Below are 998,324 nucleotides of genomic sequence, written 5' to 3'. Positions count from 1 at the left end.
TGCATTTGTGGCCAGTAAAGTTACTGGAAAAGTCTGTTAACGTGTCAGAGGATGGAGCGGAAATCCTCCAGGGACACCTCCATGAAGCTCTCCTGGAGGTACTCCAAAAGCCTTTGCAGAAGGTTTCTGGGCAGCGCTGCTTTATTCCGTCCTCCATGGTAGGACACTTGACCATGCCATGCATGTAGCAAGTAATCTGGTATCATTGCATGACAAAGCCTAGCTGCGTATGGTCACGGTGATTGCTGGCATTCAAGCAATATCGGTTCTTTATCTCGCTGTGTTATCCTCAGGAGAGTGATATCGTTCATGGTAACCTGGTTGAAATTCAGGAATTTAATTAAGGGGACAGAGATAGTTGGGCTGTTTGCCTGTGGCTTAAAAGAAATCCTTCCCTGCAGGTAGCCAAGCGGGGGGAAAGGGTGGGCAATTGGCGCTGAGCATTTCCGAGTTTGGCTAGCAGGGATCTTTCCTGCTACCAGCCACGCGGTTGTGGGGGAGGGAAAGCTGGGTGTTTAGCAGTGATCTCCCATGATGCCAGCCACAGGGTGGTTTCTGCTGCTGCACGTTAACAGGAAAGAAGCAGCTCTCAATGGGCTTTGCTTGCTATTTGGGAAAGAAGGGCGCTAGATAGATGAAAGCTGCAGAAGACGAAAGACAATGGCTTGCCATGGCCGCATGCAAGCTGAATTCTGCTGCCCAGACCTGGGTCTGTGATCTGTAACACCAAAGGCGCAGGCACTCAATATTGAGATGCAAAATGCGACCTTGTAGTGAGAACACGTGCTATGTAAGGTGAATAGTGTCATTCACCGTGAAAGAGTATGACCATTGTTCCGTAAAATTTATCTTTTTAAATACTTCTCTCCCTTTTTTCCCACCTTCATGCAGCTGCAAATTTTTCAAGCCTCCCTACTCCATCCCAAAAGCTATCTCAGAAAAGGTGGCAGAAAAAAAAGACACTAGAAGAAATGTTTTCGGAAATCAATGGAAGTGACCCGCAATGAAAGAGCTCATTTGAATGAGTGGAAGGACGTGGTAGCAATGTACAGGAAAGATGCCAGTGACCGTGAGGACAGGAGGGACCAACATGAGGACAGGAGGGATGAACGTGAGGACAGGAGAGACGCTTGAGATGAGAGGAGAGACGCTCGAGATGAGAGGTGGAGGCAGGAAGATCAGCAGTGATGGAATGCAACTCTGGGGCTGCTGCATGATCAAACTGACATGCTCCAGCATCTAGTGGAGCTTCAGGAACAGCAGCAGGATCACAGAGTGCCGCTGCAGCCCCTGTATAACCACCATGTTCCTTAGCCTCCTCACCTGCCAGACGAATAACAACTCGTGGGGGTAGGTGCTGTGCACCTGCCCACTCCACCTCAGTGGACAGCCCAACGTAAAGGCTCTCATTATTATGAAATTTTTTTAGTGGCCTTTTCCTTCCCACCCATCCTCCTCCCAAACCCCACCCGGGCTACCTTGTCAGTTCTCTCCCTCTTTTTATAATTAAGTAATAAAAAATACATGATTTTAAAATGAGAGTGACTTTATTTCCTTAGAAAGCAAGCTGTGAGTCAATCGGGGGGGGGGGGTGGTTCATCAAGGAGAAACAAACACAACAGTCACACTGTACCCTGGCCAGTGATGAAACTGGTTTTCAAAGCTTCTCTAATGATCACGGCTTCCTGGTGTGCTCTTCTGATCGCACTGGTGTCTAGCTGTGCATAATCAGCAGCCAGGTGATTTGCCTCAGCCTCCCACACCACCATAAAGGTATCCCCCTTACTCTCATGGAGATTGTGGAGCACACAGCAAGCAGCAATAACAAAGGGGACATTGGTTTGGCTGAGATCTGAGTGAGTCAGTAATGTGTGCCAGCACACCTTTAAACGGCCAGATTCACATTCTACCACCATTCTGCTCTTGCTCAGCCTGTAGTTGAACAGCTCCTGACTACTGACCAGGCTACCTGTGTATGGCTTCATGAGCCATGACATCAAGGGGTAGGCTGGGTACCCCAAGTTAACTACAAGCATTTCAACATCCCCAACTGTTATTTTCTGGTCTGGGAAGTAATTCCCTTGCTGCAGCCATTTAAACAGAGTAATGTTCCTGAAGACGCGAGCGTCATGAACCCTTCCTGGCCACCCCATGTGGATGTTGGTGAAACGTCCCTTGTGATCCACCAGTGCTTGCAGCACCATTGAAAAGTACCCCTTGCGGTTTATGTACTGGGTGCCCTGGTGCTCCGGTGCGAAGCAAGGGATATGGGTTCCATCTATTGCCCCCCCCCCCACAGTTAGGGAATCCCATTGCAGCAAAGCCATCCACTATGACCTGCACATTTCCCAGAGTCACTAACTTTCGTAGCAGTAGCTTAATGATTGCTTTGGCTACTTGTATCACAGCAGCCCCCACAATAGATTTTCCCACTCCAAATTGATTCCCGACTGACCAGTAGCTGTCTGGAGTTGCAAGCTTCCAGAGGGCTATTGCCACTCGCTTCTCAACTGTGAGGGCTGCTCTCATCTTGGTATTCTGTCACTTCAGGGCAGGGGAAAGCAAGTCACAAAGTTCCATGAAAGTGCCCTTATGCATGCGAAAGTTTCTCAGCCACTGGAAATCATCCCACACCTGCTGCACTATGTGGTCCCACCAGTCTGTGCTTGTTTCCTGGGCCCAAAATCAGTGTTCAATGGCTAGAACCTGTCCCATTACCAGCAAGATCTCCAAAGCGCAGGGGCCTGCAGTTTGAGAGAATTCTGTGTCCATGTCCGCATCACTCTCGTCGCTGCTCTGCCATAGCCGCCGCCTCCTCGCTTGGCTTTGCAGGTCCCAGTTCAGCATTGACTGCACGAGAATGCACAAGGTGTTTAAAACGTCCATGATTGCTGTCTTGTACTGAGCAGGGTCCATTCTTGCCGTGGAATGGCATCTGCACAGGTCACCCAGGAAAAAAGGCGCGAAACGGTTGGCTGCTGCTGCTTTCACGGTGGGAGGGGGGAGGCTGTACCCAGAAGCACCAGCGGCAATGTTTTTTGCCCCATCAGGCACTGGGATCTCAACCCAGAATTCCAATGGGCGGGGGAGACTGTGGGAACTATGGGATAGCTATGGGATAGCTACCCACAGTGCAACGCTCAGGAAATCGACGCTAGCCTTGGTACATGGACGCACACCATCGAATTAATGTGCTCAGTATGGCCGCGTGCACTGGACTTTATACAATCTGTTTTAAAAAACTGGTTTCTGTAAAATCGGAATAATCCCGTAGTCTAGACATACCCTCTATATCGGGGTGGCCAACCTGTGGCTCCAGAGCCACATGCGGTTCTTCAGAAGTTAATATGCAGCTCCGTATAGGCACTGATTCTGGGACTGAAGCTAGAGGCGTCAACTTTCCAATGTGCCGGGGGGTGCTCACTGCTCAACCCCTGGCTCTGCCACAGGCGCTGCCCCCACTCCACTCCTTCCCGCCCCCTCCCCTGAGCATACCATGCCCTTGCTCCCCCCCCCAGCCTACTGTACGTCACAAAACAGCTGATTGGGAGGTGCGGGGAGGGAGGGGGAAGGCACTGATTGGTGCGGCTGCCAGTGGGTGGGAAGCACTGGGAGTGGGGGGCAGAGGGGAGCTGATTGGGGGCTGCTGATGTATTACTGTGGCTCCTTGGCAATGTATATTGGTAAATTCTGGTTCCTTCTCAGGCTCAAGTTGACCACCGCTGGTCTATATGATGGAATCTTCCCCATTCCATTTCCTTAACAAGCAAGCTGATTTTAGGTCAGTAGGTAGGTCAGGGGTCAGCTGATGGGTGATCAGATGTTAAACAAAGAAAATTCTTCAAGAGAAGACAAAGTAAACCTGCCTTTCACAGAAAACACTTTACCCATAACTAGCACCAGATGTATAGAACCTTTTCTTCTAATCCAGGGTTTCCCAAAACTTTGCCCGAACAAAGGGTAAATTAAGGGGAAGGAGGGCATGGAGACCACAGCAAATTAGCTTTAAATGAAGCAGTTTTTATGTACAGCAGGTCCCATTTATGAATGATGCAGATAAAGCATTGCTCATTGGCATTTGGAATCTTCACAACTGCATCCCTGCATAAAAAATAAAGGTAGCCACAGACTGTGTTATGGAATGTGGTGGGGTCAACTTTGGCCACCCCTTTTTCTGTCCACTTTTTCCTTAGGACCGCCAATCCTGCCAGAACGTAAGCACGTGTGTATCTTTACTCATGTGAATAGCCTTCTTGAACACTATGCATGTTATTAAGTGTTTCCAGGATCTGGGTCAAAGTTTCCAGTAGGCTAAGAAGCCAGACACAAAGACACATTTAGCATTAATATAAAATATTGCATCACAATATTTAAAAAGAAAACAAACAAAAAAAAACTAAGAGGAAATACAGACTCTCTCTCAAGGTTGTTCACGGCAACCACTTCTCTTTCAGTTGCAAAGTTTAAAGTCCAAATCAAAAGGAGGCGTGGACTATGTCTCCAACAAATCAGGTCACTGTTACCATGCTTTTAGTCCTCTGATCTGACCATTGCCATTTTGCTTGGGAGAGAGTGTAACTTTTTAAAAAAATAGAGCCTTTCCTTGTGGATTTAAAAGGGATATGAAATATTTCTTAATCAGAGACAAACTCTTTATTTATCCCAAATCATTGAGAGTTAGATTTATTGAATTAAACTCCTAAATATATTTATAATAGTGTGAAAAACCAAATTCTCTTTAAACTACCTGCCAAGACCAAGTTCTGGGAGTGAAATTTGTGCTTTCTTTTCAACTACTTCAATTGGCTCAGTGTAATTTGGTGTTGATAATGCTCACCCCCTTTTGTAAATCACTGAGATCCGTGGATCAAACATACTAATTATTAGCCTACAGTTACTTACTGGTAAGATCAGAATTAAGGTTGTGCTTGAGTAACATTATAAGGAATTAGATAGGAAAACTGTCATGGGTTTGGGTCTGTCCCATACAGCACTTCTTCCTTTACTACCTCATCACACCAGGAAGCAATGCCTTGGGAGTGCAGTCAGGGATAGGGTTCCCTGCTGCATTGCTATCTGGAACACTGTGGCAACAACACTATAGAAGGCAGACCCATCATAATGTACATATCCAGTTCCTCTCAATTACACTCTGGGGTCTCCCACCTCTCAGGTGAGTGCCCTGACCACTGGACTTCAGAATCATTCTCACTCTCTGGCCTAAGTATTTATCCACAGTGGAATAGCTTTAACAGTAGAGATTGAGAAAGCCCTTACCACCACATGCACATCAGAATATCCCATTGCTCAGTGGTGACAACACACTCCCGAGAGGTGGGAGATCCCTGTTCATATCCTTTCTTTGCTAGTGAGGGAATTAAATTTTGGTTGCCCACATCCCACACAAGCACACTAACCACAGGCCTAAAAGTTATAAGATAGGTAGTTCGTGGCACCTCCTCCTCAGTTTTGAATAGGACCTGATCTGGTAGATGTGCTCACAGGCCACTTACCAGACTTATCCCCACGTGTGACTTAGGCAGCCCAAAGCCTATATTCTCTCAGTTCGTGAATCACTCTGGAGCTTAGGCAGAAGGTCCAAACACCTAAAGTGCGGCAGCAGTGAACGTGCCCCAGGGTCTAAAACCTAGGTGCCTAGCATGGGCGGTGCATCTAATAGCCAGGGGAAGGCTCTGCCTCCCCAAACAGCCCTGCTTGGCCCTGCCCATGCTCAGACCAGGAGGCCCCCTCCTGCTGCTAGTTGGCCCCAGCCCAGACAGGCTGCTCCTCTTCTGGGAAGGGAAGCCTGCTGGGGCTGGGGCAGCTGGGACTTGGGGTAGCTGATGCGCTGCGCTGCCCAGAACTCTGGGGTGTGTGGGAAGGCTCACCACCTGTTGCTTTGGGGGCGGGGGAGCTGGTGGCTTTGAGGGGGGAATCTGGGGTTGGGTGGAATGGGGCAGGATGGGGCCAAACCTCAGGCGGATGGGGTGGGCCTGGCCAGGCCAAGGGGGCTAGACTCCCTTAGCCGGTGGTTCACCCACTGCCCATGGCGCCTAGGGAATTTTGCTCCAGAAGGTTAAGCTCCAAGTGAGCGTAGGTACCTAAAGAATTAGGCAGTAGCCATTCTCGGGGACTTTGGCACCTAAATGGAGTTTAGGCACCTATGTTGCTTTGGGGGTTGCACTGTGCAAGTAATGACCTTAGATGGCCTTGACTTGTTGCTGCAATCTAAACCGAAAATCTCTATCATAAACGTATTTCAGAATGAATTGAGAAAGGCTTCTTCACTCTTGGACCTTCCATCCCCCTACAATCTCAATCAGTATCCTGAACCTAAAAATCCTCGAACTCCAGAACTCCGACTTTCCACTGGTCTCACCTGCCGATGTGGGAGTTGCTATATCCAATCCCCCAGCCCTCCTGCTACTGATTTAAAATAGAAGTGCTTGCTGTTTGAAACGAAAACTGAGAACGGAGAAATCTAGTGCTCAGTCCAGCTAACAGAAGTGATCTTTTGGGAGGGGATACAGATGCAGTAGTAAAATGTACTTACCTTGCACCTGTGAAGACCAGAGTTCAAATCTGGCTTATGTTCTCAATGAAGTGTTCTTGATGGTTTCCAGTTGTGATGATGTATAAGAAAGATGACCATTTATATCACTGTTATTACCATTGTTACATAATTTCCATAAGTCTTGTACAAAATATGTCATGTAAGGTGTGGATAGAAAAGTTATGAATTGTTAAGTATGATTATCCTGTTTACATTCAGATATCATCTGTGTATCTGAAATTATGAATATTGGCTATGTATCTGAATCACAAACATGTGTTTTGTTCTTAGGTGACACCCCCCTCTGCCAGATAGCTGTCTATAAATCTAACTGTTAATGGCCCATTAAGGACACTCCACTCTCACAATGGGCCACTGAAGAATCTCATCCCACCTAGTAGGCCTTTCCTGTGGAAGCCTCAGACAGTGAGGAGCCAGTGGCCACCTCCTGTGATTCAGCAAAACAAGTAGGGGCATGTGCTATGTTCATGTAACCCTGAACTCTATCTTGGACCAGTAACTTTCCATACACAGGGACTGTGGGCTCCTTTGAGACAAATTTCTATGCACATGGCAGAGGCTATAAAGGATACTTGAGACATCTCCATTTTGCCTCATCCCTGCTCCAATTCCCTGGACTGTGGGTTTACAACTAAAAGGAGTGTTTTGACTGAGTACCTTCCAGTCTTTCGGAAATTACCACAGAGACTTTTGCAAGCAAGCAGTCTATTCCATTGTTGCTACAAACACAAGGACTTTGAATCACTTGCATGTATATGATTCCTTAACCATTCAATCTCCTCTTTTCTTTTATTAATAAAATCTTTAGTTAGTTTACTAAGAATTGGCTGACAGTATATTTGGGTAAGATCTGACATACATATTGACCTGGGGGCATGTGTCTGTCCTTCGGGATTAGTAGAACCTCACATATATTAGACCTGTTTGTCTGGATGGGAGCCAAGGACTGGAATGCCTAAGGGGGACTGTGTTTGGCTTCTGGTTAACCAGTGTGCTATTGAAGAAGCTCTTTTGTTACTGGTCTGGTGTATCTAATTATAGAATAAACTACCAGTTCTGGGGGATTGCCTGCCCTGTTTCTTGCAGTCTGCCCTGAGTGTGGCATTCTCAGTGTGGTCCATCCCAGAGACCTGGTCACACCAGTAATCTTTAGTAGAAACTTACTGTGATGCAGAGGCTCCTTGGCAAAAGGTTCCCAAGTTCACATATGATGTTTTTGTTTTGTATTGTAATTCTTTGTTTTCACCACCCTCATTTCTATTTAAATCTTTATTCTTTCTTATAGAACAAAAGTAGGTCTATTGAAGGTCTGTGTGGTTTACAGGAGTGGTGGTTTAAGGCAGTGTTTTTCAAACCTTTTTTCTAGTGACCCAGTTGAAGAAAATTGTTGATGCCTGCAACCCAAGGGCTGGGGATGAGGGGTTTGGGAGGGGCTCAGGGCTGTGGGTGCAGGTTCTGGGGTGGGGCTGGGGATGAAGTATTTGTGGTGCAAGGGGCTCCAGGTTTGGGGGGGCTCAGGGCTCGGGCAAGGGTTTGGGGCACAGGGTTAGGGTGCAGGTTTACCTTGCGTGGCTCCCAGTCAGTGACGCAGCAAGGGTGCTAAGGCAGGCTTCCTACCTGTCCTGGCACCGCGGACCGCGCTGCACCCTGGAAACAGCCAGCAAGTCTGGCTCCTAGGCAGAGGCATGCAAGCAGCTTCACGCAGCTCTTGCCCGCAGGCATCGCCACTCCTAGTTCCCGTTGGCTGGTTCCTGGCCAATAGGAGTGTGGAGCCAATGCTAAGGATGGAGGCAGCTCATGGAGCTGTGTGTCCCCCCCCCGGCTAGGAGCTGGATGTGCTGCTGGCTGCTTCTGGGGTGCAGCGTGGTGTCAGAAGAGGTAGGGGCTAGCCTGCCTTAGCCAGGCAGCATCACTGATGGGACATTTAATGGCCTGGTCAGCAGTGCTGACCAGAGCTGCTGCGACCCAGTGCCTTACATTCTGCATCCCAGTACTTGGTCATGACCTGCAGTTTGAAAACCACTGGTTTAAGGTAAACTGGGATACTCTGCACATTTGGATTTCAAGGATCTGGAATTTCTGAGAGCAGCCATTGTCAGGGGCTGGATATTGCAGGGGAATGCTTCTGAGGGACTCAAGCCTGGTCTACACTACATGTTTATACCGAATTTAACAGCATTAAACTGATTTAACCTTGCACCTGTCCATACAACGAAGCCTTTTATATCGATATAAAGAGCTCTTAAAACCGATTTCTGTACTCCTCCCCGACAAGGGGAGTAGCGCTCAAATCAGTATTGCCATGTCGGATTAGGGTTAGTGTGGCTGCAATTGAACGGTATTGGCTTCCAGGCAGTATCCCACAGTACACCATTTTGACCACTCTGGAAAGCCATCTGAACTCGGCTGCACTGCCAGGTAGACAGGAAAAGCCCCACGAACTTTTGAATTTCATTTCCTGTTTGGCCAGCATGGAGAGCTCACCAGCACAGGTGACCACGCAGAGCTCATCAGCGCAGGTAACAATGCAGTCTCCTGAGAATTGAAAAAGAGCTCCAGCATGGACTGCATGGGAGGTACTGGATCTGATCGCTGTATGGGGAGAGGATTCCGTGCTAACAGAACTCCGTTCCAAAAGACAAAATGAAAAAACATTTGAAAAAATTTCCAAGGCCATGATGCAGAGAGGCCACACCAGGGACTCAGTACAGTGCCATGTGACAGTTAAGGAGCTCAGATAAGCCTACCAGAAAACCAAAGAAGTGAATGGAAGGTCCAGGGCAGGGCTGAAAACATGCCGCTTCTATGCTGAGCTGCATGCAATTCTAGGGGGATCCGTCACCACTACCCCACCCCGTCCGTGGATTCTGAGGTGGGGGTGGAAATCTCAGCCATGGCTGAGAATTCTGCAGACAGTGAAGATAATGAGGAGGAAGATGATGACGAGCTTGCAGAGAGCACACAGCACTCTGTTCTCCCCAACAGCCAGGAGCTTTTTCTCCTCCTGACAGAATTATTCTCCCAGCCCTCCCAAGCCACTTTCCCACACAATGAAGCCATGGAAGGGAACTCTGGTGAGTGTACCTTTGTAAATATAAAACATGGCTTAAAAGCAAGCGTTTTTTAATGATTAATTTGCCCTGAGGACTTGGGATGCATTCGCAGCCAGTAAAGTTACTGGAAAAGTCTGTTAACATGTCCCTGGAGGATTTCCACTCCATCCCCAGACATCTCCATGAAGCTCTCCTGGAGGTACTCCAAAAGCCTTTGCAGAAGGTTTCTGGGCAGAGCAGCCTTAATCCATCCTCCGTGGTAGGACACTTGACCACGCCATGCATGTAGCAAGTAATCTGTTATCATTGCATGACAAAGCCTAGCCGCGTATGGTCCTGGTGTTTGCTGGCGTTCAAACAACATCTGTTCTTTATCTCACTGTGTTATCCTCAGGAAAGTGATATAGTTCATATTAACCTGGTTGAAATTCAGGAATTTAATTAAGGGGACAGAGATGGTTGGGCTGTTTGCCTGTGGCTTAAAAGAAATCCTTCCCTGCATTTAGCCAAGCAGGGGTATGTGTGTAGGGGGGTGATTGGCGCTGAGCTTTTTCGCGCTTGGCTAGCTGGGATCTTCCCTGCTACCAGCCATGCGGTGGGGGGGAGGGTGGCCTGCAGCGATCTTCCATGATACCAGCCACACGGTGGGGGGAGGGGTAAAGTGATTATCCCAGAGAATTGAATGGGGGCGGTTCTGGTGCTGCACGTTAACAGGAAAGAAGCAGCACTCAACGGGCTTTCCTTGCTATTTGGGAAAGGAGGGTGCCGAATATATGAAGGCTGCAGAAGCTGAAAGACAATGGCTTACTGTCATAAACAGATTGTTAAGGGTTAATGTCTCTTTTACCCTTAAAGGGTTAAGAAGCTCAGTGAACCTGGCTGACACCTGACCAGAGGACCAATGAGGGGACAAGATACTTTCAAATCTTGGTGGGGGGAAGTCTTTGTTTGTGCTCTTTGTTTTGTTTGTTGTTCTCTCTCAGGACTGAGAGGGACAAGACGTACACCCAGACTTCCCAATCTTTCTGAATCAGTCTTTCATGTTTCAAAATAGTAAGTAATAGCCAGGAAAGGCGGATTAATCTTATGTTTGTTTTCTTAACTTGTAAATGTGTCTTTTTGCTGGAAGGATTTTTACCTCTGTTTACTGTAACTTTGAATCTCAGCTGGTGGGGCGGGCGGAGTCCCTCTAGTCTATATGAATCTGAGTACCCTGTAAAGTATTTTCCATCCTGATTTTACAAAGATAATTTTTACCTTTTCTTTCTTTAATTAAAAGCTTTCTTTTAAAGAACGTGATTGATTTTTCCTTGTTTTAGAATCCAAGGGATTGAGTCTAAACTCACCAGGGACTGGTGGGGGGAAAAAAAAGGGGGGATGGTTAATTCCTCTTTGTTTTAAGATCTAAGGCAACCCAGGGAGGGGAGAGTCTGGGGGGAAAAAGAGGGGGATGGTTAATTTTTCCTTGTTTTAAGACCCAAGGGGTTAGGGTCTTGGGTTCCCCAGGGAAGGTTTTGGGGGAACAGAAGTATGCCAGACACAGACTTCTGGCTGGTGGCAGCGTACCAGATTTAAGCTAGTAATTAAGCTTAAAAGTGATCATGCAGGTCCCCACTTTTTGGACGCTAAAGTTCAAAACGGGGAAAAAACCTTGACATAATTGGATTGGGGTGGTTCTGGTGCTGCATGTTAACAAGAAAGAAGCTGCACTCAAAGCGCTTGCCTTGCTATTTGGGAAAGGAGGGCGCTGAATATATGAAGACTGCAGAAGCTGAAAGACAATGGCTTACCATGGCCACATGCAAGCCGAATTCTGAGGCCCGGACCTGCGTCTGTGATCTCTAACACCAAAGCTGCAGGCACCCAATATTAAGATGCAAAATGCGACCTTGTAGTGAAAACACATGTGCTATGTAAGGTGAATAGTGTTGTTCACCGTGAAAGAGTATAATTATTGTTCTGTAAAATGTATCTTTTAAAATACTTCTCTCCTTTTTTTCCCTCCCTCCTGCAGCGGCAAGTTTTTCAAGTCTCCCTCCTCCATCCCGAAAGCTATCTCAGATAAGGCGGCGGAAAAAAAAGATGAGAGGCGAAATGTTCTCTGAAATCATGGTTTGACCTGCAATGAAAGCGCTCATCTGAATGAGTGGAAGGACGTGGTATCAAAGTACAGGAAAGATGCCAGTGACCATAAGGACAGGAGGGACCAACGTGAGGATAGATGGGACGAACATGAGGAGAGGAGAGGCGCTCGAGATGAGAGGTGGCGGCAAGAAGATCTGAAGTGTCGGGATGCAACTCTGGGGCTGCTGCGTGATCAAACGGACATGCTCTGGCATCTGGTGGAGCTTCACGAACGGCAGCAGGATCACAGAGTGCCACTGCAGCCCCTGTATAACCGCCCCCCCCTCACCATGTTCCTTAGCCTCCTCACCCACCAGACGTCTAAGAACACATGGAGGGAGGCTCCATGCACCTGCCCATTCCACCCCAGTGTGCAGCCAAACCAAAAGGCTGTCAATATTTTGAAATTTTTTTATTGGCCTTTTCCTTCCCTCCTATCCTCCTTCCAAACCTCAACCGGGCTACCTTGTCAGTTCTCACCCTCTTTTTATAATTAATTAATAAAGAATACATGATTTTTAAATGAGAGTGATTTTTTTTCCTTAGGAAGCAAGTGGTACTCGAAGGGGGAGGTTGGGTGGCTTACACGGAATGAGTCAATCAAGGGGGAGGGAGGTTTCATCAAGGAGAAACAAACACAACAGTCACACCATACCCTGGCCCGTGATGAAACTGGTTTTCAAAGCTTCTCTGATGCGCACCGCTTCCTGGTGTGCTCTTATAATCACCCTGGTGTGTGGCAGCATGTAATCAGCGGCCACGTGATTTGTTTCAGTCTCCCACCCCGCCATAAAGGTCTCCCCCTTCTCTCATAGAGATTGCGGAGCACACAGCAAGCAGCAATGACAATGGAGACATTGGTTTGGCTGAGGTCTGAGCAAGTCAGTAATGTATGCCAGCGTGCACATCCTACCACCATTCTGCACTTGCTCAGCCTTTAGTTGAACAACTCCTGACTACTGTCCAGGTTGCCTGTGTATGGCTTCATGAGCCATGGCATCAAGGGGTAGGCTGGGTCCCCCAGGATAACTACAGGCATTTCAACATCCCCAACTGTTAATTTCTGGTCTGGGAAGTAATTCCCTTGCTGCAGCCGTTTAAACAGACTAGTGTTCCTGAAGACGTGAGTGTCATGAACCCTTCCCAGCCATCCCACGTGGATGTTGGTGAAACGTCCCTTGTGATCCACCAGTGCTTGCAGCACCATTGAAAAGTACCCCTTGTGGTTTATGTACTGGGTGCCCTGGTGCTCCGGTGCGAAGCAAGGGATATGGGTTCCATCTATTGCCCCCCCACAGTTAGGGAATCCCATTGCAGCAATGACCACTATGACCTGCACATTTCCCAGAGTCACTACCTTTCGCAGAAGCAGCTTAACGATTGCTTTGGCTACTTGTATCACAGCAGCCCCCACAATAGATTTTCCCGCTCCAAATTGATTCCCAACTGACCAGTAGCTGTCTGGCGTTGCAAGCTTCCAGAGGGCTATCGCCACTTGCTTCTCAACTGTGAGGGCTTCTCTCATCTTGGTATTATGGCGTTTTACGGCAGGGGAAAGCAAGTCACAAAGTTCCAAGAAAGTGCCCTTACGCATGCAAAAATTTCATAGCCACTGGGAATCGTCCCACACCTGAAAACACTATGCGGTCCCACCAGGCTGTGCTTGTTTCCTGGGCCCAAAATCAGCGTTCAATGGCTAGAACCTGTCCCATTACCAGCAGGAGCTCCAAAGCACAGGAGCCCGCAGTTTGAGAGAATTCTGTGTCCATGTCCTCATCACTCTCGTCACCGCGCTGCCGTAGCCGCCTGCTCCTTGACTGGTTTTGCAGGCCCTGGTTCAGCACTGACTGCACAAGAAAGTGCGAGGTGTTTACAATATCCATGATTGTTGTCTTGAGCTGAGCAGGGTCCATTCTTGCTGTGCTATGGTGTCTGCACAGTTCACCCAGGGAAAAAGGTGTGAAATGGTTGTCTGCTATTTGGGGAGGGAGGGGTGAGGCTGTACCCAGAACCACCCGTGACAATGTTTTTTGCCCCATCAGGCACTGGGATCTCAATCCAGAATTCCAATGGGTGGGGAAGACTGCGGGAACTATGGGATAGCTACCCACAGTGCAACACTCCCGAAATCGACACTAGCCTCAGTACATGGACACACACCGCCAAATTAATGTGCTTAGTGTGGCCATGTGCACTGGACTTTATACAATGTTTTAAAAAAACGGTTTCTGTAAAATCGGAATAATCCCATAGACATACACCCAGTCCCTGAGAGTATTACTGTTAACTTGCAATGTTTAGTTAAAGAGAGCATAACTCGAAGAATGTGTGTGAGTGGCTGAAAGGGTGGTGGTGTTAGGGAGCGAACACCCCACTACCACAGGAAAGACTCCCTCTTGCTTGAGGCATGGGGTAACAATGATTCACGGTCCTGGGTACCTTGAGAACAGTTACACTAATGGTGCCCTGTAAAATTTTGCACAATTGCTAGCCTGTACTCAAAAGGAAAGACTGTCATGGAGAAGAAGTTACTGCATGATATTGAGATGCAGTAACAAGGCTACATAAGGAGGCTTGTTTAACAGGAAGGCTGTTAACTATTTGTAGTTTGAACACAAGATTTCTTTCCCTCCTTTTTCCTGTAGTCACCATAATCATAAGAAACAGGCACGTTACTACATACACCAATTATGTTAATAAATCTATGAGGTTATTTATGGTACCTAGTGCTCTGGTATCTAAGGCAGGAGTGGCCTAAGTAATTAAATTTTAAAAAAATATTGTATTAAAACAATCAACAAATATACAAAGGAAAACAAAATACAGAAAGCAGAAGAGCAGAGCCAGCTAAGTGGAACAATTTGTAGGTTTCACAGGACAAGGTTCTTGGTCCAAACCCCAAGAGTAACAAGGAAAATTGGTAAGGAAAATGGCAGTAAATACAGACAATTGAAAGTTGGAAGGCAACGGTAGAGTGCGAATTATGGAAGCACAGAAGCTCGAAGCCTCCCCATGTAAATAAACTGAATGCAGGGTGACTACGTTGTTGAGCCCCTTAATATGGTCCAAGGGCTGAACTCTTGTACGCTGCTGCAAGAATTCACCAGGGCTGCAGTTGACTCAGATAAAGTGAACTGGAGATAAATAAGCAAGACTCTTCATTTCTGATTTTTACTGTTTAAAATTTCCCAGGAATTTATCAATGTTTATCAACAAAAATTAAAAATGGAGGAAAAATTGGTGTAAAGAATGAACTTTGAAGTTTTCTGGGTGAATATTAGGGTTAATATTTGGGATGGGAATACAGAAAAAGACAGCTATTAAAGAAAAGTAAATGTAATTTAATGGTATGGCTTATTTCATGAACTGTACATTAACCGTACACACACACCTTCCATTAGATTACTTAAACAGACAACCTTGCATTTACACTTAGACTAACTTATTAACAAACTCATCTACCTAACGGAATGCATCAGATCTTCTTAACATAAGTATTTTCAGGTACTTGAGTAGTCCAATGTTGAGGTAAAAAACAAATCAGTAAAAAGTGAACAGTTTTTGTAAAACCCAAGATTTTTTCATTAAAAAAAAAACAGTAAAAACTGAAAATGAAATGCCTTAGAAATATGCCAAGAGAAATAGAATTGGCTAGAGATTTTAAACACCAAATTTGGTGTGCATGTGTTACAGGGCTCAGGGTGCAATCCAGACCAATAAGGGATTGGGCCACTACTTTCTCTGCAACCCTGGGTGCCTCACAATGCTTCATGGCTGTAGCTCCTATCCTGGGACACTCAGAACCAGTCTACAAGCATACACATCACATCCTGAGTGTCTGTGTGCGAGACTGCTCTGGCTCAGCAGCTCTGACCCCTGCATCCTGTCCCCACTCGGCCCCACTCTGGCTTCCACCAGCCTTGATTACTATTTGGAAGGTAAACCCAACATTTCCAATCTTAAATTTTCCCATAGCACATGATCTGTAATATCCAGCCCTGGACAGTTCAGAGAAATAATGTTCATTTGTTCCTCTAAAAGCACATCACAGCTTATCAGCTTAATTGGGGTAAATACACCCTTCCATTTAAACACAACATTTAGTTGGTTTAAAATAGAACAAATTTTTTAACAATAGGACTAAATAAGTGATACCAAGTAAAAGGAATAAAGTTAGAAACAAACAATTTTCACTTTTATTTGCTTGTAACATGCATCTAAAAGTCTAAAACTTAATCTAGCAAGGTCTAGGCTTTGATCAAGGTGGTTTCTCTCAAACTTCTCACCACCCATGACTGACTTCCCCTCATTCTGGACCTTCCACAGAAGCACAAGATGCTAGATTCCATTGTCTTCCGAAGTGAAAGATCTTTGTCTAAGCTGGTTACCTATTTTTAGTTCCCAGAGCCTTAACTCCACCCAACACTTGGTTGCAAGGCCCATCTTTCTCAGCTTGCAAGAGCTCTGTTCCCTTGTGCATTGTCCAGTGACGAATGCCAAAGATGGCTTCTGTCTTTGCTTTATCTTCTAAAGTTCAAAGTTTTGTTTCAAGAGGTAGGACCAACCAACGCAGTTGTTCCCTTTCTGTGCCTCTAGGCAAAACTTAAAAAAGTTACAAAAAAACAGGAATAAACCTCTCTTAGCACAAGGAAAATTTACAAGCTAAAACAAAAATAAACTAATGCATTTTCTTGCTATTACTTACTATTTTTGTAGGAGCTGGATTACTTGCTTGGTCTCTCCCTTTGTTTCCCTGAGAGCACTCACAGACAAAATAAAGCATCCCCCCGAAATTTAAAAGTATCTTATTTCCTCATTGGTCCTTCTGGTCAGGTGCCAACCAGGTTATCTAAGCTTCTTAACCCTTTACAGGTAAAGGAATGATTTTATGCTACCCACAGTTGTATTTTTATGACACTGTGTTAATTGGGCTTCTATTGTTTTTGGTCACATCTTACTTAATCTCACCAGAGACTATTAAAAAGTAAATAGTTGCCTTTGCTCATATGGGAGAATAATCTGTTTCTCCTTGTTTGGCCAGTCTTTTAAGGCATAATATCATTAACTATCCGTATTTCCTCATATAGAGTTAACATATTTCACAATATCAATCATTAGCTTGTCATTAGCTTTTAGAAAAGAGTTCTAAATACACTTTTATAATACAGTAATATTGTATACAATCACTTGAGGCCAGGGCCGGCTCCAGGTCCCAGCACACCAAGCGCGTGCTTGGGGTGACGTGCCGCAGGGGACGCTCTGCCGGTTGCCGGGAGAGCGGCAGGCGGCTCCAGTGGACCTTCCACAGACGTGCCTGCGGAGGGTCTGCTGGTCCCGTGGCTCTGGTGGACCATCCACAGGCACACCTGTGGGAGATCCACTGGAGCCACGGGATCAGCGAACCCTCCACAGGGATGCCTGCGGGAGGTCCACCGGAGCCGTGGGACCGGCGAGCAGCAGAGCGCCCCCCGTGGTGTGCCGTCGTGCTTGGGGTGGCAAAATGGCTAGAGCAGATCCTGCTTGAGGCTCAGCAGCCCTTGTCTTTATAGACCAATACAGCTTTCTGATGTACTCTTTTGAATGCTGCTCAAAAGAAGTTTATTCAAGCTGTGAGGAAGGCAACAAGGATTCTGGTGGTGAAGGAAGCTCCAGAATGCACTCCCCCCACCTACACAGGTATCTGCTAAAATACAAATTGTTCTGTTTCCTGCAGTCTCCTGCCCCTGCTGTCTTTATGATCATGTTTATTGCTTATATTTAAATTAAGGCAATCCCCCATTCCTTTGTTTCGGATTGAACCATTTAACACTTTTAACTAGGCAAGGCCACCTGGTTTTGAACATGCTCTAGTAACATCGTACAGGGGGAATTCATAACTTTACATATAATATTGCTACATATTTCACCATGGTAGTGTTGACCTGCAAGTTATTAGTTTTTAAAGGTACATTTGGTACAAAGAAGGGTGCAAATACCTGGGTGCTTCAGGTCCCAGCATGCATGGGATTTTCAGAATGCTCAAGCCTTAAGTCAGTATCACTAGTCTGCCTGAGAGTTGAGAACTACAGAAAGTTTTCTAGAAAAGTGTTTCCTCAAACAGTGAGGCTCAAGCACTGCAGAGGAAATGAAATGGTAAGAGTGGGAAAACACATTTTTTTTTATTATTAGGAGAGAGATGACAATGTTTGCAAGGTCGTCTATTAGGAGGACAGCTCCAACTCCAAATCTGTTGAATATTTTATTCATCCACAACTGAAAATTTCAGATCATTTTATAGCACAGCACCATTCAGCATTTTAAGTAACTAAAATGGAGGAAATGTAGCAATACAATAGAGACCCTAAAAACTGCCATCCTGGATAAAACTATTTTAAAGGAGATGGAAGTTATTTCCATATAAAGATTTAAAGTCTGTCAAAAGTTGCCATTTCCTTCTCCAAGAAATAGATTTAGAGGCCCTTTCAGATAGAGAAATGGAATCATCTGAGCATGCAGGAATGGTTGTCAAGAACAGATTTATTACTAAAAGGTTGTGTAATGACCAGAACACCGAACCCCCAACTCTCACTGAGATTTTAGGGAGCAAGTGCACAGCTAATAAAAAAATTAGAACACTGGATTTTTAAAGAAATGCAACAGTGTAAATCAAGTCATAACTGAAGCATGTCATTCAGAATGAAGTACGTTTTCAGTACCACTTGTTTGTTAAGCCTCTGTGTAATCGACCTCACATTTACACCAGTAAATTCCTGAGATCAGGAATTTTCTTATTTAGACCCTGATCTGGCAAGCTGTTCCATGAGGGTGGACCCCTGCATGGGAACAGGAGTGCATCCTTTAAAACAAAGCGTAGTGTATGAAAGATATCAAGAAACAGCAACAGGTTTGAATGGTAAGGTCTAGAAGAGATTATTGAACACATTCAGCAGTTGCTGAAGTCAACAAGATCTTTTTTCTCTGGGATAACAGTATTAACTCTGAAAAGTCACTGAATGCTATCTCAAAACAGTGTTAATTCCAGATATGAAAACGGTCATGTACAATGTGTGCTATTAAAAAAAAAGTCTCTTCATTGATTATGAGTACAATTTATTTTTCATTAATATGACATGAACTCCATGATTTCTTAACTGAAAGAACCCAAGCACACAACAGACATGCCCAACCCTTTTTGTGTCCTTACTTCATACCTCCATCTGCCATGCCTCCACCTTCTCTTCTTTTACAGTAATTTTCATCTGTTGATTTGTTTTGATCTATTTCTTAGACAGCTCGGACACAAATATTACCAGACACATACATCAGATAACTAGTATGAAAATACTGTACATAGTTTTAATACATATTATTTTGAGAGTTCAAGAATCAAATATCACACAAATAAAAATTACTCTGGAAGTAAAAGTGTTTTAAAGGAAACTAAAAATCACAGCAACAAGTATAACAAATTATATAAACAAATATACAGTATCTCTGTTAATGTATAGATATTTTACATTTCTTTGCCAACTCCTTTTATTAAAAAGAGGAGCAGGATGGTCAGATTTAATGCAGTACATATTTCGTCAGAGATCTTGCTGAATGTCACTTAATGCACTTGTAAGTCGCCTTATTTTCTCTTCCATGACCTTTTTACTGTTTGCTGTTTCTTGCAGAAGCTGACGCATTTCTTCTTCAACCCGGTAAACCTGAAATTATAAAAAGATACATTAAAAAATTCAACCTGCATATTAGTATATTATAGAAAGAGTAATCTTGCTTATTTTTTATTACTGATTGAGAATCCCAGAGTAATTACACAATATATTGCTATTCTTAAAGAGCATATTTTAGTACATACACTTTGCTTCATACTCCTGTTGCCATATCTGCCATACAAAGTAAAAACTTTCATGAATAATTGTGCAATCTGAAACAGGAGATAAAGGAAGACAAGATGGGATGAACGAAGTTGCTAGCAGAACAGCAAAACTAGAAGGTCTTTCACATCAAATGTTTGTAAAAGGGACACTAGATGTGTAAGTATTAGAGTCATAGGGTGACTGCCTCTTTAAAGGAAGATGAAGTCTCAGCCCAACTTGTGACATAGCCAACTCATCTGCCCTGGTGGGGAAAATGGGTTGTGTGATTCAATCCTTTACCTATCCCAGGGGCCGGAGAGATCTGGGCAGTGTGGAAAGGAGTGAGACTTCAGCAGAAGCCTTGAGAAGACTGCTGAGGACTAGAGAGAGGAGAAGGAGGGCTACTGCAGCAGACCTTGAGATATTAGAGGAGAAAACACCCCAGTTAGGAAGGACTGGGCTTGGCTTGCAAAAGAAGGGAAAGACTCCAGGTACAAAGGCGTAGGAGAGCTGCTTGGGATGGAGCAAGTGAACAACCCAGGAGGCTAATGGGAAAGGGTGAAATGCAAATTAAATTATAATTCCACAATAACATTTCAATTTTTTCATTAAAAAGGCAAAAAAGAGTGTCTAAGTTATTAAGCACGGATGAGATGTGGCCCTCAGAAAGGAGGGGCTACGTCCAGTTTGAAACTGGTATGTGAACTCTGTGTTTTGGGTATACCTTGAAAGGGGTGGACTTTTTAATTAATGGCTTAGCTAGAGGGCCAAGTCACTGAGGGGAAACTGTGGCAGGAATGCTGCATGGCCACACTATGCAATTAGGGAGAAATCTGGGAGGCAGTGACCCTGTTACAATCTGTAATTGCAGCAAGTTTTGCTGAACAGTAATGATTCTACAGGTAGTTATTTAATTCTTTGGGGGAAAAGAGGATTCCAAAATTAAGAACAGTATTGATAGAAAGCATGGGGTTTCTATAGCTCAGAAGAATATTGCTGGGAATTGTCACAGTTCCATGGTTACCTGCACCTCTGTCTCCCTCTGTAGTCTCCTCCAGCTATCACCTCTCTATGGGAAGGGACCTAGTGTCTCTCTCCCCTCAGACTGGGGATTTACGCTTGCAGTCCTCCTGCAATTCATTGTGATTTTCCCAGCAGATCTGACCTTAGTCCAGTCCCTGTGGTTCACTCTCTTTCAGGGACAATGACATGGCTACCAGTGACCAGCCAGCTTTCACAAAGCCCAACACATTTATTTTAGGACAAAAAGCATTAGAGAAAATATCAAAACAAAAAAAAACCCCAAACAATTCAGAGACCTGATAAAGTTTACTAGGTGTCACCCATCTTACACAAAGAGACTCTTGCAGGTTCTAGTCCTTCAAACCCTTACAGCTAAGTTCTGCCCTCTTAGTTACAATCTCATGTCAGTTTTCGGATCCAAGCGAACCAGATGGTTCAGTTCATCCTAACCCTTCATTCCAAAAGCTCTTTCTAGGTCTCCTATTCCTCTTGAACCCTGTCTGACCCAGTATATGCAATTCACAAAAAGGGTGGTACTTCTCTGGAGTTGTTCACCTGTCCCAGGATAACTAACGCTTTTTTATTTAAATAGATTTTTTAAAAATAAACTAAATTTAGTATTAAATTCAAAATTAAAGTCTATGTTAAGAAATGTATAATCTAGTAAATCTATTTACACATTATAATCTATTACTATAAATAAAATATATATTAAAAAAAGAGTACGTTTACTGCCCAGTTTAAAAAACAAAACAAAAAACAAAACACAAAAACCAAAAACACCACACTCAAACCACTGGTCAAAGTCACTGGATAAGTACTTGAATCCAGAGTTCACTGAGGTGCTAAATCAGCTTTTGACAAACTAGCCTCTTCTGAGGTAAAAGAGAATAGTTTCTTCATTTCAGTTTATTCAACTAGTTCAGTTCAATTACTAGTTAATTCAAAGTTACAAAACCAATTGGGAGCTGAAAAAGCACAAAAACATTTTTCCTTTTCCAATCTAGGAGATTTACCAGTTCTAAAAACTTGAAGAACACAGTGACCAGGAAGAATAAGTTTAGTTCATTCACTTGAGATAGAAAAATAGATTATTAGGGTTGGAAGGGACCTCAGGAAATCATCTAGTCCAACCCCCTGCTCAAAGCATGACCAATCCCCAAATGGCCCCCTCAAGGATTGAGCAGGCCAATGCTCAAACCACTGGAGCTATCCCTCCCCATAAATACTTCTTTATTTAACAAATCAGTTAATTTTAAATGCAAAAAGTTTAAAATCTGAAGACGTTTGTGTACACAGCACTTTATGTTTTTATGAAATAAAACTACCTTAAAGTGCTATTTTTGTGCAGTTGTAATTGAATTTGGATTTCCATCCAAAATGACACCTACATACCTCAATGAGTGGGGGAAACATGATGGGGCTGGTGGTGAAAGGGGGACAGCCTCAGTGGTGAGGGAAGGAGACACTTGCTGAGGGACATCAGATAACTCCTGCTCTCTCTTATTCCCCCACCCCCTAGGAGTCTCTGGCATGCAGCTGGGGTTGTGGGAGGGGGAAAGGAGTGCAGACTGGTGAGCATTCCCTAGCTCCCAGAATTTAACCTGGTGCAGGTGCCAAAAGAGGGGCTCCAAATGGCTTGACACAAATCACAAGCAAAAACAAATAAAATATCTATTAAGCATGTACTGCAGTAGTCACCATTTTTAACAAAAATGTAAATAAAGACTCTGAATAAATGTAAGTTAAACTATAAAACTGCTTAAATGTGTGTCGATATAGCAAATCCTCCTCCTCCTGTTTAGAAAAAAGAAGCACCAAATTTAGTAGACAGGCTACGTTTAGTTGCAAGTTAACATGTTTTAATGGTTACCAACCATGAAAATCAGCTCATCTTTAGGAAAATAACTAAAGAGTACAAATGCAAAACAAGATGAAAATGAATGATTTGCACCAAGATTCCTGCTTCCTGATTTAAATCATTACCGAAGTCAGAGATTTAAATCAATCAATGCAGCTCTCAAATGACCTTTGTTCTTGGGAGAAGCTCAGTAACCCTCCACAATGGAGCCAGAACGCAATCCCTAGCTCATGATGATACATGTAACATTTGCAGAAAACAAAGTTTACAACTAATCCATGGGCACATCTCAATGGAACAATCTTTGAAGTTTGCATGCTTCCAAGGTCTCACATCTGTTACAGAAATTTTGAAAGCCAAAAAAAAAAGGTACAGTGTTACATAAAGTATTTCATCACCATTTTTCTTGCCTCTTTAAGAATTAAGGGATGTTCATACACTGGTAAGTGATTGCATGTTCCTTGAACAAAGAATATTCTGAGTCTACCCATTGTCCATGCATTTTTAGTGAATCCATTATTGGGCAAAGATTAAAAAAGTTCAACGTCATTAATGCTTTAATTCATGGTGAGTAGCCAACATAGAGACCAAAAAGACTACAGCTGTCTGCATATAACAATGTTGAGACTGAAAATGCGTATTTTAAGGTCTGATATTGTATTAAAATACATTACCTTTTCATTTGCTGCTTCAATCTGTTTTTGTTTTTCATTTGCCAGCTGCAGTAATTCTGCCTGATGAGCTGCTAGCGTTGACTCAAGCTGTCTTCTAAAAGCATCATCCATTGAATGAAGTTTTTCCATTGCAACCCTAAAATAGGATAAATGTTAATCCTTAAGAAAGCCAGAAATAACTGTAATAGCATCATTACATTAAGACTGTATGTCAGTGGTGAGAAACCAGCAGCCCATGGACCGCATACAGCCCCTAAGGCTAATCCGTTGGTGGGCTGCCAGTTTGCTTACATTTGCACAGCTGTCCGCAGCTCCCAGAGGCCACGGTTCACCATTCCTGCACCCCTGGAGATTGTGACTGACTGGGAGATCCTCTAGGCTTAACTAGTCAATTGAGATCGACTTGTTGGTGAACACGGAGCTAGAAGATCCACACTTGCTCTTGTTAAAAGATGCTAATGACCCCTAAGGCTTTCAACCATCTGCTTATACTAGCAAAAGATATACATATTATTCTCACTTAAATGGTCTAAGTATTATTTCCACCATTTCTTCAAAACAGGTTGGGGAGTATGGGTCTAGTATAACAAATTTTCTGAGAATTAAAAGGGTAAATCTTGTATGCGAACTCAGGAGTTCCTGAGAGGATGTTTCAATATAAAACTAGAATATGCAGCTACATAGAGCAACATTATGAACACTGTAGTACAGACCCATTTACACACGAATCCGCTTAATGCGTGGTAGCGCCATGCCTTCCAGTGTTACCTATTTAACATATGAGACTCGGTAACACGCAGTACAGGAACTTGCTATGTAGCGCTACAGATTTGCTCACTAACTCACTGACACAGAAATCAACAGGGTGACCCCCTAGGCTGACCCTGAGCTCCGCCCACTCCGGTGTGCCCTGATGGCCCCCGCCCCATACCAGTAAATGTCCTGAGTTACTTTCACCCCCGTGTAGTAATAATAATGTTTTTATTAGATTACACATTTGAATTTATATTCTTGCAAAGCGCTATTAACAGATAGTCACAGCATCCCAAATACTGCAGGCCTATGTATGTAATCCTAGATTATACTTACTATATCATTAAGATTAAGATTTGATAGATAGAGAGCACGCGTAAGATATTTCTCAGCATGGCCCTCTTAACCTGCGTGCGTGACGGCTTGACTCCTGACATCTGTGCGTAAACAGGTCTGTACTGTATTCAGACACTGAATATACAGCCTTATGAAATTTCACACACAACATTCTTTTTCTATGACACATTTCAGTAGCATTGAGCTTCCAGCACAACTCCCAATACTTAGCCCTAACAACTATTTCATTTTGTTCTGGAGAAACTAAATTTAGATCATTAAGATATTCTTTTGCCCTACTGACCAGATGACCATTATGTCCCACCTCTCAAAATAACAGAGGAAATCCTCAAAGGAAAAATATTTTACCAGTTTTAGTGGGAGATATGTAAACTAAATCCTTAGCAAAGAGAGGTACTTCATCAGTAGTTATATTTTAACAGAACAGTTGTGGCAATGAGCAGTCCTTTTCTCCAGGAAGTTTCATGAGGGAAAAAAAAAAAAATCAAAATAATGTCTTTGACTACCTAATCTCATTAGCCATTGATTCTTTTGCATCATTGGGTCTAGCATAACTTGCCACGTCTCTGCTTATTGCTGTCGCCACGTGCAGCCTAACTACACAAGGTCCACTGTTAATTAAACTACCTATGCTTAAAGAGAAAAGAACAGGGCTTAAAAAATGGTTGTGATAGCCACAGCTTCGTTAACAATAGTAGGAAGTCTTTAAAAAAAAAAAAAAAGTTTTCCTAGCATAGACAAGATTTGAGACTACAGTTATATTGACACGTCATTCAGTATTTATTTGGCTGACATTTGTCTACGTGTTTACAGGAGATTGCCCTCGTCTTCAGAATACATCTACGTGATTTTTTTTTTGAAAAAAAGTCTCATTTCCTTAGGCTTTTTGTTTACTATCAACTCCTAATCCACTGTTAATTGCTTCAATTTAACACTTCCCCCGAAAGCACTGATGACAGAGAAATAAAGTCATATTAAAAGATGCAATGATCCAAATGTAAAACAACCCCCCCGCTCAACAGTTCAGTAATCATGTGGGAGTGCGAGGAAGGAGAGAAGGTAGAAGGAAATTCAGATACTGTCTTACTTTTTCTTTTTCCCCTCAAAGGCATTAAATGAAAACCTAAGTACTCACTATTATAGCCACTTGTTTGTTGCTGCAGCAACACAAATGCAAAGTCAGACAAACAGGAGTACACATTTATCCTCTCAATAAATTTATGCCAAACGGGCCTCCTCTCTGTGGATTACAAATTTATGTTTTATCTAAATTTTATTAACCCTTGTTTAATCTCAATGTGGCCACAGAACTAGGATCTCCAATAGGAAGTACCTTCAACCAAGTACTAGATATTTGGAAATCTAAAAATCTTCAAATACACGCAAAGTGCAGTTAAAAAAAAACTGAGGGGAAGATCCTGCAGATACCTACTTCACAGTAGTCCTTACGCACTCTTATACTCATAAGAAATACTTGTGTGTATAAGTGTGTGTGATTGGACCTATAGAAAGTACTTGCAAGTTCACTATGAACTCTAATATTATGTACCAAAATTTCACCTGTCTTGCATGGTGGACCATGTACAAGTTTAACAAGACAACCATTATTAGTATTTTTGTTTTTACTTCTGAGTTTGAAGACTTTTGTTTCTCTCGTCGATCAGCTTCTTTTCCTTGATGTCAAAGTTTTCTTTCATTTGTTTAACTTGCATCTCAAGGTGGCTTAGTAGTTCTCCTTTATCTTGCCATTTCTTATTCATTGCACTGAAAATAAAACACAAATGTTTAGAGTGCATACAGATTCTATCATCTTTTAAAACTGCGGGTGGGTGGAAAGGGAGGGAGTGATACTTCTACATTTCCCCATTTTCAAGTTCTAACCATCAAAAGTGACACTCTGGCCTACCCATGTACTCTTCTCCCAAATAATCTGAACACAAGATCTCACTTGAAATTTCAGTGTGGGTCATAACGTTTCATTATGCTTATAATAGCATACATCACCTGTATGCTTTCCTAATATCTTCCAGTTCTGCTTCTTTTTCTTCTAGCAGTTGTTTTAATTCCTCTTTTCTTTCATTTTGCCTTTCTAACTTTTCCATTAGCTCTTCCAACTGTGCAGTTTTTTCATCCAATTGTACCTGAAAAGTCTTTTGGCTTTCAATATTTTCTTCAAGCTGTTTTCTCATCTGCTCATCTCTCTCCTGTAAACCCTATAAACACAACAACATTTGTTTTGGTATAAATGAGTACTAACTGGCCATAAATAAATTTAGGTTGAAAATTAGATGAAAGTTTCTAGCTGTCAGAGCAGTGAAGTTCTGGAACAGACTTCAAATACAAACAGGGGCAAACCACTCAACTCATTTTAAGATGAAGCCTGATATATTTATGAGCATGATGTGACAGAGTTACCTGTGACAGCAGAGTACTAGACTCAAGCACCCACAAGTCCCTTCTAGTCCTATTGCTGTTTAGACCTCCTTTGGTCCTTGTTTTTATTAACATAAAACTTTCTTGCAATTATGTTAATTTACAGGATATACTGGTTGCAAACAAAAACAAATGCAATAATTTCTGATAGAAAAACTGTAATAAAAGAACATTGAAGAGTTCAAGCTCTGAAAAAGTTCAAAATCTGCTACTTTAAAAAATATACTGTATACAACTAGCAGATAATTTGTCTATATTAATCTACTTGGAATTTTGCTATGATAATGAGGCAAAGGTTTGAGCCTCACTGAAATTTATAATGCTAGTTTACCTTTAAGTATGCTACCCTATTGCTCCCTGAATGCAAAAGGAACAGAATAAGAGGAAAATATAAAATTTCAAATTCAACTGATTATTTTAATGAAGCAAAACACTAAATTAAGTGAGACCTGTCCTACATTTTTCTTCTACATTTCTGATAATGATTTTTATCTGGGAGTAAGTCTGTACATAAATACAATCATGTATAGCCTCGTCCTGCACCCAATGAAGTCAATGGGAGTGTACTCTCAGACAGCCATGGCACTGCTTTTTTAATTTTATTCCAGTCACTGCCACAATTTTCACTCCAACTCCATTTAATTTAAGCATACTGTACATGCGCGCACACACACACACCACTTACTTCCTTTAATTTCCTAATTGTTTCCGTTTGATCTTCCACTATTTTAGTCTTAATTCTTAGCGCATCATTGTCACGTTCATTTTGTTTTTTTAGAATCTCACTTTCATTGGTCAGAACCTCAATTTTTGCTTCTAGTTTTCCACGGTCTTGAGCAAGAGAAGCTCCTGGATAAACACAACATTACAGCACTGCAGATCTTGAAGGCATTTTCCAAGCACATTTCAGTAAAGTGAACATTTTATGCAAGTATGGACATGTTCATATCTCCTGCATGGCGCGAACTGCTGGACTGGAACCTTAGTTTGTAACTACACAATTTTTTTTTGAAAATGTTCAACAGTGGCAACTTAATGGCATTAAACACTTGCTGTTTAGACCTCCTTTGGGCACTTCTATTAAAAATGATCAATAACAATGCTTACAGATCAAAATTAAGCAATCTCAAAGAGACCACCAGATGGCGCTAAACCTGTACTGCTAGTTACAGTGCAGAAGAACAAGGAAGAGGATAAAAGCCACATCATCACTTATTGATCCAACATTTAAATTAGTCATCTTCAAGGACACCTGCAATTCGATTCTCACTTTGGGGGATGAAGGTGAACAAGTGATGCAGGTATCAATACCACTATGAAATGCAGAGTAAGTAATGCTATTTAGTACTGAGGGAATTCTCTCAAACTTGAACCTCCCTGCAATACTTTATGTAGCATTTTATGTGCTATCCTCTTACCGGAATGAGCAATAAGAGTCAATGAAAGTAGACGACTGCATGTTTGTTCTCTATAATTTGACTTTAGTACTGTATACATCTCTCCTTGCATGGTCCTTGAGGACCAATTTTGGTTCACCTCACCAGTTCCACAACAATGCTTCTGGCCTTGTTTTTAAAACTCACGTTAGTTTTAAAAAGCCTCAATTTTAAATATGGCAAGCATAACATTTTGCCAAAATACATAAAAAAACACCTGAATGAAAAAAGGAGTGAGAACAGGGTACATACAGAACGTTCTTTGAGATTACCATCTTTGAATAGACTTTCAAAGAACAGGAGTACCTGTGCAGGGCCGGCTCTAGCAATTTCGCCGCCCCACGCATGGCGGCACACCGCGGGGGGCGCTCTGCCGCTCGCCAGTCCTGCGGCTCCAGTGGACCTCCCGCAGGCGTTTCTGCAGACGGTACGTTGGTCCTGCGGCTCCGGTTGACCTTCCGCAGGCGTGTCTGCGGGAGGTCCACCAGAGCCGCAGGACCAGCGGACCGTCCGCAGCCATGCCTGCAGCACCTCCACCAGAGCCGCCTGCCGCCCTCCCAGCAACCGGCAGAGCGCCCCCTGCAGCATGCCGCCCCAAGCACGCGCTTGGTGCGCTGTGGCCTGGAGCCAGCCCTGTACATGTGGCACCTTAGAGACTAACAAATTTATTTGAACATAAGCTCTCGTGCATCTGAAGAAGTGGGCTGTAGCCCACGAAAGTTTATGCTCAAATAAATTTGTTAGTCTCTAAGGTGCCACAAGTTCTCCTGTTCTTTTTGTGGATACAAACTAACACAGCTGCTACTCTGAAACCTTTGAATATACTGTGATACTACTATTTGTTTTATGAATAGTTTTACACCACTTTTCTAGGCACTATTCACTATGACTCTAAGTAGTTGCTTGCACAAAATAATGGCCACATCCAAGCAAATCATCTCCACCACCTGGTAAAACAAAGTGACACCATTTTTTTTTTTTTTTTTGCGCAATTCGTATCAATATGTATGGAAAAACGGTATACAAGGGGATGACAGTAAACAGAGGTGTCCTCCTTTACCAGTTATGTGTAAGTAAAAAGTGAAAATAAAAATCACAAGACCAGGTGTTCTGAAGTGTCTCTTTTTGAGCTCACACACTAAGAAATATTTTCCTCCCATAAATAATCAAATGAAGTTTAAAAAAAATAAGTCAATTCACTGAATTAGCAGAATACCACACAAAATAACGAGTAAAGCTTTTTTTTTTTTATTCCTGATCTTCGGCTCTCTCAAATTCTGATTAATTTTAACATTTAACTATGGTATCCTGAAAGAAGCCGCCTATTTTTCACTTAATTAAACAGAATAAGCAACATTGTGTTTAGTGAAAATAATGAGCTCAAAAAAAGTTAACTGTATGGCTTTTTCTAAAGGATTTTTCTCCTTGGGATTTTATTACTCATTTTTGTAGATCTTCAACCTATCTCTCTTAATGAAAAATATAGTAAATATTTATTTCTTTATGACAGGATAACAATACTTTTTAAGTGGGATTTGGAAAGAAACATTTTAGCTTTAATGTGAGTTTCCATCCATTGGATAACTGCTCATTGACATAACTCTCTCTCTCTCTCTCTCTCTCAAAAAACAAAGGTGCTATGAAGAGGGTCATGTACCAGAACACTACTCTTTTCAACTACTTAAATGTATAGCAGGTAGTGCAGGCTAATAGTTTTTAATAAGGCCACGCCTATGAAAAGTAGTCCTTTCTGTATCAAATAAAATAAACCAGAGTTGGAGATTATTTGTCTCAGGTGGTGCTACAGTGCATTGTGGCAATACAACTGGCTGGGGAAGAAATGCAAGTGAAATATCTATCATAGTCTACCACAAAACAGTTGTATTTTTACCCTGTTGTGCCAACTCTTGTCCCCATATTTTTCTTTCCACTTTTAATCCATCAATTACAGATTCTTGGGCTGTCAGCTGAGAAATAAGTTTTGATTTTTCCTGTTTCAGGAGTTCAATTTGAATAGTCTTTTGTTTGTCCTCCTCAACTGAAGTTTCAAGTGCTCTGATTCGACTCTGTATACATGAACGAACAGTAGGGAAAAAAAAAATCCAGTAAGATTTTGTAAGACAAATATTCAAGAGTTCAATATAATTAACACCACTTTAATTATAACAGTTAATACTAAGTATGTAAGCAGAATATCTGCTTACATACAAGGTTTTGTCTGATAAAAATAGGCATCTTATCTGTAAAGAAGCACAGGCATTTGTTTCATCAGTCAACACAGTTTATGCATTTTATTCATGGATAAACCTAATTTAATAAAGTTTGCTTGAACATATATATGAATAAATTAAAGAGGAAATAACTTTGTAATTAAAAGAAATGCAAAAAAGTCTGAAGAGAGGAAAATGGAGAATTTAGGTTGCATAGCAGAAGTTAACCCAAAGGAAACAAATGGAGATTGTACTGGGGTGGGCTTCCACCCCACAAGACATATCTAACCTAAAACATGCAAAATTCATTTTTCCATACCTTATAAATATGCTTTTTTAAAAAAGGATCTATTTACTTCTAAAAATAGTTTCAAGGAATAATCAACATTTCCAATATTTATTCTCTGACAGAGATTCCATTTGGCATAATACATTAACTGTTCTGCTCTTAAGAAATTATTTTCTTTTTGAAAACTGACCTGACATTAAAAATGTAACTTGAAATCTCTAAATGCTACACATACCTTTCCCATGGCCTCTTGGAAAAAGCTACAAGTCCATGATAGCTGGAATTATATTTAACAGCCAGAAAATTTGATAACTGTGATGATGTTCCTAATATTTTAAGGCCATTTGTGAATATTATTATAATGTAGATATCTTCAGAAAGTGTGCTGCATAACAACTAATGCAAATTATTAGGTAGTCACTATTATATCATCTACATCACTGTAATAATGATAATTATATAAACCCCAGTAACACTTTGTACAGTACTTGCTAACTACTGTAACTTAATTCATGTACGATCACTTGAAAATATTGTTCTGCAGCTAAACTATTGTTCTGCAGCTAAACTATTGTTCTGCAGCTAAACTATTGTTCTGCAGCTAAACTATTGTCATTTCTGAGTTTACAAAAAGTTCACAGTATTAAATACTCTCTGAATCTCAGTTTCAAGTAGTCACTATTATGTACAACTTGCTATCACCACAAAATAGGAGTGCAATCGTGAGGAATTGTAGGCATATGTATTTGGCTATATTGTGCATCCAAGTCTGAATGTGTGAGTGGTAAGACATGAAAATTGAGATTACTGTGAATATTAACATGGTGTATTTCCTTATCCCATTTTCAGCCAATGTTAATTTTAAGATAAAATATTCTAAGTATTGTTAATGCTACAACTTCTTGTCTAAAGTACCGTATAATTAAAAAAAGGCTTCAAAACATATACCTTTAGATTTGCTGCTGTTTCTTGTTTTGACTTCACTACCTCTGTAATCCTTGCTTTCTGTTCTTTCACCATGGATGTCAGCTCTTGAATCAGAGCTGCTGACTGCTTTTGCTTTTGCTGAGATTGAAAAAGGGCACACTTATGTTCTGCTAACTCAGCAGTAACATTTTCAAAACCGTCCTTAACCTGTACAATAAAGACAGGTTAATAAAAAGATTAGTTCTCCAAATGTGTGTGTAGGGTAGCATGAAAATACAATATGGTAATTTGAAATAATGGAAGTGAGATTAATTCCATCCATTCCAAAAGGTATTTTATATCACCTGAAGTTATTGGTTAAAATTATGAATGCATAGAACCTACTCAGTCAAACCAAATGAAAAATGTTTCAAATGACATCATCTCAAAAAAATAATAAAGAACTGTTACTTTAACACTTAGAATTGTCATTTTTGATTAACAAACAAGGAGAGAGAAAAAAGGTCTTTAAAAAAAAAAGCACAGAATTTGACAACCTCCTTGACTCCACACTTTTGCAAGATACTGTCTTAATCTTACCTCTTTAAACCTTTTGGCTTCAATAGTTAAAGCAATACGAAATTCATTTTCTAACTCCATATACTGCTGGTTTAATATACTAATTTTCTCCTGAAATTCTTTAATGCGTTCTTCATGCCGCTGTTGTTCTTTAGCAATTTCTTTTGACAAGGCATCTTGGAATTCAGATCCATTCAAAGCAACTCGGGTTTCAAGTTCTCTCCTGGAGTTACCAATCACGTACGTTAAATTCAGAATTGCAGTATCTTTCAATACTATATCACTAGGTTTATTTAAAAACAATGTAATAAAAGCAAGATGGGAACCATGTATTTACATCATTGCTCTTCAAGGAGATACTTTTGTGAGGGTCAAGGACAACAATGGGTAGATAATCCATGTTTTATACTTCAGTATAACTGTATAATTCCAGCAACGAAGGAAAACATACCTCTACCTCGATATAACGCTGTCCTCGGGAGACAAAAAAAATCTGACTGCGTTATAGGTGAAACTGTGTTATATCGAACTTCCTTTGATCCACTGGAGTGCGCAGCCCCCCCTCCCCGAGCACTGCTTTACCATGTTATATCTGAATTTGTGTTATATCAGGTTGCGTTATATCGGGGTACAGGTGAACAAACTATTTAGTGAAAACCCAATTATGCTTGCTAAAGAAAAACACCCATCAGAACCCTTAGCAGCAAGCATCAGTTAACACACCTCTACTCTCACACTACATATTCACTAACAGACATTCACCCAACTGTAAATAAGTCACACACTTCACATCACTTTCTCCTATAGTAACACAAAAACATACTGTAGTCTCCTCACCATCACATTAATGTACAAAAATCTTAACTCCGACCTTGACTTTTTTTTTTGTGGGAAAACATCACATCACAGATTTCACCAGAGCAAGGATACCTACCAGATGTGCTTCTTGCGGTTGCTGGGGCCAATGTTAAGGTTTTGCACTACAGTGCAGTGGCAAGGAATAAATTATATATTCTCTCTCCCTCACCTTCAAAGAACATTATGTTGACATTGCTGAAAAACCAACAGCCTTGTTTGTGTGTTCTTATTTTCAGCAGAGTGCAAATCTATTAATTCTAACAGATTTAAGAAAATCTATTGTAGTTCAAATGAGGCGGATATTTACATACCTGAATTAAGAAATTTGTGGGTTCTAGTTTTATGCAAAAAAAGGGTCCAAAAATTTGGAGAGACTCACTTTGCAAAAAAACTTCAGAAGAAAGTGTTTTGGTTACTGGCAAATAAATAAATGGTCAAAATAGCCTCAAAAATTCAGACCTCTCATATTTATACAGTTCTGTGGGTTGCTTTTCCCATTACAAACCCACACCCTCATCTGCAACTTACACAAGTATAGTAACTCCTCGCTTAACATCATAGTAATGTTCTTGAAAAATGCAACTTTAAGCGAAACGATGTTAAGCGAATCAATTTCCCCATAAGAATTAATGTAAATAGGGGAGGTTAGGTTCCAGGGAGTTTTTTTTCCAATCAGACAAAAGACATTATATACATATACAGTATAAGTTTTAAACAATTTAAAACAAAATTTAATACTGTACTCAGCAATGATATTTGTAAAGCTTGATTGAGGTGGTGGAGTCAGAGGGTAATTATCGGCTGCTCCTCTTGCTGTTCTTTCCAAAGCGCCACGGGGGTGTTCAACCCCTGGCTCTGCCCCAGGCCCACCCCCATTCCACCCCTTCCCCCAAGGCCCCACCTCTTCCTGCCCCTGCTCCACCCTGCCCCCCAAAGTGCACCACGTCCTTGCTCCTCTCCCCTCCTCCCAGCCTTCTGAATGTCACGGAAAAGCTGTTTCATGGCATTCAGGAGCCTCTGGAGGAGTGGGAGAAGGCTGTATGCCGCAGCTTCGCTCCTCCCCCTTCCCTACCAGAGCCTTCCGTTATGAAATAGCTAATTGCTGCAGGCAGGAAGTGCAGGAAGGGATGGGAGAGTTGCTCATCTGTGGGGCTGCTAGCGGAGGGGAGCTGATAGGGCGGCTGCTGGCCCACCCTGGTTCCAAGCCCCACAGCCAAACAACGTTATAAGCAAACATTGCACAACTTTAAATGAGAATTCTCCAATAGATCAGCAATGTAACAACAAAACAACGTTAACTGGGACGACGTTAAGTAAGGAGTTACTGTATAAAACGTACAGTACCTCTGAATTTGTCCTCTAATACATATAACCCATAATTCTGTTAAAAATAGTAACAGAAGGGAGAAGAAAAGTGTGCATAAAGTATTCAAACGGGATGAAAATAAGACATTTTTAGGAAGACAAATTAGGAATATTAGTCCTACTTGAATGTTTGAAGGCTAAGAAAATTTTATTTTCTTATCTTAAGAAACTCTGCCAGGATAGAACAAATTGAAACTTTGATAGCATATGACAACATTAAACTCATTTCCAATGAGAGTCCTGCACTATATGGTTTGTATTTTACTGAAGTATGCTGGAATAAGATTTTATGACTGCTATCCCTCTGAAAGCCATTTTATAAGACTATGCTATTCAGCGAAAGTTTAAACAAATACAAATTAAGACCAGTATAAAAATCAGAACTACTTCTTGCACATCATTTATCTTGTTTGCTCTGCTGAGCTAAACACACAAACACTGTTTTCCCCAAAGGTCAGCACAACTGTGATCACCGACAAAAGGACTAATCTGCTAGGATTCATCTTGAAGAGATTCTGCGGGACTTGTCTAACTTTCAGTGTTTTACAGTATGAAAGATAATGCAAAGAAATTTTGTATAAAAGCAATTTACATTTTGATATGCTTTTATCCAGGAAAGAATATAAAAGGTATCTTTCATTCAAGTCTTTGACAGTTTTGAACAATGCAAGTCATTGATGAAACCACCAAATCAAAGAAAGATTTGAGGAAGAAGTTTATCTGCATGGAAGTCTCAGACTACCTGATATTTCCTTCTCAGCACCTACTACAGAGCTGATGAGAGAATGCAAGTAACCCCCTCTGCTATCCTCCCAAAATCTAAATCCGCCATTTTAACAATAGGATAGGACTTCTCAAAATATATCTTTTCAAATAAATTGGTTTTAGAATCTAACCATAGCAGAACATCCTCAAACAAAGTTTTTCTAGGTTCTACAGTATTAACATACCCTCTCTGGATTGTGGTAAAGAAACAAACCTGTGCTCTTGCTCTTTTAACATGAGAAGCTCATGGAGTTGATTCACCTTCTCTTTCTGTTGTCGAAGAGATACTCGAAGTAACTGTACTTCTCTCTCGGTCACTGAAGCTTTAAGTTCTGCCTCTTGAATCTGCTTCATCTGTATAAAATGTATAAAATCAGAGGAACAAGTCTTAAAATTGCTGCTTCTTCCTAAAGCTTTCAATAAAAGTAACAGTCTTATTAAAGCAGTGTGTTTATCAGGGCTATTATTTCTGTGTCAAACACAGTGACTGTTAAGGTATTTTCATAAAAGGCCACGGTTTTTATCACCCCACCAGCCTAATACAGAGCAAGACTTTCCCATGAAATATTGAATATAGAGCCAAATTTGCAACAACGTAGTGTACCCCATATCAAATTTAACAGTGTTAACTGAAAATCTTCAAAGGGTTTTTGGCACTTTCTAAAAGCCAAGGGATATTTATTTACCAATTTACAGAGCAAGGATTCAGAAGGATTTAAAAACAAACAAAAAAAAATAGTACCTTGAAAGACTTATTTACTTCAATTATAAAATCACAATTTCAGACAGAACTTTGGAGAAGCAATGCCACTTAATCTTTAGAATACTTGGTGCAGTCTATACTGTGGACCAATAATGTCTGTAGCTTACTGATTTTGAGTTAAAAGTTACTGTAACCCAAAAGCAACTATATTCCACTGTGGATGAGTAAATCAAGAGAGTCATTAGGCCAGAGAGAGAACAAGCATGAGAATAACTGTACTCTGATGGTTGGACCACTCATTCAGGACTTAGGAGACTCAGGATCCACTGGGCTAGAAGTTATGAGCTCCCACCCACAAAGACAAAATAGGTGCCTAACTCTAAGTGAAGATTTGCAGCTGAAAATCCAAAGCAGAGAGGTGGTTCCCCGCAGCCTGGATTTCGGGACTTATTTTGGTGAGGGGGCAGGTCTTAGGACCATCTGCTCCCATAGCATTTCCTATTGGATAGTTTAGGCAGGGAGCCACCTAAACTGGCTGGCTTTTGTGAATCCCTTTCTGAAGCACCTATCTCCCTGCATTTGTTGTATGGGGAGCCTGAGCGCTTAACTCAGGCTTTGGGAATCCCAGTGATTCCCAATTCCATGGTTAGAATCCCAGTACATGCGTCTGATGAAGTGGGTATTCACCCACAAGAGTTTATGCTCTAATACATCTGTTAGTCTATAAGGTGCCACAGGACTGTTACTTTTTAGTGATTTTCTAGGCACCAAGAAGTTAGTGTTCCTGGCTCAGCTTTGCTACACCTAAAACTAAAGGTTCTGGGGGCCACAGCAACACCCGTTGGTTTGAAGTAATAATAGCAACTGAAGATGCAGTTTCCATTACATACAGGGCTTATAGTTTTGTTTAGTGGCTTTCAGCACCCCCGCAATAAAACTGTTCCAGCCCCTGCGCTGAGTGTTGCGAGGCCTAAACTCATTTGTGAATCTAGCCCCAGATGTCAAACTTCTTTCATTTGACAATATTAAGCTTTTGTGGTGAATTCCTTACTAGTGGAAAATAGCTTTTTCCATACACCAAAATATCCCCTCATCACACTCTCTCTCATCAAAAGGTACAATCAGAATATAGTAAAACAGTAAAACGTAAAACAAACCCCACCTTGATTTTGCATAAGTAATTCTACCTAGAACTCTCGCACTGAAGTTTCAGGTCAGGATATGAAAGAGACTGCACAGGTGGTTTTGATAGATGATCTCATTATTTATCACTCATCTAAGATGGTGCTTCTTCCAATATGTACAATAGCGTGGACTTCTATGCCCCCTTCCCCCCCTTAAAAAAAATTCTCTCTCCAGGTCACCTCAGACACTACTCAGCAGCAGCTCAATCTTCCCTTCTCTCTACAGAGCAGAACACTATGGCAGATCTCTCTTCAGCTTTCATACTTTATTGAACTCTAATCTCAGAGGTTTTGCTTTCTCAGGGTGCCAAAACTGTTAATAAGTGCTTTATCTGTTAATCAACTTCTCCAACTATCATTCTAAAGGAATAATAATTAAAGTGGGTAGAGATGGAAGGGAAACAAAAACAAACCATTTAGTTTCCTGCTCTCAGAACTGCTCTCTAGCTTGCTGTTTTCTCTGGAGTTATTGCACCATCTTCCCAATTGATATTGGATCATCACATCAATCAGAAGGTCATTTGTGATATTGCAATTAGGCAATCTGAGATGGTATAGTTTTGGGGAAGGTAATCTCAATACCTGATGCCCTGTGTCTATATATGTGCCCTGCATTTTCAATGGCACAATATCTTGCATGAACACTGAGGGGAAGTGGAGAAGGTACAGAAGAATCTCAGTCAAGGTTTAAACTTTAATTGGCAATGAGTTCCAAATTTACCAAGGAGGGTGTCTAAAGACCAAGGTGCTCAGGCTAATCAAATTCTGTGGATCCATTTACTCTCCACAATAAAAACATTATTTCTAGTTCTTCATTTTAAAAAGGACATGCTTCCCCATGAGTAACATCTAACAATCTATTTATTCCCATTGTTACTGTAGATGAAATGGGGCACAATCAAGTTTTGTTGTTGTTTTTTAAATTTTCATTAAAAACTTGGTGACTTTTCTCAGAAAGAGCCTTGATAAAGGAATCTAGAATCTCAATGGGGATATACACTTTGAGATGAAAATTAGCCATACAACGAAAGAACAAAATTATATTTATAATATGTCACAAATATATTGTGTTCATATTAATAGAAAAACAAATCACTATTCAGGAACTAATACCAAAGTAATACCCTTTACCAGTGATAGCTAACATGATAGTTGAGAGCTTAACCTCAAAGATCGAGCCAACTCTGCACTGCATTAAGGAAAAGAACTCTATAAATATGCTAGAACAGGGGTAGGCAACCTATGGCATGTGTGCCGAAGGCAGCACACGAGTTGATTTTGAGTGGCACTCACACTGCCCGGGTCCTGGCCATCAGTCCAGGGGGCTCTGCCTTTTAATATAATTTTAAATGAAGCTTCTTAAACATTTTAAAAAACTTATTTACTTAGCACACCACTTCTGAAAGATTGCCGATCCCTGTGCTAGAAAATGTCTATTATTTGAACTGAAAGACAAGGCAAAGTAATAATACAGCTGAACTGTTGAGAAGAAAATTTAGTTTCAAAGTAATCCTGTTCATTGTTGAAAAATTACAGATTTTCAAATAATGCAGGTCTATAAAACTCTAAAAGAACCAAAACAGTAGATAGGAGGTAGGTATTCACCTAATAAACTGTTCTTTTTGTAGGTAATAAGATGTCACTGCTACCAGATGGTAAGGATTTATTCCAGGATCTTCCCACCACTAAAGAAATCAGGGGCTTTATGCATCACTAAATAATTACCGTTCTAAAACAAGAACAACCCCCAAACCTATACATATGGAAGAGCAGGCCTGGATTTAGTTTTCCCTTCCCAAGTGAAAGGCAGGATACATGCTTTGGATTTGGAGGTCAATTCCAGACTCTCAGTAATCCTAGACTACTTGCAAAATAATTTGATGAACAATACAAGTCTAGTATCTGCTTTTTGTGCCATAGAAAAGCCAAAAAGATCCAGTGCCTCTTTTGGTCATAGTATCACCATGCTTTTCCACTTTAACAATCAAAAAGCATCTAATACACTATTTCCTACTTTTTGTTCAATATAAAACTTACAGTTCATTTTTTCTGTCAAACAATTTTTGCAGTTATACTGTATCTAAGTTCTGCAGTATGACTGTTGAGGCCTGTTTTATCAATTTAAATAATTCATATTTTTAGGTTAGTTACAAGCCTCTTTTCATTAACATATACACTGCCGGGGGGGCGGGGGGGGGGGGAAACGAACACACACTGAGTCAAGAAGTGATTGACCCATACCCATGTATCTTATAATACAAGTTTAATACAGTAACTCCTCACTTAACATTGTAGTTACGTTCCTGAAAAATGCGACTAAGTGAAATGATGTTAAGCGAATCCAATTTCCTCATAAGAATTAATGTAAATGGGGGAGGGCGGGGGTGGTGGTTAAATTCCAGGGGAGCTTCCCCTACTTTGCAAGCACCAGGGGTAGGGGGCTCAACTCTCACCCTGCCCACTCCATCCCTTCCCCCAAGTCCCCTCCCTTGACCTACCTCTTCTTCCCCCCCTTTATTTCGCACACTGCATCCTGTCTCCTCCCCCATCCTTCCCCTCTAAACGCTGCAAGCCAGCTGACTCCCACATTCGGGAGGCAGGGGCAAGGCACGCTGAGTCCTTGCTCCTACCTGGGGCAATCAGCTGGTTTGTGGCGTTTAAGAGGCAGGAAGGAGAAGCAAGGACTTGGCACAAGCTTCCCCTCCCGCCCCCGCCTTCTGCCTGGGACTTGCCGCCTTTGAGAGGCATGAGAAGCCTGTCCTTGTTCCTCCCCCTTCCCTCCAAAACCCCACAAGCTAGCTGATTGCCACAGGCAGGAGGCCGGGGGGAGGTGCTGATCCATGGGGTCTGCTGGCAGACAGGAGGCGCTGGGGGGATGTGGGGACATAGGGAGGCTGACAGCCATGAAGAAAGCAGGCAGCCAAACAACATAAAAGAGTGGAGCACTGCACAACTTTAAATGAGTATGTTCCCTCATTGATCAGCAACAAAACAATGTTAAGCAGGACGACTTTAAAGTGAGGAGTTACTGTACTTTGTCTGCCTATTCTTTAAATTTGAAAGAACAGTAATGTAATTAAAATAGCATATTTAATCAAAATTTATTTTCACAATAAAAGACAAATTAAAAAACAGAAATTGAGGCTTGAGACATTTTTAAGGGCTCTTTAGTATTTTTATGTGCTCATTAGAAGCCATTCCATTATTATAGGCAGCCAATGCTAAATATATACCCCTGTTGCTTGTTGCTGTACTCTTTGTGTCTCCATCTTGGATAATGTTTCTTCTAAAGTTTGTAGAGCCTTTCGCTGATCTTCCTCTTTATTTCTTGCTTGATTTAACTCATTGCTAAGTCTTTCAGTTTCATCCTTCAATTGCTGGATATCAGCTTGCAGTCCTGTTTTTGTATTTCTCTCTCTCAAAATCAGTTCCTTTAACCTAAACATTAGTGCAATAACATAATTAAGAGGGGAATGTACTTATATTTACTAAAAACAGTGGTCTCCAACCTTTTTACGCCCAGGATCACTTTTTGAAATTAAGGGCAACCCAGGATCTATCCCGCCCCTTCCCCAAAGCCCCCCTCACTCCCATTCTCCCTGTCCCCCCCAGTTACTCGCTTCCCTCCACCCTCACTCACTTTCACCAGGCTGGGGCAGGGGTTGGGGTTTGTGAGGGGTTTGCAGTGCGGCAGGAGACTCTGGGCTGAGCCTGGGGCAAGAGGATGGGGTGCAGAAGGGGGTAAGGGATGCAAGCTCTAGGAGGGAGCTTGGGTGCAGGAGGGAGCTGTGGGCTGGGTCAGACTGTTGGGGTACAGGAGGGGGTATGGGGTGCTGGCTCCTGGAGGGGGCACTTACCTCTGGTGGCTCCCAGTCGGTGGCAGGTACAGCGAGGCTAATGGCAGACTCTCTGCCTACCCTGGCCCCACACCGCTCCCGAAAGGGGCCAACATGCACCTGCAGCCCCTTGAGACTTTTGGATGAGATAACCTATGCTAGTCTAGATGTTAGTCTAGAAGTTAAAAACTGTTTACTTTGAAATGGCTGGGTGTTTTCTTTCATTCAGGACTGCCACAGGGAGGAAAAAGAACTGAATTTATGTAACTCATTAGAGAGCCACTTTGTCCATTTGGAGAACAAAAATAGACTGAGGAACACACCTTCAAAGAGAATCCTGTGGCACCTTATAGACTAACAGACGTTTTGGAGCATGAGCTTTCGTGGGTGAATACCCACTTCCTCAGATGCAACACCCATGAAAGCTCATGCTCCAAAACGTCTGTCAGTCTATAAGGTGCCACAGGATTCTTTGCTGCTTTTACAGATCCAGACTAACATGGCTACCCCTCTGATACTTGACTTTCAAAGAGAGGATTTCACTGTAAACCAATCAACTGAAGTCCTGGTATTATTCCCAGTTTACTGTTTAGCTCTTTCCTCATTTCTCTAAGCCACATAAGCAGTTTGCCTTGAATTTAACATTTTTTCCCTTTACCTCTCTGTAGTGTACACAGCCATACTCTGAATATTCTTTTCTTCTTTTGACTGTTTCTGCAGTTCTTTGATATAGTCTCTCAGTTTCTTTTCAGCTTGTTCAGCTTTCCACCTCTTCTCTTTCTCCTGATCCAGTTCTTGAACTAGTGCCTGAACAAAAATATATTAAAACCCACATTCTGAAACCTTGAAGTTTAACAAAAATGATTGGCTCTTCTGCTTAATTATGTTAATACTGCTTATAAAAATAGTTTGTACTTTCAGAAAGCTGAAAGAAGACCAGAGTAAGCAAAAGAATATTGAGTAAATAGAACACAGTAAAATACCTAGTCTAGCCAGCTAGAAGAGTTGCATTCGTCTGCTTGAGGTGGGAAAGCAGAACAGAATCACTGGCCCAGCCAGGTGACTTCTATAGGAGGGTTATATATCATTATGGCTTTGCTTTTTACGGTCTTCTACTTATTAGAAGGATTTATGCAGGCAGAGCATAAATTTGTAGAAGTCTTTTCTGGCAGAGATGACCATTAACAATTTATTACAAAACAAAATGCGTAATAATGTGTTGTTAAAAAGTTTGTTTAATTTTTATTATTAAAAAACTTCCATTTTACAAAACAGTTTAGCAAAATGATACTACTCAATTCATTTTAGAGTTTTCCTTGGGCAACATTTTTATTCACACTTGCTCTACTGTAGGTGAAGATTACATTTTTCTATTTACTTTATTGCAAGTAAAAACATACCCTGTAAGTGGATTCCTCTGCAGTACTTGAATTCACATCTTCTGTTTTTCTTATTTGATTCTTCGGTCTTCCCATCAATTTCTTGGCTGATTTTCCCACCACTTCCAAGTCTGGTGTTTCTGAAGCTGAATTTACACAGGAAGAGTCCTCTTTCATTTGAGAATGCAGACACTTCAGCTTTAAATAATTCTGCTCTTCTCCCCTGAAGTGGTAGAAAAGTTAATGTACTTAAGAAGTGTACAAAGTTAAATGTCTCGTTACACACTAATGACATTAAGTGTCAGAAGCGCCTATATCAGAAGACAACATCTGCCGATATTAGAAGCTGGAAGAGTCAACTATACTGAACTGCACATCTAAATTTGGGAGAACAAGTTCTAAACAGAATGGGAATTGACAGTTATAATTAGAAGGTTAACTGTAAAAATATGCAGTACTTATGGATATGTTATTTTGAAAGCCATTTAATGGTGGTCTACAGAAACTGTCAATCTAAATGAAGTAAGAGAATTTCAGGGGTTTGATTTTCAGGTCAGATCATTGGTATTAACTAGATTCTAAATCTCACTTTTTATACCTCACAGTTAGCATGTAAATGACACTAAGACATAATTAAAAAGCTGGCAAGTACAATTATCCAGTATAGTGATCATCAGACATGAAAGGTAGTTATTATTCAAGATGACAGGCATATACTCAGGGCAGCTGGTCCCCCCCACCGCTGCTCCTACTACATTCTAGTTTTAGTGTGCTAGCTCGATCAGAGCTAGCATGAGCGAGTTTCCTCAAGCTTGGGATGCAATTCCCAGTCTGAAGTGCGGACATACTCTCAGACAGGTGCTTCAATACAGCCACTAAAAACGGAAGGAGAATTCACTCATGGTTGAAGATCGAAGAACTGCGCAAGGACGATTGCAGCAGCACAGTAGCCTTCCATTCCATAAAAGGTATAGAGGAGGATATTTGGGTCAAATCCAGTTCAAATTGTGGATACAAGTATCTTTTGGGATTCATAGTGGTCCTGGTCATAAATGGGATACTCAATAGGCAGGGAAGAGAAAGACTAGTAATTGGCAAGGAGACAGAAAAAGTGAATGGTGTCCTACATAAAAGAATCACATGAATGAGTCTAATCATTTGTTTTTTCCATTCACAAAAATGAGGAGTTTAAGTTGGAAAAAAAATAAAATCCACATTTTTAGTTTGTACAGTGACCCAAGGAAAGGTTTTAACACAGCAGCAGTGTGGGTTTCTTTGGTTTGTTTAAAAAAGAACCAAAAACACACACTCTCCTTCCTCAGGCAGGAGAGAAAAAGCAAGAACATAGGATTTAAATGTGTGATGATAAAGAAAAACTAAGGACCACAAAGTATAAATAAATGGAAGTACACATATTTAAAAAAGGTATATAAGCAGTCTACCTGGATGCTTGGTACATAGATAAAACATCAGCAATTGAGTTATTGCAGAATATTGATTAGGTTTTCTGTGACCTTTTGATTATTTCAAAACTATTTCCAGAATCTTGACTAATCTATTCTTGGGCTCCAAAATCAAAATTTATGCATCCTTAGTGAAATCCAAAGAATTACTAACTGTGGAACTTCTATTATTCACAAGCCACAGATGGATATGAAATTAATTATTGATTCAAGATGTGGGTTACAAATACCTTAACATAAGAAAAGAATATACTCTCTCTTTTAAAAATAATATCATAGAAAGGGGTAAATGCAAGAGAAACAAATACTCACAGCCAACTATTTATGTGAAGTCATAAACTAGTGCTATTTAATCTTTTACTGTAAGTGGAGTTATTATAGAAAATGGTTAACTGTCCTCAACTTGCAGTCCCTAGCAAAGTCTCCGCTTTCCAGAATCAAGTCCCAAAAGTCTGACCTACATTCTTTGTTCCTAAATGCACCACCTTACAATTGGCTAAGTTAAAACATGTTGTTCAAATGAACCAGCTTACCAGGCTATACAGGTAGCTCTGTATAACTAATTAGTGAGTAGTAAATGATAAGGACCAATTTTTGTATCATCTGCAAATTTAACCAGCAGAGATTTTATATCTTCTTTCATATAATCAAAAAAGATAATAAATAACATGGGGCCAAGAAACAAATCTATGGGGGACCTCGCTAGAAACACATCCACTGGATGATTTCATGCTCCCTCCCCCCACTTAGGCTATACCGTGCTGTGCCGGCAGGAGACACGCTCCTGCCGACTTACCTTAGTCTTTTATGGGAGCCGGAGTACAGAAATTGATGGGAGAGTGTTCTCTTGTTGATTTAATGTGTTCACCAGACTGGCTAAATCGATGCCACTGCATCAACTGCTGCAGTGCTGATTTAGCTCCATAGTGAAGACATGGCCTTAGTTTCTTTTTGAGCTTTCAGTTAGGCCAGTTTGATTTTTGCATAGTACTAATTCCCCCCCAAATCAGAAGGTTGCATAATTCTGTGTTAAATCTTTCACATGGTTTGTCAGTAGTTACCTTTATCAAACTTGTAAACTCATCAAAAATGCTGTCAAGTTAGACGAGACCTATTCTCCATAAGGCCATGTCAACTAACATTAACTGCGATGTTTTGCTTTTTCTAAAATTGACTGCAACCTATACCAATCTTTCTCTGATTTTGTATAGGATCAGCATCAGACTAACAGACCTAAAGTTATATGGGTCACTCTGTTTAATCTTTCTAAATATATGTACATTACTTGGTTTTAAGCACTAGAAAAAGGCTAATGTTAGAACACCTGCGATGTCTGGTTCTTTTTCTATAAGCCTACTTCCCAGGAAGTTGATATGCCATAGGATCTTTAACAGCAGCCCCATTAAGCAGAACATTTTGACTAATTATGACCATCTGCAGCTCCTAGTTACAACTGGATAAAACAGTCTTGTTTTCTTTGCTAAAATGGTTTTCTGAAATGTTGTATTTTACCCCAGATGTGACAGCACTTAAGTTGTCGGTTAAACAATACTGGGGTTGAATCTACAACTGCATCCACATGGAGACCCAGTCATTTCAATGAGGCTCTGAGAACACAGTTGCAGGATCACGACCTAGTTTGTAAAATGCTTTGGGATCCTTCGATGAAACACACTATACGCATGTAAGACCTATCACACCATTACAGTATTTGGGTAACTGAATATTTATGCTCTTGAACAGTGGTTCTCAACCTATTTACCATAGTGGGCCACATATGCAGCTCTCTGTGTTATGCAAGATGCAACCACAAAATATATATACACACTACCTGTATGCCCTGATGCTGTCACATGGGCAGCAGCTATGTGCTGATTGGGCTGCAAACAGCCCATAGGCTGAGAACCATTGCTCTTGAACCTTCTAAGTGTTCTGAATCTGTTTATTAAATGTATCATTTTCACTTTGTGATTTTCAAGTACACCTCTACCTCAATATAACGTGACCCGATAAAACACGAATTTGTCTATAATGCGGTAAAGCACTACTCGGGGGGAGGAAGGGCTGCGCACTCCAGTGGATCAAAACAAGTTCGATATAACGCAGTTTTACCTATAAACATGATTTTTTGGCTCCTGAGGACAGTGCTATAAATCAAAGTAGAGGTGTATCTTGAGAATGTCCTAGCATACTTAGAAATTGCCCTCCTGTAAAAAAAAAATCAAGTAGGTTCTAAAGTATGATGTCTGACCTACACTGACATTTTCTTACAAGCGTAACTGAAAGTTCCAATGATCAAAGGCAGCACTGAAAGGAAGATTCTTTGCTTTCATGTGGAGTCACTGTAGAAATTATAGTATTTTGGTTCATCAGTACATTTGTTATAGCAATTAAGTACCACTCTGTCCACAGGGTTTTACTTTTAAAGGGAAGTACTGCATATATTGAATTTGAACTCAGCTTTGACAGATTGAAGGAAAGACAAACAATCTACTAATTCAACACTTCCCACAGTAATGGACATGACCCTCTGTGGGAAGCACAAAGGACTACCCAGGGATGTATGGACAGACTACATTCGTTTTGTCAGAGTCTGAGCTTTCATTAAAAAAAAAAAAATACAACCAAAACTTTTTTTATTTCATGGTTATGAAGAGAACCTTCAAAAACATGACAAGTACATCAGTGTAGCAATGTCTGCTTGAGTTTTCATGGAGTCTAAAGCAGTATGTGATATGAACTGTCCTGTTCATTTAAATGAGAGTTAACTCAGATGCCAGTGAGGATATTTCACATGTCAACTTTGTTAATCAACCATTCACTATGCAAAGCATGTAAGAAAAAAAAAAAAGTAAACCAATTAAAATCTGCACCAGTCTCCCCCATCATTTCTCAAAGTGGGGGGGCATAAAAGACTAATATTAGGAAAAATAAGGCAGAATATGGAGTTAAAAAAAAAACAAAAAAACCCTCCAACCATGATGGGGTTAGAGGAAGAACACAACAGCTGGTTAATTGATTATATTTTCCTGAAGTGGAAAAGCTTTCAGAAGTTTAGGACACATTGCACTAACCAATGAAGAGCATATGAATGAAATATCTAAAAACTTCATTAGCGCTATAAAAATCTTCACTACAGGCATCAAGCACCTTCATCACCTCAAATACAAGATTTCAAGTTAGAGCTAAATTAATTCAGGAAGTACTCAACCTTTTAAAACCTTTTGTGTATCTGTGTGCCCAATCTGAAAGTACCTGTCAGTTATTTTGCCTTTTAGATGATTAGCATGCCCCTTAGTAGACAAGGTAGATTTATAATAATTAGGGATCTTGCTTCTTTTAGCCACCTTTCTGTTGTTCTCTTTTCCACTTTCACACTCACTCTCAGAAGTCAGATCAGTGTCTCTCTTTGCTTTGAGAACTTTCAAAGGAGTGCCTGTCCTTGAACAATTAGACACCTAAGAACAAAAACAAGTAAACAGCTGTTAGTCTAAAACAATAAAATAAAGTTACTTAAGCAGTTTCTAAAGTGATTTTTTTCAAGTCTACTTTGAAGGATTAGGGTTTATGAAATAGCTTTGATAGATATAGATTAACTAATGAAGATTCCACAGACTGTAGCTAATTAGCTACATTTCTCCCCCTTTGTCAGCCAACCATTTCAGCCTTTCCTTTCCCTGCAGGAAACTGAGCTATGCTGGCAGAACAGTGTGCCAGAGCATGTGTAATTGCTTACTCATTACTCTTTGAAATTTCTGCAGTTACCAAGGAAGGTTGTTAAAAAGTTGTTTCTCATAAGGAATAGTTAAGAGTTTTAACTATTTTCAGTTCACATGGAAGGGAAAAAAATTCCCCAGTATAAAGTTATCTGACAACAAGGTTATAAAACATAAACATCAGGATGGAGGATCTACAAAACTGAAGACCCTCTATTTTAGTTCATCCCATCTTCGGAGGGTTAGGGCCCAGCATTGAACAAAGGTATGTGCCCCCAAATCGTGCCCCCTTTTGCCCTGTGAAATTATACTGGTTCAACTCTCTACAGATGTAGATGTCAGATAGCACCTTAAGTATTAATTTATCTTACAAAGTTTGTTCATAACCAGGAGATCATAGAAATGTAAGGCTGGAAGGAACCTCTAGAGATAATCTACTCCATCCCCTTTGCACTGAGGCAGAATTAAATATACCTAGACAAACATTCTGTCTGGGATGGGCTAACTTATTCTTAAAGGTCACCAATGACAGCCTGTTCCATAGCTAAATTATCCTTACAGTTAGGACCACTTTCCTAACATCTACTGGAAATCTCCCATGCTGCAAACTGGTTCTAGTCCTATCCCTGGTGGACAAGGAAAATAACTGTCTATTGCTTGTGTGCATTTAGTCAAGATCTTATAAATATGCCAGGGACACCATGTACTACCATTATAAAAAACAAAAAAACCATCACCACTATACACTGGAAAATATCCCCCACCCCCATAGGTAAATGCAACCTGATTGGGCCATTATTTTGTATCACTATTAACTTTCACGGTGCTAGGATTTTATCACTTTTCACATTTCTGACTGGTTTGTGGCATGTGTCAAAGGATTAAAGAAAAATATTAAACTTCATAGCCAACATGATCAGACAACAGACAGCATAATGGACTAAACGGACCACACATTTTCCAGTATGCAAATTCCTATGATCTGTTGTAAGTATTGTCTAGTTTTTCAAGTTTATGAATGTTCTTATACTGTCCTCTCAGCACTTGTGGCATCTGATTACCCCCAAAATTAGTGTGCACATATGAATATACACATTTCTCTCCTCACTCTGCCACACCGACATCAGGCAGCAAGGACTGGATTTTTATCATCACAGATGCACATCTGAAACATACAAAAGGCCTTTGTGTAAATGGAATGCACCGTAAGACAGTTACCTTCTTCAAGAGCTGTGAAATTTGATCCTCTAGTTTTTTGATCCTCATCTCACTGTATAAGTCATTATCAATTTTAGTCCTTTCTGGTTCTGAAGAGGAGACTGGTTCTGAAGAACTCAAGGTACTTTGTGTTGGTATACTTGCACGTTGTCGAAACTGAGCTAACACCTTATCAATATGAGGGGTGATCACTTGCAAGTTAACACAAATCTTAAAATTAAAAAAAAAAAAAAAAAAGACATTCAATAATCCTATCCAACATAGCAATAATTAAATTAGTACAGTTTTTACACTTGAAAATAGCAGTGAGAGCACCTGTTCTTCATGGCAGGAGGGACTGGATGAAACCAAACAATCCAAGAGACCTTCTAAACATTGCAAATCTGATGAATTCTCTTCTGTGAAGTTTACTGGTTCACCAAATACATTCCTTCCATCTAGGAGTGTTAGCTGAGGCAAAGTCTGAAGGATGATCTCTCTGTAACCTTTAGGGATGAATTATTCATAAACTTATTTCAATTTAAATATAAAAGATGCTTGCCAGATTCTAGGCACCAAACCTGTTAGAAGTAAAATATACAACATTAAAAGCAGGAAGAGCCACAAATGCTTTCCCCCAATATAAAGCAGCCAGGAACATTATAGAATAAAATTCTCCAGGAGGTTGATAATTGAAGCCTTAATCACATTGGGATTTTTTTTGCCGTGTTGTAGCTACAGTGATGAAGCTGCACCGGGCAAACCCCAGTGTACACATGCTACACCAATGTTTGCGCGAGGATTGAATAAAACTACCTTGTATGTCGTGGATATGTAAGAAAAAATACGAGACGTGGTTTGATAACCCAACTGATTATTAAGCAAAAGGAAGTATTATCTGTTGTTGGGGAACTGAAGTGATGGTGACTAGAAACAATCTTCTTTAAGATTTCAGACCTACTAAATCTCAACTTCTCACGTCTAGTTTTTATTCACAGACTGGAAGAGGAAAACAAGCTTTCCTGATTTTTTCAGCTCCTAATAAATTTCTTAACTTTCAATAAACTAGTCAGTGACTTGAACTAGTTAAATAAATTGAAATGAAGAAAATATTCTCTGTGGGACAGATAATATCTGGTTGCAGTAAGTTTATATTACATTTATGACTATTTTGTGAATCACTGTGGGTCAGGAATTTTATTTCACTCCACAGGGGAGCTTTACCACAGCTCTTCCAGGAACTAAAAACAGTGTGGGGCAATTACTGCAGTCCCTGAGACTATACACAGCTCCAGAGAAGAATTACCCTTGGGGTGATTTTATATATATTATAACAACAGGTACCAGAGGCCCAAGAAAACAAAAGGTTTTGGGAGCAAAAAGTCTTCATTTAACCTGACAGAGGGGCTTGCCTTTTGGATTCAACAAACAGACCTGATCTATGGTCCAAGAGTGGCCTAGCCCTGCTGAAGAGCTGGAAGAATTAAGCCTGCCACGGTCCCCATAAGACTGATGTGTGATATGTTTAGTATTCGTCTACATCTTAATGTTTTGTACATTTTCTCTGTATGCTTCTGTTCTTAAATAAATGTACTCTGCTTTGAAAGAGCTGTTTTACCAGTAACCTGTCACTGTCCAGGGGCTGGATGTTTGTAAGCCTGTGTAGAATAAACACAGTGAAGTGAAACTGTACTGCAGCCTAAAATCGCTGCTCAGAAAGGAGTTGGATGTGGGCCCTGCCCAGAGAGACGTGACAGAGAGAGGAACCTGAGGGGCATTCCTGGAGCAGACCACAGAAGGTAGAGTAACTCCTTAAAACTGTGACACTTAACACCTGCCAAAGAAGCTACTGCTGTCAAAAGCTGATGTAGCACTTCAACAAACTGGTTCCAGGTGCTTAGCCAGCGGTTTGATTTTCTTTCTTTATAACTTCAGCAACAAACATGTACTGCTTTAACATTACATTTTTATTTAAATGATTTTAACATAGCTTGTCGTATTTGCAAATGGTTGATTAGTGATTTAAAAAACAGAAGAAAAATGCATATTTTTTTAAATACAACAAGGATTCAGATTTTGCACAAAAGCTTTCCAAAAGTGTCATCTTTGTGCAGAAACCAGACATGGATCACTGTTTGGACTGAAGTTAAGATTTTGGTCAGTATGAACCTGCAATTCCAGATACTACAGAAACTGTTTTTTCAACATTAACTATAGTATTCACTATTGGCAACTGTTATAAACACCTTCATGCTAAAAATAATTGAAATGTGACTCAATTTTCACCATAACGTTTATCTAAGGCATTCTTTCTGTACTAATATTTTCAGTTTAAACATGTCATTTAAAAATGCCTTTTCCTAATCAGTATACTACATATTAAGTTTAATTACTTCTTTTAACTCACAGTTTCAGTTCAGGCTCACCGTGAGCTGGAATGGTACCACTGAATACATTGGAACAAACTTAGTTCTTGGAGGATCATAACTGATTTCTTATGAGATGTGCACAAACTGATAACTCAAGTATTATCACTCTCATCACCAGCATGCAGAACAGAGTCATATTTTAGATATGTCGTGATACTTCTCTGAACATGTTGAGAGCACCCCGGTATAATTCTATTAAGGAGCTGAAGATAAATTTTTTTTAGTTCTCAAATTTTGTCCACAGCGTGGTCCACATTTTAATACAGACTGTTTCACAGAACTCCTCTATGCCCATTTGCAACTGGCTAAAATCCCTGCTACAGCAATTAATGTGTTTAGGTGTCTTTATGCTATTTACCAGCTGGAAACAAAAACAGGCAGCACCAGATGACCTGCCAGTTCTCAGCTGACCCTTGACAACCGCTGCTCTTGAAAATAAACAGTTTCTCTGATCAGGCCTTAATGTTTAAATGTAGCAAAAAATAATAGACTACTTTCAGCATGCATGGTATATTGTATAGGTAGAAAGGAAGAAAACTTCAATGGTTTTGACAGCATGAATCAGGGAGTAGAGAGATTTGATCACAAAGGTCATCACAGTATGACAGAATTTAGGTTTTTGATGGCTGGCCATAATTTATGAATCAAGCTACTAGCTGCAGAAACTAGATCACAGGTTTACAAGGCACAGAAGCCACTGATGTTTGGACAGTAACCAGAGTTCAAAGTAATTATCTAGTATATTAGTCATACCTGTTGTGTCACAGACTGGATTGCCCTTTCCATTTTTTTCTAAAGTAAGATTGGTCAAGTAGTGCAGTCCTATCATACATTGGAGTAAATGGTTAATACTACTTATACAGTTGCTGTGGAGATCAATGCGACTAATTTTATGACTGGTTCCACGAAGGTCTAGAAATCCTGTAAAATTTAGAAAAATGCAAAGCAGTGACTTCCATTACAAACAAGTATTTAAAGAACAAACATTTCCTAAGTTGGTATACGGCATTTTACAGGAAAGCTATCAACCCAAAAATACAAAAAAAAAAAACCCCTTCAAAATATTTTACACCCTGAAATTATCCAACATTTGCCCCACTTCCCTCCCAGGATTTATCCATTACAAGACAATATTGCATTAATGTTAATTTTGAGAAGTAACTTTAAAAAGGGATTATATTGTCAGTTTAAAAAAAAAGTTATTTAAAAATAGAGAATATTCTGCTTGAAGATCTATTTTAGTAAATGCACAGTGCATTACTAAGATTGCCGTTTACACTCTATTCAGCTTAGTTAGGGCCAGCACTTAGAATAAAAACTATATTTATTATGTAAGTGAATCCTTAAAGAGATCTGTAGGATTAAAAATGTGACCAAAGTAAGTCTAATCACACTTCTTATTTTGGAAATAGTTCACTGAAAAGGTTTTAATTTTAAAAAGATTACTGTATTTCTATGGACACTGTAAATAGTACAATAATACATCAGCTCCAGGGAGGCTACTGTAGTGGATGTAATCCTTCATAGGAATTTACACAGTAGTAGATCCCCCTATTCCACCCAAATCAACTCCTCCTCCTCTCTCCCCTGCAAGCACTATTACACAGGACACTTACATAAGACAAGGCTCAACACTTTGAAAACAGTGCTCCCTCATGTCTTCCTTAGTTGCCACTACCTCCAATTCTGCTGCACGTGTACTGTTCGAAGCCACTAAGGAGGGGAACAGGGAGATGAACAGGGGGCGGGGGGCATGAGCCCACTAGGAGTCTGTGAGCCTGTTGGGCTCTCAGGAGAGAGCTGCCAGTGGACTGAGAGACCAGGCTCTCAGCTCCCCACACTGCCCCTTGTAGGTCAGTGGAAGCGCTCCTGGTGAGGACACCCACCACTGACCCAAAAAAGGTAGTATAGACGTGCACCAATACAGTAATTACTGTGTAGTTGTAAATTAAGTTTCTAGTGTAGACACACCCTAAGAAGTGGTCTGTATTTGCCTCACAGTTGTGAAACTTAAGTCATGATCCTGCAAGTTGCTTGTAAGAGTAAGCCCTGTGTCACCTGACTATATATTAATTCATGGTTTCATCACTGGATTATATATTTTAGCATTCATGGCCTGTGAAGATTACAAATCTACAGGTTTAATTAAAGAGAGACAGTAAAAAAAACTGACAAGAAGTTCATTAAAAGAATGTTAAGCATCTGACAGAAGACCACAAAGCTATTTCTATAGTTATTTGCTATACTGGTAAATTTCACAATAATGTGAAATATTCTTCAGTGGGATACAGATTTGCAAACATAATACAAGTGAAGGTAGCTAATGAAGTAAGCATTTTAAAATACTGCATTTATGTAAACTTTGTCTTTGGTTCTCAAGGTCTAAATACTGCCCATTAGTACAAGCACACACAAATAATCAGCTACTGTGCTTATGGTTCCATTCCTAGTAATACCTCAGTTGCTGCTGACCTCCTGAAAGAGGATGAAGTGAACTCTAGTTGAACATACATAACTCAGATTCTAAGGCCAGAAGGGACCATTGTGATCATCTAGTGAGTCTGACCTCCTGCATAACACAGGCCATGGAACTTTCCCAAAATAATTCCCACAGCAGATCTTTTAAATCTTGATTTAAAAATGGTCAGTTATGGAGCATCCACCAGGATTATTACTGAACATACAAAAATCCTCTGGTGAGACTCCATCACTGTTCCCTTTACAAAGGTCCCAACAGCAACACATCCTCACCCCCAACTCATCTCCAAACCCCTGATCTCCAAATACCAACGACAATCCCCTAATGAGATCAGTTACATGACCCCGAAGAACAGCCACCAGCCCCAAATCAAAATAGCTTTAAAAAAAAACAAAAAAAAAAAAAACACACACACCCCTCCTCAAGCCCCCGTGCTGTCACAGAAATACCTTCCCCTCCCCAGACCCACCCTGCCCTTCTCCTCCCTGGTGGATCCCAGACAAAGCCTGGCCGGTGCCCAGCGGGGGCTACCAGTGCCTTTGCTGCAGATGTTGCACCAGCGGCTGTTGAATCCAAAATCTGATCTTGAGTCTGCCCTCTAGTGGTCCTGTGCCTAGCTTGGCTCCTTCCCTTCTCTGCCCCCCACCCCCACCCCTGCTCTGTCCCCCAGCAGTCCCATGCCCGCTCTGCCCACCCTAACCCCCCTCCCCCGGCACTACCCAGCCTAGCTACCCAGCCCAGCTTCCTCCCTCTCCCCCCAAGTCCAACTCTGCCTCCCTAGCGGTCTTATTGAAAATCACTATGGTACTGTGACGGGAAGGCTAGTTCAACTGGCAGGGCTGCTGTGTCTGCAATTTCCATACACAATGGCATTGGACCAGCAAAGAGTGCATCACTGCAGACAAAATTAAGTGCAAAGATTTCATGATGGTGCTCTCACAATAGTAGTGGCAACACACATACCATGTGTAAATACATGTGTGTGTTGATGTTAGGCTTATATGTTTTGTAGATGATAAATATTGCAAGCACCACTGGGAACATTTTTTCTATTTAGTGCAAGATAGCTTGACATGACTCATTATCATTGTATATTATGGTTAACAGCATATAATTTGAATTTGCTGCCTACGTGCTGTGACCAAAAATAAGATATGATGTCTACTGCAGGAAGCTAGTCTAAAAATTCATTTTCAGAAAGGCTGTTCTCTTCTGTGTTCAAAAAGTGCCTATAAAATACACAAAATGTAGGCCACCTACCTCACAGAGGTATTGTGAGGGCAAGTGACTAAAAAAGTTCTTTGGGAACCTCAGATGAAAGCTTACATAACATTACCAGGAGAGTAATTATTGTAATAGTTCTAATACTCTGAATTGTGATACCCAGATACAGGATATCTCGAAGTGCTTTATCAAGTTGTGTAAAATACAAATTCTTCCCATGAAGTTACCACAGCAAGACACTGGCAGAAACGAAAATAAAATCCAGGCCTCCTTCCTGCTGTACTATTTCTGAACTCTTCCTTGTTTAAAACATTTTGGATTTATTTTTCTAAAAGTGAATCTAGTGCTCATTGTACAAGACAGATTGACAGCATAGTTACAGCACCAAGCAATTCAAGATTCCCACTCTACTTCAGCAAAAGTATTTAAACACGTCTACAATCTTTGGTCTCTCTGATTGTACTACCAACAAGAGGAACATAGGTCTATTGCAAATGGTGAGGCAAGTGACAGTGCACCTTTCTTTTAAAATTATTAACACATTTCACATTAGCCACCTAACTGTTAAATGGTAATTAATTTCAGCCTGTAGTGACTTGGTCAGGATTTGATCTAAAGATTAAAAGCCTCATATTCCAATGGTAGCAAATTCCTGAGACATCCAATGTCCTGCATTTCTTATCTTTTAGTTCTTTGCGACTACAGTTGGTCAGACATTTTATATTAAATTGTGAAAACATCACTGCTAGATCCACTTACCACTAAGATCATGTATGTGGTTGTATGACAAATTCAGTTTAGTTAAATTATGCAGCTTTTCCAGTCCTAAACAAAGCGGAGGAAAAAAGTTAGTGCAAGAGCTTTAAAAAAAACACTCAGGAGATAAACATGTCTGACTGGTAAAATAAGGAAGACAGTTAGACTAGACACTATAAATGACAAATATAAACTATGTTTATTAAGATACAAACACTGTGGTTAGTATTATTTAAAAGGAATGAAGATCAAAGTTTATTTTAAAACTTTTTAAAAACTTATTTTAAATAGTCAACTGAGAAATATTACCATAATGGCCTTTAGAATGATTTGTTTATTATTTCTTCAATTTAATTCAATATGTAATATGGGATTTTGACTTCCATGGGGATTAAGCACATGCTTAACTTCAATCATAGGCTTAAGATCTTTCTTGTATCAAACTTCAACACAACTTTCAGAAGAGGATCATAAAACGTTAAAGGGAAAGAAAACAAAAATATACTAACCCTCTACTTTTGTTATCAAGTTACAGGATAAATTTAAAGTGCGAAGATTAGTTAGGGTACTTAGTCCTTCGATTTGATTTATTTGATTAGATGACAAGTCTAAATGCTGCAAACTCTGGATATGGCCAAGCCCTTCAATCTTCGAGATTTGGTTACAATGCAGGTTGATTGTGTGAAGTTCTGAACTTAGAGTTATCTCCAACAAGCTATAAAAGAAAATACCCAGTATTAAAATGTCTTAAGATAATTAAACTTATAAAATATGTCTCAATCCCAAATTAACCAATATTTTAAGAGGTGCAAATCACAAATTTTACACATTATTTTTTAAAAAATATTTTATGCAACTAGAATAGTGTACTATAGCAAATCATAATAATCTGCCTTACATTTAAGGTTCTCAATATTTAAACATAAAAACAATCCACCATATTTACCAGTATCTTTAGCCCTCCTTCCCACAAAAGGCTAAAAGTTAGATCGTTTTTGTATCTGAGGGCTAGTCTACACTGGCAATGCTAAAGCGCTGCTGTGTCAGTGCTTTAACATGGCTTGTGTGGTTGCAGCGCAGTGCTGGGAGAGCTCTCTCTCTCTCTCTCTCAAAAAAAATCAACCAACTAAAAAAAACAAACACACACACCTGCACAAGGAGCGCAGCTCCCAGGGCTGATGCACTGTCTACACTGCCACTTTACAACACTGAAACTTGCTGTGCTCAGGGGGGTGTTATTCCCCTCGTGGAGGTGGATTACCAGGAGCACTGGGAGATCTCTCTCCCAACGCTCGTGTGTGATCACACTCGCACTTCAAAGTGCTGCTGCAGGAGCGCTCCCGCAGCAGCGGTTTGAAGTTTCTAGTGTAGACGTAGCCTCAGGCCATGGCTACACTAGAGAGTTGCAGCGCTGGTGAGGGGGTTACAGCGCTGCAACTTAGGATGTGGCCACACTTGCAAAGCACGGCCAGCGCTGCAACTCCCTGGTTGCAGCGCTGGCTGTACACCCGGTCGAGCCTCGGGTGTAGGGATTCCAGCGCTGGTCAGCAAGTGTGGACACCCACCAGTGCTTTTATTGACCTCCGGGGTATAAGGAGGTATCCCAGAATTCCTGTCCACAACAAACCGGAAGAAAGGGAGAGCTCGGAGTTCAGCCAAACTGCTTATTTAAAAAACAAACACAGCTCCTGTTTGCTGAGCGAGCAGAGGCAGGCAGGGGAATTACTTTGGAATGTTCACAGCTGTTTGCTTGAAGAGAGAAACAGCAAGCTCACACGGCAGAGGGGGAGGGGGAAGTCCGTGTTGAGCAGTTGCTTATCTGGTCTGATGGGTATTTAGAAGTACATAATTTGCATTTAGTGAATGAGAGAGCAGTGGGGGAAGAGAGTTAGAACTTTAAAAATGATTGAAGGTAGGCACTGTGTGTCTTCCAGTCCTTAGAACTTGCAAGGCAGGGAGCTGAGAACAGTGTCAACTCCAAAAATCCATTCTCTCTGTCTCCTCCACGCTCCCTGTCACATTCCACCCCATCCCCCTCTTTTGAAAAGCACGTTGCAGCCACTTGAATGCTGGGATAGCTGCCCACAATGCACCACTCCCAACAGCGCTGCAAATGTGGCCACACTGCAGCGCTGGCCCTACACAGCTGTACGAACACAGCTGTAACTACCAGCGCTGCAAAACTGTAAGTGTAGACATGGCCTCAGATTAACTTAACTACTCTACTATGGGGTGTGAATTTTTCCACAACCAATTCTTGTAGTTAAATCAACCTACTTTTTTCATGTAGGCCAAGCCTACTGCTCACACACTCATAAAAAACACTTTTAAAAACAAAAATTCTTTTCTAGCCACCTACATTAATTACAATGTTCTCAACTTAAATGTGGACAATTAGGAAAAACCGTAGAATTTAGTTAGGGTACTAAAGAACTGGCTGTCTTGGTTTTTGTCCTCAAACAGCAAATTTCTGTCTCTGTTCAAATGTGTTTCTCAAGAATAAGGTCTTAGGTCTTTTTATACTGAGGTTCTATTTCTAAAAGTTTTTAAAAGACCATCAAGTCTGTGAAGCAAAGAAATGTGCTATTGTTTAAGCACTTTAATATTTAATATGAACTTGATACCCATCTTTGTAGGCAAAGTGATTTAAGATTTCCTACTCTGCTTAATTTTAGAAGTTGATTTACATTAACATCCCACTATAAAAGATTATGAAGTAGCTCAAGTAACGTTGACAACAGTAGCTAAGCGTGAGCACATATTAACTGGAGCGTAAGTGTTAAACAGAAAGTGCAGCATTTCTAATACACTGCCTTAGTTTCTGGAGGTCACACAATTAGTACTATGGAAAATTCTTTAAAATACAGTCCAGGAAAATGGACCACATAATCGCTGTAAGTGACAGACCACATGTAGCTATAATAAATGGCAAGGGGATGTGAAATAGATGCACGAAGAACACAAAAGACGGATCAAAACAGGGCTCATCACAGCTCTGCCCCTTCCTGCGGTTCTGCCCAGAGAGTAAAGGCTTGCAGGTGAGCCCTGACAGTGCAGTGCTCGGTTCAACATACTCACTGGTAACACCGGGGCCCAGGACGCCCGTTTCCTGCAGGCCCCGCTCCTGGGGCGGGGACAGCAAAGCTGACACTATCCAGCAGGAGCAGGTCTCCCCGCTCCTGTTGCCGAGCCCCACCGTTATCGAAATATCGACATCCTCGCCTGCTCTCCTCCTAAGCCCCCCCCCCCCCGTGCGCACCCCGCGCCTCACTAGCGACTGCTTCCCTGACTCCCTCCGGCTACGTCCCCGGAGCCCCCCAGCAGGGGCCCCTCCCCACTCCTCCGCCCAGCCAGCGGGGGAAAGCCCACAGCCCCCTCACCTCCCAATGCCTTTGTCCATGAGGCTGAGCTCCCCAAGCACGGCGCCAGCCCCCGCCATGATTCCAGCGGCTCCGCCGCGCTACGGGAAGCGGCCAGGCAGCCAGCGACGGATTCTGGCGCCTTTCGCTTTAAATCGCCCCAAATCCAACGACATCGCTGGGAGCGGGGTGCCGCCCGAGAGCTCCACGCTTTACGGTTGGATCCGAGGCCGTTACGACATAGAGCCGTAAAGCAACCCCCCCCGCAGGAAGTCGCGATTTCTCCTCCCGTAGCAGAGAGAGGCCGGTTGGGCTGCCTCAGGGACAAGTTCCTTCCCAGACCTTGTAGTTTCTGAGCATGCGCATTAAGGAGTGGGATGCGGCTCTGTCTGCCTTCATTGGTCGCGCTGCTTGGGCTGCTGACCCGTGGGCTGCGGCATGACGGGGAGCCTTAACCCCCAGCGCCCCTAATGTAGACGTGGCTGCTGTAGCCCCTGGTTGCACCCCTTTAATCACGGAGTTCGTGCGAGGCAAGGCTGTGGTGCTCAGGAGTCAGACTCCCAAACTCCGGAGATTTGCCATAATGACGGGGGAATTTTTCATTTGCCTTCAGTTTACCTGAAGTATACCATGTTAATTCTCTAAAGCCCTTTTACTCCTGAGAAATCAAGGTTCTCTCGTTTACAGCCCAGGAGAGAGTCAATGCTGAGTGCCCTGAAGAAGTCTGCTATGATGGGAAAAGCAACAGTGGGGTGGAGGAAGAGGTGCCTCTCCATAACCCTAGAGCGTAAGCAGCAACAGCAGTTCCAGAAGTTGGGAACCAGTTTCCTGGCAATGTTTTCAGTCACCCCAGGATGGACTGATAAAGCAAGCAGAGAACAGCTACCAAGAGACATTTTACACATAACTGGCTTGCTGGGTGTCCATCAAAAGAACCTCCCACCCCCCACTTCATTCATCATACCTGCACAAAGGGTACATTGACCTTTCTGCTAAAGGACTGTCTGGAGCAGAGCTGTTAGGAAAGGGAGAGAGTCTCAGGTCAAATGCTCACTTTCCATAGGTGGCAACGACAACGATGCTATTCTCCTATGCGCAAAACCCTGAGCCAGGTCTTATACAAAGTCTTTAAAGCCAACTTCCCCACAAATGTGAAGTGTACTCTGGGTGACTGGTGGCTCTCTACTGGCTATGCTCTACTCCTGACAGGAAGGGCTCACTGCACCCAGCTCGGCCCTGTGAGTAGCAGTGCAGCACCGGCCTTCCTCCATGGCAGGGGACTTTGAAGATGGAGGTCCTGAGGTAGGGGGTTTAAGCAAATCGCACCCCTGAAGGCATTCTGCACTAAAAAATTAAAAATTCTGCACACAATATTTTAAAATTCTGCACATTTTATTTGCCAAATAAAAGTGGAGGTTCCAGCATGGCATTTGGGAGCACAGGCTACTAGCTGCACAGAGATGAGAAGCCACTGTGCACCTACACTCAGCCCCAGGATTCGGGTTCAGAAACTAGGGGAGCGATGTGGAGGTGGTGGACAGGGTGTTTGCAGAGATTCATGCAGCTGGGGGAGAAATCTGGGAGTGGCTGTAACTCGGTCCCAGATACTGTGCAGGACTAGCAGATGAGCAGAGCACAGAGTAGGAGCCTCCATAGGCTTCTCTTTGTTTCCCGTCTTCCCCCAACGACCATGACTACCTAAGGGGAGTGGAGTGGAGAAGCTTCTCCTCGCTGCTGGCCAGGATGGCCGAGCGATTGTGGTCTTGACCTCCACAGCCTAGAGGCCTGTCCGTCTACCCATTTGAATCCCCATTGCTTCTGGCTGGCCTTCGCTGCTTCCTTTGGACTAGTTGCTAGAAACCTTCAAGCAGCTGCTGCTTCCCTTTAACCTGCCCACCTCCCGCTTCTCCCCCTGCCCACCAAAACACCAAACCAAAAAGCCACCATCAAGCAAAGCCACCCTCCCTCTGTCTCACCCCAGAAGATGCTGATTTTACTCCTGAGAGAATTCTGCGCCACTGCGCATGCGCAGAATTTAGCTTCCCTGCCGATGTCTTTACTTCCCCGCAGAAGAATGACTTAGTGACGGAGAGGCAAAGGGAAGCCAGAAGAGCGGTCATGCGATCCTCCCCAGCAGTAGGTTTCGGGTGTCCAGGGCAGCTGGCAGAGAGGTGAATCACAGTCGTGGAGGGTGTGGGACTCGGGAAGACCCGGCTGGTAGATCCTACCTTGCGCTGGCCTCAGCTGCTAGTCCTGGCTGGGCTGGGGAGGATGGGACTTCCAATGGGCGGGCATGAGCTTATTTAAAGCCTTCGTAGAAGACATTGGCTCAGGGTTTTGCGCGTAGCAGAGCAGCGGCCTCGCTGCCACGAATGGGAAGTGGGCCCTTGACCCAAGACTCTCTCCCTTTCCCCAACAGCTCTGCTCCGGGGCGGCCCTTCCCAGTGGGATGCCCAAGGTACCCTCAGCGCAGGGCTGAGATTGGGAGAACCGGGCCCATTCCATCCAATGGGTTGACCTGATGGCCCCAATTCTTCCCAGCTACCTGGCTAGTTTTCCAAAGCAAGAGCGCCGGGCATGCCCAGGCCTTTTTGGGTGTAGCGGTTGGGCCAGGATTACCTGCTCACCACAATGGCTGAGTGGTTAAGGCATTAGATTCAAGTTCTAGTGGACATGTGTCTGTGTGGGTTTGATCCCTGCTTCTGGTAGGGTGCTGCTCTCCCCACCTGGGACTTCTGAGTAGCTGTCTTTTAGTCCCCTGCTATAAGGGAAGCTCCCTCCAACTACTCACCGCTGGACAAGGCGAAGGAGTCTGAAAATCTGCCCCTCCAGCAAGATTTAAACTCACCAACCCTGCTTTACGAGACCAGTGCCCTAAACCCTGAGCTACGGAGCCAGGCCCAGCTCCACCCACCTCGGTGAAACTGCACCTGCCAGGATCGTCTTGGGGGATGGCTGCCAGCCCGAAGAGAGCTGGATCCTCGGAGTCGTCTCAAGGTGTCTCTGTTTCTGTTTCCACGCGGGAGCCTTCGGGGAGCCCCGCGGTGTCCGAGCAGGGAAGGCATTGGGCTCGCATTCCACTGGGCACGTGTCTGCGTGGCTCGGAATCTCACTGCGGCCAGCGTGCTGCTCTGCGAGCTCTAGCTGGGTGCCGTTTCTCCTTTTGGCTCTCGCGCCCCGCAGAAGTGCAAGCTGTCTGCCGGGAGCCTGTGGCATGACCTAACGCATCAGATGGTGGCCGCAGAGTCTGGGCCTGTGTGGAATTGCCCAGAGTCAGAGGGCTGGAGGACGTCCAAGGCTTTTCTCCTGGAGTGGAGAAGCTTCTCCTCGCTGCTGGCCAGAGCGGCCGAGCGATTACGATCTTGACCTCCACAGCCTAGAGGCCTGTCCGTCTACCCATTTGAATCCCCACTGCTTCTGGCTGGCCTTTGCTGCTTCCTTTGGACTAGTTGCTAGAAACCTTCAAGCAGCTGTTGCTTCCCTTTAACCTGCCCACCTCCCACTTCTCCCCCCACCCACCAAAACACCAAACTAAAAAGCCACCATCAAGCAAAGCCACCCTCCCTCCATCTCGCCCCAGAAGATGCTGATTTTACCCCTGGGAGAATTCTGCGCCACTGCGCATGCACAGAATATAGCTTTCCTGCCGATGTCTTTACTTCCCCGCGGAAGAATGACTTAGTGACGGGGAAGCAAAGGGAAGCCAGAAGAGCGGTCATGCGACCCCCCCCCAGCAGTGGGTTTTGGGTGTCCAGGGCAGCTGGCAGAGAGGTGAATCACAGTAGTGGAGAGGGCGGGACTCGGGAAGACCCGGCTGGTGGATCCTACCCTGCGCTGGCCTCAGCTGCTAGTCCTGGCGAGGATGGGACTTCCAATGGGCGGGCGTGAGCTTATCTCAAGCCTTCGTAGAAGACATTGGCTCAGGGTTTTGCGCGTAGCAGAGCAGCGGCCTCGCTGCCACGAATGGGAAGTGGACCCTTGACCCAAGACTCTCTCCCTTTCTCCAACAGCTCTGCTCCGGGTGGCCTTTCCCAGCAGGATGCCCAAGGTACCCTCAGTGCAAGGCTGAGATTGGGAGAACCGGGCCCATTCCATCCAATGGGTTGACCTGGTGGCCCCAATTCTTTCCATCCGGGCTGCCTCCCAAAGCGGCCGCCAGTGGGGATGCTGCTCCCTGCCAAGAGAAGCCATGGAGGAAGGCTTAATAGTCGAACTGCGGGAGACCAAGGGAGGCTCGATAGTCGGCCTCTGGAGGCTAACTTGTGGCCCTTGGAGCTGCAGGGCCCATCCTCCCAACTAGTGGGTCATAGGCAGTCCCCCAAGCCTGAACGCTGCTGTGAGCACAGGAGCAGAGCACTCTTCCACAGGACCAGCGGCACTCGACGTCTTTGCTTTGGATTTGGAGATTTTGCCCAAATTCTGACCTGGGGGGGGAGCGGAAGGGGGACGGTTTCACCTCCCCTGGACTCCAAGCCGCCGACCGGGCACTCCACAGCTAGCCAAGCGCACCCAGAGAGACAACTTCATAAGCAAGCGTAGCATTTGCTGAACCCTGTTGAGACGCAGCTAGCTGGCTAGTTATCCAAAGCAAGAGCGCTGGGCACACCCAAGCCTTTTTGGGTGTAGCGGTTGGCCTAGGGTTGCCCACTCACCAGAATGGCTGAGTGTTTAAGGTGTTGGACTCAAGTTCCAATGGGCGTGAGCCTGCATGGGTTTGATTCCCACTTCTGGTAGGCCCCCTGTTGCTGCTACCCTTTTGACCCACTGGTACACTACTTGTGGCAGCTGCTGCTGCTTCTCTTTAATAAAGCTCTCGGGCATCCTGCCCTCCTGTGACTGTCATAACCTTAGTCCCAGATTTGGACCTTAGCGTCCAAAATATGGGGGTTAGCATGAAAACCTCCAAGCTTAGCTACCAGCTTGGACCTGGTACTTGCTGCCACCACCCAAAAACTTAGAGTGTTTTGGGGCACTCTGGTTCCCCTGAAAAACCTTCCCTGGGGACCCCAAGACCCAAATCCCTTGAGTCTCACAACAAAGGGAAATAATCCTTTTTCCCTTCCCCCCTCCAGGTGCTCCTGGAGAGATACACAGACACAAGCTCTGTGAATCCAAACAGAGTGACTCCCCCTCTCCGTTTCCAGTCCTGGAAACAAAAGCACTTTCCTCTTCACCCAGAGGGAATGCAAAATCAGGCTAGCAAATCCAACACACACAGATTTCCCCCGATTTCTTCCTCCCACCAATTCCCTGGTGAGTACAGATTCAATTTCCCTGAAATTTCCCAGAAAAGAAAACTCCAACAGGTCTCAAAAAGAAAGCTTTATATAAAAAGAAAGAAAATACATACAAATGGTCTCTCTGTATGAAGGTGACAAAATACAGGGTCAATTGCTTAGAAGAAATATTGAATAAACAGCCTTCTTCAAAAAGAATACAAATCAAAGCACTCCAGCACTTATATTCATGCAAATACCAAAGAAAAGAAACCATATAACTTACTATCTGATCTCTTTGTCCTTACACTTAGAAACAGAAGATTAGAAAACAGAAACTACTTCTCCAAAGCTCAGAGAAAGCAGGCAGACAGAAAAACAAAGACCTCAGACACAAACTTCCCTCCACCCAGAGTTGAAAAAATCCGGTTTCCTGATTGGTCCTCTGGTCAAGTGCTTCAGGTGAAAGAGACATTAACCCTTAGCTATCTGTTTATGACACGCCCCCCAAATTGCAGACAGTGGGGAAGCTCACTGGCGGCGATTTCCTTCTAGAACTTGAAAATAAACAGATTAATACAACACATGCACCTTTACATATACCACTAAGTATATAACTAACAGACTTTTACATTTTAAGAACACTTTTTAACTACTGAATTCTGGGAAACTCTCACGGGAGAGAGCATCAGCAACTTTGTTAGAAGCTCCTGTGATGTGTTGAATTTTAAAATCAAAATCTTGGAGAGCTAAACTCCAACGAAGAAGTTTCTTGTTGTTCCCCTTGGCAGTATGAAGCCACTTTAGTGCAGCATGGTCAGTTTGTAGTTGGAACCGCCGTCCCCAAACATATGGGCGTAGCTTTTCCAGGGCGTACACAATGGCATAGCATTCCTTTTCACTGACTGACCAGTGACTTTCCCTCTCAGACAGTTTCTTGCTGAGAAACACGACAGGATGGAAGTTGTGATCTGTTGCTTCCTGCATGAGCACTGCTCCTATACCACGCTCAGATGCATCTGTGGTTACTAGGAATGGCTTGTCAAAGTCCGGGGCCCTGAGCACAGGGTCAGACATGAGCATCGCCTTAAGCTGGGTAAAGGCCTTTTGACACTCATCAGTCCACTTAACAGCATTTGGCTGGGTCTTTTTGGTCAGGTCGGTCAATGGGGCAGCGATTTGGCTGTAGTGTGGTACAAATCGCCTGTAGTATCCGGCCAAGCCTAAGAAGGATTGGACCTGCTTCTTGGACCGTGGGACAGGCCACTTTTGGATAGCATCCACCTTGGCCTGTAGGGGGTTTATGGTTCCTCGACCCACCTGGTGCCCCAGGTAAGTCACTCTGTTTTGGCCTATTTGACACTTTTTGGCCTTAACAGTTAGTCCTGCCTGCCTGATGCGCTCAAAGACCTTTTCCAGATGTAGTAGGTGTTCGGGCCAGGAGTCTGAAAAAATGGCCACATCATCGAGGTAGGCAACTGCAAATTCTCCCAGTCCAGCTAGTAGACCATCTACCAGCCTCTGGAAGGTGGCGGGTGCATTTCGAAGGCCGAAAGGAAGGACATTGAATTCATACACCCCCGCATGAGTGACGAATGCTGACCTCTCCTTGGCAGGTTCATCTAGCGGTACTTGCCAGTACCCCTTGGTTAAGTCTATTGTAGAGATGAACTGGGCACGTCCCAACTTTTCCAATAGCTCATCGGTGCGTGGCATTGGATAGTTGTCCGGACGAGTTACCGCATTTAGCTTACGGTAGTCCATGCAAAAGCGTATTTCCCCATCTGGTATGGGTACCAGAACCACTGGAGATGCCCATGCACTGGTAGATGAGTGGATTATACCCATCTGTAGCATGTTCTGGATCTCCCGTTCTATAGCAGCTTGGGCATGAGGAGACACCCGGTAGGGTGGGGTTCTGATTGGGTGAGCATTACCTTTATCAATGGAGTGGTATGCCCGTTCAGTCCGTCCTGGGATGGCTGAGAACAATGGGGCGAAGCTAGTGCACAGCTCCTTGATTTGTTGCCGCTGCAGACGTTCCAGGGTGGTTGAGAGGTTCACCTCTTCCACGCCACTGTCTTTTTTCCCGTCGTAGTAGACACCGTCAGGCCACTCAGCCTCATCTCCCTGGACTGTAAACTGACAAACCTGTAAGTCTCTGGAATAGAAAGGCTTGAGAGAATTAACATGGTACACTTTAGGCTTTAGTGAGGAATTGGGAAATGCTATGAGGTAGTTTACAGTTCCCAGGCGCTCTTGGACCGTGAATGGCCCTTCCCATGATGCTTCCATCTTATGGGCCTGTTGCGCCTTCAAGACCATAACCTGGTCTCCTACCTTGAAGGAACGTTCTCTGGCATGTCTGTCATACCAGGCCTTTTGCTCTTCTTGAGCATCCTTTAGGTTCTCTCTAGCAAGGGCTAAAGAGTGTCGGAGGGTGCTTTGTAGGTTGCTTACAAAGTCCAGAATGTTAGTTCCTGGAGAAGGCGTAAACCCCTCCCATTGCTGCTTCACCAACTGTAATGGCCCCTTAACCTTGTGACCATACACAAGTTCAAATGGTGAAAACCCTAAACTGGGATGTGGTACAGCCCTGTAGGCAAACAGCAACTGCTGCAACACTAGGTCCCAATTATTGGAGAATTCGTTGATGGATTTTCGTATCATGGCCCCCAAAGTTCCATTGAACCTTTCCACCAGGCCATTGGTTTGATGGTGGTACGGGGTGGCAACCAAGTGATTCACCCCATGAGTTTCCCACAGTTTTTCCATGGTCCCTGCCAGGAAATTAGACCCTGAATCTGTAAGGATGTCGGAGGGCCAACCTACCCTGGCAAAGATGTCTGTTAGGGCCAGGCATACAGTGTTAGCCCTGGTGTTGCCTAGAGCTACTGCTTCTAGCCATCGGGTAGCAAAGTCCACTAAAGTTAGTACGTACTGCTTTCCTCTGGGCGTCTTTTTTTGGGAAAGGGCCCAGAATATCCACAGCTACTCACTGAAATGGGACCTCAATTATGGGGAGTGGCTGGAGAGGGGCCTTGACCTGGTCTTGAGGCTTTCCCACTCTTTGGCATACCTCACAAGACCGGACATACTTGGCAACATCCTTGCCCATCCCCTCCCAGTGGAAGGATTTCCCCAACCGGTCCTTGGTTCTGTTCACCCCAGCATGGCCACTGGGATGATCATGGGCTAAGCTTAAGAGCTTCCCCCGGTACTTAGTTGGAACCACCAACTGTTTTTGCGGCTGCCATTCTTCCCGGTGTCCACCAGAAAGAATTTCCTTGTATAAAAGTCCTTGGTCTATAACAAACCGGGATCGATCAGAAGAGCTGAGAGGCGGTGGGGTGCTCCGTGCCGCCGCCCAAGCTTTCTGAAGGCTGTCATCTGCTTCCTGCTCAGTCTGGAACTGTTCCCTTGAGGCTGGGGTAACCAGTTCTTCCTCAGACTGTGGACTTGGGCTTGGTCCCTCTGGAAGCGATGTAGATGATGGGGTTGTTTCCGTTGCTGGTGAACCGCTCTCCGCTGGTGCACCTGAGGGTATTTCAGGCTCTGGCTGAGCCTTTTGGGTATGGCTGTCTTTTGCTTCTGCCAGTTCTGGCTCGCTGGCGCCCTCTGGCGTTGAGTTTGAAGATGTGGTTGCACTTGCTGGTGCTGGTTGCTGTTCCAGTTCCAGGCCTGGGACTGGAGGTGCTGTGGCTGTTTCAGTGGTAGGCATGGAATCTGGATCCACTACCTCTGTCTGGGTCTCTGGTAACCCAGACGGGGCGTCTGTGGACGGTTCAGGAACAGGAATGGGTCTTGAAGCTTGCCTGGTTTGGCTACGTGTAACCATTCCCACTCTCTTGGCCCGCCTCACCTGGTTGGCCAAGTCTTCCCCCAGTAGCATGGGGATAGGATAATTGTCATAGACGGCAAAAGTCCACATTCCTGACCAGCCTTTGTACTGGACAGGCAGTTGAGCTGTAGGCAAGTCTACACCTTGTGACATGAAGGGGTAAATTGTAACTTTGGCCTTTGGGTTGATGAATTTGGAGTCTACGAAGGATTGGTGGATAGCTGACACTTGTGCCCCCGTGTCTCTCCACGCAGTAACCTTCTTTCCGCCCACTCTCAAATTTTCCCTTCGCTCCAAGGGTATTTGAGAGGCATCCGGGCCTGGGGATCTTTGGTGTGATGGTGGTGTAATGAATTGCACTCGCATGGTGTTCTTTGGACAGTTGGCCTTGATATGTCCCAGTTCATTACACTTAAAGCATCTTCCATCTGATGGGTCACTGGGCCGAGGTGAGTTACTGGAGACTGGTGAGGTGGAAGGGTAGGGTGTCTGTGGCTTTACTTGGGTGGTATGTGGGGTCTTTGTCTGTCCTCGGTTGTAGGGTTTATGGTCTGTGTGCCCCCTGGGGTAATCGTTCCCCTTGACAGTAGCTTTCTTGCTTTCTGCCAGTTCCATCCATTTGGCTCCAATCTCCCCCGCCTCAGCGAGATCTTTGGGTTTTCCATCTTGTATGTACCGTGTGATGTCTTCAGGAACACCATCCAAGAACTGCTCCATTTGTATGAGGAGGTTCAGTTCTTCCAAGGTTTGAACGTTGTTTCCTGTTATCCAGGCCTCATAGTTTTTTGCAATGTAGTAGGCGTGTTTGGGAAATGACACCTCTGGTTTCCACTTTTGGGTTCTGAAGCGCCGACGGGCATGATCTGGGGTTATCCCCATTCTGTATCTGGCCTTGGTTTGAAAAAGTTTATAGTCATTCATTTGCTGCTTAGGCATTTCAGCTGCCACCTCTGCTAAAGGTCCACTGAGCTGTAACCTCAATTCTACCATGTACTGGTCTTCGGGAATGTTGTACCCAAGACAGGCTCTTTCAAATTTTTCCAAGAAGGCCTCGGTGTCATCCCCTGCCTTGTAGGTGGGAAATTTCCTGTGCTGTGGAGCAATAATTGGCGCCGGGTTGTTAGGGTTGGCTGGCACAGGCAGCCCAGCTTTTGCCAACTCCAGTTCATGTTTTCTCTGTTTTTCCTTCTCTTCATTCTCTTTTTGTTGTTTTTCCATTTCTTTTTGTTGTTTTTCCATTTCTCGGTGGTGGGCCGCCTCTTCTTCTGCTTGTTTCCTTCGGTAGGCCACCTCTTCTTCTTCTAGTTTTCTTTTGTGTGCTGCCTCTTTGGCTGCCTGTTCTCTTTGGAAGGCTGCCAGTTTGATGCTTTCTTCCTTTTCTTTCATCTCCATCTCTTTTTGTTTTATTTCCAGTTGTCGCCTGTGTTCAGCTTCTTTGATTTGTCCTTCGGCCTCAATTTTTGCCTTAGAAGTCATGGTCCCTGTTTTCTTGGGTTGAGGTGCCCTCCGGTGTTTATCTTCAGAACTGCAGGTTCTCTTTTGCCTCCTGAAGTCTGTCTAGCAACAGTGCCTTTAGCTAATTTTCAATGTTAAGTAAACCTGAAAAACCACTTTATTTGCATGTATATAGTGCTGGTATGACTCTCAATGGGAGTGCTATTGTGTGACAAAAGACTCTTAATAGCACCTTAATGGTTTCTTGCTTAAGATGCAAGCTACAAACTGCCAGAGAGAGCAGAAAAAAAAATTCTCTCTGGTTCCCTTTTAAAACCAACTGTTTCTCTCTGCTAAAAAGCCCTTAGCAGAGAAAAGAAAAATATAATATTCCTACTGGCTTCTGGATTCTGTCTATATCCCACCGCTGCCACCATGTCATAACCTTAGTCCCAGATTTGGACCTTAGCGTCCAAAATATGGGGGTTAGCATGAAAACCTCCAAGCTTAGCTACCAGCTTGGACCTGGTACTTGCTGCCACCACCCAAAAACTTAGAGTGTTTTGGGGCACTCTGGTCCCCCTGAAAAACCTTCCCTGGGGACCCCAAGACCCAAATCCCTTGAGTCTCACAACAAAGGGAAATAATCCTTTTTCCCTCCCCCCCTCCAGGTGCTCCTGGAGAGATACACAGACACAAGCTCTGTGAATCCAAACAGAGTGACTCCCCCTCTCCGTTTCCAGTCCTGGAAACAAAAGCACTTTCCTCTTCACCCAGAGGGAATGCAAAATCAGGCTAGCAAATCCAACACACACAGATTTCCCCCTGATTTCTTCCTCCCACCAATTCCCTGGTGAGTACAGATTCAATTTCCCTGAAATTTCCCAGAAAAGAAAACTCCAACAGGTCTCAAAAAGAAAGCTTTATATAAAAAGAAAGAAAATACATACAAATGGTCTCTCTGTATGAAGGTGACAAAATACAGGGTCAATTGCTTAGAAGAAATATTGAATAAACAGCCTTCTTCAAAAAGAACACAAATCAAAGCACTCCAGCACTTATATTCATGCAAATACCAAAGAAAAGAAACCATATAACTTACTATCTGATCTCTTTGTCCTTACACTTAGAAACAGAAGATTAGAAAACAGAAACTACTTCTCCAAAGCTCAGAGAAAGCAGGCAGACAGAAAAACAAAGACCTCAGACACAAACTTCCCTCCACCCAGAGTTGAAAAAATCCGGTTTCCTGATTGGTCCTCTGGTCAAGTGCTTCAGGTGAAAGAGACATTAACCCTTAGCTATCTGTTTATGACAGTGACCCCTCCCCCAAATTAACAAGTACCTAAGAAAAGCCAAGGGCCTTGCAATGGTTTCAGTCACAGAGACCCCCTGGGGACTGTCACCGGAGGTGCTGGAACTACCTCTGAGCCTGTTTCCCCTGCCAGCTTGGGACCCCAGAAGCCCGTCTTGTCCAGCCAGACACGCTACTCTGCTGCAACACAGACCCGGGCGCTGAACCACACCCCCAAAGCTGCAGACTTTAACCAAACCTGCTCAGCCAGTTTCCTATCTCCAGCACCCAGACACCCAGCTCCCCGTGGGATCCAAACCCCCAAGAAATCTGTTTTACTCGGTCTCAAGCTTATGCAAGGTAAACTCATAAGGGGTCCGCCCTCTGTAATACTGATAGAGAGAAATGCGCAGCTGTTTGCTCCCCCGCGTATCAATCACTCACTCTGGGTTTAATAATAAAGAATAGCGATGTTATTAAGTATCAAAAGTAGGATTTAAGTGGTTTCAATTAATAACAGACACAGCAAAGTAAGTTACCAAGCAAAATAAAACAAAACACGTTAAGTCTAAGCCTAATACATTTAAGAAACTGAATCCAGGTAAATCTCACCCTCCGAGATGTTCCAATAAGCTCCTTTCACAGACAAGATGCCTTCTTAGGCTGGGCCCAATCCTTTCCCCTGGTACAGTTCTTCTTAGTTCCAGCTCAGGTGGTCACAAGGGGTTTCCTCATGACTGCTGCCCCATTTGTTCTCTTCCACCCCCTTTTATCTCTTTGGCACAAGGCGGGAATCCTTTGTCTCTCTCGCCAGGTTTCCACCCTTCCTTCTAAATGGAAAAGCACCAGTTTTAAGATGGATTCCGGTTTCACAGGACATGTTCACGTGTCCTGTGAGACTTCATTACTCATTGGCTGGCACCCACGTATGCAGGAAGGCTTACAAGTAAACAGAGCCATTTACAACCAGTTGTCCTGGTCAACAGGAGCCATCAAGATTCGAAACCACCATTAATGGCCCACACTTTGCTTCATTACCCTAGGTCTTCAGAGTAATGCTTCATATTTCTGGCTTCACATACCAGAAAGATGGAGTCCTACAAATAAGATGAATGTGCTTGGTAGCTTATAAGCTTTGTAATGATACCTTACAAGAGAGCCTTTGCATCAAGCATATTTGGGTTACCTTACGGTCAGACTCATAACCATATTTCCATGACCACATGGAGTACAAGGTCACACACACCTCACCACTGGGGGAACATAAGGCCCAGCCCCAAAGTGCTACCCAGGCCCCAGTGAGAGTTGAACTCATGACCCCAGGTTTACAAGACCAGTGCTTTAACCCCTGAGCTATGGAGCCAGGCCCCATACTGTTACCCTTCACCCACCATGCTTACCTAAATGATGCTGTGCCTGCCATGCTCATGCGCTCAAGGCAGTGGGCGCACTGACGACCTCCCAAGAAGTCCTTCTTCCGCTGGGCCAGGCCCTAGGCACACACCAGAATGGCCGAGTGGTTAAGGCGTTGGACTTAAGATCCAATGGGCGTGTGTCCGCGTGGGTTCGATCCCCACTTCTGGTAGGGTGCTGCTCTCCTCACCTGGGACTTCTGAGTAGCTGTCTTTTAGTCCCCTGCTATAAGGGAAGCTCCCTCCAACTACTCACCGCTGGACAAGGCGAAGGAGTCTGAAAATCTACCCCTGCAGCAATGCTCCAGCAAGATTTAAACTCACCAACCCTGCTTTACGAGACCAGTGCCCTAAACCCTGAGCTACGGAGCCAGGCCCAGCTCCACCCACCTCGGTGAAACTGCACCTGCCAGGATCGTCTTGGGGGATGGCTGCCAGCCCGAAGAGAGCTGGATCCTCGGAGACATCTCAAGGTGTTTCTGTTTCTGTTTCCACGCGGGAGCCTTCGGGGAGCCCCGCGGTGTCCGAGCAGGGAAGGCATTGGGCTCGCATTCCACTGGGCACGTGTCTGCGTGGCTCGGAATCTCACTGCGGCCAGCGTGCTGCTCTGCGAGCTCTAGCTGGGTGCCGTTTCTCCTTTTGGCTCTCGCGCCCCGCAGAAGTGCAAGCTGTCTGCCGGGAGCCTGTGGCATGACCTAATGCATCAGATGGTGGCCGCAGAGTCTGGGCCTGTGTGGAATCGCCCAGAGTCAGAGGGCCGGAGGACGTCCAAGGCTTTTCTCCTGGAGTGGAGAAGCTTCTCCTCGCTGCTGGCCAGGGCGGCCGAGCGATTACGATCTTGACCTCCGCAGCCTAGAGGCCTGTCCGTCTACCCACTTGAATCCCCACTGCTTCTGGCTGGCCTTTGCTGCTTCCTTTGGACTAGTTGCTAGAAACCTTCAAGCAGCTGCTGCTTCCCTTTAACCTGCCCACCTCCCACTTCTCCCCCCGACCACCAAAACACCAAACTAAAAAGCCACCATCAAGCAAAGCCACCCTCCCTCCATCTCGCCCCAGAAGATGCTGATTTTACTCCTGGGAGAATTCTGCGCCACTGCGCATGCGCAGAATTTAGCTTCCCTGCCGATGTCTTTACTTCCCTGAGAAAGAATGACTTAGTGATGGGGAAGCAAAGGGAAGCCAGAAGAGCGGTCATGCGACCCCCCCCCCCCCAGCAGTAGGTTTTGGGTGTCCAGGGCAGCTAGCAGAGAGGTGAATCACAGTAGTGGAGAGGGTGGGACTCGGGAAGACCCGGCTGGTGGATCCTACCCTGCGCTGGCCTCAGCTGCTAGTCCTGGCGGGACAGGACTTTCAATGGGCAGGCGTGAGCTTATCTAAAACCTTCGTAGAAGACATTGGCTCAGGGTTTTGCGCGTAGCAGAGCAGCGGCCTTGCTGCCACGAATGGGAAGTGGGCCCTTGACCCAAGACTCTCTCCCTTTCCCCAACAGCTCTGCTCCAGGCGGCCCTTCCCAGCGGGATGCCCAAGGGTACCCTCAAGCGCAGGGCTGAGGCTGGGAGAACTGGGCCCATTCCGTCCAATGGGTTGACCTGGTGGCCCCAATTCTTTCCAGCTGGGCTGCCTCCCAAAGCGGCTGCCAGCGGGGATGCTGCTCCCTGCCAAGAGAAACCATGGAGGAAGGCTTAATTGTCGAGCTGCGGGAGACCAAGAGAGGCTTGATAGTCGGCCTCTGGAGGCTAACTTGTGGCCCTTGGAGCTGCAGGGCCCGGGACCCCATCCTCCCAACTAGTGGGTCATAGGCAGTCCCCCAAGCCTGGAACGCTGCTGTGAGCACAGGAGCCAGAGCACTCTTCCACAGGACCAGCGGCACTCGATGTGTTTGCTTTGGATTTGGAGATTTTGCCCAAATTCTGACCCGGGGGGAGGAGCGGAAGTGGGACGGTTTCACCTCCCCTGGACTCCAAGCCGCCGGCTGGGCACTCCGCAGCTAGCCAAGCACACCCAGAGAGACAACTTCATAAGCAAGCGTAGCATTTGCTGAACCCTGTTGAGACGCAGCTAGCTGGCTAGTTATCCAAAGCAAGAGTGCTGGGCACACCCAAGCTTTTTTGGGTGTAGCGGTTGGGCTAGGGTTACCCACTCACCAGAATGGCTGAGTGGTTAAGGTGTTGGATTCAAGTTCCAATGGGTATGAGCCTGCATGGGTTTGACTCCCACTTCTGGTAGGCCCCCTGTTGTTGCTACCCTTTTGACCCACTGGTACACTACTTGTGGCGGCTGCTGCTGCTTCTCTTTAACAAAGCCCTCGGGCATCCTGCCCTCCTGTGACCCCTCCCCCAAATTAACAAGTACCTAAGAAAAGCCAAGGGCCTTGCAATGGTTTCGGTCACAGAGACCCCCTGGGGACTGTCAGCAGAGGTGCCGGAACTACCTCTGATCCTGTTTCCCCTGCCAGCTTGGGACCCCAGAAGCCCGTCTTGTCCAGCCAGACACGCTACTCTGCTGCAACACAGATCCGGGCTCTGAACCACTCCCCCAAAGCTGCAGAATTTAACCAAACCTGCTCAGCCTGTTTTCTTTTTGGGTGTAGCAGTTGAATATAGGCTGTCCGTCTACCCATTTGAATCCCCATTGCTTCTGGATGGCCTTTTCTGCTTCCTTTTGACTAGTTGCTAGATACCTTCAAGCAGCCGGTGCTTCCTTTTACCTTCCCACCGCCTGCTTCTCCCCCCGCCCACCAAAACACCATTATGCAAACCTTCATCAATCCTGTAGGATCGCATCATGCCCATTATATCTTGAATTCACACATTAACCACTCAGCTATACTGGTAGGCAGATAACATTTACCGAACCGATATACCCAAAAATTTTTGGCGTGCTCCGGTGATGTTTCTTTGGATAACTACACAGCGAACTGCGTCTCAAAATGGTTCAAAAAAATGCTATGCTTGATTAGGAAGTTTTCTCTCTGGGTGTGCTTGGCTAGCTGCGGAGTGCCCAGCCGTCAGCTTGGAGTCCAGGGGAGGTAAAACTGGAACCCTTGGGTCAAAATTTGAGAAAAATCTCCAAAGCCAAAGGAAAGACATCGAGTGCCGCTTGTCCTGTGGAAGGGTGCTCCTGCTTCTGTACTCATAGAAGCATTCTGGGCTTGTGGGACTGCGTATGACCCGCTAGTTGGGAAGATGGGGTCCTGGGCCCTGCAGCTCCAAGGGCCACAAGTTAGCCTTCAGAGGCCGACTATCAAGCTTCTCTTGGTCTCCCGCAGCTCGACTATTAATCCTTCCTCCATGTTTTGTGCTTGCAGGGAGCAGCATCCTCACTGGTTTACGCTTTGTGGGAGAGTCCAAACATAGAAATATCTGGTAGAAAAGTGTACATGTCCTAACAGACATGTGACAGGTTCACAAGCCATGTGTTATGTGTATGGTACCGTAAGAAGTTGCCTGATTTTTCTACTGGCTTTACACAGTGTGGGATAGTGGGAGAGATGTAAATATTTATTCCGTTCTGACAGGTTGCTAGAAAAAAATAATTGTCCATGATTCTGCATTGAAGATTGAATATTTTCTGATAAATATTCTCTTCAGCTCTTCCTTATTCCTTCTGCTCTAGTAGCCTCACTGAATTACAACAGCAGCAAACTTTTTTAGAACCACTGCAGAAAGAGAAATATTCATTACAGCTTTAAAGCTGGATTCTGCACTGATTTACATCTCTGCCACTTCCTGTAAATCAGTGGGATTGCTCAGGAGATAAGTTATCACAAAAATTGGCCTACAGTGTAGTTTGCTGAAGATGAATATGTAGATTAAAGAGCATATATTCTGTAAAAGCAACAACCTGCATTTTCCAGACACCTTTCTATCTAACCACATTAAGTATAGGTTGGAACATAGGAATGTCCCATTCAATACATGTCAAAAATGCTTGTGAAAAATTATAGTGATACAGGAAATTGTTGGTCAAAGTAGATTGAAATAAAGTACTTAAAACTAGGGCATAGTACCTATCCTTCTCTTTGGGTGACAGAAATAATTATTCCCCCAAAAATCTTTAAGATAGCGTAAGGTCTGTATATTACATTAATTAAAACTATACTATTAGCATGGTACAGTTATAACAAGAAACCAGAATTTGATAGTGACAAATTTAAAATGTAAGCTTAAAATATATTTGAAGGTCAGGAAATTAGAAGGCTCTAGATCAAAAACCTTAAAAGCTCAGAAAAACTGAAATTGCTCAGTTAAGGTTCCAACATAAATCTTAACTCTACTTCATAAACCTTCCATGACCTCATTTTACTGGCAGAAGCAGCTTACTAGATGGCACTCAAAAATGTAGTTGTTCCTTGTTGAGTATAAAAATTGCAATAATCTGGCACTTTGTTTCAATGATGTTATAACCTTTCAGCCTACATAAAGTACTAGGGGATTTTTTTAATAGATTCATAGACTCTAGGACTGGAAGGGACCTCGAGAGGTCATCGAGTCCAGTCCCCTGCCCTCATGGCAGGACCAAATACTGTCTAGACCATCCCTGATAGACATTTATCTAACCTACTCTTAAATATCTCCAGAGATGGAGATTCCACAACCTCCCTAGGCAATTTATTCCAGTGTTTAACTACCCTGACAGTTAGGAACTTTTTCCTAATGTCCAACCTAAATCTTCCTTGCTGCAGTTTAAGCCCACTGCTTCTTGTTCTATCCTTAGAGGCTAAGGTGAACAAGTTTTCTTCCTCCTCCTGATGACACCCTTTTAGATACCTGAAAACTGCTATCATATCCCCTCTCAGTCTTCTCTTTTCCAAACTAAACAAACCCAATTCTTTCAGCCTTCCTTCATAGGTCATGTTCTCAAGACCTTTAATCATTCTTGTTGCTCTTCTCTGGACCCTGTCCAATTTCTCCACATCTTTCTTGAAATGCGGTGCCCAGAACTGGACACAATACTCCAGTTGAGGCCTAACCAGCGCAGAATAGAGCGGAAGAATGACTTCTCATGTCTTGTTTACAACACACCTGTTAATGCATCCCAGAATCACGTTTGCTTTTTTTTGCAACAGTATCACACTGTTGACTCATATTTAGCTTGTGGTCCACTATGACTCTTAGATCTCTTTCTGCCATACTCCTTCCTAGACAGTCTCTTCCCATTCTGTATGTGTGAAACTGATTGTTCCTTCCTAAGTGGAGCACTTTGCATTTGTCTTCATTGAACTTCATCCGGTTTACCTCAGACCATTGCTCCAATTTGTCCAGATCATTTTGAATTTTGACCCCATCCTCCAAAGCAGTTGCAATCCCTCCCAGTTTGGTATCCTCCGCAAACTTAATAAGCGTACTTTCTATGCCAACATCTAAGTCGTTGATGAAGATATTGAACAGAGCCGGTCCCAAAACAGACCCCTGCGGAACCCCACTTGTTATACCTTTCCAGGCAGGATTGGGAGCCATTAATAACTACTCTCTGAGTACGGTTATCCAGCCAGTTATGCACCCACCTTATAGTAGTCCCATCTAAATTGTATTTGCCTAGTTTATCGATAAGGATATCATGCGAGACCGTATCAAATGCCTTACTAAAGTCTAGGTATACCACATCCACCGCTTCTCTCTTATCCACAAGACTCTTTATCCTATCAAAGAATGCTATCAGATTGGTTTGACACGATTTGTTCTTTACAAATCCATGCTGGCTATTCCCTATCACCTTACCACCTTCCAAGTGTTTGCAGATGATTTCTTTAATTACTTGCTCCATTATCTTCCCTGGCACAGAAGTTAAACTAACTGGTCTGTAGTTTCCCGGGTTATTTTTATTTCCCTTTTTATAGATGGGAACTATATTTGCCCTTTTCCAGTCTTCTGGAATCTCTCCCGTCTCCCATGACTTTCCAAAGATAATAGCTAAAGGCTCAGATACTTCCTCTATTAACTCCTGAGTATTCTAGGATGCATTTCATCAGGCCCTGGTGACGTGCAGGCATCTATCTTTTCTAAGTGATTTGTAACTTGCTCTTTTCTTATTTAATCTTCTAAACCTACTCCCTTCCCATAAGCATTCACTATGTTAGACATTCCTTCAGACTTCTCAGTGAAGACTGAAACAAAGAAGTCATTAAGCATCTCTGCCATTTTCAAATTCCCGGTTACTGTTTCTCCCTCCTCACTGAGCAGTGGGCCTACCCTGTCCTTGGTCTTCCTCTTGCTTCTAATGTATTGATAAAAAGTCTTCTTGTTTCCCTTTATTCCCATAGCTAGTTTGAGCTCATTTTGTACCTTTGCCTTTCTAATCTTGCCCCTGCATTCCTGTGTTGTTTGCCTATATTCATCCTTTGTAATCTGACCTAGTTTCCATTTTTTATATGACTCCTTTTTATTTTGTAGGTCATGCAAGATCTCATAGTTAAGCCAAGATGGTCTTTTGACACATTTTCTATCTTTCCTACCCATCGGAATAGCTTGCTTTTGGGCCTTTAATAGTGTCCCTTTGAAAAACTGCCAACTCTCCTCAGTTGTTTTTCCCCTCAGTCTTGATTCCCATGGGACCTTACCTATCAGCTCTCTGAGCTTACCAAAATCTGCCTTCCTGAAATCCATTGTCTCTATTTTGCTGTACTCCCTTCTACCCTTCCTTAGACTTGCAAACTCTTATGATTTCATGATCACTTTCACCCAAGCTTCCTTCTACTTTCAAATTCTCAACGAGTTCCTCCCTATTTGTTAAAATCAAGTCTAGAACAGCTTCCCCCTTAGTAGCTTTGTCAACCTTCTGAAATAAAAAGTTGTCTGCAATGCAGTCCAGGAACTTATTGGATAGTCTGTGCCCCGCAGTATTATTTTCCCAACATATATCTGGATAGTTGAAGTCCCCCATCACCACCAAATCTTGGGCTTTGGATGATTTTGTTAGTTGTTTAAAAAAAGCCTCATCCACCTCTTCCACCTGGTTAGGTGGCCTGTAGTAGACTCCTAGCACGACATCACCCTTGTTTTTTACCCTTTTTATCCCAACTCAGAGACTCTCAACACTTCTGTCTCCTATGTCCATCTCCACCTCAGTCCAAGTGTATACATTTTTAATATATAAGGCAACACCTCCTCCCTTTTTCCCCTGTCTATCCTTCCTGAGCAAACTATACCCATCTACACCAACATTCCAATCATGTGTATTATCCCACCAAGTTTCAGTGATGCCAACAATGTCATAGTTGTACTTATTTATTAGCACATTCAGTTCTTCCTGCTTATTACCCATACTTCTCGCATTTGTATATAGGCATCTAAGATACTGGTTTGATCTTGCCTCCCAGTATTGCCCTGACCCTCCTTTCTCTCTGCCATTATAGCCCACGCTCCCTCTTGTTTCTGACCCATCTCTCAGGTCTTCATGTTCCCCACTTACCTTTGGGCTTTGCTCACCTGTCCCTGTCGAACCTAGTTTAAAGCCCTCCTCACTAGGTTATCCAGTCTGTGTGCAAATAGGGTCTTTCCCCTCCTCGAAAGGTGAACGCCATCTCTGCCTAGCAGTCCTTCCTCGAATAGCATCCCATGGTCGAGGAAGCCAAAGCCCTCCTGGTGACACCATCTTCTCAGCCTGGCATTCACCTCCATGATGCATCTGTCTCTGCCCGGGCCCCTACCTTTGACAGGAAGAATCAAAGAGAATACCACCTGCGCTCCAAACTCTTCACCCGTACTCCCAGAGCCCTGTAGTCACTCTTGATCAGCTCAGCGTCACATCTTGCAGTATCATATGTGCCCACACAGATGAGTAGCATGGGGTAGTAGTCAGAAGGCCGGATAATCCTCGACAATGCCTCTGTAATATTTCGGATATGGGCTCCCGGCAGGCAGCATACCTCCCGAGATGAAATGTCAGGGCGACAGATGGGCGCCTCCGTCCCCCTCAGCAGAGAGTCTCCGACCACCACTATCCTACATTTCCTATTTTCAGTAGTGGCAGCAGACCTCCCAGCCTTAGGGGTACGAGGCTTCTCCTCCTTTACTGCAGGGGGTGATTCGTTCTCTCCTGTATCAAGAAGAGCATACTAATTACCTATTACCACAGCAGGAGGGTTCGCAGCAGGGGTGGAGCACTGCCCGCTGCCAGAAGTAAGCAGCTGCCAGTGCCCACCCTGAGCCATCTCCTCCTCCACCAGTGGTGCGTCAGCAGCTCTGTGAACTGGGACAGCTACCTCAGCTGTCTCCACATGGACGCTGTCCAGGAATTGCTCGTGGACATGGATGCTCCTCAACCTAGCCACCTCCTCCTGTAGCTCTCCCACCTGCTGCCTGAGAGATTCCACCAGTGGGCACCTTTCACATTGGATGCCCCCCCGAGCCTGGATATCAGTAAGTGGAAATTGCAAGTTACAGTCTTTGCAAAACCACACCAGTATCTGGTATCAGAGGGGTAGCCGTGTTAGTCTGGATCTGTAAAAGCAGCAAAGAGTCCTGTGGCACCTTATAGACCCTGTTAGTCTATAAGGTGCCACAGGACTCTTTGCTGCTTTTACCAGTATCTGGGTAGAAGCATCCATGCTCTGGTGCTCTGTCTGGCTACAGGCACAGGTGGAGGAGACAGAAGCAGTACTGCCACAGTTGTTGCGGGTCTTCCTAACCATCATAAGCCTCCCTCTGTCAAACTCCCTCTCAGACTGCCCTGTCTGCAGCTCCCTGTCCGCTCTGCTCTGCTTTAAAGAGCAAGGTTTTGGATGTAGTTTGGCTTATAGGTTTTCAAAGGACTAACGGGTCACGGATAGGACCAACAAGGGACCCCTTTCCCTTCCTACTGCCCTTCCTACTCCCCTTCCCAACTTCCTTGCAAAACTCCCTGTTAGCCGCCCCTGTTCGCAACCTCCCTGGTCGCTTGTGCGAGACTTTATAAAGGTCTGGCCTGAGTGAATGCCCTGCCCACTGGTTAAGGCTCAGCCGATTACCAGAGGCTTCTAGCTTTCAAACCTTCCTTTGTAGCTCAGTTTACAACTGTCAGCTACAGCACAGGGTCCTCAGGCTTGTCTTACAAACATGCACTAGATTATTTATTTATCTTTGTCCTGTATCTGAAGCGTGAAGTCTCTAGACAATGCTGGGAAGGTGAATGTGACAGAGCTGGGTATCTGGTGCATGGCTGGGTAATAGACAGGATCTTGTGTGTATTGTCTGGGAAGGGTAACGTGAGATCTTGGGTTAATGTTACAGCTATGTTTGGCTGTTAGGGTTATTTTCTCAGCCAGGACAAGATGTTGCATAATCACAACATGTTGTAGAAACTGGGCTCTTGGCATAAATAACTACTCTCTTTAATAGGTAATGATTCTGCTTTCATAAACTGATAAATAGGCAATTTGGTTGCTTGATTCTTTTAAAAAGAATTTTATTTTATAATCAATTGTACACTCACTGAGCTCCACAATTAGTTCTGGTTTGTGGCTTCTGAAGTCAGCAATTTTCATGGGTTTTGTAGACTCATTTTCATTATTTCACCCCTTACTCTCCAACTCCAGCTATGACAACACGCTAAAGAAAAACACATACTTTCCATAAAACTTGAAAAAGTTTAATTAAAATTTTCGTAACAAGCATTTATCTGAGTTAAACAGCAAACAAATAAACAAACATATAACAAGATAATCTCAGTGAGTTTTTTGAAGCTAGTTTGGAGGATATGTTAATAAATAAAATCTAAATTAGTTGGGTTCTCTGCAAATTTTAGAAATGCTAATTCTGTACTGGAATTTAATATATTTTAAGATGAACAGCAAAACAAACTCAGTAGTAGCTGGCTTTTACGCTCCTCTTTAGTTTAATATTTCTTTGTATTGAATACAATAAACCAAACACAGCAGGTACAAACCAAATAAAAATAATCACAAGGCCTGAGAGCAGCAAAAACTAAATATTGTAAGAAAGAACTGTTAATAGAAAAAAAATCACTAAAATCAAATAGAACAATATACTTGTAGCCATTTTTAGCACACAGTACATCTATGTGTGAACATCAATACACATTGAACACTGTAATTAATAAGACAAATAAAACAAATGATGAAGTATTCTAATACCAAGATTTAAAAATGCATGCAAAATATTACAGATAGAGGTCTGCTCGGGTTTGTAGCAGAAACTCAAGATAAGGAGAAAGAAAAATCATCACACTTTCTGCAGGGTAATAATTAGACAATTTTCAGTAAATACTGTAAAATAAATTGGACGATTTGAGAAATTTGAGATGGATTACAGCTATTCCTGGGAAGGCATGTGACGGAAAGAAAGGCAGCAACAATCTCAGTCTTTGAGATTGCAGCATACTGAGACAGTGTCTACCACTGACCCCTCTACTTGTTTGTTACTAGCCTCCAAACAGCTCCCTATATCCTGTCTACTCTTAGTGTACTGACTGCAGGCCTGGTTCTATTCCTGGAGCCTGTCTCTATCATATTGCCACCAAAAGGCCACTGCCATCTCTATCTCCTGTTTCGTCTCTTGCTGTCACCCACTTATGGATTACTTGGATTACCCATTTTAACATCTGCAATGTACTTTACTGGGAGTGGATCCTTCTGTCCATGCCCTTTTGACCAAGATTACAGTGAGGTGTTTGGGTTTTAAATGTAGTCCTCCCTCTAAGCGGTTACCTGTGTGTTTTCTCCTTAGAAATGGGACTGTGTGAAATTTAGACACACATGGCATCCTTTCCCTAAGATGAGATTTATTAAAAACTAGACAGAAAATAATTTAACACAAAATAAACAGTTGTCTCAACATATCCAGATTTATCCTCGGTGAGAGCTAAACTAGGTAAGGCCATGTCTATAGGGATACCTAGGCAAGCAAAGACGAATCAACAAAAGATGTGAAGTTAACGTGACTAAAAGGTATTAAGCTACAGTGAACTAAGGCCCCTTTAAAATGAAAGCATAGGGGTTTAACATGCTTTAAGATGTGAGTCTTTCTCAGCTTCCATTACAGAAAAAAACATAAAAAGTTTATATGATCCAGACAGAAAACTCTAGGTTATGACCGTCTTATTATCATTCTCATTCCCCCTTCTGGGATAATGCCTATATATGGAGACCAGATTGTCCTGCTGTCACAGTGTCTTTCAGCTGTTAGTCTTAGGTCTTGTTTTCAAGAACAGCTATACCACAAGCCATCCTAGTATAGACACAGCCTATATCAGGGGAATCTTGAGTACGAGAAAGTAGATTATATTATCTCTGTATTTGGCACTGGTAAGACTGCTGCTGGAATACCGTGTACAGTTTTGATGTCCATAATTCAAGAAGGATGTTGATAAATTGAAGAGAATTCAAAGAAGAGCCACAAGAATGATGAAAGGATTGGAAAATATGTCTTCTAGTGTAAGACTCAGGGAGCTCAATCTATTCAGTCTAAAAAAGAGAAGGTTAACTGGTGACTCGATCACAGTCTATAAGTATCTACATGGGCAACAAATAATTGCTAATGGGCTCCTCAATCTAGCAGTTCTAATGGCTGGAAATTGAAGCTAGACAATTCAGACTGGAAACAAGCCATAATTTCTTAGCAGTCAGGGTGATTAACAATTGGAACAACTTATTAAGGGTTGCAGTGGATCCTCCACCACTGGCAATTTTTAAATCAAGATTGGATGTTATTTTCAATACATATACTCTAGTTCAAACAGGAATTATTTCAGGGGCCTGTGTTATGCAGGAGGTCAGATTAGATGATTACAGTGGTCCCTTGGAATCTGTGTGTAACCCACACACTTCCTGGGTGTGGCCCTCTGTCACATTTAGTGGCACTGAGACCACTTAGAGAGAGATTAATGAGTTTGCTCTGCAGCTTTAGCTACGAGCCACCACCGACAGACCCCAGTTGTCGTCGGCGGGGATCGAATCTGGAACCGGTGGAGCTTAATGCATGAGACTCTACTGCCTGAGCTAAAAGCCACATGGCTCTTAGCTAAAGCTGTAGAACAAACTCATTAATCTCTCTCTCTCTCTCTGCCACTAGATGAACAGAACACCACACCCAGGAGGTGCATGGGTTACATATGAAAAAATGTTTTTGCCAGTATGGTTTACACTGGTTCCCTGAATGAAATAAGCTATACCAGCACATTTTATGCTGGTATAAAGGTGTCTATTTTAGGGCTTTTGCCACTATAAAATGTCATTAAAGAATTCACACCCCTAACTGATATTACTATACAAGCAAATATTTCTTAACATACTTACAAAGGGTTTATCTGTCTGTGAATACATAATCCCAGGTGGATAGCTCCCTCTCATAAACCAGTCCAGTTCTATGCGCCTAACAACTGCAACTTCAAACACGGCTTGTAAAATTCAAGCTCAACTATGGATGAACTGGTTTTGATGATGACTGGGCCATTTCGTTTTAATGGCCCTATTCAGTGTGTTTGGGAAATGTGTTTACCTCATGGGGTCTAGTCTATCTGGGTTTAGTTGCTTTCTAAAACAAACTTCTCTCCATTAACTATCATTTTGGTGGGACTGGCAGCGCTACCTATTATAAAGGTTGCCTGACACTTCCCATTATAAGACCCCAAAACTTTGTTAAATTTAAACAGTTTGTGTTGAAATTTTCCATGCTGGGTGTCTGCCCCATGCTGAATCTTTTGGGAAAATATTACCTAAGCTGTTTCAGACATTTCTGAGAACCAGACTAGGGAAAAATATGTTGTTGTGTCCATGTTAAGATATTCCGGTAATCTTTTCTTTGCCAAGCTTTCACTCCTCCCCCTGCTCTGGAGCAGGGACTTGAAATTATCAGAGGAATGGCTTTTGGGTCAGGGATGTGTCTTTTTGAAATCCCCTTGAAAAATCAGCCCTAATGTAGTCAAATTATAAAAATTGAAGTTTGCACATCCTAAGTAGAGACAATGCACTAAATGAGGCAGGGGTCCTGTGGGGGAAATAAGTAAGTGATGATGTAATTAAAGACTGGTGCATACGCACAAGATGACTGAATTAAGGTTCCACAGGTAACAATTCTAGAATTTCCTAGCTTTTGAGTGCTTGACTTTGCAATTGTGATACTGATTTTTAAATGTAGTTGATATGTAATAGATTTTATGAATGAAGGACAGACTTTCATATTCTGTCACAGAAACACTTTCACATTTGACGCTGGGTAATTTATTTAACCCCTCTATGTTTCAGTTTTCCCATCTGTAAAAAACAGATATTTACCTACCACACAGGGTAGTTTTAATAACTGTTAAATGTTTTGAGCTCCTTTGATGGAAGGCACTATAGAAGTAGAAAGCATTTATAGTTAATGTATTATAATGCCTGTTTCTTTAAAAAAAACTAATTATCTGTGAAGTACAGGTTATACTGACATTTGATACATGTTGTTCTTGCAATACTTGGTTAATCATCTTCACACATTAAACATCAAAAACCCAAAGAAGACTTTGTCTTCTGAATGACTAAGCCAATATTCCTGAAATGTTTCACTAGGGAGTAAGGTCAGGTCAACTTCATAACAACACAGCCATGGAATAAGGGAAATGAATGCTTCTGAAGCCCCTACAATCATTGACCTTATCTGAGAACAGATAGAGAAAATGGGAAAAGGAAAGCATGACTATCTCAAAGAAGAAGTGAGAGGTAATGAAAATGACAGGATGCAGCTCAAAAGAACTATAGGGTATTTTGATGGGGTAAATTTTATTATAGGCACCATAGTAGGTGCAGGGATCTTTGTGTCTCCCACAGGAGTGCTACAATACTCCTTACTTAATGTGGGTGTTGCGCTAAGCATCTGGACTGCTTGTGGAGTAATATCACTGATGGGAGCCCTCTGTTATGCAGAGCTGGGGACTGCCCTACCATTATCTGGAGGAGAATACAGTCACATAAAAAGAGCGCTTGGATCCCTACCTGCTTTCATCTTTATCTGGACGGCAATGTTTACCAAACCAGCATCAAATGCTACTCGAGCCTTGTTGTTTGCTGAATACGCTACCCAACCTTTCTATGGTGTATGCCCTGCACCGGAGCTGCTAAAGAAATGCTTGGCTTTGACCGTTCTTTGGTCTCTGGGGATTCTGAATGGCCGAAGTGTCAAAATGGCTACTTGGGTCCAAACTGTTTTCACAGTACTGAAGATGATGGCACTATCTGTAATTGGCATAGGAGGCATTGTTCTGCTGGTTAGAGGAAGAAAGGAGAATTTAGTAAGGTTTGAGAATGCATTCAGCTCAGAGATTCCTGATGCCTCACAGATTGCTGAAGCCTTTTTCCAGGGATTATATGCATATGGCGGTTGGTGGTCCCTCAATTACATGGCAGGTATATCTTGTTTTTTACATTTAATGTTATGGCCAGCATTCTTACATTCCTCAGATAATGTTATTAGAGCTTGTCTCCCAGTGAGAACAATTTAGCCTGTAAAGACATTTATATTAAAACACTGGTTGTATTCAAGGTCTGTGTCTGGTTGTGTTGTAAAGGTGCATTGTCTTATTTCATGCAGCTTGTTTGCATAATGTGCATTTACTGTCTCCAGAACCAGCTGCATATTTAAAGAAGACTAATGTGGAAAACAAAAGGTTTAGTTTAAATCTATATGCAAATAGAATGTGAGGACCTAAAACAGTGATTTTCCCCTTTCTCAATGCTATTGCAATTATTTGCAAGAGGATATGCAGAGCAGAGTGTGGATATCAAGACTGAGTGCCTTCAGCCACGCAGGGCACATACCAGAAGCCTACTAATGTACAACCTTGAATTGCTTATTTTGACAAGTGCATGAACTATTTCATTTTGCATTGCAATCAGAAACAATACTTTTAACAATATCAATTTTGATTTGCATAAGAGGTAATCGTTTCACTGGGGAAATAATTCTTAGTAGAGAATAAAGGAAAGAGTAAAGGAAAAGAGTAAGGAAAATGTTATAAACAACTTTTCTGTGCCCTTTCTAATATATTCATTTAAAAACATTAAAGAAGCCCTCCTAGTTTTTGGTCAGTCATTTGGTTATTCCACTTTGCATGTGATATTTAATAATATGAGCAATTATTGAAAGCTTGGTAAGGCTTTTCAGTCTGTTTACTTTGTGCATTGGAAGCACTTTGTATATACTGTATTTCTGACCAGCTCTATTTAAAAGTAGTTACCGGTGTCACCAAGTACCTCCATCAATTTTCATGGTTTCACAGTCAATGCTTCTCTCTCCTCTATTACCTTATGAAATATTGCCACAAATGTACTCCTTAATCCTATCAAGTTTGTCAGGGAAGCACTCTTTCGAAAGCAATATTGTGAGTATATTTGTTTTATTAAATAATTTTTTAAATTATATTTTTTCAGAAGAGATGATAAATCCTAGTAGAAATATCCCCTTGACTGTGATGACTGCACTTCCTGCAGTGACTTTGTTTTATTTACTTGTAAACATCTCGTACTTGACAGTTCTGACACCTAAGGAAATTGTCTCCTCAGGTAAGGATATAAGGCTGATGAATCAAAAGGAGAGGTAATCATTACAACTATTTATCTGTGTCCACCCTGTTGGGGTCACTTGGGTCCAGCTGAATTCAAGGTTTACATATAGCAAGGCACTCGACTTTGAGTCAGGAGATTTGGCTTCTGTTCTGAGTTCTAAGGGTATGTCTACACTGTAGTTGGATGTGAACCTTCAGCCTGGGAAGACAGACTTGTGCTAGTGGGGTTCAAGCTAGCATGCTAAAAATAGCAGTACAGAAGTTATGGCTTGGGCTGGAGCTTGGGCTCTCAAGCCTAGGGTCTTGGGTGGGCTTTACATTCTGAGCTGCAATGTCCATACTGCTATTTTTAGTGCACTAGCTCTAGTCACTTTAGTGTGAGCCTGTCTGCACGGGCTGAGAGACTTGCTTCCAGCTATTATTTAGATATACCTTAACAGAGACTTTGAGGAAACTCCTTGGGGGCTTGTGTACACATAGAAGTTGCTACAGTTTAATTTAAATCTGTTTAGTAAAACTGGATTTGTAGCAATGTCGGTTCCAGGATATTAGGGAGTCAAGATGGGAGAGAGAATATCTCTTATTGGACCAACTTCTGGTGGTGAGAGAGACAAGCTTTTGAGCTTACACAGAGCCCTTCCTCAGTAAGAAGACCAGGCCTTTGGCTTTCTGTGCTTTAGCTCACTACCTGTAATATTAGGACTATACTCCCTACCTCACAGATGCATTGTAAGGAAAAACTCATTCATGTTTGAGCAATGAGCACCAAAGAAAAAGCCTACAAATAAATAAAACAAAATGGTCTTATTACAGGCCTTTTTAGGGATTACTTTTCAGAACAAATGTCCTTGTTCTGTAGGAGGCTCTATACTAAAAGTGCCATGAACCTAGAATCTCTCATCTTCCATTGGATTATAGCTGCTATAGAAAGTCCAGGAAGAATTGTATTCTTCTCTGTGATTGTCCTTTTTCTGTTCTAATCAGCTTCTTATACTGTGTACATCACTGTAGTATCTGAGTACCTTATGCCCTTTGGTTGTTGGCCCAGTAAATAGCAGTCCCTTTGCACTAGCATGGGCAATAGCGAGTTTTCAAGAGGTGCCAGGAAGCAGCCCTTCACATTTCTTTGTGGAGTCCCACCATGGGATAGATCAGAGGTTCTCAGCCTTTTCCTTACTAAGCCCCCACCCCCCCCGCATGCTATAAAAACTCCATGACCCACCTGTGCCACACCAGCTGTTTTTCTGCATATAAAAGCCAGAGCCAGTGTTAGGGGGTAACAAGCAGGGCACATACCTCAGGTCCAATTCCATAGGGGGCCCTGCAAAGCTAAGTTGCTCAGGCTTTGGCTTCAGCCCGAGGAGGCGGGTCTTGGAGCCCCAGGCTTCAGCACTGTGCCACATGGCTTTAGCTTTCTGCCTTGGGCCCCAGCAAGTCTAACATTGGTCTTGCAAGGCAGACCCCTGAAACCTGCTCACAGCTCCCCAGGGGACCGCAGGCCCCTGGTTGAGAACTGCAGGGATAAAGGATTAGATGATCTGTGCACTGATTAATCATCTGGCCTGTCCCTGCCCCCTGCATAGTGCCACACAGAAAACTCCCATTTAGTGGCAATCCATTTCAGATAGGGGGTTAACACATTTGGTCTCCCTGCCGTGCTCTGATCCCATCTCCTGCTTCTGCCTACTTGTAAATAGTGTGGTTTCACTATACATGGCTAGGAAACCCTCTGTACCCCTAGTTCTCACTCACAAAGTGGTTGCACTGAGTTGTCATCAGTTCAGTAAGACTGTCGGGACACCATACCCACTGTCTAATGACATTTTGTTTCCTTGCAGTTGCTGTGGCAGTCACTTGGGCTGACAGAGTGATCCCCTCCATTGCTTGGGTCATTCCTCTCTCCGTTGCTGCCTCAATATTTGGTGCCCTCAACAGCAGCATGTTTACATTAGGACGATTAAGTTATGCTGGAAGTCAGTCAGGACACTTGCCTGTTTTAATATCCATGCTTAACGTCCACTATTGGACTCCGGCACCGGCCATGATTTTTTCAACCATCATTGCATCCATTTTTATTATCCCAGCTGATCTAATTACTTTAACAAATTACTTTGGATTTTCTGTATGGCTTATGGTTGGACTGACTTGTGCCAGCCTGATTGTACTCCGATACCGGGAACCTACTCTACAGCGACCATACAAGGTAAATGGAAAAAGAGTTAAAAGTTGTAACATTTTATCTTGGGTTATGTTTAACACTGGGAAAAAATTCCTAAACATCTAGTTTGTGAATAGCAATTATAAATGTATAATTTGCAAATCATTTTTAGATTAAGCTTTGAGTTACTCTTTTTGCTGACATAACCCCAGGCAAAGGGGTGGCAGGGCAATTTATTGTGCTTGCAATATGGCAAAGAGTGCTTAGTTCTCTTACATTTAATGTATACAATAACAAATGTCTATTTTTGCTTCCTCTAACAATCTGTTTCTTTTGCAGGTGTTTTTACCAGTTGCATTTGTGATGGTGGCAGTTTCTTTGTTCTTAGTATTGGCTCCTATAGTCTGGGCTCCCAAGATGCAGTATATCTATGCCCTTCTCTTTATGTTGGGGGGCCTTCTGGTGTACCTGCCCTTTGTACATTTTAAATTACATTTTGATTTTGTTGACAAAATTACTTGTTATTTACAGCTACTGTTGGAAGTTTCTCCTGCTGATGTATCTGCTGAGGATAAATATGAGTGATAGCAAATGTTTAAACCCTATACTGTATTGCTAACAGTCAATAGAAATTCTTTTTTAACTCAAGTGGTCATAGTCATGGAATTAAGCATGTACTTAAGACTCTGATTCAGGAAAACACTTAGGCCCAGATTTGTAAAGGTATTTGGGCAATGCTGACTTGACTATCAATAAGATTTAGGTTCCTAAGTGCCTAAATCCCTTTTGAAAATAAGTTTTAGGGTTTGTCTACATGGTGCATTAGTTCCCACTAGAGGGATGTAAATTCTAATGTGCACTAGTGCGTTGTGCGCTAACTGGCCCATGTGGACCTGCTAGCATGCATTAAAAGTTCCCTAGTGTTTGTTAACATAGTCCCTGTAGAAACTGAATGTACATCTCTCTACTGTGGGTTAATTCACAGTCTAGTCAAGCACTTAGACTCTTAAATCAGTCTGGCATAATTTGCAATGTTGAGTGCAGCAACACCTAACTACTTTAAAAATCTGAGCGTTAAGCATATGCTTACATTTAAGACTGTGAAGAGTCCCATTGGAATTAAAAATTATAATCTCAGGCAAGAAATAGTCTCTGTGGACTCCTCATAGTCTTAAACATGTGCCTAAGGGTTTTGCTGGTTTGGTGTCAGAGCATTCAGCACCTCAAATGATAAAGTCCTTTATGTATAGAGAATCTCTTTCAAAGTGATAAAATCTGTAAAAGCAGAAAAAAGTGTTTGTGTTTGCCCACTTTAACAGTACCAAATCTAAACTATATTATTAACTGAATACATGTCAATATGATCATATATACACTAGGTATCCAGTGTAAAGTAAATTGTAGAGTAAATTGATGTTTTGATTATTTTTAGCATTATGTAGCTTGTATTCTGGGGCTTCAGGGTTTGAATACTTTGTAATTTTTTTTTCATCTGTGCTTGCTTGAATTGATTAAAAACTTTGAAGAACTTAACCTTCTTGCCTGACACTGTTTTTAATCCCAGAAAGAACCTACAGGGAGTGCTTGGCTGTCTTAAAACAATACATACAAATATACAAATGATATCTTATTAAATATTAGATAAGGCATAAGAGAATTGTTTGTACTCTTCAATGAATATGTTTTTGATGTATCATACCAAGTCATATTTCATGGGGAAAAAAGGAACAATTTTCCATGATTATTACTTAGGCCCCAAGCATAGGAGCCAATGAATTACTTTATTCTCATAAACAGGCCATGATGTACCACAGCAGGGTTTCTCAAACAGGGGTTGCCGCTTGTGTAGGGAAAGCCCCTGGTGGGCCGGGCTGGTGTGTTTACCTGCCCCGTCCGCAGATGTGGCTGATCGTGGCTCCCACTGGCTGCAGATTGCTGCTCTGGGCCAATGGGAGCTGCTGGAAGCGGCGTGGGCCGAGGGACTTACTGGCTGCCGCTTCCAGCATCTCCCATTGGCCCGGAGCAGCGATCTGCGGCCAGTGGGAGCTGCGATTGGCTGGACCTGCGGACAGAGCAGGTAAACACACCGGCCCGGCCTGCCAGGGGCTTTCCCTACACAAGCGGTGACCCCTGTTTGAGAAACCCTTTACCACAGTCTCCCCTCCTGGTGCAGTGAGGTGTTTGCATCATGAGGGTCCCAGGCTCAGGGTGATGTGGATGAATCATCTTGGGTGATATAGTCCAGCTGGAGAATCTTTCCCATATGGGAGCATGGGGACATGAGGACCAAAATACAATTCCCATGAGTCACTGCAGGAGGATATCCAAATCAAAATATTTTAAGTTTTGAGAGTTTTGATGACACTCCCCTCGTCAATATTTTCCAGCAAAAGCAGACCCTTCACAAAAAAAAAAAAATTTGTCAAAAACCAAATCTTCTATTGAGAAACAGTTTTGACAGAATTTTTTCAACTAGTGCTATGCAAAATACACACCACAGCATCTGTAAAACCCTGGTTTAACATCCAAAAAGAAGAAAAAATTAGTATTAGACAGCTTAAATATTAATGTAACTACTGAGAAAGCAATACGAAAAAGAGACTATTGGCCTTTGCTGAGTGGTAGCAGATTTGGGGTCCTTGTATGTCCATTTCCCATTGGAGGAGAAATCAGTGGCACAGAATCAGGGTATTTTCTTAGTGTAGCTTGTTCATTTGCAGAATGTTCACGTCTCGTGTTTTCTGGAACAGAGGTGTTCACAAATGACAGAGGCAATGCCTTCTTGCAGAAACCTCAGCACAGGCACCATTGCTAATCACCAAGGAGCAGCTGCCTTGGGTTTCTGTCTCTCATGGACTTTATTGGAATCTGATTGCTTAAATACACTGTTCCTCTTTCCTGCCTCAGCTGCTTGTTTTACACCTAGAAAACCCCCCTAATCCAAGGCTCCTGACCTAGCGTGACATGGCTACAAATCCTCCCTTTGTGCAGCGCCTCTGCAACACAAGGGAACCTCAGAAAACATTTATTTGCCCATCCTGAGAGTGCTTTAAACCCACACAATCCCTGTCATGACCATCTGGGTTTGATTACTGCACAGGGTTCCTTTAATTCTTTCTATGGAGAGTTTAATCCTGAGTGCTTATACATGAATGACTCATAACATGCATAACACTAGCACCTGTTGTCACAATACTTTTCTTTCTTACGCTGAAAAGTCGATAAAAGTATTCCCATAGACTAGAGAAAGAAAAGTAAAATTTACTTTAATTATTCACATTCAAGCCCCTACATTAAAGAGACACCTGTCAGCATTTTCTGAAAGAAGCTGAGATCACCGTTTTCTTTGGGCCTCTGTCCTGATACCCGGTCTCGCTACGGATGTTCACTTTTTTCAAAGAGATAAAATGTGTGCCTAGAAAATCTAGGAGATCTAATAAGAAGCACACAAACAGCCATGTTGTCCTTGTCCACCACTTTGTACAAAGACACAACTTCAGACCAGTAGGCTTCAGATGACATTGCAGAGATGTCACATCTCCTCCTGAATGCTTCAGGTCCAGCTACTCCTCTAAATGACTAGGACCTGTAATGAGACAATTATTAAGCATTACTTCTACAGTATCATACATGTGCATGAAGATTTATATCTATCTAAGAGACATGATTCTTGCCTCATAGAAATAAGTGAGCTTACTTTTCCATTTAAGCAAAATTCCATTTACTTGGACATGACAGGTCTGGTTGCACCTACTGCTTGAAATAATCAAGGTCTCAATATCAACCTTTTGTCATAAACAGATAGCTAAGGGTTAATGTCTCTTTCACCTGAAAAAAAGTAACCCGAAACACCTGACCAGAGGACCAATCAGGAAACAAGACTTTTTCAAATCTGGGTGGAGGGAAGTTTGTGTGTGAGTCCTTTGTTCTTTGTCTTGTATCTGTCCCTCTCGGCTATGGGAAGGATTTTTCTATTTCCTGATTTCTAATCTTCTGTTTCCCAGTTGTAAGTACAAAAAGATAGGGTTTTTTTTGTAGTTACATGTGTATAGTTGCTGGAGTGCTTTGTATTGTATTCTTTTTGAATAAGGCTGTTTATTCATATTTCTTTTAAGCAATTGACCCTGTATTTGTCACCTTAATACAGAGAGACCATTTTTTATGTATTTTTCTTTCTTTTTACATAAAGCTTTCTTTTTAAGACCTGTTGGAGTTTTTCTTTAGTGGGGAACTCCAGGGAATTGAGTCTGTGCTCACCAGGGAATTGGTGGGAGGAAGAAGTCAGGGGGAAATCTGTGTCTGTTAGATTTACTAGCCTGACTTTGCATTCCCTATGGGTGAGGGGGGAATAGAGATTAGCTCTCGGTACTTCTGTTTTCCAAGGCTGGAAACGGGGAGGGTGGAATCCCTCTGTTTAGATTCACGGAGTTTGCTTCTGTTTATCTCTCCAGGAACCCAGGGAGGGAATACCTGGAAGGGAGAAGGGAAGGGAAATGGTTTATTCCCCTTTGTTGTGAGACTCAAGGAATTTGGGTCTTGGGGTCCCCAGGGAAGGTTTTTTGGGGGACCAGAGTGCCCCAAACACTTAAATTTTTTGGGTGGTGGCAGCTTTACCAGGTCCAAGCTGGTAACTAAGCTTGGAGGTTTTCATGCTAACCCCCATATTTTGGACGCTAAGGTCCAAATCTGGGACTAGGTTATGATACCTTTCTATTAGAAGGGCTCTCACCATGTTCCTGAATAATTCAGGCGATTATGGTTCCTGGATTTTTCTTGTGTGTGTCAACGTACAATAGAGCATGATAAGAGTATATGATCTAAATGAGTTTTTGGTTCTTCCAGAATGGAGTGATTTGTATCTTTTAAGGCAAAGTTTTTGTCTTCAGTTAATTGGTTAATTAAGATACTCAGTTCTGACACCCTAGTGGACCAATATAATGATAACAGCATATCATTTTAGTAGCTAAATCCACTGAAACAATGGGAACAAATGGGTGCTCGCAGTTTTGAAAATCAGGACATTCTTTTAGGCACCCAAATATGGATTTAGGAGTCTAAACTTCAGTATACATTTAAAAAAAATCTTGGCCATACTTTTTAATAGTGGCAGTAAATTTGTTGACTACTACATAGAAGCTAGATAATAAATTTACTCTCATTATTATAAACTCTTCCTTTGCAATGGCTTCCATTTTTCCTTGTTATAAAAAACAAAACAAAACAGGGAGTTTGACATGCATGGTCAGAATTCTCCTCCTAGTCAAACTAGTACATCCAAAGACTTCTCTGGGAGTCTTTGCTGACTCATATGGCTGTAACTAACAACAACTTTTGTAGTGTTCCTTACTTTGTGTCAGATCACATCATCTTTTGCAAAGGAAATACTGAAGCCTGTACAGGGTCTGAATAGGGGGGAAAGGGTTATTTTCAACCATATTATACATGGTTTGTAATTAGGTATATTCAGTCCATACACATTCTAGTAATAATTTGGGATTTCAGAACAAAAGCATTTCAGAACATATTTAAGTGAATAGATTTCGCGGGTGTGTGTGTGCGTGCACGCAATATAGCTGTGTTTTTAATAAATTTTTATTTTATTCTTTCCTTAGATAGGGCTCTCCAGTGCATCCACTAGATGGCTCCATGCTAACATATCTGTCATTATAGGAAATGCTGGATTACAGAATGTTACATTACCTAAAATAAATAGTCTTACATAGTATCCTATTACAGAATTTACTCTGGTATAAGAAATTCAGTTCGCCAGCAGATAAAAAAATTTGAAGCTAGAATGAGATACAATCGGCTGTGTGCAAAGCTACTTAAAATACAAGAAACTGTTTGTCTACTCTAGAAAGTGGTTTTTGAATAATTTAACTGCATATTGAGAGAGGCCAAAATTTAAAATATACACAGAAAAGCCTCCACTGTTTCCTTATGTAAAGCCCAAGGTTTACATAGGAAAGGGGCATGAAGCATGGGTAAAAGATTTTCAAACACTGTAGGAAGAAAAATCTTGTGCAAATAAGGTATGAGGTAAATCTGTTTGCGGATAGTGAAACCTGCTGCTTTTTAAAAATAAGACAGGAACAAACAATTTAATTCAATGGAGCCATAAGAACAGTATTTTCTTTCTTATTATTTAATAAGAAAATGTATTTCATAGACTCAGCTAAATTTTAGTTGGGGTAATTTTTATTTTAAGGCTTGAACACAGGTGAGTATTAGAGGAAACCATGGATGGCCTTGTGGTCAAAGCACTGACTTGGCAGTTTAAAAAATGTGGATTTGGTGCTTGGCTGAGTTGTAGATGTCCAGTGTGTCTTTGTGCATGTCACTTATTTAACTCTGTGCTCAATTCCCAATCTGTAAATTGGGGTGTTGTAAGAGGAGAGAAAAATAATGTTTATGAGGTGCTTTGAGTCTATGTCAATGGGAGCCATATAAGTTCAAAAATAGAGATTAAGACCATGGTTCATCAAGATACTCAAGCAAATAGGGCCGACTTTAGGCTGATTCCCCAGAATCAGGCCCCGCGCCCACGCCTAAGAGGGCCCCACGCCTTAGGCACCTTTTTAATTTTTTTACTCATCCGGCAGCGGTCCAGGTCTTTGGTGGCATTTCAGCAGTGGGGGGTCCTTCAGTGACGCAGAAGACCCAGAGCGAGTGAAGGACCCCCCCGCCACAGAAGTGCCACTGAAGACCCGGACGGCGGCCGGGTATTCGAATTGGGCCCCGCAGTTCCTAAAGCCAGCTCTGCAAGCAAATGTATAATTTTAAGCATATAAACAGATCCTTCTTAATCAATGAAGATATTCCTGTGTTTAGAACTTATATACAGGGGTGAAAGTAACTTAAAGGACTTCCCAGTACACAGGGTGGCTGGGGCCCTGTTTGTGGGTGTCTCTGGGCCTCTGGAAGGTGCAGGGTCTTGGGCAGAAGGGGCGGGGCTGGGGACAGACTCCCCCAGCCAGCCCTTCAGCGCTGCCCGGCCTGTGCTGCCCAGGGATCTGGTGGTGATTTAAAGGGCCCGGGCCTCCGTCCGTTGGTGCAGTAGTGGCAGCGGCTGCTGGGAGCCCCGGACCTTTTAAATCACGGGGCCCCAGGACAGCTGCCCCTTTTGACCCCCCAGCCCATCTGCAACCCTGCCAGTATGGTCAGCTGTGTACCGGCGGCCACTTTCTTACCAGTACGCCGTACTGGACCGGCTTACTTTCACTTCTGCTTATATACATATTTAAGTACCATGATGAATGAAAAACTAAGCAAGTAGATATGCTATCCAGTCCATTTCTGGGTGACAATATCATGTATCAATTAGCATTACAAAGCATGAGCCTGGAGGCTGAATTATTTCAACTACCTAGAAGTATAACACTCATTCTGAAATGCTGTGCCCGCAGTTCATTGTTGCTAGTATGAACTAGAAAGCAGACATAAAAATATGGACTGCACCATTCTGAATGTTATTTATTGATAGACCTGTATGTGACACTCATCATTAACCTCAGCATTCACATAACTGTATTTGTAGTCACTGCTCACCAGGTCCTCCTAATCCAATCTTTGTGTTTGTTACCATCCCTTATTCTATGTAGTCTTACATACTGATCTGGACACTGACTCTATGTAGGTGGATACCTCTGACCCTAATGGGATCTGTTGTAGTTGCAAGGTCAGAGCCTTAAACTGTAAATTCTTTCTGAGATGGATGTTGTATTTAATTTCTCTTTAGAGCACCATTCACATTTATGGTACTGTAATACTAATAAAAATAGATTTTCATTCACATATGTCTAATGGGACCAGTAATACTTCTCCTCATTAAGACTGCAGCAAACTGCAGCCAACTGATCTGTCCCTGAAGGGTCTAACCAGAGACCTAAGAAGAAGAGCTGAGAAGAATTCCTGAGAAGAAGAGCTGAATTTATCACTCACACCTTTGCCTCTCTCAAGATCTCTCATAAGATTGCTCAGCACTTCCCATTATAAGATCCTGGTGCCAATTGCTTATAACTTTGCCAAACTTGAATTGTTTGAGGGAAAAATTTCCATGTCAACTATCTGCCTCAGGTTGATTTTTTTTTAAACATATCAGCCAAAATGGTTCAGTTGTTCCAAAGATGATGCTAGGGAAAAATACATCGCTTTGCAATGTTAAAAACATCTGGTGACCTTTCTTTGAGATGCTCTAGCTTCCCCTTGTTTTGGAGCAGGAACTTGAAAATTGGCAGCTGGGTGTCCTTTGTGTCAAGGATGTGTCTAATGCTGTTTCAGTAAAAATCCACCCAAATTTGGCCAAGTTATAAGTCTGAATAATCTCAATGTGCACATGCTGAGTAGAGACAACTTAGAATTCATTAGCTAAAATCTCAAAAGTCTCTGCTCACTGTGCACGTTCCAGCCCCTCACTACTGCTGACTAAAGCTGGGCAACATTTTTCAGCTGAAACATTTGCTTTGTCAAAAATGCAGATCCAGTGACACAAATATTTTTTGAATTCATGTCAGTTTTGCAGAAACGTTCATGTAAAAATTAAGAAAAAACTGAAATATTTCGTTTAGACATTTTTGAAATGTAAAGTTTCAATTTTTCAGTTCAAAATGACCTTTTTTTCCCTGAAATTGCCTTCAATTTTATTTTACAAAGTTCAGAAACATGTAAACACACAGCAACAACATTCCCTCAACTTTTTGGAATTGTGAGTGAACTGAAAAATCAATTATATTCACAGCTCTAGTGTTGACTAGACTCCGCATGGAGCATCCCTGTGGCGGTACTAGAACTGAGAGCAGGAAGACAGTATTTCCTATGTTCTTTATGTTTCCCCATACCTCAAATACAGATGGGGAAAGAGCTGGCTCAAGAGAAATACTCCTGGGGCAATTCTGCACCACTGCGCAACACAGAATTTTGCATTATTAATGTTCTGCACACAATTTTTTCCCACAGAATGGGTGCTGCAAAGATGCTAGGGGCTGCTGGACCCATCATACCCTGGCTCCCCAGCTTATAGTGCACTTGTGCGGGAGGCCTGGGCTGCCTGCAGTTCCTGGAATGCCCTGAAAAAAGGAGGTGGTGTGGACCGCTGCCCTGCAGTGAGCAGAGTGCCTGGCCTTGTGAGGATGGATTCTTTGTGGCTCTGCACACTCTGGCTGCCAGGCCTGAACTTCGTCTGCCCTGGGATGAGAGCGGGCTGGGGAGACCTGGCTTTCAAAAAGTGTGAGGAAGAGTGGGGCTGTAGCATGTTCCGCTGTGGCAGAGGAGATGCACACGGTGCACACGGGGGGGGGGCATTTTGAGGTCACATGCCCCCCCCCCCCCCCGATTTCTGCCAGGGTTTGTCAGCCCTGCTCAGTCACATGGTGCTGTCATGCCCCCTCCCTGTGCGGCAGCTGCTGGAGCCTGCAAACTGCGCCCTTTGGGGAGAGGCAGGAGCAACAGCTGGGAGCTGCAGGGAGGAACTGTTGCTTTCCAGGAGGGAGATGGAAGTTAAGGCTCGGGGCCTGCTGGAGGAGGTATGAATCAAATTGTTTCTGGGGTGGTTGAACCTTTAAATTGTGCCCCCACACTATGAGCAGGTATGGGTCATCTCTGCCTGGTGGGACACTAACGAAGCTGTGCGGAGCGGATCCTGTGGCTGGGTTCTGGGAAGGAGTGGGCACGGGTGTCTGGGCTGTGTGAGGGAGCCTGCGCAACCTCCTCCAGCACTCCTGAAATACTTCCTCCCAGTACACATATGCCCTTTCAGCAGCCCCAATACCCTCTCCCAGTACATCCCCTCAAATACCCCTCAAAGGCCCCCTCCAGCACTCCCAAATACCCCTCCTAGTAGACACCCTCTCTCCAGCTCCCCCAAAATACTCTTTCTCAGTACACACACACCACTCCAGTACCCCCCAAATACTTCCTCCAGAACCTCCCAACTGTTCCCCACTCCAACTCTCTCTCCTCCCGGCAGTGGGAACTTGAAATATGGGAACCCTGTAGGGGCAGGGTGAAAAAACAGGAATCCACTAAAATAATGGAGAGGCAGAGTTTTCCCCCAAGATGTGACCAGCTGGCACATGTGTCACACCCAAACTGAGGTGCCTGACAAAAACATAACAGAGAAACAGGAACCGGGTTGTTGCATAGGCGCCATCTCCGTGGGTGCTCCAACTCAGAGCTGGAGCATCCACTGGGAAAAATTAGTGGGTGCTCTGCACCCACCAGCAGCCAAGCTCCCCGCCCTGCCCCACTGCCTCACCTCGTCCTCCACTATTGCCTTGGCCTCCTCCCAGCGTGCTGCATCTCCACTCCTCTCTCCCTCCCAGTGCTTGCTACCGCCAAACAGCTGTAGCAAGCACTGGGGGGAGAGGGGAGGAGCGGGAACGTGGTATGCTCAGGGGAGGAGGTGGGGAAGAGGTGGGGCAGGACGGGGATTTGGGGAAGGAGTCAAATAGGGGCAGGGAGGGGGAGGAGTTGGGATGGGGACTTTGGGGAAGGGGTTGGAATGGGGGCGAGAGTGGGTGGAGCTGGGGAAGGGGTTGGAATAGGGGTAGGAGAGGGCAGGGAAGGGGTGGAGTCAGGGCTGGGCTGGGGGCAGATGAGGGTCGAACACCCTCCGATGCTAGAAGAAGTCGGTGCCTATGGGTTGTTGAAGAGTTTCTTTTATGCTCTATTTGTTGGGGAATCTTTTTTTGTTGCCTGTATTGTTACAGACATACATGCTGACAGGTATTTTGAAATAACTTACTAAAATAATTGAAACTGGTGTGATTATATTGTTATTTTGACAAATGAAATATGCAGAATTTTAATTTTTTGGCACAGAAATTCCCCAGGAGTAGAGGAAGGAAAGGAGTCGATTGGGAAAAGGAGCCTAGTGAGCCTGGGACCAGACCAGTAGTGGTGGTGAGTGACTGTGATTCAGAGCCAGTGGTGGTGGGGAGAAGTTGAAACTGGCTGAGCAAAGAGATTGAGACAGGAAACCAGTGGGAATGGAGGAGACTGAGACTGGATGAGAAGGCTGGGGACAGGACTAGGAGTCAGTTGAGGGTGAATAGGTGATAGGAGTAGGGACGGACAACTGCAGAGGAAGAGAGAGACATATTGGATGAGGAGCTGGGAGTGAGGGACTGGGACTGGCTAGGCAAGGAGACTGAGGACATGGAGTTGGGGCAGGTGAAGAACATAGGAACTCTATGGCAGAGGAAGGGAGGGAATCCAATTCTCCAGGGCAGCATTCAATTACCTTAACCACGAGACTATCCAAGAGATGGAGATAGCCCATTGTGGGCCCTCAGCAAGAATATTTTTGCCCACCCCCAATACAGAATAAAAAACAAATAGGAGCCCCCTTGAGCTGCTCAGGGCCCTAAGCAATTGTTTATTCTTCTTATACCTAGTCCCAGCTCTGGACTATCCTTTATGTTCCTGCAATCCCCTGCTTCATTCACTGTACACCTTTCACCTCCTCCAACAAATGAAGTAGGGATCCTATAGGCTACAGTCTCCTTTACAACACAGCCCTGATTCATTCCCCAGAGCATTGTTCCTTCTGTGTTCTGAACAAGGCAAGGATTCTGGGAGGAAAAATAGTGTGTGATCATGTAATTGAAGACTATCACATTGTACATGCACAAGGGAGTTGAATTAAGGTTGCACAGGCCACGTTAGTTCTGGCATTTCCTAACTTTTGAGTGCTTGACTTTGCACCCTTAATAATGTTCTTTTCATGTAGCTTTTGTGAGTAATATATATATATTGTGTGTACAGGGTCTATTATGCCAAAATATAAAGAAACAAATACTGTAGAAGTCTTATTCTCCTAGGCTCATTTTATGTTTCCCAGTACTCAACAAAAAAAATAGAATTAAAATTGATAACTTTTTATTAACTACTGTAGCTATTAAATATTTCCTCTTTTTATATTATAGCATTTGTTCAGTGACATTAACTGGGCTCAATGAATGCTTTCATACCTCAATTTACTCCCCAGAAGTACAACTGGTTCAGCACTCTGGACACAGCCAGCCTAAACTAGCAAAACAGCTACTTGTATCTCCTTTTTGTCTGTTTACTTGTAGCCTGTACTGCATATCTATGGAACATAGCTTTCCAGTAATTACCTTTGCGAGAGCTCTGGCTGTCATAAACAGAGTGTTAAGGGTTAATGTCTCTTATACCTGTAAAGGGTTACAAGCAGGAAACTGGACACCTGACCAGAAGACCAATCAGAAGACAAGATACTTTTAAATTCGGGTGGAGGAAAGTTTGGGTGTGACTTCTTTGTTCTTCTCTCGGGGCGTCTGAGAGAGACCAGACATTACTACAGGCTCTCTAAGTTTCTTTTCAAATAGAACATAACAACCAGGTGGTTTAGGCTTTTTAATTGTTTTACTCTATTTGCAATTGTGGATCTGGCTGGCTAACTTTTATATGTGTAGTTGCTGTGAATATTCTGATTTGTATTGGTACTGGGGGGAAAGTCTCTTTCTGGTGTCTGTAAGCTACAGGACCCTGTAAGATTTACATCTTGAAGTTACAGAGATAATTCTTTACTTTTTCCTTTTTTTTATTAAAAGATTTCTTTTTAGAGAACCTGATTGATTGTTTTTTTTCTCTGTTTCCCTTGTTTTATCCCAGGGGATTGGGATAACTGACCAAGACAGGTGGGGAGACAGGAGGGGGAGAGGTAAAATCTCTCTCTGTTTTCCTTGAATCTGTTTGCCTCTTTGTGGAAGGGAAGGGAGATGCTTCTCTGTATGGTGATTTAAGAGGTTAGATCAGTATCTCAGGATAGCCCAGGGAGGGAAGTTCTGAGAGGGGGAAGGTGGGGGAATGGTTTATTTCTCGTTTTAAGAACCCAAGGGATCTGGGTTCTTGGAGTCCCCAGGGAAGGTTGGGGAAGTCAGAGTGCCCCAAAACACTATATTTTTGGGTGGTGGCAGCCCATCAGATCTAAGCTGGTAATTAAGCTTAGGGAAATTCATGCTAGTATCTCAGTCCTGGACTCTAAGGTTCAGATTTGAGAAAGAATGCTATGACACTGGCCATGAGCTTCCAGCATTCTATTGAAACTGTTGTTCCCATATCAAGAAACCATGATTATTACCACATAAGAGTTTGAGTTGCTTATTTAATACAGTTCACGTCTTTGTATTTAACTTTGTCTTGGCAAACATTCTGAAACCCACACATGCTTCAGTAAAAAACCTTCAGCCCAATGGGCTTAAATGTTGGTGCTTGATTTCCAACATTATACAAAGTCACATTTTTCTTTTGCAATATGCAGTTTCCCCCCCTTGTATTTGTACCTGTGGCTGCATTGCTTATTTTCTGCAAACGTCACTATTAGCAAATAAAGGCTAATAAAGCCGTAAGCAAAGCTTTTCTTAAAAAAAGATAGTTGTATCACAATAGTACCCAATCTGTGATAGGTGCTATCCAAACAGTAACATAGAATCTAAGTGAAAAAGCAAGAATCACAGGGTGAGTAAGAGAGTTAAAACAAAAAACCAATTTGTCTTTATATAAATATCAGTTATCCCCCAACTATCTGTCTACCTGGCTATTGTTAGTTGTGACACCTGTAAGACATTAACCAACTAATGAGATATTGCAATGCGTCTTTGCACTAAGCAGATGTGGGGATTTTTATATGCATACATGAGCTTCCCTTGTATGCTGGGGAAGAGGTATAAGGCAGCAGTTTTGTGGGTTATCTATGGGACTGCATCCCAGAAAATCTGGTTCCTGGCTCTGACACAGACTCTGGTTCCTGGCTCTGACACAGACCTTAGGGAAATCATACAGTCTTTCTGTACTTATATATAGCAGGGGTGGCCAAACATAACAACCTTCCGAACCACATACAATAATCTTCAGAAGTTCAAGAGGTGGGTGCACCTGCTGGGGCTTGGGGCTTCAGCCCTGCAGCAGGGTGATGAGGCTCAGGGCTTCTGCCCTGCGGGGAGGGAGGCTTCAGCCCAGTGTGTCTTATGGGGCTGAAGCCCCTAGACTCTCCTCCCTGCTGGGCAGAAGCTCCTAGCCCCTCTACTGGGCAGAAGGCCTGAGCTCCTCACTCCAGTCTGGTAGGTGGAGAATGTGGGGGCTCGGTGAGGGGCTCCGTGAGCCGCACTTTAACTATAAAAGAGCTGCATACTGCTCATGAGCCACAGTTTGGCACGCCCGCGCGTGCGCACGCACGCACGCACGCACACACGGCCTCCTGGCCCTGGCCCAGATGTAATCAGAATTACTTGGTCTTCTTGTACTAGATCTATACTTCTGAAAGCTAATTGAGATTATCCTCTATTTTAAATAGTAGGAACATCTAATTCAATTTTGAGAGGTGCTGAGCCCATAGGCCCAGAGCTTCAAAAGGTATTGAGGTGTCTTACTCTCATTGAAATCATTAGGAGCTACGTGGCTACAAACCTTTGAGAATCTGGGACCCACAGTTTCCATTGCCTTCATTTGGAGTTGCAAGTGGCCCAGCATCTCTGAAAGTCAAGTCTGCTGTACATTTGGAGTAGGAAGATTTGAATTCTAGCCTTGCTTCCTCAGAACTTCAGAGTGACCACGACATGTATCAGAGTAATTGACATGTCTTGAGTTGCTGTGGATTTATTTCACTAATTACCCACCTTGTAGAGTGGTTGTGAGGCTTATTGTATGAATGTTCTCAGGCTCTTCAAGATCCTTGGGGAAAAAGGCACAATATAAATGCAACATGATCACCTTCTTCTCTGGGTTTGGAACTGCCCTCAGAGGGCTTGGGGTCACTCTTTGGACCTAACTGATTTAGTTTGTATGAAGATTTAAATTTTCCTCCTTCACAAAAGAGGCTGAGATTCTCCTGAATATTTAGTTCTTCTACAGTCATGAAAAAATTGTGAGAGTGGCTGAATTTCTGGTAGGTTATTTTGCTAGACAAAACTTAAAAATTAATTGAATTACTTAATTTCAGCCTTTCTAATAAATATAATTCCCTACCTAGTGAAGAATGCCTAACTTCCATTCCTGCTGCTGTTGCTTCCGAAGACCTTTGAGTAGTAACAAAGATGTGGTATTTTCCACACATTCTAGCAGAATTCACTGTAAAATTAATTCCTATCAGTATCTCAGAAGTTTCCCTTCTAGCTCTTTTTGTGAGTTCTCCCTTTCAAAATCATCTAATCATTTCACACAGTAGTCTTGAGCTCTTTCTAAGCCCAAAATGGTTATGGGCTCATTCTGAATTTACCTCTGAAAGCTACTGAAGATAAACAAGACATCTGCCAAAACATGTCAGTTAAATTTTATCATATTTGTTCCATGCCTTGTAAATTCTGCCTTCCTTATCTGCAGTTTATCCTTGTTGCAATGTCAATGGTTGGATTAGTTTGGCAGAACAGCCTACACTAGTGCTTGTAAATATTCATGGGAAATAATAACAGAGGCATAATCAAATTGTGGTCTTGGGCTTTTTCTCAGAGTTCCTTATTCACAACACTAGAAGTTTCCATATAACCTGTCATCCGAAACTGCATCTTGTGGTATGTACTAATTGATGCTCCTGTTTACTGTGTCATGTTTTCCAATTTGCTGCAGCTGGGCTATAAACCACAACTTAAATGGCCCCCTCCACTTCAGAGAATGGAGAGGAGCACAGTTTTAGCAGCTAGATTGAGATGGTGCAGGCTGGCTCCCCTGTAAGTTCCACCCTGGATGCTCTGTAGGGACTGGGCAGGGGAAAGCTAGGAGTGGGGCTGGAGTAGAGGCGCTCTCAGAAGAATTAATTCCCTCCCCGTAGGTCCGAGAGCCATACTGATAGAAGTTAATGCCAATTGGGCCTCATTAACTTGTTCCAATCCCAGCACTGTACATACTGAAACATCCCCAAAATGAAGGCTTCAGGGCACAAGCAGGAATGGACAACATGATATCTGCAGGAGACATGCTGCTATGGAAACAGAAGGACAAAGGGGCCAGCATAGAGGCAAGTAACCATAGTATATGTGGATCTGGTCTCCTACCTATTCTCTAAGATCTATACTGATCTTGGGGAATCCATAGGTTGGTGGAAGCAAACCCTTTGACCCTATTATGCTCCCCAGTAGCTTGTGGGAACTTGCTGAGTTTCCATTTACAGTACCTCCTTGTAATAATGATTGAAAGGAACAACTTGGCTTCATAGGGTTAGTGAGAGGGACTCTGCTTTCAGGGCCAGTTCCAGGCACCAGCATTCCAAGCAGATGCTTGGGGTGGCAATCTGCAAGGGACAGCAGTTCGTGTGTTCTAGCCACCCCAAGCAGCGCGCCGAATTGCTGCCGCGGACGGCGGGGGCAGTCCGTGTGCCGTTAGGGCAGCATACACGTTTCCGCGTTGGCGGCAATTTGGTGGCAGCTTCTCTGTTCAGCTGCCCACGGCGGCAATTCGCGGCTTCTGTCTTCTGGCTGAAGACAGAAGCTGCCGCCGAATTGCCTCTGCCGCGGAAATGCATGTACCACCCTAATGGCACACGGACTGCCCCCGCCGTCCGGTGGCAATTTGGCACGCTGCTTGGGGTGGCAAAAACAGTAGACCCAGCCCTATCTGCTTTCACTTTTTTTTCTAATATTACCAAGGTATTTGCAGACTGACTTCTTTAGGACTTTTCTTATATCAAAGTTGTCCCTATTTGTTTTAAGTGAAGGAAAGATTAGATTTCTTCCACTGCATAATAGTAACTTTACCACAGCCTTTTAAAAGCTGTGACTTACTAACTGGAAGAAGATGATTTTTGGTAACAGTCACCATGATTGTATCTATCTTTGTTAGCACATGTACCATCAATTCATCCATCAACCCACAAAGATAAGCTTGGCAGTCTTTTAAAAAACGTACTTAAAGCTAGGCTTGTAAGTCCATATTTCAGTGTCTCAGTCCGTGTGGCCTTATTTTCTAAAGTGGTGGGCCCGCACTGAAGTCACTTCAGAAAGATCAGGTGTTTGAGTGCCTAAATATGCACATAAAGGCCTAATTTTAGGTACTATTTTTCTTGTTTGCTTGTTTTAAATCTTAGTCTGTATGTATTATAGATAAACAAGTTCATCCACTTCAACAATAATTTAAAGTAAAGTAACAGTTTAGAGAATTTACATACAAAATAATTAGCCCTAACTTTAATTTCTTCAAGTGTGCAACAAATCAAGAACTAAAGATTAAAATCAGACAGTGTACGTTTCAAGATCTTCTACAACCAGAAATAACTAGTCAATGCCATCACATATCGCTGGTGTCCTTTCCGGAACTTTCTGTAAAAAGCACATTAAAACACAGACTGAAAAAAGAGAAAACAGTGAGAACTCCAAACACACACCTTCTTCCTTCCCCTCCACCCAATTTCTAACATAGCTAGGACATGAAGTCAAACAAAATAAACTATCACTGCAAATATATCACCCTACGCAAATCACAAAAACGTGATGATGGCTTATATTTTCACTGAAGACTGGTCTGCAGAATAGTACAGCTCAAAATACAATGTCACATGTTAGCATGTAATGTAGATCAGGAGTTCTCTACTTTTTCTTTGACTCCCACCCCAACATGCTATAAAAACTTTGGGACCCCGTGTGTGTGTGTGGGGGGGAAGATAAGCCTTGGTGGCCTTGGGGCTTCATCCATGAGGAGGCTCAGGGCTTTTGCCCTGCAGGGTTCTGGGGCTCCAGCCACTGAGTGAGGCCTTCGGGCATAAGCGTGGTCATGGGTGGCATGTGACCACTGGCTTGGGGTGGCTAGGCCCCTGCCCTGGCCCTTCTGCCCGAGACCCCACCCCTCCCAATCCCGTCCCCTGCCAGAGACCCCTCACTGTGGCCACCAGTCCCCTCACCCCAGCCCCAGGCCTCCTGAGCACTGCCAGTCCTAGAGTGCTGGGCTGGTGGGAGTCACGGTCCTCAGTGCTGGAGCACTAAGTGGGCAAGTGGTGTGGCCCAGCACCCCAGCTCTGGAGCACCAAGTGGGCAGGCAGCATGGCCCCCACTGTCCCTAGCCTTGGAGTGAGCGGTGTGTGGGAGATACGGCCACCAGCACCCTCAGCACCGGGTAGCGCGAGCACTGACTGCAGTGAGCACTGGCCCCAGCTGTCTGGAGTCCTTGGCTGCTCTTACCAGCTGTGTGCAGTCAAAGGGGGCTGGGAGCTGAGGAACAGCAGCAGCCCCAGGCAACAGGAATAGGAGAAGTAAGCACGGCTGTACTGGGTCAAACCAAAGGTCCATCCAGCCCAGTACCCTGTCTACCAGCAGTGGCCAACACCAGGTGTCCCAGAGGGAGTGAACCTAACAGGTAATGATCAAGTTATCTCTGTCCTGTCATCCATCTCCACCCTCTGACAAACAGAGGCTAGGAACACCATTCCTTACCCATCCTGGTTAATAGCCATTAATGGATTTAACCGCCATGAATTTATCTAGTTCTCTTTTAAACCCTGTTATAGTCCTAGCCTTCACAATCTCCTCAGGCACAGAGTTCCACAGGTTGACTGCACTGTGTGAAGAAGAACTTCCTTTTATTTATTTTAAACCTGCTGCCCATTAATTTCATTTGGTGGTGTCTAGTTCTTATATTATGAGAACAAGTAAATAACTTTTCCTGTTTCACTTTCTCCACACCGCTTATGATTTTATATACCTCTATCATATCCCCCCCTTAGCCTCCTCTTTTCAAAGTTGAAAAGTCTTAGTCTCTTTAATCTCTCCTCATATGGGACCCGTTCCAAACCCCTAATCATTTTAGGGCTTGTCTATATCAGAAAGTTGCAGCGCTGGTGAGGGAGTTACAGCGCTGCAACTTAGGAGGTGTACACATCTGCAGGGCATCACCAGCGCTGCAACTCCCTGTTTGCAGTGCTGGCCGTACTCCCGTTTTGTCTCGGGTGTAGAGGATCCAGCGCTGGTGATCCAGCGCTGGTAATCAAGTATAGACACTTACCAGCGCTTTTCTTGACCTCCGTGGAATAAGCAGGTATCCCAGCATCACCGAGGAAGCCTCTGGTAATCAAACTGGTCTCCTTCCCCAGCTTGCTCTGGCGTTCCCCGAACCCCGAGCAAGCAGGTCTCCTTCCCTGAGGTTTGCTGGGTGGTTCCGGGAACGCGAGAGCAAACCGCGGCGAAGCTGGTCTCCTTCCCCGGTTTGCTATCGCGTTCCCCGAACAAGCAGGTCTCCTTCCCTACGGTTTGCAGGGTGGTTCCGGGAACGCGAGAGCAAACCGCGGCGAAGCTGGTCTCCTTCCCCGGTTTGCTATCGCGTTCCCCGAACAAGCAGGTCTCCTTCCCTACGGTTTGCAGGGTGGTTCCGGGAACGCGAGAGCAAACCGCGGCGAAGCTGGTCTCCTTCCCCGGTTTGCTATCGCGTTCCCCGAACAAGCAGGTCTCCTTCCCTACAGTTTGCAGGGTGGTTCGGGGAACGCGAGAGCAAACCGCGGCGAAGCTGGTCTCCTTCCCCGGTTTGCTCTCTCGTTCCCCGAACCCCGAGCAAGCAGATCTCCTTCCCTGCGGTTTGCTGGGTGGTTCCGGGAACGCGAGAGCAAACCGCGGCGAAGCTGGTCTCCTTTCCCGGTTTGCTCTCGCGTTCCCGGAACCCCCGAGCAAGCAGGTCTCCTTCCCTGCGGTTTGCAGGGTGGTTCGGGGAACGCGAGAGCAAACCGCGGCGAAGCTGGTCTCCTTTCCCGGTTTGCTCTCGCGTTCCCCGAACCCCCCTTGAAGCCGCCCAACAGCGCTGCAGTGTGGCCACATCTAACACCACTTGCAGCGCTGGTTGCTGTAAGTGTGGCCACTCTGCAGCGCTGGCCCTATACAGCTGTACTAATACAGCTGTAACAACCAGCGCTGCAAAATTTTAGATGTAGACATGGCCTTAGTTGCCCTTTTCTGAACCTTTTCTAGTGCCAGTATATCTTTTTTGAGATGAGGAGACCTAATCTGTACTTAGTATTTAAGATGTCGGCATACCATGGATTTATATAAGGGCAATGTGATACTCTCCATCTTATTCTCTATTCCTTTTTCAATTAGACGTGGGAGCACCACAGCTGCCTGCTCCATGGCACCAGCCAGAGCAGAAGCCACCCCACACTGCTCAGCTCTGGCTTCCTCCCTCCAACCTGGCCAGGGGCAGGGCCTCAGAGAGGAAGAGGAGAGGTGTTTGGTGCTGCTCTGGTTAACACACTGCAGTTTGTGTGGGGTATTGCACCCCTAGTGCCCCTCCCTACTCTACCCATGAGCTCAGGGCTTCTGATATATACATACCAGGATATCCATGGCCTAAATTAATTGTAGAGTCATGTGGAGTGGAAAGTCTTTGGATGAGGCAGTGAATTAGAACTCAAGTGATGTGTTCAGTTCCTAGCTTTGCCATAGCCTTCCTTGTGCACCACTGGTCAAGTCATCTAGGCCATGATTCAGTAAAACCTTCAAGCATGTACTTAAAGTTGAGTTTTTGCTGAATTGGAGCCATGTTTCTTTAATGTCTCATTGTTTCAGTAATTTAAAAGTTAGGGGCCAGATTAAATCCAGCAGGCACAGGGAGGTATAAACAGCACCTCCTTCTGCTAGTCTAGCCTACTGCATTCTAAAGAGGATTGTCATAAGGGAGGCAGGTGGCAGTACTTCCATCTGCCCTTCTTTGGGCCTTCTTACAGGGGCAGGCAGGCTTACCCTCCACCAGGACTACAGAGCAGCCTTGTTGAGGGAGGCCTCTGGGGAGAGGGGAAAGGAACCAGCTGCCCAAGACAGCTGACCTTAGTTACCTGACCTTGTGCTCTGTTGGCTTATAATATTAAATGTAATTTTCCTAGCTGTGATCCAACACCAGCTGAGGCAGTCAGAAAGGTCAGAGACAATGTGGGTGAGGAAATATCTTTTATTAGATCAACTTCTGTTGGTGAGAGAGACAAGCTTTTGAGCTACAAAGAGCTCTTCTGCAGGTCTAGGAAAGGTCTCAGAGTGTCACAGCTAAATATGAGGTCGAAGAGATAGCTTAGCATAAAGTAATAGACACATATTCTAAGCAACCATGCAAGGTGAAGTGGCCCATTAACACCCCTGTTGTCAGAGGACAAAAATGGGGGGGTTAGTGGGTTACAGATTGTTGTAAGTATCAGAGGGGTAGCTGTGTTAGTCTGTATCCACAAAAACAATGAGGCGTCCGGTGCCATGTTAAAGACTGACAGAAATAAATCTGTTCGTCTTTAAGGGCTGGAGTATCTATGAAAATAAAAGGTGGGTTCTCAGTACCCACCAGCAGCCTCCCCAATCAGTGCTTCCCCCTCCCTTCAGTGCCTCCCGCCCACTGTGATCAGCTGTTTTGTGTCCTGCAGAAGGCTCTGGGGAGGTAGGGGGAAGGAGCGTGCGTGTGGTGTGGTTCGGGAGGGTGCAGAAGAGGCAGAGTGGGGCAGAGCAAGGTCTGGTGGGGGTGGGGCCTTGGGGGAAGGGGTGGAGTGGACGTGGGGCCTGGGGCAGAGCATGCCCCCCCAGCACATTAGAAAGTCAGGGCCTCTGAATCTAGTGTCTTTACTAAGTCCATGATTTTTAGGGTCTAGCAAAGTTATGAATGTAAGTTCCCAGGCTCGTCTTTTGAAAGTGTTTTGCAGGTTTCCTTTCAGGATGAGGACTGATGGGTGAGATATAGAGAGATACAATACTGCACAGTCAGAAAGATTGACAGATTAAGGGATAATTCCCTAGGAGACCGAAAGTTTTTCCACTCTAAGCCGGAGTTGAGGAGCAGGGAGTTCAGTACTTGCTATCAGTACAAACTAGAGATCCCACAGATTTACAGGAGGAACAGGTGGAAATTAACTGGTGGAAATTAACTGCTGGTAATTAAAGTCTAATTATAATCAATTGAAACTGACTGTGAGGTGCTCTGAAACACATAAGTAGCAAGTGGGAAACTAATGAGGGGGGATAAATTGTTTTTGTTTGTAGGGTGTGGAACACAATTAGAAATATTTCTTTCTAGGTGTGTTTTTAAGTTTTAATCAGGGGCTTGAGTCAAACCCTGATGAAGTCAGAGAAATGACTCCCTTTGGATTTATTTCAGGCCCAAATAATATTGACTTGAGTCATGCATAGGATGTATAGATACTATCTGAAACTTCACTTTGCAGAGCTGCTAATGCACCAATGGCCACCCCTGTCGTATTCTACTTCTTGGTTGCCTCTTGGGTGTAGTTTTTGCAAGTTGTTAAAGCACATTCATTAAAATATATATCTTAAAAATAGATTGTTTCCTTATAAGAACACAAAGCAGCTTTTGTACCTTCACACTACAATAATCCAGCACCCTGATTTTCAGTATTTCTTCCTTAAACATTTACTTCATAGGATATTTTTACTTCTCTTTGGTACAATTGTTCCTTGAGTTTTATTCATGAGGCTTTTTCCTCTGCCTCTGTTACTATACTTGCTTATAGCTTTCTTTTGTCTCAGTCCATTAATGCATTGAAGAACCATGTTAACTGCTGTGATACTTAGCATTCCATCACAGCTTTTGCATGTGCTTACTGGCTCAGTAGCAGCTGCAGTCTTCTCTCTGGAGTAAATAATGAGACTTTTAAAACATTTTGCATTCATCTGAAAAACAACTGGACTGTATCAAAAATGTGAAATTCAGAAGGACAAACAATTTAAATGGAAAGTCTGTGAGCAAACAGACAAACCAACATTCCGCATTAGAATGGGCATCTTTTCCTTGTTACACACACTGGTATTATCTCAGGGTATGTCTACATCTACAATTTTGCAGCGCTGGTTGTTACAGCTGTATTAGTACAGCTGTATAGGGCCAGCGCTGCAGAGTGGCCACACTTACAGCAACCAGCGCTGCAAGTGGTGTTAGATGTGGCCACACTGCAGCGCTGTTGGGCGGCTTCAAGGGGGGTTCGGGGAACGCGAGAGCAAACCGGGGAAGGAGACCAGCTTCGCCGCGGTTTGCTCTCGCGTTCCCCGAACCCCCCTGCAAACCGCAGGGAAGGAGACCTGCTTGCACGGGGGTTCGGGGAACGCGAGAGCAAACCGGGAAAGGAGACCAGCTTCGCCGCGGTTTGCTCTCGCGTTCCCCGAACCCCCCTGCAAACCGGGGAAGGAGACCTGCTTGATTACCAGACGCTTCCTCAGGTATGCTGGGATACCTGCTTATTCCACGGAGGTCAAGAAAAGCGCTGGTAAGTGTCTACACTTGATTACCAGCGCTGGATCACCAGCGCTGGATCCTCTACACCTGAGACAAAACGGGAGTACGGCCAGCGCTGCAAACAGGGAGTTGCAGCGCTGGTGATGCCCTGCAGATGTGTACACCTTCTAAGTTGCAGCGCTGTAACCCCCTCACCAGCGCTGCAACTTTGTGATGTAGACAAGCCTCAGTTGCTTTTACAGCAGCTAGAGCTATAGACACAGCTGTAGCTTCATCTTGGATTTCCTGTATTATGTAGGCTTGTGTCCCTTGAGCACAGACCCTAAGGCCTTGTTCCAGTTGCTTTGCACAGGTGAAACCATTATCTAAATCTGTAAAGTAGTTGGAAATTTGTCATACAGAGACAGCCAGGAAATCCAATAACTTGGGACTCTTCAGGTGTATTAAAGTCATGACATAAGTGGCACTGCACCATCTGCTCCCAGCCTCCATATAGAGAGTGCATTGGAGAGAGTATGGAGCTCAAAGTGCTCCAGTCAGTTCTCAGTGTGGTCCCTATTAGAATGCTCTCCCTGCCATAACACGATTAGAGCAACCCTTAAACTGCTGCGAATTATAGTGGGGATCATTTCTTTCTGCATTGCCCTGTGACTGGGAGAGTAGGAAAATGATTTAGAACTACCTTTCCCCCATCTTCAGCTGTAGCAAGTATAAGCCCATAATGTTTCAATCTACTTAACTATTAAATGTTAATGTTTGTTAATGACTTGCTGGAGTATTTGCACACTTTGACAACTGTTCATTGAGCCTAAGGTCAAAATGGGAGCTGAGTGAATACTACAAAATATTTAATGTGAGTATTAATTTGAATTTTTGAAATAATTTTGCTTTGACAATGTTCACATCCCTTATGTGTTTCTACAAATACCTCACAAGTGAATTTACTGGCTAGAATGGTTGCTGAAAGAGCTAGTTTTTTTTAAGCAACTATTGCAGATTGACAAGCTCAAAATTCACTTTCCAAGCAATGTGGGTATTCAAACCAGAGACCAAATTCTAAAGATTTTTCATAATCAAATCAAGGAATGGAAACATACTATGTGCCCAGTCAAAGAAGAACTTAAATGATCAGCTATTTAAACGTGATCAAGGACAAGCTACAGACCAAGAATTATTTGTTGAAATGTATTATCTGAAGAATAATGTTAATCTAAGAACTGATATAGTATGAATTATTCTCTTAGTTCTAGTCAAAAATCTATTAAAAGGAAAACAAACATACTGTTCAGTATTGTAGACATTTCAGATGAACAGTGCATTCTGAATGTACAATAACCTTCATTTTCATCTCTGATTGCCCACCAATTCTTCACAAATGGTGAGTTTCCAGCATCCATCTGTGGACTTATCTACAATTTAAATGTGGCTTAGAGCTTGATCTAGCCACATTCATAGCCTATTTTTTCTATGATAATTTGGATGACTAGATTCTTTTCATGTGTTGGGGTGGAGATTTTACCTGCACATGTGCGCACACAGGTGTGCCCAAACATACTGTGCACAAAACAAGTGGATTTACATTGCAAAGGCTTTCCTAGCCTCCTGCTCCCTGTGTGTGTTGCAGGAGAGAGCAGTAGGCAGAGACAGCTCTAGGCACCAGTGTTCCAAGCATGTGCAAGGCTTTTTTATCTTTTCTTTTTCTTTTTTTATTTGCTTCAGCAGCGGTACTCTTCCGCTGCCCTTCCATATTTTTTATTTTTTGTTTTTGTTGCTTGGGGCAGCAAAAAACCTGGAGCCAGCCTTGATGGTAGAAGTCAGGAAGAGAACAGAAGAGCGAGTTCCATGTTCTGAATGTGACAGATACAATATAATGTAAAGACGGTGCACAGCCAAAAACCTGACTTAACATTCTCTTTTCCTCAATCAGGAAGGAACAGGGCTATTTTAAAATTGCAGGGTCATGGAAAAAGCCAAATATAATGCTCATTCCTAATCAAGAGAAGACAGAAAACCATTCCAAATGCCCCCCAAATTTTGAATGCCTTTTTCTCTTGCTCTCCAACCTTTTCCTAAGAGATTCAAGAATCTCAGTGAAACCTTTAGACACTCCTCATGCTTATGAAGGTTAAGTCAGCCAGTCAGGGCACAGAAATTTGGTGTGTGATTCTTTACTTTAATTACTTGGTATTGATTTAGCTGATCAGTCACACAGATTGAATACTGAAGGCACATCTCTTAAGAGTTCATAAAAATCCAAAGATCCCAGATATATCCATAACTGAATCATTTTGACAAAGAACAAATCTGATTAAAAAGAAAATTGATTCATGGACAGTTTGTACACAGAAAAGAGGGCCATATCCTATGAATAAATATGTCATAATCAGTAGCTGGATAAGCTGTATGGAACAGTACAAAGAGTCAAATCATTCACGTACATTCCCTCTAAGGCTATGTCTACACTATAGACCTTACAGTGGCACAGCTGTACTGCATCAGCTGTGCCTCTGTAAGGTCTCCAATGTAGCTGCTCACCTGTTTGCATAATTAAACCACCCCCAATGAGTGACAGTAGCTATGTTGGCAGGAGAGCGTCTCCTGCTAAGATAGCACTGTCCACAGTGGCACTTTTGTTGGTCAAACTTATGTCGGTCATGGGTGTGTTTTTTCACACCCCTGACCGGCAAAAGTTTTACAGACAAAAGTGCTAGTCTAGACATAGCCTACATTACAAATAGATCTGTATATGTTAAGGCCATAAAGGACCATTAGATCATGTAGTCTGACCTTCTGCATAACACAGGCCAAATATTCCCAGTAACTTTGATACCAAGGCAAATTGCTTGGGACACCATTAATTCAGGAAGCAGAAGACTCACAAATAGATCTTGTTGACTTTAAAATGTTAGATGCAGGCACTGATGCAAAAATCAGAGTCAGTTTCCTCCCATAAAAAGGATGCTTTTTTCCCCTGTATTCAAATTTATCCTACCCAAAGCCCATTGGAATCAGTAGGAAGACTCCAATGGACATGAATGGTCTTTGGATCTAATCCATTACCTAATGGGGTCAAGCTAAGTGGAGGATAGGCATTTCAAAAGAGGACTGACTTGATTGCCATGCATATATCACCGTGCCCTTGCCCTATAATCATGAATAGGAAAGTAAAAGAGAGAGCTCACTCTTCCTGCTGCATCACCAGTGTTGGTTCTGCATAGTCAGTGAAGATTTCTCTTCTGTGGCTGGACTTTCTGTTTGTGACCTGTATTTACCTACAGCTGAGACTTTAGAAGCGGTCCAACAGCCAGTGCAAAGGCCTTTCTCAGACCAGAGGAATCTAGAAGGGACATTTCATTTCTGATACTGACAAACAGCATGAAAGTGTTCTCTTTAAGATCAGTTAACATTTAATACTTTGCTTCAACCTTAATCATCTTAATACTATTGAGATATTAGCCCTGTACTGTGACTGTTAGTGAGAAACAAGTATTCCTTTGATTTGCAATGAAAACTACTGAACACCAGTGCATGTGGATTGGAGCTTGGAGAACTTAGACATTATAACAAATATTGTGGTTTAATTTACTTAAACTTCTTAAGCATATATTTAGAATATACCATTAAAAACAAATGAAAATCAGCATATACACGGTCAGTTATCCATTTTCCCTTTCCAATTGACTTCCAAGGGCTTTGCATTAGGACTTTATACTTGAGGGACCAGTTTAATACTCACAGGAATAAGTAGGTCAAATTCCAACCCTCTTGCACAGTGGCAGTTCATGCATTCATGCATGATTCAAGCATCCTGTCTTCTTCTGGAGGTGCTGCTACTATCCCCTCCAAGCATTTTGCCAAAGTGAGAAGCTTTAGTTTATGGATGTGGCTCCATTAGGTCCCTGGCCAGGAAAGACTGCCCAGGGAAGGAGCTGAATCAATGGCCTAGCCAGTTTGGCTTTGTGCATTTTGGGGGCAGTACCAGCTGGCTCCAGGCCCCAGGCAGGGAAGGAGATGCAGATGGTTTGAATCATTGCATCTGTGTTCATAGTGGATTTCCTGCTGCCAAGGACCTCATGTCTGGGTTTCACCAACTTCTGGCAGTGGAATCTTTGAGGGCTTGTAATTTTACTTTTACTTTCCTTCAGGAAAAATCATTCTTGAACACTCATTCACATGGTTTCCTGTCCTCTCTCTTGCCTCTTGCAGTTTTCCCATTTTTAAAGTGTCCCTCTTTTAGAGCCTTTAGGCTAGTGGTGCACAAACTTTTCCAGTCATCCCCTCCCCTTGCCATTAATGGAATCTCTCCACCCCCACCTCCATTACTGCACAGCCAAGGCTTCCTCAGCAGTGGAGCTTGGGCTGAAGGCAGAACTGAGGATAGGGGAGGAGCTAGGGTTAGAGGTGGGTCTGGTTGAGCATAGGGCAGAATGGAGCTGCAGCTAGGGGTGGAGTGGGATTGGGGGTTGAGCTGGGCATGGAGGCAAAGCTGGGCTGAAAGCATAGTGCTCTCTCCCTACCCCCCATGGGGGCTGACCAGGGCCTAGAGGCAGAGCGGGACTGGGGGCTGAATGGGAATGGGGGCAGAGTGAGGCTGAGGGTGGAGCTGGAAGCGTGGCACTCCCTCTCCCCCCCGCCCCCGTGGGGGCTGGCCTGGTCCCTACTATGCACCAGTGACCAGGTTGCTACTAATAGTGCCTTGTCACAATCTGGGAGATCCTTTATAAGAGATTCTAAAGGAAAGCAGAAAGCTCAAAAATATATTGAACTCATATTACTAGATCCAATTAAAACACCGTTATACATTTTCAAATGTAAGTTTATAGGTCAGGTAGGATTAGAGCTTTTGGAATCTTGTGCAATCAGTACCCAGTTTCTGAGGAGGAAATCATGCCCTCCAGACCACATTTCTGCTGCACATGGTGGCGAGCGGAATGGGACCAAGCACTGGACAGCTTTTTCATAGGAAAGTTACATGTTGTAGAGCCAAGTTCTCTGTATAGGAGTGCTGGAGGAAGAGCGGGGAGAAGTGAAAACTGTAGGTGGGATGGAGGGAGGCTAAACTGTAGCTCAATACATAATGTGAATCCATTGGCCTAGAGTGTACATGGTGGGGAGCAGCAAGCTATGTTCACTCTACCGCTCTCTAGCCTGTGTTAGCAGACTCAGCCTGATTGTATGGTGGCTACGGCAAGGGTGAAACTAATGGATCTGTTCCTCAGCCCTGCACATGTTTGTCTGAGTTTACAGATAGCCTGTTTGCTTGGCCCTGGCTCTCTTTCCTAGGACTTAGCCCATAGTATATCTGATTTAATTGGATTACTCCTAGGATCTTTATTTTCAACCTCTCTTTTACTTTTACCCTTTCCAAGCACCCTTGTTCAGTCCTACACTTCTGCAAAAAATAATGCAACAAACCCACAAAACTTGATGAATCTGGGAGATGAAGGTGGGAATAAGAAGAATAAGTAGGAAGCCAGATCCCTCTTTAGCCCACTTAACAGTGAAGAGAAATAAAACTGACATCACTTATGAGCATAATGCAAGTGTGTTCAGAGGCCAGTCATTATAAAATGTAAACTTGTCTTTAATAATCAGACACAATTCCATCTCGAGAAGTACAAGACTGAATTCTGTTGCTACAATATTTCGCTTTCCCAACTTTTTTTTCTTTTAATGGTCAATTCTGTGGAGTGTCCCCAAATAGAAGGGCACTATTCAAATACACATTTGTTAACATTGTTGCACACTCATAGCCGTTGGAGAAGGAAAAGATATGTTAGGTCATCCAATCTATCTGCCTACTTGTTCAGGATCATACTCAAGACTTAATTTTCTGGTCCAACTTCACATTACATTGTGGCTCATATTTCAACTTCAGTAAAAAGCTGTTGTATTTCAAGCTGGAGACTCTGTGAAATGCCTACAATTTCTTACTTATGTAAGCCCCTTTAAATCTTTTTCCTAGTGGGGTAGGAGAGAGTGAGAAAAAAGGAGGGAAACTCCACGGGGTGGCTTGGGAGCTTGGAGGGAGAGAGAGACAGCAGGCCCTCGCAAAGGAAGCAGCAGAGAACCTGCCTGAAGACTGGGAAGGACAGGGTGGCCGATCGGGGACACCCCAGGACAGGAGCCAGGAGAAGTACTGTGCCAGGGAGGAATCGCCCGAGATGGACAGGCTGGAGCTGGACCCAGTATCATAGCTGCCCAGAGCTGCATGGGGCTGTGAGTACTAGGGCTTGTGATTCTGTTAAGCTAGCTAGTTAAGTGGGGAGGTGGTCGCTCTGTGTGGCTTTGCAGAGAGCAGCAGAAGAGGGCACCGGAGGGGTTTGTTGGGGGAAAGTTCACTGGCACCGAAGATGACCAGGAGCACCCAAGACTCACCACTGGACTGGAACTTTGCTCAGGACTCCTAAACTCTGTGTGCAGACACATTGCTTTATGTCTGCCCTTCCAGACTGTGCTACCACTTGGCCCATAGGGCCTGGTTTGGATGCAGCCCTGTTTTACTGCTCCCCCTATATTTCCCCTTGTTGTATTTCTCCTCTCATCCCTCTGTAAATAAATATCTCCCTTTTTTATACCCATTGTACTTTTCCTGTGGGTATGTGTGTTCACTCTGGGGGGTTTGGAACAGGTGCCCTTTGGGTGGAAGGGATTTCTCCTGCTGCATTCCTGCGCGCGCCTTTTCTTGGCTGGAGCTGCCTGCAGAGCAGACTCCATCTTGGCCACGAGGGCGTTAAAGTTATGCTTAAAAAGGACATCCCTACTAAAGAAGTGAACAGTGGGGAACTCAATAGAATTAAATGATACATAAAGAACAGAAGTACTTGTTGCACCTTAGAGACTAACAAATTTATTTGAGCATAAGCTTTCGTGGGCTAAAACCCACTTCATCGGATGCATAGAATGGAACACACAGTAAGAAGATATTTATACATACAGAGAACATGAAAAGGTGGGAGTAGCCATACCAACTGTAAGAGGCTAATTAATTGAGATGAGTTATCATCAGCGGGAGAGAGAAAAAAACCTTTGAAGTGATAATCGAGATGACCCATAGAAGATGTGAGGATATTTTAGCATGGGGAAATAGATCCAATTAATGTAATGACCCAACCATTCCCAGTCTCTGTTCAAACCTAAGTTAATTGTATCTAATTTGCATATTAATTCAAGTTCAGCAGTCTCTCTTTAGAGTCTGTTTTTGAAGTTTTTTTTGTTGCAAAATTGTCACCTTTAAGTCTGTCACTGAGTGGTTAGAGAGGCTGAAGTGTTCTCCCACTGGTTTTTGAACCTTATGATGTTATGTCAGATATGTGTCCATTTATTCTTTTGCATATAGACTGTCTAGTTTGGCCAATATATATCGCAGAGGGGCATTGCTGGCACATGATGGCATATGTCACATTGGTAGATGTGCAGGTGAATGAGCCCCTGATGGCATGGCTGATGTGATTAGGTCCTATGATGGTATCACTTGAATAGATATGTGGACAGAGTTGGCATCGGGCTTTGTTGCAAGGCTAGATTCCTGGGTTAGTGTTTATGCTGTATGGTGTGCGGTTGCTAGTGAGTATTTGCTTCAGGTTTGGGGGCTGTCTGTAAGCAAGGAATGGTCTGTCTCCCAAGATCTGTGAGAGTGAAGGATCATCTTTCAGGATAGGTTGTAGATCTTTGATGATGCGCTGGAGAGGTTTTAGATGGGGACTGAAGGTGATGGCTAGTGGCGTTCTGTTATTTTCTTCGTTGGGTCTGTCCTGTAGTAGGTGACTTCTGGGTACTCTTCTGTCAATCTGTTTTTTCACTTCAGCAGGTGGATATTGTAGTTTTAAGAATGCCTGATAGAGATCTTGTAAGTGTTTCTCTCTGTCTGAGGGTTTGGAGCAAATGTGGTTGTATCTTAGAGCTTGGCTGTAGACAATGGATCGTGTGGTGTGTCCTGGATGGAAGCTGGAGGCATGTAGATAAGTATAGCGGTCAGTGGACATAAATGTAGGTGTCCACAAATGTAGGTAAGTGTAGCGGTCAGTGGAAACAAATCTGACATCATCTCTCTCCTGCCGATGATAGCTCGTCTGAATTGATTGGCCTCTTACAGTTGGTATGGCTACTCCCACCTTTTCATGTTCTCTGTATGTATAAATATCTTCTTACTGAGTGTTCCATTCTGTGCATCCGATGAAGTGGGTTTTAGCCCACGAAAGTTTATGCTCAAATAAATTTGTTACACTCTAAGGTGCCAAAAGTACTCCTGTTCTTTTTGCAGATACAGACTAACACGGCTGCTACTCTGAAACCTAATTAAATGATGGATAATTCAAAACAGACACAAGGAAGGACTTTTTCATTTCCCCCATTTCCAGCTGACCCAAGCCACTAGGGACAATGATGCTAAAAGCTGCTTTAACTCCAAGAGCTGGCTTTATCACTATAAAGACATTCTGCACCCCAGTGATCTATTTCACACTTAAGCAGTTCTAATCCCTTTTACAAGAATAATTGTAATTGCAAGGCTTTTCTTGACTGCTTCAGGAGCAGCTTTTTCAAAGGAAGAAACATTAAACATTAAAAGCTGAAACAGATTCTGAGGCTGGGTTGATGATCAGAACGAATCCACATGAAAATGAAAGAAGGAACATAATTTTTTATTTTAGGGAGTTGATTATTTCTTTTCCATTTCATGAATAGGCCCAATCTCATTTACAGCCTGGCTAGTTCATCATTTTCAATTTCCGGATTATAAATGAGCTCAGAATTTAGCTTAGTAGAACGATACCTGGAAAAAAATGAGATTTTTTGAAACGTAGAAATGTAACAGGAGAAAGAAAAAGTACAGGGTGTTCAGCCTGAAACTCTCCAGAAATTCTACTGACTAAAGGCAATTATATCTGGAACATTTATTAGGCAAGTCAGGAAAGCAAAGATATTGGATTCTGTCCCTCGGCCCGCGCTGCTTCCAACAGCTCCCATTGGCCTGGAGCAGTGAACCACAGCCACTGGGAACCGCGATCGGCCGAACCTGCGGATGCGGCAGGTAAACAAACCGGCCCGGCCTGCCAGGAGCTTTCCCTGCACAAGTGGTGGAACAAGTTTGGGAATCACTGGTCTACATAATACTTAGTTCTGCCTTGCATGCAGGGGACTGGACTAGAAGACCTCTCGAGGTCCCTTCAAGTTCTATGATTCTATGCTATAACTGTGTTTGAGAGCTTGTATAGTAGGATTCACACTTGAGCATAGCAATGGCTAATATGAGACTAGAGCACAAGTATATTTAAAATTAAAAACCAATCACCTTCAAAATTTTCAAAGAGTTGGGTGAGATTTTGGAGGCCGCTGAAACAGCTTCTAGCTAACTTCACACATCAGCACTTAGAAAGATTCATCTTCCTATTCACTTTATGTGATTTTTTTTCTGACTAATGTGGCCATTTCTACAATCCGGAAAAAAAGAGGAGGATTAGGAGTTCATATTTTATTGCTTCACCCTGGATTCCCATGTTTGAAAAGATTGATATCAGAAGGCAAAGAGCCAGCACTCCATTGCACTATAGAATGGCCTTTTCCTTTGCCAAAATGCTGATTAAATGAGTTCTGCCCGATTTTGCTTTTCATATCAGTGCCCTTTCACTGAAAAATGGAAATAGCCCTAATTAACCTCAATGAAGCATGACTTTAAAATAGGAATCAGATTTTCATAGAATACTGAGCTAAATATTCTTTTCACTATTTAAAATTCTGGTGGCTGCTGCAATGTGTTGTGTTGTATACCCCAGGTCTCAGAGTGGAGGTTAGATTTAAAGAGATTTTTTTTTCATGGAGAAACCTCAGGCAAGTGGGAAAATATTTTACCCAATAGCTCAAAGATTTATCTTTATGAACCAAATGTGTCAAGCACCGAAGGTTAACTTTTTTTGTACTGCTAGTTTAAAAGTATATTCACTATGGCTGGGCTCATACTAAAACACCAGATATGGCCACCTATACATTTAGGGGAGGTTGGAATCTGAACACAGATATGAATTTTGAAAATGCACCTTATCTTTATTATATAAAACATCCTACACCTGAACATCCCCAAATTGGATCTGGGATATTATGATCCAGATCTGAATTTTGTGGCTTGGGACCCCTCGCTAGTATTTATGGTTGGCTAGTGAAAGCACCAGGTGGAGAAAATCAAATTAAAATAATAATGATTTGTTTTCTCTATTCTGTTGTTGAAGAATAAACAGCTTACTGCAGCCACTTGGGCAGCCGGTCCTTGTCAATATATTTTAGAGGAGCTGACAACTGGGAATGAGTGTACCAAATCAATTCCTGACACATACTGGGTCTGCCATTGGTCTGCCGGGTGACCTTTCACGCGTCACTTCACTTCCCTGTGCCTCAGTTCCCCATCTGTACAATAAGCATAATAATACTGACCTTCTTTGTAAAGTAATCTACAGATGAAAAGTGCTATATAAGAACTAGGTTTTATTAGTAACATGGAAAGTGGAGAAAAGATGGAACTACTGAATTGTGCATGTAAAACACTGGCTTTGTAAGGTTTCAGTCTGTTGAAAAGGAATTCCTAAAATGAGCCTGGAGACAAATGAATGTGGAACAGTGTGAGATCTGGGCCAAAAAAAAGGCTGAGGAAAAGCAAGATCAGGGTTGGGGCAATCAACTCCTCCCCCCGCACACCTCACTCCATAGCAAGCGATGCCCCTGATGTCCAAGCTTGGAATGCAATATAGTGGCAAAGAGAGCCAATGAGATCATTTGTGGCTGTATGTGCACTCACATCATACACCTGAGAAGATGCATAAAAATGCTTCCTGCTCATTATTTGAAATCCTAAACACAAAGAAATCTAGACTTAATACAAAATACAAAAGTAATTCCTTGTGCTTTGCAAAAAGGAAATAAAATATCTCAAGTATTTATGGGTTGAAGTTTGTGGAAGGGGAAGGCTGAGCATTGTTGTTTGTTGGGCGTGTACTTTTTTCCTCTGTAAAACAATGGACTAGGATGTTATGTTTAATTAGATGTCTGGCGAGGTTGATAAGGCAATTCTGTAAATCTAAACACAAAGACCTGTGGGCGAACTTCAGCCCCTGCTAATGGGGTATTGACACAACAGGTCATAGCAGAAGCCATAGAGGATGAGGTATGAAAGAGTCATCTTTGAACAAAAACAAAATAATAGTACTCCCACCTCAAGACTCTAGGCATCAAGGAGGAGTCAGCCCCCCAAGCCAGGTACTGAGTAGTGCCATTCTTCCCTCAAGTCCATTCTTAGAGCTCTCAAGGGAAAGGGGAGGCCCAGAGAGTATCTCCCATTCAGCAGGCTTGCAAACGGTTTGTGCAAAATTTGTTCTGCAAAGATGGCAAATTCATGTAATACATGCTGGTTTCATAATCTTTCTTAAGAATGCCATGACTTGTGAATAGTGCTTTTAAGCTTATTAATCATAGATGCATTTATAGCAGTGAGTGGTTTCTCTTTGCCTCAAAGAATCTGCTAAATAGCTGGTTAGTGCAATGCAGATCTGGTTAATTGTACATGTGGTCTAAAGAGCCCCTACAGATTTTTATGACTGAATCTCATGTGAAGTTACCAACTCCTTGCCATTTGCCAGAACCTTTAGAAGCATGAGAATTATCCTAGCAGCTGCCGAACTTATTTACTCAGGATAAGCAAAAGAAGAATGTCAGAGCTCTTTTCTTAAAAATGTTAAAGCCTATATATCTGTCTTTTGATTTTCTATTGCACTCTTCACCATAGTATCCAATTACTTAAGACTGATGTGTTCACATGACATCATTTCCTAGTGGAGGGCATACGGAAGCATTAATTTTCTCTCTTAGATTGACATCTTCTGCAGGAAACATTTTCTCAATGGTTCCAATATTCAGGAATGCTGCTGGAGTGGCCAACCTGCCAGTGCAAACACCTTTAATAGCTGCTTATGGCCATTGTTGGTTTATAAAGACAGCCTTTTCATTAAGGCCTGCTCATTTGCTACACCTGGTCGTATGACTGCAGTGACAAGAACTGCACTGGTCAATTCATCTACACTTGGTGGCCTGCGATAAAGCAATCTCAGTTAGAGGATAAATTCACCTAACTGAGCCTCTGACTACAATGGCTCCTGACAACCAACCCAGGGCTTGGAAACTACATACAAAAGGAGGCTTGTGTATGCTATGCTGTATGTATGGTTGTGATGGTTCTTGGGGTACCGAGGGTGGTGAGGCACCTTGTAAGTCCCTGCCTCCAATGAGAGAGAGATTTGCTTGAGCTCCCTAACACCACCAGCCTGCTAGCTACCCAAGAAATCTCTCTTGGGCTCTGCCAGCCCTTACTTTGCCTTGCACATTAGCAATAGATGTACCACAATCCTCAAGCTCCATTAAAACATTTCCCTGTAGTGTCTAGGCCCTTATCCACTGATCACTCACAGAAATACAAGGTGTGCTGTCCCCAAGGGAGCAGCATATACACCACCTATGATTCAACTCAGGATCAGCTCCTTGCTGAATACCCCAGCACTGAGATTTATTTATTGTGGAAACGACAATAAGTTTCAAGAAAGATTCAAGAGCTAGTAAGTAAATATAATGGAAGCGAAAGGGCTGCATAGAAAACAAAATCATAACACACTTTCTAGAGACTAAACTTAATTTGATTGGCTAACCTCCTGATTAAAGAAGTCTTGTCTCACCTAGAGTCTTTTGAAGCATCTTCCACCAACGTAAGCAGAGATCCTGTTTTCATGAATATAAAGAAACTGTCCATTTACTCCCTAGGTGCAGGATAAAGGGGTATCTTCTTGCCTTCTCCTTATTTCACCCAAAGTTTATTGTCTGTAGGCAGTGTCAAGATAATCCCCCAGAGTTTATACCCTGGCGTGATGCCTCCCCATTGATTTCACATTGTAGCCCATAGGGCTAGCTTGCCTTTATTATATTCACTGCTTTGCATTATGTTCAGCAGAAATGCAAGGAACCTACAACACTGTATCTTGTAAGACATTAGTTTCAACAAGTTAGAATAAGGCTGAGGCCTATGAACTTTGAACAGATAAACAGCCCAACAGAAAACCTCAAGTCCTGGGGAGCTGAAAATAGAGTGTTTAAGGGGAATTTCTGACTACAGGAACAAGCAACCATAAGAATGTCCAAGAGTCCTACCATATAAGTGTCATGGCAATGAATTGATGTATGTAACAGGTACATGAGCTACATCTGCAGATACCTAACCACAAAAGGGCCATGCTTTGGGGATTGTCCGCTCCTTTCATTGCAGTTCACCCTAATTGAGTGACCTGAGCTGGCTCCCACTGGGACTCCTGTCACAATATGATAACTATTGATGTGGCAGTTATCCCTCCAGCTTCTGATCAACCAAAGTGAGCCTTAGAATGAGGGCTGCCATGCCCACATTGTGGGAGTGGCAGCGAAGTATGGATGTCAACCTGTATTCCATTCTCTGGTTATTTAGACACATCACCTGATGCTGAGCATTTGCAAATATTTATGTTAGGCAAAAAGTTCTCACTGATGCTTGTGAGCTTCTCCTGGCTCTCCCTGTTTGAATGCAACAGATTATTTGACTCCAACCTCACTCTGATACATATTGTGAGGCTTTTATCTCTCAAACTTGCTGCAAGAGAAAAGTCTGGCCCTGGTCTTCCTTTCTTACTAATCTCCTATGAATTAACTTTTGTTAAACAAAAAAGAGTTGCATTAACACAAATGTTTTTTATAATGTGAAAACATGCAAACATTTCCACAGCTTTCCCCACCTTCTGTTATAGATAAAAAGCAACATTCATCCAATATTACATCTCATCTGATCTCTATCTACAGCTCTTTATTTAGAGATAAAATGGGTTCTTATTGTTCTAAGGTTTTGGAAACAGCAAACCAATCTAAATTCAAACAGGAACATTGCTAATTTCTAGATATTCAAATAAATAACCTCTTGACAAATAGTTAAACGTTATCATATTTTGAGTAGTTGAATTGCTGAACAGAAGCAGAAATGCATGTGACCGTAGCAAAGGATAAGGCATCATCTTTTTTTAAAAATGCCTCAGTAATCAAACTCTATCCATTGCCACAATTTAATTTGAATTAGCAGTTTAATTAGATTCTATACAATGGCCTCCATTATTGTGCTCAACAAGATCCATTTAATTCCCAGCTGTAGAATTTATCTCTATCCCCGCTAAAATACCAATTAAACACTTAACCTTGTTAACATTTAATCAATAAGCTATATATGATACTTCAAAATGATTCTTCAGTGCAGGGACTGTGGCTCTGTATTGCTTCTCTGTACTGTGATGTTCCTTTTTGTTTATGAGGACTCTTAAGATTGAGTTCAGCTGCTCTCATTATTACAAGACAATTCTGCAATACTAACTAGACACTTGTATTCTCTATTGTGCAGCTTGCTTGATAGTAGCTAAGGGTGAATCATTTTAATGACTTAAAATAATTATACCAATTTTGTGATTTTTTTCAGATAAAATATTCACGTTTTCCCTTCACTATTCCTCAAGCTCTACTTTGAAGGTATTTGTTCTTCGCTGGCGGTGAATGTGTCAAGTCTTCTGTTCGGTCTCTAAACTTAGTCAACTAAAGCCAGATCCTTGGCCTTGATAGGACTGTTTTGAATTGTTCCAGGATTTTCATTTTACTTCTGCTTTGTCTTACTGTGTTTCTCAGCACAGGTTCAATATTCTTATCAGCAGTTGCACTGTATAGGGAAAAGTAAATTCAGGCACACATACAGGAATATGATTTCACAGCTAAAACCCTTACTAATGCTATAGCTATAAACTTTCACTTTCCCCACAGAAAAAAAAGCCTCCAGGATGTCGGATTTACTTTTATGCTTCAGTCATTTAAATCAGGATGGCTTTCTTGCAAAACTACACAAACTGTATAGTGACTGAAGAATTTCTTGATCTGCGGCGTCTCCACTAGAATGTTTGAGTCCAGAGCAGAGTTCAATTGGACAGACCATGATTAATTCTCTCTTGAAAAATATCCTTCAGAGAAAGAGAATTATTTCTTTAGCCTTGTTGTTTCTAGATTTTTGGGGGTTAGTCACAAACATGAAGCACATGGTAGTCAACCATTCTGTCAGTGGCCTAAATAAGTGTTGTTCTTGAGCCTTTTTTTTTATTAAATTTTTTTAGTTCTTCCTCACAGACCCTTGGAATCTTATTAAAATTTTTGTAATTAGTTCATATTATGCCCTCTTGCTCTTTCTAAACTGAAAATAGTGATTGCATCATTCTGAGCTGATTGCTGAAAGCTACTGAAAAACAACTACGATGTCTGCCAAAACTTATCACCTAAATACGGTCTTCCTAGTTCATAATTTATAAGATTCCCTCTGTTGTCACTAATAGATATTTCAGCATAGTTGAACAGTTGTGTAGAACAGCTTCCACCAGTGCATGAAAATATTCACAGAAGTGTATCCGTGAGATGGAGAAACCGGTATACTATGAAATGGTGTCCTTGTGCTACTGATCGCAATTCTTTGCTACCAATATCTAATGTGCTCTGGAATCTAGTAAGAGATTTGGCATCTTTTACAGTGGGTTATCTCCATGTCTGAAAAAGCTAGCTTTTAGAAGATAAGCTCTATGATATATTTTAACAACAGGCACTTCCTTTGCACAAACTTCTGTAACCTCTTACTATTTTCTTCCTTGTATGTTATCAATGAACACAGCGGGAAGATTACATTTATTATCTCTGACATTGGTCAAAGACTCTTCTACATCTGTGGTTTTGGTACCCGTGACTCTTCCTGGGGATACCCAGGATTGTAATTCACTTATCATCTGCCCTTAGCATGAGGAAACCTTGTCTGTTCCTGCCAGGAGTCTGAGAGCTGACTCCACCTGCCACAGGTAACACAAGCATTCTCTTCTCAGATCACATGGGCTCCACTGTCCCTCGTGCAGACTAGCAACAGTCACACTCCAACCCTAAGTCCTCCTGGCATCCCCCTGTGGTGTCCAGTCCCTTATCTACTGGATACTTACAGAATTACCAGACCTGTTGTTTCCATAGGAACAGTACATCACAGCTTACTAGTCACACCTTAGACCCCAGCTCTGCTTAGCACACAGCACTTATATTTGTTTATAAAGCAAGTATTAGCTTACTTAACAAAGAACAGAGATTCAATTGCTGGCAAATAGAAATATTGGAAACAAAGGGTTACATATAAAAGAAATTGTAACATGCAGTCTAGTGCCTAAACTGACTAACATGATGCCCCGTTGGCTAATAAGGTACTGATTACTCAAAGTCCTTTGCACAGTGTTTTGCAACTAAGATGGCTGAGACTCTCCCTTCATGAGACCAAGCCCACTGGCAGCTTGTCTCCTTCAGATGAAGGATGTCAGGGTGTCTTTCTGCAACCCTAGTTATATTTGACTGGTCCTTCGTTCTTCACCTGTCCCCTGCTGATTACTTCTTCCTGTTATTTTCTGCTTCTGAAGTCCCTGCAATCTCTGCATTAGCATTTGACTCAGTATTCAAATAAACTCCCATTGTAGAATACACAATGGTCAGCCAGGGAGATACGTACCTCCCACCTTCTGTCTGGTGGAATCTGTCTTAGGGCATGTTACGTCTGTGTGACCTACCTTTAACTTCATGGTTTTAAGAACATACATACATACATATCTCCTTACAGACTGTCCACACATACATTTCACAATGATTATGATAACCAGTGTGACACGGGCTTTCATTAGAAACCTTACATGACACATCCTATAAACTTAATGACTCCTGTGTCCTCTGCTAGTTGGCACCAAGAGATCTTTGGGTCACGGTACCTAAAAACTTGTGATCTTCTGTACATTACTAGGACAGGCTGTCAATGAGTTTTGTGTTAGCTGCAGAAAGATACTGCCAGATCATTTTGTAAATAGTAGATAATAAAGTCTAATCAGCTTTCACAATACGTGACAAAGATCCTGGTGACTGGCGGGATTTATATACAGTACTGTAATATTTTTCCATGAATTTATGGATTGCCAAAGCATCATACAGCTTCAGCTTTAAGTCTATTTGGTGTGCAATGCCTCTAGCAAGGTAAGAGGAGGCCTCTGGGCATCATTATGTAACATAGTCAGCATTAGCTGTCCACTTCAGTGATTTAAATTACATTCCCCTTTTTGGTGGGAGGCACGGGGGGCCAGGGGTGGGGGAAGGCAGAAGGAGAAATCAACCTCACAGCCACAGATATGCTGTTTTCTAGGTCTCCTTGTTGCTGAAGCTTGATCTGCTTGTTTACACTAAACAGCAACCTCTGCAAAGTAGAATTTGTGAGTTCTTCCAAAAATATACCATATAAACTAAGTCTTATTGGTGACCAGAAGCTGTCTATGCAATGTTGTTATAATTTTGTACTTGTTACAGACATTGCATGAAACAAACTTTCAAGTTTTCCTCTTCAGTGCTTGCTTCTGCAATTAACTTGCATTGATTTTGATGGGACTGGACACTTAATTAAATTGAGTTACCAAAAACTTTAGAGATACAGTAGCTAGATTCTCTGCTACACTGAAATTACCTGCCTAGGCTTGGTGCAGGTTAGACCTGCCGAAAGATTGCTGTAACCTGCATCCGCTGACAATGGTGCCCAAAGGACTGCCAATTAGATGAGCATAGCAAAGCCCAGTGCAACCTGGCAACTCCCCCTCTCCTTCCTCTTATCTTGCTGCCCCCAAAGGGCCTCCTAGGCTTCAGACTTTAGGGAGAATGATGTAGGGCCTGAATGCTCTGGTTCTACACTTGCCAGAGGAATCTCTAGTTAGGGTGACGTGGCCATTCTCTGCTCCCTTTGCAATGCTTGAGTGTTGCAGTGGAAGTGGAGTAGGGTGGGGTACAGAATCTGCCAGGGATGGCAGCCAAATGTGCTGGGGGGGGAGCTGGCACAGTGGGGGGACACAGCACCTCCCCCGCAGGTAACGTGGGGGACACATGTGGAGGTTGCATGTTCTCCCCTTTAGCTGTGCCCCCCTAGTATGGGGAGGTGATGTGTAGAGAGGGCAAAGGGGAGATCAAGTGCCCCCTCCAGATTGGCCTGCAAGGGGCGGGGAGGCTCTGGCCTTCTCTCCCTGTGCCTCCCATCAGTCATGTTCAGTCTCTCTCCCAGGCAGCTGGGCAAGGAGCGGGACGGAGCTGCTTCTGCCCAAGAGAGCCTGGCTGGGAGGCAGTGGTGGCTTGCTCCCTGCCCAAGCTCAGCTGCCAGAGACAACGGCTGAGAATACTGTGATGGGAAAGGGGGATCCGCCTCATTTGACCCCTGTCCCTGGCAGCCAAGCCTGGGCCAGGAGTGGGCTACCGCTGCCTCCCAGCCAGGTTCTCTCAGGCAGAAGCGGCTCCATCCTGCTCCCCATCCTGCTGTCAGGAAAAGCGGCTGAATATGTGGGGGGCAAGCAAGGGAGAGAAAGATAGAGCCCCCACCCCAGGTAACATGGGGCAGAGAAAGTGCAGTGGCTCCAGGCTGGGAGTAGGTTTGGGAGGGTCACTGGGCAGAGGAGACGTGGGGCAGTCACATGTCCTTTCCTTTAAATTGTGCTCTCCCAGTATGGGGAAGTATGAGTCACCTGTGTTTAATGCTAAAAACTCTGAAAAATCAGATCCTAAGTGTCTCAAACTGGGCACTGAAATGTAATGGACATTTTCAGAGGGAGCCTTGAGAGCACAGGAGAGACATGCTTTCTGCTCCTGTTCCTGTGCCTGGCACTGCCATGTTCCACAGCCAGCAAAACAGCAATTGCAGGGAAAGTCCTGCTCAGTTCCTGCAGCCACGGGAGGAAAAGCTTAATACAGACAATCTCCAGATAATTTAGCTTCCAAAGTCTAACAAACCTCTGCTAAGCATGTGCAAACTAAATTTTTTCATAGGTTTATAACTTGGCCAAATTTGGGCAGCTTTTTTTTTTTTATTTTTTAAACCAGAATAACAAATGACACATCCATGACCAAAAAAAAAAAAAAATAAAAAATTTAAAGTCCCTGCTCCAAAGCATAAAGATGCTAAACCTTCTCAATCAAATGGCTGCAGCACTGGTTTTTTTTAAAGCATGGGAAAATGTATCTTCCCCTAAACTCATTTTTGGTAATGGATGAACTATTTTTTACTGAAACATTCCAAAAATAAATGTAACCCAAGGCAGACACCTGGCATGGAAAAATTCAGCCCAAATGGTTAAAGTTTGGCAAAGTCACAGCAACTGAAGAAAGGGTCTTGTAACCCCTATCCACTCACACTGTCAGCAAGGCACATACTTGTGTTCCTGCCCCTCTCTCAGGATGTCTCTACTGGGAACCACAGTGGCTGGAAAGCAGACCAGGTTGGGGCAGGGAATCCTAACTGCTCCACAACGGTTGGCCTGATCTTGTGCACTATGGCAGCTGCTCCAGCTCCTCCTCTGTGACTGTGTCTAACTCTGGTTCCCTCACACTCCTATTATGTGCACAGAGGAAGGAACACAGCTAGGCCGAGCTCTCATTTTGGTGAAATATTATGGGAATGAAAAGGTGGGTGGGAGGGAAGAAACATAGATTTGCCACCCCCATGGAGGCGCAACTTCCCATTCTTCCCAGTTCTGCCACCTCTGAATGTCAGGCAATTTTAACTACAGGTGTCACTACCAGCTCCACTTGTAACATTTGCATACGTTTGTCTGAGGTAGGGCTTACTTCTATTTCATTATTATAGGACTTGTTTCCCTAAAGGCTTTTCTGAACAAAAAGAAAAACAATGCAACAAAAATTAAATAAACCACACTGGGAACTGGATGATGGGATGGGCATACATGTTGATATGTTTTTATTCACCCTCTGACCTCAATGGGAGTGTTTCTGTTAACTACAGTAGGCTTTGGATCAGGTCATTAGATTTGGGGGCTGGTCTCAGGCAAGAGCCTAGAAAAGTTAGTGTCTGGAAGTTAATCATTTTGGGAAACAGAACTTATCAATAATAGACATTGGCAGGTTATTTCATTGGATTTCTGCCACAGCAATCTTTTAAAGGAGACAAATAAAATAACCATACCACAAGATAGCTGTCTTCAACATGCAGACTGTTATCTCACTCCAGAGGATATTTGAGCCTGTTGATTTATTGCTGACTAACTGGCTGCAGTTCAAGCAGCCCAGAAGAATTTTGCCCTGTTAATTCTAGTTTCCATTAGAATTTCACAACTTTGAAAATATTCATCTATATTTTACTTTCCAGGAGGTAACAAACAACTGAAGTGTAAGGCAGACAGTATAGCTCCATGATTCAAATGTAAATACAAATGCTACACATGTTGACTTCTGCACAAGCTTTTTCTCAAATTACTAAGGATTTGTACATTTATAATGCTATGGAAGCATCTTGCCCTTGAAATGAGGTATTTTAGGCATTCAAAAATGACTGCCAGGTAAGCTAGCAAAGCAAGCCACATGGTATCTGCAAACTTTTTGGCCAGCAGGGAATCTTTCTCTGAAAGAAAAATTCTCACTTTCTTTCTGAGGTCAAAGAAACAATTGAGAACCTTTCCCCATGACAACCACTGAAATTCTGTGTGGTAAAGTAAGTGATGGTGCTCAGCTCCCATCTCATCACACAAAACTCCAAACAGATTTACACTTGTTGAGCTACTCTTGATGAAGTTAACAGTGCAAACAGCTTCACTGAGAAATCTTTTGAGAACGGGTGGCATATATTTTTGCCACTAGGGCTTGCCTGTGTATAATACAGTGAGTCCAAACTGCTTGTGGTGCAACAGCCTGCACTCAGGTGACTAGCCTGCTGCTTTTCCAGTCATTGCACGACCGCTGTCACCACAAATTCCTACATATCACTGCCATTCCAAGCCAGAATCAGAGATAAAAGCATCTGAAAGTGTGACAAACTGGCCCCCTTTGCGTGTTGTGGTAATGGCAGGCAGAACAGGAATTCCTCTTGGAATTTTTCGTCATTTTTAAATTTTACGTATGTCAGCACCTGAACAGCGCCCAAAACGTTCATTGTTTCACAAAGTTGAATGGAAAAAAAGGAACTTTGCTGGATTTTGGCAATCAGTTGTTCAGTCACATCATTTGCCATACTATGAATACACCTAGCAACAGTGTTGTTAAAAGGGGGAAACTAATCAAATTGAGTCACTGCACCTTGCCCCAACATAATCAACATTTTCTTGGCACATGGCAGAAAAAAGTTTTCCCAGTAGTGTGTGATTTTCCAGTTTGAGCCATCCAATGTGTCACAGCAAAAGATGCCTCAAGGTCTTTCTCATTTTCTATAGCTGCCATTCTCAGCACTGTTTTCTGGCCCTTTAGCTCTCCTAGCTTGCACTGAAAAAAGGGTGACGGTTTATTTGAAGAGAGCTGTGCTATGTCTGCAAGTGGGGCAACATTTTAGATGGTTTTAAGCTCTCCTTTGCCAGAACTTTGACACACACCACTGTCATAAACAGATAGCTAAGGGTTAATGTTCTTTTACCTGTAAAGGGGTAACACCAGTAACCTGAAACACCTGACCAGAGGACCAATCAGGAAACAAGACTTTTTAAAAATCTGAGTAGAGGGAAGTTTGTGTGTGAGTTCTTTGTTCTTTGTTTTGTGTCTGTGCCCTCTGGGGTATTCACTCCCTTTGACAGTAGCTTTCTTGCTTTCTGCCACTTCCATCCATCTGGCTCCAATCTCCCCCGCCTTGGTGAGATTTTTGGGTTTTCCATCTTGTATGTACCGTGTTATGTCCTCAGGAACACCATCCAAGAACTGCTCCATTTGTATGAGGAGGTGCAGTTCGTCTATGGATTTAACATTGTTTCCTGATATCCAGGCCTCATAATTTTTCCCAACGTAGTAGGCGTGTTTGGGAAATGACACATCTGGTTTCCACTTTTGGGTTCTGCAATGCCGACGGGCATGATCCGGGGTTATCCCCATTCTGTATCTGGCCTTGGTTTGAAAAAGTTTATAGTCGTTCATTTTCTTCTTAGGCATTTCAGCTGCCACCTCTGCTAAAGGTCCACTGAGCTGTGGCCTCAATTCTACCATGTACTGGTCTTCAGGGATGCTGTACCCAAGACAGGCTCTTTCAAAATTTTCCAAGAAGGCCTCAGTGTCATCACCTGCCTTGTAGGTGGGAAATTTCTTGGGATGTGGAACCATAATTGGTGAAGGGTTGTTAGGATTGGCTGAAGCCTGTGGTTTAGCCTTTTCTAATTCCAGGGCCTGCCGGTGGGTTTCCCTCTGGAGTTCTATCTGTCTTCTGTAGGCTGCCTCTTCTTCTTCTTGGTTCCTTCTGTTTGCCACCTCTTCTTCTTCTTGTTTCCTTCTGTGGGCCACCTCTTCTTGTTTCCTTCTGTGGGCCACCTCTTCTTCTTCTAGTTTCCTTTTGTGGGCTGCCTCTTTGGCTGCTTGTTTTCTTTTGTAGGCTGCCAGTTTGATGTTTTCTTCCTTTTCTTTCAGCTCCACCTCTTTTTGTCTTTTTTCCAGTTGTTGCCTGTGTTTAGCTTCTTTGATTTGTTCTTCTGCCTTCCTTTTTTCCTTGGAAGTCATGGTTCCTGTTTTCTTGTGTTGGGGTGCCCTCCAGTGATTATCTTTTGAACTGCAGGCTCTCTGTTGCCTCCTGGGGTCTGCCTAGCAACAGTGCCTTTTTCCCTTTCTTCCTCTAGCTAATCTTATAAATGTAAAGTAAACCAGAAAAACCATTTATTTGCATGTGTATTGCTGGTACTTGACTCCTAATGGGAGTGCTATTGTCTGACAAAAGACCCGTCTGTCACAGCTTAATGGTTCCTTGCTTAATATGCAAGCTACTGCCAGGAGAGAACAGAAAAAAAAATTCTCTCTGGTTCCTTTTAAAACCAAACCCTCTCTGTTTAAAAGCCCCTAGCAGAGAAAAGAAAAATATAATATTCCTACTGGCTTCTGGATTCTATTTATCCCACAACTCTGCACACCATGTCATAACATTTTTCCCAGATTTGGACCTTAGCGTCCAAAATATGGGTGTTAGCATGAAAACCTCCAAGCTTAGTTACCAGCTTGGACCTGGTAAAGCTGCCACCACCCAAAAACTTAGAGTGTTTTGGGGCACTCTGGTCCCCCCAAAAACCTTCCCTGGCGACCCCAAAGACCCAAATTCCTTGAGTCTTACAACAAAGGGAAATAATCCATTTCCCCCCACTTCTCCCTTCCAGGTGTTCCCTCCCTGGGTTCCTGGAGAGATACACAGAAGCAAGCTCCGTGAATCTAAACGGAGGGACTCCACCCTCCCCGTTTCCAGTCCTGGAAACACAAGTACTTCCCCTTTACCCAGAGGGTATGCAAAGTCAGGCTTAGTAAATCTAACACAAAGAGATTTTCCCCCTGACTTCTTCCTCCCACCAATTCCCTGGTGAGTTGCAGACAAAATTCCCTGGAATTCCCACTAAAGAAAAAAATCCAACAGGTCTACAAAAGAAAGCTTTATAAGAAGAAAGAAAAATACATAAAAATGGTCTCTCTGTATTAAGGTGACAAATACAGGGTCATTTGCTTAAAAGAAAAAAATGAATAAACAGCCTTATCCAAAAAAGAATACAATTTAACACATTCCAGCAACTATACCCATGTAAATACAAAAGAAAACAATATAAACCTATGGTCTTCCTATCTTTGTACTTACAACATGGAAACAGAAAATTAGAAAGCCAGGAGACAGAAAGATCACTCTCATAGCCAAGAGGGCACAGACACAAGACAAAGAACAAAGAACTCACACACAAACTTCCCTCCACCCAGATTTTAAAAAAGTCTTGTTTCCTGATTGGTCCTCTGGTCAGGTGTTTCAGGTTACTGGTGTTACCCCTTTACAGGTAAAAGAACATTAACCCTTAGCTATGCGGTAACTCGTCCGGACAACTATCCAATGCCACGGACCGATAAGCTATTAGGAAAGTTGGGACGTGCCCAGTTCATCTCTACAATAGACTTAACCAAGAGGTACTGGCAAGTACCGCTAGATGAACCTGCCAAGGAAAGGTCAGCATTCGTCACCCATGCAGGGGTGTATGAATTTAAGGTCCTTCTTTTCAGGCTGCGAAATACTCCCGCCACCTTCCAGAGGCTGGTAGATGGTCTACTAGCAGGACTGGGAGAATATGCAGTTGCCTACCTCGATGATGTGGCCATTTTTTCAGACTCCTGGCCCGAACACCCACTACACCTGGAAAAGGTCTTTGAGCGCATCAGGCAGGCCGGACTAACTGTTAAGGCCAAAAAGTGTCAAATAGGCCAAAACAAAGTGACTTACCTGGGGCACCATGTGGGTCGAGGAACCATAAACCCCCTACAGGCCAAGGTGGATGCTATCCAAAAGTGGCCTGTCCCAAGGTCAAAGAAACAGGTCCAATCCTTCTTAGGCTTGGCCGGATACTACAGGCGATTTGTACCACACTACAGCCAAATCGCTGCCCCACTGACCGACCTGACCAAAAAGACCCAGCCAAATGCAGTTAAGTGGACTGATGAGTGTCAAAAGGCCTTTACCCAACTTAAGGCAACGCTCATGTCTGATCCTGTGCTCAGGGCCCCAGACTTTGACAAGCCATTCCTAGTAACCACGGATGCATCTGAGCATGGTATAGGAGCAGTTCTCATGCAGGAAGCAACAGATCACAACTTCCATCCTGTCGTGTTTCTCAGCAAGAAACTGTCTGAGAGGGAAAGTCACTGGTCAGTCAGTGAAAAGGAATGCTATGCCATTGGGTACGCCCTGGAAAAGCTACGCCCATATCTTTGGGGACGGCGGTTCCAGCTACAAACTGACCATGCTGCGCTAAAGTGGCTTCATACTGCCAAGGGGGACAACAAGAAACTTCTTCGTTGGAGTTTAGCTCTCCAAGATTTTGATTTTGAAATTCAGCATATCTCAGGAGCTTCTAACAAAGTAGCTGATGCACTCTCCCATGAGAGTTTCCCAGAATCCAGTAGTTAAAAAGTGTTCTTAAAATGTAAAAGTCTGTTAGTTATATACTTAGTGGTATATGTAAAGGTGCATGTGTTGTATTAATCTGTTTATTTTAAAGTTCTAGGAGGAAATCGCCACCAGTGAGGTTCCCCACTGTCTGCAATTTGGGAGGCGTGTCATAAACAGATAGCTAAGGGTTAATATTCTTTTACCTGTAAAGAGGTAACACCAGTAACCTGAAACACTTGACCAGAGGATCAGTCAGGAAACAAGACTTTTTTAAAATCTGGGTGGAGGGAAGTTTGTGTGTGAGTTCTTTGTTCTTTGTCTTGTGTCTGTGCCCTCTTAGCTATGAGAGTGATCTTTCTGTCTCCTGGCTTTGTAATCTTCTGTTTCCAAGTTGTAAGTACAAAGATAGGAAGACCATAGGTTTATATTGTTTTCTTTTGTATTTTACATGGGTATAGTTGCTGGAATGTGTTAAATTGTATTCTTTTTTGGATAAGGCTGTTTATTCATTTTTTTCTCTTAAGCAAATGACCCTGTATTTGTCACCTTAATATAGAGAGACCATTTTTATGTATTTTTCTTTCTTCTTATAAAGCTTTCTTTTGTAGACCTGTTGGATTTTTTTTCTTTAGTGGGAATTCCAGGGAATTTAGTCTGCAACTCACCAGGGAATTGGTGGGAGGAAGAAGTCAGGGGGGAAATCTCTTTGTGTTAGATTTATTAAGCCTGACTTTGCATACCCTCTGGGTAAAGAGGGAAGTACTTGTGTTTCCAGGACTGGAAACGGGGAGGGTGGAGTCCCTCTGTTTAGATTCACGGAGCTTGCTTCTGTGTATCTCCCCAGGAACCCAGGGAGGGAACATCTGGAAGGGAGAAGTGGGGGGAAATGGATTATTTCCCTTTGTTGTAAGACTCAAGGAATTTGGGTCTTTGGGGGCCCCAGAGAAGGTTTTTGGGGGGACCAGAGTGCCCCAAAACACTCTAATTTTTTGGGTGGTGGCAGCTTTACCAGGTCCAGGCTGGTAACTAAGCTTGGAGGTTTTCATGCTAACACCCATATTTTGGACGCTAAGGTCCAAATCTGGGAAATATGTTATGACAACCACACACTGTGACCATGGGTCCTCCTGAAAACCAGTCCACATAAATCAATATTCCAAATATTTTGGATTGTATTTATATTTTTTTGGTTTTTTACTAAAGGTGTTGATTAATTGCAGTTAACTCATTGGATTAACTCAAAAAAATTAATTCTGATTAAAAAAATTAATTGTGACTAATCACAGTTTTAATTCCACTGTTAAACAATAGAATACCAATTGAAATTTATTAAATATTTTTGGCTGTGTTTTACATTTTCAAATTTATTGATTCAATTACAACACAGAATACAAAGTGCACAGTCTTCACTTTGTTATTATTTTAATACACATATTTGCACTATAATGATAAAATAGAAATAGTATTTTTCAATTCACCTCAAACAAGCACTGCAGTGCGATCTCTTTATTCTGAAAATATGACTTACAAATATAGATATTTTTTGTTCCATAACTGCACTCAAAAACAAAATGATGTAAAGCTTAAAATCTTACAAGTCCACTCAGTCCTACTTCTTGTTCAGCGAATCACTAAGACAAATGATCTTGTTTACATTTATGGGAGATAATGCTGCCCGCTTCTTATTTACAATGTCATCTGAAAGTGAGAAAAGGTGTTAACATGGCACTTTTGTACTTGGCATTGCAAAATATTAGGTGCCAGATATGCTAAACTTTTGTATGCACCTCCATGCTTTGGATACCATTCCAGAGGACATGCTTCTATGCTGATGATGCTTGTTTAAAAAATAATACATTAATTAAATTTGTGACTGAACTCCTTGGGGGAGAATTGTATGTCTCCTGCTTTATTTTACCCACATTCTGCCATATATTTCATGTTATAGCAGTCTCAGATGATGACCCAGCACATGTTGTTCATTTTAAGAACACTTTCACTGCAGATTTGACAAAAACACAACGAAGATACTGATGTGAGATTTCTAAAGATCGCTACAGCCTTTGACTCAAGGATTAAGAACCTGAAGTGCCTTCCAAAATCTGAGACGGATGAGGTGTGGAGCATGCTTTCTGAAGTCTTAAAAGAGCGACACTCTGATGTGGAAACTACAGAACCCGAACCACCAAAAAAGAAAATCAACCTTCTGCTGGTGGCATCTGACTCAGATGGTGAAAATGAACATGTGTTGGTCCACACTGCTTTAGATCATTATCAAGCAGAACCCGTCATCAGCATGGCCGCATGTCCTCTGGAATGATGGTTGAAGCATGAAGAGACATATGAATCTTTAGCGCATCTGGCATATAGATATATTGCAACACCAGCTACAACAGTGCCATGCAAATACCTGTTCTCACTTTCAGGTGACATTGTAAACAAGAAGGAGGCAGCATTATCTTCTGCAAATGTAAAGAAACTTGTTCGTCTGAGTGATTGGCTGAACAAGAAGTAGGAATGATTGGACTTGTAGGCTCTAAAGTTTTACATTGTTTTATTTTTGAATGCAGGTTTTTTTGTGCATATTTCTACATTTGTAAGTTCAACTTTCAGGATAAAGAGATTGCATTACAGTACTTGTATGAGGTGAACTGAAAAATACTATTTCTTTTGTTTTTTACAGTGCATCTATTTGTAATAAAAAAATATAAACTGCGCACTGTACACTTTGTATTCTGTGTTGTAACTGAAATGAATATATTTGAAAATGTAGAAAACATTCAAAAATATTTAAATAAATGGTGTTCTGTTATTGTTTAACAGCATGATTAGTCATGCAATTAATCACGATTAAAAAAATTAATCGCAATTAATTTTTTTTGATCACTTGACAGCCCTAAAATATTGGAATAAATGGTATTCTATCATTTTTGAACAGCACGATTAATCATGTTATTAGTTGCGATTAGTTTTTTAAATTGTTTGACTGCTTTATTTTTACTGCTATTTGAATCCTGGTTGTCAGCCCTTCTTTTGCTGCAAGTTCCTATTGACTCCCCTTTATTACCTCTCTTTCTTCCACTTTTCTTCAGAAAATGGTCCATTGCTAAAATTATTTCTACAACAACTTTTCAAATTGATTTCAACACAGCATGTGCTGAGTGGGCTGGTAGGACAACATGAGTGAGCGCATGAATTGTTCAGGAAGTGCATGAGTACAAGAAGTGCCTCAGTACACAAAGTGAAACATAGGGCCTGCAGGGGTGGGAAGTAGGGCAGTTTCAGGGGCCTTTTGCTAGAGGGGGGGCCACCAAGCTAAATTGCCCAGGTGGGTTTGGTCATCAGCCCCCTGCCACTGCCAGAGCTTCAGCCTGTGGGTTTCTGCCCTTGTGACCCCATCAAAATGGAGTTGTGATGCACTTTGGAGTTGCAACCCACAGTTTGAGAACCACTGACCTATATGTATTTAATAGAGAGGGATTCAGCTTGCTGTCCCTTAAGTTCTCTACTATGTCTGAATTTCTGCTAAAGGCACTGATATTGGATGACCTCAAAATTTCACTCAGACATATTGATAGGTCATATGATAATGACTAGTTGACTTTGTTGTAATAATGTAGGATATAAATCATTTGCCCTTTAATAAAGTTGCTGCCTCTTGCCAAAAACAGTAAGTGCTTCTTCAGTAAGTAGTGTGTCTTGCGACGGAGTTGTCAATACTATAGTGAGCAATTAATGGCAAGTTTACTCTCATCTCTCTATATGTTATTAAGAATCATTTTATAAAAGAGCAAATTTTGTTTATGGAGATCCTTGATCTTTTGAAGAGAAAGCACTCCAGTGGGAACCAGAAATGTGTAAGAAATCATTGTTACAAACTACCATATACAACTTACCGGAGATAGTACATGAAAGCCATTATTAAATAATGAAGCATGGTTTAAAAGCTGTTATGAACTAGTACTATATTGTGCTATTTCCCGATACATTTACCTTAAAATCAGATAACAGCTAACTTCATAACCCATCTTCAGATGGTCTTGGTGTCACTGTAGTGGAGCTAAGCATTTATTCCAGTCTCCAGCACTTCGGCTTTGACAGCTTTCATAACCTTATTTTAAAAAAATGATACTTTTTGAATTAAAAGCATTTTTATTTATTTTTATGTTTTTCTGAATTTTGGGAAGGGGACTTTTCCCTTTAAAAATATGAAAGCATCATCAGGCAAAGCATAGTATGTGCAGTAAAACAAGAAGCAGAACCTTTATTAAGATGACAGGGTGCATCTTGTATTGGATATAGGTGCTATATATTTTAGAAACTTGGCTTTCACTGCCAGCATCTTATATTTACTGTGTATAGCACCTTTCCTGGGTGAAAATGCTTCTGTAAGGGGAGCGGCTAGATTGCCGTCTGCCCCACAGCATGTTGCATTGCAGGAAGGGGAACAAGACAATTGGTTAAGAGCACAAATCCTGACTCTTTTGAACAGTGATGGCTACACAGAGCAAACTTGACAATGGCTTTTAAGATCTCATCCAAAGGATCTATATAGAGACCTTCATGGAACTCATTTGATCTACCTCAGAACTAGTATTTAGGGGCAGTTTTAGAGCCATAGTGGACAGAGGATACCACATTTAGGGGCTGCCATGTCTCTCTGAGAAATCCCAAAATATGAAGGCCACCTCCCATTCACCCAACTGTTCTAAGATCTGGAGCTGTAGGTCTTATCACACAGATTATAAGCGCTGCCCAGACATCTCGCTTTCTCAACCATGTCAATGCAAACATGAGGATCCCTTTGCACGATGACCTGCAGAACTCGCAAAAGACAAGATTAAAATCCTTCAATCCTCTGTGAAACTGCATCAAGACCCTTACATTCATCTTTGAGTCTGAGGCTCAGTGGAGAGCCACATGCAGCATTTTGACTGCTCAGAACAAACAGTTCATCATTGACCCAGCTGAGGAACCGCTGAGTTTTGATTTATGTCGGAAAGACTGGTGCAGATTGAATCTCATCAGGACATCTCATGGGAGAGGTGGACAAACCCTCTTTAAATGGAGACTGAGGCAAACACCTGTATGTGACTGTGGTCACCAGGCACAAATGATGGAGCACATCATATCTGAGTGTCCTCTTCATTCTTTCGCTGGGGGCCTGAAGGACATTCACCAGCACACTGCTGAAGCAATGTGCTGGCTATCAAATATAGATACAAATATGTAGTCATTGCTACCTACTCGAGCCATACAAAAGAAGAAGAAGTAGGCAGAATTTATAGGAGTAGGGACAAGATATAGAAGTAGGGTTGCCACTTCGAGATACAAAAAAACAGGGCATCCATGATGACCCTGAGCCCATAAAACTGGACAGCTGGCAGTGTGTACTAAGCACCCTTACAGATTTTCTGGGGCAGGCACCTCAAAAAGGGGATGATCCTGGGAAAATCTGAACAGATGACACCCTTACATGGAAGTGCCATTTCATTCCCAGAAGAGCTATCTTGCATGCAGCCTTTTCTTGTCACACATTTTACCTTCCTCTGTCCTTTACTGACTTGTGTTTCCTCTTCCCTCCTTTAAGTGGTACTCTCAGGATCTCCAGCCCTCACTGTTTTACCAAGATTTGTGTTTCCCCTCTACCCTTACAAGAATTCTTAGTTTTCCATCTGTTATCAATAGAATCACAGAAGATTAGGGTTGGAAAAGACCTCAGAAGGTCATCTGGTCCAACCCCTGCTCAAAGCAGGACCAACACCAACTAAATTGTCCCAGCCAGGGTTTTGTCTGTTTTTTAGTTTGTTTTTAAACCCATGTGCTTCATTTTCCATTGTCAAATATTTTATCTTATGCACCTGAGGTGGCGTGAATGAGGCAGAGGGTGTCAGAAGGATAGGCTCAGGTACTTCATGGGTGTGCCTCCCAGTTGCCAGGAAAGAGAGACAGCAGGATCAAGCCCATGGGGGGAGATGAGTTCTCAATACAGACAGAATGATGTATTCACAGGGGTTTCCATAAATGGCGGCTACCTTGGGTGAAATCCTAGACACACAGAAGTCAATGGAACTTGTTGCCATTGAAATCATTGCCAGAACTCTCATTGACATGAGTGGGTCCAAGATGTAATCCCTTGCATGTAAACTTTTTGTTTTTGCCATCATGGCTCCAGGCAAACAAAGTGTGTTTACATGTGAATAAAGCAGACTAGAAATATCCCAAATCTTTGTTTCACAAACTTCTCTTCCAGAAAGAAACTGGCCCACTCCAAACTGCCATAACTCTACTGCTCAGCAAACAGGCAACAGAGACAATGTAGTGATACAGGCCTTTGTTATTATTCTTAACTGTTTTCTTTTTATTTTTAAGAGACCATTTTAACATAAATTATTTGTTTGCTGTTGCTAGCTATTTTATAGATTGGTTCATTATATTCCAGTTTTAATAGAGTTCATGTTTGTTTGACCAACACTTTCAAAAGTCCTCATTAAAATATGTGAATGATGCTCTATCCTGAGCTAACTTATGGAGTAGAGAATGTCAATTAAACAGAATCACTTGACAGCTGACGGGCACTTTTGAAACAAATTGCTGAAACAAACTATTCAAACCATGTTTCTAAGCTCTAAGAAGCAAACTTCACCATAGTTTTATATGAGAAATCAGTCAATCAAACAGAGATCATTCTTTCAGGGTCTTAATCTACCAGCTATGTTATGCACTATAATTAAGAATGAATATTGAAGTACTTGAGTCAGGAATACTGAAACAAATCTTTTGTCATATGTCATATGTTATTATTCTATTAGCCCTCTCATGCATTAAGTGTTGACAACAATTGTGATTTTGTTAAGAGTCTATTGTTCAATGTTTTACTTAAAGATCCAAGTCCGGGGGGTGGGTGGGAAGAGAGATTATGTAATCATCTCAGTTTGCTTTTTTTAAGTTTCTAGCCCACAGAGCTGCAGAGGAAAGCATAAAAATGGGCCTGAGTGCACTCTGAAGGCTCAGGAAAAAAGAAAACAAATACCCCTCCCCCTCAATTATTATTTTAATTTTCAAGCCAAACGTATGATTTTTGGGGACCTGACTCATGGTTTCTGAACATTTGGGGCAGGCAATACTGTGCAGAGCTTGAATCACATCACTCCTCGTTGACTCCATACACTGGGTCACCCTCACCTACCAGTGGTCCCTCTCTGGACACAATTCTCCACAAGTCAATGAAATCAGAGTAAAAGATTAGAACCAGTCCATTATGGATTACATACAATTCTTCATTTGGTCGCTGTCAACCTAAGTACAAAGAATTTTTCAGTTTGATAGGTATAGAGCATTTGATTTGTAAATACAAAACACTTAGGTTTACACCCATTAAGTATATTTGCATATACATTTCTGTGGCAGGCCACCAAGTGAGCTACTCAGGCACTGGGTTTTGCTCCATGGGCTGCCCCAAAGCCAGGGACCCTGTTAACCCTGGGATCTGAAGTTTTTTTAAAAAAGCAGAGTTACCAGTGTGTACTGTTGAATCTGGCTCCATGTTTTTCTCTTGTCTTGAAAAGCCCTGTTCTATGAGCTTAATAGGAACCTTTCTATTGACTTCAGCTGGCTTTGGATGAGGCCACTCTGTCATTTCTCATTTAAGCCATCAGTTTGCTCCTGCTTTGGGAGAACAAAAGAGTCACTAAGAATGTTATATAAACTCAGGCATAAATGCCATCTCATGATTAAACAGCCAATCCAGTGTAATAGCCTCAAAGGTAAAACAATGAGGTAAATCATTTCAGTTGTAATAATGAAATAGTGTCTTGGTTTTCAAAGGCAGAAAATAATCTCTCTCCTGAGTGCCACTCAACCATAAATAAATACTTTTATAGTGTGTAGGAATTGTATCTAGAGCTTAATTATGTTTGACCTGCCTTAGCATTAAAATGACTAGAAGAATTTTGCTAGGTGGAGAATTTTGCATACCCCTGTGTGTTATGAGCCATTCATTCTTTTATGGATTTGTACATAACAATTATGGAAGTTGCCAAAATCAGCTGATTCCACTCTGCTCAAATTTCCTATTGACCATAATCAATTAATCCTTAATCATTTTTAAAGATTTAGAAACCAGTACTTTCAGAAACAGAAGTCCAGTATGTGGAGGTCCATGACAATTTAAAAAGATATCTTCTTGATGAGTCAGGACATCCATCTTGGAGAAAAAGCAATCTGCCAAACTGCAAGTGCTTCATCCATATTTACAACTTGCAAACATTTTGCAGCCTCTTTTCATATTGTATTTCAATACAGTACTTTTACTAACAAGCAGAAGCAGCCTTGTTATAAAATAGAAGGCAAGTTGTGACACAGACTTCATGAATAATGATTGACTCAGGCATTGCAAAGAACTTTGGACACATTAGAACCTGAGGGCATATACAGGGTCTTGGGTAAGACTACTTTATATCATTTTGCCATCCACTTAGGTTAGCTAGTTTGGACTAGTAGTATAATTTCTCTGAATTGGACATGGATGAATTATCACATGTGGAATTAATGCTCAAATAAATGCTTTCTTAAATGCCATCTTTTAGTTTTTACTTTGAGCAAACCATTTCCTGTCAAATTCAGTGTTTTGAAATACTAAAAACAAATAATTATCAAGCATACTGAAGAAGATTTGAAGATGGCCAATTGTATTAGGAAACAGAGGGTTCTATAGACGACTGGGAGTCAGGATGCCGGGGCTCTATTCCCAGCTCTTTGACTGACCTGTGGTAACATAAAATGAAATCATTTAAATTCTGCCTCCATTTACCCATCTTTAGAATAGGAATAATTTTTAACATCTGTGCCTCCCATGTTTGTTGATGCTTAATGTTTATAAAGTGCTTTCATGAAAGGTACAAAGAATTCCAGCATGATTTCTGGATTATGTTATTTTTAATTTACAGTAGAGCTGTCAATTAATCACACTATTAACTCAAAAAATTAAACATGTTTAAAAAATTAATTGTGATTAATTGCATTTTTAATTCCACTGTTAAACAATAGAATATCAATTGAAATTTATTAAATATTTTTGGCTATGTTTTACATTTTAAAATATATTAATTTCAATTACAACACAGAATACAAAGTGTACAGTGCTCACTTTATATTATTTTTATTACAAATATTTACACTGTAAAAATGATAAAGAAAAGAAATAGGATATTTCAATTCACCTCATAGAAGGACTGTAGTGCAATCTCTTTATCATGAAAGTGCAACTTACAAATGTAGATTTTTTTTTACATAACTTCACTCAAAAACAAAACAATGCAAAACTTTAGAACCCTAGAAGTCCACTAAGTCCTACTTCTCGTTCAGCCAGTTGCTAAGATGAACACGTTTGTTTACATTTATGAGAGCTAATGCTGCCCATTTCTTATTTACAATGTCACCAGAGAGTGAGAATAGATGTTCGCATGGGACATTTGTAGCCGGCATTGCAAGATATTTACATTCCAGATATGCTAAACATTTGTAGCCTCTTCATGCTGTGGCCACCATTCCAGAGGACATGCTTCCATGCTGATGAGGCTCATCAAAAAAATGCATTAATTAAATTTGTGACTGAACTCCTTGGGGGAGAATTGTATGTCTCTGGCTCTATTTTACCGCCATATATTTCATGTTATAGCAGTCTCGGATGATAACCCAGCACATGTTGTTCATTTTAAGAACACTTTCACTGCAGATTTGACAAAACACAAAGAAGGTATCAATGTGAGATTTCTAAAGATAGCTACAGCACTCAACCCAAGGTTTAAGAATCTGAAGTGTCTTCCAAAATCTGAGAGGGATGAGGTGTGGAGAATGCTTATAGAAGTCTTAAAAGAGCACACTCTGATGTGGAAACTACAGAACTCGAACCACCAAAAGAGAAAATCAATCTTCTGCTGGTGGCATCTGACTCAGATGATGAAAAAAACATGCATTGGCTTGCACTGCTTTGGATTGTTATCGAGCAGAACACGTCATCAGCATGGACGCATGTCCTCTGGAATGGTGGTTGAAGCATGAAGGGACTTAAGAATCTTTAGTGCATCTGGCATGTAAATATCACTTTCAGGTGACATTGTGAACAAGAAGCAGGCAGCATTATCTTCTGCAAATGTTTGTACAAACATTTCCCTACAAACGTGTTTGTCTGAGTGATCGGCTGAACAAGAAATAAGAGTGGACTTGTAGTCTCTAAAGATTTACATTGTTTTATTTTTGAATGCAGATTTTTTTGTATATAATTCTACATTTGTAAGTTCAACTTTCATGATAAAGCGATTGCACTACAGTACTTGTATTAGATGAATTGAAAAATGCTATTTCTTTTGGGTTTTTTTACAGTGCATTTATTTGTAATAAAAAATAAATATAAAGTGAGCACTGTACACTTTGTATTCTGTTTATAATTGAAATAAATATATTTGAAAATGCAAAAAAAATGCAAAAAAATTTAAATAAATGGTATTCTATTATTGTTCAACAATGTGATTAAATTAAATGTGTTTAAATTTTTTATCACATGATTAATGACAATTAATTTTCTTAATTGTTTGACAGCCCTAATTTATAGTTATTTCATGATTTAAAGACAACATACTGTATTAAGTAATGTGGGAAGTACTAAAAGAAATAATAGATAAAATGATAGGTATGTCTGAACGAGGAAATATATTTTTTTAAACTAAAATATATTTTAAAATCATATTTTTTATGAGTAACAGTTGTCAAAACTCCTCATTCATCTGTTTTAAAAGTTTGTCTTCCAATCAGGAAGTTAGAAATAGTATCAGGTGATTTTAGTGATTCATTACACACCATAAATAGCCAGTTTAGATAGAGCACTAGCTTGCCATAACATTGTTAGTCCAAACTATTTGGCAAATATAAATAATTAATACTTTCACTAAGATCAACATCTATTTATGTATAATACCTGAATAGACAAAGGGTTACATTTGTCTGTTTACTCACAATTAATATTTAATTAATATTTAAACCAGCGCAATTGTATATTTCTTTATTTTATAACCTCCTTTACAACCAAGTGCAACACTCCACTGGCTAAATATAATGTTGGATACTGCATGTTGGAAAAGGAAGATGTCATCCACTATAATGGAAAATCAAGTGATCTGTTCCTTTGTCACTGTTTGGGAGAAGGCTTCAGATAAAGAGAGCTTTTAAAAACTTTAATGGAGCAATTGAGAAATATGACTGAATATCAGTTTTGGAGACAAATATTCGCTTGAGAAAAGAGCAAGTAGAATTGCATGATGCTATATGAGTGTGTCCTCCTGGTATGTGACACTATTTATATATGTTTGGAAGGAATCACTTCTGTGGTTGAGAGGTTAATTCATTCTGTGTCCAGTCCTGGAAGGTCACAAGTCCCTTCAACTTCTTCTAATGGGAGGTGAGAATGCTCACCACAGAATCAGGCCCTGAGAAAATACTTCAGGATTGGATCCAAATTATTGTGTATATTGAAATATATTGAGGCTTCAGGGAATTGAAACAATTGCTAGATTAGCAAACAAATTCCTTGACTCAAAATTCCTTAATATATGAATGACTTTCCTTTTCTCCACATGCCTTCAGTGCTTTATAATTGAATACTTGATTTTAGAAAAAAAGAATTACAAATTTATTATTAATTGTACAGCTCCGGTATTTTTAAAGCAGTGAACAATGGATCTTTTTCAGTGTCCAAAAAGCATATGGTCTCATAGAAAACAGTGGATAATCTGACAGCGGATAATCTGACAGCATCAGTGAGTTTTGCAGATTGTTTTAGGCAGCATTCAAGAAAAAGTACAGCTAATTTACCATCATTTGTCAGTTCATCTCATATTTCTTGTTCAAATGATCTCTTGTTTCACTGTGCTATTCTACAGCATTATACAGCAAATAAATTGTCAACAAGGAGTCCATAACGCAGGAGGAAATCATTGTTCTCCAATTCATTTTTCTCCCCTGTGCTTCATAGATGTATTACATTATTTGTGGATTAGAAAACATGCCTTACAGAAGAAAATTCTGTAGCATTGCTAACCACGTTGAGCAAAATACAATGGTCATCAAAAGGCGAAAACTGACTTTTTTCACCATTCAGAAGCAAAAATATCCATTTCTAAATTTATTGTCTTGTTCCTTGTTATATTGAAAACATTCAATGTAAAAGATTTGAATTCCCAACTTTCCTGATTTTATATGAAACCCATCCAAGGGAGAAGCTAGTCTAATGTGAAATTCATTTGAATTTTTCTTATGTATCAAATGATGTAATTTATCTCCAGGTTTTATGATACTGATGCTTGACTGAGATTCAGTAAGGATCTCACTAAATGGGCTTTTTTATGTCAATGTTTCTTTCGAGCCATTGACACGCCTGGCAGAGCTAAAGTAGACTAGACGATGAGACATGGATTTAGTAGGGAAAAAAATCCAGCCTTTTGTCTTTGATTTACTTTGAAAGGAAGCTATAAGCAACAAAACATATTTGCTTTATTTTTCAGCATCATTTTTATGAAGCTACATACATTTTGAAGACTGCTTCCAAGGGGTAAGACAGGTGTGCAGGAAAGTGGTTAAAAGAGAAATATGAAATACCATGCATAACAGAGAGCAGTGCACAATTCATACAACTCCACAACAGTTGCCTGAAAGTCCCTGTCCATGTACTATTTTTAATCATATTATAGTTCCTGACCTAAGCAGGGATAGCGAAACATGAAGATTTAAAACTTATCTCTCTATTGATGCTACTGTATTGCTCAGTGATGGACATTCTATGTGCCTCTTCTGCCTTTGCAATGGACATATTCCTGATAAATGGTTAATCTGCTGCTTCTTTTCCAAAAGGATACATAAAGGCAGGGAAGCCCAGATGAAACTATTCCTTCTGTATTGCTCAGTGAGAGCTTCAGAGCCTGAGGTTCAAAATCCTGCCAAGATGGCTCAATTACGTTCCACTAGCGCTCCAGTGAACCATGGCTCTATGTTGGGCTCTTGAGCTTGTTCTTCACCAGAGACCAAAGTCCTCGACCAGTGAATCAGGTACAGCAGCCATCATTGGAAAGAGGTAGAAAGAAGTATTGTTCCTCGGGCGAGCTGTTCAAAGGTCCCCTTCTTCAGTGCCTAGTAAGATGAAACAGAAGACCTATTGTATCTCAGTACAGTACCAGCTCGTGCCCCTCAGACAAAAGACAGTTCATGGCCCAGATTGGGTCCCTCTGACACTTTGACACTGGCTGGGCACCAAGTAGTCATGTTACCACTTGAAGCTGGTTTGAGCTTCTCTTGGTACTGACTCCTCAGTACTGATGTCAGCACCAGCCCACTTTGTACTGATAACGTGGTGGCCAAGATTAGCGTCCATGGTGCAGATGTTTCGAGCACCAACTTTCTCAGTGCCCAAGACATTCTTGATACCAAATGGTCTCTGTGACTGCACAGTAACAGCCAGCCTTACTGTCTTCATCTGCTTTCTAGGTGCTGCTGCCTTGGGACCAATGATTAATACTATCACGTACCCATAGTCCCGCCCGTTAAGATTGTGACAGGATTTTGAAAGTTCCCTAGGACACCCTGACAGGGTACACCTTGCTTACGCCTTTTTAATACTTATGCAACTTGAAAAATGGCAGCACTAACCAGAGAGAGAGCCTGGTAGTATAGGGAATGGCTGTCTTGCCATTTGTTTGCCATATTAGAATAGACATTACTGTAGCTGGAGACCTATCACCAGTTATTGCTAAGGCTGCCTACGGGTTTCCATTCACTCATAGCTTCCTGAAATTTTCATCTTTCAGGCTGAAATTTTCCCAGATTGGTCTTTGCCTGAATACTTTTTGTTTTCAAAGTTTGAGAAAAGATTGTAGGATTATTCATCTTATATTTATGTAGTATACATGATACAATTCAATAGGTAGGCATGTGGACATACTTCAGTGAATGTAATGAAGTCCAAGTAAAGCAGCTTACCTCTCAATCCAAAAAATGCTGAGTCATCTAGTTCTTCCCTCAGAAATAGATATACTTTGGCCTGGAGCTAATTGAATAATGAAAGTTATTCACAGATAATTATTGTATGAGAAATTGCCAAAGTTTGCAATAAATTTTATTCATGATGGATTATTTGACCAGTTCTGCTGTCTACTGCTGTGATAAATTTTTCCAAGCAGTCAGATCACCTCATATGTGAAACACACATCTCAATGCTATTAAATTAAATTAAGCATTTCTGCAATATTGTTCATGATTCACTGTAGCGAAAGAAATACTTTATTCTCTGAAGCAGCTTTTTATGGCTGTATAAAATATTTTGAACACCTTTAAAACTATCAAAGGGTTGCCTTGGGATTTGACTGCCATTAAATCCTCTCTTTTCTGCATCTCCATTTTCAGTACTTGTGTTTTACGTCATCCAAGTGACAGTAGTTAATATCTTGCTTTATCTATAAGTCATTTAGCTTGTATATTATTCCCTGATTGAATGTCTTTTGGAATTAGGATTTTTGTTTTATCTTAGACATATATGTAGTACATCTTTACTATTTACTAATATGTTCTATTTATTTAATAATATGTCCTTTCAGTCTGGAGGATCCCAAAGTACTCTAGAAACTGGGGAAGAGATTTCAGTCTGTATAATATTGTGTGGGCTTTTCAAAAGCACCTAAGTGACTTAAGAGTGTAAGTCCCATTGAAAGTCAATGAAACTGAATCTGATGTAGATATTGGGTAATTTTAAGGACTAGATTAAGATAAACGTGCTGATACCAAGTAGCTCCTTGCTCTGCAAAAGACCTTGTTAAATCAATGGTACTACTCATGGAGTAAGGTGCTCTAAAATCTGCGTAAAGGGTATTAGAATCTTACCCTCAACTGGAAGTTTCCCAGGACAGTGGGACTAAAATACATACTCTTGTGAAGAGTGCCTTCAGCTCTTCAATAACACATAGAAACAGAATCTTGGTTTTAATGAAATCTGAAAGAAGGCATGACCACTCTTCAGGGCAGCCTAGAACTGTAAGCCACTGTGTTTCCCTTCTGCCTTCGCAAGACTGAGCTTTTCTGGAGATTAGACTATGTGTCAGCTCCCTGCCACACCAGTCTGTCTGCTTCCCCAGCAAACTTCTCAAGACTCTGTCAGCCTTTACTTTGCTTTGCATTTACCAGTCAGTGAACTCCAGTTCCCCAGAGACGTCTCTCTGTAGTGTCTAGTTCCTCTTACTGGGCACTCATGGAATTTATTACGTTTTCTGCCTCTAATGCGACAGTCCATTGGTTTAACTGAAGAATCACACTTATTTCAATATAACAGCGCTCAGATTCATAGATTCATAGACTCTAGGACTGGAAGGGACCTCGAGAAGTCATCGAGTCCAGTCCCCTGCCCTCATGGCAGGATCAAATACTGTCTAGACCATCCCTGATAGACATTTATCTAACCTACTCTTAAATATCTCCAGAGATGGAGATTCCAAATCCCTAGGCAATTTATTCCAGTGTTTAACTCCCCTGAGAGTTAGGAACTTTTTCCTAATGTCCAACCTAAATCTCCCTTGCTGCAGTTTAAGCCCATTGTTTCTTGTTCTATCATTAGAGGCTAAGGTGAACAAGTTTTCTCCCTCCTCCTGATGACACCTTTTTAGATACCTGAAAACTGCTATCATGTCCCCTCTCAGTCTTCTCTTTTCCAAACTAAATAAACCCAATTCTTTCAGCCTTCCTTCATAGGTCATGTTCTCAAGACTTTTAATCATTCTTGTTGCTCTTCTCTGGACCCTCTCCAATGTCTCCACATATTTCTTGAAATGCGGTGCCCAGAACTGGACACAATACTCCAGCTGAGGCCTAACCAGCACAGACCCATTCTGTATCTGTGAAACGGATTGTTCCTTCCTAAGTGGAGCACTTTGCATTTGTCTTTATTGAACTTCATCCGGTTTACCTCAGACCATTGCTCCAATTTGTCCAGATCATTTTGAATTTTGACCCTGTCCTCCAAAGCAGTTGCAATCCCTCCCAGTTTGGTATCGTCCACAAACTTAATAAGCGTACTTTCTATGCCAACATCTATGTCGTTGATGAAGATATTGAACAGAGCCGGTTCCAAAACAGACCCCTGCGGAACCCCACTTGTTATACCTTTCCAGGCAGGATTGGGAGCCATTAATAACTACTCTCTGAGTATGGTTATCCAGCCAGTTATGCACCCACCTTATAGTAGTCCCATCTAAATTGTATTTGCCTAGTTTATCGATAAGGATATCATGCGAGACCGTATCCAATGCCTTTCTAAAGTCTAGGTATACCACATCCACCACTTCTCCCTTATCCACAAGGCTCATTATCCTATCAAAGAAAGCTATCAGATTGGTTTGACAAGATTTGTTCTTTACAAATCCATGCTGGCTATTCCCTATCACCTTACCACCTTCCAAGTGTTTGCAGATGATTTCTTTAATTACTTGCTCCATTATCTTCCCTGGCACAGAAGTTAAACTAACTGGTCTGTAGTTTCCTGGGTTGTTTTTATTTCCCTTTTTATAGATGGGAACTATATTTGTCCTTTTCCAGTCTTCTGGAATCTCTCCTATCTCCTGTGACTTTCCAAAGATAATAGCTAGAGGCTCAGCTACCTCCTCTATTAACTCCTTGAGTATTCTAGGATGCATTTCATTAGGTCCTGGTGACGTGCAGGCATCTAATTTTTCTAAGTGATTTGTAACTTGCTCTTTTTTAATTTAATCTTCTAAACCTACCCCCTTCCCATAAGCATTCACTATGTTAGACATTCCTTCAGACTTCTCAGTGAAGACCGAAACAAAGAAGTCATTAAGCATCTCTGCCATTTCCAAGTTCCCTGTTAAAGTTTCTCCCTCCTCACTGAGCAGTGGGCCTACCCTGTCCTTGGTCTTACTCTTGCTTCTAATGTATTGATAAAAAGTCTTCTTGTTTCCCTTTATTCTCATAGCTAGTTTGAGCTCATTTTGTGCCTTTGCCTTTCTAATCTTGCCCCTGCATTCCTGTGTTGTTTGCCTATATTCATCCTTTGTAATCTGACCTAGTTTCCATTTTTTATATGACTCCTTTTTATTTTGTAGGTCATGTAAGGTCTCGTGGTTAAGCCAAGGTGGTCTTTTGACACATTTTCTATCTTTCCTACCCATCGGAATAGCTTGCTTTTGGGCCTTTAATAGTGTCCCTTTGAAAAACTGCCAACTCTCCTCAGTTGTTTTTCCCCTCAGTCTTGATTCCCATGGGACCTTACCTATCAGCTCTCTGAGCTTACCAAAATCAGCCTTCCTGAAATCCATTGTCTCTATTTTGCTGTACTCCCTTCTACCCTTCCTTAGAATTGCAAACTCTATGATTTCATGATCACTTTCACCCAAGCTTCCTTCTATTATCAAATTCTCAACAAGTTCCTCCCTGTTTGTTAAAATGAAGTCTAGAACAGCTTCCCCCCAGTAGCTTTCTCAACCTTCTGAAATAAAAAGTTGTCTGCAATGCAGTCCAGGAACTTATTGGATAATCTGTGCCCTGCGGTGTTATTTTCCCAACATATATCTGGATAGTTGAAGTCCCCCATCACCACCAAATCTTGGGCTTTGGATGATTTTGTTAGTTGTTTAAAAAAAGCCTCATCCACCTCTTCCACCCGGTTAGGTGGCCTGTAGTAGACTCCTAGCACGACATCACTCTTGTTTTTTAACCCTTTTATCCTAACTCAGGGACTCTCAACACTTCCGTCTCCTATGTCCATCTCCACCTCAGTCCAAGTGTACATTTTTAATATATAAGGCAACACCTCCTTCCTTTTTCCCCTGTCTATCCTTCCTGAGCAAACTATACCCATCTACACCAACATTCCAATCATGTGTATTATCCCACCAAGTTTCAGTGATGCCAACAATGTCATAGTTGTATTTATTTACTAGCACTTCCAGTTCTTCCTGCTTATTACCCATACTTCTCGCATTTGTATATAGGCATCTAAGATACTGGTTTGATCTTGCCTCCCAGTTTTGCCCTGACCCTCCTTTCTCTCTGCCATTATAGCCCACACTCCCTCTTGTTTCCAACCCATCTCCCAGGTCTTCATGTTCCCCACTTACCTGTGGGCTTTGCTCACCTGTCCCTGTCAAACCTAGTTGAAAGCCCTCCTCATTAGGTTATCCAGTCTGTGTGCAAATAGGGTCTTTCCCCTCCTCGAAAGGTGAACGCCATCTCTGCGTAGCAGTCCTTCCTTGAATAGCGTCCCATGGTCGAGGAAGCCAAAGCCCTCCTGGTGACACCATCTTCACAGCCAGGCATTCACCTCCATGATGCATCTGTCTCTGCCCGGGCCCCTACCTTTGACAGGAAGAATCAAAGAGAATACCACCTGCGCTCCAAACTCCTTAACCCGTACTCCCAGAGCCCTGTAGTCACTCTTGATCCGTTCAGTGTCACACCTCGCAGTATCATTTGTGCCCACATGGATGAGTAGCATGGGATAGTAGTCAGAAGGCCGGATAATCCTCGACAATGCCTCTGTAACATTTCGGATACGGATCCCCAGCAGGCAGGATATCTCCTGAGATGAAATGTCAGGGCGAGGAATGGGCGCCTCCGTCCCCCTCAACAGAGAGTCTCCGACCACCACTACCCTATGTTTCCTATTTTCAGTGGTGGCAGCAGACCTCCCAGCCTTAGGGGTACGAGGCTTCTCCTCCTTTACTGTAGGGGGTGATTCCTTCTCTCCTGTATCAAGAAGAGCATAACGGTTACCTATTACCATGGAGGGAGGGTTCGCAGCAGGAGTGGAGCACTGCCCATTGCCAGAAGCAACCAGCTGCCAGTGTCCACCCTGAGCCATCTCCTCCTCCACCAGTGGTGTGTCAGCAGTCTTGTGAACTGGGACAGCTACCTCAGCTGTCTCCACATGGACACTGTCCAGGAATTGCTCGTGGATACGGATGCTCCTCAACCTAGCCACCTCCTCCTGTAGCTCTCCCACCTGCTGCCTGAGAGATTCCACCAGCAGGCACCTTTCACATTGGATGCCCCCCCCAGCCTGGATATCAGTAAGTGGAAATTGCAAGTTACAGTCTTTGCAAAACCACACCAGAATCTGGGTAGAAGCATCCATGCTCTGCTGCTCTGTCTGGCTACAGGCGCAGGTGGAGGAGACAGAAGCAGTACTGCCACAGGTGTTGCGGGTCTTCCTAACCATCATAAGCCTCCCTCTGTCAAACTCCCTCTCAAACTCCCCTGTCTGCGGCTCCCTTTCCTCTCTGCTCTGCTTTAAAGAGAAAGGATTTGGATGTAGTTTGGTTTATAGGTTTTCAAGGGACTAATGGGTCACGGGTAGGACCGACAAGGGACCCCCCGCTCCCTTCCTGCTCCCCTTCCAAACTCCCTTGTGAAACTCCCTGTTAGCAGCCCCTGGTTGCTTGTGCGCGGCTTTATAAAGCCTTGGCCTGAGTGAATGCCCCGCCCACTGGTTAAGGCTCAGCCAATTACCAGAGGCTTCTAGCTTTCAAACCTTCCTAAAGATGGTTTACAGCAAAACTAAAAATAAGTTTATTAACAAAGACAGGAATGTAAGTGATACTAAGTGAAGATAACATAAACAGAAAGTAGCTACAAACAAAATAAAACAAACTTTCCGGTGTCTAAGACTTAACTTTAGCAAGTTACAATCTTTGCCTAATCAGATTTCTCACTTCTATCAAGCGGCTAGTATCTCCAGTCTTTTGGCAAGAGGATCCAACATTCATGAAATCAGAGGGTTCTGTCCCCTTTGTTCCCTAAGTGACTGAGAGTTAGAATGGCTTTTTGTCCCCTTTATATTTTCCAAAGTCCATTCTCTTTTTCTCAAGAGGCAAAAAGACTTCCTGGTGGTGCGGTCTGTCCTCCAATGTGCTCACTAAATTGTTTCCTCCACCACTTGTTAGCTTGATTACTTTGTTTACCTAATATGTAAATATTATTTCATTGTCTTCTGTGTGTAAACAAGCCAGATCAACAGGGAAAGACACATTCTTTGGGCTAGGGCAGGCTTGATTTAGGCACTGCCTCCAAAACAAAACACATCTTAAGAGCAGAACACACACATGCGTCTTTATGCACACAATGATATTCCTGACCAGTGCATCACCAGTTTACATTCAATACCTTACAAGAAACCTTTTGGATACATATTATGACAACAGCGTGTTGTCAGGCCTGCTATGAGTTACAGTATAGTGGGCCCTCTGCCACTGGGCACTGAGGGGCTCTCAGGGTCACACTACCCCTCTTACAATGCTGCAGGAGAGTCAAAAACTGGTTGAACTGTAAGCAGAGGGTCAAAAAAGTCTTTCCTGGACAGGACATCTGCCACTAGATTTTCTTTCCCTTTAACATGCACAATTTCCAAGTCATATTTCTGCATCATGCTCCACGGCAGCTGTTTGGAAGCAGTGCCTTTGGTAGTGCATAACCAAACCAATGGAGAATGGTCAGTTAGAACCCTGAATTTTCTGAGATAAGGCCTTGACTGCTTGATTGCCCATACAGTAGCATAACACTTATGATAGAGTAATTCTGTTCAGTGGGTGTCAGTTTCTAGCTCACGAAAGCAATGAGGGGCATTAAAACTGCACCCGAACTGTTGTTTGATGCATCTGTGCATAATTCGAAAGTTTTGTGAAAATCTGGACTGTCCAGAACAGGCTTTGTTGACAAGCTTTTCTTTACCTTATCAAAACCATCTTGACAAGCCTTTGTCCACACCACTCTGCTTGGCTTTGTCTTCTTGCACAAGTCTGTGATAGCGGATGCAATGTCACTTCACAAATCGGCAGTAATAGTTAAGCAAGCCTATGAAAGATTGGACTTGCTTTTTAGTCTGGTGTATCGGCCAGTTACCAATAGCTTCTACTTTCAAGGGATGAGGAGAAATTAGGCTGCCCCCACCCAATGCAAACTTCGTTGCTCCTATTTTACATTTAGATGCCTCTGCAGTAAGACCTGCGTGTCTGGATTTTGACAATACAGCCCCCAAGTGTCTCTCATGATCTGACCACGAGTTGCTGAATATTGCTATATTGTAGATAGAAGCTCATGTAAAGTCTTGTAATCCTTTTAACACCTGGTTGACAAGCCTCTGAAAAGTGGCTGCTGCATTAATTAATCCAAAAAGTAACATTTGGACTCAAAGTCCCATATCAGTAATAATTACAGATTTTTTCTGCGCATCATTTTCTAAAGGAATCGGCCATTGACCATCCACCAGGTCAATTGAGCTCATATATTTAGCTTTGTCCAAAGTCGCAGCATATTATTAATTCTGGGCACGGACTAAGCATCTGGAACTGTAACAGCATTGTGTTTTATATAATCAACACAAAACCTGACACTCATATCTTTCTTAAGAACCAACACAACAGGTGAGGCCCAGTAGCTGTCAGACTGTGATTGTCCCCACTACCTGCATAGTTTGCATTTTGTTATGCATTTGCTCTTGCACTTTGTCAGTGGTTAGGTATGCCCTACTAGGTGTAGGCTGGGAGCCCACAGCATTGATCCTATGAAACATTTTATGAGTCATCTCTGGCATGTTAGAAAATACCTGCTTTGGACTTTGCAACACAGCCAGAAGTTCTGCCCTCTAAGTCTGTATTAGCTCTTTATATAACTCAGTGCTCTCAAGTGATGAATTATAGTGGCATTCAGCTATCAAATCAATGAGTTGTGATGTCTTATACTCACCTTCAGCTCAACAAATCATATTCACAAAGGCTTCTTTGTTGTGATAGGCTTTAAGCCTATTTATATGTACTGTCAGTGAGGCAACTTTGCTGTGGGGTCCTTTTACACCATACTCTCTTTCCATAACCTCATAAGGTGTATCCCATGAGTGTTGCATTTTGTGCCATTTTACAGGGAATAGCACTGATACTAAATTCCTGAGCTCAAAAGAGTGTTCACAAACATTCCTATCATACAATGCCTTTTGTGTGGTCTGGCTTTCAGTAAGGTTAGTTTGAACCACTTCCATCATGTTCCTTAACTCCTTTCTGAACCTTTGTACCTATTCAGTCACTGGTTCCTCTTCTGATTCAGTGTTTGCATCCCAGGAGACCCTGATAAGATCCAGGGGTCCCTTCATTTTTCTCTTTATAGGAGATCATATGGCGCAAACCCCATGGACTCTCGGGGAACTTCCCTATTAGCAAACAACAGCTAAGGTAAGATTTCATCCCAGTCACTTGCTCTTTTGTTTGCATACATTCCCAGCATAGATTTCACTGTCTCATTGAACCTTTCCATGAAACCATTTATCTCTGGTTGATATGGGGAAGCCTTCAGCTATTTTACACCACACATTCTCCATAATTCACTGAGTTGCTAGCACAGGAAATTTGTCCCACGATCTGACAAACCTACTTGGCTGAATATAGTGAAAAGGCTTTTGCCACTGTTAGTTGCTCTAATATAGGGGCTGCTTCTAGATATCTAGTGGCATTATCCACTACCTCCAAAATATATTTCTCTGCCCTTTCTGTTGGCCAGAGCATAAGGTTCACAATATCCATTGCCACCCTAAAAAATACTTCCTTGATTATAAATAGTGGTTTCAGGGGAGCTTTGGGAGACACTATAGGCCTCTTCCACTTCTGAAGTAAATCACAAGACCTGCGGTAGTCTCTCACCTCATTCTGAATAACCAATCAACAGAAATTCCATTTGAACCTTTCATGTGTACTCTTAGTCCTCAAGTGACGCACTAAAGGACAGTTGTGGGCTAACATCATTAGTTCATTATGATGCTTAACAGGCACCACCAGTTGTAAGATGCCCTATATTTCCCACAGCAGCTTTTCTGTACAATTTTCCCTCCTCTTCAGAAAAACTTTTTCCTTATTCCCCTAAGTGGGGAACCCCCAGAGCTGATTCCCCTTATGCTTTCTAGAGATGACTCCAATCTCTGTATTGCTGCAAATTCCTGCCTGTTGTCAACTCTCAAGAAGCCTCAACCACTGGGAGTAACTCCTCCCATCTCATCCCTGGAGATATATGGTCTCTCATTGCCAGGACAGGGATGGAACTCTCTCCTGCCCCCTTTGTTGTTTCTCTGCCTTCAAAATTCCTTAATCATAGAATCATAGACTATCAGGGTTGGAAGGAAACTCAGGAGGTCATCTAGTCCAACCCCCTGCTCAAAGCAGGACCAATGCCCAACTAAATCATCCCAGCCAGGGCTTTGTCAAGCCCAACTAAGTTGTCAAACCACTAAGGAAGGAGATTCCACCTCCACCCTAGTAAGATATTCCAGTGGTTCACCACCTTCCTAGTGAAAAAGTTTTTCCTAATATCCAACCTAAACCTCCCACACTGCAACTTGAGACCATTACTCCTTGTTCTGTCATCTGCTACCACTGAGAACAGTCTAGATCCATCTTCTTTTGAACCCCCTTTCAGGTTGTTGAAAGCAGCTATCAAATACCCCCTCATTCTTCTCTTCTGCAGACTAAACAATCCCAGTTCCCTCAGCCTCTCCTCATAAATCATGTGCTCCAGCCCCCTAATCATTTTTGTTGCCCTCCGCTGGACTCTTTCCAATTTTTCCACATCCTTCTTGTAGTGTGGCACCCAAAACTGGACACTGTACTCCAGATGAGGCCTCACCAATGCAGAATAGGGGAATGATCACATCCATCGATCTGCTGGCAATGCCCCTACTTATACAGCCCAAAATGCTGTTAGCCTTCTTGGCAACAAGGACACACTGTTGACTCATAGCCAGCTTCTCATCCACTGTAACCTCTAGATCCTTTTCTGCAGAACTGCTGCCTAGCCATTCGGTCCCTAGTTTGTAGCTGTACATGGGATTCTTCCGTCCTAAGTGCAGGACTCTGCACTTGTCCTTGTTGAACCTCATCAGGTTTCTTTTGGCCCAATTGTCTAATTTGTCTAGGTCCTCCTTTATCCTATCTCTACCCTCCATTGTATCTACCACTCCTCCTAGTTTAGTGCCATCTACAAACTTGCTGAGGGTGTAATCCATGCCATCCACTAGATCATTAATGAAGATATTGAACAAAACCAGCCCGAGGACCGACCCTTGGGGCACTCCACTTGATACTGGCTGCCAATTAGACATGGAGCCATTGATCACTACCTGTTGAGCCCGATGATTTAACCAGATATCTATCCACCTTATAGTCCATTCATCCACCCCATACTTCTTTAACTTACTGGCAAGAACACTGTGGGAGACTGTATCAAAAGCTTTTCTAAAGTCTATCTTCTTCCACTGTATTATTTCCTAAATCAATATCAAGCCACGTATTTCTAGTAGTTCTCTTGGTCTGTTTAAAAAACAGACTGAAAAGGTTCTGCTCACCTTTTCATTTATTTTTCTCCTGTACTAATAGTCTTCTATTTGCATCTTTAATAAAGGCCCTCTAAGTTAAAATTTCCTATTAGCTGTTTGAGTGCCTTATATAAGGTTATAAGGTCACATCTTTGGCTAGCATCTTCAGCCTCTCAGCATTTTATCAATATGTTTCCTTTTATCTCTTCTAGCATTTATTTTAACCTCTTAATGTAGAGCTCTGTATTCTTCTTGCCACTTGCTTGTCTTTTCATGTCTTAGCATTAATGAGATTTTGCTTTACAATTCTCTTTTCCACAGTTGCTCAACTAGCATTGCTAATCCATTATTCCCTCTTAGATTTCATTACAATAACTGTCTTCTCCCTTTCTAGTTAGCACTCTGATGTTTTCCTACAGAGTGTTAGGCCATGGCTACACTTACAGTTCTGCAGCGCTGGTAGTTACAGCTGTGTTCGTACAGCTATGTAGGGCCAGCGCTGCAGTGTGGCCGCACTGACAGCTACCAGCACTGCAGTGTGGCCACATTTGCAGCATTTGCAGTGCGTTGGGAGTGGTACATTGTGGGCAGCTATCCCAGCATTCAAGTGGCTGCAATGTGCTTTTCAAAAGAGGGGGGTGGGGTGGAATGTGACAGGGAGCGTGGGGGAGACAGAGAGAGTGGATTTTTGGAGCTGACACTGTTCTCAGCTCCCTGCCTTGCAAGTTGTAAGGACTGGAAGATACACAGTGCCTACCTTCAATCATTTTAAAAGTTTTGACCTTTCCCCCACCTGTCTCTTATTCACTAAATGCTAATTATGCACTCCTAAATAGCCGTAGACCACATAAACAGTTACTCAACATTACCCCTCCCCCCTCTCTCCTCAAGCAAACAGCTTTGAACATTCCAAAGCAATTCTCCTTCCTTCGCTAGCTCGCTCACTGGAGCACAGAGCAGCTGTGTTTGTTTTTTAGCAAGTAGCTATGGGGCGATCGGAGTTCAGCCATTCTTCTGGTTTGTTGTGGACAGGAATTCTGGGATACCTCCTTATACCCCGAAGGCCAATAAAAGCGCTGGTGGTGTCCACACTTGCTGACCAGCGCTGCATCACCAGCGCTGGAATCGCTACACCCGAGGCAGACCAGGTGTACAGCCAGCGCTGCAACCAGGGAGTTGCAGCACTGGCTGTGCTTTGCAAGTGTGGCCACATCCTGAGTTGCAACACTGTAACCCCCTCACCAGCGCTGCAACTCTCCAGTATAGCCAAGCCCTTAATGTCTTGGTGTTCCTCAGCTGTTGCAATCAGACCACTGAACCCCTTCACCAATTCAAGTTGAAAAGCACTTTTTGTGTCTTGATCTTTTAATTGTGTGTTGTTGATGCACAGTCTATTTTTAACCTTATTCATTCTCTTTAATTTGATCTTCAATTTTGCGATAGAAAGGTTATGACCACGTTTGCTAGTACTTTGTAGTATCATCTGGGGAGTTCCATGTCACTTGGTGGATTTCTATAAGAGGGAATATTGTTCCACCTAACACTAGATTGTTCACATTGCAAATTTCTACTAATTGTTCACCATTCTGATTCATGTCCAACCCCCTGCTGCACTTGTCCATATCTTTATCCAACCCATAGTTGTTACTTCCAGCCTTTGTATTTAACTTTCCGACTGTCACTATGATATGTTTTGGGACCTCGTTTAGCACAGCTTGTAACAACTCATAAAAAGCATCTTTCCCCCTATCTGCCTTTCATTGGGTAGTGCACAGAGTTGTACAAGTTAGACCGAAGTATCTAATCTGAAAGAGAGCTCTAATAATTCTTCCATTGACTGATTCCCAGTCAGTGCTGGCTGTGTGCTATTTGACATTAGAAATGCTATGCCAGCTTCATATGTATCATCCACATCCCCAAAATAGATGGTCTTATTTGTTTCTCCAAAGTGTAGTTTGTTCGAACCTGTCCATCAACACTCACTGTCTACACAAGGACATCAAGATGGCCAATTTCTTTAATCTGAGAGATTTTAGTGGTTTCATACATTGTTCTTACGTTCCAAAATTCCAATTTTCGTTACTGATCTGTCCTTGAGCAAGGGACTTTTTGGGACGTGGACTTTTTGATGGGTTTGACCAATGTGCATCATATTCTTCACATGAAGTTGATCTCTTGTTCAAGCCTGCTGCACACCAATATGACCTCTGGTCTTCATTTCTAGAGTCAGTTTGTTTTACATGATGGAGTTACCAGCCCTGTGCACAACCTTAGGTCCAAGGCTCCTTACTCATTATTTGGACCTGTTCATATGTGGACATTTCCCCATCCACCACCCGGGAGATATACTTGATAGACACTCATTACTTCAAATTAATTGGACAGAACATAATAAGTTGCCCAGGTATGACCATGCTGCTTGGTTTATACACATTATTAAACAGAACTGGTTGGAAAATTTTGACAAAGTTCATTTTAATACAAAAAAAAAGCTGGAAAGTTTTGAATTTTCAGGTTCACCGACACTACTTTATTTCACGCAAAACCTTATTTTATTCTACAATATTAGATTTCTACATATTAGCAAATTTCTGAGCTATGGAAGTATCTGTAGTACACAAGGATAAATTCACAATATAGTGTCAGCCATGCAGAAAAATATATAAATAACCCAAATATCTCCTATATAAAATGAGACCCTGTAGTATCATTAGATCATTAATAGCTATGCATTGTATATATTTACTGGGAGAAGGAACAACAACAGGTTTTATCATTTCTCATAAAGTGCCTTAATACAAACATACAATATAATGAGTGGATTTCAGTAAATGAAAGAAATTCACTCACATGCCTGTGAAACTTGGCCACCTTGATATGTCTCATCACTTTGTTTCAAATCTTTTGCAATTGATCATAACCATCAAATGTTTGTTTTACAAGAAAAAATCAAGATAGAATTATGTTTCTAATTTTCTCCTGACAATTTCTTTGTATTTTATTTTCTAACTTAACATTATGTATGCAGTTCATGGCCTAGGCTACACAGGGTCAAGGCAAATAAACCTCCCCCTGCTCCCAGCGCCATCTGATGCCATCCCTCCTCCCCCCATGCACTGCCTCTCTGGACCTGGTGTCTGACCATGTAGGAGTAAGCAAGCTCCATGCACCCACTATTTCCTCCCTCATCTCCCCTGATGGGTGGGTGAGTGGAGTGAAATTTGGGCTCCACTAGCATGGCTGTGGAGGTATGATCTACTACTGCTAGCCAGCAGCACACTACTACTTCCTGGGAGCAAGAAACAGAACCAGGAGACAATTCCCTCCCTGCACTGCCCTTGTGGTTAGTTCAGCTAAGCACATCCCTCTGCACAGGAAAGATTGTAAGTGCCAATGTAGCCTTGCAAAGTTAAAATATCAATGAGAAAGACTGTTTCCCTGCAAATACTTTCAAGCATGTGTCTTTTTGTCCTCCTTTTTTTTTGTTTTGTTTTTAATAGACATTGGTTCAAGGAAAGCCTTTCACTGCAAAATTAATATTTTGTGTCTGCCTTGGTGAGAGATTTGGATGAGAGATTTGGACTGTCATAGCACCGAATAGAAAGGCCTATTTCTTCCCATGAGATCTCTGAGGAGGGTTTAAAGCAATAGAAGAGTTGGTGTCTTAGATCCTGTACCACAGCCAGGGTTAAACATGATTCCAACAAAACCCTTTATATATGGCACTTTGAATCAACACCACATGCAAAACCTATTATTAGACAAGGTGCTTGCTAGTCTGTAAAACCCAGGCCTGCCTGGCATGCAGGAGGAGGATCTGTAATTGCTTATCTAACCCTACTGGTGTGCAATGATTTGCTGATTGGTGAGATATCTGCACACACATTTCCATGACAGGAACATATATTGCAAAATATAGTACAGTACAAGTTTCTCAAGGTAGTTCCACCATTGCACTTCAGTTCTTGCAACCTCTGCTATTCCAGCACTTAGCCTCTCTTGGACAGAAGTTGTCAATTGAGCACAACTGAAGGGGTGTGTTTTGAGATAAACAAGACGTTTGGCTGAGGCCAAACCATAGGCGCTGACTCTGTGGGTGCTCCGGGGCTGGAGCACCCATGGGGAACAAATTAGCGGGGGAAAAGTGGCTGCCAAACAGATTTCACTTTTGAATTGAATATATACCATTAAGTAACTCTGACTCCCAAATTAGCCACTTAGTTTCAGTACAATACAAACCACAACCAGCAAAATGGTTGAGTGTTGTAGCCAATCAACTGCACAACATATCCATCATTCAGAGCAATTTGGGGTTGATGGTCCTCAAAAGAAGATTGTTTGCATAATATATGGTTAACCTGGATAAAAGAAAAGTAGATACCATGATCAAATAACTCAAAAATGAATAAATTCATATATACTTGAAAGGATGCTATAAATAGATCTTCCAGACAAGAACATTACCTGTGGAGCCAAGAATTTTAATAACAAAGTTTCATCCTTTTAAAAATAGTCAAATCCAGTCCGCTACTAGCAAGGGGAATTGGATTATTTGAACTTTGATGCTGAGCATCTTCTGAAGGTAAAAACTTATTTCTGTCACAACATCTTTGAAAATTAACTATCTTGTTTAGATAGACTTGTTTCATTTCCCTCCTTTGCATTATGAATTTATTAAAAAACTAATTAATCATATTATGTAAGAAGTTCTTTATTAAGCTGAAGGAATCAGAATGTATTAAACTTTGACATACATTTTATTATGTATTTTATAGTTAGGCATTTACCTTTCCTGTATGTTCTGTTTGGAGTTTCATGAGCTGCAAGGAATGCAGCATTTTAAAGAAATTGGAAAAGGAAAACAAAACATAAAAAATTCCCCATAACACCTGACACAGAGGATTGGAGTTGCTATTTTAAATTTTTACTTTTCAGCTTATTCAGTTTGGGAGCCAAAGCAAAAAATCTGGGGGGAAAATTGGTTCAGTTCAAGCCCATGCACTCCCCCTATTCTGCGTTTCTTTATATTAGTTTTATGTTGTTTGGGGGTATTTTTCACCCTTCTGTTTTTTTAATGAAATATTTAGCTAAATTTCAAAATAAAGCACCATTTTGAAAGGCCAAGACAAAACTGTTTTGACTTGTTCAATTTTTTTCTTTTTCTTTTTGGCTGAAATTATTGACTGAATTCAACCTGAACTTGCAAATAGTATCAGTGTCCCCTCTCCCTCCAAATGCATTTTTGACAACTTTATTATTTGCTGAGATTTTTTTCATCTGACTGTATCAGACATTGTTTACAATACATTTGTTACCATAAGTCACTGTGAAACTTTCAGGTACATTTGAATACTTTTTCTCAAAGCCCCCAAATGTTCACCCTCAAATCCAGAGCTTTGTGGGAACATGGGTGAGATGACTTTCCAAGACTGAGGCTGGCCAACAATACCAGCCTCAGAAGGCTTGGTGAGGCCAGCCTTCCCAGTCACTGAACTGGTTAATTGGAAAATGGTGATATAGGAAGGGGTGAGGTGACGTAGTAGGGGTCAGGTAATGCAAAAACCATGGTGGCTCCTTGACCCTTGGGCTGCATTGACATCAAAGTATGTGGTCTATAACTGATCCAGTTCTGCTTTCTTGCACCAGACTCCCACAGGGACCTAATGCACAGCAGAGAGAGCTGAAGAAATTCAGGGTTCACATGGCCTCCCAGCCCTACATGGGGCAGAAGCTCCCAAGAAAAGAGGAGAAAGTTTGCATAAACAAAAGGAGCCAGCCATCTGAGAGAGCTGTGTGTATAGAAAAAGAAGCAAAAATAATATCATCCATAGAATTAAAATAAGTTCACAAGCAAGTGCAAATAATTGAATAATGAACAAGTTGAAGGAAGTCTGCTCACAGGTATTCTGCAAGCAAAGAGAAGGCTAAATTTCCTGGATAAATTATTCACTTTGGATTACTCAGCCTTAGCTCATCTACACATTGAAAAGGAGTGAGAAGATGGAAATTTACATGTGGCAGAACTCAGAAAGAATGAGCAATTACCTATCTTAGCTCTTTAGATTCTCTCTGAAAGACACGAGTGGAGATACAGGAAAGCAACCCTAGCTCCCCATGACAGGTCCTACAGATGGATCAATAACACTTCATGATTAACTATTAAGACTACTCAAATATCTGATTAAATCATTATGGGTAATTGACCACAACCAATCCAACCAAGAACTAAAGTGAAAACTCCACACACCTTCACCTGAAGCATCTGGCACTGGCCACTGTCAAAGACAGGATGCCAAATTAGAAGGACCATTGGTCTGACTTGGTATAGCGATTGCAACTTCTGGACTTCACTGTGCCACAGATAGGTAAAATATCACAGGTTCTTATTTTTTTCTGAACAGTTTCATTAATCTCAGTTAAGGTAAATCACACTAGTTTTAATAAAGCACTTTGGGTAATCTATTCTTAAAACTGATTGCATAAGGACAGGGCCTTGGGAAAGTTCACTTCCTTAGATATTAAAACAGAATCAGGCTGTCTTAACATCTGCTTCTTACCATCCAGTAGGTTACAGGAGTATTTTAACTTCTTCTAAAGGTTCTCTAAAAGCTCAGTAATGGAGACAAAGCCACACATTTTTAGATTTGTATTTATATGAAAACACTCACCACATAGGCACTGGAGAAAGAATAGTGTTTAAAACAAGCCATAGCCTGTGCTCATGTTAATTGGTGCAGCTCCACTGAAATCTCTGGATTTGTGTCAATCCTCACTACCAAAGAATTTGGCTCAGCAAATCTGGAAAATTGATCTGCTTCCCCTTTGAAGACTGGGTCACCACTGGCCTTTATTCCACAGCTACAATTAGCCCCATGAGGCAAAGACCTTATGTTGAACTCTGAAGGTCAACAGTCTAAGGCTATGGCTACACTACAGAGCTTACAGCAATGCAGTGCACTGCTGTAGTGCTGCTAGTGCAGATACTTCAAGCTGATGGGAAAGAGCTCTTGTCAACTTAATTACTCCAGCCCTCACGAGAGGCGATAGCTATGTTGGTGGGAGCACTTCTCCTGCTGACATAACACTGTTTACACTGCCACTTAGGTTGCTGAAACTTACGTTCATAGAATCATAGAAGATTAGGGTTGGAAGAGATCTCAGGAGGTCATCTATTCCACCCCCCTGCTCAAAGCAGGACCAACCCCAACTAAATCATCCCAGCCAGGGCTTTGTCAAGCCTGACCTTAAAAACCTCTAAGGATGGAGATTCCACCACTTCCCTAGGTAACCCATTCCAGTGCTTCACCACCCTCCTTGTGAAATAGTGTTTCCTAATATCCAACCTAGACCTCCCTCACTGCAGCCTGAGACCATTACTCCTTGTTCTGTCATCTGCCACCACTGAGAACAGTCTAGATCCATCCTCTTTGGACCCCCCCTTCAGGTAGTTGAAGGCTGCTATTAAGTCCCCCTCGCTCTTCTCTTCTGCAGACTAAATAAGCCCAGTTCCCTCAGCCTCTCCTCGTAAGTCATGTGCCCCAGCTTATTCAAACCCCGGAGCAACATAACTTATATCAATGTAAGCTGTAGTGTGTACATAGCCTAAAGTTCTAACAGAATTTAAGAGGAAAAGTTCCAGAGCTGACAGCTCTCCACTGAGAAAGGTATGCCTCCAGTTTATAGATGTTCAAATGCACAGAATAGCAGCAAAACACACACAAGCCAATCTCAGCTACCATGGCAGCCCACAAGGAGGAAAGAAAATTCCACACCCCTGATCAGCATAGTTAAGACAATCTTAATCGCTGTATAGACAGCTCTAGGTCAATTGAAGAATTCTTCTGTCTGCCTAGCTACTGCCTCTCGGGGAGGTGGATTACCTATGCTAGTGGGAGAATTTCTGTCACCATAGGCAGTATCTATGCTGAAGCTACAGCGATGCAGCTGTGCCACTATAGCATTTTAAGTGTAGACAAGCCCTGAATCTAGAAATCATAAAGGCATAGATATCGGTGGCAAATTCTAGATTTGAGAGAAATTTCCTCTTACCTGGTAAGGTGTCACTAGTAAAGATACATTCAGACACTGATTCCTCCAGAGAATCCAAGAACAACTGGAGATCCAAAAGCGCACCTGAGCTCTTTTTTATGGGTGGGGCAGAGGGAAGGTGCATTAACAAAGCTGTTACAAGCTGTTGGACAAAAAGTAAAAAAAAAAATGTCTCACTCTAAACCAGAAACTTTTGAGAAAAGGTTCTATTTTAGTAATTTTCCAGTTTTCCACTGTAACCAAAAATTTCAGGGTTTGTTTTTTGTTGTTTCCTTCTCTTCCTTTTTGTCATAGAGTGAGTGATAATTTCAGGTTTTTTCTTGATATTTTTGCCAGTTTAAAACTGTAGGGCAGTTGCGACTTTCTCCCAGTTCGTCAGGGAGGGCGACCATGCCCCCTTGCTGCAATGTTCCTAGAGTGACTCCATTCCGAGGGAATTAGTCAACAGTTAATAGTCCAAAGCCTGCAGTCTAGGCCAGGCAGCAATTGGGTCTGTGAGCCCCAGGCAGAATGGGGCAGCACACTGGTAATGGTTCTGTGCCACAGTTAGGCAGGAGAGCAGTAAGGCTATAGGCCTGGAGCCCTCTATCAGGGCGGGACCATAATCAGTTAACGACTCCATCTTGCAGTCAGGAAGAGCAGTAAGGAGTCAATATGTCTGAGGCCCTCAATCAGGATGGGGCAGCAGCCAGTTAAGGGCTCTGGTTGGCAGTCAGACAGAGCAACACAGCAGTCTAGGGCAGTGTTTCTCAAACTTGGGCGCCGCTTGTGTAGGTAAAGCCCTTGGCAGGCCGGGCCAGTTTGTTTACCTGCCCCGTCCACAGGTCCAGCCGATCACAGCTCCCGCTGGCTGCAGTTCGCTGCTCCAGGTCAATGGGAGCTGCTGGAAGTGGCGCGGGCCGAGGGACATACTGGTCGCGGCTTCCAGCAGCTCCCATTGGCCTGGAGCATCAAACTGTGGCCAGTGGGAGCTGTGATCTGCTGGACCTGCGGATGAGGCCAGTAAACAAACCAGTCTGGCCTGCCAGGGGCTTTCCCTACACAAGTGGCTTCCCAAGTCTGGGAAACACTGGTCTAGGGGGATCAGCTCTCCGGCAGGAGAGCCAGCAAAACCATCTGGCATCCTAGCTTGGGCAGGCAACAGACCAATGCAGGCCTCCTGGCTTAAAGGTGGGGAGGCTGTCACCCCTAGGTGTGGGGTGGCGAGGGGGGTAGGGGATGCAGACCCACCAGATGCCACCGTGTCCCAGCCCAGGGCCCTAACAGTGGCAGAGTGGTTTGCCACTGGGTTAGCGGGGAAATCTGGCTGCAACATGCTGGCTGGCTTGCAGTCAGTAACACAGCCAAACCCTATTTGGCTTCGCTTGGCTCCTCCCTACACTCCCAGTCAGGGGGTACCTGGGTTCCAGGGCTGTCGTTCGTCTTGTTGGGGTAAAGGGCAAATGGCAGCCCCAACAGCTCCATGGTGTCCCCGGTGTCTGGCAGCTCTGACAGTCCTTCCAGGTCTCTGGTGCTGTAGCAGCCTCTGTCAGGTCCAGGCTTCAGCAGCAAGAGGGAGATCTCTTGCTCCTCTGGCAGCTCTCCCTCTCTTCAGCAGCGAGGTGGAGATGGAGGGACCTTTATATTTCTTTATATTTCTGGTTCCTGTCCCACCCCTCTACTTCCAGTGAGGTGGACATAGGTGTTCCGGTTCAGCCCACCAGGGGGCAGTCATGACTCTCTCCTCATCCACCAGCGTGGGAGACCACCACCCCTGCTACAAGAACCTTCAAATTTGTGGAAGCTGAGAAGTTATTGGGTGACAAAAGAAGGGGAATAAAAGCCAACCAACCCACCCAGCCTAACCTGTACATCACTAATTATATGCTGCATTCAGAGGATAAGAGAAAAAAACAGGCTACACTGGTTACAAAAGTGCCATGAGAACACCTGTTCTCACTTTCAAGTGACTTCATAAATAAGAAGCAGTTAGCAGTATCTCCCGTAAATGTAAACAAACTTGTTTGTCTTAGCAATTGGTTGAACAAGAATTAGGACTGAGTGGACTTGTAGGGTCTAAAGTCTTGCATTGTTTTCTGAGTGCAGTTATGTAACCAAAAAAAAATCTACATTTTGACACTTTCACCATAAAGAGACTGCACTACAGTACTTGCATGAGGTGAATTGAAAACTACTATTTCTTTTGTTTATCATTTTTACAGTGCAAATATTTGTAATAAAAATAATAATATAAAGGGAGCACTGTACACTTTGTATTCTGTTGTAATAGATATCAATATATTTGAAAAAGTAGAAAAACATCCAAAGATTTTTAATACATTTCAATTGGTATTCTATTAATAGCGTGATTAATGGAGATTAATTGTTTAATTGCAGTTAATTTTTCTGAGTTAATTGCATGAGTTAACTGTGATTAATCGACAGCCCTAATTTTGGCAAGATAGTGACAAAGTTCTCACAGAATATTTTTTTCAAAATTATTTCCTTTTTTGACCAGCTCTAATTAATGCCATGCTGTCTAATGCTTTCTCGGCTCTTAAATGTCAGCACAATTTTGCCTAGATTCAGCATCACTCAAGCCATAATCTTGACTAGGCACAGGGAAAGCAAAGACAATACCAAGAGAGTTAGATTAAAATGGAGATGTGTAGAACTGCACATCATCTGTACATGGATAGCAATGCAGGCAGCCCAAACTGCCTCACTATCTCCTCCATCACTCTCACACACACATTGAATAGATGCCCATGATGAATCTATGACAGAGTAATTCAGGGCATCTGCCACAGAATATAGGTTTGATGTGCTACCTAATAAATAGTGCTATTCAGCCAGTACAATGACCCAGGGAAAAGCAACAATACCTTACAGGTGAAAAAATTTGGAATTTTTCCATGGTAGATGCAAAGGAAGACATCCTGTCTTATCTGCAGTGGACATGTCCTCAACTGTATCAAAGCCATCACTGTTGCATTTGAAGGGCAAAAGCAAAATGAACGTGCTGTGGAAGTGAGAGGGTTGTCACCTGAATATATCCAGGACATCTGCAGAGTATGAATGAGCAAGGATCCAACCTTTACAATATTGGCAGAGCCTTGAAGGAACTAGGTTCCACCAAGAGCACAGTGGCCATGAGATGCCCCAAAGAAGAATGTAAAGACAACTACAGGCCAGTTCTGGAAGGCAATACCAGGTGTTACTCTGCCACTGGAGGACTCTGCAGTTTTAAAGTACTGGATTGCGTATTGGGACAGGGAGAAACCATAAAGAAATAATTATGAGCACTCACATGACTGGTGAAATATATGTCTTATGGGATGGATGGGTTCATTATGCTGAGTCAAATGCCTTTTGTTAGACCTCATTGTACATGTGATGATTAGGATGGAACAAAAATTTACAAACCAAATGGAGCAGAACCACCAGTAAATAAATGATTATCTTTGGCAGATCAGGTGAAGTGTAATCAATAAAATGCAAGAAGGAAAGGACTTCACTTAATGCTTATGAATTTTTCCAATTATGTTATGGGTTATTGAGCAACAGGGAACAATTCACCTTTGTGGTCATGCATTCCCTTTCCTTCAGTGACAGGGCGTGCCATGGATAGATGAGAAAAGGTTTCTATAGCAGCCTGTTGTGTGTGGGGGGCTCTCCTAAATAAAGTTTAACTGAAACATGGAGGGAAATTAGACCTCACGATGTAAAGTTGTTTAATAGTTGTACAGAATGCATAAGACATGCAGCATTCATTAGAAATGCCATCCTCTCAAGGTTGTGTGGCCCAATGGCCAGAGTCAGGGTGATGGCCCCTTCCTACAGGGCTGTGGGACCTACTGGTAAGTGCGCCCCATCACAGGCAACAAGTTATAAGATTTCCCTGTATGGTGTTATTAACACAAATTCCAAATCCCACAGCCTTGCCGAAACATAAGTGGACAAACAAGTCTGTCTTAAAGAAAGGAATGTGTGCTCTACTTAATTTCTATTTAAGCAGTAAACAGAGTTATCATGCTGGAAGGGAAACAAAGAAAACCCAAACAGGTGAGGAAAAAAACAGCAGGGAACATCTTTCCACATAGACTCTGTCTCCTAGTGCCCAGCTCCAGGAACCCATTTCTCCCCTGCTGCCCATCCCATTCACTGCATCTACAGAGACAAAGGAAGTATTTGTTGGACTCTGGGGAAGGGACCCTGACCTGAGAGTTTGGTTAGTAGTCTGCTGGAGCAAGTGCTGAGAAACTTTGCTTGAGTCTTATATAGTTTGTTAAATTAGGCAGTAATAAATGTCTTACCTTTATTTGTAACTATTTCTGACTTTCATGCCTCGTTATATCTACTCACTTAAAATCTTTCTTTTAGCTAATAAACTTGTTTACTGCATTAGCTAATCCAGTGTGTTTAAATGATATTTGAGATTATAGATTGGCCTATTATTCCCTTAAAGGGATAACAGACAAAATATTTCTACTGTCTAGAGAGGGCTGGGCAGTACAGGGCCTACATTTCTGGGGGAAATCTGGGACCAGAGGTACGTTGGAGTCATCCATATAACCAAGGCTGATGAGAGTCAGCGAGTGTGACCCAAGTGGTGCTGGCAGGCTTCAGTTACATACAGACAGACACTCAGGGTGGAAAGCTGTTTGTGAGCAGTCTAGGTAGGAGCTACTTCAACATGGCATTAGAAAGCACCAAGGCTGCAGAAAAGGGGTGACGCAGCCCATCACTGGTCTGGACTGTATCCTGGTATGTCATAGTTAGTTACTGCTTCTGCTCTGATGTGAGGATACAGCATCAATACATGTTCAGGCCCCCTAGGTAAGTCTGAACTAATTCATGGAACAAGCCATTAGACCCACAAGCAATCTGGAATCAACAGATCCATTACATGGTGACTGGCTGAAATGCATATTTCTGTTGCCTGCACTACATGGAGAATGTATTTCAGGATAATTAATTAGACACACACCCACTTCCCACAGGTCAGGCATAATATTTTGAAACCAGGCCTGTATATGGTGGTTGGGAGGCATGGTATACTAAAAACAATGTTAAGAACCATTAGTGAGGAGGGGGAGGGGCAGGAAACAATTTGCCAAGTATAGCAGCCAGAAAATAGGGGTGAGTTTGGTTCGTTACTTCATTATAGCCACTGTGATGATTTGGGCGGGTGTAGGGGGTGTTGTCTGTACCACTTCTGAACTGTGGATGATTTTATGAAATTGCATATGAAGTTAATGTGTGATGGAAAGTCTCTATGTATGTGGGTCCACCATGAGTTAGCAGCATTGTAGAGCAAGGTGGGTGAGGTACTCTCTCTTATTGGACCAAATTCTGTTGGTGAGAGACACAAGCTTTCCGGCTTACACAGAGCTCGTCTTCAGGTCTGGGAAACATACTCAGAAGGTCACAGCCAAATACAAGGTGGAGCAGCTTGTATAGCATAAGGAGTTAACACATATTTCAAAGGACCATTCAAAGTGAAGGGTTGTGTCATGTCTCTGCCAGGCCACAGACACTAATGAGTGATAAGCACTATTCAAAGTAAAACACCTTGGGACAATGAATTTGTTCTAGTTGGGGGAAGACACTTTCTCCTCTTGCCTGAAGGGAGGCGGATTTGGAAGTAATGGAGAACAGAAGAAGTAGGTGACCTAAGCAGGCATCTATAAAAGGACTGGGGACAGAGGGGAAAACTGGGGAGAGAGACTGTTAGGCTGAGAAAATGGGTATTAGTAATTTTCTTTTAATTGGGAGTTCTACAGTGCAAAGATAGGAGACCCTGGTATGTATTTTGAAATAGTCTGCTGCAGATATCACTGTTGCAGTAATTGAGTCTAGGTATGACTAAAGAATAGGCCATCTAATGGCAATAATAGGTGCAAAAGTCTGATTTTATTCTTAGGTGATAAAAGAATAATTTAGCACATGCTATAGGTATTTTTTTTATATCAGTAGGTAACATTAGATCAGCCCTTCAGAAGTTCTATTAGCTAATTCCCATTTTTGTTCACTGTTAGAGGATTCTCAGAGCCTAGATTCCTGTTGTTGCTAACTTGTTTTCACACCTGCTTTGTCTCAATCTGCTTTTTCCAGTTTGCTATGAATTTCTTTAGGAAAGTGCTTAGTTACTGAATCAGACTGTAGGAGTCACATAGCTAAAGCCTCATGCTACATTTTGAAAATTTACATGCTGAAGTAAGGACTTGTCCTTGTGCATTCCTACCCGGTCATGTGGTCCATTATTATGGTTGCCATGCCAAAAGGGTTAAAGCCAAAACTTTCACAAGCCTCCGCTAATTTTATTATCTCCATTTTTGATGAGTATCTTGAGACAGCTACAATCTTATGTTCAGAGGTGTTAAGCACCCTCAGCTTCCTTCGATTTCAGCTGGACTTGTGGCTGCTTAGCACCTCTGCAAACCAAGTCCTGAATGTCTAAATAGATCAGATTGAAACATTGCAAGATAGCGGACACTTGATAATTTGTGCCTAATTGTGTAGATAAAATTACCACAGATTTTATGCATCAAATCTAACAGGTTTATGGGTAAATTATGGTTCTAAGAGCTTGCTCTGCAAGGAACAAGGAAGGTGCACTTGTGCCAAGAGGCATTTTGCACCCAGCATTAGGGCTGATATCAATGTCAATATGCATTTCTTCTAGAGCACCATCCTGGACCCATTGACTTCAGTAGGGCCAAGATTTGGTTCTTACAGAAAACTTTAACACTTTTGTTATTAATGATTATGGATACTTATGGATAATTATGTATCAGAGGGGTAGCCGTGTTAGTCTGGATCTGTAAAAGCAGCAAAGAATAATCCACACAGATGGAATACAAGCTGTCAGGAACAGTATCCCTGATGATGCCACAGCACAACTGGCTGCTGAGCTCTGTGCCTTTATCCTCACACACAACTATCTCAAATTTGATGACTATATATATCTCCAGATCAGTGGCACTGCTATGGGCACCTGCATGGCCCCACAATATGCCAATATTTTTATGGCTGACTTGGAACGCTTCCTCAGCTCTCGTCCACTCACGCCCCTTCTCTACCTACGCTACATTGATGACATCTTCATCATCTGGACCCATGGGAAGGAGTCTCTGGAAAAATTCCACCACGATTTCAACAGCTTCCACCCTACCATCAACCTCAGCCTGGACAAATCTACACAGGAGGTCCACTTCCTAGACACCACCATGCAAATAAGTGATGGTCACATTAACACCACTCTATACCGAAAATCTACCGACTGCTATGCCTACCTTCATGCCTCCAGCTTCCATCCCGGGCACATCACACAATCCATTGTCTACAGCCAAGCACTGAGGTACAACTGCATCTGCTCTAACCTCTCAGACAGAGACCAACACCTACAATATCTCCACCAAGCATTCTCAAAACTACAATACCCGCACGAGGAAATACAGAAACAGATCAACAGAGCCAGACGTGTACCCAGAAGCCTCCTACTGCAAGACAAACCCAAGAAAGAAACCAACAGGACACCACTGGCCATCACATAGAGTCCCCAGCTAAAACCCCTCCAACACATCATCAGGGATCTACAATCCATCCGGGACAATGATCCCACACTTTCACAGGCCTTGGGTGGCAGGCCAGTCTTCGCCCACAGACAACCTGCCAACCTGAAACATATTCTCACCAGTAACTGCACACTGCACCATAGAAACTCTAGCTCAGGAACCAATCCATGCAACAAACCTCAATGCCAACTCTGCCCACATATCTACACCAGTGACACCATCACAGGACCTAACCAGATCAGCCATACCATCACCGCTTCATTCACCTGTACGTCCACCAATGTAATATCGCCATGTACATCGGCCAAACTGGACAGTCGCTACAGAAAAGGATAAATGGACACAAATCAGATATTAGGAATGGCAATATACAAAAACCTGTAGGAGAACACTTCAACCTCCCTGGTCACACTATAGCAGACCTTAAGGTGGCCATCCTGCAGCAAAAAAACTTCAGGACCAGACGTCAAAGAGAAACTGCTGAGCTTCAGTTCATCTGCAAATTTGACACCATCAGCTCAGGATTAAACAAAGACTGTGAATGGCTAGCCAACTACAAAACCAGTTTCTCCTCCTTTGGTTTTCACATCTCAACTGGTAGAACAGGACCTCATCCTCCCTGATTGAACTAACCTCGTTATCTCTAGCTTGCTTGCATATATATATATACCTGCCCCTGGAAATTTCCACTACGTACATCTGACGAAGTGGGTAGTCACCCACGAAAGCTCTTGCTCTAAAACGTCTGTTAGTCTATAAGATGCCACAGGATTCTTTGCTGCTTTTATGGATAATTAATCGTCATAGATATGGATTATGGTAAAATTAAGCAAAATTCACAGAACAGTCATCGTAAAATGCACAAAATCAGGATATGGTCATGGTGGGGATGAAGCCAAAATCCAAGCCCCACTGCCTGAGGCTGAAACCTGAGCCCCGCCACCTGTGGCCAAAGACCGAGGCAAAGAAATTGCAGACATCTGTTAAAGCAGTGTTGGGCAACCTGTGGCCCATGGGCCACATGTAGCCCATCAGGGTAATCTGATTGCGGGCCAGGAAACATTTTGCTGACGTTAACTGTCTGCAGGCATGGCCCCCTGCAGCTCCCAGTGGCTGTGGTTCGCAGTTCCCAGCCAATAGGAACTACAGGAAGCAGTGGCCCGCATCTTCCTGTGGCCTGCCGCTTCCCGCAGCTCCCATTGGCAGGGAATGGTGAACCATGGCCACTAGGAGCTGCAGGGGGCCGTGCCTGAGGATGGTCAACATCAGCAAAATGTCTCTTGGCCTGCAGCACTGTGTTAAAGTCACGGAATACATAACCTTCATGATCAATAAATCATATACTTATTAATGATATCTTCTTACTTCAAACAAATGCACTAAGATTCTGATATACCCTACACCTGTATGAATGTATATATGCACTCATATATTCAACTATGGCTTACTTCCTTCTGTGTACATCCTATAGTATTTATTAGTCCTCTGGCTCTGCTTTCTGTACCATTCATTCCCTCAAAGGGGATATGCTGTAAGAGGATATAATTGTATACCCTACATTGTTGTCATAAACTTATTCTCACATAGTGTTAAAATGTTGTGATGGCATGAGCTATATTTGGATACTTCCTTAGCTTAGAGGGGTATTGTAAAGATATATTTTTTAATGTTTATGAGAAGGTCAGAAATTAGAGGCATGTTCTGAATGAGGCAGGGATCCTCTGATTATGTAATTGAAGACTCTGTCATACTGCATATGCACCGGGGGACAAATCAAGGTTGTACAAGTAACCTTAATTCTGGCATTTCCTAACTTTTGAGGGTTTGTGAGATAGAGTGCACTCACCTCTTATAAGCACCTCCTCTCAGCTGGGTGTGGCGATGCAATTTTCTCTTCCACTTGGTGCCTCCTGTAGGCTGTTGACCTCATCTGGCAGGCCTTCAGTAGCTCAGTCCCCAGTTAAGAAACACAGTCAACAATGGACGAACACCTTCCAGGGTAACAAAGGTTCAACGGGGCCTATCACTGTGCCGTTGGGCTCAGTCTCCAGCCCCTTCTGTGCTAGCTTTAAGTCCATCCCTGCCTTGTTATAAGGTAGTGCCCCCAAGGCATTCTCCCTTGAGATTTTGTCTTCACCTGTTCTCACTGCCCCAGCTCTCCAGCCAGGTCACCCCTTAAGTTCAGTCCCTTTCCAGAGCAGCACAGTTCAACAAATGGCTGGCCCTCTCCAGGGTCTTCTGTCCCATCTCTGGGACTGTTTTAACTCCAGCCCCTTTCTCGGGCTTTTATAAAGAGTCTTATCTTCTTGTTGGGTCTTAGGCCACTTCCCCAATGGCCAGTGTGGGGACCACGGCCCACCCCTTACTCCGGGTCCCAACCCAACTCTGTAAACAGCTGCCAGGTACTGCTTCGCTTAATAGTTGCTGCTGCTATTCCCTGGGCTACTTCCTATGTAGTCCCATCTCCCTCACCTGTTACCAGTCCCTGGGTTCTCTCCATCTACTTCCAAGCCTCCTGACCTGGAGAGTTTCTCTGCCCTATCCCTGTTTTAGCAGGATCTCTCCCAGATCTTCTTGCCCAGAGAGTTTCCCAATGTTCCAGCCCTTCCGCACTCTGCTGGGTCCCAGCCAGAAACTGACCTGCTCAACCCCTGTTTTGCCCAGGGTTTTCAGAACCCACAGCCATGGCAATTTAACAATTTCACTCCAGGCAGTCTCAGGAATAAATCAATGGGAACACAGTAATTCCATCTGATAAAAAATTCATGCAAGTAAGCATGCTCTATCTAAAACTGCAGTTTATTAGATTTAAGCACATACAGACATAAGCAATAGGGTTAGAATATCCCACATATTTACCTAAAATTTGGAATGATATTGAGTAATTAACAGCGGGTAGGCAATGGCCAGTTGCTCACCCTCTGGGGAGAAGAGGTGTCAGAAAACATCTCTCAAGATGGCTTCAGAGGACTGCTCCAAAATAAACTGTATTAGCTAGTCCTTTATAACTAACTTCTATAAAACACATAGGTCATAATGACCCCTACTAAATCATCACTCTTCCTAACTTTCAATTAACTACTTATCAGCAAACATTCTTAACAATCTTAATTATAATATTTCTATGTCCAAAGCACCCAAATTCAAGTTTCTTGTCCACCAAGGTTTTCAGTCTCAACTGTTCACATTTCTTTCACCTCTCACATTCTGATTAGTTTTGACTTTGCCTCTAAAATCCTGTTTTCTTATTAACCCTGCACTATGCGGTATTCTATTTTATTAATTCGTGGTGACTGAATGCACACGATATGGTTACAATTAGCTTGATCACCCCTCAAATCCAGGGCAACACCTGCAGTTCCTTTTAATTGAGCCTACCTTAGCAGCTCTGATTGCTTCCCTGAAGCCTTTCTAGGCAGACCTGGAGGAGCCACCCCCACTGCTCCTTTTCTGGAGCAGGTGTGATAGGACCACAAAGCCCCCAGCATGGAACCTCAGAGGTCCTGGTATACTTGTCACAATCTGACTTTGAAACATTAACATTTTTGGATGTAGGTGCACTGTTATACTGCACAACACTTAGGGTCATATCCTGTAGCCCTCACTCACACAAGAAGCCATACTGGAGCCAATGCAACTGCTCCATTTAGTAAGAGCAGTGGGATCAGACTTTAAGTATTTCTCAAACCTAAATAATTTTGCTTAGTTCACACTAAAAACATTCTCCAAGAATTCATTAAAAAACAAAATAAAGACTGTTGTGGTTACAGCTTAGCAATATAGTATCTAAAAGATATATTATAAAAATTATCTTAACATTCTATAACAAGAGGGTACAATAATTCCCTCCATTACGGTAATTAGTACAATGTCCTCTGTTATGCAGAAGGTCAGATTAAATTATCATAGCATGATCTTCTGGCCTTAGACTCTCTGAATCTGTAAATTGTTGTATGTTTTTAAATATAAAATAAAACAATTTAATCTGGGCTCCAGGAATAACAACTCATTTTCCAAGTTTTTGCCCCCATATGAGTTGGCTTACATCATATACACACACACACACACACACACACACACACACACACACACACACCAGTGGTGACTAGAATATATTTTAATACTGATAAAGTGGTGGTTGTATTTTTTGTATGCATCATGTTGCAAAAAACAAAAAATGACATTGGTATTTCTTCACTGAGGCTACCTGCAATATACTAGTTGATTCTTATTAAATTATAGCGATATGATTTACAAGCACTATGTCCTATTCTTTTCAGTACTAAACAAATATTTACTTCACTAGTCTTCGCTTTCCTGAAAATCAAGCCTCAGTGGGATACATTTATAAATAATATATGTTCTATGTTTGCTCTTGGATGCCTTTGTGACTTTTAAAAATTTTATCTGCCTATCTGCAGAGATCATTAAAATTTGATTTTGGTTGGCAAGGTTGCTATTGTATATTATCACTCTCAGTTTGGGGGATTAAATTATTTTGCTATTGTAAACCACATTTGGTCAAAACCTGGCAACAATTTGTCAGCCTGAAACCCAGATGAAACTGTTTTATTCCAATGAGAATTTTGCTTTTAAAAAATATATCAGTGGTGCAAAAAGGAGACTACCTGTTTGTGTGTGTGGGGGAATTTATACCCAACAAAATGGCAGAGTATGTGACGTGGACATATGTCCATTACAGAGTAACTCTTTCCTGGTCTAAATCACTAGCCTTACATCACCTGAAGTCAAATGGGAGTTTTGCTCAGTACCAACCGACAGTTACTTTGCCTCTATATGCCTCAGGTTCTCCATCTATAAACAAAGGATAATAATATTCTCCTTTCTAAAGTGCTTTGAGATCTACAGATGAAAGCACTATATAAAAGCTAAGTATTCATTATTATTATTATTATTCAGAAGGAGCTAGTATTAACCCAAATTCAGCTCTGGTGCAACCCAACTGAAATCAATGAAGGTTCATCCCCAAGACCTGAATTTGGCTCTGGTAAAAAAGGTGAAAGGCTCTATACCCTGGTACCAGCAGTTTGAGAAATACATTTTCTTAATAGGAAATTTTACTGTATTTCTGTGATCTGAAAAACTCTTACTTAACAGATGAGACAAACCACCAACCAAATGGGGATGAAGATAAAAAAAAAAAAGGTTTAGTTTGTCCCCTATGAACAAAACGTCTTGGAAAAGTACTTTCTGAGAAAATAGCTGGAAATCTTACATCTATTCAAGCTCTTTGTTCCACTTAGAAGCCAGGAGAAGTATTCTCCTTTGGTTCATTCACTGTGTTTTTTCACAGCAGTGCTGCACTTAAACTCTATATTTTCTAGAGCAGTCAGCATTGTGATTTGCCTACATGGCTGCCCACATATAATTACATGGATAGTGATTTTTAACATTTCTTCTTGCTATTATTGATTATCCTTCTCATCATGTCACATTGTGACATCTCTGAAACCAACTTTGAGCAAATTGTTCAGAATGAGCACCATTTTAACTAGTAGCAATGCTGGATTATTGTTTTTCCACCTTGTCAGTCTAGCACAAAAAAGTCCTGAGAATGCACAATTCACTTACAAACAATCTTCAAGTAAATGGAGAGGTATCCTAATCTAAAAGCCCAGTCAACCTTGAAATCGCCACAATTGATTTTATGTAGCTTTCTGTCAAAAACTGCTTTTGTGTTCCCAAGACATGATCTGATACAGTTGCTCTCTGGAGCCTTGTCTTTTAAATAACAATGCTTGATTAAACAGAAATGTAAAACAGCATTGCATAAAATGATTGATATTACAATACTTAAAATCAATGTAATCTGGCATTAGAAGTGAACCAAAGAACAGAGACGTCGATGATTTCCTACAAATGCAACTGATGCTGCCATACACAGGACCAAGAAGACAGTTGTGTTTGGGTATACATTTGTCTTGTTTGTTTGATATCCCAGGCTGTAGGATTTTAATCTCTTGTATGTTAAGAGAATACTGATGAAGAACAGAATGGAAGATCTTATTGTAACATGTCATACTGTCACATATGCATATTATAACTGTTGGTGAAAAAATTCTACACTTCCTTTCAGACACATACTGTTATCTATGTTTTATGTAGTCTAACTATTACAGAAGTCAGAGTTTTTACTGACGAAGTCCATCCCCTGAATGGGGGGAGCATAACTCTTATTCACTTGAAAACCAAATTCTATCTGTCTTCATGAGTTAAAAATTCTCTTTCTGTAAATAGTCTCCAAATATTTATTTCCTTAAAACTCACTCTTTGGTGCCAGTTTAACTCATTTGTGAGAGGAAAAGTGAACACAGATGAGGTGCAAGCACAATCAGGTTGTTTTCAAGTCAAAAGTATGTTTACAGAGAAATGTTTACAGTATTCCCCCCAAGCTCTCCCAATCAATGACAGAGAACACATTAGGCCTTTTGAGGAAAGAGTACAATAATTCATGCTTCTACATGACAACGGAGCACATTCTTTGCTGATCTAAATTAATACCACTCCACTGACTTCAATGGAGTTTCATTCATTTACACAAATTAGAAATTTTGGCCCTGGAATTTTAACCAGTAAATGACTTTAACTGAGATATATAGGCTTGGCAGAATTTGATATTTAAAAAAAAATATTTTGATGTATAATATCAGTGTTTATTTGTAAACATGTTTTCATTGTCATTGATTTAAACGTTCACAACTGTGCAAAATTATAATTTTTTCATTTTTTAATCAATTTAAATGTTCACAGTTGTGGGAAATTATGAGGGAGGGGTGAAACAATAATTATTTAATAGAAGACAGTGAGATTCAAAAAATTAAAGCTTTATAACCATTAAAACATATCACAGGTCAAAATATACAAAGTAAATCTCCTTAAATCAAACACTAATAGGTTCTCAGGCATCATTGTTCATTCTTTGACCATCTGTACATTTAGGTTATTATTGATGGAAATAATTGTTCATTGGTTTGTGTGTGTACGGCGAAAACAATATTTGCTGATATTTACTGATAAAAATCAAATCTTTTCAAGCTTAGACAAATATTTTGCTCATTGTGCTTCTTTTACCTAATAATAATTTTAAAATAATTACCTAGGAAAAATAAAATAAACTCAGGAAGTTAGGCAGTACCTACCTAGAGAGGGCTCACTGGTTAGGAGCCTAGGCACCTAGGATTTAGAAGACCCAGAGTCAGTTCCCTAGTCTGTCACAGACTTCTTGTGTGGCCTTGAGCAAGTTACTTAAGGTACCTTTATACTGCACTCTCCCTATGGGTATAAAACAGCAGTGTAGACAGTGAGGCACTACGTAGGCGATTAACAACATGCCTGAACCTTTAGGGTATATATCCTACACATTTCTCTACATGCCCAAACAGTACTACACTGCTATTTTTAGTGTATTGTAGTGTCCTGCTGCCTCCTGCTGCTGAAGTCTTTCTCTGCTGCAGGAGTGTTGTGAGTAGGGTGACCAGATTGAAAGTGTGAAAAATCGGGATGCGGGGAGGGGTAATAGGCGCCTATATAAGAAAAAGTCATGAATAATAGCACTGTCCCTATAAAATCGGGACATCTGGTCACCCTTGTTGTGAGGATAAATATGTTAAAGATTCTGAGGAGATTACACACTATGGCATTGGGGGCCATAATAGTTACTTAAGGTAAAGACCCAAGTAATACAAAAATAAACGTGAACCTCCCACCAAGGTCTGGTCATGGAGGTAGGTGATGCTTATGTGCTGATGCAGGAGCATCAACTATCTTCCTTTTCTCAGGACCCCAAAGAGAACCACTCTGCAGAGCTGGAGTTTGTACATGGGAAGGGGATTGGGAGGGATGTGAGTAGCGTCATATTAAGTGGAGAGAACATACCTCACTGGCCTCATGAACTTTGTGAGGCAGAGAGAATACATCACCAGCCATTTTCTATGGCTTGTTTCTGCAACAGAGATTCCCCTGTAAGGAGGTCTGAGAAGGGAAGGTAGTCACAGCCAGTGGATCCTTGCCAGCATAGGTCCACATCATTGGGAAAGAGTGCCAGGGGTCTGGCACATTCCAACTAATCCACAGAGTTTCTGAATTGGCCTGGCAGCCTATTCAGAGAGGAATGTACCTCACCCCTGTATGGAACAACTGGGGAAGAACTCACTCTTTTGGGGATCACTATGGAGCTTTCCTTCTTGTGGGTTTCTCAGATGTTTGTGTACAAGGACATGACCTAGAAAACAGAAGCATAATAAACCGATGTGCACATATATTATCTTCACACACAGTAGTGGTAATTGCTAGCTAATACAGAAAACATTTGGAATTAAATATTAAGGCCAAAATTTTCATTTTGAGAGCTGAACTTATGATGCTTAGTGCCTGATTTTCAGAGATGTTGAGTACTCAACAAGTTTAGTGAAAGTGAGTTGGAGCTATGGATGCTCAGCACCTTTGAAAATCAGGCTTTAGATGTCACAGACTAAGCATCTAAAATGGAGACATCAACGTTAATGGACACTTTTCAAAATGTGGATCAAACTGCTTAGAGGAGCTTCAAAAGTACTGGATGTGAAAGGAGTACAGCTATTGCACATTCCATTAAGTATGGGCTCTTCTTGTTTCTCATGTTAATGCAAGTTCAGCTACTTGCTCTGGGTCACTCAGTCACAAGCACGATCACAATACATAATGGGTTTGCATATCCACTGCTTCTTCTCCTACACTCCAATAAAGGCATAGCAGGAGAGAATGCTACTGCTCCTTAATCTGATGCTGCTGGTGAGTTCCTCTTCACCTGATATTCTCTGATCCTAGTGGAAACACAATTGAAAGTGATGTCTGGGCATATATCTGAACACCACTTCACCACAACGTAGCACTGTGGCAACAGGAGGAACAGCATCAACAATTTCATAATACTAATACTTTTCACTTGGCATGGTGTCTGCTGCTGGATCTCACAAACAGGGTTAGCAAAGACTCCAGTTTGTGTTAAAAATGCTGTTAGTATAGATATTAAAGCCACTTCATCCCTGGATTGACATCAGTGGAGTTATCCCAGGGAAGAGTTCTGTTAATTGTTTCTGCAACATTAATTGCCTCTTACTGAGGAGAAAAAGTCCATAACCATCCAATGTATAATAATCATGTGGTTATAAGTACACACACCCAGAACATACATATACACTCATGCACAATCATACATACATAGTGTATTTATCTTAAATAATACTATCCAAGACAATATTGGAATGTTTTTAATGTCATCACTGTAATCCAAATGTTTTTGGTGGGTAATTCTGTTGCTCATCATGGCAGGCTTACTACATTCCTCTCAGCCATTTAAATTTCTCTGGTCCAGCTCCACCAGGGCTGGCCACAGTCAAAAATCCACAAATGTTTATTTTCTCATGCTCTGGGTGATTTTTTTAGCATTTTCTCAAGGGAGTTGTAAAACAATTTCCCAGAACTGCTCAGTATGAACTCAAGGATCAGCAACTTTAAGTGTATTGCTACAGGCATTCTGCATTTTTCAGTTTCCCTCCTGCCCATGGAAGTCATATACTCCTGGGGAAGAAATGCTCTGATTTGCACTATTTTGTACAGCGCTCAGAAATAGTCAAAAGGAGCCAGTTTTACTTTGTGTGTAAAACCTTTTCTCACAGCAACTAATGATATCCTTGACCGTTGGGCGGACTGGCTGAGACATAGACCAGATGCTGTGCTGTAAATGCAGGGCAAAGCAGACATACATCCCCAAAGCTGAAGGTAGCCAACTTTCTCTTATCTCACCCATACGCAGCAAGACAGTCACCCTCCTCCCCAATGCAGGAAGACAACCACATTAAGTGATGTTTATGGTGCATAGAGCTGGTAGTTATGGCTGCTGTGTGTATGCAGGGGACATTGCTGGGACTCTTCTATGGACAAGTCCCATAGAATTCAGCAGGGATGAAACTAATAAGGTTCAATCTATAGCAACATAATCATATCAGAAATGACTTTAAACCACCAAAGAATTTAAGAAAGATTGAAATCCTTTCAATATTTTTATGGTGCAACTTCATAGAATTCTACAACAGGTTTAATGCTTCTATGACATTCTGTAGGAGAGCTTAGAAAGATTATCATTTTCTATCAACTGCTATGGGACATTTCTACAAAGACCAGGGATCCAAAATGTTTTTTTCCATTGAAATCAAAGGGTATTTGCTCAGGCCCAAAATATTTCTTTTCCCAAGTGCATGACAAAAGATTGGTCTTTAAAGCCTGGTCTTCATTTTTTAAATATTGTCTTCTATATTTTTGTTATTAAATGTTCCTTATATAAAAATTCAATCATTTCACACATCTTAAAATTAATATTTTACATGGGAAATTTTACATGGTTATAAGAATGACAATTTGAAAATAATAGTAAGTTAGATGTCATAAACAAACAACATCATTCTGATTACAGTCTTGCTTCCTGTCTTGTCCTCCCTATCTCTTTCCCCTAAATTCCAGTATAATTTTAACAATATTCTCACAGACTCCTGGGACCAAATTTTCATTTTGCCTTCATGGAAATATCCTAAGACTAGCATAAGGCCCTATGAATAGAAAAATGTCTGTGAATATTGAATAGAAAAAAATATCTTTTCTTACCAGTATTTTTTGACCATCATTCTATAGAATTTAAAGTAAACTATATCCTTGCTATTATAATAAATATTAATAATATGTAGTTCTTATACAGCGCTTAAAAATCTGTAACATGATCACAAATTTGAAAGGTTAGTATTTCCTATTGAAGTTTGATTTTTTTCAGCCATTTCTGTCAAAACCCATTGCTTTCATCCCTATAAATTCAGTGGGACTTTTCATTATCAGGCTTCTCATTTTTGCTGATGCAAATAATGGCAGGTAGGACTATTAAGGCTATGTCTACACATATTTGGTGAATAACGTTGCTGCCGTCGATGAAGCCTAGGTCTACCCAATCATCGGTGCGTCGATCTGGCAGTAGTGTAGACATACCCCAAGACACAGAGGGATCAGATGGCTTGAATAAGATAGTGACTTTTTTCACAGTCACTTTTCAGCATAGTACTGCACTTTAAACTACTGAAGCAGATGTGATGTAAAGGAATTGGATGTGGTTAGCATAGTCTTCTGCCTCCAGTTTATCTATAACTATAATTCTTCTTACTGTTAATGTTTGTTCCTGTTTTTAGCAAATTGAAAAACGTAGCACTATTTCACAAAATTATATACTGTTTCCCTTTAAGAAATAAAATATATTAGTGTCTATAAATGTTTTTTTCTAGACGTACAATTTAGCCGCAGAAATTACAAAACTGAATTAGTGCATAAATCAAAGAAAATATTTATTTACAGACGTAGAAATATGTTACAGCATTTTAAAGAAAACTGTCATGAACCATTACACAGGTATAAATGGGCAAAATGTTGAACACTTTTAACGTTAGTTACCTTTCAATACTGTCTATTAAAAATACCACTGCTTACAAGGTTGGCGCTATCTACATAGTTTTAATATGATTATTTTTTCAGCATTAAGTAATATACTATGATGCTACACAAAACCTCCCAGCAATGGTACTTAAGACAAGAATTTACAGAAGTAAAAATCTTTTCCTCTGGATTAAGCTGTAAAACTAACATTCAGCAAATCTTTTCCATTCATGCAACTGCACAGTTTGAAATAGCAATCTTAGAGACAAATTGAGGGTGGAAGCCTATGTAGAAAATGATTTTAATAGCTGAATCCGGGATGGTATATAAACAAGTTGAAAAAGCTGAATATTCACTAGCCAAATTAATTTTGACTCACAGCGATATACAACAGAAGTAGGTACTGCAACTTCACTCACTCCCCGTTACCATAAATGATCACTGGATGTTACTGTAGCTCTAGAGAACTATAGCTACAAATGTCTCTCTTTATGGCTATAATATAATTTTAAATGTTTAAAAATGATGGTTTCTGGTACTCAGTTCATTCCTAGGGTAAAGTGATGCTTAGGCTGAATATTATAGCTCTGATTCTAATTTACCCTGAGGTCCCTGGGCAGCTGACAGTGTAAAGGTTCCATAAAATGTTTGTAAATTACATTTACACTGCCAGAATGGTATAAAGGGGCATTAGTGTAAATGGAAATTAGGTCCTAAACACTTACTGGTTCCTCTGTGCTGCAAAGAATACGTAACACAAAATAGTTAGTAAACTTTAAGTGTATGTGACAATGGGAAGCAATTGCATATGGTACGTGTGACAGGCAATAAAGCATCAAGTCCTCTTTAAAATACCAGCATCTCTTCAATGATTTGAATCTAATGTGTCATTAAGAAAGTTAGGAGAATATATTACACAGTACAGTAAACTTGTAGCTTTCAAATGTAAGAATATCAATAGACCCCATCTTAGATGTTTTTGTGCCAGAAAAAAATACTTTCAGGAATAACATCACTGTGTGGAACAGTGTTGACTGTTGAGACTGTGAAATTATTCCTGTAAACACTAAATACAGATAATGGCACATTAAGGAATAATGTAAAAACCTGCTGTGGTACTTTACAGTTCATAGTACCCACTTAATCATGGCTTAGCTGGTGCTGAGCTGATTCAGGGATTGCTTATTCAAACCATCTGTAATACAGAATTATGATATTATTTTAACTACCAGCACAGTTCCCATAATTGATCTACTAAGAGGACATTCTCCAAGATTTCAAAAAGTCATCAGCTCAAATCTTTTAAGCCCTTATTCACTCAGTACTGAGGCAAAACTCCCACTGAATAGATAGGATTTGGATTTATTATTTATTTTTACTGTAAATCAAATAAGAACCACGGGAATGGTGAGCATTGTTCTTAATTTTTGCAGCTATAAAATGGGCATATGATGGAATATTTCTCTCCAGTTTTTAGTAAGTTTAGAGAAAAACAACACAAAGGACAAGTATATCTTTAAAATACTTCCCTGAGGTATTTCAGTGATTACCAGACTATTGGTAGTATTTGGGTTAATATTACTGATTGTAACATTTTGTTTGGGTTTGCTGTGATTGTAACACAAAATGGGCCCCAGTCTACATTCCTTATGTTGAACAATAGTGACTCATAGTAAATAGGCAAAACTCTGCTTTCAGTTAAGCTGGTATAACTCCACTGATTTCAGTGGAATTATCCTGAATTTACACCAGTGTAACTGAGAGGCAAAATGTCATTTTCTCTATTCTCCTATTGACTTAGTTCCCACATGGTCAAACCTGATACACACTCTCCCTCACATCTATTTAATGGATATCTCTCCTTTTTTTTAACTGATCCTTACCTGAAGCCAGTCTGGATACAGTCTCTGGGGCTTCTCCCATTTTCTTCATTGTAAGGTCACCATCAATTACCCTCTACTCCTCCATCACATGCAGCCAGTATCATCAGGTCTAGCCCAAAGCGCATTGGACTATAATGGCAGTCTTTGCATTTACTTCAGTATGCTTTGGATCAGGTACCATGGACAATGGTTGAGAGGACACGACATAAAGTTATCTTTAGAAATGCTGTCAGTTTTGTTCAATGAAACATCAAGTACTGCAGGACAAGCATGGTAGTGCAAGTCACATCTCTGTAGTTCAGTATTTTGAAACATACTGTTTCAGAGCTCCACTTACTTGGATGAGATCTTTCTCCTGGCAACATGTTCTAAATGTGGCTACTTCTAAGTAATCCAGCCAGTAAGACTTTCCTTTTTAACTCTAGATGTGCCTTACGACTCAGCTACAAGACATGTCTCTCTCTTGCATAAAATGTTTTCTATCTTAGTATATCTCATATAAAGATGTGGCTACTTCTTCCCTGTTATGAGTGTCATCTGAACTGGTTCTCTGGAACCGTGAACAGTCCTATCATGAGAACTGGGAACAAGCTGGTACTTTCTTTCGAGAAGAAGCAGTCACACCAGTGGCTAATATATCTTAAGTGTATTAAAACACATTTGAGTATCACATAAGAGAAATAATGAATCCATTTTGTTTGAAAAGAAACATGATTTATTAAGAAATTATATACTGAATTCCCCTACAGCCTCTGTGAGAATGGATTATTCTATCTTCAAGCATGTGGAGAATGCTTGAGAGATTGAGGAATGGAACTATCCTATTGACTGAAAGTGAAACAAAACAATTGATAATCTAATGTAAGGTTTCAAATATTGGCAATATATAAAACATTCACCTGTCTGGAATACAGTTTGGATGGGACATTCACTGGCATGTAAACTTTTCCATAAGGTGACAACAAACTGCTTTGAGATAGTAACAGATACAGATGAAATAACTGTGCTAATCTATGGCATCACAGAGAGTGCTTGTTTGAAAAAAGGGATTAACAAGTGGGTTTAATTTATAGTTTATCAATTGATCTGATATTTGACATATTTGCACTTTTTTGCAATTACAGTGAAATAGTGCATGAACACAGCAGAACGATTACTTTGCCTTTCAATATTCTCCCTACTAGTAAACATAATTTATCTTAAACTATGAATATAATGAATAGTAATGAAAAATACCATACAACATGATTGAGCATGTCTTCGATCATAACATGACTGTGTCTGAATTAAGCTATAAACATAGAAATGCAATATCAACTGACTTTAAATATGATAAACAGTAAAACATGCTAATCATAAAAATAGCTTTTACAAATATACATTTGTATACAGTGTCTCTCACGCTTGTTAAATATGTCCTTCATATTATTATCATACAGTACCTTGGCCTTTAAGACATCAAAATTAAAAACAAATAATACCAATAAGTAGCCAGAGAAAAACACATTTACAATCTAAACCATAAAAATCTGACAGTTGTACAGCTTAGAACATATAAGAAATGAAATTTCTAAGGTTTGAACTATAATGTCCATTTTAATAAGTAAAGTGAGTTTTCATACAAATTGAATCAAAGGTGTTGCTAGCCAGTAAGAAACCCCACTTCACATTTCTGTGGGGGAGTGGAAAGGGGAAGTCACAGTTTCTCTTCTCAGCCTCCAAGGGGCTCACACATGACACCTCATCACTTGATCTGTAGAAACTGAAAAATGAAACGTTTGCTTTAGTATGAAAACATGGGCTTTGTTTCAGCAGCACATGGAAAAGGTGTCAGGATAAACTGTAGGGGAAAGGGAACAGGACAGCTTTACTTGCATTACATGGTCAAATCACTCAGTGCAACCATCTGATGTTGCCACTTAATTGATTAAGTTTTTAGGCTAAAAGGAATGTCATGTAACTGCTACAATGGAAAGCCTGTACCACAAATACCCCTAAATTAGAATGCACTACCCAGAATTAACTACACTGATTCAAATCACAACCGAACTCCTTGGTGAAATATACCTCTCATCAGGAGTTTATATTCGTAATAATATAAGGGAAAAGAAGAATGTATCCCAGCTACTTCATGAGATAATGTAGAATGCATTGACTTGCATCATTACATTTATTCTAAATACACTGCATATGGCTCTCTATGTTCTGGGTTTCATTTTCCAACTTTTTCCCATGCCATTTATGTTGATCATTTGCTTTAACACTGGAGGGGGGGGGGAGGGGAGTTCTTATTATCTGGTTCATGAGTCTTTTCACAGTTGCTTTCTAATAGTTTTAATATTATTATTGTGTGCATGCATTAGGCCTGTCCTGTTTATTAAGGATTAGATCTTATTTGCTTTAATTAAATACCATCACTTTTTTGCTTCTATTGTGGCTTTTTCAGCATCACTGTTTTAGAGTGGGAATGTAGTGGAACTTCCGAAGGGCATTATGCCTGCAGATACTTGCCGCTGCAGATACTAGGGTCCTGGTATAAATACCCACTGAAGGTCTTGGGAAGCTTTTCATTGACTTCAAATGGGCATTGGATCAGGACCTATGGAAGCACTGAGCCATAAACAGCTGCAACACCCATTAAAAGAGCACAGCAAGTGCTCCCATCTACAAGGGTTGGAAGACAGAAGTCCACTCAACTGTGCAGAAAATTTTGATAAAAACCAAGAATTTTTCATTTTTGTTGAAATTTAAGCAGAAATTTTTGTGTATTCATTAAAAAAAACAAAATCTGAAAACAATTTTTAAAAAGTTTTTGACAAATAAAACAAACGTTTTGACCAAAATCTGAAAATTTTCAGACAAAAACGGAGTATTTTTCAGCCAACTCTGCTTTACAGCAGAAAAGTTGCAGGTTTTGAGGTTTTCTATTGAAAAATTAAAAAATTGAAAGAAAAGAAGGTGCTTCCTGCAAACATTTTATGTTGTATTGAAAAAACACAATTTTCTGTTGAAAAGATCAGATGCAATTTTTTTGACCAGTCCCACTCCCAACAGCACTGGCCCAAGTCTTCTTAGAGCTGTGGAGCACTTCGGAGACTATACATTTTCACTCCCTCCTTTCTCTCAGGGAGCACCAGCATTCTGGCTGTACCCAGCATAGGTAGCCAGGGCTGTGGTGGAGGGTCCCCATGCCCTCCCATCCTTGTACAAAAGCACCTACCATCTGCTGCTCCGTTTTAGGTTAAAATGATATTTAAAAATATTATTCTCCACACACATAGAGAAGTTTTTCATATCTCCCTATTTTTAGCACTGTATCTCTAGACAGACTTAACTACATGAAAAGGATTTTCAATCCTCCCCTTAAATCAGAGAGAGGCCTAAAGATTGTTAAGTAGGTATTCATCTTGTGAGAGGAAAAAAGCCTGCGGTTCCACTGTGCACCCCATTAGCTCCAGAGACAGTTCTCCTTTTCAAGCCTTTTCTTTAGCTTTGCATCGCTGCTACACCGTGTATGCAAAAGACAATAATTATCCAAGGAAGAAGAGAGACAGATTTTCAAATTATTTATTGAAGCTTTTTCCTTGCCATAAACCTTCCAGGCATTTACCTGTTGCTGGTAATAAAAAGCTTCATTAGGTTACTATTATGAAGCAGTGCTGCTAACCATCTGGATCCAAATTGTGAATGTTGCTTTGCTATCAGTTAGAAACAATGGTAAAAATTCACCAGTCCCACAAGCAAAAAAATCTTGTGTTTTCTTTCAGTACATGGGCTTGTTATTTGTCTCTTGTTTTAAAAGGCTGGGAAGAAAGGTTAAAATGTTAGATATTCAAGCTTCTATTTTCTCCAGAATGACAGTCACCCAGGGCTATGATTAATTTAGTGTAATATAATACTAATTTTATTCTGCTTCTTTCTGCTGAATAGTGTGTAATTTATCTACTGGCTTTATGGTAGCTCTGATGATATCAAAAACACTCATGATGATTAATGTTTTTTTTTTAATCTTTTCATTTCCTTCCAGTTATGTATAAAAAAACCACCTTGACACAATAGAGAGGAAAATGAATTACATTTAAGCAAGCAATATGGCTTTCATTTGGTGTGGTTATATGGGAACATATCAACTCAAAAAGTAAGGTTCAAACATACTGCGTTAAAAATCGGATAACCCAACTGAACATATAGCAGCTGCAGTCATCAATAATATCAGACAAACAGTAAATACTGTCCTAGTTGTGATAACTTCCCTTGGGAAAATGAAAAGTTATGGACTATTTATTCATTCATTTTCCACCTGAAATAATTTGTGTTTGCTATTCTTTTTCTATATTGTTGATTTTTTGAGCATTGGATACTGGAGGAACTCTGGTCAGTCATGTACTGTATCTTAGTTTTCCAGAACTATTGTTGCTCCTGCAGTTCCAATATGAGCCCTCTGGCTTTTGCACATGACCTATCCCGAACCATATCCAATTAATTTAAACTTTACATTGCTATGCTATCTGTTACTACAGAGAATTCTTTCCTGGGTGCTGGCTGGTGAGTCTTGCCCACATGCTCAGGGTTTAACTGATCGCCATATTTGGGGTCGGGAAGGAATTTTCCTCCAGGGAAGATTGGCAGAGGCCCTGGAGGTTTTTCACCTTTCTTTGCAGCGTGGGGCATCGGTCACTTGCTGGAGGATTCTCTGCATCTTGAGGTGTTTAAACCACGATTTGAGGACTTCAATAACTCAGACATAGGTTAGGGGTTTGTTACAGGAGTGGGTGGGTGAGATTCTGTGGCCTGCATTGTGCAGGAGGTCAGACTAGATGATCATAATGGTCCCTTCTGACCTTAAGTCTATGAGTCTATGTACAGATTTGCAAGACCTAAATTAAATGTTAAAGCAAAAATGCATGTCAGAGCTGATTTGCATGGCAGTATATGCTGGCTCCAAAGTTTCTCAAACTATAATCAGCTAAAAACTATGGGATCAATCATAAGGAGTTGAGACTCCATGAGCTTCACTCTGATTCTTCCACGGAGATAGTATTTCATGAGTTAGCCCCTGACCTTCCAGAAAAGATACAGATTCCACTCCCTAAATCCATGAATCTCTGTGAATCTGTCAGAAGCAAGATACACTTGTGTGGAACTTTGCCTTCACACTGTCCTCCTTCTGCTCCTGGTTCTCTGCTACCCTTGAACATTAAGAGCTATGCTACAAAATTGTCTTTCAAGGGGCTTTTTTTGGAAGCAGTCAGCAATAAAATATGATTTATAGCAGCATTGATTGCAGAGCCTGTGTAAGAGCTGCACTGAATCAGTGAATCTGTTGGGTGTAGTGGCCAGCCCCCAACCCCGTTGGGGGCTGTACTGGTCATCTCTTTGTTTCTGTAGCAGAGTAGGTGTTTGTGGTCATTTAGCACTGCTTTACCTCCTGCTCCTCCAGCTCCTTTTTGGTTTGACTTTCTGCTGATGGAGGTCTGGAATCTTGGTTTCTGCTGGCAGAACTGTGAAGAAATCCTGCACTCTTTCTGCACTACCCTACTATGTTGTAACCCACAGGCTTGGGGTGGGGTGGGAGAATACAGTGAGGGGAGAACAGTCAGCATGACCTCTCCATTTCCTTCCAAAAGTGTGGAGTTCCTCTCTGGTATGAGTCCCATAGGTCCGAGGGAAAGGCATGCTGCAGAAGCTGCACTCCCTCTTCTGTGCCCATCCTTCAAGCCTCAACTTGTAAGTGCAAACTTCTCTGTGAATTCATAATCGCTGAACATATGCCTTTGTTTAGAGAGTGTTAAAAGTGTGACATGAGAAAAAGACTGCAAAGATGTTCACAATTAAGCTAATATGGGAGACGTCTTCCACCATCCAGTTAGGCACAATGGGATCATTCAGAAAGTGAATAGATGGTAGGGTTGCCAGGCGTCCAGCTTCTGGTCAAAAAGGGCACCTGACAGTGTCGGGTCAGAAACACTGACTGGATGACAAAAGTCTGGTTACCACTATGGGGTGCTAAAACAGTGGGGACCAAGTAGGTGTCAACCACTGCAGTGCAGCACTTGGCTGCTGAGGGAGCCAGGGGCAGAGTGCTGTGATCATCTCTCAGCCTGGTTTTGCAGGCAGTAGGTGAGTCCTGAGGGATGGGAGGGGAGAAGAAGGGGCAGGCCAACTCAGTTCAGCTCCCTGCCTCTCTCTCACATTCCTGGGCCCCCTCGCTCCAGCCCACAGATCAACCTGCCCAATCTCTGGGGCTTGCTCCCGTCTTCCCAGCAGCAGGTCCCAGGGTGTGAAGCCACCGTCCTCGCTGAGTGGCGGTGACTCGTCTGGTTGCTGCAGGGAATGTGGGGAGTCTTTGGGAGCCCTGCAGGGCTGCAGGGCTCTGGGCAGCTCAGGAAGGCAGCTAAGACCTGGGGGAGTGGTGGACAGTGCTGCTCATGTTGTGGAACAGGCATGCAAGGCTGGGATTGTGTGTTTGTGTTGTGTTGTGTACGCAGGTGGTGGCATGTATGTTGGATTACACCGTGTGTTTTGGTTGTGCTTGGTGTGGTTCTGCTGGGTGTGTGCCATTGCATTGTGTGTACATTTTGTGTCATGCTGTCTGGGTATTTTGTGTTGGGATTGTGTGTTTGTACTGTGTGTATGTTTTGTGTTGTGTGCTTTGTTGTGCTGTGCGTGTATTTGGATTGGGTTTGTGAGGTTGTGCTGCATGTGGTTAGACTGGGCTGTATGTTTCCAGTCAGAAGCTTAAAATCTCTTTTTAGTGGCTCATCTAAATTGCCCCAGCTTCAGAGCCCAGGAATTAGCCTCTGAATAAGGCTCTGAGAGCCCAGCACCTAAACAGCAACTGGGGCAATACAACAAAAATCCAAACCCAAACTAAACACCTGCCCAAGAGGAGAGAGGATGAGCATAGGAAATATCTTTCTCCCCTTAAGATATTTATTTATTTCTGGTGCATTTCAAATGCTGTCCAAAGTTTATTTACTTTTTAAAAAAAGGTACTTTGTGCAAGAAGTAAACAAGCAAAAGGAGAAATGAGAATATAACAATTGCTACCCTATAATACTGCTGCAAACAGAATGGATAAATATGCTGATTATTGCCAACAATTTTAAAGTTTAATCTGTTTAAAATTAATATGCAAAGACATATGACACTGTTTTTTGTTTGGCTGGGATGTTTCCCAGGTTTTCTGAAGTCTGATTTTTTTTTTATAGACAAGGTGGATAATATGAGGCTTTTAAAAATTATTTTTGTATCCACACGCAAGTTATAATACACAAACTTTCAGAACAAGGAAAATTGCTTCTTAAGGTAATGCTGTGAATTCACATCAGAAAGCCTGGCTTATTATAATCATGATTTATTAGTGAAATTTCTACAAGGAAGGAGGAGTGGGAAAGGCACACCAAGGTATCAAAGTTGTGACTGGAGGTAAATAGCTTGTAATAATATATTTTAGAAAATGCGACTAATGAAATCACAGAATAAATATATAGAGGAAGGGACAAATGCATTCCCTTGGCTGTGAAGTTATTGAATAGTCAGGGCTAGAGAATGCATAGACTGGGGGTGGGTGGACATTGCCTTAGATTTCTTGTCTAGCAATAAATCGTTATGGAGCCCAGTCTGCAAACACATCTATGCATGTGAATAACTTTGGAGCCATTACAGTCTATTAATAAATAATCCTATTGACTTTAAATTGACTTCAATGAGATCGCTGACATCATTAAGAAGTAGTCTGATGAAATTTGTTGGCATCCTTTCATCTATGAGAGACGGTGGTGATTGCAGCCTATGATGTAAATGGTTTGTCTGATGTGACTGAATAGTCCAGGCAGAGATTTGCATGATCTTTGGTAGTTATTGCAAACGTATGTATCTTGGTTGGGAGCAGCTTGCTTCCTACAGACTCTTTTCTCTTAAAGCTGTAGGCGCCAGCTCCAGTCATGGACTTTGATATCTTGATGGAGACAACGGCGCTACTTGTTACAATCACTTGCCAAGATTTTCCATTGGTCAGGATCAATTTCAAATTCCCTCATATCTTGCTTGTGTGTCTTTATAGTGAAGCTTGGGACATCCTTTTGTTCTTGTTCCCTCTGACAGCTCCCCAGGTAGCATGTCCTTGGGTATGTGTCTGTCTTCCAATCTATTCAGATGGCCCAGACATTGCAGTCATCCTTGCTTGAGCAGAGCCGTGACCCTTGGTAAATTTGCCCTTTGAAGAACCTCTACGCTGGTGACTTTATCTTGTCATTTGGTGCTGAGTATGCGGTGTAACCAATGTAGGTGGAAACTGTTCAACCTTTTCTTCTGAGGAGCATAAGTTGTCCATGTTTCCCCACCATACATGAGAGTGCTGAGGATGCAAGTTGGGTACACTATCATTTTGGTCTTGATGATACGCTTTGAGTTGTTCCATGCTCTTTTAGTTAGTCTGCTAAAGGTGGTGGCAGCTTTTCCAATGCGAACATTTAGTTCTTCATCCAGTAAAAGGTTGGTGGTCACTGTAGAACCAAAATAGCTGAGCTTTTGGACTTCTAGCTGGTTTGCATTTAAGGTGACTGAAGGATCTTATGGAACCCCCTGTCCTAATACAACTGTTTTCTTGTTGCTGACAGTGAGAGCAAACGCCTGGCAAGCACTTGAAAGGCAGACCATGAGTTCTTGTAGATCTTCATTGTGGGCTATGAGAGCAGCATCATCAGCAAATAGAAGTTCCCTGATTTGCACCTTTTTGACTTTGGTCTTTGATCCCATCTGATCTTATATGGAGATACTCTCCAGCTTCTGTGTCCTTAAAGGCACAGTTCAAGAGTACAGAGGAAAAGATTCCAAAGAGTGTAGGGGCAAGAACACATGACATAGGGTTTTCAGGATCAGGTCCTTAAACATGTTTCTCTCAGTTTTAACTTTCCCTTTTCAAAATATTGGAAGCAATTACAGCTTGTTTAGTAACAATAAAATGCCAGTTTTGGTTTTAAAGGGGAGAGACCAGTGAGCCGGGGGGGGGGGGCGGGAGAGGAGTGAGTGGAGGGTGGTGGTGGGAAGGGGTGGGGCAGGGGGCAGGGCCTCAGGGGAGGGGGCATAGCAGTGGTGTCCGGTTTTTAGAAATTGGAAAATTCACAACCCTAGTAAAGGGATATCCTGTAGTGTGCAGATGTTGGGAAATTTATTGTATGTTCTCCCCTAAATCACTGCCCGGGATGAATGTTTCTAACAAGCACGGCACAAAGTTCACCTGCTGAAATACTACAGCAATTTTTTTTGCATTATCATGGTGATACATATTTAGAAATAAGTAGCATAGGCAGATAAATGGATATACATGTGAGGTATTCAGTAGTTTAAGACAAAAATGAGGTGCAAATCCTCAGATATCAGGGCCTTCCAAGTATCCTTGCTTAAATCCTAATCTTACTCTTTCCCTATCATGGATAGGGTCCACGTGCTGGGTCCACATCCTCAGACTCCATTGTTCTCCCCTCCAGGAAAACATAGCTTATTTCTTTTTTTCCTTCTTAAATAAATGTTACCAATTATGAAATGTGTTGTATTAACAGCCCTGGAATCTGAAGACCTAGGCCTATCTACAGATCACATCTACATCATCAATTTAACCCTAATCTAACCATGAATAGTCCAGAAACTCCACTCCTCCAGCCCCTAAAGCAGAAAAAAAAAAACCAGGGCACAAGCATGCTACAATGAATTGAGCTGCTACTCTATTTATTTGTAGGGTCTCACACTCCGGTGCAAGACTGTAGGTAGACAAAATGGATAATCCTTCTCTCACCACCAGCACATTTGCCTCACGAACACTTTGTAGGTAGAACCCATGTGCCTTTTTTTCTAAAGTTACATTTAAAAATGGGAAAATGCCAGTTCCTAATAGAACAAACATCTCAAACATATCTGACTCTATTCATAATTTTCAATCTATAATTTTCTTCAAAGTTAAAGTGAATTTGAAATTAGGCAAAACACATTTGGGCATTACTAATTATCACTGTTTATGATTAAGGCTACTTTTTAGTCACAGGTATTTTTAGTAAAAGTCATGGACGGGTCACAGGAAATAAACAAAAATTCACAGCCCATGACCTGTCCATGACTTTTACTATATACTCCTGACTAAAACTTCGCGGGGGGGGGGGGGAGAGGAGCAGGGCCAGCGCTTCCATTTAAGCGGCCTAGGCAATCTCCTAGGGCACCAGGATTACTGGGGAGCGGCATTTTGCCGGGGGGGGGCAGGTGGCTCCGGTTGACCTGCTGCAGGCATTTCTGCAGACGATTCGCTGCTCTCGCGGCTCCGGTGGACCTCCCGCAGGCACGACTGTGGCAGCTCCACCGGAGCCATGGACCCGGGGACCCTCTGCAGGCACAACTGCAGCAGGTCAACCAGAGCCGCGGGACCAGAGTGCGGGGCGGCGAAATGGCCGTGCGCCTAGGGCGCTAAAAATACTAGCGCCGGTCCTAGAGAGGAGCTGCCCAGGGGTGCCGCAGATGCTGGTGGGGGGGTGTCCCGGGTGTTGGGAAGGAGAAGTGGGTGGCGGCGCATGGCCTAGGACCCCCATTAGTGCTGGGGGTGGAGGGTTGGTGAGGCTGGCACTCTCCCAATCTGCCTCCATGCCTCCCCCCTCCAAAGCAGCAGCAGAGTTTGGGTGTGGGAGGGAGCAGGGGCACAGGAGGGGGTGAAGCAGGTTCTGGATGGCACTTACCTGGGAACCGCGGTCAATGGGAGCTATGGGGGCAATGCCTACAGGCACATTGGCTGCTGCAGAAGTCACGGAGGTCATGGAAATTCAGAGCATCCATGACTTCCGAGACAAACTTGCAGCCTTATGATTTATACAGAGTCACAGAATCTTGCTTTGCCGGATGCATCAAAAGGCACCTCATGATTACAATGATTACCAATGGGCTAAACAGCATCTTGCCCAGGTATTTAAAGAATACAAAGTCACAAATGAAGTTATCAAGTTTTATTGGTGATTTAATGGGGGTTTTCTATGGATACCATGAACTTTAAAAGCCCAGCTCAGTTGCTGTGAGTAAGAGAATGTGAAAAGATTCGATTACAGGCTCAGTATTGTCATTTGTAACACAGTATGTAGAAAGTGACGGAAGTTTTTAACGTAAAATCTTTTATAGCAAGGTTGTGAGAGAATATTGACTGCATATACTGAATAGGAAGGATTATGCAGTTTGTTAAATATTGATAAAGGAAAATTAAATGAAGAATATGTATTTTCTTTATATTTACCCTCATATGATGAAACCCAATGAACACAGTGTACACTCTGTCAATCATACAGTAAGTAGTGCTGAAAACGCATACAGAGCCCCCTTTCTCTGTTCAGTGAACACAGGCATCATTGCTGCTAAGTGTCAGTACACACAAAATGAGTGTTTTATTCCCTGAGGAAAGCAAACATTTGTCTTTTCAAATCTACTTTTTATATTGAAATGATGTGTTCATTTTACTTCCACGTGGTTGTTCTATTACCAGTCACGAGTAAAAATGAGATAGTGTGAGACCCATCACCATCTTTATCATGAGAACGGCCATACTGGGTCAGACCAATGGTCCATCTATCCCAGTATCCTGTCTGCTGACTGTGACCAGTGCCAGATGCTTCAGAGGGTATGAACAGAACAGGCCCATTATCAAGTGATTCATTACCTTTCATCCAGTCCCAGCATCTGGCAGTCAGAGGCTTAGAGACACTCAGAGCATGGGGTTGCATTCTTAAACATCTTGGACAAAAGCTGGTGATGGACTTGTCCTCCATGCACTTATGTAATTCTTTTTTGAAACCTGTTATACTTTTGGCCTTCACAACATTCCCTGGCAATGAGTTCCAAAGGTTGACTGTGCATTGGGTGAAGTAGTAGTACTTCTTTTTGTTTGTTTAAAACCTGTTGCTATTCAATTTCATCAGGTGACCCACGGGTCTTGTGTTATTTGAAGGGGTCAATAACACTTCCTAATTCACTTTCACTACACCATTCCTCTAGCTTATTACCTCTTAGTCATCTCTTTTCCAAGCTGAACAGTCCCAGTCTTTTTAATCTCTCCTTATGTGGAAGCTGTTCCATATCCTAATCATTTTTATTGCCCTTCTCTGTACTTTTCACCAATCTATCTTTTTTGAGATGAGGCAACCAGAACTACATGCAGTATTCAAGGTAGGGGCATACCATGGATTTATATAGTGGCATTATGATATTTACTGTCTTCTTATCTAGCCCTTTCCTAATGGTTCCTAACGTATTAGCTTTTTTGACTGCTGCTGCACATTGAACAGATGTTTTCAGACAACTATCCACAGTGACTCCAAGATATCTTTCTTGTGTGGTAACAACTAATTTGGACTCCACCATTTCGTATGTATAGTTGGGATTATGTTTTCCAATGTGCATTGCTTTGCATTTATCAACACTGAATTTCATCTGCCATTTTGTTGCCCAGTCACCTAGTTTTGTGAGATCCCTTTGTAACTCTTTGCAGTCTGCTTTGGACTTAACTATCTTGAGTAATTTTTGTATCATCTGAAAGCTTGGCCACTGTTTACCCCTTTTTCCAGATCCCTTATGAATATGTTGAATAGCACTGGTCCCAGTTCTGATCCTTTGAGGACACTGCTATTTACCACTCTCCAGTCTAAAAAGCTGACCATTTATTCCTACCATTTGTTTCCTGATTTTTAAGAAGAAACTGATCCATGAGAGAACCTTCCCCTTTATCTCATGGTAGCTTACTTTGCTTAAGAGCCTTTGGTGAGGAACCTTGTCAAAGACTTTCTGAAAGTCCAAGTACATTATATCCACTGAATCACCCTTGCCCATGTTTGTTGATCCCCCTCAGAGAATTTTAATAGATTAGTGAGGCATGACTTCCCTTCACAAAAGCCATGTTGACTCTTCCCCACCAAATCATGTTCATCTATGTGTCTGATAATTCTGTTCTTTAGTATACTTTCAACCAGTTTGCTTGGAATTGAAGTTAGGCTTACTGACCTGGAATTGTCAGGGTAGTTCCTGGTGCCTTTTTTAAAAATGGCATTTTGTTAGCTATCCTCTTGGCATCTGGTTTAGCAATAGGGATATTATTTTCCATCCATTTGCACACAGAAATATTTTAGCAAATGGTATCTTAACATAGTTGCTGAAAAGAAACTTCCACACTATGAAAACTTCCACAGTTACAAAACCCTAAGCAGTAGTTTGGTGATCTAAACTTCAGGTTCGAAATAGTGTATCCAGTTCCCTGGGAAAACAGATTTATGGTCAGCTCAGTCCTCATGTTTCCCAGCTATCTACCATGCAATTTGCTGCCTGTGGCTCTTTCGCATTATACCTTAATAACTGAGGCCTGGTCTCTTTTGTATAGATCCTGTGGTTCTTTATATCGATATAGGGGTTTGCCCCATTGTCTTTGGCCAATTTTTCTGGTAGCTAGTAAATATCTTTGGCAATACACATGAGATTTAGGCCTGCATTTCATTTAGTTATGATGTCTAAATAGTTTCTATAGTTATTTTTGAGTCATCTCTTTCTTTATGTCTGAATGCACTAATTATGAGCCAGATCCTTTGGCTAGTATAAATTGACATATCTCTATTGACTTCAGGGCAGCTAGACTAGCTGAGGATCTGGCCCACAGTCTAGAAAACATAGGTTTGTGTTTTACTACTTGTGATATAGCAACATAATGTACATAAATTACTACATTTTTCTATTCATTTTTTTTATTCAGAAATAGGTTGTTTTTTTTTCTTGAGAAGAGTGAAGTCAAGAAGCAGGAGACATGAGTTCATCTGGCAGAGACCAAAATCAGTGCTGTATGGGCTCAATTCTGCAATGTGCTAACTAAGTGCCCTCAACTCCCTCTGAAACAAATTGAAGTGAAGAATGCTCTGTATGTGCCAGGATTCAGGTCTATGGATCTGCACATGCCAGGATCCAGCTCTACGGAGCAGTAACTGTGCAGATGCCCCTGTGTTTCTTGAACCCCAAACATGAGCAAATATGCCAGATGCTGAGAGGTGCTTTGACTTGCACTGAAGGCAATGGTAATCCCATTTCAGCACCTCTCAGGATCTGGCCCAGCCAGCTCACTTTTAAGCATGAGTTCTGATAATGCTAATGGTGCAGATGAGATGTTTTGGGGATTCAGAATGCTGTCAAAAAGTTGTAAAAGAAAATTTTAGCTGTTATAACCCTGCTTGATATGTGGAGTGGGGATTCCCCAGTGTGAACTGGTATCCAATTAGCATTAATACTAAGGCAAGAACTCCTGCCCTACCAGTGCCAAGGGAGCAGGACTGAATGGAGGGCTTAAACTTTAAAGAATTGCTGAAAATCCTACTCTAAGGCCACTCAACATGACTAAGCTTTTAATTTTATTTTTTAATGTTTGACTAATATATGGCTTAGGAAAGTGAAAGACTAAGAGAACTCGTTTTAATTAAGGGAATGTAACGGGGTGAGCACCCGCTCCAGCCCTGAAGGGGTTGGAAAAGCACTGAAGAGGGGCTGGGGAAGGGAGAAAAACTCTGGCTGATTGGGGGAAGTGGGTGCAGCTGGGGCCACACCCCAAACAGACTAACTGGGCCTTATAAGAAGGCCAGGGCAGCTAGAATCTCAGGACTCTCTCTGCTTGTAGAGAGAGAAGGGCCTGGCTGCTAGGGAGTTGAGTGGGGGTATAGGAGTGGAGCAGGGCTGGGGGGATGGCTAGAGGAGCTGGGGAGCTTTAGCCAAGGAAAACCCCAGGCTGTGGGCCTAACTGAGGTCATAAGACCAGTACTGGGGCTGCAGAGGGGTAGCCCAGCTATAGAGAGAGGCAGCAGGTCCAACCCAACCTTGCCTGTGATGAGTGGTGTATACTGCAGTTTGCCCCAGAGAATGGGTCTAGATGGTGACTGGTAGTAGCCTTACACTGAAGTGAGGTGGGGTTAGTGGGTGGGGGTTCCCCTGGGTGGGGAGACCCAGAACCTGAGTGTATGGGGGTATTGTTAAGGGGGCAGTGACCCAGAGAAAGGGGCACCAGGGTCTTGGGAGGGACATGGGAGCCAGTGGTAAGGCAGATTACCAGCCTGCAGGGGGCACTCCAGGATGCTGGAAGAGCTAATTCCCATGGATGACCAGCAGGAGGCGCCACAGGGCTGAGTCCACTCCCTTACAAGGAACTTGCCTAGTTTTGTTCAAAACTGAGGAAGGAAAGGAAATGTAGCCAATAGTAGACATTGTAGGTAATGTAAAGAGCAAGGCAAAACCAAACGGTAGGAGAAGAAAACGGGTGTTATTGGGAACAAGTAGTTGAAAGAGTATGGAATGATGTTACAGAGTCCACGATCGGCCTAGGGGAAAGGAGAAGGAATGAATGGGGAGGAAGAGGGATGGGACAGTAATGAGTAATAGGAAGGTATTGCAAGTGGTAGTGATATGGTCCTGAATGAGGGCAAATGAGAAAAAAAAAAGGACGTGGATTGTTTTGACACTTGCCTTAGAAAAGGGTGGGTTTGAGAGTGTCATCCTTGTGGACAGAAAAGAGAATTAATGGCATGAAAGCGCAATCAAGGCTTACCAGAACATTTGGAAATGAGACTAGAAGCAGGATATAATGTAATAGTATGTTTCAAATAGCTTCTCTTAGGCTCTTTCCCCATTAATACCTATTTTACTTGTACATGACAGTGAATAATAGCATCTATCAATTTTATTCTATGAGACTTTCAAGAGACTTTTCTTTTAAAAATAAATGACAAACTGAAGTGCTGGATTAAGGATTTATTGGGCTACCTAAATGTAGAATCACTGGGTGCACTCACTTAACTCTCTGTTCTCACCTTCTTCAGCTCCCTCCTTCACAGTCTGTGTGCCTCCATTCCTCTCTCTTTATTGCAAATGCAGCCTTCTTCCTCTTCCACTCAGTTCTCAGCTTTTGTATCTTATTAATGATGATTTGATTAGCTCTGGCAGTGTGCTAGATATTTTTCAGAATTTAGAATAAAACTTGATCTTTGTAACAGTAGCTACTGGAGTCAGTGTATACTGACCTTTGCCATGTGACATGGGAGTTGACTTTATTATCCTGAACCAGATCAGTACACACCCAAACATACTTGTACTCTAAGAACCCAAACTTGCTCTCATTGAAGTTAATGGTAAAAAATCCCATTGAATTCAATGGGAGCAGGGTTGAGTTCTAAGAGAAATTTTTACTGTCTTCAGTACTTGGACTAGTCATCCATTTATTGTATGACAATACTTCTCTCCTTCAAACACACGTCTTTCAGGAACTGACCCATCTTTCCCTCATAACTAATAATTTCTATAGAGAACTTTACTAGCCAGAACAAAGCATTCTATCTATGGAGGCAGAATGACCCTGCAGGGCATTAGGATTATACTTCCTTAGTGGGAGGAGGAGCAGAATTTGGATCTTATATTTTATGCTCTTTGGAGTAGGGAGTATGTCCTCCTCTGTGTTTAAAAAGTGCTGTGAAAATTTAATGTATGTAATCAATAACAACACACCTGAGGACTGCTGCTGTACATACAGAGTAGTCCAGGTTAAGATGGAATTTAATTGATGTCCAAAACTTTGTTATCTGGCAAGTTGAGCCAGTAATTTTGTTTCCAACAGGTTACTTGGTTTGTATTTAAAGGAATTAGATTGCTACCATTTTAATAATGATTTCCCTTTTCTGAGGTCCCTAAGTGGCTGCACACTCATACATTCAATCTGACTTTCACATTATGGTGTTAGCCAGTCATAAAAACATTTAAATAACATTTATATTTTCTCAGAAAATAAGACCTTTTGGTAAAAATGGGTCAGTAACTGCAGTGTCTTCGGCTATAGAAAGGAATAAAATAATTTATAATTTATTACTTTATACAGAAAAAAGAACAGCTATCTTTTGACTTTTCAGCATTTGCCCCACTTTACTTCCATAAAGATACTCTTTGACTTACAGACATGGTTTGAAGGAGAATGTTCCCTCTGATGGTTTTATTATTCACCATTCTTGACTCTGAAGCATTCTGATAAAGACTGTGAAATGAATGTTTTCCAAGGGAACTAAAACTATTTACTTCCAGAGTCTGGCACACCAGGAAAAGTGTATGCTATATGGTGACTGTTCAACTGCAGTTAAATCAAATAATTACAGGATTGAGTTGATAGGTTTAATCCTTAGTTCAATGCACAGCCCAAGTGGCGTGGCTGTGTCCTTCGGAACTTCTCAGGCCTGGTCTACACTACGCGTTTAAACCGATTTTAGCAGCGTTAAACCGATTTAATGCTGCACCCGTCCACACAACGAGGCCCTTTATATCAATATAAAGGGCTCTTTAAACCAGTTTCTGTACTCCTCCCCAACAAGAGGAGTAGCGCTGAAATCGGTATTACCATATCGGATTAGGGTTAGTGTGGCCGCAAATCGACGGTATTGACCTCCGGGCGGTATCCCACAGTACACCATTGTGACTGCTCTGGACAGCAATCTGAACTCGGATGCACTGGCCAGGTAAACAGGAAAAGCCCCGCGAACTTTTGAATTTCATTTCCTGTTTGCCCAGCGTGGAGCTCTGATCAGCACGAGTGGTGATGCAGTCTCAAATCCAAAAAGAGCTCCAGCATGGACTGTACGGGAGATACTGGATCTGATCGGTGTATGGGGAGACAAATCTGTTCTATCACAGCTCCGTTACAGAAGACGAAATGAGAAAGCATTTAAAAAAATCTCCAGGCTATGATAGACAGAGGCCACAGCACAGTGCTGTGTGACAAGCGTAATGGAAAGCCAAATAATCAAATGGACGCTCATGGAGGGAGGGAGGGGGTACTGAGGACTCCAGCTATCCCACAGTCTCCGAAAAGCATTTGCATTCTTGGCTGAGCTCCCAATGCCTGTAGAGTCAAACACATTGTCCGGAGTGTTTCAGGGTATATGTCATCAATTTACCCCCCCTCCTTCCCCATGAAAGAAAAGGGAAAAAAATTGTTTCTTGACTTTTTTTATACGTCACCCTATGTCTACTGCATGCTGCTGGTAGACACGGTGCTGCAGCAATGAATAGCAGCATCCTCTCCCTTCCCTTCCCCGGTGGCAAATGGTACAATATGACTGCTATCCATCATCATCATCAGCCCGTGAGTGCTCCTGGCTGGCCTCAGGTGAGGTCAGCCAGGGGCACCTGGGTAAAAATAGGAATGACTCCTGGTCATTCCCGGTAGATGGTACAGAACGGCTGGTAATTGTCCTCATCATAGCAACTGGGGGCTGAGTTCCATCAGCCCCCCCTTCATGTCTAAAGAAAATATTCTGTACTGCCTAGACTATCATAGCAGCAGGATGCTGGGCTCCTCTCCCCCACACTATTTAATGTCCTGCCTGGACTATCATAGCAGCTGGAAGCTGCCTCCCCCTCATTTTATCTCACTAAAAAGTCAGTGTTTCTTATTCCTGCATTCTTTATTACTTCATCACACAAATGGGGGACACTGCCACGGTAGCCCAGAAAGGTTGGGGGAGAAGGGAATCAACGGGTGGGGTTGCTGCAAGGGCACCCCTTGTGAATGGCATGCAGCTCATCATTTCTGTGAGATCTGATACGGAGCGGCTGTGCTCTCTAGTTCTCTGATACATTGGTTCTCTAGTACACTTGCCCCATATTCTAGGCAGGACTGATTCTATTTTTAGATAAACCATAAAGGAGGGATTGACTTGGGGAGTCATTCCCATTTTTGTCTTTGCACCCCCGGACGACCTCAGCTAAGGCCAGCCAGGAACACCCATGACAGCAGCAGACGGTACAGAATGACTGATAACCATCATCTCATCGCCAATTTACAATGGCACAGCAGACAGTACAGAACGACTGGTAACCATCTCTGCTACCTTGCAAAGGCAAATGAATGCTGCTGTGTAGCACTGCAGTACCGCCTCTGTCAGCAGCATCCAGTACACATACGGTGACAGTGACAAAAGGCAAAACGGGCTCCATGATTGCCATGCTATGGCGTCTGCCAGGGCAATCCATGGAAAAAGGGCGCAAAATGATTGTCTGCCGTTGCTTTCACAGAGGAAGGAATGAGTGACGACATTTACCCAGAATCACCTGCGACACTGTTTTTGCACCATCATGCATTGGGATCTCAACCCAGAATTTCAAAGGGCGGGGGAGACTGCGGGAACTATGGGATAGCTACGGGATAGCTACCCACAGTGCAACGCTCTGGAAATCGACGCTAGCCTCGGTACATGGATGCACATCGCCGAATTAATGTGCTTAGTGTGGCTGCGTGCACTCGACTTTATACAATCTGTTTTACAAAATCGATTTATGTAAAATCGGAATAAATCCTGTAGTGTAGACGTACCCTCAGTGTTAGGCAGAAACTTCTACTGAAACTGCAGAGCAATAGCATGGTCCCCTGACGCCGCTTCTCCATGTCAGGACTGGAGATACTTTTGTTATACCAATCCCCCTCTACATGAGGATGGGGAAGAACGTCCACAGATAGGTAGCAGAAAAATTCAAAAACATCTTTGGGTCTGATCCAATGCCTAATGAAGTCAACTGAAATACTTACAATGATGTAAATCACGAATAACTCCACTGAAATCAAAGAAGTTACATCAGTGTGAACGTAGTGAGTACAGAATTGGGTCTATTTAAAATCATTTTTCCCTAATATTAGCAAATTATTTAAAGTTTCTGTAATCCTCCTGACTTAAAGTTACAAACTCAGAACTTATTTTTCATGAGCACACAAATCTAGTTTGTAGGATTTTTGCAGTTAAAAAGTGTTCACTGCCTAGTTCTGTACAACACATAGGATTTGCTTCTACTCTCGTTAGTTGCACACCAGTGTATTTCCACTGACTCCTATGAAGTTACTCCTGATTTATATCAGGAGACGAATCAGCAAAATCAGGCCAGTAGTATCAGACATTAAACTCATGTTAAATCAGAAATGTATTTTGCCTATTCAGTCTGGTATTTTGTGTGTGCATCCAAGAAAAATTATTTGCCCTGACCTGACGGTTGGTCTATGCTATGAAAGAGACAAGATGGGTGAGGTAATACCTTTTATTGGATCAACTTCTGTTGGTGAGACAGACAAGCTTTTAAGAAGTTGGTCCAATAAAAGATATTACCTCACCCATCTTGTCCCTCTTATATCCTGGGACCAACATGACTACAACTATACTGCATGCAATAGTTAGACTCATAGACTTTAAGGTCAGAAGGGACCATTATGATCATCCAGTCTGACCTCATGCACAAGGCCACAGAATCTCACCCACCCACTCCTGTAACAAACCCCTAACCTATGCCTGAGTTATTGCAGTCCTCAAATTATGGTTTGAAGACCTCAAGGTGCAGAGAATCCTCCAGCAAGTGACTCATGCCCCATGCTGCAGAGGAAGGCGAAAAACATCCAAGGCCTCTGCCAATCTGCCCTGGAGGAAAATTCCTTCCGACCCCAAATATTGTGATCAGTTAAATCCTGAGCATGTGGGTAAGACTCATCAGCCAGCACCCAGGAAAGAATTCTGTATAGTAACTCGGATCCCACCCCATCTAACATCCCATCACAGACCACTGGGCATACTTACCTGCTGATAATCAAAGATTAACTGCCAAATTAATTGCCAAAATTAAGCTATCCCATCATACCATCCCTTCCATAAACTTATCAAGCTTAGTCTTGAAGCCAGATATGTCTTTTGCCCCCACTACTCCCCTTGGAAGGCTGTTCCAGAACTTCACAGTTGGCCTATGTCATGAGATTATTATATGTCTGAATCAATCTGCCACAGTAACAATTGTGGGTGTAAGAGTAAGATTTTTTTTAAAATCATGTTTTTGGTAGTTTTAAAAATGGGCAATTAAATATTTTCATCTCTTAAAGATTAGAAACCATTTGTTATTTTTTAAAAGCTTAAGGTAAAAATAAAGACCTGTCAAAAAGCCAAAAACAAAGTGTTTCAAGAAACTTACTCGGCAATTATGAATCTGCTGGTGACTACCTGGCAAACTAACAAACAGCATAAGAAGATAACTGAGCTATCCTTCTCAATCACAATCCACTGAAGAGCCAAAAAAGAGCTAGGCACAAGCTATTTAGACAACTCAGCACAGCACAGCAGTAGTCAGAAATGCTTTTACTTATCAAATAGATTATCAAACTATCATCCATGCTAATGTTTCAAAAAAGGCTCATCACTAAAACAGTGTCAGGCTACAGTTCCTGTTAACATTTGGTATACAAGAGTTTTCCCCAAAGCAGGATTTATTTATTGACAGTATAGCTAGTAATTAAGAGTATTTATTTTGGATTGCCATAGCATGGTGTTGGGTTTGGGCAGTTTATTCATACTTTTCAGAAATGGTATAAATACTAGTAGGTTGTACCAAGTTTTTATTACTCTTCTCTGGAAAAAAGTAATTCAACCTTAACTGTAAATGTCTTTTCTCAGAAATAGTGTGTGCGATTTAACCACTGCAGAACACACATGACTTCTGTGACTTCAATGGGACTCGTATACTGGGCCCTATTCTCCATTGCAAGATATCTCCTGATTCTGTTACACATGGGTGGGCTCTTGACTGGAAGCCACTAGTGATGATTACAGCTGTTAACTCTACTGGGTGTTACAAGACACATCCAGCAATTTCATTCAGAGGAACTTACTTCAAAAAGAGATTAGACGCTAAAGGGTCTAATTTTTTTCCTCATTGAATTTCTGGCATTAATTTTATAAACTTAGGGCCTGATGCTACAGTGGTGTAAATCAGCATAGCTCCAATGACTTCAACAGATTACACCACTTGATTGCTCAGAATCTGGCCCACACAGGTTTAAAACAGGAGTAACTTTAGTGTTGTCAAGAGAAGTATAAGTGAATGGAGAATCAGGTTCTGAGAATTCAGACTAGCTCATACCTAATGATCTCTTTGCAGACCATGCTATAATGTAAATGATCGTTGAAAATTCAGGAGGGCCAGGATTGTTAGTATAGTATTTCTGAGAAAAGAAATTAAAAGGCAAGGACAATTTTTTCCATCTTGTTGAAGGGTATGCCTGTTAGTTCCACTGGTGAAGACTTAACATTTTTTCCTCCAACCCAGAAAAAATTAGTTTTATGACATCTTGGGGGTTCCTCCTGACACAGTTTATAATTATCCAGAATACACTACTTGGTAAAGGTGTGTTTTTCATATGTGCATACTGGAAGCAAGTATACATGTGCACAGTTTTGCATGTACACCAGTGAAGACTATGAACTGAAAATAATATGCATCACACATTGAATCAGTAGCACAGTTGGGAATAGAATCAAACAGAACCCTGACTAGAACTGAGTGAATAATTGATTTATGTTTGGTGGCTCAACTGAAAAATCCCCAGATATTTATTTCAGGCTGATCCAGAATAGAATTCTCCAGTTTTTCTCACTGAAAGGAAAACAAAAACAACCCCAAATTGGTCTGGATTGAACTAAATGCATCTTTCACCCAGGAATTTTTTTTTTTTTGGTTTTGCTTCATTTTTGTGTTTACCATTAAAACAATAAATCTAGCTAAATTTCTAAGTAAATCCTTGTTTTTAAATAAGAAGTTGAACAGTTTTGTTTAGAAAATTTTGAAACACAATATTTTGACTTTTCAAAATAATTTAAAAAAAAATTTCCTGGTCAAAACTATTTGAGTTTGACCCAAATTTGTGGTTAATTTTGGTCAATGCAAAATCATGTTTCAGCTAATATATTGTTCATCTGAAAAGTTTTGCCCACTTCTATTCCTGACTTCCAGCTCCCTGCTTGAATCAATCACTAGATCTGAACAATAGAATAGCCCACACTCATATACTCAACCTTTTAAGTCTCTAGAAGCCTGTAGTTCAGGGTGATCAGATAGCAAGTGTAAAAAAATCGGGACATTTGTTTTTCGAGGTAGGGGAAGGGAATAAGACAAGACAAAGCCTTTAATATTGGGACCTTTGGTCACCCTAAGCCCAGGGCTCCCTAACACAGCTCAGCTGACTTAAGTCCCACTAACCCTGCGCTTAAACTGCGGTGCAGACTCACCCAAAGTGGCCATTGACTCTCCCGCCTGCTTTATAACCACCCCAACCCCTGCTGCAGGAGATAGTTGGTTGGGGGGGGGGAAGGAAAAGGGAAACTGCATTACATAGAGGCACCACCTGCCCCTGCTCTCTGTCGCAGCCACCTTGGTGCCCTCCCTGCCTCTGGCTGCTGCAGGCTGCAAGCCCTGGCCAAACACCCTTGTTGGGTCACAGCTGCTGGCAGGCAGAGGCCCGGGCAGGGTGCATGGGGGCAGTGTGGTGGGGGCCGAGGAGCTATTTATCCTGCCGGTGTGCGCAGTTCCTGACACTGAATGGAGCCCACTCACTGCAGGGAGCTGTCTGTGTGGTGAGTGGGGAGCAGAGCTACGCAGTCTGTGGGGCGGGGCAGTGCCAGGGCCCCCTCTAGCTGCCCGGAGACAGGCGGGTGGTGGCTCCCCTAGTGATGCTGTGCCGCCACTCTGGAGTAGGCTTCTCCCCCAGCTCGCAGCCATGCTGGCTCGCTGTGCTTCCCGGGATGGCAGGATCCCAGGACGGCGCTCTCTGGCACTTTGCGCTGCGCACAGGGCCCTGACCCTAAGAGCCAGAAGGGTGGCAAGGTGGGGAGTTCCAGCGGTGCTTACCTGGGGCGGCTCCCAGGAAGCATCCGGCAGGCTCCTCTGGCTCCTGGGGGGTGGGGGGGGGTAAATGCAGCTGGCACCTGCAAGTCCTACCTCCACAGCTCTGATTGGGCAGGAGGGAGCTGGTGCAGCACACACAGACCCCCTCCGCCTCTGTGCCTAGGGGTTGCCAGCACTGCAGGCTCCTGCCGGCAGGCGGGCGCATGGCTGGGAGCCGCCCCAGGAAGTGCCGCCATGCCAGCCCCAGCACTTTGGTGGTGATGGTGAGTGGTACCTGATATCAGGACAAAGGGTGTCCCGACAGATGTGCAGTCGAGACATGGGACAAATGTATTAAAATCAGGACTGTCCCGATAATATCAGGATGTCTGGTCAACCTACTGTAGTTTAGCCGTATAAGTTATGCCTATTGTTTTAAAAAATTGATGTCGTGGAAGAGTTTTGTTGTTGAATACTAAATAGTGGAGCAGGTAAAGAGGGGTAAATATGTGAAAGATGATGGGCAAGTTCTGCCTGTTTAGTATTTTTTCAAATGTGCAATTTTAGGTATCCAGAAAAATAACTGAATTGATAAAGGGTTTAACAGATGTGAAGTGAGTGGTGGAAATTTTGTTGTACAAATTCCTAAAGCTATAGTGGATTTAGATGTTAAAAAAAAATCATGTTACAATCAGTGAGTAACGTGCTTAAAACCCTGCAGTATGCTTAGGAAGTCTACCTCTGAGTAACTGTTGGAAAAATACAGAATGGCAAGGCCTTTCCAATGACTCATTTATACAACAATGTGAACAATAAACGAGTCAACTGTGATACTGCATATATTAAATATAAAAAAGGGCATGTCAGAAAGTTTCTTGCAATTTCTGATTTCATGACATGCTTTTATTACTTTTTCCATTTTTTCAGTCACAGGTTATTAGATTCACTGCAGCTTTAGAAGGTACAACACATTAGTATCTGTCAGGTATGCTTCTGCTAATGACTTTATTAGCTTGCTCAAATATAAATATCATGCACTGATATTCATCAAGTGAACACATTTTTTACACATTTTACCTATTCGTTTGTCTTAGGAATGAAGAACTCCATGTTTTCAGTGCTATTGAGAAAAAGCTCACTGAAGTCCAAAGTGTTCAGTACACCAGGGAAATTGTTCAGCTGTGTTTCTGTAGACATTAAAACATTCAGACTCATCAAAACAAGATTTTGGCCAGCATCACTTCAGCAGATACAATAGTTGAATCTTCTTCTGTGGAAACTAGTACAATGGGGAAATGTGCAATGTATAAAACACATTGCAAGCTACTAATCTTGGATAGCCAAATCCAGTTAACTCTGTTGATTAGAGTGGAATCACTCTGGCTCATTTTGATGCAACTCAGAGCAGAATTTGACTCAATCTTTAAAGCAAATCTGGTATTAGAAATCCAATTCAGATGACTGAAAAGTGCAATACATTAGATAAAATTCATCATGCTTTGCTTGAGATATGTAAATACAGGACTTGGCTACAGCAGTACTTGCTTGTGTAAGATGCGTTTGGTTCAGTAGAATGATTCTTTTATTTCTTTTCAGTACAGTTTATTTTACTACCTAAATATAAGAACATAAAAACTTCCATATTGGGTCAGACCAAAGGTCCATCTAGCTCAGATCCTGTCTTCTGACAGTGGCCAATGCCAGGTGCCCCAGAGGGAATGAACAGAACAGGTAATCATCAAGTGAACCATCACCAGTTGCTCATTCCAGCTGATCCATCAGCTGATCCATCCCAGCTTCTGGCAAATGGAGGCTAGGGACACCATCTCTGCCCATCCTTGCTAATAGCCATTAATGGGCCTGTCCTCCATGAACTTATCTAGTTCATTTTTTTTAACCTTGTTATAGTCTTGGCCTTCACAACATCATCTGGCAAGGAGTTCCACAGGTTGACTGTGTGTGGAAAAAATACGTCCTTTTGTTTGTTTTAAACTTGCTGCCTATTAATTTCATGTGGTGACCCCTAGTTCTTGTGTTATGAGAAGGAGTAAATAACACTTCCTTATCTACTTTCTCCACACCAGTCATGATTTTATAGACCTCCATCATAGCCACCCTTAGTTGTCTCTTTTCCAAGCTGAAAAGTCCCAGTCTTATTAATATCTCCTCATACGGCAGCCATTCCATGCCCCTAATCATTTTTGTTGCCCTTTTCTGAACCTTCTCCAATTCCAATATATCTTTTTTTGAGATGAGGCAACCATATCTTCATGCATCATTCAAGATGTGGGTTTACCATGGATTTATACAGAGGCAATATATTTTCTGTCTCATTAATGATCTGGAGGATGGCATGGACTAGACTCTCAGCAAGTTTGCAGATGACACTAAACTGGGAGGAGTGGTAGATACACTGGAGGGTAGGGATAGGATACAGAGGGACCTAGACAAATTAGAGGATTGGGCCAAAAGAAACCTGATGAGATTCAGAAAGGACAAGTACAGAGTCCTGCACTTAGGACGGAAGAATCCCATGCACTGCTACAGACTAGGGACTGAATAGCTAGGAAGCAGTTCTGCAGAAAAGGACCTAGGGGTTACAGTGTAAGAGAAGCTGAATATGAGTCGACAGTGTGTCCTTGTTGCCAAGAAGGCTAACGGCATTTTGAGCTGTATAGGTAGGGGCATGGCCAGCAGATTGAGGGATGTGATCATTCCCCTCTATTCAACATTGGTGAAGCCTCATCTGGAGTACTGCGTCCAGTTTTGGACTCCACACTACAAGAAGGATGTGGAAAAATTGGAAAAAGAGTCCAGGGGAGGGCAAGAAAAATGATTAGGGGGCTGGAGCACGACTTACGAAGAGAGGCTGAGGGAACTGGGATTGTTTAGTCAGCAGAAGAGGAGAATGGGGAGGGATTTGATAGCTGCTTTCAACTACCTGAAAGGAGGTTCCAAAGAGGATATATCTAGACTGTTGTCAGTGGTAGCAGATGACAGAACAAGGAGTAATGATCTCAAGTTGCAGTGGGGGAGGTTTAGGTTGGATATTAGGAAAAACTTTTTCACTAGGAGGGTGGTGAAGCGCTGGAATGGGTTACCTAGGGACGTGGTGGAATCTCCTTCCTTAGAGGTTTTTAAGGTCGGGCTTGACAAAGCCCTGGCTGGGATGATTTAATTGGGCATTGGTCCTGCTTTGAGCAGGGGTTGGACTAGATAACCTTCTGAGGTCCCCTCCAACTCTGATATTCTATAATTATCTATCCCTTTCTTAATGATTCCCAACATTCTGTTCTGTTTTGACTCTCTGCACACTGAGTGGATGTTTTCAGAGAACTATCCACAATGACTCCAAGATTTCTTTCGTGAGCACTAACAGCTAATTTAGACATTTTATATGTATAGTTAGGATTATGTTTTTCAATGTGCATTATTTTGCATTTGTTGAATATTGCCATTCTTGTAAAAAATGCAAGCAAATTTAAATCTTCTTGTTCCATGCAGATTTGCTATTTTACCAAAAGTAATTCCTTGTTACTTACTAGTAGCGACAAAAAGTATCACAATGGGCCTGATCCAAAGTTAACTGCAGTCATTCTATAAGTTTTGGATCAGGCTCTATAATGCTAGGAAATGTTTGGAATATGTACTTTTTGAAACAGAATTTGTATTTGTAGATACTAATTTGTCAGAAAGCTGAAATTCAGTGGTCAAAATGTGGTCTTGTCTGTATAGTTCAAGATACGTGGTGTGTTCTAATGTTCTGTGATGAAGGCAGAGAAGATGTATTGATATCATCAAATTATATGGCAGAGATTTAATTTTTGCATGATAAAACTGATTGCAGCAAGAAAACTAACCCTAAGCTCTGCATGTTTTAGTTACTGGTGTCTTTTGTCTGACATATTCTCCATCTAAAGACAGTAAAAGCAAGAAAAATGTCAAGAAAATAGACTAGGCTGGATACATACAATACAGAGGGCTATAAAATTGACAATATAGAGAAATTAAATATCTCTGAGGCAAATGTAACAGAAATGTACTTAATAGCTAGGGAATAAATTCTGATCTCAGCTGCGCCGGTGTACATGGGGAATAATGGCATTGAATCTATGCCGGGGTTGGCACCCTTTGGCATGTGGTTAATCTGATTGCGGACCACGAGACATTTTGCTGACATTGACCGCCCACATGCTCGGCCCCACACAGTTCCCTGTGGCTGCGGTTCGTTGTTCCCAGCCAATGGGAGCTGCGAGAAGCAGTGCGGACTGCAGACATGTGCTAGCCACTGTGCCTGTGGATGGTCAATGTAAAGAAAATGTCTCATGGCCTGCTAGCGGATTACCCTGATGGGCACTGTGCTGAAGGTTTCCAACCCTTGATCTATGCAGTTACACAGTGTAAAATCAGTGTGAGATCAGAATCAGGCCCAAAACATTTTCTCTATTTCTTATAGTTCTATAATTCAATAAAAATACATCTCAAAGAAATCACACTAAAGGTCTGACTCACAACTGCACTATTCACATCTTATGCCGATATAACTCCACTTATGTCCATGGATTCATACCAGCATGAAGCAATGGTTATACCATTCTGGAAATTCTGAGGACATACTAGGCTAGACACTGATCTCAGTTATACCAATGTAAATCTGTAGTACTTTAAGTCAGTGGAGTTACTGTAGATCTACACTAGTATAATTGAGATCAAAATCTGGTCTAGTGACTGCATAACTACTGAACCATCATTGTATTATTAGTAACTACTATTAGTTTATGATTATTATTAATGGCATCCAACTTGATGGAGCTATTCTCCTCTGACAATGTAATATAGATGGATTTAAATGCTTTGCTGATTTGGGGCCTAAATCTGTGTAAAAAAAAAATGCACTGTCTTCACCTCATTTTAGCTGGGAAGGTGTTTGGTCAGATCTGCAGGGCTAAGTCCTGGCAGGGGGAGGGAAGCTCTCATGCCCAGATATGCTGGAGCCAAGTTCCTCCTTGTGCCTCCAAGTGCATGTGCAAGTGTGCTGGGGAAGAGGCTTCTCTGCCTTCCATTGGCCAGCCAGGGAAATAATAGGGGGCTGATTGGCTCTCCTGGGCCCTTCCTCAATCAAGAACCTCCACAGGCAGCCAGAGGCCATCTTGTCACCATTGCTGCTCTGCTCGCCATCCCTATAGTTGAGATATAATAAACTGTTTTCATAATGCTGCAGGCCTGATTGCCTGTTTTGAGGATCAGGAAGGAATTTTCACTTATTAGGCCAAATTGCAGAGGTCCAGAGAGGTGGGAGCCCTGTAATCCTGCATTGGACCCGGCTGGTATGTGTCTGGTATCTGAGAGAAGTGGGCAGATAGTGTTTCTCCTTGTGTTCAGTTAATAAAGCTGTAGCATGCATCCTGAAACTGGGCATCCAAAGTTGACACTGAAGGTAGGACAAGAAGTAATGGGTTTAAGGCTCAGCAAGGGAGATTTAGGTTATATATTAGTGTAGACGTGTGGACTCACCCCCGCGGTGCCTCCTGCTGGTGACTTCAGGGAATTAGCTCGGTCCCAGCCCGGAGTGCCCTCTGCAGGCCGGTGATTCACCGGTCCGCTACTGGCCCCCATGTCCCTCCCTGGACCCCGGTGCCGCTTTAACTGGGTCTCCCCTCCCCTCCCAGGGGAACCCTCACCCCACTATCCCCACTTTGCCTCAGTTGTGGCTACTGCCAATCTCTGTTTAGCCCCCGTGCCCTGGGGGAGACTATAGTGTATCAGCCGATCATCATAGGCAACAAGGGGTTTGGACTGGCTGCCTTTACCTACCCACCCTCCGGCTGCCCCTCTGCAAGCCCTGTACCTAGGAGGCCTAGAACCAGCTCTGTAGCCTGGGGAGTTGCTGGCCTAGGGCTTCCCAGCTCCTAAGGCCTTTCCCCAGCCCTGCCTTCCTCTAGATCGGCACGGGTGAGTTTCCAAGCAGCCAGGCCTGTCTCCCTCCCCAGTCAGAGAGATACTGCCTGCCCTTGGCTTCTCTGGTCTTCTTATTAGGCCCTGTGGCTCAGTTTGGGGCATGGCTCCAGCTGCAGCCACTTCCCCAATCAGCCCAGCCTAAAGGCTGCTTTCTCCAGCCCCAGCCCCTTCCCAGGGCTGTTTTTAACCCCTTCAGGGCAGGAGCAGAGGTCCACCCTGCTACAATTAGGCAAAAGTTTCTAACTATAAGGGTAGTTATGCTCTGGAATAGATTTACAAGGGAGGTTGTGGAATCCTCATCATTGGAGGTTTTTAAGACCAGGGTGGACAAACACCTGTCAAGGATGATCTAGGTATACTTGGTTCTGCCCCAGCATGGGGAGATGGACTTGCAGATCTCATGAAGTCCCTTCCAGTCTTACATTTCTGTGATTCTATAATCTAAACTTAATCTGCATTGATTTTGCTTGCTAACATTTCTTTTCAAAATGTGTGTATTATAAATAAATTAGACTAGGATAAATCATCAATTATTTGATTCTTCTTATTCTCTCTCCACAAGGAAATAACTTAGTCCCTGAATTCAAATCTTCTTGATTGCTTGGAAGTCATAACATTAACACTGCACCTTTACAAATATTTTTGTATATGATCTGTTATTCTGATATGTGTAGCAGTAGAAAAGATATTTTCCCCATCTTGATTCTAAATCCCTATTTTTAGGAGATTATAAATTTCAGAAAATTTGCCCTACAAATTGAAATTTGTAATGTTTGTTTCTAGCCACAGGATAAATTTTTGTGTGTGGAAAGTTTGATGAAATCATGTTTGTGAAACTTCTTGTCTTATATTAAAAATTGGTTATATGGGCTTTTGCTTGACTATCTCACAAACAGCTTCATTTTAAAATTAGAAATTTGCTGTGCAACTACTGTTCTTTGAGTTATAATGCCTTTAAGTTCTAAGAAGCTTGGATAACAAATAACAATGGTTAAGTTTTCTTGTTTTGTAATAAGCTGATCTGTCTTGTTTTCACAAAGTAGAACTTGTGTGTCAAGAAGTAGGTTCTTCTACTTCAGAAAAAATAGTTTCTGAATAGGAATAGGACAAATCTTACTAAAAAGCAGTTTATTCAGTCACCCTGCTCTTAAGGGGATCACTGTCTTTCACTTGAGCAGCAGTCAACTGATACGTGAGTCAATTTGAGTCTGAGAGCTAGAGGATGAGTGTGCAAATGAACAAGAAGCAACTTGAATTAGCAAGTCCCACATAACTAAGTTATTCCAGGAAAAAAAAGATAAGGAACAAATACACAGACAAACACACTGAAGATCCACATTTGCAAGATACAAATTGACTTTTCAGACTTCATAAGACTTGACCATAATATTTATATATCTCATCTTCTATTAAATTTATGTCAATTTCTGAAGGCATCTTAACAAAATTAAATATATAATAGAATAGGTGAAATTCATAATGTATGGTACATAATGAACTGCCCATACCATATCATTATAACTCTTGCCCAAGGAGCTGAATATCTGAATGAGAACTGCTGAAGAAAGATACATAGGTCAATTAAACCAAAACAGCCACCCTAAGAATTATCCATTGCTTAGGTATGTCCTCCAGCAATTTTTCATAGCAATTCCTTCTCCCTCACTTCTTTCTAATTGCATGGCTCTTTCACTTCCTCACATAACTAAAGTCAGTGGTGCTTTAAGTTACCACTGGATAGGAACAAATGAAGAAAAACAACATGCTGCCAATACGACGGCAAAGAGCACCAGTAGAGGAATCTACTATATCAGTCACCTGAATCCTGAGATCTAATGGTGAATTTAAGGACACTCATTTATCATTGGTGGAGAAGCAGTAAATAAAGAAAACTAATAGCTTTCATAACTTGAAGTTTCACTGTTCTTGCAAACAGAGTGGCCTCACTGACTGCAACACAGTCGTCAGTTTTCCAGCATTCTACCAGGAAGTTCTAAAATTACTTCTAAATACATAAAATGAACACAGTTGTGCACTGTTTTTACAGTATGAATAGGAGATGAACTAAACCATGGAAGTAATGTCTTTAGTGGGCTTTTCATGGTCTCTCTGCCTCACAACCGAAACTACACTATACTAAGCAATCTGCTTGCCTTGTGGAGCTGGTTGAATTGCTTCGTATTTGTATATTGCATAGGGGAGATAGAGAGGTAAAGTCACCAAATGCAAAGGTATCCATAGAGAATTACATTGTATCCAGTGGTAAAATATAACTTAGGACTTGTATAGCAGCTTTAAATCCATTGATCTCACAACACTTTATAAAAGAGAACAAGTATCATTATTCCCATATAACAGGGGAAAACAGAGGCCCAGAAAGGGGAAGAGTCTTGCTCCAAATAATGTGATTAATAAGCAGGCATGAAAATACAAGGATTTCATAACCACAGCAAATATTGGCTCTGGTTTCCAAGATGTACAACACTCAGCTATTCAGGCCATGCCTACATTAGGGAATCTGAAACCTGATTTAATCAATACAGTGATTAAAACACCAGAAACCACCACTCCTGTCTATACAAGGGCTCTCACTGGCATTAAAACCAATTCCTTTGAACATGTATTAGAACTAGAGCTGGTCAGCAATTTTCCAATAGTTTTCATCAGAAAATTCAGTTTATTCAAAACCAAAAAGTTTTGCAGAAATGTTTTGGTTTTGATTAACTTTTGCCAGGCTTGCTTGGTGGGCTGCAGGGGAGCCTGGGTTTCCCAGGTCTGCAGCTCTGGTGCAGCCCTGCCATGCAGAGCTGGGAGCCTAGAGAGACATGGTTGGAAACAGGGCTCTCAGGGCTTCTAGGTTCCTCACTCTGCAGTGAGGGTCTTCCCAGGCTCCTGGGGATTCAGGGGAAGCCTGGGGAGTCCCTTAGAGGTAGAGAAGCATCAAAGTGTCAACATTTTTGTTAATCTTGACCCTAAAAAATTATTATTGGACTTCCATGGTTATTCATAATAACTGTGTACATAGCCATGGCATATTAATTTCTTACCAGCTCACTGCTGCAATCCTCATCAAAATCCTCCTCTATTCCATCAGTCATCTCTTCTCCATCCCCATCTGCATCTGGCCCTACTTCAACAGGCTCTTCTGTAGAGTTATCTGCATTCTCTGATCTGCATTCCTCTTGGATCAACTCAGCATTATCTTCCATTTGCTTCTTTTGAGCTTCTGTAAGGAAAGCATATCCTGTAGAGATTCAGTAACCTTTTCTGTTGCTCGGAATGAACAATGTTCTCAGGCAGACTTCATGCCTCCATTCTTCAGATGGAGCTAGGTTTATGAAATATGGTATGTTAATATCTACCAGGTAAATATTATCAAATTCCCTGACTCTGAAAGTTACAAAATAAATAATCTGCAACACCAGTGCACTCGGCCAATCAAAGTGAAGGGACCAAATACAGTTACTGGTGCAAAAATAGTTTTGTCCCAGTCATGCAATTCTCTGGACTCTGCTATGTTGTGGGAACCAAGTTTGCATAATCATTGTGCAGTTAGTTATGTATCAACATAAATCCCTGTGCTCTCACTGGATGACAGACGATAATGGCCAATAAGTGTGCAGGGATTTGCATAATCATGGTGTGATTATTTTTCAGTAAGTATACAGTTAATAAATCTTACTAGTCACACTGGTTCCATTACTAAGGGCTGGAGTAGCAGTTGCAGCACCTCCTCATTCTCTCTGTTTGCACTGTGTGCTGGGACAACTGGATCCATTTATGGCCCCTACCTTTGGCTCAAACTCATTGCTGCTTTCCATTCCTGCCAAAGTGGAGTCAACATAAAGACCATTTTCAAGGCACTCGGCTCATGGAAGCTCCCTTGCCTGGTCCACCCTGTTCAGCTCTAGTGTGGGACTTAAGTGATGCAGATGGCCTTGCATTTGTCCTCCGTACCTTGAAGAATTTCACCCAGGCAGCAGAAGTCCACAGCAGGGATGGGAGAGGACTAACAGACTGACTTATAGAGTAGTTGGAGGAGCAGCAGAGCAGGGGACTTGGAGGGACCACAGACTCACTCCTATTCACTTAAGAGAGGTAGCCATGTTAGTCTATATCAGCAAAAAGAACAGGAGTACTTCTGGCACCTTAGAGACTAACACATTTATTTGGGCATAAGTTTTTGTGGGCTAAAACCCACTTCATTGGATGTATGCAGTGGAAAATACAGTAGGAAGATGTGTGTGTATATATACACAGGGAACATGAAAAAATGGTTGTTGCCATACCAACTCTAACGACACTAGTCAATTAAGGGCTATTATCAGCAGGAGAGAGAAATTTTCCCCTACTGTTACTCACACCTTCTTGTCAACTGTTTGAAATGGGCCATCCTGATTATCACTATAAAAGTTTTTTTCTCTCCTGCTGATATGGCAACCCCCATTTTTTCATGTTCTCTGTGTATATACATATCTTCCTACTGTATTTTCCATTGCATGCATCCGATGAAGTGGGTTTTAGCCCATGAAAGCTTATGCTTCAAGTACTCCTGTTCTTTTTGCTATTCATTTTAGGAGCTTATGATGGAAACCTTTATGCACTCAAAATGACAGCAGGTTAGGGGACTATTTGCCTGTAGCTGGGATAGCAATGTCATTTCAGTCTGAAAGTGACAATTCCTATCAGGGATGGAATTTACAAAACAAAAGAGATGGTTCTTTCCCTCTAAACTGACTGTTTTATATTACCAGAAAGCTCATCTCATGTCTTCTAACACAGTGAGTGAATCTGAAATTGGCTGTGAAGTTGTATATCTTTCAGCTTTATGAATACATTATGGTTTCTACTTTAAATTATTGCATGCCATAGCTAGTACTCAAAACTCCTGACACTTATGTATCTCATAATCTTAAGCAAAGACAGCACTAGTTTCTCCCTCTGTGTATCTACACATTTGTTTTCATCTCTTCAGTCCTGTTAGCCTTTGACCCTTCTCCCTCTCAAACTGTACTTGCTAAAGCTTCAGAAAAAATAAGGCTTTGTTTCCTAGGACCTAGCATCTTTACAGAAAGAATCTTGGACTCAAAGAATTAAGGACAATCATAGGCATCCCTCTTTGAAATCAGTGTGGTTGTAGAGATTGCTACTGCAAAATTCAGTCCATGGAGCCGTATAAAATATTTATCACTATAACAGCTTCATAGTTATAACCAGTGATGTTAGCATAAGCTATAGTATCAACCCAATTTCTGCTATGGCATTTGATTTAACAGTCTTTTGGTAAACACTTGTAGTGCTACCCACAAATGGTAACCATCTAAAATCTTTTTCATTTGCTTTAGCATTGCTTCTGCTCTTCTTCATTTCAAGATCTGTGCTAATGAGGAGAATGTCTTGAAAGGCTGGAAATTTCAGAAGACAAACCTTTTGCATAAAATATTAAACAGCATGAACAGGCAATACAAGCTCCTGCTCAGAACGAACAATGGGAATCGTAAAGACAAACAGCAGACAAGAAGCAGTGTTAATCTTTTTTATATGCAGCACTGCATTTTGTCTCATTGCCTTTATGAAAGTCATATCAAACTTTTCCCCTGCTTACTTAATTTAGTGTCTTAAAATTATAAACAGCAAATATAAAGTGAGGGAAATATGATAGAAGTATTCTTAAATCTAACAATCTATTGGATATCTATGTAAAAGGACAGGATATTATAAAATAAGGAGTTTAACTATAGTATATATGTAATAAGAGACAGGAAAAAACACGCTTTGGTCAAGACTTTTAAAAATGGGTGCTAAAGTTATGTTCCTGATATATCTTGATGAGAGTTGTTGGGGAGGCTTAGCACTTTTGAAAATCAGGCCACTTTTTAAAGTGTCTAACTAATAACTTAGGGATAGGCTTTTCAAAGATGCCTAAGGATTTAAGTGTCCAACTCCCATTATATTGGATACCCAAAACTTTTAGGATCTTTTGAAAATCCACACCTCAGAACCTAACTTTAGGCACTTGTTGAAAATCTTGGTCTTTGTATATACAGAAAAAAATACTCTACTGATGCCATCTTACTGAATCAGAGCAGCCAGCCACTGCTCTGTTGTGGCTTCCTGCTCCAAATTTCCACCAACAAATTAGACACACCAAACATCCTAAAAATCATTTTCCTCTGTATAAACTCTAGCTATTGAGCTTGCAGAGTTATTTGTTCTACCAAATAGATCCAAATCTATATATAAAAGCTTCCAAACAAGTATTAGTTATTACGGATACAATTTGCAGCTATCCACAGTATTAAAACACAACATTTATCACATGTAGAGTTTGAGTTTCCAACCTGAGCCCATAACTGAGATTGACAAGTGTGACATCAATTCTTTGTTGAAAGATTAATGTAAAAACACCTCTCTTCTCTCTTGCACTATTTGTATTTAAAGTGAATCTAAAGCCCTTAGGCAAAAGGGAACGTAAACTGTGCACTACTGTAATGGATATAAAACCACAAGACAATCTTTTACCCTCAATTTATCTTTTCTGTTTTCATCCTACTAAAAATTTCAGGGTATTGGTAGCACTAAGAAAAGAACACTAGCGAAATTTGCAAGCTGAGTTTATCCCCTGAGCTTTTACTGGTTAGTCAGTGAATAAGTTCAGTAAAAACATTGAGTTTAGATTCTAACATGTATCATTCCCCTAAAGGAATAACTCCAAGTCCTTAGAATATCCTTCTGAATGGCAATATAAAGTCATGAAAAAAATTAAAATTAAAAAATTCCAACCAAATGTACATGCTCTCCCTCTCTCCCCTTTCTTTTCTTAATAACAAAGTTATGCCGTAATCTTCATCCAGCATGCAGCCAGGAGACACCATGTTCGTACTGGACAATTCTGAGGGGACAAGCGTTTTTTGAAGTGCTTGGAGGAGAGGAAGGTGATCAGGAACAGTCAACATGGATTCACCAAGGGCAAGTCATGCCTGACCAACCTGACTGCCTTTTATGATGAGATAACTGCCCTGTGGATATGAGGAAAGCAGTGGACATGTCATATCTGGGCATTAGCAAAGCTTTTGATACAGTCTCCCACAACAATCTTGCCAGCAAGTTAAAAAAGTATGGAGTGGATGAATTGACTATAAGGTGGATGGAAAGCTGGCTCAATGGTAGTGATCAATGGCACAATGTCTAGTTGGCAGCCGGTATCAAGCAGAGTACCCAGAGGTTGGTCGTGGGACTGGTTTTGTTCAACATCTTTATTAATGATCTGAATGATGGGATGGAATGCACCCTCAGCAAGTTCGTACATGACACTAAGCTGGGGGAAGAGGCAGATACGCTGGAGGATAGGGATAGGGTTCAGAGTGACCTAGACAAATTGGAGGATTGGGCCAAAAGAAATCTGAGGTTCAACAAGGACAAGTGCAGAGTCGTACACTTAGGACAGAAGAATCCCATGCACTGCTACAGGCTGGGGCCCGACTGGCTATGCAGCAGTTCTGCAGAAAAGGACCTGGGGATTACAGTGGATGAGAAGCTGGATATGAGTTAGCAGTGTGCCCTTGTTGCCAAGAAAGCTAACGGCATATTGGGGTGCATTAATAGGAATATTGCAAGCAGATTGAGGGAAGTGATTATTTCCCTCTATTTGGCACTGGTGAGACCACATCTGGAGTATTGCATCCAGTTTTGGGCCCCCCACTACAGAAAGGATGTGGACAAAGAGTCCAGCAGAGGGAAACAAAAATGATCAGGGGGCTGGGGCACATGTCTTATGAGAAGAGGCTGAGGGAACTGGGCTTCTTTAGTCTGCAGAAGAGAAGAGTGAAGGGGGGATTTGATAGCAGCCTTCAACTATCTGAAGGGAGATTCCAAAGAGGATGGAGCTAGGCTGTTCTCAGTGGTGGCAGATGACAGAACAAGGAGCAATGGTCTCAAGTTGCAGTGGAGGAGGTCTACGTTGGATATTAGGAAACACTATTGCACTAGGAGGGTGGTGAAGCACTGGAATGGGTTACCTAAGGATGTGGTGGAATCTCCATCCCTAGAGATTTTAAGGCCTGGCTTGACAAAGCCCTGGCTGGGATGATTCAGTTGGTGTTGGTCCTGCTTTGAGCAGGGGGTTGGACTAGATGACCTCCTGAGGTCTCTTCCAATCCTAATCTTCTATGATTCTATGAAGGGAAGGAATTCTCACATCAGACCATAGAACAGCAATGGAACCATTCTGCAAATCCTTTGTGTCGGCTCCAAGAATCTTTCTCCCCTCCCACCTTTCTGGTAGAAGGAATGGAGCGCAAGGGGACAGGATCTGTATCTCAGTGATTTAAAAATGATTGGGCCAGGCTGTGTATTAGTTATATCTGTGTAAATCCAGAATAATTCCACTGAATTTAATGGAAAATCTGGACCACTGTATCCATTTCCTACCTTCTTATCAAGAAAACTCTGAAGGGTATTCATTGCAGTACTTTGGGAGATATAATAGTATGATTCAATATGAATCAACATTTTCTCTTTGAGCTGATTTATATTCAAATGAGTACATTACAATCCTTATTAGTAAAAGTGCAAATTGGTTCTCAAAGTCCAATGACATGTGGCTTGTTTTGCACATTAATGGATTTTATATAAAAGCTCCCTGAAGTGGGGATATGCCATCTCAGCTCATTTCCGTAGACCAGTGATTCATTTGGGTGCTGTACAATTACATATTCTCTGACTATATCATCACTTTTTATCTAATTTCATTAAAATTTTAATGACCCAAGGTGGGTGGATTAATATCTTATATTGGATCAATTTCTGTTGGTGAGAGAGACAAGCTTGTGAGCTTACACAGAGCTCTTTATTGGGTCTGGGAAATGAGCTCAGAATGTCACAGCTAAATACAGAGTGGAATAGATTGTTTAGCACAAGTAGTTAGCACACTTCAAGGGACCATTCAAGGTGAAGTCATATGTTAACACCTACCTATTCACAGAGTGTGGGATGGGGAATGTTCTAGAGAGTTTCATGGATGTGTGCTGGTTGTTGATTCCATGCATGGTATCATCCAACAATTACAATCCATACTAGATGGAGACCACATCCTGAAAGAAATCTTTCCTGAAACCCCTCTTTTGGCATTCAACTAACCCCCCAACCTCTCCAAGCTCATCATCAGAAGCAAGCTCCCCACAAACCAGGACACACTAACTCAAAGCGGCACCAGACACTGCCAGAACAACAGATGAAAGACCTGTAGACATATCTCTATTCACTATGCTTTTGAATGAACTCACACAGAATAATGATGAAAGATAAAAACCATATCACCTTTGGGTGAACACTTTTGACAAAATGACTCTATGTGTGACCCCTCAATCCTCATTCTCAAAGGAAACCTGTGCAATACCTTCAAAAGATGACCCTGGGAGCATAAATTCATAACTTTGCTAAATACTAAAAATCATGGATTGAACTGGATTTATGGCTTATTACAACAATCTATAACCCACTTAATACCCCCCTCTCCAAATGTCCTCCCCTCCCCTTATTCCTCTATGACTGGAGAGCTGTTAACTGGCCATTTCACCTTTAATGTTTCCTGTAAATATGTGTTATATACTTATGCTAAACAATCTGTTCTTCTTTGTATTTAACACCATGACACTCTCAGTACATTCCTAGACCTGAAGAAGATCTTTGAAAGCTAGTGTCTTTCACCCAAAGAAGTCGGTCCAATAAAAGATATTACCTCACCCACCTTGACTGTCTACTATCCTTGGGACCAACATGGCTACAGCACCACTGCATACTTTAAATTTTAATGTAAAGATAATGAATGCATCTTGTGCACGCTTCTCCTAGAAAGATATATCAAGTTCTATATTTACTATCTGTCACAGATTTGAAAAATAACCTTATTTTTATGGGCCAAATTATGTATTTACACTAGCTAAGGAACTAACCCTATATGTAGGGTTGTTTGTGACTGATTATAACTAGCTTCTAAGTAACAAAGCCTGTGATGTACATACAATATACAGGTGGTTGGTGCAATATGTAAGGAATTAGCTAAGAAAGTACCATTGGCATTGATAGGAATTATGTGGCTAATTTTCAATGCAGCATCATGAAAATATGACTAACTTTCTTATGACATTTCATTACGGCTCTAACAGGGCAATACATAGATCACTAACCTGCAAGCTTGACCACTGAAATTATATGAATGAGGATTTTGGTTATATTGGTAATAGAACAGAATGAGCTTTTGTAAATCTAAAGGCTTGTCTCAAACTGGGGGTAAGCTGGTTCAGAACTAGAACATTTCCTGCTTTACACTGGTGTAGCAGGTCTATGGTGAGGATTCGCCTGGCCTAACTACCTCAATGTAGCTACTGTATATTGAGGCAATATTTTCTAACATAGACAATAGGTAAAATACTTTTGCATGTTCAAGAATATATTTCTCTCTAAAAATTCTTTTCTATAATGCATCTTTGGTTCCTGAAGAGCTAGTTGGATTTTTTTTTTTTTTTGCTACTATAGTATAGAACACATTCTTGAAATTATTTTGTTGTAAGGACCGTGAAAGATATTAAAATCTTATTCTATCAGTCCAAATTGTGGTGTCTTTTACCTTCATTCTGACCCTACATTATGTAGCAAAATGTCTGTAAAGCTTTTATTTTTCTCTGTTTTGTCAGTTGAAATGATAACTATGCCCTGGTTTGTTTAATCTCTTAAAAAGCTGTCTGTGGCTAAAAAATAGCACCTACCTGCTTCAGCCTTCTGCTGTTTTTCAATCTTCTCCAGTCTCCCTAGCAAGGAGTCAATTTTTGTTTTGATTTGGGTTAATTCCTTCTTGATTGTTTGCAACTCATCTGATTTCACTGAGGAAGGAGGGAAAAAAGGCAGAAAACATGAAAGAAATGATTTCACCCCAAAGACGCATCTGAATATATTCTGTCCCTTTCCCTGGTAAATATAGCTCAAAGTACACTTCCTAATATCACTACACTATGATTTCTTTCAGTTCTTTTGGTGAATGAGCATTTAAAACCAATTTTGTCAGTTACAAATGTGGAATCCCAGTAGAATGCATGGTATTAAATCTTGAGTGACAGAAGGTCATGTGGGGGTTGTAGCTCAGTAAATGTTTGCAACAAAACAGTTAAGGCTATATCAGATTCAATCTTGGCAAATGCAAGTAATGTTCAGTGACAATAAACCTATGATGTGACATAGATTCAAATGCAGGGAATGATTCAAACATGACAGGCAATTTACAGCTTAGTAATGGTATTTTGCAGTGCAATTTTCTAATATTATAAAATAATAATAATTATAAAGAGTCCCTCCACAACAGTAGGTATTTTTCAACAAGACTAAATAGTAACAAATGCTGGAGCAGCCATGAACATAATGTTTTGTCCCAGTGAACAACTTTATCGCAAAAGGTGTTGAGTATTATTGCTTGTTAAAGCTTTCAATTCATAGTAACTTCTTGTACTTTTCCCAGCTGCAGATAAAATACAAAAATACTATTTTTGTGATCCAGTCTATGGACTAGCAAGCCAATTGCAATAAATAATGATCTCAAGTGAGATTCCAAAGTGTTTGCTGTACTTTATTTTTCATTTATGTGAACCCTTGCACTCCCTGCTTCCAGGTGGGCTTGTAAGAAGTACTGATCTAACAGGAATGTAATATACGCAATCATATGCCAGCAATGTCCCTCTGCTATGTACATCAGCCAAACAGGACAGTCCCTACATAAAAGGATAATGGACACAAATCAGATATTAGGAATGGCAATATACAAAAACGTGTAGGAGAACACTTCAATCTCCCTGGATACACAATAGCAGATTTAAAGGTAGCCATCCTGCAGCAAAAAAACTTCAGGACCAGACTTCAAAGAAAAACTGCTGAGCTTCAGTTCATCTGCAAATTTGACACCATCAGCTCAGGATTAAACAAAGACTGTGAATGGCTAGCTAACTACAAAAGCAGTTTCTCATCCCTTGGTGTTCACACCTCAACTGCTAGAAGAGGGCATTCTGAATTGGTGACCTGGCTGGAAGGCTGAGTTACTGCCTCCCAAGATGCAGGCCATCACAGTGTTGGAGTGGTTGCTGGCAAGAGGCACTGGAGTCAGGGAAAAGTAGAAGCCCAGCGACCTAACCGCTAGATTACACTACAAGTAAGCCCAGCTCCTGAAAGAACCTATATTTTTTCCAGTTCTAGTATGGATGAAATCTTGCAGAAACTGCTTTTCCTGTAAAAGTCTACTAGGGCATCTGATTTCATGAGATTTCTAACATTTATGTGATGAACCCTCACAAAAACAGCCAATATGATTTTGACATAATTGATTCTGCACCTTAGCCCTGACTTGACTTTGAATTAAAAAAAAAATCAAGCAAAAAAAATGTTGCTCACTAGTAGAGAGATTTGCCACTTAAATAATAAAATTTATTATTTCTGCCTGGATATCTTCCTCATAAACACCATACAATAAGTTGATTACTTTCCTGTCCAAGTCAACAAAATCATGTTGACACCTTTATGATGTGTTGTTTGGACCTGAAAAAAAGGGAAGTAATTCTAACGAGAAATCAAGCGTGAAAGTCTATATACCGTACGCCTGTCTCCTTTTAAAAAACTTTTAATTTCCCCTGTTTATTTTAATGTGTGCTGCACGCAAAAAGAATATTTTTCTGTAATTTATTCAAGCAAGTGAAAGGGATTTTACAACTTTAATTCATATGCAACCATGAGAGAGTTTGAAAATCTAATGCAGAGGTTGCAAAAATGTGGCCTTAGGACTTTTAATAAGGCAGCCTACTGGTCTCTTCAATTTTAAAGCCCAATCCAAAGCTCATTAAAATCATTAGGACCCCTTTAATTGACTTTTGTGGGATTTAGATCATGTCCTAATACACAAGTGTAGGCTTCTGAAGGCCACTTGAATCAAGATGGAGCACTGCATGTTGGGATCTAGAGTCTTTGAGCTGCGCTCCGTATTAAAAATATATGGGTGCTGCAATTTGCTCCATTTTATACACATGTAGCATGGCCCACGGGCTCATAGCAAGTTGCCTATGTGACCCATAATTGGACAAAGTTTAGGTGCCTCGATCTATATTGGGAGCTATTAACATCTTGATTTTTGCCACAATGCACTATTTCCTGGAATGGAATATTTTGGAATGGGGAATGCGGCAGTGTTGTGGTGTAGAAAAAAACCTCAACTAAAATAATTTATCCTCCTGAGGCAAAGCAAACCCAAGAAGCCAATTTATATTAGACGATCAATGAAGACACGTAAAGAATTGCGTGCTCCTATACTAACTTCTCATAATGTACACTACAGCAATGAAAAATGAGGGCAACAGTAGAGATCTGCTTTATCTGCACTTTGATTCCTTACAGAATATCCTTATAGATTCAAGGGCTGGAAAAGAGACCACAAAACAAACGAATGAAACCCAGTCATGCTTAATTCGGAGTTCCCTCCTCTGATAAATCTTAATAAATACATAGATTCTAAACAATGTTAAAGTGAAAAAGAAAATTGTGAGGCATATACTGTTTTTCAAAAATGATACTAGGAGTCTTGGTACATTATTGAGAGGACTGAGCAAATAAAAATAGAACACTAAGGGAGCGGGGGAATATTTAAAGGAGGATACACAAGAGAACAAGACGTGCAGTTTTATTTGTGTCCATCTTCAGAGGAACACGAAGACGAAGCGGGACACCTCCAGAGATACACTCAGAAAACACTTCATGACTGTGATAAAATCATAGAATCTATCATGGAAATGTAGGGCTGGAAGGGACCTCAAGAGGTCATCAAGTCCACCCGCTTGTGCAGAGCCAGGACCAAGTACACCTAGACTACCCCTGACATGTGTTTGTCCAAACTGTTTTTAAAAACTTCCAATGATGGCGACTTAAAAAGTTTCTCCTAATAGCTAACCTAAATCTCCTTGCTGAACCTTAAGCTCATTAATTCTTGTCCTACCTTCTGTGGACCTAGAGAACGATTGATCACCATCTTCTTTATAACAGCCCTTAACATATCAGATCCCCCCTCAGTCTTCTTTTCTCAAGATTAAGCATTCCCAGTTTTTTTTTTTTACTTTCCTCACAGATCAGGTTTTCTAAACCTTTTTTTATTTTTGTTTCTCTCCTCAGGACTCACTCCAGTTGTCCACATCTTTTTCTCCCGTTTTCATTCAGAACTAAACCCAGTACACTGGCAGAAGCTTCACCAGTGCCGAATAGAATGGGACAATTTCCTCCCATGTCTTACATACAACAATCCTGTTAATATACCCCAGAATATTAGCCTTTTTTGCAGCTGCATCACCTTTGTCTCAAATTCAGTTTGTGATCCATGATAACCTCCAGACCCTTTCTAGCAGTGCTATTACCTAGCCATTTATTCCCTATTTTGTAGTTGTGCATGTGATTTTTTTCTTTCCTAAGTGAAATACTTTGCATTTTTTGTTATTGAATTTCATTTTGTTGAAGTCAGATCAATTCTCCAATTTGTCAAGGTTTTTTTGAATTCTTATCCTGTTTTCTAAAGTGCTTGTAACTCCTCCCAGTTTGGTGTCATCTGGATATTTTATAAGCATCCTCTCCACTCCATTATCCAAGTCATTAATGAAAATATTGAATAGTACTACACCCAGAACTCTCCTCTGTGGGACCCCACTAGATGTACTCTCCCAGTTTGACAGTGAACCATTGATAACTACGTTTTCAGTATGGTCTTTCAACCAGCTGAGCACCTACCTTATAGTCATTTCATAACAGATCACATTTCCACAATTTGCTTATGAGAATGTCATACGGGATTGTCAAAAGCCATACTAAAATCAAGATATATCACATCCACTGCTTCCCCCCATCCTCTAGGCCAGTAACCCTGTCAAAGAAGGAAATTAGTTTGGTTTGGCATGATTTGTTCTTCACAAATCCATGTTGACTGTTCCCTATAACCCTATTCTCCTCCAGATGCTTACAAACTGATTGTTTAACAATTTGTTCCAGTATCTTTCCAGGTATCGAAGTTAGGCTGACTGGTCTATAATTCGCTTTGTCCTCTATGTTCCCCCTTTTAAAATACTGATACTATCTTTGTCCTTCTGCATTCTTCTGGGACCTCACCTGACATTATTAAAGATAATTGTTAATGATTCCAAGATTGCTTCAGCTTCTTCCTTAAGTACCTTAGCATGAATTTCATCAGGCCTTGCCAACTTGAATACATCTAACTTATATAAATGTTCTTTAACCTGTTCTTTCCCTACTTTGGTTTGCATTCCTTCCCCCTTGTTGTTAATATTAATTAAGTTGAGTATCTGGTCACCATTAAACTTTTAAGTGAAGACTGAAATAAAATAGGCATCAAACACCTCAGCTTTCTTGGTGTCATTACTTATTAGTTATCCTTCCCCACTAAGTGGAGGACCTACATGTTCCTTCATCTTTCTCTTGCTTCTGATGCATTAAAAAAAATCTCTTCTTATTGCCTTTTATGTCCCTTGCTAGGTGTATCTCATTTTGTGCCTCAGCCTCTCTGATTTTGTCTCTACATGAAGCTAGAAGCTATTCTTCTATACTCCTCCTTAGTCATTTCCACTTTTTGTAGGATTCCTTTTTGATTTTCAGGTCATTAAAGAACTCCTGATGGAGCCATATTGGTTCTTCCTATCTTTCCTTCACGTCCGGATACTTTGCAGTTGTGCCTTTAATATTGTCCTTAAGAAACTGCTAATGCTCCTGAACTCCTTTTCCTCCTTAGATTTTCTTTTATGGGACCTTACTTATCAGTTCTCTAAATTTGTGAAAGTCTGTTTTTTTGAAGTTTATTGTGATCATTCTGCTCACTCCTTTTCTTTAAAATAATGAAATCTACCATTTCAAGATCACTTTAACCCAGTTATCTTCCATCTTCAGATTCACTACCAATTCCTCCCTGTTGGTCAGAATCAAATCTAAAATGGCTGTCTATCTGGTGACTTCTTCAACTTTCTGGAACAAACTGATGTCCCCAATACATTCCAAGAACTTACTGGAAACTTTGTGTTTTCCCATATTACTTTTCTGACAGATGTCTGGGTAGTTAAAGTCCCTCAGTAGAAACATATCTTGTGTTTTGGTTATTTCTTTTATTTGTTCTAGAAATGCCTCATCTACAGCCTCTTCCTGATTTGGTGATTTATAGTAGACCCGTATTATGATATCATGCCTACTTTTTACTCTTTTCAACTTTACCCAGAGACTTTCAACTTGTTTGTCTCCCACTTCCTTCTGGATCTCAGTGGGGGAAAGTGGAAGTCCAGCGACTCAACAACTAGAAGATGCCATAGTCTGACCCCCCTCACAATGCCGAATACACAAGGTGCTGGTTGTATATAGGAATTGTTCTGGACACTGTAGTGGTAGTGGGGAGTAGAACCCCAGGAAGGAGGGTAGTCTCACAGTGAGTGCCATGGATGGGTCATGGTATTTGAGCAATCAAGGATGAACAGTTTGGAGACAGAAATTGAGAAGTTCTGCTCTTTCTATCCATCACCTCATGCTGTCCTTGCACAATCACTCCAATTACCCTGCACGCCCATCTCAGGCTGGGGCAATGCCTGTGGCTCGTTGCTGTACCCCATCATTGCCCAGCACTTCTCTCTAGTTTTATTACAGAAGGCCCAGAATCTGTAGAACATACATTTTCCTGTTAACATGACTGGTTTCTACTATTACCTGTCTCCAGTGGTTCTGTCCTGTACAAGGTACTACACCTATTCTATGACAGACAGTGAGTGTACCCTGCCCTGTCCTGTTTATGCTTTTACACACAAGGACACAATGGTGGCAAAACAGGTATTTCTTTGTGAGCCTCTGTGTCTAGCACCCGGGGATGTATTTTGGCAAACTCCATCACTCTGGGATGGGGTTGTTCAAGCAGGGAAAACCCACTATGTTATCTCATTATTATGATGTCATGTTTGTAAGCCTTTTCCTGTTTTAATTTCCTGTCATGTCTACTGTTGCTGAATTCATGTATTTTTCCTCTCTAGGGGCACTGTTAAGTGGTGTCCAGATCTGCTAAGAGGATCTTTCCTTAGGGCCCTCCATGCCCCCTAGTGCCAGGCTCTCATCCCCCTTTTCCTCTTTTTCCAGTGATGTTCCAGGGGGATTTATCACTCCACAGGAGGGGTAGGGAGAGAGAGATGGGTGCTGAAGAGACATGGGGAGTTAAGTGAATTTCCCAGGGCATGTTTTGGGGGGAGATGATGATGATGAGGGAAGTGGGTCAAGTTTATTTTTCATAAGTCCCTTATCTGAGTGCAACTAACAGACTACTTTGAATATTCTCTGCATGCGCAGCCCTGCTTCTTGAACACCAGCAAGACAGTTTTGCCTGCACTGATCCTGCTTCTGCCCTCCCCTGAAGTCAACAGCAAACAAAATCCTAATGATATCAATGAGAACAAGACTGGGCTCGTAATTCCCACTGAAATCCGTGGGAGAAGGATTGGGCCTCAAACTGCCTACAACAAAAAACCTGACAATGTTGCTTAATTACAGCCTATTTCCTTCATGTATAGCAGGTGCGTGAGCTTCCCGTCAATGGAGGTTTTAAGAACAGGCTAGACAAACACCTGTCAGGGATGGTCTAGTCATACTTAATCCTGCCTCAGTGTGGGGTGACCTCTTGAGGTCCTTTCCGGTCCCTATATTTCTATGATTCTATGAGATGCCAAGGAGATCTCATGGCATTGAAAGCTTGAACAAGCCACTTTTGAGGCAGAGGCAGATGAACATTAGACAAGTGTCAACATTAATTTTTAAATGATCTGTGACTGAAATACCATTGAAAAGATTCCCTCCAAACTTTGCAGAAATGTTTTCCTTGGCTTTCAGAGTAAGTCTGGCAATTTTCAAAGCCAAACTAATTTTTCAAGCAAAGGAATAAAGGGACTAAAACAAGGGGCTGCAATGGAAGATGGTAACAAACTTAACCAGAGAAATCATCATGATAACAGTTACAAAGTGTTTCCCCTTATTAAAGCCAGTTCCAAGATAAGCTAACTGATATAAGCAACTTACATTTGGATCCTGAAGAAGACGCTCCACTAGACGTTGATCGCGATCCCCCTTTCATGGAAAAAACCCCTTTCCCTCTACGAGTGGCTGTCATGGCCACACGAGGGCGCTTCAATGGTATCACTGCACGAGGTGGTGGTGGGACACGACCATGGTAATCAAACAATCTGAGAAAAAATGAGAACAGTTTTACAAATGCTGAGATGTGATTTCATATCCTGGTGACCCTGTCAACTAAATTTTCATGTTATTTTAGAGGAAATTTCTCTTTGAAATCAATCACTTCTTATCACAGTCAAATTAGATTTCAAGGACCTCTGCACATTAAGTGCCATATTTGGATTTCAGTCACAGCCCAGTGTGTATAGCTCTCAGATTTTGTATAATTTAAATGAGGGATGCTTTATGGAGCTCTGTTATTTGCATCATGGAAAATCCATCTCCTGCTCTCTGCAGATCCCCTGCATTTCACTGCGCACAAATAACTGCTGCACGTTTTGTCGTGATGACATTTTGACTCCTTTATTACATGCATGGGTCTAGATTTTAGTTTTCCAACTCCATACTGCACATGCATTAAAGAAGATGAACAGTCCTGAGACCAAACATTGCCTTAAAGAAATATAGCGCAACAGTGTCATGATGCCAAATGATGGATTTCACCACCCATGCAACTGCATAAGGGACATTTCACTGAGAGAGGTGTGCATCCCTCAGAGGAAGGCATTAAAAGAGTGGAACCTGTCTAAGACAGAGTGACATGTATTTGTATTCTTTTTAATAAAAAATAGAATACTTTGAAACCACCAAAACTCCTAGGACTACTTTAATGGATACCCCTGGTGTGGGCCTTCTACATTATGGCAACTATGAATTCAAAAAACTCCCATTTAAGTAAATAAAAATACTCCCTAAGTCCCCACAATGGAGTGTTCCACAACTAAATTCCTTGAATCCTAAGCACAGTGGATCAATACCAATTCACGAATCTGTGCAAAAGTCAGGGAACACGGGGAGAGAGATAAAAAGATGACACAAAGCCTAGGAAACACATATAGAACATAAAAGCTGTGGGCTAGGGAGGGGATAAAAACCTGGAAGATCTAGGCAAAGGGATTTCACCATTTCATTTATATTAACTTGCCCCTTCTTGCAAGTCCCCTTGCAGCTCTATGGTGATCAGTTTCTGGGGGTGGGAAGGAGCAGCAAGGGATGGTGATGAGTGGACACCAAAAGGTGGTCTGAGGTTTCCTGAGCACTGTAATAATGCCCGCAGGCAGAGCTTGGGGGCTAGCTTCTGCTGCTGCTGTTAGGGGAGCCAGGTTGCCAAGGGCTTAGAGGGAGATAAAGGGAGTGGTCAGGAGGTGGAATGCAGGTATAATTTACAAATAGTCCTGGTCTCTGGTGGATCTCAGCATATATATACGTTCTTTGTGCTGAACTTCCTTCCTGTTACTCTGGGACGTGAACACCAAATCCGATGGAACATTGAGGAGGAAAATCTGCTAATAAAAACTCAATTTCCAGTCAACTTTGCAGAAATAGCAGGGAAAGAAATTTGCTGTTTGTGCAGTGCGGCTATATAGTCCCTTCAAACTTCAGTGATATCTAATAATAATATTTATATAGTGCTTCATTTTCAGAGCAACCCTGACACATCTCCTGTGACTGAGTTAGGTAAATATGGGAAAGAGAGGCACAGAAAGAATAAGGACTTACTCAGTGTCAAATATCAAATCAGAACCAGACCCGGAATTAGAACTCAGGTCTCCCAGGAGATATCAGACCCACTTCCACAAACCTCCTCCAGCTGTAGGAACTTCTGAGGCTGGGTAGGGACCTTCCTGCAGCAGGGGGAGGCACTCAGAGGTGGGTCTGATCTCCCTCCACAGAACTGCTATGCAAAGGAAGGACAAGTCAGTCTTGTTTGTTTGTTTGGTGGTTTGAAGGACCCGTGTTCTGTGGCTGGCAATTGGAGGCCATGAGCTTCAAAGGAAGGTTTGAAAGCTCGAAGCCTCTGGTAATTGGCTGAGCCTTAATAGAAGGCGGGGCATTAACTCAGGCCAGGGCTTTATAAAGCCGCGCACAAGAGACCAGGGAGCTTGCAAACAAGGGCTGCTAACAGGGAGTTTTGCAAGGGAGTTCTTCAGGTGAAGGAGGAGCAAATACAGCATCTGTGGGGTAAGTTACTGTCTGTAGTGTGTGTAGGTGTTACTTGCTGTGTGCTGTGTGCTGAGCATGTGTTTGTCAGTCTGTTTGTTTGTGTGGTGGTTTGAAGGACCATGTGCTGTGGCTGGCAGTTGGAGGCCGTGAGCTTCAAAGGAAGGTTTGAAAGCTCGAAGTCTCTGGTAATTGGCTGAGCCTTAATCAGTAGGTGGGGCATTAACTCAGGCCAGGGCTTTATAAAGCTGCGCATAAGCAACCAGGGGCTGCTAACAGGGAGTTTTGCAAGGGAGTTTGGAAGAGGAGTGGGAAGGGAGGGGAGGTCCCTTGTCGGTCCTACCTGTTCCCCTGTAGTCCCCTTCAAATCTGTAATCCAAACCATATTCTAAAACCCCTTTCTTTAAACCACCCTTTCATTAACTAGGAGACAATGCAGGCAGAAGCCCAGCAGCAGAGTGGGGGCTATCCAGTTTATTGCACTGAGTGTAGCATGTATGATTACCTGCCCTATGGGCGGGTGGTGTATGTGTGCAGTGGTGCAAGGAGCTCTTGGCCCTCAGAGACCACGTACGGACTTTGGAGGCCAGGGTGGAGGAACTGGAGGAGCTAAGGGAGGCAGAGAAGTACGTTGATGAGGCTTTCCAGGACACTGTAGAATTGTCCCACCTCCGCTCAGACAGCCTCTGTGCTGTTGAGGAGGAAGAAAGGCCCAGGGAAACAGAGCAGTCAATGGGAGCAGAGGTAAACCTTCCCATAGTTGGGACCCTCCTTTCAGATGGTGCTGGGGTTGCCTCTCGCACTGAGGTTACCTCTCCGGGGGAGGGAACTCCAGTTGCTAGGAAAAGGCAGTTGTTAGTAATGGGAGATTCAATCATTAGAAACATAGATAGATCGGTTTGTGATGACCGGGAGAACCGTATGGTGACTTGCCTGCCTGGTGCGAAGATTGTGGATCTCTCGAGGCATCTAGACAGACCTATGTGTAGTGCTGGGGAGGAGCCGATGGTCGTGGTACATGTAGGTACCGAGAAATAGGGAAGGGTAGGAGGGATGTCCTGGAAGGCAAATTTAGGCTGCTAGGGAAGAGACTGAAATCCAGGACCTCTATGGCGGCATTCTCAGAAATGCTCCCAGTTCCACGCACAGGGCCAGGTAGGCAGGCAGAGCTTCAGAGTCTCAATGCGTGGATGAGACAATGGTGTAGAGAGGAGGGGTTTACGTTCATTAGGAACTGGGGAAACTTTTGGGATGGAGGGAGCCTATACAGGAGAGCTGGGCTCCACCTAAACCAAAGTGGAACCAGACTGCTGGCACTAAACATTAAAAAGGTTGTAGAGCAGTTTTTAAACTAGGAGATGGGGGAAAGACGACTGCTGCAGAGGAGCATGTGGATCGGACACAGATTTCTCTTAGGGGAGAGTCTGATGATAGGGAATCTCCAGGTTATAGTCAGGAACAGAGGACGGAAGAGGATAATGTAAGGGCCGGATCAGATGATAAACAGTCACATAAAAAAGAATCTGGCACATCAGAAAAGGGCAGACAAATAAACAGGGACAAGTTTTTAAAGTGCTTGTACACAAATACTAGAAGTCTAAATAATAAGATGGGTGAACTAGAGTGCCTTTTGATAAAGGAGGATATTGATATAATAGGCATCACAGAAACCTGGTGGACTGAGAGCAATCAATGGGACACAATCATTCCGGGGTACAAAATATATCAGAAGGACAGAACAGGTCATGCAGGGGGAGGAGTGGCACTATATGTGAAAGAAAATGTAGATTCAAATGAAGTAAAAATCTTAAGCGAATCCACATGTTCCATAGAATCGCTATGGATAGAAATTTCATGCTCTAATAAAAATATTATCGACCACCTGACCAGGACAGTAATAGTGATGATGAAATGCTAAGGGAAATTAGAGAGGCTATCAAAATTAAGAACCCAATAAAAGTGGGGGATTTCAATTATCCCCATATTGACTGGGAACATTTCACTTCAGGACGAAATGCAGAGATAAAATTTCTCAATACTTTAAATGACTACTTCATGGAGCAGCTGGTATGGGAACCCACAATGGGACAGGCAACTCTAGATTTAATCCTGAGCGGAGCACAGGAGCTGGTCCACGAGGTAACTATAGCAGGACCGCTTGGAAATAGTGACCATAATACAATAGCATTCAACATCCCTGTGGGGGGAAGAACACCTCAACAGCCCAACACTGTGGCATTTAATTTCAAAAGAGGGAACTATACAAAAATGAGGGGGTTAGTTAAACAAAAGTTAAAAGGTACAGTGACTAAAGTGAAATCCCTGCAAGTTGCATGGGTCCTTTTTAAAAGCACCATAATAGAGGCCCAACTTCAATGTATACCCCAAATTAAGAAACACAGTAAAAGAACTAAAAAGGAGCCACTGTGGCTTAAAAACCATGTAAAAGAAGCAGTGATAGATAAAAAGACTTCCTTTAAAAAGTGGAAGTCAAATCCTAGTGAGGCAAATAGAAAGGAGCACAAACACTGCAGCTTAAGTGCAAGAGTGTAATAAGAAAAGCCAAAGAGGAGTTTGAAGAACAGCTAGCCAAAAACTCCAAAGGTAATAACAAAATGTTTTTTAAGTACATCAGAAGCAGGAAGCCTGCTAAACAACCAGTGGGGCCTCTTGACGATCGAGATACAAAAGGAGCGCTTAAAGACGATAAAGTCATTGCAGAGAAACTAAATGGATTCTTTGCTTCAGTCTTCACTGCTGAGGATGTTAGGGAGATTCCCAAACCTGAGCCGGCTTTTGTAGGTGACAAATCTGAGGAGCTGTCACAGATTGAAGTGTCACTAGAGGAGGTTTTGGAATTAATTGATAAACTCAACATTAACAAGTCACCGGGACCAGATGGCATTCACCCAAGAGTTCTGAAAGAACTCAAATGTGAAGTTGCGGAACTATTAACTAAGGTTTGTAACCTGTCCTTTAAATTGGCTTCGGTACCCAATGACTGGAAGTTAGCTAATGTAACGGCAATATTTAAAAAGGGCTCTAGACGTGATCCCGGCAATTACAGACCGGTAAGTCTAACGTCGGTACTGGGCAAATTAGGCGAAACAATAGTTAAGAATAAAATTGTCAGACACATAGAAAAACATAAACTGTTGAGCAATAGTCAACATGGTTTCTGTGGTTTCTGTAATGGGAAATCGTGTCTTACTAATCTATTAGAGTTCTTTGAAGGGGTCAACAAACATGTGAACAAGGGGGATCCAGTGGACACAGTATACTTAGATTTCCAGAAAGCCTTTGACAAGGTCCCTCACCAAAGGCTCTTACGTAAATTAAGCTGTCATAGGATAAAAGGGAAGGTCCTTTCATGGACTGAGAACTGATTAAAAGACAGGGAACAAAGGGTAGGAATTAATGGTAAATTCTCAGAATGGAGAGGGGTAACTAGTGTTGTTCCTCAAGGGTCAGTCCTAGGACCAATTCTATTTAATTTATTCATAAATGATCTGGAGAAAGGGGTAAACAGTGAGGTGGCAAAGTTTGCAGAGGATACTAAACTACTCAAGATAGTTAAGACCAAAGCAGATTGTGAAGAACTTCAAAAAGACCTCACAAAACTAAGTGATTGGGCAACAAAATGGCAAATGAAATTTAATGTGGATAAATGTAAAGTAATGCACATTGGAAAAAATAACCCCAACTATACATACAATATGATGGGGCCTAATTTAGCTACAACGAGTCAGGAAAAAGATCTTGGAATCATCGTGGATAGTTCTCTGAAGATGTCCACGCAGTGCGCAGAGGTGGTCAAAAAAGCAAACAGGATGTTAGGAATCATTAAAAAGGGGATAGAGAATAAGACTGAGAATATTTTATTACCGTTATATAAATCCATGGTATGCCCACATCTCAAATACTGTGTACAGATGTGGTCTCCTCACCTCAAAAAAGATATTCTAGCACTAGAAAAGGTTCAGAAAAGGGCAACTAAAATGATTAGGGGTTTGGAGAGGGTCCCATATGAGGAAAGATTAAAGAGGCTAGGCCTCTTCAGCTTGTAAAAGAGGAGACTAAGGGGAGGATATGATAGAGGTATATAAAATAATGAGTGATGTGGAGAAAGTGGATAAGGAAAAGTTATTTACATATTCCCATAATACAAGAACTAGGGGTCACCAAATGAAATTAATAGGTAGCAGGTTTAAAACAAATAAAAGGAAGTTCTTCTTCACACAGTGCACAGTCAACTTGGGGAACTCCTTACCAGAGGAGGTTGTGAAGGCTGGGACTATAACAATGTTTAAAAGGGAACTGGATAAATTCATGGTGGCTAAGTCCATAAATGGCTATTAGCCAGGAAGGGTAAAGAATGGTGTCCCTAGCCTCTGTTCATCAGAGGATGGAGATGGATGGCAGGAGAGAGATTACTTGATCATTGCCTATTAGGTTCACTCCCTTTGGGGCACCTGACATTGGCCACTGTCGGTAGACAGATACTGGGCTAGATGGACCTTTGGTCTGACCCGGTACGGCCGTTCTTATGTTCTTATGTTATGTTAAGTCCTGTCCCTCCCCATCCCAGCAGAGACTCACAGCTGGGAGCCCCCTGGCTGAGGTGCTCCCCAAGTCAGGGGATATCGGACCCACCTCCAGAAGTCTCCTCCAGCTGCAGAACCTCCAGGGCTGGAGCTTCCTGCAGCAGGGAGAGGCACTTCGAGGTGGGTCTGATTTCCCCCTGAAAGAGAGCGGCTGTGCAGGGGGAGGACAAGTCCTTTCCCTTCTCAGCCCAGCCAGGACTTGCAACTAGGAAGCCCCCTGGCTGGAGCACTCCCAGAAGCAAGGAAGAGATCAGATTTCACGGGGAAGGACTTATTTCATGGTCTGTAACACATTTTTCACTGCCATGAAATTGGTAAGGCCCTAATTATAAATCATATGACTTGCCATATGGGATCCAACCAGTGCACCACTATCCTGATAGATGGTGACCAGTATACAAAGTTTCAACAGAGGTGTAAGATATATGTAGTGGACTGTTCTAGAATTACCTGTCCACATTGGAATTTTCTACCTAATCTCCAACAGTTAGAATTTGGGTGTGACACAGAGGCTCTTTGGCAAAGTATCCCCCCGTTCTTTGCAAACAACTCTCCCCTCAGACATGACAAACTCACTACATTAAACATGTCTTGCAGGACATTTATCCATAAAGATTAAGGTCTACAGAAAGCTAACTTGTCAAGATTCATAATCATTGTGAGATGTATGCATGGGTAATATTTAAGGAAGAATGTAATTATATTGAAATATGCTTTATGGACTTGGAGTAAGAGATAGTCACCACAAGATCATATGTCCAGCTAATGGCCCATTCAAGGGAGTTGCCCTACCCTGGTTAGCCGGTGATGTAATGCAAAGCTCAGTTGTCTAACTTTGCTTCATCCCAAGACTATGAATGAAAAACAATCAGAGACAACCACAAAAAATCGCAACCCCTTGAAGGCAAAAGAAGGAACATTACACCAGACAACCACCCTATGAATAAAGATAAAAGACACTTTTGGTATCACACAGGGTGGAGAAAGGCACCCTGTATCCTTTCACTGAGAACACATCTTGGGGAGCTGAGATGTTCTCATGAAAAATTGGCTCCTGGCTCCTGTGAAGCTGGCTAGCTCTGTAACAGACTGAACTTTGTAATGGAAAACCTATTATTAGATAAGAAAGGTAACTCTTAATAAGAGTAGACCCAGCTTTGCTTTTTATGATTTTGTTTTGGATCATAACCATTTGTTTCCACCACTCACTCTTGTTTCTAGTTAGCTCTCCATTCTTTCTTAAATATCCCTTTTATTAAAAGTGGTGATTGTTATATAGGAATGGGATTTAAGTTTAAACTGGAGTACACTGCTCCTCTGGGGCAAAGGATCTGGAATTTCTGTGAGTAACCAGTGTCAGGGCAGGGACTGGATACCACAGAGGAATGAATCAAAGGGATTGGAGTACACCGGTTGTTAACCTGCAAGGCAAAGGCCAGAGAAGAGCACTTTAGTGGCTAATAGCCTGGTTGTGTTGGAAAGCTAACTCCAGCCACCACAGGCAAGACCATAGACTGTTTCTTGTTCTTGTCTGAAGAGAAACAGTAAATAGGAGTGCCCAGTTCTACACCATGCTTTCTCTCTCGGCTACTCGCTATTTTGTATACCTCTATCACATTCCCCCTCATTCATCTTTTCTCTAAATTAAACACTCCCAATCTTTTCAATCTGTCTTCATATTTCTTATCTCCAATCATTCTTGTTGCCTTTGTATTACACCTAGATTACTGAATCCTCTATAGAGTTGCAGAAGTCACATAACTTTCATGCTTGCGGAGAATCAGTCACAAAAAAGTACTTTGTGAAATGCTTGTACCATCATAGCAACTCCAATCAAGAAATTCAGAGCAACAAACCAGGGAATGTGAAAACACCACAAATTAACCTCTCTTAGGACAAGGTCACTATACTATTACCAGGGTCTATACTATTACCAGTGGGACTATGATGAAGTGCTGGCTCGCAGTTCCAAATGTCCACCACTTTCAGTGCTGCCTGAGGTGTTAGAGTAATTGAGTAAGGCAGTATTTCCCAAACTTGGGATGCTGCTTGTGTAGGGAAAGCCTCTGGCAGGCCAGGCCGATTTGTTTACCTTCCCCATCCACAGGTCCAGCCAATCATGGCTCCCACTGGCTGTGGTTCACTCTCTGGGCCAATGGGAGATGCTGGAAGTGGTGTGGGTTGGGGGACATACTGGCTGCCACTTCCAGCAGTTCCCATTGGCCTGCAGTGGCAAACCATGGTCAGTGGGAGCTGTGATCAGCCGGATCTGCGGACGCGGCAGGTAAACAAACCAGCCCGCCCCACCAGGGGCTTTCCTGACACAAGCGGCATCCCAAGTTTGGGAAACACTGGAGTAAGGGATGCAAAACAAACAGCCACAAAGGAACCAGCACAGTTGGCCTATTGGATGAAAATGTCTTTGTTTCTAAAATGCTTCCAAGTATAGATTTACAGGACACATTATCCCTTCATTTGTTTTCTCCCTAAAATTTCAGGGCCCAATTCTGTTCCTGCTTTGTTCCCTTTGCCCTGAATAAAGGGGTTCCCCTGCAGGCATAGTGATGGCAGAGCAGTCCCACGCTAGCCTCCTGTGCAGCCGCAGTGTAGGCATGTGCTGGAGGCAGGCTTATAAACAGGAGGGAAGAGGTATAGTGAAAGAGCACAAAAGGCAGCTATGCGAGGTAGCACTTGAGGTAACACTTGGTACTGCTCGGACTCACACCAAGGGATGGGAAGACCCTGGATCAAGAGAGAATTTGGAGGGAACAAAGGTGGCATTAAGACCTCCTCACTCACTGTTGGTCTGTTCTTCGTGCAAGGTGCTGTAAAAAAATGACCCTCCTCTGTTCTGCATACCCTATCTGAAACTATACTGCTGTAATTGCCACAAAATAGTGTATGCAAATAATTACATGATAGCAGATCTCTTCAGCTTTCTAGAGAGAGGCCTGAAAGAACACATTTCTCAGGAGACATTTCACAAATATAAACATCAAGGCAAACACTTTTTCAAACTCTCATACTTAAAGAACTTCCACATCTACAATGTATCCCAGAGAAATCATATTGGGGAGAACTCTGCAGGGATAAGAAACCACAGGCTTTTCTTTTTATATCCTTTAATTTTTCAGTAAAGGAAAAGCTCAAAAAAAGGGCTTTCAGAGAGTCAGGACACCAACAGAACTGCTTAACGTGAAAAAATGGGAGGACATGGGGAGTGGGGGGATGAATCTTCAAAGTTTTCTGTAAATCTCATCCTAAATTGAGTTTATTCCTAGAGTTTTTCCCTCAATATGCAATAAAGATAATTAAATATGAATATTGTGTAAAATTAAAACCCAAACCCTCTCTAAATTAATTATGTGACAGCATTATAAATAAATAGTGAAAACTGTGTAGGATCTGTAGAAATAAAACCGCACGTACCGATTGTAGAAATCATCTCTGTAGTAATCATAATCAAAGATATAACCTCTGTAGAAAGAACACAAACAGCAGTAATGAACTCGCATATAGAAAAATTATTTTCATTAAAATATTTGTGGTATTATTGTAATACTAATTTATTTTCACAATCAAAAACGTTTGAACACTGTTTCCAGCCACCCAAATTTATATAATTGTTAATGCATTAAAAGGATTTAGCACGGTCATTTCTAAATCTGATATGATGCATTTTGCATACTACCATGCTATTGTAGATTTGTGAATGTGAATTATTAACAGTTCCTGCACATAGCAATGAAAGAAGCTGGCAGCACATATGGAAAGAAATTAATACAGCATAACAGCTCTGTGATTAGATGACTATTAGAATAATTCTTAGGGCTCAAATGAGGCTAGGACTCCAAATCTGTGGCCTTCCTCTTCCCTCTTTCTGTGTCCATCTAGGTTATCCATTGTCCTGGGAAAGTCAGAAAACAAGTGCAAGAGTCAAAAATGCCTGTAATTAAGAACAACAGGCAAGGGATGAAAACATTTGACCCATGAGAACATGAGATGGTAGGACAGTTGCTGTCTGACCCTTCTAACTGAAAAAACCCTGAACATATACAAGGAGAAAGAGAAGCAATTCTAGGAAAACAGATGACATATCTTACAAACACTAACTTCTCCCTGAGGTTTGTTTTCATGCCGTTCCTTTAGGTTTTGAAAGGGAAATACATGCCACTTTGAGAGACATGGGAAGAAACTGTCTGGAGGCATAATGACTAAGGAGACATCCAGGGAAATAAATGCAGGTGGGAACTGGAAAGGCCTAGAGAACAACCATGTTTGAGATGGGAAGTGCAAAGTCAATTTAACATGGTCATTCCCGAGTATCCCAGTCACAATAATCACCTCTTGCCACTGTAGCAAGTGTCAGTAATGAAGTCTATCAGAGTGGCCAGAAAAAAGAAGACCGAGGAGCTGGTAAAAGGTCTGCACACAACAAAATGAGCTGCAGGGGATATTTTACTCTCCCAGCTACTGCAGGTAGTCGTCAAGGTCAGGGAAGACAAAACATACATTGCTTCAGCTGCCTGAGAGGATAAACTATTGCAAGTAAGTGGGGGTGAATCTCGTTATGAAGTGAGCCAGGAGAGTAGGAATAAAAGGGAAGAAGATACAGAAATTATCAAAGGAAAAAATAGATGATTTAGACAAGAAACTAGAAAAGGAAAAGGAGAGTGGGCGGGATTTAGAAATGATGAAGAAATAGAAGAAAATGTGTGCAGAAAAAAACAACACTGGAAACATAACAGTAGGTGTTTTATAAGGGATGGCTCTTCCCCATGTAGGATGTGTTTTGGACAATCTTTGTTTGCAGAGCTGATCAGAAAAAAAAAAAAGTCTGCTTAGAAGTCTTGATTTGCTCTGGGTTTCCCATCCAGGGACTCTGGGCCTTGTGTGAAGCTGACTTTGAGCCAGCAGCCATGCAGATGTTGCAGATTTCATTGAACCAGACCTTGGAAGTAGCAGGTCTGACCGAGCTGATTGCGGATCCAGAACTGGCAAGCACTGACTGCACTGATCTGCAGATCTGGCAAGCACTGATTGGAGTGGGGCCAGACATCCTGGGACTGAATCATAGAATCATAGAATATCAGGATTGGAAGGGACCTCAGGAGGTCATCTAGTCCAACCCCCTGCTCAAAGCAGGACCAATGCCCAACTAAATCATCCCAGCCAGGGCTTTGTCAAGCCTGACCTTAAAAACCTCTAAGGAAGGAGATTCCACAACCTCCCTAGGTAACCCATTCCAGTGCTTCACCAGCCTCCTAGTGAAAAAGTTTTTCCTAATATCCAAACTAAACCTCCCCCACTGCAACTTGAGACCATTACTCCTTGTTCTGTCATCTGCCACCACTGACAAGAGTCTAGATCCATCCTCTTTGGAACCCCCTTTCAGGTAGTTGAAAGCAGCTATCAAATCCCCCCTCATTCTTCTCTTCTGCAGACTAAACAATCCCAGTTCCCTCAGTCTCTTCTCATAAGTCATGTGCTCCAGCCCCCTAATAATTTTTGTAGCCCTCCACTGGACTCTCTCCAATTTTTCCACATCCTTCTTGTAATGTGGGGCCCAAATTGGGCACAATATTCCAGATGAGGCCTCACCAATGTTGAATAGAGGGGAATGATCACATCCCTCGATCTGCTGGCAATGCCCCTACTTATACAGCTCAAAATGCCATCAGCCTTCTTGGCAACAAGGGCACACTTCTGACTCATATCCAGCTTCTCATCCACTGTAACCCTTAGGTCCTTTTCTGCAGAACTGCTTCCTAGCCATTCGGTCCCTAGTCTGTAACAGTGAATGGGATTCTTCCGTCCTAAGTGCAGGACTCTGCACTTGTCCTTGTTGAACCTCATCAGGTTTCTTTTGGTCCAGTCCTCTAATTTGTCTGAAGCAGACAGGCTGAACAGAACCACCATTTGGCACCCATTTGACAACTCCTGAGTCTAATCACAAGTGAGTTTAGGTGGGCGAGGGTTGTTTTGTGAATAAAGAATTCTGAACCCCAACAAATTGGTTAATTAATAAGGGAGACTTGAGGGTTGCCCATGCTCCTCAGACACCCTTTAGGTTTTATAATTTCATTTTATTATAAAAATAGATGGTTATCTTGTTTCCCCCCAAATAAAAAGTATCTGTGGTTTCATATTCTTAAAGACTCCTGGTGAGTGCTTGTGAATGGGGAAGAAACAACTATAAAGATGGTGTGTGTGTGTGTGTGTGTGTGTGTGTGTGTGTGTGTGTGTGTGTGTGTGTGTGTGTGTGTGTGTGTGTGTGTGGTTTATATTCCTAAAACCTGGGAGTGGGTAAGTTTTTAGATGAGGGCTCCATCCCAACATTTTAGATAGGATCCTTAGACATATTATTGTACCTGGTCCTTGTTACTGCTAATGACCTAGCAAAGGGCTAGACTCCATCCTCCCCTGCTCCCTTTTGCCACTGAAAAGGGGGATAATGGCAGAAGGAGGAGGAGGAAACAAAGAGGGGAAATAAAATGAAAGCCTGAAACAATGAAAACCAAACCCCAAAACATGCCAGGAGCTCATGCCATGAATTATTCACTCAACCCTAAGGAAAGACCATACACGAGGACTCCAGAGTTCCCTTGTGCAACACAGAGCCAAGTTCCAAGGAGTCTCTTTCTGTGAGGCAGCTACAGGCCAGGGGAGAGAGGGTGTGTTGTGAAGACTGAGGCTCCGTGAGGAGAACTTGTGTGCTGGCCAAAAGCCCCATAAACAGGAGAGCTCAGCAAGCCACAGCAGTGGCCATAATCTAACTGTAAAAGTGCCTCACAACCTGAATATGGATTGAGGGTAGATTTCCTTCTCCCTAGCCCTTGTGATGGCTTTCTGTGCAAATTTATTCAGGCTTTGTACAGAGACCCAGGCCCCACCTTTTACCCATTGTTAGGCAAAACAGCAGCTGTTGGTTTTGCTCCTGAACACCAAGATGTTATCCTTATTTACAATACAGCTAATGCATACACTGTTAAGATGTTTTTCAAGTACTTTGCTGTGGGTAGGGACCATATTGTTTAAGCTCTCTTTTGCAATTAAAGCAAACTACTCTGTAAGGCCTTGGACTAGGTTTTCTAAATGTAACCACCATCTTTTATTTTGTCTTTCAGTCTCTAGCCATTCTACAAGATTAAGGGCACGTGGAAATCAGAGGTAGAAAAGCTATTGTTTTATTTACATCCATTCTCTAGCACAGAGTTTCTCAAACAGGGGTTGCCGCTCGTGTAGGGAAAGCCCCTGGCTGGCCGGGCCAATGTGTTTACCTGCCCGGCCAGGTCCAGCCAATCATGGCTCCCACTGGCCACGGATCGCTGCTCTGGGCCAATGGGAGCTGCTGGAAGTGGTGGCTAGTAAGTCCCTCAGCCCGCGCCACTTCCAGCAGCTCTCATTGGCCCGGAGCAGCAATCCGTGGCCAGTAGGAGCCGCGATCGGCCAGATCTGCGAACAGGGCAGGTAAACACACTGGCCCGGCCTGCCAGGGGCTTTCCCTACACAAGCAGTGACCCCTGTTTGAGAAACCCTGCTCCAGCATAACATTTTTAATTGACTACATGATTAACAGCTAAAATAAGTCTGAAATTAATATTTAATTGCATTATGGTTTTATGTGGAGGACAAAAGATAATTTAATGAGAGAGAGAGAGAAAGAGAGGGGAAAAAGGATAAATTTAATTTAAAAGGCCTGTCCAAAACATCATGAAAACCTGTCACTTGGGGTGAATTTAATTTACCTGCATAAAGACCAGATAACTAGGTTTTACATGGATGAAGTGCAGTGGAGCTGATGTGGCAAAATCCACTCCCACAAACCAAGGCTAAGGCAAAGATTTGAATTTCTGCTCCCGAGGCAGTTGCTGCTCTAGAGTATGGGGATGGACTCATGGCTGCGGTCCCTCTGTACTGCTTGTGTGGGGTGTGATGGGTACTGACTTCTCAGAAATATAGAGTTTTTGGAGCTGGTCAGAAAATTTCCAATGGCACATCTCATCTATTGGAAAATATTGATTTGTCAAAATCCCCACATTTTGCAGGAACATCTTGATTTTATTGACTCTTCTACTGGAAACCCGGAAAAGGGACCTGCCAGGTTTCTTTCCAACTTCCTTACCTCATGGGCTGCTGTAGAGCCCTGAAAGCCCTGGGAGCCCCAGCTCAAGCCAAGACTGTCAGAGAGTCTGGTTTCTTGGTAACCTGCCAGGCAGGCAGCCAGAGGACTGGGAGCCTCATCAATTTCATTTGGAATATGCCAAAAGGGGAATGTTGTTCTGTTTTTTAAAAAGAAAATTGCAGACTCCTCCCATTCCATGGGAAATTTCAAAATTGTGAGTTTTCATTCTGATGTGTAACGAATTGTTTTGAAATTTTGGAATTTCCATTGGAGTGGGAATTCCAGATTCTGACCTAGATGGTATGGGCTCTGCCACGTTCTTCTTTTCCTACATCCATTACCACCATCCACTCTAGCATAGAGAGACCTGCATGGACTTTCTGCCAGTGACTTGCCTTTGCATTGCCCTATCATGTGACTGAGGTCCTGATCTAGAACAGCACTTAAGCCTATCCTTTACTTTAAGCATGCAAGACTTCAGTGGGCTGCTTCATATGCTTAAAGTTAAGGACAGGCTTAAGAGCTTTGCTGGACTGGTGTAGAGGGTACCTTGAGTTGACACTTCACACCTATGTGAATTTCAGCCAGACAGAGTTCCTCATATTATTTTAAATATTCTTTAAATGTTGGCATCTAAAGAGATAGTTTATTTCAATTTAGTGAGTAATCTGAGGTGACCATTCACATCTGTGCTTTTGGGAAAACTGGTTTTACGCAACAAATCAACAATCTGAAAATTCCATTCCTTTGCTCTGTTTCATAGTCATCTGAGCTTGAAATGCAATCTTAATCTCCATGTCTCTGGGTTTGTAAACAAAGAGCTCAATATTCCATTCTTTACGCCATGCCACAAATCTGTAGAAATATAGAGCAACTATTTTGGAATTTCAAAATTAGACAAAAATAATTAAATTGCTAATTGTTGTTGGTGATTGCCTGAGCTCTTAGTTTTGTTGTTTTAAAAAAAAAACTTGTTTAGTTATATCAAAAGATTTTTATACTGTCACACTCTGGTCTTACTGACCAAAATACCACATTGATTGTAATAATCTTTTATTGGGTCCAAAATTTCAACAACTGCAGTAAAATCACACAGAAAGAAGGAGTACATGTTTTTCTCTAGTTTTAATCTTCATCCTGAGAAACACCAGCAGTTGACTTAAAAAGTAGAGGCGTTCTCTGATAGGCTACCCAGGGTTACCTATTTCCATGTCAAGACTGTTTTGTGTACTGTGAGTGAAATTCACCCTAAAATAGAAGGCTCATTCAAGGCCCTTTATGCTAACTAAATCCTACTGCACTGGTGCATGGAGAAAGGTCCAAGTGCAGCATCTGTACAGAGGTCTTTGCACACCCTCCATTTGCTGAAGGATGTTATACACTGGTAGCAGACAGATAAGCAGAGAAGTGCCATTGGGATGGAGCAAAGGAGGCCATTTGATTCACACATCTGGCAATTGAGTAGCTGTAATCACTTGCATACCAGGTATAGGCAACTGCAGATGCTACTTCACTCCATAGGCTGGAACAGTAGAGATGGAGAGGCTACAATGCAGCAATTTGGGCAACCCCCAGAGGGAGGGAATGAATTGCGTTTTACACCCCGCCCTTCCCAACCTGTGATTAGTTTCCTGGAGAAAGCTTGTTTAACTGAGTCTTTGAACAGGGAGCTATGAATGCCATATTATTAAATCCCATGTTTTAAAAACTTATAGTAGCAATACAGTTACCCAAAAATGTCTATGGCACTTTAGGAGTGACATCTATGTGCTATCATCCTCTGTTCTTTGTGGGACATTTCTGGGCACAGACTTAGTCTGCTATCTCATCTCAGAAATGGGGCTCCTCAGCCCACCTGCTCTTAGCCCAAGGACTAACACTGATCCCCCAAGATATTCAGCTACTTAAACACACCCCTGTCACAGAACTCTGCCCCAAAGATGTGAAACTTCTGGTAGACAGTGTAAAGCTACTCTTAGGGGCACACAAGCATAAAACACACACTTCGTCCAGAGTCTAACACATTAATATTCTTTTCCTTAACCACATAGAGCTCAGGAGAGTACGGATCAGACAAAAGAATAAATGTCTTAAACTGCTATGTCCTCACTAGCTTGCCCTTCTTTTGTGAGTCCTTGGGGACCATCTTGGTGCAAAGAAGGCAGGCAAGCAGGTAAGGTGTTCTCAACTCATGCAGAGTGTTACATGTGGGGTGACCTCTCTCACTCATGAAGTCCCTTCCCCACTTTGTGAGACCTTGCTCTCTCCTGCCTCATGCTTGTTCTTTCTGTCTGGCTTCCTCCATTCCTGCATAGCTTGCTATTTAAACTCCTGGCCACCGTTGTTCTGTCTTTTGGATAACTTTCCACAGCTCCTTCCTTCCTCCATCACTTCAGAGGAGTCAGCTACACTGGTTTTCCAAGGATGCTGCTCATTATCCTTTAGGTGTTTGCACTTGAATAGGGTCTTTGAGACCGAAGCACCACCCCCATTGGATCTCTGTCTGGTGTGCTCCTGCTATTGCATCTGTCAGTGATGGTGGATCCACATATATATATAGGCACTCATTATACAGAAGTTTTTCATAATACCACTTCACACTATCAATCAGAATTCATAAGATGTACTGACATAGCCCCAGTTCATCACAGTAAGTTTCTAGCCCACGTGGTTGTCGATAAGAGATTGAAAATATGAACCATGTGTACCTGAGAAGGCTCAAAATTAAAAAGAATCCAAAATGTGTTATTTAAACACCCTCATGATTTTCAAGTCAATTTCATGATTTTGGAGGGAGCTGATTCATGATTTTTCAATGCTTGACAATACTGTAATAATGAGATGACACTATAAGAGACCCATATATTCTCCCCAGCTACAGCCTTAATTGCTCACACTTTTCCATGCCAACAGTCAGTCACAATGATTTAGTCAGTGCTAAACTACAGAACATGAAGCTGCAAATTAGCAGATGACCATTGGCCCAAAGATCAAAGTGACTGCAGGGCTCTTAACCTCTTGAGAGTTATTCCTTAGCAACCAACAAAGTTGTGTAACAGATGCTGCAGGCATTCACTTGTACTGTCTAGCTTACCAAATATACAGCGAGCTGGAAGCAGAGAGAGGTTTAAACAATCCTGTGGACTGGAGGAATCAGCAGTTTCATAATGGTACTGAAAACTGGCTGATAACCTACCCACAAATATATGCCATCTCTGCAGCATTAACAACAGCACTGCATAATGCTACTAACAAAATGAAAGACACAGTAAAACACCATGTAATGCTCACTTTGAGCCCAAATAAAACTCATCAATGAAAAAGTAAGATGAATTCCTGTTAAGCTCAACATCACTTAAAAAAAATCCTGCTGGAATTGGTTGGCTGCTGCTGGAGATGCTGTATTTTTAAACCACATTCCACTTTAAATTCTGCAGTCTTTAAGAATAAAGGATTCCCTTAGGGCCAGATTTTCACGTATAATATTGAGCACAGGCACATGAAAGTTGAGTATCAGGAGTTCTATGTATTTCAGTCAAGAAAATGCAAAATTATGCCTTTCTATGTACCTTTGAAGTAAGATTAGATTTATTAATTATTAAGCTCTTATTTAAATTAGGATATTGTTCTTTTTGTGATGAACATTCTGTGGCAGCAAAACATTTTATAAACTAGGATCAAATTCTGCTCTCATTTACTTTAAAACTTAGACAACTCAATTGACCTCAGTGGAGTAATGGAGAGCAAAATTTGTTTTCAGTAATTTTATTGCAGTAAGAGATTGAATCCTGCATGTGATTTACCCTGTAGCTAATATCCCTTTTTTTCTTCAGTACAGAGATTTATTTGCAAATTGAGTAAATCTTTATAAAACAGGCACAATGCATCTTAATACAATTGACAGCACTATCACCACTAACACCATCAATTGCTCCTTTGTTGTCAATGCTTGATAAAAATATTCAATACTAAAACAATATTCTTTCAATCCAACTGTCTTTAGGAGGTACTTGTCAACACAATGATTTAAACTAGTAATTCAGTCATTTGTAAAATCATTTCTCCTCTGACGCAGAATGATTGCAAAAAATAGTATCCTTTTCAATAAAAAAAGGGATTGAGCCTAAGTTAAACTGACATCTAAATATTAAAAATTGCAGTAAAAAATTTAGTTGGGGAGCTGTTTGACCTATGTAGGGAATTAACAATGCAATATACAGCCTTTCACCTCTAAACTGTCAAGCTGAATCCATCTTAGGCTGGTAGTTACTAAAAGCCAGTGCCACCCGATTGATTTTCTGTGGTCTATTTGAAATAAATTGGAGATCTCACTCCAGTTCTTAGTGGACAGGAGTCCAAATCCCACAAAAACAGCAATACAATTGGCAGTAATTAGCATATTAATTGACAAGCTCACCACTGAGGCCAAAGACTGAAGGAGCAGGGGGACTCAATTACCATCTCTATAATAGAGACACTCCCATTTGTCAGAGCTGAGACACATTGAGAGAAACTTATTTTGCAGCTCATGCTACATATGTTCTGGGGATAAACAGAAAACAGTCTTTAGAGTCTGCTTTTTGCTGACATACTTACTGTCAAGGGACAGTCATTAGTGATTTCTCAAACTAACATTCTGGAAGGTTTCTAGGAAACCAGAAAGTGCCAGAGGACAAAAAGGAATTATAGAAAATGTAATTTTAACTTATTTCTGTGGTGCAGTTCACCTTTTCAAGTAGGCAAGGCCCCCCAGTCAAAATGCTTGGAGATGGTAAAGTTTCAAATTAGCTGATTGCCTGGAAATTTAAATTATTGGCCAATTTTAATTGTTTGTGCAAATTTAGACAAATCAAAGGGTCCAATATGTAAATACTAATTTATGTGTATAAAATTAAGGCTGGAAAGACCCAGGTAATCATTTCAAAAGTTCTAAGATTTCCCTTTAGGTCTGGATTAGGAAAAGAAGGGAATAATTAGAAGGACTGGAAGGCAAATTGTTACAAAGGAAATTGACAAGATCAGCATGGTTTGTTTGGAGATCACAAAGGAACACACGTTCCTGAGATATGGTCATTTATGTAGACTATTTCTGATTTCTGTGGGAAAATCAAAAGGATTTCTTAAAATCCAACACACAGGAACTGCACCCTGTATGTAATAACAAAGCTAGTTTCTCTATTGCCTTCGTATTTGTAGGCACAATTCAGTCGATTCTACCTTTTAAATAAACAGCTGCTCTAGCAAGCCTGTATAAATTTAATAAGGGCCCTATTCTGGCACTCAGAAAAGTGAAAAGGAGTTTCCCCATTAACTTTGTGGGAGCTGGTTGGATCCATTGGTTGTATGTACCATTAGGAAATATTTGTACTCCATATTCAGAAACACATTCACAAGATGAAAGCAGTTTGCCACTAAAATGTGATTGGGGAAAATCCTGAGCCTGGTGACCAGCAAGAATATTGAACAAGCCACTTAGGCCCCATTTTTCAAAGTGGAGTATGCAACGTTAGGCCCTTCCCTGGGATTTGTGAGGATTAGTCAAAGCTTGTAAAGCACACCAAGGAACAGATTCTTCCCAGCAGAGGAACTCCACTCAGGGCATATCAAGAACATCAGTGATAAGGCTCTCTGATTCGGAGAAACAATTGGCCCCCGTGTCAGAGCAGCATAGGGTGCATGAGAGGTGCAAAAGGGCTGGATCTCTAATGGAAATGTAGCCCAGAGAATGTCACATGCTGTATAAGTGCTAAGTATTACTAGTGTTCCTGCTCAAAAATGCCTGTTGTGCGTGTGTGCACAATGCATGCAACTGTGCCTGTTTCAATGCTTTTAGAAACCAAATGCTGCATCATTACTTTTCTAGTTCAAGAATCCTAAATAAATCTACTTACTGTTTCCATGTCTTTCTGCCCACTCGGTAAACTATTTTTTCGGTCATCTGATGTAAGCTCCAATTTCTTACATTTTCCCCAGGAGAACATTAGACCAAAGAAATGAAAAAGTTTTCTACCTTACCATTTCCCAAGGTGTCCTTTAATTGGATAGAGCAAGTGAGGCCAGCCTTGATGCCACTAGAGTATTTTTTTAGCTCAAGAGTAATGAGCTTCTGCCCCTTAAAAATTTGTTCTGAATGCAATGTATTCAGGATACTCCTGTCAAACTGTACACATACATGATTGATTGATTATCCAATTTATTGGTAATATTGCACAGGTCACAGGAGTGCCATTTAACTCAGTTTGACAAGTGCAGAAGAGTGTCATTGACAAGTATAGGGATAAATGACGGATTTAAGCTTTTCAAATGTTGTTACAGCATTTCACTGAATGGCAGATTGATAAATTAAAATTACAGTTGCAGCATCAGACCTGAAAGAATAACCACTTTAGATTACAAAAATAGAGCTCTGGAAACTTTGTATACTCTCAAGAGAGGTAGCCTGAGAAGCAATGAATGCAACAACAACAAAAGCACAGTATGTAAAGGATTCATTAATTACAAGATGATAATTTCAGAGTTTATAAAAACAAAACAACAACAACAAACTCAAAGGCTGGCTCTTTCTCCCTTTACATAGAGTCATACAATGCTGATACTAAACCACTGAAATTAAGTGGGTTTGATTTTGATCTGTTACACAGTATTTATACCAGTGTAAATCTATTGACTTTGATGGAGTTACTTCTGATTTAAACCAGCATAATGGAGAGTGGAAACAGGCCTATTATTGCTGGACAATCAAAAGACAATATTTGGTTGCTCAATATTTTATCCTATTCTACAGCATTGTTTTTTTTCAAAAGTGCAGTTGGCAAGCAGCATACAAATTATCAATATATATCAACAGATAACTCCAGGCAATAATTGAAATACTATATCTATGTCCTAGTCTAAATATAAGGAATCACTATTTTATCTCTGATGCACTGTATAGTAAATGTTGGAAAATGATGACATTTTAATGGCAACCACTGTACCTGTCAACTTCTCAGAAAACCAAATTGGTATAGGAAGTGGGAGAAGAGTTTCCCCTATAAAAGAATGCTTCCAGAATCTGGCGAAGGATGTGCTGCTTCACTTTTTTTCACAAAAAAGAAAACAAGAATGGTATGAGAGAAAGAATAAAGGAGGCAAACAGAAAAAAAAAAGAGAAAAAAGAGGGAAATTACTTACCTTTACCCCCTGCTTGGTAGCCTTTCTTCTTTTCCATTCCCAGCATACATGCATGCATGCTTTGTCCAATTACCTTATATTCTTGAGCACTCACACTTTTTTGTAAAGATACGCTATCTGCTCACCACTTGCTCTGGGTAAATAGTATAGTCAACATTTTCTATCTGTTATAGTTGCTCAGACAGGGCTTGAGACTCCAAGGTACTGAGCACTTTGTTTCCATTCTTCAGATCGTTTAAGCACCTCATGAGTTATCCCTTCTACAAAGAGACCAGTTAAAAAGTGGGCATGGAAACAGAAAGAGAAGCCAACATGGATTGCCCACGCTGTCTATGAGTGAGTGAAAATGATCATTCACGGTAGTGGTGTCAGACATTTCAAAAGAAAGCATCAGAAAAAATTATCTGTCTCCAACCCTATTGCTAAGTCTGTCATCCAGGCCTTCATCAATCTCCTGTCCTGATTATTGTAACAACCTTCTTTTAGGCCTCTCTGACATGCAAGTTGCCCCAATCTTGTCCATACAAAATGCAGCTGCCAAGATCTTCCTTAGGACCAACTTCTGTTAGTGAGAGAGACAAACTTTCAAACTTACACAGAGCCCTTCTTCAGGCCTGGGAAATATACTCAGGCCTTGGCTACACTGGCACGTTACAGCGCTGCAACTTTCGCTCTCAGGGGTGTGAAAAAACACCCCCCTGAGCGCTGCAAGATACAACACTGTAAAGCCTCAGTGTAATCAGTGCCGCAGAGCTGGGAGCGCGGCTCCCAACGCTGCAAGCTACACCCGTAGAGGAAGTGGTTTACATGCAGCGCTGGGAGAGCTCTCTCCCAGCGCTGGCACTCCGACCACACTCACACTTCAAATCAAGTATAGCCATACCCTCAGAATGTCACAGCTAAGGGTATGGCTACACTTGAAATTTCCGAAATCTCCCAGCGCTGCACGTAAACCACATCCTCTACGGGTGTAGCTTGCAGCGCTGGGAGCTGCGCTCCCAGCTCTGCGGCACTGATTACACTGAGGCTTTACAGCGCTGTATCTTGCAGCGCTCAGGGGAGTGTTTTTTCACACCCCTGAGCGCGAAAGTTGCAGCGCTGTAAAGTGCCAGTGTAGCAAAGGCCTAAATAAAAGGTTGAACAAAATGTTTAGCTTAAGTAGCTAAGAAATATTTGAAGGGACTATTCAAAGTGAAGTAGCCTGTTAACACCTCTCCAGTCAGACAGAAAGGGGAAAAAACAGCTGGGGTGGGGGTTAGTGGGTTATAGATTGTTGTAATAAGCCACAAATCCAGTCTCTGTCTCTCTTCAGCCCAGGTTTTTTAGTATCTAGCATAATTATTAATTTAAGTTCCCAGACTTGTGGGAATTTAAATTCATAACTGAAGGTGTTGTATAGGTTTCCTTTGCGGACTGTGAGGTCAGATATAGAGTGATCACTTTGTGAAAAGTGTTCACCTATGGGTGATATGGCATTTTTGTCTTTTATAATTTTTCTGTGTGAGCTCTTTTGAGAGCATAGTGTTTGTCTCATTTCACCTCAAACACAACACCAATTTTAAATTCAACAACAAACACTGTCCAAAACCATGGACAGTGGTGGGGGGTCCTTTTGGCACTTTGGCGGCGGGTCCCGGGGTGGGTCTTCAGCGGCAGGGACCCCTCTGCCGTGGGTCTTCGGGGCATTTCAGCGACAGGTCCTGGAGTGGAAGGACCTCCCGCTGCCGAACTACCATGGGAATAGCCATGGTTACTATGATGGCTCCCCAATACACCAACCTCTTCATGAGTTACCTGGAAGAAGAATTTCTGAACAAATGTACTACAAAACCAATGATACACTTGAGATATATCAATTATAATTTCATCGTCTGGACAGATGACCTAAACTCCCTCATAGGATTTCCACTACAATTTCAACAACCATCAGCTCGAATAACAACTATGTGGGTGAAAAAATACAGTCACTACACTCTTGAATGATCTCATACCAGGGCCGCCCGGGGGGGGGGGGGGCAAGTGGGGCAATTTGCCCCGGGACCTGCAGGGGCCCCCACGAGAGTTTTTTGGGGACCCTGGAGCAGGGTCCTTCACTCGCTCAGGGGGCCCCGGAAAACTCTCGTGGGGCTTGGGCCCCCGGAGCTTCTTCCGCTCCGGGTCTTCAGCGGCAATTTGGTGGCGGGGGGTCCTTCCGCTCCGGGATCCACTGCCGAAGTGCCCTAAAGACCTGCGGTGGGGAGTCCTTCTGGCACTTTGGTGGCAAGTCCCAAGGCGGGTCTTCAGTGGCAATTTGGCGGCGGGGACCCTCCGCCACGGGTCTTCAGAGCACTTTGGTGGTGCGTCCCGGAGTGGAAGGAACCCCCGCTGCCAAACTACCGAATCGGGGGCCCCCCACCGCTGAAGACCCCAGGCCCCCTGAATCCTCTGGGCGGCCCTGTCTCACACAGAAAAATGATAAAAGATAAAAACGCCATATCACCTGTAGGTGAACACGTTTCACAAAGCGATGACTCTATATCTGATTGATCAGTCCTCATCCTCAAAGGAAACTTGTTTAACACCTTCAAAAGTTGAGCGCTGGAGCTTAAATTCATAACTTTGCTAGATACTAAAAATCATGGACCGAATAGGAAGGACACTGGATCTATGGCTTATTACAACAATCTATAATCATTTACATCTTGCTCCCCAGACCTTTTCCCCTTTACCCTCTATGACTGGAGAGGTGTTAATGGGACACTTCACCTTGAATGGTTCCTTGGAATATGTACGCAGTGTTGTTGTAGCCATGCTGGTCCCAGGATATTATAGGTGGGTGAGGTAATATCTTTTATTGGACCAAATTCTGTTTGTGAGAGAGACAAGCTTCTGTGCTTACAATAAGCTCATCCTATGTTAACTACTTACACTAAAAAATCTGTTGCACCTTGTATTTAGCTGTGACACTCTGAATACCTTTCCCAGACCTGAAGATGAGCTATGTGCAAGTTTGAAATTTTCTCTTCCTCGACAGCAAAATTTGGTCCGATAAAAATATTGCCTCACTCACCCTATCCTTCTAATATCCTGGGACCAACATGGCTACATCACCACTGCATATGAGATCTTCCTTGTCTATCAGTGTTACAATGTCATCCCTCCCTCTGAAAACTTCCACTGGATCCCTCTCTTCTATCCCATCAAACCTTCTTGTCACTACATTCAAATCCCTGCATTAAGCTTCTCCTATTTTACTTATTTGCCCATAATTTTTTCACATGAATAATCTTTGGGTTGTCCTCCAATATACTGTAAATCTGTATTATCTAATTCCCATGTAAACTCCTTGTGGTGGGGACTAAACGTAGATATGATTTGTACAACAATGAAGAAACTGAGGGTGCTTAATAAGTAATGAATAATAAATAATAGTAGCCACATTCCATTCCAAGCTACCTCTGTGTAAATCCAGAATAACTAGTTGAAGTCAATGGCCTAAATCCTGTTATTTACCTGAGTGTAAATTGGGATTATCTCCAATTCCTTCAATGGATTTACTCCAATTCTACTCTGGTATAGCTGAGAGCAGATTTTGGCCAAATATTCTCAGCTGGAGGTGACATGTGGCACTAGAATGCAACAAGATTCTGTGAAATGAAACATTCCATTGGGATACTGGCCTTTTTGCTAGTCTATACATACATAGCAGATATATGTGAGAGCACTGCTAAGCAACATTCCCAGTACATTAAGCTCCAATGAAGCAGTAAAACAGATACTCCTGTTGTTTTAGCAAAATACTCATGGGGGAGAATATTTCATTATATTTTCTTATAGTTCTTATCCTTTAAGAACATAATACTAATGTACTTTTATAATGCGCTTTATGCAATAGCTGTTATATCTAGTAATATTTTAATAAATATTTTCTTCCATTTTAATATAGCATTCATAAATGGTGTCTGAGTATACAGTGTTACCTGCTCCAGAAAAAGTGAAGATATGTCCATGATTGTTAAATTCTAATAAATTCAATCCCACAATTGGAAAGACATTTGTCACTATGGTTAACTGAAATACATTAGTCATCATGTTTCTAAGACAATCAGCCCTTCCTTGCCTGTGAAACATAAAATTACATTACATTTATAACACTGCAAACTATTGCTTGAGAAAATTAATGTACTAATATATATATGACACCATAAGTAAATATTTAGAGAAAGTTTCGTTTGCAATGTTTATATCACTACAGGTAAACCACACTATACTTCAGCAGTACAAAAACATCTTAGAGTAAATTTGCTTTTGTATTATTATAATTTACTTCTCAGTTTTGCCTACGGCATACTGTCCTATAATCCACAAAACTCTGTGAAGGAATTGAAACTGTTGAAGTCTCTCTCTCTTTATATATGCTTGCTGATCTTACTTCTAGTATCTTCTATTTTCTCCCCAGAAAAACACATTACCATTACTCAACAATATTGGATTTACATGGTTGTGAAGTTATTTTTCTATGAATGCTTTACACAGCATGATGGTTTTATAGCCTATAATGTATCAGCCAGGACATGAAATGTGTCTACCTATCGATGCCTAGATAAGGTCTGGTTGAAATCAAATGGCATTTGAGCACAGATATAAAGTATGATTGTGTTTAATATTTTCAATTGACTATACGGGAGAATTTCATTTTGCAAGGAAACAAAGCTTTACACAATATCTAGCAACTACTTTTATAAGTACAGTAGAGATGGGAACAGTTTGATTCAGTATGATGCAAAGGATCTGTTTCAGAGTAGTAGCCGTATTAGTCTGTATCCGCAAAAAGAACAGGAGTACTTGTGGCACCTTAGAGACTAAGAAATTTATTGTAGCATAAGCTTTCGTGGGCTACAGCTCACTTCATCGGATGCATGTAGGATCTGTGTTAATGAAGTCTGATTCTTTCTGCTGCATTGACTTCAGCATCCCAAAAGTTGCAGTTTCATTTCTCTTGCTTTAGAATCCTTCAGTAACACAAAGTTCAATAGCACTGGTCAAATTAGTTTCAAATAAATTATCCAACTAATTTAGCCCTTTTTTTCTGCCTGTGATTCAATCCTTGTTTCTGTGAATATATTCATTATTCCTAGATACTTGACAAATAGTTCATGTGAACACATTTCAGCCTCTGGGTTGTTTGTGCACTTCTGATTATTGGCATTTGTTATTCATAGGGTGTCTGTGGTTTGGAAATCTAACTGTGGTTTGTGCTCCCTGATTAGATGATAGGAGAATAAAGAAGAGCAACTGTCACTACTTCAGTAGGAAGACTTTGACACATAATTACTCATCCTAAAACTCATGAAAATGTTGGGATTCACCAACACTTTCAGAAATTAGCTGGTGGTTGTCTGAATAATATGATTCCATGAGTAGCCTTGGAATGAACTTGTCCCATTCAGTTCTTAAAATATCTTCACCTCTTTTTAGAATGATTTAATCGGCTCTGAAACCCAACTTCACTAGAACTAGGCCTTGGCTAACTTTAACTTTAAATAATGTAATGAATAAGGATGGGCTTAATGGTCTGTAGTCACTAAATAGTATCTGCTGGTGATACCAGAGATAAAAAGCAGAGGCGGCTGGAAAAATGATCTGTTTTCTGCATTCTGCCTGTTCTCTCAAGGATTGATCCTGCATCCCTTAATTACCGTGAGTAAGGACTGTAGGATCCCTGTGATGAAGCTGAGAAACCTCACACCACCCATCTGTACCTACAGACAATGCCACGACTGGAGGGAGGAGAAAAGGAGAGAACTTGTCTCAGTCCTGGGCTGACTGGCCAAAAGGCAGGAGTTAGCTGCCTTCCCATATGAAGAGAGCATCACTAGGAGCCTGACGGCTGGGGACAGCCTCTGGGGAAGTAGCACTGAATCCCTAACTGAGGGAGACTGCTACAGAGATGGAGGTGTACCCAGGATCTGAATGAATTGTGTGACTGAGACACTGTGGGGCTAGGCCCCATCAATCTTACTGCTGCCCTGCCTGGAGGGAGCTGAGGCATGTCAGAACACTGCAAAAAGTCTACAAGTGGCCACTACTTGAACTGAGCCATTATAGTTCAAACAGTCTGTAGAGGCCACACCCCAAACAAAGTGACAGCAGTAGGAGGCAGCCCAGGGCAATGGACTTAGACTCTGCTGGGAGGTCCCTGTTCAGGCACTGCTTCACAGGGGGCCCTGGTGGGGAGAGAGAGTCCAGGTCCACTACCATACCTCCTTAAGAACTGAGGTACCTCTGTCAGAGAAGTAAGGGGCGGGAAGTCAGCTGTGCCAACCACTAGACAATCTGACCTTCTGAGCACCTTCTTTATTTAAAAAGTTTACAACTATTTGTAACTATCTGACATTGCTGTTGAAGCATGGGTGTCAGTGAACCAGAAAAGCTAAAAGGATATTCGTACTGTCCACACGCATGGTATCTGCTGCCTAGATGGATGCTGATGATAATAACACCACAATTTGTAATTCAGTATTAATGATCAGAAAATATATTATACTTGTTAATACAGTACTAGATACTGACAAAATGAAAATACAAATGAAACTTTAAATGTGTATTTACTGTATCCAAACCTGAAAGAGCAGCACTGGCTCCTGTCTCACAGGGCTGGGTCCAGTTCCCCAGTCCAGGTGTATGGGGTCACAGTACTACTCAGGTTTGGCCTGGGGATCCCTCTGTTGTGACCGAAGGGTTGCCAGACCTATTTTCAGTGAGTGGCACTGTGACCTCATGTGCCAGTTTGCAACACCACTTTGTTTGGGAGCTCTCTCAAATGAAGGCCTGGGGCAAACTGCCCTGGCCTGCAACTGTTACACTTGCCACAGCTGCCAACTTTCACACAGTAAATAAGTTTCACAATAAGCCAAAAATCAAGCTAATCCCATTTCAAAACAAGGCCAAAACAAGCCAATCCCTAAGGATTCCAACACTTTATGTGACTAGATCCTCCCGGTATGCAGTCTGGGACTGTGGTGGGCCCGCTGTGCACCCTTGACTCTCTCCACCCCTTTGCCCCTGCTTGACCCCCTTGCCTCTGCTTGCCGGGAGCCAATCAAAAAAAGAAGCAACAAGAAAAAAGCTAGAAGCCAAAAACTAGCCAACAAGCAACTCACTAGCCAATTAAGTCTAAAGAAGCCCAATTTTGGGTTTTTTTTTTGCGGGTTTGGCATGCCTGCACAGCGTGTGTATTGTTGTGGGTGCCACAGTGCTGCTGAGTTCTCTCATCCCCTGAGTTTTCCTTCAGGAACTCCTCATACATTGCAGTTTCCTCTCCCCAGAGTTCTTTCCCTGCCTCAGCTCCCCCGTCCCGCCACTGGCACTCACCTTATGGTACATGTTTAGGAATTAGTAACAGACACTACCAAGAATAGGTCTCTGTATCCTGTGTAACTGTGTTTCCTCAGCTACTGTGTTTATGGCATCTGTCTTGTTTGTACATCTAGTGAACCCTGTGTAAGGAAGTGTTCGCCAATTCTGTATCGTGTATGTTGAAAGGAAACTGTTTCTAAAACAGCAGAGAACACTGAAGAAAACAGTGTCTTCATCACCACACTCCGGGTCCCAAGCTACAACCCGTTTTTGTTTTGAATTGAGTAAGCCCTCTTTTTGCAAGGTAGCACTACTTGCTCTGCTTTGCCATCCAGTTGCTGCTAGAGGAAGGAATTCTCCTCTCTAGCATTGCCTGCTACTGTAGTCAGGAGAGGCTCTGGATGGGGAGGCCAAAAAGGCGTCAGAGCCCTGAAAACACTTTACTTTTTGTGAAGCCCAAGCACTTTGATATGTAGCAGGAGAAATTCAACATGTTTTCCGATGACCGCAACAAAATAGGCTTTTTATCAAGGCCAATGAGCAGCAAAGCTGGAGCAAGAGGCCCTCTTGTATAGATGGGACCAGGATCCTTATCTGCAGAGGGTTACTATGCTATTGATTTGATATTAACCCAGAGCATAAAAATGCTACTTATATATTGATAGCAGAGAAAAAGTAATGGAAAGGTAGTCTTGGGTAACAGAAGTGAAGGAGACAGAGATAAAGAGAAAGGCAAATTGAATAACCAGGAGAGGGAAAAGTGATCTCATGCTCGATTGCCTCTCTCAATTATGAAGTGCAACATAACTAATGATTTTAAGGTCAGAGAGCTGAAGAGGGATTTCTTAGGGTGTTCATTCAGTGAGTTTGTTGCTAATAAAAGTTAATGGAATTAGAAAAAGCTTTCCTTGCCCAAAGTATTAGTCATTATATATATATATATATATATATATATATATATATATATATATATATATATATATATATATATATATATATACACACATACATGTGTGTGTGTGTAATGGAAATAATAAGGAAAATAAATACACATTTAAAGTTTCATTTGTATTTTCATTTTGTCAGTATCTAGTACTGTATTAACAAGTATAACATATTTTCTGATTATTAATATTGAATTACAATTGGGGCAATATTACTGTTATTTAGACTGCAGCTGAGTGTAACAATAAATAAGCTGGAGTCTCTATGCATACAGAGACAAGATGAGAATACCAGCAGACTGAGAGAGGCTGTAACTGGAAATGGAGCCACAAACTTTCTATCCAACTCAGTAATCTCATATTTTCAGGAAGATCCTCAAGCAGAGAGCTCTGTATGAACCAGTATGACAGCCAGTGCTGTGTGTGGATGAGGTGATTATTAAGAATCTTAATTAGCCCGATAGGAAACATAGAATATTAAATCTTCAATCTTGTGGAAAGCTACTGGGAATGTTGTGTATCCAGTAAAGCTCTTTTAAAGTATAGCACAGTGATTTGCAAACTTTTCCATACGAGGACTCTCTTTCTGTACTAGCCTCCCGCCCAGTTATCTGGGATCTAGTTACACCTCCTTCCCATTTAGTAATAAGTGAAATGCAGGGTCATTGTGAACCCCCTGACATCTGAATGTGACACCCCCCCCCCACGTTGCTGCTATACAAAATGCAAAACTCAATCTCTCCCACTTTGTTTAGGATGTGCCCTGTATTTAAGGTAACTGTTTCCTGGGCAGAATAAACTCCAAGCACAGAGCCTGAGATACGGTTGCTACCTTGCAAACAGGGAGTTAGAATTATTATATTCAAGTGTGTGCTCCCTCCTCTCACCACCTACATGCCCTGAGAATATTATTCACACTGAGCAGCTGGCCCACACATAAGAATGAAAGGAAGGGCTGCAGAATTTGTTAAGTTTTTAACTATTAATTTGAAAAGCTGCCTTCTCCCTCACTCTGGTTATCCTCCACTTTTCTCTTCTCAAGGACAATATTTTCCCCATTGACAGTTAAAAGTTGAAGTGGAGCATCAGGGATAGTGGACTCCCCCTTCCCATCAGCCAGTCAGGGGTTAAGGTTTTGTGACATTGTTATCGAAATAATCTTGCTGTGTTGCCATGGCATTCTTATTCTGCTTCATGCTGTATATATCAAAGAATTAATGAACTTGAACAAAAGAACCTTTACTGAGCACCTTAGAAAATAGAAAGATCTGGTTGGAATATTAATCAAAGGAAATAGCTAATTCATATAGGGCCTGATTGCTCCTTCTGATGGGAATTAAAAATCTGCAAAGCTTCCTCTGGAAGACCTTTCTCCAAATAGTTCTGAGGGGTGACTTTGCACTGCCTTCCAACCTTGAAACCAACAGGAGGCTTTTTCCCCAGAACTTGAAAATCCATGGAGCACCTAGCTGATCTATAGGATCACCCTGTACCTAAGAACTGGCTTTGGGACCCTCCCTTTTTAGCCCCTAGGTAAAATGTCTCCATTTGGTCTGCAATGCAGCCAGGGCTTCCTCAGCTTATTGTCCATAACATAGAGGCAAGCAGCAGAAAGTTAACATAGACTCAGGCTCAGACTGCATTAATTCTTATCCGAATTCCCTGTGGGACTCAAATGAGGTGCGGGTCTGAGAAGGTGAGGATAATTCACATATTCCTCCAGACTTCCCTTTTCCTGTTCCCTATCTAGGTGTAGTTCCCTGGACTCCCAAAGCTTCCTCCATGGGCTCTTGGACAGGAAGGAATGGTGCAGGAGAGAAAACTAAATCCCGGCACCATGAAGCCAGGAGCAAATCTGCACTAAAATTCTAGAGAGACATTCCCTACTAGTTTTTTTTTTATTAGCAGTCATGAGGGATATTTGCAAAAGTCACTAGAGAAGGGAATGCAAAATTAAAATAAAGATTTAGGAGGACTGGCCATTGATACAGTAAATGAATAAACAGGTTACATTTAGCCAACACTAAACATGCTACTTAAGTTTCAGCACAGATTATTATATATCCCTCTAAGGCAAATGAGCTGAAGGTATAATTTGATTTCTGAGCTGTTCCTATATCTAAACTACAGACTCAGGATGCAATACCTATGTCTTAGAAATGCGCAAAAATTGCAAAGGTTTGGTTTCAAATTATGCTATATATGCAAGATTTGTTGTGTGTTTATTTAATTCAGAAGCTTGCATTATAAATAATGTTGAAAGATTTGATATTAAGCAAGCATCAAATAAAACTTATAGAAATAGCTTTGCCAGTAGCAAGAATAAGGATTTTATGTAGTTTTACACTCTGAACTTATGGGTACAAATGTGGGGACCTGCATGGACACTTCTAAGCTTAATTACTAGCTTAGATCTGGTAACACTGCCACCACCCAGAATTCCAGTGTCTGGGGCACTCTCTGTCCTCCCAAAACTTCATCCCCTCCCTGGGTTGCCTTGAGGGACTTTACCAATTCCCTGGTGAACACAGATCCAAACCCCTTGGATCTTAAAACAAGGAGAAATTTACCATCCTCCTCCTTTCCCCCCACCAATCCCTGGTGAGTCCAGATACAATCCCCTTGGATCTTAAAACAAGGAAAAATCAATCAGGTTCTTAAAAAGAAAGCTTTTAATTAAAGAAAGAAAAGATAAAAATCTCTGTAAAATGAGGATGGAAAATGCTTTACAGGGTAATCAGATTCCTATAGACCAGAGGGCACCCCCCTAGCCTTAGGTTCAAAGTTACAGCAAACAGAGGTAAAATCCTTCCAGCAAAAAGAAACATTTACAAAGTTGAGAAAACAAACATAAGACTAACACGCCTTGCCTGGCTAATTACTTACAAGTCTGAAACATGAGAGACTGATTCAGAAAGATTTGAAGAGCCTAAATTGATGTCCCATCCCTCTCACTCCCAAGAGCGAACACCACCACCACAAAGAGCACAAACAAAAGACTTCCCTCCACCAAGATTTGGAAGTATCTTGTCCCCCTGTTGGTCCTCTGGTCAGGTTTCAGCCAGGTTTACAGAGCTTCTTAACCCTTTATAGGTAAAAGAGATATTAACCCTTAACTATCTGTTTATGACAGTGAGGGAGTAAGTTTACAGCAGGAATCGGCATTGCTGGTTTAAAAGTATCTGAAAAAATTCAAATTTTTGTAGCCTGAAATTTTCCAGAATTTAGTCACATACACTGCAGAACAACACTGCAAGCTTCATCATCCCATTCAATCAAAGTTTCCCCACTTGGTTCTAGTGGGACCTCTCCTGGACCATGATTCAAAAAAGCACCTCTTTTCAGGACAAAACCTAACCATGTGCTTTCCTGAAGTGGGATCCTCCTGAGGATAGTGTAGCTCATTCAGATGATGGAGTCTCTATCAAAAAATGTGTCAGTGCCAATTTTGTTTGTGATTTTTCATAAGAGGACAATTATTCACTGTGTAAATTCTCATTTGCACATGGAGTTGTTCCAGAATAACTTTCAAAGGGGATTATGGTAAAGCAGAACAGGGCCCTCTTTTTCTGGAATAGAAGTGTCCACACATGGAGTTATTCAAGAATAACTATTATGCGTTAAACTCAGACACATATCTTAATCCGAATTAACTCTCATGTGTAGACAACCCTTTAAACTCTGACCACCAACTCATTTCATATCCCACTCCATCCCATCCCAGCCCACTTGCCCCATCCCCAGATAATCCCTCCTCCAAACATGTAACGTTTATCACAAATGACTAAACTTGAAAAAAGATCTGAAAAATCAGCAGTTTGGATCTCATTTTTTAAACAACTGCACAAAAGGAGGAGAAATAGCTTGACTCTCAGCTGACAAGACGTTCGAAGCGAATGGATTTTCAAAGCCAATCACTGTGAAGAGCTACTGCCTGCTTATCACGTAAACCTATTCTGTGCAGCTGGCAGGGGCTGAAAGCCATAAAAAAAAAATCAGCCGTATTTCTCTCTCTTCCTTTTATGCCCCTTCTGAATGGAATCCAAATGTGACATATTAAATGGTAGCAAATAAGGCACAATTTTTTAGCAGTGAGGGTAATTAATCACTGTAACAATTTACCCAGGATTGTGGTGGACATTTTAAAATCAAGACTGGATGTTTTTCCAAAAAACAAAAACAAACAAAAAACCCCTCTAGTTCAAGCAGGAATTAATTCTGGGAAGTTCTATGGCCTGTGTAATAAAGCAGGTCAGGCTAGATGATCACAGTGGTCCCTTCTGGCTGGGGATAATCACATCTTCTTTGTTCAGGAGATGTAGGGACTATGACCACATGTATTCCAGGTATTCAAATTGCCATAGGAGGTGGTGAGGGGAAAAGAGGAAATGGGCATCATTCTCCTCCACCTTTGCCTGTGGAAATGACCATCCTTGGAAAGGAGAATAAACATCACACCATTCTAAGGGCTTGTCTGCATGGAGACACTCAGGAAAGTTAATCCAAAATAATTTTCGAAGTGCATTAAGGTAAACAGAATAAAGAGTTTGTCTACATGGTGTGACAATGTGCACTACAGGTGTATGATTTCTAAAGCACACTAATGTATTGTGCGCTAATTGGTGAACGTGCACCCTGCTGGCACACACTAAAAATTCTCTAGTGCTTGAAACAGTGGTGTGAAAGTCCACCAGTGAACTTCTAGTGCATGCCAGCAAGGTCTACACAGACCAATTAGTGCATAACACATTAGCGTGTTTTAGAAGTTGCACCTTGTAGTGCACATTGCTGCACTATGTAGCAAGTCCTACAGCTACTGTTATGGTGAATAAAGCCTGGTCTACCCTAGGAAATTAGGTCAGAATAACTATTTCACTCAGGGGTGTGAACAATCTACACCCCTAATGACACAGTTAAACTGACCAAACCCCTGGTGTAGACTGTGCTAGGTTGTTGAGGAATTCCTCCTTGACATAGCTACTGCCTCTTGGCAGGTGGATTACCTATGCCGACGGGAGAAGCCCTTCTGTCAGTGTAGGAAGTGTCTTCACTGAAACACTGAAACAGCACAGCTGTAGCGTTTTAACTGTAGACAAGCCCTAAGAGTGTTCTCACAGGGGCTTGCGGTGCTTTAGAATCATAGACTTTAAGGTCAGAAGGGACAGTTATGATCGTCTAGTCTGACCTCCTGTACAAAGCAGACCACAGAATCTCACCCACTCACTCCTGTATCAAACCTCTAACCTATGTCTGAGCTATTGAAGTCCTCAAATCATGGTTTAAAGACTTTGAGGTGCAGAGAATCCTCCAGCAAGTGACCCGTGCCCCATGCTGTAGAGGGCAGCGAAAACCCACCAGGGCCTCTGCCAGTCTTCCCTGGAGGAAAATTCCTTCCTGACCCCAAATATGGTGATCAGCTAAACCCCAGACACCTAGGAAAGAATTCTCTGTAGTAACTCAGATCTCACCCCATCTAACATCCACTCATAGGCCATTGGGCATATTGACCGCTAAGAGACAAAGATCAATTAATTGCCAAAATTAGGCTAAGCTTAGTCTTGAAGCCAAATATGTCTTTTGCCCCCACTGCTCCCCTTGGAAGGCTGTTCCAGAACTTCACTCCTCTGATGGTTAGAAACCTTTTGTCTAATTTCAAGTCTAAACTTCCTGATGGCCAGTTTATATCCATTTGTTCTTGTGTCCACATTGGTACTGAGCTTAAATAATTCCTCTCCGTCCCTGGTATTTATTCCTCTGATATATTTATAGAGAGCAATTATATCTCCCCTCAGCCTTCTTTTTGCTTTAGCTACACCTCTTTAAATTCATACCTTTAGTTAATTCAGACTAATTTTTCTGAGTGTCCCTGTGTAGACAATCCATGAGTCTCTGCCTATGCTCACCATAGCTCCCACTGGGGCAGTACAAGTCCTCATCACTTCTACACACGTCTAATTAGCCTTTGGCATTTAGGTTGCTACATTTAATATTGCTTTGCACTAGCATGCACACATACAAATGCACAAAAGCAATCATGAAGATCCCTATTGGTCATTAGCCTAGACACAGCAATAATAAAAAATAATAATAATAATAATAATAAAAAAGTATAATTATCATTCGCTAGCAGTAAAATGAGAAGGTGAAAGCAAGTCTCCACTGCACAATGGAGATCAATGAAAAGCTCACCTGCAGAACCAAATCATCTGTAAGCAACCAAAATTAATTTAGATAGCTGCTTTGTCCTACTCTAAATGTAGGGGACATTACAGGATACACACGTGCTATTCTAATTAAGGTTGAGTCAGCAACTCTATAACAAGGACTTAATGTAGTTTAAGGGGTTTGTGGCTTCAACTGTCAATCTGGCTGAAACTTGCAATCCGACGTCTCAGCATGGGAGCAAAGTCTCTGAACAGGTTAAAATAAAAATCAGTTTGCAGTTAGGTGGAGTAAATTCCTGACTCAGCACTAAAAAGGAGACCTGTTTGCTCAGGCCTATGACTCAGCAAGTCTGCTTCTTCTTCCTGGCTATGTAGAAATTGCAAAAGGCAAGTATTAGGTAAGGAAGTTACAGATGGGGGAAGTTATTGCATTTTGACATATGATAATTACAACTGAGGAAAACAACGTCATATAAAAAGAGATGCCTTAGACAAACCTCTGCACAGTTCTGCATAGAGCCTAGGTTTCATTATTCAGATGATCCCTCCTGGGAAGCAGCTGGTTTGAGCAGTAAAATCACAGAGTTGTTATGTTGTGTTGGGGGTAAATTGACTCTACAGAGTGGAAGCTAAAAACAAATGCAGTATTGTCAACCCCAAACATTCAAAAATCATGATAGTCTCCCAAAATTATGTGCTTATAACTTATTAATTATGAGATATTTTTCTTTATCTGCCTTCTGGTTTTTGAGCCTCTATGGTACACGTGTGCCAAGTTTTGATTTTTTTCCCTACAGCCACAAAGGATATAAACTTATTTTTTAAATGAAAACAGATATTTTCATCTAATCACCTGACGTCAGAAGCTGGGGCTTTGAGAAAAACACCAAATATCATGGTAATTGATAAATTGTGAGAATTAGCCACACAAATTGGTGAAACAATTCATTTGGTCATTTCAGATTATGCCAGTGCAAGAATAAGAAGAAAGTTAAAAAAACATTTTATTCACTTTAGACATTTCTGAAAACCTAAGGGAAAAAAAACAAATTAAATTATATATCAAAAGTAAAAAAAAAAGCAATTAATTCAAGATATGACCAAACAAATCTTAGTTATTCTATATGGCAGAAACGAATAAAGATTAGGCATAATGTGGCATACATTGATGCATGTAATTTTATTCATGCAACAATCCCATTTTCATCATTGATACAATTTATAGGAGTTGGGTTATTTGTGGACAGAAATGTTTGCAGAATCTGGTCCCTATTTTCACTACATTTTTGACTCCATGACTAACATGCTTCTTTTGTTTGCTTTTATTTTATATATACAGATTATGGAGCATTTCTTGACTCCTTGGTTTTATACCATGGTTTGGAAGTTACAGATCATTTATGTGCTCAGATTAGCTCTTACCTGACTACTTTGCACCAGGACCCTTTGCCTGTTGTATATATTCTTAGCAGTATACAATACTACAGTTTTGGGGACTGAGAACCAAAAAGAAAGCATGAGGGAATGAGAAGAGACCAAGAAGATAGAATTGGATAGAAAAAAACAAGGACAGTGAAGTGGAAAGAAGAAGGAGAGAAAACAGTGCATTAGAGTAGATTTAGAGAGAAGTGATACTGATACAGGGAAGACAGACTAAGAAGAGTGTAGCTGTGACTCAAAAATACAATACTAATACTTACCTTACAAACATAGGTGCATTTACTAAGTGAGTACTGTTTTCCAGAATACAACATATTTAACGATAATGTTTTAAACAGATAAATCAATTGCTTGAATTAACAAAGTATGAAAATTGGTGACAGTGCAAATGAGGTTACAAATTTTATAACTGTTTTTAACACACATACCAATATAGACATGGTTCATCAGCTTGAAAAGATCTGATTTTATTTTATAAATTTAAATTAAAAACAGCAATATTTACAAATAGTTTTATCAACTTTTTGCACTAGTAGAGACATTTTAAAAATAGCATGTTAATTGTATTAAAAATACTGTCAAAATTCATACTAAATTAATAAAGAGACTATTTGATAACATGAAATTCACATTAACTGATAGAACGACATCAAGGCAACTAATACAACAGTTGTCCACAAGAGCATCATCTAACATATATATGTAAAATTTCCTCTGTTCATTTCAGTTAATCAGCAAAAATAAAATAGTTTCTGTCATGTTTGGGTGGAAGGAGAAATCAATGTCTGCTGACATTTACTGATTAAAATCTATGCTTTCCAAGCTTAGGTATAGTAATGAATGACTATTTACATGAGAGTACTTAACATTTCAACATTTTATACTTTAATGGGTCTAATGGGGTCAACAATATTGTATAATTGTTAAAAATAGTGATATATACATATGTAAACATACTCACCCAACAGACAGGAAAGGTTCCTTTGAATCAAGTCTGTTAAGTAAATAACAGATATTTAAAATATATATACATACAATATTACATTTTATAGCATTTAAATTATGGATTTAAAAGGCTCTAATGGATCTATTGCACTGGGTATGGTGATAATGCACAATTTGGCAGTAATAGCAGATCATCAAGGGTCTGATCCAATTCCCACTGAAATCAGTTATAAAAGTCCCAATGACTTCAATTGGCAGAATGTTTACAAAGCAGCAAGCCTCAGGCCTGATCCAAACTAAACTCACTTCAGGGTGAATTTCACAGGAAGGCCGCTTGACTTGATAAGCAGTGTAACAGGAGCATTTTCATCCCAGGCATATGTTCCCCCTCCATGATGCCTACTTCCATGTGAAGTCAAATTCTTTTTCTCCTACGTTCCAGTTCAGGAAGATAATTTACTACTAAAGTATGTTCTGAATTTTAAGCTTAGAATTAAGCATATGTTTCAATATCTTCCTGAATTGAGGCCTTGCATGCTTTTTCCCTTGCCTTCCTGTTATGCCACATATCATCCATTTTGTAGAATGTCATCATCCTTTTAGCTCAGACATTTCTGGCGGATGCGTCATGATAGCTTTGGTGTCCATAACATTAACTGGGTGTGAGAACCATTAAGACGTGAGTGAAAGGCCCTGTGTAGAGAGGTTAAAAGAAAAACTCAAGAGACCTATTTTGAGAACTTAAGTGAAATATAAGTGGTACATAAACTACATGTAGGCTCTCTGTACCTGGGTCAATTTCATTTGTAAGAGAGTACTACAAACAATAAAATATGAAAAACAAAACAAACTCTACTAAAATATTTGTCAGTGTCTTTTTAATAACAATGTTAACCTAAGAGAAATGGTGGCATATCTCTGGAACTGAACACCTTAACTACTACAAATCTCCATACAAATCCAACCACACTCAACAAAAATACTACAAAATAATGTTCTAAAAGTCTACTCTCTCCCCACCCCACAATTTTATTATGTAGATGATATAGTAAAGATTTATTCAAAACAAAATTAGGTTTAGTACAAACGTTTATAATAATCTAGCCAGAAGCTTGTTTTCAAAGATGTGCTCATCATAGTGCATTCTAAAGATAGTCAAGTTCAAGTATTACATTTACTTTTAATAATGTTCATCAACTTTTGCAAAGCATTTAATTCTCAGGAAGAGGTTTCTAAGATTACTGGTGGGAATGCTTAAATGCCTGTCTTGCTCTTGACTGTTGGATGCAATGTACTTGAAATATAGTTTCCTGGGACCGAAACCTGAGATTTTAATGCAATTTTTACCCATTTGCTTTAAGTAAGGGTTGAGTAAATGCCAGAAACCCACCACAATATATTTTCTGTGCATGTTTCTCCCTTCCCTCTAGCACTTAAGAATAGAGACATCTGTCTCCATGGCAGCATCTGCCCTTTTCAAGTCCCAGTGAGGTTGGGATCCATTGTAGAGGGAGGCGGAAGGGACTGGGTGGCCCTGTGTTGAAGTGTTTGTGAGTGGATATATATCATACCCCAGGAAAGATACTACAGCCTAAGACTGCATTACCTTTACTGCAAAACTCCCTGGACAGTCACTAGTGCCTGTCAAGTTCCACGCCAAGCTGACAGGAAACAGGATGGTCACTGAGGGCCTCCATATAGATGGCCGTGGCTTCCTCCCAGAGGATCCATATTTTGGGGGTGTGCCCTGTGGCTCCATCTGTAAGGTGCAAGTCCTGTTCCCATTATGAATAAAACAGATAGAAACTCTGTGATGATCCTTACAGAGTTTCCTTATCCCTTATCATCCCTCCAGTGGGTTTTATGACACCAGGGGCTGATCCAGTCCTCATAAGAATCTCATAAGATTTGGCCTCTGATATATCTGAAAGATTTGGCCTCTTTCATCTTATTGTGAATAAGATGAAAGAGAACGGAAAGCACATCTGTGTTTTTGTGCAGTCTTACAGCAACAATTTTGTCAGGAGGATAGCTCTGGGACATCAGTGTTCTGATAAAGGATATAATCTTGTGGGTATAATACATAAAGGAAATGTTTGAGGTAACACTCTCTGGATAAAATACTGCAATTAAAAATCTATTTGAAATGCATTCTAAAGATGGAATTCAATTTGCTTTAACTGTGCTGGCCTAAGTTTGACCCCCTCTATATATTTGACTAAATGCTTTTAGATAATATGCAGCATTATTTTAAATTAGTTCAAGTGTTCCAGATAATAAGGGAATACAATCATCCATTGGCTTTTTATTTTAAATGGTAATTCAATGCATACCAAATTAATATAAAGGATCTAAAACTGAAACACCATGTAAAAGAAAATACTACATCTCCTTTAGTGGCAGTATTTATCTATCCATGGATCAATTATTACTTCCTTCCCAGCAACTCAGTACCCAAATATCCTCAGAGTTTGAAAGCATTCTTATATAGCTAAGAGGGACACATCCTAAAAGGTAATCCTGGATGGCTGCAGAAGAAGTTGGGATATTTCTTCAGCAGACAAACTATTAGAAGAGGAATGTTTGCTCTTAAGAAGAAAAACAAAAGGATCAAAACCTAAAAGAATGCAGGAATACTATAACTGAAATAAATATATACAAATACAATAATGTTTTAAAAATAATGTAATAGTAATGACACAGTGAAATGATATATTTTATAACCTATGATACGTTGCTATGTATAAAATCTTGGTGCTAGAACCTTTCTGATTTGCAATGTTTTTGTCACCCATAACCTGCAGTGCTCATGGGGGGAAAAAGTATTATGAACGGGAATCTCAACAGCACATATATACTTTTTTAACACTTTGCATGATTCTTGGCCTATTTTCAGTTGGCCTAGTGACAACTAACTTGATCCCATGTGCATCCAGTGATACCTTTGTCATGCATTAGATGTACTACTTTTCCAAAGTTTCTAAAAAAATCACACTCATTATACTATAAAAACTAGAATAATGCAATATATGTCAACAGTCTCTACAACGATCCCTACAACCTGTCAACAAATCATATATAGGGGACTGGAAAAGCCTGAGGTATACTCTAAACCTTTAACCTAAGCATAATTGTTCTAGTTAAGATTACAGGCAAGATCCTTTTTATATCTGGGACACAACCCAACATACATAAATCAATTTCATTTCAGGCTGAACCATCCCCTCTCTCCTTCCCAAACTCTATTTACAGGAAATTTGGATGAATCATTGACAACATCATTATTGCACATAGGCAAATAGAATTCAGCTAAGTGGTCCTTTAAGATAACTCATTTGGAATCAATATATGCTTAGTGCTGATTCATTCGTACATTCATAACTAAGGATGGACAAAAAACACTAATGTTGTATTTCTGTTTGCTACCTTATTCTGCTACCTCAAATGTGACAAAACAGTCTTCTCTGGACCAAACAAAGCAAAGTTCAGAAACTAAGACCAAGATTTCCAAAAATTACTCCTGGTTTTGTATGTCAAATTTCAGAACAAATTTCAGAGGGTAGGTAACTCAGCACTTTCCGAAAATAAGGCTCCTTTCAGGTGTACTGCCTCAGGAAATGGAGTTAGACTCTATTGTTGATGTCAGCTTGTCTGGATTTACAGCCTAAAATACTGATTCCATTATATCTAGCGCCAGCAGCTACATTGGAGTTGGCATACATAGTTTTTTGCTGCTTTAATAGAGTCTGTTATGTCCTTGAAGTGTCCAAAAGGCTTCTGAAAGACTTTTCACGTTACTTCTATAGAACGTCTAGCAATACAGGAAGCAGTATAGCACCAAAGAGAACATAAAACTATACAAGAGCTTGTTCCAAAACCATGGAGGAAACTCTAAAAGATATCATTCAGTGGAGCATACTTACACTTACATCATGTTCCAACTGGGACCCTGACTTTGCAAATAATGATATGCAAATTGGCCAAAAGAAGGCTAAAAACTGTTTGAAATGGGCTACCCTCATTACCGCTACAAAAGTGATTTTTCCTCCCCTGGTATTCTACTGTTAATTGAATTTTCTTGTTAGACTGACCCCCTCACTTGGTAAGGCAGCTCCCATCTTTTCATATATTATGTATATATACCTGCTACTGTATTTTTCATTCCATGCATCTGATGAAGTGGGTTCTAGCTCACGAAAGCTTATGCCCAAATAAATTTGTTAGTCTTTAAGGTGTCACAAGGACTCCTCATTGTTTTTGCTAAAAATGTGTCACTTGCTAATATAGGATGGCTGTTGATGCGCAAAAACAGGCAAAGGCTCTTAGGTCCGTGATATGCAATATAGGGTTTGACCTTAGTTCTTCCTCCTCCTCTTCCTTTTGCTTTAGGGCAATTGCAACAGTACTGTGATCTGAAGGATCTGAACAGTTAATTCCTCTGATAGGAATCTAACAGTTCAACTTTATATTGAGCTTTCAAACTATTGTTGTTTGCTTATCGAGGACCAAAGAGACAAGTTACCACAAGTGCAGGTTGGAAATTTTTCATCTAAACTTTTTTTTAATGCAATTTTTGTAAAAATCAACACATTTAGAAAAACATGTTGACTTTGATGAAAATTTCCAAGACAAAAAGATTTTTTGAAGCAAAATTATTTTTGTTTTGGAAAATTTTCATAAGAACATAAGAATGGCCATACTGGATCAGACCAAAGGTCCATCTAGCTATTGCACTATTAGTAGTGACATGCCATAAAGTAAAATATAAAAAGATTTAAAAAACAGAAATTAATTTCAAACTGAAAAACTAAAATTCTGAACTGAAATTCTGAAATTTTCCAAAATGAAAATGTTCTGAAATGGAAACTTTTCAGAAGTTCTGTTTCACGGGACATTTTGAAAACAGTATTTTTTTTCATTCCCCTTATTTCTATTTGGAACAAAAACAAATTTCAAAAAGTCTGTATTTCCTGCAAAATGGAAATTCCAATTTTTGACCAGCTGTAGTTACCACTCAAATGACAACTCAGAATATATTTTGAATTAGTGCACCATTCATGGCTACTGGATTCTGAACCTGAGAAATCTTCTCAATGAAAGTTTTGTGAAATCTGATACTTTTATTCAAAAAGTTTTATTTTTGACAAATCAGCATTTTCTGATAAAAAATCTTAATTGAAAAATTCCTGACCAGCCCTATTCTGGAAGGTTTTACATTTTCCTGTGGTTCCCATAAACAGCACTATAATGTTGGCAATTTGTATTATAGAGTATTTTCATATTCCTTGAAGCATTAACTACTTATTCTGAACCATAAGCAGAATACTGGACTAACTGCACTCAAGGTGTGATCTAGTATGGCTATTTAAGTTTTCAGGATGAAGATGAAAGGGGTACATGGAATGTTTGACAGTCACAACATTTTTTACCAACATGTTAAGTAATTTTAAAATCTTTCCCTTAGTGCTATGGATAAAACTCTTGAAGAATTAAAGAATTAAATAAGTGCAGCATTTCATCTCTGTTCATTTTTCTCTGGGCTTTATGCCATTAGGTGGTGACAGCTGTTTTAAAACAACAAAGAAATGAAGCATAATATTCTTTTCCTCATTAGCATAATAGAACAAATATTTTATTTGAATTTAAAGCACCTTTCCAGGGATCTGGGCAACTTCGCCATATATTGAAATACAAATGCTAATGCAAACTAAAGTAAGCCAAACAGCTTCCCTAAAACAGGAAAGAAAACAGAAACCGGAACCCTCCAGCTCCCAAATACCATACTTCAGTGCAACTCCTCCTTTTCCAAGTGAAAAGTGCTTTGCAATAGATTTGGGGTGCTTTTTTTAAAAGCACCTAAGTGGTTTAGGAGCCTAATTCCATTTTCAAAAATAACATAGACACTTAGGAGTCAAAGTCCCATTGAAAGTGGATGCTATGTCTCTTGGGTGCTTTTCAAAAGTTTACCCTGGGGATATTTCAGACCAAAGGTCCTATCTAATAATATAACTCTGGATGCTCTTGTTGTCCATATTAATGTCTTTTCTGCTACTGAAGCCTGCTAAGGTTTTTGGACTCAATCATAACTTCTAGTCTGAGTTCCACAGTTTAAGTATGTGTGGTAAATTATTAAAGCAAGATTGGAGCAATGAGTCCATCAGAGGCCAGAAGTTTTACATCTACCATAGTTTGAGCTGAAGGGGCACATATTAGGACTAATATATTTAGGCTTGGCAGAATTCTATTTTTATTTTTTATAATTTTGAGTAACAAATGCCACACCGGAGAACAACAGATTAAAGCCCTAGGCCCAAGTTGCCTTGCCCTGCCACAAATGCAAATAGATGTTTACCAACCTTTAGTGATTAAAAACTTAATCCTTCCAAGCCTATATATATTCAGCAAAGGCAAATGTATATATATATTGCATACACAGGGCTACTTTTACCCAAAGTTTAATTCTCACTGATGCCAGTAGAGCTAGATAATGGAAGCATTTGGCCCACAGGCTGGTGATGAACTATCACCTAAAGGAAGTAGTTGTCCTTCTAATGGGCAGTGCCATTGTGATCTTCCTTTTGTCAGTACAATCAGGGGTCAAAAGTGCACATTTTTAACAGCGAGGGTAATGCACCACAAGCGAATAACTTACCTACGGGTGTGGTGGTTCTCCATCACTTGGGTCTTTCTACAAGAGATGTTATAAATCAAACAGAAGTTATAGGCGTGTTGCAGAAATTATTGGGTGAGGTTCTATGGCCTGTATAGGTCAGGAAAGATGATCACAGTGGTCCTTTTTGACCTTAAAATCTATGAATAGAGAAAGATTGAGTGGAAAGGAAGTGCAGTTCTTCCTTCTGTTTGGGCTTGAAAGAGCAGTTCTGGCCCTACATCTCCCCTTCCTCTTTGGCCACTTCAGTGAGAGCTCCACTTCCGGTTTCAACCTACTTTAACTATGAAGTGCAACTAATGTGTTCCAAAGAAGGATTTTGGGATAGGGATGGGTGGGACAGAAGTAATTATGTGAGGAACGCTGAACTTGAGGTCACATGTGTCATTGCACTTTAGATAGCACAAGATGGCAGATGCTTCATCTTACATGGAAGTAAGAAGTTATTGTCTTAGGTTCTGCCACTTATTCATTATGATTTTTTTTTAAATCTTCTGCCCTGTTGTACTATATCGACAATGAAAGATGCACTTTGATAATTTTTTAGAGCCTTTCTGTCTAAAAATCATAATTGATTCAGTATATTAAATATAAGCAAAAAAGATTCCTGTGGCTCCTTGTAGACTAACAGACGTATCGTAACATAAGCTTTTGTGGGTGAATACCCACTTCATCAGAGGAATATATTAAATGATGTTCACAACCTACCTGGCATATTTTAGTTGTGAACTATTTATTGATTTTTTAAAAAAAATAAACTTCTGTTTATTTCTAGATACATTTTAAAATAATAAAGTTACCCTTTCACTGCCAGATTCTCTTTACACAGATTATTAGTATTTCCAGGATGTGATTATGGTAAATTGCCATCTAGTCTTTGGCGGATGAGGAGTAATAAATTATACTTTTACCCATATCTTCTGATTCCTGACACATAAAAATAAATTATTTAAAAGATATAATACTTGGGTTGTTTTCTTCATAGAGCACGAAGCTGTGATCAGTTTTTACCTCAGCTCTTCGGAGAAATCTTGCTGACAAGAGAATAATCTTACATTATATCTTACATTGTCAAGTCTCAAGCTCAGACTGATTTTTCAGTGATGGTGAATACAGTGATAGAGCGCACTAGAGATTGATAATGGCCTAGTTGCATCTTACAGGGGAAAGCAAACAACATCCCAATTTTCTCTATTAAAAAATCCCCATTCGTTGCAGACACCATGCTGAGAGACAAATGAGAACATGTGGGTAGGCCCTTCCCACTTTAGAGTTTTGAAGATAGAAGGCAGAAAGAGATGGGTGACTACATAACATTCTTCAAATAACCCATTACAAAAAAGGACAGGATATTCTCTGAAAAACACTCCTGGTGAACATACATGCCTATGATAAGCCAACCTATACAGCTGAGTGAATAATTGAAAAAATATCACAACATTCACTGACTAAATTATTCAACAAATGTTTTCTGACCAGGTCTGTCTGTCTATCTGAGGATTTTCTATAGGACTCCTTTTTGCGTTAACTAAGCACTTAAAGCAGGACTAAGTTTCTAAAACAGATATAACATATTGGACACACTGTAGAGTGTGCAGTATTCATTTAATGTACCTTGTCAGGCTGTGTTTTGAACTGGATGTAGTGTACCGGGTTTTAGAGGTCAGCACAGGATAAAGCCTGTTATGTGTCCTTTTTAATATCTCCTGTCACTTTGTATAAATGTACGTTTGTGACAGATATATAAATCATATACTCAGATATAGCAATTTTTCTATTGAACCTCTGAACCTAGTTATACAATTTGTAAACATCAAATCCTTGACATTAGTATAAGTTGCAGGCACCCTGTTCCTCTCAGGACTTTGTTCAATAGGAATAAATTGTGGATGTTCCTCAGTTATGACTGCACATATGATGTTGGAGGTAGTTAGAGGATAATTCTTCCTGTCCATACCAATTTTCATATCAGCTAAGGGTTGGGATGAATGATGAGTCGGACAACACTGGTTTTGACAAATCAACAACATATAACTTGTCCTGTTGGATAGAAGGATGGGTTTTTGATATAACAAAAGGAAGGTATTTTCTATAAAGGAAGAAGGGGATTAGCTAACCCTTGTCTCTCGCCCCTACTTCACTAAAGATGTGACCTGAATATTTGGCATGTAGAAAGGCTAAAAACAAAAAAGATCTGGGTCATATAAAGTTCATTTAGCAATGTAACATTTTTGAATAGGTAGAACAAAACATAGCTTATGCTCAAAAGTTACCTAGCAGAGCTTTCTGTACTATTAGACTAGGGGAGTATATTTTGTGCCTGGCCTTTAATGTTATTTCCTTTATATACCTATACATTATCAGTAACATTTGCTTTTATTTAAGACAACCTGAACTGGGAGATGGATTCTTTTAGGTGAAGATGAGCATTGACAAATGCCTCAGGGAAAAACCGAGCTCTGCACTCAAGGAAGGCAAGTTCAGATTTTATGGGTAATGGTCTGGTTGCATGGGCATGGTTGAAGGAGGATTGCCAGCCATCCATCCTAAACTGAAAGAAAGGAGTATTAATAAAGTCAGTGTCACTGGGGAGACACAAAGAGCATACACTGAATTTTCTCTGCATACCACAAATGTATAGTATTCTGCTCCACCCCCATTGCAAAACGTGTCCCAAGCTCTATTACAAAAGGCATTCATTAACTCTAAGGACATTCTTTTCTTTCTGAAGATGACACCCTCAACTTCAGTTCCAATCACCTTTCTGTAAATAGAAAATTTGTTCATTTCAGCATTCTCATTCTTGTAGCAAAAGGAAGCAAACTCTAGAGGAAAAAAGGCAACCCCGTGCCACTGCTGTCATTTTCAATCTGCTTATCTTATCTGCTAATAGTTGCTAAATCCTGCAAAAAACTAGCTTCCCATCAACAGTAACAGTGTGGGACTAAATATACTCAGCCATCTTTCTTAGGATTCTGTCTCTTGACCACTTCAATCATTTTTTGAAGAAAGTGGATATTCATTGACCACCTGAATCAGAGTATGACAAAGTCAACAAGCACATGTCTAAAAATTTCTGGAATGAATTAATCAGAGTAGGCTGAAGAGAATAGTAGTGTTTGAGCTAATGCAAACAATCAGTACTACCTTGCTGCATGCCTATTTATAGTCACGGATTGATGAAGGTTAATGCCTACATGCCTTTCGAGAATCCCCAGGGTAGAGGGTTAATCTTCGTTTCCCTCAGTGACACTGTGACAGATGCTATGGACCCATGGAATATTCAAACAGTACTTTTTATCTATTTTATAAATTGTATATGTATTCTTATGGGTTAGTGGCTGTATTCCTGATTCAGTGGGGTTTAGGGGCCACAGGGTTTCCTGCTGGAACTAAAATCACTGCAGGGTAATCATTGCAAATCCCAAGGCAGCTAACAAGTGTGGAGAGGTCTCATAACCTGGTTTGGTCTGATTGAAGAGGCCCAGCAAATAAAGAATTGAAAACTGTATATACTGACCATTGTGATGTTTGGAGAGAGGTCACTCTCTCCTGATCCAAGAACTGACATGGAACTATGACCAACAGAGTTAGACCTTATAGATAGGGCCTGCAGTACTTGAGATCCTGCCAAGGTTCCACGTGGAAGACTGGTCACTCCTGGTAAGCTAGACACATGTATGAGCTATTGATCGTTTTCAAGACATGCTTTCTCTGTAATGCTTTTATTCTGAATAAGTGGTATTTTGCTTCATATGAGCTAGCTAGTCACAGTTAACCCTGCCATTGCTCCTGAAAGAACAGGACTGCTGCTGCTGAACTTAAGTCAAACCTGCTGAGATAAACACAATGACTTATAGCAAGGGTGGGCAAACTCTGGCCCATTGGTCGGACCTGGATCTGCAAGCTGTTTTAAGCTAGCCTATGAGGTCCTGCTGGGGTGCTGGGTCATGGGCCACATGGCTCAGTCCTGCTCCGGTGCTCCAGCTGCGGCTCTGGGGCGGGGGCTGCACCACGCCGCTCCTGGAAGCTGTGGCATGGCCCCAGTCCAATGATCAGGAGCTACTCCATGCACATGAGTCGGAGAAGGGACATGCCACTGCTTCCAGGAGCCACTTGAGGTAAGCACCGCTTGGAGTCTGCATCCCTGAGCCTATCCCCGTGCCCCCAACCTCCTTCCCCAGCCCTGATTCCCCTTCCACCCTCTGAACCCCTCGATCCCAGCATGCAGCACTCTTCTGCATCCTAAGCCTGTCATTCCCAGCCCCACCTCAAAGTCTGCACCTCCAGCTGGAAGCTGCACCCCTTCCCACACCTACACCCCTGCCCCAGTCCTGTTCCTCCCTCTGAACCCCTCAGTCCCAGCCCGGAGCATCCTCCTACACCCCAAACTCCTCATCCCCAGCCCCACCTCAGAACCCACACCCCAACCAGAGCCCTCTCCCCAACCCCAATTTTGTGAGCATTCATGGCCCGCCATACAATTTCTATTCCCTGATGTGGTCCTCAGGCCAAAAAGTTTGCCCACCTCTGAATTACAGGCATCTGTGGCCTAAATTGCTGGTCTGCAGAGGATTGCAGGATCCTGCCCCTAGAAAGGTGATGGCTAGAGACCTGAAACCTAAGTGGGGTGCCCTCAAGCAGGCATGAAGGGGCCAGAAGGTGTAGTTACCTCAGCAACTGTGACAGACACTATCAATAAAATAACTGGTGACTTGCTATGATTCATGTTTTCATGCTATGCCCTTGAATAATCTCACTTTGTAGGACTGGATTAAATAATACATACATTTTGACACCAGTACATATTTTTAAACTGTTCATTTCCAGAAGCCCTATAACCACATCACTCATCTTTATGAATCCATTTCTTACATCTGTTAGTAAATATTAATAGTTTATAATTCTTTTTATATTAAACTCTCATGATTTCTTGACCAGACATCCCTGAATCTTTTCTGTGTTAGCCAGCGATGCTGGTTAAACTCTAATGTTAAAGATGGTTTTATTCTGGAGAAATTAATGTCTTTGTCCTAGTAGGCCTGTACTTTATTATCCACTCTGTTTTACTCTGAACTTTAGCTGAACCTAGTGTGTTATCAATAAACTGAATTTTAGTTGGCCCATAGTGTGTATTAAGTAAATGGATTGTGTCCTTTTGTGATCAAATGAACCCCTGTATTCAAACCCTACACACTGTTGTAACAATCTTTCTACAAAATGTGCCTAAAGAGGTATTATTTGAAAACTAATAGTCACATTTCACCCTGATATTATTGTATAGCAACATTATATGTAAAGTTATAAACATGAAATGAAATTAGGTCTGAAATATGTTTACCAGACAAGTATGGGTAAACTCATTTCCCAAAGGCAAAGGACAAGCTGACAGCTCTAGCCAGATGTCATCACAGATGATGGACAATCACCTATCAAATGGCCATTCTTTGGCAAGGGAGGAGGGCAGGAACAAAGAGATCTGCCTCTTAGCAAACAATAGCATGAAAGCTCTTTCACCATGAGACTAAACAACTCCACCCTCAGAGCAGGAATGAACTTTATCTAGGGCAGTGGCTCTCAACCTTTCCAGACTACTGTACCACTTTTAGGAGTCTGATTTATATTGTATGCCTCCAAGTTTCACCTCACTTAAAAACTACTTGTTTACAAAATCAGACCTGAAAATATAAACGTGTCACAGCAAATTACTGAAAAATTGCTTATTTTCTCATTTTCTCATATAATTATAAAATAAATTGATTGGAATATAAATATTGTACTTATATTTCAGTGCATAGTCGTATATAGAGCAGTACAAACAAGTCATTGTCTGTATAAAATTTTAGTTTGTACTGACTTTGCAATTGCTTTTTATGTAGCCCGTTGTAAAACTAGGCAAATACCTAGATCAGTTGATGTACCCACTGGAATATCTCTGCGTACTCAAGGGGTACAAGTACCCTGGTTGAGAACCACTGATCTAGGGGATAACCTTCAGGAAAATGCAGTTCCAAAGGGAGGATTGGACTATAAAGTGAGGGCAAAAAGAACCCATTCATGTCTCACTCTTACAACTAAAATGACAAAAGAAACCAGCCCATTTGACTTTGGGAGTGATCCTCGCCTGAAATTTGGTCAGCCCTGTTGCTGGGAGCATGTAGTAAGAATTTTACCTTGAAACACATCTAGTTGCTAAGTTTAGGACTAGAAAATGTTTTCTTTTTATTTCTCTTTAACTATTTTTAACTTTAATACCTTATACTTGTACTCACTTAAAATCTCTCTTTGTAGTTAAATAAACTTGTTGTATTCTTTAATCAAAACTAATCCAGTGTTGTTGTTAAACTAGACTGTGTGGCTAACACCATTTACGGTAGCCAACTGTTGTATATTGATCCACTAACAAATCTGGATTGTCCAGAAGAGGACTGGGGAGTGCAGAACACACATTTTGGAGGAAAATCTGGGACTGAGAATGTGTTGGGGTCACCCTGCAAATGTAACCCAGGCTGGTGGAAGCCAGAGTCTGACTGATGGTAGCTGGCAGGCTGCAGCTATACACAGATACTCAGGGTGTGAACTGCATGCTGAAAAACTATTTGTGAGCAGCCCAGGTGGGAGCTATGGCAGCAAAGTATGGGAGGCACCCCAGTTTGCAGGGTAGTGGTGACCCAGCCCCTCACTGGTCTGGATTGCACCCTGGAATGTCATACCTTTTTACTCTAAACTCTTGACCTTTAGGGAAATGTCCAAAAGGACCCACTTGTAACCTATATGGGGAAGATGTTTTGTGTAATTAATAAAATAATCTCTGAAGAATGCTTTTAGCTGATCAGGAATTAATCTAACAGATGCTTTCTATCATAATGACTTGGTTTTGGATATCCTTGAATTGATAAAGTAGTCTTTAGTTATCGGTTATGTAAACCAGACACTAGGAAAAGAAGTCTGTATAAAACTTTCAGTTTGTGAATACCTGGAGGATGACTGGGTATTCGCAAGCAGTCAGCATAGATTTACCAAGAACAAATCATGCCAAATCACCTTGATTTCCTTCTTTGGCAGAGTAACTGATTTGGTGGATGCAGAGATTGCAGTGGACATAATATAATTATACTTCAGCATGGCTTTTTACACAGTCCCACATGACATTCTGATAAGTAAACCAGAGAAATTCAGGCTCTACAGAACTGCCATTAAGTGGAGTAGCACAAATAAAGAATAATTATTAATGGAATGATGTCGGATTTGAGGAAGGTCTCAAGTGAGGTTCCACAGGGATCCGTTTGGGGTCCAGTGTCATCTTTATTAATGAGCTGGGTGTAGGTATAGAGAACATACTGATCAAGTTTGCAGATAACAAAAAGCTGGGAGGGGGCAGCCAATACTTGGGAAGATAAAGCTAAAAATTCAGAGGGATCTTGATAAATTGGAGAACTGATATATAGGCAACAAAACGAAATTCAACAAAGAAAAATGTAGCGTGTTACACACTTAGGGAATTAAAGCCAAATGCACACATACAGAATGGGGAAAACTGGCTTGGCAGCAGAATTGCTGAGAAGGATCTGGGAGTTGTGGATCACAATCTCAATGTAAATTAGCAATGTAACTGGACTTACTTTGTCTTGTTCTGATTGGCTGTTTGCTCCAACTCTCCTCCTTTCCCATCCCTCACAGTCCTCTCACTCTATGCCTGCTCCTCTTATCCCCCCATCCCCTGTGCTGTACCCCCACTCCTTCCCTTCCCTATTCTTTCAGTAAACTTTCATTGTGTTCCCTCCACTCACCCACCAAAAGAAATTGTGACACTAACATTATATTTGCTGTATCCCACTGTTCTCTCTGTTTGTGTGGTTTGCCCGGCCCTGTGTCTATTTAGATTGTAAGCTCTTTGGGGCACACACTGTCTATTTTATCTGTGTGTGTACAGTGCCTAGCACAATAGGGCCCCATTCTTGGTTGGCCCTTAGGCAATACCATAAGAAGTATAATTAATAAAAAAAACCTAAAGTATTTATTGAATAAACTAACATCAGTACTGAATCATATCTGGATAGTTAGTGCATCTGAGAATGGTCCAGACAGTATCCAAAACCATTAATCAGATAATACACTATAGGAGTATTTCACAACTAATACTGAACTATGAATAGTCTTCTTTATAAGCCCTCCTGCATCAGAGTCCAGCCTCTCCTTCTATACATCTATGTGCAATCATATTCTATAGCCCATTTCCTCTTTAACTCTGTGTACTCTAAATCTTCTCCTCAGGTACTATCCAACTGCTGGTTGAAAACTAGCAATCTCACACTTATTCAACCTCCCCATTTTTAACCTTTGTTTAGTCACAAAATACCAAAGCTATAATCCAATCTCATATTTCTGCTGCCTTTTGAAGTCCCCTTGAACTGCGCCCTTACAGTGCCACATCAGCAACTCCAAGGCAAAATTATAGCTTGACATACAATTAGGAAGGTTATTGTTATGGGGGATCCAGTGCCTAATTATGGGCCACAAATCTGTGTTCGGAAGCATAGCACTCCCTGGCATCCCTGATTGCCTGTTTAACCACACCACTGAAGGCATCATAAATTTTAACTTTTCTCATTTTAAGAGAAAGAGTCGTGTGTTTCACATTAGCAGAAGCATTAATTGTTTTATTCCAAACGTCTCCTGTATACCTCCTTTTTTTTAAGGTTCCTACAACATGAGTATTACTAATCTACTGCAAATACAGTTTCTAGCAGTGCAACCATATATATATAGTAGATTCTACTCTTTCATTTAACCTAGTAAAAGCACAGCTGAAGAACTAATGAATGAGTTAATTTTACGGTTAGGATTTGATGAGTAAGTTCCAGTTTCTCTTTTTTATTTTATTTCTTGAGAGGGTAGTGAGAAATTAGGAAGCAAAGATCACTTGCATTTTTATTGGGGAGATATACTTTATCATACTCCTCTTTCTCTAATATCACTAAATGAGATCATTTATATAAAATACTAGCTCAATTTTGGGCCCTGATTCTGCAAAAAATTCACATGCAGAACTCTCACTGTAATCAATGGAAATTCCATGTATACAGGACCAATAGTATTGGGCCCTCTTATTGTCTTGTATGGAAAAGATTATTTGCCTGTCTAGCGATATGACTACTATATATAAGTGGAAATCTAAGGACATCAATTATGTGTAACTCACTTCTAGGGTGACCAGACAGCAAGTGTGAAAAATCGGGACAGGGGTAGGGGGTAATAGGAGCCTATATAAGAAAAAGACCCAAAAATCAGGACTGGTCCTATAAAATTGGGACATCTGGTCACCCTACTCACTTCTTCAAATACTTCAGACCTTTCCAGAAGTTTTGGATTAGAAGCCAAAAGAAGACTCCTTGGAAACTTCCTTCATTCTCATTATTAGCACAGATTTGAAAAAGAAAGGAGTCAGATGTTATTTAAATGGAATCAGAAGGTATTTTTTTTGTCCCATTTTGATACAAACAACCAGAGATATCAAAAAGTCATTAGCTGTAATTTCTCAGATGTTTTTAAACAGGTGCTTTATTCTGCTTTAGAATCTACAGGAGACAAAAAAGGGAGAACGATCAGATTATAAATTAAAGCAAGCAGATGGAGACGGAGAGATTATAAGGAAACAAGGAAACAGGATGCATGCTTTCATAAAACATGCTTAAAAAGTACCTAATCTCTCATCATATCTGTGATATGGAGTCCAGGATCTAGGATTTTGTGAGGGAAAAATTCTCAATCATGCAATACCACAAGCCTTCTTCTACAAGGGGAAAAAAGCATCCACAGCTGCGTGGAGGAGGAGCAGAGCTATTCTGCTGACTCAGGTAGGAGGGTCTCTATAACTGTCATTCAGCAGAACTAAAAGGCTGAGAATGGAAGGTGAAAAATATAGTGGGACAAGATTCTGCAAGCTTTAAAGAATAAGTAGTTAAGGAGCACTGATTTGTTAATTGACAGGCATTTCACAAGGGGCTCCGCCTTAAGGCCAAATAGAGCCAACAACAAATAGTTACTATTGAAGAATGGTTTATATATGAACATTTTCTAACTCAATATGCCATAGACCTGGTCTCCATGACATCTTTATGGCTGTACCATTTTTGTCACTGTGGAGACAGCACTTCCTGATACAGGCAAAACTCCCATTGCATCCAATGTGAATTTTGCCTGCATAACAATTGCAAGATTGATGACAATTTTTGAGTGCAAGGTTCAACAATTCCCATTAATGCTCATTGAAAAGAAGGGATTAAATCCCTTCTCACAGCACTCACAATATGCCCCATCTAAACATTTTTTAAGAATGCTGTTTTCTGACCACTTTCAATGTGACAATAGATTTCTCATCACAATGAGATTATAAAAGCAGTGTTCTTCTTAGAGAAACATCAATAATGTTGGAAATCAAATAGCTCATTTCATGGTGAAATATAATTAAAGGCGCCAATAGAAGATGTTTCTGTAAAATGGAATATGTTAGTCTGAGTCAGAAGGAGCATCGTGCTGCCTGTGTGTGTTGGGGTGTACCAACCCTGCACTGGGCCTGCAAGGGTTAACATAAGCCGGTGGACACAATCAGCCTCATCCTGCTACAGCTGCAGTAGACATCAACGTTGAAGGAAGGAGTTAAAAGGGCTGAACCTGACTCACTTAAGGCTTGACCAGGAAGGAGAGCAGATCTAGTTGTTGGACTGCCTGTTTACCCCATAAGGGGTGGGCCTAAATGCAAGTCAACCAGATGATCAAACTGCAAGAAGCAGCAGACCACCGTAGGGCTGGAACCATTGTCAGCAGGGGGTGTTGCAGGAGAGGAACTTACTATGCCACACCCAGTTACCAGAGGTGCACTGGCTGGTCAGTCACATGCTTGCAGTGAGCTTAAAATAACAGAGCATAGTCTTTGATAACAAAATGTTCAAAGGACTAAATGGAAAAAATAGTCTGTATATGAATGGGAAGAATATGGCACTGTCTAGTGTTGGGTTTTTTTTAATCATGGCAATTTAAAATATTTGGGAAAAGTGAGCAAACAGATTTAATTTATATTTTGCTAAGTTAATATCTAGAGTCTATTGTAAATCAACAACAAAGAGAAAAATACATGCGTAATGGAAAAAAGAGGACTGATAAGAGAAGAAAGTACTCAGATATTTTGAGATATTCAATTAAGAGAGACAAACCTAAAATTCTTATTCTTCGCCTTTTCCCTGGCTAGCTGGGGTTGAGTCGCCAAATCAGTCTTTTCCAGGCTTGCCAGTCCAACACTGTCTCCACATTCACTCCATTCTCCAATACAGTGCCCCCACTATTTTCTTGGCAATTCTCTTGTTTTCTGTCCACTAACGCTCATCAGCAATGGCTTTCTAACAGGATTCCCTTCATCCATCCATCATCCATGTCTATAGCACCTCAGTCTCCTCTCTTGCAGCTTTTCTCTGATACTGCGTACCCTAATCTCTCTCCCTGAAGACATCACTTTTATAAGATCAAACTGTTTCTTTCCTAAAATGGGCTGTACTACTTGGTGAAATGCAACTACCTATGATTCTAACAGTCTCATGCAGTGGGACAGCAGCTTAATTCCTCAGTCATTGAACTTTCATGTGTGTCACCTTTTTATTTGTATATCGGTACTAATATGGACTTCTCCATTCTCTTGGGGTTTTCTTTGTTTTCCAAACTGCGCACAAGACTCATCTAAGCCAGTGCACACGACCTATCTCAAGGCTTTGATCATTTCTGCCGTGATTTTGTCCAGACATGCTACTTTTCCAGGTGCCATCTTCATCAGTGCAGCCTTGAAGTCTGCCTCTGACAGGTCATTGACATCTGTAATTACACTGCTCTACAGCCAAAATGCTTCTGAAATAAATGTAGTCCAACCTTTACTAATTCTGGGTCATTGAGAACGAAAATGATGCTTAAAATTGTTGATTGTCTCTAGTTTTCAAGATATGCTCTTGGGTCCATATATACGACCCTTGACTTGGGAATGGCGGAGGATAGGTGAGTTATAAAGGGAAGGGATCTCAATTTAAACCAGAAATGACTAAAATATGTCTTTGACTGGATCTATGAATAAATCTATGACTGGGTTTGGACAGTACTTGCTTTTTAGGCAAAACAATGCATGATGCAATCTGAAGCTGGTATTGTGTCATACATGATATGAATTGCATCATGTTATTCCTAGACGTCATGGATGACGCAATCATAACGAAGCTTACATTACTCTGCTGAACAAATTGCCCTATATCAGCTCTAGAAATCATACAGTGTCGTGCTCTCTTCTTTGTCAGTGTTTGATTTTGCAAAGGGACACATTTCTGTTTAGCCAAAGTGAGCAGAGATGCCTTGTACTTGTGTGAACAGTGCAGATAACTTCTGCTATGTTTGTGGTGAAGTGACTTTTGGATCACAAAAGGGCAGTCTAACCACTATGGTTAAGAAAGCCTATCCCCTTTATTTTGGCTGCCAAATTGGAGATCAGGACAAGAGGTGGGCCCCACACATATGCTGCAACACTTGTGCAACAAATCTTCGCCAGTGGTTGAACAGGAAAAGGAAATCTATGCCTTTTGCAGTGCCAATGATTTGGAGAGAGTCAACAGATCATACCAGCAATTGTTACTTCTGCATGGTGCCTCCAGCTGGGAAAGGTGTGTCAAAGAAGAAAAAGTGGACTGTGCATTATCCAAACATTCCATCAGCTATACGCACAGTACCCCACGGAGAAGGACTGCCGGTTCCTGATGCAACAGAATCATTCTCACTTGAGTCATACGAGGAAGAGAAAGAGAATGAGGATGAAACTTCTGGTCCTGAACATCAATGTCACAGGACCCACATTTTCTCCCATCCTCCTCCTCTGAACCACACCTCATAACACAAGGTGAACTGAATGACCTTGTCAGGGATTTGGAACTATCCAAGAGTAAGGTAGAGCTGTTGGGCTCCAGACTACAGCAGTGGAATCTCCTGGCAGGCTATCAGGGCAAATGGAGCCCATCAATGCTTGCAGACTATTGCTGGACAGTGACAAGAGATGCTCCATTTAATGAATACAAGAGACAAGCCAAGAAGCGCCGAGTAGACACTGAATAGGACTAAACTATGTACATAATAGTTTTTGCCTTTTGTTTCATAATAAATTTTATTTATATAATCTTTTTGCTGATTTTTAAAGTGTTACATAAACAGGACAGGTGAAATATTATCATGTAAAGCAACCATAAACATGAAAAGACCTAGGTTTACAATTTATGATTAAAACTCTACTATCTACACAATATATATAGACATAAAATGTAAAAACTTAAATATCTTAGAAACAGTAGCCAATCAGTTGTTTTAATTGTCATATTTGAATTCAGCACATCAAAATACATAATAAATAGCACATTTTATTTCTGAAGCAGACGACTTCTCAAAAATTGTAGACCAGTGTTATTGGTTCACACAAATAGTAGCATAGCATATAAAGGGTTTTTCTCATTATGTAGACTCAGAATAGTCTCACCATTGGCTATATACCCTGTCTCCTCCCACAAGCAGACTACCTCAGCATCCTATAAAAATGGTGTACTGACTTTGTTTGCCTTCCTTCTTTTAATTTGTGTGCACAATTGTATATATATATTATTGGCATGTTGAGGGTAGTTGTTCAGCTCATTATACAGCTCATCTAAGACAGGTTGCATGCCTTTCTGACTTCTTTTGCTGGCCACTTGGAGACTCTATAGGTGGCAGCTGCGTCTTTCAAAGGCTTATTTTTCCATCACCTTTGTGGCTTCTGTGATTTCGTATTGTTTTCTGAACTTCTTGTTCCACCACCATTCTTCATGAGATTGTGGTCTATCCAGCTTAATGCATCCACATAGCACCTCAGCTTTTTGGATGAATACATTCTTGAAAATACACCACTCCTTTTCTGCTGTTCTAATCTGTGTATCTGTAAGCCTGCGCAGACTCACCGGGTGGCACCTCCTGCTGGTTATCTTCGGGAATTAGCTTCCAGCATCCAGAGTGCTCTCTGTTGGCTGGTGATATGCCTTACCGCTGGCCTCCATGTCCCTCCCAGGATCCCGGTGCCCCTTTAACCAGGTGCTGCCCCCTGGCAGTAACCCCACAGTTCTGGGTCTCTCCCTGCCAGGGGAACCCCCACCCATTATCCCCACTTTGTCTCAGTATTGGCTACTGTCCAGTCTCCATCTAGCCCCCGTTCACTGGGGCAGACTGCAGTATAAGCCACTCATCACTGCTGCCTCTAGCTACCTGTGGGCTGCCCACTGCAACCCAGTACCTACTAGGCCTTACCAGGCCTGCAGCATGGGGCTTTCCTAGGCCGGAGCTCCTCGGCTCCTTTGGCCTTTCCCCAGCCCTGCTCCACTCCAGTTACCTGGTTAACCTCCCTGCAGCCAGGCCCTTCTCTCTCTGAATGCAGAGAGAGACTCTCTGCTTGAGCTCCTGGCTCAAGCCTTTATAGGGCCAGCTGGGCCCTGATTCGGGCATGGCCCCAGCTGAGCCTGCTTCCTCCCAATCAGCCCAGGTGTCTTGCCCTTTCACAGTCCTCCTCCAGGGCTGTTTTAAACCCTTCAGGGCAGGAGCAGGTAACCACCCCACTACAGTATCTCTCAGCTCAAAGCTTGTGACTGTCTCCCTAAACTTGTCTGCATTCACACTGTGCACTCCCCACATCATGATGCATGTCTTGTTGGAGAAAAGCTCACAACAGCTCCATTTGACAGCCATAAGAACAGCCATACTGGGTCAGACCAAAGGTCCATCTAGCCCAGTATCTTGTCTTCCAACAGGGGCCAATGCCAGGTGCCCCAGAGGGAATGAACAGAACAGGTAATCATCAAGTGATCCATCCCGTTGCCCATTCCCAGCTTCAGTCACAATCGTTACCACCAATGGCTTGTGTTGAGGTGCGAATGCTTCACTTGGGATAACCTTACAATCCTTAACCATCTTCCTCTAGCTTACTAGGTTTAGCAAGAAATCTATTTGTGTTGTTACTATGCTACTTCAGTATGTGTACAATGACTTTCTCTTTTCTTAAAGCAAGTGTTAGCAATCACCTTGTCATGATCAAGACATGGTTGGTCAGACCTAGTGGTCACAGCAGGAGTCAGGCTGAATCAGGTACCGGGAAGTAAGAATCAGAGATGGGCCACAGGGCAAACCAAGAGTCAGGCTTCAGGTAGGGTCAGGTTACCTGTAGGTCGGAGTATGAGACAGGCCAGAGGGTGAACTGAGAGTCAGGCATCAGGAGGCAGGTAGGATCAGATTACCAGGAGGCTGGGATCAGGCACCATGCTACAGAAAGCAATTGAATAGCGAAGTCAAGGATGGTATGCACATAGTATTCCTTGTGACCCTGGATTTTGACTGGTGGAGGCAGCATCGTGGTTCAGTCTGGGAAGGGATTCTCATTATAGGGCTTTAGAAGGGAAATATGGAAAATTGGGTATATTTTGAGAGATTGGGGAAGCACACTCCTGAACAATTAATATTCTGTAATTTCACCAAAAGAAATGATTAAGCACCAGTCTTTGTTCACCTGAGCAGAGATTCCCCAAACACTTCAACCAAAACACACTGGTTTAAATAAAACAATAAACTAGAGAGGGATAGATTTTAAGTGATTTTCAGTGATAAGGCATAAAAGTCAGAACTGGTTACAAAAGAAATAAAAGGATAAAACTACAACCTCATTCCTAAACTTTACCAAGCTAAATAAAATTTGCAGCAAATAGCTTTCTCACCCCCATTAGATGCTATAAACAGTTCTCAGTTCACAGGCTGGATTTCTTTTCAGCCTGGGACCACTCCCCTCAGTTCAGTTTTCTTCAGGTACTCATTGATGTTATGAGCAGACCGATATAAGGTGAAGAAGAGAGGAAAAGTGGTCAGAGGCCTTTCCCCCCTCTTCTTATATCCTGACCCTTTTTACTGAAAGGGTCCTTGCTGGGTTATTGGGTCAGGCAGTTACATGGCAAATGTGAGCTGTTCTTCAGGTTAATTATAAATTTCTTGTTTACAGCTCCCCTCCTGGTGAATCTCTGATTAAATAGGTAAGGGCCTTTTAGCACTTAGTCAGTGTGCCTTTGTCTTTGAGAAAAATGATCTGAAGGCATTACCCAAAGCTACAGTATATTTCAGTAACAGTCATAAGCAAAATTTCATAGCTCCACATACAATGCTGATACACACATTTTAACAGGACAATGATATTCAGTAGATTATGAGTTTTTAAATGATACCTCACAAGTCATACTTAATACAAAATATAACCATATAAAAGTGGTGAACATGGGGTACAGGGTGTCACATGGGATACAGGGTGTCACAGGTGTACTAGTTCATCCAGTTTGGTATAAGCAATTTCTCTTCAGCGTTGCCCAGTACTCTAAGTTTTCTCCCACTCAAGAGGGTTTAATCTGGAATTTTCCTTCTCCTAGGTGAGCTCGCTACCACTGCTGGAGGTCCTCACCCAGCCTGAAATTATTTTCACTAAATGCCAGCAGGGTTATAGCATACTGTTAGTATACAGCCAATGATACACTAAGAAGGAATTATCCTGAATGCTGCAACTTTCAAATGGAATAGAAATGTTAGTTGTGAGTTGAATTGGTAGAGCTCCAATATTTTTTTCTATACGGTGGAGCGACTTCAAAAATCTTTTTTTTTTTTTTAACAGTAAAAGACATGATCGCTATGCTTTCCATGCTCTCGCCTGAAATGAACAAGAATCCCCAGACTGCTCAGAACAACAATGGATGTCAATTGGAAGTCAAAACACAACAAAATAAACTCCATGACAGTTATCTGAAAATAAATCTGAGGAGCAGATGCCACGTACAGAAAGAGCATAAACAGTGGTTTAAGCCTCATCTATAGTATAAAGCTACGTAACCAAAAGGAAACATGATGAGAAACATAATTCAATCAACCCTGGGATGGATATTACAAAAATAAAAGATACTCAGATCAACAAATTTTTTTGTCAAAGAAAAATAAATAAAACTTCAATATAAAAATATAACCATGTGAGAAAACATCTCTACACTGTATAATAGAGGACATCCCACCAGTAACATAGCTAAATGTGGGCATTTGAAATAGGCTGATTTAATCTTGTTCTTGAGAATATCTGTTTAACAGTTATGGGTTTTAATACATTGTAAAGTACTTGCTATTTAGAGTGGATAATTGAAAGCATGATAAATCAAGTGTCCTAAATATGCCTCACAACATAAATCAGTTGGATTACTTAGAAAATCTATTGTATATTTAGGAAGTTGATGGGAAGTTGTTATGTAATCTCGTGATAGTCAAATGACACCAATATGTAGATCTGCAAGTTTTAAAAATGTCTTGGAGAGTGGAAAATCTATTAGTCTGACTCTGAGAGGAACCTTTGATATGAGTGAAGTCTGTTATTACATTAGTCCAGAGAGGCACTGCTGTAAGTACCATAGTAGTGTGGTGTGGCAGTCAGGCCAGCTAAGGAGGTAGAACAAGCTTATGGCCTCAGTGATGGATCTTACTGAGTAGTTCAAGGCCCCACTTCCTCATAATCGAGTGGGTTTGTTATTTGTCTCACTCTAAATCCCAGTCTCTCATTCTCAGCATGACAGAGGTTAGATAGAATATGCTGGTATCATGTGAGCCACGCGGTGGAAAGAGTAGGAGAAGTATGGGCTGCAGAACTCAGCATTAGGCAATTAAGGAGTGACAGTGAAGTGAGTCCATCCTGCCTACCTTGGCATCATGAGGAGCTCTGAAGGATGTAAAATTGTAACTCCTCTAGGTTCTGCCAGGGATGAAGGAAAATACATGTGGGAGAACAGGTAATATGCAATATGTCTCATTAAATTCTTGTTGGACACACTTACTTTAAAGGCCAATGAATAGTAATATATATACAGCAAGGAATGGCAACAAGCAACTTGCAGAAATAAAAAATAACACCACTAGAGAGCCTGGACTTATTTGTTCCTTAAAAAAAAAAACTACATAAAAGGTCCACAGCTGATGGGAAACTTTTAGTTCTTGGATTCACTGCCTAGATTAGCAAGTTCCAGAAAATTGGAAAGAACAGTGCATACTATTTAAAAATTCCTTTATAATCAACAGAAAACAGATTTGAACTCTATCAAAATTCCTTGGCATTGATTCTACTTTCTTATGCCACTGCATGTTGCTGATATCAAAGCAATTCACAAATGCATTTTCACATGCTTCTGAGCAGTTGATTTAATGAGATACCGACTGAAATACCAGTAGATTGAAAATACAGCATGTGACTATTTTGTCAAGCCAGTGCTCCCAAAACAACATTTGTATAGTCGTGTCAGCACTTCTATTCTGTACCTTGTAGTTCAAAGATCTATAAGTTAGTTATTAAAATTAAGATTTGCTTAAGGCTGGAACCAGGTAAAAAGCTTTTTAAAATAGCTTTGTCTAATTTTGTTTTCTGCAGATGTACTGTACTAAAATATGAATATGACAAAGTTCCTCCTCTACCTTGGTGGGTCCTGCACTTATTGGCAGATTTGCAAACCTCAGTGATCTTCCCCACAGTCTGAGTCAACTCCTCCTGTGTCTGATCAGGAGTTGGGAGGTTTGAGGGGAACCTGGGCCCTCCCTCTACTCTGGGTTCCAGCCCAGGGCTCTGTGGATTGCAGCTGTCTATAGAGCCTTCTGTAACAGCTGCATTACAGCTACAACTCCCTGGGCTACTTCCCCATGGCCTCCTCCAAACACCTCCTTTATCCTCACCACAGGACCTTCCTCCTGGTGTCAGATAACACTTGTACTCCGTAGTCCTCCAGCAGCACAGCCTCTCACTCTCAGCTCCTTGCACCTCTTGTTCCCAGCTCCTCACACACACTTCCTCTCCTCTGGCTCCCCTTCCCTGACTGGAGTGAGCTCCTTTTTAAACCCAGGTGCCCTGATTAGCCTGCCTTGATCAGCTGCAGGTGTTCTAATCAGCCTGTCTGCCTTAATTGGTTCTAGCAAGTTCCTGATTACTCTAGTGCACCCCCCACTCTGGTCACTCAGGGAACAGAAAACTATTTTGCCAGTGACCAGTATTTTTGCCCTCTGCCACTCTGCTGTGGAGGACAGAGGGAGAGGACGGCTGCTGCTGTTCCTGCTGGGCACTGGGACCTCGCTGCTGCTGCTGCTGTTACTGCTCCAGCTGCTCCCCTGGCTGGGCTACACACCACCACCCACCCGCTTTCTCTGCTATCTGCTTACTGGCTGGCTAGTAGATCCCCCCTTCCCCCGCTCGGTTGCTGCTGTTACTCCACCTATAGCCCCCTGACAGTGGGGGGGGGGCCTGCTGGCCTGCTCCCCAGAGGAGGGGAGTGAGGGACCCCAGCTCCAGCCCTTGTTACTAAGGACACGTCCACTATTACCACCATCTTCTGAGCAGGGTCCCTCCTGCCTGGACACCAGACCACCACCACCTAGTGCTACTGTGGCTGTTGCTGAGGAGCTGTTGAAGCCCTGAGGAGAAGGAGGCAGAGGAGTAGAAGAGGGCCACCCGCTGCTAGGAGACTGCGTAATGGCGCTGAAGACCACTGTGGAGGGGGCTTTTCTGGACTGAGTCTTTTTCGAACTGTGCTCTTGTGGTGGGGGTTTGGACTGTGTCTTTTGGGGCACCACGGGTGTGGTGTGGAGCCTGCCCCCAGTCCATCCGTGTCCCCCTTCACCCCCACCACCATTGTTGCCCCCTTCACCATCCCCGCTGGCTGTTTTCCTTCTGCTTTGGCCTCCTGCCTCTGGGACTGAGCTGCTTGCCTGGCTCATCACGCTCACTTCCATCATTTGGGCCTGCAGCAGCTGCAGCCAACCATTGACTTTTTTTCACAAGTGCCTGTGGGCGCACCCCCCTCCCAGCACCCTGGACTGACGCCATCTCCTTTGCACATTTGTCTGCCCCACCCATTTCCCTCTATGGCCCTGATTGTCCTGCCCTAGCCCTGCAGCTAACCCTGTGGTCCCTCCACCCCTTTCTCAGCTCAACCTTTTCCCCTCCCCCCATCCTGTGATCCCCCAGCCCTGATTGGCCCCTCCCCTCATGCGCCCATGCCCCCTTCCACGCGCTTGTACCCTTCCCCTATTTGAGTTTGCCCTTGTTCACTGCACCCCCCTATGCCGTTATCCCCTCTGATCCCCTAGTGCAGCCAGAGGAGCCGGACTTCCCCTCTGAGTCGGTGACTGACACCCTCCCCGCCTAAGTCCTTGATTGCTCCCCATACCCGTTTAGCCCTCTCCTTCTGGCACCCTCCTCCCCTGCCTGCAGCCTAGCGGGGAGGAGTGGTCGCCTCCTCTCCCTCTCCTCTCCCTCCCCTCGCTGTTTGTCCCCCTTCCTGCTCTCATTATGGCAGGGGACGCGGTGGGGGAGACCTCTCGCGATGCTCCCACTGCCCCTCCTCCATCTGCCCCCGTGTCCATTCCCCTAGCCTCTACCTCGACCGCCGCTGCCGATCCACCTACCACCACCCTGGCTGAGGCACCGGCGGAGGCGAGTACTGGAGAGACCTCCGCTGCTGCTACGGCCCTCGCCCCTTCCGATTAGGGTGGAGCCCCCTCAGCCGGTGGGAAGGGTCGGGGTGGGAAAAAGGGTAAGGGCCCCGCTAAAAAGGCCAGGCCCTCCATGGCAGAGACTTCCCCCGCTGCTGCAGCCCCGCTACCAGCCACGGCATCCCTCCCTGCTACTCCCTCCACCAGCTCCACGGGTGTCCCTCCCTCGGCCCCCAGGGCATATGCCCAGGTGGCGGCAGCACCCCCGCCTGCTCCTGCTCCTCCAACTGCCACTTCCGCTGCCATCTATAGCGGCCGGGGCCCCTTCCCCACCTTGACCAGGAAGCATGGCGTCTGTTGCCTCCTGGTGCCCACCTCGCCCTACCTGGAGACCTATGTGCGAGCGTTGGCAAGGGTGGTGGGGCCCACGGCCATCGTGGTGGCCTCCAAAATGTACGGGAGGGTAGTCTTCTTCCTGGCATCGGACGCTGCCCAGGAGGTAGTAGAGACGGGCCTGGCAGTGGCGGGGGTGTTCGTTCCCCTGGAGCCGTTGGAAGACCTGGGGGTCCGCTTGATCCTGACCTCCATTCCTCCCTTCCTGCCCAATGCCACCCTGCTGCCTGCCCTTCCTGCCCTGGAGTGGCCTATCTCCATCATCAGCCTTCTCCCGTTGGGCTGCAAGGACCCCGCCCTCCGTCACGTCCTCTTGTTCTGCCGGAAAGTGCAGCTTCAACTGCTGCCGGCAGTGCGTGACAGAGAGGCACTCGAGGGGTCTTTTCTGGTCCCTTAACAGGGAGCCCACTACCGGGTGCATTATTCGACGGGGGAGGCCCGGTGCTACCTCTGCCGGGCGATGGGGCATGTCCGGAGGGACTGCTCCTTGGCCCGGCACAGAGGAGCATCTGGGACCCCAGAGCCCTGGCAAGGTGCCGGCCCTGTCATCGCCGATGCCCTTGGCTGCCCGGCACCCAAAGCTGCCCCTCCTCCTTCTCAGTCCACTGCTGTGGATGAGGGTGCGGCGGAGATACCGCCGGGCGTGGGAGAGGGCTCGCCCCAGGGGAAATCCTCCCTCATTCATGCTACCCCACCATTGCCTCCCCGAGTCCCTGAGCCATAGCCCTTGCCCCCAGACCCAACCCCTGTTAGCCAGCCCCCGGATGATGCCATGGAGGGCTGGTCTTTAGTGCAGGGGAAGCAGGGCAAGCAGAAGACTTGGGCTCCGTTACATCCTTCGGATTCAGAGACCCCCTGAAAGAGCAGGAAGGGGGGCACCGATGACGAGCCTTCCACTTTGCCCCCTGACGACTCCCGTTCTGTGGTGCCAGCTGGGGATACTGTGGCAGCACCGGAAGGTAACACCATCCCTCCTCCAGGGTCCCTTCCCGTGGAAGCCCCCAAGGGACCCCCTCTCGTCCCCTTACCATCCGAAGCCCCTGTGAGCACCGAGGTGGGAGTCGCTTCGGGCACTGGCAGGGAGGGCCCTGGGGTGGTGGACGGTGATCTCTCTTTCATTTACAAAGAGATCGAGGCCCTGGGTCTGATCCTGGTCACGCAGGGGGAGGATGACCCTCTGCCGGCGGTCCTCGATCTGAGCGACCTCACTCCGGTCCCCCTGTCCCCGTGTTCCCTTCCCCTGACTGCTGCTTCTGCTCCTGCCTCTGAGGGTCCCCTGGGGTCTTCCATCAGCCCAGCTGCAGGTGGTACCCCGCTGATGGCCGTCGAGCCCATTGAGGCGACGGCCGGTGACCTGCTGCAGGGACTCAATTCCCATGGGGTGTCCCTCTTGGGTGTGGAGCACCCGACCTCCTTCCCGGGCGGAGACCCTATTGACAGCCTTCCATTTCCGGATGCCGTGTCTGCCGCACCAGCCATAGTGGCTGAACCAGCCGTCATTGAGGGTCCCCTTCCCACTCCCCAGATCCCTGAGCCTGACCAGGAAGGGCCACCTTCCAGAGATCCAACTACTGAGGCTCAGGATCCTACTTCTGCCCCTCTCCCCGATTCTCCTCCTGATCCTACCCCTACTCCTGACCCCTGCCCTATCCCTGATGCCAGCCCCGTCCTTGTCCCCTCCACCTCCCATGATGCCATTGCCACCCTTGGAAATGCCCCCCAGGGAGCAGCCTTAGTAGTTTTTCCCTGTCTCGAGCCACCAGGGGCTGCTGTTCTCCTTCCGCCGCCCTCTGTTGAACCAGAAAGCGGGGTAGACTGCATGGCATCAGCCCATCGGACGCCACATTGGGGGTCTGCCCCAGCCTGCCTGCCTCGGTGGGCCATGGTGTTGTGATGGTGGCCCCTCTGGGGGAAAGTCATAGATCAGTAACCCCACTCCCCCATGCGCTGAAGGAGGAACTGTGGGAGTTCCTCGAGGACGCCTGTGGCTCCTGTAACAAAGTCCAGCTTGTGCTCCAGCGGTGGGGGGATTTCCATCAGATCCTCCGGGCTGCGAGGGCCCTCATGGGGGAGCGTAAGAGGACCACAAAGCAGGCTGCTGCAGCCTATCACCGGGTCCGCCTCTTCCTTGACTCTTTACTCACCTACGGGGTAGGTCACGAATTGCTGCGTGGCCCGACGGAGGCTGTGGGCTTGTCTGCCGGCGAGGATCCCCCCCCCGCCCTCCTTATGGCACCGAGCATCTTATCATGTTAAACACCCGGGGCTGTAGGATGGGTCTCCGCAGGAGCCAGGTGCTCTCCTTCCTTTGGGAGGGGGGGTACTCTGTGGTTTTCCTGCAGGAGACCCATACGGATCCGGCCGCTGAAGCTAGCTGGCGGCTGCAGCTGGGGGACGGGGTCTATTTTAGCCACCACCTCTCAGTTCGCACAGCTGGAGTGGCGACCCTGTTCTCCCCCGACCTATGGCCCGAGGTGATGGGAGTCGCCGAGACTGTGCTGGGCCGCCTGCTGCACCTACAGGTCCGCATGAAGGGGCTTGTGGTTAATCTTGTCAATGTCTAAGCCCTAACATTGGACCCAGAGAGGTTGCATTTTTATCAGCAGGCGTCCACCTTCCTCGGCTCCCTGGATCCTTGTGAGTGCCTGGTCCTGGGCGGGGACTTTAACACCACCCTCGAGGAACGGGACCGCTCGGGGACCGAACAGTGCCCGGCCGCTGCGGACGTCCTCCGGGAGATTGTCGAACGCCACTCCCTGGTGGACGTGTGGCACGACCACCACCCGGACGACGTCTCAACATTCACCTTCGTCCGGGTGGAGGCCCATCGGTCGCGCCACTCCCAGCTGGACCGCATTTACCTGTCACGTCTCCACCTTTCACGAGCCCACTCCTCCAGCGTTTGGCCAGCCCCCTTTTCAGTTCATCATCTTGCCACCGTGATGACCTCTTTCTGCACGGAGAGACTGGGGCTAGCCTATTGACACTTTAATAATAGTTTGCTGGAGGATGTGGGCTTCGTGGCATCCTTCTGGGAGTTCTGGCTGGCTTGGCGAGGGTGGAGGTGTGCCTTTCCCTCCGTGCGGCGGTGGTGGGACCTGGGGAAGGTGTGTGCCCGGCTCTTCTGCCGCGACTACACCCGGGGCACCAGCCGATGGAGGGATGCGGCAATAGAGCAGTTGGAATGGGAGGTCTTGGAGCTGCAGAGGCATCTGGCCACCAGCTCTGAGGATCCATCCCTCTGTGGGGTGTGCTGGGGAAAGCGAGAGGAGCTCCGGGCCCTCAAAGACCATCGGGCCTGGGGTGCCTTTGTTTGATCTCACATTCGCCTCCTTTGGGAGATTGATCACGGCTCCCGCTTCTTCTATGCCCTGGAGAAAAGGAGGGGGGCCAAGAAGCATGTCACCAGCCTCCTGGTGGAGGACGGCACCCCCCTCACAGATCTAGCGGAGCCTTCTACGCAGCTCTTTTCTCCCCGGATCCAACAAATCCTAACGCTTGCAGGGTGCTATGGGACGGACTCCCAATGGTCAGCACGGGCGACCGGGACTGGCTAGAGCTGCCTCTCACTCTGGTCGAGTTCTTGGAAGCCCTCCGTCGCATGCCCACCAATAAATCTCTGGGCTTGGACGGACTGATTGTGGAGTTCTACCATATGTTCTGGGACATCCTCATCCCAAACCTGGTCACCTTCTGGGCCGAGTCTTTGCAGAGCGGGGTCCTCCCTCTCTCGTGCAGGCGAGCCGTGCTCACCTTATTGCCGAAGAAGGAGGACCTCTGTGACTTAACGGAATTGGCGTCCCTTCTCGCTCCTCAGCACGGACTACAAAATCGTTGCAAAGGCCATCTCGATGTGGCTAGGGTCCGTGCTGGTGGACGTGGTCCACCCAGACCAGACCTACACCATCCCGGGCCATACGATCTTTGATAACCTGTATCTGGTCCGGGACCTTCTGGAATTGGGGTGTAGGGATGGTCTGTCGTTCGCCCTCGTCTCTGGATCAGGAGAAGGCGTTCGACAGGGTGGACCACGGGTATCTCCTGAGCACTCTGCAAACGATCGGCTTCGGACCCCGGTTTGTGGGTTTTCTCCAGGTGCTAAACGCTTCTGCAGAGTGTCTGGTCAGGCTCAACTGGACCCTGACCGAGCCGGTCAGCTTCGGGTAGGGAGTGCGGCAGGGGTGTCCCCTCTCGGGTCATCTATATGCTCTGGTAATTGAGCCCTTCCTCTGTCTCCTCCGCCAGAGGCTGACAGGGTTGGTGCTTCGAGAGCCGGAGCTGCATCTGGTCCTGTCAGTGTATGCCGACGATGTGCTTCTCGTGATCCAGGACCCGGGCGACTTGGTGCGCGTGGAGGCTTGCCAGGCCATCTACTCGGCGACCTCCTCCGCCCGGGTCAACTGGGTCAAGAGTTCTGGCCTGGTGGTCAGGGACGGGTGGCAGGCGAGCTCCCTCCCACTCACGCTTCAGGCCATCCAGTGGAGCATGGGTCTGCTGCTCTATCTTGACGTTTACCTTTCTGCCACGCATTCGTCTCCACCGGAGAACTGGCACGGTTTAGAGGGCAAGGTGACAGAGTGGCTCCGGAAATGGACAGGACTACTCCGGTGCCTCTCCCTTCGAGGGAGGGCACTGGTGCTTAATCAACTGGTCCTGTCCATGCTCTGGTACCGGCTCAACACCCTGATCCCGGCCCTGGGTTTCCTGGCCAACCTCCGGACGGCGATTCTGGAATTCTTTTGGCCAGGAATGCACTGGGTCTGTGCAGGGGTCGTCCACCTGCCCCTGGAGGAGGGGGGGCAGGGCCTGAAGTGCCTACACGCTCAGGTCCATGTCTTCCACCTCCAGGCCCTGCAGAGGCTCCTGTATGGTGCAAGTAGTTCGGCGTGGAGCGTATTGGTGTACACCTTCCTCCGCCGCTTCCGAGGGCTCCAATACGACCGGCAGCTCCTTTACCTCCATCCGAGAGATCTTCCGCGAGACGTCTCTGGGCTGCTTGTCTTCTACCAAGACCTCCTCCGGACCTGGAAGCTCTTTTCAATGACCAGGTCCGTGGCGGCCACTGTGGGGGCTGATCTCCTCATGGAGCCCCTGCTACACAACCTCTAGCTTCGTGTGCAGGTGGCGGAGTCCCCCACAGTGTGCCAGAGGCTGGTCTTAGCGGGAGTCACCAGGGTCAGAGACCTCCTGGACTATGACCGGGGAGACTGGCTGGATCCCCTGACGCTCGCTCAGTGCATGGGGCTCTCCAGCCCTTGTACTCCCCGTCGTGTACTTCAGGAGGTGAAGGCCGCTTTACAGCCCACTGCTCGGGCCTACCTCGACTGGGTCTTGCGAGAGGGCACGCCCCACCCACCCTCCACCCTGGCCCCGTGGACATTTTTATCGGGCCCCTACCTTGTGGACCCAATCGGCCCCTCCGCCCTTTCACTGCAAGCCAGCTGCACGATCTGCAGCCGGTTCTGTTCCAGACCGCGCCAAGGAAACATCTGTACATGCTCGTGCTCCACACTCTTCACTACCTCACCCTCACGTCCCGCCCCAATACCAAGTGGCGGGACCTCCTGCCACCTCTTGAGGGTGAGAAGCCCCGATGGGCCAGCTTATACTCTGCCCTGGTCCCAAGGCACACCAGAGATGTCAGTTGGTGGCTCCTTCACGGGGCCATGAGCACAGGCGTGTACTTGGTGCGGTTCATCCCTGTCCCCAACACCTGCCCCTTTTGCGGCATGCCAGAGACCCTGGTGCACATTTATTTAGAGTGCGCCAGATTGCAGCCCCTTTTACGGCTCATTTTGAATATCTTATTGTGTATTTGGTTGCACTTTTCCCCTCACCTTTTTATCTATGCACTCCCCATCTGTGGCCCCACAAAGTCACGAGATCTCCTTATCAACCTCCTCTTGGCCCTGGCCAAACTAGCCATCTATAAAACCAGGGAGAGGAGGTTGGCCGACAGGATTTCCTGCAACTGTGGGGCCTATTTTTGCTCCTCTGTCCGTTCACGCATCCGAGCAGAGTTCCTCTGGGTGGCATCCACTGCCTCCCTTGATGCCTTCGAGGAGAAGTGGGTGTTGTCCGAGGTTCTCTGCTCGGTGTCCCCATTAAGTTCCCTTCGTTTAGCCCTATAACCTCACTCCCGATTCTGTTTTTTCATTAGTTGTCCCATGAAATCATTTGGTGTCACAGACCTGTGGATCCTCCCCTTAGGCTGGGGGGAGGTCCTTTAGAAGTGGGCAGGCTTCGCCAATAGGACCAGACTCCTGTACCACACTGGCCTGGGTCTGTCACAAGAAGTTTACACTAATTCTGGACACTCTAGGATTTATGTTCCTCCCTCTCACTGAACACCTATGTCATTGGCTCCAGTAGTTACACTAGGCATAAAACTTGAGTCACCAGGGTACTTAAGCAAGTGCTTAGTTTTAAACAAAAGTGCTTCTAGTATATGGAACAACTTACATGTTTAAAACTAGGTATGCGTTTAATATCTTCCTAAATCAAGACCGAAGCCCTCTATTGTTCTCACAATGGTTTCAGAGCCCAAGCAACACAAGGAAGTTCTTTCAACAGGGAGTTCCATGCTTGCAGGGCTATGATCAGGCACTTAGTTTGGAATAACATATTAGGAAAGTTATTAGTCACTAATGTACATTTTGGACAGTTAAATGTCTCTTTTTCACACCTTGTAAAAAAGCATTTAGTTGGCCTGTAACAAAATACATTTTCATATGAATGTTTTCCACTCATCTTCTACAATTCACGACCTGATCTGGGCTATGTTGAACACCCTAAATCCCTACTCTTATCAATGGGCATGGAGAATGCTCAGCACCTCATAGGATTGGACTCTAAATTAGAAATAGAATTAAGCACAGCCCATACTAAGGAGTGGTGCCTGCCTGCCCCACCTAGGAGGAACCTGTGCAGACATTCTTTTCTCAGGACAGTAGAATGCCTTCTGGAGCTAGGGCAGCCACTCCTAGGTAAGGTGAAATGTACTTCCCCATGCACAACTGGAATGTGTGTCTGGGGTGGAGTCATGACCTCACTTCCCTCATTGCCATCTTTAGAGGGCTGTGTGCCCCATGGAAAAGGGACGAAGCAAAGAGGCTACAGTTCTGCCTGTTTTTTATATGGACTGTGCAAGCAGTGTGGGGAGATTCCCTCCTCTGGCTCACTGTGCATCCACAGGCAGGCAGGATTGGGCCCTTAGAAATTCAGGGCTAATTTCTATTCCCATTAAAGTGCATGGTAAAACTCCCATTAACCCCAGTGGCTTCAGGACTGGGTCCAATAGAGTGTGGGAAGCTGAGATTTATTAGAGTCTATTTATTGGTGTGTGTTCTACATTGAACAGCAACATACAGTATTTATCATCTCGTCTCTGTCCTTTAGATATACTGTGAATTCATAAATTGTAACTGGTACCGTGAGCCACAGTGCAGAGCTAAAGGAAACAGCAGCAGAGAGAATACACACCTCACTGTGAAAGTGCTCTTCATAAAAGCCACAGGCTGTTATCTGCATTCATCACTTGTCCTTCACCAAGCCGAGTGAGCTTTTAATTGTCAGCAAATTTTGACTAGACACATTTGAAGCCAGCAGCATTGAGTCTATATAACTCAGATGTCTAGTTCCAGAGTACGAAGCTGATTTGATTACCAGAGCAAATTCCTTTCTAGGTGGGCAGTCTGTCTGTCCCTTGCAACTTACTCAGCACAAATGGAAACAATACTTCTCAAAATACCAACAAGAGCTGCTGCATACATATGAAGAGGAGTGTCATAAAATGGAAACTTTTGATAAATTATTACACATTGCATGTAAAGAGGATTGGGAAAGAAAAAGAGGTAGTAAAAAGTAAATAAGGTACTGGGAGCAGCAGAAGAGAAAAATAGGGAATGAGCTAATGGTTCAATAGTGGTAAACAATATCCTGAGCTAGCAGTAGTTAGAATCGTTGAAGAGATAGTATCTCAGCTCTTAGAGGAAGGCAGTTTGTGTTACTTAAAAATATTTGCTAGTGGATCAGAGTTCAGTTATTGCTGTTTCTGAAGATGGATGAGCAGATTGGAACAGTGAGCCTATCAGCCATCCTATAAGGAAGCATGCTTACAGAGAAGGAAAATAAAGTATTCCTGAAGAGAGAGGATGAAATACTGGCCCCACTGAAGTCAATGGCAAAACTCTTACTGACTTCACTGGGGCCAGGATTTCACCAAGGGCCTCTAAACGTTGGCTTCCTCAGTCAATAGATCCAGATAGTTAATGTGTAAAAATGGGCAACTCAGTGTGGCAGAAGTGTGGCAAAATATAGAAAAACAGAGGTGAGGGTGTGTGAGAGAGAAGATGACAACATACCCATTGTCTAGGAACCTTCCATTTAGTTATTTCCTTGACCGGGAAGACTTTATGATCACTATTATGTAGGGCTGTCAATTAATTGCAGTTAACTCATGTGATTAACTCAAAAAAAAATCACGATTAAAAAATTAATCACAATTAATTGCAATTAAACAATAGAATGCCAATTAAAATGTATTACATATTTTGGGTGCTTTTCTACATTTCCATATCTATTGCATTCTGTGTTGTAATTAAAATCAAAGTGATATTATTTTTCATTACAAACATTCAAACTGTAAAAATGATAAAGAAAAGAAATAGCATTTTTCAATTTACCTCATACAAGTACCGTAGTGCAGTCTCTTTGTCATGAAAGTGCAACTTACAAATGTAGATTAATTTTTTGTTACCTAACTGCATTCAAAAATGAAACAATGTAAACCTTCAGAGTCTACTCAATCCTACTTCCTATTCAGCCAATTGCTAAGACGAACAAAGTTTGTTTACATTTACTGGTGATAATGATGCTCTCTTCTTATTTAAAATGGCATCAGAAAGTGAGAACAGACATTTTCATGGCACTTTTGTAGCCGACATTGCAAAGTATTTATGTGCCACATATGCTAAACATTCGTATGCCCCTTCATGCTTCAGCCAGCATTCCAGAGGACATGCTTACATGCTGATGATGCTCGTTAAAAAATAATGTGTTATTAAATTTGTGACTGAATTCCTTGGGGGAGAATTGTAAGTCCCCTGCTCTGTTTTACCCACTTATGCCATATATTTCATGTTATAGCAGTCTCTGATGATGACCCAGCACATGCTGTTCATTTTAAGTACACTTTCACTGCAGATTTGACAAAATGCAAAGAAGATACCAATGTGAGATTTCTAAAGATTGCTACAGCACTTGACTCAGGGTTTAAGAATCTGAAGTGCCTTCCAAAATCTGAGAGGGATGAGGTGTGGAGCATGCTTTCAGAAGCCTTAGAAGAGCTACACTCCAAAGCCGAAACTAGGGAACCCGAACCACCAAAACAGAAAATCAACCCTCTGCTGGTGGCATCTGACTCAGATAACAAAAATGAACATGTGTCGGTCCACACTGCTTTGGATATTTATCGAGCAGAACCCATCATCAGTCTGTATGCGTGTCTTCTAAAATGGCGGTTGAAGCATGAAGGGACATATTAATCTTTAGTGCATCTGGCACATAAATATCTTGTCACACTGGTTGCAATAGTGCCATTAGAATGCCTGTTCTCACTTTCAGGTGCCATTGTAAACAAGAAGCAAGCAGCATTTATTTTGAAAATGTAAACAAACTCATTTGTCTGAGAGATTGGCTGAACAAGAAGTAGGACTGACTGGACTTGCAGGCTCTACATTTTTACATTGTTTTATTTTTGAATGCAGGTTTTTTGTACATAATTCTACATTTGTAAGTTCAACTTTCATGATAAAGAGATTGCACTAAAGTACTTATATTAGGTGAATTGAAAAATACTATTTCTTTTGGGTTTTTTACAGTGCAAATGCTTGTAATAAAAATAAATATAAAGTGAGCACTGTACACTTTGTATTCTGTGTTGTAATTGAAATCAATATATTTGAAAATGTAGAAAACCCAGAAATATTTAAATGGTGTTCTATTATTGTTTAACAGTGCGATTAATCACAATTTATTTTTTAATCACTTGACAGCCCTACTATTATGGTTGCTGGTTATTATCTCCTGTCTCTATTACCTAAAGTTAATTAAGTGGAAAATGTTTCTGAAAGTGAATAACAGCTTGTTAGCAAAAAAAAAATATATATATATACAGTACAATTACAGAAACATCTACATACAGTTTTCTTTTTATGTACTAAGATGTGGGGCTCTGGTTTCTCAAAATTTGCATATGAATCCTTAAGTGGAAAAAATAAAGCCAATGAGATACCATTGTCCATAGACACAATATATCATCATAATACAATTACAAATGTTTCATGATGCATTCAAAATGTCAGTTGTCATGTCAGTGAAAAGTTCATTTTAACCTTTTAAACACAACAGCCATACATTCCAAAGTAAAGATCGTAGCCTTCAAAATAAAATGCTAGAAGCCAGAATGTCTTGTTGTATTTAGATACACAGGTTCTTCAGCCTCTTTTTGAAACAGTAACACAGAGATATAACAATTCCATGGCTACACAGGAGCATACCACCAAACCCTACTTTCAGAACTCAGTTGTCAGTAGTGATTAAAAACTCAGGACCTTCTGCTGTAAACAGAGAATCCTCCACCACTTGATCTAAAGGAGAATTTAGAATGCTTAGCACTTAAACTGGGTGATACTTTTTATGTTCACAAGGCCCTAACTTTAGTAATCACAATAATTCCGAGCATATTCATACAATGGAGCATAAAGATTTGAAATAAAAGCAGCAGCCAAGCTTTTAAAAATAACTACTGACTTTGGTTGCCTCAGTTGGTGGGTGTCCAACATGAAACACATTAAAGCAGCCTGGTTTTGGAAGAAATCTGAAAATCATCTGAAAATCACACCCCTTCAAGGTGCCTTCAAACTGAGCATTCCGAAATGGAAGCATCCAAAATCAATAGTCACTTTTGAACATGTTGGCAAGCATGTTTATTAAACTATCAATATATAATTTTATCTTTCTCACGCACAGGCACATACACAATTTTGTTAAATAATGTGTTTTAAAATATGTTTAAAATGATTTTCTGTCAAGCACCGCTATTTCCATTACTGCTCATACTACCCCAAAATACCCCTGCCCTCTCAAAACAAAACACCCCTGCCCTCTCAAAACAAAACAAAACAAAAACCTCTTACCAAATAAATCAAATTTAAGGATCTGTTTTAAATGTATTAAAAGTAAAGCAATCTAGGGGGAAAGGTCAAATTCCAGAGTGAGGATCTGAGTCTCATGTCACTTACACTGGCACACACTAAGTGCACATGTATACGCAACTGCAGGTGTGCTTCCCAGCTTGGGTAGACAGACACATGCTAGCTCTGCTCCATCTGGTATGTTAAAAATAGCAGTGTAGTTGGGGGTACCATGGCTGGTGGATCACGCTAGCCATCCAAGTACATACCCAGGGGGTCTGGGCAGATTTGACACTGACAAATGACTTGTTAAAAAGCTTGTTAATATTTTAATGGTCTCTAGGTATGTAATGAACTCATACAAATTTGAAGATAATTTTATTTTCTCTGCAGATGTTTCTCCTGTTCTACTTGGCATACAAAGGATATGGGCTCTGAGTTCTAGAAGAGGCAATGGGTGACATCCTGGCCCCAGTGATGTCAATTATAGTTTTCCCAATGACATCTGTCGGGTCAGGATGTCACCCAATATACTGATTTTGGTTCTTTATTTCTTTTCTGTATATGTGCAAATCATTACTAATGATCTGAGAAGGCATTTGAACACCTCCTGGGATTATTTATTAGAAAAAACATTTGGTTTTTGTTGTCCTATCAAATCCCGGCTATTATTTGTACTTTTTTTTTTTGCCAGTGCATATAAGGCAGGAATTCTGCTTTTTCCACCTGCTTCTTGTGTTTGTGTCAATTAAGTGCTTAATAAAGACATTAAATAGGCAGTTTTAGCAGAAGAAGCCAAAGGTAATTGTTCTGGAGTGAATCTCTTAAGAAGTATAAAATCTAACAGTACAGATCTCACCCTTTTCTCATGTTCTAAAACTTTTGGTTCCCACAAGACTTAACATTTCTGCCACTTAACATCTCCTTGATGTAATGTAACAGCACACACTCTAGTTACATAGGGAAAAATACCGACTTCATTTAACTCATATGGGCTATCCCCTGCCATCTAGTTGGAAATATTCTTAAAATAGGAACAAGGCCCTCAGGGTGGTATAATTTTCCCAATAAAATTGCAACTAGTTCCCAGCTATTTTAATAAACAACCTACCTGTAAAGGGCTGAAAGTGGCCGCTTGTTTCCAGGTTTTGGTCTGTATGGTTTTGGTTCTCCTGCCATGTTGATATCTGAAAGCAAACATTTGACACACATAAGCCAAATCTTAGCAGCTAAGAGTGAGTCTGCATGCACACAAGATGCTGTGAAAATGAATAATAAAAGATAGAACAGGAAAGTAAACCTAACATTCTGATCAAGTTTTAACTACTTTTAAGATGATGCTATAAAAGTGTCCTTTAAAAAAATATCTTGTTACCTTGCATAATGGTTTAAGCATCACACCAGTCAAGGTTAATATATAGAATTCATATTTTTTTATAATTTAATGGTGTGGTTTATGGAGATATTGTTAAGTTTGGGCTAATAATGTATCTCTGGTCTAGAAATGATCTGAATAGAGATTAGAAAAAGAGATAGATAGTCCTTTTAAGTCACTTCACCATTGTTCAGAAAAGTAGCTGTCACATGCCGTTGTGAAAGCCCATGATGACTCAGCCAGAATTCCTCCTTGTAATGTTTGAAGGAGTGCAGCATCAGCAGCCCCACCATATACCAGCCACCACAGCTCTCAGCGTTTAAAAATGGTAATACCCAGACAGATAATAGGTCCATATCCCCCACCTCCTGGGGTCCCTTTTAGAGTTAAGCAAATACATTTGTGGTGCTAGCTTGAAGTGTATCTTATACTCAGGGAACACAAGGTGTGTGATTCTGACTAATCCCTATGCCACCACAATCTGGTCCACAGATTGCCATCATCTCTGCCTTCCTCAAAAAATAAATTGAACTGCAATGTAAAATGACTTTTCCCAAACACAACCCTTTAGAGGAAGCAGAGAAAGTTCAGAGGGCAAATTATCTTCATAAAATGTACTTTATTGTTTTAAATATGTGTAATTAGTGCTTTGCACTCTGCTGTCCTCTAATCTGAAGCAAAGTCCTTACTGGGACAATGTGAGTCCTCGAAAGCTTTGTCACTTCAATGTAAAATTGCCATAGCTCCGCTGACTTCGTTGGCATTATTCCCGATTTGTATTGGCATAAATACAGGTAAATTAGTTTTAACTACTTTTAAGATGATGCTATAAAAGTGTCCTTTAAAAAAAATCTTGTTACCTTGCATAATGGTTTAAGCATCACACCAGTCAAGGTTAATATAATTTTGGAGGAAATACATTGTAATTTCCATATATAATTTTATCCTAAACAGTTACTTTCTCAGACGTCCTCTGTGCATTTCAGTGAAATGCTAGAAGCCTTGTATACTTCATAATGTATCTCCATTCCCTTACCCCAAGAGTCTATAGTGATCCTGAAAATATTCTAACATCTGATGTGTGAGCAGTCATTACTCACCCTGGATCTATTTACTGTACTCTCTTTGCCCTTCCTTGGAGTCGTACAAAAGGACTGAGCTAATCTGATGAGGGCACAATAGAAAATGTTCATAAATCCATTTTTAGTTCTAGTGAAAGTTACCAATGAAGAAAAAATCACAGCCTATTCTGTTGAGAATGCCTTGACGAAAGTGGTTATATGCATACTTACAAAATAGCTGTGGAAATAGAGGGCTACTGCAATTTCATGCACAGAGCCTTTAACTCTGCTTTAAACAGCAAGCAGTTTGGGCTATCTTATATAAATATGGTATTTTTGCAGGAAATTGGACATAATAGTGTCTACACCAGGGGTCGGCAACCTACGGCACGCGTGCCACCTTTGGCACATGAGCTGATATTGCCTGACATGTGGCTGCCAGCAGGGGTCCCAGTGTGAGCCACCGGGGTGTAGGGCCCTGAGCCTGCTGCGGGACGGGCGGCGGCTCACAGTCCCAGGAGCCGCAGAGCCCGAGCGCAGCTAGGGGGGAGCTGGGGGGGCACATGGGGACCGCCGCCCACATGCATCCGGTGCAGGATCCCTCCGAGGGAGGTCACCAGGCTGCAGCCTTGGCAGGCATGCCCCCCCAGCTCTGCCCTCACTGCGCTCGGGTTCTGTGGCTCCTGGAAGTATGAGCCACCACCACCACTGCCCTCTCACTGCTCCCCCCCCTCGCTGCCTCAGCACTCCACATGGAGTTTTGTCTGACTGGCATGGACCTGGTAAGGGGCAGTCAGGGGGGCAGGGGGAGGGTTGGATGGGTCAGGAATTCTGGAGGTCCTGTCAGAGGGTGGGGAGTGGTTGGATGAGCCGTGGGAGTCCCCAGGGGTCTGTCTGGGGGCGAGGGTGTGGATAAGGGTTGGGGCAGTCGGGGGACAGGTAGGGGGTAGGTTCCTGGGGGGGCAGTTTGGGTGGGGGGTCTCAGCAGGGGGCAGTCAGGGGACAAGGAGCACGGGGGTTGGGGGGAAGTGGGAGGGAGTGGATGGGGGCGGGGCTAGGGCAGGGCTCTCCCCTCTTTTTTGATTGTTGAAATATGGTAACCCTAGGGGAGGGGGGAGCCGGAGGGCGCATGGGGGCTGGCGCCCGCATACATCCACTGCAGCCTGCAGGAGCCCCCAGGGGGATGCCATGCCACAGCCTGGGCAGGAGAGTCGGGGGGACACAGCTGCTCCCTGCTAGTGGTGCTGCCGCCTTTGCAGGGCTGCTGCCCCCCTGTACCGTGCCAGCTCCTCCATGGCGGGGGCTTGCTGCTGCTGCAAGCGGGACACTCTGATTCTCTGGTGCCTCTGGAAGGCGGCTCCTCCCTGCCGAGCTGCTGCAGCGGCCCAAGCCCGGCAAAGCCAGTGAGTGGACTCGGGGCGGGGGCCACCTGGATGGGGTGGGGAGGGCTCGCAGGGGGGCTGTGCACCCTCCAGCAGAGTTCAGGGGGTGGGGAGGGGGGAACCTGGTCTGGGGAGCAGCCTCTGGGCATGGCTAGCCCCTGGGCAGGCTGACCCCTGGGTCTCTAAAGGCTCGTTGGGATTTGCCCCTCAATGAACTGATGTGCAAGGGGGGGGGGGTGCAAGGTGGAAGTTTCGCCTAGGGTGCAAAATATTCTTCCACCAGCTCTGCCCCAGGGGGTGCATGCACCCCAGGTTAAGCACCACTGCACTACACTGATAAGATCTGCATTTTAATTTAATTTTACATGAAGCTTCTTAAACATTTTAAAAAATGTGTTTACTTTACATACAACAATAGTTTACAGACTTATCGAGAGAGACCTTCTAAAAACATTAAAATGTATTACTGGCACGCGAAACCTTAAATTAGAGTGAATAAATGAAGACTCGGCACACCACTGCTGAAAGATTGCTGACCCCTGGTCTATACAGTAGAAGCTATGTGGAGAAGTAACCCTTTTACTTCAGCAAAGAAATTTTGTGACACCTTTGTAGACACTGAGACTAATTCACCTGTATTTATGCCAATACAAATCGGGAATAATGCCAACGAAGTCAGTGGAGCTATGGCAATTTTACATTGAAGTGACAAAGCTTTCTAGGACTCACATTGTCCCAGTAAGGACTTTGCTTCAGATTAGAGGACAGCAGAGTGCAAAGCAGTAGTGTGGGAAGACCACCTGTAGGGTGAGCAGACATGGTCTCCTTCACATAGCCCAGAAAGTGTCAGGCATCAAACTTTCCTTGGTAAATTCAAACGTTAAAATATAACTTTTTATATCTTTGACCACTTCCCCTACAGAAATTTGTTTAGTTTCAGAGTAAGCTGCCCAGAAGACTAATTTTTTCCCCCCAAGAGAAATTGTGAATGAAAGACCTTTATTTGAAAATGTTTAGTTGAAAAATGGATTTCCCACTGGATGTTTCGTACCATTTCAATAATTCCTTATCAAAATGAATATTTTAAATTAATTTTCACTTTAAATACTGTTTCATTTTAAAATATTGATTTAAAATGAAAAATTTCATTTCAAAATCTGAAATAGAAAAACTGACTTTTTTTTTGTCTGGAACTGACAGCTTCCCAGAAAGGAAAAAAAGAATTAGTTCAGTTGGAAAAAATTTTCACACGAAAAATTTCAACCTGATCTAGTTTCAAAGAATGTTGCTGTGTTGGAACTGGCATTGCACTAAATCAGTGGTTCTCATACTTATTTGATCGGCCCCCTCTTCTTTGTGTCAGTAGTCATTTACATGCACCCTTGCCCCCCCCAAGTACATATACTGCCACTCAGCTCTGAAGACAGCACTGTGCCAGCAGCAGCACAGAAGGGAGGCAATGTGAAAAGTTATATTTGTCATCACTTTTCATAGCAGACTTAGTGCCCCATTGCCACTCTTACTTCTGTGTTGTTGCTGCCACCCTGGGGCTGACAGCAGGAGACCTGCCACCTCAAGATGAAGGATTAGATCTGAGTCTGGGGTGCTTTCTGGTGAAGCATCGAGAGGAGAGAAGGAGAACTCAGACTTGGGTGGCTGGGCTCCGGCTGCCCTCTTTATCTTCACCTCTATGTAGGCATGGCTGACAGCGAGAAGTCTTAAAAAAAAAAAGCACACAGCTCACGCCTCCCTTGATGTGTTCCCATGCCTCCCCTGGGATGCTTGCCCCATTTGAGAACCACTGCAATAAATCATTTTCTGTTAAGTGACCAACATATTTTTTCTTACTGGTGTATAAAGTTGGGTGAATATTGGAGCCAGTTTTCATATTCCCTACTAATTGCTTTACTTCATTTAAATGTTCATACAAATTTGTGTTTTTAAAAAAAATAAATTGTGTATTTTTTCAAATATGCATATCTTAAAAAGGGTATATCATTTATACTGATACTGACCTGTCAGTATCAGCTTCAGACATTTGCAGGAAGTGATTGAGAACCATTGTTACCTGGGTTGGACTTCCATTTACCTCCTGGAAAACTAAGTATTAGAATTGGAATGGAAATTTCATCCTGCAACCTTTACTATAATTAAAGCCTTCCACGCAATTTTAATATGACAGCTTTAGGTCATTGACTTTGCTGACTTTCACCATCTCTTCCTAAAACTCAGTCAAATTTTGTGGAAAAATGCAATATTTATAATCTGCTTTTGAAAAACATGTAAGGTTGTAGCATTAATCTCCATATACTTCTCATGTCTATCATCTACTCTTCTTCATTGGTTTATGTATTTATTTTTCCAGAACTTTGACCAAGGTCACTTTGAACACAAAAGTATTCTCAGATCTTTTTCCATGTCCTTTGGGTACAGAGAAGTGTTATCTTTGTGATTTAATTGTAGACCTACATTCGTAAAGTTGTACAAATTCATCCAATGCAGATGAATGTTTTTGTTTTAGCCAAATACTGTCAGAAAAAAAACATCATCAGAAAACACAGCAGGAAAGCTGCTTAGACTCAGTTAAGATACTATCAGGTACAAATAAATCCCTAAAGGCAGTACCTGGAAAAACTGAATTGCATTATTGTATCAATAGCAATAGTGAGAACTGCTCTTTAATACAGGGAATATTTTGAAGAGAAGGCACATCCGTGGGGCTTTTCCATTTATTATTTCTGTTTTCGGTTTACTTTTCAATCATTCAGTTTAACTATCCACCTTGAATGTCCCTTGAAATGTGTGTTAACTCCTTATGCTAAACAACCTGTTGCACCCCGTATTTAGCTGTGATATTGAGTATATTTCCCTGACCTGAAAAAGAGCTCTGTGTAAGCTTGAAAGATTGCCTCTCTCACCAAACAGAAGACGATCCAACCAAAGATATCATCTCACTCATCTCGTGTCTCAAAAGAAAACCGACATTTTAAATCCATTAATTCTTGTCACATATTCTTCTTTTTATTAAGATAGTGCCTAAAAGCCTCAGTCATGGACCAGGACTCTATTGTGTTAGGTGCTGTACAAACACAGAACAAAACGATGCTCTCTGCCCCACAGAGCTGACTATCTAAACAAATAATATATATACACATACACATATGCACATCTATATTAGTATTCTCAGCTAATGTCAGTTTAAAAAAAACATTTTGTATTAAAAATTGTAAGGGCAGGTCACATGCAAGGGACAGTAAAATCTATGAAACATCTTGAATTCGATGAAATCCAAGTATGTGGATTAGCTGACTGGTGGCTACAAGACCACAACTGAAAAATCTGCTGACCTGAAAGGATGCCTGGAAAATGTGCTGTCTACCTGAAGCCTGCAGCTGAGACATTACAGAAAGGTTGCCGAGAAGTATCCAGCCCTCTGACCACTAACCTATGCTGCACATCCGTGTGGGCACTAATGTCCGAAGTATGACTCTCAGCGGATCAGTAGTGACTATAGGGCTCTGGGAGCAGGGAAAGAGGAATAAGAGGCACAGGTTGTGTTCTTGTCCATGCTCCCAGTTGAGGACAATGGCCCAGGCAGGGCGACATGCATCCTGGAGATGGATGCATGGATGCACATTTAGTGTCAATAGGACAGGTTTGGTTTCCTCAACCATGGGATGCTGTTCTGAGTAGAGAGTCTGCTGGGAAGAGATGGGGTCCACCTGACCAATCAGGGGAAGAGCATCTTTGAGCACTGACTCAGCAACCTAATGAGGATGGATTTAAACTAGGATCAAAGAGGACAGGTGACAGAAGCTGGGAATGGTTGACAGGGGATGAATTACTTGATGATTACCTGTTCTGTTCATTCCCCCTGAAGCACCTGGCATTGGCCACTGTCAGAAGACAGGATACTGGGCTAGATGGATCTTTGGTCTGATCCAGTATGGCCTTTCTTATGTTTTTGACAAAAACCCACAGATACGCCTAAAAAAGGTGACTTTAACAAAGGGCTAGATGTTGGGTGGTGTGGGGGGAAGGGGAGGATAACCATGAAATTACAATAGGATCATAGGACTAACAAGAGGGAAACCCATGGGGGGAAATTGCTCAACATCTTAGATATCTATACACAACGGCAAGGAGCCCGGGGAATAAACAGGAAGAACTGGAAGTATTAGTACATACATTAAATTATGACTTCATTGGAGTCACAAAGACTTAGTGGGATAACTTTTATGACTGAAATATTGGTATAGAGGGATATCACTTGTTCAGGACAGGAGGATAAAAGAAGAGGAGTTGCATTATACATCAAGAACAGATACACTTGTTCTGAAATTCAGAAGGAGGTGAAAGGCAGACCAGTTGAAAGTCTCTGGGTCAAGATAAAAGAGGTAAAAAATAAGGATGATATCATGCTAGGGCTCTATTGTAGACCACCAGATCAGAAAAAGGAGGTGGATGAGGCATTTGTAGAACACAGAAACATCCAAAACACCAGATCTGGTAGTAATGGGGAATTTTAACTACCCAGACTTCTGTTGGAAAAGTAATACAACAAAACACAAATTTTTCAATAAGTTCTTGAAACATATCTGGGCAACTTTTTGTTTCAGAAAGGGGAGGAAATATTGAGGGGGACAGCCATTTTAGACTTAATTCTGACCAACAAGGAGAAGCTGGTAGTGAATCTGAGGGTGGAAAGCAATTCAGATTAAAATGAATGTCAGAGATGTCATGATTCTAAAGAAAGGAAAGAGTGTGAGCAGCAGAAGTACAATGAACTTCAAAAAAGCAGACTTTAACAGAGACAGAATGGTAGGTAAGGTCCCATGGGAAGGAAAACTAAGAGAAAAAGGAGATCTGGAGAGCTGGCAGTTTCTCAAGAATACAATATTAAAGGCACAACTGCACATTATCCTGCTGTGAAGCTAAGATAGGTGCTATATCCTTGGGTGCAGCTGGTTTAGGAAGAAATCACTTGAGGCCAGACAGCAGACAGCTAACAAAACTACCATTTATTTACAGACACAGAGCTCGCCTAACAGGCCGAAGCTGGCTGGGCTATCCCCTAATAATCTAACTCAGTTGCCATAGGAACAAAAACCATGACAACCAAATACACAACATATTCCTCCCCCCCAATAAGAACATCCTCTAAATAAAACACACACTAGACTAGAGAAGGAGGGTAGACTGCCTCCATTCCCGGATAAACCCTGGGGATTATTTTGCCCCATAACCGTGGGTTCGCCCTAACTAAAGATCCAGCTGATGAGGAGGCCTTCTGTCTCTAGGTGGATTACGGCGAACTTCTGGTGTTGTTGCACTCGAAAGTACCATGGGCTCAGGATCCGCAGCACGAACAGGTGAGGAGGTGGTATCAGCTCGTACTGGGCAAAGGGGTATCTCAGCCGCCGGCAGTAATGGAGGAGAACAGTCAGGAACAGGTGATTTGTGATTTGGTGTCTCACCAGAAGAGGTGAAGTCAGACCACTCAACTGTAGATGTGTCCTGAGGACTGGCATGACCTAGCAACAGCTGATCTACATGTCGCCACCAGGTAAGATTCTCTGCAGTCCGGAGTGTCTAGGAAACGGGTCCTGTTTGAGTGGTGATCGTGGCCGGGACCCATTTAACTCTGGAAGTATAATTCAGAGCCAAAACTGGCTGTCCGGGCTAAAGGTTCGGTCTTTTGCTCTGGGTGCCCATCTGATGACTTGATATTGCTGCTGATGTTGCACAATTTGTTGGGATTCAGAAGGTTTCAGCAGATCAAAGCAAGTATGCAACTGTCGTCCCATCATTAGAAAGGCCGGGGATGCCTGGGTCGTAGCATGAGGTGTGTTTCTGTAGGAAAGTAAGGAGGTATCCAGACGCTTTTGAATGGAGTGTTGTCCCCTTGCTGATTTCAAAGCGTGTTTCACTGTCTGCACAAATCTTTCAGCTAATCCGTCGGTGGATGGATGATATGGTGCTGACGTGATGTGGTGTATCCCATTTGCCTTCATAAAATTTTGAAACACCTGAGAGACGAACTGCGGTCTGTTGTTGCTCACAAGTTGTTCTGGCACACCAAAATGACTAAAGAGTCCCCGTAGTTTTTGGATAGTACTCTCTGCAGTAGTGGACTGCATTATAGAGACTTCTGGCCATTTAGAATGGGCATTTACTGCCACCAAGAACATGCTTCCTTCAAGGGGGCCAGAGAAGTCAATGTGAATATATTGCCACGGGTTTTCAGGCCAGTCCCATGGGTGTAGGGGTGCCCACTGGGGTGCATTCCTCACACCCTGACATGACATACAAGCTTTTGCCTTCTCTTCAATAGCACCATCCAATCCAGGCCACCAAAAATAGCTTCGTGCAATTTCCTTCATGTGCACTATTCCACAGTGACCGGAATGTAGCTGTTCTAACATCTGTGATCTCAGTGGTGGTGGAATAATGACACATCTCCCCCACAACAAACAACCAGAGTGGACCGATAACTCCGTCCTCCTGGACATGTAGGTAACAAGATCGGGTGAGACCGGAGAGATTTGTCGAGATTTTCCATGCATCACCAGGTCCATAACTTGGGACAATACTGGGTCAACACGAGTTGCCTTCTTTATGTGAGTAGCCATGATGGGTGTATTCTCTACCTGTTCAAAGTAGAAGATTTCCTTTTGGGCACTATCTTGATGTTTGACCGGCAAAGGCAACCTTGAGAGGCCATCTGCATTGCCCTGCAGAGTGGATTTCTGATATTTGATTTCATATGTGTGTGCTGAAAGTAACAATGCCCAATGTTGCATACGACTGGCAGCTAATGGGGGAATGCCTGTGTAGGGTCCAAAAATTGATGTCAGAGGTCGATGGTCTGTGAGAAGAGTAAACTTTCGCCCAAACAGGTACTGATGAAACTTCCGAATTCCAAAAACAATTCCTAATGCCTCACATTTGATTTGGGCATAGTTAGTTTCTGCTTTGCTTAGAGTGCGTGAAACAAAAGCAATAGGTCTCTCTTCTCCCAAAGGCATAATGTGTGACACGACTGCTCCCACTCCATAAGGGGAGGCATCACAGGCCAATTGTAGGGGTAAGGATGGATCAAAGTGCGTTAGAACTTCAGAATTTAGCAACGCATCCTTAGCTTTGTTAAATGCAACATCAGGCTTCAGTCCACTTCCAGGCCTTGTTCTGCCCCAGGAGCTCATGAAGTGCTTTTAGCAGTGTGGCTAACTGTGAGATGAACTTTCCATAATAGTTCAGTAGTCCTAGAAACGAGCGCAGCTGGCTTACATTTCGAGGTGGGGGAGCCTCCACAATAGCTTTAACTTTTGCAGGGGCCTTATGAAGACCTGCAGAATCAATGATGTGTTCCAAATATTCAACAGAGGGCTTGAAGAATTCACACTTGTCTTTGCGAACTCATAGGCCATACTCTTCCAGTCTTTGTAGGGTAGCCTCTAAATTCTTTAAGTGATCCTCTTCATTCCTTCCAGTGACCAGGATATCATCCAGATAGCACTGAACTCTGGACAAGCCCCACAAGATCTGGTCCATAGCCCTCTGGAACAGGGTGAGAGCAGACGTTATTCTGAAGGGCAGGCAACAGTATCGATAAAGCCCCTTATGAGTCACAATAGTCAACAGCTCTTGGGACTTTTCATCGACGTGCATCTGTAAATATGCTTGACTCAGATCAATCTTACTGAACTTTCGTCCCCCAGCCAGGCCTGCGAAGAGGTCATCGATGCAGGGAAGCGGGTATTGCTCTGCACACAACATTGGGTTGACAGTGACTTTAAAATCACCACAAATCCGGAGAAAGCCATCTTTCTTCACTATTGGAACAATAGGAGTGGCCCATGGGCTAAGGGTAACTGGTATTAGGACTCCATTGGTGACCAGGCGCTCCAGGTCTGCTTCAACTTTTGGCCTGATGGCATATGGCACAGTTCGGGCTTTCAGATATTTTGGTGGACTGTCAGGTTTAATGTTCAATGTCACAGTGATTCCCTTCATACTTCCCAAATCCTCTCCAAAAACAGCAGCATGTTTCCTTAGTATAGGAGTTAGACTGGTTTCTTCTTTAGTCATCCGGTGCCCTTCTGCCCAGTTCAGCTGAATCTGTCCAAGCCAAGACCTACCCATTAAGGCTGGGTAGTTACCTCTCACCACAAACAGTGGCAATTTAGCAGCCTGTCCATTGAGCTCCACCTTAACATCAATAGTGCCCAACATGGGCACAGCTTCTCCCGTATACGTCTTCAGAACAGTTTTTGTTGCCTTAAGCAGAAGGTGCTGTAGCTTTTCTTTATATACAGTCTCGGAGACCAGCAAGATGGCTGCACCGGTGTCCAGTTCCATGCGTATAGGTTTGTCATCCAACAACGGGGTTACCCAGTATTCATGTGAGCCCACTGCCAAAGACAAAACATGCAGTGGCACTTCCTCTTGCGATGAGGTGTCACCTTGATCATCCTGGGTCTGCTCTAGGGTATGCAGGGTTCCTCTTTTTGTCGGCCAGACCACAGGCCTCTTTTTCTTTTGTTTATAAGCACGCTCAGTGTGTCCCTTTTTGCCACAGTGTCGACACACCAGGTCCTTACACCAGCATTCTGATGCCTGATGACCTGGCTCACCACAGCGGTAACATTCTTGACTCTGCAGTTTTGTGACACTTTTTGCACTCTAGGGGATGCACCAATGTATTGTGCCTCCCTTGTAGCCAGTTCCATGGAGACAGCAATATCAACAGCCTTCTGTAATGTAAGCTGAGCCTCTGTCAGTAGGCGCTTCCGTATAGCTTCACTGTACAGGCCACACACTAACCTGTCACGCAGGGCATCATTTAACATCTCTTTAAATTCACAGTGTTCTGCTAGCTTTTTTAAAATTGCTACAAATTGTACAACTGTTTCATCTTCTTTTTGGTCTCTTTTGTGGAACCGATATCTTTCAGCAATTACCAGTGGTTTTGGGGAAAAATGGGACCCCAGGATTTCTACAATGTCACTGTAAGATTTAGTCTCAGGCTTAACAGGGTGTGTAGTAAGCTGCATAGCAGGGAGTAGGCTTTAGCCCCTACAACACTTAAGAATACTGGCACCTTCTTCGCTTCTGTAATGTCATTTGCAATAACAAAAAGCTCAAAACGCTCAGTATACACATGCCACTGTTGGTGTCACTAGGCATAAATCTAGGCCTCAATGAACCAAAGCTCCTCCATGTTGAACTCTACTTGATCTAGAAAGCTAGCAGCTGTGAAATTAAATGTGCAACAGTAAGTTATCAGTTGCAGCACAGCTCAAACCGGTCTAAAGCAGTAGCGATAAGGCCTGTGCACCTTTAGCAGGGCAAGATAACTTGCAGAAGGAAAACTTACTAACGAGCTGCCGCGGCCAAGATTACTTAATGCACCTGCACTTATGTAATTGCTATAGGGGGAGGAAGGAGAAGGAGGGGGGAAGAAAGAAGAAAGAGAAAAAAAAACATAAAAAGGGAAAAGCCATTTGTGTAGGTGTGCTTGATTTGAGGCATCAGTCTCCTTGCACTGCTTTGAGATCTCAATTAAATTTTGTTTGCTTCTTCACCGTGGTGTGTTTATTGGAGAGAAGGACACTTGGTAACGAACCCCGCTGTTGCCCCCCTCAGGCACTTTGTGTCGGCAACACCACTGCACTATATTCTCATCAAAAGGTTCCAGTGGCACAGTCAGAATAGCCATGATTTTCAGTTTCACTTTCACAGTCAGTGCAAACAAGCAGTTTTTTTGTTTTTTGTTCTTTACCTTGACTTCTACTTCCTTCTGTTACTGGAGCAGCACCGGAATCCCACCCTCATTGCCACGTGTTATATTCTTGAGGGCAGCTGGTTTCGGAAGAAATCACTTGAGGCCAGACAGCAAACAGCTAACAAAACTACCATTTATTTACAGACACAGAGCTCGCCTAACCGGCCGAAGCTGGCTGGGCTATCCCCTAATAATCTAACTCAGTTGCCATAGGAACAAAAACCATGACAACCAAATACATAACAATAGGAAGATGAGTAAGAAGCCATTACAGCTCCCCCAGGAGCTCTTTAATGACTTGAAAATCAAAAGGGAATCCTACAAAAAGTGGAAACGTGGGCAAATTGCTAGGGATGAGAACAAAAGAATAGCACAAACATGTAGGGATAAAATGAGAGGCTAAGGCACAAAATGAGTTACACCTAGCCAGGTTCATAAAAGGCATTAAGAAGACATTCTTAAAATACATTAAGAACAAGAGAAAGGAAAGTGTAGGTTCTCTACTTAGGGGGAAGAAGAGCTAGTAATTGATGACAACAAGAAAGTTGAGATGTTTAATTCCTGTTCTGCTTCAATCTTCACTAAGAAAGTTAAAAGTGATCAGGTACTTATTGCAATATTTCAACAAGGGGGAAGGAAACAAGCCAAAATATGGAAAGGACAGGTTTAAGCATAATTAGAAAAGTTAGAGAAATTCAAGTAATCAGAGCCTAGTGAAATTCAGCCTAGGGTACTTAAGGAACTAGCCGAAGCAGCCTCAGAACCATTAGCAATTATCTTTGAGACCCCTTGGAGGGTGGGAGGTCCCAGAGTACTGGAGAAGGGCAAATGTAGTACTTATCTTTAAATAGGGGAACAGAGAGGACCCAGGGACTGGTCAACCTAAATGAAATAATACTGAAGCAAATTATTAAACAATCAATTTGTAAGCATCTAGAAGATAATAGGGTTACAACAAACAGCCAGCATGGCTTTGTCATGAACATATTAGGCCAAACCAACCTAATTTCCTTCTCTGACAAGATAACTGATCTAGTGGGATAGGATGAACCAGTAAATGTGTTATATCTTGATTTTAGTTAGGCTTTTGACAGTCCCACATGATATTCTCATAAGCAAATAAGGGAAATGTAGTCTAAATAAAATTACTATAAGGTGGGTGCACAACTGCTTGAAAAATTGCAATCAAATAGTAGTTATCAACGGCTTGGTATCAAACTGGGAGGGTATATCTACCGGGGTCCTGCAGGGGTCAGTCCTGGTACTAGCCAATTGTCTCATTAATGATTTGGATAATGGAGTGGAGAGTATGTTTATAAAATTTGCAGATGACACTAAGCTGGGAGGAGTTGAAAGCACTTTGGAGGATAGGATTAAAATTGAAAATGGCCTTGACAAATTGAAGAATTGATCTGAAATCAACAAGCGAAATTCAGTAAAGATAGGTGCAAAGTACTACACTTAGAAAGAAAAAATCAAATGTACAAATACAAAATGGGGAATAACTGACTAGGTGGTAATACTGCTGAAAAGGACATGGTGGTTATAATGGATCACAAATCAAATGAGTCAACAATGTGATGCAGTTGAGAAAAAGGCTAATATAATTATTTATTATATTAATAGGATTGTTGTATTTATTATCCCACTCTACTTGGCAGGGGTGAGGCTTCATCTGAAATGCTATGTCCAGTTCTGGGCATCACACTTTAGGAAGGATGTGGACAAATTGGAAAGAATCCCGAGAAGGGCAACAAAAATGATAAGGGGTTTAGCAAACAAGACCTTATGAGGAAAGGTTTAAAAAAAACTGGGAATGAAGACTGAAAGGGCCCCAATAATAGTCTTCAAATATTTAAAACCTGCTATAAAGAGAACTGTGATTGTTTGCCACATCCACTAAAGATAGGAAAGTAATGGTCTTAATTTGCAACAAGGGAGAGTTAGGTTAGATATTAGGAAAGTCTTTCTAACTGTAAGAGTAATTAAACTCTGCAATAGGTTACCAAGGGATGCTGTGGAATCCCCACCACGGAAGGTGTCGTGGAAGGTTTTTAAGAACAAGTTAGACAAACACCTGTCAGGGACGGTCTAGTTTTACTTGGCCCTTCATCAGCACAAGGAGCTGGACTTCATGGCCTCGAGGTCCCTTGCAGCCCTACATTTCTAGCATTCTATGGCTTCCATCACAGCTCAGCAGCACATGAATAACTAAGCAGGTTAAAGGGCAGGGGAGAGAATTTTTTTTTATTGAATTCTCAGAGGTCCCATGCTCCTTCAACGGTGTTTGAATTTGAACACTGTATAGGGGTATGCTTATGAAGAAAAATAAAATCATCTTATTCTCTGAGAACTGATGCTTCCACTACAGACCATTCAAAAATCAAAGTCCAAAATGGGCATAAAATTAAACTTCCCTGTTCTTGTAAATACCCACTTTTTCCAAAGCATAAAGCTAGCAAGAAAATTTCAAGCCAACTGTCAATCATTTGTATACTGTTAGGATCCACAATAGGTCAGGTACTGTCTACACTTATAGGAAGACACCCTTTCTACCCAATATGCTTACAAACTGTCTTTAAGTTGTTTTATGATGTCTTTAAATATATTCTAATTGAAAGCTGTGTAGTACCTTGAGTACCTCACTCTGGGTTGAGAATGGAATATGGCAAAAGGTCAGAGAAAGCTAGTGTTGCCTTTTCACATCCAATTATTTTCCAGTTCTGTCTAAGATTAGCCGTGAATTTGTTAACATTTCTCAGGAAACATGCTTTCATACTGTTTCTAGACCAACCGGAAATCTTGTGAGATAACATGGTTCATCCATCATTAGTTTCATAGTAGACATTTACATTTATTAGGTCATAAAGTTTGTGTCAAATAAAGTTGTTGGCAACAGTGTGAAGATGTACCTACTGTCAATGATTCTTCCCTCCAGAATGCAAATAAACAGAGCTCTTGAAACCTGCAGATATCCGTGGACCATGTTTGCAGATTGTGGGTCAGATGTGGACACAAATTTTGTACCAACGCAGGGCTCTACAGATAAACACCACTGCTTCCACTGTAAAATTAACTGATACATTTGTAATTTGACAAGAGACATAGTGATGCATGTTTCCTTCTCAGAAGGAACGATCAAGCCTACAGGCTTCTGAATCGTTATGAATCATCATATAGCATATAGTAGTAGTAGTATTTAACATTATCACCACAATATTACTAAGGTACTACTATATTTAGAAAAATGACTATGCAAAAAGGAACATTATTACTCAACAAAATCTCTGTGAATTCAAAGTCATATTTGATTACTTTTCTGAATAAAATAGTTGTTTACTACTTTCTATTGTTAGAATAGCGGAGCCAATAAAGCTATGAGACAAGGACCTAGATTATTTTCTGTCTTATGCACCATCAGCAGAATTGATAACTAATTTTGAATACAGAATCTTTGTTGCTAATAATATTGTCCAGATCCCTGAGGTTGCAGAGCTAGCAAATTACATATAAACTAAATAAATTTGATATTTAAATCATTGAGAGACAGCATACATGGAACTCCACAATGATATCTGCACAGCATGTCCACTTCAAAACAATATTTAATTACAGTGCCTGAAATCAATGATGTGTCATAAAAACCAGAATGCTCCACACATGGGGAACTTCAAACAATGCATATACTATATCAAAGGGAATTGTAACCAAGTCATGTTACACTTAGCAGTTATCTACCTTACAAAGTTTAGACTGTACATCAATTGCTTGTCTCTCTCAGCAATAAGAGTAAACCATTTTTGTGGCTTGAATAAGAAAGCAATTAAGTTATTTTAAAATGTCGGAAATGCCAACTGCCATAAGCGGGTCTAGGCTTTGCTCTACTCTGTGCCAAATTTTTGGAGCTGTGAAGGAAGAAACTTCCCAGAAAATTAATTACAAACTCAAATAAACATTGTTTGTAAAATATAAAACAAAGGTGTGTGACATGCTATTCACCTAGAGTGCTAAAAATAATTTGCTCACATGTATCCGCTGCATTTGCATTTTCTCTGAGCATACAAGTAGCTGGAAATTTTCTTTATACTAACTAAGATGACAGCTTTTGTAAATGCTTCAACCAGAAAGAGCTGCCTTTTTGAATAGTTTAAGAAAGTGCTTTGTTCAACTATCTCTTCTTAACACCATTGACTAACTGAAGTGTCAGGCATGCTGATGTTTGAAATCCTTTCCCCACCTCACACCCTGCAAAACCTTATTCAGTTCTACAGAAAATCCTGACCCTTATATACAAACTTAGCAAACAAATCTTGCACCAAGTTGGGTCTCTGGGGAAGCAGGAGGGAAATGGAATTCTCTACTTAGGTTGCAGAGCAAGAGCAGAGCTGCTTTGTGGCAGATACTACAGCCTTGGAGCTTCTATAGTTTTCATATCCCCTACGCTACTCTTTACCTGTGTGGAAGCACATTCCCTGGCCATGTCTTAGGTGACTCTCCTAAAACACTCCATGTAGTGGGGCTCAGACATTCACTGTACAACAGTTGACTGCAGTGTGCAGAGGCGGAGACCTCCTTCCTCTCACCTCAAAAGGGAAGAGCACTGGTTCATTGCCTTTGAAGTTCTTATCCTTCCACAAGATTTGGTCCAGAGTGAAGAACTTCTACAGTTACCAAGGGTTGCACCTCAACTGGCCAAACTACAGTATGGGGCAAGTATAATCGCCTCCCCTTTAGTGGGCTCCTTTGCATTTGAAGATGTGTTTGAATTGTCCCTCCCTGGCATGGTATGAGCCCAACCAAGTTCTCCGCATAGCAGTGCTAAAGGATAGTAGAAGTCGGGGCATAGAAGCTAGGGATGGAAGATTCACTACTACATGGATCGTCACACAGGGATCTGCGATTGGGCTGGAGTAGCCTTTGGGGTAGTGATTCTGGAGCTGCTCCATCACCCAGAGAGCAGAATTTCCATCTCACATGCATCTGTGTAGGGCTTAGCCTGCCTACCCCTAAATATATATGTATATAAAGTCAAATAAGGCAACAGAGATTGGGGGGGAGGGATTGTAAAATGTCACATGACATTTATTTATTTATGCGTTTTGGAGAGCAACAAAACTGCTTGGATGTCAGGATAGGCAGTCCTAAAAAAGTTCATGCGGGGATTGTCACATACTATTATTGTATCCTTTGCATTGTTACTTTACATTGCTATGATTAATAGGACGCATGTAGTTGGTTTTAGTGAGGTAGCACCAGTCCACAAGTGAGTGATGTGCCACAATAGTGGTTCCATTCTCTGTCTTAAACAAGGAGTTTGTGTAATAGCTGTGGGCATTATCTTCTATCTCATAGAAGATGCAAGTCAAGCCTGCAGCTTTTTCAGATAGTGAGGCGCTGAATGAAGTCCTTTATTTCTTTGCCTTCTCTTGACAGCAATAACGATGCTGTTTACAAAAAGAAGAGAGAGTTCCTGTCTTTCAGACCAAGAACAATTGCTACAGGGCAGCAGCTATCAAATTATTTGGTGTTCCTCTTCGGTAACCAAAGATAGTTATTTTCACAAGCCTCTGGTAAATCTTAATGTTGAGTAGATATTTAAGTGCCTCGGCACTACAGTTAGCCTCAAGCAGTGACTTTCAACATAGCAGCTGGGATGCAGGAGGAGATTTTCATATTAACTCCTTCAGACCTGCCAACGTGACACATTTTAAACAACCTGCCTACGAACTTCAGCCATTTTTTCCTATTCCTCCAAAATCTTTTTCTCTCTTTTCAACAGTGATCTAGATGGCTTGTTTGCCCCATATCATGTCCTTTAGCTCCCCATTGTGTGAGGCTTAACTCTTCATGCCATGCTGCAGGACTGAGACTTTATGCAAGGGGGTTCTGTGGAGCCTTAAGGTTTCCTTGTCTCATGCTGTCCCATGCATCTGGCCTGGCATTTCTTATTATTATTAGAGACAGTCAACTTTACTCATGCAAAAAATTCTTCACAAAACAAGTTGCAAAAAAAAAAAAAAACTGTTGACATTCTGGCCTTTCCCATTTTTTGCAAACTGTTCCTGTGACATTTTAAATTGAAATTTCAATCAAAATTGTAATCTAAATTTTCAACATTACTGAAATTTTTCATTTTCTGGACTATTTTACTGAAAACTAGGTTTTCATAATTTCATAAGACAAAAGACAAACAAACTAAAAGGGTCTGTTTTGAACCCTGCACAACAGAAACAACTTCAATTGTTTTCACAAAATTGTTTCCCCAATTTTCAATTTGTATTTCAGTAGCACTTACGTATGGCACATTCAGATGTGGTCTCACTTTTCTTGATGCTGTACAAACACTTAGTAAGAGAATCCCTGCCTCCAGGAGTGTCCTGCTTAACTAGACAGCCAACAGAGACAAAGGAATTGTCATCCTGATTTGTAGACAGGAAACCAAGGACTGCAGTGCACAGATCATGCAGGAAGCCTGTGGCAGGGAAGTAAACCCAGACCCTTATTCTAGTGCATTAACCACATGACCATTATTCTCAACCAGGTTGCTCTTATTTTGGATCAATCATTCTCACTCTCAGCTGTCAAATTCCTTCTTGACAACCACTTATTTTGCCTGGTTCTTAGGTTCCAGTACTCCTCCATTTTGATCTCATCTTATTTCCTTAAAAAAAATTAAAATAAGAAAAATCAGAATGAGTAATATTTGTTCACTCCATAACAGGATTAATGTTATTTCCCTTCTTGCAATGTAACCCTTCTTACTCCTTCCTATATCACTTCCCTTCGCTTGTTATTATCATATCGTAGATATATCAATTTTAGATTTTATATGTATATGTATATGTATATATAAAGGAAACACATACAGTGGACAGTGATACCATAATAGTGTATACATATTAAAGTATATACCATACATACTTGTTCACTAGCCCGTTCATTTATATGCCGACCACCCAAAATGGATAGGTAAAAATAGCAAAAACTGTATGACCCTTTCATAAGCCAACCCTCTATTTCAGGGGTTGGAAAACTTTGGCTCCCGGCCCATCAGGGTAAGCTGCTGGCGGGTCAGGACGTTTTGTTTACTTGGAGCGTCTGCAGGCATGGAGCTCCTCAGTTCCCTGTGGCCGCAGTTCGCCATTCCCAAGTTCGGCTGATTGAGGATCTCACTGGCTGCGGTTCACCACTCCAGGCCAATGGTGGTGGCGGAATGTAGTGTGGGCCGAGGGATGTTTGGCCACCACTTCCTGCCACTCCCATTGGCCTGCAGTGGCGAACCACAGCCAGTGGGAGCTGCGATCGGCTGAACCTGCGGACACAGCAGGTAAACAAACCGTCAAATAACCAAACCTGCCCAGCCCACCAGGGTGCTTACCCTGGTGGGCCACATGCCAAAGGTTGCAAATCCCTGTATTAGATATTCAATTCAATGATTCCATAGAGTTTAAAATCATCCAATTTTGGTGTAGACCCATTTATAAGTCAACCCTCGCTCTTTGTTGTGTCACTTTTTTACCAAAAATATTCGGTTTATGAACGAGTATAAACCTTAATAATATTTGCCATAAAATGCTATATGAGATCCAGGCATTATTTCCTATTTCAAGTACATGGAAATACTGTACTATTCTAGATACTACATGGTAGCTGTTGTGGAAATTTTGTCTGTATTGTGATTGCTGTAAAATATTTATGAAGCACTGTCACAATATTAGAAGGGCCCATATTTTTTTCCTAGAATTTTAAAATACCCATTTTCTCTAGTATTCACTGACCTGTTTGCCATTTTCTTGAACACTTCAAGGTTGAACAAAATGATAGCACAGGGAGGCATAATTCCACAAAAGAGCGACACAAGGGAGACAGCATTATTCAGGAGCTAATTTTCAAATAAACAACATGCCAAATTTCAGTATAATTAACACTTACGTTCATTGCCAGTTCTCTGTCACTTCCAATGCACACACTTCCCTGAGTGGATTCAATTCACACTGACACCTAAACCATAACAATGCAGCTTGCTACAAGCAGGAGCTAAAGTAAACTGAACGTACAGGTAAGCTTCAGAATAAATGACACAGAGTGGGTCTGTTCTGTTTAGCAATAAATACAGTTTGCGTTTCCTGGACTAGATGGCTCAGATTCATGGTCCATCTAGTCCAGTATCCAGCATCAGATACTTCAGAGGAAGATGCAAGAGCCCTACAATAGATAGATGAGGAAAATATTCCCCTATGAAGGTCTCATCCTAATACTTAATAGTTAATGATTGTGGTAAGCCCCGAAGCATGAGTTTTTATCTTTTTTCCAATAATCATTTTGTTAACATTAACTAACATAACTCTAGATATTCCCACTATATATAAACAATGCATCTGTCTTTGCATCTTACCTTCCCTCCCATTCTACTCTCACTGAAGTCAAGTGAACTTTTGAAATTGACTTCAAAAGATTCAGATTTGGCCTTGCATGCAAAGATTTCTTCATATGCACTTTATAGCCTATTCTTCACACATTCTCCGTTGAGCAGCTTGAAGTGTATTCTGTGTTATTAGCAATATTTTGTGTATATTTTGAATCTACAATAGCAAATGTTATGCAAAAATCAGTTTATCAAATAAACAAACTGTTTTAAACCTGATTTAAAAATCAAATATATTAGAAAAATTGAGACCATATAGTTTGTCAAATTTAATTAAAAAAAATCAAAGTAGTTTTAATAAACAAATGTAAAAAATAATTAACCCTGCAAACCCTTTTTATATGATTGTCTTGTAATTTAAAACAAAAGTACTATATACTTCTGGGGGGAAAGTGTATAATGTGTGTATATTTTAATTAATATAACTCCAGGTTTAGCAGGTTGGTATTTAGGACATCTTTAATTCAAGATTTATCAGTGTTTGTACTATAAATCTGTATTTTCAGAAGATTAGGAGTCAGAAGTAAAAATTAATTCCAGGCCATGGCAAAAATGTGTTTTGTTGTTGTTTTAAAATGTTATATTTTATTTATTTTTATATATATGCACACACACATACACTTTTCTGTATGTAATATATACAAAATATATACACTATATATAAAATTCACACACTATATATAAGAGTGCGTGTGCGTGTGTGTAATCATAGACTGGAACCACTTTTGCCAAATCCTGGAACTAATTTTTATTACTGCCTCCTAATTATCTGAAAAATAGGATCTGGAAAATATGCCTGTTCTGAAAATACAGATTTATAATGCAAACATTGAGAAATCTTGAATTAGAGATGTCCTAGATACCAATCTCTAAACCCAGAGTTAACTAACATTATTGAAATTTATGCAGGAATGAATTGCTTGAATATACAGCAAATAAAACATTCATAAACTATGGACATTTTCTTTCTGAAAACTGCTATTTATCATAATTTGTAAAGGGACCAGTGGTGACATAAATCCTATTTGGAACTTCTACCTGCAGCTTTCAGAACTGTCAGCTTTTCTGCAGTGCAATGAAAAACTTCCAGTGGCTGACCAAATGAAACAGATCCCTGAACTTACCTGGAAGCATTAATATTTTGGACACACTGAATCAACTGACAATTTAATGTATGTCATTTTTACGGAAATAAAAGTTTTAAAGCCTTCAAGTTCTGTTATTTTAAAATATATTTTTAGTGAAATTTATTTTTTTACAGTCAGTTTTAAGTTTTAAGACTGAGTGGTCTCATTAAATATAAGGAGATAAAGCTCTGACAATGTCAAAACAACATGTTAACTCCTAATGTTTTGACAATTAATATATAGATCCCAGTTCGGCAACATTTTAACATACAATAAGTAGCTAAAATAGGTGCAGCCTTGCATACGTTTGCTTACTTCAAACATCACTTCATGGTCACTGTCAACTTGAGCATGCCAGCTTTCTTTAAGAAAAAGGAATAAACAATAGATGCAAATGAGCCCACTATCCCTGAGTGGTTTTGTTCCTGGTTATATAGCTGCCATTGCCTATTACAAAGAAGATACATATAAGCCCCTGCAACAAGTGATCCAAATAATAATGAGAAATTACAGCTAGGTTTGCATGTTCCCAGTTATGCATGTTCATAGAACATGTGATACATAGAGTATGACCCTTTATTTTAGTGTGTAGTGTCTGTAGCTGAGCTGGGTATTGACCCAGACCTCCTTACTGTGACACATGGCCAGAAAGGGTTAAGCATCCTGCAGGATAAATGACCCAAATTCAACTTTTAGGGACATATTATTAGATAATGTTTGTGGGTTTTTGTATTTATATATATATATATATATATTGTTAGAGGTTAATAATGTTACTAAAGAGTCCCTGCCTATACTGTATTCTTTTAATTCAGAGATCAAAAGGAGATCTTAATATTTAAATGAAATGTACAAATAGTGATATCACTGTATTCATCTCTCTTTGAAATGTATAGCAATCACCTCTGAATAGTGGAAAACAGGCAACTGCCTTATGTTAATCTCTGTAGCTAATTACCAGTGATGCTTAGGAAATAGGTCTACTTCAAAGTCTCCATGATTGCCTACTGTTCGCCTAAGGACTTCGAGCTGTCAAGAGAAGATCTGCAAATGTTGTCTTGGGTCCTGATCCTTTTTATCTCAGATCTGCTTGATGCTTTATCCAGGGGAGGCTTGAGTCATAAGACCGAGATCTCCAGTCCCATCTGGATCACCCTCAATATGAACATTGAACTATAACCTATGGACTAATTCTGAAAGAACTCCTTGCAACGGCAAAGTTCACCATCTCTACTATGAAACTGATCTCAGAACTGTACTCATGTCTGTAGGTATGCTGATCTTTTAACTGATACTCTCTCTCTTTTCTTTATTAATAAATGTTAGTTTAGTTAATAAGAATTGGCTGTAAGCATGTATTTAGGTAAGATCTGAAATATTCATTAACCTCAGAGGTAATGTGTTTTATCCTTTGAGATTGGTAGAACTTTATTATACGTTTAATAAAATTTTCAGTTATCCTCATCATATTTGACTTGAGTGTCTGGGTGGAGGCCTAAGGCTGGGTTGCTTTAAGGGAACTGTGTTGTTGGCTTTTGGGTAACAAGGAAGGTATTATGTGCTGGCTTGGTAAATCTAAGTATTAGAATATCTACCAGCTTGGGGATTGTCTGCTCCATTCTTTGCAGTTTACCCTAACTGAGTAACCTCAGTGTGGCTCCCCTGGTACTCTGATCACACTGAGGGATTGTTTATACTGGCACTTTGCAGCACTGCAACTTTCTCACTCAGGGGTGTGAAAAAACATCCCCCTGATGCAGCAAGTTTCAGTGCTGTAATTTGCCAGTATAGACAATGCACTAGCCCATCGTGGAGGTGGTTTTTTAAGAGCACTGGGAGAGCTCTCTTCCAGCACTGTGCCGCGACTACACAAGCCTGGTTAAAGTGCTGCTGTGGCAGCACTTTAACATCACCAGTGAAGACAGGCCCTTACTCACTGGACTACATTGCTTCACATACTGTATTTGTTGTAAGAAACTTCCCATTGCCACTGCATAGTGTTCCACGAAGGAATAAAAATAAGACTACAGTTACACCAAACACTAGATATTAGTAAACATATTCGTTCACTTTATCTTTTTATTCCACGTAGAGTCATTAGGAGCAACTTCCGTAACTACTACAGGATCAACAATTGCAATTAACTTCTTATTTTTCCTGTGCCTTTTTCTCTGCCTTTCTTTTTTGTTGCCCTGTAGAAGCTTTTGTTTAGCAGTATAAGGTGTTCCAAAGCCTGAGGTTAATAAAGAGAGATCAGAAACTGCACCACACAAACATTTTCTCATTTTCCAGTTGACAAAAATGGCCAATTGCCAAGACCAAACATCAGTAAACTAGTGGAAACAAATGTTTACTGCAGAATATTTACAAGCTTTAATCTTGGAGGAATCAGTCGCTCCATTTTGAGGGTGTTTTGTTTTGTTTCCATTATTTATCCAGGTTTTTCTGGCAAAAAATAGATACTAGCTGCAATCCCGTATGTGGCATGTAGCCCAGATGGCTTCATCTCTGTTTTATGCTTATATTCAGATGACAAATGAATTTGTCTGAAAACTTACCCTAAATGGAAATGTTAATCTAACCTTCTGCCCTTACATGACATGAAAATATATCACCAAACCCTGTGAAAAGTGAGTAAATCCTTTTCTAAAATGAATAAAATAAACACACACAGAGTATACTCTGAGGAATTATTATTATTTGGCTCTATAAATACATTGTACAAGTTATTCCTTCATAAACAAATTCCTGCACTAAATGTATCCGAGAATACCTTTCTGCCGGCTTTTGTTAGTACAGATTGTTAGCCATTATTTTCTAACTTAAGGGAAATATATTTTCCTTTTATGAGATATCAGTGCAAAGGCCAGACTACAATTATAGAAAATCAGATAATATAGTGTCAAATAAAACATTCCCAGAATGGAAACAGAACTCACTTAAAGACAGTGGGTTAGATTCAGTCTTTGTTTATAACAGCTTCTGCTGGAGTAACCCAGAACATAAGACCCCCTGGTGGTGAAAGGTGCCCATTACCTTCTCCCCTCCAGGATCCTGCAGCCAACAGGTCTCTAGTTACAGCTTAAAGGCTTCCCTCCCATAGTGGACTCTAAAGGAAGGACAGGCACTGCAACTATTTCTTGCCTTACTTTGGGGTTGAACCCCTCTAGTCGGCTCGAAGAGATATAACTTGCAGCCTGGTGTCTGATGGGGGCGAATCAAGGTCAACTTATTACAAGTCTAGAGACTAAATCGAGTTCATCCCAACTTCCATGCACATAGTTTTGCACCAACAAACATTTAAATACACACTTTTCAAATGCTAGCAATTGCACTCGCAGTTGATGGCATTTACACATTCAAAACCTGCCCCAAAACAATGGCAGATAGTGTCATCTTCCAAGATTTTCTAATCTGCACTGGGGTACTAGCCACCATATTGTTAGTTAAATGCAATTATTTTTAATTCTACTTAATTTGAAAGAATAAACAGTCAGTGTACCAAAAGGAATAGATGTACTCCACTGATATGCCTTTTGGCAGTAAGTCCTTTTACAGCTATATATTGTTATAAAAACATAGAAATTGAAAATACTAAATAAATACGCACCAGAATTTATTAGAAAAAAGTATCTTTTAAAAATATATGATGTGTTCAACAAAGTTATAGGTACACAGATTGTTTTTGGGGTGTGACATAAGGAAGGGAAGGGAACAGAAGTTCAGGGATCCTGTAGTTTGGTCACTGCTTTCACCACTCCTAGTAGAGACTGTGAGAGATTACATTCATCTTGATATATGTGCATATTTAGGGAAAAGTCATTCACAGGTATACTGCTCATTTATCCACCTACATACATAAAGCTAGTTCAAGCCCTGTTGGCCTTGGAACAAGAGGATGGATCCAAGAATCAATTATAAGTCTCATATGAATTGGCTCAGGAGAGTACTCTGTGACAGTCTGCACCCCTATGTTCACCCATTTTACAAGACCAGTGCTTAATCTGTGCTGGGTGCTTACAAAAACAGGGCTTAAATTGTGTTGAGCCCTCACACTTCTAGGCTTGGTAGGTCATAGTAGTGCTTAATTTGTGCTGGGACTTGCTGGGGCTGAGCCCTGGCACCTCTGGGCTTGTCATGTCAGTTGCCGGTCTTGGCATGGTCAGCAGGAGGCTCATGCTGCCGCTGCTTTGGCAACAGGTTGCAGAACTGCCACCTCACCCACACCCCTTTGTAAAGCCAGCAGCGCGCTGAGCCTGCCAGATGCCCAGCGTCTGCAACTAAATGGGTGTAAGATGAGCTCCCACATCCTGGGCTGTGAGACCTTTAGGGCTGGGGTTGCCATTGGCCCCTTGCCTTCCTGTGGGGGCTCCCATAAGGAAGCTGCTGCCCCTCGTGAAGCCCAGGAGAGGTAGAGACTCCCTAGTGCTGGCAGCAAGGAGAGAGGTGAGGTGTCAAGGACTGGGGGGAGGTGACCATGCGGCCGGGGCACAGTGCAGGACAAGAGGAGCTGGGCACCAGGGCTGGAAGGAAGCTCCAGGAGGTAGCCCCAGAGCTGTGGGCAGGGTCCTGACAGGGGAAGTGGAGCAGGAGCATTGATCAGTCAGAGCGGAGTGCACATGATGCACCAGGGAGAGAGGCAGGTCTGCGCTCCAGCCGGGGGTGCTGACCCCCACGGTCTCCATGATCCCAGCTGCTACAGCCCCCAGCACCAGCCATGTTCAGGGGGCTCAGCATCCCCGCCCCCGCAGGGGACCCACACTGAGATGAGGTCAGAGCTAAGGCCAATCCTGCACCCACTTGCGTGAGAGGTGGGGTGCTCTTCCCCTGTGGAGATTCCAGCTAGGCAGAGTGATCCAGGCACAGGTGGTGGGTCCCACAGCCCCTTTGACAGGCACGATGGATCAGGCGGGGTGGAGAATAAACACTCACTCCTGTCATGGAGAATGCAATAGGGATGAGGGTGGTTGGGGTGGCAACACTGCTCTCCTGCATTTCCTGCCCCATTTGGAAACCAATGGTGTATACTCGCCGGCCCTGGACAATCACACAGGGAGTAAGGGGTATGTTTGATGTTTGGAGTGGGTATTCGTGATGGGGTGTGGGATGGGGGTGAATGGGGATAGGCAGGGTAGGGTGTATGTGGGGTGTAAGATGGGGGTGCATCAGTGCTTAATTTGTGCAGGTGAAGAGCCATCCTTACCCATACACAAGGTACACAACTGCATAGGGCACCAGGACATTTGTTGTGATGGCTTCTGGTCCTGGTGCCCCACAGTCCCTCCTATCCTCTGCCTGTGAAACATAATAGTCTAGTCTCCTGTGGGCTGGAATACTTTGGTCTCATTTTGGTTGTTGAGTTTAGTGTGCAGGTGGTAGGTGGTGCTGGTGGTCTGTTCTAGACATGAGATCAGACTAGATGATCTGGTGATTCCTTCCAGCCTTAATCTCTATGAGTCTAACATTTCACTGTTATACTAAGGACTTATATCATGGCACCGTAACATACCATGGAGCAGCCAAGTGAAGTAGAACCCTGTCATCCAAGAGTTCTGGAAGATCACAGAGATAGGTTTCTCCAATATGAACTGAACATTGGCTTAAAGGCACATGATATGGTTCTGTAGTAAAAGCAGCATTTTTTTTAATAGCTCAGTTACAGTTACTGATTTGTTTTGCTGAAACAGCCATATCTGATTATAATTAGCCTATTCCTGAGTTACAGTAAGGAGAATGGGAAATGAACTGTAGGCTGTTACAATTAAATACTATATCATAGTGCTCTCTCTCTCGCTCTCTCTCTCTCCACAACAAGACAGTCATAAATCTGCCTGATAAAAATAATTTTGCTGGTGCACACTTTCTAAATGAAGACAATAATTATGGCTTCATTCACAGCACAGTCAAAAATAGGCATATATTTTCAAGCACAATTGAAGTTACTTCTGAACTAATTAGTTCTGATAAAAGAACACTTATCACTCACTTCTGTTTTATGGCTTGATATGAAGCAGGAATAATAAACCATGACAAAAGACAACTGCAGAAATTTGAATACTAAAAATCAAAATCAAGTCAGTTATGCAGAAGCATAATCCCCCCTCATGCTAAATTATTTTAGGTGATGGAAGGAAATAGAGTTATAATATAGTCACTAATAGGCAGTTGACGAGATTTTAACTTCACACTAGTGGTCCTCCTTCACCATGTTTACAAGTGGACCAGAATTATGCTTGCAAGACTAATTCTTGCACAATAAAACAAAGGACATGAAAACGATGAAGAACAACTTCTTACTGAATGTAAAAATGCAAGTGCTGCTGTTATTAATCATAATTATTGAGCTCTATTATGAAATCTTTGCCCCATGTACATCCCCTTAATTGCTGTCCATATTGTTAGAGTCCCAGCAATAATTATAAAAACAGAGTGACAATTTCTAATTCTTATATAAAGTAAATTGCAAAAGATTTCCCTTGATTTTTATTAATGTAATTAATTTTGCACACTCAGACACAGATTTAGATTTGTGAGTTTCTCTTCTTATCAAATCTAGACATTTGCATTTGTTCCTGTTTTAATGATACCAGTACTTTAGTTCAATAAAGATAATCAGTAACCAGATTTCCCTTCCTTTTACCCTGGCGTCCCTCGAAGAAGAGAGATTGCAACAACTCCTTGAATTTCTTTGGGATTATGATTGAACCAGAAGTGGATTTAAGAATAAAAGATCTAGAAGGTAAACAGAGTATGGAAGCCCAGTGATGAAACATTAATCAGATAATTAAATTTATGAATTTTATGAAAGGTATACATAGATATACATTCAGCAAATCATTTTCCATTATTCACCTAGTTCTAGTAAGATTATTGAGTGAGAGACCCTCCATCAGGTAAGGGACTGAGAAAGACTCACCTCAGAGAGGGCCCAGTTGGGCCCAGAATTTCACATTCATGATGTTAAGACTCTGAGGCAGATCCAGAAATAGACCTGCATTAGAAAGGCATTAGGAAAAAAACCAAAGGCAGAGGGCTTTCCAGGAATGGAATAAAGATGTACAAATACAGTTAAAATGACTGGCCTGAGCAGACATGCCCAAAGCATAGTGGATCTGGTTTATCAACGTTGTACTGACTTGCTCTCAAGTCTAATCATAGCAGTTTTGTTACTGAGATATTTTTACTTTCTTGATTAGAATGATCTCTACTTTGCATTTTCATGTTACCTGTAATACTAGATAACTGCGGCTAGCACTACTGGTGGGTGGTAGGACAGTACCTTCTGAAACTGTTTACTAAGCACAACAGGAGTCACAAATTATAGGTGTTAACCTAGGTATTAGTTTTGGTAGTCCGTCGATCAGATGATGACAAATCTGAGCAAATTATCTATTGTTGGTCTCATGATGTGCCCTCTGATGGCTATACAAGCCAATTCCAGAGGTGCACATTTGGCTGCAGATGGTGCATGGGAAGTTCGCAGTCAGTGGGTTGTGCGCTGCTGGTGCTCTGTGATGTCATTCGTGTGCCTCTTGTAGACGCCGGCAGCGCTCTTCCTCAAAGGCAATGCAGATATTTCTGACTGTTGCACGCCACTGTGTTCTGTCACTGGCGGCATCTTCAAGGTCCCTGGGTATGATACTGCTATATTGCAGATTGGCTTTGATGGTGCCCTTGTAACGTTTTCATGGACGACCTATATGCTGGATGCCCTGAGAGAGTTCACCATAGAGAAGCTGGTGGGGGATTCTGTTGGGATCCATGCGGCTGACATGACCGGTCCAACGTAGCAGTGACTTCATGATCATCATTTAGATGCTTGTCATCTGGGCTCTCTCGAGAACCTCAAGATTGGGCACTTTGTCTTGCCAGTGGATCTTCATGATGTTGTGGAGGCAATGCATGTGGAATGCTTCGAGCTGCTTGATGTGACGCCTATATAGTGTCCATGTTTCACACCCATACAAAAGAATGAAAGAACAGCAGCTCTGTACACAAGCAGTTTTGTTGACATCCAGATGTTGTGGTGGTTTAAAACTTTGACACGCAGATAGCCAAGTGCCTGGCTTGCTTTGGATATTTGTGCATTGATCTCATTATCCAGTGATCCATCACTGGATATGACACTACCCAGGAATTTAAAGTTCTCCACTACTTTAAGCTGAGTGCCATCAATAGAGATACTTGGGACAGAAGCATTTGATCCAGGTACAGGTTGATGGAGAACTTCTGTCTTTCCGAGGTTGATAGTTAGTCCAAAGAGTTGCGAGGCCTCGGCAAACTTGTTGAGAATGTGCTGAAGATCATTTTCACTGTGAGCCATGAGGGCGCAGTTGTCGGCAAAGAGTGCCTCAAGAAGGAGTTTCTGCACTGTCTTTGTCTTTGCATTCAGGCGACGGAGGTCAAAAAGTGAACCATAGTGTCGGTATTTCAAATATATACCTCGATTCAGATCTTTCATTGCATGGTTGAGGACGCATGCAAAGAACAGGTTAAATAAGACAGGAGTGAGAACACATCCTTGTTTCACGCTGTTGGTGATACTGAAAGGGGCAGATGTGACTCCATCAGACAATACTTAGCCTGTCATGCTGTCATGAAAAAGGCATATAGTCTGGACAAATTTTCTTGGGCAGCCAAGTCCTTAGAACAGTCCAAAGGGCTTCCCTGTTGATCGTAGCAAACACCTTTGTCAGATCTATGAAGACAGCATAAGGTGCATGTTCTGTTCAATGCACTTCTCTAGTCTGACAGCAAACACCATGTCGACTGTGCTCCGGCCAGGTTGAAAACCACATTGACTTTCAGGTAGATTTGCCTTGGAAATACTTATTAGGCGGTTCAAGATGATGCGGGTGGTGATTTTCCCTCCAACGGAGAGGAGGGATATGCCTCTATAATTTCCACATTCTGCTTTGCTGCCTTTGTTCTTGAAAAGAAATACAATAGTAGCGTCGCGGAGGTCCTGTGGTATGTTTTCATCCTCCCAGATGCTGATGATCACGCTGTGTGATGCTGCTAGTGCTGCTGGACCTGCTGCTTTGTATCTCTCTGCTGATATCCCATCTTTTCCAGGAGCTTTTCCTGAACTCATCTGGCTAACAGCTTTCTTAATCTCATCTATAGTGGGCAGAGTCAAGATTTGTCAGCGCAGGTTGTTGTGGAATTTCATTGAGGACGTTATTATTCACGGTTGATGGTCTATTGAGAAGGTTGCTAAAGTGTTCTTGCCATCTTTCGTTGATGCCTTCTTTACCTTTAATCAGCATTGTGTTGTCTGATGAGAGCAGTGGGATGGTCCTTAGTTTAGAAGGTCCATAGTCAGTCTTAATAGCACTGAAGAACATCTTTGAGTTGTGGGTCTCAGCATAGAGCTCGATTTCTTTGGCTTTGCTCTCCCACCAGTTGTCTTGTATCTGACAGAGGTCTTTCTGTGTTTTGCTCTGAAGGTGCTTGAAATGGTCCCATTTGGAGACTGAGGAGAGATCATTCTGCCATTCGATAAAGGTTTTTCTCTTTACTTCCAGAGCTGAGCATATTTCTTCTTGGTTCTCATCAAAACAATCCTGATGTGTTCTTTAATTTGGTCCAAGAGATGTTATTGCTGTGTCAGTCACCATCTGATTGAACTGGTCCCACTTTTCGGTTGCAGTACCGATCAGTTGTCCGTGGGATGTCAGTTTGTCATCAAGACTCTTCTGAAAGATGTTGAAACACTGAGCATCCTTCAGTTTGGCTATGTTGAATGCAGGTTGCACATGCTTAGGGCGTTTGTGCCGAGAGGGAGTGATGTAAAGTTGGAGAGATGTCCTGACTAATCTGTGGTCTGTCCAGCACTCTGTGCCTCACATTACTCTGGTGATCATTAAGTCTCGGATGTCTCGCCTTCTGACAATTGCATAATCTATCAGATGCCACTGTTTGGACCTAGGGTGCATCCACGTCGTTTTGCATTTATCCACTTGTCAGAACAGAGTGTTGGTAATGGTCAGATCATTTTCAGAACAAAGGCTCAAAAGGAGTAGTCCATTGCTGTTCATTTTGCTTACACCATGTGACCCAGTTACTTCTTTCCAGTTCTCGTTGTCAGCCCCAACCCAGGCGTTGAAATTTCCAAGTAGGAGTAGTTTGTCTGTTACAGGTGTGGCCTTGATCAGTCTGTTAAGATCTTCATAGAATTGTTCCTTTGAGTTGTTAGAGCATGTTAGAGTGGATGCATATGCACTAATGATGGTGGCATGACATTTGACATTTAGTGGGAAGCGTAGTTTCAGCAATCTTTCATTGATATCCACTGGAAGGTCTGGGAGTTGATGCATCAATGCGGCTTTTATTGCCAGACTAACTCCATGTATTCTATCCTGTCTCAGTCTTACCCTTCCAGAAAAAGGTTCGCTTCCTGGTTCGCTCAAGAAACCTTCCCCAGGCAACCTTGTTTCACTTAATGCTGCTATATCAATGTTGTAGCGGGCTAGTTCTCGAGAAATGAGAGCTGTCCTTCTCTCAGGTCTTGCAACAGCTTCTCGATCCATGAGGGTACGAACATTCCATACACCAACGGTAAGTTTTCTCAAATTTTTCTTTTGGTTTAGGTATTAGTACTATATTAACTAAGGGGCAAAATATATTTAAGATTGGAAGCTTGCATTTTGGGTTGCAATTCAGTTGGAATAAAGACATAGGAAGAACATGTCCATGCCTAGCCTACCCATTGTATCTGAAGTGTCAGTATTTATAAAATAGAGATTCTACCACTGGGAAGCTTGCTGTTGCTTTAGTTAATCAAATCTAGACATTTGCATTTGTTCCTGTTTTAATGATACTAGTACTTTAGTTTAAAACAGGGGTAGTTGCATGACAATTTGTGGTGACATTACTGTGCTATATTACTGACATATAAGTAAGAATTCCACTGTTGTATGCAGTGTTGTTATCGCCATGTTGGTTCCAGGATACGAAAGAGACAAGGTGGGCTACATAATATCTTTTATGGGACCAATTTCTGCTGGTGAAAGAGACAAGCTTTTGAACTCAGCTCTCCACAAAGAGCTTTTCTCTTTCACCAGCAGAAGTTGATACAATAAAAGATATTACCGCAGTCACCTTCTCTCACTCATGGGACCAAGATTGAAGGTATCTTTAACATCAAGGAAAAAGCTGACTGATCCAGGATTCAAAATCTGCAGTGAAGCAGGAACATCTACACTACTGAATATCCAAGAAAATAAGTAGGAGAGCAACAATCATTTTGATAAATGTTACTCAAAAATCAGTTTAACGACAGCTTTACACAATTTTAAGATGCTTCTTACATACATTTTGCTTAATGGACTGCAAAATGTCATGCAGATGAAAACAGCAGTCCTTTTAATTCTTTGAATTCCCCATAAATGGAATATTTATTGTCCTTTCATACATTGTTCTTTTCAGAGCAAGTGATTACGTTAAGTAGATTACAAATGCAGTCAATAAAAAATGGTTTAAGATTATAACAAGATTTTCTTTGTAAGGAAGATAAAATGGTTGGGACGGTAAGATTCCACAATAGGAGAGACATATGGGGGAAATGAGTCATGGTTCAGGTATACACATCAGTAATTCTGAGATTTAAATCTGGTTATTGAAATCTAGTTGCTTATTCACAAAATTATGCAAGGGATGATTAACCCTTTAACAAACAGCTGAATTTTTAAAATTGTATTTGCATGAGGCATTTTTCAAGCTATACATTCCGTACTCTTTTTCATCCCATTGTCCTTAGTTATGTACCCATGCACGTCCCTTCTCATTTTAATGTTATGTATCAGTATTATTTATTATTTGTATTCTGTCACCTGTGCTAAGCTCTACACCAAACACATAGTAAGAAATAATCCTGGCCCCACAGTGTTTGTAATCTGAGGCCCCAGTTTATGAAAGCACTTCAGCAAGTCCATCTCAGTTCAGAATTTAAGCACATTCTAATCAGCATGGACTTGCTTCAGTGCTTTCCTGAATAGGGATGCGTTCCTAAGGCAGAGCCTAAATAGATAATGTAGACAAAGGGTCAGAGAAAGGAAGTAGTATTGTCACCATTTCACAGATGGAGAACTGAGGCACATAGAGATGAACTGAATCACCCAAGATCACTCAGGAATCTGTGATAGAGCTAGAATAGAATCCAGTTTTCCTGAGTCCTAGCCTCATGCCTTGGTACCACCACACTAACCTTCCTTCCTAGGGTATGGTTACACTGGAGAGTTGCAGCGCTGGTGGTGGGTTTACAGCACTGCAACTTACTTACCATCCACACTTCCAAAGCACATACAGTGCTGCATCTCCCTGGCTGCAGCGCTGGCTGTACCACTGCTCTGCCTGGGGTATAACGATTGCAGCGCTGGTGATGTAGCGCTGCTCCGCCAGTGTGGCCACCAAAAGCGCTGTAATTGGCCTCCAGAGTATTCGGAGGTATCCCAGAATGCCTGTTCAGCCACTTTGCTCATCAGTTCGCACTCTACTGCCCTGGCCTCAGGTGACCTACCCTTTAAATGCCCCGGGAATTTTAAAAATCCCCTTCCTGTTTGCTCAGCCTGGTGTGGAGTGCAATCAGAATCTTTCCAGGTGACCATGCCTCCACGCGCCAAACGAGCCCCAGCATGGAGCAATGGCAAGTTGCTGAACCTCATCAGTGTTTGGGGTGAGGAAGCTGTGCAGTCACAGCTGCGCTCCAGCCGTAGGACTTACGATATCTATGGGCAGTTCTTAAGGGCCATGCTGAAAAGAGGCCATGACCGGGATGTGGTGCAGTGCAGGGTTAAAGTGAAGGAGCTGCGGAGTGCCTATTGAAAAGCCCGGGAGGGAATCCGTCGCTCCGGTGCTGCCCCCACGACCTGCCATTTTTACAAGGAGCTGGATGCGATACTTGGGGGTGACCCCACTGCCAATCCGACAACCACGATGGACACTTCAGAGTGGAGGGAGGGGAGGAGGGGGAGGAAACTGAGACGGAGGGTACTGGGGTGGAGGGAGACACCCCAGAGTCCCAGGAGGCATGCAGCCAGGAGCTCTTCTCAAGCCAGGAGGAAGGTAGCCAGTCGCAGCAGCCGGTATTTGGTGAAGGACAAGCAGAGGAGCAGGTTCCCAGTAAGGAGCTTGTATTTTCAGGATGGAAATGTTTCGAGAGAGGAGGAAGGGTTAGGGCTGCATGCATGCATGCCTAGATGTGGAATAGCCCACTGATGTGGTCTATCATGTCATGGTAATCGGCCTCAGTAATCTCTTCAAAAGTTTCAGCCAGAGCGTGGGCAATGCGCTTGCGCAAGTTTATAGGGAGAGCCATTGTGGTCTTTGTCCCAGTCAGGCTAACGCATCCGCGCCACTGTGCCGCGAGGGGTGGGGGGACCACTGCTGCACACAGGAAAGCTGCATAGGGGCCAGGGCGGAATCTGCATTGCTGTAGAAGACCCTCCCGCTCTTCCCAGGTGACCCACAGCAGCGAGATATCTTTTAGGATTAACTCCTGTGGAAAATGTTGGGAGACTCTTCAGTGTAGATGCCCCCTACAGCAGTTTGCTTTCCCCAATGAGCAGAACCCCCTGCACATTCCTAAAGCAATCAGTCCCCCTTACTCACCATTTCGTGGCTCCTGTGGGTTATGTGCCCTCTGTTTGGTATGGGAAAAGTATGCTAAAGTGAAGACCGTAAACTCCTTCACTGTGTGGGAATAACTGTCTGGGTGTGATTATAAACAATGCTGCCTCTGTTAACTGTTGCCATTTTTGCCTTTCGAAAAGTGTTCTTGACTACTCGACTGCCCGTATCATCCACTGCTCAGAGGCTACAAAACCTCAGGAAGAAGCCGCGAAAAAGCAAAGACAACATGCTGAAAGCAGTTATGGATCACTCTGCCAGAGAGAGTAAAAAACTGCAGGACTGGAGGGAAAGGGAAAGGGAAAGCAGGATCTGCCAGAGAAATGCAGCAGCTAAGAAGAAAAGCACAAAACAGCTGATAAGCATCCTGGCGCGCCAAGCGGACTCTATCCAGTCACTCGTAGCCATGCAGGCAGAGCACTACCGTGCCGCCCCCCATCCCCGCGTCCCAAAGCTCTTTCCCTTGTGCCCCAATGTCAGCTCAAAACCCCCTTCCCCAGCATCCAGGTTCTTACACCACCAGCTCCCCCCAACGCCTGTACATTCACCAACCAGCCCTGAGAACTACGACCCTTACCCTCTGCACTCAACCCCCATCACCATGCAGTATTTTCATCCTGAAGTGCAGCAGTCATTGCACAGCACTCCAGACAGGACATATTCAAACCTGTGACTGTACAGTTCACCACCACACCCCCCTGCCCTTTTAGGTTCCCAAAATGTTCTGTGTCTGTCAAGAAAGTTATTTTCTGTTCAATAAATGAATTCGTGGCTTTGAAAACAGTCTTTATTATTGCAGAAAGTGAAAGGTACCATAGCCTAGGAAAGAAACAGGCACTGCAAATCATTTTAGGAAAAACAAATTCCTACTGACATTGTAACCACTGCACTTCACTCCCGTGCAAGGCACCAAACATTACTGTTGGTTTTCAGCCTCAAATTCCTCCCTCAAGGCATCCCTAATCCTTGTAACCCTGTGCTGGGCCTCTCTAGTAGCCCTGCTCTCTGGCTGTGCAAATTCAGTCTCCAGGCATTGAACCTCGGAGGTCCATTCCTGACTGAATGTTTCACCCTGCCCTTCACAAATATTATGGAGGGTACAGCACGCGGATATAACCGCAGGGATGCTGCTTTCCCCCAAGTCTAGCTTCCCGTACAGAGATCACCAGCACCCTTTTAAACGGCCAAAAGCACACTCCACAGTCATTCGGCACCGGCTCAGCCTGTAGTTGAACCGGTCCTTGCTACTGACAAGCTTCCCTGTATACGGTTTCATGAGCTGTCATGGTATAATTCCCCACTCTGAACTTTAGCGTCCAAAAGATGGGGTACCAGCATGAATTCCTCTAAGCTCAATTACCAGCTTAGTACTTGTAGCACTGCCACCAACCAGGAATTCTAGTGCCTCATACACTTTGGTCCCCCCAAAACCTTGCCCGGGGACCCCCAAGACCCAGACCCTCTGGATCTTAACACAAGGAAAGTAAACCCTTTCCCTCACCATTGCCTCTCCCAGACTTCCCCTCCCTAGGTTACCCTGGAAGATCACTGTGATTCAAACTCCTTGAATCTTAAAACAGAGAGGAAAAATCACCTTCCTACTTCCTTCTCACTCTCCCTCCCAGCCTCTCCTTGAGAGAGAAAGTAATCCTAACACAGAGAGAAAATTAACCTTTCTCTCCCCCTTCCCTCCTTTCTCCCCACCAATTCCCTGGCGAATCCAGACCCAGTCCCCTGAGGTCTCACCAGAATAAAAAAAAAACAATCAGGTTCTTAAACAAGAAAAGCTTTTAATTAAAGAAAGAAAAAAAGTAAAAATTATCTTTGTAAATTTAAGATGGAATATGTTACAGGGTCTTTTAGCTATAGACACTGGGAATACCCTACCAGCCTAAGTATACAAGTACAAATTAAAATCCTTTCAGCAAAATACACATTTGAACTCCTTCCAGCCAAATACACATTTGCAAATAAAGAAAACAAACATAAGCCTAACTCGCTTTATCTACCTAGTACTTACTATTCTGGACATATAAGAGACTGTATCAGAGAGATTAGAGAGAAACCTGGTTGCACGTCTGGTCACTCTCAGAACCCAGAGAGAACAACAACCAAAAACTAACAGCACACATACAAACTTCCCTCCCTCAAGATTTGAAAGTATCCTGTCCCCTGATTGGTCCTCTGGTCAGGTGACAGCCAGGCTCACTGGACTTGTTAACTCTTTACAGGCAAAAGAGACATGAAGTACTCCTGTTCTATTAACCCTTAACTATCTGTTTATGACATGAGCCAAGGCATTAATGGGTAAGCGGGGTCTCCAAGGATCACAATGGGCATTTCGACATCTCCTACTGTGATCTTGCGGTCTGGGAAAAAAGTCCTGGTCTGCAGCTTCCTGAATAGGCCACTGTTCCGAAAGATGCGTGCATCACGCACCTTTCCAGGCCAGCCTGTGTTAATGTCAATGAAATGCCCACGGTGATCCACAAGCGCCTGGAGAACCATAGAGAAATACCCCTTCCGATTAATGTACTCGGATGCTAGGTGGGGTGGTGCCGGAATAGGAATATGCATCCCATCTATCGCCCCTCCACAGTTAAGGAAACCCATTTGTGCAAAGCCATCCAGAATGTCCTGCATGTTCCCCAGAGTCACGGTTCTTCTTAGCAGGATGAGATTAATGGCCCTGCAAACTTGCATCAACACGATTCCAATGGTCGACTTTCCCACTCCAAACTGATTTGCTACCGATCAGTAGCTGTCTGGAGTTGCCAGCTTCTAGATTGCAATAGCCACCCGCTTCTCCACTGGCAGGGCAGCTCTCAATCTCGTGTCCTTGTGCCACAGGGTGGGGGCAAGCTCAGCACACAGTCCCATGGAAGTGGCTTTTCTCATCAGAAAGTTCTGCAGCCACTGATTGTCATCCCAGACTTCCATGACGATGTGATCCCACCACTCAGTGCTTGTTTCCCTAGACCAAAAGCAGCGTTCCGCGGTGCTGAGCATTTCCGTGAATGCCACAAGCAATTTAGTGTCATATGCGTCAGGCGACTCGATATCATCGTCGGACTCCTCACTGTCACTTTGGAGCTGAAGGAATAGCTCAACTGCCAAACGTGATGTGCTGGCGACACTCATCAGCAAAGTCCTCAGCAGCTTGGGCTCCATTTCCCACAGAAATCACGCTGCACAGAAACTGTTGGGAGACTCACAATGGCGCCAAATGTGGACAGAAAAACAGTGACTGCTGGGATGAGAAGCAATGCATCACGGGGCTTTGGGACAGGAAGCGGAATGACCCGCTCCCTTCCGTCCCCTTCCTACAACCCACGGTGCCAAAATGGGACGAGGTGCTCTGTGGGATAGCTGCCCATAATGCACCACTCCCAACAGCGCTGCAAATGCTGCAAATGTGGCCACACTGCAGCGCTGGTAGCTGTCAGTGTGGCCACACTGCAGTGCTTTCCCTACACAGCTGTACGAAGACAGTTGTAACTCCCAGCGCTGTACAGCTGTCATTGTAGCCATACCCCCAGTAACACTCTTGTCATATAACCTGGTCCCAGATTTGGACCTTAGCGTCCAAAATATGGGGGTTAGCATGAAAAACCTCCAAGCTTAGTTACCAGCTTGGACCTGGTACTGCTGCCACCACCCAAAAAATTAGAGTGTTTTGGGGCACTCTGGTCCCCCCGAAACCCTTCCCTGGGGACCCCAAGACCCAAACCCTTGAGTCTCACAACAAAGGGAAATAAAACTTTTCCCTTCCCCCCTCCAGGTGCTCCTGGAGAGATACACAGAAGCGACCTCCGTGAATCTAAGCAGAGGGAGTCCACCCTCTGTAATTTCAGTCCAGGAAACAAAAGCACTTTCCTCTTCACCCAGAAGGGAATGCAAAATCAGGCTAGTGTAAATCTAACACACGCAGACCTCCCCCTGACTTCTTCCTCCCACCAATTCCCTGGTGAGCTGCAGACCCAATTCCCTGAAGTTCCCCACTAAAGAAAAACTCCAACAGGTCTTAAAAGAAAGCTTTATAGAAAAAGAAAGAAAAATACATAAAAATGGTCTCTCTGTATTAAGGTGACACATACAGGGTCATTTGCTTAAAAGAATATTGAATAAACAGCCTTATTCAAAAAGAATACAATTCAAAGCACTCCAGCAACTATATTCATGTAAATACAAAAGAAAACCAATAGAAACCTTACTGTCTTACTATATTTTGTACTTACAACTTGGAAACAGAAGATTAGAAAGCAGGAAACAGAAGTCCTCCCATAGCCGAGAGAGATAGATTCAAAACAAAGGACTCACACACTACAACCCTCCACCCAGATTTGAAAAAGTCTTGTTTCCTGATTGGTCCTCTGGTCAGGTGGTTTAGATTACTTCTTTCCAGGTGAAAGAGACATTAACCCTTAGCTATCTGTTTATGACAACTCTAATCTAGAATCACTGTGCTCTGAACACAGTGGTTCCTACCTGGAGGGGCATAGTCCTCACGTGGATCATGATGGGGCAGTTGGAAAGTCACCTAAATGTCTGAGAAAACAATGGAAGAATTTCCTGGTCACTGATATTCAGCAGAAATCAGGAGAGGGCAAGGAATTAGCGTTGCCAATTCTTGTAATTTTATTGAGAATTTCACAATATTTGAAGGGTTTTTGATTCAAGCCACAGCTTTTGGAGTCGTGTGTAAATATGAATTTCAGCTGTCATTACTAGCCATTGTATATGTAAAAAAAGCTTGAAAATGAGAACTCAAAGACTCAAACACAGAAGGCAAATAAAAAAAAGTATGTTTTTAAAAATCTCATGATCTCTTGGGGCTGGATTACTGAATGCTTGCAACTGGCCATACTGGATCAATTACTCTGTTCCTCTTCCACTCCCTTTTGTTCCTGAACTCAGTAAAAATAATTCCTGCGACGTTGCACTCCATATGCTTTATGAAAATATGCTTATGAATGTGAATATGATGTAACTGGAATATGCTTTATGCAAAAGGTCTCTTGTAAGGTATCATTACAAAGCTTATAATCTACTGAGTTTATTCATCATATTTGTTTGCATGTAATATTTCTATGTCTGGAGTTAGCAGAATAAGATATAAACGTGTGTTACTGATATAAACATATTAAGTGGAAGCCATTAAGGGAGCTTCAGAATCAATGAACTGTAGCTGGCTCTGTTTACTTGCAAACCTTCCTGTGCAGGTGTGGGCCGGCCCAGGATGAATGGAAGCTGTGGTCTCACAGGACATGTGACCATGCCACACGATACTGGAATCCATCTTAAATCTGGTATTTTTCCATTTAGGAGGGGTGGGGACCCATAGAGACAAAAGATTCCTGCCTTGTGCCAGAGCTATAAAAGGGGGTGGAGCAGGACAAAGGAGGCTGGCAGTCATGAGAAAACCCCTGCTTACCAACTGAGATGTCTGCTGGAACTAACAAGAACTGTACCAGAGGAAAGGATTGGGCCCATACTAGGAAGGAGTCTAGTCTGTGAAAGATGCTTATTGAAACATCTTTGATGGTGAGATACCTGTAATCAGTTTCTTAATGTATTAGGCTTAGACTTGCATGTTTTTGCTTTATTTTGCTTGGTGACTTTGTCCTGTCTGTTATTACTTGAAACCACTTAAATCCTACTTTTGATACTTAATAAAATCACTTTTGTTTACTAATGAATGCAGAATAAGTGATTAATAGCTGGGGCAGCAAACAGCTGTGCATATCTCCCTATCAGCATTATAGAGGGTGGACAATTTCTGAATTTACACTGTATAAGCTTTATACAGCATGAAACAGATTTATTTGGGGTTTAGCTCCCATTGGAAACTGGGTGTCTGGGTGCTGGATGGGTAACCTGCTGAGCTGTTTTTGGTTGAAGTCTGCAGTTTTGGGGGCATGGCCCAGACCCCGAGTCTGTGCTGCAGCGGAGTTGCATGTCTGGCTCAACAAGGCAGGATTCTGGAGTCCCAAACTGGCAGGGAAAATGGCCTCAAAGGTAATTTCAGCACATCAGGTGACAGTCCCAAGGGGATCTTTGTGACCGAACCCATCACAATTCCCTCCTGCCTAAGCCCACATTGTTCTCAGTTCTGGGGAGCCAGCTTCACAACCTCTAGCACAATCCTAGAGATGAGTACCATGTCTGTGGCAAGCCAGGTGGTGGTGCAGGGGAAGAGAAGCATCCCTAGCAGCCAACATTAGCCACCAAAGCATGTTCAGATTTGATGGTGATGAAATTTTGTGAACCATTTTTTGCAAGATGTTTATACCAAATAGGAAAACTTCACAAGATCTTGCAAGAAGTCACTGCTGTCATGGTGGATTGCATCTGAACTGGATCTGGAAAATACGCCTGTTCTGGATCTAACACAAAACCATTTAATCCTTCCTCTCAACTCACTCTACAAAAGGTTTGTATTCAGATTTGAGTTTCTGACTCATGCCTACCTCTAGCTGTAAAGTGTGAGGGGATGGGAAGTGAGGAGAGGTTGATAGTACACACTGATGCCCTAATTATATGTGCGTGTTTAGGGCATATTCCCTAGGCTCTTTGCAGTTCACAGGCCACACCCATGTATGCCTTATATGCCTTTATTCCTGTCCCAAAGAATTGAGTATGTGGCACATTTCGATTTTCTGAAACCAGTATGTTTTGAATGTTAACTTTTTCCTAAAAAGAGATGAACACAAAACTAAGTATTATTGGGCAAACAATGAAGTAAATCTGTAATTGCTCCTAACTACCACAGTGACTATAGTCTTCAAAAATACAGATATTTCACGTAATGGAGGAAGGTGATCTCTGTCTCAGGAGAAAAACAAAAGGCTGAGTTATAATTTGTGTTCCATAACTTACTAGGTCCTGTCCAGAAAACAGGAAAAAAGTGCAAAAAAACTGAAGATGACAAGCAACTTACAAAGAGTGTGTGTGGGGGGGGAAAGGAAGATGATCAAAATATGTACAATTTTTTTAAATACACAAACTATATCCTCAACTGACCCTTAAGCAATGAATTATTAGTTTGCCAATTCGTGGCAGAACAAATGGAAACTGTGGGTGTTGAGGAGATTGCTGAATAAGATGAAGGTAAATTCAAGGAGCACAGAAAAAGACACAAAGAAGTTGTGTAAGAAAAAGGTAATATTTCTCCATTCTTCTTTGTGATGTGAAGCTCATTTCAAACTCTGTCCATATGAGCCTTTGGGATACTCACTGAAGAAAATGGATACCATCAGTCCTGCAGTTGGACTTATCCAAGGTTACGACAGTCAGGCTACAATTCTGAATAGTCAAAAGAGCTAAGAAATAATAGCACTGACCCTCCCTGCCACACCCATCAACACATACTGTAGTTGTATATGATTATACAATTATATATGATTGCAATTACCATACAGAAACCTGTAATACCTCCAATTAGCATGGTAACTATCAGAGGCACAGCAAAAGAAAAAAAAAGACAGTCTTTTTGTAAATAGAAACAGTTTTGCCTTCCAACAAAGTTTCTGTTTCATAACCATATCATCATAGGGGATGATAATACCCTAAAGAATCAACTTTTTCTCATAGCTACTCATTCCATTTTTCACCAAATCACTGGTACCTCTAAATGATGTCTCCTGTTGTATCCAAAAAAGCAAAAAAGCACAGCTATTACTTCTCTAAATGAGTGGGCAGAGGCTTGACTTAGACAAATATTTAAAAAAGTACTTTGGGGTGTCTTGGTAAATCCAGTCATTTATCTAACAACAGATCAGCTACTGCACATTCCCTGACAACATGCCTCAAACCTTGAGCACTAGGAACCACCTTCAGGGATTACTGGATAATTCACTGTCCAGATACAATCAGTGTATTACATCTGTCAAACAGGGTTCCAACTGGAGTCATTTATAATGATGACACCTGTCCACCATGAACTCATTTCTTATAGACCATGAAATGATGACTCTAAGTTCCTCTTGACCTGGACCAGATTTGTCTTAGTGAGCAATGATGAAAGATTCTGCACTTTATAAAGAATTTCCCATGTTATCCAGTCTATCTTACATCCTAACTTTTTATTATTTAATTGATGATATTTAAATTCAAAGTGTAAAAATGCATTAACAGTGTTCTACTGAACTCCATGCAATTGGAATCCTGAAAGGGAGAATTCCCCACAAGGATGCTGTGTAGCATCTGCTTGGTATCTCATCACTAATCTCTCTTTTGGGAACAGTCCTTCCAATCCTCTAGGTCTCTCTCACTATCATGCGTGTGCGTCTGTGTGTGCGCATGCATGTGTGTGCATGTGTGATGGTGTGATGGCCCTATAGGATTAACTTTAAGAAATAAATAGAAATTAGATTTTGTGCCTAAATTAGCCTAAGTGTAGAGGAGTATGGGAATTTGAAGTAGTTAGTATGAGGAAAATTAGCTAAAATTGGAGCTACGGAGTGACAGGAAAGTAGGAGTTAGCAAGGACATGAGCCAGGGCTATGTTACTGCTATGTTTTGGTTATAAGCAATTGGTTTAAACAAGGTTTTTAATGAGTGTTTTGGGGAATTGTAAATGTTTTATTAAAATGTTATCTATACTGATAGTATGGGAAAGACACTGGTGTAGATGTTAATTGAAATGTGTAATGTAAAAAGCCAATAAGGAGGTGGCAGAAATATAACACTGGTCTACAATTTTTGAGAAGTCGTCTACTTCAGAGATAAAATGTGATATTTATTATATATTTTGATGTGCTGAATTCAAATATGACAATTAAAACAACTGATTGGCTACTGTTACTAAGATATTTAAGTTTTTACATTTTATGTCTATGTATATTGTGTAGATAGTAGAGTTTTAATCATAAATTGTAAACCTAGGTCTTTTCATGTGTTTATGGTTGCTTTACATGATAATATTTCACCTGTCCTGTTTATGTAACACTTTAAAAATCAGCAAAAGGGTTATATAAATAAAATGTATCATGAAACAAAAGGCAAAAAACTATTATGTACATAGTTTAGTCCTATTCAGTGTCTACTCGGTGCTTCTTGGCTTGTCTCTTGTATTCATTAAATGGAACATCTCTTGTCACTGTCCAGCAATAGTCTGCAAGCATTGATGGGCTCCATTTGCCCTGATAGCCTGCCAGGAGATTCCACTGCTGTAGTCTGGAGCCAAACAGCTCTGCCTTACTTTTCGGTAGTTCCAAATCCCTGACAAGGTCATTCAGTTCACCTTGTGTTATGAGGTGTGGTTCAGAGGAGGAGGATGGGAGAAAATGTGGGTCCTGTGACATTGATGGTTCAGGACCAGAAGTTTCATCCTCATCCTCTTCCTCTTCCTCGTCTGACTCAAGTGAGAATGATTCTGGTGCATCAGGAACCGGCAGTCCTTCTCCGTGGGGTACTGGGCGTATAGCTGATGGAATGTTTGGATAATGCACAGTCCACTTTTTCTTCTTTGACACACCTTTCCCAACTGGAGGCACCATGCAGAAGTAACAATTGCTGGTCTGATCTGTTGGCTCTCTCCAAATCACTGGCACTGTAAAAGGCATAGATTTCCTTTTCCTGTTCAACCACTGGCGAAGATTTGTTGCACAAGTGTTGCAGCATATGTGTGGGGCCCACCTCTTGTCCTGAACTCCAATTTGGCAGCCAAAATAAAGGTGATAGGCTTTCTTAACCATAGTGGTTAGACTGCCCTTTTGTGATGCAAAAGTCACTTCACCACAAACATAGCAGAAGTTATCTGCACTGTTCACACAAGTACGAGGCATCTCTGCTCACTTTGGCTAAACAGAAATGTGTCCCTTTGCAAAATCAAACACTGACAAAGAAGAGAGCATGGCACTGTATGATTTCTAGAGCTGATATAGGGCAATTTGTTCAGCAGAGTGATGTAAGCTTCATTATGATTGCATCATCCATGACTCCTAGGAATAACATGATGCAATTCTTATCATGTATGATGCAATACCAGCTTCAGATTGCATCATTCATTGTTTTGCCTCAAAAGCAAGTACTGTCCAAACCCAGTCATAGATTTATTCATAGATCCAGTCAAAGATGTATTTTAGTCATTTCTGGTTTAAATTGAGATCCCTTCCCTTTATAACTCACTTATCCTTCGCCATTCCCAAGTCAAGGGTCGTATATACGAACCCAATAGCATATCTTGAAAACTAGAGCCTATCAACAATTTTAAGCATCATTTTCGTTCTCAGTGACCTAGAATTAGTAAAGTTGGACTACATTTATTTCAGAAGCATTTTAGCTGTAGAGCAGTGTAATTATGGTATGGGCAACTTAATGTTAATTAGTATTATACTGGAATATAAAAGGAGTAATTTTGTTGATTTGGGGACAGCTCCAATTAACCTCAAAAGGGTACTGTTAAGTTCCAGGATTGTAAGGCTGTACGTCATGCTGTCCGTGTGATACACTATTTCATCTTTGAGTGTAAGTATAGTTGCATTATTGCGTAAGTGGTAATTGCATGCCTGTTTGCTTAACTAATCACTTTTATTTTGAATAAAGTTTGGTTTTATAATTCTAAGTGTCTCCTAGTGGTCCTCTACTAAATACACTTTCTGTAACTAACCTAAAGACTTGAACCTGAAAAGTAAGATGGGTTTTATTGCGCCCTTATTTTTAACAACTTAATATTAATTGGGAACATTTCACCATAAAGGTTATAAAAGGTTACAGTGTGCACTGGAGAGAATTAATGGCTGAGCTATACTTGGTGGAGAGCCCAGAGAGAGAGAGGAGAAAAACTGTGAACCACTTTCATGCCACACCTCACTCTAGAGCCTCAATGTTGCTTTCAGCCATACCTTCTCTTCCCTTGCCATAACCCCTACCCCAAGCGGAGGCAGGAGAGAGTGGCATAGAGCCACATATGTGACCCCACTCCTCTGAGGTAGACTCCTCAGGTAGCTGGGTAATTTAGTATTGTAACCCCTTTGCAATACCAATGCAAAGCAGTAATAGGAAGACCCAGGAGCTGATCCTGTATACGTACATATATATTCTCTAGCTGTTGCTAAAACAGCTGTTATTTTATATAATAAAAGTATAGTAATTGCAAAAATGAAGCACTTTCATCTGTAAACAAGTATTCTTCATATGTATAGTATGTAATAATATAGAGCTTGGTGAACAGTTAAAACAAATAATACATACACCAATGTCACCTTTTACTGTTTGGGAACCGTTTGTACCTGGGCACTGTCTCTGCTCCTGTCATGCTCACTTCTCTCAGTCCTCTGTTAACAGGTTTGCTCTCATTCCCTTGCTCTGCACACATTCCTCCTTACCACGCAGAAGTCTCTCTGTGTACAGGTACTGAGCAAATGATCGGTGCTGAACTCTAGTGCTTTCACGAGCTATTCTTTTTTCAGCAGCCTTCAGGATTCAGCCACAAAATAAACATGAATTATGTTCTCATGAATGAGATTTCCCTCAATTTTATATTGGTCAGTAATATTCTGATAGTAAATGAATAATTAGTTACTTCACTCTTGCATGTATTGCCATTGATGTTAGTAAGAAACTCAGTATAGCTGCATAAATATGCAAAGTAATTACATATTGTACTATACACATAACGATTAAGCATGTTTCAGATCTGTTTGTATCAACTGTTTTCTGCAATTGTTTCATGTTAGCATGTGTTCGTAATTTTGCTTGAAGAATCTTTACAGGTTAATTTTCTCACAGCTAGTGGCAGTTGCACGTGTGAATGTTCCATTAAGCATTAGGGACACAGACTGCTGTTCATCTGTCAATGATTCATTTTTAAATATAGAGTAGAATAAAGTGAAGAGAGAACTGTAAGAAAATCATTGATCCAGTCTCTTTAAAATACTGGCTTAAAATAGGTGTCCAGACAGCACCATTAAAATAGTAAAACATGATCATTAGCACAGAAGAAAAGAGCAGAACTCTTATTAGAGTGGGGGATGGTATTTGTAAATAAGATACTAAGATGCAGACAAGACCAAAGCGGAATTTGAAATGCTAGGTTTTGAGCAAGGAAACAGGCAAATAACTCCAGAGCAGGATGATCTTTAGGGGGATGTCAGCAGACATAGAGGACCACAGCCATTTTATGGAAGACAGAGACTATTCACCTGATCAAATATTAAATAGTTGAAATGCTGATATAATCTTGACCTGTGTGTCTGATATGATAATCAATTCTGTCACATGTTTAACACCGAAAATGGCAGAAACTATAAAGGAATAATGGACTAGGATCTGAAGGATATATTGAAAAGGAAGATGACTTGAAACATCTGAGACTACGGGCAATGTCCTTGACATGCTGCCTAGTAAGAGAGTCAGGGAGGAAAAATGATTCACTTTAGAGAAAAATAAGACATTAATAATTTCCCCTAATGACACAAATGGTATCTATCAAGCTTAGACTAGATATGTCATCCTTAATATGTGGTTTGTTTTTACCTGATTGTCTTTCTATTCTAGGAAAATCCAGCCTCTGTGGTTTTGAACTCTTTGAGAATTTCCTGTAGACCACCCTGATGAGATAAGAAGCCAACTTTATCTTTCAAGAAAAGACTGTGTACAGGCAGACTTTGGCAAACCCAGTAAAGTGCCTGAGCTTGGGTTGATCGAATCCCAGGTAACAAATGGACAGTGTCTGAACTGTTGCAGATTATCAATGCAAGGCCATCAACTAATGAGCTCTCCTATAAGGTGTGTTGCTTGCAGGATTGCATCCTCCAGATGCACAGGAAACAACTAATGACCTTGATTACACATCAAGTTTAAAAGGATCAAAATGACAATTATTGCTAAAAAGCTAAAATGGCACAGACCACAGCATCTTTCACTATCAATGGTGGAAGCTGTAGCGTCATACAATGATAAAACACCTGTCTTGTCTACACTACAGCTAAAGTACATATTTGTTGTTTTTGGAATGGAAAAGACTACAATAAAAAACAAGTATCTTAAAAGAAATTACCTGGGAGGATCCTCCAGGTGTCAGCCTCCCCCCTTTACAAAGCCTTCACTTCTAATTATGCAGGTGGAACACTTTGCTATGCCACACATGTAGTATATGTTTTCAGGAACAATGTCTCAAGATTCCGAGTCAATGCACTTAACGTAGATGTTTGTCAGATGAAGTTGTCTCTCATTTTGGTTATGTTTCTGAGAAGGTAGCTGTATTTATAAAGGAAAATAAAACAATCCCCAATCCCTCTGGTTGACAAATATTTTGTACCAAAGAGGCAAGAAGGAAATTTTGTGGCAGCCACTTTTGAAGATACTGGCAACACAAGACTTGTGTGATGGAAATATCTTTCTGCCTCCCCAGTTAGTAACCATCTTTTATCCTAATACTAGAGGATTTTATATCAGCTGCTGTACCTATAGATGACACTAATATAGGTAACTTTATAAATCAGTCATTAAACATTGATTTTTTAATATATTCACAGTTCAGTTCATTTGAAGATATAAAAAACAAACAAAACACTGAATATTTTCTTTTGTATTAATCAACAAGCAGGTCTATTGGTTTTAAAATAACATTTGAAATTTGATTTTGAACCGTTTTAAGATGCATGAAAGGATTTAGAAGTTAGAACAAAGAATTCCTTCAGCAACCTCAAGAGGTTTTAGACATTTATCTCAGTTGTTTTTAGTCATCCATGTGTCAGTTCACTGAAGAGCATAGTTTACTGAGACCCAATTACTTGAAGCACTGAATACAGATTTCAGAACTCTCTTCCAGTTGACACCGAGCTGCAGCAAGGTCATGCCTCTGTTGTTAAAGTTTAAGAATGTTACCTATGATCATTTTTACAACCAGGAAAGGCTTAAATACTGTTTATTTGGGCTGTTTATCAAGCAGATTAGGCTTTTCCTCACAGTTAATGTTTATAGGCCCAACACACAAGCTTCAACAACATTCGTTATGAGTTTCTCATATACAGGGTCTGACAGTTTTATGATCCTTCACAGTGACTTGCCTTCCTTAAATCTAGGGGGCCCACAGTTATATTTCAGTGAGAACTTAATGGCCACACTCATCAGGATTATGGTAAGCATCAAAATTACCCTTCTTAGAGGAGTTTGAAATTAAAACTGTTGAAGCAGCGTATTTCTTTTGTGCATGAGCAGAAGTAATATCTGCCAAAGGCCACATGCATACAGCTTTGATTAAAACGTGCATCAGTCTAATTACTCTTTCACGCAGATACATTCCAACCTTATCAACATCTTTGTTTAACACTCTCCATTTACCTTGGTGAACTGACTAGGCTGAGAAGATTAATTGATCAAAATAATTAACTAGCATTGTTGCAAATCAAATTTGCACAGTTGTGGAAATGAAACAAATGTGACCTGCATGCATTCTTAGTTGGTCTTTTGTCAAGAAAGTGCAGTCTCATTTTTTATTTAAGGACCTTGCCAGTAGTTACAAATCACAAAACAAAGGTAAACTATGCATGCCAAACGATGCCTGTGATGCATCACACCTGAACAGAAGCAGCACACAGACAATGAGAGGAAGGTACCAGAAGGAATAGCTCATGTGCAGTGATGAAATCAGGGAGTGTTAATTAGACACACACTATTTAAGACTATGTAGCATGCCATAAAATTAAAGGACTGATACACAGCAGGTTTATTGCACATCAGGAAACATTAACGAAGTTATGCTCCGTAATTAATGGATGCCTTCAGGATACAACATTCTTAGGGTTTATAATATCACCCAACTTACTGAAATAGCTTTGAAATGGTTTCACTGGGGAAATTAATTAAACTTAATGAAATATATAGGGGAGCTATGACTATATCCAGTATTTTTGGCCTCATGGTAATATGTTGAGCTTCCAGTTGCTTGAGAACTGAATTTCAGTTCAGACGGAATTTCTGGTCCTTGCTGGTAAAGTTATGGTGCCAAAAGGGAAGGATCCATTTGTTCTACTGGTTTAGCATCTTTCATTAAGTAATCTGTCAGGTTGTTCTGGTATAAATTTTGGAACGACCCAGAACTGTTTTTCTACAGAGAACTAATCGAATGGGACAGTAACAGCTTTTAAACAAGGGATGAATGAGTTGCTCCAAAATCCCCAGACAGATGAAATTTTTTAGATGGCTCTGAGTGTGAAAGCCTTCTTTCAAAATAAGGTTATGATTACTGGATATACTATCCTAAGTGGCCTCATTCTCTTTCTGAATTTTTACACACTGATAAAGTGAAGAAGAGGAACGTTTGGTATTTCTAAAGCAGGACCAAAACAAAACAATAAGTGTAGTCTATGAATGAACAAAACACCATTCTCATGCAGCATTTTTGTCTACATCCCCTTTTACATAGGGCTGTGTCCTATTTATTGTAAAACAAACAACAACAAAATGTAAAATAAGCAATATAAGTCAAAGCAGAATTTAATTATGTAGAATTGTTTCTGAAGAAATGTGAGTGACATAGCAGATGTGTGGTTAAAATAATACAATTGAGATAGGTTATTCTAAAAGAAAGTATGCCTGTGAGATTATGAAATGTTTCACACTAATGTTATGGAAATGCTGAAAATAATTCAATTCAAACAGCATAGTACCATGTTTCCTCTGATTATTTTTAATTAATTCTTGTACTATCATTATCAATAACAAAAAAGAGGAATAAATCCAAGCCCAGAGATCACAGGATAGTACCTCCTTGTGGTTATCTGGAAAATCAAACTAAAAGTTAATAATCTAAGGATACCCATAAAACAGCTTACCTTTAATTGGTTAATAAAACACATGATGAGAACCCTATAACACTTAAAATTTCCACTAATACTTCACAGATGCTTAAGCACATCATACTAACTCAAAGATAAAAGCACTAAATGGAAGATAAATTCATTATCACAATTTGACTCTAGAACTCCCAATAAAAGGCTACTAAATCTTCCTTTAAAAAATCAGAATCTTAATGTCATTGTAACAAATCTTTTGGTCTTCCTCAGCACAGACAAACTCATTAGAGAACTCTTAACATGCCTGTCATGTGTTTCCCAGAATGTGTAGCAGCACATTCACATCAGTAGGTCATATGAAGTGTTAAATTACATTCATGTTCCAGAGGTTTTGAATTATTTAAATTTGGAAGATTATACTAACACTGAGCAGTAGGAGTATATTCAAGAATGGTGATGGCTTCACTTACAAAGCCTGTTATTGCAGGGATTATAAATTGGCTACTAAATTTGCATTTGGTTGAAGCATGGCCAAATATGTAGTTCATCAAAAAGCATTTATTTTACAAAATGTAATTTAAATCGGTCTGGCTGATAGTTCCTTTCTGATCACAGAGAATTAGAAACAGAATAAAAGATTTTTGTTGCTTTTTAATGCTCCTCTAATGAAGAACGTACAGTAGGGACCTGTCAGTTTTTCCTTACATCAATAGAGAAGGGAGATGAGCAGATTGTCAGACAGAAATGGTAGGTAGGTGCCTAACAGCCTTTTAAAAAAATCTCCCACTGTCAGTAGTAGCTGATTTTCCTTATCCATACTAGAGGGAATACCTAAAATACGGCAAACTATGAGATAAAGTTATTTGATTACCCAGGGAATTGTCCAAGGCAATTGGCAAGTTTTTAAGGGTGATCATTGTAAAACCCAACCCTGTACCTGCTGAAGTCAGCAGCAGAACATCTATTGACTTCAATGGGACTATGTTCAAGTACATAGTATTTTTTTTTAAACCAATGATATACTGAAGAAGTGTTCATGTGTAATATGGACTCAGCTCTTCTGGGAGTAGTATAAAGCAAAATGAAAGTAGACAAAATGTGGGACATAAACTTGCATTCTAAGCAACAATCAGCTCAAAAGAGTCGTCCTCCATTGGGGTCCCTTTTAGGGCCAATGCCACAAACTCTAGTTCTGAGGCCAGTTCTCAATATGCTGCATTTCAATATCAAGGGGATATTGGTGGCAAGCGATATCCTCCTCCAGCTAGTTACAAATCTTGGAGCACAAGCAATCTTGCTCCAGGGGACACACTTCATCGTTGAAGTGTAACTTTCAGTTCCAGGCTCTGCTGTCATGGCCCACTACCATCACAAGTGGTATGAGATAACATCCTACGTTAAGCAAGAGCTGCCTGCTGTCACTATATTGACATCTGGTCCAAATGACATTCTATAATGGGAGGCAATAATGCTGAATGAGGTTACTCTGATCAGTTTTTAACAAGCCTCCATCCAACACTTCTTGTATCTTATTTTTCCACTTGAAAAGGCACAAAGTGGGGAAATGAGATCATCCAGAGTATTTTGATTGCTGATACAACCCAAGCCAATAATGACTGAAAAGTTTTACTACCTATAGCTGTAATAGCTGTTTGGTGGGCCCATATGAAATAAGTTTAATGTTCTCCATTAAGTTCCCTCACAAATGGCTGACACCCTTTATGACAGTGTCAGACAAACAGACCGGTCTGGTCACCTCATGGTTAAGGTACGCTATCAAGGCACTAGGAGATCTTATACTGCTATTCTCACTGCACCTTATGTGTAGGCTGCAAGATAGTCAGTCTTTCCTGAGCATTAATGGCTTGGTTCTGTGCCATTTAAGTCAATGTGAGTTTTGCCATTAATTTTATGGCCTAGTGGCATGACCCAAACATGTCAAACCTGGGTCTGCAGGATTTATAGGAGCAGCCATGCTCCAAGCCTCCACCTGGCAGCCTGTTGATGCTTACCTGAGACCCAGGAAGCCCAGCCCTTGTATGAAGCTCTGCCACTGTAGTCCTATTCACAGAGTTCCAAAACAGCTGATTGGCCTGCTGGCTCAACTTAAGCCAGCAGCAGGAACAGAAAGCTGTCTGAATAATTGGACTCCAGTGGACTCTGGACCATGTGCCTTGTGCTTCCTGCTTCTACTCCAGCAGCTTGGTGTCCTGGCATCCGGACCCAGAGCGACTCCTGGAATCTGATTCATGGTTCTGACCTTCAGTTTGTCTCCTGACTCTCACCCTCTGGTATCCTGACTCAGCCTGATTCTGGTTCCTAACTTGTGGTTCTGATCTCCAGTTTGTCTCCTGCTTCTGACTTCCTGGCATCCTGACTCCTGTCTTGTGACTGTGGATTCTAGCTCTGCCTACTAGGTCTGACCACCCACGACGCAGCCGTAACATCTAGGTGCATGATCAAGCACTAGATTCATATAATGTTAATTAAGTAAACAACAAGGACAGTGTGTGTGTGGGTGGGTGGGTGGGCGGGAATGATGGGATTCAAAGGCACAAATTGTAATTAGGAGCCTAACTCCCATTAAAAGCCTTTCATTTGGGCCTTTGAAGCCCCAGCTCCCCTTAACTATACACATACACAAGATTATATGTTCTCAAGTGGATATTACTTGCATATAATTAAATATATGCACGAAAACCCATTGGTTTCAATTGCTTTGTGTGCGCCAAGAATCAAATGATAATGGGAAAATTATCTATCAACCACTTCCTAGGGATTTTAAATACTCACCGTAAAATAGATGGCTTTTGTGTACCTAAGGTGCAAATTCCTGGCAGAAGGAATATTATGTGATGGAAATGGGAACTACTGTGATGCTACTGAAGGAACTTTCAGCCCTCCTATAAGGTCAATTATGGTATTTTTCCTTTTTCTTCCAATTGTGTTTCTCTTTACACACCTGTGTCCCCATTTGACCATTAGAGAATACCTAGCAACAGTTAGACACTAGCACATCCAACTTTCAGTTCGAGCTACCATGTGTTTTGGACACTAATTGGACAGATGGCTGAATATAGATAAATCCTTGGTGGATCTCTCTATTTGTTTGAATACATACTGTACAGCCTACAGGAATACGCCTCAAATGCTGATGCCACTTTATCTTTCAATTGTAATAATGGCATTTTTTCTGCATAAATATTTCTCTTACTAAATATTACATGCAATTCTGCGCTTGGACAAGAATGTGAATGAATTTTGAGTGGAACTTGGGGAACTATTCATAGCAAATTAACTTTTTAAACGGCTGTACCCCTCACCCATTTTTCCTCTCTTCACAATGGTTTAAACAGAGTGAGTTTATATTAATTTGTTCATTGTTCAAAATGGTCAATAAACAATTTTCAGCATATTTATTCTGACTATGCTTATTAGACTTGTGTCTTTTATTCACCTAAGTTATTTATCTATTTTTTTCCCTGAGGGGATGCCAGACTTTATACACAAGAGGAGAGAAATCAAAGATTTTGAGATAGACAAAGGAACGTTTCTAACATGGAAGTTCACATCTAGTATTTATAGACATTTAGTCACACTAGTATTCATGAGATGATGCTCTCTCCTCAATCTCTTAAAATAAACCTCAAAGTCCTCTCACGAAAAAATATTGCTAACAACTTAAATCATTTGTATAAATAGTCTCAGAAAACAAATATAAGATTGTGAATGTCATTAGGGTGTGTAAGTAGTCTTTACGCCAATGAATATTTGTGAAATCTTGATTGCATTATTAGGCTAGTATTAATTTTGAGGAAGGAAGTTGCAATTAAACTAACAGGGTTTATTTGTAAATCTCACTGAAAAAGATTATAGTACACTATGAAGACAGCTAATTTTCTTGTGGCCAGTTTTCTTCCAGATTCTCACCTCTGCATAAGAGGAGGAAATCTGTAGGTCAGATACAGGCAAAATATTTATATGATTATCAATAAAATATTCCGTTTATGTCCAAAGTAGAATATAGCTGGCTTGAGCTGCTCCCTAGAAATTTAACTCTGAAATAAGCCTTAATATGCTCATTATAAAAATCACAAATTCACAGCTGTTCATCTGTGATAATCAAGATAAAAATAAATGTGAAATATTTACAGTATATATTGTATTTCTTTTTGCAGTGAATGCATTCTTCAGTTCAGAATATGAGGAAAAAGTTTAAAATGGTAGGTTATTTTCATGAGTACACATCACTGCACATGCATGCCTTTATATGAGAGATGATCATGCAGAGAATTGTTTGTTGTACACTTCTACTTCATCATGCAAATTAAATTTTTAAGTCCTTTTTCAGAATAGGAGAGAGGTTTCTGTCCAGACAGTTTTATCTGCATTAACTGCTCAAGGTCAAGTGTGCAACATATATCAACTAGCTTGGATGTCAGGAGGAGGTTACTGAGGAGTCTTTGAACAATCTGTCCTTTCTAAAGAGTTGATGATTGGGACTAGTAGGAATATGATGTTTAGATATTATGATGATAGTGAGTGACAAAATATGAACCTCAATAGACAGACAGACCTACTAATTCAGTGATACAAATGTATGGAAAAATATGCTTTTAATGCTTAAAAGCAATCTGAATTCCAGGAAAAGAGTAAGAAGAGATTACCACCATAGAGCTAGGTGAAATTTTCAGACAAACATTTGAGCCACTAAAAAATGCAATTTTGGTCTACTCAATGCTATTTACAAATTTAACACAAATTATTTTTCTGGAACTTAGGTGGTGACACTGCTGTCACTTTATACCAGTGGTTAGGGAACCTACCTAGGGTTCAATTCCTCCATTTGCCTGATGTGGGGAAGAGATTTGAACCTGGTCTCCTACTTCTCAGGCGAATGTCCTATATGTGGAGATGGGTGTCTCTCACTCGCTCATGTTGAAGCAGTTCCACTGTGTATACATAATTAAACAGTAATTGGAGCAGGGGGACTGGAACCTGGGTCTCCCTCATCCTAGGTGAGTGCTCTAATCGCTAGGCAACAGCTTATCAGGAAAATACCACCTCCAGCCATTTTGTGAATCTACCTTAGGTTGAACAAAAAGTTTCATTTGTCTGAAATTAAATATGTTGACTTTTTCAATTTGCCCATATTTTTTTCAGAATTTTCAGTTTTGGTTCAATTCAATCAATTTTTTTAAACTGCCAGCAAACTGAGAAGTCAAGTTACTTGCCCAACACTGCTTTATCTCCAGTCAGATCTGTATTTAGGGTCAGGTGACCAAGGCAAATGCCTGGGGTGCCAGGCATGGGGGGAGTGGGACTTGGGGTGCTGTTTTTGCTGTTAGCGACAAAAGGCAAAATAGAATGTTTGAAGTAATATGTTTCAGGTATTCCATATATGGATTCATTTTTCACTAACCTCCTAGAATGTTCTGGATCTTTGTAGAATCTTGTGGAACATTCCAGACTTTCTGAGAACTACATTTTCCTCAAACCTCCTAGAATGTTAGCTATGGGTATACAAAGGGCAGGGTGTCACCAGTCAGTGAGACATAAGAACAAATTGAAATGATGTGCGAGCCCAACTGCGATACTGTGAACCTTGTTTTATTGTGTAACTGTGAAAGTGTACTTTGTTTTAAGACTTGAAGAGTGTAAGTAGAGATTGTGACATTATTGACATGAACTGGGACCGTATCGATCATTGTTGCAACCAAGGTCCTGTAGTGGCACCAAATCTTGTATAAAGGAGCTCAAATAAGGTGTCTAAGTCAAGGTTATGGTTTGCTAGTTATGATTATGCTATCTGTATGTGTGTGTCATTTTTGTAGTTGAAGTTATGAATATTGACTCTATACTGTCTGTATTTCAAACTTATGCTATGCTTTCAGGTGACACCCCAGACAAGTTGGTGTCAGCTCTGCCTAGCCTGCTTGATGGCCCATTAAGGACCATGAGCCATACAACTGACCCATTCAGAGAAGGCGGATACACCTTGTGACTCAGCAAGGCATGCAGGGACATACCCGTGGACAGAACTCAATTTTTTCCATGCTACGTGATGGACAGCTTGTCTTTGGGACAAAGAAAGAAGAAACCACATGGCAAGAGACTATAAAAAGCTGCTGCAGTTCTTCCATCATGTCTTCAATTCTGCTTCTTACTTCTGGAGGGACTTTGCTACAAACGGAAGCTCTACACAAAGGACTGATGAACCATCCCAGCTGTGGATGTACTTCAGAGACTTGATTTGAACCTGCAGTTTATTCCATCACTGCTACAAGCCTGAACCAAGAACTTTGCCATTACTGTATGTAATTGATTCCATTTAACCAATTATAGCTCTCATCTATATCTTTTTCCTTTTATGAATAAACCTTTAGATTTTACATTTTAGATTCTAAAGGATTGGCAACAGCGTGATTTGTGAGTAAGATCTGATTTGACCTGGGCTTGAGGCTTGGTCCTTTGGGATCGAGAGACCCTTTTTTCTTTTACCAGGGTATTGGTTTTCATAACCATTTGTCCCCATAACGAGTGGCACTGGTGGTGATACTGGGAAACTGGAGGATCTAAGGGAATTGCTTGTGTGACCTGTGGTTAGTCAGTGAGGTAAAACCAAAGTCTTCTCTGTCTGTCTGGTTTGGTTTGCCTTAACAATAAAGTAACTCCAGCCTTGCCTAACAATAAAGTAACTCCAGCCTTGTAATTGCCCTGCTCTAAGCAATTTGTCCTGAATTGGCACTCTCAGTTGGGTCCTACCAGTGCCAGCATCGTTACAGAGACTGATAAAGAACATATTTGATGAGATGCCAGAGATATCTATTGAACCCCTATCTAAGCAACAATATAAAAAAATATTGTTATTTCTTTTGCTGTACTTAACGTGTAATGTGATGTTTTCAGCATCAACTATTGTGTGGTATTATGGATAATGTTACAAATCTGACCATGAAGCTGCTAAGTGACACACGCTGGGAGAGCCACATTGACAGCATAAGGCCAGTGAGGTACTAAGTGACTGAGGTTTTTGATGCCCTTATGGTACTGGCATAGTTAAGCAAAGCTAAGGCTAGAATCTGCCAGGAGGCACAAAGCCTGGCAAACCAGATCACTGACTTCAAATTTCTGGTCTCCATGTGGTTTATCACAATATCCTGTTCCAAGTACACTTTGCAAACAGGGCATTACAAACTCAGTCAATGGACATCGTGACCACTACTACTTTGATGAGAAGCTGCCTTGATTTAGTTGTGGCCTACAGAGACAACAGATTTGAAGATGCCGTCACTGCTGCCGAAGAAATAGCAGAAAACTTAGGAGCATAGCCTATCTTCAAGGAAACTCGTATTCCTTGGAAGAAGAAACAGTTTGGTTACGAGGCAGTGATAAGATGATGGGAAACTAGGAAGAAAAATTCAAGAGGGAGTTTTTTTGTTCATTCATTGACACTGCTCAAGTGTCATCAAAGAAAGATTCAGACAAAAGAAGCACCATGAAAACACTTGTTTTTTCCCCCCATGACCTTAATAAGCTGCCAGCAGAGAGGAAAATACTCGAACAATTGTACAGACCTTCATCAGATGCTGACACATGGGGAATGTCTGGAAGTCAATGACAAAGACCTCTATGTCAAATTGGACAACATCCATCACATTTTGCAACACAGGAAGGAATCTTCACTCCAAGTTCTCCAATTCATTAATGATGTAGAGCTAACGGACACTTTTCCTAATGTGTGGATAGCTTTGAGGATTCTGTTCACACTGCTGCTCACAGTCGCAAGCGGTGAGCATAGCTTTACGAATCTTAGGCTCATTAAAACATATCTTCGATCGATTATGGCTGATGAGAGACTGACATCACTTGCTATATTTAATATTCGTCCATCCAATGTTAATACACAGTTCAATATCTTCATGTTAGTACATTTCAGTAATTCTTAAAATTAAAAACTTTCTATAAGCTTAAAGGAAACATTTTTTAAAAAATGTGCTTATATATGGCATGACTAAATGCAGATTTGCAGATCCAAGCGTGAAAATTTATCATCTTATATGACAGGAATAAATCATGCATGCAAATCATGCAAAATCATTAAATGGGCTACAAATACCATAAAAATAAGGTACTCAAAATTTTAACAAATTGGGGGAGGGGGAAAGATGCTCTTCGCCTGGGTCTCCATTTGATCTAAGACCAGCCCTGGCTCATCTTTATTCTGGATGAATCTGTGCCCACTTTATAAAGACTCAGTACAAAGGAAGAACAGTGAAAGGCAGATACATAAAATGACCCCCACTAGAAGGCTCATTGGGGCAACATCACTGAAGTTTCAGTCATAATGTCTCTGCTGCATGGGGTAGAGGTCACATTTTACTAGCACACAATGCTAATATGCTGCTATTTTCTTATGATCTTAGTCCAATCATGGAGGCCAAATGAAGAAAGATTCTTCTCTCCTCCTCCTGCCCTTTCACTGAAAGTTTTTATGCTCCCCTCCGCCGCCAGAGAAATAAAGAATAGCACATAAAAAGAAGAAAAGCTGCTTTTAGAGCATCAAACAGGATTGCTGTTTGTAAGAGGACTGCTACACAGGCTTCAGTTTTGTCCTGAAATAACATGTTGCCCTGTAATAGCACAACAAAACAAAATGTTGTTTTTAAAAATAAGTAAGCTAAATCTTAAAGAATGGAAGTGATTACCAAGAAAATATCATACAAGCACAAAATATCATCCAAGCATCAAGGCCACACACAGACCTAGGTCTATGATGGAAGTGATTCCACAGTCAGCAATACTATTGCCTTTGAAACTTATTAATAAGACAGATGCCCAGGATTTTGAAGAACATGTATTTTATTTAAAGAATTATGTTTGGGTGTTTTTCTAAGGCAGTTTCTAACTCACCAGGGGTCAAAACAAACCTTACAATACAATAAGTATTTATAAAGTGCTTCATGTGATAAGCAGCCCTAGGCACTCTCTAGAAAATGAAGAAAAACACAAAATAAAGAATAGTTTGCAGAGATCATTTGAGGTTTGCAGAAAGAAATAGACATATTTTCAGTATTAAGCAAGGGCAGAAAATTCCATGACCTTGAGCCACAATTAACATAAGCAAACCATCTAGGAGTGCACTTAATATACTAATAACTACAGAGACTGAGATGGAACAGAGGGAAGCAGAAGTTTAGGTGAATAATAAGACCAAAAACATGTAAGATTTCAAAAGGAAAAGGTGAAATAGGAAAAGTGATTTTAGTAACTGAAGATATGAGCAAAATGTTGACAATTTGTTTTGTAATTATTGCCAAATTGTAATTGTTGCCAAAAAAGAGGTTCTCTTTAGGGCCAGATCCTCTTACTCAGTCCTTCAGTGGGAGCTTTGCCTGGAAATGACGGAGAAATAATTTCTGGATTCTGCTCTCAAAGAATAAGACAGAATTACACTGTTGAAGTATAGGAACACTAGCCTCATTCTATGTAGCATTTGGGTCATAACTGATACTTTAAAAGCAGTAAATGCATGCTTAATCGTTTATCAGATTTTAGGTAAAACCAAGAGATTATGAATGTATTTTTGAACTCTTTATGATTCCTTTTGTATAAAGTTGTTAGTGTGCAAGGACTGTGCATAGTCCTCTCTTTAGTTATGGCTTGATATAGATCATATTTAAGGGATTTATTAGACCATGTCTTTAATATTACCCTTTTTATATGTTTAATTTTCCAATGACAACTCTTAATGATGTATTAAGAAAGGATTTTTCAATTCACCTAATACAAGTACTGTAGTGTAATCTCTTTATCATGAAAGTTGAACTTCCAAATATAGAATCATGTACAAAAAAACTGCATTCAAAAATAAAATGATGTAAAACTTTAGAGCCTAGAGTCCATCAGTCCTACTTCTTGTTCAGCCAATCGCTCAGGCAAACAAGTTTTTTTATATTTGCAGGAGATAATTCTGCCCACTTCATGTTTACAATGTCACCTGAAAGTGAGAATAGGCATTCTCATGGCATTGTTGTGGCTGGCACTGCAAGGTATTTACTTGTCAGATGCACTAAAGATTCATATGCCTCTTCATGCTTCAACCACCATTCTAGAGGACATGCATCCATGCTGATGGATTCTGTTCGATAGCGATTCAATGCAATGTGGACCGACGCATGTTTATTTTCATCATGTGAGTCAGATGCCTCCAACAGAAGGTTGATTTTCTCTTTTGGTGGTTCAGTTTCTGTAGTTTCCACCTCAGAGTGTTGCTCTTTAAAGACATCTGAAAACATGCCTCACACCTTGTCCCTCTCAGACTGGAAGGCACTTCAGATTCTTAAACCTTGGGCCAAGTGCTGTAGCTATCTTTAGAAATCTGATATTGGAGCCTTCTTTGTGTTTTGTCAAATCTGCAGTGAAAGTGTTCCTAAAATGAACAACATGTGCTGGGTCATTATCTGAGATCGCTATAACATGCAATATATGGCAGAATGGAGCAGGAGGCATACAATTCTTCTCCAAGGAGTTCAGCCACAAATTTAATTAACATATTTTTTTAACAAGAAACATCAGCATGGAATCATGTCCTCTGGAATGGTGGTTGAAAAATGAAGAGGCATATGAATCTTTAGTGCATCTGGCACTATGCAATGCCAGCCACAAAAGTGCCAGGTGAATGTCTGTTCTCATTTTCAGGTGACATTGTAAATAAGAAGTGGGATGCATTATCTCCTGTAAATATAAAGAAATTTGTTTGTCTTAGCGATTGGCTGAACAAGAAGTAGGACTGAGTGGACTTGCACGCGCTAAAGTTTAATATTGTTTTGTTATGGAATGTAGTTCTGTAAAAAAAAAATCTACATTTGTAAGTTGCCCTTTCATGATAAAGAGATTGCACTGCATTTGCCCTTTCATGATAAAGAGATTGCACTACAGTACTAGGATGAGATGAATTTAAAAATATTATTTCTTTTGTTTGTCATTTTTACAGTGCAAACATTTGTAACCAAATATAAGGTGAGTACTGTACACTTTGTATTCTGTATTGTAATTGAAATCAATATATTTGAAAATGCAGAAAAACATCCAAAATATTTAATACATTTCAATTGATATTTTATTGTTTAGCAGTGTGATTAAAACTGTGATTAATTGCGATTAATTTTTTTGAGTTAATTGCGTTAGTTAACTGCACTTAATTGACAGCCCTACTAATCAGGTAGGTAAGGACACATAATATAGATAATCTTTTCTTTGCCTGTCGCTTGTTCAATTATTTCCCTACAGGATCAGGCCCCCTGGAAAGGCCTTCGGTTAAAATGGAGACATGCATAAGGTAGGATGCTGTTTGTTTCCCAATAACATCAACTGGTATCATGGGTATTGCTTGTCAACCTTTCAGCAATCTTCTCACATCAGCAATTAAACTGTAGGCTCAGCTTGATCATTCTGATTTTATCATTGTGGATAACAGTACATACAGTACATAGATTAATATTTAGGAAGGGAAGACCTCTCACTCTGCAACTGTAAAAGAACAAGGACCCTGAACAAAGACAAGAGCATCTGGGAAATTGTTTGAATTTTGTACAAAACTTTAGGCACTAACACAGTTGATATGTACAGTGGCCTCATGAAAACACAAAACACAGAGATGATATTATTATTAGTATTAATCATGAATATTCAGTACTGCTTATATCACATATAACTCTAATAATAATAATAATAATGAGTCTTCTGGCAAAAGGTATCAGTTCAGTTGGGGCCCAATTCCAAGCTCATTAATATCAATCAGATGACTCTTACTGACTTCGATGAACTTTGGTCATTAATCCTCTGAAACTGCCTTGTATCCAAGGTTGCCATTATGAACCGAATAAGTGGATATATTTTTTAATATTTCAAACCAACTTTTTTGACTTTGCTTGTGTAAGGGGTCATTCACCACACTGGCATCTCCTGCTGGGCATTGTGGGAATTAGCTCAGCCCCATCGGGTGCATCCGAGGGTAGTGGTGGCTCTCCTGTCGTCGCCTCCGCCTGCAAACCTGTTACAGCTCCTTCCTCTTGACATCTGCTTCATGGCACAGACCTCTGGCTGTGTTGCATCCAGTTTCCTCCCCTTCCGGGGGATTCTTCCAATAAGAGCCCAGCCACTCCTCGCAGAGACTTGGCAGTCCACAGCCAGGCTGCTTCTTCAGCAGCTAGTGGGGGTGGCCCAGACACACCCATTACTCTGGGACCTGACAAGCGACACTGCAAACAGCAGCTTCCTGCTGCCTCTTCCTTCCACCTTACTGTCTCTATTCTCTAGGCATCTTCTCCATAGCCTCAGTTCCTTCTGTTTCTGCCTCTGGCTCCAGCTTCTGTGCCCTCTTCCCAGGGCCTCATCCTAGGGCTCCCTGCAGCAGACTTACTTACTCTGGCCAACAGCTTCCTTTTATATGGGCTGGCTGGGCCCTGATTGATTGATCTAGCCGCCACTCTAATTGTCTGCAGCCGCCGCCCTAATTGGCTGACCACTCCTTTGGCTGCCTGCTGCTCAGGCTCCCTAAGCTGTTTTTATCCCTCCCAGCTCCAGTGCTGGGAAGGCGCCCTGTCACAGCCTGCTATAGACTCTCATGTTGACATTGTCATTTGTGATGGACATGAGGCCATTCAAAGAACAAAGATAATAAAGCTGAAGAAGGAAACAGATAAATTCCTGACCTCAAACTACACAAACCTTAAAGTTTGGGTAGGTTATAGCTAAGGTATATCTTAACTCCAGATGAACAGCACTGTCTTCAAGGAGGCAGCCCGTCTTGATCCCTCCAACAGTCAAGTGTGACCACTGTCCACAGACTGAGAGCATCAGAGTCTTCATGAAGAAATCCTGCATCTCCCCAAGCAATATGAGGGTAGATTCCATAAAGACCATTCTCATCATTAACAGCAGCTTCAGAGGAAGCCAGTCTAAGATTTAAACGCTGTCCCCCAAAGCACTTATCATAGAATCATAGAATCATAGATCTTAGATGGAGAAATGTTTACCAAAATTTCAGTGTTTGTAGTTACTCCTGGGGGCATTCCATGCCAAAAAAATAATTTTTTGTGCCAAAAAATAAAAAATTCTGTGTATAATATTTTAAAATTCTGCAAATTATACTTGTCAAAATAACACTACATAGTCACACCAGTATAAATTATTTTAGTAATTTATTTCAAAATACCTGTCAGCTAGTATGTCCGTAACAATACAGACACACCCAAAATTCCCCTGGAAGTAGAGAGTCAAAGAAACCTCTGTGACTGGGGCAGCTCCAGGTACCAGCACGCCAAGCGCATGCCTGGGGCGGCAAGCCACAAGGGGTGCTCTGCTGGTCGCTGCGAGGGTGGCAGGCAAGTTGCCTTCAGTGGCATGCCTGCGGAGGGTCCGCTGGTCCCGCGGCTTCGACGGACCTCCTGCACGTGTGCCGCCAAATCCATGGGACCGGGGACCTCCCGCAGGCAAGCCACCAAAGGCAGCCTGCCTGCCGTGCTTGGGGTGACAAAATACCTAGAGCTGCCCCTGTCTATGACAACCCAGTTCTTGTTTCTCTGCCCCCTTCCCTCCCCCCAGAGCCCAGCTGAGGGCCAGACACCCGCAACCCCTCTCCCACAGAGCCCACCTGTGGACACCACCCCCCAGCAAATTCACCCAAACCTCCTCCTCCCCAGAGCCTAACTACACCCCCCTCAACCCGATACCCATACCCCATCCCCTCTCACTCCCTGAGCCCAGCCATGGGGCCTCCTGGCCCAGATACCCACATCCTCTTCCCCACCCCCGAGCCCAGGGATTCAGAGGAAGGAACAGCCTAATGTTTGGTCCCAGGCTTGAATGGAGTTTCCTATGCACCACCCTCTCGTTCTCTCAGGGCATGCTGGGAACTGCAGCTGCCAGGAACTCTGTAGCTCCCTTTCTCTCCCCCAGAAGTGTCTTCTATGTGCGAGCAGGGCTCTGCAGAGTCCAGTGGACCCTAGTGGCGGCTACCACCACTGCAGCCCATTTCTGTGGCGGAAAGAAAATTCTGCATGCACATTAATTTCTGCATTAAATTCTGCATTGTGCAGTGGCACAGAATTCCTGAAGGAGATGTGGTATAACGGGCCAGATACATCAATAAACTCAGCCACCGAGGCAACACAAGTGAGAAAGAGTGTGAATCTAACCCAATAGTTATTCAGTATCCTTAGCACACTAAACATGTATACATATATAACACACATACACAAACATGCACATATTACCAACTAATTTTGATATTTAGTGAAATTATGGTACTAGTTTACCGTAGTATTTTGTCTAATTAATTCCCATTAGTTGTAATCTACCTATGAAATGAACAAAATGTATAATTCACAAAATTATAAATAAACTGTTTCATTCTGTTAGGTTGTGTCTCAGACATTCACTTTTACAATTGCATACATTATGCCATTTATGTCAGAGTAAAATCCAGAATTAAGATAATGTACTGTGATTTTCATTTGAATCTCAACATGGTTGTTTCCAAAAGTCTGATGTAACAAAATTCAACAACAAAAGCTACCCTAATACAGAATGTCATACTATTGTGTGGATTAGAATTAAGTAAACAAATGCTGCATCCAAAATGAAGTATAAATAAGCTTAAAAGTAGAGTTATATACAAGTGCCAGAGAGGTAAAACAGCTGCACCATGCAAATGGCTACATTTTTCTGTCTCCCCTTCTGAATAAGAGTGCTTTCAAATTGTTTGTAGGAAACAATTTTTGTATGATTGCACTCTTTTTCATACTTTCAGAAGCTTTTGACAAAGCAATGCTGAAAATTATGTTCACCATTTAGCAGACAGAGAAGCCGGAATTAATGAATAAGAAAGTCCCAAAGCTCACTTGCCTTTTGTGCCAGATGTTCAAAACATTTTCATAAGAAAGTACCAACTGTTTTTTTCCAGCTTATACTCAGAATAGACTCTCTAATACATCTCATTATTGTCCTTTTAGTGCTATCAAATTGGCTTCAAGAATAACATCTGTGTTTTGCTTGCTTGAAAGTGTTCTCCAGGAAAGACTGATAGGAAATTTAACTCTTGACTTCTCCTATGTAACCTAGTTAGTACTGATATGCCTCTGTGAGATTTCAAAACAATCATTTATATGTATTGTAACCTTCAAACAGCTTTTGAGTTGTAACATTAGGGAACGTATCAGAAAATTTCCCAAATTACACACACACAATCTCTGCTAAGATTTTATATTGACATTTTCCAGATTCTAATTAAATATAAGGTATTAAAAAGTGCCTGCTATATTACAGCAGACGTTTGGCATAATGGCAACAGTTATAACAGCAGTTTATTAGCATTTATTAAAATTACAAACCAACTATTACTTTAGTTTTTCAGCAAAATCATTCCAATAGCCACTGTGGTAATTATACTTCTGATTCCTCTCATTTGCAATTCACAATTTCCTCCTATTGGTAAATCAGACTTTCCTTCACCAAAAAGGAATGTGACTACACTTTATAAAAATATTCTTTCTTGTGTCTCATACAATGTTTCCATGAATACATTGGAATCTCTTCCTTCCCATCCCTAAACTACCTCCCAATTTTTGACTGTGCTCATAGAAAAATGAAGACCTGGCCACAGACGCATTCACATGGGCACTGAAATTAAACAGGAGCACAAGGGAACACAAGACAATAACTTTGGCAACAGAAGGACTTCTCACCTGTTACTGTTGGAGTTTGCACCAGTCTTTACATAATAAGCAAACTGAAACCAGCACTGCTGTTCCACAGCAAAAATTAAACAACGTCAAGGAAAAGAGATTTGTCAAAGACACTCAGTCTCTTCCTTGCACCCACAACTTTTTTCTTTCTTTAATGTAATCATCTAGTTTTTTAAATTTCTGTCATAAAACATATACCTGTTCAAGCAATGAAGCAGGGAGAAGTGAATGAATGAAAAGATTCATTTTGTTAAAAAATAATCCTATGTTGCCATTCATAAAGTGTTGTAAAATGCCAAGGTTCATCTGACATATTTGGAGGCCTTGTATTTGCATGAAAGCGCTTCTGATCTTGTGATAAACATATTTGCGTTTAACTGGAACAAGAAAGAAAAGAATCTGGAAACGATGTTATGGTTGCAGTAAACCAAACTCAGTTCTACACATGTGGGTTATCTATTTTTTTGTATGTGAAGTTATCAGGACAAAGTTTAAGGTGAGTTTTTTCATGTGAATGTGAAAAGGGGGAGATGGAGCTTTATGTCAGAGGTTTTAGAAGCCACAGGCATGTGTCTCACTGAAAGTTTTTTACATGCAGTATGTCACTTTGGCTATGGGATAGAAGAAAACCTACACAAGATCCGTACAGAGCTTAAGCTCTGAGACCCAAAAACTGGTCCCATTGATTCAGTGGAAAAACTGGAAACAGCCCTGAATGCTTAACAGTAACAATGCTCCTGTTAGAATAGCCTCCGTGGTTGCTGCTTTTCCCACACTCCCTACATGCAGGTTTTCTAAATGGAATATCTTTACCCTCCCCCAAAGCCCCAAACTACCTCCCCACCTATCTTTTTTTGTCTCACTTTACTCGTTCTTTCAGTAGTACTTACTTTATAGCCTGACCCGTGACGTCACATTTTGATTTGGCTCAGCTCCTCCAGAACATTATGCAAAGGTGTCTAATATTGTTACTAAAATTGCTTAGTTAAGGCCATATTTTAAGAAACCAAACAGTTTCTTCAGTGGAAAATTTGGCCTTTAGCATGCCGATGAGAATTCAGGACATTTTTACTTTTAAAAATATTATACTTATGACTCCTCCCACAGTATTTGTTGTTTAAGCTACACTAGCTTCTTTCCACAAAAAAATTGTAATTGTGGAAAATGACCACTTTTGAAGTTTAGCACCTCTAACCTCCCAAAGCTTGCCATGTCAATCTACAAAAAGAATTTTTACAAAGTGAATATGTGCTAACCCTGTCAAGGTGAAAGATATAACTATCCAATCATTATGCCCTGAATAAAGGACACTGGGGCTAGACTGAATTTACATTTAATCTCTCTTTGTTGATTTTATAAAGCAGACACTTACGGAGGGTTTCTATAGTAACAAGAGAGCCAATTTTTAATTTCTAAGATCCTTCATCCACTTAACAAATAGATACTGTAGCATAAAGAGTAGCAAATACCACTCTTGCTGTTCCAGTGTTATTTAACTACTGTGAGAAAAAGTAATACATAGTTTTCAATAAAATTGGAGATTTTATTTCCCTCCCCTCAATGGTCAGATATAAAAAAAAAAGAGTTCAGGTTTTACTTACATCTTTGGTTTCTGCGTTTGCTCTTGTACATAGTCATTGTGAAGAAATCCCACTCTCTGAGAAGTAACTGCCTTGAACACAGACACAAAAGAAAGGAGATTGTGCTTCTGCTTTGCAGTGAGACAGTTGCTCACTGACAGAAGGTAACCAGCAATGTCTCAGTGAAAGCCAGGGTAATACCATTTTTGTAAAATCCAGGGGAGATGCTACTGGCTCTAACTGTTTTCTCTAGTACGAACCCTAGAGAGCAAATGAATTTTTTCCTTTATTTTCCCTAACATTGGAGAACCTCAGATACAATCCATACAGGATAAGGTGTCATACTAAGAAGTGCTGTATTAAGAATGCAGTCATTTATGATTTAATAGTTTGACAACAAAGATTCTGTGAAATACCAGAGATACATGGAAAATATCTTGCATAAGTACCTGCACAGAATTAAAAACTTACTTTTCATTGAGAGGCTGCAAAATATGCATGTAAAGGCATTAGAAATATTATACACCCAACTTCAATTGCTGACTCAGCAAAACTACCATTAGGCTAAATTAACAGACTTTTTGCTTAAAGAATATGGACAACAAAGCTGGGCCCTTCGTGAATACAAATAAGTTTTGTAAGAGTTACTATGCTAACCAAATAGATATGATCATACTCTTAAAATCGCATCTTGCTTTGGGTATTTATTTCTGAATTATCTTTTCATAGACTCATGGACTTTAAGACCAGAAGGGACCATTGTGATCATCTGCTCCAGGAGTTCTCAGACTTTTGTACTGGTGACCCCTTTCACACAGCAAGCCTCTGAGTACGACCCCCACTTACACATTAAAAGCACTTTTAAAATATATTTAACACCATTATAAATGCTGAAGGCAAAGCGGGGTTTGGGTTGGAGGCTGACAGTTCATAACCCCCGATGTAATAGCTTCACGGCCCCTTGAGGGGTCCTGATCCCCAGTTTGAGAACCCCGATCTACTCTGACCTCCTGCACATTACAGACCATAGAACCTCACTCACCTCCTCCTGTAATACACCCATAACTTCTGGCTGAACTATTGATTTAAATACTTCAAGTTACAGATAACCCACCATTTACTTTAGCTTAAACCAGCAAGTGACCTCTGCCCTATGCTGGAGAGGAAGATGAAACCCTCTGCCAATCTGACCTGCGGGACAATTCCTGGTGAACAGTTGGACCCTGAGCAAGTTGACAAGAGCCATCGGTCAGACACCTGGAAAAGAATTCTCTGTAGAGCCCTCACTATTTAGTGCCCCATCTCTGGCCACTGGAAATATTTGCTGCTAGCAGTCACAGATCGGCTACATGCCATTGTAGGCAGTTTCATCATACCATCCCCTACATAAACTTATCAAGCTCAGTCTTGAAGCCAATTAGGCTCTATGCCCCCCACTGCTTCCCTTGGAAGGCTGTTCCAGAACTTCGCTCCTCTGTGATGGTTAGAAACTTACATCTCATTTCAAGTCTGAATGTATTAATGGCCAGTTTATAGCCATTTGTTTTTGTGTCAGCATTGGTGCTTAACTTAAATAACTCCTCTTCTTCTCTGGTATTTATCCTTATGACGTATTTATAGAGAACAATCATATCTAAACTCAGCCTTCATTGGGTTAGGCTAAACAAGCTAAGCTCCTTGTCTCTCCTCTGGTAAGGTAGGTTTTCCATTCCTCTGACCATCCTAAAGCCCTTCTCTGCACCTGCTTCAGTTTGAATTCATCTTTCGTAAACATGGGAGACCAGAACTGCACATAGTATTCTAGATGAGGTTGCACCAGTGCCTTGTATAATGGTATATTAACACTTCCCTATCTCTACTGGAAATAACTTGCCTAATGCATCCTAGGATTGCATTTGCCTTTTCACAGCCACCTCACATTGGCAGCTCATAGTCATTGTGTGATCAACCAATACACACAGGTCTTTCTCCTCCTCTGTTGCTTCAAACTGATATGTCCCCAGCTTGTTAGAGCTTAAGTGGATGACCTTGCACTTTGCATTACTAAATTTCATCCTATTTCTATTATGCCAGATTTCAAGATCCTCCAGATCTTATTGTATGATTTTCCAGTCCTTCTCTGTATTGGCAATACCTCCCAATATTGTGTCATCTGCAAATTTTATAAGCACACGCTCACTTTTTGAGACAAGGGAGTTAATAAAAATATTAAATAGAACTGTTCCCAAGACTGATGTCTGAGGAACTCCACTAGTAACCTCCCTCCAACCTGACCCACTGTATTCTCCCCTTTAACCAATCCCTTATCCAACTTTCGATTCTCATATTAATCCCCCATCTTCTCCAATTTAACTAATAATTAGATTTACTGCATTTACTTTGTCTAAAAAAATCAGTTATCTTCTCAAAGAAAGTGATCAGGTTGGTCTGGCATGATCTTCCTTTTCTAAAACTATGTTGTATTTTATCCCATTTGCTGTTTACCAATATGTCCTTAGCTACTACTTCTTTCAAAATTTGTCCACAACCTTGCATACAATCGAGGTCAAACTAATGGGCATGTAGTTTCCTGGATCACCTTTTTTCCCTTTTGTAAAAATATATACTTTATTAGCAATTCTCCAGTCATAGGGTACAACCCCCAAATTTACAGATTCATTAAAAATCCTTGCTTTTGGGCTTAATTTCATGTGCCAGTTTCTTTAATATTATTGGATGGAGATTATCTGGGTCTCCAGGATTTGGTTCCATTAAGCTGTTTGAGTCTGACTTCCACCTCAGATGTGGCAATTTCTACTTCCATATCCTCATTTTCAGCAACCATCCTACCACTACCCCAAAGCTCTTCATTACCCTTATTAAAAAATGAAGGAAAGTATTTGTTTAGATGTTGGACCATGCCTAGATGATCTTTAAACTCCACTCCATCTTCAGTGCTCAGGGGTCCCACTTTTTCTCTCTCCTTGTTTTCTTTTACTTATATGGTGATAGAACTTTTTCCTACTGGTTTAAATTTCCTTTGCAAAGTACAACTCTGCTTGGCTTTTGGCAGTTTTCAATTTTTCCCTACACTGTTTGACCTCTAAGAGGTAGCTTTCCTTGATGATCCTTCCCATCTTCCATTCCTTGTAGGACTTCAGTTTTCTGTTAGTAGCTTGTTTGAGATGCTTATTCTGCTCATCCAGTTTGTTCTGCACCCCTTCCCCAGGATTTTTTCCCTGTTGCTTGGGATGCAGGCTTCAAATTGTTTCTCAGCGTGGTCTAAAAGTAATTCCAAACTTCCTCCACATTCAGATTCTTGAATTCTTCAGTCCAGTCCACTTCTCTAACTAATTCCCTTAATTTTTTAAAATTTGTCCTTTTGAAATCAAGGACCCTATTTACAGACCTAACTTTGTTTATCCTTCCATTTAGTTTAAACTAAATTAGCTCATGATCACTCGAACCATGGCTAGTAAATCTCAGAAAACTAAATGAGAAAGGAGGGCAGACAAAAGATTGGGGACCAAAATCTTGACCCAGAATCAAAAAGTTTGTTAGTGGTCTCATCCAGCAGGCAGGGAGGAAACTCAGATAGTTACCAAACCTGAGGTGGGGCACAGTTCCACAGAGCAAAATCCTGGTGGTAAAACTGAAATAAATCCTCTAAAGTCTGGATATATTGGACCCTTCTAAGAATTCTATGCAAGACCAGGCCAATGATTTTCTATACCCAAATATTAGAAAAGTAGTAGTCAAGATAAATGGGATCCCAGTAGAGGGGGAAACCAAAGCTCCAGGCCTTTACTTTGTTATAAAAAAGGACCTCTTATATAGACTAATCTAGCTCAGGAGCAAGAACTGAAGCAGCTTTTAGTACTCCATGGACACAAAAAGGCAGCATTAGATCTGGCCCGTAATCATTTGTTTGAGGGACCTTTGGGGGTAGACAAAACACTAGATAGAATCTTACAAAGGTTCTTTTGGCTGGGAAAATGCATGGAGACTGGATATTATTGCATCTCCTGCCCTTACTGCCAATTGCACAGTCCTCAACCTCAGTTAATGGCCCCTTTAATAGCCATTATCAAAGACCCATTTGATAAGATAGAGATGAACTTGATAGGACCACTGGAGAAGTCAGTCCGATGTCAACGGTGTGTGCTTGTTGTACTGAATTATTCTACCTAGTGTCCGAAAGCCATATCCCTGTGAAAGAGTGTCCAAGACTATAGCGAAAGAAATACTCCAGATTTTCCCTTAGGTACAAATACTCAATGAGATTGACAAGATCAGGGACTCCATTTGTGTCAAAGCTGATGAAGGACCTCTTTATGATGCTTTGAATATGGGTCCTATGCATCGCAGGTTACTGCCCACAGCCTGGTGGCCTGGATGAATGCTTCAAAAGAATGTTGAAGAGTATGATAGAAAAAGCAATGAGTCAAGATGGGAAGAAATAGGATACCTTACTACTCTGCCTGACATTGGCTGATATTGGGAAAAATCCAGGCTTCCCTGGGGTTTTCTTCCTTTGAACTGTTATATGGTCACCACCTCTGGCATACTGGATATTGCCAAGGAAGACTGGGGATGAACAGCCTAATCAAGGAATGAACGTCATCAAACGTGATGCAGATGCGGGACAGAATATTCCAAGTTATCCCAATAGTGTATGAACACATGGAAAAAGCACAGAAGGTCTTATAAGCTTATTATAATCCACAAGCAAGGGTTTGGAAAGCCAGGCTGGTGATCAGGCAATGGTGTTGGTACCCACAGCAGAAAGCAAGCTCTTGGCTAGATGGCAGGGGCCATACAAAGTACATAAGAACATAAAAACAGCCATACTGGGTCAGACCAAAGGTCCATCTAGCCCACTATCCTGTCTTCCAACAGTGGCTCATGCCAGGTGCTCCAGAGGGAATGAACAGAACAGGTAATCATCAAGTGATCAATCCAGCCCCTGTCGCCCATTTCCAGCTTCTGGCAAACACGAGCTAGGGACACCAACCCTGCTTATCCTGGCTAATAGCCATTGATGGACCATCCTCCTTGAATTTATCTAGTTCTTTTTGAACTCGGTTATAGTCTTGGTCTTCACAACCTCCTTTGGCAAGGAGCTCCACAGGTTGACTGTGCGTTGTGTAAAGAAATACTTCCTTTTGTTTGTTTTAAAGCTGCTGCCTATTAATTTCATTTTGTGACCCTAGTTCTTGTGTTACGAGAAGGAGAAAATAACATTTCCTTATTTAGTTTCTCCACACCAGTCATGATTTTATATCTCTATCACATCCCCCCTTATCATCTCTTTTCCAAGCTGAAAGTCACAGTCTTATTAATCTCTCCTTATATGGCAGTCGTTCCATACCCCTAATAATTTTTGTTGCCCTTTTCTGAACCTTTTCCAAGTTCAATATATCTTTTTAGAGATGGGGCGACCACATCTGCACACAGAATTTAAGATGTGGATGTACCATGGATTTATGTAGAGGCAACATGACATTTTCTGTCCTTTTATCTATCCCTTTCATAATTATTCCCAGCATTATGTTCACTTTTTGACTGCCGCTGCACATTGAGTGAATGTTTCCAGAGAACTATCCACACTGGCTCCAAGATCTCTTTCTTGAGTGGTAACAGTTAATTTAAACCTCATCATTTTATTTGTATAGTTTGGATTATGTTTTCCAGTGTTCATTACTTTGCATTTATCAACATTGAATTCCATCTGAATTTTGTTGCCCAGTCACCCAGTTTTGAGAGATTCTTTTGTAGCTCTTCGCAGTCTGTTTGGGATTTAACTATCTTAAGTAGTTTTATATAATCTTCAAATTTTGCCACCTCACTGTTTACTCCTTTTTCCAGATCATTTATGAATATGTTGAATAGGACTGGTCCCAGTACAGACCCCTGGGGGACACCACTATTTACCTCTCTCCATTCAGAATATTGACGATTTATACTTACCCTTTGTTTCCTATCTTTTAATCAGTTACCAACCCAGGAGAGCACCTTCCCTCTTATCCGGTGGCAGTTTACTTTGTGTAAGAATCTTTGGTGAGGGACCTTGTCAAAGGCTTTCTGAAAATCTAAATACACTATATTCAGTGGATCCCCCTTGTCCACATGCTTGTTGACCCTCTCAAAGAATTCTAGTAGATTGATGAGGCATGATTTCCCTTTAAAAAAAATTGACTCTTCCCCAACAAATTATGTTCATCAATGTGTCTGACAATTTTGTTTTTTACTATAGTTTCAACCATTTTGCCCGGTACTGAAGAAAAGAGCTCAGATCCAAGCAACCCACATTTCCTTTTGCAAAATCAGATAGACACTGTTTTACCAAACCAAAATCCAGCCTCCTCTGCCCATGTCGAATTAATATAAACTAAATAAGTCTTTGGAATATTTGCTTTACTGTGAAAATTCTGAAACTGAAGCATGAAGAATGAGGAAAATCCAATGTTGCTCAAAAGTTTGTGCTGGAAAATACTTAGCAGATGTCAAAAGAGTCAGTTTGCTGATTTTAATAGGGCTCATGGATGAACGACATCATGCACTGCAGGAACGACATTGGTTCTGTTGTCTGTAGCCACAAATCACAGGAAGGGGAAGAACAGGTGAGCCTCTTCTCTTTGATGGCATCATGCCGCCTGCTGCTACAGTTCTGATCATCCTTCTCCCCCAGAGCTGACCCACTGGGAACTCATATATATAATTTTTCACTCGTTTGACATTTGTTCTGTACTCTGTGATGATTATGAGGTGATTTATCTTTCCCACACAAATGAGAATACCAGTAACTGAAATGCCAGCATTTCTGACAGATGAATAGCTCTCCTGAGTTAAATAAGATGGCTGCGGGGGGGTGGGGGGAGTATGCTGGAGTTTAGATAGGAAGGCGAGCAGCAATGCCACCACTCTGTAGAAAACAGCTGTAGTAGCCTCAAAAAATGGGATGGTAAATGCACAAATCCATGCACAGAACACCTGCAGCAGCATATTTAACTCAAGCCTTGATCACACTCCTGATCCTGCTAATATTAACCGCACATTAACTGAATTTGACCTGTGTATTGTAAAGCCAGAGGACGGAAGATGAGGATGCCTCCCTCTCCATGCTATGGTTCACTGGTGTCACGACATCAGTGATTCAAATGAACTAGCAGCAAATAGTCTGCTGCTACCAGTGGTTGTCCTTTCCTTGCTTACTGTTGCCTCACTGTGATCACGGATACAGCCCCTGCTTTGCTTTCCAAGCAAAGGGAGCACTTGCCCTTACTCAGTGCACTGGAATGAGGTGGGTTTTCATCAGTCCTCATCACTAACATTTGTTCACTGACACTCATCAGTAATCTCCTGCCTTATGCCCTCCCTGTTTTCATCAGTGTGGGGCTGCAGGGGTCAGCTCTTTTTGGAAGTGACACATCAGAAGAATTCTCCATTTTAAATCTAACCTCAGCCCCTGCCTCTCTGGGGTGAGATGTACTGTAATTCCTATGGAGGAAATGAACTCATTTTAAAGGAACCTTTCCTCTGCTCAAGCAGGGGAGAATAGAAACCTGACCTTTACTTTCCAGAAAATCCTATGGGGCTGTGATACTGTTATCAGTTATCACTGGTAATCTAGAGATTTGAGCAAGTGAGGTTTGGCTAATCAAGGTTCTTCTGTATTTAGAATTTCAATTCCAGGAAAAATAAGAAACACAACAGGATGTTTTTTTTCCTGACTGGCTCAGAGACTTAGTGTCTAAGGGTACATCCAGACTATCCGCCATATCGGCGGGTTAAAATCGATTGCTCGGGGATCGATATATCGCGTCTAATCTAGATGCGATATATCGATCCCCGAGCACGCTTATATCGATTCCGGAACTCCATCAACCCCAACGGAGTTCCGGAATCAACACGGAGAGTCGCGAACATCGATCCCGCGCTGTCTGGACGGGTGAGTAATCCGATTTTAGATATTCGACTTCAGCTACGTTATTCACGTAGCTGAAGTTGCGTATCTAAGATCAATTTCCCCCCCCTAGTCTGGACCAGCCCTAATTCTGCTCTCACACTGGTTTTACACTTTCACTCTGACTTTAATGGATTTATCTCAGATTTACATAGGGCTAAGTGAGAGCAAAATCAATCCCTCAGACTTTCCCCACTGAGTTAATGATATAAAATGAGTGTCTGCTGATCCACCTGGGTACATGAAAGCAGAGAACCAGAAGAAATGCCAGGCAGTTTCAACCATGTGATAAAATCCAATTGACCCAGCTTGAAACTCAAACATGCACAGTGAAAGGTGGCATTCAAATTAGTGACTTCCAGTAAAAAAAAAATAAAACTGTGCTAATTTGTAAAGCCTGCAAATCTGTGCATATCAGCTTCATATCTGTGGACCATTTTTGCAGATCGTGGATTGGATAAAGATACAAATTTTGTATCCGTGCAGTGCTCTTCTAATTTGCAGAGGTGAAAATTGAGGTGCACTTTGAGGTGAAAATTGTTATAGTAATTTTGCATTTTCACTGAAATGCCCTGAAAATATGAAGAGGCAAATCTGAAGTACTTCTAATTCTGAATCAATTTTTTGGTACAACTCTAGTCATAAGCATACAGCCATACAGTTTAAGGCCAGAAGGGACTACCAGATCATCTAGTCTGACCTCCTGTACACCACAGGCCACCACCACTACCCAGGACCCTCGCAATAAATCCATCAACTGAAATTAGACCTAAGTATTATAGCCCACAATAGACTATTATGTGCCACAAGCCGAGAATAGGAGGGACCAAGGTGCACCAGTGCTCGAGATCCCTGTAATGGCAGGGAAATGATTAGGTGAGATATATCAGGATAACCCTGACAAGTGACCCACACTCACATGCTGCAGAGGAAGATGAAAAGGACACTGCCAATCCAAGCTGGGGGAAAATTCATTCCCTGTCCTACATACAGCAATCAGTTAGACTCTGAGCTTGTGAGCAAGAACCAGCCAGCCAAGCATCTGAAAGAGAGAATGCTTGCACCTCAGAGCCTTGGCCCAACCTACCTGTCTCTAACCATGGCCATCACTGATGCTTCAAAGGAAGAAGATAAAAACAAAAACCACAATAAACACCACACAGAATAATTGGGGGAGGAGGGGAGGAATCTCTTCCTGACCTCTTCAGGTGGCCAGCTGGATCCCTAAAGTCTGATTTTTTAAGAACATAAGACAAACTGGAAGTCCAGGTCTGCTGAGCTCTGCCCTCTGCTATTACAAGCAACTCCATCATACAATCATCTCTATCTTTCTGAATAAAAAATCAAAATTCTAATATTATATGTACTCAACTAGGACAATCAAGAAACTATCTTCTCATCAGAGTCCAATGTGGAAATGTGACGCTATCAATTGGACTTTGTAATTTAGATAAGTTTTCTTCTATGCAGGCATAGTATCACCTGCAAAACAATGCTACAACTCTATGATGAATGCTTCAAATATTCAAATTCCTTATAATGATACAATATGTAATAAGAATTGTAACTTATAGTACATTAGGAGGACATAAGCCTATTGAACGTCCCTTCATCAGACCAGGAAATTACAATTTGTTTTTCTAAATATTAACAAAAATATTGCTTATAACAATTTGTTTAAATAAACTTTTAAAATACCCAAGTTCAAGAGAAAGAGGATTTTTATTTATTTATTTGTGTGTGTGTGTGCATCTTTCTTATTAACTGATACACGGAAAAAATGTCTTGACATTCAGGAACCTAACTATTACATTGATCATGTAGGGTAGGATGACCATTGTTAAAAGGACAGTCATGTTTTTGGGGACTTTTTCTTATATAGGAGCCTATTACCCCCCACCCCCATCCTGTGTTTTCACAGTTGCTATCTGGTCACCCTAGTCATGGGTTCTGAGGTTAAGAAAATATAGGGCCAGATTTTCAGCTGATATAAATCAGCATAAATCCATGGAAGTTCAATGGAACTATTTTAATTTGAACCAGTTCAATATTTGGCCCTCAATTTCTAACTTTTCAGATTAATAGATATAATAACTCAATCTCTGAACTAAAGACAAGACATACAACTCTGATATGGAGATGGTACCACTGGTTAAATACATGATCTCTGACTACCTACTACCCAATCATTTTCTTAGGTAATGATTGTCACAATACTGGCAACAGTCATTCCTGAAAATATACATGACATCAGTACTTGAAAGAATGACTGTAATGGATGATGATCAATTGGCACCACTCCTGAAAGTAATGCCCTGTATTGATCCATAGGGAGTTGGTATGCCCAAGTAGGTAAAGCTTGTGTGAATCCCCTTAGTTACTGTAACTGCAAGACAGATATCCTTAAGATAAAGGTGGACAGTGGATTAAGATACTAGCAATGCTGACAAATATGGAGCATGATTAGTTAAACAAGAGAAAAATATGAAAAATACTTTAAAATATTCACAAGGGAAGTGGAATCAGTTTAGCATAATAACTAATTTAGAGCTTTATAATGCCTTTGAAAATGCAAACACTGTCTCATTTTGTAAAATTATAGATAATTTAAAATAAAAGGTTTTTTAGCATTTTAGAGGAAATAATGCCAATTGAAACATCAGCATTATAGCTCTTATTGTGCATTAGACTGCTTCATTCCACCTAAACTATTCACTTGCATTTTAATGCATCACCACTCTAAAAGCTTCTACTATTTCATTATAATCCTGTTTTAAGATACAGCAATTTAAGACATAAATATCTAAATTAGCCTACAAAGATGCTATACAAAACAAAACAAAAAAAACAGATATAGTTGTATTTAACTTCCAGACAGTAAATGTTAAATCTTCGTAATTTAAACAAATGAAACTTCACCAGTTAAGAATATTCTCCATTTGTATATACATTATCAGAGTAGTGTCTGAATTACATGCTATCTAATAACAAGAAGAATCTGCTACCATTCAGTGGACCTGGTTCTGATCTTGGTTTCCCAAGTATAAATCCAGCCTAACTCTGATTTCAGTGGGCTGCACAGGAAGTAATTCTATGCAGAATCCGGCCAATAATGTTTACTCATAAGGAGACAATTATTCACAGACAGAATATAATATGGAATGGTCCCACCTCGGCACTGACTGCCCTAATCCTCCAGTTAAGGAAGTTAAATCCTATGATGGGAAGGAGCCAAGGTGAGATGGAGGGATAAAATCTGTTAGTTGATCCACACCTTTCACAGAGATAGGATTCAAAAAAGGATTAGACATTTATATATGAATAATAAGAACAGCCACAATTATAGTAGATAGGCTTTTTTTTAAAAGGAATATGAGCCTCATGCTTCAGAAGATGACAGCTATGATGCCAATTAACTCCCATCTGGCATTTCTCTTGTTCAATTTAAAGTTTATTTTCTTTTGGCAGATTGCAGATCATTATACCTTTTGCATCCTATTCAGTAGAGAAGTTATACACCTGTTTAATCATCTGCATTTGCAGCTGCACTTCAATCTTAGTGCACAAGGGACTTCTTGTTCCATTATTTCAGACTCTCATTGATATCCATTACACTGACATGCCAATATCCATTACACTGACATGAACATAAGTTCATTTGCGCCCACTATATGAAACAATTTTACTTTCTGGTTTTAAAGTTGGGCAGTCACTGATCTTTTTGTAGGGTTGCAAGATTAGGTTTTACTCAGCTCAAATAAAGATTTTTAAATTCACTTTTTGTTCATTTATTTCTAATATTAAAAAACCAAATTATTGCAGAATCTTGTTTTGTACATTTATAAAGAAACCCAAACAAACTGCTTCTACATTTTCAAGGAATTATTCGCCAACTGGATATTCTTAAGTACATTTAGCTTTTGTGTATCTTCGCAATTTGTATTACAAATGATATTTCTGCAAAATGATTTATAATATAAAGGATAATGTATTCTTCGTCCTAGGCACCTTTGTGCCATATTGCTGTTGTAATATTTATTGCAAACAAATCTGGTGTCTACCATTTGTTTACTCTTGTATTCTATCACCATGCTTTAAAATGCATTTCACGTCTTTCATGACTTATTAACACTTTCATCTAGGACGCAGCTGTCAGTAGCCCTGCATATATAAACTGTCAAGTCCATTTCTCACAATAAACTTATTTGGACCTAATTATCAGTTATGCCAAAAATAATTCAATCTCTAATCAATCCATCTGTCAACTAATCAAATTCACATGACTTGGTTTTGCTACGTAATAGTCAATAGTCTTATATGGCAGATACTTGTTTAGAAAGCATGTGTGCCTTTCCCAAGCATCAAATTTGAATGGAATGAAATATTCTAGAAGTTTTAAAATGACTGTCTTATGATTCCACTGGAATGTAATGTAGACCTCCAGTGTCTCTGGACTGGTTACTGAAAGCAGCATGGAAGATTTTGCCCTCTTACTTCCAGGAAAACGTGGACAGAATGTAATCACTTCTGCAGTTCTTTTCCAGGCCTCCTTCCAAATGGAGGGATTCAGATGTCTTCATTTGGTTACTTTTTGCAATAGATTTACTTTAATTCTAACTGCACATAAAAAAGATGCAGCACACGAGTGCTAGCTGGAGGATGGTTATTACTTCTGAATTCCAACCACTTAATGTAGGAAAGGTTTATAATAGGTTAATACCCCTATCATATGACAGGAATCTAACATGGGCTACCAGTACATTGAATTTCACATATGACAAAATAATAAAATAATCACAGAACTACATCAGTTATAGCTATAACAGCGCTGATCTAGTATCACAGAGACAGATTTCATGTTAGGTGGGATGACTTGATGTGATTAATGGAATATTCACATTCATCATTAAAAATATTACAAGAAAAAACACCTGTTTTATCTGGAAGAAAATAGAAAAGAATCTGTTTCTACGAACATAGCCTATAATTGAACAGCTGTTATGTCTAAAGCATCATATGTTGAGACAGCTCTCTCTCTTGTGCCACCTACTGACAGCACTGCTTCAATTTCAAAGCCACATATGAAACTAAAGAAATAAGTGTCTTTAGTTTAGTCCTCTTGAGCTCTGTATCTGTAGCTGATGATTTCACCAAAACCTCTCAGTGGAATACTATCCTGATTACTGTATCTATTTATTAATTTCTCTGTCTCCTTCTCTGTGTGCAGCATTTCACTGGAATTGTTTAACTTATATTGCCTTTTTTACACCTTATCAAAGAGTTTGTGTTTCTTTATCTATTTATAGTTCTCTCATTTCACTCAGTGTATTTGAACAAGAAAACAAATGAAGAGACAAGCTATGTTAAATAAAAAGTTCAAATGTTTCTACACACACATGCTGGAGTTAAGTTATAGAGGTAAACACAACTATACATTTAATTTACTGTAAGGGCATCTTTTTTAAAAGCTCCGGTCGTACAATATCCAGCTATGGATTCAAAGTTAGCAGTTTTAGCTAACTGATAGCTGAACTGGCTGAGTTCAGCAGCACAGGAGGGGGATAGTAATGTTTTCCTAGTCCTGCTAGCCACTGGGGTGAGGAACTTCCTCTTTGCATGAACATGTATTGCTGCTAGGGAGCAGTGGGTCTTCCTCATAACAAATGGCAGTCTGAAATGGAAAGATACAATGGACAACCATCTAGTTCCTTCTGAAGAACAAGATGAAAGCCACCAAGACCCAGGAGGGAGCAAGTGTGTGGTGGAAGGAACAAATGTACGCAGTAAGTGCCCTTCTGACAATCTGAAGAGGGGGAGGGGAGAAAGCTGGGGTAAAAGCTGCTAGGTCTTTTCTGGTATTATCAAATTCAAGCTCTAAAGGGATTTATGGTGTTTGTCTGCAAACGGTTAGGTTTGTGTGATGCCCTTAAAACACATGTGGAGGAGTTTGCCCTAGTTCATCACACTACAAATGAATAATAAGAGAGAATTATTAGAAAAAAAAGATCAACTGTGATGTATTTAAAGAATCAGAGAGTTTGATATTTTAAATAATTTAAAAGGGCTTTGTCATCAGAAGCTTAAGAGAAAATCGTCATAGTATTTTGGGGTATATCTGAAGTTGATACAAGCATTCTTTTCCTCCCATGTGAAAAACAGGCAAGATTTCATTATTTATTTTATGGCTATTTCTAGAGGCACTGATCTAAAATAGGGCTGTGTTATGCTAGGCATTGTACAGTGTAAAGGTAGGTATGGTCACTGAGCTGACGGGCTGACAATCTAAGATTATGAACAGTAGGCCAATAATGGAAAAATTGGGAGACGATTAAATATACACAGCTTATTCAGTTTCTGCATAGATATTTATATTCACAGATCAAAGAGAAACTTAGAGGAAATTTATAGTGCACATGCAATGCTCCTGTGTTGCAAAGGCCTCTTACAAAACTTCCTAGGATACCCTTAAGAATAATTTCCACTCTCCTGTCCCAGACCAATAAGTATGTACATAGTATCTTTTCAGTAAGATTTAAAACTAACAGCGTTTTCAAAATCCTGTGCACCAAGGTCTCCAATATTGATTTCAATGGAAATTGCACATGAATAACTGATGATATAATCAAACCCTACTGCCCCAGAATTCAGCCAAACTTCTTAGTAAAAACAGTGAGGCAGATATCAGTATAACCAGGAATGGATCCATCTCAAAACCCTGTTCTCTCACCCCAGGACACATGCAACTTCCATTGAACCTTATGGATGGAGAATATGGCCCTAAGAGAGCTGCTACCTAAGCATAGGACCCACTCTTGCTTCCCCAAATCCTTTATCACTAGCAAGTATGGTAAAAGCTAGTGTCAGTTCAGTAGAAAAAGTATATTGTAATCTCTCTCACTCTTTTGTCATTTCTGATTATGTAGCTATGTTGAGCAGCACAAGTTTATCTTCCCATGTCCAAAAATCCATCTGGTTCCTAATAGCAGTTGATCTTGTTTGTCAAAACTTTATCATAGAAAACACACATTTGAGCTGCATACAATGACCCTGACTGCAAGGAAATATCCTCTGACAATGCAAATGATAAGAAAGTAGAAGAATCCAAGAACGAGTCTACAGAGCTCTAAAATTCGATGAGGCTATTATAAATCAGAAAAATGGCACATCAGCAATGCACTTAGAAATTAAGACATTTAAAATCTAAATCTATATACCAAGTCCTTAAAGTGTGTGGTCTAAAATAACTGCAGTCAACTTGGTCTATCTCATATATATTTGTGAAACTACATGTTTAAACTATGAATGAAAAATGTGATATGTTTCACAACAAATCATGCAAAAACAGTATTCCTGAAATAGTTCCATCTTTGTCAGTTACTTGTTCAAGGCTGCATCTATATTGTATTATATGTTGTCAAGCTTGTTGAGCAGAAAATTGGTCCCCAGCTTATCCACTTAATGAAAACAGCCCCATATATGGTTTTGTTATAAACAAATGAAACGTTATTGCTAAGCAATGACAATCCTGGCACTTCTTTAAGAACACTAAGTATTGGAATATTGCACACTGCTGCTGATTTTTAAAGATACCCACTGCTGTACTGGCATCAGAGAAAAATATATCTCCATTTGAACAGAAAATGAATGTAATTTTTTTTTTGAGTTTTGAAAAGTTGAAAAAAAAATCATTCTGGGTCAAATGAAATGTTTTTGTTTCAATAAATCAAAATATTTAATTTCAATTTTGACCATTTTAAAATATTTTTATTAATAAAATAAAATCAAAGGAAATTTTGAAATGAAGTCATTTCAAACCCAACCCCCCAAAATATTTGTTCTGAAAATATCAACGTGAAGCATTTCAACTTTTTCTGATTTGGGGGGGGGCGCGCAAAACAATCTGGCAAAACTGACACAAGTTTGCAAAATCTTTTGGTGTCACTGAATGTGTGTTTTTTGACTGAAAAAAACTTCAGCTGGAAAAATTCACCAAGCTCTCTTTGGGAACAGTCAGGGACCACAGTAAACCAGAGAAGTGCCTGATTTTGGTAATAGCTTTCTCCCAGGGATACTGCCTTGGTGGCTACAGAAGAGCACATAACAAAGGAGACTTAAGTTAACTTAAGTTAAGGGGACAGAACACCAGTTTTATGGACTATAGTTCAAATCCACAGTCCACTCAAATTAGTGGGAATCTTTCCATGAAGTTCAGCGAGCTCTGAAAGAAGTCCAATACCAAGGGGTTTAAATTAAATTTTTATAGGATGGACATGGGAACATGCTGACAAGAGTGCAATAGGATTTGAAAAATGGAAATCAATAAAGATAATGTATTATAGGGACATAATGGGATTACTATTGAAAGAACTCTGAAAAGTAATGCATGGCAAAATAGGGAAGGATGTTTGAACATACAACTGCAGCATAAATGGGCTGTAATAACCACTTGCCACATCCTCTGCTCCAAAGTAAATGACAAAAGAACAGAGAATGACTTTAAAGATGTTTTTCCAATGTAATATCCTTCAGACAGCTAAGATTTTTTTTTTAAATTGGAATGAAAATAGTTAATCAACAGGTTGCACAGAGAAAAGATGAGAGGTGGTAAGAGCCTAGGAGGATGAGAGACATTTGAGAAGTAAAGCATTAGAATCAACAGTGAAATGTAAGAGAGGCACAACATTTTTATTTAACTGAAGAATGCCGGTCAAGACAGACTCTAGTTTGGAAGTCTGGGATAGAAACTAACAATAATAGTGTGAAGAATGCTCATGACAGGGAATGTTAACAACATCAGACTAGTTTTTATCCAATTAGATATTTTCATGTATATTTATATACACACGACAATTGTTCACTGTTCTCTTTATGAAACCCTCATCAAATTCCTTTTATGACAATAAGCTTTCTTCAGTTCCTCTTGACTTTCTTTGTAAATAAATTGGCCTAGAAGTGGATGCATTTTGTGCAGGTATTTAAACCTGGCATAAATAAATGACAGATGAAAATTCATATTTCATGAGTCTACGATTGATTCTGCAGCATATGATTCTGGTGCAGTTATAAAACTACAATGTTTTAAGGAGAAAAGCAGAATACAGAAACTACCAGAAAACCACAGATCTGTAACACACCCCTGATAATGTATTTCTTTCTTTGATTAGTTCTACAAACACTGGATTATCTGTTTTCATGCAAATCAAGAGGACTCCTGCTATTGAGATTTAATATATTACAAGGAGACATTACAATATACTGTGTCCCAAACCGTCTGTTATCGTGGGTCTTAACATCTCTTTATCTAGGAACTAGTTACATGTTTATAAATGTTCATCAGCTGTTAAGAGCAGTAAAGGTTAGGGCTCCCTGATGATTTAATCACAATTGCTTAGAAGTAAAATATATTTAATCTCTAACAGATTGGTGACATTTAATTATGTAAATTTGTTTTGTTCATCTCCATATACTCACTGATGAGTGAAACTGAAAGCCAAGGTGTAAAAGAGAAATTTCAGAATCTCTTTTGTAAATATCTTCCCTTCTTTAATTGTCTCTGTTTCTACATGGTTCAACCTGTTTTTCCTTAAAATAAGCCTCATTTGATTGCAATGTGAAGAAACCCCACCATCTTGTGGTCAGATGCATGCATGACACTGAAAGACATAAGTCTGGTTAAGTAGAATGTTTGCATCACAGAAATTGCAGATAAACACTGCTGTTGGAGATGTAGCTCAGATGATATTAAGAAAAATGGATATAACATATACAAAAATGCTTATCTTTTTGGTTGAGTATTAACACCTGAAAATTTGTTTTTTACCATTTCCTCAACATCTGTAATTTCCCTATGTTTATTAAAACAAATATATGGAATACTGCAAAGGAGGTAATTATTTAGTTACACAGGAAATTTTACAAATTTTAAAAGGTGACAAAAGTATGATTTCAAGGGTATTCTTATAGTTATTTCAAAACCAAGCCAGACCTCCTCCTCTCAAATTTGGAACAATACCAGCTGAGATAAACTAGTTAAGGTTGCTAAGCAACAACAATCTATTTACTTATCACATCATTTGCAATCACAAACATTTACAAGCAAAAAATGAAGAGTTAAGGCCACCACAAATCTTACAATGCTCAAATAAGAATAGAAAGGGAACACTTCAAATTTTATATTTGTATATCGTATACACGCACAATTTAATAAGATTTTTGATACTATCTCATATGACCGTCTCATAAATGAACTTAGAAAAATATAACCTAGAAAAACCTACTACAAGATGGATGCACAACTGGTTGGAAAACAGTACTCAGAGAGTAGTTATCAATGGTTCACATTCAAGCTGGAAAGGCATATGAAGTGGGATCCTACAGGGATCTGTCCTGCGTCTGGCTCTATTCAATATCTTCATAAGTGATTCAGATAATTGCACAGAGAGCACACTTAGAAAGTTTGTGGACAATACCAAGCTGGGGGATTGCAAATGTTTTAAAGGACAAGATTAGAATTCAATATGATCTTGACAAATGGAGAAATGGTCTGAAATAAAATAGGATGAAATTCAATAAGGACAAATTCAAAGTACTACACTTGGGAAGGAATAATGAGTTGCACAAATAGGTGAAAGGAAATGACTGTCTAGGAAGAAGCACTGCAGAAAGGATCTGGGAGTTACAGTGGAGCACAAGCTAAATATGAGTCAACAATGTAATTCTTCCACTCTCCTCAGCACTGTGATAAGGCCTCAAATGGAGTACATGTCTGAGCACCACACTTTGGGAAAGATGTGGACAAATTGCAGAAAGTCCTGTGGAGTGCAACAAAATGATTAATGATCTTGTCATAAACAGATGGTTAAGGGTTAATGCCTCTTTTACCTGTAAAGGGTTAAAAAGTTCACCTAGCCTAGCTAACACCTGACCAGAGGGACCAATGGGGGAACAAGATGTTCCAAAAGGAAGGAGGGAAGTTTTTCCTTTGTTTAGAGTTTCAGTTTCAGCCGGAGTGAAAAAGATCAAGGAACCAGCCTCTTATCAGAGTAGTAAGTTTTAGAAAGGAATAAATAGGTTTATGTTTATTTCTTTGTAACCTGTCTTATGCAATTAGAGGTAGAATCAAATTGGGTATTTTTTTGTGTAACTAAATTTGTGCCCAAGGGAACATCCTCTGTGTTTGAAATCTGTTGTCCGTGAGAGTAGCTGGTATGCTAATCTCTCCCAGAGAGTTTTCTTTTACCTTTCTTTTCTTTAATTAAAAGCCTTTTTTCTTAATACCTGATTGATTTTTCCTTGTTTTTAGATCCAAGGGGATTGGATCTGGACTCACCAGGGATTGGTGGGGGGAAAGGAGGGGAGATGGTGTCTAAGTTAGACTCAGGAGTCACAGTTTGTCAGACCACTCTGTTTTATTAGCGCAGCGCTCCGCCAATAGCACCCAGATAATGTGAGTGGCCATGCAAGACCCAAACAGTCTTATTTATACAGATAAAAGAGCGGGAAAGGGACAAAGGGACAAAGAAAGCAAAACTGTAAAATTCACCTGGGGCACAGCATGCATATCCTACTTCCTTACTAACTTTTATCCATCTAAGGCTAATACTTCACCAATTGCCCTTAAACGGTGCAATTGTTCTGTGTTAATGTCTGTATTCCTGACACCTGGATTGCAGCATTCCAACAATTTTGCTTAAAGGTACAGACAGCATTTCTTTAATTCTTTCTATTTTTACAATATAATTCATTCTACTTTCACAATGGTTAATTTCTCCTTGCTTTAAGATCCAAGGGGTTTGGATCTGTGTTCACCAGGGAATTGGTGAAGTCCCTCAAGGCTACCCAGGGAGGGGAGGGTTTTGGAGGGAAAGGGAATGATCCAGACACTGAAAATTCTGGATGGTGGCAGAGATACCAGATCTAAGCTAGCAATTAAGCTTAGAAGTGTCCATGCAGATCCCCACATCTGTACCCTAAAGTTTAGAGTGGGGAAGGAACCTTGACAGGTCTACAAAACATGACCTACAAGGAAAGATTGAAAAAATGGGTTTATTTAGTCTGGAAAAAATATGACTGAATGGGGACATGATAACCGTCTTCAAGTACGTAAAAGGTTGTTATGTAGAATAGGGTGATAACGTGTTCTTCTCCACTGAGGAGAGGACAAGAAATAAATTGCAGCAAGGGAGATTTCAGGTTAAACATTAGGAAAAAATTTCTAACTGTCAGGTTAGTTAAGCACTGGAACAAATTACTTGTGGAATCTCTGTCATTGGAGGTTTTTAAATAACAAGTTAAACAAACAACTGACAAGGCATGGTCTAGATAATACTTAGTCCTGCCTCAGTGGAGGGAATTGGACTAGATGACCATTGAGGTCCCTTCCTGTCCTACATTTCTGTGACTGTATGTGTACTGAGGTCTTTGTGGGTCACATTCTGTTTGCTGCTGCAACTGCTTTGCATAGTGACCCCTGGCTGCTGGAGAAGGGGGGATGTAAATTCACTTTTGTGTTGTTCAGACACAGTCCAGTTATTATAAGTTATTTTCTTTACTGCATGGGTGTGACATCGCAATTGTCTACTATCTGTACTGACAATCTCAGATAGTAGGCCAAAGGCTGAAAGGGTATGGAGATTGAACAGCTGTCTCATGTAGACGTGCTCAAGTCAGGTCATGGTTGCAAGGTGCAACGTGAGGGAATTATTATTAATTCTTCTTTTTCATGAAGAGAAGATTTAGTCTCCGGTTCTGCCATTCTGGCACTTTTTTGAGCCCTGTAACAGAGTTACCTTTTTAAAGCATGCTATTTCCATTGTTTATTTGTTTTCTGTATATTATTACTGTGATGTTTTTAATCTGTCCTATCAAAGGAAGATAAATGGCTCAAGGAAATTTCAGAGCAATTGTCATGCATTTTTTCTTACAACAGTCACATGCAACTGACAGGCTCTCATCTAAACCAGAAGCGTAGCTAGGAGGGGAACCGGGGGAGCAGCTGTTCCCCCACTGAGCACAAGTGGTGCCTTGTCAATTTCCTGGTGCCTTTGTACTCACCCGGGGGAGCGATTAAAAAAAAAGGCACTACCCGCTTTTATTTTACTCACCCAAGGGCGCTCTGGGTCTTTGGCGGCGGGACCTTCACCTGCTCCGCGTCTTTGGTGGCATTTTGGCAGCAGGACCTTCAGTGCTGCTGAAGACACCCAGAGTGAATGAAGGGCCTGCCACTGAAGATCTGGAGCGCTGCTGGGTGAGTAAAAGAGCTGCAGCGGCTGGCGCCTTTTTTTTTTTATTGCTCCCCCTGTACCCTCCACCTGACTACGCCACTGATCTAAACCCTGAGAAGTAACAATTCTTATGGACTTCTCTGCTGGGCAAATAATTTTTCAGTTCAACCAGCAAACTGAGAGAACCTTTGAAAAATCCAGACACATATTTAGGTGCTGAAAGATGGATTTAGAAGCCTAACTTTGGGCACCCATTTTTGAAAATCTTGGCCTGGGTTCTTAACTTTAGGCATTCAGGTATGAACATAAATGTAAAAAAAAGGCATTATGACTATTACAAAAAGGGAAAAAATACAATCAGCTGGATTCTCTGGCCCACCAAGTTCACTCTCCACCACTTCACCTGCTGCTTCCTCCAACCTGGCATAAAATGCGGGAAAGGCAGGGTGTGTCAGGGTAGATTGAGAGCCTGTCATAGGTGGGGACTGGAAGAGGGGTGGTGCAGCTGAACTCCACCATGACTGATCCTCTGCTGGCATGATGGAGTTTACACTGGTGGTATTAGAGTAGCCCTCTTGCTGCTCCAATTTCCGCCAGGTATAAGCAGCTGAGGACCAGGAGACCGTAGTCTGTGGCTGGCACTTTCTGTATCTGAGTTGTGCTCAGTCTCAGTGGAGAATCAGGGCCAATGCATACAGTAAGTAATCTTAATACAAAGCCTTCTCACATTGTAAACAATAGGAAAGAGGATGCATGGTGAAAAAAAAACATTCAAATCCTTACAAACGAAAACAAGACATGTTCTAGTCTGTGTGAAGACAGTGACATTCAACAAAGTTCAACAGATTTATTTCTCTGCAGTGCCCATAATTCATGTAAAGCAATGACAAAGAGAAAGTGCATCCACTTTTCTAAGAAGTCATTGCAATGCTGTAGAGGCTGAAGTGTAACCAATAATTCCATCACCAACCAAAGGCAAAATCAGTTACAATGCATATACTACACACATAAGAAGAATGCTTTTTTGTCTCCGTACTGTATGTCTAATTAAAATTTCTACCCTAGAATTCAGCTTATTTATGAGAGTATTAAATACAAGTAGGTGGTCTCAACTCCCTGTGACACAAAGGTCCATTTGTGGTTCACTATTTTGTGTCAGCAACTCGTGTCAGGCCTGATATGCTCACTGCAACCAATACACTGTTGCCATATCCAAAAGGTGGCATATATCATATCCTTGGAAAACTAATACCTCACTGATGATTGATATTATTGAGCGATGTATGTATTATGTACAAAGAGTTATGGACATGTACTAGAATTATGTCTTTAAGATGTGTTGGGGAAGCAATGCATAAGTCCAATCTGCCTTAGACAAAGGAATATGTATTTATTTTCCTGACCAGCCTGGTTATCAGGCAGCGACAAAGAAGGTATATTTACATAAAAGGTAAACAAAGCCATCAAGCTAATAAGGGGAACAGTAAATGACTCAACTATTACCAGTGGGGGAGGAACCAGCATGAAGTCTTCATGAGACCTCATGGCATCTCCCCCGTGCAGTAGAAAAGGAACTTTATTTAAGAATACATTTCAAAGGTTTATTGGTTTATAAAGACAGAACCTCAAAGAATATGCAGTTGAGTCAACTGATTGTATATAATATTACAGGATTATAAAAATGTATTGAGTAATGTATTTTATGAAAGCCTATAACAGATGGTGATTAATATCTTTGTGAAATGTACATACTAACGCTATATAAGAAAGTATAGATACTCATTAGTATTATGCTTTAAATCCTGTGACCAAACAAAGGGAGAAACAGGATTTCTTTCAGATGGAGGGAAGGTGGCATGGTAGAATCAAAACAATGGAAGCCCCATTTACATATGGATCAGCAGGGGCAAGAGAAGTCCACAGGAAGGAAGGAAGAGCAGACGGTCATCCTGCCTCTTGAAGCAGGGTCAATGAACTCAGAGAGACAAGGTGAAAGAGCCACTTTTGTATCTTTCATCTAGGAAGACAAAAGGCACCAGCATCTTATACTTTTGTGGAAGATCCTGCCATTTTGTTGCCCAGTCACCCAATATTGTGAGATCCCTTTGTAGCTCTTGGCAGTCTGCTTTGGACTAAACTATCTTGAGTAGTTTAGTATCATATATAAATTTTTGCCACATCACTGTTTATCCCGTTGTGACGGGATGGATCACAGAAACCCCCTGGGAGCTGCCATCTGATCTGCCCAGACTACTTCTATCCCTGCTTTCCTGCCTTGTCATCTTAGGACTTCAGTGCCCTGCCTGGCTTGAGCCAGACTCACTAGCCTGCTGCAAACCCAGACCCAGGTCTGAATCACGTCCCCTAACAGCTGTAGATTTACCTGAAAGCAGCTTACAGAAGTGTTCCTGCCTTTAACACTCAGATGCCCAACTCCCAATGGGGTCCAAACCCTAAATAAATCTGTTTTACCCTGTATAAAACTTATACAGAGTAAACTCATAAATTGTTCACTGATAGAGAGATATGCACAATTGTTTGCCTCCCCCAGGTATTGACACATACTCTGAGTTAATTAATAAGTAACAAGTGATTTTATTAAATACAGAAAGTAGGATTTAAGTGGTTCCAAGTAGTTACAGACAGAACAAAGTAAGTCTCATAGACTCACAGACTTTAAGGTCAGAAGGGACCATTATGATCATCTAGTCTGACCTCCTGCACAACGCAGGCCATACAATCTCACCCATCCACTTCTATAACAAACCCCTAACCTATGTCTGAGTTATTGCAGTCCTCAAATTGTGGTTTGAAGACATCGAGCTGCAGAGAATCTTCCAGCAAGTGACCCATGCCCCATGCTGCAGAGGACGGCGAAAAAACTCCAGGGCCTCTGCCAATCTTCCCTGGAGGAAAATTCCTTCCCAACCCCAAATATGGCGATCAGTTAAACCCTGAGCATGTGGGCAAGGCTCACCAGCCAGCACCCAGGAAAGAATTCTCTGTAGTAACTCAGATCCCATCTCATCTAACATCCCATCACAGACCAGTGGGCATACTTACCTGCTGATAATTTGGCAATTGATCTTTGATTAATTGCCAAAACTAGGCTATCCCATCATACCATCCCCTCCAAAGTCACCAAGCAAAATAAAATAAAACACGCAAATCTATGTCTAATCAAACTGAATACAGATAATCTCACCCTTAGAGATGCTTCAGGTAAGTTTTTTCCTTCCAGGCCTGGGCAAAATTCTTTCCCCTGGTACAACTCTTGTTCCAGCTCAGGTGGTAGCTAGGGTAGCTTCATGATGGCTTCCCCTTTGTTTTGTTCCACCCATTTATATATCTTTTGTATAAGGTGGGAATCCTTTGTCTCTCTGGGTCGTCCATCCCCTCCTTCCCCCCCCCGCCCTTCTCAATGGAAAAGCACTAGGATAAAGGTGGCTTTCAGTTCAGGTGATAGCTTACTTTGCTTAAGAGCCTTTGGTGAGGGGCCTTGTCAAAGGGTTTTTGAAAATCTAAGTACACTGGATCCCTCTTGTCTACATGCTTGTTGACCTCCCTGAAGAACTCTAGTAGATTGATGAGGCATGATTTCCCTTTACAAAAACCATGTGGACTCTTCCCCAACAAATTATGTTCATCTATGATTCTGACAATTATGTTCTTCACTATAGTTTCAACCAGTTTGCCCAGTACTGAAGTTGTTGCCCTGTATTTGGGAGGTGTATATAACTCAGAATGTGATGAAGCTAATTGCAACCACCTTATGTGCATTCAGCCACCCTGAAGTTAGTTAAGTTTTAATCTGGAGATAGGCTTTCAGAAGTAAGGTCAAAACTAGCTACAGTTTCTGCTAATCAAAATGGGAGGACAAGACAAACAAGTAAACAATTGAGACTAAAAACCTTGATGGTTTGAAAAGTTTGAGCCTAGATGCTTCTGATATTAAAAGTTTATTGAAAATTAGAAAAGTAATGATATACTAGGGTCATTATGACCTATGTGTTTTGTAGAAGTTAGTTGTAAAAGATTAGCTAATAGAGTGTACTTTGGAGCAGTCCTCTGAAGCCATCTTGAGGTACATTTTTCCTGATATTTCTCCCCAGTGGGTTAGCAACTAGCCACTGCAAACCTGCTGTTAATTACTCAATATCGTTCCAGATGTTAGGTAAATATCTGGGATGCTGTAAGCCTATTGCTTATGTTTGTGTGTGCTTAAATCTAATAAAGTGCAGTTTTAGATAGAGCATGCTTACTTACAGAAGTGCTGTGTTCCTGATCATTTATTCCTTTCACCTCCTGCAGTGAAATAGTTAAGTTGCTCCTGGTGGGGGTTCTGAAAACTCTGGGTAACAAAGTCTTGCTTACCAGCCTGTAATTGCCGGGATCACCTCTTGAGCCCTTTTTAAAAACTGGCATCATAAGAACATAAGAACAGCCATACTGGGTCAGACCAAAGGTCCATGTAGCCCAGTATCTGTCTACTGACAGTGGCCAATGTCAGGTGCCCCCGAGGGAGTGAACCTAACAAGTAATGATCAAGTGATCTCTCGCTTGCCATCCATCTCCACCCTCTGACAAACAGAGGCTAGGGACACCATTCTTTACCCATCCTGGCTAATAGCCATTTATGGACTTAACCTCCATGAATTTATCCAGTTCTCTTTTAAACACTGTTATAGTCCCAGCCTTCACAACCTCCTCAGGTAAGGAGTTCCACAAGTTGCTGTGCACTGTGTGAAGAACTTCCTTTTATTTGTTTTAAACCTGCTACCTATTAATTTCATTTGGTGACCCCTAATTCTTGTATTATGGGAACAAGTAAATAACTTTTCCTTATCTACTTTCTCCACATCACTCTTAATTTTATATACCTCTATCATATCCCCCCTTAGTCTCCTCTTTTCCAAGCTGAAAAGTCCTAGCCTCTTTAATCCCTCCTCATATGGGACCCTCTCCAAACCCCTAATCATTTTAGTTGCCCTTTTCTGAACCTTTTCTAATGCCAGTATATCTTTTTTGAGATGAGGTGATCACATTTGAACACAGTAGCTATCCTCAAGTCATTTGGTACAGAAGCTGATTTAAATGATAGGTTACAAACTACAGTTAGTAGTTCTGCAATTTCACAGCTCCTTCAGAACCCTTGGGTGAATACCATCTGGTCCTGGTGACTTATTACTCTTTAGTTTATCAATTTGGTCCAAAACCTCCTCTAATGACACCTCAATCCTGGCCAGTTCCTCAGATTTATCACCTAAAAAGAATGGCTCAGGTTTGGGAATCTCCCTCACATCCTCAGCCATGAACACTGATGCAAAGAACTCATTTAGTTTCTCTGGAATGGCTTTACCATCCTTGAGTGCTCCTTTAGCATCTTGATCGTCCAGTGGCCCCACTGGTTGTTTAGCAGGCTACCTGATTCTGATGTACTTTATTTTTTTTTTTGCTATTACTTTTTGAGTATTTAGCTAGTTGTTCTTAAAATTCTTTTTCAGCCTTCCTAATTATATTTTTATACTTCATTTGCCAGAGTTTATGCCCTTTCTATTTTCCTCACTAGGATTTAATTTCCACTTTTTAAAGGATGCCTTTTTGCCTCTCACTGTTTCTTTTACTTTGCTGTTTAGCCACAGTGGCACTTTTTTGTTTTCTTACTATGTTTTTTAATTTGGGGTATATATTTAAGTTGAGCCTCTATTATGGTGTCTTTAAGAAGATTCCGTGCAGCTTGCAGGGATTTCACTTTGGCACTGGACCTTTTAATTTCTGTTTAACTAATCTCCTCATTTTTGTGTAGTTCCCCTTTCTGAAATTAAATGGTACTGAGTTGGTCTGCTGTGGTGTTTTCCCTGCCACGGGGATGTTAAATTATGATCACTATTACCAATCGATGCAGCTATATTGACGACTTGGACCAGATCCTGCGCTCCACTTAGGACTAAATTAAGGATTGCCTCTCCTCTTGTGAGTTCCAGGAGTAGCTGCACCAAGAAGCTGTCATTTAAGGTGTCAAGAAACTTTATCTCTGTATCCCGTACTGGGGTGAAATGTACCCAGTCAATACGGGGATAGCTGAAATCCCCATTACTGAGTTTTTATTTTTATACCCTCTCTAATCTCCCTGAGCATTTCACAGTCACTATCACCATCCTAGTCAGGTGGTCGGTAGTATATCCCTATTGCTATATTCTTATTATTAGAGCATGGAATTCCGATCCATATAGATTCTATGGCACAGTTTAGTTCATTTAAGATTTGTACTTCATTCAATTCTATGCTTTCTTTCACATGTAGTCCCTCTCCCCCACCAGCATGACCTGTTCTATCCTTCCGATATATTTTGTACCCTGGTATTACTGAGTCCCGTTGATTATCCTCATTCCACCAAGTTTCTGTGATGCCTATTATATCAAAATCCTCATTTAATACAAGGCATTCTAGTTCACCAATCTTATTATTTAGACTTCTAGCATTTGTATATAAGCACTTTAAAAACTTGTCACTTTTTAGCTGTCTGCCATTACATGATATAATTGAATGGGATTCTTTTTCACTTGATGGTTTTTGCTCAGAGCCTAGCCGTATTTTATCATCTTCCATCCTCTCCTCCTTATTAGGACACACTTTTTACTTATTAATTACCTCAGAGTATGTGTTAATACCTAGGTCAGGGGTCCCCAATACAGTGCCCGCGGGTGCCACGGCGCCCGCAGGAGCCTCTTAGTATGCCTGCGTACTGGCCGGCGGATGAGCATCTGTCAAAATGCCAAAGAAATTCAACGGCATTTCAGTGGCGACGTCTCTGGATGATGCCGCTTGCCGCTGATAATTTCAGCGGCATTTCGGTGGATGCTCGTCCACTGCCACGGTCCTTCATCTTGCGATCGCCAGACAAAAAAGGTTGGGGACAACTGCTCTAGGTTCTTGCACTTTGTCATTAGTTGCTCTTGTTTTCCTATTTCCCTCCGCTGCATACCATCAAAAATCAGCTCGCGTGCCACCTTTGGCACATGTGCCATAGGTTGCCAACCCCTGCTCTATACACTAGTAAGGGGATGAGCATATTACAGTTGTTGGAGGGCTCTATTTAGCAGTAACAGGGCTATAGGAAAGTCAGTCAACATTTTTTGTTTCTCTGATGAAAACTGGCCCACTCCCTTCCCCATACCAAACTTGTCACAAATAATTGTCAACAACTTAATTTTCTATTTTTGGCTAAGATACTCATAAAAAAATATTGAAATTGACTTCAGGATTGTTAGCAAGCATTTTTGGCGAACAAATTTGTTAAATGACAATCTAAATGGCAACGCAGTACTGCTTTCCTGCCTGGCTCACCCCCCAGACTGCTGGTCCAACAGCTGCAGTAGAGGAGGAGATAGGTGGAAAACTGCAGGACCCCAAAATCCACCTCTTGGGGTACAGAGTAGCAACAGCAGCAGCAAATCCTCAGGTTCGATCACACGCCAATGGGCACCACCGCCAGCCCAACAGACCATGGTGAAGTTAGCACAGCAACTGATCTCAGGGACAGGGCACCCATGGAGCCATAGCAGCTCATCCTGCCCTGTGCAGCTCTCCCCAGATGAGATGGATCACTGCCAGCCTTTTCTGTCTCTTTCCAAACAAACTAACCCACTGACCACTGGAGCTAAAATGTATCATGAACCAAGTCATTTCTTTTTGCTGAAGCCTTCTGCTATATTGGAAATAACTTCTTTTGATATACCTAAGGAGAGATTTTCAAAAGGCACAAAAGGGAGTTGTGTTCCCAACACCAGTAAACTTTTTCAGGAATTTCAGGTCCTACCTGCCTTTTCTGCTTTGAAAATCTTGCTGAAATTCAGTGTTTTATACTAAATAAGGAGTTCAACTCTCTGGATCTTAATGGCGGAACAGTCTTGTATGGGATTTCCTATGGACTCCAAATATTGACTGATTTGGTTTTGGAGGTTCAGGATTTGTGATTCTGTTTTCTCTGTTAATCTGTTTCACATTCTGTACATTTCCATTGAGATTGTACTTTGGTTCCCATTTCTTCCTATAGAATTTCTGGTCTTTCATGTTTAGACTGTGACTTGTTTAATGTGTTTTATCTTTATCTCTCTTTCCTTTAAATCTTTCCTCTTATTTCATCCCACTCACTTCCTGAGTCATTGTTTTGGCTACTTAGCACTGGAGCTTGCCCTAGGATATGTTTTGCTAGTTGTTAAAACAAATGTATCTATTGATCATATTAAAAATATGGTGTTGTGTTTTGAAGACCACAGCTGCTCACTTTTTTAGAAGGCAAGAGGGACGATGAACATTGTCCAGTTTTCAGAGAAATCTTTCTGGGTTCTGCTTTTTACTCTATCACACCTTTAATGTTTATGTTTGTTCTTTACCACATTGGATATTAAATATACTCTCAATGCCAATTTACAACGTGCAGACTTGTGGAGGCTTCTCCCATTTCCCCAACTTTTCCACTAATGGAGGCCAGCGAATTCCTCACTTGTGAAGTTCCAAAAAGACCAATTTTCTCTCCTGTCTTCTTTAACATCTGCATCCAACCACTACATGAGGCGGTCACGCAACATGGACTCAAGTGCCAGTAACATGCTGATGATACACAGCTGTATCTTTCTACATACCGACATCACTACCAGTGAGACGGCTTAGTGTTTGGATGATAAAATTATATCAGCTCATGGAAGAAGAACAGTTAGCTGAAGCTGAAGCCAAGCAAGACAGAGGTGATACTGGTGGGGAGAGGAAAGTATTCTGAAGAACTTGCAGCTACAGTGCAGACTCCACTGGTTGAAGACACACACATACACACACACCCACACACAACTGGGTCAGTTCAGTCATATGCCAGGAATACTCTTAGATTTCTCATGGATCCTGATTTCTCACGTAGCAGCTTCCACAAGTAATGCTTACTACCATCTCCTCTTAGCTAGGAAGCTGTCCCATTCTGGCAGACAAAGATCTTATCTCAGTTATTCATATCTTCGTCACCTCTTGGCTGGATTACAGCAATGCAATATACCTGGGTCTGAAACCTTATACACTTAGGAAACTCCAAGAAATTCAGAATACTGCAGTGCATCTCCTCAGCAACATAGACATTGTGAGCAAATCATACCTGCCCTCTACTCGCTATGCTGGTTTCCCAAAAAATTCCAAATTGAGTTCAAGGTCTCAATCCTTATCTTCACAGTGCTTTTTGACCTGGGACCATGATATTTAAAAGATCATCTAACGCAGGCCAATGGGAGCTGCTAGAAGCAGTGCGGACCAAGGGATGTACTGGCCACCGCTTCCAGCAGCTCCCATTGGCTTGGAGCAGTGAACCGTGGCCATCGTGGCCAAACCTGCGGATGCAGCAGGTAAACAAATTGGTCTGGACCACCAGGGGCTTTCCCTGCACAAGCGGCGGAACAAGTTTGGGAACCACTGCTATAATGCATTGCCTAGAATGGCTGTTATGATCTTAAGTAAGGTATGTTACACATGACATCATCTAGTAGCTGAACCATATTAGTTTAGAACTCCATTATCTCTCTTCCTTTAAGTTTTACGTTTTTTCAATTTATAAAGTTTACACTATCACACTCTTTAAAGCTCAGTACATATCTGTCTAAGTATCTGAATCATACTGGATTTCTAATTCCGTAAACTGAATGCATAACAACTCCATCCTCTGACTGTCCATTGTTTGCAAAGACTGGCTGTGATTGGTTTGGAATCTTTGAATCTTCCTTCTGTTCTGCATCTTCTGTAGACATTGATGGTTTCTGTTGAACTCTCCACTGTTGGTCTTGATTAATATGATCTGGGTGAATAAATTCCTTTTCTTTTTGGCAGCTGGAGTTGTCCATTCTTTTTCCTCCATCCAGTTTGACACTAACATGGTCATCAGGTTTTAGACATGGCAGTTCTCTACCTGAGTGACATCTGTAATACAAGTGTTCATAAGCTTTTTTTGTCTTCTTAGACAACTTTATGTCTGACCACTTTAGAGATAGATTCTTTTCTAAAATTGGAGCAGTAGTTCTGAGTTGTCTTCCCGGATTATATCTAATATCAGTTATAGATGTTGGACTATATCCAGCAGCTGGACTATATCCAGTAGCAGTTATAGATGTTGATCTGTAGCTCAGAAGACCTGGAGATGGATCTTCTTGCTGTAGGATTTTCTTGGCTGCCTGTACAGCTCTCTCTGCATCTCCATTCACTTGTGGGTAATGTGGGCTGCTGGTAATATCATCAAAATCATATTTCATTTGGAATGACAAATTCTGCTGCAGTGAATTGCAGTCTGTGTGTCAATAGTTGTTCAGGAATACTAAAATGGACAAAAGTGCATTTCAGTTTCTCAGTAACATTGCCTCATTTTATATCTTTCAAGTACATTATTTCTATATCCCTGGAAAAATAGTCCATGGTGATCAGGTAATGGCATCCTCTGAATTTGCATAAAACTGCAGCTAGTGTCTTCCAAGGTCTGTCTGGTAGAATGTTTGTACAGTATTCAGTTCAACATTGTCTTGAAGTTATTAGTACTGGGTCTCCTTTCAAAAAATTTTGTATCACCAAATTCTCAAGTTCTTTCACTCGTCTCACTACCCCCCTCCCCATCATGGCTGTCATGCTGCAGCTGAAAAAGCTGTTGGTCTATGATCCTTCGATTATATACTAAGACAAAAGCTTTGCATTCAGGGTTTAAGTTGTTTCTGTGATGAACTGTTCCATGCAGCTCAGAATACTCCTACACATTTCTCTGAGGTATAAAGTATGCATATAACATAGCCAGATCCCTGTTCCAGTCTTCTTTGTGACTGCTTTCAGTATAGTCAAAGAATTTAAATATGTAATCTGCCTGCTTTCTCAGCATAAATTAAAGAAGATATCTGGGAATCTCCAGTTTTCTGATGGAGTTTTGTAGAAATGGGAAGTCTTGCAAAATCTTGCTTCCATTCTGTCCATTCAAAGCTGAAGTTCTTTGGGACACTGAAGAGTGGCATGTTGTTGAGATCCTGCAACATTTGTAGCAGTTTTCCTTCTTTTTATGTTCTTCTCTGGCACTAGTTTACTTCTGACATCATGTTGCAGGTCAGGCTCTTGTACCAAATATGAACTGGCTGCACAGCTTCCTTTGTAGGGAGAGAGACCCCTAGATGTATCCACAATAAGATCCTATAACGCACTGCCCAGAATGGTTGTGTGAGTTTAAGGCATGTTACATGTTGTGCCACATAGTAGCTTAATAGTATGATATAGTTTAGCATGCCCTTATATAGTTCTGAAGATATTGGGCCATTATGCCCATCTGTATTTTAAGGTAGCTAAGCAGCAGCATTTGAATTGCCTTGCTGCTGAAAGATAAAAAACATCTAAATCCAGAGAATTTTCTGGATTCTTTTGAAAGTTTTCATAACTGTTACACACACTAAAATTGCTTCAGCAAAGGTCTTGGGGTAAAAGCTGAATTCCAGGTGATATGAGAAATTGAAAGTACTATATATGCTGATTACTATTAAACATATCTAGTAGATTTCATCTTTGGTTCCGATCTAGCATATGCTGTAAACCAGTTGTGGAATCTTAATTAGCCTTTTTAACTTGCTGTCTTGTAGCAAACCAAGAAAACTGAACATAAGAATGGCCATTATGGGTCAGATTAATGGTCCATCTAGCCCAGTGTCCTGTCTTCCAACAGCGGACAGTGCCAAACACTTCAGAGAAATTGAACAGAAATGGGCAATTATCTAGTGATCGATCCTGTCATCCAGTCCTAGCTTCTGTCATCTAGAGGTTTAGGCACACCCAGAGGATGGGTAGGGTAATCAAATGTCCTGATTTTATAGGGACAGTCCGGATTTTTGGGTTTTTTTCTTATACAGGCTCCTATTTACCCCCCACTCCGTCCCGATTGTTCACATTTGCTGTCTAGTCACCCGAAGCATGGGGTTGTATCCCTGACTATCTTAGCTAACAGCCATTGATGGACCTATCCTCCATGAACTTATCTAATTCTTTTTTGAACTCTTATGCTGTTTGTCCTCACAACATTCCCTGATAATGAATTCTACAGGTTGACAGGAAGGAGTACTTCCTTATGTTTGTTTTAATTTCCTCGAGTAACCTCTTGCATTATGTGAAGGCGTAAATAACATTTCCTTGTTCACTTTCTCCACACCATCCAGATTTTACAAACATCTATCTTATAGCCCCTTAGCTGCCTCTTTTCTAAACTGAATAGTCTCAGTCTTTTTAATCTCACCTCATATACATGAACCCCTCCGGAAGTATACAAGGATTACAGGAATGGCTGATTTCGATTTAGACCATGTATGTCTCCTCATCAGATATGCAGAATATGATGCAATTATCAAACCACAGAACACAAATCAATCAGTTAAGACATAATCATAAAAGCTAAAATATAGTTGTCTGCTACATGACTAGCGAGTCAATGGACCAAAGAGTTACTGACAAAGCTAGTCATTAACTCTCCAAGTTTGCACAAGCCTGTCCCAGCCACATGAATTGTGTTTGCCCATTTTAAATGAGGGATCTTTCCATTCTTTACCCATTGGTTTTAACATATGCCATATCCTCCCCAACTTGTTCCTTTAGGACACCCATTTAAATGTCCCCCCCCACTCATGCTCAGTACATATATTTCAGGGTCATATAAGCCAGGTCCCCAGAACCTTCTCTGGGACCTTCACTGCAGTGCTTCAAAGAAAACAACACGTATATTGGTTATAATGATTTGTTTATGGTAGTGTGCACTATGTGATAGGTGCTTCTCAGACATTTAAGAGATGGTCTCTGCCCTAACGAGCTCACAGTTTAAGGAAATACAGACAAGCAGACAGAAGTTATGGAAGGGAAAACTAAAACTGAGGATTTTTATACAAAATTCTAGAATCACTGCTGGCAGGACAGTACACAGGGATTCAAACATGTACAGGGTAGGTATTATAGAAGTGCTCAGGGATGGTTATCACAGTATTTAAAATGAGATAGCACGGTCACCAACGTAAATAGTCATCAAACAAGTTTAATCCCCAAAATACTGGTAGATGTCATTTGGATTTGACATTTGCATTTCTCAAGAACAAATTGTGTCAAACCAACCTAACAGCTTTCTTTTACATGGTAACAAGCCTTGTGGTTTGGGAAGAAGTGGTAGATGTGGTATATCTTGACTTTAGTTGGTATTTGATAATGTCTTGCATGACCTTCTCATAAACAAACTAGGGACATACAACCTAGATGGAGCTACTATAAGTTGGGTGCACAATAGGCTGGTAAACCGTTCCCAGAGAGTAGTTATCAGTTTGCAGTCAAGCTGGAAGGACATATCTAGTGGATCAGTCCTGGATCTGGAGTTCTGTTCAATATCCTCATCAATTATTTAGATAATGGCAGAGAGTATACTTATAAAGTTTATGGATGATCACAAGCTAAATATAAGTCAGTGTAACACTGTTGCAAAAAAAGCAAACATCATTCTGGGATGTATTAGCAGGAGTGTGGTAAATAAGACATGAAAAGTAATTCTTCGCTGTACTCTGTGCTGATTAGGCCTAATTTAGAGTATTGTGTCAAATTCTGTGTGCCACATTTCAGGAAAGATATGGACAAATTGGAGAAAGTCCAGAGAAGAGCAACAAAAACAATTAAAGGTCTAGAAAACATGACCTATGAGGGAAGACTGAAAATATTGGTCTTGTTTAGTCTGGAGAAGAGAAGACTGAGAGGGGACATATCAGTTTTCAAGTATATAAAAGACTGTTACAAGGAGAAGGGAGAAAAATTGTTCTCCTTAACATCTGAAGATAGGAAAAAGAATCAATGGGCCTAAATTGCATCAAGGGCTGTTTAGTTTGAACATTAGGAAAAACTTCCTAACTATCAGGGTAGTTAAGCACTGGAATAAATTGCCTAGGGAGATTGTGGAATCTCCATCACTGGCTATTTAAGAGCAGGTTACAGAAACACCTGTCAGGGTTGGTCTAGATAACACTTAGTCCTGCCTGAGTGCAGGGGACTGGACTAGATGACCTCTTGAGGTCCCTTCCAGTACTATGAGTCTATGATTCTATATGTGGCTTCCCCTGGGATGCCTCTCTCTGAAGGGTCCTTCATTCTGAAATGTGGTTCCTCGGTCAGGTAAAATTAAGTCTGTTAACTCTCAGGACAAAGAGAGCATCCGATCTATTTTTACAGACTTTGAAAGAGTGTGTGAACAGATTAAGAGTAGAGAAAATGATGTCAAATTCTGTCTGGCAGGGTGGGTGGATATGACATAGGAATTTTGTGACTGATACTGGCCCAGTCTGGCGCACTGGAAGGTATTATTTGTATTAAATCATTTGTTCCTTCTCACAGGCGATGCAATAGGTGCATTTTATAACTTAAAGGAATAAAAAAATAACCTCAGCACAAAATGCATTGGCTGGCTGAGGCTAGTCTGACTCAGTAAATCCACCACAAGGGAGTGATAGGTAAAAGATGAAGTAAAGACAGAAGGCCAAACTAATCATAGAACGGAGAGACAAGAGGGATATTTCATGTTAAATTGTATGTCAGAGGCAACTGACGACAAGGAAAAACAGATGAGTTCAGCAAAATGGCAGTTGGCCTGGGGGCCTAAAATAGCACATTGACTTTTTAGTTCTCAGGACAAAGTTTGGATTATGGAGCGTTTGTATGTTTTCTTGTTGTATCTGTGACTGTCCCTATTGTGACTGTAATGTCTGGTTCTTATTTTGAAGTTTTTATTTAATAAACATGAATAGCGGGAAAAAGGGTTGTTGATGGGGTTGAAGAGAGAACTGATGAGGAAAAGATTAATTTTCTCTCTTCTCCATTTGTTGAAGTTTGTAGTCAGGGTCTCCTGTAGACAGAGCCATCCCTTGGGTAAGGCGAATCGGGTGATCACCCCGGGCCCCACACTTTGGGTGGGCTCCATGCTTCGATAAAATCAGGACTGTCCCGATATTTAGTCTCGTGTCCTGACCAATGTACGATCGGGATGCCATTTGTCCTGATATTCAAGTGAGAACACGGGGGAGGAAGTGAGGCAGGAGGCAGGTGGGTGAGCAGGGTGAGGAGGCAAATGGGGAGGCGAGCGGCAGGGGGGTGAGGAGGCATGTGGTCAGGGGGGCACACCGGATGGACAGCGAGGAGACTAGCAGGGAAGCAAGTGGCAAATGGGCGGGTGAGGAGGCAGGGGGGCGGGCAGACGGTGAGGAGGAGAGTGGTGGTCAGGCAGAGGGGGGTCGTACTAGATGGACAGTGAGGACACTAGCGGGGAGAAGAGCGGTGAGGAGGCGAGTGACAGACAGGCTGATGGACGGCAGGAGGAGAGTCGTGGGTGGGTGGGGGGATGAGGAGGCGGGTGGGGGGATGAATGGCAAGGAGGAGAGCGGCAAGTGGTGGGGTGAGGAGGTGAGCAGCAGGTGGGCAGATAGACAGCAAGGAGAAGAGCGGCGGCTGGGTGGGTGGGTGCGCCAGGTGGATGGTGAGGAGTCTAGCAGGGAGGCTGATTTGTTCCAGGCCCCACCTGCCTATGGACTTTCCACACAATTCACCCTTTGCCACAGAACTGAGCTCCAGAATCTCATTTTATTAAAAAAAGAAGAAGAAAAATGTTTCTAGCATTATAGTTGTAAAGATAACCTTGAAACTGTGAACTGAGTCTAACTCATGCCCAACTGAGTCTGCAAGGAGCTTGAAACTATGGATCTGAGAGACACAAATTAACTCAGTCAGCTTACGCAGGGCTTCATGGACCCCAGCATTCTGCAGCTTTGGAGTTTGGTATTTTTCCAAGTAACACATATTCATTATTTTGCTGCAGCCCGGCGCCCAACATTCCCTGCTGGAATCTGTCTGCAGCTGCTGCATGCTCTGTACAAGGGACAATTCAATGAATTACAATTTACTCTTGAGGGAATTCTGCACCAAAAAATTAAAGTTCTGCATATTTGATTTGTCAAAATAACACGGTAACACAATGGCAATATAATCACACCATTTTCAATTATTTGCTGAGAAGTATTTTTAAATAATTTACCATAATTGAAAATGGTGTGATTATATTGCTATTGTATTACCGTGTTATTTTGACACATCAAATATGCAGAACTTTAATTTTTTGGTGCAGAATTCCCTCAAGAGTACCAGTGGTACAATTTGGGTGCAGGCAGCTCAGTGGGAGGTCCAGGTGCAGGGGTGGGGGGAGGAATCTGGATGCAAAGGGGCTCTGTGTGGGGTTCTGGGTGCAGGGGGAATGGGATTCTGCAGGAAATTCCATGTGAAGGTGGGTTAGGGCTCAGTGGTGGGGACTGGGGGGAGTGGGACTTGGTGGGGTCAGGAGGTCAGAATGCAGCTGGTTGGGGCTAAGTGGGGTGGGGGTCTGGGAGCTCCTGATGCAGGGGGTGAGGCTCAGCAGGGTGGGAGTTTGGGGGGTTTGGGGGGGGGTTCCAGGTATGTGGGGCTCCCAATGCAGGGGGTGAGGTTCAGGGGGTGGGGGCTTGGGTTCGGGGGACTCCCAATGCAGAAGGGGTGTTTGGGGGGTGTTCCAGCTGCATGGGTGGGGGAGGGGTCACTCTATGGGGAGCTGCTCTCCCATCTGCCCAACTCTGTGCATCTGGACCCTCCTGCACCCAACCTTCCCTGCTTAGCCTCACCCTCTTCTGAATCTGGAACCCCCACCCCACTAAGCCTCACTCCCCCACACCCGACCCCCCACCAAGCTTTCCCCCCCACAGTACAGAGCTTCCTATAACCAGGGAGAGTTTCTGGAGGTTGATCTGACCCATCCCCGGCTGCTCTGGGAAGAGAAGGGAAAGGAAGAGAAGGGAAGGAAAGGGGAAGTGGAGAGGGGGAACAGTCTCCATCCTCATGTTCCTCCTTCTCACTCCCACTGCACCCCACCCAGCTGAGACTAAAGTCCCTGGGTGGCCAGGGCAGTCGTATAGAATCATAGAAGTTTAGAGTTGGAAGAGACCTCAGGTAATCATCTAGTCCAACCACCTGCTCAAAGCAGGATCAACCCCAACTAAATCATCCCAGCCAGGGCTTTGTCAAGCCGGGCCTTAAATCCTCTAAGGCTGGAAATTCCACCAACTACCTAAGTAATCCATTCCAGTGCTTCGCCACCCTCCTAGTGAAACAGTGTTTCCTAATATCCAACCTAGATCTCTCCCATTGCAACTGGACACCACTGCCCCTTGTTCTGTCATCTGCCACCACTGAGAACAGCTTAGCTCAATCCTCTTTGGAAGCCCCCTTCAGGTAGTTGAAGGCCAGACCTCCCTCTCCTCAGTGATTTACCTGTCCTCTAGCTGCCCGAACAGACACACCTGAGCTGCCCAAGAGGGGTGAGTGAGCATTGGCAGAGCTTCTCTTTGCTTCCCCACAGAAAACATTTTCTGCAGGGGGTGGGGTGGGGGTGAGGGCAGGGAGCATTTTTCTGCTGCGCTGCAGTGGCGCAGAATTCCCCCAGGAGTAACAGTTCACTCTCCCTTCACTCTTCTATAGAACCAGGCAAAAGTGTGAGGTCAGGGAGCAAGAGTTAGGAAGGAGGAGGAGGAGGAGCCAGAATTGTGGGCTGGGCAGCTAGGGTGCCTAGGGAATAGAGCAGCAGCCAAGGCCTGGGGAGCTGAGAAAATAAACCTCTGAAGATGACTATATTTTCTCTGCTTCTCTGGGATGCACAAATAGCGTTGCTAGGTGTCCGGTTTTCGACCAGAACGCCCAGTTTAAAAGGGACTGACAGCTCTGGTCAGCACCACTGACCAGGCCATTAAACAAGGTGCAACGGGCAGGCTCCTTGCACCCTAAGGCAGGCTCCTTGCCTGCCGTAGCTCCGCGTGGCTCCCAGAAAAAGTGGCATATTCCCCCTACGATTCTACAAATAAGAGGAAGCCAGGGGGCTCCGAATGCTGCCCCTACCCCAAGCTCCAGCTCCGCAGCTCCCATTGGCCGGGAACCACGGCCAATGGGACTTGCGGGGGTGGCACCTGCTGACAAGGCAGTGTGCAGAGCTGCCTGGCCGCACCTCCACGTAGGAGTCAGAGGGGGGATATGCCACTGCTTCTGGGAACGGCTTGAGGTAAGCGCCATCTGGAGCCTGCATCCCTGACCCCCTCCCATGCCCCAACTCCCTGCCCAGCCCTGATCCCCCTTCTGCCCTCCAACCGCCTTTGTCCCAGCCCAGAGCAGCTTCCTTCACCCCAAACCCCTCATCCCCAGTCCCACACTCAGACTTCAAAGTGGCAATTCTTCCAACAAAAAACCTTCCACACTCAATAACACCCCAAACTTCTTATCCCCAGCCCCACCCCATCCACACCCCCAGCCAGAGTCCTTACTCCCCCACACCAAAATCCCCTGCCCCATCCCAGGGCCCTTTCTCACACTCTGAACCCCTCAGTCCCAGCCTGGAGCCCCCTCCTGCACCCTAAATCCCTCAGCCCTGACCCCACACCGGAACCTGCACCCCCAGCTGGAGCCTGCCCTCTCGCATCCCAATCCCCTGAGCCAGCCCAGGGAAAATAAGCGAGTGAGTCCAGGTAGGGAGAGAGAGAATGATGGATGGAGGGGGGCGGGGGATTGAGTGAGCAGGGCACGGGGCCTCCGAGAAGGGGCAGGGGACAGGGCAAGGGTGTTTAGTTTTCTGAGAGCAGAAAGTTGGCAACCTTATGCACGAAGCATGGGAAGGCGATACTGTCACAGGACCTGATCCTATTGTGCTGTGGGCTACACAGGGTCCTGGTTGTAACAGAATATACATTTACTTGAATTTTTGCATTTACAGAGAAAATTATTGCCATTTGAACTGAAAAAGTAACCTTTGGTGGGCAATAATGCTATCCACTATGGGTATTAGAGCCCACTCTTTTACACAACCCCCATGGAACAATGTAGTGAGCAGCTGTTACTAATACACACACATCAAGTTAATTCCCAGCTTTGAAATCTGGAATTCTGGGTAAAATCAAAACTAAGGTGAGATTTTCAAAAGTACTCAGTGTTATCACTGACTAAATGAGAACATAGTTAGCCATAAATATTTTCCTTAAGTGGAGCTGGACACACCAGTGAACCACAAATATCAAGACTTTAATGTATCAAGGCCTAGTCAGGCTCCTAAATCCATATTTAGATACCTAAACAAGTGCTAAGCACTCAACTATTCCCAGTTACCTCAATGTGAGCTCTTGGGTGCTCATTAATTTTGAAAAGTAGATCATTTATTTAAAGAACAGGAACACTTGTGGCACCTTAGAGACTAACAAATGATTGTGCTCAAATAAATTGGTTAGTCTCTAAGATGCCACAAGTACTCCTGTTCTTTTTGTGAATACAGACTAACCCGGCTGCTACTCTGAAACCGATAATTTATTTAATATCTAATATATGTTTAGGAGCCTACTTTAGGCTCATACTTTTGAATGTCACGGCCTATAGCCTTAATCTGAGTGCTGGATTTTTTCAGAATGGGTTTCATGCAAGGTCTACAGTCCTACACTGGTCAGGGTAAAATGAAGTGTGAGCGAATGTACTTTGGGCTTATACCACGTGGTGGCAGCAAACGCTCTGTCAGAGCTCTTGCATTCCACAACCTCCACACAGTATGTTTACTGCTCACGGTATATTTTCCTTTAGAGCATCAAATATGACCAGAACAAAATGCATTTTGATGTTTACTCCTAAAGGAGGAAATTGTGAGCACAAGGTTTACAGGTTGTTTCTGGCAAAAGGGGCTGAAAATGGATGGATCCTCCATAACATGGTCAAAATAAATGTTGGAAAAAAAAACTGACCTGAAAAAAATTATGAATAAAGGACATCAGAAATCCAGTGATACCTCTCTTTGATGTGTTTGCCTAGGAATTATACATCAAGTGAGCACACTACACTGAACAGGAAGGGTGTGCCTCTTGAGAAAAGCTCCTTCACCAGTGTGCTGTGCCCATCCGACAACTGCAGCAAGATATTTGTTGTTGGTTCAAGCTGGCTTAGTTTATAGAAGTGTAAATCTAACAAGAGCACTAGAAGAAAGGCCTGATGAGTATTACAGTGTGTCAATCAGCCACACTTTTTCCATTCATGGATGACTCTTGCCCTCAGTGCTAAAGCTCCTGTGTCTCTATATGCTGTTTTAGAGTCACTGAAGTTGCTGTTGTAAAGAAGAAAAAAAAACAGAGAGAATGGAAATGTGAGGTTTGATTGACACAATAAGCTTTTGGTCTCTCTCGATGCCCTTGTCAGGTTTCCACTGCAACTCAGAAATCAAGAACTTGTAAGGCATGGAAGATTTTCATTATTCATAAACATGCCTTCAGATTTTAAAAGGTTGAAGATGGACTGCCCTATACAATAGCATTGTTCTTCACTGTGGTATAGCTGTATCAGCATAACCTGAATAATTAAAGATGAGAAAATTCACTCCCTGATTTCAAACCTACCAGAACATTATGGGTTGAAATGTTCAACTCAGAATGCATTTGGGTCACATTCCATTTCTGACAAACTAGGGAAAAACAAAAACAAAAGGGGGATGAGAAAAAGAAAGCTAATGAAATATAGAGTTAAAATCGAGGCAAGAAAGAGTAGAAAGAGAAAAGGGCAGACAGACAATAAAAAGGGAGGGAGAAAATGGGAGATAGAAAAAGTGTTAAATGGGAAAATAAACAGACTATACATGAGAGTGCACCCTACTTGTGCGAAACTAGATTTGAGCTGTGCTTTCCAATTGCTAACACAGATCACTGGTTTCCCTACAGCTGAAAAAATAATCTGTTTTTCATTGACTCTCCATTGGGAGTGTGGCTGAAGCCTGGGTTTAAACTTTAGAGGAAACGGTTTGTAAAGTCAAATTGAAGCTCTGTTCCTGAAAACTTCTTGTCTGTGTGGGGACAGATGCACCAGCATGAAGCTGTGCTGACTTCATTGAGACATTTTGTGGATGCAGCAATCTGCCTGCACAGAAGAAGTTGCAGGCTAAAGGCTTACCATGCCACAAAGCCCACTGTTTATATTCATCCTTCCTAGTTAGGTGGGATGTGCCTGTGTACTCTGTCAAATTCTGCTCTCATTTATACTAGAGAGTCACATGCTCTGTTGCTTCTGTTGGATGAGCACATTGCACACCCCAATGCCTCCTTGCATTCCTTCCCTCCACCCCCACCCGCAACCTAATATCCCTGTGTCTGTCTCTCATCCCCTTCTACTTCAAGGGCTTCTTGCAACCCCCCAACCTCATCCCTCAAGCCAGGTCCTCTGGGAGCAGCAATACACCAGTGTCCTCCATTCTCCCCGCAATGCAGGGACTGTGTGTGCCATCCTGTTACCCCCACTGCTCCTTCTCTTCATGTTAGGGACTCTGTAGGCAACCCCATTCCCCTCTCCATCACACCCCAGAGGCTCAGGGTTCTCCTCCATTTTACCTTTCCCCCAATGCCAGGGTCCCCCATTAGGCCTCCCTGTGCCCGGGTTTCTGTGCACCTGCCTAATTCCCTTCGTACCCTCACTAGTTGTATTTGTTTTTCTTTCTGTCACCCAGGGTGTCAACACTAAACATTGTATTGGGAGGATGGGCAGAGCTGAGGGGGTGGGCTGTTATACTAGAAGATGTTAATGGCTTCCGTTAACTGCTTCTTTGATCTCTAGATAGTTACAGAGGTTCTTGAAGCTGCTGGGTCTGCAAACCAGATGCAAGATATTCTGTGTACCCACCCCCACATTTTCCCTTTCAGTTTACTGATTTTCACCACAAATCAATAGGGTTCTGGTAAATGAGGCCTAAACATTCCCTGAATATTTGAAATTGATCAGACGAGATGTTCAAAAATGACCACATGACTTCCAAACGGAGGCATGCCATCGAGTGGAGTATAGGACCTTGTTTCATTTGGCCAGTGACACAACCCTAGCATGTACGTGTGTGTATATATATATATATAATTGAAGAGGGCGAGATTCCATCACTATCTTAGTCCATTACTTTGGGCTGGATTAGTACCATGCAGTGCATCCCAAGTAATGGGGCGGTGTGTAGTTGTGGTACCCAAGAACATTGGGAAGTAGGCTGTACAAGCCCTTTTTCCTGATGTAGCTTATTACCTTCTCCACAATGACTCAGTTGCACTGGTCAGTGGTTGGAGATGGGTTCCATCCACTTCCCTGCCCCTCTTCACTCACTTGCACAGGTAGAGTAGCAGCAACCTGGTGGCAGCTGCTCTTTCCATGTATTGTGAAGCAGTGCAGAGGCTGGCTCATAACCAAACATTTGTGAGCAGTCCTGCTGAAATCAACAGACCTGATCATGGAGTTTAGTGTGAGCAAGAGTGGTAGAATCAGGGCCATGGTGATGTGATGGGGCAGCTCTTCCTTCATTACAATGATGCCTATGTTTGAGTGCGACTTTTTAAAAATAAACTTCTGATCTACTGATTTAACCCAGGGTTTTGAGAGACTCTAAAGAAAGCTGCCTCCATCCCTATGTAATAAATATTATCAATAATTAATAAATAAAGATTTTGTGAAAGTTAAGAAAGTTAAATAGCAAATATTAAATACCATTAAATTGCATCATAATCTTGATGTTAACGTATGAAACCAAGAAAATACCAAGTAACAGCTGATAGTTTGGTTTTAAACTCAGCTGAACACAATGAAATGGCAGAATCCAGAACATCTTTCACTTTGATTGCTGGGTTTGGTCACTTTGTGTTAGAAACCATGCAGTATTTGCCTATTTACTCCATATAATGCAAAATCAAAGTTCAAATTCACTATGTAGGGGCTAAAGCGAATCTTCATAGCAATAATATGGAAAAAATATCTAAATCAGACAGAAAGACGCAACAGCATGTAATACAGAGAAACCAAAAATGGAAGCAGGGGGGCACATCCCATAAGTTGAACAGCTCAGACAGAAAAGAACCAGACTGATTCAGATGGCTCCCACTGAAATATTTCGCATCCTCTGACGAAATCCCCAGAACATAACCCCAGTTAATGGGGCCCAATGATGCAATTTCACATGGTTCAGAAAACATGTCACCTTTAGGGATCACTGAAGTCTCATACTCACACTGGAGGAGGCAGCGTGACCCACTACTACATTAGCATTTGTCTTTATTGTAGGGGGGAAATGACGTTTTGAAGCTAATAGAAATCTAAATATAGAGCTAATCTAGAGTCTTTAAATTAGGCCATATGGCTTTAGAAATAATTAGGTCAATGGTGTCATAAACTACCATAGGAAACAGACAAGTCTCTGTATGTCACTAAGAATTCTCAACAGAAATTGGCAAAGATTTGCAAGGTAATAATTAAATTTCAGTCCGAGAATGACCTGCAAATCACTAAACTCTACAACGCTGCAGACTGCTGAGAACCTTTGAAGGTGGTGACTGATGGAGGGTGGGGGAGAATAGCTCTGCAAAAATCTATGATTCTTTCAAGCAGCACATGACAAGAGAGAGGAACAAAAGAACAGCTTCATTTTTTGAATGCTCTTATGGTCTCAGGAAACAACTTTCTTTCTGGGATCTAAATGAGCCTTATTTCTAACGTCTACTGAATATTACTGCCAAGTCAATACAAAAATGGTTTTCTTCAAATAACAAAGATTTATTTGCTCTGAGGAAAGTCCAACCATTTAATGGTGTCTCATGAATAAAATCTGGTCACATCACTGTAGAAGGTTTAAAGATCAATATTTACTGTTGTCATAGGTTCATGGCAGATTTCCCACTGGCGTACATGGGATACACTCACATGACTCTTAAGTGTTACCTACCAAATTCTGCCCAGGGCTCCCAGGCCATCTGATTTTAGCCACATCTTCTATTATGAGTCTGACACAATATTAACATATGCAAGCTAGTAGAATTCATATACTCAGTTGTATCTATGTCTTCATAAATAATACCACCCAGCTCCTATATAACACTTGGTATCAGTAGATCTCAAAGAACTTTTCAAAGGAGGTCAGGATCATTGGGCAGAATGATTAAAATCTGGTGTAGTAAGATACCTGTCTAGTTCTCTTTGCTTCTTCACCTCTATCTCTGCCCCACCACCTTCCACTTTACAAAACCACTCCTTTTTAATCATCCTACCCACTCCCTTGCCTCCTACCAGTTGATGTAACTCATAGAATCATAGAAGATTAGGGTTGGACGAGACCTCAGGAGGTCATCTAGTCCAACCCCCTGCTCAGAGCAGGACCAACACCAACTAAATCATCCCAGCCAGGGCTTTGTGAAGCTGGGCCTTAAAAACCTTTAAGGACACAGATTCCACCACCTCCTTAGGTAACCCATTCCAGTGCTTTACCACCCTCCGAGTGAAATAGTGCTTCCTAATATCCAATCTAGACCTCCCCCACTGCAACTTGGGACCATTGATGCTTGTTCTGTCATCTGCCTCCATTGAGAACAGCCTAGATCCATCCTCTCTGGAACCCCCTTCAGATAGTTGAAGGCTGCTATCAAATCCCGCCTCACTGTTCTCTTCTGCAGACTAAATAAGTCCAGTTCCCTCAGCCTCGCCTCATAAGTCATGTGACTCAGCCCCCTAATCATTTTTGTTGCCCTCCGCTGGACTCTCTCCAATTTGTCCACATCCTTTCTGTAGTGGGGGTCCCAAAACTGACGCAATACTCCAGATATGGCCTCACCAGTGCTGAATAGAAGGGAATAATCACTTCCCTCTATTTGCTGGCAATGCTTCTGCTAACACAGCCCAATACGCAGTTAGTCTTCTTGGCAACAACGGCAACATGAGTCAAGCTTGACTAGTAGAGCCAAGAGTTATGAAAAATGTCAGTGAGAGCAGACAAGTGCTATCCAAAGCCTGTCTTCCTATGTTTCATTTAATATAATTTACCTATAACCAGATTGTGAGTGACCTATGAGACTGTATGCAGTGTTGTTGTAGCTGTGTTGCTCCCAGGATATTAGAGAGACAAGACGAGTAGACTGTCTCTCTCACCAGCAGAAGTTGGTCCAATAAAAAAAATATTACCTTACCACCACCTTGTTTCTCTTTAAGAGAATGGACATGGTGGTGTAAAGGTATGCAAGGAACTTTCTTCTCCACACAGGGCCCATGCAGAGACCTGTCACAACTGCAATTCTGCCACTCTGTATACAGAGCAAGAAAAGTGCTTGGCCAGGGTCCCTCCCAAAGATCAGTTCAGCTACACTCAGGGAGCAGGATATTCCATCCAAAGGATGGTATATCCCGGGGTGGGCAAACTTTTTGGCCTGAGGGCCACATCGGGTTTTGTAAATCGTATGGAGGGCCAGTTAGGGGAGGGGGTCATGGCCCGGCCTCCACTTCCTATCTTCTTCCCACCCCAGGACTCCTGCCCCATCAAACCCCACCTATTTCCTGACGGCTCCTCTGGCACCCCTGCTCCATCCACACACCCCTGTTCCCTGTCCCCTGACCGTCCCTGGATCTCTGCCACCCAATCCAATCCCTCCTCTCATTCCTGATGGACCCCCTGGGACTCATGCCCCATCCAACCACCCCTACTCCCTGTCCCCTGCCGCCCCATCCAACCCTCCCTCCTTCCTGACTGCGCCCCCTGGACCCCTGCCCCCGTTCAACTCCGTTTCCCCCACAACTACTATCCACACCCCTGCCCCCGACAACCACCCTGAACTCCCCTGCCCTCTATCCAAGCCCCCCTGCTTCCTGCCCCCTTACTATGCTGCCTGGAACACTGGTGGCTGGCGGTGCTACAGCCGTGCTGCCGCCGCCGCCACCGCCACTGTGCAGCACAGAACACCGGGTCAGGCCGGGCTCTGCAGCTGCGCTGCCCCAGGAGCTCACAGCCCCACCGCCTAGAGCATTGCGCCAGTGGCGGAGAAAGCAAGCTGAGACTGTGGGGGAGGGGGAACTGCAGGGGAGGGGCTGGGGGCCTAGCCTCCCGGACCAGAAGCTCGGGGGCAGAGCAGGACAGTCCCTTGGGTTGGATGTGGCCCATGGGCTATAGTTTGTCCATTTCTGGTATAGCCAAAGCAGGCCTCTGCCCTCCAGGCTGATCTAGGAGAAACCATGCTTCTCTTGGACAGAGGAAGCTTGGTGCAGTGCTTAAGACAGTAACTTAGGCTTCAGAGTCCCTGTTCCACCAGAGATTTCTTGTACAACCTTGGGCAAGTAACCTAATCTCTCAGTTTCCCCATCTGTAAAATGAGGATAATAGTATTTCCCTATCTTACAGGAGTGTTCTGATGCTAAATACATTATAGATTGTGAGGCACTCAGATATTTAAGTAGTGGATGCCATACAAGTTCCTTAGATAGAAAGAAGGAAGGAAACAGCATGATCCAGAGACATTTAGTGATATACATATATATTGACATTTCAATGGGAAAGTACTTGGGAAAGGAACAATCATTAATACAAATGATTGATTAATACAAATCAATACCTGCCTGCCTGTCATCCATGTACGTTGGCGCTTCTAACGTGCAGCATTTAAGCACCGGTAATGAGAGTTATTACATCATTTTGAAGGGGCTGTTTGATCCCTCTCATGGCTATGCTGACAGACCACTAACTTAGAGTTGATCCTGCTCCCACTCAAGTCAATGGAAACGTGCCCATTGTTTCAATAGTACATCATCTCAACAGGATCCTTACAAAAATCTGAAACAATAAATTCTTATAATTGAAAAAGGTATATATACAGCGTGATGCTTTGCATACCCTCCTCTGGTTAATGTGAATTGCACTGCTAATTCTTTGCTCAGGGAGTTAAAATGATCACAAACGTATTTCCTTACTTTCTCCAATTGGAATCAGTTATTGGGTCTATCAGTACTTTCTAGGACATTGGTAAGACAGCACATTATATCAAATGGATTTTACTCCCCCCGTGTGTGTGTTTATATAATCACTATGCAATACCACTATGCAAACTGATATACACAAGGGCACGTTATTGTTACAGAATCAGTAAATCTCACTGTATTCATTCACAGATTTATAAGGTCCCTATCACCCTGGCATCTATATGCCAGTCTTGTAAATCTGTTTTCTTCTAGATATTAAACACATGCATGAGAAATGTCACAGCTCCTCCAGTCTCCAAGACAATGTTAATCACAATTTTTAAACCTCCCTCTGATCATAAGCACAAAAGGAATTGCATTGGTTTTAAAAAGAGCTATGTGCTATTTTGTATTGATACAAAGAAACGAAGCTATGCCACTGCATCTCACAGTATTGTGTAACATGTTGGTTCTGCATATTAGCTGCCTGCGAACTTTATCACACTAAACTATATTTCCCAGCTGTCAATATATTACAGTGCTGGGAAAGTATATTCTGTGAATTGTTACTCATTGTTTTCATTATACATATTTGAACTTGTTTGTGTGTGAACATACAGCGTCCCTCTTACTAGCTTGTGAGGTTTTGCACCCAGCCCCTATACAGAGGTTCACAATGGATCGGGGATAAACAGAACCTCTTACAAGAAACTAATGCTTGGCACAATTAGTCTTTGCACTACCTGAGTGTAAGAACTGCATGATACTAAGAACACTAGCTAGTCCAAAGGGGCACGTAGGTTTGGAGAAGAGATGACTGGTCACAGAGGACAGTGCAATATGCTGACCCTTCAGCAATGTGTCAGGGAGTTTTATCAGACACAATTCCTCCCGGAACTCCTGTTGAGTTGCTGTGACTCTGCACTGCCTGAAATGCAAGGCCATGGCTGTAAGTCATAATTGAAGTGTACATTAATAATAATAATTAATAATGAAAGAGGTCATCCTGATATAAAGTGACAAAGTGTTTCATCAGAGTGAGTTAGCTAAAATATCCTGTTATGAATTTATCAGGCTGTGTTTCTATTTTTGGCACCATTAGCTGGGTTAAGCATATTGCCAATATTCTAATTCAGGGATCGGCAATCTTTGGCACGCGGCCTGCCAGGGTAAGCACCCTAGCAGGCCTGGATGGTTTGTTTACCTGTCACGTCTGCAGGTTCGGCTGATTGCAGCTCCCACTGGCCACATTTTGCCGCTCCAGGCCAATGGGGGCAGAAGGGAAGCAGCAGCCAGCACATCCCTCAGCCCACGCCGCTTCCCGCTGCCCCTATTGACCGGGACGGCATACCGCAGCCAGTGAGAGCAGCGATTGGCTGAACCTGCGGACGCGGCAGGTAAACAAACCGGTCAGGCTGCTAGGGTGCTTACTCTGGCGGGCCGCATGCCAAAAATTGCTGATCCCTGTTCTAATTAAACAAACATCATCATTGTATCTGTTATCCTTGTGGAGAAGAGAGTGGACGTAAAATGTGAGAGAGTGTTATTGAGATTGCTTAATAGAAAGCATCAACAGAGCTCTTCTGAAAGAATGCTAATTTCTCTGGGCCAACTACCATAACCTTTTTGCAGCTATGACAAATGCCAATCCTTGGATGGCCAATAAGAAATGTTAACACTAGATACAACTGAAAAATGAACCTCCCTTGTGGCATGGTACATATGGAACAAAGGAAATTTGCCTTATAATACATTGTTCCATGCAGTTACTCGATTCAGAATCTACAGAACACATCAAGCTATTTAGCAGTTACCACTAAAAGATAAAACTGAAAAACAGCTTGAATTTTTCACTCCTAAACTACACATAGTGGAAGGCACCAATCACATTGCATTTGTGGGGGAGTATATCGTAATTCCGAATCTTATAGAGTGAGAAACCTATTGAAGCACGTTTCAGACCAAACCCAATTTTGTGTCTTTAAATATTAGATATTATGTTAATTATTTCAAAAGAGTTTGAACATCAGTGCTTTTTCAAAACTTTTAAGACTACCCTCTCAAACTCCTGAACACTCCTCAACTCTTCTGGAATTGTCATTTGGGTCCCACAGCTCCTTTCCTGCTCTGCAACCCTCAAAATAAGCCCCCAAATCTTCCCCCTCTCTCTACAACCTCTCCAAAGTCAACACAGATTTCAGCAATTGCAAGTTGAATAGCAGCATGTCTTGCAACAGTTCTGCTGCGCCCTAGGTAATTCTATATCCACATTTCCTGTACTCTGGGGCACCTGTAAGAAGCCCTAAAGAGCAATGTGTGCCACAGAAGACATGTTTGGAATGTAGTAGGTAGCAGTGAAAATATCAGACCTTATGGACCCCACGATCAGTTCCTCAAAGGTACAGTGACATATTGGGGTTGTGAGGAGGTACAGAAGAAACCAAGTGTTGTATGGAGGTACCACAGTAGGGTTCCTCTTACTGGGCAACACAGAATGAATGCTCTCAGTCTTTATCTTCAAGGTCACAATGGAATACGCCCAGGATTTATAAAAGATTGCCTAAAATGCCAGATTCACAGTTGATTACTGTGCTCTTTTCAGGCACAATGGAACATTCAACCAGAAGAGTAAAGTTTGCCTGCACAAGAAACAGAGCTTTTCAGGGGCCAATCTAAAACAGAGGAATGAACTCCCACAGGAATTAAGGCCTGTCACAAACTTCATCACTTTCCACTACATCCTTGCCTTCTATAACATAAACCCACAGCAACATGTATACAATTAAACAACTCTACTCCCACCCCCCGCCCAAGAACTTTCTACTGCGCACACAATTCTGTCTCTGGGGAGATGATGAGAGAAATCTATTATGCATGGCTTGTTCCATTAGTCACATCACTTAACATACTACTGGAAGGCGGTGAGATACAGCAGTCCTGAAGGTAATATAAGAGCCTCTAGAACAGAATTATCCAAATCTTTAAAGTGACACATATTGCCATATCCCGATTCCCATTGATTTCAGTCAGACTTGTAGATACTCAGCACGTTTTAGGATTGACTTAACTTAGTTAAATGGGGAAGCCAAGTTTGGAGGATGGTTCTTATTTTTTAAAAAAATTGCTCATCTGAAAGGCACCTGAACTTCAAAGCCAAATCACTGACAAAATAATGACACCCTTGATACATTGGACTCTGAAATCTACAAGAACGATTAGGAAAAATGTAGTTACAGATTGTGAGGTTTGTTTCAAATACTTGTTAACACAACCTCATCATCAATATGTTATTGCCTTGAGCACAACATAACTGCATTTGACTGGTTTTGACACTGGAAGAAAATTAAAACTGTCTTGTTATTTATTTACCCTCCAAATCACTGTGAAGTTATAAGTGAACATTATTTCAATTATTTTGTTCTTCATAAACCATTTTCTTTGTTTGTATTCATTTTAGTCTAGTGCTTTTCAAACACACAGAGGCTGATTAAATATTCACAACTTCTTTCCCGTTGCTAAACTTACCAGCATACAAGAAGCTGACGATACAGAGATGACAGTCAATATTCTAGTCATACAACTGTCCTCCATCTGTAAACATTAAGGGCAATAAAAAGGAGTATGCTTTTCCAAACCAGAGAGGCTGACTTTTCCAAACCAGAGAGGGTTCGTTCTATTTGAAAGACTAGTTTAATGATTTAGCTGGCTCACATTTCAATGAACAACATATCAGTTTCAGTCCACAGTTTTGAATTTGGAGTCAAATAGGCTGGAAACATTCATATAAAAAGGTTATAGGAGCAACCAATAACGCCATATAGTTAATTCTTCAGTGTGACCTGGAAGCCCTATTGGTGTCACAGTCCCTTGATTAAACTGATATCTATGACAGGCCTGGAGATGTGTGGTTTGGTGACACTGTTATCTTCACTTTCAAACTATACTCCCATTGACAGATTGGTTTTGGCTGCTAACTTATAAAGCCATAAACTGTAAACAGACAGAAAAGCAGAATGTGTACTTCAATATTAAATGTAAAAACTACATTCATATGAAGTCAGGGTTTCATACTGAGAGTTAAGGCTGAATGTGAAACCTTAGCAGTCCGGCTATATCTTTTTTAAAATGCCAATAATCCCAGTTAGTTTACCTACACATGCATATTATGCAAGGACATTGCATTTCTCAAACACAAGACACTATTATATAATACAATGGTTTCCTACAAGCTTAGACATGCAGCCACACTAAAAGGACCATGAGCACAGATTGAAAATCTGCATCCTAAAGCATACTCCCAAAGAAGCAGAATAAAACTTATCTATTTTACCTTAACATTAGATATAAGGAGTTTTGAGCACTGATTCTGCAATGTCTATACTACATTGCATTACTGTATTTTTGGCATTTAATTTCCTAGATTTTTAAAATGAAAAAAGTTCCTTGTTGTGTAACTAACAGGTAAAATAGCTAGCCAAAGCCAAATGGTGATGATCAAGTGGCCAAATCCTGCCTTTTTTTTTTTTTTTTGCTTTAAAGCAGAATTTCTGTTATGGCCTAATGCCACTAGTAAACTGTGTAGATTTTGAAAAGGTAACGTCCAGCCCAGAAAAGACTATTTTGGGTTACTGTTGCAGGCAGAGCATGTATGCACATGCTGAGTGGGTACCATTCAAAAATTCTCAGTAATTTCAATGGAAGCAGGAAGTATATATATATATAGTATATATATATATATATAGCCAGAGTTATTAAACTTAGAATGAGACAAACTATTTTAAGTGTGCCTACATCTCATAGAAGATGTTTCACCTCAGTCCCAAATACTGCATGTACATGAAGTGAAGGAAACTTTTAAAAAATATTATTTTATAAGTCAATGGTGGAAATACTCAGTTCAAAAATTCAAGGACCATTCAGCCCACGCTATTGTGATGCTAGAGTATGACCCACAGAGCTATTGTTGGGTGACACAATACCCTTATTATTAGCCTAGGTTAAAGAGGGCCCCTCCCCCCCAAAAAGTATCATCTTTGATTTCTCCTCCCACACCAGCATATTTTTCACTTAGTTTTAGGACTCTTCTCCCCCTCCCCCAACCTCCTTATCTCTCTCTTGGTTTTATCACACAGTTCCACATCTTTCCTGAGTCAGACAACACAGGCCAGATTCTATCTACTGTGCTAATGCTCTGCAAACAAGAAGTGTTTAAAGGGCAGGGCAGGTTTTTTTCCTTCCCCTATCTCCCTTCGAGACAAAGTACACCATTATATACCTGTCTTCCCCATAAAACTTGTATCAGCAAAACCAATCTCTGCTTTTGAATGTGAAAAATAATAGATCAAATAACCTCAGTGCTGAGATGTCATGCTATTTTAACATGCATTCTATTGCAATCAATAGGCTCCATCATGACCAGCAATGTTTGCTTCTTTAATTAAGAAAGCTGTTTAGTTGTGCTCTCTCCTTTATAATATGCTGTCTCAATCTCATAAGAACATAAGAACGGCCATACCGGGTCAGACCAAAGGTCCATCTAGCCCAGTATCTGTCTACCGACAGTGGCCAATGCCAGGTGCCCCAGAGGGAGTGAACCTAACAGGTAATGATCAAGTGATCTCTCTCCTGCCATCCATCTCCATCCTCTAATGAGCAGAGGCTAGGGACACCATTCTTTACCCTTCCTGGCTAAAAGCCATTTATGGACTTAGCCACCATGAATTTATCCAGTTCCCTTTTAAACATTGTTATAGTCCTACCCTTCAAAACCTCCTCAGGTAAGGAGTTCCACAAGTTGACTGTGTGCTGTGTGAAGAACATCCTTTTATTTGTTTTAAACCTGCTACTTATTAATTTCATTTGGTGACCCCTAGTTCTTGTATTATGGGAATAAGTAAATAACTTTTCCTTATCCACTTTCTCCATATCACTCATGATTTTATATACCTCTATCATATCCTCCCTTAGTCTCCTCTTTTCCAAGCTGAAGAGGCCTAGCCTCTTTAATTTTTCCTCAGTATGGGACGCTCTCCAAACCCCTACTCATTTTAGTTGTCCTTAGCTGAACCTTTTCTAGTGCTAGAATATCTTTTGTGAGGTGAGGAGACCTTGAATACTTTGTACAGATGTGATATGGGCGTATCATGGATTTATATAAGGGCAATAATATATTCTCAGTCTTACTCTCTATCCCTTTTTAATGATTCCTAACATCCTGTTTTTGCTTTTTTGACCGCCTCTGCGCACTGCGTGGACATCTTCAGAGAACTATACACGATGATGCCAAGATCATTTTCCTGACTCGTTGCAGCTAAATTAGCCCCCATCATATTGTATGTATAGTTGGGCTTATTTTTTCCAATGTGCATTACTTTACATTTATCCACATTAAATTTCATTTGCCATTTTGTTGCCCAATCACTTAGTTTTGTGAGATCTTTTTGAAGTTCTTCACAATCTGCTTTGGTCTTAACTATCTTGAGTAGTTTACTATCCTCTGCAAACTTTGCCACCTCACTGTTTACCCCTTTCTCCAGATCATTTATGAATAAATTGAATAGGATTGGTCCTAGGACTGACCCTTCGGGAACACCACTAGTTACCCCTCTCCATTCTGAGAATTTACCATTAATTCTTACCCTTTGTTCCCTGTCTTTTAGCCAGTTCTCAATCCATGAAAGGACCTTCCCTTTTATCCCATGACAGCTTAATTTACGTAAGAGCCTTTGGGAAGGGACCTTGTCAAAGGCTTTCTGGAAATCTAAGTACACTGTGTCCACTGGATCCTCTTATCCACATGTTTGTTGGCCCCTTCAAAGAACTCTAATAGATTAGTAAGATACGATTTCCCATTACAGAAACCATGCTGACTATTGCTCAACCGTTTATGTTTTTATATGTGTCTGACAATTTTATTCTTAACTATTGTTTCGACTGATTTGCCCAGTACTGACGTTAGACTTACCGGTCTGTAATTGCCGGGATCATCTCTAGAGCCCTTTTTAAATATTGGCGTTACATTAGCTAACTTTCAGTCATTGGGTACTGAAGCCGATTTAAAGGACAGGTTACAAACCTTAGTTAATAGTTCCGCAACTTCACATTTGAGTTCTTTCAGAACTCTTGGGTGAATGCCATTTGGTCCCGGTGACTTGTTAATGTTGAGTTTATCAATTAATTCCAAAACCTCCTCTAGTGACACTTCAATCTGTGACAGTTCCTCAGATTTGTCACCTACAAAAGCCGGCTCAGGTTTGGGAATCTCCCTAACATCCTCAGCCGTGAAGACTGAACCAAAGAATCCATTTAGTTTCTCTGCAATGACTTTATCGTCTTTAAGCGCTCCTTTTGTATCTCGATCGTCAAGAGGCCCCACTGGCTGTTTAGCAGGCTTCCTGCTTCTGATGTACTTAAAAAACATTTTATTACCACCTTTGGAGTTTTTGGCTAGCTGTTCTTCAAACTCCTCTTTGGCTTTTCTTATTACACTCTTGCACTTAAGCTGGCAGTGTTTGTGCTCCTTTCTATTTGCCTCACTAGGATTTGACTTCCACTTTTTAAAGGAAGTCTTTTTATCTCTCACTGCTTCTTTTACATGGTTGTTAAGCCATGGTGGCTCTTTTTTAGTTCTTTTACTGTGTTTCTTAATTTGGGGTATACATTGAAGTTGGGCCTCTATTATGGTGTCTTTTAAAAGGGCCCATGCAACTTGCAGGGATTTCACTTTAGTCATTGTTCCTTTTAACTTTTGTTTAACTAACCCTCTCATTTTTGTATAGTTCCCTCTTTTGAAATTAAATGCCACACTGTTGGGTTGTTGAGGTGTTCTTCCCCCCACAGGGATGTTGAATGCTATTGTATTATGGTCACTATTTCCAAGCGGTCCTGCCAGAGTTACCTCTTGGACCAGCTCCTGCGCTCCACTCAGGATTAAATCTAGAGTTGCCTCTCCCCTTGTGGGTTCCCCTACCAGCTGCTCCATGAAGCAGTCATTTAAAGTATCGAGAAATTTTATCTCTGCATTTCGTCCTGAAGTGAAATGTTGAAATCCCCCACTATTACTGGGTTCTTAATTTTGATAGCCTCTCTAATTTCCCTTAGCATTTCATCATCACTATTACTGTCCTGGTCAGGTGATCGATAATAGATCCCTAATGTTATATTTTTATTAAAGCATGAAATTTCTATCCATAGCAATTCTATGGAACATGTGGATTCGCTTAAGATTTTTACTTCATTTGAATATACATTTTCTTTCACATATAGTGCCACTCCTCCCCCTGCACGACCTATTCTGTCCTTCCAATATATTCTGTATCCGGAATGATTGTGTCCCATTGATTGCTCTCAGTCCACCAGGTTTCTGTGATGCCTATTATATCAATATCCTCCTTTATCACAAGGCACTCTAGTTCACCCATCTTATTATTTAGACTTCTAGTACTTGTGTACAAGCACTTTAAAAACTTGTCCCTGTTTATTTGTCTGCCCTTTTCTGATGTGCCAGATTCTTTTTTATGTGACTGTTCATCATCTGATCTGGCCCTTACATTATCCTCTTCTGTCCTCTGTTCCTGACTATAACCTGGAGATTCCCTATCATCAGACCCTCCCCTAAGAGAAGACTGTGCCCGATCAACATGCTCCTCTGCAGCAGTCAGCTTTCCCCCATCTCCTAGTTTAAAAACTGCTCTACAACCTTTTTAATGTTTAGTGCCAGCAGTCTGCTTCCACTTTGGTTTAGGTGGAGCCCATCTCTCCTGAACAGGCTCCCCTCATCCCAAAAGTTTCCCCAGTTCCGAATGAACGTAAACCCCTCCTCTCTACACCATCGTCTCATCCACGCATTGAGATTCTGAAGCTCTGCCTGCCTACCTGGCCCTGTGCTTGGAACTGGGAGCATTTCTGAGAATGCCACCATAGAGGTCCCGGATTTCAGTCTCTTCCCTAGCAGCCTAAATTTGCCTTCCAGGACATCTCTCCTACCCTTTCCTATGTCATGGGTACCTACATGTACCACGACCACCAGCTCCTCCCCAGCATTACACATAAGTCTGTCTAGATGCCTCGAGAGATCCACAACCTTCGCACCAGGCAAGCAAGTCACCATACGGTTCTCCCGGTCATCACAAACCCAGCTATCTATGTTTCTAATGATCAAATCTCTCAATGCTAACACCTGCCTTTTCCTAGCAACTGGAGTTCCCTCTCCCGGAGAGGTAACCTCAGTGCGAGAGGCAACCCCAGCACCATCTGGAAGGAGGGTCCCAACTATGGGAAGGTTTTCCTCTGCTCCCATAGACTGCTCTGCTTCCCTGAGGCTGTCTGAGCGGAGGTGGGACAATTCTACAGTGTCCCGGAAAGCCTCATCAACATACTTCTCTGCCTCCCTTAGCTCCTCCAGTTCCTCCACCCTGGCCTCCAAAGTCCGTACGTGGTCTCTGAGGGCCAGGAGCTCCTTGCACCGACTGCACACATACACCACCCGCCCACAGGGCAGGTAATCATACATGCTACACTCAGTGCAATAAACCGGATAGCCCCCACTCTGCTGCTGGGCTTCTGCCTGCATTGTCTCTTACTTAATGAAAGGGTGGTTTAAAGAAAGGAGTTTTGGAATATGGTTTGGATTATAGGTTTTAAGGGGACTACAGGGGAACAGGTAGGACCAACAAGGGACCACTCCTCCCTTCTCACTCCCCTTCCAAACTCCCTTGCAAAACTCTGTTAGCAGCCCCTGGTCACTTGCGTGCGGCTTTATAAAGCACTGGCCTGAGTTAATGCCCCACCTACTGATTAAGGCTCAGCCAGTTACTAGAGGCTTCAAGCTTTCAAACCTTCCTTTGAAGCTCACGGCCTCCAACTGCCAGCCACAGCACATGGTCCTTCAAACCGCCAAACAAACAAACAGAGTGACAAACACAAGCTCAGCACACAGCAAGTAACTCCCAAACACAAACATACACACACTACAGACAGTCACTTACCCCACAGATGCTGTATTTGCTTCTCTTTCACCTGGAGAACTCTCTTGCAAAACTCCCTGTTAGCAGCCCCTGTTTGCAAGCTCCCTGGTTGCTTGTGCGTGGCTTTATAAAGCCTTGGCCTGAATTAATGCCCCGCCTACTGATTAAGGCTCAGCCAATTACCAGAGGCTTCGAGTTTTCAAACCTTCCTTTGAAGCTCATGGCCTCCAACTGCCAGCCACAGCACACGGTCCTCTTTGACCCTCGTAAAAATACCCATATCCGAAAATGTATGTTCTTCTAAAACAAGCACCATATCACAGTTAGCCACCAACTACATCCTACTGCAAAATTTCTACACTTGCAGACAGTTAACACTTTAATTCTTAAACTTGCATTATCTAATGAAAAGCTTGAAACGATGGACCTTAAATAAATAGGATACAAAATTCTATTTAGAAGTATGAAAATCAAAGATAAGTGCACATATTTTGGACAAAACACTGCTGATCCTTCTGGTGTGAAAAAATACAGTGGCTATGCTGCAGCATCTTATGTTTATTGAAAGTAACACATCGGCAATACATCAATGCACTAATAAATATTTCATGGCTGCAATGTTACAACAGAAGAGGGAAGAAATATATCAGCAAGACATGGATGAATGGGAGGTCTCTGTATCACTACAGATATTCCTTTTAGCCATATGTGGATCGAACTCCCCTATTCTGAAACTTTCTACATAGTCTGCAGAGTTTATTATGGAAAGCTACACTAGTGGCACTAGAGTTAATATAGTACGTTTGTCACTGCCCCTCATCCCTGGAAAACACACATCCAACCTCCTAAAAAACGTTTTCACCCAAAATTTTTGTTGCATGTTTTCTGGCCAGATAATATTTTGCCTTTTTTATTCCCTCCCTCCACAAAGTTGTTGACTAGTCAGACAAGGTGTCTTGGAGATGAGAGTATGAAAAATGAGAGTTCTTTATTTGTTTCTGGAAAGGTCTTTCCCCCTCCCCCAATGTCATCACTCAAAAATGCCTCAGTCTAGAAATTTCACATTTGTAACATTCTATTGTCTTCTAGCAGAATCAATGACTTAAAAAAAATTTAAAGAAAGTCGGGGGATTAACTACCATTTTATTCAGATGCTAGAGTTATGAGTGTGGTATAAGAACCCATATAGAATACAACTGAACCTTTGAAAATTCTGTAAGGCGCCAGTAAACTATAAAGCTCAAATGGTTAATCACTGATGATACTACGAATCTAAATTGCCATTTAACTGAGGGCCTTGAAATTATAAACCAACTGCCAGGACTGAAAATTTGTCATAGTTAAGTTTTCTTAAAATTCTACTGAAGAACAGCTAGCTAGCAATGCCCTTACTTCAGTTTCCTGTTAATGGCTCCCACACCTCTATATACATAAACATATAGCACTCCCAATACAATGCACAGTGATATGAGAAGCTTCACCCACCCCCTCCAGACACGGCCCTGAGATCGCTGCTCTTCTGCAGGGGATGTGGTTGGGCCCTGCATCCTGTTCAACTAAATGGGGAGCAAATCCTGCCTCCTTGATAAAATAATTATTAGAAACAAAACTTAGTGAGAAACACCTTATGTTGTACAGGCAACCTTATTTCTGGAATTTCCCAACTTTTAAGTGTTTGACTTTGCAACCTTAACTTTCTTTTAACAATTTTATTAGATGTAATTTCCCAGTTTTATTTTTGTTTTAGAGAACAAGGGAAAAAACAAATTCCATTATGTGCAACTGTAACAAATCCCTTAACATGCATCATCATCAATGGAATCTGAAACCTGAACCTTCATCATTGCTGCACAGACTGCTACCACTTGCACATAATTGCTGCCAACAGGAGAAGGCTGTTATTCCAGTGGGGGGAATGGACCTCAGAGTATAGGTGCTGAGTCCTGAGGAGGTTGTGTGGAGCCTAGGCACTAACCTTCCCTCCCCTTTATGCCTTTGGGAACAATTGGCCAGTGAGTCCAGGTACTGTACTCAGGTGTTTTATCCAGGTATTGTTTATAGGGAGGAGATAGGGCTACCTAGTTCATGTCCTTTGTGGTGACCCCAGAGCATGGCATGGGCTGCTGTGGCCAAGTACGACATCCAGAGCTGAGGGAGATATATTTGCACAGATGAGACCGTAATAAAGACTACTTCCCTTCCAGCTCCCTACACACCACACATCTTCTTTATACTTTTCTCCCCTCCCAGGTTCACCTCTTCTCTGCTTGAAACTGCCTCCCCTCTCAACATTAACATACTTCCAATAGGGTTTTTGAACCCATTCCACTAAACATAGGTTAATTTATAAGACAAAACAAAACTCAGCACTGGATCAAGGCTGTATCTTCCTCTCAAGCTTCCAGTGCCTGAATTGTTCTATCTGTATCTGATTTTAGATTTTAAAACATTCAGAGCAGAGATGACATCTTCCTCTGTGTCTGTTCAGCATATAGTCACCTGGCACTGGTCAAACAATAACCAAACTCTGCAGTCTTTTCCCAGGCATAGCTCCTAATGGCCTCAACTATGGGCAGCAAGAATTTCCCCAGTTAGAACATTCTGAAGCATAGACATTTGATTGAATTCACAAACCCAATGCTGCAGAATCCAGTCTATGCTGAAACACACATTCTTCCTGCGCAGAAAACTAGTGGTTCCTTTTCAGCTGTAAGTAAAGATTTAATAGTAGATTCTCTAGTATGGCCTTGTATTGCTAATATGTATTTTATTTGAACAAAACATACCTAGGTACAAGTAATACTGTACTAAGTTATATAACAGGGATCGGCAAGCTTTGGCACGTTGCCCACCAGGGTAAGCACCCTGGTGGGCCGGGCTGGTTTGTTTACCTGCTGCGTCCGCAGGTTCAGCCGACTGCGGCTCCCACTTGCCGTGGTTCACTGTCCCAGGCCAATGGGGGCTGCGAGAAGTGGTGTGGGTCGAGGGATGTGCTGGCCGCTGCCTCCTACAGTCCCCATTGGCCTGTGACGGCGAACCGCGGCCAGTGGGAGCAGCGATCGGCTGAACCTGAGGATGTGGCAGGTAAACAAACCATGGGTCGCGTGCCAAAGCTTGCTGATGCCTGATCACAAATTACTACAACTCAACTACCATCGGAAAAGTAAAAGAGCAAAGTATATTTTTATGATGTTATTCGCTGTTTTTATGGTTTGCTTGCTTGCTCGTCATGCTGCTTATATACTAACAACAATTATTTCACTGCTGTGTTCTCTTTCTCCTCTCTCTTTGTTGGGTGTGGTTTCTACCTATTGTCTCTCATCGGATATTTAAATTTAAGATCTTTCAGACAGCTCTCTCTTTTTATTCCATATGTCTACAGTACCTAATAGTATCGAGCCGTGATCCCTGTCTGGGCCTCTAGGCAAGTAATGCATAATAACTTACAATGTTTTGTGACTGCAGCTATAATCCACCCCCAAATATTAATACATGTATTTTCTGACAGGCTTCATATATTCTACCTTTTCAACTTTTTCCTGTTTTTGAGCTGCCATTATGCTACGGATGAGAAATTAGTGACCTGACCTTTTCCCAAAGCTATGACTCTAGAAAGGCATGTGAACAAATGAACAGTGAAGCAGAGATTTTAAAGGCATACAGAGCTGTATATTATTAATGATAACGTATAGCTGCTGGAACTGAAGCATTTGTACTTTGTGCCCTCTTCATTTCTGCATGTGATTAGATTCTCTCATTAGAATGAAACCCATTTATCATCCTCACCGTACAGATAATATGATGATTGATGGCTTTGCAACCAGCTGCATAATATGCAAATATATGACTTTTTAATATTTTTACAAAGTAGCATGCCCGTGTGCTTGTTTAAATCCCCTTAACACTCATATTATAAGTATGTCATGTAATACAATCACAGCAGGACCACTGGACCCTCTCATCACAATGGACACAATTTAAATAGCAATCAGGCTTGCAGATTTGTGGTATTATCATAGTACACGTGGGTATCAGGTTTTGAAATGCAGTCATTTCTCCTCTCCAACACTATCTGATGCAAGACATTGTCTTTACTAAGAGCTGACTCATTAAGATGTCCCATGTTATTAGCCCTCTACATATTTACATTTCCTAGATATTAGTAAAATTGTCTTACCAGCTAGTGAGGGAGACATTTCCTCCTTAGGGGCTTGATCCTGCCTATATGTACTGCTGACTTCATTGGGCCGACTCACAGTAGTAAGCTCTATGCCTAGCAGTAAGTGTTTACAGGATTGGGCCACAATGGCAGTGTATCTTTCAGTTGGGTACATAACATTAGAATCATGAAATGTACTTTTGGAAAGTAAAGGAAATGCCTCAGATATCTTTCATCATATATGGGCTCATAGAAATCCTATATGTCAATAGACTAAGTCATTTGTAGGCTGATTGGCTGAGCCATCTCTGACATAACAAGCAAAAATATATGCCTCTGCAGTCCAGGAAACATCTGTGCTACTGAGATCCTTCATTTCTCAACCCTTCTCTTGGAACAAGATTGCACAAATATTTCAAGAACAAAATTCAATAAAGATGAAAATAGTACAAGGACAGGCTAATCCATATTGACACAAATGAACATGGTAGCTGACGGATAAACTACAATATTTCAAATCAAATTGGACAGAATTTGACCAAGGGAGTATTTTCATGTGGATTCCAAATAGGGGAATAGCAATTTCCTTTTCTGAGAATGGCAAAATGACCCAGACTGATTTTACCTGGGTGATTTTCTACATGCCTCATAGAGTGCTATGGATTCCCTATCCAGTTTTATTTCTTATAGCACACCCAATCCTTGCCAGCAAAGGAAAGCAATAGACTGGCAATTAAACAGAATAGAGGAATAGAGGAGGCCAGGAGGGAGTTTTCTGCATGACAGAACACTGCCATCAGGCCCACTGACCTAGCCCAAACAATGTACATGTGAAATGTGCATTATATACATTTGGGGAAGAATATCAAGAGCTTCAGTTCTTTCAAAGCAGTGTAAATATGATTTTCAAAACACTGCCAATTACTCTGACAGAAATAGAACAGCCTCTGTACACTCTGCTGCAGCCAGAACATGCACTGGTGATACAGGAAAGGGATACGCTTTCAATCAACTCATTCCTAGGTATGGCTAATCAGACCCCTTCACTCTCTTGTTCTACCCAGTGGCTGGGCAACTGTGCCCATATACATCACTTCAGCTGACAGTGCCCTGGTAGGAGCTAGCAGCAGAATTCTCTCAGTGGAGGACCTGTGGGTGTTGAATTGGCTTCCCCAGAGGCTGAGCTGAGACCAATCTTATCATCTTTTAGGCACAGCAAGAAGCATGTCTTCATGCAAGCATTTTCCTGATGGCTAGAAAGCCTTAATGTTGAAGAAATGCCTGTTCGTACTGAATAACTTGCAGAGATTGTTCAAGAACTGTGAGTATGTGTGTGTGAAATGATTGATCAGCCTTGTCTCCCTGCCCTGATGTCACAGTCCCTCCCTAATTTAAATCATGGAGAGGAAGAAAGATCGAGGAAAAAGAAGAAAGGAAGGAAAAAAGGAAGGGGAGAAGAGAAAAAAAATAAAAAGGGAGGAATATAAGAAATCCTATCTGAAGCGTAAATATCAGAGCCAGAGATATCAAACGAGTGCTTTTCTCCTTCTCCACCCACTATTTAATGGCATAGAGCTATAAACCTTAGACACACTATTTGAAAAAGAATTAGCCCTCTATTTAAATGTTTTTATAGAAGTACTGGTGTTATAAAAAGCAGGCAGAAGTTTTGAAGGACTGATAATATTCTATTAGTTCTAAAAACTAATGATTTGACCAATGAGGATAAGCGCTCTCTCAACCTCAGAATGATTATGCACAGTCAGGACCAAGAAAACTATAATTCATGCATATAATTTGATGGCATACAAGGCAAAAACATTTACTATTTTTCTCTTTCCCTATGGGCATTTGGCTTACGCCTTTGTTGTCAGTAAGCTGATGCCTCAGTTTCCCTTCACTGGCTGCAATAACCCTCCAATGGTAGGTAATGAGTGCTTCTGCTTTCAAAGTAGGTATTATTCTTCTTGATGGGTGGTTTAGCTTTGCAGCCAAATATAAGAGTCCACCCCTGCTGGCATAATTAAAAGTCCTAACAAAGAAAATAATCTTTTTCCACTCCAGGCCAAACAGTCTTTTGTCCTAGGTCCACCTTGATCTTTTCTCTTGATGTGAGAGTGAAGGGAATCTTTCTCCCACGCTCTTTGGAAGATTCAGCCTGGAAGCGCTAAAAGAGAGCAAGTGCATGTACCATGTCTCAAACCCACACTTCTTCTCTAATGCAGGCTGTGTTCTTCTGTTTCTGCTATGGGTCTAAATCTCCACTCATCAGCACAGGGCTCACAATTTTCTAATGTACTGAACCTAGTTCCTTCTTGTGCCTCTTTGGGTCTCCTTCTCCCTGGTTCTTCACAGGTCTCTTCCTAGCCCTCTTCAACTGGGTGAACCACTTCAGGTCTTACATTTTTCCTAGTCATTCTGCCCCACAACCATTCTAGCCTCTTTCCACTCTGAGGAAGGATTATTCCTTTAAATTCCTTAGCACTCCTTCCCAGCATGCCTGGCTTTATCGGACAGTTCTTAGAATCTCACTGGAACCTACACCTCCCAGAATTCCCTTGTTTCAGACTAAATGGGGACCAGTCCTATATTTAGTCTACAACAGGGATCGGCAAGCTTTGGCATGCGGCTCGCCAGGGTAAGCATCAGGACTCTCCCACTCTCAGCTTCCCTTTGTCCTACATAGCCCCCAGGTGGTGTCCCACCCTCCTAACTGACCATATTAGGAACAGCTGTTCTGGCATGGGGGAGCTGGACTTACTTTTTTCACCGGGGCCAGTCACCCTGTGATAGCTTTGTTACATCTACTCCAGAAATTTGCTATTTATTACCTAATATCCTGAACTTATTTCTTGACTGATTCTCTAACTGCTCAATAATACAATATAATGTAACATTATCTCCAATTAGAACTCCACATTTATCTGATGATTGATGAGATTCCTCTAATTCAGCTATCTTCCTCTCTAAAAGCTTTTAGTATAGATATCAGAAGTTTCTGGCTCTTCCTCCCAGTGCTTAATTTGTAATGAAAGAGGTGCTGGGTCTCAAGCAATTTTTTTTTTAAATTTTCATAACTGATGCAGCAAGCCCGGAGGTGCTGGGACTATGAACTGCCAAGCCTAGAGGTACCAGAGCTCAGTACTTGGCAAGGCCTGGCACAAATTAAGTACTGCTTACTTCTCCTTTTTCATGCATTTATGCCTGTGATGATGCTATTGTCTGCAAATTATGAATTATGAAGAACCTTTCCTTCCTGGATTGAGGAGCTATAGAAGAAAAGGATTGAATGACCCCAGTGGATAAATGTTTCTATGTAGTCTGCTCTGTGTAGAAACTCCAGATGTCAAGCAGATGCGTAATTGTCTCTGAGGCTTACTGATAATGTATGTGGATGTGTTTATGTGTTTGGATGTGTGTTTTCTCTCCATACAGGCTTGGAGTATACAAAAGAAATCTAAAATCACAACAGCCTGGAACAGAGAAGGCAATCAAACTCCAGAGGGGAAAAAAAGATGAAACAGACACTATCTTTTAGTGTATATTCCCTCTTCATTCCAGAATTTGTGTCCAAACTCCACCATAGAGAAACAAATCAAAGGGAACAAGGACCCACATTTAACTTAATCTCCATTCATAATACAATTCAATTATTATTATAACTTGTTGACATTAGACACTCAGGGAAAGAGAAAAAATAGAAAAATACTATAAAACAAATTACAAATAAGCAATATTGGCAGCGCAAAAGCACCTCTTTCTCCAAGGTAAATGCAATAATTCAGGAATCAATAACTGGTTTTGAGTCCTTGAATATTTTTAAACAACAAACAAAAAGGAGTGCTGATGCAGCGAGGGGATTTGGAAAAAGCAGAGGGCTTGATGTTCCATTGTTTTGCATCATTTGAATCTTTTTTAATTTTTTTAACATATTTGCAAACTGGGTTTAAAATGTTATTGTGTGCACATCAATGTGAGTGACAAGTTCTGAACTGGTTGTGTTTCACAGCCAGGTTGCACAGACGTAAATAACTACACAAGATGCAAGGCAGCACAAATCAGCATCAAGCTCTCAGGGAAATTTTAATCCCTTCCTTCAATCATATCAGCCTGCTGACGTGCCACAGAATGGGTCTAGGAAACAGGTTTTCAGTCTGTGTTGAACATTTAAATTACTTTTAGCAATACACTTTTAGCTGAAGTTTGTATTAAATTTCATTCCTCAACATTAATCAAGAAATCAAAAGACAATATTACCATACAGTATCTCTAATGAGTTGAAGATATGAAGCATAAATCATAATGCTTTATTTTAATTGTAACTTTTAGGGCCAAATTCAGCAGTATGTTCTGAGAAAGAAATAGAGTAGAGTTTCCAAATCTATAGTCTTATCCCTTTGACACCACTGATGCCCTAACCATGCTCCAGGGAAAAGTGTTCACCGTTCCCAGCAGGACTACTGCTCCGATGAATTTAAGTCCATCAAAACAGGACTCCCCTCTGACAAAACAGGAGTTATCCAGTGGTCATGAAAACTTTAAAGAGCAATGATGGTAAGGGTCTCATCATCTATCAGAAAGAATTTTTGACATATTATATATATATATAGCCTCCAATGACTGGACAACCAATATAATTGTAGCATGCAAAACTAGTTTGGGAAGGAGAGTCATGATTGGTTGAATTATCTTTGATGACATAACAGTACCACTTAAGAGTGACCTGAACTATTGACTTACTCCTATTTTTAGGCTACGATCGTAACACTTAGATACAGAATATGCTGTAGCATGTAGCACATGCATGAGGTTTCAATGAGTTTTAACTACATTGAAAAGTTGAAGAGTTTGAGTTAATCCATTATTAAGATCATTTGGGATGATATGTCTGAGAATAAGCCTAAATTTCTTAAAGAATCCATGTTAAAATTAATTTGAATTCAAACTAATTATCAGATATAACTATGTTCTCAGAACATTCATTCTGTACTCAGAAAGTAAATACAATGCATATGAGGAGTATATGCTGTCAAATCCCTGCTCCGAAGTGCTAAACTCAGCTCGAATGTAACTATGAAGTCATGAAAAGCAACTCCATAATGTTAGGTATTCTAATTTCTACTCTTCACCCGTTTTAAATTGTGCATCTGAAATCCCACTTATATCTTTACTGTGAATTATTCCTATTCAGGCTGTCTCTGTTATCTCAAGTTAAAGAAACATACAGTCTCTCCTAGACTGAGATGCTGCAACCCTTACTTACATGAGCCATCATTATATAAATTCACTGAAGTCAACGGGATTACTGACATGAGTAGGGATTACTGTTGTAAGGAAGGGTTGCAAGATCAGCCCCCTAAATTGTTGCATCAGAGCTAATCAAATTACTACTGTCGTTTTAAGCCCCCACAGTTACACTAATGTTTTATGTATGCTATACATAGTGCTTTTAAGACTGGGTTACTAAAAATATGCAAATCTTTTAAAGTCACAGCACAATAGCATCAGGAACGAGCACGGAAACAAATACAAGACTGAAACTGGAATCAAGGATAATGCGTATACATGGACTAATTTCCAGAGGTGCTGAGCACTCAGAATTGTCAATTAAGCCAAAAGGAGCTCTTGGTGCTCAGAAAGATTGAAAACCAAACTAGTTACATTATCACCATCAGAACTCATTGGATAAAACACTGCGGTCTCTTAAAATCAAGTATGTATATTTAGTATACTGAAATACATGCCTATTATGAACTACCTAGGGAAAATCTCTTGCTTGCTAACTGGCAAATGCAATCCAATTTATCATCCTATAAAAACAAACAGATACTGCTTCCAACATTGACCATGTCAATGAGAAAATCAATGTAATGTGGCTGACAGTTTTCTTCTTACAACTGAGAATTTGACAGGACATCATTTCTTCCAATACATGCTTCACAGCAGGACAGAATGCTGAGGGATGTGTAGTGCACCCTAGGCAAATTCCTAGACACCTGCTATTCAACAGTAAAAACCTGCATGAAATGTGTGCTCTGCACCAGAAAGTAGTACATCTGTTTAGCAGCTCCTCTTTTCAGTTCTCCAACTTTCTCCCATTTGGAAAAACCAAAGCCCTAGGCTTCTGTTTATTTTGTCTAATGCTTTTTGCACCTCAGAATGCAGTCACCTTTTGCTAGTGCAATTTGAATCTCCTGTTTTAAAAACAGTGTTTAGATAGCAGTGACCCTGTCCCTCTAGAAATAGCACAAAGTTCTAAAAATGTAAGTCTTGTTTGTTTAAGGGGAGATAATACAACACAGAAACATTTCCTTTACCTTTTTAAAAGGACTTGTTCTGTTCTCCTATTTAGAGTATTTTCTTGTTTTACTTTTTTTGCCTGTGTACTTCTATCAATTGGCTTGAATATATTTCTTCCTTTCATTTTAATTCTTTTAATACTACTCTCCATCTTCATTTAGTTTTCCTAGGGTCAGTTCTGAAAACTTTGTCACATTTTTCTTCTGACCAGTTTCCACTGCAGAGATGGTAACATAAACTAACTTTCCTGCTTCAAACTTTAAGAAAGAGAAACTTCAGTGGGAGACAATAATAAACAAGACCAGATTATACAGATTCCACTCTTGGCAACAATGCACAATTCCTGACACAGCACACAGTTCTTTCATTTTAATTAAGTTCAACAGTTTAAACTGGTAAAAGTGGTTATTCTAATAAAAACTTCAGTATTTTTGTCTTTTCAATGTTGAGATAATTGTGCTCTTTGACATCCATATTAAAAGCTTAAAAAATAACCAACACCACAGAATCATTGTTTAAGGACTAACACAATTCCTCTCTTTACTACCTGCCATTTTTCTGTCACTCTTCTTTCTACACTTCACTCCACCTGCTAGGCTGTTAGAGAGCTGCCACAAGTTTAGTGTTAAAAGCCTGACATTTAGCCTTTTCTCCTTAGCTTTAGTCAATCAACAGTATTCCCTGTCTGAACTTTCTGAATGCACTTTGCTAAACAGTTGGATAGTGTCAGGCAGATTGAAACTGTGAGATTGACTGTTTCTTTCCCTTCAGGAAATGTGCAATTGTGCCAAGTGCAACTGTTTGCCTGCTTGTCTGATAGCCTAGCTATCATTTGCTTGGTATGGGGAGACCTGAAAACTGTCAGATAATGGCTGAGCAAGGGAGTTTGTATCACCTCTGGGAAAACACCTGTCAGCTACTATGTACAGGCCCAAGTTCAATAAGCAAGAAGACAACTAAGGCAGTAGAATCAAGGGAAGGAAACTAGTATATGACTGCCAGAAAGCTGATTGCCCAGAAAACATCACTATATATGCCAATCAGTGTCTCAATTGGAAGTTGTCTGGCATTTGGATTGTTCAGATGCATGTTGTTGATAGACTGGGATATGTTTTGCAGCTAGATTGACTTCAATCACATTTCTACTACTGAACTGTCATTTGCAGAAATACTGTTTCCTAAGGTGGCATGTTGAGAAATGACAATGTACTGCTGGGCAATTTGGAAATACTGATGAGCAGATGGGTGTTTTATTATCTGCACATCTGAGTGCTCAGTTTGTTTGCAAAAGTGAGGAGACAATACCTTGGACTAGAATATATGGCATGATTATTTTTTCTAAATAATAATAATAATACAGGCTTTTTATTCACAGTACTCAAAAGGTACCAGAAAATATTGTTTTCTGGAAAGAAAAATTCCACACTGCATTTATAGGCAGTTCCTTTCAAATATTCTCTTCCACAGTTTAAGAAAAAGTAGACATGGACCCAAAGCAATAGTCTGGACCTGAATACCCACAAACTCTGGGTAAGTTTGGATCTGGGACAAACTTTCTGGCTTTGGCACAGCTATACAGAAGACTTTCTGGCGTCTTTTCACACTAACATTCTACTGGGGGGTACACCAGAACCGTTAGTCACTGTTACTCTCTGTCCTGGCAAGACCGAGCTTTGCTGGAGATTATACTGTGTGTCAACTCCCTGCTGCACCAATCTCTCTTCCTCACCAGACAACTCCTCCAAGCTCTCCCAGCCCAAACCATGCCTAACAAGTAACAGTCAGTGAACTCCAGCCCTCGAGTGCCTCAGTTTCTCTGCAGTGCACAACCCGTATGACTGTACATTCACAGAAGATGTTAAGTTCCCTGCTCTTTAAAAGAGTCATTACATTACAGCTTATTAACTTAACTGGGGTAAACACACGCCTTCCTTCAGACACAGCACTGAGCTGCTTTATAGTAAAAATAACAGTTTAGGTGATACCAAGCAGAAGGAATAAAGATAGAAATGATTACAAACAAATACAAGTAAAAATATGAGTTCTCATGGCTAAGACCTAACAACAAACTACACACTTTTTACAAGGTAATTCCTCACCAATCTTCCCTTTCCAGCAATAGCTGACTAGCTCTTAGCCAGGATCCCAACAGAGCCCAAGGTGCTTATTTCCTTGTCTCCTCAGGTGAAGGATAATCCAAAGTCTCTCTGTGTGTCCTTATATCTCACAGTCTTCCTTTGTGTTAAGGGTCAAATTGATCCCCTGGGATTCAGTCTCCTGCTTCCTCCAGGGGGCCGACTCCATCTTGATCAAGGTGTCCCTTGGTGTATTCCAGTGCAATGCCTCCTGCTGCAGTTTTAGAATGTAAACGATCTCTTCCAACAACCTCCAATACAAATGAATAACCCATCAAATTTGGCCACAGCTGGTTTGTGATGTTGGCCTCTTTCCTTTGTCTTGAGAAAACCTGTTTATCAACTCCTCCTAATGTGCCTGGTTTAAACACCTTTTTCTCACAGACTTTAAAGCATAATAACAGTGAGCACCCATAATCCCATAGACAGAATTGTCACATACATTTCACGATAGTATTGACCAGTGTGTTAGTAGTTTCAAATACACCTCACAAAGCATATTTTATACAGATATCATTGCAGTAGTGTGCAGGGTGTGTAAACAGGAGTATGTTGGGTCACACCATTTTAATTGTTCTCTCATGGACTCCATCCTGATGTGTGTGTGAAGGCTACATATGGAGGAACCAAATCTTCCAGTTCACTGCAAATCTAGGACCACACTAAAAAACTGCTTTCATACATAGGCCAATTAAGAAAAGAGAAGCTATGTCACTGATTATTTATTATTAATATTGCAGTTGTGCCCAGAGACCACAATTGAGTTAGACAAGAAATCATGTTAGACACTGTCATGGTACAAATCCCCACTCTGAACCTTAGCGTCCAAAAGATGGGGTACCAGCATGAATTCCTCTAAGCTCAATTACCAGCTTAGAACCTGTAGCGCTGCCACCAACCAGGAATTCCAGTGCCTGGTACACTCTGGTCCCCCCAAAACCTTGCCCGGGGACCCCCAAGACCCAGAACCTCTGGATCTTAACACAAGGAAAGTAAACCCTTTCCCCCCGTTACCTCTCCCAGGCTTCCCCTCCCTGGGTTACCCTGGAAGATCACAGTGTGATTCAAACTCCTTGAATCACGAAACAGAGAGGACAATTCACCTTCCTCCCTCCTTCTCTTCCCCCCTCCCAGACTCTTCCTGAGAGAAAGTAATCCTGGCACAGAGAGAAATCCACCTCTCTCTCCCCCTTCCCTCCTTTCTCCCCACCAATTCCCTGGTGAATCGAGACCCAGTCCCCTGGGGTCTCACCAGAATAAAAAAACAATCAGGTTCTTAAACAAGAAAAGCTTTTAATTAAAGAAAGAAAAAACAGTAAAAATTATCTTTGTAAATTTAAAATGGAATAGGTACAGGGTCTTTCAGCTATCGACACTGGGAACCCCCCTCCCAGCCTAAGTATTCAAGTACAAATTAAAATCCCTTCAGCAAAATATAAATTTGAACTCCTTCCAGCCAAATACACATTTGAACTCCTTCCAACCAAATACACATTTGCAAATAAAGAAAACAACCATAAGCCTAACTCGCTTTATCTACCTAGTACTCACTAGTCTGAACTTATAAGAGCCTGGATTGGAGAGATTGGAGAGAAACCTGGTTGCACATCTGATCCCTCAGACTCCAGAGTGAACAACCACCAAAACTAACAGCACAGCACAAAAAACTCCCTCCCTCAAGATTTCAAAGTATCCTGTCCTCTGATTGGTCCTCTGGTCAGGTGACAGTCAGGCTCACTGTTCTTGTTAACCCTTTCCAGGCAAAGAGATATAAAGTACTTCTGTGCTATTAACTTTTCTTATCTGCTTATGACAGACACCATACAAACATATAGTGTGAGGTAGTCCATGCACTGAAGATCTTACAATCTAGATATACAAAGGGTCAAAGAGGAAACAGAGGCAGAGAGAAGTGAAGTGACTACCCAAAGTCACCCAGCAGATTAGAGGCAGGGTGAAGATTAAAACTCAGATCATCTGATTCCCAGGCCAAAGCCTGATCCCAATTGACCATAATGCTCCCCTAAAAGATCCACTGCTTTGAAAGCAGAACACTTATGCCTTAATTTTACAGGAAAGTGGATGACGGTTGTGAGAGTAGTGATGAGCTGCTAGTAGGGCAGCTGAGTATGGCAAGCCATTAAGGGGAAGTAAACTGAAAGAAGCAAGTCCCATAGCTTGATTGGATAGCAAGAAGACTGTATGCAATATCAGTCAAAAGGTACTAAGTAGCTCTCTGTTAGCAATCCTTGTATAATTTCTTTTAATACTTGGATACCAAAAAAGAAAGAAATTTTAAAAAATGATAAGTGACCAATCTCCAGAAATGTGAGATGAGAGATTTACTCTTGGTTTAAATCTTTTGCAGTGCCTACATATTACAGTGAAAGGTGTTTATATACATCAGAGACAGAGTGTGACGTTTGTGATCCCCAGGAAAGGTGTTTTTAAGTAAGTTTGCCATATTCTTAGGGATCAGACTAGATGTAGAACATATTGGAGTCCAATTATCCCACCCATTTGAGGGCTAGGGGACACATTTCCATAACACTACATAGAGATTTAATTGACAAAAGACAGCACCTCCCACACATATTTTGGATCATTTTAAAGACATAGTAGAATGGCTATAACCATTTGTATAAATATTATATTTGAGGTTTTAAAACACAGGTTAGGGGTCTTGTAATTTAGGCACTTTAACCCTGTGTATAGATGAGCGATGTATTTATCTATCCCTGTGACCAGCTGTCTGTGCATGGCTTTGATTTGTTTTGCCCAGCAGCAATGTGTATAAAACAGCTTGCACCAAAAGGCAAAAAAAGATACATCTTCCAGGCCCAGGATTATTTTGTGCTGAGCAGCTTCCTGTCTCTACTGAGAGGGAGCTTATTCTTATGAAAAACTAGTACAGATGAAATTCTCAGTGGAAATCTTTGGCACATCTGTAGATGAGGAGAGTAGGAAAGCAACAAATTGTCTCAATCAAATGATTTATGATTAGCTTAGGAATTGATACAATGACATCATGTTCATCACCTTACAACTGTTTTTTTCAGATACACCAAGCAATCCTTTACATTGTGTGTTCAAGGGAATCAGCACCATGCTTTGAGTGATGTTTCTGGCATCGGAAGAGGCTCATTTACAAGTGGCTGAAGAAATCCATATCGACTTGAGAGTGGAGACAAAGAAGTGGAATAAGCTTTTGACCCGGTCTTCCCTCAGACAACTGCTGATAGCCCCTTTAGGGTCTGCCTCAGAGCAAGGAGGCTCTCAAATTTACCAAGCAGCATTCAAACAGAGTATCACAAGGTAGCTCTTTTCCCCTTGTCCATTCAAGAACTCAGTATTTTCTCAGCCAGAGAGAGCGTGCGCTGGCATATTTCAGGCTGCAGAGCTCATTTCACCTTTCCTCAAATGTAAACCTGTGGACAGTCTTGTCACAAATTTTCCTGTCAATTCCTGAGCCTGATTAATGGAAAGGAGCAGATGTCCAAGTCTTTATCTATCATGCCAGACAGTTTTCTTTGTGATTTACTTATGCGTCAAGAATGACCCCTCCTTGTACTGAAGAGACCAGCACTAGAAAGGATAGCCTTTTATCGACTGAGCTGTCCACCTCCATCTGGGTATTGAAAGCACACATTCAGTGCTGCAGTCGTGATGTAGTGACTAATTATAGACTAGCACTAGTGTCTGAAAATGCACAGAGCAACTGCCATCATCATGATAAAGGGTGAGAGGTTTCAGTTGTTCTCTAGGAAGAGATTTAGGTATTGTTGAAAAGGAAGAGAAGCAATACATTTAGTGTGTGTGCATGTTTCAGTGTAAAGCAGGTGGTAATCAGTGTGTGCCGGCACTTCGTTTCCTGTCTGTTAAGTAATATGTAGCTGGAAATTTATGGTGAATTGGGGAGGAAAGTGGAAATAGGTGAGTGAGGAGAGGAGCAGACAGAAGTAACCAAGTAAAAGGGGGTGGAGAAGCAAAAAGAAAATGCAGGGAGTGGGAGCAAGTGAAAGGAGAGGCAGTCCTGACTCTACTCCCTGCAGCGTCACTGTGAACAGGAATAGACCATTCCATTACCTTTTACTTCTTTATTGCTCTGTGCCAATGGAATCCAAGAGATATTAAAGGCCGGATATTCCTGGCATAGCTCTCCTTGTTGGACAAGCAATGGTCAGAGAATAATTACATTTCTCTCTTTGTTCCAACAGCAAAATATATCTGCAGAGATTGCTTTTAAGATGTTTAGTTTTACATTATCCAAAAAAGGCCATTGATTTCCACCAGTATGAAAACAGGTGAACCATGAGAGGTATTTATACCTTCCCTCTCACAGAAGCCCCCAGAACTGCTTTAGCATCTGCTGTCTAGTGACACATGAGGCTACCCATTTTCTTGCCCACTACTGTCTGTTTGGCTCCATCAAAAGTTGTCACTATGATGGAAGCATCTTTTCTGATGATGTGATAGGTCATTCTTTGTCCTCCATGCCTTCTCTTTCCTCCAGGTGGGATCCAGTCTAAAACATACCTTCTGCTTCTGCCGTGGGGTAGCCTGATGGCAGGCCAAACCACCATAATCATCTCTGTCTAAATATTGAGTCAGCAGACTGTTGACTCATGCAACTCAAAACTTCCATATTGGTTACATGATTTTACCAGTGAATTTCCAAGATACTTCTTAACCAATGCTGAGGGAGTGCATTCAGCTTCCTGTTGTGTACTTCCCTCACTGACCATGCTTCTGAGACATACAGTTGTGTTGGAAGATCAACAGAGTTGAATAATCTCCTTGCCTTTTCCAGAGTTTGACAAATGGTAAAACAATCCACTGACTTTGCTAATGTTTGCTTTCACTTGCTTAATGAGCAGGCTGTTAGCAGATATTGTACTTCCAAGACAGACAATATCATCACCTCTTTCATACTCTTCACCATCAATCACACATCTGCCAGTGTTGACAGCATGCTCTTCTATCTCCATTATCTTGGTCTTCTGCTTACTGATATGAAGTCCCACTTTGGCCGTTTCCCCTTTTATGCTCATACAGGGTCTTTTTTCATTCCATCCAAGTTGGTATCCAGTATGACTCTGTCATCTACAAAAGCAAGTCTCTCAGCTTATTTCTTGCCCAAACTATACAAGTATTCTCGGCAGCCACCTTCGCTCATTTCATCACAAGTCCATGCTAATGCAGAAGAGAAGGGTATGGTATGCAACCTCACCTTATACCAGTAACAACCTGTATATGTAATTCGCCATCACTTCCTTCCCAGATTTTAACATTCTAGCATCGTTCTTATCATAGCTTGGTGCATTACCACTCCTCAGTTGCCTTATAGCCTTAGTTTCCTCCTCTAACATGATTATTTCTAGTGATGTAGTAAGGTTGCTATTTCTTCACATTTCTCATGGTGTGCTAGCTGTTCTGGCCGGTTAAGCACAGCCTGGGAATGTTCTATACAATGGGATCTCCATCCTTCCTTCATGGTTCAATATTACAACAGTTTGAGAATTGACATCTTGCTTGTTTAGATACCAGAAAAGCTTTTTAGAATCCCATTTCTTATACTCCTCCTCAACTTCTCATGTTTAATTTTCCATCCATTCTCTCTCATCTCTTCTGCTGATCTTTTAACTTCATAGTCTTTGTCTGCATATTCTTGTTGAAGAATAGCTCTTCAATTGCTGTCATGCTCTTGTTGAATGCTCTTCTTTAATTCTTTTCTCTCTTCAACAAACCTCAATGTATTAGATTGGAGCCACTTTTCTTTCTTAGATTTTCATCCCCACCATAATCCTGGTTTCATCCTCACTTGCTTTGAAAAACTGTCATTGTTCTTCTATGTCATATAGCAGTGTCTTTAACTCTTCAAATCTATTGCTAAGTTACAACTTGAAATGTGCCTTCACTTCTGGATCTACTAACTTTCTAGATTCAGACATACATTCTCCCTTGCATATTGTTACCTTATTTTATTTTGATTGTCTCCAAAATAAGATGGACATTTCTGACATCAGCACTTGCCTGCACTGGGGTATCTTACAATGATCTTACCAATAGCAACATGATCAAGCTGTTTCTAGGTGAAGTCATCATTTGATCTCCATGTCAGTTTTTCCTTGTGTGGAAATAGTGTATCCACAATGCAAAGACTGCACAGGTCAGAGAGTTCAGCAAAATGTTCTCCTCTGTCAGTCTATCCTGGGATCCCAAGTCTGCCCAGACTGTGTTTGTATCCAGTATTATCATGACCAATCCATGCATTTAGGTCTCCCATAAGGAAAATTATGTCATTTATTGATTTTGCCAATCTCTGCAATCTTTCATAGAAACAGTCTGACCTATTCATTGCTATCATTTGTTGGTGCATAACACTGAAAACTGAGACGTTAGTGTGGTTTGTCACAAAGTGAGCAGTTAATATTCTTGAGTTTACAGGTTCCCGTATCTTCAGTGCTTTAGTAGTTTCCTTACTCAACAATAAGCCATCCTCTTCCAGAATATAAAACAATCACACCTTCCAACAATAATTTGCCCCATCCAGGCCTCCTCATCTCACTCAGTCTAAATCTACTTAGGCCAAAGATTTTCATTTCTCTGATAACTTGTATAAGTCTACCTATGCTTCAAAGTTATGTAACATTCCAACATCCAATTCTTGTCTTAACCTTAGTTGTGAAGATACCCTCTTTCAGATGCAGAATTTCCTTGTGGCTTTGATTTTCCATCATCACTGTGTCAGTCTGGATTTGCTGGCTGACCAGTACTATCTTGTCTTATGTCTCTAGCAGATCATGGTTCTCCACAGCTGATATGCATATTTGCAAATCTGTGACAGTCATCTTGTCTTTGGGTCGTTCCCATAACAGAAAGCATTTTTACGTGGACAGATTGTTAACCTGACTCACAATCCTCTGCCAGGACCACTAATGGACTGCCTTTAGTCTGGTTCCGATCATTTGACCTGTCTGGTTTATGTGGGCCTAAGAGCAGTTATGCAACTGTCAGCATAAATCTCAGAGCTCCACAACCACCTTCTTCCTCATTAAAAAACAAAAAAAAAGATAAAAATGCACCACACCATGATTATTTTGTTATGGCTGGAACTACTCAGAGTATCATGAGGAACTGGTCCAAATATTTTCAATTAAAGGAAATGTCAAAATTTCTTGTTTTATCAAAGCCACTTCAGTTTTTGACAAAGACTTAAACTAAAATATTTTTGGTTCCAAGCTCTATCCCTGCCCCAAAAAGCAAGTTGGTGAATAGTTTGGTGGTTAGAGTATTGGCCTGAAATGTGAAAGACTCAGGTTTAAGTCCTTGCTCTGCTTAATTTGAAGCAATCTGGAATGAAAAACCGAATCAATACCAATTCCTTGATATCCCACATAACAAGTGAGTGCCCTAACTATCATGCTATACAAACACTTTTGTATTTGTTCCAGTGCAGAAGGAATTTTTTTTTTAAATATCAAAGTTGCCACGAAACAGTATTACCACCCTCCCATCAGCTCTAGTATTATGTTCGCTTTTTAGATTTAGAAACTATTGTGGGTAATGTTTACATCTAGGTTCCCAAATACGTATTTAATTTAAATTAATAAATGCTAGAAGTGCACTTAAAATAGAAGGTGTAACAACTACTGTCTCTAGTATGTATATTTAGAACTGTTCCTATATAAGTCAAAGTAGTGAAATTTTATTAATGATCTATTATACTTCATAGCAGTTAACAATGACAGATTTACTAGACTTACTTTAAAATTACTTTATTATAATATATTACTAATAACATTTTGCATTTATACATATTTTTAATTGAGATAAACACACACAGAGAATAGGTTTTTACAACATCCGTTCTGTAAGTATTCTAACATTACAAACCTGGTATGATGGATGTGGTATGATTATTTATTCTTGGGCTTAGAATGGAGATGATTGGTTGGCTCATAAGCAAGCTGCTACTGAAACTATTCATTCTTCTGACTAAAGCAGCATAAGTAGCATGACTGATGATTGCCAATACTGCTGTGTGAACTTGCTGAGTTTTATATAATTTAGCTCTGTCTGTGAAAGTGAATAGCTTGAGTATGCACAACCCACTCCTAATATAGGCCAATATATTCCTGCTCTTTAGACAGGTGAACAATGTGTGTGTGTGTAGGAGGGAGCAATGCTGGCAGAACACCTCTGCTTCCCTACTGCTGATGAGAATGTTGTTGGTTAATCCACAAGTGAAAGGAAACAGTTTTGCATACATTTGGCAGCTTCTCAGTTATTTTCAAGCTGGTGAGTTTTACAGCATTGTTAGCTGGCAGAGCTGTGAGCATGAAAAGCAGCAATCTACCTCACTGTTCCCCTTCACCCTCAGATTATCACCGAGGGTGTATGGCTCTGTGCAGTCTCTTTTGATTTCAAGAAATAACAGTTCCAGGATTTATCAACAACTGACTGTTCTTTATGTTGTTGTTGCCTCTCATAGATTATGGCTTGAATTCATGCATGACAGTGGTGAATGGTCAAAGAGAAAAGAACTTGTAGAGAAGAGATCAGCTCTTGCTGCTGCAACTTGACCACATGAGGTGTAGCAAACACTACCTAGTCAGATTTTCTGTTTGCCAGTTACAGTCAGTTACCATTTTTTTGACCATATAGTAAAAGAAAAGTTGGCTAGTTCCTAAGATGGAATCCTCTCTGACATTGGTAGATAAAATAAATCTCAAAAGAATTCCGAAAAACTATGCGTTATTAAAATCATAGGTTTGAGTTCTGCATACTTATTCTTTAAAGTCTGATTATATTTAATTCCTAAATCAGCATAAGCAAGTTTGCAGAATTTTTCCATCCCTACTAGAACCCAGTGAGATAGACCCAATCTTTAATGCATTTTGTAGATATTGTAAGATTCTCCTGTGCAGTGGCCAAAAACCTGCCTAAACCTGTGGAGAGAGGACCATTCTAGTGTCAATGGGATCCTTCAGTGGACACAGAGCTCTTACTCTACTCACCCTCCATCCAGTGCTGCTATAGTAGGAGGAGAAAGAGAGCATAGTCAGAGAGGAAAGGGGTGTCGTCAGGAGACCCCTGTGCTATAGTGATCCTTGGCTGCATTTTTGGGCATGGGGCCACTGCAGTCTGGCATAGCTCTAACATGATGTAGGGGGGCCAGCCTGCACAAAGCCCTTCAGCCAGAGATGTTCAGCAGTGAGCTTTGCACTCTGTGGAACATAGCCCCACCCCAGGATCTGGTTTACATTATCCAAGTTAAATGTAATCATTTGCTTAAGGGTTCGAACGCCACTTATCAGCTTCAAAACAATACGTCCATGATCCTTGGAAAGTCCCTACCAAGGATAGATGGCTTATTTCTTCTTTCTAATTATGGAATGTACACGACTACACTAATTTAATCCATAAATTAATTTGTAATGTGTTTGGGGATGGGTTTTCAAATTATTAATTTCATCAGAATGGTTTCTTCAACATCTTAACTAAGGTCAAGTCAAGACTTGGCTTGGCTTGCTAATATTCAAAATGCCAATACTACTTGTTCCTCCTTGCTGCCCAAAAAAGCTATTTCTAGCCCCAAATTGGTTGAGTGCGAGCAACAATATGGTAGAAACACCATCATGTGTTATGCTGATACCAGAAGTGAAATACTCCCTTCTCCAGCGTTTAAAAGTATTCTTCCTTTTATTTCACTACAGTATTTGTAGCATGGCTTACACTACATGCTCTGTCTGCGCTACAGTACAGGGAACAGAGCAGTGATTACAAGAAGCGCTTCAGGAGGAGACTCAGTGGCATTAGAAGACTCTGAAGAAAATCCCCAGCACAGAAAGAGTAAGGGGATTTGGATTAGGTCTCCTCCCTCCCCCTTCAGGATAAAAAGGAGTCATTCCAGTCCCACAATGCCAACATTATGTAACATATACAATACAATTAAATTTATCAGACACCTCTGCTACTCCATTATGTTGTTGACAGATCTTGAAAGCAAAATGGCTAAACTCTTTAAAGTGACCTTTCTCAATTAATTGATTTGCTGTTCATTGATCTGCTGTTCATTGATCATATACAGATATTTAATTCAATTAGTTTTCAATCATTTACTAATGTGTCTATGCCCCTTTAGAAGTTCCAATGTAATTCAGAATTAGATAACAGGCACTTAGGTGTCAGCTTAGTTTGGAAACACTTTAAAATAAGTGACCAGTCCTCATTAATTCACGTGGCTGTCACTAACATTAATTATGATGAATTAATTCACTTTCAGTTAGGTGGATGTGATATGTAATTTAATCTATAAGAATTGCTAAGTAATTTTGCAATTAAAGTGCTATTATCTTAAAATGTTACCTACCATCTAGTTTCTAGAATTTTTATGCCTTATTTATTACATTTTTAGCATAAGTTAGAGAGATCAGCAACATTCTTAGTAGAAAAACACCATGTAAGCAGAAGTACTGGTACAATGGAATGCTAATCAAGTCCCCAGAGCAGCTGCCCAAAGAAACCCTGATAAAGGGGCTTTGATATTAATGCAAGTATAAGAGCATTTAAAGGAAATTACTCCATCACTACCTCTCATTAGTGCATGTTTGTACATTGCAGACTTCTGTTAGGAGGGAAAAAGAATATAATTCAGATTGCACCAAAATGTTTCTTGCAAAATATTTCAACTAAGATTCCAGAACTCATCCAAAATCTGTTGAAGTCAGTAAAAGTAATTCCCTTGACTTCAGATCAGTCCCATAGTCACCTTTCCACAAAAGCCTTCATCTTCATAAAATGAGTATATTAAGAACAGTAAAATGTAATAATAGTTGAAGTTAGTCCTGGGTCTACTCTGAATAGTACCAGCATTTGGTGTGGACATTCTTACTGCCTCCTCCAATGCATATATTCTATGCATCTCAACCGTAGCACAGTAACATAACATGAAAACAGTAAAAAAGCAAAAGAATTAGAACACAATTTCATGTCCTATATGTATATATCTGTTTGTATGTGTACTTTACCTATCTACATATGTAGAGATTGTAAATCTTCATGCATACACAGAATAATAAAGTGACACAAGACTGAATACTAACATGATCAGCTTCAAGAGCAAATCAACAGAGAGAGACGTTCTCCCTCTGACTCAAAAAAGAGCAATTCTGTTCAAGTTTTTAAAGAAAAAAGTTCTTTTCAACTGAAGCAATCTACCCCCACATAAAGCAACAAAGGAAACACACCAAACAATTGTTGTTCACTGTATGAAGGGAAAAAAGTGTAGACTAATGTTAAACAAACAGAGAAACCTGCATTGTTCTGTCTCAGACTGACAGCTCTTGTCATTATTGTCACTAACATCAGAAAGATTATCATCTTTTATCAGGGGTGTGAAGACAACGGTTAAAGTCTACTGAAAGGCAAAATTGTGTGTGCATATACATAGAAAATGGAAAGAAGTGATTTCTTACCCATCTTTACACTTAATATTGAGCACTGAGAATGATTGATGTTATAGGTTGCTCTGCATGCAGAAATTCCTTTGTGTTCTTCCTGGTAAGTGAAATTTTCTCTAGAGGGCTCATACAGGCCTTATGCATCATCTGAGTCCTATTTAAGCTATCACTTTACTTAAGAGAAATTTAAGAGAGACATAGGCTTGTACTGGCCCTCTACACAGGGCCGTCCCTAAGGCAGTGCGGGGCGGAAGTGACGAATCTGTCACTTCCAGGACTGACCCGTCACTTCCAGGACCATCCATGCTGGCCAATTGCACTGGCTCACGGGGTCCTCCCAAAGCGCAGGGCCCGGAGCGGTCACCCTGATTTGCCGTACTCAAGGGACAGCTCTGTCTCTACACAAAGGTGAATTTCACCCACTTAGAATTAAGCCCAGAATATCAGGTAAAAAAAAAAAAAGCAGTTGTGGAAAAATAGCTTCTAACAGCTTAATTCTCCCTCCATTCAAAGAAACAAATCTTTGAAATTTGAAAGTAACACAAACACACACTAAAACCACCAAACCAAACCAAACCAAACAACCCTACCAAAGAACATGAAGTCTAGAGACAACATTTTCACATATGAGTGGCTACATTTAGGCACATAAATCCATAACAAGGCATGAATCAGTTTCTGATTCAGTGAGTTATTTAAGCATGTGCTTGAGACCATTCCCATTCAGAAAGGCACTTAAGTAAGTTCTCAAGTTTCCATAAGGTAAATCAGACTTAAACATGTATTCTCATCCTAAGCAGCAATGGACTGTTGAATCGGTGCCTCGTTGACCTCTTTTTCAGAGATGCTGAACACCTCTAAATTCCATAACACCCACATTTGAAATATTTGCCTTAGTGCTGTACAAACAATTTGCAAGTATCCAAGTGGCATCGCCTGATCTGGTTTTTTTTTTTCCAGGAACATACTCCAATTCAGCAGTGAGCCACTAGGCACCTCAATAACCAGAGGGTTCCATAAAAAAATCCCCTAACTCTTACGGCATGTCTGCATGACAAAGTTAAATCAACATCAAGTAGCTTACCCTGACCTAACTATGGAGGTATACACACTGCAATTCTCCTCTCTCCACTTAAATGTGCCTGCTACACTGACCTGATAAAACCACCTGGATGAGAGGCATAGTGATTTTTACTATTTAGTTAAAGTGACATAGTGTCAGTGTAGATCAGAGGTCAGCAACCTTTGGCATGCGGCTCATCAGGGTAATCTGCTGGGGGGGCCGCAAGACATTTTGTTTATGTTGACCATCCAGAGGCATGGCCCCCCACAGCTATGAGTGTCTGCAGTTTGCCGTTCCTAGCCAATGGGAAGTAGCGCGGGCCACAGGGATGTGGGCCACCATGACTGCTCTGGTCACTGCTTTCAACTCTGCTGCCCTGCAGCCAGGTACAGGGTGAACACTCCTCCCCTTTTACAATTGATCTTCCTGTTTGGTCAGCATGGAGAGCAACAGCCCAGCTGACCATACTGGCTCCACACAGCAAACGTGTTCCTGCCTGGAGTACATGGGAGGTGGTGAATCTTCTAGGTCTGTGGGGAGAGGAGGCTGTGCAGACACAGCTCCGCTCCAGCTGCAGGAACTTTGATATCTATGGCAAGATCACTGGAAGCATGGTGGAGAAGAGCATGCTGATAGGGGCATGCTGCAGTGCCAGTAGGCCCCACTTCCTTCTATGACATCTTCAGTGACTGGATGACAGGTTTGCTCCCCTTCTAGCTTGCACACTTTCCTTTTCATTCCATGTGAAGTAAATAAATAAAGCAAATGAACATAGCAGACAAAGGTAAAACTATAGCCAATGGCTGATAGCTGAAGCTAGACTAATTCAGACTAAAAACAACAATGAAGGCAGACAGACCAATTCTATCAGAATGTCAGGGAGACTCCTGTTTGCAGCCAGAAAACTCCAGCTCTCAATTTAATAATATTATCTCCTGCATAAAAATGACCAATGCCAGTGCTAGCCCCTTGGGGGCCCTACAACACACAGTAATAAAGAAATGGGGGGCCCCTTTTGCTGCTCGGGAACCTAAGCAATTGCTTAGTCTGCTCATGCCTAGTGCCGGCTCTGACAATGACATTCCCAAGAACGATGTGTGTCAGCCATGTGTGTGCATGTGTGGCTGATGCACAAGACTCTGGATAATGTGGTTAACCTCTGCTCTGCTCTTGCCAATGGGGATGCAGGAGGAGCGGGGTCAGTGGCAATCAATGGCAGGGTAAGAAATAAATTTAGAGCTTGGGGCTATGGTGATGGTGCCGAGCTTGGTAGCATGAGGTGGAGGCAGGTACTGGGACGGTTGGTATGTCAGGTGCAAATTCATGTCAGGTTACTCCCTATTCTTCTCCAGGCCGTGGATGCAGCAAGTAGGGACCAAACAGTGGGTTCAGAGAGGCAGAAAGCAACCCCAATTAGCGCAGCAACTGGAGTCCAGGTATCAGGGAGGTGGGGTCATGCCCCATTTTTTCCCTGGGGCCTTTAGGTGTAACAAGAGGAGGATTAGGGAGGATGTAATGCCCACTCCCAGGACCTGATGCAGCAAATACCCTGCTGAGAGCAAACATACCATGTCCGCTTCCCCAAGTGTAACTGCAACCCTGCCTCCATGAACAGCATCAATGACTCAGCTTGTGGGAGCAGTGTGTCCAGGGGGCAGGAAGGACTTCAACTCCGCTCACCTTCTGTGTGTTTTACAGAGTACAAAGGACCTGCTGGAGGCTGCAAGGAGTCTGAAAAAGGGTATTAGTGGGCAGGGAAAGGAGATGGCATTAAGAGTATTAGAAAGGGAGCATTGGTGGCACTAGGGGTCCCTGAAAATAATTTGAAAATGTTGGTCAGTATGAGTTAGGATAACAATTTTTCAAGAGTTTTGGTGGATTCTCAATCACTGGGCATTTTTAAAGCAAGATTGGATTTAAAAAAAAAAAGATTTAACTGAACTACGACTATTGTTCTTGCAAAAGGAATTAATCCAGGGATGGCCTAGAATATGTGTTTTGCAGCAGACCAGACTTTGCAACCCAGTTGTTGCTTCTGGCCTTAAAAATCTATTAATCTATGAACCTAAAAAAAACCCATGGAATTCATCTTCTCACCTGTAACAGATTATCAATTTGGTTCCGTAATTTCTGCTTTCAGCAGAATTCTAAACTCTCCAGGAAATTATAGTAATTCACTCAGATTTAGAAACTACTTTCATCATTTATATGAAAGATAACAATGGGATGCAAAACTCTACAGGAAACAGGCACCCCACAAAAACTGCTGAGTGTCTCACTGTACATCTGTAGCTAAATTAGCTATGCAACAAAATAGCAAATATTTTTGCATCTATGATTACTCATTAAAATATTAGAGGATATGCTTTTCATCAAGCTGAGAGTTATTCCCAACACATAATTTATTCAAACAATTGAATCTCTTTTTCTGCCTGTGGAATATTCATGGACAGATTGTGCTTTTTGATAACTAATAAGTGTTAATTAAATTGTTCACTGTATGGATTTTATTACACACATTTAAAATTCAAGACTTTTTGGTTAGATTTTGGTCATATGAATCACGTGGCTTGTTTATGTTCACCAGGGAGGAAATTCATCCTTATGCAGAAGGCCAATTCAAGGTCTTATGGACCACTTAAGTCTCACTTAAGCTCTAGTTTGATGGCTAATGGGCGCTATTTAAATATTAATGGCTCAATGCTGCTGTAACCAATGTCAATGATAAAACTCTAATTTATTGCAAAGGAGGTCAAGATATCAGTAAATTACCCAAGTTCATACAGAGCTGAAAAAAGAACCCAGACTTCTTGACTCGTGTTCTAACCATAAGATTATCTTCTTCTTCCCCCCTTATATTCTGTATTGTAGGAGAATGAGTTGTTGCTTAAATTTAATTGAACTTCAGCCACACCCAGTAGTCCTTACTTAGGCCTCTATAGGTAAAATTCTTAGTGATATCTAAGGCCATGGCTACATGCACACTTTACAGCGCTGCAACTTTCGCACTCAGGGGTGTGAAAAAACACCTCCCTGAGCACTGCAAGATACAGCGCTGTAAAGCCTCAGTGTAATCAGGGCGGCAGCGCTGGGAGCACGGCTCCCAGCGCTGCACGCTACACCCGTAAAGGATGTGGTTTACATGAGCTCTCCCAGCGCTGCCGCTCCGACTACACTCACACTTCAAAGAGCTGCTGCGGCAGCGCTCCCGCAGCGCTGCCAGGGCAGCGCTTTGAAATTCCAAATGTAGCCATACCCTTAAAGAATATTGAATGTGGCCCTATACAGTAGACTCATTGCTGGAGTTCCCCTGGTGGCTGGGTGTGATGTAGCAGGCTTTCTCCTATCTATTGCCTGCCCTTGGCTACTCTGGGTTCATGGATGCCTGTTTCTTATTGTGACTTAATCCTACAGCCAGGTCATGATTTAGTTCCATCCCTTCTAGGGTAACAAAAGTTTAACTGAAGTCCAAAAATGTCCCAACGCAAAAGATTCTTCTACCCTTTCTTGGGCTTTGTTTTCAGTCCCAGCCAGAAATCAATCCTTATGTTGGGCATGTACTCCCCTCCGCCCACCTCACTGTGTCTGGTAGGGGAACCCACGCCCACCGTATGCTGGATTCTGGTCCAGGAAGTATTACACTGCTAAGTCTGCTCCTTCAGACATGTTATTATTTGCCTACACCACTTCCTACCACCTCCAAGCCTGGTGTGCTGCTACCCTGTGGTTAACCCACCTCCCTCCTCTGGTTCCCAGGACACTGGCTTCTTCCTAGGTCCTGTCAGCTTGTTCTCTCTCTGTTGGAATACTGATCCTTCCTGACTTCCTCTCTGTGCCTTACCCCCTTTCCAGGGCACAAAATAGAGATTAATTTAATCCCTATGATCTTTTTCAGTCTGCCTTCCTAAAGTGTGTGAACACTCTACCTCTTCTCCCCTAGGGTTTGCTATTTGGGGATCCTATCTTGGACTCTTCCCCAGCTTTCACTGCCCAGCTGGGATTGTTAAGAAATCAAGCCTCAGACCCCCTCCAGGTGCATGGAGGTGGACTAACTGAGTTCTCTGACTCCTGATAACTTTGTTCACCTGTGTGGGGTAGACACTCTGCCACAGGTCCCTATTAAATAACCCTAAATACTGTAATTAGCCTGCAACTCTGTTTTCTCTTGTGTGTATGTCTGTCCACTTCTGTTCATATTTTGGCTTGATCTTTTAATCTTCTGTCTCATTTGTTGTAATTTAAATACCTAAATAGAACTAAATTTAAAAGATAAATGTATTTTTCTGCTTAGCATAGAAAGGACTGTTACTTCAACTCTCTTTAAAATCACATGAAATGTGTCCTCTTTTCTATCTTAAATCCCTAATAACTACTATTTAGAGGTAAAATAAGTCACTGACTGATTAGAGGTAAAATAAGTCTATTATCTGCACAGGATTAGCTTTCTGTCCTCATAGGAAATGAGATATAAAACTACAACACACTAAGAATGTTTTGTTGAAAAGTTCCTGACCCAGAAATGCCCCTCTGCCATGTATACAGCCCAAACCGGACAGTCTCTATGCAAAAGAATAAATGGACTCAAATCAGACATCAAGAATTGTAACATTCAAAAACCAGTAGCAGAGCACTTCAATCTCACTGGACACTCAATAACAGACTTAAAAGTGGCCATTCTTTAACAAAAAACTTCTAAAACAGACTTCAACAAGAAACTGCAGAACTGGAATTAATTTGCAAATTTGACACCATCAAATTAGGCCTGAATAAAAACTGGGGCTGGCTGGGTCACTACAAAAAGTAATTTTCCTTCTGTCGATACTCACACCTTCTTGTTAACTTTTGGGAATGGGCCACATCCACCATGTCTGAATAGGCCTCGTTAGCACTGACCCCATACTTGGTAAGACAACTCTCATCTTTTCATCTGATGAAGCGGGTTATAACCCACAAAAGCTTATGACCAAATAAATGTGTTAGTCTCTAAGGTGCCACAAGGATTCCTCATTTTTTTTGCTGATACAGACTAACATGGCTGCTCCTCTGAAACCTGACCCACTCTAGTTGCAGCTTCTGCCTTGGGATATGGCAGATGCTTCAGATAGCATGTAACTACAGCCTAACCCCTGGGCAAATGGCTATTAGAAGTAAACGAGTAAATGCTAAAAGAAATGAGAGAAGAGACTTTGCTCTATAACACATGCTGAGCATTTTCAGCCCTTCCCCCCTAATTATTTTCTGCTTGGGATCGTCAGCCACTGTTCCTGCACATTAAAAAAACACTTATGGTAAATATAGGTCAGTCCAAAACTACATAAGGAATGAGCAACTGCTAGTTGATTTAGAGAGCAAATCTTTTAATATTTAAGCAACAAAAGTTTAAGTCTAGAGAAAGAAGTCCACCTTGAAAGTTCTCTCTTTTCCAGTCCTATTAACTTGTGAACAACTTGACTATTACAATATCTGGCAATTTCCCAATCAACTGCTACAATAAAAAAAAGCCCATAAGTAGTCTAACTGGCAACCAATTTTCCCTGCATCCTAGCAAATAGCTGCTTGGCACCCTTTAAATATGAGCCCTGCAGAGTAGTGGGTTTTATTATGGAAGGAAAATGCTGAGTAGCAGCAGTCAATTTCAGACTAAATGAGACATAAAGGTCATGAGGAATGAAAAATGTAAAGCTGCTTTTATCTAAATAAAGATCTGAATCAATTGTAATCAAATGAGGTATTGTTCAGCTGTATAGGTACATTAAGCTGTTTCTCAAAGAATTACTTTAGCAAGTATTTGCTTTAACTCTAAAGACTGTCATTATTTTGGCCCAATCATGTCCAAAAAAGATTCAAGTCTGTATCTCCATTTAACTGTAATAACACATTAAAAACTAGCTTCAACTCAGTTGTGGCATCATTTTGTATACCACACACTAAGAAATGACCAGGCTGTGCATAATAATTGAGCTGCTGCTAACTGTTGGCTACAAAAATTATGTGGCTGAAGCTTAAGAAATATATTTCGTATTAATATTGTTAACGCATACTTTAAGAAACAGCTAGCCTATAAGGTACTTTCCTTTGTCTCTTTTTTTATTTAGAAGCATAACAGTTATTGTTACTGCGCGATTTTAAACTTTTTTCCTCCACTTCCAGTTGATCATTGGTTAAAGCATCTGCTTACATGCTTTGCTGAATTAGGTCTGTCCTTGCACCCACTTTTGAAGCCAGCTGGAATTTTGCCACAGACTTCAGGTTCATACTCCTAGAAGTATCCATGGCATTCTGCAAGCATATGAGATTACAAGGGAGACTGAACCAATAAACCCTTACTCATAAGAGTAACTCTTACTCACATGAGGAATCCTACTGTCATCAGTGGAACTCAAGTATGAGTTGCATGAATAAGATTTTTGTAGGTTTAAACCCTAAATTAAAAGATGAACAAATTAATCATTATTTGCAAAGCCAAAACTGATTCTCTGTTACAAGTAGCAGATATGCAAGGTGACCAGATAGCAAATGTGGAAAACTGGGACGGGGTGAGGGGTAATAGGTGCCTATAAAGAAAAAATCCCAAATATCTGGACTGACCCTATAAATTTGGGACATCTGGTCACCCAACAGATGTTATAAGAGGAAAACAAAAGGGTAACTTGGCAATAGGTAGTCAAACGGTGGTGCAAAGCCCCTCATCTGGCTTCTTGTACCTGGAACTTCCAAAGAGAGTTAGAGGTGCATTAACTTTAGTTTATTTGTGCAGGCTGCAAAAATATCTAGAAAACATATTTCATGTTATTTTCTACACTATTTCCCATCACTTCAATAGCAGAAAAAAAGATTGCAATACCTGTATGCAGGTTGTCTGATGGGGCTTATGAAATCTCCCAAAGATAACACTGATAAATGGGCTATTGAAAAGTTTCAAAACATCAGGAAATCAATTCCCAACCTGCCCAATCCAATTTTTCAAGAATGAGAAAAAAATATTCCCACCCAACTCAGTATGAAATTGGAATCAATCCAATCCATAGTTTCTAAAAAGACATTGTTGAGTATGTCAATATGAGATTTACAATGGATTTTAAAACCAGAATTAAACTGCAACTATAGCAGTTAAGACAAAAAGAACTTTAAATGGTATTCAAAATAAGTGTTTTAATTTTTTTTTCTGTTAGACTAACCAGGGGCTTGATGTGAAATAAATGTTTTCTTCCAGGTGTAGTGCTTACCTTCAATAGCTTCAATAAACCCAATAGAAATCTTCACCAGAGTAACCACTGTGCGTCCAGTTCAGTGCTCACTGAAGTACATTGAAATCTTTTCATTAAGTCCAAATGCATATTGGATCAGAGCTGATCCTCAATAGTAAGTATATGGAATGAAATTTTGCTCCGTCTTTCTAATAGTTGCAGCATAGAGCGAGGGGGAAGTCAGCGCATCTTAGGTCGATTTACCTGGCCGTGAGGACAGCGGTGAGTCTACCGCTGCTGCTCCCGCGTCGACTCTGCTTCTGCCTCTCGCCATGGTGGAGTTCCGGAGTCGACAGCAGAGCAATCGGGGATCGATTTTATCACGTCTACACTAGACACAATATATCGATCCCCGATAGATCGATCACTATCCGCCAATCCACCCCTCAGTCTCACCAGGCCGCCCTATGCACTGCACACCCAACATGACCCCTATGCCAGAGTTTATGAGGAGGGCTCATCAGAAGGAAAGGCTGGAGCTGTCTTCAGCAATGCCTGCAGTGGGGCACCTTCCTCCAGCCAAAACCAGGGGTTTTAGAGTAAATGTGGGACATATGGGCTCATTAATCACATCTTACTTGAAACTGTTATGCATAAACAAAAAATCTAAACACAGGCCAAAGATCAGTATTTCATCAAAATTACAAACGAGATAATAAAAAAGTAATTAAAGCTGTAGCAAAATTTTGTAGCAGAGCCACATTTTTAAATATTGTTTCAATATCACAGCTGTTATAACCACATGCATGTCCAGTGTAGAATTAGCTTTCTCCTTTATCTAACATCCTAGCTGAGCTACGCAGACTCTGGGGTATGACATTATCACTCCAATATATAAGAAAAGCTTTTCAGACTAGTTACTATAGACCCCTTTGGAAGAAGAAAAGCTTATTTAATATGATATCACTATTTAAAATAATAGATTAATGTCAAGACAAGAGCAATTTCAACAAGATTCACAGATGTGTACAGACTAGGGGTAGTCTTACCCCAATGTATGAACATTAGTACAGTAGAAAAACTAACTCAAGTCAAAATTCCCTAATAATGGGCTTAAGCTACTTAGGCACATACATGCACTGTTAGTTTTTAATTGGTGTTATGTTTTACTTGCATTTTTTTTAAAGGGAAAGAGCTAACACTATCCACTGGAGTCAGTGGAAACTGATCTCTGGAATGAGAAAGAAATATCTTCATTATTAATATATCATTATTCTATTAACTGAAACATGCTGGCAACAGTAATGGGGAAGGTAGAAAAAATGTTTCTATGGAAACAGGAGGAACTAAGTTTTTTGGGGGGTCTGTTTGACTGCCAGTGGGACATCCATAGTATGTCAGAAAGGCAGTCAGACATGGTAGACTGGACAACAGGAGAGAGATCAGCAGCTGATTTATGACAATGGAAATGTTACAAGCAGATGATGGGTATGGCGTTTCACCATTGAAGGACGGATTGGGGGGGGGGAGGACAGAAGATCAGTGAAAACAGATTCTGAAGAGGAGCACAGAGAGGAAACAATCCAAGGAAATGCTGAAGGAATGGTCAGGGGGCAAAGGAGTGAAGCCAGGACAATATGAAGTTACCAAAACTTAAAGCACACTGGGTTGCAGACCTAGGCAGATATTTAGGGTCCTCTGATGGCGTCTGAGCTGGTTCAGTTTCTGGGGAAGATACATTTAAGTGTAAACCAGACAGAGGTGAAAGTAAGCCGGTATGGCATACCGGCAAGAGCCATTCCGCTGTGCTGGACTGGACTGGCTTCTGCGGCAGTGATTTAAAGGGCGCAGGGCTCCAGCTGCTGCAGGAAGCCCCTAGCCGTTTAAAGCACTGCTGAAGCTCTGGCAGCCAGGCTCCCACAGTGATTTAAAGGGACCAGAGCTCCACGGCAGCTGGAGCCCCGGGCCCTTTAATTTGCTCCTCAGCCCCGGGGCTCCCAGTCGCCTCTGCAGCTGGGAGGTCCAAGGTGATTTAAAGGCCTTGGGGCTCCCAACCACAGCCGGAGCCCCAGGGCCTTTAAATCTTGAAAGGCCATGCCTCTTCCGGTTGAGGCCACGTCCCTGCTCAGGAATTCGGCGTTTAAGTTACTTTCACCCTGAACCCAGCTGAGGATAAAAGTTTTGTTACAAGCTGGTAAAATTTAAAGTTGGTCAAAGAAACCTTACAATTTTGGTCCAACAGGAAATTTTGACATTTTAAAAAAATGTTCTGAATTAGAAGAAAAAGAAATGATATTTAAAAAATGTTTGGGTCAATTTCAAACTTTATTTTTATTTTACTTTTCATTTCTTAAAATTATTTAAAAAATTGGAGCATAATTTAAAAATACAATCTAATATAATATATAATAATCAGCAACTGGCTTTCTAAGTGGCAAGTGATATTGTAATTGGTATTCTAAATTGTCTAGAAAGTCATATTCTAATTGGAAATTCATTCAATAATTGGTATTATAATTTGTCATTTTAATGTCAGAATCTAATTGGATTGATTATTTCATTGTTATTGTTATAACATCAAAAATAATGTCCAATAATAAGACTAATATTACAATAAAATTTAAAAAACATAAAATACAATAAATTGCAATTCATAAAGTCAAAATATTCCATTATAATATGTTTGGACCATATCAAAATGTTTCATTTCTTTTTCTCTTTCTTTCTTTCTTTCTTAATAACATTTTGTCAAAGCCAAGGCACCGAGCATTTCAGTGTCAATGAATTGGCATTTTCTGATGAAAAAAATCCTGTCAGAAGATGAAACTTTATTGGTAATACTGACTTCCCATGGCTTTGGAAGTCCTTTAAGCCATAGGGAGAGGTGGAACACAGACACAGCACAGGAAGAGTAAGTGACTGATATTTTCAAAAAGATCATGAAGGTGGTGCCCTGGATCTGGCCAGGATTAAGTAAGTGGAGCTTATGGTGAGGGCATTTGTGGTGGAGTGAAGCAGTGGAAACTCAGTCTGGATGGACATAGGAAGAACAGAGGAAATAAAGTGGAGATATTATAGTGGCTGTACACAGCATGCCCAAGGAGATTTAAGGAGAAGTAGGAGGAGTGGAGTGGGCAGGGCCGGTGCAACCATTTAGGCAAAGTAGGCGGTTGCCTAGGGCGCCAAGATTTGAGGGCGCCAAAAAGCGGCACCCCCAAAAAAATTTTTAAATGGTTGCAGCCACTGCTGCCGGCAGCCTAGGGCGCCCCTGGGGTCAGCGCTCCGGCGCTGCAGCCCAGCAGCCCGGGGCGCCCCCGGGGTCAGCGCGCCACCGCCGCGGCAGCCTGGGGCACCCTTGGGGTCAGCGCGCCACCGCACGGCAGCCCGGGGCACCTCCAGGGTCAGTGCGCTGCCGTGGCAGCCCAGCAGCCCAGGGCGTCCCAGGGGTCAGGGAGCCACTGCGGCAGCCCGGCAGCCCAGGGCACCCCTGGGGTCAGCGCGCCGCCGCCACGGCAGCCCAGCAGCCTGGGGTGCCCCCGGGGTCAGGGCGCCAGCGCGGCAGCCCAGCAGCCCAGGGCGCCCCCGAGGTCAGCACACCGCCGCGCGGCAGCCCAGGGCGCCCCCCGGGTCAGGGAGCCGCTGCGGCAGCCCGGCAGCCCAGGGTGCCCCCCCCGGGTCAGGGCGCCGGCACGGAAACCCGGCAGCCCAGGGCGCCCCCCAGGGTCAGGGCGCCAGCACAGCAGCACGGCAGCCCAGGGCGCCCCCGGGGTCAGGGAGCCACCGCGGCAGCCCAGAGGTTTGGGCTGACGGCGGCTGCGCTGACCCAGGGGAATCCCTGAGCTGCAGGCAGAGGCTCAGAATCCCTCTCCCTCCCAGGGCAGGGGCTCCAGCCTCTGCAATTTTTCTCGTTGCCGGTGGGGGCCCCGGCGGCTGGGCAGAGCTGCGCAGCTCTGCTTAGGGCACGTGGCAGGGGCCCTGCGACAGTGGCGCAACACCAGGGCTTCGCTTGTGGAGGAAAGCCGGCTCAGCCTCCACGTCAGCCCCAGCGAGGGGCACGGAGAAGAAAAGAGCCTCAGCAGTGGTCTGGTGGAGCGGAGGAAGAAAGAGGACCCCAACGCTCATGCATTGGGCAAGGTAAGCAAGTGCCTCCCCACAGGTCGGCCTCAGGTGCCTGTGCTCCTGCCCCTTTGGTTCTTGGCTGGTCCCTGATCCTGCTCCCCTTGTGCCTGGACGGCTGGAGAGAACAGCAGCCTGCAGAGCTGAGCTGTCCCAGTGCCCCCAGGCACCCCCCAGGCCCCATCCCCCCCACAGCCCTGACCCCCAGCTCCAAGCCTAGTCCTTCTGAGCTGGAAACCCCCTTGACCTCATCCCCCCCACAGCCCTTACCCCTAGCTCCGAGCCCAGTCCTTCTGAGCTGGAAACCCCCTCGACCTCATCCCCCCCACAGCCCTGACCCCCAGCTCCGAGCCCAGTCCCTCTGAGCTGGAAACCCCCGACCTCATCCCCCCAACAGCCCTTACCCCATCTGTGAGCCCAATCACTCTGAGCTGGACATCCCCCTGACCCTATCTCCCCACATCCCTGAGCCCAGCCCCTCTGAGCTGGGCACCTCTGAACCCAGAGCCCAGCTCCCCACCCAGCTGTGGGCAACAACAGCACCACCCCCCAGGCAACGACAGCCCATTGGTACCAACTATCACAATCACCCAGCAACTGCCCATTATGTAATTGCAAATGTATACATACCATTGCAGCTTTAAATGTTTTTAAATAATGTATTTAGTTTATTTTCAAATTATTACAAATTAATTTTTGAATGTATTTCACTAGTTATTTTTTACATTTCCTAATACATGTTACTATAGTATTGCAAATGTTTTATGGAAGGGGCCCCTGATTTTGCTTTGCCCAAGGTCCCCTGAGTCCTCTGGGCAGCCCTGTCTGAGTTTTAAGCCCTGCTGCTGTGTTTTGCCTGCAACAGGCAGGCCTAAGCCTATGAGTGACCCCCATGGCAGCTGCCTGAAGAAGTGCTTGGGGGAATCATGTAAAAGGAGCGTGATATTTGTTTGAGTTCTCTCCTCATGGAGGCTGTGCTCCACTTGGTGCAGGACAGCAGTCTCAGCAGGACTCTAGGCCCAGCACCTTGCCTCAGTTTGTAGATTTGTAGTGCACCCATCACCGGGCTCAGTCTGGCACCGCTACCCCTCACCAGTGCCTAAGAAGCAGTCAAAAAAGTTGGATGGACTGGTTAGGTTAGTTGTCATGCTGTTGCTTGGCCAGTGTAGAGACCACTGAATGCATAGTATTCCTCTATGATGTTCTGTCCTGAGCAAAATTGGCATGTTACGAGGTAGTGCCTGTGAGGGACAGGTGTCTGTTTATGTATCCAGCCATCATGTCTTAGGTCTTCTTGGGGGGGAGCTTTTCCATCCTGCTTTCATTGGTGACATCTGTGATGCTCTGGTAGACATCTATGAAGACAATACTCTGACAGGATCATCTGGCAATACATCACGAGTTGATGCAAAGGCTCTTACAAAAGCCATTTCTAGTTTCAAGTTTCTTGTTTCTCTTGTTTTGTGGTATGACATATTGTTTGAGATCAACATAACTAGCAAACAACTTCAGGCAAAAGAATTTGATATATGTGATGCCATTAATCAACTTGGAGAAACTAAGAAGTTTCTTGTGGGCTGCAGAAGTGACGCAGCCTTTGAGAAAACATTGGTAGATGCAGGTGAACTTATGAAGGAGTTGGATGTACCGGCACTTTTTGAACCAGATCCAATCCGTATTAGAAAGAAGAGGAAGCAGTTCACATATGAAGCAGATGACGAACCTATTTATGACCCGAAAGAAAAATTCAAAGTGAACTTTTACTTTGCAGTCATTGACACAGCAATACATTCGGTTGAAGAAAGATTCACAATGATGCAGCAAATTAGTTCAGTATTTGGCTTCATATATGATGTTTACAGTTTGCAAAATAAAACACCAAAGCAAATTATGGAACATTGCTTGAATCTGGAGAAAGCTTTGCAACACGGTGAATCCAAAGATATTGATGCCTTTGACTTGTGCAGTGAATTGCAAGCTATTGCAAGACGAGTCCAAAGGAGTTCATCACCGCAAGATGTATTGAACTTCATATGGGAAAATAAGCTGACAGATAGTGTCCCTAACACAGTTATTGCTCTTCGCATCCTCTTGACTCTCCCAGTTTCTGTGGCCAGTGGTGAGCGAAGCTTCTCGAAGCTCAAGTTGATAAAAACATATATGCGAACATCAATGTTGCAACAAAGACTTGTTGGGCTATCTACCTTGTCAATAGAACATGACATTGCTCACAGCATTGACTTGTAGGAACTTGTTTCTAAATTTGCTAAACTTAAAGCGCGGAAACATAAATTCTAAATTATAACATGTTACTCTGTGACCGTGTATTGTGTATAATGTATGTGATTTGGGCGGGGGGGGCGCAAGATGGAAATTTCGCCTAGGGTGCAAAATATCCTTGCACCGGCCCTGGGCGTGGGAAAGTAGTTGGAGAACAAGTAGAGTCCATGGTCAATTTTTTTAAACAAGTAAGTTAAAGAGTGTTGGAAGCATCACTGTAGATATTGAAAAGCAGGTTAGCTGAGACTTGGAGGGAATGATGTAGTTCAGTGACTCTCAACCGGGGGTCTGGGACCCCCTGCAGGGATGCCAGCAGGTTTCAGGGGTTCACCAAGCAGGACCAGTGTTAGACATGCAGGGGCCCAGGGCAGAAAGCCCAAGCCCTGCTGTGCAGAGCTAAAACCCATGGCCTTGAGTCCACCACCTGGGGATGAAGCAGAAGCCTGAGTAACTTAGCTTTGTAGGGCACCCGGTGTCCTGGGGCTCTGGTCAATTGCCCTGCTTGCTACCCCTTAACGCCAGCCCTGACTTTTATACGTAGAAAACAATTGTTGTGGAACAGGTGGGCTGTGGAGTTTTTATAGCATGGGGGAGCTCAGAAAGAAAAAGGTTGGGAACCCCTGATGTAGTGAACACCTTTGCCAAAAGCCAAGAGTCAGAGTGGAGGACCTAACGGGTCTTTCCTGCCACGTTATCTCTGATTTCTGTTAAAGCTTTTTATTTATCTAGGTTTCTAAGCAGCTTACACAGTTCTGAGAGGGAATATGTATTTCTGTTGCTGTAACTCTCTCCACTCCTCAATTCATACAAGTGTTTGCTATTCTTTGACTTAAATTTCACACAAGGGTTTTACCTTTTGCTCTGAGGGTGTTGAGAAATGTGGTCATTCTCATCTCCTCTTCAATGTGAGTTCCACAACTGCTGAGAACACTCTCCCCTAAATATACATCTGGCTCTTGACACTGACAGTTCCATTATTTCAGCAGAATGTAACTGTCATGGGATATCACGATTACATAAACTGTGATAGTTCCGGGGATAAAACTCAGGCCAGTGCCATGGAGGACTCTGGAGAGTCATACATTCCAAGATCAGAAGGAACCGTTGTGATCATCTACTCTGACCTCCTGTATAACACAGGCTATAGAACTTTCCCAAAATAATTCCTAGAGCAGACCTTTTAGAAAAACATCCAATCTTGATTTTAAACTTTCAGGTGATAAAAACTCCTCCACTACCATTGGTAAGTTGTTCCAATGGTCACTTTCATTGTTGAAAAGTTACGCCTTATTTTGGCAGCTTCAATTTCCAGTTGTTAGATTGGACATACCTTTCTCTGCTAGACAGAAGAACCCATTATTAAATATTTGTTCCCTAGGTAGCTTGTAATCCAGTAATTCTGTAACGGAGGTGCCATTCACCTCTAGTATGCCTCCTTGCATCTAAGTCCAGGAATATAGCTCTCCTTGAATTGGGTGCTCACTGCCAAGGCCGGCTTTAGGCCTATTCCACCAATTCCCCTGAATCGGGTCCCGTACCTAAGAGGGCCCCGCGCCCAATGAGAATCCCTTCCCTGGCTAGAGGCGCTTTTTAAATTTTTCTCACCTGGCGGCACTTTGGGTCTTTGGTCGCATTTCGGCGGCGGGTCCTTTGCTTGCTCTGGGTCTTCAGCGGCACTTTGGCGGTGGGTCCTTCGCTTGCTCTGGGTCTTCAGCGGCACTTCAGCAACGGGTCCTTCAGTGCTGCTGAAGACCTGGAGTGAGTGAAGGACCCGCTGCCGAAGTGCTGCCGAAGACTTGGAGCACCGCCCAGTGAGTACAAGCCCCACGTGTTTTTTTTACATTTTTTTTTTAAGTCATCCCTGCCAGGGCCCCATGGAAACTGTTGGAAGTGGGCCTTGCACTTCCTAAAGCCGTCCCTGCTCACTGCTGCTTGCTCTGTGATAGTCCGTCTTCTGGTAACTTGGCCAGATCACCATTTAGTCCATCCCTTCCAGGAGTACAAAGCGCAGTACGATATCTTTCCAAATACTGTCTCCAGATGGTGTTCAGTCCCAAGTCAGGCTCTGTGCTACTATATCAGAGCCTGGCAGGGGAACCTGGGCCTGCTGGCTACACTGGTGTGTTATCTGATTAATATATGACCATATGGATCATTGTTGCAACCACTGTTATATATTTGCAACAAATCTTGTACAAAATGTGGCACATAAAATGTCTATGAAAAGCATATAATTTGCTGGTTATGATGATGCTATCTGTATGCCTGTATCGTTTTTGTATTTTAAGTTATGAATATTGGCTCTATACCTGGATTTTAAATGTTTGCTACTGGTTTAACACCCACAAGGTAGTTAGGCAGCACATCTTGAAGGAACTGTTCAAATTGAGTGGCTCATCAAAAGGACATTTAATCCACAATGGACCATGGGAGATGCCTGTTAGGATATAGATATTCAGGCCTGTCTGCAAAGGCCTATACTTTAAGAATTTAGGTGTATTCTTATCACTTAGCTAGTTATAGAGGTATAAAAGAAAGAATAAAAAATCACTGTCTGTGTAATGGCCTTCTTTTGCTGTGACAGTCTGAGGCCTGGTTCTTCAGCTAAGCAGCAAAGGCAGCCATAAGCTGGGAAGTGTTTGATCACATCTCACATTCCAAACTACACACATTGAAATAAGGTGCTATTGGGCTATTAGGAATACAATCCTGTCCTGATATTCCTCTCACCTCCAGAGAAAGAGAAGAGCCTAGAAGATGTAAAAGGATACTTAGGCCATGGCTACATTCACACTTTACAGCACTGCAACTTTCGCGCTCAGGGGTATGAAAAAACACACCCCTGAGCGCTGCAAGATACAGCGCTGTAAAGCGCCAGTGTAATCAGGGCGGCAGCACTGGGAGCACAGCTCCCAGCGCTGCATGCTACACCCGTAAGGGATGTGGTTTACATGCAGCGCTGGGAGAGCTCTCTCCCAGCGCTGCCGCTCCGACTACACTCACACTTCAAAGCACTGCCGGGGCAGCGCTTTGAAATTCCAAATGTAGCCATACCCTTACTTTGATAGCATCCCGTCTGGCAAGAACTCACTTATCAATAGACACAGCTGGAAAACTCTTATGTCTGTATAGGTGCAGTTGTGAATCCTCACTTCTGTATTGTTTTGTATGTTTATTTGCATGGTCTCTATCTGGTTCTGTAATTGTTTCTGTCTGCTGTATAATTAACTTTGTTGGGCGTAAACCAATGAAGGTGGTGGAATATAATTGGTTAAATAACCATGTTACAATATGTTAGCATTGGTTAGTTAAATTTCAGCAAAATGATTGGTTAAGGTATAGCTAAGCAAAACTCAGGTTTTACTATATAGTCTGCAGTAAATCAGGAAGTGGGCGGGGGGGAAATGGGAACAGGGAATGGGGATGGGGGAATTGGGATCATGTTTTGCTAAAGGGGGAAATGGGAAAAGGGGATGGGAACAGAAATAGGGACACAGACAAGGCTCTGTGGTGTCAGAGCTGGAAAGGGGGACACTGAGGAAGGAAACTGAAATCATGCTTGCTGGAAGTTCACCCTAATAAATATCGAATTGTTTGCACCTTTGGACTTCGGCTATTGTTTCTCTCTGTTCATGCGAGAAGAACCAGGGAAGTGAGAGGGTGAAGGAATAAGCCCCCTAACAATGCCTATTTACAGATAATGGACTTTCCTGCTGTTATTAAGCAAAATTATGCAAGGACATATGACTTTCCCATGGGACTCCAAGTTCCCATCTTTTACCTGTAATTTTCCACTAGCCATGCTGAGGGCTTTGTTTGAAACAATGGGTTTCCCTCCACATGGCAGAAGCTATAAAAGGCCCTGGAAACACCTCTATTTTGCCCCTTTCCTGCTCATACATCTGGACTATGGACTTATGTTAATAGGAGCATTCTAACCAATGGACTGAGGATCTTCCAATGATTTGGAAGCAATCAGAGACTTAACTTAAGCCAGCAGTTTATTCCATCACTGCTACAAGCCTGAACCAAGAACTTTGCATTTATTGCAAGGGTGGCCAACCTGTGGCTCCAGAGCCACATGTGGCTCTTCAGAAGTTAATACGTGGCTCCTTGTATAGGCATCGATTCTGGGGCTGGAACTAGAGGCACCAACTTTCCAATGTGCCGGGGGTGATCACTGCTCAACCCCTGGCTCTGCCACAGGCCATGCCCCCATTCCACCCCTTCCTGCCCCCTTCCCTGAGCCTGCCATTCCCTTGCTCTTCCCCCCACCCAAGATCCTCCTGCATGCCACAAAACAGCTGATCAGGAGGTGAGGGGAGGCACTGATCAGCAGGGCTGGGAGTGCGTGGGAGGCACTGGGAATGACGGGGAGGGCAGAGCTGATGGGGGACTGCTGATGTATTACTGTGGCTCTTCGGCAATGCACATTGGTAAATTCTGGCTCCTTCTCAGACTCAGTGTCCACAAAACCAAAATCCTACACCACTTACCTAGACATTGGTTCACTTCCAGAATCTTTTGCCTTCTGTCTTCCTTTGCTTGTGGAATAGGAAGAAGCTCATAGAAGATTGCTTGGACATTCTTCTTCTTCAGCAGTTCCCTGAAGTCATTTATTAGCTGTGAGGTATTCGATGAATTGTGTCTTTAATGCTGATATGAACTATCATGAATGGATCCTTACCAATTAACTTCAAACACGTATCTGATCTTAGAGTGATGTCTCGTGTCTCAGCTCCAGAAAGGCAGCCTGTTGTGTGCCTGTCCCTTGAAGAATGATCTTTTAATTCTTTTGAGTATTGAATCCCAGCAAGTATCATCTGTCTTCTTTGGATGATTGGAAAACTCTTAGTGGACAACCTTGATTCTTACAGGTTGGGCTGAGCTGCCATCCACAGATGGCAGCAGGTTTAAAACAATCATTCTCCTAACAACACACAGTCAACCCATGGAACTCATTGCCAGGGAATGTTACGGACACCAAAAGTATAAATAGGTTAAAAAAAGAATTATGTAAGTTCATGGAGGACAGGTGCATCAAATGACTATTAGCCAAGATGGTCAGGGATGAAATCCCATGTTTTGGTTGTTCTGTAACCTGTGACTAGCAGAAGCTAGGACTGGATTACAGGGGATGGATAACTTGATAATCGTCCTGTTCTGTTCATTCCCTCTGAATCATCTGGCACTGATCATTGTTGGAAGATCAGATAGCGAGGTAGGTGGACCACAGATCTGACCCAATATGGATTTTTTTTTATGTGTCCCATACAACCTTCTATTCCCTCGGACCACCTAGATCATGAGAGATGTCTTCCACAGTTTCCACATTGAGCGCCTGGTATCGATTGGAAATTTCTAACTGTGATGAATTCTTCTTGGTCCTCTTCTCTCTGGTGGGCACAGTCTGTCTATCCTCATCTAGCTACAGCCATGTACAACACCACTATGACCTCTTGCATTTGGAGGTTATGAACTACCTGATCTCCCCTCTGACTTCCTCTCTACGGGTATGGCTACACTTGGAATTTCAAAGCGCTGCCGCAGCAGCGCTGCGGGAGTGCTGTCGCGGCAGCGCTTTGAAGTGTGAGTGTGGTTGAAACGCCAGCGCTGGGAGAGAGCTCTCCCAGCGCTGCATGTAAACCACATCCTCTGCGGGTGTAGCTTGCAGCGCTGAGGCACTGATTACACTGAGGTTTTACAGCGCTGTATCTTGCAGCGCTCAGGGGGGTGTTTTTTCACATCCCTGAGCGCGAAAGTTGCAGCGCTGTAAAGCGCCAATGTAGCCAAGCCCTACATCTCCTTGGTGGCCAGCTCCTTTCTTTCTTGAAGTTAGAGTACTGATGTTTCCTGAACCTGGCAGTCTAGAAACACCTCAGCTTCTCTGATTCTCAGTAGCATCTCTATTTGCCCAATCAATCCAATAATCTTCTCCTCCAGCACAGCCACCAACTTGCACTTTATGCACAGGAGATGCCTCCTGGTTTCACACAGGAAAGAAAACATGGCACATCCACTGCAGGTCATCATCACTATTTCATCACTGTCTGTCTTGAAATGACCCATAGAGCTAAATCTGGAAGGAAAGCTGCTCACACTCTCTGTCTAAACTCCCTCCAAGACTCTCCTGTTAGCTGCCTCTGTTCATAGCTCTTGATCTCACGTAGCAAGTGATTTTCTATAGCAAGTGTTGCTGCTTTGCTCAGCTCAGCTCTGCCCTCACCATCAGGGAGCAATTAACCACTCAGAGATTTCAAATAGATGAAGAACGAAATGTTGACTTTCACTTACTTTCAATAGAAAGCAAGCAGAGAGAGCAGAGCAGTGCTGTGCTATGCCCTTGGTGTTCTCTCTTGTTCAGAAGATGCCCTGCTGTGTTCTGAATCAGCTGGAACATATATTTTAGCATGGTGGTTTCATTCTTAGGTTATGGCTACACTTGCAGCTGTATAGCGCTGGGAGTTACAGCTGTCTTCATACAGCTGTGTAGGGAAAGCGCTGCAGTGTGGCCACACTGACAATTACCAGCGCTGTAGTGTGGCCCCATTTGCAGCATTTGCAGCGCTGTTGGGAGTGGCTGAACAGGCATTCTGAGATACCTCCGAATACCTCTGGAGGCCAATTACAGCGCTTTTGGTGGCCACACTGGCGGAGCAGCGCTGCATCACCAGCGCTGCAATTGTTATACCCCAGGCAGAGCAGGAGTACAGCCAGCGCTGCAGCCAGGGAGATGCAGCGCTGTATGTGCCTTGCAAGTGTGGACGGTGAGTAAATTGCAGCGCTGTAAACCCACCACCAGCGCTGCAACTCTCCAGTGTAGCCAAGCCCTCAGGTGCAGTACTTTATAATAATTATGCGTGCAGGTTAAAAATGTGTGGATCACTGTGGACAAGTATAAATCTGACATATTGGGGCAGTGTCTTTCCAAACACAGTTAGAAATAAATGGTTTTTGGAGTCCTTACTATTTGAGTAGCCAGAAATGGCAAGGAGACCAGCAGAACAGCAAGCCTGGATTGTCTTTATGTGTGAGGGCAGATGCTGAGAGTGGAGAGTCAAATTATAGATATGGTGATTTTTTTCCCCCCAAGAGTCCTCTCTCCCTGCCAATCTCACCTTTGTCTTTCCTATAGTCAGGCCCAGAAAGTTTCTCTTCATCCAGTTGCTGATCTTGGCCTTGATTCACTGAAATATGGTTCCTTTTGCATTTGATTGAGTACTGTTACATGTGTACCTGACATTTTAATCCACTCTGTCTCAGAATTTTCCTTAGAATTTTCACACAGATTTTGAGTGGAATGGTGGCAAGGTGGGTGGGTAAGAGGACAGCTCCACGTTCAGAAAAAGCTAAGTGAGGGTTTTGAAGGCAAACAGATGCCCATCATAGTTCTTTTGGTGCAGTGGAAGAGGACTAGTTGAAGGAATCTCAGGGCTTGTCTTCAAGAGGGGGATAAGTCGACCTAAGTTACACTACCCCAGTTACATGACTAATGTAGTGTCAATGGGAGACACTCTCCAGTTGACATCCCTTACTCTTCTTGGAGAGCTGGCGGACTGGGGTTGACCGACGAGTGTTCTGCCATTGATTTAGAGAGTCTTCACTAGGCCTGCCAAATGAATCCCTGCTGCATCGATTGCAGCAGTGTCGATCTCCCTGTAGTGAAGACCAGCCCTCAGCAATCTCACTAAATACTGGCACATTCTTCAGGAGGGACAAGAGTATTCCTGGTACAAAAGGATCAAATGATGTAGACAAGTGTGGATATGAGGTCAATAAGACATCATCATTTGATGATTCCAGTGCTATCTTTGACCCTACACTTGCCTGAAACCCAGCAGAGAAAGGACAAGGATAATGACACTATCTAGATACAGTTAGAGGAAACTCCTGGAAAGCTTTTCAATTAGTTTTCTCAGGAATGAGAGGTTACATACCAGGTAGTAGTTACACAGGTCAGTTACATCAGATGCTTTAAGTACTGGCTGTTGATTATCTGCTAGCAGGTGACGCAGATGCATGTGAATCTTTTCCCCAGTTGGCAGGGCAGATGGCAGTGTGACAAGATTTGTGAAGCTAAGTTTCACATCATTGAATCCCACCTTTTTTTTATTGTAACTACTGCCATAAAGCATCAATTATAGAAAACACTTTTAAGTCAAAGTATTTGTTGATACCCAGTTTACAAAAAGAAATCTGAGGAACAGCTGAAATGTTTGAGCATTGGGCATCTGAAATCTCCTGAATGATCTTCTCCCCTTAAAATAAGAAACCATTACCAATGAGGAGGAGGAAGGAAAGGTTCTTTATGATGGCTCTTGATGAATGATATCCAGCAGCAAAACCATAAAATACTACTTCATGAATTGCAGGAGAGGGACAGATTTTCTTTTCCCTTCTTTATTATTATTGATTTTCTGTGAAAATTACATCTTTCACAAACTCAGTTGCTGCACTGAGTAACATTACTGATGATGCAATTCCTCAATATTCATATTTACATGTCATTGTATGTTATGCCTTTTAGCTGTATGTTGTACAACTGTTATACCAGGAAGTAAATAGGGGTGAAGAAGAGGTGGAGACACAGATTGAGGTAGAATCATCTCTATTTTTCAAGGTTTATCTGAGCTACAATTTTTAATATGTTCTTTTATCCCTCTTCAAAATAACTATTTCTCTCATCTGTCCCAGCAGTGCATGCTACAAGCATACATGGCCCTGTTTCTGCTATTGTGCATCAGTACCCATGGAAGAAATATGTCTTTTCTCTCTGGTTGATTGAGGAGTGCTTTGAAGGTGATGATTCAGCCATGGAGGCATAAGGGCAATGCAATGACGATAGGTGGTGGCTAATAAAAACATGGCTAAACTAGATCAGATTAAAAAAAAAATCTGAGCGAGTTTATAGTCATAAAGGAACTTCACTAGAACTGCCCTTTATATGTTAGAACAAGCATTAATAAGCAATACAGGAGAAACTAAACATTAAGTAGTATGGGAAAAAGATCTGCTGAATATGCGTTGCACAGCAGAGATCCAAAAAGACCCAAAACTACACATATTCCCCCAAATAACATTTAAAATCAATGACTACTTTTTACCATGTATATTTTACATTTAATGAAGAGGACTGAAGGATGATGTACTGTATACTTAAAGGGCCACATAAGTGCCATTTGTGTAATGCACCGAAAGGATTTAAGACCTTCAAGAAGGTAAGTAAAGAGGGAGAAAAAGAGGGAATTTTAAATATTAAATCAGGTCAGATTTCTTCCCCTAGTTTGATGACCGCACTTTGCAGGTTGGTGTGAATGGGATAGCACACTAGTCTTTTACCTCTCTTCTTAGTTTTTTCCCCAGAGACAGAATACTCCCTTCTTACCCAGACTGCTAATGTAGGCTGTACAGGAAAGGGGAGGACTTGTGCATACTCCATCTTTCCTGCATGCCTGCTCAAGGACTGGTCTGTATCTCCACAAATTTCAACTCCACACAAATGACAGTGGGCAGGGCTTTGAGTTATAACAGAGAATTCTTTCCTAGGTGTCTGGCTGGTGGGTCTTACCCACATGCTCAGTGTCTAACTGATCACCATATTTGGGTCAGGAAGGAATTTTATCTCAGGTCAGACTGGCAGAGACCCTGGGTTTTTTTTGGCCTTCCTCTGCAGCATAAGGTCACTTGCAGGTTTAAACTAGTGTAAATGGTGACTTCTCTGTAACTTGAAGTCTTTAAATCATTATTTGAGAACTTCAATAACTCAGCCAGAGGTTAGGGGTCTATTACAAGAGTGTGTGGGTGAAGTTATGTGGCCTGCAATGTGCAGGAGGTCAGACTAGATGATCATAATGGTCCCTTTTGACCTTAAAATCTATGAGTCTAAGAGAATGTGTCTGAGTTGAACATCTGTTTCCACCAGGTTCCACTTAATTGAAACAGAGGACACAGTTTCACGTAACTCAAGAAATGCATTCTATTTAGACACAATCAGCTCTTAATTGGGTCTTATTTATCTCTACCACATGCACTAACTGCAATGTCTTATGAATATTTTTCCATTTTATTTTCTTTCTTTACATAAACAGATATAGCATCTCTGTTCATTAACTAAAAGGGAGAAAAACGTTAGATTATTTGGACCACCTGAGTCATGCTTGGAATACTTGATCATTTGGGAGCTGAAAGACCACATAACTAGACCCCTGGAATACAAAAAAGGACAAGATAAGACCATGCTAAATCTAAGTCATGGTAAAGTCAATGGGACTAGTCAAAACACAGATTAGTCCTCAAGGTGAGTCAGGGTGGCCCCATGGTTTAGTGCATAATTTAGCCATTAGCAAAAGGCTGACCTGCTGGAAATCCACCTCAGAGCAGGCACATCCCGATTCTGAGAATACCTACTAGAGAATACCTGATATAAATCACTTGCAGATCTGACCAGCTAGCGGTTTTCAAATGTTCCTGTGTGTCGGTAGGGAACAGGAAGGAGGGAGCAGAAAGAGCCCAGAAGTTCAGGGAGGATCTATTACCTCCTCCATCAATGGTTCAGCTCCTCTCTACCCTCTCCTCCTAGCAACTCCAGGTATATGAAGGGGGGAGAGGAGAGGAAAGGTGAAAATCCGTGGAGCTGCCACTGACAGAGACAACTTAAAAACCTCCACAGCTGTAGGAGAAGCACTGATTTGCCAGGAGCAAGATGTGGGGCTGGGATGGGTGCAGAGTGGATGTGGGGACAGGGGCAGATATCAGAACTAGGGAAAGCAGAAAATAATGGTTTGGGGTTGTGGGTGCAGAACGGATTTGAGACAGGGGTGCAGCATTGATATGTGAGCAGGAGGAAAGTCAACTGATCTGGGGTTGATAGGGCTAGCATGAATTGACAGGAGGCTAGTAGGTGCATAATTAATTGGTGTTGGGAAATTAAAGGTGCATAATAAATTGATGGGGGGAAACGACTGGAAAACAGCTATGGTGCAAGAGGGGTACAGCATTAATTAACTGGGGTTTGGGGAGAGCCTGGAGTCTTTAATACCATCAGGCAATACTTAATGCAAATTTGTGTAGTATTATGCAAATTCAAAGTCTAAAGGGATTTTTTTGGTCACAAGATATTGGCAGGTATTTGCTTGTTCTGAAAAACCAATTCCCCTCCCTGCTATGTTCCGACTAGAACTGGGGGAACAATGGAAAATTTGTGTGTCTTAAAATGCTATTTACCCAGCTTTATAATCTGGGCAAATCATTTAGATAGACTGAGATAATACACATTAAAGAATTAGTTGAAATATATAGTGAAGTTTGTCAAATAAATTATTTGATTAACATTGTTTAACTAAACTCCCATTCTGATATTCTGGGATGTCCATCACATGTGAAAAGAAATTACATGGTGCCCATGTGGGAAATAGCATATCAAGGTAACATGAGAAGGACCATAATTGCTACACTCTGATAAAAAAGACAGAAGAATAATCCTGGCTGCAGCTACTAAATATGAGGGTAATAAAATCCTAATATTTTCTAACCTGAACTGACCTAAGCCCAGACATTTAGTGAAGAACTGGTGGGAATTAAACAATCATTTATATAAGAAATTGTAGAACAACTATTCTTTAATCTGGCATGTTGTGCAGGCTTTTATAAAGGTAATACATTTGGAGGAAAACTGGATGTGGAATCTGCCGCTAACATATTCAGAAAACTTAAAATAGAGAATAGGTACAGAAGTGACTATCTGAGACACCAATAAACAGTGATCTGAACTAGAACACTGTATTTTCTACAAAGAAATTCATTCTGCCCTTTGCATCAGGATTTATTTCACCAAAGAGCGAATGTTCATGGCATTAAGATGGCATTGAATTAATGACAATATTGTTCTATTTTTAAATTGGCAAAGCTAAACCAGAAACCTGTCACAACTATTGATCTCTGGGTCCAATATAAAATAGTGTATCATTAAAGAGTCATCATGGGTGGAAATGATTGGGTGAGGTTCTTTTGTCAGTTATGCAGGTCATCAAACTAGGTGATCATAATGGTCCCTTCGTATCTTAAGAAAAAATCTATGAAAAACACACAAGAGCAAGAGAGTGTTTTAATTGACATTTTTGCCTGATTTCAAATTCTTATAAATCTTGTTAGTATCTAAGTGAATCTTTCATGGTGAACTGAAATCACAGCCAAAAGTGATTTACTATTATGAGCTGTAACAAACCAGGATATTGGCTTTTGCATCCCCACTCTTTCACTTCACTCTAAATTCCACTGAAACAACATATGCAATAGAGGGCTGAATTAGGCCAGGTTTGCTCCCATGTGGATATTGCTAATATAATTTTTAAAGGTGTTGATATAAGACATTTATATAAAAAATGCAGTTTTAATTGTTATCAATATAATGCTGAAGTCACTTGTCGCCTTAATGGGATTAATGACCTTTATTTTGTTCTTAATTTGTTATATTGCTTCTGCAACAATTTAGTGAAAAGAAAACCAATTAGGACTTCATAAAAAGGCCAATTTTCTATAACACCATACACAGGTCATTTTGTGCTCTGATACTTCCTCTTAATGATCATGACCTTATTATAAAAAGAAATTAAATATCTGTCACAAAAATAATATTAATTTGTTAGATTATATCTTTTGAAAACAGTACAGCTATGCACAGAAAGGTGTGAACATTCTCAAATACAGTGTTGTAAACTGAGCACCTCCGCTGATTTTAATGGAGTTACTTTGAATTTATCTGTGTGAACTGGAAGCAGAATTTAGTTATCTAGATACATCATAAAGTATCAGCAAAGAAACAGGTATTACCAGTATCTAATGTGTTAGCATACTTATCTGTCAAGTAAGCAAACTCAAACACTACCAACAGCTTAAGAAAAAAGGGAGAACTAATTCCTATTTCACAGGCCGATTCTGCAGTTGGGTCCATATGGCAGACTCCTGAGCTTGTCTCACTGATGGAGATCGGAGTCTGAAACTGTGGCAGGCAGAGCACTGACACACGCTCAAAGTAAACTCAGATTTCAAGATCAGAATTTTTTCCTCCATTGTTCTTGTATTACTCTGGCTACATTAGTAAAATATAAATCTTTTTTATTCTTCAGTGATGATTTTGGGGATCAGTCTGTCTGTACAATAGATATTATGAATCTGTTGATATGAAAACCGCTGTATCATGAATGAACCCCTGTTCATATGTATCCACCATGGACTGACTGGATTGTGTCACATCCTTGCCAGACTAGAGACAATGGTGGGTCATTGGACCTCAGTGCTCACCTATTCTGGGGAAAGTACCCTGAACAATGAGTTTGCTCAAGCTCAGGGAAGATTCTGCCTCCTCCAGTCTTGAGGGAGTGGGGAAGTAGAAAGTTACCAAAGCTGAACAAAGAGACTGGTAGCCAAAGCAAAAAGTTATGAGAGGACTTGTAGAGGGAGACCCACAAAGAGTTTGGGCAGGAGGATGGAAGTTCAGAGTAGCTGAGCCAGGGGAGAAGGTTCCAAGTTCCAGGACACAAGCGATGCACTACAACAAAAGGATGCCGAATGGCCTCTGATGATAATCCATTCAGAGTCTTCAGCTGTTTTCAAAAGATCAAACAGAGGGAAGTTGGATGAGGTGTATGTAATATGTGTGTCTGTGGGTGGGACCCTACCTACCTTAACACAGAAGTTCCCCCAAGGCCTCCCAAGGGATGGGTGAGCTTAAGTGTGGGGCATTGTGTTTAGAATGTTTGTTCTTGTATATTTCATGATTAAATAAAAAGAAATAGCATTGTAGAATGTTATGGAAGGTGTCTGTATCATATATATATTACACTCACCACAGGCCCCTTGAAGAAGTAACCCAGAAAGCTAACACCTTTAGGTGGAGTTCTGAGAGATGGTGTGTTTAAGCTACCAGAGAACCTGAGGGGTTCTAGGGACTGGACAGTGGGCTACATGTTTTAAACTCTCAAAAGGGGCCCCAGATAGAGGATCTGCACCGCTAAGAGTGTGCCTAGGAACCCCACAACAGGGAGATGGCCTGGGCTCTGTTCAGACTCTGGGAACTTAAAACACATGGCATGCAGCTGCTGAATCTCCTCACAGGAATCTGGTGAGCCACCAGCAAAGGAAATCCAACCAAATTGGTGACATCCTCATTCTCCAGATTATCTTTCCACCTCCAAAATTCTTGCATAATTCCTTGCCATCAGCAATTCATATTAGATTACAGTTAAGGTTGCATAAACAGCAGAAGAATTAAGTAAAGCAGTTAAGTTTCATGTATTTTCTAGCTTTCTCTATTCACTTTTTACTCCTCCCTTTCTTGTCAATCCACATCTACTCCACTTCAGGGGCATAGCCACGGGTTGGCCTGGGTGGGCCGCAACTCACCCACTTAGCAGCCAGGTCCACTCAAATCTGAGCAGGGATGTTGTGCTGCCACAGTGGCCTTGAGCATCATTGCACTTGGGCGCTCGAAATCCAGGATGGAGCTATGTGCCTACCCTTCAGGAAGCTATGCTCTGGCAGCTCTGTCTTGCCATTTTCTGAGCTGCCTCATGTGCGTGCTTAGCTTGGCAAGTGAAGCCCTGAGTCTGGAGGCACTAGGGCTAGGAAGAGGGTGTGCTGTCAGGGGAGAAGCTGAGCTAGAGCAGTCCGTCATTGCCCATCCACCCAAAAGTCGGGGCCTACCCAAATTTCCACTCCTAGCTACGCCACTGCTTAACTTACTTGCTATATATAAAAAAAAGCTATCAGTGTAGCATCTAGATAAAATTAAACAAGGATAAAAGGATATTTTGCTCATTCTAGTGCCTCTAGTGCATACATTCTGCAGGAAGGTTTTATCTAAGTGAATATATCATGATCTGAACACCCTATTGGACTCTATCTGGTCCACTTCCCATTTGTCTTGCTCCCCTTTCCTCTCTCATCTAATTTTAAATGTTCTAAGGATGGTGCCAAACTACCGTTAATCAACGATATCCAAATCCCTGAAATGTTGACTGAGAAGGAAGCTAGGGTAACCAGCTTTCACTCTTTTAGGCACTGAAAACAGAACATTAAGAAGGACATTATGAAATAGGTGGTTGCCATAATTTTATTTTGTCTGAGATTTTTACTATCTCAGTTGATGAATTTTATAAGTTCTTATAAATTTGTAAGGCAATTTGACACTTTTTGCTAACATCGCACAGTACAGTAGTTTCCAAGGAATACCAATTAACTTTTACTGGACTAAATGCAAGTTCCCTACCAAGGTAACTCAATATGGATATATTGTGTGTCACCAAGATTTACAGTGGGCCACTTGGAGTACAGTTGGTAGTTGTATACAGCCACATAAAGTGATGACACTCCCTAATGATTAATATCACTGTTCTATCCTTTCACAGAATTCATGGTGAACAACTGCCTGGTCCTGCAAACACTTCAGCATGCATAACTTTACTCTTGTGACCACTGACATCAAAGAGACTTTGTGCAACAAACTATAAACAGACTCCGATTGGCTTCTAATGGGCTTTGGATCAGGCTTTGAATATGTGTCTCTCTATTTGTATTCTTTCCCACATGGTGTACAATTTCAGAGGGAACAGCCATGAAATTACAATGAATTATGACGTTTCAAATTTCTGAACTGTGCACTATTCCAATTAACTGAATGTGAATCATTGCTGAGATGTACCCTTCATAGTTAAGCTTCTAACAAAACATTCCTGCCTACAAGCATATCAGGTTTTAGTCTACTTCCCACACCATCCTGTAGTGATTCATTGAATTAACATTTTATCATAAGACTACAGCACTTATTATATAGTTTCCAAAAATACTCCAAGAAATTTTCAATTTATTTTTCTTTTGTCATATTTGAGGGGAATATTAGCGCCAGTGAACATAAGGGACTGCAAGCTCTTATTCTGCCTGCCTGACTCACTTTGGGTGACCACCATTATTGGATTGAAATAAGGGAACTCCATATAAAAATGAGGGCTAATGCTTTCCTTTAAGTGACATTTTAGGGAAATGCCATTTCCCTTAGCATAACATGTATTTTTCTCTCAAGTGTACATTTCTACTGCCCTCAAGCGTACAATCCAATTATCATAAACTTCAATTTAATGTTCAAATGGTACTTATTATCAGTTTTAATACATTTTAAAATAAAGGACAGGTGGTGACCCTAAGGTACAAATCAATGAAATAAGGGATGGTCCCTTCAAATAAGGGATGAGTGGTCACTGTAGATCAAGGCTCCAGCACCACACTGTGTCTGAGATCAGGCAGGAAGTCCTCATTCCTCCCTGCAGTGTAGGGCAGCAGAATTCCTCTGTCACAGACCTGGTCAGGCTGCCGCTGCTGGCAGCTCACCAGACTGCTGTGAGGGGATGCAGATCTTGAATCCCTCATGTGCTCTAAAATTCCATGAGTCTCAGCAGCCTGCAGCATGGTTTTCTTCTGTAGCCTCTCGGGAACATTTCCTGGATACTCAGATTCTCAGTCTGTTGTCCCCTTTATGGAAATGGAGACCTTCATACCGCCTGCCTTAGACCTCCATGTCCAGCACTGATCCTCAGGATTCCCCAGTATCTTAAAATACCCTCTTCCTGAGCACTACCCAAAGGTGTGAGCTTCTTGTTCCTCTTTTTAAGGGGCTGTGTGTAGGTGTAGCATATAAAACATGCAGATATTCTGCATAATGTATTGCTATTTAATCACACAATAAATACTCATATCTATACAAAAATAAACACTACATGTGTTTCCTTGCCTCCATTTCTTCACCACTCAAAGGCATTCTTTGGGCTGGAATCAGGTCCTTCACACCTAATAATGTTTCAGTGTAAGGGTCATAGTTTAGTTTCATCATATATATTGCTTTAAATATCAAGAGAACATGAAATAGATTGTTAAAGTTCTAACATATTGTTAGTGTCATTTGTGTTGAGAAGCTCCAGAAAAGCACTTACTTCACAAATTTCAATAAAAATTTTGGATTTGTATGAAAAATGGCATTTCAGATTTGAATAAACCATTTACCAAAATAAGAATAAGAATAAGAATAAAATTCACTCCTCCAGCTCGCATGCCTGCGAAAGACCTAAGACCTGGTTCTAGTCTTACTCACACTGGTGTAAATCAAGAATAACTCCTCTGAAGGTAATGGGTTTATACTGGTCTCAGTGATGTTAGAATCAGGCCTATCCAGTTTGGGTATATTCAAAATTTAAGTAGGTAAAATAAAAAACTCAAAATTTTGCACAATTTTAAATTTTTGTATTCAATGAAATTCTGCTCCCTACCTCATTAGGGGAAAGCATGAAAAAAATATTTGGAGTTTGTTAATCATTTAAGGGTAAATTCTCCCCAATTTACACCCTGTGGAACCATAATGAAGTCTATGGGGCTGATCAGGATGTAAGTCAGGTTAGAATTTATAAGCTCTGTTTAAAGAAGGAAATAATTCAAAGTAGTCAAGGAATAAACTGGCTACTTGGAATAGTACATGACATAAGTTTTCTCCAATCAAGCTCTAACAATACATTCAGAATTGTCTAATATCACATTTCCATAGCATTTGATTTGCAGCACTCTTAAGAGAGAATAATAATCATGTCATTCACTGGGGCTACTACAGTACAACATCAGAATAGTAAAGAGCCTAAGAAAATTCTGTAAAGCCCCTTCTGACACTGTGAATGAACCAGGGCAAGTGACACTGACAAATGCATTTCATCTTTAATTAATGGGTTATCAAAATGCTGGAATACACAGCCCCACATTTCCAGAATAATGCATATGGTCCCTAACTGTGGTTCCAGTTAAAAATCAACAGGAGTTGCTCATCTAAAAATGCACAAAGTTCTTTATAAATATTCCCCCTCAAAGTCAGGCTTTTTTTTTTTTTTTTTTTTAAAGTACTCTGTTTTGATTACAAGAGTTTTAAACAATTTCTTCTGAACAATTTTGCATATGTATATTTAGCGATACTGTGTATCCTCTTCCACTAGGATCTTCTTCTCAGGTCTCACAGTTTTGCATCACAATGTAACCCTCAGCATTACATGCTCCGGGCCTGACTTCATACACTCTCTCAGTGTTAGCATTTAAGTTTGACTCCTCCCTATCTAGTCACTCTCTTTGTCTCTCTGCTTGTGGCTTCTTCTCAGCCCTGACTCTTCATCTTTAGAGTTCCACAGAGTGGAATTTTCAGTCCCCTTGTCATTTAAACTTAGTTTATTACATAAATTCTGATCTATTGAACAATTCCTCATCATCACTTTTCCTCCTCTTTGTGTTTTACCCACATAAATGAATGGCTTTATCTCAGCTTGGGTCAGTTGAATGTTTTCCTTGTGCAAGAGGTGCATCTCTTAAAACAGTTGCTTCTCTACTTCTTTCCTCATCTTACACCCTTTGTTTGCCTTCAGTTGTGTGTGTGTTTTTTTAAAAACACACCTGTGGCATCATCTTTGGCCATGAATGTCTCTCCTCATTCTATACATACAAATCTTCTTATCAATATTTTCTGTATACATCATGGTGTTGATTCTACTTCTGATGAATACCTGATCCATTGCCCCTTGATTGGACTATTGTAGCTTCCTTTTATACAACTTCCCCAGATCTCCAGATTCTTGCCTGCTCAGAATGCTGATGCTCACCTTTTGATAACATGACAAATCATTCCCACCTTCAAAAAATACCATTCTAGCAACTCATTCACTTTAGGACCCATTTATAAATTGCCCTTATGTTTAAAACCATGAATCTTTGCCCAGCCTTATTTTTCATATTCAGGCACAGGTAAATAATTGCACATACTCTAGGCATTTGATGTGCACTTCTTGTCACTTTATTTGTACATTTAGCTAGTGAGGTGTGCTATCTAGCTAGCTATATGCCAACACAAACAGATGATTTCCATGTCCCCAGCAAGTATATGAGTAAGTTGGGCATGTTCAGCTATTTGCTAATTAAAAGCTTTAAAAAGCTTCCCCATAATGGACTTTCACTTTAAGTGGGATCAGCATTTTTAATACTAAAAAAATTTTCAAACAATTTCTGAGATTATTAATAGGATGTGAAAGGTTAATCCCATCCCATTACCTTGCATAGCTCTGGAATAGACCCTTTGATTATTGGCTTCATTTGTGGCTCTTTACCTCCAGTGCTATAAATTAGTTACATGGGCTATTGGAACAGACTCCAGAAATAAGAAAGACAGAAAAATATAGCACAAAACTCCATAAATGCTTTGAAAAGTCTCTTTAAATATACGTCAGAAGTTCAATCTCCCGGTACCTTTTCTCCTCAAACATAAGATCTGATTCTGCTCTCATACCTATTTTACATCAGTTTAATTCCATGGACATCAATGAATTGACTCCTGACTTAAACTAGTGTAAGTGAGAGATGAATCAGGCCCACAGATTTCAAAACACCACATAAACTCCCAAAGAACCACATCATCCCTGATCTCTAAAAGGCGTGCAGGACAGGGAAGAGGCTAAAAGCACAAAAAGCCCTGAACATTTGCACTCCTAAGACAATCACAGTCCTTGCTATATTCTTGCTAAATATGTTTCCAAGTCTCAACCTAATAAATTATTGTAGTCTATCACAATCTCAATGAGCTCTCTTTACTATGTTGATTTTATGGGCCAGATCTTCAACTGGTGTAAACTGATGCGTCCAAGTTATTCTTAAAGATTTTGCCAGGAGGGGCACTTCCATTACTGCTGAATCCATTCCAATCTCCCTATTTCCTATTAAAAGACAGGTTGAATTCCCAAAAGAGAAAACCCATAACCATTGTTTTATGCAGAAAATACACCAAAATTGTACATTTTTCATTTCAGAGAAACTTTCACTTTCCATAAATATTTTTCCCCAAGCCCCATTGTAATCCCTTCAGCCAAGAGTTACTGTTCTTGGAATATAATGGGTCTGCTTCCTTCAGTCCAATTCCTCACTTGCTAAGCTTTATGATCAAGAAAAGTAACATTCCATTTCACACAACTCAAGTGTGAAGAATATTTTTTTCTTCTATATTTTGTGTGCCAAAAGTGCTGCTCCTTGAAACACAGAACAGACTCCTTGACTGAAATTTAAGGCAAGACAACTGAACCTTTTAAAAAAATGAACAAATAAAATTGCCTCTGTCTATTGAATTCTAAGGCCTGGAAAGCTCCAGCATTACAGTCTCTGATGGCATTCTCCTCTCAACAAGTTCTGCCTTGAGAACCTCACACATATTCACCCCTGTTGGTGGGAGAACTTTGATGCTACAGCTGCCACCTGGACCAGTTTCCTGTGTCCCTCCACCTCATCAACTCTCCACCATTCACTTTTTCAAAATTTACATTACTTTCTCTTCAAAAAAGCCTTTCTATGAAAGAATGATGTGTCAGTTCATGGGGTGTCAGCTCACAACACTGACATCATACCCGCCTCTTCCCTCAAATCCTGCCAACCAGAAAAAAAAGTGGGCAGGAAAATAAACCCTAAAATTAAGGTTCAATTTTTTTTAAAAATAGCACCCTACTCCAAACAGAATGTTGTCTTAAAAGAGGACAAAGTTCTAGAGACTCCATGAAGTCCACTAAGGACTTTGCTATTGATTTTACATAGAAGGCACTCAGCTACTATGGTGATGGCAGCCATATAAAACATGAGATTTAAAAACAAAGACAAACTAAGAAGCATTTCTAGAAATATATTTTCATCCTTCCCTATACCTTTTAATTTCTCTTCTGCTCTGATGTTATTTAACTCTTTAAACTATTAAATAATTACAGTGTTTTGAGATGTAATTTATATGAAATTTGCAGTTGTATTGGATACTCTCCCTTCAGTGGATAAAGGCCATCATATAGAAAACCCACCTGGAGCTCGCTAGAAGGTAGTAAAGTAAATCCTGTTAATGTTTTTCTTTTTAAAAAGATCATGTGGTTTTCCAAGTTTCTGTATTAGTATTTTGAGAGAGAGAGAGAGAGAATGCATACTGTATCAAAGTTTCTGTAGCCCAGTTGCTAGGTAACTGCTAATACTAGCAACAACAACAAATTGGGCTTGATTCAGGAAATTTTCAACAAAGTAGCTAGCCACACAATGAGTCAATATCCTTGACATCTCACAGTTCTCCTGGTTTATGTGGGGCAGCAAGCTATGAATAATTCTCTTGTTTCAGGCCCTTAAGCATTGGTAGTTTTACTTAGCAGTTGATCTCTGCTGATGCTGACCAGCAGAAAATGTGGCAAAAGACCACCTTGGCTTACCCTTGAGATCTTGCGTGACCTACAAAATAAAAAGGCGTCATATAAAAAATGGAAACTAGGTCAGATCACGAAGGATGAATATAGGCAAATAACACAGGAATGCAGAGGCAAGATTAGAAAAGCAAAGGCACAAAATGAACTCAAACTAGCTATGGGAATAAAGGGAAACAAGAAGACTTTTTATCAATACATTAGAAGCAAGAGGAAGACTAAGGACAGGGTAGGCCCACTGCTCAATGAGGAGGGGGTAACAGTAACGGGAGACTTGGAAATGGCAGAGATGCTTAATGACTTCTTTGTTTCAGTCTTCACTGAGAAGTCTGAAGGAATGTCTAGTATAGTGAATGCTTACGGGAAGAGGGTAGGTTTAGAAGAGAAAATAAGGAAAGAGCAAGTAAAAAATCACTTAGAAAAGTTAGATGCCTGCAAGTCACCAGGGCCTGATGAAATGCATCCTAGAATACTCAAGGAGTTAATAGAGGAGGTATCTGAGCCTCTAGCTATTATCTTTGGGAAATCATGGGAGACGGGGGAGATTCCAGAAGACTGGAAGGGGGCAAATATAGTGCCCATCTATAAAAAGGGAAATAAAAACAACCCAGGAAACTACAGACCAGTTAGTTTAACTTCTGTGCCAGGGAAGATAATGGAGCAGGTAATCAAAGAAATCATCTGCAAACACTTGGAAGGTGGTAAGGTGATAGGGAATAGCCAGCATGGATTTGTAAAGAACAAATCGTGTCAAACTAATCTGATAGTGTTCTTTGATAGGATAACGAGCCTTGTGGATAAGGGAGAAGCGGTGGATGTGATATACCTAGACTTTAGTAAGGCATTTGATACAGTTTCGCATGATATTCTTATAGATAAGCTAGGAAAATACAATTTAGATGGGGCTACTATAAGGTGGGTGCATAACTGGCTGGATAACCGTACTCAGAGAGTAGTTGTTAATGGCTCCCAATCCTGCTGGAAAGGTATAACAAGTGGGGTTCCGCAGGGGTCTGTTTTGGGACCGGTTCTGTTCAATATCTTCATCAACGATTTAGATGTTGGCATAGAAAGTACGCTTATTAAGTTTGCGGACGATACCAAACTGGGAGGGATCGCAACTGCTCTGGAGGACAGGGTCAAAATTCAAAATGATCTGGACAAATTGGAGAAATGGTCTGAGGTAAACAGGATGAAGTTCAATAAAGATAAATGCAAAGTGCTCCACTTAGGAAGGAACAATCAGTTTCACACATACAGAATGGGAAGAGACTGTCTAGGAAGGAGTATGGCAGAAAGAGATCTAGGGGTCATAGTGGACCACAAGCTTAATATGAGTCAACAGTGTGATACTGTTGCAAAAAAAGCAAACGTGATTCTGGGGTGCATTAACAGGTGTGTTGTAAACAAGACACGAGAAGTCATTCTTCCGCTTTACTCTGCGCTGGTTAGGCCTCTACTGGAGTATTGTGTCCAGTTCTGGGCACCGCATTTCAAGAAAGATGTGGAGAAATTGGAGAGGGTCCAGAGAAGAGCAACAAGAATGATTAAAGGTCTTGAGAACATGACCTATGAAGGAAGGCTGAAGGAATTGGGTTTGTTTAGTTTGGAAAAGAGAAGACTGAGAGGGGACCTGATAGCAGTTTTCAGGTATCTAAAAGGGTGTCATCAGGAGGAGGGAGAAAACTTGTTCACCTTGGCCTCCAATGGTAAAACAAGAAGCAATGGACTTAAACTGCAGCAAGGGAGATTTAGGTTGGACATTAGGAAAAAGTTCCTAACTGTCAGGGTAGTTAAACACTGGAATAGATTGCCTAGGGAAGTTGTGGAATCTCCATCGCTGGAGATATTTAAGAGTAGGTTAGATAAATGTCTATCAGGGATGGTCTAGACAGTATTTGGTCCTGCCATGAGGGCAGGGGACTGGACTCGATGACCTCTCGAGGTCCCTTCCAGTCCTAGAGTCTATGAGTCTATGAGCTTTAAAAAGCTGTTTGGCTGGGGGCAGTAGGTGATGTTCAGCAATCTCTCCCCCTCCCTCCCCCCTACCACCCCAAATCAAGGCAGGAACCTGTGCTGGAATATGTGGAAATTAAAATGGTTTATTAATATGCCTCATTAAAATATGTATTGAAATTCTAAAATGTTCCCAGATATTCATTAGACACAAGCAATCTCTGAGGTTTCACTTAGGCTGTCACTCTCCATAGTTTAGATTGATTTTATCATGGGTCAAACAAAAAAAAAAAAGAAGAAAAAGTCTTCACTGATTTAAACTGAACCAAAAATGTGAGAAAATATCTCCTAGTTAATGCCATCCTCACAAATTACTGCCAGTGTTTATAACATGATCATGCAGATTTCCTAATTTATGGCCCAATGTTGTACACCCGCAAAACTGTTATTGAATTAGATGGGTCAGAGTAGCATGATCAGGACCACAGTAGGGTCATACACTGAATTTGATAGTGCACATGCAAACTGCTTCACTGACATGCTATCAGTTTCAGAACTGAGGCCAAAAGTAGGATATTGATTGACCAGTAATTCACTTCTGGATTTCATTTCTGAATCTACCACTGAGCTAAATGCCTTTCTGATAAAAAATAATAAAATAAAATAATAATAATAAAAAAGCATTTTCCATTGCATTACTTACTTGTAAGTTTCTAAGGGCATGCAACCCATTTTGCATAAAGGATAGTTAATATCTCTGTTGCAGAAGTGGAGAAGTAACTTTTATAAACACTTGTGACATTACTAATGTCTAGGACACACAAGCAGCAGTAGATAATTGATTCACTTGGAAGATTACTGGCTCTACGAGCATGGTTAAGAGTCTCTCACTTTTGTGAGGCATTAAAAAACGCAAGATACCAAAGATCTATTTTGAGCAGAGACACAAGAAGAGAATGGATAAACAGTTCTATTGTCACATCAATTCAATTTACAACAAAGGTGTATGTCAAAGGCTCTCTAACGGTACTCTTTATTATCTGCTCGACTCTTTGGATGTTTTCTACTGCGTTGCCATGATTTAGAAAGCCCCTGAAGGGCTTCTGTACTTCTGAAGAGGGTGTGCAATAGAGTATGTTGTCCAAAATAATTATCTGTAACCACCACCTTACCTGAGGCTATATGTCAGTCTGTGCTCACTAGGTACTCAGAGACTGCATCTACTTTGGATCTAAAGGCAGATGCACATGAATAATACTTACAGAACCGAAGCCATAATGGAACTAATTTATTACTTAAAGAGGAAATCAATCAAAGAACCTGTAGCTCTTACTCTTAACAAATATAAGCTTTTCATAACATATATCTTAGCAATTTTTTTGTTGTCGCATCCAGTAATGAATGTTCACAAAGACATTTGAAAAAACATTATTTTACTCATATATACGCTTGGAAATTATTAGCAATTTATTGGGAAATGTTGGTAAACATTGATTTCACTGTACACACACAAAACAACAAAATATATATTTCCAGCAATAATGAAAATGTACAGATAGGGAAAGAAAGAAAAATGCTGCTCGTGAACTGATGGAGTCCAAATGCAGTGATTTAGATTTTTGAATATGGCTTGTTTACAAATGGACTAGTGAATTAATAGTAGAAACAGGTGTGATTTGTTGATTGAAGGATATTTACTTTGTATATTTTGACGTGATGTTAAAAATGTTTGTTAAGCTTTTTGAGTCTCCACTTTGACTGTCATTACATAATTGTCTGGAACCCCCTCCCCCATTTTCTGCCACTGTGAAAATTTAAATCAATAAAAAGCTTGAAGATTAATATAGATATTATCTGTCAAGACTATAAAATCTGAACTCTGCCAAGCCCAGTCATGTACGTAACGTTTTTTCTCTCCATATCAATAAGGAGGTGTTCTCTGAGTCTGATCCTGTAAATCAGGAGTAACTACTGGCAGAACTACATCAGTGTAGGAATAATGCGATGCAGTGAAAAATCAGACCTTATAATCCAAACCTTCTTCCACCACCCCCAAAATACACTGTGATGTAGGAACTGCCATGATAACTCTATCTGCCTTAAAAATGAAATTTACCCCTCCACACATCCCATTTAAGGCCTGATTGTGGGGCTGAAGTGGTCTTTACATGAGGTAGCAAGATTTGCACTGGCCCTCTGCACTGGGATGAATATATCACAGGTTAAGAGACAGAGGAACAGATTGCCTCTCCCCTTGCATGGGTGTGCAAGTGTTGGAGAAAGAAGTGAGGAAAGAATTGGAATCAGCACACAGCTGTGGCCCATATGACATCTGCAGGTAGTACTGGATGCAGCCCACATAACACATATGTGACCCACAACGGTAAATAGGTTGAGAACCACTGCTCTAGCACATGAGAGCTCACATGTCAGGGCAGTGTGCTCCTCAGTCTTGAGCCCATCAGCTCTGTGGGATGGCATGGAGGAGGGCCAGGTACATACTCCAACTCCTTCACATTCCCTGTGGAGCAAATGGAGGAGTTCCTGTGCTATCCCATGTGCAATGTTTATCAGTGACCTGGAACAAATCATAAAGTCATAATTGATTAAGTCTGCAGATGACACAAACATTGGGGCACTGATAAAGAATGAAGAGGACAGGTCACTGATTTAGAGTGATGTGGATTGCTTGGTAAAATGGGTACAAGCAAACAATGTTTTAATTTGTGTTTTAATATGTCTAAATGTAAATGTATACATCTAAAAAGAAAGCCATACTTGTAGGATAGGGGGTAAACCTAGGGAGCAGAGACTCTAAAAGAGATTTAGTGATTATGGTGGATAATCAGCTGACCATGAGCTCCAAATATGATGCTGTGGCCAAAAGAGCTACTGCGATCCTGGGATGCATAAATAGGGGAATCTTGAGTAGGAGCAGAGAGGTTATTTTTTGTATTTGGCACTGGTGTGACTACTGCTGCAATACTCTGATCACTTCTGGTACCCACATTTCAAGAAGAATGTTGATAAATTAGATACGGGTCAGAAAAAAGCCAAAATAATGCTTAAAAAAACTGCCTTACAATAACAGACTCAAGGAGCTCAATCTTTTTAGCTTAACAAAAGAAGGCTATGGGATGACTTGACTGCAATCTATAAGGATCTACATGGGGAACAAATATTTAATAACAGGTCTTCAATCTAGCAGAGAAAGGTATAACATGATCCAGTGGCTAAAAATTGAAGCTATACAAATTCAGACTGGAAATAAGTTGTATCTTTTTTTGACAGTGAGGGTAATAAACCATTGGAACAATTTACCAAGAGTTATGGTGGATTCTCCATCACTGGCAATTTTAAAATTGAGATTGGATGTTTTTCTATAAAATATGCTCTAGGAATTATACTGGGGAACTTCTATGGCCTGTGTTATATAGGTAGCCAGACTAGATGGCCACAATGATCCCTTCTGGCCTTGGAATCTATAAATCAATGAATCCTTTTTCTTCCCATCTTATCCACCTTGGCTTTCATGATAACATCTTTCTTTTTCTCCTGTCACCCTTCTGAATGCTTACATAGCATCTCTTTGGATGTATCCTCCTCCTCTGAATTCAAATTGTATGCTTCCTCCTGTTAAGATTTCTGGGTAGTATGTGTTTCTCTCCACCCTTCTATTAATTTCATTTAGACCACTATCTCTAATCTTAATTATTGTAACCCCCTCTTTGCCACCAATTTTGCTCCCTCCAGTCAATGAAAAATATTGTTCCCCCAAATTATCTGCCTCCCCATCAACCTCACCACATCACCCTCTCTTTGAATCCCTCGATTGTTTCCACCTTCTCTATCATATCAAATGTAAGCTTCATGTGATGGCCTAGAAAACCCTACCTCTCTTTTCCCCGCTCAACTTAGCCAAACTCATATCTTACATTCCCACCCTGTTCCTGGCCCCTCCACTACACCAATTATGTCAATCTTGTTGCTCTGCTTATCCACTTGTCCCACAAACATTTCTGCGCCATCTTGCATGTTGAGGAACATGATTAAATGATTGAGTTTCCTGCTATTGTAGGAAGTGGAGGCAATGGCTCAGACAGTCCTTTCCACTCCTGTGACCTGTGGCACCTCCTATTCATGGAATGTCCTTCCTGACATGGTCTGCAAGGCTACTACTGCCTCCATATTCAAATGGCTCCAAGAGACTCACTTCTACTGACACATACAAGAAATTAACTGTCAAATTATGGTTAAATTGTGACAACTGAAATTATCTACAATCTAAAAAACCCATCATGCTATTCATACATTTTATTATATAGAACGAGTTTGACCAATTTATTTTTCCTACATCCCTTTCACCTGCCCTTTGTCCATCTTCCAGACTGTGCGCTCTTCAGGACAGGAAATTTAACTTCTCGTGAGAGTGCCCAGCACATAAGAGACATTATCAGAAACAGAAAAAAAAAACAGATGCAGCAATGACGGCAGTGATATTGGACCACTGACTTAGGTACCATTTAAAAAAAATCTCTGTGTATGTGTAGATAGGTAACGAGCTGCATGCAGTATACTTACTGCACAAATATTACAGATTCAAGATCCAGGCTCTAAAGCTGCCACCCACTGTAGCCCAAAGAGGTTTTGTAGCTAAGCACCCATGGCAACAAACTTCTGCTTACTACAAGCCCATGGCTTTTTTTCATGCTTTATTTACATACAACCATCTGATTCTCTTTCTTCTCTGCTTTTCTCTCATCTTTTTCATATAAAATAAACAAAAAAATCAAATTGGATTTTAGATCAGCTGTTTCCCCTACTTCTTTTGGAGACTACGTATATCAATCATACAGTATAAAGTTGCTGCAAACCAGTTGGTCTATACAATAGCTGCCACTAATCACATCATAAAAGGGCAGTTCTACAAATATTCAGCAAAGTAGCTGCCAAAGGCTTAAGAAATTTGTGATGAATTAGTCATCCTGCCAACTAACCATTCTCCAGAGTATTTTACAACTCCTTCAAGTTTATGTGTTGCAGCAGGCTACAGGTAATTTCTGCTGAATCAGGCCATTGGTGGTTTCATTTGCTTGGTTGTTATTTAATTGTCATTCTTTTAAAGTAGTTTATAGCTTTTCAAATGTCTTTCAAGTGCTAAGAGAAATGTCTTATGTTTTGTGTCAACAGCTAAGAAGCACTGAGATTTCAAACCAAATTAGCAGGAATGCACAAAGGATATACTGTATTTAGACTATTAAAAGTAGGCAACGTTAAGTCAAAGTTAGCCAGTAGTCACTGTAGCTAGCCTTGACATTTTTCCTAGTCTAGATACACTCACTATGGATTCAGCAAAACAACTATGAAATTCTAATTAAAGCTCTCCAGATCCAGCCAAAATATCCTGTAATATTTTCCAGTTTTCCCAAACTTCTCACAAACTGCATGGCCGAGTGCTCCAAGTGATTTTTATTGAGAGGCATTTTGCCTAAAGCAGTTAACTTTGATGGATGGAGAACAGCTTCCATGAGAAATATCAAGACTCTATATAAGAATGTGTAAAAACACAAGCAAATAAAAATCCACTTCTGTTTAGATTCAGTTCAAAGGAGCCAAATTCTTTTTTTTCCCTCAGATAACCAAATGCAGTACTGACTGATGTTAAGTGGAATTGCGCACCTCTTCATGAGGAAACAACTTTAGCCTAAATTTTCAATATAGCATCTCTCTAGACACGTGACTTGGCACCATTTAAACAATTAATGTAGTTCATCCTCTTGCTTCTGCTATCTAAGATCTGATACGCTACTGAAGTATGAACTGGGCACAGCTTTAGAATCAGTCTGATAAATGCAGTTTCTATGCATGTGCTAAGACAGCTGTGAAAGTCAAATATTAAAACCATTTGTTGATATTTAACAGCCCAAAATGTATCCTGTGTGGCTACTGCCAGCATAGAAGCACCAAATATACACAGATGGCATGATTCTGGTCCTGGGGTTCAGTGCAGCTTATTTCCAATCTGGTTCCTGAAAAAAAGGAAGACCTTCCACAGATATAATGCACAGGTGAAGCTTCTGGCAATTTCAAGAGGCACCGCCATGTGAAAAGTTGGTAGGGACAGCTGGGGGAAAGCTGCTCTGTACAGCATACTTCCCTAGGAAGTCTCAACTTCTTTCATGCAGCATAAGTTCTGATCTGTGAAAGCTATTGTTTTGGGGCTTGGCTTCAGGAAAAGAGTTCATAGCCACCATGTTGTCCATCCATGTGGGGGTGAGAGTGAGCTGGAAATCATTTCAAAAGGACCTTATGGAGGAATTGGTTGGCCAGGCAGATACACCAGATCTGCTGGATTGGGGACAGGATATTCCACTGAACCACTTGTATATCTGGTTAATTGCTCATACACTGTGTTCCCTACACACATATTGTTCTGCAAATTATAATACTGTATAACGTGTTATATTTATGAACTAGGACCTGATCCTGAAAACACGTATAATTTTGCTTGAATGCATAATCCTACTGACTTCAACAGGATGACTGTGTGTCAAGTTAAGCATGTGCATAACAGTTGGTAAGAATGGGTCCTTTTCCATTATTTACTTATTAACTGAGATATAATTACTACAAATATTCAGAAAAAAAGTATTTAACCACACAGTACTTAATAGCATCCAACAGCCATTTTATTAAACCTAGCTGATATTTAAAAAACAAACATTTTCTCCAGTTCAGTTTCCTAGAGCTATAACTGAAACAAACAGAGAAGCAAATAAAACACAACCAAAACCAGCATTCAGCATCGAAGATAGTTAATAAACAGGGAAAAGAGAAGATAAATTAATACAACCAACCAATTTCTCCCATTAAAAATAGCCTATAAACACTTACCGAGTGGTTGTCCTGCAATGATCCTGGCATTCTCTCCTGCCACCGCAGCCCTCGCATGCCTCTCACTCATATACTGTACAAATGCATAACCTTTGTGCACTGAGCAGCCAACTATTTTTCCATACTTTGCAAAGATTGCCTCTATGTCACCTTTTTTGACAATGGCTGTGTTCAGATTGCCAATGAAGACTCTGGAGTTGATTGACTTGGGGTCATTCTTATTGGTAACATTGCTAGTCTGTGTTTTGCCGGTCATGGCTGGGTCACTTAGCTTTAACCCTTAAACAAAGAAGAGAAAGAAAACACAGTTACAACTGGCTTCAGAGAGTTTTTCAGTGATGATAACTCACTTAGGCTAAATCAAAATTCATCAGTATTCTATTTTCTAAAAATGATTAGCAATAAAACTAGCATCGTGAGTTTTTAAATATTATCAAGAAGTCAATTTTAAATCTTTAATTTTTATAGATTTAAACATAACTATAAATCTGGTAATCTAATGCTCTGATGTTCGTCAGTGGAGCTCTACTGTAATCGCATATGGATTTGGGCTTTGAAATTCAGCACTGACTTGCTAAATACCTGGTTATCTAGAGCTGCAAAGAAAGAGAATGAACCATTATCTTGTCTTAATGAAATGAATATTCGAGGCTAGATAGAGGACAAACTCTAACAAAGAAAGACTTCTCTGCCTTTGTTTTGTAAGTGTCAACCATTGACCAATAAATATCCCATTGAATACCATCGACCATTGTGAGGCGCACAGAGCAAGTTATGTACAGTTCATAGTTTCTTGCCATAATCGATATGTTTTATTAGAAATATAACAATTTTATAATGCAGAGAAAGTACAAATGGCTAATTCACCTACAATGACAAAGTATGAAAACAAACCATCTTTATGGAATAAAAACAGTGTATTTTTTTCTGAAGAGGCAATGAACTAAATTCAGCCTTGGTGTAATGTTACTGGAATCAGTAGAGTTACAGTAGGAAAGGATTTGGCTTCAGGTTGTAGCTTTATGCCCTTATTTTTACGAATCACCTAGCCTGGTGGGGCAGCATCAATATATTGCATGCTTGGTCCCACCAAAACAGCAGCTGTGACTTCCTGTGCTCATGCAGCCCTATGCTTAAAAATAAGATACACCTAACTTTGATAATATTTCATAACCAAGAGGCTAATAAGTATGATATGCAAATGATTCATGCTTGAAGCTTCTTTTCCTTGCATTTACACCTGCTATCACTTAAGTGGAGGTAGAATGAGTATTCCATATGGCTGCTGGAATTTCTCCAGCTATATTAAGCAATACAAGGTCAAAAGCATCCATATATATTAAACACCAATTTTAATAAATATGAGGTCATTCATATAGTAATTAAGAATATACCATCTCTTACAACTACTTTGTTATTGCTCTGTTTTAATTTAGTCATATTTTAGTTCAGATCATATCACAATAGCAGCTCAAGCAAGGCATAATGTGAGAAGGTACTCCAGCTAAAAACTGCTTGCAGTTAAAGCACGGTTCGTTTCTCAAGATTAAAAGGAATACTGACCTCCATTCTGGACTCCTAAAGACTGACAGTAACTAGCACAAGTATAATTTTTTAAAATCAATAGTTACCATATATTAAGTTAGAGCTAGAAGAAAGGAAACCATTGTTATTGAACTCAGTACAATTCCTAGGGTACAAAAACATCCTCATAAAAAGAACCATTACCATGACTAGCACAATTTTTGGCATTCTTAGCAGGAACTGATTCAGTCCCATTCACCAGATGTTGTCTTAAAGATTCTAAGGCCAGAAGGGACCATTGAGATTATCTAGTCTGACATCTTGCATTACAAATGCCATAGAATTCCCCACCCCTCCCAAAAAATCTCTAGAGCATATATTTTAGAAGAACATCCAATCTTGATTTTAAAATTGCCAGTCATGGAGAATCTACCGCAACCCTTGGTAAATTGTTCCAAAGTTTAATTACCTTCATGGTGTGATCATCGTTGAGGCACACTAGCAAGCTTGAGCTTTCAAAGCCAAGGAAAACAAAGTACTTGATTTATCAAAAGAACACAGTCAGGCACCTTTCACCAGCAATAAACATACTTAATAATACAACATTCAAAGAATTTATAATTAGACAAAAGACTATTATTTATTATAACCACATCAATTCCAAATGGATCCTTGCCTGAAGACACATAAACAGAACACACAACTTTCAGCCTACAAAAACCAATGAAGTAGCCTTAACCAAAGAAGCCTTCGCTTCATTGTATGGCAAGATTAGCATCAAAGTAACCACCCTTCCCTCCACACTGCAGCATCCAAACCCAGCAATTCAAGTTGGAGTGGTGGTGTGGAATGGTGGCTAGGTAGGATCAGCTAAGAGATCTGTGATAACCCTGTTAAGTGTGCAGTAACTAACTACAATGATTTTGGTAAAGCCACTTGGAGACAGTATGGCCCAGTGGATAGGGTAATGGCCTGCCTCCTCTCCTAACTTACTGTATGAACTTGGATAGTCACTTCATCTCTGTGACTCAGGTTTCCCTTTCATACATTGTCTGTTTAGACTATAAGCTTTTCAGAGCAGGACCTGTTTCTCATTATGTTTATACAGCATCTAGCACAATGATTTATGATCTGGGTTGAGGTCTCTGGGAACTTCCAGCATGTAAATAAATAAACTGACAGTAAAAAAGATAAAAATTAAAGAGATAACAAAAGTTCTATTATGGGTATAGCCATTAAAAATATATTATGTTCTAACTTCCCCCTGTTGTTTTGCCATTTGACCTGGGAGTTTTGTTATTGGAGAAAAAAAAATCCATTTCATTTTACACTCAATTTTGCTCTGCAATAGTTTAAATAGAGTTTGAATAGGACATTGTATCTTTCTGTCCTGTAACTAGAATTTGCATTGCAAAGTACACGGTTTCGTGTCAAAAAGAAAAGTGTTTGTCCGGTGGGTTCTCTCACATTCAAACAAAGAGTCAGTAAAATGTGTTACTGAAATTCAAAGAGTAAGAATAATATTAACATTTGTGCAATTGAGATTGGATTGCCTTGTTGGGCTATGTATAATAAAACTGTCCATATTTCACAAAATCAAAGACAGAAAAGATTCTCCATTACAATGATAAAGAACTTACGGTAAGTTTTGCTTTCTACTAACAATATCCATTTGTGAAAACTGAATTGTACTCAGCACATCTGTATTCTTATCTATAGAATTGCAAATATGATCTGCCTAAGCTTTCACACTGACAGAAAAAGAAAACCATTTACTTTTTGCAATTATTGCGGAACCGAAGATAGTATTTGAATTGATCTAATTTCCTTGAAGCCTTTAATAAGATATAACTCAATCATCTTGTTAATTTCTTACCATATCAGTTTTACAAATATCTACTGTGCATACCAGCAGTGGTCATAAATATGTCTGGCATATAAGAGAGATATATTCAAAAAGACTATTTCACAATAAGTACACAACTTTTTATGAAATGTATTGTTTTGTTTTGTTATGTTGAAACTGAATCAGAATTTCACCAGTAATAATAAACCCCTAAACTATCTTACTTGATTTAAGAACTAAAATCATTCCTCACCATGCAGATTACTAATGCTTTGGTATATTGAAATCACAACCCTCTCTAATTTGGAAGTTTTCAACCTCGCTTCTAAAAGACTACTATAATTTTATTTTTATGTAGATATGAATGCAATCTCCTTTGTTTTATCTTCTGTTCTTTCTTTAGCAACTGTAATACCATATTTTTTTAAAAGCTCTGCCTTGTTATTCATAGGGTAGTATAAATGCACACAACTTTCTGACTTTATAAAAATGTTCTGTCATCTATTATTCAGTTGAATGGCAATTCAGAACAGTTTGACAAAGTTTCTAATGTATAGATCCCCTAGGGAATTCAAGTTCACATCATCTGGATTTTGGCACCTGAACTTTCATAACAGCTTTCTTTGTATATAAAAAAGAAACATGAATGTAGTACTTTGAAAGACATTTGATTTATAGGACTGAAACTGAGGTTCTCTACATGTGCACTGCACAAACTGTAGCAGCGCATGAATCTGCACATCTTATTATCATGCCTCAGTGTTTCTTAAAGGGCCACCTTCAATTTCTGTGTAGTAATATTTTATTTTGGTGATAAGCAATCAGCAAACTAAACTTAAATGCTATTTGTTGACTGTTTAGATTTTCATCAAAAAGACCCAGTCAGCCAATTAGAATACATATTTTGTCAACTGGGACCAAAGTTATCTTTGGTTTAATTCCATGGAAATAATCATTTAGACTTTACTGGAGTTACACCCTGGATAAATGTGGCCTTTCCTGGCAACAGCTACAATCTATGTATAGTGTTAAGTTTGAAAGATAGTGGCAGCAGTTCACTTTAGCTTTGTCATGGTGTAATTGCTGTCTGCCGTAAAAGAGTGAGTGGGGCTCTGCCAGATCAGCTTTTAAAGTTCTACAAAATGTTGATGAAAAATAAAACATGTCTGTCTTCTGAAGCCGAAGTTGCCCTGATTCACTAAGCTATGCAGACTAGGCCACTGCCACCAATCAGTAACAATCCAGTTACACCTAATTACAGGTTCAGACAAACACCATTAGAACTCTGTGGAAAGTTTTCCACTGAAGCTGCATCATGCCCCAGATCTTTTTATAAGTAAGGAAGTTTCTAGTTTCACAAACAATTTATCATCTTGTCTTTAATATTTTTAACACACATTTCCACAAGCTTCCATCCTCTGACTTGTTATATCTTTGACTTATTTTCTTTGTAAGAAAAGCTTGTTAAGGCTTGCTTGTTGTAAATAGCAGGCAAAACTCCCACTTCAACTGGAACAGAATTATGCTCATTGAAGAAATTCAGGAAGGAAGGAAGTACAATTTAGAATTTAGATATAAACTGAAAACTTTTTGAAAATAAGTTAAAAACTATAAAATCCAAAATAAATTAATAAAACTGCTTCCATGTATAATTGTGATTATAGAATAGAAGAAAGTAGTTGAAAATAAGTTCCCCTTCTCTTACCAAAGCCCTGAAATCAATCTGCGGTCAAATATCTATTAGCAAGGATGCATGAAATGCTCTTCAGTAAATCTATGGGATGATAACACCAATATTTGCATACAGAACACAAAACGTTAATGTCAGATCTTGGTAGCTAAGTGGAGAAGAGGCTGATTTTTAAAATCTGTGTAAATCCATGGCCTCTGATGTGCCTAAAACATACAGTTAACAAGCTCAAGAACATAAGTAAATATTTTTAGAACAGTATTTTTGAATAATATATATTTCTATTATTTAAACAGGGAGAACAGGTATGCATGGCAAATAAGACACTGTGTGAAACCCTGGCCCCACTGAAATCAGTGGAAGTTTGCCATTGCTTTTAGTGGGGTCAGGATTTTACCCACTGTCTTTGTCCCAAATAAATTACAATATAAGGCTCCAATCCTGTAAAGACTTACTTACGTGCTTAACCTTGTGCATATGAACTACTCACCTGCTCAAAATTAAGCATGTAAGCAAGTATTTGAAGGACCAGGTCCTAAAATGGGGTGAAAAATTCACACCCTTGAGAGATGTAGCTATGCAGACCTAACTCCTGATGTAGACAGTGCTAGGTCAATGGAAGAATTCTTCCACCAACCTAGCTATTGCTTCAGGAGGTGCATTAATTACAGCAATGGGAGAACCTTTCACATTGTTGTAGTGTGTCTACACTGAAGCACTAAAGCTGCACAGCTACAGTGCTGCAACTGTGTTGCTGTAGCGTTTTAAGTGTGGACCTAGCCTCAGCAAAACAAACTGATTATCCCGACAGGCTTCAGACAGGAGATAGGGTTAATAAGATTTGTGAGTTTTCCAAACATCTCTGTCCTATTTGTTTCAAGCCATCAGATTTTTCAGACATGACATTTCATGCTTATTCAATGCGCAAAAGCCATAGGAACAAAATTACCTGAACACAGATCTACTTAATTTCTGGTAGTCAATTTCATTAAAATTTTGACTACTACACAATATTAAAAATACTAAAAAACACAATCACTTAAAAATCTACTTTTTTAGGACTTCTGTGGGTTTCCATACCATGGAAACTAGACAACATTTTTGTGATCTCTCGTCCTATCCATCCTTAAATGGGGAAAATGTAGCATTTCCCCACATGTTCCTAGTTTCCAAACATAAATCACTAGTATGAGGGCCAGAAAACATCTTTATCTGAATATTCTCCAGAATCTATTCTGCTTTCAAGACTGAAATTCATGGTTCCATAAATCCTGCCATGCTAGCATTTTGCTAATAGTTGGTCAATGTTTTGTCACGATTCATAGCATGTGTCCATTGTCACAAAGATTAAGAGTCCACAAATATTACGAATACATGTTTATCACTGGAAAGAAAAAACATACAGCAAAATATGTATTAGTTCTTTTTATTCTTTATGAAATTCCCCTCCTTTCTAAATGTCTGAAAATGTGCATTTAAGCAGTAACAATAGTGACAACATTATCAGTGATTCAAACTGCAATCTAAATATTTTAACTGTCCTTTGTTAGGCTGAAATGTCCTATAACATAGATTTATCATACAATGGCAGTAACATTTTATGAACAAAATTCAGTATTCATGTTAATTCACTTTAATTAGTCATTAAAATAGTTTTATCTCAGCTAAAGTTAGTCAGTGATAAAACACTATAACATTTTATACACCTGCTGAAAGAAAGCATTTTAGATTTATCTGGACAAAAAGAATCTAGCATACGTAGCTTGGGAAAGCCTTGCTTTTTGGTTTAAGTTAATTTAAAATAAGCTACTGTATCTATGGTACACAAATAAAGAGTAATCGGTTACTGAGAGGAGGCCACCGTTGTTAAATCACTAAGTGTATGTCTACACAGGGGAGAAGAACATGGGCTTGGTCACATAGCCTGGGCTCCAGCTCAAGCCCAGAAGTCTACCCAGCAATGAAACAGCCTCGCAGCCCAAGCCCTGCAAGCCTGAGTCGGCTGGCACAAGGCCAGCTATGGGTTATTCTTTGCTGTGGAGACGTACCCTTAGTGTCAAAACATTTTGGGTCTGATATAATGCTTATTAAAATCAGTGAAAAGCCTCCCAATGAGTTCAATGATCTTTGGATCAGACCTTTCTAATACAGTTGGTTTGTTTTGGTTTTACAGCTTTTTCTTTCAATTATTTTTAAGTGCTTGACACATTGTGTCTATAACATGGACAAAGCTCTCTTCATGCTGACAGTTCTAAGAATCATACCAATAAAAAATATATCAACTCTTGCCAAGCCTGGAAGAAAGTGAAGGGGTTTAAAAGACTTAGTAGATTGCACTTGGTCTGCTGCTGGTGTTCTTCTCAAAGAGATAAGCAGTTTATCATTCTCTGGATAAGGTGAATAAAAACATCAATTCTAATAAATCTGGGCTTCATGTAATACATGCTGATTTGCCATAGCACACAGAAAAATATTCCAGGCTATTTCTGTGAATAAATTTATTTTATAATAGTTTAAGTGCTCCAAAAAATGGAGGACAATGAAAGAGTCAGCCCTCAAGGGCCAAAGAGTACACCAAGCAGGAACAAGGGGCTGCAAAGAGTCAGCAGGATAGGGGGAAGTACCCTCCTGCTCCACATATCCCTGGGCCCAGATATCAGCAGGCTCCTCTCTCCCTAGCCACATGGGCTGGGGAGAAAGAGAGGCACTTTTGTAGTGGCAGCCATTATATTTGTAGCCAGTTATCCTGTCTCCTTTTAGTTATCATTTAGTAAGATGATGTCTAGTTTGCTATTTTAAAACTTCCTCATCAATCATTCCTTCTAGCCTCTTTACCACTTTTGTTGCATTTCTCTGAATTTCCTTCAGTTTAATAAAATCTTTGATACTGAGGTTCTTAAAAGTGAATGGAGTTTCTGGCTGAAGGTGCAATGATACCAGAAAGTATAGATGGGGAACAACTGCATCGCTCTCTTTTTAGTAACTTGTTGCTTCTACAAATTGCATCCAATATGTCATTAGCTTTTTTGTTATCATATCACATGGCAAATTTGCTGTTTTAATTTTTGGTCTCTTTTGACATTACTGCTTTCCCTTCAGTTAAATATCTGTATTTGGTGTTAATTGTCCTCAGATATGTTAGCTTGTATAGGCCAAGGCTCAATCTCATTCTGTTTTCATATTTCTAACTTTCAAAGATCTTTTAGATGATTTCTCTACTCTCAAAGATGTTTGTAACCTCTAAGTTTAGTATCATGTGCAAATTTAACTCTTCCAAATAATTAAAGATATTAAATAAAAACAGATCTAATGATGATCCCCGAGGCATCCCAATAGACAACTCTCCTACAACTCAATAGCTTGTCATTCCTCATTGCTTTAATTTGTCATGTCCTACAGCTGGTTGTCAGTTTATGTGACAATGTTCACCAAGCCAATTTGAATTTATTCTTCAACTAACATTTTCTAAGACACTGCATCAAATGCTTCATTGAAACAACAGTTTGTTTCTTATAAGAACCCGTTTGTTTTTTTAATTGCTCATGGCTCAGTTATCTATTCGCTATTTACAGAATATCTAATTAGGCCAATTTCATCCCACTGCAGTCAAAGGCAAAACTTCCAGTTACTATAATTGGGGTAGAATTTGGCCCTTAATATTTGTTATGTTATTTTACTAGGAATTGAAGTTAGATTTGAGAGTCATCATGGTCAATGGTGCCAAGCAGAAAGTTAGGCGCTTATGAGTTCTAATCAGCATTGACTATCTGGATGGCCTTGGACAGCTCATTTAATATCTCTGCCTCTGCCTCTCCATTTGTAAAGTGGGAGTAATAATACTCACAAAATCATTTATCTAAAAAGGCTATTGTAAGACTAACTAGTGATTTGTAAAGCAAAATGCTCCAGCATTAATAGGTTGATGGAAAATGAATAGCCAGGGTTCCTTTTTGAAGCATAGCATAAGGATGCAGGGACTAGATCCCATGCCTGAGACAGCTGATGTTCCCACAGTGCCACCAGAAGGCCATGCAAAGCTACAGATAGGGAGCACTGTGGAGAATAGGTGTTGCAGGAATAGGCCTGGGACATAGGGACCCAGAGTATCGGTATCCTGCAGCCCTCTGACTGGCCAACTACCCTATTTAGCTCTAAAGGGTGCCCCAGGAAGTTGTCTGGGCAACACCACAGATTTTGGGCTTGCTGTAACTCCAGACCTAATCTCATCTCCTGATCTCTGGTTTCTGATCCCAGCCTGATCCTGATTCCTGCCTCCTGATTCCAGCCTGGTACTACCTCTGGTTTCCACTCTCTGACCCCCATCTGATTTTGACCTCAACTTTTGTTTATTGAACCTGACTCTAGTGATTCCTCTGATCCCTGCTCATTTACTACCGTCCCTGATGTGTGGACCCCAGCTCAGCTGTAACTGCTAGGCCAGACCACCTGCTTCTGGTCCCTTACACTTAGTGCTATATTTATTCTCCTCTTATCCACTCTTATCTTCAGTTCTTCACAACTCTTCAGAAATAATTGTCATTAACTCCTTTAATATATTAGCCTGCATATCAACTACCCACCCCCAGATTTATGCATGTACAATTGTTCCAAGTATTTTACATGCTTTGTAAATCTATAACAGTATTTACAAAGTCTTCCTCATAGATTCATTGTCCCAACTTGTTATTTTACTGTTCATGTTAAATACAGATACTTAAAAGTACTTCAGTATCATAGACAGTTTACAATCAACCATAATGTCATTCCCCTCCTTGTTTACCTTCTTTCCCTTGGTCCTACTTTCTCTCCAATATTTTGTATTCCTTCATATATTTGGAACTCTTCTTGGTTCCCTCAATCCCTTTGGCTAATAACTCCTAGACACAAGATATAGTCTAAAAGACAAAGGATAGTGCTGGGAGCCAAGCATATTTGATTTCTAATCCCAGCTCAACCACCAATAATTTTGGAAAAGTTGCTAAATGTGGAATTGTGCTATTGTTTTACTCAGCTGAGCTGAGGAGTAAGCCCTCTCCACTAACTCCTTAATAAACCTACCTGGATCATGGGTCTATGGTATATTGGAAACAGGTTAAAAATGACAAGTTATCACTTTAAATGTGAGGGATTTTCTGATCATGTTTGTAGGCTAGGAGGCTCTGAGGGAAACCATGTGATCTAGGTTGTCTCACCAGTCTGGAGACAGCTTGAAGCAAACTAGGGTGAGTTGTGTTTGTCTGTGTGTTTTGAGGTTCTTGTGTGTTATCATTCTGAATTCTAAGGAAAATTAAAGGATTGTTACGTTACAACCTTCCAGCAACAGTATTTGTTTTCCATGTAAGGTCTGCATGCTGTGAACACAACAGGGTATAGATCTTGTGTGGATTGCCATCCTTACACTTTGAAACATTCTTTGTGAGCAACTGGGTAGGAATGGCCACAAAGGGGCAGAGTTTTGGCTCCACAGCCAGATATGAGGAGGGAAACAAGTTACACTCTTTTAAGAGCAGTAGAAACTTACTTCCATCCCAGAGCAAGAACGGAGTATCAACTGCAAAATTTAACTCCTGTTCTATTCCACATCTTATACCACATCCCTGTGGTATCTGAGGCCTGGTCTACACTACGGGGTTAGGTAGAATTTAGATCAATTTAAAAATGAATGTGTCCACACAACCAACCCCGTTCCATCAACTTAAAGGGTTCTTAAAATCGACTTCTGTACTCCTCCCCAGTGAGGGGAGTAATGCTAAAATTGACTTTGCTGGGTCGAATTTGGGGGTAGTGTGAATGCAAATTGATGGTATTGGCCTCCGGGTATTGGCCTCCATTGTGACCGCTGTGGACAGCACTTTGAACTCCAAAGCACTAGCCACATACACAGGAAAAGCCCTGGGAACTTTTGAATTTCATTTCCTGTTTGGTCAGCGTGGCGAACTCAGCAGCACAGGTGACCATGCAGTCCCCCCAGAATCTTAGAGCATAGAATGTTTCTACACTCCCCCATCATCTCTGTCCCTGAGGTTATCACAGATTAGAAGGCAAAAAAAACTCACTCGCCATGACATGTTTTCTGAGCTCATGCAGTCCTCCCACATTGCTGGGCACAGCTTAATGCATGGAGGCATTCAGTGGCAGAGACCAGGAAAGAATTAAGTGAGTGCAAAGAGTGGAGGCAGGACACAATGCTGAGGCTAATGGGGGAGCAAATGGACATGATGAAGCATCTGTTGGGGGAGCAAACAGATATGATGAAGTGTCTGTTGGAGCTGCAGGAAAGCCAACAAGAGCACAGACCCCCACTGCATCCACTGTATAATTGCCCACCTTCCTCCCCATGTTCCATAGCCTCCTAATCCAGATGCCCAAGAAAATGGCGTGGGAGGCTCTGGGCACCCAGCCACTCCACTCCAGAGGATGGCCCAAGCAACAGCAGGCTGTCATTCAAACAGTTTGATTTTTAGTGTGGCTACTATAAGCAATGTGGCCTTGTCCTTCCCTCCTCCCCCACCCCACAGAGACTACCTTGTCCATTAGCTCATTTTTTTAATTAATAAAGAAAGAATGCATGGTTTCAAAACAATAGTTACTTTATTTCGAATGGGCGAGGGTGGTTGGCTTACAGGGAATTAAAATCAACAAAGGAGGTGTATCATAAACAGATAAGTAAAAGTTAATAGAACAAAAGTGCTTCATATCTCTTTGCCTGGAAAGGGTTAACATGAACAGTGAGCCTGGCTGTCACCTGACCAGAGGACCAATCAGAGGACAGGATACTTTCAAATCTTGAGGGAGGGAAGTTTGTGTGTGCGCTGTTTGTTTTTGATTGTTGTTCACTCTGGGGGCTCAGAAGGACCAGATGTGCAACTAGGTTTCTCTCCAATCTCTCCAATACAGGCTCTTATAAGTCCAGAATAGTGAGTACTATGTAGATAAAGCGACAGAGGGGTAGCCGTGTTAGTCTGGATCTGTAAAAGCAGCAAAGAATCCTGTGGCACCTTATAGACTAACAGACGTTTTGGAGCATGAGCTTCGTGGGTGAATACCCACTTCCTCAGATGCATGTAGTGGAAATTTCCAGGGGCAGGTATATATATGCTAGCAAGCAAGCTAGAGATAACGAGGTCAGTTCAATCAGGGAGGATGAGGCCCTGTTCTAGCAGTTGAGGTGTGAAAACCAAGAGAGGAGAAACTGGTTCTGTAGTTGGCAAGCCATTCACAGTCTTTGTTCAATCCTGAGCTGATGGTGTCAAATTTGCAGATGAACTGAAGCTCAGCAGTTTCTCTTTGAAGTCTGGTCCTGAAGTTTTTTTGCTGCAGGATGGCCACCTTAAGGTCTGCTATAGTGTGGCCAGGGAGGTTGAAGTGCTCTCCTACAGGTTTTTGTGTATTGCCATTCCTAATGTCTGGTTTGTGTCCATTTATCCGTTTTTTTGTATTGTGTCCAATGTAATATACGCCATCATATACCAGCAATGCCCCTCTGCTATGTACATTGGCCAAACTGGACAGTCTCTATGGAAAAGGATAAATTGACACAAATCAGACATTAGGAGTTTGAATCACAGGAGTTTGAATCACAGTGATCTTCCAAGGTAACCCAGGGAGGGGAAGCCTGGGAGAGGCAACGGTGAGGGAAAGGGTTTACTTTCCTTGTGTTAAGATCCAGAGGGTCTGGGTCTTGGGGGTCCCCGGCCAAGGTTTTGGGGGGACCAGAGTGTAGCAGGCACTGGAATTCCTGGTTGGTGGCAGCACTACAAGTACTAAGCTGGTAATTAGGCTTAGTGGAATTCATGCTGGTACCCCATCTTTTGGACACTAAGGTTCAGAGTGGGGAATTATACCATGACAGAGTGGGTCTGCATCATGGAGAAACACAGACAACTTTCACACCAAAGCCTGGCCAGTCAGGACACTGGTTTTCAAAGCCTCTCTCATGCACAGCGCACCTTGCTGTGCTTTTCTAATCACCCTGGTGTCTGGTGCAAAACGGTTGTCTGCTGTTGCTTTTATGGATGGAGGTGGGACTGACGACATGTACCCAAAACCAACCACAACACTGTTTTTGTCCCATCAGGCACTGGGAGCTTATCCCAGAAGTCCAATGGGCAGTGGAGACTGCAGGAACTGTGGGATAGCTACCCACAGTGCACTGCTCCGTAAGTTGATGCTAGCCACAGTAGTGAGGACACACTCCGCTGACTTAATGCGCTTTGTGTGGACATACGGAATCGACTGTATAAATCGATTTCTAAAAATCGACTTCTATAAAATCAATTTAATTTTTTAATTTAGACATACCCTGAGTGTTTAAGACTAGAACCCAGTTCAACTGCTGCTGAAGGAATAAGTAAATTCTTCACCAAAAATTTCTTTGAATGGCATTTCTTCACCAATAATTATATACAATAGCCATCTGCAATTACTCACCTGCAGAAACTACTGCAAATTGCACACTTCATTGGGCCTACCTTACCCATTCATAGAGAATTTGCTGCTTGGTCACACAAAATAACCATTATTACGTACAATTGTAACATGTATCCTGCTGGTGACAGGAAAAAAGAGGCAAGAAATGTAAGCTGGAGATGGATCGACAGGAGTCTAAAATAACTAAATGGACTTCATCGAGCTGAAATCCAATGAATGTTAGAGAGGAAGGATGATCGAGTGGTAGAGTTCTAGCATGAACTTCAGAAGAACTGACTTCATGTCCCTGCACCCTCACAGATTTCCTGTGTGATTTTAGTAACAGATTTGAAAAGGTATTTTGGTGCTTAAAGATTCAGATGGGCAATTTTGAAAATCCCAGTAGGCCCTTTTGTGCCTAACTTCCATTGATTTCAAAGCAGTTAGGTGCTTTTGAAAATCCCACTAGGCACTTATCTGCACCATTAGACATCTAAATACCTTTTGCAAATGTGGCCCTTAATCTCTCAATTTCCCACCTGTAAAATGGAGATAATAGCACTTCCCTACCTCACAGGGATGTTGAGAGGATAAATACATTAAAGACTGTGAGAGATTCAGAACTTACAGTGATAGAGGCATATAATGATCCAAGATAACTAGGTTAACTTAAAACAAGCTGTTAAAAGCAATTTCAGGTATTACATGTGCCCTGAATCCCTGAAATATGTATGGTTTTATATCAGAGGGGTACCCGTATTAGTCTGGATCTGTAAAAGCAGCAAAGAATCCTGTGGCACCTTATAGACTAACAGAAGTATTGGAGCATCTGATGAAGTGGGTATTCACCCACGAAAGCTCATGCTCCAACACTTCTGTTAGTCTATAATAGGATGACCAGACATCCCGATTTTATTGGGACTGTCCTGATATTTGCTTGTTTGTCCCACGTCCTGACCAATGTTAGGTCGGGACACTGGACAAAGAAACAAATGCTCTGGAGCCCGGAAGGGCTCATGCCCTCCGCCGTCCTGACTCCGCCTCCTCCTTCCCCCATTGGATCCCTCCCCAAATCTCCACCCTCTCACTGCCCCATTGGCTCCCTCCCCAAATCCCCGCCTCTTGCCAAGCACACCATGCCCAGGAGACGCAGGGAAGCATGGGGCTGGGGTGAGTGTGAGTCCGACCTGGCCCCGAGCAGACAGGACTCGTGCGTGGTACCTGGAGGGAGCATAGGGGGTGACCCGCGGGGCCAGGCAGCGGCGGTTCTCCTCACCTGGGCAGCGGGACTCGGGAGGAGCCGCAGCTCCTACTGTCGCGGGGGAAGGAAGTGGCCAAGCATGTGGCGCTCGGCGGCTGCGGCTTTGGCACCCGGACCCGAACCCCCCGAGCCCGGGCCTGCTGCGGGGACCCAGCAGTGCGCACGCTGCTCCCAGCCCCTGGCCAGTCGCGTCTGGGCTGGCTGCCCAGCTGGTGCAATCCCACGGCGGAAGCATCGGCAGCCCAGCTCCGTTCGCTCCCCTGCGGGACCCGGGCAGGATGGGGGGGCTGGGGCCTGCTGCCCCCACTCTGGGGCTGCCCGCGGGATTGGCAGCCAGCCCAGACACGACTGGCCAGGGGCTGGGCACAGCATGCGCGCTGGGTCCCCGCAGTGGACCTGGGCTCGGGGGGTTCGGGCCCGGGTGCCAGAGCTGCAGCTGCTGAGCTTGGCCAGCAGCCGCTTCCTTCCCCCGCGGCAGTGGGGCTGCAGCAGCAGCTGTTCCCGAGTCCTGCTGCCCAGGTGGGGAGAACAGCCACCTCCTAGCCCCGCAGGCCACCTTCTACTCTTCCTCCAGGTACCGTGCCTGAGTCCTGCCTGCTTGGGGCCAGGCCAGACTCACACTCACCCCAGCCCCGCGCTCTCCTGAGTCTCCAGGCCTCCCTCCAGCGCTTGAGGAGGGAGTAGGAATCGGGGGTAGGTTGTTTTTTATTTTCTCTGCCGTCATTTTATTCCCCTTGCCTCCCTCCCGATATTTGACCTGGGTGATCTGGTCACCCTAGTCTATAAGGTGCCACGGGACTCTTTGCTGCTTTTATGGTTTTATAAAAATTTTCATACTTTTAAAAAAACATTTTGCTCCCGTTGCCTTGTAAAAGAAAGAGCTACACAGCAAAAAAGTAAAAAACTATCTAGACAGACAAGAAAAGAGTGAAAACTGACCATACACAAAGTGCTGTTGCCAAATACAAAAAGCACACAAACTGAAAAAGAAGCTGTATTTTGCACAATTTTATGTCAGTCTCCATAATTTTAGCTATTACTTCTGCCTATAGCAAGTACATTTTTTTTTTACATTTTTTTTCATACAGGTGTTATTTTTAATTTGAGTATATCTTTATGAAAACTGTATCATGAGGTTCAATGAAGCTGGAATTTCACACAGATTTTAGATTCTCCTACCTATATGGTGCATCTCTCATGCCACAGCATAATGACTGAAGTCGCTTCTCTAATTAAATGCTTTTGTAATCATTTCAGCTACTTGTCAGAAACAAAGCAGCTAGAAACTGACATTCTTACGGCTATTCAGTCATGGTAGAATATCCAACTTAATAAACACAGCATTACTTATAAACTTTAATAAAAACCTTTGGTTGAGATTTTATTGAAACAGTGTTGTCAGTCTGGATACAGGGTTTTTTGTCTGAATCCATATTTAATGCAGATAGAACATGCTGGACAAAAAGGAGAAAGATATAGCATCTCACATTCTACCTTTGAAGGAGACATGTTTTTCCTGACAAATATTAAAGATTCTGATCTTACAGTTCTAATGCAGGCAAAACATCTATTAAAATAGGGGATAAATGTCTGTACTGGAATTAATGGAAAGGTTCAAAGTGGATACTAATTCCATTAGAAGTGCATCTAGGCATCTAAGAGCACTGTTGTCTCTGAGGACAAGATTCTACTCATCTTATATAGACAAGCAGCCCCACTGAAGTGGAAATGATCAATTCAGCTGAGTAAGGCCAGGTCTACACTGCAGACTTTGGCCAGCAGAGCTACGTTGGTCAGGAGTGTGAAGTGAAGAAGTGTGCTGAGCTGTGCTTGCAGAAGTGCCTAGTGTAGATATATCTATATTGGTACAAATGCACTTTTACTGGAGTTTGTTTTGCTTGAGGGGCACAGTTTTACCGTACCAGCACAAAGTGCAGCTTTGCTCATATAGCTGTGTCCACACTAGGGCCACTTTGCTAGTGTAGTACAGTATATGAGTATTCCCATACCAGTAACATGCTCCTAGTGTAGACATGCCCTAAGTCTAAGCAGTATTTGGTCCCTCATTTGTATCTCCCACTAATGTTAATAAGCTGCAACATGCTGGTCATTCTCTCACCTGTGCTAAATGTCTGTTTTGCCTAGCTTTCACCTCAGCCACCCGATCTTCATCCCTCCTCCCCTCCCTCTTCTCCACTTCCCTGTTTCCTTCCCCTCAATGTCTGTTTAGCTAATACTCTCCTAACTACACCCCCCCCACACACACACACACCTGCGGCACTAACATGAGGTTTGTTGTCATTTCACTGTTCGCTCTGCTTATACGTTTTGCCCCTACCCAGTATCTGCCTTGACTATTTAGACTAAACTCTTTGGAGTATGGACTGTTTATTACCTGTGTCTATACCGTGCATAACATAATGGTCCCATGCTTAGGTGGTCTCTAGGCACTACCACACTAGGCATAATAAATAATGACATTAATGAGGTGCCCTGCTTAAGAATCCAAGTCAATAGGTTATTCTGTTCACAACCAGATGGCACAATCTGGCTTGTTTTATTTAGAGTCTGATCCTTCTCCAAGTAAAGTCAATGGGGGTGAAGTCCCAGCCCCACTTAAATAAATGGCAAATAAAGCCCCACTGAGGTTCATTGCATCAGTATTTCACTCTTGGAGATGTTCTCTCACCCCTACCTCATTTGTGTCAGTGGAAATGGGACTGGGCCCTTATGTTGCATTATATTTTTAAAACGTGGAAAATAAGTTGAACCTGTAATACTGATGTAGCTTGTGCTACACTCCACCCCTCCTCCCCTGAATAACAATGTTTTAAAAAAGTGTTTCCACTGCAGTTCTGAAGTACAAAGTGGATTTTGATTTATTTTTAAGGGAGATAAAAATACACCCAGAAATAAAGCTCTGTCAGCAAGATTTTACAAGCAGCGATAGAAAACAAAACATTAAAATCCAGCACATTTTACATGCACCTGGCAAGGTTTCTGAAGCTAAAATTATTTATTAGATATTGAAAAATGGCACTATGGTCCTCATAGGTTAATGCATTTAGAAGATACTTATTCATCTGATTTCCCTGCGCTGCACTATATCTGACAATTCTGACAGTCAAGAAAACCCCCAATGAATTTTATTTTTATATAATTCACTTCATTGATTACTCTGAATCTTGTGCATCACAGTGAAGGGACATTAAATGTCTAAAAAACGAGTGCAGTAGAAACTGCTAACAGTAAATAATTTGCAATGAATAATTTATCCCATTAATTTCTATTTATTTTAATTTTTTCTATAGTGCCCATTACCATAATCGCTAAACTCTGATTTAGTGGATGGGGTGTCTGAAAGGGTCTACTATTGGCCTAAATCTGCTCTCACTGAAGTCCATAATAAGATTGATTGATTTCAGTAGGGCCACTATTATGTAATCCTTTTAAAAAATCCCAGCAAGCATCTTTCTTTCAGTTTGTGGACAATACAACAGCTGACTGTGATTGCCTCAATGTTTATTGTTTGAAACTATTCAGTGAGCATTTGAGAATTTTTGCCAATATGACTCAATCACAAAAACCTGCATTTGATTTTCAGCATTCACTGTTCAGGAGCTTGTTTACTTGTACCTTGTGAGGTGTCAGCAGAGAAGGTTTTGGAACAAATTGACAAATTAAACAGTAATAAGTCACCAGCTCCAAATGGTATTCACTCAAGAGTTCTGAAGTAACTCAAATATGAAATTGTAGAACTACTAACTGTGACATGTAACTTTTCACTTAAAGCAGCTTCTGTACCAGATGACTAATGTGATGCCAATTTTTAGAAAAGGCTCCAGAGATGATCCTGGCAATTACAGCTCAGTAAGCCTTATTTAAGTACCAGGCAAAGTGGTTGAAACTATAATAATGAACAGAATTATCAGATACCTAGATGAACACGATATATTGGGGAAGAATAAATATGGCTTTTGTAATGGAAAATCATGCCTCACCAATCTATTAGAATTATGTGAGGGGGTCAACAAACATGTAGACAAGGGTCGTCAAGTGGATATAGTGTACTTGGACTTTTCAGAAAGCCTTTGACAAATTTCTCACCGAAGGCTCTTAAGTAAAATAAGCAGTCATGGAATAAGAGAGAATGTCCGCTCATAGATGAGTAACTGGTTAAGACAGGGGAAAAAGGGATAGGAATAAATAATCAGTTTTCAGAATGGAGAGAGATAAATAGCGTGGTTTACCAAGGCTATGTACTGACACCAATGCTGTTCAACATGTTCATAAATTATCTGGAAAAAAGGGTAGATAATGAGGTGGCAAGGTCTGTGGATAATACAAAATTACCCAAGATAATTAAGTCCAAAGCAGACTGTGAAGAGTTACAAAGAGATTTCATAAAACTGGGCGACTGGGCAACAAAATGGCACATGAAATTCAAGACTGATAAAGGCAAAGTAATGCATATTTGAAAATATAATCCTAACTGTACATACAAAATGAGGGGGCTGAAATGAGCATTTACCACTCATGAAAAATCTTGGCAAAGTCCTCTGAAAACATCCACTCAATGGGTGGCAGCAGTCTAAAAAGCTAACAGAATGTTAAGAAAAATTAGGAAAGGGATAGATAATAAGATAGAAAATATCATAATGCCTCTATATAAATCCATGGTACACCCATACCTTGAATATTGCAGGCAATTCTGGTAGCCCCATCTCAAAAAAGATATATTAGAAATGGAAAAGGTACAGAGAAGGTACAAAAATGATTAAGGGTATTGAACAGCTTCCCTATGAGGAGAGATTAAAAAGACTGACACTTTTCAGCTTGGAAAAGAGATGACTGTGGCAGGATGTGATAGAAGTCTATAAAATCATGAATGATGTGGACAAGGTGAAACAGAAGCACTATTTACTCCTTCATATAACACAAGAACCCGGGGTCACCCAATGAAATTAATAGGCATCAGGTTTAAAACAAGCACAAGGAAGTACTTCTCCATATATTGCACAGTCAACCTGTGGAACTCATTATGAGGGCATGTTGTGAAGGCCAAAACTATAACTGTGCTAAAAAAAATTAAATAAGTTCATGGAGGATAGGTCCATCAATGGCTATAATACAAATTGGTCAGGGCTGCAACCCCACGCTCTGGGTGTCCCTAAGCCTCTGCTTGCCAGATGCTGGGAGTGGATGACAGGGGATGAGTCGCTTGATAATTGCCTTGTTCTGTTCATTCCTTTCAAAACGTGGCATTGGCCACTGTCAGAAGACAAGATACTGGGCCAGATGGACGACTGATTTGAGCCAGTATAGCCATTCTTATGTTCTTATGATGTTATACATCACATATAACTACTCGTTCCCTCACTGGATGAGCAGGCAAGTGCTTTAAGTGTTTTTTGTGAACATTCCTTCAGGTATCTTTGAAGTTTAGTTTCCAGAAACATTTATGCCAGTAAAACTTGGATTCTCACAGACAGCAAACATAAAAAGGTGTCAGATACAGAAACGTGGAGAGTCAGGCTAAGTGCCATGGTGGCAGCAGGCCAGGCACTGGAGTCAGAAGTCAGATCTGGAATCTGAAATGGATCTGGGAGTGGGTTTGGAACAAAACAAGAGTAGGGCTAGGAGCTAGGCTGGAGCAAGGGCACAGCTGGAACAGGACTGAGAACAAGGCTGGAACAGTAGCTGGAGAAGGGTTGGATTAGACTGAGGTCTGTGGAGTCTGTCAATACCATCAGGAAGAGAACAGTTTCAAGCAGACTGAGCTGTTCTTTCTTCTGTGAGGTTTATATTCCTGCCCTGAGAGTCATCAGACCAGCTCCTGGCTTGTGGATTGACTGGAGCTTAGCTCAGGAATGACTCACTGCATGTGGTTTACATAAGAGTGGCCATACTGAGTCAGACCAAAGGTCCCTCTATCCCTGTATCCTGTCTTCCAACAGTGACCAATGCCAGGTGCCCTAGAGGGAATGAACAGAACAGGTAATCATCAAGTGGTCCATCCCCTGAATCTAGTTCAGGGAGGAATCTTTACCTCACAAAGTTCACAAACAAGGCCAAAACTAATTCCTTTACAAATCTGTATAAATATTCATGAAAAAAGAAGTTTGCATTATTCACCCAGCCCAACTCATAATCTATGGCACTCTGAATTGATTATTTTCATTTCATATAATCATATCATCTCAACTAATTATAATACATGCGTGATGTTGTATGCTCTCAACTTGGCCTTGTCAACAAAAATTAATTATTTGACAGAACTAATTATTTCAATACTTCTGAACGTACACAGCAGGGATCAACGTTGCCCTTTTAACATGCAAGTCTCAGTTCCCCAACCACATCTCATGAAACATACAATATTTGATTTCCATTAGTACCACCAGTTACTGCTCTAATGTGGTTACGTTCTTGTTAAATCTCCCGTTTGAAAAAATATATTTTCCTTTCCATTTAAAGTATTTCATTCTTTTAAAAAATCATATCTGTATATTACTAATAAAAAGAGCACATTCTGCTTATGCCAGTAATGCCACTGATTTCAACAGGAATCTTGGGTGAGTAACATGGGCAAGATTGACCAATTTATGTTAAGAGAAAGCATTGTTGCAATGATTTTTAATTCTAAGACTAACACAGATGCAGGGTTGTAACTTAAGAATGCTAATATCAGCACCATTAAGTGGAAGTACTTAAAATAGTGCTGGTAAATATTTTTTGCCCAGGAAATGCAAGATGCATGTCTGAATGTTTCCATTGAATCTGATTACATGCTGATTGCAGATGTTCTTGTAAATTATTCAACTCTTGATTATCAGGAAAGTTTACCAGATGTCATGCAGTAAGAAATTAGAATGGTAGATCCAAATGTAGATGCTGTAGCACTAAGAGAAATTGAAATGCACCCACTTATGCATTTTATAAATTAGATCTTTTAAGTTAACAGAATTTCAATTTATGGAAGAGACTGCATCTCAGATTCTATAGCAAAAATATATTTCGATTGTTTTCTAATTTTATAAGCTAGTTTCAAAGTACAAAGTGCCATGACCCTGTGAAATATAGGACAGAGTGGCCTAAGCAATGACTATTAATATCCCATTTCTTCTAGTTTTAGCACTATTCAGTAGGAGCTAAGGCTGAAATTCACTCCTATTTTTAGGACTTAAAATGGTGCATAGGCCTCGTGCTGGTCACTTGTGTAGAGGGGTGAATTTCATCCCACGAAAACTGAAAGTACAAATGGCAGTGCTCAAACACAGAACACAGATGAGTGTTAATGACAAAATGAAATTTTCACATTGCTATTACACTAGTACTCTCAATGTTGCCACAGCAGTAGAAATGCCTCCTGCCTCTGTAATAATGTAATTGAGGCTGGTGTGACAGAGTTGTTTCTTTTCCTGTGTGTCATCTTTGCTGAAGGGCAGAATTAAAAATTAGCGTAAAGGCACCAGCAGTAGGGGATAGGAGTATGCCAGCATGTTAAAAGTGCTAATGCAGACCTCCTGTTGGTATTTAATTCTGTCATGTAACCCTGCTTGGAACAGATCTAGATGACATGGGAGTTAAAGTGTCACTGACAAATTTGCCACACTAATGCTGCTACTTTTGATACTACTAGAGGAGCTACAATGGTGTTAGCCGAGGTGGGGATTTTTTAAAGATATGCTAAGCATAAAAAGATGTAAATTTTAAATAGTGGGGGTAACTGACCATTGGTACTGTCACAGTTCAGGGCAATTGCACTTGTATTCTGCCTCATGGTCCCTCGAGTCTAGTCACGCTAGGGTCCTGAACCATCACCTTTCTTGGGTGGAAACCCATGTCTCCCTCCTGCCTGTCTAGAAGTTTTCGAGGCTATCCAATTCCCTGCCTATTCTGTGATAGACCCAGCAAGTCAGACCATCTAAAAGGACAGCATCTGCATTTTGCTTTCTCTCCAGAGGTTATGAATAGTTTAATTGTCAGCAGTCACAAGTTACCACAGAGATCTTTAGAAGCAAGCATATTTGTTCTGTGAAAGAATAATAGAAAACGGATTAAAAACAATATAAGAATCTACACGTTACCAGGGGTGGCTCTAGGCATTTTGCCCCCCAAGCACAGCAGCTTGCCTGCGGATGGTCTACTGGTCCCACGCTTTGGCGGACCTCCCGCAGGCACCTCCGGCAGTCGGCAGAGCGCCCCCAATGGTTTGCTGCCCCAAGCACGTGCTTGGCGTGCTGGTGCCTGGAGCCGCCCCTGCATGTTACAAAGCTTACCATAGGTCACCTCAATTCCAAACTTGAGCTCAGGGAGGTGTCAGTCTTTCAAAACCTGCAGCTAAGTGATCCCTGTGGTTGCAAGCTCATAACTGTCTCAGATTCACAACTAGAACCACCATGAACAGTGCAATCTTTCCCACCTAATTACCCTCTTAGGGAGGAGGGATAGCTCAGTGGTTTGAGTATTAGCCTGCTAAACTTAGGGTTATGAGTTCAGTTGCTGACGGGGCCACTTAGGGATCTGGGGCAAAAATCAGTACTTGGTCCTACTAGTGAAGGCAGAGGGCTGGACTTGATGACCTTTCAAGGTCCCTTCCAGTTCTAGGAGATAGGTATATCTCCAATTATTTATTTCCTTTATATAGCTCAGGCCTTAGATTTGGCTTCATGGAACTGGTGAGCAGTAGAAAATGGCTCACTCCCCTGAGCATAACTTCAAAAGGCATATCCAGAGGTGGCAAATTTGCATTCGCCTCTCCCTAGCTATTTCCCAGGAAAATCACTTCAGAATTTTTGTTCCAAAAGTTCATCCTTGTCTATCAAATTATTCAGTACAGTCCTTTCAACACCCAGGTCTCATAATACATACACCATTCATTTAATACAATGGGCATGAAAGATACTTAAACTTAACTCAGTATGGTCTCCCAAGGATATGGCAGGAAATTGCCATATCTGTCACAGGAACAATTTACCAAGGGTTATGGTGGACTCCTCATTACTGGCAATTTTAAAACCAAAGTGTATGTTTTTACTAAGAGATACACTCTAATTCAAATAGGAATTATTTCAGGGCAGTTCTATGGCCTGTGTTGTGAAGGTCTCACTAGCTGATCATCGTGGTTCCTTCTTGCCTTAGAATCTATGAAAAGGAGGCTTTACTCCTTGATGTTTTCCTCACTTTTGAGCATTTAGGAAATACTTTAAGCATAACACACAAATTTAAAGTGCTGAGGACTTCTTCACTGGGTGCTCCTCTTGGGGAACTGTTATCCTATAGACTTGTGAGGGAGTGCAAAGTTCTGTTGCAAGACAGAATCATTCTACAAGAAGGCTCCAGCCCAGCACCAATTCTTTCTTCCTTCACTTCTTTCTGCCACATTGCAACAGTACTTCAGACACACAGCTATAAAATGCTGATGGATACTTACTGACAGCAGAGTGTAGACTGCAGAATTTGAAGAGTAAAAATGTCTGAGAGCATGAAAAAATCTTTTTCTCCCTTTGGTTATTACTGTCTGACCAATAAATCGTCATGTATGCATCATATAAGCTGGGGCTGGTGGATGTGAACATATAGGGATGCAATTAATCTGCACAGAGTTGTGAGTAATACAGGCAGTCTAGTTACAATAGCTAAAACAGGAATTTGAAATAACCTTGTCCAAAAGAACAATTGCTTTCCAAGGCATAAACATTTAGCAATGTTCCTGCACAGTTCAATCTCACAGACAGTGCTGATAGTCACCCCAAGAGCAGTCCTGCCACAAGAATATAGCTAATATATATATATATATAATGTAACAATGTTGATATATTAATATCTCTATGTCCAATTCTCTTCAGACAAGATTATGCTTGGTCCAGAGATACGAGGAGATGGGGGAAGGTTTATTTTATTCTTTACAGGGGATAATGCACTGTACTTAGCACGGTCATGGAATATTGTCTTACTCTCTACAATAATCTGCTGAAAAGTATGTTCTCATATTGGTATGATGCAAAAGGCACTTAGAGTAAATGCTGTGGTTTATAAAGAAGTCTTTATGACACATTCACTGAAATTTTAATACGATTCCTAATCCTGTTTTCCCACCCAAATACCCTCCAAATACTCTCGTCTTCTCAGCCAGCAGGAGCTGAGAGCTGCAGATAAAGTGCACTCAGCCAGACGTAGTTAGGGAGTGCTAGAAAATCCTCAACAATGATGACTGTTGCATAATATGAAGTGGGGCACTGACAGATTCAGAAGGCACTGCTATCCAGTCCTTGTTTCAGAGTATGATGATTGCAACAGGGGGCCTCAAGACTAAAATATCACAGGACTAATTAAAAAGGTGTTGCTCTCAACCATGGTAATTCATCAAATTAATTATATTGTCATTAGTGCCATTTGTAATGTTTGTGTGTACATTTGTATTATTTATGCAACTTGAGCATAGGATAGGTGCAGTTTTCAAATACAAAATATAAACATTGTTTTAAAAGTTAGCATTTGCCTCTAAGAGCAACACCACTTCAGTAATAAGATGTGAGTAAAAGCATACTATACCATCTTGCTTTGCTGTGTATTACTGTGTAAAGCACCTCTTAGATCAAATCTGACATACTATGTGCAGTGCTGGTTACTGTACCAGAAGGAAGATACTCTACTACTGGAGAGGGTGAGGCCTACAGCAAAATAGATATTGGTTTCAAGTATTCAGGTTATGAAGGACAGTTCTGGTAATTCAGTTTATTTTCATTTGAGAAGAGGAGACTTCAAAGTCATTCATTTTATGCTGCCAGTGGTTCAAACCCAGAAGATACAGTTTTGAAATTAAGAAATCTTGACATTAAAGGAAAAGAAAATTCAGGCAGAACAACTTTATGGTAAGTTTAAAAAAAAATTGAATAAGTTACTGGAGAAATGACCGAAGAAAGGAGAATAGGGGTATGTAGCAAAGTAACCTACATTTGTATCTGTAAAATTAAGGGTACAAGATTATGACAAAAATGAAGGAAAATGAGATAGAGATAAGCCAGAAACAGACAGGATCAATGGGCTTCTTGCTTTAAAAATATATTTTAATATGCATTTCATTGTAATACAGTGACATCTCCCTGCTGAAGCTTTCTACCAAATAAAGCCCCAATCAGATTTGTCATATTAATAAGGAAGAAGTATTTACAAATGAATCTGTTCAATGATTATTAGATATTGTTTTGAACAAAATCTGGCATTAAAATTTGAAGCAGCAAGTGGGAGTTATTCTACTTTTTCTTTAAATGCTTCAAGAAACAGAGAAGGAAAAATATATTCTTAACCCTGGAAAGGTTGCAGACCCTAGCTGTGTGTTCTTAAAAGAACCAGGCACAAGATTTAAAGTCCAGGAAATGTTTTGTTTCCTTTTAATGTCAGATTGAATTTTCAACCTGAAATATGTGCAAGCATGCACACACACAGGATAGTAACCTATATTAATTAGAAAGTCCAGACAAAGTAGAAAATGATTTTTGGGGGGAAAAACTGATTTTAGCTATTTTCTTATTGGTTTTGGGAAGAAGGGAGATATTTCAGAAGCTTTCACTTTGGATATATATGATCTTTATTCATCTACTTCCTTTTCAGCTTGGCCATTAATACTGATGTCCACTTTCATCTTGTGTTAGTTGTTTTTTATTTTTCTGAATTCAGGAATAATCCATGTTCCTCCCAGTTTTTACATACTCCAACATTTATTACATTGCATTGTTGGTTTTAGCAAAGAACATCATGTCGTCAGCACAGCTGAGGTCTGTTAAGAGGTGTCTACCAATGGAAATCTCAACTGCTTCCACTTTGTCAAAACCTTCCAAGATCTGTCTCATAATAAATTCTGTGAACATGTTAAAGAGGGTTGGGAACAAAATACACACTTGTCTCACACCCTACCCAGTAGCAAATAATTCACTGTGGGCTTCTACTGTTCACATTGTGGTCTGTTGGTGGTGGTAGAAACTTGCAATGGGTTCAGTGAAATGCTTTGGAATCCCCATGTCTGCCAGTATCCTCCAAAGACTGTCATATCAGATGGTATCAAATACTTCAGAGTAGTCAATGAAACATATGATTAGAGAATGATTTTACTCTCTGACTTTGTCAATGATGTGATGGATATTTGCAATTTGGTTGTATGTGCCTCAGTCCTCTCTAAAACCTGCTCTTTATGCTGGTATTTCTTCTTCTATCCTTTGTTTCATGTGATCCTGGATTATGCAGAATTAGACCTTGCTCTCGTGTGATATCGGGCAGATGCTGTGATAGTTACTACAACATTCTCTCTCTTTTCTTTGGTAAGGGTTGAAAAATTCTTTTCATCCTCTGGCCAATTTCTAGTCATCCACATATCATTACAAATTTTCCACACATGATCAGTACAGCCAATTCCTTTTGACTATTCTGCAGGCATGTTATCTATCTCTAGTGCTTTCCCAAACATCATTTTCATAATAAAATGCACCACTTTCTCTCACAGAATTGGTGGCTCTGGCTCCAAACTTTGTTGTTTTGCCCTGTATCATGTGTGCCTCTGGTAGGGCATACAGATTGATACATTAATCTCTTAGTGAGGACTTCACCATCACAATCTTGTATTATGTTTGATTACGGAGAAAACCTTTTGGTAAGAAGTCTGACCATTATGAACATACCTTTTATATTATTGGTCCTTCATAATTCTCAAGTTCCATACATTTTGTCCCTATATATTTGCTCATCTCATCTAGTCTGTCTTTAAATCTGTCAGCTCTGTTCCTTATATTGTCCAAAATTCTTCTGTCTCCAACCCATTCTCTTTTATCGTGTTTTTCTGCTAGTTCAAATACCCTCTCAGTTAACTATGGTGTGGTCCGACACTGATTTTTCAGAATGTGTGCTTTAGCAGTTTCTAGCAGAATAGTTTTCATCTGATTCTAAAATTTGTTAGAATTGTTCAGCTCTTTCACCTAATTCATGCCTCAAACTCATTTTGGACAGAAGTTATATACTCTCCATTCATCTGGACAAGTCTAAATGCAGTGGACCTGCTGAATGCTGTATCTTTTTATGTTTGAGGCTAACAGTTCAAATAGCTTGATAAAAATCAGGCTGATGCATGAAACAATGTATATAATGCAAGATGAGAGTTACTACAAAGAATTCAGGGTCCATTTAACCAAAGTTTATGAAACATTTTATAGAATTCAAAGGGAGTCTTTTAAAATGTACATTTATTACAAACAGTAGGAATTTTAAATTCCATTATACTGTTACCTTTTTACCACTGAATTTTTGTACAAGCCAGAAACACACTGTAGGTATTCCTCAGCAGTATTTTGTATTAATTCCAGATGTGCAGATACCAAAATTTATTCCTTGAATTTATGAACCATCACTGCACATCTTCCACTGATGAATTCTTGACTCTTGACCTGTAGCTGAGCTGTATCACACCATTGGTCATTGTTAATACACAAGCATAAAACTCCTATTTTCCTTTAAGATAACGGTTGCTAAATTAACACTAAATTGAGAGATATCTTATTTATAATATTCCTGATATACATAGAAATGAACAATTAAGGGATGGTGCATGAACAATCAATTTAAAATGTGTGTGTGTGTGTGTGTGTGTGTAAGATATCACATCACACATTCCAAAAAACAACTAACTCTGCCCCAACACTTCTGCATAGCTCTGGTTTACAGTCTATAAAAATTTCAACACATATGCACCCATTCTGTATCATAAATGTTTTAAATAGGAACTTCAGACTCTTACAAACCACCATCACCGACCCAGCCAAACTATCTTCCTCCCAAATACCCTCTTAGATGGGAATTTGCCTTTAACCTACACTTTAAGAAGCAAGACTGTACTCTCAAGTAGTTTTACATAACTGCACTTGCAACCTTTGTCCAAAGATGGCTTATTCCCAGGATGTCTCCCTGAAGGCATGAACTCCTTCTACCTGTCACCTCAGAAAGCCACTCAGCCTTTTCCTTGCCAATTTTTTTTTCTAATAAGACTAGTACAGCTATTCCAGCTATCGGGGCAAGTCAGCAGAAGAGCTCTATGCCTCAACATGGGATCCTAAAAGCCTGACATCCTCTCACACTCTCAGATTGTAATGGTTATAAAACTGTTCATAGCTTGCTCAATTACAATCTAATTTCAAATATCGTTTATGCACATCTTTTAAAGGAGATTTAACAATACAGAAAGTTTAAAGGGAATGTAACAAGCTGTTTTTCAACAGAACAAACCAAAAGAAACATTAAGTGCTATGACAGATTTCAAATCTAACATTTTAAATGAACTGTAATTATACATCAAGCGACTGTACCCATAGCAACCATTAAGGTAAAAGACCTGAGATGTGTCTAAGGCCCTTCTCAACACAGAACATAAATGCTTCACGAACAATACTGAATTTTCCCTCAAAATCCCTTTGAGAGAGAGAAATACTATTTACTTCAGTTTAACCATGGAGAACTGAGGGGTTGAACCATGGAGGACTGACGGACTTGCTCAAGATCACACATAAAGTCTGTGGCAGAGCCAAGAACTGACCTGGGATTCTCCTGCATCCCAATCTGGTGTCTTCAATACAAGACTATTTTCTTCAAACTTTGCAAGAAAATAACTTGTCTTTGGGGTAAGTATGATAATTTTCAGTCAAACAGATATACTAGCAATAGAGCCATGAGGTAGCTAAAAGTTAGACTTACAATGGAGCAAGGTGGCTACTTTAACTACGGAGCAGTGGCCATTGTTCCATGAGGTTTTCCTAGTGCAACAGTTTTAATGTATTTTGTTTTTATTTCATTCCATTTTTAAGTTAGTAATCCATAACATTTCTTGTTCATTTCACTTTTCCTCTCACTTTAATGCAGAGATTCAGTTGAGCATGTCAGTTTTAAAAAAACAAAAACAAAAAAAGAGTGTGTGTGGGCGTATGATATTACTTTAAAAAGCTGCACCACAATGTAGTCCACCTTATTCCATTTTACTCTTGCCTCTTATGCATGGTACAACAAATAAACTATTTTATAGTAATGTCAATTCTATCCTCCCTGCCATTTATATAGTTTATAGCTGCACAATATTCACTGTGGGTATTTTCAGACATTTTGACATCATACAATATTTCACAATAAATTGCTAGACTAGAGGATCCATACCTAGTAGAAGCTTACAGATGGCTGATTGTGAAAACCCATTAGAAAGTCTGAGTACATGTGGCAGCAGCTTCATACTGAAATAGTGCAATGAATTGTATCTACTCCTTCCTATTTCATTTTCATAAAATCTTATGTTTTTTTTTCTTATGATGGTATTTAGTACAGCAAACAATTCAACAATTCTAAGAAGGACTAGAGGAAAAAAAATCACACATCTTACCAAAGAAGGAAGAAAGTATACTTGTATTTTATTTCTATAAGTTGAGCCTAATGCTGAGTTCTACATCCAATTCTTTACAAGTCAATCTTCCTGCTAATGCTTTCAGTGAATATTTTTACTTGCAACTTACAGTAGCATTAGAGTGATAATAGAACTGTAGGCAATGAAAAATATGGAGAATGACACAAAGTGAGTCAAATGGAAAGTATATTTAAAGGGAATTTAGAAGGAAGAGGCAGTAACATTTTACTGTCAAAGGTCACCACTGAAATCTGCTTTCTCTCTCTCTACTTCCATGCAGTGTACTCCCATTTTATGTCAGTGGGAGTTCTTCACATTTGTAGAAGAGCAAAATATCAATCAAGATCAGCTATGAGCATCTGTAAACATAAGTTCACGCTTTGAGAACCTGATCCGGCATTCCTTGTACACCTAAAATTCCTAATGATTTCCATGAGAGTTTGGGGCCTACAAGGAATCCAGGAAACTTGATTCTAAGAGTCTAAAAGTAGAAGAGTGAACATGGACATGTAGAAATTATATGTTAAATATTTGACTCTAGAAGATTCTCAGAAGTGATGTTTTCGAGAGAAACATTTCAATTTTTAAATCAGCCATTTATTCTCACAACCCTCTTGCCCCATCCTTTGTAATACCTTTTATATTAGATCATTACATTAGCTTTTAAAAATGATGGCATTTTCCCCTAGCTTTCTACCCTGAGAGTATCTAATATCAGCACCTCCATAGTTACATACATTTAACTCTGCAGTTGACTATCATTCCAGCAGCCAACGACATCATATAGTTAGAAATAGGGGGAGCAACATCTACAGGAATTTACTGAAGCACAATGCTTGTTTTTACTAAATAGCACAAACGTGAACTGCTGCCTATGAAAGCTGTGCAAAACTCACTAGGTCTATTAGCAACTTTACCGGTTGCCATGTTCTGAATGCCAGCAGTAATAACTGTGCATCTCAAGCAAGTCACTGCAAAAACAAAATATACTGAGTACAAGCTTTGAAACATCAAGAGTTTAACTCTGAAAGAAAAAAAATTACCATGCATAGAGTATTACAACAATGAAAGAGCACAGTAAAAAAAAGTAGTATGCAGGTGTCAAACAGATAAGTAAGAGTTAATAGAACAGAAGTACTTCATATCTCTTTTGCCTCTAAAGGGTTAACAAGATCAGTGAGCCTGGCTGTCACCTGACCAGAGGACCAATCAGGGGACAGGATCCTTTCAAATCTTGAGGGAGGGAAGTTTGTGTGTGTGCTGTTAGTTTTTGGTTGTTGTTCTCTCTGGGTTCTGAGAGTGACCAGACGTGCAACCAGGTTTCTCTCCAATCTCCCTGATACAGGTTCTTATAGATTCAAAATAGTAAGTACTAGGTGATAAGGTGAGTTAGGCTTATGTTCGTTTTCTTTATTTGCAAATATGTATTTGGCTGGAAGGAGTTCAAATTTGCATTTTGCTGAAAGGATTTTACTTTGCACTTGTATACTTAGGCTGGGAGGGTATTCCCAGTGTCTATAGCTGAAAGACCCTGTAACATTTTCCTCTCTGTTTCAAGATTCAAGGATTTTGAATCACAGTGATCTTCCAGGGTAACCCGGGGAGGGGAAGCCTGGGAGAGGCAACAGTGAGGGAAAGGATTTACTTTCCTTGTATTAAGATCCAGAGGGTCTGGGTCTTGGGGGTCCCCGGGCAAGGTTTTGGGGGGACCAAAGTGTACCAGGCACTGGAATTCCTGGTTGGTGGCAGCGCTACAAGTACTAAGCTGGTAATTGAGCTTAGAGGAATTCATGCTGGTACCCCCGTTTATCCTTTTCCGTAGCGACTGTCCAGTTTGGCCGATGTACATAGCAGAGGGGCATGCTGGTATCTTTTGGATGCTAAGGTTCAGAGTGGGGAATTATACCATGACAGCAGGAAAAAAATCTTCATGGACAGGGATAATTCTGATCTCAAGAATGAAAGGGAAGAAATGTCACATCTGGCATTTAATATTCTGAGCTCCCTCTATTACAGTAACAAATGGCATTGCGTTCTGCATTACTTAGGTTATGAGGCAAGCGATGTTGTTTTTCCACAATTTCTGCCTGTGCACGTCGGCGGAAGCATTCAATGTAGAGGTCCAGACTGTCATTTCGACCCTCAGGAGGAGTCCATGTGGAGTGGATCCACAATATGCCAATATTTTTTTGGCCGACCTGGAACAACGCTTCCTCAGCTCTCGTCCACTCACGCCCCTTCTCTGTCTCTCAGACAGAGACCAACACCTACAAAATCTCCACCAAGCATTCTCAAAACTACAATACCCGCATGAGGAAATAAGGAAACAGACCAACAGAGCCAGACGTGTACCCAGAAGCCTCCTACTGCAAGACAAACTCAAGAAAGAAACCAACAGGACTCCACTGGCCATCACATACAGTCCCCAGCTAAAATCTCTCCAGTGCATCATCAGGGATCTACAACCCATCCTGGACAATGATCCCACACTTTCACAGGCCTTGGGTGGCAGGCCAGTCCTCACCCACAGACAACCTGCCAACCTGAAACATATTCTCACCAGTAACTGCACACCGCACCATAGTAACTCTAGCTCAGGAACCAATCCATGCAACAAACCTCGATGCCAACTCTGCCCACATATCTACACCAGCGACACCATCACAGGACCTAACCAGATCAGCCACACCATCACCTCTTCATTCACCTGTACGTCCACCAATGTAATATACGCCATCATATGCCAGCAATGCCACTCTGCTATGTACATCGGCCAAACTGGACAGTCGCTACGGAAAAGGATAAATGGACACAAATCAGATATTAGGAATGGCAATATACAAAAACCTGTAGGAGAACACTTCAACCTCCCTGACCACACTATAGCAGACCTTAAGGTGGACATCGTGCAGCAAAAAAACTTCAGGACCAGACTTCAAAGAGAAACTGCTGAGCTTCAGTTCACCTTCAAATTTGACACCATCAGCTCAGGATTAAACAAAGACTATGAATGGCTTGCCAATTACAAAACCAGTTTCTCCTCCCTTGGTTTTCACACCTCAGCTGCTAGAACAGGGCCTCATCCTCCCTGATTGAACTACCTGATTATCTCTAGCTTGCCTGCATATATATACCTGCCCCTGGAAATTTCCACTACATACATCTGACGAAGTGGGTATTCACCCACGAAAGCTCATGCTCCAAAATGTCTGTTAGTCTATAAGGTACCACAGGATTCTTTGCTGCTTTTACGGTTCATGTTTCAAGCTTTTCTCCATAACCAAGACAGCTAGAGACTTAGTTTTATTTTTAAAGAACATGGAAGTGGAGATTATCATATAATCACATGACTCTAGAAGGTGGAGATTTCAGAAAAAATACTGAGAGATTTGCAATAAAATTGTGAGAGTTGGCAACAGTGATTTTACTCAAGTCACACAATCTGCCTCACTACTGTGCTGGTGCAGTTATTGAAACCAGATCTCTAGAGTCTCTAGGACAAAGCCCACAGAGAATTATTTCACTCTTTCAATGGAAAGGTTAGTCCTGACTACTACATATCAATAATTCACAATATGTATTCATTAGCATCTTTCATACAACAATAACACAAAGTAGAGGGATTGATCATGAAACTTCTAATGGAATACAAAGTTTTTTTACCTCTAGAAAAATGTATCAAATCTGGTCTAGGTCAGAAGGGACCAAAAGTGTTTAGCAGTTTATGTAATTGGAGCTGCAGCTTTCATTTAATTTCCTAATGAATAAGTTACCATATTAGAAAACCCTACGCACCATAGCTCCCCCACAAAATGGCAGTTTTAGCCAAGGTTAAGTATTGATTGATTCATGGAGAATGAACCTTCCAGATCGAAGTGTAGTCACACTGGTGAAGAAGTTTGCACTTTTATCTTTGCTCTGTTTGGTGGATATACAGAGAACTTTAGTTCTCGGCTTGTCAATCTGGCATCTTTCATGAGCACTACAATTATTTGCAAAGTGCTTTAGAACAACAAATATTTAGAAATTCATTAATTTTCACCAAAATGAAAATAAGCTGAACAGCAGTCAAAATGTTGGATATGGAAACCCAGTTTCTATAGTAAAGAATTAGCTTTAACTTTCATCTATATTGAACCCAAACCTTTTTGTAGGTTTAAAAAAAAGGTTTTTTTTGTTTTGTTTTGTTTTTTAATCTTTATTTTAACATTTCATTGTTCCATCAGGACATAATGCAGTTCTGACATAAGCAACTTCTAGAAATCTGACCTGCACTTCCAAATCAGACCCACCTGGATAAAATCTGTTTATTGGGTAAACATCCAATCTTATTTGTTCACTGGAGTTTCTTCCAATTTCTCCACAGCAGAATCCGGCCCCTATCTTTCTAAGTTTCATAGTGATGGACATTACTTGGAATAATATTCTTAAAATGAATTGTATAAAGTTACATAAATGAACAAACAAATTAAATTAAAATATTTCATAAAAGATTTCTCAGAATCATTACCCCCCAACAGTGAGTGGAATTTTGTGAAAAGATTATTGCGTGTACTCCCTAAAGTTATAGAAGTACCTGCTACCTGGAGTTCTGCTATTTTTACTGTGGAGCCCTCAATATGGAATATGTGTTCTAGAATGTAAAGCATCATAGAAGATTCATTTTCATGGATCTATCATATAAAAGAGCTACAGTTTGAACATAACAGTTCAACAACAGTAACAGTTTGGAATAGTGCATAGAATTGGGATTAGAGTATATATATATTTAATTCAGGATTTTATTTTTTCTGAGCAGAGTATTGCTCTAGGCTGCCCTATTGGTAGAACTGCCAGCGGTAATCAGTTATATTTAGTGAGGTAATAATAATGCATTTCACCAACTCCCATACCAGTTTGTGTTAAACAGAACAAATTTGAAACACAGAGCAAAACCAAATACAAAAGAATGTACCAGGCTAAAATTTGTGTTAATAAATTGGGTCATGGGGTGGCAGATTCTGAAACCTCTCTCTAAAAGTACTCCCACTGACATCAAAATGACTACTTGTTGAGTAAGCTGCTACTCAGTGAGTGATGGAATCAGTATCTGGCCCACAGTCATTTGCCCACCTTAATTTCAAAATACTATGAAAAAGAATGGCACTTCATAGCAGAAGTTTTTCAAGAGCAAAGTTTAGGTGTGGTAGTGACTGCTTTGATATTTTGCCCAAACAATTGGGTTTGGATCAGAGTGTGGCTTTTTGGAAGACTACGCCTTCTAAATTGATGATTAGGATAATTCTTTTCAGAGTTCAGACCCCATTTTTGTTTGCGTTTTTAATTTTAGCAAAATGGAAAATAAGATATTGCATTTGAGGCACAGTTCTGCAGCCCTTACTCATATCATGTAGCACTTACTCAAGTGATTAATTCTAGATGACGTCAAAAGGTGATGATCAACATGATTCAGAATTGCAAAATCAGATCCAAAATTAGTATCCAATTTGGAATTCAGGCACAAACATGTTTTGTTTTCTTAATGTGTTTCTCATTTGTTACCTACAAAACTCAACCTTTTTTAAATTAAGCAGTTCCACTTCCCAGGCTTGCTTCTCTCCTGCCTGGAAGCTTATTTGGTATGCTGTTAAAATTAATAAAATACAATATTAGTTTTAGAACAGAAAAACACGCGAGCACTTCAGGGCACTACTTATTATGGACCTGTGGTTCTAGTGTGGGCATTTGAACAAATTCCACTTATTATTGCTATAATACTTGTGCTTTTGTGTTTAAATTATGCAAAGTTCATATTTTTTTAGCTTGATGATAAAATAAAAACTACCTACACACTTTCAAGCATCAAAACATGTGTTGTTCCCTACCATCACTGTGGGGAGTTTTGCATTGCATTGGTCCTAAACTCACATTCAAAAGGAACTACAGAGTAAAATATTTTCCCATTATTTATATAGATAAATACTGGAAATGGCCAAACAAAAACAGTTTACTTTTAAATGAATGTGTTAAAACATTTAGTACATTCACACACAGACACACACACAGAAACACACCAAGGTAATACAGAGAGGTGCTTGTGGACATTATTCTAACTCATCACAATGGATCCTTGCAATTCTTGCAGTTTCAGAATACTGAAAATAACTGGCACAATAACTCAGTAATACAGTTACAGACATGGGACAAGAGTTGGTTAGAAAACAAAATTCTATGACTCACCTATATTTCCTGACATTTTATTTTGATGAAGTTTTCCAGACAGTTTTGTTTGGAATGGAAGCTTACTTAAGTGAGTATTACCAGGTAATAATATCTGATAGTCACTAACCCCACTGCTCCCAGATCAAAATGCCACTCATTCACTTGTTTTAGCTGGGCTTTCCCAAAAGAACTATGGGTTCAGTTCCACCACTCTTACTCACATTGAATTGTACCTTGTTCCACAAGTAATTGCTGTTATTTCAAGGGGATGGTTGTGGAATATGACAACACTACTTAACATGACTAAGGACAGCAGAATCTGGCCACAGATTATTTTAAAACCCAAGCAACGGGGGAGGTGGTGGGAGGGTGAAGAGGAAAAGAATAATAAAAAAATCCAATTATACCATTCACCTATAAGATGCTCTGATACATGGTAAAGAATATGATATAAAATATGGAAGTTAGAGAGATGGATATACACACCACCACAAAAGAACAAAGTTCAAAGGAATAAATTATGTCTAGTGGCTAATGAAGTCTATCAAAATTAAGTTGCAAACATTTGTTTTAATAATAAACATAAGGATTCAGTACTCTATTTGCTTTTCATGAAATTTATGAGAGCAAGTTTTGTTTGGCAATGATAATCATGGAAAGAGATAGTTTCATGAAATATATGTATGAATATGAATTAGGATGAGTATCTGTGCTGGAAATGCACTGCAGCCATCATGAAAGCCATTCATGGGTTTGAGGGTCCGCTGTTCAGGAGCAAAAATGATTTGTGTGGAGAACATGGGAAATTAAGGTGTTAGGAGAGAAGGGTAAGAATCTTCCTTTCCCAATGGATAGGGTAAGTCCAGCCAGGACAACTAGGCAAGGCCAGGGAGGTTTGATTCAAGTATGCTTTCTGCCTTCCAGACCAAGGCAAAGAGGCCTAATTAAACAAAGAGAGCTGGCAAATTAAATGAGATACACGTGTTTAGGCTTTGTGTTACCTTTTTAATCCAATATCGCTTAACACTGTATTCCAGCTGAGTAATAAATGATTCCTTGTTTTGAAAAGACTGTCCTGTGTTACTGCAAACTTCTGCTGGTTGCATAGCTCCCAGAAAGGTAAGTTTTCAACTGTAATCCAAGCTCATTTGGACTTTTTGAAGGAGCCACAGTGAGAAACAGGTGCGGAAGCCAGGGATCTAGTCTCTGAGTAGCGAGGTCGCAGGTCTCCACCTTGAGCAAAGCAGAGGCCCATGGCCTGTCACTAAGAAGGATACACTCTCTCTCTGAGAGTCTGCATAAAGGTCGGAGGCATAGCACCTCCTGTGAACCTGTGACAATGTAACTCAGGTGACCAATACACAGAGGCCGACGTGATTTACAAATAATCAACATCTGAAGCAACAGTAACAGCAAACAGTTCAGAAGGAATCATTGGGCTGGAATGTGCTCACAAACACCATTCATTAAATTATGTATTTACAGAAAATAATTGGCCCAGCTCTAAGTATGTCATATGTTACCATAAGTCACTGGAATCCACACACTGATCCTATGATGAAACTGCTGTATTTATTCAAGTTACTTTTTGGAGCTACTAGGAGTCAATTGATAGAAAAATAAAAGACTTCCAACTGGATCAAAGTTGTACGCAGTACTGAACTCTATCACTTAAGAACAATTATGCTCCTTAGGAACCCACTGAATGATCTGGCAGATCTAAATCTCTGTGGAGAAACCTCTTCCTGATAAGATTGCTGGGCTTTGCTAGCTCCTGGGAGCTATTCAGCCAGATGGAAATAATGTGCACAGTTTTAACAGTGATGGTAAACAACAATTTACCAAGAATCACGGTGGATTCTCTGGCAATTTTAAAATCCAGATTGGATGTTTTTCTTAAAGATCTGCTCTAGGAATTATTTTGGGGAAGTTCTATGCCCTGTGTCAGGAGGTCAGACTAGATGATCACAATGGTCCTGTCTGGCCTTGGAATCCAGGAAAGCTTCTATTAGACTTTAAAAAGAACCTTTCCTATCAAGTTCTATATGATTCTTTCATAAAAGGAAACTGAGATAAAGCAAAGCAAAGTGGCTTGTTCAAAATCCCTCTGTGACACAATAGCAATTCCAGGATTCTTGTTTGTTTGTTTCCAGCCCCAAGAATATTCATACAGATTGCACTGCTTGCAAAGGTAATTCAGAGCACACATGCAGATACACTGTACATGGAAGTACCTTTCAGTTTTATATAGGATATTAACTCCAAGAGTTGCCAGGACACCCATCAAAGACTAACATTGTATAGCTTCATATAACTTGGCATTCTTTGTACAAAAGTATTTTGTTGATTTTGTACTTTCATGTTGGTATGAGATGGAACATGCATTGTTACTACTATCATGTGTTTTATTCTGTGCATGATCTCTCTGACCGAGAGCCTCCATTTAAGTTAATACTTCCTTTCAATATCTGCTCTGATTTTTCTGGATAAGGACTGTGGCTCCCTATTCTCACCTTCACTCCCAAATGCAAGTCTGCTTGCTAGCCTGACATAATGTTTATTCCCTTGTCATTACAGATAACTTCATTATTACAATAAAACAAATCAAACAAAACCCCCTCCTGCTTCTAAAAACAATTCAAGGCATTATTCCTGAGGCTAGGGCTGATAACTATGTTTCAGTTCTGTGCATCAGTCTCTGATCTGTATTTCAGGATCCATCATAAGAATCAGAAAATATAGCTGAAACACAGCATCTGAAAACTTACATTTATCCAACAATTGCAGGAAAATAGTATATACCAAAAATTCAGATCATCAGTATAATCTTGACGTCTTCTCTAATGTTGCCCAGTTTCCTCTCTTAACACTTCAATAATCCTGATTTTGAACACCGTCAAACTGAGAAGCTTGCGGGTTGTGGCTACAGGCATTCCTTTCACTAAGAGCTATTTCTGCTTTCTAAGTATATCAACATTAGAAAATAACCAGTAGCGTATCTTCTGGAGGGATATCCATTCATTAATGCAGACAGATAAGACTCCATTGTGTTGAAAGTAATGAAGTGGAAATATCTACATTAGTTCCAAAACTCTTGAGACCATGCCCACAACATCCTCCAGAGTCACAAAGCACAGGCAGCCATCTTTTACCCTAAGCATGTGCCATGTAAGTGAAACAATTATCTACACAGTTTGTGACCATTCGGTTTTATTGGGTAGGAAAGTAAACTTTCAGTTGTGTTATCTTCTATCTTTAAAACATCTAAACCACTTTCCTCCACCCCCAGTAAGAGTTCACTCTTTCCTCAAGTCTCTTATACTTGGTGTTTTTCTAATCTCTATGTAGACTTATTATTGTGTGTATTACAATAGGTTTCAGAGTAGCAGCCGTGTTAGTCTGTATCCGCACAAAGAACAGGAGTACTTGTGGCACCTTAGAGACTAACAAATATCTCCTGCTGATGATAGCTCATCTCAATTGATTAGACTCTTCCTGTCGGTATGCATACTTCCACCTTTTCATGTTCTCTGTATGTATAAATATCTCCTGTCTGTGTGTTCCATTCTGTGCATCCGAAGAAGAGAGCTGTAGCTCACGAAAGCTTATGCTGAAATAAATCTGTATTACAACAGCATCTAGTGCCCCCAGTAAGGATAGATACCCTGTTGTGTTAATAGTTGTACAAACTTAAGAGACAGACCCGACTCTAAAGAGTTTACAATCTAATTTAAGACAAGATATCAGTGAATGTAACTATTGAAAAGAATGGAGGTGGGTACATGAGTGTCATACCAACAGGACTGTGTGTTTACAGTTGGTTATTTTTGAAACACAATTATGTGTGTGGGTTTTGGTTTTTGTTTTTTTAATGAGTAAACAGTCCCCGCTGGCCACCTAACTAGCTATCATCATCTTTCATAAAGCCTTCCAAAAATAATGGCCCAATCCCGCAAACCCTTCTTACTTTCAGAAATAATCCTATTAACCTGAAGTGACAATATGACTCCTCACCTGAGTAATGGTTTGCAGGATCAGTCACTATGTTATTAGCATAACATGTACCATATATAGGTCTGATAGAAAGGGCACTCTTCTTTCACAGACCGTGATGAATTTAAAGTCATGAATGTTGCATTTTGCTACAACGATTACACATATTTTTATTTATAACAGTCTGCTGGAATTCAAGGTTGCTGCAATGTTAACTGTTATAGACTCATAGACTCATAGACTCTAGGACTGGAAGGGACCTCGAGAGGTCATCGAGTCCAGTCCCCTGCCCTCATGGCAGGACCAAATACTGTCTAGACCATCCTAGACCATCCCTAATAGACATTTATCTAACCTACTCTTAAATATCTCCAGCGATGGAGATTCCACAACTTCCCTAGGCAATCTATTCCAGTGTTTAACTACCCTGACAGTTAGGAACTTTTTCCTAATGTCCAACCTAAATTTCCCTTGCTGCAGTTTAAGCCCATTGCTTCTTGTTCTATCATTGCAGGCTAAGGTGAACAAGTTTTCTCCCTCCTCCTGATGACACCCTTTTAGATACCTGAAAACTGATATCAGGTCCCCTCTCAGTCTTCTCTTTTCCAAACTAAATAAACCCAATTCCTTCAGCCTTCCATCATAGGTCATGTTCTCAAGACCTTTAATCATTCTTGTTGCTCTTCTCTGGACCCTCTCCAATTTCTCCACATCTTTCTTTCTGTTCCCTTATAACATTACAGATGTAAACTTTCTATCAAACTTCCACGTTTGAGTGCAAAATTACAAGTACATGTGGATGATTTCACATCAAAACAAAGGGAGACTGACCTTTGAGAATTTTGCTGTAATGCCTTCTACTAGCTAAAAATTCACATACCAAAATGTAATTTGGTAGCAATATTTTACTTATTTACCAGAAAACTACGGTTTGTAACAAATTAAAGCATTTTATTCAGTACAATTATTATTTCTTTATTCCCTTCCCCCCAAATAAAATACCAAGTATCAAGATGGAAAAGGCTCTCTTTATATATATTATGGAAGCACAAAGATTTTGACAATTGCTGCAAACAACAACATGATCTTTTATAATCAATAGCATGACACTATTGAGGTAGGAAAGCTACATGTACTGTTAATATTCAGTTCCCAGCTGAGCTAGAATTTCCCCACTGAAATTCTCTTTAGCTCATTTCACTCCACAATCAGCATTTTTTCCCAGCTCCAGCTCTATTACTGAACCTTGTGGTTACACTGGTAGAGTGGACAATAATCCAATTAGCCTGGAAGCAAGTAAAGTCATCCTTCATTCTGCTTAAGTCATTCACAATAAAGCATATCTTACTGATACATCAAGGGGTGTATCAGAACATTTAATTGCCTGAAATAGGTTAGTCACCTATAATGACAGCAACAAGAATTTCTTGTGACAAGATCCAATTCTGTTTCATTCTGTCTGACATCAGACCTTTGCATTAATCTTTTTTGCTTAATATATTTCAAAAAAGCCCACAAAGTTTCCTGGGGAATGGACTACTTTGCATAATATGCAGATTATTTCAGCTGCTTGATCACTGTAATAAATGCCAGAGAAGACAAACAAACATTACTTGCAAATGAAGCACTGCATGCAAATTTCATTTTTATTGGAATGACATTTGGTGACCTCCTCTGGAACTTTATATTGATGAGATTTCCCTAAACAGACATGCTTTGCAATATTCGGTTAATGAACACCCAAAAGACATGATGATTTTTGTTTAAAAACAAATACATATATAAGAAACCTTATTAAAACGTAGGATGGAGAATCTCTTATTGAAAATGCTGGAATAGACAGAGGCCATTTCAAAGCACAGGAGATCAACATTTCATGAATAAATCAGAAGGCACTAAGATTAAACAAATGTAAAGTTTGAAAATTAATCTAAAGGAGGTTGATAAATGAAAGCAACAAATTAATTTAATTTGCATGTGAACATTTCACATTATACTTGCTACCATTTGCATAAACTCAATTTCAAAGAGTTTGGTTGTACAAACCCATATTTTTAAAAGGTCAGAAAATAGTCCAGAAGTTTAATTCCCTGATAGTGAGGATTAAGCAGGCTTTACAATGATATGTGCCTTTGCTACATGTTAGCAGAAAAATGCTAGAATTACAGCTGTTTAATTCAGAGAGAGAAAATTTCTCCTTTTCCCAGACAAAGGAAGATGTAATGACCAAAACTGCCAGATTACAATGAGAGAAAGAAAATGCCTTGTCATACATGGTTAGAGAGGCTTTTGTGCATAACACTGGCTACACCTTTTCCAGACCTTCTTTTGATGATGGTACCAATCTGAAGTTCAAACAGAGGCTTACCCTGGCATTGGGAGCACTGTGGAAATACACCAACTCAGGGGGAAGCATCAGAAACCATTTCACTGTTATGGGGTACAACATTCGACTTCCTTGGCTACCCTTTCCCTGCCCCTGTAGGATTCTGACCATCCTCGGAGGAATATGGAGGGCATAGCCTTTGTGCTTTGGGAAGCACACAGAGTGCAGATGTGCCAGACCCTTACATTCTCCTCCAAATGCACCCTCTTGAAAGGCCAGACACAATTGGTCCTTAATGAACAACACTCTCTTAATTTGAGAATTGTGTTACATTTTTTAAAAACATTAATTCATCCTCACAACATCTTGTGCATGAGGCAAGCATGCATTTTTAATCTCCATTTTACAGATGGGAAAGCAGTGGCACACAGACTAAGCAACCTGTCCAAGGCCATACAGCAAATCAGTGACATGGCCAGGATATTGCTCATGCCACTACTGAACTACCTGGCCTCTCAAAAGATCCCTCTTCCCTTCTACTGTGACAGTTCATCCTTCCTTCACTCACACAGTTTATATCCTTGCCACAATCTGCTTTTGAAGCAAGGCAGGATGTTCTGAAGTGGATGGTAGTGCTGTATCATGTATTTCATCATTCTTATTAAACATCCTTGCTTAATGGCTTGACACTGATGCAATGATTTGTTCTAGTGCTTGATGTACAGTAGCTGGGTTTCATTTAGGTCAGTAGCATTGAAAAAGACAACAGGCAGCTACTTATTTTATGGCATACTGAAACTCACCAGGCCTTAGCATTCTCAAAGGTCCCGTACCTCAGCATGAGGATGTGGGACCTTTTCAAACTCTCATTACCAATCAAGCTTGAAAAAGGCGATGTAGAGTGAAATATCCACATCTCTGTAACATACTTTTGTAGTGATTTTAATCAACGTAAACAGGAAGTGGTCTCAATTGTTCTTCTGTAAATTATTTCTTTTTTTTTCTGGGGTGGGTGGTTAGACTCTTAATTTTCACTGAAAAAAGATGTATTTTGATTTGAATGAGATACTACAGCTGTACGATATTCATATTTTTATCCTAAGTGTCTGAGAGGCTATCACACCCAACAGATATATTATTCAGTGTTACAGAAGAGAAGCAGTACTGAAAAACATAGCAGCAAAGTCCTCTTTGGGATACGGCAACAGTGTCTGATTTGGGAAGCTCCAAAGGATAACAACATGCCATCTGTGTTTTAGTGAGGGTTAGCTACTATTTAAATGATTGTGATTAACAACCAGAGCTTTATACACTAACAAGCCAAGTTTGATTGTAATTCTTTGGAGTGTAATCATGTCTCTACCCTGCAATTATACACAATGAATGTTGAATTAGAAGCAAAGAAAAAGAATGTGAAATAACTTTCAGAGTTGGAGAAGCAGGCTATTGAACAAAAGCCAAAGGTGAGTTGATTGGTGACAATTGTAATAGGTTGGAATACTGCTGGTATGCCATAAGAGACCAAAGAAAATTATGATTTGAAGAGTCACTGGGAAAAATAAGCAGCATTCACCACTAATGAGCCTCACATCAGGCAGGCAAGCTATAATATCAGTGAAACATCAAACATTTGATGTTGCCAAAGAAAAATGAACCATGTTGTTATTTGAATTTCAGATCATTCTTCTTGTTACTTTTGCTGACAGAAGATAACCACAAAACTAATACCTCTGCCCTTTCTCCCAATGGCTTAGCTGGGAATGACCTCCTGCCTTTGCTTTCAATTTGGTCAGAAGTTACAAAATAGTCCAGAGTTTAATTTTTGGAATTTTGCAAGGGTGGGTTACATATCAATCCATAGGAAACTTAAATAAAAAGAGGCTATGGTACTGCAGAAAAAGTGATCATACTGGGTGGAGCATGTTAATTTACAAAAGTGATAAACTAAATCATAGTTTGTGCATAAAATCTTTAAAAATGAGCAAATGGAACTATAACCTAACTAGCTGTTATTAAGTTATTGTCCTCTGAGGGAAAACTTGAATTAAGGACAAAACATGTAGAATTATGGATAAATCCATCACAAAACAAAAAATGATGCAAACATCATTTAGGAGTGACATGGCTCTAGAAACACATAGTAAGAATAATACGTTGTACTCACATTGCACATTCCATTAAAGGATCTTAAAGCACTTTTCAAACAATGGACTAAAAGTCTCAATACTCACATGAAGTAGGGACAAAGTGGATTACTCACTATTGGAGTGGAACTGGTTTCTTTGGAGTCCCAACTCCTCTAACACTCACTAAATATGGACACCTCACATTTGTAAGGGAATAAGTCGTTTTTTTTTTGGAGTTGTTTTGGCTTCCCGGCCTCCAAGCCATCTGCTCTCTACTTTCCATGTTCTCTTTTTTCCCTCCTTCCTTTTTCAGTGTTCTCAGATTCTCTTTCCCTGACATACCTTGATGGTGCACATTAAGTCCTGTGATATATGCACCCTACTCATCTCCAGATACACACTGCAGTACAGGTACTCACAGCCTGCTTGCTCTTCACTTCAGTAGGACGGGAGCAGGAGAACTAGCCACTCATGTGCCCCTTCTCATCCCTGTTCCAACCTTCTCCAGCAAAATAAGCAGCACCTGCCTATGTCCCCATTCATCCATAGCCTTTTCTCCTTCCTGAATCTTCAGCTTCCTGCCAGTGTCATCCTTCTCCTAAGCTCTCACTCTCCCTAATGCCTCTGCTCCTCTATGGTCTTCTGCTCCTCCAGCAGCCTGTGGGGGAAGTAAGGGATTTGCACTATTCTGTGCCAACAAGAGAAAAGCAGGTCTGTGGTTCACCTACCTGTTCAAATTCTCCATTCCTCCTGGGTGAGGAGGATAAGCTCTGAACATGTCTCCAAAAAACAACCTACTGTTTCACAACATGCACACAAAAACTCCTGCAACTTGCCCCGTTGATGTCCAGGATGTACCTTGGCATGTATTCATTCTTTCATAGCCACATGCCCCTTGATAGAGAAAGACCTGACCACTCCTCCTTTCAAGTTTATGACATGGGATAGCCAGCCATTCCAATTCTGCCAATTGTAATTGCTGTGACAGGACAGAGGGCAACAGATGATCCCATAATCAGACAGAATGGTCCTATATTAAAGACATGCTGAAACATACTGGTGGTTGGGTCCTATTGCACTCACCCAATAGTAACACACAGTAACCAGATTTTTTTAAAAGTGCCAAAGCCTACTGAGATGCAAAGTCAATAAAGGGCTGTCTGCCAACAGATGATTTTTACATACCTGTCAGTGAACTCAGAAATTCGCATGCAGAATTCAGGAGCTGGCTTTGTGAATATGTATGTACATTCATATCCCGAACACATTGGGCCAGGGCACTCTACTGGAGCTACACTGCCCAGGAAGCCTCTGTCTATTGCTGCCCCTCAATACCACTCAAAGGGGGTGGAGGGTTGCACAACATGAAGAGTGTTGACAAGACAATGAGACAGCATAGCATAGTCCTAAGGACATGTATAGCACTCTTACTGCCACCCACTTCTGACTCATTCACTCCCCTCATCGGTACCTCCTGCCCCCATGGAGAGTCCCTTTCATATCTATATCTGAGGGGCACAACTGGGGTCATCGTTACTCACTTTTGATAGATATATCATAGATAGAAAGAACAACTAATCCAAGCAGGGAACTACAACTGCTGTCAATTCCCTCCCCCTGCACTTCCCTTTCCCCTTGCCAGTGGCCAGGCTGGAGAAAGAACCCTGAAGAAGTGGCTGGGCTCTTTTAGGGAAGCAGCTGCTGCATGGTGAGCCTGAAGCTTCAGAGAAGCGAGATGTAGAGAGGAAACCCCTACACCGTAAACAGAGCGGCACGTGGAACAAACTATGACTGCCAAATGCTACAGGTGGATGCAGCTCTGTCTGAGACTTATGGGGAATCAACAATAGCTAGTGCAGAGGAGTCCCAGGGAGTGACATACTACTAAGTGATCCTGGCTTGGGAATCTGCAAACCCCTCTTTACTTTAATAGAGACTGGACTGGACTGGAGAGGCACCAGACCTGAAGAGTCCTAACCCTCAACTACATGGCCTCAGTGGAACGAACAAGAACTATTGTTGCTCACTTTCAAATATCAGAGGGGTAGCCATGTTAGTCTGGATCTGTAAAAAGCAACAGAGTCTCCTGTGGCATCTTTAAGACTAACAGATGTATTAGAGCATAAGCTTTCGTGGGTGAATACGTCAGCTCAGTGGAACGAACAAGAACTATTGTTGCTCACTTTCAAATATCAGAGGGGTAGCTATGTTAGTCTGGATCTGTAAAAAGCAACAGAGTCTCCTGTGGCATCTTTAAGACTAACAGATGTATTAGAGCATAAGCTTTCGTGGGTGAATACGTCAGCTGCGTCTGACGAAGTGGGTATTCACCCACGAAAGCTTATGCTCTAATACATCTGTTAGTCTTAAAGGTGCCACAGGACTCTCTGTCACTTTCAAATGGAAATGTTTGAGCCCACAGACTTAGGGTATTGCAACCTCTCTTTCCTGCTTGTCCAAGTAAAATACCCTTTCATTTACCCATGTGTCTTACTGGTTATGGGGACCCAGCAGGACTAGCTTCAGAAGCACCAGTGCATGCTTGAGTTATGGTACCCTAGGACTATGGGCACATTAGGGTTTGTTATGCTGCAGCACTGAGCAGCCCTAATAACTACAAGATCTTTCTCACTAAACTTTTTTCTCCTCAAGAAAGAGGTTTTCTGAGGCACTATAAAAATAGAGGCTTCAGTTAAGCAAAGCTGCGGCACCTCTCTCTGTTCAGGAAACTACTTAATTCTAACTACATGCTTAAGTTCCATTGAAGTAAATAGGACTTAAGAACATACTGACACATTTTCCTAAGTAAAGAAGCTTTCCTGAATCACTAGGTTTGAGGAAAGGCTCATCACATCTCTCCAATATGGTGGTGCTTCTTTTCTAAAGTAGATTCACTTCATCCCAACCCATCTGTTATAAAATACAATTTATGAATTAGGGATGAGGATTCAGATTCTTAATCACAAATCCTGGCGAATGTCTATAGAACCCCTACTGGCTTCATTATTATTGAATTTTCCAGGGACATCATTGATTTTTAGCACAAGCTAGAGGATCTGAAGTCTATGACCCAGTGAACAGATTAGCATAGACAAAATATAGGATTTTAATCTACGACATAGTTCATCTATAAAGTTAGAGAAGGTGGTGACCTGTTTAAAACTACAGTTTAAGGTCTGAGTTTGAGGCTGTAGTAAAGTTAATTCTGAATATTAATAGCATGGAAATCTCCTAGGCACCCAAAATGGCGTGTGATCATACAATCAGCTGCTTCCATGAAATTCTGGCCATCCAAACCAGAGCAGAAGATAATAAGCCCTCTTCCCATGAGAGTACTGATCTAAAGACTGAAAGCCAGTCCAGTTCCCTGAAATTTTCAAGTGTTTGAATTTGAGTTTCTGATTAGGGCCAAACTAAGAAAAAGGAAGGCAGGATTTAAAAATCCAAAATAGAAAAAGGATTTATAAGTAGGAATAAGTGCATAAATGCATTTGAAAATAAAGATTATGATAGCAATTGGCATTCAAAACTATTTTTAAATACAGTATTTTTCATGGTCTTTTTGTGCTAAGGAGCACGGCTGTTCTTTTTAACTTTCAGATTATTGAGCTGAGTAAAATGGGAACACTTTTCCTTTAACTGTTTCAGAATGACTGGTGTACAGGAAGCCATCAGAACAAAATGTTTCAAAATATGAGAGGGGAAAAAGCATTTTATAGTATATATACTTGGATTATGGAATCTCTGGAAATAGATACACATAAGATTTGATTGAAAGACTTCCACTGATTTCAATAGGCTTTGGGTCATCCTCTTAGACCAATTAGATAAATTACGGAATGTTAAATAAGAAAAAACATGAAGATGGGAATAAAATAAAAGCGTGTGGAGTACAGGGCAACACTGTTTTCTTCTTAAGATTTTTTTCTTTGATACCCATCCCCATCATCTCTGAGCCACTAGCACAAACATTAGGGAATTGCAGTTAGCCTTTGATACACTTTACCTCTCGCTTCCTTTAGAGGCATACCACAAAGAAGACAGGTTATAATGAGAACAATTTAGGTCATGTACAGATTATTAAAAAGTCACATTACAAAAGACTTAAGTATTTAAAGGATCAAATTAAACAAGGGACAACTCTCCACTCAAAGCTCAAGTAAAACAGCTCTGTGCAGGGGACCAGAGCAGGGAGGGAAGAATAATTCCCAATCCCAGTGGCAGGGCGTCAGGGACCTGTGTACCAAGGCTATGACAACAGACTACAATCCAGGGATAACAGTAGTGATTACAAGCCTCTGAAACCAGTGGCATCAACTTTGTGATTTCCCAAAGGGTGCTTGACCCCCACTCTGCCCCTGGCCCCACCCACACTCCACCCCTTCCTTCAAGTCTCCACCCACACCTCATCTCTTCCCTGCTCTGCCCCCTCCTCTGAGCACTCCCCACCCTGGTTCCTCCCCCTTCACGTCCTGCACACCTCTGAACAACTGATCCCTGGCAAGCAGGAGGCACTGGGTGGGAGGCAGAAGAGTTGATTGCTGGGACTGCTGCGCACCCACTATTTTTTTCCCATTGGTACTCCAGCCCCAAAGCACCCATGGAGTCAGCACCTAGCCATCTGGAATTTTCCACACAGTGCTAACTAGCTGTTCATTCAATGTGCTTATCATGCACAGTGTATCTGTATCTAAGCAGACATTCGTCTTTAAAAATTTGCTACTAAGCATGCTCATAAAGCAATTTTCAAAGTGTTATCTTTGTTCAGTAAACAGCAATATTTTTCAAGACCTGCAAAGATACCAGTCTTTAATGAGAAAGCTTTATGCCAAGCTTCACACTTCAACTATTTTTGCTATACCTCTTCCTAAAAGCAATGTGGCTTGAACGGTATTATCACTGACAAGTGTTCAAAAATCGTGAGTCAAAACAAACAGAAATCATGAGGTTGGATTAAAAATCATGAGAATTTTTTTTTAAAGGATTTGGATTATTTACTAGCTTTCTAACCTTTTGAGTGCACTCAGGTCCCATTTTCAAGTTTTTCTCTGCAACTCTGAAGACAAATTGTCTTTAAAAAAAGAAGACAGCTGAGATCCTCATGTCTTTACATGACTCTAGTAGCTGGGGGGTTATGAAACACACCAAATGTTGTGAGATTCACAATAAAATTGTGAGAGTTGGCAAGATTACTAGAATTTTATTCACTGGAAATGTCACCCCTACATCAGCTCTGATGAACTCCTTTGTGCCTGATGATATTTTGTTCTATTTTTTTTAGTAAGTTAACCTTTAAGCAGTAAACAAGCACAGAAAAAATCCTGCCCCAAACCTGAACATTTTGGAAAGTTATGATAATGTGGAAACAAAAGGTTTATAATTAAAGTGTATTGTAGGCTTATCATCAGTGGGCACTCCCAAATATTCACAATAGTATCGACAAAGACCAATTCATATTTGCTTCAATATTTGGACAATCTATTTAATGTATAGTGATTGCCCTTAAAAACTTGAGAATTAGATTCAAGAAACACTTTTCCAATTTGTATCTAAAATTTATACCATTACCTTTGGCTTGGGAGCTGACAATTAATATCCAGTAATCAATGTTCAACCTACAATGTAGCCGTCTCACTATAAATCAACGATGTCTTCCTTTTTGAATTTTTGATTTTTCCATATCAATAATTCAGTATAAGGACACTGCATGATATTTTTTTAAATCAGAAAGCACTCTTTGTATCTTTGCTCTGGGGATTTATTTGCAAAAATTAAACTTTACCCTTTTGTATGTTTCATCAATAAAATAGACACAAAATTGCACCTACACAAGCAAAACCATGCATTCCTGTACATAGGCATTTGGCGAACAAGTCAATGTGTTTTGAATACAACCTTTGAACAGGATAGCAGAACTCACTGAGACTTGAAATAGATACGTTTTCTTCTAATGCAATTCCAATTTTTTTCAAGATGTAAACAGGAAGACTTGGTGTAAAAAAAAATCCCCAGAGATTGTAAATGACATTTGCAGCCATTTTTCTCCAGGTTGTTAACTGGAATGTGGCCCGAGTCAATAGCCCCCAAACTCATCGCAATCTAAAGGGTGTTAAGAGACATACTTTATGTGAGATGAGTTTGTGGTCTCAGTCAAATGCCCAGTCGACAGATTTCCACCTCAGAATTTGTATTAATGCACACCCTAGTAGGAGTCTCAGCAGAGAGGCCAAGGACTGATGAGATAGGAAAGTCACAATGAATTGTGGTCTTGTCAGATGTCATAAGCCAAGAGAGTTTTGGACTGCTAATACTTGGGTAGGAGACTTCCAATAAAACCACAGGATGCTATTGTAAGTGGCGCTGGTGATTCAATTGGTTGACCCTGTGCTTCTCTGAGACAGGAACAGAGTGCTGTTTCAGCAGCATTAATGCTCATACAGACTTCAACCTAGAAATCCATTAGGTTTGGAGGGGAGCATGCCTCCTGGGTCTGGCCTGGCACCCTCCCCAAACCTGATGACCTTTAACTCTGTAGTTTTTGCCCACAGGCTTCTGGGATGGGGCAGATTTATGTCCAGCGGAGCTTCTCCTTCCCTTTTACACTAGTATTATGATCTTCCTCACTTTCCACACTCCCTCATTTTTTCTCCTTTCCGTGTGGTATATGTGCTAATTAATCTACACCATCAAATGTCAGATCAAGATGTGCGTCTAGTTGAACTCACTCATCCAGTAAATATTTCCTACAAATTTTAAATAGTTCTATTTTTCATTTCAAACAGATTTTGGGTTCTATTTTTTTCTAGCAAAGCTCCTTTAACAAAAATGTCACTGCACTATAGCTTCTCTCTCTCTCTCTCTCTTTCTCACACACACACACACACACACACGCACACACACACAAACTATTACTGGCCATAAACTGCACAGTAAAGATGTAATAAAGATAAATGTAAAATCCTCTCCCCACTACACCTTTCATTTTTCCAAAAGACTGGTCTGCTGACAGACTGACTTAGTAAGAGATTTTATTTGACATCATAAATAACTTGTATTCACTGATCTAAATTAAGTGAATATTGTACAGATAGTGCTACACGTAAAATATAATGAAGAATAATGTAAAGCTAACAAAAGCAGATTTGAAATATTCATGGCATTAAAAGAATGATAATTTCATTTTATATTGTCAGTGTAATTGACACTGAAAAACAAATGCCCATAAGAGTTGTGCTTATTGAATGAAATCTTTGGATCATTCTTAAAAGTACCCCTGTTGTAACTGTTCAGGGGTTACATAATAGGCAGAAAGCGTATTGTGTTTTGGCTATAACAAAAGCATCAATTAATTTCACATATTTCTTTATTGTGTTATTGCATTTCTCTTACACAGACTCAGCTGAATTTGCATGATTCCAAGGTCAGTGGAAATAATAAGAACTGAAGAGGATAGTGTTAAGGGATGAAAAAGTCTATTACCCACTGGTGAATCTAACCATCCTTTGTAACCCTTAATCTTAGAAGCCTTTTTTGTCATCAGTCCTTTTCCACCTATTTTCAGCATATTGTAGAACAAAGGTTCTGTAAATATACTACGTCCTTCAGGCCCCACAGAGAATTAGATCTTTGAACAAAGAGGGAAACGTGCATTAATTCAGCACTGAAGAGATGTAAGAAAGGCTCTTTTTATATGGGCTTTTGATGCTGAAGGGTCCATGTTTTTTTAAATTAAACAGGACATATATCCATTTTCTCTTACACCCATTTTTTTTAAACTTTGTTTCCTCTCTTCTGAGGCCCTGATCTGTTTCTAGTCCAACAACTGGCCTGCTGCATTTAGTGATCAGGTAGTGGGTTGATATGCTCTAGATGTACTGAGCAGGGATATTAAAGGAGCTATAGCTCGGTCACTGTATGCTGATAGGCAGTTACATGGCCTAGGAAAGGGAAATAAAGCTCAAAGCATTAGTCCTTTTAAAGCTTTTTTCTCTGACTTTATGTATTATCTACAAAACAGACCCAAAACAAAGTCAACTGAAAAACATAAGGCAATTATTCCCACAAAGGCTTTCCCAGCTTTAATCAGACAGGAAGAAGAGAGCACACCTTTCCCCTTTGACCCAGCTTCCCCTTCCTTTTATACTGGGCCCTGAGCAAGCGGACCAGTATAAAAGCAGGACCTATTAACCCTTTACAGGCTGAGCATATTTACCTTGCCATATATACATCTTAAATTGTCTGCTTTAAAGACTGGAACAGTCTATTTTCTGGTTTTGCAGTCTCCCACAGCACTTAGCTGCTATGGTAATTAGGTGAAGAGAGGTCAGCAAGTTCCTAGCTCTATGTATGAGTCTCTGCATTACAATTAAGAATAATCAGGTACGGGCAAAGTATTTCTCTAAGGTAATAGTTTAAAACATTTTCAACATATTTATCCAGCATGGACAAGCTAACTTATCAGGACAATGTATATTAAACCTTTCAATATTTATCTGGTTGTTCTTTTTCCCACATGGTAAGAACCCAGTCTAAACATGCAACATTATATTCACCCGATTTAGCTTCCTTAAAAACCAAAATGTCTTATTCCATCTCCTACTGTAAACAAACCAACATCAGGTAAAAATAAAGTGATTTTTTAAATCTATGTGTACCCCATTATTCTGCACTCTGGTTCATGCTATTTCATTAGCGAAATGTGTATATTATATGCAGGCACCACTTTAGGGCACTGTGGCTTTATGAAAAATAGATAGTAACAAAAAGACCTCAAAACACACTTATCTACACTGATACATTATAGACTGGAGACTTAAAAGTTAGTAGACCTACATTTTGACCTACTTTTGCCTTATATGTTTGCAAAGTTCATATTGTCATTTTAGAATCCATGTTTATTTTTTTCAAATCAAATGCTTCAATATTTTTTTGTTTGTTTGTTTTGGTGTGGGGGTGTGTGTGTGTGTTTTTCCATAAGAAAAGTAATGCCACACTCCTATGCTCATCTGCAATTCTCAGTTCACAAACCAGTGAGTGCATATTAGGGAACAGAGAACTAGGGAAATGAAATAAATTTCACTTTCTAGCCTTGAGAATGTTTGCGTAAGTGACAGTGATCAAAAACTTAAGTTTGCAAAAGAGAAGAAAAAACACATTGTCCGGCTATACTGAAAGGAGGACAGGAAACACTTGATAGGTTTGAATCAGGCCACAACTTTATAATTAGATGGCTGGGACTACCTGGCATATAAAAGTGTACAGTGCAGGTAATTCCATATTCATTCAATATCTACCCTAAGGCCTTCCGCCAGTCCCCATCTTTTTCCATCCAGGTCCCTCAACTAACCCCGTTGCTGGGACCTTATTCCTCCTCCCTTGAACAAGGGTTAAAGTGGACTATAAGAAGGCGAGGATTGACTCCCTGCCGTATCAATCACAGGAGCCCCGAACTCTACCCTATTCCACTCCTTTAAGAAGCACCTCCTTTTTAAGTCCTTTACCAAGCCATTTATCCAGTCACTGTATCCCGGGGTGGGGAACTTTTTTTCTATTATGGGCCATTGACCCAGAGAAAAAAATCAATTGCGGGCCACATACAGATAAAAAGCAACTTAATTTAGGGTGATTATTTTTTAGAGAGAAATATAAAACATTCAACTCGCCTGCCTGTGGGAGTTAAGGGTTAATGTCTCTTTTACCTGTAAAGGGTTAACAAACAATGAACCTGAAACACCTGACCAGAGGACCAATCAGGAAACAAGATACTTTCAAATCTCCGTGGAGGGAAGCCTTTGTTTGTGTTTTTTGGGTTTTGCTTTGTTCTCTCTGGGTCCTGAAAGGGACCAGACGTGCAACCAGGTTTCTTGCCAATCTCCCTGCTATAGTCTCTTATATATTCAGAATAGTGAGTATTAAGTAGAAAAGGCGATTATAGTCTTTTGATTGTTTTATGTATTTGCAAATGTGTATTTTGCTGGACGGATTCTGACTGGTATTTGTGCTGGAGGGAGACTTCTTTCTAGTGTTTATAAGCTGAAAGACCCTGTAATATTCCATCTTGATTTTACAGAGATTTCTTACTTTTTTCTTTCTTTTATTAAAAGCTTTTCTTTTTAAAAGACCTGATTATTTTTTCCCCTTGTTAAGGCTCAGAGGAACTGAGTCTGTACTCACCAGGGAATTGGTGGGAGAAGGGAAGGAGGAGTGGGGGAGGAAAGGTGAATTTCCTCTGTGTTTTAGATTCACGGAGCTTGAATCTGTCTATCTCTCCAGGATAGCCCAGGGAGGGAAAGCCTGGGAGGGGGAGAGAAAGGGGAGAAACAAACCTGATTTCTCTGTGTTGTGATTCAAGGAGTTTGAATCACGGTGATCTCCTAGTGTACCCAGGGTGGGAAAGATCTGGAAGGAAGAAAAAAGGGGGAAGGGGAAATGGTTTATTTCCCATTGTTGTGAGACTCAAGGAATTTGGATCTTGGGGTCCGTAGGGAAGGTTTTTTGGGGGACCAGAGTGCCCCAAAACACTATATTTTTGGGCGGTGGCAGCCTATCAGATCTAAGCTGGTAATTAAGCTTAGAGGAATTCATGCTCGTACCCCATCTTTTGGACTCTAAGGTTCAGATTGGAGAATTTTAGCTCCAGCCCACTGGGGCCCCGCAGCGGCACTGAAACTTGCCATGGGCTAAATGAAATTAAGCAAAGGTCCAAATCAGGCCCATGGGCCGTAGGTTCCCTACCCCTGCTGTATCCCTTCCCTAAGGAGCATCTGCACTGGACATCTGCCCCTCACTTGCATAATGAGTTGCGATATCACAGTAACTTCTTTTCTTACTAACCATAACAAAGCCCTTCCTGAACCCACTGTGGGGAAGGCAACACCACCTCCCTGCACAAACACACTCCACCCAGGCCAATCTGGTGGTGATGAAAAAATTCCTTCCCAGCCCCCCTAGAAAGGAATGGCTAGCGTGATGTCCATGGCAGATTCTAACCACACTTGGTATTTTGCCATCTCAGTGGGAGGGAAGATGGGTGCTGCTCTGCCTGGTTTGGGGAAAATAGGCCTCTCCTTCCAGGCCTGCCATTTTTCAGCTTCCCAGCCCTTCTGGTCTCTGGAAATGAATCAGAGTCACCGCACTGATCCACTCCCCCTTTTGCAAGCGCGCGCACACACACACACACGCTTAAAGGTGCAGTGAGGTCATTCTCAGTGTTCCTTTCAGAAAACAGCTGGACATGCTAGATTTGTACACTTTCAAAACTATTAGTAGAGAAAGTCCTAATACATATCTGGGTAATTGTTAGAATTTAAAAGAAATGTATATGACAATTTTAGCCAGTGGTAGGCAACCTGTGGCCTGTCAGGGTAATCAGCTGGCAGGCCACCGGACAGTTTGTTTACATTTGCCCAGCCACCCACAGCTCCCAGTAGCCATGGTTCATCGTTCCTCGCCAATGGGAGCTGTAGGAAGCGTCGCAGGCTGCAGGGATGTGCTGACTGCAACTTCCCACAGCTCCCATTGGCTGGGAATGGTGAACCGCGGCCACTGGGAGCTGGGGATGGCCATGCAAATGTAAACAAACTGTCTGGCTGCCCACCAGTGGATTACCCTAATGGGTTGTGTGCAGCCAGCAGTCGCAAGTTGCCCTCCACTTATTTTAGTCCTTTTAATGTTATTGAATTGCTCATGAAGAGACTTTGATTTTTGCTAATTATTCATTTTTCATTTTTTTAATAGTTTAACAACTGTCAGCTGATAGGTTACCTGCAAACTGCTAACATTGCTGTTTATAATATGTCATAATTTCAATTCCATGGCTGGATGACCTAGCCTTTTGTAATCAGAAAAAAAAAAAACCTTCTGGTACAAATTTTCAGACACAAATTCTTGTGCCAAATAAATGTGACTTTCAAGATTTTTCACAGGAGTATTTTCAGGAGAACACAGACTGTTCAGCTGCAGAAAGATCCCAGAGATTCAGGTTAACACAATGTTTATCGTCAATGGCAACACTTTCAGATGACTCACCAAGAATTTGTGAATGTCCACAAATGATGGCCATTTTATATTGGTTGAATCAGTATTTTTACTATTCAGCATGGTACACTATACTCCTGGGGGAATTCTGCACCACAAAATTAAAATTCTTCATACAGTTCTTTAAAATTCTGTAAAATTTTGCATATTTTATTTGTCAAAATAATAACACAATATAATCATACTAGTTTCAAATATTCTGGTAATTTATTTCAAAATATCTGTCAGCAAGTATGTCTGTAACAATACAGACAACAAGCAAGATTCAGGAAATTTTTTTTGGTAAGTAGATTCCTTGCTAGGCATATTAATAAAGAACTTTTGAGTAATTTGTTTAAATTATGATACAGAAACATATTTCCTGCACCCCTCAGAAGCAGTGCAAAGGCTTGAGGGAGTCAGGGATAACTGAGGAGCTGAGGGAGAGGGAAGGACCTTGGGAGTGAACCTGGAGGGTTGATGGATGTGGATGGGAGAAGTATGGAAAAGGGTTTTTTTAGGTAGGCGATTGTTAGAGAGTTGGGGATCCTCCCCCATGCAGAACCTGGCTGACCCCTACCCATTCACATTCAGTCAGGCACATTTTCCCCATCCCCATGTGTCTCCGAACCCCGCATCACTGTGTTTTCCTGCACTGTCCTCACTCATCCCCATGGGGCCCTGCAGTCTCCCCGTGGCCCTGCAGTGCCACTCCCATTCAACTCTTGGCTCGATGCTGTCACCCCATTAGCTCCTGAGCCCTGCTGCAATCAGTCCCCCAACTAGCCCTTTTGAACCCCAGTCTGTGACACCCCAGCAGCCCCATATGCCCAGCTCTCTCCATCCCATACCTCCTCACCTGTGCCCACAGTGAGGAATGCAGTCTCCTGATCCACCTTTTTCCCACCAGGGGCAGCTGTGGCACCAGAAGAGAGGGCAGCCAGTGGGCAGAGGGGGAACTGCAGTGCCTCTCCAGCAGAATCTATATTCTGCAGAGAAAAAAATTGCAGGGGGCATGAATTCTGCATGTGCACAGTGTTGCTGAATTCCCCCAGGTGTAGTACTGAAAACATACTGGCCAGATCATTGGATAGAGCCAAGGACCATGAAGGTGGCTTTAAAAACTCCTAACATGCTATCTTGGGCTCGCTGTGCAGCAATTTGGTCCCCTACTATAATTTAGACCATTCAGAAGGCTGCTAAATCCCATTGATGATTGTTACAGCAGCCGGGGATTGCAAGGGAACAAGGAAAACACAACCATACACACTTTTCCCAGGCCGTGTTCCCCTGCAACATGAACAGGGATTGGGGGCTAGCAAACATGCTGCTATGCCATCTCAGGGTCACTGGAAGATCCCCTGCTCTGGAGTGATCCTTCTGTGGCTGGATACACTGGCTTTGGGATTGTTTTTGTTCTGGCAGCACAGTGCAGAGCAGCTCAAATATAGGAGAGCATCTGGGCCACTCGTGTATAGTATATGTTTATTGTTCTATAGTATTCATCGCTAGTAGCAAAACTCATTTTATGGCGGGGGGGAATGGAGAGCTGGGTGGTTACAGTTTCAGAAATATAAACCTCTGCCAGGAATCCAGTTAGCAGGTAAAAAATACCCAAACTTGTCACTCTGAACAAAGTTGGAAGGGTCGAGATGATGTTTAGCTATCCTGCTTTATGGGGACCAGTGTGTTTTTGCGTGTGTATGTAGTAAAGGAGAAGTGTCACTGCGTCCAACCTGTGGGGAAACATTTATTAAATGGGTCAGAGAACACATATTTCCAGCAAGACTGTTGGCTATAAAGGGCATAGTTTCATTCTGTAATAAACACAAGAGTGATGTTCACAGAAATAACACTGTCAGGTTTGCCCTTTAGAACATTGATCCAAAGCTGGTAAATATTGGGTAAGAGGACAGTACAGCTTGCTGCAAGTACAAACCATGTATATTATGTTATTGGATTGCAGTGAAAACAAAACAACAAGAATAAAGCAAGCTTGATAACCTCATAATACGAAATATTTTTCATAATAATACAGTACCTCCAAACAATCTGCACTGTTGCCCATAAGGAAAAACTCATTTCGATAATCTAAATATTTGCCTGCTAGTCCCAACTGATTTGTAAGTTACAGCGGTTATGTGTTAGGAATGGTAATGCAAAGATTTTGAGAGCTCTTATTCTTACTTTGATATTCCAAGCACCTCTGTTGCTGTCCCTGAACAAGAAAATTACATAATTACTTCTGCAAAGAGGCTTGTCATAATCCAATGTTCAGTGCAGACCTTTTCTTACTTTGGACTATAAAATCTGAAATGCTAAACCCTATAGGAGATAGCCAAAGAAATAAACAATGTATTTTTAAGCAAAATTTGTTTCATGCTTACAGTGTTTTAGGCTTTCAAAATGGGTCTTTTAGGATTATAAATTGTAAATATGAGTACAAAAGAATGCCATCTTCCTACAGACTCATGGCTACTTGCTCATTTACATAAGTCACCCAAGGTCTGAAGGTGTTTTGTCTCTTATCAGTGCTCCTTACAAGCAATCCACACTGCCCAATTCTTGAACATCTGTTTTCACTGTTGGGTTGTTTTTTTTTTCAGAATTCTCAGCCTGACAAGACCCAAATATTGTGCAGTGATGAGTGACCTTGCCATGGTAGAAGACATAAAAAATGAGAGACTCACAAAAAAAATAAAATAAAAAGGAAAACAGCAGAGAAGGAAGCTTGAAATGAAGTGGGATGAATTCATTTATCTCACATTTATCTTACATTCTTCTCATGATTTAACAATTTGCACTAAGAAAAGCTGAGGTGAAGCATAGCAGGTCTCTGTGGGACACAGGCAGTGGAGAAAGTGGGTTCAAATGCTAAGCTGTGCAAAACAGAAGTTAGGTTTCCCACCCCCTTTTTCCTTTTCCTCTTTTAAAAGGAATGTATGGATCTAGCCTTTCCACTTACCCTATGACATCACAGGATGCAGATAAATGAACAACTGGAGACTGAAGTGAAGGTCATTTCTCATATTGACTTAGAGGGACAGGGATGTGTTAAATTACATGGGACTGAAGAAAATCCCACATTTAGATGCAATAGAAAAATGTACTCATAAATCCGACTAGGAAAGTTTACTCATATGTGTGGATGTCTGCATGGGAGCCTGAGCTGATTCCATTTTGTAACGTTAAGACAAACCCCTAGCTATTGAACCTGGCCCTTGTTGCTGTCGACACCACCTTGCAGAAGGGTTACAATAGTTTAGTTACACAGATTACTTCAAACTATTCTATAGTTTGTAAGACTATCCACTTGAAATAATAGCTAGCGTGATACTTCTGTGTGCCTATATAGTGCTTTCCATCCAATGATCTTCAAACACTTTACAAACATTGGTGAACTAACTCTCACAGTACACCCTGTGTAGGTTCTTATATTGCAATAATCTTCATGGTGGACAAGCACCTAAGTACTACTCATATTCATTTAATGCGGTGAAGCCTCCAGTACTGACTCCATATTAGTAAGTACACTTCTACCTTTCTCCAACATCCCTGCACTCACTGGCAGCGGGAAGCAGAGCACCACGGCTGCGAGGTGGCAGAGTGGAGCGGGGTGGGTCCGGGCTGCTCCGCTTCCTGCCGCTGCCAGTGAGTGCCTATCAGGGGGCGCGGGCGAGGAGGGGCACATGGATAGGGGTTGGAGCAGTCAGGGGATAGAGGGGTTGGGTAGGGAGTGGGGTCCTGGGGATGATTAGGGACAGGAGTCTCTGCAGGGGGCGGTCAGAGAACAAGGAACGGGGGGGGCAAAGCAAGTTTGATATAACACAATCTCACCTAAATGTGGTGAGATTTTTTGTCTCCCAAGGACCACGTTATATCGGGGTAGAGGTGTATGCTGCCCTCTGTTATATATTTCCTCTTTCTTCCATACCTCATGTTCACACAACAGCATGGTAGAATTCCATCCCTGTCCTCAAGAAAACACCAAGACTTCTCTCTTCTTTCTCCCCTGGGAGTACGTAGCATGCCAAAAGAACAGAAAGTGGCAGAACCATGACTCTCTATCCCCTCACCACTTTATACCAGATAGTAAAGTTCTCTAGCCATGAAGAAAAGCAGATTACTGCAGGGTCTGAACTCCTGATGCTGCCTCTGGGGCCACATGACCCTGCATCTTCTCCCACTAACAGCTGTGTGCCATTTGCACAGTGTGTCTCCACATGGGGGCACAGATCTCTATTGGAAAAGTCAACTGCAGGATTTCATCCTTACTTTACCTTTTTTAATGAAAACTGAGATGGGGATTATTCACTTGGGGAAAGGCCCACTGAGAAAACCCCACCAAAAGTTCTCTCGGAGTCAAAAGGCTAATTTAAACAAAAATTGTCAATATTTAACAAATTAAAGTGGTCCAGCCTTGCAAGAAAGGAGCATTTAACATCTGACCCTTTAACTCATGAAGAATAAGGATGGGTAAAAATGTTGTTTACAAGACGAAGTGACCTAAAGCTTTACCGAGGACTCAAACTGTGACCTGCACTGATCCATAGTGCAGATCAAAAAATGTTTGAATAAGGTTTCCAATATTCGTGGACCTCTGCATCTCCTAGTTCAAGCTGGACTTAGCGGCAGAGGAGCTGAAATACTACAAGGAAGTATCTACAACCTATCCTGAAGGACGATCCATCACTCTCACAGATCTTGGGAGATAGGACAGTCCTTGCTTACAGACAGCCCCCACAACCTGAAGCAAATACTCACCAGCAACCACAGACCGCACAACAAAAACACTAACTATCCTTGCAACAAAGCCCGTTGCCAACTCTGTCCACATATCTATTCAAGGGACACCATCATAGGACCTAATCACATCAGCCACACTATCAGAGGCTCATTCACCTGCACATCTGCCAATGTGATATATGTCATCATGTGCCAGCAATGTCCCTCTGCCATGTACATTGGCCAAACCGGACCGTCTCTGTGTAAAAGAATAAATGGACACAAATCAGATGTCAAGAATTATAACATTCAAAAACCAGTCGGAGAACACTTCAATCTCTCTGGTCACTCAAATACAGACCTAAAAGTCACAATATTACAACAAAAAAACTTCAAAAACAGACTCCAATGAGAGACTGCTGATTTGGAATTAATTAGCAAAATGGACACCTTTAAATTAGGCTTGAATAAAGACTGGGAGTGGATGGGTCATTACACAAAGTAAAAGTATTTCCCCATGTTTATTTCTCCCTCCCCGCCACCACTGTTCCTCTCAACTTCTTGTCAACTGCTGCAAATGGACCATTTTTATTACCACTACAACAAGTTTTTTCTCTCTCCTGCTGGTAATAGCTCACCTTAACTGATCACTCTCATTAGAGTGTGTATGGTAACACCCATTGTTTCATGTTCTCTGTGTATATACATACATACATACATACATATATATACACATCTTCCTCCTGTATTTTCCACCGCATGCATCTGATAAAGTGGGCTGTACCCCACAAAAGCTTATGCTCAAATAAATTTGTTAATCTCTAAGGTGCCACAAGTACTCCTTGTTCTTTTTACACGGAAGCTGTTTCTAGGTGAAGTATCCAGCCCAGTTTTATACACTCAGGAGATTTAGCTAGTTTGGATAAGGTTCAAAACGCCTCTGGACTTTTTCATGCTTGTACAAACAGAGCGAAATGTTAAAATCCTTTGAGGTTCACTCACCACTAATTCAGAATATCATACCAAATTGGCAAGGCAGGTGCATTGTTCAGATTGCCCAAATTAACAGGCTGCAACTTTATAACAGAAGAATATGGGTCTAAAATTACTGGATATACATCTCTGAATAACTTGCAAAATTATCCAATGCTGAGCTCACTCAAGTCTCTTAGCTTATTTTCTAACAAAGAAAATGGCTGATCCAGAGAAATACTGGTACTCAGTCCCACTGACCAGCACCCTCCAAAAGGCATGCAATCACCCACAATATTGTGCTCATCCTTACAGACTCCTCTATGTGAGCATATGGAATTGTAGTATCTGTGAGTATAGAGAAATATCTGTGCAACTATACAAATAATTCCAATCCCTCCCTCCCCCAAACAAACAAACTATTAATATGCTGCAACGGTCCAATCTGGAAACACATACATGACTAACTTTATTCAAGCAACTAGTCTCAGTACAGGCAATGCAAATATTCACTGGAGTAAAATTACTCATGTGAGTAAAGATTTGCAGGATCAGGTCTCAACTCTCTAAATAACCATATGAAAAGTGGAACATAAAGATGTTTGCTACCTTTGTATAGTTTAGGTTTGAATAAAATTCCATAAAAGCGCATAATTTAACGTTAACGCTATGATAGAAAATTTAAAGAATTGCTGGTTTTTTTCCATAGACTATCAAAAAGCAATTTAAAATTGAATAAAAAAGGGAGGTATTATCTGAACTGTAGGTGTTGTGAAAATTGTGCAGTGAAAATTAAAATACTAGTTTGTGCTGCAGCCATAAATTACTAAACTAATTATCTAGTAGCAGGCATAACTGAATCATTCAAAGGGGTAATTAGCAATCAGACATAATGAGTACTGCTACTATTTCTTGTCATACTGTATTTAGCTTCCGTGCAGCCTAGAGGAACTGAATTATTTCCTATCCTTCTCGGAGGGCATTACTGCTATATTGAGTGCATCAGCCCATATTATTACTCCCAGTAGTTTAATTCTTCACTGGACTGCACACTTCTGATTTCTCCTGTCAAAGTTTCCCCACATCTCCTGGGCCCTTTTAAACAGACATCTTCTTAACAGTCTTCTTTCAGTGTAAACGTAAACTGCAGCATAATCAAATTACGTAGCCCTTTTATTAATTTTTTTGTATTTCTGGCCATTAACATATGCTGTATATTATAGACAGTTTATGTTTTCTGTAGCACTTTTGATATTATATACACCGTGAAACTTTGTGCCTGCTTTACCACACTACCAAGGATCTAGTTTTCCATGATTAAAAAACCCAAAATTCTCTGTGATAAAATAAATAAATAAAAATCCACGTTTTTCTGCAATTAAAATGAAGTGCTGAACTTCTGTTTCCCTAGCCACAGTAGGGATGCCCACCACTCAGGGCTGACAGTCTGAGATCCCACTGCACAGAGCTTGGGCTGACAGTCCCAGTTTGGTTAATAAGAAGAGCTGGATAATGGAGGCTTGGATAAATAGGGTTCTACTGTATATGTATAGGTTTTTGTTTTTTCACAAAATGTAAAAACTAAAGATTCTCTGTTAAAATGCAAATTCTGCATTTTTCCATAGTAAGCGGCTTTCTAAGACCCCTCCTTACTACCACCTTTAGATGTAGAGGAACTATACCATTAACATTGAGCTCTTAGTAATGTGTAAAATTGAAATCGTTTGTTGCTCAGGTGCAACTCGGATGAAAATGCAGGGTCAGATTCTTCTGAAGAGCTCAGCATCCAACAGTTGCCACTGAAAATGGGGTGCAGCCCGCTTTTGAAAACTTGTCTGCCAAGCTTTGGATGACTGATTTCACAGGTCACCATTCTGGCCTGTTTTAATACAGGCTTGTGATAAAAGCTAATTTATTCTCAATCACCACTTTTCTTAAAGATTGCTGTGATTTCTGATTACTGATGACCAGCATACACTTCATTCTGTTCTATATTCCTTATTTTTATCATGGAGTTCAACAAAATATATATTTTTAAAAGGCCAGATATCATGAATACCTTTGTACTTTTGTGATGAAATACAAGAAGTACTCAAATCTTAGGCCCTAGGCCAAAAAATGATCACCTACAAGGATCAGGAAGACTATTGACAAAAGCAGAATTCCTTTTAACATCTGTAGTATGCAAGGTCTTGGAAAAAAATTTGAAGGAGAAAGTAGTTAAGGACATTGAGGGCAATGGTAATTGGGACAAAATACAACATGGTTTTATAAAAGGTAGATTGTGCCAAAATCAACCTGATCACCTTCTTTGAGAAGGTAACAGAAGGTAACAGTGGATCTAATTTACCTCAATTTCGGTAAGGCAGTTGATACGGTTCCAAATAGGGAATTATTAGTTAAATTGAAAAAGATGGGGATCAATATGAAAATTGAAAGGTGGATAAGGAACTGGTTAAAGGGGAGACTACAACGGGTTGTACTGAAAGGTGAACTGTCAGGGTAGAGGGAGGTTACTAGTGGGGTTCCTCAGGGATCGGTTTTGGGACCAATTTTATTGAATCTTTTTATTACTGACCTTGGCACAAAAAGTGGGAATGTACTAACAATGTTTGCAGATGAGACAAAGCTGGGGGGTATTGCCAATACAGAGAAGGACTGGGATATCATACAAGAAGATCTGGATGACCTTGTAAACTGGAGTAATAGTAATAGAATAAAATTTAATAGTGAAAAGTGCAAGGTCATCCATTTAGGGATTAATAACAATATTTTTTGTTATAAACTGGGGATGCATCAGTTGGAAGTAACAGAGGAGGAGAAGGACCTTGGAGTATTGGTTGATCACAGGATGACTATGAGCTGCCAATGTGATATGGCCTTGAAAAAAGCTAATGCAGTCTTGGGGAGCATCAGCAGAGGTATTTCCAGTAGAGATAAGGTGGTGTTAGTACCATTATACAAGGCACTGGTGAGACCTCATCTGGAATACTGTGTGCAGTTCTGGTCTCCCATGTTTAAGAAGGATGAATTCAAACTGGAATAGGTACAGAGAAGGGCTACTAGGATGTTCCGAGGAAAACCTGTCTTATGAAAGGAGACTCAAAAAGCTCGGCTTGTTTAGCCTAACCAAAAGAAGGCTGAGGGGAGATGTGATTACTCTCTCTAAATATATTAGAAGAATAAATACCAGGGAGAAAGAGGAATAATTTAAGCTCAGTACCAATGCGGACACAAGAACAAATGGATATAAACTGGCCATCAGGAAGTTTAGACTTGAAATTAGATGAAGGTTTCTAACCATCAGAGCAGTGAAGTTCTGGAACAGCCTTCCATGGGGAGCAGTGGGGGCAAAAGGCATCTGGCTTCAAGACTAGGCTTGATAAGTTTATGGAGGGGAGGGGATGATGAGATAGCCTAATTTTGGCAATTAATTGATCTTTGATTATTAGTGATAAATATGTCCAATGGCCTGTGATGGGATGTTAGATGCGGTGGGATCTGAGTTACTACAGAGAATTCTTTCCTGGGTATCTAGCTGGTGAGTCTTGACCACATGCTCACGGTTTAGCTGATAGCCATATTTGGGGTCAGGAAGGAATTTTCCTCCAGGGCAGATTGGCAGAGGCCCTTGGTCTTCTTCACCTTACTCTGCAGCGTGGGGCACAGGTAACTTGCGGGAGGATTCTCTGCACCTTGAAGTCTTTAAACCATGATTTGAGACTTCAGTAGCTCAGACATAGGTTAGGGGGTTGATACAGGAGTGGGTGGGTGAGATTCTGTGGCCTGCGTTGTGCAGGTGGTCAGACTAGAGACGATCATAATGGTCCCTTCTGACCTTAAAGTCTATGATTCTATGATTCCTTATTTGAGGGAGCAATGTGATGATTCAGTAAAAAATAATCCTATGGTCTCATTTCATAATAAATAAATGATGAGTCACTTTAATATCAATAATGCTGGTGGATAAGATAATACCATTTATTTTCTATCTTTAACTAGATACGGAAACTTCAATCCCATTCTCAGTGATTCTGACCTCTTTCCCTGTTTAAAAAAAGGTTAGGGAGTTGAGCTAATGCTAAACTACTGAGATGATGCAGTACCTTGCAGCAATATGACACCACAGAGCAGTGGTACAAAGATTGTCATTGTGAATGGTCTCTCCCAAAAAGAGGGCTAAATAACATATAGCATATAGCATGACCACATGGGAATTATGGAAAGAATAAAGAATGTATGAAATTGCATGAACAGATGGAGTGTTAAGCTGGTTGCATGCTGATAGGAAAAAATTTACAAGGGAATTGCAAGGGAGTTAGAGGGCTAGGGGAAAATGCAAGTATGAAGGTCTGCTAAATATTTTCCCTGTGGAACAAAGATGTTCCAGCACATAGATTAGTTACCTGGCTTTGTGGAGGAGCAAGGGTCAGGATTTGAAACATAATTTGTCCCAGTGTCTCAGAAACTGATTAACATAATTTAGCACCAAATTAGCATGCATGGTTAACAAAATAACAATGATTGACATACCTGGGCTAATGATTTTCAAATGAAAAAATGTGAGATGAATTTTAAGATTCACATCTTTATTTCTGAGACAATATTAAACTGCTAATACTGGTCTCTGTCTGGGCATATTAGCATACTAGCCAGTGACAATTAATGTAAAGAACAGAATCCAAATCTGAGACCATGCTGTTTCATCACTTTTCAGGGGCTACTCATAGTCCCTTCATTTATGCATTATTCATAGGTTAATGTGAAAGAAAAGAGACCCAGCACTATCTAGCTGTGAGCATAACATAAGAATGGCCATACTGGGTTGCAGGGCCGGCTTTGGGTCAATTCCCCTGAATTGGGCCCATGCCTAAGAGGGCCCCGCGCCCGCACCTAAGAGGGCTCTGTGCCCTGAAGAAGTGCACCTAACTTAGGCGTCTTAAATTTTTACTCACCCAGCAGCGGTCCGGGTCTTTGGTGGCACTTTGGTGGTAGGTCCTTCACTCGCTCCGGGTCTTCAGTGGCATTTCGGCGGCGGGGCCTTCAGTGCCGCTAAAGACCTGAAGTGAGTGAAGAACCCACCACCAAAGTCGTTTGAGCATTGACCTGCTAAAACTAGGGTTGTGAGTTCAATCCTTGAGGGGGCCATTTAGGGAACTGGGATAAAAATCTGTTTGGGGATTGGACCTGCTTTGAGCAGAGGGTTGGACTAGATGACCTCCTGAGATCCCTTCCAACCCTGATATTCTGTGACATGGATATAAAAGTGACACTGAAGACCCAGAGTGAGTGAAGGACCCGCCACCAAAGTGCCGCCGAAGACCTGGACTGCCACCGGATATTCGAATTGGGCCCCGTACTTCCTAAAGCCTGTCCTGCTGGGTTGGTCCATCTCACCCAGTATCCTATCTTCTGGTGGTGGCCAATGCCAGATGCTTCAGAAAGAATGAACAGAACAGGGCAATTATCAAGCAATCCATCCCCTGTCATACAAGCCCAGCAGTTGAGAGTCAGAGGCTTAGGGAAACCCAGAGCATGGGGTTACATCCCAAACCATCCTGTCTAATAGCCATTGGTGGACCTAGCTACCATGAATTTATCTAATTCTTTGTTGAACCTAGTTATACTTTTGACCTTCACAACATCCTGACAATGAATTGCAGAGGTTGACTGTGTATTGGGTGAAGAAGTACTTCCTCCTTGTTTTAAACCGTCTCCCCATCAATCTCATAAGAAAGCTGTTCTACACCCTTAATTTTTGTTGTCCTTCTCTGTACCTTTTCCAATTCTAACATAGTTTTTTGAGATGAGGCGACTTGAATTGAAAGCAGTATTCAAGGTGTGACCATACCATGGATTTATACAGTGGCATCATGATATTCTCTATCTATGACTTTCCTAATGGTTCCTAACACGGTTAGCTTTTTTGACTGCTACTGCACATTGAACAGATGTTTTCAGAGAACTATCCACAATGACCCCAAGATCTCTTTCTTGAGTGGTAACAGCTAATTACCTCATCATTTTTTTGTATGTGTAATTGGGATTATAATTTACAATAAACATAACTTTGCATGTATCATCATTGAATTTCACCTGCCATTTTGCTGCCCAGTCACCCAGTTTTGTGAGATCCCTTTGTAACTCGCAGGGGCGGCTCTAGGTATTTTGCCACCCCAATCAAGGCAGGCTGCCTTCGGCGGCTTGCCTGCGGGAGGTCCCCAGCCCCGCGGATTCGGTGGCACGCCAGCAGGAGGCCCACTGAAGCCGTGGGACCAACGGACCCTCTGCAGTCATGCCGCCGAAGGCAACCTGCCTGCCATCCTCGCGGCGACCGGCAGAGCACCCCCCATGGCTTGCCGCCCCAGGCACGCGCTTGGTGTGCTGGTGCCTGGAGCTGCCCGTGGTAACTCGTCACAGTCTGCTTTGGACTTAACTACCTCGAGTTTGTATCATCTGCAACTTTGCCACCTCACTATTCACTCCTTTTTCCAGATCACTTATAAATATGTTGAACAGCACTGGTCCCAGGACAGATCCCTGGGGAACCCTGCTGTTTACCTCTCTCCACTGTGAAAACTGATCATTTGTTCCTTCCCTATGTTTCGTATCTTTTAACCAGTTACTGACCCACGAGAGGACCTTCCCTCTTATGTGCATATAGCTGGTCTATATTACAAGAGTTCTTATTGTCATTTTCCTCCTTCTCCTTACCTCCTCCTTTTTCTTGTTACTGTAATGCCAGTTACATTGTGTTTTAAGGTAGGTCCTCATCCTGCAAGTCACTCCCCAGAGGCTCCTGTATCTATGCAGTACAACCTGCAGTATCAGGGCTTTAGACTATAAATTCTTTGGCATAGGGATTGTGTCATTCTACGTTTATACAGCACCTAGCACAATGGGGCCCTGATATTGATTAGAGTCTCAAGGGTTAATATAAAACAATAACAAATTATAAATATATTTAGAGATTCTGAAAAGACTGCTATGTATCTTCCTGGCTGATCAATCACATTCTATGGATTTTACAAAGCGGTTAGATTTAATAGATGGTTTAAATGGATTCTCATTAGTGACTGAACACCGTCTCACTTGGAATTCCAATCATTTTCTTTAGCATCATTCAACAAGGGTACCAACATGGAATTTTCAGCAAATTAATGAGATGACACTTCATTTGTCTATAAGAGGTTGCATTAGTAAATTATATCTTTGGCTGTATATTTAACTTTATGCAGTACTACTACCATAAGTGCCACCTTCATTTAGAATAATATTTTGACTCGTGATAAATGTCATGCAGTTCTTTAGGGGGCAGTAAGAGTCTGATTTTAAAATCTAACACGTCTACTGATGATTGAATTTTCCCAAACATTCAAATCCTGCTCAACTATATGAAAGAACATTAACAAGGTAGAGTTAGTAATTGGTGGATTAAAGAAGGATTTATTTCTAAATACGATATTCCTCTTATACTCATTATCCGCATTTACTACATCTGTATTAACGACTAGTTTCTTAGTGTCCGGCATATTTGCAAAGAGAAGTTGCAAATTAAGTTTTTGATTATACTTGTAACACTTTACAGGACATTTTGCTGGATTTTCTAGGTATCTAAAAAATTCAAGCCTTTATTCATAATTTCAATTTCATCTTTAAATAATTCTCCCACGGAAGATTTATAGCATTCATCCCTAATGTTAAATGGTCATTATGTAGTATCTTCTTTCAAGGAATATGAAACTTCCTGCTTTCCTCTGCCTTCATCCCTTACCATTGCATTTCCCTTTTGTTGTGATAAGGGGAATTAAAACATGTTGGTTCTTAGGAAGCACATACAAGGCTGGGGGTTAAAGCTTTTCTCCTTTAATCTCCTGAAGATCTCTTAAATCTCCTGTTTAAAAAAAAAAACCCTTCCAGAGATTCCAGTCCAGCATCCATGTCTCTGGCAAGCAGTACCACTGAAGTCTAGGAGACTATTTATAAAAGGGCAACTCATGTAAGTAAGTTTGCAAAACTGGGCCTTATATAAGTGGAAGAAGAAAGTTGCCTTTAATTTACACCAGCCATATATTTCTCATTCTAAACAGTCAATGATTTTTTGTCTTTGTTATTTCTACAGCTTTTGACACTTAATCTATTCATTATACACCCCTACCCCGATATAACGCGACCAGCTTCTCCAGCGGGGATTTAAAGAGCCTGGTGCTCCAGCCACTGCGGGGAGCTCTGGTCCCTTTAAATCACTGCCAGGGCTCTGGCAGCAGGGCTTGGGCAGGGATGTAAAGGGCCCAGGGCTTCCTGCAGCAGCTGGAGCCTCTGGCCCTTTAAATCACTGCCCGAGCCTGGCTGCCAGAGACCTGGCGGGGATATAAAGGGCCTGGTGCTCCAGCTGCTGTGGGGAGCCCCAAGCCCTTTAAATCACCACTGGAGCTCGGGACAGCGGGCTTGGGCAGGGATTTAAAGGGCCTGGGGCTCCCCGCAGCAGCCAGAGCCCAGGGCCGTTTAAATCACCGCCGAGCTCTGGTAGCGGGGCTCGGGCGGTGATTTAAAGGGCCTGGGGCTCCACACGAATTTGGATATAACGCGGTAAAGCAGCAGGGCTTGAGTGGCACTTTAAAGGGTCTGGGGCCCGCCCGCTGCTATACCGCGTTATATCCAAATTCGTGTTATATTGGGTCACATTCTATCGGGGTAGAGGTGTACTACTTAATGGTTGTATGTTTCCAGTATCTGATGTGTCTGATGTGTTCCATGATTGAGGCTTTGTATTTGATCACTTTCTATCTGTGTATTTTTATATTTTGATCTATTCAACACAGAACCTGTCAACTGTTTATTTAGCATGCTTTTCCATACATGATTTTTTCCCATGTCAATTGCTTGTGGCTCTCATGGCCTGAAGCTGCTTTGGAATTTGTTTCTCCCTGCAATAGTCAAACCTTTTTGGGGTGATAGCCCCTATGAAGCACCAGACACTTTCTAGATACTTAAGAAGGAACAGTCCTTACCAGAAAGAGTTCAGTCTATATCCACACAGATGGACAGACACTGATCAGATATATACTGGCATTATATACATCAACAAGATTCATTAAGAAGCAGTATGACAAAAACTTTACAGTTTTGCCAGTCTTGTCTAGCACAAAATTCCAGAATATTAAACATGAAATGCCTTCTAGTGCTGGTACCTATGACATGATTTCAATGGAGTTTTATGGGGGGATGTAAGACAAGACTATAGGCTGGGGCCAAGCAGAGGTCTGTCTGGTACAAGGTGCAAGTTATTCCCGCTTTATCTAATTTATACATGCTGCTTCCCCTGGCTCCCTGTTAATCCTGGGAAGCACAGAATTGTTTCAGTGCATGCACACTGAATATACCTCCAGCATCCCCCTTGCTGAATGCTGGGAACCAAGACATTGTAGAGCTATTACACCAGCTCCACTCAAGCCAGAGAGGACCTCTGCAGAGTAATATTCTGAGGGGGCCATTTCCACCCACTTCAAGGCGTAATCAATGCATATATGTTTGAGCAGATAATACTCAATGATACTTAAACAAGGCATCTTACATATTTAGCTTCATGGACAATTATGCATGACAAGATCATTTGCCATAAATCTTCCACCTCGAGCCATCATCGTTGGTACAACATTGGTCATCAGCTGTGACCAAGGAGTCTGGTGAACTGTAACACCTGTGCTAATATGCAGGGCGGTCACTGTATGCACCCTTGACTAGAGTTGGTTCTGTTGCTTGGGAAATCCCAAATTTCTGGAAATAAACTCTTCCATTCTGGGGGGAAAATAGAAGTTTACAAAATGTCCCATGGAAGAGAAAAAATGTTTCAAAATAATTAAAATGTCCAACCTCGCAGCTCAACTGGAGCTCCCAGGGTTTCCAGGCTTCCCAGCAGCCTGCCAGGTGAGCAGGCAGGAAACCGAGCAGGATTCAGATAGAACCCTGCCTGTTTTTCACTGGAAGTTTTCTGAAACCAATACATTTCTGTGAAATATCTCTATATCAATAGACTGGCATTTTCTGATGAAAACCTGTTCTGTCAGAAAATTCCTGACACGTTCTACCCCTGAGCATTTTTTTTTCCCAAACGTACCTGTTTGGGATCCAATTGCGTATTGCCAACTAATCTGCTGCTTAGGGAAACTTTAGTATATGCTACTTTACTTCTGTTAATTTGTACCATTTTCTTTTGGTGTAATGATGATGAACTCTTTTCTCCCCTAACCTCTTGCACTTCCAACTTTTGGTCTGAGCACAATCTCTAAAATATACACCACAGATATTAATATCAAATCAGTGGCGCGGTGGTTCCTAATTCTCACTGAGAATTTCTAGCTCCCAGATCTGTCCTCAATTCACTTTACCAGGCTGCATATCTGTGATATTAGGCTCATTCTCCATAGCATCGAAATAATGATTTTTACTGCAGGTTTCTTGGTACAGTATCAGAGCATGTATACTCCCTTCTCCTTCAATGATTTTTCATGCTTTTGTGTGATTAGTACATCTACAACACAAATACTCACATCAAGTGTGACAGAAATATTGCTGATACATAATAAGGTTCTGAGTGCTATATGGATTTCTATATACTAACATATGAATACTGAGATACAATAATGGTATGAACACCATATATGACTAGGTTTGTGAGAGGAAGTTATTATATATTGGATTATTAGACTTTCCTGTATGAGTATATTGATCAAATACATATTGGGGTTAGTGGAATGTCTGTTAGACACTTACAATGCTTGAAGTCAATGTTATCAGTACGGGAAGGCAACACAATGGCTTTCCACATAACTACTACCTAGGTACAAGCTAGAAAGACAATATAGTTAGCTTCAAAGATCCTATAATTTGTGACACAGATATGCCCTGGCAGATATAATATATCCGTGTCCAATCGTCATCTTGATATTTCACCAAAGGTGGGGAGTGTATGTTTGGTCTCTACCAAAAGCTAAAAACTAGCTGGTTATCACAGTTATTGCAGGTTGTTTGTCCAGGAAACATGTTTAGAGCTATGCAGCACATGGAATATTGGTTTTCAACATTTGGTGGAGTTGAAACAGGTCCCCAGAGCTTGGGTGGGTCTCAGAGCTGGCACAAGCCTCGCTGAGATCAATCAACATTTGTTGACTCAGCCCAGCCCTGTGTACACAATCTGGTGCCTATGCAGACTTCGGTATTAACAACCACAAAAGGTCTGGGACTGTATAAGAGCAGAAAAGATGGCACAAATGTTATCCATTACAGGAGCAACATTCTGTCAGTAGGAGTGTCTTGTGAAAAGTGGATTCCAGCCCTCTGGACTGGACAAGCACTATAAGGACTGACCAGTGGGTGAGAAATACCTTGTTAGTCAAGAAAGTAACTTGTTAGTAAGTATAGACAATAGAATGTGTTTTATATTTTTCTTTTACCCATAACCTTATGTTTCCAAGTCCTTTTACTTGCTTTTATGTGAATCTTTAACTGAATTTGTGTTAAATAATCTTCAATTTGGTTGTACTATAGGCATGTCTAAATGCTTTGTGCTATGGTGATGTTGAACTGAGGTGAAGCTACTAAGCTGGGGAGCACTGCTTCCACAGAGGCATACATTGTGGGTGTCCAGAAGAGAAGGGCCTGGGAACTTTAGTGCCAGCAGAGCTGGGAGGATTTATCCCAGTAGGCACAAACAAGGCTCTCTCACTGTGTAAGCAGGTGGTAGTGATTTATCCTGGACAACACAGGTAACCTTGAAGAGAATTACACTTGTCTCTCACAGTGTAAACCTTCTTTTGATCTCTAGTTCACATCCTGGCAAAACAAGTGTCATAAACAGATAAGAAAAGTTAATAGCACAGAAGTACTTTATATCTCTTTGACTGTAAAGGGTTAACAAGTTCAGTAAGCCTGGCTGTCACCTGACTAGAGGACCATCAGAGGACAGGATACTTTCAAATCTTGAGGGAGGGAAGTTTTTGTGCTGTGCTGTTAGTTTTGGTTGTTGTTCACTCTGGGGGCTCAGAGGGATCAGACGTGCAACCAGGTTTCTCTCCAATCTCTCCAATACAGGCTCTTATAAATTCAGACTAGTGAGTACTAGGTAGATAAAGCAAGTTAGGCTTATGGTTGTTTTCTTTATATGCAAATGTGTATTTGGTTGGAAGAAGTTCAAATGTGTATTTGGCTGGAAGAATTTCAAATTGGTATTTTGCTGAAAAGATTTTAATTTGTACTTGTATACTTAGGCTGGAAGGGTGTTCCCAGTGTCGATAATTGAAAGACCCTGTACCTATTCCATTTTTTTTTAAATTTACAAAGATAATTTTTACTGTTTTTTCTTTCTTTAATTAAAAGCTTTTCTTGTTTAAGAACCTAATTGTTTTTTTATTCTGGTGAGACCCCAGGGGACTGGGTCTGGATTCACCAGGGAACTGGTGGGGAGAAAGGAGGGAAGAGGGAGAGAGAGGCTGATTTCTCTCTGTGCCAGGATTACTTTCCCTCAGGAAGAGTCTGGGAGGCGGAAAGAGAAGGAGGGAGGAAGGTGAATTGTCCTCTCTGTTTTGTGATTCAAGGAGTTTGAATCACACAGTGATCTTCCAGGGTAACCCAGGGAGAGGCAATGGTGAGGGAAAGGGTTTTCTTTCCTTGTGTTAAGATCCAGAGGGTCTGGGTCTTGGGAGTCCCCAGGCAAGGTTTTGGGGGGACCAGAGTGTACCAGGGACTGGAATTCCTGGTTGGTGGCAGCGCTACAGGTTCTAAGCTGGTAATTGAGCTTAGAGGAATTCATGCTGGTATCCCATCTTTTGGATGCTAAGGTTCAGAGTGGGGAATTATACCATGACAACAAGACTAAAGAATTAAAATGCCTCTCTGAGGGAGCTGTGAACAGCTGTCCAGGTAGACAGGCTGGCACAGACAAGCCCTGTGGAGGAGTCTAAAGGAATTGGGCCTTCCAGATCCAAAGAATGGTAAGCCTTAGGGAAGAACGAGGTAAGAATACAGTATTCTTTATTGCTTTTAAGATGTGTTTTCTCTGACATGTTTTTGTTCTAAATAGTTTGGTCACTAATTATCACTGTCATTGCCCCAGAGGGGACAGAACTTCAGGGTCTGAGCCCAACTCAGGCCTATGGAGGTGATCACGGTGGAAAGCCAGCACCTGGTTTGAGTGTGTGAGAAACACCTGTTTCCACTGCAAGAAAGAAATAGCCTGAGGCACAGAAGCAGTGTGCTCAGAGGGTACATCCACACAGCCTGCTGCAGCGAGACTTTCAGCCCGGCTCGACAGACTTGGGCTAGCATGGCTTGCACTAGGGCTCTAAAAATAGCTGTGTAAACAGTGCCTTGAAGTTGTGGCTCAGGTTGGAGCTCAAGTTCTGAATTCAGAGCCTGAGCCAGAAGGTCTACACAGCTATATCTAGAGTGATAGCACAAGCCCCATTAGCCCAAGTCTGTCAATCTGGACTGGGAAGCTTGCTTCTGTGGGCTGTGTAGCCATACCCAGAGAGCCAGGAGATGTGAGATGTGCACTTAGCCCAGTAACTCTGATACCCTTTACAATCTCCGACATACACTTACATAGACTCCCTCATTTTACGTAACCCCCATCTCAATATCTCTACATCAGCAAATACTAATCATAAATGTAAGTATCCCAACATAGCCCTTCCTCCATTATGCAGCTCCCCCAATCTCCCACCTCTTCATAATATGCATCTTCTTAACATGCCACACACTGCACAGCAATGTACTCTATGAATATCTGCCAAGGTCTAATGGCCCAAATCATGTGTAGCAAGCAAGTATAGCAGAAATAAATGTGAAGAGATGTTGGATTTTCCTTATTTTAGGCTTTACCACTTTGTATACATTTATTTAAAATAGCCATAACCTCTGTCCAAACTTTGAATTGACTTTTTTTTTCCAAGACTCATATAAGTTTGAACTCTATATCCTCTCCTTAGGTTTCATTGTCACACATCTCTGTGCTTCTTGGTTCTGGCCAGGGCTGGAAGTAGAAGTGCTGAAGTTTTATGAGAAAACTTGAGATTTCTATTCCAAAAAGTCTCTGTTCTTCTTATCAAGTTTTGTATGCTCATTTGCATCTAACCCACTGAACCTCCAGAACTCTAGAGCTTCACTCTTTTATTTTTAACCAATTCAAAGTTTTTTAAATACTTTGAGTATGGGCAACATGTACTCCACTACCCTAGGAACAACACTAGGAAGGCACAGACATACCATGAAACACATTTGTAGCTGAGTTCCCCTTTTCTGGTAGGAGATTACAGTGCTGTCAGCCCTTTGCAAGACACACATACCCCTGCTTCCTGAATCCAGCCAGATCTGCTTTCTGGCATATGTCAGTGATGGAAAAAAAGGAGAAGAAATGAAGCCATAACATCACCCACTCCCCAGCCAGCAGTGGGTGGATGGGGCACCGTTGGCGATAGAACCTCGCTCTTCCTATACCCATGTGCAGACTCAAGTCCAGAAAGATCCTACATAGCAACAAAAGGAAGTGGAGGAAGGGGCCTCACTCCCATGAATGTGCCCTGGAGCTATGCAGGCAAACAAGAATCAGTTAAATTTTTTAAAAGAAAAAAATTGACAAAATGCTGTCTTTTAAAGCTAAAATTATTGCAAAAAAATGTTCATTTTGCTTAACTTTGTTTTTCGAATACAATTTCCAAATATGCTTTGCAAAATTTCCTAAATATTTTGTGGAAAATACTTGCCGTTAGTAATTTTCTAAATCCAGCCCTGGGTCTGCTACTGGTATATGTCATATCTAGTTAATAATAAAGCATAATGAAACAGACAATGAAAGCAACATAAATATACTTTAAAAACAAAACAAACCACATGCGACTTCCTGCTAAAAGCATCTGAAATCCTAAAGTCCTTCTGCGAGTCACTCTTCTCTTAGTTACACCACTGTAAGTAAAAGCACAATTCCTCCCTCTCTTTTTAAATTTATAGTTGCACTGATAAATGCATAAAGCCAAACTATGTCCTCAGGTGCATTCATGCATCTGACACACTGTGCCAGTATTTGAGCATAGAATTTGCCCGTTAAAAATAAATGAAGGACTTCTCATAATCTGTGACCAGGGGACCAATTCAGACTTGGTGTAAGGGGGGGAATAATTTTACTGAAGATAAGAGAGCTGCTTCTTCATACACTTGCTCATTAAAGGACCAAGGCTTAACATGTATGCATAGTGTATGCAAACAGCAAAGACAAAGTACTGATTTTCTCAAATTCCCTAGAAAAATCAGTGCCATTTTAACATAACCACCTCAGGAGGGAGAAAAAATTGCATTTGTATCGTCATACTGTACTGTTGTGTATTTCTGTGAGCTTTTGCAGAAGTACAAAAATGAAAACTAGACCTGTGACTATTGCTGATCATTTTGCAAGCACTGAAATAGCATGTTACAGTGCATTCCTTCACTAATTCTTTTCTGCTATAATTTGCCTTTGAATGATTTAAGCAGCCTATTCTCAAAAAGAAATACCAAGAAATCCAATTACTACTACACTAACATGCTTTTGAATCCCTAGCATTAGAGTACAATAAACTGTATGCTAAGATTCTGAAGATTCTATACCTTTTTCATACAAGCACAATTTCCCTATATATTATGGCATTGTTAGCATGCCCCCTTTTAGGCCAGTGTTAAAATAAATCAGCTATTGCTGCTTACTCCAATAATATTTGCATTAGAAATAGATTCACACACACAAATAAATAATAAGAAACCTCTATGTTTAATTTTAAGTGCTAAGGCAAGAAAGACCAATTTGACTTGTAGAACTTCTACCAATAGTTTAATTTAAAGACGACTACTATGCAAAATTGTAAGCTTCTCTGTGAATATGTCAAATTTGAATTACTGCATTAGATGAATGATTTCTCCACTGTCTTGCACCTAACGTATTCATTTACACATGTGCATAATGAATAGAAGCCATTATCGTTATCTTGTTTGGTAACATTTTATACTCGCTTTGTACTGGTAAAAGTTACTATACAAGGTGCTATACAAGCTAATTAGACCCGTAACATATACACTATAATATCACTTTATCATAGACACATTACTGTATCCACTTTAGAATTTAGCTAAATTTAACCCTAAATTACAGCAATATTTTCACAATAAATGTTCAGATTAAAGTACTGTTTGAGAGATTACTAAATGTTCAAAGGGCTTCAATGTTTGCATGCAATTCATTTGTCCAGGCAACTATTTGCACTGATAAAATATAGTTCTGTGTGCAATTAGCTAGTTTGTCCACTAAAGAAATTATGTATGTATGTAAACAGGTACATACACTTATTGTGAACACACACAAAAACAGGCCTTGAAATGTAGGCCTTCTCTATCTTCTGACTTCGGAATGGCTTTTGACATGTCATGATGGCATTTGTAGCTTATGCTCTCTATTTTTAAATTGATATAGTTTCAAGTTTTTAAAACTAAAAATCCAATATTTAGATCCTTAAGGTATACAAGGTCAGGTGTTTATAGGATTCTTTGTATGTTTTCGATGGGACTAAATATATATGAAGACAAGCTCTGTGTAAACTCAAAAGCTTGTCTCTTTCACCAACAGAAATTGGTCCAACAACATATATTACCTCATCTACCTTGTCTCTCTAATATCCTGGGACCAACATGGCTACCACACCACAAATAAACATACCATGGGTATTTTGCAGAGTTTGCAGTGCAAACATACACATCCTAATTTTGCCAAGTGTCTCAGTACTGAATACATATTAATAAAATTATTATTCTTTATTATTTATATTACAGTAGTGCCTGGGGCCCACCACACTAGAAAAATGCTGGCTTCAAGTTTTCATTATACCATTCTGGCTGTTTTTCCAATATACACCTCTACCCCAATATCATGCTGTCCTCAGGAGCCAAAAAATCTTATGCGTTATAGGTGAAACCACGTTACACTGAACTTGCTTTGATGTGCCGGAGCGTGCGCCTTCCCCCTCCCCCCCGGAGTGCTGTTTTACCGTGTTATATCCGAATTCGTGTTATATCGGGTCACGTTATATTGGGGTAGAGGTGTACTTTGTAAAGCAAGATTGAATTCACTGGGAAGTTTAGGTTGTAAATGGGACAGAGCATACTTCAAAAGTAAGAATCCTCTTAGTTCTAAAACTAAAGATAAAGGGTGAAATCCTGGCTCTACTGAAGTCAATAAGAGTTTTTCCATTGCCCTCTCTGACAGCATTTCATGCAAGGCTTCCTACTACATACAGAGGGAGAAGCCAGGAGTAACATCAGAATAGTCTTTAAAAAGTTCTGAGCCATGGAAATCCTGCAAGTTTGATATTCCTACAATGCCTAAGTAATTACATGATGGACCATGTCTAACAGTTGATACACTGATGATATATTTGTCATGCTTCTCCACTGTTGTCTTTCACTAACCATCTGAGATCCAGGGACCCCTCGATGCCAGCTGGAGAGGGCACTGGGGGAATGCATAGGGTTTTATGGAGATCCTCTGAGTCAGACATATGCATAAGAGGTCAGCAAAGGGTGGCATGTGAGGTCTCTACTGAGAGCCCATAATCTTTGCAAATGTATGTACAGAGAATATTTAAGAAGTTATGTATCTATACTAAAAAATATGTTCTTAAGGTTTTGGAGTAAAGTCAAGTCATCAGAAGGTGACATGCCTCAGATGCATTCCTTCCAGGCAAGATGTAACAGATACATACCTCCCTGTCGGCCAGTTGTGTATTTTAGGTCTCACAATGTATGTGTATTTGCATAGTGAGCAGAGGGGGTGAGGCGCTAAATAAGAAATAGCAAAATCTACCAGAAAGAAAATCTACAGGAATAAACAAACGGCAGGGAATATCCTGTTTATGAATAAAGACAAAGGATTGTTTTAGTATATCTTTGGGGACAAAGAAACACACTGAATCCTTCATCTGGGAGACAAGGTGAGAGTATACTTGTCTCATGAAAGGAGGATCACACCCAGACTGGCTATAAAGCACTTGTGGGGATTTGAGGTAAGCAGTACTCTACAATACATGAAAGTAGTTTGTAACTTAAATCTAGGCCCTAGAATGCATGGTGGTGTTGGTGTCACTAAGCATAACCCTACGTAACTCGGGAGGGTGGAAGGCCACAAAAGTATGGAGCCTTCCTGGTTTTAGGCCTCAGCAGACAAGAGTCCCTCCATGTTTGAACTTTAATCGACCTAAAAGGCCAGGTGTAACAGCCGTTATCAGTTGCAACAGTTCTAACTGGTCTAAAGCAGAAATAATGAGGCCTGTGCACCTTTAGCAGAAGGACAAGATAACTTGCAGAAGGATAACTTACTAACGAGCTGCCGCGGCCACGATTACTTAATGCACCTGCGCTTACGTAATTGCTACAGGGGGAGGAAGGAGGAGGAGGGAGGGGAAACGGGGGATTGCTAGTCAGTGAGAAAAGTTCTCATGGATATAAAGGAACAGACTGCTTGTTTTAGGTGTGCTTGATCTGAGTCAATCTCCCTGCACCGCTTTGAGATCTCAAATAAACTTGGTTTGCTTCTCCACCCTGGTGTGTTTATTGGCGCGGCACACCAGGCGACGGACCCCCCCGCTGTTGCTTGGCCTCAGGCAGTTATCTGCCGGCAACAGTGGGATTTTGCGACCATTTGTTTCCAATACTCCTTTTTGCTACTCTTTGTATCTCTATGCTTCGTTAAATAAACTTATATTAGATATGTCTATAGTGAAATCAAAGTGCTGTGTATTAAACAGAAGAGTGATCCGAGGTGGAACTGGTAAGCTGGTGCACTGGATCAACAGCTGGACACTTCAGGGCTATGCTCAGCGAGCTCACGCGTTGGACTGTGGTTGTTATACAAGGCTTCCTCATGCTTAGAGTGGGTGGTAACAAGGCGCTTCATAACTCTGGACTCCCCCATCCACTTCCACGGATCTGTGATTTATACTATATTACATTTGGTGGTTTGAGAAAATTTAAAGTCTCTTATCCAAACTTCATTAAACCCACTGTCCCTCTTGAGAAGCACCTCTCCATATTGTTTCCCCCTCACAGTGCCAGTGGCATCCCCAACAGTACCATTTGCACAGGCAAACTAGTTCCAGAAATGCCAATAGGATATAATCAAGAAACAAGATGCACAGGGTAATAGCCTTCCTGACAGGGACAACAATCTCTTCTTATATCTGGTATAGAATAGAAAATACTTATCTGTTTGGTGTATTGACCACCCAGGTGATATTTGGTGTTTTCTTCAAGCCCCAGCTCCAGGAGACAAGCAATGGTGAAAATCTCAGTTTTCATTAAAAAATAGCCCTCTTGGTTGCAGTAACCAAAGTGTACCATGAAGGCTCAGAAACCAGAATGCAAAGAAAAAAGAACTCCACATTTATGGGATTTGGGGCTCCTTCCTGCCACCAGCAGACATATCCCTACTAGATGTTGAGATATAAACATGTGTCTAGAAAGGTCAATATAGCACAACTCATACTTTGACTTTTCACAGAGAATGGGTAGCTGAGGTTAAAGACAAGTTCAAGGTAACTGTAAAATACTTATGAATAGAGAGTAAAATACCTTTATGGCTCTCTAATGTGTCAGGTTGGGAAGAAACTGAAAATTAGCAAACCTTCTCTCTCCTCCTCCCCCACCAAGAGACCATATTGCAAGCACCCTACTGCCAAGGTGAAAAGCATTCAGGTCACTTTCTCTAGCTCAAGGGGGAAAAAAGTTCATATTCAACACTTTACCTCCCACAAGCCCTGGGAATGTTACATCTCCCTCTCCAGACGTTTGAAATCTGCAGTTCTGCTTATGTTTGGAGGTTGCATAAGCCATAACAAATGACTGTTACTGTAGAGCTAGTGTTCATCTATGTGAGTTTCTTATTATAGCCTCAGCTTAACCTTCCAGAAAGTTGATGTATTAGGTTCAATAACTCAAAGAAAGTTGATGTATTTAGCTCAGTTAGCTGGATCTTACAGTGCTTTTGGAGGCAAGATTCCTAAAAGGCATCAATAAGAGTATAGCCTACAAAGTGATTGAAGGACTAGATATGGTAACAGTCTTTGTTTCAATAGCTGCTGTTACAGAATCAGGAATGAGCATGAGTTACTATACGGGCTACATTAAAAAAAAAAGCTTGAAAAGATGTATTGAAAATTAACATTACAGAATTTTCAAAGTTACAGTTCAAGAGGCAAAAAGGGTTTATAGCAGGGATCAGCAACCTTTAGCATACAGCTCGCCAGGGTAAGCACCCTAGCAGGCTGGGCCAGTTTGTTTACCTGTTGCATCCACAGGTTCAGCTGATCGCGGCTCCCACTGGCCGCTGTTCGTTGCTCCAGGTCAGTGGGGGTGGTGGGATGTGCTGACCGCCCTTCCTACAGCCCTCATTGGCCTGGAGTGGCAAACCGCAGCCAGTGGGAGCTGCGATCAGCTGAACCTGCGGACACAGCAGGTAAACAAACCAGCCCAGCAGGCCAGGGTGCTTACCCTGGCAAGCCGTGTGCTAAAGGTTGCCGATCCCTGATTTATAGTATTGCCAGCCTCAAGAAATGAAAAATCATGAGTTCGGTCTCACACAATCATAAGTTTCTTTTTTTTAAAACTAAGTTTTTAGTCAGTCTTTTGACTTTTTAACTATCCTCAGTTCCTCTTCCCGTGTCTGTCTGTGACACTTCCAGGTTAAGAATCAACCTAAAGTACACAAATATGCATGCATCTCCTTGGCTGTCAGATGGAAACTTCACTTACCCTCTCCTCACCCCTAAGATAGGGAAACTGCCATTTATTTCCCATTACTGTCTTGACCCTTCTTTGCCTGGGACCAGTGGCACCACTTCCCCAATTCCACATTCCCTGGCCTCCTGCTGTTTCTTTGCTATAGAGCTATTCAAGAAGGCAGTGCAGGTCTGCTTCCTTAGTCCCCGGGCTCTCACAGAGCTCTGCCCATGTGCCTAGCCCTGAAGACCATGGGATCAGAGTAGCTTCTTGCATCATCACAATGGCTCCTCTTGCACACACCAAAAATCCCATGACACACTATTAATTTGTGACAGTTGGCAACACTGCCTTCCCTGGCTGCTCGGAGAGGACTTTCCCCAACCCCCAAGCTAAAGAAGCTGCCATTTTATCCCCCATCTCCCACCCCAAACACTGTCCTCTCCTGCACATCCTGAACATCAGCCTCCTGCACCCTCCAGCCTCCATCCTGATTGCACATCAAACAACCCTTTGTACCCTTTAAATCTGACTCCCGCTCCTCCTCATTCTCTCCATTCACCCATTCTCAGTGTCTCTGCTGCTCCTCACAGTCCCTGTGTCCTGTCCAGCCCCCTGAACCATTGAGTGGCAGCCATTTTGCCTGTAGGCAGGGCTTCGATCTCACTGAAAACAGTGGGAGGCGGCTGCCAACTTTATTAAAGACAGCCTCACTTCTACATGCAGATAAACTTTAGGGAAATTGCAGGCATCTTCTTGCTTCAGCCCCATTGATAGTAATAGAAAATGATGCCCATTTTGAATAAGGGAAAATTCACAAATTGGCACCTTTCATCATGTTTTCATAGGATATGTAAAAAAAAATCCCACCTCCAAATTGATATAATCATGATAAAAAAAAAATCACAAGAGTTAGCAACACTGGTTTTAGTATACTCATAACTTCCTAGAAAACTAGTTTTTATACAATAAATCTTTCCATTTTTGGTCTCTGACTAAGTCAATTCAGCTTGTTTGAATCAGGTGGGGGTAAAATATTTGCATATCTCGTTTTCTCAATTTAAAGGAAGTGTTCTAATCAAAAATTTATTTATTATTTCAAACAAAGCCTTCTAAAAATGGCTGAAAATTTATTTGTAGCCTCAAAAGGTCTCTAAATATCATATATATTTTTAACATGAACATTTATGGAAGAACTAGCTTAGTTAAGTTTTATTAATTTTTTAAAAAAATGTTATAGTTTTCCTCCTTATCTCAGCACTACACAGCTGCAGTGTTATCAACACTCAGTTTTATTGTGGATGTCATAATATTTGGAATTTTTCTTAAAGTCCCAGCTCCTGGAGTCATGTGATTATCTGAAATCTCTTTCTGGTCTCTGTCATTACGGGGGGAAAAAACTGAAAATATGAACCCTAAAGGTTCAAACACCAGAAGAAAAATAAGAATTCCATTCTGATCATTTAAAAAAAAAAACCTCATTTTTTTTGTCTTGATTCAATTTTTGAATGTATAGTGTTGGCAAAACTGCAGGTAGGCTCTCTATACTATGGGCACATCTTTCTAGAGAGATCAGTCTGAACAATAGCACCAGTGTATTTTTACCAAAATATTATGTTCCTAAAATAGGTTTGTGCAAAATATGAGAGCTATACAACATATAATGGTGCCAGGTATTAAAGGTTTTAGTGACTCACATAGCTTATTTGTTACTCCAACATTTGCGAGGAATGCACCCATCACAAACCTTTATATTATGTCACACCATATGTGTGAATTATTGAACTAACTCACATGCACAAACACTATGCTGAAGCAATCTTAAGTTTGCAAAATAAAATTTATTTAACGGGTATATTTTTATTACTATTTTATTTCTTCTCACTGGAAGATTTATCTATTTCTCTCTAAATGGAAAAAATCCATCTTTTTATTTTCATTTTAATGTATGAAGTGCAATCTGCCATTAACACTCATTTCAGAGCAAAATTCATATGGCATGTTTGTGAATTTTGTACTGAACTGTACTTTGATTAATATTAGTGGGTACTGCATCTAGAAAGTGGATATTCCAAGTAGGAGGTGAAACATAATTGATAGCCTGTGGCTGGGGTAAATGAAAAGGAAACGTACAAACAACTTCAGCAGCTGAATCTAATCATTAAAATATTGTTTAATTAAGAAGCCTTTACTATTAATCATAATTATAAAAAGAAACAGTCATAAAGGCCAATTCAAATATTTACATCTTATTTTAATCACTACAATGTCTCTTAGTTTAGGGTTTAAAAAAACATTTCTGACAGTCATCAAATCTCTTTTATTCAAAATATATTTAAGCATCATGGCTAGAAGAGAAACCCATGATACTGAGACAGGCCTAAATACTCATCCATTTCCAAAGGAACTGTGACAGTACATGCTGAAAAATTTAATTGTATATTTCCATGCAAAGATTCTATGGATTTGGTCATGACTCATTGAGTCATATATGTGTATGTAGGCTTTCTACACTGCTCTCAACAGAATATATGATGCTGAATATAACCCAAACTACACCCCTTCCACAGGTTTGGCTTTATTGATAATTCAGACTATTTCATTTTCAAATACAAGATCTATGTTCACACCCAGGACTTACTTTGTCAGAAACAATGGACCAAATTGATTCTCATTATCCCACTGAAGTGAATAGGACTGCACGAGTATCACAGAGCAGTTGATTTTGAGCAGATGTGGGAAGAAACACTGAGCACTAGGTGTGGAAATATAGATAATAAAAAGACAGTACTTACAAACACCAGACTTAGAAATACTGTGTGTCATGGGATTTCAGCTCATTCAGCTGTTATCTTCCCTTTGACCTGAGAATAGATGGCACCACAAAGACAGAGGACCAAATCCTCAGCTGGTGTAAATCAGCATAGTTCATTAACTTAAATGGAGCTACATGGATTTGCACAGCTGAGAATCTGGCTCAGAACCTACTTGCTCATATGTGAAGTCCGTTCGTAATCAATGGAACAACTTGGGTCACTAACTGGAGATATAGTCTGGCCCTTATAGAGTCTGTGCATTGATATTAGGGGTTTGTAATCAGACGACTCTTCAATTTGGGGGTCTGTTCCCCCAATAAAACTGCATAACCTTTATATTTGTATTAACATTAATATAAAGTATGCATGAACATCAAAGAGAGACTAGGCTTGTTGTTCAAGTAGAGATGAGTAAATAATTTGGAACCCAATGTAGTTAGTTTAGTATCTTTCTTATCTATAGAGCAACAAGATAGGTGAGGTAATATCTTTTATTGGACCAAACTTCTGTTGGGGGGAGAAAGACCTTTTCGAGTTTACACAGAGCTCTTCTTCAGGTCTGGGAAACTAACTCAAAGTGTCTCACTAAAAATCTGATCCTGGCATAGGTTGAAGCAGATTTCAAATTTCCTACAATTTTTTAATGTCTGTGGTGAATTAATTCTGGATACTCAGAGCTGATGTGATGTCGCCTCATTGTGATCAGTCAGACACAGTAATGGTTCTGTATTCTTGCTGGAGCAGCACAAAAGCACTTCTGGAGCAAATATGCATACCGTTGCGAAATTTGTTTTCTTTGATCACTTTAATAGTCATAGAAAATGAACACAAAAGCAGCATGATTATGGCCAAAGCTAGCAGAGTAAGATATTCGAGTGAACATTCATACAGCTTTTTTTTCTTTTTTCTTTTCTTTTTTTTTTTTTGGATTATTCACCTACCTCTATATTAAAAAGAGATAAAAAACGAAGATGTGTTATGGAAGAGCCACTTTCCCTTAGATTCAACACAAAGACCTCTGCCACAGTGGAAATGAACGTTTTTTAAAGGAAAAACCACTGCCAGTCGTAACAGAGCTGAAATCTTAATTATTAGAAGCCTTTCACTTAGATTCTTATGAATAACATTTTTTCAGAATATATGTTTCTAGCATAGGACTGGATCCCAATCTCCTTTGCACTACTGTAAATCAGAAGTTGCTCCCCTAAAGTCACAGTTAACCAACGTAAAAGCTATAAAAGTGAAATCAGAATTAGATGCTCAGAGAATTAGAAAGGTGGGTTTTTGTTGTTAATTTAAAAAAAACCTCACACCTTTTTAAAATAGAACAAAAACAACCCATGAGCAGATGAATTGTCTTTAACTTAGAGGGTCCAAGTTATTTAAGAGAAAAGAAAACTACCAACCCTTCCAAAGAAAAGATTCTAGAGGCAGAAGCTTTTCCTTGTCCACACAAAATGTTTGCTAGGAAAACACAAGACTGAAAAATGTCAAAAAAAAAACAACCTAGAAAAAGACTACAGAATGAACGAGTTGATAATTATCAAAGTCAAGTCATACAAGCCTCTCCTAATGAAATCCAAAACTTTGGGATTATTTATGACTCTGAAACTCAGCTAGAATCACTGAAAAGTTTGCTGAGATTCACAAACCTTTCAGGGAAAACCTGGGCTAACAGTCATGGAGTTCCCTGTCCCGCAAAGATGCCAAAAGGAGACTTTCTGACCAAATGGCATGTGAAACTTTGGAGAATGTAGGAGAAATTCTGTGTTTTGGTCTGAGTTCAACCAAGTTTTCTGGAGGGACAAGAATCTCCATGAACTGAGACAAATAAGAAAGTTTTCTGAACCACATGGGAAAGAAAACTATTAAGTTTACACAGCTCTACATAGAAGTAGCAGAGGATCCAGTCTAGAAAGTACTGCAAGAAGCACAATTCTGTAGAGATTTACAATACAGAATGCAGGCTAACATAAAATAATAGTCGTGAAATTAAAATGTAGCCTGAACAAATTGTATGTTCAAGAAAATATGTGCATATAGTACAGAGATCAGGAATAGGATCCTCAGATCCAACATGCAATAGCAGATTGAAAAAATTCATATTTTTTTCTATGTTTCATAATATAATTTTCCTAAAGAAAATTGTCCACTGAGCTCTGGTACCTGCCAGGCAGTTAGACTTTAGTTGCAGCTGCTGAGTATTGAATGAGAGACAAAGTGAGCAGAAAATATGGCCAGCTTCTACAGATGGTGCCACTGGCTACCTCCCCTGCCATCTCTGCATTCCAGTATAGGATTATCAACTTTCTAATTGCACAAAATCAAACATCTCTCCCCCCCCTTCTCAGAGGCCCTGCCCCTGCTCGCTCCATTCCTCCCTCCCTCTGTTGCTCACTCTCCCCCACCCTCACTAACTTTTACTGGGCTGGTACGGGGGTTGATGGGGCTCTGGGCTGGGGGTGCAGGCTGTGGGTGGGGCCAGAAATGAGGGATTCAGGGTGAGGAAGAGGGCTCTGGGCTTGGGTAGGGGGTTGGAGTGCAGGAGGGGGCTCTGGGTTAGGGGAGGCTCAGGGCTGGGGCAGGGGGGTTGGGTATGGGAGGGGATCAGGGCTCTGGGCTGGGAGTGCAAGCTCTGTGGTGGGACCAGGGATGAGGGATTTGGGGTACAGGAGGGGGCTCCAGGATGGGTCCAAGGGGTTCATAGTGGGAGAGGGTGTGGGCTCTGGCTGAGGCTGTGGGCTCTGGGGTGGAGCTAGAGATGAGGGGTTTGGAGCACAGAAGGGGGCTCAGGGCTGGGGCAGAGGGTTGGAATGTGTCTGTGGGGGGGGGTTCAGGCTCCGGGAGCGGGGTTGACTGTGGGAGGGGACTCCGGGATGGGGCAGGAGCTTGGTGTGCGGGACAGGGTGCAGGGTTCCAGTGGCACTTACCGCAGCTCCCAGAAAGTGGCCACCAGGTCCCTGCAGCCCCTAGGCGCATGGGCAGCCAAGGAGGCTGTGCGCGCTGCGCTCATGCATGAAGGCACCACCATCTCAGCTCCCGTTTTAGACCAGGCGTTCTGGTTAAAAACCAGATGCCCGGCAACCCTATTCCAGTAGGGAAAACCAGTATGAAGCTAGCTTCAACCAGTATGAAGCTAGCAGAGATTAGGGAGGTAGAAGCAATAACAGTATTTCTGCTGTATTTTGTGTATTCTGAGGCTATGCAAGGCTGCTCAGGAGATGACCCATAACACATTCCATGTTGTGATTAGCTTTCCATTGCCCCAGTGCAATACCAGTCTCATTCTTCTCCATAATGGAGATTTGGGCTGGCCTTACAGGTGAGTGATCACCCAGGATGCAGTGTTCAAGGGAGGTGCCGTGGTCAGTAGGCTACAGAAGGGACATGCCCACCCAGGGGGAGGGGATCAAGGGGGCTTCAGGACAGGAGTCAGGTGCTCACACCCTCTTGGCAGCATGACACCTGTAGTGCCGCTGCTGCTCCACATGCTGCTGCTCTACCTGATAAGCCACCGCCCGCTACTCAGGGAGCAGTACTTAAAGGTGCCATAGGAAGTTTGCCCAGGACACCTTTCCCCCAAGGCAGCCCCTGACGTAGGTGAAATTAAAATGTTCACAGTGAATCAGTTACTGTAGTTAGAGCAGGTCAAAGATGTAGTGAATATCTATAGGAGAACTCTTCTAGAACAAGCAGATATTAGTATTGAGAGAGAATTCAAACAATAGAATAGAGGCAGAATTTCGGAGAGGCTTCTGTTCAGTCTCTACTTATGAATGTAGAACAAAGCGTACCTACATTCTGTGCATTTGTAAACATCCACCACAAATTTCAACCCTTGCCCCCTTTTTTAAATAGGCTAAAACCAATGTAAAAGTGTTAGCATTTGTATCCACAAAACCACACACTAATACTTAGGCACATGCAGCTGTGAGACACAGGATCCTGAATTGTGACTCAGGGACTACTGACTGTCTGTAGAGTACTTGCTAATATTCTGGAGAACTGGTTTGTCACAGGGCCTAATAAGAAGAATTAAAAATAAAATCAGAATATACCATCTAGATCATATAAGCACATTGCCACTCTCACTCAAAAGGAATTTAATATATATATTGATATAACAAGAGAAATGCTGCATCACAAAGGCATTTTCCAAATCACATGTAAAGACAAAATTCCATAATCAACCAAATGAAACAATACTACTCATAATAGAACAATTCATCAGCATGCATTTGTTTGTTATCTTCCAGATCATCACAATTTAGGAAGTTGCCAAGAAGGCAATACATTATTCTTAAGATGTTAGCAACCCTTTAGCTGCTGGTATATTAAAGGCCGATTATTCTATCCGATTTTCAATCAAATCTATTTGATTTTCTTTTCTTAAAAATAATAATTGACCCAATTTAAATGATGTCTATACATTTATTGCTATTTTTCAGGTTGGTTGAAAAATAAAATAAAATAAAATCGCCCTCTACCATTCTCCACTGCAGCTGAAGGACAGCTGACCTTCAGACCTGGACTCAACATGCTAAATTTAGCTAAAACACTGTTTATAATTTCAGCAGATGGTTATAGGCTTAATATGCACATGTGAACTTTATAGAATCTGTCTTCCTCTATTCAGAAAAGAGCTGGAAATTTATCAAGGTAATTGGAAATCCTTCCTTCTCGCTCTCCAACTTGAGAAGGGAAGAACACTTGGCATGGTATTCCAGAGTCTTCCTGTAGCTAGCATAGATACAACATTACACTCAGCTAGTAGCAACTGCTAGCTCTAGACCACACTTAATCCAGCTCATAGCAGATTCTCTACACGGGTTTAAATTCCCTTTCATTTGTCTATTGCATTTGAGGCTATTTTCTCTCCTCCCACGATAGCTGGTTTCTACTTTTATCATGAAAACTGAATAACATATAATGATTATCCTTGCTGCATGCCATTATTATCAATAACTGTTCCCCTCCCTTCCACTCAGTAAAGGATTCATTTGATCTAGTATATATAAATACCAAATGCAGCTCACATCTCAGGCTGATGTGGTTTACATTCTTTAAAAGAAAACATTTTAAAAGTGGCATTATTCCTCCCTCCCCCTGACAGGATAGCTTTTCCAATAGTTTCTTTTATTTTTTTTAATTATTTATTTTGTTCACTAACTTTTGCCAGTCATGGAGATGTTAGAATATGAATCTGTGAATATACTAATGAATACAAATCACTCATTACACCAGATAATGAGCATTGTACTGACTACTGCAGTATGCCTCATCATTACAGTGAATGATTAAATACCCACTTACTGTCAGCGTTAATGTTTCTTGGTTTTCTCTTCCATTTCAAAGCTATGTTAAACAGAATTGAGCCTATGCCTGATGCCACCCACCAACCAATTTAGGAAACTAAAGGCAAGTTGATGCAGGTGATTTTCTCAGATATCCCTTCAGTGCCAAGTGTAAACAAAGACAAGAAAAGACTGATACTACACTGATGTGCAATGGTGTGTAATGATGTAGGCAGAACAGAGGTAGATTCATGAAGAAACACAGAAATTGTCATGGTGGATTGACCCATGGTATATCAAGCCTGGTTATCCTCACCTCCACGGTAGCTAGTATTAGGTGCTTCAAGGCAAATGTAAAGCATCCATATTGGAAAATTTCATAATCATTCTATTAGAGAAGTGTGTTCCTAACCCCAGACAGTTATCAGATGCCCAGAAGTAAGGGACCAGATATTTCTTTCAATTTTTTAATCCTATTTAGTGTAGTTGTTTTCAACGTCTTAAGGAATGAGTTATAGAAAACAGCAGTAGAAGGGAATTATTTTTTAACAAAGAACATTTTGGGAATTTAAAAACTTCGTGAGTGTGGTGAAATAGGAGGAAGTATTAAATTCCTGTGTGTGGAAGGCATGGAATCCTAAAAAGGACACCAGAATTAAAGCATAACAGGCGACAGCCCGACCAAACAATAAAAATGCAAGTCACAAGAAGTGACTAATGCGACTTCACAGCTCTGGAGATAAAAAGTACCTTAACAAAAATGGAGAGAGGAAGGAAGGAGGAATCCATAAGAATAACTAGTCACCCAAGACTTGCATGTGAAAATAAAGGCCGAAAAAACTCAAAGACAGAATGAATAAGTTAAAGGGCTTTTACAAATATACTAGGTAGTAGAGAAATAAGGAACAAGACAGACTCACTGATAAATCAGTAAGAAAAGAGTATCCACAAGGTCCTACTCTCAACTCAATCGCTGGTAGATAGCCAAGTTAACACAGGCTGCTGCAACTCAGTTTTCTACTTAGTGCAGCAATGTGGCAATAGGAGTTTGATTTCTAACGGGCACTAACAAGTTAGGCACTAATTGGTTCATGCAGACCTTGCTGAAGTGTATTAAAAATTCCCTAGTGTGCTTTAGCATAGTTCTCTTTCAAACTAATGCATAATATGGCTTCCTGCTCATTAAACAGTACTCTGTGCAGAGAGCATATCACACCAGAGTGCCATGCTCTGCCTTGGCTGCCAGGAAGTTTCAGGTAGACTTTGAAATGTTCATTTTAATCTGCAAAGCCCTAATTTGTTTTGGCAGCCAGTCACTTAAGAGATTTCTCTCTCAGTTTGCGTGATATTGTCATAGCTGAGATAACAAAGGTGTTAGAGCTGAATTTCCTCAATTTAAAATGTGACGGTGTTCCTGGCAGGGCAGTCTCCATGGAGTTCCCTTGACTTTCTAACTGGCTCCCCACCTGGATCACCAGAACCTTTGTTTCTTAACCTTTGCTGACATGCTGCAAAGCCAATTTTTGTTTTGTGGATTATGGGAAGATGATGAGTGATGGGTTGATGAGGTGGATGTTGGACTGTTCGGTTAAAGTGTCATGTTAGCAGCTTTGTAGCAGACGCTCTTTCCATGCAATTGTGAATTGTCAAGAGTTTGAAGTTGAAACTATAAAAATGAATAACATAAAAATGAAACAACATGGATGTTATGTTGAAATGATAGGTACTGAGAAGAGTTGCCTCCCCCACCCTGGAACTGATCCCAATATATACCCAGCTCTGGGTGTAGAGGGATTGGGGGGGTGGGGGTGGTAAATTTAGCATTATTTTGATACATGAGGTTATTTTTTTTCTGCTAGAGTGTCATAAAGTACAAAATCTTTACAGTTCCTCCTTCAGCCTGTTGAAAAGAGGTCATTCACACAACTAGGGCACTTGTAACTGGGCAGGACTGTAGGTACATAAGGAACTTCCATTTTTAACAAGTCAGAGTTTTCCTATCCTGTAAACAGCTATATCTGAAGAAACAAATTTCCCATTTACTCGGTTTGGAGAAGCAGTAAATATTTAGGTCATTTTTATGACAAACTGCCTATGAGAGGGCTGCTGTGGCTATACTGCCTGTCACTAATAGCTGCAATTCTCAGTGTAGATTATGAAAAGCATCGGGTGCTGTAGCTGTGTAACATTTTGTAGCCTCTATTTTCCTTTTTCCATGAAGTCTAGCATCCTAAAACTCTGCTGACAGGCCATTAAATATGTTTATGGAAGTTTGGCACCAAAATACTATGCATAAACTCAAAGCCAGCAATATGGCAGATTTATTGAAAAAAAATCTCTTGACAGCTGCTGGCTTCCTCTCTCTATACTATTGTTTAATGAACAAGTGGACCAGATATGCATAACTCCCCCACCACCTTGAATAGTTAGTTGACACTATTCTCTGACTTATGGGAAAGACAACTCTATCTCTGTGGGGATTTACACATGAGAAATTTCTTATACCTATGACAACAAACACCATAACTCACTATACTGTTATTCATCGAAGTTTATTTTGTTCTCTCATTTTGTATATATGGCATAAGATGGGAATTCAAGCAGAAAACTATTTTACAATCTTTCTCTACCCTTTATTTTACACTTACCAACACATTCATCTACAGTTTTTTTCTAAAGCCTTAAATGAAACATTTAAGTGATGTTCTATAATGGCATGGTACAAGAAGGAAAGTCAAAAAGCTATAATGAAGAGGCATTTGTTTTAGGTGACAAGAAACAACAGTTTAATAAGTAGGTCAGTTATCTTTCAGCTCATTTTGAAAGATTATCTAGAAACTGAGAAATTCTACCATTATGTACAATTGAAGATGATTTTTTTTTCTGATTTGAAAAGATTGTCCCTGGAAAAAAACAAACAAACATAAACACATTAAAAAAGATAGTGGGGGGACAAACATTAAAAATAATTCCTGCTGATGTTATTACGATCAGTTACAGTAACAGTAGCTTAAATGAGAGACAGATTTTAAACAAGACCAGGCAAGGGAAAGAGAACCCTGCTGTGCTGTATGATGGCAAATATAATAAAATAGAATTGCTAATTTTCAATTAAAAGTGTCTCCTGACTTTGGAAAGGGTAGTGGGGAAAACAAAACTGATACAGTACTATATTAAAGCCAAAAAGTAACAAAGCTACCAACTAGTTTGTTATCAGGACAACCTTACTAACATAACCGTCAAACTCTCTGAAAATATTAGTGGATGAATCAAAACTCACAAAAATAGTTAAAGGTGAAGCAATGAGGGTTGGTCCTTCCCCATCTTTCAAGAAAAGCAACACATGGAGTTCAGGTAAGACTATTCAAGCAATGCTCTGACCAAGGTTGACTTGTGCTAAAAAATCGTTGTGTATCTGTTGAGGCTTGGGCTGTAGCTCAGGCTCTGAAGACTGTTCACATCGTTATTTTAGTTTGGTAGTGTGAGCCCAAGTCTGTCAACTAAGGCTCAGGGGTTTGCTGCCATGGGCTGCCACTGGCAGTGTAGACATATTCAGACAAGAATTGCTATACTAGATTGAACCACAGGTTCATCTATTCCAATCGCCTGTATCTGAGTGGGTTGGTACCAGATGTATCAGAAGCAGGTGCAAAATGCATTACAGTGGACAATTATGGACTAATTGTCTTAATCCTCACAAGTTATTGGTTGGCTTGTAGCCTGAACATCCCTTCTCAATAAATTTTATTTATTCTAATTATGGATCTTTTCAATATCTCTATATAGCATTTAATTGTTTTACTAATTTTTTTATTTTAAATCCTCAAAAAGCTCCTGAATTGAATGCACTCTTGTGACAGTGAATTACACAGCTTAATTTTGTACAATGTAAACCACTAATTCCTTGTATGAGTCCTTAATTCACTTTCAATTAAAGATGAATGTGGATCTCCCCTTATTATGACAGATGGTAAATAAGACGACTTGATTTATCTTTGTTGTGCTAGTTATTTTCTAGCTCCCTATCTCTTCTATCTTCCCTGAAAAAAACAACAGTCCCAGCCTTTTCCATCTCTTTCCATGCATCTAGTTATTTCCATAGCTCATTTCTGGACCCAATCCATTTCTGTTATATCTTTCTGAGACAGGGTGACCTAACCTGAACATGATACTGTAAATGAGGGCAAACCATGAGGTTATATAAATGTTCTTATATTAATTTCAGTATTTTCTACTCCATTTTTATGCATTTTAACTTTGTTTGCTTTTATTGTCAATCACTATGCATTCAGCAGAGTTTGTCATTGAAACATCAACAATAGTGCCCAGAACTTTTTTGGGTATGATTACAGTTAATTTATAATAATGTGTACAAGAAGTCCAAATATTTTTTTCCACTGACACTAATCAGCCTAGATATTTGCATTTGCCACAGCACTGTTCTAGCTTGGGTCATAGAATCATAGTAGATTAGGGTGGAAGAGACCTCAGGAGGTCATCTAGTCCAACCCCCTGCTCAAAGCAGAACCAACACCAACTAAATCATCCCAGCCAGGGCTTTGTCAAGCTGGGCCTTAAAAACCTCTAAGAATGGAGATTCCACCACCTCCCTAGGTAACCCATTCCAGTGCTTCACCACACTCCTAATGAAATAGTGTTTCCTAATATCCAACCTAGACCCTCTCCCCACTGCAACTTGAGACCATTGCTCCTTGTTCTATCATTGGCCACCACTGAGAATAGCTGAACTCCATCCTCTTTGGAATTCCCCCTTCAGGTAGTTGAAGGCTGATCCCCCCTCACTCTTCTCTTCTGCAGACTAAACAAGCCCAGTTCCCTCAACCTCTACTCGTAAGTCATGTGCCCCAGCTCTCTAATAATTTCTATTGCCGTCTGCTGGACTCTCTCCAATTTGTCCATATCCTTGCTGTAGTGGAGGTCCCAAACTGGATACAGTACTCCAGATGTGGCTTCACAAGTGCTGAATAGAAGGGAATAATCACTTCCCTTGATCTGCTCACAATGCTTCTACTAATGCAGCCCAATATGGCATTAGCCTTCTTGGCAACAATGGCACAGTGCTGACTCATATCCAGCTTCTCATCCATTGTAATCCCCAGGTCCTTTTCTGTAGAACTGCTGCTTAGCCAGTTGGTCCCCAGCCTGTAGCAGTACATGGTATTCTTTCATCCTAAGTGCAGGACTCTGCACTTGTCCTTGTTGAACCTCATCAGATTTCTTTTATTCCAATCCTCCAATTTGTCTAGGTCACTCCAGACCCTATCCCTACCCTCCAGGGTCCTTCTGACGTGCCTCACAGTTTTCTTTAATGTTGATTAACCACTCATATTATTTAATAATGAAATTGTACTCCCAACCAGAAATCTTAAATGGGATTAGTGCTCTATTGTGCCAAACACTGTACAAATGCATACGTGGTCCTTGGCTCAAAGATTTATCTGCCTCTTATGTTCATCTAGGTGTTTTATAATTCTATTTGTAACTATTTATGGACTTCACTTAGCCTGCATTTGCATTTTTTGAGAGTTTTCTCTGAATAACCTCTTGAATCTTGTCATTTAATCACACTGTTCCCCCCTTGCCTTCCTGCCTTTTGTTTTTAGGAGCAGTTATACATCCTGCTATGGTGATCTTAAATAGCCACTCTGCTGAGTCTAAGGTTTTTTAATTGCTTCCCCTTTGCCTAGTTTCTTCAACATTGCACAAGCAGTCTCCTGCTCCTGATGAGCAGACCTGAGACCAATCACATTCAGTCTTATTTGTGAAGCCTTATCCTTCAAACCATTACTTATCTGAGTAATCCAGTAACTTCAATGGGGCAAGTAAATGCTTGCAGGGACATGCTTTAGTTCTGCTGTATTTTCCTGTTGGTTTGCTGACAAAACAAAGGAAGCACAAATAATCAATTGGAATGCTCAAGGAAAATCCTCAGCCCCAGTCCCATGAGTCAGGATCGGCACTGAAGATGTGTGGCATGGGGGCTCAGGAAGAAGAATGGATAGAGTACCCTTCCTTTGGGAGGAGGAGCTACATGCAACCAGACATGTTCAGACTGAAATTCTTTAAAGACAAATTACTAAATTTAGGAAGGAAAAATCAAACACACAAATACAAAATGGGGGAATAACTGGCTAGGCAGAAGTACAGCTGTAAAGGATCTGGGGGTTATACTAGATCACAAATTGAATATGAGCCAACAGTGTGATGATGCAGTTGCAAAAAAAAGGCTAATATTCTAGGATGTACTAAAGGAATGGTGTATGTAAGAGATGAGAGGTTACACACTGGGCATGTTTAGACTTGAGAAAAGATGATGGAATCTCCAAATATGCTAAGGGCTGTTATAAAGAAGATAGTGATCAATTGTTCTCCATTTCCACTGAAGGTAGGACAAAAAATAATGGGCTTAATCTGCAGCAAAAGAGATTTAGGTTAGATATTAGGAATAAATTTCAGAAGAGACTTCTAAGGAGGTTGTGGAATTTCCATGAATGGAATTTTTTAACAACAGGTTGGACAAGTACACCTCTACCCCAATATAATGCTGTCCTCTGGAGCCAAAAGGAGTTATAGGTGAAACCATGTTATATCAAACTTGCTTTGATCCGCCGGAGCGCGCAGCCCCGCCCCCCGAAGCGCTGCTTTACCACGTTATAGCCAAATTTGTGATATATCGGGGTAGAGGTGTACATGTCAGGATAGTCTAGGTTCACTTGGTCATGCCTCAGCTCATGGGGCTGGATTTGATGTTCTCTTGAGGTCCTTTCCAGCCCTACATATCTAAGATTCTGTGTTGCTCTTGCCTGGTGCATGCTTCTGCACAGAAGGCAGGCTCTTCAGTATCCAGTTCTGCTGCAGTATCCAGTTCATACAACGGGTGACCAGTTCAATTTTGCAGAGATCTTTTGCAGCAGTGGAGGAGATGGATCTGCTACTCTGTGTTTGTATTTTAGCCTTAATACAAAGAAAAGACATCTCTCTCTCTCTCTCTCTCTCTCTCTCACACACACACACACACACACACACAGGTGATTTCTGCTTTTGATGAATTTAATAGTATATAAAGGTTTGAAATTCTTAGAAGAAAAAAATCAGCATTAATACTAGATATGATAAAAAATTCTGACAGAACAGTTTTCTGCTGGTAAATGCTGATTTAACACAATGTAAATATTGTGGGAAATGTGATTTTATCGAAATTTTCATGGGAAATAATCAAAAGTTTTGCTTTGACTTTTATATTAGTATAATACTCAAAATGAAACTTTTTGATCTTACTGAGAAGAAATCTTTTCAAAATTTTTAGTTTCATTAACAAGTTACATAATTTTGACTTTTCATTACAATTTGAGATGAAACCAGATTTTGAAATTTCAACCACTTTTAGGTAGTATTGTGCTTTTCTGTACATAATTCCTTTCTGGCAATGTCTGCAGTCAGATCCACACAGAACACTTTAGCTACAACATTCTACAATCTTTGCTCAGGCAAGTCATTTTGCTCATCACTAAAGGATACCAGTTCTTGTGTTACCTTCATTGCACATCACTGCAATAGCAAGAGGGAATGAAAAAGGGAGAAAAGAAAACAGAACACTGAGTGGGTGTTGTGGGAGAGGAGAAGTTTAACAATGCAGTAGCCTCCTATTAAAATTACTGAACATGTTTTCTGAAACAGGGCAATGGATCAGACTGAAAATTTAAATATAGCTAGAGAGATAACCCCTTATATGAAGGGGGAAGGAGAGGGAGCAAGTAATTATACATACAAGTGCCTCACCTTACCAAATAGTTATAAACTACATAATAAAAACCTGAGCTTTCTGTATGTGTGCATTTGATCCAGGATGGGGCATTACTATTTCTGCCAACAAATGTAGCTTCTTGCTAGTCTTCAGCTTTTCTGTATAATCCATTACTCTAGTAAACAAATGTTTCCAAGGTAAATTAGATCAGCCTAGCGAGATCCCTATGAAATGGTCTGTTTTTCTGCCTTCCTTGGTGTAGTGAGGCGGTGGGATCCCCCACAGGGCCGCTGAGGGATGGCCCTTCTCCAATCCCACTGTGGGCGGAACCACTGGGTCCTGCGCCCGCCCCTCAGAGGTCACGGCGCAGACCCGGAAGTATAAAAGCAGACCTGCAGAGCTCAGTAGGAGCCCAGCCACCGCTGGGACCAGACGTCTGCGGCCGCGGTCAACCGAGTTTGCCTCGCGCCCACTACCCCAAGGAGGGTTGGCCGAGCCTGCCCCGCGCAAGCTACCCCGAGGAGGATTGGCTGAACCTGCCCTGCGCCAGCTACCCCGAGGAAGAGCCTAGCCTGCCTCTTGTGTGCTACCCCGAGGAGCCACTGAGTCCACCCCTGAACACTTACCCAGAGGAGCCAATGGTGTTTGAGACCGCTGGTGACACCTCAACGACTCAGGTACCTGACGAGGGGGAGAGTGGAAGTAGCCTGGGGGCAGCCGACCCCAGTCTGGCTGCAGCATTGCCAGAACCAAATGTCAGTGTGTTGCGGCCAGGATCCCCACTGACAGCAGCGAGTCTCTGCTGCTGCTAGGGCCCCGGGCTGGGATGCAGTGGAGTGGGAGGGCCTGTGTCCCTCCCTGCCACTCTTCCAAGGGTGGCAGACTCCCCCTTTCCCTGGCCTGAGGAGGCCAAAACCTGCTATAGCTGCTCAGCCCTGCCTGAGGACCTGAGCATACTAACTCTGTGTTTGTTGCCCCGCCCTGGCCTAGGGCTGGGGTGAAGACTATTGCTGCTCCGCCCTGCCTGAGGGCCTGAGCATACTAACTCTGTGTTTGTTGCACTGCCCTGACTGAGGGCTGGGCAGGAGACTATTGGTAGCGAGCGGTGGGACCCCCCACAGCCCCGCTGAGGGACGAAGTGCAGCCAGGCCACACTACACGTGGTACTAGAAGTGGGGACTCTGCCCAGAATGTGGGCATGAGCCTTGACCCCTGTGAGAAGGGGTCTGGGGGAGAGCGATCCCCCACCGGAGGCATGAACTTAGCCACACTCTTCACCTTTTTTGACGGAGAGCCAGGAGCGCCAGCAGGCTGCCCAGCTCCAGCAGCAACAACAGCTGGTCGAGCAGCTGGGAACCCAGCAGCAGCGGCTGATTCAGGACCTAACAGCCCAGAATCAGGAGTTCCAGTGACAATGTTTACAGCAGTTAGCAACGGCGCTGCCCCGGCCCACCGACCTCCAGCTGGGAGGAACGGACGGGACCCCTCAATTAACCCCGCCCGTAAAACTGACCAAGATGGGCCCGCTGGATGACCCCAAAGCATTCTTGGTGACTTTCGAAAGGGTGGCCCAGGTTGCCGGGTGGAGCCCCGACCAGTGGGCCACCCTTCTGGCCCCATACTTGATGGGGATGGCGCAAACGGCATACCAAGGCCTATCCACGGAGGATGCCAGAGACTACACCCAGGTGAAGGCGGCGATTTTGGACGCCTTAGATGTCAGCCTCAAAACCTTCCAGCAGTGGTACCGGAGTCTGACTTACAACGCGGGTGCCCGCCCCTGGTTGGTGGCTCAGGAGCTGAGAGAGTTATGTAAGCAGTGGCTCCAGCCCGAGCGGCAGAACCCCGAAGAACTCATGGAGCAAATTGTCCTGGAGCAGTTCCTCCACATCCTCCTGTCGCGGGGAAGGGCGTGGGTCCTCCGTCACCGGCCCCCGACCGTGGCAGCCGCTGTCAACCTTATGGAGAACTTCCTTGCAGCAGAAACCCCGGTCCGGCCTGGTACGCGGGGTTACCCTTCAGGGCTCGAGTGCCCCACCCCCGAGAGACGGGAGAACACCTGCACCGAGCCACAGATGCCCCCGCGGGGTCAAGAACCCCACTATAGGCGTCCCAAGGGTCCCTCTCATCACACCTCTGCGGGCCCCGAGACCCAGGCTGGCCGCACCCAGCAGAGTCCACCTACGAGCCAGAAGAGTGGATCGACCCGGCCCAGACGGTCCAAAATTGGGCCCTGTTTCTCCTGCGGGAAGCATGGGCACCTCCAATGGGACTGCATGAAGATGGGGTGCAGCTTTGGGCATGTCTGTGCCAGGGAAAACTGTGCCTGATGGCCGCAGGCTGCCAAAGTCACCATGCCCATAGTCGTCGGGGACTGCCAGACGCAGGCCCTGGTTGACTCTGGTTGTGGGCAGGCCCTAATCCACCAAAGCCTCGGCTTCCCTGAAGATCCTCAACTGGGAACTATCCAGCTGCAGTGTATTCATGGTGACATTCGACCGTACGTCAGTGCCTGAGTCCTCCTTTCCGTGGATGGAGTCACGCGAACCATCTTGGTCAGCCTGGCCCCACGACTCGCCTACCCTGTGATCTTGGGATGGGACTGGTCTGAGTTTCCAGGTCTTCTGAGGTCACACATGGAGGAAGGCCCCGAGGTCACCCCCTCCTTGGAAGGGGACTGCCCTGAGGACCCAACAGAGGAGACTGAAGAGGCGGGGCCTAAGAGCCAGAACGGTGCATTGGATGTCCCCCTACCGACACCAACTGACAACCCCACAATCAACACAGACTTCTGCCGGGACCAGAGGGAGGACCCCACCCTGGGCCGGGCGTATGAACAGGTCGTGGCAGTCGATGGCTCCATAATTGATCCAGCCCAGGCTAAAAGTTGGCCCCATTTCGAATTACGTTGCGACCGTCTCTACCGGGTGGATTGGGATCCCCGCACCGGGGAGGTCCAGATTCAACTGTTGGTGTCTCGGTGCCACCGACGAGCGGTAATGAAACTTGCCCACGACGTCCCAGCAGCCGGGCACTTAGGCCAGGAAAAGACCCTCGCCCGAATTCTGTCCCAGTTTTTCTGGCCTGGGGTGCACCAGGAAGTGTGGAACTACTGTAGCGCCTGTCCAGAGTGCCAGCTGGCCGCCCCTTCATGGATGGCCCTGGCCCCACTAATTCCCATGCCAATCGTGGAGACACCGTTTGAGTGGGTAGCGATGGACTTGGTGGGGCCCTTCCTGAGAAGCTGGGCCGGGTTCCTCTACATCCTGGTCATCGTGGACTATGCCATCCGTTTCCCTGAACTGGTCAAGGTCTTTGCCCACGTGGGCCTGCCCCGGGAGATACTTACTGACCAGGGTACCAATTTTACCTCCCAGTTGCTGCGGCAGGTCTGTGAATTCCTCAGGATTAAGCAGCTGCGCACCTCAGTGTACCACCCGCAAACCAATGGCCTGGTGAAGCGGTTCAACCGCACCCTGAAAGACATGCTGCGCAAATTCTCTCCGGAGGACCTGCGCCGTTGGGACCAGTTGATCCCCCTGCTGCTCCTGGCCATCTGCGAAGTACCCCAAGCCTCCACCAAATTCTCCCCCTTCGAGTTGTTGTATGGCTGGCACCTGAGGGGGCTCTTGGACCTCATGCGGGAGACCTGGGAGCAGACCCCCTCACCCACTCAGGGCCTTCTACAATATGTCCTCCAGCTTCAGGACCGTCTCACCCAAGCCGGAACGCTCGCTCGAGAAAATTTGAAGGCGGCTCAGGAGGCTCAGGCCCAGACCTATAACCGGGAGGCCCGGACTCGCGAGTTCCAACCCGGAGACCAGGTGCTGCTTCTCTTGCCCCCCAATGAATCCAAGCTACTGGCCTGCTGACAGGGGCCCTATGAGGTGGTTCGGAGGGTCGGGCCAGTCACCTATGAGATTAACCAGCCCGACTGCCAGAAGAAGACCCAGAGGTACCATATTAACCTCTTGAAACCCTGGCGAGAGCGAGAAGGCCTCCTGATCAATCTCTGTCCACTAGAGCCGGAGTTAGGGCCCCGGGCTACGCCACCCGAAGACCTCAAGACACCCCAGCTCGGGGCGTCACTAACGGAAGAGCAACGGAAACAGACCGGGTGCCTCCAACAAGCGTTCTGTAGAACTTTCACCGCCCAGCCAGGCTACACGACCCTCGAGCACACCACCATCCAGACTGAGCCGGGGGTGGTGATCCGAGAGTCAACTAGGCCCTTACCCTATCGGATGCAGCAGATCAATGAAGAAGTTCAGGCGACACTAGAGCCGGGTGTTATCGAACGGTCGCAGAGTCAATGGCACAGCCTTGTAGTCCTGGTTCCCAAACCGGCTGGCACCCAGCGCTTCTGCATCGATTTTCGCCGTGTCAATTCTATTTCAAAATTTAACGCATATCCGATGCCGCGGGTAGACGAGCTGCCGGACCGGTTAGGCAAGGCCCGCTTCCTCACGATCCTCTACCTCAGCAAAGGGTATTGGCAAATCCCCCTCGACCCTGCATCCCGGGAAAAGACCGCATTTGCCACGGCCTCAGGCCTCCACCAATTCACCCGGATGCCCTTCGGTCTCCATGGTGCCCCTGTAACTTCCAGCGGCTCATGGACCGCCTTCTTCATCCACATCAAGAGTACGCAGCCGTGTACCTAGACGATGTTGTCATCTACAGCGATCGCTGGGAAAACCATCTGGAGCGTGTGGTGGCGGTCCTGACCACCAATCCAAAGAAGTGCCGTATCGGGTGGCAGAAGACCACCTACCTGGAGTACACTATCGGGAAAGGACAAGTGAGACCGCTCGTGGGAAAGGTCCAAGCCCCAGCCGCATGTCCACCCCCCACTATAAAATGGTAGGTGTGCCAGTTTCTCGGACTGGCAGGCTACTATCGGAGGTTCATCCCCGACTTTGCGTCAATTGCAGCCCCTTTAATGGGACTTCTGACTAAGACCAGTCCCTGACGGGTAGAGTGGACCTCAGCATGTGACTGTGCCTTCCAGGTCCTCAAAGACTGCCTCTGCCGCGAACCCGTCTTGTATAGTCTGGACTTTTCCTGAGAGTTCATCCTCCAAACGGATGCCTCAGAGGTGGGACTAGGAGCAGTCCTGTCCCAGGAAGTGGATGGTGAGGAACATCCCGTCATATATCTTAGCCGGAAATTGTTTCCACGAGAACGGCACTACAACGTGATCAAGAAGGTGGCCTTGGCGGTGAAGTGGGCCTGTGATGCCCTGCGGTATTACCTCCTGGGGGCCCCCTTCATACTCGTCACCGACCACACCGCACTTCGCTGGTTAGCTCAGATGAAAAATAATAATATGCAGCTCACACGGTGGTATCTGGCGCTACAGCTGTGTGCTTTTACCATTCGTCACAGGGCCGGTAAGGAGCACGTTAACACGGACTTCTTGTCCCACCTGGGGGACGTAGAGGAGGCTGACCCCGAAGGACGGGAGTCAGTCTTGAGGTGGGGTGTGTGTAGCGAGGCGGTGGGATTCTCTACAGCCCCATTACACTTGGTAATAGGTCAATAGGCACCTTGCTGAATTGGAGTCTAAGTCCTTACATTTAAGGATATGAACAGTCCAGAGGAGTCAATAAAAACTACTTACTTTTGTCAGATTAAGCACATGCTTAAGAACTTTTCCATAATGAGCCTGAGGCATTTCACAATAATCATGAAACTATTTTTTTTCTTTCCAGTTTCATCTATACAAAATTTCAATATTTTTAGAGAGAATCTGCATATTTAAGGCAAAGTGGTAGCTTGCAACAGTGGGAAATCTTTCATTGCTATTAGTTGCAAGATGAAAAATGAGAAGTGCCTAAACAAGGTTTTGGCTTTCATTAGGACTTTTTAATATTTCGAAAGTATAAAATTCATCCATCTGCACCACTGCTGCATGTACATTAGATAAGATTTTATTAAAATGAACATTGAAGCATCAAACATGGCAAAATGAAATTCTCTGTATCAGAAAAGGCAATTCCCTCTCAATCTTCCCAATTCAGCAAAAACCTGGGCAAATAGGCTTTTTAGCATGCTTTAAAGGTCAACAGGTATTACACAGTGATAAACACTAAAATACTTCTCATACATAAATAAATCAATCCTCTTGTATCCCTGGGGAAAATAAATGCCAGCATCAAAGACATCCCAGTGGGATTGCCCAAAGAACCAGCCCCATGGTGTATAAATCTAGGGATTATTAATTCAATTTCCCATCTGATCTCAATTTCTGAACTTCCAAATTGAAAAAAAAAATGTGACTAATATAGCAATGACCCAAACTACACCAGGCTTTATACATTAAGTCCAAATATTTTGATTTGTATGCAGAAATTAAGGGGAAGGTAGTGCAGTCTATACAACAGTAGTGCAATGAACTACCACTGTATAAGTGGGCAGGCTGCCTATGGCTCTATTTAAATTTCATAGAGTGTAGTCTATTTAGAGTACATTACAGTCTGGAAGTTACAAAGTAATGTCACATCTGAAAGAAAACAATTTCCTCAAAATACACACACACACATATATACACACACCAACCACTCTCAGGGTACGTCTACACTACGGGATTATTCCGATTTTACATAAACCGGTTTTATAAAACAGATTGTATAAAGTCGAGTGCACGCGGCCACACTAAGCACATTAAGTCAGTGGTGTGCGTCCATGGTCTGAAGTTGGCATCGATTTCCGGAGCGTTGCACTGTGGGTAGCTATTCCGTAGCTATCCCATAGTTCCCGCAGTCTCCCCCGCCCATTGGAATTCTGGGTTGAGATCCCAGTGCCTGATGGGGCAAAAATCATTGTCGCGGGTGGTTCTGGGTAAATGTCGTCAGTCATTCCTTCCTCCGGGAAAGCAACGGCAGACAATCATTTCGCGCCCTTTTTCCCTGGATTGCCCTGGCAGGCGCCATAGCACGGCAACCATGGAGCCCGTTCAGCTTTTTTTTTTTTACTATCACCGTATGTGTACTGGATGTCGCTGACAGAGGCGATACTGCAGTGCTACAAAGAAGCATTCATTTGCTTTTGCATGATAGCAGAGACGGTTATCAGTCGTTCTGTACCGTCTGCTGCTATTGTAAATTGGCAATGAGATGACGGCTATCTGTCGTTCTGTACCATCTGCTGCTATCATGAGTGCCCCTAGCTGAGGTCGGCCGGGGGCGCAAAGGCAAAAATGGGAATGACTGCCCGAGTCAATCCCTCCTTTATGGTATCTAAAAATAGAGTCAGTCCTGCCTAGAATATGGGGCAAGTGTACTAGAGAACCAGTGTATCAGAGAACCAGAGAGCACAGCTGCTCTGTGTCAGATCCCGCAGAAATGATGAGCTGCATGCCATTCACAGGGGGTGCCCCTGCAACAACCCCTCCCGTTGCTCCCCTCCTCCCCAACCTTCCTGGGCTACCGTGGCAGTGTCCCCCCCATTTGTTTCATGAAGTTATAAAGAATGCAGGAGTAAGAAACAGGGACTTGTTAGTGAGATAAAATGAGGGGGAGGCAGCCTCCAGCTGCTATGATAGTCCAGGCAGGACATTAAGCAGTGTGAGGAAGAGAAGCCCAGCATCCCACTGCTATGATAGTCCCGGCAGTACAGAATCTTTTCTTTACACATGAAAGGGAGGGGGCTGATTGAAGCTCAGCCTCCAGTTGCTATGATGAAGATGGTTACCAGCCGTTCTGTACCATCTACTGGGAATGACTAGGAATCATTCCTATTTTTACCCAGGCGCGCCCCCCCCCCCCCCGGCTGGCCTCACCTGAGGCCAGCCAGGGGTATTCAGCAGTTATCAAGCATATTGTACCGTCTGCCACCGGGGAGGGAAGAGGAGCGGATACTGCTCTTTAGTGCCGCAGCATCGCATCTACCAGCAGCATACAGTACGCATAGGGTGACATTAAAAAAATTCAAGAAACGATTTTTTTTCTCTTTTCTTTCACATGTGTGGGGGAGGGGGTACATTGACGAGCTATACCCTGAACCACGCCGGACAATGTGTTTGAATCTACAGGCATTGGGAGCTCAGCCAAGAATGCAAATACTTTTTGGAGACTGCTGTGGACTGTGGTATAGCTGGAATCCTCAGTCCCCCCCTCCCTCCCTCCATGACCGTCCATTTGATTCTTTGGCTTTCCATTACGCTTGTCACGCAGCACTGTGTAGCCTGGAGATTTTTTTCAAATGCTTTGGCATTTCGTCTTCTGTAACAGAGCTCTCATAGAACAGATTTGTCTCCCCATACAGCGATCAGATCCAGTATCTCCTGTACAGTCCATGCTGGAGCTCTTTTTGGATTTGGGACTGCATCGCCACCTGTGCTGATCAGAGCTCCACACTGGGCAAACAGGAAATGAAATTCAAAAGTTTGCAGGGCTTTTCCTGTTTACCTGGCCACTGCATCCGAGTTCAGATTGCTGTCCAGAGCGGTCACAGTGGTGCACTGTGGGATACCGCCCAGAGGCCTGTACCGTTGATTTGCAGCCACACTAACCCTAATCCGATATGGTAATACCGATTTTAGTGCTACTCTTCTCGTTGGGGAGGAGTATAGAAACCAAATTAAAGAGCCCTTTATATCGATATAAAGAGCCTAATAGTGTGGACGGGTACAGCATTAAATCGGTTTAATGCTGCTAAAATCGGTTTAAACGCATAGTGTAGACCAGGCCTCAGTTACTGCTGGTTACTGGGATCCCAGGAGAAGTATAGGGTCTTATATGGCTCCCAGGTTTCAAACATGAACAGAGGGCAGGCATATCCCCTGAATCGTAATAGGTGCCAATATCAGCGGACCAAAATTGGAGGCTAAGCAGGTGAGTAGTGGTTAGGATGGGAGACTTCTACTTTAGGCTCTGACACTGACTGAGCCTCAGGAAGATTACTACACTTCTCAGCAACAGTGTTTATCCTGTAAAATGACTGTATGAATATTGCAGCTGCCTGCCTCAGAGGTGTCCTGGAAGTTTCACGTTGCAATATTATTTTATTACCAAAAAAATCAACATTTTAAAAAAATTGGCTTTACCCATGACAGTCTATCACCCTGTCCCCTTCCCCCACACCACCACCACCCTAATTACAACTACCAAATAATATTGTGAGAAGGGTCTTGGGGAACTTAACCAATAATTCAGAGTGAAACTTATAGTGACCACAGTGTATTTTTGAAAGGAAAACTAGAAAGGAAAGTGAATCATTGGATGAAGTCATTGTTCATCACATATTTGTGGGCTCAGTATTACTTTCTGAATACAAGTCAAACCTCTGTCATATACTACAATTCCATGGTACTATTCATGAACTGTTCTACACACTCTGGTTCATAATTGTCAAGAGAGATAGAACAAGACACTCTCTTCCAAGATTACAGTCCTTTGACTCTTGAGAGAAAGGACACTCTTTGTTAGCTGCAGCCAGAGCCAATCAGAGGAGGACCAGGAGGGCCATTTGGCCTGGGCCTCATGCTCAAAGGGGGCCTCAAATTTAGACACTTGTAATTTTTTGGCATTTGATAAGTTTCACAACTTGTTTTTATGTGCATCCCTATCAGACCAAAATGTGACACACACACTCAGGTTAGAGCTGCAAATTTAAGCAAATAAGAGATGTCATTTGGTAAATGACATACTTTTTTTGTTAACTGATATAGATTGTCATATTAAAGAGTTTAAAATGTTCATAAATATTAATAAAAATATATTGGTTCTGATGGCACAAGATTAGACTGTGATAAATGTGTCCTCTCAGATCAGCTGCTTATATAAACAAACCATTACTAGTGGCTGGTGCTGGATCAAATGCACGTTGAAAGGTAGAGAATTTTTACATTTTAGTGTCTTTATAGTTTTACATCTAGTTGACTAAGGACTTATTTATGTGTGAGAATTCCTCATTATTATCTTCATATGGTAGCTAAAAGAGGTGACTGGTTGGTTGGTTGAGCCCTAGATTGGTAGGTTGGCCATTATAGGCTTTAGTAGTCTATAGGCCCAGATTTAAGAAGAAAATTTGTGAGGACATTTTTGGACATTATCCCTCTATCTGTATCCGTGTCTACTACTACTACTACTACTACTACATAGATATAGATATAGATATAGATATAGATAGATATATAGATGTCATCCCTTTGTCTTCAGCTCAGCCTGTTGTACTATATCTTGAGTTTGGATTCAGTGATAAGGATAATAACCTGTCTGACTGTTTCATTTTGTGTTCTTAATTAGTATTCCTTCATTTTTAGTCTTTTCAGCATTTGTGTACCATTCAGCATTTGTGTACATGTTTACAGTAGAAGATTTCAAGTGTAGATAAGCTACTTATTTACAGCAGAAGTGTGGATAGGCTACATATTGATCAGATAGATCACTATGAAGAGGAGATTTGAAGGTGGTGCAAGCAAGAGACGGTGAAAACAATTAAGTGAAGAAGCAGCTAAGAGCACAAAGCCAATAACTTCATTTCTCAAACCACTGGAAAATACACCTTACCCAACAAACAATGCTACAGATAGTGAAAACTCTGCAACTGCAATAGGTGATATTTGAATGTCAATACTTGAACATGAGGACAGTAGTCAAGAATATGTGCCAACAGTAACAGATGCAGCAGAAGATCCTGTGTACAATCAAAAAACTCAACAGCAACAGAAAGATATAGACCTTACGCAGCCAGACCAAGTAATGAGTACTACAGGTTTGACAGACTGACACTGGAATTATTGACAGGAGCAATGCTGCCCAAATGCAATCTTTTCTTCAAATTAGTTGTTTTGAAATTCCAAGTGTCATTCCACGGGATGCTGATAATCATGCATTCCCTACTCATCTGCTGAGAAAAACTCTTCCAAATAGTGAGATTTGCACAAGAGACTGGTTATGCTGGAGTACGGAAAAACAATCTCTGGACTGTGTACCCTGCTTCATGATCAGTCAGGATGGATCATCAACAGAGGTTGGAGGAAGTTGAAAGCCTGAATACCATCACATGAGACTTCAACGTCACACAAAGAAAACCACATTGCATGGAAATCAACCAGTAGGGCAGCATCAGCTGAAAGTTCAGTTGAGAATTTACTCTTGACTGAATTCCCTACAGAAACTAATAACTGGAAGAAACTTCTTGAGCATATCCTGAATGTCATCCTTTTTCTTTCTGAGCGGGGATTGGCTTTCTTTGGTTCCAGTCAATGTACTGGTGATTGTGCAAATGGAAACTTTCTAGGCATAGTTAAGCTTCTCAGCAAATATGATCCACTTTTATCAGAGCATGTTAAATGTGTTCAAGAATCGCAAGAGAGTCAAAAATGCGTGCAAGTCCATTATCTCGCCACATGCATACAAAACAAGTTTATTGAGCTAGGTGGGTCATTCATACAAACAAGAATTCTTTGATGAGATTTGAAATGCCAAGTATTTTTCAATCATTGTTGATGCCACTTCAGATTGTTCTCACAAGGAGCAGACTATTATGGTTATTTGATATGTTAAGATTGTAGACAGTTCAAAATTTTCAATTTTGTTTGATAATTTCACGAGAAAAACTGGAAAATAAATTGCTGCTCAAGTACTAGCAATTCTAGAAGTTTTAAGTTAGATTTTCAAGCCTTGACAGATGGTCAAGCCTCTGACAATGGATCCAATATGGCTGAGAAATACAAATATGTAGAAGCAGTTCTGTTTAACCATAAAATTCAAACAGTATTTTATCCAGCTGTGGAAACCACACACTAAACCTTGTAGGTATTGACTGTGCTCAATCATGCAAGGATGCAATTACTTACTTGGGAACTGTTCAGTAAATGTACAATCTCTTCAGTAGCAGTCCATGAAGGTGGGAAATTCTGAAGTAATATCTCCCTGTTTCACTTCATGGGATGTCCAAAACTAGATGGCCTGCATGGATTGATGGTGTTCAACCAGCTGCATAGCATTTGAATTCAGTGAGAAAGTCTTTAAATGAGCCTGAATCTCTCAATTTCACTGCACAGGCTCAAACTGAACTTCAGTCTATTTGGAAGAACATCTCTAAATTTGAATGCATTCTGATGTCATCTTTGTGGATGAAGCTACTTACAACGATCTACCAAACTGATCTGGTAATTGAAGCACGTAATGCTACACTTGATGTTGAGAGGGATAACACTGAAAGTCTTATCAATGACATTCAACAGATTTGTGAACAATGGAATGCGATTCTGAGTCCAAATTAGTAGCACAGAATATTGGCATTTCATTCGAGTTCTCCACAAATCGCAACTTACCTACTGAATCCAGTGCTGAGCAGCATTATAGGGTCAGTGTCTTCCTTGTCATCACTGACTCTATTCAATCAGGTCTTACATGTCAATTTGAGTCACTGTGACAAATTTGTACCCTTTTGGGATTTCTTTGGCCGTTCAACAGACTGAGTAAAAAATATCTACTTTCTGCAGCTGAACAATATCAGCAACAGTAGAACAAAGAACTCTCAAAAGATTTCAGTGACGAGTTCATCTTCCTCAAACAAAAATATTCCACAAACTTTAAATTAGATTGCAAACCACAGGAATTGCTTCAAGAAATACTTGAACTTGGACTCTCTGGGGGTTTCCTTATATCACAATCCATGGCTTCAGGTGAACACACCTTCAATGTGTTGAAGCATGTAAAAAACTATCTCATTCAACTATGGGACAAGAGCATTTGAATAGGATCACCACGCTTAATATCAACTGTGAACATTGCATGAAAGCTAGATTTTTCCCTCAATAATTAGTGCATTTGCACAGAAAAAGGCTAGAAAAGCATTTGTTAAATAAAAAAAAAATCAAATTATGTCTCTCTCTTTTTTTTTGGTACCTTATTTTGTTTTCATGTGTTGTCATTTTTTATTTTTATTATGGCTAGGGGCCTCAAAAGCTGGAAGTGGCCCAGGCCTCTCTGGACCTCTGAGAAGGCCTGGCTGCAGCTGTACAGTCATGGCAGATCAGGCAAGAGCAATATTAAGAAAAAAATTATCTACCCATTTGTCGAGAGGCAGTAATACAGATACAAACTAACCAGTAGAGTGCAATCCATACCAGCTTTTCTGGACCATATAATGAATTCCAGAAGGGCAAATATCACATTCATGGTATTTGAATAAAAGGAAGGTTGCACAAAATATTGGTAATAGAATACACAAAAATTCAAAGAACACGGGACATAACTAAATAGGTCCAAATAGGACATGGAAAAGGAAGTTAACAAGGGCTCTGTTGAGAAAGGAGATAGATACATAATATCTTAGGTACAAGTGATCATATTTATAATGTGTAGACAGAATAAAATCCAGACCAGTGCTATGGTGCTTTAAGAGGGTCAACTTCACAAAGCTGAAAAAACATTATGAGCCAAATCAGCTGGGAGGAAGAATTTAATCAAGAAAAAATGTGAATGCTAATTGTTAAAGAATAGTTTACCAGATGCACAAAAAGCCACAACTGAGGAAGAAGGCTATATTGGTTAAAAGAACAATCCACTTTAGAGAAAAAGTGAAGAAAGATATAAAAATAATATATATGTATAAAATTAAATAATTAAATTTAGCTTAAGTTTGGTTAGGAAATATATATGTGTTGTAAAGAAAGGCCCTGACTAGCAGGTAGAAGGAAGACCTTGGAAATAATGAGTTATAAGGCCAAAAGGAATGAAGTAGGGAGGATATCTGTTCAAAGAAGAACTAATGAGATAAGGGAAAGTTTCTAAAAAGAAGGCCTCTGACCAATAAGGGTGATAGCAGATGGTTTTAAATCAAACAAAGAAAATCTGTCTTAAAATGAGCCAGCATAGTCCTTCCCCAACCCACACACCAGTATTGAAGCCTATGAGAACCCAGGTGCAATTGGAAAACTGTTGGACAGCAAGAAAAAGGGGAGGAAATGAGATTATAAATCTTACCTGGATTAAGACTAGAAAATATGGTGAACTGCCTCAAATTGGTTTTTTAGCTGAAGTCAATAATTGGCAATGACATTTGTTTGCTAAAAGCATAAAAACTAAACTCTTAAAGGGTCTATTGCTAACACCTGTCTGATCATTCTGGATCTGACCAATATGGGTCTAAGCACCCATGGGTTTAGTCTGTTTGTAAGTATCTTGATCAAATGCTGATAAATGTTGTTACTATTTGGGGGTAGTAAACTGCTTATTAGGTAGTTTTTTTAGATATGTCTAGTGATAATGCATGAAGTACCATTTGGCCTTTGTATTTAATAAAGGAATTTATGGTTAAATTGGTATTTGGTGATTTTAGTATTAATTTCAAATATTTTCAATATTTCCAACAATAAATAAATAAATAAATGTATAAAGAAAAATGGAAGAATGGGGAAGTTGATAGTAATAAATATAAATCAGAATCTAGGCACTGTAGAAAATTGGTAAGTGAAGCAAAGGAACACAAGAAATCGAAGGTCAGCAAACTTAAAAGCAATAAGAAGGAGTTTAAGTGTACTAGGAACAAAAAATATCCTAACAATGGTATTGGTCCATTACTAGATGGAAATTGCACAATTATTAATGCAGAAAACAAAAATATTCAATATAGTTTGTGGTTCTGTATCTGGAGAAAAAAAACAGAATGTGTAGTCATGTCAAAGGATAATACTCTTTCCATTCCACTAGTATCTCTAGAGGATATTAAACGGCAGCAACTAATGTTAGACATTTTTAAATCAGGAGGTCTGGATAATTTGCTTTCAAATGTTTTAAGCGACCTGGCTGTGGAGCTTGCTAGACCATTAATGTTGATTTACAATAAGTTTTGGACCACTGTGGAAGTTCCAGAAGATTGGAAGAAACTTAATATTGCACTAATATGTAAAAGGGTCCAGGGGATGACCAGAGAAATTATTGACCTGTCAGTCTGACATTGTTCCCAAGTAAAATAATGGAGCAGCTGATCTGGGATTCAATTAATAAAGAATTAAAGGAGGGTAATACAATTAATGCCAATCAACATGAGTTCATGGAAAGTAGATCCTACCAAACTAACTTGATTTCTTTTTTTGGCGAGATTATAAGATTGGTTGACATAGGTAATAGTGTTGACGTAATATACTTAGACTTTGCAAAGCATTTGACTTGGTACTGCATGGCATTTGATTAAAAAAAACTAGAAAAATATAAAATTAATTGGGACAGATTAAATGCATTAAAAGCTGGCTATCAGATGTCTCAAAATGTAATTGTAAATGGGGAATCATAAACAAACAGATGTGTTTCTGTTCCTGCAGGAACAGGTTCTTGGCCCTAAGCTATTTAACATTTTTGTCAATGACAATGATGTTTATGAGGAAAACATAAAATCATCAGTGATGAAGCTTGCACATGACAGAAAATTAAGGGAGTGGAAAATAATGAAGAGGAAAGGACACTGACAGATTAATATTGATCTCTTGGTGTGCTGGGTGTAAACAAACAATATGTGTTTTAATATGGCTAAATATACTTCTAGGAATGAAGTATGTAGGCCATACTTACAGGATGGAGGACTCTATCCTGGGAAGCAGTGACTCTGAAAAAGATTTGAGTATTGTGGTGGATAATCAGCTGAACATGAGCTCCCAGTACAACACTGTGGCCAAAACAGCTAATGCGATCCTTGGATGCACAAACAGGGGAATCTTAAGTAGGAGGGGAGTGATTACTTTAACTCTATATTTGGCACAAGTGCCAGTGCCACTGGAATTGGAGAGGGTTCAAAGAAAAGCCAAGAGAATGATCAAAGGATTAGAAAACCTGCCTTATAGTGACAGACTCCAGGAGCTCAAACTATTTAGCTTAACAAGGAGAAGGTTAAGGGGGTGACTTGATTATAATCTATACGTACATATGGAGGAACAAATATTTAATAATGGGTTCTTTAAGAAGAGAAATATATAACATGAGTCAATGGCTGGAAGTGAAAGCTAGATAAATTTATACTGGAAATAAGGAGCAAATTTTTAACAGCGAGGGTAATTAGCCACTGGAACAATTTATCAAGTGTTGCAGTGGATTCTTCATCACTGACCATTTTAAAATCAAGATTGGATGTTTTTCTAAAAGATGTGTACTAGGAATTATTGGGGGGTGGGTGGAGTTCTATGGACTGTGTTAGACAGGATATCAGACTACATGATCACAGAGGTTCTTTCTGGCCCTGTAATCTATAAATAATGTCAAAGAAAAAAAATAGATTCACTATATTGAACATTAATAAGAAGTCTGTTTATTAAAAAGAGAACTACAACAATTATAATTAACTTAGGAAAAACAGACAAACTTTAAACAAACTATTAGCAGTCATTTAACACATTCTTACTGTTAGCATTACGAATGAATGATTACAAGTTATTTCTCCTAGCACTAGAACTTTAGGAAAAGGAGAAAAGTCCATGTGCATTAAAATACCTTCCAAATTTTGGGGTGATTTGAATGCTTTTTACTTGCTTTTTCATGAAAGCCCTCAATCTAGAAGGTCATTGTGTATTTACTGAATACATATTTTTTGCTAAGACGACATCCTTTGATATTGGATGGGCAGATATTTGAGTCAATAGCAGCTTTACAGATTGTAGAGATAAATGTTGTGCTTAATATTTTAGCTCACTGGGTGAGATTCAAACTGCTCAATACTCGTCTTCCAAAATTACTGTTTTAATTTCAAAAGTGAGAAAAGGAAACCAGTCTCAGGTCTCTCTCTGCCTGTCAAGCCACACATTTGATAATTTATCAACCCCATATTGATGAGTGAAAATATAATTATTGCTTGGTGCTATTTCAGAAGCCCTCTACTTTCCCCTACACTAAGCAAAAGAGAAAAACAAAAAAGAGAGAGACCAGGGAAAATTTCAGTACAAGAATTTCCTTCTTTTTTTTTCGTAATGCTGTGAGTCTTTATTACAGATATCTGTTTAAAAATTCATTAAACTGAACCATTGAAGAGAGTTAGGAAATGCTGAACAAAGGAGTATATAAACCCATGTTGACAGTTCCACCGGGTGAGTATAAGATTTTCTTTTTTAATAAAAGCTTATGGTCTGATGGTTCAAACGCACAGTATGACCTAAAATGAGAAATAATGTAGCAAGCTTTAAAAGAAGATGGGGAAATGACGAGATACTGAAGAAAATAGCCTATAGCTACATAATCTTGGTCTGTGAGCTCATTAGATCTCAAACTAAGCAGAGATAGACATTATCAATACTGGGGCAGAAGACCTATAATGAAAAACAATTCAGGTCCTGCACAAGTGGTACTGGCAAATCAGGAAGAGGCTGAATGTCTTTGGATGAAACAAACTGAGGCTCTAACTGTAATGTAAATGTTCCACCAAGTGCAGCAGAACTAGATGGGATTCCGTATTTTCAGCCACTGCTCACAAATATTTTTATTTGTTTCCTATAAATGTGGCATTCTCCCTCTACCAAAAAACAACCTGCCACTTATGCTTGTCTTTGGACCATTTATCCTGGATGATGGACGGGTTTAAGGTCTGATATCTCACAAAGCAAGAGGACTGGGGGAAATTTATACTACTGGAAAGGGGATTTCCTGATGGGACACACAGCAAGTGTTTCTCTCCCTGGCTGATCTGATATCTCAGGATCTTCAACTAGTGATACTTATATGTACAGAAGAGTTATTTTTAGGTAATGTTTAGAGGTTTAAGATTTATAAGTTAGAATTGTTCATTCTCTGTGAAGCATGTACAGATAGACTCATAGAAACTAACGGACCCTACCTTAATGGGAAGGACATGGAAAATACTAATATTCTATTTTTCCCCCTAAAAAACATGACACACACAAGTTACATGATGGTACAGAATAGTACAGAATGTAACAAAGATGTGACAGACAGCAGTACTAGTAACAGTGAAACTTCTTTCCTGACCCTAGCCACCTGGGCCAGGGTTACAAATGTTAATTCCCCTGTCACATGGTAGGGGTTGGTATCTACTGACTCCAAGTGACTAGTGTCCAATAATGATTTTATCAGAATTTGTGAAGATCTGAGCAAGCTATGCAGGTGATCCCAAGCCACCCATGAATAATGCGGCCAGCAGACTCATGCCAATAAGACAGGCAGATCCCAGGGGCATGGATATGCATTATACAGAACATTTATACATTATGTATTATTCATACATTTGTATTATTGTAGCACCTAGGAGCCCTAGACATAAACCAGGATCCCATTGTACTAGATGATGTACAAATAGAACAGAAAGATAGCTCCTGACCAAAAAATACACGCATGCGCGCATACACACACACCAATGCTAATGCACCATACACGCTGAGTTTGAACAGGAAAATCTGACTTGCATTTGAAAAAAAAAAAAAAAAAAACCTTACCACCTTTTACTAAGCTGTGTGGTTTGAACTCCATTAATTAATTTCATAGTTCTATGAAAAGAAACTACAAGCAAGTAAATAAGTCACTTTGAGGTAACACTGATGTCTTTTTGTTAACATGACAATGCTGCAGTTTCTTATGAACAACATGATACACTATAATTCAACTAGACAGAAAACACAAATGATAAAAAACACCATTACTAGCTGTTGGGTACGATAAAAATATGTAAATATTCCCTTCATAATGACAGTCCATAAAACTGCATTACAGCTAACCCCTAAGAGGAAGCTTAGGTCTCAGACATCAGAAGAATTTTAGAAACTTTCTTGTCATGTAGCAAGGCTGAGCCTGCTAATGATTTTTCCAAGGCTGCAGCCTTAACACCTGACATGACATTGTTCCAGATTCACATTAAACGGTAGCAAATTTCTTCCAGCAGAGCAGTAAATAAAACAAATGAACACACACTGCTAAAGGCATGCAACAGAACACACACTTCATGTTTATTTGTTATGTACTGGGCTTAACTGTGCCTATGGCAGAGCTGTCCAACCACATGGGAAGAGCATATAAGCAGTTTCCCGAGCCCCCATGCCTCCCACCCCTTGGGTGTAAGAGCCAAGCAGTAGTGCTATCCCTGTGCTCATGGGAGTGTAAGAATTGTTCACAGAGTCCAAAAAGGGACAGAAAGTAGGCAATGCTTGACTCAGCCCCCTACATAGTCACAAGCCAACTGCCCCTATGGAGTGGAGGAAGTAAGCTGTGTCCAATAAAGAGGTGTAGTAATAGGCACCCTGACTCTTCAAGCAAGACTTAGTCCTTTGAATGGGGAAGGAAAATTTAATGGGGCTAAGAAAAGTGCCTGTCAGAGGAGTAAATGAATGCATTGGGCCAGATTCTTACTCCTTTGTGAGGCCAGAAACTGGCTACAGATCACGAGTACAGAATTACGCAGAATAGGGAAGCTTCCTTCTTGATCTGGGCCTTGTTCTTATTACCCCTTCCCTTCATGTGCATACTTACCTTTTTGGGTGTCAGAACAGGGAAGGTGCATGGCAAAGATTTGCTCTCCTGTCAATATTCCAAAGGCATATGGTCCATGAAGGTCACTAAGCCAGTGGCAGAACTTAGAGCTTAGAATTTAGCTGCTGTCAGTCAGTTCTAAGGGGCATTCAGGCTGATGCTGGCCTTGACAATAAGAGAGCCAAAAGTAGTTCCCTGACACAGCTCTGGCACAGGGCAGAAACTTCATTATTTCTTATCACAAGGAAAAAATTAGTTCCAATCCTACTAGAGAGTCTGCATGGCACAAGAGTCTGCCTGCGTGTAATCACTTGCAAGACTTGGGCCTTTCCTGGGTCACCTTTGCTAGGGTTCAAACTGAGCAACAGCTGAGTAGAGAAACTTTCAGGAGAGATATTCTGGTTAAAAAAAACACCCTTAACCCTCCTCATGTCCCCAACTATAAAAGAAAATGGTACAAATAAAGTGTCAGATTCCTCTCCATGCTCAACAATCCTAGGCAATGGGGACTTTCCATCAGGGAAAGTTTTAGAGAGTTTTGAGAAGTGATATTGAGCAGTGAGAGATTTATCCTTATGTTTAAGCAAGGAGGTAGCACCGATTAGCTCATTTCAAACAGAAAGTACAAGAAGATTTCCTATTTTTCTAATATAGGAAACTATCTTTATTGCATAAGATACTAAACTTGTGTCAACCAACACTTAAGGAAATTAAAATAATTAACATTTAAATCTAATTATGGTATATGAAAGGACCAATTCTGAGACCTAAATGACTCAAAATAGAGGGTAAAGAAGGTTATATGAATACACAGATACAATTCTAAGCAAACCACTAAAACCTGCAAGTGTACCATGCACACAGCTCTCACTGACATCTGTAGGAGTTTCATACACAGAGTTAAAGAGGGATTTTCCCCTTAGCTTGGATTAATGTCATGAGAGGTAAGAAACTGATTTGGATCCTATTTATACAGATTGAACGTTGATATAATTCCCACTGATTCAAATGGAGTTATCCTTGAATCAGACACCTTAAGCACCAGTTTCTGTGGTGTGCTCCAGATTCCTGATCCACTGTTTCAGATACTCTGTTGAGTTGAATGAGCTTCAATAATTTAGCATTTGTGTTGTCCTCTCCTTTTCCCCATTCTCCCGTCAATAGGCAGAGGCCTCTAAAGGAGGCACCTGAACAGCCCAGGAATCTTTGTTTGTTTTTTGAAAGGAGGAAAGAGAGGTGCCTGGTTGAAGGTTGCGGATCTCTCGAGACATCTAGATAGACTTATGTGTAGTGCTGGGGAGGAGCCAGTGGTCGTGGTACATGTAGGTAGCAGTGACATAGGGAAGGATAGGAAAGAAGTCCTGGAGACCAAATTTAGGCTGCTAGGTAAGCGATTGAAGTCCAGGACGTCCATGGTAGCATTCTCACGCGCAGGGCCAGTTAGACAGGCAGAACTGCAGAGTCTCAATACGTGGATGAGATGATGGTGTAGAGAGGAGGGGTTTAGATTTATTAGGAACTGGGGAAACTTTTGGGAAAGGGGGAGTCCATAAGGAGAGATGGGCTCCACCTAAATCAAAATGGAACTAGATTGCTGGCAGTTAACATTAAAAAGGTTGTAGAGCAGATTTTAAACTGAGGGAGAAAGCTGACAAGTGCGGAGCACATCGTTCGGACATCCTTTAGAAGAGGATCTATTAATAGAGAATCTCTATGTCCTAGTGAGTACGAGAGGATAGAAAATGATAAAAAAACAGGCAGGGTCTGATCAGAAACAGTTAAAATGAAAAAGAGTCCCATTCAGTTACATCGTGTAATGGCAGACAGCTAAAAGGAGACAAGTTCTTAAAGTGCTTATATACCAATGCTAGAAATCTAAATAATAAAATGGGTGAATTAGTTTGCCTCATATTAAATGAGGATATGGCTATAATAGGCATCACAGAAACATGGTGGAATGAGGATAATCAATGTGATACAGGGTACAAAATATATTGGAAGGACAGAACAGGTCATGCTCGTGAAAGAAAGCATAGAATCAAATGAGGTAAAAATCATAAGTGAAACAAACTGTACCATAGAATCTCTATGAATAGAAATTCCATGCTCTAATAATAAGAATATAGCAGTAGTATACATTATCGACTACCGGACTAGAATGGTGGTAGTGACTGTGAAATGCTTAGGGATATTAGAGAGGCTATTAAAATAAAAAACTCAGTAATAATAATGGTGGATTTCAATTATCCCCATATTGACTGGGTACATATCACCTCAGTATGGGTTACAGAGATAAAGTTTCCTGACACCTTAAATAACTGCTTCTTGTAGCAGCTAGTCCTGGAACCCACAAGAGGAGAGGCAATTCTTGATTCAGTCCTAAGTGGAGCACAGGATCTGGTCCAAGAGGTGAATAGTGGACCGCTTGGTAATAGTGACCATAATATAATTAAATTCAATATCCCTGTGGCAGGAAAAGCACCACAGCAGCCCAACACTGTAGCATTTAATTTCAGAAAGGGGAACTACACAAAAATGAGGTTAGTTAGTTAAACAGAAATCAAAGGGTACAGTGCCAAAAGTGAAATCTCTGCAAGCTGCCTGGAAAGTTTTTAAAGATACCATAATAGAGGCTCAACACAAATGTATACTTCAAATTAAAAAAACATAGTAAGAGAACAAAAAAAGAGCCACCATGGCTAAAAAACAAAGTAAAAAAAGCAGTGAGAGGCAAAAAGAAATCCTTTTAAAAGTGGAAGTTAAATCCTAGTAAGGAAAATAGAAAGGAGCATAAACACTGGCAAATGAAGTGTAAAAATATAATTAGGAAGGCCAAAAAATAATTTGAGGAACAGTTAGCCAAAGACTCAAAAAATAATAGCAGGCTTTTTTTAAGTACATTAGAAGCAGGAAGCCTGCTAAAGATCCAAGGGGAGCACTGGACGATCAAGGTGCTAAAGGAGCAACCACGGATGATAAGGCCATTATGGAGAAACTAAATGAATCATTTGCATCTGTCTTCACGGCTGAGGATGTGAGGGAAATTTCCAAACCTGAGCCATTCGTTTTAAGTGACAGATCTGAGGAACTGTCCCAGACTGAGGTATCATCAAAGGTGGTTTTGGAACAAATTGATAAATTAAACAGCAATAGTCACCAGGACCAGATGGTATTGACCCAAGAGTTCTGAAGGAACTCCAATGTGAAATTGCAGAACAACTAACTGTAGTCTGTAACCTATCATTTAAATCAGCTTCTGTACCAGATGACTGGAGGATAGCTAATGTGACGCCAATTTTTAAAAAGGACTCCAGAGGTGTTTCCAGCAATTACAGGCCTATAAGCCTGACTTCAGTACTGGGCAAACTGGTTGAAGCTATAATAAAGAACAATATTTTCAGACATATAGATTAACATAATTTGTTGAGGAAGAGTCAACATCATTTTAGTAAAGGGAAATCATGCCTCACCAATCTACTAGAATTCTTTGAGGGGGTCAACAATCACATGGACCAAGGGGATCCAGTGGATATAGTGTACTTAGATTTTCAGAAAGCCTTTGACAGGGTCATCACCAAAGGCTCTTATGCAAAATAAACTGCCACGGGATAAGAGAAGGTGCTCTCATGGATTGGTAACTGGTTAAAAGATAGAAAACAAAGGGTAGGTATAAATGCTCAGTTTTCAGAATAGAGAGAGGTAAATAGTGGTGTCTCCCAGGGGTCTGTACTGGGACCAGTCCTATTCAACATATTCATAAATGATCTGGAAAAAGGGGTAAACAGTGAGGTGGCCAAATTTGCAGATGATACAAAATTACTAAAGATAGTTAAGTCCCAGGCAGACTGCAAAGAGCTACAAAAGGATCTCTCAAAACTGGGTGACTGGGCAACAAAATGGCAGATGAAATTTAATGTTGATAAATGCAAAGTAATGCACATTGGAAAGTATAATCCCAACTATACATATAAAAAGATAGGTTCTAAATTAGCAGAAAGATTTTGGAGTCATTGTGGATAGATCTCTGAAAACATCCACTCAATGTGCAGCAGCAGTCAAAAAAGCAAACAGAATGCTGAGAATAATTAAGAAAGGGATAGATAAGAAGACAGAAAATATCATGTTGCCTCTATATAAATCCATGGCATGCCCACATCTTGAATACTGTCTGCAGATGTGGTCTCCCCATCTCAAAAAAGATATATTGGAATTGGAAAAGGTTCCGAAAAGGACAACAAAAATGGAGTGGCTTCCTTATAAGGAGAGATCAATAAGACTGGGACTTTTCATCTTGGAAAAGAGACGGCTAAGGGGAGATATAATTGAAGTCTATAAAATCAAGACTGAACTAGGGGTCACCAAATGAACTTAATAGGCAGCAGGTTTAAAACAAACAAAAGGAAGTATTTCTTCACACAAGGCACAGTCAACCTGTGGAACTCCTTGCCAGAGGATTTGTGAGGGCCAAGACCATAACAGGGTTCAAAAAAGAACTAGATAAATTCATGGAAGATAGATCCATCAATGTCTGTTAGCCAGGATGGGCAGGAATGGTGTCCCTAGCCTCTATTTGCCAGAAGCTGGGAATGAGCAACAGGGAATGGATCACTTGATGATTATGTGTTCTGTTCATTCCCTCTGTGGCACCTGGCACTAGCCATTGTCGGAAGACAGGATACTGGGCTATATGGACCTTTGGTCTGACCCAGTAGGGCCGTTCTTATGTTCTTAAGGAGGAGGGGGCAGCTGGAGCCACTGTACTTTTCTAAGAGGGTGCAGTGCAGGTTCTTTATGACTTAGTCTCTACAATACTGAATGAGGGCTCAATCCTGCGTTAAGAACCACAGGGGAAGCCCAGCAATGAGCCCTGATTTAAATTGATAGGGTTTAGCAGAGCAAAATCAGTTTAGTTGCAAAACATTTCAGTGCATCAGCAAAATTATTTGTTTTTCAGCCTTTATAAATGTCTCCTGAAAAAGGAGAGTCAATTTAATCCTTTTATTCAAAACCTTACCAGCATTTTAAAATGGAAAAAAGTCATTACAATTTTGTAGCATTTTCAAAGAAACTATTTTCAAAGATTTTAAGCAAAGAAAGCCACTTAAATCCATTTTTGTGTTGCTAAAACTAGCTAATCTCATTTAAGTAGGAGCTCAACAAACAACGATATTCTGGTAGGCTGCAGAATGTTAAGCACTCAGAAATGCAGTGCTGTAGCAACCCCTCTGGCAGCTTCCAAGTTTACACATGGTTAGTCCTGAATAAGATGGTGTTTTGTAGCAGCAAAAAGAAGAAAATCTGTGGGCATTACTTCTAGAAATAAAAGAACATTGACAATCAAGACCTGCTTCTCATTTGCTACATTTATAGTCTACAACTGCTGAAAGAAAATAACACCACAGAGACAACATACAGCATGTGTGTCAAAGCACAGCTCAACTTAAAGCTCTCTCTGGCTGAGGGATCTTCTTAGATGAAGCTGCTACTTAGAACACAAAAAGTCCACACAACCAAACAATGCCCAGCACTTTGTGTAGACACTTCCACTTGCATAACATGCATGAATAAACACTAACATTGGATTAGCATGCATGGCAGCAGAGAATTATGATATCAAAAACATTGCAATTACATGATTGGGTAATTTTTTTTCCATATTTTTCACAGTTTTCAGTAGTGATCATGACCAACATGAGTCTTATTTGTTCTAAACATCTCTAATAAAGCATCACCTCCAAGAGCTCTCTAAACTCAAGGCAATTATTGCTCTATTACCATAATACAGACTAAAAAGTATAACAAATTGCACTTCTCTGAAAAGTGAGTAGGTAAAAATGGCTAACGTACTCAACAGATCTGCTTCATGTGTGTATTCAGAGTTATAGCTACTGAGAAAATAAACTTTTGCTGCTTTTTACTCCTGTTAGCACAGCAGATCCAAGACAGGTAAGGAGGAATGAGCTGGGTTCTATTCCGTCTCATGCATTGTATGAAGAATTATTTACACACCGTTACATCTGTGAAAACCCAGCAAAAAAAGTAGGGGTTACCTAGCTGTCACTGAGGGCATCATCTGATGAAAATGGAGTTGCAGATGTAACTGAGCCTAATTTTTCCTATATAAGAACTGGTTATTTTGTGAGAAGAAAATCATCTTGGCTCTCAGAAGCGGGGCAAGTTTGCTGGAGCTGTCATTTAGAAAAGACATTTCCCTTGTCTGTTAAATACACTCAGTTTACAAGAGTCTTTGAGACACAAGCCACTTTTAAGATGAGAACTGCCCTTCTAGAGTCTCCCAAGAAACATCCATTTATCCCTCTCTGAACGGTTAAAATCCATGTGCATTTTATATAACAACCTGGTATATGGATTGTGCCAGCTCTTTTCCAGACCCAAAGTGCAGAGTTTGGTCAAGAGACCAAAGGCCTAGCAAATAGTAATTAGCTAAGAGAAAGCTGGGGTAAACAGATAATCTTGTTTTGCTAAAATAGGCCTGGTCAGCAAATTGCCAGGTGTTGGAGCTAAGAACTAAATAATTGTGTCTTATTCAAAGTTGCAAATTGAACAAAGGATCTCTGTTTCTATTGTGTCAGTCTCTTCTGTAGAGAACGCTCTTCCCACAGATCCAACCTTGAGTTTATGAAAGTTGGAACGTCAGTATAAGATATGGCATCCTTCCACCTCTCTTCCCAGGGACCAATTCCTGCCTTAAGACATAAAGGGGACAATCTTTATTGCCATATACTTTCACTTTTTCTTTGCTTTAAAGCCTAGGAATGTTCCTGTTGGACAATCAAAGGACTTGCTTCATTCCTATGAACCCCAAATCAAGATTCAATATATATATTTTATACTAATAACATTTTATCAAAGTATTAATTAAATGTTAACTTGCTAACTTAAGCCCATAGGCAGAGACATTATGTAACCTTTTAACCATTGGCTAATGTGCTATCTTGTCTTGCTGCAAAACCTACCCTGGGGTGTGGAACTGCCTACCCCGTCATTTTCCCCCGTCCATGGAAAATCTGTATATTCTATTGTAAACAGTGTCTGTGAGCCTAATAAGCCAGGTGACATTACTCCGCCAGCGCGGTGTGTAATAAACTTCTATGCTTGACCTCTACACGGTGTGGATTTATGTCCTTCACTCTCTATGAGTTAATTGAAGTATTTGTTATATTATAGAATACTAATAACCCTGAAAAAAAACCACTGTGCACATTTGGGAATTCAGGGCTGTCAAGGTTGCCAGAACAATATTGCTAAGGAACAAAGTCCTCTGTTTAGCCAAACAAGTACAGCACACGCACTGTAAATACAGGCTTTCAAAATGTATCTGCAATAATTCACCTCACTAAGTGGGAAGGTAATTTGGGGAATACCCATTCAGCCTCCATTAATGACCATACATACGTTGGCCTTTCAGCTGTCAGCCAACTAGTAACAACTGTTGTAGTTGCATGTGTGTTTTGTGAGGTATACCCCAAGAACTAAACTGAGAACACCATCAAATGGTAGCACTTTTTGGTCGCCACTAACCTGAGCTTATTTCAAATTAGTGATTAAAGAAATAAAGATGTTGCTCTCCCAATCAACACAGTACTTCACTAGAAAATTCATTTCCATGCATCTCAAAAATTGTTTTCCAGTGCATTTAACTTGATAGAGTAACATTTGGTGAACTATATCTGTGAGCTCACTTTAAATACTGTCTTCCTAACTTTAGCAGCGCCACGACAGTCTTTTTGCAGTTTTATTGTACCAAAGACAACTGTACAACACTGCTTCAAACTTCTCACTTCTTTTCTTTGACCTAATCCTTTGACCTCTTCTCCCTCTAATGTTCCCCTCCATCATCTCATCTGATTTTATAACCTTCAGCTTCTCCTCTTCTCCTCCTATCCCTAAGTCTCGACAACTTTCTTCCCCTTCCTTCCTTCTACTTCCTACAGCTATCTGATAACATCTTGGAAAACAGAAAATACAAATAATAGCATTCAATATGGTTTCATGAAAAAATAGGTTGTCAAATGAACATCATATCATTCTTTGATGAGATTATGAGTCTAGTTGACAAATGTAACTGTATTGACATAACATACATTTCCTTAGTCTCACTCGGCATTCTGATTTAAAAAAAGAAAGCACTATACAAAGTTAATCTGGCATATAGTTATTAAATGACTCAAAGATGGCTAATAGATCCCAAAACCATTGTCAGTGGAAATTATCCACCAGTGGTCTGTTTCTAATGAGGTGAGTCAGGGGTTACTACTTGGCCCACTGCTGTTCAATACTTTTATCAGTGGATTTGGAGGAAAATACAATGTTACTGATATTTGCAAAGAATATAAAGATTGATTGCATAGTGAACAACAAATGAAGACAGATCATTGATACAAAGAAATCTGAATCTTTTAATAAACTGGGTGCAGACAATCATGTTTTCAAACAGTTAAACTCAAGATTATATATCTACGAACAGAGTATGTAGGCCAGACATACAGGATGAGGGACTATATCGTGAGAAACACCAACTCCCAGTGTGATGGTGTGGCATAAAGGGCTAACATGATCCTTTGATGTATAAAGATGATAATATCAAGTAGCAGTAAGCAGGCAATATTATTTTCGTATGCAGCATTGGTGAGATTCCTCCAGTGATACTGTATCTGGTTTAGGTCTCTGTACTTTAAAAAGGATGTTGAAAAACTGGACAGGGGTCAAAGAAGAGTGATAAGAATGATCTGTGGTCTGGGAAACATGTCTTACAATGACAGATTAAAATAATTCATTTTATTTAACTGAAGAGACGTTTCAGAGGTCCATAAAGTATCTAAAGATGAAAGAGATATCCAATCCAAAGGTTCTTTAAACTAGCAGACAAAGGCACAATACAATCCAGTGGCTGGAAGTTTAACTTAGCAAAGTTTAAAATTGACTTGTGACATAAATGTTTAATCAGTGAGGGTTACAGGACACTCTTCTCCATCAATTGGAAATTTAAAGTCAGGATAAGTTTTAACGTCAAAATAGGATGTCTTTTTACACAAAGTCAGCTTCATGCAGAAATCACTAGGGAAATTATATGCTTTCTGTGATACAGACGGACAATGTATTAGCTTAAAGATCTCATCTGGCCCTAAAAAAAGTAAAGCACAGTAAAATAAGTGCAAAAGGGGGCACAATCAGCTTCTCTTCCACAACCAAAGTGGCTCCCCAGCAGTGGAGAGTGCAGTTCTGCTCTACAAAGAATGAGAGTGTGTTGCTGTGTGCGTGGGGATGGGGGGAGGAGGGAGATAGGAGGAGGAGAAGAGAGCACACACAGAGAGTTCACAATCTTCACAGCATGGAGCATAAAAGCAATCAGAGTGGGAACTGGCTGGAGGCTCCACTGTTACACTAGTAGATACTACCATGACGAAAAGACACACACAAAAAATCCAAACTGGGCAATCAAACAGGAACAAAAATGGATTGTTCAAATAATACCTGTCCAACTGGCCAAGTTGGCAGAAAAAGGCTGGATTTTACTGAATTTTTTTAGTACAGGAAAAATTAAGAAAAAAAGAAGAAATACTTGTACAGAAACTATTTCCAGTGGCAAAGAAACTAAAGCTTGTATCTCAGTCAGTGGCACCAGAGCTTTGAAGTAAACACTGAGAATTCTATTTGATGACGAGGTGCATAAAAATCCAAAAAATAATAATGATTAATTATACAACAGGGTTAAATAGAAAAGGAAACTTTAAAGCTTGTAAAACCAAAAGTGTTCTGTTAATTCAGAAGTGGATTAGAATGTTCAAAGTGCTTCGGGACTCGACACCATGTAAAGGCTGATTTATACTCCAGGCATCATAATGCCTACCTACTTCAGAATGACAAATAGCACTGAGCTGAAATCTCAATGGCAGCCCCAGAGCACTAATAGCAAATGTCTTCCATCTTAATAGCTGGGCTTCTGCAATTCTATTCACTTAAAATTCTGAGCATTTAACACTTCTTGTTGCATCTAAATCCAGATACAAAAACCTTCAAATCAAACTATTTACCTCAAGTGAAATCTGCCTTGAATAATTCATAAGCAGCAAGGAAGCTAGAAAAGAAAAAGCTGAAGAGGGTTTTAATGAAGTCCAGAGTTTCAAAAATAGTGGTATAAAAGCTATTCTGGATCTTTTCTAACCCTATGAAAAGGAATATCAGTCTCTGTAACAATGAAAGATCCAAGTTTCTTCTTCTCAGTGACTGATGCTGCTAACAGAATCACACAGATTACTGCAGAGAAAGGGGCTCTACTTTAAGATGTAATACCTGATGAAGGATCTGAAGTGTTCAAACTGATTTTTATTCTTCCTGGCTCTGTGAAGAAGAATTGATCCTTAAAATTGCTATACTAAGCTGCAATTCAATTAGAATAAAACATGAAAGTCAAGTAAACACACTAAGCTCAAGACTAACATTATAGCCCCTGTCTGGCAAAGCTACTACAACTTGCAGAGGCTTAGAGTGGAATATTAGACACAATCAGCTATTGTATATCATAGCTAGCCATTCCACTGAGAGTAGGCAGGGTCTCTACTTTGATGTTTCAAACAAATCATCTCTGCACAACAGTTATTTGGTTGATTTCTCTAGGATTTCTACTTAGCTGTTGTGCCAATGACAATAGAAGAGTAATAGATTTTGCATGGTGAAAACAACATGCCATCGGCTGAACTACAATTCAATATGGAAAGAAAAAAGTTCTGAAGTATTTATATCAGAAATGTGAAAGTGGGGGCAGAGTTAGAAATGGAGACAAAAGTACAAGCTTTTGGAAATTTAAATAAAAAAAATGCTCCTTTCAATTTTGTCTTAAAGTATTCAGATTGGTACTATTAATACACCATATAGAACCAATCTATGGATGATCTGATTACCCTAAGCCAACAGAAGCCATTTCACCAAAATACTTTTTTACATCACTTAAGACCACGTACATAAGGAAAATTACTTCACTTGTACTCTAGTAAGACCTTCTTGACTTCTACTCATAAAACACTTTGGGCTGTAGAGTTAAAATGTTCCTCTAGTTTAATAATTAGAGTATCGGTCTTGCTTTTGCAGATGGTGAAAGATACCGTTACAAACACTGATTCTCCCAGACAGTGTTAATGAAACACAGAAATATAGTACTATTAAAGAGGCTCATGGGTGAGGGAGAGGAGATTATTTCTTTCAAATTCTAAAACATGTATTAGCCTACTTCTCTCTGCTGCTGAGTCCAATACAAAATAAATTAACAGGAAAAAAATTCTGTAATCTTTTATAGTGTTAAAGTTAACTTTGGAAGCATCTCTTTGTGCTGATTTCTGTCACAGCTTCTTTAAAGTTTATTAAACTTTTAAGTGTAGTATGATAATCTGACACATTCCACTTTAAACACTGGAGAGGAAGGATATTCCAGTGGATAGAGCACTTGCCTAGGGTTTAGGAGATCTGAATTAATTCCCTGTTCTGTCAAGGACTTCCTGAGTCACCTCAGGCAAGTTAACTTATTCTCTCTGTGCCTTATTTTCATCCCCATCTCTAAGATTGGGAAGATTTGTACTGCCTTACCTCATAGGAGTGTTGTAGGGATAAATACATTCAAAACTGTGAGACTGTCATACTAAAGCAGTGGGGGTGGGGAGAGAAAGGTGTATCTTTGATAACCAGACAGACGCACACTGGAAATTTCCATGGAGAAGTGTGCAAGGGGTTCTGAATGACAGAAGTCCCGGAGTGCACAGTTTTCCAATATGAATCCTGAGGCAGGCTGCCAGAGCTGCTCATGGCTTCACATCTTACAACATGAACATCAGAAAATATAATGTATTGTACAGAGATCCTGACTAAATTAACCACACAGTGCAGGAGTAGAGAAATTAGGATAAGGAAGGAAATTGCAAATAGGGAGAGAGTTGTCCTAATATTACTAACCCTTTTTAAAAAAGCTTAAATATTTTCTCAAGTGAACTAATCCTAAAGTGCAGAGATTTGGTCTTATTTTGTTTCTCTCTTCAGGGAAAGGTAGATCACAGAACTACTGTAAATATCTGTAAATTTGTACCCAGGGAATAATCAGGAATAAAATAACAAAGGTGCCACTGCTGTTGGTCAAGAATACTTGTAACTAGCAGAACACACCTAGGAAATGTCTTTCATGGCAATAATTGCTACTGAGATATAAGACTCAGATTCATAAGCACCAAATTTGTTTGTAGTTTCAAAGAGAAATAAAGAAACAGAAATGGACTTCTCCTAAAGCTTTTCTTTCTGCCTACTTTAGTTCCTGCAGCACATTACACACAGAGAGGAAACAATAAAATAGGAGCTCTCTGAATATAGGAACGCTCACCAGTTTGCAAAAGGAGATTGTATTCCTTTTGCATCTTACTTGTTACAGGGGTTTTGGAGCAGAACAATTTTAAAGTGATCCCAAGTAGAATCATTGATGAACTAGTGTATCAAGTCTGAACAGTGAAAACACTGCATTCAACGTTAGTTTTAAACTGTGAGGTAATCTCAGTGGAATAGCATACTGGGGTTGTAACTCAAAGGATAATTTTTTATTTGTTTTTAATATGGAGATGCTCAGCTCTGGGGAGATAGTCTCATCTTATTTAAAAGTTCAGAGGAATTCATAGGTCTGGCAGGCCCCTGCATTGTAAGGATTGGTGATTTGAAGATATAGCTTTCTCACATTCCCTTTCAGATGTTGGAGTAGAAAGTGTTTGTTACATTGGTTATACAAAGGAGAGATTTAGACAATATCTTCTCAGGGGTTGGACTATTTTGTAGCCACAAGTTTCTAACTCTAATTTATTGTCACTTGTCCAATATTTGATGAGCCTGCCAAAGTTTTGCACATTTCACTGTAGTGAGACAATAATCCCACGAGTCTCTCCCACCCCCATCTGACAAAGAGCTATACCAGACACCTAATAGCCAAAGGACTAAACCTACCAGCCACCAAAGTCCAATGAGGAAGATGGGTGGCCCCCAATGAGTAGATTCCCAGATGAAGAGCTATCATTTCCCAAATGTAGGGAAAGGGAAGGTGCTCCGGTCTCTACCAGGGTGATATCGCTGGACCTTTCTTGGAGGTTCAGGCTTTCATATCAGCTTTTAGCTAATAGCTGATGAGTTTCAACATGTCCCTCAGCCTCAAAAAAAAAAAGTGTGTGGGGGGGGAGAGGGAAATAACCGCACAACCTTATGCTATACATAGTGCCAAGCTGCACTGCTTAAGAAAACACAAGTAGATATTCTGCCTCTTGGATCTACCTGACCCACTCAGGTGAAGCACATTCACTGATACACCCTTTTAAGGGGTGCACACACTCCTCCCTGCATGTTGGGGTGCTCTGAAGGTCAGTTGAGAACAAGGCAGTAGGGATATGACCTTAACTCCTCTTACTCCTTTCTTGCTCTCTTTGTGATGCCAGCATCTCTGAGAAAGTAAAGTGGGAGGAGCCCCTGTGCTTCCCTGAGCACAGGAACCACACATTTCCACAGTGGACAGAAAGAGGCTCCTTGCAGTCTCACTCCCCAATAGACATCAAGGACTAAGCATAGCCAAGTCCCTGACTAGCCCAGTACTAAAGGTCATGGACTGCAAAATTCCCTGCAAGGATTCATTGCATGAATTTACTAAAATGCATTTTATGATAGTTAAGATTAAAATACATGGACAAAAGGCTAGAGTGAAGTGAATAAATATGGACTAATCGCACAGCACCATTTATGTCTCTTCCTACTTTCCTACTGGGAAACTAGAGGAAAAAATCAAGTTGTGAGGGGATGAGAATTGCTAATGCCAGCACTTTCTTGATTATGCTCTACTTTGTCTCTTTGTAAGTGGTTGCATGCTGATGAAATTTTCAACTCTTTCACTAACAACCTATTTGCAAAGCAGGAGTCTCTTCTTTCACTGAGTAACTAAGTACAATTGTCTATAAACCCTGCTGAAATAATTTTGTTGACTGTTAGTACTTACCATTTTCCACTCCTTAGTAGCATTGCTTTTATTGTACATGCAAAGTTAAAGGCTGCATGGTAGTCAAACGGCCACTCCTTAGTAAAGGTGTAGAAAAAAACTATTGAAATGTATTTTTGTGACTGTCATGGTATAATTCCCCCCTCTGAACCTTAGCGTCCAAAAGATGGGGTACCAGCATGAATTCCTCTAAGCTCAATTACCAGATTAGTACTTGTAGCGCTGCCACCAACCAGGAATTCCAGTGCCTGGTACACTCTGGTCCCCCCAAAACCTTGCCCGGGGACCCCCAAGACCCAGACCCTCTGGATCTTAACACAAGGAAAGTAAACCCTTTCCCTCACCGTTGTCTCTCCCAGACTTCCCCTCCCTGGGTTACCCTGGAAGATCACTGTGATTCAAATCCTTGAATCTTAAAACAGAGAGGAAAATGCACCTTCCCCCTCCTTCTCTCTTCCCCTCCCAGATTTTCCCTGAGAGAGACAGTAATTCTAACACAGAGAGAAATTAACCTCTCTCTCCCCCTTCCCTCCTTTCTCCCCACCAATTCCCTGGTGAATCCAGACCCCGTCCCCTGGGGTCTCACACCAGAATAAAAAAAACAATCAGGTTCTTAAACAAGAAAAGCTTTTAATTAAAGAAGGAAAAACAGTAAAAATTATCTATGTAAATTTAAGATGGAATAGGTACAGGGTCTTTCAGCTATAGACACTGGGAATACCCTTCCAGCCTAAGTATACAAGTACAAATTAAAATCTTTTCAGCAAATACCAATTTGAAATCCTTTCAGCCAAATACACATTTGGACTCCTCCCATTCAAATACATATTTGCAAATAAAGAAAACAACCATAAGCCTAACTCGCTTTATCTACCTAGTACTCACTATTTTGAATGTATAAGAGCCTGTATCGGAGAGATTGGAGAGAAACCTGGTTGCATATCTGGTCCCTCTGAGCCCCCAGAGTGAACAACAACCAAAAACTAACAGCACACACACAAACTTCCCTCCCTCAAGATGAAAGCATCCTGTCCCCTGATTGGTCCTCTGGCCAGGTGACAGCCAGGCTCACTCAGCTTGTTAACCGTTTACAGGCAAAAGAGTGATGAAGTACTTCTGTTCTATTAACTCTTACTTATCTGTTTATGACAGTGACATTGGCTAACTTAGAGCTTAGTAAACTGCCTTCCTAAGTTGGCACTAATAATGAAGGAAACCTGAAGAAAATGGTATTTTAAACAGAACTTTGTAGCCTTTTCATCAAGTGACCTATGTAGGAAGATACGTTCCTCTAATATCTTAGATAATTAAAGCAAAAATAAAACCATATTAACATACATATCCCACACAGGTATTAATATTCAGGACCACTTCACCTGCACTGTGACCACTAATCTGTCTTCCGAAGAACTACTACAAGAATACCAAGGGTCTAGTCTTACAATCCTACATCAAATAATCCTTCCTAATCCATGTGACTGACTCCCAAACCTTTGAGAAGCTTCAAGGAGCAAAATTTGATACACAAGTGCTTACATGCTTTAAGACATACTTAGTACCAACTACTTAGTCGCAGAGCTAATAGTATAGCAGGGGGGCAACTACCCCTGCTGCAGCCCCTACATGTACATATGGCACCTTTTCAAGTATATTATGCAATTGACAAAAGGAGATGTACAACAAGAACTTTCATATGGGGCTGAAGAATAAGCCTGCCTTACACTTGCCCAGCAGCAGTGGTTCCTATTCCGCAGGGCTGGGACCAACTTCTTGTTCCATGCATTCAACATGGTGCACGGGTTCACATGCTGCTGTATCCCTGAGCCCCATGTTGCATTGCCACCCGCTCAAATTTGGCCTGGCCAAAGGATGGGCCAAACCTGAGTGGCGCTGCAACCCATGCCCCAAATTGCAATGTCTGGGGTGGAAGCCAGGTCCAGCCCCACTGACAGGAGTTGCCACTGCCAGATGAGTGCAGAGTGGGTTCACTCTCCAGCCCACCACTGGTAACCCATTAGCCCCTGCCCTTGGCTGCATAACCTAGTCTACCTCTGGAGCTCCTGGCTGCAGTTGAACATCCGTTTAACAGCAGCACAGAAACTAGACCCCAGGGCCTAAGCAGAGACTTAAAATGTTAAAAGCCAACAAAATAGCAAAAGAAGTAAAAAATACAGAAATCCTACCTCAATTCTGATAAAAGTTATGTGAGGTTACTCTATGGAAGGTAAATATCAATACCTGGAAAGACAAGACAAGGTACCAGATAAAAATTATACCATTTGAAATAAAATGTTTTATAATAATACTGCATCATCTATTTATAAAAAATGCACTTATCAGGGATTCCTCTTGGTACTGATTTATATACAGTGCTTATTTCCAATAAAGGCCTCCAAAGGACTTTACAATCACTGAATAAAGTCTCATTATCACACCCATTTTACAGATGGATAAACTGAGCCTCTGACATTTAAGTCATTTCCTCTGTGGTAATATGGCAGATTGGGGATTATAATCCTGAGTCCTAAATTCCATGCCACACAAACAGCAATTATAACATAAAATAAATAAATAAATAAAATAGATCACCAGTATAATCTACACTGCATCCAAGTCCAGCAGCCTACAGAGAACATGACAAATGTTAAAGAAAATTATAACTCAACCAATCTCTTAAATACCAGGAAACATGCCAAATAAATAAGGCATTACTAACACTTTATTCAAAGGGAAAAGAAAAATGCCTTGAAATAAAACATATTGCAAATATAAACAAAATACTAGGCTGTCACAACAGGGGATGGTAAATGCAGACAATGTTCCCCTTGTTTTGTCCTGTGTTCATCTCTTACCTAGGAAACATTGCAAATATGTGGTTATTGTTTTTAATATTAAATTCCCTATATGTTTGATGGTTCAGCATCATTTGAAGTAGAGATGTATGTATGAAGTAAACATTGTATAGTTAGTAGTCCTGGTTTTGACTCATTAACGACAACTTTAATCTGTTCATATTTTATTGGCTATTTGAGCCTAGAATCCAGTAAACACCCATAAGTAAAAATGAAATGACAATTCACCTGATAAATACAGTACATACAATCTTATTTAGGTTAACTTTACCCCAGCTTTGAGTTATTCACTGTGGGCACAAAAACTATGCAAATTCTGACTCATTCTTCAAATTTGTTCACAGAGATATTGAATTTAACTTGCAAATGTTGATAATTCAATCCATCTCAGAGTGATCTGTCTAATTAATGCATTTTCATTGTACATCAGTATATATTACATGTAGAGTTTTGCAAATTGAAAACTTCTTTTGAAGTGCTAAATTGTGAAATAGCAGAGAATCCTTTGAATCTTGCAAACAGAGCTTTGTAAGATATTTTCAGGCTCTGAAACTCTTCAGCTCCATCTCATTTTTCCTTAATACTCATTTGCTACTGATAACAATTTATGGCTAATTTAAGCAGGAAAAAAATTAGATAATTAAGCTGTTATTTTGTGCACTGCATGACATTATTACAAATGAGAATCTACTCTCCCAAGGAGAATAAAAAGAATGTAGGAGCCCAATTATTTGTAATAAAGTCTTTGATTTCACCAGTCATATTATTTGGTTATATTTTAGACCAGAAAGAGAGCATATGGTCCATCTGGGTCTATGTCTAGTGATAATACTTTGAGATGATTCTTCCTCCTTCTAAATGCTGTTTTAACTCCTTAAAGTATGTTCATGATGGAAGATTCTATTGCTGACTTTGATGGTTAATGTATGCCACAGACCAACAGTTGTAGTAGGACATATCTCCTAAATTCTCTTAAGATTTGATCCAAAGCCCATTGAAGTCAATGGGAGTTTTTCCTTTGACTTCAAGGAACTTTGAATCAGGACTATAAGGCCAGATTTTCAAAAGTACTCAGCACCCAGCAGCTTGCTGAGAACAATGAGTGTTCAAAAAAGTGCAGATCGCCAACCCTCTGAAAATCAGTAGTCTTCACTAAGGCATCCAAAACTTTACAATTAATCACTTTTGAAAATCTTAGCTATATGTGTACATTCTGTAATTAAAGGGGGAAAAAAACAATTATGATTGAATAGTTAAGAACTGAACAGTAAGGAAATCCCCAGGCTTATTTTTGCATCCTTGTGTGTATGTGTTATAATCAGAGTTAGCTGACATTTTTCATTCATGAAGCTGGTTAAAAAGCTGGGTGGGTTTTTTGGTTTTGGTTAAAGAGGACTTTTAAACTTTATTTATTTTATTTTATTTTTGCCACCCATCCTCTCACACCTTTCTCACCACCTCACTTTTCCTATGGGGAAAGAAAGAGGCAGGCAGTGGGGGAGAAAAGTTTGTTAGAACCCTATACTATAATTTTCTTGAAAACCATTGGCACAACCTTTGTCAGGTGCAATTCAGGGGATTGCAGTGTAGCTAGCGTCCTCCATTCCATGTCCACTTAGTCCATGCTATAACACAGGTAAACCATATGTGGCAACATTAAGTAGCAGAGGTTGCAAGAGTCAGGGAGAACTACTGGGGCTCTCTCGCTCTGGTGACCTCAATAAAGAATCTTTGAATATCTCTAACAAACAATGACTTGTCTCTTTTCTAACCCAAGATACAATATGGGGATCAGATTGTTAACTACAAAGCTAACATAGCTGAAAACTTAAGTAGTCTATTTCACTATTAGTCTGTACTACTTAGGCCGTAATATTTTTGTACGTTTGGTTTACTATGTACTTTTCACATATATGCACCCAATGGGTGAAATAGTAGCTAGGTCAGGGGTGGACAAACTTTTTGGGCCAAAGGCCACATCTGGGTGGGGAAACTATGCAGGGCTGGGGTAGGGGATTGAGGTGTGGGAGGGAATGTGGCGTGTGGAAGGGGGTGTGGTGTGGAGGAAGGGTTCAGGGTAATGGGTTGGGGCCAAGGAGGGGTGTGGGCTGTATGAGGGGCTCAGAGCAGGGGGTTGGGGTGCAGGAGGGGTGCAGAGTGTATGAGGGGGCTCAGGGCAGGGGCTGGGGTGCAGGAGGGGTGCAAGGCGCAGGCAGGGGGCTTATGGCAGGGAGTTGGGGGGAAGGGGTTAGGAGGGCTTTGGGCTCCAGGGTGGCAGTGGTGCGCACTGAGGCCAGAGCAGGCTCCCTGCCTGCATGCCCTGTCCCCGGCCCTGCACCGCTCCAGGAAGTGCTGTGGCCCCTGAGGGAGGGGGGTGGAGGGCTCCATGTGTGCTGCCCTTGCTGTGCCTCCAGGTTCCCTTTTCCTGGCCAATGGGAGCTACAAGGGGTGGTGCCGGCCATTTCTGGAGAGTGACATGGGGCCTGTGGCACCACTGGGGGCAGTCCCTCGAGCTGGATCGAAAGCCCTGAGGGGCCAGATCCGACCTGCGGGCCGTAGTTTGTCCACCTCCAAGCTAGGTGAATAACTGATTTTTTCAGTTCACTGGGAGTCCCAAAATGTTGGTTTACAAAAAAACAAACAAAAAATCTCATTTTAGGGCAAACAAAAAGGCGTGTTCAACCTGACCGAAAACATATTAGGTGTATTTTTTAAAAAAGCAAAAGAAATTTGGAAGTGAATGGTCTAGATTAGAGTCACAAGAGCAGGAAGAAGAGGGGGGCACCAGTACCTCCCGCTCACACCTAATAGTCTAGTGGTGAGGGCACTCACAGGGATACAGATCTGGGTACAAGTCTGGAGCAGAGACACTAAGGCCAGGCTCTGACTCAGTTCTGAGTCCAAGCCCCCTTTCCATCCACACAAATCAGTTTGACTCAGGTCAGCAAACACTCAGAGACCAGGTCCTAGGATGTTAGTAGGAGGATGGGTCGGAGCCCAAGTCCCACTGTGACTTGGGTTTAAGCCTGTCATTTTGCAGTGAGGATGCAAGTTAAGCTGCAGACCTAAGTCAGAAAGTCTGTGTAATGCAGTATGAACATGTTAGCATGGCTGCCAGACCCAGGTCCAGCAAACGTAAGCCCAGGTTCACAATGGAGTGCACATGCTCAAGCACAGCCTTGGAAACACTGAGTCCAATGTGTCTACAGTACAGTGTAGACATAGCCTTGGAGTCTTAAACTCTATGACTAAGTCCCTGCTCCAGATACCCTCTGGCTCAAGGAATATGTCTACACTACGGGATTATTCCGATTTTACATAAACCAGTTTTGTAAAACAGATTGTATAAAGTCGAGTGCAAGCAGCCACACTAAGCACATTAATTCGGTGGTGTGCGTCCATGGTCCGAGACTAGTGTCTATTTCTGGAGCGTTGCACTGTGGGTAGCTATCCCGTAGTTCCCGCAGTCTCCCCCGCCCATTGGAATTCTGGGTTAAGACCCCAATGCATGAGGGTGCAAAAACAGTGTCGCTGGTGATTCTGGGTAAATATGGTCACTCATTCCTTCTTCCGTGAAAGCAACGGCAGACAATCATTTCACGCCCTTTTTCCATGGATTGCCCTGGCAGACGCCATAGCACGGCAACCATGGAGCCTGTTCAGCTTTTTTTTTTTTTTTTTTTTTTTTTTTTACTGTCACCATATGTCTACTGGATTTTGCTACAGATGCAGTACTGCAGCGCTACACAGCAGCATTCATTTGCCTTTGCAAGACAGGAGAGACGGTTATCAGTTGTTCTGTACCGTCTGCCATGCCATTGTAAATTGACAATGAGATGACGGTTATCAGTCATTCTGTACCATCTGCTGCTGTCATGGGTGCCCCTGGCTGAGGTCGGCCAGGGGCGCAAAGACGAAAATGGGAATGACTCCCCGAGTCAATCCCTCCTTAATGGTATCTAAAAATAGAGTCAGTCCTGCATAGAATATGGTGCAAGTGTACTACAGAACCAGTGTACCAGAGAACCAGAGAGCACAGCCGCTCCATGTCAGATCCCGCAGAAATGATGAGCTACATGCCATGATAGGGGGTGCCCCTGCAACAACCCCACCCGTTGCTTCCCTGCTCCCCCAACCCTCCTGGGCTACTGTTGCAGTCTCCCCACATTTGTGTGATGAAGTAATAAAGAATGCAGGAATAAGAAACACTGACTTGTTCGTGAGATAAAATGAGGGGAAGGAAGCCTCCAGCTGCTATGATAGTCCAGGCAGGACATTAAATGGTGCGGGGGAGAGGAGCCCAGCATCCCGCTGCTATGATAGTCCAGGCAGTACAGAATCTTTTCTTTACACATGAAAGGGAAGGGGCTGATGGAGCTCAGCCCCCAGTTGCTATGACGAAGACGGTTACCAGCCATTCTGTACCATCTACTGGGAATGACCAGGAGTCATTCCTATTTTTACCCAGGTGCCCCCGGCCAACCTCACCTGAGGCCAGCCAGGAGCACACACGGGATGATGACAAGGATGGCTATCAGTCCTTTTGTATGGTACCATCTGCCACCGGGGAAGGGAAGGGAGAGGAGGCTGCTGTTCACTGCCACTGCACCGTGTCTACCAGCAGCTTGCAGTAGATATACGGTGACATTGAAAAAAAGTCAAGAAACGATTTTTTCCCCTTTTCTTTCATGGGGGGGGAGGGGAGTAAATTAACGAGCTATACCCTGAACCACCCCGGACAATGTGTTTGACCCTACAGGCTTTGGGAGCTCAGCCAAGAATGCAAATACTTTTCGGAGACTGCTGGGGACTGTGGGATAGCTGGAGTCCTCAGTACCCTCTCCCTCCCTGAGCATCCATTTGATTCTTTGGCTTTCCGTTACGCTTGTCACACAGCACTGTGCTGTGGACTCTGTATCATAGCCTGGAGATTTTTTTAAAATGCTTTGGCATTTTGTCTTCTGTAATGGAGCTCTGATAGAACAGATTTGTCTCCTCATACAGCGATCAGATCCAGTATCTCCCGCCCGGTCCATACTGGAGCTCTTTTTGGATTTGGGACTGCATCGCCACCCGTACTGATCAGAGCTCTACGCTGGGCAAACAGGAAATGAAATTCAAAAGTTCGCGGGGCTTTTCCTGTCTACCTGGCCACTGCATCCAAGTTCAGATTGCTGTCCAGAGTGGTCACAATGGTGCACTGTGGGATACCGCCTGGAGGCCAATACCGTCAATTTGGGGCCACACTAAACCTAATCCGATATGGTAATACTGATTTCAGCGCTACTCCTCTCGTTGGGGAGGAGTACAGAAACTGGTTTAAAGAGCCCTTTATAGCTCTTTAAAGGGCCCTGTTGTGTGGATGGGTGCAGCATTAAATTGGTTTAACGCTGCTAAAATCGGTTTAAACACGTAGTGTAGACCAGGCCAGAGAGTGAGAATGACTTCATAGTCCCGTGGGTAGGGCACTCACTGGATGACGAGAGAATATCCTGGTCCCGTTCCCTACCCAATGACTAATTATTTATGCAAAGTAGAACTTCATTAACAGGAGAGAATGAAACTAATCTATGCCACCTAGTCTTGTGTTCCTTTGAAACTGGGTCTCTGACATCCCAGGTGAGCATCCTAATCACTGGGCTATAGGGTGGACTATCACCTCCTCCTCTATTTTGTGAATGGCACCTAAGTTGCCTCGTGAATAAAAAAATTGAAATGTTTCATTCTGAAAATGTGGAAATAAACTGTTTCAATATTTCTGATTTTATTATTTTCGAACATAATAGTTGGCCAACATGGGGAGGCTAGCCACGTGCCCCCCCTACACTTGAGTACCCACCCCAACCACCCCCCTCATCTGTCAGAGCCCCAAGCCCCCCCTTCCCTTCCCTTCCTGCCCCTCCCCTACAGCCAGAGGAGCCCCAGCTGAACCACCCAGGACCACCCACTGTGCCACCTGCTGGCCTCAGTGCTAGGCTACCAGCTGTCCCCAGCCACCTGCTGGTCTCCAGCCAAAGCTGAGCCCCCACTGGCTTTGGGGGAGAGGGTGGAGTATGGATGGAGCGAGGGCCTGGGTTAGGGGAGGCATAGCCCTTCCTACCCCGCCAGCTGCACAATCACCCCTTTCTCCCTCAGGTTGCAAGTTGTCTTGAGAATACCATTTCCTCCCTGGCTCAGAACATTTGGATAATGAAGTGACAGAACAAAGTAGGGAATAGCTGGAGCTTGTCAGATAGAAGATTCTGTCAGAGTGAGGGAGAACGCATTATTCAAGTACTGAGGGACAAGTAACCTCATAAGGTTTCAATGTTTAGAATAAGCACATCTTTGTATTTACCCACGAAAGCTCATGCTCCAATACGTCTTAGTCTATAAGGTGCCAAAGGACTCTTTGCTGCTTTTACATATCCAGACTAACACGGCTACCCCTCTGATACTTGAATGTTTAGAATAAAACTTTTCCCAATTTCTGGATGTCTAGCTAAAATGTAATGAACCATAGGTTCACATCCCTTTGTATTTTTGTTGGACAAAACCATACAATTAGTTTTATAAGGATTCTGACTTCGTTCTCTGTTAGTTATATGTTCCTCAGACACTCATCAAGCATTCTGTCTCAAAGTGGAAAGACCAATGGAATTACATTAGTCTTTTTTGTAAGCCATCTTTGTGAGAACTCTAAAAGGCTATATCGCTGGCATGAATGCTTCAGATTTGGTTGGCATATTCTACGCACTCAGCATGAATTATTTTAACAGGCTAACTTTATTGTGGAATCTCTTTTTTTTTTCTTTTGAAAAGCTGCAGTTTCTTTTAATTGGAGAAAAAAAATACAGCCACATCATCATTATATACTTCTGTGAATTCCTTTCATTTTATTTTTTTTGCCATCAGATAGAATCACTATAACAGATGAAACACAGTGTCAAAGGAAACATGACAAAAGATAAATCCTTCCTTCTTGTATCATAGTAGAGACAATGCTGTAGATAAAATTTGTAAAGAAGGGAGAAATCATTCAGATATGTTTTTGACTTATGAGAAAAAATATTTTTCTCTTAATACACATTCTCCTTCAGTCAAAACTTTGTTACTTTTTATCAACTGTTCTGTAAGAGAGTTAAAAGGTTAGAATACTATAACATGTGGTAACTGACTAGCCCCATTTAAACATGTTACTGGGATCAATTTACAACATGTAGATGAAACCTGAACAGATTTTAATGATTATCAACTGAATTGTTTTCACATTTTTGTTGTCATGGGAAGATTATTAAATTAAAAGTGATTTTGACATGCAATACAATATTTGGCTCTCCATAGTTAAAGCTTAATGGTAGGTTTTCATGATAAACCTGATTTTGACCACCAGCCTCATAAGCCTAACTTTGTTTATACTAAACCAATAAACCTGAAATTGCCCATGTAAAGTCTTAAATAAAGCCTTTTTCTGCTAAGTTTTGTCAAGTCAGGCAAGTATTGGGGAGGAGGCTTAAGAAATTAGGTAGCCTCATCTCAAAGATTTTATGGTCTGCCAAAATGCAAGAATTTCCTGAATGAGAAACTCCAAAATTACAAGTGGGCCTTAGTAAGGACTATCACATTTCAGTAAGCAGGTTTTATTTTATTTTTGGAGAGGAGATGTTTAATGATAGAATTCAGTTAAAGAGACTTTTGTATATACAGGGGGACAGAAAGGTACAGTTTGTTATAGGAATGATTCATTATGACTCAAAAGTAGTTGTGAAACACATGGATAGTTTTGTGAAAAGAGTATTTTTTCATTGTAAATAGATATGTTCTAATCGTTACTAGCTGGCAACAATGAATGTGTCTTTAAGGAAGGTTATTAAAAAGTATAAATGCAAAACAAGCTTAAAACCAGCTATTTAAAGCAAGCTTTCCTGCTTGCCAATTTCAGTTATGATTAATATGGTGATTTAAATCTATCCACTTTGCATGAGTGGCTTAGGAGAGAGTGGTCAATGTATATGGCAAAAACAAATAGTCATATCTCAGACTCATAGCCTCAGCAGAGGTTTAAGAACAGTGAAGGCTTGGCTCTGCACTTTTTCACCCGCTCCAGACACAGAAGCAGCAGCAGAAGGAACCACCCACTAGTTCAGCAGACAAACAGGAACAGAATGTCAAAGTCCTATTTTGTGATCTTAATAACTGGGGGTGGGGGGGAGAGACCATGTTGTTTCCTCATTGTCCTGATAACGTCCATGGTGCTTAGTCTCCAAATCTTTCAGATTCTAAATAGAAAAAAAACAAAATCTGAAGCACTGTTGCTTATTCATTTCAAGTTTATACAAGCAATATTCAGTGAAACCTGAGAAACCTCAATTTTTTTTTGAGAGAGAGACAAACAAAAGTCTCTTAACCTGGCAAAGTAGCACAGGACACTAAAATCTCCATGCTTCTGTTTTTATGTTCTTGGTTTTTTTTTTAAAGTTTCAGTTTAGTGTATCACTGTTGGATTTCATGTGTCCGTATGCTAGAGTTAGAATGAGGAGAGGTTAAACATGAACCCCTGCTGAAATTCCAGGCTGTGATGAATGCTCAGGATAGAAATGTGCCTTTGTAATCCTTCTGTTTGAACTTGTGCCATAAGAATAATGTTCCATTTTCTATCCATTATTTTAATTTATTGAATGCTGAGATTGTTTTCTTGAGGAGGGGAAGGATCCACAGGAATTTATTTTTCATGAATTGTTTTGGGTAAAGACACTAATGTGAGAGTACTTATCTATATGTACTTAAAGCAGATTATTATTTTGTGCTTATCACTGACATAATATAGAGCCTGATTGTCCTCTTCCATAGGACAGCCTCTGGGAGGGGACTTGTGGAAATCACTTTGAGGGGACGCTGGGGATTTCTTCCATTTTGTTAGATGAGCTAGTGGTCCCTTCTAGACTTCAACTCTATAATTATGCTCTATCTGGGGAGGCTATGCCACAGAAACAAAGGTAAGATTTCATCCCCCACAGAATAAACAATGGTTCCTTCTTCAAGATTTTACATATCCTCAAAGGGTCAGGGCCTATGTCAGGTTGCTATCAGGTTCTCAGTCATGGGAGAGATCGTTTCTCATATTAGCAGTATCACCAGAGTTACTCTCTGGTAAAAGAAAAAAAATCTCACATGAGCAATGGTTGAAGAATTGCATTTGTAATTGTTCAAGACAGTCATAATACTCACGCCCACCCCAAAAAAAACCTAGAGGAGACAAAATTAATCAATTGATCTTTTCCAAGACTCAAGAGTAATCAAATTTCATAAAGAGATCATCATCATCTTTGTCTCTTGCATTGTTAGCACTTAACCCATATATTTAACCTGTTTTGATTAAAAAAAGAAGATTTAGTCTTATTATAATCAAAGTTATTTTTTTTTGACCACAAATATATTTTTGACCATCAAAACAGTCTCATCTCTACAGGGGAAGAGTGTGGCAATGCCTACACCAAGAAAGTCAGTTTTTCAGGGCAATAAATTTGTTCCTATCTGCTTGGATCACCCGGGCTAACTCAGGGAAAATATAAATGGTCCTTTCTTGTTGGGAAAACAGAACTTTTATACTCTCTTTTTGTGTGGGGATAGTAAATATATACAATCAATATTTTAGGTCCCATGTGTGTTTAATTTTACTCATGAAAGTCATGCTATAATTCAGCCAAAATACTCAGATGAGCTAATTTATGCAGATGCTTAAGTATTCGCAGGAATGGGACATAATCCTTTCTTCCAGGTTAGGTTTTAAAACTTGTTAGGAATTCCAACCGTATTGGAGATGCCCCATCCGTTATTATGAGTGTCTCATATTCAGTGTCAAGGACTGATTATTCTTATGGGGCTCCCTCTGAAAAAAAAAAGTTACAGGAGCTACTATTTTTGTAAAGAATTTACCAAGTTTTAAGGGCGAGATAGTAAATGCATTATGCACTTACCTATGAATGGGTTAGTGTGGAGAGGTGCTCTAGGAAGGACTTGGCCTACTTGAGGCACCACTCCAGGTTCCGACTGTGCAATATGGGTGTGCATGCTACATCATCCTTTTTCATAGGAAGCATGCACCCTGCTGCAGGTCTGGCCAGCACATGGGCTAGTAGAGGTTTGGGAACAGGCAAAGCCCTGACTCCACCCTGTTCCCTTTGTGATAATTTGAGCTGACAGGGCTTTAGGACAGAGCAGTCGATACACTCTCTCTCCAGTGCCGAAACTACTAATTTGTCTGGACTTGCACAGTGAGTGGTACAACTCCTTATTCCCTCCTTTGCTTGCACACCCACACTAAGACCTGCCACTATCTAACCCTGAATCTATGTAGCTGCTCATGATCTCTAATCACAATCACTGGCAAAACCTTTGCAATAGCAATCTCTGATTGACAAGCATTAGATCCATCTGATACATTTTTCATTTCCCTTCAAGTGCATCAAATCTCCCCTACCTTTGATGTAATCTATGTTCAAGAGAATCTACTGCAGAATCAAGTGTAACTTCTGAATCTTTAATAGCTTGAAGCAAAGTATGTTGTCAAATCTTGATTAAATTTCTGTTCAAAATGGTATCTCAAGTATCAGAAGCTCCTCCTACTGGACTAATGTTTGTGATGCAAACATCTGCAATCCTTTCTTAAGTCCCCCTTGTTTCCATGATCACTACAGCTTCTTCGCTCCCTGATAAATAAAATAAATTCCTGTTCAAGCCATTCTTTAGAAATGCCTCTATCCTTTTCATTTTTCGGGACCATAAACGTTGCATATGAATTTTATATACAGACACGTTTAAAGGGTTCCAGTTCATGACTAAGACTTCGAGGGATTATGGTAATACAAATAAAATAAATAAATAATGTAACATATGCACATAGACATAACATATACATGTTACAGAGCAATAAATGAAACAATTTACCTGCCTGGTGCAAACTATAGGATTAAGCCCAATTCACTCAGAACTCAAAATAAAATAAAATAAAATAAAAATCAGTGTATCAGGAGAATTCCCTGTGGTATCTAAAGTCAGTACGCATTCTCAGTTATACTGTATAGCATATCAGTGAAGCCTACCCCCACAAAAATCACTGAGCTTCTTATACTCAGTTGAATGTATCCTTAAACAGACATTCCAATTATATAGAAAAACAATATTGATTGCAATGAAACTACTCATGTGAGGCTGGGTATCTGAAGGAAGCACCTATTAAAATCAATCACACAAAAAAAGCATCTACTATAGTAATAGCTCAACACAAAGTTTTGACTGTTCTAACAAATAAGCCAAAGCCAAAATATATTGCTCTATATTCTGACAAAAGCAGATCCAGAAGAGTCTGGAGAACAAAGTCATTAACAAAACAAAAACAAAAACCACAAGGAAAAGAACTGTCAGAGCAACAGAATACAGAGCAACTCAGAAGAAGTTGTAATGTTAAAGTCCTTCAGAGCAACAACATCGGGGGCCAGATCCTCAGCTTTTGTAAGTTCATAACTCTATTACGGTCAATGGCACCTTGATTACACCAACTGAGGATCTGCACCAGAGTCCGGGACTTATACTTGAGAGAATGCCATCAGTAAGGTGGAATTCAGAAGGCTCAAACTGAGTTTTATGAAAAATTGCTATATCTCACAGACACAGATCAATTGGAACAGTGATACTCAGCCCTCAGGGGTTCAGGAACCAAATTATTAATCAACATTACCCAAAAGAGCCACAGTAGTGTGAATTCATTGTTTCATTTACTATAGTACTATATATTCATATTTAATCAGCATGACAAGGGAAATATCTATCTATATCAATATGTTTTCTCACAGCAAAATGACTGACCAAGTATTATTATTTTATCAACTATAATTTGTTAACAACATAGTAAAAGCTTCCTGACTGGTTAATAATTAAACCACACAGTGTTTTATTATCATGCGCTCCAAAGAGTTGCAGAAGACACATTAAAGATCCACTTGCAGCTTGCAAGCCTCAGTCTGAGTATCACTGAACTGGAGGCTGTTCCAGAGCGAAAAACCACCCTATGAACTAAAAACCAGCCCGCAGTCAATACCCCAAAACATTATCCTGTATATTTTAGGGCTGGCTACCACGGAGCCTTTAGCAACAGCAGTCGGGAATGATGAAGATGGCTTTCATTTAAATAATAAGAGTTGCTATTTATCCCTTTAGCCTGGCTGCTAACAATGCCTTTGAAACTTAAAGCTGAGTTCTATGCCCATATCACATTTTTCTCCACTTTTGCATCCTCCCTCAGATTTCATCTTCCACTGGCTAGGAGATCTTTGGAACAGTTGCCTAGCCTGTTCCTCCCTTCAGGCAGTATGGATTTCCATCCCCACTCTGTATCATGTATAATACTCTGAATATATAGACATTTTATGCTTGCATGAGCCTATCAGTCTTTAGTATTTTGGTTCACTTGTGATTTTTTAATTGTTTCAATTAATCAATCATTTAGGTAAATGTTTGGGTCTGTCAACACTAATGTGTGTCTAAAAGTAGATTCAGCAAATATACATGTATACAATATATTTTCTGATAAAAAGCTAAGGAATGATGACTACTCTATAGATACCTAGTACACTTATGCTTTTCAGCCTGATCCACTGATTATGTAAATTAATTTAAAGACTTTCATTGATTTCAGTTGGGCATTGTATCAGGCACTTTAAACAAAGAGCTTCTTGTGGTGATTTTGGCTTCTACTTACTAGTTAGAACAGTCAAAAAAATTTGTTCAGCCATTACTACTGTAGACACTTTTTATATTCGTGACTGTTTTTAATAGGGTACAGTTCCTTTATAAGAGGAAGTGGTTCTGTCTACTTCATCACTCATGCACATATATCTGAGTGGGAATTCCTATAGCTACTGTATGCTTTGGATTTTACAATAACTATCATTGGAGACTATTTGTAAGAAACAGAAAAATACTGACTAAGGTGTTTTTTTTTCCTTTTTGAATCCAATGAAATTTAAATTTGCCCCCTTACCGGAAAATGTGCTAAGCTAGTCTTTTCTCTCCCAAGAAGAATATGCTTTTATTGCTTGAGAGGAAGAAAAAAAAACCTTTTCCATAGTTGAGATTTCTTCCACCTTCCTCTTCCATATCCAGTATGTCAAGAAAAGTTAAGATCAATGGATGTCAAAGAAGAACAGAGAGATAAATAACTGGCAGATATTTGTAAATCGAGTACATATATAATATTAACAATGTTTAGGCAGCACATCACTCACATACCTATAAATGGGCCCCACAGCAAATGTTTTTTTCCTTTTAATTTAAAACTCATTAAAAACACCCTAGAGAATAAAAAAAATATTTTACAAAAACAAGTGCTTAAACATACAGTTATGAACTGGGGAAATCCATGTGTACTAATTTAACTACAGTGAAGATACATGAAAAAGTGATTTGTGTTTACAGAAATTATCTCCAACAGGATTGTGAGCTATACGCTAGTCACTGAATTCAGTCTTTCCTTCAAAACTGTATCCAAGGTCCACCTGCACTAAAGGGGCTGCCCATCCCTCCCTGCCGTCCCCTCTATTTGGCACTGGTGAGGCCACATCTGGAGTATTGTGTCCACTACAGAAGGGATGTGGACAAATTGGAGAAAGTCCAGCAGAGGGCAACAAAAATTATTAGGGAGCTGGGGCCCATAATTTATGAAGAGAGGCTGAGGGAACTGGGCTTATTTAGTCTGCAGAAGAGAAGAGTGAGGGGGGATTTGGTAGCAGCTTTCAACTACCTGAAAAGGAGTTTCCAAGAGGATGGAGCTAGGGTGCTCTAGCAGGTGGTAGATGACAGAACAAGAAGCAATGGTCTCAAGTTGCAGTGGGGGAGGTCTAGGTTGGATATTAGGAAAAACTATTTCACTAAGAGGGTGGTGAAGCACTGGAATGGGTTACTTAGGGTATGGCTACATTTGGAATTTCAAAGCGCTGCCCCGGCAGCGCTGCCGGAGCGCTGCCGCGGCAGCGCTTTGAAGTGTGAGTGTAGTCAGAGCGGCAGCGCTGGGAGAGAGCTCTCCCAGCGCTGCATGTAAACCACACCCCTTACGGGTGTAGCGTGCAGCGCTGGGAGCCGCGCTCCCAGCGCTGCTGCCCTGATTACACTGACGCTTTACAGCGCTGTATCTTGCAGTGCTCAGGAGGGTGTTTTTTCACACCCCAGTTGCAGCGCTGTAAAGTGTGAGTGTAGCCAAGGCCTTAGGGAGGTGATGGAATCTCCATCCTTAGAGATTTTAAGGTCTAGCTTGATAAAGCCCTGGCTGGGATGATTTAGTTGGTGTTGGTCCTGCTTTGAGCAGGGGGTTGAACTAGATGACCTCTTGAGGTCTCTTCCAACCCTAATCTTCTATGATTCTATGACATGCATTTAAGAGAATTCCTTGCAGTTACTGGATCTGTACCTGCATTTGAGGGACTGCACATCACCGCAACTTGATAAGGACATACCTGACCTTTTGAAACTTACAAAAATCAACATTTGTAGTAAGACTGAGTGATTTCTTTTCTTTTTAATTCTGTAAATAGTTATTAGGGAAAATGTCACTGGCTGTGTTCAGGGGATTATTAGTTTTCCCTCTCTTGTTGTCAAAGGGTGAATTGAAATCTCTGCCTGCTTTGTATTTGGGGTGGGGGATTAAGAACACACTACAATCCATCTCAGGCTGTGCCATTTTAAAAAAACTATGGATTAAAATCACAGTGTTAATCTTTAAGGAGCTATTACTTTGTTCCTTTCCTTCTTTAGAAAAGGTCTCCTAGAGATAACTGAAGGCCAAGGGACAAAGAAATTCATCAGTGCATTTAGCACTTTCTGTGAATAGTCTAATACAATATAGCACTGGCAAGAATAGGCTTTCCCTTTTTTAATTCTTTCCTTCCATACTTCCCTGTTTCAGCCACTGCAAGAGAGGCTAACTGTGATGATGATCAATGGGCTTGTGTAACCAGGCCCATTTTCACCCAACCCACTCTAAACGAGACTCCAGACACTAAGCCCAACGGATGTCACCTCTTCTGGGATCTGCTTTGTTCACACAAAACTCCATTCTCAAAGCTAGTCATCTCTCTTGGGTTCTAGTCTGTTCAGAGGTTATGGTCACTGTTTATATTATTTTATACACACACACACTTTTCATTCTCTGGTCCTGTTGAGGGTTCTGGTGACCAGACTGGTCTATTGCAGACTGCCAGTCCTGCCTCCTCAGATCTGACTGCTCAGGCCCCAGCTGGATCCTGGAGGTCTGTTTCATTTCCTTTATATTAGGTGGCTTCAGTCAACTGCAGCAATGAGTCAACAATGGCTTAGTTCCCCTTTCTTATCCAGCTTCAAAGTCACTCTAACTGGGTAGATATGTTAGAAAGTGCTGCCAGCCTATTACAGCATCCTTACATCAAGGTTCCTTAAAGCTCTACATCATATTGATTTCAAGGCTAAACTAAGGCAACTCAGGACCCTAGGCATACACCAAGGATTTTCCCCACTTGGAGTGGAAGCAGAAGGGTTCTTCCCTCCCCCCTTCCACCCACCTGCAGAAATAACAGAAACCCTCCCCACACACACGCACAACCTCAGGAGCATCAAGGATGAAAGCAGTCCCCCAGCACTTAACCCAAAAGCAGATGTGCATCTACTTGTATGGGTAGGCCAGGCTCCCCGTACTCTTGTCCTCCCACCACACAGAATCCTCAGTTAGGATGGTGTTGGCAAGGCCACCTAGATCAGAGGTTTTGGAGTTACTCCACCATTGAGAGAGACAATGTAGTTTCCGCACATCTAAGAACTACTGTTTTATGCTCTCTGCAGACTCAGGGTGATGTCCCTTTATCAGGTACATCTGGCACACATTTTCAAGTTTTCTATACAACCATTAAGAGAAATGAAAGCTGTAATGCTGACATAAATGTCTTGGGCAATGGCCCTATAGGTCCATGCCTTAATCCCACACTATGACATTATCTTGGCTTTGCTAATTCTCTGTGATTCAATTAAATCTAGGTCTCATTCCAAAATACTGGATTTTGTTAAAAAGAGACAGAATTTACTGTTGAACATATAAACAATTTGGAACATAGCAGTGCAGAACTTCAGACACAGGGACCATAGCTGCTTAGGGGCCTTGGCTGCTGTTATCACTAAAGATAATGCTCCCTTTCATAAAGCAGAGCAATTGACAAATACTGCCCAAGTATGTTACATTTATTTTTTTGGATTACCTGAAGACCTGGATATAGAGTCTTCTAATAAATTATTGTTTGTTTTTATTAATAGACACAATACATTAATTCCTCCTTTCCAGATTACTAAATATTTCAAAATCCAGTTGAAGAACTGGCTGCTGATTGCCATGCCTGTTTTATATGAAGTAGAATTTAATTGTGATTTTTATCTCCGTTATTGACAGAGAAAGTTATGCAGGTATCAGGGAAGAACAAAAGGATCCTGAAGGCAGTGTATGTGCAGGGGGGATTGGAGGAGTGGGGTCTTATCTTAGCAGACCTGATGCCAAAGATATTCAATCGTATGAGCAAATTTAAAATATTTGTAAGTCTTTTGTCAGAGTTTATTTTTTCCACTGGGCATTAAAGCTTCAGTTCTTTCCCCAGCAAATTCCATGTTAAAGATAATATATACATTTTCCCTTATGAAAGTACTGACTTTGTGTGGTTATGAGGAGGAAATGTTGATTTTGTGGCAATGCTACAACCAATAAGTACATCCACTTCCAGTTTCTCTGCTACCATTTGTTGTTAACTTGTATCAGGCAACTAATGGAACTTCTTCCATTGCAAATAGTGATCTGTAGACCAAAGGGTAAGCTTTTTTTTTTGCGCATGTAATTGTCGGATATAAGTTCCCGACTTATGCAAAATTCCAGAATGCCTTGCGTAATTCGGGGAACGTCTGTAGCATTTTTTTTCTTGTTGTGGCCTGAAAGCCACTTGCTACATTATCAGCACATAGTGACATGGGATTATAACAACACTGGAACTAAGCTAACTTGAGCTATTGACAAGGCAAGATGCTACATTGAAATATATGATGTCAAATTATGTAACAGTGAGTGAAAGGATGGATGGAAGTTAAAACAATAAAGAAGAATGAGCAATTGAAGGAAATGCTCTTCACACAGTATTATATTGTCCTGGCACAAGTTATTTACTAAGCTACTCGGAAACAGAAACTAACATAAAATAATAGCAGCAACAGTATCCCTTGTTTTGTAAAACCTGTGCAGCTAATCCATTGGACACAATGCTCACAATCAAGCATTGCGGTAATAGTACCACATCTTCTTGCATCCCCATTACAGATTGTTCTCATAGCTTCTCTCTCATGTTATGTCTTTAGTCATGGAGTGCAATTTAGTTATGCATAAATCTAGAAAGTTTTGCACTAATTGTACACAACTGAAAATCGTAGAAGAGAGACACTAATCATACCAGCAATGCTAACCAAATATTACAGCTGGTTAATATGAAAACCAATTGGCAGAACCTAACCAGCCCTCTTTCATTGAATAATACTTCAATAAACTTTAGCATACTGCTAGTAAAACAAGAGTTGCTCATCTTTCACAAGAAAAGCATTTAGATAAAGGCCCAAATCCACCACTGACTTTAACAGTGATTTCCATTGAAATCAGAAGGGCAGCTCCTATTTATGCCAGTGGTAAAATCTTCCCTTGTTACCTAATGAAGAATATGAAATACAATAAAAGGAGAAGACAAAACTGTTTCTGTATCTACATAGACACAACCCAACCCACAAGGCATTCTTATCCAAACATACATATTTCACTACATGTAATTTTGATCAGATAAGTCCTCATAGTAAGAGCAATGATGGAGATAACACACACACATGCACAAGAAAGTTTTTGAGAAAGTTACAAGATAAAGAAAGAGGGGTTCTGAACTGAATGATTATTTCAGCCTATACTTACTGTGCTGGTGATAGTACACACTCCAGCTCAAAAATACCTCAAAAATGTAACATTTGCAAATTGGACTGATGTGTCTGAGGAAATATAGGATTGTCTCCCAAAGTTTTGTCAAAAATAAAAACCCACTGTGACGGGCTGGATCATAGAAACCCCCTTGGAGGTGCCAATCAATGTGCCAAGACTACTTCTATCCCTGTTTTCCCTGCCAGCTTAGGACTTCAGCACTCTGTCCTTCTGAGCCAGACACTCTTGTCTTCTTCAACAAAGACCCAAAGTCTGAATTACCTGCCCCAAAGCTGCAGGTTTACCTGAAAACAGCTCACAGAAGTGTGCTTGTCTTTAGCACCCAGATGCCCAACTCCCAATGGGGTCTAAACCCAAATAAATACATTTTACCCTGTATAAAGCTTATGCAGGATAATGGCATAAATTGTTCGCCCTCTATAACACTGATAGACAGATAAGCACAGCTGTTTGCTCCCCTAGGTATTAATACATACTCTGAGTTAACTAATAAATAAAAAAAGTAATTTTATTAAATACAGAAAGTAGGATTTAAGTGGTTCCAAGTAGTAACAGACAGAACAAAGTAAGTCACCAAGTAAAATAAAATAAAATGCGCAGATCTATGTCTAATCAAACTGAATACAGATAAAATCCTCACCAGTTCCAGAATACTCCCTTTTACAGGCTAACCTGGGTCCAGCAATCACTCACACCCCCTGTAGTTACTGTTCTTTGTTTCAGTTTCCTTTAAGTATTCTGAGGTGGTGGAGAGGCTCCTTCTTTAGCCAGCTGAAGACCCCATGGAGGGGTCTCCCAGGGGTTTAAATAGACTTTCTCTTGTGGGTGGAGACCACCTCCTCACCCTGTGTAGAATCCAGTCACAAAATGGAGATTTGGAATCACATGGGCAAGTCACATGCCCATGCATGACTCAGGACCTGCAGGCAGCAGTCATTACCCACATGCTACCTTGAATGTCCTCAGGTAGACTTCTTATGTGGATTGGAGTCTTCCAAGCTCTTTTATCTGTTAAGTGCTTCTGGATCAAGCACTTAATTTGCACATTTCTTTCCCAGGAAGTGACCAAAAGGGCTACTTGAAATCAAGCAATTATACAGCCAATGTTCATAACTCTGAACACACAAATGGTGCCTGCATACAACTAGGATGAACATAACCAGTAGATCATAACCTTTACATGTAGCAAAACCCTATTCCAGTTATATCATACATACATTTATGAGCCCCCCCGCCCCATAAAGCCTTATGGGGTACACTGTCAAACCCACATTTTTTTCCTTTTAGAATCATATGAATAGGTTTTTAATAAGAACACCATGGATGGCAATTATTATTTCATCTGACTATTAATATGGCTCTGCACAATGAGATCATTGCTGTGATACACCAAAGCCACAGGAAAGTCACTCAGTGCAGCAACACTCTCAAACAAAAGCTTTACAAAAATACAAATAAAACAATAAACAGCACTATTTATAATAATAGGAGATATACCAGTCTCCTAGAACTGGAAGAGACCTTTAAAGGTCATTGGGTCCAGCCCCCTGCCTTCACTAGCAGGACCAAGTACTGATTTTTGCCCCAGACCCTTAAGTGGCCCCTTTAAGGATTAAACTCACAACCCTAGATTTAGCAGGCCAATGCTCAAACCACTGAGCTATCCATCCCCCCTGCATGGTGTTTTTACTGCTGCCATAACATCACTTGATTACATCCAGTCTGGGCTAGTAGTGAAACTGATGTTACTTCCCAGTAAGTCATCACTGCAAAAGACTTTAGCTTTTCATTCTTTGAGCTCTTCTGTCACAACGATGCAATAAATACCGAAAATCAGGTTTCTCAACTGTATGGAGAGAAGGTCTCTATTAAGGAGCAAAATAAAGGAGGCTGTCATGATTTGATAGATTTTTATTGGAGTTTTTACCATGCCTGCTTGTGTCAATCATGCTAACCAATATTGTCTCACTGTTTCCTTGTACTTCCCAGTCTGCTGGCTTGCAACCACCTGTTGTTTATCATCTTATACTTAGATTGTAAGCTCCTCTGGGCAGGGACTGTCTTTCTGTTCTGTGTTTGTATTGTGCCTAGCCACAATGGGGTCCTGGTCCATGACTAGGGCTCCTAAGCACAATGGTAATGTCAATTATAATAATGTGTGGAGGGGGGGACTCAGCTCAAATTCACCAGCCTCCTTTAAGTCACTCCTTAAAAATCTCATCTCAGCCTAGAGCTGGTTGAGAAGTAAGAAGAGGACTTTGCACACAATTTCAAAGTTCTTTCTGTTTTGTATAGTTCATTTTCCATTATATTTTTACTAAAATGTTTCTTCAAATTTTATTATTTGTTATCATAATAGTCATGTTTTCTTATTGAAAACCAACATTTTAGTAAAAGAAAAATATTTCTAAAAGGATTTTGAAAATTTCAGCATTTTTTTCTAAACCAAGCATCCTCTTATCTTTGTTTCCTTGTGACCCTGTCCATCCGCCTCCTTGTTTACTCAACCAGTTATGTCTTATTTTTTAGAGTGTAAACTCTTTGGAGCAGGCACTGTTTTTTACTCCATGTGTGTATAGGACAATGGGTCCCCTCCCAGCCTGGTTAAACCCTTTAGGTGCTACTGGAATATAGCTGATTAATAACAATAGATAATAAAATAACAAAGCACCAAGGCAGAACCATATGTTAAGTTATTTTAAGCTAAATTCATGGAGATGTTAGGAAGAAACTTCCCTGTAGGCTGCTTATTCCAGAATTGCCTTCTGCAGGGTTTCTTACTCATTCTTTTGAAGGAGCTGGTACTGTTAGAGATGGGATACTGGATGAGCTGGGCCTCTGATCTGACCCAGTAAGTCACCTCCTCTATTCCAAATATTCTGAGCATATAGGAGTTGATACAGTTGATGGAGGACAACAATGTTGCTCTTAGCAGGTTATTTTGACTACAGAACCAACTGTAAATGCATGTACTTGGATGGAGTTGTGATTTGGCACCTACATCCCCTAAAGTATGGCTAGTCTTCTATCTTCCACACTTATAAACATGCCTTGCCTCTCAATTCACATACGCCTGTAGTCAGTACCACAGTATCTCATACTCTCCCATAGACACCTCCATGGCAATATTAGGAAAGTAGCCAGGATAGCTCAGGGTTTGAGCATTAGCCTACTAAACCCAAGGTTGTGAGCTCAGTCCTTGAGGGGGCCACTTAGGGATCTGGGGCAAAAAATGGTCCTGCTAGTGAAGGCAGGGGGCTGGACTCAATGACCTTACGAATTCCCTTCCAGTTCTAGGAGATTGGTATATCTCCAATTATTCCCTATCACCTTTAGTCTGTATCTGTAAAAGCAGCAAAGAGTCCTGTGGCACCTTATAGACTAAAAGACTTTTTGGAGCGTGAGCTTTCGTGCGTGAATATCCACTTCATCGGATGCATGTAGTGGAAATCTCCAGGGGCAGGTATATATATGCAAGCAAGAAGCAGGCTAGAGATAATGAGGTTAGTTCAATCAGGGAGGATGAGGCCCTCTTCTAGCAGCTGAGGTGTGAAAACCAAGGAAAGAGAAACTGGTTTTGTAGTTGGCAAGCCATTCACAGTCTTTGTTTAATCCTGAGCTGATGGTGTCGAATCTGCAGATGAACTGAAGCTCAGCAGTTTCTCTTTGAAGTCTGGTCCTGAAGTTTTTTTTGCTGCAGGATGGCCACCTTAAGATCTGCTATGGTGTGGCCAGGGAGGTTGAAGTGTTCTCCTACAGGTTTTTATATATTGGCATTCCTAATATCTGATTTGTGTCCATTTATCCTTTTCTGTAGAGACTGTCCAGTTTGGCCAATGTACATAGCAGAGGGGCATTGCTGGCATATTGATGACATCTTCATTATCTGGACCCATGGGAAGGAGATGCTGGAAAAATTCCACCATGATTTCAACAGCTTTCCCCCCACCATCAACCTCAGCCTGGACCAATCTACACGGGAGGTCCACTTCCTAGACACACAGTGCAAATAAGTGATGGTCACATTAACACCATCCTATACCGAAAACCTACCGACCGCTATGCCTGCCTTCATGCCTCCAGCTTCCATCACAGGCACACCACACAATCCATTGTCTACAGCCAAGCACTGAGGTACAACTGCATTTGCTCTAACCCCTCAGACAGAGACCAACACCTACAAAATCTCCACCAAGCATTCTCAAAACTACAATATTCACATGAGGAAATAATTAAACACAGATCAACAGAGCCAGACATGTATCCAAAAGCCTCCTACTGCAAGACAAACCCAAGAAAGAAACCAACAGGACTCCACTGGCCATCACATACAGTCCCCAGCTAAAACCCTTCCAACACATCATCAGGGATCTACAACCCATCCTGGACAATGATCCCACATTTTCACAGGCCTTGGGTGGCAGACCAGTCCTCGCTCACAGACAACCCGCCAACCTGAAGCATATTCTCACCAGTAACTGCACATCACCCCATAGTAACTCTAACTCAGGAACCAATCCATGCAACAAACCTCGATGCCAACTCTGCCCACATATCTACACCAGCGACACCATCGCAGGACCTAACCAGATCAGCTACACCATCACCGGTTCGTTCACCAGCACGTCCACCAATGTAATATACGCCATCATATGCCAGCAATGCCCCTCTGCTATGTACATTGGCCAAACTGGACAGTTTCTACAGAAAAGGATAAATGGACACAAATCAGATATTAGGAATGCCAATATACAAAAACCTGTAGGAGAACACTTCAGCCTCTCTGGCCACACTATAGCAGACCTTAAGGTGGCCATCCTGCAGCAAAAAACTTCAGGACCAGACTTCAAAGAGAAACTGCTGAGCTTCAGTTCATCTGCAAATTTGACACCATCAGCTTAGGATTAAACAAAGACTGTGAATGGCTTGCCAACTACAAAACCAGTTTCTCTTTCCTTGGTTTTCACACCTCAGCTACTAGAAGAGGGCCTCATCCTCCCTGATTGAACTAACCTCGTTATCTCTAGCCCTTCTTGCCTGCATAGATATACCTGCCCCTGGAGATTTCCACTACATGCATCTGACGCAATGGGTATTCACTCACGAAAGCTCATGCTCCAAAACGTCTGTTAGTCTATAAGGTGCCACAGGACTCTTTGCTGCTTTCCCATGGCAAAGCAATTACAGAGGAGAAAAACATTGGAAGAATCCCCCAGTCAAATTTCTTCCCTATCTTTCCAGAGGAGGGACGGGTATTACTGATCCAAGCTCCTGGTGGCTCCCTCCCCTTATTTCCCACAGCATAGTTCCAAAGGAGCTACATCATTAAAGAATCACTCTAGCTTCCACTGCCCCTAGGATACCTACTATGGAGAGGGTTCTGCAGAAAAAAGTTCCTTAGGCCATATTACCTTTCCTAAGTAATCTCTGTGGAACAGGTGAAGGATGAGTTGCTTCTCCCACCTTGACATAACATCAGGTTGCATAGGCTACCCAGTGCCCACCTCATCTTTTCTTATGGAGTTTCCCTTACATGGTCTGGAAGGGGGGCACTGCAAGCAGGATGGAAATGTGTGCATTGGGAGGAAGGGAAGAGCTGCATGTGGAGAGTCCCCTATATAAGTGGATATTGGGCTCACACTTGGGCCTTTTGCTTTTAACCAGAGGCAAGAAAAATATTGAAACACCAAGCTATAACAAAGACTGGTGGTTCATCTGGTGAAAAGACATCTCTATGTATTCAACTACAAACAGTGGATAGTATTTTAAGGCTCCCCCGTCTCTACTGCAACATACTGATCATAGTTTCCAAAAACTAGCAAATAACCTATTGCAGAACAGTACACCACTGAAGCTATTCTGTTATTTAATACATGAACCACAGCTTCATGATCTACTTATTGGAACTGAGAAAGCCAATGTGCAGCAAGTTTTGTCTATTGCACTGACCTGTCACTGTGAAAATCTTCCACTTGAAACATAACCAAATAATATTGAAGAACATAAGAATGGCCATACTGGGTCAGACCGAAAGTCCATTTAGCCCAGTATCCTGTCTTCTGACAGTGGCCAATGCCAGGTGCCCCAGAGGAAATGAACAGAACAGGTAATCATCAAGTGATCCATCCCCTGTTGCTCATTTCCAGCTTCTGGCTAACAGCAATTGATGGACCTATCCTCCATGAATTTATCTGGTTAGTTTTTGAACCCTGTTATAGTCTTGACCTCCACAACACTTTTATGCTGTAGCCAGTCAACATTCTATATGTTAAAAAAAATCTCTAGCTGGATAAGAAGTAGAATATAGTTTGTATCAGCCTAGGCAATTGTTTTATGATCACAGCAGAGAGATATCTGGGGCCCAGTTCTGATGTCAAACACCAGTTCAAATCAGGAGCAACTCCAGTAAGTCAGTGAAGTTACCAGGGTAAGTGTGCTCAGAATGCTGCTTGCTATGCACCATCACAAACATTCATGTGTTGCTTCAAAATTTCGAGGTAATTAGAAAAACACATTAAAGGAGTTCACACTGATGATAGGTAGGGACATGCACAAGGACACAAAGAACTAAATGCAAGTTGTCAAAATTAAGGCTGACACTTTATTCACCCTATTAATATCCACATGACAGGTCTTAATGTCTGTCTCAGCAGCCAATATTCTGCAGCTCCCTGACTGAGGATCATAGTAATTGCAATGCAGAGGCACATCTAAGTCACTTCAAATCATATATGTAAATATGTGAGAGAGGAGGTCACATATGTAGTTACAAATTACTACATATATGTTCTATACTGCAGAACTATCATACAAGACAATTAGGTTAACTTCATAAGCGAACAGAAACTCATCTGTGATTATAAACTCACATAAATTCTGCAGCGTCTGACTAAGAGGAATGAGATAATCTCCAGGCAGAGTTAACTACATTAAGAATTTATAAGCTTCTGATCCACATTGCAGACCAGTATTTTATTTTATTATAATCAGAATAAATGGGTTCACAGTTCCCTTTAGTACAGGGCACTTTTAAATTTATGCATAAATCTTTCCAAAAGAGGACAGCTAACACTTCGTTTGTCCACTATATTGGGTTCACAAGGATGTAAGTTTAATATAATGCCTAGTTTTTTATGCTGATGCAGAAGATTCCTGCAAGAAAGTAGCATTAGATTATGGAAATTCTGTAGCAGAGTTCGTTTTCAACAACTTCTTACGAGAATTCAAGCACCTCTTATCTACAACTTATCTCAAGGGAAAATCCACACCTCAGAAGAAAATCTCTTGAGAAAATTAGTAAAAATAATGGAAATGGTAAGTTCTGTTGTGAGCTGACTCATAAAGCCAAAAGAGCTCTCTCCTCCCCTCCCCCATATATAATTCTGCATGCAAAAATTTACAATAGAACAATGTTAAACCTGGATGCAACACTGAAAGGTGTGGAAATGGTAACAGTAGTGTTACTCACAACACCTTAACCCTGCCTTCTGTGTATATGAATTTAGCCTTTATTCACATACTATTTTTATAATTCTCCTAGGACTTCTCCTCTATTCTGCGAACAGGTTGGAAAGTGCTCAGTGAGCGAGGCACCTTATATTTTATCCTTACTATACAGCGTGAGCATCATTAGCTGTTTCTCATCCAGTCCTTATGGTAAATAAAGCAGAAGTTTTCTGGAGTCCTACCTCACTAAAAATACCCAGCTTTAACACAGCTAAACCATGAATTAACTCTACTCTCACTCCATCCTTCCTCCACAGATCCCGGCCATTCTGCCTCTGGAGCTAGCATGGCAGGGGCTGCTGTCTGTAATTGCCCTCATGGAGCTACCTACACTAGGGAGACAGATGGGCTGGGAATCAGGGAGCTCATAAATGAGTCTCCTCCTCTAAAAAGGAAAATAGCTGTTAGTTAGGAGAAGACTCAAAACTGAGACCTCTGATCCCTAGGTTTTCTTTCTCCTTAGTGTAGATAGCTCCATGGAACAGAGGAAGGGATAAGGATACATCACTGATGCTGTGCTGTGTCTACCCGCAACTGTTCTTGAGAGGCTGATGGTCATGGTGTCTTATGGCCCATTGGACACCTGTTCAGCCAACTGCTGTGTGTCCAGGATAGTGGACCATTTGGCCTCCTCCGTGTTTCCTTGATAGAGCTCTGTCAGCTTTTGAGACCCCCAGTTAGGGGCATCAAGGAGGTAACTTACACCCCATCTGTTCCCACTGTACTTCAAGTGCCATATGCATCCAGTATGGAGGGCCATTAAGAAGCTCAGGTCCAACACAGTTCCTCAGGAATGAAGCCCAGAATGGCTTTAGAACTCAGGCTGAGTTTGTGGATCAGGATTTTGTTCAGTGTTGTTTTGTAAAAATATATTTACAGTAACTCATTAAAGGGAAGAATGATCTTAAGTGTTTAGCCATGTAACTGATTTAAATATGAAAAAAAAATAGGTTTACTAATCTAAGAAATGCTAATCTATGGTAATAAATTCACAACAAACAACAGAGCAGGAAACCAAACTACAAAAGCCCATGATAGAGCAATGACCAGTCATGGAACAACAGAATATCACTGGAAATATACTATAAGGAGAAAATATGTTTGTGAATACACAGGGCCATCATCCTCAGATCTGGTGGGACCACTTTGTGCATCAACAACAGCAGAATCTGGATGTGGAAACTTCTCTAACCAAGGGCTGGAGCAGCACAGTACCAGCCCAGTATCAAGGGAGTGCAAAGGTGATGCTCTTTTTGCAATCCCTTTCATCTCTTTCCCCACAGGACCCATGCTGTTTGGCCCTTACTCAGACATGACCCACTGTGTTTACTTCTTCAAAAATACACTTCTCCATATTCATCAAAATGGCTCAATTAGGTTGAAGGATTTGTTGAAAGGATGGCCTGGAGAATAGATACTATGCGGTGACTGGCACTCTAGTAGTAACTGAGATACACGGACTAAGAGAGCTCTCTCAATGGCAGCAGCTAAGTGTGCAAAGGCACTAAACCAAACCATACCATTGCAATCACCATGGCAGCTAAGAGTTTTAATGCACTGGCACTAGGCTAAACTATTACCTACCATCACTTCTGTACGCACAGAAAAGGAGAGAACAAAACTGCAAGGAGAAAACTGATTTGTTTCCTTTGCATTTACATGTAAATGTTTACACTACACAGACTTTAGTTACTTTTACAATGTGAATACACACAAAATCTTTCTCTATTTTCCTCTGGGACATTCTTCTCATTTCTCTGCAAGATTCTCTCTCTTTCTCAACACTGCTATCTGCTCATAGCCTTTTACAGTGATTCACCAATGACTAGGTGACTTGTAATTTAATGAAAAAGCAAAGTTGTCTGAATTTATTATCTTTAAGCATGAAGTCTAGAAGTTGAACATAGCCCAGCAGTGGGAGGAGGCTGGCTGAGCCTAAAGCTCTCCAATGAGAGAGTACTGCCTGCACCTCTTAAGATGCCTATTCTCAGCCAGTGTAAATTGTTATAACTCTAATGAAATCAATTAAACAATGAGAAATTTACACCAGCTGCAGAATGGGATATGCCCATTGATGTTTAAATCTAGGAACTGGTTGCTTAAGCATCCCATCTGGTCTCAATTTCCCTAACAGATCTCAGGGGAAAAGGTAGTCTCACATATAAATAGGAACTATGCCATTTAAAGTTTTATAGAGCAAGGTAGGGTGACCAGATAGCAAGTGTGAAAAACTGGGACACGTGGTGGGGGTAATAGGTGCCTATGTAAGAAAAAGCTCCAAAAATCGGGACTGCCCCAATAAAATCAGGACACCTGGTCGCCCTAGAGCAAGGCCACCATTGTTGTGATTCTAAGGCCCACCACATCAAAAGACTAAATATTGTATGTAAAAAATAAAAGAAAAATAAGAATCACTGCATATTTGATTTCAGTACATACACCTGATACAGTATATACATAATCAGAAGCTGTATGTCTCCATCTGTTCACCTGTTATCTTTACTGATATAGAAACACATGATATATGTTTCTAAATATCTATGGCTGTACATTTATCAAACAAGCTTTGCAAATACTGAACATTTCTTAGAGAAATCTCAGAAGAATCCTGCTAGCTCAAAATGTAAGGTCACTCCAGCTGTAAATTCTGACAGTGGACGTTTCCAGATGGCAGTAGCCAATTTCCAATAAATTTTAATTGGTTTAATTGACTTTCTTGTTTACTAATTGATAGGGTGATGTAGTTCATTTAAATTAACCTCAGTTACTACCATAATTAAGCAAAGTTAAGCAACCCAAGGAAAAATTTAAAGAAAGGGGCAGGGGGAGGAATGTTTCACGTTTGACATGCTAGACCTGCTTGTCTCTGGTACTTAAGGGGGACATTTTAATTTCTGTTCATTCAAAGCAGAAACAAAAGGTATCCTTGTTGACTAGGTTTAGCAGTAGAAGCACCAAGAATGGGGTGTGGGATGGTAAAAAGGACTACAGAGATAGAAATGAGGGGCTTACCCTAGTTTTCAGGGCTTCCCTGTTCTCTTAAATAGGGAGGATTGGGGGAGGGAGGCTCAGACAGGGCAGTCCCAACATTACCTGTCCTGATGTTCTAACAAGGAAGAGAATCCACAGTTTAAGGGTCAGCCTTTTAGTACCGAGGGCCCAGTACTCTGCGATAGCCAACCTTGGGGAGTGCAATAAAGCCCTGAAAGAGCTACTAATGGCTGCCCAATCCTGGGAGACAGGCAGCAGTAATGTGGCTGCGAAAGTCCTGACCCTGCTCTAAATTATACCTCTGTTGCAGTGGCCTCCAAAAATGATCATCTATCAGTTGCTATGCTCCAACCATGTGTCCCCTTCCACTCAGGCCATTCCTGACATGCCCCTACACCAGGGGCTGGGAGAAGGGTGGCACACTGCCAGCTCCATCCTCTGGCTGTTTAAATCATCAGCAATAACAGCACTAAAGCAGCACAAAAGGATTCAGGATTCAGCCAAATTTCCCCAATATTGCCAACCCCAAGCTTTCATCAATCATGCACTGAGACTCTCAATATGATAATACTGTCTTAAACCCATAGGATTTAAACAAAATAAATGCTGGGGTTTTGAATCTCTAGGGTGCACCCTCATCCCTTTTCAAGCTTTACTCTGAAACCAGAGGGTTTTTTTTAAAAGGAAAGCCAAGATCCTCATGAAATAACATGCCTCAAAAAGATGGCGCTTTAAGAGAAAAACACTAAGTACAGTCAGATTTATGACAAAAAAAGTCACTAAAGTTGGCAATACTATATCTTCTGGAAGATCCATGTTAGGATTGGACTCACCTCCCAGCTACACAAAACCTCTCAATATAGTCTAAATGAGAACTCTAAATGCACCTATCAACGTTGTACGTGGGCGCTATTAAATGGGGTTTGATACACTCCCACACCAGCATGTTGCTTCCAACCGGAGCATTTCATTGACATGTTGGCAAAAAACACCCGCACTACTTACAAAAACCAACTGGCGAGGCACCTTCCAGGAATAGCAGACTTGGATATGGCCACACCCTGCTCACCAGGCTGTTCTCTTTTAACAATCCATCAGAGTCTCAAACCTTAAAGAGAAAGGGCACTGAAAAAAATATAGCCTTGGCATCCCATTGAGTTTTGTGTAAACTAGAATCTTTATAGTCCACAAAAAGGGCTATGTTTACATTATCGTATCCAGGAGTGGCGCCAGGGTTTTTGGCGCCCTAGGCAGGGGTCCTTCTGCGCTCCCAGTCGTTGGTGGCAATTCTGCGGTGGGGGGGGTCCTTCCGCGCTCCCAGTCTTCGGGGCACTTCAGCGGCGGGTCCCGGAGCGAGTGAAGGACCCTCCGCAGAATTGCCGACGACGACGCAGAGTGCAGAAGGACCCCCTGCTGCCGAATTGACACCCTCCCAAATCCTGGCGCCTAGGTCGCCTAAATGGAAGCACCGGCCCTGATCGTATCCATTATAACTTCTACAGTGCTACAAGTTTCACTGCAGAAATGCTAATAAGCAAATTCATTCTAGATTCTGCCTGCTACTGAACATCTCCAGGTTGCGGGGGAGTTGGGGGGCAGGGAGGGAGGACTGTGACTCTGTGTTTCTTCAGCACTCCTAACATGACCGGTCTCCAGCATAACTGTAACCAGACTAAAGGTCTCAGGAACTATTTTTACTGTCCTGTGCAATGGGAGATAAAGCCTACTTAAAGGCCCAGTTTAAAATACCAACATTATCTACAGGTAACAGTTTTTCAAATATAGACTTTTACTCTTTACACAGTTCTATTTTCTTATTTTCAACTAATGTCCCTGTAACAAAAAATCATAGCTAATATTTAATGTCCTATCTGCCAAGCTGTCATGCAGGGAAAGGACTTTTGGAGTGCATTAATTCCCTGTTGAGGGAGAAATGACTGGGCACAGCCTAAGGATATCCTTCCTCAGTCTCTCTGTATTTACAACATGCACAGATTTCCTATCTTTTGAACAAACATTGACAAGACAGCAAGAAAAGCAATGAAATATACAGAGAAAGAGTAACACTTTTAGAGCAACTATCACACAGTTGTCAAACACACACTTATCCCCATCTCTTGCACATAACCTGTGTGCCTCAACTGCACTCCAAACACATTACAGTTGTTTTCACTGTTGCTCAGGGAGTATGTTTCCCTCAAAAAACACGTGGGACATGGAATTGCTATGTCTGTCCATCTGGTTAATATATGCTATACCCAGTTTAATCATATATTTTGAAAAGAACTTTTGCGTTTGTGTCAAAAAATGAGCCAGTGGGGTAACTTGTTTAATACTCCACTATACCAGAGACTCTATTGAGACACACATTTCACCCTCAATCATTCAGCCCTGTTTAGTGATGATGGTACCTTAGTACATCTTTTTTCAATGTATTATTTTCTCAATTTCTTCACTTTGTTACGTGACAGTATCATAGGAGAACCTATTATTTAAGGAACATGCTACAAGGTAATGCCACCTTGCTTGTCTTGCAGAAAAGTGTCCATCATATGATTGATCTGTGACCAAGAATGATACTGTTGGTACTAGTACAAGAAACTAGTACACCTGATGTGTCACCAAGCGAAATGATTTATTGTAGCTTCTGAAGGGTTTTTGTAGGAATTCTCTTGCTACTATTTGTTCCAAAGTTATGTAAGTTTAAATCATGTCTCAGCATCCTAGAAGATTTTTATCTCATGTCTTCTATTTAGACTTAGATGCAAGAGTGAAGGAAGAATTCTATCTGGTTCCATCACGATAGATGCTCAAATCATATAATTTATTGACAGGAACACCTTTAACATCTCATTTACCTGAATTCCACTTACAGTTTGTACGGAGGAACATTAAAGAACAAAATTGTCAAAGATGACTTGTGATATTGAGTGCCTAAATTTTGGATTGCCCAACTTGAGATACCTTAACAGGGCCTAAAATATGCTCAGCACTTTTTCCAATTAAGACTCCTGTCAGGGTTCCCTCCCCGCTCTGAACTTTAAGGTACAGACGTGGGGACCTGAATGAAGACCCCCTAAGCTTATTTGTACCAGCTTAGATTAAAAACTTCCTAGGCACAGTTTCTCTCTTATACCTTGGATTAAGAAACACTGCCACCACCAAGTGATTTAAACAAACATTTAGTTATTTTAGTTACTGGTGATTGATTTTCTATGCTAAAACTACTCCTCTTTGGAGTTCCTTAAGGCTAATTCCTTCACCCTCTACTCTTTTCTACTGACTTCTCCCTTGACATCTTGGGTGAAATCCTGGCCTAAGTGAAGTTGATGGCAAAACCCTCATTGATTTCAATAGGGCCAGGATTTAATCCCTTGAGCCAAGACCTTGCTTATGCCAAGTATGAATTTGGTCCTTTTATGTGAACTTTAGATACCTATGGTCTTAAACATCATCATTTTATGCAAATAATATTCATATATAAATACCTTTCAGAAATGTTTTAAGGATCCATGTATCGACTCTTCCTGGTTCAACTGAGAAAGTAAATTTATAGCTTTGCCTCACCTTCCTTCAGTTAAATATTTCAAAGACAAAAGTGCTTTTCTTGTGAAGAGAAGTTTCACTGAATGTGGAATCACTTATTTCTCCTCCCTTAATTCAGACTTCCCATTTGCCTGTGTGGTCCAGAATTTTGGCCGCATCTGGATCCTGAACTTCTCTCTTATTTACTTTATTACGCCTGAAAATTTGTCAGAATCTCCATGACTACCTTACATACATCACTGACTTATCAGTTAATTGTTTGGCACCCTACGATGTTATCAGTCTTCCCTGTGCTATGTTATCCCTCTTCACTCTCCTGCCACCAGAGTGGTTATAACTTTTAATGACAGCTTTAATGAATCAGCACTTGAATAACTTAACATACATCCAGGGATGATGATGCAAACACAAGCCATGACATCATCCTCATTATACCTGGTACTAAATGTTCCTCCTATAAGAAGGCTGTGAGATAACATTCATGAACACAAATATCCAATTTCCACCTTATTCTTCATCATTTACTCTCATTTGGCTTCCTAATTTTATTGATACAGAACCCAGCAGGGACATAAGTGCTTGACAAGACACAGGCTCTGCTCCTGCTCCCATTAATTTCAATGGAAACAGGATTGAGACTATTAAAGATAAAATTCTGTTCAGATCTCCATGACAGATAATCTCCAGTTTCCTGCAGAATTCAGTTGAAGAATTTACTCTAATGTATTAAACCTGAGTGTCCTTGTAAGTGGCTCGCTGAATTGTTTTCATAGAGGAGCTCAAGGTTATTAGCTATCAGTTCAAAGAAAACTCCCACATCAATCACAAAGCAGGAACATAGACAACTTCTTTGCTTGGGGAGTGGGAGCAGAGTTAAAAAAATAAAACAGCTGTTCAATATCATTTCAAGGAGTAGTTTTGTACCATAATTAAATTTGTCCACTCTTAATAAAGTGAGAAAAATGAGCTTCTGTTCTAAACTCAGTATTTCCTTTAGTTATTAATGTAATCCCTATCTTGGGAGAGGGAAGCATACAGCCTTAACCCCCGAAAAAACAGGCAAGATTTCACTGAATCTTCTTCAAAGAGGATCTACAAAAAGTAGCCCTATAACTGTAGTCATACTTTTTCAGACACTTTATTTCATAGTCAAATTTACCTCTGTCTTGTTGCATGCTGAGTGAAACCTTGTTGTGGGCCAAGTTAAAACCACAGTGAGGTTGATGGGCGTGAAGGCACTTTTCCATTAATATAACTTTAAGGATAAGTTAATCACCACCAAATCTAAGACAAAGGGATCATGCAGGAGTTTTAGACCTGGCTGGGCAGAGGGATGTTTACCAAGTATCATTATGTGCGTCGGTAGCATAGAGACAGACCCAGAGGCAGGCAGAAAAGCCAAGCTGCAGCCTGAAAGCCCAATGTGACCCTGGAGAAGCCTGGGTCACAAGATTGTATCAAAGAAGATACCAGATCATCACCAATTTCTACTCCCAACTGGAACATTCCGTGCACCCCAAACTTTGACTAGCTGCTCCAGTCAAAAAGGAGTAATGGCATTTTTCAAGCACAGTTACCATTAATTCTTATTATTATTTATATTGTAATAGCACCTAGAGGCTTTAATCAGGTTGGGACAGCATTGTGCTAGATAATGCACAAACATATAGTAAGTACCATTCCCTGCATCTGAAAGCTGATAGTCTAAAAAAAGAAGACTTGGACATAACAGGTGAATGAAACAAACAAGTGGTGAAGGAGTGGCGGGGGCGGGGTGGGTAGAGAAGAATGCTGATGTAAACAAAACTAGGAAACTTCAGTGTGGACTGTGTGCACAATTCACATCATTCTTCAATCATCTTCCATAAAGTATGCTATGGCTGATCTTTTAGGACCCAGTCTGAAGCACATCAAAGTCTATGGGAGTTTTCAATTTACTCCAGTGGACTTTGGATCAGGCTCTTAACCATTTTTCATTAGTGCAAAGTAATTATGCACAAGGAATAAAATGGTTCTTCTGTGGGTAGTCAAAGCACTAGGTTTGCAATTAATGTTTGGAATTTCTCTTTACAGTTTTAGGATGTGGATGTTCCAAAGGTAATGAATACATGACCTGTTATACATGCAAGTGCATATGTGAATATAAACCTATCACCAAATGTAAAATGTTACTTTAAGATGTTTGCATAGGGCATGTATTGTTATGTTAATAGAAATTGGAACCTATGGTTAACCAAAGATATGTGCTTCAGAAATGATAAGCTTATATATGTCTTTGCTTTAGCCATACAATTCTGAAAGTGTTCCACTCCTACTAGTAAAGCCACAGCTTTACACCCGAAACACCAACCTTATACAATTTTGACTATCATCCTCTGAATTCTAGTGTTCTTCATGGCACACTGAAGATTTTTCAAGTACTTCTGGTTATGAACATTGTTTTTAACATGGAGACCAATTGGTCATGACACATGAATATGCTTCTGAATATTCCTTCCAGTGTTCCTTCTAGATGTTTTTCATCTTTGTCTCCATTAAGACTCACATAAATTGTCAGAAACAGGAGGGTGCCTGGTAACTTGGGGAAATAGAGTATATTCCTGTCCTGTTTGAAATTTACAACCTGCCAAACTGCTAAGCCTTAACATACTTTATTCTGCTATGTGGAAAAAGCCATTTCTCTTTTAAAAGTTGGGGGGATGGAGGTACTGGTATAACCCAAGGAACAAAATACACTGAACCACACCTCCTCTATAATTACTTTCATGATTTAAACTGTATGAGATCAGGATCGTGATATTTTGAAGTTTTACTATGGAAAAAGAAGAAAAAATAAATGGCATCAGCATATATTTTTGCAGTTAAGAGATAATACTCTAAAAGCTCCAAGGCCAGCATCTTCACCCACTGAAAGGCAAGGCAAAAGTTCATCTACCATTGTAAGACTTTTTGTCTAACACATACTACAGTGTTATTCCTGGAGGACCTTAGTAAAAGATCTGTTCTCACACAAGCAACAATTGCTAACGTGGATCCAAAATTAGGCCAGCTAGTCTCACAAATAAATAATTTGGAGGCATAAGAGGAAGTGGTGAGTAGAGTTTGATGGAGATGGGGATAAAATTAGAAGCCTATAACAGCATAATCACGTATCATATTCCTCAGACCATTCTGAGGAAAAGAGAACACTATCATTAAAGATAAAAGTCTAAAACAAACCTCATGCACTCATGCTCACAGTATTATAATCGACAGAGTACTGTGGCACCTTATAGATTAACAGATGTATCGGCGCACAAGCTTTTGTGGGTGAATACACACTTCATCAGATGCATGCATTTGACAAAGTGGGTATTCACCCACGAACGCTCATGCTCCAATACGTCTGTTAGTCTATAAGGTGCCACACTCTTTGTTGCTTTTTACAGATCCAGACTAACATGGCTAGCCCTGTGATAGTATTATAATTGTGGCTCTGTTAACCAGTAAAGAGGTCAGGGATGTATTTTTTAAGCTAATGAATGGTAAAAATATTGCAATTAGAAAGTAGATACTTTTCTTGTGTCTAAGAAATGTGGGTCTAGACCTGCATTTTATGCTTGCCACAAAAACGGGTCTCTTGGATAGCAGTACAGTGCACTAGCAATAGACCATATGGTAGGAAAATCCTGAGGAGAATCCACTTTTCCATAGAGAAAACAAGCAGGAATTAATTCAAGAAACTTGAGGCAAAAACAAGACAGAGAATTTTCATTTTACAATAACTGATATAAAAAATGGGAAATGGGAAAATGGGGAACAAGACCTGGGAGATGGGTTGGAAACAGGAGGGAGCACGGGCTATAATGGCAGAGAGGAAGGAGGGTCAGGGCAAAGCTGGGAGGCAAGATCAAACCAGTATCTTAGATGCCTTTATACAAATGCAAGAAGTATGGGTAATAAGCAGGAAGAACTGGAAGTGCTAATAAATAAATACAACTATGACATTATTGGCATTACTGAAACTTGGTGGGATAATACACACGACTGGAATGTTGGTGTGGATGGGTATAGTTTGCTCAGGAAGGATAGACAGGGGAAAAAGGGAGGAGGTGTTGCCTTATATATTAAAAATGTACACACTTGGACTGAGGTGGAGATGGACATAGGAGACAAAAGGGTGGAGAGTCTCTGGGTTAGGCTAAAAGGGGTAAAAAACACAGGTGATGTCATGCTGGGAGTCTACTACAGGCCACCTAATCAGGCGGAAGAGGTGGATGAGGCTTTTTTCAAACAACTAACAAAATCATCCAAAGCCCAAGATTTGGTGGTGATGGGGGACTTCAACTACCCAGATATATGTTGGGAAAATAACACCGCGGGGCACAGACTATCCAATAAGTTCCTGGACTGCATTGCAGACAACTTTTTATTTCAGAAAGTTGAAAAAGCTACTAGGGGGGAAGCTGTTCTAGACTTGTAACTAATAGGGAGGAACTTGTTGAGAATTTGAAAGTAGAAGGAAGCTTGGGTGAAAGTGATCATGAACTCATAGAATTTGCAATTCTAAGGAAAGGTAGAAGGGAGTACAGCAGAATAGAGACCATGGATTCAGGAAGGCGGATTTTGGTAAGCTCAGAGAGCTGATAGGCAAGGTCCCATGGGAATTAAGACTGAGGGGAAAAACAGCTGAGGAAAATTGGCAGTTTTTCAAAGGGACGCTATTAAGGGCCCAAAAGCAAGTTATTCCGATGGTTAGGAAAGATAGAAAATGTGGCAAAAGACCACCTTGGCTTACCCTTGAGATCTTGCGTGACCTACAAAATAAAAAGGCGTCATATAAAAAATGGAAACTAGGTCAGATCACGAAGGATGAATATAGGCAAATAACACAGGAATGCAGAGGCAAGATTAGACAAGCAAAGGCACAAAATGAGCTCAAACTAGCTATGGGAATAAAGGGAAACAAGAAGACTTTTTATCAATACATTAGAAGCAAGAGGAAGACTAAGGACAGGGTAGGCCCACTGCTCAATGAGGAGGGGGGAACAGTAACGGGAGACTTGGAAATGGCAGAGATGCTTAATGACTTCTTTGTTTCAGTCTTCACGGAGAAGACTGAAGGAATGTCTAGTATAGTGAATGCTTACGGGAAGAGGGTAGGTTTAGAAGAGAAAATAACAAAAGAGCAAGTAAAAAATCACTTAGAAAAGTTAGATGCCTGCAAGTCACCAGGGCCTGATGAAATGCATCCTAGAATACTCAAGGAGTTAATAGAAGAGGTATCTGAGCCTCTAGCTATTATCTTTGGGAAATCATGGGAGACAGGGGAGATTCCAGAAGACTGGAAGGGGGCAAATATAGTGCCCATCTATAAAAAGGGAAATAAAAACAACCCAGGAAACTACAGACCAGTTAGTTTAACTTCTGTGCCAGGGAAGATAATGGAGCAGGTAATCAAAGAAATCATCTGCAAACACTTGGAAGGTGGTAAGGTAATAGGGAATAGCCAGCATGGATTTGTAAAGAACAAATCGTGTCAAACTAATCTGATAGCGTTCTTTGATAGGATAACGAGCCTTGTGGATAAGGGAGAAGCGGTGGATGTGATATACCTAGACTTTAGTAAGGCATTTGATACGGTCTCGCATGATATTCTTATAGATAAGCTAGGAAAGTACAATTTAGATATGGCAACTATAAGGTGGGTGTATAACTGGCTGGATAACCGTACTCAGAGAGTAGTTGTTAATGGCTCCCAATCCTGCTGGAAAGGTATAACAAGTGGGGTTCCGCAGGGGTCTGTTTTGGGACCGGTTCTGTTCAATATCTTCATCAACGATTTAGATGTTGGCATAGAAAGTACGCTTATTAAGTTTGCGGACGATACCAAACTAGGAGGGATTGCAACTGCTTTGGAGGACAGGGTCAAAATTCAAAATGATCTGGACAAATTGGAGAAATGGTCTGAGGTAAACAGGATGAAGTTCAATAAAGATAAATGCAAAGTGCTCCACCTAGGAAGGAACAATCAGTTTCACACATACAGAATGGGAAGAGACTGTCTAGGAAGGAGTATGGCAGAAAGAGATCTAGGGGTCATAGTGGACCACAAGCTTAATATGAGTCAACAGTGTGATACTGTTGCAAAAAAAGCAAACGTGATTCTTGGATGCATTAACAGGTGTGTTGTAAACAAGACACGAGAAGTCATTCTTCCGCTTTACTCTGCGCTGGTTAGGCCTCAACTGGAGTATTGTGTCCAGTTCTGGGCACCGCATTTCAAGAAAGATGTGGAGAAATTGGAGAGGGTCCAGAGAAGAGCAACAAGAATGATTAAAGGTCTTGAGAACATGACCTATGAAGGAAGGCTGAAGGAATTGGGTTTGTTTAGTTTGGAAAAGAGAAGACTGAGAGGGGACCTGATAGCAGTTTTCAGGTATCTAAAAGGGTGTCATCAGGAGGAAGGAGAAAACTTGTTCACCTTAGCCTCCAATGATAGAACAAGAAACAATGGGCTTAAACTGCAGCAAGGGAGATTTAGGTTGGACATTAGGAAAAAGTTCCTAACTGTCAGGGTAGTTAAACACTGGAATAGATTGCCTAGGGAAGTTGTGGAATCTCCATCGCTGGAGATATTTAAGAGTAGGTTAGATAAATGTCTATCAGGGATGGTCTAGACAGTCTTTGGTCCTGCCATGAGGGCAGGGGACTGGACTCGATGACCTCTCGAGGTCCCTTCCAGTCCTAGAGTCTATGAGTCTATGAGTCTATGAGGAACCTTTTTTCAGTTCTAGCTACCCTCTCAACACATGACCCGATTTGAAAAATATCCAGTCAAACCTAACACTGAACTGGTGTCCATAATTTGTCCTTGAAAAAAATATAAGAAAAATATGCTGGCATAATATTTTTGGGGAGTACATGAGCAGAATGACGGCTGGATTGCAGCAAGGAACCTACATATAAGGACATGGCAAATTGTGATTCCGATCTTCCTATAGCTGTTTAAGGATGAGTAGCTACATATTTAGAATACTTACTGATACTATTAATGTTACTGAGTCTTTTTTGTTTTACTTATTTATATAAACATATATAATCATAGCACCTTTTTGGACCCATACATTTCATATTTAGTACATTCTAAAATGGGAATGCCATTGTTGATTTCTTGGATGAGATATCCAGATGAAGAGGTTCCTTGATAAAATATAAACATCTCAAATTATTACATCTGTCAAACTCTGGGATTCATCTTTCACTTCTGCACATGAAGAGAACAGAACATATACTACAGAGGGTATTGTTTGGTTAAAGTTTTTATTATTATTTTTCTCTATGTATAGCTCTGAGATGTGAGCTGATTCTCTCTTTAAACTTTAAGAAACACAGGAGGAGGTAAGATAAAAGGGTGATTTAACATTGAACGAGGGACTTTAAGTAATGTATCTGGGAATTATATTATGTGTTCATGTGGAGCTTGGTTCTGCAAGATGCCAAGTACCTACAGCCATCTACCTGTCAGGATTGGGTTCACACAATCTCTTTCAAGAACTGATACCATTTCCCGACAAAACAGTTCACATTTTCTATGATGTACTCTAAGCAAATTAAGAAAGTTTGTTTTTTATATACTTTGAAATACCACATCTTTCAATACACATAAGGGGCTTCAAATGTCACTGTCATAAACAGATAGTTAAGGGTTAATGTCTCTTTTACCTGTAAAGGGTTAAGAAGCTCAATAAACCTGGCTGACACCTGACCAGAGAACCAATACTTTCAAATCTTGGTGGACGGAAGTCTTTTGTTTGTGCTCTTTGTGGTGGTGTTGTTCGCTCTCGGGACTGAGAGGGACGGGACATCAATCCAGGCTCTCCAAATCTTTCTGAATCAGTCTCTCATTTCAAACTTGTAAGTAATTAGCCAGGCAAGGCGTGTTAGTCTTATGTTTGTTTTCTCAACTTGTAAATGTTTCTTTTTGCTGGAAGGATTTTACCTCTGTTTGCTGTAACTTTGAACCTAAGGCTGGGGGGGCCCCTCTGGTCTATAGGAATCTGATTACTCTGTAAAGTACTTTCCATCCTGATTTTACAGAGATAATTTTTACCTTTCTTCTTTAATTAAAAGCTTTCTTTTTAAGAACCTGACTGATTTTTCCTTGTTTTAAGATCCAAGGGGATTGGATCTGGACTCACCAGGGATTGGTGGGGGAAAAGGAGGGGGGATGGTTAATTTCTCCTTGTTTTAAGATCCAAGGGGTTTGGATCTGTGTTCACCAGGGAATTGGTGACGCCTCTCAAGGCTGCCCAGGGAGGGGAAAGTTTTGGGGGAACAGAGAGTGCCCCAAACACTGGAATTCTGGGTGGTGGCAGTGTATACCAGATCTAAACTAGTAATTAGGCTTAGAAGTCTTCATGCAGGTCCCCACATTTGTACCCTAAAGTTCAAAATGGAGGAAAAAACCTTGACATGGTGAGCAGCGGTGTGGGATTTTTAGGAACCAAAAGCCAGTAGGATTTTTTTTCTCTCCTTTCTAGCTGCTTAGAAAGCACCCTGAAGGCAGAGGTGTTAAGTGTTTTAACAAGGGTCTTTGTTAAGAGGAGGCTTCAAGCTGTGAGCAAGCAGATAGCAAAAGGAATTTACAAGCTGAATTGTTTTCTTTCTTTCTACCTCTCGGGTATAGCTAGTTAGAAAATCTCTGTTAACTAAGCAGCCCTGAGTGCATCCCAGTCAGTGAGCTGCAGAGGAGTGTGGCCAGCACAAGAAAGCAGGAAAATGAGTACCAGTGAAACAGTTAACAAACTAGAACAGGCTAGGCTGGAGGCAGAAGAGAAAGCCAAAGAGGCTGAACACCGGAGAGCTAAGGAGATGAAAGAAAAAGAGATGGAGTTCCAGAGGGAGACCCACCAGCAGGCCCTGGAATTAGCAAAAGCTAAGCTGGATGTACCAGCCAACCCTAACAAACCTTCTCCAGGTACTGTTTCCCATCCCAGAAAATTCCCCACCTACAAGGCAGGTGATGATACTGAGGCCTTCTTAGAAAATTTTGAAAGGGCCTGCCTTGGGTACAAGATCCCTACAGACCAGTACATGATAGAGCTGAGGCCACAGCTCAGTGGACCCTTAGCAGAGGTGGCGGCTGAAATGCCTAAGGAATACATGAACGATTATGATCTTTTTCAAACCAAGGCCAGAATCAGAATGGGGCTAACACCTGAGCATGCCCGCCGGCGGTTCAGAGCCCTAAGGTGGAAACCAGATGTGTCATTTACCCGACACGCCTACCACATTGGAAAGAATTGGGATGCCTGGATATCAGGAGCAAATGCTAAATCTCTGGAAGAGCTGACCTTCCTAATGCAAATGGAGCAATTCTTAGAAGGTGTTCCTGAGGAAATAGAGAGGTACATCCTAGATGGGAAACCCAAAACTGTAACCGAGGCGGGGGAGATTGGAGCCAGATGGGCGGAAGTGACAGAAAAGAAAAAAACTACTAGCAAGGGGAGTGAATATCAGAGGGGGCAAACCGAAAATAAACCCTGTCACTGGGGGCAACCCAAGACCCCACCTACAACCCAAGGAAAGCCCCAGACACCCTATTGTCCCACCTCACTAGTCTCCAGCAACCCACCTCGGCCCAGTGACCAGTCAGCTGGGCAATGTTTTAAATGTAATGAACTGGGACATATAAAGGCCAACTGCCCCAAGAACCCCAACTGAGTACAGTTCATTACACCACCATCACACCAAAGATCCCTAGGCTCACATGCCTCTCAAATACCCTCGGAGCGAAGGGAAACCTTGAGAGTGGGCGGAAAGAAGGTTATCATGTGGAGAGACACTGGGGCACAAGTGTCAGCTATCCACCAATCCTTAGTGAACCCCAAATTCATCAACCCAGAGGCCCAAGTGACAATTCACCCATTCATGTCAAAATCTGTAAACTTGCCTACAGCTGAACTGCCTGTTCAGTACAAGGGCTGGTCAGGAATGTGGACTTTTGCCATCTATGACAATTATCCCACCCCCATGCTACTGGGGGAAGACTTGGCCAACCATGTGAAGCTGACCAAGAGGGTGGGAATGGTCGCCCGCACCAGGCCAAGCAAACTTCCACACCCATCCCTGTTCCTGAGCCATCCACCAGGGCCCAGTCTGTGTTACCAAAGACCCAGACAGAGGTGGTGGAACCAGATCCTCTGCCAACGACTGCAACAGCCACAGTGCATCCAGTCCCAGAACCGGAACTGGAAAAGCAACCAGCACCAGAACCGTTGCCAGCACTGACTCCAGTGCTTGCAAACCCATCTACCACTCCAAAGTCAGAGGGCACCAGCGGGCCTGAACTGGCAAAAGCAGCAGACAACCCTACCCAAGAGGCTCAGCCAGAGCCTGAAATATCACCTAGTGCACCAGTGGACAGCGGATCACAATCAATGAAAACAACCCCATCACCTACATCGCTTCCAGACGGACCAAGCCCAAGTCCACAGTCTAAGGAGGAACTGGTGTCTCCAGCCTCAAGGGAACAATTCCAGACTGAGCAGGAAGCAGATGACAGCCTTCAGAAAGCTTGGGCGGCGGCACGGAGCACCCCACTGCCTCTCAGTTCTTCTAACCAATCCCTGTTTGTTGTAGAACAAGGATTTTTATACAAGGAGACTCCTTCTGGTGGACACCAGGAAGACTGGCATCCTTAAAAACAGTTGGTAGTTCCAACTAAGTACCGGAGAAAGCTCTTAAACTTAGCCCATAATCATCCCAGTGGCCATTCTGGGGTGAACAGAACCAAAGACAGGTGGGGAAGTCCTTCCACTGGGAGGGAATGGGCAAGGATGTTGCTAACTATGTGCGGTCTTGTGAGGTGTGCCAAAGAGTGGGAAAGCCCCAAAACCAGGTCAAAGCCCCTCTCCAGCCACTCCCCATAATTGAGGTCCCATTTCAGCAAGTAGCTGTGGATATTCTGGGTCCTTTCCTAAAAAAGACCCCCAGAGGAAAGCAGTACATACTGACTTTCATGGACTTTGCTACCCGATGGCCGGAAGCAGTAGCTCTAAGCAACACCAGGGATAAAACTGTGTGCGAGGCCTTAGCCGATATTTTTGCCAGGGTAGGTTGGTTCTCCGATATCCTTACAGATTTAGGATCTAATTTCCTGGCAGGGACCATGAAAAATCTGTGGGAAGCTCATGGGGTGAATCACTTGGTTGCCACCCCTTACCACCATCAAACCAATGGCCTGGTGATGAGGTTTAATGGAACTTTGGGAGCCATGATACGTAAAGTTGTAAATGAACACTCCAATGATTGGGATCTAGCATTGCAGCAGTTGCTTTTTGCCTACAGGACTGTACCACATCCCAGTTTAGGGTTTTCACCATTCGAACTTGTGTATGGCCACGAGGTTAAGGGGCCATTACAGTTGGTAAAGCAGCAATGGGAGGAGTTTACGCCTTCTCCAGGAACTAACATTCTAGACTTTGTAAGCAACCTACAAAGCACCCTCCAACACTCTTTAGCTCTTGCTAAAGAAAACCTAAAGGATGCTCAGGAAGAGCAAAAGGCCTGGTATGATAAACATACCAGAGAGTGTTCCTTCAAAGTAGGGGACCAGGTTATGGTCTTAAAGGAGCAACAGGCCCATAAAATGGAAGCGTCATGGGAAGGGCCATTCACAGTCCAAGAGTGCCTAGAAGCTGTTAACTATCTCATAGCATTCCCCACCTCAACCCTAAAGCCTCAAGTGTACCATGTTAATTCTTTAAAGCCCTTTTATTCCAAAGAATTAAAGGTTTGTCAGTTTACAGCCCAGGGAGGAGATGACGCTGAGTGGCCTGAAGGTGTCTACTACAAAGGAAAAAGTGACGGTGGCGTGGAAGAGGTGAACCTCTCCACAACCCTGGAATGTCTGCAGCGGCAACAGATCAAGGAGCTGTGCACTAGCTTCGCCCCAGTGTTCTCAGCCACCCCAGGACGGACCGAACGGGCATATCACTCCATTGACACAGGTAATGCTCATCCAATTAGAACCTCACTCTTCCGGGTATCTCCTCATGGCCAAGCTGCTATAGAACGGGAAATCCAAAGCATGCTACAAATGGGTATAATCCACCCCTCTAACAGTGCATGGGCATCTCCCGTGGTTCTAGTTCCCAAACCAGATGGGGAAATACGCTTTTGCGTGGACTACCATAAGCTAAATGCTGTAACTCTTCCCGACAACCAATAAGCACCTATAAGCTATTGGAGAAATTGGAATGTGTCCAGTTCATCTCTATATTAGACTTAACCAAGGGGTACTGGCAAGTACCGCTAGATGAACCCGCCAAAGAAAGGTCAGCCTTCATCACCCATGCAGGGGTGTACAAATTTAATGTGTTTCCTTTCAGGCTGCAAAATGCACCCGTCACCTTCCAAAGACTTGTAGATGGTCTCCTAGCAGGATTGGGAGAGTATGCGGTTGCCTACCTCGATAAAGTAGCCATTTTTTCTGATTCATGGGCAGAACAGCTGGAACACTTGGAAAAGGTCTTCAAGCGCATCAGGCAGGCAGAACTAACTGATAAGGCTAAAAAGTGTCAAATAGGCCAAAACAGAGTGACTTACCTGGGACACCAGGTGGGTCAAGGAACGATAACTCCCCTACAGGCCAAGGTGAATGCTATCCAAAAGTGGCCTGTCCCAAAGTCAAAAAAACATGTCCAATCCTTCTTAGGCTTGGCTGGATATTACAGGCTACAGATATTACCACACTACAGCCAAATCGCTGCCCCACTAACAAACCTGACCAGAAAGACACAGCCAAATGCAGTTAAGTGAACTGATAAATGTCACAAGGCCTTTAACCAGCTTAAGGCAACACTCAAGTCTGACCCTGTGCTAAGGGCCCCAGACTTTGACAAACCATTCCTAGTAACCACAGATGCGTCTGAGCATGGTGTAGGAGCAGTTTTAATGCAGGAAAGACCGGATCACAAATTTCACCCTGTCGTGTTTCTCAGTAAAAAACTGTCAGAAAGGAAAAGCCACTGGTCAATCAGTGAAAAAGAATGCTACACCATTGTGTATGCCCTGAAAAAGCTACGCCTATACATTTGGGAACGGCGTTTCCAGCTACAAACCGACCATGCTCCACTGAAGTGGCTTCATACTGCCAAGGAAAACAACAACAAACTTCTTCGATGAAGTTTGGCTTTCCAAAATTTTGATTTCAAATTTCAACACATTTCAGAAGCTTCTAACAAAGTGGCTAATGCACTCTCCCGTGAAAGTTTCCCAAAATCAACTGGTGAAAAATTGTCCTTAAAATGTGAAAAATCTTGTAGTTTTACATAATTAGTAGTATATGTAAAGGTGCATGTGTTTTATTAATCCATTTATTCTAAGTTCTAGAAAGAAATCACTGCCAGTGTGGTTCCACACTGTCTGAGATTTGGGGGGCATGTCATAAACAGATAGTTAAGGGTTAATGTCTCTTTTACCTGTAAAGAGTTAAGAAGCTCAGTAAACCTGGCTGACACCTGACCAGAGAACCAATAGGGGGACAAGATACTTTCAAATCTTGGTGGATGGAAGTCTTTTGTTTGTGCTCTTTGTGGTGTTGTTGTTCGTTCTCGGGACTGAGAGGGATGGGACATCAATCCAGGCTCTCCAAATCTTTCTGAATCAGTCTCTCATGTTTCAAACTTGTAAGTAATTAGCCAGGCAAGGCGTGTTAGTCTTATGTTTGTTTTCTCAACTTGTAAATGTTTCTTTTTGCCGGAAGGATTTTACCTCTGTTTGCTGTAACTTTGAACCTAAGGCTAGGGGGGCCTCTCTGGTCTACAGGAATCTGATTACCCTGTAAAGTACTTTCCATCTTGATTTTACAGAGATAATTTTTACCTTTCTTCTTTAATTAAAAGCTTTCTTTTTAAGAACCTGATTGATTTTTCCTTGTTTTAAAATCCAAGGGGATTGGATTTGGACTCACCAGGGATTGGTGGGGGAAAAGGAGGGGGGATGGTTAATTTCTCCTTGTTTTAAGATCCAAGGGGTTTGGATCTGTGTTCACCAGGGAACTGGTGAAGCCTCTCAAGGCTGCCCAGGGAGGGGAAAGTTTTGGGGGAACAGAGAGTGCCCCAGACACTGGAATTCTGGGTGGTGGCAGCATATACCAGATCTAAGCTAGTAATTAGGTTTAGAAGTGTCCATGCAGGTCCCCACATTTGTACCCTAGAAGGTCAAAGTGGGGGAAAAATCCTTGACAGTCACTGATTTGTATTTGTAAAAAAGCTAGCCAGTTACAGAAATTGAACATTGTTATAAACAATGCATGTAAGGAAATAGAACCCCTGATCTCTTCATACAGCAAAATACCCCTAAGAAGAGATTAATTTTAAAGAGAGACCCACGTACTGATAAAGCCCTTAATTAAATATGAAATGTTATGTCTGTATGCAAGGAAGCAGAAGAAACAAACATTCTCTGTATACATAAAATTAATTTAACATACTTTTGCTCCTTTTAACAATAGATTTAGTTATTAAGGATTGGCTGACAGCGTGATATTTGGGTAAGACCTGAGATTCAGCATGCACCCATTCTCTGCATAAGTAGCAGGCACTCTTCAGGAAAGCACAATTTTTAAATTATTTAAAACATGTTAATAAACCTATGTTATACAGGTTTCATAAGAGGGTGAAAACACGATGCATCACAGTTATTCACAAGGGGCCAGACTGTGCCTTGCTCTCACGCTGGCGTACAGGCAAGGAACTTCCTTAGCTCTCAAGGAAAGTGGATTTTCCCCTGCATGTCCACTTCATAACTGCTCACCTCCATCCACACAGTAGAACTGTTCGGCTGCACAGCCACTGAAACCTTCCACAGCCACAGAAACCTAAGATGCCAGTTCAGCAAAGCACATAAGTATGATTAACTTTAAACTGGTGAATAATTCCACTGAAGTCAAGGAGACTAAACAAAGGCTTAAAGTTATGTATATGCTTACATGTGCTAAATCGGTTCCTTTATGAATTTCACCCTAAATTATTAAAATAATTAGCACAATTAGATGTTAATGTATTCCATTTATCTAAACTATTAAAGAAAAGAATTCATTAAGCCATCAGTAAAACAATTGTACAGTAATTTTTTTTTAGTCTGACACTGTCTCAGAAGCATGATGGTTCAATAATATATTTAGTTTATCAATTCCAATTAAGTCATTATAAGAAAGAAAGAAAGAAAGAAAGAAAGAAAAAGAAATTTTAACCTACCTATCTGTCTACATAAGCTCCAGGGAAACGAGTTCAAGTCCACCATAATTGTTTTAATAGGTTCAATTTCAGAATGTCTATTTATAACAAGCCTAACAGCTTTCCTTTGTACAGTCTCTAATTTATTAATTAGTATCAACTTCACAGGTTCCCAAATGGAAAGATTGTTTTATTATAAAATGAGAGATTAAAATGCCAGATTTTTAACCATTTTATAAGCAAATTTCCAATCTTATTTTAACTCAACAAAGCCTTCCAAGAGTTGTTTTAGGAATGCTGATGCTGTCTGTTCTAAATCAACTATCAGTAGTATCGAACACCTATAGTCCCAATTTGTACTGCCTCTTCTATTTAAATTGTTACAGCTTTACCTTTTGCCTAATTAACCTTTCTGAGGCTGATATTTAGGAATCTCCTGTGTCATAGGGCATGTCTACACTGGCAAGTTTCTGTGCAACAAGTTATACAACTTTTATTAAAGCACTGGAATTAAATGGCTGTTGTGTATCCACACTGTGCTCCTTATGATGGTGAAGCGCATCTACATTAGCAGCTCTTGCAACGGCAAAGAGAGCAGTGCACTGTGGTAACTACCTCGCTGTGCAAATGGCCCGAGAGTGATTTGGGAAGGGTTTGCAATGCCTCATGGGGCAGACATAGTGTCACATGATGCAGGCTTCCCAATCCAATTGTTCCTTGGGTATTCTATTACATGGCGAGCTGCTTTTCAACTGAAGCGGGGGACAGCAGAGTGTGTGACTCTGTGGCCAGGTCCACACTACAGCGTTAAATCGATTTAAACAGCGTTAAATCGATTTAACGCTGTAACCGTCCACACTACAAGGCACTTAAAATCGATTTTAAGGGGTCTTAAAATCGATTTCTGTACTCCAGCTAAACGAAAGGAGTAACTCTAAAATCGATATTACTAAATCGATTTAGGGTTAGTGTGGACGGATATCGAAGTTATTGGTCCTATTCTATTACTGAGCTACCCAGAGTGCACCGCTCCGGAAATCGATGGTACCCTGGGACCATGGACGCACACCACCGAAGTAATGTGACCTAGTGTGGACGCGTAAAATCGATTTTATAAAACCTGTTTTATAAAATCGATTTTACTAATATCGATTTAAAGCTGTAGTGTGGACGTAGGCTTAGTGTGTGTGTGTGTGTGTGTATGGAGGGGGACAGAGGCACAGTGTGTTTTGGGGGACAGTGTGTGTCAGCATGCTATCTTGTAAGTCCAGACAGGAGCAGGAAACAACCAGTCCTGAGGGGGGGAAAGGGAAAACCTCGGAATCAGCCCCCGCCTTCCTCCCCAGCTCTCTGCACAGTAATCTCTCTTTCATGCACACACACCTGCTTCTGTGTTCACCAGCACAAGCATTCCACATTTGTGGTTTGCGTTGCGTCCTGGAGCAGATCAGCACAGCACACAAGGGCTGCCAGAAATGAAGCTTTGAAAGGAGAGGGGCACGTGCCTTCAGGGCAGCCAGCCGAGTTCAAAGCAATGAGCAGAGTGGCCACTTGAAAGATTATGAGACACTTCTGGAGGCCAATTGATTGCTTTCTGCGCTGTAATGTGTTTAGATTGCCAATATAGCTTTGGAGCCTCTGCGCTGTAAGGCTTACGACTCTCCTTGAGGTGGTTTTTTTGCAGCGCTGCTACTGAGCAGTTTCTGCGCATAAAGTGGCGTGGCAGTGTGTACACCTCGGGAGTTACACCGCAGAAAACTGCTTTACTGCGCAGAAACTTGCCAGTGTAGACAAGGCCTTAGTTTGAGGCATAGAGAAACAATTATTTGCATTCATCAACACTTGTAAAAGTCGTAGAGTCAATCAATGTTAAACACACCTCATGTGGTGAGATTGTAACTTGCCTTGGCTCTAAATATGCTGATTAATTTAGGAAATATTGAAAGGTGCCTGTTTATGGATAGTGGCTCTGTTCCTAACCTCCACACACACCCTCCACCCCCCACTTGCACAGACTTTTAGAACAGGGTAAAATCTCTCCCTAGAGTCAACTAAAATTATGCTCCACTCCCATTAAGGCAATCTAGTTTTTGAAAAAGTTTGAGACAAAAACTTGCAAGCAGAAAATAAGGAGCTATTTTCATCTTACTGTGGGTTTCTTGAACTCTCTTATTATTTAACCATTATCCTGAATTTTATTTTAGAATTTCTGTTTAAAGTTTTTCAGACAATCCTGCATTTTATTGTTCTTGAAAAAAAATGAGTGAGGACAAACACTACTTTTCATATGGAGATATTACTAGCAGGTTTGGATAATATATTTGCTTGGTAAAGTGAGATAAAATAACAGATCCAATAGACTGGTAAGAATAGCGCTTATTTATCTGCATTATTGAGGATCTGAAAAAATTATGTATTTTTTTCCTCAAAAAACAAATTATAGTTCTGATTTTGTTTCTGCATCAGAAAGGAACATTTCAAAACCTTGCATCCGACGAAGTGGGTATTCACCCACGAAAGCTCATGCTCCAATACGTCTGTTAATATATAAGGTGCCATAGGACTCTTTGCTGCTTTTTCAAAACCTCTGTTTTTCTGCGAAATGGCATTACTGTTTTTTGGTTAGCCCTAGTACTAACCCCCTGAAACCTTTCTCAGACTGCTGAGAGGGAAAAGTTCATACATTTCCCTTTAGTAGCAATTCCTGGTTAGTGCAGACATAGCCACACTAGGGCTTCCGTGCTCCTGGGGATCTCATGTCTGCTGCCCCTGCAGAAGGTTCATAAAGCAGGCTTCTTGGAGGTCAAATGAGTGCTCCTGCTCATATGCCTGTGACTACAGCTCGAAGTTTCAAATTGCCCAAAGGGTCAAAGATGCATACAGGCACCTCAAGGCCTATGAACTACCAGACAACCTCATACTCAATATATCACATTTGTATTGTAGGTGAAACTTTGGCCAAAAGAAAAAAATGAGCAAGGGAAATTGCAGTCAAAGGCCCCAACCACTTGTGCAGCTGCTCTGGAATGGTCACTTTGAGCCAATGAGAGTACTCACGAGCCTACAATTAGTCTTATTCATGATAAGGGCCTAATTTTTCAATAACAAAAAAGATAAGAAAATTATAAAATAAACAGTGTCACAAACAAGTTTTATAATAAGTCTCAGTCATTAAGCAAAGGTGAACACTGAGGGGTTTTCTTTGTAAGTATTTTGCATAAGTGCATAGGTGCTTTTCAAATTTTTTTTGGAGGGATTTTTATGCTCCAATTCTACATATCTGTTCAAAGTTTGTATTCATTGTTTATGTTGAATGTGTGTTTCCAGTCTGCTTCTTTGCTTACCCTCTTACTTGTGTGCTCAGTTTCTCGATGCAAAGCCCTTGTTATTGTTGGGTAGTGAAACTACGAAATTGTTCTTGTCTTTACAGGTAAGTGTATCCATTAAGTGCTCTGAAAAATGTATCACATGCTCATCAAAAAAACGTAACTGTCAATTTGATGAAGTACAACTCACATCTCATTAGTGTTGAGCACAGAAGCAATATTCCGCATCAAAAATGACTGCTAAAATATTCACAATTACCAGCTGTTCAGAATCCATTTTATATAGATAAAAAACATGTCAAATTTAATTTATCAGATGCTTTCTGCTGTCATACTTTTCTTTCGTTCAATGTACTGAAAAGTTATAAAACAACCTCAGTGTTATTCTAGACATGTATCGTATGGGCAAAAAGAACAACAAAATCTATTATGCACCAAGATATAATGAAAACTACATGGATGAATAATCTTCTGTAGGTTCTCTCACTTTGAAGGCTGAATACATTATCCATTTCAACTTAAATTGTGATTTTTTGGAACAGGAACTTCCAATATATTTGGATATACTTTTGCATATTTTTGATGTTCTCATAATATAAATAAGTAGCAATTTAAATGTATCTTAATATACAATATTTGCATCTTTATTATAAAACTTTCATATCCGGCATATCCCTAAGTAAGATTATTACCCTTATGTCAGTGTGGTAGTTGTGTTGGTCCCAGGATATTACAAGAACAATGTGAGTTTACCAAAAGAAGTTGGTCAATAAGAAAGACAAGTCTGTCTTGTCTCTCTCACCAACTGGAGTTGGTCCCATAAAAATATTAACTCACCCCTCTTGTATCTTGAATACCCTTATGTCAGTAATACCTACAACACAAAATTAAAAATAGAATTCAGTATTAATTAACCTTTACAAAATAGGCACTTACATGCTTATGAAGATAAAAAAAATCACCAGATATTAAACAACAGAGAAAAACAGTGGGATTAGCAGCAATAAGTATTGGAGAAAGTCAACTAGGCTGTAAGAGTCAAATTAATGGGTTAGTTTTAGATGCTGAACAACTGATAGATGAGGTCAGCTGGGTTTCAAAAATTTCTGTGACAAGCTTTGCTTATTCCACCACCACTTTGCCCGAACGGGAGCAAGTGTGGGGAACTTTGGACTTTAGATAGCGTTTTAGGAAATTAGGTTGGAGTCCTCTATACACTGGGATAGGAAACACTATTTTGAACTGTAGATCAGTAGTGCAAAACTGCAACACAAGAGTGATCACTTTTTTTTCCAGGTTACCCATAGATCAATTGACAGCATTTAGATATTGTTTATTAGAAACAATTGACTATATAGAAATCTGTCAAATAGTGATAACTCACACACCTTCTGGGTGTGGTGCTGTATTTCATCTAGTGGCACCAAGACCTCTTAGAGAGAGATTGATGAGTCTGCTCTACAGCCTTAGCTAAGAGCCATATGGCTTTTAGCTCAGGCAGTAGAAGCTCATGCATTCAGCTACAAAGGTCCCAGATTCGATCCCACCTGCTGACGACCAGCATCTGTCAATGTTACAAGTGGGGGCTTTTCTGAGATTTCAACTGGGAAATCTCTGGAGCTCAGGACATGCTTCCTCAGCTAGAAGAAGTATGTAACCCACACACTTTCTGGTTGTGGCGTTCTGTCCCACCTACTGGCACTGAGGCCACTTAGCCCTGGTCTACACTATGAGTTTAGGTTGAATTTAGCAGTGTTAGATTGATTTAACCCTGCATTCATCCACACGACAAAGCCATTTTTGTCGACTTAAAGGGCTCTTACAATCGATTCTGTACTCCTCCCCGACGAGAAAATTAGCGCTGAAATCAACATCACCAGGTCGAATTTGGGGTGATGTGGATGCAATTTGATGGTATTGGCCTCCGGGAGCTATCCCAGAGTGCTCCATTGTGACCGCTCTGGACAGCACTTTCAACTCAGATGCACTGGCCAGGTAGAGAGAAAAAGCCCTGAGAACTTTTCAATTTCATTTCCTGTTTGACCAGCGAGCTGATCAGCACAGGTAACCATGTAGTCCCAGAATCACAAGAGAGCTCCAATATGGATCGAACAGGAGGTACTAGATCTGATCGCTGTTTGGGGAGATGAATCCATGCTATCAGAACTCCATTCCAAAAGACAAAATGCCAAAATATTTGAAAAAATCTCCGAGAGCATGATGGACAAAGGCTACAACAGGGACCCGCAGCAGTGCTATGTGAAAATTAAGGTGCTCAGGCAAGCCTACCAAAGAGGCAAACAGACACTCTGGGTCAGAGCCCCAGACATGCCACTTCTATGATGAGCTGCATGCAGTTCTAGGGTGGGGCCCTATCACTATCGCATCCCTGTCTGTGGACTCCTGCAAAGGGCGGGGATTCTCATGCAACAGGGATGAGGATTCTGGGGACAAGGAAGATGAGGAGGTGGAGAAGGATGAGGATAGCGCATAGCACGGAAGCAGAGAAACCATTCTCCTCGACAGCCAGGAACTGTCTACCACCCTGGAGCCAATACCCTCCCAACCCTCCCAAGGTGGGCTCATTGACCATGAAGCCAGAGAAGACCCCTCTGGTGAGTGTATCTTTGTAAATATAATGCACAGTTTAAAAGCAAGCGTGTTTAATGATTAATTTGCCCTGAAGACTTGGGATGCATTCGCGGCCAGTACAGCCCCTCCTTTTAAATGGCCAACCCAACGGATGCTTGGTAATGGAAAGGAGGGCGCTGCTCTTTGAGACCATTCCCACATGTTATGAAGGCTGAAGAAGCTGAAAGACTGTGGCTTACCATGGCTGCCTGCAAGCTGAATTCTGTTACCCGGTCCTTCATGTGTGATCTCTCACACCAGACTGGCAGGCCCTCAATATAAGAGACAAAATGCGACTTTGTACCGAAAGCACATGTGCTATGTAATGTTAACAGCTTGGTTCACCTTGAAAGAGTCTACCCATTGTTCTCTAAAATGTGACTTTTTAAATACTACTCTTCCTTTTTTTCCTCCCGCAGCTGAAAATGTTTCAACACTCCCCCTATCATCTTTGTCCCAGAGGCTAGTGCAGAGAGGGGGAAAAAAATGCACTTGTGATGAAATGTTCTCTGAGCTTATGCAGTCCTCCCACACTGAAAGAGCTCAGCATAATGCATGGAGGCACACAATGTTGGAGTCCAGGAAAGCAGGAAATGAACGCGAGGACAGGAGGAACGAACGAGATGAGAGGTGGCAGGAGCAAGAAGATAGATGGCGGCAGCCTGATGAGTGGAGGTATGATGCAATGCTGAGGCTACTGGAGGATCAAACTGATATGCTCCCACATCTGGTGGAGCTGCAGGAAAGGCAGTAGGAGCATAGATTGCCGCTGTTGCCCCTGTGTAACTACCCACCCTCCTCCCCAAGTTCCATAGCCTCCTCACCCAGACACCCAAGAACATGCAGGGGGGCTCTCTGGGCACCCAACCACTCCACCCCAGAGACTGCCCAAGCAACAGAAGGCTGGCATTCAATAAGTTTTGAAGCGCCGTGTGGCCTTGTCCTTTCCTCCTCCCCTCATCCACCACCCCGCTATGTGCTTCCCTCCTCCTCTACCCCTCCCGGGCTACCGTGGCAGTTATCCCCCTATTTGTGTGATGAATTAATAAAGAATGCATGAATTTGAAACAATAATGACTTTCTTGCCTCTGCAAGCAGTGATTGAAGGGGGGAGGGCAGTTGGCTTACAGGGAAGTAGAGTGAAACAAGAGGTGGGTTTTCATCAAGGAGAAACAAACAGAACTGTCACATCATAACCTGGCCAGTCATGAAACTGTTTTTCAAAGCTTCTCTGATGCGCAACGCACCCTGCTGTACTCTTCTAATTGCCTTTGTGTCTGGCTGTACGTAATCAGCGGCCAGGAGATTTGCCTCAACCTCTCCCACACCAGAAACGTCTCCCACTTACTGTCACAGATATTGTGGAGCACACAGCAAGCGGCGATAATATTGGTTTTGCTGAGGTCTAACCGAGTCAGTAAACTGAGCTAGAGCGCTTTTAAACATTCAAATACACATTCTACCACCATTCTGCACTTGCTCAGCCTATAGTTGAACAGCTCTTTACTACTCTCCAGGGTGCCTGTGTATGACTTCATGAGCCATGGCATTAAGGGATAGGCTGGGTCCCCAAGGATAACTACAGGCATCTCAACGTCCCCAACAGTTATTTTCTGGTCTGGGAAGTAAGACCCTTCCTGCAGCTGTTCAAACAGACCAGAGTTCCTGAAGATGCGAATGTCATGAACCCTTCCCAGCCATCCCACATTGATGTTGGTGAAATGTCCCTTGTGATCCACCAGTGTTTGCAGCACTATTGAAAAGTACCCCTTGTGGTTTATGTACTGGCTGCCACAGTGATCCAGTCCCAAGATAGGGATATGTGTTCCGTCTATCACCTCATCACAGTTAGGGAATCCCATTGTAGTAAAGCCATCCACTATGACCTGCACATTTCCCAAAGTCACTATCCTTGATAGCAGCATCTCAGTGATTGTGTTGGCTACTTGGATCACAGCAGCCCTCACATCAGATTTGCCCACTCCAAATTGATTTCCAACTGACCGGTAGCTGTCTGGTGTTGCAAGCTACCAGGGGGCTATCGCCACTTGCTTTTCAACTGTGAGGGCTGCTCTCATTGTGGTATTATTGTGCTTCAGGGCAAGGGAAAACAAGTTACAAGTTCCATGAAAGTGGCCTTACACATGCAGAAGTTTCACAGTCACTGGAAATCATCCCAGACCTGCAACACTGTGCAGTTCTACCAGTCTGTGCTTGTTTCCCAGGCCCAGAATTGGAGTTCCATGGCATGAACCTGCCCCATTACCTCCATGATGTCCAAATTGCCAGGGCCCATGCTTTGAGAGAAGTCTGTGTTCATGTCCTCATCACTATTGTGATCGCGCTGTCATCGTCTCCTCACCTGCTTTTTGCAGTTTCTGCACATACTGCAGGATAATGTGCGAGGTGTTTACAATGCTCACAACAGCAGCGGTGAGCTGAGCAGGCTCCATGCAGGAGACCAGAGTTGCAGCGGAAGCAGTGGATGACGACGGATGCCACAAGAAAAGATATTTATACCGAATGACGAGAGGACCTATGAGGTGGATTCATTGCACCAGGAGAGCACAGTTGCAGTGGAAGCGGTGGGTGACTGAGCTCATTTACTCTATTGAGCTCAGTCATCATTTACTCAATTAAGACTGAGCTCATTTACAACAACAGGAGAGCAGAGTTGCAGCGGAAGCGGGGGATGATGATGGTTTGCAGACCTACTGCACAGTCTGCTGCCAGCAGCACCCAGGACACAACAGCAGTGGTGATGGTGAGCTGAGCTGAGTGGGCTCCATGCTTGCCATGGTATGGCATCTGAACGGAAAAAGGCGCAAAATGATTGTCTGCCGTTGCTTTCAAGGAGGGGTAACTGACGACATGTACCCAAAACCACCCACAACAACGTTTTTACCCCATCAGGCATTTGGAGCTTAACCCAGAATTCCAATGGGTGGCAGGGACTGCAGGAACTGTGGGATAATTACCCACTGTGCACCACTCTGTGAGTCGATGGTATTGAGGACGCACTCCGATGACCTACTGCACTTAGTGGGGACATAAACGATTGACTGTATAAAATTGCTTTCTAAAGATCAACTTCTATAAATTTGACCTAATTTCCTAGTGTAGACATACCCTTAGAGAGAGAGATTTATGAGTCTGCTCTACAGTTTAGCTAAGAGCCATATGGCTTTTAGCTCATGCAGCAGAGGCTCATGCAGTCAGCTCCAGAGGTCCCAGGTTCAATCCCATCCACTGATGACCAGGGTCTGTCAGTGTTACATAGTAATGGGACAATAACTATCTAAGTTAGGGGACAATAAATATCTATTCTTATAAAATGTTACACACACACTTTTGCAAGGAGAAATTGCAAAGGCCCCAATCCTGCAACCATTTCTATAGCTACACACATACACACACAGAGACAAAATGTTTTCTTGGTTAACTACTGTATGGAAAGGGAAGAATTGTGGGCTTGTGATAAAAGCATGAAGTTTGCCACTGTCTTAGGGCATGACTAGATGATCAGATTGGTCCCTTCTGACCTATGAGTCTATGAGTCTATGACCGAAAAGATTTTCAGATATGGGGCCATCACTAACTGATGCCATGTTGCCTGTGGCAGGCATTTAACAACACTGTCATAATCTGCAAATGTTGTTTTACGGTTGGACATACAAGGGATATATTCTTGGTTTTGCTTCAATGTGACCTTAAAATTGGTCACATTTTATACAACTTTTGATTGTCAACATGGTATTGGCAGAATTTAATCACATTTCTCTTTTTTCTTTCAGATGCTACCTTGGGGGTGTGAAAGCTGCTTGGTGATTGGGTAATATTAACTGTACAGAGTAGTGAAAGATGTGAGATTACTATTAGCTATTACTAGTGCTTCAAACGTGTCAAAAAGATACATGCTTGTTGATGGACCTGGATCTCAGAGACATCCCATTCCACTACTGACTGGGGCATCTCTGTGCTTTGTCAGAAAGACAGAGGTGCAGAGTTGATTAATCCAGTAGAACCGAAAGGAAAGCATGTTCAATACAGTTATCAAACTCTAGCGGAAAGTATCAGATGTGTCCATAATTTGAATGCACTTCTCTTATACACAGACAAATGCAGATTATCTGATGTTGATGGTATTGAAAAAGACTTTCAACAAGAACAATGGACATTGGCACAAATCCTGCTACATCAACTTTTACAGGACCAAATTTAAAAAAGTTGAGAATAAAAAAAACAACATCACCACAATGCTGTGGATCACTCTGGCGTACTGCAGAGGAAATACACACATTGAAGTGACCCCCACAAAGAACCTCCAGAAAAAGAAGCATGCTCTATTTCATCAGAAGACCTCCATAAAGCTTTTAACGTCAGCATGGATAATCGAGTCTGCAAACATGCACTTTAGCTGCTAGACTAGCATTTGCTTGCAAAACTAAGTGCAGGGATCTTAATTGTCCAAGAGAAAAAGTAGCATGCAAGATATTTGGTGTCTCTCTACAACAAAGTCAGAGAAGAAAACAATGCATGGATTGCCCTTGGTGAACTCATAGCATACATTGAACAGACAAGACAATGAAGGCGTGGCTCCAGTCTTTAAACCACCAGACCTCAAAAGGCTCTATAGAGCTTGGGATGACACTGGCTCGGTGCGTTCACAGAACTAAATTCAAAACCTGTTTCCTTGTATACATTCCAGATGTCCAACCACACAAAGAAGGACATCATGTGCTTCTTGCCTTCAACCAGGATATTGGCCATGCTCTCCAAAACACATGTGAGGGAGACTGGGATAGGTGAAGTGCTTCTTTGTCACACACAGTAAAACTTATCTGAAGGGAACTATTTCAAATGAAAACAGTTTACTGTATTGCAAGTAAAATATTTGCTTGTGTTACTATGGGCACTGATATCTATGATATAGAATGGTCCAAACATTAAGAGTGAGTCTGAACAAGTTTCCATGCATCCAGCTAACTTTACTTGGGCACAACTGTTTCAGTACAACAGCAATTTCAGTTACCATGAAGAAACAGAAAGCTTGTACCCCAACAAAGCTCAAGAATCACCTTTACCAATCTACATTGGTTTGACACTTCATGAAGACATGAAAAAGTGAGCTAGTAATTACTGTCTTTAAACTTGGTTTGTCCATCACCTGTGACAGAGTACTGGCCATCTCTCCTAGCACGGCAAACAGTGCATGCCAACATTTGAAGGATGAGAATAGAGCCTATCCTCTAAAGACCTCTATGGTGGTCTGTTCACTACTGAGGCCACAGACAACATAGACCACAATCCCGCCTCCATCACAGCAATAGATTCCTTTGAAGGAACTGGGATATATCACTTTTTCAGCATCCCAGTATTCAAGTGAGAGAGCTGTCTGTGGCATTCCCTCCCCAGACTGTGAGACTGCAAATTAGAAAATAAGAACCGCTGCACTAGGGTCAGACCATTGGTCCATCTAGCCCATTATCCTGTCCTCCAACAGTGGCCCATGCCAGGTGCTTCAGAGGGAATGAGTAGAACAGGTAATCATCAAGCGATCCATTCCCTGTCAGCCATTCCCAGCTTCCAGCAAAGAGAGACTAGGGACACTTCAGAGCATGGTTTTGCATCCCTGACCTTCCTGGCGAATAGCCACTGATGGACCTATCCTCCATGAACTTATGGAGGATTTTTTTAAACCCTATTATAGTCTTGGCCTTCACAACATCTTCTGACAAAGAGTTCCACAGGTTATATGTTGTGTGAAGAATTACTTCCTTTTGTTTGTTTTAAACCTGCTGCCAATTAATTTCATTGGGTGACTCCTAGTTCTTGTGTTATGAGTAAATAACACTTCCTTATTTACTTTCTCCACCCCAGTCATGATTTTATAGACCTCTACCATATTCTCCCTTAGTCATTTCTTTTCCAGGCTGAAATGTCCCTGTCTTATTAATCTCTCCTCATATGGAAGCAGTTCCATACCCCTAGTCATTTTGGTTGCCCTTTTCTGTACCTTTCCATTTCAATATATATATTTTTGAGGTGGGGTGACCATATCTTCATGCAGTATTCAACATGTGGGTGTACCATGGATTTATATAGAGGCATTATGATATTTTCTGTCTTATATTCAGTTAGCTTTTTTGATTGTCGCTGCACATTGAGTGGATGTTTTCAGACACTCATTGAAGAAAACTATATCACTCATGAGTCTTAGAAAATTCTCCTCCCATTGAACTTGAAGAACACCAATGCTCCCATGCAAGCTACAAATGTTGAAATCAAGAGTAACTGCCAACTGATTACCCAAATCCTAAAAGACATACGTTGATGGTTTAAACAAGTAAGGCAAGCAGTAAATCTGAATACCTTCAATGGAGATCATGACATTTCCTGGACAGCTTACCATGCTTGTGCCATAGGACTTCCAGAGAAGGCCCAACGTTGACAGAATCACAAGGATATAATCATAGAATAATAATACTGTAGGACTAGAAGGGACCTTAAGAAGTCATCTAGTCCAGTCCCCGGCACTCATGGCAGGATTAAGTATTATCTAGACCATCTCTGACAGGTGTTTGTCTAACCTGCTCTTAAAAATATCCAATGATGGAGATTCCACAATTTCCCTGGACAATTTATGCCAGTGCTTAATCATCCTGACAGTTAGGAATCTCCCTTGCTGCAATTTAAGCCCATTGCTTTTTGTCCTATCCTCAGAGATTAAGGAAAATAATTTTTCTCCATCCTTCTCTGGAGGTCCTCTGGCACAAGTATTTCACTCAATATATTGCTTTTCTTAGAGAAGCTGATTTTGTGAAAAATCTGTCTTCCCCTTTCAAATTTATAATACCCCTCTCTTACACTATGATTACCATTATGATTTAGTCAGTATCAATAGCTGCTATGTGCCTTGCAGTGTGAGAAAGAGTTCATGACCCACAGAGATTACAATCTCAGCTATAAAGCTGGTTGAATTATTCATTGCAAAAAAAACCTGACAATGTAACCCTTTGATTCTGTCAATAAAACATTAAACATATCCCAATTTTTGTGTATATTATTTGTCATTAGCAGCATTGAGTGAATAATGTCGACAAATTTCTATCTAGGGGCATCTTGGATGTTGAATCCAGTTATTTGCTATTCATTTTTTGTGCTCTGCAATTGGTTACTTTGGTCACACAGTATTGTTTGTGCCCTGATTAGATGATTAAACCTTTTTGAAAAAAAGAACAACAAATGATGAATAGTGAAGAATGAATGGTAAATATTTTGGCTTAAACATGTATATATGTTTGCATGCACAATAGGGTATTAATACAAAGCGCCGTTTCCCAGGAGTGTATGCAAGCCAAATCAAATTTGTCTGAACATCATGGGGAATGAACTCAGACATTTAGCATTCAAATGAATGTCCACCAACATTGTTTTAGCAATATGTAACCTACAACTAAATGTTCTGAACTTTGAAAAAAATAATTCCCCCCCCTTATTAAAAAATAATCAAATTGTTTACACACAGTAGAACCTTGGCTCCAAACTCACTCTTGTAATTGGACCTATCCACCTTACACTGACATTCAAGAAGCTACATTTCGTTCCCCTCCTGTCATACAGTGACATTCCTCTATTCCCAAGAGACAAAAAAGAAAGTATACATAGGAATAGGACAAGCGTATAAGGACAAAATCAGGGAAGCCAAGGAAAAGAATGAGCTACAGTTGGCAAGAAATGTTAGAGACAACAGGAAGGGGTTCTTCCAATATGTCAGACAAAAAAGAAAGAAAGATCAAGGACGGTTTGGGTGTGCTGCTCAATGGAGAAGCTCAGCTGGTAATGGAAGATAGGAAGACAGAGCTGCTCAGTGCCTACTTTGCTTCAGACTTCTCACAAATATAACATGACCAGATGACTAGTGAAGTCACTATAGACAATAAAGAGGAAGGTATACAGAGCAGGATAAATAAAGACGATTTCACAGACCTTCTGACCAATTTGAATGAATTCAAATCAGTGGGGCTGGATGCTATTCACACAAGGGTGTTGAAGGAATCAGCAAATGAAATCTCGGAGCCACTGGCAATAATATTTACAAACTCATAGATGATAGGATACGATACTAGAACAATGTATAAAACAATCAATCTGTGAATACCTGGAGGATGAAGGGGTCATCCCTAGCAGGCAAGAAACCACTAGCAGCCAAGAAATCATGCCAAACCAGGTTGATTTCCTTCTTTGACAAGGTAATGGATTTGGTGCATGAAGGACTATGGTGGACAAAATACACTTGGACTTCAGCAAGACTTTTGACACATTCCCACATCAGGGATGCATCAGGCGAGGTATCTCCAGTAAAGATAAAGAGGTGTTAGTACCGTTATACAAGGCACTGGTGAGACCTCATCTGGAATATTGTGTGCAGTTCTGGTATCCCATGTTTAAGAAGGATGAATTCAAACTGGAACAGGTACAGAGAAGGGCTACTAGGATCATCCGAGGAATGGAAAACCTGTCTTATGAAAGGAGACTCAAAGAGCTTGGTTTGTTTAGCCTAACCAAAAGAAGACTGAGGGGAGATATGATTGCTCTTTATAAATATATTAGAGGGATAATTATCAGGGAGGGAGAGGAATTATTTAAGCTTAGTACCAATGGGGACATAAGAACAAATGATATAAACTGGACACTAGGAAGTTTAGACTTGAAATTAGATGAAGGTTTCTAACCATTAGAGGAGTGAAGTTCTGGAACAGCCTTCCAAGGGGAGCAGTGGGGGAAAAATACATATCTGGATTCAAGACTAAGCTTGATAAGTTTATGGAGGGAATGGTATGATGGGATAGCCTAATTTGGCAATTAATTGATCTTTAATTATTAGCAGGTAAATATGCCCGATGGAATGTTAAATGGGGTGGGATCTGAGTTACTACAGAGAATTCTTTCCTGGGTGCTGGCTGGTGAGTCTTGGCCACATGCTCAGGGTTTAACTGATCGCCATATTTGGGGTCAGGAAGGAATTTTCCTCTAGGGCAGATTGGCAGAGGCCCTGGAGGTTTTTCGCCTTCCTCTGCAGCGTGGGGCACGAGTCACTTACTGGAGGATTCTCTTCACCTTGAGGTCTTTAAACCATGATTTGAGGACTTCAATAACTCAGACATAGGTTAGGGGTTTGTTACAGGAGCGGGTGGGTGAGATTCTGTGGCCTGCATTGTGCAGGAGGTCATACTAGATGATCATAATGGTCCCTTCTGACCTTACAGTCTATGAGACATTCTGATAAGTAAACAGGAAAAATGCAGGCTCAACAGAACTACCATTAACTGGTTACATAATTAGTTAAAAAACTGCAAAAAGTATCTATTAATGGAATGATATTGGATTGGAGGGAGGTCTCAGGTGGGGTTCCACAGGGATCTGTTCTGGGTCTGGTGTTGGTTGATATTTTAATTAGTAATCTGATGTAGGTACAGACAGCACACTGATCAAGTTTGCAGATGACACAAAGCTGTGGGGACGGGGCTGCCAATACTTTGGAGGATAGAGCTAAAATTCAGAGAGATCTTGATAAATTGGAGAACTGAGCTATAGATAATAAAATGAAATTCAACAAAGACAAATGCAAGGTGCTACACTTAGGGAATTAAAGCCAAATCCAGAGGTGAGTGATAAAGATGATCAAAGGGATGGAATGCAAGCCATATGAGCAAAGGCTGAAGGAAATGAGTATGTTTAGTTTGAGAAAAAAAAGAAATTAAGGGTGGGATATGATAGATATTTGAAATGCTGCTACAAAAAAGATGGAGAAAAGTTGTTCTCTTTTGCCACAGAGGGCAGGACAAGAGGCAATGGGTTCAAACTACAGCACAGCAGATTTAGATTAAATCTCAGGAAAAACTTCCTAACTGTAGGACCAGTGGGACAATGGAACTGGCTGCCTTAGGAGGTTGTGGATGCTTCTTCACTGGAGGTTCTCAAAAGGAGGCTGGAAGTATCTGTCTTGGATGGTTTAGACACAACAAATCCTACATCTTGGCAAAGGGTTAGACTAGATGCCTCTTGCAGTCTCTTCTAACCCTCGGATTCTGATTCTAAGAACTTAACGGAAACTTGTATTGAAACCACAGATGTTACCATTTATATTCTAAACCTTGCTCATATTCAGACTCTTAATCAGTTTTCTATATGGACCATACCACACAAGTGTGCTGTACCTACTCACACTGTGGTTTTGTGGAAAACATAGTACTGGGTTAGTAGTCACAATGTCAGGGAACTCGGAGTGGGGAGAAATGGAGTTTCCATCAAAGTGGCTCTATAGAATCCTTATTCATGGATCTTATAAACTGGGTGGCTCACAGGTCATTTTGCTGGAACAGGCAACCTGTGCGTATTTTCAGAATTTAGTGTCTGCCAGGGTTTTCCCCCACATAAAAGGACCATCTGGCTCTTCTTCCCTTTCCCACCCACTAAAGGCGGAAATATTATATTAGAAAATGTCAGTTCTTTTCGTTCAAGATGACTGTCATGAAAAATTTTGTTGCCAGCTAAACTCCTGCTGATGACAGATGTAGCTTTTAAAACATCACTACTTACAGCCCCCTTCCACTCCCAACAAAAAAATTCTGCATCAGGTTTAAGATTAATAAACATAACAGATGATAATTATCCAGTTGCATAAATGTACTCTTACACATTTAAAACCAGATTATTCAGAACTGGCATGTTGGGGAACCATGCCATATTTTCATTTCTTGTCTTTACACTTACAAATAAAAACAAAAACTAGTAAAACTAAGCTTCATTCATTATACTCTTTCTGAAAATTCTCAGGCCATAAACATTCTTACTAAACATTTTATCAAAGATGTTACTCTCTAGACAGGAATTTGATATAAGTACTTCATACCATCAGGCACAAAATAATCAACGATTCTGGCACAGAAGTATAAAGCTGGCTGCAACAAAATCAATAACAGCATGAATCATCATGTCCTAGTTACACTAATTATGCTTCTAAATCTAACTGTTAATATTATCTGAATAAAATAAAAGATAAAAATATATTCTCTACAGCTGCCATTAGTTAAGTGCTGACAACTAATTATCAATCTTTTTAAAAAGTACTCGATGTTTTATTAATGCACTGCATCAGTGGATGCTTTTGGTAGGTAAAAGTATTTTTCTTTAAGAATTCCCCCATAACTTTAAAACCTAAGAAGATCTTAACCAGAGATTTTATACATTCATAAGTTATAAACAGATATACATTACTTATATAAAATGTTACCATTCATTTTACTTTAATCAATATTCTGTCCTTCGGTATTTAGTAGGTTGCATTGGGATATTTCAACAGTTTAAATAAAAGTTGAGAAGTGGCTCAAACAGGCTTTTTCATTTGCTCAGGCTATGCCACTAACAGGTTTCAAACAGATGTGAATAAGCAGGTAGGTTTTATTCCCCAATGCACAGTTAATATTTTAATCAAACAGGCTAGGAAAAAGCTTAATTCTCTGGCAGCCTTAGTAAAAAAAAATAAAGGCCCACACAAATTAAGTTTAATTGACTAATTAACACATCAGTCCATATCCAACATGAGGTTCAAATGATAATTGATATGGTCTCTGACCAGGACTTAGGAAAAAACAAAGAAGAAACCTTCTCCCTGCACCTGAAGGGCATTCAATGCTTTAGACTGAGGCCATGGCATGCAGGAAAAGAACTTTGGAATTTTAGTTAGTATTATAAAATTCATATAACTTCAATAAAGCCTATAGTTATGCACCTTAACATATGAGGTCTTAGAGCTTTTATTGAAGAACCTCCCAGCAATCTATGACAACACTTCTCTTTGCAGTTTTCTTTTAAAACTGCCAAGTAGCAGTTGAAAATTCTCCTGTATTTCAGGATGCAAAAGGCTGAGCTGAACAAGAGAGAAGATAAGCAATGCAGGAAGCTGGTGCAGAAACTGGTCCAATTTTTCCCAGCTACAGTGGGAAGCCTGTTTTCATTTTCAGCCTCAGGTCAGCTACGCCAGTCAAGTTTTTTAAGTGTGAGTCATACTGATAGCTTGTCTTCAATGGAAGGACATATAACAGATGAATTAAAAAAAAAACATAACCAAATTGGCAATCCACAGTGCTCTGGAAGTCATCTTTAAAAAACCCACAAAACCCCCAAGAAAAATCTAACAGAAGGCCAAGAACCCATGAAATACAAGCTGAAGATATTGTTAACCTCTTCTGAACCATTCGGCTGGCATTGGAAATCCTTCTGTAAATTGTTGCAGATTAGACAAATTGAACTTAATCTAATGGAAAAGTAATAGAATTCAACAAAATTCATGCCATGTATGAAACCCAATATTCAGTAATATTCAGACAACCTAGAACAAAAATTGCGCTAAACATCTAAAAAGTTTGTGTAATGTTTATCCCTAAATATTAACAAATATCTGCATGTTACTTATTGCAAAAATCAGAAATTCTTTAGCTTACTTGAACAGGGCATTCCATTTCATTAATGTATTTAAGCCTAAGAGACCCTACTACAAACTATACCAAAGCTTGTGAAGCAAATGAAACTCTAATAGTATGAAGACATTATCTTTCAAGTACATATTTGCTAAGAGTAACCTTTTTCCATACCTGCAATTATCTTACTCTAAACTGATTGTTGTTGACATATGTAATTAATGCTTACAAAAGGACAAACCAGGAATTAAAGCAGGCAGCAATTATTTGAAGTGTAATGTCTGCCAGATTAGTGTTGGCACAATGAATGCTCATTGTGTATTAACAGTCTATGAGAACTATATGAAGAGCTCTTGAAAGGCTGGTTTAAAAGAAAATTTAACAGAAAACCATTTTTAATAGAAAACTGACAGGTTCATAGGTCTAAAGATGCTGGACCATCCTGAGAACCCTCGGGTTTATTTTTAGTTCTGTTGTAAGGGTTAATGAGCCTCTGAATTACTCAAGATACTCTTCTGCTGGCATGTTTTCTTTCAAACTGATTTTCTTGTGCTGCATTAGGACATGATCCACATCTATTGAAGTCAACGGAAAGAGAGTTCAGGCTCTCAATATATTACTGCTAGTTCCATATAAAGTTATGGCCTTGCCTCAGTTAGCTCATCTTTCTTGTTTGATTTTATGTGCACCCGCTTTTCTTTTCTCTTCTAGGATTTTGTGAAGTTCAGTGAGGTTGCTTCAGGAAGACCGTCAAAAATTTAATAACTCACCCGTTCACACACCATTCTTTTATTTAAAGACAAATGGACTTCAAAATCAAAAGGTCAAAAATGCAGGGCATTTTTCTTAATTATAGAACCACAGTAGGACTCCTATAATAGCCAGGGAAAGAGTGCAGCCTTACAGCATGTGAAGCCACTATATAGTGTATACATTAAAGTTGGGAATTTCAGAAGAATATACTAAAGGACAATTATAGTGCTGCTGTAGCAAACTGTAGTTTCTGCAAAAGCTTTCTGGTAATTCACCCTAGTGATTAAATCATAATAGTTACTGAGACATGAGTCATAACCTAGCATTTATGTCTGGTGGTGAGTTGCAAGTGCAACAGTGAAAATTATATTTTATTATGCATGATTAAAATCACTGTCCTGAGATTTAAATTTCCCATTGTAATTAATGTCAAGCTCTTTTTGGTTGGTAGTGACTAGCGTTTCTATTCAAGTGGCTCACTGGGGGCCCTACGCACAGGGTAGGTAAGCCAGCTATTATTTTTGTTATTTGATGAGTGTCAACAATGTGCCTGGCTCTGTTTACGATAAAAATGGGGATGATTCCTTCACTGAGAAGCTGGTAGGGCACACTGTAGGGGATGTAAAAATTTATATGTATCGTGCTGTGCCTGGCCACCTCCTCCCTGTCCCACACCCACCTTTGGCTAGATGGCATTGCTGTTTCCCTGTTCCTACCACCTCTCAAGGGTACAACTCAGAACAAAAATGGTTGGTTTGTTGCCAGCTCCTGGTGTTCAGTTTGTGAATCACACATGGTTCAAAGTCTACAGGGATTAACACTTCTCCAGGTCAAGTTCTGCCACAAGAAGACTGCAAAATCCCATATCCCATTACAAATATCTATTTCAATATTCTCCAGCACTACCCTAGTATAACACTACTCTGTACAGCAGGGATAATCAAGTATTTTTGTCAAGGTCCCAATTTTTTGGTCATGGTATAATCAAGGTCCAGACTCCAGAGAAAAGTAAAAAAAAAAAAAGATTTCACAAACCTTTCAAAAGCATCTAGCAGTCCAGATTTGGCCTGCGGTCTGCCTACAGGAAATATTACAGGAAATATTTATCCAGCATTACAGGAAATATTTATCTTTTGTGACACAATAGTTAACCATAATCTTGCAAGATCTACATACATTCATACAAACCTGATATAAGGTTTACATTTAAACAGATATAAACCTGAAGCTTGATATGCCCAAGATATTATAAAATATCAAATAGACAAAACAGTCATAAAATATTTTTTACTCCTCCAACATATTAAATTCTGACATTTAATGGAGCCAGGGAATCGATTCCTTTTCAAATATTTGTTAAACACAAACAGTGTGTAAATATACAGTATACAATTAACATATTTTCATGACAGAACAAAACAAATGGCAAAATTAGGGTTGTTGAGGGGTCCAAATTAAGAGGGGAGATTAAGAGTGATGGAGGATTATATTTATGGATGTGTCTATTTGGATTTATACGAGTGTTGTTACAGGGCACCTATCCATACCCTTTAGGTCCTTGGACACAATTAAAAATACCTTAAAAATAATGCTAAAACTGAAGTACAGTGCAGCAGTCCAATTTAATATACCCCATCACCAGACAACATAGATTCTCAAATCATTCTCTCCTCAACTGCTCATCACTCTTTCAATTCTCCACCATTTTCAAGTACCTGGGGAAGATACATACACTTTGCAGCATGTTCTGTAGATCATCAGGTTCAGACTATTTCAGACTAAGACTGGAAGTGAATTCCAAATCTGTGGAACATCAGTGAACGGCCTAATAGTGGCACCTTCTCATTTATACCAATGGTGTTTCAGCTCAAGTACCCACTGGAAAATATAATATGCTAAAAATACAGCAGCAAGAAGTAGACTCTGACAGACACCAGAAATCCTTGAGACTATTGGAAGGTGCTATCAAGTCACTCAAGTTGAAAATGTCCATGGTTCCAGGTTGGTCAAATGAAGAGTGCAGATTGGCCACAAAAATAATAATAATAAAAAAAGTAGAGATTGTGAAAACTTCTAGTCCAGCAACTTCCCCTTTTCTTTTTCAATTATATTCATTAGCCAAAAGAGAGTTTCACGGAAATCAGCAGACAAGAAAAGTGAAGATAAAAAGGCAGCAAAAAAAAATCAATGAAATAACTAGATGCATATTCCAAAGACCTATCTTAACCAGGTTTCACGAAATATGAATCAAAGGGTGCTTGGACTGATACCAGAGTTGCTTTCATTGGTACTTTCTCCTTTTAGAGGTGATATGATTATTTTATAAATTCCCACTATTCAAAATCAGAAGACATTCCATGCCTACCTATGGGTACATTCCTCTCTCTAAATGAATGTGTTTCACTAGGTATTCCAACCTTTCTGGCAAACCAAAAAGAATTCCATTGGGTGTGCATTGCCCAGTGCCATCTGATGTTGTGCATGGGTTATTAACAACTCTGTGCTTCTCTGGCTGGAGTCATGGATTATGTGATTTAAACAGTTATACTCATGCCTTTGGAAATATTTGAATGTTCTATACAGGTGGGTGTTTTATTAAGGACCTCAAGAGTTGCTGAGCTAAACTTGTTTCCATAGGGGAGGATAGCAGAGAGCAGGCATTCAACAAAGCCCTTTCGGTAACAGAAATGACAAGACTAAGTTCTCACTGAGAATTAATTAAATTCTGATGTGATATCTCTCCCTTTACCAAGGTATTTAAAAAAAAACCTAAAAATTAAACTCCTCTAATAAACAAATAAATGCAACATTAAATTGTACTTGAGAGGGTCAGCTTCGGCACAGCAAAGATTCCAAAGTTAGCAAAACCAAAATACACCTCCAGTTACCTGCACATTACAGGAAAGTAAAGATTATTTGGAGTATCAGACGATGTTCATGCCTTCTTAGGGGGCTATAATCTCCTGATTTACCCTTGTCAACCAAATCTCCCTCCCTCCAACTTTCTCCTTAAAACAGTGCTTAGAAAGCAAAAGCTTCAATTGCAAATAGATATATTTATCTTGTAGCTCTCTAAGGCTTGCATTCAGCAAAGCATTTGAACAAGTGCTTGAAGTTCAGCATGTGCTTATGTAGTTTGCTGAAGAGGGCTGGGATTATTCATGTACTTAAAGTTAAGCACATCCTTAAATACTGTACTGAATCAGAACTAATGATTTTTGAGAGATATTGCTTTTACTGAATTATTTTTACTATATGTAGAACACACCACGTCTCCTGGTGGCTAATAAATTAATAATAAATAAAAATACCACCACCGTTCTGAGAAAAAACTATGAATCAGTAAATTCAATATGTAAAAGAAAGTACTGATATGAATTAGCCATTTTAAACCACTCATCACCAATGTACTCATCATTCTGGACAGCAACAACAGGGAAGATCTGAAATGAGGTTTGTGTAAAGTTTGCAGATTTTCATTTGTGAAGGGGTTTGGAAATGAAACCCTGCAGTTTGGTTCTCCAGGACTGGAAATGGACTAACTTCTGGAGTTGCAAATGAAGTTTTAATTTCAAGGAATTTGAACCTCAGTTTCCTCACCTTTTTCCTACTGGCACCAGTCTGCACCCTCAGCAAGCAAAGGGATTGCCATTATTTCGGGGGGCTGTGGGGATTGTTCTCTTATTAATTAAGTGTTTTCTACAGCACCTGTCAATGTATCATCTGAACGCTTATTGGATGCAGCTGGAAAGATTAGCAAGGGAATGGCGGTTTACTGCCTTCCCAGATGTCTTGCTATTTTTAGCCCAAGATTGTATAATCTTTGTATACTGGAGAACACCCTGAACATCATACCAGTCTCAGACTGAGCATGTCTGGGCTGCAATGCAAATACCCGCTAGAGTTTTCCTCAAAATGTAACCCAGAGATTTGTTCATTTTAGTCTGGGTTTTTCAAAGGACTGAAAGGGAGTTAGGTGTGCAATTGACTTTCACTGGATTTGGGTATCTGGCTCATTTAGGCACCACTGACAAACCCAGCCTCAGTGTTCAACCTTCTAAGGAGAATTTTAACATGATTAGGAGAAGCTAGCTCTCACCTTGTTTACACAGAGGCAAGTCACCTCTCCACACACCTCTTAGTTTGTGATCTTCAGTACCCTCAGAGAGTAAGCACAGAGCAGTTCATTTTTTTGTAAAACATTGCAATGACTAAGAGGCATACTTTCTGCAACATAGTCACTGAGCCATGCCAATAATGTGATCAAGTGTTTGTCCACATTTCAATTGTTATTTTGAGCATGTCTATGCTACCTTTGCTTCAAGAGTCGATGATTTTGCTGACTACAAAAATGTATGTAAATTGATATATTAATCCTCTGGAACCAATGGACTCTGGAGAGCCTAACACTAATATAAAATGTGTTAATGAAAAGTGAAAAGAAACTCTTGGTTTCAAGGGTAAACAACAATTTCACAATGGAAATACTTTGAGCTCCAGAGACAGTGTCCAGCTACCACAAGTCAGATTTTTTATTCCTGCAATGATGATGTGCTATTAGACAGAACAGTTATAGTGGCACCCTACTGTCCTTTCTATAGTATTTCTCAAAGTAAATTCCATGATATGGGTGTGTAACTGATGTAGACATAGTCAAACAGTTATGGTATCTTCCCAAACCTCTGGGTAAACTTCATAGTCCAATAATTTGTATTCTTCTTGTACAGTCACTATGTTTCCTGTGGTGCCCTCCACTCTGCTATAATCATTTCCTAAAAGCTTACAGCCAGATTTTGAGAAGTCAGACACTTTAGGTTCCCCAAGGGTAAATTTACACTGTTGTCAGAGGTATGATTACACTTCGTGTAGGCACACCTAAGAAAGCTTTAATCTTAATCTACCTAGCATGGCTCAAAAGAGCAGTGCAGCACAAACTCTGGTGTAAGCTAGGATGTGAAGACATATCTAGGGCAGGCTTGTACAGCTCACACCTATGCATTGTGTCTTCATGGCTATTTTTAGCTGTGCTTGCCAAATTGAAGGGAATGCAGGAACGCCTACACAAGCTGCTAGCACACTTCCAACTGCAGCGTAGATGTGCCCTTAGAGACACTATAAGGGTTGAATTATCAGAAGCTCTAAGAGCCTGTGGATTCAGTAGAGACACCCAAAACGAGTAGCCACTTTTGAAAATTTTGATTTTAATGAACTCAAAAATAATCTGTTTGGATTTGGTCTCCATTTTAATAGACAGTGTTCTTCAGTTCTAACTGGTCATTTCAGTGTGAAACAGCCAAGGTTGCCTTTTGTCTGGAATTGTTCCCTTAGTGGAGATTTCAGCTGCCCATGACCCAGACTTCTCGCATCTAGCACCCTGGGGAGGAAAACTCTCCATTCTTCATTTAGATAAATAACTTTACAACCTCATCCTAATTCTGGTTGTCTGGCTGAAGGTGAATCTACTCCTCTCTGTTTATGCTCAACTAAAAGAGAAAAATAGGGTGTGGTCTTTTAAAAAACTGAATATAAGAATTGCTAAATCTCTGAATGAGCATCATAAGAAAGGATGGTCCAGCTTCTAGGGAAATAGCCTAGGAATTGGAAGACCTAGATTCAACTCCCTGCTCTACCACAGACTTCCTGCATGACCTTGGCCAAGTCATAGTCTGTCTGGGCCTCAGCTTCCTGGCTGTAAATGGGAATTCTTAATGCTTGAGAACAAATGCATTACTGACTGTGAAACACACAGCTATTACAGTGCTGGGGGCTATTCAAGTGCATTAGAGAGATAATGCATCTTCTAGGAAGCATGATTATGGGGAGCTAAGGCATCATTTGATATTCCTGAATGATTCCATCAAACCTTTCAAAGGAGAGGCTAACTTTCCTCTTGTCATTCTTCAAACACATGTCAATCACAATCAAACATTCTTGGTATAGCCAACTGAGTTAAATACAAGTATACAGCACTAGGAAACCCCAAAGTTATAAATTTCCTGGCTTTTATTAAGTAAGATCTCCTAGACTTATCCAGGTTCCTTTGAATCAGAGACAAGTTCCAAATTATTCTGAATTTATAAAATGAGATCTGCCCACAAAAATATTTACAAATAGATGGAAGAAAATGTGCAGAAGTACTCAATGGAAATGCCTTGATGTAATTAAAAGGTGACTGGGAATGGGCCAGTATCTTTGTACTAAGAGAAGTACATCCATTCCAATAGATGGTCTTAGATTTAGTTTCAAATCTCCTAGGATTTCTAAAAACTATCTACTTCTGGCAGCAACCACATATTGGCTGCCCCTGTAAAATACTTTAATGCAAAACAGAGGAGAATTAAATTACCTAGTGGCACCAGCAGCAGATGCAGCCAGAGGCAAATGAAACCCACAGGGAACAAAACATTGTGAGCCATCCACAGAAGCCTATAGTCACCTTAGTAATTTGGATTTGAACTTGCCATTAGTTCAGAGTCCTATGCCATCTATAAGTGATGGATCAGTGGCAGGTGTAAGCTCTTCCAGATGATAAATTCATGTATATTTTTTTCAGATCTGGTTGAAATAGTAATTGCCTGTGGCAATGACAACAAACAAGTCCATTTTGAATGAGAGACTATAAGATAGTGCACAGGAAAGTAATTTGCTGACCACAAAAATGCCTACTGTTATAATAAAAATAAATGCATCTGAATCAGTGAAAGTACATGACATGCTGGAATATTTCTTAACATTTTTAGGTGATGATCTATTGCCTTTTTGACAGTGGTGGGAATGTTCCTTAGTTTTAAGGTTTTTTAGACAGAGGAATCATTTTAAATAAAGGTTTTTTAAAAATACAAAATTGTTTCTTGCTGCTTTAATTTTTCACTTTTTGTCTCCACTGACTTCTGTTAAGCTCTCTTGGCTCATGTACTTCATGTTTAAAAAGTGTTTTACTGCCTTCCATGCCTCCAGCCAGGACAGCAAGCCCACAGACAGGTGGTCCAGGGCACTGAAAGGTTAAACAGCTGTAATAGCATGCCATACTAGTGTCTCAGGTAACTCAGAGAAATTCTCTCTAGCACTGGAGTACTCAGCTCACATGATGAAGGGGCTAGAAAAGACACACTAGACCCCATCAGCTTCAGGCTGACCTAGACAGATTGCTGTGGTTGACTGATCCCCAACCTTATGGTCAAAGCACTGACAATAACACAAGTGTGATGTGATATAGAGTCTGAGCTTACTGTGAAAGATCCTGATAATTCTTTCAAAGCTAATGAAAAAGTCTATTCTTTCTGAATGCTGATCCTACCTAACACAGTGCCAGATGTGTGTGTCTAAAAGTAAAAATGTCTAAAACATTTTTTGAAATCTGCTAATTATTATTCTTGAGAGCTCTGTTAGACAAGTGCTACCCAATTTTACAGATAATGAAACTAAAGAAGAGACTTCCAGTGACTTGCTCATGCACATCAAGTCAGTAACAGTCAGGATTATAGATCAGAAATGCCCTGCTCTCATTTCTGCACTGAGGCTGCTGGACTACACCTTCATAATGAAGTACTGTGAGTGAGGTCCGTGTGACACTGCACTCCATAATGTTTTATGGAAATATGCTTGTGAGTAAATATGATGTAACTGGAATATGCTTCATGCAAAAGGTCTCTTGTAAGGTATCTTACAAAGCTTATGATCTACTGAGTGTGTTCATCCTATTTGTTTGCATGTATTATTTCTACGTCTGGAGTTAGGAGAATAAGATATAAACTTATATTACTGATATAAACATATTAAGTGGAAGCCATTAAGAGTGCTTCAGAATCAATGAACTGTGAATGGGTTTGTTTACCTGAAAGCCTTCCTGTGTACTTGTCAGCCAGCCCCTAGGTAATGAAGAAGGAGGTCTTACAGTGACATGTGATTATGTCACTCGAACTGGAATCCATCTTAAATCTGGTGCTTTTCCATTTAGAAGGAGGGGTGGGGACCCAGAGAGACAAAAGATTCTCACCTTGTGCCAAAGCTATAAAAGGGGGTGGAACAGAACAAAGTGGGTCCCAGTCATGTGAAATCCCCTGCTTTTCTCCTAAGATACCTGCTAGAACTAACAAGAACTGTACCAGGGGAAAGGATTGGGTCCAGACTATGGAGGAGTCTAGTCTGTGAAATAAGCTTTTTGGAACATCTCTGAGGGTGAGATATTACCTGAAAACAGTTTCGTAATGTATTAGGCTTAAATGTGTATGCGACTTACTTTGTTCTGTCTGTCATTACTTGGAACCACTTAAATCCTACTTTTTATACCTAATAAAATCATATTTGTTTATTAATGAACCCAGAGTAAGTGATTAATAGCTGGGGGAGCAAACAGCTGTGCATATCTCTATCAGTGTTATAGATGGTGGGCAATTTATGAGTTTACCTTGTATAAGCTTTATACAAAGTAAAAACATTATTATTTGGGGTTTGGATTCCATTGGGAGCTGGGTATCTGGGTGCTGGAGATAGGTGACCTGCTGAGCAGTTTTTGGTTAAAGTCTGCAGCTCTAGGGGCATGGACCAAATCTGGGTCTGTGTTGCAGCAGAGTAGCATGTCTGGTTCAACAAGACAGGGTTCTGGAGTTCCAAGCTGGCAGTGAAAACAGGCTTAGAGGTAGTCTCAGCACATCAAGTGACAGTCCCAAGGCGGTCTATGTGACTGAACCTTTCATAGTACCATGTTCTAACTGTACAATGTTTACATGTATTTGATTGTTTTTCAGAAGGTTAAAGTAACAGGGAAAAAAACATAGATATGGGTAGGGAGTGGGTTGTCAACCAAGCAGCTTTTTGTACTGTCTACTGTAGGCACTCAGTCAAGCCTCAGTAGGGAAAAGCATATAGTAGAGCACTTGCCCTATCTTTTGGATAAAAAAGAAAGTCTTTTGTTTCAGAAAGCCACAGGATGAGTCAGAATTCTAATTTCTCACTGTATTCTTTATATCCATGATATAATGAATGCACTCCTGTACCAACATTGCACCCTTAGCATGATTCATGCCAGTGGAGTATAATAAAATTCATTTTCTTTGGGTAGGTCTCACCCCAGACCCAAAAATTTGAGCTTTGAGTGGTTTAAGTGTCACAAGTCTACACCTTTATTTGTCCCTGATTAGCTATCTTACAAAGTAATTAAGCAAATCAATAAACAGAATGATCTTGAGTCAATGGAAGCTCTGATAAGCATGCATGATCTTCAACCTACAACTACACAGTAGTCAGCAATTACAAGGCAGCTATACCATCTTTTAAGATTTTTTAGAATATATTTGTATAGCTATTAAATGTCCATCTACTAAAAAGTTTTGTTGTGCTCATACACAGTTTTTCAGCTCTGATCTTGCATGGATACACAGGGTAACTTCCTCATAATCTTCAGTAAATATCAGATGTACTTAAACACCATTTAAATTTCCAGAACAATCAAAAGAAGTATTTCATATTAATATTTTATGTCAGAAACTCTGCAATGTGTCCATTTATTTGGATTTTTGACAATTAATGTATAACTTTAATAAAAGGTAGATATTACAGAAATACTGAATTTCTTTCAGGTTTCAGAGTGGTAGCCATTGTGATGGGGCAAGGCCAGGCGGCTACAGTAAAGTAGTAAGGAACAGGTATGTTAGCCCCAGGCTAACTAAATCCATAGTACCATGGTAACCAAATGGCAGTTGCTCCAGGTTAATCAAGATACCTGGGGCCAATTAAGATCTTTCCAGAAGGCAGTGGAGATAGCTGCATTGATTGGGCCACCTGAAACCAATCAAGGGCTGGCAGGAACTAGTTAAAAGCCTCCCAGTTAGTCAGTGAGATGGGCATGTGAGGAGCTGAGAGCAAGAGGCACAAGGAGATATATGAGAGAGAGAGAGAGAGAGAGAGAGAGAGAGAGAGAGAAAAAAAAATACTGCTGGAGGACTGAGGAATACAAGCATTATCAGACACCAGGAGGAAGGTCCTGTGATGAGGATAAAGAAGGTGTTTGGAGGAGGCTATGAGGAAGGAGCCCAGGGATTTGTAGCTGTCATGCAGCTGTTACAGAAGGCACTATAGACAGCTGTGATCCACAGGGCCCTGGGCTGGAACCTGGAGTAGAGGGAGGGCCCGAATTCCCCCCAAACCTTTCAACTCCTGATCAGACACAGGAGGAGTTGACCCAGACTGTGGGTTCCACCAGAGGGGAAGATCACTGAGGTGAGCAAATCCGCCAATAAGTACAGGACCCACCAAGGTAGAGGAGGAACTTTGTCACACCGTGTTAGACTGTATCAGCAAAAAGAATGAGGGGTACTTGTGGCACCTTAAAGACTAAAATTTATATGGGCAAAAGCCCACAAAAGCTTATGCTTAAAAATAAATGTGTTAGTCTCTAAGGTGCCACAAGGACTCCTCATTGAATTTTTCAGTTAGCCAAACTATTGCTTGGAACACATAGGACCTATGCACGTAGACCTCTGTCTGCACAGAACCCCTCTGACCTCAAAATTGTATGGATATGAGGCTCCAAACATGGATTTGATTGCAGGATTATAGCCTATTTCAGTTTATTTGAAAAAAAACAAACCATTTTTTGTTTCATGCTAACAAAAGTTGCAGAATTTATCATGCCATTTAATTCAAACCTTACCAAAGATGTTACACTCAGTTAGAAGGTGCCACAAGGAGGAAAACAATCCATTCCTAATTGTATCCTTATTTCTAAAAAGTAATGATAAAGATCTTACATGTATACTGTGCCTTTCATCCTGAAGAATACCACAGTGCTTGACAAACTATTATAGCTATTGCCTGGTAGTGCTTACTGTAGTTAATATTACATTACAATCCCCGCATTCACATTCTTTGTGTTTTTCTCTGAAATTCACCTCTTAGCCTGCCCTTGAGTTATGTAATGGTAAGATCATTCTAATTTTGCTTCCATGGAAGTTAAGTGGTGTTTTACTATGAATTTCAGTAGGGGTAGAATTGGGCCAATACTGTGTGCTTTTGAGAATCCCACCCTGAAGGTACTTAATTTGTGCATACATAACTCAAAGATGAAGTTAACTGGACTACTCAGATGAGTAAAGCTGTATATGTACTTAAGTATTTGATGGATCAAGATCTTCAGTTTATGTTAAACGTACACCAGAATTACGACCCTACCAAATGCACGGTCCATTTTGGTCAATTTCATGGCCACAGGATTTTTAAAATCAAATTTCATGAATTCAGCTATTAAAATTTGAAATTTCATGGTATTGTAGTTGTAGGATTTTGACTCAAAAAAAAAGTTGTGGGGAGGGGATTGCAAGGTTATTGTGTGTGGGAAGTTACAGTACTGGTACCCTTACTTCTATGCTACTGCTCATGGCAGCACTGCCTTCAGAACTGGGCAGCTGCTGGCCTGGAGCCTAGCTCTGAAGGCAGAGCTGCCACCAGCAGCAGTGCAAAAGGATGGCATGGTATGGTATTGCCACCAATACTTCTGCACTGCTGCCTGCAGAGCTGGTTGCCCAGCCAGCAGCCGCTGCTCTCAAGCTGCCCAGCTCTGATGGCAGCGCAGAAAGGTGGCACTACTGCAACCCCCCTAAATAACACTGTGACCTCCCTTTTGAGTCAGGACCCCTCAATTTGAGAAATGCTGGTCTCCCCCATGAAATCTGGATAGTATAGGCTAAAAGCACACCAAAGGCCAGATTTCATGGTCTGTGACATGTTTTTCATGGCTGTGAATTTGGTAGGGCCCTAACCATAATATAGAAAGGATGTGCAATGTGACTGAGTTAACATTACTAAGAGAACCCTAACTTTTTACTTCCCTAAACTAAGCATCTAAAATCACAGCCTCAATATTACAAAGTTACATTGCCACCACTGGTAAAGAGTGACAACTGTTTAACAGAATAGACCAATAGATTAGGGCCCTAATTAAGCATGTCTCTAACTCTGAGTATATTGCTAAGTTAGGTATATGCTTAAGTACCTAGGACAGGAGGTAAACAAACATGACTGAGTGTTAAAATAAGAGTGAGTTGTTTTAATTTTCCAAACTGAAATTTGGCTAGCATACCAGATGCTTTACAACTCTACTCTTCCAAAACAGCATCTTATGCTCTTCATTGACTACAAGCATTCTGAAGATTGGTTTTAGGTCTGATCTGAAAGTTGGCAGTGAATTCCTATGAACTATTATTAAAAAACCTACTATTTAAGAAGTCTCAAATGACCAAGATGTCCTTGAAAGGAATCATATTTAATCACAAAGACACATGTTAATATAAAACAAAAAGATGTCATACTGCCAGATCTTTAGCCTCGAGAAATAACTTTTGCCAACACATGGACGAGTTTCTATTATTTATGAATAACTGCAGTTAAAGTCATTGCTTTTGTATTTTATAGGAGGACTCCTATAGGATTGGCAAGTAGTATTAAAAAACTAAGTATTTCACTACTGGACTTTCATCAAGAGACTACGGACCTTCCCATTTTAATACAAACACTAGGGCTATTTATGGTGTTTAAAAATAAAAAGGAAATATGAAAAGTAGTGACAAATATGGTTTAAAGAATTTATAAACCCTCAGATGGGTAACTGAGAAGTTTGAAGTTACCTACTTCCTACCCCATTTTTGCTTTCCATGCCTTCTTCCCTTTTCCACCTTAATTCCTCCTCTTCCTCAGTCTTTCCTTGTATTCTCCCACTCTTTCCTTCCTCCATCATGTTTTCGTCCCTCCTTCCACAACATCCTGGCTCCCAGTTTTCTTCCACTGGTGATGATCGTTAACAAGTTTTTCAAAACTAACCAAGTAAGAGGCAAAAGAGAAGAGGAAATAGAGCCCTACAACAATGCTTAATGACTTCTACTTCCCTAAGATGATCTAAATTCTATGGTATTTGATATGACCATATAGTTGCAGTAGATTACAGGCCCTAAATATAAACAAATAATGTCAGTTTTTTCCAGAATTAAGATGCTAGTTATTTTACAGTATGGATGGAGAGACTAAGGTCTTGTCTATATTATGCCACAAAGAGAATGATGAGGATGTGAACTGCGGAGCACTCCAAACCGTTGCACACTAACTGCCCCATGTGGCTGCTGCTGGTACAAACTACAAGATATCTAGTTCGTGTTAATGTAGTCCTATCTGAAAGAGGACTACGTTAATGTGAAGTAGTTACCTTGTTGTTTGCAGTTCTGGGTTCAAGCTGAACTTGAGGAGTCATGTCACCTCTCTGCCTCAGTTTCACTATTTTTAAAGTGAGGCTAATGACCCCTAATTAGATACTGCCTAGGGATGTTGTATCATTAATTAGCTAATGTCCACAAAGCATTTAGCATGTTCAAAGTCTTTATTATTATTATTATTATTATTATTATTGATTTATATGGTATCACTCTTACCCTTATGTTATCGAATGTAAGTTAGGCTTAATATGTGAATTATTGCTTGATTTCATACAAATACAATTTTCAAAGATGTAAAAATGAGACATAATTGCCTCATATGTGAGTTTAGATTTAAACTTGTTCTTGAGAAGCCCTTTTACAAAGCTATCTATTGTAGTAGTCATCCCTACTCAATAATCAAAATATTCTTCACTCTGGCTCCTAAATGGCATACACTCTTCTTTATTAAATCTCAAAGACCTCTCTCTATGCCCAAGATTTACCCACAGTATTCCATTTTCAAGAACTAGCAATTGGTGCTGGGGTTGCCTCTCGCACTGAGGCTATCTCTCTGGGAGAGGGAACTCCAGTTGCTAGGAAAAGGCAGGTGTTAGTAATAGGAGATTCAATCATTAGAAACATAGATAGCTGGGTTTGTGATGACCGGGAGAACCGTATGGTGACTTGCCTGCCTGGTGCAAAGGTTGTGGATCTCTCGAGGCATCTAGACAGACTTATGTGTAGTACTGGGGAGGAGCCGGTGGTCGTGGTACATGTAGGTACCCATGACATAGGGAAGGGTAGGAGAGATGTCCTGGAAGCCAAATGTAGGCTGCTAGGGAAGAGACTGAAATCCAGGACCTCCATGGTGGCATTCTCAGAAATGCTCCCAGTTCCACGCGCAGGGCCAGGTAGGCAGGCAGAGCTTCAGAGTCTCAATGCGTGGATGAGATGATGGTGTAGAGAGGAGGGGTTTACGTTCATTAGGAACTGGGGAAACTTTTGGGATGAGGGAAGCCTATACAAGAGAAATGGGCTCCACCTAAACCAAAGTGGAACCAGACTGCTGGCACTAAACATTAAAAAGGTTGTAGAGCAGTTTTTAAACTAGGAGATGGGGGAAAGCCGACTGCTGCAGAGGTGCATGTGGATCTGACACAAACTTCTCTTAGGGGAGAGTCTGATGATAGGGAATATCCAGTTTATAGTCAGGAACAGAGGACAGAAGAGGATAATGTAAGGGCCGCATCAGATGATAAACAGTCACATAAAAAAGAATCTGGCACATCAGAAAAGGGCAGACAAATAAACAGGGACAAGTTTTTAAAGTGCTTGTACACAAATGCTAGAAGTCTAATAATAAGATGGGTGAACTAGAGTGCCTTGTGATAAAGGAGAATATTGACATAATAGACATCACAGAAACCTGGTGGACTGAGAGCAAATAGGACACAATCATTTCGGGGTACAAAATATATCGGAAGGACAGAACAGGTCATGCAGGGGGAGGAGTGGCACTTTATGTGAAAGAAAATGTAGATTCAAATGAAGTAAAAATCTTAAGCGAATCCACATGTTCCACAGAATCGCTATGGACAGAAATTTCATGCTTTAATAAAAATATAACATTAGGGATCTATTATTGACCACCTGACCAGGACAGTAATAGTGATGATGAAATGCTAAGGGAAATTAGAGAGGCTATCAAAATTAAGGACCCAATAATAGTGGAGGATTTCAATTATCCCCATATTGACTGGGAACATTTCACTTCAGGATGAAATGCAGAGATAAAATTTCTCAATACTTTAAATGACTGCTTCATGGAGCAGCTGGTATGGGAACCCACAAGAGGAGAGGCAACTCGAGATTTAATCCTGAGTGGAGTGCAGGAGCTGGTCCAAGAGGTAACTATAGCAGGACTGCTTGGAAATAGTGACCAAAATACAACAGCATTCAACATCCCTGTGGGGGGAAGAACAGCTTAACAGCCCAACACTGTGGCATTTAATTTCAAAAGAGGGAACTATACAAAAATGACAGGTTAGTTAAACAAAAGTTAAAAGGAACAGTGACTAAAGTGAAATCCCTGCAAGTTGCATAGGCCCTTTTTAAAGACACCATAATACAGGCCCAGCTTCAATGTATACCCCAAATTCAGAACCAAAAGAACTAAAAAAGAGGCACCGTGGCTTAACAACCATGTAAAAGAAGCAGTGAGAGTTAAAGACTTCTTTTTAAAAAGAGGAAGTCAAATCCTAGTGAGGCAAATAGAAAGGAGCACAAACACTGCCAGCTTAAGTGCAAGAGTGTAATAAGAAAAGCCAAAGAGGAGTTTGAAGAACGGCTAGCCAAAAACTCCAAAGGTAATAACAAAATGTTTTTTAAGTACATCAGAAGCAGGAAGCCTGCTAAACAACCAGTGGGGCCCCTTGACGATCGAGATACAAAAGGAGCGCTTAAAGACGATGAAGTCATTGTGGAGAAACTAAATGGATTCTTTGCTTCAGTCTTCATGGCTGAGGATGTTAGGGAGATTCCCAAACCTGAGCCAGCTTTTGTAGGTGACAAATCTGAGCAACTGTCACAGATTGAAGTGTCACTAGAGGAAGTTTTGGAATTAATTGATAAACTCAACATTAACAAGTCACTGGGACCAGATGTCATTCACCCAAGAGTTCTGACAGAACTCAAATGTGAAGTTGCAGAACTATTAACTAAGGTTTGTAACCTGTCCTTTAAATCGGCTTCAGTACCCAGTGACTGAAAGTTAGCTAATGTAACGCCAATATTTAAAAAGGGCTCTAGAGGTGATCTCGGCAGTTACAGACCGGTACGTCTAACGTCAGTATCGGACAAATTAGTTGAAACAATAGTTAAGAATAAAATAGAAAAACAAACTGTCAACATGGTTTCTGTAAAGGGAAATTGTGTCTTACTAATCTATTAGGGTTCTTTGAAGGGGTCAAGAAACATGTGGACAAGGGGGATCCAGTGGACATAGTGTACTTAGAGTTCTCTGAAGATGTCCATGGAGTGTGCAGAGGCAGTCAAAAAACAAACCAGATGTTAGGAATCATTAAAAAGGGGATAGAGAATAAGACTGAGAATATATTATTGCCCTTATATAAATCCATGGTACGCCCACATCTGGAATACTGTGTACAGATGTGGTCTCCTCACCTCAAAAAAGATATTCTAGCACTAGAAAAGGTTCAGAAAAGGGCAACTAAAATGATTAGGGGTTTGGAGAGGGTCCCATATGAGGAAAGATTAAAGAGGCTTAGGCCTCTTCAGCTTGGAAAAGAGGAGACTAAGGGGAGATATGATAGAGGTATATAAAATTATGAGTGATGTGGAAAAAGTGGATAAGGAAAAGTTATTTACTTATTCCCATAATACAAGAACTAGAGGTCACCAAATGAAATTAATAGGTAGCAGGTTTAAAAAAATAAAAAGGAATTTCTTCTTTACACAGCGCACAGTCAACTTGTGGAACTCCTTACCTGAGGAGGTTGTGAAGGCTGAGGCTATAACAATGTTTAAAAGGGAACTGGATAAATTCATGGTGGCTAAGTCCATAAATGGCTGTTAGCCAGGAAGGGTAAAGAATGGTGTCCCTAGCCTCTGTTCATCAGAGGATGGAGATGGATGGCAGGAGAGAGATCACTTGATCATTGCCTGTTAGCTTCACTCCCTCTGGGGCATCTGGCATTGGCCACTGTCGGTAGACAGATACTGGACTAGATGGACCTTTGGTCTGACCCGGTATGGCCATTCTTATGTTCTTATGTAATACAGGGTTGCCAACTTGCACAAAACCGAACATCCTTGCTCCACCTCTCCTCCGAGGCCCCATCCATGCCCTGCCTCTTCTCTGAGGCCCTGCTCCCACTCACTCCATCCCCCCATTCACTCACTTGCTCATTTTCACCAGGCTGGCTCAGGAGGTTGGGATGCAGGAAGGGAAGAGGGCTCTGGCTGGGGATTTGGGCTCCAGGGTGGGGCCAGAAATGAGGAATTCAGAGTGCAGGAGAAGGCACCGTGCTGAGACTGTGGGTTAATGCAGGAGCGGGTGAAGGCTCTGGCCTGAGGGGGGTGTGGGTTCTGGGGTGGGACCGGAAATGAGGGGTTCAGAGTGAGGGAGGGAGGCTCAGGGTTGGCGCAGGGGGTTGAGGTGTGGGCAAGGGGTTGAGGTACAGACTCCAGGCTGCGCTTACCTCAAGTAGCTCTTGGAAGCAGCAACATATCCCTCTTCCAGCTCCTATGCATAGGCGTGGCCCAGCAGCTCTGCATACTGCTCCATCAGCAGGAGCCACCCCCACAACTCCCACTGACTGCAGTTCCCGGCCCATGGGAGCTGTGGAGCTGGCGCTTGCAATGGAGAGCAGCATGCAGAGACCCCTGGCTGCCCCATGTGTAGGAGCTTGAGGGGATACATGCCACAGCTTGTTTGAGAAGCACAGAGCCATGGCAGGTAGGGAGCCTGCCTTATTCTCGTTGCACTGCCAACTGGACTTTTAACAACCTGGTCAGCAGTGCTGACCAGAACTGCTAGGGTCCCTTTTTCGACCAGGCCTTCCTGTTATAAGGAGCCTCTCATGTTGTGTCCTCACGCAGCCTGTACTATATTTTACTGATGAGCATAGACACTGCTAATTGCTAGTGCCTGCAGGTGAGGGTGAGGCTACAGCCTTTCCTATCTCTCTACGCTGCTATTCCATGTGGCCACGTGGAGTTCGATGTGCATGCTAGGCCACTTGTTGTGGCTTCAGTGCTGATGCTGTGGCATGTTTTCCAATGAGACACCAAGAGGAATTTTGTTGGAGTTACCTAAAATGTCTTCTTGGAATTTCTGTTGCTGGAGCATGACTTCTCTGAAGACTCCTTCCAGTGTCTCTCTGCTGGTAAACAGCTAGAATCCAGCCGTAAATAGATCTTCATCAGCTTATTCTATTCATCATATCAAAATCCAGAATATTTTATATCCAGAAAGATTTTTGACATAACATAGTAATAAAAACAACCCACAATACTTAACATGGAAAGGAACATGCAGTTTGTGGGAAACAGTCCTGTTGTGATAGAAGAGAACTCTTCCTTCAAGCATCAATCTTTCAACATCTATAGGTAGGTCATGCAAAAATGTCTACTCATTGTTCAAGAAGGAAGACCTTTTTCTGTCTCATTATTTGTGACCTTTTGTATCCGGTACGAAAGTAGTTGTGAACATAAAGTCCTAGCTTTATTTTTCAGTCTTTAGGTCCAATTTAATTTCTACCTATGTCAGGACCAGTAGGTGAACCTACAATCCTGAATCCCTTCTCCACAAGGACAAGTAGATTGAATATAGTGTAATACAGGCTCATGTTCAAACTTTCTCACAACAGAAAAAACACACACACAGATGGAACTTGTACAGTTCCATCCTTAATATCCAGTAGCCATATCTGTTTCTCAACATGATTTTTTTAGTACTTCAATTTTTCAGCTAAAACAAGATTCTCTTTAATTAAGATACATGAAACAACTTTCATTGATTCAACTTCTGTCTTTAATCCTTCATTTAAATAATTCTACTTGTAAAATGTTTTTTAAATCAAATTTGGCTTCTCTCAGAAATTCTTGGCTCCTAAAATTTCATTATTTCCTGCAAGTCCTGCTCTCTGGCTGTCACACCTTTAATTACTTTAGTTATATCAGCTGATCAACAAAAATATATGTTCACATCAAGTCCTGTAGAGTCAATGAGGTGATTAATTTTGTATAAGAGTTGCACTACAGCAGTTCATGAAAAGATTCTTATACTTGTTTGTATCTCACATAGTTTGTAGATCTCCTTAGGATCCATCTGGATATAGGGGTTAACTGATAAAAATATTATTACTTGCCTTCTATTTGAAACACACCTTTGTTCATAACAATGAATCTGTGTATGAAGTTATTCTTAAAATGACTAATAATCTTACCACTGGAGATTACTTCAAATGAAATTCCATATTTTTTAAATATAGCGTGGGTTTTTTATGTAATAAGACTGGGACTCACATTCAAGTGAAGATTAAGATATTAGGGTTGGTACTTCATTTTAAATCCTAATGAAACCCACAAAAGTTACCTGAATTCTATGGTCAATTAGTCAAATAAAATAAAATCACTGACTTTCCCTTAAACTGGAGAAAATATCCCTTTGTAAATGTGGAGAGCAGCTTACTGATTCAGAAGTATTTTGTCATGTTTTTGATTCATTAATCTTGCATTGTCATCCTCTGATGTAAAAAAAACAAACAAAAACCCAAGAAACACCCTACAGAAAACTCTAATTTGTAGTTTACTGACATTTATACTCTGACTGACTAACTACACACACACTCTTCTCCCAGAGACTTCTACAACTGGCATTTTTTCCCTCTTCCTAAAAGACGGAATGCATCCCGGTGCAGAGGGCTAGCACAAGATACCTGATCCAATTCAGTCCCTCTTATTTCCTCAAATTAATGTTTTAGTGCAGTATAGGTCTTGTTCTGATCATCTGCAAATTTAATCTAAATAAAGGAATAAAAGTGATGCTTATAATGTTTATCATATACAGGATCAGCGACATTTGGCACATGGCTTGCCAGGGTAAGCACCCTGGTGGGCTGAGCCAGTTTGTTTACCGGGTGCGTCTGCAGGTTCAACTGATCATGGCTCCCACTGGCCACGATATGCTACTCCAGGCCAATGGGAGCTGTAGGAAGTGGCAGACAGCACATCCCTCAGCCTGCGCCACTTTCTGCAGCTCCCATTGTCCTGGAGCAGCGAACTGCGACCAGTGGGAGCCATGATCGGCCAAACCTGCGGACGCGGCAGGTAAATAAACCAGACCGGCCCGGCCAGGTGCTTACCCTGGTGAGCTGCGTGCCAAAGGTTGCCGATCCCTGACCTAGACAAACAGGACTCTACCTATGATATGTTATCACACAACAATATATTTCCTTCCTCTTATATTATACATAATGGAAAAACACTTAGAATATTTTGTCCTCAGTCTCAGTTTTTCAATATTTAACAAGTAGTGAGACAAAGGAACATGTTCCAGAGCCTTGTCAAGTCCTTCTCTCATTGAAGACAATGGGAGCAAGTTCATGCCCCTACACCTCAAAGTGAAGACTCTGGGAACTTTGGGTGCTCAACTTTGAGGCCAGGAAGCAGGGCAAGCCAGAAGTTCCAGTTGTTATGCAGAAGAAAATGTCATGAGAACCATGACTACAATGTCTAAATACAGGAGAGGGCCGCACACTGGTTTTGGGCTATGAATCTAAAACCAAAAACCATAAATGGTGCAGAGTTTGCTTTTCGCTAGCATAACCAAACAACGGAGGTTGCAGAAAAACACCCAGCACATCCTGTTTAAAGTGAACTGGTACATTTCAAAGGCCCAGTCCCACCCCCAAATAAGTCACAGGACAAAACTTCATTTGACTTTAAAGGAAGCAGAATCAGGCCTATAACCCTGCTAGAGACTAAACATTGCTGCAGCTTGTATAGCACTCAGAGTTTAAATCCCATCTGTCCTGACTTTGTATCCTACACTTCGATCTTGTGGATCCAATTCTGGGAAAACATGACCATTCATGCAAGCAAACAACTTCTGAATAGTACACAACTTATGGCACACCCCTTGCCCCATTCTCATGTCTCTCCATACAAACCAGAGCTTAATTTACGGTTCTTAAATGGTTGTTTCACCTAGTGAAGTTCTGAGGTGCAATCCAGACCAGTGAGGGGGTGTGTTACCACCTGCCCCACAACCCTGAGTGCCTCACAATTCTTTTGCTGTTGTAGCTCCCAATCTGAGCTTCTCACAAACAGCCTAAGTGCATACAGGTCACACCTGAGCATCTGTGGATAGTTACAGCCCTGGTCCAGCAGCTCAGACCCCAGCAGCCTGTCAGCAACACGCCAGTCATGCTCTGATTTCCACCAGCCTTGGTTACTACTTGCAGGGTGACCACAACACACACACGGTCCCAGATTTACAAAAACAAACAATGTGTGTTCTGCACTGTCCAGCCTTCTCCTGGACAGTTCAGACACTGAAGGTCCATTGCCCCTATAAAAGAGTCAATATTCAACATTTTACTATTTTAATAGGAGTTACTGAACAGTTCTATTCAAAACATGGCACTGGCTTCATTTAAATTAAAAATAAAACTAGTTTATTTAATTTAATTATTATTTAATTAATTTAATAAAAAAGAGAGAGATACAAAGTACATTAATGCCAGAACTGTTAACAAAAGAAAAAATAAAATGCTTTCTATAGATAAAACTTGTAACAAGCTAGACTTGGTTCAAGGTAAAATCCTTACCCCATGTTCCCAGCAACACAGATGATCAAAATAAAAGGGCTGGCTCCTTTGTTTTCTTAGGTGAAACACACAGACACAGAATGAAGCTGGGATGCTTTTGCCCCTCATTTTTATAGTCCAGTTACCCTTTGAAATGCATTTTTTGAAGGTTACCTCTAGCTAAACTTCATTCCAGCTGTGGGGAAGAAGACATGGAGTCTCATGGTGAAAGACATTTCTTGTTGTTGTTGACTAAAATGCAGATTGATCTGTTCTTGCCCTGCTACTTGACCAGTAATTGCCAGTTTGATAACACCTGGTTAGAGGCATCAGCTTGTTCTTTGTCTTTGAGAAACCAGTTTTACCCATTCCCCAGACTTGTCTGGTAAACACATTGTAGTCATAATTTCAGTTTTTGTTCATAACTTTTAATACACATTATGTACATACATTACAAAAGAATATTGATGACCCGTATGCTATTAGTTTTCAAATGATAACTTCAAAAAGACATTTTGCACAAAAATTATTATAATAGTGCATAGGGTGTGAATACAGGCATGTTTTCGATCACGCACCTCTACATTTTCCCACATAAGAAAGGTACCAGTGGCGTCAGAGCAACTGGAGTTTTATCTATTGATGTCATGAAAGCCAACATGTCTTTTGGGCTTCTGCAATACCTTACAATACTTAGATTAATTTAAAAATAATATTTTTAAAGTGTGAAATTACAGAGAGCTTTTCTTATACTATTATTCTCTTGCCTTTTTAATGGTGGATGTAAGAGTCTTGTAGCTGAAGATTTTACCCATGATTTGGTTTGATAACACCATCATCATCGTCTGCTTTCATCATAAAATCTCCAGTGTCTATCTCTGCTAGGGTAAAGCGTGTTAGCTGATGTTCTTCAAATGTAATACATATGAATTTCTCCATAGGTGCCTTCAATGCTATAATTTAAGATTCAATTTACAGGATAGCAAACAAAAGGAAATTAGAGTTCTTATAACTGGTCCCTCAATATCACTTCAGAGTTGTTTCCTAATCTGAACAGTTCATTTATTTTGTTCATTTTTGTTATTTTTAAATGCAGGGTTATTTTACAAAATATCAGGGTCAACATTACGATAAGAAGAAGAAATGAGTTTTATAGCTTTTAAAACCATCCATTTCCCCAGTACTGCAGAGAATGATGTTATGAGCTTAAAATTTTTCTCATTCAAAACAGAAATATTCTGCTTTAATGCTTGACTTCCTGTGAATGAGTAACCTTTAACACAGTGAAAAATCTTGTGGCAAATTGTCTCACTAAATAAAGAAATTTTATATTTTATAATACTGTGACAAAGTTCCTCCTCTACCTTGGTAGGTCCTGCACTTATTGGCAGATTTGCTCACCTCACAGATTCAAGCTGTGGGTCGGGAAACTGTCCAGAGAACTTCCCCTCTGGTAGAAGCCACAGTCCAGGTCAATTCCTCCTGTGTTTGATCAGGAGTTGGGAGGTTTAGGGGGAACCCAGGCCCGTCCTCTATTCTGGGTTCCAGCCCAGGGCCCTGTGGACTACAGCTGTCTAGAGTGCCTCCTGGTACAGTTGCAGGACAGCTACAACTCCCCATGGCCTCCTCCCAACACCGTCTTTGTCTTCACCACAGGACCTTTCTCCTGATGTCAGACAACACTTGTACTTCTCAGTCCTCCAGCAGTATGCCTACTCACACTCAGCTTCTTGCACACCTTTTGCTCCCTGTTCCTCGCACGTACTTCCTCTCCTCTGGCTCCCCCTGACTGGAGTGAGCCCTTTTATAGCATCAGAGGGGCCTTAATTAAAGTCAGGTGCTTAACAGCCTCACCTGACTCTTAGCAGGTTAATTAGAGTCAGGTGTTCTCATTAGCCTGGAGTAGACTCTGCTCTGGTCACACAGGCAACAGAAAACTGCTTCTCCAGTGGCCAGTATATCTCCCTTCTACTACTCTGCTGTTACCAACTGGACTGGGTCTATCACAATACATATAAATACATATCATGCTGCAAAGTGAGATACATGTCCTGCAAAGTTTTATCATTGCAAAAAACAAATCTGATATTTGTTACTGTAGTTCATTACTCCCACTTATTTGAGACTGTATTATCATATACCCCTTTTTAAAGATCACCAGTTCCAATAAATCTGATGCTAATTAACGTACACCACATGGAGAGATAAAGTAGTAAGGCCAAGAACCATTAAAAAAATCAATCGATAAAAAAACGACATGTGTGCAAGTAATAAAAATGTAAGAACAGTACCCTCAGTGTCTTAAACCTTAAAATGTTCTTACAGGTATTATGTCTTTGGCACTTTACAGCATCAATTAAATGGCAAGGAATTCATCTTAAGAGAGGATTTTTTTTCCTGCAGAGTGCATTTCAAATTTCTACAAAACCTTAAATAGCTCCAAGTTGTGAATTCCTAATAACTGAATACAATATTTTTCAATCATAAGCATATATGGGAATTCAGATTTTTGGCACTGTCTATAATACAGTGTGTTGCAGGGAACACATTCATAACAGGAAAGGTCCATTCTTGCTCTAGGTCTGAATTTTAATATAATTATTTCAAAGGAAACAGGTTAATTAGCATAATAATTGTTTTCTCTTCCCATTTATACATGGGATTGTACGATGGAACTGTTAAATCAATCAGGATGCAGGGGTACCAGATCTATCCTACTAGAAGCTAAAAAATGTTAATTGCTAACCAAATTAGTCAAGTATTCTATAAAATCCAATTTTCCTATATTCAGATTTACTGTAAACTTAACAGGCTACCCCATACTCATCACAGAAGCAAGCTAAAGTTGGGAAAGAGGAAGAGGCACAAAATAGCAGTGACATTTTTATTATTGCTTTTATGTAGCCATAAAATTATACTACTACTTCCCTATTAATATACTTTGCACTAAATAGCTTCCACATGTGCTGAGTAAGAGCAAAGGCTGTATGCAACAGCTATTAACACCTAAATGTAGAGAAATATAACAATTATACACCACATTTATAACAGAAAATAAGAATTTTCCCAGGTGAAACTCCTTGTAGAATCAGATTGGTAATGTATCCAATTAATTTCAGATAAGCATATTATAAACAATATGCCTCACTTTGTTCTTAGGTAATGATTTGATCAAGCCTTTCTAAGCAATCTCACAGACATTAAAAAGCTGCAGTAAATAATGCATCTCTGTAAGCTTTCCAAATGGCACACCAAGTGTCAACTGGGTGGGAGTCTAATTATTAAAATTAATGTATACTATCTCTTTTTGACATCAGTAAAAGTAGGACTGGACCTATAGCTTTTAGGACACAATACTGTACAGATTTATGCGTATGCTTAACTTTAAACTATAATGGACTACTCACATGCTTAAAGTTAAGCACATGACTAGCCCCACTGAAGTCAGCTCCTCCCATGCTTAAACTGCATTGACTTCAGAGGCTGTGAAAGTTAAGCACCTGTGTAAATCTTTGTAGAAATGTGAACAACGTTTTGCAGGATTGGGAACTTATTTTCTTAATGCTTCAGCAGCTAGAAAGCCTTGAAATAGCAGTGTGAAACCAGCATTTATTGTATATTTAAAAAGTCTTTTATTTTGACTATAATACCCTCCTTAGCATAACTTTTTAATTAATATAATTTGACTTTTTTAGAACAAAAAGTGTCTCCACTGCAGTCATGTGTTTAAATGACTTAGTTAAGGATCATCAATAACTGTATGGAAGTGAATAAAAAACATGTATTAATAGACAGTTGACCGTCTCCATTTTTTTTCAAATAAAGTTATAAAGATGAAAACTGGTGAAGAACAGGTATTGCTAATAAATTTTTTTTTTTAAAAAAAAGAAAGCTAAGTAGATGCTTTGGTAACATTAAATAGATTTAAAAAGTTTCTATGATGTTCATCCATTGCTAATCAGTCTCTGCTATTAATTAAAACTTAATGACCTGGATCTTTCTGTCATTGACAACATGTGGTTTATCATTACAAAGGAATTTAAATTAACATGGCTATAGTAATATGGAAAGGGCAGAAACTCAGGAGAAAGTATGCTTATTCAGAAAATGATTAAATAAGATTTCATAGCACGGCATGTCTTTTTAATAATTAACAAAATAAGTAAACTTCTCCTTAGCTTAATGTGCATTGATCAACACTGCTGCATTCCATGGCTTTGTCAATCTGTCCAGCCACAAATACTTCTGTTGATTTTTTAAGTGTATAGAATGCTGATGCTACTAAAGCATTTAAAAATGTCTTGGCATAAAAAAACCCCACCAGTTCATGAATACCAAATTAATTAGCTTTTTAATCTAGAAATAGTCAATGCTGCTGCTCTAGTCTTAATAAAAGCAATAGCAAAACTATTTTCCATATCAATTACATTACTTCTGTTGGGTCAGAACAGGCGATACTGTCCTTTAAAATGGTGTCATGGGGAGAGAGATAAAATATTCTATATTAATAAAGTACTTCCTAAAAATCAGTAATAGCAGCAGTTCCTAACCATAATCATAAGCAATGGACTTAAATTGCAGCGAGGGTGGTTTAGTTAGGACATTAGGAAAAACTTCCTGTCAGGATGATTAAGCACTGGAATAAATACCGGAAAGGACCTTGCGAGTTTATCTAGTCCAGTCTCTTGTACTCATAGCAGGACTAAGTATTATCTAGACCAGTGGTCCCCAATCTTTTTCGTCTGGCGGGCGCCAGACGAAGGACCGTGGTGGCGGTCGAGCATCTGCCAAAATGCTGGCGAAATTCGGTGGCATTTTGGCAGCAACACCTCTCGATGACTCTGCTTGTCAGAGGCAAGTAGTGTCATCCAGAGGCGTCACCGCCGAAATGCCGCCAAATTTCAGTGGCATTTCGGCAGATGCTCGACAGCCGACCAGGACGTGAATGCGCGCCCATGGGCACTGCATTGGGGACCCCTGATCTAGACCATCCCTGACAAGTGTTTGTCTAACCTGCTCTTTAAAATCGCCAATGACGGAGATTCCACAACCTTCCTTGGCTATTTACTCCAGTGCTTAACCACCCTGACAGGAAGTTTTTCCTAATGTCCAACCTAAAGCTCCTTTGCTGGAATTTAAGCCCCTTGCTTCTTTTCCTATCCTCAATGGCTAAGAAAAACAATTTTTCTCCCTCCTCCTCGTAACAACCTTATATGTACTTGAAAACTGTTATCATGTCCCCTCTCAATCTTCTCTTTTCCGGACTAACCAAACCCATTTTTTTTCAGTCTTCTTTTATAGGTCATGTTATCTAGACCTTTAATCATTTTTGTTGCTCTTCTCTGGATTTTCTCAAGTTTGTCTACATCTCTCCTGAAATGTAGCGCCCAGAACTGGACACAATACTCCAGTTGAGGCCTGATCAGTGCAAAGTACAGCAGAAGAATTACATCTTGTGTCTTGCTTGCAACACTCCTGCTAATACATCACAGAATGACGTTAGCTTTTTTTGCAACAGTGTTACACCGTTGACTCATATTTAGCTTTTGGTCCACTATGACTCCCAGACCCCTTTCCACAGTACTCCTTCCTAGGCAGTCATTTCCCATTTTGTATGTGTCCAACTGATTTTTCCTTCCTAAGTGGAGTACTCTGCATTTGTCCTTATTGAATTCCATCCTATTTACTTCAGACTATTTCTCCAGTTTGCCAGATCATTTTGAATTATAATCCTAACCTCCAAAGCACTTGCAACCCCTCCCAGCTTGGTATTGTCCGCAAACTTTATAAGTATTCTCTCTCTGCCTTATCTAAATCATTGATTAAGATATTGAACAGAACTGGACCCAGAACTGATCCCTGCAGGACCTTAATCATTATGGCCTTCCAGCATGACTGTGAACCACTGACAATTACTCTCTGGGAATGGTTTTCCAACCAGTTTTGCACCCACTTTATAGTAGCTCCATCTAGGTTGCATTTCCCTAGTTTGTTTATGAGAAGGTCATGCAAGATAGTATCAAAAGCTTTACTAAAGTCAAGATATACCACGTCTACCACTTCCCCCCACCCCATCCACAACGCTTGTTACCCTGTCAAAGAAAGCTATCAGGTTAGTTTGACATGATTTGTTCTTGACAAGTCCATGCTGACTGTTACTTATCACCTTATTATCTTCTAGATGTTTTCAAATGGATTGCTTAATTATTTGCTCTATTATCTTTCCGGGTACAGGAGTTAAGATGACTGGTCTGTAATTTTCCAGGAATTACTCTGTGTTCAGCAGCCTTGTGGGATCAGGAGCTCTGTGATATTTGCAGCATAAAGTATTCATTTTAAGGAAAAAAGTCCAGGTATAGAAGCAGAGGAGCTGATAACTCTGTGTGTGTCATCCTTTTCAAACAGTATAGTGTCACAGAGGACTGTTACTAGAGGTTGTATCTTTCAGATGAGATGTCAAGCCAAGGCCCTGAGCACTCTATTAATGATATCTTGGCACTCAGAGTGATTTGCAAATATCTACATTTTCATAGTCATCCCCAGAACACAGGAAGCCTTTTGAAGTCACCAGAATGCACAGCTGCTGCTAACTCTAGGGTTAGACAAGCAGGAGCTCTGCTGCTGGATCAGTATGATAAAGCACTTATGTGGGTGCAAGGCAGAACTTTGCATGGACACAATCAATCTCTAAGCCACAAATGAGCCAAAACAAACAAACCAACTCTATTGAAAAGAAAGTCTTCAAAGCATTAGCTCTACTAACCTTCTAAATTACCAATGGAGTGATGATATTGTGCCTACATAAATTTTCACTGCAGTTTCACTTGGATATGATATTTTTCTTCTAATCCTCTACCTATTCTCAACTGGTTGGGAGTTTGTAAGTGTTGCTGTGCATTATGGGTACTGCATTCTATTGCAGTATTGGCTGCACTTCTGTGATTGGTGAAATGATTCTTCTCTAGGTTGCAAGCAGCTTGTAAAGCAGTATGCAAATGTAAGATACTGTTATTGGGCCAGGTTCTTTTTGCAGTTCTGTCCCTTTGTGTAGACTGGTCCACAGGATCAGTGAGCTGTAACTGGGGAGAATACAGCCTAATATATATATATATTTAATAGGAGTTAAAATCCAATGAGAATACCACCAGTATTTCTGCTGTTTCAACAGAAGGAATGAAAAACAAGAAGCAATACTAGAAATGAATAAGAAACTCAAATAAATTTAAAGGCAGGAAAGAAAATCCTCCTAGGAAACAATGCAATAACTAATAACAGGTAATAGAACTCTGGCAAAAAATAATACAAAACAATATAAGAATCAAACTTTTCCTAGCAGATGCTAGAACACGGATCTTAAACTCAAATCACTACGAGGGCCAATGAGGACTATTACATTGGCCTGAGGGCTGCATCACTGAAACCTTCCATGGGGCCCTGCCCCACCTCTTCCCTACCCCCATTTTAACCCCTTCCCCAAAGTCCCTGCCTCAGCTCTGCCTCTTCTCCACCTTCTTCTCTGAGCATGCCATGTCCCTGCTCCTCCCCTCTCCCTCCTGGAAAGTTTGGGCTGTTTGGCGGCGGGAAAGCACTGGGAAGTAGGCAGAGGAGCAGGGATGTGGTATGCTGTGGGGAAGGAGGGGGAGCTCAGCGGGCTGCAGGAAATAACCCCGCGAGCCACATGTTTGAGACCCCTGTGTTAGAAAGTCTCAGTTGTAGGAATGCCATAAATTAATTTTGGTCAAGTCTTAGTGCTTTTCTTCATGTTAGTTAATTCTAAAAATGCTCAGCTAAATAAATAAATTAATCTAGGATGGTAGCCTCCTTAAACAATTTTCATTTGGTTTTCTAAAGAATAAATGCTTGAATTCCTGCTTTCAAAAAGCCATTTTTATAGAAAGCAGTTCCACTTAGGTTCAGGAGTGGGGCTAAGGCAAAAAGAAATCAACCCTTTCCATTCCAAAAAAGAATTTTTTTTTGGATGTCACCAGAATTCAGTCTTCGTCCATTGCTGTCAGTGACATTAATAATGGTCTCTTCTACAGGTAAATTATTGAAGAATACAGTAACTTGTAAACAGAAGACAATCCACAAACAAACCTGAACAAATGGATTGTAATGTACAAATAGTCATGCTTATAAAAGCATATGCAATTATTATCAGTAGTATTTTATTATTATAAAGGAAGGAGGACCTACCATATCCTTTGTTCAGAACACCTTTGAAATGTGTGGATCTCTGAGAGGCAGAGACAGATCTGGACCCACATTTTACAAATTGTCCCAATGTTTACAATAGATTTTACCAAAACTCCAGCGTAGAACACTACTGAACTATGAGAGATTAGAAATTTGGAATGAGATCCAGGTATTCTGACTCAGTTATTTAAAAGCAATTCTACTTAAAAGCAAATGAATCCAAGATGTCTTACTGAAAAAGATTGAGAATTTCTCACTGATATACTATTACTAACAAGCAAATCCAAGGTATCCTGTTAAACCATCTATATTTTCTAAATTTAGTATAAAACTGAAAAACAGAGCAAGACCAATGATCTGAATGTAAAAAAATAAAATGACTAGTCTTCCCTAAATTTGAGGATAGTTGATTTTTTAAACTTTTTATTATAAAACATCACAATAATAAAACAATGAAGTTATACATTTAAATTATCACCTGTAACATGGCGTAGAATTGACATTCTTATGGAAAAAACAAGTTTTTAATATTAAATATTAAAGCTATAAAATCCAATAAATCAATACTTTATTACTAATGAAGGGGCAATAAGGAGAAGGCAGGGAAGTGAAGTTTGAAAGCAGTGGGCAAGTGAAGGGAGGGAAAGAATCCAGGAGGATGGAGGAAGAAAGTCTGGCTTGGCTACTAGATTTTGGGTGCTCCTTAGTTGAATGTTTCTAAAAATGGAGCCCATATTTCTTCAAAACTCATGTGCTCAGTCCCTTCAAAAGAACTCGACCCTTTCTTTTGTCACTAGGTGAGAATACCACTGTTATATTCTGTGCATTGATTTACTTTTTCACCTCTGTAAATTCATTTGTTTTATGATCATAGCTGCTCTCAGAAACCAGGAAGGCTGAGCTGAAGGAAGGCTGAAATTCAGGGGAAAAATATGCTAATTCGTAGTTTCTGACCAATGTTTGATTGCTAAAGCCCCAAATCATTCTAATTCCCGTGTCAACTTCTTTCCACAAATGTTTAATTGGAGGACATTCCAAAACGATGTCCAAGCATGCACTCTTATATTTACCACAGCACCGGCATGTATCTAAAGGAAGATCTTTAATCTCATTTAGTCTTTGTGGTGTCCAATACATTCTAAATACATATTTTCGTAGAATTCAATACAAAGTCTTTAGAACCATGTTCTACACTGAGTAATACAATTGACCACTGTGGAGCCTTTAAAAGATGCTCCAGGTTTTAGTCATAACGTCAAGACTCAAGGAGTCCTTTTTCATCAAAAAAGCACATCTGGATGACATGGGCCTGAGGAGTTTGTGGAAAATCACTACTACACCCTGTACTTCAGACATGTCAGGAGTCCCAAGCCTGAAGCAATAGGGAAATCAATGTTTCAGCTATATTTCTGTTCACATATCACTCTGGCTGAGATGTTACACTGAGGATCCATGGGGCTAACCCAAGTCTGCAGATCCTGGAGCAACAGAAGTTCCCATGTCATCACTGGGAGGCCATGAAGAGCCACATCTAAGGAGCACTGGGGAAATGAGGCACCACAGGAAGTAACATCCAAAGGGTCCAGAGCAACAGCACCCTTGGCCTTCTGATAGGCCCCTGCTCACTATTTAACCCTGTAGGGTGGTCCAGGAAGTTGTCTGGGAAACCACAGAGACTTCTGGCTTGCGGTGACTCCAGATCTAACCTTGCTTTGTTATCTCCAGTCTCCAATCCCTGTCTGATTCTGACCCTGACTGGTCCATTGATACTACTTCTACCAATTATTCAGATTCCTGCTTGCTAACTACTGCCTTCTGGATGGTCCCTGACTTGTGGACACCAGTCTAGAACTCTTATGTCCCAGTCCCTTACAGGTGACAACTTGATGAAGATCACTCTAGGGCCAGATCAAACAGGTGAAGGAAAAATGGACAACCATCTGATTCCTCAGAGGAGGTTAAAGGATTCTGAAATTATGCCACTGGTTAATATACAAGTTATGGGGCCTTTATATAGAAATTTAACCCAAGCTCTAAGAACAGGCCCCAAACCAGATCTCTAGAGAGTAAACAGTATGCATTCCCAGTTCACTTGATCAAAGGCTTTTTCTGCATCCGAGATTAGAGTCATCAGGCTATTATCATGCCAGCCTTTAATAAATCTCACCTGGTTTGGATATATGATTTGGGGCACAACTTTCTCCACCGTAGCTGTTAAAATTTGGCCAATATTTTCATGTCACTATTAGAGAGATTGGTCTCTTGTTTAAGCAGGGCATGGAATCCCACTCCAGCAGAGAGTAACTAAAATCAAAGCTTCCCTCAAGATGGTGATGGAGGTGGTTGTGGAGGGGGAGAAGTACTCGCATTCTCCAGGAGCTTGTTAAACAAGGTAAGCAGCTTGCCTACAATAGTTCAGAAAGAAAGCTTTCGAAAAAAAAATCAAAACACACAACCACACAGGAAAGCCTGCTGGGCTTTCAGGGTGTCTGCGACTGCAAGCTCTGTTGTTTATGGAGGTTCAATCTCTCCTAGCTGGTCACAGAGAGTGTTGGGGTATTTATATTTTGGACCTGGTTGGCTTAGAGTTAGTAGAGGAGAATCTATATACTATTGGCTCTAGAACCTCAAACTCACCTACAATTATGATGGGCAAGTATGCACCATTATGAAAAATCTCAGGCTCATCTATACTGGGTGTGTATTAGGACCCTTTCAGGCCCATTTACAGTGATTGAGAATGAGAAGCCTACCTTACCTATATTATTGGAACTAACATCAATAACATTCACTGACAGTTTTCTGTGGATCAGCACAGATACTCCTCTATAATTTGAGATGTAGCAGCAGGACAGAGCACTATTAACCCAATCCCTTTCCAATTTATGAGACTCTTCTACAGTTAACTGAGTCTCCTGTAAAAATGCTATCCTAACCTCACCTTTTCCAAAAAGGCATAAACTTTCTTACATTAAATGGGGGGAGGGGTGTTGTTCTAAGAGGTTAAATTAAGGTTTAGCACCATAACAGTTCAATATATGCAATAGTCTCTTAAGATGGGTTTTAAACATAGACAGGAAAGAGTTTCAGGGCATTGGTGCTTGTTGAAACCCAATGGGGCATAGGGACAGGGGGCCCCAGATGTCTAATGCAGATAGTGGGATTACCTTGCAGAAAGTACAACATAGGCAAGACCGCCAGGGAGCTGGGGTATGCGGAAAGGGCAAGATGAGTCACCGACGGGGATGCACCCTCACCTCACCTGTTGGGACCACATAGTACCCGCAAGACCAATGCACTCTTTAAGTTATGAAGATCAGGAGGAAGAAGGGTAGAGAAAGAACAGTGGGATGGGTGACAAAAGGGAATCAAATAGAGCATAACAAAGGAAAACCCAAACTAAAGTTATAAGTAGAGCAATATACTGACATGTACTTGGCAACAGCTAGAACTGATGCCATCCATTACCGGGATTGAAAAGAACAGCTAAGTTTAGAAGACACATCCACAACACAGGGGGTGTGCAAAGTTTGAGTTCATATTTCATGCTATAACAAGAGTCCATCAGGTGGTTACATCAGTCTCTGAGATAGTATAGGTTGCATGGGTTTACACCATTCCAGAGTAGATAGGTCCTTGTCAGAGTTCCCATGTGGGGTAATTTTCACCCCCATCCTTCAAATAATGAACAATTAATCCAAAAACTATTGCCTCATCCTGTAAGTACATGGGCATATAGAAGTACCCCAGAGATATGATTTGTGAGCTAAATGTTTGATGGTTGCACTATGACCTTACAGCAAAAACAATGAGGTTTGCAAAAGCAATCATGGGTAGCTTATTTCCTTTTCTAGTGCCATGCCATAGGTATCCACCAATGGTAGTATGGTACAGTCTAAGTCAGAAGGGATTCTCTTCTGTTTGGTTCCCAGGGATGCCCAGTTGACTTGCTGCTACTCACTGTAGTCTGTACGTGCATCTTAATGTTACTGAGCTGGTTCCTACTGCAACAGGGAAGTATTGCGAGCAGGACTGCCTTAAATTGAGCCATCACCCTGTGCACAGAGCCACCTAGTAGTGGCTAGGAAGTGGTTCAGATTGGAATTGTGTTGCTCACTGGTGCAGCGTTTGGGTGGGGGAGTTGTGTGCCTCTACCCCCTCAGCATCAGGCTGTGTATAAGGCAATAAAAACCACAGCAAGTCAGCATGCAAGGGCATGGCACTGAATATTCAGTAGTGAGAGGGTCCATGCATATCCATGGTATATTGTTGTTGCTGTCATTCCAAACTTCTGCATAGAGAACACAGCAGTCCAGTATATTCATTGTGTTCCATCTTCACCATATATAGCCAAGACCCAGATGGACAGAGGACCAAATGTAATGAGGGCCAACTGGATCCACATATCAGAGGGGTAGCTATGTTAGTCTGGATCTGTAAAAGCAGCAAAGAATCCTGTGGCACCTTACAGACTAATAGACGTTTTGCAGCATGAGCTTTTGTGGGTGAATATCCACTTTCGTCACCCATGAAAGCTCATGCTCCAAAACGTCTGTTAGTTTACAAGCTGCCACAGGATTCTCTGGATCCACATAGTAAAGGCAAACAAAATGCGAGTGGTCAAAGTAATCAGGAACAGCACACATCAAAAGTAGTTTTATTAGACTGTTTAATGAAGCTCTTGACCTCTGACAGCTCTTGGGATGTATGGGTTACTTCTCCAGATATTACATGAAACATTGCAGGAAACATCAGATAATATTTTAGCTCCCTTGGTTTGCCAGTGCCATGGCCCTACCAAAAGCCACCCTTTGCTCCATAACCTTCCTTGCAAAGTCATGAAAAGGCACTTTAATTGGGAGATTGCCCCCATGAACCTCTTTTTCCTCTTGCCTGTTGTACAATGGTTTCTTCAGCTACAAACTTGAAAAATTTGATTATTGAGGATCTGGATTTAGCCCAGGGGGCAAGCATTGGAGTCAGGGACCTGTGGGCTCTTTCAATACCAAATACATAGTCCTCAGGCAGATGGAATATTTCTATTAAAAGTCTGAGGATAAATTCTACATAATTTCCTTTTTCTGTCCCCTCAGGGACTCCTATGATTATAAGATTGTTTCTGTGTGATCTGCTTTACAGATTGACCAATTTAGATTTAACTGATTTTATGTCCCTGAGGTGTTTCTTAGTTTGGGCAGTCATGCCCTGCATTTGCTCTTTTTCTGAAGAAACACAACCCTCTGACTAACATGCTGCCTGATAGCAGCTGCAATGATTCAATACTAGACCCTGTTTGGAGAGGGTTGCTTTAGGTAAAGAACATAGGCCACATTTGGATTCAGGCCTGAGTAACACCGTTTGGAAAAATGTTTAAGTTAGTGTTGCTGAGAGATTCTTACAGCAGCTTATTGGTACATAGGCAAAAAGCCTATTAAGGATAAGGTCACTCATTTGCCCTACACCCTGTCTTTACCCTCTTAAACTACTTTTCCAGTATCATATTTAATTCATTGTCAAGAGAATGTGTGGAAATGAGCTGGTGCATAATGCTGACTAGCCATGAATTATATTTCAACAATCATGACACTTATGTCTGGGGCCTAATTTGAAGTTTGCCAATCAGATCCTTATCACATGGCACGTTCTTGCATCTTGTTGTTGAGAGACGTCTATTTTCGGTTAGCAATGATTTGATTTCTTTCGCTCACCTGTGACTATGTGACTTCAAGATCAAGGTTCCAGGTCACTGCTCCACAGTGAGCTACAGCCAAATGCTGGAACCCCTAATTGAACACGAACATCTCCTGAGGTGAAGTAGAGGAGTCACTGATCCCTACAAGAGATGGCAACCATGTGGAGTAAAGGGGGGCCCCTCTCTCACATCAGCACAACACTTGAAGTTGTATCCTGCTCTTCTCCTCCCTGGACTGGCCATCCAAAGGAAGAGAGGCAAAAGATTCTGAACAGTGGCGGGGCCAAGCCTGAAGAACAACTAAGAGTTAAAAAGACCACCTTTCTTCCTTACGTATGAAAGTACTTAAATTACATCTTATCCACAAAGATGCCAGTAAATAGCAATTAAGATCCAAGATCAATCACATGAGCTGAAGACTTTAGAAAGCTGCAAAAATTCTTACATAGATTATTTTGCATCTGCGCTAAACTGCCAGAAAGATGCAGGCACTGTGTTAGAGTGGGGAGGGAAATACATTTAAACAAACGAAACTTAACATATTGGGCAGAGCTCTGACCTTGTCCCCATGGGTCCTGTGCTTCCAAGTGGTTTATGCTAGCCTCAGAGGTTCACTGCTACCCTCCACATAGCCCTTTTCTCTCTCTAGGCCAGGGTTACAGTCTACTGAGCCCTTTTCATCATAAGCCAGCAAGGAGGTTGGTGAGAGAACTCCCACTGTCTTGTTGTCCCTACAGTTTAGCCTCCTGTCCTGATAGGGATAGAGCCCTCTACTCTGGGTTCTGGCCCAGGGACCCTAATGGCAGCAACTGTTGGCAGCCAACCTTTCACTGCCAGAGTTGCTACATTTCCCTGGGCCACTTCCCCACAGCTCTCCCCCTTCTCTCTCTTACTGCCTTCTTTACCCTTGCCTTAGGGCACCCTTTCCAGTGGCTCTCATGTGTCTTCATTACACAGTCCTTCATCCGCACTTCCTCTTCTCGGGTTCCCTGGCTCTCCTCGCCCTGACCAGAGCGAGCCCTTTTATAGTATCAGAGGGGTCTTAATTACAGTCAGGTGTTCACAGTAGCTTAACGGCCTCACCTGACTCTTTGCATGTTAATTGGAGTCAGGTGTCCACCCTAGCCTGGAGCAGCCCCTGCTCTGGTCAGTCAGGGAACAGAAAGCTGCTTATCCAGTGGCCAGAATATCTGCCTTCTACTACTCTGCTGTACGCAACTGGCCTGGGTCTATCACAGTATTCTTTGCAGACTGGGAGAAAAGTACCCCACCCTCCAAAAAAAAAGCAATCTAACAAGAAATTATTTTGAGAGCTTCACTGACTTAAAATTAAGGCAGGTTGGAGTCTCTGCCTTTGATAAATTCTTAACTAAATGGCTTAAATTAAAAACACAATGAATTCTCCTCTCACCTTCCTGTAAGATCTTAAAACCTGTTTTTCTTAACTTACTCATCATAATTAATTGCTAATGGGAAAGCTAGATAAACTGAACCATTGACTTATTGATTATATTTCAGTTGTAACCTCAATTTGACCATTGTATTATACCTTTGTAAATTAAGGTAGGAATTCTATAAGTTAACCTAGCCAGTGACATTGCACTTAAACACGTTTGTTTTTATAGCTGCTTGGTTAATCTTTTAAAAGAATTATAAGAGTTATACTGAACTGATTTATTTCTCCAAACTTCAATATAGACAAAGTATCCTGTGCAGGAGAAAAAGATAAAATCATTAAAATCATTCCTGAGCCATCCCATATTTTAACTACTTAAAATAATGCCTTATTATTCCTACATTTAGTTGTGAGGGTGCCTGCAATTACATATTTGAGTGGAGTCAGCAAACTCTCACTGTTGCCAGCAGAAGCATCTTGGTGCTGTCTGTCTGTCTCTCCTCCTCTTCCCCCTTCCTTCTCCCAGATTTGCTGGTTGAAGAGAAGATCTCCATTCCTGCTGAGCCTCCAATCTACGCCCGCGTAGTTTCAGGTGTGAGCTTTTTGGCTTGGGAGTGAGAGGGAGGGGGCAGATGGATGCTGGCAGATGGCCTCAAACCCCTCCAGAGTCCACTCTACCAATGTTCTGTGGCCCCTGGTGGTCCTCTTGCAGGATAATTTCGCTGGCTTTTACTGTCATATCTGCAACTTTCCTGTGTTTGTGCTAATACTAAAACTTGGAGATTTAAAAATCAATATTGACATTGAAAATTAATGTAGATTTACCAGATTTCAAAGTGCTTTGTGAATCTCATTGGTGTCTCTTCACAGCAAGAATTTCATTCTCTTTGAATCTCCCTGGGGTTTGCATCATACGAAATCATAGCTGGAAAATTTCAGTGAAACCTCAAGTCCTGTAAAACCCACCTGGCTTTGAGTTTTCAATTCAAACAGTTCATTGGTTCTAGTTTGTTAAGAATTTGTTATACCACAAGAAGGTACAGAACAAGTTATCAATGATAAGTTCATGTGATAAGTAAGTATTATAGTTGTCTAACTCTCGCCAGAGCATTTTAAGAGCAGCTCACATCACTCTCACAGTAACCAACAAACAAGAAGCATAGCCACAGATTTATCAGTATTATGTAGATTTCTCCATATCTCATTTTAACCCACAAAATAAAATAATACAGCATCTATATCCCATGTTTTATATAATCCTGCCAGCAAAGGCACACATTTTGATTATTTTTTTTAAAATACAATTTAGGTATCATGAGATGTTGAGCTTGGAATGTTAGCATTTACCAAAACTTGATGAGATTATTCGAGTTTGAATATACCAATACTAATTCATAAAAATAAGTTTCTGTCTAAAGCAGTTGCTAAATCTACAACATTGCTTGCTTGGATAATGGCATCATCTGAAAAGGTCTGATCTTAAGAACTGCCAACATGCTTTTTTCAACCGATCCTTGCTGCATCAGGAATTAGAAAAAGAAAACAAATGTTTATCTCAGATGCAACTTACTGAACAAACTTGTGTACTCAATCCACATCTCTGAAATGTCTTTTTTCAAATACCTATTAGACCCAGATACAGTACACAGTGCATCCTTCCACATGAAGCAGCCCAGATATGATACTATATATCTGTGTGATGTGGAGCTCTAAGTACACCACAGGTCTCAATATTACATTGAGGCTCAATCAGGATCCCATTCTGCTAGACACTGTATAAACATATATTATTTAATTTGTAGGGATCACGTATATGGGAGTTCTATAGTTTATTCAGAACATAGTTGTAAACCTGGCTAGGAGCGTGTTGGCCCCAGTACCTGGCACAGAAGTTGTTTACATTTTCAATTGCCCTTCTCATCAGAGAGTGTAATGGAACAGTCAATTAGATACATTGTATAACAGTACATCTCTTCTAGCAAAAAAGGTGTGGAAATATTCCAGTCACAAGTACTGACTGGCAGGACATCACAAGGTACTTCACAACATTTACCTGTTCAGGAGCCAAATTTTCTCAGGAGTCAGCCCAAGAGTGTGGAATGAACTCTTGCAGGAACTAAGATCCAAAACAAACCTCACCACTTTCTTCTCCAAGTGTAAGATGCACTTCTTCAACCTGGCCTTCTCTTACATAAATACATAGCAAAGTGTTTATGTACTTTAAAATAAAAACAAACCAAAATAGTCTTTCCAAAAGAACACACTCCACTGTGCATACGTGCACACACACACGCGCGAGAGAGAAGAAACCACACGACTGATGTTAGGCATGTTGCTCAGTGTATTACTGGAAGGCACTCAGATGTTACCAAGATAAAGACAGTATAAGAACCTGTAGAGCACAGAATTCATGATACACATTAACATGCCATCACATCAGTCCTTTTTGTCTTTGATTAGGTTAATGAAATATTAATCATTTCTACAGTATTACATTAAGATGGCATACAATTATGTTTAACTCTCCTTTGTTTGAAATTATGCCCTTTAATATATTTGTGTAATAAAACACAAACAGGATCACCTAGAGCATTTCCTGCTACTGACAAGCAGAGGAAAATAACAGATGTTTTTAAAAAGAAGTTTCCCCATGCCAAATAATGACAAACAATATTGTACTCAATCAACAATATTTATCAAAACTCATTAAGCAACAAGGTAAGCATATAATTATAGCTTCAGACAGGTTTGAGTGATGTCTAGCCTTCCTGACTGCTTACATGAAAATCCATTTAATAAAACCCAGTGTAAAGTCTTATGTACTCTACAAGGAAGGGCCAGTCCATCCCTAGTCTAAAGTGAGTGGTGTGAAAGGGAAATGACACAAGAAGCGTTCTCCTCTAACCCCAGAACTTCCCATGCAAGGGCCAGGGATGAATGCTAAAGGTGTACTTTGAAAAAAAAAATCAGTATGTGAGCATATGATTAAAGACTGCATCATAATACACATCCAGATGGCGGCGGTGCATGTATTAAAGTTGCACAGCCAACCTCAGTTCACACATTTCATGACTTTTGAGTGACTGGCTTTTCAGCCTTAACATTCTTTTACCATAAGAAATGACATCCCCTCACAACTAAATTGGGGAAAAAAAAAAGATTTAATCCTGTGGGACCCCATTGACTCCCAACATGGATCAACAGTATGGTTGGGATCTACAGATCCTCAGCACAACCCTCTCTACCATTTGAGCTAAAGGAGTAACTACTAGCGATAGAAGGCCACTGTCTTCTTTGGACCAGCTTCTAGAGGGGCTAGAGGTACATACTTTGCAAATGGGTTTTATAGCTATTTGCTAGACAGCAAAGGGAAGTGGACACAGAAATAATGGGATCAATTTAAGGCTCTTTAGGGGAGTGTTCTCTAATAGTTACACTCTCCTGTCCATGTCCTTACTATGTTATTGTCCCCTTCTGGTTCTGTCCTCCCAGACTTTTCCCTCTCCTCCTGCTATCCCCTCAGCTTGACTCTTCCCCGTCCTCCCTACCCACTCCTATCCTACCCTCCCAGCTCCTGTCTCTGCCTGCCCTTCCTATGCTCCCCTGACAAGCTCTGCTCTCTTCCCTCCTCTCCACAGCTCCTGCCCTGCCCCTCCACCTATCCTTCTCTATCTCCAGTTTCTTCCCCCTCTCCCTTGTTCCTGTTCTTCCCTGCTCCATCTTCTCCCACCCTAAACTCCTGTGAATTGTCCCCACTCCTGTTTCCACCACCTTCATCTCCCCTCACCCCAGATTCATTATCCCTCTGCATTTGAGTCAGACAGCTTCCTCCTTCACCATGCTTCCTGGACATCAGCATGGGGAACATTGTCTCTCCTGTACTTTCGGTCTTCCTCTTCTCAGTTCTGGTGCCCAACACCACAGGGGCCCCCAGCAGTCAGAAGGAGCAACTGCAGAGAGAGTCCTGTCAGCTTCTGTATCCCCAGCATGTGTACATAATCAATTACTCTGAGAAAACAGAGCATGCTCAGTCTGAGTCGGCACTTAGGAGCTGTGAGGAGATGAAGCATGCTCAGTGCAGATAGATTCTTCAGAAAATTTATATATCAAACTCTAACGAGTCCCTACTAAGCACATGCTAACATTTTTCAGAGACTTATAAATTGGAGAAATGTGGCTGGATTTTCACAGGGATGGCAAAAGCCACATCCCTGATCCTAGGTTGACCCTATGTCAAATTTCAAGTCCCCGCTCCAAAGCATGGAGGAACTAGAGCTTCCCAACTAGACAGTCATTAAAAAGAACTAAGTTAACTTGAGCAAGAACAATGTATTTTTCCTACCTCAACTTACAAAATGGCTGAACATTTTTAGCCAAATCTTTCAAAAGAAAAAAATTCAGCCTGAGGTAGACAACTGGCCTGGAAAATTTCAGCAGCAGTGGTTTACATTCGGTAAAGTTATATGCAACTGAAAGAGAGTCTTATAATGGAAACTGTGGGGCAACTTTAAAGATTGTCATCACTACCTGCACAATCTACAATACACACAAACACTCTATTTATCAGTTTCCATTAATTAAATTACTTAAATCTTTTATCAGCATGATACGTTTAAAAATAGCCCCCAAAGTACTTCTTTTAATTGTTGTACATAAAATCTAGTTTAATAAGGGAATGCTGCTGCATTTTCATCAGCATAATAAATTTCAGTGTAAACTTTGTATGTGTTACACATTGAAAATATCCAGCAGGAAACAGAAAAATTAAATATTGTTTAATCAGACAAATAAATTACATGTAATTTGATGAAGCTTTACAAAATGAGGAGGAAATCTATATTATAAATGCAAAATAAAGAAGTATCATTATGCCATAGACAATAACAGCTTTAATGCAGACTCCTTTCACAACCACTTTGACATGTACAAATGTTAAAAGAAATGCTTAAAACTGAGTCTGAATTGCCTCTCGTTTACACCAATGTAAATTAGTAGTGATGCCAATGAAGTCAGTGGAGATTCACTTCCACCAAGGCAAAACTGGTGTAAGAAGAATCTGACCCTGCACATTTCAATAAAGAACATTTATATGAAAGACAATATTTTGGGCAGAGTCCTGCAGTTTTTGTGAAGGAACAGCTCCCGGTAAGAAAGCTCACCATGTGTTAGGATTGCAAAATTGGTCCCTGAGTAGGTTATCAAAATGGCAATGTAGATCTTGACTCTAAAAGTGACACTTGTAGAAGTAAAATAAGAGTAAATGATATTACATATAAATAAATAGAAGACTGTGTTCTTTTAGAAGTTCTCTAAAGCCCTGTACTAATGCCTGTATAAAAAAGTTGCACTCTATTTTTGGATAGCATTAAGAGTTTGAAACTGTTGAATACTCCAGGATACAGCCACATAACACATCTGCTCTGTTACTGACTGTACCTAGCATGCCCAAATATTCAACTGATTTAAGGGACTATCAGTGGATCACAGAAACACAAGAGGTATAGAGGGTAGACTAATGGCAAAAAGGTTAAGTATATATAGACTTGCAGTAAAGTTCCAGACTCTTGTCGTTTTTGTTAAGAGTAAGATTGTTCAGTATACAATGCTTTTTCCTTTGCTCTCTTATCAAAAGCATTGATACATATTTGAAGATCTTACAGGCTGAACTCAGTTGAAAGAGGACCATTATACTAACAACATATAATATAAAGCCTTTGTATTGTTCCTTTTTTCACAGAAATTATTTTTCCCCAAAACTTAAATATGTGTCAATATAGAATGACGTTGGACTTTCCAGGTCTTTAATTAAACATTACAAATCAACTGAAATGCTAAAAGGTGAAAGGAAAGATAAGTGAGTATAATCATTTTCAAAAATGTGTCTTTCAAGTGCTACTTTCCCATATCCAAAGGTGATAACTGGAAGTGCTTGTATAGTATTCAGTATATGGCTGTGTTTACATGGCAGTGCAGTGCAGACTCCAGAGATATGAATTGCAGTGTGCAATAAAATGTTGTGCAGTAACTTCCCTGCATGGACTCCACTGGCACAAACTAAAAGGTAACTAGTTTGTGTAAACAGTGTTCACAGCACAGCATTTTGGTACATGTTGCAATCCACACTCTCACAGTCCAAACTCTGGAGCCATGAAGACAAACCCTAAACTGTGTTTGAAAATTAAAAGGTACATCTGCAATATCAGGAAGTAACTATCATGCCCCACACTTGTCCATCAGACATACCAATAGAAATTCAGTTGTTTTGTGACCCTTCAACAACCATTGGTTCCTTCTTAACTCAATACCCAGGCAATGTTCTGACTCTGTTATGAAAGTTTGCAAGCAGGGATGGCACAAGCCTTTGTGATGCTCTGTTTGAAACAACAGATCTGCTTTCCTCCACACTTATGGCTTTGTCCTCCCAGCTGGATTGTGGCATTTATGCCATAGCCCTGAGTGCAGGACAGTGGATAGGGACTGGAGAAATCTGTGTCTCAGGAAATCCTCATTCCATGTGTTAGCCACCAGACTATCCTTCCTTTCTAAAGTCTTCCTTTCATGATATCCTCTGCTTCCCCTAAGCCCATCTGCCCAATCACAGGGAAAGAGTTCATGTAGTCTCGTTTAAGAGGGGGATTAGAGGGGAGGTCCCCAAGCATTAGAAGAAGGGTTTCCCTGGAAGAGGCTCTGGATGCTTATACCTAAGTCAGGAACTAATAATTATAAATATATTTTTAATCAACCTTTGAAATTATCCTTACCTTGTTTTTCTTATCCTATCCACCTTGAAAGAGCCAAGTTAACCAGAATTTGTAATAATTACAGATGGTATTAGTGAAAAAGAATATCTTTAATGTAAGTACATCGCAGAGAATTAAAAAGAAAACCCTCTAATTTTACAGAAAAGCATTAACAAAACAGTATCTTACCACTTTACACTTATGTTCATTTTAAATATTTTTTCCAATTATCCCTGCTTGATAGTTTTATTGCTTACAAATGATTTTTTTTAATTCCCAGCTTTTTCTTTTCCTAAAGTAATTATTTGACATATTGTAATGAATATATATCTAGTTTGACAACTAACATAACAGTGCTGCTGCAAGCTCTCTGTCAAACACACCTAACATTAGCACATATTTTTTACTGATGAGCCAGCTAAATGATACCAGTGTGCTATTTTTATATCATATCCTCCACTCGTATACTGCTCTAGAAAAATAGCCCCTCCAAAAGAGCTAATATCATTAACACAAATCCCCTTATATTAAAATAAAGCTAAGGTTGTGATGAAATAAACCCAGAGAAGCAATGGGAAATGAGCTAAGGGTGGAATTTCAGCCTTAACTATGATTTTCTTTACTCATAGAATCATAGACTTTAAGGTCAGAAGGGACCATTATGATCATCTAGTCTGACCTCTGCACAACGCAGGCCACAGAATCTCACCCACCCACTCCTATATTTAAAACCTAACTTATGTCTGAGCTACTGAAGTCCTCAAATCATGGTTTAAAGACTACAAGGTACAGAGAATCCTCCAGCAAGTGACCCGTGCCCTGTGCTGCAGAGGAAGTAGAAAACCCCCCAGGGCCTCTAACAATCTACCCTGGAGGAAAATTCCTTCTCGGCCCCAAATATGGCCATCAGCTAAACCCTGAGCATGTGGGCAAGACTCACCAGCCAGCACCCAGGAAAGAATTCTCTGTAGTAACTCAGATCCCAACCCATCTAACATCCAATCATAGGCCATTGGGCATATTTACTGCTAATAATAAAAGATCAATTAATTGCCAAAAATAGGCTATCCCATCATACCATCCACTCCATAAACTTATCAAGCCTAGTCTTGAAGCCAGATGCCTTTTGCCCCCACTGGTCTCCTTGGAAGGCTGTTCCAGACCTTCACTCCTCTGATGGTTAGAAACCTTTGTCTAATTTCGAGTCTAAACTTCCTGATGGCCAGTTTATATCGATTTGTTCTTGTATCCACATTGGTACTGAGCTTAAATAATTCCTCTCCCTCCATAGTATTTATCCCTCTGATATATTTATAGAGAGTAATCTCCCCTCAGCCTTCTTTTGGTTAGGCTAAGCAAGTCAAGCTCTTTGAGTCTCCTTTCATAAGACAGGTTTTCCATTCCTCGGATCATCCAAGTAGCCCTTCTCTGTACCTGTCCCAGTTGGAATTCATCCTTCTTAAACACAAGAGACCAGAACTGCACACAGTATTCCAGATGAGGTCTCATCAGGCTTTGTATAACAGTACTAACACCTCCTTATCTTTGCTGGAAATACCTCACCTGATACATCCTAAAATTGCATTAGCTTTTTTAACAGCCATATCACATTGGCAGCTCATAGTCATCCTGTGATCAACCAATACTCTGAGGTCCTTCTCCTCCGTTATTTCCAACTGATGCACCCCCAGCTTTTAACAAAAATCCTTGCTATTAATCCCTAAATGCATGACCTTGCACTTTTCATTATTAAACTTCATCCTATTACTATTACTCTAGTTTACAAGGCCATCCAGATCTTCCTGTATGATATCCCAGTCCTTCTCTGTATTGGTAATATCTCCCAGCTTTGTGTCATCTGTAAACTTAATTAGCACATTCCCACTTTTTGTGTCAACATCAGTAATAAAAAGATTAAATAAAATTGGTCTCCAAACAATCCCTGAGGAACTCCTGAGGAACTCCACTCGTAACCTCCCTCCAGCCTGACAGTTCACCATTCAATATGATCTGTTGTAATCTCCCCTTTAACCAGTTTCTTATCCATCTTTCAATTTTCAATATTGAGTCCCATCTTTTCCAATTTAGCTAATAATTCCCCATGTGGAACCGTATCAAATGCCTTACTGAAATTGAGGTAAATTAGATCCACTGCATTTCCTTTGTCTAAGAAATCTGTTATCTTCTCAAAGTAGGAGATTAGGTTGATTTGGCATGATCTATCTTGTTGTATTTTGTCACAATTACCAGTGACCTCAATGTCCTTAAGTACTTTCTCCTTCAAAAATTTTTCCATGACCTTGCCTACTACAGATGTCAAACTGGCCTGACGTTACCCAGATCACTTTTTTCCCTTTCTTAAAAATAGGAACTATATTAGCAATTCTCCAGTAATACAGTACAACTCCCAGGTTTACAGATTAATTAAAAATTATTGCTAATGGGCTTGCAGTTTCATGTGCTAGTTCCTTTAATATTCTTAGATGAAGATTATCTGGGCTCCCCGATTTAGTCCCAATAAGCTGTTCGAGTTTGGCTTCTACCTTGGATGTGGTAATATCTATCTGGACTCAGAGGAAGGCATCCCCTGAAGAAGTTGAGGAACAGGTTTAGAGCTCCTAGTATCTAGAACAGTGAGGAGAAAACCACCTTTCCCAAGCCCCTCTAACTTCATATGAGGGGACAGAGGTGGCGTCCCAGAAGCTGGCTAAGGGACCAAGTGTGGAGGGGCAGGGGACTGACAGAAGCCCTCCACCAGATGGAAACAATTAAGAAAGGAATGCTGACCCTCACTGTAAGTCTTATTGCTGGTTAGTTCCCAGATAAATTAATAATGTCGTGGCCTAATTAAACCACATCTGTTGCATCTAGTCTTTCTTCCTGCATGTCTGAGACAACGGTATCTGTCTGCATCAGAGGAACACACAACACAATTGACATCTTTGCTGGTAGACTCAGTAGAGTAATCAAGGATTTACTGGTATTGTGAACTAACCTTCAAAAGAAAATAAAGCCACAGTGACCTTGTTTGACAAATTTCAGCTTAAAACATTATTTTATAGCTGAAAGTGGCAAAGGCATATACTGGTTCAGAGAACACAATACAATATGGTCTGTAAGCAGAAAACAATTTTTTTAAACATTTTAAAACCATTTAATTAACTTTTTTTAAAAATGGCAATAAAACAGTCAACATAGGATAGAGAAGTAGCACAATTCATAAGAAAAAAAATTTAATCCCCATATAGTTCTATGTAATATAGTCCCACAACTTTTTAAAACAAAGCTACAGAGATATCCTCTTCCAGAGGCTCACTCATAAAACTGCCAGGATAGGATCCTTCTCAATTTGTCATTGATAAGTTGTTCCATTGTGATTCATTTAACAGCGAATCTGAAATTTCCTATTTGGATTTTAGACTTCACAATTGCAAAGTTACAGGGACAAAATGTTCCACAATGAAATATCCCAACAAAAGGTTTTTGCTCATTACAGATTAGACTGTGATCCTATTAGATAGCCATAATATCACATACCTGTATATGAATCTTGCTTATTAACAAGCAGATCATCAAGGAAATCTGATACTCAACACATAGGAATAAAGACCAGTGTACCAATTAAGCACAGATACAATAGATAAGAACAAGTGTCAGAGTATAATTAAGCAGTCCAAAAAAGAGCAACCGGACAAAAACACAATTTTTTTTAAAGTACATCAGAAGCAGGATGCCAAATAATCAGTGGGGCCATGGGATAAAAGAGGTGCTAAAGGAGCACTCAAGGAAGACAAGGCTGTTGTGGAGAAACTAAATGAATTCTTTGCCTCGGTCTTTACTGCAGAGGATGTGGGAGAGATTCCCACATACAAGCCATTCTTTTTAAGTGACAAATCTGAGGAACTGTCCAGATTGAGGTTTCAGTAGAGGTGGATTTGGAATAAGTGGATACAAATTGGAACAAACAATAATAAATCATCATGACTAGATATTAACCCAAACATTTTGAAGGAACTCAAATATGAAATTGTAGAGCTACTAACTTTAGTACAGTGGTGCTGAAACAATTTTTCTAGTGAGGGTGCTGAAGGCAGAACCTATGTATTTGGGTTTTTATTACTACTTCAACTCACGGGGTACACCACCACCCCTAGTTCTAGCACCTATGCTTTGGTGTGTAAACTATCATATAAATCAGCCTCTGTACCAGATAACTGGCAGATAGCTAAAGAATGCAATTTTTAAGATAGGTCCCAGAGGCAATCTTGAGAATTACAGGATGCTAAGCCTAACTTTGGTACCTGGCAAATTGTTTGAAACTATAATAAAGAACAGAATCATCAGACACATGGATGAACATAATTTGTTGGGGAAGAGTCAACTGTAAAGGGAAACCATGCTTCACAAATCTATTAAAATTCTTTGAGGGAGTCACCAAGCATGTGGACAAGAGTGATCCAGTGGACATAGAGCACTTGGACTTTCAGAAAGCCTTTGACAAGTTCTCTCACTAAAGGCACTTAAGCAAAGTAAGCAGTTGTGGCATAAGTGGGGAGGTTCCACTGTTCCACAACTGGAGTATTGTGTCCAGTTCTGGGCACCACATTTCAAGAAAGATGTGGAGAAATTGGAGAGCGTCCAAAGAAGAGCAACAAGAATGATTAAAGGTCTTGAGAACGTGACCTATGAAGGAAGGCTGAAGGAATTGGGTTTGTTTAGTTTGGAAAAGAGAAGACTGAGAGCGGACATGATTGCAGTTTTCAGGTATCTAAAAGGGTGTCATCAGGAGGAGGGAGAAAACTTGTTCACCTTAGCCTCCAATGATAGAACAAGAAGCAATGGGCTTAAACTACAGCAAGGGAGATTTAGGTTGGACATTAGGAAAAAGTTCCTAACGGTCAGGGTAGTTAAACAGCAGAACACATTGCCTAGGGAAGTTGTGGAATCTCCATCTCTGGAGATATTTAAGAGTAGGTTAGATAAATGTCTATTAGGGATGGTCTAGACAGTATTTGGTCCTGCCATGAGAGCAGGGGACTGGGCTCGATGACCTCTCTAGGTCCCTTCCAGTCCTAGAGTCTATGAATCTATGAATCTAGGTCCTCTCATGCATCAGTAACTGGTTAAAAGATAGGAAACAAAGAATAGAAACAAATGGTCACCTTTCACAATGGAAAGAGGTAAACAGTGGGGTCCCCAAAGACCTGTACTAGCACCAGTGATGTTCAACATATTCAAAAATGATCTGGAAAGGTGGGTAAATAATAAGGTGACAAAGTTTGTAGATGATACAAAATTACTCAAGTCTAAAGCTGAGTACAAAGAACTACAAAAGGATTTCACAAAAGTGAATGACTGGCCAACAAAATGGAAGATGAAATTCAGTGTTGATAAATGCAAAGTAATGGACAGTGGAAAACATAATCCCAATTATACATACAGAATGATGGGTTCTATATTAGCTGTTATCACTCAAAAAAGATCATGGAGTCGTTGTGGGTAGTTCTCTGAAAACATCTGCTCAACGCATAGCAGCAGTCAAAAAAGCTAACCAAATGTTAAGAACCATTAGGAAAGGGATAGATAATAAGACAAAAAAATCATAATGCCACTATGTAAATCCATAGTACGCCCACACCTTGAATGTTGCATGTAATTCTGATCACCCCACCTCAAAAAAAAAAGTTATGCTAGAACTGGAAAAGGTACAGAGAATGGCAGCAAAAATTATTAGGATTACGAAACTGCTACCATCTGAGGCGACACAAAAAAAGAGAGATTGTTCAGCTTGGAAAATAGCACAAAGGGGGGATATGATTGAGGTCTATCAAATCACAAAAGGTGTGGAGAAAGTGAATAAGGAAGCATCATTTACCCCTTCATCTAACACAAGAACCAGGGGTCACCCAATTAAATTAATAGGCAGCATGTTTAAAAACAAAGATAGGGAAATACTTTTTCACACAACACATGGTCAACTTGTGGAACTCATTGCCATGGGATATTGTAAAGGCCAAAAGTATAACTGGGCTCAAAAAATAATTTCATATATTCATGGAGCATAGATCCATCAATGGGTACTAGCCAAGATGGTTAGGGATGCAACCCCATGCTCCGGGTATTCCTAAACCTCTGCCTGCTAGAAGCGGGGGCTGGGTAACAGGTGGAGGATTGCTTGACAAATTTCCTTGTTCTGTTCATTCCCTCTGAAGCATCTGGCACTGTCAGACCCAACATGGCCATTCTTATGTTCTTATGACAGTTTAAAGAAAACAAAAGGCAGAGGAATTGTACTACTAAACCTAAAAAAGGGAACATAGCTGATCAGTCAGAGGCACAATATGTTTACTGTAATGTGAGGGAGAAAAACACATCAGGTTTGGGATTAACATTGTTTTCACACATAACAGGGACGCTGGGTTCTTCTGTTGACCCACCCTCATGGTAGACACTAATACCCAGCAGGGAGATGATAATTCCTAAATACTCAATGGGTTTGTCTTGAGTAGGACAAAATGGTGCTTTTTCTAAAATGTGTTAGCTAGCACAATTTAAGAGTCCAGTGATGAGAAGGCAAGTTGTACTTTAGCATGTGCTAACTGCTAGACTTCAGCGTGACCAGCTAGCATATATTCAAGTACGAAGTGCTTTGTCCACATTAGCATTTGAGAATGTGTTTGTTAGAACATGCTAGCTAACAATATTTAAACCCAGTATTGACATAAATATTGTGTCAGGTGACTCATTAACTCCATCCTCTACATACATAAGTTTGGAATATATGTCTGCAGGGAGAGAGATCAGATCTGCAAAAGAAAGATCCAATAAAAAGAAACCTAGGGATAGCCAAGCCAGGAGGAGAAAGGACTTGGCCAGCATTTCTGCTATTATTGTTTATGTTACTAAAGCTAAGCTCAAGAGGGGTATGGATTTGGTCTACATATGGAATGTGTGAACTTTTTTCAGATCCAGGTGAGAATGCTGCCTGCTTACATTGCTGTGATATATTTGGGATAAATTAGTCCTTTCACTGGAGAACTAGCAGGACAAAAGACAATCACTGAAGAGTAACCCCATTATAAGTTTTCCATCACTAAAACTTTTTCATCAAGCAAAACTATTACTAAAAGTCACATACAGATTTTCTGCATCTCCCCTTGTCATCATGGGATGATTCAGAAATACTCACATAAAGCAAAACTTAAAGAAATAAAGTGCTCACAAAACAGAGCGCAACATCACAGCATCAGAGGATTCTATTTTGGAGAGTTCCACATCTTAACCCAGCTCAGATTGCTTGCTATCTGTAAGAGATTAAGTCTCTAGAGAGCTCCTCGATCTGCTATTTGACAGGCAGACATTTTCTTCTATTTTATCAGAGTGTGATAGGATAAATCACCACCACAAATCACTGAAAATGTTGATTTTTCCACTTGTTCTTCACTGTGTCAAAATCTTGTCGTGTTTCACTTGAGGAGTCTTACATATGCCAAGGACTGTATAAGGAGTAGGTAGTTGGGCCTCCCTAGACCGTCTCCTACTTGGGCCATTATGTAAATGAGCAAACTTCCATTGAAATCAGTGGAGCTTTAGCAGTGGTTCTCAAACTTTAACAGCCTGTGAACCCCTTTCATTAGCACATCAAGTCTCATGAACCCCCTCTTAAAAATGAATATTTCAAGGGATTTTCTCCTTTACCTGAGTATAAATTATAAAAGCAGTGATCATGGAAATATAAAATTTGTTTTTATGACATGCTTATTACACATTTATTAATTATTATTTATCATTACAGTATTATTACATTATGAAAATGGCAACACTCTTCCAAGATCTCACAAAGTATCACTTTGAATAAGCCTGTTATAAGACAAGGCTCCTATGTTTCATCAAGGAGTATCAGATGTGAAACAGCATGAAGGTATTTAAGAAGTCAGCTCAAAAGAGTTCCTCCTACACAAGCATTCAGGTCTTGAGCAGTCCAGGCAAACAACACACATTACAACAAAGCTTAAACTTGTTCTTCATAATAATTTAAAAAACAATACTAGCTGCCTATTTAATTTTAAAAACAGGAAAAAATATCCACCTCCCTTTCTTATAAGGAGTCTTGAAGTTAAATCTCCTCAGTGTGATAGATATGCTTGCTTTGATCTGCGTAGCTCTTGGAAGTCCAGGGGCTCCAGGCTGCTGGCCCCGTGCTGCCTGGGAACTCTAGCGACAGCTCTGTCCACCATTAGGGAATTTTTCCCCAAGAACCCTCAGTAACATTTCGAGCTTAGAATCTGGCTCCTTACCTTTATAAACCCAAACCATAGGGGGGCAGGGAAAAAATCTAGATTTAGTTTCATTTTCTATGACTTTCTGATATTGTATTACCCTATTTTCCAGGTTGTCAATATTATTGAAAGAACTCTTGGTTTTGCTTTACTTTAGACCGAACCATGAGTGCTAGTAGTCCAAAGTATGGGGTCTAGGATGGGTGGCAAAACACTTCCAATATCCAGGGACCTGATTATTCCATCAGTTTTGCATATTCAGCTTCCACTAAAATCAGTGGCAGTTGCGTATGCACAAATTCCAAAGAATCAGCACCTGGATCATATATAGCTAGTCATAAAAGGATCAGATTTTAATTGGTAAATGTCAATTTCACTACACACACACACACCAATGAAATGTATTTTTATCAATAATAATTGAAACACAGATAGACAAGGTAAGGAAAAAGCTGCTTAAGAACTGTTTGATTTAAGGTTAAAATTTTGATATATGATGTTGACAATTTATGTTTTAACTGTTATAAAGTTTTAATGTGTTGAATCTCTATGTCTGTGGTTGTTAAATAATTATTTTCTTACCCACACAACTTCCTGCAAGTGTAAAAATTTAATTCAATAAAAACAAAAATGCTTATTAAGTATCAATATTATCTGTCAAAATTATACAAAAATTGAATTCTGCCAAGCTTAAGTATAGTAATACCACTGGTATCAGCAAATGTGTAACACCACCCAAACTCACCAACTGTAAGAAGTCTGTGAATAAACTGTCTTTTGAAGAAAAAAGGTTACTTCCAGGCATAGTAATTATCACCTTAGTTCAATGATAAAATTTAAAGGTAAATTTGTAGCTAGCATTGGGCAAAGAAATGATGGAGGAACAATTAAATGAATGTCAAGCAGCTTTCCTGAATCTATATGCATCATATACCCCGACCTCCTAAAAAGACCCCTTAAACTAACAGGTAACAAAACTGTCAAGTTAAAGACTTTTAAAAAAATCATATCCTTCCTATCAGAAGGGAGACAAAGGTAAAAAGTTAGAACAGTGAGAGCACATGCACAGGACTCTGCACAATGTAAGGTATTTATACCTATGTAACTTGCCTGACTTCACACAGGAAGTCTGTGCTATAGCAGTGATTTGAACCTAGGTCTGTCTCCCACGTCTGAGACTGTGTGTTATGATCAGTTCATATTTGTATTCATATTTTGTCACTGAATAGTCAAGTTTTATTCTTCTATTTCCTTAAGCTACTCTCTATGAGAGAAACATATCACATTATATATAGAGTGCCAGAAAAAGACCCAGTTGTGACACACTGTACCTCAAAACAGCACCCTGTAACCCTCATATTCATCATTTATATATCGTTGTGATATTTCATACAAAGTATGCCATGTAAGATATCTTATGAAAGGTAATGATCTGCTGAAACCCATTGTTCTGTCCAAATATGTATATCATTAGAGTGTATGAAGTTATGAGGTTTTGCTGTATGGTTGTTACTGAAATATGTATTAAGTTTGAGAGTCTCTACTGCTCACCACTCCCACCATTAATCACCAGGGGAGTTGTAACTAAAGGATTTACAATTCAATGACAATTGTGCAAGCATTGTCTGGGCAAATGTCTTCTAGGCACATAAACTAAGGATATACAGTGCCATCATACTTTTGCCTCTCTCCTCCCTCACCCACACTGGAAGCAATAAGAATGCTGAGAAGATAAAGACTTTAAATGAAGAGACTGGTCCAGTGGGGTGAGAAAATTGTTTGATCTAAACACTACCTAGTGTAATAAGGCTTAAGATTTAGATTGTGAGTTTCTCTTTTATTTTCTTTTGTAACTATCTGACCTTTTATGCCTACCACTTATAATCACTTAAAATCTATCCTTCTGTAGTTAATAAGCCTGTTTTATATTTACCTAAAGAAGTGTGTTGTGAGCGATGTGCTTGGGAAACCTCAGCTCAGTTTACAAAGATTTGTATGTGTCCTCTCCACACTGAGAGGGGGTGGACTGGGTAATAAACTTATACTGGTCAGGCTTCTGACCAGGGCAAGATGGTGCAGCTCTGGAGGTTCAAGGCTGTGAAGCTGGGGAGAATTGGCTGGTGCCTTTCTCTGTGTGATACATGAGTAGTTCAGGGAGTATTCACTCAATCTAGTTGGATGTGAGGCTCCACCAGGGCCAGCTCCAGGCATCAGTATTCCAAGCTGGTGCTTGGGGCGGCAATCTGCAAGGGGCGGCAGTCTCTGTGTTTTCTCCCCCAAGCAGCACACCGAATTGCCACCGGAAGGCGAGGGCAGTCTGTGTGCCTTTAGAGCGGCAGGCGCATTTCTGCGGCGGTGGCAATTCGGCGGCAGCTTCTATGTTTAGCTGTCTGCGGCGGCCTAAGGGCACACGGACTGCCCCTGCCATCCGGCGGCAATTTGGCGCGCTGCTTGGGGCGGCGAAAGCTGTAGAGCCGGCCCTGTGCTCCACATGCTGTTATGCTGATAACAGCGACTGGAGTGGTTTGCTGCTTGTCACTAGCAAAGCATTGAGAGAGACAGTCCAGGATGGAGAGTTAAGGGGACGCAGTGGTACCCCAGTTCCAGGTTGTACCCTGGGAATCCCATCACACCAGTCTATAACTTTAATTCTCCACTTCAATACTTAACACAGAATTTAAGTGGAGCATTATCAATCCAAAGGGATGTACAGAAGTCCTTTCACTGGGATAGGTTTCACTATATGTACATTTCAGCTTTTTAATTTGATCACTTATTCAGTATTATAAAACGCTATTGATGTCAAGCTTACCTGCTACAAAGCAAATCCCAGGTAAATATATGAATCTGTAAGACATTAACTTTCTTTTGTTTTTGAACACAATACTTATTGTACTTTGATTCCCATGTACAAATCTCCAGCTACAAATTCTACATATAAGTAACCATGTTCAGGAAAGTATTAAAGCCTTTTTATTGGCTAGAGCCCAAAAGACATTCAGGTTCACTATGCTATAGGATACAGCATAATTAAGCTGTCATAATGCTTCTATTAAACAATTAAATATAGTATCAAAACCAATATTAACAAATTGGGTGCATCTTGTCTCTTCATAATCAATTTAGTCAAATAGGCTTTAGAATCATGCTTTACTTTACTTTTATCCAGTATGAATGGATCTTAATCCATCTAATGATGGGAAGTAAAATCATTTGATATTTCAGCTAGTAAATCACAGAGACACATTTTTCTATGACCCTACTTTTACTGCCATCTGTAAACTCAAAAGTCTTTCATCAACTTCTTTCCCATACCGGCATTAAGGATCTGATCCAAATCCCTTTAGAGTCAATGAAGTCTTCGGACTTCAATGGGTTTTTAGTTCAGGCCATTACTACAGGTTGTTTGCAGAAAATAAGTAAATAACTTACACTTAAGATGAAAAATTGTAGTGAGTAGCGAGAACGCAAACACACACGTTGAATCACAAGATGTATTTTGCTTCTTAAGGAACAAATCCTGCCTGTTCCTCTATGCATGTGAACAAGTCATAGTGTTGGAACTGATGCATTTCTGCTGAACAGAGGTGGCAAGCTCTCACAGGTACCAGTCAATAAGATGTGAGGGAACAAGGGAGAAAGAGAGGAAGTGGTATGGATCTGTTGCTATTCAGATCCTCAGGTTCTATAAACCACACCAAGGGAGCACTTTAGGCCTCTAGAGATAATTGCAACCCTAAGGATGCAGTGGCAATTACTGAGCAGTTGACTGCTCCACACACTGAGAAGTAGATATTATTTAAGCACCTATGTCATGGCCACACCCTGTCTCCACCCTTAATTATATCCCCTCCTTCCAGTACTCTGTAGTGCTGATCTCACTCTGAGCACAGAGTTTTGCTGCCGCTGCTAAGTACCATGCACATCCCTCTGTATAATCCAGAAGGCTCAGCACATACTGAAATAGAAGAGCACTGCCATTTTTGCTTTCCATGCTTCTTTTAAAAGTGCTCATTAACTGATACGATTCTGGCCTTGCACTCATTACATTGTATACTGGCTCACGGTTTATGTCATGCAGTGCTTTTCCATCTACTTTATTTGTGAGTGTGAGTTGTTCTAATCCCTGTTGATATGTACTGTAGAGACCCCATATAATTCTGTGAAGAGCATATGGTACAGGGGGTCTGCCTGTCTCTTTGCAGGACTAAACTCACACATTGCACTCATGTAACTAGAAGACAGTTTCTGCAAATATAATTTAATTTTCTTGATTTTTAAATACTGGAGTCAGCCTTATACTGTGTAATTTAATAAAAAATACTATGTACAATTCTATTTATTCTAAAGTCTGCAGGAGACAGAACTCAATACAGCTGATTTTTATAAGAAAAAAGTATCATTACTATAGAAAACTCCCCTCCCCCCATTTTATAATATGAATTGCTTTACCCAGATCAATGAAATATTAGGATTTACATCAAAGCCACAGAGGTTTTGCAATATTTTACAAAGCCCAGGGGTTTAATAAGACAATCCGCATTAAAAAGCCTTGAGAATTCTACTTAATTAACATAATTAATAAAGTTTTATGCAGAATTTTAGGCAGTACATGCACTCAGTTTAATTTAATACATAGATAAGCTTGCCATTCTGCAAACTCCTAACACATATAATGTCAGAAAGGCAACAACTGTTGTAATATTTACTTTTCCTCCATTTTGGACAATCTGGAATTACTAAAATGCCTACACAGTCCTTGGCCCTAGCCTGGGGAGCCTGCTCCAGGAGAAGAATAACATCGACATTAAAGCTTTGACGTAACATAATTACAATTACTCCATTAAATTAAATATTTTATATAAGTGATTATTAAAAGAGCTAGTTAATTTTAATAGTAATCAACATGTCATGTACTGTAAATGCAGTAAATATATCAAATGGATACCAATAAGTAGAAATACTAGAATGTATTATTTAAGTAAGTGTTTGACAGTTCTAATACTAAGAGCAGACCAAATTTAATTCTAAATATCTGGTATTGATATCCTTATTCAGGGGTCTTAATTTAGAATATAAAATTTAAAATTAAGTAAACTCAGAACCCAGTCCTACCACCGATTAAGGTCAGTGGGGCTTTGGCTACTCAATGAAAGCAGGATTGGGCTTCCCAGAAGCACCTATAACATGAAAAAGTTGATTTGCATTGTACAAGCTGTTATAAACATTTACATTAGAACACTAAAAGCCGGAAATCTAAAAAGTTAGATTTCACTTGAAGCTCTAACAATCTCTGAGGCTCTGTCTTTCATATGTGTATATTAAACTATACTTTCATTTAAATATTTACATAGGACTCAAAAAAAATCCCCTTCTGCTGTGGAGGATGCACTGCAGAAAGATTCCTCTTTTACAAGCTTCTGAAGGGTCACTACAATCAGCAAAGACTAAATGTAAGACTACAAAAAAGTATGACTTTTTTAATTAGTGCATGTTAGATATATACATATAAAATTACCTTTTGTTACATGATTTCCAGTATTACTTGTATTGTAATATAAAGTGTATTATGTATTCCCTACAAGATTAGTTTATGAAACCATATTGTGGTTGATGATTGCAGCAGAACCCCTCAGTGGAATTAATTAACGGATAATCTCCATTGCTTTGAAGTATTCAAACCAATACATGGCTGCTGAGATTAACAGTTTAAGTAAAGCTAAAGTGTTTAATGAATTTCAAACCCTGTTTATTACACAGACATTACAAAGCAAGAGAGATTATATTTACACAACAAACCAGAACATGAAAAAGAAAAACAGGGAAAACTATTTATTTCCCTTGTGAACATCTGAAAGTGCTGCCTCCTTGTTTGACATTTCTGTGGCACACACATGAACTTGGCTAACATGAAAAAACAAGCAGGGATAAAGCTAAAAATGTGTGTTAACAGTTCTGATTGTGGGTTTAAAAATAATACAAGAGTCCAAGGTAACTGTTTAAGTGGAAATGAAGTGTTGTGGATGGACAAGTATGTATGATTCACATTTTCAAAAGCAGATATGTTGGCAAAACCTTGTGTTTTCATGCTCAATTCAGCATTTACAAGTACAAATCACAGAGCTGAAAGCCTTACTGGATGTTTAAGAATGCCTGACTTGAGAGTGGCTGCTAGCATAGGGTCCTGCGGGTGAAATCACCCCTGTATCTTCACTGCACCATTTAAATTGGCTTAATTAGAATTTAAGTGATGTATAGGTGTTGTGCTGACCCTTGGGGGAGCAACAGGCACATGTGCGCATGCAGGCTCAGCCACTGTGCTCTGCTTTGAAAGTTTGCCCAACTGACAATTAGAGAGTTTCAGTACCATCTCAAGAAGATAGACAATTCTTCTGTGGCTGAGATTCTTTTGCAAAATTCCATTAAACTCACTGAAGCTAATTTGTTCTGATTTATAATATATGAATCAGAGACTTTTTTTTAGGTGTCACAATACATGCCTGGATCCTGCATTCCTAGGGTTGCCAGGTGTCTGTTTTTTGACTGGAACATCCAGTCAAAAAGAGACCTTGGCAGCTCCAGTTGGCACCACCAACCAGACTATTAAAAGTCTGGTTGGTGGCGCAGCAAAGGGTCAGGCCTAAGGCAGGCTCCCTACCTGCCGAAGCTCCGCACAGCCCTGGAAGTGGCCACCAGGTCTCTGAGGCCCCTAACACCTGGGTTGGCCAGGGCCTGGGAGGCTCCTTGCCCTTCCCCCATCCCAGTGCCGGTTCCACAGCTCCCATTGGCCAGGAACCATGATCAATGGGAGCTGTGGGGGGCGGCACCTGCAGGTGTGGGCAACACACAGAGCATCCCTAGCCATCCATCGCCTAGAGGCCACAGGGACCTAGTAGCCACTTCCTCAGAGCCGCACCCCCACCAGCATTCCAACCCTTTGCCTCAGGCCAGAGTCCCCTCCTGTGCCCCAAACCCTTTATCCCTGGTCCTACACCCAGCCGGAGCCCTTACTCCCCCCCCACATTCCAGCCCCCTGGCCCAGCCCCAGCCCAGAGCCCCACCTGTACCCCAAACCCCTCATCCCCAGACACATCCCAGGCTGGACCCTCACCCCCTGCACCCCAATTCCATGCCTCAGCCCGGAGTCCTCTCTCACACCCCAAACCCCTCATCTGTGGCACCATTCCAGAGCCCACACTCCCCCACTGATGCCCGCATCCTCTCCCACACTCTGAACCCCTCAGCCACAGCCTGGAGCCACCTCCTGCACCCTAAATCACTAATCCCCAGCCCCACCCCAGAGCCTGCACCCCAGCCCAGACCCCAGAGCCCATACCCCCTCCCACACCCCAACTCCCTGCCCCAGCCAGGTGAAAGTGAGAGAAAGTGGAGAAAAGCGAGCGATGGGTGGAGGGGGATGGAGTGAGAAGGGGTGGGGCCTCAGAGAAGTGGTGGGGCATGGGGCAGGGCAGGGGTGTTCGGTTTTGTGTGATTAGAAAGCTGGCAACCCTACTTGCACACTCAACACTCTCCCTATGCTAAAAATTAGGCAATCTATTAAATGGTCACAGCAAGCACTTATTTTAACTCTTCCATTCATTGTATTCTTTTGAAAATCAGACAGAGCATAAAAAACTCCTACCAATTTACATCTCCATATGAAAGGAGATTTTTTCCATTTGATTTTTCTTACAGTTTGATTTTGGTGAAGTTTGAAATTAATGGCAGAGTTTAACTTCCTTGTTTGTGCCTTTTTATCATTGATATTTCAGGTTTTGGAAAATGGCTTATTAAGTGACAAGTGAGGACAGAGTTATTTCAGCAGAACAAATATATTTAAGAGCATGGAAAATAACAAAGGAAATTTATCACTGCCTGCTACTCTAGCATCTGGTCTGGCTTCATGTCTGGTCTGCCTAATGAACCTGCTTCATGACTGTCTCAGGAACTCTTCTTTGTCTCTCCCGCCCGTCCATCTGTGTATGAGAGTGAGGGGTATAGTCTGACAGGATGTGTGGCCACTTTACAGTTTCTGCTGAGCTTCTCTTTTTATAGAACAATATGAATCCACTGTTCTGGTGAAAAGAAAATCTGAAATACAAAGGGCCTGATTCTCCTCTCATTTATACCAGTAAAATAAATCAATAATTTGACGTCAATAAGTTACACCGGTGTTACTGAAAGAAGAATTAACCCCAAAAACCCAGATCCACAAAAAGACTTAGTTGCCCAAGTCCAAAATTTAAGCACCACTGAGATCCTCAAAAGCCCTGTTCAGCTGCTGGCTAACCCTGTAGGTGCCTAAAATCCCACAGGGCCTAAATTTTCACCATGCAAGTCCCCTAGGTGCCTAAGTTTTTGACATGCACACAACACCTCACTTTAGGCATCTGGACACCAATTTCATGCCTAAGCCCCAAAAGAATCCTCAAACCAGGTGGAGATAGGCATTGTCCCACCCATCTTGCTGCAGGGTCCAATCAGGTAGACATGCTTTAAGCTGAGCATCCCAATGTCTAAGTCCCTTTGTGGATATAGACCAAAGTTACTAGAACGGCTAGTGAGCTATTGCTCAGTTAAAATGACTGCTGAATTTACCTAAATATAGTAAAATCTGTGTTATCTGACACTTTACCAGCCGGAAAGCTCTAGAAACTGGCATTTCTGATATCCATTAAAAATCTGGTTGGCACAGGGATGGCAGGTTCCCTACATGGCTCCACGTGGCTCTTTGGAAGCGGTGACGTAACCCTGCTGCTCCTACGTGAAGGTACAACCACAGGGGCTCATGTACTGCCCCCCACCCCAAGTGCTGGCTCTACAGCTCTCATTGGCCGGGAACGATAGCCAATGGGCACGTTGGGGGCAGGGTCTGTGGGCGGAGGCAGCACGCAGAGCCGCTTGGCCGCGCCTCTGCCTAGGAGAAGCATGGGCATGTCACCGATTGAGGGAGCTGCCCAAGGTGAGAGCCACGTGGATCCAGCACCCTGAAAACCCTCCTGCATCCCAACTCCCTGCCCCCTCCCACACCCAAACTCCCCCCCAGAGTCCACACCCCACATCCCTTCCTGTGCCCCAACCTCCAGCCCTGAACCCCCTCCCACACCCAGACTCCCTCTCTCCATTCGTAAGTATAACTCTTAGTTAACCGGAATTTTTGGCACCCTCCATTCTCCCAACCAGGGCCGGCTCTAGCTTTTTTGCCTCCCCAAGCGATGAAAATAAGAGAAAAAAGAAAAACCTGATTGAGCTGCTGCTGAAGACTGAAGCAGAGCAATTCAACTGCTGCCAAAGAGGAAGAGAGGGACTGAAGGACCCGCCACCAAATTGGCACTGCAGACCCGGACGTGCTGCTCCAACAACAGACCGAATGCCGCCTCTTTCTATTGACCACCATAGACATCTGCTTCTGCCTGGAGCCAGCCCTGCTCCCAACATGCCGGATAACAAAGCTTTTACTGTATCCTTTGAACCTCCAGCAGAGCTGGCTCCAGCTTTTTTGCTGCCCCAAGTGGTGAAGTGGGAAAAGAAAAGAAAAGAAAAAGCTGCGATCGGCTGCACTTCAGCAGCAGCTGTATTGCACTGCTTCATTCTTTGGCGGCAATTCAGCGGTGGGGCCTTCGCTCCAAGAGGGAGTGAGGGACCCGCTGCCAAATTGCTCCCGAAGACTCAGATATGCCGCCCATTTCCACTGGCTGCCGCAAGCACCTGCTTTCTTCGCTGGTGCCTGGAGCCGGCCCTGATGCCCAGCGCCAACTTCAGAGGTGAATTTAGAGGCTTCCAATTCAGTCTACACACAATTGCATGAGTAAATCACATACCTGCTTGCCACATGAAGTTACAGTCCCTCAGATTCTCTTAGACTCACACCTACTCACTAACCTTCATGATTTGTAGGGCAGTCTCATGATTTTGGGGGCATTGACTTTCCACAGAAGCATCAGATAAATTGGCACTCACTTAGGGATCATTCTAATTGGATGTTGAGCACCCTCATTTTCACTGGCTTTTTAATACCTCACAGGATTGGAGCCTCTATGCTTACTAATATCCCATTAGATTCCCTTACTGTCACATCACATATATCCACTTGCCAATGTGTAATTTACACCATCTCACACTTCAGCTCTGAATTTCATCCCTAGCAGAAACTCATTGCTTCGTAAAGCATTTTTGGATAGCTAAGTTGAAGTATTTAAGGTACTATACAGTACCACATTCCTTCTATAAGCAGAGGTATTTTATTTTAAATATCCTTTAAGACTGTGTATGTAAGTGATATCATTTGAATCAAGACTCCAGTATGTCCATGTGACTGATATAAAAAAAGTCCTAATCTAATGTCTGATTAGTAGGTAGTAAATTTTTGGTACTAGAACAGCTGTGTATAGTTTACTATAAAATTGTTATCAACATCCTTTATATTTATTACAGTGTTAATATGGGACAGACATGGCTGTGAAGTTCCCATTATTATAATACACCTCACTTGCATGTGCAATTGTGAGCCCTGAGTTGGGGGCGGGGCTTACCTGATTAGGGGTCCTATATAAGGAGCCAGGCACAGTCAGCTGCAGCGGCACAGGAGCCAGTGAACAGAGCGGCTAACAGGGGAGTTTCAGTGGGAGTTTCCAGGGGGAGGTTGCAGGGGAGACCAAGGCAGAGGAACCAGGAAGGCAGACTAGGGAAGAGGCAGGGGTCTTCCAGCAGCCCAGCGCTTGTTGGTGGCCTGCGGTGCGGTGTGAGGCGTGGATTGCCAGGCACAGTGTTGGAGCGCTACGATGGAGGCGGAGGTAGCAGGTGCAGACACACTGAGGATGACCGGATGCGGTAGCTGCGGCATGTACATGGTCCTAGAGGGAGCACCTGAAAGGAGTTTCATCTGCATGAAGTGCCGCCTGATAGAGCTGCTGGAGGAAAAGGTAAGGGGACTGGAGATGCAAGTGGAAACTCTGGTTGAGTTTAGAAGGGGATTTGAGCAGATGATGGAACACAGACATGATGAGGCACAGGGGACAAGCTCAGACGAGCGGATAGAAGCAGGACCAAAGGGCTCTGAGGAGGGGCTGCTGGGTGAGGAAAGTGGACGGTGGAAGCATGTGACTAGGAGAACCAGGCAGAGGAAAAGACGGGCCAGCGATGGAGAAATAGAACTGAGGAACAGGTTTGCTGAGTTAGGAAATGAAGATGGAGCACAGCAGGCTGCTGAAGGAGAAAGGGCGAGGAAGAAGAGGTGAGCAGCTAGTCCTGCAGAAGGAGGGGAGGAGTCGATGGAGGCGACACCAAGTACAAGCCCTAGGAGGATTGTAAGGGCGAATACAAATCGAGAGGAATTGCGGCCAGCTGCTGTGGGGGATAGACCGCAGAATTGCACTGTCGCCAGGAAAAGGCAAGTCTACGTGATTGGAGACTCTTTACTGAGAAGAGCAGACAGGCCTGTAACTAGACCTGATTGGGAGAACAGAAGGGTGTGCTGTCTGCCAGGGGCTAAGATACAGGATGTGGACCTGAGGCTGAATACGATCTTAGCGGGAGCGGGAAAGAATCCGTTGATTATCCTTCATGTGGGAACGAATGATACGGCTAGTTACTCGCTGGACTGTATCAAGGAGGACTTTGCCAGTCTGGGGAAGAGGCTCAAAGACATCGAGGCTCAGGTGATCTTCAGTGGGATTCTGCCAGTTCCTAGAGCGGGGTGACGAAGGAGTGACAAGATTATGGCGATCAACAGATGGCTCAGGGAGTGGTGTTATAAGGAGGGCTTTGGGATGTACGGTCACTGGGAAGCGTTTACGGATGGACGACTGTTCGCTCAGGATGGACTTCATCTAAGCAAGGAGGGAAATAGAATTCTAGGATGGAGGCTCGCCGACCTCATCAAGAGAGCTTTAAACTAGGAAGTTGGGGGAGATGGTTGGGAGATGTTCGGGAGATCTCCACGCCGGAATATAGCCTGGAGAGAGAAGTAAACAAAGTGAGAGGGGATACCCTTGCGGTCCCAAGAATTGATCCATGGAGGAATAATGGAGTAGAAACCAGAGTAACGGGAGATGCTGGTGGTAGAAGGTCTCTGCATGACGGGGGAAAGAATGTCACTGATGCCAAACGCCGAAAATTAAAAGGTCTGTACACTAATGCGAGGAGCCTAGGCAACAAGATGGAGGAACTGGAGTTACTAGTGCAGGAAGTGAAACCGGATATTATAGGGATAACCGAAACCTGGTGGAATAGTACTCATGACTGGAGCACAGGTATTGAAGGCTATGTGCTGTTTAGAAAAGACAGGAAGAAAGGCAAAGGTGGTGGAGTAGCCTTGTACATCAATGATGAAATTAACTGTAACGAAATAAGAAGCGATGGAATGGATAAGACAGAGTCTGTCTGGGCAAAAATCACACTGGGTAAAAAAGCAACTAGAGCTTCCCCTGAGATACTGCTTGGGGTGTGCTACAGACCGCCGGGATCTGATTGGGATATGGATAGAGACCTCTTTAATGTCTTTAATGAAGTAAACACAAAGGGGAAATGTGTGATTATGGGGGACTTCAACTTCCCGGATATAGACTGGAGGACGAGTGCTTGCAAGAATAATAGGGGTCAGATTTTTCTGGATGTGATAGCGGATGGATTTCTTCATCAAGTAGTTGAAGTACCTACGAGAGGGGATGCCATTTTAGATTTGGTGTTGGTGAGCAGTGAGGACCTCGTAGAAGAAATGGTGGTAGGGGACAACCTTGGTTCGAGTGATCATGAGCTGATTCAGTTCAAACTAGATGGAAGGATAAACAAATGTAGATCTGGGATTAGGGTTTTTGACTTCTCGAGGGCTAATTTTAAAGAGTTAAGGAAATTAGTTAGGGAAGTGGATTGGATGGAGGAATTAGTGGATTTAAATGCGGAGGAGGCCTGGAATTACTTTTAAGTCGCAGCTGCGGAGACTGTCGGAAGCCTGCATCCCGAGAAAGGGGAAAAAAACCATAGGCAGGAGTTGTAGACCAAACTGGATGAGCAAGCAACTCAGGGAAGGGATTAGACAAAAGCAGAAAGCTTACAGGGAGTGGAAGAAAGGCAGGATCAGTAAGGAAAGCTACCTTGGTGAGGTCAGAACATGTAGGGATAAAGTGAGGAAGGCTAAAAGCCACATTGAACTAGACCTTGCAAAGGGAATCAAAACCAATAGTAAAAGGTTCTACAGCCACATAAATAAGAAGAAAACAAAGAAAGAAGAAGAAATGGGGCCGCTATACACTGAGGATGGAATGGAGGTTAAGGATAACCTAGGCATGGCCCAACATCTAAACAAGTACTTTGCCTCAGTTTTTAATAAGACTAGTGAGGAACCTTGCGATGATGGAGGGATGATAAACGGGAATGTGGATATGCAAGTGGATATTACCACAACTGAGGTAGAGGCCGTACTTGAACAGCTCGATGGGACGAAGTCGGAGGGCCCGGACAATCTCCATCCGAGGATATTAAAGGAACTGGCGCGTGAAATTGCGAGCCCGTTAGCGAGAATTTTTAAGCAATCGATAAACTCGGGGGTTGTGCCGTATGACTGGAGGATTGCTAATGTAGTTCCTATTTTTAAGAAAGGGAATAAAAGTGATCCGGGTAATTATAGGCCTGTTAGCTTGACGTCTGTAGTATGTAAGGTCTTGGAAAAAATTTTAAGGGAGAGAGTAGTTAAGGACATAGAGGTCAATGGTAATTGGGACGAATTGCAACACGGATTTACTAAAGGTAGATCGTGTCAAACCAATCTGATCTCCTTTTTTGAGAAGGTGACGGATTACTTAGATAAAGGAAATGCGGTAGATATAATTTACCTAGATTTCAGTAAGGCGTTCGACACGGTTCCGCACGGGGAACTGTTAGTTAAATTGGAAAAGATGGGAATGAATATGAAAGTTGTAAGGTGGATAAGGAACTGGTTAAAGGGGAGACTCCAGAGGGTCGTATTGAAAGGTGAACTGTCAGGCTGGAAGGAGATCACTAGTGGAATCCCTCAAGGATCCGTTTTGGGACCGATCTTATTTAACCTTTTTATTACTGACCTTGGCACAAAGAGTGGGAATGTGCTAATAAAGTTTGTGGATGACATAAAGCTGGGGGGTTTTGCTAACACGGAGAAGGACAGAGATACTATTCAGGAAGATCTGAACCACCTTGTAAACTGGAGTAATAGAAATAGGATGAAATACAATAGTGAAAAGTGCAAGGTCATGCATTTAGGAATTAATAATAAGAATTTTGGATATACGTTGGGGGCGCATCAGTTAGAAGCGACGGAGGAGGAGAAGGACCTTGGGGTACTGGTTGATAGCAGGATGACTATGAGTCGCCAATGTGATACAGCTGTTAAAAAAGCAAATGCGATTTTGGGATGCATCAGGCGGGGTATTTCCTGCAAGGATAAGGAGGTGTTAGTACCGTTGTATAAGGCGTTGGTGAGACCCCATCTGGAATACTGTGTGCAGTTCTGGTGTCCCATGTTCAAGAAGGATGAATTCAAACTGGAACAGGTTCAGAGACGGGCTACAAGGATGATCCGAGGAATGGAAAAACTGCCTTATGAAAGGAGACTCAAAGAGCTTGGCTTGTTTAGCCTGGCCAAAAGAAGGCTGCGGGGGGATATGCTTGCTCTATATAAATATATCAGGGGGGTTAACGTTAGGGAGGGAGAGGAATTATTTAAGTTTAGTACTAATGTAGGCACGAGGACGAATGGGTATAAACTGGATATTAGGAAGTTTAGACTTGAAATTAGACGAAGGTTTCTAACCATTAGGGGAGTGAAGTTCTGGAACAGCCTTCCGAGGGAAGTAGTAGGGGCAAAAGATTTTCCTGGCTTTAAGACAAAGCTTGATAAGTATATGGAGGGGATGTTATGATAGGATCGTTAATTTGGGCATTTGATCTTGGATTACCACCAGATAGGTCTGCTCAATGGTCTGCGGGGAGATGTTGGATGGGATGGGAACTGAGTTACTGCAGAGAATTCCTTCTTGGGTGCTGGCTGGTGAGTCTTGCCCACATGCTCAGGGTTTAGCTGATCGCCATATTTGGGGTCGGGAAGGAATTTTCCTCCAGGGCGGATTGGCAGGGGCCCTGGAAGTTTTTCGCCTTCCCCTGCAGCGTGGGGCATGGGTCGCTTGCTGGTGGTTTCTCTGCAGCTTGAGGTCTTCAAACCAATTTTGAGGATTTCAATAACTCGGTCCTGATATAGAGGTTGTTATAAAATTGGATGGGTGGGGTTCTGTGGCCTGCCTTGTGCAGGAGGTCAGACTAGATGATCATATTGGTCCCTTCTGACCTATGAGTCTATGAGTCTATGAGATGCTGGTGAACTTGGTAGCCAGGTGTGACAGCGGGACTCTGCTTTAATGCAGCATTTCTATCTGAAGTCCCAGTGCCCAGCCCTATGTTGTGCAGTGTTTCAGAGACAACTCAGATTCATTCTAGGTTTATTATTTGTTTAAAAAGAACCTTTATCTTGGCTTAACTAAAGCCCACATTTGAAAAAGCCCAATTGTGTGTGAGGAGCTATTGGAGATGGCAGCTAGAAGAGACTAAACAGGAGGAGAAAGAACTGAACAGTCAAAATAAATTTCCACAAGATGAACTTGCTGCCTGAGGGCCCGTTCCAGTTACAATTTAACAGGTCTTCAGTTGGGCACCACAGCCAGATGGCCATGTAAGTGTGCAGCCCTAAGCCTATGCTCAAACATGGCGTCTGTATGGCCAATTGTCGGTCAAAAGGTCACATTGGTACCGTGTGCAACACCATAGTGCGGTGTGCAACATTATAGTGCCATGTGCATTTTCCCGCTCTTTTTCCCTGGTCACCTAGGGGTCAGGCTAGTGCGGGGTGCAACATTATAGTGCCGTGTGCATTCTCCCGCTCTTTTTGCCTGCTCACCTAGGGGTCAGGCTACTGCCTTGTGCAAAAATACCAGCATACCATGTGCATAAGGGTTGTGTGCCGTGTGCAGATACTGTTTACGTGGAGGGCTCCAACTCAGAACCTGGAAGGTGAAGGAGCTAGGGACCAATCAGATGCTGACATGAGTAAGAGAGCTTTTGAATAAAACCATGTCTCACGCCAAGATCTGGAGGAGTATCCGCATGTTAGCTGGAAGACTTGGATCCTCCTTCCAGCTAGAAGGGTCTCCTGCGGATTTAGCCGGCTCGGGACGGGTGGGATTAATTCCCATCAATTCGTTATGCTCTCGGTGTCTGTACTGCTGGTCAGCTGCGCCTGGAGTGCGGTATTCGATTCTAATTTCTGTAACATTCTGTTTGCTTAGCCTCTTCTCTTCTTCCCTCCCTTATTTGGTACAGAATTGTATATATTGTTGTTACTTGGTACCAAGTTATGTATATAGTATATGAAAGTTAAATTGTTGTATTGATTGCTATTGTGGTTAATTGTTGTACTTTACAATATTTGGTTAATGTATATAGTTTACTCAGTTTGGTGTATCTGCTCTAATTTCTGGTGAGCAGTTAATCACAGATCAGTTGGTTTCCTGTTGTTGGTTGTAAATAGATTGTTTGAAGTTGTGTAAATATTCTCATTCTAATAGTACTGTTAGTTGGTAAAAGCGCTCCTCCCCAGCCCAAGTTGCAACTTATCCCCCATCAATAAACGGCCACGTGGTTTTGAACTTTCAATCTGTCATGTTTTGATTTTCCTCACTCGATCAAAAACTTACTCGAACCTGCATTGGTCTTGGACAGTAAGCAAGCAGCACATGGGTTGACCTATTTATAGGGAGTTAATGACAGGGAAAAATAAATCCATTCCACATTTGGGATTTATCTGACTGAAGACAGGGAGATCATGAGGCAGCACACATCACTACAGACAGTTTCTCAGATCCCTCATTTCCATCCCTCTAGACTACGTAGACACAATTTAGTACAGCTTCACAGAGCCTGCACTATATCTGACTTCAGTGGAAGACAAGAGTCAACCAAGGATCCTAGCAAACACAAACCTTCATGTGAGTTGTTGATACTCTCCTATCCCAAATATGGTAGCAAGGCCCTGACCGCAATTGCTCATTTGGAGGTCTCTCTTCTCCTTCACTGTTGTGGGATTCTCCCTTTTCCCATAATTCACCTTCAACCTATTGCCTCTTCTACTTCTGTGACAGCTTCATAGGCAATTATATATAGTAAACAACTTACTTTAGCAATTGGATGAGATGAAGTTGCAGGCTCTACTCCAAGAGTGGAAAAAAACATGATTTTATTTTAAAAAATGGATTTTTGTATTTAAATAGAATTTTCTTTTCTAATTAAATTAAATAAAGTTTTTTTTTTAATGTCTATTTATAATTTGAAATTGTCAACTCATGTTAAGGCCTAGATTGATTATAACCTATTAAAATCATTTAAATTAAATACAAAAAAAATATTAAGCAGTATGTTTGCTGCCAAGTTTTAATGAAAATTAAAGCACTGAACTGGTAGAAGTCACTGGCTTAGCACCTCAGGCCAGAGTCTATTGAAGAGCAGAACTCAGCTTTTGACAGCAGTAGCCTCTTCTGTAGGGGCACAAAGAATATTTTCTTCATTTCTGCTTAACTTGTTCAGTTCAATGACTTACTGATTCAAAGTAAAGAAACCAATTGGGAAGCAAAAAAACAGGAAAGCTTGTTTTTCCTCTTCCAATCTATGAATAAAACTGGTTGTGAGAGACTGAGATCTACTAGTTCTATAACCTTGAGGAACATGATGACCAGAAACAATCAGCTCAGTTCACTAACTACAGATAACACTTCTTTGTTTAATAAGTAATTTTTAAAAGCAAAAGATGTTTTGGTAAACATTTTTCTTCTGTATTCATTACATTTAAGGTAGCACTATTAAGTAATTCACAAATAAAATGCTGTTTTTGTGCATTTTTAATTGAATTGAATTTCCATCCAAATTGAGTTTGATACAAATCACCAGTAAGAAATTAATCTAGTACATAAGAAATGCATCAATCACCATTTTCTAGCACAAAATGTAATAATTAAAAATCTGAACAAATGTAAATTAAGCTATACAATTGCTTAAATAAATGTTTATAGACATAGTGTACACTCTTGGTTAGGATAAAGAAACACCACAATTAGCATCAAGACTGTATTTAATTCCTCTTTAGTAAAATAACTAAAAACCACAAATACAAAACATCATTAAAATCAAAGATTTAAATCAAAGGTTTCTTGTGTGCTGATTTAAATCACTTTAATTTAGGTCAATCCACCCTGTCTGCCCCAAAGTACTGACTTTGTATTGGGAGACCTCATAAAGCTACAATGAAGTTTCTAAAGTTGCCTATGAGCAGGAAGTATCTTTCCAAAATAATCCCCGCCAAAGGGCTCACAGAGGCAATTTCTCAACAGAGCTCCAACAGTCAAACAAATTCATAAAAAAATAGCAAAAATATACTTTAAATATGTTTTTTTCATTATCTATTTTATCAGCACTCTCATTTACTCTTATCCTAGTTGTATTAATACCTAGGGCAAATTTCTGATAAGCACGGCAAATCTCTGCAGCATAAAATGCACTTATTCCATGCAAAACTATCTTTGGCCAATAAGAAAACAACAATAATGGTTTGCACTTTAAAAGCATCTTTCATCTGAAAATCTCCAAGGTACTGCATATTCACTTTTGTAAGATTATCTCCATTTTACAGATAGGGAAACCAAAGCCCAGGCAGAATGTGTGAATTATGCAAGGTCACACAGTAAGCGACTGGAAAAATGAGAAATAAATGTCAGGTGTCCTGAATTGCAGTCCCTTGCTCTAAGTACTAGACCATGCAACAATGGGAATTCTGTCCACAGAATAAATGGAATGTGTGAAATAGAGACCATCAGTGCAAATCTGAGGAGAAATTTGCCCATCATATGTTAATCTGATTTCACTGAGATGTGGATATGAAACACATCAAAAAGTGCTCACTGCCTCACAGAAATAAGGCAGATGTGGTTGTTACCCAGAACAGTATACAATCTAAAGTACTAATCTTGCCTGTTGCTCCATGCAGTCAGATGCTTGTTAAATTAATAAATCGATAAATTAAAGATATATGGTATAATCCCATATTTTTTCATATGGGGATAATAAATATAGACATTTAATTTTTAAATGATCGGTTTTGTGTTTGGGAAATTATGATTTTCTTATTTAGGTATTTTAAAGAAAATGAGCTAAAACAGCACAGCAGCTTTTGAAAATGATAGGTGCGTAGTAAATTGGTATGCAAAATAAACCTCCTGGGCAAGATTATTCACAGGAAAACAAGGAAACACTGAATGGATCATAGTTTTAAAAAGAGGAAGAACCCTACAACAGGTCAGATTTGCATACTAATGATATAAAAAAATTGCTCAGGCTCAGGGGTTAATCTGTCTTCAGTCATAAGCAGGCATCTGTTTTAAAAGAGTCTAACCCCTTTTATAAAGCTATAACTGCTAGTATTGCAACAGCTAAGATATTTCAGTACTTCCATTGAATGTTTTTGGTTTCAGGGTTAGCAATTCAGCAATTGCTTTTTCCCATGCCTAAAGTAACTCGTCTAGAAGTGATTTTCTTGTAAAAACTATTTCACTCTTTTTCACTTCCACTGCAGGAAGAAAAAAATACCTACAGGGTATGATTTGCAAAATCTATAGTAATCTAACTAATTTATATGAGCTGTAGCGAGGCGCCTTGGCTCCCCGCCACGCCTGAAAGTTACGAGCCAGAACAGACGCGGAGGTAGGCAGAGCCACCGCTGCCAATCCCCGTCCCTCAGAAGTTAAGGGGCGGGACAGGAAGTATAAAGGCCCGGCCCAAGCACTCAGCTAGGTGCAGGCCGCCGGAGGGGACAGACGCTGGTGCTCAAACTCCCACCGGGCTCAGCCTGCCCCAAGCTCGGTATCCAGAAGAGCGCTGGCCTGAGCTTCCCCGTGCCCGGTATCCAGAAGAGCGCTGGCCTGAGCTTCCCCATACCCGGTATCCAGAGGAGCTGCCTGAGCTTCCCTACACTCGGTATCCAGAGGAGCCCATGGTCTGGGACCCACCGGACGAAGCCGGCGAGAGACAGGTACCTAGAGAGGGGGAGATTGAAAGTGGCCCGGGGGCAGCCGACCCCAGTCTGGCTCCAGGGGACTCCAAACCAATGTCAGTGTGTTGCGGCCAAGATCCCCACTGACTGCAGCGAGTCTCTGCCGCTGCCAGGAACCCGGGCCGGGACGCAGTGGAGTGGGAGGGCCTGCTTCCCCCCGCCACCCTTCCAAGGATGGCAGACTCCCCCTCCTCCTGGCCTGAGGAGGCCTTCTGTACTGTTTAACTCGCTGTTCAGCCATGCCTGAGGGTCTGACCCTTACCGGTGTTTGTTGCCTCACCCTGCTCCAGGGCTGGGCTTAGAGACTCTGTATTTGCTCAGCCCTGCTGGGAGGCATGAGCCTGGACTGTTTGTTGCCCCGCCCTCCTTCAGGCCCGGGTTTACAGACTCTGTGTCCACCCAGCCCCTGTTGAAGGGCCGGGACTCTGACTTGCTTAGAGACTGTTTGTTCGCTCAGCCCCACTGAAGGGTCTGAGCCCGAGACAGATTGCTGCTGTGTAGTGAGGCGCCCTGGCTCCCCGCCGCACCTGAAAGGGACGAGCCCCAGCACCGGACCCTTACAGGTGGTGCCTTCTCTGAGGAGTTCCGCCCAGGATGTGGGAGTGATCTCTTGACTCCAGTGAGAGAGAGGTTGCGGGGGAGAGACCTCCCTCCTGAGAGATGGATCTGTCGCAGCTCTTCGCCCTCCTGACAGAGGATCAGGAGCGGGAGCAGGCGACTCAGTCACAGCAGCAACAAGAGCAGCAGACCACCCAGCTTCAGCACCAACAACAGCTCATCGAGCAGCGGGGACTCAGCAGCACCAGCTGATTCAAGACCTGGTCAAGCAACATCAGGAATTCCAGCAGCAATGCATCCAGCAGCTCGAGGCGGCACAGGCCCCATGGGGGGGGCCCAGCCGGGAAGTACCGATGGGAGCCTGCACCCCAACCCCCCGATCCGGCTGATGAAGCTGGGACCTGGCTACGACCCTGAGGCCTTCCTCGTCACCTTCGAGCGGGTGGCAGTCGTCGCAGGGTGGGCCCCTGACCAATGGGCCTCTATACTGGCCCCGTACCTGACAGGGACGGCCCAGGTGGTCTATCGAGGCCTATCTGCCAAAGCCGCCCAGGATTATAGTCAGGTGAAGTCTGCTATCCTGGACACCCTAGATGTGAGTCAAGAGACTTTCCGTCAGCGATTTAGAAGCCTGACCTACCCCACCGGGGCCCGGCCTCGTATGGTGGCCCAGGAGCTCCGAGAGGCCTGCCGGCGGTGGTTGCAGTCCAAACGTCGAACGTTAGAGGAGTTAGCAGAACAGGTGATCCTGGAGCAGTTCACCCACATCCTCCCGTCGCGGGGAAGGGCCTAGGTCCTCCGCTATCGGTCTGCAACACTGTCCGCCGCCGTCACCTTGATGGAGGACCTCATCGCCGTGGAAGCACCGGTGGGCCCAGCTGGTCGAGCAGCCCCACCAGGGACGGGACGCCCAAACTCTGAGGAGAAGGCGACACTCACCTGGGCTGCAGCACCACCAGGGCGACCGGCTCGAGCCCCGACTCCGGCCCCGCGGAAGATGTACCAGAGCCCTCCTAGGGACACCCTTGGGGCCCGGCTCCGATCGAGACGAGCTGACCTGGGTCCCCATTTTTCCTGTGGCAAGAAAGGCCATCTCCAGCAGGACTGCCCCAGATGGGAGTGCACCTTTAGCCAGGTCTGCTCCGAGGAGGCTTGTGCCCGCCACCCACAGACCGCCAAAATTACTGTGCCCGTGGTTGTTGAGGGGTACCCAACGGTGGCCCTCCTCGACTCAGGCTGCGGACAGACATTGATCCACGAACACTTAGGTCCCCAGGCCGATGCACGCCTAAGTGAAATCCACCTGCAGTGCATCCACGGCGACATACGGCTTTACCCCAGCGCCCGGGCCCAACTGACGATAGATGGAGTTACGCGACGGAAGGTAGTGGGTCTCGCACCAAGGCTGGCATATTCGGTGATCCTGGGCCAGGACTGGCCCGAGTTCCTGGCTGTCCTACGCCAACATGCCGGAGGCGGCCCGAGCCCCGTACCCGCCTTGGAGGGGGAGATCCTGGAGACTGAGGAAGACAAGCGGGAGGCCCCAGAAATGGAGGAGGACGAGAAGGAAGCACCGGACCCCCCACCCCGACAAGATAAGGGAATGGGAGAATGTTTCCCCGGGAGGATGTTTCCCCCCACAGACTTCTGCTGGGACCAAAGGGCCGACCCCACCCTTAGCTGGGCATATGAGCAGTTGGCTGCGGTGGACGGGACCATCCTCGATCCAGATTGGGCGGCCCAGAGGCCGCACGTATCGCGTTGAGAGAGACCCGCACACCAGGGAGCCCCGGACTCAACTCCTAGTGCCCCGATGTCACCGACGGGCAGTCATGAAGCTGGCCCATGACGTCCCGGCTGCCGGACACCTGGGTCCCGAGAAGACCCTAGCTAGGATACTGGGATGCTTCTTTTGGCTGGGTATACACCAGGAGATAAAAGACTATTGCAACTTCTGCCCAGATTGCCAGTTGGCTGCCCCAGCAAGAACTCCCAAGGCACCGCTGGTCCCGATGCTGCTAATCGAGACCCCCCTTCGAGCGTGTGGCCATGGATCTGGTGGGACCCCTCCCCAAGCGCGTTGCGGGGTTCCAGTACATCCTAGTGATGTTGGACTATGCCACCTGGTTCCCCGAAGCGATTCCTCTCCGTAATGTCACAGCCCGCACCATCACAGGCGAGCTGGTGAAGGTCTTTGCCCGTGTCGGCTTGCCCTGGGAGATCCTCATGGACCAGGGGACCAACTTTACCTCGCGGCTGTTACAGCAGGTGTGTGGACACCTGGGGATCAAACAGCTGCGGATATCAGTGTATCATCCCCAGACCGATGGGTTGGTTGAAAGGTTCAATCAAACCCTGAAGGACATGTTGCAGAAGTTCCCCCTGGAGGACCTCCTCTGGTGGGACCAGCTACTCCTGCCCTTGCTCCTGGCGGTACGAGAGGTCCCCCAGTCGTCGACCAAGTTCTCACCTTTTGAACTACTGTAAGGCCGCCGACCCCGGGGCCTCTTGGACCTGATGAGGGAAACCTGGGAGCAAATTCCATCACCCACCCAGGGTCTCCTAAGATATGTGCTCCAGCTACAGGAGCGTCTTAAACAGGCTGGGACCCTGGCACGAGCAAACTTGAAAGCCGCCCAAGAAACTCAGGCCCAGACTAACAACCGGGATGCACGAACCCGCGGCTTTCAACCCGGAGATCGGGTCCTACTCCTCCTTCCCTCCAGTGAGTCCAAGATCCTGGGTCGGTGGCAAGGGCCATATGAGGTGGTTCAAAAGGTGGGCCCTGTTACTTATGAGATCCATCAGCCTGACGGGTGAAAAAGGGTCCAGTGGTACCACGTTAACCTTCTCAAACACTGGCGGGAACGAGAAGGTCTGTTGATCAATCCCTACCCACCGGAACCTGAGCTCAGACCCCAGGTGAACCCTGCTGAAGACCCCAAGGGACCCCAGCTTGGGGAGACGCTGACGGAGGAACAGCTCAAACAAACCCGATGCCTCCTTCAAGCATTCTCCTGGACTTTTACGGCCCAACTGGGGTATACCTCCCTGATATATCATCGAATTCAGACTGAGCCGGGGGTGGTAATCCGAGGCGCGACCAGGCCCCTACCGTATCACCGGAAGCGGATCGTTGACAAGGAAGTATGGGCTATGCTAGACCTGGAGGTGATCGAACCCTCGCAAAGCGAGTGGCGCAGACCAGTCATCCTGGTGCCAAAGCCCGATGGCTCCCAACGTTTTTGCATTGACTTTAGATGCGTTAGTGCCGTCTCCAAGTTCGACGCCTATCCCATGCCCCGAATAGATGAGCAGTTGGCCCGATTAGGAGAGGCCCGCTATATCACAACCCTGGACCTAAGCAAGGGATATTGGCAGATCCCACCAGAATCAGCCTTCAGGGAAAAGACTGCATTTGCCACTCCTACGGGCCTATACCAATTCACGTGGATGCCTTTCGGCCTTCACGGGGGACCTGCTACGTTTCAGAGTTTGATGGACCGCCTCCTCCAACCACATCAGGACTACGCGGTGGCTTACCTGGATGACGTAGTCATCTATAGTCGCCAGTGGGAAACCCATCTAGAGAGAGTCGCTGCTGTCCTGAGGTCCTTGTGGGCGGCCGGACTCACGGCCAACCCTAAGAAGTGCCACATTGGCTGGTGAGAGACCACCTATTTGGAGTACATCATCGGAAATGGGCAAGTGAAACCCCTCGTGAATAAGGTTCAGGCCATCGCAGCCTGTTCTCCGCCGACCACGAAACACCAAGTCCGCCAGTTTTGGGGGCTGGCGGGATACTATCGACGGTTCATCCCCCAATTCGTGGCGATGGCCACCCCCTTGACGGGGATCCTCACCAAGGACAGACCGCGACAGGTGTGCCGGACCCCTGAATGTGACGAGGCTTTCCAGTCGCTCAAGGCAAGCCTCTGCAGTAAGCTGGTCTTATTTAGCCCCAACTTCACTCGGCCATTCATCCTGCAGATGGATGTTTCGGAGGTGGGGCTCGGGGCTGTCCTCTCACAGGAGGTGGATGAGGAGGAGCATCCGGTCCTCTACATCAGCTGGAAGCTGTTCCGCCATGAGAAAAACTATGCTGTGGTTGAAAAGGAAGCCCTCGCAGCAAAGTGGGCATGTGATGCCCTGCAATACTACCTCCTTGGGGCCCCGTTCACCTTGGTCACTGACCACACGGCCCTTCAGTGGTTGGCCCATATGAAGGACCACAATATGCGGCTCCAGCGGTGGTACTTGGCTCTGCAGCCCTATGCCCTCACCGTCTGCCATAGGGCTGGGAAGGACCACGCAAACGCGGACTTCCTTTCCCGCCTAGGGTGTATGGATGGGCTTGGCCCCATTGCATGGGAGCCAGCCTTGAGCGGGGTGGTGTGTAGCGAGACGTCCTGGCTCCCCGCCGTGCCTGAAAGGGACGAGCCAGAACAGACATCGAGGTGGGCAGAGCCACTGCTGCCAGTCCCCGCCCCCCGGAAGTTAAGGGGCGGGACAGGAAGTATAAAGGCCCGGCCCCTGCGCCCAGTTAGGCGCAGGCCGCTGGAGGAGACAGATGCTGGTGCTTGAGCTCCCGCAGGGCCCAGCCTGCCCTGAGCTCGGTATCCAGAAGAGGGCTGGCCTGAGCTTCCCCGTGCCCGGTATCCAGAAGAGGGCTGGCCTGAGCTTCCCCGTGCCCGGTATCCAGAAGAGCGCTGGCCTGAGCTTCCCCGTGCCCGGTATCCAGAAGAGCGCTGGCCTGAGCTTCCCCGTGCCTGGTATCCAGAAGAGGGCTGGCCTGAGCTTCCCCACGCCCACTATCCAGAGGAGTTACCTGAGCTCTCCTGCGGCCAGTATCCTGAGGAGCCCATGGTCTGGGACCCACCGGACGAAGCCGGCGAGAGACAGGTACCTAGCGAGGGGGAGATTGGGAGTGGCCTGGGGGTAGCCGACCCCAGTCTGGCTCCAGGGGACCCTGAACCAATGTCAGTGTGTTGTGGCCAGGATCCCCACTGACTGCAGCGAGTCTCTGCCGCTGCCAGGGCCCCGGGCCGGGACGCAGTGGAGTGGAAGGGCCTGCGCCCCCCCTGCCACCCTTCCGAGGGTGGCAGACTCCCCCTCCCCCTGGCCTGAGGAGGCCTTCTGTACTGTTTAACTCGCTGTTCAGCCCCTGCCTGAGGGTCTGACCCTTACTGGTGTTTGTTGCCCCGCCCTGCTTCAGGGCCGGGCTTAGAGACTCTGTGTCCACCCAGCCCCTGTTGAAGGGCCGGGACTCTGACTTGCTTAGAGACTGTTTGTTTGCTCAGCCTCGCTGAAGGGTCTGAGCCCCGGACAGATTGCTGCTGTGTAGCAAGGCGCCCTGGCTCCCCCTCGTGCCTGAAAGGGACGAGCCCCAGCACCGGACCCTTACATGAGCATAAAAACTTTCCCAAACCAGTAAACAGATGTTTTATATGGACTTCTGACACTAAAAACTACAACTTTAAATATCTGAAAGTAATTAATTGCTACATTTTCAAAAATATTCACTAACTTGTGGTATTTTTGTGATGCTTCCCAGAGCTAGAGTTGCCAACTTTCTAATCACAAAAAACTGAACGTCCTTGCCCTGCCACTTCTCTGAGGCTTGCCTATGCCCCACTTATTCCATCCCCCTCCTTCACTCACTCATTCTTCCCCACCCTCTCTCACTTTCACCAGGCTGGGGCAAGGGGTTGGGGTGTGGAGGGGATATGGACTCTGGGCTGGTGATGCAGACTCTGGGCTGGGGCAAGGGATGAGGGGTTTTGGGTGCAGGATGGGGCCCCTGGCTGGAGCCGAGGGGTTTGGAGAGCGAGAAGAGGTGTGGGCTCTGGAGTGGGGCCAGGGATGAGGGGTTTGGGATGCGGGAGGGGGCTCCAGGCTGGGGCAGGGTTGTGGGAAGGTATGAAGGCTCCAGCTGGGGGCCAGGGATGAGGGTTTTGGGGTGTGGGAGGGAACTCTTTTGGGGTTTGGGAGGGGGTTGGGTTGCAGAAGGGGGTGGCTCAGAGGAAACCGTGGCTCAGAGGAAGTGGCCGCCAGGTCCCTGCAGCCTCTATGTGCATGGTCGGCTAGGTGGCTGCGCACGCTGCCTTTGTACCCACAGGCGCCTCCCCTTGCAACTCCCATTGGTTGCAGTTCCTGACCAATGGGAGCTGTGGAAATGGCACTCAGGGTGGGGGCAACCTGCAGAGCCTCCTAGTCTCTGGTTGCCCCAGCGCCTAGGGCCACAGGGACCTGGCAGCCGCTTCAGGGATCCATACAGAGCTAGGGCAGGCAAGGAGCCTGCCTCATCCCCAGGCCCCAGCTGCGCCACCAAACAGAATTTTAACAGGTCGGTCAGCAGCGCCAATCTGAGCCACCAGGGTCACCTTTTGACTGGGTGTCCTGATCAAAAACTGGATGCCTGGCAACCCTACCCAGGACTACTTGGAGTTGTGATGCACTTCACTGCCACCACCATCTGCCCTTACAGTAAGTCTTGTCCACGCCTGCACTGGATCAGCTCCCTGAAAACATCAGCCTCTGTCTTCCAAGCCCCTGCTCTCTCTGTACAGATTAGCAATAGACCCACACCAACCCCTCAATTCCCCCTCTGGAGTGCTTAGCTCCCCATTCCACTGAACACCCACAGAACTCTTAGATTCGCTATTCTCAAATGAATAGGACACACAAACTTGTAAGAGTCAACTTAGGATCACTACTTTGCTTAACACACAGCATTATTTTAGACATAGTGGAAACAATAATAAATTTATTATCAAATAACAGCTTCAACTGATTGAGAGTGAGAATATTGGAAACAAATAGTTACCTATAAAACAAAATCATTACACTTAACCAACAAGGCAGTCCCCAATATGGGATAGCTTACCCCACATTCTTTCCCCAGCATTTTCAGACAGTTTGACTGAAACCCTTTCTCCTAAGATCAAGCCTGCTGGCAGCTTGTCCTCACACCTTGAAACAATATCTGGGTGTTCTTCTGTACCCCAGATATAGTTTCAAACGTTCACTGTCTTATTCCTTAACTGGATAACTGCTGCCATTTTTTTCCTTTTCTTCTCCAGACCCCCAAATCTACTGACTAGCATTTGCTCAGGCTTTAATGGCCATTCATATAATACTCAATTTGTATATGGCCAGCCAGAATAAGATAAGCATCTCTTCTCTCCTGACTGCCAGGAGTATGTGGGTCATCTTTTGATGACATGTCAACTCTCAGATCTAAAGATTTATAATAGATATACATAAATTCTTCACATTTTCTATACATACATCTCACAATGATTACGACAAACAGTGTGATACAGGCTTTAATTAGAGACCTTACATGACATTATTTTGGTGAAACTATAGGATCCCTGTATTCCTATGTACACTTGTGCCCTCTGGCAGTTGGCATCAAGAGGTCCTTGGGTTACGGGTGTCTCAGTTTTTGGATGCATAACTTGATAGACCTAAGTCTTAAACTGGGGACTCAAAAATGGAGATTCCCAAACCTTTGAGGCCACAATTGAAAACCTCCACTCAAACCCATAAGAAAAAAAATATTTTCAAATATGTGAAAATGTGAAAGATCAGAAGCTCAGGCACTGACTACTTTTCCTGATCATTTTTACTATGTGCTATATGGAACTATGTTCTACAAGAATGTATTACTGCTATCATCTGTTCCCTTTCTAGAACTCAGAATAGAGGCTCTGTAAAAATACAAGTAATCCCTTCTAAGATACAGCACACAGGCCTTTTTACTATTTTTACTTAGAATATAAGTTTTCATCAAATCACACACAAGATGCATCAGAAACATAGTTTTGGTCAATTGCTATCAGTTGCAACTGAATCCTGCATGCTTTACTCAACATCACAGTCAGCCACCAAACAAAGTCTAAGTAAAACAGTCCTTGCACAAGAAATCATAAGGTGGTTGGTGGAAAAAAAAATACACTCCCTTGATGTAGAAAAGCAGTGCAGTTGCACCAAACCTACTGCAATCCCATAGGCTGTATGTAATAGTAGCTGTTGTCCTTACTCTCCTATTATGTGGGGGGTTTTTAGCAAGTGGATCCCATACCACTTATCCCCTAACCAACCCCCAAACTACTATGCAAAAGTGATTCATGGCTGAAAATTCCTCTGTGCAACTTGCCTTCTGTCCTCAAATAGCAGTTTCACATCTGCATTTAAGATATTTTGGTCCTCCATCAAGACTCCTTTAAAGTTAATAGGAGTTTTGCTTGAATAAGGACTTGAGGCTGAAGCCCTTATCCTGTACGAAATACAAACTGTATTATCATGATTGTGTTCATCATAACTTTAAGTAATTGCAACAGTAATAATGCTGTGATTCAGAGAAGCACATCTATAAGCAATTATATATTATATTACAATATTAAAATGTGAGTTAATTCTGCACAATGGGCCAAATCCTGCTTCTTGGTGCAAAACTATATGCTGCAATAAACCAGTGGAGGCTACTAGCAGCCCATGGGCTTGCGGGAGAATCCCATCCAAGCAGCTCTGCAGAGAAGCCTTACATAAAGACTATGGACTTTGGCTTTTCACAAGGAATAATAATTTGGCCAATGGTTCTATCATTGCATGAAGCCTATGAAAGCGGGATCGGAGAGAAAACAGTGATCTTCCTCAGTGAAACTGCTAACTACTCTAGGCAAAATCCTGGACAATTGAAGTTAATGGGAGTTTTGCCACTGATTTCAATGCAACCAAGATTTCACTCTCTCTCAAATTTTAATATTACTGCCTCTGCAAGACATCTTCTTAAAACTGTGAATAAATATTCACTTACATTAGAGAGATGGCCCCAATTCTCATGTGCATCCCAGTTGCTTTGTACTCTACACCATCACAAACATCCCCTCAAACCAAAGTACCAGGTTTAATTCACTGCAGCATAGCAAGACCCTGAAAAACTAGCAAAGGAGATACTACATCAATCTTCCTCCTTGCAGCTAGCACCAGAACTGTGGCCAGGGGAAATAGGATGTGACACAGACTTCCCAACACACCTGCAATCTCTAAATGTGGTAACAGCCCCTTGGCAATTGGGAGCTGGTGTAATTTCTTGAAGTCTTTAGCACACAGCTGGTTCATCTTCAGGGAGTACAAAGGTAGCCACCTTTACAACAAAATATCCACTGGCTGTATACTCCTCAGTAACAGCCAAAGAGCCATTGAGTTATTTCCTTACCCAAAGAATGTTTTCTCATATATTACCTGACTGTCCCAAGTTTTGCTTTAAAGAGTTTTTCCAGTAAATCAGCAATTAATTGCAGAAACCTGTCTTCATTAAATGAAAATTTGAATTTATCTTCCTTAGTACATGTTGATATATTTCCACAAACTTAAGATATCATTACAGAAATAATATCTATTCATGCATATATTCATTTATTTTATAATACTGTAATGGTGTTGGAATGTATAACTAAATACTATTTTTGTCATTGTCATTGACCTTTCAGACCACAGAGTAGCATCATTTTAATCACAACCCAATTTCTCCTCCCAGTGCACAGAGGTCAGCACTGCCTTTTGGTATGATTTAACTGACACAGTCCTTTGCGGTGGGTTTAATGTTGATTGGTGTTGTCTTTACTATGAATACAAACAATCATGATATTTTACAGAATAGTGAAAATCTGAAGACTTAGTAGGAAAAACAACCAGACCCAAATCAATCATATATACATGTTAAAAAATACAATTAAAATCTATAGCCATATTGTGTCATTGACTTTTAAACAGAACTCACCCTATCTTTTCAGTAATAGGAGAATAAGGAAATTCATCCAACTAATTATTTTTAATTTAATTATGCATCTGGATGAAGTCTGATCCAAGGATTAATCAAAATGTCTAATCCATCCACTAAATGTATCTAAATTCAAGAAAGGACTGTACCTAGGCAGAATATTCTTTATATTACCCACAGAAATCTATCTCAAAAATATCAATGAAGTTTGGCAAAATTTATCTGATTGTAGGACACTTTGTGTTAAGTATAAGAAATTACACTGAATACTTGTATACAAATTGTAACTCATCATGATTCAAAGTTGATTTGTATGCTGCATAAATTATCTTTTTAATCTTTTTCACCCCAAGGTAAAAACTGCTGTATGACCTAATCTGGTATACTCTGCACAGTAATTGGTGGAGGTATTGGATACAAGTTGTAGCAATTGATATAAATGAGGTGTCACAGATAGAGTAGAGCAAATTAGCTAAAGACAAAGCAAAGACCAGAAGTATTAACTCTTTAAAGAGAGAAATAAAACAATATGATCATTCAAGAAGCAACAATACTCAGGTTATTTACCTTAGAAGAGAAATACACTAATTGAGAGTACAATCCTGCACTTTTTACTCAAACAATATTGTCTTTACCTTTAATAGGTGTTTTCCCTGAATAAGGACTGCAGAATCAGACTTAAACATGAAGGCTACAATTTCATATGCATGAAGTCAGGAACTGAGGAAGTAGAGGTACTCACAATAACATTAACTTGATAGTATAATGTAAAATATTTTAATTACCCATTTGCAAATCATGACCTAATAGTCCAAGGTGCTGAGCATCTTCCGCTTCAGCTGAAGTTAAGAGAAGATGCAGGTACTTAGCATTTCAGAAAATACAACTCTTAATATATGCTGGAGAACTGAATTCACATGAAACATAGGGCCCACTTGTGCAACTCTGAGCACTTACACAAACAAGTAATTTCACTAACAATAATGAAACTACTTGTATGAGTAAGTACTATGCTGTCATAAACAGATAGCTAAGGGTTAATGTCTCTTTCACCTGGAAAGGAGTAACCTGAAACACCTGACCAGAGGACCAATCAGGAAACAAGACTTTTTCAAATCTGGGTAGAGGGAAGTTTTGGGTGTGAGTTTTTTTTGTTCTTGTCTTGTGTCTGTCCCTCTCGGCTATGGGAAGGATTTTTCTGTCTCCTGCTTTCTAATCTTCTGTTTCCAAGTTGTGAGTACAAAGATCATAAAACAATAGGGGTTATTGTTTTTTTCTTTTGTATTTACATGTGTGTAGTTGCTGGAGTGTTTGGAATTGTGTTCTTTTGAATAAGGCTCTTTATTCATTTTTCTTTTAAGCAATTGACCCTGTATTTCTCACCTTAATACGGAGAGACCATTTTAATGTATTTTTCTTTCTTTTTACATAAAGCCTTCTTTTTAAGACCTGTTGGAGTTTTTTTAAGTGGGGAACTCCAGCGAATTGAGTCTGTAGCTCACCAGGGAATTGGTGGGAGGAAGAAGTCAGGGGGAAATCTGTGTGTGTTAGATTTACTAGCCTGACTTTGCATTCCCTCTGGGTGAAGGTGGGGGGTGGGGGGAGCTTGGCTCTCTCTCAGTACTTCTGTTTTCCAGGACTGGAAACGGGGAGGGTGGAGTCCCTCTGTTTAGATTCACGGAGCTTGCTTCTGTGTATCTCTCCAGGAACCCAGAGAAGGAACACCTGGGAAGGAGGAGGGGGAAGGGAAATGGTTTACTCCCCTTTGTTGTGAGACTCAAGGAATTTGGGTCTTGGGGTCCCCAGGGAAGGTTTCGGGGGGACCAGAGTGCCCCAAAACACTCTAATTTTTTGGGTGGTGGCAGCTTTACCAGGTCCAAGCTGGTAACTAAGCTTGGAGGTTTTCATGCTAACCCCCATATTTTGGACGCTAAGGTCCAAATCTGGGAAAAATGTTATGACATATGCATATTGAGTAATGTTTGGAGAAATGCCTCCAATAATTACTGCACCCAAAATAGTGGTCTCCCATCATTAGCAAAGTTTTAGTAGTAGAGCCCTGCACTGATGTCTAAGACTTCTATACTTCTAAAAAATATTCTTCAGAACATTTACCTATATCAAGTGCTATCATAAATCATTAAAACTGAATGACATACATTAAATTAATACATAAAGTATATTTGGGAAGCTATGTTCTAGTTTTATTTCTTTTTAAGCAATTGTGTGTAGACTCACTAATTCACTAAGACCTACCTTAGAAAATTAGGTTGGTGTAACTACGTCGCTCAGGGTGTGAAAAATCCGCATGCTGGAGTGATGCAGTTAAACCGACTTAAACTACCAGTGTAGACAGTATTAGGTCAACAGGAGATTCTTCCATCAACATAGCTACCACATCTCGGGGAGGTGAATTGCCTACATTGATGGGAGAACCTCTCCAACTGTTGTATGCAACGTCTTCACTGACATGCTCCAGCAATGAATCACTCAGTAAAGAATTGACTGTACACATGGTACACTATAAAGCTTTTGGAAAATATTGAGCACCAATATATAACTATATGATTGAAACTGTATTAAATGTAGTTTCATAGTTTATCAATGAATGTAGTGGGCCAGATCCACAGCAGGTGTAAACCAGTGTAACTCCACTGAAGCCATTGGACCTATTCCAATTTTCTCCACTCAGGATCTGGCCAAGTATGTCTCACTGCTTAATAATTTTTTAAAAAAATTATTTCAAAGTACAGCACATATAAGGTATTGATTTTTGTCATTGATTTTGTGCTGGCATTTCGAGTCATGCCTCAAAAACCTTGAACACTTTATGTATTTACAGCTGTCTGTTGGTAAAGGGTCATTCATTAACTGCAAATAAAACATGTTTCTGAAGCTTATAAAGAGCAGCATTTGTGTAGACTAGATTCAAAAACACCTTCTTAGAATAAAGAGAAAATGTATTTTTAAATCACCTAAATAAAAAGAGAATTGTGTTTTCTAAAATATGCTTTAACTCATCATACTAATAAGGCAGAAACAGATTATGCTTCTCTCCCAGAACAACTGTTCCATAGACAGAGAGCAAAGATCAGTGATGAGTCATCATCTCATAAAGAACTATCTCCAGTGAGAAAATAGGGTGTATTGTTTGTTTAGCAGTTCGGCTTAATTATGTATCTAGGAAGATTTTGATTGCCTGCCATTTTCTGTTCTCTAATCAACCAAATCCATCAATACTTTCATTATGGTGGCATCCTCTTTGTGTTGACTGGAGGGTGATGGAAAAGGCCCAAACTTTCACAGGCTCAGGCCTGTATTTTCTCTGCTTCTTAAGCTCATATCATCTTCTCTTTTCCTGGCTTTAGTTCAAAGATGGGCCTAGGGATTTGAATAACAAACAAAACCTAGAAATCAAGGACAGGACACGTATCTAGTCTCACATTTAACCGTGTCAGCTATTCACTAATTAGTCCGCTTGGCACAAAAGTATATGCAGCTGTTTTCTCATGTATTTTCTCATGTATTCTCAAAGATACTTAATATCAAAGGTCAAGGTATGTACCTTACACTCCCTTCAAAATGATGAATGTATCCGCAACAGATGTATCCTATATCCCCCTCCCCATAATTATCCATGTATTCTGTATGACCTGTTATCTATAGGTCAGTATCATGACGTATATTAAAGTTGTTTACTACTGATTATAAAAGGGGCTCATGTCCCCCATGTAAGGTGTGTTCTTCTCTGGCATTAGTCGGGAAGAAACACCCGCTCAGCTGAACGAAAATAAAGGTGTGGTACCCGTCTTCTTGTTCTCCGTGCCTCCTTGGTGTAATTAGGTAAGCTCCAGGGGGAAACGGGCCCTATTTGGCCAACAAACTGGCGACTCCGCCGGGACATCTCTCCCTGTAGAGGGCGCTGACCGGCGACCGAGGGCGACTCCGAGGAGTGGCCACCTCGAGCTGTTGGTTTGCTCGGGCCTCGGGGCGTCGTGATCGGTCGGGGCGGCCGCGTCCTCTCTAAAGAGAATTCCTAACGACACGGAGGCGAGACGGTGCCAGAAGGAGGGGAAGGTCCAACAGCCGGACGCGGCCACTCCGGGTGGTAAGTGCGTTTTACCTCTTGGGTTTAAAGGATATAACGCCCCCGCAGTGTAGTTGGACCTTATAAGTGATCCTAGTGTGGAGGGATCTTGTGGGTGTTTAAAGGTTATGCTAACTAAGCCAGACAATTGTTGATGAATAATTCCACTAACTTTACAAGCCCGTGGGCTGTACTAGATAACTACTGGGACATAGAACAGCCCCAGGGCTTGTTTCTGTTTCTGGGGGGAGTGTTGCTTTTCTTCCTACTAATGATAATTTGGAAACCACAATTGTAATAACCAGGTCTAGGACTTAAACCGACTCTAGCCGCCCTGAGACTCCTGCAAGGGGAAACCCCGTGACCAGGATATCTCAATCGCAAGGGGGGTCGGTCGAACCCGTGACCAGGTTTCACTACATATAAGCAAAATGGGGTCCGGCCAAAGTAGTTATGCTGGGACACCTTTAGAATGTATGTTGAATAATTGGAAGGCGTTTAGACGTCAGGCTGACTATGGAACCCCATTATGTAAGGATGATTTGATAAAATTCTGCACCATAGAATGGCCAACATTCGGGGTGGAATGGCCCGCTGGGGGAACACTAAAATTAAAAACCGTGCAAGCTGTGCATAACGTTGTAACTAGGGATGGACACTGGGACCAGTACCCCTATATAGATATCTGGCAGGATCTTACAGCTAATCCTCCCCCTTGGTTGCGAGAGTGTAGAGCCCAAGCCATTCGGGCCTTAATGGCTCGGACTCCGGGCCAGCGTCAGGATCGCCCCCCTGTGAAAAAGCCCTGCCCACCTGCTGTAATTCCTACCGCTCCTGATCCTATGCCCCCTCCTCCAGTGTATCCTGGCCTCCCAGCCTCTCCGGCACAACCCCCTCCCTCAGTAGTGGTTACCCCAGAAAGCAGTCCCCCTCCCCCAGAGAACGGTTCCCCTCTCCATGAATCAACAACCCCCGACACGGAAGATAGTAGTGGGGAGGACTATAGGAGTCAGGAAACCGATACCCCAGCTACATACTCCGGGAACACCCCAATAGCCCATAATACGAGGCTGCAGAAGCAGAGGTAGTGTACGAAATTCGAAGGGGGCTGGCAAGTAGCAAGTGCTCCCGGAAATACAAAAATTGTTATCACCAAGAGCCCTGAGGTAAAAAAGACCCCAGCCGCGACAGGCCCGGTGCGTGAACTACCCCTCAGGGAAACTGTGGGTCCTGAGGGTGGCCTCACTATGATATACGTTCCTTTCACTACAAGTGACTTGTATAATTGGAAGCACCAAAACCCCTCATTTTCAGAAGACCCCGCCCCGTTAACAGCAGTTTTCGAAACTCTGGTTTCGGCCCATAACCCTACTTGGGGTGACATGAGAATTGCCCTTAACACCCTACTAACAGCAGAGGAAAGGCGCTTGGTCTTCTCCAAAGCTAAGGAGGCATTGGTGGCAGGGGGGGTGGACGCAGCTGACATACCCGACCAGCTCCCCGAGGCTGTGCCCAATTGGCCACATACCAGTGACGCGGGTCGCGATCTCCATCGCAAATACGCCCGGGCTATAGTTCAAGGGATGAAACGCTGTATTAGGAAGACCCCAAACTGGGCTAAGCTGTATAATATTAGACAGGAAAAGAATGAGAACCCAGCCGCTTTCTACGAGCGTCTGTGTAACACTTGTAAAAGATACACAGACCTAGACCCAGAGGATGTTAATGGAAAGCGAGTACTCATTCCCCTTTTTATCGGGCAGTCCTATGAGGACATTCGGAAAAAGCTGCAGAAGATAGAAGGAGCATCGGGTAAAAATATAGAGGAGCTTTTGGAGATTGCATTAAAAGTCTATGATCGCAGGGATGACGAGGAACGGAAGAAGGGGGCCCGCCTACTGGCAATGGCCCTAAAGGGGGAAACTGGGAAAGGGGGGAGCAGCGCAAAGGGACGAACAGGATCACAGGAAAAGGGAAGAGGCACCCGTTTGGGACGAAATCAGTGTGCCATCTGTAAGGAGGAAGGGCACTGGAAGAATGAGTGCCCCCGGCGACATGACAGGAGGGAGGGAAGCAGGAATAGGATCCCACCTGTGCCCGTTTTCTATAACGAGGCACACGATGAATCGGTTGTATAGGGAGGCCGAGGGACCCAGCGGCCCCTTCTAGCGGCGCAACCCGCTGGCCTGGATCCCACGGTAATAATTGAGGTAGGGGGCCGCCCAATTGAAGCCCTGATCGACACAGGAGCCGCCCTTAGCTTGCTTCCCCTTGCAGAGGCTCCCCGGGGAAGGGCAAAAGGATGTGCGGTAGTCCAAGGGATAGAGGGGCAAAATATAAAATTGGAAAAATCCCTTCCTCTCCTAGTAAAAGTAGGAGACTGCCATATATCCCACCAATTTGTTTGTAGCCCCTCCTGTCCCATTGCGCTGCTAGGACGAGATCTGCTTACTAAACTACAGGCAGAAATCTCGTTCAACAATAATGGGACTTTGGAGGTTAGGCTTCCTAAACAGCAAATTTCTAATTATCAAATGGCTCTTTTAAACGTTAAAAATCCTCCCCCGGCACAGCCGGAGAGTGAGAGGAACCAACTACCAGGGGTTAATTCTGAGGTCTGGGCTGAGGAGGGAGGTTTTGCTCGGGCTCGCAACGCTTTGCCAGTACACATCTCCCTTAAGGAGGGAAGTCGCCCAGTCCGAATTCGACAATACCCCCTTAAGTTAACCACTCAGATTGGACTTAAACCTTTAATACAGAAGTTTTTGCAGTGCGGGTGGTTAAGGGAAGGCACCTCTCCATATAATACTCCAATAATGGGAGTGCCTAAACCTAATGGACAATATCGTTTGGTCCAAGATTTAAGGCAAGTTAATAAGTTAATAGAAGCCCCCTATCCCGTTGTCCCAAATCCCCATACTATCTTAAGCCAGGTCCCCAAAAATCACGGGTGGTTTTCTGTGATAGATTTAAAAGACGCTTTCTTTTCCATACCCCTTGATGCGGAGTCTCAGAAACTGTTTGCCTTTGAGTGGGAAGATCCAGATACCCATTATAAGGCTCAGTATCTCTGGACTGTTGTTCCCCAGGGACTGACTTGTGCCCCCGAAATTTTCGGTAGCCAGCTCAAAAGAGACCTGGCCCCGTTCCTAGCTGAACATCCCTTATGTAACATAGTTCAGTACTGTGATGATTTACTCCTAAGTACTGAAACAGAAACAGCTTGTAAGGAACATACGATAGAACTCCTTAACTTTCTTGGGGCCCAGGGGTATAAGGTTTCTAAGGAAAAAGCTCAACTGGTTAAACAGCAGGTTACTTTTCTCGGATATCATCTCCGTCAGGGACATCGTAGCTTAGGCAAAGATAGGATTCAGGCTATACTCGAAAGCCCTCAACCTCGAAATCCCAGAGAACTAAGGGCTTTCTTGGGGTTAACTGGTTTTTGCCGGCTTTGGATCCCTGACTACGGAGGGAAAGCTAAACCACTATACGAGTCCCTCACTAAGGAGGGTCTGCTAAACTGGGAATGGACCAAGGAAAAAGAAAAAGCATTTCAAGAGCTTAAAGAAGCCCTGGTTCAGCCCCCCGCTTTGGCTCTCCCGGATCCCCGGAAACCTTTCACTCTGTATGTTCATGAAAGGAGAGGGGTAGCCTCCGGGGTGCTGTGCCAGAGATCGGGACCAGCTTGGCGACCTGTGGGTTATTACTCTAAGGTTTTAGACCCGGTCGCCAAGGGCTGGCCAGCCTGTTTACGAGCCGTAGCTGCAACTGCTCTCCTTGTACAAGAAGCTGAGAAACTGACCTTGGGTGGGGATACTGAGGTTGTGGTACCCCATGGAATACCCCAGGTATTAGGAACAGGAGCCGGAGAAAAACATTTAAACCCCAGCCGGCATACTAGATATGAGGTGGGACTTTTGTTGGCCCCGAATCTAACTTTTAAAACCGTTAGTTCTCTCAATCCAGCTACCTTACTGCCAAATTCCCAAGTCCCTTATGGAGCTAGCCCCACCCACGACTGTGTTGAAGTTTTACAGCAAGAAACTAAACCCCGCCCTGACCTTTCAGATTTACCCTGGCCCAACCCCGATATTGAGGTCTATGTAGATGGATCCAGTTATGTAGAAGAAGGGAAGCGGTTTACAGGAGCAGCTGTCATAGTTAAAGAAGGAGAAGTGTATAAATTCAAGCTAAGCCCCAACCTATCTGCCCAGGCGGCGGAACTGGTGGCTCTTATTGAGGCTCTCCGGATGGGAACTGGAAAGATTATTAACATATATACTGACAGTCGTTATGCATACATGGTGGTGCATGCCCATGGAACCCTATGGAAGGAAAGGGGTTTCATTACGGCCTCAGGTCAAAAGATAGCCCATGGGGCTCTTATTAAGGCACTACTTGAAGCCTTGATGCTTCCCCTCCGGGTTGCAGTAATACACGTGCGTGCACATGGGAGGGCCCCTGAGACTGAACAACGGAAATATAATCGATTAGCTGATCAAGCTGCCAAAGAAGCAGCACAAGAAGGAGCTATATGGCTCCTTTGGGTCCAAGATACAGAAGCCAAAACCCCTGCTCCCCATTATACAGTAGAAGAAGTGTCTTACGCCCAAGCTGCAGGGGCCCAGTTAACTCCCACTGGGTGGTGGAAGTTGCCGGGAGGGGAGATTTTTGTACCTAGACCAGTGCTTCAGGAGATTCTCCAATCACTACATAAGGAGGGACATTTGGGCTCAGGAGCCATGGTTGACCTAATCACCCGATCCGTACGGGGAATAGGTGCACACATGGAAGCCCAAAGAATTGTAAATAACTGCTCTATTTGTCAGCGAACGAACCAAAAAGGGTGCGGTCCACCTGCCCCAATGGGAGGTCGGCCTTGGGCTGCTTATCCTTTTCAGAGATGGCAAGTGAACTTCGCTGAGGTCCCCCTCTGTAGGGGTTATAAGTACCTGCTTGTCTTTGTTGATCAATTTACTGGATGGGTGGAGTGTTACCCCACACGGCATTGTCAGGCACGAGCCGTTACCAAAGCTCTGTTACATGAAATTCTTCCCCGCTTCCACCTCCCGGAGGTGATTGAATCGGACCAGGGAAGTCATTTTATTTCCCAAGTAGTTCAGCAAGTGTCACGAGCCCTTGGGATCCAATGGAAATTGCACACGCCCTGGAGACCACAAAGTTCGGGCCAAGTAGAGAGGATGAATAGAACTCTTAAAGACACTCTCACAAAGCTATGTGCAGAGTCTGGGTTGAAGTGGCCTGATGCTTTACCACTGGCCCTTACTCGCATTCGGAGGGCCCCGCGCAAGGGTTTAAAACTTTCACCCTTCGAATTAGTCTTTGGGTTTCCTCCCCGAGTACTTATCCCGGGCTACCGAGAGGATACAAACTGGGAAGTAGGGAAGGACTCTTTATGGAAACAGGTTTCTGCGCTGCAATCTGTTTTGTTACAGTTACACCGATACGCAGCACCTTTCCAGACTCTTCCTTTGGAACAACCGGTGCATTCCTTCCAGATCGGCGATCAGGTCCTCGTTAAAAAGTGGAAGCGGGATCCACTCACACCACGGTGGGACGGTCCACACACTGTATCGCTCATCAGTCAGGCAGCTGTTAAGGTTCTTGGGAGCGACAAGTGGACGCATCATTCCCGAGTAAAGCGGTTCCTGAACCTTGATTCAGAAGACAGCCAAGCTGAAGAGGACATCAGCCCTCTGTTCTCTCCGGCTCCGGAAGCCCGGAGAGACACAGGCGAAGACTCTACCTGGGAATATCAAGGATTGGAAGAACTGAAAGGACTGTTTAAAAGACAAAAATAATGAGACCATCCGTTGTGTTTCTGGTCTGTATGCTTGCTTATGCATATAATTGGGAAAATAGATTTTTGCAGTTAGGGGAATTAATAGCAGATTCTTTTAACCTTACTAATTGCTGGGTGTGTGGCGGTCCGGGAGAATTAAATGAATGGCCTTGGGTGGCTCAGCCAGTACAGCCCAAATGGTGGTTAAGTAGCTTGAGCATAGTACATAAGGGAACGGGAAGGTGGACTGAAAACCAGGGTCCCTGGCGACTCTATTCTGCTGGAATAGGTGTCTTTTGCCTTAATCGAACAAGACGTGAAGGGAAATATATGGGGGAAAGCAAATGTGAATGGACCCTATCTTTGGGCTTTGATTGCTGGGATCCCCATTGTCGCCCATATGATTGTTTAAAGTACCAAGGACGGTGGAACCTTACCCATGTAAAGCTAACTAATAATAGCTGGGTGAAGTGTTCCTATTGGAATCACAGAGGTGATGGCTGTAAAGCAGTTGGATTAGATGGGTATTTTGATGCCCTCTTTCTAAGCTGCCAGCGAGACAATTCCACCGATAAAAACCATGTGGTACGATGGTATCAATGGGCATGGCAACACCTTAACGGGACCCGAGTTACCCATTTTCGACAGTTCTGGGCTAGTACCAATAACCCAAAATTTGGCTGTAATTGTGTTTGGAAGCCAGGAGCAGGAGCATGGAAATGCGACTATTGTAACCCTGATGTAGATCACTTTCTAGGAGGACCTATAGAATCAGGTAACGCTCTCTATTATGAAGAGCCGGGCCCCGCCGACTCTCCCGAGAACTGGGATGGCCCTTTCGCTAATGGAATATGGGCGTTAAAGGGTCACTACTGGATCTGTGGTTCATATGCCTATCGCAGATTGCCTCCAAACTGGTCAGGAATATGTTACATAGGATATATTAGACCTTTATTCTTTCTTTTACCTCAAGCTCAAGGAAATAAATTGGGAATTAAAGTTTATAATGATTTGGTCAGAGAAAAGCGATCTCTAGACTCCACTTTAACAGCCGGAAGTTCCCAAAATTGGGGAGCTCAAGAGTGGCCCCCTGAACGAATTATTAAACATTATGGACCGGCCACCTGGAATCCCAGTGAACTGGTAACCGGGGCCAGAGAACCTATTTATAATCTCAATCGAATTATTAGGCTCCAAGCCATTTTAGAAATAGTAACTAACCAAACAGCCGCAGCATTAGATCTCCTGGCCGATCAATCAACTCAAATGAGGCATGCAATCCTTCAGCATCATATAGCTCTTGACTATTTGTTGGCAGAAGAAGGGGGACTCTGTGCAAAATTAAATGAATCTAACTGCTGCCTACAAATAGATGACAATGGCCAAGCAGTAAAACAGTTAACCAAAGAAATGAGGAAAATAACCCATGTCCCAGTACAGACCTGGAATGGTTGGGACACAGATTGGTTCACCTCCTGGTTACCACAGTGGGGATGGTTGCGAAAGGGTTTCCCCCTCCTTATACTTTCTATCACTGTTCTATTAACCATTCTTTGTTTTGCTCCATGCTTAATCGCAACGATTCGCAAGCTGGTTGGTCAAGTTACATACCAGCAAATGATGATAATGTTTAAAACTGAAAACATTGAGGCGCAAGGCCCATAAGCTCTTAAAATGTTTTTAAGGGGGGAAATTTGATGGAAAAGGCCCAAACTTTCACAGGCTCAGGCCTGTATTTTCTCTGCTTCTTAAGCTCATATCATCTTCTCTTTTCCTGGCTTTAGTTCAAAGATGGGCCTAGGGATTTGAATAACAAACAAAACCTAGAAATCAAGGACAGGACACGTATCTAGTCTCACATTTAACCGTGTCAGCTATTCACTAATTAGTCCGCTTGGCACAAAAGTATATGCAGCTGTTTTCTCATGTATTTTCTCATGTATTCTCAAAGATACTTAATATCAAAGGTCAAGGTATGTACCTTACACTCCCTTCAAAATGATGAATGTATCCGCAACAGATGTATCCTATATCCCCCTCCCCATAATTATCCATGTATTCTGTATGACCTGTTATCTATAGGTCAGTATCATGACGTATATTAAAGTTGTTTACTACTGATTATAAAAGGGGCTCATGTCCCCCATGTAAGGTGTGTTCTTCTCTGGCATTAGTCGGGAAGAAACACCCGCTCAGCTGAACGAAAATAAAGGTGTGGTACCCGTCTTCTTGTTCTCCGTGCCTCCTTGGTGTAATTAGGTAAGCTCCAGGGGGAAACGGGCCCTATTTGGCCAACAAGGGTGATCAGTGCCAACCTAAGTAACAGGTCCAGTAGCAGACAAATCCACCCTCTAACATTCTTAGTAGAATGATTCATTCCAAACTGTCCACTAAACTAAAAACTTCATTCAGAAATATTACATTCCAATATAATAATAAATCATTGGCCTGTCTCCTAAACACTATCCACTGTATAAAAAGTCAAAATCACTACACACACTTACATAAACTAATCAGCCCAACCTACATTGAGATGGGGGCCTATGTTTAGGGTGATCATATTTCCCTATGCTGAATACGGGACACCTGGTAAAATTATTCATATTCAAGTGCGTTCAACAGCAATCAATTGTACAAACGTTCAAATCTGAGCCCCTGTTAAAAAGAAACACTGCGTAGTGGATTCTTTTAATTTACCTTCTTATCTTTAAGGCTTTAGGGTTCAAACATGGATAGGTGACACACACACCCCTACCCCACCACACACATGGGAAGAAGTGACACACATACACTCCGGTACATCTCTCTCTCATGGGGAGTGAATGACCGACACGACCCTCCATGCCCGGAGCTCTCCACCTTCCATGCCTGGCTGGCCCCCAAGGACAGACCTGCCTCTCCTGGTTACCTGGCACCATGTCCTCCTGAGGCAATACATGAGGGGGCATGCAGGGTCACATTCCCCCCCAGATTTCTACCAGGGTTCACACCGGAATGTGGCCAGCAGCAGCCTTTCAGCACTGTGCGGGAGGGAAGGGATGGGAGCTGCTTCCAGACACAAAGGAGGAGGGTGCGGGGAAGGGATGACCTGGCCTATGTCTTTGCAGAGCTCATCTCTTCCCCTGTCCCGCACTGCTCCCATGTGACTTGAAGCAGCTTGTCCTTTCCTGCCCACAAAGTATCAAAAGGCAGCTAACACCTCCAGGCTGACATAACCCAGCCGCTTCCTGTCCCTGGCCACAGCGAGGGCAAGAAGGGGTTAAGCCAGGAGTCAGCAACCTTTCAGAAGTGGTGTGCCAAGTCTTCATTTAATCATTTTAATTTAAGGTTTCGCGTGCCAGTAATACATTTTAATGTTTTTTAGAAGGTCTCTCTCTATAAGTCTGTATATTATATAACTAAACTAGTGTTGTATTGTAAAATAAACAAGGTTTTCAAGATGTTTAAGAAGCTTCATTTAAAATTAAATTAAAATGTTGATCTTACACCAGGGGTTCCATCCGCCGGCTCCTGCCAGTCGGGATCCTGGCTGCCGGACCTGCTCAGCCCACTGCCGGTCTTGGGTCCCGGCCCTGCCCACATACAGTGGGTACCTACCTTCTTCCTGGTTCTGGCCCATTCTCTTCCTCTCTGCACTGAGCTGAGGGTGGGAGTGCACTGAGCACCGGGCTGGGGTTGAAGGGTCTGGCCAGGAGCTAGAATGAGGGAAGGGGCTCAGGGTTTGGGCAGGAGGTTTGGGTGTGGGGCACTTACCTAGGCAGCTCCCATTTGGTGCGAGGGGTGCAGGTGGGAATGTGAGGGGGGAGGCTGCAGGAGCTCCCGTCTGGTGCTCAGGGTGGGGGTGGGGATGTGAAGTTTGCAAGAATCAAGAAGTGTGCGAGGGTGCGTGGGGTGTGGGGGTGTTGGGTATGGGGGAGTGCAATAGTCAGGGCAGAGGGCTGGGGGCATGTGAGGGGGTGCAGGTGTCAGGGCAGGGGGCCTGGGTATGTGTGGGGGTTCCAGAGTCAGGGCTGTGGTCGTGGGGGTGTATGAAGGAGTCAAGTAGAGGGCTGGGTGTGTGTGCGGGGGGGTCAGGGCTCAGGGCAGAGGGCTGGGTGTGTGGGGGGTGTCAGGGCAGAGGGCTGGGGAGTGCCTGAGGAGGGGTCAGGGCTGGAGGGGATATGCCCCTATTCCACCCCCCACCTTCCCCAAGGCCCTGCTCCCACTTCTTCTCTGCCTCCGCCGGGAGCAGTGAACACACTGACTATGCTCCTTCCTGACCTTCTCCCTCGCAAGGGCCATCAGCTGATCAGCCAGCAGGGAGGGAAGGATGGAGGGGCAGGAACCCAGCACGCTACAGGAAGAGGCAGGGGAGCCAGCAGGACCAAGCTTCTGCCTCTTGCTCCCTGCCCCTGTGGAGGGATGGTGGGTGGAGTGGAGGGCAGAGAAGAGTGGGCTGGGCCAGACTGGGCAAGCTTGACAGACTGGGCAAGGAGTCCCAGCAGGCAGCAGCGTGCCATTAAAAATCGGCTTGTGTGCCATCTTTAGCACGCGTGCCAGAGGTTGCCTACCCCGGGTTAAGCCCTAAGAGTACATTGTGCAATAGGACCCAGGGAACCTGACTGTAGGGGCTTCAGCGAACCCAGCTCAGCAGAGGATGCCTAGAGGATGGAGCAGCCCTGCACTCCCTGTGGGCAGGACCCGGGAATGGGGGGCTGAAGAGGGTGCTAATCCCCTGCCCCAGGGGGCTGTTATGGAGCCTGCAGGTTCAGGGTGTGAACAGACTGGAAATCGCGCTCCCCCCACACTCCAGAGCATAGCTGAGGGGCAGAGAGGCTTCCCCATGTCAGCGCTATCACTGATGCCAACATATGGAACAATACAGCTATTTCTGAGCACTTTGTTGAAAGGAAGGAAGAATGAAAGGATAAGGAAAAAAAGAAAGTTGTCCCTCGCCCTCAGAGCATATATTTTCTCCTCCACTGCCTAGAGTGCCCTTCAGTTGAATGCAGCAACCAAAACAGGTTGTAGATATATTTTGTAACATTTAGTGAATACTAGATTCGGTGGCTACCTTCTAGGTCTTTTTGTTCTGAGATGAGTGACAATGGATAAATCCACAGCTGTTGCAGCAGGTTTGCTCTTAAGCCCTGAGGAGATGGAAGATAATTAAATATACAAATCATCATCTTAACTACTCTGCAAATATAAATTGTGAGGCTGAGTATCTTTATTCCCATTTTGCAGTTGTGAAAACTAAGACACCGAGAATGCCGCGTAAATTCATCAGAAAAACCAGAAAGGTTCATAAACCTGTTCTGAGTTTCAAACTGGGTGAATCTGTAGTTTCACAATTAGACCTAATAAAGTTTAGGAGATGTGAATGAACTGCACTTTGAATTTTGGGGATTTATCGGAACCCGAAATTCAAACTGAAACTCTGAGGCTATGAACCTCTTCAAATTAGGCCTGAAGAAAATACTTGTAGGAACGCTCGCTAACAGAGAATACCAAGTTTTAGGTTACTCTTTCCAGCACTGCTTTTCTTTTGAATCAATGTAACAGTTACCACTGGAGCTATGTATGTCAAGGAGATTCTGTGCATTGTGCATCTCATAAGGCTTTTCATAAATAACAGGGAATATTTAAACTACACTTTTGTGACAACCAGGTTTTATTAATCCCATACTCACAGTATTAGACAGCAGTTCAAAAGGTTTTCTTTAAATTACAAATAGTTAATATTTGGCACATAGATCATTTCTGAGTCAAGCTTGAGACAGATTATTTCTATACTATTTTAATATATTTGTCTTCCAATTTTAGAAATATTTGAGGAAGGTTATTCAGAGCCAGGTACTGCCCATGATCCAGCCCTTTTGCACCACTCAGGCAATGCAAAGAGGACAGAAAGATGCCCTAACCCTTTGAGGATTCCTCCAGCATAGCAGAATTTCTGGCTGACATAATTTGTTCCACACCACCATCTCTGGCATGGGCACACAAGGGGCAGGAGGAGGTGTGTGTGGAGCGTGCTGTACTTTGGCAATTCCCAGCTAATGTAAATTGGCTCTTTTGGGCTTTTATAAGCTGACACAGATAGTAGAAGCTTCCAGTAGCCCTGAGAAATCAGGGGAGTGCAATGCTGTCATAAAGACCCCTTTGTCTCCACCCCCTGCAACCTATTGGGCCCTGCAATAATCAGAGGTCAACTGGCTCTGAGGACATTTCAATGCTTCTTAATCAAATTTGATGAAACACTCATAGTGAATATGTTTCTTACTGCAATTTGCCTATTTTTCAAGTTCACTGAGTTTCCATTAAACAGGATCAATTTTATCAGATTTCACACATTTCTTTCACTGTCTGGATGTTTTCAAAAATATGGAAAAGTACTTTTTTGCTTGAACATTCACATTTAGGAATTTTGAAAAAGTTGCCAGAAAAGAAGGTGTTCCCTGACGTATGAATACAGGGCTAGGAGGCATGTAGATTGAGCAGCTTTCACAACTATTCCTTGGTATTAAATATTCCTTACACATATATAAAACATTATAAATAGCATTGATTATGTTGCCTTAATGCAAGAAGAAATGCCATTATTCCCATTATGCATTTGAATGGACACAGCCTCAGAAAGGTAAAGTTACTTGCCCAGGCTGACACAACCAATAGCACAGCCAAGGTCTTCTTACTCCCTCGTCCTATACTTCATCTACTAGATCAGAATTCTCCTCTCCCTCTAAATAACATACTTTACCTTGCTGTGCCACACATCTTGAATATATTTTCAATTTTTATCCGTGGAAGGTACTTTACTCCATTTTACATAATGGAAAGCTGATATTCAAAGAAGTTAAGCAAAATGGCATACATTTCACCCAGTTCATTACACATGGTAACTGAACAAAAATACTAGCTTTAAAACATAGAAAAGAAAAAATATTCTCTTATAATATTATTTCTACTCTATAATTATATTTTTAAACTTAACATATGTTATGTTCAACACTCACTTTTAGGTAGTTTTCTGTTTGTCATAATGGAAAGAATCCAAGTTTTCTTAATATCAGTACAATTTAGAATCCTCTAGCTAGGGATATTACTATATCCTGCTTGGTCCTTCAGCCCATACACACAGAAGTTGTTTGTTGGGCTCAAGGTTAACTCATTGTGTGTGCCATGAGTGTAATCCTTGGGGCAAAGCAGAATAGATGAAAAGATCATTTACAGTTGGATCTTTGGCAATTGGATAACTTTGTTTCTTGTGTTATTTAATCCATCCTAAAGATTAACATTATAAACTGTTATACTGAGAAAATATTCTAAAATTAAACTGTCAAGGGACTGAATAAAACATTTTTCTTTTGTGAAGAAAACAAGTCACACAAGTCTTCTGTTTGTCTGTAGCTGGCCTAATCACATGCCAACGATCTCTAGAATCCATTAGTATACTTTCTCTATCAATGCAACTCCTGCTAGGGAGGGTAAACCTTAGCCTATGTAAAATGTGTTATTGATTTTAATCAATACACCACTCAAGCCCCAAGATGGATTTTTCCGCAATGAAATGTAACAGAATGGACATACAAAATGTGTGTTGGTGCCCTCTACCCTTTTCAGAAGCAACTGACATTTTGACCATTCTATCATCATGAATAATGCACTCTTCTGAAACCATTTTCAAACTGCACAAGGCAGGCAGTGGAGCTGGATGGATTTCATTGCAAAGATGGCTCTCTAGACACCTATATTCATGGTCACCATATTAATCCTCTCTCTCTCACTCATTCACAAGGACACCTGTGTCTATATAGCAGCAGTAGCCTCTCCATAGTTAAGATTGAAACTAGCTCCCCATTATAAGTCCAAACAACCCATCTCCTCCCACTCCCCCAAAAATCAAACCCTATTAAATGTAATGTGCATAAGTTATGAAGGTAGAGTCTCAGCTTCTGTAAATTAATGTAGCTACAATTAAATGAATAGAGATACGCAGATTTATATCAGCTCACAATGGTGTTTTAAAATGTCTTATAGCCTTGACTTTTGAACATTTTCCTAATATAGGTTTACCTTAACTCCAAAATGAGTTGGTCAACAAATGTATAAAAGTTTTGTTGGCCTTGTTAAAGAGAAGTGCCTTTTAGTATTTGTTGTTGTTGTTGTGTTTTGCAGAGGTAATGGAAGAATTACACAGATACCTAAACAGTTATATCGAAGCAGCATATGGAGGTGTCACAAGGTGGGCAGAGAAAGGCAGACAGTTCTTTATCATGTTAAACTTTAAATACTTAAACTGTGCTAAATATAAAACTTTAAAACATCAAGGGCCTGTTTCTCCACTGTGTAGCACAAGTATAAAACAGGAGTAACTCCACTGATTTCAACCCCAGTTTTCATTGTGCACAAAAGTTTCTCCCTTACAACTTCCATTCATCCCACTGTCCCCTATCTCTGTAACCCACACAAGTATTACTCCACTACACACAACACTCCTATGGACTTACTCGGGTCTTTTAATACTCGACAGATCAGACTGGACCTTCTGCCACCAAAGACCACAAACCAGATTCTCCCAATAGAAATGACCTGGGCACATAACTTGTTTCACTCTAGGAGATGTTCACTGTAATACTGTGTAGAAGAGGTTAAAAGCAATGCATGGCCAAGTTACAATAATGAAACACAGCTGTCAATTTCCTGATTTTGTGTTAAAAGAATCTCAAATTTGTTGCAGTAACATAGTATTCCATGTACATCCCTTTGTTTTGCTTTTTAAGTTAAGATAAAAATGAGTGTCAATCTTTGCTTGAAAGTGTAATCACTATCACTTTGAGCCAAAACCGCTTCAAGGAAATAGATTCGTAACAGTCACCACCAATGAATGAATGAAGAAACAAATGTTGCTGCACCAGATTTCCTGCAGTAAGTCAGCAGATGGCGCCTAAGTGCAAGCAGCCAAGCCCTGGTGGATCAAGGACCTAGAGGGGCAAGAAGGTAGAGGATTTCATGGTAGTTGGGAGGAGCTAAGTTGAGCAGATATCAAGTGTGAAAAGTCAGGACAGGGAGAGAGAGGGAGAGGGGAATAGGTATCTGTATAAGAAAAAGCCCCAAATATCGGAACTGTCCCTATAAAATTGGGACATCTGCTCACCCTAGAAAGGAACTGAAGGGTGGGCGTTATCTTGCCTGCAGTGTGTGTGGTGGGGCTCTATGGAAGGAAGAGCTGTGGGAATGGATGTGCATGAGCAAGGGGAAAGGACTGTATTGGACACAGTTAGGCTGGGGATGGGGGTAAGCACTTTGAATTGAGGGTCACATGTGCCCCAGGGGTAAGGCCGAGTAGCTGAAGAGCAGCGACTCCACCAGACTGGGGGTCCAGACAGAGCAGCAATCAGAGGCACAGCTACCTCACCAGCCAAGCACATCTCAGCTCTGTGTGCATCAACGATGGGATCAGAAGCCTGGGGGGTGGAGGAGAGTAGGTAGGGGTGTGAGGTTGCACTCCATATATTTATGGAAATATGTTTATAAGTGTAAATAAATGTAACTGGAATATACTTTATGCAAAAGGTCTCTTCTAAGATATCATTACAAAGTGTATAATCTACTGTGTTCATCCTATTTGTATGAATGTATCATTCTTGTATCTGAAATTAGGAATATGAAATAAAATTCTGAGGTCCTATTGTAGTTATGCAAAGTGTGGGCCATTAATGGTGGTTTGGAATCTTGATGGCCCCTATTAACTAGGACAATTGGTTGTAGATGGTGCTGTTTACTTGTAAGCCTTCCTGTACACGTGTGTGCCAGTGAGTGGGTAATGAAGTCTCACAGGACATGTGAACATGTCACATGATACTGGAATCCATCTTTAACCTGGTGCTTTCCCATTTAGAAGGAAGGGGGAACCCAAAGAGAGATGATGGATTCCTGCCTTGTGCCAAAGCTATAAAAGGGGGTGGAACAGAACAAAGGGGTCCTAGTCACATGGAATCCCCTGCTTTTCACTTAAGATGCCTCCTGGAACTAACAAGAACTGTACCAGGGGAAAGGATTGGACCCAGACTAAGAACGAGTCTAGTCTGTAAAAGAAGCTTATTGGAGCATCTCTGAGGGTGAGATTTACCTGGATTCAGTTTCTTATGTATTAGGCTTAGACCTGCGTGTTTTTGCTTTATTTTACTTGGTGACTTTGTTCTGTACTTGAAACCACTTAAATCCTACTTTTTATACTTAATAAAATCACTTTTGTTTATTAACTAACCCAGAGTAAGTGATCAATACCTGGGGGAGCAAACAGCTGTGCATATTTCTCTCTCAGTGTTATAGAGGGTGGAAAATTTATGAGTTTACCTTGTATAAGCTTTATACAGAGTAAAATGGATTTATTTGGGGTTTGAATTCCATTGGGAGCTGGGTGTCTGGGTGATGGAGATAGGAAACCTGCTAAGCTGTTTTCAGTTAAATCAGCAGCTTTGGGGGCATGGTTCAGAGCCTGGGTCTGTGTTGCAGCAGACTGGCGCGTCTGGATCAACAAGACTGGGTTCTGCAGTACCAAGCTGACAGGGAAAACGAGCTCAGAGATTGTATAAGCACGCCAGGTGACGGTCCCAAAGGGGTCTCTGTGACTGAACCCATCACAAGGGGGAATAAAGGTTTGAGACAGATCTGGAGGTAGGAGAAGAGCTTATGCTATGGTTTCACTCTCTTATTGTTATGGAATTCCCTTAAGTTTCCCATCCCCATTTCAGCCAGCTGTTTGGTCCCATTCCCTTATTTAATATTCTTTTATGTAAATAGCTTGAATACTGTTGTAATAATTGGGACAACAAATTTACCCTATTTGTGAACTCAATTGTAAAAAGTATGTGAAAGTTCATAAAATGTCACAATAGCCTATAATAACAAATGTTGCTGGAAAAAGGTCTGAAAAGGAGACAGAAAAACTGAATTAGCCTATTGATATAACTCATGGACCGTGGTAAGGTCATGCTTGTTAAACAAGAAAATGTGGATCTTGAAATTAATAAACCAAAATTGGGGTGTTAAATATTAGGCCTAATTGGTAGATAAAGTAATGAGGGGGTATGCTATTCCACCCATCACACCCTTTTTGGGTCCTTAAAGACACTTTGAGAGGGAAAATATGAAGAATAGGCAGAGGCTACCGAAGCAAGCTTCACCATAATGGCTGCCACTCCTACCATCTCCTGGGACCCCAGGGCCTTCATCAGCCTAATTCTGAGAAATGTCCTAATCAGACCAGAAAGGGAACCTCTACCAGCTCCATCTGAATCACAAATGCCATGTGAGATAAAATGGGATCAGATATTAACAACACCAGCAACAACCACAGCTCCAGGTCATCTCAACTAACTTCTCATTTTACCCCAAAGGACAGTTATTACCATCTTTGATAAAATCTAAGAGAATCTCAGACAAGGGATTTTTTTTTCTAAAACCTTCTCCAGCTAAAGGGAATAAAACAAAAATGTTGTTAAAACTAAAACCTTACTTTATATTTCAAATGCTTTCACTTTTTCTTTCTTTTCTGTATCTTTAATAATTTTTTAAAAAAATTAATAGTCTTGAACAAGCTAAAGTTTTTGGACCCACATAAGCAAAAGGGGCAAATGCCCAGCCTGTGGAGGAATAGGTGCAGACTTGCTACCTTAGGATATCTATCAGCACCTGTGCCCAGCACAGAGGGGCATGGGTGGGTGGGGGGAGTTGTAACTAATACATACATACATAGAGAAAGAGAGAGAGGGCACAGCATGCAGCACTGTTTCTCACATGAATTATAGTGCTATGCTGGCAGTTGGAGAAAACCTCATGGGTGGTGGGTGAGTGTAACATTTCCCTTTATTCAAGATAAATAGAAAAAAAAACAGTTAAGCTCTTTTCTAGAGTAAAATAGTGGAAATAATAGGAGCCACCATCCAAAGCACAGGCCATGTGCAAAGCTGGTCAAAAATCTGAACTATGTGGGCAGATGAGTTTCACTGGGGGCTTGAATGCAAACACAAGGGGCTAGGCATTGTTTGAGGGTGCTGTGTGTGGGCAGCAGAGAAGCAGCAGAAACACCAGGAAGCAGACAAAAAAGCAGAAAGGAAGCCTCAGGGGCAACCAGCAGTCTGATCCTGAGAAAAAAGCTAAGAGAGAAAGCTTTTGGGCAGAGTGCTGGCTGAAAAGAAGCTTAGAACTGTGAACAAAGAAACTGTCTCCCATTGTTTGATTTCTACTGTGTTCAGGGAAACAAGATGTGTGTGAGCTGTTTGTAAATAATTAGGGTTGCATCAATACCTGACTCCATCATCAATTTCTCCTCCTAACAGAAACAACCTGCAAGACTCTAAATATTGGCTAATTGCTTGGTTCAAAAGGGTAAAAATAACTTTATTGCACTTCACAATAGCTTAATTTTTAAAGCATTCTTTCAGTGACTTTTTCATTCTATTATATATACACAAGATCACTATGATCTAAACTATTCAAATATATGTTTGGGTTTCAACAATAAGATAGGGGAGAAATCTTGTGAGGGGATTTAGCACACGTTCACACAAGTTTTTCACATCAGTAAAAAGTTCAGTGAAGGCATCATTATTTTTATTTTATTATTGCTCCTCTTGAATAATAGCTAATACAACATTTTGGTTTGATTTATTTTGCAGCATGGCTTTATTTTAAAATGCAGTCTGGATTCTGGGAAATACTAACTATTCCTGCCAAACAAATCTGCATAGAACTATAGGTTACCAGGTGGCTATACATACCAGCCAATTCTGACAATAATCTCAAAAGATCTCACCAGCAGTTCAAGCCATTCTTCAATACAAAGTTAGAGAGCATAATATTGTTGGAGAAACTAACTTTCAGAGGATTTTTAAAACCACGGATATTATTCAGGGGGATAGTTATTCTTCACTTCTTTCCCTCAAGTGTTGTGTAGTTCTGTGATCTGCCAAATAGTAACCATGTTCCATCCTAGAAAGAGTGGTGATTTGTGTGATCTTTAATTATGTGATCAAATATGACACATGCTTACTACAGTTACATCTTAAAAAATCTGCAGCAGGGAGCATCTCTCCTGTGCATTTTAGGAGGTTTGCAAGAGAGATCTCCACATCTAGGAACTGAAATTAGTTCACAGCTGAGGATAGTATTTTTGTGTCTTCCCAGGAGCAGAGTTTCTAAGGTACACAGGCACAAGGCTCCCTTCATTACACCTTACAAAGTCTGTAGGAGCTGTTCTCCACTCTCTTTCCAAGTTATGAGATCTTGAGAAGTTCTCATTATACTCCCAGATATCCTGATCAATTTGCAGCTTGACTGGACTTCACTATGCAGCTAAAGTCATGCATAAACAGGAAATTGCACAAGGCAGCAGCCAGGACCCCAGGCAAGTAGAGCAGCAGCCGGGACCCCGGGCACACAGAGTGGTAGTGGAGTTTAACCGTTAACTGAAACCATTAAGTATTCAAGCTTATCAGTTAATCGGATAAACTTTTACATTCCTATTCACATTATGAACACTGGGGAACAATGCAAACTGTTATGCAGTCTTATCTATAGCTATCACTATAGCACTCCCTATGTATGCAAGCCTTATATATTGTAGGGCTATATATAGGATTCCAAAGCACTTTGGGCTCCTTTGAAGGGAAAGTAGATACAGTATATAAATGAAAGATATTTTTAAGCCAGGCATAAAAACTTACATAATGCCCTTCTGTGAATTCATATTTCACAAGAACATCTATGTAACAAATGTCTGTGCTTTATTCTCAAGCACAAGCAATTTATTATAGGTACAGTACACATATCAACCGAAATTTGGGTACGTATAATTTTCCTTTTATATTTGTCTCTGAAAGCCACATTTGTTGCTGACTGATGACGATTTTAGCCCATCCAGGATAACAAAATCTTTCCTTATATTTCTCAGCTCCTCTGGTAGCTTCTGCTAGCTGTTCTATTACTGTATGTATAACTATTTCCACTCAAAATGAGCTCAATATTTAAAAATCTAAATTAGTTACATGTCTACTTAAACCTTTACCTACAAAATTTCTGTATGATTTTTATGCAGACTTCACTCTGGTAATTTCACGATTTGTTAACGTGTCTTTGATGTCTGTTTCTGTTCCATCTGCTTTGAAATCTCGTGGTGTTATTCTATTAATAAAGAAGCCACTTTTTTTAAAGGTTGAACTGAGCTCAAAGGTATTAGAGAACACAGTTGCATGTTTACAGATTTTTTCATTATTACTTTTGTGTTGTTCATATCTCCACATACAATGGTTTCTCAACATTTTTATTAGAAGTTTACTATTTGGCTGTAAAACTATATTTTGGGTTGAATCTTCACATTTAAGCCCTAGAAGCATTTTTTTAAAAATCCTCTTGGAGTTTTTAAATTGAATTTGGCTTTGATTCAAATTTCAGTGACTTTTGGACTGCAGAAAATTATTGGAGACTCTGACACTTGACAACAGGGGCGGCTCTAGGTATTTTGCCACCCCAAGCATGGCAGGCAGGCTGTCTTTGGCGGCTTCCCTGTGGGAGGTCTCCGGTCCCACGGATTCGGCGGCACGCCTGCGGGAGGTCCGCCGAAGCCACAGGACCAGCGGACCCTCCGCAGGCATGCCACCCTCGTGGTGACCAGCAGAGTGCCCCCCCCTTGGCTTGCCACCCTAGGCACACGCTTGGCGTGCTGGTGCCTGGAGCCGCCCCTGCTTGACACTAATCTCAATAACTTGGGTAACATTTTTTTCTATTTAGTAACAGTAGAATATCATTTTTATAAGCCTCTCAGAATTTCTGAGTCTGTCCAGCACCACTTTCATATACAGCATAGCAACTTGCTATCATGACCTGACTTAGAAAGAACTTACATGCTTAAGATTTTCTCAAGAACTCAAAAAAATAGAGAAGGGTTCTTCTCCTGCAGAGATACAGGTCTTTTCCTGATGTTTGTTACCCAGGGACAGATACATTATTGTAGAATTATCAGATACTTTGCTCTACATCGCATATTATTGACAGGGAGACAGAGGCAAATAGGACTCTCCTCACTCATGCAAATCTTCTTAGGGTAGGAGCAATGTGCCTCAGGTGGCACTTGACCAAAATAAAGATATAATAAATGTTCATTAAGAAGGCCATGACCATGAGATTTCATAGGAAGTCTTAAAAAAGTGAAAATTACAGAACACATTTTTGTCATAATTGCACCTACAAAAATTGTGCACATGTGCATGCACAGAGGTGACTGTGTATACAATACCTGCATTTTTGCATGCAAAATAGGCAATTGCACAAGAAAAAAAATATTTGTGCATATAAGTAACTATAGGTATATACATAATTTCTTTTAAAGAAACAGTCATCATTACATCACGTGACTATATGATACTCAAGAATTCATAACACTTATAGTAGACTGTAAGCTCTTTGAAGCTGTTCTGTTACATATTTGTATGGCACCTAGCACAGTGGAGCTCTGATCCATGACTGGGGCTCCTAGGTGCTACTGCAATATAAATAAATAAAAATAATAGTTGATATTTAAAAGCCTGCGGTGTCATGAAGCTTAATTAATGTTTGCAACGGCTTTGGAATTCTTAGATGAAAGGGACTGTGCACATTAGGCACCTATACAAACTTAGCATTTGCTACTCTACAGTTAGTACAGTATCATGGCATATCCTACTCTAAGTACAGGCTAAGATACCTTAGCAGGTGAATGCTGAGTATTTAATGAAACAAGTATACAACTAAATGATATTATTATATTATTAACTGTAATCATATAATGATTTATATTTATATTTTGTATTTAAAAGTGCTACAGTGCTGTCCAAAAATTGACTCATGTCTGCCCACTTGTGAGGTACAGCAAAAATATATTGCCTCTACTTACAAATGGGGAAACTGAGGCACAGAGCAGTTAAGGTACTTCCAAATTCATGCAGTGATCCAAGAAATAAAGTCAGTATTAAAACACAGGCATTCCTGGCTTCGAATTGTCTACTCTATCCACTAACTCATGCTGCCTCCCAATGATGTTACCTTTTTATGATATAATCATGTGATATAAAGATGTCTTTTCACATATGGAAATACACTTAAGGTAATATTTACAATAATTATGGAATACATAAGGAATTGTATTTTAAAATGGCAAGTGGTTTATTTGATAAAATCTCATGTAAAAATAACATTAAGGATCTGTAACAACCTTGTGAATGTTAGGAAATGTACTATTATATATTCAAATTTCATATAATTAAGAAACATAATACTTCACATTCAGCCCACTTTAAAGTACCTAGATAAGGCCTCAAGAATTTACCATTAATACTGCATTTTTTCTCCTTCTCTGAATTTGTCTTCAATGTTTAAAGTAACACTGTCAACACCAAAATCAAGCAGTCTTAAAATGTTCTTTGCATATTTTGAAATTACAAACACAAAACAATTTGACCATTCGTGATTATTGTATTGCACAACAGAAGAGTCCAATTCTGCACTCCATGGGATTTCTGCATGACACCTGGCTCCAGGCTTCAAGTAAAACATCAAATACTTTGAGACTCATGAAAAAATTGCAAGAGTTGGCAACACTGCATTATCTATAGTGGATTGTTCCCTTATACTGGAGCTCACATGTCTGTGATCTATATAACAAAATTTGGCCAGTGAATGGCCTATAAAAGTGGATCTCAAACTTATTTGATCCCCTCCCCTTCTTTGCATCTGTAGTAGTTTACTCCTGTCTATTGACGCTTAGCCAACAACCGCCCCTCTCCAGCCACCCAGTTCTGAAGGCAAAGTGGAGAGGAACGGTTGCTGGCCAGGTGCCCACCACTGAAAACATCGCCACCACTAGCAGCATCACAGAAGTAAGGGTGGCAGTGCCATACCACCCTTACTTCTCCACTGCTGTCGCCTTCAGAGCTGGGTGCCTGGTCAGCAACCACTGCTCTCCGGCCACCTACCTCCAAATGTGCACAGTAAGTTTTCCCCCCTAAAGCTTCTCATGCTCCCTCCCCACCCCCCAAATACATTCCATGCCCCCCCAAGGGGATGCATCTTCATGTTTGAGAACCTCTGATTTACAGTTTGATTGCTACTGAAATTAATAAATTTAACTTTGAAAAGTAGCTGTTGCACTTGCTTACTAACTGCTTTTCACAAAGACTTTATAACTTCAGGTTCATAATATCTCTCTGAAAAGTGGCAAGGTAAATAATAGAGTAAATGTTCATAATCTTAGAAATTATCTGATGTGACATACCAAAAACAGATCTATCTTCCTGTCAACTCATATTTTTATAGGATTTAGTACATTTTCCTAATATTTTAGATATTCATACATTTTATTATATTAATTAAAAAGTTATATTTTTCAAAGGGAAAAATTCTATGCTCTTTTATCCCAATTTATACCATGTAATCTCATTGAAATCAGGGATATAGCATGGAGTACAAATTCACCCATAAAATAGAGATAGCCTAGTGCTGTAGACTCCCTGTGTGAAACTGTGGCCCCACTGACATTAGGGGTAAAACTCCTATTGACTTCAGTGGGACTAGGTCATTGGACAAGTCATATGTTAATCTTTTGTTCCTCATTTTTCTCTGTTAAATGCAGATGATAACACTCTTTACCTCCCAGAGGGATTGTGACTATTGTTTGTTAGGAACTCAAAACCTGCGGTAGAGCATTCCATAAAAGTTTATAAATAAATCTAATTTTATAGTGTTTGATTAGATATCATATCTCACAGCTTGTTGTAAAGTTTGCAGTATATATGGTCAGTATAGCTACATATATGATTTATATATCATATGCGGAAATATGTTAAAAGGACATTATTAAGATTGCAAAGTCAAGCACCCAAAAGTTATCAAATGCCAGTGTAACCTTAATCACTCTCCTTGTGCATATGCATTACAATAGTCTTTATTTACATGATCACATGAGAAGAATGGTGAGATGCAGGAATCCTAGCTCTCATTCCAGGTTCTTCTGCCTGTCCCCCCAAGCTTGATCCTTTCCGCCCTGTCCTCTCTGACTTGACCTTGTCTCAGTCCTGTCTCTCCCTCATCATGGCTCCTCATCCCAGTCCTAGTCTCCTAACCTAGCCAGTCCCACTCTCCACTCCTCAGTCTTCTTATCCCAGTTCCAGTCTCCTTGTCCAGCCAGTCCCAGTTCCCCTCTTCTGGGCTTCTTGTGAAATCTGTCTGTCTTCTCAGCCTCCAGTTATTGCCCCCATTCTGCCTCTATTCCTCATCCCAGTCAGCTCCCTGGGGTCCTTGTCCAATTTCATTCCCTTCCTCTGCAAGTTTTTTGCCCGTCTCTTTCCCTGAGAGTCAAAATTCTTCCCCCACATCATTGATCCTTGTCAGTTTCTGCTCCCCTCCAACTCTTCCCATCTGCCCTATTGGTTCCAAGTCTCACACTCTTGGCCCAGCCAGTCCCAGTCTCCCCCCCTCATCCCCCCACCCCAACATCAACTCCCAGTATCAGTTTCCCTCTCTCGCAGCCAGAGACCAACCCTAGTCCCCCCTAGACAGGACCTTTATCCCAGTCTACTCCCCCCCCCATTAATGGAGGTCTGGGTCTTGCCCTCTCTGCATTCAAATGAGGCAGCTTCCTATTGCTGACTGGACCCAGCATGGGGGACATTGAGACCATGGAAGAGAGAGGCTCCCTGCTCTGAGTTCCAGTGCCTGGCTCTAGCCTGGTCTGCAGTAGTGCAGAGCTGCCATTGTAGCACAATTCTGCTGAGCAGTGGGCTGGAACATTGCTCAGTAAAATGGAATCCTCCTTGTTTTTAGCTGAGCTGCTCTCTATTTAGCACGTGAAAACTGACATTTTTCAAAGTCTTATAATTTGGCTAAGTTTAGGTAAATTTTCATGGGAATAGCAAAACACCTCCCTGTCAGAAAAGGACATCCCCTTGCCAAATTTCAAGTCCTTTCTCCAAAGAATGGAGATGCTAGAGTTTCTCACACAAAAAAAAGTCACCAGATTTTTTTTTTAAATGGGAAAAAATGTATATTTTTCACTAGCCTCATTCTTAGAAATTAACAATTTCCATTTTGGCTGAAATGTTCCAAAACATTTCAGTCTGAGCCAGACACCTGGAAGTCCAAATGGTTAAAGGTTTGCAAAGTTCTAAGCAACTGAAAATGTTATCCCTTTTCACAGCATACAAAGGTCTGGTCTACACTGGTGTGTGTGTAGGGGAGAGTCAATCTGAGTTATGCAACTTCAGCTACGTGAATAGTGTAGCTGAAGTTGATGTACTTAGATTCACTACCGTGGTGTCTTCACTGCAGTAGGTCGACTGCTGACGCTCCCCCTTCGACCCCGCCTATGCTTCTCATTCCGGTGGAGTACCAGAGTCGACGGACAATGCTCGGTGATCAATTTATCGAACCTTCACTAGACGTGATAAATTTACCCCTGCTGAATCGATCGCGCCAGAGTTAAGTGTAGACATGCCCTAATGTATGGTAGATTCCTTTCTATGGTGTTAATCATTATGATTTTAGTAGATATTACTCAACGTTTCGTAAAGCTCTGTGCTTTGTCCCAATATATATCTCACTGAACAGAGAACTGATCTCATAATATTAAAGTATACCGGACTAAACACTCTTGAACCATCATCCTTTACTTTGCTTTATTGATTAGCAAATAGCACCCTACTCAGACTGCACTTTTAGCACATTGGACAAAATTTGCACCATATCATTAACTAACAGCAACAGCAGTACATATTTTTAATTAAATCTCATTTCTATTTTTCCACCTAGGGAACTAGTGAGTCATCCAATATCATATTGTCTATTCTACTGAAATAGTACATTACACCATATTTGTATTCGAACCACATCCTACCATATTGGAAAACTGATGCCTGATTTTGTTCCCAGTGCAATCAATAACAAAATTCTCATAGACTTTACTGGAAATAGCATCATCTGCTTAGATGCTATTATTTAGACACATATACCACGTTGTCTTTGTGCTACAACAAAACAGTGCACCACACTGGGGAAGACTGACTGTTTTAAAAAGGTATAATGGACATTATATTTTCTTTATTTATTATATTTTGACATTTACAGTATGTAATACCATATTGAGAAATGACTGATAGCAAGCCATACTTGGTAATGACTTCAGGCAAAATTCTGTTCTCAGTGCAAACCCACTGAGGTCAATTCATTGATGTCAAAGTGTTGCACAACTATAAATCAGAGCAGCATCTGACCCCTAATGTCGATGTAATGGCAAAAGAATCACATGCACTAAAATGAAATTTTACCAATTTTATAAGTTTCAAAGGCAGAGTACACTAGGATCTTTTGGGTCTAGTCTAACTCTCAATTCAAGTCAACTGAAAGAATATAATTCTCCTCAGTGAGACAGGGTATATTGCTAAAAGAAAAAATATATTAAAACATTTTCAAACTAGAATTCATACAGTCAGGCATCTTAATCTATAGTAAACAGAACTGGTTAGAAAAGTTCAACTTTTGAGAAAATGGAAAGTTTTCAGGAAAAATGTTTTCTGATTAGCTCCAACACTTAAGCATCTAAATATAAATAATTGGATTTTATTTAGCGGTGCTGATCACTGAAAGTTCCCACTGAGGTCAGTCTGAGCCGTGGGTGATTAACACCTCTGAAAATCAAGCTGCTTTTATGTAAGTGCCTAATTATGGATTTACAGTAGATGCCTGGCTTTAGGCACCCTGATAAAAAAAATAATTTGGCCCAAGCTTATTGATACAGGTTTGTTAATGTTACTTGTTTAAACATGTTATAGTTACATTTGAGGCAATCTAACATATTTCAGTTACAAATTCCAGTGGCAATAATAACACTTGATTTGAAATAAGTATAAATTTAACACTCTCAAAAATGCACTGCCCTATCAGAAGTTGTAGCCTTTCAAAGTTTCAATCAAAAGTCCATATCTTCAAGGTGCCCATACTAATCCCCCAAGCTATAAAACTTCTTTCCCAACAGCTCTGAAGGTAGTGTAATATTATACAAAGCATTTGGTCATAAAAATAACTGATGATTATGAATGAAGGTTACATTTTAAAGTGAAATGGCAACTACTGTATTTAGCAATGTCACTGCATTTTGAAATAAAAGTTGAAAGTTACAAAACAAGGCACAAAGTTATAGAACAGTCCTGCACAACTCGTAAAACGGCAAGGGCCACATTACTCCAAAGAAAACAACTGAGAGCCGAACCCCCCTGGCCCCGCGGAAACACCCCCCCCCGCCCCAGGAACTCCCGGCCCCGGGGAAACACCCCGCCCCAGCACCGCCGAGCCCTGCAGAAACAAACCTTCCTTCCCCAGAGCCGCCCCACCAAAACAGCTGTGGGCTAAAAAGGAAGGTTAGGGGTGGGGAGGTGATACTTGATTTTAAATCAACCAGGGGCTCCCAGCTGAAGAGGTGGCTGGGAGCCCTCAGGGTCAAATTAAAGGGGCTGGGGCTCTGGCGGCTGGGGGAACCCGGAGCTTTGCATGGCTGGAGCAGGGATTTAAAGGGCCCAGAGCTCCTGCCACTGAGGGGAGCTCGAGCCCTTTAAATCCCAGCCCCAGCCCATCCACTGGAGCCGTGGCCGGGATTCAAAGGGCTCTGGGCTGCCTGCAGCCCTGGGGAGCTCTGAGCCCTGTAAATCTCAGCCGCTGCCGGGATTCAAAGGGCTCTGGGCTGCCCGTGGTGGCGGGGAGCCCTGAGCCCTTTAAATCTCAGCCGTGGCTGGGAATCTCTGCGGGTAGCCCAGAGCCCTTTGAATCCTGGCTGCGGCAGAGATTTAAAGGGCTCTGGGCTCCCCATGGCTGCGGGCAGCCCAGAGCCTTTGAATCCCATCCGCGGCTGGCAGGGCCAGCTTTAGGAAGTGCGGGGCCCAATTCGAACATTTTCGGTGGGGCCCCGGCAGCGATGACTGAAAAAAAAATGTAAAAAAAAGCCTTTCGTTTCTTAGCAACCGGTTCCCTATAAAAAGTTCTGCCACAGTATGTATTTTTTGTACCAAGAGGGTTACCATACGTCCGTATTTTCCTCCTGGATGGCGATTTAAGAACCAAAAAGCCTGACATCTCCGGGAAAATACAGATGTATGTTAACCTTACCTAAAGTTCTTTTTTAAAAAGATGAGTCTGAACTAGAAATGAGCTCCGCCACTCCCTGAGGGTGTGCTAGGGTGCACATGTGTGGGTCCCAGCTGCTCCCTTCCCACCTCATTGAAGCAGGTGTGCAGGGTTACTTTCCTGGGAACTGCAGGGCACCAGTGGACATGGGGCTTGCTGGAGGTAGAGGGGGAGGGGGCTGGAGGTAGGATCTGGCTGCAGGCTGGGCAAGGGGTGTGGGGCAGGCTGGAGACAGGGGGTGTGGGATGGGCTGGCTGGCTTCAGGCAGAGCCACGGGGGGGTGCGGCATGGGTTGGCAAGGCTGGAGAAAAAGGAGCGCAGGACTGGCTGGCTTCAGGCAAGGGGGTGCGGCAGGTGTTGGCTGGAGACAGGACAGGGGGTGCAGGGCTGGTGCAGGCAGGGCAGGCGGTGCGGCAGGGGCTGGCTGGAGACAGGGCAGGGGGTGCAGGGCTGGCTGGAGACAGGGGCTGGTGCAGGGCTGGAGGCAAGGCAGGAGGTGCGGGGCTGGCTGGAGACAGAGGCTGGTGTGGTCCAGGCAGAGGGTGTGGGGCTGGCTGGAGACGGGCTGGCTGTGGGCAGCGGGTGCAGGGCTAGCTGCAGACAGGAACTGGTGCAGGTAGGGTAGGGGGTGCGGTGCTGGTGCAGGCAGGGGGTGCAGCAGGGGTTGGCTGCGGGCAGCTGGTGCAGGTACAGGGGGTACAGCCCATCCTGTATGGTGAGTGTCCCCTCCTCCTCCCTCCCCCACCAGGGTAGCAGCAGCAGCTTGGGGCTCAGGGGCTATTTAAAGGGGCCAGGGCTCCCCTGCTTCCACTGCCCCAGCCCTGTAAATAGCCGTGGGAGCCCCGGGGAAGTGGTGGGGCTCCAGGGGCTATTAAAAGGACCAGGGTAGCAGAGGCAGCTGGAGCCCTCCTCCGATACCCCAGGGCTCTGGGGGCTATTTAAAGAGCCTGGGGCTCCCCTGCTTCTACTGCCCCAGCCCTTTAAATAGCTGAGGGAGCCTGGGGAAGCGGTGTGGCTTCGGCGGCTATTTAAAGGACTGGGGCGGCAGAGGCAGCTGGATCCCCAGCCCTAAATAGCCCCCAGAGCCTCCCGCTACCCCAGGGCTCTGGGGGTATTTAAAGGGCCTGAGGCTCCCCTGCTTCTACTGCCCCAGCCCTTTAAATAGCCACGGGAACACTGGGGAAGTGGTGGGGCTCTGGTGGCTATTTAAAGGGCCGGGGCAGTAGAAGCGACGGAAGCCATGGACTTTTTAAATAGCCCCCAGATCCCCACAGCCCTACCCCAGGGCTCCAGCAGCAGGGCTCTGGTAGCAATTTAAAGGGCCTGGGGCTCCAGCCCCTGCTGGGAGCCCCAATCCTTTTAAATTGCCCCCTGGGGAAGCTGGACCACCCTGGTAAAGTGCACTGGCTTTTATCAGTACACCGTACTGGGGCATGGGCATGGGGCTCTCTTAGGGGTGGGCCCGATTCAGGAGAATTGGTTGAATTGGTCTAAAGCCGGCCCTGGCCGCTGGGATTTAAAGGGCTCTGGGCCCCCAACCGCTGGGGGCAGCCCAGAGCCCTATGACTCCCCGCCGTGGCTGACATTTAAAGAGCTCTGGGCTTCCCCGGCTGCGGGCAGCTCAGAGCCCTATGAATCCCGGCCACGGCTGAGATTTAAAGAGCTCTGGGCTCCCCGCCGCTGCGGGCAGCTCACAGAGCCTTTTGAATCCCGGCCACAGCTGGGATTTAAAGGGCTCTGGGCTCCCACATCTGCAGGCAGCTCAGAGCCTTTTGAATCCCGGCTGCGGGCCGCACAGTGAGCCTCCGCGGGCCGTATGTTGTGCAGGCCTGTTATAGAATAACTTGTAATGTGTCATTCTACAACACTGCTGAAACTGCAGGGGGCATCAAGACTAAGGGCCTGACCCAAGGCCTACTAAAATCAATGGGAGTTTCCCCACTTACTTCAAAAAGCTTTGGACTGGACCCTATGGATCAAAAATGTCTTTATCTTACTTACACGGGCAGTCACATAGATTTCAATAAGATCACTGACTTCAAAACAACTACTTGTATGTATAAAGCAAGTAGGATTTTGCCAATTCTATGTACCATACTGAATTATTGTCGATGAGATTTAGTAGTATAACATATCATTTAGGAAACAATTCAGCACTAAGACCAGTATACTATACAGAATTTATTACTGATAAATAATATAAATATGAAGTCATGTATGAGATAACAGTCCATGTTTACATCGTAAGTGGAGAGAAATTATTAAATGAAAAAGTTTATTTAAATAATAATATTTTAACAAATTCATCAAAAGAAGTTACTATTCCCTCAAACTTTTATTTAACAAGTGTGTGTGTGTGTATGTGTGTGTGTGCTCGCGTATTATTATTAAAAAGATTGTTTGCTTAGGTCATGAACATTCCTTTTAGGCTTTCAGACCTGACCATTCTGCTCTGGACCAGTTCCACTAGCACCTGTTGGGCTAGATGTGAAAAACAAAAAAACTTCACTTACAACCATGTTCCATATTTATTTGAAATACATCAGGAATTTTTTACCACTTCCAGTATAAAGGCTTATGCCTGCAAACTTGCTACTGTTGGTTGCCTTTCTACCCGTTCAATGACTGCCCTATGGCCCCTTTATGCTAGATAGTCTGGTGCAAAGGATAGGATAGATGTAAGTCCCCTTTCCCCCCACTCAGGAAATACCCATTTTAGGAGTCCTCTAGGCTGAGTACTGTCTCTACCAATATTGTGATCCCTCCTGCAGCAGCCCTACTATGCAGGAGGCATTCCAGATAGGCGTGGGCCTGAAGAGAAAGGGGCACATCAGCATGGGAGGAGGCATGGCTGTGGAATCCTTTCAGCCCAGCAGTTCTGCACCCCTGCGATGGCACATAAGGGGCCATTGCAACAGTGATGCAGGTTAGGACTGCCTAACTGCATATGTAGTCTCAACATAACTCACAGAAATAGTCCTTAATCATGCCAGTACTCCTACTGACTTGCATACTTAACAATGTAACCGTATTTCATCTAAAAAACTAAAATAAAAACACCACCACCCTGGAAATTAGGTCTGTAAGCAGGGTGCTGCATTCTGGGATTGTTTGTTTGTTTTGTTGTTGATAATCAAAAGCGAAAATTAAAAGCGAGGCTGCTGTGGCTGAAGTGCTGATGAAAGCCCCCCATAGCTAAGGTGACAGACAGGGAGAGGGTAATGACCCAGAAGGAAAGGTCAGTAGGAGGGGATCTTATAAACATTTCATTATTTAAGCCTTAACTGAACCGCTGTTGAATTTTTCTCCATTTCAATTGCTGCCCTCCTCCTCCTTTTACTCCTCTCCCCTCTTCCATCCCTCTCCTATTGCTTCTTTTTCTTTCATCCTTCTGAGTTGTGCCGACGCCAGGGGAGAGGTCCAGAGCAGGAGGGAAGGTCCAGCAAGTCTGAAATAAAAAAAAATTACAAAGAAAAGATAAAATGGGTTCAGAAATGCAGTTAAATAAAACAACAACGTTTAATGCATTTTTCCTTCTGATAAATGGCACTTTTTAGGCAGTGAAAATAGTTCCTGCTGTAACTTTGTGGTTACGATTAGTGTTACAAGATTCATTATTATTTTGATCAAGTAGCAGGAACTTCTGAACCCATTTTAAAATTTCTGATTATTGTATTAGGCCCCAATTCAAGAAAACATCCCATTTCATGACAGCACTTAGGCTTTTTGCTCTAATTGCTGTCCTGAATCAGAGCATTAACAATTTTCTGCAAGCTTCTCTGCATAGGCAGACCCTTGCATCCACTTGGAGCCCTACTGATTATCTACTCACACAGAGACAGCTTACAGAATGGGGACCTTATGACACGTGATGGCAGAATTTGGCTCATATGTCATACTATTACCTAGTACAGGGGCAGGCAAACTTTTTGGCCGGAGGGCTGCATCGGGTTTTGTAAATTATACGGAGGGCCAGTTAGGGGAGGGAGTCATGGCCGGGCCCCCACCTCCTATCTGCCTCTCCCTCCGGGACCCTTCCCCCATCCAACCCCCCCCCCCCGTTCCCTGACAGCCCTTCTGGGACCCCTGCCCCATCCACACACCCCCACTCCCTGTCCCCTGACCACCACTGGACCCCCACCACCCCATCCAACCCTCCTCTCCTTCCTGATGCCCCCCCCCGGGATTCCTGCCCCATCCAACCACCCCGTCTCCCTGTCCGCTGACTGCCCCCAGAATCCCTGCCCCTGACTGCCCCCTGCCACCCCATCCAACCCCACGTCCTTTCTGACTGTCCTCCCCCCGGGACCCTTGCCCCCATTCATCCCCGTCTCCTTCGACCACCATCCACACTCACGCCCCCTGACCACCACCCCGAACTCCCCTGCCCTCTGTCCAACCCCCACTCCCTGCCCCCTTACCGCGCTGCCTGGAGCACCGGAGCCTGGTGGTGCTATAGCCATGCTGCCCGGCTGGAGCCAGGCCACGCCACTGCCACCACGCAGCACAGAGACCAGGTCAGGCCGGGCTCTGCAGCTGCGCTGCCCCAGGAGCTCACAGCTCCATCACCCAGAGCATTGCGCTGGCGGTGGAGCGAGTGAGCTGAGAGGGAGAGGGGACAGCCAGGGCAGGGGCCAGGGGACAGCCTCCCAGGCCAGGAGCTCAGGGGCTGGGCAGGACGGTCCCATGGGCCGCATGTGGCCCGTGGGCCGTAGTTTGCCCACCTCTGACCTAGTAGCTCAGTCAGCAGTTGTATACTTTCATATACTGAAAATGCATTATGCCACGTGCTCCTTATATTCCAATGACAAACATTCTATTTGTAACTATTGTATGATATTAGATGTGTTAGCAATAGATATATTAGCATGCTGTCCAGCCATGGTGCCTTCAGTACATAATGCAAAAAAGGGAGACAAGCCAGAGACTCCATGAATTCCACCAAGGACTTCATTATTAACAGGCTATTTTATGTAAGAGGTGCGCAGATACTACAATTTCAATTTGTAGTACAAAACCTTAAGGTAGATATATAGATACAATGTGAAGAATAAATATGAAGGCCAAGTGCCTCCTAATCCGGTGAAGTGTGTACATGATATTTTAACTATACACTCTATTGCCCTTAGGAAATGGTTATTTGAACGTTTTACACTCTGAGCTCCAACCTATGTCTCTGGAGTCTTATTAATCAATCAGATTTCTGACTTAATGCATACCATGTTAATATGGCTGTTATAGTACACTGGATGTGCCTTATTTTAGAATATGAATAACACGATGCTATTCTGGGAATTAACTCAGGACATACCATGTTTTGTACTTATTCATGTCATATTGAACTATATACTTTACTAGCTTGATTCAGGTTTCCTCTTATAGTACTTTGGACTATACAGTATAATTTAAATTACATAATTACATAATGGTGATGACAGCTGAAAAGTGTGGACAACTCAGGCACCTTACAGGAATTTGCATTGCGGAATTCACAAGGCTCTCCATAAATCCCAATCTATTTACATAGTTTTATCACTCTTCTAAAATCCTACAAAAGAATGTTGCAGACACTCATACATCAATAGCCAAACCCTTGCAATCAAACAGGACTCCATATTATCTATGAGCTATAATAGCTCGTTATATTTCATCACACTTCATCTTACTGCTGATGGGATCTCACCGCTATCTCTAATTGGATTCAATTCACACTGTATTGCAATAGATTATGACATCATACTATACTAGTTGGTGGTATTCATAGCAAGGCCATTGTACCATGACAGTAGACAAGCTCTACAGTTCTGCCATTGAATATTGATCTAAATCCTCCACTTACCAATGGACTTTGAAAGACCATTTGTCAGTATTATTCTAGAAATCTGTTTAAATGAGCAATTAATGATAACTAAGTCAATAGGGTGAGGGGGATTTTTGCCACTTACTTTATCTATTCATGAATTTAAAAAATCTTGACTGTATATCATTATATCTAAACTGTATATATTTGATTGTATTCCTCTCCCCACACTCTTTTTACTTTGCCTCTTTTCTCAGGCACCGTGAGCTCCCTGCAGGTGGACCCTTTGTATCCATTATATAAAGTAAATGGATTTTTGTGCAGGCTCATGGGTGGTGGAACTTACTGCAATATCAGGGCCTTAGGTTATAAGCTCTTCTGGGAAGGAACAATGAATGAAATCCTGACTTCATTGAGACTAAAGGGAGTTTAGCCATTGGCTAGAGCTAAGCTGATTTCTCCTCTCTCCCATGGAAATTTCCTTTTTTCCTCAAAATTTTCCACTCAGTTTTTTTAATTTTCACCAAAAACCCAAAATCATTCCATTTTCTGGCCAAAATCTTTTGACAAAAACTGCAATTTTCCACAGAAAAAGATACCTTTTTCCAAAAGACTTTGTTTAGTCAAAATTTCAGTTTTCAAAAGAGGGCTTTTCCAGGCCTGCATGGGGTATAACTACCAGAACCTCTTCCAAACAGCAGGAAGGGTAGTGCCCACTCCAGCACCACCACCTTGTTCCAACTGCTTCCTGCTCTTCCTTGCTCCATCCCTGTACACTTTCCCTCTTCTTCCCCTGTACTATCCAATTGTAAGAGGATTCTTTAAAGGAGCAACAATCCCTTTTCTTCCAGCCAGTCGGACAAGGAACCACCACAAAGAGCTTCAGTGAATACAGTTTATACGGACATTTTTCAGGTTCCTCACCACTGACTTAAATAGGGCTAGGATTTCACACAATAACTTTGTATTTATTTGCAAAGCACCCTGGGATACCAACTCTGATGATAGGGGCCACTGTGTGTTATAATAATAACAATAATAATAAATAGCAGCTGCTACACTGAAGAATTATCCCACATGGCAAAAAGGAAACAGTAACACCAAAACTTAAGGGTACATTTTCTTTTCAAAGGGCATAGATTTCATTAATTGTTCATAAGATTTACGTGTATACATCTGGAGAAGCCAGTCTTGCAGTTGTTCCACGTAGAACCCCCATTTTAATCAACAGAAGCTTTGCATGCAGAAGGAAAACAGAATCAATAGTGAGGGAAATGATTCCACACTCCCACTCCAGCATTTTAAAAGATTGACCTGAATTTATCTAATTTAGAGAATGGCAAAAACTGACCTCACTAGGAGCATTCCTAATTTAGGGTCTAAGCCTACTCCCAGTTAAATCAATGGGAATTTCAAGAGCAGAATTGGACCTAAAAGGTTGACACTTACAATGTGATATAATCAAGCCCTTTCATAGGCACCTGAATGTAAGTGTTTTGTTTTTAATTGTACCTACATGGTAACCACATAGTATTATACAGCATGTACAGTGACTATTTGCACAGAGTTTTTTCAGTGATAAACAGCTTCCATCCTTTCAAATATTTAAGTAAAAAGGCTCTTTCAGTATTATAATTAGGCAGGAATTTCCTTCTTTTCTGTCATAAGCTTTTTATTTTACAGTCTGGGTACTGGGCAACATTAGAAACATGATGCTCCACTTACTATATACCATGGGAATCATGGTGCTGAATAGCTATAACTCTCACAAAGTTCACCGAGAGTGGCAGGTGCTCAACACCTCTTTGGATGAGGCATTGTGTGATTGTCCAGGTATTTATAAAAAGCTTTGACAAACTCATGAATTACTTTTTTTCTAGATTTAATTCATCACTATTGCTGAGATAAAATGAATGCTTAATATGATGCAAACATTATAATATTTTAAATACTAAACAACTCTAATATCAAACAGCACGGTTAAAACAAATCCAAATAACTTCCACGAGATTGGATTTATAGATCCAAAACACTTGAAAGCAAAATAAAAACTACCATGTACACAGGATGTCCTCAAAACATAATACCACCATTTTCAGTTTACAAGTTCTCTGTTTCACTTGACATGTCAGCCACTGAATATCTATGTGAAGCTCTTAGCTGAGAGTGAGACATTTTGGGCTTTGAGCATCAATATAACATGCTGCTCTACAGACCAAATTCAGACTTGTTATAATCATGTAAAAATCCCACTAATATTCCACTTTGGCCTATTATCTCCTTTTTCTTGACCTTACACTATACAGACCCAGTGTCCAATCACAATAATGATCTAGAGGAAATAAAATGGAATGTGATTTAACAAAATTAAGAATGCAGGAATATTTATTGATCACAGAAACATTCAGCTTATGTTTACACAGAAACTGGGAGCGACCTTCCCAGCCAAAGGAGACAAGTGTGTGCTACCGGGGCTCGAGTTAACATGCTAAAAATAACGGTATGGAGTTTGTGCTCTCAAACCCACCTGATACCCAGGGCTTGAGAGCCAAAGCCACAATGCCCATACCACTACTTTTAGCATGGTAGCTCAAGCCCTGCTAGTGTTATTGTGTGTGGAGGTTTGCTCCCAGGTGTAGTGTAGACATACCTCCAGAAGCCTGGGGCCTGCTTTTCACCAAACTGGTTAATAGTATCAAGGTTCTATTAGATCCATGTTGCTTCTTGATCCGCAGGTATGTTCTGTACTGCCTTTATAATCTGTGGTTTGTTAAGAGGCTGTGACCATTTTTTTCCCCTGAGGACCTCATTCTTGCTGAAGCAAAGTATCTCCTGTGCTCATATTCCTGCACGGATTCACTAGAGTACAATTTAATGGAGGTAGCAATAATTGGAGGTAAGCTAAATGACATCAGTTGTCCCATCATTTGGTAAAGTCCCTCTATGCAAACCTCATTGAACCAAGACTCCACAGATTTTGGGTAAAAGGGTCATGATTGGGCAGTGAGAGAAAAGAGCCCGAAGAGCACCATTTTATCTAGTATCATCCTCATGAAGAGGTCTCTGTCAGAATTAATTTCCATGGGTTCTACCTCTGCCCTTTTAAATGCTTCAGAGGCTAGATTTGTGGCCATATTATTATTTATAGCACAGCAGCCCCTAGAAATCTCAAACAGGGCAGGTCCCCTTGTGCTAGACATTGACATGGCAGAATGGCTCTAAAAGGAGTCTGATAACAGGGAGGACAAAGGGGCTACGATATCATCCATAGTGACTGATGTAAAATGAAAGTTAGACGGTTTGACAGATAGAGAGCACCATAGAGGGTATAGCTTTCTGGCTGAATAACCTGATTCTCAGTGGAAATCTTGAGATCTACAATATAACCCACACAGATTTTAGTATATCCCAAGGTTGGAAACCTCAGCCCCGGTCCCTGCTGCAATCTGTACAAAACTCTCCAACCAGTGGAAACCACGTGCACTAAAGGTTGCAGAGTTTTCTACTTAACTTTAGCCATCAATCAGTTTTTCACAGTGGAGTGTGTGAACTGGGAGTGGGTAACCATACAGATACTATTCCTGTAAAAATAAAAATGTTGGTATAATAACTATGTAAGATCAAAGGGTTAACTGATCGGTTAAATATTTTACTAACTGTATCAGCCTGAAATTACCTGTAATCTTATACATCTATTTTAAATACATTCCAGGCTTTTACAGTGATAAAACAAATTAATTGTATTAGTGCCTAGCAACCTGAAATTTGCTCAGTAATTTGAAAGGGCAATTTGATTATTTGTTTTAATTGCTGGTGCATGACTCATCGAGTCAGAAAATCACACACAATTGTGCAAAAATAATGCTTCCCAGAAAAGTGATCCAAAATCAAAGTCCAAGTGCTTTTAAAAGATTAAATTAATTATTGAAATTAAAACTACATTTCTAAATGACAAGAAAATATTCATGAGTTAAAATGATGCAATCTATTCAGAAAGACCAACAAAGAGGTGGAGGAGTTTGAAATACTACCTCGACCTTTTTTTGACCAACAAACAATGAGATTTGTTTAAATTTTACTGCACAGCATATCAGTTGTAAAATAACTGAATGTATGCAGTGTTCAACAAAAGAACAAGTAGCATCAATGGTCACTCAAAGCAAAAATCAAAACAAAGCAAAAACCACAAATTGAGCAACAATACTTTGAGTCTATATCTGTGACCTAACAAATCTATACAGCTGTCTAACTTCTCATACTATAATGCCGAGTTTTGCATCACCTCTAACGTGCAGTGTTCTTTTTTCTGGATCCTAATCTTGCAAACATTCACACGTGTGAATAACTTCATGCACACAAGTAGTGCAACTGGCCACTCACCTCTGTACTATTACTTCCAGTGTGTTTGCAGGATTAGGGCTACAGAGTTCTGAATAATTAGTTGTTTACAGATACATTAAGCAATAAAAAGGCATGATCATCCTTTATTTAAGATATCTCTTACACACTCTATTGAGTTTTTATATTTATATTATATTTTATAGACCATAACCAAAAAGTTATGGTCTATAAAATAGCTGTCTCCAAACTTTCCTCACTTTTTTTCCGCTATTCAACATCCTCACTCCTTCCCTTTCTTTCTCATCTATTTGTGCTCTTTTTCAAGTTCTCACTGATTTTAACATGTTCCTGTTGTGAATGCTACTTCTGCCATAAGTCTTTTCATGCTCAGTTCTTCAGATCTGGACTTTCTTAAAGGAAAACTGAGCCTATTTTGCTCTGCCTCATCAACAAGGATGTTTATAGAGAAATAAACACTTGCCCCCTTGAATACATTCTGAAAAGTATTTTTAAGGGTTAGATTTGGCATTTCTGAATTTAGCTCTGGACATTGTTTGGAAAGGCAAGCTATTTATGTCACCTACAATGTTGGAGCCTAAAAGAATAATTTGGAAACTAGCTAAATAGAGTGATTGTTCAAAAATCATAAAATAATTTCAGCAGATAAACAAATTGGTGTCATAATATTTATGACCATTTGTTTAGATATTATTTTGTTTTCTTATGATAGACTTATGTTGAAGAAAGCTATCCATTGGGTTACAATGTACCCACATTCACAGAGACACAGATGACTGTTTTTCATTAGCAAACAGGCCACTTTCAATCTGGGTTCAAAAAATCAAACTGTAATTAAAAATAAAAAGGACTCATCTATGTCCTTGGGCAGGTGCAAATAAAGTCAATGGGAATTATACATGCATATATGGGGGCAGAAGCAAGCCCTTAAATATCTTGCAAAGTTTTTACATAGTGTTATGTTGTTTATCTTGAGTTAAATGGGAAAAAAAATTGCTATAAGACAGAACTAGCCTGTTAATGGCTGATAGGAAGTACTTCTTTTTAGGACAATGACTAAGACCAGAATCTAGGAAATAAGGATCTTGAGAAGAAACTGTAATTAGAAACATTGTTTTAAAAAGTAACTTCCATTTTCATCCTAATAGAAGGACACTATTATGGTAATACATACTGGTCAATACATTAACCAAAGGGCCTTGGCTATATGAATAGAAAAAAAGGGAGAATGGAAAACTCGTAGCTACTGGAAATAAACGAGTTGTGTGAAAAAAATTCCCCAGTATTGGGATATGGGGAAAGGATTATTTTCTTCTATCATCCATTATTTGCTTCTATCATCCAGCCCTGGAATGGGTAATATCCTGTGTATTGCTTATTTCTAACGCAGTGCTCATCTGATGTTGAGGGCAACCAGAAGCCTGTAAAGTCAGGCTGTTCACTAGTCAAATTTTCATTCAGTAGGTACTGAACATTTATTATTTCGGTGAAAAACAAAACAACAATTGCTTTCCAATGTTTTCAGTTTACAAATTTCTGTAAAAGCAGATTAATTCTCTCACCTCCCTTTAAATATCAGAAGATAGATTTAAAATATAAAGTAGATAATATTCAAGCCTGGACATGTACCACTTGCAGAAATTAAAATTACTATATTAGTAGCAGTATTTCCCATTATAAACATAGAGAATGCAGTAAATGTTATGGCAAAGGTAATAACATAGTTAATCAGATGTCCATTTTTAAATTTTTCTAGTTTATTATTTATAAAATTTGATATCTTGAAAATAACTGAACAATTACTAGTCTTGTACAGTATTTATATTGGTGGCTTTCCAAACATGAATGCAAATTAACACACAAAGTCCTGTTTTCAATCATATTAAACTATGACATAAAGCATCAGAAGCATGGAAATTTCAAGTTGAGCTTGATACAGCATTCTCAATTAAGTTGTACTGTGCATAGATGTTGCAGCCTATACAGAGCCAAACACTGTTCTCCTTACAACAGTAAGCTCCTTGGCCCGTTATTAAAAGTGCATATGCTGTTTTGTGCATACACAAGTTGCTCATGCAAAATATTCAATACAACCTCAACTTGTACACACCAGTTCATGACTCGTGCACATGCAATGGGTATTCTGTACACTCCACTTGGGTGTCCATAATAGCGCACTTCTAAAAAATGTTATCATGGATTTCAAGGAAGGATTAAGTGACCCGGATTTTACTCATAGTCAGCAACTATCTCTACAAATTACCGATATCTCACACCTGCCCAGAAAAACAGACAAGTTATGGGCCAAAGGAATGTTGGTCCATAAATTACTTGCCTGATTTATTTGTTTGAACACCTTACTAATACTAAGAATTCTGGGTTTATTGTCCATTCCCCTCAACTTCACAAAAAACTGAAAAAAATATAATTTAAACCTAGGCGGGAAAGTAGTGCATAGCATGCTGATCACTATTTTGACTCACAGATTTTTTTCAGTCTGAATTATGAACATATAAATTGGCTTAGCAGAATTCAATTTTAATATAACTCCAATAAATAATATCATTATTTACTTTTAGAATTTTTACATTTGTATTGATTAAATTTTTACAGTTGCAGGAAATTATGAGAGGGCCAAACAATGGAGAGCTCAAGCAATAATAATGACAGTAAAGTTAAAGCTTTATAACGATTAAAATACAAATTGTCAAAATCACATTTCAAAATATACAAAGTGAATATCCTTAAATCAAACTCTAAAAATTTCTCAAGCAGTATTTTTCTTATATCTACAGATTTAGATTATCATCAATGGAAATATTTTTTCATCAGTTTGTGTGTATAGTGAAATAGACATTTACCAGCAGTTACTGATAAAAATCAAACCCTTCCAAGAATAAATAAAAGCAGAAGGCTGGGAGTTCTTAAAATGTGGAATATTGATCCAGTGGATTGTAACTATTTCAGAGAAAATATTATAATCTATCATGTAAATATCTAGATAGTGACTTTTTGAAAGATGGATTATTGACCCAATTGCAAATTAAATCTATGTGTTAGGGTTTTCTTTTTTTTTTTCTAATCACATTGTTGTTGTAAAAACCCACCAGCCATGTATAATAGTTATTTTCCCATGCCAGATAACTAAAATGTATTGGGTTTACTTTCACAACATATCCAACAGAATGAGTGCACATTACAGACTTTGGATAAAAACTTTTCAGTTTAAAAGAGAAAATTATTTGTGAGGTCCAAGAATGTAAATATGCGTCTGAAGTTTCTAGCTTCCAAATGCATTTATATTCCTATTAATGAAAAATAAACAAAAAGTTTCTCTTTACATCTGGAAAGAAAAAAAGGATTCTCTAAAAGACAATGCTTAAATGCAGAGCAAATTTTTATGACCCAAGTTATAAATACCTGAAATCTTTTCATAGAGAATACACTAAACAGCACCATCACAATAAAGCAAACCATACAGAACACTGCAGATCCAAGTATTTGACATCTCAGCTTTGATAAAATACTCAGCTCTATCTCTTTCTGGAAAAACTCCCAGTTGGAAAAATCTTTCAAAATCATATTTCAGTGCACCAATATCCTGTCTCTAAATCAGGAACAGTTTAGGTGCTGTTAAAGCAAAGTAACAGTTGCTTCCCTAATCTTGAACTCTCAGTGACCGTCATGGATAGTAACTGTTTCCTATTCCATGGCAGACAGTGACATTAATAATCACCAAAACAAAAGGAAACACCTCAAAATATGCATCTGCTCATAATTAATCAACAATAAGCTAAACCTGACAGAGACGACCTGCTTGCTGCCTTGATTATTCCTTGTTAATTGAGGTAGGAATTGGAAATAAGGGAGTTTGTTATCCTTATGGATTTGGAATATGTGTCAAGCTCATATGGCAGTGAGCCAGTCCCTCTGAGGGATTGCTGCTACTGTTTCTCTCACAGCCACCTAAGATTTCCTAGTGGGCATTTTTTTAAACACACACGTACACAAACCCCTTCTTACTCACAATCTAGTCCCGTTATTTTTAAGCCCTAGAAGCGTCCCTGCTCATAACTCGCATCTCACGGTTCCATTCAGGTTTGTCAGCTGGCTACCCGCATGTCTAGGATAGTACTGTACATAAACTATCACACGCATCGTAACCGACTTGGGCTCAATTAGCGCAGTGTTTTGGACACATCCGAGTGATCAAGAGGCAGATAATTTAGTTTCATCTTCATTTCATGGAGGACACATATTTAGCTAGGGATTGAGATATTTTTATTAATAATTATGATTATTCTCATAACGTAATTTACAAAGAGTGGAAACGCCTACAAGGAGATGAAGTACCTGCACTGGGGAGATGTTCAGTTGTTCACTTCATCTTCCGTTGACAAGGAAACCAAACCGCACTTCATTTTCCAGGAAAACCTTCCACTGCCATCATTTTAAAATGTATTTATCTGTATATATGTGCATATCTATCATCATCATCCTGATAATCATCATAATAAAATTATCTCGGTAAAAGAATAAAAAAGTCAAATGTGCAAAAGTAACGATCATAGCTCTGGCTTTTTTTTTTAAGGAGAAAAAAGTATTTAAAAATGATCAACTCTAACAAGCTGCAAGAAAAGTTTCACGTTATAAACGGGCATCAAAGAAAAAGAAGAAAAAACTGCTGATTGCACCGAGTGTTAAAAAAGGAAACAACAACCAAAAATAATAAAATTAACATCTTGCTCAGTGGCCTGCACCAGTATTGCAAGATCACAAACTCTTTGTAAACACTGCTGTAAAATGCATTTGCAATTCACATCTATATACCAAAAAATAAAAATTAAAAAAAAAACATCAAAACAACATCTGGAAAAATCCTCTGCAAAAGAGTTAGAAACATGCCTTTTTTCCTCATCTTTTAAAAAACGCATATTTCACATTGCTTTCTTTTCTCGTGCCATAACAAAACCAGTTGCATATCTAGATCTAGAGATAGTAAATTTATATATGTTGTTGCTGGACTGGTAAGTCTTAATTTTATTGCATTGCTCAATTCCCAGTGACTCCCAGCCCCAGCAGCACCTTTTGCTCACAGTTTAGTAACCATCGCATGCTAAGAAGAAGAAAAAAACAAAACAAAAAACAAAAACAAAAAACTTGTCATCAGAAAAAGGATCAAATCCCTTGAAACAATAATCAAAGAGGAAGAAAAAAAGAAGAAAAATAAAAAAAGGAAGAAAAAAACAGGACAAAAAAAGGAGGACAAGAATGTCAGCGGAAAGGTACTCACCGAGCGGGAGTAAAAGAGAGGAATAAAAATGAGTTACTATAAAATACAGTATGGCGGTGGAAGAAGGAATGAGGCGCTTCCCCCCCTCCCCTCCTCTCTAGTCTCTGCCTCAGGCAGCTGACACGTGATTCGTAGCCGGGCTGACTTGCAGGCAGGGGGAAGGGGTTAGCCCCGCTGGAACAGCCCAACTCACTCGCACGGCGGCGGTAGCAGCGAGCAGGAGGCTGCAACCCGCAGCCGGGGGCAGGAGCTGGAGCCTGAGCAGCCGGCGCGGCGGCGGCGCGAGCCAAGCAGGTGCCTCTAGCCCAAGCTCCACGCGCCGCGTACACACACGCCGAGGCGCGGGCGAGAGGCAGAGGGGAGTTGAAAGCCGATGCCGTGCGAGCGGGAGCAGCTGCTGCGTGTGTGTGTGTGTGTCGGTGCTGCCACAACTTGCTGCCTCCTCACTTCAAAGTTATTGCTGCTCCCAGTGCGGCCAAATTAAGGGTTTTACTTTCTCCATATATATCCCCCTGCTCTGGGTTGCCGTTGGGGCTGGCTAGACTGGGTGGCAAGTGTCAGTGTAAGCCAGTGCGTCCAGCGCTTCCTGCTACCGCAGGGGGGGCAGGGCAGGAGCTGTACTTTCTGCTGGGGCTGGATCTGCTCCGTCCAAGTGCAAACCCAAAGCAATGCTTGTCCAGAGCGCGCTGGGCAGCACAGGCTCACGTTTGCAGCTGGACAGAAACTAGAAAGTGCCCAGAGACAAGTTCATTATTTTGATACTTTGTTTTGCTTTCTTGGCCTCTACTCGGTATTTGCCCTGTTGTTGGTGTGGTGGTGGGGCCATTGTTTTTAATAAGAAAAGTTACTGGCAGAGGCTTAAGTCGAACAAGTGACTCTAGAAAGGCTACTCTGGGGAGAGCGCTTTGCTGGCAGCGTGTGCTAGCCAGAGAAGCAGCAATGCATTGTCACGCAGGATTGCTAGTTCCTCGGCAGGTTAAGTCTTTCAGCCAGCTGGTAGGTGAGCCTGTTGTTCCCCACCAGCCGTCCTTGCTCATGTTTAACAGTAGCCTGTGTTATTGAGAGAGGGCATTTGCAGTCATCAGGGACCGTATTCTGCACCCCCTCACTCGCTTGAGGTTTTGTCTGAGTGAAGGGGGCCTCAAATCAGTCAAGATGAACTTACACATGGTGTTCTGGACTGGACAGCCGCATTATAAACTAAGCAAGTATCCCAGGCATCACTCACCATTATTAGTGTGTGAGAGCTGTGTAGTTTTTTGTTTTGTTTTGTTTTTAGACTCAGACTTTAAGGCCAGAAAGGACCATAATGATAATCTAGACCTTCTGCACATCGTAGGTCACAAAACGTCACCCACACACACACCTGTAATACACTCATAACCTGTGGCTGAAGTCCTCAAATCTTGATTTAAATACCAAGTTACAGAAAATCCACCATTTATTTTAGTTCAAACCAGCAAGTGGCCTGTGCTCCACACTGCAGAGGAAGGAGAAAATCCCTGTCTCTGTCAATCTGGCCTAGGGGAAAATTCCTTCCCAACCCCAAATATGGCAATCAGTTAGACCCTGTGCATGTGGGCAAGACCCACCAGCCAGATGCCTGGGAAAGAGTTCCCTGTAGTAACTCAGAACCGTCCCCATCTAGTGTCCTATCTCTGGCTTTTGCAGATATTTACTAATAGCAGTCATGAATGAGCCATGTGCTGTTGTAGGCAGTATAATGAGTCCCATTATACTGTCTCCTCATAAACTTACCAAACTCAGTCTTGGAACAAGTTAGGTTTTTGGCCTGCACTTCTCCCTTTGGAAGGCTGTTCCAAAACTTCACTCTTCTGATAATTAGAAACTGACATCTAATTTCAATTTGCCTTTAATTTAAATAATCCTCTACCTCCCTTGTGTTCATCCCTTTGATATATTTGTAGAGAGCAATCATATCTCCCCTTAGCCTTCATTTGGTTAGGCTGAACAAGCCAACTTCTTAAGTCTCTTCTCATAAGGTAGGTTCTCCATTCCTCTGATCATCCTAGTAGCCCTTCTCTGAACTTGTTCCAGTTTGAATTCATCTTTCTTAAACAAAGGAGACCAGTGAGGTCTCACCAGTGCCTTGTACAATGCTACTAACGTGCCTATCTTACACTGGAAATGCCTTGCTTGATGCACCCTAAAATTGTATTAGCCATTTTCATTTGCATTTTTTGCATTTTTAATAAGCCAGCTCAGTTTTAATTCCCCTGCCCTTATTAACAAACATTGCAGTTTCACATAGAAGTCTGCTGGGACTCAGAGTAGCTTTTGCTGGAACTACAGTTAGAAATATGACTCTCTCAGAACAGGATTGTCAAGCCCGCATCCCTATCTAGCTAAACCATCTCATTAGCAAATTCTGTGTCTTAAACATTCTGGCTCAAATTTACCAGGCCAGAAAATATTTGTAATTTTCATAAACAGTGAAAAAAATATTTAAAACTAACAATATCACTGAATATTTACCTAATGAGGTTGAGGCCTTATTGCTTACACAGAAAGAGGAGAAATAATGAGACTTTTTTGTGAAATAAATTCATTGATGACTATAAATACCTCAATTAACAAGGAACATAAGTGGACTTTCCCCCTCTTTTACTTCCTTGCTCCTTTTCCAACCCCTCATGCTTCCACTCCCCACCCTCTGGTACTTCCCAGCTGTAGTCTGTTAAAGACAGAGCTGTCATATTTGTCAACTATTTTTTTTCCTGTTAAACAGAATAAAACATTTGAAAACATCTCCCCTCACAACCTTTCTTCACTATTCTGTTGGAGAGAGGAACCGCCCCAGTTGCTCCATTAGCACAGAAGCAGTTCTGCCCTTCCCACTATTCTGTGTAGATTTAATTTGAGCAGCTGACATTCCATGAAAAACTTTTGAAAACATTCTATTTAGTCATACTACACATAGTCAAACCTCTTAGCAAATCAGGACACAGAAGCTACAGAGAGCGTATTACTCAATGAAATGATGATCCTGGCAGTAACATGCTGTCCTGCTGAATAAAATATTGATGACATCATCCCACCTTCAGCTCTTCTTTCCCCCAGTTTCTCCTATTCATGTGTAAATCACTCCAATTTCTTTCCTTCCATCCTTGTACCTGTCCCCTAGAGTTCTTGGCAAACAAATAAACTTTCCCTTTCTATTTCTTCCCTTCTTTTGACTTGTTTTAAGATCCCAGCTCTCCATAAGAAATTAGAAGAAAGAATAAAAGCTAGAGGCTAAAAATGTAAAATAAAACACTTGTTACTTTTTGTTGCTTTATTTTTATATTGTGCTTTGGATTTGTTCTGTCTTTTCACACTGCTTCCAGCAACTATTTACAACTGAATTTGGCTCTCAGCTGCAGGACTGTGCATCTCAAAATTCATAGGTATAAAATGGAAAAATACTAAGAGATCCTTATAGATATAGAAGACCTCCAGGAAAGAACTTTATATTGTAACTAACAAATCAACCACATCAAACTATCAGACTCTTAGAGATTCAGCATGTATGAAATATTTTTTCTTGATGCAAACATTAAATTCTCATTAGTATTAGGCACTGCATGAAGGACTCTAACTGAGCAAATTAAGGACTAAGGTTCCAATCCTGCATATTCATGCAGCGTGGAACTTCAAGTATGTGTGTATAGTCCCAGTGACTTCCAGTTTGCAGGATCAAGGCCTAAATTAGAAGGCTCCTCTTTCCCCCATTTCCACCACTGTTTCTTAAACAGACATTTGAATACATATTTTTTTCTGTACAAATAAGAAGAAAATAAATTATTTCATGTAACAGTATATATTGTCCAAGAAACCATTATAGATCTCACTGGTAAATCTGGATCACAAACACATATTTAGGAATTTGTTTAGAGTAAATAATTTTTGGAATACACATTTTATGTATTGTAGTACACATTATTTATCGAATGGATTACAAGATCTTGGCTATCGGGTGAATATGTATTTTGTGCCCTATCCTCATTTTTAAATGGCATATTTATTTGACACACTGTAACTGAGCCAAAAAGTCATTATGATACGTCATGTAGGATCTGTACTTGAGCACTTTAAAAAACATTATTGTTAAGGGATGATTTAATCGCCTAAGGAAAGTGTTGTGCATTCTTCTATGGGAGAGCGAGCTCAGAAATTATAGCAAAACTTTCACATCTCAGTTTGGCCAAAGTTGTGAGCATTGAGAAAATGAACTTTCAAATCTCTAAAGGCTTGACCCTGCAGAAGTTTAGAGGAGAGTTAGGAGACAGTGGCACTGATCCACCAAAAGGATGGTGCTTTTCTACTCAAAATCCAATAAGGTGAAGTAAGTTACATAAGAACATAAGAACAGCCGTACCGGGTCAGACCAAAGGTCCATCTAGCCCAGTATCTGTCTACTGACAGTGGCCAATGCCAGGTGCCCCAGAGGGAGTGAAGCTAACAGTTAATGATCAAGTGATCTCTCTCCTGCCATCCATCTCTATCCTCTGATGAACAGAGGCTAGGGACACCATTCTTTACCCTTCCTGGCTAATAGCCATTTATAGACTTAGCCACCATGAATTTATCCAGTTCCCTTTTAAACATTGTTATAGTCCCAGCCTTCACAACCTCCTCAGGTAAGGAGTTCCACAAGTTGACTGTGCGCTGTGTGAAGAAGAATTTCTTTTTATTTGTTTTAAACCTGCTACCTATTAATTTTTGGTGACCCCTCGTATGGGGTGACCCCTCGTATGGGTCCCTCTCCAGACCCCTCATATGGGAGCCCGAGGGCCTTTAAATCACCCCAGAGCTACCAGCTGCAGAGGCAGCTGGGAGCTCAGGGCGAATTAAAGGGCCTGGAGCTCCGGCCACTGCAGAGCTCTGGGTCCTCAATCACCACGGGAGGGACCTTGTCAAAGGCTTTCTGGAAATCTAAGTACACTATGTCCACTGGATCCCCCTTCTCCATATGTTTGTTGACCCCTTCAAAGAACTCTAATAGATTAGTAAGACACAATTTCCCTTTACAGAAACCACGTTGACTATTGCTCAACAGTTTATGTTTTTCTATGTGTCTGACAATTTTATTCTTAACTATTGTTTCGACTAATTTGCCCGGTACCGACGTTAGACTTACTGGTCTGTAATTACCGGGATCACCTCTAGAGCCCTTTTTAAATATTGGCGTTACAATAGCTAACTTCCAGTCATTGGGTACTGAAGCCGATTTAAAGGATTGGTTACAAACCTTAGTTAATAGTTCCGCAACTTCACATTTGAGTTCTTTCAGAATTCTTGGGTGAATGCCATCTGGTCCTGGTGACTTGTTAATGTTGAGTTTATCAATTAATTCCAAAACCTCCTCTAGTGACACTTCAATCTGTGACAGTTCCTCAGATTTGTCACCTACAAAAGCCAGTTCAGGTTTGGGAATCTCCCTAACATCCTCAGCCGTGAAGACTGAAGCAAAGAATCCCTTTAGTTTCTCCACAATGACTTTATCGTCTTTAAGTGCTCTTTTTGATCGTCAAGAGGCCCCACTGGTTGTTTAGCAGGCTTCCTGCTTTTCTGATGTACTTAAAAAACATTTTGTTATTACCTTTGGAGTTTTTGGCTAGCCGTTCTTCAAACTCCTCTTTGGCTTTTCTTATTACACTCTTGCACTTAAGCTGGCAATGTTTGTGCTCCTTTCTATTTGCCTCACTGGGATTTGACTTTCACTTTTTAAAGGAAGTATTTTTATCTCTCACTGCTTCCTAGTTGTAGGAAGTGAATTCTACTGGTGGTCTGGTTAGAACACTGAACCCAGCATGAGGCATTGAGCAACAGGTTGGTAGGGATATTGTTTTCTAGAAATCTTAGGAAACATTTCTGTGTCAGTGACTAGTCCTCCTGGCTGCCCTGCTATCAGTTTTTCCTAAGAGCACTTCTTAAGCATACTCACTTAAGCCATTACTTCTGCACCAACAGGATACTGAGTGCTAGTGAAAAGTGTGCGGAGCAGAGTGAGAGCTCAGTGCTCAGCACCTACGCAGAGATGTTACAATTTGGTACGGAGAATGAGTACAGTGCTCAACAATGTGAGCAAGTCTCTACACCTGCAGTGAATACCCAGTTGGAAGAGAAGGATTAGGGTCATCACTGAAGTCATGGCCAGGGGATAGGTAACTAAATACAATTCACTGCAGGCAAATATTGTGTCTAGTGGCCATTTCTAGGATTTTAATTGACTTCTCTGAACCAGCCCTAGAGCCTCACTGAAGTATGATAAAAGCCGCACTTAAAAGTAACTAAGAGTAGGGGCATGCATAAGCACTTACACAGCCACACCTTGGCCACTGATGCAGAAATACTTCTAAAGGTTCCCATGAAACACTATTTCTCACAATGAACTGCTCAGTGTTTTGTAACAAATGTTTTTGTACACCAACTCCACTCTACTACACTCAGTGGTCCTGCTATTGACTCAGTACAATCTCTCACAATCTTTATATTTACCCCGCAGGATCAATCCCCCCATTTGGGTATAGAAATAAGTGAATTTAAAGATTGCCACTAAGCCCATAGTCTGTATTCAAAGGATTGCATTTAAGACACTGTGCTCTGCCTGTGGTCTACTGTGTATCCACCCTGCCTTAATAATTCTCCCCCATTCATGCTGATGCTACTATGAGGGCGTGGCTAGAGGTTTACTCAGATTGCTCAGCATAGTGTACATTATTTTTAAATATGCAGCAGCTTCTCCGCACAAGCGCTGAGCGCCCAGCCGGCACTAGCAATTTGGTTTTCAAAACATTTTGGTGAGCATGACTCAGCATCTTGCAGGACTGAGCCCTAGATGGCAAGATATTGTCAAGCACCTATTGTATGCAGGCAGAGTTTACAGATTAAAAAAAAATTTCTCTTTTCCAACACAGATTTTAGGCCCGATCCTGTCTTAAATGGTAACTTGGCATATGCAATGACTATATGACCAGTCAGCATAGCTAGAGAACTGCAAGATCGGCCAGTATGATTTTCACAGTTGCAGTAAAGATTGGGGATTGAGAATTGATTAAATTGGCAATAAATAAAAAAAATAAAAAAGGAATTACCTAAGTGAAACTCTTATAATTGCACTTGTGAGCCAACATTTGAAGGACAAGAAATAACGTAAGCTTCTGAGAAATCTGCAAAATATAATTTTGAAAAGCATGAATACATTTCTGAATTATGTGAGTGTAAGATCATTACAAATATATCTGTTTTGTTTTTGTGTTTTGGTTTGTTTTTGTTTCATTGCTGTAGTTTAGAGACTGCCAAGCTGATTTATTTCACATTTTAAATAAAATTCAATCTGATGGGAAGACTACAGTGTTTCCTGAGACATTACTAAAATCTAAAAACTAAAAATGTTAGGCATCTTCTTGACTTTTTCACTCTTCCCTTTTACCATTATCTTTTTCACATTAGTCTCATTTTCTAAGATCTTCATTCTGTTTTTCTCCCTTTTCCAATTCTCTTTATGTTCACAGAATTTTTAGCACTCTTTCCCCTCCTATTTTCTTTCCAATGCTTTGTAAAGATGCCACATTTTTATATACAGCGAGACTAGCTCACTTCCTCTATCACCTCCCTTTCAACTGAAACTTCTAAGAAGAGCACAATGTAGATTTTAAAAATCCAATCATAAGTGACAGAAGGAGTAAAAGTGAAAGGTAACTCTACTGTAAAGTAGGGCAAATGAAATATATGAATACTGCACCTACAATATGAGTAAACTGAATAAAAACATTTTAATAAAATCTTCAGTACCTCCCTTTCACTTTTAACTCATGTTGTTTGGGGGAGAGGAGAAGGAGGGAAGGGAAGTGGTGTATCCTGAATGCCTTTTGCTTTCATTATTTGTACTACTTGAATATGGTGACCTTTAAGGTAATCACATTACAATCAAAGTACATAGTGTATAACATGCTTTATTAGAATTGTATATTGTACATGTCCCCAGATTTGACTTCATACTGCATATAATCTTATAACAAACCAAACATGACAAGTGACATCTATATTTTAAAAAAGAAAAAAAGAAATCAACTCTTTTTAAGCCCCAAGAGAAGAGCATATATCCCTTTAGTTTATTAATATTGTTGCAAGTGTTCTCCTGTCTTCAAAACAGTTGTTTTTTGCTGTTTTAAATTGTTCTCTACATAAAACTAATAAAGGTGGCTGGGGGGCGGGGGGAGTTTTGCAATAAATAAGTCTGTGCACAGTGTGAGATATAGCTGCATGTGACAAAATTCACTGGTCAGCACCATCTGCTATTATGCAATAATTTCCTACATGACAATCTCTATGTAAAGACAGTTCAAAACATGCTTTTTTTTTTTTTTTCCAAGCACGAGGTATCTGATGGCTTGATGACTGGAACTGTAAAAACATGAAGACATCAAGAGAGACACAATGAAGCATTCAAAGGGACCCAGAGAGAGACAGTAGAGCATTCAAAGGGCCGGTCAGGCATAGAACCTGAGAGTGCATATGACGGGCCAGGGACTAGATCAAGAGAGAGCACATCTGTGAGTCCGCAAGACCAGAAAGAATAAAAGCTCAACTGAAGATTTTTTTTTCTAAAAGATATTCTCTACTTCAAACAAGAATTAATTCAGGGAAGTCCTATGGCCTGTGTTCCATAGGAGATCAGGCTAGATGATCACAATGGTTCCTTCTGGCCTTGCAGTCTATGAATCTGTAAGGAGTCTGGAGACTGGCCATGCCTGCAGGTATATGGGATCTTGGGGAGCAATTACCACACAGGTGGGGTGCCAATTAATTTCTTTATTAAAGGAAAAAGGAAGTGGTGGGAATTTAACAATGAAATGCGATGGGATGGGGTGTATAAAGTGTTTACAATAGACAATGATAAGGGGGGGGTTCTTATTGAACAGTGTGGGGAGTTTTAACAGTGGGGTACAGTAAGTGGGGTTCAGCACAATGGGATACAGTACAGTCAATAAGCAACTCAACTTTATATAGGAACAACTCTAGATACAGTGTGGAATGCAAAATAAAATGGTAGCTTCTATATAAAAAATGGTATACAAAGTATATTAGAAAAATGGAGGCAAAGTTACATGGGGGGGTGGGAAGCAGCAAGGGGTTACAACAGGGAAACACAGAGAAGTACACAGAGGGGGAGATTGGAGCGGGGGAAAAACAGACACGGGAAAGTTCAGGGAGACATTGGGACAGCGGGAAGACGGATTCAAGCAGTAAAAACCTTATCTAACTTAATCAAACTTATATAAATTACAAGCAGCTTATACAAAGTAATAAAACAGGTACAGAATACAAACAGGCAATGGCTTTTTAAAAATCTATCTTAATCAATGACTAGGCAAAACAACAAATATCACAATTCTAAGCAAACTATAACAAGCAACTATACAGAGTAACAAAACAGCAAACTATAACAAGGCAGGTGAAACTTACAAGCTCTACAATCTTAGCAAACTATGACTTATTAAACTAAAAAGCAAAACCTACGGTGCACCTTATGCTATGGGGAAGTTACAGAGGGCAGAGTGGTATGTGCCCAGGATACAGCTCCCAAGGCAGCCCCCAAGGAAGCCAAGGGATGGTGGCTGCAGCAGTGGATACAGCTGAAAGCAGGGAGCAGAGCTTAGCAGTGGCACAAGCTTATTTTTAGCAGCAAAGCCCCGCGGAGTTTAAGAGAGATTTTAAGATTTAGCTTGAGTCTGTGTGCTAGGGAAACAGAGCCAGCAGCTAAAGTAATAAAATAAAAGTATGGAAAGTTTTACAGAGGGATTCTTACCAGTCCCCAAGGCAGCAGCAAAGGCAGAAGCAGCAGTAACATCAGAAGAAGCAAGGAGGGCTCGGTACGGTCTTGATAATCAGGAGATTACTCAGGCAGCAATTCGTTCTTTGTGGGTTTTTTTTTTAAAAACCAGGGGTACACTCAAAAATAAAACGAGAGTGGAGAAAGGACCCCCCCAAAACCCCTGGCTGATCAGACCAGGCAGCAATGCAGGAACCTTTCTGATGTTTGTTTCAAAAATGTCTGTTTTTAAAGGCAAACTTAGGCAGTTTCCCGCTAGTGATCCTGATAGGCTCTCTCTGTCACAGGGGAGGAGGCACAGGGAAAAAACTGCAGGAGAGCACAGAGACATGCCTGGGCAGAGTTCTGTGCAATAGGTGACTGAAAAGCACATGAGGCCTATGACTCATGCCCAGGATCTTAAAAACACAATAGGTCTTGCAGCTCTGGACATTGCCTGCCCTACACCAAGCCCCGGTTCAACAAGGTGATAACAGGACTAACCCATTGAACAGGGCAGTGGTCCCACTTAGCACGCAGCACAAGTGGCCATCCCTTTGAGAAGGGCAATGGCTCTTGGTAAACAACTTAACAGCCAGGGAAGGGCAGCCACAGGAGCAAAAACAAAAACAAAATGGAGTATAGGGACAGCTGTAAGAAACAAAATGGAATAGAGGGATAGCTGTAATAGACAGAGATATAAGTGAAAGGACTCAGAGAGGGAGAATGTGCTCAGCGCATAGGTGCCAACTCCATGGGTGCGCCAGGGCTGGAGTACCCACAGGGAAATTTTGGTGGGTGCTCTACACCCACTGGCAGCCAAGCTCCCCACCCCAGCTCACCTCGCCTCCGCCTTCTCCCCTGAGTGTGCCACTTCCCCACTTCTTCTCCCAGTGCTTGCCACCGCAAAACAGCTGTTTCATGGCATAACGATGTGGGAGGGAGGAGTGAGAACATGGTGCACTCAGGGGAAGAGGCGGGGTTCGGGTCCAATAGGGGCAGGGAGGGTGTGAAGTTGGAGTGGGGACTTTGGGAAGGGGTTGGAATGGGGGCGGGGCTGGGGATGGAGGGGTAGGGCAGGGTGGAGGCCGGGCTAAGGACAGGCGCCGGGGGAGGGGTCAAGCACCCACTGGGGCCAGGATAAGTTGGTGCCTAGGGCTCAGCCCTCTGAAAATCAGATTCCAGGATTTCAAGTTGGACACCCAGAAAATGAGGAACATGCAATTAGTGACCCCCCCGTGTAAAGTTTTGTTTAAATGACTGCCTAACATCACATAGAAACTTTGTGGCAGAGGCAGGGACAGAATCTAATTCTCCAGCACAGCATTCAACTGACCTTCTTTAATTTCCTACAGTTCTCTGCCTCATTCACTACTCACCTTTCAACTTCTCTAACAAACGAAACAGGGGTCCTACATGCAGAAGCCTCCTTCACTATATACTCTTCATTCATCCGCAGAGCACTGTGTATTCTGTGCACTGAATGAGCTAGGGATCCTATGGGAAAAAATAGCATGAGATCAAGTAATTAAAGACTGTCTCAAAATGCATACGAACAAGGAGCCTAAATTAAAGTTGCACAAGAAATCTGAATTCTGGCATTTCTTTTAACATAGGGGTGTGTGTGTGTGTGTGTGTATAGTGGGTAGTGTGTGTATTATGTACAGTCATCCATACACATGTACAGATACCTTGTGTATTATCACAGATTTCTTTTCTTTTAGCACTCCTTTCTAAATGTTGACAAGAGTCAATCTTGCTTAAGTTTATGAGATCTGACATAATCACAGCCTATGGCTGTATGGCTGAAGGGAGTGGATTTTTTAGATGTTATTTAATTTATCTGAAGCACTGGAGAGAAATAGGGACACACAGACCAAGGCAAAGCACCAAGTCTAGACCACTGGGCAAAACATAGAAACAGAAAGTCTTTCAAAGTAAAATAATATTATTATATAATTTAACGTAATTATACAATTTTATCTTATTCGTGGAAAATATAATTTGTAATTGGCAGATTCAAAAATTTGTAACAGGCAGATGCCTGGGTCTGACCACAGCTTCCCCAGAATAAATCCCAAAGTACTTCCACTGACATGAGTGGAGTTACTTTATAATTATGTTAGTTGAGATCAGAACCTGCTTCCAGCACTTTAGAATGTACATGAACTTGCTGAGTAACATCTTTTAAGTCATCTCGTCCCTTTGTTCTAAATATCATATTCCCTTTCATAGAATCATAGACTATTAGGTTTGGAAGGGACCTCAGGAGGTCATCTAGTCCAATCCCCTGCTCAAAGCAGGACCAACACCAACTAAATCATCTCAGCCAGGTCTTTGTCAAGCTGGGCCTTAAAAACCTCTAAGGATGGAGGATCCACCACCTCCCTAGGTAACCCATTTCAGTGCTTCACCACCCTCCTAGTGAAATAGTGTTTCCTAATATCTAACCTAAACCTTCCCCACTGCAACTTGAGACCATTGCTCCTTGTTCTGCAGAGGTGAAAGTAAACCGGTACGGTCCAGTACAGTGTACTGGCAAGAGACGGTATGGCATACTGGACTGGACCGGCTTTTCCAGCGGCGATTTAAAGGGCCTGGGCTCCCCACAGCAACTGGAGCCCTGGGCCCTTTAAATCACCACTGGAGCCCTGCCGCCACTACCCCAACGGCGGCAGGGCTCCGGCGGGGATTTAAAGGGCCTGGGGCTCCCTGCAGTGACAGGAGCACCGGGCTCTTTAAATCCCCACCAAGCCCAGCTGCTGGAGCCCTGGGAGCTGGGCCTCAGTGGGGATTTAAAGGGCTCAGGCTCCCCGCAGCGGCCAGAGCCCTAGGCCCTTTAAATCCCTGCCGGAGCCCTGCCACCACTACCCCAGCCCAAGCCTGAGCCCTGCCGCCCTGGGGTAGTGGCGGCAGGGCTCCCGTGGTGATTTAGAGGACCCGGAGCTCTGCGGTGGCTGGAGCCCCAGGCCCTTTAATTCGCCCCGAGCCCCTGGGCTTCCAGCTGCCTTTGCAGCTGGTAGCTCCGGGGTGATTTAAAGGCACTGGGGCTCCCAGCTACAGCTGGAGCCCCAGGGCCTTTAAATCTTGAAAGACCCCACCTCTTCCAGTTGAGACCACACCCGCTCAGGACTCCGGTGTACCGGTGAATCCTTCAAGTTACTTTCACCCCTGTTGTTCTGTCATCTGCCACCACTGAGAACAGCCGAGCTCCATCTCTTTTGAACTCCCCTTCAGATAATTGAAGGCTGCTGTCAAATCCCCCATCATTCTTCTCTTCTGCAGACTAAATATCCCCAGTTCCCTCAGCCTCTCCTTGTAAGTCATGTGCCCCAGTCCCCTAATCATTTTCATTGCCCTCTGCTGGATGTTCTCCAATTTGTCCACATTCCTTCTGTAGTGGGGGAATCCACTGCTTTCCCCATATCCACAGAGCCATTATCTCATGAAAGAAGGCAATCAAGTTGGTCAGGCATTACTTGCCCTTGGTGAATCCATGTTGACTATTCCTGATCACCTTCCTCTCCTCCAAGTCCTTCAAAATGGATTCCTTGAGGACCTGCTCCATGATTTTTCCAGGGACTGAAGTGAGGCTGACTGGTCTGTAGTTCCCCGGATTCTTTTCTTTCCCTTTTTAAAATATGGGCACTATATTTGCCTTTTTCCAGGACCTCCCCCAATCACCACAAATTTTCAAAGATAATGGCCAATGGCTCTGCAATCACATCAGCCAACTCCCTCAGCACCCTTGGATGCATTAGATCTGGACCCATGGACTTGTGCACGTCCAGCTTTTCTAAATAGTCCTTAACCTGTTCTTTCATCACTGAGGGCTGCTCAACTGCTCTCCATACTGTGTTGCCAAGTGCAGCAGTCTGGGAGCTGATCTTCTCTATGAAGACCAAGGCAAAAAAATCATTGAGTACTTCAGCTTTTTCCCCCATCATCTGTCACTGTGTTGCCTCCCCCATTCAGTAAGAGTTCCACACTTTCCTTGACCCTCTTCTTGTTGCTAACATACCTGTAGAAACCCTTCTTGTTACTCTTCACTTCTGTTGCTAGCTGCAACTCCAGTTGGCCTTCTTGATTACACCCCTGCATACTTTAGCAATATTTTTATACTCTTCCCTAGTCATCTGTCCAAATTTCCACTTCTTATAAGTTTCCTTTTTGAGTTTAAGCTCACTGAAGATTTCACTGTTAAGCCAAGCTGGTTACCTGCCATATTGGCTATTCTTTCTGCACACTGGGATGGTTTGTTCCTGCACCCTCAATAAGGCTTCTTTAAAATACAGCCAGCTCTCCTGGAGTCCTTGCCCCCTCATATTAGCCTTCCAGAGGATCCTGCCCATCAGTTTCCTAAGGAAGCCTAAGTCTGCTTTTCTGAAGTCCAGGGTCCGTATTTTGCTACTCTCCTTTCTTCCTTTTGTGAGGATCCTGAACTCAACCATCTCATGGTCAATGCTGCCTAGGTTGTCACCCACTTCTGCCTCCCCTACCAATTTTTCCCTGTTTGTAAGTAGCAGGTCAAGAGGAGCACAGACCGTAGTTGGTTCCTCCAGTACTTGTACCAGGAAGTTGTCCCCAACACTCTCCAAAAACTTCCTGGGTTGTCTGTGCATTGCTGTATTGCTCTCCCAGCAGATGTCAGGGTGATTGAAGTCCCCCATTAGAACCAGGACCTGTGATCTGGAAACTTCAGTTAGTCGTCTGAAGAAAGCCTCGTCTACCTCATCCTTCTGATTCTGTGGTCTATAGCACATGCCCACCACAACATCACCCTTTTTGCTCTTGCCTCTAAATTTAACCCAAAGACTCTCAACAGATTTTTGTCCAGTTTCACACTGGCTCTCTGAGCAATCAAACTGCTCTTTTACATGAAATGCAACTTCTCCACCTTTCCTCCCATATCTGTCCCTCCTGAACAGTTTATATCCATCCATGACAGTGCTCCTGTCATGTGAACTGCCCCACCAAGTTTCTGTTATTCTGATCACATCATAATTCCTTGATTGTGGCAGGACTTCCAATTCTTCCTGCTTGTTTCTCATGCTTCTTGCATTCATGTACATATGCCTATGATAACTAACCGATTGCCCTACTTTCTTAGTATGAATCAGGAGGTTTCCCATCTTGTACCCTCCTCCCTGTGTTTCTTCCCGGTATCCCACTTCCCCACTTACCTCTGGGCTTAGGTTTCTGGGCTCATTTCCTCCCTACCCATCCCAAATACCAAGTCTTCTGGAATCCCACACAGTTATGAGAATGACCAGTCTAGAAAAACAGTAAAGAGCTAGATTTCCCCCTTTCCCAGGTGCAGTCCCACTAGAGCTAACCTGATCTTAGGTTTGGATCCTCAGCAGAGCGAGGCCTCTGCACTGCTGCTGCTGCTCCCCCTGGTGAGAAAGCAGGAGTTTCTTGCAGTTTGCAGATGACTAATGCAACACACTTCCCTCCTTCCAGCAGAAAAAAGAGAACAGCTGGAGGAATCATGCCTTAGAGGTGTCCTCCTGAGTTAGCTTACACACTACTCCTTATACAAGTATGTCCCTAAGGGCACAATCAAACCATAAGGAATCTGTAGCAGGGTGGGGAAAGTAGGCTCAGCTGAGGCCATACCCCAATCAGGACCAGCTGGCCCCTATAAGAGGCTGTGAGCCAGAAGCCCAGTAAGTCTTCCTCTGCCTGTAGAGGGAGAAGGGCTTGGCTGCAGGAAGCTAAAGACAGAGTACCTGAGTGAAGCAGGGCTGGGGAGCTCCTGCCTGGAAAGCCCCAGGCTGTGGCCTAGCATAAGGTCAACAGTTACTGGGGATTGCAGAGGACAGCCCAAGGGTAGGCCAAGGCAGCAAGTCCAAACCCTCCTTGCTAGTGATGAGTAGGCTGATACTGCAGTCTGTCCCAGGGCGTGGGGGCTAGATAATGATGGGCAGTAGCCACATACTGAGGCAGGGTGGGAATAGAGGGTGGGGGTTCCCTGGGGAGGTGAGACCCTAAGACTGAGGGGTTACTGCCAGGGGGTAGCACCCCAGGTAAAAGGGCACCAGAGTCCTGGGGGCCAGAGGACAGGTGGATCACTGCTTGCAGAGAGTGCTCCGGAGCTGGAATGAGCTAATTCCTGGAAGTAATGAGCAGGAGGTGCCGCAGGGGTGAGTCTGCATTTCTACAGAATCTAAATACATATCAGCATTAATTATACATGCTTAGCCTTATGATAGCTAAATGCATACACAGCATTATTTACAATCTGGCTGTTTCAAAACCAAATCTATTTCAAATGTAGCCTTCAGATCTTTACAGACTTTCTCTCCTTTTGGTAGATACCATTACCTTCCAACCACAAGCTATTATGCTTGATGCAGGAATTCCTGGGTGAAATTCTGACTTCCTGATTAGCCTATATCATAGACTAGATCACAATAGTTCCTCATGAGTTGCCAGCTCATATCCATACCTATCCTGCAAAAGATCCACCCTACCATGGTAGTACAAGAGAACAGGCACCTAACAGCTAACCAGTTGTGATTAGCTTTAAATCAATAAATTTATGTTGGCACCTACCACCAAATCAGATTCATATAAGTGAACAACATTCATGTCTAGGAATGCATGCTATCTCTTTGGAATCTGTATTAGAGGAAGAAGCAGTCCTACCTCATTTAGGTCTACCTATGTTCAAATTCTGAGTGAGAAGGTTTGCCTAGGATCAGTTAAAACATACATACCGAGTAATAGCAATGGAGCAAAGATGGCTACTGTGTCCCCAGTTCACACTAAAGTGCAGACAGTTTGAGTGCTACCTGCCAGTGGTGAGCACCTCACAAGCAGTGACACTCGACACTGCTGTTCACATTGTTTCTGCCAGCTAGGAACAGATTCTATATCATGGTGAAGGTCCAAGGCATCTAATAGTTATGTGGCATGGTGGTGGGTCAGTGCCTCATTATTGCAGTAACTGGCACTCTGTGAATAAAGAGAGAGGGAGAGAAACAAAGTCATTCCATCTTGTACAGAATGACACACATATTTCCATTGCCAAGACAGCATACATGTTCTCTGAAGAATTGTTCTAACCTGATGACCAAGCCTGTACTAGTTATTCAATCTTCAAAATCTCAAATGAAGTTTAATGCAGTCTGTCACATTTGTAGATGCTGTACCAGCAACATTCCTGGCATGTCAGATGCATCAGTTCTTATAGCACATCTTATATGGAAGACCAAGAAAAAAATGTAATGGAAAATGCAGTCTGAGCAAGGAAACACTCCATGCTAGAGATGTTTGTCTGCCATGGGATGTTCAGGAACTCTTAGCAATGCAAGTGCAACTCTTCTGCCCCTCTGAGTTGGCAGCAACAAGGGTTCAGTATCCAGGGGTTCTGTTTCAATAACGCAATGCAAAACCGGCTCGAGCCCCCACCCAATGACCTGGGACAATTACATACCACCCTGCCGGGCGCCTCTAGGAGGCAATACTTCCCCTCTTGCAAGCACGGAGTCTGAGTGTAGCAAAATCCTTTTAATAAAGGAGGGAAACAATGCAGCATTAAGTTGGGGAAACACCACAAACTGGATTCATAACACAAACCATGAACAAAAAACCCACCTCCAAGTAAGTTTGGAAATGTTCTTTTCCCCTCAGGGTCTTAAGTCCAAATCACCCCAAAGTCCAACAACCCAAAAGTCTCTGTCCCTGGTTAGTGCTGCCCCAGAGTTCAAAAGTTTATCTGCAGAGTTTTACCCCCACAGCCTGGGTGGAATTGGGGTCGGGGGGCACACGTGGTGTTAAGGGGCACCTTACATGGGCCGAGGTCGACTGTGCTGCCTCTCTGTGGAGTTCTGCTGCAGCCTTCACCATGAACGGCTCTGCTCCACCAGCCATTCCACTCCTCCAGCCGTCCCGTGAGCCGCTCCAGCCATCACAGCAAACTGCTCCGCTCTACTCCACTCGCTGTTCTATGAGCCACTCCAACCATCTCACAAGCTGCTCTGTTCCACCAGCTGTTCCGATCCACCAGCCATCCCATGAACCACTCCAGCTGTCCCCACAAACTGCTCCACTCTGTCAGCTGCTTAGCAATATATCTTTAGGCTCTCCCACTAGGTAATACAGCACTCAGTGATCTCAGCTCAGTAATTTTAGCTCTTTTAGTGATTTCAGCTTGTAGTAGGGGAGCCCCAGTGCTGGTGCACCATTGGCCCAAAGTGAATTCAGCTCAGCAACTTCTAGCTAGATTTCTAGTGGAATCAAAATTAACTCTGCTATTCAACAGTGGGGCGGGGGGAGGGAGGGAGGTGTAATTGGTGTACTAGGCCCTCAAAAGGGGCCCATACCTGTCCCCAGCTTCTCTCAATTCATTGGGTTTTGGAACCCATGTCCCTTGTCTAGTGAGTGCTACTTAGTTGATGGTGAGATGCTCTGTCTTAAAACAGTCTCATAGTCCTTCATTCACATAATCAGCGTAACAACACTTTATTCCTCCTACCCCAAGAAATTGGGGATCCCATAGCTGTCAAAGTTACCATTTTGGGCTGCTGTGGGCTCATGCTAGGTGGAATGAGCGTGCCTATGCAAACAAGATCAGTCCCCTAAGTCCTTTTCCATACTTGCCATAATTCACCACCAGATGTCAGGGTAGAGCTCATCCTGACTCTGCTTACACGAGTGACAAGGTGAAACTCAGGGGACATGTAAATTACCTCAGGCCCCTTGGTTTAGGCAGTAAAGTGAAAACAATATGGGAATATTAAGTGAATAGAAAATTCTTAGATAATTTTTAGTTCTATTAAAAATGCACCACAGAGTGTGAATAGGGGAAAAGGAAAGAAGATAGGATTTTGCTAGAGGAGGCAGCTGCTCCACATTTCACTGGAGAAACATGGAGCAGCTCCAGTGCACCTTAAACCGGCTTTAGGTCAGGCATCTTTTCCAATTACAGATCTCTTCTTGTTCATAAGAGTGGGTCCCTCTTCTTGTGGACCTTGTAGGATATGTTTGAATTGGAACTGGTCTTGCATACTTTAAGGCATCCACAGGAAGGAAGACTATGCCCAGCCAGGAACTTTGGGAGGGGTTAATATTAATGACCCTGAATACAGACGTTGATGAAAGGAATGATGGTAGATCTCAGTAATAGCTTTGTGTACACAAAGCTATAATAAAAATCTAAACTTTAATTTATTTGGTTCTATTTTGCATCATTAATGTAAAACTAAATTTAAAAAGTTCTAAACACATAACATTTAGATTAGGCTTCAGTAGTTTTTTAACACGTACTTCCACAAGTTAATGTTAAGCTCTTAGCTAATACAGGCCAAAGGAAGTGAGTCACTCCCAGTGATACTGTATTGACAATGCTAACAGTATACCAGTCCCTCTGTGTTAAAGTAAATCAATATCAAGGAAATAGTAATCAGATGACATCAACTAAATTACAGGAAGGTTAAAAAGAAAGTAATTTAGTGGTTGATTGTGGGGGATGCTAACAACTATGTTTTGATAGTAATGATATTTATGAGATCATTCAAAGGATTTTTTCTGTTGACATTAGCCTCATATTTTCTCCCTCTGTATTCCACAAGACGATTGTGTGTTGTGGCAAAATGCATTAACAGTCACATATTCTTTTCATTTCTACAGACTATTTATGCATCTGTTCAAATAGCAATATATACTTTTTGGTTTATAATGATAGTGGTAGTCAGTTGCATTGCAGCACAGAAGGAATAATATAAAACCAGCTGGAATCAGTGGGTTACAGTGATCATTTCTCTAAATGAGGATGACAAAAAGAAAAGAAAAAAAAGAACCAGTCTGAGCATTGCCAAATTGGGTATTAATGATATTTTAAACATGAAGCTAGAAATCCAAATTATTGGTGGTTTCTAAAGACTGTAATTAGAACATAACCATTCACATAATTTGTGGCACCAAATAAATCTGTACACTGTAAATATGATGCTCATTTGTCACAACAGAATAACATTTCCACCTCCTCTCAACACACTGTAATTGTCAGCCTATATGGAGCATACTATGGATATTAGCTGATATGAAAAGATTTTCCACAATAAAAAATCACATACTTTTATTATATGTAAGATATTGCAAGATACATTTTATATTACTGCATCAAATAAAAAGAGGATTTTTAAAAACATAAATGAACTTTTACATTTCCACTTTCTTTTATTTTGTACCTTTTAAAAATAGTGATCATATACACAAAAGAACATTTATATTGATCAAATCTGTATGAGTGAAAAATTCCTAGTAGTGAAACAAGCTTGGAAGTGAGGGGGGTCCAATCCTAAAAATGCTCATATAAATAGTTTTTATGCAAGAGTGGTTAAGCACTAGAATAAACTGCCAAGGGAGGTGTAATGAGGCGGTGTGGCTCCCCTCCTCCTCAGGGAGGGTCGAGCCCCACCAGATGCCAGAAGGAGCGGGGACACGGGGCATTAGACCCACCCCTCAGAGGGTCAGGAGGTGACCCGGAAGTATAAAAGCCGACCGGCGGCACTCAGTTGAGGCCCAGCTGCCATCAGGAGCAGACCTGCCAGAGGGTGCTCATGACAGGGAGGCTGCTGAGGCCCAGGGTAGTTGCCTGGACTGGCAGAAGCTTCCCTGCGCCTACTACAAGGAGGGACTGCTGGAGCCGCCCCGTCCCTGCTGTTACCCCGAGGAACCCCCGGAGTAGGCCTGGCCGGATTTCCTAGAGGTACTGCCGGATCTACCACCCAGCCCCAGCCGGGAGGGGCCCATGCTACTGGACTTCCCAGGGGCTGACGCCACCGATCAGGTAGGCCCAGAGGGGGAGATTGGAAGTGGCCCGGGGGCAGCCGACCCCAGTCAGGCTGCAAGTGTACTGGAACCCATGTCAGTGTGTTGCGGCCAGGATCCCCACTGACAGCAGCGCGTCTTGGCCGCTGCTAGGGCCCCGGGCCGGAACGCAGTGGAGTGGAAGGGCCTGCGTCCCCCCTGGCAGACTCCCCCTCTCCCTGGCCTGAGGAGGCCTTCGTTATAGACTTACTGCCTAAGGGTCTGAGCCCTGTGCCTCTTTGTTGCCCCACCCTGAGCCAGGGGCTTAGGCTTTATAGACTCCCTTGTTGAACTGCTGCTCAGCCCCCTGCTGAAGGAGCTGAGCCCTGAGCTGCTTAGTGCCCTGCCCTGACCCAGGGCCTGGGCTTTATAGACTAGTTGTTTGCTCAGCCCTGAGCCAAGAGGGCCTGAGCCTCTCTAACTGTGTGTTTGGTGCCCCGCCCGACTCAGGGGCTGGGCCCCCTTAAACTGTACCACTGCTTGGTCCTGCACCAAAGGACCTGAGCAGCCCGAACTGTTGCGTGCTCAGCCCTGAGCCAAGAGGGCTGAGCCTCTCTAACTGTGTGTTTGGTGCCCCGCCCGACCCAAGGGCTGGGCCCCTTTAAACTGTGCCACTGCTTGGTCCTGCATCATGGGGCTCAAGCGGCCCGAGCCTCGGGCGAGGAGGCTCTCAGCCCCAGGACTGAGGGCCTGAGGCCCTGAGCTGACTTTCTGTTTACTCCGCCCTGTAGCAGAAGGCCAGAGTCCCAAGTGACTGTGCAGCGTCGCCTAGCCCTGACAAAAAGGGCAGACTCGGACAGCGTGTAGTGAGGCGAGTGTGGCTCCCCTCCTCCTCAGGGAGGGTTGAGCCCCAGCTGGGCACCTTTACAGGAGGTTATGGAATCTCCGTCATTTGAGATTTTTAAGAGCATGTTAGACAAACAGCTGTCACCAATGGTCTAGATAATACTTAGTCCTGCCTTGAGTGCAGAGGACTGGATTAGAAGACCTCTTGAGGTCCCTTCCGATTCTGTGATTGTATAAGTAGTACCATAGATTTCTAAGAGGATACACTTGTGAGTAAGTACTACTCACATGAGTAAGAGTTGCTGGCAAAGGTTCGAGACTTGGCAGAGGTCATCTTTATCTCCATACCCACATCCAGCTGTGGAAGGATTTTTTTTTAAATATGGATTATTATTTCTATACAGTCAAAAGTGCATTTGCTGGTTCATCATGATGGAAGACATCACACTCCCTGCCTTGAAATGAGTGTACAGTTTGAACAGAAAAATACCAATGATGGAAGGAGGATAGAGTCAACATAAAAACAGTAGAGGAGCCACTGTGATAGGCACACTTCATTCTTTCCACTTTTTTAAAAAACTGACTTGTTCCTTTGAAAGGGAGAACTAAGGTTTATGGGTGTATGGAATTAGTAAATTCAAGAAGGGATTTGAAGGAAAAGGAGAAGATGCATGGCAGAACTGCTAAGGAAAAAAATGTATGCATTGTAGTTGTAGCCATGTCTGCCCCAGGATATTAGAGCGACAAGGTGGGTGAGGTAATATCTTTTATTGGATCAACAAGCTTGTCTCTCTTACCATTACAAGCTGGTTCAATAAAAGATATTACCTCACCCACCTTGTCTCAGGAAAAGAATGGCAAGCACGGGGAGCAGCATGTACAAATGCATAGAGGCAGCAGCTGGAAAGAGGGATGATTAGGCATGAAGTTTGGATGGAGTGAGAAAAAAAACAAAGTGGGAAGAAAAAAGAGACCAGGTGATAGCAGTAGGTGGCTATAAATTGCGACTGGAGGTGAAAGCAAGGAGCTTGAGTTTGATGTGGAAGGCAAGCAGCAGCTAGCGAAGTGATTTGAAATAGAGGTGTGAACAGGATCAGAGCAGTAGGCAAGATACATTTTTGCAACTACATTCTGGATATATTTGAGAGGACAGAATGAGCCAAGTAATGGAGGTCAGAGAAGAGGATAAAGGGGAGAGCCCCAAGGGACGCAGATGGACTGTGAGTTCAAGGAGGAGGAGTCACCAATGCAGATACTGAAGGAGCAGTTGCAGCAGTACAGTGAGAACCAAGAAAGAGGAAAGTCTTAGAAGCTTGGGAAGGAAAATGTCTCGAGTGGGAGCAGACAATCTAGTAAGGTGAGAATGAAAAGAAGGCTTTGTGTCCAAAGTTGCAATCACAAAGTTGGGAGGCAAAAGAACCAGTGTGAAAATGTACAAGACTCGAAGCTGCACTGCAGGGTACATCAACCGAATAGTAAAAAGCCAGAGGATAGCTTCCACAGGGGTTATGCCTTTGCTTGATAATATCCCAGGAAAGGGTCACCGATGACTTTAGAAAGGGCAGTTTCTGTGCTGTGCAACGGGGGGAAATAGAATGGATAACTGAGTGGAAGAGTCCATAAGTAAAAGGAAGTTCATTCTATCTATTTGCTTTGTCTGTCAATATCTATCTATTACTCTCATTCCCACGGCCTCTGAATGCCTTAAAATATTACTTTGATTCAGTTCTGTGATATATACATACACCAGAGTGTTCCCTTCTCTCCCTCTTTCCAAGGGCAGATAGTATTCATATACTTTATACAGTGCCTTTCAAGTAGAGCTGTAGCTCCCAGAATTTGAGCCTGCATAAATGATAATAAAAAAGGCTTCTGCAATCTGGTTGAATTCTCTGTGAATCAGTTGGTGAAATGTGAAGCTAACATGCATGGGAAATGTACCATTCTTTCACTGGCTTCTCTGTGGGGGTGGAGTTTTGGCTTGCCATCTGTTAGCTTCACAAGTAATTTTAGCTATTTATGCACAGATGAATACATCTTTGCAGAGCAGGAGAAATGTACAATTACCCTATCTGTAGTGCATTTCCCATTTGTGTGAATAAATTCAATGGATGCCTTTGGTAAATGTGTAATTCTTTAAGATTCTGTTTACTGTACCAAATGTTTGGCAACTCTTCCGTGCATAGAAGGCTGTGTAATATGTTTCTATACCCTGTCAGTCTATTCTGCCAAATGTTAGAGGGTGCAGAAGCTTGTTTGGGCTCCACTACTTTCCTCCATCTCCCCAATCAATCTTCCTTACTCAAACGGGCGAAAAACGGGAGCCACCTGTGGTAGCTATGGCTATCGGTTAAAATTAATCCAGCCAAGAGCAATCACATATTCAGTGATTTCTTCATCCTCTATGTGTGGAGCAGTGGCAGTATAAAATACAGTTTTAACAGGAAAAAGTTAGAAATATCTTTGTAGTGTAGTGGTTCTGCATATAGTGCAATTGAAATATACATTAACAGGAAACAGTGGATACACAGAGTTCAGGAGACTGCATTCCCCTTTACCATAAGCAAGTTTCTTTACCTTTATGTTTGTATGTAAGATTTTTGCTTATACCATTCATGTTTGAGGTATGTAGTGTATATGGTGCTCTTTCATAAGAACATGGATGAACATGTATTTGTATGTGTAGTGTAAACAGTAGTTTTCGTGCTTTCTCTTCAATTTACCAAAAAAGTTAAGGAAGACACAAATTTCATAGGAACTTCATCTTACCATTAAGGTTGGGCATCAGTAAATGTCTTCGGAATCTTCTAAAACCATAAATAGAGATATTTATCTGTGGAAGCCCTTTCTATCCAGATACCACCAAACCAACACTTTTTTGATTCCTTTCATGGAGGAACAGAGCAATTAAAAAAACTATGAACTCTTACCCACCTAAGCAGCTCCCTGCAGTGTACTGGGCACAATAAATGTGAGGTGCAGTCATTTATCTGTCTTGTTGACCCAAATCCTGTGAGGTGCACAGCCCCTCCTGGAAGGTACTGTGTGTCCTCAAGTAAGATCCTCAAGGGGCTTTGTGTGATGAAAAAACTTTTCATCCATCCCCCTGCAATCTGAGTCCTGTAATTCTCATTGGATTATATTGTGTTGTCTATAGAACTATACAGTTAGACCACCAGTTGTATAGCACTGTGTACTTACCGCTCTGATTTAGTCACATTAATGTTTCTCTTTACATCGGATAAGCTGCAAGGATGTCTATATTTGACAGCCCTTCCTCTATAAGTTAACCCTACAAATCTTCTTTATATGAACATGTTCATTTGGGCCAACATAATGACATCTTCTGTGTAAGGGCAGAGGGGAAGGTGTCGCATCTGACTTCACTAGTCCAAAGGTAGTGTCAAAACTTGGAATTTAAGTTCTAGAGATTAGTGTTAAAAAACCTGCAGCTCCAGAATCAGGATTTAGGCTCTGCAGCAGTCAAGCTTTATAATTATTTGAAAGCACAATGGTCAAAATCATAGAACTCTGACTTCAGCTCAACCCAACTTTCAATGATCTGGACTTACCATATCTATTTATGCACAATAAAATTAAAAATTCAGTATTTTAAAATTACAGTTAAATTTTATCATGTATAATTCTCCTTATAAAGTTAACTGATAGATCAGTTAAATATATTAGCATGACATTGAAAACCTCTGAAAGATGCAACTGCTTAGCCTCTGTGTACAGATTACTACTGTGGCATGGAAAAGGGATCAAAGAAAACTCTATGTCTAGATCCATGCTTGAAATTCCAGGCTCTGGTACATAGTCTCTGTCTGAGAGGGAGCACAGCACAGGAAAACAATTTAGTTTAGGCACATTTGTGTACAGGCATATTCATTTACATTTCTTTTTTGTTAAGTCTGATCTGAGCGTGTTTTTATTCAGGTTTCTTTTTAAATAAACAACCACCTTTATTAACAGTTTGGATAAAAAATGTACAAACATTTCTTCTGAAAAAAAAAATCCATACTTTGATAATTGGAGCATTTTTTAAACCGGAGATGCCAAAATAAGAGTTTTCTGGGATTTTTTAAAATAGTTTCAGTGAGCATTTACACATGCTTTTTTAACAATCTCTAGCACAGGCGAAAATGACAATATGAAAAGCTAAAAGTTTGAAACTGCAATCACCTGCTGGTGGATTCAGACCTACTCTATAGTACCTTTGTTTGGACTTGTTTGGAATACGTGTGGGGTGACTGGATGCATTCTGAATAAGTGCTGTGATTTAATCCCATTAAGATCAATGTAACTGAAGATTTTGAAAAAAAAATATTTCAAGTAATTATCAACCAGAAGAAATCATTTGAACTTTCTCTCAAGAAATTTACTTTGACCAAGTTTTGCATGCACTGGGCTGATCTTAAATCTGAGACATCAGTCAGGAAAAAATATGTACTTCTGTTTTACAGATTAATTTACCTGATTATCATCTGTTTATTTTATCAGCTGCTATGAAGTAACTGCTGATCCATAAATGCCATGTTTGTAAATTTGGCCTTTGAATTACTCCTGGAGGCATTCTGCACCAAACAATTAAAAATTCTGCACACAATATTCTAAACTTCTGCAAAATTCTGCACATTTTATTTGTCAAAATAACACTACATAATCACAGCAGTTTCAATTGTTTGTCTTACTTGTTGACAGGTATTTTGAAATAAATTATGTCTATATCAATACAGACACACACAAAAATTCCCCCAGGATTAGAGAGTTAAAGAAACCCCATGTAACAACCCAGTTGCTATTTCTCTGTCCCCTTCCCCTCGAGCCTAGCCAGGGAGCCATAAACTCACAAGCCCTACCCCGCCAGAGCCCAGCCATGCTCCCCCACTTCCCCAGACAAATGCCCTCACCCCGCACTCCTCCAGATCCCAAGGATCCAGAGGGAGAAACAGCCTGATGCTTGGTCCCAGGCTTGCATGGAGTTTCCTATCCACAGTCTTCTCCTTCCCTGAAGGCATGCTGGGAACTGCAGCTGCCAGGAACCCTCTAACTCCCTATTGCTCACCCAAGCAGTGTCTTCTATGTGCGAACTGGGCTCTGCCAGGTCAAGCGGCCACTAGTGGCAGCCAGCACACTTCAGCCTATTTCTGTGGGGGAAAGAAATTCTGTGCACACAATGTTTTTAATTTCAGAAAATTCTCCATTGCACAGTGGCGCAGAATTCCCCCAGAAGTAAATTACTGATTTTATTACTGATCCTTCAAAATGTGATGCAGAAAAAGCTATATGTCACAAAGGAACAAAATGGAGTTACTCTGGATTTATATGAGTGTAAATGAGAGCAGCATTTAGGTTATTGCAGCCAAACAAATGTCTTATACCTGATCTATTAAATATATACCTGATCTATTAAACCTATGTAAAGTATTTACTGTCATCTATACAGAGTTCACTTTCACATGCTAATAATTACTTACATACCACTAATTAAAGCTTGGCATTCATGGTGACATTACTGGATACAGAAGAGGAAACTATTGGGAGAGAAGGAGGTCAGCCATAAGATTTTCAGTTTGTAGAACAGTCCCTGTTTTTGATGTATTTAGCTATATGAATCTGGGTCAAGATTTTCAGAAATAAGGATCTAATGTTAGGCTCCTTAAGTACATATTTACGTGCCTGAATAAGTGGTCTGATTTACAAAATTGCTGATTACCCAGTTGGTCCCACTGAAATCAGTTATTTCAGTGGAAGCAGGATTGAATCTATAGCTGTTATTAATGCTCTACATTCAGCTGCAAAACGAATTCCTCCGTGTAGATTGCAATCAGTCTTAATCACTATCCCCATCTACAAAATAACAATTTGACATTTTCCTATTATGTGCTGTTAAAAATAAAAGAAAATTCTTGTCTTTACCTTTCTCACTCTTCTATTGAAAGGTTAAACCACAATACTGTAAATTAAGTCTTGTTTGCATGTACAAGCTTCATTTGAACCCTGTAACCTGTGGCATTCCTTATAATACTCAATGTTTCTGTAGTTAATTTAATGTCTGTAAAGTCTCAGATTGTAACCAAAACAGTGTGGCCTATTAGAATTTTGTGCAGCTGGGGTTTTATTCTTCATAATTTTAAAAACAGATTTCTTACATATATAAACATATAGACACTCAGTACACAGGAGAGAGAGTATAAGAAAAATAGGATAAAGAAAAGGTGCCATAATGAAAGTAATACTTGAAATGCTTCTCTGTGACTCAAGTTAAAACATAAAAGACATCCGTTGTGTGTCACACAAGGCATGCTGACATTCAGCTTGGCCCTCTTGCCATGATGAGTCCTTGAATAATGGGAATTATAAAATATAGTGTTATATTTAAATTCAAAGTGAAACCTTAACTTTACACAAATGTATTATCTGCAGGTGAGTTAGTGAAATAATGTATTTCAGATACTATGGCCTATGGCAGACGAAGATCTACACAGAGTGTGTGAGAGAGAAAGCCACAGGTTTTTGTTTTTCAAAAGAAGTTCATAGATGCAATAAACATATACTTGTTAACCATAGGTTACTCAAGAGACAAACAAACGTATCACAATACTGCTTGATACCCAGTAGGTCTGATACTGCTTATCTGAAGTCAATGGCAAATCTAGAAGGAACTTCAGTAGGCACAAGAGTGGATCCCTCATAAAGAAAAGAAAAGCCGAAATTACCATAATAATCTATTTGATAAGAAATAGGTTTATTAAATGCCACTGGAGCAATCTTCTTGTCTATACCTAGCCAGTCATCCTCGAAGAGGAAGGGGAAAGAGTCTCCAAGTCTAAACAGTCCCATGCTCTTCTCATTTCTCAGCAGACCTCATTGAGGGCTTTTGCAACAATGAACCTGATCTCTTAATCCTTCCTGGACTTTTGTTTTGCCATCTTGCTTTGCAAGGCTAAAGTGGTCTCTAATAATGAAGACTATGGGACAGATAGATAAGAGAGTTGATGGAGAAGATGAAAATCAAGATTTGTTATCATTTCAAGATGAACACTGCTATGATGACTGTAGAGGTGCGGACTCGCCACTGTGGCACCTCCTGCTGGGTCATCCTGGGAATTAGCTCACTTCCCGCCAGGAGCACCCTCTGCAGGCCAGTGATCCACCTGTCCCTTGCTGGCCTCCATGTCCCTCCCAGGACCCTGGTGCTCCTTTAACTGGGTCTCCCTCTCCCAGGGAACCCCCCACCCCACTATCCTCACTTTGCCTCAGTCTTGGCTACTGCCTAGTCTCCATCTAGCCCCTGTTCACTGGGGCAGACTGCAGTATAAGGGTACGTTTTCACTACTGGCCATATCGGCGGGTAGCAATAGATTTCTCAGGGATCGATATATCGCGTCTCATCTAGACGCAATATATCGATCCCCGAACGTGCTCCTGTCGTCTCCGGAACTCCACCAACGCAAACGGCGGTAGCGGAGTCGACAGGGGCAGCCATGGACGTCGATCCTGCACAGTGAGGACGGTAGGTAACTCGATCTAAGATACTTCGACTTCAGCTACGTTATTCACGTAGCTGAAGTTGCGTATCTTAGATTGATCCCCTTCCCTAGTGTAGACCAGCCCTAAGCCACTCATCATCAGCAAAGGGATTTGGACCTGCTGCCTTTGCCTACCCCTGGGCTACCCACTGCAACCGCCAGTACCTCTTGGCCTAATGCTAGGCCGCAGCCTGGGACTTTCCAGGCAGGAGCTCTCCAGCTCCTCTGCCTTTCCTCAGCCCTGCTCCACTCTAGGTACCCTGTCTCTAGTTCCCTGCAGCCAGGCCCTTCTCCCTCTACAGCCAGAGGGAGAGTGTCTGGACTCCTGGCTCACTGCCTCTTATAGGGGCCAGCTGGGCCTGACTGAGACCTGGCCACAGCTGAGCTTGCTTTCTCCCAATCAGCCCGGGCTTCTTGCCTCAGCTACAGCCCTCTCTTGGGCTGTTTTAAGCCCCAAAGGGCAGGAGTGGGTAGCCACTCTGCTACAATGAACCAGTCCTAGAAACTTCCTGTAGTCTCAGTACTGGACCATGCTCACAGTTAAACAGATGACATAGCAGAAGGGTACTCAGCAAAGTGAAACCAGGCAAACAATCTATACCAGCTGATACACATTGTGGGCGGATCAACTACCTCCTAAGTCACTGTGCAGAGAGTGGTACTCGAACATACTCTTATTAAGGAACTCTTATCATTTCTATTCTACTAATCAGTATTCTTATTTTATTTCATTAGGTACAGTATACATTTCTGAAGTGCCCATCCCTGTAGCTTCTGATGGCTTGCCTAATACAGATAACTGGAGATTCATATGTTACAGGAAGGGGCTATGATATTTGAATCTACCATAAGGAATTACAATTACAATTCCTTATGGTACTAAACACTGAATATTCAACATTGCCTAGAATGGCACCTGTAATTTATCAATAGCACAACTCTACCAGTGATGGCAATGGTGGAGGCTGATGTGTAGACAGTGTTCAGGCATTATAACCATTATAATGTCAACCCTGCTCAAGGTTAGAAGATGTGGTGGTTAAAATGCCTGAACCCACTTGATCCCTGTCCATGCTGCAGCTTCTGATGTTGCAGTCAGGGTATGGATCTGGACAGATAGTGAAATATGGTTCCATTTTTTGAATGTTTAGATGCAGCCTTCCTGACTAACAAATAAAAAGATGTACATTCAAACAAGCCATAAGTCCTTTTTTCCACATATAAAAACTTCATATTTCTTAAAATAAATTTTAATATGTATGATACTATCACAGTAATTGAAATAGAACATCTAATTATTTTGATCAAATATAAAGAAATTATGGCCACAGTGCAGTCAGTGGGCATTGTCCCTTTGATTTCAGTGGGGCTTCATCCTAAATATGTACATCTCTTGCTTTATAAAGTATGAAATACCATTGATCTTTAGAACATGTTATGTATGAATGCTGTCCATTGATTTAATATTATTACGGACCATCAGTAATTGTTAAGTTTATATATAAAATGTAGTTTGTTTATTTGCAAAATTCACACAGGTCCTGTTTCCTGAAACAGGTCATAACTAACCTCGCAACAAGGTGGTCACAACTCCCATTGACTTTGGGTGCAGAATCGGGGCCACAGGCAAATCTCTCTTACAGAAGTCTCAGCCTCTGTTCTTTCATCAAGAAATAGGTGTCTTGGTACCTGTCCTCCTTGGGTTCTATCTCCAATCTAACTGCTTAAAACACAGTACTGGTTGGCTTCCCCTGAAGGAATGCTGAACACACCAGCCTGTAAGATTCAGGTCAGGATCAGCACTTCAACATCACAGCACTGAGCTATATTTATATTGAAAAGAAGAGGAAGTTTATTATCAAAAACTCAATATTCAAGTAATAGTGCGTAAGAATACTAGAAACAAATGATTACATATAAAACAAAATCATAACATGCTTTCTAGAGGCTAACCTTAACTAACAGGTTAACTTCCTGTCTAATTAATGATCTGGAGGATGGCATGGACTGCACTTTCAGCAAGTTTGCAGATGACACTAAACTGGGAGGAGTGGTAGATATGCTGGAGGGTAGGGAGAGGATACAGAGAGACCTAGACAAATTAAAGGACTGGGCCAAAAAAAATCTGATGAAGTTCAACAAGGACAAGTGCAGAGTCCTGCACTTAGGACAGAAGAATTCCATGCACTGTTACAGACTAAGGACCGAATGGCTAGGCAGCAGTTCTGCAGAAAAGGACTAGGGGTTACAGTGGATGAGAAGCTGGATATGAGTCAACAGTGTGCCCTTGTTGCCAAGAAGGCTAAGAGCATTTTGGGCTGTATAAGTAGGGGCACTGCCAGCAGATTGAGGGACGTGATCATTCCCCTCTATTCAGCATTGGTGAGGCATCATCTGGAGTACTGTATCCAGTTTTGGGCCACACACTACAAAAAGGATGTGGAAAAAGTAGAAAGTGTCCTGCAGAGGTCAACAAAAATGATTAGGGGACTGGAGCACATGACTTATGAGGAGAGGCTAAGGGAACTGGGTTTGTTGGACTAGATGACCTCTTGAAGTCCTTTCCAACCCTGATATTCTATGATAAAGCAGTTTATCTAACACAATGTCCTCTGAAGCCTTTACAACCAAGATTGGCTAGAGATCCCATTTTCATGAAAGGAAACGTGCTGTCCGTGTACTTCCTAGGTGCAGATTGAGTGGGTGTCTTCTTTGCCTTCTACCTGTACTATCAAATGTTATTGTCTGTTCTCAGAGACAGGATAACTCCATGTGGCTTGTCTACCTGTGTGCTGCTTCCCTGTTGATCCTACATCTCTTCATTAGCATTTGACTTCATATGTAAATGGACATCTACTGTGTTATCTGACAATGCTTAATTCACACCCCAATAAAAGTTTGGGGACCACGGCTTTGAGGTTCACCCCCCCTGTTAACATTAATGGTGCCTCGCACCCCTCCCAGGAGCCAGGCCATGGTTGGAGCCGGCACCCGAGCCCATGGCAGGATGCAGTTCTACTCCCAGCTCCACCACCATCTCAGCCCTAGGCCAGGAATGGAGCTGCAACTGTAGGGTGGGGACAGGGATGAGTGTGGGGCTGAGAGTGAAGGCTGCGCCTCGAGGCAGGGCTGGAACAGAGCTGGGGGTGGGGCAGGGCAAGGCTGGGTGGTGCTTCCTCTCCTACCTTCTTGAGGGCTGTCCTGGCCTGCTGAGTCCCCGAGAACATTCCTCTGTGGCTCCGTAGGAGGGCATCCTCCACAATTTGGGGATCTCTTTGATAGGAGATAAACATTTCTTACCTCTGGCCTGGAGGAAAACCTGTTTTTCATCTCTGCTAGTGATGAATGTCTTGAACAGACTTTTAAAGTATATTTTCAGTATTTATTCATAACTTTACATAGTTATGTATGGATGCTGTTCCAGGAAGAAGGACTGCTAAGCAGAGATGGGATCCACCTATCGAGGAAGGGGAACAGCATATTTGAATACAGACTGGCTAACCTAGTTAGGAGGGCTTTAAACTAGGTTCAAAGGGGGCAGGTGAACAAAGCCCACAGGTAAGTCAAGAACATGGATACCTGGGAGAAGGCTTGGAATTTGTGGGTTGTTATAGCAGGGATAAAGGAGAGACAAGACAGAACTGGAGGGTAAAATCAAATCATATCTTGGATGTTTGTATACTAATGCAAAAAGTATGGGGAATAAGCAGGAAGAATTCAAAATGCTGGTAAATAAATACAACTATGACATAGTTAGCACCACAGATACCTGGTGCGATAATACACATGACTGGAATATTGGTATGGAAGGGTACAGCTTGCTCAGGAAGGACCAGCACGAAAAAAAGGGAGGAGGTGTTGCCTTATATGTTAAAAATGTATATACTTGGACTGAGATTGAGATTGGAAATAGGGGACAGACTTGTTGAAAGTCTCTGGGTAAAGATAAAAGGGTAAAAATCAAGGGTGATGTCATGTAGGGGTCTACTACAGACCGCCTAATCGGGAAGAAGAGGTGGATGAGGCTTTTTCAAACAGCTAACAAAATCATCCAAAGCACAGGACTTGGTCGTGATGGGGGATTTCAACTACTCAGACATATGTTGGAAAAATAACACAGCAGGGCACAGATTATCCAACAAGTTCTTGGAATATATTGGAATCATTTTTTTATTTCAGATGGTGGAGACAGCTACTAGGGGAGAGGGTGTTCTAGATTTGATTTTGACAAATAGGGAGGAATCGGTTGAGAATTTGAAAGTGGAAGGCAGCTTGGGTGAAAGTGATCATGAAATGATAGAGTTCATGATTCTAAGGAATGGTAGGAGAGAGACCAGCAAAATAAAGACAATGGATTTCTGGAAGGCAGATTTTAGCAAACTCAGGGAGTTCGTAGGTAAGATCCCATGGGAAGCAAGTCTAAGGGGAAAAACAGTAGAAGACAGTTGGCAGTTTTTCAAAGAGATATTATTAAGGGCACAAGAGCAAACTATCCCACTGCATAAGAAAGATAGGAAGTATGGCAAGAGACCAGCCTGGCTGAACCAGGAGATCTTCAGTGATCTGCAAATCAAAAAAGAGTCCTATGAAAAGTGGAAATTAGGTCAAATTATAAAGGATGAATATAAACAAATAACACAAGTATGCAGGGACAAAATTAGAAAGGCCAAGGCACAAAACAAGATCAAACTAGCTAGAGACATAAAGGATAACAAGAAAACTTTCTACAAATACGTTAGAAGCAAGAGGAAGACCAATGACAGGGTAGACTATTATTCAATGAAGGGGCGGGGGAGGGGGAATAACAACAAAAAATGTGGAAATGGCAGAGATGCTTAGTGACTTCTTTGTTTCGGTTTTCACTAAGGTTGGTGGTGATTGGATGTCTAACATAGGGAATACCAGTGAAAATGAGGTAGGATCACAAGAGGCTAAAATAGGGAAAGAACAAGTTAAAAAGTTACTTGGACAAATTAGATGTCTTCAAGTCACCAGAGCCGGATGAAATGCACCCTAGAATACTCAAGGAGCTGACTGAGGAGATATCTGAGCCATTAGCAGTTATCTCTGAGAAGTTATGGAAGATGATAGAGATTCCAAAAGACTGGAAAAGGGCAGACAGAGTGCCCATCTATAAAAAGGGAAATAAGGACAACCCAGGGAATTACAGACCAGTCAGTTTAACTTCTGTACCTGGAAAGATAATGGAGCAAATAATTAAGCAATCAATTTGCAAACATCTAGAAGATAAGTAACAGTCACATGGATTTGTCAAAAACAAATTGTGTCAAACCAACCTGACAGCTTTCTTTGACAGGATAACAAGCCTTGTGGAGGAGGGGGGGAAGCAGCATATGTGGTATATTTTGATTTTAATAAAGCTTTTGATACTGTTCCGCATAAATAAATTAGGGAAATGCAACCTAGATGGAGCTACTATAAGGTGGGTGAAAAACTGGTTGGAAAACCATTCCCAGAGAGCAGTTATCAGTGGTTCACAGTAATGCTGAAAGGGCATAACGAATGGGGTTCTGGTTCTGTTCAATATCTTTATCAATGATTTAGATAATGGCATACAGAATACACTTACAAAGTTTGCACAGAATACCAAGCTGGGAGGGGTTGCAAGGACCCCTTTGGAGGTTTGGATTAAAATTCAAAATGATCTGGACAAACTGGAGAAATGGTCTGAAGTAAATAGGTTGAAATTCAATCAGGACAAATGCAAAGTACTCCACTTAGGAAGGAAAAATCAGTTGGACACATACAAAATGGGAAATAACTGCCTAGGAAGGAGTACTGTGGAAAGGGATCTGGGGATCATAGTGGACTACAAGCTAAATATGAGTCAACAGTATAACGTTGTTGCAAAAACAGGTAACATCATTCTGGGCTGTATTAGCCGGAGTGTTGTAAGCAATACACGAGAAATAATTCTTCCGCTCTACTCCACTCTGATTAGGCCTCAGCTGGAGTATCGTGTCCAGTTCCCGGCACCACATTTCAGGAGGATGTGGACAAATTGGAGAGAGTCCAGAGGAGAGCAACAAAAATGATTAAAGGTCTAGAAAATATAACCTATGAGGGAAGAGAAGATTGAGAGTGGACAAGATAACAGTATGTAAAAGGTTGTTACAAGGAGGAGGAAAAAAAATTGTTCTTAGCCTCTGAGGAAGTACAAGAAGCAATGGGTTTAAATTTCATCAAGGGAGGTTTAGGTTGGAGATTCGGAAAAACTTCCTAACTGTCAGGGTGGTTAAGCACTGGAATAAATTGCCTAGGGAGTTGTGAAATCTCTATCATTGGAGATTTTTGAACAGGTTAGACAAACGCTTGTCATGAATGGTCTAGATAATTAGTCCCGCCAGGGGACTGGACTAGATGTCCTTAAATACAATTTTATAACAATCTTAATGACCAGGGTGACCATGGCTTTCATTTAAGAACTCAGATGGGATTCTCTGGTGAACCAGAATGTCCGTACCAGAATCAAGATATGAGGTAATTCCCCAGCCAGAACCTGTGATGATTTTCCCTCAGCCTGGGGTCATTTATCCCTCAGGTGTGCTGCAGTAGCCAATCCATGAGCCATGACCCATTCAGATGACATCCAGGGGCAGCTATTTAATCCCACAAGAAGAGCAGCATCCCAGTCTGAACTATTCCTTTGCCTCATGGTGTTACAGACTGTCCTTGCATTCCAGCTTACATCTGCCCTAGTTCTTGTCTCAGACCTTCAACTTGCTCCTTCCCCTATCCCTATCTTATGCATACAGCTTTCTTTTACCAGCTGGCTGTGTACCAGCATCCACCTGGACCTGCAGGAACTGGCTCCACTCCTGCCTTGGTGAGTTGCCCTGTAACCCCCTTGCCAGTTGGCAGTAAGGAATTCTTGGGTCACACGTGCACTCTGACACCTACACTGGAGGGCAGAGTTTGCATCTTAATGCATAGATGAATTTTCAGCAAATGATTGTAAATGCACAGTAAACATTGAAGTTAATTTAATGTTATAACATCCATGATAAACAGATGTTGTGATATAACCAGGAAACGCTATAGAGGAAGTAAAGCTGAAATTTAATTCCAACATGCCTAATGAACCAAAGAAGCTTAGAAGGAATTCCCCACCCCACACCCCCATTCTATTAAGTCAGAATAAGAACAAAAAAACCCCACAGTTATGATTACCAGATATGTTGGTTTCATTTTGTATGTGTTTGTTTGTTGTGTGTTACTAAAACAAAAATTAATTGCTGTATTATAAGATTTTGGGTAAAATCTATCCCTCCCAGCACAAAGCCTGAGTAATCTCTCTGCACAAAGCCCTTTCCAGCTTGTCCGTTATTCTGAGCATCACCTTCTAGAGCACTGGGAAAGGGGTTACTGGAAATGCATCGCTCCACTGCAGTCTTCCATGGGAACCTTTGTGAAATATTGCTGAGTTCTGTGATCCTGAGAGCTAGCAAAGAGATCCAGCTCTGTAATAGCACACTGGGAAAACAATTAAAGTAAAACCTCTAGGTTCTGGAAGGTTTCTTCCCAATAGTGTCTACCCTAATCATAAGTGGGGCTAGTGCAGGAAGCCTGCTATCTACCTAATGAAATATGGCCAAGTAGTCTGTGACAGCTTCCCACTTAGATACTTGTTACCTTGCAGTCAATAAACATCCATCATACAATCATAAAATCATAGACTTTAAAGTCAGAAGGAACCATTATGATCATTTAGTCTGACCTCCTGCACAATGCCGACCACAGAATCTCACCCACCCACTCCTGTATCAAATCTGTGTCTGAGCCATTGAAGTCCTCAAATCATGGTTTAAAGACTTCAAAGTCAATGCACCTTTAGTAAAAAATGGTGCTCAGAAAACAGAGACAGTCAGATCAGAGCTATTAGAAATTCCAGTATCTTTGCTAAGTACATTTGGATGATGGTGGGAATAGGAATCACTTCCTGATATGTTTGTTTTAGACTTCTCTTTGAAGTAAGGTACATTTGGGGTTTGAGCTGTGTCATTTACTTTGACTCACACAACATGTAGAGTGTGGTTAAATTAGACTGTCACCAGAAGTCCTAAATTGCACAAAGCAGGTGCATTGTGGCTAAAATTTGTAGGCTTCAGAACTTTACTGACTTTGCTGCAATCATACATGAGCATCTTTACTCCTAGAAGCCATGGGAGATAAATTACTAGTTCGATTACTGTTGTAAGAATGCTTGAGACAATACACAGGTCAAAACCCATTACCCTCCACAGATACAAAACCCCTTTCTAGGAGAACCCTTGCTATTCTTTTTTAATTCAGATGCATAAGGATGATACCTAGACTTTAGTAAGGCATTTGATACAGTCTTGCACGATATTCTTATATATAAACTAGGTAAGTACAATTTAGATGGGGCTACTATAAGGTGGGTGCATAACTGGCTGGATAACCATACTCAGAGAGTAGTTGTTAATGGCTCCCAATCCTGCTGGAAAGGTATAACAAGTGGGGTTCCGCAGGGGTCTGTTTTGGGACCAGTTCTGTTCAATATCTTCATCAACGATTTAGATGTTGGCATAGAAAGTACGCTTGTTAAGTTTGCGGATGATACCAAACTAGAAGGGATTGCAACTGCTTTGGAAGACAGGGTCAAAATTCAAAATGATCTGGACAAATTGGAGAAATGGTGTGAGGTAAACAGGATGAAGTTCAATAAAGATAAATGCAAAGTGCTCCACTTAGGAAGGAACAATCAGTTTCACACATACAGAATGGGAAGAGACTGTCTAGGAAGGAGTATGGCAGAAAGAGATCTAGGGGTCATAGTAGACCACAAGCTTAATATGAGTCAACAGTGTGATACTGTTGCAAAAAAAGCAAACGTGATTCTGGGATGCATTAACAGGTGTGTTGTAAACAAGACACGAGAAGTCATTCTTCCGCTTTACTCTGCGCTGGTCAGGCCTCAGCTGGAGTATTGTGTCCAGTTCTGGGCACCGCATTTCAAGAAAGATGTGGAGAAATTGGAGAGGGTCCAGAGAAGAGCAACAAGAATGATTAAAGGTCTTGAGAACATGACCTATGAAGGAAGGCTGAAGGAACTGGGTTTGTTTAGTTTGGAAAAGAGAAGACTGAGAGGGGACATGATAGCAGTTTTCAGGTATCTAAAAGGGTGTCATCAGGAGGAGGGAGAAAACTTGTTCACCTTAGCCTCCAATGATAGAACAAGAAGCAATGGGCTTAAACTGCAGCAAGGGAGATTTAGGTTGGACATTAGGAAAAAGTTCCTAACTGTCAGGGTAGTTAAACACTGGAATAGATTGCCTAGGGAAGTTGTGGAATCTCCATCTATGGAGATATTTAAGAGTAGGTTAGATAAATGTCTATTAGGGATGGTCTAGACAATATTTGGTCCTGCCATGAGGGCAGGGGACTGGACTTGATGACCTCTCGAGGTCCCTTCCAGTCCTGGAGTCTATGAGTCTATGACTCATTATAGGATTTTTCCCCCCGCAATAATAGACCAGAACTATAAATATTGCTGTAACTAACTCTATAAAATTCTGTTACAACAGCAATGGAAAGTCAATATTAAAGAATTGTTACATATGTCAGTCAGCATCTTCTTGTAGAGTCAGAAAATAAAAAGAATCATTGCAAATAAACCAGGTCATTCTAGATTATCTTTCATTAATGAAGTAGAAAGTCTGGTACCTCCAGAGCCAAGAAGTGTTTGTACTGTGATTGTCACTTAATGTTCAGAAAGAGATAATTTCTCCTTTCCTCATGATTATCTATTGTGTATCAATTCCAGTTATTTAACTTTCCACTCATCTGACATTAAATATCCCAACTGGATTCTGGTTGCCTGGCAAATCAGAAATTTCCTTTTCTTCCCATGGTAGCCTGTAATTATTCACTCTTAAAACACGAGGCAGTGCCAGGGATTTTCAGCAGTATTGGCTATGCTCCAAATGGAAGCTGGTGTTGCTGTGCAATTGCTGACAATTCACAGCCATGCTCCAACCTGTGTCCTATAAGCCCTTGAATCTGCCTATATGGAAATGTTTGTTAGACATTCATTTTTTGTGGGAATTAGAAGGTAATCCTCAGTGGACCTGAAGCAGAAATGGAGTTTGTCTCCTTCTCCACCTTCTTCAAGATATGCATGCAGCTCATATTATTTCTAAGACTTGAAGCTCTCAGCATTCTATGATTTCCTTCTCCAGAGACTAAGAATTATCAATATCTAAATTTCTAATATCTTGTTACTGTCAACTGCTCAACATTGGAGTTGTTATGAAAGCTACAGCATGCCTGTGAAGTGGTGTATGTCACTGTGAACACACTACACCAGTACTTCAGGATCTGCTAGCTTCTGGGTGGAGCCTAAATCACTTACAAATCTCCAAGTGTCTTAGAATAATAATAGGAGATATACCAATCTCCTAGAACTGGAAGGGACCTTGAAAGGTCATTGAGTCCAGCCCCCCTGTCTTCACTAGTAGGACCAAGTACTGATTTTTGCCCTAGATCCCTAGGTAGCCCCCTCAAGGATTGAGCTCACAATCTTGGGTTTAGCAGACCAATGCTCAAACCACTGAGCTCTCTCTCCCCCCCTTAGAAATCCCCAACTGAGATCACCTCTCTCTGCTCATGATGGTGGCCCAATTGTGATCATAGAGATAGAGTGAGAGCCCCTTCCATTTAAAATAGGGCATGTAATTCTGAGGCCCTCACTGAATTTCATACATTGGTGAAAAAGAGCTCAAATCTGTGTGCTTTCAAGGCACTCTGCAGGGACTGTTCATTCTCCAGGTTGTTGGGAAGTAGGAAGAGGGAGAATGGGTGGGAAGATGGGGGTGTTTTTGTTCACTTTCTTATCTCTGCTGTGGGGGTTGAAGTGAAATAGCTGCATTTATCATTAATAATGGATTGTATATAAAGTATATGGTAAGGATGTCTAGAGTTTGTGGTAAGTGCCTTTTAATATTTGTACAAATGGAAAAAAAACCAACAAATCAAATTCAACATATCTGAGAATGGAAAGGCTTCTTGCATAAGACTGGAAGCAAAATTCAGCTTTAGCTCTTCTGACAGTCGCTTTGAGATGATGTGAAATTTATTTTTTTCCACTCTTGAGTACCAGATTAGCATTCCAGATGTGACCTCAGAACCAACACTAGCCATTAGCAAAGTTTTTCACCTCCCACTGAAGTCAATAGCAGCTGCTTAAAAGGAGGCTAACTTTGGGCCAGAGAAAGATTCAAGATTTTTATTGATAACCTTAGGGGATTACCTCTAAAATTCGAAAGTTTTGGAGTCACTAAATCAAATTGTTTGCCTCTGCCACCAGCAGAGAGGAGTGAGTCAGTCAGTGTGGCCTGTGGATTGAGCATTGGGCAGGGACTTAGGAGATCTTGCTCTATTCTCAGCCTGCTGAAGATGTTGAGCAAGTCATGTAATGAATTTGTGCCTCAGTTTCCCCATCTGTAAAATAAGACTAAATGATTGCAAAGTTCTTTGACCCCTATGGATGAAAACTGAGCCAGGTGTTGTTGTTGTCTGTGCCTGAGCTGGAGTTGTGGAACTGATGTGTATCTTTGGCATAAGGAGCAGAGGACCTTTCTGTTGGATGTGTTAGTGAAATATTCCTGTGTTAGGTTTATTGAGGTCACTTGTTTCCTTTGCCTACTCAGTGTAGGATGGTAAACAGGATGGCTGCCTTCTGTATTCTCTCTCGTGTCCAGGGTTGACTCTGCAACACGTTGCTTTAGTTTTCCCTTTCTGAGGCCAGTTGGCTCCTGCTTTATGGCTTGCACCCTGACCGTCTCTTGGCACAAGCACATCTCTTACAGTCCTTTTAGCTGGTCCCTTTCTAGAAGTGCCTTCTGCAGCTCTCTCTGGTGCCTTGCCAGCACAGAAACTAGGATCTTCAGAGTCACCCTCTTCAATACTGCATAGGCTTCTCTGTCCACCAAACCCCATACTGCCAAGATTGAAGAATCTGTTGTTTCTACTGCCTCTATGTTCACTCATCATCAGCACAGTTTTTCCTGTCTTCATGGCCCTGAAGTTTTTTTCAAAAGCCACCACCTGTTGATAAAAGGCAGAAATCTGGTTCTCCAGATCCCTCCTTGCCTCCTCCTCTGCTGCAACTCTTCACATACTGGTCAGTCTTGGAGATTTGCCTTAACCTTTCAGCCAAGTCACAAAACAAGAAGTACCAACAAAAAGGTTTTTCTGCCGTCTTGGGAAGTCTGTTCAGTCCACCCTCTAGGGCTGTTCCCATCCCCTTTCTGGTCTACCCATGAGAGCCTTTCCCCATTTTTTTCTCAGGATAGGAAGCAGATAATTAATTATTGCACAGCTGGGGCTGGCCCAAGCTCTCCTTAAAGGGAGCTTATCACACTGTGACAAAGACGCATCAAAAAGTGTGAATATTAGAAGTTAGGGGACTTAGAAGCCTAAGCAGAGATTTATCTTTTCTGGACAGTTCTGGGAACTATTTGCCCAGATAAATATGTCACCCACTCTAGAAACTCAGCAGATGGTTTTGCTCTAATATCAGACAGCTTAAGAATATTGTTGATCTGTTTATGCTATTACAGGGGCTGTACAGGCGATAGGGTCTCTGGGGGCTTCTAAAGCTTCAACCACAAAAGGCTGCTTGACATGCTAGTGAAGTCCAATCACCTGGCCACCTGAGAAGCAGAAAGGGGAAAGGAATTGATGGTAAGTGGAACAGATTTAGGAGCAGAGACATCCATACCAGGCAAGAAAGGAAGGGGAATTCTGGGGTGCCTATGGTAATGCGATGCCTCCCAGAAGTCTCCTGCTCTATTCTTGAGGTAGGAGTGGAAGCTTCAATGGGTGGCAATATGTCCAGTAGGAAAGAAACTCTGCTCATGACACTATTTAAAGGGTTGAAGTGATGATTCCTAACTCATGTGAAACAGAACATGGGTTTATTTTCTGATTGATAGCCCTTGTATACTATTAAATTAGTATGTCACTGTTGGAGTTTTTTATTGTTATTTTACTGTTATTTTTAACTATTTCATAGGTTTAATGCAGTAGTAGAAATAACATTGCATGAGCATGCAGCCAGAACTCCCACGCTTTCATGTTTTTAATACAGAATCTGTACTTTGCCTGAAGTAGCTTTGCCATAGCTGTTGATAATAGATTTCAGTAATTTTTGAGTGGTTGTTCTCCCAACAGACGTATACAGAAAGTGGTTTGTGTATTAGTCATTAGGCATCTTTGAACTGTTCTTTATCTCCTAGCCTAATTTCTGAATTCTTAAAAAACACATTTAATTGTATATTTCTATCCAGAGTAAAATGTTAACACAAATATATATTAATTCCTTGAGGAAGTTATGGCTGTTCAGAGATCCCAGTTCCTTTCACTTTATCCTCAGATTTTTGGTTTTGCTTTGCTTAGCTATATTAATATGAGAAGCCAGCACTGTAGTGTGGAAACTGTTGAAATATTTCTATGAACAGTAATATGGAAATCTTTCCTTACAACCTTCTTTATTAATTGCAGGGGCCTAAGTTCAGTTTGTCCATTACCTGATGTTTTAAAGTTGCAGTGCCTCCATATTATCATTGTAAATCTATTAATAATATGGTATAGAATAAATGTTCCGAGTATACAAGGGAAGACCATGCTATGGTATCCAAGTAGGTTGGCATATCAGTTTCCATACAATTCTGCAGCTACTTTGTGATGGTGTCAGAATGATCTCACTGCAGCTATGTGGAGGTTTCATTACAACAGATTACTACAATGACAAAATGATGTAAATGTAAATTTATGGAGACTTCATTGCAGTGAAATATTACAAAAGAAAATAATGTCACTTGACATCTATGAAAACATCATAACCAGGGCAAATCAATTTTGATATAAATATAGCAAGAATGTATTATAATCACAAAAATGATTTCAGAATGAGATATTTGGAGCCAGTGACATTTTTCAATTGCAATGTAAATAGAGTGGCAGTGCTGGTCTCAGGGGATCCTTATATCATGTAATTGTAGCAGAAACAAACACTAAAAGTTATAGCTTTCAAAAATTATGTTGACTTCCAAGTAGTCAGACAAACTCGAACCGAGAAGGGATTATTTCTAGTTATCAGAGAAATAAATTAACATAGGCACTAAATGCCATACTGTGGTCTAATTTACTTAGAAATATGTACACATTTGAATACAGCTATTAGATGGCTAGAGCAAAGAGCGGTTGTAAATCACTGGACCCTCAACAAAAAGCTTGTTCCTGATTCCCAGTCAGACTGAAAGGTATTGTAACAATGAGCAGCATCAAAGCCTAACTTCTAGGCACCTAGAAAATCACAGGAACCACTCTATGATCCACAAAGTCAGAGACAAGTGCCTTAGGATGTGATCCACAAAAGCCAGAAGGCTAGACAGGGAGCTGCCTAAGCTAGTCAATGGAAAATGCTGACTAGAGAGGTGTATCCTAATCCAGAGTGAGATATGAGCCTAAATCTGGGCTGACAGGAGGCACCCTGGGCCAGAGACAGAGATTAGTGACTGCAGTCCAGTGGTTACAGCACCCATCTGAGAGGTGGGAAACCTTGGGTCCTCACTCCCCCTGTTCCCAGTGACTATTTATCCAAAGTAGAACAGCTTCAGCTGGAGAGATTGAGGGAACCCCACCTAGCTCAGTGCTTAGAGCATTCTCATGAGAGGTGTGGAAGATGCTTTGTCAAGGCTGAGTCCCCACTCTGGCACTTTGAGTGCAGAAGGTGGGGGTCCGCAAGGATTCTGGCCACTCCGGGCTGATATTAAACTCCCAAGGTTACAGCTTTTCTCTGACCTTGACTTGGTAAACGCTGCCACCACCCAAATGCAACCCCCTTTTTGGAACCCAGGAAGATGCACTTGGGAATTCCTTCTTATGGGGTACCCTCAAGCCCTTTCACCCCCCACCTGGGGAAGAGCTGAGAAAGAAAACAAGGGAAGTTAGCTGTTGTCACCAGCTATTTAAAGGGCATATGCACAAATCTCTTAGGACTTAAAAGTTCAAATTCTGTTCTTAAAAAATGTAAATTTTATTTAAAGAAAAAAGAAAAGAGAGAAAATACAGCTGGAACTTAGGCTTCTGATAGATTTTAAAAAGAGAAATAGAATAGAACAGTGTCTATCTGTTCATTTGACTTATGTAATAGGGAAACACAGCAATAAAGGAAACATTTGAGACTAAAATGTTCATCTGGTGGCAAATATTCTAAAGTGTTTGTCTGAAAATGTTGATTTGTCAAAGCTAAAAGTGTTAATGAGAAAGTTGGTTTTGACTAATATCACCATTTTAAACATTACTGAAAAACAAAAGTTTTGAAATTGTTGAAATGGTCTGCTTCAACATTTTTGAAATGAAAAGTTTCATTTTCCAGTTTAACATAACTTTAATTGAATTTTTAGTTAAAATATGGTAAGAAATTGAAATCAAAATAATTATTATTATTGAAATGTTTTATTTGACTTGATCCTTTTTTGCCCCCAATTATTGATTTGTGAAATTTTTCAGTATTTTGACTTTGTCCTCATTCAGCACAGGAAAATTTTTTGATATCTTAAAAGCTCTTGCAGAATGGGAACTGACTAGGTCTACTAAATACAAGTGATGTGATTTTTTCCCGAAAAAGTGTTGAAGCTCATGGCTCCTACTGGTTAAAAACAGGAAAAGTATTAAAACTGGATGTCAGTCAAGAGATTTATTAAAAAACTAATTTTGGTGATCAGTATTATCAGTTCATATTGTGAGAAATTGCTCTGAGAGGTGCTACAGAAGAAAATAAATAACTTTATGAGGAAGTCTTCCTGAATGCTCATATGACTTGAGAACTTCTGTATCAGATTAGAGGAGGACATATTCAGCTTTCTGAAGAAAAGCATAAAGGTTTCATGCTTAGGTAATATCACAAGAATCTTTGTAATTCTGGAACATTTTCTTTGCTCTCATATTACATTTCCCAACTAACATCATGTACAGCACAGCTGCCAGAGTCAGTTAAAAAGAAATAATGCAAAATAACATGAGTGAATGCTACAACTTCTGTATCTTTAATAAGAAGGTATCTCAGCTTTTACATTTCTTCTAAATAGAGAGGACCTCAAACTAAAATGCCAGATCTGAACAACTTTCAAATGTTGAAAAATTTGGATCTGAACTTTGTGACCGGCTCTCAGTGTTAGAACAGGCCAAACCAACACTATGACCTTCACTGTGTGTCTTTCAGAACCTACCATCCATGCTATGGTATTAAAATACCTCCTAAAATTATTAATTGTGTATGTACAGATACATTTCCATCTCCAGAGACTAGACTTTTTTTTTTGGTTGGTTTTGCTATTGTGGGAACAAATCAAAGAGTTTGTATTTTGTTCTGACAACACTGTGGTTCATGACCAACCTCATCACTACTGGACGCATGTTCCAGTTTCATGGGCACATCCTTGAAAAAGCTCTGTCCGGTACACCTAAGCTGCTTCTTGCATTTTGCAAGCTCATTGCTAAAAAGAGGTGTTGTGGGATGTCATGATCATGAAGGATAGGGAAGTCCATGGAACTTTGTTCCAACTGTATACAGGGCTTTGATAGGAGAGACTGAATTCAAGAATTCAAAACTGGTTTTCAACAGATGGCCTATAGGGCATGGAGCTCTGACCTGATGTGGTTTCTAATGCTGAGTGGGCAGGCTGTTGTATTAAACCAACTGCAGCTCTTTTATGGTCACTGGATCAAGACTGTAGTTACAGCGATCCATGCATTTTTTTAAACTTAACTCCAGCTCAAACAGGTGAGGGCACAGTCTACTTGCCAGCAATAGATGGAGAAGGACTTTTTTTTTATGTGGTTATGACCATGTGGCTATCCAGAAGCAGTGGGAAGTAGAGAAAAATAGTAGAACTTTTTAAGAGCCCACAGACTGATGTTATTGAAGTGGAGAGTTCTTTGAGGTGCTCCCTCTCCCCAAGAATATCTTCTACTTTTCAAGGATTAATCTTCAGCCAGCTTCTCCTCCTAAAGTTGCTAAATCAGCCTCCTATATGTGGGAGATGGTGCTGTTTGCATATGATGCGAAGGTGATCTTGAACTGGGTGTGGGCTGCATACTGATGACACTTCTTCCTGTGCTGTTTCACAGCCTCATTTTATGGCTTTATATCAGGGGTTGACAACCTCTGGCACGCAGCTTGCCAGGGTAAGTACCCTGGCAAGCTGGGCCAGATTGTTTACTTGCCGCGTCGGCAGGTTCCGCCTATCACAGCTCCCGCTGACCACGGTTTACCGTCCCAGGCCAATGGGGGTGGCGGAAAGCAGTGCTGATGAGGGATGTGCTGGCTGTGGCTTCCCATCACCACCATTGGCTTGGGATGGCAACAGCAACCAGTGGGAGTCAAAGAGGAATGACTGAAGCAGTTTCAGATTAATCCTGCCCATCCTGCTATGTCTGAGGAAAGACAGCAGGATCCCATGGTTAAACACCTTTTTCTATGGCCAAGAGGAGATCATCGTTCAGTGCCACCAGCATAATCTCCATGTCTTAGTCTGAAGCTTGACTGGGATGGGGTCCAGGAAACTGGCAGTAAGTAAACAGAATTGGAAGAAATCTTTGGTGACTTTGTCAGTTAGCTAGCTCAGGAATGGAAGGGTAGACACACAATTCTTACAAGGGCAAATAAAGGAACGGATCAGAGCCCCAAGTGATGACTCAGGTTTTCTGCATTGCCTGAAGAGCTTTGAATGGGCTCAATTCAGAGGAAAGATAGAATGTTACTGGGCTTATCACCAATTGATGTGTCTGTTTTCCTAGAAGCCATCTTGGATGTGGGTGAATTTCTTTGAGAAGCAAACTTATAGTTCTTCATAATGGGAAATGCTGACTTATGGAGTTGTGTGAAGGCATTGGACATAAATGAAGATTCATGGTCCGGAAATGTTTAGATGGATATCATTTAGCTGCTGACACAGTGGAGGAGAGGTGATGTTTATTTGATGACTAGTGCATAGACTCTCAAGAATTTCTCACCGCAGAGCCTGAGTCTGCTCTTGTTTTCCACTACCAATGCTCAGTTTTTCTTGCTTCCCCCTTCTCTCACAGGTAATCAGAGAACATCAAAGATATTTTAGTACTAGACTGTTGAAAGCTGTTGTTACAGAGGTCTTAGTGACTCACTTTTTATTTTAATTCCATGGCCTTCTGGTGCGCTGGTGCAACTTAACAGGATGTTTGGAATTTAACTGACTCCATGAACTTCCAGATGTGAAACATTCCGATTGCTTCTAGCCTGGAAACAAGGAGGGTTCTGATCTCAGTCTGAAGAAGGTGATTAGTCCAAGACAGAGGTGGTGTTGGTGTTCCTTATATGTATAGTGATTGGCCATGTGTTCAGGTCAATCACTAATGGGAAACAGAGGGTGTTAAAGTGCAGAAAGACAATTTGGGGCCATTGTATCAAAGGCACTGTCAACATAGTTGTTGAGGCCTCCTAAGACAATAAATCTTGGGAAGATCAGCACCACGTTTCACAGCATCTCAGTCAAATGCTCTAGGAAATCTTTGCTTTTAGGACATCAGACTAAGCCAGTGGAGTGTGTGTCTATTTTATAAAGAATCTTCCATATCAGGATTTTAGATAGGCTCAAAACACCACCAAGTATTGGGAATATGCAGCTCCAGATCTGAACATTGTGGTTCAGGCCCATCCTGTATTACAACCCTTCTTTCCCATTTTCTATAATTCTGGTATATTAAGAAAAAACTCTCCATCCTTTTCCCTATGTAAGTAATTTTTGGATCTCATTCTGTAGTCTCTATCTTCACAAACAATCCCACTGAATTTACAGTAACTGCCAGTGTGAATAAGGGCTAATATATTTTGACTCTGATATATTATTCCTTTGCTGCTTGTTCTGATAGGCTTTTTTAATTTCCTTTGTGGTCATCTGTATAACCTCTTGTCATTACACACTGTATAAACCATCCATTAGCAGTTGAAGAATTCATAGTTAGTTATCTTGTCCTTGAAAGTGTCATTTTTCTATAAAATTTCCATGATGTATGCCTTAGCTATTTCTTCAGCTCATAAATATTTTCCAACCTCTAGAGTATGACATAATACTCACTTATATTTATTTATTTCAATACATTAAAAGCCACTGTCTTAAAGGTTATGTACATGTTACTGTAAGTAATCAGCTATCATCATTACAAAACAGTCCAATAAAATTTTTCACAACTTCATTCAATGTACTCTTTTTGATTTCTGGCAATATACTTAACTGCATTGACTGATCAGATCATACCTCACTTTACTTTTATGTTCTTTCAGATGATTTTTCTCCAGATCTATATAGAATTTCAACTTCCTATTAGAATTATACAGATGCATCTTTAAACCTCATTCCGACATGGCAGGGCTTCTCTCCAGCTTCCAAACATACACTGCCGCACCCAGTCTTCTTAAGTAGGTTTACTGTCCAAACGCAAACAAATAGAAAGCAAACAAACAGTCCCTCAACTTACTCTTTGTCTTAAGGTTTCATGGCCTCCACTCCAGGGGTGTCTGGTAATCCTGCCTCTTGCAGCTTTCCAGTCCCAACCAGATGACTTCTCAGATATTTCTCAGTCCTTCCAGTGGAATAGCAGCTCCAAGGGCAATCTTTCTGGGCACCTGGTGCCTTGCTTCAGGCACTCATCATAGGAGTTAGCTCCACTCTTCTGTAGTTTCTTTCCCCAACCACAACCTATCCTAATAACTCCTCTTCTTCCTGTTCTCTGCCGGGTCTTTATAGATCCAGGCACAATCCAGCCCTCTTTGATGGGCTTCACTGGCCACAGCTGCTCTGATACAGGGAGGTGGACCAACTCTGCTTGCAGGATTCAGCTACCCTGTTATATACTCCCTTCTTTCAGAAAAAAACAACCCGGCTTCTGTCATAGGTATGTTCCCCACCACCAACCTCTTCTATTGACCTTGGAGGCTCAATCTGGGTCACACCCCTTGCTACTTACAGTCCTTAAGTCAGTCTTTAAGGGGACAAGTCCCTAGTCCATGCCACCCTGGGTCCTATGTAGTGTAGCTTTCAGTTCCTTACCATGGCACAGCCAATACAGAGCTTCATCTTCTTCTCTGGGACTTTGAGGTCCCTTCAAACAGAGGCTTCGAGGTCTCTGTGCCCAGAGTCTTTAATTTGTTCTCAAATTCACTGACTATGAGGAGCAGGCAACCTCTTTCTTCCTGAGTGAATTGATGGTGTGTCATCAGTTGTTCTCTCTCTTGCCTGAGAGCCCATAACTCATGTTCTGTTGCCTCTAATTGTCCTTCAGGCTCTTCAGTCACCAGGGTGAGAGCCATAAAACCAGTGTTCTGTCTCCACACTTGCAATGGACCAAGGCCACCACATGCCTCTTCTCTGGACTTTGGCTTATTGCTGAGCTCCCTTCAGGGTCTGCACAGTACCTTGTGTTTGAGGCTCAGTCTGCATCCCTGTGGTACCCTTTTGTATATGAGGCTCCATTTGGGTCCTTAATGCACCTTCCTGAGCTTGTGGCTCAGGTCCTACTCCTGCTTGGCTCCCCTCCCGCAAGGGGCCTTCATGCCCCCTAGCCCCCCACCATGTTCCCCTACCTCATTCCCCTGAGGGTCTCCCCTGCCTGTGCCTCCCTGCCTCTCAGGGGGTGAAGAGGCATAAGCAGCAGGTGGGGGTGGGCTGTGAGGGAAGTGGCAAAGAAGCATGAGTGGTGGGTGGGGAGAGGCCGCAGGGGAAGAGGCCTCTACCTTCCCTTACTGAGATGGCTCAAAGCATCTTAACCAGCTCTGGGATCCCATGGATAGAAAGTGTGCTGGATCAGTTCCTAAAATTTGGTCCATGATTCTCTCTATCGAGCTGACCGCGGGGCAAAGCCTCTGAGACCACAAGTTCCTGTATATTCTGAGCCACCATCCATGGTCATGCTCTTTGTGGAAAGATTTCTACTGGAAATCGATGTCTATATGGCTCTGGAGTCAGTCCAAACTGGTTCAGGATTGCTGTCTTCACCACTGGAGAGGAGCTAGCCTGTTTGCCACTTCTTGGTAAGCTGCTTGAGCCCTGCCTGCCAGGAACCATGCTACGCAGGCCACCCAGGTCAATTCTGAGGTCACTTTGAACCCTGATAGTCTATGATTCTTTCATTCTTCCCATCTCACAGCACTCACCAGTCTCTCAAACATCCAGAGAAAGGTCTTATCTTTTGATCTCAGCTTTGCCAGGCCGGGAACAACCAGCTCAAGCTCCCATCACCGAGCTACCTGGTGTCCCAACTGCTTTTGTAGCGATTCTTGTTGGAATGGATCTCTTGCAAGAACTGGATTGTGCCTCCTACTGATTCTGAAGGATCTCTATGCATTGTGCAACTGTAGCCTAGTTCTGCTACTGCTGCTGTTCCTGTTGCAACATAGCTATCTGCTGCTGCTACCTCCTTACCAAAAGGCAGATCACCTCCTCCATTTTTCCCTTTTAACCACCTAAACAAGATATTAGTCAGTCAATATTATGAGTTCATTTTTATTTTCTCTGGATCCCTGGGATCCAGCTCACTCCCCACTAGTGTCAGAGACTGATTATAATGTCTACATTTTCCACCATGTGTGACAGCTTCCAAGCATACACTGCCATCCTCAATATCCCTTTAAATAGGTTAATTATCCAAACACAAGCAAATTAAAGAAAAATCAGTCCTTCAGCTCACCTTTTGTCCAAGGGTTTCACAGCTTCCTCTCCCAGGGGTAATCCTGCTTCTTGCAGCTTCCTAGTCCCAACCAGCTCTTTTTTCAGCCAGTCCTCATTCAGCCAGCTCTGTTACTCTTCTGGAACTGCCGCTACAGGGCAATCTTCCTTGCTCCAGGGACCTATCACAGGAGTTAGCTCCACTTCTCCCCAGCCATAGCCTGTCCTAATAACTCCCCTTCTTCTTGTCCTCTGACAATCCTTTTTAGCCCCATATGTGGCACCTTCCTCCCCCACTTAAATGGCTTAACTGGCAACAGCTGCTCTTACACAAAGATGCTGGAATGACTTTGCTTGCAAGGTTCAGCTATCCTCAGAAACTCAACCATCTCAGAAATTGGAAATAGTTTAAAAAGGCTACAATAAGCATTCAAGATTTGGAAAACATATCTTTAGATACTTAAGAAAATCAATCTATTTAGTTTATTGAACAGACGGTTGGGAGATGACTTCATCATAGTCTACAAGTACTTTTGCGAGAGAGTTTTCTAGTAGTAGAATTACTATTTAATCCAGCCAAAAAAGGCATAATGAGATCCAGTGCCTGGAAGCTGCAACTTGACAAATTCAGAGTAGAAGTAAAACAAAACTTTTAACAGTGAGGGTAATTAATCATTTAAACAATTTATTTAGAGATACGATGAATTCTACATCACTGGAAGTCTTTGAGTGAAGAACGGATACCTCTCTGAAAGATATGCTATAGCTCAAACAGAATTTATGGGATTGTGGTGAAATTTACTGGGTGAGGTTCTATGGTCTCTTTTATATAGGAAGTTAGACATATGGTCATTATATCTCTTTTTTGACCTTAAAATCTATGGAAAAAGTAGACTGTAAATTCTTCAGGGTACGGATGATGCCTTTTAAAATGTGGCTGTAAAGTTGTCTAGCATGCTTTTTGTACCACATAAATTATAATAAATCACTTTTAATCAGGCCTTTTCCATCAAAAGCCTGTCAGATGTAATCAAATATTCTTTTTCAGTTGCACATTCAGACCCTTTCCTTATCTGCAACATCTTCATATCAGCAACATATACGCCTTCATAACCCTAAGGCTTTATTATTATAATCTTACAATCTTGGGTGGGAATCTGTTCCTTGCATCTTCTTCACACTAAAGCAGCATTTTTGTTTACCACCAGTTTGAGAAACCATGATCATGCTGCTACTTCCCTATTTCTTCATATAGAGTTTCAAATTAATTATATTTCAGAGTGGTAGCCATGTTAGTCATATTAATTTAGCAAAAACAAAGAGTCCTTGTTGCACCTTAAAGACTAACAAATTTCTTTGCCCAAATACATTTGTTAGTCTCTAAGGTGCCACAAAGACAGCTCGTTGTTTTTGCTAAATTAATATATATTGTCACAGTTGAGTTTTAAAGCCTACAGGATGTAGGACCTGTTGATATCGGAGACTTACTCAGGGGTAAATCAGAGAGATACTATGAGCCCTAAGTACTTAAGAATGGCCATACTAGATCAGACCAAAGGTCCATGTATCCCAGTATCCTGTCTTCTGACAGTGGTCAATGCCAGGTGCTTAAGAGGGAACGAATAAAACAGGCAATCATGGAGTCCATTCCCTCTTTCCACTCATCTTCTGGCACTCAAAGACTAGGGACACCCCAAGCATGGGGTTGCATCCCTGACCATCTTGGCTAATAGCGGTTAATGGCCCTATCCCCCATGAACTTAGCTAATTCTTTCTTGTACCCTGTTATACTTTTGGCCTTCACAACATCCCCTAGCAACAAGTTCCATAGGTTGACTGAATGTCATGTGAAGAAATACTTCCTTTTGTTTGTTTTAATCCTGCTGCTTATTAATTTCATTGTGTGACCTCGGTTCTTGTGTTATGCGAAGGAGTAAATAACACTTCCTTATTCACATTCGCCACACCATTCATGATTTTATAGGCTTCTAGCATACCCTGCCCTTAGCTGTCTCTTTTCCAAGCACTAATGTCCCAGTCTTTGAAATCTCTCCTCATAAAGGGCACTGCATAGCTATGGTATGCTAACAGCAAAACAGGCATCAAACTGTGGCTCTCATAAATCACACTTTGCTTCCTGATTCCTTCTTGCTTTGGGGAGGAAGTAAATTCTGCCAGCCCTATATCTGCTATGTCTTACTTCTTCCTGGATGCTAGCTTAGGTGTGACAGCTGGCATACTCTGATAGGACAATGAAGGCTTCACCAACTCCTTGATCTCAGAAAGCCCAGGTGGGTGGAAGGAGAGTGGTGGCTGCTCTCCTCACTAGACTGTGACCAGCAATGTGGGTAACCAGCGCAGGAGAGCAATGTGTGGGTCTGTAAAATGTGTCACAATTTGGTCCTTGGAGAACTCTAGCCTGATCGGTGCCTGTGCTCTGATACCATGACTGACCATTGTGTTTTAAGATTGGCAGGAGATTGCACTTTTGTTTATGGTAGGCTTTAGAATGTGCAACTGGCTCTCCCTCAACATCTTTCTCAGTCAGGGGTGGCCCTAGGCACCAGCAAAGCAAGCAGCTGCTTGGGGCAGCCCATTTGCAGGGGTGGCAGCCAGCAGGGATCCAGCCTAGGAGCTGAGAACCAACAGGGGGCCCTGGGAGCTGTAGTTCCTTGGTTTGCTCCCTGCATATAGAGCCAGTCCTGGAGCAGGGAAAGAACTACATTTCCCAGCATTCTCTTGGCCACTATCAACAGGAAAGTGTGGGAATACGGTAGCTGAAACCTCATGCTGCAGCTTGCTGTGAATGGAGAGCTCACTGTTAGAGCGGGGTGGCACTGGGAATGGGGTACAAGTGTGCCCAAGGAGTAGAAGGCTTTGGCCCAGATATCCCCTTCAGAAAACATCCCCAGACTGGATTAGGGATACTGGTGTGACCTCACCTTGCAGCCCCCAAAGAAGGAATTGGGTGGACTAAATGGACAGTGCCCCTCTCTATCTGAAGCCTAGCAAAGGAGGTATGTGGATCCTGCTAGAATTTAAAATGAAAAGTAAGGCAGAGGAGGCTTTGCTGGACCTGGGCAGCTTTAGACACAGTACCAGGCACGTAGGAGGATTTCCACTTCTGAGCCATTGAAGCAGAAATTGACTTTTCCTTTCCAGATTTAGTTAATATTCAGAAAGGTAATCTAGCACCTATCTTCCAGATTTGAACACCACAAAATTCAAGAGTGCTCAAGCTCAATTTAGGCAGCTGTTATTTCGTTTCTCTCAAATCAAATATACTGATCCACTGTAATTTGCTGTAGAAAAAGTAGGATAAAATTGAGCAAGAAATGCTTCCCAGTGGTTTTTAGGACTGAAATTGCTATTCTCAACAGCCATTGCCCTATTTTTTTTAGTTTTGTTTAAAAGGAAGACAGTGGAACAAAAGAATAATAAAGGCTTCTCAACTTTGCCCCATTTATAGAGGACAGTCTTATAATAATATGCATCCAGATATCCTTGCATCACACAAGCTGAAAATTGTTCCACTTTACTGCAGTTCTGTAACCATATGGGAACCAATCCTGTCTGTGTTCTGTGCACATCCAAAATTCCTGCTGAATGACCCAGCCTGGGAGCAAGTTACCAGTGATCCAGGGCTGGGGCGGAAGAAGGGTGCAGGTTGGGGGGGGAGAGCCCAGGGCTGGGGTGGCAGGGGGTGTGTGGGTGGGGGGGCAGTTATGGGGGGGGGAGAGGGAAGCCCAGAACTGGGGCAGCATGGGGTGTGTGTGTGGGAGAGGCCAGGGCTGGGGCAGCAGGGGGGTGCAGGGTAGAGCCCAGGGCTGGAATGGGGGCAGCCAAATTTTTTTTTGCTCGGGGCAGCAAAAAGTCTAGAGCCAGCCCTGTTCTCAGTTCATCTCAATCCACTACTAAAAAGGAGCAGCAAGCCTTTTCATACCTGGTTTAGATTATAACCACTACTGGCCTATATTTACCTTCTCCCTCTTTCTATTCTCTCCTTTGCCCATGGCGTAACTTTAGCTGTTCCGGGGCAGCATGATACAGAGGACCATAGATAGAGTTGAGAGTAACGAGCTGAAGATCAAAGTCTAGTTCTGCCATTGACTCAGATGGAGGCCTTTGGTAAGTCACTTCAATTCTCCCTGCCTCAGTTTCCTTATCTAAGGAAAGGGAGTATTGGTTACTAGTAAGTGATATCTATCTCAGAGCAATGTAGAAGAAACCAGAGAAGAAACAAGCAAGAAAAAACTATTCCTAATTATTATTAGCTTCCAGTTCCTTACTAGGCTCCAATGCCATGGGAATCTATTTGGACAACAGTTCTTAACATGTTTATACCATACTATCCCAAGATTTATTTCCTATAAACAGGCACAACCATTTCAGTTTAACAATTGCTTTAATTAGTATTCAGAATGACAACTTAGAATTATCCTATTAATTTTGTTATTGCAGCGTTTATAGCCTTTGTTCTATAGAGCCATTTGGATACTATCACCATGTAACATCATCCCAGACAAAGTGTGAAAGGAGATAAATGCACTGGTTTTGGTTCTTTTTGTATAAAAATATCCTTTTACATCTTATAAATGCCAGTATATGTAGGTAAATTCTTAATAAATTTTACTAGTTGTTTAGAGAACATAGTACTACCTATTTGTATCTCTGGATGTATTAGTATGGTACCAGTAACTAGAAAATGATGATACCTCTTTATTACCAAAATAATGTTAAATCTTTATTTTTCAGCTAAATAGAATTGTATGTTAAATTCAGAGTAAAGCCGGTGAGAGATTTTCCTATTAATTCCCCTTGACAACACTTATGCAACTATCTCCTCAGCTTTGCTTTGATATCAAAGCACAATGTCACAAGGAAACAAGAATACATTGGACTTCTGATACACCTTATCAAAATGTAAGATAACAATGTAAAAAAATGACAGCCTCAGACAGATCCCTGAAGCAAATGTATTTTAGTAGCATCTTTAACTATTGTTGTTTGGTGCCTGTGCTTACAGGAAATGATTGGAATTACAGGGTAAAAATTTATATTCACAAGAACCCTTTTAAACTGTGACCAACAGAGGAAATCCCCCTACAGAAAAGGTTGGAATTGGCTGAACTATTAATTGCAAATTTATTTATAAGAGTTGGCCTCTTTTTCTCCTCCCCCCAAGTCTGTTGGCTACTGAGATTTGTTTGGTGAAGGGTATTTGGGTTTTTTCCCCCACTAAAAATTGATTGCAAGTACTCTTTAGAGTAGTCAATATTTGACTTCAAGCATGCTATTACTCATAAATAAAATGGGTTTTCTTCTGTTTCCTCATTAGATTGTGTATTGAATGTTGCAGGGAGAAGGCGGGAGCATTTAAAGGCGAGATGCAAAGGAGATAGGTTGGCCCAGGAAATTTTACATCTTTCTGTTTCTCTTTTGCTCTTGAAAAAACATTCTATTTGGCTTCATACATGGAGCCCAGATTGAAGGATAGTTAGGTTCCTTCTGACTAAGGAAGATAAAGCTCTAAACAAAATTTATTAGCTGTCTAGCCAACTTTATATTTAAATTTCACGTGCCACATTCCCACCCTGTAACTCCGTAATTGCATATATTACACACAAAAACAATGTTAAAAGAATATTAAGGTTGGAAAATTAAGTACTCAGAAATTAAAAAGAGCCAGAATTAAGGTTGCCTGTGCAACTTTAATTCAGCCCCTTTGTACACTATTTGAATTCCCTCTATCCGAAAATCCTAGTTAGACAAATCCAGTGTCCACCATGTAACTCTTACAAATCACAAAAAATACATTCACAAGGACAGAATATAGCAGTGATATCCTTCCCCAGCATGTCTAATTCATGCTACACCAGTGCAACAATGGATCCACTCACAATGCTGTTCCACAACTGCAGAATTGTGTCCAGTTTAAAGTACAGCTTGTGTAACTAGTGTCCATCTCCAATCAGATCGCCTCTCCCATCAGAGTTAGGCAGTCTAGGACACAGCCACTCCCAGTGACTAATGAAGCAAGGATCTCACCAATATAAAAACCATCACTGACTGGCCACATCCAGCCACAACCTGGGACAGGCATCGTAAGTCCCAAGACAGCCACAGGGCAGATGGGGTAGGGACTGACACCCAGAGTGCTGCTATTCATTGTCTCCTAGCCTAGAATGGTGAGAACAGCAGCCAGCCAGGTAAAGAAATGCCTCTGAGTGACTCCAGCACACCACTCCAGCTGTACCTGGACATTTACTATCTTCTAGCTGGTAGCTAGAACACAGCTCAAAATAGCACTTCCATTTATCTGAATGCTTGGTAATTGGAAAGTTTTGGTGTCCTCCAGGCCATTTTGCACTGGATACATTTTCCCACTGTTTTTCAGTTCCCTTTAGCAGTCAGTCCTAGTTTCTCCTCCCTCCATCCTTACTGAGTCCTTTTCTTCTCATCTCCTAGTCTCCACCTGCCTCTCTAGGCTCCCTGGTCCCAGTATTTTCCCTGTGCCCTCCAGTCCCAGTTTCCCCTTGACCCCATTGTCTCAACAGCCTCCAGTTCTAACCTTCACTCTGATCTCCCAGTCTTCTTTTCTCAATCTATTCCCCTGCCCCCCGATCTGACTCTTGCCTCTTTTACATTAAAATAAGGTGGCTTCCTCCTACATGCTACCTGGTTGCCAGCAGGGGAGCACTGAGAGCACATGTAGATAGTCTTCTTGCTCTCAGTTATGGTGAGGATGAAGCAAAGGATGTAGCAATTGCAGGGAAAGTCCTTTTTCGGCCCTTACAGCCCTGGGAAACAGCATGTTTAGTGCAACTACCACATTCAGAGAATTTAACTACTGAGCATGTGCAAGCAGATTTTTTCTCCCCCCAAAGGCTCATAACTGACAAATTTTGTAGATTTTTGTGGGGCCAGGACAAAGCACATCTCTGACATAAGAACAACCTCCTTACCAAGATCAAGACTCTGCTCTAAAGCAGCTAGAGCTTCTCAGAGAGAAAGTTCTAGAGCTCTTGTTGTTGCTGTTTTAAACATGAGCAAAACAACATCTCCCCTCCCTCTCCCCACAACAACTGAATTATTTTAGTTGAAACTTAAAAATAATGTTTTGAAGCAGACCCCTGGAAAGGGAAATTTCAGCCTAATGGTTAGTTTTTGGCAAAGCTATAATCAGCTGAAAATAGAGGCTTATAATGTGAAATATCAGGCAGCCTTAATTATCAGTGACGCTACCAGCTCCTGCTATAATATACGGATGCACATATACAGAAAGAGCATATTTGGGCAAGCACATCTAATACAAAACACTCTTCATTTCCAAAAAAATGCCTATATTCACAAAGTAAAAGGTCCTCTTCAAACGTTCAAGCAGAGAGAAATTGGTCTCTGACAGTGGAAAAGCAAATTTTAAAAGAAAGCATCTGAGCAAGATCAGATCAAATCATGATTACATTTTTCCCACAGTTCACCTGGCTCAAGATGTTTTACATAAAATGGTAACTACAGATGCAGCTAGAAGAAAATTATCAATGACTTTTGGTTAGAGAACTCTATACAAGTAACATACACATCTAAAAATTAATTAAATGCAACATAAATTGTTTTCAGGCCAGATCTCCATTTTCATCAGTTCAGTGAACTACTGGAAATGAACAAGAATGAGTTTTTGAGTACAATTAATTGCAGGCACACAAACATGCCTGCAAAAATCAAGGCATTATTTGAAAATCAGGTGTACAGATACTGAATTGTTTATACAGGCAAATTCTGCTCCTATTTACATCATAGTAAACCTGAAGTAACTGATTTGAATTTACTGAGGTTACCAGCGTAAATAAAAGTAGAATCTGGCCACACAGGTAAGAATTAGATGACATTAAATAAGAATAAATTAATTAGCTGGTTTAAGTCTGATTTTTGCAGTGGTACAAATCTAGGGCCAAATCCTGCAGTCATTACATAGTACCAATTGATTTCAATGGGCATTGCTGTGAAAAGACGATAGGAATGGGTGTCCAGAAAACTGAGACCCTCTGAAATTTAATGTTGTCTTTTTATCATAATGTATAGCTACAACAACAGGCTCTGCACATGTTTCATAGAGCATAATCCATTTATCAAATTCTAGGAAGTAATGAATCAGTGATTTCACTGTTTTACTGGGGTCTCACACAGTGATGAGCATGTCGGGGTATGATAATCATTCTGGCTCTAATTCAACAAAACATTCAAAGACCTGCTTAAAGTTAAGCACATCCTTAAATGCTTTGCTGAACAGGGATGAATCTAAGCACAAGCTTAAATATATTGTTGAATTGAGGCCTCTACTTCTTAGAAATAAAGGTGTGATTTCAGATGTTCTGCTATGGAACATAATAAATATTCCCCATTATTAATGTCTACAGTAAACTTTGTGATGTCATATATTATAATGGACCCTTGTACAACATATGAGATTTTGACAGCAGGTAAGCAAAATGTGTTTATTATATTTATGGCTGAGTATATGTTGACACATACAAGACAGAGTCAGAAATGCAAACATGTTCAGGGATTTTCCTAAGCATATACATCTTGCATTATCATACACAGACATTGCTTGTTGTTTTATATAGAGTGTGTAAATGTTAAGATACTCCATTCACTGATGAGACACTATAAAAGCCAATATAGCTCAAAAGAGCTGGGCACGAGTGGACCAGAGGCTTGCGAATGTATGAGCCTGCATGGAATTTGAAGTGAGGAGCACAGGCTGTAGAAGGGAATGACTTGGAAGGGCACCACCAAGTCAGGCTGTGCATGCTCATGGCTAGAATGCTAGCTGCAGTTGCACTCAATCCTTCCGTGTGCAATCCAGCATGTGGGCTACAAATCTGGTGGGTACTAATCCCATGTTTGTAACCACAGTGGCACTTTTAATGTGAAGTATCAGAGGGGTAGCCGTGTTAGCCTGGATCTGTAAAAGCAGCAAAGAGTCTTGTGGCACCTTATAGACTAACAGACTTATTGGAGCATGAGCTTTCGTAGGTGAATGCCCACTTCGTCGGATGCATGCCACTACATGCATCCGACGAAGTGGGTATTCACCCACGAAAGCTCATGCTCCAATATGTCTGTTAGTCTATAAGGTGCCACAGGACTCTTTACTACTTCCAGTGTGCTAGCTCAGTCAGAGTTAGTACAGAATGCAAATACTTAAGCCAATGTGCAGTTTAAGCATGTGCCAAATCAGGATCTTAACCTCTATGTACATCAATTTCTCTCTTTGTGAAATAGAGCTAAAAACTTACACCAAACCTTTTTGTAAACTATTAAGTTATCTGGACAAAAACTCAAGTATAATTACAAAAGACGCATTTGATATCTATCTTTTTTCAGTCACAGAAAAGGAACTTCTTTAAGGTGGAATTACAGTCATGTACATACAGCTCTGTCGCAACTTACGCGCATTTAGCATGCGCGATTTCAGCTTTACACTGAGGGGCTGGAGTCGGGGGGGGCGTGGCCTCAAGTGCAAGAGGCGTGGCCTCAAGATTTAAAGGTCCTGGGGCACCAGCTGTGGCTGGGAGTCCCAAGGCCTTTAAATCACCCAGGGGGATCCCAGCTGCAGAGGTGGCTGGTAGCCCCTGGGGTGAACTAAAGGGCCCAAGGCTCCAGCCACCGTGGAGCTCCGGATCCTTTAAATGCCAGCCCCAGCCCGGCTGCCATAGCTGCAGGCGGGATTTAAAGGGCTCCTCCAGGCTCCCCATGGCGGCGGGAGGCCGGAGGAGCCCTTTAAATGCTGCCCTGGCCCTGCCGCTGGAGCTGCGGGTGGGATTTAAAGGGCTTGAGAATATAATTTTCAGTATACGTGGTTTTCGCTTTACGCGATAACTGCAGAATGGAACCCCCGCGTATGATAAGACTTGCCTGTATCAGCAATTTAAGGGTAAAATAATATTACAGCAATGTATAGCTGTCAAAAACAGCCATCAGAATCCTAAATTCAGGGAGCATGAAGGGAGTAAGTTTATGTGAGGGTTAAATTGGTAATACAAGTTACTTGTACTAAAACGATTAAATGAATCTCAAGGAGAACTGGAGAAATAGAGCCTGGTTGCAGTGAGTCTACAGGTGTGCTTTCTTCTTTCATCCTTCTAGTTGGCCTTACCTTGAAATAACAGAATGAGACATTTTTACCTCTAAGCAATGGATTAGTGAAGCCTTCTTGGAGTTAAGAGAGGCTGCACTGTGTGTTACTAGCTCTGTGAGCCTCCATTTTGGGTTGATTGGTCACAATATATTAGGGGTGGGGTTAGAGAATTATAAAGCCTACCCCAACGCTGAGGGATTTACTTTAGTTTGAGATCTTAGTCTAGTCAGGAATCTGCTCCAACTTTGAGAAACTTACTCTATCTTGGGAAGTTGGAGGGGAGAAATCTAGGCAAAACTCCCATTGATTTCAATGGTACCAAGATTTCCCTCTGAGATTTTGATATAATTCAGTTCACGAGTTCACCTCAACCTGGCGTAGCCCAGAAGCTCACTCTATTTCAGTAGTTTGTTTCAGTCTGGGAACCTCATTCAGCTCAGGGCACTTGCTCTAACTTGGGAACTTATTTCAGTCCTGACTGCCAGGAGATTTAAGTTAGAAACCTCTTTGCCCTTAACGGCAGGGATTCATAAAGGAATATTACTTTCTTATGAAGCTGTACAGGAATTTTGCAAGTTAAATGAAAATGCTTTCTGTGGGATCTTAAATTAAAATAATTTATTGTAACAGATTTTTAATGGACTCCTGACTTTTGCTGCTTTTTCCTTTCACTGAATTTATAAATCTATGGCTCACAGGTTAAAATCATAGTAGAAAAAAATGCAAACATTTAAAAAGCGATGCATACATAAGGCACTCAAACAACTCCAGTAGCAATATCACTACTCCATCTTTCCTTCTGTTCTTTTCATGCCTGCTTTAGGAGAGGACTTTTTGGGGTTTTTTTGAGAAAAGTTTTTAGAAAAAAAATTCTAAATTTGGAAAAGTTTCTGTACAAACTGAGTGAGAGTTCTGCCACCTGCCTCGTGTGTTGTGTGTGTGCGCACGCGCGCTTATGGTAAATGGGTGTATTTGTAAAGATTCTGCCACTTATCACCTCCAAGGGTCAGTGCAAAAATTCTGCTTCCACTTGTGTTGGCTATGCAGGGCAAATAATACCACAACACAGCCCCCGAGGGTGAGGGATTGGTGACTCCTCCAGTGGAGGAAAAGTAGAGCAGTATTCATCTCCAAGTCTCCCTCAGGTGACTGCTTTTGATACATGGCTACTTCCAGGAGGAGGAGGAAGCATGGTTGCTCAGATTCTGAGGTATGGAAGTAGGGGAAGGACATTTATTTTTCTTCTCAAATGTGGTATGAAGAGGAGGCTCATTTTCTGGATTAGTTTTAATGATCAGAAATGTCTTAAGGAAGCATCCCTTTCAGGAAGACTATTTCCTCAGGAAAAGGTAGGCCCCTCTGAGTTTGTGCAGGTAGCTGGGAGGTGGTATGGACAGTTTCCTTTGATGACACAGCTCCTGACACCAAGAGCAGATATGATAGAGAGTTGCACAGGAAATTTATAGTGTAATTTTCCCCTTTGACAAGGCAAGGAAAGAATATACCAACAGTAGGTAACAGAGAGTAGCTCTGATGACCGTAGGGCAAGACAGGTGGTATGAAGTGTGGGGAGGTGCTGTGATTCCCCCCTTCCATTTAATTGTGGGTGAAAAAAGTCACTTCCAGCATAACAAACATTCCTAGCAATTAAATCATAATTTGAAGCCTGTGTTTGCCAGGACACAGAATTTGTTTTTGGTAACCACTGGTCATTCTACATCATGTTAAAGTCTGTCTGAGCTCAGCTGACCATTCTGATGTCCCTAATTCAGTAGTGAATAACTTCCCAAAGTGACTCATTCAGTCTCAAAATTATTCAAGATTTCCAATAAATCTTATGTAAGTCCCCAAGCATTTAAAACATCATAATACATTTTTTCTGGGTACTGTACCTCAAAAAAAGCTTTTTCTCAGTCTCCTCTAATTTTGCGGGGTGGGGTGTTGGGGGGGAATTCTTCTGGCCACCACCTAAAATTCAAAATTTTGAGTGAAGTATAAATGAATTCTGAGGATTTCAAGCAGTAGGAGATGTTTTTATATTGGGAAAAGAAGAACCAACTTTAGCCATGGCTATTCTGGACGGACTGTCTTTAAATGATCTCCAAAATCCTAAACACACAGAACATGCTTGGTTGCTAATACACTAGACCCACACTAATTTGTACATCAGTAATCCTCATAGCCTTTAATTCCCATATGAAAACCATTGGTCTCTCCCCACTTCTGAGCAAAGATTTTATACCAGAGTTCTATAGTGGGGTTTCATAGTACTAAGACTTTATTTTACAAACTATGCTATGTTACATTTGCTAGTAACCTATGAAGTACTATCATGAATAATTAAAACAAATCTACATTTGCTACAAGGAAAAAATGGCTTGTAATATATTATTCTTGCTTCTTATTGCTTATTCCTGGCTTCCCTAATCTGCAGAATTTATAGCACAGTGGTCACACTTACAGTTCATTTCATTTTCAGGGGTATTATTAGTTGCAGAGCTTTTCCTCATTTTGGCTACATAGGATGTCACTCAAACAGGCAAACTCTTTCCGAACAAAATGAACTGTAGTGACCACTATAGAAATACTGTGATTGCTATATACTATAATTGTTTGCAGTGTTGTTGTTGTAGTGTTGGTCTCAGGATATGAGAGACAAGGTGGATGAGGTAATATCTTTCATTGGACCAGCTTCTGTTGCCTCTTTCACCAAGAGAACTTGGTCTGATAAAAGATACTGCCTCACCTGCCTTCTCTCTCTCATAGACTGTAATAGTTACAATGGGCTTCACAGCAGGGTGGTTCAGCAAAATGGCTATCATTTTCATGACCACACTGCTGGACATTCATTGCTCACTTTACAGTGATAACATTTTTAAGCTCTTCCATTCCGATAGATGCTGCTTGTTTGTGAGAGATTCCCTATAATTAAAATAGGCAATACTCTAGTGATATTGGTACAGACCATTTAAGTTTAACCACTCTGTTTGTAAAATACTTGGTCGTTGCTTTGTGTCCAAAACACACACGTTTATTAGGTGGGGGTGGGAGTGTGTAACTACATTTCTTAAAAGGAGATTTGTTGTTCTGTTTTCTGTGTTGTGCACTTTTAAACGTAGGGGTGTCTATATTCCCGGATGCTGAGACTTTTGGTGATTCAGTTCAGAAGCAGAATGTTAGAGTAACAGACTGAGTGTTCGCATGTGCACGCTCTCTCTCGTGGAGGCATATATAGTACATATTTGTCTCTTTGTGCATGCAAAACATAGGAGTGAGGGAAATGACTTACCTACCATCATGTTTAATGAGGCTTGGAAGGATTAGATATTTCTTGGTTAATGACAGTAAACGCTGATGTCACAGTACACCCACAAACCAATGAAAAAAATATTTCCATTAATAATAATAGGCAAAGTAAGAAAAATGCTGCTGGAGAACATTTTAGAGTTTGATTCAAGGATATTTACTTGTGAAGTTGACAATGTATGTTCTAATAGTTATAAAGCTTAAAATTTTTGAACCTCAAACACCTGCTACCATTAAGTAATCTGATCCCCCTTGTCTGACCCCTGCCCATAATTTCCTGCAACTGTGAAAATTAAATTGATTAAAAAAGTAAAAAAATGCTTAAAAATAAACAGCAATATCTGTTGAAATATGTAAAAAAAAATCAATGCCAAGCCTATCTATAACTATTTGTAGCCAATTCTACCGGCAGAAGTCTTTGAGTTACAAGTGTCTTATCACAAATGAATCAATGATCTGATGGATCTTATCCTGAATTTGAAACTGAATACAGCATGCGTTGTGGCACCTTATTACCAGACATCTACTCATTATATATTTGTCACGCTATGTCTACACTACAGGATAATTTTGAATTAACATAAACTGGTTTTATAAAACAGATATTATAAAGTCGATTGCACGAGACCACACTAGGCACATTAATTCGGTGGTGTGCGTCCATGGTCCGAGGCTAGCATCGATTTCCGGAGCGTTGCACTGTGGGTAGCTATTCCATAGCTATCCCATAGTTCCCGCAGTCTCCCCTGCCCCTTGGAATTCTGGGTTGAGATCCCAGTACCTGATGGGGCAAAAATCATTGTCACGGGTGGTTCTGGGTACAGCCTCACCCCTCCCTTCGTGAAAGCAGCAGACAACCATTTCGCACCTTTTTTCCTGGGTGAACTGAGCAAACGCCACAGCACAGCAAGCATGGACCCTGCTCAGATCAATAGCGCAATCGTGGACGTTGTAAACACCTCGCGCATTCGCGTGCTGTCTATGGTGAACCATGAACTGCAAAGGAAGGCGAGGAGGAGGCAGCTACGGCAGCGTGGCGATGAGAGTGATGAGGACATAGACACTGAATTCTTCCTAACCACGGGCCCCTGCGCTTTGGAGCTCCTGCTGGTAATGGGGGAGGTTCTACCCATTGAACGCTGATTTTGGACCCGGGAAACAAGCACAGACTGATGGGACCGCATAATTTTGCAGGTGTGGGACGATTCGCAGTGGCTGCGAAACTTTTGCATGCGTAAGAGCACTTTCTTTGAACTTTGTGACTTGATTTCCCCTGCCCTGAAATGCCATAATACCAATATGAGAGCAGCCCTCACAGTGGAGAAGCGAGTGGCAATAGCCCTCTGGAAGTTTGCAATGCCAGACAGCTACCGGTCAGTTGGGAATCAATTTGGAGTGGGAAAATCTACTGTGGGGGCTGCTGTGATGCAAGTAGTCAAAGCAATCATTAAGCTGCTGCTATGAAAGGCTGTGACTCTGGGAAACGTGCAGGTCATAGTGGATGGCTTTTCTGCAATGGGATTCCCTAACTGTGGGGGGGCGATAGATGGAACCCATATCCCTAGCGTGGCACCGGAGCACCAGGGCACCCAGTACATAAACCGCAAGGGGTACTTTTCAAAGGTGCTGCAAGCACTGGTGGATCACAAGGGACGTTTCACCAATATCCACGTGGGATGGCCAGGAAGGGCTCATGACACTCACGTCTTCAGAAGCACTGCTCTGTTTAAACGGCTGCAGCAAGGGAATTACTTCCCAGACCAGAAAACAACAGTTGGGGATGTTGAAATGCCTGTTGTTATCCTGGGTGACCCAGCCTACCCCTTGATGCCATGGCTCATGAAGCCATACAAAGGCAGCCTGTACAGTGGTCAGGAGCTGTTCAACTACAGGCTGAGCAAGTGCAGGATGGTGGTAGAATGTGCATTTGGCAGTCTAAAGACTTGCTGGCGCACATTACTGATTCGCTCAGACCTCAGCCAAACTAGTGTCCCCTTTGTTATTGCTGCTTGCTGTGTGCTCCACAATCTCTATGAGAATAAGGGGGAGACCTTTATGGTGGGGTGGGAGGCTGAGGCAAATCACCTGGCTGCTGATTACGCGCAGCCATACACCAGGGCGATTAGAAGAGCTCACCAGGAAGTGGTGCGCATCAGAGAAGCCTTGAAAAAGAGTTTCATCACGGGCCAGGGTACGGTGTGACTGCTGTGTTTGTTTCCCCTTCACGAATCCCCCCCCCTTTATTGACTCCTTCCCTGTAAACAACCCACCCTCCCCCTTCAATTACAGCTTGCTTAAGGAAATAAAGTCACTATCGTTTAAAAAGAATGTATTCTTTATTAAGAAGTAATTATAAAAAGAGGCAGAGAATTAACAAGGTATCCCGGGTGTGGTTTCAGAGGAGGATAGGAGGGAAGGAAAAGGCCATTAAGCACATTTCAGTGTAAGGACAGCCTTTTGGTTGGACTGTCCACGGGGGTGGAGTGGGCGGGTGCACAAAGCCTTCCCCCACGCGTTCTTACACGTCTGGGCGAGGAAGATATGGAACATGGTGAGTACTGAGGGTGGTTAAACATGAGTGCAGCGGCACTCTGTGACCCCGCTGCTCTTCCTGAAGATCCACCAGACATTGGAGGAGATCAGTTTGATCACGCAGCAGCTCCAGCGTTGCATCCTGCCACCGCTGATCTTTCTGCCTACACCTCTCATCTCGAGCGTCTCCCCTATCCTCACGTTCACTGGCATTTTTCCTGCACTTTGCTACCACGTCCTTCCACTCCTTCAGATGAGCTCTTTCATTGCGGGTTACTTCCATGGTTTCAGAGAACATTTCATCTCGCGTCCTCTTTTTCCTCCGCCTTATCTGAGCTAGCCTTTGGGACGGAGTAGGGAGGCTTGAAAAATGTGTAGCTGCATGAGGGTGGGAAAAAAGGGAGAGAAGTATTTAAAAAGATACATTTTACAGAACAATGCTTATATTCTTTCACAGTGAACAACACTATTCACCTTACATAGCACATGTGATTTCACCAGAAGGTCGCATTTTGCATCTTTTAATATTGAATGCCTGTGGCTCTGATGTTACAGATCTCACAGACGCAGGTTCGGGCATCACAATTCAGCTTGCATGCGTCCATGGTAAGCCACTGTCTTTCAGCTTCTCCAGCCTTCATATGCACAGTGCCCTCTGATGCTTCTTTCCTGTTAACAAGCAGCAGCAGATGCCAACCCTTCCCCTCCCCAATCCAATTCTTTAGGATTGCTTTACCCCTCCCCCCACCGCATGGCTGGTATCATGGAAGATCACTGCTAATCACTCCCCTTTTCCCCCCCCCACCACGTGGCTGCTAGCTGGGAAGATTCCTGCTGGCCAAACGCTAAAAAGCTCAGCGCTATCCTTCCTCCCCTCCGCCCGCTTTGCTATGTGCAAGGAAGGATTTCTTTTAAGCAACAACCCAGTAGGAAAATGGCCATCTCTGTCCCCTTAATTAAATTCCTTAATTTCAACCAGGTTACCATGAACGATATCACTCTGCTGAGGATAACAGAGTGAGATAAAGAACGGATGTTTCTTGAATGCCAGCAATCACCGGGACCATACACAGCTATGCTTTGTCATGCAATGATACCCGATTACTTGCTATGTGCATGGCGTGGTAAAGTGTCCTACCATGGTGGACGAAACAAGGCTGCCTTGCCCAGAAACCTTCTGCAAAGGCTTTTGGAGTGCCTTCAGGAGCGCTTCATGGAGATGTCCCTGGAGGATTTCCGCTCCATCCCCAGACATGTTAACAAACTTTTCCAGTAACTTTACTGTCCACGAATGCATCCCAAGCCCTCATGGCAAATCAATCATTAAAAAAACGCTTGCTTTTAAACCATGTTTTATATTTACAAAGGTACACTCACCAGAGGTCGCTTCCATGGCTTCACTGTCTGGGCTAGTGGCTTGGGAGGGCTGAGAGGGTAATTCTGTCTGGGTCACAAAAAGCTCCTGGCTGTTAGGGCTAACGGAGTGCTGTGTGCTCGCTGCAAGTTTGTCCTCCTCTTCCTCATCCTCCTCCTTATCTTCCCCCTCCGCTGAAATCTCAGCCATGGTTGAGATTATAACCCCCACCTCGGAATCCACGGACAAGGGGGGGTAGTGGTGGCGCACCCCCCTAAAATTGCATGCAGCTCAGCATAGAAGCGGCATGTTTTCGGCCCTGACCCAGATCTTCCGTTTGCTGCTTTGGTTTTCTGGTATGCTTGTCTGAGCTCCTTAACTTTCACTCTGCACTGCACTGAGTCCCTGGTGTGGCCTTTTCCCATCATAGCCTTGGAAATTTTTTCAAATATTTTTTCATTTCGTCTTTTGGAACGGAGTTCTGTTAGCACTGAATCCTCTCCCCATATAACGATAAGATCCAGTACCTCTCATGCGGTCCATGCTGGTGCTCTTTTTCTATTCTCAGGAGACTGCATTGTTACCTGTGCTGATGAGAGCTCCATGCTGGCCAAACAGGAAATGAAATTCAAAAGTTCGTGGGGCTTTTCCTGTATACCTGGCCAGTGCCTCTGAGTTCAGATTGCTGTCCAGAGCGGTCACAGTGGTGCACTGTGGGATACTGCCCGGAGGCCAATAACGTCGATTTGCGGCCACACTAACCCTAAACCGATATGTTAATATTGATTTTAGCATTACTCCTCTCATTGGGGAGCCCTTTAAATCGATATAAAGTGCATTGTAGTGTGGACGGGTACAGCTTTAAATCGATTTAATGCTGTTAAAATCGGTTTAACTGTGTAGTGTAGACCAGGCCTTAGTTGCAATGATTTGGGAATCACTGTGTCATGGTATAATCCCCCACTCTGAACCTTAGCATCCAAAAGATGGGGTACCAACATGAATTCCTCTAAGCTCAATTACCAGCTTAGTACTTGTAGTGCTGCCACCAACCAGGAATTCCAGTGCTTGGTACACTCTGGTCCCCCCAAAACCTTGCCTGGGGACCCCCAAGACCAGACCCTCTGGATCTTAACACAAGGAAAGTAAACCTTTTCCCTCACCGTTGCCTCTCCCAGACTTCCCTTCCCTGGGTTACCCTGGAAGATCACTGTGATTCAAACTCCTTGAATCTTAAAACAGAGAGGAAAATTCACCTTCCCCCCTCCTTCTTTCTCCCCCTCCCAGACTCTCCCCGAGAGAGAAAGTAATCCTAACACAGAGAGAAAATTAACCTTTCTCCCCACCAATTCCCTGGTGAATCCAGACCCAGTCCCCTGGGGTCTCACCAGAATAAAAAAACAATCAGGTTCTTAAACAAGAAAAGCTTTTAATTAAAGAAAGAAAAAAAACAGTAAAAATTATCTTTGTAAATTTAAAATGGAATAGGTACAGGGTCTTTTAGCTATAGACACTGGGAATACCCTCCCAGCCTAAGTATACAAGTACAAACTAATATCCTTTCAGCAAAATTCAAATTTGAATTCCTTCCAGTCAAATACACATTTGAACTCTTCCCAGCCAAATACACATTTGCAAATAAAGAAAACAAACATAAGCCTAACTCACCTTAACTACCTAATACTTACTATTCTGGACATATAAGAGACTGTATCAGAGAGATTGGAGAGAAACCTGGTTGCATGTCTGGTCACTCTCAGAACCCAGAGAGAACAACCACCAAAATCTAACAGCACGCACAAAAACTTCCCTCCCTCAAGATTTGAAAGTATCCTGTCCCCTGATTGGTCCTCTGGTCAGGTGACAGCCAGGCTCACTGATCTTGTTAACCCTTTACAGGCAAAAGAGATATGAAGTACTTCTGTTCTATTAACTCTTACTTATCTGTTTATGACATGCCCCCCAAATCGCTGACAGTGTGGAACCACACTGGCAGTGATTTCTCCCTAGAAATCTAGAATAAACAGATCAATAAACACATGCACCCTTACATATGCTACTAATTATGTACAACTACAAGATTCTTCACATTGTAAGGACAATTTTTAACCAGTTGATTTTGGGAAACTTTCACGGGAGAGTGCATTAAGGCCTTGATTTGTTGCCACTACAGACATTCCTGGTTTGTGGAGAGGTTCACCTTTTTTACACCACCATCACTTTTTCCTTCATCGTAGACACCGTCAGGCCACTCAGCATCATCTCCTGCCTGGGCTGTAAACTGACAAACCTGCAAGTCTCTGGAATAAAATGGCTTGAGAGAATTAACATGGTACACTCTGGGCTTTAGGGAAGAATTGGGAAATGCTATGAGGTAGTTAACAGCTCCCAGGCGCTCTTGGACCGTGAATGGCCCTTCCCATGATGCTTCCATTTTATGAGCCTGTTGCGCCTTCAAGACCATAACCTGGTCTCCTACCTTGAAGGAACGCTCTCTGGTATGTCTATCGTACCAGGCCTTTTGCTCTTTTTGAGCATTCTTTAGGTTTTCTTTAGCGAGGGCTAAAGAGTGTCGGAGGGTGTTTTGTAGGTTGCTTACAAAGTCCAAAATGTTAGTTCCTGGAGAGGGTGTAAACCCCTCCCATTGATGCTTCACCAACTGTAATGGTCCTTTAACCTGGTGGCCATACACAAGCTCAAACGGTGAAAACCCTAAACTGGGATGTGGTACAGACCTGTAAGCAAAAAGCAACTGCTGCAACACTAGGTCCCAGTCATTGGAGTGTTCATTCACGAATTTACGTATCACAGCCCCCAAAGTTCCATTAAGCCTTTCCACCAAGCCATTGGTTTGATGGTGGTACGGGGTGGCAACTAAGTGATTCACCCCATGAGTCTCCCACAGTTCTTTCATGGTCCTGGCCAGGAAATTAGTCCCTGAATCTGTAAGGATGTCAGAATGCCAACCTACTCTGGCAAAAATGTCTGTTAGGGCCTGGCACACAGTTTTAGCCCTGGTGTTGCCTAGAGCTACTGCTTCCGGACATCGGGTAGCGAAGTCCACGAAAGTCAGTATGTACTGCTTTCCTCTGGGGGTCTTTTTTGGGAGAGGACCCAGGATATCCACAGCTACTCGCTGAAATGGGACCTCAATTATGGGAGTGGCTGGAGAGGGGCCTTGACCTGGTCTTGGGGCTTTCCCACTTTTTGGCACACCTCACAAAACCGGACATACTTGGCAACATCCTTGCCCATCCCCTCCCAGTGGAAGGACTTCCCCAACCTGTCTTTGGTTCTGTTCACCCCAGCATGGCCACTGGGATGATCATGGGCTAAGCTTAAGAGCTTCCCCAGTACTTAGGTGGAACCACCAACTGTTTTGTGGATGCCAGTCTTGCCGGTGTCCACCAGAAAGAGTCTCCTTATATAAAAGCCCTTGTTCTATAACAAACCGGGATCGGTTAGAAGAGCTGAGAGGCGATGTGGTGCTCCGTGCCGCCGTCCAAGCTTTCTGAAGGCTGTCATCTGCTTCCTGCTCAGTCTGGAACTGTTTCCTGGAGGCTGTAGGCACCAGTTCTTTCTTAGACTATGGACTTGGGCTTGGTCCTTCGGGAAGCGATGTAGGTGATGGGGTTGTTTTCGTGGCTGGTGAACTGCTCTCCGCTGGTGCACCAGGTGGTATTTCAGGCTCTGGCTGAGCCTCTTGGGTATGGTTGTCTGTTGCTTCTGCCAGTTTAGGTTCACTGGCACCCTCTGGTGTTGGGGTTGAAGATGCGTTTGCAAGCACTGGCATCAGCGCTGGCAATGGTTCTGGTGCTGGTTGCGTTTCCAGGTCCAGGTCTGGGACAGGAAGTACTGTGGCTGTTGCAGTCGTTGGCAGGGGATCCGGGTCCACTACCTCTGTCTGGGTCTCTGCTAACACAGACGAGGCCCCTGTGGACGGCTCAGGAACAGGGAGGGGTCTGGAAGCTTGCCTGGCTTGGCTGCGTGTAACCATTCCCACCCTCTTGGCCCACTTTACCTGGTTGGCCATGTCTTCCCCCAGTAGCATGGGGATGTGATAATTGTTATAGACTGCAAAAGTCCACATTCCTGACCAGCCTTTGTACTGGACAGGCAGTTTAGCTGTAGGCAAGTTTACCGCTTGTGACATGAAGGGGTAAATTGTCACTTGGGCCTTTGGGTTGATGAATTTGGGGTCCACCAAGGATTGGTGGATAGCTGACACTTGTGCCCCGGTGTCTATCCATGCGATAACCTTCTTTCTGCCCACTCTCAAAATTTCCCTTCGCTCCGAGGGTATTTGAGAGGCATCTGGGCCTGGGGATCTTTGGAGTGATGGAGATATAATGAACTGCACTCAGTTGGGGTTCTTTGGGCAGTTGGCCTTTATATGTCCCAGTTCATTACACTTGAAGCATCGCCCAGCTGACTGGTCACTGAGCCGAGGCGGGTTACTGGAGATTGGTGAGGTGAGAGAATAGGACGTCGGCGGCTTTCCTTGGGTTGTAGGTGGGGTCTTGGGTTGCCCTCGGGTATAGGGTTCATTGTCAGTGTGACCCCTGTGATATTCGCTCCCCTTGATAGTAGATTTTTTCTTTTCTGCCACTTCCACTCATCTGGCTCCAATCTCCCCCGCATCAGTTACAGTTTGGGGCTTCCCATTTAGGATGTGCCTTTCTATTTCCTCAGGAACACCCTCTAAGAACTGCTCCAATTGTATTAGGAGGTGCATGTCGTCCGGAGATTTAACATTGGCTCCTGATATCCAAGCATTATAATTCTTTTCAATGCGGTAGGCGTGTCGGGTGAATGACACATCTGGTTTCCACCTTAGGTCTCTGAACCTCCGAGGGGCATGCTCAGTTGTTAGTCCCATTCTGATTCTGGCCTTGGTTTGAAAAGTTTATAATCGTTCATGTATTCCTTAGGCATTTCAGCCACCATCTCTGCTAAGGGTCCACTGAGCTGTGGCCTCAGCTCTATCATGTACTGGTCTTCAGTGATGCTGTACCCCTGGCAGGTCCTTTCAAAATTTTCTAGGAAGGCCTCAGTGTCATCACCTGCCTTGTAGGTGGGAAATTTCTTGGGATGTGGAACAATAACTGGCGAAGGGTTGCTAGGATCAGCTGTGTTCTTCTGCTTAGCCTGTTCTAATGCCAGGGCCTGCTGGTGGGCTTCCCTCTGGAGTTATATCTGTCTTCTGTGGGCTGCCTCTTTGTTTTCTTGTTCTCTTTTGTGGATCACCTCTCTCTCTTTCCCTCTCTTCCCTCTCTCTTTCTTTCATCTCCAGCTCTCTCCTGTGGGCAGCCTCTCTTTCTCTTTCTCTCAGCTCTATTTCTTTTTCTCTCAATTCCATCTCTTTTTGTTTTATTTCTAGTTCTTTTTGTTTCTTTTCCATGTCTCGCTTGTGGTCTGCATCTTTGATTTGTTCTTCTGCCTCCAGTTTTGCCCGTTCCTATTTCAGGGTGTCCTTGGTAGTCATGGTTTCTGCTTTCTTGTGTTGGGGCACCCTCTGGTGTTTACTGTCTGAAAAGCTGCTTTTCTGTTGCCTTCTTCGGGTTGCGCAGCAACAGAGTTTTTTTTTAACTCCTCCTACCTAGCTATTCCCGACAGAGTTAGAAAGAAAAAAACCATTTATTTGCAAATATGTTTTGCTGGTGTATGGTGACTCACAGCTGGAGTCCCTTGGTTTAACAAAAGACCCTTGTTAAACTTAATGTCTCTGCCTTTAGGCAGTCTCTCTGCACAACCAGAAAGGAGAAAAGGAAAAAATTTTCTGGCTGCAGTTTTAAAAACCCTCTCTCCTGCTTACAAACAGCTAGCAGAGACAAAAGAGAGAGAAAAAAATCCTACTGGCTTTTGCTTCTAAACCCAAACCTCAGTCTGCCTGCAGATAGCTAGCAGGGAGAGAAATAAAAACCTCACTGGCTTTTTGACTTCTATCTATCCATCCCACACGCTGCACACCATGTCATGGTATAATCCCCAACTCTGAACCTTAGCATCCAAAAGATGGGGTACAAGCATGAATTCCTCTAAGCTCAATTACCATCTTAGTACTTGTAGCGCTGCCACCAACCAGGAATTCTAGTGCCTCATACACTCTGGTCCCCCCAAAACCTTGCCCGGGGATCCCCAAGACCCAGACCCTCTGGATCTTAACACAAGGAAAGTAAACCCTTTCCCTCAACGTTGCCTCTCCGAGGCTTCCCCTCCCTGGGTTACTCTGGAAGATTACTGTGATTCAAACTCCTCAAATCTTAAAACAGAGAGGAAAATTCAGCTTCCCCCCTCCTTCTTTCTCCCCCTCCCAGACTCTCCCCGAGAGAGAGAGGTTAATTTTATCTCTGTGTTAGGATTACTTTCTCCCCACCAATTCCCTGGTGAATCCAGACCCAGTCCCCTGGTGTCTCACCAGAATAAAAAGACAATCAGCTTCTTAAACAAGAAAAGCTTTTAATTAAAGAAAGAAAAAAACAGTAAAAATTACTTTGTAAATTTAAAATGGAATAGGTACAGGGTCTTTTAGCTATAGACACTGGGAATACCCTCCCAGCCTAAGTATACAAGTACAAACTAATATCCTTTCAGCAAAATTCAAATTTGAATTCCTTCCAGCCAAATACACATTTGAACTCTTCCCAGCCAAATACACATTTGCAAATAAAGAAAACAAACATAAGCCTAACTCGCCTTAACTACCTAATACTTACTATTCTGGACATATAAGAGACTGTATCAGAGAGATTGGAGAGAAACCTGGTTGCACGTCTGGTCACTCTCAGAACCCAGAGAGAACAACCACCAAAATCTAACAGCACACACAAAAACTTCCCTCCCTCAAGATTTGAAAGTATCCTGTCCTCTGATTGGTCCTCTGGTCAGGTGACAACCAGGCTCATTGATCTTGTTAACCCTTTACAGGCAAAAGAGATATGAAGTACTTCTGTTCTATTAACTCTTACTTATCTGTTTATGACACCCTGTGAAATGACAATATAGGCACTGTGGTAATACAAATAACTGTATAAACTCAGGGACAATAGTATCAGAGGGGTAGCCGTGTTAGTCTGGATCTGTAAAAGCAGCAAAGAGTCCTCTGGTATCTTATAGACTAACAGACATTTTGGAGCATGAGCTTTCGTGGGTGCATACCCACTTCGTCAGATGTATTCACCCACGAAAGCTCATGCTCCAAAACGTCTGTTAGTCTATAAGGTGCCACAGGACTCTTTGCTGCTTTTTCAGGGACAATATTTACCTTCTTGAATCAATTGGACACTGCACAAATACAGCTGCTTTGCCCCCCTACTCTCCCTAAACCACAAAATAATAAGATGTCCTCTGAAGGGTGGCTAAATAGAGGATTAAATGACTTTTAAAAATAATCATTAATAGTGCATTTATTTCTCCATTGATGCAATCCCTAAAACACATGCTATTAGCATGATTTTCAGCAACTGAACTGGTGCAAATTGTTAGTAAATCAGGCCTGTAATCTTCAAACATATTCCCTAGGCTTTGAATCTAAAACCATCTGGACACTGTGACGGTGTTCTATTTATTACATACAAATGCTTGGATACTGCCAATGCATAAACAGTAATTAAGCACACAAGCCAACCATGCATGCCAGATTTGCTAGAACTATCCTTTGAGTATCTTAGAGTTTCCATGCCAGTGAGCTTATTGAGGCATTGGCTGGTGATTAAACATTAATGATTTATGGTGCAAGCAGGGTTCATTTACTGCTTACTGAAATATGTTTGACAGCATCTTTGTGATTTCCCAAGAATTAATACTTCAGAGTCATTTTCTAAATTACTTTCAGTAAAGATATGATGTAGCAACTAATACAATAATATCTCATACGTGTGAGCCTAGTGTTTTTGTTCACTGATTAGAGCCATGCAGAGAAGGGGGAAAAACCCACATCAACAAATGCTTAACAACGGATAAGTTAAATAGCGAGTGTAAAAGGAATTTTGACACCTGAAAAGAAATACTGGGAAGAGTCTTAAACTCAAAATCTAAGGGCAAATACTATCAGACTGAGGGTCGATCCACCTCCTACTGAAGTCAATGTGAGTTACCCATTGTTTTCAGTGGAAGTTGGGTCAGGCCAGTAGTGTCTGAGTAGTTCTGATTTGGGTCTCAATACAAAATGTATGTATGTAACAGTTTAATGTATTGTTTTACACAGAGTTTCATTTATAATTGAAAAAAGTCTCAGGTAGTCAGTCTGATGGTCAATTGGCCAAAAGGAAAAATACTGTGTTCCCACAATGTAGACAATGAGGAATCTATTTCCCATTGCTTAATCACATATTAGGAGCGCAAAACCTGTAGCATAAAGCATTCCATGTCTATACACTCACACACGTAGATTTCTATTGGAATGTCAGATCATATGAAAGCAGAAGAGTCTCAGTGACCATGATACTGAGCTTGGAATTACACTTGAGATATTTGGCAAGAAATTATCAGCTAGAGAATCATTATTGTAGAGATTCAGTGTTGATACCAGCCGATAATTGCTCATGTGTGTTTGCTTCATTCTGATCTTACATCCCTTCCCTCAGCTACCTTGATTTACCAGAGTCCCAAATTACCCTTACAGCATCAGAGAAACTAATTTTTCACTGAAAGTTAATCATGGAAGTAAGCTGTGCTTCCCAAGGATTCCCAAGTTTTCAATTTTAGCTGTAGCACCAAAACCATCTGTGGCGTGAACCAAGTCACAAACACCCCATCTTAGCACTAAGGATGTTTGGAGGAGTCCTTAATGCATGCTTGCTTAGTTTCAGTGGTTGTCTTGAGCAATTTCCAGTTGCTTTTATAGCAACTCCTATTAATTCATTGGTATCCTATATCAGTATCACTGTTGCATCTCTCTTTTGAGCTAAGCATCATAAATGTGAAGTCCTTAGTACTATATAAATGACAGAATGTGGTGGCTGCATCCAGCTTTCTCTTCCAGGAAGCTCTGATTTGCCATTCAAACCCAGGGCAGAGACTGAAATCCATACCTCCTCACTCTCCAAACAGGTCATTAGAAGACACGAAGCCTCAAAAGGTAAGGTATGGAAGGTAGTTGCAGGCAGAATAAGATCAATGGGATGTCTAGTCTACACACGGATAAGAGGACTTAGTCATGAGGAGTCTTACCTGAATAGGGACCTACCCAAGATGTTGCAAATAGGGTTGGCCTCAGGTTTCATGGGACCTAAGTGCGACCAGTTAACTGGTGCTGACAAAATAGGACCACTCAAATGACCATTTTAAGAGATTAGGAAATAATTTCCTAGTGTTCCCTATCCCCTACTGATAATGTTGGTGCTTTGGATTATTCAGTTGTTGGAAACATCCTCATTTTTCAAGAACCATCCTGTGATATTGGCTATTGATAGTGATCTTAGCTCCTGCCTTTGCTTCTCATTCACTTGAGTATTTTCAAAAAAGCAAACCCTATTTGAGGCAAGTCTCTAATACAGTCAGTCATGCAGTCATTAGTTAAAAATGAATTTCTGCTTTTGAATCATGTTGAATTGACAGTCATGCAGACTGAAGTCTCTGTTTAGCAACAGAACATTATAACATTAATCACATTTTGCCATTGTGCCATCTCATTCCTAAGAGCATTTTGTTGGGTAGGAGGATAGCTCAGTCTCCATATGCATCCAATCTTGGGCCTTTGTGCTGAGACAGCACATGCAGGTGACACATGGAGAGGTGGTTCTGATTTGCAAATGCCTAATCACCAGAAAATGGAGTGGGATCACTAGCTTAATTTCACATAAGCCTTCAAATAACCTCCAGTAGTGGGTTACTATGTGCCTAGGATATCCTCACCCTCTGTTTTAGCTGATTTGAAGCACAGCTCCTCTAGATGTATGTTGTAATTTTCCAGTTATACTTTTAGACACTGAAGTTTTCCGTCTGGGGTATCTGTAGAGATTAGCAGAATTTATGAAAAAACACATTTGTGTACAGCAGAGAGATGCAAGACCACTGCTAACTAAATTAATGTAAATGATTTTGATTCCCCTCTAACATAGTTCCTTCTTCTCTGCTCACCCCTTCCCTCCCTAGCAGGCTTCCAGTAAATATTTTTGTTTGCAAGTCTGTAAATCATCCTAGTAGCAAGTCATTCTAAAACAGCCAAAGATTCAGGGATAATGGCACAGTAGGTCAGTACACTAGTCTTTCATATCTAGCAGAGCAGAGTTAAAATCTTAGCTCAGAACCCAAGTGATAAAGAGTTTAGTAGCCTCATTCTATTACCTGTTTATTTATATTATTAAGGTCAGGTCTACACTACAGATTTAAATCCATTTAACTACATCACTCAACACATTCCTGAATGACGTAGTTACTGATGTAGATAGCACTAGAAGTTCTCCTGTCAACATAGCTACTGCCTCTCGGGGAGGTGGATTAACTACTCTGACAGAAGAAGCAGTCCTGTTGGCATAGTAGCATCTTCACCAAAGTGATGCAGCTGCACCACTGCAGCATTGTACATGAAGACAAGACCTAAGCCACCATAATATTAATAATATTTGTCACAACTGGCAGACTGGGATAATAGAATTGTTGCAGGTCTGGCAAAGCAATGTTGAGCGTTTGAAGAGAACCTGTGCATGCTGTGCCTGCCTCTAACTAAATCCCTCTGTTTAATGAGCATAACAGCACAGAATTCACTCACAAATATCCCAAAATAGGCATAGATCATTTTCTAAGATAAAATACTTTGTTAATTTTTAACCTGGATACTTCAAAATCTGTACTTTAGAACACCCACAGCATAGAGTTGGTGATGATGGCTACTGGTTAGTAGAGCTTTAGTTCTGTAACCATTAGGGATTATTTCTTTATGATCATTGGTTCTGCCCTTTACCATGTAACCTTACAAAACATGCATTGCTTCCTCTATCCAAGCAGTCATCGACCTTTTATTTATAAGAAGGGGTGGATGTCATTGGGCTTTATTTAATGCTTTACAGAAGCTTCATAGCCAAACTGATCTCCAGCATTTTAAATTAAGAAAATGGGTGATAGATATGAATCATCAGCATGTCCTGTTAAAATACATTTATAGTGAGGTAGCAACCATTGTGCCAGGCCTTGTACAAAGTTATCATAAGACACAATCTGCTCCACAGAGCTTACAACCTATGGTCCACAGCCTGCTAGTTGTTCTGTGCTAGAGGACCCTGAAGGCTGTTCCAGGATTGGTGTCTAAAAAGACAAAAAAACAGACAATTGTGGGAGTGGGGGGAGGAATATCACACATGCAGTGTGATCAGGGTGACTGGCAGGTACACGTCTTGATTCTGTCACTTTTTTGGTGTTTGTTTTAGGTTTCTTAATGTTCATAATTGTTCCTGATCATTTGTTATTTTTCATTACTTAATCCTGTTCTGATTTTATACATCATATTAATGCATATTCAATTTGTTTTTATTCATCTTTGCCTTTTTTAAAATATTAATTATTTTTGCTTATGCTATTTTTTCAATTTTATTTTTTGATCAGCCATTTGTCTCCTCACACAGGGTTTACTAAAAACTAAAGCCCTCTCCCCTCATTGACTATTCAAAATGGGATTGGATGGGTAAGTACAAATATTCAGCTAAGTGATACAGTGATATATTAGATACTGAATGATTTTACAATAAAAGAAAAACTCACTTAGGGCCTGACTTTCCCATTCTTCCTTAGGACTAGCAGACTATTACTCTATGCATAATACCACGTCTGTCACTTAAGCTATTTGAAGAGTAAATTACTGCTCAGCATGGGTAAACATAGCAGAATCTGCCCCTTGCTGATTTATATTTTAAGCCCACTAGAAAATCATTTGACATAATATAAAAATCTGTATAAATGAGAGCACAGCCACAGAAAAGAATAGAAATCATTGTTAAAGATAGAAAGCTTCCAAATCTATAAAGCCACTCTGTAAAAACCATCAATTATCTTTACTTGGCAAATGAAAGGCAATAACAGTAAAATGTGTATCAGTACCAACTGTGATATGAAATTTAAAGCTTTAAAACTTCATTAACATCAGACTGGTAATGATGTACCATATGCACTGGTCTGCATTTGCCTCAGGATCTCCAACTTGTGGTTCATTTTCTTCCACCACACCCTCTCTTTAAAAAGGATGACTCAGACTATTTTGGTGACGTGCTTAGAGGCTAATATTTAGGGTAGGCATCATAGAAAACATCATTTGCTTCACTATACCCCGGTGGATTGCTGTAATTTGCTATTTCTAGGACAAATTCAGTTCTTTCTAAAATTAACTGCAAACATGAAACAAGGGTGTTAGAATACATATTCAAAAACGATGCTTTCAAAACTATCACTATGCAGTCTGAAAAGGCAAGTTCTTTTAAAAAAAATAGAGGATGAGACAAAATTCTTATAAAAGCTTTTTTACAGAAATGGCTGATAATGTATTTGGGAAGTATGCTTCAAGGGGATTACAGAGATGCATTAACCAGTTTAGGCAGTTGATTAGACATGATAGGTGAGAGGCGGCATATCTCATTACTATCCCTTGAGCCATACAGAATCCATACACCTGTTTTAGTCTGATCCTTCAGTCATTTGTTTTTTGTTCCCCTTTATAAATTATTCTTTTGGTATACACATTAATGCCAATGGAAGTTATGACTATGTATGGAAAGTCAAATAAATACTTGTGTGTATTTGCAGTTTATTAAATGAAATAAATAAAATAAATAAATAAATAAAAGTCAATGTTAAAACACCATGAAGGTAATCTGGTAAAATTTAAAAAGTTAGGAACCACAAAAAGTTAAGACTACCAAAGCAATATTGACTAAACCTCATTGCACCTACATGGTACATTCTAGTCCTCCTTTTCTCATTAAATAGGAAGCTTACTGTACCATGAGGATATACAGTATGGCTGAGTTAATATTGCTCTGCTAACATTTACATTTCCTAATTTTTTTTTCTAAATTTTATTTTAGCTATGCAGTGTTATCACTCCGTTAACACAGGATGGAATATAGCTGTACACTGTAGGGGGAAAATATCACAGTAAGTTGCCCACGGTGCACAAAAAGCGGCACAGTGTCTTCATTAACATTGAGATAAGTGTGCTGAGGTCTTTACACCTCATTTTTAGAGATGCAGTATTTGTTACACCATATTTCAGCTACAGATTCTCAATAGAGTAGAAAGGAGTGACATAGTAGTCCCATATCCACTGTTTCCTCTGTAGTGTCTAGTACCACTGATGAATCTATGACTCTGTAATGTACTAGACTGGAGTAGGATAAGGAACCTACTGCAACTACCCGCTAGGAGATATTTTCAGCTCAAGCAGTAAAGGCTGAAGAACTAGGATGCTAATCCCAACTATGCACAAAATCATCAAAATATAGGATTGTAAGGGACCTCTGTAGATTTAGTACAGTCCCCGGGACGGAGACAGGACTAAATATTATCTAGACCATCCTTAATAGACCTTTGTCTAACCTATTCTTTAAACCTTCAATGATGGAGATTCCACAACTTTCCTAAGTAATTTGTTCCAAATTCTTAACCACCCTTGCAATTAGGAAGTTTTTCCTAATGTTTAACTTAAATCTCCCTTGCTGCTATTTAAGCTCTTTGCCTCTAGTCCTATCCTTAGTGGATAAAGAGAATAATTTATCACTGTCCTCTTTATAACAACCATTTCTGCACTTGAAGACAGTTATTTCCCCTTTCAATCTTCTCTTCTCCAGAACAACCCCAGTTTTTTTCAATCTTTCTTCTTTGGTCATGTTTTCCAGACCAGTGGCTCTCAATCTTTCCAGACTACTGTACTCCTTTCAGGAGTCTGGTTTGTCTTGTGTACTCCCAAGTTGCACCTCACTTAAGAACTATTTGCTTACAAAATAAGACAAAAAATACAGAAGTGTCATAGCACACTATTCCTTAAAAATTTCTTACTTTCTCATTATAAAATACATCATTTGGAATATAAATATTGCACTTACATTTCAGTGTATAGCACATGGAGAAATATAAACAAGTCATTGTATGAAATTTTAATTTGTACTTTACTAGTGTTTATGTAGTCTTTATAAAACTAGGCAAATATCTAGATGAGTTGATGTGCCCCGTGGAAGACCTCTGTGTACCCCCGGTTGAGAACCACTGTTCTAGACCTTGAATCATTTTTGTTGCTGTAATGAGGTTCAGTCACCACTCTGGTGCCTCCTCATGGCTGATATGGGAATTAGCTCTGGTAGCCAGTGTGCCCTGCTCTGGTGGTGCTCCACTCATTACCTCTTCTGATTCTGGATCCACGTCCTTCCAAAGACCATGGCGTCCTCTTCAGTGACGCAGCCATCTGGCTGTGCCACACTCTGTGCTCCCCCATTTCAGGGAACATCTCTACAATCTTTGTCCAGCCACTTCTTTCAGTGGCAACTGCAGTCTACTGTTTAGCCACTTCCCCATTGGTGAGGGTGTGGGGAGATGGATCCTGTAGAAGGTCGCTGCTTGCTGCACTCCCTCCGACCCCTCAATAGATTTCTCTGGGCTCCTTCCCCACAGCCCCAACACCCTACTTGCCCTTGCATCAGGGCCTCAGCCTGCAGATCGCCACAGCTTGCCTGCTTGGAGCTTCCTGGAGCTCTCCGCATCTCTACCTGCAGCACTTCTTTGTCCAGGGTGCTAACTGCCTTCAGCCTGCAAAGCAACCCATCCATCTTCCTCCTCAAGCTCCAGGGAGTAACTGAAGCTACTCTGCCCTGCAGCTCTTCTTACAGCAGCCTGTCAGGCCCAGACTGGCTGATCCCTTCAGCCCTTCTCTGATTAGCTGCCTCCTGCACAACCTTCCTAGGGTTCTATTAACCCCTTAAAGCCCAGAGTGGGGCAGGCGCCCCGTCACAGCTGCTCTCTTCTGGACTTTCTCCAATTTTTTCACATCTTTTCTGAACTGTGGTGCCCAGAACTGGACACAGTACTCTGGTTGAAGCTTATAATTGCTGAGTAGAGTGGAAGAATTTCTTCTTATGTCTTGCTCACAACACTCCTGCTAATAATCCCAGAATGATGTTTGCTTTTTTGCAACAGTACTACCTTGTTGACTTATATTTAGTGTGTGATCCACTATAACCCACAGATCCTATTCTGCAGTACTCCTTCCTAGGCAGTTATTTCCAATATTGTATGTGTGCAATTGATATTCCTTCCTGAATGTAGTAGTCTGAATTTGCCCTTATTGAATCTCATCCTATTTATTTCAGATCATTTCTCCAATCTGACTGAATTCTAATCAAGTTCTCCAAAGCACTTGCAATCCCTCCCAGCTTGGTATCATCTGAAAACTTTATAAGTGTCCTCTTTTTGCCATTATGCAAATCATTTATGAAGATATTGAATAGAATCAGACTCAGAACAGATCCCTGCAGGACCCCATTTGAGATGCCCTTTCAGCTTGACTGTGAACCATTGATAACTACTCTGAGTAGTTTTCCAAACAGTTGTGCATCCATTGTCTCGTACGTTCATCTAGACTACATTTTGCTAGTTTGCTTATGAGAAGGACATGTGAGGCAGTTTCAAAAGCCTTACTGAAGTTGAAATGTGACATGTACTGCTTTCCCCCATCCACCAGGCTTGTTATCCTGTCAAAGAAGAATACTAAGTTGGTTTGATATGAGATGTTCTTGACAAATCCATGTTGATTGTTAATTATTACCTTCTTATCTTCTAGGTGCTTACAAGCTGATTGTTTGATTTGCTCCATTATCATTCTGGGTGCTGAAATTAAGCTGACTGGTCTATAATTCCCTGGGTTGCTCTTATTCCCCTTTTTTACAGATAGGTACTATATTTGCCCTTTTCCAGTCCTCTGGGAACTTTCCTATCCTCCACACATTCTCAAAGATAATTGCTAATGGTATTTCATCAAGGCCTGCTGACTAGAAGACATCTAACTTGTCTAAGTAGTTCTTGTTCTTTCCCTATTTTACCCGTAGATTATATCCCATTTACACTTTTAGATGAAAACTGAAACAAAAAAGTCATTGGAGCTTTCAGCCATTGCTGCATTTTCTGTTGTCTTACTCTCCTCATTGAGTAATGTGCGTATCCTGTCCTCAGTTTTCCTCTTGCTTCTAATATATTTATAACATGTTCACTTGTTACACTTTATGTCTCGTGTTAGTTTAATCTAACCTTTCTAATTTTGTCCCTACAAGTTTGTGATTTTTAAATATATATTAACATTTTAATATATTAATATTTTAATATATTTACTCATAATTTGACAGTTTTCATTTCTTGTATGCCTTTTTTTTAGTTGCCTGTCTTTGAAGATTTCCTTGTTAAGCTAGGGAGTTCTCTTACTATACTTCCTATCTTTCCTACGCATTGGGATAGTTTGAATTCATCTCTTAATGTATCTTTAAAAAACAATTAACTCTCCTGAACTCTTTTTTCCCATTAGACTTGCTTCCCATATGATCTTATCTACCAATTCTCTGAGTTTGCTTCTTGAGATCCATTGTATTTTTTCTGCTGTTTCCCCTCCTACAACGTGTGAATATTATGTTTCTCTCTCATCAGGATTCCTTACTATTCTCCCATCCATGCATGGTAGAGAAGCATGGTATTGTGGTGTTGACATGGGACTGGCTGTTAGAAGACCAATATTGTCACTCATGGCAAATCACATACACTGTGCTACAGTATCCTCATCTTTAACTTGTGGGAACAGTCAATTAATTAATGTTTGTGAAGAGCCTTCAGGCTCTCAGGTGGAAGATGACATGAAAAAGGAATGCAATGTCAACCACAAAACCATCTTTCCTGGCTATTATCATAATAATTAAATCCAACTTTGTACTTTTATAGCACTGTCTGAGGATTTCAAAGCATTTCAGGTATTTAAGAAATCAGTGTAAGAATTTTTTCCAGGTTGTCTGTGACATTTTAAATGAACAAAATCTAATTCCCTTCCCTCAAAATAATTTTCATATCAGGGTTTTGAAGCTTTTTTGAGCATATAAGAAGTAGTTATATAAAAATGTCTTAAAGAACAGCACAGTCTTACTGCTGTCTGAATTCATTCTTTGAACTCACAACCACCTATTGGTGTAGTAAAATCTTATATTGCAAGATAAAGAATAATCATAAGCTTCAGGGGAAATGAGCAGCTTCATTCCCAGTTATAGATTTTTTGCCTGTTCAAAAACCTCACTAGAAGGGAATTATTAATAATTAATATCCCACTCATTCTGAAGCATTTTAATTAAACCTTTTGGGTAGTTTTACACTTGGCTATACCTTCAGTATTAGAGCATGATTTGGAAAAAATAATGAAAAGGTCACATAACTTTCATGTTTCATTAAAAAGTGTTTGCAAGCTATGTTGGAACAGATGTTACATTTGACTTTTAACAGGCTAGTAGAAAGTGTAACTAGAACTGGTCAATTAGGGAGAAAAATTAGTAATGTACATTTCTACTTTGATTGTGTGCACATCTCTTATAGTTCATTTTTTGGGAACATTCAAGTGACAGAGGTTTTGGTCACAGAAAAAAAAATGGGAAATTTCATCAATCAACAATGACATTCACTTAAGATGGAAGTAGAAATGATTGACAATGCTTAAATCCTCCAGTCAGGAAACAAACAATGGCATATGACTTTGATGCCTAATCACACAGCTCAAGTGCTGAATCAGTTATGTTGAATACTCAAAAATACTTGCAGGTAATGCTTCGGGAGCAATCCATTGGCCTCAGTTTTGTTCACATAAAACATTTGAAACAAGTTTGAATAGTCAACAAATTATTAAATTCACAGTCTGCAAAAAAAAGAAAAAGAGGGATAAGTATGCTGAAAAAATGCTAATTGTTCATTCAGCTGTAGAAGTAAGAAGAAACCAGTGCAACAGTGAACGTGCCATTGATTAACATTCACATAACATATAAAGCTAAATATTTTGGGTCCTGAGTAAAGAGTCTCTAGTGGGCTCCCTTCGTACACGATACTGCTACACCTGCAATCATCTTTGATGCTCAGACTAGCAGCTACTTCATATAACTACATCGGGGCTGGTGACAAGGTGTTCTCAATGAGCAGACATGCTCCCATTCTGAGTTGACATACTTCGGAACACAGTCATCTGTTCGCCCAATCTTTTATTGAGTGGTGGATATGAGTACACAGGGAATGGGAAAAAGTAAAGGCCAGGAGAGAGATTTTTTTTGGCTATCATGATATTTATTAGGAGGACTTCTTTTAAATGTTTCCACCTCATGGAAAGTACTTTATATTTTATTAAGATTTGTGTATTTACTCTAGTAAATGTGCATAGGGTTTCTAGCTCTCGAACCCAATTTCTTTTTTTTAATTTCTCTCTCTCTGGATGTTAAGACCACCAGACAAGATGGGTCAGCATTTGTGAATCTTAAAGTTTAAATAAGCACCTGTTCTCTGTATCTGACTTACATGGGGAAATCTGCCTACTGCAGAGTTTCATTCACCTCCTTCAGAAGCCCCCAGTGCTGACCTCATTCAGAGCCAGGATATTGGACTAGCTAGACCTGGAGTCTGATCCAATGTGGTACCCCAAGTCGAGCTCTACTCAACTTATAAAGCTATAACTCTGGAGCAAGTCTGAGGCTTCTTGAATGTCAGATTATGTTCTAGAAGCAAAAGTGGTAAAATGGTTAAAAAAAAAAGACAGTATTACAGAACAGTGTTCCTGTTTGTGTTTTTTCCCTAATAGGATTGCACAGTTATATAGAAATTGAACCTTTTAAAATGTTCTTTTCCTAATGACTTAACATTATTCAGTTCCTAATAAACTGCATCATGACACTGCTTCTGCATGTATTAAAAGCCTTGATAATGTATGCTTTTTATCTTATAAGTATAATGGCTGAAAGAACTACCCCCTAAATGGAAAATTTCTGGAGGCTAGTTTTAATAGCATCACATTAGGGGAGCTTTTGTCAATCATTTAACAAATACATGCAAGGTATTTGGTATTTATTAAATTACTTTTCAAACATGGGATCCATTTCTGATCAAGTACAATTACGATGCTGTAATGGTATTAATTTCATGGCTAAAGATATTCCGTAAAGCAAATCATTCAGTTATAGCATGACAATGTATGATACACTGACTGCATGATCTCAGTAGGGAAATAAAGTTAACTCATGTGTTCACTGTAACACAGCTTTTTAGTTTTGAAATTAGGTGACTTGCCTATGTGAATTAGCAATATGGATTGGTGTGTGGCAATAGCTTTCTCTTCTCCGTGATTGTCCCACTGTTATCTAGAAAATCCATGGCCTGGAGAAGGAGAAGTTATTAAATGGTGCAGTCCTCTAACATTAGAGATGGCCTCAAGCTGCAGAGTTCAGGTCCAGATCTCCATCTCCCCAAAGTTTTGGGACACTCAGCTCTGTGATTTTTGTTCTATTATAAAGAGAAGAGCAAGCTGTGAAGTCTGAATGTAGATTCACATTAAAACTTCAAAGTTTTGGGATGTTTACATCTAGAGCTTTTATCATGCCCATCAGAAGTATAAAATCAGCAGCCATTACCACTCAGTGAACTAATGTCACTTCAGAGCATAGTATGAAATGCTGATGTTGTTCCTGCAGTGCATTAGTGTGTTTTGAAGGCAGCACAAGTCAAGCAATAAGAGTATCTCTTTTCTGGAATGTGAAGGATAGACTTGCACGTTGTGCTATACAACCAAAAAACCGATAGTTTAATAGTTTGCATGATAGCTAAGTTAAAAAGAAAGAATATAAATATTATCTACAACCTTTTTGTAATAAGAATTAGCTATGGTCATACAGTTTCAAATACTTACTACCTCAAAATTAGACACCAAACAGCAGATATTCAAAAGCAATCACTAGATCATCCAATCTAGCCTCTTATATCACAGGCCATTAAATTTTACCTAGTTGCCACTGCAGTGAGCCTAATATGTGATTTTTTTGCTAACGCCTCTTTTCCAGAAAGGCATCCAGTCTTGAGTTGAAGATATTAAGAGGAAGAATCCACTAACTCCTTTGGTAGTTTTTTTGCAATGATTAATCATCCTAATGGTTAAAAATGTGTGCCTTATTTCTAATCTGAATTGGTCTTCTCCCCATGAAGTTACTTAGACACTGTAATCAAGTCACTTCCCCTTGCCCCTTTTGAATATATTCTACACAGATTGAGCTCTTTAAATCTCTCACTGGAAGGCATTTCTCCTGCCTTCAAATCATTTTTGTGGCTCTTTCTCTTTCCTCTTGTCAACATCCTTTTTAAACAGTTGGTACCAGAACTGAATGCAGTACTCCAGTATTAGTCTCACCAATGTTGTATATAGATGTAAAATCACCATCACACTTCTCCCCTGTTTACCCTTCCCAGGATTGCATTAGCTATTTTGGCCACAGCATCACAATGGGAACTCATGTTGAGTTGCATTTCTGCTATGTCCCTTAGATTGTTTTCAGAGTCATTGCTTTCCTAGATCAACCCCCCAAAACAAGCCCATCACTGTGAGCAGGAGTCAAACCTCCACAAACCTTATTAGATTTCAAGTCCAATGCTTTAACCACTTGCCAAGGACAGCTGCAGGCAGGTTCATATTATTGTCCCTTTTTTAGTCGAGGGGTTAGTTAAATTTCAGGGCCCGAGATATGTTCCTATTGGAAGTAGAAATAGAGGGAGTCTCTTATTTTCTTTGATGCAGGTTATTTACAAGGAATGTACAAAGCCCTGCTTCTCCAGACACAGAAAGAACCAAAAAGGATCAGTTTCTTAGCTTACACCCACAAGCCTGTTTAGCCAACAGATACAAATGTCCTGTTCAGCTTTTCCTAGAGTCACCCTGTGCTCACAGGCTACTTGTTGGCTTTCTTGCCTTTTTGTCTCTGCCTTTCCCTCTATTGTCTGCTCTCAGTTTGTGTATCTTCTCTAACATACTCACATTCCTGGTCACAATATGCAGTGGAATTCACCACTCACAAAGTGCTAGTTTCTGGGCAGACTGTTAAGCCTTTTCTTTAAGTATGGCCCCTTAACCGTCTCTTCCAACTAGCTTAAATGAAGGGCACATTCACACAACGTTTTGAACAAACTTTTAACTCCACTCATAACAAGTTTTCACCAAGTTCATAACAGTATAGATGTACCTCCAGCTTGAAACCAGGTCATCCCGTACATGTACATGTTGGGCCAGAGCCTCAGCTCTGATGAATGGTATAAAACAGCCATAAAGTTGGGGAATCCCCAGTACATCATTCCTTCACTGATCCCCTTGCATATATGGCTGCTCTAATTCATGCCAGAGGCTTAACCAGTTCCAAACAGCCTTTGTGGAGTGCAGATGGGACATATAGCCACCTTTGCCCAGGACCCAAGAGAATTGAGGCCATAGTCTCCCCAGGGAATAGGGATTCCACTACAGAATCATTAATTGCTGTAGTGGAATGGTTTGCTTGTGGAATTAAAAAAACCCAACAAACAACTGTCTTTGCCAATTTTACGTTGCTTTTCTTTTCCTCCTGTTTGAGGATCCTGAACAGTTTCACATAGAGGAAGGAGTGAGACTCCAACAACCAAGCTTTCAGGAAAGCCATAGCCACTCTTCTTAGGATGTACAAGTGGGACAGAATCTGTATTTTCCAACTCCCCTGTTATAACCTTATTCCCAGATCTGGACCTTAGCGTCCAAAATATGGGGGTTAGCATGAAAACCTCCAAGCTTAGTTACCAGCTTGGACCTGGTACTGCTGCCACCACCCAAAAAATTAGAGTGTTTTGGGGCACTCTGGTCCCCCTGAAAAACCTTCCCTGGGGACCCCAAGACCCAAATCCCTTGAGTCTCACAACAAAGGGAAATAATTCTGTTTTCCTTCCCCCCTCCAGGTGCTCCTGGAGAGATACACAGACACAAGCTCTGTGAAACTACACAGAGTGATTCCCCCTCTCCGTTCCCCAGTCCTGGGAACAAAAGCCCTTTCCTCTTCACCCAGAGGAAATGCAAAATCAGGCTAGCAATCCAACACACAGCTCTCCCCTTGATTTCTTCCTCCCACCAATTCCCTGGTGAGTACAGACTCAATTTTCCTGAAGTAAAGAAAAACTCCAGCAGGTCTTAAAAGAAAGCTTTATATAAAAAGAAAGAAAAATACATACAAATGTGCTCTCTGTATTTAGATGATACAACACAGGGTCAATTGCTTAAAAGAATATTGAATAAACAGCCTTATTCAAAAAGAATACAAATCAAAGCACTCCAGCACTTATATTCATGCAAATACCAAAGAAAAGAAACCATAGAACTTACTATCTGATCTCTTTGTCCTTACACTTAGAAACAGAAGACTAGAAAATAGAACTACTTCTCCAAAGCTCAGAGGAAACAGGCAGACAGACAAAAGACTCAGACACACTTCCCTCCACCCAAAGTTGAAAAAATCCGGTTTCCTGATTGGTTCTCTGGTCAGGTGTTTCAGGTGAAAGAGACATTAACCCTTAGCTATCTGTTTATGACACGCCCCCCAAATTGCAGACAGTGGGGAAGCTCACTGGCGGCAATTTCCTTCTAGAACTTGAAAATAAACAGATTAATACAACACATGCACCTTTACATATACTACTAAGTATATAACTAACAGACTTTTACATGTTAAGAACACTTTTTAACTACTGGATTCTGGGAAACTCTCACGGGAGAGTGCATCAGCAACTTTGTTAGAAGCTCCTGTGATGTGTTGAATGTCAAAATCAAAATCTTGGAGAGCTAAATTCCAACGAAGAAGTTTCTTGTTGTTCCCCTTGGCAGTATGAAGCCACTTGAGTGCAGCATGGTCAGTTTGTAGTTTGAACCGCCGTCCCCAAACATATGGGCGTAGCTTTTCCAGGGCGTACACAATGGCATAGCATTCCTTTTCACTGACTGACCAGTGACTTTCCCTCTCAGACAGTTTCTTGCTGAGAAACACGACAGGATGGAAGTTGTGATCTGTTGCTTCCTGCATGAGCACTGCTCCTATACCACGCTCAGATGCATCTGTGGTTACTAGGAATGGTTTGTCAAAATCCGGGGCCCTGAGTACAGGGTCAGACATGAGCGTTGCCTTAAGTTGGGTAAAGGCCTTTTGACACTCATCAGTCCACTTAACTGCATTTGGCTGGGTCTTTTTGGTCAGGTCGGTCAATGGGGCAGCGATTTGGCTGTAGTGTGGTACAAATCGCCTGTAGTATCCGGCCAAGCCTAAGAAGGATTGGACCTGTTTTTTTGACCTTGGGACAGGCCACTTTTGGATAGCATCCACCTTGGCCTGTAGGGGGTTTATGGTTCCTCGACCCACCTGGTGCCCCAGGTAAGTCACTCTGTTTTGGCCTATTTGACACTTTTTGGCCTTAACAGTTAGTCCTGCCTGCCTGATGCGCTCAAAGACCTTTTCCAGGTGGAGTAGGTGTTCGGGCCAGGAGTCTGAAAAAATGGCCACATCATCGAGGTAGGCAACTGCAAATTTTCCCAGTCCAGCTAGTAGACCGTCTACCAGCCTCTGGAAGGTGGCGGGTGCATTTCGAAGGCCGAAAGGAAGGACATTGAATTCATACACCCCCGCATGGGTGACGAATGCTGACCTCTCCTTGGCAGGTTCATCTAGCGGTACTTGCCAGTACCCCTTGGTTAAGTCTATTGTAGAGATGAACTGGGCACGTCCCAACTTCTCCAATAGCTCATCAGTGCGTGGCATTGGATAGTTGTCCGGACGAGTTACCGCATTTAGCTTACGGTAGTCCACGCAAAAGCGTATTTCCCCATCTGGTTTGGGTACTAGAACCACTGGAGATGCCCATGCACTGGTAGATGAGCGGATTATACCCATCTGTAGCATGTTCTGGATCTCCCGTTCTATAGCAGCTTGGGCATGAGGAGACACTCGGTAGGGTGGGGTTCTGATTGGGTGAGCATTACCTGTATCAATGGAGTGGTATGCCCGTTCAGTCCGTCCTGGGGTGGCTGAGAACAATGGGGCGAAGCTAGTGCACAGCTCCTTGATTTGTTGCCGCTGCAGACGTTCCAGGGTGGTTGAGAGGTTCACCTCTTCCACGCCACCGTCTTTTTTCCCGTCGTAGTAGACACCGTCAGGCCACTCAGCATCATCTCCCTGGACTGTAAACTGACAAACCTGTAAGTCTCTGGAATAGAAAGGCTTGAGAGAATTAACATGGTACACTTTAGGCTTTAGTGAGGAATTGGGAAATGCTATGAGGTAGTTCACAGCTCCCAGGCGCTCTTGGACCGTGAATGGCCCTTCCCATGATGCTTCCATCTTATGGGCCTGTTGCGCCTTCAAGACCATAACCTGGTCTCCTACCTTGAAGGAACGTTCTCTGGCATGTCTGTCATACCAGGCCTTTTGCTCTTCTTGAGCATCCTTTAGGTTCTCTCTAGCAAGGGCTAAAGAGTGTCGGAGGGTGCTTTGTAGGTTGCTTACAAAGTCCAGAATGTTAGTTTCTGGAGAAGGCGTAAACCCCTCCCATTGCTGCTTCACCAACTGTAATGGCCCCTTAACCTCGTGACCATACACAAGTTCAAATGGTGAAAACCCTAAACTGGGATGTGGTACAGCCCTGTAGGCAAACAGCAACTGCTGCAACACTAGGTCCCAATTATTGGAGAATTCATTGATGAATTTTCGTATCATGGCCCCCAAAGTTCCATTGAACCTTTCCACCAGGCCATTGGTTTGATGGTGGTACGGGGTGGCAACCAAGTGATTCACCCCATGAGTTTCCCACAGTTTTTCCATGGTCCCTGCCAGGAAATTAGACCCTGAATCTGTAAGGATGTCAGAGGGCCAACCTACCCTGGCAAAGATGTCTGTTAGGGCCAGGCACACAGTGTTAGCCCTGGTGTTGCCTAGAGCTACTGCTTCTGGCCATCGGGTAGCAAAGTCCACTAAAGTCAGTACGTACTGCTTTCCTCTGGGCGTCTTTTTTGGGAAAGGGCCCAGAATATCCACAGCTACTTGCTGAAATGGGACCTCAATTATGGGGAGTGGCTGGAGAGGGGCCTTGACCTGGTCTTGAGGCTTACCCACTCTTTGGCATACCTCACAAGACCGGACATACTTGGCAACATCCTTGCCCATCCCCTCCCAGTGGAAGGACTTCCCCAACCGGTCCTTGGTTCTGTTCACCCCAGCATGGCCACTGGGATGATCATGGGCTAAGCTTAAGAGCTTCCCCCGGTACTTAGTTGGAACCACCAACTGTTTTTGCGGCTGCCATTCTTCCCGGTGTCCACCAGAAAGAATTTCCTTGTATAAAAGTCCTTGGTCTATAACAAACCGGGATCGATTAGAAGAGCTGAGAGGCGGTGGGGTGCTCCGTGCCGCCGCCCACGCTTTCTGAAGGCTGTCATCTGCTTCCTGCTCAGCCTGGAACTGTTCCCTTGAGGCTGGGGTCACCAGTTCTTCCTCAGACTGTGGACTTGGGCTTGGTCCCTCTGGAAGCGATGTAGGTGATGGGGTTGTTTCCGTTGCTGGTGAACCGCTCTCCGCTGGTGCACCTGAGGGTATTTCAGGCTCTGGCTGAGCCTTTTGGGTATGGCTGTCGTGTGCTTCTGCCAGTTCTGGCTCGCTGGCGCCCTCTGGCGTTGAGTTTGAAGATGTGGTTGCACTTGCTGGTGCTGGTTGCTGTTCCAGTTCCGGGCCTGGGACTGGAGATGCTGTGGCTGTTTCAGTGGTAGGCATGGAATCCGGGTCCACTACCTCTGTCTGGGTCTCTGGTAACACAGACGGGGCGTCTGTGGACGGCTCAGGAACAGGAATGGGTCTGGAAGCTTGCCTGGTTTGGCTACGGGTAACCATTCCCACTCTCTTGGCCCGCCTCACCTGGTTGGCCAAGTCTTCCCCCAGTAGCATGGGGATAGGATAATTGTCATAGACTGCAAAAGTCCACATTCCTGACCAGCCTTTGTACTGGACAGGCAGTTGAGCTGTAGGCAAGTCTACAGCTTGTGACATGAAGGGGTAAATTGTAACTTTGGCCTTTGGGTTGATGAATTTGGGGTCAACGAAGGATTGGTGGATAGCTGACACTTGTGCCCCCGTGTCTCTCCACGCAGTAACCTTCTTTCCGCCCACTCTCAAATTTTCCCTTCGCTCCAAGGGTATTTGAGAGGCATCTGGGCCTGGGGATTTTTGGGGTGATGGTGGTGTAATGAATTGCACTCACATGGTGTTCTTGGGACAGTTGGCCTTGATATGTCCCAGTTCATTACACTTAAAGCATCTTCCATCTGATGGGTCACTGGGCCGAGGTGAGTTACTGGAGACTGGTGAGGTTGAAGAGTAGGGTATCTGTGGCTTTACTTGGGTGGTATGTAGGGTCTTTGGCTGTCCTCGGTTGTAGGGTTTATGGTCTGTGTGCCCCCTGGGGTAATCGTTCCCCTTGACAGTAGCTTTTTTGCTTTCTGCCAGTTCCATCCATTTGGCTCCAATCTCCCCCGCCTCAGCGATAGTTTTGGGATTTCTATCTTGTATGTACCGTGTGATGTCTTCAGGAACACCATCCAAGAACTGCTCCATTTGTATGAGGAGGTTCACTTCTTCCAAGGTTTGAATGTTGTTTCCTGTTAACCAGGCCTCATAGTTTTTTGCAATGTAGTAGGCGTGTTTGGGAAATGACACCTCTGGTTTCCATTTTTGGGTTCTGAAGCGCCGACGGGCATGATCTGGGGTTATCCCCATCCTGTATCTGGCCTTGGTTTGAAAAAGTTTATAGTCGTTCATTTGCAGCTTAGGCATTTCAGCTGCCACCTCTGCTAAAGGTCCACTGAGTTGTGGCCTTAATTCTACCATGTACTGGTCTTCGGGGATGTTGTACCCAAGACAAGCTCTTTCAAAATTTTCCAGGAAGGCCTCGGTGTCATCACCTGCCTTGTAGGTGGGAAATTTCCTGTGCTGTGGAGCAATAATTGGCGCCGGGTTGTTAGGGTTGGCTGGCACATGCAGCCCAGCTTTTGCCAAGTCCAGTTCATGTTTTCTCTGTTTTTCCTTTTCTTCATTCTCTTTTTGTTGTTTTTCCATTTGTCGGCGGTGGGCCAACTCTTCTTCTTCTTGCTTCCTTCTGTGGGCCAACTCATCTTCTGCTTGTTTCCTTCGGTAGGCTACCTCTTCTTCTTCTAGTTTTCTTTTGTGTGCTGCCTCTTGGGCTGCCTGTTTGATGCTTTCTTCCTTTTCTTTCATCTCCATCTGTCGCCTGTGTTCAGCTTCTTTGATTTGTTCTTCGGCGTCAATCTTTGCCTTAGAAGTCATGGTTCCTGTTTTCTTGTGTTGGGGTGCCCTCCGGTGTTTATCTTCTGAACTGCAGGCTCTCTGTTGCCTCCTGAAGTCTGCCTAGCAACAGTGTTTTTTTCCTTTTCTCTCTCTAGCTAATGTTCAATGAAGGGAAACCAGAAAAACCACTTTATTTGCATGCATATAAGTGCTGGTACTTGCCCCCTAATGGGAGGGCTATTGCATGACAAAAGACCCTCAACAGTCTTCTCCCTTAACATGCAAACCACAAACTGCTAGAGAGAGCAGAAAAAAAAATTCTCTCTGGTTCCCTTTTAAAACCAAACTGTTTCTCTCTGCTAAAAAGCCCTTAGCAGAGAAAAGAAAAATATAATATTCCTACTGGCTTCTGGATTCTGTCTAGATCCCACCACTGCTACAGCATATCATAACCTTATTCCCAGATCTGGACCTTAGCGTCCAAAATATGGGGGTTAGCATGAAAACCTCCAAGCTTAGTTACCAGCTTGGACCTGGTACTGCTGCCACCACCCAAAAAATTAGAGTGTTTTGGGGCACTCTGGTCCCCCTGAAAAACCTTCCCTGGGGACCCCAAGACCCAAATCCCTTGAGTCTCACAACAAAGGGAAATAATTCTGTTTCCCTTCCCCCCTCCAGGTGCTCCTGGAGAGATACACAGACACAAGCTCTGTGAAACTACACAGAGTGATTCCCCCTCTCCGTTCCCCAGTCCTGGGAACAAAAGCCCTTTCCTCTTCACCCAGAGGAAATGCAAAATCAGGCTAGCAATCCAACACACAGCTCTCCCCTTGATTTCTTCCTCCCACCAATTCCCTGGTGAGTACAGACTCAATTTTCCTGAAGTAAAGAAAAACTCCAACAGGTCTTAAAAGAAAGCTTTATATAAAAAGAAAGAAAAATACATACAAATGTGCTCTCTGTATTTAGATGATACAACACAGGGTCAATTGCTTAAAAGAATATTGAATAAACAGCCTTATTCAAAAAGAATACAAATCAAAGCACTCCAGCACTTATATTCATGTAAATACCAAAGAAAAGAAACCATAGAACTTACTATCTGATCTCTTTGTCCTTACACTTAGAAACAGAAGACTAGAAAATAGAACTACTTCTCCAAAGCTCAGAGGAAACAGGCAGACAGACAAAAGACTCAGACACACTTCCCTCCACCCAAAGTTGAAAAAATCCAGTTTCCTGATTGGTTCTCTGGTCAGGTGTTTCAGGTGAAAGAGACATTAACCCTTAGCTATCTGTTTATGACACCACTCTTCTTAGGATGTACAAGTGGGACAGAATCTGTATTTTCCAACTCCCCATGCTAAGGCTGGCTGTGGTGGCCAAACAATTCTGTATTTTTACCTATCTGGCAGGGTGGAACATGCTTCCATTTATTCTGGGAAAAGCTGCTTATCTCATCTTTCGAAACACAAAAGATGTTATATGCAGTTAACAAATTCAATGAACATACTTTTATAACTAGAAAAAGGACCTTTCTATGTGTTTTTCAACACAAATTGAATTATTCTTTCCTTTGCAACCATTATTAAGAGTTCTATATTTGTCTCTAATGTGTTTCTATCCAACAGTATTTTGCAATAACAACTTTGATTCCATTGACCATTTCCCTGTGAATTGTGCCTAAGACAGCACAGAGAATTATAATTTTGTACCCACATATTTAAACATCATTTAAATCAATACCCATGCCATCTTTTGGGTGGATTCACATAACAATTAAATTTCACAGTATGAAGTTTTCTGAATATCACATATTGAACTATCAATTCACAGACACAAGCCAGAAAAATTTAAAATATAATTTTCCCCCAGTCCTCAAACCCCTTTTCTTCCTCAAAGGTTGGAGAAAAGACATGGGGTGAGTTTCTGTGCAGTGCCAGCTATTGAAGTTAATGCGGAGGGGAATTCTCAGCTGGTGGAACCAGTTACCGGTGCACTAGAGCCATAGCACAGACGGCATGTCAGGGGAAGGAAGGGGTAAACCAGAGACAGGGAAGAGCTCTGTGGCACCATTCCTTAGCTAGCATAAGTCCCCTTGGCTGCTCTAACTCATGCTGCTCCTAGGGAGAGGGCAAAGGCTAGAGCCAGTGCAGACTGGCATACAAAATCAGGGAACTGTAACCCATTCCCTGAGGGTCACTTCATTCCCCTGCACTGATGAGAGACTCTACCACACAAATTAGACCTAAAGAAGTCAAGACAACATGAATTTCTAGTAACACACAAGTAGGTAAATTCTGGGTGGGTGTTTTGTGTTTATCAAATGAATTAATTATCTGGAATGCAGATGTTTAGTACAGTTTATTCCATTCCAACACCACGAACAGCCCCAATGTTCCCACAATAAAACAAATATCAGGTTAGCATTTAATTCTTAGATCACTGGTGAAGGAGCTGTTTTATAAGGAGCAGCATTATGAAATTCATTAGAATCAATCTTAAGAAACAATAAATTACAAGAGGTGCTGTAAGGAATCAATGGGAAGGATATTTTTCAAAAGTCTTTTCTTTTATGTAGATAAGACTAAAGGTTAGTCACTTGAAGACACATGGTGAAAACAGAGTATTTTGATACCAAAGCATTCTTTAAACTATGAATTATGCAATAGATTAGACCAGGGGTAGGCAACCTATGGCACTCATGCCGAAGGTGGCACGTGAGCTGATTTTCAGTAGCACTCACACTGACTGGGTCTTGGCCACTGGTCCGGGGGGCTCTGCATTTTAATTTAATTTTAAATGAAGATTCTTAAACATTTTAAAAATCTTATTTGCTTTACATATAACAATAGTTTAGTTATATATTATAGACTTATTGAAAGAGACCTTCTAAAAACATTAACATGTATTACTGGCATGTGAAACCTTAAATTAGAGTGAATAACTGAAGACTATGCACATCACTGCTGAAAAGTTGCCGACCTCTGGCTTAGATTTACAGTCCCAAAGGCAAGTTCTCTCTCCCTCTTCTGGCATTTGGGACACAGACATAAACTGAGCCGTTTTGTGACAAGTTAATAGGGCACAGAAATTTACAAAGATGTTCCTAGGGAAGTGTCTGCTTGTAAGTGTTTCTTACCAGTATTATATAATCCAGGAAGGTAAGTTTGTTCTCTCATAAATCTGTTGAGAGTCAGTAGAGTTTCCCTCCTTTTTCCCTCCACCCCAGTGTCCCAGGAGACAGGCAAGAAGCTTCTCCTCCTAAACTTGTGGATAATGGGACAACCACAAAAAGCAAGTGCTTCCATACAGCTTCAGAGGACACCATCACCATGGCAACAGACTCCTTGAGGAGCCATGTACCAATGAAATCCCTCTTTGAAATTGCTCCCAACCTCCCCTTAAAGGAACTTCATTTAGCAGAGGGGCCATCACCTAAAACAATGCCAAGGGGGATCAGATTATGCAAGGGAATCCCCACAGATTTTCAGATGGATGATGTGGTGAAGAGCTCCCGTGGCCCAGCTTTGACTCTCAGGACTTGGATGCCCAGATATGCACCAGTGTGAAGGTGTGTGCAGCGGGAGCTGTTCAGGATCTGTGGTAGGTTTTGAAGTTCTCAGCACTAAGCTTCCTTTAAAATATTTGGCAAAGTTTATTCAATGTGCCAAAAAAAAATGGCCTAAAAAAATAGGTGAAAAGGGGGCTTCATGAACCACACAATGCCCTGTGAAAATAAAGAAACCATCAAACCTACGTAGGGATTTCTGACCCCAGAATCCCGGTGTTGAGTTGATGTTATGGTCATTGTAGCCTATGCATAATCTCCAATGCAGAAAAATATAATATGAAGTGAAAACGTAATTTTCCTTAGTTATTCATCATGTAAATATCCCAGACCATAGTCACTTAGTCACCCTCTCCCCAAACACATTCTGGGGATACTCACTTAACTTTAGGAAACTGGGTAGTAATAGGGATCTCAGTCCCCAAAACATCTTCATGTAGAAATTTCTGCACTTGTACATTGTCTTTACATGCAAGTAGAACAGTCATTTGTTTAATTTGGTTAGGAAAACTGGATTTCTACCAGAACAAACAAAATATCTTGTCATGTGCTCAACTCTTCCAATGTTATGTTGTCACATGAACCTGAAAGTTAAACATATCCTAAAACCAGCTGAAAATGCTCTAAAGGAACAAGCAAAATGGGTGTTAGAATCTTGGCAGAGCATAGATGGGCAGGAATAATTCAGAAAGGTTTTTGTTATTAAGAAAGAGTTATTCCAGGGTATTACTGAAATAACTAATTAGATTAAAACCAGAATAGACTAGCATCTGCATTAACTAAGTAGGATACAGTTATTAGGGTTATCAAATCTAATGATACTAGGAATAAACTGATGATCAGGTAGAAATCTCAGCCCCCACCGTATAATACTGAACACTGCATAAGAAAGGCATCGTTTTTCATCCCACCCACTCAACTTGTTCTGAAGAATCTAATATAGGCTTCTCTTGAAGACAGAGTACTAAGCTTGAAGGTCCATTGAATATTCTATGCTCTCATATTTCAATAGTTAAGTTCCTGGTAGAACATAATGGTGTCTCACTCTATTTTATTCAGAAATGTTGGATAAGAGTTGCTGCAGGCATGAGATTTAACAGGCTGTTCATAATGACTGACAAGTTCCAGCTGGAATTCAGGGAAAGGGTAATGGAGCACAAATATAATAAGCCTTAAGTAAATGAGTAACTTCCCTTTATAAAGACTGAAGTGTGTGAGGTAGCTAGTATTTTGGAGATGAATGAAAGGGATACATAGGTACTACTTGAACTTTTACATTTTATGGCTAGAATATCTGGAGAAAATGGAATAAAAAAAAATAAATTTACAAGTCTATTACTAGGTCTTTAGATACAAAATCCTGACTCTGTTAAGGGTGAGTTCTATTGTTGTTAGTCCTTTCAGACAATCTTTTGCATTATTTTCTCAAACATTTAAAAGAGCTTTATTTCAATGATGTTTTTTGGTGATAGACCATTATACTCACAATCCTCTTTTTCTCTTCTTTTTTTTCTTTTCTTTTTTTTTTTGGCAAAGGAGTTCTCAACTCTTGGGAATTGAAATTTTTTTGTATACCTTTCATCCAGATTTTTCTGAAAGAAGAAGTTAATGGAAATCATCTGTATGGCCTGTGGAACTGGAGAGCCCCTTTGTCAGTGAATGCAGAAAGAATTGCAGTGGGAGGCTAGTTAGGTAGTAGCTGTCTACATTTCCCCAATTAGGGCCAGATCCTCTCCAGCCCACTCTAATTTGTTCTCCTAACGAGGAGTGGGCATGACAGAGGGCTGAATCTGCAATCCTTTGCTCAGCACCCTGTCACAGTCTCATTGTGCTAGGCTCTGTACAAACATAGCAAAGACAATGCTTGCCCTGACTAGCTTTCAGTCTAAGGTAGCAATCCTGCAAGTGGATTGAACCGGGGATCTCTGGAGCTTAGTAAATGAGCTAAAAGCCAACTGGCTGTTAGCTAAGGCTGTAAAGCAAACTCATAATCTCTCTCTAAGTCAGGCCTGCACAACTCGTAAAGTGGCGAGGGCCACATTACTCCAAAGAAAACAGCTGAGGGCCGAACCCCCCTGGCCCCGTGGAAACACTCCGCCCCAGCACCGCCGAGCCCTGCAGAAACAAACCCTCCTTTCCCAGTGCCGCCCCACCAAAACAGCTGTGGGCCAAAAAGGAAGGTTGGGGGTGGGGAGGTGATACTTGATTTTAAATCAACCAGGGGCTCCCAGCTGAAGAGCTGGCTGGGAGCCCTCAGGGTCAAATTAAAGTGCCTGGGGCTCCGGCGGCTGCGGGAACTTGGAGTTTTGTGGGGCTGGGGCAGGGCCCAGAGCTCCTGCTGCTGAGGGGAGCCGGAGCCCTTTAAATCACAGCCCCAGCGCATCCGCTGGAACTGCCACCGGGATTCAAAGGGCTCTGGGCTGCCCGTGGCAGCGGGGAGCCCTGAGCCCTTTAAATCTCAGCCATGGCCGAGAATCTCTGCCGGCAGCTCAGAGCCCTTTGAATCCCGGCCGCGGCTGAGATTTAAAGGGCTCTGGGCTCCCCACGGAGCCTTTGAATCCCATCCGCAGCTGGCAGGGATGGCTTTAGGAAGTGCGAGACCCAATTCGAACATTTTCGGTGGTGCCCCGGCAGGGATGACTGAAAGAAAAAAAAATGTAAAAAAAAAAGCCTTTCATTTCTTAGCAACCAGTTCCCTATAAAAAGTTCTGCCACAGTATGTATTTTTTGTACCAATAGGGTTACCATACGTCCATATTTTCCTCCTGGATGGCGATTTAAGATCCCAAAAGCCTGACATGTCCGGGAAAGTACAGATGTATGTTAACCCTACCTAAAGTTCTTTTTTAAAAAGATGTGTCTGAACTAGAAATGAGCTCTGCCACTCCCTGAGGGTGTGCTAGGGTGCACATGTGTGGGTCCCAGCTGCTCCCTGCCCACCTCATTGAAGCAGGTGTGCAGGGTTACTTCCCTGGGAACTACAGGGCACCAGTGGACATGGGGCTGGCTGGAGATGGGGGGGAGGTGGCTGGAGGTAGGGTCTGGCTGCAACCTGGGCAAAGGGTGTGGGGCAGGCTGGAGACGGCATGTGGGATGGGCTGGCTGGCTTCAGGCAGGGCCACGGGGGGGTGCGGCATGGGTTGGCAGGGCTGGAGAAAAAGGAGTGCAGGACTGGCTGGCTTCAGGCAGTGGGGTGCGGCAGGGGTTGGCTGGAGACAGGGAAGGGGGTGCAGGGCTGGCTGGAGACAGGGGTTGGTGCAGGGCTGAAGGCAAGACAGGGGGTGAGGGGCTGGCTGGAGATGGGCTGGCTGTGGGCAGCGGGTACAGGGCTGGCTGCAGACAGGAACTGGTGCAGGCAGGGCAGGAGGTGCAACAGGGGTTGGCTGCGGGCAACTGGTGCAGGTACAGGGGGTACAGCCCATCCTGTATGGTGAGTGCCCCCTCCTGCTGCCTCCCCCACCAGGGTAGCAGTAGCAGCCTTTGGCTCAGGAGCTATTTAAAGGGCCTGAGGCTCCCCTGCTTCCACTGCCCCAGCCCTGTAAATAGCTGCAGGAACCCTGGGGAAGTGGTGGGGCTCCAGGGGCTATTTAAAGGACAAGGGCAGCAAAGGCATCTGGAGACCCTCCCCCCCCACTACTCCATGGGCTATTTAAAGAGCCCGTGGCTCCCCTGCTTCTACCGCCCCAGCCCTGTAAATAGCCAAGGGAGCCCTGGGGAAGCGGTGTGGCTTCAGCGACTATTTAAGGACTGGGGCGGCAGAGGCAGCTGGAGCCCCGGCCCTTTAAATAGCCCCCAGAGCCTCCTGCTACCCCAGGGCTCTGGGGATATTTAAAGGGCCCAGGGCTCCCCTTCTTCTACTGCCTCAGCCCTTTAAATAGCCACGGGAACCCTGGGGAAGTGGTGGGGCTCTGGTTGCTATTTAAAGGGCCGGGGCAGTAGAAGCAATGGGAACCCCGGATTTTTTAAATAGCCCCCAGAGCCCCACAGCCTTACCCCAGGGCTCCAGCAGTGGTGCTCTGGTGGCAATTTAAAGAGCCTGGGAGCCACAGGCCTTTTAAATTGCCCCCTGGGGAAGCTGGGCCACCCCGCTACAGCGCACTGGCTTTTGTGGGTACACCATACTGGGGCTTGGGCATGTGGCCCTCTTAGGGGCGGGCTGATTCAGGGGAATCAGTTGAATTGGCCTAAAGCTGGTCCTGGTGGCTGAGATTGAAAGGGCTCTGGGCTCTCTGCAGCTGCGGGCAGCCCAGAGCCCTTTCAATCACGGCTTCGGCTGAGATTTAAAGAGCTCTGAGCTCGCGGCTGCCTGCAGCTCAGAGCCTTTTGAATCGCAGCTGTGGCTGGGATTTAAAGGGCTCTGGACTCCCCGCAGCTGTGGGCAGCCCAGGGTCTTTTGAATCCCGGCCGCGGCTGAGATTTAAAGAGCTCTGAGCTCCTGCCACTGCGGGCAGCCCAGAGCCTTTTGAATCGCGGCCGCGGCTGACATTTAAAGAGGTCTGAGCTCCCCGTCACTGCGGGCAGTGCAGAGCCTTTTGAATCCTGGCCGCGGCTGAGATTTAAATGGCTCTGGGCTCCCCACCGCTGCGGGCAGCCCAGAGCCCTTTGAATTGCGGCTGCGGCTGGGATTTAAATAGCTCTGGGCTCCCCGCTGCTGTGGGCAGCTCAGAGCCTTTTGAATCCCTGCCGCGGCTGAGATTTAAAGAGCTCTGGGTTCCCCATGGCTGCAGGCAGCCCAGAGCCTTTTGAATCCAGGCTGCGGCTGAAATTTAAATGGCTCTGAGCTCCCCGCCACTGTGGGCAGCTCAAAGCCTTTTGAATCCCACCAGGGCCCTATGTTGTGCAGGCCTGCTCTAAGTGGTCTCAGTGCTACTAGATGGGACAGAACACCACACCCAGGAGGCATGTGGGTTACACAAGCACTTATGCACATGCTTAACTTTATTATCTAGGAGTAGCCCCGCTGAAGTGTTTGAGACTGCTGAAGTTAAGCACATGTGTAAGTATTCGCAAGAGTGAGGTCTAAGTCTATGATAAGAAGGAACAGGTAGAGACAGATGGACATCCGAGGAATGCAAGGAAATGAGATGATATGGATCAGCATTAAGTTGTGATCACAAGACACTAGCTAGTACTCATTGTCAATATTTTTGTAGGCATCAGTGGAGAACTGGTTTAATGAAGGATTTAAAAGACAAGAAGGAGGTGTTTTGGTGGCTGCTTACAAGGAGTTCTGCCTAGGGATAAGGAGAAGGATGGGAGAATGCGGGAGGGTGCATCTTGGAAAAACATAAGAAATAGGAAAATCAAGATGGGCATAATTGTCAGAAAGCAGGCACTGGCTGATGTCTTGATGATGTAACAGGTAGGATGGGGATAAACTGTGAAGGGCCTTCACAGTGAAGACAAGTCATTTAAGTTTGAAGTGGTGGAGAAAAGGGTGCCGGTGGAGAAGAAATGAGTTTTCATGGTCAAAGCAATGACTCAGAAAAGCAATCTTTGTGGCAGTATTTTGTATGTAACCAAGTGAAGGAACATGTGATTCATCAAAATGCAGCCATAATCAAGACAAGACTCCTTTGTGTGTGTCTGTAATTCTGACTGACAGCACTTCCTCTCTTTTCAAATCCCCCCATCCCCTGTACTTTGGCCTCCTAAACACTTACAAAGACTCCTGGCCATTGGCAGGGCCGGCACTACCATTTAGGCGACCTAGGCAATGGCCTAGGGTGCCAGAATTTTGGGGGGCGCTATTTTGCCAGGGGGGCGGCATGCAGGTCCGGTGGACCTACCGCAGTCATGTTGGCGGACGGTCTGCTGCTGGAAAGGCTCCGGTGGAGCTGCTGCAGTCATTTCGGCAGACGGTGCGCTGGTCTAAAGGCTCCGGCGGACCTACCGCAGTCATGCCTGCGGCAGGGCCACCGGAGCCTTTAGACCAGCGGACTGCCCGCCGGCATCACTGTGGCAGCTCCACTGGAGCCTTTCTAGCAGTGGACCGTCCACCGGCACGACTGCGGTAGGTCCACCGGGGCTGAGGGGGCTGCAAAATGGCCGTCCACCTAGTGCGTCAGAAACCCTGGCGCCGCTCCTGGCCAGTGGGATGGTTTCTCTATTGTTTCACCCTTCTGTCAGCTTGGAAAGACAGGAAGGGATCCTGATGTCTCCATTCTGTTGATTCAGAATTCCCTGTGCAGTTTAGGGTTTATCAGTTGCTATACCACAATCATTGCCCCAGAAGCAGACCAGGAATCTGACAGACTCCACAAGGTTCCTAACTCTCCCCTTGCTGAGTATGGGAGGAGAGTGAGAAGGCAGCAGGGGTGATCTGTCAGCTCTGTATCTAGCACTGGGTATTGCCTTAAAGAACTGGTATAGCCTACTCCCTACCCTTCTCTGCCCATCCCTCACCACCTGTGTTCCATATGCAAGCACTACAGTCAGTCAGAAAATACTTTGTGAAAAGTTTGTCCCTTCTCTCAAAGAATTTTGAATCTCAGTTTTTTTCAGCTAGTTCTGCAAGAGACACTTCTTCAACCTTGCCTTCACTAGTACAAACACAGCAGAGTGCGCACACAAGTTATACCAAAAAACTTGCCCACACAATTCTCCCCTGGGGTGAAGGGAGTAATTCCTGTCACATGCAGTCCATCTTACCAGTTAATGCGTTACTGGAAGGCATTCAGACCACAATGAGAAATGCAGTGTAAAAGAAGATCATGCCTGAAAAGAACAAAACAGCATCTCCACAGAGTTGAATGTCCAAAATATGGGTATCCAGCATGGGGGAGTAAAGGAGACTCTTTATCTTTCTACTATGCATAAGTGCATTAACTGGGTCACAGTCTTGCCCTCAGAGTGGTTTGAGCACCAATGGTAATATTCTTATAAAGCAGCGCTCTGCTGGCTCTGACAATCCAAAGTCATCTCTGAGATACGGACGCATGCTGTGCTCCAGATATGTAGCCTCAAAGCAACAGGTTGAAGACAAGTTCTCTACTATCAAGATAATTTGCAGAGAAACACAGGCATCATGTTATGGGACAATCCAGCACTGGAAATGCTGCATTCAGTTCTTGGCACCTCAGTATGGGGGTAAAAAAGACACTGGAGGAAATTCAGAGAAGAGCAAACATGATTAAGGGATTGGAATGAGTAACTAGAAGGAAAGAGTAAGAGAACTGAGGATGTCTCCCTTGGTTAAATGATGACACCATGGAGGAACTTGCTTTTGTGTTTGAAGGGTGTAAACACCACAAAGAAGAAGGAATTCCCTAAAGTATTAAAGGAGTGATATAGTAACAAGGGTTAATGAATTGGAAATAAGAGGAGGAAAATGTAGGCCAAATATAAAGAAAAAATTTGTTTAAGATTGTGGAATAATCTCCCTAAGGAAGTCATGGAAGCACATTAGTCATTTAGAACTGGCCTATAAAAAGCAATGAAAATATCATCAGGAAAAAAATGGAATTGGCAAGGAGCTAGACAAGATCCCTAGGGCAATCTCTACTATCTATGATTAATTGGGATTGAGGGGGAAAAAAATCCCAGAAAATCACATATATTTGAAAGAATATTTTTGCAAAGGTCCAAAGAGAGAGGATGAAAAACTCATGCTAATGCTGCTTTTTTAGTTTTCTTTTAAACCACCCTTCATTCTTTAAATCATCTTGTTGTATACATTTCTAAGTATGGTTAGGAAGGAAGGAGTCTAACACTGAAATGTTTGTTCCTTATGATCATACCTATCCTCCCAACAAACAAACAGTTGCAGGTGTCTGAGTGTGCAGTGCACCATCTGAGCCCAATAGTCTCATGGATGCTGACAGAAGTCTGGCATTATCACATTGGTTGGGTCTATACTATTAGTTTCATCTCAACAGTTTTGATTTGTCTGACATTTTTCAGTGTTGTTTTATTACATGGGCAATTTGAAGTTCAAAAGTAATCTTGAAGAAAATACAATCAGACAGTCAAAAAAGCAAGTTAAGGGTCCAGTCTTGCAGAACATGTCCAGGTGTAACTTCACTCACATCTGCGAGACTGTACCCTGACAGGAAGGATAATGGTCACACATCATGTGGAGAGTGTCAACCACATATATGGCACCATCCTTCTTCCTCAAGACTCCATCAGCCAGCGTATAGTTGCTCAGGACAGGATCATGGATGTGACCACGAAGAATAAAATAGACAACTACTACCACATAGCATACTGCATAAAGTAGATCAAGAGCAATACCACGTGTCTTACCACGGCGCTAGACACTCACACACTTTTCAACGAAGATGAAGATCTCCTCCAACACCAACAGCAGCTGATCTCATCATCATCTTATGTATACGCACATACTTCTACAGGGAGACTCACAAGTAAAACAGAGCCACCTGCAGACAATTGTCCTGGTTAATGGGAATCATCAAGATTCAGAACCACCATGAATGGTCCACCATGAATGGTCCAATAGGCCTCAGAGTTATATTTCATATTTCTAGTTTCAGATACAAGAGTGGTACATATATACAAATAGGATGACCACACTCAATAAAGTATAAGCTTTGTAATGATATCTTACAAAAGACCTTTTGCATGAAGCATATGTCAGTTATATTATATTCAAACTCAGTAGCATATTTTCATAAAATCATACAGAGTGCAACATCACAGAGTGTTTTGCCATTGACTTCAATGAAGCCAGGATTTCACCCAGAGGGTATAGGGTGGTGAGTTCTTTGCATGCAATGCTTTAGTCTGACTCAGCCAGTATGATCTTTAGTAGCTGTACCCACCTGCTTACATGTTTAAAGGCTTAATTTTGGTCCCACTGAAGTCAGTGATAAAATGAATTCAGTGGGAGAAGGATTGTGTCCTGATTTTTAGTCTCACTTGCACTGGTTTTACTCAGCTGTGATTCCATTGATTTCAATAGGATTACCTCTGAATTACAAAATGTTGGTGTATTCTGTATTCCTTGTGTATGAGAGACTTCTTTACAAGGTCAACACATTTTTCCTCATACTTTAAGTCCACTCAGAACAGAAGGGATTTGTTTCTTTGCTGAGAAGACTTGAAAAGTTTAGGATCAGGGATAGCTATTCTTTAACTTACAAAGATAGTGAGATATAAGGGGACTAGGTATGTCTTAAAATTCTGATGAGCTGCTTTTTTTAAAGAGTGCAAAGTCACCAGCGAGATTTAATCAGGATTCAGATATTGATCATTTTGGTAATAGTATTAAGACATGAATATACTCATCAGCATATTTCTATAATTATCTTCTGTTCTTCTCTTTCACTTGTAGTGTTTCTGTGAACTACAAATATCTAATACATTCTAATGTGGAATGGTGGATAATTTTATCATTCTCAATTGTGGTTAACTGAGTTACAGAGACATGTATGCTAATTATTTCTCAACCTCCCCCCGCTTTCCTGTTAACTTATTTTGTAAATTTACATATGAACATTAGGTTGAAATGGATAGGTATTCCAAGCTGTTTCTAAATCTTCTATACATGTTTCTTATTTGTTTCAAAGACAAATACCTTGTTTTGGCAAATACACAAGTTAATAAAGAAATATATGTTGTTTCAAAACTTCAGTTTATTTAAGGCTAAATAAGAGGTGGTTTATAGCTTTAAGTACTTGAGGAAGAGATTTTTTTCATTAAGTTTGTGTTTGCTGTAGAACATGCTGTTTCCTTCTTTGCTTCTTTGGTCCCTGATCCAAAGGTCACCGAGGACAATGGAAAGATTCACATTGGCTTCAGTTTGACCTCAGAACAGGCCTTTAAATGAAAGGTATTTAATGTCAAATTCACTTAAATGGTGTACAATTGTAACAAATTACTTCATAAGAAAAGTTTTCTGATCAGATGTTAGTCTAGAAAGACACTTGAAATCCCATATCTTCAAAAGAACAGCTATTAACATTCTAGGCACATTACTAAACTATAAAAAAACAGTGATTCAAGTTTGAATATGTTGCCTCTTTCTTGACTACTACATAGCTTTCCTCTCTCCCCACCTCGCCTACTGAACATCTGCATCAGATTAATTCTATTTATTTATTTATCCTAAAATAGGCCAAGAAATCATTCTGCTCCTGAGTTCTCCTATTGGCTATTATCATTTTTATATTAAAAAACTATTGGAGAAATTCACCACAGGCAAGAAGAGGCACAAGTCCTTTGAACTTGGTAGAATTGGCTTTGCTTACAGCAATGCTGAATTTGGTAATTTGTCCACACAAGGGCACTAAGTTTCTCTAGAACAGCAAGGGAGTTTCATTTCATTTGATTCACCACAGTTAGAGTACTCCATTTGCAAGTGCAACTCTCATCTTTTAAGGACAGATTAAAATCCTACCTTTACGAGCTGGTTTATCACGGGAGATAAGACTGTTGATTATTTATGTCCTTTACAGTCATTTGAAGAGCAATGTGAAAACTGCTATCAATTTTGACTGTATTGTACCAGCTCATGCACAGAGCTATGGCAAGGGTTGCATTAGGATTCTTTTTTATGTCTGTTTTCAAAAAATTCTCTGTTAACGGGGGGGAAAAGAGTCACTATCTGCTGAACATTGTTACAAAATATTTAGCTTCTCCCTCCAAATGGATTTCTTTGCATTTTATATGTGTGAAATGTAAAACAACATGAAATGTATTGGATTAAGGCTTTCTTGCATCTGGAAAGTTCTGAAGATGAACTCCCACTCCCCCAGTTTAGAGAAAGAAATTAGGCAGTCTCATCATTAAGCAATACAGACTCATCATTATGCAATGTCAAAATGAAAAAAAAGTGTGTGAAGATGAAACTGAGGCTTCAAATACCTAACCTTGTTATCTGTGTTTAAGTGTAACAAAAGTTTCCAAAGGATAGTTTTCATGTAGACATAATAGCAGAATGGTTAACACGACAGAGAATGTATTGGATGAGGAACCCACTTGTTGTACTAGTTAAACAGAGAATGGGGAGGTAAGGCACTTGGGACTGAGTCTATCTCTCACTGAAGTTCACAGCCAAACTTCTGTTGATTTCATATGAAGACAGGATCACACTCTTAGGGATAAATCCTGTTCTAGTGCCTGGCATAAGTAGCCAGCTAGAACACTAAGAACGTTTACTGGGGAAAGAATTCTGCAGTAGCTGTGTAGCCACTCTACAGGGGCTATTTCAGCTTGGCCTGAATATCAGGGGAGTAAGTAGTGGAGGATCAGTGGATCTTAGCCCAGCCCACTGTGTCCCCAAACTCCTGTGGAGAGAACCTCAGCAGAGCGAGGCTCAATGTCACACACCATGCACAAGCCCTGCTAAGCCGTGCCCTCTTCGCACAGTGCAACTCAGCCAAGAGCCCCTATGCAGCCAGAAAAGTGGGGACAGGATATGACCCTTACAAAGCAAATATAAAATATAAATTAATAGTGTAACATTGGATGGTTTAAGTCATTCGGAGATACATTGAGAATGGAAGTGAGGAAAGATTTATCAAAGTAAAATGTAGACCTATTTTGCAGCAGCTGGGGATTAACTATTGGATTTGTAGCACAAAGACAGACTACTGGAATGAATAGCCATACCAGGAGATTAAGACCCCTTAAAGTATACATTTCTCTGTAAAATGGACACATTACTAGTTATGCAGGTGGTAGAGAAAAGGAAGACTTTAAAAAAAAAGATGTGATACTTGAAGCCCCTAAACTAATATCACTAAAATTTAATGCATATTTTAGAAAACCACATTAGTCAAAGGAGGGCAAATGAAATAACAGAAATGCAGAAAGAAACTGTATCGGAAATGGAAGAGAGGGAAGATTGGAAGGAATAGATATAAGCTGGCTGTCAAGGAATACAGATATAAAACAAGGAATGCAAAAATGCAAGATTAAATTATGCCAGATAGTAGAGTCGAAGGAAATAAGAAAGGGTTCTATTCAGAAAAAAAGAAAAACATTATGGAAAGATAAAACTGGTAGAAAAATGTGAAAGGTGAGTAGATAAGTAATGACTCCAAAATGGCTGAAATTTAAATAACTATGCTTGGTTTTCTATTTGAAAACATGATAACAAGAAAATGAGAATGTTATGCAAGAAGCAGAAAAAAAGATTGACAATAATAACTGAAGAGACTGAGAGCAAAGAATAAACAAAGAGAATATCGATTACACACTGTGAGCAGTGAATAATTCATCGAACGTAGTTAAGGCCCCACTGCTTTCACATTTGTTGTAGAATCCCTCCCTTGCAGTAGGAGTATGCACCAATCTCTAATTTTTTAGATCCCAATTTCCAGTTTTCTTGGTTTTGAAAAAAGCATGGAAGGTGGGAACAGAGGGTAAAATTAGGCAAGCTTGTATTTCTGAGTCTATAAGCAATCAGAAACAGTGACTCTCAGAGGGGTCAACTGCCTCATTCATCTGAGTGGATTGTTAACTCTGAAACCTAACAGAATACTTTAAAAGCCAACATATAATTATTTTGTTATAATTTATCTTTACAAAAATATCCAATTAATGTATTTATAATCCCCATCCAGCTCCCTACATTTCATGGAGTGCCATACATTCCCCAATGATCCCTACCCAGCTGCTGAAAGATCCAGCTTCCTTTATTAAAAAACACAGGGAAATAATTCTGTGTGGCAGATCCGCATGAAAGAGACTGAGGCTATATTTACCATTTACAATTAGAGGTATGTTATACCAGCAAAGCCCTCCAGGCATGGACAGAGCTATACCAGTAAAGCTGCTCTTTGTAACAGTGTAGTAAATCCACTCCATATGAGAAAAACAAGCTATTCTGGCAAAAGCACATTTTTGCTGGTATAACTGCATCCACACAAGGGACTTCTGCTGGTAAAGCTATGTTGGTCAACCATGTGAAGAGGTGTGATCCCTCAACAGCAATGCTGTGTCAGCAGGAGTCTGTAGCATAGATGCAACTAAACTGGCAAAACTGTGTAAGGTAGTGTACTCATCACCCATAGCACCCTCTTGTGTCAGTGGGGAGGGAGAGGTCAGTGGTTTGAGCATTTGCCTACTAAACCCAAGGCTGTGAGCTCAATCCTTGATGGGGCCCTTTAGGGATCTGGAGCAAAAATCTGTCTGGGGATTATTCCTGGTTTGAGCAGGGGGCTGGACTAGATGACCTCCTGAGGTCCCTTCCAACCCTGATATTCTAATGCTGAAAGGGATTCTTATCTCTAGTGCTATTTACCTCTCCCTTCTCTGCTGAACTAATAAATCTTCTACCCCTCTCAGGCTCCACTGAAGTAGTTCTATTGACCTTACCTCCCCTCAGAGCAGTCTAACCAGCTTCCTGTGGATCACCCCATCAGGCTTCTTGCCTGTTTAAATGCTATTACAGGGCATTGCCTGTGTCTCTGACTTATTCCCTGTGAGTTTCTCTCTCCAGAAAAATCTAATCTCTTGTGTAGACTCTTTCCCTACCGAGTTCCCTCCAGTTCTTTATAAGGCTTAGGTGCTAAGCTCCCTGCCCCTAGCCTGTAGGCAATCAGTCAGTCCCAGATGCAATAATTACAAGGAGTCAGGTGGCACCTTAAAGACTAACAGATTTACTTGGGCATAAGCTTTCATGGGTAAAAAAACCCACGTCTTCTCCTCATTGTTTTTGTGGATACAAACTAACACAGCTACCTCTCTGATACTTGAGGTGCAATAATTGGCTCTTAACCCCTTGTCTAACAGGTGATGGAAGTAAGCCCTATCAAACTGTGTTTTTACTAGTATAGTTTGTTTCACTGGGAATATTACTATATCTGTACAAAGCCAAGCTTTGCCAGTTCTGTTGTGCACACCAGGGGTCTTTTCCAGAATAGTATACTATTATCGTGATATGCCAAAGCATTTCTCGTGAGGACATAGCCTATGCAACAGCATAAGCCATGGAGGAATGTTGTGTTGTACCAGAATTCTGTAAACATTCATTAAAGTCTCCTAAAAACCAAATCTCATCTGCCACTAAGGTGTATATCAGAGGGAAGTCACTTGTGTTTTCTCAGTGGTTGAATGGGAAGGGAAAGATGATGTATTTCTGAATATGGCCCAGCAGGACAAGTGTTGATTGCACCACTTCTAGCACCTCTAATTAACCAGTTAATGGAGAAGCATTCATTCTTGTCTTATTCTTTTATATCACAGAGATTTCTATAAGGCCCATCACCACAGTATCTAAACAATAAGGAAACAAGAGGCACATCTTTGCCCACAGTTGCACTGGATCTACTCATCTATGGAAAAAAAATACAACATTAAATAAATGCAGAGTCTTGGAAATTAATAGTGAATAAAAACAACTACTATGGAGCATTATACAACACAGTGGATGATTAACATTTAATCTGATCTCATTTTAAATAATTCATATAGATTAGTTTCTATGACTTTCATTCACAACTTGCCCTTATGCTTGTCATTATAAAAATAGCTTGCTGCTTGTCACTCTGCCTAACTAATGAATTCTCATCAGTTCACTATTCCTTTGAGAGCTGTTTCAGTTATTTTGGAATGCAATCTGTTATGGGAAATATACATTCCTGATTAAAACACCCACATACAAGACACTATGAATTCTCAAAGTGTGGTATCAGTTATTAGATTCAAGTTCTGCAAAAAACTTCCACTGCCACCTGTGACTAGCCAGAAGTTCACATCACACTGCATTGGACTCAGACCTGGACACAGTGCGCCACACATTCATGACCTCTGTTGACTTTTGCAGTGCATTTTATCTAGGAATAAAGACACAGACATGGAAAAGTTCCAGCTGATATAAAACCAGCAGCCTGTCTGCTTAGCAACACAGGTTGCTGAGAGCACATCATTCTAATGCTCGACTCTCCAGGATAGCTCCTCATTGAAGACACAGTCTAATTCAAAGATCTTTTCTAGTATTCAAGGCCCCCACTGGATTGGATCCAGATTCTCATGGCCTGCTGACATTTCAATTTTTACTTCAACACATGATATTTAACAAACTGAAAACTCTAGCATAAATGAGGACATGATTTAGTAGGTTGTACGTTAAACTATGAACTGCTGATGCTGTTGTGTCATTGTCTTCATTAGAATTTTTAACTGTGTTAGTCAACAATTGTTAATTCAAGAGCAGTCAAGTACTGAGAGAGAGCATCTCCCTCCAGGAGCAGCCCAGCAGAAGGAAGAAAAGCAGCTGCAGGCAGCCCAGTATCAAGTATTCCAGCAGCCTAGCGTGGTCAGGGCAATACATTGCTTCTGGCAAGACAAATTGCAGCCAACAGCTGGGAGGCCAGTGGGGAGATCTCAAGGTTGCAACTCTGAGCACTGCAACCCTTTGTTTGAATAACAAAGCGGGCTGGGGGGCGGGGAGGATCAGTCAAACTTTACTAGTTAGAACCACGCCTGTTTACAACTGCTGAAAATGGGGAAGCCCAGAGATCAACCAGATGTCCAGCCAAAATAAAGACCAATTTCAGCAGTGTTCCATATTTGTAAAGTTTAGCAACCCTATTTAGATTTCAGAGGTCAAAATTTACTAATTAAGAGTGCTGTGAACTGCAAATGCTGAGGTTATTAAGAGCTACCTCTTCACATTATAATCCAGAATCACAGGAGCACTGGCAATAAAACCGAGCTTAACCTCTCTTTCCCATTGATCATTTTAACGCTTCTCATTTTTATTTTGTATTGTCAGATTCTAGCCTTCCATTTTCATTATCAATCCATGCCCTGTTTTCCGTATATCAGTCACTGTCTCATATCACACACAGAGCGAGTGATATACAGAGAATGTAGAGGAAGATTCTCAGCTGCTGTAAATCAATATACACCCATTGCAGACAGTGAAGCTAAGCCATTTTGCACCAGCTGAGGGTCTAGATCTGTATTCAGGTTACACTAAATATATACTGGTTTATGAAATTACTTTAGAAGTGTGGGCATAAATGGGATACTAGTGACAACTGTCAACATTCTATTTATGAGCTAAAGCCCTTATTCTGTCTAAATTCCGGGGATCTGGCTCTATGACTATCACGTCCAGTACACATACTTTCTTTTTTACATGTGTATGTAAATTTAATAAAAATAATATGACGTTCTAGGCAATGCATTTCATAGTGTTTATTTCACTTCCTGGTGGTTAAATTTACTTGGCTTTCAGCCTAGTGTCTTATATTTGCTTGTATAATTCTGCTAAAATTGTAGGGAATCATACTGCCGGTTGTGTTTTATCAGAGTACAATATATCTTAGCAGAGGGTAAAGGCCATAGGGATCAACCTGCTTCCTCCCTTTTGTTTTATCTTTATCTCATCTTTCTGGATTTTCACCATGCCCTCAAGATTTTCCTCCTTCAAATGCAAAGCCAGGTGTTAATCCCATAATCATGTAAGCACCATTTCATTCATGCTTTAAGCCTGTTCAGAGTTTTGCAGATGAGGCTTCAACAAGTGCCATACATAGTAACAGAATATATCACCTTCTTAATTTAGTATTTCGTCCCACTGTTAATGCAAGCCGGTTGTATCCTTTTCTCACTCATCGTCATGCCTTCCTCCATCCTACCCTCTAAACCTCAAATTGCTTCTTATTTCTGAATCAATTACCTTCCTCTCTTTGCTCCTTCATAGAGAGATCTTGGATCTTAGACCTGGAGGTGAGCTGAGCTGAGCAGCCCTGAGCTGGGAACCATAGAAGCAGTTAAATCTAGAGAGGAGTCTTGAACTAAATTTTATGTTGTTCCTTTGTCTATTAATACTGTCAAACTCCAGGAAGTGGGGAGTTCTGACCTATAAAGCACATGTAGAGTGTGTTTTGAAGCCAGTGGGAAAGTCACCTGCTCAGAGGCCTGATCTTAGTCATCAGTGCACATAATCTACTGAGAACTGTTGCGCCAGCCAGAATAATCATGGGTTGATGGCATTATATCAGGCATCATAGAGTGAAGTTTCCAGATCTGGCTCAGTTCTGCAAATCCACAAATCTTTGAGGCAGCCCCATGGGTGATACCAGGCAGGGTCCAGGTATGCACCCTGCACTTCAATGGAAAATTTAAGCACATGATGTGGTGGAGTGCTTTTGTTCATCATGGTGACATGGCTGAAGAGCATGCAATGCTGCTTTTGAATGTGGTGAGTGATTGGAGGATGATGAGATCTCTGTGAGATTATGGCATTTTGCACAAAGTTGTCTCAGAGCAGAGTTGTTTTTGTGGCCATAAGTGAGACATGGACTCATGCAGGAGGCAGCAAGACCTATTGGTCAGAGGGTATATGGTTTGCTGCAACCATATGGACTCTACTTGCAGTTTATGTAGATGAACTTGTTAATGCTTTCCACGGTGCTTGGCCCAATTACATCAGGGGTTCTGCTGGTCATTGCTGAGGTTCTGGACCATGCTCTTCTGGCATAAGATGTTCAACCCAATAGTGTGGACAATATCTTTCAAACCTTGAAGAGCAGGGCTGAAATTATCTGGCTTCCACAAGGAAAGCAATGTCAATAATTTATTTTGGACAGTGAACACTTCCTGATCAATCTCTAATAGGCCTAATGAATTAGTAATATTATGTGAAAACAATTGATTTTGCTGTACAAAATTACCCTCATAATATTGTCAAGGTCAGTGTCCATGTGACTGGTCTGCTATACATATGACAAGTCATTTTTTTTGACATTGCCAATGCTCAAGATGTACCAGTGATATGTTCCTTTGCATGGTGAATATGTTGTGTTGCTAAATACCATTTCTATAGGAGAGTTGCATGGCAGGATATTTCTTTTTACTGTAGCCAACATTAAAATTGAATTTAAACAAAGCATTAAGTCCTGGACTATAAAAAGGGATGTTTCTGTATGTTATTGTACCTATCAGATAAGGGAGTGGCAGCATCAACATTTAAAAAGGAAATTATCAGAGCCAGAGAAAATAAAGTCAAGGATGTTGATTTGAGAATGTGGGGCTAGCTGGTGTTTTTGTAAAGAGTCCCTGGATCTAGCATTTACATTTCTTGCCTTTGTTTAATCAATTAGAAAGTCAAAGGCAGACCGATATATGGATGAAATATTTCATATGGTTGTCTTATGCTTTATGCAATTCTATATTTAGCAAAAAAATAAGAGGCTATTAATGGATTCAATTTGGTTTCTGTTTCTTGGGCCACGTATCTCAGACATGATTTAAAATAAAAACTTTCTATAAATGCTTCTTAAAGAAGCAAGAGAAAATGGCTGGAAGTTGATCCTAGACACATTCGGATTGGAAATGCGGCATAATTTTTTAAGTGAGAGTAATTAGCCACTGGAACAATTTACCAAGGGTTGCAGTGGATTATCCATTGTTGGAAATTATTAAATCAATACTGGATATTTTTTTTACTAGATCTGCTTTAGCAATTATTTTGGGGAAGTTCTGTGGTCTATGTTGTACAGGAGGTCAGGCTAGATGATTACAGTGCTCCCTTCCGGCCTTTGAATCTATGAAAAAAACAATTTAATTAATGAAACAAAACCAATGGAAAAAATAATTACTGCCAAATTATATTTTATAAATGTTCTTTCAGTAAAAAATTGGACCATCTGGATACAAAATTAAAAAATAGGCACTGAACAATGTTCTTGTTTCCTTTCAAGAAAAATGTTATTTGGGCTTCTAAAGAAAACAGGGCAAAAATTAGGAATTTAAAACATTTCCTCTTACTAAAAACAGTGCTGAACTAAATTTTAGGGCCAAATTACATCTACGTGTATGTGTGTGTTAGTGTGGGATGAGGGAAGAAAAAGAGAAGGTATTTACCTTTATTCTCTCAGCCTCCGTTTACCAACAGAAGCAGCAGCCATATTGTTTCTGCTTCTGTTCTCTCAGTATATACAGAAGGATGGCTAGAACTGCAGGAGGCATTTAATGCCCCAAGATGATAAGAAATGAATCCAGGGTCCTTCCAGCCACCTCTGCATATGATAGTGTCCACAGGTCCGCATGGGGGAAGCACTCACACTGCACCATTTTAAAGCTGCCGTAAGTGCTGCTTCTGGGCACACAAGCATTATTTTCTTGACTCCACCCTACTGATACATAATACCGACTGTCTCTTGGGCACTACACTGTTATCCCTTGCACCCCAGTGTGCTTATACTACAGAAGCCACAATTTCACTCTTGGGATTGCAAAAAATTATATTTAAATGATTGTATCTAGATCCCTACTATATTTACAAAACTATTGCCATGTTATCTGAAAAAAATCCATGCGCAGAAATGTGAGTGTAATCCACACAACCCGTGCAGCAAATGGTCAGTATAAATTAAACCAGGTGAATGACCTTATACAACAATAAACACACTTTCTAACCGAGCCAGGAAAATGATTCCATTCTTTTATCATTTGGTTCTTACTAGCCAAGGGCCCTTCCTCAGTGCATTCCATCCTTCAATTAAACTGCTGTGCAAAATGATTTAAGAGGGACTGACAGATATTAAGGCATGCTGCCATAACAGGATTAGTTTTATTTTCCAATCAAAAAAGTGGAAAACCCCCACAAACAAGAAATAAAGTAGATTTCATTCTGAATTTAAAATGGGAGATTAGCTCTGCAGGTGGAAGAAGGTTTTTCTGAAGAAGCCATTAGCTTCACACATTGGATTTCTATTGCCTAACAGAGTGAAGTCTAAATGAGAAATACATATGGATAAACTGATGACTTGATATCTTTATTTCATAGAGAAACAGGTGGACAGAGATATCTACTAATTCAAGAGCTTTCGAGAAGTAATTCTTTATTTTGCTGTTTTGGTGGCTGCTGTCAACAGCCATAGCCAAGCAATCTGGATGATATTGAGTGTAGTAAAATTTCAGGAACGCATTGCAAAGAAATGCAGGGTGAAACACATCCAACATTTCAGAAACCGAGTTTAGGAATGCCTACAATACATATTAAACCTACACAAAATATGAATTAAATAACACAGATACAAGGGGCTCAGTCCTGCAAAGCGTTGAATACTCTGGTCTAGATCAAACAAACCGCTTAACACATGTACTTAACTTTGATGACCTGTATAGTCCCACTGAAGCCAACGGGACTATGCACAGGCTGGAAGTTAAGCATGTGCTTTAAGGGCTTTGTCCAGTCATGAGCAGACTGCCCAGCCCTTAGCATGATTGTGCTCATGGAGCCCAATAACATGAGATGTTAAGGTGCTGTTTGTCCTCAGCTCCTTCTAACTGAATATTTTTGAGCAACTGGTAGTGGAATACAAAGTAAGTAAAGCATAAAGGGCCAGAAAATAGATTTAGGCTCCAATCTCAAATGGACCTTTGATTAGGCTTTCACAAATTTTGCACCTACATCAAACTAAGGGCCCATTTCATAACACATGGGTAAGCTTGGCAGGGTTAGATTTTTATTGGTAAATGTCAGTAAACATCAATTTCACTGTATACACACAAAGCAACAGAAAAATATTTCTACTGATAATAGAAATTGACAGATAGGCAATGTAAGAAAAATGCTGCTTGAAAACTTATCAGAGTTTTATTTAAAGATATTTACTTTGTATATTTTGACAAGCGATGTTGATAATTTGTGCTTTAATAAAGCTTTAACTTTTTGAATCTCAAAGTCTACTGACATTAAATAATCATTGATCCCCGAATTTCCGACCTCTCCAAATTTCCTGCAACTGTGAAAATTAAAATAGCTAAAAAAAATTAAAAAAGCTTAAACCCCATAATTTTGCACAATTATGAAAATTTAAATTGATAAAAATAGAAAAAATGCTTACAAATGAATATAGATTAGGGCTGTTGATTAATCACGTGATTAACTCAAAAAATTAATCACCATTAAAAAATTAATAGCGATTACTTGCAGTTTTAATCACACTGTTAAACAACAGAATAACAATTGAAATTTATTAAATATGTTGTATGTTTTTCTACATTTTCATTTATAAAATATTCTTTGTTGTAACTGAAATCAAAGTGCATATTATTTTTGTTACAAATATTTGCACTGTAAAAATGAAAAAAGAGAAAGTATTTTTCATTCAACTCATAAAAGTACTGTAGTGCAATCTCTTTCTCATGAAAGTGCAACTTACAAATGTAGATTTTTTTAACTTCACTCAAAAACAAAACAATGTAAAACTTCAGAGTCTATCAGTCCACTCAGTCCTAATTCTTGTTCAGCCAATTGCTAAGACAAACAAGTTTGTTTACATTTACAAGAGATAATGTTGCCCTCTTCTTATTTACAGTGTTATCAGAAAGTGAGAATAGGTATTTGCATGGCACTTTTGTAGCCAGCATTGCAAGTATTTATGCGCCAGATATGCTAAACCTTTGTATGCCCCTTCATGCTTCGGTCACCGGTCCAGAGGACACACTTCCATGCTGATGACGCTTATTAAAAAAATAATGCGTTAAATAAAGTTCTGACTGAACTTCTTGGGGGAGAACTGTATGGTCCTTGCTCTGTTTTACCCACATTCTGCCATAAATTTCATATTATAGGAGTCTCAGATGATGATCCAGCACATGTTGTTCATTTTAAGAACACTTTCACTGCAGATTTCACAAAATGCAACAAAGGAACCAATGTGAGATTTCTAAAGATAGTGACAGCACTTGACCCAAAGTTTAAGAATCTGAAGTGCCTTTTGAAATCTGAGAGGGATGAGGTGTGAAGCATGCTTTCAGAAGTCTTAAAAGAGCAACACTCCAATGAAGAAACCACAGAACCCAAACCACCAAAAAAGAAAATCAGTCTTCTGTGGGTGGCATCTGATTCAGATAATGAAAATGAACATGCATCAATCTACACTGCTTTGGATTGTTATTGAACAGAACCCATCATCAGCATGGATGCATGTCTCCTGGAATGGTGCTTGAAGCATGAAGACACATCTGAATATTTAGCGCATCTGACACATAAGTATCTTGTGACACTGACTACAACAGTGCCATGAGAATGCCCGTGACCCTGTAAACAAGAAGCAGGCAGCATTATCTCCTGCAAATATAAACAAATGTGTTTGTCTGAGAAATTGGCTGAAAAAGAAGTAGAACTGAGTGAACTTGTAGGCTCTAAATTTTACATTGTTTTATTTTTGAAAGCAGTTTTTTTGGTACATAATTCTACATTTGTAAGCTCAACTTTCATGATAATGAGATTGCACTACAGTACTTGTATTAGGTGAATTGAAATTACTATTTCTTTTGTTTTTTTACAGTGCAAATACTTGTAATCAAAAATAAATTCGAAGTGAGCACTGTATACTTAGTATTCTGTGCTGTAATTGAAATCAATATGTTCGAAAAGGTAGAAAACATCCAAAAATATTTCAATAAATGGTATTCTGTTATTGCTTAATAGTGTGGTTAATCACACTATTAATCACGATTGGTTTTTTTTTGCACAATTAATCATGCTTAATTTTTTTAATCACTTGATAGCCCTAATACAGATATTATCTGTCAAAATTATAAAAAATAAAAAAATGAATTCTGCTAAGCCTACACATGGGCATATAATTACTTGTTTTGTGGATGCAGCCAGGCACTTACATACTTAAGTACTATAAAATGCACAGCAATTTTTTGTATGCAGAAAATTGGGTGCCAATTCTGCAAATCAGTCTCTTTATGCACACATTTGCTGTGAGATGCACTTACGCAAGTCCTATTCAAACACCACAAACATGGCATTTTATTTTTAAAAGCCCTTCAGCCATGGCCACATTCCTTTTTATAAATATTGCACATAACCTGTTTAAAAGTACCAGAAATACTGTTAAGATATGGAAACATATTTTATTAGGAGTGTAGCAAATAACATACCAACTGATTTTTTTTGGTTTTTGCAGGGAGGTATGTGTCAAACTCAGTTTGTGAAGAGGGCTAAAGTATATTAAAAATTATGTTTTAAACATGGTTCAGACATGTTTGGGTAGAGTCCACAAAGTAAAAGCCCAATTCTACTGTCCTTGATTCGCAGTCGTTGTCCCATTGATAACAAAGAGAGGTTTGATCAGAGATAGAGAGCAGGATGTATGAGCCTTCCTTGTGGGCTGCTGCTTAACATGATGGGACAGCTTTTGTATTCCAATGACCATAAAAGCTACTCCAGTAGGAGTTTTAAATCCTGGTAGGATCACTTGAGCTGCAAAGATCAAAGGACAGGAACCAGACAAAAAGCAGCCCACAGGCCCTCCAGGTTGGGGGTTGAGTAATAGGTCAACCAATCCTGGTAAGAGAAACAGAAACAAAGGATGGCACGGCCTTGTTGTGCTCTAAGAGACAGTTGATGGCACAGGTAGGATTCAGATTGAGCATGTGATCATTAGGTAAAATATTGCCCTTATGTTGTGACTACACTTTAAGTGCTAGATTGGGCTACCAGAACATAGCCAACAGTAAAGGGTGATGAGTTGCTGCATTGCCCTAGGTGCATCCCAGAGAAGAAGTGGTGCTCAACAAGCCACAGTTCCTGTTCTATTCTTCCACTGTTCTAGGAGAGTAGTAATTTTTTGCTGACATATGCCAGTACCCCCAAGTAATAGAATGCTAAACTGTATTATACTGTTCAACCATTAGGTGGCACTGTGTGTAAAATACCTTATTTAAGCAAATCTGGGCCATACCTGGGAGAGCTTTAATGGATCTTACAATGAACACATTTGATGTGTTTAAGCAAGCTCTGAAGCCAGTCCATATCTGGTACAGAAGAACATGACATGGTGTCAGGAATAAACTAAGAATAGAAACAGTAGAAAAACAGCAACAAAAGTTGCAAACAGAAGGAAAACAGCAACAAAAGTTGCAGGATCTCATCATCATGTCAATCTGCAATGCTCCAGTGAACTTCAGCTTTGACAAACCTTCACAGAATGAAATCAGTATGTAGCAAAATTTGGAATTGCAAACAAACTTCACAAAGAAACTGGGGATATACAGGTATCTTTTAAAATTTATGCTATGGAGAAGCAAACAGAACATTTCTTTAAATCCTTTGACTTACTGTAGAGGATCACAAAGATGGCTATGGCAGGGTTCTGGCTACATCTGAGGCACACTTTATACCTCAGAGAAATGTGGTTTATGAAAGAACATGTTTTCACTAGGGAATTCAAGAACCAGGGGAAAATGTTGAATGTCTTATAAGAGCTCTGCATACATTGGCTGAAAACGGTGATTCTGGGAATGCAAAACATGATAATATCAGAGACAGGCTGGGTTAGCAGATACAAACCTTTCACAGGAGATTTAGCCTTAGCCATAGCTATTCAAATAGAAAAATGGTCTGAACTGATGAAACAGCATATCTAGAGAAATTTCACAATCTTGAAAAAACTGAAACTAGCCTAGAAACAGCATACAACACTGGAGTGTTAAAATTCATTATCATAAAACCCTGAAGGAGAGTGAATTCCCAGGCTAAGAGGGACAAATTCCATACTACATGCACAAGGTGTAGAAAAAGTCATACCTAAGAAATGATGCATGTCTGGTTGGAGGCATATGGTGTAATACATTCATGAAATATAGACATTTTCTGGCTGTTTACAGCACCAAAGCAGTCAGGGAGTTGACTCATATTACAGATAGTCAACAGTCATTGCTTCTGGGATCTATCATTTCTGATGATTTAGAGCCTGCATGGAGCCTGAAACTGAATATTCATAGCAAGATTACAGACTTTAAAATTGACTCAGGAGCTGACATCACCAGACATCTCAGAAGGGATTTACAATCACTTTAACCCCTCCAAGAGCTGAAGTCATCTGACACAGCTCTGACAAGCCCCAGAGGTTTTCTGAACTGCATGGGCCATGTGATGAATCAGGCATGGAAGGGGTTAAAGAGAGCCGGCGGGGCTCAGCTAGCCCTGTCCTGTTATGTCTGCAGCCAATGCCAGGCTTGGAGGGAAAGAAAAAGGACAGAATCTTGCTCAGTTCAGGCTGACTGGTGAAGAGGCAGGAGCTATCCTGTCAGCAAAGTCAGCCACCAGGAAATAAGCACCATCTCCTTGGCTAAAGGTAACTCTGGAAGAGCTTTAGGAGCACCAGGCCTAAGGATAACTGGTTGACTGACGCATAGAGACATTGTGGGATTCTTGCCCCACCAAACACCTGGAGGAACCTGGGACCTCAGAAATATGCAGCCCAATGTCCACGAGGGGGTACTATTAGAGGCAAGACACCACAGTGACTTGGATTATACGGGCCATGACCCAAATTGAAGGGACAGCAGTAGGAAGAAGCCCAGGGCAGTGGACATAGACTCCCTGCTGGAGGTCTCCAGTTCAGGGGTTGACTCACACAGTGTCCTAGGCTGGGTCCTGGGACCCCTATCCCACTGCCTTAAAGATTGAGGCACCTTGACCAGGGAAGCAAGGGGTCAGAGGTCAAGCGTTCCAACCACTAGGATGTCTGGCCCTCCAGGCTCCCTGTTACAGGCCAGTTGACCACAAAAACAATTTACAAAGACAAAAGCTATGCATTCAGAGGATATGTGGTCAAAGGTTTACAGATCAATAGCCTTCTCAGCCATAGCATACCAGTCATGATGGGTCTAGTGAGAAAGGTTGAAGAACTTGATGGAATATTTGGTGATATTAGACTTTTGAAAGGAGATCTAGTACAAATAACCTAAAGAGACAATGCTGAAACATATAGAGTACATAGACCCTGCAGGATTCCTCTCCCATTACTTCGTAACGTGGAAACTGAATTAAAGAGAATGAAGCATATTGGCATAACTGAGAAAATTGCTGAGCCAACAGCATGTTGTGCTCCAATGGTACCAATTAGAAAGAAAAATGAAAAAAATACGAACCTGTGTGGATCTTAAATGACTTAATGAAGTAATTGTGAGAGAAAAATATATCTTTCCAACACTGGTTTACATCCTCTTGAAAGTTAAAGGAGCTACATTATTCTCTAAGTTGGATACCTATAGTGGATTCTGGCAAATTCCTTTAGTCAAAGAAAGTGTTAAACTGACTACATTTATCACATCCTTTGGAAGATTTTGCTTTTGAAGATTATTTTTTTTTACTAACAGTGCACCTGAAACTTTCCAGAGAATGATGGCAGAACACAAATGGAGCTGTAGTTTTCGTGGACAATATTATGATATATGTATCTTCAATGGAAGAACACAACAAAATGGCCAAGGAAGTCCTAAATCTAATCAGTCAGTCAGGACTGAGTCTAAACAAGGAAAAGTGCATTTTCTGCCTACTCTAAATAAAGTTTTTGGAACAGACAGTAAACAAAGATAAAATCAGTCCTAGGCCCGAGAAAGTAAAAGCAATTTGAGAATTGAATGCACCAATGAATGTGCCAGAACTAAAATGTGTATTGAGGCTAGTCAATTACTGTTGTCGATACCTACAAGACCTTTCTTCAGCGACAAAACCACTGCATGAACTGTGGAAATCCAACACTTCTTGGCTATGGAGGCCAAATCAAGAAATTGCCTTCAGAATGGTAAAAGAAATTATCTCAACTGCTACAGTTCTCAGGTTCTACAATGTGAACAAACCATAATGATCACTGTGGATGGAAGCAGATATGGCCTAGGAGATATATTGTTGCAACAATATGTGTCTGAGTGGAAGCCAGTTGCATTTTGCTCTTGCACACTCACAGAAGCAGAAAAATGATGTGTAGAGATTGAAAATGAGTGCCTGGCAAGCATATGGACATGAAAACTTTTAAAGATATCTGTGTGAGCTGGATTTGTTTATACTGATAATAGACCATTAATTGTTTGAAATCCTCATCAATGGAAAAGATCTGAATCAAGCACTGTTGAGATGCCAATGTCTATAGCTAAATTTAATATGATTTAACCCAACTACTAAATATGTTCCTGAGAAAAATCAGGTCACACTCTGTCGTGGAGCCCAGCATTGCACTCAACTACCCATGAGCTCCAGGATGAGGTAAAGATGTACATGGATGCTGTGAATGCACACAGTCCTGTGTCAGAAAATAGACTATAGCAGCTACAAAAAGCAACCTAGACAGAAACACTAGGAGCAGCTGGCCCACGTATCTGAAGTACACTAAGGAAGTGAAAAGAGACTACTTTGTGGTGTGTGAACAATTAAGTGAGTCAAGTGGACTCATGATTAAAAGCAATTGCATCATAAGGCCAAATGAAATAAGAGGAAAAATCCTAAACCTCATCCATTAAAAATATTAAGGATTAACTAAATGCCATGAATGGGCCAACCAGTTAGTGTGATGGCTGGGCATCAACAAGGACATCATATATTTTGCATAAATAAATGTAAATAAAAATAAAGTATCTGCATGTGAACATTGCAGAAATAACAGACCAACAGAAAACATAGAACCTTTAATAACACCTCTACCAAACAGTTGGAAGAAACTAGATATAGATTTATGCGAATTCAGAGGACATTAGCTGGTGGTCAGGGACTATTTTTCCAGCTATATAGAAATAATGTACTTGAAAGACATAATATGCTGCAGTGTTATTGAGTGCACTCTTGCTCACTTTGGTATTCGAGAAGAACTGGTGATGGACAACAGATCACAATTCACATCAACAGAATTTAAGTTCTTTGGAACAGAATATGATTTTGATCATATTATTAACAGCCCACATTACCCACGAGAGAATGGAGAGGCTGAGAGCTGTACAGACAGCCAAGAAAATCCTACAGTGGGAAGATCCATTCCTCACTCTTCTGAATTACAGATCAAAACCAGTAGTGGCTATTGGATATAGTCCAGCAGAACTCCTGATCATCAGCATATGTGCAATGTGTCCAGCCATTTAATGGTGTCATCATGAGCCCAATGAGGAGCAGGTAGCCCACCGTTGAAATATGTCAGTGGGCATTCGACAATAATATGAGACATAATTTGAAGTTGACTGTAGCTGCATCATGGGTCATTAGTAAAACTCCATTTAAAGAGACTGGCTGCACAGTTGCTCTGCCCTATTCAAAACTGGTTCAAAAATGTCCACAGGTGGAGTCATGGCTGGGTCAGTGACGAGAGAGTGATGAACAACTATCATCATTGACTACTTTTTGTGCCAAGCAGTTTCCACCGTCATGTTCTGTGGTGGCATAAATGACCATAACGAGTGTCTAGTAGACAGGAGAGCTGATTGGTGTTTGAAGAAATTTGCCTATAATGGCAGGTCACTCCTTTCACGGATCTTAGCCAGCAGTTGGACAGATGCCTTTTCACAGCAAATATGTGGTAGTGCTATGTTGCTAAGTATCAGTAGCCATGGCAACAAAGTTGCCAATAAAGTCCTGGTAACAATACTCATAGCTTTGTTAAACTGTACATCGACCAGCCTCATGTGAGTCAAGCAACACCAGACAGGAGCGCAGTATTCTGCTGTTGAATAGCAGAGGGCAAGGGCTGATGATCTAAGCATCCAGGCTCTCTCACCCCAGGTTGAACTGACCAATTTTCCCCCGAGTGCTGACATACAAACACACTGATAGCAAAGATATTGTCTGGTAACTCGACATGTTGTAGGGATCCTTGCCCAGTTTAAGAATGGCTATAATCTTTGCTTGATGTCAAGTGTGTGGTAACTTCTTCTCATTGATGACCCATACATAGAAGTTAGTAAGCCAGTGTAATGCCCTTGGTTCAAGGTCCTTGAGGAATTCTAACAAGATGTTATCATAGCCCACTGCTGTGCCTAACTGATGGAGTTAAGGGCCTTATCTAGCTCATCGACCATGAATGGCTCTGGTTGACTCCTATTTATATTCTGATGTCAAAGTTGGTGCCATTCATCATATATTTTGCATTTGAATTGCTACTCCAGCAGGACTTTTGCTACCCACAGAAGATGGCTTGCAACGTCGCTGATCTTAACCAGAGGACAATTTTGACCTGGAGGTTGTTGAGCAGTGCCCAGCCAGTGGATCAAGTTCTAGCACTTCTGGCTGGAATCGGTGAAGTCAAACTTCTCCATTAAATCCTTCCATTGAGTGAGCCTGATGGTATCCAGAGACTCAATCAGGAGGTCAGCGATGTCTGTCACCAGGTAATTGAAATTTCCTGACCTAGGCTTGACATTCAGCGCTCAGGCAGGGAGTGTAAATTGGATGACAGCCCTGTGGTATAACTAAGCATGCAGCTTTATAAATGATGGGAAGACAACTCAGAACTACTGTTCAAACTTTGGAAAAGAATCTGTCTCCAAAGTGACCAGACATGAAGAGAGCAGCCAAGTTAGATTTAAAAAAAAAAACTTATGAACACTTTTACAACAAATGTCACTCAGAGAACTGTCAGGTCTATAACCTGGTGACCATGTTCATGTCAAATTGGATGGAGGAAAAAGGACGGACAACTCCAGCTGTTGTGAAGAAAAAGAATTCAATGTCCAGCTCACATGTGATCGAGACTGACAGTGAATAGTTCCACAGAAACCATTAATGTCTACAGTTTATTCCTTAGAAAGAACAGTAAACAGAGCAAACTCTATAGATGGCAGATCTAGAACAAGAAGAAGAAGACGACTGAAGGATTCCAAATTGCCCACAACCAGTCTTCGCAACTAGTGGGCAGCCAGATGACCAAGTTGTTACATATTCTGGTCATGTAATTAGAAAACCAGTACAATTCAGAGACACTTAACAGACGGATATGTACTGAACTTCAAAGACAGAGTGATAGTCTAAATTGTAAATGGTAGGAATGTAGAACTTAAAGGTGGAGATGTAATGAAATTCTAAAGTTGTGTTATATAGTTCAGCCACTAGTTGGCACTGTGTAAAATACCTTATTTAAATAAACCTCAGCCACACTTGGGAAAGCACTAAAGAATTTTATGATGAAAGGTGTGTGTAAGCAAGCTCTCTAGTCAGTTCATATCTGGTAAAGAAGAACACGATACCCATGTATTGGATCTGCCCTTTCCCCTCCTTTCCCACCTGCTCTATGGATAGAGGAGGAATAGTAGGCAGCCTTCTGACAATCCCTTTACACTTGGGACTCAGGGCTCAGGTAGACTATACAAGTGCGATTTGTACTCCTCTTGAGCTTCTGTGTGGGTGTATATCAAAGGTAATATTGACTCAATAGTTAGTAAAATAAAATAATTTTCTATTCAACATCACTCAGTGGGGAAACAGGATACAGGTCGCTTTAAAGCCCACTGTCCTGTCTGTCCTTTGTTGGACATTTATGCACACAGTTATCTAATTTGTATACACCGTTGTCAGAAATCACCAGCTATTATACCTTCTTCCTATCTACTAACCAGATCAAGTCAAGTCGTTCCATACTGTGAAATTTTCTGCAGAGTAGCAGGTATGTAGGAAAGGTAGGGTTAAATTTAGAATGAGTGATTGTGATTCAAAAATCGGGCATCATATGTGCTATCTTTTTTCTGGTGATCTCAAGCAACATTTCTCTGGTTCTTCCCCCTCCCCCCCCCGTCTGTTCTCTTTTTGGTAATGGGTCTCTGTGGCAACTTTCTGTGAACAGGTTGACTTTCTGCACAGCTAGTTTGTAATCTTTTGTGGATTCTGGGTAACACACAGAAAACTTGGAAACAATTAACATATTTTATTCTTAGACTGCTTAAATATTTCACAACATCTTTATATGAATATACACAAAGTACTTTGGCCAGAAATAAGACAAGTAGAACAATATGAAGCACTGAAGGATATTTGTTAACTGCAAACCTAAACAAGAAGAATCTAGCTGCATAGGTATATATAACTATTTGCTTTATCAATGCAGAATTTAAAGACATTATTCTTTCTTTATTTGGCACCAAAGCTATTTGAACTTTTTCTACCACTATTAATCATTCTCTTTCTCATCTTCAACTACTACAAAGGTTTGACAAGGACTTACTTTCACCTTGAAACACACTGGTAAAAATTCAGCTTGAGCTTTACTGTTCTAGTATGCCATAACTGAGAAGGGCTGCTAAAGTATCTTTTCTTGTTCTCCAGAGACCAGTTTTACAGGAGAAAAGTATTTTATATCTGATTTTTCTCCTGTAACTATGAATACTTTTTACTTATTTATTTTTATATGTGAGGCCTTATGCAAAATAACCCTAATAAATGGCACAAGTTGTAGTGCAGTGTTAATGATTTTCACACAAAATAACTTTGGAAAGCCTTTGACTGAGAATAGAGTAGGGAGAGCCTGGGGGAAAACTGTTCTGATGAGCAAGTGCTTTAGGACTGCTGGGCTCAGGAGCCAAAGGAGAACTTAAAAAGAGTAAGCTGCTCTTTCTTTAAACAGGCCTATACACATTTTTGTGCTACTGCTAGAGGCTCCCAAGGTGGATATGAACACACTGACTGGTGCTCTTTTGTGTTACCCTCAACATATTTCTTCCCATGGGACTTGTCCATTCAGTGGGTGGTGTTAGCAGCAATTTCTTTGTTGCCTTCTAGGGTACATCTACACTACACACTCCTTTTGGTGGTGTGTACAGTACATAAATGCACACCCCTCCTAGCATGGGTATAAATAGAAGTGTAGATGGTGAATAAAGGCTCAGGGAAAGGTTCCAGTAGTGTGGAAAGGCTTTGGCAGGGGGAGACTGTGGAAAGGCTCTAGCAGCTCTCACTTCACTCCCCTACTGGAGCCTTTCACTGTGGCATGCAGCTACACACCAGACTGTGGATAAAGCCTGCTTTTCACAGAGGTACATACCTTGCATGCTGCTGTCAGTGGTGTGCAGTATAGATGTACCCATAGTTGAAGTAATCAGATGAACTCAGTAAGGAAGATTTCAGAGTAGCAGCCATGTTAGTCTGTATCTGCAAAAAGAACAGAAGTACTTGTGGCACCTTAGAGACTAACAAATTTATTTGAGCATTAGCTTTCGTAAGCTACAGCCCACTTCATCGGATGCATAGAATGGAACACACAGTAAGAAGATATTTATACGTATAGAGAACATGAAAAGGTGGAAGTACCCATACCAACTGTTAGGAAGAGTTAAAGTGGCAGGAAACTTGTTCCAAGAAGTTCTCTCTTAAACAGAGTTCACTGCAGCACCAGATTAATCACTATCTATGTTTGTTTATCAAGATGCAAATATTTTGGAATATATGATTAGTGCATGAAATTCTTAGCACAAGAGTATATTTCAAATCTTTTAAAAGGTCATTACATTTTTGAAAACTTTCATGTAAAACACCCTTCCTTAAAAGGTTTAGCGAAAGCATGATTTGTGATTCCTGAATTTAGTGAAAGAGAGAATATAGCAAAATATACAATATTTTAGACAATCAACAAAAATATAAATGTAAATGATGGATAAATGCAACATTTAGCTTGTCTCAAAATGAAAAACAAACCCAAGTGGATATATAAAAATGGAAAACTTCTTATAAATATTCAAGGCAAAGTGAAAAAGACATAGTGGATCATCAGATAAAGAGGCTTATAGGACAAATACAAATATAAGTCATTTCAAATAATAGGTAGGATTTCAGGAGTGCTCTCTGTGTTGGCCTTACTCTGATCCCATGAAGTCAATGATAAAACATCCATTGATTTCAAAGGGAGAAGAATTAAGCCAACAATGAGCACTTTGGAGGAAAAAAAAATCCACTCTCTGAGTACGAGCTAAGCTTGAACTAGTACATGACACTCTCATCATGTTATTCTCTGAAATAAACAGTAAGGTCAGAGATTATTTTAAAGTACATGTAATGCGCAAAGAATCAATTAAATCTATGTTCAAGTGAGTATAACAGCAGATTTTCGTGATATGCTTTTGACCCAACAGTGACGCAAAGAATGACTTTGACAGCATGTGAAATGCTACTGCTAAGACTGATTGAAATTAACCAATGTGGATGGGGTTCAGTCCATTGACCATACCATCTTCTATTGTTCTAGATACTGGTGGCAGAAATTCTGTCCTGGGTGGTTATGGGTAGGACACCAGAATGAAAATAGATTGTGTACACAGTTAGAATGCACCTCCTAAACTTACTTAGACAATTAGGAACTATAAGATGCTTATTATTGTGAAAGGTATCTTACCTGGATATGTAATAAGAAATAGGATTTCACTTATAGTCTTGATGCCTAATCTACTGAAAGGAAAAACTTCGCATGTCCTCTTGCAGATTTGCTAGAATTTATCAGTTTGTAACAGGGAACTCAATTTACGTAAACAAATCAAGAAGCCCAAATCATTTCTACAGCATGTACCCATATCTTGGACAGATGTTCCACTGGTAAAGAAAGAGTTTGCAAAATTAAAATAAATGCTTTTACCGATCAATAAAGAGCAAAAACAAACAAAAACTGATTTTGGAGAAACACCGAAAACAAAACTGTGCCTTCTATGCTAACCTGGGTATCACTGGACACATCAGTGAAAATGTTGCTTGATGTGCATCAGTGGTCCAACAAGCAAACAATATTAGAAGATTGTATGTGTCATAAATAGATAGTTAAGGGTTAATGTCTCTTTTACCTGTAAAGGGTTAACAAACAGGGAACCAAACACCTGACCAGGGGACCAATCAGGAGACAAAATACTTTCAAATCTCAGTGGAGGGAAGCCTTTGTTTGTGTTTTTTGGGTTTGGCTTGTTCTCTCTGGGTCCTGGAAGGGACTAGATGTGCAACTAGATTTCTTGCCAATCTCTCTGCTACAGTCTCCTATATATTCAGAATAGTGAGTATTAAGGAACAGGCAGTTATAGTCTTTTTAATTGGTTTTCTTTATTTGCAAATGTGTATCTGGCTGGTAGAGTTTTAATGTGTATTTGGCTGAAAGTATTTTAAATTGTATTTCTGCTGGAGGAGGTTTTTTCTCCAGTTTCTATTAGCTGACAGATCCTGTAACTTTTACCATCTAAATTACAGAGATAACTTTTACCTTTTTCTTTCTTTTTTTTATTAAAAGTTTTGTTTTTAAGACCTGTTTGATTTTTCCCCTTGTTGAGGCTCAAGGGAATTGAGTCTGTACTTAACAGGGAAGGAGAAGGAAGGTGGAAGGGGGAATCCCTTTGTTTTAGATTCACGGAGCTTGAATCTGTATTGCCTCTGGGTGAGGGAGAAAGGGGAGGGGGGGAAGGGACATTCCTCCCTGTTTTAAGATTCAAGGAGTTTGAATCACAGTGATCTTCCAGGGTAACCCAGGGAGGGAAATCCTAGGAGAGGCAACGGAGAGGAAAGGGGTTTACTTTCCTTGTGTTAAGATCTGGGGGGTCTGGGTCTTGGGGGTCCCCAGGGAAGGTTTTGGGGGGACCAGAGTGTATCAGGCACTGGAATTCCTGATTGGTGGCAGCTTATCAGATCTAAGCAGGTAATTAAGCTTTGAGGAATTCATGCTGGTACCCCAACTTTTGGACTCTAAGGTTCAGATTGGGGAAAGATACTATGACAGATGGTAATGTGAATAATGTTGAAAATATTATGACAACTGTAATGGGGTATACTTGCCCTTTAAGAAAAAACAGATGGTGGGATCAGGAGCCCTGTAGAATAAGTTGAGGCAGTGATCCCCTCTCCTCCAGCCACTCAGAAGGAGCTCTCTAGAGGAGGGCAGTATAGAATCTACCTTCTGTCTCAGAACAAGGGAAACACTGAAAGAGAAGAAAGGCAGGGCCAAGGGGCTGAGCTCTAGCCAGAATGTGTTGGTACTGGCAGCTCTGGGGGAGCAGACCGATAGAGGAAGCAGTCTGGGTGTGTCCAAAGAACTGGAGCTAAAAATGAATTATCGAATTATGATTATGGGCTTTATGTTGGGGACTCATTGAGGATTGTTTGGATTATTTTGTTGATTAAGGATTCTGAGGACTATGAACTTTATTTGATATTAAACCAACCCTGAAAAGGGGTGTTGTAAGCCATAACAGAGACTGCTTGAAGTGCTCAAGGTGCAAGGTGCTTGTAGAGTGACTCCCAATCATGAGGGGATGCTCAGTAAGCTGCCACCCTGCTACAATAACATTAAGGTGTAGATAGTATATTCTTCACTTTGAACTCTGTTCAGTATGCTCACCTCATGTCATAAAGAAAGAGAAGGGATCTAAGGAACCTGATCTGACTGACAGCAATGGGAATCTTTCTATTGACTTTTGTGGATTTTATTTCAGATCCTGAATGATCAGAGGCATATAGAATGACTTCCCTAGGGAGAGATAGTGTAAATATTGGGAACATTTAGAGCGGAGATTAATAAGAGGTGCCAGGACAAAGGTATATACATAATGAATGCTTTAGAGAAGGCAAATTTGAAAATTCAGTTTTCTCTTCTCATAGCAAAAGAATAGGACAGTCAATGTAATTGAAAAGCAAATTATTTATTCAATACATAACTGGAATGCAGAACTTATTGCCACAAGACACTATCCAATCCAAAGCTTAGCAAAATTAACAAGAATAGACAAGAATAGTTATATGGGTAATATGAACATCCAGAGTTACACTGGATAGGATAAAGGTCTAAGGGTTAACAACCCTCTTGCTTCAAGGCCAAAATGAAGCACTGCTGGGGATTCTGAGGAAACATATCCTCATAGGCAGTTTGCTACTCCATAGTTGCCCATTACTGAAATTCTTGTATCTTCCTCTGAATCATATTGAACTGCCCACTGTCTGAGATAGATAGATCTTTGGCCTCTTCCATTATAATAATTACTATGTTTCTGAATATGGAGATGGAATAAGGAATTACACTGCTTCCTCTCATACAGATACACCCAAAACCCTTTACAAGCACTCAGCATTAGAGTGACCAGATGTTCTGATTTTATAGGGACAGTCCCGATTTTTGGATCTTTTTCTTATATAGGCTCCTATTGCCCCCCACCTCCGTCCCAATTTTTCATACTTGTTGTCTGATCACGCTACTCAGCATGGAACTGGACACTGGCATAAATGGCACATCAAAGAGAAAGGAATGTGGTCCTTTGGTTTGGAGGGCTAATCAGGATTCTGGGCCCCCTTGAATCTATGCTGGGCTCAGTACCAAGCAGTAAAGGTATAAGTTGCTTCTTGCAGAATTCAGTTTCACTATAAAGAGTGCCTCCTTGAGCCACCCTGCCATTTAAGAGTAGACTGCAGAGCAACAATCTGAAGCTGGGACCTTCTTTCCACTTCCAGTTAAGCAAAGGACTTCACCCCGAATATCTGATGTATTGAAGGATGCTGAAAATGATAAATACTGGTATATTCTAAGGAGAATAAATTCTACGATTAACCAGATCAGGAATGCCTCCATTAACAGCGCTTTTGATACATACAAATGAAAATAACAATGACAATTGAGAGTTAGTGAATGGAAATTACTGAACAGTTGAAAAGTTATGTTGCTTGTTTCTTTCACATGAAAAGGGTGGACATTTGTCTAAATAAGAACAACAAATAAATAGGAGTAGATGTAGAAGCTGAAGAAATAGGTGTACAAATAATACTCTACAGGACTATTAAAAATTGTTAATGCACTAAATCAGTGAACATCCATTTGAGAATGCTAAAGTAATAGGGATACAGACTAGATGTAAAGTACTAGATGTTTGTAAACAAAACTTATTAAATTCAAGGCAGACTTTGCATATCTTTCCCTTAGGTAGAGACATGTATTTGCATGTGCTGGAGGTGGAATGAGATGGAGGAAAGCCTGATTGGCTCACTAGATTTTGCCTTGTTGCAAATTTATGTGTTGGGAGAGCAAATTATGCTGTGGAAGTCTGCCTGAAATGGTGAAATTGAACCCTCAAATACATTTTTAAATTACAGAAATTTGGATCCACCATTTTCAGATGGAAATAATCAGAAGTTACAGTTTAAGGTCCTGGAGGTAGAAACTCTGTCTTATATTTGCTGCTCAACTGGAATCGTCCTGTAAATTATGATAAACAAGAACTATAATTTGAGTCCTTTACAGACTCTACTTCATTAGATAAACCTTTAATGGAGCAGTAGAATTCTGCAACATGTTGACACTTTTTAAACTGAAAGAAATATATTACAGTTTGTTTTCTCTAGACAGGAGACAGACAAGCACTTAGAACCATTGCAAATAACCTCATGTAAGGGCCTCAACACATTTGTTAAGCATTTTCCATGGACAAAGAGCAAAACATGTCTTAATGACATTTGCTTAAGATTAATAGAAACAGCAAAGAAAAAATTTACAGTCTCTTCGAGACAGCACAGCATGTGCAGCTCACTCTGTAACAGCAGCCATCTTGAAGCAATTCACAAGTTCCCAGCACACAAGCTAGGGGGCCCATTTAACTTTTAAAGGTAGCAGTGCAGATAATTCTTTACAATTACATAGCTACATTCACGGTCCACAGCTTTCATCATGTGGCTCCTGTTCTTGAATTCCACAATATTTTAGATGCACACAGAATAAAGGATTGAGTCTCTGAGGTACAGACAAGAGCAATAGTGAGAGCAAACCAAAATACATTAATAAATAAAATAAAAATGGTCTTACAGAGCGTGAGACACAGATAAGAATACTGCTTTTCCTCATCCCAAACCAAAGATTAACTTCTTAATGATCTTTTTTCATAATATCTTACTTCATCCACTAAGAACAAACTTTATCATACACCTCTTTTCCTGAAAGTCTGGGTAAATATGTTTATTAGCCCAAAGATTCTCCCAGAGGAAAGTTGGTCATCCTTTGAAACTGAGCATTCTGACTCCAGTTCTGATCTTAACTACACCAGGAGAAATCAGGTATAACCTCACTGACTCGTAACTGAGATCAGAATCTGGCCCATAATAAGATCTCATTGAGTTTTATGCTCAATAAAGCAGCTCTTTTACTAAAATTAATCAGGTTTTTTGTATATCTATCTATCTATCTATCTATCTATCTATCTATCTATCTATCTATCTATCTCTGTGTGTGTGTGTGTGTGTGTGTGTGTGTGTGTGTGTGTGTGTGTGTGTGTGTGTGTGTTGCTGAAAACAAACCACATACAGTGACACTGATCCTTTGGTTTTTTTTGCATTTTTAATTTCTATGATACTGTGATCAGAACTAATCTGTGCAATTAACATCCATGCCTGCAGTAACAGCAAGAAATAATAAACACAAGCTACAAAAAATATATCTATATCTAGTTATAGAATAGAGTTCTTGAATAACAAATGTCCACAGTTAAGGCTGACCTTTACCTTCTGAAAGCAAGTGAGGACCCGGATTTGGATTTTTTTTTAAAGTGGATTTTTACTTTCACTTTATAAATATTTTAGCAGGTTTGAGGGAGCATTAAAATATCACTTTTTGAACAGAAAAAGTATTTGACTCTCCATATGTACAGAAAACATTTACAGTACTACTGAAATCCTATGGCTAGAGAGAAGATTACATACTAAAAGCCAGCTATGATAGTAATACAATATAAAAGTATTAAAAGTTTGATTATTATTAAGGAAAAATTGACACTGCACTGCCTTTGGACATGCTCTAGTAAAGAATCTGTAAATACATCACTGCTATGCACTTTAACTAGCATACACATTTGTTATGTCTTTCTGTAAAAAATTCAGAATAATAACTAAAATTAAAAAAAACAGCTCAACACATTTAAACACCTGAATAAATCATTTTTTTTCTTTTGCTACAATGGTTTAGTCTCAATGACAGCATGAAAGCTTTGGTTGGTTGCTCAAAAAGATTAACTCTTCTCTTTACTGCTTTTATAGTAGGCAACAATGGAAGCATGCAGCAATATAAAAAAAAAAGTTACTACTGTTGAACAGTCTGATTCACTTGCCTGATATCATTGAATTTGCAAGATTACATAGCTTAACCATGAGTAAATTAAAGGTATAGTCTCCTTTCAATGCACCGGTGTGATTTCCATTAATTCAAACTGCAGTTACATGTGCATAGCAAGAGAACATCCAACTAAATCTTATACCACAGGATATGAAATCAATAAACTGTTATATCTGAGTAAATCTGCATTTTCACCATTTTGTGGCAAGCCTGGAATATTTCATTACATTTTGTCAACTGTAAAAATGTACACAGAGTAATTTTCATAGATTATGAGCCCAGAATGATCTCTGTGATCATTTAGTCTGCCCTCCCGTATAATACAATCCACAGGACTTCCCTGAATTAATTCCTGTGAAGAAGAAAGAATCCATAATCCTAGACCAACAAGCCACTGCAAGATGACAAGTTTTTGCCAGTTTCACTGAATTTCATGAAGCTGATATTATTATATATAGTGCTGACAAAAATCATCAGACAGTTATGTTTGAGGACATATCATCCTTTAAGACATTAAAAGGCCATTATAATTTTAAATACAAACCTATAAAATTTGATGTATATCCTACTAAAAAGGATAAGAAAGAAATTGGTATAGTACATATAGGCACTAGTGAGGAACTGTCAAATGTAAAAGAGTGTCATTTAAATATAACCCATGAAGGCAAGCAACTGAATAATGACAAAATGTACAACTACTTGTATACAAATAGTAGGTCTAAGTACTCAGATGAGTGACCTAGGGTGTCTGGCATTAAATGATGATATTAATATATTAAACACCATGGAAACTTGGTGAAATGAGGATAATCAATGGGATATAGTAATACCAGAGTACAAAATATATAGGAATGACAGAGTGGGTCTCACTGTTGGGGGAGTGGCAGTATATGTGAAAGAACTTAGAGTCATATAAAGTAAAAAATCCTGAATGAATAAAAATGTAGCATAGAATCTCCTTGGACAAAAATTCCATGCGTGAACAATAACAGTATAGCAGTAGATATATACTACTGACCATCTGACAAGGAAAATGACGGTGATTGTGAATTGCTCAGGGACATGAGAATGGCTACAAAGGCAGAAAATGCAATAATAATGGGGGATGTCAACTATCCTTGTATTGACTGGATGTATGTGACCTCAGGATGGGATGCAGAGATAAAACTTATGGGCACCACAAATGATGCTTCTTGGAGCAGTTTATCCACAAGGGGAGAGGCAATTGTTGATTAAGTACTAAGTGAGGCACCGGATCTGGTATAAGGGGTGAATATAGCTGAACTGCTCAGTATAAGTGACCATAATGTAATTAAATTTAATATCCTTGTAGGGTGAAAATGCCAAAGAAACCCACCAAAGTAGAATTTAATTAAAAAAGGAGGAATATAAACAAATATGAAGACGCTAATTAAATGGAAATTAAAAATGCCTGCAAACTACAAGGATACTATTTTAAAACACCTCAATAGAGGCTCAAAGTAAAAGTATGCCCCAAATAAGAAAAAGAAAGAAAAAAAGAAAGAGAAAGACAATTAAAAAAATGCAACCACGGCTGAACAGCAGAGTAAAAGAGGTGGTTAGAGACAAAAAGGCATCCTTTAAAAATTGGAAGTAGAATCTTAGAGAGAAAAATAAAAAGGAGCTTAAACTCTAGCAAGTCAAGTATAATAAGGTAGGACAAGAAAGAAATTGAAGAACAGCTACTTAAAGAAACAAAAACTAACAGCAAAAATATTTTAAGTACATCAGAAGCAGGAAGCCTGTCAAACAGTCAGTGAGGCCACTGGATTTTCGAGGTATTGAAGGACCAGTCAAGGAAGACAAGGCCATTGTGGAGTAGCTAAATGAATTATTTGCAACAATCTTTAATGGAGGATGAAGGGGAGATCCCCAGACCCAAGCCATTCTTTTTGAGAACTCACAGATGGAGGTATCCATAGAAAAGGTTTTGGAACAAATTGATAAATTAAACGGTAATAAGTCACCAAGGCCAGATGTAAAAGCAGCAAAGAATCCTGTGGCACGTTATAGACTAACAGACATTTTAGAGCATGAGCTTTCGTGGGTGAATACCCACTTTGTCGGATGCATGTAGTGGAAATTTCCAGGGGCAGGTATATATATATGCAGGCAAGCTAGAGATAATGAGGTTAGTTCAATCAGGGAGGATGAGGCCTTGTTCTAGCAGTTAAGGTGTGAAAACCAAGGGAGGAGAAACTGGTTTTGTAGTTGGCAAGCCATTCACAGTCTTTGTTTAATCCTGAGCTGATGACGTCAAATTTCAGATGAACTGAAGCTCAGCAGTTTCTCTTTGAAGATCCTGAATTTTTTTTTGCTGCAGCATGGCCACCTTAAGATCTGCTATAGTGTGGCCAGGGAGGTTGAAGTGTTCTCCTACAGGATTTTGTATATTGGCATTCCTAATATGTGATTTGTGTCCATTTATCCTTTTCCGTAGAGACTGTCCAGTTTGGCCGATGAACATAGCAGAGGGGCATTGCTGGCATATGATAGCATATATTACATTGGTGGACATGCAGGTGAATGAACCGGTGATGGTGTGGCTGATCTGGTTAGGTCCTGTGATGGTGTTGCTGGTATAGATATGTGGGCACAGTTGGCATCGAGGTTTGTTGCATGGATTGGTTCTTGTGCTAGAGTTACTATGGTGCCGTGTGCAGTTACTGGTGAGAATATGTTTCAGGTTGGCAGGTTGTCTGTGGGCGAGGACTGGCCTGCCACCCAAGGCCAGATGGTATTCACCCCAGAGTTCTAAAATAACTCAAGTATGAAACTGCAGAACTACTACCTGTGATATGTAACTTAAATCAGCCTCTGTATAAGATATTGTAGGGTAGCTAATGTAATGCCAATATTTTTAAAAGGCTTCAGAGGCAATCCTGGCAATTACAGGACAGTAAGCCTAACTTTAACCAGGTAACCTGGTTGAAACTACAGTAAAGAACTTAACTATTAGACACAAAGATCAAGATGATATTTTAGGGAAAAGTCAACATAGCTTTTGTAAAGGGAAATCATGCCTCACCAATTTATTAGAATTCTTTGAGGTGTCAGCAAGCATGTGGACAAGGGTGATCTAGTCAATATAGTGTACTTGGACTTTCAGAAAGCCGTTGACACCTCAAAGGATCCCTCACCAAAGGCTCTTTAGCAAACTAAACAGTCATGGGATACATGGGAAGCCCTCTTATGGATCAATAACTGCTTAAAAGAGGAAAGAAAAAGTAGGAATAAATTATCAGTTTTCACAATATAGAGAGGTAAATAGCGAGGTCTCCCAAGAATTTGTACTGTTCAATATATTCATAAATGATATGGAAAAAGGGCTGAACCATGAAGTGGCAGAGTTTGTAGATGGTACAAAATTACTCAGGATAGTTAAGTCCAAATCTGATTGAGAAGAGTTACAAAGAAATCTCACTTAAGTGGGTGACTGGGCAACAAAAAGGCAAATGAAATTCAATGTTGATAAATCCAGAGTAATGTACATTGAGAAAAATAATCCCGACTATACATACAAAATGATGGGGTCTAAATTGACTATTACTACTCAAGAAAGAGATTTTACAGTCATCAGGGATAGTCCTCTGAAAAACATCCACTCACAGTGCAGTGGCAGTCAAAACCGGTAACAGAATGTTCATCTCCATTAGGAAGAGAATAGATAACAAAAAAGAAAACATCATAATGTCACTATATAATTCCATGGTGCGTCCACACCTTGAATACTATATGCAGTTTTGGCTGCCTGATCTTTAAAAAGACATATTAGAATTAAAAAAGATACAGAAAAGGACAACAAAAGTGATCGAGGGAATGGACTAGCTTCTATATGAGGAGAGATTAAAAAGATTGGGACTGTTCATTTTAGAAAAGAGATGAGTAAAGTGAGATTATGATGAGAATCTATAAAACCATGAATGGTATGGAGAAAATGAATAGGGAAATGTTATTTATCTCTTTACATAACACAAGAACAAGGGGTTGCCTGATGAAATTAATAGGCAGCCATTTAAAAATAACACAAAGGAAGTACTTCTTCACACAATGCACAGCCAAGCTGTGGAACTTGTTGGCACGGGATGTTGTGAAGGTCAACAGTATAAGTGGGGTTCAAAAGAATTGGGTAATTTCATGGACGATAAGTCCAACAGAGGCTATTAGCTAAGATGGTCAGGGATGCAACCTCATGTTCCCTAAACCTACACATGCCAGAAGCTGGGACTGGATGACAGGGGATGGATCACTTGAAATTACCCTGTTCTGTCCATTCCCTCTGAAGCATCTGACTCTGGCCACTGTCATAAGACAGGATGCTTGGCTAGATGGACCACTGTTCTGACCCAGTATGGCCATTCTTATGACATTCAGAATATTTTCAGTTACGTCGCCAGTACACTTAACTCTGCCATCCTTCCACCCGTAAGTTGGAATCCTCAGTAACTATTGCACACAAGATTTAAAACTGCAGTGGTTTATTCACCAATATAATAGTATGGTCTTTAGTTGTGTGATCTTCCTCAAACCAGTCCAGATTGCACTTCGTACAGGGAGTTTCTGCTATATATCAGGAAGTTTCTTGGCAAATTACAGGCAATTGATATATTCTTGCTAGATGGAGCCCATGTTTGAAAGAGCCCCCAAATATATTCCAGCAGGCGGTGCACAGCTAATTGATGATAGCTAGTTGCTTAGTGTGGACTCACACCAAATTGTCAGAGGAACAGGAAAATGCATATCCAGAGCTACTCCACAACATTAAATGGCTAGCTGCACTGGGGTGTGGACAGTGACGTGCCCTGTCATGCACCCAATAGAATCTGGCTGCATGTGTTGGGGGCACTGTAAGCTGCACCTTTTATTAATATATTTAAAGGAACATTACACAGTGTTCCACATTCCCTGGGGCTTATGTCTACTTCTGTCCTGCCTTACAACACCTCTATTTGCTCATTTGCATCTTCAGCTCCTAAGGCTCCTCACAGGGCATAAGCCAAATTCCAGCACTTATTGCACACAGACAATAACCTGAGGAAACCATTATACAGTATTTCAGATATATGCATTTGCTTCTATGCCTTAATGCTAGATTCTGCTTTATGTGGCTCCTATAGCCATTGTATGTGAGCAGCTCCCAAATGTTTAAAAATAAGAATTGGTGTTTAATATATATTGGTACAACATTGCTAAGAACAGATTGGTATTTTAGTGGTATAAAATTGGTTAACAGAAGTACCTTGAGACACACAAACAAATTACAAGTCAGGTAGTTTAACATCACTCAGATGGAAAGTTTTAAAAACTTCAGGATCAAAGAGGAAGAGATGCATAAGGAAAACAGTCTGATTAAGGGTTGTCAGTATGGTTCATGAAAGGATCATGCCTGACTAGCTTGATAATATTCTTTGAGACAATTACCACCAGAGTAGACAAGGTGACACAGTAGGAGCTCATGCTCTTAAGTTTTCAGATAATACTCTGCAGTCGCTTCACTGGGATCACATTAAACATATTCATTTTAAAATTGCTGCCCAGACATACAAATAAAGTCACGGGGAAAATGTGAAAAACACTACAGAAAGTTGCAGGAAATGTTGGCAGAATGTGGTGCTAGCAATTCACGCTGGGTTGATCCTGACATTTGCTCCACTCCTTCCACTATCATTGATTGAGTCCTTGTTTGGCAATTGATTGTTACATGGAAACAAGACTAACATAGCACCTAATACTCTGCTACCTAGCCAGTACTGATCTTCACAAACTAAATGCTGCTCAGATTTTACCTTCAAAATGGGTTGTTTTCAGTAGATTAACCATTGCAAAAAGATTCTGAGTTACTAAGTCATTATAGTACTTTGTCCAAATATGCCTCTTTTCTTCATCTAAAATCCCTTGCACTCCAGCAACCTTTCTGCAATGATCAAGTATACACAGTTTCTCTTCAGGATATCAAGAGATGGAAAGAAAGATTATCCAGTGGTTAGGACACTAGTTTGAGACTCAAAGGACTCAGGCTGACTTACCTGCTCTGTCAGAAACTGCCTGTGTGACCTTGGTCAAGGTATGCTAGTTAGGGAGGCACTGTAGTCTTGTGACTAAAGCATTGAACCAGGAGACCAGGTTCTATTCCTGCCTCTGATCTGCGGGGTGGCTTTAGGCAAACTGCCCCATTTGTTAAATGAGGACAATGATACTGACTTCATTTATAAAATGCTTTGAAAGCCGTGCATGAAAAGAGCAAGCAATAATAAGACCTATGTATGATTAGTCTTGATCTGTAAAAGGAGAATAATAGTGCTTCCCTACCTCACAGGGCTCTTGTGAAGATAGCACCTAAGACAGATAAATGAAGAAGCAGCATTGGCCAGGGTACAATACTGATTTTGATAGGAGAGGAATAATATCAAGGAAGAAGGTGCAAGCCCCAAGAACTTCTTTCTAATCTTTCTTTTGTAACCATTGTAGGAAGTGGCTACACAGGAAATGGTGGACAAAGGAAGAGCTCAATCTGGGTAAAGTGAAGGAAAAACAAAGAATGATTTATCCTTCTGATTCACCCCAGAGCAGCACTTGAAGTCCCCAAAACACCTCTTCATCTAAAATCCCCATGAATTCCAGCAACTTTCCTGCAATGAGCAAGGAGATTTTTTCCCCCCTTGCCTTGCACCTTCTATAATAATTTATGACAGTACAAAAATGGGTGTTAAATACCACCATCCTGATTTGGCAGTATTTTACATGCATTTTACACTGCGGTAAATGACTGCACAAGCTGCAGAATGAATTAGGACAGAGGCTGCGGGTGCAGCATCTTTCAATGCAATGATAGAAGTATCAGAAGGAGTCAACGGAGAGCTTAAGAAGCATTGACATACACACATATCCTGCCCACAATCCGAGTGTCATCTCTCTGACTCTTCTCTCTCAGCTACCTAGGATTCAGGGATCAAACCAGGGACATAAATTTAGAGTTTAATTCAAAATCCATTAAAACCAAAGGGGGTCTTTCCGCTGGTTTCTGTAGGCTTTGGATCAGACATTCAGTTTAATCGCTGGCCAGCAAATATACTTAATTAATGCCACAGGTTATACCCAGTACAGTGGTTGCCATTAACTAGTCATGATTTATTAAGTCATAGTTATTTCCTATTTTTACATGTATGGAAATGTTGTGGTTAATGGTAAATAATATTTAATATTAATTATTTATTAATATTTATTCTTATGGTAAGAGTCACCATATGACGGAGTTACACAGCTTTACAAGTTATTTTTGTGAGCATTAATGCATTGTTTAATCTTTGAAGAAATGCTTTTATCGTAAGAACTTAAGTCATGATTTTATAGACCTCAATCATATCTCCCCTTAGCGATCGTTGCTAGCTTTTTTACACTGTTTCTTTTGGGAGGCACTAGAGCAAGAATTTCTAGCAGGAGTCAATTCTCAAGGCTGAGTTGCTCCCTAAATGAATTGGTTAAGATAAATTAAAAAAGAGATTGCATCTGGACTATTTCTGACCACCTCTATTCAAGGATTTGTGTATGCAGTGTAAAATAAACAAGTTGCACTGAGAATAAACTGTACCTAGAACGCATGTCACTGTTTTTTTTTCTCCAATCAGAAGCTGACTTGCAAGTCCCAGACATCTGCTACCGCTCAGCAAAGGGACAACAGTAATGCTGTCAGATACATTAGCAACAGCCAACATAATTGGAATAATAAAATAAGATCAGTTATATATAGTTTGCACTGGCTGAACATTATGGAAAATATTGAGGGTGCTCAGAACAAATGAGATTGCCATTCCTTGCTTCTTTCCATCGTTATATGTTTTCCTTATCCACTGGAACCACAGATCAACCCCAGATACTAGTGCTGGCTGTACTCTTTCAGTCATTTTGCTGGTGGTAATGATAGGAAAATGAAATTACACCATCTGCATTTGCACCTATCCAAGTATGGCAAGGATTTACTTGACCTGGTTTCAGGCTCACCCACTACCTCATTTCTCCTCAGATGATAGAGTGGCCAGCCCGCCAAGATTGTCCTGGAGTTGCCAGGAATTAAAGATTAATCTTTAGTTAAAGATTATGTCATGGGATGAAAAGTCCAGGAATGTGTCCAAACAATATTGGCAACCCTTTCAGATGACAATCTTATTACCTCTGCCCCCAACATTCAGTCCTCCAGCTCCCAGGGCTGTTAGGGCACAGAGATGATTTCACCCTTTGGCCAAAGTCATAGAGTCATATACTCTGTGGTCAGAAGGGACCATCATGATAGTCTAGTCTGACCTCCTGCACAAGGCAGACTACAGAATCTCACCCAACCACTCCTGCAACAAACCCCTAACCTAGGTCTGAACCACTGAAGTCCTCACATCATGGTTTAAAGACTTCAAGGTGCTGAGAATCCTCCAGCGAGTATCCCATGCCCCGTACTGCAGAGGAAAGTGAAAACCCCCTAGCGCTTTGCCAATCTGCCCTAGAGGAAAATTCCTTCCCGACCCCAAATATGGTGATCAGCTAAATCCTGAGCATGTGGGCAAGACTCACCAGCCAGACACCCAGGAAAGAATTCTCTGTAGTAACTCAGATCCCACCCCATCTAACATCACATCACAGGCAATTGGGCATATTTGCTGCTAACAGTCAAAGATCAATTAATTGCCAAAATTAGGCTATCCCATCATACCATCCCCTCCATAAACTTATAAACTAGTCTTGAAGCCAGATATGTCATTTGCCCCCACTGGTCCCCTTGGAAGGCTGTTCTAGACCTTCACTTCTCTGATGGGCAGAAGCATTCATCTATTTTCAAGTCAAAACTTCCTTGTCGCTAGTTTATATCCATTTGTTCTTGTGTCCACACTGGTACTGAGCTTAAATAATTTCTCTCCCTCCCTGGTATTTATCCCTCTGATATATTTATAGAGAGCAATCATATTTCCCCTCAGCCTTCTTTTGATTAGGCTAAACAAGCCAAGCTCTTTGAGTCTCCTTTCATAAGACAGGTTTTCCATTCCTCAGATCACCCTAGTAGCCCTTCTCTGTACCTGTTCCAGTTTGAATTCATCCTTCTTAAACATCGGAGACCAGAACTGTACACAGTATTCCAGATGAGGTCTCACCAATGCCTTATATAACAGTACTAACACCTCCTTATCTTTGCTGGAAATACCTCACCTGATGCATCCGAAGACCACAGTAGCGTTTTTCATGGCGATATCATATTGGCAGCTCATAGTCATCCTGTGATCAACCAATACTCCAAGATCCTTCTCCTACTCTGTTACTTCCAACTGATGGGTCCCCAGCTTGTAACAAAAAATCTTGTTATTAATCCCTAAATGCATGACCTTTCACTTTTCATTATTAAATGTCATCCTATGATTATTACTCCAGTTTACAAGGTCATCCAGATTTTCCTGTATTATATCCTTCTCTGTATTGGCAATACCTTTCAGCTTTGTGTCAACTGCAAACTTTATTAGCACATTCCCACTTTCTGTGCCAAGGTCAGTAACAAAAAGATTGAATAAGATTGGTCCCAAAACGGATCCCTGGGGAACTCTACTAGTAACCTCCCTCCAGCCTGACAGTTCACCTTTCAGTATGACCCGTTGTAGTCTCCCCTTTAACTAATTCCTTATCCACCTTTCAGTTTTCATATTGATCCCCATCCTTTCCAGTTTAACTAATAATTCCCCATGTGGAACCGTATTCAATGCCTGAAATCGAGATAAATTAGATCCAATTAGATTTTCTTTATCTAAAAAATCTGTTACCTTCTCAAAGAAGGAGATTAGGTTGGTTGGTGTGATCTACCTTTTGTAAAACCATGTTGTATTTTGTTCCAATTACTTCAATGTCCTTAACTACTTTATCCTTCAAAATTTTTTCCAAGACCTTGCATACAAATGTCAAACTGACAGGCCTGTAGTTACCTGGATCACTTATTTTCCCTTTCTTAAAAATAGGAACTATGTTAGCAATTCTTCAGTTGTACGGTCTAACCCCTGAGTTTACAGAGTCATTAAAGATTCTTGTGAATGGGCTTGCAATTTCATGTGCCAATTCCTTTAATATTCTTGGATGAAGATTATCTGAGCCCCCTGATTTAGTCCAATTAAGCTATTCAAGTTTGATTTCTACCTTTGATGTGGTAATATCTACCTCCATATCCTCATTCCCATTTGTCTTCCTGTCATTATCCCTAAGCTCCTCATTAGTCTCATTAAAGACTGAGGCAAAATATTTGTTTAGATATTGGGCCATGCCTAGATTATCCTTAACCTCCACTCCATCCTCAGTGTTTAGCAGTTCCACTTCTTCTTTCTTTGTTTTCTTCTTATTTCTCCTTTCTTTATTTTCTTCTTCTAAGTCCCCAAAGTCCATACTTGCTGGAGTTAAATTTCAAAAGTAAACAATACCATTTTTAAACCTCAGCCTCCTGCCAGGCACTACCCTTCCTTAGAGGCTCCATTCTCTTTCATAACGATCATTAGTATATCTTTTGGGCTCAGCTGCCAGCCATCCTGTGCTTCAATCAATCTCTTCTTCCCTTTGCTAACTGGCTCTATCACCTCACAATGCGGCAGCTCAGGGGGAACTTACACCCATCCTCTACTATGGATCCTTTGGCGCTGGGACCCTTCTCTTTTCTTTCCAGTATCTCTTCCTATTTACTCTGCCTATTCATCCTCAGTAGCCCTTTCCATGCTGCCGTTTTATCCTTTAACAGAGTCAAAGACTGCTAGAGTCTCCCACTGAATGGCCACTGGCTGCCTTTATGTCTCTCAGCAGGCCCAGTTCTTAGTCACCTGCCCTTGTCACGTAACCCTTATACTCCCATTCTCCTCACCTCGATAGGTGGGCTAAACCTGCCTTAGGTGAGGCTGATTCCTAACCCCTTTAAAGGGCTAGGCAAGCCTGTGACATGGAGGATCCTTTAAAAATTCACTGTCTAACTTAAAATAAGTTGCCCCAAATTAGATGAAAAAAAATGAACTTGGAAAGAATGAATGGAAGTGAAAGGGTTAAAAAGAAATCAGCAAATGCTTGATTTAATAGTGTTAGCATTTGTCGGCCTGTGATTTTTGTTCCACTTGTTCTACAAATAAGTTACTGCATGGCTTTTTCTTATTTAAATGATTTACTTTCTCTCTGTGTGTTCCTTCTGTTCTTGATTGTAATTTGAAGTCAGGTTGTTATACAGATTCTTTAAGTCTTTTTTTACTCCCTGGCTTTGGCATTCACTGAAGTAAGAAATTCAAGATATTTTTTAAAGTTTATACCAAATTTTCAAAGATGGACAGTTAGGTTGATCCAACCCATCCAAATTTGTGCCTACAGCCATTGTGTTTTCAAAGTTTGTTTGTGCACACCCAGTTACTCATGTGCATGGATCCTCTGAGTGTCTGTTCGAGTAGTTTGGAAACTCTCAACATTCACCCCCACTCTTTCTTCCCCCAGTCAGTGGTTCTCAAAGTTTTGTACTGGTGACACCTTTCACACAGCAAGCCTTTGAGTGTGATCCCCCCTTATAAATTAAAAACACTTTTTAATATATTTAACACCATTATAAATACCGGAATCAAAGCGAGGTTTGGAGTGGAGACTGACAGCTCATGACCCCCCATGTAATAACCTCACAACCCCCTGCGGGGTCCCGACCCCCAGTTTGAGAACTCCTGCCCCAGATAGTCCCAGACAACATGCAACAGCATAGGATTCCAATGTTGCCAAGGAGATTTTCATGCCCTTTGCAATCTTTCAGACTAGTTCACTAACCAGCAAGTCAGATCATACATTTTCAGAATGAAAGGGATCCAGTTCTGTATATTTCTCTGTACAGCTCAAAACTGAACCTAGAGCAGTTGCCTCTTCTAAAAAGGACAAACAACTCACATGTTGGTTCCCTTGGAGATGTTGTTAGATCCTTTCCAGTTTCAAAGAAGAAGACTAGTATGCTGTATCACAGCACACATACAAATGTGTGTTTTTGCACATAGACTAGAGAACTACAATTGGTACATGCACATCTGTCACAAGTCAATGCTTAAAGCGGTCTGAAAAAGTAGGGTGTCTGTCTTCACCCACACATCGCCCTTCCCCTGCCCAGCAATTAATTCTGCCCCGATCCCCAAATCATTCCTCCACACATCAATTGCCTCCACATCTGGTCTGCCCCTTTCAGCCCCCACGTCAATTCTGCCACATCTGTTCTGTGTCCCCAGCCTCACTTCTCCTTTCCCTGCACTCCTGGGACTCTTCATGTACTCTCCCAGGCCTGGGAGAGCTGCAGCAGTGTCCTCTTGTCACTCTTTCCCAACCAGGTGTTCCAGGGAGGGAAAAGGTAGAGGTGAGGAGGGAGGATCCCAGAGCCATCCCATTGCTCAGAGGCAGTAAAGAGGAGTAGAATAACCGGAGGTGCTGGGCTGTTGCTAGTCTCCTTCTGCTCCTTCTCCCCTCCTGGAATACAGAGATTGGATTCTGAGACCAGGGTAGACAAGAGCATTGACTACTTCTTGCAGCAGCTCTGATTAACTTCTGTCATCCATAGGCAGGGCAGTGGAGGAGGAAGCCAATCAGATGGGGATTTCCCCCATGCCAAAACCTCTTGTCTTCTCAGCAACCTACCTAACTTGCTTTGTAGAAATTCTGTCTCTGGGGTCTGTGACGTTGCACACTTTCAGCACTGTATCAGAGGGGTAGCTGTGTTAGTCTGGCTCTGTAAAAGCAGCAAAGAGTCCTATGGCACCTTATAAACTAACAGACATATTGGAGCAAGATGATGCATCCGACGAAGTGGGTATTCACCCACGAAAGCTCATGCTCTAATACGTCTGTTAGTCTATAAGGACTCTTTGGTGCTGTCAGCACTGTTACAGTACAACTGAATCACTTGCCTTTGGAAATTTGGCCCCTAATATTTTTAAACGGATTCTTTTCTGAACTTTCAATTGCCTTTCACTTGTAATTTTAACTTTGAGTGTTGCAATGCACCCTGAGATGTTTGTATAGATGACATTACAGAAAGGCAGGAAATGTTTGTATTGCTTCTTTAGAAAATGTACAATGTAGATAACATAAGATTGCATCTTTCCTAGATATGTGGAACTCTACTGTGCTGCATATACAATTTTTATGAGTATGTAAGAAAAACTTGTGCTTGTGATGTGATTTAGTGGTTACTGTAGATCTCAAGCTCAGAGCATCTGAAATGCTGGCCCAGGGGAGTGCTGCAGGCAGCAGGCTGATGCAAGATTGTCTAAACTCAAGGGCTTTCAGGACATTTTCTTAAATGAAAAATAGACTTGAAATTGAGAATTTGCTTGCTCCTTTCATGCACCTGTATTTCAGCCTATAGCCAATATATTTTGGTTTACCTACAAAATTATTTGCATGTAATATCACAGATATTCTATTAGATTTACCATTTTTAAAACTCACAGCAATTATATATTTGTACAATCAGACAGTAATTTCTGAGATGACTACAAATCTGCTTCTTAATTTTGTAGGGTTTGGAAACTATGTGGGATCAATGGCTCAAAGTTCAAAACAGTTTGGCCCCTCCAACTGATTGTCATTTGTGAGCTAAGTGTTACAGAACAAATTACTACTATCTATCAGGAAATTTGGATTATACAGATGTGTTTTATTTTCACTGCTGCTTTAAAACTGCCATGCAGTTGCTTTGGCGGCTCACTATCCATCAAGGAAAGTAAAATTCATATCACAGGGCAATGAATATCTGGTTCAGGTTTGGTAGCTATAGCTTTCAGATGTTAGGAAGTAGGAACCCTACTTTCTAGTGGAATGTGAGGGAACTGCTAAAGTCTCATATCAGATGTGTGTTATCCATTCCTTACTCAAAAAAACTGTAGGGCCAGATTCACCTTCTTTAGTAATAACTGCATCTCTGCACCAGCAGGGGTGATGTGTCTCAGTACATGAAGAATTTGCCCAGAATGGACAACAGGGAATATTGCACCACTGAGGAGGCAGCTTTAAGTTCTGCAGGAAACTCCATAGAAATCTCATCAATAGAGACATCTCCTTCTCACCATAGCCACACCTCACCTTAGTTAGCACCACCCACTTTGGGGACTGTGAAGGGCACACATGGGCCTCATAGTGGGTAGAAGGCTGCAAGTGACTCTCCCGCTTCCCTCCCAGTCTCTCCTTCCTTTACTTTACCCATTGTCAGAACGTAAACCCACACTCTCAGTTCCCTCTCCTGCTTTTGCCCCCACTTACCTAAGAGTAGGCCTAATAAAATGCTGAATCATCAGTTCTCAGCCTTTACAAAAAGAGTTTGTACCACCACTTAATTTTCCAGTGTAGATTTTTCCTCCTAGTATTTTCTTTTGTAGCAGAATGGAGACCCAGGGTCGGTGCAACCATTTAGGTGACCAGCGCCGGCATTTGGGGGGGGCGCCATTTTCTTCGGCAGCTACTGCGGCAGCCAGATCTTCGGCAGCAAGTAAGTGGAGGGAGCAGCACGCAGGGGAACTCCCCGCCCCAGCTCACCCCTGCCCCGCCTCCTCCCCGAGCACACTGTGGCCTCTTCACTTCTCCCGCCTCCCAGGCTTGCGGTGCCTAAGCTGATTGGCACCGTAAGCCTGGGAGGCAGGAGAAGTGAAGCAGCGATGGCGTGCTCGGGGTGCTCGTGCTGGTGCTCGTGTGCGGCGCAGGGGTGAGATGGGGCGGGGGGGTGCCTCAGGGCGGAGGGTGGAGGTGGGGAGCTGCCACAAGAGGGGCGCCTCAGGGCGGAGGGGGGAAGCTGCTGCGGGGGGGAGATGCCTCAAGGCAGGGGCGTGTGGGGGGGGCAAGGTGGAAGTTTTGCCTAGGGCGCAAAACATCCTTGCAGCGGCCCTGTGGAGACCTGCAGTGGAGCTGTATGGCTATAGCTTGGTTTAGGCACCCTTAGATGCTCATTGATACATTTGACTTCTCTTCCCACCCCCTTCCCCCTGTAATACAGAGTCTTCTTTCTGATGCTTCTTCCTTCTCCCCCCTCAACATTTCTTATTTTTTAAAAAAAAAAATATATTCTCAATCTGAACACAACCAGTTGGCACATACAAATACAGGGATACTTTATCCAACATAAATGTGAATATGGATTCTCCATTGTCTTCTGTGGGTACTTTTAGCAAATATCTTTGTCCTATCTCTGTCCAACTAAACTCAGTGGGTCCACTTATGTACTTAGTTAACCATGTGCTTAAGTACCTTGATGAATGAGGGCCTAAATAAGTGGTTAACTAAGACCCTTCCATGGGGGACAAAGTCTATGAACATCCTAAGAGACTCTTCCAAAGAGGAGGTATTTGCCCAGAAACCATTTAAGGACTGGGCTACACTGAAAATTTACATTGGCATGTGAAAAATTCATACCCCTGAGAGACATAGCTATGCCAAACTAACCCCCAGTGTAGACAGTGCTAGGTTGTTGGGAGAATTGTTGCCTATCGGGGAGGTGGATTAACTACAGTGATGGGAGAACCTCCCCTGTCGCTGTAGTAGTGAGTGCCTATACTGCTGTAC

General features: G+C 41.6%; 3 protein-coding genes and 2 non-coding genes across 11 annotated transcripts; 2 read left to right on the top strand and 3 right to left on the bottom strand.

The window, feature by feature from the left end:
• Positions 1–18,819: 18,819 nt before the first annotated feature.
• On the bottom strand, positions 18,820–59,132 carry LRRCC1 (leucine rich repeat and coiled-coil centrosomal protein 1). Of its 4 annotated transcripts, XM_030553371.1 has the most exons (19): positions 58,848–59,125; positions 55,977–56,182; positions 55,471–55,536; positions 51,762–51,929; positions 48,916–49,085; positions 48,601–48,810; positions 46,922–47,124; positions 42,225–42,426; positions 41,483–41,631; positions 40,222–40,426; positions 35,316–35,455; positions 32,135–32,336; positions 31,577–31,762; positions 30,021–30,195; positions 27,379–27,542; positions 26,265–26,473; positions 25,887–26,024; positions 23,151–23,286; positions 18,820–19,439 (listed from the first exon to the last, which is right to left on the bottom strand). In XM_030553371.1, the coding sequence occupies exons 1-19, from the start codon at positions 58,904–58,906 to the stop codon at positions 19,317–19,319; spliced, it is 3,111 nt and encodes a 1,036-aa protein (XP_030409231.1). In that variant the 5' UTR covers positions 58,907–59,125; the 3' UTR covers positions 18,820–19,316. The 4 variants fall into 4 exon arrangements, with proteins under 4 accessions (XP_030409231.1, XP_030409234.1, XP_030409233.1 ...); XM_030553374.1 differs by lacking the exon at positions 51,762–51,929 and having other exon boundaries at positions 58,848–59,129; XM_030553373.1 differs by lacking the exon at positions 55,471–55,536.
• A 12,769-nt stretch (positions 59,133–71,901) lies between these two features.
• TRNAT-UGU lies at positions 71,902–71,974 on the bottom strand. The gene has a single exon. It is a non-coding gene; the product is annotated as a tRNA-Thr (tRNA).
• A 139-nt stretch (positions 71,975–72,113) lies between these two features.
• TRNAL-UAA lies at positions 72,114–72,196 on the top strand. Its single transcript has one exon. It is a non-coding gene; the product is annotated as a tRNA-Leu (tRNA).
• A 13,417-nt stretch (positions 72,197–85,613) lies between these two features.
• SLC7A13 (solute carrier family 7 member 13) lies at positions 85,614–90,240 on the top strand. Its single transcript, XM_030549585.1, has 4 exons — positions 85,614–86,340; positions 87,364–87,495; positions 89,336–89,700; positions 89,995–90,240. Exons 1-4 carry the CDS (start codon positions 85,614–85,616, stop codon positions 90,238–90,240), a joined length of 1,470 nt encoding a protein of 489 aa, XP_030405445.1.
• Positions 90,241–189,161: 98,921 nt separating this feature from the next.
• RALYL (RALY RNA binding protein like) lies at positions 189,162–845,126 on the bottom strand. 4 transcript variants are annotated; one of them, XM_030553367.1, is made up of 9 exons: positions 845,067–845,126; positions 513,317–513,595; positions 317,775–317,850; positions 277,848–277,880; positions 249,132–249,179; positions 238,942–239,105; positions 231,591–231,704; positions 223,872–224,050; positions 189,162–192,919 (listed from the first exon to the last, which is right to left on the bottom strand). In XM_030553367.1, exons 2-9 carry the CDS (start codon positions 513,570–513,572, stop codon positions 192,902–192,904), a joined length of 888 nt encoding a protein of 295 aa, XP_030409227.1. In that variant the 5' UTR covers positions 513,573–513,595; positions 845,067–845,126; the 3' UTR covers positions 189,162–192,901. The 4 variants fall into 4 exon arrangements, with proteins under 4 accessions (XP_030409227.1, XP_030409228.1, XP_030409229.1 ...); XM_030553368.1 differs by lacking the exon at positions 845,067–845,126 and adding an exon at positions 700,224–700,242; XM_030553369.1 differs by lacking the exon at positions 845,067–845,126 and adding an exon at positions 648,118–648,138.
• Between the last annotated feature and the right edge of the window lie 153,198 nt (positions 845,127–998,324).

Source organism: Gopherus evgoodei, chromosome 2, assembly GCF_007399415.2.
Source record: "Gopherus evgoodei ecotype Sinaloan lineage chromosome 2, rGopEvg1_v1.p, whole genome shotgun sequence".
In the NCBI taxonomy this organism is placed as follows: domain Eukaryota; kingdom Metazoa; phylum Chordata; order Testudines; family Testudinidae; genus Gopherus; species Gopherus evgoodei.
The sequence above is the reverse complement of the archived record's forward strand: the minus strand, read 5'-3'. Positions and strand labels throughout refer to the sequence as shown.

Bases quoted from the DNA above. Each gene is read 5' to 3' on its own strand.
- SLC7A13 (XM_030549585.1), top strand. From the start codon at position 85,614: ATGGGAAAAGGAAAGCATGACTATCTCAAAGAAGAAGTGAGAGGTAAT. The intron at 86,341-87,363 runs GTATATCTTGTT...ATATTTTTTCAG, and splicing joins GTCCCTCAATTACATGGCAG to AAGAGATGATAAATCCTAGT. The intron at 89,701-89,994 runs GTAAATGGAAAA...TTTCTTTTGCAG, and splicing joins CTCTACAGCGACCATACAAG to GTGTTTTTACCAGTTGCATT.
- RALYL (XM_030553367.1), bottom strand. From the start codon at position 513,572: ATGACCGGCAAAACACAGACTAGCAATGTTACCAATAAGAATGACCCC. The intron at 277,881-317,774 runs GTAGGTTGTTTA...TTTACTTAACAG, and splicing joins CCACTTTCAGCCCTTTACAG to ACTTGATTCAAAGGAACCTT. The intron at 239,106-249,131 runs GTACGTGCGGTT...ATTTTTTCTCAG, and splicing joins AGAGATGATTTCTACAATCG to ATTGTTTGATTACCATGGTC.
- LRRCC1 (XM_030553371.1), bottom strand. From the start codon at position 58,906: ATGGCGGGGGCTGGCGCCGTGCTTGGGGAGCTCAGCCTCATGGACAAA. The intron at 55,537-55,976 runs GTTAGTATATTT...CGCTTTGTTTAG, and splicing joins CTTGATAACAAAAGTAGAGG to GACTGGAAAAGCTGCATAAT. The intron at 30,196-31,576 runs GTATATGTTTTG...TCATGTATACAG, and splicing joins AAACAGCAGCAAATCTAAAG to AGTCGAATCAGAGCACTTGA.